The sequence below is a fragment of the Prionailurus viverrinus genome, chromosome X (assembly GCF_022837055.1).
Source record: "Prionailurus viverrinus isolate Anna chromosome X, UM_Priviv_1.0, whole genome shotgun sequence".
Taxonomy (NCBI): Eukaryota; Metazoa; Chordata; class Mammalia; order Carnivora; family Felidae; genus Prionailurus; species Prionailurus viverrinus.
In genome coordinates, this window is record NC_062579.1 from 27,946,311 (window position 1) to 29,099,743 (window position 1,153,433).

The following is a 1,153,433-nucleotide window of genomic DNA, read 5'->3' on the forward strand; positions in this document are numbered from 1 at the left end:
GAAAATTCCAATCAAGGAGCATATTTTAAGGCTGAATATATTCCATAATAGTCTTATTTTTTAAAGGAGAATCTTTCTTTGAAAATTTCTACTTGTTTAATATTCACTTCAACTAATTAAACTAAGAGGAATTTTTTTTAAAAAGACCTAATCATTTTTGCACTAAAAATATTATGTCTATTATTCTTATGAAATTAAATAAAGCTATATGAAATGCTGTTAATCATTGATAATTTAACAATGACTTTAGAGGTCACTAGAAAAGTCATTTCTAATTAAAAATTACACATTTAAAAATTATAACATTTTTTCAAATGTAACTTTCAAAATATTTTGATTTAAAAAATGGACATCCCAGTATTATATCACTTAGAATTCCATAAAGAGTTTCTTCCCTTTATAAACATTTATTTTTCTTAAAAATTCTAGTGTATGTTCAGATAAATATAGGTTATCCCTAAAATAGCCAAGAAGCTAGCCTATAAATATTGGATAAATAAATCAAATGTGTTTTTATACTTGTTTTTTTTTTCTCCTAATAAAATAACACCAACATAGAACTCAGTCAGACGGCCTGAGTAATGATAGTTGCACAGTCTGCGTGAACCAGTTTCCTGATTTGAAGAGAATACCTATCTTCTAAGGATATTACAATGTACAGATTCATACAAAATACTAAATGTTATTAGCCATCCAGGTGATTGAAAGGAATTATACTCACTTTACTGACATTAGTACTAAACAATCAAAGAACCATTATTCTCACTCTAAATTATTCTCAGCAACTTTCGTAGCCATCAAGAAAACTTGTCTAGGCACCTGGGTGGATCAGTTGGTTGAGCATCCGACTCTTGATTTCAGCTTAGAATCTCAGGGGTCCTGGGATTGAGCCCCATATTGGGCTTTGTGCTGACTATTCAGAGACTACTTAGGATTCTCTCTCTCCTCTCTCTGTGCTCCTCCCCCTGCTCACCCTCTCTCTCTCCCTCAAAATAAGTAAATAAACATTTAAAAAAAGTTGTTATAGGTTCAAGTTGGAGCAACAGCATGAAAATCCCTCTGATTTTTCCATGTGGGCATTGGTAGAGAAAGTAGTCAATAAGCTGTGACTCTAAAAAATCAACAGAAAACATGCCTTCAGAAATTTTGTCTTTTTTATTATTTACTTTTTTAAAGCTTATTTATTTAGGGGCACCTGGGTGGCCCAGTCGGTTAAGAGTCCGACTTTGGCTCAGGTCATGATCTAGCATCTATCGGTTGATGAGTTTGAGCTCCACATTGGGCTCTCTGTTGTCAGTGCAGAGCCCCCTCTGATCCTCTGTCTCCCTCTCTCTCTGTTCCTCCTCCACGTTCTCTCTCTCTCTCTCTTTCTCTCCCTCTCAAAAATAAATAAACATTAAAAAAAAATTAAGGGGCACCTGGGTGGCTCAGTAGGTTAAGTGTCTGACTTCAGCTTAGGTCATGATCTCACGGTTCATGAGTTCAAGCCCCAAGCTGTGCTCTGTGTCGACAGTTCAGAGCCTGCTTTGGCTTCTGTGTCATCCTCTCTCTCTCTGCCCTTATCCTGCTTGTATGCTCTCTCTCTCTCTCTCTCTCTCAAAAATAAATGAACATTAAAAAAATTTTTTGAAGCATATACAGTTTATTTATTTATTTTGAGAGAGAGAGCGCGCACATGAGGCAGTGGAGGGGCAGCAAGAGGGAAAGAGGATCCCAAGCAGGCTCTGTGCTGAATTACGTTAATACCTAGAGTATTTTTTCTATAAAAATGGCCTCTTAAAATTTATATGTTTTAATTCTGATAACAATCCTAACAGTTCACCATTTTATTTTTAAATATTTCCATGATTGGAGATGGGAAGGGATGTTAAGCCTACTTGCTATTTAAATGTCAAAGAAAGTTTTACCTATTAACAATTCAAGGTAACTGGAAAGCAGAGGACCAAGAAATTCTGGAATATGAAGAAAACAGGAGAAAATGCATATTTTAGTTAATAAGTTGTCTGCATATATATTCTAATTAGGAGTCTTTGTTATAACTTTTCCAATGCTGAAGATTTCATTGGCTTTTATTTCTGACTGTTGGGTAAATAAATACTTGAGCAAAATATATGATAGTAGAAACCTCTCTGATATCTTATTTGTATTTATTTTATAGCAAACATTCATATTTTGAAAAATACAAAAATCCATACTGGTTTTGTTAACTGAAATATCCACACAGGGACTAGCACAGTGCTTCCTGACTAATTACATGTATTTTCTTACAGCAAGCTGCCCACTAAAGGAGTGGGGTGTGTCACTGACGGATATTATTGAGGGGTAGAGTCTTCTGACCAGCATCCCCTCCATAAAAATCATTGCTCCAATTTCCCGTGACTTAATGTCTGTCAGAAATTCCTGCTGGTCATTTTAGCCATTTGGTCATGAGAATGCCCTCTTCTCTCTGTTACCACCCTAACAGCCCAGTCCAAACCACTATCAACTCTCATCCTGGTGACTGTAAGTCTCTACCAGGTCCCCAGTTTTCTACTCATGCCCCCTACAATTTATTCTTCACACAACAGCTAGAAGCATGTTTTAAAAACATAAATCAAATGAGGTCACTCCCCTTTTTCCACCCTCTAGTGACTTCTGGTTGCATGTGGAATAAAATCTCTTGCCCTCTGAGGTCCTGCAAAATGTGGCCCTGCCGGCACCTATGAATGAAAGTCACCCCTGCCATTTTTGTCCAACCTCTAGGCTCACAAGCATCTTTTCTGTTCCTGGGAAGCCTGGGCTCCTTCCTACTACCTCCCTTTCCAGCAAGATCATTTTGTTCTGAGGGCTTGTACATTTGTTCACTGCTCTACCTGGGTACATTTCCCCAGTCCTCATGCCTCCCTCAATGAAACTCTGGACTAGCTTTGTTTGTAGAATTACCAATTTATCTCAGTCATTTATTCTCATAGTGATGGGTACAGTGCATGGGCTAGACTTGGTGGGCAGCAATCTGAAAACAGTTTCTTTTGCCCACTACTGCTCTCCAAACCAGGCAGGACAGTTCCCAGTGATGTGGTTCTAGTGATGGAACAAAATGGAAAGAGCTTGGTTCCATGGATCAAAACATGGAGGACACTATCCATCAATCAGAAACAAATGCACTAGACTGCTAAAATTATCACAAATTTTTATTCTGTTAAGCTATTGAAAATCTGGTTTGTTATAGCGGCTATAAATACCCTAAATAATATATTAAGTGAGTCCTAAATAAATGGCATAGCAATGCCTTTCATAACAGACAGAATTATTTATAGGGCTTAGTTTTGTGACTTTATTGGCAAAACCAGGACAACAGAACAAGTTCTATGAAGTAGCTCATTTCAGTCGTTTGTTTTACAACTTTGCTAGAATGTTAGCTCCATGCAAATACAGGCCTAATTTATATTGTTTATTCTGTTCCTCAGCATCTAGAACACTGCCAGAGATATCAGAGATCCTCCATAAATATTTGTTAGACAATACCTAGGTGGCTCAGTCAGTTGAGTGTCCGACTCTTAATTTCAGCTCATGTCATGATCTCCCAGTTTGTGAGATCGAGCCCCACATTGGATTCTGAGCTGAGAGTGGAGCCTGCTTGGGATTCTCTCCTTCTCTCTCTGTTCCTCCCCTGGTCACACATGTACTCTCTCTCTCTCTCGCTCACTCTCGAAATAAATAAACACTTTAAATAAATAAATAAACAAACAAATAAATAATTCTTAGGATAAAATGTGCAATTTATAAGAGGCTTTAGTTTTTGTATATAAATCTAACTATGGGTAGGCCTGATATTCTGGATAATTACAACTTTTAACTAAATAATAAAACAACCGTGTAGCTAGTAAGCTGACTCAGGAGGAGTTTAAAAATCTCAAGTTAACCCAGGTTGCCTCCTGTTTGAAAGTTTTGGGATAAGGTCAGCTGCCTCAGGTGAAGCAAGACAGTGGATTAACTTTATTACTCGGTTGCAGGTTCACACCTTCTCCAAGCAAGAACAGTTTAATCCATTAAATATTATTTGAGCCGAAAACCTCATCACTTCCTCCTCTCACAGGATCAGAGTAAATAAAGATTATGTTTTTGTCTATACAGAGCTTAACTTAGTCAATGGCAATTCAATATACACTAGCGGAAAATATTTTTCACTGTATCATTTCTCAGAAGATAATCACGAGTTCACTCCAAAAGGATTATTTCTGAGATCCAAAACACACAATAATATTAATTTAAGTAAGACACATAATTGTGGAAATCTTCTATTTTGATCTTATTCAATTTGAAAACCTTACCAAGTCAATAAACAAACTGTACCAAAGGGTATTTTGTAAAGTATCATGTAATTTGGAAGAAATAACTATAATCTGTCTCAGTGTCAGTGCCAGCAGTTCAGAACTCAGAGGAATCAGGTTTATAATTGTAAATTAGAAACATCATTGTCATTTCCCTGCCACTGCCATCTGCATGTCACTGCCATCTGCACCTACAGAAGTCATGTCTCACACCCACATCTCCAGTCCTCTGCCATCCAACCTAAGACACGCAGAGGTACAATCAAGGTGGGTTGCTAACACCAGATTGGGGTGATGTGGGGGGGGGGGACAATGCATTGACAGGCACTGAGGAGTTGTGAAAGAGCCAGAAACTCCTGTAGAGTCTATAGGTTTGTTCGTGTTTATTCAGGCATTTCCCTGTAACCTTGGGGACAGGGAGGAGGGGAGGGGAGGAAGCAGGGAGGGAAGGTAATAAAAAGCAGTGACAAATAGAAACATACCTAATTACAGGGAGTGATCACTAGGAAGTACCTTCCAGCTTAGCTGTTTCACACAGAGAACTGCTGAGACAGAAATATCTTAAAATGGTCATTAACTCCCCCTTTACAAAATTCCCAAAGTGGAATGTGGGTTTTAAAAAGCCTACTTTATCACGGGACACCTGAGTGGCACAGTCAGTTAAGTGGCCAACACTTGATTTCAGCTCAGGTCGTGATCTCAAGGTTTGTAAGTTTGAGCCCCACATCAGGCTCTGTGCTGACAATGCAGAGCCTGCTTAGGATTCTCTCTCTCCCTCTCTGTCTCTGCCCCTCCACTGCTCGCTGTCTCTCTCTCTCTCTCGTATTAAATAAACTTTTTTAAAAAGCCTCTTATCACTGCATAAATAGTAATGTCTAGTTTCCCCTCATCAAGTGTGGTAGGATAATAATTTGTCATATTAACCCAGACTTCCTTTCTCCTATAGCCCAGTGCCCTCTGCTGCATCCCAAACTCTCCCTCTTTCTCACTGTCACACACACACACACACACACACACACACACACACACTAATTTCAAATTGCAGTCAAAGTTTTCTAAGCCCATTGTCCTGGGCAGCTTTGTTACAGCCTGAATTGAAGAAAACTCTTCCAACATAACTTTTGGTCATAGGTGTTGTTTTATTTTGCATTGATTCTAATGTTCTGAGATAAACTTTGGTTTTAGAAGGTCCTATCCAGTTTTTATACTCAGTACAGAAGAAATTAAGTTTTCCTCAGCTGGGGAGAGTGAAAAAGAGAAAATGTGCTTTTTCTGAGACTTAAACTGTCTCGTGAAGAAAAGACCTTCATGACCTTTTTCAGAGGCGTATGGGAAGCTTTGAGGATGCTCTCTGGAGCCTCTGTAGAACCATTTGAAATCAATGGGGAGACCCCAAGCCGTTCTCTAAGATGAAAGGTCTGGGGCCCCTGGGTGGCTCAGTCAGTTAAGCATCTGAATTCAGCTCAGGTCATGATCTCATGGCTCATGAGTTCGAGCCCTGCATTGGGCTCTGTGCTGACAGCTCAGAGCCTGGAGCCAGCTTCAGATGCTGTGTCTCCCTCTCTCTCTGCCCCTCTTCCACTCCCACTCTCTCTCTCTCTCAAAAATAAATAAAAACATTTTTAAATTTTTTTAAAGAAAAAAGATAAATTTAAAAATAAAAAAATAATAAGAAGAAAGAGTTGGATAGCTATGCTAAGGGAAGTACAGTGTGCCATTTTGAATCTGGAAACACTTGGGATGAGACAACCAAAGGCCAATAGGACACTGTCTCACACTTTTATTCCTTTATATCTGTTCTCTTCCTTCTCTATTCCTTCTCCCTCTCTAATCCTCCTTCAACTTTATTCTTTCTAAAATGAGCTCAGCTTCCATCCTAGGGTAGAGACCATGGTGGTCAACAGATCCAACATTTTACATCCATGGGCAAAGAGGAACCACTTTTTTTCTCAATATCCAGTGTTGCAAATTCCAGGAAAGGATGCTTATTGACTTAGCTTTGGTCCCATGTCCACCACTAAAAATAAATCAATAGGGAAGGATGAGGAAATGTAAAGGAAAAAATATGATAACAAAATAAGGAAGATACATTGTACTGACAAAACAAAATTATCTGCAATACAGAGAATAACACATATTTTAGACATTTAAGGACTGTATAATGATGGGAAGCAGAATGGCAGATAACCTACTACCCAAATACTGTTATGAATCGACAGCATTAAAGACTCGAGTTCTTTCCAATTTTCTGTCCTTCTGTCCTCAGCATGTTGACTACTTCCTGTGGTCTCAGAAGGGCTATAGCAGCGCCAGACACCAGGATCTCACTTGTCATCCACAGGCCAGAAGACAGGGTGATCTTTCAGTGTTATACCCCATGCCCATTATGAAAATAATCAGCTACAAGGGGAATAAAATTAACATTTGGAGTGACAATAATCTAAATTCACCCCAGAGTGCTTGAATATATGATACCAGGAGCAAATCAAGTTTCTGTTAGCAAGAAAGGATGAATGAGATTGGCTGTGGAGTAGGGAGATAGGTGGGAGTGTTAGGGTAGAATAATGGGGACTAGGAGATTGATCACCAGAGTATTTGCATGTTCCCAACAGTAGCCTGAAAAAGGTTTTCCAACTTGAGAACCAAATAGTTTTTGTAGTAACCTTATTACTAAGTAGTTCCACTATGGAAAGCAATAGAAAACCAAGGAAAGCTGTGGGGATAGGGATCCTATGGACAATCTTCAGACAATGGTGACCATAGACTGAGAAACTGCTCATCAGTAAACATATCTTGTTTTCTCCAAGTACATTTGTCAATTGAATGATATTAGCTGTGGATCATTTAAAGAATGTTTCCCCCACTGGGATTACTGGCCTTTAGATCAACTCAGTGAATTTCTGGATATTCTTCCAATAAATCCTTGTTGCCTTAATTTAATTTGATAGAGTTTGTTTACATTATTCTTAACCAAGAACTCTGATTGGAATGTTTGTAGTTTGTTTTTGTTTTTTGTTTTTTTTCAAGGCCAGTCTGCTCCATTAATTCAGAGTTGCAACTATACTCAAATTATCAGACCCACTGAAAAGAAATGGGAAAGGAGAGTCTCTTCAGTAAATAGTGTTGGAAAATCTGAACAGTCACATGCAAAAAATGAAGTTGGACTGTCTTACACTATAGACAAAAATTAACTCAAAATGGATTAAAGACTTGGAACATTAGATCTGAAACCATAAGCTTTCTTAAAAAAAAAAAACATAGGTGGTAAACTCCTTGACATAGGTCTTAACAATGATTTTTTTAAATCTGACACCAAAAACAAAAGCAACAAAAGCAAAAAGAAACAAGTGGTACTACATCAAAATAAAGCTTCTGCACAACAAAGAAACCCTTCAACAAAATGAATAGGCAGTCTACAGAATGGGAGAAAATATTTGCAAACCATATATAAGGAGTTAATATCCAAAATATAGAAGGAACTCATGCAAATCAATAGCAACAAAACAATCTGATTAAAAATGGGCAAAGGACTTTAACAGACAGACATCACTAATCATCATGAAAATGCAAATCAAAAGCACAAAGTATCACCTCATACCTGGTAGGATGGCAATTATCAAAAAGTCAAAATAAGCATTGACCAAGCTGTGTAGAAAAGGGAGCCCTTGTGAACTTTTGGTGGTACAATAAATTGGTATAATCATGGAAAACAGTGTGTAGTTTCCTCAAAAAATTAAAAATGGAAGTACAGTATCATACAGGAATCTTAGTTCTGAAGATATATTCAAAGGAAATGAAATCACTATGTTGAAGTGCTATCTGCACCCCATGTTCATTGTAGCATTATTCACAGTAGATAAGATGTGGAAACAACCTTAAGGCCTGTCAACAGATGAGTGAATTTAAAAATGTGATACACACACACACACACACACACACACACACACAGAGGAATATTATTCAGACTTAAAAAAGAGGAAGATCTTACCATTACCATTCATTACAACATAGATGAACCTAGAGGGCATTTTGCTAAGTGAAACAAGCCAGACACAGAGAGCAGCAAATACATAATCTCACTTATAGGCAAAATCTCAACAACAACAAAAAAGTGAATCTCAAAAAAGAGAGTCAAACTCATAGAAACAGAGAGTAGTTTGAATTTTTCAACAAAAATTTATGTTCTAGATCACATAGTGAGGAACACTTTACATAATAATCTCTGAGCACCTTTCTGACTATTTTCTCCCAACAAATTCCATAGAGTAAAATCACTCGTTCAAAGGGATTTAGGAATTTTAAGATCTTGAAACCCATTGGAAGACAATAACTAAAATTTTAAACAAAAGAGAAATGGCAAATAAATTGTTATTAATACTATATACATGTATACATGTAAATCATATGCATGATTATATGCATGTGAACATATCCCAGTTATAGATTTTTTTTTACATAAGTGTATCTTATATCTGTATCAATGTTGCTGTGGCGGTAGAGAAGAGAGTCTGATCCTGGAGTCACAACTTTAACAGAGCTATGTTTCTACCACATATTAATAATGTAATCTTGGTAAATTATTTGACCCATCTGACACATGTTTCTATTATTGAGCTGAGTTATCTTCTTTACCTTTGAGTGTATGTGGCCCACTCCCATGCAAAAATCAGGGAGTTTTTCATGGAGCTAATAATATTATCCAGGGATCTCAGTTTTCATAATGGAATGTCAACTCTACACCTGGCATAAAATTCTTATAAGACAGAAGTTCCTATCAGGAAGTATAATCTCAAATTGTCTGCTATTCAGCTCCCATCAAGAGCTTGATACAGGAAAGTAAAACTTTGAGAACTTTATCTAAATATGTGTTACTTTTCAACTGCGTATATTTTATGAAAAAATATAAAGTATTATCATTCATTGATAATAGCATGCTTTAATACTGTTGATAATATGTATTGCTAGAATTATTAAACATAAAATAATGTTGTTCCCAGGGAAGTTTTTAACAAAATCCACACCCTATAGCTCTGTTTTACTCCTACCTACTACCCAAGGTTATTGATAATATGCTAATATGTAAGAAAGATTAGTAGGAACCAGAATATTTTTTCTAACAATCAAAAACTTTCTTCTACTAATGAAGAATTTGATGACCCATTATTTCTAATAACTATATAATTGATTCGGTTTTCTTCTTTGACTGTTAGAAATATCAACACAAATTTGAAATTTATAACAACTGTTTTACCCTTAGGTTTGGTGTATATTCCAAGAACGTATTGCTGTAAAACAAAGCACCCAAAAACTTAGTGGCTTAAACATTATTTTTCAATATTTTATGGATTAATTTAGAATTGCTCATGCTCTTATAGTCAGAAGGCTGGGCTGGAACTTTCAGAAGGCTCAATTTAGCTAGATATCAAAGATGGCTTTGGGGCACCTGGGTGGCTCAGTTAGTTAAGCATCTGACTTTTTCAGCTCAGGTCATGATCTCACGGTTTGTGGGTTTGAGCCCCACATCAGGCTATGACAACTGACAGCTCAGAGCCTGGAGCCTGCTTCAGATTCTGTGTCTCCCTCCCTCTCTGTCCCTCCCCCACTCATGCTTTGCCTCTCAACAATAAATAAACATTAAAAAAAATTTTTTAATTAAAAAAGAAGATGGCTTCTTCACTGACATATCTGGCAACTTAGCTGGGATAGCTACCTAACTTTGGGCAAGGCAAGTGCACCTCTCTCCCTTTCCCTTCCTACATCTAGCCACCAAGCAGCTGTCCCTTGCAGCCTCTCCACATAGCTTCCTCACAATATGGCAGAACTTCTGACAGAACTGCTGGCTTCACCTGGAGCAAAGAGCCCAAGGAAACTGGGGGTAGCCCCAAGGTTTTTTCCAACTTAGCCTCACAACTCAGGCAACATCACTTCCCCTATACTTTATTGGTCCAAAGCAATTAGCTGATTCAGCCCCTATTCCAGGAAAGGGGAAGACAAAAGAACACGAATACCAGGAGGCAGGATTTATTGTGGACCACCTTTAGAGATTATTTATCAAGTACACTTAGATTTTCCTTTTTCTTATAGTAGGTTTTCTGCTTTATTACTTTTTCTATGTATTTTTATTAGAAGGTGCTTTTTAGTTTCATAGAGAAGCCAAATAACAATAGATAAGTTAATGTTTGTACAAATGAAATAATACTATATAATACAGGGTATGTTATGAGAATTGCTTGAGTTAATAAATATGTGAACAATTTGTTAGATTATACTAACTATATAATATATAACTAACTGTATAGTATATAACCATACTAACTTACTAGTAACTATGAGAATAATTTGTCATGGAATTTCTGTTTTTGTTGGAATGCTAAAGATTTTTGCTTCCAACCAATACTCCAAATGCTCCATGACTATGATAAGATAATAGAGAGACTTGAACTGAACACAGGCAAAGGGATTTATGTCACAGTAAAATTTCTGGAAACACTCTACATAGTTCTATTAAAACACAATCAGGGGCGCCTGGGTGGCTCAGTTGGTTAAGCATCCAACTTCAGCTCACGTCATGATCTCACAGTTTGTAAGTTCGAGCCCCGTGTCAGGCTATGTGCAGAAAGCTTAGAGCCTGGAGCATGCTTCAGATTCTGTGTCTCCTTCTCTCTCTGCCCCTCCCCCACTTGCACTCTCTTTCTCAAAAATAAATAAATAAACATTTAAAAATAAAATAAAATAACATAAAATCAGCTTGTGGTTCCTGGGTGGCTCAGCCGATTTAAGTGTTCGACTCTTGATCTCAGCTCAACGTCATGATCTTATGTTTTGTGGAACCATGATATCGAGCCCCAACTGCTTGGCATCCTCTCTTTCCCTCTCTCTCTGCCCCTCCTGCACTCTCTCTCTCTCAAAAATAAATAGATCAACTTTCAAAGAATACAATAAGCTAAACCCGTATATTTGTTTCTTAGAAATAACTCCTGGGACACCTGGGTGGCTCAATTGGGACTTCGGCTCAGGTCATGTTCTTGCAGTTCATGAGTTTGAGCTCCATGTCAGGCTCTGTGCTGACAGCTCAGAGCCTGGAGCCTGCTTCGGATTCTGTGTCTCCTTCTCTCTCTGTCCCTCCCCTGCTCACACTCGGTCTCTCAAAAATAAATAAACGTTAAAAAAAATTAATAAAAAAAAGAAATAACTCCTATTTTATACAACAGTGCCCATGTCTGTATTTCCGTTCCATAGTTACAATTCGATGAAGAGTGAGAGTGAACTGAATAATCTCCAAGGTTTCTTTTATGACTATGATTCTAAGATTCTCCTCTAAAGATTGGATTCTCCATTCCCACTGTGGCCCAATGCATAAAGTGTCACCAAAGAATTCTCACTGAGGTCTCTTCCACTGAATTTCTCTGTCCCCTCCTATCATCCAATTTTGCCACATGGTGTAGTAAGGACTTTACCTTGGTATCATTTTAATCATTTCCCTTAAAATGACTCCAGGTGTTCCTGTTGCCAGAAACCCTTCCTTTAACCAAAGGGCCTTTTATTCTGCTTGATTTTGGACCATCCAGATCTTGGCTGTATGCGGAAAGCCAGTGCAACCCTCACAAAAATTGTGCTCTCTCTGGCCTATATATCATTAAATATTCCATTTAATCTGCCCAGAATGTCATCCCCACTTTGCAGTGTCAAATCTTCGGCCTCACTCATTAAAAACCTTCCCAAGGCCAATGATCCTAATTACATGATGAAACCTCTTTATCTAGCCTTCTTACCAGTCTAAACACTTAGGCACTTAATGGGAACGTCTGTAATTGGCTTTGTAAATGTTTTCCACATATGCATAATTTTTTTTAGCTCTTTTTTTTCTCTCATTAAATCAAACAACTGACTTCAGGAAAGTTGTCTTTTAATTCCCTGGAAACTCTTCACCGCATCCCGCCAAGGGGTCAGCACTTAGTAGATAGCCAACAAATATGTTGACTAAGAAAATCAGCACTAGACCTTGGTAAACTATTGCTTCCTGTGCTTCAATTTTTTGCAGCTTACAGAAAAGGATATTAGGAAGGTAATTTACCATTAAAGAAGTGTTTTGAAATCCTTGAACAGAGAATACTCTTCAACAATTGCATGAAATACTGCCGCAATTACAATGATTTTTGGATGTCACTCTGCTACAAATCTGCTACCTAGGAACAAAAGAAATTGCCACTTGAAGAAAACAGGTTAACAAAGTGCAAGGCCAAGGCACCACCTATTCCACCTGACATCAAATGGTGCACTTTGCTTTAATCTCCTGATACTAGAAAAAATAATTTTAAGGTAACTTTGGCTAAAGAAAAGCTGAAAAAATGAAAAGACTCTCTACAAGGAACAGCCTGGTACAGCCTAACTTTTCTAGTTAACCTGATGGAATTAGGTTCTACAAGATGGACTCTCTACTGTAAATCAATTTAAATAAATGGTCACTTAACACTATAAAAGTATGTAAAATTTTTGAAGTACTAGCTAGGAAAACATTCTAATCTAATGACAAGGATATTTTTAGGAGATTTCAATATTAAATGCTCATAACTTAAAATCGAATAAATGATACAATGAATACATTTGAATAAGAAAGCCTTTGAGTCTTGAAAGAGTTTATGAAGAATACTTTAGCAAATTAGTGTGATGGTTTAGTAATCAAAATAAAGTTTGACATTTCTTGAAAAAGCTCTTGATTTGCATTATTAAAACAATTCTAACGAAATTTAATGCAAAATATGTCGGGATGGTACCAATGAATTGCTCTTATTATCAAATTGCTGGGTTTTTTTCTTTTTGTAATGTTCCACACCTTTCATTCTTCCCCTGATTAACCCCTTCTCATCTATCAGATCTGAGCCTAATTGTCCCTCTCTCAAAATGGCATTTTTGTTAGCCCCCAAATATGACTATTTTTTCCCTGATATTCTCACCCATGGAATCTTTGTATTTTCTTTCAAAAAACTTTTCATAATGTAACTCTGTTTTATTTTATAGATTTATCTTGTGTTTAGTTCCTTAATGAATTCCTTCTCTCCGACCAACTCAACCTTTAATATGTATGAAAGTAAAACATCTGTCTCTTTTAATTTTTTTTAATGGTCATTTATTTTTGCAAGAGAGAGAGAGACGGAGCACGAGCAGTGGAGAGGCAGAGAGAGAGGGAGACACAGACTCTGAAGCAGGCTCCAGGCTCTGAGCTGTCAGCACAGAGCCTGACACGGGGCTTGAACTCATGAACCATGAGATCATGACCTGAGCTGAAGTCGGACACTTAACCAACTAAACCCCCCAGACAGCCCTCCTTTTTAATTTTTTTATATCCAGCACCTGGCACAGAACCCAACACTTAGTATGTGATCAATAAATACTTGTTAAATAAGCAAAAGATTAAAAAGTGGTAATGCCTCATCATGTTATTTGATATTACCAGAACACGGATTCATTTTGATAGACAAAAATGTGTGATTTGAATGCATGTTTCTGACTCACGGAGGATTATTTGGACCTACGACACTCTCCAGTGACTGGTATCCATTAGATGGGCTGCCTGTTTTACTTTCCCTTCTCATTCTGTTGAAGCCCATCATAAACTGGATTATAGGATTGCACTTTTAACTATGGATTATTTATGTAAACATTTAGGAGTTTAGGTTTATCAAAAAAAAACTTTTCCTCTGGGACCAAGTAGTGCAATATTCTGACTATTTTCCACCCTTCCCCTTAAGTACCCCTGCAAAAATAGTAAAGATGAATATCAAGGTTGAATAAAACCCCTGCAGTACCATTTAGACATTATATCTAGTGGTTTGCACTTTTGCCAGTGGCCCACAGAGCAGCTGATGTGTCAATTCCAGAGTTAAGTAATCAAGGATATCCCGGAAAACTTCAACATCACACAACTCTGTTCTCTCAATCCAGTATATATCAGTACAGTCCAACCTTTCACATTCAGCCTCTGTTATTTTTTTTTATTCCCTCCTCTGATATCTCACCTTCCTAGTGGAGGACAAAACAAGCATGAGACATAAATACATATATTTTCTAGTTTCCTTTCTTGTCTCTTTATTTTTCCTATTTATTTTATAGCCTCTTTATTTAGAAGCCTGTGGAAACAAAACATTTGTAGAAAATGGCTAAGATTTACCATATGTAAATACACACATTGACGTGTAACCTGTAGAAGACAGTTCTTTATTTTTTTAAGTTTATTTATTTTGGGTGGGGGAGGAGCAGAGTGACAGAGAGAGAGAGAGAGAATCCTAAGCAGGCACTGCACTGCCAGACTTGGCCTGACGAGTAGCTCTAACTCACGAATCATGAGATCATGACCAGAGCTGAAATCAAGAGTGAGAGGCTTAAGGGACTGAGTCACCCAGGCGCCCCCTAAAGAAAGTTCTTTAAAATCATCAGAATTGGGCACCTGGGTGGCTCAGATGTTAAGCATCTGACTTCGGCTCAGGTCAAGATCTCACAGTTCATGAGTTCAAGTCCCACAATGAGTGACATGAGCTCTGCTTCAGATAAAAACATGAGCCCTGGGTGATCCCCTCTTCTCTCTCTCTCTCTCTCTCTCTCTCTCTCTGCCCCTCACTCACTTGCGCCCTCTCTGTCTCTCAAATAAAAAATAAAGTCCTCAGAATTACAGCACCTGGTTGGCTCAGTTGGTAGGGCGTATTATTTAATCTTGGGGTCATGAGTTCAAGCCCCATGTTGGGCATAGAGCTTACTTAAAAAAAAATAAGTAAAATCATCAGAATTGTACCAAAAATATAGTATAATAGAGGAAAGATTGTTCCTTATTAAGTGATGTGGGACAACTGGAATCCCTTTCATTTAATATAGCTGGTAATAATTGTAGGGGCCAAGGGCAGGCTGCCCCAAGAAGGGCCACTTTGGCATACTGATTATTTTAAATAAACGTTTGGGACACGTGGGTGGCTCAGTCAGTTGAGTGTCTTGATCTCACTCGGTTCATGAGTTCAAGCCTCTGGAGCCTGCTTCAGATTCTGTGTCTTCCTCTCTCTCTCTACCCCTCCCTGGCTCATGCTCTCTCTCTCAAAAATAAACAAACATAAAAAAAAAAGAAAACATAAAAGTTACTTAAAAGACAGCCTGTACAAGGACACTTAGACCCTCCTCTGTCTCCGAAAGCAGGAAATAAATCTCCTATGTGAAAGGGGGACTAAGAAGTAAAAATACTTATTTATTATTATTATTATTATTATTATTATCAGATATTCTGTTTAGAATTATTTACTAACTGAAGCTCCCAAAGTTAAGTATCTTTGTCCTGATGATTCCTAAACAGATTGCCTCTTTGTTTAAAAAGTATAAAAACTTCCTTCTTTGCTCATTTCTTTGGGTGTCGATTTCATAATTGGGCCTCTGTGCACATGTAACAAAACTATTTTTTTTCTCTTGTTAATCTGTCTCCTGTAAATTTAATTCTTGGTCCAGATTGAAGACCCTAAAAGGTAGAAAAAGAATTTTTCCTTCCTTTCAATACTATCTTCTCAAAATAAAAGAATACAAAAACTAAAACATTTACGTATTCGACTCTAAGATAGTTTCAATTAAATTAATAAAATATATGGTTTGGCATATGTAAGGATTTCACTCAGTCATTTACAAAATACATGTTAATTCTCATTTGCTCATATTTTTATCTTAAAACTAATCAGTGCATTTACAAGATAAAATTCTTTTTTTTTAATGTTTATTTATTTTTGAGAGAGAGACAGAGTGTGAGTTGGGGAGGAGCAGAGAGAGAGAGGGAGAGACAGAATCTGAAGCAGGCTCCAGGCTCTGAGCTGTCAGCACAGAGCCCGATGTGGGGTTTGAACTCACAAACTGTGAGATCATGACCTGAGCTGAAGTCAGATGCCCAACTGACTGAGCCACCCAGGCGCCCCAAGATAAAATTCTAATCTCTCTGTACTTACTATAGCCCTGTGCTAATACAGTAGCCCCCAGTCACATAGGTCTATTTAAATTGAATTCTAACACAAGGTACCAGGAGATAGCATCAGTTTCTATAGCTTAAGGGTTCAGTTCTACAACACCCAGCTCCCCCGCCTCACTTCAGATGCATCTCACAAGTTCAGATTGTTGCTTGTACTTCTGACAAACTGGGTAGAAGTCAGAGGTACCCAAAACCACCTCCTTGGATTTGATTAATTTGCTAGAGTGGCTTATGGAAGTCAAAGAAACATTTTACTTACTAGATCACCAGATTATTATAAAAGGGTGTAAGTCAGGAACAGCCAGATGGAAAAGATGTACAGAGCGAGGTAGGGGGAAAGGACAGGAGGCATCCATGTCAGCTTGACACAGACATTTAATGACATTAGACTCATAGATTAATATACACATCTTTAGCCAGACCAGTTGAGATTCTGTATCTACTCCCTGGTGAGGGCACCATTCTCCCTGTGCTTTAATAAACACTTAAATTAGGGCCATATGACTCTTGTCAGAGTTCTCTGCCTTTTGAATGACATAGTTTTTTTCTCTATTCATGTGAGCATTTTCTGTTACTTTGGTTTTCACCAGAAATACCTGGAGCACAAGCAGGGGAGGGATAGAGAGAGAGGGAGACAGAGAGAATCCCAAGCAGGCTCTGTGCTGACGGTGTGGAGCCTGATGTGGGGCTCCAACACACAAACCCTGAGATCATGACCTGAGCCCAAACCAAGAGTCGGTTGCTTAACCCATTGAGCCACAGAGGCACCCTAAAAAATTTCCTTGAGATCCGGTAGCTAAACTAAAATGAACAGCAAGTGTTTTCTTAATAAGTCAAATATAAAACGATAGTACTGATGTTTATCACCATCACGATTAATTAACATTTGTGAATATTTTATTTAAGCATATATTTTTAAAACATAGCATTTCCTTATTTATTTATTTCTTTTTTCTTTTTCTTTATTTTTTAATTTTATTTTTTCTTAATTTACATCCAAATTAGTTAGCATATAGTGCAACAATGATTTCAGGAGTAGATTCCTTAATACCCCTTACCCATTTAGCCCATCACCCCTCCCTCACCCCCTCCAGTAACCCTCTGTTTGTTTTCCATATTTATGAGTCTCTTCTGTTTTGTCCCCCTCCCTGTTTGTGTATTATTTTTGTTTCCCTTCCCTTATGTTCATCTGTTTTGTCTCTTAAAGTCCTCATATGAGTGAAGTCATATGATATTTGTCTTTCTCTGACTAACTTAGCTTAGCATAATAGAAAATAGTAGAAAATCTAATGCTTCCATAAGAATTTTGTGCAAATAAGGACACTGACATATGAGGGGAGCAGACTATGCTACCCCACCATGTGCCACTTTGGCATGTGGATTGTTTTGAGTGGAAGGCAATTAAGACCCAGCAGGCTCAGAAAAGGCTTTTTACCTCTCCCTAACTGCCTAAAGAATTTAAGTGGGGAGCCTGACGAGGAAGAGAGCTATTATCAGAGAAAGCTTTTTCTATCAGAAAGACTTAGCATGGCTTGGCAAACATTGGTCTACCAAACAGCTGCTCTTCTCATCTTCCTGTAAATTGTCTTCTTTCCCTGTGAAGCCCAGACCCCTACCCCCTTCTCCTTACCTCAGGATGGTATATAGGCCTCCACTGCCTGACTGTCTGGGAGTCTTGAGCCTTTGCAAGACACCTTATGTTTGGAACTATGTTTGTTTTTTCTTCTGTTAATCTGTCTTATGTCAATTTAATTATTAAGCCAGCCAAAGAACTTAGAAGCATAGAAGGGGACATTTTTTTCTCAACACATGTTATAAAATCCTCAAAATTATTTTGGGGCAAACAGGAGTTAGTCTGGAAAATAATTCCCTTTCACACTTTGACAATTAGGCTGGATCAGCACTAGAAACAATTGCAAAAATGTCTGTCTGACTGGCTGTCCCAAATCCTAACTCTGGTGGAGAATTTGACTAAACTATGAATTGGCCTAATGTCAACACATTATTTGGATGGGCAAATGACTATTAATAGTCATTATTGTGGTGTCTCTCCAATCAGATGGGGCCCACAAACATGGGACGACAATTGATTGGGTAGAAGCCTCTAGCAGAAGCCCGTGGTGCAGGAAGTGAAAGAATTCCCCTGAGGCAGAACAAAGGAGATGGAAGTTTATGCAAGGGAGCAGGCAGGACAGCACAGGAGAGACTGTCTGCCATGATGCAGTGGCTGGGGGCTGTATTTAAAGATGGAAGGTGAGGAGGTATGGTGACTTACGGAATTTTCCCTTTTTTGGGGAACTGTGGCTGGTTGCAAGTAGCCCATTGGTTAGTTAAGGCCTCTGGATATTTTGAGGGGTGTGGGTCACCTGATATGCCTGTGTGTATTCAGTCAGGGGGTCCCTGTGGGCCCTGTCTACATTCCATTACTCAAGCCTTCTGCTTAAAAGTGGCCTCTACAATTATTATCTGCTGACTTTCCTTTTTTTGTGTGATACAACTTTCCGATGAAGAGCACTTACTCCAAAACCTCTTAGTTCTCAACCGTTCTCTTTGTTGTTTACAAAAGCCCTTCTTGGTCACAAAGCTTCCTCAGTAAAGGAGTGTAGCATGGACTTACAAAGACTTAAAAGGTGCATGAAGGCATCTAGAGGTAACTGAGACCTAAACAGTTAAATATCGTGTGCAATTTGGAAGGAAAGATAACTCTGAAAGGCATATTTTAAAACCCTCATCTTCAGCCTTTATTACTAATGAATTTTCTGGTATGTGGGTTGTTATGGTGACTGAATGACATTGGACTGGAAGGTTTTCAAGGCACTGACGAGACCACTGACTCCTGACTTCAGAGCCAAGTTTCCGAAGTTTGAATCTCGGTGTAGCCATTTCCCTGCTGTATGACACTGATCAAATCATGCATCTCCCTGTGCCTCAGTTTTCTCATCTGCAAAATGAAGATAACAGTATTACCTCAGAGGATTATTGGGAGAATCAAATGAATGACTATTTGTAAAACATTTAAAATAGAGTTTGGCATACAGTTAGTGCCATATATGTGCCTATTAAATAAAAATTTAATAATGGAAACAAATATATGACTACTTCCTGCTCTGAATATAACTTGAAATGGGGCAGAGCTCGATTTCATGATGCCAAAAGGCACTATGAGAACAATAAAGTATCCTAAAATTGAGTGTGCCTAATGTTCTTTGTCTTTTATTGGGTACCATAGAACATTAAAGGCTGGTGGCTGCAGAAAACCCAAGGTGGGGATTGACGAAATGATTTGGTCTTATTAAAAATGTATATTTTAGATTAGATAATATTTTTACAGAGAAAACAAATTTCATTCCTACATTTACAAGTTATCACAAACCATAAATGCAGCCCAAATTAATGAGGTTTAGCTGAGCAGTTTAAGCTAGCAAGATCTGACACATTAAATTGAAATTATACATGGAATTAAAGCACACAGAACTCATTTGGGAAATGATTCATTCTTTTTGTGTGTGTTGCCAAGGTTCTATTTAGCACATCAAAGAAGACTTTGCCATTTATTAGCTGTGTGACTTTGGGAGAATCACTCAGATTATCTAAACTCTTTTCCTCATTAGTAAAATGGAGTTGACAACACTCCACAATCTGTCCCCCACCCCGTGGGAATATAAAACAGTTTTGTAGGGACGCCTGGGTGGCTCAGTCGGTTAAGGGTCTGACTCTTGATTTCGGCTCACGTCGTGATCTCACAGTTGATGAGATCAATCCCCGTGTTAGGCTCTGAGCTGACAGTGTAGAGCCTGCTTAGGGTTCTGTCTCCCTCTCTCTGCCCCTCCCCTGCTTGTGCTCTATCTCTCAAAAATAAATAAACATTTAAAAACACCTATAAAGAGTAAAAGTAATAATAAAAAAACGTGGTTTTGTATATAGTAGAGCTATATGGATAAAAATGAGTGTGTATCCTACTTTGGGTTTCCCTGACAGCAAAGCTTGTGGCAAGGGTTTGGGAATAGGATATTTATTTGACAGGTTATCCATGGAATGATAAAGGAGAGAGCAAGAGTGTCTGACTGGAAAATCAATAAGAAGCTGGTTTTCCCTCTGGACAAATAGGCTCAGTCTCCATGAACCATGTGAGGAATTGTATACAATTGCCCTGGGGGGCATTGGCTTCCCCCAAAGGACAGGAGGCTGAAGCATTTCACTACAGACTGCCATCCTCCCTTGTTGATGTTTCTCTTTGTGTATGTTAAAACTCTGGTCAGACCTATTCAGCAGGCAGGAGAAAGCCTTGAGACAGAAAAGCAGAGAGGTATAGTGCCCTTAAATTGGCACCCTTGGAGTGTCCACTATAGCCATAGGTGAGGTCAGAGGTGAACACAGGAAGTGAGGCATAGACAGTAACAGTAGCTGCTGCAGTGTGTTTTACTATGTCCTTGTGAGTAGAATTAAATCTGAGGTATTGGATAGTGAGTAATAATTCACTCTGGGCCGTCAATGCCTTTTTGTTTGCTGGGTTGTGCCACAACAAAGTGCTACTCTAGCCTTCAAAGCAAGGCCAGGCTTCTCTCATCAGCTCTCTGTAATCCTTTATTCCCACTGTTTTCCCAACTACAGATTCTTCCACCTTCACTTGTGCAAGGCTGAATTTAACAAGTTCGCGTCTGCTACCACCTGCCTTGCCCTGGCCACCATGATTAAAACTAGCATTCTGTATCATATATGTATCTAGCTTTCCTCTGTTTTCATATTTATCATATGCTGCTGTAGAGATATTTGAATTTCTACCTTTTTTCTCCCTACCATGATTTATATCACACTGTGAACTACAAGAAAGTAATATCAATTAATTTTAAATGCAAATGATTCAATTTTCTACAACCTTCAGAATATTTTAGAAGTCTATGTGGTGGTTAATTTTAACTGTCAACTAAGTGTCAAGTGCCCAGATATTGAGTTAAATATTATTTGTGTGTGTGTGTTGGGGAGGGGGGAGTGGGTTCTGGATGGGATTAACATTTAAATCAGTAGACTGAGCAATGTGGATGAGCCTTGTCCAATCCACTGAAGGCCTGAATAGAATAAAAAGCTGAATAAGACAGAATTCTCTCTCTGCCTGTTTTTGAGCTGAGACATGGATCTTCTCCTGCCTTGGGACACAGACTAGGACTCAGATTGGAATTTATGCCATCAGCTCTCCAGGGTCCGGACTTCTCAGCCTCCATAATCAAGTCTGCCAATTCCTTAAAAAAAGAAACATACACACACACACACACACACACACACACACAATTGGTTCTGTTTCTCTGAAGAACCCTGACAAATACATTCTACTTTCTAATGAGATTTAATAGATTCCTCATTGACCTATAATCTGCTATGGTTCTGATTTCATTTGGTGGGGAAATAAACCTAGAGAATTCTAAGTAAGTTTGCTTATATCAAAAGAAAAAAATAAACTGCTCTTTGATTTTTTATTCTTTTCTCCCCCTCAAAATAGCCCATTCAAAATAAATAAGAGTGTTAGGATTGCTCTTATACATTGCCTTAAACTCCCAGCTCACAACTTTGTTTCCTTAAATAAATAAATACCTGTGGGATCTTTAGCAGGAAGATGTAGAATGTGTTCCTTCTTTTAATATTTTCATAGCACACCAATTTATTTATTTATTTATTTATTTATTTATTTTAATTTTTTTTTCAACGTTTATTTATTTTTGGGACAGAGAGAGACAGAGCATGAACGGGGGAGGGGCAGAGAGAGGGAGACACAGAATCGGAAACAGGCTCCAGGCTCTGAGCCATCAGCCCAGAGCCTGACGCAGGGCTCAAACTCACGGACCGCGAGATCGTGACCTGGCTGAAGTCGGACGCTTAACCGACTGCGCCACCCAGGCGCCCTGCACACCAATTTATTTAAAAGGCACTATAAACAAATATTCTTAAGTTTTAAAACTCATAATGTAAGTATGGATAGAATTAAAATTTGGAAAATTATTAAATAAAATACAGTTATTAGTTGAAACAATGAATGGGAATCTAGGTAAAAGTGGGGGTACTATTTCATGTATTCATAAAAACCAGAGATGCCTGGATTGTGACTAAAGTGAACTGAAGGCAAATTATGGAAGACCAATATCTTCATCTAATTTCAATATTTGTAGTATACATTTCAAAGTATTGCAGGGAAGAGAAATACTCTAGGACCAAAATTGTAAGTACTTTCCTGGAAATGAAATACTAATTTCTCTTAAACAACAAATGTCATATTTTAAAAGTATCTTCAAGCCATGTGTTAATGATGAAGATCACAATGTTAGCTGCACCCAGTCAATAATTTTTCCTTTGAAAAATTATCAAATATTTTGTAAAGATTCATCATAAAAATATAAAAAAGTTTATCATCAAAATATAGCTAAAGGTAGAGCATCTATCTTTTTTTAAAGCTATATTACCCTCCAACATTTAAGTAATGTTTATAAACACAATAAAGTTTAGATTCATTACTGTTATCTTACCATAAACTCTGATAATTTTAATAGTTTTAAACATATAAACATGAGTGAAAAGATCAATTATAAAACCATTAAAATACTATTATCACAGATGGTGTGGCAAGTAGAAAAATGTCTCCCCAAAGATGTCTGTGGCTTAATCCCTAAAACTTGTGAAGATGCTCCTTTATGTGGCAAACAGACTTTTCAGATATGATTAAGCAAAGGATCTTGAGATGGGAAAATCATCCTGGATTATCTAACTGGATCCAACATAATCATAAGTGTCCTTGAAAGAGGGAAACAGAGGGTGCCTGGCTGGCTCAGTCAGAGTAGAGCATGCCACTCTTGATCTTAGGGCTGTGAGTTCAAGCCCCATATTGTACATGGAGCCTACTTAAAAAACAAAAAAGAAGAAGAAGGAAGCAGAAGAGTCAGAGTTGGAAAAGAGGATGTGATGATGTAAGTAGAGATTGAAAGGTTGTTGCCAAGGCCCAGGAATACAGGTAGTCTACCCAAAGCTGGGAGAGGCAAGGGAGGGATTCTCCCCAAGGGTCCTCACAACCAATGTAACCCTACTGCCCCCCTAATCCTAACCCCATGAGACCCATTTTGACTTCTGACCTCCTCAACTGTAAAATAATAAATTTCTGTTGTTTTAAGTAACAAAATATGTGATTGTTTGTTACAGCAGCAACAGGAAACGAATACAGATGGATAAATTAGGCCTCTCGTATTATAGTAACACTTTTGCATATTTCTATAGATGTCTTGCTTAGCTTAATTCATAACCTGAGCAGATATGAAATATATAATTTTTATAAATCTAATTAACAATCACATGGTTATAAGAAACAGAGACTCACTCAAACTGGTTCAAGGAAGTAGAGAATTTATTTTACTCTCTAATAGGAGGAGAATTAGACAGGGCCATTCCCTGGCTCTTGTTCTTACTCTCACGCCCTTCTCATGTTCCCTCTCTCATTCATCAGGTGGCCCCACCTATGTTTTATTCAGGTCAGCTATCAGCAAATACAGCCTAAAGTGTCCTTATTCCAAATTCCTGAGAGAGGTATTCTGGTCGTCAAGTGTCCACTCTTGGTTCAGTCAGCCTTAGCCACAGGGAATAAGATCACCTGCCCCAAATATGGCCACCTAGGCCCAAAGCAGAATCTCTTATAAAAAAGAATGATAGTTGAGCCAATGACAGAAATTTGCCCTATGGGCATTTTAGAAACATATTTACATGAGGACTATATTTTTATATGTCAGCGTGTACTGTGTTACTCAGCTACAGGTAATTCCCTGAATCATAATTATGTGAATTGATGCCAAGTTGTTGTTAAGAGCACCATGCACTGGCCTGCCAAAAATAAGACAGTAGTACTATACATCTTTTACCATGGAAGCTAAACATGGAAACAATGGAGCAATTTTAATTGCTTATCAGCGTACAAGCCATTCTAATTAGATGACCTTGTCAAAATGTCTTCTTCCAGGGTAGCATGACGTAAAACTATTTTCTAGGACAGAGTTAAAAGAATTATTTGATAGCTTACAGAAAGCAAACCTTTGCTTCCTACCTGGAAGTAGAGACACCCCTGCTCTGCAGATATAGAGTAATCATAAAATGACTCAACAATTCTCCTCCTCAGTGGAAAGGATCTTTGGTAATAATAACATCCACAATGCACCACTTCAGTTCCTGTCATGGCTCAGAGCCAAATATTGGAATCATCTATAAAATCTCTTTTAAAATTCTCAACCATTCTTCAAGATAGCTATTTATAATCTTCATTTTATGGAGAAGGAAACTAAGACTGGGGGAAAACAATTTGCTCAGAGTCCAATAAGGAAGAGGAAGAACCAGAGTTTGAACTAGATTTGCCTGATCCAATGCAATATTAAAGTACACTGTGTTTGTCCCTGTAGTGATGACAGCATAATAGATTCTCCTTGTCAGCTATAGACAATATATGCAGCTTAAAATGTATAAATTGTCATTCAAAGCTGCTATAAACATATTACAAAATGGATGAAAAGAAAAAGTAAGAGCAAGGTCAATATTTTTACCAGCTTTACTCTGGTATATTTACATTTTTCACAAGTCACTTACTTTTATTTGAGACTAAACTACACCATCTCCTGTCACTTTCTCTCATCATTTCTCGTTGCCTAGGCCCATCCTCACCCAGCAGTGTTGATGAAATAGCTACCCGATGAAAAAGCACAGTATGTATCTGGAAAATTGTTAGTTCTATCTAAGAGGCTTGAGTATGCATCGGATGTTATAACAAAGGCAAGACTGTTCTTACACTTGTCATCAGGGGCATTTGTCCAGTACGGGGGGGGGGGGGGGAAGCCATCTGGGTTTTGTGGGGCTTGATGCTTGTCTGATTTCCACAGCTTCTTTAAGAGGACAGCATATAAAATTGAAATTAAGGTTTCAAATTAGGTTTGAAATTCAAATTAGGTTTGAAAACGACTATTTATTGGGGATGCATGGCTGGCTTAGTGGGCTCTAGATCTCAGGGCATGGGTTCAAGTCCCATGTTGGGCATAGAGGCTACTTTAAAAAAAGATTTTAAAAAAAAGAAAAGGACTAGTTATTGAAAATGGGAAAAGAAATAACAAATTATAAATCTTGAAAGCTGATATATACTGCAAGCACCACAAAAATCCAGGAAAAAAATATGTAACTTAATGAACTGCTTGAGACATCTGTGAAACACTTTTATCTCTGATATTTCTTGTCTATGTACTATTTGATTCCCTCTACATGTTGCAAGAATTTCATAGTATCATTTTCTATATATAATCCACTTGTGATGGTTAATTTTATGTGTCAACTTGACTGGACTAAGGGATGCTCAGATAGCTAGTAAAACATTATTTCTGGATATGTCTGTAAAGGTGTTTCCAGAAGAGATTAGCATTTGCATTGCTGGACTGAATAAAGGAGATCGGTTTCACAAGTCTGTGTGGGTTTGATCCAATCCACGAAGGGCCTGAAGAGAACTAAAATGTGAAGGAAGAATGACTTTGCTCTGTGTTCGAGCTACGATGGTTATCTTTCCTGGTATCTGATATCAGTGTGCCTGGTTCTCTGGCCTTTCTCTAACTGGGACTTATACCTTTGGCTCTTCTGGTTCTCAGGCATTTGGGTTTTGACTGGAACTACATCACCAGCTTTCTTCAGTCACCATCTTGCAAATGGCTGACCATGGGACTTCTCCATAATTGCATGAGTCAATCCCTCATAATAAATTTCTTTCCATAAATCTTCATATATCCTATTGATTCTGTTTCTCTAGAGAACCTTGACTAATACGCCAATCATTTGACTAGCATGGCTAATTTGTCAAACATGTTTTAGTCAAGTATATTTCACAAGTGTCAAATACAATTGTGCTCGTCTGTTTGGATTCACTGCACTGTGGTAGTGGGGTTCTTTTTTTTGTTGTTGTTTATTTATTTTGAGAGGGAGACAGAGCGCACACTGGGGAGAGGCAGAGAGAGAGAGGGAGAGAGAGAATCCCATTCAGGCTCTAAGTCATCAGCAGAGAGCCCGAGGCAGGGCTAGATCTGAGATCATGGCCAGAGCTGAAATCGGGAGTCAGACTCAACCGACTGAGCCACCCAGGAGCCTCCTGTGGTAGTGGATTTTTAAGCTTCCATGCAAAGACTTCAGTTTTAAAGTTTCAGAATTGCTCAAGAATATTTTCACCCTACTAATTCCAACAGGCTATGTTTAATTACTCACATATTAGGAAAGTATTTTTGAAGGGTACTTTGAATTTGAAAGCGTTTCTGAAAGATGCATGAGGTATGAATAAAATAGCTTATAATAAACTCCTATATCTGAGATTACATGAGAAAAGCTTGTCAAATCACAGTTTTGGGTCCCCTGGGCGGCTTAGTTGGTTAAGTGTCCGATTTTGTCTCAGGTCATGATCTCATGCTTGGTGAGTTTGAGCCCTGCTTTGGGCTCTGTGCTGATAGTGCGGAGCCTCGTTGGGATTCTCTCTCTCTCCCTTTCTCTCTGCCCCTCCCCCACTGGCACTTTCTCTTTCTCTCTCTCAAAATAAATAAATAAACTTTAAAAAATAACCACTCACAACATACACAAATTCTTTTTTATTGGCCAAACAGGATGCACACACTCACACATGCATGCACGTACACAGAGAGTTTTATCTTCTCAATAGAAATGCAAACTATATCCTGGTTATTCAAAATTCAGATGTAAAGGCTTTTTTTTAAGTTTATTTATTTATTTATTTTTGAGAGAGAGAGAGAGCATGCTTGCGAGCAGGGTGCGGGCAGAGAGAAAAAGAAGAGAGGGAAAGAATCCCAAGCAGGGTCCCCACTATCAACGTGGAACCCAACTCAGGGCTGATCTCACGAACCTCAAGATCATAACCTGAGCCAAAATCAAGACTTGGACACTTAACTGACTGAGCCACCCAGGTGTACCCTGATGTAAACACTTTAAACAAAATATTGAGAGTGAATTCATCAGCCACTAGAGCCTTCTTCCTAAAGCAACCTAAATTTATATTCAATAGAGCATTTACAGCCTGCCTTGCACTCCCAGGAAGAGCTATGTCTCTAACACAATCAAGAATACAAATTAATGTTGTGCCAGTTAAATATGGGCTTCATGATCAACAGTGTAGTTGCAAGAGTGTCTTTCCTTCAGCCTGACAGAGTAGATACAGTTGTTAAATTTATGCTTTTCTTCAGTTTATAAATCTTCCTTGATAGTGTTCTTGTATTTAATTGCACTCCTATTATTGCACTACTGAATACATCTTTTAATATTTAGAAACAATTTTAGTTTTGAAATATATTTCTTCCTCCACTCACTGTTGATGATATTCCTGCTGTTATATGCCAGGTATTGGTCTGGGGGCTAATGCTGACCTGGCAGGTAAAGGGCAGATCATCTTATGTAAAAACAAAAAATGCAAATACGTCATCACCCATTGATTTATTAACATGAATGAATTTATCTCTAACCAATAATCTGGGGCTACAATTAGAACATATCTTGATTTGAAGGATGGGAGCAGGAAGAAAAGGTCAAGTGCTCACAAGCCCTGTAGGGTAATACCATGAAGGTGGCCAGAGCTACCAGGAAACATCAGAGCCACCTGGGAAAGCAGAGATGGAAAAAACAAAAGCAAAGATGAGAGTCCTAAGGACCATGACAGGATCCAAGCGAATCTATTCTCCTCTCTGTGAAGTATCTCAAATCCCTGCTTTTGCAAATCATTTCTGTCCTCTAAAAGAGCATGAAATCATTTTAGCAACCAATACCTGAAAGACCAGGGACACTCCGATTGGTTTTGATGCTTCTACATCCATGAGACAGACCACACTGCTGATGGGAACAAGAAAGCAAAATACAAATGCGATCTCAGGCAAACATTGACATTATGCTTCCTGGCCTTCTCATTGAGACAAACTAGGAGAGGGTGGAAGACAAATGGAGTCCAAAATCCACAATATACACATACCATGTTAGATAGTTTTCAAAAAAGGGATGTATAACCATCTGGCCATAGCTTTTAGGCATTTGCCTGCCAAACTAAGAAGAGAATAGCGAGAAGAAAAAGAACACAGAAAAAGCAAAAACTTACATTAGATAATACCTTATCATTTTCTGTGGTTCTATGATCACTAGGTTTTCTTTCTTTCTTTCTTTCTTTCTTTCTTTCTTTCTTTCTTTCTTTTTTAATGGTATCACTAAGGTTTATTAAGCTGTGTCTTAATACAGACACTGGGGCTTGTCTGTGGTCCTCCTGATGTATAAAGCCTGGCCATTCTGCCAGTTCTTCTTGAGCAATGACACCAGGAAATTGACAGCTAAGTGGATGTTGTACACAAGCTCATCATCTGTCATCTTTATGTAGCCAACAGCCAGTGCCAGACACACCACCTTCTTCATCTGGAGTTTGATCATGGATTTCATTTCATCCACTTTGGCCACCATGTTCTCATTGTGGGTCAGCAAGGAAGGAAGACTGGCAGCCTTATTCAGACCTGGACCCAGGATTCGTGGGATCTGCTTGACCAGAGACTCTGAAGCCAAAAAGGGATCATACTTCTTGCCCAGCTTCTTGACTAAGTTTTTATTCTTGAGTTTCTTCAGTGTCTCAATGTCCATGTGGGGAATATCCATGGCCCTGGCCTCAGCACAGTGCTGCTGGTCCCCCAAAACATACAGAGAACTTGGGGTGGGGAATGGACTTAAGCCTGATGGTCCCCAAGAAGCGTTTGTCCTGAGGGTCATAGTTCTTCAAGCTGACCTGCAGCTCCACTGTCTCCACAAACTTCCAGAATTTGCACTGGTTCCTGTGCAGGACGTCCCATATAGCCTTATACAAGATGTTGGGGGAGACTTTGCTGCTCAGGTTGCCTCGATGCAATAACCAGAAAAGAGTGTCACTAGGTTTCTTTTCACATTAAAGATAGACAGTATGGCATAGAGATACAAAGCAAAAACTCTAGAAACGAGCTGCTGTAATTCAAATTTCAGCTCTGCCACTGACAAGCTATGTGAATATCAACAACTCACTTAAGCTATTTTGTGCCTCAGTTTCTTCTTCTGTAAAACAATAGAAATAATGGTACCTATATCAAATGTTCTTGAGGATTAGGAAAGAATATATATGTATACATATGCATAAATATACATGCATATATACATATACATACATATATACATATATATGGTGGTAGTAGTTACACTTGAAAAGGAACCATAAGCAGAATTCCCACAAGCTTCAAATACTACACAAAGTTTTTTCAGAGATACAAGTAAGCGGTAGATTTTACATTTGTCCTGTGCATTTTCTAGGCCAGCTCTCAAATGGATTTTCTCTAGAGTATGTTTTATTTAAAGATATAAAGTAAATTTCAATGAACACAGTGCTAACATGCAAAGGATGTCCCCTACATGATTTTTTCAATGTTGAAAAGACTGTTTTCCAAAATGTGAGGGTCAGATTGTGTGGAGATGGGAGTTAGCATATTAAATAAGAGTGATAAACATTAATTGAGCCCCTGCTAGGTTCGCACGTTTCATTTATTCTCATTTACTGCCCATACGAATCCCAAAAGGTTAAATATTATCTATCTTTTACAAATAAGAAACCTGACATTCCGTGAGGTTAAGTAAATAACTCAAGGTCACACAACCAGAGAATAGCATAATTGGGAGTTGAAGTAATGTTTATCCAATTGCATAAAATAATGAGGAGACCTAACATTTAGGTCATTGTGCCTTCTGTATGTTCTGTGTTAGGGGCTTCATACACTATCACCCATTGATGGCCTAACATCCAATTATCTAGGGGGTATTTATATTATCATTCCATGGATGAGGAAATTGAGGATTGGAGGGGTTGAATAACCTGGACCAGGTCTCAGAGACAAGAGGTGGCAGGTAAGAGATTCAAAGTCTGTTTTTCATGTGACATATTTTGACGATGACCTTTGGTTTTTAAAAAACCATTTTGAGAAAATATTACATATTCTTATGAAAAATAAACTAAACTAAAACTAGATTTTATGTGAAGTGATTCTTAGTCATTACAATATTGTTGGAAGCCCTGAAATAGCTAGGCACCATTTAAATGACAGAAATTAAAGGATGGCTTGCTCAGGATATAAGATGTAGTTTGGCTTATATTCAAAAAGGAAGAGAAATCTCAAATCTTTCATTAAAACAAAAGGATTTCTTTATGCATTCATATTTTAGAAAATAATATTTGAAATGTATTTTATAAAAGTAAAAATAGAATAAACTTGTTATAAACGCTTTGTGTTTAAAAAATAGTTATTCTCAGGTCAACCATTATGATTACGGGATATTGTCTTAAAAAAGGATAATACTAAAAATCAATTGAAATATATAACCTTTACTTTACCTTGAAATGTTTTCAAAGGGATATTTTAAGAAAGCAATGAAAACCAAATTGTTTGGCTTATGAATATGTTCTTTTTGCAATAATAGTTAAATAGGAAATTGCAAAGTATGAGACATGCCATTTGCCATTACGATGTGGTGGATAGCATAAATATCCTTCCCAAAGTTAAATGAAAATACAAAATTAAATGGTAATACTTTTGTTTGGCATCACTTTTTAAAAGTGTACAGTGCAAGTAGTGTTTCTCACTACACATAATATTAGAAATCAAATTTTGAATTGAATTTGTCATTTTAAAGATGGCAACGGGTAATAAATATCTTTTTGGAAAGTGTATCATTTCAGAGAGTGGCAGAATGTTGACTATAAAAACTATTTCAATCTTGCTTTAATGTAGGCCTAACATAAGAACAACTTTATTGTGCTCACATTAAACATTTTATTTAGACATTAAGCAGAAGTTTTCTGATGTCAAGTCTTTACCAAAGCTGAATAAAAGCTTGTTTGCAATTGTTTGGATGAGGCTTTCTTGTGCCAATGTCATAATAGAACTCTTTCCAGTGTGCTAACTTCTGAATTGCAAATTTTTAGAAACGTGTTTTAGCTATAATTCATACTTGTGGCAACTAAGTGAATACAATCACTTTTCAGCAAGTAAAAAACCACTTACAGCTTCTATTGAATAAAAATATATGGTATTTGTTGATTATGTTAAAATTGATCATTGTTACTTATCTTCTGGAGCTACAAGCTTAACTGACTATTTATTACTATCAAAGGTCATGAATTAATAGGATTAAAATTCAGGCTACTATATTAAAAATGTTCAGTGGTGTCTGGGTGGCTCAGTAGGTTAAGCATCTGACTCTTGATATTGGCTCAGGTCATGATCTCATGGTTTGTGAGATTAAACCCCACATCAGGCTCTGTGCTGACACCATGGAGCCTGCTTGGGATTCTCTCTATCCCTCTCTCCACGTCCCTCCTCCTGTTTGTGCTCTCTCTCTCTCTCAAAATAAATAAATAAGCTTAAAAAAAAATCTAATTTGTAAAAAAAAGTATGTTCAGGATAGATATTAAATTTGTTAATGTAACTGGAGACCATCTTAATTGTGAGTTCTCAGAATTTAGTTTTCTAACGTGGAGTAAACAGAGTTAAAGCAGCTTGCTGACAGCATTGAACAGTGCCCGTGTAGTGTTCTAGAACTTTTAAAGACTTGCCACTGTAAATAAATACTATATGAAAAAATTCTTTTTGTTTTTATTTTAGGCTTGTTAATTTATTTTTGAGAGAGAGTGCATGGGAGGGGCAGAGCAAGGGGGAGAGAGAGAATCCCTGACAGAGCAGAGCCCAACGCAGGGCTTGAACTCACAAACCGTGAGATCAGGACCTGAGCTAAAATCAAGAGTCAGACACTTAACCGACTGAGCCACCTAGGTGCCTCTAAAAAATTAATGTTGTTTAATGTTTGGAAATAATTTTGGCTCATCAGCCAAGATCAACACATTAAATTTTTAACAGCATAATCTTTCCAAAATAATCTACTGATTCAATACAATCCCAATCAAACCCAATCAAGTTATTTTGTGAATATTGACGAACTGATTCTAAAGTTTATACAGAAAAGCAAAAGAGGGATGGATGGCTGGCTCAGTCAGTAGAACATGTGACTCTTGATCTTGGGGTCATGAGTTCAAGCTTCACGTTGGGCCTGGAACTTACTTTGAAAAAAAAAAAAGGAAAAGGAAAAGATATAGAATAGTCAACACACTATTGAAGGAGAAGAACAAACTTGAAAGATTGACACCACCCAACTTCAAGACTTACTATCAAGCTACAGTAATTAAGACAGTGTGGTATTGGGGAAAGAAAAGAGAAATAGGTGGATGGGACAGAATGCAGAATGTAATAGGCTCACATAAGTATCAACTGATCTCTGACAAAGGAGCAAAGACAATACAATGCAGAAGAGATAGTCTTTTCAAAAAATTGTGTGGGAATAACTGGATATCCATATGGGAAAAAAATGAATCTAGACACAGACCTTACACTCTTCACAAAGAATGAACTCACATGGATCACAGACCAAAATTTAAAACTCCAAACAATAAATCTCCTAAAAAAAATAACACAGAAGAAAACCTAGATGATCTTGGGTACAGCAGTGACTTTTTAGACATAACACCAAAGGTATGATCCATGAAGGAAATAATTGATAGGTTGGAGTTCATTAAAATCAAAACCTTCTGGTCTCTGAAAGGTAACATCAGGTGAATGAGAAGACAAGCCAAAGACTGGCAAAAAATATTTGCAAAAGTCACATTAAGTAAAGAACTATTTCATAAAAATAACTCTTAGAACTCAACAATAACAAACAACTACTTTAAAATGGACCAAAGACCATAATAGACACCCGACTAAAGAAGATATACAGGTGGTAAATAAGAATATGAAAAGATGGCCCACATCAGATGTCATCAGGGAGATGCATATTAAAACGACAGTGAGCTATCACTGCACACGTATTAGAATGGCCCCAATTCAGAACACTGACAACACCAGAATACTGGCAAAGATGTGGGGAGCAATGGGAGCTCTCATTCATAGCTGGTGGGACAGCAAAATGTTATAGCCACTTTGGAAGACATTTTGGTAAATTCTTTCTCTTTTTTCCCCAGCTTTACTGACATATAACACTGCATAAGCTTGAGGTGTACAACGTGATAATTTGATATATGTGTATATTGCACAGTGATCACCACAGCAAGGTTATTTAACACATCAGTCACCTCCTATAGTTATCCTTATTTATTTTTGTGGTAAGAATCTTTAAGATTTACTCTCTAGTAACTTTCACATATATAATACAGTGTTGTTAACTATAGTCACCATGCTGTGCATTAGGCCCAGAACTTGTACATCTTGTAACTGCTTACCTTATGTGACACTATACTGTTACTTTGTCTTCTGTGTTTGAAGGTCTTCTTTCACAAATTCTCTGTTCCTCCTCCATGTAGCATTCCCCAAAGTTTTGTTTTACCTCTCTGCTCTTCTTTCATTTTCTCTCAGATGTCTTACCATACTCACAAACCCAAATAACGTCTTGTTCCATATAAATCCCAACCTGGATCTCCAGCTCAGTCTCCCAGTTGTTCAGGATTAACAAGTGCCCGTTGGACATTTCCTCGACAATTAAATCAAAGATATAACATGTCCTCCCCAGACATATTTTAACATCTCATTTCTCTATTTTTGTTTGTAGTGCAACAACTTTCGTATTTACGAAATATTCCTGGTCAGGAAATATTATCAGTGAGAGCTCTGACACTTTATCCAAATTCCATATTCATCAAGTCCTGGTAATTCATCACACTGACTTTTAATTCATTCTTCATTCTTAAGACCAGGACAGAGACCGTGATATCTCAACTCAACTCGTATTTCCTCCTTGTGCTTTACTCAACCCTGGCCTCTCTTGCAAGCCATCTAATTCACCACTAACAGAGTTATAAGGCTAAATTCCTGCTTGGATCACACTGGCATGCTATCAGAAGAGTAGCAAAGGCTGAAAAATATCTGTGGATTAAAGTTTAAACTTTTTGTTCTGGAACTTACATTCCCTCACCATCTGGCCTCAGGTACATCAAAGGAATGCCATCAGAGGGAGGATTTCATTGAAGTAGACTGTGCTGAGGGACCACTGGCCCAACTCGCCAACACCAAATTCACTATAGACATGGCCCTGGTAGAGGGCAGTACATCAGGGCCTGCCATGGGTTTCTAACCTAGCATTCATGGTCCATCCCTTGGAGGTACCCATGTATAGGATTCAGGGGATTGGAAAGGGCTGAAGAATCAGAGGAAAAAATAACATGTATGTTTTCACTAACATCTCACTAAAATGTATCATTTCCTTCAAGTATAAATGTGGACAACCTAATGAGGAGGAAGTACCTATGACTAGGTCACCAGTAAACATCCTGGGTATTCTGAAATCATGTAACAGTTGCGTCACACATCTTGAAACTACAAAAATTATGTGATCACTTACTATATTGTGTTGTCCACTGTTAAGGAGCACATACACTACATCACAAATGCATTTCATTTTTATTTTGACGGCACTATTTCCAAAGTATTGCTTTCCTTTGCTATTTATATATTTTAATTTATATACAAATTTATTTTAATATCTGGGTGTATATTTTTTAGACTGCCAAAGGTGTCTGTGTCCAAAAATAGACTCAGAACAGCTACTCTGTACAGCAGATCCTGGAAGTAAGGAACTGATAACACACAAAAGTGATCCTGAAGGTGGCCCTGTAAGTTCAGGCACGTACCTGTTTGTTATTAAAGTTTTCTTTGTAAACGTATATTATTGCCTTGATATTCACAAGCTGGAGGGCATCAAGCTGTTTAGAATAACATCCTGATAAGAGATTCAGAACTGTCGGGGCGCCTGGGTGGGTGACTCAGATGAGCATCCAATCTCGGCTCAGGTCATGATCTCACAGTTCACCAGCTTAAGCCCCATGTCAGGCTCTGTGCTGACAGCTCAGAGCCTAGAGCCTGCTTCGCATTCTGTGTCTTCCTCTCTCTCTGCCCCTCCCCTGCTCACGCTCTATCTCTCTCTCAAAAAAATAAACATAAAAAAAATTCAGAACTGTCATGCCAGAGACACACACCTCAGACATATGAATTCAATGTAGATTATTAAAGAGCAGCTAGAGAAAATTATCAGAAAAATGATGTGCAGGTTGTACCACATTATACAGCCTCTAATTGGTACAAGTTCATTTTCATAATACCGCATTAGGAGTGAGTTGTCTCTGTCTTAGGAACATGCATCTTTTATAACCATCTTTAAATTACATTTATGAATCATATTATGTCATTGCAATCAAAATAAATTTAAGAGTTGCTGTTACTAAAGTACAAGTTAACCACTTAGGCCCAATCATCTTTGCTTCAATTTCTGTCTTGTGCAAAACAAACTTCTTCCTGACAAGAACGGAAATATTCTTGCATATTTCACTACTTCAAGTAAATAACAGGCCATAGAATGGCATTTCTGCAATTTATTCTGTATCAATTCTGTAATAATGGACAGCAAAATTAGCTTCTCAAATTATAATTTCTATTCACACCAGACAGGTCACTTTATGGTTATTTAAAAAAGAATCTTAACTTTCATCACGTCTTAAAGTGTGATATCATTAACATTATTTCTGCCATGGCCTTAAGAAAAATGAACTTCACACATAGTGCATTTGTTTGCTTGCTTTGTTTTGCTTTTTTTTTCTCATTGAGATAATGTGATATTTGTGAAATTAGCCTCTGTATTTTCATGTCTGGGACAAGTTATTTAACATATTTTCATTTCCTGAAACATGTTGGCAAAGGAAAGGTAATTGTGATCTCAAAATTTAACTGGGATTTTATACTCTGCTTTTTTTCCCTCTTTAAGTTAATGGTATCACCTTCCTTAGGGTTTCTAAGTGCCGTTATCATATATATTTCCCTCTTTTCTCACTCATCTCTCCCTATCCAATCATCATCAAATGTACCTGTGGTAGATACTGTCAAGCACCAACCAGGAATTATTCCCCCAGCTGTTGAGGTCCTGTGGGGTCCTTTTGGCTATCAGCCTTCTGTCCTGGTTTTCTCAGCTAAAGAAAATGGCTTCATCCAAGATCATGCCTCCATCCAAAGCAAAAGTCACAGTGGCTGAGGTTGCTCCCAGTGACTGAGGTCGCTCCTCCCAGTGACTGAAGTCTCTCCCTGCCAGTGACTGAAGTCCCTCCCTCCCTCCCACTGACTGCAGTCCCTCCCTCACTCCCACTGACTACAGTCCCTCCCTCCCTCCCACTGACTTCAGTCAGTCACCCCCTACCTCCCAGTGACTGCAGTCACTCACTCCCTCCCTACCAGAGACTACACTCAGTCACTCCCTCCCTCCTATGACTGAAGTCAAAGTCACTCTGAAGGCACTCATAGGGCCTGACAGTACTCTCAGGGAATGAAGGCATTCCCAGGGCCTGAAGGCACTCCCAGTGCCTGAAGGGCACAGGCACTCCTGAAGGCACTCCTGAAGGCCATCCCAGGGCCTGAAAACACTCCCAGGGCATGAAGGGCACAGGCACTCCCAGTGCCTGAGGGGCACAGGCACTCCTGAAGGCACTCCCAGTGACAAAAGGGCACAGACTCCGGAAGGTACTCCTGAAGGCCATCCCAGGGCCTGAAAGCACTCCCAGGGCCTGAAGGGCACAGGCACTCCCAGGGTCTGAAGGCACTCCCAGGCCCTGAAGGGCATGGGAACTCCCAGTGCCTGAAGGCACTCCCAGTGCCTGAAGGCACAGACACTCCTGAAGGCACTCCTGAAGCTGCTCTCAAGGCATAAAAGCACTCCCAGGGCCTGAAGGGCACAGGCACTCTGATGGCAGTCCTGATGGCACTCCCAAGCCTGAAGGCACTCCCAGGGCCTGAAGGGCACAGGTCCAGCTCATGAAGGCCCTCCTGGGGCCTGAGGGGCACAGGCACTCCTGAAGGCACTCCCAGGGCCTGAAGGGCACAAGCACTCCTGAAGGCACTCCTGAAGACACTCCCAGTGCCTGAAGGCAGTCGCAGGGCCTGAAGGGCACAGGTCCAGCTCATGAAGGCCCTCCTGGGGCCTGAGGGGCACAGGCACTCCTGAAGGCACTCCCAGGGCCTGAAGGGCACAAGCACTCCTGAAGGCACTCCTGAAGACACTCCCAGTGCCTGAAGGCAGTCGCAGGGCCTGAAGGGCACAGCCCCAGTGCCTGAAGGCACTCCAGGTGCCTGAAGGGCACAGGCACTCCTGAAGGATCTCCCAGGGACAGAAGGACACAGACACTCCTGAAGGTACTACTGAAGGCCATCCCAGGGTCTGAAAGCATTCCCAGTGCCTGAAGGGCACAGGCACTCCCAGTGTCCAAAGGCACTCCCAGTGCCTGAAGGGCACAGGTACTCCTAAAGGCACTCCCAGTGCCTGAAGGGCACAGGTACTCCTAAAGGCACCCCCAGTGCCTGAAAGGCACAGGCACTCCTGAAGGCACTCCCAGGGCATGAAGGCACCCCCAGGGCAAGAAGGGAACAGGCACTCCTGAAGGTACTACCAGTGCCTGAAGGGCACAGGCACTCCAGAGCACTCCCAGTGCCTGAAGGGCACAGGCACTCCTGAAGACACTCCCAGTGCCTAAAGGGCACAGGCACTCCTGAAGGCACTCCCTGGCCCAAAAGGCACTCCCAGGTCCTGAAGGAACTCCCTGAAGGCACTCCCATTGCCTGAAGGGCACAGGCACTCCCTGAAGGCACTCCCGGTGCCTGAAGGCATGTCCAGTGACTGAAGTCACAGGCACTCCCAGTGATGGAAGTCACTCCTGAAGTCACTCCCAGTGATGGAAGTCACTCCTGAAGTCACTCCCAGTGAGGGAAGTCACTTCGGAAGTACTCTCTGTGACTGAAGTCACTCCCAAAGTCTCTCCCAGAGACTGAAGTCACTCCTGATGTCACTCCCAGTGACTGAAGTCGAAGTCACTCCCAGTGACTGATGTCATAGTCACTCCCAGTGACTGAAGTCAAAGTCACTCCCATGACTGCAGTCACTCTTAAAGTCACTCCCAGTGACTGAAGTCACTCCTGATGTCACTCCCAGTGACTGAAGTCAAAGTCACTCCCAGTGACAGGGGTGTAAAGACCTGTCCCTCTTGCCCTGACTGGGGGTAATTCTGGAGGGTGAGCTCAGTTGTAATGTTCCCCATGAGGCTGACTGTGGCCTTTGTTGGGACTGTACCACAGCTGAACCTCTACCTTTCCCCAATTCTATTTCATACCCTTTTCCTCAACACACACACACTTGATGATACCAACAGTTCCTAATAAATATCTTGCATACTAAACTCCATCTTCAAAACTGCTTCCTCTGGAACCCAACCTGTGACAGACCATTTTATCTTTTATTTCACTTGAAACTGTCTTCCTTTTCCTCACTCACCTAGTTCCACCTACCATTAACTTCCATTTCGAATGGCCATTCTACTTTTGTTCCACACAAAATATGCTTTAAAATAAATGTTCCTGGGGCGCCTGGGTGGCGCAGTCGGTTAACCGTCCAACTTCAGCCAGGTCACGATCTCGCAGTCCGGAGTTCGAGCCCCGTGTCGGGCTCTGGGCTGATGGCTCAGAGCCTGGAGCCTGTTTCCGATTCTGTGTCTCCCTCTCTCTCTGCCCCTCCCCCGTTCATGCTCTGTCTCTCTCTGTCCCAAAATAAATAAAAAACGTTGAAAAAAAAAATTAAAATAAATGTTCCTGCCACAGACACATGGATCTTGATTGGAAGTCAGTGAAGGCACATATTTCAGCTTCACCTTCTCTTAAAAATTTTCTCTACTCACCAGTATGCCATGATACCTGTTGAAACACACAGTTTTCCTAGCCTACCTGCCCTCCACAATGGTGGAGATGGAAAATCAATGTTTTCCTGCATCTCTCTGCCTGAAGGCATTCATTGTCATGAGAGCATATGTAGCCTGTTTATGTCAGAAATATATGGGCTATAATATCTTAAGAGTGTCCCTCAAATGATGAGGCATGAGTTACAGTGAATACATATCCAGCTTCCTCACTCCAAAGTGTGACAATTCTGAGGGGTATTCTACATAGTCTATAATAACGTCCCCAGTGAAGTACTCCAGATTTCTGTAGTAATCTGTTTATAATTCTACCTTCTGTTGGCTTTCACCCTTCAGGGTCCTACTTTCCCTCTCCATAGTGTTTCCTAAGATCAGCTTCCAAGTAAACTATGTGCATTCAAATTCCTGTTATCCCTGTTTCAGAGTTTGCTGTATGGGAAACTCAAAATAAAATACTTATGTTAATAGCTGATGCTCTAGAACAGGAGTTAACAGTCCTGGGTGCCAAAACTGGCTTGCCATCTGTTTTTGTAAATAAAGTTTTATTGGAACACACTCACATTTTTTTAGGTATTGTCAATGGCTGCTCTCATGCCATTACAGTGGAGTTCAGTAACTACAACAGAGACCAAATGACCTCAAAGCATAAAATATTTACTCTCTGAACCTTTACGGGAAAGATTATTATCGTTACATGATCTAAATTATTACCAAAAGCCTCTAAATGATCTCCCAGATTTAGCTGCCCTATGTCTCCCTGACCATTTTACATATTTCCTCCAGATTTTTCTTTCTAAATTTATTGACTCATATCTCCTGAGTCCTCCTAAATCTTGAATGGCTCCCACTACAATAAGAAGTAAAACAAAAATTCTGCCCCACAAATTCTGTCTGTACGTCACTCTGCATTCCTACCACACTTACACTCCAAACATACTCCTCTATTCATTATTTACAGAAATTGTTTCATCTGTGTTTAAATTAAGGTTGTTTTATCTGCTGGAGTGTCCTCCTCCACCCATGTTGGTTGATACATCCCATCTCATCCTTCAAGGTTCGGATAAAACCCTGTATCTCCTAAGAAGACCTCTCAGACCCCACACTGTTGTGATTAATCTCTTTCCACCATGCTCCCCAACTATCGCCAGATATGAATTCCTGGGAGGCAGGAGCCGTATCATATCCATTTTTCTATCCAGTAATAATATTAAATATAATTAAGAAGCACAGATTAGAGTTCTTACCAACCTAAACGGCTGCCTGAGCAAGGTTCTGATGCCTCCTACTACATACACTATGTATTAGCTTCTTAGTTGTTACTGGATTGCTGGGAGATCCAGAGGGTTCTGAAGGAGGGCCTGTGGTTGTTAGGGTGGCAAGTTGCACTATAGTAAAAGCAACTATTACAATATTTTAACAAGCAGAGCACAACTCCTTGAAGGTCAGCTTTTTTCAGAACTACTATGCTTATCAAGGTTTTCCTAATTATAGACTCTCAGTAAATAAATTTATGTTTTAATGTTTATTTATTTTTGAGAGAGAGAGTACGAGCGAGGGAGGCACAGAGAAAGAGGGAGACACAGAATCCGAAGCAGGCTCCAGGCTTTGAGCTGTTAGCACAGAGCCCAATGCGGGGCTTGAACTCGGGAATTGTGAGATCATGACCTGAGCAAGTTGGACGCTTAACCGACTGAAACACCCAGGCACCCCAAAAATTGTTTTATACTTAAGAGCAGAATCGAAAATGAGCACAGCATTCTTTTTTTAATGACTGCTGGTACACACACACACACACACACACACACACACACATTGATACACACATTTTTGACCAAAACAAACAGGACAAACAAGGAGATTTTCACATATGTGTCAAAAATTTATAACTAATTTTCTTACATTATTTCATATTAGTTAACAGCTATTCAAGAAAAAATTATACTTAGTGTTTAAAAACATGTACAAGTCTTCCAATAGTAATATCATTAAAAATGGAATTAGCCTTTCCTGGACTAAGTCATTTTTTTTCCAGAGAGCATAATGGCAACATTAATTCAACTGTAAGGGAAAACTGAACAGAGCTATCATGATTATGTTTTGCAAATATTTTTCAAAATAACGAGACCTGTAAAACCTCCTATGTAACCAGCAGCATTTACCATAATCCACCCTCACTTTGCATACACCCTCATTTGCCTTTACTTCCCTAAATTCCTTGTGAAATTTTCTATACAAATATGATAAGACAGCATATATTTACTTATTATAAGTATGTCTTGAAATGTGCAGCCTTACAAATGCTGATTAGATCAACACAGAAAAAAGGTTATACAAAGGAAAAGTATATCAAGTGTTATTATTTAATTTTTCTGTTCATTTCAATAATAAGTGGCCCAGGAGCTTCTTCCAAGCTTTTCATAAATTTCCCAAATTCAACAATGCTCCGCCGTTCACAGTGCCTCTTATATTCCTTCTCATAAGTAGCACATTTCACTACCTTATATACAGCAGGACACTGGGGCTCATCATGTTTCATCTAAAAATAATCATGCCAGTTCTGAGGGACTTGTTGCTCTGCAGAAAAAGAATAGTTCAATTGTAGAGCTGTCATCTGATGATGAAAATTGACATTGAAATCGAATTTCATTTAATCATTTTACATCCCCAGATTACATGCAAAAATGGTGAAAGATACTACTCCACTGGAAGTTTTAGAATAGATTTACTATACTCTCTTGTGAATGCTTTTCCCATAATGTTAGAAAATAAAAGAAAAGAAAGCAGTAGATTGGAAGTAGAACAAGTAAGCCAGAATTCCAGATGAGGACACATTGAAGTGCAATTCAGGTAGTGTTCATAAAACACTCCTGCCAGACATTAATTTTTGAGATGAATATTTATATTCTCTTTTAGAATATGGAAATTGGAGACAAAAATTTTAAGCATTTTGTCCCCAGATGAGGAATGAAACCTTGACTCAGGTTATCCAAGACAAATATTCTATTATAACAGGATTTGGGGGGTGGTGGGGGTTGTGGGAAGCTTTTTTTTTCATGAACTCTTAGCTTTGTGAAAACAATTCTTTTTTTTTTTTACAGTTTATTAATTTTGAGAGAGAGTGAGAGAGCAAGTGGAGGAGGGGCAGAAGGCAGAGAGAGAGGGGGAGAAAGAGAATCCTAAGCAGGTTCCACACTGTCAGCACAGAGCCCAATGCGGGGCTCAAATTCACGAACCCTGAGATCGTGACCTGAGCCAAAACCAAGAGTCAGATGCTTAACTGACTGAACCACCCAGGTGCCCCTCTAAGACAAAATTCATAAAAGTTATGGGAAGATTGTTAATGGCTACAGTGGTGACATTTGATGTGAAGCACACTAGAAGCTGAGGAGTGAACCAGTAGACACGTCTATTACAGCATGTTCAGTTACAGTGGCAAAGGATGATGCACTCAAGCAGAACTCCGAATTTATGCCATGTTTATGCCTTTGTAAAATTTCTTCCTGCTTGCTAATAGTTATTTGGATTCAGTTTATCTTTGTACTTCCTTCTTTGCTCTAGTTCTCCATACCTTCCTTGTTAGGTATGGATCCTTCCATCAAACAATCTTTGTTTCTACCATTCTTACCCAGTTTGCTTCCTTAATTCTCTGATGTCTTCCTGCCCATCCTATCCACCATACCATGTTAACGGGGTTCAAATTCTCCCATATCTTCCTACCTATGCTTGAACTGCTATTTCCTTAAACATTTCCTCAGTCATCTCCAAAACAACTATCTGTTGTCTATTCCTCCAGAGGCAAAAGAAGGCAAACAGGACACAGATAGAACATTGTAGATACTTTCAGGTCACTATTCTTCTACTGTCATTCATCATAGACTTTTTAGAAGTTCATAACCAAAGTTTGTCTCTTTGTATAATTTATTTACTTCCATACCAGTTTTAAATTTTTTTAATTAAAAAATTTTAAGTTTATTTATCTATTATTTTGAGAGAGATAGCACAAGTTGAGGAGAGGAAGAGAAACTGGGAGAGAGAAAGAATCCCAATCAGGCTCTTGAACTCACAAACTGTGAGATCATGACTGCTTTCATCTGTGCGCTTCTAGAGTGGCTTCTAGGAAAGGCTACTCTTGGTCCTAGGGTATAATCCCACACTTCCCAGGACCTTCTGTTGCCTTTAAGTCACCTGTACTGGTTACTCCATTTGGGTTATAGGCCATGCTGGAAATCCAGACCCCAATTCTGTTCTCACCTCTTTGTTCCTCTCACCACGTGTGAGGAAAGGGAAGAAAGTAGAGCTCCAGGCTTGAAGTCCCTCTCACTCCCAGGTGAAGGGTATGTGTGGAGCAGATGAGCCCTCTGAACAAATTGGACTTAACTTCTGCCAAAACATGAAGCTTGTTTGCATATCATGTCCTAAATGCTGTTTAAATAAAGCAGCTGTTTCATTTAGTGATGAACATTTGGGATCAATAAAAATGTTTCAAGCATTAGCACACAAGATTAGAAGATGATACATTTGTTAATGAAAGTGTGGGTGACCCCAGTTCATCCTACATATTAAAAAAAAATGCATAGGGGCACCTGGGTGGCGCAGTCGGTTAAGCGTCCGACTTTAGCCAGGTCACGATCTCGCGGTCCGTGAGTTCGAGCCCCGCGTCAGGCTCTGGGCTGATGGCTCAGAGCCTGGAGCCTGTTTCCGATTTTGTGTCTCCCTCTCTCTCTGCCCCTCCCCCGTTCATGCTCTGTCTCTCTCTGTCCCAAAAATAAATAAACTTTGAAAAAAAAAATCTTTAAAAAAAATGCATAATTGCTACCCTCTATTAAAGAGTCTCACTACAAAGGGAACTTCACTACTATTAAAAATTAACCTGTATATACATAGCAAAGGAGTCACCCATGAATCTTCAATTTTTTTTTTTTATGGACTATGTAACAGTTCACAGTACAAGGTGTAATGGAAAATTGAACTGGGAAATAATAAACTCTTCTTTCTGGTGGTTTGAAAATATGGCCACAAATTGTTTGACACTGCCTTGAATGTGGTGATATGGTGGGATTGTGGGCCGTAGTGACTTCATCCTAACAAATAGTATGCTAGAATGCAGCAGAAAGAAAGTGATGTAATTTCTGACATCTGATCAGGAAATTTTACAAAACTTCTTGCCTAATTCTCCGTCTTTAAAAAAATTTTTTTTTCAATGTTTATTTATTTTTGAGAGAGAGAGAGACAGAGTGTGAGTGGGGGAAGGTCAGAGAGAGGGAGACACAGAATGTGAAGCAGGCCCCAGGCTCTGAGCTGTCAGCACAGAGTGCGACACGGAGCTCGAACTCACAAACTGTAAGATCATGACCTGAGCCAAAGTTCGCCGCTTAACTGACTGAGCCACCCCAGCACCCCAATTCTCTTTTTGACTCTTCTTTAGAACCAAACTGCCATCGTGGAAATAGCCTGGTCCCCATGCAGAACCCACCTGTAAGTGTCCAGGCCAACAATTCCTGCTAAAATCTCAGCCAAAAGGCAGTGTTGACTACCAGACATGGGAGTGAGAAAACCTTTGGGATGAATCAAGCCCCAGTCTCCATTTAACCGGAACTACAGGAGAGACTGAGCAAGCGGCACCTAGCTCAACCTAATCACCCCAGAAGAGAGATAATAATCATAATTGATTTTGTTTGTTGAAGCCACTACATTTGGGGTGGTTTGTTCTGTAGCTAGAGATGACCAGAACATTCCTATATCTATTGTCCTATCCATCATTCTACCCATCTTTTCTAAATCTTTAAGTTATTTCATAAAACAAAATAAACCTGTGTTCTCCTTATCATTTTAAACATGGTGATACTTGTCACCTAAATAGGTTTAAACAGTTCAGAATAAGCCAAAAGAAACAAAGAAGTTATTTATCTAAATACATTCGTTGTACAGGTAAGGAAACTAGGAAGGCAGTGAAAAGACAGATGTGGGCAGGTCCTGCAAAGGGTCATGAACAGGAGAGGCTGAGGACCATTCCCCTTCCACCAGTGATCCCCAGAACTTGCCATTCTGTCTATTGTCATAACCAGGCTTTGTTGAGTATTTCATTCACTAGTACGCTTTGCACATAAAAGTCAGATGTGAAGACAAATAAAAGCTCTTATTTGAGGTACTCACAGGTTCTTAAGGTTTTGGGGGAACGACAACAACCTTCAGCATTGTCACTTTCAGGGCTACTCCCAGAATCCCTGTCATAAAAGAATAATATGAACCACACAAACAAATTAAAAAACAATTCTCTATCTTCCTTAAATCTGATGGATCCTTAAAATTTTTGCTACCTACATGATCTGCAAAGACCACAGATGTATTGCATATATCATTTGATCTTTTATGTTGTTTGAAAGATTTAAAACATGAGAAAAATTCAAAAAGGAAATTAATAATCATTCATATTTCCACCACTCACTTTTTCAGTAAAATGATACATGTTCATTTTCAAACAATGAAGAGAAGAATAAATTTGCTAATATAACAATGATGCTGATAATAATGCTAAACCTAATCCAAAAACTCAAAAATAGGTGGTCAAAAGTTAGTACTAAATAGGTACTCTCTCCAAAAATGATGCTTTTTTTTTTTTTTAAGTAAGCTCTATGCCCAACATGGGGCTTGAACTTACAACCTCAAGATTAAGAGTCACATGCGCTACCGACTGAGTCAGCCAGGAGCCCCCCAAAATGATGATTTCTTGAAAAGTTCTCTTTTATCAGCTTTCGTTTTCCACATTTTTTTTTCTCTCATAAAGTTAGAAGGAGTATTCTGCAGCTGTCAACTCTGGTTGCATTCCTAAAGATTAATTAGCAGGTGACAGTCTTAATAGAAACAGCTATCTCCCTTAAAAGATTCCTTGGTTTTCAGAACCCATCAATTCTAGTCAAATTACTCTTAGTATTTCTGATCGCTTTGCTCAACAAGCTGTCAATTAATATTTGGCTACTCAGACACTGTTTACCTGATCTATTTTCAGAAAAAAGAAAAATAAAGAAAAAGATTTGCTTACCCAGATGTCTACTTTTGCCTGAATTTGGTGTTGTATAAACATATTGACTGTTTCCAAGAAAAGTTCTTCTTTCCACAACATCTTCTAATTTTCTGTTTGATTTTTATGAATAGTACTGTCTTTTTATACAAACTTTTTAGTGAGATTATATATCCCAACTCGATTTTTATTCTGCACTTTATATCTGTGAATACTTGCAGATATTTTGGTTAGCAGTTGAAAGAATACCTTTTTTTTTTGTAAAGAACAGTAAAGAACACGTGATATATATATGTATTTTTCCTCCCTTCGATATCTATATGTATTTTTAGGGTTTGATATACATCTTTTTTGAAAAAAATTTTTAGGGGCGCCTGGGTGGCGCAGTCGGTTAAGCGTCCGACTTCAGCCAGGTCACGATCTCGCGGTCCGTGAGTTCGAGCCCCGCGTCAGGCTCTGGGCTGATGGCTCAGAGCCTGGAGCCTGTTTCCGATTCTGTGTCTCCTTCTGTCTCTGCCCCTCCCCCGTTCATGCTCTGTCTCTCTCTGTCCCAAAAATAAATAAACGTTGAAAAAAAAAAAAAAAAAGAAAAAAATTTTTAGTGTTTATTTGGTTTTGAGACAGAGAGAGCACGAACAGGGGAAGGGCAGAGGGAGATGAGAGACAGGGACACAGAATTCAAAGCAGGTTCTGGGCTCTGAGCTGTCGGCACAGAGCACGAAGCGGGGCTCAAATCCACGAACGGTGAGATCATGACCTGAGCTAAAGTTGGATGCTTAACTGACTGAGCCACCCAAGCACTCCTGGTCTGATATACATCTTAATTTAAAGATATCATAGATAAAATGGTAGGATATTTTAGCATTTGTAAGAAAGGTCATACAAAATGGACAAAGCAGAAAAGAATAGAGATATTTTCATATACATCTCCAAATGGCCAACTAGAGGGCAATAAAAATGGAATGTATGCTGCACTTTGTACCATTTTGCCTCTGGGAAATTGAGTTGTCTTAAGCAAGGGGCTCAAACCTGGGTTCCAAGAACAGAGTGGATATACGAAATTCTGTCTTTATTTCCACTGACTTTTAACTGCAGTATAGCATTCTCAAACCACAGTAATATTTGTTGTACCTATAACTTGGTCACCAAAGAAATATGTATACATCACATTTCAGTTGTTAAAGATATCTTGAAATATTGTTCATATTTATCACTACTTTGAAAGTATGACAGTTATATTAGCCCCAACATTAGATCTTATTATGCATTGTGTCAATGAAGAAGTACACATTTTAATATATTATAGTATTTTTTACTTTTTGATAACCTAATGGAATATCAGTAATTTTTCTATAATCCTTGCATCTTATTTTATGTATTTATGTCTGAACACCCTATTTGGTGAAGAGGCATAGCTTTCACCAAATTGCCAAAGAGGCTGATAGTATAAAAAAAGTTAAGAAAAATCTGATCTAGAGGGGTGCCTGGGTGTCTGAGTCGGTTATGCGTCCGACTTGGGCTCAGGTCATGATCTCACGGTTCGTGGGTTTCAGCCCCACTTCGGGCTCTGTGCTGACAGCTCTGAGTCTGGAGCCTGCCTGGGATTCTGCCTCTCCCTCTCGCTCTCCGCCCCTCCCCCACTTGCTTGAGCGCGTACTCGCGCGCATGCGTGCACGCACACGCGTGCTTGCGTGCTGTCTCTGTCTCTCTCGCTCAAAAATAAATATACATTAAAAAATTAAAAACAAAAAAGAAAATCTGATCTAGAGCGAGAGGATCAAGGCAAATCCTACAATTCTTTCCTTTCTGCGGTTTCACTTTTCACAGTTTCCGTTCCGCGATTTCAATTACCGCAGTCAACAGAGAAGCAGATGACCCTCCTTCTGAGGAATCATCATCAGGTCAATAGTAGCCCACTATGTCACAACGCCTCCGTCATTCACCCCACGTCAGTTCATCATGTTGGCAGTTTATCATCGCCCATCCTCATAAGAATGGTGAGTACATACAGTAAGATATTTTGAGAGAGAAAGACACCACATTCACATTACTTTTATCACAGCATATTGTTAAAATTGTTTGATTTTATTATTTTGTTGTTAATCTCTTTCTGTGCCTAATATTTAAATTAAACTTTATCATGCGTATGTATGTATAGGAAAAAACGTAGTAAGGGTGGTGGAGGGATAGGTGAAATAGGTGAAGGGGATTTAAAGGTACAAACTTCCAGTTATAAAATAATTAAGTCACAGGAATGAAAAAGTACAGTGTAGGGAATATACTCAATAATATTATAATAACCTTGTATGGTGACTGATGTTTACTACACTTACTGTGGTGAGAATTTTGTGCTCTATATAATTGTCGAACCACTATGTTGGATAGCATTAACTAATATAATATTGTATATAAACTATCCTTCAATTAAAAAAAAAACAAGAGTATATATAGGGTCAGTACTATCGGTGGCTTAAGGCATCCACTGGTGGTCTTGAAACATATCCCCAGGGGATAAGGGAAGATTTCTATACTTAGTATGTACACTTGGCCTGTGATCTGCTCTAGTTTCCATAGAGACTTGCCTAATTCTAATTGCTAATACAGTGCAGTAAAATGAAATGTTTTAAAATCATGGCTCTCCAGAATCCAGCTTTTGGTGAGCTTTTAGTAAGAATCAGGACGCACATAAAATCTCCACTACAGCATTCTTTCACTTGGCTGGCTGTTCAGGGTCAAGCTACTTTGGGATACAGGGTGAATGATGAAGCCCCTAAGCAATAATTATAATGCAGAACAATAAACACTTCAACACCTCTTCAGCCTTCATTCACGCTCTCCTATGCCAACCCTGTGGTTCATACACACACGCAAATGACTTGTGCTTTGCTGTGCCCCCATTGCTTCTGTTATTCTTTCTGTGCTCTTTCCTTAGAGTGAACATCTTCTCCTTCTCTAGACTCTGGCCATCAAGAGCTTATTCATTTTTCTAAGCCTAATTTGTATATGATAAATAAAGCAACAGAGTATAGAAAATACATGAAAAAAGGGTTTAGAATCTCATCATTATCCTTAAATGTCTTTTCCTCTTCCATAAAGTTCTCTGTAATATCTAGTGATGTTCTTCTTTTATCAACTCATAGATGCTTTTTTTCCCATATAATATATAATACTGAATGCATCCTGTCTTGTACAACTGCAAACATTTGTGTATTTTTTTTTCTACTTGATGCTGGGCTTCTTGAGGGCCAGATATAACTTATCTATCACTGTATTCTTCAGTACCAAAATGAGTGCTTGGGATACTACCTAGTATGGATTTGTTGAATGAGTACATACGTCAATATTGCTGGAAAGAAGAGAAAGTCATATTAGTATAGAAAATTATTTTCAAAGGGGTCATTTCTGAGCACAGCTGATTCATTGATCAATTTTAAATTGTGTCTAAAACCATGCTTTTATACTGGTCCTTGCCAACAAATTCTTTTGGGATTAATTAGAATAAGAATTTGTTAACTGTTTTTGCTTATGCTAATGTTTCATATTCTCATAAAGTTAAATGTGTCATGAGTATAAAGCCTACCTCCCATGCCATTTAATTTTTTTTCCAGTTTATTTATTTTGAGAGACAGAGCAAGTGAGGGAGAGGCAGAGAAAGGGAGAGAGAGAATCCCAAGCAGGCTCCCCACTGCCAGTGTAGAGCCCAGTGTGGGGCTCTATCCCACAAACCATGAGATCATGACCTGAGCTGAAACCAAGCATCAGATGCTGAACTGACTGAGCCACCCAGGCTCAGTTTATTTATTTTTTAGTAATCTAAATTTTTTAAGTTTATTTATTTAAAAATTTTTAAAGTTTATTTTTTAGTAATCTAAATTTTTTTAAGTTTATTTATTTTTAATTTTGATTTTATTTTTGATTTTATTTTTTATAATCTAAATTTTAAAAGTTTATTTACTTTAAAATTTTTTTAAGTTTATTTATTTTTTTAGTAATTTCTACATCTGATTTAGGGCTCACACTCACCACCTCAAGACCAAGAGTTGCATGTTCTTGTGACTGAGCCAGCCAGGCACCTCTAAATTTTAAAAATATTTATCTATTGCTTATAAAGAACAGTTTATAGAGATGTTTTTATTTTTAATAACAGTTTGTATTATATTTTTAACAACACCTGGAAGATACTCAGTGCCATAAAGCTCATTTGAGAAAATATATCCTTTGGGACACATCGTGTTTCAGTAAGAAACAACATCCAAAATCAGTGGCTTCATATAATAGTTTAATTCTTGCTTGTAGTACATGTTCATCATAGCTGGAGAAGGTACACTCAGAGACCCATGCTGAGGAAGGATCAGTTTTTACATCTGGCACGGAAGGGGAATCTGAAAAATCTCCCAGTGGCCCTTGAATTTGGAATGACATACAGCACTTTTTCTCACATGTTTTTGGCTGAAGAAGTAATATGTTCATACTTCAACATTGGTGAGGAAGTGCAATAATATTACCATATGCCTCCAGAGAGAAGAATATGAATATTTTTTAAGAGTTCTAAAAGCAATCCAGTCAGTTTATGAGAATTTTTTTTAACCTTTTCTTACTTCCCAGTGTTACCTTGCTAATTAAACCTAGAGACCAGACCAGAGGTTTTTGTTGAGACACTGTAATGTTATTACATTTCAGATTACATAAGAAAGTTAACCGAAGAGGTACTATACAAGACTTCCATTCTGGCCATGATTTTAAATGTGCATTCTTAAATTTTATTTGTGCCTGGAATTTTCTTCAAAGACAAATAATTGTTGCAGGGAGTATGGCCAGAGTCGCAAAAGAAGAGTCCACAAACAGTGCATTTAAGTGAAGGTCCTCATACTTGAGTGGGAATGAGGCCCTGACTCCAGAATGAAGTTTCTTTTTATTAGGATAATTGCTAAAGACTACATGCATAAAGTCAGCTAAGCAAGTGTGTTAATCAATCTAATGGTTTAGCTTTTCAAGGTTGAATTTCAAGTTAATTGGTTTCTATAACACTAGGAAGGGTCAGGTGTGAAGGAGGATCCGACCCTGAAGAGCCATGTAAATAGCTCTAGGTGTTCCTTATGAGCTGCAGCCGCGTTCAGCTGTGTAAACATGTCCTAAGGCCTTGCACCTTCTCCAGCCCTTCCCTTTTGAAGTCTTTTCCTTTGATGCTTCTCTCCTGCATTTCCCACAAATAATAAGAGCTTTAAGAAAAGTGTAATCTTATAACATTACTAAGTATTATTTTATTAAGAAATATTTAAAGACCAGGGTGCCTGGGTGACTCAGTCAGTTAAGTGTCTGACTTTGGCTCAGGTCATGATCTCACGATTTGTGAGTTCAAGCCCCACACTGGGCTCTCTGCTGTCAGTACAGAACCACTTGGGATCCTCTCTCTCTCTCTCTCTCTCTCTCTCTCTCTCTGGCCCTCCCCCACTCTCTCTCTCTCAAAAATAAGTAAACATTTAAAAAAAGAATTTAAAAAAGCAATATTTAAAGATCAAAAGGCCTCGTTATGCAAATGAAAGCAGATTGGTGAAATAATGGATAACTTTGTGCCATTTGGGATAAAAATCCATATTGTATGCCCTTGTGGAGGAGACCATTGATTGTTTACCCAATAACCATTTGTCCTTTCCTCCTCACTGACAGAACTTTAATTTTACTTAGTTATGTGAGGAGAGAGGGTTCTCAGTCTACTTTCTAGCTAGGTTCGGTCATCCGATTAAGATTTGGCCAGTGGGCTATGAGCAGAGGTGCTGTGTTGAATTCCTGGGAAGCTTTTCAAAATGGAAAGGGCACACTCTTACTACTGTCCTCCCTCTTTTTTCTTCTGCTGTCTACAACGTGGATGTGATGGAGTTCTGAAAATTTTCATTAAGTGCATAGAGATTTTCCTGCTACATGACTGAGAGCCTGGAATTGTCATAAAGCAAATAGGATCCCAGAAACAGAAGAAACTCTTTAGCATTTCAGAAAAATCAACCTTTTTAGTGAACTTGTGACTGTTTTAATTCATCATAGGCTTTGGGACTCATCTGTCTATGCCAGTGATAAAATAACAAACCAAGGACTTCTATAAAAAGGTCAGTCCCTTTTCCTTGACAAATTTTGTGGCTTTGCCTTTGTAAGTCCCACTCTTGCCTTTGATTGGCAGACAGTCTTCACAGAGGTATATGGAGTAAATCCTTAATCCTTTAAACTAATGGCTCAGAGTGATTTTTAGAGGGTCAGCCTGCAGGAGGCTGACTTCTCTGTTGGATCATGTTCTCCCTGACTTATGTTGGATCATGACTCCTTCACTCAATGTTTCCTTAGCTTTCTGTTTCTTTTATCATTGGGAGGGTTGAGAGAACTGAGAAAGTTCAGTAATATAGATGTAAATGGAAGAGACTATATGAGAAAGAATAATCAATAAATCTTGAGACCATGATAGACACACTTCTTAAGCTTTACTTCATGCTGACTTGGTAGTTATTTTAGATGAGTACTTCTAAGGTTTTCTTTCCTGCCAAAATTAAATTATAAATATTTTTATACTTGTGAATTCTGTTTTATTTTTGGCTTGGCAAATATACCATAACAAGAAAAATACCTTTACTTGTAACTTTAGTGTCTATGGCTTCAGTAACTTTGGAACTTTGGATCTAGTCAAACACATTCCAGGACATTATGTAAAGAAATAAGCATGTTAAAATCTGTGAGACAAAATTCTTCTATTGCATCCCAAATTGTGAAAGTAGATTCACTTTTGCTGTTCATTAAACTGAGTCTGTTTTTTGTTACTTGTGCTCAGTGATACCTATAGCACTGTTTTTAAGTTTGACTCGTTTATTACATGATACTGTAAATTATTCAAAATTACAAGTAAAAAAATCTTTTGAGACGATTCAGGTGAGATCTACATCACAAAGTAACCACCTAATCAAGAAAATGCAAGGGACTGAAAAGTTAGGTTTCTAGATGAGCTGTTTGCTTACTAACATGTTTGGTAATAATAATATTTGATATCTACAAATAAGTTAGCATACAATATCTAAAATTGTGTGGTATTATATGGTATGATATGGTATTGTATGGTATGGTATGGTAATAAAGCTCAACTCATTAATTCATGTTGTGTTGTTAATTAAAGCCAAATGAGAAAGAAAGGCTTTGAATGCCCTAGTAAAGCATAACATGAACATTCAATAAAGCAAATGCACTGAGAGGAAATGGTATCTTCTTTAGCAACTTTTCTCCCAGAATATCCAATAGAGACATCAAACATCTTATATAATCTTTAGAATTTCTTTAAAATACTGGCTTCAGTACAATTCACTTTTGGAAATTAAAATACACTAATTTTAATCTTAGCAAGATTGGCCCAAGCATTGTAATGATTTCAGATGACTTTAACATTGGGAAGTTCCATGTAATCAAAATTACCCCAACAAAAGTTGTGCCATTTTTACATCTAAAAGGATCACACAGACAGAAACAAAGGTGTGAAGTATACTAATTGCACACCAGTAAAGGCCAATATATAAATCCATTTCACTAACAGAAATTTACATTATTTTCTTTTGCCTTTACATTCCGTAATTGTCATATCAATACTTCTTAATCTGTTTCAGCCTTGATAGTTTTCTGTAGTTTAAAAGATATTAGAATTATAAAGCAATCTAAGTTGTAAAAACCCTACTTCCATATTCAGAATTCAAAGACTCTTTATTTCTTTTTAAAATTTTATTTATTTAGTTAGTTTTGAGAGAGAGAGAGAGAGAGAGAGAGAGAGAGAGAGAGAGAGAAAGCGCCCACGCAGGGAGAGGGGCAGGGGGAGAATCTTAAAGCAGTCTCCATGCTCAGCATGAAGCCCAACATGGGGCTTGATCCCATAACCCTGGGATTTTGACCTGAGCCAAAATCAAGAGTCGGAATTTCAACCAAGTGAGCCATCTAGGTGCCCCCAAAGACTCTTTCTGAACGATAAGCACTGACTTCACAAATCGATGGACGAAGTTTAAATATTAATGCTACCAGGTGTATATTTATTCAGTTACATGTACATGGACCTAGTAACACGTAAACAGATATATTTAAATAAAAGTGTGAATCATATAAATTAATTACTTGAATAAGTTAAAATCAATATGTAAATTTAGACTAAATTTATTTGGTGCAAATTATACTGAATTCCTTCTGATAATTAACAGTTTATAAAATAAAAATATTTACCAGTGGTTCATGTGGTTAACTAATTGGCCAGATTCAGTTCATTGTTGAGGTAAAGTTAACAAATGTTGAGGATTCCATCAAAATGACACTGAAATAAACGAGGCAAGAATTATTTAGAATTCTACTGCACCAAAATCCACATGACTACAAAAAATTCTTCCCCTTTTTCCACCATTCATGAAAAATAATTACAATCCGAATTCTACAGTTTAAAAAGTCTAAGTTTTATCATACTTCCATTCAAAACATGTATGTTAGAAGAAAAAGCACAGATTCCCAGGCCTCCCTTCTGGAGACTGATTCAGTTGATGTGGAATGTGGCCCAGAAATTCATTATTTAAAATAAATATCCCCAAATAGCCTTATCGGAGAAGTTGAGAAGAAATGAGGTAGCCTAAGAAGATGTGGGCAAAGCCCATAATCTACCAAAGGTCACCTCTGTGCCTCTGGCAATCACTCTTCATATTGTCTTGCCCACTCCTACCAGCAGAAAGATCCTAGGTTAAGTCCATAAGGTTGCTTCCTCCAGCCAACTTTTTCATAATCGTTTTGGTGTTCCTCAAACCAGTATCAAAGAAAAAGAAAAAAAAAGGAAGAGGAGGGAGAGGCAATAACATGTATACATGTGATGCTGTGCTATATAGATCTTCTATTTTATCATCTCTAGGCCAAAGCATTCAACTACTTTATTCCTCATATCAACATTTTGACTGGGTATTCTTTAATAGCTGTACTAGCAAAGATTTAGAATAAGTAATACAGGACAACTTCTGAATGTAAAAAAATTAAATCAATAAAAACCAAGCCAGTAATAAGATTAATGAAAGATTCTATTTGTTGCACACATAGGTGCACACATATCCACACACACATACCCACATATACACAACTGTAATATTTTTGACACTTGAAAAATGGCATGAGATTCTCCCCCTCCCTTTTATAAGTTTTTATTTTTCTCACCTGGTGCTCATCAGGACAAGTGTATTCCTTAATCCCTATCACTGATTTCACCCATCCATCCACCATCTCCCCTCTGGTACACATCAGTTTGTTCTATATACTTAAGAGTCTCTTTCTTGGCTTGTCTCTCACTTTCTCTCCCTTTTTTCCCTTTGCTCTTGTTTTGTTTCTTAAATTCCACATGTGAGTGAAATGGTATTTGTTTTTCTCTGACTGACTTATTTTGCTTAGCATTATACTCTCTAGCTCTATCCATGTTGTTGCCTATGGCAAGATTTCATTCTTTTTTATGACTGAATAATATTCCATAAACACACATACACACACATACCACTTCTTTATCCATTCATCAGTTGCTGGACACTTGGGCTGTTTCCATATCTTGGCTATTATAAAAAAAGCTGCTATAAACATAGGGGTGCATGTATCCCTTTGAATTAGTATTTTTGTACATACTTTTTTCTGTAGTGGCTGTACCAATGTGCATTCCCACCAACAATGTAAGAGTGTTCCCCTTTCTCCACATCCTAACCAACACGTGTTGTTTCTTATGTTGATTTTAGCCATTCTGACAGGTGTGAGGTGATATCTCACTGTAATTTTGATTTGCATTTCCCTGATATGAGTGATGTTGAGCATCTTTTCATGTGTCTGTTGGCCATCTGGACGTCTTCTTTGGAGAAATGTCTCTTCATGTCTTTTGCCCATTTTGTATTTTTATTTTTTTTCTTCTGCTCATTTTTTAATTGGACGATTTGTTTTTTGGGTGTTGAGTTGTATAAGCTCTTTATATATTTTGGACATTAATTCTTTATCAGATATGTAATTTGCAAATATCTTCTCCCATTCCATAGGTTGCCTTTTAGTTTTGTTGATTGTCTACTTTGCTGTGCAGAGCTTTTTATTTTGATATAGTTCCAATAGTTTATTTTTATTGTTGTCCCTTGTCTCAGAGGACATATCTAGAAAAAAGTTGCTATGGCCGATACTAGAGAAATTATTGCTTGTGCTCTCTTCTGGGATTTTTATGGTTTCAGGTCTCATATTTTGGTCTTTAAACTATTTTGAATTTATTTTTGTGTCTGGTATAAGAAAGTGGTCCAGTTTCATTCTTTTGTGTGTTGCTTTCTAGTTTTCCCAACAGCATTTGTTGAAGAGATCTCCTTCTGTTTTAACCTGATATTTCTAATGCTCTTTTCTTTGAATTGTAAGATACCATTATTATTTACTAAAAAATTTTCACTCTATAAAATTAATTACAGTAAAAGGCAATGTATGAATTATGCAAGACATATGATGGGCTTTCAGATGTACCTATATCACCGTAAAGTTATAGTTAAGCAAATATGTAAGGAAGTGTTCTTCTCCAGAGAGTAATTTAAATTTAAAATCAGGCACTGAATTCTCATTTAAATTTCATAAAATTATGAGGCAAAAAAGAAAACCACTCTGATGCTTCTGTAAGTTTCTATGAATCTAGGGTGAATCATTGGGGCAATTTATTTTGGTAGTAATCTATTGCTATTACACAGGCATAAGGATAAGACATTTTGATACACAGATCAAAAGATTAAGCCAATATAATAAATATTTGATCTTGTATACACTGTACATGCGCTACTTGGAGATAAAATAGCATTCCTGTTGTTTCTGTTTGATGAGCTCCTGCTTAATTACAGTAAACACATTTTCCTTAAAATAAATGGAAACATTAATTGTAAAAGTAAGATACAAATTGCTTGAGAAAAAAATAACCTAGGGGTGCCTGGGTGGCCCAGTTGGTTAAGCATCTGACTTTGGCTCAGGTCATGATCTCACGGTTCATGAGTTCGAGCCCCATGTTGGGCTCTTTGCTGATATCTCAGAACCTGGACCCTGCTTCAGATTCTGTGTGTCTTTCTCCTTCTGCCCCTCCCCACTCACTCTCTCTCTCTCTCTCTCTCTCTCTCAAGAATAAACATTAAAAATTAAAAAAAAAAAACTACTTGATGATTGCAGTTTCTAAAGCAGTAGTTCTCACATTTCAGTGTTCATTATAATCACTTGAGGTGCTTGTTTAAAATTCAGATTCCCAAGGTTTTACCTGCCGAGATTGTGATTACGTGAATCGGACTTGGATCCCAGGACCCTGCATTTAAAACAAGCTCTTCGGGTGCTTTTGATGTAGGTTGTCCATGGATACACCTCTGATAATCCTGTCCTAGACTTGTCCTTCTCTGACTTTATTCTGCATAGGAATCCCCTGGGGGTGGTGTTAAAATGGAAGTTCTGATTCGGTAGTTTGTAGGGGAGGGGTCTGAAGATTCTAGCATGTTCCCTTGGTGAAATGAATGCTTATACCTCATACACCACACTTTTTGAGAAGCAAGGCTCTAAAGCCTAAACATTTGTCAAACATACACCAAGACCCTCAGAGATAAAATAACTTATGTCAAAGACATAATACTTACCAATAAGGAAGTTAAATGAGTAGTCCTGGGAAATGAGGCGTACCAAAAAGGAAGTTAACTGAGTAGTCATGGGAAATGAAGGGTGTGACTCAGGGATTTTTTTTAGCTAGAAAGGGGATTATTTAGTGGTTATGTTAATTAGGGATTGAAAATTATCACCTTAGAGAGGACTTAAATAGTCCACTCGTCTGTACCTATTGGGTAAAAAATATGTCCTACTATTCACTGGGCAGAAAAGAGCCTTCAGTCAGATCCAGTGAGAATCTTTCAAAGATAATAGTACTTTTTCAGCTTTAAGTGTTGCTTATAACAGTTGTGATGAAGCACAGCATTGAGTTTTATGCCATCTAGACAAATGCTGCTATGGATGGGAATTTTTCCCTTGAACAGTGGAGAATTTGCTCAGCAAAACAGAACAGATGATTATGAAGTTGCAAAAGCTTGGTTAGCAGATTTCTTTTCTAAGTTTTCTCAACTACCTTCTTTCCAATGTTATTATTTCTGTTTTCATTTTATGTTAAGAAATGGATTCAACAATTGGTAGAACTCCATGTTAGTCCTCTGATTTAAACAACAAACAGACTTAATATTTCCTGTATTATGTGTAGAGTGGAGAAGGAACTCCCAGCTTACTATTTCCTTCAGTTGCATCAGGCAGACTAAGGGCTCTCAAATATGTTCAGTTAGCTGAGTATATAAAATCCGTGGTTTCCTTTGGAAATGGATGAAATATAGATGCTTGGTTTAGCTAATTACATAATTTTATGCAATACTAAAGACGTTAGCAAATGTTAGTACACTAAATTTTGTGAGCTGTAATTATTTATAAGTGTTCCTGCTAACTCCCTTAGGCAAGATCAACCCTGGAAAAGCTATAAAGTGAGAGGAAGCATTCATTTCAGGAATTTACACAACAACCGCAATGAACCTGGAGAGAGGGATGGTGGTTTAGGATTGTTTGGGGACTGAGGGTCAGGCGAGTGGCTGCAGGTGGCAAGAAGTAGGCCATGAGAGGAGAGGCTGGACAATCTTATGAAGTTCTGTTCTTTGCCTCTCCCATGAGCTGTCTAGGCACAACCACCACCCTCCCTACATTACAGAAAAATGTGTAGACCCCAGGATAGACCTCCAGATGTTTGAGTCCACAAGTTGGGGTGAGGAGGTAATGCAAAAGCAGGGCAGATGGACTCCTTAGATAATCCCTCTTCACCCACTCCTTCCAGGTCCCCAGGGCTGGTGAATTGGTGGATTATATCTTTAGATATAATTAGCACTGCTACTGCTAATCTCTAAGGAGTTGAGGAAAAGTTCTGAATAAAAGAGTTGGCTGGTAAGTGGGCAGCAAACTGGAATGACCAACAGCAGTTCTTGTCATGCCTGGGGCTTTGCACTTAAACTCCCTCGGACTGACACAGACCAGGCCTAGGCTCAGGCCCTTCTCGAGTACAGCCAACCAGACAAGATGGCTAATGTCCCTTACTTATCCTTACACAAGTTCACAGGCCAAACTAACTAGCCCTCTGAGAGGTGCAACCACATTAGAGAACTCTCCCAAAAAACAACATGCAAGGAGGAAGAGATAGTAAACCTGAAAGAATACTACAAAAAAGTGGAAGGCAGAAGGAAGATGCTAACCTCTTGACTATAGGATTCCCAAATCGAGTCATGTTTTTAGAAAAACACTTATGAGAGAAAACCATAAAATGAGAAAAAATTCCAAACATTAAGACTTTCTCTCCTAAGCTCTGAAAGATAGCCATTGGCCCCTATCAGAAAGAGAGAATCCCAATATCTCAGAGAACACCAATGTTCTTCAAAAGACCACCGATATGGACAACTCTGGACAGAGCCTTGGGAGCCCACAAACTGGCTCTGCTAAATCTGGCCTGGGTTGCCTTATTTGTTAACTGTAATGTTTAAAATTTGATAAAGTGATCACAGATAGTCACTGTTGCATAGAATTATAGGGAATATATGTGGACATTTTTATGTTATTTTAATGTACTTTTAATATGAGATTATTAATAATAATTAAATTTCTGTCATTTTTAAAATGCAACATTAAAAAACTAGGTCACTTATTGTAATATTGCTTATAATTAAGTATAATCTATTAACTGACATTAAAATTCCTTTCTTATTTAATATATTTTATTTTTAATTGCAAAAGTAATACATGTGTATCATAAAATATTGATTTTACAAATTTTAACATTTAAAATTTTTGAATTTATATTTCTGCTGCCAAAGTTTGTGAATCACATCCATACAAGTGAGAAAAGAGTCAAAGTCTTCTAATTAATCTTGTCTTCTACCAAATCTTGCATCCCTCACAAGAAGTAATCGCTTAAACTCAGTCTGCTAAACTCTCAAGATACAATAAAAAAATTTTGGAGAAATATATAATTATAATAGTTTCCCACCTTCTGAGGGAAAAAATCTTCTTTGTTCTTAATGATTTTTCCAAAATTTCTACAATTTTACATGTTGAGGTATGAGGTGGTATCTCATTGTAGTTTTGATTTGCATTTCCCTGATGATGAGTGATGTTGAGCATCTTTTCATGTATCTATTGGCCATTTGGATGTCTTCTTTGGAGAAATGTCTCTTCATGTCTTCTGCTCATTTTTTAATTGGGTTATTTATTTTTTGAGTGTTGAGTTATATAAGTTCTTCATATATTTTGGATATTAACCCTTTATTGGATATGTCATTTGCAAATATCTTCTCCCATTCCATAGGCTGCCTTTTAGTTTTATTAATGGTGCCCTTTGCTGTGCAGAAACTTTATTTTGATGTAGTCTCAATAGTTTATTTTTGCTTTTGTTTCCCTTGCTTCAGGGGACCTATCTAGAAAAAAGTTGCAAGGGCCAATGTCAGAGATGATACTGCCTGTGCTTTCTCTCTCTTTTCAAGTTTATTTATTTATTCTGAGAAAGAGAAAGCAAGAGAGAGAGAGTGAGAGCAAGCATGTGCACTAGCAGGGGAGAGGCAGAGAGAGAGGGAGAGAGAGAATCCCAAGCACCCCCTGTGCTATCAACTTGGAGACCAATGTGGGGCTCGAACTCACAAATTGTGAGATCATGACCTGAGCCAAACCAAGAGTTGGACGCTTAACTGACTGAGCCACCCAGGCGCCCATGTGTGCTCTTTTCTAGGGTTTTTATGGTTTCAGGTCTCACATTTAGATGAGACAAGAATTTGTTTTTTTCCAATTTATAATTGAATCCTTATCAAGCATCACTCATACTCTTGTGCAGGCTACACAATTGTTTTCTCAAGGAGATTACAGTTATAAATTAAATATCACCAGGCATACTCTTGAAGATCAATATGGACAAGTTTTCAATATAAGAATAACATTTTTTATCCTCATGAAAGTAGGAATAAAAATACAAAGAACAGTTTGAAGAAAAGGAATGAACATGAATCAGATCAAAGTTATAAAATACTTGTGAAAAATAAGGTTATATCAGCCCATAGTGTGCTGAGAAAAAAAGCATGGGGAGACAGATAAATCTGGTTAATGTTTTTATGTAAACTAGTAGAAGGGATAATCTTAGATAAATGTAAATAATTAAAAATTGTATGCTGGAAAATATTTCCTAAGTGCTAATAAAGAAAAATAATTTGAGGAAAAATGAGTTCAACATAGCCTGACAAGATATAGACAAGAATAGAGACAAAGTATTTCCCCACCAAAGATGATAGTTGCAGACATTGATGTAACTATATATAAATGTTATCAGCACCAGACTCAAATTTCATTTTCAGTTTCTTCTGCAATTTGATAAATATACAGTTACACTTTTAGCAATTCCGGTGTATATAAAAACCTTACTGGGAATTAGGTGATCCTGGTCAGGAGATTTTTCATTTTTACTTCTCTTACTGTATCCTCATTTGAAAAATAATCTAATTGCGTAAATGTCTAAAGAAACCAGAACACATTCAGATCATTAGATTCCCCCTAAAGTGTCAGTCCTTTCATGCATGAAATGAGTCTGAAGTAGCCTGAATGGGTAGGACTTTCAAAAGTACTTAACTCTCATTTTCCACTTCCTCAAACTCAATTAATTTCATAAATAAGAAAGGACTATGATTCATTGTAAGTGGTTATTATTATTAAGTATAAAATGTTTCTTTTACTCATAAATCCTGGTTCTGAAAGGGGCATATTTGCTAAGTCATTCGATTTTAATAAAATTATATCGATAATTACTGTTATTTGGGGCTTATACAAGAAATATCTAAAACTCAAGTTAGGTGCTTAACTCACATGTATTTTGGTCCCAGAGGTATCCATGCCTCTCTCAGCACAGTGTCATGTAGAGTACAATAAAAAGACATCACCTTCTTGAGAGGTGCATTAGGAATAATTCATATATGTAGTCAGAAAACATGAGCATTGTGATTGGATTTGGGTCACAAATGTCAGTGATCCCCTTTCAAGGAAGAAAAATATAAATGGGAAGATACACAGATTATTAAAATATATAAAAAGAGTTAAAACAGTATAGCAATTGTTACATTATTTTTTAAGAAGTTACCAATTAATAGGACTGATATATAGAAACAGCAAACAGGAAAATTAAAGGAAATCAGAAGCACTTGCTGTATGTGTTAGAAGCTTTATTAGAATTACTAAAAGATAATGAGTTGTGTTTTAGGTAGAACATTGACCTCACAGCCTCAAAGACTCTGTAATAACCAGCCAGAACCCAGAATACTAGACTCTAGAAATAACTAAAGTGACTAAGACATTATTCCTCTCTTACAGAATCATATAATGCAGAAAAATACAAATAGCAAGTACACAAACTACTGTACAATGAAAAAAGGATGGCAAGAGCTTTTGAATGAAAACCACATTGGGGGAACTTGCATTTGAGATGGGCCTTGAAGAATGCTATGATATTGAATAGTTTGTGTTTGGGGCAAGAAAAAAGGCATATTGTATCAGAAAGGAAAAGCTGTATAAGACACTATATAGAGATGTATGAAACTGTACAAGCTACATAAAGCACTTTATGGAAGGAGGTAAGTGACATAATGTTGTTCAAGAAAGAAGAAGTGCAACTTGAATCACAAATAAGATAAGGGGGACAAGTAGTGTCAGGGCCACATTGTGGAGATACTGGATATCAGAGTAAAGGACTTAGTGTGTGAACAATAAGTGACATAACAGAAGCAGCAGTCAGGTAGATCAAACAGAGGTGATTGGGAAAAGTACTCTTCCCAGGAAACACATATTACAATAAAGCAAAAAATGATAATTATACTGATAAACAAGATAACTTTAAGATAGGGGTAGGAATAAATTTGATATAAAATCTAAAACTACAGAGGAATAACAAACAGCAGGGCCAATAAATATGGCCAAAATGTAAGTTGGAGGGAAAAATAGGCTCCAACCTATTGGAGGACCAGGATCAGAAAAAGGAAGGACTCTTTCTATCAGTTTATATAGTGCCCAAAATCTCCTAGAAAAGGTAGTGGGGGAGAATTATTCCTGGCAAAGGAGTATTGAGGTTGGTCTGAGGCAGAGTTTAAAAGACACACTGGCACCAAGTGAGCCATCATCTTTCTGTAATTCCATAAAATGGAAATTTGTTATGTCATAATGGCACATACTCAAGTTAGCAAATGAAAATGATCTGGGCCTGGCCTGGAAACACAAGTGGTAAAATGTTAGAAGAGACTTAAGTGTCATGTGGAAATAGGTGATGATAATTGGTAGCAGTTATTGGAGAAAAACACTATCCTCTCTGATAATCCAAAGTCCATACTTCCTTATAAACTCCTCTCCTTCTTGGGAAGAAGGAAGGGGTTTTTTGTTGTGGTGGCTGGTTTGTTTCATTTTGTCAATAAGCAGTAAGGTTTACAAAAAAAATAAATAAATAAAGTGCCTTAGAAGAGAATTGTTAGTAAAAAGTAAGATAGCTGGCTTGCCTCAGCAGGAAAGCTGGCTGTGATTATTATTTGAGGAAAACTAAAAAATATATCAGGACCCTAAATTCTCTCATCAGTGTTCTGTGATCTCACATTTCTTCAATAGAGAAAACATTAGAAAATAGATGTAGAGAAATTATTTCAGAGATAAATAAAATAAAAACAAAATTAGAGAAATTGATTCTCAGGTTCACTTTTGTAGCCCAAGAAGGTAATTTCCAAAATGAAAAATATGTCCCTACTTGGCCCTGTGTGTGATGGACCAGCTTATGGGTGTGATCCAAAAAGTGTTGTCTAGGGTCATGGGAAATGTGTTTTGTGGAAAGTGTTGAAAAACTAGTAACAGAACACTCTAGGCTCAAGTCTGGGGTTAATAAAATTTTTTGAACCCTTTCTTAGTATACATGACTTACAATAGGTAATGGTGTAAAACTTATTTCAAAAACTAATCTTTGAAAAAATATATAATAGTATGAGCATGTAATAATTTATTTGGTTAATGAAAATAAGCATATAATAATTTATTTGGTATATTTTTCTCAAAGGAAAAATATAGTTGATAATAAGGATAGTACAGTGGGAAACCAGATAAAACTCTAAATGAAAGAACTCTCATAACTTACCTTATAATACATTTCAATGAAAAAAGCGAAAGAAATTACACTTTGCCACTCTTACATTTAAAAAATGTTCAGGGGCACCTTTGTGGCCCAGTCACTTACCCATCAGACTCTTTTTAGCTCTGGTCATGATCTCATGGTTTGGGGATTTCAAGCCTCGTGTTTGGCTCTTTGCTGACGCTGCAGAGCCTGCTTGGGATTCTCTCTATCTCCCTCTCTCTGTGGCCCTCCGTGGCTTATGCTGTCTCTGTCTCTTGCAAAATAAATAAACTTTATGAAAAAAAAATTTAATGAAAAATGTTCCTCTACATATTCCTCTACATAAATTCCTCTAACCACAAAGAACTTCAATTGTTAAAAAAAAAAAAAAAAGAACAAGTAATACTTGGGGGGTTCAGTTGGTTACACCTCCAACTCTTGATTTCAGCTCAGGTCATGATCTCACAGTTTGTGGGATCAAGCCCTGTGTCCATGTGGACACAATCTCAAGCCTGCTTGAGATACTCCATTCTGTCTGCCCTACCCTCACTTGTGCTCTCTCTAAATAAATGAATAAACTTAAAAAAAAAAAAAAGGACCTCAGTTATTTAGATCTTTGATGTCTTTCTTCTGAGGATAGTGTTTCACTAGTGGGCTAGCAAAAGACAGAGAATTAAACCAACAAATGAGGGGAAAATCTCATAAAAGAAAGGATCCTGGAGTAGAAATCAAGTAAACTAGATGCAAGTCCTGCTCGTACATAGTACTGTGACCTCGGATTAGATGGTATTGAATTGGATTCCCTAGGTCTCATTTTCCTCATCAGTAACTAGAAGATGGGAGATAATCGTGAGCTTAATGGTGGATTTAATATGCTATGATTTGATGATTTCCCCAGCTTTCACACTAGACCCCAACTATAACTAGCAGTACCATTGATACACTGTAAGCCTAGAGAGCACTTTGTTGATTGCCTTCCTAACAGTCATTTTGACTTTTTTCTTCACTAATTATCCCACTTTTTGTGAGTGTACCATTCCCTTTACCAAAGACTGGTTTATCCTCAAGCATGGCATATAAATCTCAAAATGAGATGCAAGGGGATCTCTGCTGTGTGGGACTCGGAAAGTTTTGCCCCCTGGAGAAATAGAAGCACAAGGAGAGGTGACATTTATCTTTTACCAGGAATAGCTGAATGAAGGTGTTATGTAAGAACTTCAGTAGCTTTGGGGGGCTTATTGGTGTACATACCTAAAATGAAGTCAGCAGGCTGAGAATAGCTGAGCAAAATGAATCTCTTATCATTTTGATGAGGAAATTAACAATGACCCATATAATCTTCTATCACCTGATTTCATGTAATATAAAATATTGAATTTTCTTATCTTTAAACCACTCGTACTTTTGTGTTCTGTTTTTTAGTGGCTGAAAAGTCCTATGTGACAAAAACAAAAATAAAAAAATATTTAAGAGCAAAGTTAAAATATCTATTCACCTTTAAGTCCTCTCAGTGCTCAGTATATACTGCATAGTAAAAGCTACATGTCTATTAGTTTTATTTTTATGTTCTTCTTTCTGCATTCTTTTTGTACCTCCATACCTTTTATGGAGAGTCACAATATTTCCATGAATCTTTTGCTTTTAAAGAAAGCATGAATCAACCATGGGAAAGTGGAATTTGAAATTTAAAACATAATACCATTTACAATAGCATGCAATAAATTAAATACTTAAGTATAAATCTAACAAAATAAATACAAGATCTAAACAAGAAAAATTATAAAACTGTGATGAAAGAAAGAAGTGGAGGGACATTCCATGTTCATAGATAGGAAGTCTCAATATTGTCAAGATGTCACTTCTGCCCAACTTAGTCTGTAGATTCACTGCAATCCCAATCAAAATCCCAGCAAGTTATTTTGTGGATATCAACAAACTCATTCTGAAGTTTATATGGAGAGGCAAAAGATCCAGAATAGCTAACACAATATTGAAGGAGACAGACAAAGTCAGAGAGGACTGATACTACCCGACCTCAGGACTTGCTATGAGGCTACAGTAATCAAGACAGTGTGGTGCTGATGGAAGAATAGACAGGCCAATGGAAGAAAGTAGAAATCTGAAATAAATACACATAAATATAACCAACTGATCTTTAACAAAGGAGCAAAAGTATTACAATGGAGCAAAGATAGTCTTTTCAATAAATGGTTCTGAAGAAAACTGGCCATCCACATGCAAAAAAAAAAAAAAAGGTCAGACACAGACCTTACACCCTTCACAAAAATTAACTCATAATGGATAAATGTAAAACACAAAACTATAAAATTCTGAGAAGATAATATAAGAGAAAATTTAGATGATCTTGGGTATGGCAATAAAATATAAATAAAGCAGCAAAGGCATGATCCATGAAAGAGATAAATGATTAGCTGGACTTTATTAAAATATTAAAAAATATTTGCAAAAGACATATGTGATAAAGGACTGTTATCCAAAATATACGAAGATCTCTTAAAGCTCAACAAGTTAACAAAAAACTCCACTAAAAAATGAGCCAAAAGCCTGAACAGACACCTCACCAAAAATGATAGGCAGTCAGAAAATAAGGATATGAAAAGATGCTCCATATCCTATGTCATTAGAGAAATACAAATTAAAACAACAGTGGGATTCCACTACATACCTATCAGAATGGCCTAAATCCCAAACACTGACAACATCAACTGCTGGCGAGGATGTGGAATGACAGCAACTTTCATACATTGCTGATGGGAACGCAAAATGTTATAACTACTTTGCAAGACAGTTTGTCAGTTTCTTACAAAATTAACCATACTCTTATTATATGATATAGCAGTCATGCTTTTTGTTATTTACTCAAGTGAGTTGAAAGCTTATCTTTTTTTAAGGTGTTTTTTTTTTTTAAGTAAGCTCTACACCCACCATGGGATTGAACACATGACCCTGAAATCAAGAGTCACATGCTCTATTGACTGAGCCAGCCAGGCACCCCCAAAACTTACCTTGACATAAAAACCTGCACACAGATGTTTAGAGCAACTTTATTTATAATTTCCAAAACTTTAAAACAACCAAGATGTCCTTCAATAGATGAATAGGTAAATAAACTGTGGTACATCCAGACAGTGGAATATTATTCAGTGCTAAAAAGAACTTAACTATCAAGTCGTGAAAAGACATGCAGGAACCTTAAATGTACTTTACTAAGTGAAAGAAATCAATGTAAAGGCCACATACCATATAATTCCAACTATATGACATTCTGGAAAATGAAAAATCATGGAGACAGTAAAAAGATCAGTGATTGCTAGGGGTTAGATGGGAGAAGGAAGAAATAGGCAGAGCACAGAGGATTTTTAGGTCAGTGAAACTATCCTGTATGATATTATCATGGTGGATATATGGCATTCTACATTTGTCCAAACCCAGAGAATACGTGACACTAAGAGTGAACCCCAATATAAAATACCTACTTTGGGTGATAATGATATGTCAATATAAGTTCATCAGTTGTAATAAATCTACCAGTGTGGCATGGGGTACTGATAGTGGGGGAGGCTGTGTATGCTTTGGGGCAGAGGGTACATGGGAACTCTCTGTACTTTGTGCTCAGTTTTGCTATGAATCTAAAACTGTTCTAAGAAATAAAGTCTATTTTGTAGGGGGAAAATGACATGAAAAGGAGAATATATAATAACTATATATTTCTGCTGGCAGTATTCTACAACAGGACATATCATTGGCAGGGCAACTCATCCACCTGTCCTTCCATTTGCCAAAGAGGACATAAGAAAAAATTAAATATTAATAAACAAGCATAATACTAAATTGCACAGTATATTACTGTGGTACCATGCTAAATAATAATAACCAGTGGAGACACCAATTTAATACTGACATTTTAAAATTTAACTCTCTCTACCATGTAATGTGGTTAATAAATTTGGCTGATAAAATGTTAGAGTATGGGGACTAACTGGTGGAAGCTTGGTTATCATCCACTAAGTTAACTGACTGTTTTTCCATTCAGCAAATCTTAGACATCTGTGTGTTTTTATGAAAAATATGCTCAAAATTTTAAGTTTAAATTTTTACCTATGCAATAAAATAAACATATCTTGAGTCAACATATCTGTGGAAATTTTATAAAAAAGAAAAAGAGTGAATCACAATATATGATATTTGGAATGAGTTTTATATTCCTCCAAGGAACAGCTTATTATATCACTGCATTAAGCCAAACTTAAAAAAAAGGTTTAAAATATAGTAAATATACAAAATATTTTAGAAGATTGCAATCATGGACTGGATAGATAGTCCAAATAGAATTATAACTCAGATGTCCAAATAAAATGAAATATATATATAGTATTATTTTAGAGATCTTCACACATTTAACTTACTTAAAAATAAAAGTGAGAAAAATGATATTTTAGTTTTTGCTACTGAATTAGAAAATGATTTAAAAAAAACTGAATGCATACAATTCTGCTCCTTAAATTCATTCATAGAGGTCTGGTAACTTTTTTTTTAACAAAACAAAACAAAACAAAAACAAAGTTTTATTATGTGCACTTGGAGGACTAATGATGAAATTGAGATACAAAGAATGACCAAGGCAGGAAGCTTTTGTATGTTTCAGACAAAGAAACATAAATCTGTGAAGAATGTGCAAACCAATTATGTTCTTGTATTCAGGGGCAATAATTAGTGAGGGATTCTAAACAGGATTTGGACTGGGTAGTAAATAGTAAAAGTAACAAGATGTGTTTGTACAGAATTCTTGGCCCTGAATTCCCTATCACCAACACTGAGGTTGTCTCTCTATCTCCTGGTGTGTCAGGGGGTAGTGTTCTCATGCAGAATTTATTTCCTCCTTTCTGGAGACAAAGGAAAGGCTTAGCATTCTTCTTGCACTGGCCATTTCTTTTTTTTTTTTTCAATATATGAAATTTATTGTCAAATTGGTTTCCATACAACACCTAGTGCTCATCCTGAAAGATGCCCTCCTCAATACCCATCCCCCACCTTCCCCTCCCTCCCACCCCCCCATCAACCCTCAGTTCTCAGTTTGTAAGAGTCTCTTATGCTTTGGCTCTCTCCCACTCTAACCTCTTTTTTTTTTTTTCTCCTTCCCCTCCCCCATGGGTTTCTGTTAAGTTACTCAGAATCCACATAAGAGTGAAAACATATGGTATCTGTCTTTCTCTGTATGGCTTATTTCACTTAGCATAACACTCTCCAGTTCCATCCATGTTGCTACAAAGGGCCATATTTCATTCTTTCTCATTTGCACTGGCCATTTCTTAAGGAACTTTAATTCAAAATAATCAGGATGTAGGGGAGCCTGGGTGGTTCAGTAGGTTAAGCGTCTGACTTCTGCTCAGGTCATGATCTCGTAGTTCGTGAATTCGAGCCTCGTGTCAGGCTCTGTGCTGACAGCTCAGAGCCTGGAGCCTACTTTGGATTCTGTGTCTCCCTCTGTCTCTGTCCCTCCCCCCCCCCCCCCCCCCCCGCTAGCGCTTTATCTCTCTGTGTCTCTGAAAAATGAATAAACATTAAAACATTTTCAAAATAATCAGGATGCCACTGTGAACATGTTGTGGTGGACAGCCCTAAGTACCTAGCGTTTTTTCCTCTGAAACTTCCCTGGAAGCTTCACATTCCAAGAGCTGAGGTGGTAATTTGTTCTATCTCATGGAACCAATCTTAATCCTGATGGTGGTGATGCAGGTGTGTTTCCAAAGGTAGGCCTGTGGTTCAAGTTATCAGGTATTAAACAATAGACATTTCTATGGAAATAAAAGAAAAGCAATGGTTAATGAGTGGAGCAAATTATAAACCATTTTCTGAGATCTGAGGGTAGCCAGTCAAGAAGCTTTCGAAAGTCAAAGTCAAAGCATCTTTAGATAGAGTGAAGGCAAGCAATGGCAATTGGAGAGATTTTCTTTCAGGCTTACAATTTATGAGCAGTGTATTATTGCAAAGAAATAATGCAGCAGAGGATACTCATAAAAAGTTTATAGACTGCATGATATAAAGACATATACCTGTACATCTATATCAAAGTAAATTTCACAGTGGACATGCACAGTGATCAGGCAATTCCACAGATACTGTTTAGGACAATTCAAGCTTGTATATGTATCTATAAAATGAAAGTCTGGGAAACACAATATTGAATCCTTTCTGTAATAGATGGAAATTGTTGTTCCATTAGCTTTATTTGCAGTTTAACAAAAAAGTATTTAAATGTTAATAGTTAGGCCATTTAAGTGTATTGAGTGCAAAATACAACATAAATAAGAAAACATTACTGGCAATTCAAATTCTGAATTTGATTACAATTAATAAATTGAAAAGAATCAGTTTATAGAAATATTATTTCAAATTTCCATAATTAAGTGATTTGCAATAATTATTCTGTATAAAAATGGCTCTTATCAGATACATGAACTGTGCTACAAAATCCAGATCATTGAAAAGGACTTGGCCAAAATTTGTTCTTCATGTCTCATGGAGAATACACATTCCAAAAAGAAGTAAGATAAACAAGAATCCGTTTTCTTTTCTAACCATCAATCTTTCAGAAATTTAAAGAATAATTACAGAGAAAATTTGTATCTTATTAAGAAATTATATATAGCAATGCAGGTACATATATGAAAATAGTAAATTATGAATAGAACAAATGCAGTGTAATTTCTGCAACTGTAAAATCACAGAAGCTTAATACCATGAAAGATATCTGTATGATTTTATAAGCAGCTCTGAACAATAACCTTTGTTTTTATTTGAACTGCTTTAAGCAATACGCTATCATATGGCAGTGGAAGGGAAATCCAATACTTACAAATTACTATTTCTGTTGAGTACAGTACAGTACAAATGTTTCATCAATAATCATCAAAATGAGTAAGAGGTCTCAGAAGGACAGATTATTTGTAACTCTATAGTTTCAATGTTGATTTCCCTCTGTTGAGCAAATGTTCATGTATGTAGAGACTGTATATGAAAGGCTTGGAATAAATAAGAGAAATTTTGTGGCTTAAGGAAGACAGAATTACTTGACTTATAAATAAGACAAGGCAAGTTGAAGGAATAATAAAGAAATTCTCAATTACAGAAACTATCACTGCATACATTGGAACAAAAAGTGAAACCATCTGAATACTAAATATCTGAAAGATTGTTTTATTTTGGGGGAAGTAGAGGTGATTTCAGTAGTGGAAATTAGTGCTGAGTTGAATGGAGGCATCTCAGTAACTAGAGTTTCTAAATCAGTCTAGATTCTCAGTGGGATGAGATGATTTCTTGTATGAATGTGAAGGAGACAAACAGGTGATCTTCATAAATCCACACAAATCCCATGAAGCACATTCACTGTGAGGGAAAACAATGACAGAATTTATCCATTCTATGTTGTGATATTTTGATTTATAATAAAATACATATATACCTATATCTATCTATCTATCTATCTATATCTATATCTATATATATCTCCACAGTTAGGTTCTTGGCTCACAGCCCTTAGAATTTCCTGAGCAATAAGAGCAATGGGAGCATTTTTGTTATAATATTTGACCTCTTGTCTTTGCTTTCTGAAAATGCTTCAGAGCCATGAAGATGAAATGGGTGTCTTGTTATTCATAACAAGCCCCTTTCCCCCACAACTGGCTTTATGTTAATGAGACGATTTTTAAAAAGCACCTAAGTATGGGGGCTGGTGGCTGGGGGAACCAACCATAAATAGAGGGTTTGGAATGTTCAGTTCCACTTCCCTGACCTCAGGGGAGAGGAGATGGGCTGGAGGTAGAATCAGTCACCAGTGGCCAATGATTTAATCAAGCACGCCAATGTAATGAGGCCTCCATAAAAACCCAAAAGGACAGTGTTTGGAGAGTTTCCAGATTAGGGAACCAGAATGCTTCCCTGTGCCACCCTGCTGAGCCCAAACTCCACAAGAACAGAACTCCTTCATTCAGGACTTCACCCAGTTCTTTATCTGGCTGTTGATTTGTATCCTTTAATATCCTTTGTAATAAATTGGTAATCTGTTGAGTAAATGGGTTTCTCTAAGTTGTTTGAGTCTTTCTAGCAAATTAATCAAACCGGAGTAGAGGATTGTGAGAAACTCCAATCTGTAGGGTCAGAAGCAGTGGTAACAACCTGGGCTTGCCATGTCATCTGAAGTGGAGGGCAGTCTTGTGGGACTGAGCCCACAGGATCTGACATTGTCTTCAGGTATGTAATGTCAGAATTGACTTGAATTGTAGGACTCCCAGCTGATGTCTGAGAATTGTTGGTGTGAGGAAACATCCCACACACATTGGAAATTGGGTGATCAAAACCCTTACTTGTGTATTAACATGTAACACAAACCAGGATTGCTTTACACCTGAAATTTGAAGACTTAGATTTCTCTGGAACCACAAATGTCTCAGATCCTTCACAGAAACAATGCCTGATACTTTTTTTATCTGAGGTGCCACACCCTTGAATATTTTTGTAACCTGTCATTGCAAAATCAGTCTACTCAAAATATCACTAGAAGTTTTCAGCTAATATGAAATTAGTTGAAACTCTACAATTTCTGTATTTTTAAAATATTTTTCCTGCTAAAAATCTATTCATATTTTGATGTCTAAAATGCAATTCAACCAAGGGGATGATTTTAACCTCCTTATTTTTTCTTGGCCTAATATCTATAAACTAAGTATGTTTCTTTTAATATGCAGCCAACATTCATGGCTTTTTTTTTTTTTTAATTTTTTTTTTTTTTCAACGTTTATTTATTTTTGGGACAGAGAGAGACAGAGCATGAACGGGTGAGGGGCAGAGAGAGAGGGAGAGACAGAATCGGAAACAGGCTCCAGGCTCCGAGCCATCAGCCCAGAGCCTGATGCGGGGCTCGAACTCACAGACCGCGAGATCGTGACCTGGCTGAAGTCGGACGCTTAACCGACTGCGCCACCCAGGCGCCCCATATATCATGGCTTTTAATAACAATTAAGAATCTCACTGTGTAGCCAACATTCATTTTCTATGTACTGAAAACAAACATGCCTTTTTTTTAAAGATTTTTTTAATGTTTATTTATATCTGAAGGAGACAGAGACAGAGCGTGAGTGGGGAGGGGCAGAGAGAGGGAGACACAGAATCCAAAGCAGACTCCAGGCTCCAAGCTGTCAGCACAGAGCCAGATGCGAGGCTCAAACTCACAAACCGTGAGATTGTGACCTAAGCCGAAGTCAAACGCCCGACCAACTGAGCTACCCAGGTGCCCCGACAAAGATGCCTTTCAATTTGAAAACAATTTAGTAGCTTTCTAAGCCCTTTACACAGTACCCTCTTCTTTCAGTAAAGGAATAGCAAATCAGTTAGCAGTGAGTATATATAGTGTGTCCTTAAAATATACCATTCCTGCCTGCTCTCATCATTGTGTGAAGCTAAATAAAACTGGACCCAATTCTGTTAAGATGAGATGTAGGTCTGCAGGTATTAAGCAATTTATCCTCTCTCTCTTTTTCTCTCTCTCTCTGTTACCTCTACCTCTGTTTTCTGAAAAATTGTTTTGTAGTCCCATGCATTTGTTCTCACTTCATAGTTTATTGCAAAGATCTATATATTTATTCACCTCCACTATTCTCACCTCAGAGGAATACTGGAAATTTGATTATGAAGCTAATTTCCAGTTGTGATTATATGATTATTCTTATACAGGAAGTCACATGTGGCATACTAATGATGTTGGGGTTTTTTCAACTTGTGAAGCCCAAATTTCAAAGATAGCAACTGGTAATTTAGCCATTCTTTGAAGAACCAAATCTTATCCCTTTTGTAAAGAGTTTTTCCTAGCACCTTCCCTATCACTTCACTGTCATGATGGCCTCAATAATAACCCTAATTTACCACACCATAGCCATTATTATCTGACAACAAAGCTTTTTTGAGTGCCCACTATGTGTCACGCACTGTATGAGACTCTAGAATTATAGATAACAATCTCAGTCCTTGAGCTGCATATAGACTAGTGAGGAAGGCAGAAAAGCAAAGAGTTAACACTATTTGTGAGTAAATGACTACATAGAAAGTCTTATGGGAGCAGAGTGGAAGCATGCCTTATCTTACCTTGATCTTATCTGTGTTAGTTATCTATGGCTGTATAGGAAATTAACACAAATTTAGTGGCATAAAACAGTGCACATTTATTGTCTCATAGTTTCCTTGGGTCAGGAGTCCAGACAAGACTTGGATGGGTCATGTGCTTAGGGGCTCATACATTTTCAATCAAAGCATCAGCCAGACTTACCTAGTATACACAGAATCATGTATACATGAACAGTAATAGAGAATATTAAATATGTAAAATAAAGTTTAATTTTGGGGCGCCTGCATGGCCCAGTTGATTAAGCGTCTGACTCTGGATTTCGGCTCGGGTCATGATTGGGTGGTGAGATGGAAGCCCACATGTCAGGCTCTGCACTGGGCATGGAGCCTGCTTAACATTCTCCCTCCCTCTGCCCCTCCCCCACTTGCACTTGCTCTCTCTTAAAAAAAAAAAAAATAAAATAAATAGTAAATCTTGTTTCTCCTTTCCACTAAGGGAACATTTGATTTTAATGAATTCTCCGATATAAAAATTTGTGAAAAATATAAGTATTGTGATCAGTGGTTTAATCAAATGTTCTTAGTGGCCTAGTATTAATTCATAATATAATCTTAGAAAAATGCTAATGTTAATTTATAATAGCATAGTAACGAAGTCCATTTTAGTCTTTGACAATGGGAATATTAATATTTTACCCCATAATTTTATATTAGTCAACCAAAATACAGTTGCACTCAATTTAGCATCTCAGCTTACTAAAACGTCACTTTCAATTGTATGTACTTTGTCTTGCTAGAGAAAATATTAGGAAAAACAACAATCTTGAAATTATATTGCTGTCAAATAAATACTGCTCTCAATCTAATAGATTATATTGAATTACCAATACTTATGTGCAAATGGATCTATTAACTCATGCATTCAATTATATTGGTAAGTATATTGAAAAATGCAAGTACGCACTTAAATGTGTAATCAAATCAATCTCTAAGCCCAACTAGTTGGCTCTTGTTCTAATTAAATGTGCATTAACTTCTTTGCTATTAAGAACCACATGTTGAAACCTGTGAAGTAATTAGGCCTCTATTTGATGGGTTTACATGTGTACAACAAAAACATGTCTACTAGCACTGCTGTCAAGGAAAGGCCGGCCATTTGTTTCATTTTAGTTATTCAATTTGAACTTTCAAATAAAAATGAAATGGTTTATGTAAAAGCTCTATGAAAGTACAACAGTTCTACAAACCTCCCCCTGAGATTTGTAAAACTTCTAAGATTAGGATAAATCCTACAAAAGCCCTGAAAATTCATGCTGTCAGATACTAGAAATCCAAAGATATTTCTGCTTTTGCCTACATAAGGGCAGATTAAATCATAACCCAGTACATGAGGAAATGTATCTTCTGGGAAGAGGAGTTGACAGACCCCTACACACAAAGCACATAAACAATTCAAAGTACAAAGCAATGTCTTGACATACCCTGGGGAATCTATCTTCATTGTGGTGCCCAGCATGTGAATATCTACTCCACACAGTCCTGGGTTCGCAAGTAGGAAACCACCCCACACTGATAGGCTTATCTGTATGGGAGACAAAGGAGGATCAAGTCTGGGCCTCCGTTATTATCTGAAGAAGGCAGGGAATCGTTTAGCTTGGAGCTAGGTTAAGAGAAGCTTCCAATTTCAGCCAGTTGCTGTGTCTTAATTGTCCCTTTCCCACCAAATGTTATGCCATTTTTTTTAAAGTTTATTCATTTATTTTTTTGAGACAGAGAGAGAGAGAGCAAGTGAGCACATGTGGGGGAAGGGCAGAGAGAGAGAGAGAGAGAGAGAGAGAGAGAGAGAGAGAGAGAGAATCCCAAGTAGGCTCCTCACTGTCACCGTGAAGCCCAAAGTGGGGCTCAAACTCACAAACTACAAGGTCGTGACCTGAGCTGAAGTCGGATGCTTAACTCCCCAGAGAGTTAACACTTTGAGTTAATTTTTGTATATGATGTGAAGTAAGGGTTTAATTTCATACTTATGTATTTTGACACCCAGTTATCCTAGCACCATTTGTTGAAGAGAATATCCTTTCCACATTGAACCATTCTGGCACCATTGCCAAAAATCAGTTTACCATAGATATATACATTTATTTCTTGACTCATTTCTGTTTCTATCTCATTGGACTATATGGCTACCCTTATGCCAGTACCACACTGTTTTGATTATTATGGCTTTATAGTGAGTTTGAAGTTGAGAAGTGTGAGTCCAACAACTTTGTTCTTTTTCTGGATCATTTTGGCTACCCAACCTCCTTGAAATTTTATATGAATTTTAGGATCAGCTTTTCCTTTCTGTATAAGAGGCTATTGGGATTTTGATAGATATTATATTGAATGCATGGATTGTTTCGAGTAATATTGTTATCTTAAGCATATTAAGTTTTCCAGTTAATGAACACAGAATGTCTTTCTTTTATTTAGACCTTATGTAATTTCTTTAAGCAATGTTTGCAGTTTTCAGTGTACCATTTGGTTAAATTTATTCCTAGATATGTTATTCTTTTTGATGTTATTATAAATGGCATTGTTTTCTTAATTTCCTTCTCAATTGTTTGTTTTTAGTAGATAGAATACAACTGATATTTGAGTTGATCATGTATCCTGCAACTTTGGTGAATTAATCATTAGCTCTAATATTTCCTTATAAATTCTTCAGGATTTACTATATATTAGATAATGTCATCTAAACTTAGTATTAGTTTTACTTCTTCCTTTCAAATTTGGATGTCTTTTATTTATTTTTCTTGCCTACTTTCTCTAATGCTTTAAATCCAATGTTAAGTAGGAGTGGCAGAAGTCCCTGATCTTACAGGAAAAGCTTTCAATCTTTCATTATTAACTATAATGTTAGATACAGCTTTTTCTTAAATGCTCTATACCAAGTTCAGGAAATTTCACTCCATTTCTAGTAGTTTGAGTATTTTCATGAAAGGCTGTTGGATTTTCTCTTGTGCGTTTTTTTTTTTTTATTCATTGAGATGATCATATAGTTTTTCCTTTATCCTATTAATGTGGTATATTCCATTGGTTGATTTTCTTATGTTGAACAACCCTTGAGTTCCTGGGATAAATTCCAGTTAGTCATGATACATAATTCTTTTCATTTGCTACTGCATTTGGTTTGCTCATATTTTGTTTAGGAGTTATACATCCATTTGTAGTTTTATTTTCCTATGATGTCTTTGTCTGGCTTTGGTTTCAGAGTAATGCTGGTATTATGGAAAGAGTTAGGAAGTGTTCCCTCCTTTTCTGTTTTCATAAGAGTTGAGAATCATTGATGTAAATTTTTTAAAACCTACATTCTTTGTCGTGTGTGGCTACTGATTATTTGTTCCTCTAGCTTAGAGGTCAGCTATTTTTTTGAAACAGCAATACCCAAAATAGATCTACCTTCCTTTCTTTCTTTCTTTCTTTCTTTCTTTCTTTCTTTCTTTCTTTCTCTTTCTCTCTTTCTCGCTCTCTCTCTTTCTCTCTCTGTCTCTCTCCACCCTCTATTTATCTACCATTTATACCTTCCATTCTTTGCAGGTTGGGTCTCTGTTGGGATACTCCTTCAGAGCTTAGCCATGTTTTTTACAACTCTACCATAGTGTTCAATTCCTGCTTGCATGGAGCCAACATATTAGCCACTAGTGGAAGATCATGATCTTCTTAGGAGTGTTCTGAGTATTCCCCTGACCCTGCACGTGTACATAGCCTCCTAGATTTCCCAGCACTTGTGGGAACTTTTAAAAGTTTTAATTGCTCCAAATATCTTCTTCAGTAGCTTCTTCTTTACCAGGATTTCATTGTCTATTGTTTATACAGATTTTTGTCCTGTACCCCAAGTGGCTTCTGTTACTACATTTGCATTTAACATTGCCTTTCAACAAATGCTCAGAAAGCAAAATCAGCCTTGGGCATACTGTACACAGGTGAAACAAATGCACGTGCTTAAGTTGAACTTTCAGGTATCCACCACCATTCAAGACACACAGCCACTTCTCTTTGACAGCGAGGTTTATATTGTTCTCTCTGGCACCAGGAACTTTTACCAGAAATGTGGGCTTTTGTGTTCATGGCTGCTGTCAAGGTAGGGAGTAGGTTATGGTAAACAGTTAAAACATCAGAGCATTTTCCTAGGAAAACTCAGCAGCTTCTTTTTCCATTGAGTTTCCCTGTATTTTTTTAAGTTTTTAACTTAGATTGCAAAGTTTTAAAAGATTTGATTTTGAGGATTTAAATCAGCCCATTCATTACTTTTGTGAGGGGACAAAATTTTGAAGTTTCCAACTCCTCTTTTTGATTATATACAAAAGCTATCTTTATATCTAAAGGAACTAAGTATTATTTGAGGATGGTTTCTCCTTTCTCCATAATTTTAATGATAAGCCCCCATCTATATGCTCTTTAATATTGATTCAATTTATGATTACTGTTCCTTTATTTTGTAGCCACACTCCTCTCCACATGTCCAAACCAGTGAATTATCTGGGTAAAATGAAGATGAATTCTCATCTGGCTATCAAACACCTGAAAACAGTTATTGATTTCATGGTGACTGCTGGAATTTAGGAGGAGATTTCATGAAAGCTAAAGTCTTAAAGCAGTAAATATTCATAAAATTAGATATAATACAAATCCTATCCCCATGAAGTAGCCTCTCCCACTTCAGCTACCCTCCTTTCCCTTTATCATAATTTATCATCCCATAGTAAGCAACTGCATGCTTTTTGAAGAACAATGTGAGGAGAAAATCTGGAAATGAGAAACTTGTACCCAATTGGTATTTACTTATTATTGGAGACTGCATCTGAGTTCTTATCAATGGCACTAGTGTTTAGTCTGTAAGATGCCACATGCCTTGAGGGTACTAATATTATAGCACAAATGGACATCTCAAATGCCTTATACCAGATAAAGAAAGAGTAAGTGCTGTTTTCCAATGCTGATGTTGCTAAAAACAAAACAAAGCGAAACCACAGGCTCAAAATGGAGTCACTTATGCTAGGCTACGTCACCAAACCTGGGCTTAGTACCTAGCCTAATTGCAGTTTTGACCTCTCCCAGAAATGTAGCCTTATCCAATGTCCTGAATTTTCTGATCACCGCCAGTTAGGTCATCTGTCACATGGACCCTCTCCATCCTCTAAAGGAAGATGAGATAATCTATCTAATAAGATCCTTTTGTCCCCAAAGGAAGGTGACCTCACCCTAAATAATCTTTTTTTTCTTTTTATGACTTCCTTGTCCTGCCTTTAGAAACTTCTTCCTTTCTGTAACCCTTTGGAGCATCTCTCTACTTTCCAGATGCAATGATGCCCAATTCATGAGTTAATTGATATAGCCAATTAGATCTTTAAAATTAACTCAGCTGTATTCTTGTTCTTTAACAATGTTAATTATGTGGACCCACTTAGTATCATTTTTTCAACCCACTTACGTTTGAAGAAAACTGTAGGATATGGAGAAAGACGATTGCAAATTTTAAGGTTTGCCACTTTCAGGCTGAGGTCTCAATAAGTTAAATTTCTTATTGTGTTCACTCCTCCTAACACTAATTCCCCAACAATAGAGAGCAAATTTTCTAGTCATGGGGAGAGTAAATGCATGAGGAAGGGCATAATTCTTGCACTCAAGATAGTCACAATCAAGTGAAGGATGCAAACTTATATAGGGCTGCCCCATGGAGTAAGTTCCCCCTCCAGGTGGATGAGAAAAGCTTGCTGAGCATATGTCACATTTGTAAGGATTAGAGAAATGCAGCTCTTACATCAGTGCAGCCGTGTGCTAGAACAACCTTGCCCTCAACAAGATGCCCCTTGTAAAGCAGAATTTTTACTAGTATACATGGTGTTCCAGCAGATAGAACATAGAACTCATTTCTTTCTATAGTAGTGTTAGACACACACTAACAATTTCTAGAGTAAAGAATGCATTTCTAGGGACACCTGGGTGGCTCAGTCGGTTGAGCGTCCAACTTCGGCTCAGGTCATGATCTCACAGTTCGTGAGTTTGAGCCTCACGTTGGGCTCTGTGCTGACAGCTTGGGGCCTGGATCCTGCTTCGGATTCTGTGTCTCCCTCTCCCTCTGCCCCTCCCCAACTTGTGCTCTGTCTCTCTGTCTCTCAAAAATGAATAAATATTAAAAAAATTTTTTTTAAAGAATGCATTTCTATATGATGATAGCTACAGGGATAATTGGTTAACAAAAGAGCTTGATCAAGGAAGATGTGTAGAAATTTGCCAGTAAAATAATGAAATGGCAAGAGACAGATGTGGTTGAGAAAAGCCTGCAAAAAGAGCAGCTAAGCATGACATTTCGTGGATACTTCAGTGGCCAATTTTGAGAATGGTTTGTAAGAAATGACAATAAATTAGTTGCATGGATGAGGCAAGTGATACTGAGGAGGCCAGTAAATTTTAAGTTTAATAACTTAAGTTTTATTTTATTGAAGGCAGGAACTCACAGGTAAAATCTGATTTCATCTTTGTTTTTAAAGAGTCTCTGGAGAGTACATTAAGAGGTAGAGATAGAAACCAGAGTCAGGCATACTGGCTAATTAGATCTGGCAACTTATCTCTACTGTTTTCTGGTTTTCCTTATGTGATTCTGGCAAGGGCTACCCAAGGGCCAATATTTGATTACTAGCCTAGTAACAGAAAGAAGGATGTGAGAAGCAATAGTGAGAAAAGAGGTGACAATATTGCACTTGAGGGAGGGAATAGGTAGAAGGAAAGAGGATGGGGAGAACTGTTAAGAATCTGGATGTAAAGACCAATCTTGATGGTTTTGGTGATATTCACACTTAAAGGAAAGCAAATTTCAATTTACTTGCAGAGAAAGTTGGTGGCAAATTTTGGAACAGAAACTCCTTTCCAACAGATATAGAAATGGTGGGGAGGAAAACTATTAATTTCATTGCTGCAGTTCTAGATTCGAGGCACAGCTTCCTGGTATTTGCTGACATAATGTCATATAGTACACTATATTTATTAAGCAATCCATTTGTATGTTATCACATTTAAATATATATTACCTTTTCAAAATATCTGTGGAATAATCTCTCAGGCATATAGATAAGATTATGTTAAAATGACTGAAATTTTCAGTGCAGGCATATAAATCTTTGAGTCTTTAACCTTCACTGAGTCTTCTAGCATATCTCTCTGACTTAATTATTATTAGTTCTTCAACTAAATTTTTTTTCAAAATAACAGCAATTATTCTTCCCTGGTCAGGTTATTGTATAATTTTTAAAAGTCATTGGGGCGCCTGGGTGGCGCAGTCGGTTAAGCGTCCGACTTCAGCCAGGTCACGATCTCGCGGTCTGTGAGTTCGAGCCCCGCATCGGGCTCTGGGCTGATGGGTCAGAGCCTGGAGCCTGTTTCTGATTCTGTGTCTCCCTCTCTCTCTGCCCCCTCCCCCGTTCATGCTCTGTCTTTCTCTGTCCCAAAAATAAATAAACATTGAAAAAAAAAAAAAAAGTCAAATAATCATCTTGAATGATTAATGACTTCTTTCTAGGTTATACAGTTTAACAATTTTATAATTTCAGTTTACCTCTCATTTGCCTATCTAGCCTTCAAACTCATATAATTTGCCTATACAGTTCGAACAAATAATTTACAAAACCCAACAGGATCTAGGCTCAAGATAAGAGAATAAGTAGAATTTAGGATCTAAAAGACAATATTGATATTATCTATCTAGGTCAACATCTTTTTATAAGATTGAGGTTATTTGTATCTAGAGGGCATCCACGACATGTCCGAGGTTACTCAGCTAATTCGTTACAGAGCTGGGATTAGACCTTTCCTGCCAAATCAGTGTTGTGTCCTTTCTTTCTGGGTCATTAGTAGTTGGTCTTTTTGCAAAGTTGCATGCAATCGTGCTATTTGAGGAGTAAAATTACAGAATGAAGAAAATATTTTCTGTGAGTGTTTCTTAGTTTCTCCCAGGAAATATAATTAACCACGTGTACTATAAATAGGAAATTAAGAACAGGAAAGAACTGGTTCAGGTGACTATAAGAATATCTCACAATGGTAAGTGTCTGCTATCTCTCAGAGAATTTCATTTCTCTGGTTACAACGTCTCAACTTGAAAATTAAGGAGTTTCTCCTTTTTTCCAGCTTTACTGAGATATAATTGGGATAACATTGTGTAAATTTAAGGTGTACAATATGATGTTTTGATATACCTATATATTGCAAAATAATTACCACAATTGTCTGTATGTGTGTGTGTATAGAGAACTTTTATGATCTAACCTCTTAGCAACTTAAAACAAATTTTTTAATGTTTATTTATTTTCAAGAGAGAGACAGAGACAGAGTACAAGCCGGGGAGGGGCAGAGAGGGAGATAGAATCTGAAGCAGGCTCCAGGCTCTGAGCTGTCAGCACAGAGCCCAATGCAGGGCTCGAACCCAGGAACTGTGAGATCCAGACCTGAGCCGAAGTCGGACGCATAACCGACTGAGCCACCCAGGCGCCCCTAACTTCTTGGCAACTTTTAAATGTACAACACAGTATTAATTATAGTCACTATGCTGTATGTTACTTCCTCAGGACTTGTTCATCTTATAACCTACAACATTACTTATTGCATTTGCACTCTTTTACAGGTCTGATTTTGTTTCAAGAAAAGTAGAGAAAAATAATAACATTAGACTACAGATTACAGTGTCCTGAATAAATTCTATGGTATAAACAAAACAAGGATTATTTTTAGTGTTGTTATGTAATAAATAAGAGAACATATTCAAAACAAACAAGTTAGATAAAATAATTTTTAGGGAAATGGTAATACACAGTTGTGGAGGAATAATTTCCTCTGTCCTTCGAAGGCCTTCTAGCTGGATTAAGAGTCAAACTGAATTGAGACAGATTAACAGGAGAAAATCAAATTTAATAGCATGTATACTTATAGGGAATCCACACAGACATGGTAATATCAAAGACAATGAGGCAATGGAAGCTCCTATGAGCTAAAGAGAGGGGTAGAGGTCTTAGGATACAAGGGGAGGAAGACAATTAGCAGGAGGGTGAGAGGAGATGTTTGGAAAACAAAGTTTGCCCTATTGTGCAGGTAAATTTCTTAGATAAAGAGGAATCTTTGTTAATAGCTCTCTTCCTGGTAAATGAAGGCAGTTGAGGGGGAGGTAAGGACCTTTTTCAGAATCTGCTGGGTTTGGATTGCTTTCAACTCAAAATATTGTTCATGCCAAAGTGGCCCATCTTGGGCTGACCTGCCCTTGGCCTCTACAATGCCATCTGTGTAAGATATAGAAACAAATGGAATTGAACAGAGACGAATTTATTGATACCTTAATAAAAATTGGGATGCTGTTTGTAATTTATATTAGAGAAAGACATTTTGGCAAATAGTTTTCTCCTCTTTTTTAAGAAAAGTTTGTTTTTGAGAGAGAGAAAGCAAGCATGAGAAGGGGGTTGGGGGGCGGGGTGCAGAGAGAGGACAGAGGATCTGTACCGATAGCTGAGAGCCCGATGCGGGGCTCAAACCCATGAACCAACCCACACACTGTGATGTCATGACCTGAGCTGAAGTCGGACCCTCAACTGACTGAGCCACCCAGGCAGCGCAGTTCTCTCCTTTTAAATAGACTCTCATGGCTTGATAGTCATTTGCCTGGGGGAGACAACCTTCAGTTCAGGCTTCTTTCAGCCACACACAAAAACACTGAAAATTGTGATAATGTTATAATCGCTGAGTCTAATTGCTTATGAATACTATTTTTGGGACTGAAAATAACTGAATTTTAAATTAAAATAAGGATGGCAAGATAATTCAAATAAAAGTAAAATAATGATTTCTTGTTTTCTCAAGCCTTTGCTTTGTTGAGCTGATGCATTTTGTCCTCTAATTACTATTGAAAATTTTCCATCATTGGCGTTGATCACTCAGCTGTATTTGTACTAAAAAAATGGTTTTTGTTCCCTCAAAATGCATGCATGGCTGCTTAGGAAATATACTATATGCAAATTATATAAAAATATTATTTATTTCCTGGAGTAACTGAACTGAAGATAATTGTGTATCTTAATTAATGAAATTCTAAGAAACTTTATCCTGTGGAAGCAGACCACCAAATGAATTATATTATAAACAAATATCAATTTGAGAAGAAGGTAATGAAGCTAGGAACAACATGATCTTACAAACAAATTATTTATTTCTACATTGTTTTCCTATTTAATTTTCAGTTTCCACCATTTCACCTATCTAAAATATTTATATTCTTAGGAATATTTTATACATGATGCATTTAAAAATTGGTTGCCTACTTAAAGATATCTGTTTTAATAATCTCTCAGGCATGCAGTTAATAGTATTTTAAGGTTGTGGGGCACTTAAACATGTTACATTTCTTCTTCAAAGCTGAATTTGATACCCTTTGGTTTCCTAGTTATTTGTATCCCTGTCACAAGCCCATTCAGCTGCAAGATTCTGCACTGTGGAGCCAAATCCCAGATTTCTGCCCTTTTTTTCATTGATCTTTCTAGACATTTTGTGTCAGAAGTTGAGTCTCACAAGATCCCCAGCTGATGTGTATGCTCATGATAGTTTGAGAAGCCCTGCTCTCAAAGAATGGTCCCACTGCATTTAGATGGATCTTGTAAGTGCCTGGTGTCGAGGACCAAGAATTCCATCCTTCTCAAAGATCCTTCTAGCCAGACTAAGAATTAAATTGACATGAGACAGAATAGGAGAAAATCAGATTTAATATCATACCTACGGAGAATCTGTTACCAAACTTAAACTTGTCTGTGCACCTGATGTCCAGTAAGTCAATGTCTCAGACACTACCTCTGAAGCAAAGAAAGCTTTATTATCAGAAAGGCAGCCCAACAAGAAGTCAGGGGATCATTCCCAAAGCTGCCTTGCTCTGTTGAGCCTCAGGACAGCTTCTATACATGAGAGGAGGGTAGAGAGTTTGTTGAAACCTTGAGACAGGGGGCCTTAAAACAATTTGGAGGTAAGCATTCTTCCAGACAATGAGGCACTGTTTGGGACCTGGTATGATCACATACCTCAAGACAAATGTTACCATTCAGTCCCTGTTAGGTTTCTGTAATCAGTGGGTAAACAGGGAGTAGAGGTAAAAAGGCAAAGTTAATGATTGATTTTCCGTGAGGTTAAGAAGAGAATAAACATAATTAAGGAGGGAAGAAAGCAGAACATGGAGTTAAGTTAATAATGCAACGAATACAACTATAATTCTGCTTATGCTTTCAAAACAAGTCCAGGAACCAAGCGTCTGGTCTCAAATCCACATAGACATGGAAATTCCAAAGACAGGCAAAATGAGATAATATACGTTGTCCTGAACTAAGGAGAAAAGTGTAGGGGTCTGGAACTTCCAGAGGAAAAAAATGTACTTCACAGGGGCAGTAAGAAGAGCAGATGTTTACTAATTAGATGTTTGCCCTGTTACTCAGATAAACTTTAACTCTGCTAATAACACTTATTCTGGGAAAGACCCCCAGTTTAGATTCTGCTGTGTAGTTAAGGGAAGGGCAGAAGTTTCTCTTGAGCCCACAGGGTCTTCACTGCCTCTGGCTCAAAATAATTGCATGCCAAAGTGGCACATTCTGGGAAGGCCTATCCTGAACCCTTTCACTGGTGAGTGTCAGGCAGAGGGTTAGTTTTCTGATATGTGTTGCCTCATATAGTCTACACCACATCCTTACTCTCATTCCATTTTTTAAGATATAGGGATTAAAATTTTTTTTTTATTATGGAAAATATAAAATATATACAATTTTAGAAATAAAATCTAACAGTAGATCTCCCCTGTATCCTCCCCCCAGGTTCAATAGTGCAGGCCCAAACATTTTTCATGATTATTTCGAATCAAATCCCAATCATCACATCATTTTATCCTTAAACAGTTCAGTGTTTCTAAAATAAACAGACTCTCTTTTTTTTGACACAGCCATGATGCCATTATTACTAAAAATATTTTTTAAATTATTCTTTACTATCGTCAAACATCCAGGCAGTGTTCATATTTCCCTAGTTGTCTCCTAATTGTGTTTGTGTGTTTGTTGCTATTTCCAAGCACTTTTGTTTCAATTAGCATCTAAATAAGGTTCATCCATTATGATTATATGATATATCTTTTGACTATCTCTGTATGTAATATTATGATTTATAAATGTTAAAAGCCAAAATTCTGCTGAGTAAATTTAAAGATGTAATTGGGTTTATTCAATGATTCAGGAATCAGGCAGCATCCCATTAATAAATAGACAGGCACCCAGAGGAGCTGTACAAAATAGAAGGATTTTATAGGCAGATATACAATGGAACAAAGAAAAGAAAGGATTATTTCTTCTTTTTTAAAAAAGTCTTTAATGTTTATTTATTTTGGAGAGAGAGAGAGAGACAGAGCATGATCAGGTGAGGGGCAGAAAGAGAGGGAGGCACAGAAGCAGGGTCCAAGCTCTGAGCTGTCAGTACAGAGCCCAACTTGGGGCTCGAGCTCACTAACCCTGAGATCATAACCTGAGTCAAAGTCAGATGCTCAACCGACTGAGCTATCCAGGTGCCCCAAGAAACGATCATTTCAGTTAAGGTTACCTTCCCAAAGGGAAAGGGAGGGGGTTTCATCCAGCAGATTACTTCAGTAGTGCTGATCAGGGCTGATTGGTTTAAAATTCCACCTCTGGGAGAGATTGAAACTGCAATTAAGTTTTGTTTTGTTGTTCTGGATGGCAAGTGACTCCACCCCGGGCCTGTTACTTCTTTTTTTTTTTTTTTTTTTTTTTTTTCTTTTTAACGTAAGAAATATATATTGAGTCATTGGGATGATAAAAATGTATTTCTCATATATAGTTGGTCTTTGCCCACTGTTCCCAGATCATAGCTCCCAAAACCTTTGGAACTTTTGGAGTTCCATCAGTGGGAGTATCTCTTGCCCTAATATTTGGTCTCTTGTCTTCAGTTCCTAAAATCACTTCAGAATGGTGTCATTATTCATAACAAACCCTTTTCCACCACAGCTGGGTTTATGTTAATGAAGTGACTTTAAGAAAGTGCCTAAGGATGGGGGCTGGTTCAAGGACAACCAACCACATATTAGAGGTTTGGAAACTTCAGTCCTACCCCCCACCCCCACCCCAAGAGCGGGGAGAGGGGCTGAAGGTTGAAAAATCTCACCTATGTAATGTAGCCTCCATAAAAAAAACCCAAAAGAATGGGGTTTGGCGAAATTCTGGGTTAGTGAGCACGTGGAGATGTGGGGAGAGTGATGTGCCTGGAGAGGGCATGGAAGCTCCCTGCCCTTTCCCTATACCTTGCCCTGTGCATCTCTTCCATCTGGCTGTTCTTGAGTTCTATCCTTTTATAATAAACCCATGATATAGTAAGTAAACTGTTTCTCTGAGTTCTCTGAGGTGCTCTTGTGGTAGAGTCCCTCTCTACAGAATGTAGTGAAAACCTCAAGACAGCCTCTAGGCAACCTGGCTATGTGCATGTGCACAACATCCCTCACGACTCTGTAATGTAGACCACCCATTCAGACAGTATGTTTGTTACCGTGTGTGGAGACAAAGAAGTAGAAATTGTATAAAAGGCTCCACCCTGCTGTGCTCAGGGCTCACTTTTTCAGGTAAAAACCCACTGAGCCCATGTGGGCATGAATAAAATTGCTTCCTGGAAAGAAAAGCCTTGGTGTCATGACTCTCTGTGCAAACGTCAGTCCTGTTACACTCTAGCAAATTAATCAAACCTAAGGGGGGACGGGTTATTGGAACCTCAGATCTATAGCTGGTCAGTCAGAAGTACAGGTGATGACCTGGGCTTTTGACCAGCATCTGTAGTGTGTGTGGGGGGGGGGGGGGGCGGGGGGTTGGGGGGCGTGGGAAGGGGAGGCAGGATCTTGTACAACTAAGTCTTTAACCTGTGGGATCTGATGCTATGTCCAGGTAGATAGTGTCAAAATTGAGTTAAATTGTAGGACACCCAGCTGGTGTCCCAAGCATTGCCTGGTAGTGTGGGAGCCCCCACCACCACACACACACACACACACATTGAAATTGGGTGCAAAGACTCTAAATACTCTCCCTAACTCTCATTTAATCTCCAGGCTCTTATAAATGAACATATTGTTATTGCACTTTACAAAGGAGGGAACTGTAGCTCAGTAATTAAGTAAATTTTTCTGAGGCTAAGTAGCTAGTAAATGGCAGTACCAGAATTGAAACCAGGTCTGTCCACCTCCACTGATTCCCTGTGTCATGTTACTGTCCTTACATTGTCCTGTTTTATTTTTCATTCTCATTTAGCTCACTGACTTCTTGCATTCCTACTCATTCTAAAAGATTTTTCATATTCACACGCGTCCACTTGGAAAGCCCAAAATGTATACCCCAGACTCTTGAAGAGTCAGATACACCCCCAAACAATAAGTTACTGAATGAGGAAATACAATTAGTCTTTTTGCTTTCTTGATTGTACATTAATTTTAATATTGAATTCTTTCAAAGATTATATGTAGCTGCAAAGTTTCCTCCACATTATGGCAGGGCTATAGTTATGTCTTCCCATTCAGGGTCTATGTTGCACAACATATGGATGTTATTGTAGTATCCTTAGTCATCCTTAGCAACCATTTAGTTCTGCCTTCAATATGGAAACAGTTTTGTTTTATGACTTAATACAATTTTTATGAACTTTAAAAAATTTTTGTCATTACATTATATATTGTGGAATTAATATACATTGTGCAAAGAACAAGTATGATGCCCTTGCCTTCCACCTTCCTTCCAATAAATTCTTTAAGTCTGCTTACCTAGTCAGTATTCCAGAATAAGTTAGAGTATATATACATTATATTTCACTTATAATGCTAAGGGATGGGGCTATTCTGCATAGAGTCACCTAACCATCCTCATAGTAAGCTTTTCCAGTATACAATTGGATTTTGGAAAGCACACTTTTAACTTTATGATACTAGCATGTATGTAATAGAGCAACATATTATCAACTAAAAATGTTGATTATGGTGCCCTTAAAACTTTAATTTTCAATCTTGAGATTACTGTTGAAACTTGATGTGCAAAATATTTACTCAGCAAAACTTTCCACTTCTCAAATGATTCGGAAGCCACTATACTTTCATAATCTATGTATTACAATATGACCTGGAATTCTGTGTTCTATTTTCTTGATTAGTAGCCACTAAAAAATTAAGTATTAAGTGGTAAAGTTATGACCAAGTGTTTGCTATTGCCCCTCACTTCCCTTAGCTTAACCAACCTTTAGTCAGGATTTTCTCTGCCCTACAGGCTCCTTAATTTTGGCTTATCCTCAAGTTTGATTAAACGTTAAAATACAGAACATCCCACACCTTAGCATCTTATCCTGATGGTTAGCTGACTACAGTGAGAAATACCTCTAATCATGCAATCTGCTCACTCCCTTTCATTTGCCCAATTTCCCTTCAAAAGTTCCTGCTAGCAAGAAAAGAAAGAAAGAAAGAAAGAAAGAAAGAAAGAAAAGAAAACAAAAGTTGCTGCTAGCTCTGTTTATCTCATCCTTTAAAAGAAGTGTTTTTAAATTTGATTTTGAGATATACTCAGATACTAACATTCTCCCTATTTCAGTACTGTTTTTGAATAAAGTCTCTCCTTATCTAGGTCCAGATTTGTTTTTATTTGACACTTGTTAGTTTCTCTGACTTGGTGTGTTTCTTCACATTTGTTTATATTTCCTTTGCCTTCTAAGGCATAAGCATTAGTGGTCACTAACAAGTGTTTTGGTGTTTCTTTGAGAGAAGCATTCGACTAGAAAACATATTTGATATTATCAGTGAAATGCCTCTTCTCTAGGGGCGCCTGGGTGGCGCAGTCGGTTAAGTCTCCGACTTCAGCCAGGTCACGATCTCGCGGTCCGTGAGTTCGAGCCCCGCGTCGGGCTCTGGGCTGATGGCTCGGAGCCTGGAGCCTGTTTCCGATTCTGTGTCTCCCTCTGCCTCTGCCCCTCCCCCGTTCATGCTCTGTCTCTCTCTGTCCCAAAAATAAATAAACGTTGAAAAAAAAATTAAAAAAAAAAAAGAAATGCCTCTTCTCTAAATCTTCAGTCACTGAATTAGAGCAAACAGAAATGTGTTACCCATTTATTTTACCCTGTTTAATGAAATTTATAACTGCAGTTTTATGTTTCATATCTCCCAAGTCTGTGCTGGATAACAATGGCAAGGACATAAATGATCATTGAAGTCATGAATATTTTTGCTTCCCCTAGTGTTTAGTAAGGAAGACCTAATTCTGTATTTGCAATGCAAGTTCCTTTAAATCCTGAATGTGGGGCTCAAATTGCCACTGACTAATGGAGCCAAAGAAAAAGCTTTGGCTTTTGCAGCACAGCAACAGATGTCAGATATGAAGTATGAGCAAAGGTTGGTGACAGGCCTATGGAGTGCAGTAGTGTCAGAGTGGTCATTGCCCTTCTGAGGGTGACCAAGGTCCTGGTGGGAATAGAGGACAGATGATGCGTTTAAATTACTTTCTCTTGAAATGTGTACACAGCTGTCACTACTTAACCAGTACCAGTATTTTCCATAGAAAAAGTTGGGGTTTGCACTGAAGGCTTTTTCCACCCTGGAAAGATAGATCAAGTTGGTGTTTTGGTTTGGTTTGGTTTGGTTTGGTTTGGTTTGGTTGGTTTGGTTTGGTTTGGTGTTTTAGCCTCACTATAATATGTTTGAAACTAAGTGTTCTGCTGTGTAATATTACATGCTACAGTGTAGCCATTATTTCACAGGCTTCTCAATTCTGGCAGCACATTTGAGTGCCCTAGAGAACTTAAAACAAAAACACGTCCAGACCCTACCCCCAAACAATTAAATGTGAATCTCTGCAAGGGGATGGGTGGGAACATATTTTAAAAGCCACCCAGGATATTCTACTGTGCAACCAGAGAGGATTGTCCCTGGGTTGAGATTACCAGGCTGAAAAGCCAGACTCTAACGCTTCAGCTGTCTGACTGTGAGCTGGTTACTTAAAATGCCTGAAGCCTCAATTTTTACATCTGTATTAAGAGACATGGGGTATTAATGAAAACCAAATGAAATAATCATGTAAAATGCAAACATATCAGCTGGTATATAGTAAGTGCTCTCTATGTGTATGGCATTATTGTTTCCGTTGTTACTATTACTGTAGACTCTCTTATAGCTTGAACTCTTTTAAAATTTAAATAAGGCTCAGTCTAGTGTCCACAAAGCTGGCAAAGTGATTCTTCTAAAATGTAAACCTGCTCATATTACATCTCTACTGGCTTTCCAGCACATGACAGAATAAAAAGCAACATTCTTACGATGGTCTTCATGACTTTCCTGGTCAGTCCCATCCCCTTCCCTGCTTTCCAACATCACTGAAGCCCATTCACTCATGTCTTTCCCTGAGCATGGGCCTCTTTGCTCTTTTGCACATATGCCAGGCATACACACCCATGGCCCATGCACTTTCTCTCCTGCTTTTCTCTAGACATTGGAGGCTGCTTGCCTTAATTACTTCAGGTCTGCTAGAATGCCACCAAAGAGGTTCTTCTTTACCAACTGAATTTTTTTTTTCACATCTCATACTTCTATCAGCCACTCTCTAAACCCTAAATTTTCTTCAACTTGCTTTATAGACAGCATTTTTCTCCTGAAAGTAATATATTTACTCTGTCTCCAGCAAGGAGATTTGTGAGAAGATATTTGTTTAGTTAGCTGTTATACCTCCAGTGCCCAGAAAAGTGTGCCATGCCCATGGTAGTCACTAAATTTGTGTTCCGTAGGGGAATAAATAACAACTGGTTTCATCCTGCTTGTTCAGTGTTAACTTTAATTTACACATATTACAACAAAAGCCTTCGCATTATAGGGATAATTTCTTTTACATTTGTGAGAATGCTAGAATCAACACAAAAGAAAAAAAAAAGTCTTCCCAACAATTAGTGATGGCCTTTTAAGGGTGTCCTGGTCTGGCTCTGCACTAACAGCATGGAGCCTGCTTGGGATTCTCTCTCTCCCTCTCTGTCTGTCCCTACCCCACTCGCATGCTCTCTTTGTATCTCAAAATAAATAAATAAACATGAAAAAAAAAAGGATGTTCTGAATTTTTAAGTTTGTTTTGGCACCAAAACATCAAGGCCTGAGGTTCTGATGCCCTCTTGACCCATCCATACTGTACTTCTAAGAAGCTGGTGGCTCTTTGCAGCTCATCTCAAAAAGCCTACTTCTACTACACAACAGTGAATCTAGGAAGGTTTATGTTCAACTTTTGGTACCCTATTATAATAAAAATATTCATTGATGGGCCATTTCAAACTTCAAGCCTATCTTAGGGTGCCCCCTTTCATTTTAAATTCATTTTCTTCATTCTTATGCCTTTCAAGAGATTTTTATTGACATCAATAATGGTTGCAGTAGGTGGATTTTGTACAAGGGACCAACTTTCTATTAGGAATGCACTTAGTGCAAATTTATCTTCCTTTCCCTTTGGCTCTTCCCTTGGAACCTGGTACATGTATTGTGTTAGTTAATATTTATCGTATTTACAAAATTATGTTTTGTATTGATTTATATTTACCTGTATTTCCCACCAGATTGTGAATTCCTAGAAATCTAAAGAACATTTCTTAGGTATTTTTTTGTCAGTCTCTCAATGTCTTGCACATGATATAGGCTCTGTCGTTGCTTAATTGAACAAACAACTGAACAAAAAATAGCATTTTTAACCTGCTTGACTCATACTTGGAAGGCTGGATTTATCTCCAGTGTGCCATTTTTGATAGAACTGCTTTGTACTAGATTATGTCTAGAGAAGCATGTGCATGGTGGTATAATGAGTAATGACTGAAAGAAGTAAAAGTGTCTAACCTAGATAAGAAAGATTTTGGACAACTGTGGAGAGGTGGGAACTGATTGTTTTTATATATTCACAAACCTGTCATTAGTAAAAGAGAGAGGACTCACTCTGTACTGCTACTAAGAATATATCTGATGGGTAGATATTAAGGAGTGTAAGTTTCAACTCAAGGAAGGACATTTTCTCAATGCTATTCATCAGTATAATGGTTTCCTCCCAAGGCAATGAATTTTTCAATACTGAAAACATTACGGCAGGGGACATTAACCATCTCTCATCTCAATAAAGGGTGATTCCACTGGTTATGTAAACAGATGTGTTTGTGTTATCCTTGACTAAATAAAAATTTGGCTAAAGAAATGATCAAACTCGATCTCTTGGTGGATCTTTCCCCAAATATAATGTCTAAAATACATAATGTTCTCTTTTGTGTTTTGGAAGTAAAAGTTAAGATAATTACATTTTTACTTTACTCTGTTTATTTGCAGTATTTTACGCTCTTTAATACCTCAAAGTTGAAGAAGCCTAAGTTTATTTTCTACATAACAGAACTGAGCCTTCCAGGATATTTTGATATCCCCAAGAAAGTCGACATTCCTCAGATTCTGGAAATCCAACCTACATTGACTCAATCTCAAGAAGGTAAACTTCAAATAAAACAGATTATCATTACATGTGAACTGCATTATTTAGCACTGTCTCAAATACTGCACAGTACTAAAAAATAGATTATCCTTACTAACAAGATTTTCATAATATAATTGAGGAGAGGTTCAGCTACATGTATACCAAATACTAAATGATATTTTACATTATAAATAAGCAACATATTATATCACAGTAATCTAAATTATGTACTGAATTTGGGTGCTAAATACTGGTACTGAAATTTGCAGACTTGCCTTTGTTAGAGTAGTTACCTGACAAAGACAGTAAGTACACTTTGAGAAAGGCGAATTCTTGCTTTGACAGTGAACTTGGTTACAGAAGTTGTGTTGGAGTTGAGGCTCAGGCTAGCTCTAAAGGAAAGGAGGGATACTGATAGCAAAAGCATATCAGAAGACAACAATGTGTAATTTATGAGTAATTTATCTGTGATCTGGACTAGAGCCTCTATTTTCTGAGTACTTACTCAAGAGACCCCTGGTATTCCTTGTTCCGTTTTTGTGATCAAGAAGAAATAAGCCAGATTTTATATGAATGTGGATGCACTTATATTTTTAAATACAAGTGATAAGACATAAACAAAGTAGCTAAATGTTTTGAACTATTCAAAATTACCTTTCTTTTTTTTTTACAGTTTCTTCCAAACTGCTGCATCATAACAGGAATGTAATTTCTTCTCTAGGGCTAGTCCTAGAATGTATAGTATAGCCAGTATATATGGATTCTAAGTTATTTTTTTTTTGCTAATTTGTTTTTGTTAAATCTTCATTGATGAGTTATGTTAACCATAATATAATCTTAAAGTCTGAAAGTATGAAGGCTACAAATTGTAAGTTATAGGGTACTCATCATGTGACAAGTAGGATCACAGATTCAAATGCTTAGTGGCCAAGTAGATTTTTTAAAAATGTTAGAATCAAGTCTAGTATAAACAGTAGGGGTGATTCATGGGCAAATGGCCAATTAGAATCTATATGCCTAGGCTGAATATTCTAATTTAAAGAAAAATTCAAAACTTGAGCCAGCCAAACAACTATGAGCCAAATTTGGGACCCCCCATCTTCAGCTGGTTTTTGTTTGTTTTGTTTTTGTTTTGATCCTTATTACCTTCAGTTTTTAAATATGCCATTAAATTTGTTTTCTTTTTTTTTCTTCTCCTTTTTCTTTTTTTTTAAGTTTATATTTAAATTCTAGTTAGTTAACATACAGTGTTATATTAGTTTCAGGTGTACAATATAGTTATTCAACAAGTGCTGATCACAACAAGCGTATCCTTAATCCCCATCACCTGTTTCAGCCATCCCCCCCCCCCACCTCCCCTCTGGTAACCATCAGTTTCTTCTCTATAGTTAAGAGTCTGTTTCTTGGTTTGCCTCTCTCTCTCTCTCTCTCTCTCTCTTTTTTCCCTTTTGCTCATTTGTTTTGTTTATTAAATTCCACATATGAATGAAGTCATATGGTATTTGTCTTTCTCTGACTGACTTATTTTGCTTAGCATAATACTCTCTAGGTCCATCCATGTTGTTGCAAACGGCAAGACTTCCCTCTTTTTATGGCTGAGTAATAATCCATTGTATATATACCGCATCTTCTTTATCTTTTCAATCAACGTGATACATCACATTAATAAAAGAAAAGAACCTTGGGGTGCCTAGGTGGCTCAGTTGGTTAAGTATCCAACTTTGGCTCAGGTCATGATCTCACAGTCCTTGAGTTCGAGCCCCACATCAGGCTCTGTGCTGACAGCTCAGAGTCTGGAACCTGCCTCAGATTCTGTCTCCCTCTCTCTCTGCCCACCTCCCTCACTCACACTGTGTCTTTCTCTGTCTCTCAAAAGTAAATAAAAACATTAAAACATTTTTTAATAAAAGAAAACAACCATATGATTATTTCCGTAGATGCAGAAAAAACATTTGACAAAGTACAATATCCATTCATGATAAAATCCCTCAACAAAGTAGGTTTAAAAGGAACATACCTCAACGTAATAGAGTGTGGGGGATAAGATTAGGAATCCCTCAGGCTTACACCAATGGGTTAACAAGGCATAAAAAAACACAAAGTCATAAAATGCTCACACCCGAGTTTGGGTAACCAGATTGGCACTCCAAGAATAGGGAGGCACAAAGGTGCCAAGAAAAGGGAGGTGCAAAGGCACCCTAAAATAGGGAGGGGGTGCTGAGACCCCAAAAATAGAGAGAGAGAGGCAAACGCCTGAAATAGAATCAGCGCAAAGGTGCCCAATACATAGGAATAACAAGATTAGATATTCAGGGTGAAAGCACCCTAAGTTTAGTACTATAAGAGAAAGCTGCTTTCATAGGAGAATAGGGCTAGGTTAGGTAAATTAGTGTTTGGTGAATTGGACTTTGGCCAGCTGTGCTGCAGGCAAAGCAGCCCAGAGCAGAGATGGTTAACAAAAGGAAAGGAGTCTTGTTAACCCTGAGGTTATTCCCCCTATCTGTCTCATCCCCTAGGCTAGCAAAGATAAACAGGCATGGCGTCTCCTGTCTCTGTTAACAACCATCTACCCATCTGCCCAGTGCCAGAATTTTGTTTTATATTGACCCAAACCCCAAACACTGTATATCTTCAAAACCCCCTTTTCCCCCTCACGTTCTCAAGTTAATGTTCACAGTTTCTTTGTCTCTTTGTGCACGCCCATCACATTTGTAAGCCTTCTGATCTGAATAAATGCCAGGCAAGGACCCTTATTCGGGGCTCTTATCTTTTTTTCCCAGACATTAACCATCTCTCGTTTTAATCCTGCATCCACTCTTTTGCTAGACAAATGAGAACTTTAGACTTAGAGTCTATGACAATAGAGGCCATATATGAAAAAAAACACAGCTAATATCATCCTAAATGGGGGAAAACTGAGAGCTTTTCCTCTATGGTCAGGAACAAGACAAGGATGTCCACTCTTACCACTTTTATTCAACATAGTACTTGAAGTCCTAGCCACAGCAATCAGACAACAAAAAGAAATAAAAGGCATCCAAATCAGTAAGGAAGAAGTAAAACTTTCACTATTTGCAGATGACATGCTACTTTATATAGAAAACCTAAAAGACCATCAAAAAACTGCTAGAATTGATAAACAAATTCAAAAGTCCCAGGATATAAAATCAATGTACAAAAATCTGTTGCATTTCTATACACCAATAATGAAGCAACAGAAAGAGAAATTAAGAAATCAGTCCCATTTACAATTGCACCTGAAATAATAAGACACCTAGGAATAAATCTAACCAAAAAGGTAAAAGACCTGTACTCTGAAAACTAAAAAACACTGATGAAAAAATTGAAGATGACACAAACATATGGAAAAACATTCCATGCTCATGGATTGGAAGAGCAAATACTGTTAAAATGTCTATACTTCCCAAAGTAATATACACATTTAATGCAATCCCTAGCAAAATACCAACAGCATTGTTCACAGAGGTAGAACAAACAATCCTAAAATTTATAAAACCACAAAAGACCCCAAATAGCCAAAGCAATCTTGAAAAAGAAAATAAAAGCTGGAGGCATCACAATTCTGAACTTGAAGTTATATTACAAAGCTGTAGTAATCAAAACAGTATGGTACTGGCACAAAAATAGACACATAGATCAGTGGAACAGAACAGAAAACCCAGAAATGAACACACAATTATATGGTCAATTAATCTTTGACAAAAGAGGCAAGATTATGCAATGGTAAAAAGACAGTCTCTTCAATAAATGATGCTGGGAAAAACAGGACAATAACATGCAAAAGAATGAAACTGGACCACTCTCCTTTACCATACAAAAACATAAACACAAAATGGATTAAAGACCTAAATGTGACAGGAAACCATACATGTGCTATTAGAATTTTAAGTGAATTTTTTGGGACAACTTTGTAATCCCATTTGAAGTAAATGGAGAAAGATTTGTATATTTTATTTTATTTTGTTATTTTTTTTAATTTTTTTTAACATTTATTCATTTTTTGAGAGACAGAGACAGAGCGTGAGCGGGGGAGGGGCGGCGAGAGAGGGAGACACAGACTCTGAAACAGGCTCCAGGCTCTGAGCTGTCAGCACAGAGCCCATTGTGGGGCTCAAACTCACAAACCGCGAGATCATGACCTGAGCCGAAGTCGGACACTTGACCAACCTAGCCACCAAGGCGCTCCAAGATTTGTATATTTTAAAACTAGAGAATTGTCATAACAAACCATTCACTTATTCAGCCATTCATTGAACATTATTGAACATCAATTCTCTTGGGCAAACTGATGAAATTGCAGTAGTTTTCGCTTTGGAGGTCTCACAGATAAGTAGTTCTTATAATTCAATGGGCTAAGTCCTATTGAGAGAGAGTCAGTTATAAGGAATGTGTTTATAAATAAAACTAATAATTAATACAGCTGGTTATATAGAACAACTCAAATTTTAAAGAGTTTCATGTTGAGAATTTAAAATGTAACTACAGATAGATAGAACTGACTTAACATGAAACTTAAAATATAAGCTTGCTAAGCACTAATGAAACCTGTGGTGTATTAAGATAGTTTTGAATTTTAAATCAAGGTGAAATGATTTCTATTTAAAAATCTGTTAGTTGGATATTTTTAAGTCCAAGTTCCTTTGTATCTATTGTCAATTATGCATTTAACTAAAACAACTATTGTGAAAATTTAGAAAAATAGAGCAAAAAATATTTTAATCTTTAAAAAAATTTTAAATTTTAAAACTTGAAAAACTTGAAAATGCAATTGGTCTTCTAGACTCCAAGTCTGACCTGTGGTACATGTCTCAAATAGAATATACTCAAAAGTTGAGGAATGAGCCCAGAAATATCTACTTGACTAGGATAATGGGGATTCCTATATATAGAAGTAAAAGTTGTGGAAAATATCCTAGTAAATAATTTACTCTAATTGTGGATAAAAATTGGTGAACATGTTGAATGTTTCCAGATGACCTTTAGTATCATCAGGGGTGCCTGGGTGGCTTAGTCAATTGAGCGTCTGACTTCAGCTCAGGTCATGGTCTCATGGTTCATGGGTTTGAGCCCCATGTCAGGGTCTGTGCTGACAGCTCAGAGCCTGGAGCCTGCTTCAGATTCTGTGTCTCCCTCTCCTTCTGCCCCTCCCCTACTCACGCTCTGTCTCTCTCTCAAAAATAAATAAACATTAAAAAAAATTTTTTTAATGAAGTCATCAATATAAAATAACTAGGGAGAGGTATAGTTTTGGAAATTATGTCTTTAATGATTAGTGCTTTAGATATATGATAAACATTTAAATTGGAGCTGGATAATAAGAATGCCCAGGTGTTCAATTTAGCACAGCCCAAAGACAATGGTAGCCTTGAACATTCAAAGCAAATTTCCAGTTGGGTCACCCAAATCTCTCTGCTCTAATTCTCAGTTATTATCTGACACTGTAGGTAAGATCTGAGGCATTCATTCATTCATTCATTCACTTAACAAATAATTATTGGCTACTGTGTGCCAGATTGTACTCTAAGCACTCAGTTTACATCAGAGATCAAAACAAAGATCCCTGCTCTACAGATCTTAGAGTCTGGCGAGGGGATACAGACAATAAACAGTACACATAATAAAAAGTAAGTTTTCTTGTGTGTGATAAGTGATAGAGGCCACAGGGAAAAGAAAAGGAGCAGGGTAAGGGTCATAGCACCAGGGAGTGAGCATAGTTTACAGTATAATATAGAGTGGTAAGGAGAGATTACCTTAGGATGACAACTGAGCAAAGATTTGAAGAAATGGAGGGAGTTAGATAATCTGGTGGAATATTCTTCCAGGAAGCGGAAACAGATGCTGTGAGATCATCAGGGTAGATTTTCCAAGGAGGCCTATGTGGCTTAAGTGGAATGAGCAAAAGGAGAGGAAGGTAGGATAAAGGGTTAGAAGGATAACAGAACACTTGGACCTTGTAGGGACGTTGAGGTTGTTGTAAGGACTTATGCTTTTCCCCTGAATGAAATAAGGAGCTATTGCACAGTTCTGAGATCATAAAGAAATAGGGTGACCACTAATTAATATATGTAAGTGATTACTTTAAAAAAATTAACTGCTTTAACTTCAACTGCTGTCTTCTGCTTTATTGAGAGGTAAATTGTTTGAAAATTATCTCATGATCCAATAATTACAAAGATACAATTTACATTTAGAAAACAAAAACTAGAACCCTAAGCACATGCCAGTTCCACAGAAGTAGAACAGGATGGAGCAGGAAGTTGTCAGATGTGGAACACTCCCAGGCACAGTCAAGGTTTGTGCACATTGGTATTGCCAAGAATATGTCAACCAGTTGGAGAGTAGGGCTAGGAAAATACAAATTTAAGAAAGCGATACCCCACTGTCTTCTAAGACCCCTGGGATACTCATTGACTGAGAATAGGTATTTTTATGACAGAAATCAGAAGCTGGGTGTAAGTGAAAAACAGAGCATTCAGCCAGACTTACTTCCCAGTAGCAAGTAGTGGTGAAACTTCTTAATTTGTGATGAAGGATGGACAAACATATGCAAGGGAACCAGAATGGTGGATAAGGAGGCAGGGATAAGTATAAGACTCACTGGTAGGGGTCATCTACCCATGACTAAAAAGTTGTTAAAAGATTTCTGCCGCTTAATATGCATATAACTAAGTGCGTAAAAAGACGACAAACCAACCACTTTGTCTTCAAAATACTAGTGTTGATGAGAACAATCAGAAAATAGGCAAGAGTATACTATCTGAGGCATTATTCAGAGAGGCCACATGTAATATAAAACAGTTTCCTCCAAATGAGACATGGGATCATCTATAGGCACAGTTGAGCATATGCCCTCCTAGGTATCTTAGTGTGTTCTGAATAGAAGATGTGCACGGCAGCCTTTTAAGAGCAAACATAACTTTGTTGTCTCATAGCTGTACAGAATGGATTTCGCCTACCATTATGGAAGAGTGTGATCTAAAACTCATCATCACAATAATAAATAGTTCCTTCCTATTTATATTTAAAATTCATTTCTACTTTTCCTTAGACAACAATAAAAGTTCAACATTGGTCTTGGCACTGACATGGAAAGTGATCATGAGAGGACACAAAAAGGAACTTCAGGTGTCACAGGATAACTGCTCCATGCCTTCTAGTAGAAGCTGGCTTTTTTCAGAAAAAGTGGAGTTCAGTGGGCTGCTGGGGTTGGAGCTGTTTTCTGGAGTTGAATGTTTGATGGAATATGAATGAGACTTTTTGTCCAATTCCTGGTCAGAACCAGACATACTTCTCAGCTGCATGGCCTCTCCCATCTCTCATCCATCCATTGAGAGCGTTGAAATGTACATCTTTTTTCTAGACTGAGCCTACAAAGAAAGATTGGCTAACACAGCTGATCCTCCAGTGAGGGAAGCAAAACATTCAGACTGAGAGCTATGTGGACTTGCATTCCATCACCAGGCCCTGTGTGAGTCACATACATTGGAATTGCTTGGGTTAATATAATTTGGAAGCTCACTCTTGTTTAGACCTTGTTCACCCATGTTGTAATCCCTCATGTTCTGGAACCTTAAAGACAAATCACATTTGCAAGTGTCTGGCACCTTTAGAACTGTTCCAGGGAACTTGTTCTTAAAGTAGAGTAAGCATGGAAGCTCACAGTTGAGGAGATTTAGGCTGCATTCAGAGTTTAGTGGTCTTATTCTTCTCAACCCAGTGATTTGAACTCATTCCATAGTCTTATCATCATTATGGTGTATTGACACCACATTCACTGTATACTGTGATATGGGGAGAGCTGTAACTATGAGTAACTATAGGTTGCAGGACATGCTAGCTCCTTCATGTATGACTTTTGATGTAAGTCCATGTAAAATCCCATATAGCTGAAGTAAAGTAGGTATTCCTCATTACTGAGCTCCACAAAATGAAGGGCATCAAAAGATTAAGGTGACAAGAATATAACAGAGGGGCAATTGGAATTTACTAGGCTTAGAGATCTTCATGGACACTCAACAAAGAGAACCCAGAAGGGCAAGCAACACGGAGCTTTTTTTTTTTTTTTCTTTGAACATTGCCATCCACTGTACAGTTCCTGGAGATGCAGTTTCATTGAACTTTCTGTCAGAAATTTTAGTTCTGTGGATTTCATAGCAGAAGATCAGACATTTCACTGGTATGGACAGGTTGAAGAACTCTTCTTAAGTGTTGAAGTTGCAATGAGTAGGCAGCCTTTTATTTCTGGGAACTTGATGTAAAAGCCTCCTTCCACTCTCTCAAAGGAAGAGTATGGAAAAAATGCAGCATGGTTCTAGCAACACAGCTATTCCAGTAACTGAAGGGCTGTAATTTTCTCTCTGGGAACAAGCTTCAATATGGTACACTTTCTTACAAACAGTAGCTTGAATGATCACATCACAAGTAATCTCTATTAAATACAGTCTTTTAAACCAACTGCAATCTTAAGATGATTTTTTAATATGAAATTTATTGTCAAATTGGTTTCCATACAACACCCAGTGCTCATCCCAACAGGTATTAAGATGATTTTTTATATTGGCTATCAGAATTAGTTTAATAAAAGGTAATATATTGTCATAGGCTTTTTGCAGACTATGCACAACTTTATTTCTCAGTCTGTTTTTAGGTAGGATAGATTGAAGTTTTTCTAGGATCCTAGCCAATTTCCTCTTTGCTTTCTTATTTTCTGTTAGAATGGTTAGGGAACTGGTCTTCAAGTTGTACCTAAGAGAGAAACTGTCACCCTGAATATACAATGAATATCTCAGCTCAGATCATGTAAAACAATTAAAGCTAGGACAGAACTCATTGGAAAATCTTTTTATTTTTATTTTTTAAATTCTATTTGTATATTTTTAGAGAGAGTGAGAGAGAGCGTGGGAGGGCAGAGAGAGGGAGAGGGAGAGAATCCCAAGTAGGCTCTGCACTGTCACTGAGAGCCCTATGCAGGGCTCAAACTCAAGAACTGTGAGAGATCCTGACCTGAGCTGAAATCAAGAGTCAGATACTTGGGGTGCCTGGGTGACTCAGTTGGTTAGGAGTCTGACTTCCACCCAGGTCATAATCTTGCAGTTTGTGGGTTCAAGCCCCACATCAGGCTCTGTGCTGACAGCTCAGAGCCTGGAGCCTGCTTCAGATTCTGTGTTTCCCTCTCCCTCTCTGTCTCCCCCTCCCCCACTCATGCTCTGTCTGTCTCTCTCTCAAAAATAAATAAACATTAAAAATCTATTCTAAAAATAAAAAAAGAGCCGGACACTTCACTGACATAGCCACCCAGGCCTCCCAGAAAATCTTTATCTCTAAAGTAAAAAATTAATTCACAATAAAGTCAGGCTTGGTGGATTTGCCTTCAAGCAAATCATATGTAAACTGTGTACAGTTTTATACCAACACATGAACCTTTGCCATTCTTTCTCCACACTGGTATATTTTGGAGCTTGATGTAAACTTTGTAGGGTGTTCTTATGCCTTTCTGCATGCCCACTTTCAAGAGGCCTCTGGGACCACCTAGAAGTTGGACAGAGGTTGGGAGCCCTGTCTTTGCAGGATGACTGGCATGTGAATAAGCAAACTTCCAAGCCATAGCCTTGTCGAATTAGTCCAACTGTAAGTGAGGTGCAATGACTGCAGTGAATAGGACTGGAAAATAACAGGATGCTGAATCAGTGAGCTTTTGATTTTGGTCCAGCTGGCAAGAGACCCTATGTGGTGTCAATGTCACAGCAGCTGGTCTTTGCTGCAGCTGAAACGTGTGTTGCTCTTCTAGACTTACGGGCATGAAAATTCATGGGAACTCTTCTGGGTTTGCAGTTTATGTTTCTCCCTAGCTGAGCCAGTTCTGAATTTCAGGTCATCTGCATGAGGTGCAATGTTTAAATACTTAGAAAATCTTGAAAATCTAGAATTTGAACTCTGTGCATATTCTAAATTCTTCTCTTACCTTCTTGAAAATGTCCATGTCGTCTAATCTCTACTTGTTGCTTCAGAATCCTTTAGCTTGTTTCCATGAGAGAGATTTGTATCTTTGACTTTTCTCAGTTAATTTTGAACCAGTTGCCGGGCCTGGTTGCCTGCTACAAGAGCAGATGGCAAACCCTACATACATGTCCAGCTTCTAACTAGCCTGACTTTCCCAAAATGGATCCAGCATTCTTGATCTCACACTACAACTTTTCAGGCTTGCGCTCTTTGGTCATCTCAGAAACAAGAGCTTGAAAATACTCCTGGACATCTTCTCATTGCTGATCCAATGCATGGTTGTTGTGATCTAACCTTCCTCCAGGCAACCTTCTCTTAACAGATCTTTTCTTTTTTTTTTTTTTAATGTTTGTTTGCTTATTTATTTATTTATTTATTTTTAAATGTTTTATTTATATTTGAGAGAGAGAGAGAGAGAGACAGAGCATGAGCAGGGGAGGGGCAGAGAGAGAGAGAGGGAGAGGGAGGCACAGAATCTGAAACAGGCTCCAGGCTCTGAGCTGTCAGAACAGAGTGCAACACAGGCTCAAATTCGTGAACCGTGAGATCATGACCTGAGCCAAAGTTGGACACTCAACTGAGCCACCCAGGTGCCCCATAATGTTTGTTTATTTTTGAGAGAGAGAGAGAGACAGAGACAGAGAGAGAGAGAGCCTGAGCATGAGTGGGGGAGGGGCAGAGAGAGAGAGACAGAATCCCAAGCAGGCTCCAGGCTCTGAAATGTCAGTACAGAGCCGGACTCAGGGCTCTAACTCACGAACCGCGAGATCATGACCTGAGCCAGAGTTGGGGGCTTTACCAACTGAGCCACCCAGGTGCCCCATCTTAGCTGCCAAATTCTTAGACTCACGTTCATATTTTTAAATTTGAGCTGTTAGGTTATCCACAACAGATCAAAGTTTTTCAGTTTCCCCAGTTAATTTCTTGTTTTCTTCACACCTCATTGTGCTTTCTCTTTCAAATATATACCTTTTACCTCATTTTTTGCCTCGTCCATTTTATCATGACAGTCTTGTTTTGACTTTTATAATTTCTCTTTTAACTTTAATATTTCTTTCTTCAGGATAAGCTGATGGATTTGAATCACACATCTCATTTTTTGCATTTTACTTTTTTGCTTCTAAGACACTGGTGGCTTCACATCCAACACATTTCATAAAACAAGACTTTCTTCTCAAGTTCAAATATTATTTTAGAAGTCTCTTGCTAAAAAAAAAAAAAAAGAAGAAGTCTCTTGCTAATGTTCTAAAGTGGCACCTGGAATTTAACCTCCTTGCTTCATCATGGGGACCTCAAACTCACCTCTTATTTGTTTTGAAGTTCTGTCTGCACTCATGAGGCCTGTGTTCCTTTGAAGCCTTGGCAAAATTATTCTCTGACTGAGCCAGTTCTTTCCTGAACAGTTCTTTCTTGGATTCAAAGATTTCCTGTTTCATGGAGTCACTTTCTGCAAGGCCATTTCCTCATCTTTGTTGTTAAGCTTTCTGGAAATCAGCCTCTGTAAGCCAAACAAGGTCTCATGTCTGAGAATTCCTGCAGGGCCATCTTTTACTACTGATAGGTATCTTTGTGGGGGTTTTTTGCCTGGGATTTTGGGCTGTCTGAAGGTTCAACCAGTTGTTTCTGAAAATCTTACTGTTCCTGCCTCATGATGCAGTCCTGTTTTTTTTTTTCTTAAGAGTTTATCATTATTTTGTTGTTATTATTATTATTATTATTATTATCATTATTTTAAATCATCTCCACACCCAATGTGGGGCTTGAACTCATGGCCAGAGATCAAGAGCTGGATGCTCAGATCACCTGGGTGGCTCAGTCGGTTAAGCATCCGACTTCATTTCAGGTCATGATCTCCTGGTTTGTGAGTTCGAGCCCCACATTGGGCTCTGTGCTGACAGCTCAGAGCCTGGACCCTGCTTCGGATTCTGTGTCTCCCTCTCTCTGCCCTTCCTCCTGCTTGCACTCTGTCTCTCTCTCTCTCTCTCTCTCTCTCTCTCTCTCTCAAAAATAAACAAACATTAAAAAAAAAAAAAAAGAGCTGGATGCTGTATCAACTGAGTCAGCCAGGTGCCCCACAATCCTAGTTTTCTAGTCCTTTCAATCTAGGTGTGGATCTTCACATTCTTGGCAAATGTCACTGTATCCTCAAGTTTCTTGAGACTATTTGAATCAGTTATTTATTCTTCAAATATACACTTTCTTCATTTAAATTTTTTTATTTCTCTTTCTGGGTTTGAGTTTCTATGACATTAATTGAACAACAAAAGGAATGTAGAGTCTGTGCATTCTGGTAACTTCCTACTCAGTTCCAGTTTCTCTTGTTCCAGTCTTCATATTCTTTCATAAGCTTCACTTTGCAAGCGGTCTTTCTAAATTCTGCTGCACATCCTCATGTGTGGTTAATGTATTTATTGGACTGCTTCATGCTTTTCAGAGATCCTTCAGAGATCCATATATATATATATTTGATCTTCATTCAGTTTCTGGCCCAGAGCCCTAAAACCCTTGGAATTTCCTAAGTGATAAGAATGACAATGGTGTCTTTTTTTATGTTAATAGATGAATTTTGGACTGCGCCTATAGCTGGCTGCCAGTAGAACCAATCATGAACAGAGGGCTGGAATTTTCATTTCTATACCTTGACCTCAAAGAAGGGGAGAGTGGCTGGAGGTTTAATTCAGGCCAATGGCCAATGATTTAATCAATCATGCCTATGCCATGAAGCCTTCATAAAAAACCTAAAACGACAGGGTTCAGTTTGGATTGGCGAATATATAGATATTTGAGAAGAGTGGTGCACCTGGAGAGGACATGGAAGTTCCACATCCTTTCTAGAGCTATTGTTTTCAACTTTGGTGCATTAGAATCACCTGGAGAGTTTGTTTGTTTGTTTGTTTAATTTATTTTGAGAGAGAGATAGCAAAAGTGTGAGTGTGGGAAGGGCAGAGGGAGAGGAGCAGAGAGAATCTTAAGCAAGCTCCACACCCAGCACTGAGCCCAATGCGGGCCTCAATCTCACAACTGTGAAATCATGACCTCAGCTGAAATCAAGAGTCAGATGCTTAACCAACTGAACCACCCAAGCGCCTCACCTTGGGTGGTTCAGTTGGAGTTTTCAGAAATTACAAATGTGTTCTTGCCATCCCAAAACTGATATTCTTTATTTTGAGAGTGATGGGGCATTGAAAGTTTTAAATGCTCCCCAGGTGATTCTGATAAGATGCCAAAGTTAAGAACCTTGTTCTTCAATGCTGGTTCTCAAACTTTACCCTGCATGTGACTCACCTGGGGAACTTGTTAAAATGTATTCTGAGCCTCCCTTGGAGTTCCTGGTTGAGTAAGCCTGTGGTGGGACCTATACATTTGCAAGCTGAGGTTGCTAGTTTGAGGACAGACTTTGAGCTTGTTTTAAAGGCAGAATTTCAGGTCCTACTCCGGATGTAAGGAATTAGCAGCATCTGTATTTTTGAAACATTCCCAGCTGATCATTCTAACCTCTCCCCATTGCTTTTCTGTAACCTCCCAATCCAACAGTGAGGTACCTGTATCCATTATCCTCCATATATTTCATTGTTAAATTTGGTTTACATGTGTAGTGCTTCTTGTATTGGCAACCTGCAACACCATGGGAACCAACTCTATCAACCAAGTTTTTATTGCTAAATACATGATCAGTTTACTAAGAAACTTGTATAAAATTATATTTAAGTTGTACAGGTCCATTACTTATATAGTAAAACTTTGATGTTTTAGTGAATGTTAGTCTAAATATTATATTCTCAATGAGAGGCCAATTAGAGATGCACAATAAGAATAGTATAGGGGATGTTTGGTAGATGAGGTTGAATAAATTCAGGGCTGGTGTTCCATTGGCACACAGTTGGTATATATTTGCCAGTGGATAAATTCTTGAGGTACTTCTTTGCTAGTTGGTAACTGCCCACTGCCCACACCTGATGCCTGGGGTGTCTAGATATGCCCTCTGGACCCCATAACCTATTCAAGGCCTAGTAACCAATAGGTTAATGCCTGGCACAGTCAGGATTCTTCAGAATCCTGTGCTGTGTACCTGTGGTTCCCTTTTACTTGTAAGATTCACTAGCAATGGAAGCTAACCCTTCTGAATATCACCCTTTTCCCATATGAAACATGATAATATTTCCAAAAAGCATTGTTATTATATTTTTAACAACATCAGGAGCAGTGGTCCTGCACATTTGGGATTGGCTGGTGTTCAAAAGCTTCAGTGACATTAACAGCAAAGCTGTCACTAAAATGTCTCTTCTATGAGTTTCTTGGCACACAAATTCCTGTGCTATGCCTGATTTAGTAACCCCCTCTAAACTAATAACAATTAGTGGTTTTCTAATTATGGCCAAGATATGTTTTACAGAATTCTTGGGCTTTTCTTTAAAATAATTTGGCACAATCCTGTTTATTTTGGTGTTTGGTAGGTTTAAACTGCTGGATTATAGAAATTTCTTCAGACTTTAAAACACATATAAGTGGGGCCTTGCATGTGTATTTTAATGTGTTAATAGGGGGTTTAAATGATAATTAAATTATAATTTATACCTCATGTGTTAATACAGTAATGAAGCATTCTAGTCTAACTTTAAAGCTAAAGCAATGCTGATCCTTTATCTTAAAAGTACAGAATATTATGCTGATGAGAAATATATTTTAAAATGTGTAAATCCAATGTTTAAACTGAGCATGTAGGGGCACCTGGGTGGTTTAGTAGGTTAAGTGCCCGACTTTGGCTCAGGTCATGATCTCATGGTTTGTGAGGGCCTGCTTCAGATTCTGTGTCTCCCTCTCTGTCTGCCCCTCCCCCCTTCATGCTCTCTCTCTCTCTCTCTCTCTCTCTCTCTCAAAAATAAATAAAACGTTAAAAATAAAAAGGATTGAGGTAATTTCTTAAGGATTAAGAAGAGCATCACTCAATGACATTTTCATCTTTTGGAAACTTCATTCTTAGAACTAAGAATGTGTCGAATGTTTAGATTTGCTTTTATTTTATTTATTTATTTTTTAATATATCGGGTGTGGAGTTTGGTGAGCTCTTTATAGATTTTGGATACTAGCCCTTTGTCAGATATGTCATTTGCAAATATCTTTTCCCATTCCGTTGCTTGCCTTTTAGTTTTGTTGGTTGTTTCCTTTGCTGTGCAGAAGCTTTTTATCTTCATGAGGTCCCAGTAGTTCATTTTTGCTTTTAATTCCCTTGCCTTTGGGGATGTGTCAAGTAAGAGATTGCTATGGCTGAGGTCAGAGAGGTCTTTTCCTGCTTTCTCCCCTAGGGTTTTGATGGTTTCCTGTCTCACATTCAGGTCCTTTATCCATTTTGAGTTTATTTTTGTGAATGGTGTGAGAAAGTGGTCTAGTTTCAATCTTCTTCATGTTGCTGTCCAGTTCTCCCAGCACCATTTGTTAAAGAGACTGTCTTTTTTCCATTGATGTTCTTTCCTGTTTTGTCAAAGATGAGTTGGCCATACTTTTGTGGGTCTAGTTCTGGGGTTTCTATTCTATTCCATTGGTCTATATGTCTGTTTTGGTGCCATAGATTTGCTTTTAAACATCCTGGTTTCTAGGTTTGTCTGCTCTGAATTTCAAATTCCTCCAGACACATTACTTTGTATAGTTGACCCATTATTAAGAAAGGAGTTTTGTTCAGATATGTTAGGTAAGACATATTGGATTCATTGACTAGTGAAATTAGTTTTATGTTGTCTTTGGTTTTTGATTATAATATTGGTTTGGGGATAATGTAGGGATATAGTTATGCTAAAATTTCCAAATTCTGAACCCCCAACAATAATTTCACATCTGCAAAGAAATTTCCAAACACTTCTAAATTTACACTCAGTGGAAGCCATACCAATTTTAATTTTCTACAACAGAGGAGTATGAGTTAAGGGCATCTTGATTTATTGTTAGCTTATTGAATACTTTTTTTGCTTATTTTAAAAAGTTTTTGAGGTACCTGGGTGGCTCAGTTGGTTAAGCAACCAACTCTTGATCTCAGCTCAGGTCATGATTTCATGGTTCATGAGTTTGAGCACCACATTGGGCTCTGTGCTGGGAACATGGAATCTGCTTGGAATTCTCTCTCCCTCTCTCTCTGCCCCTACCCCACTCATGCTCGCTCTCTCTGTCTCAAAATAAATAAACTTAAAAAATTTTTTAAATTAAAATTAAAAATAAAAAGTTTTTTTTCCTTGAAACAATATAGAGAAAATGTAAAACTTATTTGTATATTTTAACAAATATTTAAGTAAATACTCCTGTATCTACAACTGTTGTTAGATAGTGGAACACCACTGGCACTCCAAAGGTCTACTGTATATCCTTTTTCAACCAAAGTATGTTATAAATTCTGTAGTTATTGGTTATTTTCAACTATTGTTTTCTATAATTTTGGGCATTTCGTGTAAGAGAGGTGTTGTATTAATCAGAATTTTCCAGAGATACAGAACCTGTAGGATGTGCATATATAAAATAGGTATGGTTATATATCTATATGTGTATCTGTGCATACAAACATACATTAAAAAATTGGCTTACACAATTATGGAGGGTCTGGAGTCCCAGGGTATAATAATGATGGATATATGTCATGTATTTGTCCAAACTCATAAAATGTGTAATACCAAGAGTGAACCCTAAGATAAACTATGGACTTTGGGTGATTGTGGTCAATATAGATTTATCACGTGCAACAAATATATCTTCTGATGTGGGATATCGATAATGGGGGAGATTATACATGTGTGGAGGTAGGGGGTATATAGGAAATCTCTGTACCTGCCTTTTAATTTTTTTAATTTCTATTTTTAAATTAAATTAAATTAAATTAAATTATTTTATTCTCTTTTTTTTAATTCCAGTATAGTTAACATACAGTGTTATATTAGTTTCAGGTGTACAATATAGTGATTCAACAATCCCATACATCAACCAAAGCACTCACCGTGATAAGTGCACCTCTTTTTTTTTTTAATGTGTATTTATTTTGAGAGAAAGAGGGAGACAGAGAATCCCAAGCAGGCTTCACACCGTCAGTCCTAAGCCTGACACAGAGCTCAAACTCACAAAACTTTGAGAAACCTGAGCCGAAATCAAGAGTTGGATGCTTAACTGACTGAGCCAACCTGGCGCCCCCAACAAGTGCCCTTCTTAATTCCTTTTCACCTGTTTCACCCATCTCCCCACCCACCTTCCCTCTGGTAACCATCGGTTTGTTCTCAGTAGTTTACAGTTTGTTTCTTGGCTTCTTTCTCTCTCTCTCTCTCTCTCTCTCTCTCTCTTGTTTTTCGTTGCTTGTTTGATTTGTTTCTTAAATTCTACATATGAGTAAAATCATATAATATTTGTCCTTCTCTGACTTATTTTGCTTAGCGTTGTACTCTCCAGCTCCTTACATGTCATTGCAAATGGCAGGATTTCATTCTTTTTTATGGCTGAAAATATTTTTAATTTTTGCTGTAAAGCTAAAAATGCTCTAAAAATTATCAATCAAAAAATTTCATTGGTGTTTTCAGCAGAAATAGAAAAAAATCCTTAAATGTGTGTGGAATCTGAAAGTAACCTGAATATCTAAAACAGTCTTGAGAAAGAAGAACTAAGCTGGAGGCCTCACACTTCCTGATTTCAAAACATATTAGAAAGCTATTAGTATGGTATTGGTATAAGATAGATAAATAAACCAATGGAATAAAGTAGAGAGCTTGTGCATTTGATCAACTGATCTTTGAATATAGTGCCATGACTATCCAATTAGGAGAAAATAGTCTCTTAAACAATGTTGAGAACACTGGGTATATATGTAAAAGAATCAAGAGAGACCTTTATTTTACATCATATACAAAAGCTAACTCTAAATGGATTAAAGACTAAGAATGGAAACTATAAAACTCCTACAAGAAAACAAGAGAAAAGCTTCATGACATTGGCGTGGGCAATGGTTTTTGAGATATGATGGTAAAAGTACATGCAGTAGATGCAAAAGTAGACAAATGTGACTACAAAAAACTTCTGCACAGCAAAGGAAGTAATCAACAAAGTGATTACTACAAATCACAAATTACTTTAAAATGGGAGAAAATACAAACCATATATCAAATAAGAGATTAATATCTAGAAATATATAAAGAACTCCTATAACCCAACAACAATGAAAAACAACTAACCCAATTAACAGTAAGCAAAAAAGTTGCATTGAGATTTCTCCAAAAAGGATATACAAATGCCACATGCATATGAAAAAGTGCTGAACATCACTCATCAGCAGGAAAATACAAATCAAAACTAAAATATCATCTTATATTCATTAGTATAGCTACTTGTTTTGAAAAGAAGAAGAAGAAGAAGAAGAAGAAGAAGAAGAAGAAGAAAAGTAGTAGAAGTAGTAGTAGTAGTAGTTTTGATGTGGATGTAGAGAAACTGGAATCCTGGTGCACTCTTGTTGGGATTTTAAAATGGTGTAGCCACTATGGAAAATAATATGGAGTTTCCCCCAAAAATAGAACTACCATATGATTCAGCAATCCCACTTCTGGCTATATACACAAAAGAATCAAAAGCAGGATGCTGAAGAGATATTTGCACACTAACATTCATGCAGCATTATTAACAGACAAGATGTGGAAACAACTTAAAAGCCGGTTGATAGGTGTGCTGGATGCAACTGCTCCCAGCCATTGTCCCACACCACACCCAGCCTTCTGCCCCCAGCAGCTGAGCACATAGTCTCCAGCTGCTGCAGCACTTCAGGAGATCTGAGATAGGACTAACGGCCCAGTGTAAATTTTGCTAACACCTCTGCCCCATGCCCAAGTTCCCCAGTGAGCACACACCCTCAGAGCTGGCCTGCCTGGGTCCTACTAACACCACAGAGAGCAAGCACAGCCCACAACAGGCTAAGAGTCAGTGTAGACGACTACACTGAAAGGAAAACTGACTCAAACACAACACCAGGGCATAAGCAACACACAGGATAATCTTCTGAAGTGCCAGGTCCTGGTCAACAGGGGATACTGCACTGCAGGGCACCCCAAGACCTCTTCTTTGTAAAGTCACTACTTTCAAGAGCAGAAGACACAGCAGACTTTCTTAACACACAGAAACAGACACAGAGAGGTGGACAAAATGAAGAGTCAGAGAAATTTATCCCACATGAGAGAACAGGACAAAGCCACAGCCAGAGATCTAAGAAAAGCAGATATAAGTAACATGCCTGATAGATAATTTAAAGCAGTGATCATAAGGATACTCACTGGACCTGAGAAAAGACAGGAAGACATGACTGAGACCCTTAACACAGAGATAGGGACTAACATAATGGAGATAAAGGGCTCAATAAATGAAATGGAAACATGCTTTATGAAATACACAGCAAGATGGAGGAAGAAGAGGAACAAATTAGTGACCTGGAAGACAGAGTAATGGAAGGTAATCAAGCTGAACAAAAGAGAGAGAAAAGATTATGCAAAATGAGAATAGACTTAGGGAATTCAGTGACTTCATCAAACATAATGACATTTGTATTATAGGAATTCCAGAAGAAGAAGACAGAGAAAAGGAGACAAAATTTATTTGAAGAAATAATAGCTGAAGATGTCCCTAATCTGGGGAAGAAAACAGACATCCTGATCCAGGAGGCACAGAGAAGTCCCATCAAAATCAACAAAAGCAGACCAACACCAAAACACATTGTAATGAAATTTGCAAAATATAGTGATAAACAAAAAAATCTTAAAAGCAGCAAGACAAAAGATCTCAGCGACTTAAAAGTGAAAACTTATAAGGCTAGCAGATTTTTCAACAGACACTTGGCAACCCAGGAGTGGCATTATGTATTCAAAGTGCTGAATGGCAAAAATCTGCTTCCAAGAATACCGTACCCAGCAAGGCTATCATTCAGGATAGAAGGAGAGATACAGAGTTTCCCAGACAAACACAAACTAAAGGAGTTCATGACCACTAAACCAGCTCTATAATAAATATGAGAAGGGATACTTTGAGTGGAAAGAAGACAACAAAAATGACAGTAGAAAACACAAAAGCAGTAAAAATTAATATGTCTGTAAAAAATTAGACACGGAAATCACAAAAAAAGGATATAAAATACAATAACATATACCTAAAATATGGGGAGGAGAGGAGAAAAGAATGGATTCAAACTTAAATGACAATCAACTTACTATAGATTGCTATATGTGGAAGAGTTTATATACAAAACTGATGGTAACCATATATCAAAAACCACTAATAAACATGCAAAAAATAAAGACAAATAAATCCAAATATATTGCTAAAGAAATCAGCAAAACATGAAAGAAAGACAAGGATCAGAGAAAATCTTCAGAAGCAACCACAAAACAAATAACAAGATGGCAATAAATACATATCTATTAAGAATTACATTGAATGTAAATGGATTAAATGCTCCAATCAAAAGACATAGGGTGACAGAATGGATAAAAAACAAGACCTATCTATATGCCGCCTACCAGAGACCCATTTGAGACCTAAAGACACTTGCAGATTGAAAGTGAGAGGATGGAGAAACATCTGTCATGCAAATAAATATCAAAAGAAAGAAATACCTATATCAAACAAACTAGACTTTAAAATACAGACTGTAACAAAAGATAAAGAAGGATACTATATGATCATAAAGGGGACAATTCAACAAGAAGATATAACAATTGTAAATGGTTATAGACCCAACATGGAGGAACCCAAATATATAAAACAATAACAAACATAAAGGAATGAATAATAATACAATAGTAGTAGGGGACTTTAACATACCACTTCATCAATGGATAGATCATATAAATGGAACATCAACAAGGAAACAATGGTTTTAAATGACACACTGGAACAGATGGATTTGACAGAGATATTCAGAACATTCCATCCTTAAACAGCAGAATACACATTCTTCAAGTGCACGTGGAGCATTCTCCAGAATAGATTACATATTATCCCACAAAACAAACCTCAAAAATTCAAGAAGATAAAAATCATACTATGCATATTTTCTGACTACAATGCTACGAAACTAGAAGTGAACCACAAGAAAAAATCTGGAAAGACCACAAATACATGGAGGTTAAATAACGTGCTACTAAACAATGAATGGGTCAACCAGGACATAAAATAAGAAATAAAAAAGTACATGGAAACACATGAAAATGAAAACAAAAGGGTCCAAAACCTCTGGGATGCAGCAAAAGTGGTCCTAAGAAGGAAGTATATAGCAGTACATGTCTAGCTCAGGAAGCAAGAAAAATCTAGAATAAACAACCTAATCTTGCCCCTAAAGAAGCTAGAAAAAGAACAATAAACAGTACCTAAAAGCAGCAGAAGGAAGTAATAAAGTTCAAACCACAAATAAGGAATATAGAAACTAAGAAAACAATAGAACAGATCAATAATACCAGAACTGGTTCTTTGAAAAAATCAACAAAATTGATAAACTTCTAGCCAGACTTATGAAGAAAAAAAAAAAGACTCAAATAAATAAAATCACAAAAGAGAGAGAAGAAATAACAACCAACATTACAGAATTACAAACAATATAATAGAGTATCATTGACATGGAGAACAAAGACAAAAGAAAAAAAGTTAAATTTATTTATAATTTATAGCCCATTGACACGTCTTTGAGACAGCAGAGTGACCTTCCTCTAAGAACTCAACTGCCTTGATGTTAATACTTTGCTAAGGGCAAAAGGCAATTTTAGCTTAGCATTAGCCTGACCTCCAGGATCCTGTAACTCTTCTATAACATATAAAAATTCCTATGGAAACTTCCTTTTACTCTATTCCCCCACCCCCAAGATATGTTAGCAATCATCCTCCAAGCATATAGCCCTTGGTATAAATCTGTAGGGTCTTATGACTAAATTTTTTTTACGTTTATTTATTTACTTTGAGAGAGACAGAGAGAGCATGCACACGAGCAGGGGAGAGGCAAAGAGAGAGGGAGAGAGAATCCCAAGCAGCCTCCACACTGTGAGCACAAGCCCAACATGGTACTTGATCCCATGAACTGTGAGATCATGACCTGAGCCAAAATCAAGAGTTGGATGTTTAACCGACTGAGCCACACAAGCACCCCTCATGACTAAGGTTTTATTAGACAGTAGTAAATGACCTTTTCCTAAAAACAGCTAGCTCTTCAAGGTCCTGGAAACCTTGCTTCCAAATTCCTTACAGGCTTATGCTATCCCTAAGTACCTCCCAACTTGAAAGTGTATAATCAGTCACCTGTCACAACCCCAGTGCAGCTCTTCCTGCTCACAGGTCCTGTTCCCATGCTTTAAAAAAAAAAACAAAAAAAAAAAAAACACCTACTTGCACCAAAGATGTCTCAAAAATTCTTTCTCAACCATTCACTCCAAACCCCAACATTTCCACATCAATTATGAAAAACTATATGCCAACAAATTAGACAACTTAGAAGAAATGGATAAATTCCTAGAAACATATAAACTACCAAAACATAGAAAATTTGAACAAACGAATAACCAGCAAAGAAATTGAGTCAGTAATAAAAAAATTCCAAACAAACAAAAGTCCAGGACCAGATGACTTTAGAGATGAATTCTACCAAACATTTAAAGAAAAACTAATACCTATTCTTCCTAAGCTATTTCGAAAAAACAGAAAATGAAGGAAAACTTCCAAATTCATTCTATGAGGTCAGAATTACCCTGATACCAAAACTAGATAAAGAGATATGCAACCACTCAAAAAGAGAACTACAGTCCAATATCCCTGATGAATATAGATGCAAAAATTCTCAACAAAATACTAGCAAATTGAATTCAACAATACATTAAAAAAATCATTCACCATGATCATGTGGGATTTATTCCTGGGTTTCAAGGGTGTATTAATATTCTCAAATCAATCAATGTGATACATCACATTAATAATAGAAAGGATAAGAACCATATGAACATTTCAATCAATGCAGAAAAAGCATTTGACAATATCCATTCATGATAAAAACATTCAGCAAAGTAGGTTTAGAGGGAACATACCTCAACATAATAAAGGCCATCTATGAAAAACCCATAGCTAATAACATCCTTAAGGGGGAAAAACTGAGAGCTTTCCCCCTAAGATCAGGAAAAAGACAAGGATATCCACTGTCACCACTTCTTTTCAACATAGTACTGGAAGTCCTAGCCACATCAGACAACAGAAACAAATAAAAAGCATCCAAATTGGCAAAGAAAAAGTAAAACTTTCACTATTTGCAGATTATATGATACTGTATATAGAAAACCTGTAAGTTTTCACCACAAAACTGCTGGATGAATAAATTAATTCAGTAAAGTCACAGGATACAAAATCAATGTACAGAAATTTGTTGCACATTTATACACCAATAATGAAGCAGCAGAAAGAGAAATTAAGAAAATAATCCCATTTACATTTGCACCCAAAATAATAAGATACCTAGGAATAAACCTAACCAAAGAGGTAAAAAACCTGTACACTGAAAACTATAAAACACTGATGGAAGAAATTGAAGATGACATAAAGAAATTGAAAGGCATTCCATGCTCATGAATTAGAAGAACAAACATTGTGTTTTTTTTTTAAGTTTATTTATTTAGATAGAGAGAAAGCACGAGTTGGGGAGGGGAGAGAGACAGGGAGAGAGAGAATACCAAGCAGACTCCACACTGTCAGCGCAAGGCCTGATGCAACATTTGATCCCACCAACCATGAGATCATGACCTGAGCCAAAGTCAGATGCTTAACCAACTGAGCCACCAAGGCACCCCAAGAACAAATATTGTTAAAATATCTATACTACCCAAAAAATCTACACATTTAATGCAATCAAAATACCAACAGCATTGTTCACAGAGCTAGAACAAACAGTCCTAAAATTTGTATGGAACCACAAAGAACCCAAATAGCCAAAGCAATCTTGAAAAAGAAAAGCTGGAGGCATCACAATTCCAGATTTCAAGTTCTATTACAAACCTGTAGTAATCAAAACAGTATGGTATTGGCACAAAAATTGACACATAGATCAATAGAACAGAATAGAAAACCCAGAAATGAACCCACAATTATATCATCAATTAATCTTTGACAAAACAAGAAAGACAATCCAATGGGAAAAAGACAATCTCTTCAACAAATGGTGTTGGGAGAAGTGGAAAGCTACATGCAAAAGAAAGAAACTGGACCACTCTCTTATACCATATCCCAAAATAAACTCAAAGTGGATTAAGGACCAGAATGAAATGTGAGACCTGAAACCATAAAAATCCTAGAAGAGAACACAGACAGTAATTTCTTTGACATTGGCCATAGCAACTTCTTTCTAGATATGTCTCCTGAGACAAGGGAAACAAAAGAAAAAATAAACAATTGGGACTACATCATAATAAAAAGCTTTTGCACAGCAAAGGAAACAATCAACAAAAGTAAAAGGCAACCTACAGAATGAGAAAGGTATTTGCAAAGGACATATCTGGTAAAGGATTAGTATGCAAAATATACAAAGAATTTGTAAAACTCAATACATAAAAAATGAATAATCCAATTATTCTTATTAAAATTATTCATTTTTATGAACAGAAGACATAAAGAGACATTTCTCCAAAGAAGACATCCAGATGGCCAACAGACACATGAAAAGATGCTCATCATCACTTACCATCAGGAAAATGCTAATCAAAACTACAATGAGATATCACCCCACACCTGTCAGAATGGCTAAAATCAACAACAGAAGAAGCAACAGGTGTTAGCAAGGATATGGAAAAAAAGGAACACTCATGCAACTGTTGGTGGGAATGCAACTGATGCAGCCACTGTGGAAACAGTATGGAGGTTCCTCAAAATTTAAAAATAGAACTGCCATATGATCCAGCAATTGCACTCCTGGGTATTTATCCCCAAATACAAAAATGGTAATTCAAACGAATACAGGCACCCCTATGTTTATAGCAGCATTATTTACAATAGCCAAGATATGGAAACAACCCAAATGTCCATCAACTGATGAATGGATACAGAAGATGTGGTATATATACATGATGGAATATTATTCAGTCATTTAAAGAATGAAATATTGCCATTTGCAAGGAAATGGTTGGAGCTAGAGAATATAATGCTAAGCAAAATAAGTCTGAGAAAGATAAATACCATGTGGTTTCACTCATATGTGGAATTTAAGAAATAAAACAAACAAGCAAAGGGAAAAAAAGAAGAGAGAGAGACAAATCAAGAAAAAGACTCTTAATTATAGAGAACAAATGGATGATTTCCCAAGGGACGGTAGGTGGGGAATGGGTTAAATAGATGAAGGGGTATTACGAATGCATTTGTCGTGATGGGCATTGGGTGATGTATGTAAGCGTTGAATAGTACTAAATTATAAACCTAAAACTAATATAACACTGTATGTTAACTAACTGGAATTAAAATGAACATTTTAGAAAAAGTCCATTGATAGATGAATGTATAAAGAAAATGTGGTATATAAATATAATAGAACATTATTTGGCCTTAAAGAAGAAGAAATTCTATATATCATTGATGAACCTTGAGGGCATTATGCTAAATGAAATAAACCTATTACAAAAAGTAAATACTGCATGATTCCACTTCTATGAGATATCAAAAATAATTACGCTCCTAGAAACAGGAAGTAGAATAGTGGTTTCCAGAGAATGGGGGAGGAGGAAACAGGGAGTTGTTCATTGGGAGTATAGCTTAAGTAATGCAAGATTAGAAAATTCAAGATCTATTATGCAATATTGTGCATCAAGTTAAAAACACTGTAGTGTATACGTAAAAATTGTTTTGGGTAAATTGAAATTATGTGTTTTTATCACAATATTTGAAAGTGGGCTGATTAGTGCATCTCTTAGTGCCTCTTCAAGGTGTGGGGCATGCTGCCCAGCCATGTGGAGCATGGTTAGCTGACTGCCTCTATTTGTCCGTCTTACAACATCCCAGCCACCTGGCCTGAGGTTAATCCTACTTATGCAAATTTCCATCACAATTAAGGATTGAATGTGGCACTTTTGGGGCCTATGCTGATGACTACAAAGCAGTCTTTTCTGGTAGTTCAAATGTATCTTAAATGGGAATGTCACTCCTTCTCCATGCATCCATCCATGCATCCATCCATCCATCTTATCCATCTAATTCCATATATGCAGTCAAAACTTCCAAGTATCTTTTTTGTGCTGTGTGCTGGTTTTTCCCTTTAAGGCACTTCCAACGAGATGAAAGCTGTAAGATATTTCTGTGAAAGTGGCTATGGAAGGAGAAAGGGCAGAAGTCCAGAGCAGTAAATAAACTACCAGATACATGCTGTTAGGAGGTGAGATCTACAGTGGTGGGAGTTCGAAAGAATAAAAAAAAGGATGGATGGAAAAGGAGTAATTTATGATGGAATAAACAACAGGATGTGTGGACTGATGGCAATGTGTATGGCATCTAAAATCTTTTGAAAGGAAATAGAACTAAACAGCACCATATGTACATGTGAATAGGGCCCTGTGCAATCATAGACCAATCTTTGTAGCTTGCTTTAAACACCTAGAAAACTTAGTCATTAAAACAAAGTTTAAGCCTTGATAACAGAAGTCATGATCTGGTTGTAATTAGTACATGGTTTCAAAATGGCTGAATTTTTTTTTTCCTGTTGGTTTGTTTGTTGCAATTAATAAAGTATTGCTTTTATTTTATTTTATTTTATTTTATTTTATTTTATTTTATTTTATTTTATTTTATTAACATAATCTCTATGTTACTAAACTCCCAAATAAAACCCTTGCAAGTAGCTGGTAAAAAACTCAAACCTAATTAATTATTCAATTTATTGAAATGGAAATACAAATGGATTTTGATATTGTTTTTGATGCCTCCCTTACTCCTGCACTCTGTTATTTTCTTGATACCTGTTAAATTCAATGTTTATTATATTTTAAGGGATTATTTTCCAGTTTCCCTGTCCAGCAGTAAATTTTAGCTCCACAACTTTAATAAGCTAGTCCCTGTAACAATGAAAGTCAGTCTCCAAATGGACTTTGTAGCCATCACATGGATGTTTGTAAACATTCAAATCTGACCTTTTCCATTAACTTGTTAGATATACTGATATGTATCAGTATATCTATGTATCAGTGGATATATATATAGATATAGATATGGATATACTGATAGATATAACTTGTTAGATATACTGCTTTCTGATTACTATGGGAAAAGTCTACAAAAAGAAGCATTGACATCAAGAAGTTAAGTTCATTTCTTTGCTGCTGAAATGCAAAAGGTAGTTCAGAATACTAGTTTTGGGCTTAAAGCTATCCCTGTCTTCCATGCACTTGAACTGAGCTTCATCTCAGTCTTGCTTAAACTAATGTGATCCTGGTGTGCTCCATTGTAGACGACATTCAAGGTGAAGGGCAGTGGATTCATACTTTTCAAGTACTGCAAATTGTTTTTACCTCAAGCCAATTACCAGACCCTCTACCTGAGTGTACTTCTATTTTACTTTTTTTTTTTGAGAAAATGTAACCAAGGTTACTCTAAATTCAGCAACTCCTTAAAGCAAAAACTTCATTTTATTAGCTATTTGTCATAGACTCTAAGCCTAAAGTTTTCTCTTGGCCAGCAAGGGAACAGGACACAGGATGAAAAGCAAAAGATGGCTAATGCCCAGGAAAAGACAAGAGCCCCGAATAAGGGTCCTTGCCCCATATTTATTAAGATCAGAAGACTTACAAACGTGATGGGTGTGCACAAAGAGACAATGAATCTGTGAACATTAACTTAGGGGTGTGAGGGAAAGGGGGTTTTGAAGATATACAGTGTTTGGGGTTTGGGTCAATATAAAACAAAATCCTGGCGCCGGGCAGATGGGCAGATGGTTGTTAATGGCAGACAGGAGGCACTGTGTTTGTTTATCTTAGCTAGCCTAAGGGATAAGACAGAGCAGATAACCTGAGGGTTAACAAGGCACCTTTTCTTTTGTTAATCAGCTCTGCTCTGGGCAGCATCTCCCCCTCTGGGCACCATCACCCACAGCACAGCGCAGTGCAGTGGTCTATAGCCCTATTTACCTGCTTACCTAACTTGGTTCTTCCCTCCCGTGAAATCAGCTTTCTGCTATAGTACTAAATTGGGGGGCATATTTCGCCTTGAGTGACTAATCTTGCTTACCTCATATACCTTTGTATTGGGGGGCCTTACCCCCCTCTCTCCTGGGTGCCTTTGCACCCCTCTGCTCTATCCTGGGGTTCCTAATCTTGTGTACCCAAACTCAGGTGTGAGCATCCTATGGTTTTGTACTTCTTTATGCCTTGTTAACCCATTGGTGTTAGCCCAAGGGATTCTTAAGTTTATTCCATACAGCTATGAGAGCATTCATTGACACCCATAAGATCATGTTTAAAGACATATGTTAGGCAAATTATTTGTCAGGCTGTTTAATGTACATAAAGCAATCCAGAACCTAAGCTGTTTCCTAGGTTTCTGCTGCCCCTTAGCTGTCTGCAGCCCAGGGATTAGGAACTATTTTCAAAGATAATGGAAATCTGCTGGTAATGTTATCATCGCAAATCTATAACTGATATTCAGCACAGATGTTTTGGATGCATTTCACTGTCCTTTTATTGGAAAGGAACAAAACAATGCAATACATAGTTTGTCTGTTTTCCTGTCATTGGACATGCATCCAATGGGAATATTCTGAAAAAGATCATCTATCTTTGAAAAACTAAATGAGATATGCCTGCCTTATGCTATACCCTGTACATTGTAGTTTCTGGTTAATTTTATTTTTTGCTTCCCTGCTGAGCCACTCCTAGATGGGCAGGAGTCGCCAGGTGATACCACCCTCTGCAACCATATTTCTCCTGAAAGTGACGTCAGACTATCTACTGGCTTCCCAAGTTGCTGTAGTCATTTCATTATAGCCTAGTTGATCTCTAATATCTGTGCTCTTACTTAGATATCAATATTTAACCTTGGAGCTACAAATTTATAATCAACAATTATTCTTCTTCAGTATTTCTCTAATCAGTGACAGCACACATTTCATGGTGAGATTTCAGACATTGGACTGGATGGTCGGGGAAATACATTTTAATAAGAGTTTCTTTTTTTAAATGTTTATTTAGTTTTGAGAGAGTGAGAGAGAGTAGAGGAGGGGCAGAGAGAGAAGGAGACAGGAGACAGAGAATCCCAAGCAGGGGAGCCCAACATGGGGGCTGGAACCCACGAACTGTGAGATCATGACCTGAACTGAAATCAAGCATCATAGCTTAATCGATGGAGCCACCCAGGCACCCCAATAAGAGTCTCTATCAGAGAAATTTCTACCATGATACAGAATTGATAACCTCATTTAATAACTTGTAAGGCCAGCTCTGACTTTAGCCTGTATCACTATCTGTTTATAAAAGCCTCTCCAATGGAATAGTTTAAGTCTAGGTATTTCAAGCATAACTATGCCTTCTTTTTGTTATGCTCATTTTTAAAAAGTCCTAAAATATTCTGAGAGATAAAATGAGAATAACCTATAAATATTACCTACTCTATGTTTTAGCTAGATCATGGCTGCCTTAAAATAAAATGCATTAACAAGTTTGAAGGAACAATTTAATGAAAATGATCTTACTGTGATGATATGAGTATACGTCATCACAGTGGGAGTTTTAGCTTTTGGTTACCAGCAGGATGCAGATGTTGATTCACATAATATATTTAATGGCTTTGCCTCTTCTCCAAATCATTGGGATTAACTATTAAAGATGTAAGGATGTAAACAGAAGAAAAGCTATTCTATCAGATAGTTTACAAATAATTTTTACGTTCAGATTTATTAGGGATTTTAAGGCTGATCACATTAACAGAGCAATCTACCATATATCATATTCCTCCTCTTTGGGCTTCAAGACAGTTTTATTTACTACCATGTTAAAGTACTGTGTATATCTTTCAGAATACTTAAAATTTAAATTTTACCTTTGTATCTCTTTGCATTGATACTTATTTATATATATATAATATATATATTATATATATAATATAAAAGATATTATATATATATATCTTTGTAAAGACAAAAATTTGTAAGTTTTAGGATATATATATTTATCTGATTTTACCACAACATAAATATATTTAAGGATTGATAATTTCTCTTTTTTTCTCACAATTCATTCCTAAAGAGCACATTTTGTACTTTGTTAACAATAAACTATAGTGTTTTGCCCTAGGAACACCCTTAAAAATTTTTATTGGTAGATACTAATCAGAGGTAATGCTTTAAAATAGTGAAGATAACCCCTAAGAGAGATATTCAAATTTCTCAAATGTTTTATAGAAATTGCAGTTTCTATTCCATGATCATGGATTGGAAGAACAAATATTGTTAAACTGTCAACACTACCCAAAGCAATCCACACATTCAATGCAATCCCAATCAAAATAGCACCAACATTTTTCCCTGAGCTAGAACAAACAATCCTAAGATTTGTATGGAACCCAAAAGACCCTAAATAGCCAAAGTAGTGTTGAAAGAAAACCAAAGTGGGAGGCATCACAATCCCAGAGTTTAACATGTATTACTAAGCTGTAATCATCAAGATGGTATGGTATTGGCATAAAAACAGACACATAGATCAATGGAATAGAATAGAGAACCTGGAATTGGACCCACAAATGTATGGTCAACTAATCTTCAACAAAGCAGGAAAGATATCCAATGGAAAAAAATCTCTTTAGCAAATGGTGCTGGGAGAACTGGACAGCAGCATGCAGAAGAATGAAACTGGACCACTTTCTTACACCATATACAAAAATAAATTCAAAATGGATGAAATACCTAAATGTGAGACTAGAAACCATCAAAATCCTAGAGGAGAAAACAGGCAACAACCTCTTTGACCTCAGTCACAGCAACTTCTTACTTAACTATGAACTATTGGCACCTCATCAAGATAAAAGCTTCTGCACTGAAAAGGAAACAATCAACAAAACTAAAAGGCAACCAGCAGAATGGGAGAAGATATTTGCAAATGATACATCAGATGAAGGGTTAGTATCCAAAATCTATAAAGAACTTACCAAACTCAACACCTGAAATACAAATAATCCAGTGAAGAAATGGACAGAAGACATGAATAGACACTTTTCCAATGAAGACATACAGATGGCTAATAGACACATGAAAAGATGCTCAACATCACTCATCATCAGGGAAATACAAATCAAAACCACATTGAGATACCACCTCACACTGGTCAGAGTGGCTAAAATTAATAACTCAGACAATGACAGATGTTGGCGAGGATACAGACAAAAAGGAATCCTTTTGCACTGCTGGTGGGAATGCAAACTGGTGCAGCCACTCTGGAAAACAGTATGGACGTCCCTCAAAAAATTAAAAATAGGGGTGCCTGGGCGGCTCAGTTGGTTTAGCGTCTGACTTTGGCTCAGGTCGTGACCTCATGGCTCGTGAGTTTGAGCCCTGCATCGGTCTCTGCACTGACAGCTCAGAGCCTGGAGACTGCTTCAGATTCTGTGTCTCCCTTGCTTTCTGCCCCTCCCCCACTCGTGCTCTGTCTCTCTCCCTCAAAAATAAATATTTAAGAAAATTCTTAAAAATTAAAAATAGAGCTACCATATGACCTAGCAATTGCACTACTAGGTATTTATCCAAAGGATACAGGTGTGCTGTTTCAAAGGGACACATGCACCCCAGTATTTATAGCAGCACTATCAACAATAGCCAAATATGGAAAGAGTCCAAATGTCTATGGACAGATGAATGGATAAAGAAGATGTGGTGTATATATATATACACACACACAATGGAGTATTACTCAGCAATCAAAAAGAATGAAATCCTTCCATTTGCAACAACATGGATGGAACTAGAGTGTTTTATGGTAAGTGAAATTAGAGAAAGACAAATATCATATGACTTCACTCATGTGGAATTTACGATACAAAACAGATGCACATAGGGAAGGGAAGCAAAAATAATACAAAAACAGGGATGGGGACAAAACATAAGAGACTCTTAAATATAGAGAACAAACTGAGGGTTGCTGGAGGGGTTGTGGGTGGGAGGAAGGGCTAAATGGGCAAGGGACATGAAGGAGGACACTTGATGGGATGAGCATAGGGTGTTATATGTAGGTGATAAATCACCAGATTCTACTCCTGAAATCATTATTGCACTATATGCTAACTTGGATATAAATTAAAACAATAATAATAATAATAATAATAATAGCTCTTAAATTTGATTCAGAAGCTGTTAATGAAGTTTAAAGAATCTGAAACAGATCTGAATTATCATTCTTTAATTACTTCCTTGATTATTTATATAAAAGAAACAATAGAACTCTCTGAGATACATGGAAATTATAAAGGCAGTGTCCATAATCCTAGTTTTTTTGTGTTTAATAGGAGATTGAAAGCATCCATGCTGTGAAACATAGTCATTATAAATGTTCATTTTTTAGAATCATGATATTAGAACTATCATCCCAACTGTGAATCAGTGATATTTTTTGTATACTGATTTATACCAGAGATCAACAGATTTTTGTCATAGAATCTTTAGTAAAAGTTAGCCAAATGATTTCATTGAATAAACTAACTTAAACCCTACAAAATGTGGACCAATAAAAGATTAATGTGCTGTATTTAGAAATTAAGTTATACAAAAAGTTTGCATATTAAAAGTATTAACATAAAAATAGTTTGTACTGAATAAGATCAATTATCTCCCTAATTCTTAAGTTTCTTGTGGCTCTGAAAGACTGCTATTATTAATTCCTTGGAGGAATGTGAAAGAGTTTATTTCCTGTAGTTCTCAACCAGAGTATTGCATGCATGACCTGAAGTTTGTACAGAGGGACAATAATTTCTGACTGTGTTACTAGAAAGGAGATGTACTGATTCTGTAAATTTGTACCTACAGGATATAAAACAAATTTACATGTTTATTTCCTCTTACTGCTGCAAAAGGCATCTGGTTTCTTTTTCATCTTCTGTTGCTGCTGTACTGCACTCCACTTTTCAGTTTGAGGATCTAGCTCAGTAGTTTTTAGTTTTGAGAAGTACTGGCGTAGCTGCTTGGAGGAGCTCTTCCAGAAGGCTTTACACAATCCAAATGCAGGACCATTAAGGGGAAGGTTGATAAGGAAATGGATGTTCACCTGGTCTTGAAGTCTCACCTACAGATGACTTATTAATTACCAAGAGAGAAGGAGACTTAACATGAGGACATTTGGTGGATACCATCACAACCAAATGACCAGACTCAGCATTACTAATGACTTGGCACTGTGACCTGTTGTGCTTCTGGATGGTTCTCTTCTTGAGAACTATACTGTAGTACATAAAAATTTTTCTTGCAGGAAAATTTTAAAGTCCCAGACGTGAAAGGGCAATGAGAGATTTCAAACAGTTGGCCTTGACCCTCAAAATATGCCAATGCCATGAAGGACCAAAGAAGGCTGCCCTAGATTAAAGGAGACTAAATTCAGTGGGAGATCCTAGTCTGGACTAAGACATCACTGGGACTCTTGAGTATGTTCTACAAATTATATAATTGTTAAATTTCTTGGCCATAGTGATGGAATTGCTGTTATATAGGAGAATTTATTTTGTTAGGAGATGCATGCTAACTATTTACAGGTGTGCATGTGTATGTGTTAAGTATATACCTTAAGAAAGTACATTGCAGGGGCGCCTGGGTGGCTCAGTCAGTTAAGCATCCGACTTCGGCTCAGGTCACGATCTCACAGTCCGTGAGTTCGAGCCCCGCGTCGGGCTCTGGGCTGATGGCTCAGAGCCTGGAGCCTGCTTCCGATTCTGTGTCTCCTTCTCTCTCTGCCCCTCCCCCGTTCATGCTCTGTCTCTCTCTGTCTCAAAAATAAATAAAAACGTTAAAAAAAAAAAAGAAAGTACATTGCAAATAAAAGGACACAAATGAGAGGAGGGTATTATAGGGGCCAGGGAAAGACTGCCACTTTGATGGGCCACTTTGGCATGAAGAATATTTTGAGCTGAAGGCAATCAAGATACTGGGGGCTCAAGAGAAACTTTTGCCCCTCCCTTTTATTCTTTTAAATACATAAAAGAATCTATGGGGGGGGATGGTAATTAATAGGCCTTTCCCAGAATAAGGGCTATTAGTAGAGGTAAATTTTATCCAAGTGACCCATCTGTATGTCAGGGCAAACATCTAATTACCAAACATCTGCTCTTCATCTTATTGACCTGTAAGGTGCATTCCTTTCCTCTGAAGTCCCTTACCCCTACCCATTTCCTTCTCCTTAGTTTAAGATGACATATATACTTCATTTTGCCTGTATTTGGAATTTCCATGTCAGTGTGGATTCCCCATATGTACCCTATTTGATCTTTTCCTGTTAATCTTGATCTTGAAGGGCCTTGAAGGGATAAGACATTCTTGCTCCCCAACAGCAGAAAGCAGCTATGGCAAAATGGTAATTGGTGAACTAATGAAAGACGTGTATGTGTTTATTGTTCTAGTATTCAATTCTTATGTAAGCTTAGAATATTTTAAAGTAGAGAGTTGGGGTAGGGAGAAGAAATCATTAGTAGTATTGAGTGTGTCTGAACATAAAGAGGATAAAAACTAAATAGTACGTTCCAGATATGTCTCTCTGAATTATGGTATTTATTATTTGATTTATTGCACTGATATATCAAGAATTTGTACATGAGAATCACATCTGAATCAACATTAGACAGAAATTGTCCAAAATTTCTTCTCTATTGTCACACTTTATAGTGTTCCTTAAGATTCAAGAGTACCTTTTTTTTCTGTGCAAAACTTCAAACTTTCTGCTGTTGTAAGAACTTATGTGCTCTATAGAAGTATTTGGTCAGGTCAATTTTGTAAGTATGGGTTATTCTTTCCTCTGGGGAGCATTTAAACCAAATGTGTTTCTTCCTGACAACCAGGGGAATATTTTTATAGCTTCCAAAAAAGCTACTATTTAAACTACTTTCTACTATGACTATATACAATTGTGCATTTTCAGAACAGCTAGAAATTACTGAAGTGTGTGTTAATAATATAAATGAGAAAATAAGTTAGTGAAAAAAGGTTGTAAGTACCTACATTTATTATTGTCTGTATGGCTTTACACAGACTTCCTAAATTTAAGCATTTGTGCAGCAAGATAGTTCTGGAAACTAACAATTTTCATGCAGTGACTAAGAACAAAGCTTTGTTTCAGTCAGATTAAAGTTGAACTTGGCCCCACTATCTTCTAATTGTGCGACTTTAAACAATTAATGACTATTTCAGGGCCTTGTTTTAAACAAAATCTGAGAAAGACAGTAACATCTACCCTATGAGAGTGTTGAGAGGACTTACAGGAATGAGATAATGCACATTAGGTATTCAACACAGTACCTGACACAAATAGTACAAGCCTATTACCATCACTTTCATCAGAATCCATGCCAGATCATCCTCCCTGTTGTCCCTAGTAATGTCCATCCTCATTTATGCCCAGCAGAAACATTCTAAATCATTAATGTCACAAGAGTGTTATTTAAGTCCCAAAATGGAGTTGAAATTCATGGTTTCCTGTGCCTTTTCATTTTACTGTCACTCTAACATGGAGCATTTTTAGAATAAATTCCTTACCACTAACTGTTCCTGTCTGTATAGATTGCCATAGGGAATCCATAAATATTACCGCTGCTTCTTGATAAGGTATCACAAATTGTCCTTTATTTCAGGAAACGTTTTTATTAAAATAAACTATTTTACTTAAATTTAACTTTTTAAAAACTTTAGTATTTATTATTATTTATAATATATTATGGCATTATATGTAAAATAACTACAAATACAATAATATAAAATAATAATTTATTTAAAATTAAATTAAAATGCTGTCAGGGAGGGGTGCCTGGATGGCTAAATTAGTTAAGTGTCTGACTCTTGATTTTGTCTCAGGTCATGATCTCACGGTTTATGAGATCAAGCCCTACGTCGTGCCCTGCACTGACAGCCTGGAGCCTACTTGGGACTCTTCCTCTCCCCTCTGTACCCCTCCCCTGCTCACGCTCACTCCCTCTCTCTCAAAATAAATAAATAAACATTTTTTTAAAAAAATACTGTCAGGGAGCAAGAATTTGCCGTACTCTACAAAAGTCCTTCTAACTGGTCTAAGAGTCAAATTGACATCAGACACAGATTAACAGGAGAAAATCACATTTAATTTCATATGTATGGAAAATCCACACAGACATAGAAATTCCAAAGACAGTCAGGCAAAATGAGATATATATGTCATCGTGAACTAAGGAGAAGGAAGAGGGTAAAGGCTGTAACTTCAGAGGAAAGAAATGCACCTTACAGGGCAATAAGAAGAAGAGCAGATGTTTGGTAAGTAGATGTTTGCCGTGCCATACAGTTGGGTCACTCAGATAAAATTTATCTCTGCTTATAACCATTATTCTGGAAAAGAGCCCTCCAAGTAGACCCCCCCACACCCATAGATTCTTCTGTGTAGTTAAGGGAGGGGCAGAAGGTTTCTCTTGAGTCCCCAGAGTCTCGAATGCCTTCAGCTCAAAGTAATCTTCATGCCAAAATGGCCGTGTTAGGGAGGCCTGCCCTCAGCTCCTACAGTTCCCTTCTCTGAAACTTTCCTAAAGTTTTACACATTAAAAGTTGAACTGGTGGGTTGTTTTACCTTGGTGAACCAGTCTCTTAGTCCTGACAATAGGTCAGTTTAGTCAAAATCATTTCAGGAGGCAATGATGTAGGTGTATTCTCAAAGTTAGGCCTGTTACCAAACCCCAAATTTGGCTACCTGTTGCTCGAAAGGCTGATAGTCAAGAGACAAGCATTGGTTGGAAGGGAATATGAGCTTTATTCAGAAGGCCAGCCACCTGGGAAGAAGGTAGAATCTTTTCCAAAAGCCTCTCCAAAGTTTTTTGCTGGCCAAGAGGGTTTTAAAGAGACAGGGAGTCGTTATTCAGTGAGCTGTGTGCAGTGGCCTGTAACATTTCCTGACTCCGTGTAGATTTAATGGTGCTTATTTACAGCTGTTAGATATTATGTCAGTGCTTGAGGGTTGCACCAGAGGTCTAATTTCTGTTCTGTAACTTGCATGGTCTTTCTGTTCTCCTTCTAAAAAGAGTGTAAGATTTATACATCCACAAAGAGTGTTAATAAATCAATCATACAAACTTAAGAACACCTAGTAAACATCACAATGCTAGTCATAAAGATCAAAGCAGACTCAGGACTGTGGTTTAAGTACTCAGATATTCAATAAGAGTAATTTCTATGAAAATGTGAGAAAAACAAGGGATCAAATGTTTGATCAATGGATCAAATCCAATCCAAATGGATTGGGTCAGATGTTAAGCCAGTTTCTGGGTTCTGAAGGTAGCCAGCTGAAATCAAGGTATCATCCAGATGACAGACTCAAAGTATCTTCAGATGGAGTGAGGGCAGGTACTGGCAATCTGACCGATCTTCTTGGTTTGCAGTTCAAATGTCTCTGGTGATCTATGAGTGGCTCACTAAAAAATAGGCATGAAGATTGTCTATATATGAGATATTGTGGCAATTTATCTGATGTTTACATTAAGTCATTTAAATTTAGTTTGCAGGACTTCAGGGGAAAAGGCAGTTTTAGTTCCCAAATGATTCCAAGTTAGAAAGATGAGAGAAAAATCCCAATGTTAGTTTGGAGAGTTATAGCCAGGCATTGGAGGACACTAGAAGAAATCAGGATCCAGTCTACTTTATAATGAACAGTATTAAAATCTAATATCTGCAAAGGTGTGTTACTGAAACATATTTTCTTTGTACAAATCACCCTCATTTTTGCCAAAGCTAGCCAAATTAATATTAATTTGTTTGCAAAGTAAGACTAGTTTCAAAAAAGTTGGCCCGATTATTTACATGAGTGCAGTAAGAATAGTGGTTCACCATAAAGACTCTTTAAAACCTGCATTGTTGGAACTTTTTATAAGTAATCTCTAGATTGAACTTATAACAGCCTTCCAAAAGCCAAGCCAAATATTTGCTATTAGACTTTGCCTGCAATATACCTATAGATTTGGGTGAATTCCTCTCTTTTGGAGGTCCCCAAAATATGATGAGTTTCCTGCACCTGCCAGGAAGTGACCTTCTTTATTCACCTGGTAAGGCTGCTGGGATTGCTGAGTTGTCCAAGGGGCTTCATTAGCTCCATAAAGTCAACTTTAGTTCCTTAAAGCTGTCTGGTCATTTCTGAGTTGATACATGTCTTTTCCAGATATGACATTCTAGTTAAAGCCTTGGTAATATAACCAATGTTTCCAATTGTGCCCTATCATAAGGAGAACAGATTCTTACTGAACTTATGCAAATAAATATGTTGCCATAAAAATATAAGAATACTTGGAGAGTTTCTGAATTCTGGAGGGTTCAGGTAGGAAGAGCAGGTAAATGCTTCAATTTGTTCATATCAAATTGCTGTAAGTCAGTTAGCTTAAGAGAAATAGTTTTATTGAATCTGGAAAAAATAAAACATTTTTTCAAAAGTCAGCAATGTTTCAAGCAAAAGGTCATAAAAAGTATAATTATCTTCTTCAATTCATTCAGTCCCATGTTATTAATTCTTGTTCTGCTTGAATCCAATTTTTCCATTAGTTCTGGAAATTTTTATCTAGTTCGGTTTTATGATCTTAAGGTTATCAGAAACCTGTACTCAGAGGTTTTTTTTCCATGAGTCTCACTGAAGATGAAGCACACTTGGAGAGAATTTTTATAAAGGCAACTGAGTAAAAGTACAACTGTCTGTAAATGATAAAAGACTTAAAAATGGGCATGGTTAAATATCTGATTAGAATGCAATTGACAAGGAAATTACAGTATTTCTGTGACACACAAAACTGCAAGATAATAACATACCAGGACATCAGATTTCTAGGAGTTTCATATAATTTTTAGAACACTTAGTTTAATAACATACTTACAAAAATATAATCTAAGTGGGTTTAATATCACTTATTTGACAATGCTTTTGTAGAGGCTTAGGGCAGGCTGCCCCACAATCAGCCACTTTGGCATAAATATTATTTTGAATTAAAAGCAATTCAAACCCAGCAGATTCAGAAGTTCTTTGCCTTCCCCTCAACTGCCTTCTTGTACCAGGAAGAGAGCTATTAGCATATTCTTCTTTACCTAAGAAACTTATCCACATAATAGGGAAACTTTTGTTTTCCAAACATCTTTCAGCTTCCTGCTGATGGTTTTTCTGCCCTTTAGATCCTCACACCCCTACCCCTCTCCTTAGCTCATATGAGCGTCATGTTGCCTCCTTGTCTTTGGAATTTCATGTCTGATGAATTCCCCTTAAGTACATATGCTATTAAATTTGACTTTCTCCTATTAATCTGTCTCACATCAATTTGATTGTTAGTTTAGCTTGAAGAACCTTGAAGGGCAGAGGAAGTTCTTCCCCAACACCAACTTAACATAAACTCAGTGGCTTAAAATAATACTACTTATTATCTCAGTTCTGTCCATCCAATTCCAACATGGCATGGCAGGGATCTCTGCTCAGATCCCACAGGCTGAAATGAAGGTATCATCCAGGTGGCAGTGCTCATCTAAGTCTCCATTAGCTCCTTTTGCAAACACAATGGTTGTTACAAGAATTTGTTTCCTTGTGGTTGTAAGACTAAGGCCCTATTTTCTTGCTGGTTGTGAGGCAGGGGCAGCTGCCAGCTCTAATAGGCTTCACACTCACAAGCCACCCCACAACATGGTGTAACCAAGCTAAAATGAGCTCATTCCTTGGTGAGTTACAGATAGACACTACATCAGGTGAAGTTGTCACACAAAGGAAACCTTATTTTCACAAAAAAGGAGATCATGGGGATTAATTTTCAAAGCTGTGACTCCCAAAGCAGGGGTGGGTGTTTTGTTTTGTTTTGTTTTAGGATTAGGATGAACGTTTAGAAAGAAATAAAGAAATTTTGTATTTTTTATTTTTTGAGAGAGAAAGAGAGAGGAGAGCATGCAGACATGCATGCACAAGTGGGGGGACAGAGAGGAGAGAGGGAGCGAATCCCAAGCAGGCTCCATGCCCAGCACGGAGTTGGATGTGGGGCTCAATCTCATGACTATGAGATCATGACCTGAGCCAAAATCAAGAGTCAGATGCTTAAGTGACTGAGCCACCCAGACACCCCCAGAAAGGGGAGTTTTATCATTGCATGTAGAGGTGGATATAAAGGTTGCACATGCATACTTACGAAACATCCCTATACATGCATTATATATTATGTTAGTGAGGTTTATGCTCCTCCTTGGGCAGGGATTTTAACTTTATAATGAGGTAGAGGTAGGTGTCTGGCATTCCATGGTCCATCTGTGCAGGTGTGAGCAGGTTGCCAAGCTCAAACTGGTCTAGGCTGGCCAGAGGTCTTCTTGTTGTTTGCCTCTAAAAGATAAGGTGAACATTCCTGTGAAGAGTAAAGGGGTCAATGAGGGTTTTGCTGGTGACATTTTTAACCTCATTAAGTATATAGGGCATGGTTTCAATGGTACCTTATTCCTTCTTCCTTTAGGCCAGCAGGAGCAGATCCCTCTGACTTCTGCACATCCAGAGAAACTCAGCTGTTTAGCTTCTCACCTGATTGAGTCAGGCCCACCCAGATAATCTCCGTAATTTAAGGTAAACTGATTTGGAACTTTTAATTACCTCTGTGAAATCTCTTCCTAGCAGGACATAGATCAGGGTTTGATTTAACAACTAGGGGGCTGGAATCTTGGGGAGCCATTCTTACAATTCTGCCTATGACAGCATACAAATGCAAATGAACAGTCAACAAGGAAATCCAATGTATGTGCTTAGGCTACAGTTAATGGAATGATTGGTTCAGATAAACGGTTTAAAAAGAAAACCTAGTATGTGTATTTTGCATAAAATTTTATTTTATTTTTTATTTTTATTTTTTTGCATAAAATTTTAAAGATTTTTAAATGTTAAATAAATGAATAAGGCACTCTGCAAGAAATAGCATATGTAGGGCCATGATAGAAATAACAGTTTAGTTACATGGAGCAAGTGTGTAGGCTTAGTATCATTGAGAACTTCTTATATTGGAGCTGTAGTATTTTTCTTGGCTCTGTGATAAGTGAGTTAGTATAGTGGTCAGAAATTAGTGAAGATAATTTAGTCCAAAAATTAATTGATAAAATAAGCTTACATCCTTTTCCTTGTGTATGATGTGTACTGGCCCCCTTCCTCTTCTCTGCTATGTACGTACACCAGTCATACGTACATGTGCACGCAGATGTGGACTCATGCATACATTTGCGTGCATACACATGTATGAACTGGAACACAAAAGAAGTTTCTTAATCCATCAATTACACAGCTATAGCATGGCATCCAGTTGTAAAATCATTCAGTGACATATTCCAATAAATACAGTTGCTTCTCTGCTCAGTTACAAAGTCCATCAACCAGTGCTTGGCATAGTCCATAACTGGAAAAATAGATTATGTTCATGTAAGGAAAAAGAGAAATGATTGAAATCAAAGAAAGATATGTTCTAGAGGAGCAATGTGAACAGAATTTGAAAGTTTTCATCATGGCAACAACAACATTGAAAACACTTGAAAGTCCAATGATGCTTTTGAAGGGGAGCAGAATATGCTGCTCCAAAATATGCCTCTTTGACGTAAGGATTAATCTGAGCTGATAGCTTTGAGAAACTGTAGACGTAGGAGAAGCTCTGAACAGAGAAGTTACTTCTTTGTAAGGAAAACCTACATTTATAAAGGATATTTATATCAGAAATGGGTCCTTACCAAAAAGACCGCTATTGGGGCACCTGGGTGCCTAAGACGATTAAGCTCAGGTCATGATCTTGTGGTTTGTGAGTTCGAATCCTGCGTCGGGCTCTGTGCTGACAGTTCAGAGCCTGGAGCCTGCTTCGGATACTGTGTATCTCCCTTTCTGTCCCTCCTACACCCGTGCTCTCTCTCTCTTTCTCTTGAAATAAATAAACATTAAAAAAAAAAAAGGAGAACCACTATTACCACAAATACCTTTTCCATGTGAGAGATTTATGTGCATGGCAAGGCAACCTTTGTGCATCAAATCTGTCCTCTTTGCACCTTTCCATGAATTGCCCTCAAACTCAGCATCTTTCTTTTGTCTTAAGCTGAAGATGGTATTTAAGGTGGTGATGGGTCACTTGGGGAGTTACTCAGTTTTCCTGGGTCTTTCCCTCATATATAGGAGGTATACATGTTAGTAAACTTTTGTTTATTTTATTCCTGTTACTTTGTTTTTTATTATGGGGGCGGGAGGTGGTAGGTCTCACCCAGGAAACTGGAAAGGTAGAGAGAAAATTATTTAGCAAATATTTCAATCACCAAAGAACTTATTAGCTTTGTAAGGGAGAGGTAAATTATCCCTCTTACCCCTCTTGAGTTCTTTTGGCTCTTCTAATAATTAAATGGACAAATGACAGATTAACAGGAGAAAAAATTAATTAGTAATTGATATGATATGATATGATCTCATTGATAGGAGACCTAAGAAGGGATGAAAGCAGGCAGCTTTTTATACTTTTTAGACAAATAAATAAATTTTCGAGGAATTAACAAAACAAAGAAATGTAGGTTTGGGTATTCACTAGTGAAGAATCCAAGCAGAGATGGTTTATACAGTCTTCTCAGCTCCGAATTCCCTATCTTAGGTGATAAGGATGTCTCTCTACCTCCTGGTGCAGAGAAGGTGCCTTTCACACTGGGAATTCACTTCAGGGGGACAAAGGAAGGTCAGAATGTTCTTTTTGCACTGGTGTTTGTCAGGTAACTTGAATTCAAAATAATCAATATGCCAAAGTGGCATATTCTTCGGTGACCTGCCCTAAACCCTATCAACTATCATCCAAAGAGTTATGAGGACTGGGATAGAATCTCACTCCAAATCAAGGACAAATAATGGCAGGGGAAGCAACCATCAGTTAATTGGAGGAGGGCAATGATAATCACTAAAATCTCAGTGAAATGTTGTGATCAAATAATTGCAGTGGTAAGAAATCTGGCTAATGTATCCTGTGTCATAATGTAAATTAGTTAATAGACTAATTGCTATAAAATTTGATGGGCTGATAGTAGTTGGAGGAGATTAGAGGACAATTGGTGAATCAAGGATCTAAGAAAAACTTTAAGAGTGCAGTAGAGCTATAAGAGACTTGGAGATAGGTTGTTAAAGAAAGAGGAGGCCCTAGAAAAGAAATGACTAATTTGATCTGCTGTGATGCGTCTCTGTTTCCATGATCCATCATATTAATTACATTTTTGTAACCAAATTATATTCTCTCCTAAAATATAATTAAAGTTCTCATACCCTAGAGCTTCCTTAAAAAATCTAAAGTAAAGGTAAAGCAACAGTGGGTAAATTTAGTTGACACTAAAATAAAAAATTAGATTTCCTACATAAATGGACACTTTGTGATGCAATAGTATCCAGGTGTTAATGATAGCAAAGGTCAGGAATAACAAGTTTTCAGTTTCTGCATTAATTCTGAAGTAATGTTGATAAGGACTCAATATCCTGCAGACAATTAGAACACTGAGATTGAGTTTAAATGAATGGGCTTTAATGATTAGAGTGTCTCCATATCCCTCCCAATGATCATTAAGAAAGAAAAATGTTTTTATGAAGTACATGAGGTTGACTGGTCATGTTTATTATGTGATGGATGACTTAGACTATTTAAATCATCAGGATCTTTGGAAACTAGAAATATGCAAAGAAGAATCTATTAGGTTAACCAAATGATGCAAATAATTTATTATTTATTTTGTAATTAGAAATACAAAATCTAATTCATTCTCTGTAATTTAAAAGCTCAGACATTTTCCATTTGTATGGCATTTATCATATACCTCCATGTAGTTAACATTTGTTATGTTTATGGATTCCCATTGTTATGAGTCCCCATTGCATGTCCCCAGTTCATGGCTTCATTCTCAGCTCTGGATACCTTTCCCTCTACATCCATGATACACTTGGTGGCAATTAGTCTGCTAGGTTCACATAAGTGATCTATTTTTGTAAACCAACTCTGCAAAAAACTTGATTAAGTTTTGTTTCCATAAATTACATGTCCAGGACCATGGACCTTTCAGGACTTTCTACAGGTAGTTAAGTCAACAGTTTTTTTAAAGTAATGCCAAGTTTTCTGGGATATATTCAGGTGTGTGCCTCTATACGTGTGCATTTATGTGACGGTCACATGTCTATTGTATAACAGGCAGGCTAATCAGAGTACCCTTCTGAACCTCTTCTCCAACACTTAGTAACTTAACAGCTGTTACTAGGAGATTTTCTTAAAGCTTCTCTGCTTCAATTTGTTTTAAACATGAGGAGGCATAAGTTTCTAATGAGGATTAAATATGAAAATGTACATAAAGTGCTTATTTTTAATACCTGGTCTGTAGTAAATGTTAAGTAATAGATATTAAGGTGTGTATATAGCATGTCATGTGTATATATACATATATACATGTGTTTTAAATGTGTATTTACATATATTACACATGTATATATGTATATATATATGTATATATACACAAATGTATAATAAACACTGACATGTACATATAAAAAGATCAGAGAGAAATTAACCAATGTGTTAATGTAGCTGTGTTTATCTGATGGGAGTTTATATTTTTCTTTATACTTGGCTGCACATTTCAAATTTCCAGTTTCAAATTTGCAGTTATTACATTTATAATGGAAAAAAAGATAAAGATAAATGTTTGTTCACTTTGAAAAAGGTGATCTTGAATTGAACCATCAGAGAGTGTGGTTATAAAGAATAATTTCTTCATAATGAGAGTTTTTAAATACTGGAATAGACTACTAGGTTTATGGAATTCTGCTTTTTGTTGTTCCTTAACACTTTTCACTTTTTAATCCTAATTGAAGTGGAGAGAGTAGACCTCAGGTTTTCAAAGTCCTGACAGCAAGCCTGGTGGTTCTGTGATGACATACAAGTTAACTCCTATTATAGAAGTTATGTTTTATAATCAATAAATAGGAAACATAACTACTAATGTACCTAGAAAATTGATGTGGGCTTTTTTTTAAAAGGTGTTTTCTTCTGGGATTTGATTGATGATAAGGAGGTAGGTGAGCATTTTTTCCCCTCAGATTTAACTCAGATTGGATATACTTCTGACCATAGATATTCAGATTTGACCAGACATATGCCCTTTAGCAAGGAGCATCCACTGAAGAAAACAACCACAGCCTAAAGACAAATGAAGAAAATTATTACAAATGGATACTTGGGTATTTTAAATATAATTTAAGCCTGACCCCAATCTTATAATTCCCACATTTGATCTGGTATAAGTAATACAGATTATAGTTAAAAAACAAATATAGCCTGGGGTGCCTGGCTGGCTCATTCAGTAGAACATGCCACCCTTAATCTCAGGGCTGTGAGTTTGAGTCCCACATTGGGTATATAGATTACTTAAATAAATAAACTTAAAAAATACAGCCTAATATATAAAGACCAAAGAGATAGTTAGATAAAGTACTTTTTACCAATCTGTTTTTCTGAGCAGGTAAAAAGAATTGAATTCATATGTGTTCTAAAATTCATCGCTGGTTAAAGACCATTAAATGGTTATGAAATTTGTCAACCCTTCTGCTACTGACACTGCTGTTCTTCTATCACCCTTATATTATTTAATAAGAGTATTTGTCATCTTTAGTGCTTATTTGGTAAATCATTTGAGGTTTACTGACCATGGAAGGGCCATATGTAATGCTCATATGTAAGTAAATATGTCTATTTCCTGGGATTCTTATGCATACTTCATTTTCAAATGTATTTAATTTTCATTAGTTTAATAGCATAAATTTTGCATTTTGGTGAATTTGCTCTTTTATTTTAATTTATTATTAAATATTTGACACAAATACATACACAGAATATTAAGCACCTATATAACCAACACTAAAATGAAGAAATAAAACATTGCCAATATTGTTTTTTTAAGTTTATTTATTTATTTTGAGAGAGAGAGTGTGTGAGTGCATGTGAGTGGGGGAGGGGCAGAGAGAGAGAGAGAGAGAGAGAGAGAGAGAGAGAGGGAGAGAGAGAGAGAATCCCAAGCAGGCTCCACACTCACCACGGAGCCCAAAACGGGGCTCCATCTCACAGCCGTGAGATCATGACCTGAGCTGAAATCAAGAGTCAGATACTTAAATAACTGAGCCACCCAGGCACCCCATCAATATTGTTTACGTACCCTCTGTACCTCTCCACAATTATACCCTCTCCCCTGGTCACCTTTTCAGAGAAAAGTATTTTCCTGAATTATGTGTTAAATATTCCCATTATATTTTTATGCTTTTATATATGGAGGTGTCCATAAATAATACACAGTATTTGAATGTTTCTGAACTCTATTTTTCTGGAGTTTGACTTCTATGTCAATATTAAGTTACAGCCATCATCCATATTGACACTAGGAATTTCAATTAATTCATTTACTTATATTTAATACTCCATTATATAATTTAGCACATTCTTAATCTGAAAGACACGGACTTTGCTTTCAAGTTTTCTAGTATCACAAAGAGTGTTGCTAAGAGCATTCTATTACATTTCTCTTTTTGCAAACATGTAATTAGGATACATACCCAAAAGTGGATTCAACATGTCAGAGGAAATTGCATATTCAAATGAACGTGTTACTGGCAAATGGATCTAAGAAATGTTTCTATCAATTTATTCACCACCAACAATATTCCTTATGAACACCTCTTATCAGGCTTTCTAACCATTCACTCATTTACTTCTCTGGTAAATGATTATTCATGTTGTTAGACTTTTTTTTTTGCTATGCGATTGTCTTTTTCTGAAATGATTTTTAGGTCCTTCTTTGTTGTGAATATCAACTGTTTGTTACTTATGTTAACAATAAATACATTCTTTTACCTTTATTGAGTTTTTTTATTTACTCAACATATGGTATAACTTGTTGAATATTCTATGTGTGCTTGAAAACAACATGTGTTCTGATGTGTTGAGTTGTGTTCTATAAACATTAATTATATCCTGTTGGATTATGGTACTGTTTAGTTCTATACCTTTATCTTATATTTTTATCCTCTAAGTCTTTGATGAGTTCCATTCTATCACTACTGTTGATCCCATAGAGGTGTTTAAATCCCCAGCTATAAATGTGGATTTATCTAAAAGCCCATTCAGTTCTCTCAGATTTTATCATGTTTTTGAAGCTCTTCTGTGTGGGTATACATATCAAGATTGTTATATTTTCTTGGTGGATCAATCCTTTTATTATATAATAGTCTCCTTTGTCACTAATCATTTTCTTTGTTCTGAAGACTTTGTCTGATATTAATATACTTAATCCAGTTGTCTTTTGATTAGCATAATAGGTTTTTTTTATTGCTGCAGTAACAAGTTACCACAAATTTAGTGGCTTAAAATAACACAAAATTATTATATTACCATTTATTTGGTCAGCTCTTGGAGACCCTGAGCCAGACTGTCAGTCTGAGGGTCCTATTCACTTCTTTATATCAGGTCTAAGGGCATGAGATCCTTGGTCTGAAGGTGTAGCCATTGGTCACCAAAGGGAGCAAGTAGTCCCAGATCCTATCTGGAGAAAAGGTGAGGACCCTTTCTGAGTTCTGACTCAAAGTGTTCCAGAATGAAGAGGGCCTCACAGAACAGTCAACACCAGGTACCCCATGGTAAGGATGGTAGCTGAGGCCCCAGGGAATTAAGTAGCTTGGTTTAAAGCGTCAAATTTTAGGAACACCTGGGTGCCTCAGTAAGTTGAGCATCTGACTTCAGCTCAGGTCATGATCTCGTGGTTGGTGAGTTTGAGCCCCAGGTCGGGCTCTTTGCTGACAGCTCAGAGCCTGGAGCCTGCTATGGATTCTGTGTCTCCCTTTTTCTCTGCCCCTCCCCTGCTCACACTCTGTCTCTCTCTCTCTCTCTCAAAAATAAATAAACTTTAAAAATATATAAATAAATAGTCAAATTTTGAGCAGTAGAGGGGAGGGGACCTGAGCCTAGTTAGTAGTTGATATGATAATCCTGAATGTGAATTAAGAGGACAACCCACTCCAGAACAGAGGGTGTCCCACTTCCAGCCCCTGCTGCCACCCCAGTACACCTCAGACAGTGATGGAAAACCTCACCCCTAAGGCTCACTTCCCTCATCGGTGTATTAGCTTCCAGAACTACCATAACAAATTACTACAGTTTGGTGGCTAAAATAACCAGCAATTTATTCCATCAGTTATTTGGGCTCGAGATCTGAAATCAAGTTGTTGGCAGTGTTGGTTCCTTTTGCAGGCTCTGAGAGAGAAACTGTTCCATGCTTCTCTTCTCACTGCTGGTGGTTTGTTAGCATTTCTTGGCATTCCTGGCTTGTGAATGCATCTCTCCAATGTCCACCTCTGCCATCACATGGCCTTCTTCCATTTGTGTGTCTTTTCTGTGTCTCTTATGTGTATCCAAATTTCACTCTCCTTTTTCTTATAAAGATACCAATCCATATACTTATGGCCCACCCTATTGCAGTATGACCTCATTACATTTGCAAAGATCCTATTTCCAGATATAGTCACATTTGTAGGTACTAGAGGATAGGGCTTAAACATCTTTTGGGGGCATACAAATAGTTCAATCCACTACATCAGAGTTCTCAGGGGACAGGCTGATCAAGAACACAGAAGACATCCCTGTGGGTTCCTAGAAAAGCAAGTTCAAAGGAACCTTCAGAAGAGGTCCTTATTACAGCCAGGGAAGTATTTCCCTTCTGAAGATGAACACACCCTCTCATCCTCACACCTCCTGTGGGCTGGCATTACCTGTTCACCTGCCTGCACTTCTGCCTGATGCCCTTGACCAGTGTCACCATGCCTTGAAGTCACAGGAATAAGCAATGTGCTTATGAGAAACACAAGACTCAAAGTGAAACCCCCCCCCCTTTCAATTTGGGGGATATTCCCCAGAGCTTCCCTGCTGCTGGTATTCCCCCAGGAACCTCAGAAAGCCACGTGTATTACCACTGCTCTTGCAAGTGTTTCATGTATAAAATGGGATGAAGGTGCCAAGAGCCAAGATGTGGAAAGACTAAGCACCTCTGAGGTCACACTCAATTAAGAGCTCACACTGAAGGCTTCTAACAAGAAAGAAGAGTGTAGTTGATGGTCCACTTCCTGCTGTACAAGTATAAGATGAAAGGCCCTTTACAAAAGCAGACATGCTAAAAATTGTCAACACAAAGTACAAGCACCAGTACCCTGAAGACTTCACGAGGATGTCTAAGAACATGCAGCTGATCTTTCGCATTAATGTGACAGAAGTCGGCCCTAGAAGCCACTCCTGTGCCCTTGACACCAAGTTGGGTATTACCAGCAAAGGGAGAGTGAATGTTGGAGGGGGTTGCATGAGATTGCACTCCTGATCCCATTCCTGGGTGTAATCTTCATGACTGGAAATTGTGCCACTGAGGAAGAGATCTCAGAAATCTTTTTTTTTTTTTTTTAATGTTTTACTTATTTTTGACAGAGAAAGCACATGTGCAAGCAGGGGAGGGTCAGAGAAAAAAGGGACAGAAGATCTGAAGCAGGCTCCATGCTGACAACAGAGAGCCCAACATGGGTCTTGAACTTGAACTCGGGAACTGCAAGATCATGACCTGAGCCAAAGTCGAATGCTTAACTGACTGAACCACCCAGGTGCCTCACTTAGAGTTCTTGAACATAGTAAGGATATATGCTGGGAGGAAGTAGTTAACTTGGAGGGAGCCCATGAAGCTCATCACCAGAGATTTGATGTAGGTAGAGTACCTGGGGCAGGTTCTCCAGGGGGGAAAAGAGAGAATCTCAAGCAGGCTCCATGCCCAGCACAGAGCCTGCCTTGGGGCTCAACTGTGAGATCATGACCTGGGCCAAAATCAAGATCAGACGCTTCACTGAATGAGCCACTCAGGCACCTCACAATGTAAAAATGTTTAAATTATAAGTTATATGTTCCACAGAACCAATTGCCTGAAGCAGATCAGGTGATATTCAGGGATATTATAGCCTTAAACAGATTTTTTTTTAAAGGACACATATTAAATATCAAAATATTTCAAAATGCTAGAGAAAGAATTCTCTAGAATTCTCTAGAATTCAAAATGCTAGAGAAAGAACTTCACGTTCAAAGAAAAGGTAAGAAATAATGGAGATAAATATAAAACCAATGAGTCAGAAGACACAGTACAGGTAACTGAAAAATGCCAATTATTTTTTTTTTTAATGCTTGTTTATTTCTTTTGAGAGAGAGAGACAGACAGTGAGCAGGGGAGGGGGAGAGAGAGAGGGAGACAGAGAATCCCAGACAGAAAGATAGAGTGAGCAGGGGAGGGGGAGAGAGAGAGAGAGAGGGAGACAGCACAGAGCCCAGCGTGGTGCTCAAACTCACAAACTGTGAGACTATGACCTGCGCTGAAATCAATAGTTGGATGCTTAATTGACTGAGCCATCCAGGTGCCCTGAAAAATGCTAGTTCTTAAAAAAGATATTTATGACAGATGATTTTATAAATATTATCAATTTCAAAATAAAGAAAGAGAAAGTGGTATTTGTTAAATAATATTCTGTAAAATATAGGTGCAGAGGTGATTTAAATATTATAAGTGAACACTAGAAATATGCTATAAAAATATATCAGGATAAACAAAGGGCAGACAAGGAAATACTTCTACCTAAAGGAGAATTTCAAGTAATTACTTTTTTTAAAATGGGAGAATGAGAGAATTATAATTCTACAGTCCATAACAGGGAATGGGTAACAGTCATAATTAGCAGAGTCCCAGGATTACCAAAAAGTAAGATACACAGACAGTACACTAATGGAAGTCTAAACCATCACCTGTGGTGTGGTCCTCCCTAAGAACAAACATTTTGATTAAAAAAACAGAAAACAACAACAACAACAAAAACCAACAAAACACTAATCTGATCAAGCTTCTGCTTAAAATTATTGGTGATTGTTATGCTGAGTGTCATATAAACAGGGTACATTGTACTGTTTTGTGCACTATACTGTATGCTTGAGAATTTCTGTGAAAAATGACTTATTGTAAATGTATTTAAAATGTACCTTAAAAATCAAATACTCAAGTGAAAATGCTATCTTTTAGCAAAGTGTAAATTACAAAGGAGTTCATTAGAAACTGAGTATTTTATCAACAAATACAAACTGAAACTAGTCTAAAGATATCCTGAAAACAAAAAGCATAGAAAAATGACAAGAAGTAGGAAAAATGCACAGAGAGATAATATTCAGTGAAAATATGATCACTTGCATATGTAACTTCATATGACCTCAAAAAATCAGCAGCTTTCGAAATCATTCATCACAGTCCTTTCCATGCATAAATTAAGTATTCAGAATACAATTTATGTAAAAAAATAAATCTGACTGGTGAAGAAAAGGAATAGATAGTGTGATGTTTCTGAGACAGCCCACCACCTGCCCTGGTCCCTGCCTGTATTACACTCCAATTATCCCATTTCCCATTAAGGGTAGGACATGACTCAATCCAAGCTCTGCAAGGGTTTCAGTAAGAAACCTTAAAAGAGTTTGCTGGGATATGACATTTTCTAAGAAGCATTAATAAAAGAGAAAGAAGCCATGAGGAGAACTCCATGAATGAAGACAGAAGAATGTGGAAACATGCAAATGTACTAAGGGATGAATGGATAAAAATATATGTGATGGAATATTATTCAGCCATGAGAAAGGAAGATATCTTGTCATTTGTAAAAACATAGATGGAACTGGAGCACATTATCCTAAGTGAGATAAGTGAGAAAGACAAAAACTATATGACACCACTTATATGTAGAATCTAAAAGGGTCAAACCAGTAAAAAACAGAGTAAAATGGTGGTTACCAAAGGATGGGGGAAGGAGAGGTAACACTAATATTGAATAAGGGTATAAAGTTGCAACCGGGAATAAATAAGACATAGAAATCTAATGCACAATATAATGCAGACACCAAAATACCCTTCTTATGCAATGTAACCAGTAACACGAGAACAGCATTTTCCGACATGTAAATATACCAAATTAATACACAGTACACATTTAGTTTCCACAATGTTATGTATTTCAAATTTATTCAATAAAAAATATTTTTAAAAAATTTTTGAGTGATGTCAGAGGAGACAAACAGCAAAGAATAAAGGGAGGTCACACACATGGGCCAGTGCCATATTTGAGCTCTAAATATCCACCATCTGTGGCATTTCCTCAGTTCCTCTCAAAGGCTCTAAGAAAGTAAGGACATCGTCATGAGAGGAATCAGCGGGGAACAAGAGAGGACTGATTCCAGGGCTGACACAAGTCAGCAGGAAGACAACGTGACCATAGGGACGTACAACAATCTCCACTGTGAAACAGCTCTGTGCACAGAGCCCTGCCCCTGCTGTTGGCCACGCCTCCCATGCCCCTCCACGCCCTCCCTATGCCCAGCCCCGCAGGCGTAACCGGATGTCCCACCCCCTGGCTTCCTCCCACAGATCTTTCGGCTGTGCGGGATTCCATTTTAGGCTGGTAGAACCAAGTCAGCCGCCGAAAGAGTCCCTGTTGCACCTCGGCAGCAAGTAAGATTCCAAATGAGGACTGAGGGGACCTCCTGCCACAGAAATGAGGGGACCCATTAGATGAGAGCCCCAGTCCAACCCAGGGAGGCGCCAGACCAGTCTGTCAGGCTGATCCACCATGCACTTCCATTTTGGATCTGTTTAAGGTGAAAGCTTTCTGTGGGGGGGCTAAGAGTCCCCTGACTTACTGCTAGTCCAGAAGAGGCTCCCGAGTGAGTGCTGAGGGGACCACTCACCCCAGACAGCGGCGGGCTCACCGAGCCTCAGCCCTTCTGTCAGCCCTGACAGACTTCGGGCAGGGGTGATGGGAAGTGTGGCTGACTTCTGCCTCCAGAGTCTGAGGGAGGTGAGAGCTTAGTCTGAGGTAGTTGGTGTCACGTCTGCAAAGGCAGGAGTCCCGGCGAGGACCCCGCGTGAGTTCTCATGCTTCCACTGATCCCGGGTAGCCGTTGTGGCACGGCGTCAAGCCTGTGTAGTCAGCTCTTGATGCCGGTGGATGGGGTGGCTCCTCACTTCCTCTCTGGGTGTCTCAGACTTGCGGGGCCTCGATTGGAAGGTGGAGCATCAGGTGCTAGATGGCAGTGGTAATAACACCAAGCAGTATTCAGGTTGCCTAGCGCATGTGAGGATTGTAGGCTCGACCAACGGATGGGGGAGGAGCTCCACGGAGCCCTTCCCCTGTTGTCAGCCCTGAGAGGCGCAGGGAAGGGATGGTGGGCGGAGGCGACTTTTCCTTTCCTCCTCTGGAGCTCAGGAGGTTAAAGGATTTGTTAAGTCAGCAGGAGTTCCAGGCCCTGGCAGAGGTCATTGAGCCAAATTTGAAGGGCAAACTCGCCACATACGAGAGTAGTTGCACAGATCACAGGGAACCCTTGGGAGATTCTGAGCAGTGATAGCCAGAGGAGACACCCAATCACTCCTCCATGGCGTTCACTGGAATGTGAGGGCTTTTATTGTCAATGGGTTAAAGTGAGTTTCCTGAAAGAGGTTTGAGGGGCCTGCCCACCACAGAACATACTGGTCCCAGAGTGTCTAGCCCCTACTGTGAATACTGGTAAGCCTGGCTATGGTGACTAGATGAGACTTTTCATGCCTTCTCACTTGTCTAAGGGAGAACAGGCCTTTGGGGAGCAAGAGTGGCATTAGGAATCAGACACGTTCTGAGGCCCAAGCATTAGCCACAGTAAAGACCTTGAGTGAGGGCTGAGAGAACTACCCGTCCCAGAAGACTGGAACCTATCATAACCCTACTTAGTTCCCGTGACAGCCCTGGGAAGTTCTGGGCAGAACGCTCATGCTGAGACATTCCCTGATTTCCTGGGTAGTGAACTGAGGGTGATGAAAGTTCATCCGGGGAAGTGATATCAGATCCCAGGCCCTACCAGTAGTCGAAGAAAGCACCCTAAGTGAGACTGATGGAGACACCCACGTCAGAACAGACTGATAGCTACAGAACTGTGTCCCTTTGTCACACCTGCAAAATTGGATGTGATGGGCCCCTAATTCCTCCCAGGGCAAGAGTCTTATACACTGTCAAGATTCAAGATATAGATCGTGATTGAGCAAACACTTGACCATCCACTTGAATGCAGAGGGGACCCCATGATATCTGCCCTACGCCTATACTTGTTTCCTAAAAAGCCCCAGACAAAAATGGTCAGAAATCTCTTTTTTTTGAGTTTATTTTATTTATTTTGAGAGAGCACAAGAGGGGCAGAGAGAGAGAGAGAGAGAGAGAATCCCAAGCAGGCTCCTCACTGCCAGCATGGAGCCTGATGTGGGGCTTGAACCCACAAACCATGAGATCATGACCTGAGCCGAAATCGAGAGTCAGATGCTTAACTGACTGAGCCACCCAGGCGCCCCTGTCAGAATCCTTAGCACTACAGGTTATACACTGTGGTCCTAGGGAGGTGGCAGTCTTGGTCTGCAGGGGGTGGGTTCAGATTAGCAGTGGATAGAGTGACCAGACAATGCAGGAATTTGTATAGAAACTCACAGTAAAGAGTGAAAACAATCCAGCCCAGAACATAGGATCACCGAGGAGCCCCCGTACCTTTATCAGATCAGGGTAACTGGGCAAGTATCCCATGCTAAATTGTGTGTTCTCTTCCTTCCTGGACATTTCAGGCGGTTGAGGTCCTTGGCCTATGTGCCCACATTACATGAGGTCCGCAAAGGAAGGATCCCAGGGCTTGCCAACAGTCACAGCAAGCGTCCTGAATGAGGTCCAAAGGGCTTACTCACCTGAGAACGGAGGGACCCCTAGAATGCCTAGCTCCTCCTATTACTCCAGGAAAAACCCAATAAAGGTGGATACATGGCATCCTCCCTAAACTTCTTGGGGTGACTCAGGAAAATAAAGCACTCTTGTATCATGAGTGATTAACATCACTTGGCAGACTGGTCCTGCCTGAGGCCCTACCAGTAGCTAAGGCAAGTACTTTGAGTGCATACTGAGGAACTGCTGACCACAAGAGAATGGGGAAGACAAGCCTAGCCTGGCCCTGTTCAGTGCTGAGAGGCTATGGGCAAGGCTCTATGGTAGTCCTGACCACTAATTACCTCTTCCCCATCTTGAGGCGAAGCCTTTGGTCTCAGGAGGCAGTGCTAGTTCAGGAAATGAAGAGATCCCAGGATTTGCCTGGATTCAAAGCAGGGCAACGGAGTGAAAACTGGGGGGGTGGCGGTGGGGAGGAAGTGGGCATTGACACCAGTACAAATAGCATCCACAGAATCTAGCTCCTGTTGTCAGTCCCAGGGAAACCCCAGGTAGGCTTTCTGGAGGAGGTACCTCCAGGGTTCCTGGTCTTAGGAGATGTGACTTTGGTCTTCGGGGCACCGCCTCATAGTAGCATGGGGAGATGAGCCAGGCCCTGTTGAATGCCAAGGTAATGAACTTGAGTGAGGATTGATGGGAGCACCCTCAGAACAGAAATGGCTCTGTAGAGCCAACCACACCTGCTTGGTGTGATCCCTGAGAATTCTCAGCTTGGGTTTGCTAGCTGCATCCTCCGGAGCATTAAGACTTCCTCCTTCATGCCCTTCTGGGACACAGCAACCAGGAGTCAGGAAACCTGTGAGGCCCTATAGCAGTGTTGTCATGAGAAGTCCATTGGAGACAGCTCTTAATCAGTGCCACCCCAGTTGAGTTTAGCAGCTGAGGCTACTCACATCTGCCTTCTTCCTCTTAGGTGGCGATTCCCCATTGCCCACCTTTTTGTCCACACTCTTGCCTACTGCCATCCACAAGAGATACCATGCCTCTGCCCCAGAAGAGGCCACAATACTCATGTGATCGATGCCTTCCGGCCCGCAGTGTGACCCAGGGCCTGGAGGATGCAGACGACTCCAAGGCTCTGGAGGAGACCTGTCTCTCCTCCCATCCTCTAATGCCTGGCACTTCGAAGGAGGCTCCTGGTGTTGGTATACCCAGCAACCCTGAGAATCCTCAGAGTTTCTGCTCCTCTTCCATTGCCATCGCAACCACCTCAACAAGTGAGCTGAATGAGGGCTCCGATAGCCAAGAAGAGGAGGATAGCACCTCAGGGGCTGGACCAGATGCCAAGAATGTGCCCGTAGATGCTCTAGATAAGATGGTGGCTTTGTTGGTGGATTTCATGCTGTTCAAGTATCTAAAGAAAGAGCTCATGACAAAGGCAGATATGAAGATCGTCATCAAAGGGTATGAAGAGCACTTCGCTGAGGTCTTCCTGAAAGCCTCTGAGCGCATGGAGATGGTCTTCGGCCTTGATGTGAAGGAAGTGGATCCCATCAACCACTGCTATGCCTTCTTCATCAAATTGGGCCTCAGCTATGATGGGGTGCTGCATGGTAAACAGGGCATACCCAAGACGGGTGTCCTGATACTTATCCTGGGTGTGATCTTCATGAAGGGCAACAGTGCCACTGGAAAGGAAGTCTGGGAAGTTCTGAAGTTGACAGGGATATATCCCGGGAGGAAGCACTCCCTCTTTGGGGACCCCAGGAAGCTCATCACCCAAGATTTCGTGAAGGGAAAGTACCTGGAATACCGCCAGGTGGCCAACAGTGATCCCGCACAATTTGAATTCCTCTGGGGCTCAAGAGCCCACGCTGAAACCACCAAGATGAAAGTCCTGGAGTTTCTGGCCAAGGTTCATGGGACTGACCCGAATTCTTTCCCGTCTCAGTATGAGGAGGCTTTGCAAGAAGAAGAGACAACCCGAGCCAGAATGTCAGCCATGGCTATCTCTACTTCTGTGGCCACTGCAAGTTTCTAGTGCCAAGTCCAGTCACTTTGCTTGCCCCTAGTGAAGCCTGAGGCAGGTTCTTCACTTTGTCTTTGAGAAGGTCAGTTACTGTTCATAGAATTTAGGTCTGTGATGAGGTGAAAGCAATAGTTTATATGTCTATGTGTTCCTATATTGTGTAACTTGAAAATTATTTTTTAAACTTATGCATTTGTTTAAATAGTGTTTCTTTTGATATAGATTCAATTAGTCAAAATCTCCAAGTTTATAGGGGCGCCTGGGTGGCGCAGTCGGTTAAGCGTCCGACTTCAGCCAGGTCACGATCTTGCGGTCTGTGAGTTCGAGCCCCGCGTCGGGCTCTGGGCTGATGGCTCAGAGCCTGGAGCCTGTTTCTGATTCTGTGTCTCCCTCTCTCTCTGCCCTTCCCCCGTTCATGCTCTGTCTCTCTCTGTCCCAAAAATAAATAAACGTTGAAAAAAAAAATTAAAAAAAAAAATCTCCAAGTTTATGAAAGTATAGGTCACAAATTTAATGCTATGATGAGGTTTAATATAGTGTGAGTTTTGTTATTTTATTAAACTAACTGTGAAACCATCTTAAATAATTACTTGGAAAAGATAACTTGGAACTGCAGTAGGTATTTACTGCAAATCTGAGAGTGATCAGTTTTAAGGTGGTTGAGTTCAATAAATGGAAAAAAAATTGTCAATCTGTGGCCCCCTTTTGCCTTTTATATTTTTTTTATAAAATTAGATTATATATTCTTTAATATGCTGAACTTGTTTATGGATATAAAAATAAATGTCAATATATTAGACCCCCTGTTTGTTTCTTTTATTCCCCAAACCTTAACTGAACATTTGCTTTTGGAAATCACTATGGTGGTCTTGGAGATTCTAGCATTAACAAGACCTACGACCTGCCCTTTTAATTTTTATCTATAGGATCAGCAATCCTATAATTATGGTGGGATATCTTCTCATATCTAAGGGGCAAGTAAAAGAAGGAGTTAGTATGTGAGTGGAGGTGTTCCATTTGGGACTGTAAAATGTTAGTGCCCTGGAGAAAGTAAATTTGGGGATTGGGGAACCTGGAATTCCTATAGTGAGTGTTAATTTTTAACTTAAATTTGGATGTAGGCAAGCTGAGCCTGCAGGGGGTGGTGATCAGATATTAGAGCTTCAGAGAGTTTGTCACTGAATTGAGACTCACAAATCCTGATTGCAAAACTGTTCTTTTATTTACTTTGGGTAATGGTTAAAAAAGACATAAATCTCCATTGGGGCAGGAATACAAGTTGTTCTGTGATATTGTCCCTGTGCCATTGAACATAATTCACAAATGAAGTTTTTAAACACTTTTTTAAATGTTTATTTATTTATTTGGGGGGGGGGGTGTGGGATGGGGAGTGGCAGAGAGAAAGGGAGAGAATGAAACCCAAGTAAGCTCCATGCTGTCAGTGCAGAGCCTGACACAGAGCCTTTATGATCTCATAAACCTCAAGATCATGACCTGAGCTAAACCAAGAGCTGGACTCTCAAATGAGTGAGCCACCCAAACACCCCCACAAACTAATTTTTATACACATAGTCTTCGAAAAGTTTTGAGAGATAACTGATACTTCATTGAGATAACATACCGGGAAACCATTGGGTTGGCTTTTGTTGCCCTGGCCTGGGAGAGTCTGAGACTACTCCATTTAAGGCATACTTTAAATAAGTTATTTTCAGTGTAATTTTGCATAGTCTAAGAAATGCTTATATTTTTATGACTGTGAAATTAATGAGAATAGGAGTGATTTGAATGGAACAGAAGCTAGGGAGGCAAGTACTTGGTCCTTGTCACAAATTCTAGGAATTTTGAGTTGCATCCAGATGGAGAAGAAATTCTCTATTATTAAAGAACACAACATCTGAGGGGATATATTTACTGAGGTTTACTTGCTAAGTAGCATTTTGGTTGATCTGATATTCCAAGCCCTGTAGTATTTCATGTTTTTTGAAACAAACTAGATTTTTCAAAAATCACTTAGGTGAGGTTGATGGGATCTGTGGTTAAAATAATTACAGTAATAACTGTCATTGATTAAAGACCTAAGTTATGTCAGACACTATAACAGGTGCCTTACATATATATTGAATTCTTTCAGACAGTTCCATATGACAAGGCTTATCAGACTCTTCAGATGAAGAACCTAAGATTTACAATGCTTGGGAATGTGCCCAAGTGCACAGGTCTGGTATGTGACAGAACTGAGGCTAGAGTTGTGGTCTGAGTTCTTCTGGAGCCCACTTGCTTCCACTCCTCCTGCCTGAGCCTCATACTCTATCTCTAGATTTATTTCTCTTCTCACTATTCCATATTGCCTGTTAGGATAAAAAGGACTTTGAATCTCAAGTACTAAACACACATGTCAAGAACAAAAGTGAAAAATGATAATCAAATGCAATTTGGGAATTGTCTGTAGCCTTCACTTACCTAGGGTCCTGCTGCCCTTAACCCCAGGGTTTCTTCAGATCTGGCTGCCCAGGGGCTAGAATTTTTGTCCAGTTCCACCTTGTTTGTGTGTAGGGGTTCAGAATATGTCATCCCAGAATATGCCACTGGGGCATATTGGTTATTTTCAATTAAAGGTACCTGAGAAACAGCCGGTGCAGGAGGGACATTACAACTCCCCTTTATCCCCCTGAAAGAAGGAGAGAAATCTCCCATGTGAAAGATGCCCTCCCTGTACCAGGAGGATAGAAGGCATCTTTATCACCAGAGATAGGGAATTGGGAGCCAAGAAGTCTATATAAATAAATCTTGTTAATTCTTCACCATTTACTTCCCCTAGCCCGAACCCCTCTGCCCTATCAATTCTTCACAGAATTAGTGTTTGTCTAAAAGCTTCCTGCTTTGGTTTCCTCTTTTAGTCTCACATCTTTGTAGGGCTCCCATACATACCTATGTATGTAATTAAATTTGGTTTTTCTTCTTTTAATCTCTTTTTATTACAGGAGGCTTCTTAGTCAAGTACCTGGAGGGTAAAAGATAAATTATTTTTCCTCTCCTGCATGTGCATGACAATGCCCTTCTCCTCAGTGTTCTCCAGTGTATTCTTTTATCCAAATTTGAACCTAAATCTGTTGACCAGATCTTCATTGCATCCTCCTCTGACATTGACATCCTGGTCCCAGTTGAATAGCCCAGAATCATTTGCCCTTTCCCTGACTTAGCAATATCCCGTTCCAGTAAAAGATCATTTTGACAATAATATTTAGACCTGGTCATCACTACTGGGTGTCTTTATCACATTCTCAAAATGATTTCCAGATGATCCAGTGAGTATACTCTGATTTGACAAAGAAGCTACTAGTTTGGGTACTATATCTCTAACAGATAGGATTTTGATGTTTGTGGTAGAATTTTAATGGGATTTTTAATTTAAAAACAAGAAAAAAATCCTCCCATTTCTTCAATGAGAGTACATTTTAAGTTAAATTTGAATATAGAACAAGATGAGGCTGAGGGGACTGAGGGAGCTACTGGACACAAACCAATGAGTGAGCTTCACTTGGTTAAAAACCAAAACCTTTCCTGTAAGTGTTAGATGAGGAAAGAACATTGAAATAACTAAGTAAGCAAACATCTGCAGTGTCTCAGTTTCTGTAAGTTCTGGAGTCCTTCTGAGAAGTACAATATGGTTCTTTGGAATTATCTTTGGATAATAGATGATAGATAGATAGTTAGAATCTTGGTTTTCAATGCACGTAATTGCATTTGTGCAGATATCCAGGCATTTTCAGTCAGGTGATAGATAGCAGAGAATGGAAAGGTAAAGTTTTGCCAATGCACCAAGAGTAAGGAGAAAATTCTCAGTGTACTGTGATCATAGTGGTTATTGAAAAGGACTGTGCATAATGGTGCTTTTGAGTCAAGTATGACCAACACTTCCTGCAAAGATATACAAGGTCCTTTTGAAAAATATATCTGACTCTGTATTGGAAAACACCTGTTACAAAGTAAGATCTCAAAAGTTGGAGAATCCCAAAAACATTTTGCCTCCTCGGGAACTCCACCAGAAAATGAAGAAGGTTATGGATGTAACAAATTCTAGTGGCCACTCTCTACTAGGCCCCTACTGTGTAAGAGTTTATGGGAGAGACTACAAGTGCTCATCAACAACGTGTCTTCCACTATTTCCTGGGTACATGGGAAGACTACCGTGCCAAGTTCACTTGCACAAAGTTCACAAAGCATCTTGTGACGAGCCCTTGCCAATGAAATATGAGCATAAATGATGTTTGTCACAGGCCAACGTATTTGAGAGCCAGTATGCCACCATAATGACTTCCATCCATTCAGCAACAAACATGGGGACTATATGCTGAGATGTGGAAGTACAAGATGGTAGCAGCCTAGATCTCTGTTACCTGGTAACCAAGATTCCCTGCCAAATCAAAATTAGATTTTATGTGCATAAGGTAGACACTTTTGTTATGCTAAGCCATTTAGTTTTCAGGTATTGTCACTTCCATCAGCTAGCATAAGCTTTATCTAACTCATACACAGCTACTATTTCTGTTGTTAGGCCTATTTAAATATTTTAATGACAAAGCTGATAGTGCACATATTCTTGGTGCAAAAATGTTAAAAATACAGACAAATCACAATCTTTACCCTTACAATAGTCTTTCATAATTCAGCCACATTCTCAGAGATAGCCACGATGAATCTAGTATATTATTTTACAGCTAATTGTAGGCTTTCTCATACATAGCTGTGTTATAAAATTATTTGTGATTTTAAAATATAATGGGTCATGATATACATATTATACTGCCATAAGTCTTTCACACTTAGTATGAATGCATGATCTTTCCATGACAATACATATGAATGTATTTCACTTTTATAACTGCTCCCATAGTATGCATGTGCCATAATTAATCATCTTCTGACAGGCACATAATTTTTTCTCATTTCTTGCTATGACTTATAAAACTGAAATATTTTGAACATGGCTTATTGGACTAAAGTATATTGTTCTGAGAGAAGATGAAAATTAGGTTAAAGGGGAGAGTGTATGGAGATTGTAGATTTTTATAAATATTGCCAAAATTTCATCCCCAAATACTGTACCAATTCATATTCTCACAAATTAATGCATGTTAATGGCATAAACACACATTTATTATTTTATAAGTTAAAGGTACTCAATTTGAGAAGGAAGGATTTAATCAAACGACCAGTTGACAGGGAATGGGACCAGACAAGACACGTTTAATGAGGGATGAAGATCCAGAGAAAGAGCAATGCCCAGGGTCCATGAGAGAGACTACATGTAAATCCAAGTCCAGACAGCCTAGAGCAGGCTGGTAGTCAAAATTCTGAAACCAGAGTTCAGTGTACGATGGAGAAAGGACCAGAAGGAGAGATAGTGGCGAATCTGTGTGGAGTCCAGGACAACTCTCATGAATAGGCTTGGGACATCCCTGAATCACCACTAACAGATGGAAATTATATGGTTATCTGAGTGGGGAGATTACTGGATGGAAGGACAAGAGATAACTGCCTTTCTGTTGAATTCCTGAAGATACTGTTAGACCAAATATAGCTGTAATGTTACTAGAGGATGTTACTAGTGGATTTTGGGAAAGCTACATGTCTTAACTCTTCTGGTGGTCCACTGAACCTTTGCCCATGTATCGGGCCTGGGATCTGTGTATGGTGGGTCCTCTCCACTGAGGTCTAGGCTACATGAATGTTAGTGTGTAGTGATAGACAGCTGAGACAGGAAAGAAGTACCAATGAGTAGTGGAAGGCAGCATGCAAGTACAATGAGAAAGAAATTTAAAGGGGGTACCCTAGTACTAATTTCCTCAGTTGCTCTTCAGGTAAAAGCCTAGCTGTGGACATGTGTCCTAAAATAATCCAGATGGTGTCCCCATCACAGACTGATTCTCATGTTTCCTGAGTTTGTGGCATCCACCAGAGAGTGGGTATCTTCAGACTTTGATCACTGGCCTATGTTACCAACAGATACTGGCTCAGGGAGAGGGTTAACCTGAGGTGCAGAGATTTGCAGGTTGGATTCAGAACCTGTGGTGATTGTACTCTTGCCTTCCGAATCGACTTGGTGATGGGGATGTAAAGAGTCCAATGCAGGGGGCGCCTGAGTGGCTCAGTCAGTTGAGTGCCTAACTTCGGCTCAGGTCATGATCTCACTGCTTGTGGGGTCAAGCCCCGCGTCAGGCTCTGTGCTGACAGCTCAGAGCCTGGAGCCTGCTTCAGATTCTGTGTCTCCCTCTCTCTCTCTGCCCCTACCCTGCTTACGCTCTGTCTCTCTCTCTCTCTCAAAATAATTAAAAACATTAAATAAATTTTAAAAACTTTAAAAAAAAAAAAGAGTCCAATGCAGGAAGCATCACATACCATCCTGTTGTGAGCATTCCCAATTCCAAGACAGTGTTTGAGCCTGCAACCACCACAGGTTGCTCAAATAACTATACATACCATTTATAATGGGGGCAGGATTTTTTCTTTTAGCTACTTAATTTCTAATGTTCATTATGATACCAGATTTTAATTTTAATTCTCATATTTATCTGTAACATTATTTAAGTTGCTGTTTTCCATTCTTAGGAAGGAAATTAAAAAAAGAAAAAAAACTCAGTTGTTTAAGCATCCAACTCTTCATTTTGTCTCAGGTCATTATCTTGGGGTTTGTGAGTTGGAGCTCTGCATCAGGTTCTGTGCTGACAGTGTGGAGCCTGCTTGGGATTCTCTCTCTCTCTCTCTCAGTCTCTCTATCTCTCTCTCTCTCAAAATAAATAAATAAACTTAAAAAAACCATAGTAGGCTCAACATGAATTATTATTAGTTGATAGCCCTGGAACTCCCATAACGAGCCCTGAGACCTTAAGGAAGTCATTTGGTCTAATTATGTCTACTAACACAAAGACAATGAACACATCTGTTCCACAAAACTTTAGTATTTCATGGAGTAGTGGTGAGAGGTAGATAGGGAGAAAGGAAACTGTTCAAAATAAGGAGGAAAAAAAAATGTGGTCTCCATTCCTCTTTTGCAATGAAAGACATTTTTATTTTAACTACTGGGCTTCTGTGTAAATTTTGTTTTAAAAAGGAAAAAATATGTAACAGTTCAGTTTTTAGAAAACCACTATGAAAACCACTGAACAATATGATAACGATTTTTTTTCTGGGGCCAACATTTTATATTTCCACTAGTAATACATATGTACAGAAATACTTTTTCAATTATACTAGCTACTTTTTGACATTTTTCCGTATCCTAGAGATTTGGTTGAAAGTGTTGGTAAATAATGACATTCTATGACTTAGGTACTGTCATTTTATGATGTTGGTTCACAGGGCAAACTGTACCCAACACTTCAGTTAGCAATTTCCAAAAAGGTTATTTTTTAAATGGAATTTAAAGTCAAAAGGTGTTGTAATTGATGCTCTATATGACATTTATTTTCAATTTTTAAATTTTCTTTCAAAGAAACTTCATCTGTATTTGTGAAAAATAAAAGCCATGTCTGTATACTCTCGTATATTATCTTTTTTTTTCTTTTTCTTTCTTTAACTTTTAAAAAGTATTTATATTCGTTCCAGTTAGTGAACATACAGTGTTATATCAGTTTCAGGTGTACTATATAGTGATTCAACATGTCCATACACCACCCGGAGCTTTCATCTGTAGCCTTAAAGCCCAAACATTATTTCTAGTAAAAAGATACATGGGGAAAGAAAGCATGTTTCCACCTAAATATGCTTTAATTTGATTTTTAACATCACAGCTAAAATTTAAGTTTAAATATTAGCTAACATTAGTATTAAATGTTTTAATGATAAAAAGAAATGCAAATATGTAGATAGCAATAGAGAACTTGTAATAAATTAACTGTAATAATACTTAATTTCTTAATCTTTTTGTTAATGTTTATTTATTTGTTGTGAGGGAGGTGCAGAGAGAAAGGGAGAGAGAGAATCCTGAGCAGGCTCTGTGCTGTCAGTGCTGAGCCCAGCATGGGGCTCGATCTCACAAATTGTGAGATCATGAACTGAACCTAAATCAAGAGGCCATTGCTTAACCAGCTGAGCCTCCATTTGCCTCCTTAATTTCCTAATATGATCAGTCTTCTCCAGTCCCTCACAAGTTTAAGAATACTTCTAATTCTTCTGAAGAATTGCTTCAAGTCAGAAGCCCTCTGCAATGTAACTGCAGCTCTAGGCCAGTTAGCCTGTGGACCCAAAGTCCTTAACTAGTATAGCATTTAACAAATTATCCTAGGAAATGCTGCTGAAAAAAAATTTCTAATAAATATTATACCTTTTCCTCCAACTAAAATGGGAAAAAATTCCATATAAGAAACTACATCTTAATGTTTGCTAGCAAAAAATCAGAAGGTGGTTGCTCTTTTCCTAAACTAAGCCTTTTTTAGATAGGAATGTGGTTTTTTTTTTCCAGTTTGTAACTTAAAACTTGTAAACCATCAACACCACCTCACAGAGGCTACACAATTATTTTTGAAGACAGTGACAATTACAAATAAAAGATCATCAGAAAAAATATTGACAGGTTTTGCAACAAAGGTGTAAAATTATTTTCCTCCCTATAAAATATGAGTAAATATACAATATAGTCTTAAGGAAAGGAATAAACATGAATTGTACTACCCAAAGCTATCTACACATTCATTGCAATCCCAATCAAAATTGCACCAGCATTCTTCTCGAAACGAGAACAAGCAATCCTAAAATTCATATGGAACCACAAAAGGCCCCGAATAGCCAAAGGAATTTTGAAGAAGAAGACCAAAGCAGGAGGCATCACAATCCCAGACTTTAGCCTCTACTACAAAGCTGTCATCATCAAGACAGCATGGTATTGGCACAAAAACAGACACATAGACCAATGGAATAGAATAGAAACCCCAGAACTAGACCCACAAACGTATGGCCAACTCATCTTTGACAAAGCAGGAAAGAACATCCAATGGAAAAAAGACAGCCTCTTTAACAAATGGTGCTGGGAGAACTGGACAGCAACATGCAGAAGGTTGAAACTAGACCACTTTCTCACACCATTCACAAAAATAAACTCAAAATGGATAAAGGACCTAAATGTGAGACAGGAAACCATCAAAACCTTAGAAGAGAAAGCAGGAAAAGACCTCTCTGACCTCAGCCGCAGCAATCTCTTACTCGACACATCCCCAAAGGCAAGGGAATTAAAAGCAAAAGTGAATTACTGGGACCTTAAGAAGATAAAAAGCTTCTGCACAGCAAAGGAAACAACCAACAAAACTAAAAGGCAACCAACGGAATGGGAAAAGATATTTGCAAATGACATATCGGACAAAGGGCTAGTATCCAAAATCTATAAAGAGCTCACCAAACTCCACACCCGAAAAACAAATAACCCAGTGAAGAAATGGGCAGAAAACATGAATAGACACTTCTCTAAAGAAGACATCCAGATGGCCAACAGGCACATGAAAAGATGTTCAGCGTCGCTCCTTATCAGGGAAATACAAATCAAAACCACACTCAAGTATCACCTCACGCCAGTCAGAGTGGCCAAAATGAACAAATCAGGAGACTATAGATGCTGGAGAGGATGTGGAGAAACGGGAACCCTCTTGCTCTGTTGGTGGGAATGCAAATTGGTGCAGCCGCTCTGGAAAACAGTGTGGAGGTTCCTCAGAAAATTAAAAATAGACCTACCCTATGACCCAGCAATAGCACTGCTAGGAATTTATCCAAGGGATACAGGAGTACTGATGCATAAGGCCACTTGTACCCCAATGTTCATAGCAGCACTCTCAACAATAGCCAAATTATGGAAAGAGCCTAAATGTCCATCAACTGATGAATGGATAAAGAAATTGTGGTTTATATACACAATGGAATATTACGTGGCAATGAGAAAAAATGAAATATGGCCTTTTGTAGCAACGTGGATGGAACTGGAGAGTGTGATGCTAAGTGAAATAAGCCATACAGAGAAAGACAGATACCATATGGTTTCACTCTTATGTGGATCCTGAGAAACTTAACAGAGACCCATGGGGGAGGGGAAGGAAAAAAAAAGAGGTTAGAGTGGGAGAGAGCCAAAGCATAAGAGACTGTTAAAAACTGAGAACAAACTGAAGGTTGATGGGGGGTGGGAGGGAGGGGAGGGTGGGTGATGGGTATTGAGGAGGGCACCTTTTGGGATGAGCACTGGGTGTTGTATGGAAACCAATTTGTCAATAAATTTCATATACATAAAAAAAAAGAAAAGTTTTAATAAAGCTATGTCATAAAAAAAAAAACATGAATTGGACTAGTATGGTAAATTAATTACTACACAGAATAAGGCTATATCAGCCCTTTCTGTCCTGAGAAAGCAGTATGAAGAGACCTATAAATCTGGTTGATGATTTTATGAAAACTAGTGAAGGAACAGTCTTAGATAAGCAATTTTAAAATTACGCTAGAAAATATTTCATAAGTGTTAGTAAGGTACACATGGTTGGAAGAAAATTGAGATCAATGTTCCTTGATAAGAGATTTTCCCACCAAAGAAGACACCTATAATTGTGAGTCACAAATTGTGCTTTCGATTTCTCCTGTGAATTGAAAAGTGTATTTCTACACAGCAGCTCTAGCACATACAAAAAACTTTAGTGGTAGGGCACCTGGGTGGCTCAGTTGGTAAAGCCTCTGACTTCTGCTCAGGTCATGATCTCGTGGTAGGTGAGTTTGAGCCCCGCATAGGGTTCTCTGCTGTCAGTGCAAAGTCCACTTTGGATCCTCTGTTTCCCTCTCTCTCTTCCCTTCCTCTGCTTGCACGCATGTTCTCTCTCGCGCGCTCAAAAATAAAATAAAATAAAATAAAATATTTTTAAAAATCTTCAGTGGTTAATTAACCCAGTTTAAGAGCACTTCCATTATTATTTCCCTTTTATATCCTCAGCTGAATCTATCTAATTGGATATATAAATTTCTCCCCAAAGGAGAATTCAGATCACATGTTTCCACTTAGGGTGCCAGTCCTCTAGTGCATAAAATGGATCTTGAGTGGTCTTGAAGGATGGAACTTTTAAAACTGCTGAACTTTGATCCTCCGTTTCTGCAAAACCATCCATTTCATGCATGAAAATGAAAGAATGGTTATTTCATTGCAGGTGGTGATTCTTATTAAGTGAAACATTTTCTTTTATTATGTCTTTTCTTTTATTGTGGGAAGAACATTTAACATGAGATTCTACCCTCTTAACAGACATTGCAAGCACAGTACCATATTGTTATTTATAGGCAACATGTTGTACGGCAGATCTTTAGAACTTATTCATCTAACATAAATGAAACTTTATACCAGTTGGATGTTGGATATGTGCATTTCCTTGAATGTAGTGGTGGTATCACAGGTGTTTGCATTTGTCAAAACTCATCAAATTATAAACACTAACTATGTACAACTCTTTGTATATCAATTATATCTTAGTAAAGCTTTTTTAAAATAATAAAAAAATATTTTTTTCATACTTCCAAACCTTTCACCTAGAGGGAACGACATATAGGTACTTACAGTGAATTTGGGCTTATAAAAAAAAAATCTAAATCTAAAATCTGAAAAAAAAATGTGTCTTGGGGCCTAGAAGTAGCTACACTTGTATCAGCATGGAGGTGGGAAAGTGAAATGAAAAGGTTTCCCCTTCTTGGGAAGTATATAGGGAAACTTCCATAAATGGAGACAAAAAGCATGAGCATCAGGATGAGATTTGGGTCACAGGTATGAGTGGCCTAATTTCAAAAAAATAAATAAATAAATAAACCAATAGCATATACAGATTAGTTAAAATATATTAAAAGAGTTGAAGCATTGCATTACTTTAAAAAGTCACTAATTGGCAATGTCATGAAATATAGACACAGCAAACAGTATATTTATATGAATCACAAGACCTTAGCCTCAGTGTTAAACGATAAATCAGAGTGGTTAAAATATAAATGAGGAGTATTCTAAAAATAACACTGACCTCAAAGTCTCAAAGACCCCATAAAAGCTTGTCAGATGTCAGAAAGAATATTGTACACTATAAATAATGATTAAAGTGACTAAGACATCATCTCTGCTTTAAAGAAATATGTAATTAAATAAAAGACAATGACAAGTAGACAAACTACTGTATCGTTAGGTAAAAGATGACAAGGGTATTGAAGCAAAAGCCGAAGGGAGGAAGTGGCCTTTCAGAGGGTCACTGAAGAAAGCTAGCATTTTGAGTAATCTCTATGCCCAATGTGGGGCTCGAACTCACAACCTCGAGGTCAAAAGTCACATGCTCCACCAACTGAGACAGGGACCCAGAATAATAATGCTAGCATTTTGAAATGGTTGTGTTTGGAGCAAAGGAAAAGGTCTCTTCTATCAAAAGGGGAACGCAGGATAAGGCAAAGAGATAGTGTTTGTTCATGGAAGAAGTACCATTTAGCTCATGAGAAAGAAACAATGAGACAAGTGGGTGGTTTGGATACCCGCACAGGGGACTTTGTGGACAAGAGATGACAGGAGAAGGACAACAATTCAGGTAGATTAGACAGGAGAGTCTGAGGGAAGTAATGTTGTCATCAAAGATATTATAATAATGCAGGAGAGATAATTAAACTGATAAGATAAATTATAAAGGGGATTGTATTTGAGATAAAATTCAAAAAATGCAGAGGAATAACATCAGAAACAATAAATAACCAGAATGTAAGTTGCAGTCAAAAAGAGTGCCAGCTTCAGAAAAAGGAGGTGTTCTTTCTATCAGTTTATAAGGAGCCTAGGATCTCCTAGGAAAGGGTGAAGCTAGTGGAGGATGATTATTTATAGCAAAGAAGCTTTGCAGTTGGTGTGAAACAGGGATTCAAAGACATAACACTTCATCAACTCTGTCATTGTCAATGTACAGGGAACTCTGCACTTCCATGAAATGAAGATCTGTTACATCTTAATGACATATAGTGAAGTTACCAGTTGAAAATAATCTAGGCCTGGCCTTGGAAACACAAATGGTGCAAGAGCTGAGGAGATCTAAAATGTCATGTCATATATAATTTTCTAATCCAAACTTCAACTACAACAACCTACACAATTTTCTAAATGTATATCACTTGTGCATGTTCTATATTCTAGCCATGCCATTTCCTCCTAGCAAACATCTTGTCTCTCCTCTTCTGATCCAAGTCTAATACATCCCTTAAGAACCCAAATAATTCCTGACTCATCAAAAAGTCTTTGGTTGATAAATTTAGATTATATTGATCTCTTCCCTTATCTTAATTCTACTCTCCTGCAAGTCTCCCAGTCAGTTTGTATATACTTCAAAGGCAAATTATTTTTATGTCACCAAATTCCCCCAAAAGAACAAAAGGTTCAAAAATAGTAAGCATAAATATGGAAAATTTTTGATAATTACTCTTGGCGACTTGATGTGAAAGGCCAAGTAGAATTCTAACAAAGAGGCCCAAAGACAAGAATATATGCTACTACTATAGAGATTGACACACATATACTTAATTAAACAAAAATGGAAAACTTTCATTTTACTACTAAAATAGAAAATGATAGGGGCGCCTGGGTGGCTGAGTCGGTTAAGCACCCGACTTCCGTTTACGGCATGATCTCGCGGTTAGTAGGTTTGAGCCCTGCGATGGGCTGACAGATGTGCTGACAACTCAGAGCCTAGAGGCTGCTTCGGATGCTGTGCCCCCCTTTCTCTGCCACTCACCTGCTCGCACTCTGTCTCTCTCTCCCTCTCAAAAATAAATACTAAAAAATTAAAAAAAAAGAAAATGATAATACATCTATACGAATGCCATTGTGCTTTTAAAATTTATTCTTAGAGTATGAGTAATGCTAATAAAGTACTCAACCTTCTTCTCTTGGCTTATGAAACCCTGACCCCTATTAGGACTACTTGCTAATTAAGCACACGTGGGTGTATATACACTTCTACATATTTTTAGAAATGCAGTAGATTTATATGAATCCATATTTTAGTTTCCACTCTGTAACAATATCCCATGAAAATTTTTTTCAATTCATACATTAAAAATGTATGAACAAAGCAATAATACAAAGGAGTAAAGTAACAAAGATTATTCATAAAATGGTTCTAGAATGCACGCTATAAAGGCACTCAATTGTATATGGCCATATGAAATACAGTTTCATGAAGAACTTCATTAATAACTTGGCAATTATGCAGCGTTGTTCAGGATTGTTCAGTCATGTACACACACAGAGAAAATGGGAATAAAACTCACCACTGTGCCTTTTAATGATCACTTTTATTAATTTCATCCTGAATGCTCACATAACATGTTCTGGATCAGACACAGACTTATTCATTTAAAACACAAATTTACCTGGGGCACTTGGGTGGCTCAGTCAATTGAGCGTCCAACTTTGGCTCAGGTCACAATCTCACAGTTCGTGAGTTCAAGCCCCACATGGGGCTCACTGTTGTCAGTGCAGAGCCCACTTCAGATCCTCTGTTCCTTTCTCTGTCCCTCCCCCATTCATGCTCTCTCTATATCAAAATAAATAAAAATTTTGAAAAAAATAAAACACAAATTCATTTAAATGCAAATAATAACCATGTTCTCTGTCACACCCTGATTCTTACTCCTGGGGTCACCTGCTGAAAGCCAGGTCAAATGTCCTGTACTTACAAACTTTGAAGTTATTATAATCAGTGATGAATGGAGAAAAAAATGTATTTTTTTCTGCTTATTTACAGGAGCAAGAGGCAGCTACGTTTTCTCCCCTTCTTGCAATGATAGAGAAAAACCTTTGCTGTATGGAGATGGAATGGGAAAAAAAAAAAACCCGAGTTCTCACTCTTACCTTTAGATACAAATACACCTTTCCCAGTGCCAGACAAGCCCTGATGTTCCAGGACTCTAGAACCTAGAGATGTCTCCAAAATCTCGTTTTCTGTTGACATGCAAATATACACCTCTTGATTTAGCTAAATCTCTCTGGACTTATAACTTCCCAAGGCTTGTTCTTATGCTAGGATCCCAAATGGAAGCAACATTTTTTTCATGAATCTCCAGCTCTGGCAGGAATACATTTTCTCTACCCCTTATACTTACAGTATATCACATTAAAAGCCATTAGTACTCATGGGATATGCAAACTTAACAATATAGTGTAAAAAATGTGGATGAAAAAGATGTGTCCTCAAAGGAGACATATAAATATTGAAATAAACTATGGCCAACACATCTGGGGGTCAAACTGGGACATGAAGAATCCTCTACACAAAGCAGCAGTCGGGGAGCAAAGTGAGGTGGGTTCTAATGGTCTGATCCTGGTGTATATATAAAATATTATTCTCACAATGGCCAGTACAGCCTTACCCTTACCTCCACCAACAATGTTACTGTCCTCTCTGGAGAGGGAGTGAGAAACACAAACACACAAACAAGTAAATAAAAACCTCAAAGGTAAGATTTTGAATTACCGAAATTCAGGTTTCATGGAGATATATTGAAACCCAGGAAACACCTTTTTTTTTTTTTTTAGCAATGATACTTAACTGAAATGTAGCTTTTTGCCAAAGATACCTTTTCCCCCACACCTCTCCTGAGTACAGACAAAGATAAATACTGTATGTATGATCTCACTTATAGGTGAAATCTAAAAATTAACTCTTAGAGAGCAGAAATGGTGGTGGCTAGGGGCTGGGAGGTGGGGGAAATAGGAAGATGTTGGTCAAAGGGAACAAACTTGCAGTTGTAAGATGAAGTTCTGCAGATCTAATATATAGCATGGTGACTACAGTTCACAATACTGTTACACACTTAAAAATTGCTAAGAGATTGGATCTTCAATGATCTCACGATACACACAATTGTACTTACATGGTAATATATGGGTTAACTAGCCTCATTATTGTATCATTTCACAATATATACATGTATCAAATCATTATGCTGTACACTTTAAACTTACACCATGTTATATGTCAATTATATCTCAGTAAAGCTGGAAAAAAGAAAATAAAAGAAAAAGAAATATAGGTTTCCATCCATCCACTCATCCATTTGTATATAAACAGAGGAACAGCCTATAATGCTGTTCACTCAGTATTAAAAGTTGATGAATCATGCATGGTGAGATTTTTCACATCCTTTTTTTTTTTTTTTTTTTTTTACTTTTCTGCCATCTTTGAATTGTAAATATTGAGTATGCATTATATTTTCAGTTATTCTTCCAATTTTTAAAATTGCCCCCCAAATTTTGTTCCAAATGAAACAGAAGAGTAGTTGCAAGACCTTACATAATTAGCTGCTATATAGTGAAGACAATAATTGCTAGAGGAGATCAAGGGAGGAAGAGATCATTTGGGCTGTCTTGATGGGCATATAATTTTACCAATATTAAAACAAATATTTAGGCCTAGGTACATATGGGGGATTAATGAAAAATAAATAATAAATATATCACATTACAAGTATTAAAGATATAAGCTATGTAATTTATTGTATACATAAATTATAAAGCAACCAGGAAATTACTATTTAATTTTATCTCTAATCATATATTTGTTTGAGTCAGTGTTTTGCAACCCTCACTGTGCATCATAATCATCTGGGCAGCTTTAAAAAACTATAAATGCTGAAGATGCACCTTACCAATCTCAGTTGGTTGGGAATAGGTCCCAAGGCATCTATAATTATTTAATCTCTCCAGATGATTTTTATATGCACCCAGGTTTGAAAAAACACTTCTGTGGCCGCAACGGGAAGAGACTTTGTGAGAACTCCAGAGGTCTAAGTTAAAGAAGTCTAACGTTAATATTACAAAGAAGCAGTAACCCACATAAAAATCATGGGCTCTGTAGTCAAACTGCCTGAATGTAAACCCAGGTATACTTTTTATCAATTGTACGTTTCCAGGAAAGTCGCTTAAACTCTTTGTGCTTCATTTTCTCCATATGTTTAATAATAGTAGTGATAATATTTAATCATGTTGTTTGTTGTATGGACTAAATGAAACAAATATATGTCACATGCTTAGTCCTTTCCTGGCATTCAACAAATGTGGGTTATTATTATATTATTAATCATGGGTTTGTCAAATATTCAATCAAAGTTAGGGCAAATTATATTGTTAAATTTTTTTTTCAACGTTTTTTTATTTATTTTTGGGACAGAGAGAGACAGAGCATGAACGGGGGAGGGGCAGAGAGAGAGGGAGACACAGAATCGGAAACAGGCTCCAGGCTCTGAGCCATCAGCCCAGAGCCCGACGCGGGGCTCGAACCCACGGACCGCGAGATCGTGACCTGGCTGAAGTCGGACGCTTAACCGACTGCGCCACCCAGGCGCCCCAATTATATTGTTAAACAACGAAAGTTTAACTGAGTAATTTAAAAGATTAAATTGGCATTATTGACCAATCTGTGAATCAGGCAGCATCTCAAGTAGCAGATAGAAATGAGCTCCATCAAGCTGTAGAAAAGGAAAGGTTTTTAAAGGTATCCAGGGAGATGGGGGTGAGGGGAGGGAGGAAATTATTAGCAAAGAATGCATTGTTTTAGGCAAGGTCGGTCTCCTAAGGGGAACGGAAAAGGTCTATCAATAAATTTCCTAGTGCTGATATGATCAGGAAATTCCATGTTGACTGGTAAGGAATACATTCCTGGGAGGGAGGGTTGAAACAGTCAAGTTCAGGTATTAAGTCATGGTTTACTTACCGGGCTCATAACATAAGTGACTCCATTTTGAGCCTGTGGTTTTTCTTTTTAACAATATCAAAGAACAGGATATAAGTGAAATCTCTGTGTCATTTTGTCTTATCCAGACATGTTTTCCTTACATAATACTGTAGAATAGCTCTTGTTCTTTTGTAAATAGCCCTGAGTCTACTCCCCATCAAAGAACTCAAGGACATTTGGGATTTGTTAAAGCATTTTGAGTAAAAGCTAAATATTGTGAGAATACCTATAGGGTGCCTAATGCCTAAGATTGATGGAAGAAACCCACAATTTTGCAGGCTAGAATACTATATATAATAAAACCAAAACAAATATATAAGAACTCACCAAAAGATACATTTTCTACACAAAAACTGATTATCCTGGAATGTGGTGGTTGGTTGTCTGCCTCATCCCCTGTTTTCTGTTTGCAATAGATACTACAAGCAATGAAACCTCTATCATGATTTAAAAAGTGTCACTGTTCTTAGAAGCTTAATTATTTCGGAGAGAAGCACTATGACATTTAAATTCTATTATATGTACTTGCATTGTTCTGAGTTGGATATTATGTTCTATTTTTATACCTATTTGTGCAAAAGTTTTAAGCCGTTTTCACTTCATAATATATTTTAAAATATTTTTAGTAATAAGTCGCTACCCATTCCACTATTTAGTCTCAATGTTGTCTTGTTTTCACAACCTGCTTTTCCAAGTCAAATTTAAAATTATTTTACCAGCTTCCATAAAACTCCTATTGGTATCAAATTTCATGAATTTTACAAATTAACTTGGAGCCAATTGACATTTACACATTTGAGTTTACCCACAATGAAATATTTTATGTATTTCCACTTATTTAGGCTTTCTTTTATATCAATATGAAAGTTATTTTGTTTGGTTTCGTCATGTAGTATTGGTCCATCTTATTAAGCTTATTCTAGTTATTTTTATATGTTTTTGCTATTGAAGTAGAAATTTTTACTAAATTGCCTGTTTATTGCTGGCATATAGGAGAGCCATTGATTTTTACCAGTTTATTTAACAAATGGCAATATCGCTAAGCTGTCTTCTGAGTTCTAATGGGTTTTCAGTGACTAATTCTGGGTTTCCTAGGTGAACAAGCAAATAATTCACAAGCCATTATCATTTTGATTTACATTTTCCCTTATTTAGGCACATTAGTTCTTAAATTTTAAGATATCTTAATATCTTAACATTATTAAAAGTGTTTTTAATATTTTACTATTTTAAAATATTAAAATATAGCCTCTGGATGAGCACTGGATATTGTATGGAAACCAATTTGACGTTAAAATATATTTAATATATGAAAAAATATATAGCCTTTTAAAGCCTTCTTTATATAACCACACTTGTAAATTTGATATAGAGGTCACTGTACTTCAAATTATGGGTGGAAGAAAAACATAAAATTGATACTTTTCCATATACGGTTTATATAATACAATATCAACTTCCAATAATATAGTAGGTATACTGCAGGTCCTAAATAAAAATTAATGAGATTGAATTATATTGCTGTTATTTCTGAGGTAAAAAGAGGGCTCTCTTTTCCCCTAGTAATGACTAAAAGACTTGCTTGCAGGACAATGACCAGTGCTGCTACTTACAGTGGTGTGTTGAATCATTTGTAAATAAGTTTTTAGAATTTAAAAACCAGAAAATGTAGAAAGGGTCGGAATTCACCCCAGACAAAAATGAGTTGGTAGCAGTGAGTCACACATAGAGAGTTGGGACACCAAGGCTTTTCTTTCTAGAAGCAGCTTTATTCGTGCCAGCACGGGCTCAACCCCAAAAGATCCAAAAGACTGAGCCCCGAGCGCAGCAGGGGATTGCCTTTTGTACAATTTTTGCTCCTTTGTCTCCCATATGTGGCAAGATACAGTCTGAATGGGTGGTCTATGTTACAGAGTCATGAGGGATGTTGTGCAAGGGCACATAGCCAGGTTGCCTTCCCTTGTCTTGAGGTTTTCACCACATTCCTTAGGGAGGGGCTCTACCAACAGCTAGGCAACACTAGCCAATGATGTCTCCTCTAATCTTTCTTTGTTGCCATGGTCACATACTTGAATGGGTTATACTCATCAGAGTAAAATCAGAAAACAATTTTTTCTTTCCACTGCCCTTTCAAACCCATTCTGTGTGCTGGTTCTTTCTGTGTCTTTTGGTAAAACTTCAGAAAGTCCTATAAAAGCTTTTGGTAGCTCCTAAATAATAGAATGTCCTTCAAGCACTTTCGGTTCCTGGAAAATCTAACTTCAGTAATTAAATATCCACTTTAGTGTAATAAACACATAAACCTGATCTTATCCAATGGAAATATTTCCCATTCAATGGAAATATTTCTCCTCCTCTGGCTCAGATCTGTCTCAATCCCTAAGGCCTGCAATCTAGCAGGAGGTCCCCTTTATCTTTCACTCCCTTTTGTTTCCCCCTTCATCCCACTCCACCTCAACCCCACTCCCTACTAGAGACACTGACTCTAGCTCTCCAGAGTCAGAAGAATAAAGAGAAAGAAGAGACAAACAACAACAACAACAACAACAACAACAAAAACCAAAAATCATTTCTTGAGTAGTCTACAGAGAATCCCAGGGTTATCCACAATGGCTGTTTTGTAGTGTTAAGTTTGCTTGCCTATGGGAGTTCTGTGGATTCCTCACATACACCCATTAGAAACTTCCAGTTATATTTTTCAAAGTATGGGCAATGCGTTTTCTCCTCCTGCTCTCTTAGTCCTTCAACCCATAACTCCTGCACATTTCGTGGTCTATGTTATACCGACTTTCCAATGGGGACCCCTTGCTTCTTCAGGCAGTTCTCTTGGGAGGGATCCAAACAGCATTACACCTGTTTTCTCTGACATTTTCCACATATGAGAACCCACTCAGGCATCCCGGCGCTACCGTCACTGGAATGCTGTTGCCTTTCAAAGCAACCTTCCTACTCTCCCTTTACTAAATCCTTTCAGACCTTCTAGTTATTTTTTCTAATACCAGTATTTATGATCCCCAGGTCCTGAGGACTGTCTCAGGTAAACTTCCCTATGTGGTCTCTTAGAGTCCCTTCTCCTATTTGGGTTAGGGTGAAATGGATGCATCCTCTCCCTCCCCCCGTGGGAGATGTACACAAACAACAACACATGGATAACTCTCAAAGCAAAGTCACCCCCACTCATCAGCTACAACCTTTGTTACCTTTAGGATATGTGGCACAATTGCTTGGTTCTTGACCTTTACGTCCTCAAACAAAACTTGGAAAGCATCCCATTCAGTATTTGGCTACATCCCCTATTCTGTCCATAGGGGAAGAGTTAAGATTGAAGCTATAATTACTGGCAAAATTTAATGTTGGTCATTTCATCTTAATGAATAATGCTGATAATGGTTTTTTAGTAATAATACAACCCCTCATCTATTTTATTTTAAAAACTTTTTTAGAGCACTTTTAGGTTACTGGAAAAATTAAGGGGAAAGCACAGAAATTTCCCATGTATCTCCTGCCCTGTAATTTATTTAATTTTTTTTAGTATTTATTAATGTAGTCATTTGTTATTGCTTATACATCCTAATGATTCAGGCAGATGGAGTCATACTTAGAATCCTTGACTCATTCTACTTGGTTATAACAGGTAGGTATGCATGTAAGAGTGAGAATAGCATCTGGTGATTGGTCTATTTTACAGCCTCCATTTTCTAGGAGCATGATTATTGCCTTGTTGATCAGTGCTTATTGAACCATGCCCCTAGTCCACTGGAGATGGTTTGCCTTTCTTTTCTGACATTCATTTTGTTTCCTTGGCACTTCTCTGAATTTATTGCTGAGCTTCACACTAATCACACCATCTACCTATTGACTGATGGTCACACTACTGAAATACAAGTGTAAACCTAATGCAACAATGTCAGATTACCTTATTGTCCACGTGCATTTCAATCTCGCAACATCAATGATAAATACTTAATGCCGACATTTAAGGAAATAATTTGTAGCCTCTGAAAGAAACACACACTTCTTTGTAAATAATGATTCCTTTCTGATTCCATGAAGTTGAAAATTAGACACACTGAAAGAACTCTGTGCATACAGATTTAAGACTTCAGCACCATGTTAATTTTAAGAATACATAAAATGACTAAAAGGCCACCACAATGTCCCAAACATTTATCGAATATTCTTTTTTAAAAATGTTTATTAATTTTTGAGAGAGAGAGAGAGAGCACGAGCAGGGGAGGGGTAGAGAGAGAGGAAACACAGAATCCGAAGCAGGCTCCAGGCTCTGAGCTGTCAGCACAGAGCCCGACATGGGACTCAAACTCATGAACTGTGAGACCATGACCCCAGCCGAAGTCGGATGTTTAACTGACTGAGCCACCCAGGTGCCCCCAAATATTCTTTACCTTCTCAAACTATTACAAAATGAGCACTTACATTTCATTCAGAAAGTGAAGGGAATCTTTAGATGGTACATAAAATTAAACATAAATGTTACCAAATATACTGAAAGCTCTGCTCCTCTAAAGGCATCTTTCATTCGTAAGAACTACATTTCTGATTTCATCAAAGATGTCTAAATAGGCATAAGGTAAATGGTAATGTTTTATTCTGTAGAACAGTAGCTCTTGGAACAGACAGTTCAAAATGCCCCAATTGCCAGATTTTGTGAAGAGTGTAGCCAAGTGGAAATATTTAGTTCTGTTAGAAATTCCACTTGATGTTACCAAATGATCTGTTGTTGCTCTCAGAACCACTAGGCGATTATATGATGACAAAATTTCCATTAGCAATCCAATGTAGCAATTGAAGCAAAGGGTCCAAAGGAATCACATGGAAAATACTATCACAGCCATAATCTATTGAAAAAGATACTGTCGCTCACGTGTGAGAAAATGTTAATCAGTGAAGAATGTTAACCATAGAGTTAATGCTACAAGGGTTTATGCATACACAATGCAATGAGCTACTGGGAACAGAAGGATGAGTAGGTCAAAGCATGCACTGGCAAAGTATCACAAAGGCCCCTTTTCCACACAAGCAGGTGTCTATTTATTAAACGGAAAATATATATGTATATTTTTTACTTTCACCACATTTAAAACAAATCACCACGTTATGAATTTTCAAACACAGACTAGGGTTTTTGTTTTGTTTTTGTTTTTTTTAACATGGCTCCCTGCAACCATCTGTGGTTAGGAAAAGAAATTTCTCCAAACTGTGATTGATTGCCTGTACCTTGTGCTCTTGGGCAAGTTCACAGAAGGCTCAGGCCAAGGACATTTCAGTGAGTCTCAGTTCTGCTGCCAGATCAAATGCTGGTGTTATACAGTCCCTGCCTCATTCATCACCCATGACTTTTTGAGGCTGACATTTTAACAATTGGTTTTCCTTGTATGCAAGTAAACAGTGTGCTTAAAATAACTGCAGGTCTATGAGTTATTGCTTAACATTCCAAACTATACTTTAGAGACATCCTCCAAGCTTTCCCGTCCACGCGGACCACCTCCATTCTCTGGATTTCTTTAGTGTTTTCCTTTTCTGCCCCTTGCTTTAGAGACTTAACAAATATATAACCTTAAATGATCATTCAGCTGTTTACTGTGTATAGTTAAGTCCCTGACTGAATTGCAGATAGTAGAGACTATATATTAAGACATTTTGTATCTATCTCTACAATTTGAAGTGATATTCAACACAAATCTGAGGGGCACCTGGGTGGCTCAGTCAGTTAAGTGGCCAACTCTTGATTTAGGCTCAGATCATGATCTCACAGTTCATGAGTTCAAGTTCCATATGGGGCTCTGCACTATTAGTGCTACTAGTGCTTGGGATTCTCTCTCCCTCTCCCTCTCTCTCTCTCAAAATAAGTAAATAAACTTAAAAAAAAATGAGTCTTCGAAATAAATCTGAGATCAGGATTTCTGATGCAGTTGTTTTTTATTATCACCTTCCTCAGCCTGTATTCTTTTTTTTTTTTTTTTTTTTTGGCATATTATCTCTTATCTTCTATGAGACTGCTCTACTATTTCCTCCCTACTTTTACCACTTCACCTTTTCTTTTGCACTCCTTTATGGAATTATCCTTTCCACCTTCTCACTCTGTCTATTCATCCAAGAGTCTTTACTTGGACTTTGTCAAATGACTCCCAAATCCATCTCAATAACTTCAACCTCATTCCCACTTCTCAAAATGTCATGGTTCTCTCTCTAATTTAACATGGCCAAAATGGAGCTCATGATCTTCACTCCCAAGTCAATTCCTTTCTTTCACTCTTTACAGGGACTCAGTTCAGATATCTTAAACATATATTTACTCTCCTTCATATTCTGTATCCAATCAGTGGTAATGATCCATAGATCTAGACTTAAAACCACATCCACAATTGTCCTCTCTTCTCTATCTCCAATGCCACCATGAGCCCCACATCAGTACATGTTCACTTATTCAATAGTTGTTGAACTGCATAATACAACCCCCATCTAATTTCTCCTTCTTATAGCCAGTGGACTAGTTACTTTAAAATGTGACTGATCCTGTGCCTTCCTAATAAGTAGTTGAAAAAAAAATACTCTTCAGTGATTTCCATAATCTCCATAATATTTGAAATCTTATATTTCACTACTTCCCATATTTATGAAATATCTTAATCTGTATTCTGAGCTGCCATTTCAATACACTGCCAATTTACTCACCTCTTGCTCTTTGCTTATATTGATTTTTCACCCTCAAATGATTTCTGTGTAATCTCCACATGTCAAAATCCCACCAAGGCTCCTTCCAGGCAGGTCTCCTTTGATTCTCTAGTTCTTTTTCTCTACCCTTTCAACATTCATTGTATTTTCTATATATTATATTTTTCAGGTAAATATTTTGTCTTGGGTTTTTCTTTTTCTGATAGAGATGCCTGGGAACTCATTTTTCTAGACCCTACAGGACCTTGCATAGTTCCTCATATTGGAAGATTTTATTATGTTGAAATAGAGGATACTAAAAATATACTAGAAAAATGGATGATAAATGTCCTGTACTTCAAGAGGAAAATGAAAGTCTTTTTCTCAGAAGGAAGAGTTGGAGAGAAAATCAGAAGGCATAGGGACATAAAGTTGGAGAGTGTCACTTGGTCTGCCAAACTGGAAATGCAACAAAAACAATCACACTATTGTGTATTTAAGGCAAGTGGGTGAATGTTGTAGCAACGCTAGGTTTGATAGATGTAGATAGTTCCTGACGTTCCTGAGAATCTACTTGTGACCGAGAGTTCCTGAGTTCTCAATCATTACAATTGGTCCTTCTAAGCAGTCCTATCTTGGCACTCGGCTCTAATCCTGGTTGTTTTGAAGCAAAAATGATTCCAACCCAATGAATTTCTGCTGAACAGGATGCCTCTGTAGTCTTTTGTTCCCTATGGCCTTTAGGGAATTAGAGTAGTGGCTTTGAGCATCCATTCTTCTCAAGTACTCTGTGGCCTAAGTTCATTTAATAAGAGTATCAATGAACACCTTATTTCAAAGGAATATTTAAACTCTTTCTCCTACAATTATTCTAATAGGGAAAAATAATAACAATTTACCTTCCTACCATGATTCCCCCCCACCCCCCATACTGCCATGAATTTCAAAATATGACCACAGGTTAAAGTAATCAGCAGCAAAACCACCGGTAACACTTTAGTGGCTGACTGAGAACCAGGAGGGGTTGCTGGGAGATGGAGGGGAGAGGAAGAGAGAAAATGAGCGAGAGAATGAATGCTGTTACATCTGGGGCAAAAGTGGTGCTCAAAGTTGAATGTGCACAGTAATGCAAAGGTAAGTTTGTTAAAGAGGAGATTACCCGGTAGTAAGCCCAGAAATCCTAATTTAGGTCATCCTGGGTAAAGCCTCAGAATTGCATTTTTAACAGGCATTCTCAGGTGATTCTGGGCCTCAGGTTTGGGCTCATATTTTGAGTTCAATTACTTACAGTTTCTGGCTTTGCACTAATTCTCACATCAGCACCTTCTAAGGCCAACACCAGGCATATGTAAGTAACAGAAACGATTCTATTTACGTGGAGATACATCTTAGGTTTAAGTTTTTAAGCTGATTTCCACTAATATACTGATGCCATATATCAAAAATTCACCACCTTCCAGGTTGGTAAATATACACACAACTGGGTACAGTGGAAACCTCAAGAACAGTGTGGAAACTGTGCCCTTTCCAAATATACCTTGCCCTATGCATCTCTTCCATCCACCTGTTCCTGAGTTATATCGTCTTATGATAAACTCGTGATCTAATTTAAAAAAAAAAACCTTCATGTGTGTATACTAAGGACTATCAGTGATTTTTCTAAAGGTTCTATGTAGCTATACTCTAAAATGGGCAATAGATATAGCTGGTGTTGGCCACAGACCTGATTTGGCATCTTTTACTTTGTTGTTGGAACTGTATTTGGTTTTGGGTTATGGAGAAATGTTCATAAAGAACCAATTTGAATGTCATTCTATAACATTTTTAAATGTCCCCTGGGCAAAAATTTTGAACTGTCTAATCATTGTATTTTGTAATGTGACCCATAGTGTCTCCAGCTGGCATCTTGCCAACACACCTGGGCTCTTTAATTAGTTCATAGTTAAATGTATTTTAATGACACATATATTGAAATTGATAATTATAAAATGTAACTGCAACAGTTTTGGCTGAAACAAGTTTTACTTAATATATACTACATGGCCTTTGTCAAAGCATTTGACAAGAGAGAAGTAAGAGAGACAGAAAGGGAGAGATTGACTAAGACTTGTTCAACCTCTAAAGAAAAGGTCAGAGAGATATTTTATTTCTATCTCTAGATGGCAAAGTATAGATTTATCTCTTATTACATGTACTTACCTTTCTGCAAAATCTGTAATGAATCCGTTTTTGTGAAGACATTCATATTGTAAATATACAGAGATGCTATCAATGGCTCCAGTAAAGATAACAGTCCTCCTAATTTTTATATGTTAGCTCTTTTTGTATATAAATCCACATTTTAAGTATCAGCCTTTCTTAGAGCTAAACTTGCTTGCAATATTATTCTGTATTTCCTGCCATTTGTAGATATTCTTAACAATAAGGAACCATAATTTCATCCTGGTGGTGCCACTTTCCAAATTTACCTGTCAGAATCCCTGACAGGTTGTATGGCTTAGTGCAGCACATGACAGATCAAATTCTACCCCAATTTCTCCTCATTAAAGACACTGTGCTGGTGCAGTACCTTACCGAATTATCTTGACTTGTTTGGTGCTTGTTACCTTCACTATAGTTTTTAAAATGAGAGACACTGGGGCGCCTGGGTGGCGCAGTCGGTTAAGCGTCCGACTTCAGCCAGGTCATGATCTCGCTGTCCGTGGGTTCGAGCCCCGCGTCGGGCTCTGGGCTGATGGCTCAGAGCCTGGAGCCTGTTTCTGATTCTGTGTCTCCCTCTCTCTCTGCCCCTCCCCCGTTCATGCTTTGTCTCTCTCTGTCCCAAAAATAAATAAACGTTGAAAAAAAAAATGAAAAAAATAAATAAATAAAATGAGAGACACCAAGATATGTGAACATGTTCTTTAACATTATCTATCTATCTATCTATCATCCATTTTTTACTGGGGTAAAATGCACCTGACTTAGAATTCACTATTTTAATAATTTTAAAGTGCAAGATTTAGTGTTTTAGTTGTGCAACCATCATTGCCATCCAATTCAAGAATATTTTCATTACTCAGAAAAGATAACCTATACTCATTAGACAGTCACCCCCCATTCCTCCCCTCTCCTCAGCTCCTTATAACTACTAATCTGTATTCACTATCTATGAATTTGCCTCTAATGGGCATCTCATATAAATGAAATCATAAGTGATGTGTCCTTTGATGTGCTAGATTCTTTCACTTAGCATAGTATTTCCAAGGTTGACCTATGCTGTAGCATGTATCACTACTTCATTCCTTTTTACAGTTAAAGAATATTCCACTCTATGAATATACCATGTTTTGTTTATCCATTTATCAGTTGGTTGTTTCTACTTTTGGCTATTATGAATAATGCAGCTATGACCATTTGTGTATAATTTTTTGCTTGAACTCCTGTTTTCAATTCTCTTGGGTGTATACTAAGAGTGGAATTTCTCAGTCATATGGTAATTCTATGGTTAACTTTTTGAGAAAATTCTAAAATTTACAGAGTACTTCACCATATTACATTCACACAGGCAATGTATGAGGGTTCCAACTCTCTACATCCTTACCCACAATTGTTACTTTTTGTTTTTAATTGTTGTAGCCATTTTAATGGGTGTAAAGTGGGAGATTATTGTGGTTTTGATTATTTGCTTTTCCCCAATGACAAATATTGCTGAGCATCTTTTTATGTGTTTTTTGGCCATTTGTATATTTTCTTTGGAGAAATGTCTATTCAAGTCCTTTGCTCATGTTTAATTGGTATTTTTGTGTTTAAAAACAGCTTTATTGATATACAAAAGCACACATATTTAATGTATACAATATGATGAGTTTTGGCATATGCATATACCCATGAAACTATCACCACAATCAAGGTAACAGACACATCCATCACCTCAAAAACTTTCCTTGTGTTCCTTTGGGTTTTTTGGTTGCTGTTTTTTTGTCATAAGAATATTTGACATGATATCCACCCCCTTAATAAATTTTTAAGTGCACAACACAGTATTGTTGACTGTAGGACTGTGCTGTACAGATCTCTGGAACTAATTTATCTTGCATAACTGAAACCTTTTACAGGTATACCTTGGAGATATTGCAGATTTGGTTCCAGGCCACTGCAGTAAAGTGAATATCAAAAAAAGTAAGTCGAATGAATTTTTTTGGTTTCTCAGTGCATATAAAAGTTGCATTTGTACTCTGCTATAGTCTATTAAGTGTGCAATAGCATTATGTCTAGAAGGACATTGTACATATATTAATTAAAAACTACTTTATTGCTAAAAAAATGCTATCATCTGAGCTTTCAGTGAGTTGTAATCACTGATCACAGATCACCACATCAAATATAATATAATGAAAAAGTTTGAAATATAATGAGAATTACCAAGTGTGATACAGAGACACAAAGTAAGCAAATGCTGTTGGAAAAATGGAAATGATAGACTTGCTCTATGCAAGGTTGTCACAAACCTACTGTTTATAAAAGCACAATATCTACAAAGTGCAATAAAATATGGTATTCCTGTACAAACTGAACAACAGTTATCCATTTCTCCCTCAATTCCTCTCCACCCCAGCCCCTGGTAATCACCATTTTAATTTCTGCTTGTATGGATTTGACTACTTTAGGAACTTCATATAAGTGGATTCATGCAGTGTTTGTCCTTCTGTGACTGGCCTTTATTGTTGAATTGGAAGTGTTCTTTATATATTCTGAATACTAGATCACTATCAAATGTAACATTTGCAAATATTTTCTCCAATTTTGTGAATTGTTTTTTCATTCTCTTGATAACATCCTTTAATACACAAAAATGTTTGATTTTGATGACATTCATTTTATCTATTTTTCTTTAGTTGACTGTGCTTTTAGTGTCATATGTAAGACTCCATTGTCATATCCATTGTCATGAATGTTAACTTCTATTCTTTAAGAGTTTAAGAGTGTTAGTTATTATATTTAGATCTTTAATTTATTTTTGTATATGGTATGAGGTAAGGGTCCAACTTCATTCTTTTCCATGTGAATATCAGTTGTCTGAGCAACATTTATTTAAAAAGACTATTCTTTCCCCATTGAATTTTCTTGTCACTCTTGTTGATAGTCAACCAACCATAGATGTATGGCTTTATTTGTGGACTCCCAATTTTACTCTACTGATCTATATGTTTACCTTATGCCATGACCACGTTTTGACCATGTTTTGATTATTGTAGCTTTGTGGTAAGTTTTAAAATTTAGGAGCATCTGTCCTCCAGCATTGTTCTTCTCTTTAAAGATTATTTTGGGTATTCAGAATCCCTGGTAATACCATTCAAATATTAGGGTCAGCTTGTCCATTTTTGATAAAAAAACAGTTGGAATGTTTTTTGGTACAGATTGCATTGAATCTGCAGGTAAGTTTTGGAGTGTATTACCATTTTAACAATATTAAGTCTTCTAATCCATGAATATGAGATGTCTTTCCATTTATTCTTTCATTTCTTTCAACAATGTTTTGTACTTCTCAGTATACTAATTTTGCATCTTCATCTTCAATTTATTCTTAAGTATTATAGTTTTTTATTTTAAGTGGCATTTTTAAAATTTCACCTTTAGATCATTAATTATTAATATATAGAAATAAACCTGATTTTTGTATGTTGATCTTATATACTCCCACTATGTGTGTTTATCTATTACCTCTAAAAACTTCTTATTATTTCTAATTTATTTTTAGTGGACCCTTTAGGACTTTCTTTTTTTAAGATAAATGTTTATTGGGGCGCCTGGGTGGTGCAGTCAGTTAAGCGTCCGACTTCAGCCAGGTCACCATCTCGCGGTCTGTGAGTTCGAGCCCCGCATTGGGCTCTGGGCTGATGGCTCAGAGCCTGGAGCCTGTTTCTGATTCTGTGTCTCCCTCTCTCTCTGCCCCTCCCCCGTTCATGCTCTGTCTCTCTCTGTCCCAAAAATAAATAAACATTGAAAAAAAAAATTTTTAAAAAGATAAATGTTTATTTATTTTGAGAGAGAGAGAGTACGAGTGAGGGAGGGGGAGAGAGAGAGAGAGAGAGAGAGAGAGAATTCCAAGCAGGCTCTGTGCTTTCAGTGCTGAGCCTAATGCAGAGCTCAATCTCACGAACTGAACCGTGAGATCATAACCCCAACCAAAATCAAGAGGCAGATGCTTAACTGACTGAGCCACGCAGGCACCCCCAGGATTTTCTTTATATAACATCATGTCATTTTCAAATAGAAATAGTTTCACTTTTTACTTTCCATTTTGGATGCCTTTTATTTCTTTTTCTTTCCTCATTTCCCTGCTGTGAACTTCTAGTACAATGCTGAATAGAAATGGCAAAAGTAGGTGTCATTGTCTTGATTCTGATACTACAGGGAAAAATTTTCATGTTTCACCATTTAATATGTTGTTAGCTGTGGGTTTTTTATAGATACCTTTTATCCAGTTGAGAATGTTCCCTTTGTTAAACAACAAAATTCAACCAAGTAAATTTGAAGATCTAATTGGCTTTATTAAATGATTCATGAATTGGGCAGCATCCCACCTAGCAAATAGAAAGGAGCTCCATTCAGCTGCAAAAAATGAAAGGTTTTTAAAAGTACAGAGGAGATAGAAGAAAAGGAAACTGCTAGTATAGAATCTATTGTTTTTGGGAAGGTCATTCCTAAGGGGAATGGAAGCAGTCTATCAGTAAATTTCCTAGTGCGGACCAGGAAATCCCAATTTGACTGGTTAAAGGTTACATTTAAGGGTGGGGGTTTGAAACTGCAGTCAGGTTAGATGTTAAATCTTGGTTTGCTGAGTTGGGGCTCTTATTATGAGTGACTCCATTTTGGACCTGTGGTTTTTCTTTTTAATGTCTTCTATTCCTATTTTTTGTTTTCTTATCAATAAAGTAGGTTGAATTTTAGCACATGTGCCCTCTACCTCAATTGAAATTATATTTTTCCTTTATTTTATTAATAGGGAGTATTAAATTGGTTGATTTTCATATGTTGATGTACCCTTGTATTATAGAGATAAATCCTCTATAAATGGTCATGGTATATAATCCTTTTCATATGCTGCTGTATTCAGTCCACTAGTATTATGTGGAAGATGTTTGCATGTATAGTCTTAGGGATATTTGGCTTGTAAGTTTTTTTAATGATGTCTTTGTTTGGATTTTGTATTACTAGCCTCTTAGATTAATGAAGAAAATATTCCACAATTTTTTGGAAGACTTTGAAAAGGATTTCTGTGAATTCTTCTTTAAATATTTGATAGAATTGACTAGTAAAGCTGTCTATCTGGTACTGGGCTTTTTTTTATTGGAAATTTTATTTGAATGTTGATTTGATCCCTTTGCTTGTTATAGGTTTATTTATATTCAGTCAATTCAGATTATGGGTTTCTTGAGTAGAGAGATGGATCCTTGGATCTCCCTACACCTCCATATTTTGTGACATTATACAATGACAAGTTTTTAAAGTTACTTTAAAAATCTGTTTTGTAAATAAGCAAAGAAAAAAGATGATTTTTATCTTTGTATGTCAATAAAACTCTCTACCTTTATTTAGACTATTTAGATATGTTAAAGAACAATTCAATGAAGTAAATTTGAAGATCTAATTAGCTTTACTTAATGATTCAGGAATCAGGCAGCGTCCCTTCTAGTAAAGAGACATTCTGAAGAGTTGTGCAAAATGAATTTTTTTTAATGTTTATTTATTTTTGAGAATGAACACACACTCATGAGAAGGGAAGGGGCAGTGAGGGGGGGACAGATGATCAAAGTGGGCTCTCTGTTGACAGTAGACAGCCCAATGTGGGGCTTGAACTCATGAACCTTGAGATCATGATCTGAGGTGAAGTAGGAGGCTTAACTGACTGAGCTACCCAGGTGCCCCAAAATGGAAGGTCTTTATAGGCAAAGGGAGAGTGGAACAAAGAAGTAATTAACAAAAGAAAAGAAAGGATTGTGAAACAGATCAGATCATCATCTTTTGTGGGGAAGCAAACAGCAGGGGTCTTATTATGCAGATTGCCTCACTTGTACTGATCAGCAAATTTCAAATTGACTGCTTGAAGGTCACATTTCTGAGAGTTATTGAAACTAAAACTGAGTCTTTGCTTCCAGTCGGGGGCAAATGACTCCATTTTGGACCCATTGTTTCTTTTCCAACACATAGCTGGCTTGAATCAGTGATACTGTCTTGAATAGTCTTACTTTGACCAGAAGAAAATGATTAATACTCAGTTTGTGACCTTTCTTTCAGACTTAGGGATGCCTGAGGGCTTGACATTTGGTTGGAGTCTCTTTACACCATTAACTCAAGGAATATATGGTAGTATGCCAAATCCAAGTTAATTGAAAATCCAGTAGAGGATTGTGTGCTAGACCAAAGTACCCACATCTCATTGTCAAGATTGTTTAGTGAGTAATGGATAATTTCTGATTACTGTCAGGGTGATGCTTGACTATAAGAATAAAAACTTAAAGGATCTCAGACCTGAAGGCTTACCTGAATTGAAATGATCTCTGCCCACTCAGTCCCATCTCTTATGATCATTTCTGACTTGAGTGTGGAATAAGTGAGACAACAAGAAACTATACCCTGAGTCATACACACTCCATTTGTACATTCTGTGTGATTTCCTATTCCAAAGTTTAGCCACATAGGTCACTTAATATGCATTCAATAGCCACAAAGACTGTCAATTTTGGTAATTAAAATAAGAGTCAATATAATTTTAAAATGTAGGAAAAAGAATTGTTCTATAAATAGTGGTGACAATAATAATAGCTTCATATCAATGGGAGGGATGATACTGTTACAGTGTTACAAAAGAATAATTTTATTTACCTATATGGTGAATACATTGAGCTTATAGAGCACGCTACATTTTCAATTGTTGATTTTCACATACTCTATTTCTATTTATCATGAGAAAATACAATTTCACAATTATGGGTCAACAAGAATGGTGATTCTGTAAGATAGTTCTGGATATTTAAATGAAATATGAAGTGAGACATTCTATCAAGGTTTATCATGGAAATTTACTGTCCAAACTCTCAGAAGCTAAGCTGTCCTGACAAGTTTATTACACTTAATAGCAGAAGGTACAATTGTTATGGAACCAGGCTGGTACGCTGGTGGAAAAACCAAGTGGCACTTGGAGATCTTGGTGGATTGGAGATTTATTTAACACCGGAGAGCTCAGAGGAGACCATTTTTCCAAAGATCTGAGCACCAAATGCAAGCAGGAAGGGTAATTTATAGTTGTCAACCTCCATATTTGTGTGTGTTGGGGGGGGGGGGATTTCATGCGCGTAGCAAACAGGGCAAGAAGAACACGGAAGAGGGGTTTCTAAGCCAGAGACCAGAACTTGTTTTAGTCCTGTCGGCCATCTTATGGTGTAAAACTATTCATTTTCCCAACACAATGACTTAACTTGAGAGAGAGTGGCAAAGATGAGAATAATTTGCAGTGTTATTCAAGGTTTCTTCAGATTCTGTTATGAGAACGTCACTAGCCTGTACTGAGCCTTTGTATACATTTAAAAAATATGCCCCCCTTCCTCCCATGAAAAAGGACATAGTTCTGGCTGTATATGGTTTTGGTTGATGGTATCCTCATGCAAAGAAAAAGTCATCTGTTCCTCTAGGCAGGTACAGCTTTGAATATGTTTATTGGCTTAGCAAGTAGCATACAGGTTACATACCAACATTTATAACGTCACTTGTGACTAAATGGCATACTGATAAATAACAGTTATATCCATTCAACATTTGGAGCTTATAGCTTCTATCTTTACAGCAAAAATAAAAACATGTAACTTAGTGGCCATCATTTAACAACATGTGTAATTTTCTTATTTCATTAACATTGAATGGAGAGGATAAAACTAACTGCCCACATTTCCTTGTGAATAAGGTTTCACTTGCAACCTCCCTTATTCACAAACACTCTCTTCCTTAGTCTCCCCATGCCTGTGCTCTATCACACTTATCCCAAAGTCTCTTGTTTGTATCTTGAGTTAATTTCTAACTTAATGACCAAAATTATTCCTTTTGTATCATGGGCTTTTAGTAATAAACAGAACAAAATGCCAACAGACAATTCTCTCACCTATATACACCACACACATGTAAAGTTATTGATATATTCACTTTTTGATGTTTTATCCTGTGAAATGACTACTTGTTCTTCCACATGTGGGTCATCCTATAGAGACATTTAAGAAAATGCTTTCACCAATTTTGTCTTTTTTTAACATTAAAAAAATTATTTATTTATTTGTTTTTATTTTTGAGGGAGAAAGGGTACAAGTGAGTGAGGGGCAGAGGGAGAGAGAGAAAGAGAGAATCCCATGAGGGGCAGAAAGAGAGAGAGAAAAAGAGGGAGAGAGAGAAAATCCCACACAGGCTCTGCACTGTCAGCATGGATCCCAAAGCAGGGCTTAAGCTCACCCCCGGCCAGGCTTGAACTCAGGAACCATGAGATCATGACCTGAACCAAAGTCAGATGCTTAACCCACTGAGCCACCCAGGTGCCCCACCAATTTTGTCTTATTTCTATAATTGTATTTTGGAATTGATATTGTAAGCTCTTCTCCAATATGAAATCCATGTATTAATATTATTTTATTTTGTTTCATTTTATTTTTTGCTGCATTTTCATACACCTCTCAATATGCCTCTGCAGTTTCCATCTTATTCCCCGATGTTTAACAACAAAAAGCATCGATTTAATTTTATAAAGCATAATTTTATACTGCTCTGAGGAAACTTTATTGGTTTACCAGAGGGATCCCTGTTCTTTGTTTGAAAATGTCAAATTTTGTGATGGAATTGTGACACTATTTGACAAAACTTTATGGCAGACAATACTTGAAAGAAATTTATTACCAATCCAATTAAACCTGCTTTTAAGACATTTATAGCTATATTCCCTATCTAGCTTCTTCTGTAAAATCATTATATACACAGACCCTCTTCTTTATCACATAGACTTATCCTTTCTATGTATTTGGTAGTGCTGTTTACATTTACATTCTGAGTTGGAGTGTTTCTATTATCCTTTTTTCATCTCTCGTGTTTCAAAATACAATTTTTCAGAGAGGATGTGGAGAAACGGGAACCCTCTTGCACTGTTGGTGGGAATGCAAATTGGTGCAGCCGCTCTGGAAAACAGTGTGGAGGTTCCTCAGAAAATTAAAAATAGACCTACCCTATGACCCAGCAATAGCACTGCTAGGAATTTATCCAAGGGATACAGGAGTACTGATGCATAAGGCCACTTGTACCCCAATGTTCATAGCAGCACTCTCAACAATAGCCAAATTATGGAAAGAGCCTAAATGTCCATCAACTGATGAATGGATAAAGAAATTGTGGTTTATATACACAATGGAATATTACGTGGCAATGAGAAAAAATGAAATATGGCCTTTTGTAGCAACGTGGATGGAACTGGAGAGTGTGATGCTAAGTGAAATAAGCCATACAGAGAAAGACAGATACCATATGGTTTCACTCTTATGTGGATCCTGAGAAACTTAACAGGAACCCATGGGGGAGGGGAAGGAAAAAAAAAAAAAAGAGGTTAGAATGGGAGAGAGCCAAAGCATAAGAGACTGTTAAAAACTGAGAACAAACTGAGGGTTGATGGGGGGTGGGAGGGAGGGGAGGGTGGGTGATGGGTATTGAGGAGGGCACCTTTTGGGATGAGCACTGGGTGTTGTATGGAAACCAATTTGTCAATAAATTTCATAAAAAAAAAAAAATACAATTTTTCAGCCATCAATGTATTTTTTTTTTGGTACATTTTGGAATATAATTCAAGACAATAGCTACAACTGAACAAACAAATTTAACAAGCAAAAATAACCAAATCACACAAAATCAAATTGGGGGAGATAAGCTATATCCTGTTATTTAAACTATTAGCCAAGAAGAACAGACAATAGCCATCCTGGTGTGCATGCATTATCTCTGGGAATGAGGCAATTAGAACCTAAAAGGATTTGTATGAAACAACATTTTATTTCTTTTTCTTAAAACCGCTTTAGGGGCGTTGGATGGCTCAGTCAGTTAAGCATCAAACTTCAAATCAGGTCATGATCTCACAGTAGGTGATTTTGAGCCCTACATCAGGCACTCTGCTGTCAGCACAGAGCTGGCTTGGGATCCTCGGTCTCCCTCTCTCTCTTCCCCTCCCCTACACACACACACTCTCTCTCTCTCTCTCTTTCTCAAAAATAAACATTAAGACAACACTTTATTGAAGTATGATTGATATGTAAAAACTGGACATATTTAATGTATAGAACTTGATGATTTTTTGAAGGTAAGTATACATCCACTAAATCATCACTGCAATATATGCCATAAACATATCCATCACCTCCAAAAGTTTCCTCCGGCCCTCATTATTATTGTTACATGATAAAAACACTTAACTTCTACCCTCTAGCAAATTTATAACCGTACAATACAATATTATTAACTACAGGCACTGTGTTGTACACAGAATAAGTTCTCTAGGACTTTTTCATCTACAAACTTTGTACACTTTGCTCTTCCTCATTTTTCCCACCCCACAGGCCCTGTCAACCACCATTCTACTCTCTGCTATTTTAGATTCCTCCTATAAGTTCCTCATTTAGTATCTGTTCTGCGATATATCTGGCTTATTTCATTCAGCATAATGTCCCCAAGATTCATTCATGTTGTCACAAATGGCAGGATTTCCTTTTTAATGGATGAGTAATATTCCACTGTGTATATATAAACCACATTTCTTTCTCCATTCATCTATCAATGGACACTTAGGTTGTTACCATGTTGGTTAGCTATTGTAAATTATGCTGCAGTAAACATGGGGATGCAGATATCTTTTTGAGGTAGTGATTTTGTTTCCCTCGGATACCCAGAAGTAGAATTACTGGATTGTACATTAGTTCTATTTTTAATTTTTTGAAGAAATGTTACATCATTTTCCATAGTGGCGGCATCAATTTACATTCCTACTAACAGTGTACAAGGGTTTTCTTTTCTCCACATCCTCACCAATGCTTGTTATCTCTTGTCTTTTTGATAATAGCATTCTAACAGGTGTGAGGTAGCCTCTTATGGTTTTATTTAAGCATTTTGTATTATTGCTTTTTCTCTCCTTTCTTAGCACATCAGTTATACCTATTTTTTTTAAAACTTCTTTTAGTGGTTTCCCTAGAATTTGCAATACACATGTATAGCCAACCCAGCTTAATTTTCAAATAACACTCTACCACTTCATAGGTAATGCAAGTACATTATGATAATAAAATATTTCTAATTTCTCCCTCTCATCCCTTGTATTAGGGAAAAAACACATAAATACACAAGCAATAATTTTTAAAATGAGACAATGCTCTGAATAGTAATAATTCATGATAGCCATACTTTCTGCTTCTGGAGGGAAGCTTTATGAATTATAAAGGAAAGGGAATATATGGAATCAAACAATTATAATAAACATAAAGAGGGAGAGAGGTATAGAGAAGAACAAAGAAGGATAAATAAATCAAATCAGGTACTCACAACATCCAACCTTCTGGCTGAGGATGCCCTCCAGTGAACAGCCTGGTTGGAGTCCCAAATGAGGGTCCTGGGCAGAGCGTTCCACCTCCCAGGTGAGACTTCCAACTAACTATTCCCGCCAAGGTGATATATACACTCTATTATATATAACAGAGTGATCTCTGTTAAGTCATGAAGTTTGCATAAGTGCAGTCCTGAACAAGCTGGGTTTTTTTCCCCCTCTATTTCTCTTACCATATCTCACAATCTTAGGAGTCTGGGCATCTGCATATTTCTCTTCCCTCCCTGATCCATTCCAGGGAGCCAGCCTTGTCTGGCTCAAGGAGGTGAGGCAAGTTAATCCCTCTTGGTGTCAAGAACTGAAGGGCCAATTCTGATCCTGAGGCCCCATAAGGAGCAGAAGCCAAGTAAACCCCCCATGACTGTGTATGTGTGGCTCTGGGCAGAAATGCATGACAAGTCACACAAACAAGTTCTATATAGAACAGATGGTAAGTCACAACTGTTAAATAATGAATTTTGAAGGCCCAACGAATGATTCCCCCCCAAATAAAACTAATTTATTAAAATTTACTTAAAATAGGCTACATTTTCAATAAATCAAGCAGAAAATTGAAGTTAGAATTAATTTCTGGAAAAAAATGATAAGATTAAGGTGATTTTCTAATGAAATCTGTAAAATTTTCAAAATAACTACTGTATTAAATTTTTCACTGTATAGAAATCTCGAATATTAACTAATGAATTCTATGGAATGAGGTTTATCTTGTTCAAAAAACTGAAAAGAATAATGGAAAACATAAACTTCGTTCAGTCTAGCTTGCTCCTCAATACAAATGCAGACCTTCTGAATACAGCTTTTCTATTTACAGTGATCAAGACCCACCTCTATTGTGCCAGGAAATTACCTTGTGGGTGAGGATGATGCTAGAGAATTTCTGACAAAATGCCACAACTGCTGTGTTGTAACTCCCAACAGACCTAAATTCATATTTGAATTAACAAACACATACCACTTGATTTGACCAATATAATTTAATTATTTTTGACATGCTGAGTAATAAAACAAAACACGAATGGAGTGAGGCAAATATATAGTCAAAGAGGAGATAGTGTCAAAGAAAAGCAAGCCTTCCCTGTTCATTAATACTAATATGTGTCTATTTGACTATATGCTAGATCTCAGGTTGATATTTTATTTATATAAAAATGTGTAGCTTCTAAATTTTGCCTATATAAAAATTTGCTATAGTTCAACTTCTTCATTTCACAGGTAAGGAAACTGAAGCTCAGAGTTTTTCTGGTGCTTGCCTAAATCATCAGATGTTTAGAAAAAATGAAAAGTACATAAACTGAACAATTTATATTTGCAGATTTTTGCTTTTATTAACAACCCCCTCATGACTTTAGAATGCATCTTAGAATAAAATGTTGAACATATTTATTTTAATTCTAAAGAATGCATTATATTTTATTATGACATAAGGCAAGGAATTTGGGAAAGATGTAAGTCACCTTCTTATTGTCTCTAGATTACAAAGGGAATCAAGGCCAAAGTGACTAAAGCAGAACTGAGCTGTGTTTTTAAAGGCTTCCGAAAGAAATTATATGCCTTTTTGGTTTTTTTTCTTTACCTCTTCCATTGATCCAAGACCTTCTTGCTTTGATGATATGTTTTCCTTCAAATTCAAATTTTCATTTAATATATCCACACTGAACACTCATAAATATTGGTCAAGTAAGATTTCTTGAATATTGGAAAATATTCTGTTATTACTACTTGTGTGCAGACAAATAGATCCCATCCTACTTATTCTGTGCTCTCAAAGAAGACATTCTGAGTCCATTAACTATATCTTAAAAGGACTCTATTTCTTTTCAAGGATATAATAGCAATGCCCAGAAAACAGATGAATTCCCACAAACAAAACAGCTTAATTTTTCTTATCTTCTGAATAGTATGTAGAAACATCCCCTTTGAAATACACTTTTTAAATTTTCAACTACATTTACAACATCGTGAAAATGCTTTGCATCCCTAAATAGCATAAATACAACTTTGGCTGCAGACCTGATGGCAAAAATGGCTTCAGATTCAAAATAATTTTATATCCAGATGAAACACTTTAGTTGAAGCAGAACATTTCTCAGTCAATAATATTTTCAAGACCAAAACATGATTTCCCCACAAAGTATACACACACAGACGCACAACCATCCTTTCACAAGACATGCAGTCTTCTATCCAGCTAAGTCATGGCAGCTGTAAGTATAACCTTCTTCACCACTCCAGGATACAGTTTCTTCATCTGTAAAGTGGGCTCATTAAGGTTATCTAATTCAGAGTTGTTGGGAGGATGAAGTGAAACAATGAATGTAATTCACATAGCACAGCATCATATACCAGGAAAACACTAAGTATATATTAGTGATTACTATCACACATATTTCTAAAGATATCTGAACACATTTAAGAATCATGATGCACATCTTTAGAAATATTTCCCAAATGGATGCATTATTTTTAACCCATAGACTTTTTGCCCAATAATCTAAGAAAAACACAGATTTTATTCATATTATAATAATATTTATTGCACTGCAATTCCTTTTTTTTGTGTGGAAAGATCTATATAAAAAAACAGTAAAAAATTATAACTACAATAATAATAAATGAGAGTAATAATAACACCTTCCAGATATTAGCAGTCTATGTGTCCTCACAAAAGTCTTCAAACAAATAAAACAAACATTGTTAATATCCTGCTGTCCTCCCTACCAATGCACACATATTCTTTTAATAACAGGTAAGAAATTTGAGGCTCTAAGAGATAAAGATAAAATTATATAGCAAATTATTGAGGTTAACACACGAAATAGAATTTTCATCCAGATTCTGTAATTTTTCATCTACCACTCTTACCACTATGTTATGCTATTTGAAATCTTCCTTCTTAGTATATTAGAATACATTAGGGTTATTTAGAAAATCCCTTTAATTTTGACAATGTTTGTAAAATTGCGATATATATAGATATAGGTATATATATGTATAAAGTTATAAATATATAGAAATATATAGATATATAGATATAGATATATAAATTCCCTTCCTGAAGAAGTAGAAAATTTGAGCATACTGATTACCAGCAATAAAATTGAATCAGTAATCAAAAATTCCCAAAAAACAAAATTCCAGGACTAGATGGCCTCACCAGTGAATTCTACCAAACATTTAAGAACAGTTAATACCTATTCTTCTCAAACTATTCCAAAAAATAGGAGAGGAAGGAAAACTTCCAAATTAATTCTATGAGGTCAGCATTATTCTAATAACAAAACCAGTTAAAGACACTAAAAAAAGAACTACCCACCAATATCTCTGATGAACATAAATGCAAAAGTCCTCAACAAAATATTAGCAAACCAAATCCAACGATACTTTAAAAAAGTCATTCACCGCAATCAAGCGGGATTTACTCCTGGGATGTAAGGGTGGTTCAGTATTCACAAATCAGTCATTGTGATACATGACATCAACAAGAAAAAGAATAGAACAATATGATCCTTTCAATAGATGCAGAAAAAACATTTGATAAAGTGCAACATCCATTCATGATAAAAACTCTCAACAAAGTAGGTTTGGAGGGAACATACCTCAACATAATAAAGGCCATTTATGAAAAACACACATCTCACATCATAGTCATGGTGGAACACAGAGAGCTTTTCCTCTCAGATTAGAAAAAGACAAGGATGTCCATTCTTAACACTTTTATTTGACATAGTACTGAAAGTTCTAGCCACAACAATCAGACAACAAAACGGAATAAAAGGCATCCAAATTGTCAAGGACAAAGTAAAACTTTCACTATTTGCAGATACATGATACTACATGTAGAAAACCCAAAAGACTCCAACAAATAACTACTAGAACTGATTAATAAAATCATTAAGATTGCAAGATACAAAATCAGTGTGCAGAAATCGGTTACATTTCTATACACTAAAAATGAAGAAGCAGAAAGAGAAATTAAGGGAACAGTCCCATTTACAATTGCACCAAAAATAAGATACCCATGAATAAACCTATCCAAAAAGGTAAAAGAGGTCTTTTACTCTGAAAACTATAAAACATTGATGAAAGGAATTAAGGCTGACATAAAGAAGTGGAAATACATTTCATCCTCATTGATTGGGAGAACAAATATTGTTAAAATGTCCATCCCATCCAAAGCAATCTACAGATTTAATGCAATCCCTATCAAGATACCAATAGCGTTTTTCACAGAACTAGAACAAATAATCCTAAAACTTGTATGGAACCACAAAAGACCTCGAATAGCCAAAGCAGTTTTGAAAAGGAAGAACAAAAATGGAGGTATCACAATCCAAGATTTCAAGATAGACTACAAAGCTGTAATAATAAAAACATTATGATACTGGCACAAAAATAGACACATAGATCAAGGAGCGAGTAAAGCCCAGAAACGAACCCACAATTATATGATCAATTTATCTTCAACAAAGGAGGCAAGAATATGCAATGGGAAAAAAACAGTCTCTTCAACAAATGGTGCTGGAAAAACTGGACAGCAACATGAAAAGGAATGAAACTGGACCACATTCTTATACCATACACAAAAATAAACTCAAAATGGATTAAAGGACCTAAACATGAGACCTGAAACCATAAAAATCCTAGAAGAGAGCACAGGCAGTAATTTCTCTGACATTGACTGTAGCACCATTTTTCTAGATTTGTCTCCTAAGGCAAGGGAAACAAAAGCAAAAATAAACTATTGGGACTACATCAGAATAAAAAGCTTCTACACAGCAAAGGAAACCCATCAACAAAACAAAAAAGACTACATATTGAATGTGAGAAAATATTTACCAATGATAAATCTGATAAGGCATTAGTATCCAAAATATACAAAGAATTTATACGACTCCACACCAAAAAACCCCAAATAATCCAATTTAAAATGGGCAGAAGACATGTACAGAAAATGTCTTTGAGGAAGACCTACAGATGGCCAATAGACACATGAAAAAATGCTCAACATCACTCCTCATCAGGGAAATGCAAATCAAAACTATAATGAGATATCACTTCACACCTGTCAGAATGACTAAACTCAAAAAAATAAGAAACAATTGTTGGTGAGGATATGGAGAAAAAGGAACCTTTGTGCACTGTTGGTGGGAATGCAAACTGGTGCAGCCACTGGGGAAAACAGTAGGGAGATTCCTCAAAAAATTAAAAATAGAATTACCATAGGATCCAGTAATTCCACTACTGGGAGTTTACCCAAAGAAGCAAAAACACTAATTTAAAAACCCCTATGTTTATTGCTACTTTATTTACAATAGCCAAATTATGGAAGTAGCCCAAGTGTCTATCAATAGACAAATGGATAAAGAAAAAGTGGTGTATATATATATATATATATATATATTCCGTTGTTTGTAGATTGGAAGGATATATTTATATATATATATATACACAAACAATAGAGTATTACTTAGCCATAAAAAAGAATGAGGTCTTGCCATTTGCAACAATATAGATGGGCCTAGAGAATATAATGCTAAGAGAAATGAAGAGTATAATGCTAAGTGAAATAAGTCAGTCAGAGAAAGACAAATACCATATGATTTCACTCATATTTGGAATTTAAGAAATCAAACAAAGAAAAAAAGAGACAATCAAAAAATCAGGCTCTTAACTATGAAGAACAAACTATTGGTTGCCAGAGAAGTGGGTAGAAGGATGGGTGAAATAGATGAAGGAGATTAAGAGCACACTTATTATGATGAGCACTGAGTAATGCATAGAATCATTCAATCACTATATTGTACACCTGAAATTAATATAACACTGTATGTTAATTATACTGGAATTTAAAAAAAAACAGGAATAGTAGAAATAAGTATAGAAATTATAGAAATTATATTGAAAACAATGTAATTAACATTTTCATAAAGCATAATTTAATTTTAAAGTATGATATCTCAAATACACATTGTTTGAATTTATGGGGAAAAAAGCATATACTTACTGTGATGAGCCCTGACTAATGTATGGAATTGTTGAATCACTATATTGTACATCTGAAACTAATATATCACTATGCATTAATTATACTGGAATTAAAAAAAAAGAAAAACAGAAATTAACCCCTTACCTTAAACAATAAATTTCCCATCTCATCAACAGGATTATTCAATAAATTAAAAACAATTTCTCAACATTCAAAATATACTATGCCACATAAAATCTACTCTCTTATAAAACCGTATTGCTCCAATATACCTTCCTGGTGGTTCATAATTCAGACTATCCATTCTATAGTATTAATTGAATACCTTTTGTATGCCAGACACCGTGCTAAGCACTGCAGATTCAAGGTCGTAAAGAATGATTCCTATTCTCACTGACCTTATAAATATCAATATTTAAAATTGATGGGGCACCTGGGTGGCGCAGTCGGTTGGGCGTCCGACTTCAGCCAGGTCACGATCTCGCAGTCCGGGAGTTCGAGCCCCGCGTCAGGCTCTGGGCTGATGGCTCGGAGCCTGGAGCCTGTTTCCGATTCTGTGTCTCCCTCTCTCTCTGCCCCTCCCCCGTTCATGCTCTGTCTCTCTCTGTCCCAAAAATAAATAAACGTTGAAAAAAAAAATTTTTTAATTGATATGGATAATAGGAAGGCTAAGTCTCAATGTGGTTAAGGACCATGACAGGAGAATTGCAGAACTATGAGAATACACTAGAGAAACATAAAACCCCTACGTGCAAAGGCATGGATCTCCTCTACGCGTGTAAGTTGTGGTCGGGGAAAATGCCCCTGTTATAAGAAAGACCATCAGCAAAAGTATAAATGCTGGAAGAATTCAAGAAAGTATAATGTGGCTTTGATATAAAGTAAAAGATATCTAAAAATGAGAATGAAGCCATTGGCTGGACTGTGACATTGGACAGTGGGGCCTTATAGACTTCATCCTAATAGCAGTGGGGTTCTGTGGACAGATTTTAGGCTTGGGAAGGACAAGATTAGATTTTCAATTTAGAAAGACCAATGTGGCCACAGTGTAAAGGATGGTTTGGGAAAGGGGAGAACATCATAGATGACTGTTATTTTTAACAGTTTAGAGATTTTTGTGATAATCCTGGGAAGTTGTTATGGCTACCTGAATGTGACTAGTTGTAGTAGAGAGGGAGAGAAGTGAATGGACTTGACAGATGTTTAGGAGACAAAAGGGATGGGAATTGGGAGACTAGAAGTGGAGTGTAGGAGAGATAACTTTGTTCAGGATGGCACTCCGATTTCTTGTTGGATACTGGGATAGATGGTAGGTACAAACACAGAGACAGGGCATTTGGAAGGAGAAGATGATTTCAGAAAGGAAAGTTCAGTTTGTGCCATGTTGTTCCTGAAGTACCTGTTGGAGTCCAATGAAAGATACACAGGAGGTAGCTGAATATAGTTCCTGAATCTCTGCATAGAATTTAGGTTGGAGATATAGCCCGCAGATTAGAGTTGAAACTAGCGAAGGGAGAGGAGAAAAGGAGCTAGAAGAGAATTCACTTTGACACAAAGAATTTTGGAGGACATACAGAGGAAGTGGATTCCATGAGGGATGCTCAAAAGCAACAGTCAGCGATGAGACCCAGGGCACTATAGTATGTGGAAGCCTGGAGGGAGTTTGAAGAGAGAATAGTCACAGTATCAAATGCTGCTCAGAAGTCAAGTTACAAAAGTAGAAGGAAGGAATGTTGCTTTCTCACTTCTGACATTTCCTTCCAGTTAGAGGGAGCTAAAGTATTCTAACTGCCTAGTATCCTTGCTACTTTTCCTTCTATTCCTGAGAAATGGGGTGATTTATCTGATTGATAAATTTAGAAAGAGTAAATTGGGCATGTATAGTCTGGATCAGCCCATTTTCCTGCGTGGGAATGAGCCTGTCCACTGAGAGAATAAAGTGACCTCCTTTCTACAGACATATCTGGACACTCTCCCAAAGAAGCCTAGAGGGAGGCAGAAGCTGGAGATCAAGAGTAAGAAAGAATATTTGAAATGAGACCCCTGGATAAAGGTATTCATTCCATTAGAGGAAGGAGTGGCCTAAAGTAACAGGCTCCTGCTTTGTGACAGGAGCCAAAGGACAGATGATGGGTTCCAATTCATATTTGGTACTTGGAAAGCAAGAATCTTCCTGCCTAGTGGTTTCTATTTGTTCTAAAATTTAGAGAATAGGACATCCCCCTGAGATTGAGGCAGAAGGATGGGATAGGTTTAATAAGAGTGGTAAAGATTTGAAGAAGCAAGCATAACACAGTCAAAGAAACCTGGATAAGAATACAGAGACCTTCCATCAACACAGAACATTCAGGCCTTCACAATCTATGCAAATGGAATTTTCTCTCATTCTCAGCAGTTGGGAGAAGGTCTAGATTTGCAAAGAACCTTGGGTGGGGCTTTTCCAGACAATTGGTGAATAAAGACTGTGAAACAAGTGGTCTCAGGACTGTCAGAGAGACAGTAAAGTGATAGATAATTGAGTCTAACTTGGCAGGAAATGGACTTAGAAGCAAGAGGCCCATAGGTCAGAGGGCAGATAAAATGGGAATTCCCCAGTGTGAGTGAGAAGACAAGTGTTGGGGTCATAGAAGAGAAGTATGAATATCTTATGTTAGAAGTAGAGAAGCTTGAGAAAGACAGGCTCTATGATACAGCCATGGAATTGGTGGTGAAGTAGAACATAGATAAGAGATATTTACAGTTAAGAATTTGAGAAACTGACTTTAGAGTCCTGAAAGTTGCAGCCATCTAGGGTATGATAGGAATCTGCATGAAGATAACAAAAGTGAATATGGAACTAGTCAGTCAATGAATGGAGTGAAGAGACGAGTTGGTTGAATCCAGGAATGTGATATGTAGATGGCAATAGAGCCGGATGGCTTGAGAGCAAATGCAATAGAATTTTTTTTAATGTTTATTTATTTGTTTTTGAGAGAGAGAGAACACAAGCAGGGGAGGGGCAGAAGGAGAGGGGGAGACACAGAATCCGAAGCAGCCTCCAGGCTCTGAGCTGTCAGCACAGAGCCTGACACTGGGATCGAACCCAAGAACCGTGAGATCATGACGTGAGCCGAAGTCAGATGCTTAACAGACTGAGTCACCCAAGTGCCCCAAAAAGAGAATTTAGATAAAGGTGGAGGAGGGGTTATCTAGAACTGTCAATGAAGTTTAAAGAAAAAACTGACCTTACCTCTTGACATAAGATACCTGGGGTGTAGGAGACAAAATACTCACCTTATGAGAAGGTGGCATGTATCCTTGTAGAGGAGCCTGGAGGGGAGTGGGATGAGTGGAAGGAACTTTCCATAAAAATTTGAAGAACAGTTGGCTTACATACACATGTGTATTTTTAAAATCAATATCTGCATGTGCCCATAAACATTGTATAAATAGATAAGCATGTCCAGATAGGCAAAGATAAATACTAAAATATTAACAGTAGATATCTTAGAAAGGTAGTATTATGATGAACTTGTCCTCTATAGTTTTCTGTAAACTTCCTAATTCTTTACAATGAGTATATACTACTTGTAAAACCAGAAAAGTAATGCCAAGGTTTTTTTTAAGTTTATATTTATGAGTGTCCATAACAATACCATGAATAAGACCGGTGACTTTAACTTTGTTTTAACTAAGTCAAAAGCACTTGATATGCATGTAAACCACATAAGGGTATATGATAAATGCTATCCAAATAGAACATATTTATATGTGCTTGTAAATCACTCAGGGAATGTATTACATTTAGTAGTTATAATCATAAAATAACTAAAATTATTTGCATTTTTTGGTTAACCTATTCTTTTTCTTTGTATACTTCTAGTTTCCAAATCCCTTAATTATTTGAATATGCTAAGCCATCCTTCAGATAATAAACTTGACAAGTCCATTTCAGGTGCTTTGTCAAAACATTCTTCATTTTTTATGGTCATCAGGATGGAGATGGGGGTGCTTCCTAATTAATGAAAACCATTCATTTAAATTCAATCTAGATTAAGTGTCTGCTGAGTATTGAGTGCTAATGAACATAGCTTATTACAGAATTAACCCAGAAATTGAAAACTTGTTGTTCCTGACCTTTGCTATCATGGCATCTGGATCCCAGCATTTTGCTATTGTATCACAAATTCCCCCCTCTCTTTTTCTTTTTTTTTTTAATTTTTTTTTAAATGACCTTTGCTATCATGGCATCTGGATCCCAGCATTTTGCTATTGTATCACAAATTCCCCCCCTCTTTTTCTTTTTTTTTTTAAATTTTTTTTTAACGTTTATTTATTTTTGAGACAGAGAGAGACACAGCATGAACGGGGGAGGGGCAGAGAGAGAGGGAAACACAGAATCGGAAGCAGGCTCCAGGCTCTGAGCCATCAGCCCAGAGCCTGACGCGGGGCTCGAACTCGCGGACCACGAGATCGTGACCTGAGCCGAAGTCGGACGCTTAACCGACTGAGCCACCCAGGCGCCCCTCCCCCTCTCTTTTTCATGTATGACATCTATTTTCTTTTTCTTTTTGGATGAACAGAATTATATCACTCTGGGTTTACCTTTCCATTATAGAGGTTTTTTTCTTTAAAGAAGCTGTAAAGCATAAAAATTTTAATTTATATTTTATAATATACATTCATTAGAAAAATATAATTAAATTAATGATTCACAGAAACAGGGACTTAACCACAGCAGATCAAAATAGTTAATTATTTTCTAGGGCTTCCTCTTCCTTTATCAACCAAATTCTGAATTCTTACCATTCCTCTTATATTCCTGATTCAGTATTTTCCTCAAATCCCCTCCAATTACTACCAGTACATTGAATTTTATAAGAATTATTCTATTAACTAATTGACATTAAAACATAGACCTATACTTTAGCCAGATTTCTCACATAATCATTTGAAGGATGCAATTTACTGAGACTTGAGTGATTTCATTGTCCTCCTCTTATTAATTGAAGATTACTTTCCCTACCATTTGCTTGTCCTTTATTTGGAGGCACATTCTATTCCGTTCCTCACATTTCGTTGGATGACAGCTAATAAAAGTGTTTTTCTTGTTGAATAAAGCATCATTAAAGTTTCAAATATTTTAGGAGGCACTGATGCTGTCATCGTGAAAAATTTTTAATTCTGTTAACATCTAGAACATACTTTTAAGAGCTCTATTTCCTCTTTCTCCTCATATAAGCATAATCTATTTTACCAGTTTGGGAATATATCAAGCACTGGTTGATGGATTTTGTAACTGAACAGAGAAATGATGAATTTATTAGAATGGTTCACTGCGTGATTTTGAAGCTAGATGAATGCTGTAGCTGTATAATTGATGGGCTAAGAAATTTTTTTGTGTTCCGGTTAGTGTATGGATATGTGTGCAGATGTATGCATGTGCCCGTGTATATGTGTACATAGGCACACAACTGGTGTATGTGAGAACACGGGGAAGAGGGAGATCAGTACACATAATACAGAAGGAAAGTTATTTAAACATGTTTTCTCAATTCATTTTAAAACCAAATTAATCTCACTTCCTGCCATTACATTAATTCACCTATCACAGAACAAAGAAAAATATTTTAGCTCAAATATAAATAGTTCTCTAGGATATTAAAAATGCATATATGCCATATAATTGAATTGTATTTTTCCCTTGGTCTTGCATTTTTTTCTTCCTTATAGAAGTCATTATCCAGTTATTTTCACTCTTTCAAATTCTGTAGACTTTTTGCAAAATCCACGTACTTAGCTTTTTTTTTTAAGTCATCCTTCCAAACCAATCATTCTATTCACTGTAGCCTAAGCATGTGCATCGGATTTCCTTGTTGAGTGTTCATTTGCATTTGTATGCTGTTAGGCAGAATTCTAAAGATGGTCCCCCAAGATTCCAGCCCCCTAGTTCTTCAATCAAACATTAGAAAGAGATTTTACAGATGTACAAAGTGCCAAGTCAGCTTAATTTAAAATAAGATTATCTGGGTGGGCCTGACTCACTCAGGTGAGAAGCTGATTGAGTTGAGTTTCTCTGGATGTGCAGAAGTCAAAGGCATCTGCATCTGCTGGCCCAAAGGAAGAAGGAATAAAGTACCATGTTGTGGGGTGCCTTGTGAGTATGAGGCCTGTAAGAGGTGACAGCCACCCCTGCCTGACAGTTAGCAAGACAATGGGGCCTCAGTCCTATACCCAGAAGGAAACAAATTCTGGCAGTAACCATTGTGTTTGGAAAAAGACCCAAGCCTCAGATGGGCACTGTACAGACTGGTCCCTTGATTTCAATGTGTTGGAACAGAGCAGAGAACACTGCCATGCTACAGTGGACTTCGGGTGTACAGAACTGTCAGACAACAGGTGGTATTGTTTTAAGCCATAGAGTCTGAGCTAATTGTTGTGGCAGCAAAAGAAAAATAACACATACGTACAATTATTTAATGTTCTCTCTTATTTATGAATGAAACTTAAAATATGTTAACTGCAGGAATTATTACTTAACTAAATTTGTGTACATATGAAACAAAGTGATCAAAAATTCTAGTAACTGACCAACTGTGTTTAAACAATAATTATCTTGATTATATACCACATTTTATTCACAGACACCATCATTGTTGCTATCATAGAATCGAAAGTGTCATTTTGGGGACGCCGGGGTGGCTCAGTCAGTTAAGAGTCCGACTGTTGATCTCAGGTCAGGTCTTAATCTCAGGGTTTTGAGTTCAAGCCCTGCATTGGGCTCTGAGCTGGACATGAAGCCTGCTTGAAAAAAAAAAAAAAAAAAAAAAAAAAAAAAGCATTTGCTTTTAACAATGCTCCCAGAAGGAGGGAGAAGAAAAGGAAAAAAAAAAAAAAGACCATTTTAACAAATTGTTTGATCCTCTGCTCTTAGGCCCTCATCTCCTGGTATCCAGTTTATTTGTGTTGTGCTCCCATTTTCTGGGTAGGCATGTGGGGCACCTATAACTTTCTTTAGAGAACTGTTGCGCTACTGGATAAAGCAGAAGTGCTGGGAACTGATGTCCCCTGCGGCAGGCCCAGAGCCAATGGCTGTGTTGGGTGGGAGTTTGAAAGCTCAGCTCCCTTGCCTAAAACAGAGAAAACAAAGAAAAGCACTGGTGTCATTCCAGTTCCAGAGAACAGCGTGGAATAAGGCTGAGGCTAATAACATTGACTAAAAATCCCGCACTTATTTAGGATGATTGATTCCCTGTTCTGCTTTCACTACCCCTTACTTGTATTTCCTGGAAGCATTTCCTTAATTAATCACATATCATTGAATCCTCACCTAAAAGTCAGTTTGTAGACTCTCCCAGTGAAGGAAAATACAAAATGAGCAAACAAAACAAGCATTATCCATTCAATTATTTATAAAAGGTAAGGGATTGATGATAATAAAGATGAAAGGGGCGCCTGGGTGGCGCAGTCGGTTGAGCGTCCGACTTCAGCCAGGTCACGATCTCGCGGTCCGTGAGTTCGAGCCCCGCGTCAGGCTCTGGGCTGATGGCTCAGAGCCTGGAGCCTGTTTCCGGTTCTGTGTCTCCCTCTCTCTCTGCCCCTCCCCCGTTCATGCTCTGTCTCTCTCTGTCCCAAAAATAAATAAATGTTGAAAAAAAAAATTAAAGATGAAAATAGAATTTTATCTCAGAGGATCAAATGGGAATAAATATACTGATAGGTTGTTTTGTTTTGTTTTGATATATGTATTTTTTTTACAAAAATCAATTCTTGACGATGATCACATTTGATTTCAGATTCTTCTCAGAGTAAAGAATAACGAACATAGGAAAAATTGGTCATATTCTTCTATGAAGCACATGATACAGGAATCATATAAGTTACATAGCATAGCTATATGGGCACTTCAAACATTGGTGTCATGAATATTAAAAATATATTAAAACAAGAGAAAGACAAATGCCATATGATTTCACTTATATGTGGAAAAAAAACCCACAATGAATAAACAAACAAAAAATAGAACCAAGCCTATAAATACAGAGAACATACTGATAATTGTCAGAGGGGAGAGGAGAGGGGGATGGGCAAAATGGCTAAAGGGGAGTGGGAGATACAAGCTTCCAGTTATGGAATGAATAAGTCACAGAAATAAAAAGTGCAGCATAGGGAATATAGTCAACAGTTTTGTAATAGTGTTGCATGGTGAGAGATGGTAGTTACACTTGTGGTGAGCATAGCATGACTATAAACTTATTGAACCACTATGTGATAAACCTGAAATGAATGTAACACCATGTGTCAACTCTACTAATATATATCTATATATATATATCTATATCTGTATCTATATCATCTATATCATCTATAGCTATATCTATACATATATATATATATATATTTAGATATATATATAAACAGAAAGGTACCCTGTAGTTGATAATACTAATACTCTATTTTAATAAAAAGATTTCCTAGAAAATATGATCCTCATTCAGAAAACAGTGGTAATGGATTCCCTATTTCCCTATGCTAATCCAAACAGAATGGAACATTAGCAGTAGGATCTTTACTATACAAATATTTAATGTAGAGTGACAGTGAAATAAGAACACATTCTGACATTAAGGATTTCAATACCATTCTGGAATTTAAATATCAATCTCAGGCATTAATGATTTAGAACAGTTTCACAGAGCATAAATCAAGGTGGACACTCCTGGTGACAAGAGGGTTAATAATTTGACACAGATGTTAATGAAATTGATGGAAATGAGCTTGTGTGATTCATGCCAGATACTGTGCTGGTTCTTAGGGTGGCTGGTTTGTAGGATCAAGAAATGGGTCAAGTTCCCAAACTGACAAGCACAGCTCAGAACAGCTGTATCACAAGATGAAAAAGAATCCAGATGTTTTCTGCAGCATTATGAAGAAGTGAATGTGTTAACTTGTAAAACAGTCAGAAATTATTATTGCTCTTTTTTACAAACTTCAGGCCATGCATGCAGACCTCTGCAACTTCTCTACATTCCTCCAAGGAATTGCCTAAGGATAGCACTATTTTAGAACCATATAAAAGTAAGAATCATAGTGATAATTGATCTATTTCTATGCAAATCAATTATTCTTATGTTAATACTTTTACTATGATGCATCGTTTTTTTGTATAACTTCACTTTGTAACATACTAACCTTTTGTTGGTTTGTACTTCATAGGATTCAAGTTAGTTCATCCAACCAAATCACTTAGCTAATGTCTGCTAAAATTCTAATGATAAGAATCTTTTGGTTTCTAGTATAAGTCAGTATACAATAAATGCCATTGATGCACAGCTGGGATGACAGTTCTAATATCATAATTCCAAAAATTTACTTCTATAATGCCTATGTTTTCACAGCATGGATGTTCTCAATCTCCTATGAAACTTGGAAAGCTATAGTTAATGGACGCTGCCTTTAGATCTCCCATGCCTGAGATTTTTTTTAACATAAATAATGTAAGAAGAGATTAAAGTATAAAAATTGAAATATATTTTAAGTCACATCAGTAACACATGGTTTCTGAATGAAATTCAAAGCTATATAAATCAGCAAGTCATTTTACACTGCTGTTATGAAATTCTGATTAGTTTGTTTTATTTTTATCTATAGAATTTATCATTTTTAACATATTATTCTAATGTCTATGTAAATCTTAACCAAAAATTGTGTATTGGTGAAAACAAGACAACAATATATACAAACCCCTGAAGACTCCATCAAAAAAACTACTGAAACTAATAAATGAATTCAGTGAAGTTGCAGGATACAAAATTAATATACAGAAATATAGTGCATTTCTATGCACTGATGAACTATCAGAAAGAGAACTTAAGAAAACAATTCTACTTACAATTACATCAAGAAGAATAAAATATCTAGGAATAAATTTAATTAAGGAGATGAAAGACCTATACTCTGAAAACTATAAGACATTGATGAAAGAAACTGAAGATGACACAAATAAATGGAAAGATATACTGTGCTCATGGATTAGAAGACTTAATATTGTTAAAATGTCCATACTACTCAAAACAATCTACACATTCAATGCAATCCCTTTCACCATATCAGTGGCATTTTTCACAGAACTGGAACAAATTATCTTAAAATTAGTATGGAATCACAAATAGCTCCAAATAGCCAAAGGAATCTTGAGAAAGAAGAACAAAGCTGAATGCATCCTGATCCCATCAATGGCCTGTCCCATTCCTCCCCTGCCCCTCACCTCAGTTCTTGAGTTCAGCCAAGAAAGAATTCAGAGCCAAACTCTCAAGTAAGCAAGAGTTTAATAGTTAAAGCAAAAGTACACCCTCAAGGAGGACAAGTGGGCAAATGCAGAGATGGCAACTACATGGGGAGGGTCAGGGTGGTCTCTCCTTTTTATGCCTGCAAGGGTTATGGGTCATAGCTAGGGCCGTCTCTGACTGGGGTTCCTCCAATCATCTAAGGGTCTCCTCCTACAGGTCAGACAGGGAAGTTTTTGGCCCTACTAGTCCTTACCAGAACTGTCATGGCAGCCATCCCCCACAAGGGGATCAAAACTGCAATGTAAATGTATTATTAGGAACCTATAGGTTACTGTAGGGCAGAAGTTACAGGGAAAAGTCCATGTGTGTTCCCTGGGGTTTTTCCCAGCTGTTTGAAACTTGGTTTCTGCCCTAACAGTTGGAAAAACATCTGTTCCCTGCTCATACCTGGCTAAGTGCCTATCAATTCCTGATTGTAAACTATAATACAAAAGTGTAGTAAATAAAACAGTATGGTACTGGCCCAAAAATAGACATATAGTTTAATAGAACAGAATAGAGAGTCCAGAAATAAACACACTCTTATACAGTGAATTAATCTTCAGCAAAGGAGGCAAGAACATACAATGGTGAAAAAAAACATCTCTTCAATAAATGGTATTGGGAAAACTCCACCACTTTCTTACACCATATGCAAAAATAAACTCTGAAATGGACTAAAGATTTGGATGTAAGACAGGAAGCCATAAAATTCCTAAAAGAAAACCTAGGTATTAAGCTCTTGGACATTGCTCTGAACAGTATTCTTTTTGGATCTGTCTTCTCAGGCAAGGACAACAAAAGCAAAAATAAACTTTTGAGAAGATATCAAAATAGAAAGCTTCTGCACAGTGAAGGAAAGTGTCAACAAAACAAAAAGGCAGCCTACTGAATGGGAGAAGATATTTGCAAATGATGTATCCCGTAAAGGGTTAAAATCTAATATATACAAAGAACTTATACAACTCAACATCAAAACCCACACATAAGGCAATTAGGAATGGGCAGAAGACCAGAATACACATTGCTCCAAGGAAGATATACAAATGGCCAACAGACATATGAAAAGATACTCAATAGCACTAATCATCAAGGAAATGAAAATCAAAATCACAATGAGGTATCACCTCGCACCTCTCAGAATGGCTATTATCAAAAAGGCAAGAGATAATAAGTGTTGGTGAAGATGTAGAGAAAAGGGAACCCTTGTACATTCCCTGGTGGTAAGAATGCAAAATTGTGCGGGCACTGTGGAAAATAGTATGGAGATTACTTGAAAAATTAAAAATAGAACTATCACATGGTCCAGCAATTCCTTATCTGAGTATTTATCCTAAGAAAATAAAAACACTAATTTGAAAGACATAAGCATGTTCATTGTAGCATTATCTGCAATAGCCAAGGTATGGAAGTAACCTAAGTGTGCATTTATAGATGAATGGATAAGGAAGAAGTGGTATGTGTACACACACAGCACACACACATATATAAAGGAACATTACTCATTCGTAAAAAAGAATGAAATCTTGGGGTGCCTGGGTGGCTCAGTCGGTTGAGTGTCCAACTTCAGCTCAGGTCTTGATCTCGCAGTTGATGAGTTCAAGCCCTGTGTCAGGCTGTGCCCTGACAGCTCACAGCCTGGAGCCTGCTTCAGATTGTGTGTCTCCCTCTCTCTCTGCTCCTCCCCCGCTCATGCTCTCTCTCTGTCTCAAAAATAAAGATAAACATTTTTAAAAAATTTAAAAAAAGAATGAAATCTTGCCATTCACAATAACATGGATGAACCTAGAGGGTATTATGCTAAGTGAAATAAATTAGAGAATGACATAGTGTATAATTTCACTTATATGCAGAATCTAAAAAAACAAGACCATCAAACAAACAAAAAAGAAACAAACTCATGGATACAGAGAACAGTTTGGTGGTTGCCAGAGGGGAGAAGTGTGAGAGGATGGGCAAAATAGGGGAAGGGGATTAGAAGGTACAAACAGCAACAACAAAAAAAACAAGACAACAAGCCCAAAATGGAATTGCTTAGGCTAACCACTACATCATCAGAGATTCAATTACAATTTTGGCTTTCCCAAAAATGGAATTTTGAACCTGTCAATCAGAATCCGTTTTGGGGGTGCCTGGGTGGCTCAGTCGGTTAAGCATCAACTCTTGATTTCAGCTCAGGTCATGATCTCACAGTTTTTGAGTTTGAGCTCTTCATCGGGCTCTGCACCGACAAAGCAGAGCCTGCTTGAGATTCTCTATCTGCCTCTCTCCCTTTCTCTCTCTCTCTCTCTCTCATTCTCTCTCTCTCTCTCTCTCTCTCTCTCTCTCTCTCCGAATAAATAAATGAACTTTAAAAAATTTTAAAAAAAGAAAAAAACAACTAGATCCACACTGGTAGGTAATCTGACGGTTAGACTCCTGCCATCCCCTAAAGTAATGTAACCTTGCAACAACCTACATACTTTTTTGCCTGGTATAAATCTCTTGTTCCCAATCCCCTCGGCCTACAAAAACCCTTCATTTTGTACAGCTCCTCAGAGCTCCTTTCCTTTTGCTAGATTAGAAGCTGCCTGATGTATCTAGAAGCTGCCTGATGTATCAATCATTAAACAAAACAAATAAGATCTTTAAAATTTACTCAGTTGAATTTTGTTTTTTAACAGTGTAGAGTTACTAATATTGTCTTTCAATGATTAGTAGGTAATCAATGCATAATCTGTGGATAAAACATTGACACTGTGTGAACATCCCTTTCTTTATCAATCTTTCACCAAATGGATAAACATTTTTGCCCTTTACATCTGTTACTGTCTCAATTCTATATTCCAGTTCTCCCTACTGCTGGATAGTGGAGAAGTCACTGTCTACCATAAAAGGGAAAGCAGGAAAAAATATTTAAGTGAAAAAAATAAGGTAATTCAATCAAGAACTTTAAGTACACCATAGACTATAACCAATAAAATACAAGTGATAGTTTTAAGAACCATAATTTTGAAACTGTGTAACATGATGATCATTGAAGGGTAGCAGAGTATGCTACTCCCCAAATATGCCTCTTTGGCTTAAGGGTTACTTTTAGCTGATTAATTTTGAAGAAAAGCAGACACTGTAGAACCTCTAAAAACAGAATAAAATTTACTCTTTTGTAAGAGACATTTATACTTGTAAAGGAAATCTCCATTTGTAAAGGTGTCTCTCTCTCTGTACCAGAAAGACAAGAATGACTCTAAATCTCCAGCAACTCTTATCATTTGAAAAGGCACAGCCTTAAATCTCCATTTTAAATCTTACCCTTATTTATTGTGCTTTGCCTAAAAACCTCCTGAAACTGCCCTCCCCAACATCTGTCTTTTGCCTTTAGCTGGAGATGGTATTTAAGGTGGGCCATTTGGGGAGTTAGTAATTTGACCTGGATACTCCTATAGTATACTGGTGGTATACATGTTATTAAACTTCTATTTCTGTTCATCTGTCTTTTATTCCAGGGAGTCTCACCCAAGAAAACTGAAAGGTAGAAGGAAAATAAGTTTTCCTCCTATATACCATATCTAAAACAATTAGAGTCTCCTTATTCATCACCTCATTCTTTAGCAGACGAATGTGAACACTCAAATCTCAAATGTCTGGGTCTGTCTCCATCGTTAGTGAAAATAAAAGACTTTTATCCTTGTCTTCACAAATTATTTTAGGGATGGAATTTTGAAGAGTTATATTAAATTTCTTTGATAAATGGCATTTCCATTGCCGGATGAAATACTGTGACGTCGTTGTAATGATATGCCTAGTGCCATAAAATTATTTTGTTATATATGTCTTTATGATTGTAACTAAGTTTATGTGCCTACATATATTATTGGTAAATGGACCTATGTTCAAAAAGCAGTTCTACTGAAAATGGATCTAATTCATAGAAACTGACATAGTGAAGGAGAGGGGCAAGGAGTCATAGTGTGGTTTCTAGGATCAAGTTCCTCTAATTTTGATGTGGTTGCCTGCCTAAACCTTTCTCTTCAAGTCTGCTAGACCAAAAGTTACGTGTTGGCAGAGCTGGTTGTGGCTATGAAGGGTTAAAGAAAGAATTTACTGCTAACACTCCTTGGGATTAATGACCTACAGCTCTATTTATAGAGCTGAATAAAGTGAAAAATAGGAGAAAAAGAAGAAAAGATGCTGGATCAGCCCTTAGAAATTGCTACTCATTGTGAAACCTACTACTGCCAACATAACCATCTAAAACAAGTGCTTTTTACTCTCCATCTAGTATTAAGTAAAGACTTACAATCAATGGAATAATTTCGAAAGACTGTACTTGCTTCAGAGAAAGCTATTCCAGAAAACAGACTTCCTTTAGCAAACTTTCTAAAGCAGCTTATACTATTTATACCTAGCCATATTTCTTAATTTAATAACTGGTAATAAGATTATTTGTATCTAACCTTATTGACATAAAAACATTTAATTATTTTGTTTATTTAAATATCTTATGTAGTGGTGTCTTGGTGGCTCAGTCGATTAAGCGACCAACTCTTGATTTCAGCTCAGGTCATGATGTCAGGATTGTGAGATAGAGCCCTGTGTCAAGCTCTGCACTGGACATGGACCCTGCTTAAGATTCTCTCTCTCCTCTCCTTTTGCCCCTCCCCCTGGTCCCATTCTTTCTCTCTCTAAAAAATAAATAAATAAAATTAATAAATATATATATATCTACTGTTTACTATAGCGAGCATATTTTGTTGATTAGGTCAATCTATGGGACAAGTGAATTTTAATGCCAGTACTCTACTTTATATATTTATGAAAGTGCAGCTTGTCAGGGAGCAAGAATTCATATCCCATTCAAGGGAGACTCTCTGGACTGAGAATCAAATTGACATGAGACAGAGTAACAGGAGAAAATCAAATTTAATAGCATATGTATGGAGAATCCTCATAAACACGGGAGTTCCAAAGACAGTAATGCAAAATGAAATATATATGTCATCCTGAACTAAGGAGAAGGGGTAGGGGTCTGGGACTTCAGAGGAAAGGAATACAATTCACAAGACAATAAGAAGAGCAAATGTTTGGTAATTAGATGTTTGCCCTGCCATACAAATGTGTCACTCAGATAAAATTTATCTCAGGTAAAATTTATCTCAGCCAGTAAAGCTTATTCTGGGAAAGATCCCCAACTTAGATTCTTCTATGTAGTTAAGGGAGGGACAAAAGTTTGTCTTGTACTGGTAGGGTCTTGACTTCCTTCAGCTCAGAATAATCTTTGGGCCATTGTGGCCCATCTTGGGTCTGCTTACTCTGGGCCCCTACAAGCTCATCCATGATGTTGCGACACACAACAATGTCTGTATCACATGCGAGGACATCAAAAGTTTGTTTTTTTTAGTCGGTGATAAACTTCTAGAGCTTGAATTTCTTTATTTATTTCTAATGAATCAAAGACCCAAGGTTTCCTATCATAACGTAACTGTTATTCATTGTGTTTCAATATCCTTCAAAGAGGGGAACAGGAGTAGAGTTATAGCTACTCTTCTGGGCATTGCAATAACCCAGAATATGTGTTGTCTCAAACCCAAAATGCCACTGTATTTATGAACATGAATATTTCTAGACTAAATGTTATTGAATTAATCTAGTGCCCTAAAATGGTTTTAAAGTTTGATCTAAGTATGCTTATTAAGTCCTTGCAAGTGAATATCTTCCAATGATTTTATGATAGCAGGATAAGATCTTAGGACATGTCTTTAGACCATGTAAAAGTTCCATAAATATTCAAATGTATAGAAATATATGTCCACTATCAAAACTATAAATTTGTATAAATTATTTTCACATAAATACTTTCACTTGTTGGATACCCAATAATCTGGTAAGAGAAGCAGAGAATTCAATTTCTATAGAGCATTTGAGAAACTGGAAAATGTCTATTAGGGCCTACTTTCACTGTTTTAAATTAGTACCTTTGATTAATATCTATCAATGCATATTTTCTTTTCAGGAGAATAGACCTATAGAAAAAAATCTGTAATCTATTGTTAAACACAGTTTAAAGTACTGTTTCTAGAAATGAATTGTGGCAAAATTAAAAAACAACCATTCCCTAGACCTACTTAAGTTTGGGCAGAAGTCAAATTTATAAACTTTTTGATTTAATGAATATATATATAAATAAATATGACTATAAAAATATACAAGTACAAAACATTCAGAAAAGTATAGAGATTACAAAATAGTAAAGTACAAAATAGTAAATAGCACCATTAACAACCAAAAAGTAGAACTTTTATATATGGCAAATTACTCTGGTAATGCAATTAGCCTTATAATGCCTAATAAGGCTGAGTCGAAAATTTATTTGTAAACCATAGGGGCCATTAGCTGTTCTGCTATTTACATCTTTAATGGTTAATTCCAAAGAATTCTGAGCAGAGGCAATAGTCATTAAATATATTATGTGAATCAACATCCGCAGCCTGCTGATAACCAAAAACTAAAACTCCCACGGTGATGGCATGAACCCATATAAACACAGAAAGTTCATTTTCATTAAACCATTCTTTAGAAATATGTAATGTACTTATTTCAGAAGATAGCTATGAACTAGCTAAAACATAGCCTAGGTGATTTTTTATAGGTCATTTCCATTTTATCTCTTAGAAGATTTCTGGATGTTTTTCATGGGCATAAAGAAAGAAGGGATAGCTATGTTTTGAAATATGTGAAATCAATCTATTGTAATTCAGGGATTTTTATAAACAGTAACAGGGACTAAGGTCATAGCTGGTCATACAAGTTATTAAAGGAAGCCATCGATACCATGTAAAGGTGGAATTACTTCTGATGGAATTCCTTGTTAAAATGTATTTCCTTAATCATCTGGTTAAATCACCATGAAATGTGTGTTCTCACTGGTTAGAGCAATGCTAAAGAAAAAATTTGGGTTGAGTATAAATTATTAACTTGAAGGTTAAATATTGATACCTAGACAAGGGAACAACTAAGCCATGATAAAATGACCACAGAGGTTTAGTAAACAACATGGTCTGGCATCACTTTCATACAGAATATGGTTGCCCTGGGTGGGGTCAGCTGGAGGCCCCTAAGAATAAAGGAATGGCTATGAAGGCAAGGGAAAAAGTAAATTAGCCAGGAACTATGATGTGCCAAGTACAGCATAAGGCAGTGTTAGCCTATTTAATACTTCAAAGTTACATGATCTCTTTCAGAATATTCCCATTGTTTTAAGTCCAGTTATAGCAAAATAGACATACTTTATTTGTATTACATTGTTTTGAACATTTTACATAAGATATCAATTAAAATGTCTGTAAAACATCTCTGGTCAATATCAATAACAAACTTGTAATGGTAAAATTACTGACAGGTTTCCATAATTTATAAATATGGATCTCTAACTCTAGGCTGAGGAAGGACAGAGGAGGGACTGAAGAAACATAAGAAGCAGTTGAGGGGCACCTGGGTGGCTCAGTCGGTTAAGCATCTGACATCCTCTCAGGTCATGATCTCACGGTTCCTGGCTTCAGGCCCCGTGTAGGGCTCTGTGCTGACACCTCAGAGCCTGGAGCCTGGTTCAGATTCTGTGTCTCCCTCTCTGTCTGTTCCTCCTCCGCCTGTGCTCTGTCTCTCAAAAATAAACAAACATTTTAAAAAATTAAAAAAACAAAAGAAGCAGTTGAGGCACTGTCTATCCTTATGCACAACCAGCAAAACAATAATTTTCCAAATACATGTTTTTAAATATGATCTTATAAATGTCAGTGCCTGCTCCAATAATTAATAAAATGAAAGTTTATTTTCAGGTGTTGATGAATTAAGAGTAACATTTGGTCATGTTTTCTTAAACAACAGAGAATAAAACGAAGTGACTCTAATGCAAAAGGTCTAGGAAATCGTTTGAGGTTAAAAACTCTTGCAGATCTTGAAAAACATGGAACCATCTCTCCTTAGCTTAAAAAAAATCTAAAATAGAGCACAGTGGGCTTCCACGAGTTTGTGGAAGACAGATAAAGACCATTTAGAATAGAATAATGACAAATATCATTGCAAGCATTAAAGTAGAATTCTGAACTATCTTTTGCATTTTAGTAGGGGAGAAATGAATTCAACTTCCTTTCATTGATACTTATTTCTATAGACATATCCAGTAGTGAGGAAGCAAGATGTCCAGCAAAGCACCTGAAAAGGTCAGATTCAGTATCTACAAACAACCATGTGCTGGCTCCAAGATGCAGTTGGAGACTGATTCTCACGGTTACAGGGGACATGTTTTTAAGATCATGGAGCTAACATTTGCTGCAAAACTTAAATATTAGAAGATAAATCCCTTAAAATATGATAAACCCTGAGGTTAACCACAACCACTGTAGTTCTAAATCTCTTTACAGTATCAATTTGGTTTTTCCATCATTCTGGTTTATTTATTTACAGATTGTCCTACTACTGCCATTTTCCCTTTTATAGTCAACTTGCACATAAGTTTCTATTTTTTTTAAGTTTATTTATTTTGAGAAAGAGAGAGAGAAAGAGAGAGTGCACGTGAATGAGTGGGGGAGGGCCAGGGAGAAAGAATCCCAAGCAGGGTCCAGAGTGGACCCAATGTGGGGCTCAGTTCCCCATGAACAGTGAGATCATGACCAGAGCAGAAACCAAGAGTTGAATGCTTAACTGACTGAGCTACCGAGGCGCCTTTTACATCAATATTTTATCTGTTCATCTGGCTGGAAGCTCCTTAAAGTAAAAGACCTACACAAAAGACCTACACATAAAAGATACTTAAAATTTTTGACTACATACATGGATCAAAGATAGATAGACAGAAAGAGTCTGATATCATCATTCAAGATAAATTTGAACAATTAGGAAATATAACTTTGTAACTATCAGTAGGGACCCCAAAAGTATAATATTCAATCCCTAATTGTCACAAATTGAGTTTGTTACAAGCAGATAGTCTGAAGTATAAGAGATTTACTAGGGATCAATTTCTGTGTAAGGGATGGAGAAGAAGCAGAGTTGGACAGAGTAAGAACAAAATAAAAGAGCTATACAGGCCCCATGAGGCCTTGGCCAGCATGACAAGGAGTTCTGAATTGCCCTTCAGAATTTTTGGCATCAATCTAGAATTTCTGAGCCTCTAACCCTGACTTAATTAGTCAGAGGATGCAGGTTTCCCTGGTGGGGTGCCATCTATGGTCAGGTTGCTGAGACAGACACTATAGGAGTTGACAAATGGAAGCAGTCACTTGACTACACTTCACATGGTCGGACAGTGTGTCCTAACCTGAAGGGGCACTAGGAGGTACAGCTCCATGTCTTCCATGCTAATTAATCCATTTTTATCTTGATTTGCAAATCAGAACAATCTAGCAGGTGAGATGACTGTCTACTGCAGTGTTGGAGAGGAAGAATTTCTTCTGACCTTTAAGATCCTTCTAGCTGGACTAAGAATCAAATTGGCATGAGACAGATTAACAGGAGAAAATAAGATTTAATAGCGTTTATATGGGGAATCTCCATAGACATGGAAATTCCAAAGACAGTGAGGAACCATGATGCTTATATGAGCTAAGGAGAGGGGTAGGGGTAGGGGTCTGGGACTTAGTCAAATATTCTCATGTTCAGCTCTTATTTGTAAGTCAACTCCACTGTATATGTCACATATTACTCAAGTATTACAATAAATATTATTTGGATACCTAATGATTGACATGATCCAGTGTTTAAAATTATGGTTTTATTACATGGGAAAACAACAATGCAAATAGATAATACATATTCAGGGCATGAATAAGTCCTCCAAGTTTCATTAAAATGACATCCATCTTTAAGTAGAATCCAAGCATTTAAACAATGGATTTTAAGTAGTCTGCTGAGATTCTGAAACACTTTTATTAAAGTATTTTATGTAGTGGTTTTGTTGGGGAGCAAGAATTCCTATCTTCTAAAGGTCCTTCTAGCTGGACTAAGAATCAAATTGACATAAGGGAGATTAACAGGAGAAAATCAAATTTAATAGCATACATATGTACAGGGAATCCCCGCAGATAGTCAGGGAAAATGGGGTATATGTTGTCCAGAAATAAGGAGGAGGGGTAGGGGTCTGGGACTTCAGAGGAAAGGAATGCACTCATGGGGCAATAAAAAGAGCAGATGTTTGGTAATGAGATGTTTGCCCTGCCATACAGATGGATCATTCAGATAAAATTTATCTCTGCCAATAAAAGTTATTCTGGGAAAGACCCCCAATGTCTTTTCTTTTCAAATTTTCATTTACATTCTAGTTAGTTAACATACAGTGCAATATTAGTTTCAGAAGTAGAATTCAGTGATTCATTACTTACATACAACACCCAGTGCTCATCATAACAAGTGCCCTCCTTAATATCCATCACCCATCCAGCCAACCCTCGACTCACCTCCTTCCATCAACCCTCAGTTTGTTCTCTATCTTTAAGAGTCTCTTAATGGTTTGTTTCCCTCTCTCTCTTTTTTCCTCCACCCATATGTTCATCTGTTTTGTTTCCTAAATTCCACATATGAGTGAAACAACATGGAATTTTTCTTTCTTTTATTTCTCTTAGCATAATGCACTCTAGCTCCATACACATTGTTTTTTTTTTATGGCTGAGTAATATTCCATTGTATATGTATACTACATTTTCTTTATCCTTTCATCAGTCGATGGACATTTGGGCTCTCTCCATAGTTTGGCTATTGTTGATAATGCTGCTATACACATTAGGGTGCATGTACCCTTTGAATCTGTACTTTTGTACTCTTTGGGTAAATGCCTGGTAGGACCATTGCTGGATCATAGGGTAGTTCTATTCTTAACTTTTTGAGGAACCTCCATACTGTTCTCCAGAGTGGCTGTACCAGTTTGCATTCCCATCAACAGTGCAAGAGGATTCCCCTTTCTCTGCATCTTCACCAACACCTGCTGTTTCATTTATTGTTAATTTTAGCCATTCTGAGATGTGTGAGGTGGTATCTCATCGTGGTTTTGATTTGTATTTCCCTGATTATGAGTGATGTTGAGCATTTTTTTCATGTATCTGTTAGCCATCTGGATGTCATCTTTGCAAAAGTGTCTATTCATGTCATCTGCCCATTTCTTACCTGGATTATTTGGTCTTTTGGGTGTTGAATTTGATAAGTCCTTTGGAGATTTGGGGTACTAACCCTTTATCTGATATGTCATTTGCAAATGCCTTCTCTCATTCCGTAGGCTGCCGTTTAGTTTTATTGATTGTTTCCTTTGCTGTGCAGAAGCTTTTTATTTTGATGAAGTCCCAATGGTTGATTTTTGCTCTTATGACATAAGACCCCCAGTTTAGATTCTTCTATGTGGTTAATGGAGGATCAAAAGTTTGTCCTGTGCTGGTAGAGTCTTCATTGCCTTCAGATCAGAATAATCTTTAGGCCAAAGTGGCCCATCTTGGGGCAGCCTGCCTTAGTCCCCTAGTTTCTATTCGATTGAAATACTCAAAATGTTCAGGTTATAGGTAAAGGTGAAACAAAATTAAATACTGTTTTTAAGTAAAATTAAAGATATTAAGATAGTTCAATATTTTTAATAAAATTAATTGAAAGAAGAATGGAAAAATGCATTTGGTTTTATATTGAATAAAATTTATAAATAGAAGAAAGTATTTCCTTTAGTTGTATCATATTCTACCTTTATTTTTAACTTGAGGGATATAAACGAATTTTTATTGCTGTTTACACCCTTAATAAGCATAAAACTGTAGGGACAGGAGGAAAAAAAAATTTCCTTCTACCCTTTTGTTCTTGGCTGATACCCCCTTGTAATAAAAGATAGCTTATGGGGCGCCTGGGTGACTCAGTAAGTTGAGTGTCCTACTTTGGCTCAGGTCATGATCTCATGGCTCATGAGTTCGAGGCCCGCATTGGGCTCTGTGCTGACAGCTCAGAGCCTGGAGCCTGCATCATATTCTGGGTCTCCCTCTCTCTCTCTCTCTCTCAATGCCCTCTCCCGCTCATGCTATCTCTCTCCGTCTCTCAAAAATAAACATTGAAAAAAATAAAAAAATAAGAGCTAAACAGGAGAAAAACAAGCAGAAGTTTAATAATATGTATACCTCCTGTATACATAGGGAAGACCAAGGAAAATTGAATAACTCCCCCAAAGGGCTCAAAGCACCACCTTAAATATTTCCAGCCAAAAACAAAAGAAGATGCTGGGTGAAGTGGGGTTTGGGGTCCAGTTATGGAGGATTAGCAAGAAAAGCAGAAAACCAGGGTAAGATTTGTTATCAGATCCAAGTTGGTGCCTTCTCCATTGATAAAATTCTCTTGTGATTTAGAGTCTTCTCTTCCTAGTACAGAGAAGAAAACACCCTTATAATCTGAGATTTCCTTTGTAAATGTAAATATCCCTTACCAAAGGTAACTTTTCCTTGGTTTTCAGAACTTCTCCTATGTCTGCTGTTTCTCAAAATAGTCAGCTCAAAATAATCCTTATGCCAAAGAAAGATATTTGGGGGTGGCATATTCTATTACCTTTCCAATGTAAAACACCAATAATGGAAATCTGATGGACTGAAGGTGCATGTGTAAGAGATGGCAATCCATGTATCTCTTCATAAGTAAGAGTAACTGTGAAGAATAACAAATAAGTTATTATACCAATTCTGCAAGTAGAAAAAATAATCTGAAAATAGCAATTAACATGCTTATTCTGGTATGGTCTATAAACTTTTAAAGCACTAAGCAATAGTTCAGAGTCAGAAGGAGTGGAGATTTGAATAGAACTCAATGTGCATCACATATACTATCCCAGTCCCAACATTCTAATCCTTGTAGGAATCCAATGAAGGAACAAGAAAGGGGGAGTGAAAAGTAAAGCTCACTTCACTTAAACTCCTGAAAGCCCCAACAGTATAAGCAGCTCTGCTCCGTGGCCAGTATAAAGGTCAAGCCAAACTGTAGATAAATTATATCTGCCCTCCCTTAGGGTAATATTAATGACAAGGGTTGAATCTACATGGCAAACAAAATGGAAGGGAATATCAAAGCCCTGATCTTTGTAACCAAACCAAACAAGTTTGTCTTCCTGATGTGCAGTAATCAATAAAAAACAGACACTGAACGTTTGCAGTGAAGAAAGATATCAGATCTTTCTGATTTATACTTGTGGTGCCACCCTGGAAAACAGGGAGCTAATGTTCAAAAGTCTCAAACTCCCCAATGGCTTGCAAGTGAGGGATTTTAAGGGCAAAATTTGGAGCATGGATCTCCTAAGAAGTTGGGCACCATTGATTGGAGGCCCATGAGGTCATGTTAGCAGATGTTACTTAATTTCTGGTGTCACTTTTCTTGTCTCCCAGAGGTCTATTCCATCTCAAGAGACTTGGAATCTGAAAAATACCTTTATTCTTTTTTATTTTAGCTTATTTATTTATTTTTGAGAGAGAGAAAGAGTGTGTGTGTGTGTGTGTGTGTGTGTGTGTGTGCATGAGTGGGGGAGGTGCAGAAAGATAAGGAGGGAGAGAGAGAAAGAGACAGAATACCAAGCAGGCTTCACTCTGTCAGTGCAGAGCCCAACTTGGGGCTCAGACTCATGAACTGTGAGATCATGACCAAAGCTGAAATCAAGAGTTGAGTGCTTAACTGACTGAGCCACCCAGCTGGCCCTATCTTTACTCTTTATGTTAGATATTTCATTAGGTATATTTGGTGATTATATCTTTAGGGCACTACTGATTAACTACTTGTAAGCTAGTGGGGTTGCATTCTTACATGTTCCTTTGAATGATAAGCAAGGATTCCTGTGTCTTGAGCATAAGCCTATGTGTTCCTGGCTTGTCCAGCCATGCCTGGGGGTGATATGAACTGACCAGATGGATGGTGGCTTCATCATGGGTGGGACAGGAGGATCACATCACAGCCAGATTACAGGAAGAAAAAATGACAGAACAGAAATGTAATTAGTCATCAGTACATGCCAGAAGAAAATGACAGATGCTACAGGAAACCTCAGAGAACAAGAGTAAGACCCCACCAAGTATAAATGGAAGGAATTTTAAGTCAAAGTAGAAACCCACAGTCTTGGATTATAAGAGAAAGGAAGAAAGTAAACAAGCTCTTTTCTGTGTTATGTATGATGCTATATTTACCAACCTTACATCTTGTGACTTAGAGGTGAAAAAGCAAAGTTATAATGTTAGTGGAATCATGATTTGAATATAAGTGGGTTATCATATAAAGGGGCTGGGGATAGATAGGATTTAAGGGAACTAGAAAACCAGATTTTAATTTTAAAAAGCAGAATGGTACTGTTGAAGGTTGTTAAGTAGAGAACTAGTCTAGTCTAAAAACTTTGATTCTGTTTCCCAAAATAAATAATTATAGCAATTTTGGTTCATCTGAAGTTACAGAGGCACAGAAATATTTCCAGTGTCTGTACTTTTATTTGTTTGTTTGTTTCTGTACTTTAAGAAGTAACTTTGAAGGAAATCGTTGCTTGGAAGGAAATTTATTGCTGCAGTTTTTAATGCGAAAGATGATGGATCCATTCTTCAAAATCCTAGCGAGTATAAGTATATGCTAAAAATAAAATGTCCAGTTTGTTAAGCTATGGCAATACTACTGAGATTAGTGAGAAAGGAAGTCACACAGGTCACTCCATCCTGACTCTAGGTTGTATTATTGCCTTGCCTTCACTATGGTAAACAGTATGGGAGTCAAAGTCAGGCTACCCCAAGATGGGCCACTTTGCCATGAAGATAATTTTGACTTAAAAGCAATCAAAACCCAGCAGATTCAGGAAAAAAAATTTTACCTCTTCCCTTCAACTGCCTAAATTTACATTGGAAAGTGTAGCCTGTCCCAAGAAGAGCTATTAACAGAGATTCCTCTTTACCTAAGAAACTTATCTGTATAACAGGGAAACCTTTGTTTTCCAAGTACCTCCTCTCACCTTCCTGCTAATGATCTTCTTCCCCTTTGTTCCCCAGACCTCTACCCCTTTCTTTAGCTCAGGATATCGTACAAGCCTCAGATTGCCTCACTATCTCTGGAATTTTTATGTCTGTGGATTGATTCCCCATACATATGAAACTAAATTTTATTTTCTCCTGTCAATCTGTCTCATGTCAACTTGATTATTAGCCCAGTTAGAGAGATCTTGAAGAGCAGAGAAGATTTCTTCCTCCTCAGCACCAACATAGTTTATTATAACAGCTTCCACCAGTGCCCGTGCTATCCTGTTCCCCTCTGTCCTATTTCTCCAGCATTTTAATCCTGAAAACATACCATAAACCTTTTAGTCTTTTGCTCAAGAATTTGAAATGACTCCTAGTGCTTACCAATCAAGTATGGCAATGAAATGGCTCAATAATTCCTAATTACATTTGTTTCCCATTTCTCAGACTCTAATATTTATTATCACCAAGCCCGTTGCCAAGTTGCTTCTACCTATTCCACTTTAAGACTGCTTAAAAACTTGCCCAAGTTATTTTTGCCACTTTCCACATCCTGTCCAAACTCCAAACTTTTTGGTAGGTCATCCCTGATAAACTGAACTCTTTCTTTCCTGTACTCCCTCCGTTGTTATGAGAAAATGCCGCACACAATAGCAACTAAGTATGCTGGGTATTTCAAGTTATTTAGTCATGCACCAATTTATTTAAAAACATCAGGAAGAAAAGGACAATGGCTGTATCTTATACATGTGTTGCAATCTCTATGAAACCTAATACAGTGCAAGCTCCACTAGATTGAAGAGGAACAGAATATGTCACTCCAAAATATGCCTCTTTGACATAAGGATTATCATGATCTGATTATTTTTAAGAAACAACTGACACAGGAGTAGGTCTGAAAACTGAAAAGTTGCCCTTTTGAAGGATACATTGACATTTATATGAGAAATCTCCATTTGTAAGGGTGTCTCCCTTGTGTAAGAGGAAGAAAAAGATGACTAAATCTTTAGAAACTCTTTATCAATGGAGAAAGTCTTGACTCATATCTGCAAATCAGCCACACCTTGGTTTATTGTGCTTTCCTGGTAACTTCCTATATAACTGGTCTTCCCCCCAGCCCTGAACCCCACTTTCCCCCAACATCTTACTTTGTCTTTAGCTGGAAATAGTTTTTAAGGTGCTAACTTTGGTAATTTGAGGAGTTACTCTGTTTTTCTGGGTCTCTCCCATGTATATAGGAGGTGTACATGTTATTAAACTTCTGTTTGTTTTCTCCTGTCAATCTGTATTTTATTACAGGGGAGTCTCATCCAAAAACCTAGAAGGATAGAGGGGAAATTATTTTTTCCTCCCTTACACACAGGAAATAGTTACTGATCTGGGCTGAAAGACCTGGCACTAAATCTTAGCTTCTTCCCTTTTAGTAGTGTTATGTCTCCAAGTTACAGTTTCCTCATGACTAAAATGTGCAGAAGAATTATTCTCATCAGGCTATAATGTGACACTGTAAGGCTGACAAATAGTGAGTGGTCAATAAATGTGCTATTAGCCTACAAAGACATACCCAAAAGCATTTGAAGAAAATCTTTGGTTCAATAGTAAAAAGAGACTTTTATCACATCCTGCCAACAACATGCAATATACAAACTGAGTTGCTGAAAGATGCTATAGGGACAGAATTTGACAGGAGGAGGAATGGAGGTGGTTTTATGGATATAATCTGCTGACAGTCAACCTGCTCCTTTGAAAATTTTGATTCTCACACTCAACCCCCAGCTTGCCCTCCAAAGTTAGATTCACTAATAGTAGTTGGGAAAAAGATTTAGAAGGAATTTGCCATTGTTCAGGCCAAAGCTGTCAAGAATTGAAACTGAATACAGGAGGTAACATTAGGAATAGATCCAGGAATGGAACCAAGAAAGTTAATGAAGGAAGAAAGGATTTTCTATTCCAGAAATATTGGTTAGCATAGCTCACAGACTAGTACTAAACCACTGGAAATATTTCTTCTCTAGATTAGAAAATTTGAAAAGTTTCCCAGAATATTGTGACTTTCAAGTCTTAGTCTGTATTCTGTAAATAAAGAACAGAGTTTACAGCAGTCACATAATGGTAATAAAAGTCGGTATTGTCGAGCCATTGCTCTGCTCCAGGTCTGTACAATGTCTCTGAATCCATGTAACAGCTCTAAGATGCAGTCATGGCTATTGCCCCCTATTACAAATGAAGAAACAAGGCTTGACTTAGAAAGGTTTATGACTTTTTTTTAAAGTCACATATCTGATAAATATCAGATCCAGGACTTGATTCTGGGTCACTCCTACTCCAAAGCCCTTGTAATTTTTATACTTCCCATGTTGCACCAGGTGATTGGCTCAAATGGAAATGGTGGTGTCTCTCATGGTTTTCAGTCCAGATGCTTGGATGCTGCATCTGTTTTGAAAGCATAAGCAGCACAAGTTGTATTAGTTGTATTATCAACTTAGTTCCATGTTCTGTTTTGTTCTCTACTCAATTATGTTTTATGAACCTCTTAACCTCATACATGATCAATCATTAACTTTGCCTTTTTCATTCCTACACCCTTTTTACCCACAGTAGAAACCTAATGGGGGCCAGATGGTAACACTTATCTTGAATTTATCTGATATACCTGATTGTACCAGGTTCCCAACAAGTGTCTTGTTGTCCACAAGAATGCATACCTTCAGATTGTTTCAAACTCCCCACCTCAAGGTTTCAAGAAACCCTTCAACCTCCTCTCATATATTCATCTCCTTCCCCAAATATATAGAAGCTGTCCCTAGGGTCAACAGGGTAAGACAGCTTTGGAAATGATCCCCTGTGTTCTCATTGGGCTGTCCTTCTGATAATAACCTTTCTTTGCTTCAAATCAAGTGTCTCAGACATAAACTTACTGTGTATTGGATGATGCACAGACAAGTCTGAGTTTGGTAACAGTTTCTTCATTTCTTTCAATTTTATCTGTATGTGACTTTAAAGGCTATACTTTTAAGCAAAAATGTTTCATGCAGTGAAAACAAAAACACAGAATGTTTATTGAGAGTTACTGTGTGCCAGAGTTAGTTATAAGTGTTTTTCCATTGTTATTTGGCTTAATCTTCACAATCATCCTTCAATGCAGACATCGTCATCAAACATCACCCTCATAATCATCATTCACACTTAATAAATGAGGAAACTGATGCACAGAGATGTTAAGTGTCATTGTCAGTTATTGGTGGCACTAGGACTCAAACCCTGGCAGGCTAGTCACCAAGACTGGAACACAGAAGGCAAAGATTATCTTCCCAGGATTTTGTCTGGTTTTCTGTAGGGTTTTGTTGTTGTTGTTGTTGTTATTTTGTTTTCGTTTTTCTGTTTTTTGCCTTGTTAGTTTCAGTCCATTATTCCAATCTGTCAGAAGATTTTAATCTTGATTCTTTTATCAATCCATTGTATTTGGTAGCCTGACCAGGTTTCCAGGATCTGAGGTTTGTAGAGGCAAACAGCAGGCTGTCCCAAGATGGGCTACTTTGGCATGAACATTACTTTGAGTTAAAAGCAATCCAAACCACTGAGATTCAGAAAAAACTCTTTATCTCCCTTTCAACTGCCTGCTTATATTAAGAAGAGAGCTAGTAATAGAGATTCCTCTTTACCTAAGAAAGTTATCCACATAAAGGGGCAACTTTTGTTTTTCAAACATCTCCCCTCAACTTCTTGCTAATGGTCTATCTACCCTTTGTATCCTCAGACCCCTACCCTTCTCTTTAGCTCATATCAGCATTATGTTGCCTGACTGTTTTTGAAATTTCCATGTCTGTGTGGGTTTCCTGTACATATGCTATTACATTTGATTTTCTCCTGTTAATCTGTATCATGCCAATTTGATTCTTAGTGTAGCTAGAAGGATCCTGAAGGGTATAGGAATTCTTCCTCCCCAACAACAAATTGTACTTTCTTTTGTTCTAGATTTATTGAGGTATAATTGGCAGTTTAAAACTGTATATATTTAAGGTGTACAATGTCATGATTTAAAATACATATGTAACCTGACTGGCTGGCTCAGTCAGTACAGCATGCAACTCTTGATCTCAGGGTTGTGAGTTTGAGCACTATCTTGGGGGTAGAGTTTACTTAAAAAAATAAAAAAATAAAAACCACCTCTTTCTAAATAAAATACTCTATAGATTTAAAAAAATGTATATGTGATTCATGCTTTTTACTAAATAAATAGATAGATAGATAGATAGATAGATAAAATACATATGTATTGTAAAGCAGCCACCACAATTAAGTTAGTTAATATATCCTGCAACTCACATAATTATCATTTTCTTGTGCGTGTGTGTGTGTGGTAAGAACACTTAAGATTTACCCTCTTAGAAAATTTCAAGTATATCACACGGTATTATTAACTATAGTCATCATACCCCCTTCCCTCCCCCCACCATTTCCCCTTTCCTGTAGTCCCTGGCAACCACATTCTACTCTTTACTTCTCTGTGTTTGATTTTTTTAGATTCTACATATAAATGAAATCAAACAACTTTTATCTTTCTGTGACTGGCTTATTTCACTTAGTGTGATGTCCTCCAGGTTTAGCCATGTTGTTACGAGTGGCAGGATTTCCTTCTTTTTATGGCTGTATAATATCCCACTATTTATATATAATATATACCAATGTTTTCTTTATTCATTCATCCATAGTCACTTAGGTTGAATGGTATTTTCTCTGCCTTGTAACAGCAATGAATTATGAACATTATTAAAGCCAAAATAAAATTCTTTCTTCCTTCTTTCTCTACAGACCACCCTCCCTACCCCACCAATACTCATAGAAATGTACACACAAATTAAACAAGTTACTGGCACACTATATGGTCAAAGTGACTGAGATCTTGAATGATTTATCATTCACAATAATTACAAGTTATTTTTATTCTATATTTACACCTAAAGAAATTATTGTATTAGAATCTAACAAAGTGGTTTGCTAATTGCATCCAAAATTATTTAGGTGTCAAGATATTATGATACCTTGTTTCCTAACACTATAAACATGTATCATATTTCACTTTTTTTTTCAACTTTTTTTTTTTTTAATTTATTTTTGGGACAGAGAGAGACAGAGCATGAACAGGGGAGGGGCAGAGAGAGAGGGAGACACAGAATCGGAAACAGGCTCCAGGCTCTGAGCCATCAGCCCAGAGCCTGACGCGGGGCTCAAACTCACAGACCGCGAGATTGTGACCTGGCTGAAGTCGGACGCTTAACCGACTGCGCCACCCAGGCGCCCCCATATTTCACTTTTCTTTTGAACATATAATGATGTTCAAGTGGGAATTGCTATGACCTGAATATGTGAACAAACAGTATGTTTTTTTTTTAATTTTTAATTTCATTTTGGGAGAGAGAGAGACAGAGAGAGAGAGAGAGAGAGAGAGAGATACAGAGCACAAGCAAGGGAGAGAGGCAGAGGGAAGAGGAGAGAGAGAACTTAAGCTGGCTCCATGCTCAGCACAGAACCCAATGTGGGGCTCAATCCCACAACCCTGGGATCATGACCTGAGCAGAAATCAAGAGTCAGATGTTCAACTGATTGAGCCACCCAGGCACTCCACAAGCAATATGTTTTTATTTTTAAAAATCTTTATTTTCAAATAGTTATTGACACACCGGAAGTTGCAAAAATAATACAAAGGTCTGTGTACCCTTCATCCAGCTGTTCACAGTGGTAATATATTACATAATTAAAATACAGTATCAAAACCAAGAAGTTAACATTGGTGCAATGCAATTAATGACACTACAGATTTATTTATGTTTCACCAGTTTTTATATGCATTGCTTTGTGGTGTGTGTGTGTTTGTGTATGTATGGTCCTATGCATTTTTCCAAATATATAGATTCATGTAATCACCTTAAAAATCAAGATAAACAGCTCCATCATCCCAAAGAAATTCCTTTGTGCTACCCCTTCATAGTCCCATTCCCATATATTGCCCCTAACCCCTGACAACCATTAATCAATTCTTCATCTGTATAACTTTGTCATTTCAAGAATGTTATGTAACTGTAATCACACACTGTTGAACATTTTCTGTGTGCTTGTTGGCATTTCTGGGCTGTGAACTTCCTTAGCATCTAATTTGGGATACATAGAAGGCAAAAAGAAAACCTAAAACCCAAGGAACTCACTGCCATATTTTTATTCAAGTCCTCGGGACCCTAAAAAATTTACCTCATTCTCCCCAAAATTTTGGAAGGTCTTTGTATATTTGTTTTATATATAGGGGTTTTAGCTATATTTAATAGGAATAACAGAGTGAAATCCATCCATTTTAACTTTTCCAGAATTGGAAGTCCAAATATGCTTTTTTTTTCAACGTTCAGTCAGTTTTGAGAGACATGGAGAGAGATTACAAGTGTGGGAGGGACAGAGAGAGAGAGACACAGAATCTGAAGCAGGCTCCAGGCTCTGAGCTGTCAGCACAGAGCCTGATGTGGGCTTGAAATCATGAACCAGAAGATCATGACCTGTGCCAAAGATGGATGCTTAACTGACTGAGCCACCCAGGAGCCCCCAAATATGCTTTTAAAAAACAAAATTAAGAGTGTCTGTGATGGGGGGTGGGAGGGACAGGAGGGTGGGTGATGGGTATAGAAGAGGGCACCTTTTGGGATGAGCACTGGGTGTTGTATGGAAACCAATTTGACAATAAATTTCATATATTGAAAAAAAAAAGTGTCTGGGTGGCTCACTCAGTTAAGTATCTGACTGTTGATCTTGTGATTCATGGGATCAAGCCCTGCATTCGTGTCCGTGCTGACAGCATGGACTGTGCTTGGGATTCTCTCTCTTTCTCTCTCTGTCTCTCTGCTCCTCCCCTGTGTGTTCTCTCTCTCTCTCTCAAAATAAATAAATAAACATTAAAAAAAACTACAAAATTATATTTGCCCTTTGGTGACAACTCACACATACCCACGGATGCACACAGGGAGAGCTGTTAACAGAGCTGTGACATTTATATTACTCTTTGAAGACAAAATTAAGTTGTTTTTTTAACCACTTTATCGAAGTATAACTGATGCACAACAAACTGCACATATTTTAGTGTATACAGTTTGATGAGTTTGGATATGTGCATAATGTGTTTTGAAAGTGTTTTATTGTTTTTACTTATCTAAATAATCTTTTTTATTTTTTTAATTTTTAAAAATGTTTTTATTTATTTTTGAGACAGGGAGAGACAGAGCATGAGCAGTGGAGGGGCAGAGAGAGAAGGAGACACAGAATCTGAAGCAGGCTCCAGGCTCTGAACTGTCAGCACAGAGCCCGACATGGGGCTCGAACTCACGGACTGTGAGATCATGACCTGAGCTGAAGTCAGACACTTAACCAACTGAACCACCCAGGTGCCCCTAAATACTCTTTCACTAGGCACAGACTGTTTACTTTCCTACCACTGTAAGTGCCAGTTCTCTATTTAGCAGATCACAGTTGACTTTTCTTTTGAGAAGGTAGATATTTTTAAAGAATTAAAACACTCTGTCTTTTTCTGGGTGTGTCAGTCAAGGTCTGATTAGAGAGAGGGAACCATTAGGAGTTAATGTTAAGAGAGTTATTGCAAGGAATTGGCTTACACAATTGTGGGGGCTACCTAGACAAGTTCAAAATCAATAGGGCTGGCCATCAAGAAGGGCAGACCAGAACTCTGGACCATGAGCTGAAGCTGCTGTGCACAGGCAGGATCTGTTCTTTTTTAAGGAAGTCTCAGCTATGCTTTTAAGGTCCTGAGCTGACTGTGTCAGGCCCATGCCAATTGTCTTTGATAATCTATTTTATTTAAAGTCACATCTACAAAATCACATCTACAAAATACCTTTATAAAGATACCCAGATTAGTTTTTAAATCACATCTACAAAATACCTTTATAAAGATACCCAGATTAGTGTTTAAATAACTGTGGACATTACCCTAGCCAAGCTGACGTATCCAAAAGACAACACACTAAGTAATCTAATACACAATTTTATGCTGTGGCTAATGATGTATTTCAAAGCAAAATATCCAAATTGTGTCAGAGAATTGCTTATGTTCAAATTGTTACTATATAATTATGTTATTTAATCATTATGAGTGTACAGGGTAGAACAGGAATCAAATTGGATTCTGGGGTAACATATTATCTTCTAGTTTTGAGATTCCTCTTAAAAACGGAAAGATGATATGAAAAATCACTACAAAATTATCTTTGTAATCGGACAAAGGGCTAGTATCCAAAATCTATAAAGAGCTCACCAAACTCCACACCCGAAAAACAAATAACCCAGTGAAGAAATGGGCAGAAAACATGAATAGACACTTCTCTAAAGAAGACATCGGATGGCCAACAGGCACATAAAAAGATGCTCAACGTCTCTCCTCATCAGGGAAATACAAATCAAAACCACACTCAGATATCACCTCACGCCAGTCAGAGTGGCCAAAATGAACAAATCAGGAGACTGTAGATGCTGGAGAGGATGTGGAGAAACGGGAACCCTCTTGCACTGTTGGTGGGAATGCAAATTGGTGCAGCCACTCTGGAAAACAGTGTGGAGGTTCCTCAGAAAATTAAAAATAGACCTACCCTATGACCCAGCAGTAGCACTGCTAGGAATTTACCCAAGGGATACAGGAGTACTGATGCATAGGGGCACTTGTACCCCAATGTTGATAGCAGCACTCTCAACAATAGCCAAATTATGGAAAGAGTCTAAATGTCCATCAACTGATGAATGGATAAAGAAATTGTGGTTTATATACACAATGGAGTACTACATGGCAATGAGAAAGAGTGAAATCTGGCCCTTTGTAGCAACGTGGATGGAACTGGAGAGTGTGATGCTAAGTGAAATAAGCCATACAGAGAAAGACAGATACCATATGTTTTCACTCTTATGTGGATCTTGAGAAACTTAACAGAAACCCATGGGGGAGGGGAAGGAAAAAAAAACAAAAAAGAGGTTAGAGTGGGAGAGAGCCAAAGCATAAGAGACTGTTAAAAACTGAGAACAAACTGAGGGTTGATGGGGGGTGGGAGGGAGGGGAGGGTGGGTGATGGGTATTGAGGAGGGCACCTTTTGGGATGAGCACTGGGTGTTGTATGGAAACCATTTTGACAATAAATTTCATATATTGAAAAAAAAACCGACTGGGTGGCGCAGTCGGTTAAGCGTCCGACTTCAGCCAGGTCACGATCTCGCGGTCCGTGAGTTCGAGCCCCGCGTCAGGCTCTGGGCTGATGGCTTGGAGCCTGGAGCCTGTTTCCGATTCTGTGTCTCCCTCTCTCTCTGCCCCTCCCCCGTTCATGCTCTGTCTCTCTCTGTCCCAAAAATAAATAAACGTTGAAAAAAAAAAACAGAATTATCTTTGTAATAAATAATAATATTGCCTTAGCTATCTTTTTATCAAAATTAGTGTAGATATATCAGATAATCTAGGAAGTTCAAAATGTTTTTAAAAAATTAATTTTAAAAACTAAATGAAACATAATTACATTTAGGAAGCATTTTTATTTTTTATTTAAAAATTTTTTTTTAATGTTTATTTTTGAAAGAGACAGAGTATGAGCCGGGGACAGGCAGAGAGAGAGGGAGACACAGAATCCAAAGCAGGCTCCAGGCTCTGAGCTGTCAGCACAGAGCCTGATGCGGGGCTAGAAGTTAGGAACTGCGAGATCATGACCTGAGCCAAAGTCAAACGCTTAACTGACTGAGCCACCCAGGTGCCCCTAGGAAGCATTTTTAAAATAACATGTAATTTTGAGTGAAAAATAGTACATGCAAAATTATATACATACATTATAAAGTCAGTGATGATAATAATAATGATGTTAAGTATTGCTATAAAACAATGATCAATAGTATATACTAGGCCTCTAATATGTGCCAGGTACTCTAAAAAGTGTTTTAGATAAAATATATCTAATCCTCATAACAACCCTATTAGGGAAGTATTATCATTCCACTATTGCAGATGAGGAAAATGAAACTCCTAAAGCTTAAGTAGCTTGCTGGGATTAAATCTAATATGCGTAATGTAACAAATATCACTATAATTAGGCTTAAAATGCAGAGAAAGGAGTTTGGAGAATAATTTTGTAATCTTTAGGTATGATAAACCCTTTTCAAACATTAAAGCTTTCCATAAGTCATAAAGAAAAAAAACCACATAATTCTGACAGTCTATAAACTTAACTTTTTCAAGGTGAAAAAATCCTCTAAACAAAGTTTTAAAACACGAAACACACTGGAGGAAAATCTTTGTGTTGTTAATCCTTTCTGTGTTATATATTCTGGTACCGGTTAGCAATTTTAATTTATTGCCTCTCAGCTCCAAATGCACCATTTTATCTGCTCTGTGAAAATGAATCTAGGTTCTTCAAAGAGAATTTCTTTGCCCACTGACACACAGAGTCTTTGTCAATAGAGTGTGCAGACATATATTGCAGGGGGAAAGCATTTTGCTTCCTGGTTCTAGTCCGCTTGCTGGACTGACTCCTACAACTCGCATGACTTTCTCCAACATCAGGCTCCAATGGTGCAGGCAGTTTTCTCCAAGGCCCAGCTCTTGCAGTATGTGGAGGCCAACAGCAGCCAGCAGTAAGTAGCTTCTGTTGGCACCCTTCCTCAAGCAGTTTTGTAGCAGAGTGTCTCTGATGAGACCCTTCCCCATGAACTGTTTTTCTCTTCACTCCAGAGGGAACTATTTCCGTCAAGTTCTTCTAGTGTGGTACCACAACAGATTCTCTGCCACTTGGTGAACCATGCCTTTGCCCTCTCCAAGAAGTCTGGATCACAGCTCTGTTGGTAGAGGCAGCTAACTGGCATGCTCCACCTTAGCTACTCCTCGTATCTGTCATTTCTATATTCTTTATCGTTCCCTCTTGCTAGCCAATCCATCACCATGCTGATCCCATTGTTGTTGGTGACTCCGTGTATTAATCTTTCCCTGTTCAAATTACCATGTTGCTTCTCTCTGTCGGTTGGATCCAGACCAATAAACAATTGGTACTAGTAGTGGTCCCAAGAGATAGACTCTCAAAAAGAAAATGTTGGTCAGGGCATGCCTTTGGGCTTGAGAACAGTGCTGAGTTCCTTGCCAATGGGACATGGGATCTTAGTAAAACAGCATGTAATAACATCATAATTAATCAATTTGATTGTGCTTTGGGAGCCCAGGTGGCTGTTGCACTTGATTATTATGGCAATGATGACAACTGAAAGAACTGTGATATGGAACAGATTCTTTTGAGTTCAGTTGAGTGCTCACAAAGAGAAAATGACAAGCTGAAGATTGTTAAATTCCAGCTCAAGTTATATTCCAAGAACCAAAGAGTTTCCCTGTCAGTCCTAAAAGAAATTCCTACTTCTTGTAGTTACAGGGCTGATGCTGCTGGAAATTAAACGCAAAATTTAAATGTGTGGGTTCCTGAATTACAATGACAGTTAAAGTTACAGCCTTGCCCAGTTCCTCATGTTAAAGTTTGGGCACTGATTAGAAAAGCATGAGATCTGGAAACTTGGACTGAAACCAATTGGTTGGATCCATATGAAACAGACCATTTCAAGCTCCAGTCTTGGGCTTTCTAAAGCACTCAACACAAAAGGTGTGGACAAGAACCAACAAGCCTGGCCTAGAGATGCCTGTGATGAAGGGGACCATGAGCTGCATACTTTATTTACCTGGAATGCTCTTGAACACATTCAGAGTTGTAAACGATCACTTCATAGGATCAGTTCTAGAAGACTGTCAGTGGATAAGAAAACTCAGAGAGAACATCTCTTGTGAGGAGAAAGGAGGCCTGTCCTCTGTGGGATGAATAAAGGAAGAACCTTTAGGAGAATGGAGAAATGGGAGAAAGGAGTATTGGGAAAGCCCAGGTAGGAGAGTATTTATAAACCACAGAAAGGTTCAATGATGTCAAATAATGCAGTAAATTCCATTAGCAGAAAAGACTGAAAAATGTCCACTGGATTTGTCCTTGGTACCTTGCAGGAGTGGTTTGAGTCGAGTGGAGTAGAGGATGGAATGGGTGATGAGGTAAGGATACAGACTGTAGTAAATAAACTCAGCTGTAATAAATTACTCCCCGTGTGTTTGCAAAGTATTTCCTCAACTGGCACGGTAAACACTATAAGCACTTATGGGCCAGAACGAGGTCAGAATGCCTTACAGCAACACATGGATGCAACATAATTCTGGTGTTCTAACCATAAGAAAGGAGATGGTGATGATGACGATGGTGATGATGATGATGATGATGATGATGATATAGATGTATAAATGCTTGACATGAAGATAAACATTTATTAGTTACCATTGTAGGAGATTGATAAACTGTTTACTTAGAAAATCTTGAAGAGCAACTGAAAATATGCTAGAACCAATCAGAGAAGTGGAGTAAGGGAACCAGATGCAAGATGAAATGGAAATTAATATTAGGCTATCTTTTACACTAGTGATAACAAATTTAGAAGAATAATGGAAAATTATTCTCACAGTACTACTTATGCATAAGGTAAACTTAAATAAGTAGAAAAACATTATATTTCTTGAATGGAAAAACTCAATATCATAAATATATCAGTTTTCTCAAAATTATATATATAAAGTCATCCCAGTTCAAAATCATAAAGTTCAAAATCTTGAAGCCAGGAAAATTATAAGTTTACCTCTTTAACTGTTGGTGGGAATGCAAACTGGTGCAGCCACTCTGGAGAACAGTATGGAGTTTCCTCAAAAAACTAAAAATAGAACTACCCTGCAATCCAGCAATTGCACCATTAGGTATTTACCCAAAGGATATAAAATACAGATTCAAAGGGGTAAATGCACCCTGATGTTTATAACAGCATTATCAACAATAGGCAAAGTATGGAGAGAGCCCAATAGCCAAAGTATGGAGAGAGTCCATATTGGAATATTAGTCAGCCATCAAAAACAATGAAATCTTGCCATTTGCAACAATGTGAATGGAACTAGAATGTATTGTGCTAAGCGAAATAAGTCAAAGAAAGACAAATATCGTATGATTTCACTCATATGTGGAATTTAAGAAACAAAACAGATGAACACATGAGAAAGGTGGGAGGAAGAAAAGAGAAGGAAACAAATCACAAGAGACTCTTAACGATGGAGAAAAAACTGAGGGTTGATATGGGGAGGTGGGTAGCAGATGTACTAGATGGGAGATGGGTATTGAGGAGGGCATTTGTGGTGAGCACTGGGTGTTGTATTTAAGTGATGAATCACTGAATTCTCCTAAAACCAATATTGCACTGTATATTAACTAACTAAAATTTAAATTAAAAAAAAATAAACAGGAGACCTTAAACCTTAAAAATCCTGCAAGAGAGCACAGGCAGTAATTTCTCTGACATCAGCCATAATGACATCTTTCTAGATATGTCCCCTGAGTCATGGGAAACAAAAGCAAAACTAAACTATTGGTACTACATCAAAATGGAAACCTTCTGCACAACCTTCTGACAAAGGAAACCATCAACAAAATTAAAAGGCAACCTACTGAATGGAAGAGGGTATTTGCAAATGACATATATGATAAAGGATTAGTATCCAAAATATATAAAGAATTTACACAATTCAACACCAGAAAAACCAAAACAATCCATTTAAAAATGGGTAGAAGACATGAACAGACATTTCTCCAAAGAAGACATGCAGATGGCCAACAGACACATGAAAAGATGCTCAATATGACTCATCATAAGGGAAATGCAAATCAGAACCACAATGAAATATCACCTCACATCTGTCAGAATGACTAAAATGAAAAACACAAGAAGCAACAAGTATTGGTGAGGATGTGGAGAAAAAGAAACCCTTGTGCACTGTTGGTGGGAATCAAAACTGGTGCAGCCAGCGTGGAAAACACTACAGAGGTTCCTCAAAAACTTGAAAATAGAACTACCATATGATCCAGTAATCCTACTACTGGATATTTACCTGAAGAATATGAAAACTCTAGTTTGAAAGGATATCTGCACTGCTATGTTTATTGCAGCATTATTTTCAATGGCCAAATTATGGAAGCAGCCCAAGTTTCCATCGATAGATGAATGGATAAAGAAGATGTGGTATATATATACAATGGAATGCTACTCAGCCATAAAAAAGAACGGAATCTTGCCATTTGCAACAATATGAACGGATCTAGAGCATAATGCTGAGCGAAACAAGTCATTTAGAGAAAGACAAATACCATGTGATTTCACTCATTTGTGGAATTTAAGAAGCAAAGCAAATGAACAAGGGGAAAAAAAGAGACAAACCAAAAATAGACTCTTAACTTTAGAGAACAAGCTGATGGTTATCAGAGGGGAGTTGGTGGGGGATGGATGAAATAGGTGAAGGTAATTAAGAGTACACTTAACCTTGATGAGCACTGAGTAATGTATGGAATTGTTGAATCACCATATTGTATACCTGAAACTAATACAACACTATATATTAACTACACTGGAATTAAAAAATAATTTAAAAAAGAAATTATATAGATGTTTTAAATTTTAATCATTTCATTTGTTAATTTATGGAAATACAGCTGTTAATTATATATTGATCTAGTGTACTCAACCTTCCCAAGCTTACTGATTAGTTCTAGTAGTTTTTTTTTAATACACTAGATTTTCTATATAGAAGATCATGTTATGTATAAATAAAGATTCTTGGGGCGCCTGGGTGGCGTAGTCGGTTAAGCGTCCGACTTCAGCCAGGTCACGATCTCGTGGTCCGTGAGTTCGAGCCCCGCATCGGGCTCTGGGCTGATGGCTCAGAGCCTGGAGCCTGTTTCCGATTCTGTGTCTCCCTCTCTCTCTGCCCCTCCCCCGTTCATGCTCTGTCTCTCTCTGTCCCAAAAATAAATAAACGTTGAAAAAAAAAATTAAAAAAAAAAAAATTTGGGGGGGGTGCCTGGGTGGCTCAGTCGGTTGGGTGTCCGACTTTGGCTCAGGTCATGATCTCGTGTTTCATGAGTTCAAGCCCCGCATCGGGGTCTTTGCTAACGGCTCAGAGCCTGGAGCCTGCTTTGGATTCTGTGTCTCCCCCTCTCTGCTCCTCCCGTGCTTGTGCTCTCTTTCTGTATATCAAAAAAATGAATAAATGTTAAAAAAAATTTTTTTAATTTTTTTAATGTTTATTTTTGAGAGAGAGAGACAGAACATGAGCAGGGAGGGGGAGAAAGAGAAGGAGACACAGATTCCTGCTTCGAATTCTGCTGAACTGTCAGCACAGAGCCCAACGCAGGGTTCAAACCCACAAGCCGTGAGATCATGACCTGAGCTGAAGTCAGACACTTCACGGACTGAACCACCTAGGTGCCCCTCATTTTGTTTTTATTTAGCATAAACTGGTCATACCACTGTCAGTTCCTTCCTTCTCTTGTCATACAATCTTTTGGAAATAATTTGTTCTCATAACAATTATAGAAACATAAAGTATCAGCATTTATTACTAGCTGTGTAGATATGGCTATTGTGATGGCAGAACTACATTTTTCATTTCACTTAATTGTAATTAATTTAAGCTTTAATTTAAATAGTCATATGTAAGCTAGTGGCTACCACATAGAAAAGCACAACTGTGTACACTGACCAAGAAGACATGCGACTGGCCCACAAGGAAAGGAGGGGCTTGAAGGACTTAGTGTAAACAAACTGGTCCAGCCATGATACCAAATATAACCGCAGTTGCCCACAAGCACTTTTGATTGTACCCAAACCTGATACTGCATAGGAAAGGAAGGGTTACAACTAGAAATAAATCAAGCGTTTTATTGCTGATTTCACATTTTCCTGCTGCACAGGTCAACCGAGAGAGCACCCACTGGCTATTTACATTTCCACAAGAAAACAACAGACAGCTTACAGCTAGCTATAAATATAGTGGAGGACATTTGAAATGACTAGAAGCCAGATAATCAATCTGCCTCGCTGGCACAAATTTAGTGAGCAAATTCTCACAGGGTGCACTGTCTCTGCAGGATTTTATATGTTCTTCTCAGTGTCTGGCTGAATTACACTCCTATACACGAAGTAAATCTCACTTTAAGTGCACAACAAAAATGAAATGATTTAGAATTTTGAGTAAAAGTGTGACACTCGCCATATAGGGTATTGTGAACAAACACCGTGTGGGTTTTATACATATATATATATATATATATATATATATATTTTTTTTTTTTTTTATTCTTGGATCTCATGTATACTTTGTCCAGGTATCCCAATGGTAACATTTTGGGAAGTAAGGAATTCCATAAAAATTTTATTTACATGAATTTTTAATAATTTCATTTTATTTAAAATTTAAATTTTGTATTAAGAGAATTGTAGATTTATATGCAATAGTAAGAAATAATACAGCACTATCTCATGTAATTTTTTTCCAGTTTTTCTCAATGGTAGCATTTCACAAAACTGTGGTGAGTATCATAATCAGCATATTGACAATGAAATAATGCACTGATAGTATCCAGATTGCCAGTTTTACTGATACGTATGTGTGTGTGTGTGTGTATTCAATTCTATAATATTGTATCACCTGTGTAGGTTCATGTATCTATCACTACAGTAAAGATCTTGAACAATTCTAACACTACAGTGTCTCTCCTGCTCTTTTAGAACCACACTCAGCTCTCTTCTGCCTCACCCTATAAACTACTAGATATGTCCCCATTTCTAAAATGTTATCACTTTAAACCTGTTATATGAAGGAATCATGCATTATGTAACCTTTTGGGATAAGCAAATATCCTCTGGGTATTTGCTCAAATTGTTTTGTGTATCAAGAGTTTGTTCCTTTCATTGCTGAGTGATATTCCATGGTGTGGATATATCACAGTTTAACTACCTGTTGAAGGGCATCTGGATTGTTTCCAGTTTTTAGCTATTATGAAAAAAGCTGCTATGAATATTGATTTTCTGTGTAAACATAAGTTTGTATTTCTCTAGGATGAATGCCCCTGAGTGCAATTGTTCAGTCATATGGTAATTATGGATTTAGTTTAATAAGAAAATGCCAAACTGTTTTCCAGAGTGGCTGTACTATTTTACATCCCCATTAGAAATTTATGAATTTCCAGTTGCTCTACATCCTTACCAGCATTTTGTGTTGTCATTTTTTATTTTAGAAGTTGATGCTTTAATGATCTCTCACCAACAGCTCACTGCCACATACACACACCATCTTCCTGATATACTTATATCATAATTTTGTTTGGATCAATATTCTGCTTTTACGTTATTGTGTATTAATAAATGATACTCACTTTTAAGCCAAGTAATAATTTATATTTCATGCAGAGCTTGTCATTTTTTCAAGTTAATATTTTTGTTTTGTTTTTAGTTTGCTTCTCTGTGTTTTTCACTAGTAGATTCTTCCCCAAACTCCCCTGATTGTCTAAATCATTTCTCAACACATTCAAACTCATCAAGTACTCCTTCCATTCAGTCTTCTTGGAGATGTCTCAACTGTAGCCCTATGACCCATTCCAGTCTTCACTGGTTACTTGCCAAGTCTGTTACATTCTTGTCATCTCTTCACCATCATCCTGGGGTTTTATTATTGCCACTCTCTTGACTTGGATGCCCTGTTTCCTGAATACTATTTTCCTTTTTCTTGGCCTCGTTTAACTCGAAAACATTATCTCAGGGAGTTTCCTGGGGAAAGGCCTGTGAGTTAAAGTTTTGAGGCCTTGATTATCAGAAAATGTCATTAATTAACCCACACAAAAAGAAAAAAACAACAATAGTTTAACTTGACATAAGTTAAACAATTTTCTCTTAAATCTTACAGCCATTGCTGTAATGTTTTCTACAATGCAATATTCTGCTGAAGGACACCGAAGCCATTATGACTTCTTGTGTTCTGCATGTGTACCTTTTTTTTTTTTTTTTTACCTCTTTGGAAGCTCTTGGCATATTCTCTTTACCCCTTTTCTTTGAAACTTCCATATTTTTACCTTACTATAAATGTATTCAGATCCATGGTGTTAAGAAGAAACAGGACCTTTAACTCAGGAAAATCTTGGGCACCTGGGTGGCTCAGTCAGTTGAGCATCCAACTTTTGATTTTGGCTCAACTCAGGATTCGGAGGTTGTGGAGTCTGAGCACTGTGTTGGGCTCCCTGCTTAGCATGGAGAATGCTTAACATTCTCTTTCTCTCCCTCTCTCTCTGTCTCTCCCTCTCTCTCCCCGCCCCTCCTTCTTCCTCTGCCCCTCTCCCCAGCTCCTATGCACTTTCTCTCTAAAAAAATATAAATAAATAAATAAATAAATAAATAAATAAATAGTAAAAATAAATAAATCAGTAAAATCATATCCTTACATTATATAAAATTGTCTTAAATATTTCCATGTTAACTTTGTTTTTCTCTTTCTGGAACACTTATTATTTGGCAATTGGACACAACTGGATGTCTTCCAATCTTTTTATGTTTTTCTGCCTGTTTTTCCATCCCCTAAACTTTTAAAGGTATCTTCTAGGTTGGGGATTAACAAACCACAGCCTGTGGAATAGCCACCCCTTATTCAAAATAAAATTTTGTGGGAACCCAGCTACATACATTCTCTTAAAACTGAAGAATTGAATAGTTGCAACAAAGACCATATGTCCTGTGGGTTTAAAATACTTAATGCCTGATCATTTAATAACAAATTTGTGGACATCTCTTCTAAGAGATTTTTTTCAATTTTGTTTTCTAAATTTTCTATTGAATTTCTTATATCGGTGCTCCTAGTTTCAACTTCCATTAGTTCCATTTAGAGTATTGTGTTCTTAATTTGTGGCCATAATATTACTATTATCTTTCTAAAGATATAAATAATATTTTCTCTGTTCTTAAGATTTTATCATCCAGTATGATCTCTCTTTTAAGTTGTTTTTGCCTTATTTCTTTGGTCTTTGTAATGTCAGCATTTTTTATAAGATGATAGGAGAGACTTGACCACCTGCTCATATTTAAGTGTTACAAAAATGCTCAAAATTCTATATACATAGGTGAATGTTGTAAATTGTGGGCTTTCCCGAATGAGGATCTAGTAGGAGTATTTTATTAGGGAAATACTAAGAGTCTTAAAACAATCTTGTTAAGCAGAAGAGTATCACACATTAATTGACTTTCCCTGGAATACCTGAATCAGTCACTTTGACAAGGAAGTAGGATAATACTGATTGGCTTAGGCCACTTGCTATCTATGCCTAGTGTTTGGGATGAGATCACTACCTCCTAAATCAAGTAATTTTTACACAATGGCATAATGGGGTAGAAAGAAATGTATATGTGGGAATAATGACAATATTCACTTCTCATCTTTCTCCAAATCAATAATTATAGGTGGACATTTTAATACTTCTTTACCAACAATTGAAAGAACAAGTAAACAGAAAATTAGTAAGGATATAGAAGATCTGGAGGATGCAATCAACCAACTTGTACTAATTGACATTTATAGAGCACTGCACCCAACAACAGCAGACTGCTCAGTTTTTTTCACACACAGATGGAATATTTACCAAGCTTGACCATATTATGGATCATAAAACATGTCTAATTCAATGGATGCCAGTCATATAAAATATGTCCTCTGACCACAATAAAATTCAACCAGAAATCAGTAACAAAAAAAGTCTTGAAAAATCTCCAAATATTTGAAAACTAAGTAATATACTCCTACATAATCCATGTATCAAAGAAGGACTCAAAAGAGAAATTAGAAAGCATATTGACTTATATGGGAATAAAATATTATTCTTATGCAATGCAGCAGAAGTAGTATTTAGTGAAAAATTCATTGTATTAAATTCCTGTATTAGAAAAGATAAAATGTCTCCAATCAATGTCTTCAGTTTCACTTTAAAAAACTAGAAAAATAAAAGCCAATGAATCACAAAATAAGCAGAAGAAAAGAAATAATGAATATCAGAACAGAAATAAATGAAATTTAAAAGAAAAAAGTAAAGAAAATCAGTGAAACTAAAATTGGATTATTTGAGCTGCTCAGTAAAATAGATAAATTTGTGTCCAGGCTGATCAGAAAAATAAAGACACAAATTTCCGATGTCAAGAATGGGAGAGGTGGCATCACTACCAACTCTACAGATATTAAAATAAGGGGTTATAATCAGCTTTATGCTAATAAACTCAATAACATATGATTGTGTATATTTCGGAAAGACAGAAACTACAAAAGCTCATGAAAGAAAAATGTAACCTGAATAACTCTATACCTATTTAAAAATGGAATTTGTAGTTTAAAAACCTCCCCCAAAGTAAACCCCAAGGTAATGTGCTTTCCCTGGTGAATTCAAACAAACATAATTGTTCAAGCATCAGGCTCCCCGCTGATGGCAGGCTCCCTGCTGATGGTGTGGAGCCTGCTTGGAATTATCTCTCTCTGTTCCTCCCTGCCCCCTCAAAAATAAATAAAATAAACTTTAAAAATAATGAAGCAAATAAATTAGCAATGAAGAAGTTTGTTATCAATTAATAACTACTGAGTAAGCAAATAATAATGTTGGCTACTTTTGCTTAGGTATTGAGTGGGGCTAAATTCCAAGGGCTTGCATAACTTTCACCTTGGTTGGGTCATGGTACCTGACAGATAAATATTTCACTTGCAAGCGGTTAAAGAAGGGAAGATATTTTCTTAGTCTGGATTTGTGTGTATAATATAAAAAAATGGCTTGGGTTATTCATGTCATTAAGTCATTTTTTAATTATATGGTATATGCCTGTTTTTATTACCATATGATCTTAAGCGTCAAGTAAGCTTATTGTATATCATAATTAGAGGTCAAAAATTGCATGCGTTACATTTAATGACCTCTGTCCCACACAAGAAGACATAACATACAAGATGTGTAATGCAAGACAGAGAAATGTAAAAAAAAAAAAAAAAAAGGTCAGTAATATTTGAACACTACTACTGAGAATGCTTTGGCAGTCTTGAGATTTAACATGTTACAACCTTAAAATACCCAAATAGAAGCAAAGGCTATTATAACCATGTTAAGTGATCAAAAGTAGTATATATGTTAATGCATAAAAATATATATTAATAATATATATTGATATATTATTAATAGGAATATTGCACTACATGCTATGTATATATAAGAGCACATATGTGAATGCATATTATAATATATGTGTACACACAAATACATACATACAGTAAAACTTGGTTTGCGAGCATAATTCTTTCCAGAAACATGCTTACAATCCAAAGCATGTGTATATCAAACTGAATTTCAAGAACCATTAGCACAGTTGTGATTATGTGACATTTGGCATCACTTACTACTCGTATTACAAGACATCACTCATTTATCAAGTTAAAATTTATTAGAAATATTTGCTACTTGCACATCACTTGCAGAACAAGTTACTTGCAATCCAAGATTTTACTTTATACATATACTTATAATGTATCAGACTATACTGACCTTTCCGACTGGTTTTCTTCACATGCTAAGTATCTAGCCACCCATATAGCATGATTTATGAGATTCTAATAGAATGCTCTTACTCTGCTCTAGCATAGCGGTTACACTATGGTAGGCAGCATGATGCAGTGATTATGGAGAACAAACTGTGGAGCCATACCATCCAGGTACAAATCCTGGCTTTGCTACCTACTAGCAGTATAACCTGAAGCAATGTATTTAACCTTTTTGTGCTTCAGTTTCCTCTTCTGTAATATAATAATAGTACCTCTCTAGGGGTTTATAGAAGATTAAAAGGATTATTTTTCATAAAGTACTTAAATAAATGCCTTCCTGCATAGTAAGCACCATATAAATATTTGTTAAAAGAAAATGAAATTTAAAAGATCGTTCACTGGTAACTCTTGTTAAGGTTTACAGTCAGTAATTGGGACCTCTCAGTTGAGTGCTTTTTCCATCACTCACCTGGGGTTTGGAGTCAAATTCAAATGAAAAAGCTGCCTTTATAGGATCCCAGCCTTAATAAGATATATTATATACTTCCCATTTATGTAGATTACTTTTGGAATATATTTGTAATTGAATTGCCAAAAGCACTGATTTCATCAACAGATTGTTTCCATCTGTAACATCTCATTGAAGAAGAATTAAAAGAATATAGTGAACTCTTCTAATACAGTGCATTTAAGTGGAATAATAACTATCTTACTTAGTCCACTGGAATCAACCTTAGTGAACTTTTGTGGATAATCACCTTACTTATTACTAAGATATGAACTTAGGGTCTGAGAAGACCCTTTTAAGTTTATTTTGAGGGCTGAAAAATTCCATAAGGGGACAGAGTGGGTGAAGGAAGAGAGAAGACCTGGGTATCTCAGCAAAATCATCAGGCAAAGACATATGGCATGACATATATATTCTTCTTAAAGAATGATGAAACCAATGAAATTTTATATTAAAATTATTATACCACACATGCTTGCATGTGTACATACACATGCGCACACACACACACACACACACACACACACACACCTCCCAAAAAGAACCCAAAGCTCAGAACATAGTCACTTGTTGGACATAGTGTGAGAATCTAACCTAAAACAATCTCCCATAAAAATACCACCTCTCCAGCTGTTTGGCAAAACTGTCAAGTATATTGCCTCCTATGCTCCAAAACAATCTTAGTTTCTTCTCCTCAGGTCTTGTTTGCATTCTTCTTGTCAAAGTTGAGGATAGTCTTTAAGAGAGAACAGCTGGTCTCTGCTGTCCTGCTCTGAAGCCCCTCAGGAAGTCGGAAGGAAAACTGCCATAGGTGATATTTGGAATATATAATTTTTGGTACAGCAAGAATCAGAATATATGACAGAATGAAACCCCCTTAGGCTGAAGTTCAACTTCAGATGAATTAATTCCCAGCACCACAAAGGAGATCTAGGCTGTAATTTTTAACTAGATTCTACTAAAGACTATTGTTAGGGGAGATTGCTTTCCTGTTTTCTGGAAAAAAATCAAACAAACAAACAAACAAAAAAAACCCTTTAAGGGCCCAAAGACCCTGTCAGGGAGCAAGAATTCTTATTCCCTTTAAGGGCCATTCTAGCTGGACTAAGAATCAAATTGACATGAGACAGATAAACAGGAGACAAACCAATTTAATAGCATACGTATGGGGAATTCCATACAGACATGTAAAGTCCGAAGACAGTCAGGCAAAGTGAGGAATATAAGTCATCCTGAACTAAGGAGAAGAGGGTAGGATTCTGGGATTTCTGAAGAAAAAAAATGCATTTCTCAGGGACGATAAGAAAAGCAAATGTTTGGTAATTAGATGTTTAACCTGCCATACAGATGGGTCACGCATAAAATTTATCTCTGCTAATAACATTTATTCTGGGAAAGATCCCAATTTAGATTCTTCTATGTAGTTAAGGGAAAGGCAGAAGTTTCTCTTCAGCCCCTAGAGTCTCAAATGCTTTCAGCTCAGAATAATCTTCATACCATAGTGGCCATCTTGGAGTGGCTTTCCCTTTGCCCCTATTTCTCTCCTATGACACTTACCTGAAGTTTCACATGTGAAAAGTTGAGCTTTTCACATGTTAAAAGTTTGACTAAATTGACCCATTGTTAGGACTAAGAGACTCACAGAGCTAGTCTCTTAGTCCTAACAATGGGTCAATTTAGTCAAACTCATTTCAGAAGGCAGTAATGCAGGTATATTCTCAGGACCTGAACCAAAATCAAGAGTCAGACACCCAACCCACTGAGCCACCCAGGCTCCCCAACGTCAATCATTATTCTAAGTTGTTTCATTTTTGACAAATTTTGCAACAGAGATACCATGAACTTATATGGCTCTTGTTAGACATGAGTAGTATAAGTCTTACATTTATATTGTGTGTCAACTAAAATAAAACAGAAAAGTGTTACATTTAATGCATAACTCTAGGGACAGTTTTATTTTAATTAATCCAACAATCTTAAATTAGCTTTAGTATCATATGTTGTCCCAGATCACATAAGCTTGAAAAAACCTATGTGTTAGGTTCTATCTTTCTGAGTTTTAAATACCCTTACAAGCACTTAACTTCAAACCAACTAAATAAAGTTCTTTTACAAATTAATTTTAGCAATATCATCCAGAGACAGAGAAGATACCTCATATTTACAACATACATGGATACACACAAGCCCACACAATTACACAGACAAGATGCAAACATAATCTTAATTTTGTTTCTACTAATATTTGTGGAGAGGACATTATAGGCCCAATTTTTAAATACTTCCCTTTATTTATTTATTTATTTATTTATTGTCAGTCTCAGGACATCATAGCTATGTTGACATCTCAAAGACATAAGATTTATAATTGCAAGGGACAGAGAATGAATGCAAAAAAAAATTTTTTTAGCATTTCAGGATTATTTCTATTTAACCTTTACCATTTTTTTTTAAAGTTACAGAACAACTTTGTCCTAATATCCTCATCTTTTATAATATCTACAAACATTTTGAGAGGAATAGGTGAGGTTTGGATATTGGTAAAGATAGGTGGGCTTTAACTTGTTTCTAGAGTTGTAGTTCTGGTTTTATAGAAATTAGTGGAATAAAGACAGTTGTTCCTAGTTGTCCAAAGACCTGGATTTCAGCCTGGATATCAAGGGACTGGCCCATCTGTTTAACTCTGCTTCTTTATATCAGGGAGAATTTTTTTTAATGTTTATTTATTTATTTTGAGAGAGATAGAGAGTATGTGTGTAAGCAAGCAGAGAAGGGGCAAAGAGAGAAAGAGAGAGAATCCCAAGCAGGTTCCATGCTATGAGCTCAGAGCCCCCGTGGGGCTTGAACACACAAACTGTGAGATCATAATCTGAACCGAAATCAAGAGTTGGATGCTTAACTGACTGAGCCACCCAGGTGCCCCTGTATCTGGGAGAATTTTAACTAAAATTAGAACCAAAAAATTTATGTCTTTGTAAAGTCTGTATAAAGCATTTTAACAAAATCCTTTTTCTGCATGCACAACTTTAGCTTCTATTTGCCCTTGAATATTGGTCTTTTACAAATCATGTGTAAGAGGGCTTAGGAGAAATTTTAGTCATTTATTTCTTCAGTGAAGGGAAGGCTGTGAATATAGTCAAATAATATTTCTAATTGCTCTGAAAAATTCAGTAGGATCTTTTGAAAGGAGAGATAATTTAAAAGATCTGCTGCTATCCAGGGGACATGATTGCTTTTGTGGTGTGTGAAGGGCTAGGAAACACTTGCAAGGGACATTGTATAAGAATGCATTAGGCTGGCAGAGCCTGATTATAGAAGCCTGGAAAATAGGAGCAAAGAGAGCCTTATGGCCAGTCTTGAGTGCTTTCGTTAAATTCATTTTCTGGCTTTCAGCATTTACAGGAGCAGTTTGTATACTTTGAACCTAGAGATTTGGCCAGAGTGATCTCTGTCAATTTTGTAGGGAAAGGTAAGTTAAAACAGGGAGATGAAGCCAGATTTTAGGAAGGAAAATTTGCATTGGATGTGGACATTTCTTTCTGTCTTATGTTTACTTTCAATTCTTTTATCTTGTCAAGAGAGTCCCTAAGGTTAACCGTTATACTGGTAAGACAATTGAGAGCTTTTTATAAAATATATATATGTATTTAAAATATAGCTAATTTAAAGAATCCGTCATCTGGCCATTGATTACTAAGATCTATACAGAACAACTTTAAATAGTAAGCTTTTTATTGGCTTAACCAAAGACACAAGAGGTGTCCAGAGAAGGCATAGATCTAAACGTTTACTTCAGAAATTAGTCGAAGAAAGCAAAGACCTTCATTATACAAGCAGTAAGGATGGTATAGAGAAAATAGTGTCTTGTCTCTCATGAAAACATGACATGCTTCCTACCATTGACCCACTAATCTGTGACATTGAGCAGATGCTTAGTTTTCCAGCACTAATCAAGCAACAAAGGTTGAGATGAAATAGGGTACTATGGGTTGGAAGTTCTCATGATAAACACCTGTGAGAATTGGCTCAGCTGGACAGAGAGAAGGAGATGTAGATCCCCAGTCTATTTGGCCACCAAGTTGCACCCCAGTAAATGCACCGTTCAGATGGTGAAGACCAAAGAGAATGTTCTCATTGGTCACAAAGCCAAATTCTTAAAACATAAAACAAGGCAAAAGGAAAAATCTAGTAGCTTTATCTAAACCTTGGTTCTCTTGGAGCCAAACTAATACCCAGGAGGGATATGTCATGGGGTTGGGGACTGTGTGTTTTTTTGTAGCACACCTCATTGTGCAGAAGTTTTCTTAAGGTTGGTGGGTGACCTAGTATCAATCTAACTCATTTGATGATCAACTTATCCTATCACGGAAATCTTCTTGAGGTGGTGAGTAATCTAACAGTTTTTAAGTGCTCAACCCATGCTCACCAACTTTGCAGCTTTGGCTATGTCCATTAGCAACTGATGACACACAACATAAAAGACACAGACAAAAGAAAACATACACCATCTCTGGAAGGAAATGGAACAGTAAACAAAGAGTACTCTACCAAATTTAAGCAAAGAGTTGCTAGGCCCAAGGAACTCGTTCCAAATATTTTTTCCAGCTAATCGAAATGTAGAAAGAGAGAAAAAAGATTCTCACCACTTTCACTCCAACAGAGTCTGCAGCGAGAAATTCTGGGAGGCTGACAAGGTAAGAAATCTCATCTTCTGCCTGCTATATGTCAGATGTCCCAAGGATCTCTCAGCTGCAGCAGTGGCTGGGGCAAGTGGTATCCACTGAATTAAAGTATCCCACTGTATAAGCTAACTGTCAGGGGGCAAGGATGCTTGTCACCTTCAAGGGTTCTTCTAGCCAGACTAAGAATCTAATTGACAAGAGATGAATTAACAGGAGAAAATAAATTGTAATTTCATACATACAGAGAATCCCCACAAACATGGAAATTCTAAATACAGTCAGGCCAAATGAGATATATATGCCATTCTAAACTAAGGAGAAGCAGGTAGGGGTCTGGGACTTCAGAGGAAAGAAATACACCTCATAAGGCAGTAAGAAGAGCAGATGTTTGGTAATTAGATGTTTGCCCTGCCAGACAGATGGGCCACTCAGATAAAATTTACCTCTGCTGATAACCCTTATTGTGGGAAAGATCCCCAACTTAGATTCTTCTACGTACTTAAGGGAGGAACAAAAGTTTCTTGTGAGCCTGTATTGTCTTGATTGCCTTCAACTCAGAATATTTTTCATGCCAAAGTGGCAATCTTGGGGTGGCCTACCTTTGGCCCCTACAACCCTGACCTATTCTTTTTTTTTTTTAAGTTTATGTTTTCAGTAATCTCTACACCTAACATGGGGCTCAAACTTATGATCATGAGATCAAGAGTTGCATTCTCTTCTGACTGAGACAACCAGGTGCCCCAACTCTGACCTTTTCTTAAGCTTCACCCTTCACAAAGGGTACAGCCTCAGTTCTCACCCTTAAAATTCTCTAGTCAGCCCCACTCTCTTGGAAGTCCAGGTCTATCTGCAATTTTGCCAAACTGAAACATGTAAAATTTTCCCTCTCTGCTGTCAGAACTCACCTTCTCCTTTGTACTAGCATTATAAAGGTTTAAGGACATCCCACTTTTCCATGGGATGCGGCTAAGCCCATTCATGGGTTGATTAGGACAATTACAAAAATCAACAATGCATTTCCAAAAATGTGGCTTTATTTGGATTTAAGTTAAACAATGCATGGAACATCAACAGTCCAAAAAATAATGTCCTGTAGCAAATCCAGTCCAATATCTTGTCAGAAGCTTTCCTTCATCATGCGGAAAGAAAACATAAGGCCCGACAATACCAAATTGGTGTTAATGTGTCCAAACTCTGTCTTTTAAATTCTACATTTATCAGGAACAAAGTATTCATAGACTGACACCCTTCCATAGACCACACTTTGAGATGTACTACTGAAATGTCCTTATCTCCTCCAATCAAATACATGGGCAAGAGCATGCACAAACACACACACACACACACACACACACACACACACACACACGCTCACATATTTCCCAAGAATGAACAACATTTTTTAGGTCAAGGGCAGATTATAGGGGAAAAATTCCAGTTTAGGAGGGACAGATTCACATAATTCCCATTACTAAATCAAGGAATTAACATCTCAGTTTGAAAAAGGACTGTCTCACTGGTTCAGTAATTCCCTACGAACAGTGTTCTCCAAATTGTTTTCATATCATGGCACACATAGAAAATGATATCTGCAGATCATTTTGAAGTGTGATACTATGAATAAACATATTCTTATCATTTGATAATTCAACTCATTCTCCTTCCCCAATCTCCCTTGTTGTATGTTTGTATGTATACTGTAGGGGCCAAGAAGAGATTGCCCCAAGATGGGCCACTTTGGCATGAACACTATTTTGAGTTAAAAGCAATTGAAACTCACCAGATTTAGGAAAAGCTCTTTACCTCCCCCTCAACTACCTGCATGTATTAGGAAGATAGCTATTGACAGAGGTTCCTTTTTACCTAAGAAACTTATCCACATAATAGGGCAACCTTTGTTTTCCAAACATCTTTCATCTTCTTGCTAATCATCTTCCTTCTATTTGTGTCATCAGGCCCCTACCCCTATCCTTAGCGCATATAAGCATCATGTTGCCTGTCTTTAGAATTTCCATGTCTGTGTGGATTCCCTGTATATATGTATCCTATTAAATTTGATTTTCTCCTGTTAATCTGTCTCATGTCAATTTGATTCTCAGTCTGCCTGCAAGGACAGATTTTGAAGGGCAGAGCAAATTCTTCCTCCCCAACAGTTGGTGTCATTGGTGATATTTTTAACTCCCTGGACACTGCTACATCTGAGAGATCCTTAAATCTGAAATACCAGCAGCAGAAAGTAAGATTTCTTAACATGTCAGCCTCCTGGAATCTCTGTCTCCAGAATCTGATAGAGCAAGAATGGTAAGAGTCCTTTTTTCTCTTTCTTAATTTAGATTAGCAGAAAATATTTGTGGAAGTAGTTCCTTGAGCTAAGCAACTCTGGTTAAATTTGGTAGAGTACTCTTTGATTACTGATCTATTTACTCCCACAGATAGACTTTGTTTTCCTTTGTTTGTGTCTTTTATGTTGTTTGTCATCGGTTGCTAAGGGACATCTTGGAAGCCAATGCTGCAAAATTGGTGGGCATGAGTTGAGCACTTAAAAGCTGTTACAGCACTCACCACCTCAAGAAGATGCCTGTGATAGGATAAGTTGGTCATCAAACGGATTGGATTGGCACTAGGTTACCCACCAGAATACTTCTGTGTAACAAGGTATACTATAAAACAGCACACAATCGCCAACCCATGGTACATTCCTCTTCAGTATTAGTTTGGATCCAAGAGAGCCAAAGTTTAACCAAGGCTGTTAATGTGCATATATTTTTCCTTTTGCCTTGTTCTGTGTTCTAAGAGCTTAGCTTTGAAACCAATGAGAACATTCTCTTTGTTCTCCATGGTGCACTTACTGAGATGCACCTTGGTGGCCAGTCCAACAGACTGGGGATCTAACTCTGATTCTCTCTGTCTTTCCCCCGTTTTCCCACCATGGCTGTGCCAGTTTTCTAGGGTGTTTACCATGACGTTCCAGTCCATGAGAACTTTGTCATCTCAGCCTTCATTGCTTGATTAGTGCTGGAAAGTCCCATTCCAGTATCACCTACCCAGTGTCACAGATTAGCACGTCTATGACTGGAGGTGTCTCACATTTTTATGGGAGACCAGAAACACCTTTTTCACTACAACATCCTTACCACCTTTGCAACAAACGCTTTTGCTTTCTTAGACTAATTCTGAAACTAAACTCTCAGATCCTCGGGTTGCATCATCTGTGCCCCCTTTGGATGCCTCTTCTGCCTGGTTATGCCATTAAGGTTTATGGGTTTGAGTCACGATTTATAGATCCTACTTGTCAATGACCAGTAGATGGATCCTTTAAATTGCCTGTATGTAAAAGAAAATATTCTTTAAAGAGAACTCTTAATTGTGTTATTAGTATAATGGCTAGCCTTAGGGACCCCTTGACAAGATAAAATCACAGAAATTAGACTTAAGACTTAAAAATAAATATCCAGATCCAACATAAATTCCCCTTAAAATCTGGCCTCATCTGACTGTTTTAACTTACCTTTTCCTACAAGATTTACAGGGAACACTCAGACTTATTCTCTAGGTTCTCAGTATACTGATTATTCATGTAAATGTTGATAGCCAGAAAATAAAAAGCACTTGAGACTGTCAATAAGGCTTGCTTTGCTCATATCTTGCAGGGATGAATAATCAGGCTCTGCCAGCTTTAGGAATTCTTATGCAATTCCCTTTGCAGAGGTATCCTAGACGCCCCCCTCTCACCTGAAAAAGAATTTGAGTCTCCTGGACATTAGCAAAATCTTTTAAATTACCTTCACTCTGAAAACATCCTAACAAACTTAGAAATTTGGAAGGTTAATGACTATTCACTACCCACTTTACAGAGGAAACAGGACCAAAATTTTTTCTAGGCACTCCTATAGAAGATCTGCAAAAGGCCAATATTCGGAGAGTAATACAAGCCAAGGTTGAATTGTGTATCCAGAAAGGAGGCTTTTGTTAAAATGCTTCATACAGACTTCACAAAGATAAAAATTTTTTGATTCCCATTTTAGTTAAAAATATCCCTAATATAAAAAAGCAAATTTAGTTAAAAGGGCAGGCCAGTCCCTTGATATTTAGGCTATAATCTAGTTCTTTGGGGGATCAGAAATAACTCTTTGTCTTACAAATCTCTACAAAACCAGAAACAAGTTGAGGCCACCTATCTTTACCAATTCCCCAACCATGCTTATTTATCTTACATAATGTTTGTGGATATTATGAAAAATCAAAATATTGGAACAAAATTGTTCATATTTAAGTAGGGAAAAAGGTAAATTTTAAATTGCAATTACCCTGAAACTCTAAGAAAAAAATTACATTCTTTCTCCATTCCTTAAAATTATAAATCTAATGTCTCTGAAATATAAACGCAGCCCACCATTGTCTAAGACTGAAAACAAAAAGAACTGCTAGAAGAGCTCTTATGTCCAGACATTAACATCTCTCATAAAAAATATGTACCAAATCTCCACCTTGGAGAAAATGTGGATACTTGTGCATTTGTGATGTAAAGTTCCTACCCCTATCTTCTCTGGGACCAACCTTTTTCTGAAAGGAAAAAAAAAGAGGGGAGGTGTTGGAAATTGGGCCTTTAATGTCCTTGAGAAGAAAAGCTAGTAAAAACAAGATAAAAGGTACCAGCCTGATGTCCAAGGCTGGATACTCCCCTTGCATACTTTTAGCTTCTGTAATCTTGCTTGCCTCCTTTGTCCACCAACTGCCTGCCTGGCACCACTGATAAGTGCCCCCTCCCCTTTTTCTTTTGTCTCTCAACCCCCTACAATCCCAGCCACAAAAGGGGGCCTGCCGATGCCAAGGTTCAGGGCTCAGGCTTTGGAGGTGATTCCCCTGGGCCGGCACCAGTGCGCAATAAACAGTCTTTCCTGATTCCCCGAGTGTGTGTGGCTTGTCTCTTCCTGGGCACCGAGTATTTGCTGTAACATCCTTTCAACAAATATCAGTAAGAACAAAAGCTGTAAGTTTAAATTTATTCTAATCCTATACATTATTGTCTGAGTCTTAATGATTGGAAACCAATAATCTTCAGAAACTCCTGAGGTGTTGTAAATGGGGTGGACCAAGGGATCTCCATGGTCCAACACCTAATGGCCTTCTGGACAACATGTCCAATATTTGACAGCATGGGTAGCTGTGGCCAAAATCTGAGTTAGCCAAACTAGGGCATTGTCTTTCCTACCTAGGGAGAAATAAGACATGATTAATGCATAGCACAGAATGAATGTAGGTGTTATGGGTTCTTTTTTCCTAAAGAAATATTTTAAGTCCTGCATAGGGTGGCTTTTCCAGTGTGGGGATGTTCAGTGGTCTCTTCTTCTGTCTGCTCCTTTTCTGCATGTGGGCACCATTTAACTCTTGTATGGCATATCCATGGTTTCAGTCTGTTTAATTTTGAGGAGGAATCGGTTGTTAATAGGACGGCATAATGTCCAGTCCATTTTTCAGTTAATTGTTGGTCAGGTCCATGCTCTACCAAGTGTTTAACAAGACCTTGACCCCAGGTTGAAATAGCTGCAATGTTTCTCCCAGCAAGGGGGCTGTCCTAGAGGAAGCAAACGTATGAATAAGGGTTAATATTTGGTTCAAATGTTGTACATATTGTTTAATTTTTATTTCTCCCCTATCTGGGTGGGAAGAGGCAGAACACAAGAGGTCAGGGATGGTCTCCCTTGTGCAATTTCATAGAGGCTCAATCTGAGCTTATGTCTAGGTGCCACCCTTAGATGCAGAAGGGTAAGCAGTAGCACTCTATTCTATGTTAAATGAGTTTCTTGATACAACTTTGCAATGGCCTTTTTAAAGTATGGTTCATTTTCTCTGTTTTTCCCATTGACTGTGGTCTCTATGAAGCATGGAGTTTCCATTTTATTTGTAGCATTTTACTCACTTGTGGAGTGACTTCAGAAATGCATGAAGGCCCATTATCACTCTGAATGGAGTTTGGTAGGCCATACCTGGATATCAAATCCTTCAGGAGAACTGGGGCTATTTCAGAAGCTCTTTCCATTTGTCTGCAGAGAGCCTCGACCCACCCAGGAAAAGTACCCACAAACACAAGTAAGTACTTAAAATTTCTTGGAGCCTTAGGCATTTGGGTAAAATCCACTTGCCATTCTTCAAAAGGGACGTGCCTGAATACTGGACTAGCGTGCTCTGAGTCTTAGCATTGTTCCAGACACACGAGAGGCAATAGAAAGTTATTCGCTGTTCAGTCTTTTGGAGACTTGGTCCACATGAATGAGGGTGTACTATATCCAGTTGGGCATCTTGTCCACCGTGGGTGCTCTCATGCAGATGTTTAAGGACCAAGTGAACAAGCCCTTCTGGTAAGAGAATCAGACCATGTATATTGACTCTCCAAGTAGAGATGTCATCTCATTTAGTAAAACCCCAGTTGTGGGTATGCTTTTCATTGACCTCAGTGTAGCAGGGTTTAAATCCACTTAAGTCAGGGCACCTGGGTGGCTCAGTTGGTTGAGCATCTGAATTGGGCTCAGGTCATGATCTCACGGTTTGTGAGTTCAAGCCCCACATCAGGCTCTGTACTGACAGCTCAGAACATGGAGCCTGTTTCAGATTCTGTGTCTCCCTCTCTCTCTGCCCCTACCCTTGTCACATTCTGTCTCTGTCTCTCTCAAAAATAAATAAACATTTTTAAAAATCCACTTAAGTCAAAACTAGGGATCAGTGCTCCAAGGAATGGTCGGGTTCTAATTGCTGTTGTCTGGCTGCTTTATTTGCAGCTTGGTTCCCTTTTGCTTCATAAGAATTGGTCTGCTGACAGCCTGGGCAATGCACAATAGCCACCTCAGATGGTAATGCCTCTGCTTCTAACCAAGCCAAGATTTCCAGAGAAAACTTAATGTCCTTGTTCCCTGAAGTGAGGAACCCCCTTTCTTTCCAGTTAGTGCCATGGGCATGAACTATCATAAAGGCATATCGACAAATTGTATAAATGTTCACCTTTTTTCTTGAAGTTAGCTGCAAGGCTGAGCTCAATGCAATCAGCTTGACCTTTGGGGCAGAAGCCCCTGGGAAAATAGCCTTAGCCTCTATTACCTGCTCCATAGTAGCTATGGCATATCTGGCTTTTCATTGGTCATTTTCCATGAAACTGTACTGTCACTGAACAGGTCCCAATCCATATCATGTAGAAGCTGATCTGTTAAATCCATCCTGCTTGAGAAAACAGTCTTGAGAATCTCCAAACAGTCATGATCTGCCTTTGAGTCCTCTGCTATTGGAAGCGAAGTGGTAGGATTTAATATTCCTGAAAATCTTAGGGTTATGTTACATTAGGATTATCCAAGAGAACTTCCAGATATTTGCCTTTGTGCCCTGCAATAATCCAATAACTTCCCTTTTGCTCCAGTAATGTTAAAACTTGATGTAATACAAATACAGTTATGGGCTGTCCCAAAGTAAACTTTTCAGCTTCTTTGAGTATGTCACAGGTAGCTGCCCCTGCTCAAAGATATGGGGGCCAACCTTTTATAGTTGCATCCAATGGCTTACTAAAATAGGCAGTGAGTTGGGAAGTAGTCCCCAATATCTGAAGCAACATGCCTAGTCCTAGACTCTTTCATGAACATATGGCATAAAAGATTTATTTGAATTCAGCAGGCCCAGGGCAAGAATTGTCATCAGCTTTTCTTTTAATGCATTGAAAGCTTTTTGGCACCCAGATATCCAAATCATAGGGTCTGAGTCTGTTTCTTTAAAACATTTATTAAGGGGCCTAAATATGAAGGCAAAATTAGGTATCCAAATATGACAAAAACTTTCCATTCCTGAAAATCTACAAAATTGCCTCCAATTTGTGGGTATTTTGATGTTCACAATGGCTTGTTTCTGATCCATCATTAAGCCATGAATCCTTTGACTTAATTGGAAGCCCAAGCAGGACACCTGTTGTTTGTATATCTGGGTCTTTTGAAGAGATACTTTATACCCACAGTTTGCCAGGTGGTTTAACATCAGGATTAGATTTGAGAGACAGAGTTCAAAATGAGGGCTGGTATTATCAAATCATCCATGTACTGGAGGAGTATCCCTTGATCTAACTGTAGTGTTCTTAAATCTTTGGACAGTACCTCACCAAGTAAAGTGGGCAAATTCTTAAACCCTTGAGGCAGTATGGTCCAATAGTATTGGGAAATTGTTTTAGTTTTTGGATCTTGTCATTCAAAGGCTAACAATAGCTGAGATTCAGAATCCAATGGGACCCCCCCCCCCAAAAGGCATCTTTTAGGTCTATAACAGAACACTATACATAATTTTCCAGTGTGATGGCCAAGAGGGCATAAAGATTAAGTACAGAAGGGTGAATATCCTGCACAATGTCATTAATTGTCCTAAGGTCCTGCACAAACTGATGCTTGGTAATATGAGTCTTTTAATCCAGAAGTATGGGCGTATTGTACGGCCAGCAGGGTTGGATGAGTCCATGTTTTAAAAACTTAAGTAAGGGGTGACTGGCTTGCTCAGTTGGTTAAGTGTTAGACTCTTGATTTTGGCTCAGGTCATGATCCCATGGTTTGTGAATTCGAGCCCCACATCAGGCTTTGCGCTGACAGCATGCTGAGCCTGCTTGGAATTCTTTCTCTCCTCTCTCCCTGCCCCTTCTCCCACTCGTGCTCATGTGTCCACTTTCTCTCTCTCTCTATCTCAAAATAAATAAACCTAAAGAAAAAACTTAGGTAAAACAGACTGGATACCCTTCAGCACTTCCTGTTTTAAAGGGAACTGTCTCAGGGCACCTGGATGGCGTTGGTTAAACATCTGACTTTGGCTCAGGTCATGATCTCACAGTTTGCATGTTTGAGGCCTGCATCAGGCTTTGTGCCAACAGCTCAGAGCCTGGAACCTGCTTCAGATTCTGTGTCTCCCTCTCTCTCTGCCTCTCTCCAGTTTGCGCTCTGTCTCTCCATCTCTCAAAAATAAATAAAAATTAAAAAAAATTAGAGGTACTCTCTCTTATGGACTGTTTTTCATGTTATTTTAATTGTACAGGGACATCCTTTGCTTATCCTGGGATTCCCTCGATCCACAAGGCATTACTTACACTTCATAGATTTTAGGTGGAAACAGGTCTTCGTTTATGTCCTGTTGAGTGAGGAGCAACTCAAAGTAAAGAGCTTGCTCGGGAGGCACCTGTCAGTGGAACTGCTGTTGTTTTGGCAAGAATGTTGTCTGGGCATTTAATTTGCATGGCATGTCTCTCCCCAACAGTGGGATGTGGCAATCAGGTACAGACAAGAAACTATGTTTTGATATCTTTCCCCCCATTAGATGTTCTAAGGATTGCAACAACAGATGTCATTGGAGCTGTCTGGTTATGCCTACAACAGCTATAGAACTGCCACTTTCCCTTGTCAACTTTGAATTTAAAACTGAATTCGTAGCACCTGTATTGACTAGGAAGTCAACCAATTGGTTCTCCTCTGTCAGTTGTACCCAGCAGTACTGTGGAGAGATGGAAATCAGTGCTATTCGAGCCATTAGAGCCCTTGGGAGATCTCAATCCTCATCCTAGTCCAGGACTCATGAGATAATCTGCTTTTGAGGTCACCTTTTACCTGTTTTTACCTCTTTAAGTTTGGGACACTCTTGTGTCCCAAGAGTGCCCTTTTGGGTACTCTTTTCCTTTTCCAGTGCCCTTGTTCCTCCTTGCAGTAGGCACACTGATCAACAGCAGGGTGGCGGGGGCTGGGTGGATCTTCAATTCTTTTGGGTTTGGCCCTTTTGGGAGGTGGTGGAGCTCTGAGAAACAGAGTAGCCTGTTTCATATGCTTTTTATCCCTATAATTGAATGCTTGAAAAGCAACTAAGAAGAGTTCATACCTACTTCTCCCTCGACCTTCTGCACCTTCTTTCCTACCTACACCAGGGACACTTTGTCCAAGAAAGGTCACATTAACCATTCTGAGATTTTTGGGAGCTTCAGGATCCTCATCAGTATATTTTCAATAGGCTTGATAAATCCTTTCCAGAAATTTGGAGGGATCTTCATTTAATTTTTGTTGAATTTCCTAGATTTTAAGACTATTTTGCTTTGGGATTCCTTCCCTCAATCCTGCTAACATACACCTTTGATAATGGTTTGGATAAACCAGCTCTTCATCAACATTTGTGTCCCAACCAGGTTTGACCACTGGGCTTGCCCTGTCAGTAACAGAGTATTACCTGGATTTTTACCATACAGATGCCAACCTCCTCATGTGATTTATCAATCACTAGGTGCCACTCATTGGCTGTAAGGAGAAAACAGTCTGCACCTCTGTCCAGATAGGCTTATGAGTGGCAAAAATAATAGTGAACGATTCAGACATTTTGTGAGGATCGTCTCTATAAGTAGGGTTTGAATTTTTCCAATTTAAAAGGTCTGAGGTAGGGGCGCCTGGGTGGCTCAGTCGGTTAGGCCTCTGGCTTTGGCTCAGGTCATGATCTCGCAGTTTGTGAGTTCGAGCCCTACATCAGGCTCTGTGCTGACAGCTCAGAGCCTGGAGCCTGCTTTGGATTCTGTGTCTCCCACTCTCTGCTCCTCCCCTGCTCATGCTCTGTCTCTCTCTTTCTCAAAAATAAATAAACATTAAAAAAATTAAAAAAAAAAAAGGTCTGAGGTAGAGAAAGGACTGTGTGTCCAATAATATCTGGCAAGCAGTCCCTGAGGATTCTTCCCTACAGGATATTGCTGTAAATGAAATTGCTCTGTTCCAAATCAGGGTGCCTCCTGATCAGATTGGGTGCTCTGGTGGGGCTTAATAGGGGAGACCATTCCTGACCCTAGAGCCTAACTAGGTGGGGGAGAAACTGGGGCAGATGGGGCTCTGTGATTATCTATGGTCGGGGCCAGTAGAATTCAGGGGGCAGGGGAGCTCAAAGATTGTAGCAAGATGAGTTCCTCATTTTATTTTTCCTCACGAGGCCTACTATCTTCACATACTTTAACCTCTGGCTTTCTTTGCATCATGAGCTAAGAGCCGTTATGTGCTGAATCTTTATTATATAACACCATAAAAGCTCAAATATATAGAATTTTATCCCATTTACCAGATGTTTGACAGAATAATTCTAATTGGAGGGTAGTATGGCAATTTGAAGACCCAAAGGCCATTTTTCTCCTGATTCTAGTGCATCCATGGGCCATGTGGTGTTGCAGTAAAAAGTCATCTTCTTCTTAGGGATAGGCTTATAGTAATATGTAGATCATGCTGCCAAAATGCACCCCAATGGACTGTCAGAGGGGAGGGAAGTAGCATTTCCCATCCTGGAAAGAGAAGAAAAGAATGAGTAGGAAATGAAAGAAACCAAACTAAAGAGACTACTCTTCCAAATTCCAGAAAAGAAAAGCCAAATTCCTCGGTGAGAGGAAGTGGAGACTACTAGTCTTATACCATAATTTCACATTACTTGGTACTAAGTATTAGACAGGTTAGTCCAAAAGTGGAAATCAGAGGGTTCTGGCAAGCACAGCAATACTACTTACCCAGGAGAATGAAGCTGGGTGCTTCCCAAATCTGTTTCTCTTTTCAAACTATATGTGAAGTGGCAGCTGCATCAGCAAGGGGAGGATGGGGAGCTTCCCTGAGGCAAATGGTCTCTTCAGCTTCTACCTTTTGGCCACCCCTCTGAGGCAATCCAACCGTTGGTGAAAAGAACAGCTTTAAATCCAAATGACAGCCCTGCCTTAGTTTAAAGCTAAAGTTCTCTTTTCTGCTTATTATGGATCTTTGATAAGAAATACAATTGCTGAGAAGTCTGTTTTGCTTGCTGTTTGCTACGAGCATTGTGAGGCCTTTCCTGAATGTAACCCGCTGTGTAGTAGAATGGGTTGTAAACCTTCCTAAACGTAGTCCGATATGTGATGGAATGAGTGATTGTACATAAACTAACCGGCATTTCTCGCTTCTGTAAACCTGCTTGCTTAGCACATTCCTCACCTACCCTACCCCCTTCCCCCTTCCCCCTTTTTTCCTCCCGCCACAAGTAACGGACAAAGCCTTCCCGCCAAAGGACAGACAAAGGACGCCCAATCAGAGAACAACAAATGTCCTTACTTTAAAATCAACCAATCAGGCACCTCATAATTTAAAACCTCCCCTGTGCTACTTGTCTCTGTCTATAAAAGTGCTGTACCAACCCTGATCGTGGCCTCTTGCGTCACCGGCGATGAGTGCGCGGGGGACCAGGTTCAAACCTGCAATAAATGACCCTTGCCGCTTGGCTTTGACTTACGACTCTGGTGGACTTTTGTGGGAGGTTTCGGAACTTCGGGCATTACATTGGGAGGGATCAAGGCATACTTGATCAAGAGTCTGTGAATATGGTCCCTAAACAAAGCACCATACCCTTCCTGGCTGGCTTGCCCAAAACTATTATCGATCAATCTATCATAGTCACTAACTTGGGGTATGTGAGCCCTGGAATGCTGCCATGGCCAACTGTTCCATCCTGGGAAATCCTGAGGGGGCTGGACAAATCAAAAGCATAGTTCCTGGCTGAGTTTGACAATTCTGTTGCCTAACAAACTCTGATAAAAGTCATTGCAAGAGGGGCACCTGGGTGGCTCAGCTGGTTAAGTGTTTGACTCTTGATCTCAGCTCAGGTCTTGATCTCAGGGTCATGAATTTAAGCCCCCTGTTGGGTTCCACACTGGGCATGGAGTCTACTTAAAAATAAAACAAAACAAACAAACAAACAAACAAACTCATTGTAAGAGAAGCCAATAACTCAAGAGATGAGGGTTTGGAAAAGAGAAAGGGAGAAATTTATTTTGGGTGTGGCAACCAGAGATGGTGACAGGCTCAGGCCTTAACAACCAAATTCTCTGTCAGCAAGATGGACACCTAGACTTTTTAAGGAGAGAATGGGAGGGGGGCACATGCAAGAGAGCAGGCAGAGAACACATGATATGTGGGCTTGTATATCTTCACTGGTGGTCATGGGCAGGGAAGGGGACCCGTGGAATGTGGTCTTCTAGGCATTCCATTGCTATCAGGGCTTTTCTGATAGTAGTTGGAATATTCTGGTCATTGCAAAATCTCTTCTTCAATGCCTCAAGAAAGTGCAATAAGAAATAAGAACAATGTATTTTAGTTAGCTCATGGGCTAAGTGGTCTTGTCTATTTCTGGTTTTAACTGTTGGGGTCTATAGTTGAGCAAGAAGACTTGCTGACAAACTGACATATAGCAAGCTGATAAATTATATTGTTGTAAGCAGAATTTATCTTTTCTATCCTACCTAAACCCTCCAGAATTCAAAAACTCTCAGTGAGTATACTTATATTTTTATGGCAATATATTTATTTGCACAAATTCAATAAGAATCAGTTCTTGTAACAGGATACAATTGGAAACATTGGTTATATCAACAAGGCTTTGACTGGCATGTCATATCTGGGAAAGACATGCATGGAATCAGATATGACCACACAGCTTTAAGAAACTAAGGTTGACTCTATGGAGCCAATAAAGCCCCTTGGAAATCTCAGCTTGATCCTCAGCAGCCTTACCAGATGAGTAAAGAAGGTCACTTTGAAAGGGCGGGCCTACGCCAGCCGACTCCATCTTGTTCTGTGTCCTCCACCTTGAGTGACTATGTCCCCGACATGACCCCTTTTCCCGGAAAATCGCAGAAACCTCAGACCGCGCCTCCTCCCCTTGAGTAACCTCCCGCTCACCAGTTCAAACTTCCTGATCAAAACACGCCCAGCGACCTGCATAACAGGACTCCGACCCTTCCCCAGCCAATCGGCTGAGGCCACAGCCATTACCTCACCAACTGCCCCTAGGCCCCAATAAAACCTTTGTCCTTTTGAAACTCGCTCTCTCTCCCTGGTATCTCACCGCTACGTCGGTGCAGGTAGGGGATTGAGCTCGAGCTAGCTCGAATAAAGGCTCTTTTGCTTTTGCATCGGACTTGGCTCCCTAGTGGTCTTTGGGGATCACGAATTCTGGGCATAACAAAACTGCCCTTTCTCCCAAAGCCTTGGAAATTAAATATGAACAATTTGATGTCAACTGCAGAGAAATCACTACAATAGCTCATGTATGAGACAATCTTCATGCCTGTTGTTCTGTGGGCCACTCAAACATCACCAGACACCTTTGAACTGCAAACCAGGAAGATCCATCAGATTGCCATTGCCTGCTCTCACTCTATCTAAATATGCTTCCAGCTTGACATCTAGAAATCTCCACTGGCTATACTCAGAATTCAGAAATTGATTTATACTTTGACTCAATCATCATCCACTGTTTTTATTTTGTTGCCATAGAAATGTCTTTTCAATACCTGATTTCTTGAACCCCAGGCCTCACTTTGAGAACATGTCTGCATCACTGCCTCCTGAAATGAGTTAAACCGAACTGACCTAGTGACAAGACTAACAGACTGGTTCAATAAAATGAAACATAAAACCAATCGACCAGCTCAAGATTTAATGTGTGAAACTTCAGAGAAGTTTCAGAGGAGGGAACTGTAGGTATCAAGGGCAGGAAGCCCCAAGATGGGCGACTTTGACCTGAACTTTATTTTGAGTTAAAAGTGATCAAAACCCAGGAGATTAGAAAAAAGCTCTTCATCTCCTCCTCAACTGCTTGGACCAGGAAGAAAGGTATTAACAGAGATTCCACTTTACCTAAGAAACTTATCTACATAATAAAGCAACTTTTGTTTTCTTAACATCTCCTTTCACCTTCTTGCTAATAGCCCTTTTCCCCTTTATATCCTCAGCCTCCTACCCCTCTCCTTAGCTCATATAAGCATCATGTTGCCTGTCTTTGGAATTTCCATGTCTGTGTAGATTCTTCTTCAGTGTGTATGCTATTGAACTTGCTTTTCTCCTGTTAATCTGTCTCATGTCAATTTGATTCTTAGTCTAGCTGGAAGGATCTTGAAGGGTATAGGAAATTCTTCTTCCCCAACAATGTACATGCAACACATACAAACACATATTTCTGTTGTACATATTGGCAAGTGAGTGAACTAAATTTTGAATCTTCTGATGTGGGGAACAAAGGCAGAAAGAAATGTAGATACAATTAAATTTCCTCACTGCCTACAGCCCATTGGCAAGTCCTTGAAACAAGCAGAATGACCTTCCTGTGGGAGCTCAGCTGCCTTGCTGTTGACATTTTGCTAAGGGCAAAAGGCAGTCTTAGCCCAACCCCCCAGGATCCTGTAAGTCTTCTTTAGCATATGAAAATCCCCTTGGAAACTTCGTTTAGCTCTACTTCCCCAAAATGTATTTTAGCAATCATTCTCCAAACACATGGCCCGCTGATATACATCTGAAGGGTCTCTTGAGGAAGGTTTTACTAGACAGCAGTAAGTGACCTTATCCTAACAAAAGCTAGCCTCTGAAGATCCTGGAAACCTTGTTTCCAAATTCCTTAGAGACTTACACTATCTCTAACCCCCTCCCAACCTAAAGGTATATAATCAGTCACCTGTCACAACCCCAATGCAGCTCTTTCTGCCCACAGGTCCCATCCCCGTGCTTTCATAAAACCACTTTTTTTGCACCGAAGACGTCTCAACAATACTTTCTTGACCCTCGGCTCTGAAGCCCAACGTTTTCCACATGACATCAAAAGCCAATGCCTTTTATTTATTTTTTTATCAGAAATTTAAATTGTTTTGAACATGTTTCTTAGCCTCCATTCACACAAGAACATCTTGGTATCAGATCTCTTTTTATTATTTCACTAATATAAAAGAAATACCTGTTATTTGTGGAAACTGTGTGTAAATCTGATTGCAAGGAGAGTTTATTGAGGGTTAAGCTAAAAAAAATAAGAGGAATAAGGAGGAGAAGGGCGAGTGGGGAGTGTTAGAGATGAGGAGGCAGAGACAAAATAAGAAATCTTTCAAAAGCTCCTCCAAGGAGGCAGGCATAGGGGAGAGTTTCTGGTATATACCTACAGGGTTGAAAAAGGCAGTTTATGCAATATTGACTTATATAATAGAATTGGAATATAATACCAAATACTTATATAATTAGAATATAATACCAACAAGTAGTATTTTCTCCAACTATTGAACAGGAACAAACTTTTGCTCTTCCCACCCCCCACCTCCCAGGCCCTGCCAGAAAACAGGAATTGCTGGAATTCCTGGCATACTTTAGTTTCAAAAAGTCAGTGTCTTTTTAAAGACTTGCTCTTTATGATGAAAAATCAGCTCTTTAGGAACTCATAGATAAGGAAAGCATGCTGAGAAGGAATATATCAAATTATATATACATAGATATATATTTCTTTTAGAATCTGTAATTGGAAAGATTTTTTCATTACCTGTTTTACAGGTTTTTCCTCCCTTTTGGTTACAGAATGGGCTTTTTAATTGTCTCATTTATTTTGCCGGTCTCAGAAGTCCTTTGGAAACAGATTTTTTATTCTATTTCAAATAAGTAATACAAAAGAGGTTCTGGGATTCACTGGGGTCAAACAGGAAATAAAGTACATATAGCAAGATAAATGAATTGAGGATTGAAAGAGTCTTGAATCATTTGATGAACAATAGCTTTCATAATCACCGCTTTGGGACCTTTTTCACACTGATTTCAGCCATCAACTAGTCACATTTATCAGGTCCTGATTCCATGGTAGTTGCATTTTATAACTCAATAGACATCAATATCTTACAGTTCAATAAAATTTGATACAGAGCCTTTACTATGAAACTAGCCCTGTCTAAAACACTGGTGTTACGTGGTTCACCAATCAAATACTGAACTCTTAAATAAAGGCTAGAAAGAAATGACATTTTTTACTTCAGCAAAAGCATAAACTTAGAGAGAGAAATGAGGAATGTAGAATTGAAAAGGTAGGACAAAGGGAAAGGGCAAAAATGCAGGGCATGTTGAAACAGAAAAAAATCAGTGAAAAATAATTAAAATAATAATATTAAAAATCTGGAGCAATTTCCTATATATAAAATCATAACAGAGAAATGCAATTATGGGTACAAGTGGAAGACTTGCTTTTAGCAATATAGCTTTTAGCTATATAGACTTTAAGATTCTGGTGGGCAGGTACAGAGATCTACTGGTCTTGTGGCAGTCCAAGACAAGCCTCAGAATTTCCCTTGCTTCTTAAACCTACCCCCTACCGATCCGGGGTGGTCTGCCTCTTTCTTCCCTCTCCCCTTGCCTTCTCTGTACTAGGGCCAATTTTGAAATTTCAGGTAGCAAAGCAACACTAATACCTGGCTGTTCACACAGGACCTCCCTCTTAGCCTGTTATGGCCATCCATTCCTCCTCGGGTGGATCCCTCCATCTTCAAAACAGCCATGGTGCATTAAATCCTTCTTTGTGCTTCAAATTCATTGTTTCGCTCAGGAACCTGTAATTCCTCAGGAACCAAAAATATTACTTGCCACCGGGTATTAATGCCCAGTGGGCATGAGGGGCAAAGGCAGAATCACCACAGGAGTTTAGAGTTGGGATGGGCTGGCAAGATTCAGAGGGCTAAAACAAGGTTTTGCAGGGGCAAAACATCCAATTTCTTCGACTCAGGTCATGATCTCATGGTTCATGTGTTTGAGCCCTGCGACGGGCTCTGTGCTGCCAGCTCAGAGCCTGGAGCCTGCTTTGGATTCTCTGTCTCCCCTCTCTCTCTGCCCCTTCCCCACTCACACTCTGTCTTTCTCTTTCTCAAAAATAAATAAACATTAAAAAGATTAAAAATGAAAAACAAAAAAACCCCACAAGGTTTTGCAAATGTTATGATGCTTAATCTAATAAAGTGGTGTTATTCCAAGTGGCCCCCTTCATGGGAATATGCTCTTCTCGGTTCCTGCCCTGGGTTGTTGTCTATATTGAGCAGGTTCAATTTTTCTAAAGGGACTCAAACCAATAATGGATTAAAGATTTAGTTTTAATTCTCTCTCAAAAATCCCAGCGAGGCTGGTGGCTTTGCTACGCAGTTTTATCACGGCTCAGTCTCCTTCTATATTCTTATTTAATCTTAAAGTAATGGGATGGCCCACTGCAATATTTACAGTGAGCCAGAAAAGCAGGATAAGAAGAAGGAGAAGGCATTTATCATCATTTTGAGACACCACTTTAAGGGTACGATTCAGAAGTGACACACATCAGTTCCATTCATACTCAGAATGTAATTGCATGGTCATGTCCAGCAGCAAAGGAGGCCATAAAATGTAACAAATGTAGTCTTAATCTGTATAGCCATATTCATATTGAAAATTGCTGCCGTGAAAGAAGGAGAAAATAGATTCTGGAGCACGATTAGCAGTCTCTGAATAGATGTCTGTAGGTAGTAAGACACACTTGCTACTAACAATTGAGAAGCCTTGTATCCTTTGGCCAGGGTCAGTTTGTGTCTTTCTGTCATTCTCAATCTACCATGTGAAAATAATGGATCATTTTTCTCTTACTTAATGTTACTGCTGTTGGGGAACAAGAATTCCTGTCCCCTTCCAGAGTCCTTCTTGCTGGACTAAGAATCAAATGGACATGAGACAGATTCACAGGGGAAAAACAAATTTCATAGCATACATATGGAGAATCCACACAAACATACGAATTTCCTGAACAAACACTATTGAATATGAATTTCTCCTTTTAATCTCTCTCATGTTAATTTAATTCTTAGTCCAGCTAGAAGGTACCTTAATGGGGATAAGAATTCTTGCTTCCCAATGGTCAACGCAGGAGAGAGGATACTTTAACTCACTGGACACTGCTCACCCCGGACATTGTTGTAGTTGAGAATTACTTGGGATATCAGACACACGGCAGCCAGAAAGTAAGATTTCTTACCGGGAGGATAGAGCCTCCCAGAATCTCTATCTGCAGAGTCAATATAGCAAGAGTTGGTAAAAGTACCTTTTCTCTCTTTCTAAATTTAGATTACCAGAGAAAATATTTGTGGAACTGGTTCCTTGAGCTAAGTGATTGGCTAAAATTTGTTAGAGTACTCTTTGTTTATTGATCCGTTTCCTACCAGAGAAAGAATTTGTTTTCCTTTGTTTGTGTCTTTTATGTTGTTTGTCATCTGTTGCTAAGGGACATCTTGGAAGCCAAAGCCACAAAATTGGTGGGCATGAGTTGAACACTTAAGAGACATTAGAGCACTGGCCACCTCAAGAAGATGCTGTGATAAGATAAATTGGTCACAGAACAGATTACATTGACACTAGGTCACCTGCCAACTGTTACTGAACTTCACCTTGTCCATGCACCTGATGTACAGTAAGCCAATGTCTAAAATACCCATTTTGAAGCAAACAGAGTTTTATTGTCAGGAAGACACCCCAAGAAAAAGGCAGGGGGTCATTCCCAAAGCTGCCTTGCCCTGTTGAGCCTAGAGACAGCTTCCATAAGTTTGGGGAAGAAGGTGAATACATGAGAGGAATGTGTGGCACATCTTGAAACCTGGAGAGAGGGGCCCCTTGAAATAGTCTGGAGCTATGCATTCTTATGATTAATGCGATGCCTTTTGGGACTTGGTACAATAAATATGTCAGATAATTTTATTTATTGTTTTTCAATATATGAAATTTATTGTCAAATTAGTTTCCATACAACACCCAGTGCTCATCCCAAAAGGTGCCCTCCTCAATACCCATCACCCACCTTCCCCTCCCTCCCACCCCCCATCAACCCTCAGTTTGTTCTCAGATTTTAAGAGTCTCTTATGCTTTGGCTCTCTCCCACTCTAACCTCTTTTTTGTTTTTTTTTCCTTCCCCTCCCCCATGGGTTTCTGTTAAGTTTCCCAGGATCCACATAAGAGTTAAAACATGGTATCTGTCTTTCCCTGTATGGCTTATTTCACTTAGCATCGCACTCTCCAGTTCCATCCACGTTGCTACAAAGGGCCAGATTTCATTCTTTCTCATTGCCATGTAGTACTCCATTGTGTATATAAACCACAATTTCTTTATCCATTCACCAGTTGATGGACATTCAGGCTCTTTCCATAATTTGGCTATTGTTGAGAGTGCTACTATAAACATTGGGGTACAAGTGCCCCTATGCATCAGTACTCCTGTATCCCTTGGGTAAATTCCTAGCAGTGCTACTGCTGGGTCATAGGGTAGGTCTATTTTTAACTTTCTGAGGACCTCCACACTGTTTTCCAGAGTGGCTGCACCAATTTGCATTCCCACCAACAGTGCCAGAGGGTTCCCATTTCTCCACATCCTCTCCAGCATCTATAGTCTCCTGACTTGTTCATTTTGGCCACTCTGACTGGCATGAGGTGATATCTGAGTGTGGTTTTGATTTGAATTTCCCTGATGAGGAGCGACATTGAGCATGTTATCATGTGCCTGTTGGCCATCCGGATGTCTTCTTTAGAGAAGTGTCTATTCATATTTTCTGCCCATTTCTTCACTGGGTTATTTGTTTTTCGGGTGTGGAGTTTGGTGAGCTCTTTATAGATTTTGGAGACGAGCCCTTTGTCCGATATGTCATTTGCAAATATCTTTTCCCATTCCGTTGGTTGCCTTTTAGTTTTGTTGGTTGTTTCCTTTGCTGTGCAGAAGCTTTTTATCTTCATGAGGTCCCAGTAATTCATTTTTGCTTTGAATTCCCTTTCATTTGGGGATGTGTCAAGTAAGACATTGCTGCGGCTGAGGTCAGAGAGGTCTTTTGCTGCTTTCTCCTCTAGGGTTTTGATGGTTTCCTGTCTCACATTCAGGTCCTTTATCCATTTTGAGTTTATTTTTGTGAATGGTGTGAGAAAGTGGTCTAGTTACAACCTTCTGCATGTTGCTGCCCAGTTCTCCCAGCACCATTTGTTAAAGAGACTGTCTTCTTTCCATTGGATATTCTTTCCTGCTTTGTCAAAGATGAGTTGGCCATACGTTTGTGGGTCTAGTTCTGGGGTTTCTATTCTATTCCATTGGTCTATGTGTCTGTTTTTGTGCCAATACCATGCTGTCTTGATTACAGCTTTGTAGTAGAGGCTAAAGTCTGGGATTCTGATGCCTCCTGCTTTGGTCTTCTTCAAAATTACTTTGGCTATTCGGGGCCTTTTGTGGTTCCATAGGAAATTTAGGATTGCTTGTTCTAGTTTCGAGAAGAATGCTGGTGCAATTTTGATTGGGATTGCATTGAATGTGTAGATAGCTTTGGGTAGTATTGACATTTTGACAATATTTGTTCTTCCATTCCATGAGCACGGAATGTTTTTCCATTTCTTTATATCTTCTTCAATTTCCTTCATAAGCTTTCTATAGTTTTCAGCATACAGATCTTTTACATCTTTGGTTAGATTTGTCCCTAGGTATTTTATGCTTCTTGGTGCATTTGTGAATGGGATCAGTTTCTTTATTTGTCTTTCTGTTGCTTCATTATTAGTGTATAAGAATGCAACTGATTTCTGTACATTGATTTTGTATCTTGCAACTTTGCTGAATTCATGTATCAGTTCTAGCAGACTTTTGGTGGAGTCTATCGGATTTTCCATGTATAATATCATATCATCTGCAAAAAGTGAAAGCTTGACTTCATCTTTGCCAATTTTGATGCCTTTGATTTCCTTTTGTTGTCTGATTGCTGATGCTAGAACTTCCAACACTATGTTAAACAACAGCGGTGAGAGTGGACATCCTTGTTGTCTTCCTGATCTCAGGGCGAAAGCTCTCAGTTTCTCCCCATTGAGGATGATGTTAGCTGTGGGCTTTTCATAAATGGCTTTGATGATGTTTAAGTATGTTCCTTCTATCCCGACTTTCTCGAGGGTTTTTATTAAGAAATGTTGCTGAATTTTGTCAAAGGCCTTTTCTGCATCGATTGACAGGATCCTATGGTTCTTATTTTTTCTTTTATTCATGTGATGTATCACGTTGATTGATTTGCGAATGTTGAACCAGCCCTGCATCCCAGGAATGAATCCCACTTGATCATGGTGAATAATTCTTTTTATATGCTGTTGAATTCGATTTGCTAGTATCTTATTGAGAATTTTTGCATCCATATTCATCAGGGATATTAGCCTGTAGTTCTCTTTTTTTACTGGGTCTCTGTCTGGTTTAGGAATCAAAGTAATACTGGCTTCATAGAATGAGTCTGGGAGTTTTCCTTCCCCTTCTATTTCTTGGAATAGGTTGAGAAGGATAGGTATTATCTCTGCTTTAAACGTCTGGTAGAACTCCCCTGGGAAGCCAACTGGTCCTGGACTCTTATTTGTTGGGAGATTTTTGATGACTGATTCAATTTCTTCGCTGGTTATGGGTCTGTTGAAGCTTTCTATTTCTTCCTGTTTGAGTTTTGGAAGTGTGTGGGTGTTTAGGAATTTGTCCATTTCTTCCAGGTTGTCCAGTTTGTTGGCATATAATTTTTCATAGTATTCCCTGATAATTGCTTGTATTGCTGAGGGATTGGTTGTAATAATTCCATTTTCATTCATGATTTTATCTGTTTGGGTTATCTCCCTTTTCTTTTTGAGAAGCCTGGCTAGAGGTTTATCAATTTTGTGTATTTTTTCAAAAAACAAACTCTTGGTTTCATTGATCTGTTCTACAGGTTTTTTTGATTCTATATTGTTTATTTCTGCTCTGATCTTTTTTATTTCTCTTCTGCTGGGTTTAGGCTGTCTTTGCTGTTCTGTTTCTATTTCCTTTAGGTGTGCAGTTAGATTTTGCATTTGGGATTTTTCTTGTTTCTTGAGATAGGCCTGGATTGCAATGTATTTTCCTCTCAGGACTGCCTTCGCTGCATCCCAAAGCATTTGGGTTGTTGTATTTTCATTTTCCTTTGTTTCCATATATTTTTTAATTTCTTCTCTAAATGCCTGGTTGACCCCTTCATTCTTTAGTAGGGTGTTCTTTAACCTCCATGCTTTTGGAGGTTTTCCAGGCTTTTTCCTGTGGTTCATTTTAAGCTTCATCGCCTTGTGGTCTGAAAGTATGCATGGTATGATCTCAATTCTTGTATACTTATGAAGGGCTGTTTTGTGACCCAGCATGTGATCTCTCTTGGAGAATGTTCCATGTGCACTCAAGAAGAAAGTATATTCTGTTGCTTTGGGATGCAGAGTTCTAAATATATCTGTCAAGTCCGTCTGATCCAATGTATCATTCAGGGCCCTTGTTTCTTTATCGACTGTGTGTCTAGATGATCTATCCATTTCTGTAAGTGTGGTGTTAAGTCCCCTGCAATTATCACATTCTTATCAATAAGGTTGCTTATGTTTGTGAGTAATTGTTTTATATGTTTGGGGTCTCCTGTATTCGGCGCATAGACATTTATAATTGTTAGCTCTTCCTGATGGATAGACCCTGTGATTATTATATAATGCCCTTCTTCATCTCTTGTTACAGCCTTTAATTGAAAGTCTAGTTTGTCTGATACAAGTATGGCTACTCTAGCTCTCTTTTGACTTCCAGTAGCATGATAAATAGTTCTCCATCCCCTCACTTTCAATCTGAAGGTGTCCTCTGGTCTAAAATGAGTCTCTTGTAGACAGCAAAATAGATGGGTCTTGTTGTTTTATCCATTCTGATACCCTATGTCTTTTGGTTGGAGCATTTAGTCCATTTACGTTCATTGTTATTATTATAATGATATGGGTTTAGATTCATTGTGATGTCTGTAGGTTTCATGCTTGTAGCGATGTCTCTGGTACTTTGTCTCAGAGGATCTCCCTTAGGATCTCTTGTAGGGCTGGCTTAGTGGTGACAAATTCCTTCAGTTTTTGTTTGTTTGGGAAGACCTTTATCTCTCCTTCTATTCTAAATGACAGACTTGCTGGATAAAGGATTCTTGGCTACATATTTTTTCTGTTCTTCACATTGAAGATTACTGCCATTCCTTTCTGGCATGCCGAGTTTCAGTAGAGAGATCAGTCACGAGTCTTATCGGTCTCCCTTTATATGTTAGAGGACATTTATCCCTAGCTGCTTTCAGAATTTTCTCTTTATCCTTGTATTTTGCCAGTTTCACTATGATATGTCATGCAGAAGATCGATTCAAGTTACGTCTGAAGGGAGTTCTCTGTGCCTCTTGGATTTCAATGCCTTTTTCCTTCCCCAGTTCAGGGAAGTTCTCAGCTATGATTTCTTCAAGTACACCTTACAGCACCTTTCCCTCTCTCTTCCTCCTCTGGAATACCAAGTATGCATAGATTATTTCTCTTTAGTGCATCACTTAGTTCTCTAATTTTCCCCTCATACTCCTGGATTTTTTATCTCTCTTTTTCTCAGCTTCTTCTTTTTCCATAATTTTATGTTCTAGTTCACCTATTCTCTCCTCTGCCTCTTCAATCTGAGCCGTAGTTGTCTCCATTTTACTTTGCAGCTCATTGATAGGATTTTTTAGCTCCTCCTGACTGTTCCTTAGTCCCTTGATCTCTGTAGCAAGAGATTCTCTGCTGTCCTTTATACTGTTTTCAAGCCTAGCAATTAATTTTATGACTATTATTCTAAATTCACTTTCTGTTTTATTGTTTAAATGCTTGATCAGTTCGTTAGCTGTTGTTATTTCCTGGGGATTCTTTTGAGGGGAATTCTTCCATTTTGTCATTTGGATAGTCCCTGTAGTGGTGTGGAACTGCTGGCACTTCCCCTGTGCTGTCTTGAATAACTTGCATTGGTGGGTGGGGCCGCAGTCAGACCTGATGTCTGCCCCCAGCCCACTGCGGGGGCCACAGTCAGACTGGTGTGTACCTTCTCTTCCCCTCTCCTAGGGGCGGGATTCACTGTGGGGTGGCGTGGTCCATCTGGGCTACTTGCACCCTGCCAGGCCTGTAGTGCTGGGGATCTGGCGTATGAGCTGGGGTGGATCGGCAAGGTGAACAGGGGCGGGAGGGGCAGGCTCAGCTCGCTTATCCTTCGGTGATACTCTTGGGGAGGGGCCCTGTGGCACCGAGAGGGGGTCAGACCCACCACCAGAGGGATGGATCCGCAGAAGCACAGCTTTGGGTGTTTGTGCGGTACAAGCAAGTTCCCTGGCAGGAACAGGTTACCTTTGGGATTTTGGCTGGGGGATGGGCGAGGCAGATGGCGATGGCGAGTGCCTTTGTTCCTCGCCAAGCTGAGCTCTGTCATCCGGGGCTCAACAACTCTCCCTCCCATTGTCCTCCAGCCTTCCCACTCTCCGAGCAGAGCTGTTAACTTATAACCTCCAGATGTTAAGTCCCGCTTGCTCTCCGAACACACTCTGTCCAGCCCCTCCGCTTTTGCAAACCAGACTCAGGGGCTCTGCTTGGCTGGCAGGCTGCCCCTCTGACCCGGCTCCCTCCTGCCAGTCCCAGTAGCGCTCACCACTTTCCTCCCTTCCTACCCTCTTCCATGGGCCTCTCTGCGCTTGGCTCCAGAGAATCCGTTCTGCTAGTCTTCTCGCAGTTTTCTGGGTTATTTAGGCAGGTGTGGGTGGAATCTAGGCAGGTGTGGGCAGTGAGCCCAGTGTCCTCTTACGCCACCATCTTCCTTCCATATAATCTTAAAGCAAATGTTACTGTGTAGTCCCCATTAGGCTTCTACAATTGGTGAGTAAATACGGAGTAGGGGCAGAAAATGGCAAAGTTAATGATTAATCGTGCATGAGGTTAAGAGGAATATAAAATTTAGTTAAGTAGGGAAAAAGACAGAACATGGAGCTAAATTAATAATACAACTATAGTTCTGCTTATGCTTTTTTTTTTAAGTTTATGTATTTTTATTTTGAAAGAGAGAGAGGCAGAGGGGGAGGGGCAGAGGAGAGGGTGGGAGAAAATCCCAAGCAGGCTCCGCACTGTCAGTTCAGAGCCTAATGTGGGGCTCAAACCCACCAACCATGAGATCATGACCTGAGTGAAACCTGAGCCAAAATCAAGAGTCGGACACTTAACCGACTGAGCCCCCAAGGTGCTCTGCTGCTTATGCTTTCAAAACAGGTCCAGGAATGAAGCGTCCACACTCATCAACCTCAAGAAAACATCTGTGTAATAAGGTACAGTGTAAAACAAGAGAGTCCCCAACCATGCAGCACATCCCTCCTAGGTATTAGTGCAGTTTCAAGAAACCCAAGACTTATGTGTACACGAGTGGCTCAGTCGGTTAAGCCTCCGACTCTTGGTTTTGGCTCATGTCATGATCTCACAATTCATGGGTTCAATCCCCATGTTAGCATCTATGTTGACAGCACAGGGCCTGCTTGGATTCTTTCTCCCTCTCTCTCTGCCCCTCCTATATATATTATATAATATACATATATAAAGAAAGAACTCTCAATTGTTTTGTTAATATAATGGCTAGCCTTAGGGATTCCCTTGAAAAGATGAAAGAATAGAATGTAGACATAAGACACAAGACACAAAGAAATGTCCCCATCCAATGTAAATTCCCCTTCTTAAAATCTGGCCACATGTGCTCCTTTTAATTTCCCTTTTCCTCAAGATTGACAGAGATTACTCTGGCCAAATCTCTAGGTTCAAAGAATACAGGTCGCTCCTGTAAATGCTGAGAGCCAGAAAATGAATTTAACAAAGGACCCAAGACTGGCCATAAAGCTTGCTTTGCTCCTACTTTCCAGGGCTCTGTAATCAGGCTCGGCCCCATGCAGGTATTCCTCTTAAACAATGTCCTTTCGAGGAATATCATAGGCACCTCCCACTGCCAAAAAATTCATGTTCCCTGGATAGCTACAGAGCTTTTTAGTTATTAAGCCCTTTTACCTCTCTTTCAAAAGATCCTACTGAATTTAGAGAGCAGTTAGATTTTTTGACCATATTTACAATTTTCCCTTCACAGAGGATATTAATGACCAAAACTTGCCCTAGGTCTTTCTACACATGATTTGCAAAAGGCCAATATTCAGACGCTAAGAGAAGCTAAGGTTAAATTGTGTACCCAGAAACAAGGCTTTTGTTAAAATGTTTTATGCAGATTTTACAAAGGCATAAGTCTTTCAGTTTCCATTTTAGCTAAAAATTCTCCCTGATATGAAGAAGCAAATTTAGTTAAGAAGATGGGCCAGTCCCTTGATTTTCAAGCTGTAATCTAGGTCTTTAGGGAATTGGGAGAAACAGCCTATTTCACAATTTCTACAAAACCAGAACTACAACTCTAGAAACAAGTTAAAGTCCACCTATCTTTACCAATCTCCAAACTTCGCCTATTTCTTTCCAAATATTTGTAGACATTATAAAAGATCATTGTATTGGAACAAAAGTGTTCTGTACTTTAAAAAACAGAGGGGAGAGACAGGAAGATGGTAGTGGACTAAGAGGATCCTAGGCTCCCTTCATCCTATGAACACAACTAGACAACTATCAAATCATCCTAAATACCCCAGAAATCGACCTGAAGAATGACAGAACAAACTCCACAACTAAAAGGAGAGAAGAGGCCACATTGAAGAAGGTAGGAAGTGCAGAGATGTGGTTTAATGGAGAAACAGATCCTAGCTCCTGCAGAAGGAGGGACTGGTGCTCATGGAGAAAGATATGAGAGAGAGAGAGAGAGAAGGAGAGGAGCACACAGGGGAACACACAAGGAGAATGTTTCCCTATAGCCACTGACTAGGAAAATGGGAAGGGCTGAATTTTGTGAGTTCTTGCAAGCAGTGGGCCCAAAGCCTATAGTTTATAGGTCAGCAAGCTTGGTTAGGATGGAGCCTGGGGGGCATGGACAAATTATGGAAACAGCCCAAGTGTCCACCGACTGATGAGTGGGTAAAGAAGAAGTGGTATATATATGTATATATATATATATATATATATATATATACACAATGGAATATTACTCAGTCATAAAAGAGAATGAAATCTTGCCATTTGGAACTACGTGGATGGAGTTAGTATCATGCTAAGTGAAATAAGTCAGCCAAAGACGAATACCATATGATTTCACTCATGTGGAATTTAAGAAACAAAACAAAAGAGCAGAAGGAAAAAGAAAGAGAGGCAAGGCAAGAAACAGACTCTTAATTATAGAGAACAAACTGATGGTTAATCAGAGGGGAGTTAATGGGGGATGGGTGAAATAGGTGAAGGGGATTACGGCGAGCACTTGTCGTGATGAGCACTGGGTGATGTACGGAAGTGTTGAATCACTATCTTGTATACCTGAAACTAAGATTACACTGTATGTTAACTAACTTGAATTTAAATAAAAACTTAAAAAATAAACTTTCCTAAAACATAGATACATATGCTTATATGGGCATAGAACAGTCTGGCATGATAATAAAAACACTGGAAATGACAGCTACTTCTAAGAAGGGGAACTAGTTGACCTGGAAATTTGCTTTTTACTCTATATTCTTTTTGAATTTTGTAGTATGTATCTGTATTGTCTGTTAAAAATTAATACAAGGGCACCTGGGTGGGTCAGTCAGTTAAGCATCCAACTCTTGATTTTGGCTCAGGTCATGATCTCATGGTTTGTGGGTTTGCGCCCCACATTGGGCTCTGTGCTAACAGTGTGGAGCCTGCTTGGGATTCTCTCTCTCCCCGCCTCTCTCTTTGCTTCTACCCCACTCTCTCTCTCTCTCTCTCTCAAAATAAATACACTTAAAAAAATAAAAATGAACACAAAAAGGTAAATTTTAAATAGCAATTACCCTGAAACTTTAATTTTTTAATTTTTTAAAAAATGTTTTAATTTATTTTTGAGACAGAGAGAGCGCATGAGCAGGGGAGGGGCACAGAGAAAGGGAGACACAGAATCCGAAGCAGGCTCCAGGCTCTGAGCTGTCAGCACAGAACCCAACGCGGGGCTCGAACCCACAGATTGCGAGATCATGACCTGAGCTGAAGTGTGACGCTCAACCGACTGAGCCACCCAGGCGCCCCACCCTGAAACTTAAAGCACATTTTTACAATCTTTTTCTGTCCCTTGAAATAATAAATTTTGTCATATATTTTATTTATTTCTTTATTTTTTTAAGTTTATTTATTTTTGAGAGAGAGAGAGAGAGTGAGGGCTCAGGTGCACTCGAAGTAGGGGTATAGAGAGAGGGAGAGAGAGAATCCCAAGTAGGCTCCACAATGTCAGTGCAGAGCCTAACAAAGGGCTTGAACTCACAAACCATGAGATAATGACCTGAGCCAAAACCAAGAGTCAGAAGCTCAACCAACTGAGCCACCCAGGCACCCCTGAAAAATATTTGACTTTAATGCCTCATGAAGTTTTGTGGGTAATTTAAGCATAATTGTTAAGAACAAATTAATTAAATAGGTTAAAAGATTTGTAGGTCAACTTTTTTTTTTTTTAATTTTTATTTATTTTTTAGACAGAGAGAGACAGAGCATGAACGGGGGAGGGTCAGAGAGAGAGGGAGACACAGAATCTGAAGCAGGCTTCAGGCTCTGAGCTGTCAGCACAGAGCCCGACGAAGGGCTCGAACTCACGGACCGTGAGATCATGACCTGAGCCGAAGTCCGAAGCTTAACCGACTGAGCCACCCAGGCGCCCCTGTAGGTCAACTTTTAAATAGCTTCCAGAATCTTTGGTAACTTAAACTATAAGGTTTTGCTAAGTTAAATGATGAGTAAATTCATTGATAATTTAGATCCTTTCCAGTAAGATAAAATAATGAAACATTAAGTACTGAACATATTTTATAAACTTTTGTCTTTTTATTTTGCTTTTAAGTGTTTATTTATTTATTCTTGAGAGAGAGAGAAAGAGAGAGAGAGATAGTGCGGGAGGGGCAGAGACAGAGGGAAACAGAATCTGAAGCAGGCTCCAAGCTGTCAGCACAGCTGACTTGGGCTTGAACCCATGAACTGTGATATCATGATCTGAGCTGAATTTGGATGCTTAACTGACTGAGCCACGCAGGCACCCCAACTTTTGTCTTTTTATAGAGAAACTAAAGATAAATTTGAGACTGTTAGTAAACACGTTTTATGCTTTGCTGAGGGATTGTACTATGAAAAACATTTCTAAAAATTTTAAAATATATTCATAAATTTGCCAATCTAAAGAATTTCTGTGTAACGGAGTTTACACTTGCTTACTACTTAGTTTTTACTAGAAATTAAGGTTTGTAAGCATTAAGAATTCAATATGTGTAATCAAGACTACCGGAAATAATAGGGGAAACAACTCTATATGTGAGGAAAATAAAATACGTGTTTTGGTAAGAAAAAATATGAGGAATAGAAATATATGTTAGTGGAGTGAAAAGAAAATAATTTTGTGCTAAAGTGACACTGGTGACTTAAAGCGTAACATTGGGGGTATCCGGGTGGTTCAATGGGTTAAGCATCCAGTTCTTGATTTCAGTTCAGGTCATGATTAGTTAGTGAGTTTGAGCACCGCGTTGGGCTGTGTGCTGACTATATGGAGCCTGCTTAGGATTCTCTTTCTGCCCCTCTCCCATGTGCATGTGTGTGCTCTCTGTCTCTCAGAATATAAAAATAAACATTAGAAAATAAAGAGGAAAAACTCAGGACAGAACCTGAATGTAAAAACGAAAGTTGTAGGAGGTTTATGGAGAAAGAATCTTAGAAAATGAATTTTTATGTGTGGTTAGGACTGGCTCTAAGATAAGTTTAAATACATAAATGTGTTTTAATGTCAAAAGTACAATAGTGCAGAGTTTTTGTTTTCTTTTTGTTAAAAGTACAAAGTTTTTTTGAACTATCGATTTGCTTTCTAGGGGCCAAGAGTAGATAGTGTCAAGATTAGCCGTTTTGGCATGAACATTATTTTAAATTAAAAGTAATGAAAACCCAGCAGATTCAGGAAAAGGTCTTTAGCTCTCTCTCAACTAGTTGCTTGTATCAGGAAGAAAAGTATTAACACAGATTCCTTTTTGCCTAAGAAACTTACCTGCAGAATGGGGAAACCTTTCTTTTCCATGCATCACCTTTCACCTTCTTGCTAATGGTCTTCTCCCCTTGGTATTCCTAGACCCCTACCCGTCTTCTTAGCTCATATAGGCATCTCATTGCCTGTCTTTGGAATTTCCATGTGTGTGTGGATTCCTCGTACATATGTACGCGATGGAATTGAATTTTCTCCTGTTAATCTGTCTTATGTCAATTTGATTCTTAGTCCAACTAGAGGGATGTTGAAAGGCAAAGTAAATTCTTCCTACCCAATATCTTCATAAGAAATTATAAATAAAAGTTTTTCTTTACCTTTTAAGTTATTTGTCTAAAAAACAATGACTCTATGTTTGCCAAAATAATTTTCTATATTTTTCAGGTCTTTGGTACTTAAGAAAACTGAATCTGAATGTTAAAAGAGCAAAATTTTGCTCACAACTATGTAACCTATATTTGCCTTTGATATCTTTTATTGTCTTTTTGGTTAAATGGATATTGAAATATTGGTTCATAATGATTTGTGATCCTATTCAATCAAATGTTCAAAATTTTTGATATTTTTTTCACATACTTCCCTAAATTAAATTATAAAATAAAGTCTTTTGACCACAATCTAACTGAAAGTTTCCAGTGGGCCACTGGAATATTAAAAAAAAAAAAAAATGTGGAGCACTTGGGTGGCTCAGTTGGTTAAGTGGACGACTTCGGCTCAGGTCATGATCTCACGGCTCAAAAGCCCCTGAGTTCAAGCCCCGCAGTGGGTTCTGTGCTGACAGCTCAGAGCCTGGAGCCTGCTTCTGATTCTGTGTCTCCCTGTCTCTTTGCCACTTCCCTGCTCGAGGTCTGTCTGTCTGTCTCTCTCTCAAAAATAAATAAACCTTTTAAAAAAATTAAAAATGTGAGAAATTAAACCAAGTAGGCTTATTGGGTATGTTAGATTACACAGGAAACATTGTCTAATAAGTGATTATATTTATGTAGATATGTTATTAAAGCCGGTTTTTTGGGGCTCCTGGGTGGCTCAGTTGGTTGAGCATCCGACTTCAGCTCAGGTCATGATCTCATGGTTCATTTTGTGAGTTTGAGTCTCGCGTCGGGCTTGTTGCTGTCAGGGAGGAACCCACTTCAGATCCTCTGTCCCTGTCTCTCTCTGCCCTTCCCCTTCTCGTGCTTTCTCTCTCAAAAGTAAATAAAACATTAAAAAACCCCACAAATCTTCTAAGAATTATATGAAACTTCTAGCAATCTGATGTCTTGGTATATTATTATCTTGAAGTACTATGTGTCACAAAAATAACCAAATTTCCTTTTCAATTGCATTGCAAAGAACTCTAATCAGATCTTTAACCATGGCCATTTTTAAGTCTTTTATCATTTATAGACAGTTGTACTTGTACTTACATGCCTCTATAAAAGTTTCTTGCACATGTGCTTCATCTTTTGTGAGACCTAAGGAAAAAATTGAGTAAAGGCTTCTGATAACCTTAAGATCATAAAACTGAACTAGATAAAAACTTTTGGAGGTAGTAGAAAAATTAGATTCAAGCAGAACCAGAAATAATAACATGGGACTGAATAAACTGAGGAAGATAATTATACTTTTTATGACTTTTTGTTTGAAACATTGCTGACTCTTTAAAAATGTTTTATTTTTTCCAGATTTAAGAAAATGTTTTCTCTTAAGCTGACTTAGAGCAATTTGACAAAATATACCTTTTTGAACAAATTGAAACATTTATATTTTTCCCTACCCGAACCCTCCAGAATTCAGAAACTCTCAGTGAGTATTCTTATATTTTTATGGCAATATGTTTATTTGCATAAATTCAACATGGAACTTATTTATTTTATTTGGTTAAAATATATTTTGATATATATTTTTATTTTATTTTATTAAAATATGTATTTTTAAAGTTTAATTATTTTGAGAGACACAGAGACAGGGTAAATGGGGGAGGGACAGAGACAGAGGGGGAGAGGGAGAGGAAAGGAGGGGGAGAGAGAGAGAGAGAGAGAAAGAGAATCCCAAGCAGGCTGTGCACTGTTAGCTGTAGAGCCGGATGCAGGGCTGAAACCAAACAACTGTGAGATCATGACCTGAGCCAAAACCAAGAGTCAGATGTTCAACCCATTGAGCCACCCAGGCGTTGCAAGAATCTGTTCTCCTTGTAACAGGGAACAATTGGAAACACAGGTTATTTCACCAAGGCTTTGACTGGAATGTCTTATCTAAGAAAGACATGTATAGACTTAGATATGACCAGACAGCTTCTTTACTTTATGATGTCAATGAAACCCCTTGGAAATCTTAGCCTGATACCTTGTTTACAAAATTCCCAGCAGCCTTACCCAGTGAGTAAAGAAAGACACTTCCTGGCAGGTGTGGGAACCTCAGGATACTTTGGGGACTTCCAAAAGAGAGGAATCTACCCAAATCCATAGGTATTGCAGGTGAAGTCTGATGGCAAATATTTAGCTTGGCTTTCAGCCTCAAGAATCCATTAAAAGTTCACTCTAGAGATTCCTTATGAAAAGTTCCAGCAACAAAGGTTTTAAAAAGCCTGTACGGTGAACCACTATTCTTACTGGACTTATGTAAATAATCAGGCCAATTTTTTGCAATTAGACTTATTTTGGAAACAATGTTAATTTGGCTGGCTTTGGTAAAAATGAGGGTGATTTGTAGAGAGAAAATATGTTTCAATAATATACCTTTGTAGATTTAAAACTATTTATTATAAAGTGGGCTAGATCCTGATTTCTTCTAGTGTCCTCCAATGCCTGGCCAGAACTCTCCAAACTAACATTTTGGCTTTGCTCCCATTTTTCTGACTTAGAATCATTTGAGAACTAAAACTGCCTTTTTTCCTGAAGCCCTGCAAACTAAACATAAATGACTTGATATAAACTTCAGAGAAATTGCCACAATAGCTCATATATAGACAGTCTTCGTGTTTATTGCTCAGAGGGCCATTCAGAAATCACCAGAGACATTTCAACTGCAAACTAGGAAGATCTGTGAGATTTCTACTACCTGTCCTCACTCTACTGAAGATGCTTTGAATCTGACATCTAGGCATCTTCTCAACTGGCTACCCTCAGAACCCAGAAAGTGGCTTAGCATTTGATCCAATCAGTAACCAGTATTTTTCTTTTGTTTCCACAGAAACACATCTTATTTAATACCTGATTACTTGAACCATGGGCCTACCTTTCAGAATATACCTGCATCACTGCCTCCTGAAATAAGTGTGACCAAATTGACTTATTTTCAGGAGTAAGAGATGGTTCAGCGAGATGAAACAACCTACCAGCTTAACTTCTAATGTGTGAAACTTCAGGTAAGTTTCAGAGTAAGAAACTGTAGGGTCTGAGGGCAGGCTGCCCATGACAGCCACTTTGGCCTGAACATTATTTTGAGCTGAAGGTAATTGAGACCTTAGGAGCTCAAGGGAAACTTTTGCCCCTCTCTTAGTGACATAGAGGAATCTAAATGGAAGGTTTTTCTCAGAATAATGGTTATGAGCAGAGATAAATTTTATCTGAGTGATCCATCTATATATATATATATATATATATATATATGTATGGCAGGAGAAACATGTATTTCTAAACATCTGCTCTACTTACCACCTGGTGAGGTGCATTCCTTCCCTTTGAAGTCCCAGACCCCTATCCCCATTCCTCAGTTCAGGATGATATTACACCTCATTTTGCCGGATTGTCTTTGGAATTTTCATGTCTGGGTGGGTTCCCCATATGTATGCTTTAAATTTGATTTTCTCGTGTTAATTTGTCTCTTGTCAATTTGATTTTTAGTCTAGCTGGGTGCACCTTGAAGGGGACAAGAATTCTTGGTCCTAGTCATGGCCATCCAAGTCATGCAGTTCTACTTTATTGGGCCTTAGTGCCATCACTTTATTCTCATTGGTGTGGCTTTTCATCATCTGGATGAAATTTTCATCATATGTAACTTTCGTGAATTTCATTATATACTACCCACTTTCAAATTATTCTTGAAACACATCAGTTGCTACACTTTTAACACTCCTGTGTTCAGAAAAGTTCTGTTTATTTTCTTTCAATAGCTTATTTCTTTGTTTCTTTTTTTTTTGTTTGTTTTAAGAATGTGTACTTATTTATTGAGAGAGGGAGAGAAAGACAGTGAGTGGGGGAGGGGCAGAGAGCGAGAGGGAGAGAGAATCCCAAGCAGGCTCCATGTTGTCAGCACAGAGCCCAACTCTGGGCTTGATCTCATGCATGGTGAGATCAATGAGTGAGCCGAGATCAAGAGTCAGAGGCTTAACCAACTGAGCCACCTCAATAGATCTTGTTTCTAAGTCGTTACTCTAAGCACTATAATAGGTTTTCATGGTCTGCATTCAGACTCTTTTTTCTTTACTTTTCAAAAAAAAAAATTTTTTAATGTTTACTTATTTTTGAGAGAGAGAGAGAGAGTGCAAGCAGGGGAGGGGCAGATTGTGAGGGAGACACAGAATCCGAAGCAGGCTCCAGGCTCTGAGCTGTCAGCACAGAGCCTGAGGCAGGGCTGGAACCCATGAATCAGGAGATCACTACCTGAGCCAAAGTTGGACGCTTAACTGACTGAGCCACCCAGGAGCCCCTCAACGTAAGTATTATATATATAATTACACAGTATATGGATATATCTGTAAGAGCTTGACTCCAAATTAATACAAGTCCGTAGAAAGCAGCTTGTTGTAAAGTGATAAGAAGCAGATTTAAGGCAGGGAAATGCCACTAATCTACTATGTTTTGAAACCCTAAGACCATCACAGCAGATCAAGGATGAAGTTAATGATTGGGCAATGTGAATCTAGGACTGTTGGGAGGGTGCTCATCTAGCTAGATAAGAGGTTTGATCTCAACCTTTTGAGCAGCCACTTGGTTTCACAAATGAAGAAACTTAACACCTGGAGTAATTTACAAAACTTCTAAAGCTTCTATACTCAGTGTGTGGTCCCAGGACCTGCAGCAGCATTGGAATCACCTGGGACCTTGCTACAAATACAGAATCTTAGGCCCCGCCCCAGATCTTCTGAAACAGAATCTGCATTTTATTATTTTTTTTTTTAATTTTTTTTTTCAACGTTTATTTATTTTTGGGACAGAGAGAGACAGAGCATGAACGGGGGAGGGGCAGAGTGAGAGGGAGACACAGAATCGGAAACAGGCTCCAGGCTCTGAGCGATCAGCCCAGAGCCCGATGCGGGGCTCGAACTCCCGGACCGCGAGATCGCGACCTGGCTGAAGTCGGACGCTCAACCGACTGCGCCACCCAGGCGCCCCAGAATCTGCATTTTAACAAAAGATCTAGAGGCTTGCTATTACCTTTTGAGAAACGATAGCCTAAAGGCCAGTGAGCAGGGCACATAGGGGGTCCTGACTCTGCTTCCATTGAATTCCTCTGTTAACTGTTAGTTTTGCTGCTTTAATTGACTTGGCGGGCACATCACTTCCTTTGCTCTTTAAGTTTAGTCTTAAGAGAGGTCCGGGAAAATTACCCCACCCCGCCAATGCCATCTTAAAATCCTGACAGGCCAGAACGAAGTGAGATTTGGGCTGTCACAGAACGTTTTCCAGCTTCTCTGGTGACACTTGCGATCCCTGGGTTCTTTCCTTCCCCACGTGCCTGCATTCTATAAGCCAACGCACAAAGTTTGGGCTGAGCCAATGAGGGTGGAGCTTGAGGCGAGCGTGCGGCGTCTGTCGGTTGCCTAGCGACGGCGTCCACGCTAGCCCTCTGTAAATCAAGTCAGCTACTGTTCGCAGGCTACCTACAAGGCCGCAATGGAGACTGAGAGGGGCTCCTTCATCTCCCGGGACGTGGAGACCCCAAAGAAGGAGGTGCAGCTGCGGGTGACCCCTTCGGAGGTGAAGTTCCTGGACGCGCTGGCCGGGAGGGTGTACCGCCTGCCGGTTACCGTACACAACCTCGGCCGTTGCAACCAGAAAATCCGGTTTCAGGAACCCCTCAAGCCACAGGTAACACCCTCGGGGGTGCAGGAGCAGGACCTCCCGAGCGTCAGGGCTCTGAGACCGCCTCCACACCTGGGCGCCTGCTTTGTCCCGGAGAGTAGACGCCGGCTTCTGCGGGAGTGCGGGGGGGGGGGGGGGGGGGGGGGCAGGATTGAGCTTCCCAGGGAGCGGCCATTTAGGTCTCAGTGCATACGCGTGCTAGCCGTTTTGTTTTGTTTTGGTTTTGTTTTTACTTTTTGTTTGGTTACGGAGACACAGTGGGGAAAAGTTGATCTAGAACCTCCCAACTTCTTCATCTTGAGTTTGGAAAGAAGGGAAAGGGGGTTCCATGTCTGTCTCCTAACCCCAGAATTTGTGCTTGTATACTGTAGAATTACATCAACAAAATTCTCTAAAGTACCCTTTAGTCATAAAGTGCCTGATTACTCTAGATGCAGTAGGATAGTGGAAAGGTTTATTATTTCATGTTCCAACAAACATTCGTTGAGCACCTACTGTATAATAGGATGTAGGTGTGAGGAATCTAAAATGAACACAACCCTACCCTTACAGGACTTAGAAACTGGGGGAGTCAGTAAAGATCATGAGTAAAATTAATGTTCCGAGAGGCCGTCTCCATCTTCTGACTTAGAAGTTGACAGAATTCTTTTTTTAAATTAAAACATGTTTTAATGTTTATTATTTTTGAGACAGGGAGAGAGAAACAGAGTGTGAGCGGGGAAGGGGCAGAGAGAGAGGGAGACGCAGAATCTGAAGCAGCCTCCAGGCTCCGAGCTGTCAGCACAGAGCCCTAGCTGGGGGCTCGAACTTGCTAACTGCGAAATCATGACCTGAGCCGAAGTCGGATGCTTAACCAGCTGAACCTTCCAGGCCCCCAAAGTTGACAGAATTCTATTTCAATCTCGCTGTCATTTTAGATCATGTGTGTGAGAGGATGAATATTAGTTTGCTGTCAGGGAGACTTTTGATATAGGAAAGGTGATAAGAATTTTTGATATGTAAGTGATAAATAACCTTATTAGTATTTTTTTTTGTGTGTGTGGGACATTCTTAACGATAAGTAGTATTGAATGCACCTGGATTTCTAGGTACAGAAATGGAAAGGTATCTACGATTTTTTTTTGTTGTTAAAATTACATCTATTTGTATATACATAGAAAAATGTACGGTAGCGAGTAGAAGGATAATGAGAAAAAGGACTTTCATGTTCTACTTTTTACACTTAAAAAAAATTGTACTTTTTACCTACACTAAAGTGCACAAATCTCGAAAGTAAAGCTTGATGAATTTTTATGTGTTTATACACCCATGTAGCCACCATTTGGGTCAAATCGTAGAATTTCCATTTCCAGCATTCTAGAAGGTTCCTTGCAGTACCTGGAGTAATCACCCCATGGAGGTGACCACTGTAGTGATTTCTAACACCACAGATTAGTTTTGCTTGTTTTTGAGTTTCATATAAATGGAATCCTGCTTTGTTCATTTTTATATTTGAATGTTTTAACAATAGTAACATGTATTTTGTAATAAAATGGAATATCGTGAGAGGCTATTAACTCTTTTTTAAATAAAAAATGACCTGATTACTCCAAATACTGTAAAATAAGGGAAAAATTTTATAATTTCACTACATCACTACATACTTATTGAGCAATTGAATATATACCTGAAAATACTTTTCTTCTAAAATTCAGGCTGGCAGTAAATCCCAGATGTGGGCAAACACTATTTTATGGATGTCCAGGAGACACTTATATGGGTGGTTTTTGTGCAGTCAGGAGGTAAATGATATAATTCATTTTAGTTTGTATCAAGAGTTAAGAAGGAAAACTATTTAGACCACAAATCTGGACACAAGAGAATGGCCAGGTAAGCTTACCAGTTAGAGGCCAAAGCCGTGAGCCCAGTATTAGTGTGAACTTCTCTTTGTTGCAAGACCATGGTGTGCTCTCCTGATCCTTCATAGATATAAAGGGAATTAGGAAGAAGATAGATTAGAAAAAAATGTATTAACTATCTTGGAGAAAAGAAAAAGTGCTGTATAAAGAAGATTGTCATCATCACCATTTATAATTACTTACAAAATGATGCTTCTAACATACAGTAGTACTGGTTTGCAACCTTGGCTCAAGAGGCTGCATTATCTTTGTGTTGATGACCTACTATGAACTATATGTAGTACTATATGCCATCTACTGTGGGTTGCTGGTAGAAAATGAAGAAGGCACAGTCCTTATCTTTAGTGTTTTGTTAACTTGTGTGGCTTCTGCATCAGTCAGGCCAGTCTTACTTGGAATTGTCCCCTTTTACCTCCATGGCTCAGACTCCCTTTTCTTTTGACCCGTGTTTTTCATTCCCACCTCCTGCAAGAATCATCTGTTTCCAAATCCCACCCATCTTTAAGGGTCAAATTGAGTTCTCTTTTTCTCTGTAAGTCTTATCATATTATCTCCAAATTATTTCTTCCCTGCTGGATACCAGTTATCAGGCATTGATTATAGTTTGGACTTGTGTCCTGATGACTCCTAGTAAATGTTAGTTTTACCGTCCGTCAGCTCCTGAGTAAGGGTGGTGCCTTATACACCTTTGTATACCATTCACAGGGCTTAGCAACTTGTAGTTTGACCAAAAGCACATGCTGCTGAAGCCATGGTTTCCTTTCTCCAAGATACAGCTTCTTTAAAGGAAGATAGTCACATCTGATACATGCACTTGTAACACCCAAAGGCTTATGCAGGGAAAAATCTATCCCTTGTTTTCTTACTGTTCTGTAATTGCAGGGGGATTCAGAGTTGAACTGTGATAGTTTTGAGGTATCAGAAGTTTGCTGGAAGTATGAAGCTTTCAGACCACTGGTATCAACAAATCACTCCACTGCTCTGTGCCCTTCATTGCTGGAAAGTACTGCTTAGATTTAGCCTGGCATGAAAAGCCCTGAATAATTAATTTCAACATGACCTCCATCGTTATGGATTGAGCTCTTTGCCCAGCAAGGCTAGCTTATTAGTTGCCTGCTGAAGGACTGTTCTGCTTATTCTTTTCTTGGCTTATGTCCGAGATATTCCTTCCCCATAGGGAGCACCTTACTTGCTTGTTCTCCACCTTTTACATCCATTCTTTAAGCTTAGGCCAAGTACACTCCTTTCTAGCCCAATGGTAATCATGCTTTCTCATGGACTTTTGTGATACCTATGTCTCCAGTACTCATAAGACACTTAATTAGTTCTTGACTTGTATTATTTAACTTTCTAGGGGTGTATAGTCTGCTTCCTTGAAGAGATTATGTACTCAGGAGAGGGACTTTTTCCACTTATGGGGAAGGAGCTTATATTTCAGAGTCACATAGATGTGTGATTTGAATCCTGTTAGAGTGACCTTAGTGACCTTAGACGTTAATTATGCTCTCCAAGTCCCAGTTTACTCATCTATATTCTGGGAGCCTTAACATCAGCCTTATAGGACTGTAGAACTGTCTTATGTGAGATAAGAGATGTAGAATGCTTGACTTATTGTGGGTCTCCAACACATAGTAATTCTCTCCTTCACTTTCTCCCTTCATATTTGTCCTGGAGTCTAGCAAATGTTTTACAAGAATGAAAGTGGTTTTTCTTCCCCTCGTATCCTATTCCTTTTTTATATTTGCTCCAAGTTCTGAATTCTAAGTCCCCATACAAAAAGTATATAAAATGATAAATGTATGTGTTTAAGATTATTAGATTATCTATTATTTAATAATAATTATTAAATTATTAGATTGCTCTCCCTTTGTTCTGTATTGAAGTACCTCATACTTCTAAATGAGCTCGTGAGCATTTACATGTTTACATGTTTCTCAACTGACTACATTGTCAGTTTTAGTCCATGTACTGTTAAAAGCATACCTGGAGGGGTGCCTGGGTTGCTCAATAGGCGTCTGACTTTGTCTCAGGTCATGATCTCACTGTTCAAGACCCGCATCAGGTTCTGTGCTGATAGCTCAGAGCCTGGAGCCTGCTTTGGATTCTTTGTCTTCCTCTCTCTCTGCCCTTCCCCTGTTAGCATCTGTTTCTCTCAAAAATAAACATTAAAAAAAAAAAGCGTATCTGGAGGGTCTAGAATCTGATATATATATATGTGTGTGTGTGTGTGTGTGTGTGTGTGTGTGTGTGTATATACACACACACACACACACAGTCATTAAGTGTTTGCTTTCAGGGAAGGAATATTGCCTATATCCTGATACAGCTCTTGAACTAATGGACACTTCTAGCTGCCGTAGCTCACATTATTTCCTTATTAGGAGTTAAGATGTATAATTTTGATTTTTTTTTTTTCTCCCCATGAAGTTCAAACTGATTTTGACCAATCTGGATAAAGCACTTGCTTCTGGGCTTCAGATGACAGCTATGGTGGAATACCATCCTGATAAGGATGAAGACACTTATGACCAACTACTTATTTCAATAGGAAATAAAATAATAGAGATCCCTCTACTTGGGTACGTATTCTCCATATTTCATGCTGACATTTTCAGCACTCTTCACATAAAAATAAGGGTCAAAGTAATATAATATTCTGTATTTTCTCTGGCTAAGATTTCTTTTTGTATCTATAGTGTCCTTATAGCTGAACTTAATGGTCAGATTTTTAGCAAATGGGTGTTCAAAAAATGGAAGGCTGGTTTTCTGGTATTTTTAATTAAAATAAAAACGTTCAACAATTGCATGTACTCCCTCTTTTTCCCTTGACTTACATCCGGTTTTATTTTGACTGTGTTTTTTTTATACCTTTTGAGAGTAAAATTTTTTTTATATTTTATTTATTATAATTTTTAAAAATTTACATCTAAGTAGATTAACATATGGTATACTAATGATTTCAGGAATAGAATTTAGTGATTCATCACTTGTGTATAATTTCCAGTGCTCCTCCCAACAAGTCTGCTTAACGCCCCGTGCCCATTTAGCCCATCCCCCCACCCAAAACCCCTCCAGCAGCCCTCAGTTTGTCCTCTGTATTTAAGAGTTAACTTATAATTTTTTTAATGTTTATTTATTTTTGAGAGAGAGAGCACAAGCAGGGGAGGGCAGAGAGAGAGGGAGACACAGAATCCAAAGCAGGCTCCAGGCTCTGGGCTGTCGGCACAGAGCCTGATGCTGGGCTTGATCGCACAAACTGTGAGATCATGAACTGAGCCCAAGTCGGATGCTTAATCTACTGAGCCACCCAGGCGCCCCTTAAAATATTTTTTTAATTGATAGACATGCATGTGTGGATCCTCCTTTTCCTTAGCAAAATGTGCTTCCATAGATGTCATTCTTTTGTCTCTATTTGTCTACCATCTGTAGAATTAATATTGGAATGTTAATACTGGCATTAGATATGTCTTTTTATAAGTTCCCTTGTGTGTTTTTTTATTTTCATAAACCAAATTTAGATCTGCAGTTATTTTAGTTCTCCATGTTGTTGAGAAGTTCTGATTTAGCCAAGCATCGCGTTCTGTATAGAAATCAGTTAACACATTGTCAGGAAAGGAATGTTATTAGCCTATTAAAAATACTTACTTTACATTTTATAATTTATTTTAGGTAAGGCCATTTTTGGCCCATTCTACACATTGATGTAACTATGAGTTTCAGTGAGATTTGCTTGCTTGTACTATATAGGGAGAAAAGAGTTGAAGATGCTTCTGCCTTTGAAAACAGGAATTTTGTCTTGTCCTCGTAATGTATGCTGTCTCTCATCTGAGTTTGGCTGCTCATCACAGCTACAGCATAAGGAAAACACTGTCCCCTTAAACTATGATGGAAAGGGCTGAAGGAGGATGGGCGTGTGTGTATCTGTGTGTGTGTATGTGTGTGTTAAGTTTTTAAGTTTTTAAGTTCTATACAATTCTATTACCTGTATAGGTTTTTATATCCACCACCATAGTCCAGATATTCAGCACTGGTAATACGACAAGGATTTCTCCTGTTACTTTTTTTTTAAAAAAAGGTTATTTATTTATTTTTTGAGAGTGATAGGGTGGGAAGAGGCAGAGAGAGAGGAAGAGAGAATCCCAAGCAGGCTCTGCACTGTCAGCACAGAGCCTGATGTGGGGCTCCATCCCACTAACTGTGAGATCATGACCTGAGCCAAAATCAAGAGTCGGTTGCTTAACCTACTGGGCCACTCAGGCGCCCATCTCCTGTTACTTTTTTATACCCATACCCACCTTCCTTCTGCTTCACACCTACAATCCCTGAACTGTTCAAACCAGTAATCTGTCTTCCATTTCTAAAATTTTGTCATGTCATGTCTTCCATGGTATGCGTATACCACAGTTTGTTTAACCTTTGGCCTGATGAAGGATATCAGGCAGATGCCATGATACATTACAAACACAGCTGCTATGAACATTCTTTGCTTGTCTCTTGCACCATTTCTAGAGTTTATAGTTGCATTTAGTGGGGACGAATATGGAAAAATAGATTTATGAAATCTTGTCTGGAAACCAGAAGTTTGGATTCTCTGCCCTTTCAGAAGTACTTTAGCAGAAATGATATAATCAGTGATTGTGAGCACTTGTTTTTTCATCCCTCTTGCACATTTAAAAATGGCTGAGAGTTTTAGTCATGAGCTTGAATAGTTGCAAAGATGTAATCACTTACACATAACAAATATTACTATAAGATAATTACATGCTTCTTTCAAATGTATCCAGTAGAGTGGAAATACCATAGTAATTTAACAGTTGAAAGATTTACCTCATCTTTTTTTCCCCTCAGATTTGTATTTTCATTCCATTTCTAACTATAGCATCATATTCTAATGTATTATTTGTTCAGTATGTTTACAAATATGTATATAAGTAGATTTACTCCAATCATAAATCCATACATGTTTTTAGAATTTCTTATGAATTATATTACTATAAATTTAACTCCATATATAAATTACCAAGTTTGGTACTTAATTTTTTTCCTTTTTAAAAATTGAGATATAATTGATAAAGAACTTTGTGTAAGTTTAAGCTGTACACGGTGTTGATTTGGTGCATTTATATATTGCAATGTGATTACTAGTGTGGTGTTAGCTAACACCTCCATCAGATCACATAATTATCATTTCATTTTGTTGTGAGAACATTTAAGGTATCGTCTCTTAGCAGCTTTCAAATACATAATGCAGTGTTGTTAACTCTAATCACAAGGGTGGGCATGAGATCTTCAGAACCAATTCATCTTCTAAGTGCATATTTTGACCAACCACTTAACAATTTTCCCACCCCCAGCTCCTGGTAACTACCATTCTCCTGTTTGTTAACATAAACTGTCTGTAACATAAAAAGAAAAATGTTATTGCAAATACTTTTCTTAGGTGGAAGAGAAACCAATAGGAAAGCCAGAAAAACTGTTATGTATTATATTACTCTATTACCAAGCCCTTACTACTAAGGTAACCCATATATATGTGTGCATACATACGTGTGTATAATTTATATATATATATATATATATATATATATGTGTGTATGTGTACATATGTGTGTGCGTGTGTGAGTAGACTCTTAAGAAATTTTATTTTTTTAAATGTTTGTTTATTGTTGAGAGAGAGCAAGTGTGCACGAGAGCAGGGGAGGGGCAGAGAGAGAGCAGGACAGAGGATCTGAGGCAGACTCTGTGCTGACAGCAGAGAGCCCAATGCAGGGCTCAAACTCAATGAGCCCTGAGATCTACCTAAGCCGAAGTTGGACACTTAACCGACTAAGCCACCCAGGTGCCCCAAGAAATTATTATTTAAAAAAAATTTTTAGGGGCGCCTGGGTGGCGCAGTCGGTTAAGCGTCCGACTTCAGCCAGGTCACGATCTCGCGGTCCGGGAGTTCGAGCCCCGCGTCAGGCTCTGGGCTGATGGCTCAGAGCCTGGAGCCTGTTTCTGATTCTGTGTCTCCCTCTCTCTCTGCCCCTCCCCCGTTCATGCTCTGTCTCTCTCTGTCCCAAAAATAAATAAACGTTGGAAAAAAAAAATTTTTTTTTAAACGTGTATTTATTTTTGAAAGACAGAGACAGCGCACAAGCAGGGGAGGGGCAGAGAGAGGGAGTCACAGAATCCAAAGCAGGCTCCAGGATCTGAGCTGTCAGCACAGCTGACACCACCCAGACTGAGCCACCCAGCCATCCCCTTCTAAGAAATTATTATTATTATTATTATTTTTTAACTTTAAAGAAATTTTTATTACACAAAGGTTGTCACATAATTGGATATTTCTCTACTTTGTACACAATTACTCTTACTCTCCACAGAAAGGCTGCTTCTTAACTTTTCATCTAGTGATGGCAAGCACCAAAATCCTTATTTTAACAGAATAGTAGTAAAAATACCTCAGTATTTAAGTTGAAAGCAGTACAATGGTACATGGCTCTTGCATTCAGTTATCAGGAATGTACAAATGTCTTTTTATTCACAAATACAAAATAAATTATCTGTAGGCATGGACAGTGACAGCAGTAAACCATTATATGTTGTCAACTGAACCCAGTAACTGATGGTTATAGTGATTTTCTTGAACATCAGCCAGGCTTTTCTTCATTCATTTCCTTCAACTGACTTCTCTGAAGTTATTCTTGAGGAGCACTGCCTTGAACTTCCTGTCACAGTTCATTAACAATGGTAAAGCGCTATTCTAGGAATTAGAACATTGCCACCTCCCATACCACCTCCCATTCCACCCATTCCAGGGTCTTTCTCTTCCTTAGGAATTTCGGTGACTACAACTTCTGCTGTAGTTAACAGAGAGGCCACGCCAGCAGCATCCAATAAAGCAGTTCTTATGACCTTAGTTGGATCAATGATTCCCTTTTCTACCATATTCACAAAATCTCCAAGCATAGCATCATAATCAACTTCTGAGGAACTCAACATAATTTTCTCAACTATCAGTGATCCTTCAACACCTGCATTCTTAGCAATGGTCATTACAGGAATTTTGAGTGTTCTCTTAATGATTTATATACCAATTTTTTCATCTTCATTAGTTGGAGTTATCGAATCCAAGGCTGGAATGCACCGAAGCAGAGCACAACCCCCTCCCAGAACAATGCCTTCTTCAACAGCAGCTCGGGTAGCATTGAGGACATCTGTAACTCTTTCTTTTCATTCACTTCAACATCACTTGTGCCACCAACCTTCAGCCCAGCTACTCCATCTGAGAGTTTTGCCAGATGTTCATTCAGTTTTTCCTTTTCATATTCACTAGTTTTGATATCTAACTGTTCAGTAATTTCTTGGATACTTTTTCAGTGGAAATCAGGAGAGGTGTGATGTTAGCTGTTGATGCTGTAATTGCTGAACTTAAGAAGCAGTCTAAACCTGTGACAACCCCTGGAGAAATTGCTCAGGTTGCTACCATTTCTACAAATGGAGACAAAGAAATTGGCAACATCATTTCTGATACAGTGAAAAAGGTTGGAAGAAAAGGTGTTATCACAGTAAAGGATGGAAAAACACTAAATGATGAATTAAAAATTATTGAAGGCATGAAGTTTGATCGAGGTTATATTTCTCCATACTTTATTAATACATCAAAAGGGCAGAAATGTGAATTCCAAGATGCCTATGTTCTGTTGAGTGAAACGAAAATTTCTAGTGTCTGGTCCATTGTACCTGTTCTTGAAATTGCCAATGCTCACCCTAAACCCTTGGTCATAATTGCTGAAGATGTCGGTGGAGAAGCTCTGAGTACACTTGTTTTGAATAGGCTAAAAGTTGGTCTTCAGGTTGTAGCCGTCAAAGGTCCAGGTTTTGGTGACAATAGAAAGAACCAGCTTAAAGATAGGGCTATTGCTACTGGTGGTGCAGTGTTCAGAGAAGAATGGTTGACTCTGAATCTTGAAGATGTTCAGCCTCAGGACTTAGGAAAAGTTGGAGAGGTCATTGTGACTAAAGATGATGCCATGCTCTTAAAAGGAAAAGGTGACAAGGCTCAAATTGAAAAACGTATCCAAGAAATTATTTTTAAGATACGTTTCTGAACCCAGCTAGAGAAATAGTTTGAACGAATGTTCGCCTTCATATCTTATATTGTTTGTGTAATGAGTGTCTCTTTTAGATCCTTTAAACTCTGTTAATGCAATTACGTACACTGAGGTCATTGATCTTCCCTTTTCCTGTTACAAAATTACAACGTCTTCATGAGAAGAACATGGGTATTCCTTAAAGAAGCAGCATATACAGGATAGTCCTGGCTGATCTCTGGAATGTCTCTATATATCCAATAATACACAAACACTCCCATATAAACATACATCTCAGAAAGAAGGCCCAGACCACCAGTGCATAAAGCAGTATTTGTGAATGTTTTATTCAGGTATTCTTACTTATGTCTTTGTGCATGTGTCTGTATGTATTTATATTTTGGAAGTTATATCCTATATGGAGTAAATTACTTAATTCATGTGTCTGGTACATAACCTAAGGACTCAGTAGAGATCAGTTATTACTATATTTATTATTGGCACTGTTATCATTGTTAGGTTCGTAAGGGTAATGCACTTAAAATCTAACAAAATCAAGGCTAAGTTCACCAATGTTATATACAAATAATTTCTCAGGTAAATCATTGAGGCTTTGGAAGTGTTTGGCTTTTCATCTATAACATAGGAGCCATAATAATATTTGTTTCCTTTTAATGAAGTTTTTAGTATCAAACAAGATAATATACTTGTTAATAAATTATAAATTTTCCATATATAAAATATATGTATCCTTGTGAGATGTGCATATAGAATTACAGTGGATTTTTAAAATGTGTAGGAAACATGTGTTATAGATATGCTACAGTGAGCCCTTTTAGTTAGAGACACAGGTGAAAAATCTATTGTATCTTTTTGTGCTTAGATCTTGTTTTAGTCCCCAAATGATATTTTATAGCATAACACCTTCTTTTATTTCATCAGATTTGGCATCATCTGAACTATTTTACTTTGTAAAGATCAATTCCCCCCCTTTCTGAGGAGGGGCCAAAGAATGTATTATAGGCTTAGGTGGAGATTCCAAAAATGTTTTGAGTGGCAAAAAAATATTGAGATATGTGGGTAGCCTTTCAAGGTGAGTACTTAAGAGGGTGTACTATGTCCTTAGATGCATAAAGTCTGATCTCTTTGTTAAAAATGTATCTCATTATCTTGTTTTCATGTCTTTATTTCAGTTCCTTTTACTGACAAATATGCCATCAACAGACATTTAAGGAAATGTAAATGTCTTACAAGGAATTACTATAAAAGTGTCTATATATGTCCCCCTGTAGATTTAAGTATGAAGTTATAATTGTTAATTATGTTGTCCTCTTTTCTCCTCTCCTAGGTTGATTCCAGCCTGTCAATTGGAAATTGAGTCAGAAGTTAATTTTGGCACATTGGTTGCCAATAGCAAAGTATATTGTAAAGAGATTAATATCATTAATCATGGCAGAGCTCCAGGTAAATACTTTCTGTCATATAAATTAATTTATATATATGTATATATATAATTTAATGTTATATAAGTTAATTTATAAGTTGGTATTATTTGAAATGTATACTTTGTATAATTAATGGATTCTCTTATTCGTTCCTTCTCCCCGTAAGGTGTCTATCATTTGAAATAGCTCAAAACTGAAGGCCCTTAAACAGGATTACTATAAATGATAGATAATAATTCAGGAAAGATGAATCCATCTCCCTATGATTCTGATTAACAGCCTGACTCCCAGGTGACTGGTGATCTCCCTGTGGACAGAAGGCAGGATGGTGTTAAGGGCGTGACATAGTCCTTAGAGTGAGCCATCCAGAGATAGAATCAGGGCACAATGCATTACTAGCTGTGTCATCTGGGGCAAGTATCTTTTAGGACATTGAACTTGATATTTCTCATTTATAAACTGTGGTTAATAAAATGAACTATGGTTAATTATGTATGTACTTAAGGTTTTAGTGTGGCACTTGACTTATCATATGCACTCAATACCTATTTGTTTTTTTTTTCTCTTTCGTATTCAACTTTGAATTCACATGATGGTCCCTAGAAGGCTCTTATTAACTCTTTGTTCAGAGAGTAGATGCTTTTCTCTTCTCTAGATGGGATTATTTCTCGAGATTTTTACTGTGACCTAAGAGTTTCCATAAAGGCTTGTGTGTCTGTATGTGTGTGTGTTCATGCACACTATTCATTGATGGTATAGAGTAGGTATAAAATCACTTACCCTTCATTGTCCTCATTAGATACTAAGGATCTGGGGTGGCAAGGCTTCCATTGCTGACATGAGGACCAGGTCCACATAGAGAGGGCATTTTTTTATGAGATTGCATCTTGAATACATAAAACTGGTCTCAAATCCAAACCTCTTTTACATTAAGTGAGGATATTTTCTGTGGCTGTTTTAGCAATGAGAATTATTAAAACAAAGGTAGGGGATGCCTGGGTGGCTCAGTTTGTTAAGCAACTGACTCTACGTCTCAGGTCATGATCTCACAGTTTATTAGCTCAAGCCCTGCTTTGGGCTCTGTGCAGACAGCTTGGGGCCTGCTTGGGATTCTCTGTCTCTGTCAACCCCTCCCCCCCCCCCCCACTTGCACTGTTTCTCTCTCTTAAAATAACTAAATAAACTAAAAAAAACAATAACAAAGTCAGTTTGTCACTTTACTGATTTCTTCCTGGGGTTAAACAAATAAAACTGATCATTGTTCCTCACCGGATATTACTTGTTTCAATTTTCCATGCTTTAATTTTTTAAATGTTTAAGTTTTTGGTGCCTGTGGGATTGTAGAATATTAGATTCGTTTGTGGTCTGACTCCAGTGTTACAGATAGAACCTCTCATGGCTAGTGATTGTGGGCTGTATGGTCCTTTAGACTCTCTGGTTATATTTTAGAGTAGTGGTATATAATTGAGAGAATTTTGTTTTTATTATTTATTTTCCAAAAATCTTTCTTGTCCATTCCAAATCCTGCAAAGTTTTGATCATACCTTTTCTTTATTATAAAATATCACCAAACTGTACATTTTTATTATGTATAAAAACTGTAAGTAACGAATATGTATGGTTTTAATCTTAATATTTAGGGCGCCTGAGTGGCTCATTTGTTTGAACGTCCGACTTCAGCTCACATCACGATCTTGTGATTTGTGAGTTAGAGCCCTGTGTCAGGCTTTGTGCTGACAGCCCAGAGCCTGGAGCCTCCTTTGGATTCACTGTCTCCCTCTCTCTCTGCTACTCCCTCACTCATTCTCTCTCTCTCTCTCAAAAAAAAAAAAAAATTACAAAAAAATCTTAAAAGAATATTTAATATTATTTTACTTAATAAAATAAATAAAAATAAGCCTCAGATCTAGACCCAGACATTTTAAGAAAAGTAATCCACATTGGCTTTTAGTATTGTATTAATATTTTGTGTGTGCATATTATTTGTAGTGAATACTACATTCTGTAAGTTATATTTAAAAATTTTTTATTTTTTTATTTTTTATTAAAAAAATTTTTTTTAAACGTTTATTTATTTTTGAGACAGAGAGAGACAGAGCATGAATGGGGGAGGGTCAGAGAGAGAGAGGGAGACACAGAATCTGAAACAGGCTCCAGGCTCTGCGCTGTCAGCACAGAGCCCGACGCGGGGCTCAAACTCACAGAGCACGAGATCACGACCTGAGGTGAAGTCGGACGCTCAACCAACTGAGCCACCCAGGCGCCCCTAAAAAAAATTTTTTTAATGTTTATTTATCTTTGAGACAGAAACAGAGTGTGAGTGGGGGAGGGGCAGAGAGAGAGGGAGATACAGAATCCAAAGCAGGCTCCAGGCTCTGAGCTGTTAGCACAGAGCCTGACGAGGGGCTCGAACTTGTGAACTTCGAGATTATAACCTGAGCCAAAGTCGGATGCTCAACCGATTGAGCCACCTAGGTGCCCCCATTCTATAAATTATAATTGAGTACTAACTATGAAATGTTAAATACTATTACCTTACAAATTGTTATCAATAAAACACATTTTCTTAGTGTTGACTTTATCATTCTCTGACTCGAATATTATTTTTCCACCATTAGCAAAATTGATTTTATGTTTTATATTCACAGTAGCAGGTTACTGTAAGGTGTCATAAAGTCCTTATTACCTACTGGCACAGTATATAAATATTCATGAGAATAAAAGTGTATTTTTATGAGGAAAAACACTTAGGCAGAAAATAGATTTCGCAACCAAGGATGATTTTAATACAGTTTTTAAAAAAGGATTTTTTGTGACAAATATTTTATAGTTTTAGAGTCAAAGATCAAATGTTTATACATTTATATGCATACTTAAGAGGACATTAAAAAGCCACACTCAGCAGATTCATGGTAGGTACAGCTTTGTTTTCTCTCTCTGGTAGCGACACTGGGGTTATTGATCCATGTAACAACTTCATGATTTTTTATTTTTATAGCCCATTATGGAATAATTATCCATGGATTTAGCCAAATATTGTTGAATACATTTTGTTTTCTGGCCCTCTATAAGAATATTTGCTAAGTTTACTCCCAACTGTGCAAATTAGTGCTTGTCTTTTCATTTTGAAGACGTGGTTCTGTCTTTAAGATAAGTCTCTATTATTAGTACTTTGTGAGCTGGTGAACTCCATGTTCTGTTCTTTGGTTTTGTTGTTTCTCAGTTTTTACCTTTTAAAGAACATCATGGAAAAAGCATTATTATTTTAGTATGTGTGGAATTGCAATCATTTCCCTTTTCCCCTCAGTAAGCTTGAATATTTGCAAAGACATTTTCTACTCCCGTGGTATCATGTAGAACAGTCTTTAAAGTCCCTAGTGTGATCTTCACATACCATTTCTGTGTTTGAACAGCTACCTTAGAACTCCTCAAACTTTAGGTTTACTTGGGTTATTTTGTCCTAGCTATATGACCTTTCTGTTGCTCTTAATGCCCACTCTTCCCCTTTCCCTGATCATTAGCATCATCTCTCTACTCTCTATTGTCTAGAAAAGCCTACCATCATCTGTAAACCAGGAAATTTGCTAAATTGGACAAAGTCCAGTACTCGTCCTTGAGATCCTCCTTAACTACTCAGAGAAACACACACTACTTATTCTCAACACATATTGTTTGTTTTCTTGGAAACTGATGTCATGGAATCGCAGTATAAGTTTCTTACATAATACAATGCTGGGTATATCACAGACATTCAATAAACCTTTGTGTAATTGATTTGGTTCAGTGATCTCTCAGTATGAGTAAAGAATCGTTAATTGTATGTCAACTGTACTTGAATAAAAAAATTCTTTAAAAATAATTTGACCAGGATATTATAAAAGAAAAAAATGATTTGCCATTTTAGTACATAAAAAAACAGGGGCGTCTGGGTGGCTCAGTTGTTTAAGCATCTGACTTCGGCTCAGGTCTCGATCTCATAGTTCGTGAGTTCGAGCCCCACTTCAGGTGAGCTCAAGTCCCACTCTGGGTTCCACACTGTCTCTCTCTCCCCATCTCTGCACCTCGTGGGATTCTCTATTCCTTTCTCTCTGCCCCTCGCTCACTTGTGCTCTCTATCTCGCTCTCAAAAATAAATGAATAAATAAGTAAAATAAAATAAAAATAAAAATAAACTGTTAAGCTTTCAATGAAAGGTTATTCAACTTAGAAGTAACCTGCTTAATCTCCTATGAGCATTCTGAAGAGTCTCCAAAACAGTCATCTGGAGACATGGAGACTGGTTTATCCTTGGTACGCTTAGACCCAAGGAAGCCTTAAAAAAAAAAAAAAAAAAGCATACATAAGAAATAACAATGACCTTGGGTATGTGACTCTTGATTTTTGGTTAGCATCCTATAAAACTAGACTGTGTGCCCTAGCTTGATCTTAAAAATACTTTTTTTTTTTTTAAATTTTTTTTTTCAACATTTATTTATTTTTGGGACAGAGAGAGACAGAGCATGAACGGGGGAGGGGCAGAGAGAGAGGGAGACACAGAATCGGAAACAGGCTCCAGGCTCTGAGCCATCAGCCCAGAGCCTGATGTGGGGCTCGAACTCCCGGACCGCGAGATCGTGACCTGGCTGAAGTCGGACGCTTAACCGACTGCGCCACCCAGGTGCCCCTTAAAAATACTTTTACATGAAAATCTACTTCATAGTTTCTAAAAGTATTTTGGAAGGATAAAGGCAAGGTAACCATGTATACTTAATCACCTTCTTTAGAGAAGGTAAAGCAAGTCTCATTCAAAAAACACAGATCTGTTCAAAGGACCGTCATCTCAGTCCCAGCTGTAGGTAGCCTCGCAGGCCATGTGCTTCCCTAAATCACATCAGTGGACAAGGCTAAGTGTTTATTTTACATGACTTAAATAGCAACATTTCAGACAGTTGGCCCCTGGTGTCTTGAAAAAACAAAACAAAACAAAACACAAAAGCCAAAACTTTGGCTTCTATGGCTCCTCACTGGCTTATATAAAATGGAGGTTCAGGTTCTGGAGTGAGGTCTTCCAGGGCCCAAATCTTGCTTATAACATTTACTGGCTAGGAGGCCCTAGGCAAGTATTTACACTTCCTGGACATCCATTGTAGAGATAAACATAGTGCCTGCCTCCTACAATTGGGATGGTAATTGATAAAATACTTAGCACACTCTCTGATATATATTAAGTGTTCAATAAATGTTCGATTTTGATGTTAGAATTATTTTTTTTCCTACTGCCTCCCTTCAGTTCTCTTTTGTGGATTGCTGTCCCTTTGTTTTGGGTTCCTTAAATGTGAGTGTTTCTTAGGGTTTGCCTTAGGCCCACCCACATGTTACTTCAGTCTATACGCTCTCCCTTAGGCAATCACTCTCATTCCTGTTACCTCACTGGGCTCTATCCCACACTTTACATTTCCTTCAGGTTTCTCACACTTAACACATCTAAAACCAAACTCCTCGCCTTTCCCCCAAAACTTCTCTCTCTCTCTCTCTCTCTATCTCTTTTTCTTAATTAAATGTCACCACCATGTACTTGGGCCTGTCAGAAAGTTAAAATCCTTGACCTCTTCCTTTTTTTCACCTCCTACCCCCTTAGTCAGTTACTCAATCCTGTTTCTTCACTTCCTAATTACCTCAGTAATCCTCTTTTTTCTGGTGCATCCTCACTTGTCTACAACAGGCCATCATCATCTTTTGGTTAGTAATCAAACCAACTGAAATGATTTCTCTGAAATCCCTTATCTCCTTCTAGTTCATTCTCCGAACATCAGCCAGGGTCCTATCTAAAAAGAAATGAGAATTTGATGACAGAAATTCCTTTTGTAACATCCTTTCTTCAATGACACCCTTCCTTTAAGCTGATGTCCTTTTATTGTTTTTTAAAAATAAAAGTCAAATATTTCATTATTACTAGTGGTGTTAAAGTTATATAAGACGCATTAGTGTTTGTGTAGCCACTCTTTTAATATATTTAGAAGACTGAACAATGTTCTTTCAGTTTCGGGTTGTTCCTAAAATAAACTTTTGAAATACTTAAAATTCTTTTGTCAAATTATATCAAAGTGGTTACAATATACGAACTATCTCACTGACTCAGCCTTACCTGGACTCACATAATTTGCCTTTTCTAGAGAATTGAGTCAATAATACTTATTTATTTGAAACATATAATTTTATAAATTTTTGTTTTACGACAGAAAAAAAACACCCTTAAAGATTGTTCTTAGCACTTGTCTGAAGTGACTGGATTAACAAATTTTGTTACTGTGAGTTTGTTTGCCTTTTCTATCAGATCATCTCTGTACTTAAAAAAGTTTTATTCCCTTTCTTATATTTTCAGTACTTTTATGATGCTAATATTTTATTTTCCTAAGCTAAATGAATCATTTTTGAAAATTTCATCAAATGTGATTTAAAATTGGTAAATTGGGAATTTGCCAAGTTGTTCATGTTAGCAGCATGCTCATTTGTGTTTATATTGTATAATATTTATATTGCACATTAAGGAAACATGACTGGCTACTTCATTTGTTGGGCATATTTTGAGCGCTCCACTTGGTGCTAGGCACTGTGTGCAGTGCTAGGACCACAGAGATGAGGAAGACATAATGTGTGATCTCAAGGACCACATGCTCTAATACACACACTAAACATTACTACAAATTATTCACTGTTTCTGTTTTCAGAATAAGAGAATAAGACGTATTTGTAACTTCCTTCTCATATGCTATTTGATTCTTAGAAACACATTCCTTTTACTCTTTCCCTGTGTGAACTGCATGAATTCATTTATCAAAAAGTGATGGGGTACCTGGGTGGCTGAGTCAGTGGAGCATGTGACTCTTGATCTGGGGATTGTGAGTTCGAGCCCTTCATTGGGTGCAGAGATTACTTAAATAAACAAATCTTAAAAACAACAACACCAACAACTGACAATGGCTATGAGTGTGAGCCCTTAGGTCAGAAGCATCCAAGTGAAAATCCAAGCTCTATTAGTTTCTAACTGTAGTAGTCAGCTATCGCTATGTAACAAACCACCCCATAATTCTGTATCTTGAAAAGGCAATTAGTTTTTAATTGTTTATTTATATGCAGAATGGCTAGAATTCAACTCATCTAAGCTGTGCTCTGCTGGGTAGCTCTGCTTCAAACCTAGGCAGTCAGGAATGTTCTGTTACTGCAAGTCTGTGAGTCAGCTGGGGGCTCTGCTCCACATGTGCTCATTGTGAAGCACAGGCCATAGGGACAGTAGCTACTTAAGTACTTTACACGGTAGAAGTGCAAGAGAACATATGGGATTGGAGATGGCATGTTGTCCCTTCTACCCACATGCTATTGGCCAAAGCGAATCGCATCATCAGGCCCAACATCAAGGGGTAGGAAAACATATTTTGTCCATGGTAGTGTAATGGTAAGATGCAGAGAAAGGTCAAGAATTGAGGTCAGCAGTTTAATCTACCATAATACTTGTGTCTTTGGATAAATCATTCAACCAGTCTAAGCTTCTGTTTCCTTATTTATAAAATGGAGTTAATGATTAAACCTATATCACAGAAGCACTCTGAGGATTATACAGACTAACATATACAAAATTCTTACCGTAAATGTCTGAACTTTGTAAGCAGACAGTATATTTTAACTACCAATGAGGCTTGAGTCCTAACAATCAGTTCACATCTGTTGGGTGACCCCAGAGACTAAACTTACAATTAAAGCTGTGATTCTTGGTCCACGATAGACTGTATACTCTGTAATGTATATCTGACCCTTATTAAGAATGTGAATGTAACACTGTATGGATCCAGATGTAAACCATCTGCTCTTGTTCTCCTTAGGTACATTTAAAACAGAATACCAGGGCCAATTGCCCATTGTCATTTTTCCAAGTAATGGTGTTGTGGAGTCCAAGTCATCAGTGATTGTTAAAGTGGATTTGTGTGCAGACCAGCCCAGAATTGTAAATGAAGTGGCAAAGTAAGTATACCATGGTTCTTAATTCTAATGTAGTACTTAATACTTTCCTTTTTTACTCTTCAGATATGCCTACTGTCTTGAATGTATGTTAGCTTCTTTGTTCTTTCAGTCAACATTTGTTCATTGAGTCTCGACTGTTTGCCAAGCACGGGAGACTCAAAAATGGGAAGAGCCAGAGGATGGCCTATGGGTACACATAACAGGGGCTCCTGGTTTGGATTTTATGGGGGTGAAGGAGTAGATCAGGAAAGGGCTCCAGTAAGGATGTGATAGCATACCCAAAGAAGTATTGGTGAGTAGGAAGTAGCCAGGCAGAGAGCAGTGGTGTGATCTGAGCTGAGTGTGTGTGTGTGTGCGTGCACACGTGTGCGTGCGTGCGTGCACGTATAGGGGCGGTGGGTATTGGTGATGGGGTTGGGTTAGAAGAGTAATTTCAGACAGAGCAAGTAGAAGACTTGAAATCTTGGAGGTGAATAGATGGTGTTAGACACTGAGAGAGCTGAGGCGATGTAAAGGCAGAGATGGAGGTGAGGAGTGATGTGAGATGAGACCAGAATGGTGCAGGGTCTGGTAAAGGACCTCATACGACAGCATTTTTTAATGCTGTATGTCTCAGTCCATTAGTGGCATGTACAATCACTATAATGGGTCACCACCAGTATCAAAACAGTGAAATTGAAAATAGCAGAATGCATGTCATATAGTAAGGGCAAATGTTTTGCAAAACTTGTTTTGGGTGTGTGTGTGTGTGTGTGCGCCTGTGTATGCATGTGTGTACATGTGTGTGTGCTTGTAGTGTAAGTACGTGTCTTGCTGGAGGTCACAGCCAAAAAAAAGTTCGAGAAACATCTGTGAGCCCTGATAGAAGCTTAGGTTTTATTGTGAAGGCTGTGGAATCTCAGGAAGATTTTAAGATGGGAGTGTAGTGATTAGTTTGCAATTTAGAAAGGTTGTGCTGATAACAGTGGACACAACAAATCAGGGAGTACATATGTGGAGGGGTAGCCTGACTAGAAACTATAATAGTACAGCAGAAGGGAAGTGATGAAGACCTCAGCTAAGGTACAAATCAGGCATATGGAGAGAAGTGTGCAGATTGGAGAAATATTATGGAGGCAGATTTAACTAGATGTAGTGACTGGTTATAGAAAGGGAAGGTAAGGGGAAGGACAGGTCTGTGGGAGGGGATCTTGAGTTCAGGTTTAAAATGTGTGAATTAATTTGCTTTGCAGAATCCTATGGCGCCTATTAGATTTACCTACCTTGAGTCCCAGAAGCAATTTGGTCTAGGTATATTGGCTTAAGTGGATAAATTGTAGATGAAGCATGAAGTCGAAAACAACTTTGACAAGGAGGATAGAGTATAAAAGAGTGGGAGAGAGACACCATTATTCATGGAATATATAAAATATCCAAGTCTTAGAAGGAAAAGATAAAGACTGAATAAGTTAGAAGGAAACTGGCAAAGTATGGCGTCAAGGAAGCTAAGGGAGGAGAGATGTGCATAGATGGTATCAGCCACCGCCAACGTGATGGAGATGTAGTGTAAGATAAGGACTTGAGTGATGGTTGTGCAGTGGTCAGTTATTTGAGGTATTTGATGGGATGAGAGTTAAGAAGATTGCATTTATGCCAGAGGGGGATAAATGTGCAAGTGTGGGTTGTTTCAAAAGGGAATTGAAATCAGTCTGGGAAATGAAGCTTTATGGCGGGATCTTCATTTCAGCAAACAAGTGGGATTTTGCTGACATACTTTGCTTCATAGAGAATTGGGTTATTAGGATGGGGATGAGGTTGGCTGTTGGACTTGGGAGAGTGGGATGAGTTAGAAAAGAATCTCAGAATTCTAGAACTATAGGTGGACATCTAAATCATCCCATCTAATTCTAGTGTTTATGAAATAATTGGTGATATTGACCTGGCAGTAAGTCCTTTTTTGGAGTCAATTCATATGATTATTTTCCAACTCTCTTGTTTCTTGGGGACAATGAATTAGGTTGTATGTATGCCGTTCTGTGCAGATTCAGACAGAAGGACATGACATTCTCTGGCATGTACGTGAAAGGAACTGCTCTTAAGCCTTTGAATTTTAATTATAATGTGATTTTATAAAATTTCTGTTGATCCAAATACTTAGGAGAAAAATTAAGTATATAAAATTCTACTTAAGATATACATGTATAATTTATTATCTTGTAGAGTAAGTTTGCAAGGTCGTCCAGATATGCTCCTGAGGGTCAAAGCTCATGTGGTTGAGCAGATTATTGAATTGCTAAACATGAGTGGTGACAAGAAGTTGGAATGCATACACTTTGGTTCTGTTTTCTTCGGAACTTCAAAAATTGAACATGCACTTCTGTACAATAATAATCCAGAACCCATAAATTGGGTGGCCATAATACAGGATGATTCAGTTGGAGAAGAACTGGTAAGTAAACAGTGTAACAGGGGAAGATTGGGCATTATGTTTTGAAACAGATTGTTTTGAACTTACTAATAACCAAAAAGCTGTTAAATTATTCTAAGTATGTTTTAATGTGCAGATAGATAGGATTCCCTTTCATGTGTCTTCAAGGATAACCTCAAACAATTCTGTAAATTAAACTAACATTGATAGTAATATATATCTGAAGTACACCAGACAAGTGCTTCTTATAGATTAGTAGCTGGTTGTGGGGATTTCTGTTCTCATGAATTTTTTAACAGGTTTTAAAATTTTATAATGTGCCTTGGTCAAATTTATATATGTTAAAGACCTACATATTCTTGATCTTCCATACTAAAATTTCAATAATTATTTGATGATCTCCTCTTGAAATATTTTATTTGTGTTCTGCCTTAATATTCTTTGTATTTCTGATTTTATATTACAGGGTACTAATATTCAAGAAAGAACAGATGTTGCTTTAAATAATCTCCCTTACTTAAGCCGAATAAAGAACATAGATGTTACCACTTTTATCTCCTGTATTCCTAATGAAGGGAGGTTGCTACCTTATCAAAAGACCATAATTACATTTTGTTTCAGCCCAAAGTAAGCAAAAATTCAATTCTGGTGTTTGTTATTAATTGAAAGTGTATCAATCAGACGTTCATCACATTGATTGTAAGAGTCCAACTTGTCAGAATGTGCAAATCAGTGTTTTCTTATTACGGCTCTAAACATTTCAAACATGGTTAATATAATTTCCAATATTTAAAAATTTTGTTCTAAATATTTCATGTTAGATTGTGAATTGTTCCAGACCTTGTAGGAGTGGAAGCTTTGTGTTGTTTTTGACTATGGTTCCAAATGAGTCTGTGCAACCAAGACCTGGTTGTCCCTGTAGGAATAGTCAGGTGATGCCAGCGGCACGCCGCATGTGCAGGGGCCTCCAAAGAGGATGCTCTTGCCACAGCAGAACATTTGCCAAGTAGCGTGAATATTAAGCCTATAGCAGCCGCTGGAATCAACCATACTTGTTTGCTGAAATTCATACAGACTTTTAGTACTTTTGCCAGTGTATCTACTTTTTTATAATTCTGTGTACTTGGTTTGGTTATTTAGTTTGAAAATATATTCGGAAATGCTGTTTTAAACATAGACTAGCAACTTCAGCTCTACTTGAGTGGTTGCCGTGTGTGGTAATAAGTGATCCAATTGTATGCTTCCCTTTGTGAGAAGGCAATGTTCAATGTACTTCTCTCTCTGGCCACAGAGTCACTTGATGTTGATATCAATTGTAGAGGACTGAATTGTGTTTTAATTTAAGGAGGGTAATCAAGTAATTGTTGGTTCTATTTGTACGATCTGTAATTGCCTTCTGAGTTGTATCTGCCTGCGGGAGATTTCTTTGGTCAGTGTGTAAGATTCTCTTGAATACACAATCTTTGAAATTCTGTTTTTTTTTCATGGCAGCATGTTAACTTTATTTGAGAGTCTAGCATAAACTCATAGGTATGAGTATGATTGGAAGTCTTCGTTAAATAAGTTTTTAGTGTGATATTTGCATCGCTGTGTAATATTTCACGTCAGCCTATTTTTGTGTGTATATTTGAGTACCCACTGCTAAAAAAGCTAACCTCTAGGTAAGGCAAGTAAAGACAGTTTACTTACGTCTATGAAGTAATCCATCTCTCACTTTGGTCTTTTTCCTTTCCTTTTCCTTTTCCTTTTCCTTTTCCTTTTCCTTTTCCTTTTCCTTTCCTTTTCCTTTCCTTTCCTTTCCTTTTCCCTTTCCCTTTCCCTTTCCCTTTCCCTTTCCCTTTCCCTTTCCTTTCCTTTCCTTTCCTTTTCTTTCCTCTCCTTTCCTCCTCTGATGAGATTTGACTGTTACAAATCTTGTTCTCCTCTAAGAATGTGGACAGTGTGGCTAGCAATATGTGCTTAGACCACAGGAGGAGACAGATAAGGAACAGAGGTTTGCGGTTACACCCAGGGGTAAGAAGGACTATTGTAGAGAATTGAACAGAGTTCTTAATTAGCAATGAACTCGGCCTGGAAAGAAAATCCTTTACATAGAAAGTGGCATTGCAGCTGGACCCTGACAACTTAGTGTATTTAAGTTACTTTTGACTTGCAAATGTTGTCATGAACTGATTTTCGGAATCTTTCCATTTTTGTGGCCTTCTTTTGGCGGGTCTCTATATCCTGGGTAGTAATTTTGGAAAATGGATCACAATTAGATTTTCTTTACTGATTTTTCATCTGTTTGCATAGATTTAAGGATTGTATTGATCCCTTATGAGAGGTAATAGAGTGTATCATCTTTGCTTTAAAAATAATTGATTGTAGGGGCGCCTGGGTGGCTCAGTCAGTTAAGTGTCCACCTTCAGCTCAGGTCATGATCTCACAGTTTGTGAGTTCAAGCCCCACATCAGGCTCTGTGCTGACAGCTCAGAGCCTGGAGCCTGCTTCAGATTCTGCATATCCCTCTCTCTCTGCCCCTCCCATGCTCGCACTCTGTTTCTTTTTCTCTCTCAAAAATAAATAAACATTAGAAAAATTAAAAAAAAATTGATTGTGGGGCGCCTGGGTGGCGCAGTCGGTTAAGCCTCCAACTTCAGCCAGGTCACGATCTCGCTGTCTGGGAGTTCGAGCCCCGCGTCGGGCTCTGGGCTGATGGCTCAGAGCCTGGAGCCTGTTTCCGATTCTGTGTCTCCCTCTCTCTCTGCCCCTCCCCCGTTCATGCTCTGTCTCTCTCTGTCCCAAAAATAAATAAACGTTGAAAAAAAAAATTTTAGAAAAAATAAAAAAAATTGATTGTAATTTTTTACAGGCTAATTATTGATGGTAAAAAGAATTACGATCCTTCACATAGGCAAGACTATGCTCTTTTTTTGAGATTTGAGTCTGTGGGAAGTAAAGATGGATTTCTGAGAGATGATAACAATAAAACCATCAAAAGTAAGTACAAAATGAACATAAGCATCAAATATGTACAGTTTAAATTGTTTAAAAGTTTTTACATAATATTTGTAGAGGCAATTTAATAAAAATATTACTGAATAGAACAAAATGCAAACATTCAAGGGATCTTAATGTCTTTTGTGACATGTTAAGAAAGAAGTCAACCTCAGAATCATTTCCATAAAAATTTTCCAAGTTAGAATTTAGATGACTTTATTATTTTTAAATGACATTTAGATAAACATGATATCTAGAGTGCATATGCCTTGCAGGCTATGTGTCAAGATGCATTGTCCTTTTTATATTCTTAGGCAATATTAGATGGGCTCTAGTGAGGAAAAATGGAACAAGACTTGGGAGTTCAGCTTAGCCAGACAGATCAAAGAGAAAATAAAGATAGAGACAGGTGAGGGATTGAATCTAGAAAGATGAGTCCAGAAGATTTGTGTGTCAGGATGAGTGATATCATTGAGCAAGGTTCAACTGTTTTCCTAGCACAGAAGTTGCGTGTCTGCTCCTACTTGTGTCATGGTTTGTGACTTGAACTCTGTCTGCCTGTCATAGACAGAAGACTTGTTTGAGTCTTGCAAGTTAATCTGGTTTTGAATGGCTGGAGATGGAGATGCTAGGTTTGCATTAACGGTAATTTAGAGTCTGGGATTGGCTAGTAAGAGCATCATTGAAGAAATACCCACTCTTCTTTTGGATTCTGGCTACAGTGCTCTCCCTACAAACCTGTTCTTTCATCCAGTTAGAGCCCACAATGTATAGTTCCTACCTTCTCTCTAGTGTCTTCAAAACTCCGTGTTTATGTTATTGCCCAGATTATATTCCCTTGTCCATTAATTTAATTGTCTTTTTCCCTGTACACTTAAGTTTCTTGGCCCATATCCCATAGTGACTGAGTGGCAAACCTCTAACCTGATTAAATTCAACTCTTAGCCTACCCTGGGTCAGTACCGGGGAAGCTAATTGTGCTGGCGCAAAACACAAAACCATGCCATGAGGTTTCACTTTTTACTCTGTAATCACTAGACTCTAGTGGGTCCCACAATATGAGATCAGTATCATACACCTTCCCTTCTCCCCTCACACCTCCAAGACTTCCTCCTTCATCTTTACTCTAAACTTGTAAATACATTAAGTGACCTAGCAGACGTTTCCACTTGGTTATCTACTTGGCATCTCAAACCTAACATGTCCAGAAAAACCCTCCTGGTTTCCCCATAACCTGTCCCTCCTACAGTCTTTCCTTGTCTCAAGAGATGACCATTTTATCACTTCAGTCGCTCAGGCCCAAAACCATTTATCGCGTGTTCACTTTCCTATTCTATATCCACTTCATCAGCAAATTTTGTTAACTCTTCCCTCAAAACCCTATGTTAAATCTGTCTATTTCTCACTCTTCTTCTACTACTCTTACCCATCCACACATGGTTTCTTAGGGTTTTTGCAAAGTGCCAAGCAAATTCCTACCTTAGAGTCTTTGTACGTGCTCTTCTGTTGTCTGCAATATGCTTTTCCTGATTTTTGCAATATGATTTTGCAATATGAATTTTGTCCTAAGTTCCTTTATATTTTTGCTCACGTGTCTCCCTATCAGAGAGGCCCTTTTGGACTTTACCATGTAAAAGAGCAGCACAAGACATTGTGCTCTGTTTTACCCTTGTAGGAGAGGATAAATAATTTTCCCTCTACCTCTGGGTTCTTGGTTGAGACCTTCCTTAATAAAAGACAGAGTAAGAGGGGAAAAAAACCAAAAAAGCAATAACAGAAATTTAATAACATGTATATATCTGGTATACATGGGAGAGACCCAGGAAAACTGAGTAACTCCCCCCAAATGCCCAAGCCATCACTTTAAATATCATCTACAGCTAAAGACATAGGATGTTGGGGTGTGGGAGCCAGTTATAAAAGTTTTCAGATAAATCACAGTAAGGATGGGTATGGTTGTTAGGCAGATTTAAGTGTCTGCCTTCTTTGATAAGAGTTTCTTCCCTGTAGTTTTCAGAGCTTTTCGTGTGTCTGCTATTAAAAATAGTCAGCTTAAAATAATCCTTATGCCAAAGAGGCATATTTTTGGGTGCCAAGTTGTGCTCCCCTTCACCCTACATTACCTTTCTCCATATCACTTTTCCTTTCTGAAATGTTATTGTCAGTGTTGCCTCACTAGAATATAAAGTCCATGAGAGCCAAGAACGGTGTCTATTGTATTCACTGCTGTAGCCCCACGGTTTAGAGCAGTACCTGGCATACAGAAGGCACTCAGTAAGTTTGTTGAATGCAAGATTGAATGAGCTACCCATGTCTCATCAGGTCTTTCAGATGACACTATTTGGACTGAGCAAATATATTCTGGATTCCCAACACTTTTTATGTTAAAAAGCTATTGTTTTTATAGGTGATCGATTTCGGAAAGTGGAATTAGCACTGACGGGCTCAGGACTTCCTGTCGTTCTACACTTTGATCCTGGAAATTTCCTTAATTTTGCACCTTGTTTTATGGGTGAACGTTCAGAGACGGTGTGTATTATGCAAAATCGATCCAAGTCACTTTCCGTGACGTACCGTTTTAAAAAAACTGCACATTTTAAAATTGATCCTGAAAGGGGCAAGATTGATGAAGGATGTATCCAGGTAAGATAATTATTCTATGCTTTCACATGCTTTGAATATTTTAATATTTGCTAAAAAGACATGTAGAGGATTAAAAACTTGATTTTGTTCCATCAAGATTATAAATTGTATCTCTTCTGTGGCCTAGTTATGAATACTTCTGTGTTGGCACTTATGCAGTATCCATAATTATTTGTTAAATGTCTTTCACTTGCCAGGAAAAGAATTTGACACTGTAGGGAATGTAAAGCAGTACAAAACATGGTTATTGCCTCTAAGGACTTTTTTATTTTATTTTATTTTTTGGCACTGAGGGCATATTTATTTATCTATACCCCAGGAGGCAGGCCCCAAAACTGAAATATCCAGCATGAAGCCTTGGCCTCCTGCCTTGGGTGGGTGTGGGCACAGGTCCTGAAGCCTTTGTCTAGGACAGTGGACACCAGACACCAGAGGTGGGATGCTCCTGGGCCAGTAACTGCTGAGAGCAGAAAAAAGCAAAAAGGAGGTAGGACCCAGCCACTTGTCCCAATCCCAGAGACGCTGAGAAGACTGCAAGATGCTTTGGGTGTCACCCCTACACTGAAGGTTGGCCAAGCTGGGATGCACACGTGGGGGACAAGTGGAAGTCCATTGCCACAAGAGCCCACGCTACAGTTAACCCAAGGCAGAAGAGAGGGGGCTGGCAGATTTGGCTATGTGGGATCCAGGCCTTGCTCTCCTGTGAGGTGAGGTGGTATGGGGGAAACCAGCCACTGTAGTCTGACTGCTTGCTGAGGGGTGGGTTTCTGAGCCTTTTGCATGAGTGCATGCCCCTCGTCCTCCCAACTTTTCCGAGGCTGATGCGAAAGGCTCCCTGTAGCCACCAGTCGTGGGCATTATGTGCCTGAGGCACGGTGAAGGGTGGCCGGTGTCAGGGCAGGCTCACCTCAGGTTTGTCATCGCCAGCATCAGGTGGGTAGGAGGTGTCTGAGCGCAGGTCCCAGCGCAGGGCTTCGGTCTCTGCACAGGTGCATATACTCCTGGAGTGACTCATGCAGGCCCACAGCCGGCATATCTAGCCACCACAGCCCCACCATCCCCTTGTGCGGCGTCACGAGGTGGGTTTTGCATGGGCACTGCTCTTAGTGTAGTGGGGCCAGACTAGGATGCAGGATGCACAGCTCAGCTCCTTGTGGCTGTGGCTGCATCTGCTGTAGACTTGCTTCCTCTCCTCCTGGATCCCTGCTGGCCGCGTGCCAACCTTAGAGGCCATGTGGTAGTGGTGGCAGCCCCGCTCTGACACAGGTGGTGGTGCCCCCTGCCTTGGTGGAGGGCAGCTGGTTCATGGTCCCGCATTAAAGGATGCTGTCTCCTTTCCTCCAATGCTCCTCCTACTGAGGATTTTTTTTAATGTTCTAAGGAAGTATAAGACATAAATAAAAACAGTTATGGTTTAAGAAGAATGCAAAATGTGTGGCGCCTGGGTAGCTCCGTCGGTTAAGTGTCCAACTCTTGATTTGGCTCAGGTCATGATCTCACAGTTTGTGGGATCCAGCCCCATGTTGGGCTATGCGTGGACACTGCGGAGCCTGTTTGGGATTCTCCCTCCCTCTTCCTCTCTCTCCACCCCTCTCTGCTTGTATTCTCCCTCTCAAAATAAATAAGTAAACATTAAGAAAAAAAAAAGAATGCAAAATGTGTTGCAAGAAGTCTGTAATAAGGTGATCTAGAAACTCAGAGGACAGTGTTTTTACTTCCAGCCAGGTAGCAAGGTCTTCCTATGATAGTAACATGAGCCTGACCTTGAAGGTTGAGTAGAATTTTCAAACTGGAAACTGATGATACTTAATTGACCTAGGCCTTTTCCTGCTGGTGTGGAGCCCACAAGTTGAACTCTGAGGAATACCAGTGAGTACCAGGTCAGGTTCTGTCTTTCTCACTACTGAGATAACTCTTGCCCTTATCCTCTAATCCACAGTTGACTGACTATGGTCCACAGGCCAAATCTGGCCTGCTGCCTGTATTTTTAATTAAACTATTAGGGGAACATAGCTGCTCTTATTGTCTGTTGTCTCTGTCTGCTGTCTCTGTCTGCTTTCACACTTCAAAGGCAAGGTTGAATAGGTATGAGAGAACTGTGTTGACTTTAAAAATGTCTGGGTTTATTTGGGAATAGCAGAGAATTGTAATTCTAGACAAACAAGCTACAGTCAAACCCATAGGCTAGCCCGACAACCAAAGAGAGGATTTTATGGAGAAGGAGGAAGTTGGGAGTGGTTATTTTGAAGGAGAGTCCATTGGAGAAAAGTAGGAGTTCAGAGTGATGACGGTTTGCTCTTGGCTGAGTTGCTGGGGTAGTTGATTTCTCATAGGAAACGCAATGTACATCTTTTCCTGTTGGGACCTGTAACTGATGATTCTTTCCTGTCCATGATTCTTCCTGTAATTGAAGTCTAGTGTCAGGGCGTGAGAGCTCCTCCTTCTGGCCTCCCAACTCCATTTTAGTGAGGTTTCCCTTTATTAATTTTTACAGTTGTATGGCCCATAAAACCTAAAATATTTACTGTCTGGCCATTTACAGAAAAAGTGGAGCCTTGCTCTAAACAGTAGCAAGCATGAATGCTTTCAGTTTCAGTTTGGGTTTTTCTGTCACCATCTTTTCTCCACTGCATTGTGATATGGCTCATAAAGTTATTGATGGAAGCTTTCTCTCAGTTGCAATCAGGAACTATTGTATACATGTTTAAATGCATGCAGCTCATATTTATAACTCTTCCTGCTTCATTAGAATGACTCACTTCCATCCCCCCAAATTTGGACAGATTTAATCAGTCTTTATAGAATAACAACCAATGTTAACCACATTATGCAGAACGTTTGCTTTTTAACTGCTTCCTAGACTTTCTTTAGTTCAAGTCTCTTAAATCTACCAACTCAGCTTATTTTCTCCAGCGACATGTACATCTTTTAAAATGTGTCTGATAGCTAAGTTCCTAATATAATTTTTAAACTTATATGTTTTTGGCTTTCTCAAGCACTCATGAGTTTCAAATTAATAAAAAGTGAATGTAAGAAATGTGGAGGGTGGGGGCGCTGCTGGACAATTGTGACTTCCATAGACCGGTCAAATAGCCTTTAATTATTTAGATGTGTGATAAGATTATTCTTATTTTATGTATTTATTTTAAAGTTTACTTATTTATTTTGAGAGAGAGAGAAAATGAGCTGAGGAGGGGCGGCAGGGGAGGAACAGAGGATCTCAAGTGGACTCCACGCTGACAGCAGAGAGCCCAATGTGGGGCTTGAACTCATGAACCTTGAGATCATGACCTGAGTCAAAGTCAGACGGTTAATCAAGTGAGCCACCCAGGTGCCCTTATTTTATTTTATTTATTAAAAAAATTTTTTTAACGTTTATTCAGTTTTGAGAGACTGAGAGAGACAGAGTGTGAGCAGGTGAGGGGCAGAGAAAGAGGGAGACACAGAATCTGAATCAGGCTTCAGGCTCTGAGCTGTCAGCACAGAGCCTGACGTGGGGCTCGAACTGATGAACTGGGAGATCATGACCTGAGATGAAGTTGGGTGCTTAGCCGACTGAGCCACCCAGGCGCCCCATATTTTATTTTTAAAAGTTTATTTATTTTGAGAGAGAGAGAGAGAGAGACAGAGAGAGAATGCGTGAGTGTGGAAGGGGCAGACAGAGAGGGAGAGAGAATCCCAAACAGGCTCCACACTGTCAGTTCAGTCTGACGTGGGGCTTGGTTTTATGAATCACGAGATCATGACCTGAGCTGAAACCGAGTTGGACACTTAACACACTGAGTCACCCGGGCGCCCCAAGATTATTCTTTTTAAAATAGTAGCTTATTAAAATATAATTCACATACCATAAAATTCACACATTTAAAATGTACAGTTCCGTGGTATTTAGTATAATTCCAGAGTTGTGCAACCATTAGCACTAATTGTACTACATTCTCGTCACCCCAAGAAGAAACCCTGTATCCAATAGCACTAACTTCTTCTCATTCCTCAGCCCGTGGCAACCGTGAATCTGTTTTCTAGGTCCATCAATTTCCCTGTTTTTGACATTGTATGTAAATATAATCATACAATATAAGGACTTTGTGCTTGGTTTCTTTGATTCAGCATTATATTTTCAAGTTGCATCACTGTTGAAGTATGTATCAGTACCTCATTCCTTTTATTGGCCAAATTATATTCCATTGTATGGATATACTACCTTTTCTTTACCTATTCATCAGTTTATGGGCATATGAATTGTTTCCACCTTATGGCTGTAGAAATAATGCTGCTATATACATTCATGTACACGTTTTTTTTTTGTGCATGTGTACAAGTTTTTGTATGGACAGATTTTCCTGTGTATGTGTATATTGTTTTTTTACTATAGAAACAAAGTATGTAATTAAACCAAAGGAAACATTTAAAAGTTTTAGTGTAGATTGAAGTGTTCTGAAGGGATGTGGCAGTAAATACGCATTTTATATTTGCCTACCCTTCCCCAATTTTATGCTCACCATTTTTGTCGGTAGTTTTATTGAGTTATAAGTGACAAATAGGAATTGTATATGTTTAAAGTATACAACTGGATGTTTGATATATGTATACAATGAGAAACAGTCACCACAATCAAGCTAATTAACATATTAGTCATCTCATATTGTTATGAATTCTTTTCTATGGTGAGGACACTTAGATCTACCCTTTTAGTGAATTTCAAGTATACAATATAGTATTGTTAACTATAGTCACCATCTCCAGAACTTGCTTATTTTGCAGAACTAAGACTTTGTACCCTTTGGCCAACATCTTCTTATTTCCTGTTCCCTCCCACCCCTGGTAACCACCTTGTACTCTGCTTCTATCAGTTTAACTATTTTAGATTCCGCAGATAAGTGAGATCAGGCAGTATTTGTCTTTCTGTGTCTGGGTTATTTCACTTAATATAATGTTCTCTAAGTTCATCCGTGTTTTCACAAATGTCAGGATTTCCTTCTTTTTATTTATTTATTAATTAATTAAAAATTTTTAACATTTATTTATTTTTGAGAGAGAGACAGAGAGTGCAAGTGGGGGAGAGACAGAGGGAGCCAGGGAGACACAGAACTTGTAGCAGGCTCCAGGCTCTGAGCTGTCAGCATGGAGCCTGATGAGGGGCTTGAACCCATGAACCATGAGATCATGACCTGAGCTGAAGTCAGATGCTTAACTGACTAAGCCACCTAGTGCCCCAGGGTTTCCGTCTTTTTAAAGGTTGAATAATAATCCATTATTCTTCTGCATGTGGATATCCAGTTTTTCCAGCACTGTGTATTAAGGAGACTGTCTTTTTTCTGCTGTGTGTTCTTGGCAGTTTTGTTGTAGTCTGGTTGACTCTAAATGCATGGATTTATTTGTGGGCTCTCTATTCTGTTCATATGTTTATATGTCTTTTTTCATGCCAATACCATACTGTTTTGATAACTGTGCCTTTGTAATGTAGTTTGAAATCAGGAAGTGTGATATGTCCAGCTTTGTTTGTTTTGTTCAAAATTGCATTAGCTATTCAGAACCTTTCATGTTTACATTAGGAGCAAAAAGAATAAAATGCTAGGAGTAAATTTAACCAGAGAGCTGAAAGAGATACACACTGAAAATTATGAAAATTTGTTGAAGGGAATTAAGACACAGATACAGAAAAGAACATCACAGGTGGAGAAGAACCATCTCCATGGTTTAGGAGAATTAATATTTTAAACATCTATACTACCCAAAGTGATCTACAAGTTTATTATAAACCTTGTCCAAATCCCAACTGCATTCTTTAAAGAAATAGGAAAAAAAATCTAGAAATTCATATGGACAGGTTTTCAGTGCTCTTCAGTATATACTAGTGAGTGAAATTGTTGAATCATGATAACTCTGTTTAACTTTTTGAGAAGCTATCATACTATTTTCCAAAGAAATTGCACCATTTCACAACTCTTACCAGTAAAGAATATGTATTCTAATGTTCTAATACCTCCACACCTTTGCCCATACTTGTTAATATCCTTCTTATTGGTTATATCCATCCTGATGGGCCCAAGTGGCTTATTTCAGTTTTCATTTACATTTCCCCAGTGACTAATGATGAATGTTTTTTCATATGCTTATTTTGCATTTGTATGTCTTCTTTACAGAAATGTTTATTCACGTCTCTGATAGTCAGAATAATGTCCACCTAAAAATGTCCCTATCCTAATCTGTAGGATTTGTGAATATGTGGTGTTCCATGGCAAAAGGAGGATTTAGGTTTTAATTGGAAGTAATGTTGATAATCAGTTGACTCTAAAATGGGGAGGTTATCTTGGATTGTTTGTGTGGACCCAGTATAGTCACAGGGGTACTTAAAAGTGGAAATAGGAGGCATTAAAAGTGTCAGTGATATGATGTGAAAAATATTTGCATGTCCATTGCTGGCTTTGACAATGGAAGGGAAAGGTGATGAGCCAGGGAATGTGATGGCCTCTATCTAGAAGGTAGGAAAAGATAAAGAAATAGATTTTCCACTAGAGCCTTCAGAAATGAACACTGTCCTGCTGAAATCTTAGTTTTGCCCCATGGAGATTTGTGTTAGACTTCTGACCTGTAGAAGTAGAAGATAAGTTGAGCAGTTTTAGCCCACAGAGTTGTTTGTAATTTGTTATTGTAACAATAGGAAACTAACACAATATTCTTTATCCATTTTAATTGGAATATTTATCCTTTTGTTGTTGAATTGCAAAAGTTCTTTATGTATTCTGGATACAAGTCCTTTGTCAGATATGTAAATTGCAAATATTTTCTCCCTTTCTATGGGTTGTTTTCTCACTTTCCTTTTTTGTCCTTTGAAGTACAAAAGTTTTGAAGCTTGATTAAGTCCAATTTATCTTTGTTTTTCTTTTTGCCATTTGTGCTTTGAGTATCCTATCTTGGTAGTTATACAGTATCCAAGGTCATTAAGATTTGTTCCTGTGTTTTCCTCTAAGAAATTTAGCTTATGCATTTAAATGTGTTATCCATTTTGAGTTGTATATAGGTTTATTTAGGGGTCCAGATTTGTTCTTTTACATATAGTTGTCCAGGTATCTCAGAATCAAGGTATTCTCTAACTTCCCCTGAGATTTCTTCGACCGATTGGTTACTTAGAGGTGTATTGTTTAACTTCTAGATATTTGTGAGTTTCCCATATTTCCTTCCCTTTATTTGTTCTTTTTAATAATTTATATACTTTATTGATAGTTTCTATTTTGTGAGATGTTTTCATGCCTTTTCTAAAATTTTTTTAATTGAGATATAATTGATATATAATCTTAGTTTCAGGTGTACAACGTAATGACATTTGTATATATTATAAAATGATCACCATAATAAGTCTATCATCCATTACCATATATTGTAACATAATTTTTTTTCTTGTGATAACAACTTTTCAGATTTTCTCTTGTAGCAACTTTCAAATATGTGATACGGTATTAACTATACTCACCATGCTGTACATTATATCCTCATGATTTATTAATTTTTTTTGGTTTTTTTTGTATTTTTTTCAATATATGAAGTTTATTGTCAAATTGATTTCCATACAACACCCAGTGCTCATCCCAAAAGGTGCCCTCCTCAATACCCATCACCCACCCTCCCCTCCCTCCCACCCCCCATCAACCCTCAGTTCTCACTTTTTAAGAGTCTCTTATGCTTTGGCTCTCTCCCACTCTAACCTCTTTTTTTTTTTCCTTCCCCTCCCCCATGGATTCCTGTTAAGTTTCTCAGGATCCACATAAGAGTTAAAACATATGGTATCTGTCTTTCCCTGTATGGCTTATTTCACTTAGCATCGCACTCTCCAGTTCCATCCACGTTGCTACAAAGGGCCAGATTTCATTTTTTCTCATTGCCATGTAGTACTCCATTGTGTATATAAACCACAATTTCTTTATCCATTCATCAATTGATGGACATTTAGGCTCTTTCCATAATTTGGCTATTGTTGAGAGTGCTGCTATAAACATTGGGGTACAAGTGCCTCTATGCATCAGTACTCCTGTATCCCTTGGGTAAATTCCTAGCAGTGCTACTGCTGGGTCATAGGGTAGGTCTATTTTTAATTTTCTGAGGAACCTCCACACTGTTTCCCAGAGTGGCTGCACCAGTTTGGATTTCCACCAACAGTGCAAGAGGGTTCCCATTTCTCCACATCCTCTCCAGCATCTATAGTCTCCTGATTTGTTCATTTTGGCCACTCTGACGGGCGTGAGGTGATATCTGAGTGTGGTTTTGATTTGTATTTCCCTGATGAGGAGCGACGTTGAGCATCTTTTCATGTGCCTGTTGGCCATCCGGATGTCTTCTTTAGAGAAGTGTCTATTCATGTTTTCTGCCCATTTCTTCATTGGATTATTGGTTTTTCGGGTGTGGAGTTTGGTGAGCTCTTTATAGATTTTGGAGACTAGCCCTTTGTCCGATATGTCATTTGCAAATATCTTTTCCCATTCCGTTGGTTGCCTTTTAGTTTTGTTGGTTGTTTCCTTTGCTGTGCAGAAGCTTTGTATCTGCATGAGGTCCCAGTAGTTCATTTTTGCTTTGAATTCCCTTTCCTTTGGGGATGTGTCAAGTAAGACATTGCTGCGGCTGAAGTCAGAGAGGTCTTTTCCTGCTTTCTCCTCTAGGGTTTTGATGGTTTCCTGTCTCACATTCAGGTCCTTTATCCATTTTGAGTTTGTTTTTGTGAATGGTGTGAGAAAGTGGTCTAGTTTCAATCTTCTGCATGTTGCTGTCCAGTTCTCCCAGCACCATTTGTTAAAGAGACTGTCTTTTTTCCATTGGATCTTCTTTCCTGCTTTGTCAAAGATGAGTTGGCCATACGTTTGTGGGTCTAGTTCTGGGGTTTCTATTCTATTCCATTGGTCTATGTGTCTGTTTTGGTGCCAATACCATGCTGTCTTGATTACAGCTTTGTAGCAGAGGCTAAAGTCTGGGATTCTGATGCCTCCTGCTTTGGTCTTCTTCAAAATTACTTTGGCTATTTGGGGCCTTTTGTGGTTCCATAGGAAATTTAGGATTGCTTGTTCTAGTTTCGAGAAGAATGCTGGTGCAATTTTGATTGGGATTGCATTGAATGTGTAGATAGCTTTGGGTAGTATTGACATTTTGACAATATTTATTCTTCCAACCCATGAGCATGGAATGTTTTTCCATTTCTTTATATCTTCTTCAATTTCCTTCATAAGCTTTCTATAGTTTTCAGCATACAGATCTTGTACATCTTTGGTTAGATTTATTCCTGGTATTTTATGCTTCTTGGTGCAATTGTGAATGGGATCAGTTTCTTTATTTGTCTTTCTGTTGCTTCATTGTTAGTGTATAAGAATGCAACTGATTTCTGTACATTGATTTTGTATCCTGCAACTTTGCTGAATTCATGTATCAGTTCTAACAGACTTCTGGTGGAGTTTATCGGATTTTCCATGTATAATATCATGTCATCTGCAAAAAGTGAAAGCTTAACTCTACTTTGCCAATTTTGATGCCTTTGATTTCCTTTTGTTGTCTGATTGCTGATGCTAGAACTTCCAACACTATGTTAAACAACAGCGGTGAGAGTGGACATCCCTGTCGTGTTCCTGATCTCAGGGCGAAAGCTCTCAGTTTTTCCCCATTGACGATGATATTAGCTGTGGGCTTTTCATAAATGGCTTTGATGATGTTTAAGTATGTTCCTTCTATCCCGACTTTCTCGAGGGTTTTTATTAAGAAATGTTGCTGAATTTTGTCAAAGGCCTTTTCTGCATCGATTGACAGGATCATATGGTTCTTATCTTTTCTTTTATTCATGTGATGTTTCACATTGATTGATTTGCGAATGTTGAACCAGCCCTGCATCCCAGAATGAATCCCACTTGATCATGGTGAATAATTCTTTTTATATGCTGTTGAATTCGATTTGCTAGTATCTTATTGAGAATTTTTGCATCCATATTCATCAGGGATATTGGCCTGTAGTTCTCTTTTTTTACTGGGTCTCTGTCTGGTTTAGGAATCAAAGTAATACTGGCTTCATAGAATGAGTCTGGAAGTTTTCCTTCCCTTTCTATTTCTTGGAATAGCTTGAGAAGGATAGGTATTATCTCTGCTTTAAACGTCTGGTAGAACTCCCCTGGGAAGCCAACTGGTCCTGGACTCTTATTTGTTGGGAGATTTTTGATGACTGATTCAGTTTCTTCTCTGGTTATGGGTCTGTTGACGCTTTCTATTTCCTCCTGATTGAGTTTTGGAAGTGTGTGGGTGTTTAGGAATTTGTCCATTTCTTCCAGGTTGTCCAGTTTGTTGGCATATAATTTTTCATAGTATTCCCTGATAATTGCTTGTATTGCTGAGGGATTGGATGTAATAATTCCCTTTTCATTCATGATTTTATCTATTTGGGTCATCTCCCTTTTCTTTTTGAGAAGCCTGGCTAGAGGTTTATCAATTTTGTGTATTTTTTCAAAAAACCAACTCTTGGTTTCGTTGATCTGCTCTACAGTTTTTTTAGATTCTGTATTGTTTATTTCTGCTCTGATCTTTTTTATTTCTCTTCTGCTGGATTTAGGCTGTCTTTGCTGTTCTGCTTCTATTCCCTGTAGGTGTGCTGTTAGATTTTGTATTTGGGATTTTTCTTGTTTCTTGAGATAGGCCTGGATTGCAAAGTATTTTCCTCTCAGGACTGCCTTCGCTGCATCCCAAAGCATTTGGATTGTTGTATTTTCATTGTTGTTTGTTTCCATGTATTTTTTAATTTCTAATTGCCTGGTTGACCCATTCATTCTTTAGTAGGGTGTTCTTTAACCTCCATGCTTTTGGAGGTTTTCCAGACGTTTTCCTTGGTTGATTTCAAGCTTCATAGCATTATGGTCTGAAAGTATGCATGGTATGATTTCAATTCTTGTATACTTATGAAGGGCTGTTTTGTGACCCAGTATGTGATCTATCTTGGAGGATGTTCCATGTGCACTCGAGAAAAAAGTATGTTCTATTGCTTTGGGATGCAGAGTTCTAAATATATCTGTCAAGTCCATCTGATCCAATGTCCCTTGTTTCTTTATTGACCGTGTGTCTAGATGATCTATCCATTGCTGTAAGTGGAGTGTTAAAGTCCCTTGCAATTACCACATTCTTATCAATAAGGTTGCTTATGTTTGTGAGTAATTGTTTTATATATTTGGGGGCTCCTTTATTTGGCGCATAGACATTTATAATTGTTAGCTCTTCCTGATGGATAGACCCTGTGATTATTATATAATGCCCTTCTTCATCTCTTGTTACAGCCTTTAATTTAAAGTCTAGTTTGTCTGATGTAAGTATGGCTACTCCAGCTTTCTTTTCACTTCCAGTAGCATGATAAATAGTTCTCCATCCCCTCACTCTCAATCTGAAGGTGTCCTCAGGTCTAAAATGAGTCTCTTGTAGACAGCAAATAGATGGGTCTTGTTGTTTTATCCATTCTGATACCCTATGTCTTTTGGTTCGTGCATTTAGTCCATTTACATTCAGTGTTATTATAGAGAGATATGGGTTTAGAGTCATTGTGCTGTCCGTAGGTTTCATGCTTGTAGCAATGTCTCTGGTACTTTGTCTCACAGGATCCCCCTTAGGATCTCTTGTAGGGCTGGTTTAGTGGTGACAAATTCCTTCATTTTTTGTTTGTTTGGGAAGACCTTTATCTCTCCTTCTATTCTAAATGACAGACTTGCTGGATAAAGGATTCTTGGCTGCATATTTTTTCTGTTCTTCACATTAAAGATCTCCTGCCATTCGTTTCTGGCCTGCCAAGTTTCAGTAGAGAGATCGGTCACGAGTCTTATTGGTCTCCCTTTATATGTTATAGCACCTTTATCCCTAGCTGCTTTCAGAATTTTCTCTTTATCCTTGTATTTTGCCAGTTTCATTATGATATGTCATGCAGAAGATCGATTCAAGTTACGTCTGAAGGGAGTTCTCTGTGCCTCTTGGATTTCAATGCCTTTTTCCTTCCCCAGATCAGGGAAGTTCTCAGCTATGATTTCTTCAAGTACACCTTCAGCACCTTTCCCTCTCTCTTCTTCCTCTGGAATACCAAGTATGCGTAGATTATTTCTCTTTAGTGCATCACTTAGTTCTCTATGTTTCCCCTCATACTCCTGGATTTTTTTTATCTTTTTCTCAGCTTCTTCTTTTTCCATAATTTTATCTTCTAGTTCACCTATTCTCTCCTCTGCCTCTTCAATCCAAGCCGTAGTTGTCTCCATTTTATTTTGCAACTCACTGATAGCATTTTTTAGCTCCTCCTGACTGTTCCTTAATCCCTTGATCTCTGTAACAAGAGCTTCTCTGCTGTCCTTTATACTGTTTTCAAGCCCAGCGATTAATTTTATGACTATTATTCTAAATTCACTTTCTGTTATATTGTTTAAATCCTTTTTGATCAGTTCGTTAGCTGTTGTTATTTCGTGGACGTTTTTCTGAGGCGAATTCTTCCATTTCATCATTTTGGATAGTCCCTGGAGTGGTGGGGCACTTCCCCTGTGCTGTCTTGAATAACTTGCGTTTGTGGGCGGGGCTGCAATCAGACCTGATGTCTCCCCCCAGCCCACTGCTGGGGCCACAGTCAGACTGGTGTGTGTCTTCTCTTCCCTTCTCCTAGGGTCAGGATTCACTGTGGGGTAGTGTGGCCCGTCTGGGCTACTTGCACACTGCCAGGCTTGTGGTGCTGGGGATCTGGCATATGGCTGGTGTGGATCTGCAAGGTGCACAAGGGTGGGAGGGCCAGGCTCAGCTCGCTTTTGTTTGGGAGATCCGCTGAGGGAGTCAGACCCGCCAGAGGGATGGATCAGCAAAAGTACAGTGTTGGGTGTTTGTGAGGTACAAGCAAGTTCCCTGGCAGGAACTGGTTCCCTTTTGGATTTTGGCTGGGGGATGGGCGAGGGAGATGGCGGTGGCAAGCACCTTTGTTCCCCGCCAAGCTGAGCTCTGTCGTCCAGGGCTCAACAGCTCTCCCTCCCTTTGTTCTCCAGCCTTCCCGCTTTCTGAGCAGAGCTGTTAAGTTATGACCTCCCGGATGTCAAGTCCCGCTTGCTGTTGGAACACACTCTGTCTGGCCCCTCTGCTTTTGCAAGCCACATTCGGGGGCTCTGCCCCAGGTCCCTCCTGCCAGTCCTTGGAGTGCGTACCGCCTCTCTGCCCTTCCTACCCTCTTCCGTGGGCCTCTCGTCTGTGCTTGGCTGTGGAGACTCCGTTCTGCTAGTCTTCTGGCGGTTTTCTGGGTTATTCAGGCAGGTGTAGGTGGAATCTAAGTGATCAGGACGCGCGGTGAGCCCAGCGGCCTCCTACACCGCCATCTTCCCAGGATCCCCTGCTTTATTAATTTTATGACTGGAAATTTGTACCCTTTAACCCCCTTCATCTATTTTGCCCATCCTCCTCCCCTTGCCCTTGCAACCACCAGTCTGTACTGTGTATGTGTGAGTTTGGTTTTTTGTTTGTTTTTTGTGTTTAGATTCCACATGTGAGTCAGTTCATATGGTATTTGTTTTTCTGTGTCTGACTTATTTCACTTAGCATAATGCCCTCAAAGTACATCCATGTTGTCAAAAATAGCAAGATTTTGTTCTTATTTTATTGGCAAATAATATTCTGTTGTATACGTGTACTGTATTTTCTTTATCTCTTCATCCTTTGGTGGACGGTCAGGTTGTTTCAATGTCTTGGCTCTTGTAACTAATGCTGCAATGAGTTAGTGTTTTGAGTGTTTTGAATTAATGTTTTTATTTTCTTTGGATGAATACCCAGAAGTGGAAATGCTGGGTTGTATGGTAGTTCTATTTTTGATCGATTGAAGAACTCCATCCTGTTTTCCATAGTAGTTGCATCATTTTACATTCCTACCAACAGTACAGGAGGGTTCCCTTTTCTCTACATCCTTGCCAACACTTGTTATTTCTATTTCTTGTTTTGTTGATAATACCCATTCTCGGGTGTGACATGGTACTTCATTGTGGTTTTGATTTGCAATTCCCTGATGATTAGTGATGTTGAGTGATGGTGATTAATGAGTGATATTTTCTCCCATCCCCTAGGTTGCCTTTTCATTTTGTGGATGGTTTCCTTTGCTGTGCAGAAGGCTTTGTTTGATGTATTCCCGCTTGTTCCTTATATCTTTAGACATATTTTCCATTAGTTGAGCATATTTATAATAGTCAACTTATCCTCTTTGGTAAGTTTAACATTTGAGTTTCGTCAAGGCAGTTTCTATTGATTGGAGTTTTTCTGTGTATTGGCTATACTTTCCTATTTCTTTTCATGCCCTGTAATTTTTTGTTGAAAACTGGGCATTTTAAACGATAGTATTTGGCAACTCTGGAAATCAGATACCCCCAAGATGTGTCATTGCTATTTGTTTCTGTTGTTCTTTGTCTTTAGTGCTTTTTTTTAGACTGAGTCCGTAAAGGTTGTTTTCTTTGTTATGTGTAGCCAATCAAGGATCTTCTCAGTTAATTTTGGGGTCAGTGAATGATTGGGCAGAGCTTCTCTTAAATTCCCTGAATCAGTAAGTCTCACAGCCTTTGCTAAGAGCTTTTGTGTAAGTGTATTGGGTGGGGCAAATCTTTACTGTTCTGTCAGGTAGTTTACAACTCTTTTTGGCCTTTAATTCCTTCTTGTACAACATCTCAAAGTGAGGCAAAAGTGAGAAATTGGAGCTTTCTCAAATCTTTCCTGGGCATGTAAACCGTCATCTAGATTCCCAGGAATGTGTCAGAGCTTTTCAAATGCCTTCTGAATGTTTTCGTTTTTTGTTTCTCTTTTCCTTTCTTTTTCCTTTTTTGTTTTGTTTTGCCTCTTATTTTCCTCTTATTAGCTGTGATTAACAATTGCTGCTGATTTTGTAAAAAAAAATTTTAATGTTTGCTTATTTTTGAGAGAGAGAGAGAGAGAGAGACAGAGTGCGTGCATGAGTGGGAGAGGGTCAGAGAGAGAGAGGGAGACACAGAATCCGAAGCAGGCTTCAGGCTCTGAGCTGTCAGCGCAGAGCCCATGTGGGGCTCAAACTCATGAACCATGAGATCAGGACCTGCGCCAAAGTCAGATGCTTAATTGCTTAACCGACTGAGCCACCCAAGTGCCCTGCTGAGGATTTTTTGATGGGCCGGGAGGAGAAGGGGGTTCAGTGGAGAGAATTGTTCACAAGGAATGAGCTCTGAACCAGGTCAATGAAAATTATACCCTTATAATAGGCTTTTTGGCTAGCTTCTAGACTGGACATAGAGGGACAATTCTCTGGTGGTGGGGCTTTTGGAGAGCTCCACATCTGTTCTTTTCCCTCCTGTCTACTCGGCTAATGGTTTTCACAGCTGCCATAGTTGCAAGGCTATTTTCAAAGACAGCACAAAACTGGGAATAGGAGCATCGGATCACAGTGTCTAAAAATGCCATGAAGCCTGTTATGCTTTCAGAAATTCAGCTATTTTTTTTCTTAAATAAATACTTCTGGGATTTTTTATAAGCTTTTAGGTAATTTTTAAATTTGGGTAAAGTTGATTTGACAATTATTCCAGTGGTCTCTTCCTGTTTGTGGAGGAGGGGGTATTTGGAGATCCTTAATTTGCTATCCTTCAAGCGCTTCAATACTATCATTCTGAATAATTTCTCAAAGAATTTTCCAATAATATATATCTTAAATGTTTGTCAATGCCGTATATTGAATTTCTAAGCCACTTTCATGTCACGGTGATGAACTAGCTCTCCGTAAAATTTTATAAAGTTTTTTTTATTTGCTTTTTACTTTTTCCAACAGTATAATATTATTTTTTAGAATCCATTTGGACTGATATAACAAAATGCCATAGATTGTATGGTTTATAAACAACAGAAATTTATTTCTCACCCTTCTGGAGGCTAGGAGTCCTAGATCAGGGCACCAGCACAGTTGGGTGAGGATCCTCTTCCTGGTTGTAGACTTCTTGTTGTATTCTTACGTGGTAGAAGGGTCTAGGGAGCTTTGTGGGGCCTCTTTTGTAAGAGCACTATGACCTAATCCCTTCTCAAAGGCCCTAATCTAATTCCATCACACTGAGTATTAGCCTTAAACATAGGAGTTTTGGGGGTTCACAGACATTTAGTCTATAGCAATTGACTACTTTTTCTTTTTTTAGAATGTGATATGTTCATTCATTCCACATCAAGTAGGAGTCTTTAAAGTGAAGCAATTGATAGAGATTATTGGCTCAGTGGCAGATGAAAATTTTCAGTCTACATCTCTGAAACCTTTTCATCAAATATATTTATATTTCAAGAGTGTCTGCAAACCTTCCACCAAGAAAGTTGTGATGAAAGTTAATCCTGGTAAGCTATTATTGACCCTTACCTTTTTTGTTAAATGAAGGTTATATGGATTATCTTAATACACTTACTGCTTAGCTATCTATATCACATGTAATCTAATCTTGTGGTTCTTACCTTTGAATGCATCAAAATCACCTGGAAGCAGTCTTCTTAAATGTGATTAAACCTTCTTAAAATAAACCTTCTTAAAATAGGAACCACTGTCCTACATCCCAGAAATGATTGTTAAATAGGTCTTTGTTAGAACCCCCAAATTTGCATTTCTAACATGTCCCCAACATTTGCTCATGTTGCCATTTTGAGGATTACAATTGTGATAGTACGGGTTTAGTGATCTATAAAATTTACATATTTTAATGTTTTTCATGTTCTATGTTTTCTTTTGAGTCTGTAATATAATATAAACTAATTTTGACCACTCCTTGGATTTTTGCGTTGCTGCTGTTTCATGTAATCCTCAATTATCTTTTATACTTTGAGCCATATGAAATTACTGATATTCAGCTCTCTGTAATCTATGAAAACTTGTGTCATATGGGCTAATGCATTCCTTCAAGTTACTATGTTTTATTTTTTATGCATGCATTATATTTCAGAATTGTTTTGTGTAGGTTCATTTGTTAAATGGTTATTTGTAGGGGCGCTTGGGTGGCCCACTAGGTTAAGTGTCTGGCTTCAGCTCAGGTCATGATCTCACAGTTCGTGAGTTGAAGCCCTGCATCGAGCTCTGTGCTGACGATACAGAGCCTGCAGCCTGCTTTGGATTCTCTGTCTCCCTCTCTCTGACCCTGCTCACGCACTCTCTCTCTCTCTCTCTCAAAAAAAAAAATAAACATTAAAAAACTTTTTAATGAATTATTTGAATTTCTTTGAATGTGTTTCTTTGTTTAGGGACTTCATTTTAAGGTAGAATCAATGGTATAGTCTATTAATACATGGAAATTATTCGGACAGCTGAAATTAAAAAAAAATATTTAACTTAATATCCAATTCTATAAAAGGTATATCCCCTTTGGTCAGTAATCCAACGGGACAGTTTGTGGTCAGAGACTTGCCAAAATACAAGGACTGTGCGCCTGTTGCAATGCTTCAATCAACCATGACACACCTTCACAATCATCACCTAAGTAAAGAGTCACCGAAGGATGCACTGATAGCTTTTCCCAATGATCGAGCTGCAAGTATCAGGTCTGGAGACCAGGATAAGCATTTCAGGTAACATGCTGTATTAAAAACCTGAAATTTTTAAAGGCACAATTACCAATGTGATATGTAGGTCTTAGCAGATCCTGCTGTAACAAACTAATGATGACAATAATAATAATAGTAATAAAATTTTATTTTCTTTGTCCTTTTTTTGTTTTACATTGGAGGAGATGGTTATTGAATGCTACTGTATTTGCTTCGTCTAACCTCTTGTCACCTCTACTGTGTGCTTGACAGGAAGTGAATGGTTTGCCAGATGATTATTAAAATATGCTGTTTCTATTGAAATAATCACTTTAAAAAATGTATCAAGTTCTTATAGTAGTCCTATTCATTAAGTATGGTTGACAGCTTCAATTTCTCTAAGATAAAAGTAAACATCATAATCGTCATCATCATCCTCTTTGTTCCCCTCAAAGTCACATTTCCCATAACCTTCCCCAAATTGAACTAAAACCTCAATAATGAGGATCAAAAGTGATGTTAAACCTTAATATAAATCCTTTCAAACTGTTGTAGACTCTAAGTCTAAAGTACTTTCTTGACCAGCAAGAGAGCAGACACAGGATTAAAAGCAAGAGATGGCTAATATCCGGGAAAAGACAAGAGCCCTGAATAAGGGTTCTTGCTCTGTATTTATTAAGATTAGAAGGCTTACAGACATCATGGGCGTGCAGAAAGAGACAATAAATTTGTGAACATTAACTCATGGGCATGAGGGAAAGGGGATTTTGAAGATACACGGTGTTAGGGGCTTGGGTCAATATAAACCAAAATCCTGGTGCTGGGCAGATGGGCAGATGGTTGTTAACAGCAGACAGGAGACTCTGTCTGTTTATCTTAGCTAGCCTAGGGGATAAGACAGAGCATATAACCTCAGGGTTAACAAGGCACCTTTTCTTCTGCTAATCAGCTCCTCTTTGGGTCACTCCAATGGCAGCAGTCTATAGCCCTATTTACCTGTTTACCTAATTTGGTCCTTCCTGTGAAAGCAGCTTTCTGCTATAGTACTAAATTGGGGGGCACTTTCACCCTGAATACCTAATCTTGCTTATCTCATATACGTTTGTATTGGGGCCCTTGCCTCCCCCCCCCCATTTTGGGGACCTTTGCCCCCTCCCCCCCCGCTTTATTCTGGGGGCCTTAGCCCCCCTTCTCTATTGTTATTTGCCTAATCTTGTTTACCCAAACTTGGGTGTGAGCATCCTATGGCTTTGTAATTGTTTATGCCTTGTTAACCCATTGGTGCAAGCCCAGGGAATTTCTAAGTTTACTCCCCACACCAAACCTCAAAGAAATTACTGCCTTCCAAGTGCTTAGAAGAAACCCAGGCATCCTGGTTTTTACACCTGTAAGATTGAAATGAGTTTCTTTTCTGCCTGCTTGTATGCTACTATAGACTATCTAAACTTGATAATATCCCTGGGTTTTCTCTGCTTGTCTCTTTACCTTTGGTAAGTCATTAAGCTCACTTAATTTTACAGCCATTTTCTTGCAATATCATTTGATTTTAGGCCATAATTGTTTTATTATCCACAATTGGAAGATTCTGGGTTTTTATATAGCCGGTCTTTATTATTTCATTTTACAGATTTTATCCATACCAGCCTTTCTCTCGCTCTTTTTTGTTTGACAGATACCCTGAAACAAAGGAGTGTAAAAATTGCTCAGACTCCATTTTAAGTAATTATGAGTATAATAAAGGAAAACTGATCCCTCCCTCTGACTCATTGCACTCCATCCCATACAGAAGTATTTGTTGGAAACACTTTTTTTTAATGTATTCTTTTCAGTCCTTTCCTATGCTTACACAAATATATTTGTATAGACATGTTAATGTAATATTAATATTTTGTTTCTAAATCAGTCTTAATCATTTGTTCTAAAAATGCCAGATATTTTTTGAAGAAGACTAAGCATTTCCTATTTATATCATGGCCAAAATTATTTTTCTCAGGTTACTCTTTTCCATACTAATAGAAATGCAAAATTTAGTTATTTTCTGGTTAGCAATTAGTAATTTTAAGTAATGAAATTTAATGATGTATTAAATTATTGGTAACAGGGGCACCTGGTGGCTCATTTTGTTAAGTGCCTGACTTTTGATTTTGGCTCTGGTTCTCACAGTTTGTGGGATCAAGCCCCTCCTCGAGCTCTCTGCTGGCAGTGTGGAAACTGCTTGGGATTCATTCTCTCTCTCTCTCTCTCTCTCTCTCTCTCTCTCTCTGTCTTTGTTCCTCCCCTGCTTGTGCTCATGCTGTCTCTCAAAATACATACACATTAAAAAAAAATTATTGGTAACTGTAATTGCTATTTTATTTCTTACTGCATTTCTTTAATGATTTTTGACAAGAAAAAAAAAAGTCAGGAACTTTTGTCTAACTTCTGTTTACTATAGTATGTCCTGTGTTTAGAAGAGTGTCAGGCATTATAGTAGGCACTAGTAAATATTTTTTAATAAATAAATGAAGAACAGTGTTTTATTTGCATAATAATTTTGTCCCCTCTATTTTGCACTTAAAAAATATCACCTACTAAAAGCTAAAGAGGTATTTCATGAAGTTTATCCTTTTTTTTAAAGTTTTTAATTTCAGTTAGTTAACATGTAGTGTTATGTTAGTTTTAGGTGTACAGGATAGTGATTAGCAATTCCATACCTCACCAGGTGCTATTCACAACCTGTGCACTCCTTAATCCCCATCACATATTTAACTCATCCCTCTACCCATCTCCCTTCTGATAACCATCAGATTGTTGTCTAAGAGTCTGTTTGGTTTTTTATTTTGTTTGTTTTTGAGAGAGAGTGTGTGAGTGTGAGTGGGGAGGGGGCAGAGGGAGAGGGAGAGAGAATCTTAAGCACCCAACATGGAACTTGATACAGGGCTCAGTCTCATGACCACAAGATCATGACCTGAGATGAAATCGAGAGTCAGATGCTTAACCAACTGAGCCACGCAGGTGCTGCAAGTGTTTCTTTCTTGATTTGTCTCAGTCTGTTTTTTCCCCTTTGCTTGTTTCATTTCTTAAATTCTATATATGAGTGAAATCATACTGTATTTGTCTTTCTCTGATTTATGTTGCTTAGCATTATACTCTCTAGCTCCATCCATGTTGTTGCAAATGTTAAGATTTCATTCTTTTTTTATCACTGAATAATATTCTGCAGTATATGTATACCATATCTACTTTATCCATTCATCATTTGATGGGCCCTTGGGCTGCTTCCATATCTTTACTATATAGTAAATAATGTTGCAATAAACATAGGGGTCCATGTACCTTTCTGAATTAGTGCTTTTGTTTTCTTTGGGTAAATACCCAGAAGTGGAATTACTGGGTTTTATGGTATTTCTATTTTTAATTTTTGAGAAACTTCCATGCTGTTTTCCACAGTGGCTGTACTAATTTACATTCAAACCAACAATGTAGGAGGGTTACCTTTTTTCTACAACCTCATCAACACGTGTTATCCCTTGTCTTTTTAATACTAGCCATCCTGACTTGTGTAAGGTGATATCTCATTGTGGTTTTGTTTTTTATTTCCATGATGATTAGTGGAGTTGAGCACATTTTCATGAGCCTGTTGGCCATCTATATGTCTTCTTTGGAAAAATGTGTATTCCTGTCCTCTGTTCATTTTTAAATTGGATTATTGGATTACTTGTTTTGTTTCCTTTTTTTGTTTTTGTTTTGGTGTTGACTTGTATGAGTTCTTTATATATTTTGGATATTAACCATTCATTGCATATATTGTTTGCAAATATCTTCTCTCTTTCAGTATGTTGCTTTTACATTTTGTTGATGGTTTCCTTCATTGTGCAAAAGCTTTTTAGTTTGGTGTAGTCAAATAGTTAATTTTGCTTTTGTTTCCCTTGCTTGAGGAGATATATCCTGAAAAATATTACTAAGGCTAATATCAAGGAGATTACCGCCTATGTTTTCTTTTAGGAGTTTTAGGCTTCAAGTCTCACATTTATGTCTTTAATCCATTTTGAGTTTATTTTTGTGTATGGTGTAAGAAAGTGGTCCGTTTTCATTCTTTTGCTGGTAGCTGTCCAGTTTTCCCAGCACCATTTATTGAAGAGGCTGTCTTTTCCTCATTGTATGTTCTTGCTTCCTTTGTAGAAGATTAAGTGACTATATTAAGTATGGATTTATCTTTGGCCTCTCTGTTTTTCCCATTGATCTATGTGTCTTTTTTTGTGCCAGGACCATACTGTCTTGGTGGCTACAGTTTTGTAGTGTATCTTTATATCTGGAATTGTGATGACTCCAGCTTTGTTCTTCTCAAGATTGCTTTGGTTCTGGGGAGTATTTTCAACAACTATCTTTGAATAGCAAAGCGTTTATTTCCCTCTCGTTGTCTAACTCTCTTAAAGACTCTCATTCAGTTAAAGTTATCTTACTGTAACCATAGAGGACATGTTGAAAACATGGAGAAATGTTAAATTTCATTGGGCTCTATGACTAATAAGTTCATACTTGAGTTAATTATTGAGGGTGAGAATCTTAATAATTAATACAATTTGATGAGAATTGAGGCAGCCCACGGACAGAAGATGTGAATAATTGTAATTTTTGTATTTATAGAAAATATATGGTGGGTGAAAGGAAGAACGTGAATTTAGATGAGTGAACATGAGACATAAAGTAGTTGTGATTAATTTATGAATTGGTTTCTCTCTATGGTTCACTGATGGTTATTACATAAGCTCTGAGATTTTATTTTTATGTTTTAAAAAAATGTTTTATGTTTATTCTTGAGAGAGAGAGAGAGAGAGAGAGAGAGAGAGAGAGAGTGTGAGCAAGGGAGGGACAGAGGGAGAGGGAGACACAGAATCTGAAGCAGGCTCCGGGCTCTGAGCCATCAGCACAGAGCTGAATGTGGGGCTCAAACTCACGAACCGTGAGATCATGACCTGAGCCGAAGTCAGATGCTTAACTGACTGAGCCACCCAGGCGTCCCCAAGCTCTGAGATTTTTTAAAAAATGTGTCTAATAAAAGGATTTATTATTACATATATTTTTTTCTAATTTTGATCATAATCATGTAAAAGTAATTAACTCTTAGGAAACACTAGTCAAATTCAGATCTAGTCCCATGTGTAAATCTAAAAGTCTTCAAATTGCCTGTTTGACTAATTCCTCAAGAGTGGTTTTAAGGTAGACACCATTGTATCCTAGTGACCTTTTGGAGTGCTTTTCTAATTGGGTTGGGAAGGAAGTTAGATATTATTCTATTTCTTTGTGTAATAATATCTTGCTATATAAGAGGATATGAGGGAAAGGAGTAGAATCTGCCCTATTCACCATTTTGTGCTTAGCCCCTGGCATAGGAGACACTCAATAAATGCTGATAGATTAAGTGCAAATATATAAATATTAACATAACTTGTTCATCTTGTAGGACGATTTTCACAAAGATTCCAAGATACAACTATGTGGATCCTGATTTTGCGTACACTAAATTGGAAAGAATTGGAAAGCAAGAACATGAAAACTATTATGAAAGATATATTAAACATTTAAGAAATGTGCGCATGCAGAAACAGGCAGAGAGGTAAAGTTTACTTCAAACAGTATGGAACAGATTGGGGTGCCTGAAGAGACAGAATTTTTTTTCTTTATTCCTTAGTTTCTTTTCAGTGATTTAAGTGACCTTTACATATATGAAAATAGCAAAACATTGAACTACTTTTTTCTGCAGTTATTTCCTTCCTTACTTTTGGTTTGGGAATGTTTTAGGTTGGGTTTCCCCAGAAACAAGGAGAAACAAGATAAGGAAAGCAAAATAGGACAGGCAAGAGAACTGAGAGATGATGTGTTTCAAATAAGGCTTACACTCAGCCTGATGCCTAAGGTCTCTTGAAGCAGAAATTATACCATATAGTTGTTCCTACATTGAACCAAAGGGCCTCGTCTTTTGTGCTCCATTTCAGCCGTTTCTTGTGAGCTGTCTTAGGGTGTGGTGGGGTGGGCGCTATTTCCTTGGTGAGGTGTTTAAGAATGGGGTCTTGTCAGCAAAGGACAATTTTATGCAGATTAGCGCATCATTCTGCTTAAGTGGTTCTGAGTGGGGCAGCAAAAGCATGCAATATGGGGAATGTTTGGATTTGCTATTGTATTTTCTAAAACACTTGGCTTCAATTAGTTACTATTATGATTTCAGTAGGGAATGTATGGATTCATATAACAATACAGACATAGGATTACAGCCAGCATCAGGTCTAAAGTCACCTTCGCTCTCAGAAACGGAAATAGAAGAGGAATTATCTGCAGCACGGCGTCGGATCAGACGTAACCAGTTGCTAAATACTAGGAATATAGCATCCAAGGAGACAAAGGCTCTGAAAACAAAGGCATGTGTGATATTTTAATTTCATGAAGCCATGAGAATTCCTAAAATATCTTTTGTTAATATTGAAAATTAATTTTGGAGTAATGGTTTTCCACAGGTTCTCAAAGGACTTAAATCAGACCCATCCACACCCCATGAAAAACATGACTGCAGCTTAATTTTGACACCAAAGCAAATTCATCAAGTAATTGTTGGTAAGAATCTGTAAAAACCTACTAATCCTTTGTTTTTTAACAGGCTTAATGACGTATAATTTATATTCCATAAAATTGACCTGTTTTAAGTATGCAAGTCAATGAATCTTAGTAAATTTATGGGATTATGCAACCATCACCATAATTCAATTTTAGAATGCTGCCATCACCCTCAGGACCATATGTACTTACTCCCAATTTGCAGCCATAGCTCCAGGCAACCATTAATCAATTTTCTCTCACTATAGATTTGCCTATTCTGAACATTTCATATAAAAGGAATCATAACAATATGTATTCTCTCTTATGTGGCTGCTTTTACTTAGCATACTACTTTTCAGGTTCATCCAATAGGTATAAATAGGTATAAATGTTCCTTTTTATATCTTTAAAAAATTTTTAACATTTATTTATTTATTTATTTATTTGCAAGAGACACAGAGTGTGAGCCGGGGAGGGGCAGAGACAGAGGGAGACACAGAATTCGAAGCAGGCTTCAGGCTCTGAGCTGTCAGCACAGAGCCTGATGCAGGCCTCAAACCCACCAACCATGGAATCATGACCTGAGCTGAAGTCTGATGCTTAACTGAGCCACCCAGGGGCGCCTCCTTTTTATATGTAAATAGCATTTCATTTTACCGGAGTACCACATTTTGTTTATCCATTTACCAGTTGATGGACACACGTTGTTTCTGGTCTGAGGCTGTTGTGAATAATGTTGCTATAAACGTTCACATATAATTCTTTGAGTGAATGTATGTTTTCATTTCTTGTGGTTAGATTCCTAGGAGTGGAATTGCTGAGTTGTATGGTAAATTTATGTCAATCATTTCAAGAAACTACCAAAAACTTTTCAAAGTGCACCAAGTTACAATCCCACCAACAATGTATGAGGGTTATATTTACTCCACATTCTCACCAGCAGTTGTTATTTTCTTTTTGGCTATAGTTATCCTTGTGATGTGAAATGTTCTCACTGTGGTTTTGATTTGCATTTTCCTCGTGACTAAGATGATGAGTACATTTTCATGCATTTAAATAGACATAAATGTATATTTCCTTTGGAGAAATGTCTTTCAAATTCTTAGCCCAGTTTTTAATTTGAATATTTGCCTTCTTATTATAGATTTGTAACAATTGTTTATATATTCTGGACATAAGTCCTTTATCAGATACATGATTTCCAAAGTCTGTGGCTTGGTTTTGTTGTTTATTTTTATTTATTTACTTATTTGTTTATTAAAAATTTTTTTTAATGTTTATTTTTGAGAGAGAGAGACACACAGACTGTGAGCGAGGGAGGGGGAGAGAGAGAGAGGGAGACACAGAATCTGAAGCAGGCTCCAGGCTCTGAGCTGTCAGCTCAGAGCCCGATGTGGGACTCGAACTCACAAACCACAAAATCATGACCTGAGCTGAAGTCGGATGCTTAACCGACTGAGCCACCCAGGTGCCCCCTTTTTTAATTTTTTAAATAGTGGTCCTTAACACACAGAAGTTTTTACTTAAATGATATTGAATTTATCGATTTTTTAAAAAAAAATTATTACAGTTTTTTTCTTTTCTAGATCATGCTTTTGATTTCATGCCCAAGAAATCTGTACCTAACTCAATGTCACAAATATTTTTTCTTGTTTTCTTCTAAAATGTTTGTACTTTTAGATCTTGTATTTATGGTCTACAATTCCTTTTGAGTTTTTAGGTAGTAAGTTAAGAGTCTAAATTCATATTGCTGTATGTGGATATGTAATTGCCCCAGCACCATTTGTTGAAAATACTATCATTCATCATTGAATTACCTTGGCACCTTTGTCTAAAATCAATTAACCATATATGTCAGGGTTTATTTCTGGACTCTCAGTTCTGTTCCATTGATCTGCATGTCTGTCCTTACGACAGTTCTACACTTTGATACTGTACCTTTAGAGTATGTACATAAAAATATATGTACTAGTCTGAAGAGGAAGTTTTCATTTCATTCTAGGCAGGGTTAGGGTGGCTCTGAGGGAGATGTGGGCAGAGAATGATTTAATTGACATGGATTTGCTGATTCTCCCTTTAAGGAGAACCCACTACACAAAACACCAAATACCAATTCTTAAATTATCCAGACTAAAGGTGATGTCCAAAGAGGTACAAGGCCAGAGGCAACACAATGGGAAGTGAGTAAATATCTGGGTGGTGATAGCTTATTATGTATGGCTGGTCAGTGGCCAAGTCCTCAGATCAGTGAGGACTATGGGAAATGCCCCAAGCGGGATCTGGCTCTGGGGAAAGCAGGTGACATGGACTGGTAAAAAGAGTTGGCATCTGTCACCATTCACTGAGATTCTGAATGGGAAATAGGATCAGTGCTGTAACTGGAGCTAAACCTCCCTGCCACACAGTGGCAGTGAGGCACTTTGGCATGACAGACTAGGAACTCTTTAGTTCATTGCCTGTCTGGGGTTGCATGTGGAGTTCAGTTCAGGTCATACAGCATTTACCGGGCCTCTCTTTTGTGCCGGGCATGTGATAGGTACTAGGCTCTATAGTCCCAGGAACTTGCCTTTCTTTATTGTGTGGTAAATACTCTGTGTCTTCCAAATTGGTGACTGACTAATCAGATAAGCAAATCTATAAAAATTCAAAAGGAGCAAAGTTAGAGGGCAGTGTTTAGTGTCTCCTCTACAACTCCTCCACCAGCTTCTCTCCCTTCTTTACCTGGTGTCCTAAGTTATTTTATTATTTTATTTTATTTTATTTTATTTTATTTTATTTTTATGTTTATTTTCATTTGTCTTGAGAGAGAGAGAGAGAGAGAGAGAGAGCGAGCACTCAAGCAGGGGAGGGACAAAGACAGAGGGAAACAGAATCCCAATCAGGCTGTACCCCATCAGTGCAGAACCTGATGTGGGGCTCGAATTCGAGAACCATGAGATCGTGACCTGAGCTGAAATCAAGAGTTAGACGCTTAATCAACTGAGCCACCCAGGTGCCCCTAAGTATTTTAATAATGACCCTCTCTCTGGGGACAGGGTCCCTGTGTGAGTTTACAAGGTCAGCAACTGTGATGGTGGGAATTTTGTATCACTCTCATTTTTATACCTTAAAGGGGTTTTTTGAGCCTGTGCACAGAACAGGGACTGGAACTATCAAAGGAGATTACAGTGTCAGAAAGTTTTGCTCAATATTTATATTTTTAAAAATTAAAGTGATTGTCAAGAGGCACAGTAGAGGATTTGGAGATTAATTGAGACAGTTAGTGAACACTGTTATAAAGTCCGGGTTAAGTTGGACATTATGCAAAGTATTGTTTGCTTCATCAGCAAATGACCAGTCACTTTGGTTTTTAGTTAATGATTTATTAATACATATTATAGGCCAGGCATTATGTTGAACAGTGTACAAACATGGTCTTATTTAATCCTTTAAATGATGTAAGCAACTTATAAGGTAATTGCTTTTATTTCCATTTTAGAGATGAGTAAAGTGAAGCCCAGAGAGCTGGTAAACCTTGATCAGATTGCTCAATATTTAGTGGAAAGGAGTGGATTTGAAATTAGGTTTCTCTAGCCACACTTTCTGTGTCAGTTTCTCTTTACATTCCTCTTTCACAACCTGTATTTTTCTGTACAGTATTTCTGTCTTAGATTCTTCCCCAACTTCTTTTATGTCTACCTCACGGTATTGTTAAATCAGAATCTAGAATTTTGTATCTGTTTTCATAAAACGTATTATTGGTCTGCAATTTTCCTTTTTTTAAAAGTTTTTTTTTTACTATCTTTGTTTTCTCAGAAAGTGTTCATTCCTTTCCTATATTCTGAATGAGATTATGTAGAATTATATTGTTCTTTAAAAGAGTTCTTCAGAGAAACCATCTGGGAATGGAGAGTTCATTTACAGAGGATGTTTAATTACAAATTCATTTTCTTTAATAGTTGTAGGACGATTCACATCATCTACACCATTTTAGGAGACTTTTGGTAGTTTGTGGCTTTCCAGGAATCGATCCCCTTTATGTGCATAGAATTGTTTAAAGCATTCCCAAATTATCTTTTTAATGTCTGCGTTGGAAACATCAGTAGTGATATAGCCTCTCTTCTTAATATTGAGAATTGATGTTTTTCTTGTTATTTTCCTTTTAAGTCTCAGTAGAGGTTTATCAATTTTATTGGTCATTAAGAACCTGCGTTTGGTTTCATTGATTTTTCTCTGTAGTTTTTTGTTTTTAATTTTAATGACTTCTTATATTTGGCATTTCCTTCTATTTGCTTTGTATCTTTTATTTGGATTGCTCTTTTTTTTTTCTAACTTCTTGAGGTAGAAACTTAAATTGTTCATTTATACCCTTTTTTCCTAATATAATTTAGTGATGTATATTTCTTTTTTTTTAATTTAAATTTTTTTTGATGTTTTATTTATTTTTTTGAGAGAGATGGAGACAGACCATGAGCAGGGAAGGGGCAGAGACAGAGGGAGACAGAGAATCCGAAGCAGGCTCCAGGCTCTGAGCTGTCAGCATAGAGCCAGACACTGGGCTTGGACTCATGAACCGTGCGATCAGGACCTGAGCCGAAGTCAGATGCTTAATCGACTGAGCCACCAAGACACCCAGATGCCCCAGTGTTACACATTTCTCACTAAATAATACTTTTGCTATATCTCACATATTCTTGTATGTTTTCACTTTCTTTCAGTTCAATACACAGTTGACCTTTGAACAACATGGAGGTTAGTGGTGCTGATAACCCCCCTACCACATGGTCGAAAAATTGGCCTGTAACTTTTGACTCCCCCACAAGTTAACTACTAATAACCTACTGTTGACCAGAAGCCTTACTGATAATATAAACAATTGATTAACACATAGTTTGTATGTTGTGTGTGTTATATATTATTTTCTTAAATAATAGTTTGCAGGCCATTTGCTTCCTTCCTTAAAAAAGGAAGCATAGGGAAAAAACAATATCTGTGATGATGAGGAAAGCAAAGTGTCTTAGATATGACATAAACCAAACTCCTCAATCCATAAAAGAACAAATGGATAAAAAAAGAACAAAAGAACAAATAAATAAATAGGAGTTGATCAAACTTCAGTGTTTGTGCTCCTCAAAAGCAACTAATGAGAGGATAAAAACAAGACATAGGCTGAGAGAAAATTATTTGTAAATTATGTATCTCATGAAGGAATTGCAACAAGAATGTGTATAAAACTTTGGAGATTCAATATTAAGAAAACAAATGACCGGATTAAAATATGGGCAAAGGGATTTGAACAAATAATTCATCAGTGAAGATATACAAATGAGAAATAAGCACATGGAAAGATGCACAGCATTGTTAGTTGTTGGGGAAACAGTATAAAACCACAGTGAGATATGACTGTAAATCTATTAGAATGGCTACATTAAAAAAAAAAAAAAAAAGCAAACCCAAAGCTCACCATTTCAGTTGTTGCCAGTGATATGAGTGAGCTGGGACTCTTATACATTGCTAGTGGAATGGAAAATTAACCACTTGAAAACAGGCAGTTTGTTACACATTTATACATACATTTACCATATCATCCATGCATTCCACTCCTAGATATTTGTCCAAAAGAAATGAAATCATGTGTCCAAACAAATACTTGTGGACAAATGTTTTAGCAGCTTTTTAAAAAAAAGGTAGAGAGAGAGAGAGAGAGAGAGCGCGCGCGCGCTGGGAAGGGGCAGAGACAGAGAATCCCAAGTAGGCTCTGCGCTGTCAGTGCAGAGCCCTACATGAGGCTCAATCTCATGAGCCATGAAATGACGACCTGTGCCTAAATCAAGAGTTGGACACTTAATCGACTAAGCCACCCAGGTGCCCAAATGTTTTAGCAGCTTTAATTATAATAGCCAGTACCTGGAAACAATCCAGGTGTTATTTAACAGGTGAAGAGACAAACGTTCACCTGTGATGGACTACCATTTAGTAATATAAAGGAATGGACTATTGACACTTAAAACAACTTGAATGAATCTCCAGGGAATTTGCAGAGTGAAAGAAATCAGAGAAAAGCTGCCAATGTTATATTATTCCTCTCATAAACTCTAGAACATGCAAACTGATACACAGTGGCATAAAGCAGATGAGTGGGTGTCTGGGAAGGGGGAAGTACTGAGGATGATGGAAGGGAGAGAATATAAAAGGGCACAAGCAAACTTTGGAGTGATGGATGTTCATTCTCTTCATTGTGGTGATGGTTTCACAGCTATATACATATGTCAACACTTAGGAAATTCCACACTTTAAATGCATACAGGTTATTGTGTATCAGTTATGATTAAATCGAGGTGTTAAAAGTAGACTCAGACTTATAATTATTAAAATTGTTATGATATAAAAACTTTTGTCATTTAAAAGTACTAATTAGTGGGAAAATTACCCATTTCTCTAAATTCTGGATAAATGAACATAAATGTATTGATGGAAGTGGAGAAGGTGTTACAGTGTAAATTCATGTACCAAGATGAGTTATAATGAATGTTAATAATTTTTCTATATAATTTGTCACATAATTAGGATATATTTAATTTTAACCAATAATCTCCAAACACCAAATTATGGACATTTAGATAAAAATCTTGGTTAGTAACTTCTGATATTGCAATAAATAATTTTCTAAGTATCATTTTTTATAAATTAATTGATGAAAATACAGTATGAAGACTTTAAAAAAAATAACTGAATACATTTGCCAACACTAAACCTAATAACTTTTCATTTTTTCAGGGCCCTCTGTCCTTAATTTTGGTGATATTTGCGTGAACTCCACAAATACTCGTCTACTGCATGTTGTTAATATGCTACCTATGCATATTTTGATCCAGCTAGATATTAATTTGAAAGAACTTCAGAAAACCAACCAGTTTTCATATGTGATTCCACCTACAGCTAGTACTTACATTTCAATGGTATTTGAATCTCCCACCATTGGAAAATTTTGGAAGTAGGATTTATTTTTTAATTTCTATATGCCAGAATTAAAGTGTCCTTGTGTAGAATATGTATTTAATTGCTTCAGTAATTGTAGCATATGTTACATTTGGTCCTCAAACATAGAAACTATACATGCACCAGTTTATAGGATTTGTAGATTGATATTTCAGTGACAGCCTACCGTAAATATTTTGATGTATTGTTTACTAAGGATTAATTGCAGATGTTAATAATATATGCATTTTTGCATGTAACTGAATTCTGTAATTGCAAATAGCTATTATCAGTTCAGTTTGGATGCTTTTGCTGTGTTACAGGTCATTCACCTTTACAGTGAACAATATACCTGGTGGGCATATCCTAGTGATGGCCGTTGTCATGCCAGTAGAACTGGAGCTATCTTCTAAAGAGCTAGTTTTGAGACCACACGGCTTCTCGGTGAAAACATGTTTTACGGGGACAGTTGGTTTGTATAACCATCAGAATTATTTTGCCAAATTTGAATGGCAACCAGTAAACACAGAAAGAGGAATGGCATTTTCCATTCGTCCAGCTAAAGGTAATAGTTTATTCTATTTGTTTGATTTAGACACTAAATCATGGGCTCAGGCAGTAATCATTTATTGACAACTGTATAATGGTCCTAAAAATAGAAGCAAATCAGATAGGGTCACTGGGGCATGTACTTTTTTTTTTTTTAAGTTTGTTTATTTTTTAGTAATCTCCACACCCAACATGGGGTATGAACTCACAGCCCTGAGATCGAGTCACATGCTCTTCCAAATGAGCCAGCCAGGCATCCCCTATTGTAACCATTAAAAAAAATATATTTGGTTTTAAATTTACATCCAAGTTAGTTAGCGTATAGTGCAATAATGATTTCAGGAGTAGAATCCATTGATTCATCCCATACATGTAACACCCAGTACTTATCCCAACAAGTATTCTCCTTAATGCCCCTTGCCCTTTTAGCCCTTGCCCTCACCCACAACCCCTCCAGCAAGCCTCAGTTTGTTCTCTGTATTTAAGAGTCTCTTAGGGGCACCTGGGTGGCTCGGTTGGTTAAGCACCTGACTTTGGCTCAGGCCGTGATCTTTCAGTCTGTGGTTTGAGCCCCGTGTTGGGCTCTGTGCTAACAGCTCAGAGCCTAGAGCCTGCTTCAAATTCTGTGTCTTCCCCTCTCTCTCTGCACCTCCTCTGCTTGTGTCCTCTCTCTCAAAAAATAAACATTAAAAAAATTTTAAAAAAGAATCTCTTATGTTTTGTCCCCCTCCCTGGTTTTATATTATTTTTGTTTCTCTTCCCTTATGTTCATCTGTTTTGTGTTCTAAATTCCACATATGACTGGTCATATGATATTTGTCTTTCTCTAATTTCACTTAGTATAATACACTCTAATTCCATCCACATTGTTGGAAATGGCAGGATTTCATTCTTCTTGATTTCCGAATAATACGCCATTGTGTCTATTTGTGTGTATATATGAATATATAAATATATAAATAAATAAATATATATATATATACACCACCCCATTGTGTATATGTATACACACACACACACACACATATACATACACACCATGTCTTCTTTATCCATTCATCTGGCGGTGGACATTTGGGCTCTTTCTGTACTTTGGCTATTGTCAGTAGCGCTGCTATAAACATTGGGGTGCATGTGCCCCTTCAAAACATCACACCTCTATCCTTTGGATAAATACCTAATAGTGCAATTGCTGGGTCGTAGAGTAGTTCTATTTTTAATTTTTTGAGGAACCTCCATACTGTTTTCTAGAGTGGCTGCACCAGTTTGCATTCCCCCCAGCAGTGCAAAAGAGATCCTCTTTCTCTGCATCCTTGCCAACATCTGTTGTTGCCTGAGTTGTTCCTGTTAGCCATTCTGACAGGTGTGAGGTGGTATCTCATTGTGCTTTTGATTTGTATTTCCCTGATGATGAGTGATGTTGAGCATTTTTTCATGTGTCTGTTGGCCATCTGGATGTCTTTTGTGGAGAAGTGTCTATTCATGTCTTTTGCCCATTTCTTTACTGGATTATTTGTTTTTTGGGTGTTGAGTTTGATAAGTTCCTTATAGATTTTGGATATTAACCCTTTATCTGATATGTCAGTTGCAAATATCTTCTCCCATTCTGTCAGTTGCCTTTTGGTTTTGCTGATTGTTTCCTTAACTGTGCAGATGGTTTTTATATTGATGAGGTCCCAGTAGTTCATTTTTGCTTTTATTTCCCTTGCCTCTGTAGACATGTTGAGTAAGAAGTTCCTGTGGCCAAGGTCAAAGAGGTTTTTGCCTGCTTTCTCTGCTAGGATTTTGATGGCTTCCTGTCTTACGTTTAGGTCTTTCATCCATTTCGAGTTTATTTTTGTGTATGGTGTAAGAAAGTGGTCCAGGTTCATTCTTCTGCACGTTGCTGTCCAGTTTTCCCAGGACCATTTTCTGAAGAGACTATCTTTATTCCATTGGTATACGCTGCGTACCTCCCTAGCTTTGTGGCTCAAGTTATGCAGATTGTTGTGCTAACCCTCACATCAATTTTCTAGGTGTGTAAAATGGTTTGGTGCTAATCTAGCTGCATTTCAGGGACGAGAGAAGCTGAGAACTTCCATGCTGCTTTGCCATCTTGGCTCCTCCTTGGCATTTACTTTTCCATATATGATATGTAAATTTGATTTGAAAATATGGATCCAGTGTTAGGGTTCTCCAGAGAAAAGAAGCAATAGGAAATATGTATAGAAAAAAAGGGAGGGAGAGGGAGAGAAGGAGAGAGGGAGGTGAGAGGTTGATTTTAAAGAACTGGCTCATATAATTGTGTGGAAACTCTAGCAGGCTGGCAGGCTGGAGACCCAGGAGCGAATTGATGTTGCAGTCTTGAATCCAAAGGGACTTCAATTTATTCTCTTCAGGCCTTCAGTTTACTGGATGAGACCCTTCCACATTGTGGAAGGTAATCTTTACTCAAAGTTTATTGATTTAAATGTTCATCACATCTTAAAAATACCTTATGGGAACATCTAGACTGACCAAACAACTGGGTACCATAGCCCGGTCAAGTTTGGACAAGTTGACAAAATTAATCATCATAGATACGGATGAACATAGTATTGTTTTATTAGTTTCTGTTTGATGATGGTGATAAGATATTCAGAATGACATTTTTTTTAGATCATGAAATATTTTAGAAGGAGCCACAAATTCCTTATAATCAATATTTAATACAGGTAATAATATCCAGTTAATAAAATTAAGAACTTAAGACTGTCATTTAAATAAGGAATTCATTAATAGAAAGTATTCTCAGAATTACTGTTCTTGATGGTTCCATATATTTGTTACCCTTGTTTCTGCCATTCTCTGAACTCTACAATTCCCCATAATGTGCCTGTTACAAAACTGAGCCCTGTTACTGCTGAAGTGTTATCTAGTAGCCTTTCAAATTCAGCAAACATCATTGTTAGGTGCTGTGAGGATCTCGTGAGTACACAAGGTATCATTTAAAGAAATAATATGGCAAGTTAAAAGTTGAATGATCATTTTAATGTACATGTTATGCCTTTTCAGTTAAATGGAAGGTTCTGGATTTTTGTATCTGCAGTGACTCACATGGTACCTTATAACCAGCTGAAGTCCATTTCTCCTTGAATGTGAAGTAAAAGAAACTTTGGGGTTAGATATACCTGATTTCTTCAAAACGGATCTTAGCTTCTAGCTAGCTTTGTGATCTTGAGAAAAATACTCTATAAGCACTAGGTTTCCTTATTTGTAGAATGAAGAGACTAATATATCTCATAAAGATTAAATGTATGGAAAACTCCTGTAAAGACTGGCAAAGAGTAGATGCCAAAAGAAGTAGGTAACAATTTGATTATGAAAATTTCTAATTCTGTTTGGACTTCTTTTTTCCCTGAAAATGTCCTCAGAGTAATAACAGCCTATCATGCATCCAGCCAGCCAGCCAGCCCCATTTTCAATCACTTGCTCCCTGCTTACTTCCCTGTCTTTTTCCTTCTCTCCTTTCTTCCCTGCACTCTTCCCTTCTCCCTTCCACTCCTTCCTTCCTTCCTTATTTCTCATTTATGAATAGTCATCATTTGGGATCTGCATAGAGTATATTTCAGATTAAAGAGAAGTACTGGTTTGTAGAAATCTTGCCATAGGTGTATATTCTTGTGAGTTTGGTCATTTCCAAATAATTATTTTTATATAACTCTACCACTGGTTGTAACAGGGAGTGTTATAAACAAGTTCAGTATTAATTTAAATTCACTTAATTTTGATATGAATATATATGTGTATATCTACAGTGGAAAATAGTACTGTACTTTCATTAGGGTTAGAGATCATTGATATCACCATATTTAATCTTGTTATTAGCCTGTATTGATTTAAAAATCTCAGATTATAATTTATTAAGCATTCAAGTTACACTTCCATGAATATTTAGCGGATTCATTTGACCAAGCTCTTTTTTTTTTAAGTGTATTTATTTATTTTGAGAGAAAGTATGAGTGGGGAAAGGGCAGAGAGAGAAGGAGAGACAGACTCCCATGCAGGCTGTATGCTCAGTGCAGAGCCCAATGCAGGGCTTCATCTCAAGACCGTGAGATTAGGACCTGAGCCGAAATCCGAAGTCAGATACTCAACTGACTAAGCCACCCAGCCACCCTACCAAGCTTTTTTTTTTTTTTTTTTTTTTTTTTTTTAATTAACACTGGTAAGACTGGGTCCTGCCTCAGTACTAGAGAGAAGCTGAGTAAATAATTAGAGAAGAGAGAGGAAATACTTCTGCACATTTCAGGATTCTAAATAAACCTTCTCTAGTTTTTTTGAACAGGCATCATACAATGGTAGTTATATTATCTGTATTCCAGTTATAGGTTTGATTAAGCACATGGTAAGGCACTGAGTGTGTCTGGAAAGCACAGTCCATGGCCCTTTTCCTTGTATTTCTCCATCTGAAGCAGGGCCGAATGGGTTGGGCTTCTCCTTTGAGGCTGCCATGGAAATGTGGTGATGATGCTTAATTTGTCAAAAAAAAAAGTGGGTTTATAATATTATGAACTGGAAAGCTGGTTATGCTGACACTTGTTGGAATTCTTATTTTTATAGGGAAGATTTTAATTTTTCATTTTCTTTGGGTTCCTCATAATACTTGTTAAATTTTTCAAAGTACAAAACACAAAGACATGTATTCTAAATATGTTTTTGAGTAAAACCATTAAACTTTAAGTACTTTTTTAAAAATGAGATTTCATTTTTTTAAAATATTTGTTTATTAGGGAGATGGCAGTTTCTAGGCTGAGGAAGGCCACATAGTAAGGAATGGTAGTATAGGAAACTAGAAGGATTATTGCTCCTTGAAAGCATTGTCACCCTGCAAAGGCAGCCCTGGAATACCTATCTATGGACTTCTGACTGCATAAGATAAATAAGCCCCTATTTACCTAACCCTCTATAGCAGGTCTTTTGTTACTTACAGACAAATATAATCCTTTTTTCTTGTTGTTAATAATTTGTTGTCAAGTTAGGTCACATACAGTGTAGTCATGGCTTCAGGAGTAGATTCCTGTGATTCATTACTGATATACAACATCCAGTGCTTATCCCAAAAGATGCCTCCTCAAAGCCCATTACCCATTTTTCCTACTCCCCCAACCCCCCACCCCCATCAACCTTCAGTTTATTTTCTGTATTTAAGAGTGTCTTATGGTTTGCCTCTGTGTTCATAACTAATTTTTCCTTCCCTTCCCCTAGGGTCTTCTGTTAAGTTTCTCAAATTCCACATATGAGTGAAAACATGGTATCTGTCTTTCTCTGACTGACTTCCCTTAGCATAATACATTTCAGTTCTATCTACGTAATTGCAAATGGCAAGATTTCATTCTTTTTCATTGCCAAGTAGTATTCCATTGTGTATATATACACCACATTTTCTTAATCCATTCATCAGTTGATAAACATTTGGGTTCTTTTCATAATTTGGCTATTGTTGATAGTGCTGCTATAAACATTGGGGTACTTGTACCCCTTCGAAAAAGCATCCCTGTATCCTTTGGATAGAATCCTAGTAGTGCTATTGCTGGGTCATAGGGTAATTCTATTTTTAATTTTTTGAGGAACCTGTACACTGTTTTCTAGAGTGGCTGCACCAGTGGCTGCACTATTCCCACCAATAGTGAAGAGGGTTCCCCTTTCTCCGCATCCTTGCCAACTTCTGTTGTTTCCTGAGTTGTTAATTTTAGCCACTGACAGGTGTGAGGTGGTATCTCATTGTGGTATTGATTTGTATTTCCCTTATGATGAATGACGTAAAGCATTGTTTCATATGTCTGTTGGCCATCTGGATGTCTTCCTTGGAGAAGACTCCATTCATGTCTTCTGCCCATTTCTTCACTGGATTATTTGTTTTTTGGGTGTTGAGTTTGGTAAGTTCCTTATAGATTTTGGATACTAGCCCTTTATCCAATATGCTATTTGCAAGTATCTTCTCCCATTCCATCAGTTGCCTTTTAGTTTTATTGATTGTTTCCTTTGCTGTACAGAAGGTTTTATCTTGATGAGGACCCAATACTTCATCTTTGCTTTTATTTCCCTTGCCGTCGGAGATGTGTCAAGTAGGAAGTTACTATGGCCGAGGTCAAAGAGGCTGTTGCCTGTTATCTCCTCTAGGATTTTGATGTTTCCTGTCTCACATTTTTAAAAATTTATTGTCCAATTGGCTTCCATACAACACACAGTGCTCATCCTAACAAATGCCCTCCTCCATGCCCATCACCCACTTTCCCCTCCCTCCCACCCCCCATCAACCCTCAGTTTGTTCTCTGTATTTAAGAGTCTCTTGTGGTTTGCCTCCCTCCCTCTCCGTAACTTTTTTTTAAATTTTTTTAATGTTTATTCACTTTTTGATAGAGACAGAGCTCAAGTTGAGGAGGGGCAGAGAGAGAGGGAGACACAGAATCCAAAGCTAGCTCCAGGCTCTGAACTGTCAGCACAGAGCCCGACGCGGGGCTCGAATTTATGGACCATGAGATCATGACCTGAGCCAAAGCCAGATGCTCAACCATCCGAGCCACCCAGGCACCCCTCTGTAACTTTTTTTCCCCCTTTCCCTCCCCTATGGTCTTCTTTTAAGTTTCTCAAGATCCATATATGAGTGAAAACATATATCTGTTTTTCTCTGACTGACTTCTTTCACTTAGCATAATACCCTCCAGTTCTATCCACATTGCTGCAAATGGCCAGATTTCATTCTTTCTCATTGCCAAGTAGTATCCCATTGTATATATAAACCACATCTTCTTTATCCATTCGTTAATTGATGGATATTTAGGCTCTTTCCATAATTTGGCTCTTATTGAAAGTGCTGCTATATACATTGGGTTACATGTACCCTTATGCATCAACACTCCTGTATCCCTTGGGTAAATTCCTAGCAGTGCTATTCCTGGGTTGTAGAGTAATTCTATTTTTAATTTTTTGAGGAATCCCCACACTATTTTCCAGAGTGGCTGCACCAGTTTGTATTCCCACCAATAGTGCAAGAGGGTTCCCATTTCTCTACATCCTTTCTAGCATCTATAGTCTCCTTATTTGTTCATTTTAGCCACTCAGATCTACATGAGGTGGTATCTCAGTGTGGCTTTGATTTGTATTTCCCTGATGAGGAGTGATGTTGAGCATCGTCTCATGTGTCTGTTGGTCATCTGGATGTCTTCTTTGGAAAAGTGTATTCATGTCTTCTGCCCATTTTTTCACTGGGTTATTTGTTTTTCGGGTGTGGAGTTTGGTGAGTTCTTTATAGATTTTGGATACTAGCCATTTTTCTGATATGTCATTTGCAAATATCTTGTCCCATTCCATTGGTTGCCTTTTATTTTTTTTTCAATATAAGAAATTTATTGTCAAATTGCTTTCCAACGTTGGTTGCCTTTTAGTTTTGTTGATTGTTTCCTTTGTAGTGCAGAAGCTTCTTATCTTGATGAGGTCCCAATAGTTCATTTTTGCTTATAATTCCCTTGCCTTTGGAGATGTGTTGAGTAAGAAATTGCTGTGGCTGAGGTCAAAGAGGTTTTTTCCTGCTTTCTCCTCTAGGGTTTTGATGGTTTCCTGTCTCACATTCAGGTCTTTCATACATTTTGAGTTTATTTTTGTCTTTGTTGTAAGAAAGTGGTGTAATTTCGTTCTTCTGCATGTTGCTGTCCAATTCTCCCAGCACCATTTGTTAGAGAGACTGTCTTTTTTCCATCGGATGCTCTTTCCTGCTTTGTCAAAGATTAGTTGGCCATACATTTGTGGGTCCAATTCTGGGTTCTCTATTCTACTCCATTGATCTGTGTGTCTTTTTTTATGCCAATACAATAAATACTTTCTTGATGCTTACAGCTTTGTAGTAGAGGCTAAAGTCTGGAACTGTGATGCCTCCTGCTTTGGTTTTCTTTTTCAATATTACTATGGCTATTTGGGGTCTTTTGTGGTTCCATTCATATTTTAGGACTGTTTGTTTTAGCTCTGTGAAGAATGCTGGGGCTAATTTGATTGGGATTGCATTGTATGAGTAGATTGCTTTGGGTAGTATCGATATTTTAACAATATTTCTTCTTCCAATCCATGGGATGTTTATCCATTTCTTTGTGTCTTCTTCAATTTCTTTCATAAGCTTTGTGTAGTTTTCAGCATATAGATCTTTTACCTCTATGGTTAGGTTTATTCCGAGATATTTTATGGTTCCTGATACAATTGTAAATAGAATTACAATTGTACATAGAATTGATTTCTTGATATCTTTTTCTATTGCTTTATTATTGGTGTATAGGAATGCAACCAATTTCTGTACATTGATTTTATATGCTGCAACTTTGCTGAATTCATGTATCAGTTCTTGCACTTTTTTGGTGGAATCTTTCAGGTTTTCCATGTACAGTATTACGTCATCTACAAAAAGTGAGAGTTTGACTTCTTTTTTGCCAATTTGGATGCTTTTATTTCATTCTGTTGTCTCATTGCTGAGACTAGGACTTCTAACACTGTGTTAGACAACAGTGGTGAGAGTGGACATCCCTCGCATGTTCCTGATCTCAGGGGGAAAGCTCTTAGTTTTTCCCCATGGAGGATGATATTAGCTGTGGGACTTTGATATATGGCTTTTATGATATTAAATTATGTACCTTCTATACCTACTTTCTTGAGGGTTTTTATCAAGGATGTTGTACTTTGTCAAATGCTTATTCTGCATCTATTGACAGGATCATTTGGTTTTTATCTGTTCTTCCATTAACATGATATATCACATTGATTGATTTGTGAATTATGAATCAGTCCTGCAGCCCAGGAATGAAGTCCCCTTGTTCATGGTGAATAATTCTTTTAATATACTGTTGAATTTGATTTGCTAGTATCTTGTTGAGAATTTTTGCATCCATGTTCATCGGGGTTATTGGCGTGTAATTCTTATTTTTCATGGGGTCTTTATCTGGTTTGGGAATCAGTGTAATGTTGGCTTCATAGAATGAGTCTGGAAGCTTTCCTTCTGTTTCTATTTTTTGTATCAGCTTGAGAAGAATAGCTATTAACTATGCTTTCAATATCTGGTAAAATTGCCCTGTGAAGCCATGTAGCCCAGGACTCTTATTTGTTGGGAGATTTTTGATAACCAGTTTAATTTCTTCACTGGTTATGGGTCTGTTCAAATTTTCTCCATTTTGTTGGCATATAATTTCTCATAGTATTCTCTAATAGTTTGTATTTCTGTGGTGTTGGTTGTGAGATCTCCTCTTTCATTTGTGATTTTATATATTTGGGTCCTCTTTCTTTTCTTTTTGAGACGTCTGGTTAGGGGTTTATCAATTTTGTTTGTTCTTTCCAAAAACCGACTCTTAGATTTATTGATCTGTTCTATTTCCTTGGACTGTATATTGTTTATTTCTGCTCTAATCTTTATTATTTCTCTAATATTTATTATTTTTATTCTTCAGCTGGCTTTGGGCTTTCTTTGCTGCAGTGTTTCTCGTTTCTTTTGCTGTTAGGATAGGTTCTGTGTTTGGGACCTTTCTTGCTTCTTGAGATAGGCCTGGATCGCAATGTATTTTCCTCTTACGACTGCCTTTGCTGCATCCCAAAGGGTTTTGGATGGTCATGTTTTCATTTTCATTTGCTTTCATGTATTTTTAAATTTCTTTTTTAATTTCCTGGTTGGCCCATTCATTCTTTAGTAGGATGTTCGTTAACCTCCATGTATTTGGAGGCTTTTAAAATTTTTTCTTGTGGTTGATTTCAAGTTTCATAGTGTTGTGATTTGAAAATATTCATAGTATGATCTCAGTCCTTTTATATTTGTTGAGGGCTGTTTTGTGACCCCAGTATGTGATCTTTTTGAGGAATGTGTACATTTGAGAAGAATGTGTATTCTGCTGGTTTTGGATGAAAAGTTCTAAATATATCTGTTAAGTTCATCTGGCCCAATGTGTCATTCACAGCCATTGTTTCCTTACTGATTTTCTGTTGCTTTTGAATGAAAATTTCTAAATATATCTGTTAAGTCCATCTGGTCCAATGTGTCATTCATAGCTATTGTATCCTTACTGATTATCTGCCTAGATGCTCTGTCCATTGTTGTAAGTGGAGCATTAAAGTCCACTACAATCACAGTATTGTTATCTGTATGTTCATTTATGTTTGTGATTAATTTATTTATATATTTGGGTGTGTTTCCATGTTGGGGGTGTAAACTTTTACAGTTGTTAGCTCTTCTTGATGGTTAGGCCCCCTAATTATGATATAATGTCCTTCTTCATCTCTTATTATTGTCTCTATTTTTAAATCTAGTTTGTGTGATATAAGTATGGCTACTCGGCTTTCTTTTGACATGCAGTAGCATGATAGATGGTTTTCCATCCCCTCACTTTCAATCTGCAGGTGTCCTTGCATCTAAAATTAGTCTCTTGCAGGCAGCATACAGGTGGATCTTTTTTTTTTTTTTTTTTTTTTTAAATCCGTTCTGATACCTTATGTCTTTTGATTGGGGGATTTAGTAGTCCATTTACCTTCAGAGTGATTATTGTAAGTTATGGATTTGGTGTCCTGGTGTTATCTGTAGGTTTCATGTTTGTGGTGATGTCTCTGGTCTTTTGTAGTCTTTGCTGCTTTCCACTCACAGAGTCCCCCTTAGGACCTCCTGCAGGGCTGGCTTAGTGGTCATGAACTCCTTTAGTTTTTGTCTAGGGAAGTCTTTATCTCTCCTTCTATTCCAAATGACAGCTTTGCTGGATACACGATTCTTGGCTGCATATATTTCTATTCAGCACATTGAGTATCTCCTGCCACTCCCTTCTGACTTCCTAACTTTCAGTGGACAGGTATCTTATGACCCTTATGTGTCTACCCTTATAGATTAAGGCCTGTTTTTCCATAGCTGCTTTCAGAATTCTCTTTATCTTTGTATTTTGTAAGTTTCACTCAGATATGTCATGGTGTTGGCGTGTTTTTGTTGATTTTGAAAGGAGTCCTCAGTGCCTCCTGGACTTGGATGTCTGTGTCCTTCCTTATATTAAGGAAGTTCTCTGCTATAATTTGTTCAAATAAACCTTCTTCCCCTTTCTTCCTTTGGAACGCCTATGATAAGGATATTATTTCATTTCATTTCATTGAACCACTTAGGTCTCTAATTCTTCCCTCATAGTCTAGTAATTTCCTTTCTCTCCTTTTCTCGGCTTCATCATTTTCCATTATTTTATTGTTTATTTCACCTATTCTATGTTCTGCTTCTCTCATCCTTGCTGTCACTGCATCTAGTTTATTTTGCATCTCATTTACAGCATTTTTAAATTCATCATGACTATTTCTTAGGTCCTTGATCTCTGCAGCAATAGATTCTCTGCTATCTTCTATGCTTTTTTCAAGCCCAGCTATTAGTCTTAGGACTGTTATTCTATTTTAATGTTCACATATATTGTTTATATCTCTTTTGAGCCATTCTCCAGCTGTCATTTCTTCCTTGAATTTCTTTTGAGGAAAATTACTCCATTTCATCATTTTGGCTAGTTTTATGTGTTTTAGTAGCTTGTTCTGACTCCTGTACCTGTGAATACTACTATATTAAAATGCAGTCATACTGTCTAGAGCCTGGCATGTCTAAAAGTGTTTTTGATGTGTGTTGCATGCTATCCATTGTTGCATCTTTGGTTGCTTTTACTCACTGCTTGTTGTGGTGGATTTGACTTTCCACCAGGTGTTCTTTGATTTTTTTCATTGAAGTAACCCTGGAAAAAAGGAATAAGTGGGCAGGGGAAGAAGTCTTATCCCATACAAAGAGAGAAATGACAGGGGTCGAAAAAAATACCAGGCAGAGAATCAAAGAAAGTATAAGCCTTAATCCAGAGAGAGAGGAAAATAAAGAAGAAAAAGATACAGAAAGGGTATAAAAAAATTGAGTAAAAATGCCTGATGAAGCAAACAAACAACCAGAAAAGAGAATGAAAAAAAAATATATGTATACACACACACACACACACACACACAGACACAAAATAAGAATTGATCAAAAATCAAATCAGGATCTCTGGGCCTGATTCCAATGGAAAGAGGTTTAAGAAATGGGGGGTGGTAGAGGGAAAAAGAAGAAAAAAGAGAAGTAAAAGAGAAAAAAATAATAAAAGAATTAAAAAAGAAACAGACTAATATACAAAACATCAGGATAGTTGTCTCTTGGTGCCTGGGGGCTGTTCTGGTCTGGAGCAGAGGCCATCTGGTTTGGTTGGGGTCAGTCCTGCTCTGGTAGATAAGTAGTTACCCAGCACAGAGTGGCAGGGTTTGGTATAAGTGGGCTCTGTCCCCACTGGGGGCCACTGTGATGTTCTCTGAATCCCAGCCATGTTGGTGATGGGGTGGAAAATGGTAACACCCCAACTCTCTTCCCCAGATAGGGTGTTTCAAACCATACTGTTCAGGCAGCCCTCACATAATAGTGCTGGCGGGCAGCTTGTCCTGCTCTACAGTCTCCTGTGCCTCCTAGGTGCTCTTCTCGGATTCAAACCTGATGTCTTAAAGGATCCTGCACCACAAAACCCAATTCTGGAATAGCGCCAGTCTGCCCAGTCGACAAAGAGCCTCTGGTTGGCGCCTGCAGGGTGTTTTGTCCTTGGAGGGGCAATAAGCCCTCTTCCTACAGCACTCGAGGGAGGGGACTGCTCTTGCCCAGTGTGTCCCTGAGATCACTACAGATCCCAGGGGCTGGCTCCCCTCCCCTCCCAGGCACATGCAAATAGCTGGCTCTGGTCCAGAGAAAGTTGCGTACCCCTGAAAACCCCTATCTTCACTTGTAAGGTTGTTTGCAAAGTAGAAACTGTCGCTCTCTATATTTTTGGTTCCCCAGACTATGGTCTGGAGATGTTTTTCTCTTGTCCAAATACAATCCCACATGTCTACAGCCTCTCTTACTTCCTTTTGTCTCTCCACAGAAGGGGTCCCCTCCCCTCCGTACCTATGCCATCCGTTCTCCGTTTTATCTCTTCCACTTTGCAAACACGCACTTCTGTCCCACTAAGCTGTCTCTTTCCACCTGTGGGGATCCTTCTGCCCCTCAGCAGATTGATTTCCTGGGTGTTCCAGATGATCTGACTTCAATTCAACTGTGTTGGAGGGATGAGGGGGAAATAATGATCCCCCTACTTTTCCACCAGCTTGATTCCTCCCAGACAAATATAATCCTGATGGACGCCACTAGACTGTTAGTTTTTCCCTGAGCAGTTTCTTTTCTCTTTATAAATTATGGTGCCTACCATAGTATTGGCACTCAGAAGTATTAACAATAACATCTGGCACTGGGTGTTTTCGTGGCATCACACACTATGGTAATTGCTTTACATGTCTTATTATCTCTCTACTTGACCACTGCAAAACTAAGAGGTACGTACTATGTTTTTAAATTTATGGAAACTGCCATTGCATGAAAATGTACCTAACCCTAAGGCAAAGTATATTTGTGACACTCACTCATCATTCTTTTTAATGTTCCATGCATTTGAATTTTCCTTTGGAGGAAGAACTTGTAAGTCATTCTTTCCATCAAATATTATTTTCTTACTCCAAAGGAAATGATGAATTTAAACAGATAAAGCAGCCCACACCAAATGTGCCTAATATCTCCTGGGTTCTCAATACATTTGAATTATAGAAATGTGTTAATTACTGGTAGCATTATCAGAAGTTCTATCTCTAGGACTGTGAACACAAAAAAGCCTCTGGTAATTGTAATTTTTTACTCTGAAAACTGAATGAGTGATGTTAATAAGTATTTCAGAGTGTTGGGAAACGTGAAGGAGAAAGTTTGCTAAATATTGGCATACTTTTTGTCAAATATTTTGATCTGCTTAATAAAATTGGAAAATAAGGTATGCATGTTAGCTTTTAATCAAACTCTCTAGGTCTGTACTCATTTGATAATCTCTCATATAGTATTTCCCTATATTTTGAATTTAATTTAAATAATTTGTTATATAATGTCATTACATTTTTATGCCAGCTCTTATTTTGGATATTAAAATAAATACAATTAAAATATGGTCCATGTCTGTTCTTTCTAAATCCTCTGTAGGCATTGTTGAACCATATTCCTCCTTGCAATGTGAAGTAACATGGCAGCCAGGTTTCAGTTCTCCGGAAAGGGGAGAATTTGTTCTTCACGTCAATGAAGGAAACACAATGACCCTAAAATGTGTTGCACAAGTAATGATTTCCATTGGATTTGATTTTTTATTTTGAAGACTCTAAATTGGTTGGGCATATATATGTGTGTATAGTTAGGTATATATGTATTAGTAAAACTGATTTTCCTTGCAGTATTTTTTTAACTGAATTACCCATCCTCTTGGTACCACTTCTCTACCATAAATGAAGACTTTGCTAAATAATGGTATTGTGTTACCTAGAATTAACTCAGAAATCCAAGACTTTGGTGCCAATGGTACTAGATTGTTATCAGAGCCTTTATAAACAAAAATTAGCATGAAAGCCACTTAACAATTACTTCATTAAAAGAAAAATAGAAAAAATTGTGTTTTTGTCCTACTATAATGCCTTTTTAGAATTCTAGTAGTAATTAATAACTCAGTGTGAAATGGATCATGTAATTTACATAGTAAGGAGATATGGAAATTCTTATTTTTATAGAACATACTGCTTATAATAAAAATGAGTAAAGTTAAAACTGCAGTATGTTGATTTTAACATTCTGTGGTGGAGCCCAGAAGGCCTTATGTTCATGCCTTGTCGTCACCAAGAATCCACTTTACTTGTGTACTAAATTTTCTTTCCAATATTGGTAGTAATTTAACAAGCCAATGCTGTTTTATTACATCTCGTCTCTATCTCCAGGCCATGATCATGCTCTTAAATATTTCAGCTATGAAGGAGCTCATAGCCTTAAGAGATAAGAGATTCATCCACTCTAATGATGGCATCAATCAGTACGGTCTTTCCTCTGCTCTAGGCTTGAAATCAGCAGGACCTTACTTTTTTCCCTATGTTTAAATTACTTACTGTTCTTTAAAAAACTTTCTATTGAAGTATATAGTATACATACAGTATATATTATACATACAGAAAAGTATATTATTATTTCCATCTTGTTCAGTCTTTACAGACTGATGGCACCTTTGTAACTCACACCCAGATCAACCAGATCAAGAAATAGCATATGACTAATATTCCACAAGAACCATCCTTCCCTCCCCAATTTACAGTTCCAGTCACTCCATCCCTCCCAGAGTCATCACTATCCTTACTTCTAAGGACATAGATTAATCTTTGTTGTGAGCTTTATTTAAATGTAATCAAAACATGTGTTCTCTTTTATGTCTGGCTTCTTTTGTTCATCATTAGGTTTGTGGGCTTTGTCTATTCTGAAACGTGTGGTGACAGTGTATTCATTCTCATTCCTGAATAGTATTCCATTGTGTGACTATACCATCATTTTTCTATCACACAGCTGATGGGGATTTGGATTGTTTCAGATTTATCACTACTATAATAGTGCTTCTGTTGACATTTTTATAGATGTATTTTGGTGAATATATGCACATAGTTCTTTAACTGTTGCTTTCATAACTGTGTATGACAAAGTTACTAATATAAATTTGCTCACATACCCCATGTGTATTTTTTCTAACAGATAAAAGATGAACAATTTAGTAGTTTAGGCTTTGCATTAGTAATGTCATTTATTAGTTACTTTGTGTCAGGCAGGATGCTAAATGCTATTCATGTATTTTCTAATTTAATCTTTACAACAACTCTGTAAGGCTGTATTTATGACTCAGTTGATGGATGAGGAAATGCGGGATTAGGGTGGGTAATTAACGACGGTGAGTTCACACATGTAGTAAATGCTCTAGATGGAATTTCTATCCAGATCTCTTTGCCTCCACAGTCTTTGCTGTTACCCTTTGTTAAAATGTGTCCACTTTCCTACCCTAGGATTGCTTAAAAATAAAGTCTGAGATCTCAGAATAATGGGTTAGGTTATTTTATGATAAATTCTTGACATCCTTAAAGTTAAATGAATTGTGAAGTGTTTCTCTTAAGAAAGTAAAGATGGAGGAACATGAAGTGATAAAATAAAATGTTCATTGTCATTAATTTATGAAGTATTTAGTTGACCACTTTGTTATGTTAGCTTTGTTTATTTTTTTAATTTTTTTTTAATTTTTTGAATGTTTTTATTTATTTTTGCGACAGAGAGAGACAGAGCATGAGCAGGGGAGGGGCAGAGAGAGAGGGAGACACAGAATCGGAAGCAGGCTCCAGGCTCTGAGCCATCAGCCCAGAGCCCGACGTGGGGCTTGAACCCACGGACGCGAGATCGTGACCTGAGCTGAAGTCGGACGCTTAACCGACTGAGCCACCCAGGCGCCCCTATTTTTTTAATTTTTAAAATGTTTTTTTAACATTTTATTTATTTTTGGGAGAGAGAGAGAGAGAGAGACAGAGACAGAGAGAAAGAAAGAAAGAGAGAAAGAGAAGTGAGCAGGAGAGAGGCAGAGAGGGAGACACAAAATATGGAGCAGGTTCCAGGTTCTGAGGTATCAGCACAGAGCCTGACATCGGGCTAGAACCCACGAACCGTGAAATCACATCCCTAACCTGAAGTCAGACACTTAACTGACTGAGCTACCCAGGCGCCCCTATTAGCTTTGTTTACAAATCTATTATTCCAATTTCCCAAGTCATATTCTTCAAATAATTATAAGAAAGTATTAAAACCTCCTAAGACAATAAATAATTCATCATAGATAGAGGTAATAGGATGTGGTATAAAGAGCACTGAATAAGGAATTGGACTACTTGAGTTCCAGTTCCCCTTTGTTATTGTTTCCTTTCCTGTGAAATAGGAGAGATAGATAATATCAGCATTTTCACAGAGTGTCCTATGATACTGTAGTTGGGGAAGTTATTTGTGCAGGGTTAAGGAGGAGTTCTGTGCCTAAGTAACTCTGAATCACAGTGAACTACCTCCTCATTCTCAGATAAGCAAAGTGTGCATTATCAACATAATAAGAGAAGACTTCTAGTAAAAACGTGACAATATAATTTCATTTGGCACATTATTTCCTATGCTAGGGGACTCTTGAACTCTTTACTTTTGCAGAGCACATGGTAACACCCTGTACATGGTTGGATAGATGATTTCTAAGATCTCCTTCAGTGATTAATCTACATGATTCTAAGTCTCATATTTACTTCTTCCATTGAGTTGTCTTAATCCCCCTGCCTTCCTCCGTTTAGCATTACGTTTTAGATCTTCCATTCTATTTTTCCTTTCTCTTAAGTACATCATAACATCTGATAACACTTCATATTCTAGAAATTTCCATGAAGCTGAAAAAATTTGAGTCATTTGGTAGGGGATAAAAATATTTATTATTATTTCTATCATAACTTCTCTTTTATTATTAGGTTGGCCACACCAAGGTCGTATTTTTGGAGCCAAGGATCCTCTTCGGTAATAGCCCTCAAGGTTTAACAACTTGGAGGAAAGCGATTCTACACAATGTAGGACAAAACCATGCTTATTTCAAGGTAATGTAGAATCTTGGAATCTTGTTTGGAGCAGATCACATTATAATTTGAATTAATCTTTTGCCATGAACACTGTAGTGTTGCTTTATAAATTGGCTGATGGTAATATTAGTCTCATAATATTTCGTATGAGACTTATCTGAGTACATTTCATCTACTTTGTCCTTGTAATTTCCCACACGAAGTTTTTTCTCCTTTTTTTCCCTCCCTTAGTCTTTTTCTTCTTACCCTTCTTTTTCTTCCTGTCATTTTGTCTTATTGAAAAGATAATTTGAAAAAATAACACTTCAGAAAGTATCCATTGTTGCTATTACAACTCTATATTTAATTACATGTTTTTCCTTCTTTCTTCATTTTCACCCTATCATCAGGACTATTATGGTAGAAACTGGGACCTAGAGCAAGATCCTTCTAAAGATACTCTTTTTATACTTGTTGTTCCTGATTTGAATTACAGGGTGAGGGGTGTTTAAAGTGGTGATAGAATTTTTTTTTGCTTAAAAATATATTAAGATCTCCCAGTAGAGGTTAGTGTTTGAAACTTTTCATTCAGGCTTTGTATCTACATGTCGTCTTCTGCCCAAACGAAAAGGAAAAAAAAAAAAAAAAACAAAACAAAAAAACAGAAAAACCCAGATACCTTTATCTATTCTGTTGCTTGAAAACTACTTCTGAGGTCTATTTGCTCCTTCATTCCAAAAATACCTTAACCAATTTTCCTTTAAATTATTCTGGCTTCAAGCATGGTAGATACTCGTAAATTAGCCTCTGAGAAACCACACCATAAATCCTTTGGTAAGGTGCTTAGAACTTTTTCGAAGATCAAAATGATATCTTAGGCATTATGTTATCAAGGAGATAACAGAGAAGAGGAGGGTTATCATCTTGCTCCCCCCCCCCCCCCCCCCCCCGCCCTGTAATGTTGCTTTCAGTATTTACTGTCAGGAAAAAGACAAACTATCAAAGTAGTATCTAGAATTTTGTCATCTTCTCTAACAGATATGTCTCATACTTGTAAGTTTTGCAGTGTCTTGAAAACGTTCCAGACAATAAACTTCATCATCTTTTTTTCAATTGGATGCCACCACTACCGAAATTTCTGTTTCCTGGGTTAGGGCTACAAACCCTTCTTGAAGTTTATTTGTGTGTCTAGTGTTTGAAAACTTATTACAAAATCATCTCATGCTCTGTGCCCAGGGTCCTCTCTCTAGGTAGTAGTTTGGAAGCTTTCTTATGAAAGCTTCAGAACAGTAACTTTAAAGGGATAATGTAGCATTTCTGCAAATTTTCACTTACAGGTTTGTGACCAGAGTCTTTTGTCTACCATTAATATTGTTCCATCACAAGGAATAATTCCATTTGGGGGACTAACTGTTCTCAATATCTCCTGTACACCAACTGTAGCAGAAAAATTTGATACAAGAGCAAAGGTATGTTTATGCATATATGTATTCATACCTTATGTATGTCTATGTGGATTTGTTTGGTTGTTTTTAGATATTTATAATAGTAGGTATAATACTGTAAAATGTTGTGTGTGTTTTATTCTTAGAAAACTTGTTTTAATGATTTCTTCTAATGGGAATGGGTTTTACTGGTTTAATGGTTTATGATACTAATCAATTGGTTTTAAAATTTGTGTTATTTTTTTAGCAGCTGAGTTACCTCTAAAAAATGCAGTTTTTAGAGGTCTGTGAAATAAGCAACTTTACCTGTATAATCTTATAGAAATGGTTAGCAGAACCTGGCAAGAGGATTTGTAGAAAATATTTTGGTGAAAGTTAGTAATGGAAATTTCTACTAAGTTGAAATGGATACCTTTCATCAGTATGAGGCATTTTTCACATGAAATTAGAATGATGTTTGGTGTCTCTAAGTTGTGCTAAGTCTTCATTAGTCATAGAGGAAAGGATGACTTTTTTACATGACATTAATTAGATATTTGATTTAACTAGATACCTTAAGAAAAATTAATCAATTTTGGAATGTTAATTCTAAGTAGCTTCAATGACTTTATGAATTGTAGGCAAATTCTATATGGTGTTAACATCTATATTTTGTAGCATGCATAAAATGTGTACTAGTTTATATTCTTAGAGCTATTTAAATAGGAAAAGATATTACCTTGATTTTAGAGGCTTCTCTAAGTGATCACTAAACAGAACAAATAAAACATAAGACCAGTCTCTGATAAATGTTATTATAAACTCAAGGAGTGGAATACTCTTTTTTAAAAAATTTTTTTAATGTTTATTTATTTTTGAGAGAGAGAGAGAGAGGGGGGGAGAACACGAGTGGGGGAGGGGCAGAGAGAGAGGGAGACACAGAATCCAAAGCAGGCTCCAGGCTCTGAGCTGTCAGCACAGAGCCAGATGCGGGGCTCAAACTCACAAACCGTGAGGTCATGACCTAAGCTGAAGTCATACGCTTAACTGACTGAGCCACCCAGGTGCCCCAAGGAATGGAATACTCTTGATATTCAGTCTAATGATCAACTGTGTATATTTACTTACATTAGAAATGATAGGTACACTTATCAAATCAAAATGAATAGTTTTGGATATATCCTCTATTTTATCCTTTATTTCCCCTAACAGTTAATTTTTAAATAATTTGACAATATTATTAATGTGATAAACACCAAAAATTGTCCCAAATAAACCATCAAATGATTGTATCTTACTTTTAAAAAGAAATATGTATTGAAGGGTGTTTATAAATTATATATTGTGGTATATGGTCTGAGATTTGAGCAGAATTTTTTTTTTTTTCAACGTTTATTTATTTTTTGGGGGACAGAGAGAGACAGAGCATGAACGGGGGAGGGTCAGAGAGAGAAGGAGACACAGAATCAGAAACAGGCTCCAGGCTCTGAGCCATCAGCCCAGAGCCCGACGCGGGGCTCGAACTCACGGACCGTGAGATCGTGACCTGGCTGAAGTCGGACGCTTAATCGACTGCGCCACCCAGGCGCCCCAAAATTTTTTTATATAATATTCTGGAAAACATAAAAAATAATGCCACTAAAATACAGATTTTACTAAAAGATTAATTTCCCCTATATTTTAGAAGGTTATGCTGTTTTTACAATGCTTACCTTTTTAACAAAATATAATAAGATTCATTTATTCATCCGTTCAACACATATTTCCTGGGCACAAATTTTATGTTAGTTTCTGTTGTAGATTCAGTGGATGACAAATGATGCGGAGGTGGGTAAAAAACAGCCCTGAAAAGTTGAGATTATGTATGGGGTTCATCAATGAAGAACATGTTGATTTGTAATTTCCTCTGAATCATTAAATGATGCTTTTTATGATTTTAGTCAAGTATTTTGTTTTTATAGTATATATTCTTTAAATAAAATTAGGCAGTTGTATAATATTATGAATATATTGATTTAGTTAATAAGATTAAATGGCACATAGCTTTCCCCAATAATTTTGAACAAATGATAATTTGGAATTTATTTGCCTATGTACAGTCACTGACTTTCTGTGGAAAGGGTACAATATATTCATATCATACAATATACAGAAAGTATAGTGTCACTGAGTTTCTGTGGAAAGGGTAAAATACATTCATATCTCTTTCTTAGATATATATTTAGATTTAAATCCAGACTTGTTATACTCTATTCTTATACAGGTAAGGCTTTCAGTGAATGCTGTTATTGTGCTTCTGAGATTTTGCTTAGACACTTTAATATTCAGTTAATCTACATTTCTAACTTTGTAGGAATTCATGAAACGAAATTCTTATTTCACTATCTTAATTTTCCCGGAGGCAGTTGAGTGTTCAGGTAGTCCTTTGTTCAAATTTAGCCACTGCTGTTCTGAGACATCAAGAAAAAAGCAAAATCCTCTGCCTCTCTGAGCCTCAATTTTCCTGAGTTGGAAATTAGGATATTCATATTAACGACCTCACAGGATACTGAGGAATAAAAAGGAGGCAATGTATTTAGCACGATTCCTGGCTCATTTACTCAGCAATGTTTTTTAGCTACTTTCATTATTATGGTCATTGTGGATGTTAGTGTCTCGCCATGGGAAGAAGTGTTTGTACTCAGTGCCCTGTCTGTTTTAATTTTGAATAATCTCTTGAAATTAGGTAAATACAAAAGGGATACAGGGAGTGGCAATAACATCTAGTCACATGGGTAGAACTCTGTCATCAAATTCATAAGCTGTGAACTGGTCCTGCTTGTGGTGTAGGTTTTTGAGAGTTGAACATTCATTCCTCTTAGGAATAAATTCTGCATAACAAGAAATGCGATGACAACTGTCAGAATAAATCTTGTGACATTTATAATATGGTATGAGTATTTGAATTTTAAAATATTACGAAATGCCAGGTAACACTTTAGCAAGATGCGAGGAGATTTTAATGCGGTTACTACAAAGTTTTATATTTCTCTTAAATAAGGTTGCTATTCGCCATGCAAATGTCATAGACCTTAGGATTGGTGGATCTGTTGAGATTGCTGATGTGGAAATTAACCCGGTGAGTACGTTACCTATTTGTGGAACTGGTTTATAAGTGTGGTGACTTGTGTTTTGTGTCCCTAGTCAACCCATTTATGTTTGAAAATATTTTATTATATAATACTTTGGCACATCGAAATTTATATATGTAATGTAAGTGATGAAGCAGAATATGAAATGAAGGTTTAATTATTTACCACTGAACGAGGTGGCTGGGTGGCTAGACACAGAATCTGAAGCAGACTCCAGGCTCTGAGCTGCCAGCACAGAGCCCGATGCGGGGCTTGAACTCTCAGACCGCGAGATCATGACCTGAGCTAAAGTTGGATGCTCAACCAGCTGAGCCACCCAGGCGCCCCTGGCTCATTCATTTTTGAGCTTTGTAACAAACATGTGCTGTGTGTAGTCTTTGGTGAGTTACTTTTAACTGACTATTATATTTGCAAAGTTTATCTAAATTGTGTGTAGCTGTATTTTTTTCCTTCTCACTTCTGCTTAGTAGTCCGTTATGTTGTAGTAGACCTGTTGTAATTTGTAGATCCATTCTGCTGTCCATTCAATGAAGTGTTTCTGTTTTCTGGTTACTACAAACATGACAGCTGGGAACATTTGTGTACATATCTTACAAGGTACAAATGCCAGTGTTTCTCTAGGAGTGGAGTTGCTGAATCGCAGAATATGTGCATTTTTGGCTTCACAAGATAGTTTCCATATTTTCTTCTCAAGTTTCCAATACCCCACATCCTTTTTTTCCATAAGTTGTATTGTAAGACTTCATGTTTATCTATTAAGTATAAAATGATATCTCACTGTGGTCTTGATTTGCATTTTCTGAACTTTAGTTGTATATATGTATGTATGTATTTTTAATGTTTATTTATTTTTGAGAGAGAGAGTGTGCAGGGATGGAGGAAGGGCAGAAAGAGGGAGACACAGAACTCTATGCAAGCGACAGGCTCCACACCGTCAGTACAGAGCCTAGTGTGGGGCTCGACCTCACGAACTGTGAGATCATGACCTGAGCTGAAGTCGGATGCTTAACAAACTGAGCCATCCAGGCACCCCTAGTTGTATTTATTTTTTAAATCATTGCTCTGTACCCTGCTAAAACTTTGTCCTACAATTGACAGAGTACATACACACACATACTTTTTTTTTTTTTTTCCTGGCAAGTCTCTCAGGAATTAAGTCTGGTCTCATCTACCCAAAAAATTTAACTCTGATCCTTCAAAGCAGGCTCATATGCCCCTCCATTGTGGAATTTATAATATGTTACAAACATCTTAAACTCTGGGAACATCTTCATCATAGCATTTGTCGTATTATTTTGAGGTCATCTGCACATCTGTTTTTGTCTCCCACTAGTACTGCAGCACCTGACATCATTCTGGTGCTGAATTAAATTGAGCAGATCTTGATGAGGCTGCCAGTGCCTCCAGTAGGGCCTCATTTCTATTCTGTACTTTAATGGCATCACCACAATTCTAGTGTCTTGCTTTAAGTTATAATTTTCTTTTATTTAACTAATTTTTTTTAATTTTTGTGTATTTTTGAGAGAGAGAGAGAGAGAGAGAGAGAGACACAGAATCTGAAGCAGGCTCCACGCTCTGAGCTGTTAGTGCAGAGCCTTAGGTGGGGGCTTGAACTCAAGGACCGCGAGATGATGACCTGAGCCGAAGTCAGACACTTAACTGACTGAGCCACCCAGGTGCCCCGTTGAGTTATAATCTTCTAACCTTTATTTTATTTGGTGTTGAAGACATGATAAGTCCACATCAATTGGCAAATACTAGGCTGGCTTGTCCAAGACTGTGGTGATTCTTCGAGACTAAACCCTTAGTATCTAGAGTGCTTTTTTCCATTGCTATAGTGTTTCTCCTTGAACAATATTAGAAGTGTATGGAGACTTTTACTATTTAATTTCCACACCCTAAAGGAATTTGTGGCATGCTTTGCATGTTATGGTACAATCGGGTAATTTTTTAAGACTTGATATTAATATATATCAATATTCTTTAATATGTTGAATTTTAAGCATAGCTGCCTAACTGCCTTTTAAAAATAATATTCTGGCATCACCAGATATTATCAGTAATACATGTATTTATTTTTATTTTTTAAAAGATTTTTAAAGTTTATTTATTTTTGAGAGTGAGTGAGCAGGGGAGGGGCAGAGAGAGAGGGAAAGAGTGAGTCCCAAGCAGGGTACACGCTCTCAGCACAAAGCCCAACGTGGGGCTCAGACTCACAAACCATGAGATCATGTCCTGAGCTGAAATCCAGAGATGGATGTTTAACTGACTAAGCCATCCAGGCACCTTTGTCAGTAATACATTTAATAACTGTATGGCATGGAATATGTATCTTAAAAACAGTTATGAAATTTTATCCAAATGAACATATGGACAAGACCAGCATGGCAAAAGAGGAGTGATTTTTGTGCATATACAAAGCATCAGACTTTTATGACCCATATTGGATTTTACAGATTTCACCTGTAGAACTAGGTTGACATTATAAGTGAGACAGATAGTGGCCATTTGACCATAATGCAATATTTTCCTCAACATTTCTCTTTAATGTTATGTATAATTCTTTTACTTAGAAACTGTAAGGCTAAAATGTAGTAGTTCTGCCAAAAGAGGAATCCTACAGAATTTTGTGATGTCAGCACATGCTTGGCACGTCTGCTGAAGTTAAGATACATTCAGTGGCACAAAAACAGACACTCAGATCAATGGAACAGAATAGAGAACCCAGAAATAGACCCACAAACGTATGGCCAACTAATCTTTGACAAAACAGGAAAGAATATACAATGGAATAAAGACAGTCTCTTCAGCAGGTGGTGCTGGGAAAACTGGACAGCAACATGCAGAAGAATGAAGCTGGACCACTTTCTTACACCATACACAAAAATAAACTCAAAATGGATGAAAGACCTAAACATAAGACAGGAAGCCATCAAAATCTTCGAGGAGGAAGCAGGCAAAAACCTCTTTGACCTTGGTTTCAGCAACTTCTTACTCAACACGTCTCTGGAGGCAAGGGAAACAAAAGCAAAAATGAACTATTGGCACCTCATCAAAATGAAAATCTTCTGCACAGCGATGGAAACAATCAGCAAAACTAAAAGGCAACCAACGGAATGGGAGAAGATATTTGCAAATGACATAACAGATAAAGGGTTAGTATCTAAAATCTATAAAGAACTTATCAAACTCAACACCTAAAAAACAAATAAACCAGTGAAGAAATGGGCAAAAGACATGAGTAGACACTTCTCCACAAAAGACATCCAGATGGCCAACTGACACATGAAAAAAATGCTCAACATCACTCATCATCAGGGAAATACAAATCAAAACCACAATGAGATACCACCTCCCACCTGTGAGAATGGCTAACATGAACAACTCAGGCAACAGTAGATGTGGTCGAGGATGTAGAGAAAGAGGATCTCTTTTGCACTGCTGGTGGGAATGCAAACTCATGCAGCAACTCTGGAAAACAGTATGGAGGTTCCTCCAAAAATTAAAAGTAGAACTACCCTACGACCCAGCAATTGCACTACTAGGTATTTATCCAAGGGATACACGTATGCTGTTTCGAAGGGACACATGCATCCCCATGTTTATAGCAGCACTATCAACAATAGGCAAAGTATGGAAAGAGCCCAAATGTCCATCGATGGATGAATAGATAAAGAAGAAATGGTATATATATACAATGGAGTATTACTCAGCAATCAAAAAGAATGAAATCTTGCCATTTACAACTACGTGGATGGAGCTAGAGGGTATTATGCTAAGCGAAATTAGAGAAAGACAAATATTATATGACTTCACTCATATCAAGACTTTAAGATACAAAACAGATTAACATAAGGGAAGCAGGGGCGCCTGGATGGCTCAGTCGGTTGGGCATCAACTTCGGCTCAGGTCATGATTCACAGTTCATGAGTTTGAGCCCCGCATCGGGCTCTGTGCTGACAGCTTGGAGCCTGGAGCCTGTTTCGGATTCTGTCTCTTTCTCTCTGCCCTTCCCCTGCTCGCATTCTGTCTCTCTCTCTCTAAAATAAATAAAAACATTAAAAAAATTAAAAAACAAAAAACAAAAAATAGCTGCATGTTAAACTCACCAAGTTGTGCACATTAAAAAAACAATACATTCAATAAACATGACTTACATATATTTAAGCTAGGTTTCAGGTACTAGAGATATAAAAATGAATCAGGCCTAAGGTCCACTAGGAGAGACAGATCTGTAAACAAATAACCAGTCTTTATGATGTAATGGTAAGTAAATATAAGGAAGAGAAATAGTTCTGAGCACAGCATAATAAATTTTGGTTTATCTAACTGGGATTTGAAGGATACATAATATTTTATCAGGCAATTTCAAGTTAGAGAAAAGCCTTCCTAACAGAAGGGACACATTGATAAAGACACAGAGGGTGAAGCATTAGGTATTGGTTGGAAATGACAGGTCATATAGCTTGCTGAAGTATGAAGTCATGGGGTAAGAGTGGAGCTAGGTGAGGCAGGGGAAGGTCAAGATGAGCTTTATGAGCCCTGCTAACAAATTTGGACTTTGTGTGGAAATTGAAGGAGAATCATCACATTTTAAGATAGGAAGTGATATGATCAGATTTACGGTTAGTTTAATTTGTGACTTAGTTGTGGAGGGGAGAATTGGAGAAAGTTCAGGTCAGAAATGAAATGAAAAGTGATGAGTTACTAACTTCATACAATTATGTTAGGGATAAGAAGTGAAGGAGGCAGAATGAACAGGATTTGGTAACTGATTACATATAGGAGATAGGGGGAAGGAAGGAAAATGTGACCAATTTTTATAGCATACTGTAGTTAATGTCCTTGATAAGAAATAACAGTGTAAAGTTTTTATCAAGGTGTAACTAACATATAACATTGTCTTAGTTTTAGGAGTACCACATAATGATCTGATATTTCTATGTGTTGCAAAATGATCACCATAATAAATCCAGTTAATGTATTTCACCAAGCATAGTTAAATTCTTTTTCTTGTGATGAGAACTTTAAGATTCTTAAAGTATAATTTTTGGTTTACATTATTTTCATAGAATATTACTCTGCTTTCTAATTCTTACTCTTTTTTAAATTTTAGGGCGTATTTAACTTCAGTGGTACCTATGTTGGCACTACTCAAATTATTCCATTTATAATAAAAAACAAAGGTATAACACGTGCCAGAGTGGAATTTAATCTACAAGACTTTGAATGTTTTTCTCTGGACTTCCAACGTAAATTAGGTATATTTTTTATACTATATTAATACTCTTTTAAACAGTTTTAAGTTGCTTTAAGGTACGATTTTGAAAAATACTGTAAGTCAAGGGCAATTGTTCTTAAATGTTTTTAATTACTCAGTGCATGCTTTTCTTATGGGTTATACTCTATAACTCATCATGGTTTTATTTCTGGAAACATACCAATATTAATATAAGAATATTTTGCTAATGCATAACATATAACTATGCTTATGAGTTGATTTAATATAGTTAAGACTGTTATGTCTAAGTATATATTATAAATGAAAATGAAATTATTAATTGCTAATTTTAATTGCCCAAGAATTTCAGGTAAATGTCTGTGGAGAGCTATCTGTTTACTCATATATTAAGTATCTTTATGTCACATTAAGTTTAAATGATAGGCACTTCTTTTTTTTTTCTTTTTTTTTTTTAAGTTTTTAATGTATTTATTTGGGAAGAGAGAGCACAAGCAGGGGAGGGGCAGAGAGAGAGGGAGAGAGAAAATACTAAGCAGGCTCCAAGCTGTCAGCGCAGAGCCCAATGCAGGGCTTGATCTCACAAACTGTGAGATCATGACCTGAACTGCAGTCAAGAGTTGGACACTAACTGACTGAGCCACCCATGTGCTCCAAAAGATAGGTGCTTCTATAAAGACATTTCATTTGTTTACTCCAGTGGTTGGCACAGTAAGGCCTGTGGCTAAATCTGGCCTGAAATGTGTTTTTATACATAAAGTTTTATTGGAGTACAGACCCACTCATTTGCTTGCATATTATTTATGGCTCCTTGCATATTATAATGGCAGAGTTGAACAGTTGTGATAGAAACCATATGGCTTGAAAAGCCTACAGTATTTAGTATCTGGACCCTTACAGAAAAATCTTGCCAACCATTGGTTTGGCCATTTCTTCTTCCATAAATATTTGTTGAATACCAATTATAGGCTAGATACTAGGCTTTGAGTCTTTAAAGAAAAGAAATTTTCTATGTTCTTAAGAAGTGAACAGTAAGTTTATCAGTCAGGGTCTCAGTAGTCAACAGATCACTCATTCAAAGGGTTTAACTGAAGAGAATTTAAGGAAGGAATTTATCTATGGAGGTCGGAGTTGGGTTAAAAGAAATCAATAAGGGGGGACACCCGTGTGGCTCAGGTCATGATCTCATGGTACATGGGTTTGAGCCCGTGTCAGGCTCTTTGCTGACATTTTGGATTCTGCACCCTGCTTTGGTTTCTTTCCCTCTCTCTCTCTGCTCCTCCCCCGCTTGTGCAATCTCTCACTCTCCCAAAAATAAATAAACTTAAAAAATCAACAAGGGATGGAAGCTACTACTACCTCCACACCTGAAGGAGTAAGAGGAGGCAAGATATTACTGGAGCCTCATGATCAGTGAAACTATGAAAGAGGGACCAACTGATAAGAGCTTTAGCTGTAATGGAGTGCAGTGATTGCCAGAACGGTGGCCAACGCAGTAAAGACATGAGAGCATAAATACCCCCTACCTTCTGACATCCCACTGCTATGTCTCCCTGTGGTTGAACCGAATCAGAGGCAGAAGAACAACGGGGTCTAGCTGAATCGACCTGTAGAATTCAGGACAGAGCAGTACAGAGCAAGATGGCTCTAAGTGATAAATGAAGACCACCTATAACAGGACAGCTGGACAGAAAATCAGGTTATTACCATATAGCATGGCAGATGCTATAAGACAAGGCAGTACATGATGCTAAGGGAGCATATGTCAGGAAAACTCGTTGAGAATCAGTAGTAAGGAAAGATTTCTTGGAGAAGCTGATGCCTAATCTGAGTCCTGAAGAATGAGGAGGAGATACACAAGAAAAGGAGATATGTGAACGAGTGTAAGCAAAGGCCTAGAAATGAGTTAATATGGCAAGTAGTTCAGGATGTATACAGCATGGAGGAACTGGACTGCACAGGCAAGTGAGACCCAGGTTACTAAGGATCTTTTCTGGACTTTTATCCTCGAGGTTAGGCAGCACCATTAAAGGATATATTATCCAGGCAGTGGTGTGATTTAGGCTCACATTTTGCTAATTTTTCTTTTGAAGCCAAGTTGAGAATGGGCTGGGGGAACATGTGGGAATGAGAAGGGCAAGACCAGAGGGAGATTAGCGAGGGATTGTGGCCCTACATGTGAGAACTGATGAAAGCCTGAACACAGGCAGTGGTGCTGGAGATGGGAAGGAAGGGAGTGCCACGGTCCTGAGATATTACAAATACTCTGACTTTGTTACCGTGTGGACACAGGTATTAGGGAAGAGGAGCAAGGCTCCAGTGTTTCCCGGCTTTTGGTTGTAAGAGGTAGGTGACTGGAAGTACACTTCATATCTGATGTAATATAGAAGGAGGATCAGGTTTAGGTGAGCATGCTGTGTGAGGACACTGTGCCCTAGCTCAGGAATGATTACAGTAGGCAGTTGGAAATACATATGAAGTCTATATATTTTTTTCAGTCTCAATATTGTGACTTCAGTTGCTTAACACTTTACTCTTGCCCTCTGCCTCATATACTCTCATGCACCTTGTTCAATGGATCACAGACCCTTCGCTCTTCTATAAAGCTAGCCTGCAGAGGGCATTTGTTTCTACACTTTGGCCTTAGCCCTGGGTCCAGCCTCCCTTCTAGGCCACTGCTTTATCTTTTCCAATTTTCCCTTGCCTCCAAGCTTTTCTCCTCATACCTTTTTCAGAGAGTGGTCTCCTTAAAGCAAGGATCTTATCACATCCGTCCTCTGCTCACAGAGTTTTGCTGGGGGGCACCTGGGTGGCTCAGTCGGCTAAGCATCTGACTCTTGATTTCTGCTCAGGTCATAGTCTCACAGTTTGTGAGATTGAGCCCCGCGTCAGGGTATCACAGCACGGAAACTTCTTGAGATTCATTCTCTCTCTCTCTCTCTCTCTCTCTCTCTCTCTGCCCCTCCTCTGCTGGCGTGCATGTTTTCTCTCTCAAAATAAGTAAATGAACATTAAAAAAAAAAAAGTTTTGCTGGCTTCCTGTTACCAATAGCAGTGATTCTTAGCAGCAGGCTGCTGACACAGTCTAGGAGTACTTCCCTTGATCTTAATAATTATTAACAATTTACAATAAAGTTTATACTTAAAGTGTTCTGAAAAATGTATGCTGTTATTATTAAGTATTTGACCACATAACTACCCTTCTGCAACAAATTAGACTTGGTTTTTCTCATGGTCATTTCACAATTAATGGATAGAGGACTTAAGGGAGAGGAAGTGTTGAGAGCCATTTAGGTAGGACTGCACCTTGTCTTTCCAGTCATCTTTCCCCTTGTAGGTTCCAGCCTCTCTCTCTCTCTCTCTGCTGTAGCCATACTGTGTTCCATATTTCCTTCCAGTGGCCCTGGGTTCCCTTCTCCTAGGATGCTTCTTCTTCTGTTCCTGGTGCCTGCGATCCCACCACTTTTATAAATTAGCTTCAGCCTTACAAGTCCCTAGGAGTCATTAACCCCATCCCCATTCCTGTCCAGTTGGTTGAAATTATTTTTTTAATCTTTACTCACTTAGGACATTGTGTAAGTCTCATTATAGTACTAACAATTTCTGTCTTGTATCAAAAAGAGCTGTGTACCTGTTTGACTCCCCTACCACACTGTGAGTTCTTTGAGGTCAAGGACTATGTTTGTAAGTTTTCTTTTCTACTAGACTTACCCAATATGGTGCTGTGTACATTATAGGCACTTAAGAGATACTTTTTGAAGCTGTCTTGCATTATTGCATTTCATAAACTATATGTTAATAAATATTACAATGATATTTATGAAAATTTATTTTTATTGTATATATTCCTAATATATTTATGAATATTTATTCCTCTGTTTTTATTATATTTTCTGTCTTCTAGATATATACTCATTCTAGGTGGGTACTCTTTCCTGTATAATATGTATATCTTTTCCCACATTACAAACAGTGCTGGTGTTAATACACACTCCATGGCCTTTTCAGTCATTTAATGGTTTTTACGTTATACATCAAAGTGAGTGAAATTGAATAAGTTGAAGGAGAGTGCAGTCAGTGAGTTATCGAAGTTCTTTTCCTGACAGGTGATTGAAATAATTACCATTCCTTGGGTTAATCAGAAAACTCTAGGGAGAAAAAAGGATTTTTAGAATTGTTTAGTGAGGACAGAGGTTCTACTGGAACAAACATTTGATCTTTCAGGAACTTCTTTTAGAAATTTATTTAAGTGGTTTTAATTATTGACCCTGAAGTTTGCATTATTATTTGACAGTTGTTTCTTTATCTTCACCTAATGCTTTCGTATCTAGAGTGATTCCATTTTGTCAAAGAGTGACCTTGTATAAAATTCTTCTTTTCTTCTTTGTGGACCCTTGGAGCCATCAGGAGGAGGTCTGGGTCTTCGCTGCTCTGTCTTTGCTGGAGAATGAGACCTTCACTTTCTTGGATCTACGATTCGGTCCATTATCTGACTTTGACCTTCATTCCTTTCTACATTCATCTGAATATGACTGTGATACACTGCTTCGACTTTGGAGGTTTTTAAAACTGGGTTTACCGTCCCTTTGCTGATTAAATATGTTTGTTCCATTTTTGAATGTCAGTTTGGCTGATTAGAACCACGGTATTAGGAGCAATTTTTTTTTTTTTTTCTGAAATTTATTGACAAATTGGTTTCCATACAACACCCAGTGCTCATCCCAAAAGGTGCCCTCCTCAATACCCATCACCCACCCTCTCCTCCCTCCCACCCCCCATCAACCCTCAGTTTGTTCTCAGTTTTTAACAGTCTCTTATGCTTTGGCTCTCTCCCATTCTAACCTCTTTTTTTTTTTTTTTTCCTTCCCCTCCCCCATGGGTTCCTGTTAAGTTTCTCAGGATCCACATAAGAGTGAAACCATATGGTATCTGTCTTTCTCTGTATGGCTTATTTCACTTAGCATCACACTCTCCAGTTCCATCCACGTTGCTACAAAAGGCCATATTTCATTTTTTCTCATTGCCACGTAATATTCCATTGTGTATATAAACCACAATTTCTTTATCCATTCATCAGTTGATGGACATTTAGGCTCTTTCCATAATTTGGCTATTGTTGAGAGTGCTGCTATGAACACTGGGGTACAAGTGGCCCTATGCATCAGTGCTCCTGTATCCCTTGGATAAATTCCTAGCAGTGCTATTGCTGGGTCATAGGGTAGGTCTATTTTTAATTTTCTGAGGAACCTCCACACTGCTTTCCATAGCGGCTGCACCAATTTGCATTCCCACCAACAGTGCAAGAGGGTTCCCGTTTCTCCACATCCTCTCCAGCATCTATAGTCTCCTGATTTGTTCATTTTGGCCACTCTGACTGGCGTGAGGTGATACCTGAGTGTGGTTTTGATTTGTATTTCCCTGATAAGGAGCGACGCTGAACATCTTTTCATGTGCCTGTTGGCCATCCGGATGTCTTCTTTAGAGAAGTGTCTATTCATGTTTTCTGCCCATTTCTTCACTGGGTTATTTGTTTTTTGGGTGTGGAGTTTGGTGAGCTCTTTATAGATTTTGGATACTAGCCCTTTGTCCGATATGTCATTTGCAAATATCTTTTCCCATTCCGTTGGTTGCCTTTTAGTTTTGTTGGTTGTTTCCTTTGCTGTGCAGAAGCTTTTTATCTTCATAAGGTCCCAGTAATTCACTTTTGCTTTTAATTCCCTTGCCTTTGGGGATGTGTCGAGTAAGAGATTGCTATGGCTGAGGTCAGAGAGGTCTTTTCCTGCTTTCTCCTCTAAGGTTTTGATGGTTTCCTGTCTCACATTTAGGTCCTTTATCCATTTTGAGTTTATTTTTGTGAATGGTGTGAGAAAGTGGTCTAGTTTCAACCTTCTGCATGTTGCTGTCCAGTTCTCCCAGCACCATTTGTTAAAGAGGCTGTCTTTTTTCCATTGGATGTTCTTTCCTGCTTTGTCAAAGATGAGTTGGCCATACGTTTGTGGGTCTAGTTCTGGGGTTTCTATTCTATTCCATTGGTCTATGTGTCTGTTTTGGTGCCAATACCATGCTGTCTTGATGATGACAGCTTTGTAGTAGAGGCTAAAGTCTGGGATTGTGATGCCTCCTGCTTTGGTCTTCTTCTTCAAAATTCCTTTGGCTATTCGGGGCCTTTTGTGGTTCCATATGAATTTTAGGATTGCTTGTTCTAGTTTCGAGAAGAATGCTGGTGCAATTTTGATTGGGATTGCATTGAATGTGTAGATAGCTTTGGGTAGTATTGACATTTTGACAATATTTATTTTTCCAATCCATGAGCAGGGAATGTCTTTCCATTTCTTTAAATCTTCTTCAATTTCCTTCACAAGCTTTCTATAGTTTTCAGCATACAGATCCTTTACATCTTTGGTTAGATTTATTCCTAGGTATTTTATGCTTCTTGGTGCAATTGTGAATGGGATCAGTTTCTTTATTTGTCTTTCTGTTGCTTCATTGTTAGTGTATAAGAATGCAACTGATTTCTGTACATTGATTTTGTATCCTGCAACTTTGCTGAGTTCCTGTATCAGTTCTAGCAGACTTTTGGTGGAGTCTATCGGATTTTCCATGTATAATATCATGTCATCTGCAAAAAGCGAAAGCTTGACTTCATCTTTGCCAATTTTGATGCCTTTGATTTCCTTTTGTTGTCTGATTGCTGATGCTAGAACTTCCAGCACTATGTTAAACAGCAGCGGTGAGAGTGGGCATCCTTGTCGTGTTCCTGATCTCAGGGAAAAAGCTTTCAGTTTTTCCCCGTTGAGGATGATGTTAGCTGTGGGCTTTTCATAAATGGCTTTTATGATCTTTAAGTATGTTCCTTCTATCCCGACTTTCTCAAGGGTTTTTATTAAGAAAGGGTGCTGGATTTTGTCAAAGGCCTTTTCTGCATCGATTGACAGGATCATATGGTTCTTCTCTCTTTTTTTGTTAATGTGATGTATCACGTTGATTGATTTGCGAATGTTGAACCAGCCCTGCATCCCAGGAATGAATCCCACTTGATCATGGTGAATAATTCTTTTTATATGCCGTTGAATTCGATTTGCTAGTATCTTATTGAGAATTTTTGCATCCATATTCATCAGGGATATTGGCCTGTAGTTCTCTTTTTTTACTGGGTCTCTGTCTGGTTTAGGAATCAAAGTAATACTGGCTTCATAGAATGAGTCTGGAAGTTTTCCTTCCCTTTCTATTTCTTGGAATAGCTTGAGAAGGATAGGTATTATCTCTGCTTTAAACGTCTGGTAGAACTCCCCTGGGAAGCCATCTGGTCCTGGACTCTTATTTGTTGGGAGATTTTTGATAACCGATTCAATTTCTTCGCTGGTTATGGGTCTGTTCAAGCTTTCTATTTCCTCCTGATTGAGTTTTGGAAGAGTGTGGGTGTTCAGGAATTTGTCCATTTCTTCCAGGTTGTCCAATTTGTTGGCATATAATTTTTCATAGTATTCCCTGATAATTGTTTGTATCTCTGAGGGATTGGTTGTAATAATTCCCTTTTCATTCATGATTTTATCTATTTGGGTCATCTCCCTTTTCTTTTTGAGAAGCCTGGCTAGAGGTTTGTCAATTTTGTTTATTTTTTCAAAAAACCAACTCTTGGTTTCGTTGATCTGCTCTACAGTTTTTTTAGTTTCTATATTGTTTATTTCTGCTCTGATCTTTATTATTTCTCTTCTTCTGCTGGGCTTAGGCTGCCTTTGCTGTTCTGCTTCTAGTTCCTTTAGGTGTGCTGTTAGATTTTGTATTTGGGATTTTTCTTGTTTCTTGAGATAGGCCTGGATTGCAATGTATTTTCCTCTCAGGACTGCCTTTGCTGCGTCCCAAAGCGTTTGGATTGTTGTATTTTCATTTTCGTTTGTTTCCATATATTTTTTAATTTCTTCTCTAATTGCCTGGTTGACCCACTCATTCGTTAGTAGTGTGTTCTTTAACCTCCATGCTTTTGGAGGTTTTCCAGACTTTTTTCTGTGGTTGATTTCAAGCTTCATAGCATTGTTGTCTGAAAGTAAGCATGGTATAATTTCAATTCTTGTAAACTTATGAAGGGCTGTTTTGTGACCCAGTATATGATCTATTTTGGAGAATGTTCCATGTGCACTCGAGAAGAAAGTATATTCTGTTGCTTTGGGATGCAGAGTTCTAAATATATCTGTCAAGTCCATCTGATCCGATGTCTCATTCAGGGCCCTTGTTTCTTTATTGACCGTGTGTCTAGATGATCTATCCATTTCTGTAAGTGGGGTGTTAAAGTCCCCTGCAATTACCACATTCTTATCAATAAGGTTGCTTATGTTTATGAGTAATTGTTTTATATATTTGGGGGCTCCGGTATTCGGTGCATAGACATTTATAATTGTTAGCTCTTCCTGATGGATAGACCCTGTAACTATTATATAATGTCCTTCTTCATCTCTTGTTACAGCCTTTAATTTAAAGTCTAGTTTGTCTGATAGAAGTATGGCTACTCCAGCTTTCTTTTGGCTTCCAGTCGCAGGATAAATAGTTCTCCATCCCCTCACTCTCAATCTAAAGGTGTCCTCAGGTCTAAAATGAGTCTCTTGTAGACAGCAAATAGATGGTCTTGTTTTTTTATCCATTCTGATACCCTATGTCTTTTGGTTGGCGCATTTAATCCATTTACATTCAGTGTTATTATAGAAAGATACGGGTTTATAGTCACTGTGATGTCTGTATGTTTTATGCTTGTAGTGATGTCTCTGGGATTTTGTCTCACAGGGTCCCCCTTAGGATCTCTTGTAGGGCTGGTTTAGTGGTGACAAATTCCTTCAGTTTTTGTTTGTTTGGGAAGACCTTTATCTCTCCTTCTATTCTAAATGACAGACTTGCTGGATAAAGGATTCTCGGCTGCATATTTTTTCTGTCTAGCACCCTGAAAATCTCGTGCCAATTCTTTCTGGCCTGCCAAGTTTCAAAAGAGAGATCAGTCACGAGTCTTATAGGTCTCCCTTTATATGTGAGGGCACGTTTACCCCTTGCTGCTTTCAGAATTTTCTCTTTATCCTTGTATTTTGCCAGTTTCACTATGATATGTCGTGCAGAAGATCGATTCAAGTTACGTCTGAAGGGAGTTCTCTGTGCCTCTTGGATTTCAATGCCTTTTTCCTTCCCCAGTTCAGGGAAGTTCTCAGCTATGATTTCTTCAAGTACCCCTTCAGCACCTTTCCCTCTCTCTTCCTCCTCTGGGATACCAATTATGCGTATATTATTTCTTTTTAGTGTATCACTTAGTTCTCTAATTTTCCCCTCATACTCCTGGATTTTTTTATCTCTCTTTTTCTCAGCTTCCTCTTTTTCCATAACTTTATCTTCTAGTTCACCTATTCTCTCCTCTGCCTCTTCAAGCCGAGCCGTGGTGGTTTCCATTTTGTTATGCATTTCGTTTAAAGCGTTTTTCAGCTCCTCGTGACTGTTCCTTAGTCCCTTGATCTCTGTAGCAAGAGATTCTCTGCTGTCCTGTATACTGTTTTCAAGCCCAGCGATTAATTTTATGACTATTATTCTAAATTCACTTTCTGTTATATTATTTAAATCCTTTTTGATCAGCTCATTAGCTGTTGTTATTTCCTGGAGATTCTTCTGAGGGGAGTTCTTCCGCTTGGTCATTTTGGATAGTCCCTGGCGTGGTGAGGACCTGCAGGGCACTTCCCCTGTGCTGTGGTGTATAACTGGAGTTGGTGGGCGGGGCTGCAGTCAGACCTGATGTCTGCCCCCAGCCCACCGCTGGGGCCACAGTCAGACTGATGTGTGCCTTCTCTTCCCCTCTCCTAGGGGTGGGATTCACTGTGGGGTGGTGTGGCTCCTCTGGGCTACTTGCACTCTGCCAGGCTTGTGATGCTGGGGATCTGGCTTATTAGCTGGGGTGGGTAGGCAAGGTGCTCGGGGGCAGGAGGGGCAGGCTTAGATCGCTTCTCCTTAGGTGATCCACTTCAGGAGGGGCCCTGTGGCAGCGGGAGGGAGTCAGATCCGCTGCCGGAGGTTTGGCTCCGCCAAAGCACAGATTTGGGTGTTTGCGCGGAGCGAGCAAGTTCCCTGGCAGGAACCGGTTCCCTTTGGGATTTCGGCTGGGGGATGGGTGGGGGAGATGGCGCTGGCGAGCGCCTTTGTTCCCCACCAAACTGAGCTCTGTCGTCAGGGGGCTCAGCAGCTCTCCCTCCCTTTGTCCTCCAGCCTTCCCGCTTTCCGAGCAGAGCTGTTAATTTATGACCTCCCAGACGCTAAGTCGCGCTTGCTGTCGGAACACAGTCCGCCCAGCCCCTCCGCTTTTGCAAGCCAGACTCGGGGGCTCTGCTTGGCCGGCGAGCCGCCCCTCCGCCCCGGCTCCCTCCCGCCAGTCCGTGGAGCGCGCCCCGCCTCGCCGCCCTTCCTACCCTCTTCCGTGGGCCTCTCGTCTGCGTTTGGCTCTGGCGACTCTGTTCTGCTAATCCTCTGGCGGTTTTCTGGGTTATTTAGGCAGGTGTAGATGGAATCTAAGTGATCAGCAGGACGTGCGGTGAGCCCAGCGTCCTCCTAAGCCGCCATCTTGCCGCCGGAAGTCTTAGGAGCAATTTTTTAACCAACAGCAAGTTTATGAAGCCCTGCACAGATACTTTAGCAACTGCTTTTTGATTGTTATAGACATGCTTATGAGGTTTCTCAAAGTTTCATTTTCCACATTTAACAGTGGTATTATAGATATGTATCTGACTTAAAAAAAATGTTCTTTTTTATGTCTTTTAGGGCATTTCACAGACCCTGCATTTCCTGACATATATTCTCTGGAGGTAGAGGAAGGGACATCTCTGGAATGTGGCATAGCATTTTCTCCCAAAGAAGTATGTTCAGCTTTCTATTACTCATTTTACTGGGGAGTAGTGGAATTAGATAATCCTAACTCAGAAGCTCTCAAAGGTCATCTAAGCTCTTTTTGTGGTGGGTCTTTTTCTTACTTGTAAACATGCCTTGGTATACCTTTTAATTCGGTAAAATGATTACTAGAGCTGTCTGGCTCATGCTTCCAGAGTCTCATGAGGTACAGAAAACACATACAAGGAACCTAGGGTCTCAGTTACGTTCTTTACAAAGTTCAGTATATGGCATGTTATGAAGGAAAGTTGAGGCTAACCCCCAAATCATTTATATTTGAGCTAGCATGTGCTTTGTACTTACATTTAAATGTACTTACATTTAAATGTTTAATGCTTTTAGAATCACTACTTGAAATTACCAAAGATGTGCTGTGAGGATTTAAGAGGGGTTCCTATGATTCTGGTTCTTTTTATAGTATCCCTTGATGTTTAGTAATTTCAAAACAACAAACAAAATCAAAGAAAACACCTTTCCTGGAATATGCCCAGGAACAAGGGGTACCACTGGCAAAATTTCAGGAGCCATTTCTCATATATTTTTACTTCAGAAGTTTTGCAACAAAAGTGCCAGGAGAGAGCTTCTTGCTACTCTCAATGTGAGAAGTCATGTTGATGGGGTTCTTGAGCACATGGCTAAGAATTGTTAAGACATCTTTGGTACAAAAAGGTGATTTTATTAAAGCACGGGGACAGGAACCGTGGGCAGAAAGAGCTGCACTGGGGTTGTGAGGAGTGACCGATGATAGACTTTTAAGTTAGTATGGGTTAGGGATAGTATAAGTTTCTAGGGAATTTGAAAGCAAGGCTTTCAGGACCTTGAGGGGCTAGCTACTGTTATGATAAGGTTACTTTTAGTCTTTAATAAAACAAAAACATTAAGGAAGTCAGGCAGCCATGAGTTGCTTGAGGAAGGTCACACTCTACATGTTTCAGGTGTCTGTCAGTGAGCTGCATGCTATAAGGAGATTTAATTTAAGCTAAGTTTCTCTTGCCTTTGTTTCCCTCACCAACATTGCTGTATCCTCCTAAACAAGAATCAGACTTCTCTATGGCAGTTAGAGTATAAGACTCTTATGTCAAAACACTTTTTATTCCAGCATGACTAGCATGATGCCTTGTACCCAACAGGTATAAAATAGAAAGAACTAAGCAAAAATAATAACACAGTTAGAAAGTGTGTTGAATGCAAAGTACTATCTTTAATGATCCATTTTTTAAAAAATGTTTATTTCTGAGAGAAAGAGAGCAAGTGGGGGAGGTGCAGAGAGGGGGGATGTGGATCTGAAGCAGGCTCTGTGCTGACAGCAGAGAGCCCTATGCAGGGCTCGAACTCACAGACTGTGAGGTCATGACCTGAGCCTAAGTCAGACGCTCAGTTGACTGAGCCACCCAGGTTAGGTGCGCCTAATGATCCATTCTTAGTAATGTCACTGAAGTACGGTTTCCTGAGATTGAAGTCATATTTTAAGAACAATGATGGCTGTCATGTAGCTTTCAGGAGGAAAAAGAAAAGAAAATGTGAAGACATGGTTAGATTTAAGAAAATGCTAGAGATTAATTTTGCTTTTTTTTTTTAATGTTTATTTATTTTTGAGAGGAAAACAGCACAAGTGGGGGAGGGGCAGAGAGAGAGAGAGGGAGACAGAGAATCTGAAGCAGGCTCCAGCCTCCCAGTTGTCAGCACAGAACCTGAAGCGGGGCTGGAACTCATGAATCCTGAGTTCATGATCTGAGCCGAAGTCGGACCCTTAACTGACTGAGCCACCCAGGAGCCCCTAATTTTGCTTTTTTAAGTAAAGTACATTAGTTGGGATATTTTTTGTAGGTTTTGTGCACATGTGATTCACATGGAATGATATTGTCTACAGAGTTCACTCTTGTGTCTTTTCTAGTTTTAGGCAAGCGTAGTGAATGAGGTAGCAAAAGCTACTTTTCTGACATTAGAGAAAATGAAATTTTTCATCTTAAACACAACACTAAGTATACTCAGATGCATACTATACTATATTTGATTTCCATAGGTTTGGTAAAGTAATTATTCATCTACATTAGTGAACAGTGATATTTAGATAGTTTTACTTTTTTGGAAGAAAATTTTTTTATTTTTTAAAATTGAAGTATAATTAACATACAGTTTTATATTAATTTCAGGTGTACGGTATAATGATTTGATAATTCTATACATTACTCAGTGCTCATCACGATAAGTGTACTCTTAATCCCCATCACCTATCCCCCCACCCACCTACACTCTGGCAACTGCCAGTTTGTTCTCTAGATAGCTACTTTAAAAAAAGGTTTTTGTTGTTGTTTATTTTTGAGAGAGATAGAGTACAAGCAGAGGAGGGGCAGAGAGAGATGGAGACACAGAATCCAAAGCAGGCTGTAGCTTCCGAGCTGTCAGCACAGAGCTTGACACAGGGCTTGAACCCATGAACCATGAGATCATGACCTGAGCCAAAGTTGGATGCTTAACTGACTGAGCCATCAAGGTGCCTTTCTAGATATGTACTTTTTAGTAAGGTTATCAAGAGGAGAGAGACCATCTTTTCTTTATTTGAAAATTATCTTGCAAATACTTTTCTTTGGCCTACTTTAGGCTATTAGAAAATAACAAAGTATAAATATTATTTAGATTTTTATCTTTTCAGCAGAGGACTTTGAAGTTCATGAAATATTGTCAAGGTATTTCTAATTTGTCTTTCTAATTCAGACAAAAAGCATAATTAACAAGTGATTTGAAGAGATTCAGAAGATGTTTATCTTTCTCATTTTTAGAGTATTCTAATATCTACTCAACTCTCATATACACTAACCATTTGCAAGTTTTGCCAGCATCAACTTATATTTTAATCTGGTGTGTCGATGATATTCTCTTCCTGCTTATTAAAGTTTACTGTCAAAGTTAAATGGGAAGTTTAGAAGAGTGGAGAGAAAAAAATAAACAATAAATAAATCCTACTACTTAACAATGACCTCTGATTATATTTAGAGCTCTGTTTTTCTTCCTTTTCCTCTATCTATATTTTTGTATTTCTACATCTATAATTAGAATGAAATAATACAGCTCAATACTTTTTGAGCTGTTTGTTATATTTTTAGAGTTTATTTTTTAAGAGAGAGAGGGCGAGCATGTACAAGTAGGGGAGGGGCAGAGAGAAGGAGAGAGAATCCCAAGCAGGCTCTGTGCCATCAGTGCAGAGGCTGATGTGGGCTTGAACTCACCAACTGTGAGATCATGACCTGAGCTGAGATCAGGAGTTGGGTGCTTAACTGACTTCACCACACAGCCACCCCTCTTTATGAACTATTTATAATCTGTATTTTTTACTCAGTGTATCAATTAAAATGTTATGGATAGCTTTTTGTGTCATTAAGTGTTCTAAATACAATTTCGGTTTTTAGGGATGATCTATCCTATTATTTAACGGCTATATCATGTTATAGTCACTTAACTAATCCTTCTTACTCTACCCTTAAGATTTTTTCCGTTGTTTGGCTTTATGAATGATACTGTAGAAAACATCCTTGTAGATAAATGTTTGCTTTCACATTATTTATTTTGATTATATCTTTCCAGAAGGAGAATAGGTGGGTCAAACCCTATGTACATATTTTAGGCTGTTGATATGAATTGCCAAGTTGATCTCCAAAAAAGGTTATACCAAGTTATATTAAACCATAGTAACAGTGTAAATGTTGCTCTTTGTCTTTATTTGCACAACTAGGTTGCATCAATTATATATGCATGTACATATAATATTTTACCAATCTGATAGGTGAAAGATCATTTTAAATGGCATTTCTTGGATTCTTCGCATATAACAAACCCCCCTAACACAGTAGTGATTTATTTGCTAACAGTTTGGCCTGGTTGATACTGTTAAAATTGTTTTAGCTCTCTGGTGGGATAAGTGGCCTCTATTCTTTTCTTTTTAAAATATTATTGGCTATTTTTCACTTTTATTTTTCCTGATAAACTTTGGAATCATTTTCTCAAGTTTATAGCTACAAGTTGTATAGGAATTTTGATATGTGTTGCATTAAATTAATAAAAAAATTACAGGGACGTCTGGGTGGCTCAGTCAGTTAAGCATCCAACTCTTGATTTCGGTTCAGGTCATGATCTCATGGTTCCTGAGATGGAGCCCTGCACTGGGCTCTGCGCTGACAGTGTGGAGTTTGCTGGGGATTCTCTCTCCCCCTCTCTCTCTGTCCCTTCCCCGCTTGTGTGTGCACACAGGCACGTGTGCACTCTCAAAATAAATAAACTTAAAAAAAATTACAAGGAAGTGATGTCTGTATAAAATTGAGCTTCCTATTCAGAAATAAGATAAGCCTTTTTATGAAAGTGTTTTATGCTACTCAGCAAAATTTTGAAATATTTTGAAGTAATTTTTCAATGCTGTTTCATGCACTGTAAATGGTTTTATGTATTTTGTGTTCTTAAATTTGAAAATAATGGTGAGTTATAAAACTGTCTATTTTTAAACTTCAAGTATTTTTAATTATTTTTTCAATTTATTTTACACTTCTTAGGAATACTGTAATAGACTGCAAAATTATTGTCTTTTCCAATTAAATAATTATAATTTTTACCTATTTTTCTTCCATTACATTGTTTAGAATTTCCAGAACAAGGTGACATTATTTTCTTGGCTTATCTTATTCCTAGTTTTCTGTGAAGCAACATACTGTTTTAAGCCCGTGTTGGGAAATATCTTTCTAGTACTAATTTAAAATAAATTTTAATCCAACATAGATGTAGATTTTTTTTTATCTAGTCAAATATCTTTATGCCATCAACCATATTATTATTCAAAGGAGGAAAATGGTTTGATATGTAATTCAACAATTACATTTGTAGCATTAGTATATTTTTTTGCACCCATCAGACAATCAGTAAGTACCTATTCAATAAATAAATTAAAATGCAGTGCATAAACCTGCACATTCATTTCTGAGAGCTTATTCTCTTTTTTCTTTTGGATAGTTAGAATTGACATTAATGAGGAAAGGGGATGTGCATTTTAATTATTGGCACATATATCCACATTGCCACAGTAAATGTGTATCAATTTATATTTCCATCAATAATCATCATTCAACAAATATTTATTGCACACCTACTAGCTACCTGGCCTTATTCTTGACCTTGGAGTTATAGTAGAAAACTTTCATCCTAATGTAGCACCATGCTGTCTTTTCTTCACATCTTCTTCTTTATACTGGGTATTATCATTTGCTAATGTAAAACACACATGTGACAGAAATCCAGTGTATCTTTTTTTTTTTTTTTTTGTCATTTGTGCTTTTTGATGTCATATCTAAGAAGCTGTTACCTAACCTAAGTCATAAAGGTTTTTATGTTTGCTTCTGGGAGTTTTATTATGTTAGCTCTTATGTTTAGGTCTATGATTCTTTTTTTTTTTTTTTTTTTTTGAGGGAGAGTGAGAGGGAGGCAGGGGCAGAAGGAGAGGGAGAGGGGGAATCTTAAGCAGACTCTACACCCAGTGCAGAGCCTGACATGGGCTTGATCTCCCAACTTACCATGAGATCATTACCTGATCTGAAATCAGGAATTGGGTGATTAACCGACTGAGTCACCCAGGCATCTGTATGATCCATTTTGAATTATTTTTGTGTATGATGTAAGATAAAAGTCTAGTTTCATTCTTTTGCATGCAATGTCCATTTGTTCCAGGAGAATTTATTTAAAATATTATTTTACCCCATTAAATTGCATTGGAACCCTTGTCTAAAATAAAAAATGGGGCACCTGGGTGGCTGAGTCAGGTAAGCGTCCAAATTCAGCTCAGGTCATGATCTCACAGTTCGTGGGTTTGAGCCCTGTGTCTGGTTCTGTGCTGAAGGCTCAGAGCCTGGAGTCTGCTTTGGATTTTGTGTTAACTCTCTCTCTGTCCCTCCTCTGCTCATGCTCTCTCTCTCTGTCTCAAAAATAAATAAACATTAAAAAAATCTTTTTAAAGTGAGACATCGGATTTCAGAAAAATAAAATCAGTTAAACATAAATATAAGTGTTTATCTGTGGAGTTTCAATTCTGTTCCACTGATCTAGATGTCTTATTCCAACAACACAATGTCTTGATTAGCATAGTAATTTTGTAGTAATTTTTGAAATTGGAAAATGAGAGCCCTTCAACATTTTTGGCAAATTTGTGTCCTATGAATTTCCATACGAATTTTAGAATTACCTTTCCAATTACTACAAAAAAGTCCAGCTTGGATTTTGATAAGGATTGTGAAAAATCTATAAATCACTTTGGGGAGTTTGCCATTTTAACAATATTAAGTCATCTAATTGATGAACATGGGATCTCTTTGCATTTATTTAGGTCTTTAATTTCTTTCAACATTGTTTTGTGGTTTTCAATATACACATTTCCCACTTCTTTATTTCATTTTTAATATTTTAATGCTATTGTAAATGAGATTTTTAAAAATTTTATTTGCAAATTTTTCATGTTAAGTGTATAAACAATTGATTTTAAATGTTGACCTAGTATTTTGTAAATGGTTTGTTAGTAGATTCCTTAGAATCTTAGAATTTTGTGTCCACCAGAATATGATTTTTGTAAATAAAGAAAATTTTACTTCTTCCTTTCCATTCTGGATTCCTTTTACTTTTTTCCTCCCTGATTTCTAGAACCTCCAGTATAATGTGGTTTAGAAGTGGTGAGAACAAACATCTGAACTTGTTCCTTGGTATTAGGAGGAAAACATCCATCTTTCACCTTTAAATATGATGTTAGCATCTTTTGGGGGTAGATTTTTTTTATCAGGTTGAGGAAGGTACCTTCTATTCCTAGTTGAGGATTTTGATCACGAAAGAAAGTTGGCTTTTGTCAAAAAATTTGGCATCTGTTTTGATGATCTCGATTTTACCCTCTATTAATATGGTGCATTATATTGATTGATTTCTGTATGTTAAACCAACCTTACATTCCAGGGATAAATCCCACTTGATCATTTTACTTGGAGTATAATCCTTTTTATATATTGCTGCATTCAGTTTCCTAAATATTTTCTTGAGGGGTTTTGCATCTGTGTTCACAAGGAATATTGGTCTGTAGTTTCCTTCCTTCAGCTGTTTTTGGTTTTAGTATCAGTAATATTGGCTTCGTAGAATGAGTTGAGAAGTGTTCTCTTCTAATTTTGAAAGAATTTGTGAAGGATTGGATTGTAAATCTTCATAATATAGTGGTACATTTCTCCATTGAAGTCCTCTGGTCCTGGGCTTTCCTTTGTCATATCTATTTTAAATTACTAATTCATGTATTTGCTTGTTATATACCTATTTAAATTTTTCATTTATTTTTGAAATTACGGTAATAATCCTTTAATTGATAATTATATAGTACTTAGAGTTTATAAAGTTCTCTCATATCTAATATCACTTTATTTCCACATGAATCCAATAATACAAGCATCGAGACCTTAGATTTTCCTCCCCCCCTTCTCCAGTCATACAAGCTGATGCACAGCCAGGCTAAGTGACTTGTTAAAGCTCCCTGCTGTTGAGCTATAGAGCTTGAATAATATAGTGTTATATCCTCAGCCTCCTGACCACTGTACCTTCATGATACCATGTTAGGAATCCAAACATGGTGAAGAATAATACATCTTCCTTTAGCCAATGGACACAAAATTTTTGTATTTAATCTTTAGGTTTTATTAACTTTTTTCCTAGTCATTAGCACTCAAAATCTTCAATTTTATAAAGTTACACTCATCAAAATGTCAATTACTATTTTTATGTGATCTCTTTTCTGTTCCATTTTCTATATTTGTAGGAAGAAATTTGCAGTCACAATTAGTTTCTTCTGGGATTAAATTTATTTGGGGGATAATTTCTAGATACTTAACTAATTATGTCTACAAGGGTATCTATAGAAGCAAATAAAATAAAAACCCACAATACAATGGAAAAAAAGAAAAGAAATTGATATTTGTCAGGATTTTGTAAAGTTTGGGGAAACATTATCGTGAAATAAATATGCATCTGTATAAGACACCTCAAAAAATTAAAGTCTTGTCACTGGTGGTGGCTTGATTTTATCATTTGATTTAATATATCCATCATCCCAGTTCTTAAGCATGAATAGCATTTCTGTATGAGATCAAATCATGGGCAGACTTTAAAAAAGTAATTTTGCATATATTCCTCTTAATGAAAATTTATAGCATGCAGAACAAAAGGAGAGTTTCTCTTGTTTCTAATTCTTCAATTCTTCATTAGTGTTGACTTTTAGATTTCGTTTCCAGATTTCAGATGAGTTTCCTCTGACTTAGGTCCCACTTTGGATGGAGCCTCTTGCATGCTCATCTAATTTCCTGTTGTTCATTCTGAAATGACCTGATATTCCTTTAGTATTTATGTTTTCTCACTTGGGAACTTTGTGATTTGCTCTAATCAGTTCTCTGACTTCCCTTCAGAAAACTAAGACCAGTAAGTTTCCCCTACTTCCCCTGCCCCCTGTTATCTATATCTTAATAGTTTTCTCTTATACTTCTTCCAGGCAAGTTTCCCTGTTTTTTTTTTTTAATTGAGATATAATTGGCATATAATATGTATTAATTTTAGGTGTACAACATAATGATTTGTTATGTGTATATATTGAGAAGTGATCACCACAGTAAGTTTGGTTAACACCTATCACCTCATATAGTTACAGGTTTTTTCCTTGTGATGAGAACTTGTAAGATCTATCTTAGCAACTTTGAAGTATAACAATACAGTATTGTTAATAATAGTCCGCATTCTATACATTATATTCGCAGGGCTTATATTGTATGTAACTGGAAGTTTGTATTTTTTGACCACCTTCAGCCACTTAATGGGTGAAAGTGGTCAAATTTTCTGTTTCTTCTTGAGAAGTTTTATCTAAGTTATCTAATTTGTTGGTATACAGTTATTTGTGATGTTCTCTTACTATTTTTATTTTTGTGGGATAGGTAATGTTCCTTCTTTTATTTCTGACTTTATTTTAGAATTGAGTCATCTCTCTTTTCATCTTGGTCAGGCTATCTAAAGGTTTTGTCAGTTTGGTTAATATTTTCAAGATTCAATATTTGGTGTAGTTGATTTTCTGTACTGTGTTTGATTCTTTCATATATTTCCACTTCATCCTTTATTATTTACTTCCTTCTGTTTACTTTGGTTTCAATTTGCTTTGTTTTTGCTTTTTCCTTTTTTTTTTTATGATGGAAGATTAGGGTATTGATTTGAGATCTTTCTTATTTTTTTATGAAGGTTTTATAGCTCTACATTTCCCTCTAAGCACTGTTTTACCTGTATTAAAGTTTTGATTTGTTGCATTTTCATTTCTGCTCATCAGAGTGTTTTGCAGTTTCTTTTGTAAGTTTTCTCCTTGACCCATTGGTTATTTAGGATGTGTTGTTTAATTTTCATGTATTTGTGAATGTACCAGATTTCCCTGTGTTATTGATTTCTAATATAATCCCATTGTGACTTGGGACTATATATTATTTAAATAAATATAAATTCATTGAGGCTTGTTTTATTACAATCTATATAGATTATTTCCCTATGTTGAGGTAAACCTAAAACCACTAAGAGAGTTGAAAATGATTGCATCTGGATTTTATATGTGTTTAGTGTGTGTATGTGTGCAAGTATATGATGGTGGAGAGAATGGAATGGCAATTTTCAATATAAGCTTTGTGGGATTATTTTTGTTTTATTTTTTTCAAATCTATACTCTTGTAATTGTGATAAAGATAGTAACTCACAATAAAAACTAAATAATCCTTTTTGTGACAAGTTAATATTTTAAAGCATCATGTCTTTCTCCTACCCAATGCCTGCATCTTGTATGTACACAGAAATATGCAAACACACAGACACACACACACACACACACACACACACCTACACACAGATATTCTTCAACAAGAAACTAAGGAAAAGAAGAGAAAGAAACTACTTTGTGCAGTAATCTGTACACTTTTAAGTATGTTAAGATAAATTTATATATTTTCTGAGTAAGTCTCTATCATGATTTTATATTTTTATTAGTGGAAGTATATACAGTGTTTTTAATATCATCATTCATCTACAAAAGCATTTTAAGTTAAGGGTCACTAAAAATTAGAGAAAGATAAAATCCAATTTAAGTTTGTTACATGACGTTTTGGGATGATGCATATGCAATTTGGTATTTTCATTTATTGAGTTCAGTTTGCTATTTAATACTGCCAACAATTAAAAACTTAATCTATTTAAAAAAAAATAACATTTGTTTTTGAGAGAGAGAGAGCAAGAGAGAGAGAGCGAGACAGTGTGAGCAGGGGAGGGGCAGAGAGAGAGGGAGACACAGAATCTGAAGCAGGCTCCAGGTTCTGAGCTGTCAGCACAAAGCCCGACGTGGGGCTCAAACCCACGAACCATGAGATGATGACCTGAGCCAAAGTCGGATGCTTAACCGACTGAGCCACCCAGGCACCCCCTTATTAATCTGTTTCTAATGTTTAGATTGTGGCTCTTCTAGGATTCCAAAAATTTATTGTAAAACTAAAATAAATTATATGTACTTAGTTCTTTAGTGTGCCACACATTCCTTAAGATTTTGAATTATTCTGCCTTTACTGGGTATTTTAAAGGGGGATTTACTTAGTGTATTGTAATGAAATTCAGTGTACCACTGAGAAGAACATAAAAAAACCCTGCAGAGTCGGTATACCCTATGAGATTTTGTTCCATAAATTTGTGCCAGTGAGGCACATTGATTATCTGGTTTCTAATCATTTCAGATATTCTCCACTATAGCTAGCTGTAAGTTATCTTTGAGTCTGCATGTGTGTGCGTGTGTGTGTGCGTGTGTGTGTGCGTGTGCAGATGTAAATAGTCAATGGATGCTCTGTTGGTTGACCTGTGTAGCAGCCAAATGTAAAACCAGCAATTAGGGGCTTGATTTCATTCTAGTTGTATCTGTTCTGTGCCTATACCGCACCAGATTTGGGTACAGTTAACGGTGCTGGGGGGCAATTATAGGTGCATTTGGCATCTTTGACTAGAATGGCTTATTTAGACTGTCATTTGAGACCCTTCTTTCGTTGCGGTCCAGTCATGTGTCTTCTGGGCCAATGTGTAGAGTTGTGTTCCCTTATGTGGTAGTCACTAGCCATTTAATTAAATGGATATTTAAATTAAATTTTAATTAAAGTTAGATCAAATTAAAAATTTATTAACTCAGCCAAAATAACCACATTTCAAGTTCTCAGGATCCGCACATGGCTATTGGACAGTGTAGAACTTTTCCATCTTCTCAGAATGTTGTATGTGATAGCACTGGTGTAGATCTTTCCTGGTTTTTACTCTTACGTTTCCTGACGTGAAAGCCCAGGTTCTCGTCTCTGGAACAGGCTAATCTATAGTGGCTTGGTTGCTCTGAAGCTCTCATTTGTCCTGCTCTATATTTGCCCTAAAACTCTTGAAAATGAGGGAGAATTGTTCAGTGTTTTCAGTTTTCTTCTTTCCACCAACCTTTGTCTTTTGAGGATATGCCACCTTTGGGTAAACTTTCGTAGTGGTTATTCTGGATTTACAATCATTACAGGAAGCTAGGATGATCTTTTCAGGATTAAAAGAGAGGACATTTGAGGAAGATGGTGGTGTAGGAGAATGCTGGGCTCACCACGTCTAGCTGATGATCGCTTAGATTCCACCCACATCTGCCTAAATAACCCAGAAAACTGCCAGAAGACTAGGAGAACGGACTCTCTGGAGCCAAGCGTAGACAAGAGGCCCATGGAAGAGGGTAGGAAGGGTGGAGAGGTGGTGTGCACTAACGGACTGACGGGAGGGAGCCAGGGCGGTGGAGGGGCAACCCGCCCTGCAAGGCAGAGCCCCCAAGTCTGGCTTGCAAAAGCGGAGGGGCTGGACTGCATGAGTTCTGACACCCAGCAGGACTTAACATCTGGAGTGTTAAAAGTCAACAACTCTGCTCTCGGGGAGCGGGGAGGGTGACAACACTGGGAGGGAGAGTTGTTGAGCCTGGGAAGACAGAGCTCAGCTTGGCAGAGTAACAAAGGTGCTGTAAAGCACCATCTCCCTCTCCCATCTTCCAGCCATAATCCCAAAGGGAATCAGTTCCCATCACCAAACTTGCTTGCACCATGCAAACACCAAACACTGCTTCTGTGGATCCATCCCTCTGATGGGTCTACCTCCTTCCTGGTGCTGCAGGGCCCCTCCCACAGGGGACCACCTATGGCAAAGCAAGCTATGCCTGCCCTTCCCGCCCCTGTGCACTTTGCAGATCCACCCCGGCTGATACGACAGATCCAATTGAAGCAGCACCACAAGCCTGGCAGTATGCAAGGAGCCCAGACAAGGGCCACACCACTCCACAGTGAGTCCTGCTCCTGAGAGAGGGAAGATAAGGTACATACCAGTCTGACTGTGGCCCTATCGGTGGGCTAGAGACAGACATGAGGTCTGACTGCAGCCCCACCCACCAACACAAGTTACTCCATACAGCACAGGGGAAGTGCCCTGCAGTTGGGAGCCACCCAAGGGACTACCCAAAATGACGAAATGGAAGAATTCTCCTCAAAAGAAACTCCAGGAAGTAGCGACAGCTAATGAATTGATCAAAAAACATTTAAGCAATATAACAGAACAAGAATTTAGAATAATAGTCATAAAATTAATCGATGGGCTTGAAAAAAGCATAGAGGACAGCAGAGAATCTATTGCTACAGAGATCAAGGGATTAAAAAATAGTCATAGGAAGTAAAAAATGCTATAAATGAGGTGCAAAATCAAATGGAGGCAGCCATAGCATGGAATGAAGAGGCAGAGGAGAGAATAGGTGAATTAGAAGAAAAATTATGGAAAAAGAGGAATTTGAGAAAAAGATAAAAAAATCCAGGAGATGAGGGGAGAATTAGAGAACTAAATAATGCAATCAAACGGAACAATATCTGTATCATAGGAATTTCAGAAGAAGAAGAGAGAGAGAAAGGGGCTGAAGGTGTACTTGAACAAGTCATAGCTGAGAACTTCCCTGATCTGGGGAAGGAAAAAGGTATTGGAATCTAAGAGGCACAGAGAACTCCCTTCAGACATAACTTGAATTGATCTTCTGCACGACATATCATAGTGAAACTGGAAAATACAAGGATGAAGAGAAAATTCTGAAAGCAGCTAGGGATTAACAGGCTCTAACTTACAATGGGAGACCAATAAGACTAGTGGCAGACCTCTCTACTAAAACATGGCAGACCAGAAAGGAATGGCAGGAAATCTTCAATGTGATGAACAGAAAAAAAATGCAGCCGAGAATCCTTTATCCAGCAAGTCTGTCATTCAGAATAGAAGGAGAGATAAAGGTCTTCCCAAACAAACAAAAACTGAAGGAATTCATCACCACTAAACCGGCCCTACAAGAGATCCTAAGGGGGATTCTGTGAGTGAAATGTTGCAAGGACCACAAAGTACCAGAGACATCACTACAAGCCTGAAACCTACAGATATCATAATGACTCTAAACCCATATCTTTCAATAATAACACTGAATGTAAATGGACTAAATGCTCCAACCAAAAGACATAGGGTATCAGAATGGATAAAACAACAAGACCCATCTATTTGCTGTCTACAAGAGACTCATTTTAGACCTGAGGACACCTTCAGATTTAAAGTGAGGGGATGGAGAACTCTCTCTCATGCTAATGGAAGTTAAAAGAAAGCTGGAGTAGCCATACTTCTATCAGACAAACTAGACTTCAATTAAAGGCTGTAACAAGAGATGAAGAAGGGCATTATATAACTGTTACAAGGTCTATTCATCAGGAAGAGCTAACAATCATAAATGTCTATGCGCCGAATATGGGAGTCCCCAAATATATAAAACAACCACAAACATAAGCAACCTTATTGATAAGAATGTGGTATTGCAGGGGACTTTAATACTCCACTTACAGCAGCGGATAGATCATCTAGACATAGGATCAATAAAGAAACAAGGGCCCTGAATGATACATTGGATCAGATGGACTTGACAGATACATTTAGAACTCTTCATCCCAAAGCAACAGAATATACTTTCTTCTTGAGTGCACATGGAACTCCTCCAATATAGATCACATACTGGGTCACAAAATAGCCCTTCATAAGTATAAAAGAATTGATATCATACCCTACAGCTTTTCAGACCACAATGCTATGAAACTTGAAATCAACCACAGGAAAAAGTCTGGAAAACCTCCAAAAGCATGGAGGTTAAAGAACACCCTACTAACGAATGAGTGGGTCAACCAGGCAATCAGAGAAGAAATTAAAAAATATATGGAAACAAACGAAAATGAAAATACAACAATCCAAACGCTTTGGGATGCAGCGAAGGCAGTCCTGAGAGGAAAATACATTGCAATCCAGGCCTATCTCAAGAAAAATCCCAAATGCAAAATCTAACAGCACACCTATAGGAAATAGAAGCAGAACAGCAAAGACACCCTAAACCCAGCAGAAGAAGAGAAATAATAAAGATCAGAGCAGAAATAAACAATATAGAATCTAAAAAAACTGTAGAGCAGATCAATGAAACCAAGAGTTGTTTTTTTGCAAATATAGTCAAAATTGATAAACCTGTAGCCAGGCTTCTCAAAAAGAAAAGGGGGATAACCCAAACAGATAAAATCATGAATGAAAATGGAATTATTACAACCAATCCCTCAGAGATACAAGCAATTATCAGGGAATACTATGAAAAATTATATGCCCACAAACTGGACAACCTGGAAGAAATGGACAAATTCCTAAACACCCACACGCTTCCAAAACTCAATCAGGAGGAAATAGAAAGCTTGAACAGACCCATAACCAGCGAAGAAATTGAATCAGTCATCAAAAATCTGCCAACAAATAAGAGTCCAGGACCAGATGGCTTCCCAGGGGAGTTCTACCAGACGTTTCAAGCAGAGATAATACCTATCCTTCTCAAGCTATTCCAAAACATAGAAAGGGAAGGAAAACTCCCAGACTCATTCTATGAAGCCAGTATTACTTTGATTCCTAAACCAGACAGAGACCCAGTAAAAAAAGAGAACTACAGGCCAATATCCCTGATGAATATGGATGCAAAAATTCTCAATAAGATACTAGCAAATCGAGGGGCGCCTGGGTGGCGCAGTCGGTTAAGCGTCCGACTGCAGCCAGGTCATGATCTCACGGTCCGTGAGTTCGAGCCCCGCGTCGGGCTCTGGGCTGATGGCTCAGAGCCTGGAGCCTGTTTCCGACTCTGTGCCTCCCTCTCTCTCTGCCCCTCCCCCGTTCATGCTCTGTCTCTCTCTGTCCCAAAAATAAAAAACGTTGAAAAAAAAATTTAAAGATACTAGCAAATCGAATTCAACAGCATATAAAAAGAATTATTCACCATGATCAAGTGGGATTCATTCCTGGGATGCAGGGCTGGTTCAACATTCGCAAATCAATCAACGTGATACATCACATGAATAAAAGAGAAGATAAGAACCATATGATCCTGTCAATCGATGCAGAAAAGGCCTTTGACAAAATTCAGCATCCTTTCTTAATAAAAACCTCAAGAAAGTCGGGATACAGGGAACATACTTAAACATCATCAAAGCCATTTATGAAAAGCCCACAGCTAACATTATCCTCGATGGGAAAAACTGAGAGCTTTCCCCCTGAGATCAGGAACATGACAGGGATGTCCACTCTCACCGCTGTTTTTTTGTTTTTTTTTTTTTTACGTTTATTTATTTTTGGGACAGAGAGAGACAGAGCATGAACGGGGGAGGGGCAGAGAGAGAGGGAGACACAGAATCGGAAACAGGCTCCAGGCTCTGAGCCATCAGCCCAGAGCCTGACGCGGGGCTCGAACTCACGGACCGTGAGATCGTGACCTGGCTGAAGTCGGACGCTTAACTGACTGCGCCACCCAGGTGCCCCGTCACCGCTGTTGTTTAACATAGTGTTGGAAGTTCTAGCATCAGCAATCAGACAACAAAAGGAAATCAAAGGCATCAAAATTGGCCAAGATGAAGTCAAGCTTTTACTTTTTGCAGCTGACAGGATATTATACATGGAAAACCCGATAGACTCCATCAAAAGTCTACTAGAACTGATACATGAATTCAGCAAAGTCACGGGATACAAAATCAATGTACAGAAATCAGTTGCATTTTTATACACTATTAATGAAGCAACAGAAACACAAATTAAGAAACTGATCGCCTTCACAATTGCACCAAGAAGCATAACATGCCTAGGAATAAACCTAACCAAAGATGTAAAAGGTCTTTGTGCTGAAAACTATAGAAAGCTTATGAAGGAAATTGAAGAAGATATAAAGAAATGGAAAAACATTCCGTGCTCATAGATTGGAAGAATAAATATTGTTAAAATGGCAATACTACCGAAAGCTATCTACACATTCAATGCAATCCCAATCAAAATTGCACCAGCATTCTTCTCGAAGGTAGAATAAGGAATCCTAAAATTTGTATGGAACAACAAAAGACTCCGAATAGCCAAAGTAATTTTGAAGAAGAAGACTAAAATAGGAGGCATCACAATCCCAGACATTAGCCTCTACTACAAAGCTGTAAACATCAAGACAGCATGGTATTGGCACAAAAACAGTCACATAGACCAATGGAATAAAATAGAGACTCCAGAATTGGACTCACAGAAGTATGGCCAACTCATCTTTGACAAAGCAGGAAAGAACATCCAATGGAAAAAAGACAGTCTCTTTAACAGATGGTGCTGGGAGAACTGGACAGCAACATGCAGAAGGATGAAACTAGACCACTTTCTTATACCATTCACAACAATAAAGTCAAAGTGGATAAAGGACCTGAATGTGAGACCGGAAACCATCAAAACCCTAGAGGAGAAAGCAGGAAAAGACCTCTCTGACCTCAGCCGCAGCAATTTCTTATTTGACACATCTCCAAAGGCAAGGGAATTAAAAGCAAAAATGAACTATTGGGACCTCATGAAGATAAAAAGCTTCTGCACTGCAACGGAAACAATCAGCAAAACTAAAAGACAAGCAACGGAATGGGAAAAGATATTTGCAAATAACATATCAGACAAGGGGCTAGTATCCAAAATGTATAAAGAACTCACGAAACATCACACCCGAAAAACAAATAATCCAGTGAAGAAATGGGCATAAAACGTGAATAGACACTTGTCTAAAGAAGACATTCATATGGCCAACAGGCACATGAAAAGATGCTCAACGTCGCTCCTCATCAGGGAAATACAAATCAAAACCACCCTCAGGTACCACCTCCCGCCAGTCAGAGTGGCTAAAATGAACAAATCAGGAGACTGTAGATGCTGGCGAGGATTTGGAGAAACCGGAATCCTCTTGCACTGTTGGTGGCAATGCAAACTGATGGAGCCACTCTGGAAAATAGTGTGGAGGTTCCTCAAAAAATTAAAAACACATCTACCCTATGACCCAGCAGTAGTACTGCTAGGAATTTACCCAAGGGATACAGGAGTGCTGATGCATAGGGGCACATATTTCCCAAAGTTTATAGCAGCACTTTCAACAATAGTCTAATTATGGAAAGAGCCTAAATGTCCATCAACTGACGAACGGATAAAGAAGATGTGGTTTATATATACAATGGAATATTATATGGCAGTTAGAAAGAATGAAATATGGCCTTTGGTAGCAACGTGGTTGGAACTGGAACTTGTTATGCTAAGTGAAATAAGTCATACAGAGAAAGACAGATACCATATGTTTTCACTCTTATGTGTATCCTGAGAATCTTATCAGAAAATCGTGGGGGAGGGGAAGGAAAAAAAAAAGGGAGGGAGCTAAACCATAAAAGACTCTTAATAACTGAGAACAATCTGAGGGTTGTTGGGGGGTGGGGGGGAGGTGAGGGTGGGTGATGGGCATTGAGGAGGGCACCTGTTGGGATGAGCACTGGGTGTTGTATGGCAACCAATGTGACAATAAATTTCATATTAAAAATAAAGGGACATTTGACTGACACCTGCCCATTTTCTATTCATAAGCATTGTTTTCTACCAACACTGGTTGGGGGACTGAAATCTTCTTCAGAATATCATTTTTTAATTTGAGTTACTCCTCTGTTTGAACAACGACATCCATGAAAGTGCTTCAGTGGCACACGTCACAATTCGTCTTCATTAGATACCTCAGTGGTTTCATAATGATAGCCCTCACTTTCTTTTCTGTCTCTGTGTCACTGAGTTTCTGTGTAAGGTAGATAAATCTTGAATTCTTAACAGTTTTGTTGAGAGATTAAGACAATGTGGATGGAGAAATCATCGAACCTCTGAATTTTGTATTCAGAATAATTACAGTGCTATCTTGGATATAAACTCATTTTATGTAAATTGTCCGTGAAGATGTGAGGTATGAGAGGGCAAGTCCAGCATAACTTCCCACGTACATGCAATTGGCAGTTACAGAAGGCAGGGAATGACTGTCAGCTTGTGCATTCAGCACACAACACACATACTGGTGGTGTTTTGTATGTTGAACTACCTTTGCACTCTTGGGGTAAACCCCACTTTGTCATGGTATGTAATGCTTGTAACATGCTGAATACAATCCTTAAGAGAATACTAGCAAACTAAACCTATCACCATGTTATACCCTTTGACTATTTTCCAGAGTTCTAACAAAGTTTGTCCTGTAAACCTTTGCTTGTTTTTCAATGTTTCTGTGGAGGGATGGGCATTTGGAGTTTGCTTTCCATTTTTTGGCAGATATGATCCTCTCCTTTCCTGATGTGAACCCTAAACATCAAGATGAACTCTTTTTTTTTTTCTCTTTGATGCAAAGTTATATTTCTGTCATGGCTGGACTACAGAGTCTTCATTTTAAAATGGGAGACTCGCTCTGTATAATTGCCAAGATGTTCTGAATCTCTAAGTGTTCATTCTTCTTCTATGACTCATAAGTTGTCTATATTATTAGTCCGTTTTAGATTTTGAAGGCAGATGTATTAAAACTCGAGCTAAGGAATTAGCCTTAGCTTCTTTTCATTTCATTTGTTTTAAAAATTATGATGCACTAAAAGTCTCTTTCTGTTATATGAACATTGACAAATTGTACAGTAGAATAGCAAATACAAAAATCAATATAGAGAACACTTGTATAACCTCCTGTAAATTTTTCTTTTACTTATTTGCAGTCAACCTTTCCCCCAACTCCACTTCATGACAAAAAATCGTCTCATTTTGTTTGTATAATTTTGCCTTTTTCACTTATATATCATATTAAATGAAGTCATAGGGTATATTGCCTTTTCAGTCTGGCTTCTCTTACTTAGAATAATACATATCATATTCATCCATATTATTATGTGTAACACTAATACGTTAAATTTTATTGTTGAAAAGTATTCTTTTGTGTGGATTTACCAAAGTTTTATTGTCTGTTCGTGATCTGGAGGGAATTTGGTTTGTTTTCAGGTTTTAGTAATAGTAAAGCCACTATAAAATTTACATTCCGGTGTTCATTTCTCTTTGGTAAACACTTAGGATGAGGAATTGTGGGCCTTATATTAAGCGCATATTAATTTTCTGAGAAAATGGAAAACTGTTTTACAAAATGACTATGAAATTGTGCATTCCTATCAACAATGTGTAATATTTTAGGTGGTCACATCTTCATCACCACTTGGTAATGTCATTTTGTTTAAGCCATTGTGATAGGTGTGATGGGTGTTCTGTCCTCTGAATCAATTTGCATTTCCCTAATGTGTGATGATGTTAAATGTCTTTTCTTGTGACAATATGTCATATGTGTATTTTATTTTCTCAGTTGTCTTTTCACATCATTTACTTAGTTTTATTAGGAAGTTTGATTTTTATTGATTTTTATGTGTTCTTTTATATATTTTGTATACAAATTGGATTTTTTTTCGTCCAAAATGTGTTTTTGGCTTCTAATTTTATTTTTTTAAGCATTATCTTTAACAGAACACTTGTTTTAGTTTTATTTTAGGACATTTAATTGTATTTTTTTGTAGATTATCTTTTTGGTATTACATTTTAGATATCTTTGCCTAACCAAGGATTACAAAGGTTTTTCTTCTACGTGATTTATAGTTTTAGGTTTTATATGTAAGTCTTTGGTCTATTTTGAATTAATAGGAATTATTTTTAAAATTTATTTCTTATTTTCAAGAATTATTTTTGGGCTTATGAAAAATAAACCAAGTCTTTCTTTGAAAAAAATGCAGTTTCAACATCACAGGATAAATTTCCCTATGAAACTTTTTTTTTATGTTCAACATCACTCATCATCAGGGAAATACAAATCAAAATCATGATGAAACACTACCTTACATCTGTCAGAAAGGCTGAAATTAATAACACAAGAAACAGCAGGTGTTTGCGAGGATGTGGAGAAAGAGAAACACTCGTGCAGTTAGTAGAAATGCAAACTGGTACAGCCACTCTGGAGAACAGTATGGAGGTTCTGCAAAAACTAAAAGTAGAACTACTCTACAATTCAGCAATTGCACTCTTAGTTGTTTACCCAAAGCATACAAAAATACAGATTCAGAAGGATGCTTGCACTCCATTGTTTATAGCAGCATTATCAACAATAATCAAACTAGAGAGAGAGCCCATGTTCATTAACTGATGAATGGATAAAGAAGAACTGATGAATGGATTGTGTGTGTATACACAATGGAATATTACTCAGTCATCAAAGAATGAAACCTTTCATTTGCAATGACATGGTTGGAGCTAAAACGTATTATGCTAAGTGAAATAAATCAGCCAGGAAAGACAAATGCCATATGATTTCACTTACATGTGGAATTTAAGAAACAAAACAGATGAACATAGGGGAAGGAAATAAAAACAAGAGAGGGAGGCAAACCATAAGAGACTCTTAACTGTAGAGAACAAACTGAGGGTTGCTGGAGGGGAGGTAGGTGGGGGGATGAGCTAAATGGGTGATGGGTATTAAGGAGGGACCTTGTTATGATGAACACTGGGTGTTATATTTAAGTGATGAATCACTAAATTCTACTCCTGAAACCAATGTTACACTATATGTTATCTAACTAAAATTTAAATAAAAACTTGAAACAACAAAAAATAAAAATGTTTGAAACCTAAAAAAAAGGAGTCTTTTTTTTAACTGCTGTTTTGCTAAATCCGTAGTATCTCATTATAGCTCCAGAACTTACTCATCTTGCAGAACTGAAACTTGGTTCCTCTTGACCAACATGTCCCCATATCTCTCTCCCTCTCAGTAGCCCCTATGTACAGCATTCTATTTTCTGTTTCTATGACTTTGACTGTTTTTGATTCCACATATAAGTGAAATCATATATTATTTGTCTTTCTGTGTCTAGTTTATATCACTTAGCATAATGTCCTTCAGGTTCATCCATATTGTTGCGAATGGCAGGATTTCCTTCTATTTTCAAAGCTGAAAAACATTCCATTGTATGTATACACCACATTTTCTTTATTCATTCATCCTTTGATGGTCATTTCGGTTATTTCCATGTCTTGACTGCTGTGAATAATGCTGCACTGAACCTAGGAGTGCAGGTATCTCTTTGAGATCCTGATTTCAGTTCTTTTGGATAAATACCCAGAAGTGGGATTGCTGAGTAATATGGTAGCTCTGGTAACAATATTGTACTTCATAATTAAATTTACTAAGAGCGTAGATCCTAAATGTTCTCACAATGAGGAGGGGAGGTGAGAAAGGTAAAGTATATGAGGTGATGGCTATGTTTTAATTAGCTTGATTGTGGTGTTATTTCATTATATGTCTATCAAATCATCGAGTTGTACACTTTAAATATATACAATAAAAATAGTACCACAGATTTCTTATAGCACAAATAATCACAGGTGTAATGTATTTTTTTTTGTCTGTCAGGTGGCAACGTATGACTTTTGCATTCAAGTTCAAATTAATTTCTTTGAGGCTTCAGAACTTTACACTAAATGTTGTTTGTCAAAATCTCCTATGATTCCGAAGACAACACCACTTATTCGACCATGCTATGTTCAAGCTACTGGTATGTACTGTGAAACAGTTGGTGTGCATATATCAAATATTGACACTTGGGCAGCTAAAAGTTTTTAAAAATCAGATTATGATATTTACTTTTTAAAAAAAGAAATATTAGAAAGTACAATTATATGATTCCTGTGTGTGTGACTTAAATTGTGAGTCTGTGAGATTGAATTTTGAGAAACAGTATAACAAAACCTATGTGAGTTCGCTTCTAGCTGAGTCACAGAAACTGTATCAGGTGAGTTTCCTGCAAAGAAAACTTGATTTGCATCAAATAAGGAGATCCAGGGGCATGGTTTCCAAAGCTGTGACTCCCTGAGAGAAGGTGAAGGGATATCTTTGGTTTAGGGTTACGATGAATATTTAGATAGGTAAGTCTTCTCATTTTATGTAGAGGCGGGCATAAGGCTATCCATGTGCTTTAAGGAAACATGCCTATGTATACATTGTATGTTGTGCAAATGAGCCCGAGGTTCTTTCTTGGGTGGAGATTTTAGTATGATGGATGAGATAAAGGTAATGGTAGGTCATTCCAGAGGTCACTTGATGTTTTGCCTAGGCATGAATTGTAGGTTTTGCTCAAAAGGTCTGTGTGGTCTTGGGCTGGTAGGAGGTCTGGTCAGGGCAACCTGCAGGGTGGTTTCCAGATTCATTTGCCTGAGTTAAGAGGTAAGGCAGAAAGATCTTAAGGAAAAAATGTAAGGCAAAAATTAGTGAGTTCAAGCAGGTGGGTAGTAAATGTCAGGTCTAGCTGGTGACAGTAGCATAATAATCTCAGATTAGTGACTGTTGCTTAAAAATATAGGTTATAATTAAAAACAAAAATGAGTTTAGTTACTTGTTGTGTGGGTACTTTTTAAATGATTAAATTAAAATATAAATTATTAAAATATACTAGATATATAATTCACTGATAGAATTTTTATTTAAGAAATCCCCACCCCCCAAAGGAATAGGTTACTAAAGGACTAAGCATATGCATAAAAGGAGAAGTAAAAAAGTAAGTAAGTAAATAAATAAGTAAATAAATAAATAAATGTAAGTATATGAAATTTTTTTTGTGTTATTTACTTATTTTCTCCAAATATTCAAATATTACAGCACTCTGTAAACCCTACTTTTGGCAAGCTTTGGTGGTTTTGCATTTTATTACATGTGTTTAAGTATTTTTCATGAAAAGTTTAGTCTAGTCTATGCTATATTATGCAATATTTTGTTTTTTAATTCTGACATTAAGTTGTCAATAATAATAAAATAGTGCTCAGTTGATAATTACACTTGGCATCTAGTGAGAGAAGCCTCAATAAAGTAGCATATACAATGCAGAGATTTATTTCATTCCTTTTTAAAATACAGAATTAGGGGGCGCCTGGGTGGCTCACTTGGTTAAGCATCTGACTTCGGCTCAGGTCATGATCTCGCGGTTCATGAGTTCAGGCCCTGCATCAGGCTCTGTGCTGACAGCTCAGAGCCTGGAGCCTGTTTCAGATTCTGTGTCTCCCTCTCTCTCTCTGACCGCCCCCCCCCCCCACTCCCGTTCATGCTCTGTCTCTCTCTGTCTCAAAAATAAATAAATGTTAAAAAAAAAATTAAATAAAATAAAATACAGAATTAGAAAGTCTGCAGCTGGTAGGGAGCCTCCGTGGAGTTTTGTCCCTTGTTTTAAGATATCTTTTTTGGGAAAAAATCATTGTCTAATTTTGTTATCCTAATTAGGTAAATTATTTTCATGAAAGATAAAATTTACCTACTTGACAAATAAAAATTAATGTACCATCATTATGGAAAATTGGAAAGTGTTAGAAACACAGAAATGTCATCTAGTATGTGAATATTTAGAGCATAGTATTATTAATATGTTGGTATTTTACTCTTCTTCTGTTATATGCCTTTATTATTTTATTTTTTAACATAGTTGTGATCTTCCTGCCTGTGTTCAGTTGAAATCTCTTCATTCTTAATAGAAATTTTTATTTAGGGGAGCCTGGGTGGCTCATTTGGTTGAGTGTCCTACTTCAGCTCAGGTCATGATCTTGTGGTGTGTGAGTTCGAGCCCCGCCTCGAGCTCTGTGCTGACAGCTTGGAGCCTGGAGCCTGCTTCAGATTCTGTGTCTCCCTCTCTCTCTGCCTCTTCCCTGCTCAGGCTATGTTTTTCTCTCTCTCTCAAAAATGAATAAATGTTAAAAAAAAAAAAATTTAAAGGGGCGCCTGAGTGGCTCAGTTAGTTGAGTGTCCGACTTCAGCTCAGGTCATAATCTCGCATTCCGTGAGTTCGAGCCCTGTGTCGGGCCCTCTGCTGACCACTCAGAGCCTGGAGCCTGCTTCAGATTCTGTGTCTCCCTCTGTCTCTGCCCTTCCCCTGCTTGTGCTCTATCTCTCTCACTCTCAAAATAAACATTAAAAAAATTTAAAAAAAGAAACTTTTACTTAGATGTTATACACTCTTATTAATTGTATAAATTAACACTGATAGGTATTATAGAATATTTCATCCTGTAAGTATCTCTTATAAGTTATATAAGCATAATTCTAAGCATTTAGGTTGTTTTTTTAAAAATTTTCTTATTCATATAAATATTGTAGTAGTGAACATTTTTATGTATAATACTTTTTCCCTGTTTAGATTTTTTTTCAGTGATATTCTCTTCATTGGCTGCATTCCTTCTAAAGTATATACATGTTAAAGCTCTAGATCATTTTGCAAAAGGGCTTTTGTAAAGAGTTTTGCTGGGGCGCCTGGGTGGCGCAGTCGGTTAGGCATCCGACTTCAGCCAGGTCAGGATCTCACGGTCCGTGAGTTCAAGCCCCGCGTCGGGCTCTGGGCTGATGGCTCAGAGCCTGGAGCCTGTTTCCAACTCTGTGTCTCCCTCTCTCTCTGCCCCTCCCCCATTCATGCTCTGTCTCTCTCTGTCCCAAAAATAAATAAACGTTGAAAAAAAAAAAAAAATTAAAAAAAAAAAAAAAGAGTTTTGCTGTTTCAACCCTCATTCGGTGTAAACTCTAACCAGCATTGAATTAAAGAAATTGGATATTTTTCTATGTTATTAAAAGTATATCATTTCAATTTTCATGTCAATTTCTTTGATTACTCATGAGGATTAAAATTTTCTGTCTTTGCTATTAATTCTATATTTCATATATAAGTTATCTGTTCATGAACTTTGCCTTTATCAGTATGGTTATGTATCTGATAGATGTCACTGATTTCCTTATTTATATTACTTTTTTTTCATTTTTACGGTGAATTTTTTCTAAGATTCATTGTTTGCCTTTAGTTTTGTTTGTTTTTCAATAAATCTCTTAAAATAATTTTATAGTGAAATTTAGCTATTGTTTCCTCTGTGATTTCTAACATTCTTTTAAAGATTAGACCATTTTCTCTAGCTACAGAATTGGTATATGTGTAATACTGGTTTTTTTCCTATTTAAAATTTGTTCAACATTTTCTAAAAAAACAAAAGCAAAAACAATTTCTATACTTAATTTGTTTATTTTTAACTTTAATTTTTTTTTTAACGTTTATTTATTTTTGAGACCGAGAGAGACAGAGCATGAATGGGGGAGGGGCAGAGAGAGAGGGAGACACAGAATCTGAAACAGGCTCCAGGCTCTGAGCTGTCAGCACAGAGCCCGACACGGGGCTCGAACTCACAGAGTTCAAGATCATGACCTGAGCCGAAGTCGGCTGCTCAACGGACTGAGCCACCCAGGCACCCCATTAACTTTATATATTTATTTTGAGAGAGAGAGCATGAAACAGGGAGGGGAAGAGAGAGAGGGAGAGAGAGAATCCCAAGCAAACTCTGCACTGTTACTGTGGAGCCCATTGCGGGCCTTGAAGTCACAAACCATGAGATCATGACCTCAGCTGAAATCAAGAGTCAAGTGCTTAACTGACTGAGCCACCCTGGCTCCCCAGTACTTATTTAATTTGTTTAAAAAAAAATGTTGCTGGGGCACCTGGGTGGCTCAGTCGGTTAAGCATCCGACTTCAACTCAGGTCACGATCTCACAGTCTGTGAGTTCGAGCCCCGCGTCCCGCTCTGGGCTGATGGCTCGGAGCCTGCTTCCGATTCTGTGTCTCCCTCTCTCTCTGCCCCTCCCCCGTTCATGCTCTGTCTCTCTCTGTCTCAAAAATAAATAAACGTTAAAAAAAAATTTAAAAAAATGTTGCTGTATGTCCAGAGAGGATTGGAATGTCAAAGCAAACTTGGTTGTATCATATAACTTATCAACACCAAAGTTTACTAACGATTCAAACGATTCAAACGATACAAATATAATCAGGCAGAGATGTAACATTTCTTTTGTAGAAGTTGGCATCTATTAGACACAGTTTCCAAATTGTCCTTTTCTCCCTCCTTAAGATGCCTTTTGCTTTTGAATTGACTTTTTAATGTCATTTGTAGAAACCTTTGTCTCAAAGGAAGCTGTTTTTTGTTTGGAGCTTCCCATTTTTATACTCTTTTTTTTTTTTTTTCAACATTTATTTATTTTTGGGACAGAGAGAGACAGAGCATGAACGGCGGAGGGGCAGAGAGAGAGGGAGACACAGAATTGGAAACAGGCTCCAGGCTCTGAGCCATCAGCCCAGAGCCCGACGCGGGGCTCGAACTCACGGACCGCGAGATCGTGACCTGGCTGAAGTCGGACGCTTAACCGACTGCGCCACCCAGGCGCCCCAGATACTCTTAATAGTTATACATATAGGAAATGTCTATATGAGGAATTGTCATTTGCCTCATAAATCCATAAATTCCAGATATTTTTGGTTGGCCATTTGAATAGGTAATGCGTGTCAAAAGTTTTCTTTGAAATAGTCCACTAGTCAATTCCAATTTTTAAAAATGTTTATTTATTTTGATAGAGCGCATGCATACATATGTGAGACCAGGAAAGGGACAAAGGGAGAGGGAGAATTCCGAGCAGGCTCCACATTCTCAGCATAGTGTCTGACTTGGGTCTCGATCTCATGAACTGTGAGATTACTACCTGAGCCGAAATCAAGAGTCAGGTGCTTAACCCACTGAGCCACCCAAAACACCCCTAGTCAATTCCATTTTTATGTTTGCAAGGAAACTTGGTCAAGTCCATTACTCTCTGAGATATCCCCTCAATAGAAGGATGATGCCTTAGTAGGGGACTCATAAGCTTGCTGTTATCTCTTTATTCCCAAATTACATGCATTCCTTTTAAAATTAAAATAGTGCTAACCCAGAATTGTAATCCATCATCTCCTTCTCAAGGTTTATCCTGCACCCAAGACGCAGTGACTTTTTTCATTAATTATCTAATGAAAACACTTATTTAATGACAAGCATTTTCACTCACTTGAAACTCTAATTCTTCTTAAAAATTTTGTAATATAATTATAGTTTAAATTTCAGGGGCGCCTGGGTGGCGCAGTCGGTTAAGCGTCCGACTTCAGCCAGGTCACGATCTTGCGGTCCGTGAGTTCGAGCCCCGCATCGGGCTCTGGGCTGATGGCTTAGAGCCTGGAGTCTGTTTCCGATTCTGTGTCTCCCTCTCTCTCTGCCCTTCCCCCGTTCATGCTCTGTCTCTCTCTGTCCCAAAAATAAATAAACGTTGAAAAAAAAACATTTTTAAATTTCAATTAAAATTTTTATCAGAGATTTAATTGTTTTGACAATATATTGTTCATTGTTAAGCCAAGTAGTGTATCTGCGTATTTTATTTACATTCTTTCAACTTTTTATTTTTCCCTGAAGTTATTAATTCCTCCTTTGTCCTTAAATATTTGACGAAATCCTTCCATGCCACAAAGCTCTGTATTATGCTTATATGGACACTGTTCCACATAGTAGTCTACCCTGTCAGATAATGTGTCATAACTTCTCATTCCCTGAAAGCAGCCCTTCTGGAGCACAACAACCTCCTGCTCCAACATGCACTGAGTGCTTTCTTTTCCTGTGACAGAACTCTTGTCTAAGACTTCCTTTCACTATAATGTGGGCATTTTCTTTTCTCTTTTCTGTCTTGACTCTCCCGTTTTTTCAGTCCCTTGCCTACCTATTTCTTGGGTTACTTCACTGTTTAGGTAGATTACATCTTCCAGGAGCTTCTAAAGAGTGTAAGGGAGATAATTGAGAATTTCCTTCTCTGAAAATGTCTTTTATTTGCCTCTCATATTTAAATGATAATTTGGTTTAGTATGAAATTCTAGATTGAAAATAATTTTCCCTCAAAATTTTGAAGATATTATCATTACCTTCTAATTTCCACTGTTGTGTTTAGAAGTCTGATGACATTCTTCTTCCCCATCCATTACATAGGACCTAGCGTTTCCCTGTTAGAAGCTATTAGAAGCTGCTTTTTATCCCTGGTACTCCATTATTTCACAATGGTGACTTTAGTGTGAACCTTTTGTCTTAAGTTCTTGTGGACATTTTCAATATGGAAATTCATGTCTTCCAGTTCTATAAAGTTTTCATAAATTATTTCCTTGAAAAGTTCCTTCCCACTGTTTTCTGTATTTCTTTCATTCAGACTTCTATTGTTGTATTTTGTACTTCTTGGATTATGTTATATATATTTTAATTAAATTATATATTCTCTCCTATTATCCTTTTCCTTATCTTTTTGTTGTACTTCCCAGGATATTTTTCTGACTTTATTATGTCTTAAGAAATTATTTTGGCAGTTTTAAACTAACAAGGGTTAACTTTTTTTCTGATTATTTCTTTACATACGGACTTTTGAAAAAATAAAAACACCTTTTATCTCTACTTGTATTATTTCTTTGAAATTTTCTTCTGTTGACTATACATTGTCTTAATTTTTGCTGAATTATTTCTCCTTCATATTGAGGAGTTTCTCAAATGTCTATTGATTTTTGCCTATTCTCTCATGATCATTGGCGAGTCTTGCAGTGCTGGCTTCATTACCAACTGTTATATCATTGCCTGACAGTCTGGATCCCAGTGAATATTTAAGGTGATCAAAATGTTAGTCTGTAAGACTTTAATCTTGAGCAGTTCATTTTTTCTAGAAAATGCTTCTTCAAAGTAAAAAGATAATAAGGATCATATATCAACAACAGTATGCATGTAAATTTGATAACCAGATGAAATGGAGTAATTCCTTAAGAGACACAATCTGCCCAAACTCATACAAGAAGAAATAGACAATCTGGATAAGTCTCAATCTATTAAAGAAATTGAATCAATAATTAATAAGCTTCAAAAACAGAAAGCACCAGCCCCAGATGGGTTCATTGGTGGACTCTATCAAACATTTAGAGAAGAAATCATACTGATTCTCTATAATTGATTCTGTACAATCTCCTTCAGAGGATAGAAACAGAAAGAATACTTCTTTAACTCATTTGGAGGTCATTTTTGCCCTAATACCAAACCAGGCAAAGACATTGCAACAGTAGAAAACAACAGACTAATACCTCTCATTAGCATAGATATAAAAATCCTTAATAAAATATTTGCAAATCAAATCCAGCAGTGTATAAAAAGAATTATGCACCATGACCAAGTGAGATTTATCTCATGTATGCAAGGTTGGTTCACATTCAAAAATCAAGTAATGCATTTCATCATATCAACAGACTAAAGAAGAAAATATCACATGATCATATCAATAGATGCAGGGGAAGAAAAAGCATTTCATAAAATCTAATACGCTTTCATGCAAACAACTTAGTAAATGAGGACTGTAGCATAACTTTCTCAACTTGATAAAAAATATCTACAAACACCCTAAAGCTATCATCATTTTTAATGTTGAGAAATGCAAAGCTTTCTCAGTAAGATTAGAAACCAAGCGAGGATGACCCTTTTCACTCTTTAAACTTTGTACTAGAAGTCCTAGCTAATGCAGTAGAGCATGAACAGGAATCAAAGGATACACAGGTTGAAAAGGAAGAACTAAATTCTTTGTTTATTGAAGATATCATTGTTTATGTAGAAAATCTAAAAGAATCGATTAAGAAAGACACTTCTGGAACTAATAACCTAATATAGCAAAGTTGCAGGATATAAGTTTAATATACAAAAGTCAATTGCTTTCCTCTGTAGAAGCAATGAGCAAATGGAATTTGAAATTAAATACAAAATACCATTTATATTAGCATCCAACAAAAATGAAGTACTTAGGTATGAATATAACAAGATATTTATAAGATCTATATAAGGAAAGTTAAGAAATTTATCTGATGAAAGATAGCAAAGAAGAATTAAATAAATTGAGTGATATTCCACATTCATTCATAGGAAGTCTCAATATTGTTAAGATGGCAGTTCTTCCCAATTTGATCCAGAGATTCAATGCAATCTTAATAAAAATCCCAGCAACTTACTTTGTGGGTATTGCCATATTGATTAAAAGTTTATATGGAGAAGGAAAGGACCTATAATAGCCAACACACTACTAAAGGTGATGAACAAAATTGGAGGACTGACACTGTCCAGCTTAGAGGTTTTCTACAAAGGTACAGTAACCACGAGACTTTGGTTTTGGCAACAATACATACAAATAGATGAGTGGAATAGAAAAGAGCCCATGGGGCGCCTGAGTGACTCAGTCGGTTGGGCAGCTGACTTTGGCTCAGGTCATGATCTCACGGTTTGTGAGTTCAAGCCCCTCATAGAGCTCTGTACTGACATCTCGGAGCCTGGAGCCTGTTTCAGTTTCTGTGTCTCCCTCTCTCTGCCCCTCCACCACTTGCACTCTGTCTCTCGTATTGTGTCACCAATAAATAAACATTAAAACAGTTTTTTTGAAAGGGAGCCCACAAATAGACCCACATATGTAGTCAAATGATGTTTGACATAGTAGAGGCAATATAGCTCAGAAAAGATATTCTTTTCAAAAAATGGTGCTGAACAACAGGACATCACAAAGAAAAATGAATCTAGATACAGACCTTACACCCTTCACAAAAGTTAACTCAAGTGGATCACAGGTCTAAATGTAAAATACAAAATGTAAAAACTTTTAGTAGAAAGCAAAAGAAAAAATCTGTATGACCTTGAGTTTGGCAGTGACATTTTAGATACAACAACAGCGGCAAGATCTGTGAAAGAAGAATTGATAAGCTGAACTTCATTAAAATTAAAAATTTCTGCTCTTAAAAGACACTGTCAAAAGACCAAAAACGTGTATTTGCAAGTCATGTTTCTTTTCACTTCTGTACTTTTGCATTGGTCAAACTCTATTATAGTGACTATTTTAACTATGTTTACATTATTCTCAGCTTAATATTTAGTATATTTTATACTCTTCTTGTCTCAAGAATAGTTTTTCTGTTATACTTGTAATTATCATTAAAATACAAAATTGGAATTTTATAGATGTGATTAAACATGATATTCTATAAATGTTTTAAAGTGTGATTTTGTTTTCTCTCTGGGTACATAAAAATACAAAAAATATTTTTTATTTCAGGTTGAGAAGTATAGTAATAATTAACTATGAGCTAATATCTCTTAATATTTTATCAGTACATTTATTTTCTTCTCATAGTATTGCAAGCACCATTGAGATTATCCAGCACTGATTTTACATTTGAAATCCCATTGTATACTATGGATCCTAATAACAAAGTCACAAAAACTCAGGTATGTATAGAGAAATGATGCAGTTTACAACTTTTCTTTTTACTGTGGTTTTTAGTTTATTGAGTTGATTATTCTGAAGCATTTGTTGTAAGAATACTTTCATTTTTAGAGAACTTGCATATCTATATATTGTATTTCTCAGAAGTAATTATGAAAATATATAGACACATATAAAGCCATTTTTATATATGCATATATTTAATAGGACTATTCAAAATATTTTATTTTTTAAAGAATCTTTTCCTTTTTTTAAGTTTTATTTATTTATTTTGAGAGACATAGAGATAGTGTGAGTAGGGTAGGGGTAAAGAGAGATGCAGAAAGAATCCCAGGCAGGCTCCATGCTTGGCACAGAGCCCAATGAGGGGCTTGAACTCACGAAACCATGAGATTATGAGCTGAGCTGAAACCGAGAGGAGGACACTTAGCCGACTGAACCACCCAAGCACCCCCCAAAATATTTTAAATAGAATTAAATCATCTGTCTCTCCTTATATAAAATGGGGCTATGATTAAATTAATGTGAAATATGTTCCATACAGGTAAGGAAATGTGGTGGAAGGTAATAATAAAAACGAGAAAAGTCCAGGTATATAATAAAGTGACTTCTATGACAATCTACTCTTTTTTTCTTACTAGATATCTCTGCATCTCTCTCTCCTAATTAATCCATCTAGAAAGAAAAAAGAGTGACATGAATAAGAAGGAAGCTCATGCATAGAAAATTGTATTTGTAGTGCCCCTTTATTATCTTATATATTGCTTTTCCTGCAATTAATTTTGAACCTCTGTAGCTTTGAGAGCAAACTATATGGTGAAAATATTTAACATTTTATGCGTCAAATAATAGCCAAGTGCTACATGAAATTATAGAGAACAATAAAGGATCTCTTCTGGCATTAAAATGTGACGGTTTTAAGCATAATATCAGTAAGACTTCTATCTATAATATAACTTCAAGGATGCAAAAGACTTTGTGTTGGGACTAGAAAGGAAGCGTTAGTGAACTGAATTGGATTGAATTCCAAAAGAAAAGCAATCCCTCTATAAATATGATTTTATTTTATATCATTGAATTTTTTTCAATTGGCATAATAAAAGATGATCTAGACAAGAGCCTTCTGTCTTGAGTGGCAAAGTGGTCATATTGGCCCCACAGAGAAGGAAATGTGATTCTAATATACTGCTTGCATTTGCCATGAATGATATTTACATAGTCATAATAAAATATATCATGCAGAGAAGTTGTAATATGTTTGTGGGGCAGAATTCAAATTGATCCTATGTAGTGTATTACATGTAAAATGACAAGTGTTTGATACGTACAATGTGTATGTGAAGGTTAAGTTGACAGAAGGGTTGGGAATGGTAGAAGAAAGGAGTGAAACTCATTTTATTCAGTGGCTAATTAAAGGAAATTGTGTAAAGTTGACAGAAGAACTAGAGATATAAATATATTATTTCAAGTTACCAGGTGACTAATGGAAGAATTAAAATAATTTAAATATCCACAATTGGGAGGTGGAAAGGGGAGCGGAGATAGTATCTATGAGCTAAATCCTCATCTTCACTAGTGGGCACTCAAGAGACAATATCTGGGTCTGATAAATCATGACATAGCCATGTGATAGAGTAATGGCCCCCAAAGTTATCCAATTCCAATCCCTAGAATTTTTGAGTACCCTATCTTCTATTGTAGAAGATACTTTGCTGATGTGTAATGTGATTGACATTAAAGACCCTAAGCAAGGGAGATTATCCTAGATGATCTAGATGGTCCCATTTGACTCATGTGAGTGGTTAAAACCAGAGAAGCTTTCCTGACTGTGCTTAGAAGAAAATATGATGACAGAAGAAAGGTAGAGAGATTTGATGTTGCTAGATGTGAAGATGGTGAAAAGGAGGCCACCAGGCAAAGAATGTGTTTGCCCTCTACAAACTGGGAATGGCAAGCAAATAGCCTTCCCTAGAGCCCTCCAGGAAGATCATGGTTCCTTCACCTTGATCTTAGTCCGGCGATAAACCTGTTGAACTTCTAACCTACAAGACTGTAGTTTAATAAATTTGTATGGCTTTAGACTACTAAGTCTGTGGTCATTTGTTATGGCAGCAATGAAAAAGCCTCAAGTAAGACATATCAACATTATATTGAGAATAAGGCTATAACTATCAGAGAAAATCCAAATCAGAATTAGCTAAAATTGGTTGTTTCAGGGAAGCAGAGCTGTTGATAAGAAGGAGTTGAGTGGGACAACTGGTTTTTATAAGTATTTTAAAATTATTTGTGTAAGCTACTAACATGTATCATTTTGGTAAGATTATTTAAAAAATGACAGTGGTACACATACTAAATGTTTCTTTATAGATGACTGTATCAGTTCTATTCTTGGGCTAGGATTGGAAAATGGATATTTTAGAAATCTGCCATTTCTTCATTTCAGAATGAGAAAAAGGAGGCATTCAAATGACTAGTACAATTTTATGCTCACCTTCTGTTTTAAAAGATGTTTCTTTCTTTATAAATGCAAATTTTAGAACTAAATAGATATTTAAGTACGGAGAGACATTGGGAATAAAATCGCCTATTTTTTAAATCCTAAATATTTTAAATCAATCATACTTTAGAAAGAAAGGAAGTATGTTATTTTGTTGTGGTGCCAATTGCATGGATCATTGTATACTCTTCAAATTTTGAAGAGTAAAGTTAGAAAAATACCTAGCTCAAGGTTTTATTGTAATAGTATGTTGCACAAGTCTGCACACATGTCATGCATATAGCTCCCAGATTTATCAGAACATTACAAAGACAGTGCAGAGATTTTATGTATACTCTTCACACAACTTGCTGTCATGCTAACACATTATACAACCATAGAACATTTTTCAAAACTAACAAGTTAACATTAGTACAAAATTATAAGTTAGACAACAGACTCTATTTGGGTTTTGTTGCAACCGGTGCAACAAACACCGAAATCAGGGTCCTGAGGGTAGGGGAATGTAAGAAAAAAAAAGAGAAGGGAAGCCAGTTTGGGAACAGGAGGGTCCCCTGGGCTGATGGCCCAAGTGACGGCTTTATTGTTGCTGTACACAATCTTTTATATCAAGACTCTTATGGATCAGGTCATTCTAAGAATAAACAGGTTTCACATGATCGCCGCCAACCAAAACATTTAGTTCTGTGTACCTTGTGAACTTTCTAAACGGGTCACAACAAGACCTTGTTGATAGATTGCTAGCAAAACACAGTTCCCATGTTTGTTTCTATTTGACCCGGGGTAGAAAAGGGGGGTAACATTACTGCCAACACCCACAGACCACAAGCTTCAGGAATTAGATTTCTCAGCCTTGACAAGGCTTTCGTATGCCTTTGCAAGTGGGGGAATGGGACGGGGAACCACCGGGTTGGCTGAGTCAACAGGGAGCCGTTGCTCGACCCGGTCTCAGCCTGGCACTGGGGTCCGGCCTCCCACAGGGTTTTACCCATTTTTCACTAATGTCCTTTTATGTCTCATGGTCCAATCCAGGGTACCATATTGTATTTAGTTTCCTCTGATCTGTGGCAGGCTCTCAGTCTTGCTTATTTTTTTATGACCTGGTCAATTTTAAAGAATACTGGTTTGGTATTTTTTCCGAATATTCTTTAATTTTGGTTTGTCTGATTCTTTACACCTTTCTCGACTGCATTCTTATTTTTTATGGGTTTCAGGGAAGAGTGTAACAGCTGAAATGTCTTCTTTTGTCACATCATGTGAAGGGTGTACATGATATTGTGTATGGCTTACTGGTAGTGATAAATGTCAGGAGACTTGGAAAAAAGTTGGACTAACTATTTTTCTTTTTTCACACCCTATATGTCGGAAGTGAGTCATCAATGTCAGCCCACACTCAATGGGTTGGTGGTCAAGCTCCACCTTTTGGGGGGGTTATTTACATATATTATTCAGAATTTTTCTGTAAGCATTATTATTCCTTCCCTCCTTTTATTTATTTATTTTATTAATATATCAATGTGACTTCACAAATATTTACTTCATACTTTCAGTTATAATCCAATATCACATTATCACATTATTTGTTATTAAAATTGTTCCAGCTCTGGCCATTAGGAATTCTTTTAGACTTGTCCTTTGACATACTTCCATCATTATGATTTTTAAGCATTCTCTTACTTTCTGGCACTATAAAATGGTCCAGGCTTGTCTTTTATTTTGCTTGTTCCAGTTCTAGAATCAACATTTTCTTCAAGAAACCCCAGTACCATTTATGGAAGAATGGTATTTAGAAATCAAGATCTGTACACTAGATGTGCTAGCTGCTACTGGGATGTCACATGTTGTAAGCCCCTTTGGCAAATAGAATCAGGAAATATTTGTGTGTATACTAGTGAATACACACATACATAATTTGGCTATCGTTCTTTTAAAAAATTTTTTTTAAATGTTTTTATTTATTTTTGAGACAGAGAGAGACAGAGCATGAGCAGGAGAGGGGCAGAGAGAGTGGGAGACATAGAATCCGAACTAGGCTCCAGGTTCCGAGCTGTCAGCACAGAGCCTGATGTGGGGCTCGAACTCACGGACCGTGAGATCATGACCTGAGCTGAAGTCGGACGCTTAACCAACTGAGCCACCCAGGCGCCCCTATCATTCTTTTTTTTAAAATTGTGTTTTAATGTTTATTATTTTGAGAGAGAGAAACAGAGCACGAGTGAGGGAGGGGCAGAGAGAGACACACACACAGAATCCAAAGCAGGCTCCAGGCTCTGAGCTGTCAACACAGAGCCCAACATGGGGCTGGAACCCATGGACTGCGAGATCGTGACCTGAGCCAAAGTGACACTCTCAACCTACTTAGCCACCCAGGTGCCCCTGTCTATCTATCATTCTATCTCTATCATCCATCCATGTATCTATCTATTTAAACATGGGTTCAAACTGATGTCTCTGACTTTAATCCAGCACCACAAGGTTTATTGCAATCTTTCTTCCTTGCTTATTTTTAACTCCTTTCTCTGACTATGAAAAATCTGGCTCTCTTATTTATACTTTATTTATGTATTTTTTACCTGTATAAAGTACAGGTAAAAGTGTATACTTTTACTAGTGTACTAGTAAAGAAGTTTCAGAATTTTTAACCTGTATCTAGAATTGCTAATATATTTGCCAACTAGAGTACAGTATTAATAAAGAGTAACTTTTTGTCTTTAGCGCTATAGTTCCCAGTCCAAACACAGTTTTGCAGTTGCTTCGGCCATTCCTCCTCAGTCTCCACTAACTTCAGTGAGATTATCTCATACATTTGTAATATACTTTGTTGTAATCTACAATGTATCCTGGGGTTCCCAGTATCTTGGTTGATTGTTTTTAAGTTACTTACATTTAAGTTAACTCTTAGTGGTATATAGTTCTATGGGTTTTGAAAAATATGTAGAATAATTGTCCTACCACTTCAATACATGACAGAATGGTTTTACTACACTAAAAATCCTCAATGTAACCCCTTTGCTGTCAACTACTCCTCTTTCCACCAACACTTGGCAACCACTGGTTCTTTTTTTCCATCCAAATGATTTTGCATTTCCAGAATGACAGGTAATTTAATTATATAAAATGTAGCCATTTGGGTCTGGCATCTTTCACTTAGCAAAATATATTTTACATTTATTTATATTTTTGTGTGAATTAATACTTCATTTATTTTATCACTAAATTTTATTCCATTGCATGGAGTGTTTATCCATTCATTATTTGAAGGAAATCTTGGTTGTTTTTTTTCCTCCATTGCTTGGCGATGAACAAAACTATTATAAACATTAACATGTACATTTTTATGTGAGCATGAATTTTCACTTAAGTAAATACTTAGGAAGGGGATTACTGGGTCATATGGTATTGTATACTTAACATTATAAGAAACTGCCAAACTGTCTTCCTAAAGGACTATACCATTTTACAGTCTCACAATCATGAATGAAAGTTGTTACTCAGCATCCTTGCTAACTAGCATAGCTTTTTGACATTTTTATTTTACCCTGGTCTCTATCCTTTGTGTATTTTTCATAGTTGTTAATATGCTATGAACATATTTGCATACCCCTTTGTTTGCCTAACATCACTTTTAAAACTATCTGTGAATTCCACTTTAAAAAACTTTTTTTTAATGTTTATTTATTTTTGAGATGGAGACAGAGTGCGAGTGGGGGAGGGGCGGAGAGAGAGGGAGACACAGAATCTGAAACAGGCTCCAGGCTCTGAGCTTGTCAGCACAGACCCCTATGCGGGTCTCGAAACCATGAACCATGAGATCATGATCTGAGCTGAAGTCGGATGCTTAACTGACTGAGCCACCCAGGCACCCCATGTGAATTCCACTTTTAATCACTTGACTTTGTACGCAGGCTCTTCACCTTGGCATGGTAAAACAAGCTAAATTTTATATTGCATATTATAATTTTTATAAATGTCTTTTTATTTATGTATTTTGTGTGTATAAACAGGATCTTGTCTTACATAATACTTCAAAACAAGATGTGAAATGGACTTTGGATATTAGTAATACTGGCAAACTTTTCAAAGATGGCACATTCAAGATTAGTGTGCTGAGTGGGATTCTGCAACCACATAATGAAATTAATGTTTCCATAAGTTTCTGTCCAAGTAAGTCCTTTTTTCTTATATTTGTTATTGATGTTTCAATCTACCTCTCACATATTATTTAATTTTATCTTGTACACAAAAGTTTAGGTTATTTTTTATGTGTTCTTTAAATAGTTTTAAAAAGATTCATACTAGAATTCTTTCATAACCAGCCTCAAATATGGCCCCAAATAATTCTCACCTCTTGGTATTCATGGCCTTATATAGTGCCCTCCCACATCACATAGGACTGATGTATCACCCAGAAGATATTATGAATGTGATGGCGTATGATTTCCAAGATTAGGTCAGAAAAGGCATGGCCACGTCTAGCTTGCATTCTTGGATTGCCTGCTTTGGGGAAGCTGGTCATTGTGTCTATTTATCTCTATGTTCACTTCTTTACTGATGTTTTTTTTTTACAACAGCTTTATTGTACCTTTTTCTAATTGGTGTGACAAATTTTCTGTTATCACAAATCTATTACAAAAATTCTTGGTGGTTCTTACACATTTACTTTTCCAAATGAACTATAGATTATTTTCTTCCTGTTTCTAGAAAAAGACATATAATTGAGTTTTTCCCTTCAAATAATGGCATGTTTTTCTAGTAATTAAAGTTTATTTTATAGGTATCACTATTATGAATGAGATTTTTAAATTAATCTTTTTAATTAGCTAGGACTATATAAAAAGAATATATTTATAGTTTATCTGTCACCTTGCTCCTATGCTGAACTTCTCTAGTTAGATCTGGAAGTTTTTCAGAGATTATTCTGTATTGTTTTCTAAGTAAATAGTTTTATAATATAAAATGATAGTAACTAATGAATTTTTCTCTTCATTTACAATATCTCCTCCTCTACCTTATTCTCCTCCTGAATCTGTTAATACAATGTTACTACATTACAATCACATTACATTTATATTACAACTGCACTTTAACTGTTACTATAGTCTGTCTGAATCTGTTACTATGGTGGCAGTTTGTTAAAACTGTTTTGATTCCAGTAGTTTTGCTTTGTATATTTGGATGTTATTAAAAGATTATGTCTTGTATATCTTTTAGAAATAGCATATGTATTTAAAGTAATGTTCTTTTTTCTACTAAATGCTATTTGCTTCAATGTTGTTTTATGTGCTACAGTGCCATTTTGTCTTTCTTTGGTTGATATATCATTTTATTTTCAGTCTGTGTCTTTTTAAATTTAAGACCAGTATTGTAAAACAAAGGATTTTGCTTCTTTTCTTGAGCAAGACTGAAATGTAATTTTTAGGAGGGGAATTTGACTTATTCATATTTTCTGTTATAATATATTTTTCATTTTCATGCAGTTTCATTTTATATTTCCTTTATGTTATATTTCTTATCATTTTTCATAAATTTTATGTATTGATCCAATTTTTGTCTTATATGCTATACATCTATTTCCCTTCTATATGTCATCTTTAGACCATTGGGAACACCTATGTGGACATATATTTTCCTGTCAGTTCTAAGATGGAATAGTATCAATGAACTTTCCCACAGACAAAATTATATATGAATTTATTTCTTACTCAAGACTTTGTTGAAATATTTTGGAATTTTATTTGCAGTTAGTTTTTTTTTGTAAACATCATTCCATTCCACCCACTGCTTGGATCAGTGGGCTGTAGTCTTCTCTGTCTCTAAGGTATTGAGGTAGCAGGATGCAAGACTGTAGCAGATCAAAGCCAACAGGTTGGATGAGAGTACAGGGTTCTTCAATATCAAACAGCTGGATGGAGAATGGGATCTTTGGGGAGTTGGAATTGAGTTATAGGGGCCTTTTGAGTTGGAACCAGGGTAGCTTATGCTTGATTTTTTGGTCACCCTCATTTATTTTCTTCTAGTACAGACAATTTTTATCTTTCCTGGCTCACACGGCATGGAATACAGCTTTCATGACTTTTCCTTAGTAGCTCTTTCCAAGTCAAGTGTGCATTTATTTTCTGGTTTTCTCAGTTGTTTTTACTATTCATTAAAATGGGGAAACTACTGGAATCTTGAAGAAAAAGATGCCTTTTATTTTGCCTTACATTCTTATATTTTAAATCAGATACCATAGAGGTAAAATTCACATTCAGATGTGATTATTTTTGAAAGTATGGTTTTCTTAATTACAACTTTGTTAAAGTGTGATTCTTACACCATAAAATATATTTTTAAAAAATGTACAGTGTAGTGGTTTTTAGGATCGTCATAGATGGGCAGCCATCAAAACAGCCTAGTTTTAGAACATACTCATTGCTTGCAAAGGAAACCCTGTACCCATTATTGGTCACTCCCCATCTCTCCCTCCACTCAGCCACTGCTGACCTTTATTGGTTGTCTCTAGGAATATGTTTACTGTGGATATTTCATATAAGTAGACTCCTATAATGTGTCCTCTTGTGATTGGCTTCTTTCACATTGCATAATAATTTCAAGGTTAGTCCAGATTATAGCATCAATTAGTACTTAATTCCCTTCTGTTACCAATAATTGTATGGATATATCACATGTTTGTTCATAGACATTCATCTGGTGGATATTTGGATCATTTGTACTTTTTTGACTCCTGTGAATAAAACAGCTAGGAACATTCCTGTAGTGTTCTGTGAGGACACATGTTTTCATTTATTTGGTTATATATCTTAGAGTGGAATTGTTGGGTCTTAGGATAATTTGATGTTTAACATTTTTAAGAAACTGCCAAACTGTTTTACAAAGCAACTGTAACAGTTTAAAATCTTACCAGCAATGAATGGGGGTTCTGTTTTCTCCACATCCTTGCTAACTCTTTTGTGATCTTTTTTTATTATAGTTATCCTAGTGACTGTGAAATAATATGTCATTGTAGTTATTATTTGCATTTTCCGGATGACTACTGATGTTGTGTATCTTTACATGTACTTATTGTCAGTTTGTATATCATCTTTGGAGAAATGTCTGTTCAAATCCTTTGTTGATTTTAAAATTTGGTTGTCTTTTTGAGTTTACATTGTTCTTTATGTATTCTGGATAAAATTATTTTATAAGTATAAAGCATTTTATTTCATTCTGAGATTTCTCTTTTCACTTTCTGATGATGACAGCTAACGCAAAATAGCTTTTAGTTTTGATGAAGCGTATTTTATCCAATTTCTCTTTTTTTAGTTTAGCTTTTCAGTGTCTTATCTATGAAAACATCACATAACCCGAGGTCATGGTGATTTATTCTTATGTTCTCTCTTAAAGTCATATAATTTTATCTCTTACATTTAGGTCAATGGCTTATCTTGAGTTACTTTTTAATATGCTGTAAGGTAGGGCTCCATCCTCATTCTTTTGCATGGGCCTGTCTGCTTGTCCCAGCACCATTTATTGAAAAGAATATTGTTTCCCCATTGAATTGTGTGTGTATATATATACACACACACACACATATATACACACATACACATACATACACACACATACACACATACATACATACATACACACACACATACATATAAATCTATGTAAAGATATTTTATATAGATATGTATTAATTCTTCATGAAATGTTTAGTAGATTTCACCAGTGAATCCCTTTGGATTTTGCCTGTTCTATGTGAGAAGTTTTTTGATTGCTACTTTAGTTCTGTAACTGAGTCCAAGTTCATTCTCCTCACTGCACAATAGGCCAGTAAGTGGAGAGGCAAGACATTAGGGAAAGGAAAGCACTTTGGAAAGCCAGCAAACCAAAGAGACGGCAGACTATTGTCCCGAAGAACCATCTCCCTCAGCATGAAATTGGAGTTTCTTTTATGTTAGCAAAAGGAGGAAGTGGGAAGGGTTGGAGTCAAAAGGTAACTGACTTCTGTAGACATCTGAGGAGATAATGTATGTCCTTGGACAGTTGATCTTTGCATACAGGAATCTATCTGGTCATGTCATTCCTATAAATCTTAGGCATAGCATAGTCATTTCTGTATGTACTTCCTCATCTCCTTAGGCAAGATAGATTTGGGTAAAAAGCAGTTTTTGCAAATCTTAGCTGTAACATGGCTACATGCAGGGCTCAGCAGAAGTTTCTAAGCTATAGGTCACAGCAGCAAGGAAAATAGAATCAGTGTGGAGTCAGACATGCTGTTTCTCCCTGTTATAATCCCTTTCAATAAGTCAATTCACATTTTATATTTCCTATTGTGTCAGTTTAAGTACTTTTTGTGTTTCTAGGAATTTGTCCATTTTATCTACATTATCTAATTTGTTTATATACAACTTTACATTGTGTTCCTTTATATATTTTTTTTATTGAGTTTCTGTAAAGTGAATAGTGATTTTCCCTGTCTTATTTGGGACTTTTGTAATTTGAATCTTCTTTTTTTCTTGGTCATTCTTGCCAAAGGTTTTTCAAATTTGATATGCTTTTCAAAGACCAACTTTTGATTTTATTGATTTTCTTAATATTTTCCTATACTCTATTCAACTAATTTCTGTTCTAATATTTATTATTTCCTTTCTTTTTGGTTTGGTTGTAATTTGCTCTTTTTTACCTTGTTTCTTATGTTGCAAAGTTAAGTACTTATATCTACTTTTTTAAGATAAGCAATTTATGGCTCTAAATTTTACTCTGAGCCCTGCTTCTGGTATATCCCATAAGTTTTGGTATGTTTTGTTTTTATTTTAATTCATCCCAAATTACTTTGTAAAATTTCCTTTGCTATTTCTTCTTTGACACTTAGTTATTTGGGAATGTGTTGTAGAATTTTCACATATTTGAGAATTTCCAAAATTTCACTTTGTTATTGATTTCTAATTTTATTCCATTGTTGTCACAAAACATACTGTTTATGGATGCAGTCATTTTATTTTGATTATTTTTTTAATTTTTTTTAATATTTATTTTTGAGACAGAGAGAGACAGAACATGAATGGGGGAGGGTCAAAGAGAGAGGGAGACACAGAATCTGAAGCAGGCTCCAGGCTCTGAGCTGTCAGCACAGAGCCCAACGTGGGGCTCAGACTCACAGACCGTGAGATAATGACCTGAGCTGAAGTCGGAAGCTCAACTGACTGAGCCACCCAGGCGCCCCTTTTTTGATTATTTTTTAATGCTATAAATTTATTTTTTTAAGTTTGTTTATTTATTTTGGGAGAGGCTAAGACCCAGAGAACACGAGTGGGGAAGGGGCAGAGAGAAAGGGAGAGAGAGAATCCGAAGCAGACTCTGCACTGTTAGTGCAGAGCCCAACACGGGGCTCAAACTCATGAACCGTGAGATCATGACCTCATCCAAAATCAAGAGTCATACACTAAACTGTCTGAGCCACACAAGTGCCCCTGGATTCAGTCAATGTAAAGGCTTACCTTATACCCTAAAATATGATTTACCTTCAAGAATGTTCAACATGCACTTGATTTTTTTTTTTAAGATTTTTTTAATTTTAAGTAATCTCTATACCCAACATGGGACTCAAACTTAAAACCCTGACATCAAGAGTCACATGCTCTACCAATTAAGCCAGCCATGCTCCCTCACGTGCACTTGAGAAGTGTATATATTCTGTTCTTGTTGGGTAGAATGTTCCATAGATGTCTTTTAGATCTATTTTGTTTATAGACCAAAATATTTTATTTCTTTAGTGATCTTCTACCTATTTGTCTTATCCCCAATTGAGGGTAGAATATTAAATTCTCAAAGGGTTATTACTGAAATATCTATTATTTCTTGTTTCAGTTTTACTGTTTTTTTTTTCCTTGTGTACTTTGTGGCTCTGTTAGGTGTATTTATGTTTATAATTGTTTTATCTTCTTCGTGGATTGTCCTGTTGTCATTATATAATGTCCTTCTTTGTCTCCAGTATTGATTTTTATCTTAATAGTTATTTTGTCTGATATTAGCATAGCCACTGCAGCTGTCTTTAAGTTACTATTTGCATATATAGAATTTCTCCATCCTGTTACTTTCAGTTGAATTGTGTTTCTGAATCCAAAGAGTGTCTCTTATAGATGGCATGGATTTGGATCATTTTTAAAAATTTATTTTGCATATCTCAGCCTTCTCATGGGTGTGTTGAGTCATTTTACACTTACTGATTAATTAGTGATGAAGTAAGACAAAGAAAGATTTACATTTGCCTTTTGCTCTTTGTTTTCTGTATTTTTGAGAGACAGAGAGAGGCAGCATGAGTGAGGGAGGGGCAGAGAGGAAGAGGGAGACACAGAATCCGAAGCAGGCTCCAGGCTCTGCACTGACAGCAGTGAGCCCGTGCTGGGGCTCAAACTCACAAACTGTGAGATAGTGACCTGAGCCAAAGTCAAACGCTCAACCAACTGAGCCACCCAGGTGCCCTATAGTGAATTTTTCATTTCAGTCATTATAGTTTTCAACTCCACAATTTACATATATGCTTATGTATACACATATGTATGTCTGTCCAATGCTTGAATTTTCTTAGGGACAGTTTCTGTTGACAGCCTTTTTGTGTGTGTATATGGATCATTCATTATTGACTTAGGATTTTTTCAGTTATACCCGGTGAGATCTTGGCCTTATTCTTTGAGCTATCCTTAGCAACTGCCATTTTCTTCTAGCAGGCATTGGTAATTGATTATGCTTTTCTTCTGTCATTTTCTTATCTTGTAATCTGACTGTGGTGTAAGCCTGTTATCCCAAGCCATGGTCAGGGCCTTTATGTCCCATTTGTTTTTTTGCCTTATAGTTGCATCCTTTGCCATCAATATCACCTGAAGTGGGGTAGATATACTTTATCTCCACTTTGGCTAGACTTGTTATGCTGGCCACCAAGCAGGGCTGCCTTATATTCTCAAGGCTTTCAAGAGTTTAAGTGGGTGTTTTTTACTTTTCGCTCCCTCTCATCTCTTTCTTGGACTGGCACAGGGATGGAGGCTGGGGCTATGGTAGAGTAGGTGACCCATACTGATCTCTAAGCAAATCTCCAGTCCCTTCTGAATCCAAACCATTGTTCTTGAATCTAATTTGTGTGGTTAGACCCTCACTTTCCTTAGATAAGATTGTTCTCAGTTCTCATTTAAATAGCCTCAATGTTGGGGCGCCTGGGTGGCGCAGTCGGTTAAGCGTCCGACTTCAGCCAGGTCATGATCTCGCGGTCCGTGAGTTCGAGCCCTGCATCGGGCTCTGGGCTGATGGCTCAGAGCCTGGAGCCTGTTTCCGATTCTGTGTCTCCCTCTCTTTCTGCCCCTCCCCCGTTCATGCTCTGTCTTTCTCTGTCCCAAAAATAAATAAACGTTGAAAAAAAAATTAAAATAAATAAATAAATAAATAGCCTCAATGTTTCGCAACCCATTGAGCACATAAGTTAGAAAATTCTCCACATGAGAATCCCTGCTGCATAAAAATATAGAATTTTTCTGGTAATGAGCTTTAGGAAGTGAAAGTATTGACTACTAGCTTCTTTATGCAAACTGAAGCAAAAGAACAGACGGAAGATGCTTGAAAAGGCAACTACGAAGATTTCCCTCCCCTCCCCCCTATTTTTTGAGGAAGTCTGTACTGGTATTTGTCTTTAATTTAAAGCATCTGCTTCAGTATCTTTATAGTTTATATGCCACAATGAAATAAGCACACCAAATGCCATTTCTGTTTAAAGGGTGTTATAGTAACTTACCTGTTATTCTTCTTAATTATTCTTTCTTCTGAAGCAACATTAAGATGCAGTCTCTGATAGATGCTGTTTGAGCCCTTCCAGATTCCCATTACTGGGTTTTCCCACCCATCTCTCAGTTGTGGATATTGGCCCATAATAGGTTGTGTCTGTCCCCTCCTCTAGAAGATTGCCATTGGCTGAAGGAAGATACTATGTGCAGAGATGCCTATGAGGTTAATTGTCACCACTACCACTACCTTAGGTGGCCCAGCTAACTTTCCAGCAGGTGGGACAACCTTTCCGGTGAATTCACATCCCATAGCTGCCTATGGGATCGATTTGAATCTGCATTATAAACCTACAACTTTTCATAGCTTCAGGCCCTCCTCTATTTCGCTTCCCCCTTTGCCTACAAGCTCCTCCTGAGAGCATGCACTCAGTAAATCACTTGCAGCAGAACCCTTGGGACATGACTGCTTTACACATCTAAACAAGTGTGGCAATCTAAATAAAATACCAGCAACTACCTCTGTTATCAACAGAAAAGGCAGGATAAGGATGTGTTCTAACTTTTAAACTTTTTAGAATTCATTCAGCTGTGTGTTCTCTCAGTAATATTCTATTAGCACTATGTTGCCTTAATTCAGTGTCCTGATGCATCTATTAGCATGGCATTTTATTTTTTTTAATTTTTTCAGCATGGCATTTTATAATTACTCTAGCTTTGTGTGCGAGAAACAGTACATAGGGTACTGTGATTAGTAGGTTTCAAAAATGTTTCATCTTTTATTATCTCTGTTTAGAACTCTGAAAATATGATAGAAAACATTACATATTCTCCCCATTCTGAAGTTTATTCTGTAAAAGTAATTGTATTTCATTATGTATTTCTGCATATTTCCTCTCAGTTTCTATATCTGGTTCTGAAGGAAGTAGCAGGAGAGCCAGTCCAGCTAAAGCCACCATCTGTATTTCTGTATAGAGCTTCTCTTTTATGTCTATCAACATTTTTATCCAGATAAAATGGAATAGACAATCTAGAAGGAAATAAGATACATTTCCATTTCACTTTTCCTTTGATATGGGGCTAAGCCTCAGCAGTCAAATCTATGCATTGCCTTCTAGGATTTCAACTTTACTCTTAAGAAAAAATTAAACATGCCTATAACACATTTATATAACTTAAATCTGAGGTGAACGAAAAGGCCCAGCTGAGCTTAGAAAAATGTTATTGAATCCCTAGTAGTCTTAGGTTATACAGGGAACCCCCATTCTCCATGACCCCAAAACATTTAACAGGTGTGAAACCCAGAAATAATCTCCAAACACCCCATTTGGCATTCACAGTTCCATAAGCCTTAAAACCTTGCCTAATTTTGGAAGTGATGGACTTGATTTTCTTTCTCCCCAAAATAATTTTAACAATATCAGATTCATGAAGTGAAACCATCATTTCTCTATAGATTTACAGTGTTTTAGATATATAAATTCTATTATAATTTATTTTCTCAACTGAAGGTATGTATATAGTCTGTCCTGTTTTCACAGTCTTTCCTGTGCTCATCTGTCAGTAAGAAGTCACTAATTCACTTCCCTTTCCAGTCACCTCTCATTTTCCAAGGATCCCAGACTATATGAACAAGAAAAGACTTATTTGACCAAGTAAAGGCACCCGGTACAGAGAGATCTAGTGAGTCTGATCAGTTCAGTGATTCTATTGCTTTTGTGTATAGTTCACAATGTCACTTGTGAACATGCATCGCCCAGAGCACTCATCGTCTGCTTTTGTGATACTCTTGATGGCCCTGATCCTGTTTTCTCATTCTAAGATATTACCTTGAGTTCATACTCACCAAATCACATCTTTCTCTCTACAAGACACTGTGTTGGGGCATCTGGGTCTAAAAGGGCACTGGCAGCTTGCTGGGATGAGACCGTTGTGTGGGACTAGCCTGCAGCCCCAGATGCTGAGCCCTTTTCTCCAACACAAACTGCCTTTCCTCATGATGAGTTGGTACATGGGAATTGCCTTTCTTTTCCTATGAGGTGAAATTGGCCAGTCAACCCTGGTACCTTTCCATAAACTTAAAAATCTGGGAGGAACAACATTCCTCTCTTCTCAGCACACCCATTTCTCAATACGAGTCCCCTGAGATCCTTATGGCAACCGTCTGACCTCATCTTCGTACTGCATATACTAAGGGGATAGGCAGCTCCTGTTAAGGAATAGAAACCAATCCAAAAAAATAAGTCTTACTGCACTGTTTGCTCTAGGTTTATGTATTTTCCAATAATAATATCTGCTTTAACAAGGCCTGCTCTATTTCTAGACATAGTGCACTTTAAAATATTTTTTAATGTTTTATTTCTTTATTGAGAGGAAGAGAGTGAGAGATGGAGAGAGAGACAGACTGTGAGTGGGGGAGGGGCAAAAGAGAGGGAGACACAGAATCCGAAGCAGGCTCCAGGCTTCGAGCTGCCAGTACAGAGCGTGACATGGGGCTCAAACTCACAAACCATGAGATCATGACCTGAGCCAGTGTCGGACGCTCAACCGACTGAGCCACCTAGGCGCCCCTCATTACATGTTTATTGTTCCTTGGCAGGATAATTCCAATTTTTGAGTAATCTATTCTCCATGGAGCTGTACCTTCATAGTACATTTATATATTTAGTAAGGTTTAAACTGTGTACAAGTTTTTTGTATATGTAAACAATTCTAATATCCTTTAAAAAATTATTTTTCATTAGGTGATCCTACAAAATACACAGCCGATATTCCCATTCATCTAAATGATAATCCAATTTGCTATCGAATGTTATGTTTGGTTGGAGAGGTAAAATCACCCAAGTTATCGTTTGACCCTCCATTCATATTTTTCACTCCTGTTCCTCTGGACGTAACAACTAAGATGAATGTCAACATTTTACCTCAAAACTATTTCAGGTAAATGCTTAATGTGAATTTACCACAGTTTGTTTATGTGCTTTTTTGTTTGTGTCTGTGTTGTATGAGTCATGAGCAATGTCTGACTTGTTTCTGTTGGAACGAACTGTTAAAATATTTAACAGTTCAGTTAAATTAAAAATTTTAAGAAGCCCACTTCATTACCTCACAATTAGTCATTTGATTTTTTTGTAAAAATTTTTCATATGTCTCTCTTCATGGTATGTGAAGCACGTTTTCTATGGCTATGTAACAAATTACCACAAACTTAGTGCCTTAAAACATGAATTTGTTATCTTTTAAGTTTCTTTGGGTCAAGAGTCCTCTGGGTTAGTTAAGGTGTATTTACTGCTGAAGGTCTCAGTAGGTGGAAATCCAGGTGTGGGATATGGCAGCAGTCTCATCTGAGGCTCATTCTTCAGAATTAATCCTTTCAGTTGTAAGACTAAGATAATTTCTTGCTGGCTGTTGGGACCTCTCAGCTCTTAGAGACCACCCTCACATCCTAGCCATGTGGTTCCTCCTCCCATCATGGTACTTTAGAGCATCTCTCTGACTTCTCAGTCTCTGACCTCCAAACCTTTTAAGATCTCACCTAATTAAATATGATCCACACATGATAATCTTTTAGCTTTATTTGCATTCATTTGGCTAGGGGTGTCAGATACATATGGAAAGTCCCTTTACCATTGCTGTATAACACAAATTAATCACCAGTGTGATATACTTACAGATTCTGTTACCCAAGGGGTGGGAATAATGCAGGGTTTGTGTATGTACACTAGGGAAGAGGACTCTTCGGGGCCATCTCAGAATTCTGCCTCTCACATGTACATAGTATAGCACAATGTAGTCTGTTCTCATTTTTTAAAAAAATTATCAATAGCCCAAACCCCAATACTATATTGCTCTAGATACATTACATGTCCTCACACTACAGAGCAAGTAGATTGTGTGTGTGTGTGTTCATTCATTCATTCATTCATTCATTACTGGCTTATGAGGAATATAAGAAGTCTCCAAAGGGCTCAAATCAAAACAGACCAAACCAATACATATAAGCTGAAACCAGAGTAAGAGTGGTGAGCTGTAGTAATCTGCCAAATGCAGGCTTTTTCTTAAAACTTGATACAACTTTGTTGAGCATCTGACTTTGGCTCAGGTCATGATCTCACAGTTTGAGTTTGAGCCCCGCATTGGGCTCTGTGCTGGCAGCTTGAAGCCTGGACCCTGCTTCAGATTCTGTGTTTCCCTCTCTCTCTGCCTCTTCCCCACGCCCACTCTGTTTCTGTCTCTCTCCCAAAAATAAATAAACATTAAAAAAAATTAAAAACAAAGCCAAACTTGAGACAACTTCCTCAAAGTGGGAAAACAATCTCAAATTCCTTGATTAATCCAGGGACACTGAAAGAGGCTAAAAGAGTATATGTGAGTAAATCCTTCTACCTGTCAGCAGAAGCAAGTAAATCTTCTCTAGATCAGTGGTTCTTAAACTGTGGTGTATATCAGCATCACCTGAAAGAATTTTAAAACAGAGATTATTGCCTTCCATCCCCAGAATTTATGATTTGGGAAGCCTGGAATGGCATGTAATAATTTTTATTTCTAATAAATTTCCAAATGATACTGATACTGCTGATCCATGGACCACACTTTGTGAACGTCTGCTCTAAATGAAGCCATCCTCAGTTTGGGCTCATATTTCAGTTGCCACAGTTGCTATCAACCGGACATCAGTGCTGGAGTAAGTATTACAGAACTCTCGAGAAGGGAAGATACCATAGAGTCAGCACAAACAACTATTTTGAAATTTAGACTCTTAAGTAATTCAGATATTGGAATTATCAGACACAGAATATAAATAATTTATTTTTAAAGGGTGGCATTACAAAAATTAGAAAGTAACATGGAATTATACCATATAGCCTTGAAAATGAACCAAATGTAACTTGTAGAAATTATAAAACAAAGTATGTCAGGTAAAATGTTAAGGACATTCACTAAACCTACGATTGTATATAACTACACAGCATAGAAACCAACAAAAGCAAGAGAAAACTAAAACAAAAATTATGTCAAAAACTTTATGTAGTTGACTAATGCAATTAAAGTAAGTTATTCTGACTAGTTAAAATACAGAGAATGTTAGAGTAAATAATAAAAAAAGTCCAACTGCCTATTAAAAGAAGTGTATGTAAAACATAAGGACAAGAAAGACTGAAGTAAAGCAGGGTTTCTCAACATCAGAACCTGTGACATTTTGGGGAGGATGTTTCTTTTTTTTTGTTGGAGGCTATTCTATGTGTAGTAGGATGTTAACAGCCTTCCTGGTATCTAACCAATAGCATCCTCTCCCTAGTTATGACAGAAAAGAATTGTCTCCAAACATTGCTACATGTCCCCAGGCATGCAAAACTACTCCTAGTTGAGAACTATCAAACGAAGATCATGGGAAAATGTATGGTAGCATAACCAAAAGAAAGCTGGATAGCAGTATTGATTTTACATATGATGACCTTATTTAAGAGGTAAAACAGAGGCACCTGGGTGGCTCAGTTGGTTAAGTTCTGACTCTTGATTTCTGGCTCAGGTCATGATCTCACAGTTTGTGAGATTGAGCCCCATGTTGGGCTCTGCACTGACAACACAGAGCCTGCTGGCAATTCTCTCTGTCCCTCTCTCTCTCTGCCCCTGGTTCACTTATGCATGATCACTCTCTCTCTCTCTCTCTCCCTCCCTTTCTCTCTCTCTATCTCTCTCTCTCTCTCTCTCCCCCTCTCTGCCAAACATTTAGAGAAAAAAGAGGTGAAACATTTGTAATATAAAAAAACCTTTTTAACATAAAAAAGAGTGGGTGGTTCAGTCAGTTTAGCGACTGACTCTTAATTTTGGCTCAGGTCATGAACCCAGGATCATGGGCCTGAGCTCTGTCTGCATCAGGCTCTGGGCTGAGCATGGAGCCTACTTGGGATTCTTTCTCTCTCTGTCCTTCTGCCCCTCTCCCATGCATGAGCACTCTGTCTCTCTCTAAAAATAAGCCATTAAATAATTATAAAATATGCAGCTCACCTGAAAACTGTCAGAAGTCTAAAATTGTATGTACAACCAAAGTACTCTTAAAATATGAAAACCCCAAATTAAAATAATAGGGGAAAATTGACCAGTCCTTCATCATTGTAGAATGTTTCAACACATATCTCAATTATTGATGAGTCCAGAAGACAAAAACCCTTGTATAGATAAAGAAAATTTGAAAAGGATATTTTATTAAAAGCCTCCTTCATTTAATACTAATATTATGAAAAATACTAAAAGTAGTATTAGGAATAGCATTATAAAATCCCGCACCCTGCAATTGTAGAATATACATTTTTCTCATTCATACAGGAGATATTTACAAAAACTGATAGTGTATTATTCTGTAGTTCAAATTTAACACATTTTGAAGAGTTGGCATCATATAGACTGTTTTCTGGTAATAATTATAATTTTAAAATCATTAAAAAAATATGAACAGGATCTGCCACATATTTGGAACTATTGAAAAAAACTTCTATAGAGACTCAAGAAGAAGATACCCTATTGAATTCTGCAAATAATAATTAAAATACTATGTATCAAAACATGAAAACAATGTTCACTGATATAAACAGTACTTGAGTATTAAAGATTAAACTTGAAACACCTCTTGTCACTTCTGTTGCTTTCTTTAGAAAAAGAGTTAGGCCTACATCTTTGTTGAGTTAACTGCATCTCTTACGTTAAATTCCAGAGGTTAAGCAATAAACAAACTTATGAAATGCACCAAAATTGGTACTTAGATGGAAGTGTGTAGTCTTTTTTTTAATATATGAAATTTATTGTCAGATTGGTTTCTATACAACACCCAGTGCTCATCCCAAAATGTGCCCTCCTCAATACCCATCACCCACCCTCCCCTCGCTCCCACCCCCCATCAACCCTCAGTTTGTTCTCAGTTTTTAAGAGTCTCTTATGCTTTGGCTCTCTCCCACTCTAACCTCTTTTTTTTTTTTTTTCCTTCCACTCCCCAATGGAGTTCTGTTAAGTTTCTCAGGATCCACATAACAGTGAACACATATGGTACTTTTTCTGTATGGCTTATTTCACTTAGCATCACACTCTCCAGTTCCATCCACGTTGCTACAAAGGGTCATATTTCATTCTCTCTCATTGCCACGTAATACTCCATTGTATATGTAAACCACAATTTCTTTATCCATTCATCAGTTGATGGATATTTAGGCTCTTTCCATAATTTGGCTATTGTTGAGAGTGCTGCTATAAACATTGGGGTACAAGTGCCCCTTTGCATCAGTACTCCTGTATCCCTTGGGTAAATTCCTAGCAGTGCTACTGCTGGGTCATAGGGTAGATCTATTTTTAATTTTTTGAGGAACCTCCACACTGTTTTCCAGAGTGGCTGCACCAGTTTGCATTCCCACCAACAGTGCAAGAGGGTTCCCGTTTCTCCACATCCTCTCCAGCATCTATAGTCTCCTGATTTGTTCATTTTGGCCACTCTGACTGGTGTGAGGTGGTATCTGAGTGTGGTTTTGATTTGTATTTCCCTGATGAGGAGCGACGTTGAGCATCTTCTCATGTGCCTGTGGGCCATCCGGATGTCTTCTTTAGAGAAGTGTCTATTCATGTTTTCTGCCCATTTCTTCACTGGATTATTTGTTTTTTGGGTGTGGAGGTTGGTGAGCTCTTTATAGCTTTTAGATACTAGCCCTTTGTCCGATATGTCATTTGCAAATATCTTTTCCCATTGCGTTGGTTGCCTTTTAGTTTTGCTGATTGTTTCCTTTGCTGTGCAGGAGCTTTTTATCTTTATGAGGTCCCAATAGTTCATGTTTGCTTTGAATTCCCTTGCCTTTGGGGATGTGTCAAGTAAGACATTGCTACGGCTGAGGTCAGAGAGGTCTTTTCCTGTTTTCCCCTCTAGGGTTTTGATGGTTTCCGGTCTCACATTCAGGTCCTTTATCCATTTTGAGTTTATTTTTTTGAATGGTGTGAGAAAGTGGTCTAGTTGCAATCTTCTGCATGTTGTTGTCCAGTTCTCCCAGCACCATTTGTTAAAGAGGCTGTCTTTTTTCCATTGGATGTTCTTTCCTGCTTTGTCAAAGATGAGTTGGCCATAGTTTTGTGGGTCTAGTTCTGGGGTTTCTATTCCATTCCATTGGTCTATGTGGCTGTTTTTGTGCCAGTACCATGCTGTCTTGATGATGACAGCTTTGTAGTAGAGGCTAAAGTCTGGGATTGTGATGCCTCCTGCTTTGGTCTTCGTCAAAATTACTTTGGCTATTCGGGGCCTTTTGTGGTTCCATATGAATTTTAGGATTGCTTGTTCTAGTTTTGAGAAGAATGCTGGTGCAATTTTGATTGGGATTGCATTGAATGTGTAGATAGCTTTGGGTAGTATTGACATTTTGACAATATTTATTCTTCCAATCCATGAGCATGGAATGTTTTTCCATTTCTTTATATCTTCTTCAGTTACCTTCATAAGCTTTCTATAGTTTTCAGCATACAGATCTTGTACATCTTTGGTTAGATTTATTCCTGGTATTTTATGCTTCTTGGTGCAATTGTGAATGGGAACAGTTTCGTTATTTGTCTTTCTGTTGCTTCATTGTTAGTGTATAAGAATGCAACTGATTTCTGTACATTGATTTTGTATCCTGCAACTTTGCTGAATTCATGTATGAGTTCTAGCAGACTTTTGGTGGAGTTTATCGGATTTTCCATGTATAATATCGTGTCAGCTGCAACAAGTGAAATCTTAACTTGATCTTTGCCAATTTTGATGCCTTTGATTTCCTTTTGTTGTCTGATTGCTGATGCTAGAACTTCCAACACTATGTTAAACAACAGTGGTGAGAGTGGACATCCCTGTCATGTTCCTGATCTCAGGGAAAAAGCTCTCAGTTTTTCCCCATTGACGATGATATTACCTGTGGGCTTTTCATAAACGGCTTTGATGATGTTTAAGTATGTTCCTTGTATCCCGACTTTCTCGAGATTTTGTTAAGAAAGGATGCTGAATTTTGTCAAATGCTTTTCTGCATCGTTTGACAGGATCATATGGTTCTTATATTTTCTTTTATTCATGTGATGTTTCACATTGATTGATTTGTGAAGGTTGAACCAGCCCTGCATCCCAGGAATGTATCTGGCTTGATCATGGTGAATAATTCTTTTTATATGCTGTTGAATTCGATTTGCTAGTATCTTATTGAGAATTTTTGCATCCATATTCATCAGGGATATTGGCCTGTAGTTCTCTTTGTTTGCTGGGTCTCTGTCTGGTTTAGGAATCAAGGTAATATTGGCTTCATAGAATGAATCTGGGAGTTTTCCTTCCCTTTCTATGTTTTGGAATAGCTTGAGAAGGATAGGTATTATCTCTGCTTGAAACGTCTGGTAGAACTCCCCTGGGAAGCCATCTGGTCCTGGACTCTTATTTGTTGGGAGATTTTTGATAACCGATTCAATTTCTTCGCTGGTTATTGGTCTGTTCAAGCTTTCTATTTCCTCCTGATTGAGTTTTGGAAGCGTGTGGGTGTTTAGGAATTTGTCCATTTCTTCCAGGTTGTCCAATTTGTTGGCATATAATTTTTCATAGTATTCCCTGATAATTGCTTGTATCTCTGAGGGATTGGTTGTAATAATTCCATTTTCATTCATGATTTTATCTATTTGGGTCATCTTCCTTTTCTTTTTGAGAAGCCTGGCTACAGGTTTATCAATTTTGTTTATGTTTTCAAAAAACCAACTCTTGGTTTCATTGATCTGCTCTACAGTTTTTTTAGATTCTATATTGTTTATTTCTGCTCTGATCTTTATTTCTCTTCTTCTGCTGGGTTTAGGGTGTCTTTGCTGTTCTGCTTCTATTTCCTGTAGGTGTGCTGTTAGATTTTGCATTTGGGATTTTTCTTGTTTCTTGAGATAGGCCTGGATTGCAATGTATTTTCCTCTCAGGACTGCCTTCACTGCATCCCAAAGCATTTGGATTGTTGTATTTTCATTTTCGTTTGTTTCCATATATTTTTTAATTTCTTCTCTAATTGCCTGGTGACCCATTCATTCTTTAGTAGGGTGTTCTTTAACCTCCATGCTTTTGGGGGTTTTCCTGACTTTTTCCTGTGGTTGATTTCAAGTTTCATAGCATTGTGGTCTGAAAGTATGCATGGTATGATCTCAATTCTTGTATACTTACGAAGGGCTGTTTTGTGACCCAGAATGTGATCTGTCTTGGAGAATGTTCCATGTGCACTCGAGAATAAAGTATATTCTGTTGCTTTGGGATGCAGAGTTCTAAATATATTGTCAAGTCCATCTGATCCAATGTATCATTCAGGGCCCTTGTTTCTTTATTGACCGTGTGTCTAGATGATCTATCCATGTCTGCAAGTGGGGTGTTAAAGTCCCCTGCAATTACCACATTCTTATCAATAAGGTTGCTTATGTTTGTGAGTAATTGTTTTATATATTTGGGGGCTCCCGTATTTGGCGCATAGACATTTATAATTGTCAGCTCTTCCTGATGGATAGACCCTGTAATTATTATATACTGCCCTTCTTAATCTCTTGTTCCAGCCTTTAATTTAAAGTCTAGTTTGTCTGATATAAGTATGGCTACTCCCGCTTTCTTTTGACTTCAAGTAGCATGATAAGTAGTTCTCCATCACCTCACTCTCAATCTGAAGGTGTCCATCACCTCACTCTCAATCTGAAGGTGTCCTCAGGTCTAAAATGAGTCTCTTGTAGACGGCAAATAGATGGGTCTTGTTTTATCCACTCTGATACCCTATGTCTTTTGGTTGGAGCATTTAGTCCATTTACATTCAGTGTTATTATAGGAAGATATGAGTTTAGAGTCATTGTGATGTCTGTAGGTTTCATGCTTGTAGCGATGTCTCTGGTACTTTGTCTCACAGGATCCCCCTTAGGGTCTCTTGTAGGGCTGGTTTAGTGGTGATGAATTCCTTCAAAGTTTGTTTGTTTGGGAAGACCTTTACCTCTCCTTCTGTTCTAAATGACAGATTTGCTGGATATAGGATTCTCAGCTGCATTTTTTTTTCTGTTCATCACGTTGAAGATTTCCTGCCATTCCTTTCTGGCCTGCCAAGTTTCAGTAGGGAGATCAGTCACGAGTCTTATAGGTCTCCCTTTATATGTTAGAGCACATTTATCCCTAGCTGCTTTCAGAATTTTCTCTTTATCCATGTATTTTGCCAGTTTCACTATGATATGTTGTGCAGAAGATCGATTCAAGTTACGTCTGAAGGGAGTTCTCTGTGCCTCTTGGATTTCAATGCCTATTTCCTTCCCCAGATCAGGGAAGTTCTCAGCTATGATTTCTTCAAGTACACCTTCAGCACCTTTCCCTCTCTCTTCCTCCTCTGGAATACCAAGTATGCGTAGATTATTGCTTTTAATTATGTCACTTAGTTCTCTAATTCTCCCCTCATACTTCTGGATTTTTTTATCTCTTTTTCTCAGCTTCCTCTTTTTCCATAATTTTATCTTCTAGTTCACCTATTCTCTGCCTCTTCATTCCAAGCTGTGGCTGTCTCCATTTTATTTTGCAGCTGACTGATAGCATTTTTTAGCTCCTCCTGGCTGTTCCTTAGTCCCTTGATCTCTGTAGCAATAGATTCTCTGCTGTCCTCTATACTGTTTTCAAGTCCAGCGATTAATTTTATGACTATTCCTCTTAATTCACTTTCTGTTATATTGTTTAAATCCTTTTTGATCAGTTCCTTAGCTGTTGTGTTTTCCTGGATGTTTTTCTGAGGGGAATTCTTCTGTTTCGTCATTTTGGATAGTCCCTGGAGTGGTGCGGGACTGCGGGGCACTTCCCTGTGCTGTCTTGAATAACTTGCGTTGGTGGGTGGGGTCGCAGTCAGACCTGATGTCTGCCCCCAGCCCACCACTGGGGCCACAGTCAGACTGGTGTGTGCCTTCTCTTCCCCTCTCCTAGGGGCAGGATTCACTGTGGGGTGGCGTGGCCTGTCTGGGCTACTTGCACACTGCCAGGCTTGTTGTGCTGGGGTTCTAGCATGTTAGCAGGGGTGGATCGGCAAGGTGCCCAGGGGCAGGGGGGGCTGGGGGGGCAGGCTCAGCTCACTTACCCTTCGGTGATCCGCTTTGGGAGGGGCCCTGTGGCACCGGGAGGGAGTCAAACCCGCCAGAGGGATTTATCCGCAGAAGCACAGCTTTGGGTGTTTGCGTGGTGCAAGCAAGTTCCCTGGCAGGAACTGGTTCCCTTTGGGATTTTGGCTGGGGGATGGGCAAGGGAGATGGCGCTGGCGAGCGCCTTTGTTCCCCGCCAAGCTGAGCTCTGTCCTCCCAGGCTCAACAACTCTCCCTCCCCTTGTCCTCCAGCCTTCCCGCCCTCCGAGCAGAGCTATTTGCGTATAACCTTCCAGATGTCAAGTCCCACTTGGTGTCAGAACACACTCTGTCCGGCCCCTCCGCTTTTGCAAGCCAGACTCTGCTTGGGGCTCTGCTTGGCCGGGCCGCCCCTCTGCCCCGGCTCCCTCCCGCCAGTCCGTGGAGCGCACACCGCCTGTCCCCCCTTCCTACCCTCTTCCGTGGGCTTCTCGTCTCTGCTTGGCTCGGGAGACTCTGTTCTGCTAGTCTTCTGGTGGTTTTCTGGGTTATTTAGGCAGTTGTGGGTGGAATCTAAGTGATCAGCAGGATGCGGTGAGCCCAGCATCCTCCTACACTGCCATCTTCCTCCCAGAATGGAAATGTGTAGTCTTAAATGCTGATAGTATATAAAAAATGATTAGAAGTTTCAACTATTCAGTAACTTAAGAATAAGAATAATAGATTAAATCCAAGGAATGTAGAATGTAGATAAAATGAAAAAGAGTAGAAATTAAAGGAATAGGAAACAAATATATAGAAGATTGGTTTACTGAAACCAAAAGTTGGTTCTTTGAAGAACTAATACAATGGATACTGGTGCAGTGACATTGATGAGGAACAAAAAGAGAAGGTACAACTACATAATATTAAGAATAATGATGCATATGGGGTGCCTGATGGCTCAGTAGTTTAAGCGTCTGACTCTTGATTTCAGCTCAGGTCATGATCTCACAGTTCATTAGTTCGAGCCCTGCCTTGGGCTCTGCACTGATAATGTGGAGCCTGCTTGGGATTCTCTCTCTCCCTCTTTCTCTCTGCCCCTTCCCCACTTGCATGCACAGGTATTTTCTCTCTCTCTGTCTCAAAATATATAAACTTTAAAAATAATGGGATATAATCATATAGGCATTGGAGAAAAATGAGAAAATTAAAATACTATGAAGAAATTCATTCCAATACATTTAAAAACTTAAATGGGAAATTTGTAGAAATAATATAATTTACTAAAACCATACTGAGAATAAACAGAAAGTCTTTGAGTTAATACTTAACATTTTAGAAGGAAAATGCCATCTTCTGATTTTTTTACAGGCTAGTTTTACTCAACTTGCAAGAAACTGGTATCTCAAACCTTATAGAAATTCTTTTATAGAATAGAAAAATAGTGTGGTCTAATTTGTTTTATGAAGTCAGAAATTTTTATTATAAAATCAAAGAATGACAGTTTGAGAAAGATAAATTATAGGCCAATCTCTCTTAATGACTAACAGATGCAATAATCCTTAATGAATTAAATTATATATATTATTTATTACTTATATAAATATATTAATAAATCATGACCAATGTGGGTATATCCCAGTATTGTAAGATTTGCCTAATGTTAAAAAATCTAAAATACCTTTTTATTTCATCTGCCACATTTACGAATTAAAGAGAATAATGATATGATTATTTCCATAGATGCAGAAGAAAAAAGCATTTGATAAAATTACAATACCATTCATGATAAAATTCTTAATCAGGAATAAAAGAGATATTCTTTAAATTGTTGAAATTTTCTATCATGAATCTAGAAGAGGTATTATCTTGGATACTGGAACGTAAGTCAATTCCCTTTGAGTAAAAAAGAAAAGACAAGGATGGCTGTAATCACTGCCTCCCTAACACATTTTTGTGAAAAACCTAGTTCATCCAGGGAGTTAAGTGCAATGAAATATGTAAGAGTAGGTACATAAGCACTGTCACTATCTGTAGATTAGATAATGCTGTGAAGGTCATTTATCAAAATAGACAAATGTAAGTCCAATAATAAAATACATGGCATTTCAGCATACAACATTTACGATGTGTAACTCTAAAATTACTGTTTATAAAAACATTAAAAATTAATAATAGGAATAAATCAAACAAAAGATGTGGAAGAACTATATGGAACTATATAGAGAAAATTATAAAACTTAAGTCAAAGAACTCATAAGTAAATGAAGATTTACACCATATTCATGACTTGGAGTATTCAGTATTGTAAAAAAGACATTTCTTCACAAATCAATTTACATATTTCATGCGACTGCAATAAAAATTTAAATAAAATTTTTCATGGAGATTAACAAGGAAAATTCTAAATTTTACATGGAAGAATCAAGGGTCTAGAATAGCCAAACCACTCCAGAAGAAGAATAAGGACTTGCCTTATAAAATATCAAGACTAAACCAATATGATAGTTGTGTAGTGATAGATAAAATGACCAAAGGCATAGAAAAAAGAGACTTGGAGAAAGCCCATACATGAATAGATACTGAATATTTGACATAAATAGTATTATAGATCTTGGAAGAAATTAAGTTACTATTCAGTAAATGGTACTGGAACAATTGATTGTTTGTGTGGAATATTTCAAATTGGATTCCTGTCTTACATAATACAAAAAGATCCATTACAAATGGAGTAAAGTCTTAAATTTCACATTTAAGGAAAAATTAAAGAAAATATTTTGGAAAACAATTTTAACATTTGTAGGTAGAGAAGGATTTCTTGCAAGACTTAAATTCATGCTAATAAAAAAGTAAATGATAAAAATTAGAACAATATCAAATCACCAGGGATGCCTGGGTGGCTCAGTTGGTTAAGCTTCTGACTTCGGCTCAGGTCATGATCTCACAGTTTGTGAGTTCGAGGCCCACATCGGGCTCTGTGCTGACAGCTCAGAGCCTGGAGCCTGCTTTGGATTCTGTGTCTCCCTCTCTCTCTGCACCTCCCCTGCTTGTGCTCTGTCTCTGTCTCTCTCTCACGAAAATAAATATTAAAAAAAAATTAAAAAAAAATCAAATCACTCAACAGAAATGTTGCCAAAAAACTTTGATAAGTACTTCACAGAAGAAGATTCCTAAGTAGATAATGAACATCTGAAAACATATAATTGACCTTTTTGTAAATTTGGAAATGAAAATTAGAGACTACAATAATATAAGCATTTTGCCTGTTAAAGGTAGGTAGACATTAAGAAGTCAGGTCCCAGTTACAATGTCAATGAGTTAGGACCACACTAGATAATAATCTGCAAAGTGTTTAATCTGCATATTCCACAGCCCAACAATTGCACTTGATAGTATATCCAAGAAAACCTCTTGCACTTGTGTACTATATGTTTGACTTTGTTCATAGTAATATTATTCAGAATAGCAAAATCTGGGAACTGCACTAATGTCCTGTGACAGGTAAAAGGATAATAATTTGTTATATATGTGTACATGAATATAGCTATAGCTGTGAAGTGGATGAACTTCAGCTAATGAGACAACTATGTTAGGAATCTTAGGAAGAAAATATTGAGATAATTTTTTTTTAAGTCAAGCAAGACTATGTATGTTGATATCCTTCAAATAAAACAACAAAAAAAGAAAGCCAAACAAACTTCTACTTATATTTCTGATACTTCTACTTATATTTCTACTTAGAAATATACACCTATCTATAAAGAAATAAAGATTAACTAGTTGACATGTTAAAATTATGTAAATTGTGAGGAATTGTGCACCATTGTGAATTGCCTATAAGCATTATTTTCATAAACGTCTAGGTCTTGTATGTACCTCAGCGCTTCTCTAGTTCAGTCTCTTTTTATTAAAATTATTTTTAATGTTTATTTATTTTTGAGAGAAAGAGTGTGTGTGTGAGCAGGGAAGGGGCAAAGACAGAGAGGGAGACACAGAATCCAAAGCCGGCTCAAGGCTCTGAGCTGTCAGCACACAGACCGATGATGTGGGGCTCGAACTCAAACTTTGCGCTGACAGCTCAGGGCCTTGAGCCAGCTTCAGATTCTGTGTCTCCCTCTTTCTCTATTCCTCCCTCAATTGCACTCTGTCTCTCTCTTTCTCTCTCAAAAATAAATGAATATTAAAAACAAATTTAAAAATGATCTCAAGTTAAAAGTTGAATCTTGAAAAATATGATATAATGAAATGAACATGTAACAGGGACTGTAGAGATGATATAACCCAGTCTCCTCATTGTATGAATGGTCAAATCAACAGCATTAATGACTTATCCAGTGACATGTAGCTAATTAACAACAGAATTGGATTTAAACCTGATTTGTAAATTACATTTTTAATTTTTTACCTAGTGAACCCGATCAGCTTGAGTAATTTAAGTTGGGATCTTTCTTTACTTTTTAAAGTTAATTAGCTGAATAATCTTCATTCTAATTAACATATTAGGGAAATATGATTCCCATTTACTAATACTTCTTATTTGCTATAGGAGCCTACATATACAATAAAATTTTGAGTAATATGGTTAAATATTTATTGAGCACTAAAAGTTATCCAGTATTTATTTATTGTTAAATTTTATTTATTTTGAGAGAGAGAGAGAGCAGGGGAGGGACAGAAAGAAAGGGAGAGAGAGAATCCCAAGCAGGTTCTGTGCTGTCAGTGCAGAGCCCAATGCGAGGCTCTTTCTCTAGAACTGCGAGATCATGACCTTAGCCAGAAACAAGAATCAGATGCTTAACTAACTGAGCCACCCAGGCGTTGCTCAAGTATTATATTTAAAAGTGTATACTACATACTGTGTTATTAGAAATCATAAACATTTTAGATTGTTTAAATGAATTATAGGTATATAATGAAATGTGTGAAGAACGTTAAGTGGAATTTTTAGTAATGATGAGAAAATATTCATAATATATGTATACAAGTGCTTAATAGTATCCACATTAAAAATCATATGTGTTTATGCATCTTTTAATATTATATTTAGTCCATATTCATTAAAGCATTAGCTGTCAAAGTGGTAATTTTTGGTAAATTTCTATAAGGATATATTTAAGGGCCATACTGTTTATATCATGGCTATCGATAAAAGCACATTGTATTTAATCAGGTGTCTTAATCCTCTATTTTAGTTCTTAGAGGACAAAAGGAACTTTGGATCATCTTATGTGGTCAATTTAATATATTATCCATCTTACTTATATTGGGACCAGAATGTAAGAGATGATGCAAAACATCTTTAATAATTGGGCATATTATTTTAAATACTTGTTTAATTGTTCGGATGGTTCAGTAAACAGAGGGAGACACATTTACATCCAGTGACTTGCTTGGATTTTGAGCTATTTTTTTTTTTTTTTAATTTTAAACAGAGATTCCACTTTAGATGTCCAGATTCCCACAGTGAGCCTTCTTGATGGTGATGAGGCTCAACCTCTTTCTGTAACGTTTCCAAAAGGCTGTGTCATCACAGGGTCTTCCAGTGGAATAAATGCTCAGCTCACCTGCCACCTCAGCTTTAAATCATCTAAACCTGTGTCATTTTTCACCGATATTCTTTTCTGTGATAACAGAGATAACTGGTAAGAGATTCTTTTGTATCTGACAGTGAAGAATAATGAGTTTATGTTTTACACCCTTGTAAAATGTTAAATGGAGAGACATCTAAAATAATGACTTTGGGCCTAAAGGTCTTTTTAAAAGTTCTAAATGCAGCATGGTTCCCATGAGAAACAGCTTGATGGTGGTAACTAGCATATACTGAAGCTAGGTTACGTGGGTTTGAATCCTTGCTCTGTTAACTGTGGTGAAATTATTTAATCTTTTGAGCCTCTCTGTTTTCTCATCTGTAAAATGGACACAATAGCAGAACCTATCTACAGAATCCCATCTGTAATAGTAAGAAATGCCCTGAGTTAATGACTATTGAGTTAATTGGACAGGAACTGGCACAAAGGAAATGTTAAATAAGTATTAAATGAAAATGAGAAACATCAGCATAATGAGTTTCCAAACAATATGATTTTGTTACATGTAGCTTTAACAGACTCAGGGAAATTCAAATACTCCTTGGTGGAAACATGATTCTAGATTTCTTACTGTGTGGGACCGGAAATTCTACTTTTAAATTACACCCTGAGCAGATTTGATTCTCCAAATTGTAAGACACCAATGGGTAGAGCAATCAAGTTTGTTAAAAATGTTTATAATGAGAAGTAGCATTGGAGGGAATTGTACGCTGAAGATTAGTGTTGGTGTATGTGCTCAGTGTGATAATTTATTAACTAGTAGTGGGATTATTACTCTTTGGTGTATTCATAGTCAAAGACTGACTTCCGTGTTAGGAATTAGAAGGGAAAGAAATGGTACTGGAAATGTTGCATCCAGTGCAAAGTGTGGCCGTAGCCAGGACACAGTTCATGGAGTTCTGCTGACCTCCAGCTTCTGTGTCTCTTGCATATGTTGATGGGTAAAATCATCTAAGTTACACTATGCAGACTCCCATTTTTCTCTTTTGATGCTAACAGCCTGTCTTGTGTTGACATTTAAAAACAAAATTTTAATGGTTTTGCTTTAGGCTCCTGTCAAGCGCTGAACTCTGTGCCTCTGTCCTGGGAGACATTCTGTCTTTTTGTACATTGCTGACCTTGTTCATAAAAGTTTAACTTTACTTCAGTCCACAAATTTACACTTTGCCCAGAGCGCTATGGAAGGTCTAGCTTTGAACTCACCAATAAAAATCATGAATAATTTATCCACGAATGTCTTAAAGCTAATGAAGACTCAGACCTCATTACCAGGGTGAGGAGAGAAATAGTTTCACTAAATACTGGGTGGACAAGATTGTTTCTGGGACAGGGGAATAATTGGTTCTAACAGGGGCTGGAACAGACTTCACTGTGTCAGTGTGTTGACATCTGGTCAACTAACAGGATGGTAAGGAGACCTGAAGACAGTCTCTACAAGGAGGAAGTGCTATAATTGATGATCTTTTTTTTTTTTCTTTCCTTGTCGTTATTGTGTGCTTCCTTTCAGCCTTGAGACTTGTTTGCTCTTACCTGGATTTCCCCACCCTTCTTACCTTCATTACCCCTAAGCTCCATCCCAACCCTCAGCAAGTGTGGGATAAAGTAGAGCTTTTAGAAGTAATTTAGAAACTTTGAAAATCATAATTGGGCTCCAAAAGGCTTTCCTGTGCACCCAGATGAACAAGAATCATGAGAACTCTGTGGAACCTTAATATTAGCAAACCTTTTACTGATGCATTCATTGTTAACTCCTCATCTAGTTTCCCATAGTGCATAACATTAGTTCTTCTGTCAACTCTCCAAAGCTGGCTTTGCCTTTCTGTAGACTTTCCATCTTGAATCTCATTGAGATAAAAGAGGTCTTCCACCAGGAAAGGTGAGAGCTTCCCTCTCACCTCAGAATTTCTCTTGGGAAAAAATATTACTCTTTGATTTGTTTTCATCTATTATATTTATTGTGGGTAATCTATGTGTGATCTGCCACATCTTTTGGGTAGGAAAAGATAAATTAGAAAGGGGTCCTTTGAGATGGAGGTCAGTGTAGTAAAGGTGAACTTTAAACAGTGTTTTTTATATACTCTTTGGTGCCAAGAGGTGAATACAAAAGGCGTTGCAATAGGAGCAACTGATAATGTCTTGGGGAAATTGGGGATGGCTATTTACTCAGGTTTCTGAGTAAAATCTCAAAGGACAAATTAGACTTGCCAGTGTTCGTCCTAAATTGATTCCTTTTTTTTTTTTTTTTTTTTTTGTGGCATCTAATTTGTCCATATTGGAATGCATGGGTTCAGTACAAAATAAAACACTCATCCCATCATGCTTTGCTTTCTTTTACTCATGCACGACCATTTCATACTGTGGTTCCCCTTGGGGGCTAACCTGCATGGCTTCCTATTTTGTTTCTTTAGACTTTGTCACATTCAGATTGGCTCAGCTGGCCTAAGAGCTATAAGTTATATCCACTATAGAGCTATAGAGCTCTATAGATATAGAGCTATATCCACTATTACTCATGCTAATGTGTCTGCTGCCACTAATAATGGTTCCTTCCACACTCATGAGCCTTCAGTTCAGAGGCTGCACACCCTAGTTGCCTTTTCCCCAAATTCCCCCAAAAATCTGGGGATGAAGGTTGTATATATCTATGGGAGGGATGGTGATGTGGTCAAAGAGTATTGCAAGTGTGTAATACTAGGTATGGAAGTTGAAACAGCCTTGTCTTTGGGGGTGATATTTTTGGTGTTTTTGGTTGGATCGATACTGGCAAGGCAGAACTGAGAAGCTGAAAGAGCAGCAGGAGCAGATTGTGAGTCTTGCATGCTTTTATATCCATAACTGAGACAGAAGAGAGCTAGGAGAGGTGATGTTATGCAAATCAAAGCTTGGACACATACAGGAAGCATGAGGTCAACAGCTATTAACACAGGTCAGGTCCTAGATCATAGGTTAGATATCATGAAATCCATACAATAGCCCTGGGAAGTGGATGCTTTTAAGATTTTCACCTCTGCTTTATAGAAGAGGTATCTAAGGGCCATAGTGTGTTATAACTTGTCCAAGCTCACTCAAATGTTAATTGGTGGTGCCTGGGTGGCTCAGTGGGTTAAGCATCCGACTTTGGCTCAGGCTAATGATCTCGTGGTCTGTGAGTTTGAGCCCTGCATCGGCTCTGTGCTGACAGCTCAGAGCCTGGAGCCTGCTTCGAATTCTGTGTCTCCCCCTCTCTCTACCCCTCCCGTGCTCATGCTCTTTCTCTGTCTCTTGATAATGGATAAACCAAATTTCTGTTTCCAATGATTATGTATTTAGTCACCTTGTTTTAACACTACTTAGGTTGTATAGAATCATACAGAAATCTTTATTATAGTTATACTTTTTTATATGCACTGTCATATGTAGACTTTACAAGGAATAAGAAATGGAATGGTGTAATTTCTTTCCTGTTGTTTTGCATCTCTCTCTCTCTCTCTCTCTCACAAAGACACATACCCATTAATGAAGATTTCATGTCTGACATGTAGCAATGATAGTAATTAAAGTGTACTCAATAAGAACTTGGATATTTAGTTATTTTTATTGATGTATTAATTTATTGATGAGTCAGAAACTCATAAATAGTGTCCATGGTTAATGTTTACAGTTTCGCTGAAAAAGCCTGTGTTATAATTACTATCAGTAAACAACAGAACATGATTTTTACTTAAAAATAAGCTTATGGGGCACCTGGCTGGTTCAGGCAGTAGAGCATGCAACCCTTGATCTCGGCGTTGTGAATTCAAGCCCCATGTTGGGTGTAGAGATTGCTTAAAAGTAAAGTCTTTAAAAAATAAGCTTATCGTATATGGGTAGTTAAGAGATATCCTGTAACCCTTTCAGATATTTTAAATTGATAGTGTTTGCAAAAGTCTTCAAATCAATGTATTAAATTGAAATCCAGTATTAAAACAACTGCTAAAGTGGTTTTTTGAAATTTTACATTTCACATCAATAAAATTTCAAAAAGGAAACCATATATTCTTTGTAAAAATTAAAATATTTTCTTTTCCTACAAAAGAAATGTGTTTATTGAAACAAAATTCATTATGTTTTAGAAGTGTATAGTTTTATGAGGAATTTTTGTATCTGTTTATAAAATTGCTTAAATGATATTAAGAATGGCTTTTGAGGGGGGCACCTGGGTGGTTCAGTTCGTTAAGCATCCAACTCTTAACTTTAGCTCAGGTCATGATCTCATGGTTGGTGGGATAGAGCCCTGCATCAGGCTCTGTGCTGACAGCTCAGGGCCTGCTTGGGTTTCTCTCTCTCCCTCTCCTCTCTGTCCCTCCCATGCTGGTGCTTTCCCTCTTTTTCAAAATAAATAAATGAACTTAAAAAGAATGGTTTTTGAGAGAGTCAGGGATGCTGCTTTACAGATCAAACTCTATTCTAGGTTAACTTATCTTCCTTATGTTCTAATTAATTCAACCTTATTCTCCTTGATTTTTCTTATTTTTACTTTTTGCTTATGAAACACCAATGTCGGGGTGTATGGTGGTGGGGGGAAGGGGAGAGAGAGAGAAGGAGGGATATACACAGACACACTAGTTTCTCTATTGCCTTTTTTGCACCAAGGAGTATAGTTTATAATTATATTAAGTGCATTTATAGATCTTAAATAAGTTATACTCTTTAGATTTTGGGAATGGATCAAGAAATATACCCCATATGGAATAACAGGAATTCCCTTACCTAGGTAAAGATTTTTGAAATGCATCCTGAGAAACAATCTACCTTGAAGAGAAAGTTTTAACTTATTATTGGTAAAATTAGTGAATGTCTAAAATGTCTGCACGTGGCCCCTAACCAATAAATCAATATAAAATAATGAAGGAGAAGATACAGTTTTGGAAATTGTAATAGGTCTATAATTACATCTTCTTTGGCTAAATGATACACATTTATTTTTTTTTTAAGTTTATTTATCTTGAGAGAAACAGCAAGTAGGGGAGAGGTAGAGAGAGAGAACAGGACAGAGGATCTGAAGTGGGCTCTGTGCTGACAGCAGAGAATCAGATGTGGTGCTCAAACTCACAAACCGTGAGATCATGACCTAGCCGAAGTCAGATGCTTAACAGACTGAGCTACCTAGGCACCCCTAAAGTTTATTTATTTTGAGAGAGAGAGTGCATGTGTGTGCACACATGTGAGCAGAGAAGAGGCAGAGAGAGAGGGAGAGAGAGAATCCCAAGCAGGTGCCGTGCCGTCAGCATGGAATCCGATGTGGGGCTCGAATTCACGAACCATGAGATCCTGACCTGAGCCAAAATCAAGAGTCAGACGCTTAACCGACTGAACTACCCAGGCGCCCCAACTGTAACATTATTATCTGTTAGCAATTTGACATTGTGAATAATGACTGAGGCATTCATTCTTTCATTCAACAAGTATTTATTGAATGCCCACCATGTACCAGACACCATTCTAAGCACTAGGGGTTACTTCAGAGATCACAACATGATACCTGCCCTGTGGAGCTTAGAGTCTAGCAGGGGAAAAGAGACAAGAAACAGTACACATAATAAAGGGTAAGTCCGGTATGTGGTTATTGTTGGAGGTTATAGCAAAAAGTACAAGAACAGGGTAAGGTCTTGGGGAGTACCAGAGAGGGAGTGACTAGGTCTCAGTAAAGTATAGTGTGATAAGGAGTGTTTCCCTTAAGAGGATGGGATCTGAGAGATGGGAAGGAGAGAGTGCAGTTCAAAAGATTCTGGTAATATCCTTTCGGATCAAGGGGATAGCTGATGCAGGGTCATCCAGATGGATGCTTACAAAGAGGCCTGTGCAACCTAAGTAGAAGGAGCCAAGGGAGGAATTTAGGAGAAAGGGTTGGAGAGGTAACAGCAGCCCCAGACCCAATGGGACCTTTGGGGTTATTTTAAGGATTTGAATTTTTACATTGAATGAAGTGAGGAGCCATTGCTTGGTTCTGAGCCAGTGAAAAAATGCAACATCCATGACTTTTGAACAGTAATGAGGTTAGCCAGTCATTCCCTACCACCAAAAACTTGTGCTTCCAAAATTATCCCTTTTGTTCATGAAAAGGCTTCTTATTTCTCGACTAGTTTTCTCATTCATTCATTCATTCATTCAGTATCTACAAAGTGGCAATAATAAACCTGGTTTTCTTCTAGAATTGAGGTCAAAACAAAGTTCCTGGCCTCATGGAGCTTCTATTGTAATGGAAGAAACAAATTGATAAATACTATTATATCATAGATTAATGAGGAAATTATATAAGTTTAATGAGATGGAAAGTAAGGGGTACCTCCATGTATCAGACAGATAAAGCATTTCTGAGGATATGATGATTGGAGCAGATGGTGATTGTGAGAATTTAATGTGAAAATAGTTGTAAGGTACTTGCCTAGAACAGTCCCTGTGCTGGCATGTTACAATAACTGAGTAAATGTTCTAGAATTGGCATTAGTTTTAAAATCAGTATTTTAGATCTCCAGAATGATTCCAGTGGCTACTATAGAGATGGGAATTTTCTTCTATTAAGAGAATGATTGGATCCACCCTGAAGTGAGGGGAAGAATGGACAGGGGCAGTTCATTTATCATAGGGTTAAGGATTGCTTTGGGGAATTTCCACATCGTTAATATTATGTTTCAGCATTGATGTTTATTTTTACGTTTGAAAATGTATCTGATCTGGGAATTCATGCAGAGAACAAATTGATTAAGAGATGCCAGAATGTTGTAATCCCTTTTTCTGCACAGCAAGTTGAGGAGAAGGGAACATTATATCCTGAAGGAGCTTATAATTGAGAATAAAGTCTTGATGCTTTGTGTTGCTTTGTAAGTTTGACTGGCACTTTACCCAGACCTTGCAAAGAATGAAGGTTATGGCTTTGGGAGATTAATTTCATGGAAATCCTAAGGATGCCAAAAACATCTTACTATTTTACTGTGATTAATCCCCAACATAGGGTGTTTACTTTTGTAAAATCAAGAGTTGATTTCACCTGTATGTTTCAGGTGACCAGAAGGTTAACCTGAGTTAGTAGTCCTCTTTGTTAAAATAGCAAACACAGGGCCACCTGGGTGGTTCGATCGTTTAAGCGTCTGACTCTTGGTTTGGCTCTGGTAATGGTCTCACGTTTCATGAGTTCAAGTCTTACACCAGACTCTGTGCTGACAATGTGGGGCCTGCTTGGGATTCTCTCTCTCTCTCTCTCTCTCTCTCTCTCTCTCTCTCTCTCTCTCTCTCTCTCTCTCTCTCTTTCTCTCTCTCTGTCCTTCCCCTGCTCATGCTCTCTCTCTTTCTCTCTCTCTAAAAATAAATAAATATTAAAAAAAAATTTTTTTAAAGAGAAAATACAAACTGAGGCTTCATGGTTGGGAATGTGGTACGTCAGAACTCTGAGGTACTCCATGCATTTTTTTAAATCCCATTTAACACATACCTCTTATGCTCAAAATGGTATCTTCCCTGGGTTTTTAATACCCAAATTTAATTTGAATAACTTTAGAACAAAGGAAAAACTTCACTTATTTTATAAGGGAGCTAACGTGAGCTATTAAAAATTAAAATTTAAGCCAAATGAAAGAAATCTAAATTACTTAGTTATCAAATAGATATTGTGGTGATTTTTTTCTTTTCCTTCTAGAGCAGTGCTTCTCATGACTGGACAGTAGAAACTGGACACTGGGAAGTTTTTTAAAACTATAGTAGCCTCAGTCCAACCCAGAGACTATGATATAGTTTGTCTGGAGGGCCGCCTGCACATTGCAAATTTTAGAAACCTCCCCATTTGATTCTAATGGGAAGTCAAAGTTGAGAACCCTTGCTCTAGAGCATTCTTGACCCTAGATATGACTCACCCAGGGGGCTTATTAGGACAGATGCTGAGCCCATCTGCTGACCGGGGCTGATTTAGTAAGTCTTGGGTGGGGCATGCACATTTGGATGTCTAACAGGTTCCCATTTGATGCTGAGGTTGCTGATCTGGACAGACACTGAGCTCCTGTAAAAGGCAGAATTTGTGATCTCATTCTGGATCTAGGAAACAACATCTGTGTTTTAAAAATATCCTCAGGTGATTAATGTGCACAGTAAAGTTCATGAAGCACTAGACCTAAAAGGATTGAATGAGGGAAAATGCCATCAAGAGAGATTAGGTTTAAGAGGGGAACACTTAAATATTTGGAAAGAAGTGATATTAACACTAGAAAATGGCATTGCTGTGAGAATCTTTACCCATCTTTCTTTTAGAGTAGGTTTGCTTTATTTGCTAATACATTATCTAACCCAATCTGCTTAAGTGATCTGCATTGTAAAGTATAAATTCCCAATTTATAGCAAAGGAAATTGAAGCACTATTTCTCTTTTCAACCCTTACCCAGCTATGGAGGGAAATAACCTAGATTTGAGATCAAATCCCATTATCACACAACTTTGCTTTCCTTTAACTTTTCTTTAAAAAAATTTTTTTTTAATGTTTCTTTATTTTGAGACAGAAGGAGAACAAGCAGGAGAGGGGCAGAGAGGGAGAGAGATGATTCCAGACAGGCTCTGCACTGTCAGTGCAGAGCCTGATGAGGGGATTGATCTCATGAACCCTGAGATCATGACCTGAGTCCATATCAAGAGTTAGACACTTAACCCACTGAGTCACCCAGGCGCCCCTCCCCCACCCTTTAACTTTTCAAATCCTAGGATTTTGTTGTTACAACATGGTTGGTTTACTAAGAAAATTGAATAAAATTATTTTTCAAGTTTTGGTATGTCATGTGGCATATAACCCATTACTTGAAGAGGAAGATTTTGGTATTTTGAGGCAAGTTGAACCACATATTATGTTCTGAATGAGATGTTGATTGGAAATATACAGGAAGAATAGTGCAGGATTGTTTGGTACATGAGGTTGAACTAAAATCAGGGCTGCTGATTACGTGGCACACAGTGGTGCGTATCTTTGCCAGTGGTTAAAATCTTTGAAATATTTCTCTGTTGGTTGGTAACCAGCCACTGTCCTAGGTCCTCACACTGGTGCCTGGCCTGCCTCCAATGCTCCTTTTGAACCCTGGGCCCCCTCAAGACTTAGTAATTAAAGGGTTAATGCCTGTCATAGCCAGAGATGGAAAGATTCTGTACTATTTTCTTTTGGGTCAATCTCACATTATCAATAGTGACTATTGGCTAGAAATGCTGGGAGCATTCACCTGCACCTCTGCTATTTGTGCTGCATCCCCACACACACTTCCCCTTTCAGAGTACATCTTGTGGCTGGACTGAGACCTTGGTGATTCTTATCATGACTGCAAGATGCACCTCAGTTACAAACAGCAGGGAAGTATGAAAAAACACAGTTTATTGCTCACATGGTTTTAAGGGTCTAAGGCACACTCGGGGCCACACAGTGAGGCCGCCAGTAGAAAGAGTGTGCAAGCCTGGTGTTCTGCCTTTATTGGGGTTGAGAGTGGGGTACCTAGGGTTTCAGGGGTTCACTCTTTATTAGTGATTTTAAAATATAAGAGCAGAAATTAAAGTGAGGGAAGGGAAAAGCAAGTATTCAGAGGGTCAGTTACCTAGGTTAACCAGAGATCTCTGGCCTGGGTACCCTGGCTCTTCTAGTTGTATAGCTGGCAATTTGTTTATTTCATATGCATGTCTTTGCAGTGGATGCCTCTGCAATCAAGCCTAATGTCAGGCACTTAACATTACAATCAGAAAATCTAATTGTCAGGTGCTTACATTACCTATTTATAGGCACCTCCCTTTTAGATTGTAGAATTCACTGATCTTCAGAGATAGATATTTTAATGTCACCCCTTTTGCTGTACGAAATGCAATTTTGTATCCAAAAAACATAGTTAATGTAGTCCTAATGACTTTGGGAGAAGTGGTCCCACACATTTGAGATTGGCTGGTGTTTAGAAGCTTCAGTATCTTTAGCAGTGAAGTTCCCACTAAAGCCTGCTCTGTGAATTTCCTGGCACACGGACTCCTGGGTCCTGCCTGATATAGTTGGTCACTTAACTCCATATGAGTTTGTGGTTTTTTGTAATCAGGAGTAAGATACTGTGTGGCAAACGTCTTGATCGTTTCTGGAAAAGAATGAGTCACAGTCTTGTTTTTGTTTTTGTGTTTTTGCAAGTTGCTGGTTTGAAGGTACTGGATTCTTTATGTCTTCTGACATTAAAACAAGGAAAATAAGGACTTTGCATATATAGATAAATTAATGCATTAATAAAGTTTAAATGACAAATTGTAATTTTCTACCTTCTTCATTGATATGTGATAGTTATTCCATTCTAAATTTAGAGGTAAAACCCATGGTCTTAATTACAAATATACTGAACATTTCACTAGCGGAGAAATATATTTTAAAATCTTTTGGTTAAAACTGAGAATGTAGAACTCTTAATTATATCTTTTTCTCTATACAGTAGCATCCTGTTATGGATTCAAAAACATTTTTGATACATAATAAACCTTGTTAGGCTCACTCTTATTAAAATAATAGCACATTGACATTGACAATCACTTAAATTGGAATTGTGTTGTTTTTTAAAGCATTCAATACAATAAAAAGAAAATGAGGAATAATGAAAGGTGATTCTAATTATTGTTTTAGTGCGTAATTCGGTATTTGTGTAGTACGCACCTGGAAACTTTGGTTCTGGCTAGTATTTTTAAAAGTACTATTAGTCTGCCTCTTCCAGACACCTTACTGTTTTTGAAGGGGCAGGAACTTGCATCACATAAAGGAGATTAGCAGGGAATGAATCAGACCCAGAGTCAAACACGTAGAGCATTAATGCATTCAGGTTGGCAATGTGACCTTAGTAACTGTAGTATATATTGATATCTGCTTTGTATGTGACTTTTTGGGATATTTCAATATTTACAATAAGCCTGTAGGGCCCCATAATAAGCCCCTACAGGCTTATTGTAAATAAGCTCAGTTAGTTAAGCTTCGAACTTTGGCTTAGGTCATGATCTCATGGTTTGTGAGTTCCAACCCCACCTGGGACTCTCTGCTGTTATCACAGAGCCTGCTTCAGATCCTGTCCCCTTCTTTCTCTTCCCCTCCCCTGTTTGGTGCACACCTGTGTTCTTTCTCTCAAAAATAAAACATTAAGAAAAAAAGCCTGTAAATATGTACTTAAACCGGCATTTAAATTAATACTTAAAATAAGTGTATAAAGTGAGCCAAGGACCTCTACAGAAGCTAGAAGCAGCTTCTGAGTTATTCAAAACTCCCCTTATGTATTAAGAAGAGCAGTTATTTAGGACGTTCTTAGCTCAAACCTGCTGTCCATTAACAATGAGCCATCCACTGGGCTGATGGCTCGGAGCCTGGAGCCTGCTTCTGGTTCTGTGTCTCCCTCTCTCTCTGCCCCTCCCCCATTCATGCTCTGTCTCTCTCTGTCTCAAAAATAAATAAAACGTTAAAAAAAAATTAAAAAAAAAAAAAACAATGAGCCATCCAGAATTTTAGCATTGTGGCTGCTGAAATGCAGACAATAGGAAATGTCAAGAATATGTCAATAACCAGCTAACAGATCGTAACTGAAGACAGTGTTGGAATACTCCCCTGAAACATTGTCTGTCATGTTTTGGGGGGCTGGGTTGTACATAACACTGTGTATTTGTCCACCTTTCTTGATGTTGTGTGTATAGATAGAATTGGCAGTACGGGGGGGAGTCGAATTCATAAGGGGCTGTGCTTTGTTCTGATATAATCATCTGTTCCTTATTCCTTGACCTAGGTCTGTGGAAGGCTGTTTGTAATGGCACCTTCATTCTATGAAGAACGTTATTTTCATGGTAGATCTGTTAAGACAACGCATAGGATTGTAACACATTCCCAATTATAAAGTAGCATATTTATATTTAACCAAAACATAGGATACCGGTGTATTATAATACACTATCAACAGAAAAATTTCGTAACTGTGATTTGTTCATCATTCACATATAGCAACATGTTAGTGCTTAAAATTTGCACAGAAACTTCAAAAGCCCAGGAACTTCCAATATGATATTTACCATGTCTTCTCAGATTATGAAAATCATAGTGCTTTTTTATTTTTAATGTTGTTTTTTTAATATTTGAGAGAGAGAGAGAGACTGGGGGAGAGGCAGAGAGCAAGAGGGAGACACACAATCTGAAATAGGCTCCAGGCTCTGAGCCATCAGCACAGAGCCCAATGCAGGGCTCAGACTCACAAACTGTGAGACCATGACCTGATCCGAAGTCAGAAGCTTAACCACCTGAGCCACCCAGGTGCCCCAGATCATAGTGCTTTTAACACAGGTTGCAGAAAGAAAAGTTAACCACAGATAATTTGGTTTCTGTCTTTTCCTCCTTTTTCCTTCTCTTTAACCCCATTTTCTTTGGAGCCAGTGATAGTTCTCTGCCCTGCTTAGAGACTTTTCATTTTAGAGGAAATTCCAATGTCTTGTACTTTGTCTCTCCCTTACTGTTTATGAGCACCTGCCTGATTGCTGGTCTTCGCAGAGCTGTGAGAAGTCGGATCCCCACGCAGTTAGTTGCTGCCTAGTGACCTATTAGTCGGGTTCTCTTCAACTTGCCATACTCAGACCCTGTCTGGCTACTCAGTCCCTTACCTATTTGTAAATGTGAATTGATTAATCAAGGAAATACCTTAACAGGATTATGTTTGATTGCAGTTATAATATTCAATTGCTTTATACATAGAAAATCAGGCATTTAAATAACAAAACAGAGCTTATTATAACAATTCAAACATTGCAAAAGTTGAAAATACCATTAATAGCTTTTCTGCCTTTTAATTCCACATACATGGTCACATGTTATATTAAAAATGTAGTATCTTTTCATATATTACCTTTGGTTACGCAAATATATGCAATTCTGGGTGTGTATGTATGGAGAAATATATGTGTACATAGATATAGACATAAATAAAGGTTGTTTTTAAGATAATATGCCTAATTAGTCTGTGGGTTTTTCCCCGCATATGTCACACAACGGAATGAAGTGGGAAGGTAGTCTGGGACTTGTGGGCTAGCTCTGTCACCTTTAATGTACAGCTTCCAAAGTCTGCTGCTGTTATCTCTACGCTAATAGAATAGAATGCGGGGACTGTAGGTCAAAAATTTTTAAGGAGATGATCTAGGACATTCACCCATCACCTTTACCAATGTGTCACTGACCCAAGCTTAGTCCCGTGGGCAGGCCTAGGTGCAAGTGTGTGTACCTGCATGGCTATGTGGCCTTTTGACTCTTGGGAGGGGGATTCTGTTTTTATCAAGAAGAGGATGGATTCTGGGCACAGCAGATTCCAGCTGAAGTAGGAACAGCCATTTCCCCTTTTCAGTACTTCCAGTATTTTATTAAGTTTGACATTCTGTTAATCCCTCTTGGTGTTCTAATTGTATTTCAGACATTTGAGGCTTTCAGGCAAAAGCAGATTTGGTCTTCTTCACCAGAAGTTCTGCAAGGCCCGAACGGCCCTGACACTGGTGCCTAGTTTCTGCCAGCGCACTTGTCCTTTCAGTAGGAACTGTGTGTGGAGGAAGGTGGCAGGACTGTGGACGCTAGCCCCGCCTTTTGTAATATTCCTTTTGGTGCTCAGTTATGTTTATCCTTTTGTGATTGTATTAAATCCTTAGATTTGTTTTTAAACCTATCCTGACTTTTGTGTTTGTCCATTCTGCATTTTAGATTCCTTCAAGTATATTGGTATTGTTGATCTATTATTAGTAAGAAGGGCTTTGTTCACATACTTTGGGGAATGGGATATTGGGTTTTTCTCTATTGACTACTAAAGGTTACTTCCTGCTGTCTTTGCTGATTATAATCTTAATTTGGAGATAATGTAGGGAGATGTTTGTGTTAACATTCCCAATTTGTTTAAAAAATTTTTTTTTTTTCAACGTTTATTTATTTTTGGGACAGAGAGAGACAGAGCATGAACGGGGGAGGGGCAGAGAGAGAGGGAGACACAGAATCGGAAACAGGCTCCAGGCTCCGAGCCATCAACCCAGAGCCCGACGCGGGGCTCGAACTCACGGACCGCGAGATCGTGACCTGGTTGAAGTCGGACGCTTAACCGACTGCGCCACCCAGGCGCCCCAACATTCCCAATTTGTAAATGCCAGCATCACTTCCACATTTGCAAAGAAACTCCCAAACACTTCTAAATTTGTACTTAGTGCACATGATACTTCCATGGTGATAATTTTCAACTACCACAGCAGTATCAGTTTGAGGTTGCTTTTTTGATTAATTGTTTGGAAAGGTTTTTGCTCTTCTTGAAACAACTTAGATAAAACTGTGTGAAATGAATTTACATATCTTAACAAACACTCTTGTATCTACCACTCAGGTCCAGAAATACAGCATCCCTGCTGCCCTAGAGATCTCTTATGTATTTCTTTCCCATTGCAACCTGGTTTAATTTATGTGGCCATTAGTTTTCTATAATTATTGCTCTATTTTTGAGCATTTCACATTAGATACGTCATATTGATACTTATGCTGTATGCTTACAGAGGGTGGTAGAAATCAAAATTCATTTACTTCCCTCAAGTTAAAAGAAAGGCAGAATATGAAACACTGGGGTGGCTCAATTGGTTAAGCATCCACCTCTTGGTTTCAGCTCAGGTCATGATCTCATGGGTTCTTGAGTTCAAGCCCCTCTTTGGGCTCCATGCTAACAGCACCAGACCCTGCTTGGGATTCTCTCTCTCCCTCTGTCTCTCTCTGCCCCTCCTCTGCTCTCTCTTTCTCTCTCAAAATAAACAAACAAAAAAAAAACTTCTAAAAAAGAAGGCAGAATGTGGTACAACTAGTTGGAATTTCTTGTTTTTGAATTTGCATCCAACTTTAACAATATTAGTAAGCGTTTCTTATTTTAACACTTTCATTAAATGTATTCAACTACCTTATTTTAATATTCTTCATTTTATGTAATTTTACTACTTAAATTTCTTTGACCTTTACCTTTAGCCTGAACACTTTCAGTATTCCAACCAAATAGAAACTGATATAGAAAAAATGCTTTTAATAATAGTTTTTCAGAATTTTAGCAGACTGCTTACATTAATCATTGAACTGCTTGAATTTTATTTAAAGATGAATATTGTCATAGTGAATCTTGGAGGACTCAGTCATGCCCTTACTTTCAAAGTAAAAGTATTGTCTACTTGCATTCACTTGGCTCCCACTTGAAACCATAACTTTAAATACTATACAGCATCATCACCTTGGCCATTAAGTATTCAGATGATAGTCATTGCAAAAGAAGAGTGATAGGTGACATACACCATGAATTCATACTGATGGATAAGAGCTATGTCAGAGGAAAATTGACTAAGAAGGGGCATTTCACATTTATAGTCAGTAGAATTCTAACAAGTGCCTCAAGATTCTCTGTTCTGCAAGGGGCTCCACAGATTTAGGAGAGATGGGAGGCCCTTGACTAGTCACTTAGTCTCTCCTCGCTTAGTCAGAGTTGCTTTAGTTGACCACTATGCCCCTCCTCATTTGTAAACCACCAAGCATTTGGGGTTAGCAGTCTGTACATCTTGCTGTGCAAATGGTCATCTCACCTGTTAGATTTTTCTGATTTAGAAATCAAGATAAAAGTGGGTTGATCAGTAAGAAATCCATGGGACTGAACCTCCTACTGTGCCTTCAAGGTAGGATTTGCTGCCCAACCATGTGGAATGAAGTCAGCCACCTACTTCCATTTGTCAGCTCCTACAGAATCTGTCACAACTCCACTTGGCCTAAGGTTACACTCCACCAGGCAAGCCTGCATTCCCTGACTGACTCAGGCAGGTTTAGAGTGCTAGACATTTTAGACCAATGGCAGAAATTCTGAAAGGCAATCCCAAGCTCCCTGCCCAGTTGGCCTTATTAGGCCGATAAGGCTGTTCTACATCATCCTGTTCTCCACAGTCTGCAGCCCACCTTCTTGCTCTTATTCTCCACTCTACCTCCACCCTCTTTCTTACACAGGTGTTGATTCTAATAAACCTTTTAAACCCAGGACTGGCTTCTTCCAGTAAACCCAAACTATGTTAATTTGAGGTTAAATAGTATACTTGTTGTGTCCCTGGTGATGGCTATGAAGTGGTCTTTTCTGTTAGCTCAAATGGATCCGGAATGAGGATGTCAGTCACTTCATCCATCCATCCATCCATCCATCCATCCATCCATCCGTGTATGTGCTCACAACTTCCAAGTGTCTTATATGTGCTGTTCACTGGCCTTTGCCTCTAAGGAGATAGATGAGAGAGAAAAGATATTTATGTGTCAGGGGACTATGAAAATACAAAGGCTAGAAGTGGAGAGCCCAATAAATAAACTATCCCAGACTGACGCTTGAAGAAGCACAGAACTACAGTGATAGTAGTTACAATGAAAAAGAAAGTGGTGAAAGAGAGTGATTTTGATTGAATCAATATAAGGACATGGTGACTGGTGGCAATGTTGGACATCAACAAACCTTTGAAATGAAAGAAAATTAAAAAGCAGTATGTATGGGGGTGCCTGGGTGGCTCAACTGGTCAAGCATCTGAGTCTTGATTTTGGCTCAGGTCATGATCTCCTGATTCGTGAGTTTGAGCCCTGTGTCAGACTCTGTGCTGATAGCACAGAGCCTACTTGGGATTCTCTCTCCCCATCGCTCTCTGCCCCTCCCCCTCTCTAAAATAAATAAATAAACATTTTAGAAAAGCAGTATACATGTGAATTAAATGCAAATCAAATCAATTTTTTAAATTTTATTTATTTTTGAGAGAGACAGAGAGACAGAGAGAGACACAGAGAGACAGAGAGAGAGCAGGGGAGGGGCAGAGAGAGAGGGAGACACAGAATCTTAAGCAGACTCCAGGCTCCCAGCTGCCAGCACAGAGCCTGACACGGGGCTCAAACTCAGGAATGGTGAAATCGTGATCTGAGCAGATGTCAGATATGTTAACAAAATATCCTTTGTTTTACTAATCTCCCAAATGGAGCCTTTGTAGTCCCTAGTAAAACTCCCAACCTTATCAATTTACTGAGTGGCCATTGCAAATTTATTAGGTTTCATACTTTGTTTGTTTTATACTTTCTTTGATGACTGTCTTTCCCCCTCTCATACTCTGTTGTTGTCTTGACAACTGTTAACCCAGGGTTATTGTATTTTAAGAGTTTTCTTTTCTGATTTCCAAATCCAGCAGCACATGTTTGCCCTTTGATCTTAACAACATACTCCCTGTAACTGTGAGAATCAGTCTCTAGCCGCATTTTGTAGCCCTCACATAGGTGTTTGCAGATAATGGGCTCTTCCAGGGTCTTGCTGGATGTAGTGTTTTCCTATTCCTTCTAGATAAGTCTCCATAAAGAAGTGTCAGTGACAGGAAGTTGAATTCATTTTTTCCATGCTAAAATGAAAAAGGTAGTTCAGGATTCTACTTTAGGTTTTGATGATACTTGTCTTACATATACTGTATAAGTGATCTTGATCTCAGCCTTGCATAAACTAATGGGATACTAGTGCAGCCTATATTCGAGTATATTCAAGGTGGGATTTCAGGTCTTTGGCCAAATAGTTAGGGAAATGATTTTTTGCAAGGCATTCTCTTAGAGGAGATTCCACCATGACACAGAGTTGATGGCCTGCAACTCTGACCAACTCTGATCTTAGTCTGTGTTATTGTTAATAAAAAGAAAAACAAAAAACAAACAAACAAAACCTCTTCCTGAGAATGGATTGATTCCAGATATTTCAAATCATAAATTCTTAATTTTTTTGCTACATTCATTAAAAATACATATATATCCAGAAACCTTCTAAGAGAGAAAATGAAACTAACATGTAAAAACTACCTACTCTGTGTTTTAGCTAGATCATGGTTATCTTTTAAAGTAAAGTGCACTATGGCATTCTAGAAATAATTTAGCAAAAATAACCTTGTTTGTTTGTTTTATATGAGCTCATGTTCTCACGGAGAGAGTTTGAGTGTTTGGTTTCATCAGGTTGCAAATGCTGACCCATATATTGTATCTAATAGCTAGAGCTTCGGCAGTAAGTTTTTTTGGAATTAAACATTAAGTATATAATGATGCAAGCAGCAGACTAGGTAATGATTCACTCAGCTTACAAATAATTCTTCAACTCAGCTTTAATAGGCATTATTGCATTAATCACATTGTAGAGCAAGCCGCCATATTTAGCAGTTCTACTTTTGGAGGCTAAAGATAGTGCCCTTTACTGTATTGAAGTAATTTGTATTTCTGATTAAAGTTAAAATTTTTCTGGGTATTTTTGAAATATAATAAATTTATATACCTACCTTCATGAAAACAAGCACATTATTTGTACATTAATGATATACATCTCTTGAGGCGCCTGGGTGGCTCAGTCAGTTAAGCGTCTGACTTCTGCTCAGGTCATGATCTCACGATTCGTGGGTTCGGGCCCCGTGTCAGATTCTGTGCTGACAGACAGCTCAGAACCTAGAACCTACTTCTGATTCCATCTCTCCCTCTCTCCGCCCCTTCCCTGCTTGCAGTCTGCCTCTCTCTCTCTCAAAAATAAATATTAAAAAAAAAGTGATATACATATCTCTGCATAGACACAAATGGTAAATTTTGGTGGTAAATTTTGCTTTATGTCACATTTCTTTCCTGGAAATCCCATAAAATGGTAACCACTATATTTTCCCCTAAGAACACTTAAATTAAGAATGAAACGTACTGATATACTATATTAATCAAAGTTAATGATTTCAAAATGTGAGACTAGACCTAAAGAGAGATTTTAAGATTTCAAAAATGGTTTACATCAATTACGGGATTATTTCCAGATTGTTGGGCAGACTAAAAATGAGGTGATACTAGTAAAAAAAAAATTGATATATGTTTAAAATATTGCTAAATGTACATATATTTCTAGGCTTGATGAATATCGATGCATCTCTCATGTACTAAAGAAGAATTCTCTGCCCTTACTTTGCTGTGATACAAATCATTGGAATACATTCACATGTGAAACATACTTCCATGGATTTATGCACACTTAGATAAGTGATAAGGTCACTAAATTGGTTAATAGCATATATTTCCTAGGATTGTGAATATTCGTAAATAACAGCACCTTGATGGGCTCCAGATAACATATATGGTGGATTATTACAGTGTTCAGATGAGTAGCTATAACTTTATTCCTTTTCTCTCCACTCAAGGAAAGATATTAAAAAACAAATAAGTAAGTGAGCATCACATTATCATCAAGAATCTTGTCATTCTGTTTTGATTTAATAAAAATGAATATCTAAAAACTCTGTAACTTTATTAATGACTAACAAAATGACATTTGATGTCCTCACTTGTGATAGAGAGATTGTTCTCTCTGTCAACACCATGGATGACCTCGATGGTTGTAAATATACATTACGGTACCAGATTTAGTCCCATTGATTGGCCTAACTAACATAAAAGTACTAGTTATGGTAAGCATTAAGTATTTAAATAAACATATCCACCCTTTTTGTGTGTAAGTAAAGTTACATGTGAATTATTTTGCCATGGGCAGTAGAAGTGAACTTGTACGGAGTAAGGAAATAACACTGTGTAATAAATTAAATCCACAGGAAGAAAACATGAGAACTAGCAATGGTAATGAAATCTAATATAAAAAACTAAATAGATTTTTTCTATCTTAACATCTTAAAAAGGCATAAGATTTTTTAAAATAATTTTTATTTTAGAGAGGGAAAGAGTGTGTGCGAGGGAGAAAGACAGAGAGAGAGAATCTTAGAGGCTTCACATTCCGTGCAGAGCCTGACCCAGGGCTCGATCCCACACCCTGGGATCACGACCTGAGCCAAAATCAAGAGTCAGACACTCAACCGACTGAGCCACCCACTTGCCCCTACAAAGCATAAAATTGTATAAAACAACTATAACACAGATTACTGGATCTGTAACACATACAGATGTAATTCTATGTGACAATAAAAGGAAGGAATGGAGATATATTGGAGCAATGTTTTATAGCATATTGGAATTGAGTAAGTATAAATCTGGAATAGATGCTAAATTGAAGTGCATATTGTAATCCTGAGCCACCAAAAAGTTTTAACTAAAAAAATAACAGCTAAAAATCATTGAACAATTAACATGGTATAATAGAAACAATCCACTTTAATACAGAAGAATGCAATAAAAAACAGACAAAAAAAAAGACATGAAATATATAGGAAACAAAATAGAAGATAAAAATCCAAAAAAATAAAAACTAACCTTACATGTAAATGGATTAAACAGTCCAAAGGCAGAAATTGTCAGGTAAAAAACAAACAAACAAGCAAACAAAAACAAACAACTGTGTATGGTTTACAAAACACTTTAGATTCAAAAATATGAATAAGTTGAAATTGAAAGGATGGAAAAAGTTATACCAGGCAGTTAGCACCTATAAGAGAAGTGGGATGGTTATAATAATATTAGGAAAAATAGACTTTAAAACAAAAAAATGTTGCTAAAGAAAAGATGGACATTTTGTAATGATGAAATTGTTAATCCATCAGGACTATATAACAATTAAAAACAGAACTGCACCTAACAAATAATCCCAAAATCTATGAAGGAAAAACTGACAGATTTGAAAGGTGAAACAGATACTTCAAAAATAATAGTTGAAGACTTCAACACCTCAGTGTTCATAATGGAAAGAATATCTAAACAAAATCTGTAAGGATATAAAATACTTGAAAAACACTGTCAACTAAGCAGTCTTAATAGGTAGGTATAGAACATACCACGTAATAAGAACAGAAAATACATTTTATTTCAAGTGCATAAGAAGCATTCTCTATGATAATTACATACTAGTCTATGAGACAAGTTTCTATGTCTTACATTTTTTTTTTATATTTATTTATTTCTGAGACAGAGACAGAGAATGAGCAGGGGAGGGACAGAGAGAGGGAGACACAGAATCCGAAACAGGCTCCAGGCTCTGAGCTGTCAGCACAGAGCCCGACACGGGGCTCGAACTCACAAACTGTGAGATCATGACCTGAGCCAAAGTCGGTCGCTCAACCAACTGAGCCACCCAGGCGCCCCAAGTTTCTATGTTTTAAATATGATTGAAATCATGCAAAATATGATCTCCAACACAATGAAATTAAATAAAAATTAACAGAAGGAAATTTGGGAATTTCATAAATATGTGAAAATTAAACAACACGCTACTAAATAACTAATGTATCAACGAGGAAGTCATAAGGTAAATTAGAAAATATTTTGAGATAAAGGAAAATGAAAGCACCCCATATCTAAATTTATGGGATGCAGCTAAAGTAATGTTTGGAAGGAAATTTATAGATTTAAATGCCTGTATTAAACAAGATGAAAGATTTCGTATCAGTGGTGTAAACTTCCACTTTAGGAAACTAGAAAATCCTAAAAAAAAGGAACACATGTTAAATGCAAATAAATCAGAAAGAAGGGAATAATCTGTATGCCAACAGATTAGATGATTTAGATGAAATTAACCATTTCCTAGAAAGACACAGAGTACCAAAACTAACTGAAGAAGAAATAGAAAATATAAATTGATTTTAATGTTTGTTTATTTTTGAGACAGAGACACACACAGAGAGGGAGAGAGACAGAGACAGAGACAGCGTGAACAGGGGAGAGGCACAGAGAGAGAGGGAGACATAGAATTTGAAACAGGCTCCAGGCTCTGAGCTGTCAGCCCAGAGCCTGATGTGGGGCTCAAATTTTGAACGGTGAGATCGTGACCTGAGCCAAAGTCAGACGCTTAACCAACTGAGCCACCCAGGCGCACCAGAAATAGAAAATACAAACATTTTTATGACAAGTAAAAAGATTGAATGATTATTTTAAAAATCTTCCCACAAAGAAAAGTCCAGTCCTGGAGGGTTTCATTGGTGAATTCCACTAAACATTTGAGCAATCAAGGCTAATCCTTCATAAAATCTCACACGAGGCTTTTCAGTTTTGGAACCTGGCTCTGTACTTGTCAACCTTTAGAGCCACTGACCTCGCTACTTGGAGGAGCCCTTCCAGAAGGCTTTACCCAACTGAAACACATAGTATATACTTCATATGCCCTGGATAAAAGGTTGATGAGGAAGGGATGTTTACATGGTCTCAACATTTTATCCATACATTACTTATTACCTGCTCTTACTTGCCATTGCTAATTACTAATCAATTATTAAATATCCAGAATAGGCAAATCCATAAAGACAGAAAGTAGGTGAGTGATTTGTAGGGTCTGAGGGGAGAGGCAAATGGTGACCGACTGTTAATATATATAGGGCTTCATTTGTAAGCAATGAAAATACTCAAAAATTAATGGTGATGGTTATACAACTTTGTAAAATATTAAGAACCACTGATTTGTACATCTTAAAAATAAGGATTTCATGATATATAAATTATATATATAATAAATATATATATTTTAATTTAATTTAATTTAAATATATAAAATATATATATATATATATAATTTTAAATGTTGGTATAAAAAATGAGGACATCTGATGGATGCCATCATAACCAAATGACCAGACTCTATATCACTAATAAGGAGGAACACTGACCTGCTGGGCTCCCTGGTGGGATGAACTAGAACTGTGCCACAGCACATATGAGTTTTTCTTGTTCGAAATAAAAAATTATCCAGTCATGAGAGGACAATCAGAATATTTCAGACAAAAACAAGTAGCTTTAACTCTTAAAAATAATGTCAATTAATGAAGGACCACCCAAGAATGACACAGAGATTGTCTTGGTTTAAAGGAAAGCCATTTCAATCAATTTCTCAGTTTGGACTTTGACATTACTGGGACTCTTGAATATGGACTACAAACTAGATAATATTCTTGTACTAATGTTAAATTTGATGGTAGTGATGATAGGATTATGATTATATAGAATAATGTTCTTGTTCTGAGGAGATACAGGCTGAATATTTAGGGGGTCGATTTGTGTACACACACATTTTAAGAAAAAAAAAATTTTTTGTTTATTTATTTTGAGAGAGTGAGCGAGAGAGAGGCAGAGGAAAGGGAGAGAGAAAACTCCAAGCAGGCTCTGTGCTGCTGACAGGGCTGACATCGAGCCTGATGTGGGGCTTGATCTCACAAACTGTGAGACTATGACCTGAGCCAAAATCAAGAGTCAGACACTTAACTGAGCCACCCATATGTCCCAAGAAAATAAATTTTTAATAGAAGAGAGAGAAACAAATGTGGTGAAATAGTAATTTAACTGTGTGAAGGGCACCTATGTGTTTATTTTACTAGTCTTTCAATTCTGTGAATTTAGAAAAATGTAAAGTACAATGTTGGTAGAGGGAAAACAATCACTAATGAGAAATTTCAGGCAAGCCTGAAATGACAAAGTATAAAAATAAATATTGCATTCCATATTTGACTTTCTGTACATTATGGTATTTACTGTTTGATTTATCATACTAAAATATTCATAGTTTGTACATGACAATCATATCTAACATGGTGACGGTATAGAGAGAAGCCAGAGTTTTCCCTATCATCCTATTTTGCATTGTCCCTTTGAGTACAGCAGTCCCTTTTGTTTCCATACACACCTGCAAAGTTTCTACCTCTGTAGGAATTTTCATGTGTCCAATGGGAGAATGTGTTTATGTTGCTTTTGTAAATGTTGGTTATTATTTACTTAGGACAGCATCTGAAATAAAATGTTTCTTCCTGAGAATACAGGAGAATATTTATTTCTTCCAAAAAAAAGGCTTTTATTTAAACTGGCTTCTCATAGGAACTTATATAACTTAACATTATTAGAACAGCTAGAAGTATTAAAATGATATTGTTTAATGAGATAATCAATGATAAAAGAAGGTAGTGAGCAATGTTGGTAAGTGCTTACATCCATGGTCGTATCTAAGACTCTTTCCTGACTTGGTCACTTTGAGTATATGTGCACTGAGACAGACCTAGAAGCTAACCATTCTCATGCAGTGGGCCAAGAGTATAGCTTTGTTTCAGACAGGTTGAACTTGAAGTTGGGCCCTCTGTTTCCTAATTGTATGACTTTAAACAACTGTTGACTTTTTCTGGACCTTGCTATTGTAACCAAAGTCGAGAAAGTTAATACTTTATATCCTCAAAGACTGTTGAGAAAATTTATGTAAGTGAAATAATGTATTTTAGATGCTCAGCACAGTAGCTGCCCCCAATAGTTCAAGCCCATTTCCATCACCACCAACATCTGCATCGTATCACCTCTGTTACCAGGAATCTCAATCCTGATTTTTGCCCGTTGGAACTCTTCTAAATCACATACGCCTGAAGATTGCTATATAAATTACCAAATAGAATTGAAACCCATAATGTCACAGTCACTTCGCTGTTACTATACAATGTTACAGTAATTTTACTGTTACTGTAATATTGAATATTTTTAGACTAAATCGTCTACCACTAATGGTTCCTGGCTATATGGATTGGCATAGAGCATCCATAAATAATACCATTATTCTCTGATAAGGTACCATAAAGTGCCCTATTTTCCCAGAAATATTTTTGTTAAATTGTAGAGTATTAGTATTGCTGACTGCAAGTCCCTTTTCTGTTTTAATGTATTTTTTTAAAGGAGGTCTTTTTTTTTTTTTTTAAGTTCATTTATTTTGAGAGAGAGTGCAAGCAGGGGAGGGGCAGAGAGAGAAAGAGAGAGGGAATTCCAAGTAGGCTCTGCATTGTCAGTGCAGAGCCATACATGGGGCTCTGTCCCACGAACTGTGAGTTCATGACCTGAGCTGAAATCAAGAGTCAGACATTCAACCAACTGAGCCACCCAGGTGCCCCTATTTTCATGTATGTTTGATAAAAATGATGTTAGTGTTTAAAGTGTCCATATTCCCATGCTGTGTAAGTTGTATAATTTCTATATCATGTGCTACTCTATAGAAGAATGTCATCAAATGAATTTTGTATTTGTTGGTTATTCTTTACTTTGAGGAGTATGTAAAATCAATGTTATCACCTTCAACGAGCTGGTTTTATACAAGAAAGAAGTAAGACTATTTATTCCCGGGGCACCTGTGTGTCTCAATCTGTTGAGCGTCCAACTTCAGCTGAGGTCATGATCTCGTGGTTCCTAAGTTCAAGCCCCACATCTGGCTCCTTGCTGACAGCCTGTCAGTACATAGCCGTCTCCCTCTCTCTGCCCCTCCCCTGCTTGCAATCTCTCAAAACTAAACATTAAAAAAATATATTTATTCCTGTTTCATTCTCAGAATGAATTTTATTTCAGTCTTATGTTCTTTAGTTCCACATCATTTTATAAAAGTTTTAAGTGATACTGGTTGTATTTGTTCATTTGGTTGTTGTCCTGGGTAAGGTTGTCCCCAAGCTGACTTTTAGATGAAGATTCATGGATATGTGGTTTATTAAGGAATGGCTGCCAGGAAAAAACAAGGAAGGGAAGAAGGAAAGCAGAACATGGAATCAGTCATCCCAAATAAAATGAAATTTAAGCTCCAACCTCACCTTGATCCCATGGGATCCTCTGGAGACAAAGTTACACCACAGAGTTTTTGTCCCATTTGAAGCCAAGAAGCTGGGCTTTCAAACTCCTGCACCACGGGGCGTTGGCTGCAGCATCACCCAGGGGACCATAAATTTCCAAGGCAATTGAGGCTTTCAGCAGCTCTAGTAATCTGACATTGGTTCTCTGAAAAAGGTGACAGTTACCCCACCATGCCCACCCAGAGGATGGGAGCCTCGCACAAAGAAATTACATCCTAGGGGAAAAGGACAGAAGGGCAGAGCACCACAGCATTTGCTGGAATCGTGTTTTTTTTGTTTGTTTTTTTCCTTGTTTTCCTGTAATCACTGTTAAAGCAGAAAACATTTTTGGTTCTAAGATAACAATGATGATGGTATCTGTGGGTAAACTGTGTTATCTAATCTGAGAAATGTTAATTAAACAGAGTTGGACAGTTAATGGAATTTTGATTGATCACTACATTTAGCACAAATACACCATATATAGAAGTAATGATTCATGCTATCGAGGAATTCTCAATTTCATTTTAAAAAGGACATCATACAGAAAAAACAATTGCATAGAGAAATACAATTTAATCTGGAATAGGGCTATCTGATACATGTGTTTAGGATGATGGAATAGAATGATTAGGGTTGGTCAAACAAGACAGTGCTCAATATGTATATTTTGCACAATATTTTAATGCACATCAGTTGTAAAGAGAAAAACATAATGCTTTATGGGAAAATATGCAGAACTAAGGTGAAAATCAATTCATTTACATATAACATATGTTTATTTGAATGTCTCTGACAGCTCATTATATTGCTACAAACTTCTTTATAGTCTCATCCTATCCTATATTTTACTTGTATCAACTTGGATTATAACACCAGATTTTGTTGTTTCACCTTGGCCAGTGACCGTAAACTGTGTAGAAGGGCCAATACAATACATGGCAGACTCAAGAGTAAAATCATCTTGATAAATGTTATAATGCACAAGTGAAACCAATAATCCATGTTTATAGTGGTATGGATAAAACATAGTACTTCTATTAAAAGATCAGTTGTACAAGGACAGAGTTGTCACATAAATTGGACAAGCCCAATATAACCTAGGAGTTTTGTAGTTCTTATTAATTTCACAATGCTTTTATAAAATAGGATAATAGTATGCAGTTTATGGAAGGGAGTAGTACTCTACTAGTTGAATAACTTTTGTAGTATTGCTTTCAGTTCTCAGATATATTTAAAGGACAAACACAAAAGACCATTTGAAGAAGTTAGATGGTATGTGCAATTTTTGGAGACCTTGTAGTTGAAAGAAACCTTGAATGTTATAAATGTTTTCAATGTGAAGAAGAGAAAGCCTAGAGAAGATACAGTGATCATTTTTAAGTATTTGAAGGAACATAATGGGGATCAGATTGTAGATTTTGTTCTCTGTTGCCCTGAAACGGAATGTCTGAAGTTACCGCTCTCTAGATACGAAATGGGTTGTCTCTGAGTCATGGGTCTTCCTATGGTAATGTCTCCCTAGTAGTGTCATCTGAAGCCAGATGCCATTTGTCAGGGATTCTTTACAAGAAGAAGGTGATTAAATTAAGTCTGAGGCTCCTTCAGTCCTAAAATTTTCTGAATCCATTTATGAACCTGCATAATTATAAGCTGTGTTCTAGAGCACACTTGACAGTGAAATTTACCATCTCTCTTAAAAGCTTTAAAAGTAAATATTCTTACACCATTAAAATACATATGGTAGGTGGTTAAGAAAAACAAAGTAGGTGAAAAGAAAAACGATAAATAATTCATGTCTTGATCATTTAAGGCATACAGCATACGTAAAAAATATTTCATTGTGTTCACTGCATCTCAAAAATTTATTTTATTGAAATGCAATGTTTTCACTTTTAGGTTTTTGCTTCCAGTTACTGGAACAGCAGAAAACTGTCTTCTTACTATTTACCCGTATATGGCAACTCATCTTGATAAACAAACAATTATTTTAAAGGAAGGTAAGTTAGATATGACTGTCGTCTCCTACTCTCACTGTATATGCTCTTGTCATCCAAGCCAACACCTGAAGATAAAGTGACCTTAAAATTAACTGATGTTTATTAATCGCCTACCATTTCCAAGAGCTGTGTTTAGCACTGAAAGTATAATATGGCAGTGTCTCTTAATTGCGAAAGTTGAAAATCTAGTCAAAGACTCATAAATAAATAAATACAAAGAAGATTGAATTAAGAGTATTGTACATGAGCTAGTTGGAGTGTTGGAGATGTGGGTGTGGTGCAGAGGGTAATGCTGACATATGGGGTCTGGGATGACTTTATAGGAAAGGTGACATCTGGGTAGAGCTTGACAAATGATCTTGAACAGGGTAATCTGGGCAAAGGGCAATATAACAAAAGCATGGGGGTCTTACTGGCGACACGAGGCAAGCAATAAAGGGGCCACTGCACCCTTTATTCTGTAATAGTGGGAACCTTCTGTGATTTCTGAGTATCAGTGATTTGGAAAGGGAACAGTGGGGATGTGAGCTGAATTAAAATTGGAGAGTGAGGGGCGCCTGGGTGGCGCAGTCGGTTAAGCGTCCGACTTCAGCCAGGTCACGATCTCGCGGCCCGTGAGTTCGAGCCCCGCGTCAGGCTCTGGGCTGATGGCTCAGAGCCTGGAGCCTGTTTCCGATTCTGTGTCTCCCTCTCTCTCTGCCCCTCCCCCGTTCATGCTCTGTCTCTCTCTGTCCCAAAAATAAATAAACGTTGAAAAAAAAATTAAAAAAATAAAAAATAAATAAATTAAATAAATAAATAAATAAATAAATAAATAAATAAAATTGGAGAGTGATCAGTAGGCCAGCTGGGAGTTGCGGCAGAGGAAATGGTGAGAGACTAAGAACAATATGTGCAATGTAAGACATGGAGGAGAATGATGGAGTCAGTCTCAGACGAGGAGAAAGGATGAAGTATGGGAAAAACGTGTCATCTGTGTATAGTGTCAAGGCCTTGTTTCAGTGCTCTATTGGATATCTTTTCTATGTTTGTAACCGGTTTTCCCCTGTTCTCCACTTCTCCAAATGTGCCCCACTCCTTTGGAAACTCTTTAGTACTGTTCTGTCTCAGTCTCAGGGCATGACCTTTTCTGGAACTTTTCAGAAACAATAGAGACCATCAGGCAGGAACACTCTGAACTTCCAAAGCATGCAACTGACCCATCATCTTTCCTGTCACAAACCTGAGAGAGGCCAGACTCTCTTGCCTTAGGCCATTCCTTTATCTGAATCCCTTCATCCTCAGACCTTACTTAATCAGCTAATCTTGCTTACTCTTACCCTTCAAATTATGCCTCCCTCTTAGCTGCTTTGGGGGCCAGTGCAGGATGACAGCTGGAGGAAACAGGAGCTATATCTTCTCAGTGGACAGGCTTGTTCCCAAAGAGGAAAAAGGGTGAATCTAGGCCATGCATTCCTGATTTATTCCTTGCAAATTTACCAGTCAGATAAACCACTCAATTTCTCACACAGAGGGAGAACAATAGCAAAGGAAACTGAATAATTAGAATACCATAGCTTCCTTTAACAGGAAGGACATGTCAGGGGTGAGGCAGAGCATTCTTCCACTTTACTGCTGTTACTTCCCTGCTGAGCAATAGTTTACACTGTTGACCCCCGGCCCCAACCCCTCTTCAAACTCTTTCTGGACTTCCACATACCATACTTCCCTGAGATTCTTCTCACCTTGCGGACTGTTCCTTCCAAGCACATATATATTACAAATTTTATACACAGTCTCAAAATTTAAAAGATTTCTGACCAATCATGGTGTTATATTTTTATATTCTTCTAATATACTTGAAGGGTAGGGGAGATTTCAGATAATATAACAGAAAGAGCAGTGGATGAAGTATCATAGAACGTGGGTGGAAATTCTATTTTGTGTTCTGATCTCACCATTTGCCTTATGCTTTTATTGTTAATTCTCGAATCCTCAAACATCTGTTATTTAGCAAAATACGCGTGGTAGGAGAGTAATAGGATACTAATAATATCTATTTCAAAAGGCTTTTGTGAGGACTCAATAGAGTAAATAGCTATAAATTATTGTTACTATTATCATTTCATTATTTTACGATTATAAATATTATTATAATTGCTTTAACACTCATAGTTTCATAATATCCTCCAAAAAAATAATGAGGAGTTACTGTATAAAATATTGCTATTTCTTTAAAAGAAAAAAGGGAATAGAATCTTAGTGTTTGATTAAGTATGAAATCTGTGGATTAAAAATAATGCATCCATTTCAGTAAATATTACTATAGAAAAATGTGATTTTTAAATGTTCTAAAATATCTTTAGAAATAAGTATAGTCATAATTTGTATTATATATTTAATGCTTCCTAGGCATAGGGTACTCTGCTAACTACCTTATATTTGTTGTTTCATTTAGTTCCCCCAACGACTGAGTTGATACTCTTATTAATTTCACTTAACGGATTAAGAAACTGAGTCATAAAGAGTTTGAACAGTTTGCCCCAGGGAATTTTAACCAAATTTGTAAGGCCTCGGAGCCTACACACTTAGCTACGGTGCCCTAGAGTATGATATGTTCAATAAAGGTGAAATCTTAAAACATATTAAGTAAATCAAAAATTAAAGCAGTATGATTTGTTTCTTATAGCTAATATGCTAAATAAAAACTGTTATATGAATCATTGACTTTAGTTGAAGGGTACAGATGTGGGTATGTACCCCACTATGAACTTTTTATCATTTGATAGTAAGTTGAAAAGACATTGCCTAATGCATCCACAATGAATCATTCTGTCATTGGATTTTCTTTTTTTTTTTTTTAATTTTTTTTTTCAACATTTATTTATTTTTGGGACAGAGAGAGACAGAGCATGAACGGGGGAGGGGCAGAGAGAGAGGGTGACACAGAATCGGAAACAGGCTCCAGGCTCTGAGCCATCAGCCCAGAGCCTGATGCGGGGCTCGAACTCACGGGCCGCGAGATCGTGACCTGGCTGAAGTCGGACACTTAACCGACTGCGCCACCCAGGCGCCCCTGTCATTGGATTTTCTAAGGCTCATTTTAATGAAGTCTTTAGTAGTGTAATGTTGCAGAGATATACACACCTACTCGATAACGATTCTCTGTCAAAATCTGATTGGATTTTTATTGAAGGAATGGAAGAAACTTCGTATATACCAGCTTACTTATCTATGTTATTGCCTATAAAGTAACCCTCACAACAAATTCATGAGCTCAGAACGTTTCATTTTGTGTATAAAAACATGTTTCAGAGATCTTGTAGAACATACCATGGTTTAATAGCTCAGGAGTTGTAGTGCCAAGATTTCAAATTAGAAATTTCTAACTGCAAAGGCCATGTTTTTCTGACAGGATTACATTATGCATATATGTATACAAATATACATAGGTATATACATATGTGAATAGATAGATAAGTAGATAGGGAATCTGGTCTTTTCACATCTATTGCCTTTTCTTAGCATTCCCTTTGGCTGGGTTCATATTACCATGTTGGCAAATTCTAGTGTATAGACAGCAACTGTAGCTGGAATAGAGATTGAAAGCTGTGCAAAATAGTGTCAGCTCATAACGAAGCAGTGATTTCATTTCAGAAAATTGAGAAGAAATTACTTCTGTTAGTGATGTTCTTCTTAATATTCACTTTTGAGCACCATATTTAATAATTCCAAAAATTTCACTGTAGAAACATTTTAAATGGTTTACACATCTTTGTTTATCCTAAAGGTGAGCATTGTTCATTTCCTAAAAACTTTGATATGCCATAATAATTGCCTTGTTAAATAAAATTAATTCAACTCAGAAAACCATATCAGCCTTTATTGTGTTTTTTCTTGACATCTTATTTTAAGTATAATGGACATTTAGACTTAAAAAAAAAAACTTTTTAGAGGCACCTGGGTGATTCAGTGGGTTAACCGTTCGACTTTGGCTCAGGTCATGATCAGGTTCATGAGTTTGAGCCCCACAATGGGCTCTGTGCTGTCAGCACAGAGCCTGCTTCAGATCCTCTGTCCCCCTCTCTTTCACTGCCCCTCCCCTGCTCATGTGTACTCTGTCAAAAATTAATAAAAACATTAAAAAAATTTATTCTATGTATATATTCATATTTATTATATAATATATATTTTATGTATAATTATGAAATTCAGGTTCAGTAATTTGATAGTCATTTCACAAATGCTTGTTGACCTACTATGTTCTAATGTGTCATTTGTAGATAAGAGTGACATTTCTGTGAAGAGTGGAGAAAATGTGTTGCTTCCCTACCAAGAAGATGGTTTACTCTCTTCTACTTTGACTAAACGTAATGATGCTGAGCCTGCAAAGAAAAAATTATTTGTTGGTATGTGGCAAATAAATAATGTACTCAGCCAACCAAGTTCATAACATGATCTATTTAATATTATTGAGTTGAAAACTTAGGCTTTATGAGGTAAGAAGAAATCCATGAAGAAAACCATGCATTTTTCATTAATTGCAAGTGGGTCATATGCTCTGGAAGCTGTCTGCAATGATCTGGAGCAGAAATTCTCTGATGTTTTTTGTTCACAGTGTACTTCCTATCTCAGTACTTTCCCCCTAGGTCAGAAGATGTGCCAAGCAGTTCCGTTTATTAAATAGTTCGGTTGAAAAACCAAAGAGTAGTAATTCACGTGATCACCAGCATATGTTGTAGTGATATTTAACTAAAATGTTAAATATCCTGTAGAGTCCCTGTGAATCTGCTGTGACATCCCCAGTACTCTCTGTATAGTTAGGGAACTTCCAAACTAGCGGTTTGTCTGTTATTTGTTGAGCTGGATCTAGTATTACCTGTCTTAGAAACAGATGAGCACAGAGAAATAGATAAATATGCAAATTTGGTATTATATTTGTAATGAACTATTCAAATATTATTTTCTCTAGAATGAGTAATATTGAAAATGTTCCTGTTTACTGAATGGACCAAACCCAATTAAATATTGTGAGGTTTTTAAATGAGTGTGTGCTTGTGCCATTACATAGATATTTTGGAAAAAAAAAAAGTAAAATCATTTTATATTGAAAATTTCTATAACTTGAGATGTTTTGTTTTATTGAAGTACTTCTCTTGGATATATAGTCATTTTGAATATGAAACCAATATTTTGTTTCTATGAGTTTTTCAGCTAAGGTTTAATTCTAGTAAGTAGAACTGAAGAATTGTCGAAATAGTTTACATATGTAATTCAAAATGAAATGTTTCATTTTGGGGAATGTTTTCACCATTATGACAAGAAGAAAGTTTAATGATTTTCTTTGTTGAAACTCATCTATTTTTAAAGTATTTCTTTTAGGTCTTTGCAAACAAAGCTATTTTTGTATTTTTAAGATATAATCAATTGACTCAGAATTTCTTTGAGAGCATTGAATAATTTGTAGAATGAGCTTTATTTGTCTACATGCAAATAGCAATAGCTGACAAGATATTTTACTCTCTGGTGATGTAACTCTTTTTTGTTTGTTTTTTTACAAACAAATGTGAATTTTAGGAATCGAAATAATACCTGAAAGATTGAACTCGGGCAAAAGTAAAACCTCAAAGGAAAACAAAGATAAATCTATGAAAAAGGAGGAGAAAAATGAGCACTTCTTTTCTCTTGAAGAAGGAACAAAGGCATATGACTTCTTTGAAAAGGTTGTACACGCTGCTCAGACCTGGTTCAGTCTCTTTGGCTGGCCTGAAGGACCCCATTCTCTTTCTATTCCAGAAACTATAAGAAGGTAACAGTTATGTGTTTCTCTAAATCCTTTGCTTTGTATCATATAATAAAATGTAATATATTCTTTGAGGTTGTTTTAAGTGAAACACAATGTTAAATTATTTTGCTCTACACTCATAAATTATGAGGACGCTATTCAGAAAAGCAAAAGAGTGCAAATATAGATTCTTTAGTATTCGTGTGATTTTTTAATTTCTTCTAAACATCTTATGATTTGAGGTCAGTACTGACAATCTCTTAACCTCAGTTTCCTCCAATGTCAAATGAGAAGGGGTAAACTATGGGTAGGAAAAGCCCTTGTAAATTTTAAAAAGTTTGGAAATTCCCCATGTATATATAGCTAAGGAAATACCAGCTCTCGATCTAGAGTATAGCCTGGTAGACGGTACATTTACATTAGTCTTTTATGTGCTTTTTAGGACTCAGCATGTCTAAAGTAGATAAACTGCCTTGGTTTATATCAAATCATTTAGTTCTGTTATTAATTTAAACTGGAATTTAGGCACCACCCTTGTTGCAACTTTGCTGCTGTGGTGGTTCTCTGTAACTAGAAGGGCCATAGTAGAATTTTTGCCTCTATAGTTAGGAGCGAGGTAGGTTATGCTAAATCTCTAGTTTTCCTATAAGTTATCTTTTTCAGTTTTTTAAATGAATGGGACAATATCAGCTTCATAGAATGAGTTAGTAATATTTCATCTTTACCTGTGCTGGGGGAAAATTAATACAGCAGATATACTGAAAATGTACAGGCTTGATCATACAATCATCTGACTCCAGGGAATTTTTTAGAAAAGTTATTCTGTTAATAACTTTTTCAGTTTTCTCCTTTGGTGTTTGTTCTGAAAATGGTACCTATTTTGAGTAAATTTTAATGATGTATTTTCATTTTAGGGGAAATCATTGATTAGACATTTCCAACTCATTATTTGACAATAGTGACTGTTAGTATTATTGTTTTTATGTTCATAGTCTCTTGCTCATTTATAATTTTTATTTAATTTTAAAAAACTTTATTTATTTTTTTTGAGAGAGACAAAGAGAGCACGAGCGGGGGAGGGGCAGAGAGCGAGAGGGAGACACAGAATCCAAAGCAGGCTCCAGGCTCTGAGCTGTCAGCACAGAGCCCTACACAGGACTCAAACTCATGAGCTGTGAGATCATGACCTCATGACCTGAGCTGAAGTCAAACGTTTAACTGGCTAAGCCCCATCATTTAATTTTTATTTATTTAACTTTTATGTCTCACGTGGTGAATACTTGAAATAATTTATCCATTTCTGTGTTTTCTAAATTATTTAATGCTGATTTTTTCTTTACAATTTACTTCTTTAAACTTGAATTGTATGTTTAATTATTTTCAGATCTATAAATTTATCTCATTATTCCTTGTTGGGTGCATCCCAGAATTTTTGCTATTAAACATTCTCATCTTTGTTGTTTTTTTTTAATTTTTTTTATCATTTATTTATTTTTTCAGAGACAGAGACAGAACGTGAGCAGGGGAGGGGCAGAGAGAGAGGAAGTCAGAGATTCTGAAGCAGGCTCCAGGCTCTGAGCTGTCAGCACAGAGCCTGACATTGAGCTTCAACTCACAAACTGCAAGATCATGACCTGAGCTGAAGTCAGATGCTTAACTGACTGAGCTACCCATGCGCCCTCATTTTCATTTTTTTTTAATAGAGTGTATTATTTTAATTTTAATTTTCTATTTTCTATATACTTTTATTGTAATGATTGCTAAATTGTTGTATAATGTGTTTTTGGATTTCTGTGGTCTTGAATACTTGCCCACTCACATTAACTTTGGGGCATTTACTTATGTTATTTTGTTCTATATTTTCGTAATGTAAATGGTGCTGAAATTCAATACATCTGGGGCACCTAGGTGGCTCAGTCAGTTAAGCTTCCAACTTTGGCTCAGGTCATGATCTCACCGCTTGTGAGTTCAAGCCCTGTGTCAGGCTCTGTGCTGACAGCTCAGAGACTGGTACCTGCTTCAGATTCTGTGTCTCAGTCTCTCTGACCCTCCCCAACTTGTGTGCGTGGGCGCATGCTCTCTTTCTCTCAAAAATAAATAAACATTAAAAAAAAAAGATCCAATGTATGTTTTAAGTGGTAGCAGATATTTCTGGATGTTACATAGGAAGGATTTCAGAGTTGTGATCACTGCATCAAATAATAAAAGCTTTTAAAAATCTATTTTAGTTTTGGATGATTTTCTAGTAAGTTTTCTATTTTATATCCCTAGTCATGAGTTACATTGCTGGTCTGGTTGTTCCCTGATGGATTTGAGTATCTTGCTATTTTGATAAGTGGGAAACAGCTCATGTCATTGGGTACTGCTTGGGGGAAGACAGTTCTAGAGAATATGGGGACCTTTCTAGCCCTGAAAAAAAAGCTGCTCCAAACCAAATGTTGCCCATCTTTGAACACCCCACCTCAATGTTTCCTACATCACCCCATCATCTGGAATCACTCAGTTTTTCTGATGAGAAGTCCGATGTCATATTTTGTGAGTACCATGTTCATTCTCTCACAATTATTTTATGGTTCCCATTTCTCTGCTAATGTATTCTGCAGTTTATGAAATAAAATCCGAGTGTGGGAATATTTTATATCATTCAATCTACTTGGTATTCTTTAGGCCCTTTCACTTAGAATACTCGTCTTTTGACTATTCTTCCATGCCTCCTATTTCCTGTCCTCTGTTTTGTCTATTTTTCTCTGTTGTCTCTCTCAATCTCATTTTAGAATGATGGAGGACCTGCGTGACTGATCCTTTATACCACTTTCAGTTATGTCCTGCGATATAACTGGACATATTTCTCTGTCTTTGCTTTCTTAAGTTTGTAGATCACTTTCACTTGCTCTTCCAGTCTTCTATAAAAATTTTTTAGTTGGTTTTTATAGTTTTGTTTTCCAGGAACTCTGTTCTTTATTCCTTCCTCCCTCCCTTTTTCCCTTCTTTCCTCTTTAACTTTAATAATAGCATCCTTTTTTGTGTTTTATGGATGCATGCCTTCTCAAATATCTTTTCCACATATAGCATTTGAATTAATCATCACGATTTCTGTACCAGAGGTCACTTCCTCCTTCTGTATCTGCCAGCTGTAATCTTGGTGTCTCTCTTAAGTTCCTTTAGGAAAAATGGCGTCCTTTCCCCATGTAGCCTACTGCTGTGCAGTCCATCATTTTAACTTATTCCTCAGTATAATTCTTTATTTTATAGATATTCTTCAGGTTGGTATACTAATGGTTCTTTCCCCAATTTGAGTGTTTTTAAAGGTCTCCAGTCTTTCTGACATTTCAGAAACATTTTGAGAGGGAGAGAAGATGAGCACATATGTTCATTTTATTATCCTGAACAGAAAGTTGCTCTTTCTCGTAGTTTGTTGAAGTTTTACTCTTCTGTTTATCCGAGCTTAATGACCTATCATTTCTGTTATTGCTTTCATTATTGTGGTCTAATAATCCATCTACTGAACTTGCTTTGAAATATGTTTCCTACCTTATTCCTGTAAAAATGATTTTGTGGGGCGCCTGGGTGGCTCAGTCGGTTAAGCGTCCCACTTCAGCTCAGGTCATGATTTCACAGTCCATGAGTTCGAGCCCCACGTCAGGCTCTGTGCTGACAACTCTGAGACTGGGGCCTGTTTCAGATTCTGTGTTTCCCTCTCTCTCTGCCCCCTCCCCGACTCATACTCTCTCTCTCTCTCTCTCTCTCAAAAATAAAGATTAAAAAAAAATTTTAAATAATTTTGTGATGGTATTTTGTTAATGATAATGGTTCATATGTATTAGACTCTTAACTATGAAAAAGGTATAATTATATGTGCTTTGTGAGTATTCTTTACAATGAATGACCTGTGAGGTAGGTACTATAGTTATCCCCATTTTACCGATGAGGAACTGGAGGCAGAGAGAGAATAAGCAACTTTCTCAGTCACTCACCTGATAAATAGCAGAGCCAGGATTTGAACCCCACCATTCTACCCCCCCCCACCAAGTGCCAGTACTTTTAAGCATCATTCCACTTTTCAGTTATTACAGGATCACATTAAGATTTAGAAAACTTTATGGGGTGCCTGGGTGGCTCAGTTGTTTAAGTGCCTGACTCAGCTTGATCTCAGCTCAGGTCTTGATCTCAGGGTTGTAGGTTCAAACCCTGTGTTGGACTCCACACTGGGTGTGAACCCAAATCAATCAATTAAATAAATAAATAAATAAATAGGATTTAGGAAACTTTAATACTTGAAAGACGTGAGCTCCACTTTTGTCTTTAGCTTTAGGCTGAAAACTATATGTACCTATGGTTAGGTATATTAGTTCAAGAAGATTAAGAATACAGTAGTCTAGAACTGAGGAGAGTTATGTAACCCTAATGTGTACAGGCCACATCTAGGATTTCAGACCAAATGAAGCTCAAATTCCTGGGCAAGCCATGAATTTTACTGAAGTCAGCCATGTTAGCAGGGAAACTGAATTGCCTGGCCTTATATGCACTAACCCCCGACTGGAGGGTCATCTACTACAGGATATAAAACCTGGAAGACTAGAATTCATTGTGAATTATAGTGTGGGTATCAAAAATTTTTTGTTTTCCTTTTAACATTATTGAACATATTTTGACATATTTATGCATCACCTTTCTTGAACCTGAAGATATGGGTTGTCAGAAATGCTGCTTTATTGATGTATTATCTCAGGTAATTTCACTCTTTACAAACACCAATTTGCAGCAGACAGGCAATATGGACCATTTCATTTGTTGATTTGGGAGATATTCAGGTGGAATAGCAGAAACCAATTATTTGAAGAGATTACCTTTATTGATTAGCAGTCTGTTTTCAGTTCTTCAAGGCCCTTAGATATTATTTATTTTCAGCCCTTTCCCAAATCACCAAAAGATGAATATGGCTATTGGAAACTATAAGAGAGCACAATTTATGTTCCAGAAGTCATCAGAGGAAATGTACTAAATATCATAGTCCCCTAACTTTAACTTGGATGACTTGTGGGAGTTCACATTTTTTCCAGACACTGCTTGGGAAGGTCTCTATGCAACTGACCACAGAAACATTTAAATCATATTGGAAATTCCAGTGCATCTGGGAGAAGTGATTGCAGTACATCTCAGTGCTAGTCTGCACTTCCATTCCAACATGTATCACCTTCCAGTTGCCACACACTAAGAGCACATCTGGGAATGCCTCTCAGGAAGCCTGGGGGAATGGGTTCAAAGGGGAAATTGTTTCAAAGCTACATTCCATTGCAGAAGTTCTCATTTAGTGTAAATGTATAGAATCTCACAGGAAATCAAATGAATCATTGAAATGTTCTACCATTCATAATAAGAGCATGCCAAATAAAATATTTTTCTTTTTTTTTTTTTAAATTTTTTTTTTTTAACGTTTATTTATTTTTGAGACAGAGAGAGACAGAGCATGAACGGGAGAGGGGCAGAGAGAGGGAGACACAGAATCGGAAGCAGGCTCCAGGCTCTGAGCCATCAGCCCAGAGCCCGACGCGGGGCTCGAACTCACGGACCGCAAGATCGTGACCTGGCTGAAGTCGGACGCTTAACCGACTGTGCCACCCAGGCGCCCCTAAAATATTTTTCATTGCCTCTGAGTCCTTATTTGTAAAAAGGAGGTAATGATAATACCTACCTTATTGGGTTGTTGTGACATTTAAAAGAGGAAATACCTTTATTAAAACAGAGGTTGGGACCTAGTAAGTATTCAGTAAATGTTAGCTGTTAATATTAAATTAAATTAGGATTATGATAGTAGTGTTAAATATTTCTGACTTCGTGTATTGTATTCACCAACTCTTCTATTTGGTGGTGGAAAGTAAATTCAAATCCCATCTTTTCCAAGCACTTATACAAATGATATTTCATTAATAATATTTCTCCTTCCCTTGCACAGGATTTTTTGACAGCTTGATGCAGGAACTTCTGATGTTTACTAAAAAGCGTGAGTGTGTGTGTGTGTGTGTGTGTGTGTGTGTGTGTATGGTATGCTTTTGTCTTTGCCACTTTGAGCTGCTGGCAAGATCACTGATAAATTTAATAATATAAACATAAAGTTTCACCTCTATTTCTGGGCAGCCTGCCTATTCTTTCTGCCAATCATGTCCAAAAAAGTCACAAAAACGTGTCTTTAGACTGAGAGTGTTAGAATGAAACCAGTTAAATAACTGATTAGACTTGGCTTCCCTGAGTCCTTTTCACTTCTTCACATTACTCTAAGAATGAGGGATCATTTTACAATTTTTTTCCAGTTAGTTTCCTTCTTTAACCATTTTACTACTTGTTTGTTGGCAATAGTGGTAATTGGCAGGTGGTTTCTTTACATGAAAAGATAGATCACGACACAGGTACACCGAGCCTTTGGCTTGTGCATATTTTCTTTAAAAAAAATTTTTTTTAATGATTATTTATTTTTGACAGAGAGAAAGAGCATAAGCAGGGGAGGGGCAGAGAGAGAGGGAACACAGAATCCAAAGCAGGCACCAGGCTCTGAGTTGTCCACACAGAGCCTGACGTGGGGCTGGAACCCACAAACAATGAGATCATGACCTGAGCTGAAGTCGGACGCTCAACTGACTGATCCACCCAGGCGCCCCTGCTTGTGCATATTTTCAATTTCCAAAGTAGGGGCACTCTCAGAATTGAAACAGAAACTTAAAATCATTTACCATCTTATTATGTAAACGAGAAGACAAGGAATATGGTTAACAATTAATTATCGAGGTTTTAATTGATACAAAGTTTACATATGTGGGATATGCATACATATAGATATTAAAGAAAATACTCTCGTTTATGCATCATAATTTGTGCTCCCAATGGACAATTCAGTTATTGATGAGCAACATCACCTTTTCCTCTAACAAACCTGAGGGCAGCATTTTTGTAGCTAATTTTGGTCAATCTTCATGTGCTAGAGGAAATTTGAAGACCCAAGCTGTTTCCTCGTGATGCTTTAAATCATGAAATAAAACACACATAGAGAAAGGTGCACAAACCAAGTACAACCCCTCAATTTACTCCTAGAGCAAGCCCCTGTGCACCTATCAATTTGACAGCACCCCAGAAGCCTCTTATGAACCTCACAATCTACCAAATCTCTATAACTGTAAGAAAATTACTAGCTTGACTTTTATGGTCAATCATTTCCTTGCCTTTTTATTTATTTTTTTTTTCAGTTTTATCATCCAAGCATAAATTGGTAAACTCCAGAGTTTAAGTTCTCTGTTTGAATTTTCATAATTTTTGTCACTATTTAACATGGACAGAATTACAACTATGTGACCATGTGTATAGCTGCCACTTAGACAAGGAACTAGTCCATTGCTCACATCCCTGAGTCCCTGCCACCTCCACTTCCCTTCCACCTCCCAGAGTAGTAACAATTATCCTGAATTCTAAGACCAAATATTAGTTTTGTGTGTTGTTGAATTTTACATAGAAAGAATCATACAGTTTGCATTTTTTTGTAGCATTTGGATTTTTTTTTCTCTTAGTATTATGTTCATGTGATTCATTTTGGCATTTAGTAGTAGATTAGTAGTAATGTCGTACACTAGGCCATTGTCTGAATATTCTATAATTTCTCCATTCTGTTCATAGATATTTCACTGGCTTTTGGAGTTTTCTATTATGAATAATGCCACTATGGAAATTTTGATATATGTCTTTTGTTACATATTTCTGAAAGGCATATATATATAAGTGAAATTGCCAGATTGCAACATAGAAATATCACCTTTAAAAAATTTCCTTTGAAAAGCGGGGGATGGGGGGCAGTTCTCTGGGTGGCTCAGTCTGTTAAGTGTCTGACTCTTGGTTTTGGCTAGGGTCATGATCTCATGGTTCGTGAGTTCAAGCTCCGCATCAGGCTTTGTGCTGATGGCACAGAGCCTACTTATGTTTCTCTCTCTCTCTCTCTCTCTCTCTCCCTCCCTCCCTCCCTCCCTCCCTCCGTCCCTCTCTCTCTCCCTCTCTCTCTCTCTCTCTCTCTGCCCCTCCCCCTGCTCATGCTCTCTCTCTCTCTCTCTCTCTGTCTCTCTCTCTCTCTCAAAAAAAAAAATAAATAAATAAAAAAGGAATTTAGAAATATGATCACCTTTAGAAGATACTTCTAAGCAATTTTCCAGGATGGGTGTACCAATTTAAACTCCCACAGGTCAAATATGCAAGTTCCACTTGCTCTTTATCCTAAGAAATAGTTAATGTTGTGCGTCTTTTCAGTATCACCTCCTTCTAATGTATGTGGTTTGAATTAACATCTTACTGCTCTTGATATTAAGAAAATTTTCACATGTTCTTGGTTGTTTGAAAATGTTGTATCGTAAAGAGCCTGTTCTTTGTAGTTATCAGGGTTCATAGTGATTCTTTCGTCTGTGGTTTCATTTTTTGTCAATTTTGGAAAGTTGTCAATATCCTTTCAATTATGGGACTACCTCATTCTTTTGGGCCCCTCTGCTTTGCTCACTCTTCTGTATTTTTCATCCTTTTGTCCCTCTGTGTTGCAATATGGATGCTTTCCTATGGCCTATATTTCATTGCATCAATTTTCTCTTCACTTGATTTAGTCGGCTGTTAACTTCAGTCATTGCTTTCATAATTTTACTTACTGGATTTGTGTATAAATTTTCCATTTATTTATATATATATTTTTTATTTTTTTAATGTTTGTGTATTTTTGAAAGCGAGAGAGAGAGAGACAAAGCACAAGCAGGGGAAGGGCAGAGAGAGGGGGAGACACAGAATCTGAAGCTTTTGATGACAAAATTCTTTTTTTTTAAGTTTATTCAATTATTTTGAGAGAGAGAGAGAAGTGGGGAAGGAACAGATAGGGGGAGAGAGAGAATCCCAAGCAGGCTGCTCAGAGACTGATGTGGAGCTTGAACTCACAAATCACAAGATCGTGACCTGAGCCAAAATCAAGAGTCAGATGCTTAACCCATGGAGCCACCCACATACCCTGATGACAAAATTCTTAATCTTAATCATAGTACATATAATTGCTTTAAAATCTGTGTCTTGGGCACCTGGGTGACTCGGTTGAATGTACGGCTCAAGAAATGATCCCAGGGTCATAGGATAGAGTTCACGTTGGACTCCACACCGCATGTGGAGCCTGCTTAAGATTCTTTCTCTTACCCCTTTGCCCCTCTCCCCCACTCTCCCTCTCTCTCTCTTTCTAAAATTAAATAAATAAAAATAAGTAATATCTGTGTCTTAAAACTATAATCTGGGGGCACCTAGGTGGCTCATTTGGTTAAGCTTCTGACTCTTGGTTTCAGCTCAGGTCTGATCTCATGGTTCATGGGTTTGAGCTCCGTGTCTGGCTCTGCTCTGACAGTGTAGAACCTGCTTGGGATTCTCTCTCTCCCTCTCTCTCTACCCTTCCCTCACTTGCACTTGTGTGTGTGCATGCGTGAGTGTATGCTCTCTCTGTCTCAAATAAATAAATTTTTTAAAAAAAGCAAAGCTATAATCTGTGGGGCCCCTGTGTGTCTGTTTATATTATGTATTGTTTCTCTTTTTATTCAACTTGTTGCTTTTTCTCCTTCTTTAGTTATAGTCTGGTTATGTTTTATTTCTGTTTAGATCATTTATCTTTTTCATAATTTTTATAGCAATATTTTAGGTTGTTCATTTTTTTCCATGACATATTTGTTTGTTGGTAACTTCAGGATATACTAGCTCTATTAGATATATTACTTATGAGAGAGATGTCAAGTAACTTCCATAAAGCCACAGAGTAAGAGCCAGAGTGTGAGTAATGGCAGTTGTACCCTTACGTAAATCAATATACTTTCTCCTGTAATATACAATACAGACCTACTAGCTACCAAACTGGACAACTGCCATTCAAAATGGCCCCTTGAGCACTTTTTATTTCTCAGTCTAAGTTAGTAATACATTTTGATGGCTAGCCAACAGATAGTGTAGTATTAGATAATTAATAAACTATAGACAGCAAGAGTTGGTTGGATTTTTTTTACTCCATTTAAAAATTACCATGCATTATAATTCACTGAAGGAGGTATCAGGTAATAGAGATTGCACTGTCTTATATAAAGAACAGAGACATGTATAGGAACAATAGCTCTCTGGGATTATCTTTAAAATGTGAATCTCTACTTGTGAGGCCAATTTGCAGGATGTGTCCTTTTAATGATTAAAATTTAAATTGAAATATATGTGTAAATTTGTTTTTGTGTATACATGTGTGCTGATTGACATCTGTTTTGAAAACTATTATAGGGGGCGCCTGGGTGGCTCAGTCGGTTAAGCGTCCGACTTCGGCTCAGGTCATGATCTTGCGGTTCGTGAGTTCAAGCCCCGCGTCGGGCTCTGTGCTGATGGCTCAGAGCCTGGAGCCTGTTTCGGATTCTGTGTCTCCCTCTCTCTCTGCCCCTCCCCCGTTCATGCTCTGTCTCTCTCTGTCTCAAAAATAAATAAACGTTTAAAAAAAAAAAGTTTAAAAAAAAAAAAAAAAAAAAAGAAAACTATTATAGGCATTATTATCTTTAAAAAAATTTTTCTAATGTTTATTTTTGAAGGAGAGAGAGAGAAAGTGAGCGGGGAAGGGGCAGAGAGAGGGGGAGACACAGAATCTGAAGCAGGCTCCAGGCTCTGAGCTGTCAGCACACAGCCCATTGTGGGGCTCAACCTCATGAGCCATGAGATCATGACCTGAGCCAAAGTCAGGTGCTTAACCGACTGAGCTACCCAGGTGCCCTATTATCTTTAATTTAAATGGTATCAAATTTGAGTTCAGTGAGTTTGCATAACTTTGCAACCAGCTACTAGTTGCTGGGTCCAGGACTTAATCCCTATACTGTTTCTCCAAAGTACTTACATTTTCTAATCACAATCCAATCTTACAGACTTGACAATTGTAATGTTAGATAATAATGTGTGTTTAAAAGAAGATATGGAGGGGTGCCTGGGTGGCTCAGTTGGTTAAGTGTCCAACTTCAGCCCAGGTCATGATCTCGAGGTCTGTGAGTTCGAGCCCCGCGTCAGGCTCTTTGCTGACAGCTCAGAGCCTGGATCCTGCTTCTGATTTTGTGTCTCCCTCTCTTTCTACCCCTCCCCTACTCATGCTCTGTCTCTCTCTGTCTCAGAAATAAATAAACATTAAAAAAAAATTTAACAACAACAAAAAATAAAAGAAGATATGGAAACTTCTGGGGTTATCAAAACATCTAATTTTTACTAACAAATGGTAGCTGAATAAGATGAGCTTTATAATGCCTTATTGGATTGTAAATAGAATTTTATTTAGTTATTGAACATTTTTTTCATAATATAACATTATGAGATTTTTTAAATTTCAAAATTTTTTTCTCATAGGGAGGTGTATAAAATGCAATTTTACTCATCAGCCTCGCCATCCCAAAAATTTTCCAGACTGAATGACTTTTCCAAATATAATAAGACCATTTATGATGTGATACTACACTTGAGTGGAAAACTGCCACCTGGAATTCATTCAAGTCAGTCTTTACCTATGGATTATACTGAAAGGGTGATTCAACTTCATTTTCAACATTCTTCACTTCTTGACTTTCTCAAGTAAGAGCATGGATATGCTAATTTAAACATGTAATATTGGCTTGGATAGATACATAAGTAGATGGGTAGATTTTGGTATCATTTATCTTTTTATAAAATATTTACTAAGTTTCCTATATATATTATATATATAATATATACACACACACATATATATACACACATATATATATCTGTAAAAGTAATAAAAAATAAAATAATAGAAAAATAATAGAAAATAAATATTTCATGAGCTATGGGATTGATAGTCTAAGGCAATTATTCTCAAGCTTTATCATCCATCCAAATCATTATGATAGCATGTTAAGTGAGTTGCTGGCCCTTAACCCACAGAGTTTATGATGTGAATTTGCATTTATAATAGTTTTAAGTAATACTGATTCTTCTTGTCCATGACCTCACTTTGAGAATTCTCACATAGATAAATATATAAATCCATAGAACTAAAGAGGAATGAAACCAGTAAGTTTATTTCTCAGAATACTGTTCATATAAGCTCAAGTTACACTGTGAATTTTTAGTCTGCATTGGTAAGGTTTTTAGTACTAAAATAATCAGCAAGTGAAAATTTCCGTAAATGGTTGATAGAAAATATAGGAAAAATACTTGTCATTCCTCTACAGAGATTAAATGGTGAGTGAGCAAGAAATGGAAAAGCAATGTTTATTAAAAGTCTGAGGAGAGTGTTGGTGATTTATATTATTTTGTCTGCCTATATTTGCAGTATCCTTAACCACTGGAACATCCATAAGCAGTGTTACTGTTCCATCTAATCATGTTCCTGTACCACTAAAATAGCATTTATTACTTGTAATTATTTATGCAATAGGATTCATATATTTTGAAATATATTAGTTTTTAAATTGGTTCTTCTTTGTGTATGGAATCTGCTCCATAGTTAGCCAGAGATGTTCAGCTACCTTAGCGGGGGTGGGGATGGAGGGTAACAAGAGGCATCTCAAAGGAAAGATTTGGTGTTCAGGGTTTTTTTTTAAATTTCCAAATTAGAATTTTTGAGTCCCTGGCAACATTATGGTCTTCAAAGTTAGACATAGTACAGAGAGACAGGAAGGTGATGGCAGAGTAGGAGGACCCTAGGCTCTCCTCGTCCCACCAACACTAGATAACTATCAAATGATCCCCAATCCCCCAGAAACTGACCTGAAGACTGACAGAACTACACAGCTAAGGGGAGAAAAGAGGCCATATTGAAGAAGGTGGGAAGGGTGAAGAGGTGGTTTAGGGGAGAAATAGATCCTGGCTGCTACAGAGGGGAGGCAGCCGTGGTCACCGAGAAGGGTGAGAGCCAGAGGAGCACACAGGGAAACACACAAGGAGAATGTTTCCCCCTAACCATTGGTTTGGAAAACGAGAGGAACCAGAGGAGCTGAATTTCGGAGCTGAATTTCGGAGCTGAATTTCATGAGTTCTTGCCACCAATGGGCTTAAACCCTGGAATTTTAAAGATTAGCAGTCTTGGCTGTGATAGAGCTTGGAGGGCACTGTGCTGCTCTAGGAGAGAAGCTGGGCGAACAATCCAAGGGCATACAGTGTGGAAACAGCTGAAGAGTGGCTGGGACACACAGTGGGGCGATTATTTGCTCCACCTCCATCAGAATTGAAACCCTGCAAAACTCTGGTCAGGAGATGTGGTATGGGCTGGGGTTTGTGATGGTCTTCCGGGGGAGGGGTCTCCCAGGCTGGGACTGAGGCCAGCTTGACTGAGAATGGCAGTTCCACTAGAAGAATGTGGGGTGGGGCTAGTGTAAGCAAGTTAGACAGCCAGTGTCCTTGCTGTGCTGCTTCCCCAGGTGGCTGGCTCTGTGTTTATGCCGAGGGGCAGGAGGGAAATGGCAATGGCCAGGTCCTTTCTTCCTGGAGAGGTTGTCTTTGTGAATGTGGCCTGACAGGGACACACTCTGAGAAGAGCAAAGAAGTCACCTAAGGAAACTGAGCTAAGACCCAGCCTCCTGTTCTAGAGGCTGACTAATGACAGGGACGCCCCTGAAGACGCAGAAGGGGAGGAGATGGCTGGCTCTGAAGCCACGGTATGAATGACAAATATATGAGGACTGGGATGGGGCTAAGTCAGTTATGAGGGACTTCTTGGTCCTCAATGGGGCTAAGAGGCGCGAGATTTTTATCTCAGGCCTCAGTGGCAAATGCCCACCCACATGGCAGCTAAGCTCCAGACAGAGATAGGGAACATTGCCAAAGAGACTGAGGATCCAGAGAAGTAATCACAAACCTGCTTGTACAGATACAAAAGTCCCTCTCACCTACTTCATGTGAACCCAAATATAGGACTGATGCATGTTCTGAGAGGCCTTACACAATTTGGAGATCCTTCCTTAACAAAATATCAAATTAAAAATATAAAATTTAGATCTACAGATATATACATGGCTTTAGAAGAGACTCATGAAAGTGAGGAAACCTGAAATTGAAGCTTTATTTATTAGACAATATATCTGCCTCTTCCCAGGTGCCATCTTGTGCGGGAATCAAGAGGTCTGAAATTGATTGCTTATCCCAAAGCACAGGATTACTTGTAAAGAGACTGTTAAGTTTAGGAAAAACTAAGATATGTGAACATTCAAGTCTATGTTTTCTTCCTGTTTCTCTGTGCCCCATCTGGTTGAACGAATGAGAAAGATTATATCAGTTAAGGAAAACAGCATGGCTATGTATAACTTTGTAAATTATTTTCATACCACTGACTTATTTATGAGTCAGTGTACCCCCACTAATTTGCGTGCATGTTAAGGGTAGGAAGCACTTCTCATTTATCTGGCATCTCTGACACCCAGCATCCTTCATAACACAGAATGGAACCAATGTTCATTAAATATTTATTTATTAACATTGTCTTTCACAGACATTTGCTTTTTGAGCTTGTGTGGTAACAGGAAGAAAACTTTGAAATTGAGTCTCAGGGTAGTCATAGAAGAATGGAAAAAAAATTTGTGAGATATGAAAAATTAGGGATAAGAGAAGAAAACATAAAGTATTTGCATTCCAGAAGAGGAGGTGTAGCCAGTCAGAGAGGATCAAGTTGGGAAAATGTGGAGTCTGTACTATGAAAGTTATACATTGAACTTTATTTATAATACTAACCTATGAATTCTTTAACTAATTATTAAAGCACTTATTTCCTCATATCCGTATTTGCTCTGGCTACCATAACAGACTAGAAGGTTTATACAACAGAAATATATTTTCTTACAGTTCCAGAGACTAGAAGTGCAAGATCAAGGTGTTGGCAGATTGGGTTTCTTCTGAGGCCTCTTTGCTTGGTTGGAGACAGCTACCTCCTCTCACATGGTCTTCCCTTTGTGTACACACACCCCTGGTGTCTGTGTGTCCAAATTTCATCTTCATATAAGGACATCAGTCAGATTGGATTCGGACCCACCTAATGGCCTCATTTTATCTTAATCTAAAAGGCCTTAACTCCAAGTATAGTCCAATTTTGCAGTACCATGTTAGGGTTTCAACATATGACTTTTGGAGGGGACACAATTCAGCCCATAACAATGCCATATGTCTTGTAAAAACTATTTTGAAAACAGTTATTATAGTTTGTAATAAATTTATCACTCTATTTGAAACAATATGCTTAATTTTTTTTGTCATTTGTGCCTGTTATGGAGTTAATTGGGTCTCCCTCCAATTTATTTGTTAAAGCCATAACCCCCAGTGCAACTGTATTTGGAAACAGGACCTTTAAGAATGTAATTATGGTTGGGGCACCTGGATTGTTCAGTAGGTTGAGTGTCCGGCTCTTGAGTTCAGCCCAGGTCATGATCTCATGGTTCATGAGTTTGAGCCCCACATTGGACTCTGGGCTGACAGTGCAGAGTCTGCTTTGGATTCTCACTCTCTGTCCCTCCCCTACGTGTGAGGGAACCCTCTGTCTTTCTCTCTCAAAAATAAAATAAATATTAAAAAGAAAACAATGTAATTATGTTTAATGATATCATAAAGATGGGATGCTAAGCTGTCTGCAAGCCAGGAAGAAAGGGCTCACAACCAACCAAATTTTCTAACATTTTGTTCTTGGGCTTCTTGTCTCCAGAAATGTGGGAAAATAAATTTCTGCTGTTTAAACTACCCAGCCTGTGGTATTCTGTTATGACAGACTGAGCAGACTAACACAGTGCCTAGTGTTCTTTGATATGATTTCATTTATTTATAACCATTAATCGTTTTTATGATGTCATTAACTTTCACTGAAAAAATAAACTTTTTTTTATTATTTCCATAATATAAAACTAAAACAAGCAGAACAAAAACACTATGTACCTAGCATTGAAACTGCAATGTAGGTTATCATATAATCTAAAACTATTGTAACTGTTACTTTCCAATACCATTGATTTTTAAATAAATTTTTCATTCACCAAAGTAAATACGCTGAGAAAACCAACTCACTCTGCTTTATACATAAATGTAATTCCATTTGTTATTTCATTTCTTTTATCTTGAAAAACTTTATACCCTTCTTACTTATGCATGACCACTATGGTATCTTATTTAATGGAATGGCATCTAAGAATAAAAATATTTCAAAGCAGCAGTCTAAGAGTGGTTCTGGAAGAATGCACTGATATTGGGTACAAGAGCATGGCTTTTGAATTAGGTAGAGATAGGCTCAAATTCTAGCTCTTTCGTACTTCTGTGAATTTACACAAGTTAACCCATTTAAGCTTCAATTTCCATATCTGTAAAGTTGAAGATGATAATTCCCAAACTTAACTGGTTGATAAAACAATTAAAATATTAAATATGTATTACATGACACATAGTAGATTATGATGATGATTAATTTAAATGAAATAAGTTGTGATCTATGGGTTCCATATGCTAAAATATTTTCTTATGTTTCTTCAATATGGTAGCCATTAGTGACATGTGGAAAACTGACTCTTGTGATATCATTATCACTGAAATACAATATTTTAGTTTAGTTTATTTATTTTGAGAGAGAGGGAGAGTGGGGGAGAGAGAGCAGAAGAGGGGCAGAGAGAGAGGGAAAGGGAGAATCCCAAGCAGGCTCCGCACTGTCAGCATTGAGCATGATACAAGGCTCGATCCCACGAACCCTGAGATCATGACCTCAGCTGAAATCAAGAGTCAGACACTTAACCGACTGGGCCACCCAGGCGCCCCCAAATAGAATATTTTAAAAGTCTGTATCTCTATAAGAAAGAAAAGTTTTATTGACATAAAACGGCCAGAAAACCAATATTTATCAAGTGTGTCTTTATTAGATAAAATAGAAACTTTTAAAAAGTTTTTATAATTTTAAAATAGAAAGCACATGACTTTTGTTTTAATTTTGCTCTGTCCCACTCTTGGTCTTTGATGATTGATTTAAATAAAGTAAATGTTTTAATTCAATAAGGCAAACATTCTAATGACATTTTTATTTTAGAAAGTTAGTTGTGTTTATCTCTTTTCTTTTAGAAGGGGTTAATTATAATTATTTACAAAAAAAAAGTTGTACTTTAAAATCTATTGAAGTGTTACCTATGAACAGAAGAAAAAGGGTCAGACGCTTAAATAAATCTTTATTGTTTGTGCATTATAGAAATTAAACAGTTTTCTGATAACTTTAGTAAATTATATGGTACTCAAAATTGTCATCTTACTATTGTAGCGCTGATGTTGGTACAGCTCCCAGTAGTGTTGACACTAACATGGATGGTTTCTGTTTTGACATTTTATGATGTGAGGACACAAGTATGGAAGAATGATTTTGGAGTTAATGCCAAGCCATTCAAATTTATTGCTTTTTTATTAGCAAATACATGCTTATCAGGATATGTTGGCTATGATAAAATCCCTCAACATTTCAATGGTTAATAAAATTGGGTCATTAATCCAAGATACATGTATATGTTTCATCATGGAAATCAATATATTAAATTCAAAAAATCATCAATGTTACAGTGAACAATTACAGTATACAAGTGAAATTATATTGATTTTATGCAATAAATGAGAAATTCAAAAATCTTTGGAGATCAAGTTGAGGATTTAATAACTCATTACATCTAATTTATTTTGTTCTACTTAGTGTAAACTTGGAAGAAATATGTAAATAGAAAACCTAGCATGTAAAAGTGTAATCAAATCAATTATGAGAGTCAACTCTCTATAATACTGATCAGACATAAAATCTATTGACAAAGCACAATCATTAATACTGTCTTAGGGACTGATGAAGTTAGGATTTAAGATAGATTCCAAATGAAAAGAAGAAAATGAGTCTCTTACATGGGAGGAAAAATAATTTTCCCTTGACCCTTCTAGATTCTTGGCTGAGATCCCCCCCCCCCAACCTGCCCTGTAATATAAAGACCGGAGGAAAAAATATTGATTGTGTATGTTAAGTATAGTAGCCCCCCAAAGATTTGAGACTCAAAAGAAAGCCTAAAGATGAGACTTCTATACCATTCTGAGCTAAGGAAAAGAATAGGAGTCTAAGGCTTTCAAGAGGGAAGGGGGCCAAGATGGGGAAGAGGTAATTCTTTGCAAAGGTGAGAGGAGGAAATACTTGTTACACAAAGGTTGCCCTGTCATGCAGATAAATCTTTCAATTGAAAAAGTTATCTATTTCCCTGCAATAGCTCTCTTCCTGGTACAGGCCCCTTTTCTAATGTAAATTTCCTTTCTAAAGGTATGTTTTCCTTTACAAAAGGGTGACTTCTCTGTTTTTAGAGCTTCTCCTCTCCTGCAGTTTCTCAAAATAATTGGTGTGCCAAAGAAGTATATTTTCCAGTGGCATATTCTGCTAACCTTCACTTCATAACAGTGTCAGTAAAATTCTGTGAAAAAATAAAATTCACCTGAGTAAATTTTAAAGCTCTTATCAGTTTTATTCAGCAATTCATGAATCGGGCAGTATCCAATCTAGCAGATAGAAAAAAGCTCCGAAGAGCTGTACGAGTCAAGAGATTTTATAGGCAGAAGGAAGCAAGAACAATGGAGTTGTGCTTAGGCAATGGGGGCGGGGGACAGAATGTTCCATCCCAAACTGTGCCACTTTGGCATGGGGATTGTTTTGAGCTGAAAGCAAGTGAGACCCAGCAGACAGGAAAAGCTTTTTACCTCACCCTTAACTGTCTACACGAATTTACATAAAAGTTTGTACCAGGAAGGGAGCTATTACCAGAGATAACTTTTCCTATCAGAAAGAATTAACTACATGGCATGACAAATGACTCTTTACCAAATATTTGCTCTTTTCATAATCCTGTGAATTTTCTCCCTCCCCTTGGAAGACCCAGACCCCTAGCCCCTCTCCTTAGCCTCAACTGCCTGACTGCCTCTCAGTCTTCCTGTCTTTGTGGGGCTCCCATAGGTATGTAATTAAATCTGTTTTTTCCCCCTCTTCATCTGTCTGTCAATTTGATTATTGGATTAGCAAAAATACCTAGAAGGTTAGGAGGGAAAAGTTTTCAGTTCCTACAGCACAAAAGCAGATTGGTTATTGCAAAGTTACTTTGTCTAGGAGCGATGGTAGGGATCTTTCAGGCAGATTACCTAGCTAATGCTGCTCAGGCATTTCTGAGGGACTGCTTTCAGATCCCCTTTCTGGGAGAGCTGAAATCATAATGAAGTTAAATCTCACTTTTGGGGACATGGAGTTTAGCATAACTGACTCCATTTGGGGCTTGTTGTCTTTAATATTGCAAAATATTCATTTCATTCTTCATCCTCAACATTTTACTGAGGGCTGATTCTCTGCTGGACACTATGGAATACTGAAATGAATACCACACGGTCTCCTTCCTTACGAAGTTCTCAGTTTAATGTTTCCCTGATAATTTTTCTTAGACTTTCGGTAGCATTTAATAGAAGTGATGATTTCCTTCTGGAATCCCGTATTTGTTTTGGATGCAAGAAAGTATTCCAGCTTCTGCATGTCTCTGTCTTTGTTTAGACAGGCAGCTCAGAGACAGACACCACTGGGATTTCAACTTCATGGATCGTCATCTCATTTGAGTTCTTACATATGCTTTAGGTGGGCTACTCCTGCTAAGGAGTAGTGTTCCATTAAAATTAGATATTATTTAACTCTATAATAATTGCAGCCTAGTGAGGAATCATAGGAGTAATGTAGATGCAGATGGGAAATGTGTGACAATGAAACAGAATGGATGGTGTTTGACTTCTGAACAAAGGAGCTTTATGCATGCAGTATAATTTCTTCCACCAGCTTCCTCTGGCCCAAAGCCAAGGCCAACTTAATCTCTCTAAAACTCTGCTCTTTGCTTCCATCCCCACTAGGGTTCCCTTTCTCACTTCTTTTTTCTCATTCATCTGTGCTACCTTCAAGCTTTGAGCTTATAGAATTATCTTGAGATTCCTTTCCACCTTTTCTTTTTCCCACTTTTCAGTGGTTACAGGACTGCAAAACATCTACAGAGTTGAGTACTAGAGGTGGCATTCTCTGACAAATACTTATCGTGGATGGCATTCTATGGTCACTAAATGAGTTAGACTTGAACATTTAAATCCCCACTAGGAAGCACTCCTGCCCAAACCGTATTAGATTAAACTTCGTTAAAGTGGTTCTGCTGGTGGTAGGCATGAATATGAAGACCTTGAATTAAAATATTTCAAGAAATATGACAGTTAAAAATATAATCTTGAATGTGATAAATTCTATACATATGAATATATATATGCCTTTAAATGTATAAAATAATATTAAATAGATATTTGCTGCAACAGATATACTACTACAAGTTTATATAATCAGAGAAGCCAGAATTTTTGGATATTCTCTGGAAAAATAGGTGATTAATTATGTTATATTTGGGGTTTTCTATATTCAGGTATATGTTGTGATAGGCATTCACTAAGCATTGGGTAACTAATGATCTGTTAGATGCTTTATTGTATTCAAACATTTCCTGGATATTTTTCAGTTTTATAATGTTTTTTTTTAAGTTTATTTATTTTGAGAGAAAGAGAGAGAGAAAACACAAGTGGGGGAGGGGCAGAGAAAGAGAGGAAGAAAGAAACAATCCCAAGGAGGCTCCTTGCTGTTAGCATGGGGGGCTCAAACTCATGAACTGTGATATCATGGCCTGAGCCGAAACCAAGAGCCAGACGCTTAACCAACTGAGCCAGCCAGGCACCCCTCAATTTTATAATGTCATACAGCAATAAAATGGTTAGTGTCTTGGCAACAGGAGTCAAGTCATATAACTCTGCGTTCTGTTACTTTTTAAGGATAGATGTGGCTGATTATAGGCAAGTGAAATGCTTAAGATTATAGAGTTTAGTAAGTTCTTTGTCATTATTAATTCTCTAAAGAAAGCATCATATGCACGTTTCATTTTTAAGGGAACTGTTAAGACGATACAAATTTTAAATTCGAAAATTAAAATTCAATACACATTAAACTATATGACATTGAAATAACTGATGTTCAAATGCAAATGAAATACAAACCGTTGAGTATTCTATCATAATAATTTGGACTCTTATTTTACTTTAGCGCTCAAGGAGCATGTATTTCTCATGTGCTGCCAGAATTTCTGCTTGAACCAGAAGATTATAAAAAGTGGCTTGAAATTACAGTAAGGGAATATAATTTCTAGAACAATCTACACAGTTATTGAATTGACTGATTTCTGGTCTTTGTTAGAAGATTTCATTTTAAAATCTTGGTATTTTTATTTACGAAATGTCTTATGGACTCTGCTTCTCTGCAAAGCCTATGTGTGTGTGTATAAATATTAATATAAATATTAAGAACAAACATTTAAATATATGTGTATACATATACACACAGACATGTTTTTCTGTCTGTCTAAAAGTTTTTATGGAGTTCCTGTTGTCAGAGAACAAGAATATCCTGTCCCCTTCAAGGTCCTTCTAGCTAGACTGAGAATTAAATTGTCATGAGACAGATTAATAGGAGAAAATAAAATTTACTAGCAGACATAAGGGGAATCCACATAGATATGGAAATTCCAAAGAGAGGCAAAATGAGGTATAAAAGTCATCCTGAACTAAGGAGAAAGGGGGTAGGGGTCTGAGACTTTAGAGAAAAGGAATGTACTTCACGATGTGATAAGAAGAGTAGATGTTTGGTAATTAGGTGTTTGCCCTGCCAGACAGATGGGCCACTCATATAAAAATTTATCTCTGCTAACAACCTTATTTTGATAGAGATACCCCCCCCCCCCACCACCACCACATACAGACTCTTCTGTGAGTTAAGGGAGGGGAAAAATTTCTCTTGAACCCACAGGACCTGGGTTTTGGGGGGACCTGTCCCAAACCCCTTCAAACTCGATCTTTGTGCCAAAGTGACCCATCTTGGGGCAGCCTGCCCTCGGACCCTACACTGTGCAGAAATGATTACATGGCTTTCTTAAATATATAATTGCTTCTTTTAGTGGATCTAATAATGGAGAATAGTTTATTCTTTTGTAAATGATTTTTTAAAGGAAATTTTTAGAATATATATCTTCTAAGGAAATACTGGTTGAATTTCCCTACCACTTGCCATTTCCCTTCATTTCCCTTCTTCATTTAAAGGGGAGAATAGGCAGAAATTAAGCAAAATATGCCTAGTTGTTTTCAAAGTACACAGTTCATTTTATGGAAACCTGCTGAGAAGGGGAATTGCTTGGAGAAGCCTACAGGCTTTGAGGCGACTCTCCTCTCACCACATGACGTGATCAGGAGAACCAGGGGCCCGTCCTTTGACACTGGTGAGTCCCGGTGGCTTAGCCAAAGACCATGTTCCTTTTTGGGGCTCAGAGCTCAGAGTAACTTCGCATTTCATTCTGCCACTTCTGCCACAGAATGAGCTAATAGATACGGTGAATGGATAAATCTCTGACCTCAGTAAGGGGCTGTGTGTTCCAGAAAGTTACCTCTGTTGATAGTTTCTTTTATTTGTACATGGAGAATTAGAGATCTTGATGAATGTATAAATAGAACATGCAAAAGTTTGTAAAAAGAAAAAAAAAAACCCTTATATGCTACGTGGTTAAAACTTTGGACTTATATTTGCCTTACATTTTTACTAATATTGTAATTTTTTTTTTTTTTTTTAACTCTTCCACTAAATACCTTGCCTGTGTGTTCCTGTGCGCCTAAGGAAAAACCTTCTATTGTTATAGAGATGACTCGGTTTGAAGCCTGGAGTAAAGGGGCATGGACAGATGTATTCCTTCAGATATACAAGGTAACATTTCCAGCCTTGTTCACTGCTAGGGTATTTTGGTTGATTTATATGAATAATGTATTAGTTAAGGTATAGGAAATGATCCTGATTAAAGAATTCAAAAGCACAGTGGCTCAAATAAGGTAGACATTTTCTTTTTCTTTCTCATGGAACAATTGAGAAGTAAGTGCTCTAGGGATAGTACGGTGTCTCTTCCACGCCCAGTACTGGGCTTTCATTGTGGTACAATTTCTCAGAACAAGGAAGAAAGAACACCTACAAGAGTAGTGGAGGAAAAGTAAATACTGTTTAAGGCTGTCACCCAAAAAGTGTATCATTTCTGTTGGGCAGGATTTACTCACATGATGGTACCTAGCTGCAGGGCATGTTGAGAAATGTAGTCCCTAAAATAGGTAGCTATTGTCATATTCTGGTACTAAAAGGAAGCATTAGGGGCATCTGGGTGGCTCAGTCAGTTAAGCATCTGACTTTGGCTCAAGTCATGATCTCATGGTTCATGGGTTCGAGCCCCACGTCGGGCTGTGTGCTGACAGCTCAGAGCCTGGAGCCTGCTTTGGATTCTGTGTCTTCCTCATGCTCTGTATCTCTCTCTCTCTCTCTCTCTCTCTCTCTCTCTTAAAAATAAACATTAAAAATAAACAAATAAAAGGAAGCATTCATTAAAGAATGGATGATAGTGACAATTATGGTTTCTACTTCTAGTACATACTAGACTCTTGCTATAAACGTTATTCTGGGGAGATATCCACTAGGAATCCACATCAGTAGGTAAGGCCAGGTTTTGAGGAGACTCTCCAATTTACCTCATGCCAAGTTGCATTTGTAGGTAGATTAACATAGCATAAATTATGCCTTCACATCCTGCATCTTTTTTGGATAAACAAAAAAGTCCTGAGAATCATTCCCTAGGCTTCTAAATGTGGCATGACAGATCTTGCCCACTAAGACTCATGGGGGTTTTTGCTTTGTCTTCACAGATCGAAACCATAAGTAGGGTGAGCTGTGGAACAAGGGAGTTAAAATGAGGGAGAAGTTAAAAAGAAGCAGCAGTCACTGAAAGGAAAGGACAAAATTAATAACTAGATAGTGTGTAGTTTATGTAAGACTCTTGTCATGAGATGCTTTTGAAAAGTTTATTTTATTTTATATTTTCTTAAGAGACAGGCTGCAAGTGGGGTTGGGGCAGAGAGAGGGGAACAGAGGATCTGAAGTAGGCTCTGTGCTGACAGTAGCGAGCCCATTGCAGGGCTCGAACTCACCATCAGTGAGATCATGACCTGAGCCAAAGTCAGACGCTTCAACAACTGAGCCTCACAAGATGCTTTTTAAATGTGATATTGTTTAATCTTCACAAGCAGTAATCTCCAGTTGAGAGACAAGGAAACAAAAGTCTACAGGTATACGTACTATCTTCCAAGGTCACCTGATTTTAGCCATATAAAACCCTCTGATGTAGATGAAGCTTATTTCTTTCTTGTTCTCTGCAGGTACTGAAGCCCCAGGTCCCCTTGCTCCTCCTCTCTGGTAGCCTAAATCTGCCACGGCACCCAGCTACCCAGCCTACCCTCTAGAGAGTTCCTTCTGCTGCATGATTCCATGATTCCTACTTACTCCTCTCCTCTTGTTCTTGTGTCAGCCAGCCCTGCCTTTTTTTTTTTTTTTTTTTTTTTTTTTTTTTTTTTTTGCCAGATGTCAAAGACAGAAATCCTGTTTTTTCTGGAGTAATTCCCTGAAGAATGTACAAGGGCATTCATGACTCTCAGCCAAACTTAGATTTGGAACATTTTCTTCTTTTTTTTCTTAACTCCAGGCTGTATCATCTATAATTTTGCTCACTAATAAAGAGGAGGACCTCTAAAACAGAAGGGAAGAAAATGCCCTACTTTATGGACAAACTAGTCCTGACATTGGGTCGTGGGCTTTCTTCACTCATTCATTTATTCACTCATGCATTGATGGATATGTTTAGTTCATCTTACCTGTCTTTCCCAACCTATAAGTCTATGAATTTAGAAGACAAGTATTGAGGTGCCTGGGTTGCTCAGTCGGTTAAGAATTTGACTGTTGATTCCCACTCGGGTCATGATCTCACGGTTCGTGGCTTTGAGCCCTGCATTGGGCTCCATGCTTACAGTGCAGAGCTGTCTTGAGATTGTCTCTCTCTTTACTCTCCCTGCTCCCTCTCTCTCTCTCTCTCTCTCAGGATACATAAAAATTAAGAGAAATAAAATAAAATAAAATAAAATAAAATAAAATAAAATAAAATAAAAACTAAATATTATTTGTAAATTCAGAATTTGGTAGAGTGTCAGCTACATAGCAGATGCTCAACAAATACTTGCTACTTAACTATTAGGATGCAGGCACTGTACTAGGCTCTGAGAGTGTAAACCGGATACAGTCTTTCTGTTCCAGGATTTTGTGTCCTGGAGTATATAAGTAACTAAAAATCTATAATTACATGGAAGCATGACAAATGCTATGATAAGGTAAGCCCAGAGCACTAAGGGTGAGTGCACCTAGAGAAGAACCTACCTTTCCTGTGCCTTGGGGAAGGTTTCTGGGAAGAAAATCAATTTAATCTGACTTTGATCCCAGTCACAAGTTAGATTGTAGTTGACTTTGTAAGCCAAACCAAGGAATCTGGACTTTTTGGATTTTAGCCCAGGGTCAGTACAGAGCTAGCAAAGGATGAGGTTAGCATCCTCATGTTTAAACATGAGGTTGACATAATCAACTTTGCATTCTAGACAAATCACACTCTGGTACAGTGTGGAAACTGTTTGGAGCTGTATTTAAGAGCCTGGTGCTGGGAATACTGGTAGTAGTGGGAAAGATAAGTAAGGGGCAGCTTTTGTAAATATTAGGAGTAGAAAACAGTAGGACTTGGTTAGTGAATAGATCTTGGGGCGGGGGGTGAAAGAGAGAGGTAAAAGATGACATTGGGTCTTGCTGGGGTGACTGAATGGAATTTGATGCCAGTTACTGAAATAACAAGGCAGTGGGGGTACTAACAGGATTTTGTTGGGTGTGGAGGATGAGATAGGGTAAGAGGGCATAATGAATTAATTTTGGTTGTGCTGTATTATGGTGCCCTGTGTCATTATGAAGTGGGTATATCCTTCAGTCAGGAAAGAGTTCTGGGTGGCAACGTATGTTTGGGATTCTTTGCTGATAAAGTCATAGGAATAGATAAGATTGCCCAATCACACAGAGCTGTGATTCTCCATGCATTGTGTCTAAAGCATGGATAGCTCTAGAAGCTCCAGTAAATCAGAAGTGGATTGGCAATTTCTCTTGTAAAAGCAAGCAGTGTTGTTGATGGGAGTTTCACAGGTTGGAAATAGATTGTGATTTTCACAATCCCTTTAGGTTCTTATTTTCTCCTTCCTAAAGGTCATGTATGCATTCCATAGCTGCCTTTGTCAGTTCTCCTTGGCTAGTAGTTTGGATAACGGAATATAGCTTGTCTCAACCATTTTGATTTTGTGGCAGTTGCTTATTTTTGCTTGTTAAATTTCCATGTTTAATTATTGCTATTTTCTTCCATTATATTCCTAATTCACAAAAATGTATTGATGGCTAAAAATGGGTCATTGAAGCACAAGAGAGATGAAAAACAATAACACAAACACTCAAATTCAGAATGCTGTTTTAAATGTAAATATATAAATAGGGCTCTCATGTAGACATAAAGGATACATCTGTATATGCTGAAAGAAGTGCATGTGCTATTTTTACCAAAGAATCTGGAAAACAAAAAGGTGATTAATAATATCTGAATAATAAGTTTAGGTAAACAGTTTATTCATTTGTTCCCAGTGTCCTGTCTATCATAAGGGTTTTTTTTTTAATAGTGGCACAATTCTGTAAAATATTTTGATATTTTTAAACAGACAGCAGTAATCTTTCCCATTAATCAAACACATTTTTCCCAATTCAAAACTTCTGTTATAAAGTTGGAGTATTGCTAGTATTGCTAAAGGTAGGCAAGACCCCAGTTCTACTGAGGCATTATTTAGAATTGCATGCCTCTGTAGAAGACAAGCAAAGATAGCACAAGGGATCATATTTGTGAGGAAAACTGAAAATGAGCTTCAGTTAAATGTGATTGGGAAGAGTAAAATTGGTGAAGTTCTTTTCTTAAATGGCTTTACGGGATGTCCCTTAATGTCAGTGGCATATAGTGTGGAAACTGTTATTCTCATATGTGGTAGCAAATATTGCATGCTCTATTTGGATATAAGGGAGCATACGAACACATTTGGAGGTGTGTGATAAATACATGTGAAAGAAGTAAATGATAACGTTTTGTTCTCTTTACCAACGAAAGCCCATGCTCTTGGAAGAGTGATTCTTTGTCATTAATGTAAGATTAATTTGTAATGCAACCTGGAGGAAATCTGTTGGTGGTAGATATTGATAGACATTTAGCCATTGGTCACAAGAAAGGGTGTTGCAAATGAACCCTTATTCATAGGGAAATGTAGGTGATTAAAAATATGCTTCAGTTACAAAGTCATTTGTTAAAGGAAATAGAAAAAAATATAAATACTGTTAGGCTACTGAGTTACCTAATTGCTTCACGATCTCTGTCAATTCAAGGTGTTTCTCTCCAATTTTGAGATGTGCTAGTTATGAAGGGGAGGTCACTCTCACATGCATTTTTCTTTTTTTTCTAATTTTTTTAATTTTTAAAAAAATTCTTAATGTTTATTTATTTTTGAGAGAGAGAGCGTGAGTAGGGGAGGGGCAGAGAGAGAGAGAGACAGAATCTGAAACAGGCTTCAGGCTCTGAGCTGTTAGCACAGAGCCCGATGTGGGGCTCAAACTCAGGAATGGTGAGATCATGACCTAGGCCAAAGTTGGATGCTTAACCAGCTGAACCACCCAGGTGCCCCCCACGTGCATTTTTCCAACAGGAATGAGATTAAAAATAATATCTTCATAGCACTGATGTTTTTCTGTATTGTCATTTTCATTATTTTAAGTGGCTAGCTCAAATGATCCACCAGGTAATCCTATCCATGTTTTGGACATATACCTATAGGATTTGAATATCATGATTTTTAATATGGGAGAAATCACTAAAGCATCTAAAGTTTGGCTTTTTTCGAAGATTTATTGGAGAAAAAAATGTATTGAACTGTTGAATAGACAGATAGACTGAATATGACTGTGTAGTTTCTACGCAGCTTGGGTTGATGATTGGGAGCTAAAACCAGCCTATGTGCTGCTCATGAAGGCTATGGACACTATTCTACTCTGTGTCTCAACAAATGAAGGGGGTATTTTTACTTTAAATAAGGGTACCATCAGGACGACAGTTTCTTAGAGCATGTGTCATTTTCTAATTTGCACAAAGACACTGTATAGGTTATGGAGCTCCTGGTAGTGGAAGCTGAAGAAACTTTTCCCAAAGATGAATGCCATTGAAGAGTAGAATACTATTTAATGCTATTGCCTGAGTTTCTTTACCTTTGGCTTTTGAGTGTGGTATGTTCATCAACCAGCTTGGCATTTGCTTGTTATTTGAAAGTAGATGAAGTAGATTTCAATAAAAAAATAATCTCTATAATTTCAGGCTTCATGTTGGGCCTGACTGTCCAAAACAATCAAAATGAACACCTATTCTATGAACCTGTAATTATGAGGTAGGATTTTCTCATTTAGTGGAAATAGAGAGTAAGAAAAGAAATTACTGAATATATAAAGTGATATAGAGCTCAATACATCCATCATCTAGGTAGATGTAAATACCTTGATAGAGTATAACAATATCATTCATCTCATTGATATTAAGTTACACTTATTCTCATTACTACTACTAACATAATGTTCTAAATATTATGTTGAATCCTTATTTTTTAATTACAACAATTAGTGATCTTTCTTAATGCATATTTAGTGGTTTCTGGGAGATAAAATTGGGAGAAACACACCTATAAAATATGAAGAAAAGATGGCATGAGAAACCTGATATCAAAGAAACCCAGTATTTAAATAGGTAAGGGAAGAGAATCCTGCAAATGAGCTTGAAATATTGCAAAAAGATAGCATTAATACTTTATGACATGATGAACAAGGAGGGAAGAAAGCCTTTGAGGGAGGGCGTGGTATCAGATGAAATTGATACCAGATGAAATTGAGAGGTTGCTTAAGAGAATGATTAAAAATTCCCTGTTGTAGGGGTACCTAGGTGGCTCAGTCGATTAAGCGTCCGGCTTCAGCTCAGGTCATGATCTCATGGGCTGTGAGTTGAAGCCCCGCGTTGGTCTCTGTGCTGACAGGTCAGAGCCTGGAGCCTGTTTCAGATTCTGTGTCTCCCTCTCTGCCCCTCCCTCACTCATGCTCTGTCTCTCTGTCTCACAAAAATGAATGAACGTTAAAAAAAAATTCCCTGTTGTATTGGACAACAAAGATGCCAAAGGCACTTTCAGGGTGTGGGAGTAGTAATGTGTTGGGGGAAGGTTATTAGGTGGACTTTGGTTTGATGAACAAAAGGAATGAAAGTGGAGAGCATAAGGGTAGAAAACGCCTTCATGATTTATAACTGGTAGAGGGAACAGACAGAAGAATCAGGGGAATCCAAGTTTGGGAGAGCTCTCTAAAAGCTGAGTGTAAGTGAGCATGTTTTGATATTGCTGAAAAGGAACTGCTGAGGAGAGATAAATTAAAGATCCAAAAGCTAAAAAAGGCAACTGATGCACGAATCTCCAGAAGAAGATAAGTAGGTTTGGTATCTAGTGCAAGATAAGGGATAGCTCATCCATTGTTGCTGTAGAGAAGGAAGAAAAGTGAGTGCAGATGCAAGAACTTTGGGACACGTGGTAGGATACTGCCCTGTTCTCATTTAATATGTCAGCCCTTTCCTCTTTGAAGTAGTGATGAGGGATCTTCTGAGAAAAACTAGCATATAGGCTGATAGGGAAGGAGATCTGGTGAGAGATGATTAAGGAGCCAGGAGCCACTATGGGTAATAGGGGTGAGAAGACAAGGGAAACAGATCTCTGGGCCTGCAGGGCTTTATGTTTAATTTTTTTTTTTTTTTACATTTATTTACTTTTGAGAGACAGAGAGAGACAGAGGATAAGTGGAGGAGGGGCAGAGAGAGAAAGAGACATAGAATCCGAAGCAGGCTCCAGGCTCTGAGCTGTCAGCACAGAGCCTGATGCAGGGCTCGAACTCACGGACTGTGAGATCATGACCTGAGCCGAAGTCGGGTGCTTAACCAACTGAGCCACCCAGCCGCCCCAGGGCCTTATCTTTAAATCAGAAACAGGTGCATCTCAGTTTTCCTGGAATCCCTGGCATCGATCTCTGTGGATGATATATGCAGTGCCTAGGAGCCGAGGTCAGATTGCTGCTGTGCCTTCCACCACCAGCAAACTGCCTTGTAGCTTGTCTCCTCTTTGAGCTTTCTCTCTACCTCCTGTCTTAACTGAAGCTTGTGTCTTCACCCCCAGATCACTTCCAGGTGGGCCTCCTTAGTAGGGGCTGTGGATGAACAAGCTTGAATGCTTCTTTTAAAATTTTCTTTTCTGGAGCACCTGGGTGGCTCGGTTGGTCAAGCATCTGACCTCACCTCAAGTCAGGGTCTCATGGTTCATGAGTTCAAGCCCTGCAGCTGGTTCTCTGCTGTCAGCACAGAGCTTGCTTTGAATGCTCTGCCCCCTTCTCTCTCTGCCCCTCTTGTGCTCACATGCGCTCTCTCTCTCTCTCTCCCCCTCTCTCTCTCTCTCAAGAAAAACAATTAAAATTTTTTTCTTTCTCTATTCCTTTTTAAAAATTTATTATTGTTTTTCTAGTTCTTAGTCTATGGAATTAAATTATATTCTCTTTACAACAAATTTGTGATCTTGATAGTATTTAGACCTAAGTGACTGCAAGAAATTTTGTTAGGGTGAAAAACATTTGTGGTATGTTTGAGCAATGTGTATTCTTCCATTTAAACAGTATGACCAAGGGAAAGGTAAGCTTCTAAAAATTAAACTTTATCTGACTTTTGCAAATTCCTAAATTAATTGTGCCTTTTTGGGATACATTTTTAGTTAAGGTTTACTAGAATAATTTATACACAGTTTAGAACATTCTGTGAAATTGTAGCAGACTAATGAAATTAAAATTTCACCTCATGTCATCTACATGCTGTTCAGTTTTTTCATGGGGAAGTACATCACATTTTTTCATTGCTATTCCATTTATTCATTATGAAACCAATCATTACTTTAAAAAAATGTTTATTTATTTTATTTAATTGTTTGGAGATGGAGAGTGAATTGGAGAGGGGCAGAGAAAGAGGGAGAGAGAGAATCCAGAGCAGGCTCTGTGCTGTCAGTGCAGAACCCAACACAGGGCTCGATCTCACGAGTTGTGAGATCATGACCTGAGCAGAAACCAAGAGTCAGTCGCTTAACCAACTGAGCCACCCAGGTGCCCTTAATCATTACTTTTAAAATATTATTGTCTTTAAACATGGTTGAATAATATAAGAGCATTTCCTGGTAGAATAACAGCTTGAATTTTAGGCCACACAGAAACACTGACAAATGCAGGTGTAATATTACCTTGTTCTTGGAAACTTTGGAAAAGGAATTAACTTTGGTAACATTTTTTTTAAGTTTATTTATTTATTTTCAGAGAGAGGAAGAGAGCTTGAGCAGATGGGGGGCAGAGAGAGAGAGAGAGTCCCATGCAGGTTCCATGCTATAAGTGCAGAGCCTGATGCAGGGCTCAAACTCACAAACCATGAGATCATGAACTGATCTGAAATCTAGAGTTGGACACCTAATGGACTGATCCACCCAGATGCCTCATGTAGCATGTTTTAAATTGTTTTTCTACCTTTTACACTTTACCTTCTTAAATATTTTGAAATTCAGTCATTTTGGATTAAATATCTTTCTTTTTTTTTTTAATTTTTTTTCAACGTTTTTATTTATTTTTGGGACAGAGAGAGACAGAGCATGAACAAGGGAGGGGCAGAGAGAGAGGGAGACACAGAATCAGAAACAGGCTCCAGGCTCCGAGCCATCAGCCCAGAGCCTGATGCGGGGCTCGAACTCACGGACCATGAGATCGTGACCTGGCTGAAGTCGGACGCTTAACCGACTGCGCCACTCAGGCGCCCCCTAAATATCTTTCTAAATGCACTTTAACTAGAGATTGCATTGCTTCGTTGTCATGTCCCTATTTCCAAGCACGGTAAGTGGCTTTGTGTCGTGCACTCAGTACATAAGAATTGAATGAAGGAATGGATATACACCTTCTTACCTTTAAACTAGAATGCAGTTTGTGTTTGAAACATTTGTATTGTCTCAGTATCTAGTACAGAGGTTACCACAGGATTCTATATGGGCAATTTCTCCTCTACCTGGTGCTCAGACACTTAGATTATTTTTTGCCTTTTAATAGTTTGTCTTTAATCTCTTGTCATCTGACTATTCTCTCTTGCTTTTCATTACTGTTATCAATGTGCCTGCTTACAGTAGTTCTTTTCCTATTACTTGTTATTTCTTGTGGCCTGGGAAATTAGATATCCCACTTACAACATTTTTCTATAAAATAATAGGCTTGGACTTAAAATGCACAAACAGGTTTTTATAAATTAAGGGAGAGACAGTTACCTTGCAGACTTTGAGACTTCACAGATTGTAGCTCAGGATATTTACATATGCATTGTGCTTGCTGGCCCGCCTCCATGAGGATTTCAAACAAAGGTGAAATTTGGACAGGCGAGTTGTTATCCCATTGCTGTGACTTGCATCTTTATTGTAGGGCTTTTCTGATGCCTTCTTTTACTCTTGAATGGATGTAATCAACCAGAAAATACTGATGCCTTCCTTTATTTACTCTTCAAATATTAATTTTTAATTTTGCCATTCAGGTCTAGTAAAAGTTCTGTCTTTTTCCCAATTTCAGGTTCTGGTACTATCCCGGGTTGTACCACACTGCAGCAGTAATCTGCCCCCCATTCATGTGCAAAATTCACCAAAGGTCAATCCTTGTTTTGTATCCAGCAACATATATTCGAGTTCTGAAAGGATTCTGCTTAATTGGATGAACACAAATTATGAGAATGCCCGACATATTATATGGAAGAACTGTCCCAATGGTGAGCAATTTTTTTCTTTAAATAAATTATTACTAATTGTAGTATAACAACATAGAACTGGACTCAGAATCCATGGATTCGAGACCTGACTCTTTTCTGTAAAAAGGATTTCTTCATACCTTCAAGTTCAGTTTCCTTACATGTGAAATGGAAATAATAAAAGATGCTTCTTTAATTTATTTTGAAGAAGAAATAATAAAAATTTCATAGAGATGTTCTACAACTGAAGGATAGCCTTAACATCATTGCTGGCATTTTCAGCTCTATAAATTTAGGTGACACTGATCAAATCTTTTATGTACTTAGTTAATATCAAGTGGAATTTGATTAGAAAATGTCTTCCATGTCACTGTGGCAGTCATGTTGGAAATCACTAAGTGCAATAATGCTTCATGAATCTAGGGGGAGGTTGGTCATATTAGGTCCAAGTACTAAGACTAGTTAATAGGTGTTCATACAGAGACCTGCTCCACTGTTTGGGTGGCCACTCCCTGGTTCTGTCCTTATGGAGTGAGGCTCTATAAGCTTGCATCATAAGAGACTTCATGTTTTTTTTTTTTTTCCTTTCAAAGTTCCAATTTGCTAGTATAGTGTATTTTTTTCCTTTATCATAAGCCTCAGTTGTAGTGACATGGAAGACAGAGTGCATGTTGGTTGTTTCTATGGCTAAAATTCAGCTCCCCCCTTCCAAGTACAAACAAACCTATTGTGTTCAGGATGGGTTGTGTTTTAATCATTAAATTTATTTTTTATGCTGAACTCTCAGAGTTTAAGCTTTAGAAGCAAGAAGATTTAAGAGTGTGATTTAAAATGAGGCTTTGCATTACAGTTGCTCTTGAAGGCATTACTTTAGCAAACATAGTGACATCAAGATTAAAATAGATATAGTGATACACTGGTATTAGGCAACAGTAAACATAGAATATTTTAGTACCTTCTAATTGACATGCTGATAATATCAAAACATTACTGGATCATAGGGTAGTCCGGTTTTTAACTTTTTGAGGGACCTCCATGTTGTTTTCCACAGTGGCCGCCCCAGTTTGCGTTCCCACCAATAGTGCACGAGGGTTCTTTTTTTTCCACACGATCGCCAACACCTACTGTTTCTTGTGTTGTGTGATTTTAGCCATTCTAACAGGTGTAAGGTGATACCTCATTGTAATTTTGATTGTATTTCCCTCATGGTAAGTGATGATGAACATCTTTTCATGTGTCTTTTGGCCATCTGTATGTCTTCTTTTGAGAAATATCTATTATGTCTTCTGCCCATTTTTAATTGAATTAGTTTTTGGGTGTTGAGTTGTATATGTTCTTTATATATTTTAGATACTAATCCTTTCCAATTATCATTTGCACATATTTTCTCCCATTCTGTAGGCTGCCTTTTAGTTTTGTTTATTCTTTCCTTTGCTGCGCAGAAAGTTTTTTATTTTGATGCAGTCCCAAGTTTGTTTTTGCTTTTGTTTCCCTTGCCTCAGGAGACATACCTAGGAAAAAGTTGCTACGGCCAATGTCAAAGAGGTTACTGCCTGTGTTCTCTTTGAGGGTTTTTATGGTTTCAGGTCTCACATTAAAGTCTTTCATCCATTTTGAATTTATTTTTGTGTATGGTATAAGAAAGTAGTCCAGTTTCTTTCTTTTCCATGTTGCTGTCCAGTTTTCCCAGCACCATTTGTTGAAGAAACTATCCTTTTCTCATTAGATGTTCTTTGCTGCTTGGTCAAAGATTACTTGACCAAACAGTTGTAGGTTTATTTCTGGATTTCCTATTTTGTTCTTTTGATATATGTATCTTTTGTGTGTGTGTGTGCTCGTACCATACTGTTTTGATCACTACTGCTTTGTAATATAACTTGAAGTCCGGAATTGTGATGCCTCTAGATGTGCTATTCTTTTTCAAGGTTGCTTTGGCTATTTGGGGTCTTTTGTGGTTCCATACAAATTTTAGGATTGTTTTTTCTAGTGCTGTGATCAATGCTGTTGGTATGTTCATTAGGATTGATTTGAATGTGTAGATTACTTTGGATAGTATAGACATCTTAATAATATTTTTACTTCCAATCCTTGAGCATGGAATGTCTTTCAATTTCCTAATGTCATCTTCAATATCTTTCATCACTATTTTATAGTATAGGCCTTTCACCTCTTTGGATAGACTTCTTCATAGGTATCTTACTGGTTTTTGTGTACTTGTAAATAAGGCTGATTCCTTAATTTCTCTTTCTGCTGCTTCATTATTGGTGTATAGAAATGCAACATATTTATGTAGATTGATTTTATGTCCTGCAACTTAACTGAATTCATTTATCAATTCTAGCTGTTTTTTTTCATGGAGTCTTTTGGGTTTTCTATATATAGTATCATGTCATCTGCAAATAGTGAAAGTTTAACATCTTCCTTACTGATTTGGATGCTTTTTATTTGTTTTTGTTGTCTGATTGCTGTGGCTAGGACTTACAGTACTATGGGATAGAAGTAGTTAGAGTGGGGCTCCTGGGTGGCTCATTCGGTTAAGCATCCAACTCTTCATTTCATCTCAGGTCCTGAGCTCATGGTTCTTGAAATTAGCCCTGTGTCAGGCTCTGTGCTGACAGTGTGGAGCCTGCTTGGGATTCTCTCTCCTTCTCTCTCTGCCCCTCCCCTACATGTGTGCTCCCCTCAAAAATAAATAAATAAACATTTTTTTTAAAAAGAGAAGTAGTGAGAGTGGATATAGCTGTCTTGTTCTCATCCATAGAGGAAAAGTTCTCAGTGTTTCCCTTTTAAGGATCATGTTAGCAGTGCATTTTTCAAAGATGGCCTCTATTAGGTTGAGGTATGTTTCCTCTAAACCTGTTTTGTTAAGGGTTTTATCATGAATGGATATTGTTCTTTGTCAAATGCTTTTTCTGCATTTATTGAAATGATCATACGGTTCTTATCCTTTATCTTATTGATGTGATGTATCATATTGATTTGCAAATATTGAGCTACTCTTGTAACCTATGTAACACAATGATGTGTTCATTGATATAAGTAGGGTACTAAAGTCCCTTACTATTATTGTATTATTTTTTTAAATTTTTTTTTTAACGTTTATTTATTTTTGAGACAGAGAGAGACAGAGCATGAATGGGGGAGGGGCAGAGAGAGAGGGAGACACAGAATCGGAAGCAGGCTCCAGGCTCTGAGCCATCAGCCCAGAGCCCGACGCGGGGCTCGAACTCACGGACCGCGAGATCGTGACCCGGGTGAAGTCGGACGCTTAACCGACTGAGCCACCCAGGCGCCCCACTATTATTGTATTATTGATCCATTCCTTTATGTTTATTATTAAACTGTTTTATGTATTTGGGTGCTTTTGTGTTGGGTGTATAAATATTTACAATTGTTTTATTTTTTTATTGCTTCCCTTATTCTTATATAGTATCCTTATTTGTCTCTTGTTACATTCTTTGTTTTAATGTCTAGTTTGTCCAGTAACTTTTGGAAACTTTTTAGAAAAAAGGCAATGTCTCATTCAACATAGCAAAACTTTCTGATGTTTATGTCACCCTTTTTTCCTCCCTAATATAGGACAATCTTTAAGATATTTACCACATATCTAGATATTTTCACTTTGGTTTTAGTTTCAGTGTAGCAGTCATCTCTATAACTGACCCATTCCTTTTATTACCCCTCCATCTTCTATTAACTTTTATAGATAAATTCTGGTTTCTTTAAGCCATAAATCTCCAACCCTTTCCACATACTACCAAATCTGGATTAATTTCTTCAACAGTTAGGGAAACTGGCACCTAAACTTTAGAGTTATAGGAAACCTCATGCCTTCTGAGTCGCCTTCCCCATGTTGATGATCATTGATCAAACATTTGAATGCTAGGGTACTCAAGAGAATGACTAATGTTAAAATACTGGAATGTTCTTCCATTGCTGCATGGTAATATATTCTTCAGAGTTCTTCAATTAGAAATAAAGGGACCAGGGGCGCCTGGGTGGCGCAGTCGGTTAAGTGTCCGACTTCAGCCAGGTCACGATCTCGCGGTCCGTGAGTTCGAGCCCCGCGTCGGGCTCTGGGCTGATGGCTCAGAGCCTGGAGCCTGTTTCCGATTCTGTGTCTCCCTCTCTCTCTGCCCCTCCCCCGTTCATGCTCTGTCTCTCTCTGTCCCAAAAATAAATAAACGTTGAAAAAAAATTTAAAAAAAAAAAAAAAAAAAAAAAAAAAAGAAATAAAGGGACCAGGGGTGCCTGAGTGGCACAGTCAGTTGAGCATCTAACTCTTGATTTCAGCTCAAGTTATGATCCCAGCGTCATGGGATTGAGCCCCACGTTGGCCTCCATGCTGAGTGTGGAGCCTGCTTAAGATTCTATCTCTCTGTCTCTCTTCCTCTGCCCCTCTCCCCTGCTAGCTCTCTCTCCATATCTAAAAAATAAAAAACAACAAAATAAAAATGAAGAAACCAGTTTTCAGTTGCTTATAAAACCCTACAGATATATTTCATGTATTAAGCTTCTGAGTTTTATATTTTGCCTTTATTTGCAAAATAGTATTTTTTTCTTTTTTAAGCAAAGGCAATTTTTCTTACTGTTGCTCAAATTTTAATAAGATAGCACTTATGCTTTTTTCCCCCACTTTTCCCATTTTTCTTTTTTTCATCAGTCCATTTTCCTTTTGAAGGAATAGAAAATTCCAGATTATTTCCCTCTTCTTTTGTGTGTCACTTTGGAAGAAAATCTCTCAAGGACTGTGATTCCTTGAAAACCAGAGAAATAAAGCCAGGCACATGTTCTCTTTTCCTTTATGTTTGAACTGTCCACTAAATATCTCCATAGTGTGAATGATTTTGAAAGCATTTTTTTTCTGTAATGTCTGTCAATTTTATTTTTTTTTTATTTTTTTATTTTTTTTTTTAATTTTTTTTTTCAACGTTTATTTATTTTTGGGACAGAGAGAGACAGAGCATGAACGGGAGAGGGGCAGAGAGAGAGGGAGACACAGAATCGGAAACAGGCTCCAGGCTCTGAGCCATCAGCCCAGAGCCAGTCAATTTTAAATATATTCTGCATTATACAGTGATAAGATCAGAATACATTTAGACAGTACCATAAGTTATCTTTCTAGAAAAGCAAAACTAATGTTATATTTACTCTCTGTCTTTTTTGTGACAGGAGTTATTCCCTCTGAGAGATGGATAGTAAATTTTGACCAGGACCTTTTAGATGGCCTTGTTTTTGCAACACAATTGGGAGCCTATTGTCCATTTTTGGTAAGAGTCATTTTTATGCAGAATGGTATTTATTATTTGAAAGAACTTAGTAATTAAAATTCAAACTTTGTCTGTAAGCTGATTCTTTTAAATGTTTTTTAAACATTTAAAAAGTCACACCTGAATATGAATGGCTAGCATTCTATTTTTGTTTATTCTGTTATTTTGATTGTGATAATCTAATTTCAGATGTTAATATTTAAATGATTCTTTGCTAGGGGCCTAGGTGGCTAAGTCATTTAAGCATCCGACTTCAGCTCAAGTCATGATAACACAGTCCATGGGTTAAAGCCCTAGCATCAGGCTCTGGGCTGATAGCTCAGAGCCTGGAGTCTGTTTCAGATTCTGTCTCTGTCTCTGTCTCTGTCTCTCTGTCTCTCTCCCTCTCCCTCTCCCTCTCCCTCTCCCTCTCCCTCTCCTCCTCCCCCACTTGTACTCTGTCTCTCTCTCTCAAAAATCTTAAAAATCTTTTAAAAAATAAAAAAAAATAAGTGATTCTTTGCTAAACTAAAGAGAACAGTTAAAAAGCAGTAATTTTTATTCTATTACTAAAGATTTGATTGTTGTCTTTTCAAGATTGAGTCACATCTTATAAATATGTATACACAACCAAAAAGTTCTGAACAGTATCTGCACAACTGCCTGATCATTGTGAATGTACTTCGTGAAATTGGCTTTGACATTGACATACAGGTGGGTGCCTTTATATCACACATTCCGTAAGTCTAGTTTCTTCTTTTCATATTATTTTCTAGTCTTATTACGTATGATTAGAAAATAAAAATTGTATATTTTTAGTTTATAAAATGTGATTTTTGTAGGTGTACAATGTGATGATTTAATATACAATGTGAAATGATTACCACAATTGAGTTAATTAACACATCTATCCCCTCACATACTTACCATTTTGTGTGTATGTGTGTGTGGTGAGAACACTTAAGATCCAACATCTCCCCATTTCCCCCATCTCCCTCTGGTGGCAACCACCATTCTACTCTCAGGTTCCATGGATTTGACTTTTTTGGATTCCACATACAATTGAAATAAAAAAAAAAATACTTGCCTTACAGTGTCTGGCTTATTTTACTGAGCATAATGTCCTCCCATTTCATCCATGTTGTCACAAATGACAGGATTTCTTTTTTATGACTATTCCATTGTGTGTATATATCACATTTTCTTTATGTATTCATCCATCGACAGACAGGTTGTTCCAGATCTTTGATATTATGATTAATGCTGCAATTGAACATGGGTGTGCAAATATCTCTGAGATGCTGATTTCATTTCCTTTAGATATATACCCAGAAATAAGGTTGCTGGACCATATGGTAGGTCTGTTTTTAATTTTTTAGAGGACCCCCATACGGTTTTCCATAATGGCTATATAACAAGGCACATTTCCATCAACAGTGTGCAAAGATTCCCCTTTTTCCACATCCTTGCCACTGCTTCACCTCTCTTTATATATATATATATATTTTTTTTTAATATATGAAATTTATTGTCAAATTGGTTTCCATACAACACCCAGTGCTCATCCCAAAAGATGCCCTCTTCAATGCCCATCACCTACCCTACCCTCCCTCCCACCCCCCATCAACCCTCAGTTTGTTCTCAGTTTTGAAGAGTCTCTTATGCTTTGGCTCTCTCCCACTCTAACCTCTTTTTTTTTTTTTTCCTTCCCCTCCCCATGGGTTTCTGTTAAGTTTCTCAAGATCCACATAAGAGTGAAAATATATGGTATCTGTCTTTCTCTGTATGGCTTATTTCACTTAGCATCACACTCTCCAGTTCCATCCACGTTGCTACAAAGGGCCAGATTTCATTCTTTCTCATTGCCACGTAGTACTCCATTGTGTATATAAACCACAATTTCTTTATCCATTCATCAGTTGATGGACATTTAGGCTCTTTCCATCATTTGGCTATTGTTGAGAGTGCTGCTATAAACATTGGGGTACAAGTGCCCCTATGCATCAGTACTCCTGTATCCCTTGGGTAAATTCCTAGCAGTGCTACTGCTGGGCCATAGGGTAGATCTATTTTTAATTTTTTGAGGAACCTCCACACTGTTTTCCAGAGTGGCTGCACCAGTTTGCATTCCCACCAACAGTGCAAGAGGGTTCCCGTTTCTCCACATCCTCTCCAGCATCTATAGTCTCCTGATTTGTTCATTTTGGCCACTCTGACTGGCCAAAGGTGGTGATATCTGAGTGTGGTTTTGATTTGTATTTCCCTGATGACACCTCTCCTCTTTTTTGATAATAGTTATTTTAACAGGTGTGATGTAATATCTCCTTGTGGTTTTGATTTATATTTCCCTCATGGTTAGTGATGTTGAACACCTTTTCATGTACCTATTGGCCATTTATATGTTTTCTTTGGGAAAGTGTTAGTTGACTCCCTGTTCTCATATTTTGTAAGATCTTGCTGAAATGTGGAATTTGAAATATGACTTCACAAAAATCTACTGGATATTTTGAAATCTATATAATTAATGTATATCCAGCTGTGTGTGATAAGAAGGTAGCTCTAAAGATAGCTCCAGTTTTCTTAAACCCTAAGACTGAACTTGAGTGATTTAGTAATACTACTTAAGCTCTAAGAATTAAAGGAGAAAAGTTGTTTGAATATAGATGCATTATCATTTATTAATTTAGCTAAAAAAACTTTCACTTTGGTTTTAAAATAAATATTCATGTAGAGATCGCAGTGGCAATATATATTACTACTTTTGGATCTCCAAGTTCTAATTCCATCTGGCTTTTTACATCAAGTTCTCATTATCAGTAATCAAAACCATTATATGCTTACTATTTTTAAGCTCTTTGTTAGAGTGATAAAATAGTATAATAAATGATTTTTTACTTTGAATATACAAAGTCATTGGATAATCTAGATATATACATATTAAATGATAAATAACATTCTACTCATGTAATTGTCATAAAATGAAAAAAATAAAGTGTAGAATTCAGATAAGGAAGAGATCAGTATGATCTAGATTGATCCATCAAAGACTATGTGGAGAAGGCAGTGCTTATTTGGGTTCTTGAAGGGTCGATTGGATCTGGATTGGTAGTGGTAAGAGAGGAAGGAGTTTACTCAGAGGAAACAACATAAACAGAATGTCGAATGGAATATTTGACATACATTAAGGAAATTCTGTGAATAGATTCCTTAGTTGAATTTTGGGATTAGAAAAAATCAATATAGGTATATATTGGGATACTCGATGTCAGCATAAAAAGTCAGAAGTTTACGATGGGGTATTATGGGCATAAAGATATTTGCTTTCATAAGTATGGTCGGAATGGACTTGATGGGAGAGGGACTGGAGATAGGGAACACAGACCAATCAAAATATAATTTCATTTAGTCAAGGTGGAAAGTGTTTTCTTTACTCATGACATTTAAATGGAAACTTAAAATAATAAGCTGATATAGGAGACATTTGAGATTTGCTAGTTCTTGTTAACAGTCACAAAAGATGGGCACAGAAGAAAGACCATTACAAGTAACTCTTGAGTTTTCCGTTCCATGATGCAAGAGAGATTGATGATGCCAGTGCCCACATATGGCTTGGTATAAAGTTGTTCCTTATACCTGCTGGAGAAATAACATTTCATAATGGCTTGCTTTTCCTTGTACTAAAGTCACTTGCATGTTAAACTCACTTTGTTTCAGGTCTGACATTTACATTCTTTTATATTGGTGTAGCTGTAAAGAGAAACTGTATTGTAGCATTTGACCAGAGATTTCTTTTATAAGAGAGCTTTAAAGATAAATCGCAATGAAAGACTTTGGTTTCAGAGAACAAAAATACTACAATTTCTGTCAATTAAACAAATTGAATATTCTCCACAAAAGACACTGGATAGACCCTGCAAAGGGTACAGATATGATTAAACCACAGTTATGCCTTCAAAGCTGTATTAATAGTGACAAGTATATGAGAAAGAGCTGATGCAAAACAGATAGTGAATGCACAATACACATGGAAGAGATGTGATATGGGAATCAAAAGGGACAGGAATCATTCTGGTACAGGAACCAAGAAGAGTTGCATGGGGCATTTGATGTTTAAGGTGGCCCTTGAAAATTTGGTATGGGTGCACAAGAAACTGAAAATATTTTTGTTTTTGAAAATATAGTTCATCATACACTGTAGTTCTCTCCTTTGTTTTTTTATTTCCTCAGGTATGTTGTCTCAAAAATTTTATTTTATTGTATAGCCAAAACATATTTTAAAATGTGAGTATCTAATACATAAAAACGTAGAGAAGGTGTCTAAAATTTGATGAATGGCGAAATTGACAGCTAACTGATAAATTACCAAGTTTTTACCAACCAGTTCCTATTCCTTAACTTTTTATCAGCCTGAATTTGCCAACCACATTAAATAGCAATATTTAAAAATATGAAATTAACTTAACCATAGTGAATGAATGCTGATGCTTAGCACTGGTTCACATTTAAGACAAATGAAATTCAACACTGGACATATTTATTACTGTTTAAGTTTCTTATTTATTGTGTTCTTTGCAAGTGTGGAATCAGCTGGCTATGTTTCTGTGGCTGTGTTGTGTCCTGTTATGGAATCCTGCTAGCTAGAATGTAACAATTATTTACATATTCTCCCTTTTATGACATGCTTTATATTTAAAGCAAAAATATGGTGTGAATTGTTTGGACTCAGTACAGAATGTAATTTTAGTCCCTTATGTAGAGAAATGGATCTAAAAAATAAATACGATAGTTAACAGAAGTTGTAGTATACCTAATTCACTGAGTAGTGATGGGAGCTAATGTTGAATAGATATTCTAACCTTTCTCTTAAAAATTTTGTTTGATTTTATCAACTTGGATGCTTATAGCATTAAATAACAGAATTAATGAGTGAAAGTGCTTTAAAAATAAAAAAACTGAACATTTTACATTAGATAAAGTCAGGCATTAGGAGATTATAAGGATAGTTTCTCAGTAAAGCTATTAGAGATTCATTTTTGCTCAGCCCTTCTCAGCCTGCTGGCTTTGTTTTAGGCATGTGCACTAATAACCACAAATTTCTACTGAAATTCTCCTGTTAATCAAGATCATGGCACTGTATCGTAGCGGGACTTGAATTAGGTTTACCAGATTTCTCCTCCAGCATTTTTCTCTATTATAACCTTTTTTGTTTAATTCTTCATCTTTTATGAAGCTAGTTGGAAAATACTATCATTGGGGGGAGGGGGGAAATGAACCAATACAGTTAAAATTATTCTAGGTTAGCCCTGTATAGAGAAAGTAATGATTATATCTTTGAAAGATACTTCACCTAAAAATCTTGTTTTAAACAAACCTAACTTATTTAACATTTGGATTTTCAAGCCTGTGATTGGCTAAGGTGTAATTGCTTTAGATTATGTTCATTGGAATTTATTATAAGGAAAGTAAGGATGTTCTTTTCTCTGTTTTTTTTTTCAGTCTAATATCTTAATGATGAAACATATTTTTTCCATTAAGATAAATGTATTTTTTTAATTACCAAATTATTACATTTTCAGCCCATTATATATTTTTCAAAGATAATTTTGGGGAATAATTCTGTATTGCTACCTATATATTTGATTCTGTAATCACTAAAAAAAAAGTGTTCAAAAGGCTTTTATTGACCTGAGACTTGAGCCTGGAGTGTTCTGCCACTAATCTTCCCCTTTCCCCAACAAACACATTTCCCATCACTCTAGACAGCCCTCTTTGAATCACACTCATAGGCTGGCCCATTCCAAAGGGCCCAGCAGCACCATATTTTTCACTTTGTGGGAATTAAATTCTGTATTTAGTTTTTTAGTTTGTTTCTATCTCAAATAATTTTCCTTCATCTGTTGACCAATGTTGTCTTTCATGAAGAAATGTGAGACCATAGAATACGGATGAGAAACTTTGGAGTCTTGGTGTATTTTTCAGTTTTCCTCAAATCAGGGTCACCAACAGCTTTCTACCCTGCAGAAGTAGGTCACCTCCCTTAGTTTTTACTAATATCCCCTCCCCAGGAACTTTTATTGGTTAGTCTTACTGATTATTGACAAAGCAAGAAAGAACACTCTTCTCTTCTTCCAAAGAGGGAAAAGAACGTATTTGGGGATATGGACTAGGAGGTGATCATAGGAGCTGTCTTTATTCACTGGTAACCGCTGCTGAACTTCAGAGTCAAGTGCATTAGTCCCCCATAACAGCATTAGGTCTCCTTGATTCCCACACTAGTTGCATTTCCAAGCCAGGACTGGATCATTTTCATTTACTAACTTGAACGCATGCGATTAAATCATAGTGTGTCTTCATTTTATGAAAGTGTAGAGGGCTCCCTGTACATTGCCAATTGATTCTTTATCTGTGGTGTTTTATGTGTTTGAATTTTTGCCTTAGACCATTCTCAATACTTTTTTGTTATGAATAATTCTTTCCTACCACCTTCACATTGTCCAAGGACATTGTAGGTACTACATGATCTGATACGAAGAATCCTTCCTCCTACTTCTGACTCTCCTTTTTTGTATTCAGTGTACATTCAGGCTGTGTTGATTGCCCCTGCTATTATTCCTTTGCAATTCTGGGTTTTATCTCAAATCTGTTCTAACAACCATCACTAATTTATCTTGGTTATCAATATAATTACATTTTCTGACTTATTACAATTTGTATGTTCTGGGAAAAGTATTTTCCAACCCGCTGCCGCGCCGCATCTGCCTGAATTGTTGCTCCTGTGTTATTCCTTGTTGAGAAATCCAGGCCCTTACCCGGGCTTCCACACCCTGCACAGTGTGGCCATGCTACTTGTCCCTCCTTAGACCTTACACATGATTTAAATTACACTTCTTTAACAAACAAACCCCCTACTTCCCTAGACACCTGCACTGTAGTTCTTTGCCTTACTGATGGAATATATCATTTTCTGCACCCCAAACATAACCTTTATAAACTCCAAGCATTCTTCAGGGCCATCTCATGGGCTACCTACTCCCTTAAACTTTTTGCTTGAAACTCTTGCCTTCTTTTACCTCAGTAGTTGGTCTACTTCCCAGTTTTCTTTTACTGCTATATATGGTACTTTAAATCAGGGATGGTGTCTTAGTCACATTAGTAGTTCTAGTGCATGATATTTTTATGACCTCTGACTAGCTTTTGTGGACGCTTTGAGGCTGTGAGGTCATTGTTATACTTAGAACACATCTAATTCATCTCTTAACACCTAGGTCAAGCTCTTCTGATTCACAGCAATAATCTGTTTACTGTGTTTACAATTCAGTGTCATTGTCAACTAGTAACATTTTAAAATGTTTTAAAGTAATATAATAATTGATATAGTGCTTTAGCTCTTTTTCTATATTTTATCTGTATATCCTCTAATTTATATTTCACTTCTTTGAAACTAGGCCACTGACATCTGTGATCCTAACCCAATCCTGATGCTCATGCTTTGTGTCTACATGTATGAAAGGCTCCCTACATATCTCCCCAAGAAGGTGGTGCCCTTTTATTGTACTCTACATGACACTGTGCTAAGACAGGTAAGGATATATTTGGGGCCAAAATATGTGGAGTTAAACACTTCCCAGGGGTTTTAGTAATTTCTTTTGCAACCCAAAATTAACACAAGTATCGATATAATGTGATAAGCCTTAGCTAATGTTGCTCCTCTTAAGCCAAAGGTATAGCAGAGTGAAAGGGACAATTTTTGCTTAATAGTAATCACCACCTGCAATGAAATGATAACTCTAATTCATTTGGTGAATGGGGTTTGCGGAGATGGAAAATGAAAGGTACTTTGAAGGGCAAATTTTCTCAGGATACGTGGGACACATTTCATGTACAAGGGGACTGACACCATAAGTGAAAATTTGTGTTCTGAATGTACTTAGCGTTCCTTAAGGGAGTTTATAGACCCAGATGGATTTTGTTCAAATGAGGATATAGAGAGGAAAATACTAAAGTGCTCCTGACAAGGGCCACCTAATTCCCACTGAAGGATGTTATGTGTGTGGGAGCTGCTAAATGTTTAACAGTGAATTTTTTACTTTGCATAAAAAAGTCAAAAATGAAATCTGAAGTCCTGTGATAATAACAAACCTATGTAAATATGTACATATTTATCAAGTGTTCTCTTTGAGAAATACCTTGTCAAGTATCATTGACCTTTGTTTTTCAAGCTGTTTGTTTCATATTTACACTTGTGAAATATCCTCTAGGATACAATTTTTTTTAAGTTTTATTTATTTATTTTGAGGGTGGAGGGGCAGAGAGAGAGAGAAAGAGAGAGAATTCCAAGTGGGCTCCACACTGTCAGCTCAGAACCCAACGCAGGTCTCGAACTCACAAACCATGACATCTTGACCTGAGCCGAAATCAAGACTTGGACACTCAAATGACCAAGCCACGTGGGCACCCCTAGGATACAATTTTAAATAGCTTATATTTATATAAGATTGTCCCTTCTACTGGTGTTCATAAAATCTTCAACCAGATTTATAGGTCTCTTCTTATTCCTTTCTGAGGACACTATGCACTGATAAAGTCTTATTCTGTACAAAAATTACTTTACCTCTTTGGTCAGATCATGTTTATTCCTTTTTTTTCAGGCTGTTTTATGTCTTTCTCTTCATATTTAGTTGGGAGGGTGTAATTTTATATTTTTGATACAAAACTTGTCTGTATTTGGTCGTCAGAAGATATGTCTTGGTGATTTTGGGTTTGTAAGTGCAACCTCTGAAAAAACTAGGTAGCCTCTGTGATGGTACGAGTGATAGTTGGCAAGGACTCATAAAAATCTGGAAACACTCAGGTTCTTGTCTCAAAGTGTAAAGGGCTCAGTTTGGGTTAAGGAAAGCCCCTTCTGATTTTTTGTTACTAAACAATGAGATAAAATTCCTTTTCACAATTTTTTTTTTTCTTTTTTGGTCAGGAGAAGACATACAACTCTTTAGAGCATTTTTTCAACACTATTTACTCTGATAATTCCTTCACTGCAATGACTTTCAAAACCTAGAGCTGTAATTATATTGGAGAGGTCTTTTGACTTCAAAATAAAATTTCTAAAGAGTTAGAAATGTTTTGATTAAGCCTGAAGAAGCTAGGAGGAGTCTGAATTAGATTAAGCAGTGATTTATTACTGTTAGGTATTATTACCAGTTCTCTAATTCTGTCCATGTGTTTTTCAATTCTTTATGCCTTCTATGTGCCACTATTTTTAAAAACTAGTTTACGTAACTAGGTAACGTTTAAACATAAATTTGAATTATGTTAAAAATCAAATTAATGCATATTAAGATAGAAACATTTCTTTCCACCTTTAGCTCTTTACTAGAAATAATGTTCATATCTTAAGATTATAGATTAAACTGGGGTCCCTGGGTAGCTCAGTCATTTAAGCATTGGACCTCAGCTGAGTCATGATCTCACCATTTGTGGGTTCGAGCACCACATCAGGCTCTGTGCTGACAGCTCAGAGCCTGGAGCCCCTCCCCTGCTCATACTCTGTCTCCCCCTCTCAAAAATAAACATTAAAAAAAGACTACAAATGAAATTATGCAAATATAACTTATTTTTCACATATGTAGAGTATGTCTTGAAGATAACAAAAATTAAATATAAATGCAAAAAAACTGTCAGTTACAGCAAGCTTTAATTTTAAATTTCATTTAAGAAAATCACTGATTTGAGCGGTGCCTGGGTGGCTCAGTCGGTTAAGCATCTGACTTCAGCTCACGTCATGATCTCACAGTTCACAAGTTTGAGCCTGGCGTTGGGCTCTGTGCTGACAGCTCAGATCCTGGAGCCTATTTCAGATTCTGTGTCTCCTTCTCTCTCCTCCTCCGCTCATTCTCTCTCTCTCTCTCTCTCTCTCTCTCTCTCTCTCTCAAAAATGAATAAACATTAAAAAAAATTAAAAAAGGAAGAAAATCACTGATTTGGAAATTGCTGAGAATGTTTGACATAGTTTACCCCATTGCATCAACTCCAAAGTAAAGAATAATCTCAAGAAATTACTACTATAATTGAAAATCTATTTCTCTAACTTTATGTCACTAATAGAAACATAGAATCCTGGAACCAGTAAAAAATACAGGGATCAGTGAAAAGAAAATGTAGAGTGCAGTGATTTTCTGAGACATTTTTTAATCCATTTGAACTTTTTTCCAACCTTTTTGAAACAAAATTTACACAGAAGCACAGCAGTTGAAGGTAAGTATTAATTAGTGAAACATAAGCTTTTCTTTCAACATTTATTTATTTTTGGGACAGAGAGAGACAGAGCATGAACGGGGGAGGGGCAGAGAGAGAGGGAGACACAGAATCGGAAACAGGCTCCAGGCTCTGAGCCATCAGCCCAGAGCCTGACGCGGGGCTCGAACTCCCGGACCACGAGATCGTGACCTGGCTGAAGTCGGACGCTTAACCGACTGCGCCACCCAGGCGCCCCAAAACATAAGCTTTTCTTACAAAAAGTGAAAAACAGGAATTGAGGCTCCCAAGCTTTCTTTCCTTCCCTTGAACAACTTTCCCTTATCCCCATTTACCATTTAACCACCCCTGCATGGAATCCTAGGTGGGGTGATATCACCTGACTGACAAGAGGTGATATCTGAGTGTGGTTTTGATTTGTATTTCCCTGATGAGGAGCGATGTTGAGCATCTTTTCATGTGCCTGTTGGCTATCCGGATGTCTTCTTTAGAGAAGTGTCTATTCATGTTTTCTGCCCATTTCTTCACTGGGTTTTTTGTTTTTCGGGTGTGGAGTTTGGTGAGCTCTTTATAGATCTTGGATACTAGCCCTTTGTCCGATATGTGATTTGCAAATATCTTTTCCCATTCCTGCGGTTGCCTTTTAGTTTTGTTGGTTGTTTCCTTTGCTGTACAGAAGCTTTTTATCTTCATAAGGTCCAAGTAGTTCATTTTTTCTTTTAATTCCCTTGCCTTTGGGGATGTGTCAAGTAAGACATTGCTACGGCTGAGGTCAGAGAGGTCTTTTCCTGCTTTCTCCTCTAGGGTTTTGATGGTTTCCTGTCTCACATTCAGGTCCTTTATCCATTTTGAGTTTGTTTTTGTGAATGGTGTGAGAAAGTGGTCTAGTTTCAATCTTCTGCATGTTGCTGCCCAGTTCTCCCAGCACCATTTGTTAAAGAGACTGTCTTTTTTCCATTGGATATTCTTTCCTGCTTTGTCAAAGATAAGTTGGCCATACGTTTGTGGGTCTACTTCTGGGGTTTCTATTCTATTCCATTGGTCTGTGTGTCTATTTTTTTGCTAATACCATGCTGTCTTGATGATGCCAGCTTTGTAGTAGAGGCTAAAGTCTGGGACTGTGATGCCTCCTGCTTTGGTCTTCTTCTTCAAAATTACTTTGGCTATTCGGGGCCTTTTGTGGTTCCATATGAATTTTAGGGTTGCTTGTTCTAGTTTCGAGAAGAATGCTGGTGCAATTTTGATTGGGATTGCATTGAATGTGTAGATAGCTTTGGGTAGTATTGGCATTTTGACAATATTTATTCTTCCAATCCATGAGCACGGAATGTTTTTCCATTTCTTTATATCTTCTTCAATTTCCTTCATAAGGTTTCTATACTTTTCAGCATACAGATCTTTTACATCTTTGGTTAGGTTTATTCCTAGGGATTTTATGCTTCTTGGTGCAATTGTGAATGGGATCAGTTTCTTTATTGGTCTTTCTGTTGCTTCATTAGTGTATAAGAATGCAACTGATTTCTGTACATTGATTTTGTATCCTGCAACTTTGCTGAATTCATGTATCAGTTCTAGCAGACTTCTGGTGGAGTCTATCGGATTTTCCAGTATAATATCATGTCATCAGCAAAAAGTGAAAGCTTAACTTCATCTTTGCCAATTTTGATGCCTTTGATTTCCTTTTGTTGTCTGATTGCGGATGCTAGCACTTCCAACACTATGTTAAACAACAGCGGTGAGGGGGCGCCTGGGTGGTGCAGTCGGTTAAAAGTGTCCGGCTTCAGCCAGGTCACGATCTCACGGTTGGCGAGTTCGAGCCCCGCGTCGGGCTCTGGGCTGATGGCTCAGAGCCTGGAGCCTGTTTCCGATTCTGTGTCTCCCTCTCTCACTGCCCCTCCCCCATTCATGCTCTGTCTCTCTCTGTCCCAAAAATGAATAAACGTTGAAAAAAAAAATTTAAACAACAGCAGTGAGAGTGGGCATCCCTGTCGTGTTCCTGATCTCAGGGAAAAAGCTCTCAGTTTTTCCCCGTTGAGGATGATGTTAACTGTGGGCTTTTCATAAATGGCTTTTATGATCTTTAAGTATGTTCCTTCTATCCCGACTTTCTCGAGCGTTTTTATTAAGAAAGTTGCTGAATTTTGTCAAAGGCCTTTTCTGCATCGATTGACAGGATCATATGGTTCTTATCTTTTCTTTTATTAATGTGATGTATCACATTGATTGATTTGGGAATGTTGAACCAGCCCTGCATCCCAGGAATGAATCTGGCTTGATCATGGTGAATAATTCTTTTTATATGCTGTTGAATTCGATTTGCTAGTATCTTATTAAGAATTTGTGCATTGATATTCATCAGGGATATTGGCCTGTAGTTTTTTTTTACTGGGTCTCTGTCTGGTTTAGGAATCAAAGTAATACTGGCTTCATAGAATGAGTCTGGAAGTTTTCCTTCCCTTTCTATGTTTTGGAATAGCTTGAGAAGGATAGGTATTATCTCTGCTTGAAACGTCTGGTAGAACTCCCCTGGGAAGCCATCTGGTCCTGGACTCTTGTTTGTTGGGAGATTTTTGATGACTGATTCAATTTCTTCGCTGGTTATGGGTCTGTTCAAGCTTTCTATTTCCTCCTGATTGAGTTTTTGAAGCGTGTGGGTGTTTAGGAATTTGTCCATTTCTTCCAGGTTGCCCAGTTTGTTGGCATATAATTTTTCATAGTATTCCCTGATAATTGCTTGTATCTCTGAGGGATTGGTTGTAATAATTCCATTTTCATTCATGATTTTATCTATTTGGGTCATCTTCCTTTTCTTTTTGAGAAGCCTGGCTACAGGTTTATCAATTTTGTTTATGTTTTCAAAAAACCAACTCTTGGTTTCGTTGATCTGCTCTACAGTTTTTTTTAGGTTCTATATTGTTTATTTCTGCTCTGATCTTTATTACTTATCTTCTTCTGCTGGGTTTAGGGTGTCTTTCCTGTTCTGCTTCTATTTGCTTTAGGTGTGCTGTGAGATTTTACATTTGGGATTTTTCTTGTTTCTTGAGATAGGCCTGGATTGCAATGTATTTTCCTCTCAGGACTGCCTTCACTGCATCCCAAAGCATTTGGATTGTTGTATTTTCATTTTCGTTTGTTTCCATATATTTTTAAATTTCTTTCTAATTCCCTGGTTGACCCCTTCATTCTTTAGTAGGGTGTTCTTTAACCTCCATGCTTTTGGATGTTTTCCAGATGTTTTCCTGTGGTTGATTTCAAGCTTCATAGCATTGTGGTCTGAAAGTATGCATGGTATGGTCTCAGTTCTTGTATACTTATGAAGTGTTGTTTTGTGACTCAGTATGTGATCTGTCTTGGAGAATGTTCCATGTGCAGTCAAGAAGAAAGTATATTCTGTTGCTTTGGGATGCAGAGTTCTAAATATATCTGTCAAGTCTGTCTGATCCAATGTATCGTTCAGGGCCCTTGTTTCTTTATTGACCGTGTGTCTAGATGATCTATCCATTGTTGTAAGGGGAGTGTTAAAGTCCCCTGCAATTACCACATTCTTATCAATGTTTGTTATGAATTGTTTTATATATTTGGGAGCTCCTGTATTCGGCACATAGACATTTATAATTGTTAGCTCTTCCTGATGGATAGACCTATAATTATTATATAATGCCCTTCTTCATCTCTTGTTACAGCCTTTAATTGAAAGTCTAGTTTGTCTGATAGAAGTATGGCTACTCCAGCTTTCTTTTGTCTTCCAGTGGCATGATAAATAGTTCTCCATCCCCTCACTTTCAATCTGAAGGTGTCCTCTGGTCTAAAATGAGTCTCTTGTAGATAGCAAATTGATGGGTCTTGTTTTTTTATCCATTCTGATACCGTATTGTTTTTGGTTGGTGCATTTAGTGCATTTACATTCAGTGTTATTATAGAACGATATGGGTTTAGAGTCATTGTGATGTTGGTAGGTTTCATGCTTGTAGCGATGTCTCTGGTACTTTGTCTCACAGGATCCCCCTTAGGGTCTCTTGTAGGGCTGGTTTAGTGGTGATGAATTCCTTCAGAGTTTGTTTGGGAAGACCTTTATCTCTCCTTCTATTCTAAATGACAGACTTGCTGGATAAAGGATTCTCGGCTGCATATTTTTTTCTGTTCATCACATTGAAGATCTCTTGCCATTCCCTTCTGGCCTGCCAAGTTACAGTAGAGATCGGTCACGAGTCTTATCGGTCTCCCTTTATATGTTAGAGCACATGTATCCCTAGCTGCTTTCAGAATTTTCTCTTTATCCTTGTATTTTGCCAGTTTCACTATGATATGTCATGCAGAAGTTTGATTCAAATTACATCTGAAGGGAGGTCTCCGTGCCTCTTGGATTTCAGTGCCTTTTTCCTTCCCCAGTTCAGGGAAGTTCTCAGCTATTATTTCTTCAAGTGCACCTTCAGCACCTTTCCCTTTCTCTTCCTCCTCTGGAATACCAGTTATGCGTATATTATTTCTCTTTAGTGCATCACTCATTTCTCTAATTTTCCCCTCGTACTCCTGGATTTTTTTATCTCTCTTTTTCTCAGCTTCTTCTTTTTCCAAATTTTATCATCTAGTTCACCTATTCTGTCCTCTGCCACTTCAATCCTAGCCGTAGTTGTCTCCATTTTATTTTGCAGCTCGTTGATAGCATTTTTTAGCGCCTCCTGGCTGTTCCTTAGTCCCTTGATCTCTGTAGCAAGAGATTCTCTGCTGTCCTTTATACTGTTTTCAAGCCCAGCGATTAATTTTATGACTATTATTCTAAATTCACTTTCTGTTATATTGTTTAAATCATTTTTGATCAGTTCATTCGCTGTTATTTCCTGGACGTTTTTCTGAGGGGAATTCTTCCGTTTCGTCATTTTGGTTAGTCCCTGGAGTGGTGCAGAACTGCAGGGCACTTCCCTTGTGCTGTCTTAAACAACTTGCATTGGTGGGCGGGGCCGCAGTCAGACCTGTTGTCTGCCCCCAGCCCACCGCTGGGGCCACAGTCAGACTGGTGTGTGCCTTCTCTTCCCCTCTCCTAGGGGCGTGATTCACTGTGGGGTGGCGTGGCCCGTCTGGGCTACTTGCACACTGCCAGGCTTGTGGTGCTGGGGATCTGGCGTATTAGCTGGGGTGGATCGGCAAGGTGTACAGTGGCGGGAGAGGCAGGCTCAGCTTGCTTTTGTTTGGGAGATCTGCTTCGGGAGGGGCCCTGCGGCACCGGGAGGGAGTCAAACCCGCCAGAGGGATGGACCCGCAGAAGCACAGTGTTGGGTGTTTGTGCGGTGCAAGCAAGTTCCCTGGCAGGAACCAGTTCCCTTTGAGATTTTGGCTGGAGGATTGGCGAGGGAGATGGCGCTGGCGAGTGCCTTCGTTCCCCGCCAAGCTGAGCTCTGTCATCCGGGGCTCAACAACTCTCCCTCCCATAGTCCCCCAGGCCTCCTGCTCTCTGAGCAGAGTTGTTAGCTTATAACCTTCCAGATGTTAAGTCCTGCTTGCTGTCAGAACACACTCCGTCGGGCCCCTCCGCTTTTGCAAGCCAGACTCGGGGGCTCTGCTTGGCCAGCGGGCCACCCCTCCGCCCCGGCTCCCTCCCGCCAGTCCGTGGAGCGCGCACCACCTCGCCGCCCTTCCTACCCTCTTCCGTGGGCCTCTCGTCTGCGCTTGGCTCCGGAGACTCCGTTCTGCTAGTCTTCTGGCGGTTTTCTGGGTTATTTAGCAGGTGTAGGTGGAATCTAAGTGATCAGCAGGACGCTCGCTGAGCGCAGCGTCCTCCCATGCTGCCATCTTCCCCTAACCCCACGTTAGGAAAATTTTCATGATTAAAATGTATAACTTGCTTTGATGAAAATAAGTGTTAAATTATATATTTCTAAAGTTCATGATATTATTTATACTCTCTTCTTCAATATAGATTCTACTGAAAAATTCAAGCTTGAAAAACTTGGTGTATAATGCTACAATTGTTGGGAAAGATGCTGCTGACTTCTCCCTTTCCCAAACTGGGAACATTGTGACAATATCTTCAAAGTAAGTGGGTTTTTTTTTGCTTTTTAAATTTTACTTCACTGAAAATATCAACCCTAGAGATTTAATGTGTATTATAATTTTAAAAGAGTGACCTGGTTTTGTTTTTAACTGGTTTATATATAATGAAAGATCATCACTCAAACATAGATAAATTATGTATATGTTGCTGATATTCCTCACCAATTTTGTTAAAATAATTCTAACAACATAAAACAGTTGCTTTTAATATATGCTTTTAGTTTCAGTTTATTTTGCACGCATATAGGCCATAGAGTTTAGACTATAAGTTGTTTATGTACTGCAGTTCTGTTCCCCGTAAGAAACTCTAACCAGTGTGTGCTAAATTTATATATATATTTATATTTATATTGTTTACTTAAGTATATTTTATATAGATTATATTATGGATAACATTTTATATGGTTCTTTTTATGTTATCTATAGTTGTTTCTGAGTAATGTGCTCATTGCAGAAAATTTAGAAGCTATGAATGTATGAAGAACAAAAAAAGTCAAAGACTGATAATCTTACCTGAAAAACACCTTCAGTGTTGCCATTACTCTCTTTCCCTTCACTGTCATTGTGTTTATATGTATGAATGTGTGTATATGTATGTGTGTGTGTGTGCATACACACACACACACACACACACACACACACTTCCAAATCGTAGTGATTTTCTTTAAAGTCTCATTTCTATCTGATTCTGTTCTCATAATGCATTTTTTGAATGTTTCTACTACTCTCCTACTTTCCGAAATAAAGTACAAATGAAGCCACTAGAATATAGTCTTGAAAAGTTAAATATGAGTATAATATATTACTCTTCCAAGATCAACAAATCCTATTAGATATGTCAACAGTATTAATGATAGCAAATATTCTTATTACAAAATGCAAGGATGATAAGAGACCAGCCATGTTAGTATCACAGGGGTTCACAAATTTAATAACCACTAATTGGCTTTAACCACCTTGAATTTTAGTCATTGCCTTTGCTTTATTATTTTTTCCCAATGCAAAGTGACAGAGTGTAACTACTAAAGTTAGTTCATCTGGTTATCTTTTTGGTTTTTAACTATACATTAACCCTGAGTTGCTTTTCACATTTTAATCATTATTATTTCTAATATATCAAACACAGAAATAATTAGAAATAAGGGCCATTTTAATTGCTTTTAAAATACCCAGAAACCCAGTTGCAGAAGTGCCCCTGGCTTGTGTCATTAGCCCCTGTTTGTTTTCTTCAGTTACTGCTGCATGCTAAGGAGTATACAATTTATAAATTCTGCATATTCATGATTGGTACTATATCCAGATTGAACTGAGTGTGAGGAAACAATTCTTCACTTACTTGTTTCTATATTATAAACTAAATGACTAGAATAAAACTTGTAAAAACAGCCCACCCATTTTCTAAGTCCTACTTCTTACATGTCTGTTATAAAACACAACTGTAGTAATACAAGTTTATTTGAACATTGTCACAGTACCATTTTTCTTCCCTTAGGACTTTGGTAATTGAGATCTATTCTCTGCCCTTCAAATAGGTTTACATAAGTGACAAGGTTTCAGGTTCCCCCACTTTTTTTTCACTCATAAACCCAGTAGACTCTTCCAGTATTTCAAAGCTCTCAGGAAATTCTTCCTAACAGCCACACTAAACTTCTCATATTGTACCTTAAGATTACATTTCAATTAATTAAATTAACACTTATAGTCTTTATTATAAGTTTAAAGCCTGTACATGTTGAAAATTTGTTACAGAAAAGTGTAAAGAGGAAACAACCATTACTGAGAACTCCATCAGATAAGCAGAGTTAATTTATCAGTTCATTTCTTTGTGGTCTTTTTATATGCACAAATATGTGTTTATTATAACATATGCCTGGTTAAATATTTACACAATAAACTCATTACATATGTAAATATTAAAATGCTTAATGCTTATTAAACATTTGTATGTACAAAATCTTTATAACATGTACTTTGTGTACCTTTTCATATTTAATCATCCTAATAGCCTAAGTGTCCCCATTTTCCAAAAGAAGACATTGGGCAGAGACATTAAATCATTTGCCCAATTTTCGCTGCTGTTAGATGTTCAAGTGGAGATTCAAAACCAGCCAGTCTAAATGCAGAGTTTGCATTTACTCTCTTGACAACAGCACATGTTGTGTATGTGTGTGTGTGTACATGTGTTTGTGTGTGTGTGTGTGTATGTATCACATTCATATAGAGCATTCAATAAAATGTGGCTTTGACTGTTTGTAAGTAATCATGAAGATCCATGGCAGGTAATTGTATCATGTTTTTGTTTCTCCAGGAGCGCGTTTGTGCAAATACTTCACTTGGGTGAAGGCAACAGGCTACTTCCTATTAACTTCTCATCACTGTGACTTTTTTTCTCTTTATTCACCATTGCACCATTTATGGTCTATATAAATATAGACATATTTATAAATAATAGCTTTGTAAAGTTTTAATACACTCCAAGTGCACATTAACTGGCCATATATTCATGTATACCTGCTCACATATGTAATTACAAATACATCATATTTCCACCATGTTACACCTGTACTTTTGTTTTTGACTTATGTATCTTTTTTTAAGTAAAAATCTAACTTATACATGTTTGACAAGTCAAATATGCAGAGGAGTTAAAAATAAAAAACAAGTCCCACCCCACCTCAAATCTGTTTCCACTTCTTGAGCCTCCTACTTTTCACTCCTTGATTTATGTCTCATTTTAGTTCTTCCCGTGGTTACTTCCATAAATTGAAATAATCTGTATTATTTTAGCCAATATATTTGTTATATCAACTTTAGAAATAATGTCTTGATGTATAACTATAATATTTAATGATCTGGTTTGCTTACTTCTCCAGATTTATTGCTCTCCCTACAAACATCACTAGTTTTATCTTCTATTTATTACTTTTCCAAGGAGTAAAAATCTATTATATAAGTGTTTCTTATACCATCAGAATAAAAAGTATCTTTTGACTCCTTTTTTAAGCTGAGAATATTAATAAATTCTAAAGATATGCATATAATCCTTGAAGTCTCTTTCCTTCAACTACATCTTTCAGAGTACTTTGGTGTTCCTTTTATTTGGACTGATTGCTTTCCAGACCTACTGAAGAGATGTCAATATTGGACATTTTTATTTTTCTTTGGATAGAAACTAGTACCTTTCTTATGTGCTAACTTATTTACTAAAACCATCCTTATGAAACCTAATAAAATATGGGCGAGGTAAATTTTCCAAGATTTTCCATTTTTAGGCATTTTTTTTTACTACTCTCACACTTGATTTATATTTTGCTTGGCTTATTATTCTAAGTTGAAAAGATTTTTTTTCCTTATAAGTGTTAAGATAATTGTTCTGCTGCCTCATAGTATTCAATATTTGTGATGAGAAAGTCTACTATAATTCTCTTTCTCAACACCTCTAGAAGTTTCTAGGATCTTCTTTTCTGATTGTGTTCTGATAGTGATCTGGGGTGCATCAAGGAGGGTCTTTTTTAATTCACTGTCTGGGTATACAACGAGTCCTTTAACTATGGAGTTATCTTTAATAAGCACTGGAAAATTCTCTTTGTTTTTTTTCATAATTATTTCCCCTCCTTTTTCGCAGTTCTCATTTTCTAACCGTTAACAGTTGAGTATTGAACCTGTTGATTGCATCCTTTGTGTATCTTATCACTAGTATTTTTTATCTCATTGTTTTTTCCTCTCTTTATCAACAAGCCTTCTTTTCCAACTGTTTCCTTTGGGGAAGAGAATGGGAGAGAGTGAGAGAAAATGAGAATCTCCTAAATATGTATATTCATGAGTGCTTTCATTTTTATTAAGTGTCTCTATTTCATAGCATCCTGTCCTTAAATGGGGGTTCTAGTATCTTCATAAATGTCTCTGACTTTTATATACTCATCTCTGACCTATATTATTTATCTTCTTTTAGGTCAGTTGTTAATGTTTATTTTGATTTCAGTGTTTCCTATTTAAGGATTTACTCTAATGACTTGTGATACTTGTTCATCCATTTATATGTAATAATATGGCAATATAAAAATATATTGTGGTTCTATATATACACCCAAACCTTTACTGTATTATGAAGAACATTCTGCTTTTATGCCAGATTGCCCAGCATTCTGCAGTGGCCTTGAGGAGAGTGAGGTTATCTGAATCCGATCTTACCCTCCATGTAAGTGGGCATTTCTGGAAATGGCCTCTCCAGGAGTCCACAGGCCAGCTTTGTTTCCTTATCCACCTCTGTTCAGATGCTCATTGATAGCTTCCTCTAACTAGCAGCTTTTAAAAAGATCTCTTTCTTATAATTTTAATGATATTTCTCTTAGATGATAAATCTAGACTTCAGATGCCATTGTGGTCTAGAACCCTGCTGTCATGTCATTTAACAAGTGCTGGACTTTGATACTGGCATGTACAGGTTGTATGATCCAGCCTCATTATTCTTATTTGTAAAAAGGGGATCAGAATATTTAGCCACAGTTTTGTCAGTAATTAATGTAAATATATAGGCAAAACACCTAATACTGTAACTGGAACATATAGGAAGCAATGAGCATTTGCCGCCCCGCCACCTAAATTTGAAGTGCTAGTGATTCACAGATGAAAATGTATCAACACTGCTCACAAGTGATTCAAATCTAGCAGAGTACCCTACAGCAAATACACAATAAGGATAAGGGAGGAAGAGAGAGAGAGAGAGAGAGAGAGAGAGAGAGAGAGAGAGAGAGAAGAGAGTACATGAGAGGGGAGGGGCAGAGAGAGAATCTTAAGCAAGCTCCACACCCAGCTTAGAGCCCAATGTGGGGCTCGATCTCACAACCGTGAGATCATGACCTGAGGTGAAATCATGAGTACGACACTCAACCGGCTGAGCCACCCAGATATCCTGATAATTGTTTTATTCGTGTTGTGTGTATAGAATTAGAGGAAGATGAAAAAAAGTACCTAAGTGGTTTTGGGTTAACCATGGAAGGGTTTCCAGAAGAGATGGTGCTTAATTGTCAATATATATGGAAAATAATTAGTCCCTTTTCTAGATGCTTTTTATTTTGTAGGCATAAATACTGTTATTAGGTGGTTCTTTACGCATCTTTTTATCTAGACTATGTAAGTTCATAGTCTTTTGTTTTTACAAATAGGGCTCAGAAAAAAACTTGTTTTCTTAAAAAAAACTGTAGCATTATCATTATCAGATATTATATAATTATATGTACCACATCCTTAGAGTCGGTCTAAATCACGATTAATAATGGCTTTTTCTGCCAGCTGTGGATTTAAATTCCCAGTGAAATCATTTATATAGAAACAATTAAACAGCTACACCAACATATAAACAAACATGTTTACTTTTGCATCTAATTTGATGATTAAATTTAGCTATAACCATAGAGTAACTGCATAAAAGTGAAATATACTTTTGGAAAACCATTCAGTTTCTTTTTTTCTTCATTGTGCTCATTGAGCCAAATGAGCATTGACATTGATTGATATGTTATATTTTTCATCTATTCCAAAAGCCAAGTTAAAGTAGCTTACAAAATATATTTAATATCAAGGATATATTTTTTAACTTTTTTTTTTATGTTTATTTTTAAAAGAGAGAGAGAAGAAGACACACAATCCGAATCAGGCTCCAGGCTCTGAGCTGTTAACACAGAGTCCAGTGCGGGGCTCAAACCCACCAACCGCAAGATCATGACCTGAGCCAAAGTTGGACACTTAACTGACTGAGCCACCCAAGCACCCCATTAAGGGTATTTTTTTATGAGAGGGAAGCAATTGGAACAAAAAGAAAATAAGAAGTAAAAAAATTAAGATGAAGGCTATACACATTTTTAAAGTCCTAAGACACTTAGCTAACTGGACCAGACATTTGATTCTGAACTTTCTAACACATTCAGGAAGAAATCCTTGTCATTTACATGCCTCAATATGACTACAAAATTTCAAAAGGAACGTCTATACTCAAGACAGGCTCAAATCTTCACTGTCCTAAAACCAGCCATTGACCTCATAAAAAGGATACTATATTTTAAAATGTGTTTCATAAGATTTGAGTATAAGTTCATTTATTGAATGCATGTTAGAATATGGTCATTCTAAAACACCTTTTTTTTCTTTTTTGAACAGAAGTCCAATCTGGTAGCAAGTCCTGTTGATTTTACCAAATTTATCTTTTTTTCTTTAATGTTTATTTTAGAAAGAGAGACAGAGACAGAGAAAGACAGTGTGAGCAGGGGAGGGGCAGAAAGAGAGAGGGAGACACAGAATCCGAAGCAGGCTTCAGGCTCTGAGCTGTCAGCACAAAGCCCGATGCGGAGCTTAAACCCATGAACTGTGAGAACATGACCTGAGCCAAAGTCAGATGCTTGACAGACTGAGCTGCCCACGTGCCCCCACCAAATTTATCTTAAGTGTGACATCTTTTCTTCTTATTCACCTGTTCCATACTAAATTTAATGTGCCATCATCTTTTAATTTTTAATTTAATTTTAATCTTTTTAAATTTTTAAAAAATCATTTATTGTCAAGTTAGCTAACATAATGTGTATACAGTATAGTCTTGGCTTCTGGAGTAGATTCCCATGATTCATCACTTACATACAACACCCAGTGCTCATCACTTTTCCAAAGAAAAGTGTGTTCATCACAAATGCCCTCCCCAACTCCCATCACCCATTTTCACTGCATCCCCCCAAACCCCACCCCCATCAACCCTCAGTTTGTTCTCTGTATTTAAGAGTCTCTTGTCATTTGCCTTCTCTCTTTGTAATTTATTTTTTCTTCCCTTCCCCCTAAGGTTTTTTGTTAAGTTTCTCAAACTCCACATATGAGTGAAAACCTGATATCTGTCTTTGTCTGACTTACTTCACTTAGTGTAATACCCTTCAGTTCTGTCCACATTGTTGCAAATGGCAAGATTTCATTCTTTTGCATCACTGAATAGTATTCCATTGTGTATATATACCACACCTTCTTTCTCCATTCAACAGTGAGTGGACATTTGAGCTGTTTCCATAATTTATCTATTGTCAAAAGCGCTGTTATAAACATTGGGGTACCTGTGGCTCTACGGATCAGCACTCCTGTATCCTTTGGATAAATTCCTAGTAGTGGTATTGCTGGGTTGAGGGTAATTCTATTTGTAATTTTTTGAGGAACCTCCATACTGTTTTCCAGAGTAGCTGCATCAGTTTGCATTCCCACCAACAGTATAAGAGGGTTCCCCTTTCTCCATATCCTCACCAACATCTGTTTTTCCTGAGTTGTTAATTTTAGCTTCTCTGACCGGTGTGAGGTGCTGTCTCATTGTGGTTTTGATTTGTACTTCCCGGATAATAAGTGATGTTCAGCATCTTTTCATGTGTCTGTTGGATGTCTTCTTTGGAAAAGTATCTATTCATGTCTTCTGCCCATTTCTTCACTGGATTATTTGTTTTTCAGGTGTTGAGTTTGATAAGTTCTTTATAGATTTTGGATACTAACCCTTTATCCAATATGTTATTTGCAAATATCTTCTCCTATTCTCTTGGTTGCCTTTTAGCTTTGTTGATTGTTTCCTTTGCTGTGCAGAAGCTTTGTATCTTAATGAGGTCCCAATAGTTCATTTTTGCTCTTATTTCCCTTGCCTTTGGAGACATGTCAAGCAAGAAGTTGCTGTGACTGAGGTCAAAGACGTTGTTGCCTGTTTTCTACTCTATAGTTATGATCGTTTCCTGCCTCACATTTAGGTCTTTCATCCATTTTGAATTTATTTTTGGGTATGTTGTAAGAAAGTGGCTGTCCAGTTCTCCTGTCCATGTGGCTGTCCAGTTCTCCTGGCACCATTTTCTAAAGAGACTGTATTTTTTCCACTGGATACTCTTTCCTGCTTTCTTGAAGATTAGTTGGCCATACATTTGTGGGTATAATTCTGGGTTCTCTGTTCTATTCCATTGGTATTTGTGTCAGTTTTTGTGCCAATACCATACCGCCTTGATGATTACAACTTTGTAGTACAGGCTAAAATTAGGGATTGTGATGCCTCCAGATTTGGTTTTCTTTTTCAACATTACTTTGGCTCTTCATGGTTTTTATGGTTCCATATACATTTTAGGACTGTTCTAGCTCTGTGAAGAGTACAGGTGCTATTTTGATTGGGATTACATTGAATGTGTAGATTGTTTTGAGTAGTATTGACATTTTAACATTTGTTCTTCTAATCCGTGAGTGTGGAATGTTTTTCCATTTCTTTGTGTCTTCTTCAAGTTTTTCATAAGCATTCTATAGTTTTCAGTGTACAGATCTTTTACCTTTTTGGTTAGGTTTATTCCTAGGTATTTTATGGTTCTTGGTGCAATTATAGATGGGATTAATTCCTTGATATCTTTTTCTCTTGACTCATTATTGATGTATTGAGGTACAACCAATTTCTGTACATTGATTTTATATCCTGTGACTTTGCTGAATTCATATATCAGTTCTAGCAGTTTTTGGTGGTCTTTCAGGATTTCCATGTAGAGTATCATGTCACCTGCAGAGTGAAAGTTTGAGTTATTCCTTGTCTATATGGATGCTTTTTATTTCATTTTGTTGTCTGATTGCTGAGGCTAGGGCTTCCAATATTATGTTAAACATCAGTGGTAAGAATGGATAATCTTCTCGTATTCCTGATCTCAGGGGAGAAGCTTTCAGTTTTTCCCCATGGAGGATGATACTAGCTGTGGGACTTTCATATATGGCTTTTATGATGTTAAGGTGTGTTCCTTCTATCCCAACTTTCTTGAGGATTTTTATCAAGAAAGGGTACTATATTTTGTCAAATGCTTTTTCTGCACCTATTGACAGGATCATGTGGTTCTTATCCTTTCTTCTATTAATGTGATGTATCACATTGATCCATTTACGAATATTGAACCAGCCCTCCAATCCAGGAATGACTCCCACTTAATCATGGTGAATATATTTTTTTTTAGTTTTGCAACATTTTCCATGTTCTTTATTTATGTTTTTGCATATCTGACAGTCCAGTTTTCTAAGAGTTGAAACTATATAAATCTACAGGTTCTTGCTGTTGGGGATAGGCACAAGAAAAATCTCCTTTAATTTTTATTTATTTAAGCAAGCATATGAGCATTCTATGGTTTTTCCAAGTCTCAGTTTTAATATTTCATCTAAAATAATTCTTAAGATGTACAAATCTGCCAAAAACCATGAGATTTTCTCCCTAAATTGTTTTCAAATGTGAATATTATTTTGATTTTTTTTACTTGTATTTTTTTAACATGAAATTTATTGTCAAATTGGTTTCCATACAATACCCAGTGCTCATCCCAAATTGTGCCCTCCTCAGTACCCATCACCCACCCTGTCCTCCCTCCCACCCCCATCAACCCTCAGTTTGTTCTCAGTTTTGAAGAGTCTCTTATGCTTTGGTTCTCTCCCACTATAACTTCTTTTTTTTTCCTTCCCCTCCCCCATGGGTTTCTGTTAAGTTTCTCAGGATCCACATAAGAGTGAAAACATATGGTATCTGTCTCACTCTGTATGACTTATTTCACTTAGCATCACACTCTTCAGTTCCATTCACGTTGCTACAAAAGGCCATATTTCATTCTTTCTCATTGCCATGTAGTACTCCATTGTGTATATAAACCACAATTTCTTTATCCATTAGTTGGTTGATGGACATTTAGGCTCTTTCCATAATTTGGCTATTATTGAGAGTGCTGCTATAAACAGTGGGGTACAAGTGCCCCTGTGCATCAGTACTCCTGTATCCCTTGGGTAAATTCCTAGCAGTGCTATTGCTGGGTCATAGGGGAGGTCTATTTTTTATTTTTTCAGGAACCTCCACACTGTTTTCCAGAGCAGCTACACCAGTTTGCATTCCCACCAACAGTGCAAGAGGGTTCCCGTTTCTCCACATCCTCTCCAGCATCTATAGTCTCCTGATTTGTTCATTTTAGCCACTCAGACTGGCGTGAGGTGATATCTGAGTGTGGTTTTGATTTGTATTTCCCTGATGAGGAGCACTGTTGAGCATCTTTTCATGTGCCTGTTGGCCATCTGGATGTCTTCTTTAAAGAAGTGTCTATTCATGTTTTCTGCCCATTTCTTCACTGGGTTATTTGTTTTTCGGGTGTGGAGTTTGGTGAGCTCTTTATAGATTTTGGATACTAGCCCTTTGTCCGATATGTCATTTGCAAATATCTTTTCCCATTCCGTTGGTTGCCTTTTAGTTTTGTTGATTGTTTCCTTTGCTGTGCAGAAGCTTTTTATTTCATGAGGTCCCAGTAGTTCATGTTTACTTTTAATTCCCTTGCCTTTGGGGATGTGTCAAGTAAGACATTGCTGCGGCTAAGGTCAAAGAGGTCTTTTCCTGCTTTCTCCTCTAGAGTTTTGATGGTTTGCTGTCTCACATTCAGGTCTTTTATCCATTTTGACTTTGTTTTTGTGAATGGTGTAAGAAAGTGGTCTAGTTTCAATCTTCTCCATGTTGCTGTCCAGTTCTCCCAGCACCATTTCTTAAAGAGACTGTCTTTTTTCCATTGGATATTTTTTCCTGCTTTGTCAAAGATTAGTTGGCCATACGTTTGTCGGTCTAGTTCTGGGGTTTCAATTCTATTCCATTGGTCTATGTGTCTGTTTTTGTGCCAATACCATGCTGTCTTGATGATTCCAGCTTTGTAGTAGAGGCTAAAGTCTGGGATTGTGATGCTACCTGCTTTGGTCTTCTTCTTCAAAATTACTTTGGCTATTCGGGGCCTTTTGTGGTTCCATACAAATTTGAGGATTACTTGTTCTAGCTTCGAGAAGAATGCTGGTGCAAGTTTGATTGGGATTGCATTGAATGTGAGATAGCTATGGGTAGTATTGACATTATAACAACATTTATTCTTCCAATCCATGAGCACGGAATGTTTTTCCATTTCTTTATGTCTTCTTCAATTTCCTTCATAAGCTTTCTATACTTTTCAGCATACAGATCTTTTACATCTTTGGTTAGGTTTATTCCTAGGCATTTTATGCTTCTTGGTGCAATTGTGACTGGGATCAGTTTCTTTATTTATCTTTCTGTTGCTTCATTATTAGTTTATAAGAATGCAAGTGATTTCTGTACATTGATGTTATATCCTGCAACTTTGCTGAATTCATGTATCAGTTCTAGCAGACTTTTGGTGGAGTCTATCAGATTTTCCATGTATGATATCATGTCAGCTGCAAAAAGTGAAAGCTTAACTTCATCTTTGCCAATTTTGATGCCTTTGATTTCCTTTTGTTGTCTGATTGCTGATGCTAGCACTTCCAACACTATGTTAAACAACAGTGGTGAGAGTGGACATCCCTGTCGTGTTCCTGATCTCAGGGAGAAAGCTCTCAGTTTTTCCCCATTGAGGATGATGTTAGCTGTGGGCTTTTCATAAATGGCTTTTATGATCTTTAAGTATGTTCCTTCTATCCCGACTTTCTCAAGGGTTTTTATTAAGAAAGGATGCTGAATTTTGTCAAATGCTTTTTCTGCATCGATTGACAGGATCATATGGTTCTTATCTTTTCTTTTATTAATGTGATGTATCACATAGATTGATATGCAAATGTTGAACCAGCCCTGCATCCCAGGAATGGATCCCACTTGATCATGGTGAATAATTCTTTTTATATGCTGTTGAATTCGATTTGCTAGTATCTTACTGAGAATTTTTGTATCCATATTCATCAGGGATATTGGCCTGTAGTTCTCTTTGTTTGCTGGGTCTCTGTCTGGTTTAGGAATCAAGGTAATACTGGCTTCATAGAATGAATCTGGGAGTTTTCCTTCCCTTTCTACGTTTTGGAATAGCTTGAGAAGGATAGGTATTATCTCTGCTTGAAACGTCTGGTAGAACTCCCCTGGGAAGCCATCTGGTCCTGGACTCTTGTTTGTTGGGAGATTTTTGATGACTGATTCAATTTCTTCGCTGGTTATGGGTCTGTTCAAGCTTTCTATTTCCTCCTGATTGAGTTTTTGAAGCATGTGGGTGTTTAGGAATTTGTCCATTTCTTCCAGGTTGTCCAGTTTGTTGGCATATAATTTTTCATAGTATTCCCTGATAATTGCTTGTATCTCTGAGGGATTGGTTGTAGTAATTCCATTTTCATTCATGATTTTATCTATTTGGGTCATCTCCTTTTACTTTTTGAGAAGCCTGGCTAGAGGTGTATCAGTTTTGTTTATGTTTTCAAAAAAACCAACTCTTGGTTTCCATTGATTTGCTGCACAGGTTTTTTTTTTTTTTTGATTCTATATTGTTTATTTCTGCTCTGATCCTTCTTGTTTCTCTTCTTCTGCTGGGTCTGCAGTGTCTTTGCTGTTCTGCTTCTATTTCCTTTAGGTGTGCTGTGAGATTTTGCATTTGGGATTTTTCTTGTTTTTTGAGATAGGCCTGGATCACAATATATTTTCCTCTCAGGAATGCCTTCGCTGCATCCCAAAGCGTTTGGATTTTTGTATTTTCATTTTCATTTGTTTCCATGTATTTTTTAATTTCTTCTCTAATTGCCTGGTTGACCCATTCATTCTTTAGTAGGCTGTTCTTTAACCTCCATGCCTTTGGATGTTTTCCAGATGTTTTCCTGTGGTTGATTTCAAGTTTCATAGCATTGTAGCCTGGAAGTGTGCATGGTATGATATTAATTCGTGTATACTTATGAAGGGCTGTTTTGTGACCCAGTATGTGATCTATCTTGGAGAAGGTTCCATGTGCACTCAAGAAGAAAGTATATTCTGTTGCTTTGGGATGCAGAGTTCTAAATATATCTGTCAAGTCCATCTGATCCAATGTATCATTTAGGGCCCTTGTTTCTTTATTGACCGTGTGTCTAGATGATCTATCCATTGTTTTAAGTGGAGTATTAAAGTCCCCTGCAATTACCACATTCTTATCAACAAGGTTGCTTATGTTTGTGATGAATTGTTTTATATATCTGGGGGCTCCCATATTTGGCGCATAGACATTTATAATTGTTGCTCTTCCTGATGGATAGACCTATAATTATTATATAATGCCCTTCTTCATCTCTTGTTACAGCCTTTAATTGAAAGTCTAGTTTGTCTGATAGAAGTATAGCTACTCCAGCTTTCTTTTGATTTCCAGTAGCATGATAGATAGTTCTCCATCCCCTCACTTTCAATCTGAAGGTTTCCTCAGGTCTAAAATGTGTCTCTTGTAGACAGCAAATAGATGGGTCTTGGTTTTTTTATCCATTCTGATACTCTTTGTCTTTTGGTTGGAGCATTTAGTCCATTTACATTCAGTGTTATTATAGGAAGATATGGGTTTAGAGTCATTGTGATGTCTGTAGGTTTCATGCTTGCAGTGATATCTCTGGTACTTTGTCTCACAGGATCCCCCTTAGGGTCTCTTGTAGGGCTGGTTTAGTGGTGATGAATTCCTTCAGTTTTTGTTTGTTTGGGAACACCTTTATCTCTCCTATTCTAAATGACAAACTTGCTGGATGAAAGATTCTCGGCTGCATTTTTTTTCTGTTCACCACTTTGAGGATTTCCTGCCATTCCTTTCTGGCCTGCCAAGTTTCAGTAGATAGATCTGTTATGAGTCTTATCAGTCTCCCTTTTTATGTTAGAGATGTTTATCCCTAGCTGCTTTCAGAATTTTCTCTTTATCCTTGTATTTTGCCAGTTTCACTATGATATGTTGTGCAGAAGATCGATTGAAGTTACGTCTGAATGGAGTTCTCTGTGCCTCTTGGATTTTATTGCCTTTATCCTTCCCCAGATCAGGGAAGTTCTCAGCTATGATTTCTTCTAGTACACCTTCAGCACCTTTCCCTCTCTCTTCCTCCTCTGGAATCCCAATTATGCGTAGATTATTGCGTTTAATTGTGTCTCCCCTCATATTTCTGGATTTTTTTATCTCTTTTTCTCAGCTTCCTCTTTTTCCATAATTTTATCTTCTAATTCACCTATTCTTTCCTCTGACTCTTCACTCCGAGCTGTCATTGCCTCCAATTTATTTTGCAGCTCATTTATAGTATTTATAGTATTTTTCTGACTGTTTCTTAGTCCCTTGATCTCTGTAGTAATAGATTCTCTGCTGTCCTCTATATTTTTTTCAATCCCAGCAATTAATTTTATGACTTATTTTAAATTCCTTTTCTGTTATATTGCTTAAATCGTTTTTGATCAGTTCGTTAGTTGTCACTATTTCCTAGAGTTTCTTTTGTGGAGAAGTCTTCTGTTTCGTCATTTTGGATAGTACCTGGAGTGGCGCGGAACTGCAGGGCTCTTCCTCTGTGCTGTCTGGAGTAACTTGAGTTGGTGGGCGGTGCCGCAGTCAGACCTGTTGTCTGCCCCCAGCCCACCACTGAAGCCATAGTCAGGCTGGTGTTACCTTATCTTCCCCTCTCCCAGGGGCAGGACTCACTGTGGAATGGTGTGGCCCCTGTCTGGGCTGCTTGCACACTGCCAGGCTTGTGGTGCTGCTTCAATGGGATCTGGCGTATTAGCTGGGGTGGATCCGCAAGGCGCACAGGGGTGGGAGGGGCAGACTCACCTCGCTTTGCCTTTGGTGGTCCGCTTCAGGAGGGACCCTGTGGCACTGGGCGAGAGGTAGACCTGTGGGAGGGATGGATTCGCAGAAGCACAGCGTTGGGTGTTTGCAGGGTGCAAGCAAGTTCCCTGATGGGAACCGTTTCCCTTTGGGATTTTGGCTGGGGGATGGGTGAGGGAGATGGTGCTTCCCAGTGCCTTTATTCCCTGCCAAGCTGAGCTCTGTCCTCTGGGGCTCAACAACCCTCCTTCCTGTTGTCCTCTAGCCCTCCCACTCTCGGAGTAGAGCTGTCGACTTATAACATTCCAAATGTTAAGTCCCGCTGGCTGTCAGAACTCAGGCAGTCCGGCCCCTCCACTTTTGCACGCCAAACTTGGGGATTCCACCTTGCCACGCGGGCTGCCTCTCCACCACCCCGGCTCCCTCCCGCCAGTCCGTGTAGTGCACACCTCCTCTCCACCCTTCCTGTCCTCTTCTGTCAGCCTCTCATCTATGCTTGGCTCCGGAGTGTCCATTCTGGCAGTTTTCTGGGTTATTTAGGCAGATGTGGGTGGAATCTAAGTGGTCAGCAGGACACCGTGGGCCCAGTGTCCTCCTACACTGCCATCTTCTGAAAGAGCCATGGTGAATAATTCTAATATACAATTCAATTTGATTTGCTAGTTTCTTGTTGAGAATTTTTTAGGCCATGTTCATCAGAAATATTGTCCTGTAATTCTCCTTTTTAGTGGGATCTTTTTCTGCTTTGGGAATGAAGGTAATGCTGACTTCATAGAATGAGTCTGGAAGCTTTCCTCCCATTTCTATTTTTTGGAACAACTTGAGAAGAATAATTATTAACTCTGCTCTAAATGTCTGGTAGAATTCCCCTGGGAACCCTCTGGCCCAGGACTATTTTTTGTTGGGAGATTTTTGATAACTGATTCAATTTCTTTGCTGGTTATGGGTCTGTTCAAATTTTCTATTTTTTCCTGATTGACTTTTGGTAGGTTGGTGGGTGTATAAGAATTTGTCCATTTCTTCCATATTGTTAAGTTTGTTGGCATATAGTTTTTCATAGTATTCTCTAAGAATTCTTTGTGTTTCTATGCTATTTGTTTTGATCTCTCTCCTCTTTCATTTGTGGTTGTATCTACTTGGGTCCTCTTTCTTTTCTTTTTGAGAAGTGTGGCTAGGGGTTTATAAATTTTATTTTTCTCCCAACAAACCAGGTCTTAGATTCATTGATATGTTTTACTATTTGGGGAATGGGTTCTACAGTGTTTATTTCTGCTCCAATCTTTATTATTTCTCTTCTGCTGACTTGGAGTATTTTGATGCTGTGTTTCTAGTTCCTTTAGGTGTAAGGTTAGGTTCTGTATTTGGAACCTTTTTTGCTTCTTGAGATAGGTCTGGATTGCATTGTATTTTCCTCTTAGGACTGCCTTTGCTGCATCCCAAAGCGTTTTGACTGTTAAGTTTTCATTTTCATTTGTTTCCATATACTTTTTAATTTCTTCTTCAATTTCCTGGTTGATCCGTTCATTCTTTAGTAGGATATTCTGTAACCTCCATTTTTTTGGAGGCTTTCCAAATTTTTTCTTGTGGTTGATTTCAAGTTTCAAAGCATTATGATCTGAAAATATGCATGGTATGATCTCATTCCTTTTATATTTGTGGAGGGCTGTTTTGTGACCCAGTATGTGATCTATTTTGGAGAATATTCCATGTACACTTGAGAAGAATATGTATTCTGCTTTTGGATGAAAAGTTCTGAATATATCTGTCAAGTCCTTTTGGTCCAGTGTGTCATTCAGAGTTGTGGTTTCTTTGTTGATTTTCTGTATAGATGATCTGTCCATTGCTATAAGTGGAGTATTAAAGTCCCCTACAATCACAGTATTGTTCTCTATACATTTAGTTATGTGTGTAATGAATTGATGTATATATGTGGGTTTCCACATTGGGGGCATAAACATTTACAATTTTTAGCTCTTCTTGATGGATAGACCCCTTAATCATGATATAATACCCTTCTTCATCTTTTGTTATTGTCTTTGTTTTTAAATCTACTTCAGCTACTTCGGCTTTCATTTGACATCCAGTAGCATGATAGATGGTCCCTATCCCCTCTCTTCCAATCTGCAGTTGTCCTCAGATCTAAAATGAGATTGTTATAGGCAGCGTATGGATGGATCTTGCTTTTTTTTTTTTTTAATCCATTCTGATACCCTATGTCTTTTGATTGGGGCATTTAGTTCATTTACGTTCAGAGTGATTATTGAAAGTTACGGGTTTAGTGTCATTGTGTTATCTGTAGGTTTCATTCGTGTGGTGATATCTCGGGTCCTTTGTAGTCTTTGCCACTTTCCACTCACAGAGTCCACCTTAGGATATCCTGCAAGTCTAGTTTAGTGGTCTTGAACTCCTTTAGTTTCTTTTTTTTTTTTTTTGGTCTGGGAAAGCCTGTAACTCTTCTGAATGACAGTCTTGGTGGATACAGGATTCTTCGCTATATATTTTTCCTATTCAGCACATTGAATATCTCCTGCCATTCTTTTCTAGCCTGCCAAGTTTCAGTGGACAGGTCTGCTACTACCATTATGTGTCTACCCTTCTTTGTTAAGGCCCTTTTGTCTCTAGCTGCTTTCAGAATTCTCTCTTTATCTTTGCATTTTGCCAATTTCACTATTATATGTTCTGGTTTTGACCCGTTTTTTTTTGGTTTTTTGTTTATTTTGACGGGAGTTCTCTGTGCTCTCTTGATTTGGATGTCTGTGTCCTTCCCAGAAGGAAGTTCTCAGCTATAATTTGTTCAAATACACCTTCTGTCTCTTTCTCTCTCCTTCTTCTTCTGTAATTTCTATGACACTGATATTATTTCGTTTCATTGAATCACTTAGGTCTCTAATTCTTCCCTCATGGTCTAGTAATTTCCTTTCCCTCTTTTTCTCAGCTTTATCATTTTCCATCATTTTAGCTTCTATTTCACCTGTTCTCTCCTCTGCTTCTCCTATCCTTGCTGTCAGTGCATCTAGTTTATTTTGCATCTCATTTACAGCACTTCTTAACTCATCATTACCATTTCTTAGGTCCTTGATCTCTGCAGCAGTTGATTCTCCACTATCTTCTTTTCACGCCCAGCTCTTAGCCTTATGATCATTATTCTAAGTTCTTGTTCAGATACATTGTTTATATCTGTTTTGAGCAATTCTCTGGCTATCTTTTCTTCCTGGAATTTGTTTTGAGGGGAATTCTTCTCTTTTGTTATTTTGGCTAGTTTTCTGTCTTTTATGTGTTTTAATAGCTTGTTATGAGTCCTGTACGTATGAATAATGCTATATTAAAAAGAGGTTACACATGATCCAGGACCTGGTACTTCTGGAAGTGTTCTTGGTGTGTGTTGTGTGACTCTGTTGTTGCATCTTTGGTTGCTTTATCCCACTGCTCGTATTGGTGGATTGGACCTTCCCCCAGGTATGCTGTGATTTGTTCTTTGAAGTAACTCTGGAAAGAAGGAAAAAGTGGCCAGGGAAGAAGCCTTATCCTATACAAGAGAGAAATTACAGGGTGGAATAAAAAAGACCAGTTAGAGAAGGAAAGAAACGGTTAGACTTAATACTGAGACAGAGAGAGGAAAATAAAGAAGACAGAGGTACAGAACAGGTATTAAAAAAAATAAAGTAAATTGCCTGATTAAACAGACAAAAAAAAAAAGGAAAGAAAGAAAAAATATTTATATAATAAGAATTGACCAAAAATTGAATCAGGAAGTATGAGGCTAATTACAATGGGGAAAGAAAAAAAGAGGAGAATAGAAAGAAAAGAAAGGGAAAAGAGAAGGAAAGAAAAGTGAAAAATATATAATTAAAACAAAAACAGAATAACATACAAAACCACACGACAGTTGTTTGTTGGTGCCTTGGGACTGGGGCCTGTGCTGGTCTGGAGGAGAGGTCTTCTGGTTCAGTCAGTGTTAATCTCACTCTGGTGGATAAAGCAGTTACCAGGCATGGAGGTGCAGGGTTTGGCGTAAATGGCTTCCACCTCCAGTGGTTGCCACTGACCTGTTCCCTGAAGCACCACTGTGTTGGTGATGGGGAGAAAAATGGCGACACCCCAATCTCTCCTCCCCAAATGGGTATCTCAAACCACGCCATTCAGGCAGCCCTCGTAGTAGCATGGGTGGAGTTCTGTGGGTGGTGATCCTTGTCAGTTGTTTGTAATATCTGGAACACCAGTGGGGAATCTGACATGGGTGTTGCAAGGGTAAGCTCTTTGCTCCAAGTTTGCTCCAAAGCTCAGAGTCCAGATGAAAAGGCTCATCTGCAATTCATCCTCTTAGAATGGCAACAATTTTTTAAAATGCAAATTTGCTTATATCACTCCTCGGTTTAAAATATTCCCATAGCTTCCCATTACCATTAAAATATAGATTGAATATGTCAACATGTGGCCTTTCAGAGCTGGCTCCTGGATATGTCTTGTATCGCTAACCCTCTTGCTCTCTAAACTTTAGCACCACTGGCCTTTGGTGAGTTCTTCAAACACATCATAATTCCTCATACCAGAGGCCTTGAGGCTTTCTTTCCTCCCATGCTCATTCTAGCTAACTTGTTCTCATCCTTTATATCCCACCTAACATATCCCTCCCTCTCACCCTTCAGACTATACCACACTCCCTATTATATGTTCTCATAGCACTTCCTAGCACATACATACATTTGTAATTTTCACATTTATTTTGTGACAACATAATTAATATTCTGCTTGTCCTATAGAATGTAAGATCCAGGATATCAGGAATAGTATGTTTTTTTTTTTCTAATTACTGTATCCCAAAACCTAAAACAGTGCTTGGAACATTATAAATTCTTTATAAGTATCAACTGAATGAATGAATGAATGAATGAATGAATGGCTTGATCTAATGATGAATTTTAGAATATCTAAAAAAAATCGTAAGTCACTCACAGGTATCCTAACACAGAATTTGAGCCTATACACCCTGAAAGAGATCTCAAGTTCACATATTCTTTCTACTTAATTAAATTCAAGTCCATGAGCTTTTCATAATGGCCAACAAAATGTCCTTTGTATAAGTTGAGGACATTAGTGATGACATACCTGAGTAAAAACCATCCCCACTCGTGCTACATGTGAGTTGTAATTTTCCATAAAAAGCAGTTTTAAGAGTATTTCTATTGATTTTGAAAATCTTTAATTCATTTTACTTTTTGATACTCCCTAGACTTACCCATTGAACAGTAATTCCACAAGGATTTGGGGGAAGTTAAGTCAAAGGTGAACACTGAGAGAATCCATTCCCATCTCCACTTCCAAATAAGGGTATTCTAAGAGAAGGCATTAGGTGATAGTTTGTAAAAGGAATAATTGTGATAACTATGCTCACAGCCAGAGCAAAAGCCAAGGTAAAATTTCCCCACAATTTTTCACCCACATTTGTGGCAAGGCAAGGCTAGGCTAGGCTGCAAGATTTAGCCAGTTATGAAACACTTAGCCCATTTGTTTTATATGAGGATTTCGTTAGTTATATAAACAGTGAAAACAAATTAAAAGGGCTAGATACCCATGTCCCTTGTGCAGGGTCATACCATATCAAAAGGGCTTTTGTTGATGAATGCATCATATGTAGTAGGACACCATGTTGCTGACAGCCAATTTCATGCTGCACCTAAGCAGTTTTATAGCCTGTAACTCTACCCTGAAGGGAGCTAGGTAGCAACCTTTATATCGCATCAGAATCTAGGGGGCAGTGAGAAACTGATGACACCCTCTCCGGGGCAGTAGGGAGGCAAGTGTAAAAGGTTTTTGTAGCAGCTCTTCACCTGCCTCCATGTTCTTCTACTACCAGAGGATCACAGGCTTTCTGCCAAGACTTTTATTCACTGAAGCTAAGCCTTGTATATGTGGCTCATGTGTTGGCATGCTAGGTTGCCAGGATGCCATAGTGTATTCATTCCCCGACACACTAGTAAGTGGAATCTCCCCCAAGTCCACAGACTCCTTACCATTTTACTGTGTTCTAGACTAGAAAGTTGAAGTTTAAGGGAGACAGACATGGCTTTCTATATTCCTTCTTTTATTTATGTGTTTCTCTCAAAAATCCTGCTACTTACATACCATTATTTTGATTCCAGATTTAAATTTTATTTTCAACCATGGCTTTAAGTATTTTTTGAATTCTTAGTCTTTCTCAGTTTTTTCCTCCGTGTGACAAAAAAATCAGTGATATGACTAAGAGTTTGCCTAAACAGTAGCACAGAAATGTCCTAAGAATTTCACATAAAAGTATATACACAATTTCCTGTGGCTAACTGGAAATCCAATATTTGGTAGATTATACATACATTTGAAGGTAACTGTAGATTTTACAGATTGGATCAAGGTGTTTTAACTGATGACAATAACTGTACTGTAGGCTTGCTGAGATCTGCAGCAGTCTTTAATTTTATTGTAGAAGTGAGTATATTGCAGGATGTAGACACTGGGCACATCATCTATGCTGAAGAGATACTTGCTGCGTTTTTTTTCAGTAAAATATTTCCCCTTTATCTTTTCTCAATAGAAATGAAATCAGTATCACTGTGAAATTCACCAGTCGCTTCCTTCATCCTGCTGAAGCTTCACTGTTATTGATTTCAAAACCTAAGCATGGGATAGGAGGTACTACAATGACTTTTGCTCTTAAGGGTGAAGTCCTCAACTTTAAGGCCATTGTAAGTAAATTTTCCCTATTTTATATGTCTGCTTCTCTTCACAGGCCATGGAGTGTCCCAAGCACAGCTATTCCTCCAAGTTTTATCTCTATATAGCACCTGTTCTTTGAGATGGTGTGTGTATAGACACATATGTGCACATACTTACGTATGCACAATTCTTGGCTTCTGTGTCTCTGATATTCTTGCTTTGATACTCTTTCTCTGGAAATAATTCTTCAATTTTATAAGGGAATTTGAATGCATTTGTATTGAGTCTTACTTTAAGGTCAGATTTTTAGGATTATATTCGTTCTTTTCATGATGGAGTCATTCACTGTACACATAGCAACTTTACATCCCCTTCTGCCCTGAAGACTTGTGATTTTAAGGTAAGAAGTCCCTGGGCTTTTGTCTATGTTTTTGTTTGAATTAAGTGTTGGTGGTTTATGCAGTAAAAAATGTTTCTCTTCTCTGATAGGAACATTTATCAATTTATCTTGAATGTCCCATGGATCAAATCTATACTATGAAGCTCATGCGGGCTCTCTGTTTCCTTCTCCATCTGGCTACTCATGGTTTTAGTAAACCAGGGTGTGGATTGGATAATAATGGAGAAATAAAATAAGATAATAACATGACCGATCTAAAAATGTAGAATTCCTAGAATCTTATTTTCTGTGGAAGTCCTTCGGGTAGTTTGAGGTTTTAGTTTTATATTTGTGCTTTTTTTTTTTTTTTTACTGTTTACTTATTTTTGAGAGAGAAAGACAGAACATGAGTGGGGGAGGGGAAGAGAGAGAGGGAGACACAGAATCTGAAGCAGGCTCCAGGCTCTGAGCTGTCAGCACAGAGCCCGACATGGGGGCTCGAACTCACAAACTGTGAGATCATGACCTGAGCTGAAGTTGGATACCCAACTCACTGAGCCACCCAGGTGCCCCTGTACTTTTATTATAGTACAAATACGTCATCTTAGCCACCACATTATAAACACAAGCATGTGTTTATACTCACAGAGCTCTATGTGTGCACTCTGCCTCTTCTTTATGTCACATATAGTAGGCATGTATGTGATTGATTAACTTGCAGATGTGAAACCATGCTCGGTCATTAAGGAAATCAATTTTAAAGAAATCAATTCAGGACACACTATTGTGACAAATAATTCACTTGTTAGCAAAGTATTATGGATCATTAATGTCGTGAAATCAATCTATTTTTGTTCTTTCCCACCCAGATTTTAGTAGTACAATATTTGTGGGACAAGAGGAATTATATAAATTAATATCACTGTAATATTTAAACAGGCTGTTTTTTAAATAGTTTAAGTTTATATATGGCAATTCATAGTACTCTTTTGTTATTTTCATATAGAATTTTTTTTTTATTTTAGGAAATTATAAATTGTAAATCCCCATGTTACACATGGAAAGAAATCACTGTAAAGGTTAAAAATCCCTTCCATACTGCTGGGGACTTCAGGTAAGTTATTCTTTTCATATAATTTCTTTGCCATTAGTCATGTTCAAGCTTAAGGGGAAATAAGTAATTCTTTTCACTATGAACCATTTGAGGAGAAACTTTGTGTTGATATTACACCTATTACACAATAAATATTATGTTACATAGTAAATTTATGAGCACCATCATATAAAACAGAATAAATAATGAAGATAAATCAATTTTTCTTGACATGCTGTTTGATCTATATAAAGCTAAAAGATTGATCATATCAAATTTATGAATTTTGTTTATGAGCTTTCTGTGTACTGAGATGTACTATTTTAATTTTTTTTAAATTTATAATTATGGTGCGCCTGACTTGCTCAGTCAGTAGAGCATGTGACCCTTGATCCCAGGGTTGTAAGTTCGAACCCCACATTGGGTATAGAGATTACTTTAAAAAGTTATAATTAATAGGCTTTTTTATTCCTAATCTTATTACATCTGTTGCTTTCAAAAAGTGAAATATTGATTCAAACAGAAAATGAATTTTTACTTAAGGCATCATGATTAATTACAATTGCACGTTAACCATGCATTTACGCATTTGGAGATTTAATAACAACAATTACAACAACACAAATTTGAGATGAAAAGACAATAAAATGCTGACGTATTATTTAAGGTCACAATAGACAAATATCTTTATGAACTTACATATTGAGGGACAAGATGGTCAATGATACCTCTGTACTGCTTCAATTGTACACTGTTTCCATCACCTTTAGAAATCAAATCGTCAACAACAGTACTTGTGTTGACACTAGAAGTTGTATGTATGCTTATTATTTTAGTATTTGATAATTTCCAGTTTTTAAAATCACTATATATGAAGACTTTTGGTAATTTCTTATTAATAATCATTTGTTGTTTACAAAACAATTTTTGTTGTTGTTAAAACAGTTATTGGTGAGGGGCACCTGGGTGGTGGCACAGTCGAGTAAGCATCCCACTCTTGATTTTGGCTCAGGTTATGATCTCAGGGTTGTAAGATCGAACCCTGTGTGAGACTCTGCACTGGCATTGTGGAGCCTGCTTGGGATTCTTTCCCTCTCCCCTGCTCATGTCCTCTCTCTCAAAAGAAATAAATAAACTTAAATAAAAAAACAGTTATTGGTGAATTTATGGTTCCTGTGTTCATGTGAGGGAGAGTTTTATTTACTGTACTTTTTTTAAAGTGTTATATCAGAATACAAGGAACAGAAAAATGTCAGAATATATAGCATTAATCCAGTATTAAAATATGCCCTTAAATGAACCAAATGACTGTTCTGCATAAGACATCAAGATTAAACATAATTAGTCTTACATTCTAGTGGTAGCACTGAAAGGAAATCTCAAAGTTCTAGGAGTTGCTAGATGATTATAGTTGTAGTTTTTCAAAAAATCATAATATTTTATTACTCTATGGTTTATCTCAGATTGAGTTAAAATAGTTGCTTCTTATGAGAAGTGCGTGGTTTGTCTGGTAAAAGACAAGATTGTTAATTGGGGAATTTTGACTCCTTTCTCCTTTATGTGAATGTGGCCCTCAGACTTAGGCAACGGACATATAAACTCAAACTTTTTCTTTTAAATATTTGTTTATTTTAGAGAAAGCCTACCCGTGTCCACGAGTGGGGATAGGGGCAGAGAGAGAGAAAGGGACAGAGTATCCAAAGCAGGCTCTGTGCTGATAGCAGAGAGCTGCATTCAGGGCTGAAACTCACAAACCATGAGATCATGACCTGAGCCAAAGTCAGATGCTTAACCAGTTGAGCCACCCATGCACCCCATTAACTCAAACTTTTAAAACCAGTTACAAAATTTCTAAGATCAATATTTTACAGTAGGCATGTATTTTAAAATTTAAAAATAATGCAATAGAAAAGAAAGGAAATTTAACTGCCAATTAATTCTTATGTAGTCTTTATTATTATTATAAACATCACAGTAAGTGACCTAGTTTTTAATGTTACACTTTTTTTTTTTAATTTTTAAATTTTTTTTTTCAACGTTTCTTTATTTTTGGGACAGAGAGAGAGACAGAGCATGAACGGGGGAGGGGCAGAGAGAGAGGGAGGGAGTCACAGAATTGGAAACAGGCTCCAGGCTCTGAGCCATCAGCCCAGAGCCCGACGCGGGGCTCGAACTCACGGACCGCGAGATCGTGACCTGGCTGAAGTCGGACGCTTAACCGACTGCGCCACCCAGGCACCCCTTTAATGTTACACTTTTTAAAAATTTTTATTTAAATCTAGGTTAGTTAACATATAGTATACTAATGATTTCAGGAGTAGAATTTAGTGATTCATCACTTGCCTATAACACCCAGTGCTCATCCCAACAAGTGCCCTCCTTAATGCCCATCACCCATTTAGCCCATGCTCCCACCCAACACCCCTCCAGCAACCCCCAATTTGTTCTCTGTATTTAAGAGTCTCTTATGTGGCACAAAAACAGACACATAGACCAATGGAATAGAATAGAAACCCCAGAACTAAACCCACAAACGTATGGCCAACTCATCTTTGACAAAGCAGGAAAGAACATCCAATGGAAAAAAGACAGCCTCTTTAACAAATGGTGCTGGGAGAACTGGACAGCAACATGCAGAAGGTTGAAACTAGACCACTTTCTCACACCATTCACAAAAATAAACTCAAAATGGATAAAGGACCTAAATGTGAGACAGGAAACCATCAAAACCTTAGAGGAGAAAGCAGGAAAAGACCTCTCTGACCTCAGCCGTAGCAATCTCTTACTCGACACATCCCCAAAGGCAAGGGAATTAAAAGCAAAAGTGAATTACTGGGACCTTATGAAGATAAAAAGCTTCTGCACAGCAAAGGAAACAACCAACAAAACTAAAAGGCAACCAACGGAATGGGAAAAGATATTTGCAAATGACATATCGGACAAAGGGCTAGTATCCAAAATCTATAAAGAGCTCACCAAACTCCACACCCGAAAAACAAATAACCCAGTGAAGAAATGGGCAGAAAACATGAATAGACACTTCTCTAAAGAAGACATCCAGATGGCCAACAGGCACATGAAAAGATGTTCAGCGTCGCTCCTTATCAGGGAAATACAAATCAAAACCACACTCAGGTATCACCTCACGCCAGTCAGAGTGGCCAAAATGAACAAATCAGGAGACTATAGATGCTGGCGAGGATGTGGAGAAACGGGAACCCTCTTGCACTGTTGGTGGGAATGCAAACTGGTGCAGCCGCTCTGGAAAGCAGTGTGGAGGTTCCTCAGAAAATTAAAAATAGACCTACCCTATGACCCAGCAATAGCACTGCTAGGAATTTACCCAAGGGATACAGGAGTACTGATGCATAGGGCCACTTGTACCCCAATGTTCATAGCAGCACTCTCAACAATAGCCAAATTATGGAAAGAGCCTAAATGTCCATCAACTGATGAATGGATAAAGAAATTGTGGTTTATATACACAATGGAATACTACGTGGCAATGAGAAAAAATGAAATATGGCCTTTTGTAGCAACGTGGATGGAACTGGAGAGTGTGATGCTAAGTGAAATAAGCCATACAGAGAAAGACAGATACCATATGGTTTCACTCTTATGTGGATCCTGAGAAACTTAACAGGAACCCATGGGGGAGGGGAAGGGAAAAAAAAAAAAAAGAGGTTAGAATGGGAGAGAGCCAAAGCATAAGAGACTGTTAAAAACTGAGAACAAACTGAGGGTTGATGGGGGGTGGGAGGGAGGAGAGGGTGGATGATAGGTATTGAGGAGGGCACCTTTTGGGATGAGCACTGGGTGTTGTATGGAAACCAATTTGTCAATAAATTTCATTTAAAAAAAAAAGAGTCTCTTATGGTTTCTCTCTCTCTGTTTTTGTTTTATTTTGTCTTCCCTTCCCCTTATGTTCATCTGTTTTGTTTGTTAAATTCCACATATGAGTGAAATCATATGATATTTGTCTTTCTCTGACTTATTTCGCTTAGCATAGAACACTCTAGTTTCCATCCACATTGTTGCAGATGGTAAGATTTCATTCTTTTTGATCGCTGAGTAATATATGTTACAGTTAAAAAACCAGAATTTAATTATTAACAGTCAAATATGAAACGTACTTTACAATAAAATAAAAATGTCCATGTTTTCCCCCCAAATTACATGCATTCTAGTGACCAGATTTGATCATTTTTACTCAAAATTTAACATTACTTTTAACCAAAATGGCAACCCGGCCTAGATTTAACAGAGACAGGATTTACCCACGTCTCTGTCTACCACATTAGTAGTTCTCAAATTCCTCCTTTGCAGAATGCAACTATTTCTTGCTATATAATGATTTTATATGTTGTAAGATTTGATTTGCTAGTATTTTGTTGAAGATATTACATTTATAATCGTAGGATATAATGGTGTAATTCCCTTTTCTAGTGATGACTTTGTTTTTTGTGGCATTAGTACTAGCTTCTGAAAATGATTTGGAAAATGATCCTTTCTATTCTATTTTTTGGAAGAGTTTTTGAAGGATTGGTATTAATTTTTTTAGTCTTCGGTAGAACTCACAACTAATGCCATCTAGGTCCGAGCTTTGCTTTGTGGGAAGTTTATTTCATTGCTAGTTCCACTGCTTTATTTGTTATGGGCCTAATTAGGTATTCTATTTCTCCTTAAATCAGGTTTGATAGTTTGTGCCATTCTAGGAATTTGTGCATTTCCTCCAAGTAATCAGTTTGTTGGCATAGAAGTTTATATAATATTTTCTTATAATCCTTTTTTTCCTAGAAAGTCAATGGTGATGGCCCTTCTTCCATTCCTTATTTTAATAATTTTATCTTCTTTCCTTTATTCTTGATCAGTCTAGATCAGTCTTATCAGTGTTATTGATCTTTTCAAAGAACCTTTTTTCTGGCTTCCTTGATATTCTCTATTGTTTATCTTTGTTAAGGTAGGGTTGATAAACAACAGAAAAAAAACCCTGCATATGTTTACTGTATGCAATTTGATGAGTTTGGACACATGCATACAGCCATAATACTATCACCACAATTAAGGTAACAAACATATCCATCATCGTTTTCAAAAGTTTCCTTGTGTTAATTTCTTTTTTTTTTTTTTTTTTGGTGGTAAGCATACTTGACATGACATGAGACTTACCCTCTTAGCACACAGTGCAGTGTTATTAAGTCTATTGTATATCACATCTCTAGTACTTATTCATCTTGCATCACTGAAACTTTATATAACAATTCTCCTTTTCATCCTAGTCCCAAATCCTAGCAACTGCCATTCTATTCTTTACTTTTTGAGTTTGACCACTTTAGACACCTCATATAAATGGAATCATACAGGATTTGTCCTTCTGAGACTGGCTTATTTCACTTAACATAATGTCTCCGAGTTTCATCCATGTTGTCACATGTTGCAGGATTTTCTTCCTTTTTGAGGTTGAATAGTGTTCCACCGTAATATACATACACTCAACACATTTTCTTTATTCATTCATTCATCTGTGGATGGACATTTGGGTTGTTTGGATTGTTTCTGTATTTTGGCTGTTGTGAACAATGTTGCAATGAACATGAAAGTAAAGATATATTTTTGAAATCCTGATTTCAATTTCTTTGGATAAATACCCAGAAGTGGAATTGCTAGATGACATGGTAGTGCTATTTTTAATTTTTTGAGAAAGCTGTATACTGTTTTCCTTAGTGGCTGCACCATTTTATATTCCCACCAGCAGTATGCCAGTGGTCCCTTTCTGCAGATACTTACCAACATTGTTATCTTTTTGTTTGTTTGTTTGTTTGTTTGTTTTTTATAATAGCCATTATGGCAGGTGTGAGGGGATATCTAATTGTGGTTTGAATTTGCATTTCCCCGATGAGTAAGGATGTTCAACATGTTTTAATATGCATGAAAAGTGTCTGTTCTTATCCTCTGCCCAATTCTTTATTGGATTGTGTGTTTTTTTGTTTGTTTTTTGCTTTTGAGTTGTATGAGGGGTTTTTTTAATTGATTTTGGATATTAATTTGTAAACATTTTTTCCCATTTAGTAGGCTGTCTTTTCATTTATTTTTTTCAAATGTATTCATTTTTGAGAGAGAGCGAGCATGTATGTGAGTGGAGGAGGGGCAGAGAAGAAGATTGAGAGATTGAGAATCTCAAGCAGGCTCTGCACTGTTGCCGTGGAGCCTGATTCAGGCCTCAAACCCACCAACCTGATCATGACCTGAGCCAAAATCAAGAGTCAAACCCTAAACCAACTAAGCCACTCAGGGGCCCCACCTTTTCATTTTTGTTACTCTTATATAGCTCTATTCCATTTCCCCCTATTTTGTGGTGTTTTTGTCAGACATATCAGTGGTGTTGCAATAATCAGTAATGTTACATAACATTTTTTGGTATTTCTTTTTTTAATTTTGGCTTAATTTTTATGATCTGAAGAAAGCTGAGAGACGGGTAGTGTATTAGTTTGCTAGTGCTCCCATAACAAAATACCACAGACTGGGTGGTTTAAACAATAGAAACTTCTTTCCTCACAGCTCTGGAGGCTAAAAGTCCAAGATCACGGTATTGGCAGATTGGGTTTCTCTGAGGCCTCTCCCCTTGGTTTGAGGATAGCCAGCTTCTTGCTGTGCCCTCACGTCATCTCTTCTCTGCATGTGCACATCCCTGGAGTCTCTGTGTGTCCACATTTCCTCTTAGAAGAACACTAGCCAGAATGAATTAGGGCTCACTCTAATGGCCCCATTTTAACTTAATCACATTTTAAAGGTCCTGTTTTCAAATACAGTCACATTGTGAGAGTACTAGGCGTTAGGGCTTTAACATATGAAATGTGAGGGAGGACAAAATTCAGCCCATAACCGAATGGATACATTTATAATTTTCATTATATTAGCCTTTTTTTTTTTTTTTTTTTTTTTTTTACCATTTTTGTTTCTATTTGTTCCTTTGGGTTCACATTACCTTTTGGAATAACTCCCCTGCCCCAGTCCAGCTTCACTCTCACCCACCTCATTTCTCAGTCTTTCTTTTCCTTTCTCTTTGTCCTCTCCTTCTGGTAATTGCATTACATGTGTGTTGGTGCTTTTTTAACGGTGAGCCAGATATGTATTAGACTCTGTTTATTTTTTCCTTATTCTATTTTCTGTGTGTTCTTCAGATTGCCTAATCTCTATCGGTCTTCAGTTTGTTAATTCTTTTTTATTTTTCTGCCAGTTTAGATCTACCATCGAGCTGCTCTAGTGATTTTTTTTTTTTATATTTGTTGTTGCAGTTTCCATCTCCAGAATTATTTTGTTCTTTTATTTCAGTCTCTTTTTTTAATATTCTCTATTTGCTGTTGCGTTGTCATCATATGTTCCTTTACTTCTTCGGCCATACTTAAGTTTTTGAAGACATTTATAATGGCACTCTTGAATTAATGTTCTGTTAAATCTGACAGCTGGTTACGTTAACATGTGGTTTCTCTTGCCCACTTCTTTTCACGTCTCATCATTTTTATGTTGAAAACTAAACATTTTAAAAGATATATTCTAGCAGCTGAATACCGGTCCCATCTCCCATGAGATTGTTAATGGTGTTGGTTAACTTCTTAACTGACTGACCATCCTATTTTAGTAATATTTGCATCCTCCCCAGAAAATCTCCACACACAAAGTATGAAGCCTCTGATGTTAATTCGCGGGGGACATAGCTTTGGGAATGCCCACAGTCAATCTGGGATGACAGTGGCTTTGGCAGGATTCCTTTTGACTATCTCTTTTTGCCTCCACACCCATATATTAGATTTTGCTAATTCCAGTTCTATAGGAGGCATAAATTGCTCCTCAGATAAATTCAATCAAATCTAGGCTCCTTTGAAGTAATAGTTTCTTAAGTAAGTGTTTAATTAAGATTTATTCTGTCCCCACAAGGGGTCCTCGAGCTGTCCCTTTCCCCTGTTGTTTACTAGCAAAGTAGCAGGCATGCAGTTTAGCCAGTGTTTCCATTGAATCTACCAGTCTACTCCCAATTGCCCTTTACCTCAACCTGTACTATTTTTTTTTAATTTTTTTTAACGTTTATTTATTTTTGAGACAGAGAGAGACAGAGCATGAACGGGGGAGGGGCAGAGAGAGAGGGAGACACAGAATCGGAAGCAGGTTCCAGGCTCTGAGCCATCAGCCCAGAGCCCGACGTGGGGCTCGAACTCACGGACTGCGAGATCGTGACCTGAGCTGATGTTGGACGCTCAACCGACTGAGCCACCCAGGCGCCCCAACCTGTACTATTTTTAAGAGCATCCCTGGTCTTAACCTTCTTCATACTTTATTGAAAATGAAGCTAGTTATCAGTTCCTTTCGGAAGAGATTAAGAACTGTCTGTTTTAAGGCCATCTTCTCCTTCCAGGCAAAATCTCTAAACCATGGCCCTGTAGCTGGCGGTGGGGATGGTGTTGCACTTTCCCCGAATACCACCCGTGCATGAGGTGCTAAGTGCTAGGTGAGATAGGGACAACAGCTTTAGGTCTTCTTATTTTGCTTCTGCCAGCACCAGACAAGCACTTTGTTAGCTAGGGTGAGGACAGTTTCACACCTATGTAGAGTCTCTGTCCTGTGACTGGGCAGAAGAGGGATACCCCCAACTCCTCTCAGCTGCACTTGCCCAGAACTTAGCAGTGTGTACTGGGGGCAGGATGAGAAATGTTGATATCCTACACCTCCCAGAAAACTATAGTTCTCCAACTGGGAGCTGGGTAAGTTGAGAGCCTTGTATTCTTAGCTGTGCCAGTGAGGAGTAGGGTTTCCGTGTTACTGAGTGGGGGAGGAAGAGGGAGCGAGGGGTTTTGGTTCACAAATTATAGCCTTTCTTACTGAATGCAGTAAATATTGTTGAATAGATTTTTCTTAATTTACTATATTCCCTTAAGGATAATTTCTAGAGAATTATTACAGTTGATTTTTACAACTTTTACTCATTTTCCTGGGGAGTGGGTCTGGGGAGCTGTCATGGTGTCATGCTCAAACAATGTTTGCTTTTAGTTCTATTTGGCCCATTATTACTATGGACACTCCCGGTCTCTGTTGCTGTTTGCATGCTATGTCTTCTTAAATGTTTTGCTCCCAATCTGTTTGTATCTTTGAACTAATGTTTATCAGTTTTCTAATCTGTTTTTATCCATTTTGTCAACCTCTGCATTTTGATTGGAGTGTTGAATCTATTTAAAGTTAATGTAATCTCGGGGCATCTGGGTGGCTCAGTTGGTTAAGCGTCCTGACTTTGGCTCAGGTCATAATCTTAGTGAGTTCAAGCCCTGTATCAGGCTTTGTGCTGACAGCTGAGAGCCTGGATCTTGCTTTGGATTCTGTGTCTCCTCTGTCTTTACCTCTCCTCCGCTTGTGTTTTCTGTTTCTCTCTCTCTCTCTCTCAAAAATAAATAAATATTAAAACATAAATAAATAGGGGCGCCTGGGTGGCGCAGTCGGTTAAGCGTCCGACTTCAGCCAGGTCACGATCTCGCAGCCCGTGAGTTCGAGCCCCGCGTCGGGCTCTGGGCTGATGGCTCAGAGCCTGGAGCCTGTTTCCCATTCTGTGTCTCCCTCTCTCTCTGCCCCTCCCCCGTTCATGCTCTGTCTCTCTCTGTCCCAAAAATAAATAAATGTTGAAAAAAAAAATTAAAAAAAAAACATAAATAAACAAAGTTAATGTAATCTCTGATACAGTAGGATTTATATCTGCCATTTTGGTACCTATTTTCTATGTCTTATGTCTTTGTTCCTTCATTTCTCCATTACTTCTTGGTTTTGTAGTATATATTTATTTTTGTGTAAAGTTTTTATTCCTCCTTCTGTCTTCTACTGTATCTTATTTTCTTAGTTTACCTTGAAGATTATAATTAGCATCCTAATTCAAAATAATGTAGCGTGGTGTAGCTAAGTCAGTTGAGCATCCAACTCTTGATCTTGGCTCAGGCCGTGATCTTGCGGTTTGTGAGATTGAGCCCCACATCTGGTTTGTGCTGACAGCATGAAGCCTGCTTGGGATTCTCTCTCACCCCCCCTCTGTCCCTTCTCCTACTCGCACCTGAATGCACTCTCTCTCTCTCAAAATAAATTAATAAACTTAAAAAAAAAAATCTTTGCAGGGCACCTGGGAGGCTTAGTTGGTTAAGCATCTGACTCTTGATTTCAGCTCAGGTTGTGATCTCATGGTTCATGAGTTTGAGTCCTGCTTTGACAGTGCCTTGTCTGCTTGTGTTCTCTCTCTCTCAAAATGAATAAATAAACTTAAAAAAAAATGTAGTTCAAATCAATACCAACTTAATTTCAATATAATTCAGAAACTTTGCTGCAGTATATCGCCTTTTCGTACCCCCTTTTAGTGCTATTAGTGTTAGACCTATTACATCTTTACACATTACAAGCCTGTAAAACTGTTTTATTTATTGTTTCACACCCTTTTCATTTAAATCAGAAAGCAAAATGTAAAAGTTTGCAAAGAAAATACAGTTTTAGTTAGTTTTATACATATAGCTATGTAGTTACCTATGCTGGTGTTTTTTATTTCATGTGTTTTTGAGTTAATTTCTAGTGTCCTTTTATTTCAGCCTGAAGGACTCCCGTTAATATTTCTTATAGGGCACATATGCTAGCAATTAATTTTTTCAGTTTTTGTTTATTTGTTATTTATTCCTTCATTTTAGGACAGTTTTCCTATATATTCTATTCTTTTTTTCTTAATGTTTTATTTTATTTTTGAGAGAGAGAGAGAGAGAGACAGAGTACAAGCAGGGGAGGGGCAGAGAGAGAAGGAGACACAGAATCTGAAGCAGACTCTAGGCCCCGAGCTCTCAACACAGAGCCCAATGCGGAGCTCGAACTCACGAACTGTGAGATCATGACCTGAGCCAAAGTTGGACGCTTAACTGACAGAGCCCCCCAGGCACCCTTGTATATACTATTCTTTATTGGCAGTCTTCTTTCAACTCACTGACTCCATCACCCCATTACCTTCTGTCCTAAAGGGTTTCAGATGGGAATTCACTGTTAATTTTACTGAGGAACAACGTAGGTGTTGAGTTAGTTTTGTCTTGCTGCTTACCAAGTCTTGGCTCATGAACCATTTGACTATTATTTTCTAGTTTTGGATTGCTTTGGATTTATCCTGAAAAAAAATTTTATGCTTCTTGGATGTGTAAAGTAATGTTTCTCATCAAATTTGGGAATGGAATTTTTCATCATTTATCTCTTCACGTTTTCTTTCTGCCTCTTTCCTATCTTTTCAGCATTCTGATTAGGCTTATGTTTATCCTTGATGGTGTTTACAGTTTTCTGTGACCGTTTAATTTTTCTTCATTGTTTTCTCTTTTTATTCTTTAGAAATAATCATTTTATCTGGCCCGTTTTCAGGTATACTGGTTCTTTCTTGTGCCACTGCAAACCTGCTCTTGAGTTCCTCTAATGATTTTCTATTTCAGGTATCGTACTCTCAAAGTACAAAATTTATAATTGGCTCTTTTAAAAAAATGTCTTTCTTTATTAGTACTCTTTATTTGGTGGGACATCATTATCTCCCATAGACATAGAAGATCTTTCACATACTCTGGGGATCTAGCAAGCTGCTTCAACCAGATCTTGTTCCTCAGATCTTCCTCTGTTGTTTGGGCAAACACTTGTTTGATCCAACTGCTGTAGGAACCTCAGGTACAATTGCTACTGATTGTTTTCAACAAACATCCTGAGTATTGCCGTCTTCCTTTGAGTCAGGTCAGTAAAGACATCACCTTGCCAACTGATTTTTTCCAGCGAGTTGTGAGACAGATAAAAAAGTAGCAATGCTCACGGGTGGAACTTTTTTCGAAGAGCTCAAATCTCAGTCTGTCCCCTTATGTTACTGCCTGCCAGTTTTTACAACTACGTTGGTGTCAAGGCGGATGATTTTCAAGCCTACTGCTAAGCAGTGGTGAGGAACATGGGAGTTACAATGTGAAAGTTATAAGGCCACAAACTGTGCTGTTCTTACTACGGTGTGGCGTTTTTTCTTGAATAAACACTATTCAGATTGTTGCAAGCCTTTCATTAATTTACCAGAGTTCTGAAAAAGTTAATTTTTACCATCTTTTCCAGTGTTTTTGTTGCTTTTATAGAGGAGTAAATATATGGTGGTTCTAACTCTGCCATTCCTTGCCTTTTTTTTTCTGGTAGCCTGGTTTTATTAGTTGAGAAATGGTTTTTGTTTTAGATCAGACTCTTGCTTCTCAAATTATGATCCTTGAATCATCAATATCAACATCACCTGGGAGTTTGGACAAATAGAATCACAGGCCCACTCCAACCCATGGGAGTCAGAATCTGCATTTAACCACATTGCCAGAGGATTTGTTTTTACATTAATGTTAGAGCACTGCAGGTCTAAATCAAGACTGCTCAAAGTTTAATCCATAGATAAGCTGTTTAAAAAGCATCTGGAGGGGAGCCTGGGTGGCTCAGTTGGTTAAGCGTCCGACTTCGGCTCAGGTCATGATCTCGCAGTCGGTGAGTTCAAGCCCCACGTCGGGCTCTGTGCTGACAGCTCAGAGCTTGGAACCTGTTTCAGATTCTGTGTCTCCCTCTCTTTCTGACCCTCCCCGGTTCATGCTCTGTCTCTCTCTGTCTCAAAAATAAATAAACGTTAAAAAAAAATTTTTTAATAAATAAATAAATAAATAAATAAATAAATAAAAATAAAAAATAAAAAGCATCTGGAGAGCTTGTTTTAAATGGAAGTTTCTCGAACCCATGCCAGACTTGATGAAGTCATAATTGATGCACGTAGAAGCTTGGGAATCTGTATTTTGAACAAACACTACAGATGATCGTAATACACATTGAAGTGTGGGAACTGCCATTCTGAAGCTGCACTAATCAAATAGGGTTTTTTTTCCATTTTAATGACAGTTTGTATTTCATTTTACAGTTAATATTTCTATTTTAAGGAGGGCATCTTCACTGTAATTAAGAGGGACTTTTCAAATGCTATTTTATCCCAAAATGACACATGCACACTGTATGAAAAATCTAATATTTATTTTACTGCTTTAGTCTTTTTATTTGTGTGTAAAATTGTGTTATCCTTGTGACTGTTTTTTAGCCAGAACAAATTATGACCAAAATAAATTGCCCTTATGATTCACCTTGGATTTATAGAAATATAAAGAAACATTGTACATCTTTTTCTGTCTCATAATTTAATGAGGTTTAAATGAGAATTTAGTGCCTTAATTTAAATTAAAATTACTCTCTTGAGAGGAATTCTTCCTACTTTTGCTTAACTATAACTTTAAAATGATATAAGCTAGTCTGGTAGTCTGATACATGTCTTATACAGTTCATAGTTAACATTTTACTACAGTTAATTTTGTATCTTTAAAAAATGTCTAGTATTTAATATGGATGTAATTCCTTATAACCCTTAAATGAAACTCTCAGAACTACCAACCTAAAATAAAAGGACAGAAAGTGATGCTAACATTGTCATTGAGCAAGAATTCTGGTTCCCTGTGAGAGTCCTTCTAGCTGGACTAACTATCACATTGACATGAAACAGATTAACAGGAGAAAATCAAATTTAATAGTGTAAGGTTGGGGAATCCACCCAGACTTGGAAATTCCAAGGACAGTCAAAATGAGGTATATATGTCATCCCGAGCTAAGGAGAAGTGGACAGGGGTCTGGGATTTTAAAGGAAAGGAATGCACCTCATGGGACAATAAAAAGAGCAGATGTTTGGTGATTAGATGTTTGCCCTGCCATACATTTGGGTCACTCGGGTAGAATTTATTTCTGCTAATAAAGCTTATTCCGGGGAAAGACCCCCAATTTAGAGTCTTCTGTATAGTTAAGGGAGGGGCAAAAGTTTTCTTTTGCGTCCAGAAGGTTTTGATTGTATTAAGCTTAAAATAATCTGCATGCCAAAGAGGCACATTCTGGGAATGGGGGCTGTCCTGAACCCTTTAACATTGAAACATTAGAATGTATGAATGTTTTAATTGTTTTTGTATGCAGTTGCTTGTGTGTTTGTGTTTCAATACTAAAACATTTGATTAATTTTATTATTGATCTATTTTTATTGTAAAGCTCATATTATGAGATAACTGTGACATAGTAAAGATTTATTTAATGAATTGTTGGGAAGGAGGAATTTTTTTCTGCTTTTCAAGACCCTGAACTAAGAATCAAATTGGTATGAGACAGAGTAACAGGAAAAAATCATACTTAGTTTCTTACATAAGGGGAATTCACACACACATGAAATTGCAAAGACAGTGAGGCAACAAGAGGCTAAAATGAACTAAGGAGAAGGATAGAGGTGTGAGGATACAAAGGGGAAGAAGACCTTTAGCCAGAAGGTGAGAGGAAATGTCTGGAAAACAAAGATTGTCCTATTCAGATAAATTTCTTAGGTAAAGAGGAATCTCTGTTAATAGCTCTTTTCCTGGCATAGGATCTCTTTTCCTATGTAAATTTAGTAAGTTGAGAGGAAGGTGAACAGCTTAGCATAAATCTGCTGGGTTTTGATTGCTTTTGACTCATAATAATCTTCGCACCAAAGTGGTTCATCTTCGTGTAGCCTATAGTTGGCCCCTACAGAATCCAGTTTGAATAAATCTGCTCTTAATATTATGCACATTCTCTTCAACTCTGCAGATAGAACTCTGCTGTTGGTATCTTTCACCCACAGCAAGAGAATCATTTCCACCCTATCCTCCACTATAATATGGGCAACCTAAGGCAGAGAGGATAACTGATTCATGCTTGTATAACCAGCATCTGGTCCCACATCTAACATATAATAGAGTCTCCATAATTGTTTCTTGAATGAATGAGCATTATCTTATAAGGAGGACTGAATTGCTATGTAATTCCCAAAGATAGCATAATTACTAATGCACTGATTAACTAGGTATCCTCATCTCATGTCCAGTCCTGAAAGAAACATTTCTCTTTTTTGGAAATAAGATTAGAAATTATGAAATGTGTACAGCTCTGACAATACATTGAGACCAGTATGTGATTCCATTTTGTTTCTGGAATATCATTTGGGCAGTCACTTGTGTTACAAATTTCCTTGCTTTGAGAATTAAGTATTGCCTTTCCATATAAAAGGCTATTCTTTTTACATATTTCAATTCCAGATCTTTCCCTTTTTTTAAAAGTGATCTCTACACCCAGTGTGGGGCTCAAACTCACAGCCCTGAGATCAAGAGTTTGTGCTCTACCAACCGAGACAGTCATGTGCCCTGATCTTTCCCATTTTTTAATATATATGCTTTGAGATGCAAAATGAGAACATGTGGATTTTTTGAACTATAATTTATTCTGATTCGAATTATATTTTATGAATGAGGGAAAATTTTTAAAGAATGTTTTGTGGTCATTTGAATTTTGTTACAATAGAATTCAAAATAAGCCTTTTTTTTTCCCATTTAGTGTCACATTGGTGGAATCCTCAACATTTATCTCTTTGCCATCTCAATTAACTGAATCTGGACAACTCATTAACCACAAGAACAGTGGGTAAGTATGAATATATTTTATACTCATAATTATCTGAGAATTCTGAGAAATGAGTTTTCAACTAAAATTGTTATATAACATACAACAGTTTTCATTTCTTTAAAATATTGATATTATATATAACTTATGTTATTCACAGTTACACTATTCTCTTATGTGTTACTAGGCTATGTGCAGGAAAACTGAATAAATATGTACTTGATTAAATACAGTGGATTCTCATTATTTGTGGTCATTATGTTCTACAAAATTGTGATACTGACTGAAGGAATATTATTCTAGAAGAAGTCTATGTAATCACATAGATTGTAACTGTAAATCCTAAAAATAAGCTATCCTGGTAGATTCTATTTTCTTCACACAGAGAAAATGAGGTTTAGAAGTGTTTAAATAACTTGCATGAGGCTGACCCACTAACAGCTGCCAGCAAATTGTTTCAAACCCTGTTCACCTGGTCCCAGAGCTGAAGTTTCTTGAATATTTGTACTTCTGTCATGCCTCCTACTATCTCCATCCTCTGGTCACCTGTGTATGAAAACTAAAGCAGAAAGGTCCAGTGTCACCTTGTTTGACCTTAACTAGAAATTTGTATGACCATTGACTGGAACTGTTTGCCACATATCCACAAACAGCAGGAGAAGCTCCATGAGTATGGATTTGGGGGTTACAAATCACTTTTTAGCGAGGAGACAGATTTGCAAATAACCTTAATTTGTGGATAATGAGAATTGACTGTTTTTAAGCTTATTCCACCTACATTCTGAAGTCTGAATTTAGTTTAGAAAGAAACTTTGACTTTGGAATAGAGAAGCAGAACTTTTAAAAGTTAGATTGTTTTGTTTCTTATCTATTTTTAACTATAGAATAACTATTTAATGTGAAATAGAATAAAAACAATGTTGCCAAGGTTAAAGAAAGTTCAACCAAAAGAGAAGAATGCAAGTATGTGTTAGTGAAATGTATGCATCTGTTGACTACTATGTTGTTAGTTTATTTTATACCTTTGTCTGTGTATTGCTTGACAACACTGTCATCCTTTTAGATGCAAAAACATGTCAGGAGTCAAGGATTTGGCAATTTTGAAACCATAGGAATAACCACTGTTAAAGTGATTTGTGCAAATCTTGCTAAGATTAAAATGAATATAGTTTATTTTCCGAAAACGAGTTGTATTTAAGCCAATATTTCCATGAGATTATAAGGATTACATTTACTATGTTTGATTTCTTCATTTGCTATTCTGTGAGAAAAATTGTTAAAAGAAAAACCATTTCTGTCTCACTGCCTTTGTTTTATTAAATGCTAATTACATGCTTAACTAAGGCATTCAAAGTCTTCCTTTTATATTTTACTTTAATGAATAATAAAATATGAATTAATACCTTGAGCGATAAAACATCATTATAGATACCATATGAATTGTAGTACAATTTCATAGTATTGTAGGTATTTTATGTTAATTTCTTTGGAGTCTGAAATGCTGGTTTTCCCATACACTCTTCAGTAAATAGTTTTCCTAAGTTTTTATCTTTTCAGTCCCTTGCTTCTTGATTAAACAGCTATTCGGCATCATAGATTTTACCTGAATGGGCTTGAAATAATTTTCCCACATCAACCACAAATAATTTATAGTATCACATATTAAACCGGAGTTAGATTGCAAGGCAATGCTATAGGTATCTGTGAGCATAAGTAACTCAAATTTGGATCAGTTTAATGAACAGTAACACTGAGTTCCCCTTTCTTAATTTGGAACGCAGTATAGAAATTCTGTATTCCAAATTTTAACATAATTTTTCTTCATATAATATTCTGGAATGGTTTTGATTAGATCCAAAGTTCCATAATTACTGAAGCTATAGGTAAAGACATCATTTTTATGTTATTCTTCTCAAATCTAAACTAAAATGGAATGAACAAGTATTAAGACTTTTATAATTTAACTTGAGCTGGAAAGGACACTTTACAAATACTCCCCCAAAGTAATTGCCAACTCAGCATGAAGTACACCTTAAGAAGTGTGTCTATCATGTCTCAAAATTATTAATCATTCTTTCTCATATAGTTTCTTCCATTCATATTTATAAAACTTTACTTTCTTAGTTCCTTGCTCAAGGTTTCTTGTCATAAAATTAACATACAGATGTGGTGACATTGAGTATTGGTCAGAGAGAACATGATCCAATGTAGAGTAGTCACATGTCTGTAGATTAACTCTGAAAGAATGTTTCAGGGCCTTTTGTTTAAGGTATTAAGCATTTACTCCTGTGCACTTCAGGTCAAAGGTAAGAGTGAGATTTTAAAAAAGGCAAAGGCTATAGTTTTTCAAGAAGAAATGGACCTTGGTTTGTCATTTCAGCCCTGGCCTCAGCTAAATGCTGAGCCCCAAATCCACATGTTGGGTTGAAATAGAATAGTCTCAGGTTTATCCCAAAGGCTATTTTTCTGACATTTCTGAAGTGATTTATTAGAAGCACTTATGACTCCTTCTTTTGGGGTCCTGTTTACTGTATAACACCTGTAGGATCCAGTTCATGTAGCAGGCAAATCTTTATTCACTTTCTCAAGAATCAGCTAAAGTATCCAGAGCTCTAACAATCAAATCCACTTTATAGATAGCAGAAAGGAGGAAGCACAATAAAAGTGTGCCTCTTCTTTCTGAGTTAGGGAAGCTTCCCAGAAATAGCACACAGCATTTCTGATTGTAGCCAGTTGGCCAGATCTAGCTGGCAAGAAGACTGAAAAACCATCGTTCTCCACATACACATCAAAAATAAAATGAGGGTTTGGGGGCACCTGGGTGGCTCAGTTGATTAAGCATCCAGCTCTTGGTTTTGCCTCAGGTCATGACCTCAGGGTTCGTGAGTTCACACTCCACATCAGGTTCTGTTGGCAGTGCGGAGCCTGCTTGGGATTCTCTCTCCCTCTCTCTCTGCCCATCCCCCACTCATGCTGTCTCTGTCCCTGTCTCAAAATAAATAAACTTTAAAATAAAATATAAAATAAAATAAAATAAAATAAGGTTTGGTCAGTGAGGAGGAAAGGGCCCATGGATATTGGGATAGGCAACCAACAAGTTCCACCATGAGGGGACACAAAAGAGAGTTTTATTTCAAACACCACAAAGGTATCTAGTATTTCATCAGTCTGGCTTCACTGGCATACTGAGGCCTTTTGGTCTTTAAATACATCTTAATAAAATAATACTAAGTGATGTTACACACTCTGTTTTTCTTAAAGCTCTCCTTAATGTTTGTCTTGAATAGATTTCCATATGCAAATAAAATTTAAGGACATACATTTTGAATCATGACCGGAATGGAAGTCATTAATAACTTTTGTATGTAATATACCATCCATTAAGCATTATCTCAATAAAACCCAGTCTGATTGCTAGGTCTAATCAGCAAGAGAACAAGAAAAGGTTAAAAAAAATATTCCATAAACTGTCAGTAATCTTTTTTTTTTTAAAGCATTTAACAAATATCCCTGTTTTATTCCTTTTAGGCATGTGGTAATATTGCACTTTCCCAGTTGGAGTTAGGTGTGAACATATAACTTAATTGACCAATGGCATCTGAGGATAAGTGCTGAACTTTTTCTCCAAAGGATAGCTTTAAGAGCCAGTGAACAATTTTTCGTGTTCCCTTTCCCTGATACAATTACTAAAGAAGCAAGTATAAAAATGGAGTCCCCTTGACAGAAATGCACCTTATTCTTTTCATTAGTCTCCATGTGTGATGAGGTAGTTTACATTTGCTTGATTTACTCAGATAATAAACATTTGGCAACAGTCAAAAAAAAAAAGAAAGAAAGAATAGAAGAAAAAGAAAAAGAAAAAAGAAACGGAGTCCCCCTTCACCAAGGATCTCTGAGTGCTTCCTATCTATCTAGGTTGGACATGTAATGTGAGCATGAAGTAACCTTGTGCTAATCCACTGAGATATGGGATGCTCCTGCAGTGTGACCTAGCACATGCGGATACTCCTCCATAGATCACTTCAGTCACTATTTCCCCAGATAATAAATATTCTCTTCTCAAATGAGCAGTGAAGTGCTGAAATTATCTTTGAGGTGGCATAAAAAAAGGTAAAGTCTCTTATTAAAATTTTTAAAAATGCCTCTTTTTATAAACTGCTCTTCTTAAGGCAACAGATACATATAAAACAGCACATTTGGAACCACATGGATGATAAAACTTTATATTCATCACACATTTTACTTTATGGGAAAATGATCCATAAGCATAAGCAAGAGCAGTTAAGAAGTTTTTATTCTAATTAAATCCACAGGATTATGAAAAGGGATCAGAACAAGAGACTGATTTTAGCGACACTTAAAATTAAATGATGGGTCAACAGTGCTCAGAAATGAGCACTTTATAAATAATCTCCTCAGTGATATGACTTGATATTTTTTTCCAGTGACATTGAATCATTTATCATTTAATAAATTCTTACTAAGTGGCCCCTCAAGCAGTGTTCATAGTACCAGAGAAATACTGGGATAAATAAGTCAGAGATCTGGTTCTCAAGGAGCCAACCATCAAATAGAGAAGGAAAAACAAATCTACATAAATGGAGGTGATTGTACAGGGCAGAATGCATTCAGTAATATATGTTGACCAAAAAAAAAAAAAAAAAAAGTTCTGTGAGCTCTTTGGCAAGGAATAGCACTATCTAGGTATTATAGAGATCTTTCTGGAGAACAAGGCATTTAAGAATAATGAGGTAGTAAGCACTTTTTTCTCATGCATATACGATACTCTGCTGTTCTTTATCGTCTACAAATTGGGATCTGAAACATGAGTAGGATTTTGATGGCATGAATCTAGAGCAAGGGAGAGTTTTCCTACAAGTATAAAAGGAGCTTGGGAGGAAGGAATTGCTGAGGCAGTGGAGGAGGGGACGGGCAAGGGGAAATACAAGACATATGCTTCTGCATATGGATTGTAGGAGAGTGTGAATGAAAGTCGAAAAGGTGTTGAAGTGTTTATCCTTCTGCTTTGTAATTATTTGTTGCAGACCTACTTTGTATGACAGACTGTATACCCCATGAGCTTAGGGGCTTCTTCATTCATTCTGGTCTCCAGGGTAGCTTGGCCCAGAATAGCCTCCCACCTGAAAGAAGGCCCGAGAGATATTTTTTCTGAGTCCTGATTCTTGCTCAAAACCCAGAAAGCTGTATTGTGCATGGCCATGATATTAAAATATTTCATTGTACTACAGTGAATAATTGGTGACAATTAGAATTAGGCATATCTCCAAGGAAAGCTGAGTGAATCAAAGGCCAGATGTGTGTGCTAAGAGTAACCATCTGCCCTGGTCCTCTTGCTCTATATACCTGCTTTACATACCTGCTTTTCATACCTGCTTTTAATGTCATCACACTCTTTGGCAGCCTGATGAAGCCTATTCTACTTTACAGAAAAATATTTTGTGAGTACTTAAAATAAGATGCAAGGGTTACAGAGTATCTTAATCTACCCAGGTTGCCATAACAAAATAACATAGGAAGGGTAGCTTCAACCACAGAAATTTATTTCCCACAGCTATGGAGGCTGGAAGTCTAAGATCATGGTGTGGCCAAGGTCGGCTTCATTCGAAGGCCTCTTCTCTTGATTTGTAGGTGGCAGCCTTCTTGCTGTGGCTTTACGTGACCTCTGTGTGTACATAGAGACTGAGCTCACTGCTATTTTTTCTTATAAGGAAACTAATTCTGTTGTATCAGAGCCCCACCCTTATGACCTCATTTAACTTTAATAATGTTCTTTTAGTCCCTTTCTCCAAATATAGTCGTCTGGGTCATTAGCGCTACAACATATGAATTTAAGGGCAATACAGTTCAATCTATGGCACAGAGGAAACTAATATACCAGCAGATAGAAAAATATTAAAAATTGTAATATATTAAAATATATATAGTTCTTCATTAACACAATATGCAGTAAGATCTACTGGCATACATAATAACTATCATACTTTAAAAGTAGTTATGAATGTAAATAATAGCTTAAGATATGTACATAAGTTGAAATGTGATATAAACATATTTGTGATTATTTGGTGGCCAAGTCATATTACAGCAAATACTACTGTGGTTTGGTTTAAATTGCTATTAAGAGCTAATGGAAGTCAAGATGGAGTTTTTCCCCATTTGAATTCACAGATCCACTCTGTCCTTGCGCCCAAGGTTCGTGCACCTTGCTTTACAGACTTCTCAATTGCTCAGGGGCCAAAGTGGTACAAATGGCAGCAAACATCCCATTTTTACCACCCTCCTTTTTTGAAGAACCTTGGGACACATGGAGGACAGAATCAATCTCAAAATTGACCCTCTTACATTTCTTCCCATAATTCGTGAAAACTAGTCTTTGACCAGAAAATTTTTTCTTTGATTTGGAGACCGCCCTGAATGCTGGCCCAGGAGTATCTTCATGAAGGCTTATAATAAAGATCTTCTTTCCCTATTAGAAAAGGCTTGAGTAGGAAGTCATTCTTCAGGCGGGTTTATTCACGCTCTGAGTAGAGCCGGTTCAACGTCATTTTGATCATCTTAGCTTGAAAAGAGCTGCGTACCATCACTGCAGAGGAAAAAGGAATGTCATCCCTTCATACCTCATAGATAGGTTTCACTCCCTGACCTTAACCTCCTACTAAATTACTAGAAAGCATTCCATTGCTTGATCTATAGCATTTTATATAATTTTAGCCTCTTTTCATGCTATTTCTCCCTTAAGACCCATGGTTTAAAAATGCCCCTTCTGCCATGGCTTCAACAATAATTGATGACCATTTAGGAAAATGATAACATAGACTGAGGTGCAAGGAGTAACCAAAGGTAGAGTTGATTTTCTGTTGTGTCTCTGAACCTGCAAGGTACTAGTTTTGTAAGCAAGTTGGGTTTATCACTGAATTTCTAGACTCGGGAACATTGATCAGGTAAAATAGAATTTTCCTGAACCAAATTATTTTATTAAATTATTTTCTGATTTCTCTTAATTAATCATGATCATCATTAATGCAATTAAGGCATTAACTAATTAATGCAAAAATTGCAGCAATTTTTTTCTGTCTTTACCATAAAAAGTACAGGTAACTCAATTTTTCTGGGTTTGAGAGTCTGCTTTGAGGATGAGGCAACTCTTATTTAATCAAAAGGCACTTTCATTGGCTATTCTTCAAGAAAATATGTAAAGAAAAGAAAAAGGAGATGAAGTCAAATTGCTCTGCTTTTCTATTCATTATGAAAAAAATGACTGAAGGACTAGCAATTACAAGTATTGAACAAAATGAAGTTCTGAAATTATCTGAGGATTTTAATCAGGCATTCTACCCAGAGCTCCATTATCGAGATGGTGGTGGAACCATGCACTGAGAAATAAGCATTCTTTGTTGTTCTTTCCAATCTCTGTGTAGTCTCCCTTATAAATGCTAAATTATCTATCTAATATGTCTCTGATAGCCTTAAAGTATCTATCAAATGTTCAAATTACATAAAATATTGAACGGCCAATCAGAATGTCTGTGAGTTGAAGTAAAGCTGATAATAATTACAAGATGTGGTAAACCTTATTAAGAATGTTGTGGAAAGAAAAGGAGTGGAGAAAAGGTATCAATATGGTTAGAACTTGGAGATAGTCCATATATTTTACAGCATCATATTCAGGCGAAAGCAGATGACAAGGTTTTCATGTTCTCAGAAAAAAATCAGGCAAACCATATCTGAGAGCCTAGATGCTAATTGCCAGCTTGCTGAGCAAAGTAATCATGAATATTAAGAGGAGAGCAGTTTGGGGAAAATTGATGGGTTCTGGAAGATATGGAACCTTTCATGGGAGGCAGTTGCCACAGGCTATGATCTGCTAATTAATTTTCAGAAATGCAACCGGAGATTAAACAGCTGCCCATATCTCCTTCTGTCCTTATGGGAAAGAAGCAAATTGGAAACATCAGCTGAGAGAAGAGAATGTTTCAAGAAATCAAGTTCTAGAAGCCCTTTTGGAGAGAATACCTATGTAGTCCTAGGTTGAGACCACTACTTTGGGGTCCCAGGATTTGTTTATTGTTATTACTATTATTATTATTATCAAATGTTTCTCTGTCCAAAGTATTCAAAAGTGTTTTTTTACTAAATTTTACAAAACATTGGTGTGCATATGAATGATTGTTAGTTTCCTTTTTGCCTTTTCTTTTAAAATTTCTGAAACCATATACACATAAAGGTGACATGTGAAATGTGTCTGTGGTCTTTGCAGATCATGTAGGTAGCCATAATTTTTAAGGACCTATCGGATTTAAGGAAGATTGAGAATTGTTTTTGAGTTTCCTTTGTGTGGTTCATGTTGTTCTCCTGTTTACTTATGACAGGGATGCTGGGAGTAGCCCTGAAAGTGGTGATGTTGAGAGTTGTTGGCATTTCTCAAACGCCTTAAAAACCTGTGAGTACCTCAAGGAAAAGCTTTTATTCGTCTTCACGTCTGACTTTTATGTGCAAAGTGTACTAGTGAATGAAATACTCAACAAAGCCTGGTTATGACAATAGACAGAATGGAAAGTTCAAGGTATCACTGTTGGAAGGAGAGGCCCAGGTGTTGGTCCTCAGCCTCTCATGTTCATGACCCTTTGCAGGACTCTGCCCACATCTTTCTTTTCACCGCCAATCCTAGTTTCCTTACCCGTACAATGAATGTATTTAGATAAATGACTTCGATGTTTCTTTTGGCTAATTCTGAACTGCTTAAACCCATTTGGATGGCAAGTATCACCATGTTTAAAATGATAAGGAGAACACACATTTACTTTGTTTCGCAAAATAACTATAGATTTAGAACATATGAATGGAATATGGTTAGGACAGTGGATATAGGAATGTTCTGGTTATCTCTAGCTACAGAACAAGCCATCCCAAGTGTAGTAGCATTAAACAATTAATGTGTTAGCATTATTATCTCTCACACTTCTACAGTGACTGGTCTCAGCTAGACTCTTCTTTCTCAGGGTCTCTGGTGAAGTTAAGTCAGATGGAGGCTGGGCCTTGAGTCATCCCAAAGGCTTCCTTACTCACATGTCTGATGGTTAATACCTTTTGGCTAGGACCTCAAGTGGGACTGTTGGCCTAGACACTTACATGTGCCTTTTCATGTGGCATAGGGTTCTTCACAGGATGACAACTGCAAGTTAGCCAAGAAAGAGATGATTAGGAAGAAACTGTATTACATTTTTGCTCTAGTGTCAGAAATCACACTGCTGCATTCTAGCGTAATGTTCATTAAGATCAAATCACTAAGACTGCCCCACCATATCACCACATCCAAGGCAGTGTTGAAGAACATATAGACATGTTTTAAAACCAACAATATATACATATATATATATCCAACTATATATATGTGTGTGTGTATGTGTATGTATATTTGTATGTATACATATTTGTGTGTATGTGTATATATATACATATACACATATATATGTATATATATATACATATATATATGTGTGTATGTATATATATATATATATATATATATATATATATATATATATATATAAAACATTCTTCTATTACCAGTTCAAGCTATTACACCCTGTTATGTGAACTATTACATAGTCCACAGAAAAAGTCGAAGATGGTAGGATGACCCGTTTGCCATTTATATACGTATATCGGACTAATTGTAAATACTAGTGAAGTTCCCTTTGTAAAGAAATTATTTGTTAAGGAATCTTTAATTGAGGGTCATAATTACACATTATTTACGATCTCAAGCTTGTGCCAGTGTCGCCCACACTTTCATTACAAATGCGTGTGTCATCTAATTTGGCGTGCTAATGCTTTGAATATTTTTTTAATTCATTTGAAAACTTTAAGCACTAATTGAAACAGCTGCTTTATTTGAACAGCACTTATGAAATGATATGTAAACAAATTCTCCTTCATGTTTTGGTAGCAATTAAGTCCACTTTCATCAGAGAATTCTTCTGCTCCACTCATACTCTTCACCTGGGAGTGAAGAGGACTTCAAGCCTGGAGCTCCTGTTTCTTCCCTTTGACATGCACACGCGCTACTGTGTCATCATCCTCAGAAACAAAGCGGTGAGAACACGACTGTGGCAAGGGCTTTCATCATGGGCTGGCACTTTAATTGAGTAATCAATGCAGGTGACATGAAGGCAGAGCTTATCCTCACAAATAAGCAAAAAGTTACACTATTTGTGGGTAAAATTTATAATGTGGGGGGTGCCTGGGTGGCTCTGTCGGTTAAGCGTCCACCTTCAGCTCAGGTCATGATCTCACGGTTCATGAGTTCATGTGCCACATTGGGCTCTGTGCTGACAGCTCAGAGCCTGGAGCCTGCTTGGGATTCTTTCTCTCTGTCTCTCTCTCTCAAAAATAAGTAAATGTTAAAAAAAAAATAAAGAAAAAATATAATGGCTGCCTTAGAAAGTCCCATAGGAGCAGACTGGCTGCATGCCTAACCTCGCTGTGGCTCTGTCTGTATTAGCTTTATGTATTTGCATAACACATTGCCAAACACTGAGGGGCTTAAAACAGTACACATTTATTGTGTCATGTTTTTCATAGATCAGAGGTCTGGGCATGACCTAGATGAGCCCTCTGTTTAAGGTCTGTTACGTCTTCAATCAAGGGATCTACCAGCACTGGATTCTCTTCAGAGGCTCCATTGAGGAAGGAGCTGCTTCTAAGCTCTCTCAGGTTATTGGCAGAATTAATTTTCTAGTGGCTCTGGCATTCATGGAGCTTGTTTCTTTTTTTTTAATGTTTACTTATTTTTGAGAGAGAGAAAGAGACAGAGCACAAGCAGAGAAAGGGCAGAGAGAGAGGGAGACACAGAATCTGAAACTGGCTCCAGTCTCTGAGCTGTTAGCTCAGAGTCCGATGTGGGGCTCGAAATCACAAACAGTAAGATTGTGACCTGAGCCAAAGTCAGATGCTTAATCAACGGAACCACCTAGGCACCCCAAGGAGCTTGCTTCTTTAAAGCCAGCAAAGGAGAGAAATTTGAGAGAAGGAAAAGAAGGATGGAAGAACAGAGGAAGGAAGAGAGTCAGAGAGAGAGAGAGAGAGAGAGAGAGAGACAAGACAGCCTTTAGAGGAAAAGTTTTATAGTATTATACCCTTCCAGAAAGAAACTGCCATATGTTGACCTGAGGAGGGAATTTATAACCCCTAGAAGATAGCCCCACATATATCAGTTATGTACCAATTATGTGCTATATTGAATGCAGATACAATGAAATAATGGTAATTGGAAAGAGGTATTATATTGACCTGGTGTCTACAGAATCATTTACACATGAAAAATAATATAGCCTACTAAATATGTAAAGAATAGTTTAACTGTACTTAAAATTACCATTTAGGAGGAAAAATGCTATTTTATATTAATGTTAAATCTTGTTTTATATTTTCCTTAAAAGAATCCAGGATTTAACTGAATAGCTGCTCTACATGATAATTTGTGAAAAATAGTGACTATAGTGTGACTAGTAGTTTAATCAAATGCCTCTTAATCCCTTTTTTATATTCATTTATAATACAGTCCCAGAAAATGCTAGGGTTAATTGTCAATAGCAGAGTAAGAAGGCTGATTTTATTATTTAAATTAAACTATTAGAATATGAATGTTTACTTCCATAAATTTTGTCTAAATTAATCAAAATATAATTACACTTATCTTGGCATCTCAACTTATTAAAACATGTCTTTTAATCACATATATTTTGTTGTCAGAAAAAATATTAAGGAAAACAGTAATCATGAAATTATATTGCTATCAACTGAGAAATAATGCCTTTAAACTAAAGTATTGCATTGAATTATAATGACTTATGTGGGGAAACACATCTATTAACTTACACATTCAATTTATTGCTAATTATATTGAAAAATGCAATTACACGCTTAAATAGATAATCAAACATCCAAGTCCACCTAGTTAGCTCCTGTTCTTATTAAGTGTGTGATAACTGCTTTGCCATTAAGAACCACCTGTTGAAAACCGTAAAGTAATTAGGCCTCAATTTGATAGCTTGCCATGTGTAAAACAGAAACATTTCTACCACCACGGCTATCAAGGAAATGCCATTAGTTTCATTTTGGCTGTTCCATTTGAACTTCCAAATAAAAAAATGAGATGACTTATGTAATAGCTGTTTGAAACTACAAACAGTTCACAAAATTTCCATCAATGTTCATAGAAATTCTTAGCCTAGGGGAAAAGCTACAAAATCCCTACAAATTCAAGCTATCCAATGCCAGAAATCTAAAGGCATTTCTGCTCATGCGTGGATGGGGGCAGATTGAATAGACGAAGGTGGAGTAGAAACAAGACCTAGTCCCTGAGGAATTACACCTGCTGGGACGAGGGCTTGACAGACCCACACACAAACCCTGCAAAGTACAAAGCAGTGTATTGACACAACCCTGGGGTTCTGTCTTTACTGTCATGCCTGTATGATCATCTCTTCTATGTAGTCCTGGGTTCCTAAATAGGAAACCACCCATTTTTGCTGGGATCATCTGTGTGAGAAAGGCAGAGACATCAAGCAGGGATCCTTGATCTGGGGCCTGTGTTAAGACTGGATTCTATCCAGTTGCAACCATTTGCTGTGGCCTAAGCAGCCGTCTTTCACCAACCCATGAGCTTTTATATGGAACCAATCTAGACTTCTTCTCCCCCCTGGTAGCTTTATCTTGTAGTCCTTCATTGTCCTTTTCTGTCTACAGAACTTGGTCAAAACAAGTAGAAACCAAAGTCCAGGTATTGTTGACTTGAGGAAGCCAGGATGGGAATCAGCATATCTGAGCAACTTATGGAGATTGTCCCATTCCCACACGGGGGCCCCACACACCAAGGAGAGTTTCAGCCTTGCCAAACCAAATAACAAGTTGACAGAAGAAGGGTGCCTATGCCTAGGTAGACGAATGGGCAAAGCCTTCTTACTGTTTTATGGTCTACAGCAATTTAGTCTAAGGCTAAATCTTACCAGTTGTTAAATATATCGTATGTCAGTTTGTCCATCTCCCTTATGTTTGCATAAAAAAAGGGACCACTGATCTTTTTGCCCTGTCCCTCATTTCATTCTCCCTCAGTCTTCTGTGTCTTTCTGTCTCTGCTGCTGCAGAGATTAAGCTGGAAGTCTTTATCATATATATTTTTAGATATTCTATAATCAAAGTGCAACTATTTTCAATTGTCATTACTGTATAGATTTTAGTAATACTGATTTTTGTTTAATTTTATCGAATGTGAAAGTAAAAACATTATGGTAAACTCTTTACATAATTTAAATTTAGGCAAACTAATGTCAGTTTTATGAACGTTGTTTTTATAACTGCTGGGGCTGAGTATCATTTGAGGGCGGTTTCTTTTCAAAAAATTTTTTTAATGTTTATTTTTGAGAGAGAGAGAGAGAGAGGGAGGGAGGGAGAGAGAGACAGAGCATGAGAAGGGGAGGGTCAGAGAGAGAGGGAGACACAAAATCTAAAGCAGGCTCCAGCTCTGAGCTGTCAGCACAGATCCCAACGTGGGGCTTAAACTCCTGAACTGTGAGATCATGACCTGAGCCAAAGTTGTATGCTTAACCAACCGAGACACCCAGGCACCCCACTTTTCTATGATTTTTAAAGGCAAGCCACGTTTCATTCACCTTTTGATTTTTTATTCAGTTTGTTACAACTGCATTTTTTAAAGTTTATAAATTTTTTTAATGTTGATTTATTTTTGAGAGAAAGAGTCAGAGGGGAGAGGCAGAGAGGGGCAGAAAGACACATAATCTGAAGCAGGCTCCAGGTTCTGAGCTGTCTGCACAGAGCCAGACACAGGTCTTGAACCCACAAACCATGAGATCATAACCTGAATTAACATCAAGAGTCTACTGCTTAACTGATTGAGCCACCCAGGTGCCCCTTTTTTGGAGTTTATTTATTCATTTTGAGAGGGAGAGAGAGAGAGCAAGTGGGGAGGGGCAGAGAGAGAGGGACGGAGAAAATCCCAAGCAGGCTCTATGCTGTCAGCACAGAGCCCAATGTGGGGCTCGAACCCACAAACCAGGAATTCATGACCTGAGCCAAAATCAAGAGTCGGCCACTTAACCAGCTGAGCCACCCAGATGCCCCTACAACTGCATTTTTTGTTGTTGCTGTTGTTTTGCTAACTACACTCCTCCCCATACCCCTGAGTTTTTTACCAGGGAAGCAGAGAGAAATTGAAATCCCATCTGGGCCATAAACACTATGAAACATTTACTTATCTTATGATGCCTGCTGACAATTTGGAGGCAGGTTAAGTGAACTTTAAACTCTAGATCATTGTGGTAAATGTTCACAAAACTACACTAGTTTGAGCCCCCTCCATGCAGCAAAGCCTTCTCCCACTTGACCCATCCTCCTTTCTGTGAGACCATCATCCTGCAATTAACCCTGCAGCCTTTGTCTTTTTTTTTTTAATTTTTTAATGTTTATTTATTTTTGAGAGAGAGAGAAAGAGCACAAGCATGAGCTGGAGAGGAGCGAAGAGAGGGAGACTCAGAATCCGAAGCAGGCTCCAGGCTCTACACTGTCAGCACGTGGGACTCAAACCCACAAACCATGAAATCATGACCCAAGCCAAAGTCAGACACTTAACGGACTGAGCCACCCAGGCACCCCAGCCCTGCAGCCTTTTTGAAGAAAAACATGAGAAGAAAATGAGGAAGATAGTGAAATTTTAGTTGAATAACTCAATTATATTGTTACATTCACTGTTATTGAAAGCAGGAAGGTAATGAGCAGAGGCATGACCTGATTTCATCTTTGTTTTAGAAAGCATCTCTGGAGCGAAAACAAAGAGTAGATTAAGAGTTGGAGAAAGAGACTGGAGATCAAGGGACTGGTTCAGAGACTCTTGTAATCTATGACACCACTCCACATATCTCTGTTCTCTCTTGCCTTCTGCTTTTTGCATACTAGCAATAAAGACAGAAGGATGTGAAAAAGCAATGGTGAAAGAAGAGGTGATGATGTTGGATTTGGGGGAAGGAGCAAGGGGACAAGAAAGAACTGCAAAGGTGATGATATCAAGATCAATATTGGGGTACCTGGGTTGAGTGTCCAAATCTTGGTTTTGTCTCAGGTCATGTTCCCAGGGTCATGAGATTGAGCCCCATGTCAGGCTCTGGGCTGGACCTGGAGCCTGCTTAGGATTCTCTCTCACTTTCTTTCTCTCTCTCTCGCCCCCCCCCCCGCCTCTCTTGAGACCCCACTCTCTCTCTCTCTCTCACACACACACACACACACTCTCTCTCTCTAAAATAAAATTAAAAATTTTTTTTAATATTAAAAAAGATTAATCTTAATGACAGTTTGCATGATGTTCGCAGTTGAAGGGAAGCAAATTTTCATTTACTTACAGAACAATTGATAGCAAATAAATGAACAGCAATAGAAACTATTCTGAGAAAGACAGTGATAAAGACAGAGTGATTGTCAATCCCATTGCTTCCATAATTTCTAGAGTCTAGGCCCAGCTTCCTATTATTTGACAAGATGTTTTTGTACAATATACCATATATTTTTATTAAACAATTCATATTTTGTGCCATGTAAATATATGTTGCTTTCTCAAAATGTCGGAAATAATCACTCAAGCATACAATTAAGACTGTGTTGAAATTGTTTTAAGAAAGTTGTGCTTTTTAGTGCAAGCATACAGATCTCTTTATACATTTTCTTTTTACCCTTACTGAGTCTCCTAGAACAATCATTCTATGAAGAATAGAATTTAAAAGAACAGTGATTATTCTTACTGGTCAGTTTCACATTATAATTATGGTAATGTCAAAGAGCCACCTACAATGATAAATGTTCTCTAGTGTATGAATCTAACATTTTAGAGTTTTAACTTAGCTCTCATGTGCCTGTTTAGTCATCAAAATAATATAACATTGTTCAGCCAGTTCAAACAAATTATAAAACCTAGCAAAATCTAGGCCCAAGATTAGAGAATAAGTAGAATTTTAAGACCTGTGAAACAACATGGGGGTTTTCTGTATAAAATGCTTTTTATTTTTTCTCTAAAGATTAAGGTTGTTTGGGTCTGGAGGGCACCCATGACATGTCCAAGGTTACCCAGCTAATTAGTAGCAGAGCTGGGATTAAAACTTTTCTGCCAATTCATTGTTTGTGTTCCTCATTTCTAGGTCATTAACAGCTGGTCTTGTAAATTTGCATGCAACTGTGTTATTTGAGGACTACATTTAACTAGATACACAAGAAGAACAAAATGTCTTTTGTGAGGGTTTCTCACAGTGGACAATGAGCTTTGGCATCCTTCTTGAAAATATAATAAAAATCTAAGTAAACATCCTGACTGTAAATTATGAAATTAAGGGCAGAAAGGAAATTTAATAGACTCCTAGAATAACTCACATTGATACGTGTCTGTTATGTGTCAGATCATTTCATTTCCCTTGTCACAGCCTCCAGACTTGGAATGTAAAGGGCTTCTCCACTTTAAAGGAGTTGTTTATTGCATTTGTATTCCTTTCCTGGTCTGATTTTATTGCCAGAAGAGTAGAGTGAAATAATTAGACGATACCGCAGTTGATTTTCCTGAACAATTTTCTGACACAGGCATTATTTTCAATTATATTAAGTTACTTTTTAATAAAAAAGAACACTGAAAGTGAACAAGTTAGACAAAATAGTTTTTGAGAAATGATAATGTATCGTCTGAATAAGATGTGGCATTAAATGGAATTGAACGGAGTTTTAGTTACTGATATTTCATGGCTAGGAGGCTTTTTATCATTTTTTTCTTTAATGTTTATTTATGAGAGAGAGAGAGAGAGAGAGAGAGAGACAGAACGCGAATTGGGGAAGGGTAGAGACAGAGGAGACACAGAATCTGAAGCAGGCTTCAGGCTCTGAGCTGTCAGCACAGAGCCTGAAGCCGGACTTGAACCCTTGAACCATGAGATCATGACCTGAGCTGACGTCAGATGCTCAACCTACTGAGCCGCCCAGGTGCCCCTGTCATTTCTATTTAAGGGAAATATTCTAGCAAATAGCACTTTGCTCCTTTTGGATCAACACCCATGAGTTGGTAGTTATTTTCTGCAGCTAGAGACCAGGTTTCATTCAGGCACACATTTAAGAAAACATGTAATTCTGATAACTTTATACTCACCGAGTCTAATTTCTTATGAATACTATATTTTGGGTAAAACAACTGATTTTTTTAGATAAAAATAAAAATGAGAAAAAAGTAAAATAAAAGTGAAAACTGAATACATTGTTTTTTCTGGTCGCTATTGAACCTTTGTACTTGAATTATCATTGAAAATTTCATCAGTAGTATTGACCACTCACTTGTGTTTGGAATAAAACATGCATACACAGAAAACCCATTTCAGATGGCTAGGTTAGATTTATATTTGCAAAGTACAAGGTTGCTTAGGAAATATTACTCTATGAAAATTTCATATAATGTACTGTTTATTACCAGGAGTGCATGGATTTAAATGCTAAACAATTTAAAACATTCAAAGTTTTCCATATTTCTTTTTTCAGCATGAAGTGAAGATAATTATGGGTCATAATTAATAAAATTCTATGGAACGTTATCACATGAAAGTAAATTATAGTTAATTTATTATAAACAAATCCCAATTGGGGAAGGATAATGAAGCTGTAAATAAATTGACCTCACAACCAGAAATGGTTTATTCTTATATTGTTTCCAGATTCACTTTCAGTGTTTGCCATTTCTCTTGTTATCTAGGATATTTACAATATTTTGGAATATGTATTTTTATTATGTGATCAGTTTTCTTTTATATCATTTATGTACGCTCTCTCTGGAGTAGTCTCTCAGACATACAGTTAATATTGTTTTAAGATTGTAGGGCAGTTCGGACCAGTGACAAGTTCCAGCTTGGAAGCTAAGTTTGTTTTCTTTTGCTTTGTTCATAGTTAGTTGCATGCCTGTTGTAAAGCCATTCTGGTAGAAGGTTCTTCTGCATTGTATGGCTTAGCCCTAAATTTGCCAGTGCTCATTTTCATTGATCCTGTCAGGTCTGGACCCCACTCCAGATCTCTAGAGTCAGACCTGCATTTTCACAGGTGATTTATATGTCATGAAAGTTTGGGAAGCTATGCCCTCAAAGAATGGTTCCTTTCCATTTAGAGTGATCGCAAAGGGTTAGATTCCTGATATGTGTTACCTCATTGAGTCCTTACCACATCTTTACTATCATTCTATTTCTTAAGATGTAAGCATTTTTTTAAAGCCTTTATTATGGAAAATATAAAATACAATTGTAGAAATAAAACTGCAATAAATCCCCCTGTACCTTTCATCTTCAACAGTGCAGGACCTAACACGTTACATTGTTATAATGACCCAAATCCCAATTATCACATAATTTTATTCACAAATAATTCAGAAAGTGTCTCTATAACAAAAAGATTTTGGTTTTTTGACATAACCATGATACCATTATTACTAAATATATTGTAAATTTTTTTCTTAACATCCAACCACAAGGCATTGTTCATATTTCCCTGATTGTCTCATGATTGTACATTTTTTCTGTCACTTTCTTTGTCTTTGTTTGAACTGTAGGGGAAGAAAAATAATTTTTCTTCCGCCCTTCTGAATTATTGCCTGAGACTCTTATAATAAAAGATAGATTAACAAGAAAAAAATAGACATTAACATGTATACCTCCTGTATTCATGAGAGATACCCAAGGAAAAATGAATGACCCCTCAAGGTGGCTTAGAATTCAGGCTTAAATACCATCTAAATAGGGAAAGGGGAGAAGGGATGTTGGCCACTTAGAGGGGAGTAAATGATTTTTAGGAAAGATGAATGGGCCCTTAGAAGAATAGATGGGAGACATGATACTTTGTGACAGGTTGTCACTGTACAGTGTCAACTTCTAGTCTCTTCTTCTGATAAGAGTTAATCCTTGGTTGATGAAACTCTTAGGAAGGGAATTTATGATACTTGAATTTCTTTTGGAGGATCTGTCTTTATGCAGATAAGGCGAGTTCAAAGAAAGCCTCTCTTTGCATTTGATATCTTTCAAGTGCCTACAACTCAAAATTATCAATATACCAAAGCAACACATTCTGGCGTGACATTTTCTGCTTCCCTTCAGAATCAAGATCTAAATAATATTCATCCACTAGGATTGTATGATGTCTCTTGAGACTCCCTTTCTCCTCTTCCTTTTCTTTTAATCTCTAGATTTCTAAAATATACTGTTTTTTTTCTTTTTAATCATCCCATTTCACAGAGGCCGAGACTGAAAGTCAGAGATGTGGCAAACTTGCCTGAGGCTTAGTAGCTAGTAAGTGACAGTACCAGAGTTGAAACCAAGCCTGTCCGTCTTTATAGATCTTTGCTTATATTATGTTGCTGCCCCTGCACTGACCCCACTTTTATTTTCACTCTCTCTGTTTAGTCTTCTGCATTTCTTGCCTAATTACTCTAAAAGGTCTGCAGACCCTCATACGCTCCTTTTGAAAGCTTGCACTTTAAAATATAGACACTTGGGGACTCAGACATCCTGCAGAAGTGATATCACTCCCCTCCAACAATAAATTACAGAATGAAGGAAAAAATATTTCTTTCTTCCTTGATTGTTTATGTGATTTAAGCTAGCAGTCTGCCAAGGATATTCACAGCTACAAAGATCAACTGCTGTCAGTGCTATCCTGGTGCCTTCTTCATCCTCCTCACTGCTCTGGGTGCATACAAAGTTTCCCCCACACTGTGGGAGGACTAATATTTAAGCCTTACCTCTCGCCCCTCATTTAGGGCTTACGTTGCTTAGCAATGCACAATGCATGGATGTTTTTATAGTATACAGATTTTTCTCACAGCAGAAAGATTTTTCCTAATTTTTTCTGAGCTTTTGGAATTTAATATCACTGTGTGGTTGTATTTTAGATTGGAGAATTAATTTATGTTGTGGAAGGAAAAGGTACGATCCCATTGCCTTCCAGCTTCCACCCAACGGATTCCTCAACTCCACTTGACTACAGCAGTTCTCCAGAGGAAGGTAGAGTATACGTGTGTTTTATTTCATTTAAAATGTCAAGGGATGGGACTGTTCCTCATATAGTCATCCAAGCATACTCCTAGCAAGTTTTTCCAGAAATAATTAGGTTTTAAAAGGATTCCTTTTAACTTTATTATGTCAACATCCATGGAATAGAGCACCAGTTTAACAATGAATGTCAGTGGTGATTTTTTTTAAATCCTTATTTTTTCATTCTTTGGATAAAAATTGAAATTTGGCATTTGAAGTATTTACTCACCAAATTTTCAGTTTCCTGAATAGTTTGGAAATCACTGTACTCCCAAATTGTATATATTGTAATATATTACCTGAACTTGCACCCTGAATTTGTACCCTCCATTCTAAAGTGTAAGGTTGTTAGCGGAAGAAAAAGACAGTTTTTGCCAGTCTCTGACAGATGTCTTTACATTTATTTCTACTTCCCTTAGCTTCCAATCACTGATAGCACAATGATCGCTTCATGTTTGAACATGCTGGTATTTCTATGAAAGAACCCTTTGAGTTCTTTTGAGCATTCTTTTTAGAGATACCAGCAAAATATCTTTGATTCCTGAAGACTTACTCTTGAATTACTGAATTAGGACTACTCAAAATGAGTTACCTGTGTTACTCTAGTTAATGAAGGTCACACCTGCAGTTTTATATTTCCAACCTTCCAAGTCCATCCTGAATAGCATGGTCAAGAGCATAAGTGATCATTGAAGCATTACATGTTTTTGCTTCCCCTAGTGTTAAGTAAGGACAGTCCTGTTCTGTATTTGAAATGTGAGCTCCGTCAGGTCTTGGATGTGGACCTTAAGTTGCCACTGACTAATGAAGCCAAGGAGAAGGCCTTGGCTTTTGCAGCACAGCAGCAGATGTCGGATATAGAGTATGAGCGACGGTTGATCACAGGCACTCTGGAGAGCAGTAGTGTTCGCGTGGCCATCGCCCTCCTGGGGCTGACAAAGATTGAGGTGAGAATGGAGGACAGATGATGCACTTTTTTCTCCTTTTAAAAATATACAGAGTTGTTAATCATAACATTTTGACATAGAGAAATGATGAATGCTGGTTTTCCCCAGAAGGATGGCTCGGTAGCTTTTTTTTTTTTTTAACCACATTAAATAAATCTGAAACAAAGTGTTCTATTAATGTTAGCATGAGTGCTGATTTAAAAAAATTTTTTTTCAACGTTTATTTATTTTTGGGACAGAGAGAGACAGAGCATGAACGGGGGAGGGGCAGAGAGAGAGGGAGACAACAGAATCAGAAACAGGCTCCAGGCTCTGAGCCATCAGCCCAGAGCCCGACGCGGGGCTCTAACTCACAGACCGCAAGATCGTGACCTGGCTGAAGTCGGACGCTTAACCGACTGCGCCACCCAGGCGCCCCAAGTGCTGATTTTAGTAGTAATAACTAGATTACTGGTGACTTCGCATACTAGTAATTTTAGGCATTACGGTGTAATTGCTTCATTCCCAGTTGTCCTCTGTTCTGACTACACATTAGAATGCCCTGAAGAACTTAAAGTAAGGGAAGGCAGGGTGGGGAGGAACATGTTCTGCAAGTTGTCCAGGATATTCTGTGCATCCAGAGAGGGTCATCCCTGCGGTCAGACTACCAGGCTGAGAATCCAGACTCTGACACTGTCTACCTGTGTAACTGTGGGCTGATTCCTTAAAAATCAATCTTCAATTTTTGTACTTTTAATCTGAAGATAGTGGTAATTGACGGAAGCTAAGTGAGACAATCACATAAAATGCTTACCACATTACCTATTATATAAAGTGCTCTATGTATGGCATTGTTGTTCTTGTTATTATTACTGTTACTGTGGACTCTGTTATTCTATCTTGAACTCTATTTATAAATGGAGTTCGGTACAGTCGAACCTCCACAGAGGCAACAAAGCGATTCTTTAAAAATGTAAACCAGATCACATTGTTCTGCTGCACCCATTCCTCTGTTGGCTCTCCAACTCATTCAGAATAATACCCAACATCCTTAGCATGGTCCTCAAGACCCTCCCGGACAGTCCCGCCTCTTCCCTGATCTCACCTCTACTGGAGCCCATTCATTCATGTCACTCCCTCAGCACAGGCCTCCTTGCTGATGTTCAAATGCCCAAGGCATGCTCCCCATGCCCCCTGCACTTCTGAGGTTTAATTTCCCTAGACATTACAGGCTACTTCCCTCAATTACTTCAGGCCTGCTAGAATTATGCTTGTATTATGAGATTATGCTTGTATTTTTTAAAAAATTATTTTGTATTTTTTTAAAAGTATTGCTTACATCGACCAGGCACTTTCCAAATACCACATTTCCTTCAGTTTTCTCTATAGATAGCATTTATCACCTGACAGTAATATATTTATTTGTTTACTCATTGTCTATCTCCAGCAAGGGAATTTGTGCAAAGACATTTGTTTAGTTAACTCTCATATCACCAGTGCCTCAAAAAGTGTGCTGTGCCAAAGGTAGTCACTAAATCTTCCATCAGTGAAGGAATAAATGGTAAATGTTTTCATCCTTGCTTGAGAATTACCTTCATTTGCATATATTACAACAAAATACTTGGCATTGTAGGATTTCTTTTTTTATTTGTCAGAATGCTAGAATCAGTACGGCATAAGCACAGATCTCCAACATTTACTGATGGTATTTTAGGGTTGACCTGAACTTTTTTAAGTTCTGATTAGCTCAAAAATATCAAGGCCTGAGGTTCTCACACCCTCTGGACTGACCCATTTACAGACTCCATTCACGAAGCTGTTGGCTCTATTTTAGCTCATACCAACATGCTTACTTCTGTGAAAGAGCAGTGAATTTGGGAAGGTTTTGTTCAACTTGCAGTACAGTATTACAATAGAAATGCTTGATATGTGGCCATTTCAAATTTTAACCCTATCACAGTGTGTTCTCTCACTCTCTCTTTCCTTTTAAATTTATTTTCAGCATTCTTACCTCTTAAGAACACATTTTATTTAAATGAGAAATGCTGGAGGGAGATGGATTTTGTCGGTGGATCCCCTTTCTACTATTTATGCATGTATATAGTTTCTATTTTTCTCCCTCTTCTTTTAGTCATCTCTGTAATCCAGCAGACATTTTGTGTTTATTATTGTATTTGTCAAATTATGTTTTGTATAGTATATATTTTTATATTTACCTGTTTCTCTAGGATTGTGGATTCCTAGAAATCTAAAAATCGTTATGATGTGTTTTTATTTACCCCTAATTGTCGTGTGCATGAGACATGCTCTGCCATTGTTTAATTGAATTGAATATGTGCTTGAACAAACAAATAACGTTTTAAACCTGAGGTTTTCATATCTATCCAGGTTGCCTCATAGACTGATTTTTCACAGTCCGAGCCATCTTGTGTACTTACCCTTGTCTACTTAACCACATTTGCAGGATAGGCATCTGTGTGTGTGTACGTCTCCCAATTGGTTGCTGGAAATAACAACAACATAATGATAATTTATGAAAAACCCTTGCCTTTTTTAAAATTAAAATTGAAATGTTTTAAATAGCCTCTAAATTTAAAAATTAAAAGTTTTTTTTTTTACCTGAAGATTACTATTTTCTTTGAATTCTGTGAATATCACACATCTTTGATTTCAGCCAAAACTTACCAGATGCACAAAATAAGTAGAGAAGGGTTGAATGTGCCAGTTTAAGAAAACCAGCTGCGGCAAATCAGAACTCACAGATGCATCTTATTCTGTTCATCCACATCTAATCATAAAGGGTTCTTTTCAAGTGCAATTATCAGTGCACTCTTGAACCATAATAATGCTAATAATTTTTACAGCGGAACAGTAAACAAGATTAATTTTAAAAAGACTCTCTCCTTATATAGTGTTTCACACCTTTTTTCCAACATGCTTTTATGTGCACTTTGCAAATTATTTCAGTGACCCCATGGAGAAACATAAAGGAGGTAGAGTTCCTCTTTAATACAAAAAAAGAAATGACTGAGGCATAAACAAAAAAAAACAAAAAAAAGAAAAGAAAAGACTTATGTTGCCCTCACTGACAGGGTAGCAATTACAGCCCAGATCATGGTAGAGACATTGTTGTATTTTAAAGCTGAGAAAAGAAATCAAGACACTCAGAGACACGTAGTCCAACCTCTCACAGACCTGCAAACCAAGCATCTGAAGTAGTAAGATGGTAACCTAAGGTCACACCACTGATTTGTGACGGAATAGAAATGAACCCAGGTTTTTACCCCCTAGTCCATTACTCTTTTCCTTCCCCTGTATAGTGTCCAAATGATATATTCACTTCATTAGTCAATGAAATTGACTAATGAAATAAAAGTCTAGAATGCACTGTTATAGCATAAAATAATCGCATAACAAAATCTAAAATCAATCTTGGTATAAATCTGTTTAGAACTAAATCTAATTGAATAAATGTAATTCCTTTTCTACCAAAGAAAAGTGGCATATCTAATTTTTTTTTTTTTGGTATACAACCATGTGGAATTTGAATTTTTGAAATATTTATAGAGTAATAGCAAATTGATATATCTACTTTATATACTGTGAGAGACAGGATCTTTTGTCAGGACCATGAATTTCTGCCACTTCACCACTTAGCATTCGTTTATTGAATTCATATTCTATTGGTCATTACTAAATCAACTCTAATGATATATTCAGAGACACTGGAAAGAAAACTTACAGGGTAGTTTCCTTGTATTTTCTCAAGTTCATGTTTTAAAAGCCATGCCATATACCCTGGGATAAATGGTAGAAAAAAATCATTGAAATTTAGAATTTAATAATATGTTTAAAAAAGGAAATCTGGGTGCCTGGGTGGCTCAGTCAGTTGAGTGTCTGACTCTTGATTTCAGTTCAGGTCATGATCTCATGCTTCATGGGATTGAGCCCCATGTCAGGCTCTGTGGAGCCTGCTTGGAATTCTCTCTCTCTCTCTGCCCCTTCCCCGCTTGTGTGCTCTCTCTCTTTCTCTTTCTCTCCCTCTCTCTCAAAATAAATAATCATTTAAAAAAAAAAGGAAATCTAAAAGATCTGCTTGGTGAGAATTCAGAAAGGTAAAGGCAATGGTTTTTGTATTTGTATAATTTAAGTGCACTATAATCATGAAGTAATCCTATTGATACTGTCAAAGATAAACAAAGCTAGATACTAGTTACAGCAGTAAGGAGAGACTTTATTCACTAACTGTTGAAACAGGGAGAAGGATCCAGCATGAACTGAACTTAAATTTGTACAGAAGAAACTGAGAGTTTTAAAGGGAGGGTGAGAAACTAACGAAGGAAGCTGGGAACTTAATAATAATGAGCAGAGTCAGGGAAGTGGACATTTATAAGTGGGAGGGGGTTGGTCACTGTGATCTGGATTTGTTCATTGATGCTTATCTGCAGGAGAAATGAACTTCTAGGATCTTTATAACTGGAGACAGTGGTACAAATTAGAATGAGGTACCTACCTGGCTGCGATTACTGTTTCCTTGATTGCATTCTGAGGACCTTGAAAAGACAGTTCTAGGTGGTAGAAAACTTATCTCAAAAAGGAGAGAGAAAAATGGAGACAGTGCAATGGGTGGAGGAGGAAGAAAGGATTTATAATAGCCAGCTTTTTAAAGTAACTGTTCTAAGGGGGGTTCAGGGTATATCTACCTATCACCAGGTTTTGGCTGGAACAAACAGTATATTCTGGTGGCAGCATTGAGCTCCTTCAGGTAGGCAGGTTTTTTTTTAATTTTATTTTTTTAATGTTTATTTATTTTTGAGACAGAGAGAGACAGAGAATGAACAGGGGAGGGTCAGAGAGAGAGGGAGACACAGAATCTGAAGCAGGCTCCAGGCTCTGAGCTGTCAGCACAGAGCCCGATGCGGGGCTCGAACTCACGGACCGTGAGATCATGACCTGAGCCGAAGTCGGACGCTTAACCGACTGAGCCACCCAGGCGCCCGAGGTAGGCAGTTTAAGGGGAAGTGGGATCATCCAAGGGTTATGGCCTTGAATTGTTAGAAACTATGTCAGTGCTTGTTCAAGTCTACGTGTGTGTGTGTGTGTGTGTGTGTGTGTGTGTGCGCGTGCACGCATGCGCATGTGGGAGGGAAGGGGATAGGCAGAAAAAAATCATTTGTACTGAAAGTCTGCAGTTATTGTAGGCCAAGGTTGAGGCCTACTGAGTAAAGGGCTTGGAGGACTCTGACTAGAGTTTGGCCAAGAAGAGAGTCTATGTCAATATACCATGACTCAGTGACTTAAAGATATAGAAGGCAGATGATATACATTTAGATTAAAGAGCTAATTTCTGATGTGAATAATTTGTTTGCAGTGACTCGAAAAATGAACCAAACACCAACAATGATAAATGTAAATGAATTAATTTGTTTTTTAATTGACGTGATTTTAGTTTCCAAAATAAAGTAGTTGAAAAATGTCACTTTGTAGAAAAAAAAAATTCCTGTGGAGTTTATAGATAACAAACCCGGTGAATGAAGAAGATTGCTGATGGCACTAACATTTATTTTTGTTGAGTAATGATACTCTGACCAGGATCATGATAATGATGATGACAGTGATGCTACTAATAGCAAACATTTACTGAGTACCCAAAATATGTTCCAAGGACCTGGATTTTGTTTTCATTTTAAATATTCACACCAGGGATAGGCAGTGTGTACTTTTATTGCCCATATTTTACAAATGAGGGCTTTGTGGCTTTGGTTATAGCCTGACCAAACTTATTTAGAGTTGGGTTATAAATACAGGTTACTCTGCCTTTAAGCGTGCGTGGTCTAACCATTGGGTTGTGCTATGTTAGCAGTAGAGCATCCAAATAAAAATAAATGATCACCTACCTCTGTGCTTTGCATTGCTTGGTTCACACCTAGAGAGCCAGCTTTCTCTTCAGTGTTCCATTTTAGGAAGGACAGTATTGAACTAGATTGTGTTTTGAGGATCATATGCATGATGGTGAGTTGTTGTCACCCCCATTATATAAGAAGTCGTTGAAGGGACTAAAAATATCAAACCTGTGTAAAATGTATGTTTGGAATGGGAGAGGGAGAAAGAAAAAAAGGTAGGTTTGGGTGTCTGTGGAGGGGCAGGACCTAATATACATATATGTATATGTACATGCACATATACTTACAAAATTGTCATTAGCAAAAGAGAGGGGATCATGTTTTTTTTCTTTCTTTTTTTTTCTTGAGAGAGAGAGAGAGAGAGAGAATGAGCAGGGGAGGGGCAGAAGAAGTGGGAGAGGGAGAACCCCAAGCAGGCCCCACACCCAGCAGGGAGCCCAACAGGGGTCAGGATCTCACAACCATGAGCCAGAATCAAGAGTCAGACCCTCAACCAACTGAGTCACCCAGGCACCCCTAACTGTAGTTCTCATAAGAACTAGAACTGATGGGTTAGATTTTAAGCAGCACAGGGATCAACTCAAGGAAGAAAGTACTTTTTCAATGCCATTCACCAGTGGAATTGGTTTTTCCCCGTAGCAACGAATTCAATACGGAAAGGATTACAGCAAGGGGCATTGAGCATGTCTTAATAAAGGATGATTCCATTGATTGTATAAAACATGTTAGTGTTCTCTTCCACCATTTAAATAATACTATGTCTAAAGAAAAGAACTAATTAATCCGTTGGTGGATTTTTTTTTCACAAATAAGGGGTCTAAGTATAAAATGCTTTTTTGTGTGTGTTTTGGAGGTAAAGGCTAAGAGAATTACATTCCAATGATTGTTTATTTGCAGACTTGTGTTCTCTTTACTACCTCAAAGTTGAAGAAGCCTAAGTCTATTTCATACACAGCAGAACTGAGCCTTCCAGAACATTTTGATATCCCCAAGAAAATCTACATTCCTCAGATTCCAGAAACTCAAACTAAATTGACTCAGCCTCAAGGAATTCAGCCTGCAAATAAAACAGGTAATCAGTACCATGGGGACTACAATATTTTGTTCTGTCCCAGGAGCTGTGAAAGACTAAAATTTAGAGATTATCTCTACTAATAGGATGTTCATAATATAATTGAAGAGATGGTTCATTGTATATATATGGTATTGAATATTTTGCATTATAAATAACCAACATACTCTAATACAGTAATCTAAGTTATGTACTGAATTTAAGTGCTAAATTGCTGATACTGAAATCTGTAGACCTGTTGTTACTCTTTGTTAAGGGGTGGTTGTCCGATACAGATAGCTAAGTACACTTTGAGAAAGGCGAGCTCTTGCTTTGACAGTGTACTAGGTTGTAGCAGTTGTGCTGGAGTCAAGGTTCAGGTTAGCTTTTAAGGATAGGAGAGATATTGGTGGCAAAGGCATATCAGGAGAACAGGTGTTATTTATGAGTAATTTATCTTTGATCTGGACTAGGACGTTTAGTAGTTGAATACTTACTCTTGGTCTCCTGATCCCCTTTTATTCTGTTATTCTAATTATGAAGGACCAACCCAGATTTAATAGACTATTAATAAATTTACATTATTAAATGCAAGCAATAAGATGTAAACAGTGTGACTAAGCAACTTAAACTATCCAAAATTAGGTTTCTTTTCACTTCTTTCCAAGCTGGTAGATAATAATAGGATTATAATTTCTTTACTAGGGCTATTCCTACAATGTATCATAACTCCAGTGTCATGGATTCTACTTTATATTGTTGCTAACTTAGGTTTTGTTAAATTTTCCTTTTTTCCTTTCCTGTGGCTTTTTTTTTTTTAAGTTTATTTATTTATTTAGAGAGAGAGAGAGTACACACAGATGGGGCAGGGGCAGAGAGAGAGAGAGAGAGAGAGAGAGAGAGAGAGAGAATCCCAAGTAGGCTCCTCACTGTCAGTGCAGAGCCCAATGTGGGGCTCGAACCCACGAACCATGAGATCATGACCTGAGCCAAAGTCAGACACTTAAACAACTGAGCCACCCAGGCACCCCTCCTGTGGCTTTGTGTTAACTATAAAATGTTTCTAAATCCAAAAGGTGGTTACACATCATAATGTCACAAGATCATCTGTTCATTTTGCCTTCCTAGGAGATCTAAGATCCCAGATTCAAATGCTAAGTGGCCAAGCAGATAACAAGGATTTATTAATTAGGTCTTGTCTCAGACAAGAGGGATGATGGAGCCTACCATAGACTGGAGAGTATGTGCCCCATCTAAACATTCAAAATAATAAAAAATAAACAGAAAAGCTTGAGTTTATGCAATAACTGTGAGGGCATGTTTGACTTATTAGCTGTCAAGCTGGTGACAGCTCTTAAGTGAAATTTTTGTCTTTTTAATCTTTTCAATGTACTATTAAATATTTTTAAGTGCTCATTTATTTTTAGAGAGAGAGAGACAGAGGTAGAGAGCAAGAATCCCAAGCACGCTCTGTGTTGTCAGTGCAGAGCCTGATGTGGATCTCGAACTCACTAACCTTGAGATCATGACCTGAACTGAAATCAAGAATCAGACGCTTAACCAAATGAGCCACCCAGGTGCCCCTGTGCTATTAAATTTTTAAGTGGAGAATTTATTAGGATAATTTTTTACCCCCTTTGAGATAACTGGATAAAACTGTGTATTATAAGCCCAGCTAGGATTCCCAGCCCAAACAATTCACTTATTCAGCCATTGACTCAACACTGTTGAGCATCAATTCCTTTGGGAAAAATGATGAAAATTGGCATATTAAAATGCTGTTTAATTATAAATAAGTATGAAGTTATCTATATTTAAAAATCTTTCACTTAGATAATTTTCAAAGGCTAATATATTTCTCTCATGTAATTGTTAACTGTGTATTTGAGTAAGAAGATATTGTGAGAATTAAGAAAAATAGAACTGTAAATTTTTTAAAAGATCATGCAGAAAAGTTTTAAAATGTAATTTGCATATTGTGGTTCCTGTCTAACTTGATTTTCTAGGCAGTTTGCTTTGTAGAGCTTGTAGCCCAGGTTTCTGTTTCAGCAACCTTCAGCATACATTTAAATAAATTAAGTTTACAAAAACAGAATATTCTAACTCAGGATAGTAGCAGATTGAATAAAATACATAGCCTGAACAGTGTACATTCTATTGTTAAGCGGTGGACTTGATTAATGAAAAGGAAAAAACAGATGTTTTTTAAGTTTAATAAATAATATTCTATTAGAATTTGGGACAAAGAATAGTAGAGTTAAGCATATAAAAATCTAATCTTTGGGATATAAGCCACTTTGAAGAAAACAAACCATAAAATTCCTAGTAATAAATACAGTAATATAGAAACAAATCTTGTTTTTAAAAATATTTTTTTTAAGTAGTCTCTGCACCCAACATGGGGCTTGAACTCACAACCCTGAGATCAAGAGTCACATGCTCTACAGACTGAGCCAGCCAGGCACCCCTAAATCTTGTTTTTTATGGGTGGCATGGAGAAAGAAGGAAATGACAAGCATTTATCTGGACAAGTAGCAATAGCCCAGTGTCCCTGCTAATTGCAGGAAAGAGGTACAAGTAGGGTCATTTTTATAATCTCTTAAAGTTCTAAAGTCATCAAAAGGAATGAGTTTTTTTTTTTAATGTTTTATGTTTTTTTTTTTGAGAAAGAGAGAGAGACAGAGTATGTGCGGGGGGAGTGTCAGAGAGAGAGGGAGACACAGAATCCAAAGCAGGCTGCAGGCTCCGTGCTGTCAGCACAGAGCCCCATGCAGGGCTTGAACTCATGAACTGCGAGATTGCGACATGAGCTGAAGTTGGCCGCTTAACTGACTGAGCCCACCCAACACCCCCTGGAACTAGTTTTGAGGTATTAAAAGTGGCTGTCTTCAACCCATTCATATCAATGTTTCCTATCAGTTTTTACTTTTTTGAAATTCCTAATGAAAAGTCCATATTTCCGATTAATAATAGCTATTACTGAAATTATTTAAAATAATCTACTTAAATCCATATTTATTTTAGCCCCATCATTTAGAAAGGTATTATTTTTCCCATCCTACCATTTAACATTATAATGCTTTCAACGGAATGAAAGAAAGCTGTAGAGAGAGTGCATATGCATATAAGTGGGTGAATCCGTCTCTACAGATGTACATATATGACAACATTTTCCCATGGAAGGAACATCATGTGTTGTCCCACTTCATAGGTGTCAGAGATCCTGTGACACTTTTGTGTTGGTAGACTGGAGTAGGTCTAGGTCTAGTATTTGTTGAGCACCAACAATATGCAAAGCACTGTGACAGTTCGTTTCATAGTTTTTCTCATTTAATCCTCCCAATAGATATTTCTGTCTAGGCATTGATCCTTCTACTTGCATACCCAAGGACTCTAGCATGGCTCACAACAGTCTTTCCACACAGTTTTTAGTCTTCTCAAGCATCCTCTTTTCTCCAGTCCTTATCCATCTCCAACCTTCACTGGGCAAATGACTTTGTCACCTCTGTCATAGAGCAGAAAGGGCTACATGACCACATACTCTTCCTTAACCCCCTTAGCCCATCCCCCTTAGTCTCTAAATAGTAGGATTCTACTCTATCAACCTTGCTGTGTGTAGCAAGACCTTTGTCTTATCCCAGATAACCTGCTCTTGGGCTCTTCTCCATCCTTTATCACAGCTCCTTCTTCTTTGAGAGCAGTTCCTTCACTTTTGACCCTCAAACCTTCTCAGGCTTCAGAAACTAAAGAAATTCATACTTTTCCCATGACAAACATACTTTTCAGTAGAGTGATCTGTATTTGCAGTTTGTATTCTTGCATGAGTAGTTCTCAACCTCTCAAATCTGGCTTTTGCTCTACCACTGTAGTAAAATGGGCAGTTGCTTTCTAATTACCAAAGCCAATGGACCATTCTCAGTCTACATCTTACTGGATCTCTATTACATTTAACCTGGATGATTAGGCATGTACTCAGAAGTCTAGACATTTGACATAAGTCTTTAACCTTGTTCCCAGCATTTCTTCTCCATCCCCTTGACAAGATTTCTGCTTAGTCTTTTTGTGGGTTCTTCTGTTTACTCCATCAGTATGGGAGTCTTCAAGGTCCTACTTGTTCTATTGGGGCTATTATTACTTTTAATGTATCCTGTAAGGGATTTTGTACACTCCCATAGTTAAAACTACCATTAACATCACTAACATTTATCTCTATTCCTATCATTTTCCTTCTGTTTTCAACTCAGATATTCAGAAGCATATGACATGCCTACCTAGATATATGTATGCAAGTATATATACAAATAGATTTGTCCCTCAGATTCAAAATGAATGTATTATTATTCTCCATTGAGTTTGTTCCTTATCATATAATCTTTATCTTTTCATATGATGGGACATATATCCACCCTGTGTCTTATATTAGATATCTGGCTATCTGCTTGACACTTCTCTTTTTTGAGGTCATACTGCAATTTATCTTTTAGTTCTCAGTTTTTGCAATTTATTTCCTTCTCTTCTTTCCTTCTTTACTCCCACTGTTCATGACTCAGGTATTCATCAGTACTTCACAAATGGAAAAAGTAATCACATCTATCTCTTCTCGATGAGATGCAGATTTAATGAGATGACATATGTGAAGAATTCAAGTGCTATATGATATACCTAATAAATGCGGCCATTCATTATATTCTAGTCTTGTCACCCTTAAAGTACTTCACCTCTAGGCACCAGAACTATTAAATCTGACCACAAAATATTACTGAAACATTTAGTGATTTCAGAGGCAGATTTACTATGATTCCAAAGACACATAAATTTTACTATTCTTCCTTTTTTGACCCCACTTGTTAGTCCCTGTACCTAGTTTTATATTTACAATTTTGCATTCTTTCTCTTCAAGAAGGTCCCTAAATTTTCAAAGCCTCAGGCCTCATAAAACCTAGACTTTTGCCTGGGTGTAGATCTTGATTTAAAATCTCATCTACCTGTGATTCTGGGTATATTGAAATATATGGGCGGGAGGACCCTAAATGGGTAGAGGTAAACAGGAAATCTCCAGTGGATCCAGGAGCACTTACCTCCCTAGTATAGAGGGTCCTATGTATATCGTGCCACCCATGAAAAATAGGCTCTAGGCTGGTTTTGCTGATCAATTACACAGAGCTCAAAACTCTCATTTCCACGGTTACCTCTTCAGCTTCTAGTATTTTATTTTGACTCAATTTCTTGTTGTCTCTCAAGGGATATATGGCAGGCATATTAGTGCATATTTTAGGAACACTGTTCTCTGTCTATACCTTCTCCCATTTGATTCCAATTTTCTTAATTCTTTAATACTTACTAATAACTAGTGATCTAATAGGTGACAGGTACTCACTAAATCCTTTCGTGACAGCTGTTTAATATGTAATGTGATTATAAACTGTACTAGAAATTTATTATTAATAACTTACATTATATGTAGTTCTATCCATTTTATAAGGATTAAATACATTATTGTAATAGCCAAATTATCCTTCAGTATGAAAATAAGACTGAAAAATTGTTGCACTAAAAATGAACACAAATTCCTGCTTAAAATTTATTAAATGTTCTTGGACAAATAAACCTAATATCTCTGGGTTATATCTAATAACCACACATGCATTTCAAATAGAATAAAAGTAAATTTCATTTAACAGAGTACCAGTTAAAATGTTAGTTTTAATGCTTAAGCTGAGTTAAATTGAAGCAATTGACTATACTTTACTGTTCACATCACTAAATCACCCAATCTTAAAAGTGTACTTTAGTTCATTTTTCTCAAAATAGCTATAGTTAAATTTGTGGTGATATATTTATTACATTGTTTTTGGTAAAAACTTTTTAAATTTGCACAGGACTTTTGAAATAGAATTTCTTTAATTCAGTTAGAAATATAATTCAAATGCATATTTCATATAGGATTGCCACATTTGTAAGCCATCAAGTCCAATTACAGTCTATAAAAGAATGTTATTAAATTCTAAAAGGCAATCAGTGATCCACATACTACATTTAAATCTCCTAAGATCAAAATCTCCTAAGAACAAAAACCATATATTCTATCTACAATCTTTAGGTTTAATATCTAATTACAAATGTAGGGGTGCCTGAGTGGCTCAGTCGGTTGGGCGTGAGCCGACTCAGGTCATGATCTCGCGGTTTGTGAGTTCGAGCCCCACATCGGGCTCAGGGCTGATAGCTCAGAGACTAGAGCCTGCTTCGGGTTCTGTGTCTCCCTCTGTCTGCCCCTCTGCTGCTTGCACTCTGTCTCTCGCATTGTCTCAAAAATAAATAAACATTAAAAAACTTATAAATGTAATAGTTTATGTTATAGCCTACCTTCCGAGAAGACTTGTAATCATAATCATAAAAGGCAATACCTGTTATATAAATACTTTATATACATTTGAATTTACATCAAGTGAAAAATAAAAGGATATTTACCTATACTCATCTTAAACTTTATTCTTCTATTAATGTATTTCATTTGTAATAACTTTATTGAGATATTCATATATCATGCAGTTCACCAATTTAAAGTGTATAAATCAGTAGTTTCCAATATATGCCTAAATACATGTAACCATTACCCCAGTTAATTTTAAAACATTTATATCACCTCAAAAAGAAACTCATTACCCTTTAGCTATCAACTCCTTATCATCCACCCTACCCCTCAGTCGTAATTAATCATTAATCTTTGTCTCTACATGGATTTGCCTCTTCTGGAGATTTCATATAAAGGAAATCATGTAATATATGGCATTTTATGACTAGCTTCTTCTACCTAGCATAATGTTTTCCTAGTTCACCCATGTTGTATCACGTATCCATCCTTCATTCCTTTCATTGGCCAAATAATACTCCATTGTATGACTATAACACATTTGGGTTATCCATTCATCAGTTGATGAATGTTCGGGTTGCTTCTACCTTTTGCTTAGTATGAATAATGCTGCTATAAACATTTTTTGGGCTGAACATATGTTTCTGTTTTTCCTGGGTGTGTTTATATATATATCTGTAAGTAGAACTGTTGGGTCACATGGTAACCATGTTTAAACATTTGAGGAACTGCCAGACTGTTTTCCAAAGTGGCCATACCATTTTATATTTCCCTAGCAGTGTGTGAGGTTTCCATTGTCTCCACATTATCAACAACACTTGTTATCTGACTTTTTAATTTCAGTGATCCTAGTGGGTAGAAATGGTGTCTATTGTGGTTTTGATTTGCATTTCCCTGCAAATCAGGTGCCTCAGGATGTTGAGCTTCTTTCCATGTCCTTATTGGCTATTTACATATCATTTGCATAAATGTCTATTCAGAACTTTTACCCATTTTTAAGCTGTCTTTTTCTTATTGATTTGCAAGTGTTCCATCTATATTCTAGATACAATACTTTATCAGATATAGGTTTTGCAAATAGTTTCTTCCATTCTGTGGGTTGTCTTTCCACTCTTGATAATATTCTCTGAAGCATAGTTGTTAATTGTAATGGAGTGTAATTTATTTTTGTTGTTGATCTTGTTGCTCTTGTTTTTGATGTCATATTTCAGAATCCATTGCCAAATTTGAAGTCATGAAGATTTAGCTCTATTTTCTTCTAAGAATCTTACAGCTTTAGTCCTTACATTTAGGTCTTTCATCCATTTTGGGTTAATATTTGTATATTGTTTGAGGTAAGGGTCTAACTTCATTCTTTTGAATGTGGCTGTCCCAGTGGTCTTGGAACCATTTGTTGAAACAACCATTCTTTCTGCATTGAATTATCTTGATACCCTTGTTGAAAACCAGTTGACCATAAATATATGGTTTATTTCTGGATTCTCTATTATATCCATAGATCTATATGCCTTTCCTTATGCCAGTACCATACTTTTCTGATTACTTTTGCTTTGTAGTAAGTTTTGAAATCAGAAAGTGTGTGTCCTACTACATTGTCCTTGTTTAGCCAAATTGTTTGGCTGTTCTGGTATTCTCACAATTTCATATGGATTTTAGAATCAGTTTGTCAGTTTCTGCAAGCAAGCCAACTGGCCACCTGATAGGTATTGCATTGAATATATAAATCAATTTGGAGAAGATTGTCATTTTAATAATATTAAGTCTTGTGATTCATGACCATGCAGTATTTTTCCATTTCTTTAGATATCCCTTAATATCTTTCAACAACAGTGTTTTGTAGTTTTAAAAGTATAAGTTTTGTACTTTTTTGTTAAATATATTCCTAAGTATTTTATCCTTTTTCATGATATTACAAATGGAATTGTTTTCTTAATTTCATTTTTAGATTATTCATTGCAAATGTGTAGAAATATAATTGATGTTGTATATTAAAATTCTATCATGTGGCCTTGATGAATTGATTTTTTAATTCTAATATGTTTTACTGGTTTCCTTAGGATTTTCTGTCTACAGTATCATGTTATATGCATATAGAGATCATCTTATATCTTCCCTTCTGAAATGGATTGTTTTTATCTCTTTTTCTTACCTAATTTATCTAGTCAATACTTCAACTACAGTGTTAAATAGAAGTGATAAGAGGGCACATTCTTGTCTTCTTCCTGAATTTATGGACAAAGAATCCAGTGTTTAATCATTAAGTATCATGATAGTTGTAGGTAGCTCATAGATACCCTCTATGAGGTTGAGGAACTACCCATCTCTTCCTAGTTTGTTGAGTGTTTTTCTCATGAAAGTGTATTGTATTTTTCTAAATTACTTTTTGCATAATTGGGATGAGCATGTAGTTTCTTTTTATTTTTTTATATTCTTTTGTTCTATTGATAAAGCATATCATTGATTTTTGGATGTTAAACAAATCTTGCATCCCTGTGATAAATCCCATTTGGTAATTGCCATGATCTGAATGTTTTTGGTCCTTCAGAATTCATATGTTGAAAACCTAATGGCCAAGGTGATACTATTAGGAAGTATGGCCTTTAGAAGGTGATTAGGTCATGAGGACACAGCCCTCATAAATGGGATTAATATCCTCATAAAAGATGACCCAGGGTGTTAGTTCACCCTATCTCTTATGGGAGGATACAAAGAGAAATCTGAAACCCAGAAGAACATCCTCACCCGACTGCTGATACCTCATTCTTGGACTTTGAGTCTGCAGAATTGTGATAAATGTGTTGTTTATGAGCCACGTAGTCTATGCTATTTTGTTATACCATCCCAAACACATTAAGACAGTAATGCTGATAATTCTTCTATATGTTGCTGAATTCTATTTAATTTTGTTTTTATATTCATAAGAAATTTTGGTCTACAGTTTTTATTATGATGTCTGTGTGATAATACTGGCCTTATGGAAAGAGTTAGGAAGTGTTCCTTCCTTTTATTTCTTTTGGAAGCATTTCAGAGGGATTGGTGTTGATTCTTTAAGTGTTTGGTATATTTCTCCAGTAAAGTCATCTGGTCATGGGCTTTTCTTTGTTGGGGGATTTTTAGTTACTGATTCAATATCTTTACTTGTTATATAGATGTATTTTTTTTTAAAAATTAATGTTTATTTTTTGAGAGAGAGAGAGAGAAAGAGAGAGATAGAGTGTGTGAGCAGGGGCAGAGAGAGAAGGGAGACACAGAATCTGAAGCAGGCTCCAGGCTCTGAGCTGTCAGCATAGAGCCTGATACAGGGCTGGAACTCACAAACCAGGAGAATCATGATCTGCGCTGAAGTCAGACGCTTAACCACTTAGCCAACTGAGCCACCCAGGTGCCTTATATAGATCTATTTAGAATGTCTTTCTTTTTTGAATCAGTTTCCATGGTTTGTGTCATTTAAATTATGTAAATTTTGCCATACAATTGTTTATACCATTCTCTTACATTCCATTTTGTTTCTGTAAGGCAGAAGTAATGCTCCTAGTTTATTCCAGTAATTTGAATATTTTCTTTTTCTCTTGGTCCATTGAGCTAAATGTTTGTCAATTTTGTGGATCTTTTCAAAGAACTGGCTTTTGGTTTCCGAGATTTCTTTCTGTTGTTTTTTCTATTTCATTGATTTCTCTTTCAATCTTTATTTTTTTCATTCTACTTTCAGTTTAGGTACCTCTTCTTTTTTCTCTGTCTTAAAGTGAAAGTTTAGGTTTTTGATTTCAGATCTCTTTTCTTCTTTATTATAGGCATTTATAGTTTAAAATTCCTTATAGGGATTTACAGCTATAAATTACTAGGTTAGTTGAATCCTATAAGTTTTTGTGTTTTTATCTTCATTTTCATTAATCTGAAAGTACTTCCTAATTTCCCCAGATGTTTTTCTTGATGCACTGATTGTTTAAGAGTATATTCACAGTAACAATAGTTGTTTTGGGAGGGAGGTTGAAATATTATAAAACACCCAGTATAGGTCCCATGGTGTAATGGTCAGCACTCTGGACTCTGAAACACCCAATATATAAATTAGGTAAATGGAAAGCTTCTCTGTTCAAAACCAGAGAAGATGCTTCAGAACTAAGTCTGTTTGCCCTCTTCCCACCTATTATTGTATCCCCAGCAGTGGTTCATGAAGCACATTCTCAGAAGGCTGGGGTTCTGATGAATACAATTTGAAAGCTCCTGATTTAGCCCAACTTCCACATTTTATAGGTGAGAAAATTGAAACACACAGAGGGTAAGCACTTCAGCTAGAATCAAGTCGATAGTGGCATAATTCACTCTTTGAACAAAGAAGCTAGATTATAGGATACTTTAGTCAACAAATACTTATTATTGAGAACCTACTGTGTATAAGCAGTGTTAAGGTACCCAAGATATAGCAGTGAACACAATAGAAAAGATCCTAGTCTTTTAGAAATTTGATGTAGATAATCGTTCCTAGTGTTTGCCATCATTGGGGTATGCTTTGAGTGACATTTTCATTGTAGGTTGTCACTCTTCTATGGCTCATTCTTTCAGTCTATCTTGTGACTCAGGGTATTACTTCTTTGGATAACTAACTAGTTAGATGTACTGACACTGGTCGCGGCATCAAGAAATATGACTAGCCGTATGAGAACTTAACCCAACCTTTGACTTTTATTGTTTGAATAAAAAAGGCCCAACCTCTGGTTTTCAGTTTCAAATGATGTACAAATTGTTAGTGACTAGATTGACATATTAAATGCGTATTATTGTCTGCTCTATAACTGCTATAATTGTCTGCTTATAACTTTCAGCCATTTCTATTTTAAATCAATTGTTTCTATACACATGTTATCTGATTGAAAATAATTACATGGCCTTATCTCCTTGGTTGATCAATTTTTATTCTAATATTTGAAGGTTCTGGTATAATAGTCACTTTTTCTTATTTTTCAGAAAAACAAAATGAAGGTGCAGCTTTATTTTATGAATTTATTTTCTATTTTCATGCATGGGGGTCCAGAAGGGATTTTAATGAAGGTCTATTAAATTTAATACACTGAACTTTAGAACAGTCAAATTCAGAAATCGTGAAAGTAGTTAAGTGTATGTACATAATTTAGAAAATCTTATGATTTTGCTTGCCGCTGCTATATCTGTGTGTGTGTTTGTGTGTGTGTGAATAGAGTATAAAACTTCATTTAAAAAAAATTTTTTTTTTTTAACGTTTATTTATTTTTGGGACAGAGAGAGACAGAGCATGAATGGGGGAGGGGCAGAGAGAGAGGGAGACACAGAATTGGAAACAGGCTCCAGGCTCTGAGCCATCAGCCCAGAGCCTGACGCGGGGCTCGAACTCACGGACCGCAAGATCGTGACCTGGCTGAAGCCGGACGCTTAACCGACTGCGCCACCCAGGCGCCCCTAAAACTTCATTTTTTAAAAATAAAAGTCAGTGGAAAAATAGTGTCTGAAATAGAATTTTGTTCTTAAGTTTGTGGGCAACTGTAGTACTCATTTGAACGCAACAAATGCTAACTAGTGGCACATTCCATTGTAATATCACACATATACATAATAAAACATAATGAAGGTATTTGAAGTCAGTCTCTTTTTGGCATTACGTCTATGATTATTTACCATTCCTACATTTACTAAGTTTCTTTATTTTACCTTTAAGCATAGAATCTGAGAGAATTTTCATTTTGTCCTTTATACTTAAAACATTTTGATCTTTCTCTTTGGTGTTTTAATAAGTATTGTGGTATGATCACCTTCTTGTGGAGGGAAATAATCATCTTGTCTTTTCTCCGAGAGGTGCCTCCTCACCAACTCTGGGATGTGGAGGACTGCCCAGTGCACCTAACTGTCTGACTTCCTATAGAAACATAGCTGGGATCTAACATTAGGAAAAGTGGGGTGGGGGGAGTGGGGGGTGGAGAAGGGGAATCCGATGATGGAGTGAGAGAAGAAATGATGGAAGTTTTAGTGGTCAGCAGGTGACCGGGTACTTAAAAGGTAAACATGTTAATACCTTATGTACACATTTCAAGGTCTAACCATTGATATTTATATTTTATTGATTATCCTGCTTTCTGTAATACTTTTTATCATAATCTGAGTCATTGAAAGGCGTCACCTTTGGAGAATGTGTTCATGAACAGTAACTGAACCTTTTGCTCCTCTTCCCTAATCACACTAGTGGGTGCAGGGATCAGTCCTGTTGATCAAAGTATTGTCCTCAGTTCATAACCCTGCTCACAGACAGATTCCTTGGCTGAGTCAGAAAACTGGGTCATGTGCTCTTATAATCTGGCCTTGGCCCAAGCTGCCTCTGGAATGGACAAATGACCGAGCTGCTGAGACTGTTCACTCCTATCTCTTTCCATTTCAGGGTATGTTTTCATTTATTTTCTTTGTCCCACTTGTGGGTGGTTATAACCTGATTGGAACATTGAGTGTCTCCCTTTTGTATAAACTCCCCTTTAGAAATGTCATTTTTTAAAGTTTTATTTCTAGCCAACAACCTTGGTTTTTCTCAGAAAAAGAGATTTTACACTGATTGATTGAAGTACACCTGATGCACGATGTTAACATTATTTTTAGGTGTATAACAGTGATTGGACAAGTCTCTGTGTTATGCTATAGGTCTGTGCTTACCACAAGTGGAGCTTCCGTCACCATACAACACAATTACAATATCATTAATGGTTCCCTGTGCTGTACCTTCCATACCCATGACTTATTCATTCCACGACTGGAAGCCTAGATCTTCCCACTCCTCTCCACCCATTTTGCCCATCCCCCCACTCTCTTCCCTCAGGCAACCATCAGTTGGTTCTGGGTATTTGTGGGTCTCTTTCTGGTTTTTTTGTTTGTTCGATTACTTGTTTTGTTTTTTATATTCCACATATAAGTGAGATCATCTCATATTTATCTTTCTCTGAAGAAAGAGAGATTTTATGTATTTATTTCTTAAAGTTGTATTTATTTATTTTGAGAGAGAGAGCAAGCGAGTGGGAGAGAGGAAGAAAGAGAATCCCAAGCAGGCTCCACACTGTCAGCGCAGAGCCCATCACGGGCTCAATACCACAAACCCATGAGATTGTGACCTGAGCCAAAATCAAGAGTCGAATGCTTAACCAACTTGAGCCATCCAGATGCCCCAAGAAAGAGAGATTTTAGAGTTGCAGTTAACATTGTGATTTTTGAGATGGAAATTATGTAGTAATATGTAAATCTTTATCAGAATATTTGAGCTCTAATTGTGTGATTCCAATAAGTCTTAAGATAATAAGAAGAGAAAAAAACTAGAAATGCTTACTGGAAATGTTAGGAAAGAATTTCTGTGGAGGAAAAAAAAAGAATTTCTGTGGAGGATTGATAGCTTGGATTTTTTTTTTTTCTGGGCATAGTACATGTTTTCTCACATATAAAAATGATTTAATAAAGTAAATAAAAATGATTTAATTATATATGCATATCCATATCTAAACTATGCTGCATTTCATTTAATTATTTGTCCTAAAAATGTATAGTTTAATTGTAACATTTATGCCTCTTCCATTCTTCATTTGTTTTGTTACTTTTTAAAATCTATTTTTGTTAGAAACTTCATTATATTTTATCAGAAATTTAGGAGACTTTCATTCATTCATCTGGATTCATTTTAAAGGGGTCTGAATGATGAAGAAATCATACTAAATTCTTGTCCTCAGGAAGCTTATAAACTAGTGGAAATGACAGTAATTGGGCACATGGTAACCCTGATACACAGTTCAAGCTGATCACTGCTTGTCTACTTAGTTTTCTAGTCATTGGAGTGTTTATTCACCTGGTTACAGAAATTATTTCAGGATTTGAGTTGGTTTAGAGAGACTTGGGATCTTTGCTGGAATTTTGGAAAAGGAATATATATATTTTTAATTTTCTTTAACTTTTTTTTTTTTTGAGAGGGAGAGATTGAGAGAGACAAAGCACAAGTAGGGGAGGGGCAGAGAGAAAGGGAGACACAGAATCCAAAGCAGGCTCTAGGCTCTGAGGTGTCAGCACAGAGCCCGATATGGGGCTCGAACCCACGAATGCGAGATGATGACTGGAGCCAAAGTTGGACATTCAAATGACTGAGCCACTCAGGTGCCCTGGAAAAGGGATATTTTTCCCCAGGTCTGCCAAGCTGGGAGGATAGAAGTCTGGTGTAAGTGGGTAGAGTCTCCAAGAATGAGGTCCACGTAGAGAAAGATGGATGACATCTTATGATTTCAGGTGCATCTCTGGATGCTGTCACTGTAAAGGTGGTCATTCCCTTTGTGCATGCCACTTACTGGTTCAACACATTACCTCTGTGGTTCCTGCTAGTTTTAGCTGAGCTTCTGACAAATGAAAGTGATTTGAGAGGTGCGGTGTCCAAGCCTGCGTTCTTTCCACGTTGCTGGTAGTTGCCAACTCTGGCTGTACAGTGGCACCTGGGGACCTTTTACAAAATACACCTTCCAGGGCCAACTCCAGACCTACTGAATCACTCCCAGGTCGGAAGAGGTCTAGGAACCTGTATTTTAAAAGTCTCTTTCAAGGGGCACCTGGGTGGCTGAGTCGGTTAAACATCGGACTCATCTGATTCTCGACGCTGCTCAGGTCATGATCTCACGATTTGTGAGGTCGAGCCCCGCATTGGGTTCTGCGCTGACAATGCAAAACCTGCTTGGGATTCTCTGTCTCCCTGTCTCTCTGCCCATCCTCTGTGCTCTTGCTTTCTCTCATAATAAATAAACGTTTAAAAATAAAATAAAAGCCTCCTTCTGGATCACCATCATAGTTAATCCACATATTAGAGTTGGGGAACCATTGCTGTACAGAATAATGCCGCCACTTTACGTCTCCATTTTGCAAATGGAGAAAGTCGATCCCAGAAAATTAAAATCCCTTTCAGAGGCCATGTAAGAGGTCACATCAAGTCTTTTGAGTAAGCACTCAAATCTAAAGTCTTTGTTGATTTTTCCTTTTTGCAATGCTGCATTAAAAAGTCACACTGCTCTTTATTCTTAGGTTGGTGATTGTCTTAGTTTGAGTCCCCTAGAAAACGAAGCCCAAAGCAAGAATCATATACTGATGCTTTACTTGGGAGTTGCAAACTCAGGGCAATGAGAGTGAGAAAAAAGAGAAACAAGAAAGGGAAGGATGGAAAGTGAAACAGTGAATGACGCTTGAGCTGCTATCTCAGTGTCTGCTAGGTATCTCCATGAATAGATGCAACAGGTCACTCAGCAAGTGTCACTTTTGCAAAACAGTGTGAAAAGTGCCTCTGAGCCATCCTCGTGGGAGAGGGAGGAAAGGAATTCTGTGTATATGTTAACCTCCTGTCTCCTGTACCTATTTGCCAGATTTTACTCCATGGGAGTTAATGGTGCTAGGCTTTGAGATGGCCTTCCCTGGCCCCACAGAATGCCAGGTTCCATGTGCTACCATGGCAAGAGGAGCCAGAAATTCTGAGCATGGGACTGATCTACCTGTCCATGACACAGAAGCTGAGGGGTTGGCTCCATTAGTTCTGGAGGAAGTTGAAGGTAGAGGAACCAAGGGAATCTCAGGAAGCACATGAAATGTATCCCACACAGCAATGGTGTCTTACTGTTAATATTTTAGTCTTTTTAAGCCTATTTATTTATTTTGAGAGAGAGAGAGACAGAGAATGTGTGTGTGTGCTCAGGGGAGGAGCAGAGAGATGGGGAGAGAGCAAACCCGATGAGGGGCTCAATCTCATGAACCTTGAGATCATGACCTGAGCCAAAATCAAGAGTCGGGTGCTTAACCTACTGAGCCACGCAGGCAACCCCAACTGTTAATATTAAAAAAAAAAATTTTTTTAATGTTTATTTTTGACAGAGAGAGAGACAGAGCATGAGCGAGGGAAGGGCAGAGTGAGAGAGGGACACAGAATTGGAAGCAGGCTCCTGGCTCTGAGCTGTCAGCACAGAGCCCGACGCGGGGCTCGAACTCACAGACCACGAGGTCATGCATGACCTGTGCTGAAGTCTGACACTCAACTGACTGAGCCACCCAGGCGCCCCCTTTTAAAATTTTTTTAAATGTTTATTTATCAACTGTTAATATTTTAAAGAATTCTTCTCGTTACACCGTCAGCAGCTTCCATAGACAATATCCAATTTCTTTCCCTTTTCCCTACTGTCTCTGCTCAAATACTTCATCCCAGGTCCTGAGCCAATTCTCTTCTGAGACCTGGGATGTAAGCACCCATTGGTGCTGTCCCCCAGGCTCCCCTGTCATGCCTGCAGTCTCATGAGTAGTACAGTAATATTAATCTGGCAGCCTGGGCCCCTTCTTTGTATGATCCCATCCTTGTGATTGCATCTTCCTCTATCCCTTGTGTTCTAGTACTCAGCTATAGACTTCAACTTTATTTCTTACAATACTAGTGAGTTGTTTTCAGACTCTTAGGTACCGGTAAACTCTTCCTACCATCCACTCTTGTTCTGGACAGCCCAAGCTCCCTCAAACAAGAACCTTGCCTTTGAACTTGGGATCCTAGGTCTTTCTTGACTTGTAGAACTGGTCTCCGACGTCAACCTGACCTAGTTTTTCTTATGTCTGGTCTACATACTTGATTATAATTTTGCTTCTGTTTTTGAAAATCCCAGGCACAAATGTTTGATTAATCCGCCTTTCTCCTCTGGTTGCCCTCCTACGTGTCCTCCCAGAGCCCGAGTTTCCAGCTTGTTCATTTGTTAATCTGTGTCTTGTCATAGCATTTGGGGGTTCTGCCAGCCCCAGGTTCTTTCTTTCTACTTTGCACCATACAATAACTTAACAAGATTGTGTCTTATATTATCAAAAAAATTACATTTTTTGTCAAATAATTTGCCATATCCAAGTCAACATAATTGTAATATCCAAGACTGTGTATATATTACTTCTCCTTATAGTTCTATTGTAAGATACTTTCGGTTCTATCAATGTCTCACTTTGCCTTTTATTGTTTCATATCTATGGACGTAGAGCCTGCAAGCAAAAACAAATGTGAACTTCAAACAGCGTCTTAATCTTTCTATTAGATCTTCAATAGTGAACATATGTTATGCAATAATACATTTAGGATGACATTTAATCAAAAATTGCATAAGCCTCTCCCCCTAGTTTAAGTCCTAGAGAACGTGTTGTTTATTGGCTTGCTAACAGCTTAATTTGCACTCTTAGTATATCAATCTAGAGAACTTGAAAATCAACTCTGTTTAAAACAGATTTTATTTTTAACACATAACAATTAGACAAAGTTTATGGTATTCAGAATTGGAAATGCAAAACAGTTAATTTGTCGTCAGTAATCCCTTGCTTCCTTCCCCATGGAGGGGTTAATTAGAAATTTTATTTCAGTTCTCTTGGAAATTTTGTCTTCTTAAAAAATTATATAGAAAAGACAACTTCCTAGTTAAAATATTGGCAAGCTGCTACTCCATAATAAGCTCTCTTCTAATTTTCCATTAAATGATCCATGAATACATACGGAAATTCAAAAATTCAGTAACAATGGAAAGGAAAGATAACAGCCACCCATTTACATAAATCCTATGAGGAATTCCCAGTAATTACTGAGCTGATGTGGCCTGATTGAAAAACACATTTAATAGCCTCCACAGCTCATACCTAATTAAAAGAAAATTTAAGTATACAGAGCAAACAGTCTAGTCCTGTGATGTGTCTTTTCCTCAGAAATGTATTATCTGCACGTCCCAGAAAACTAGGAAGCTGCCTCTTCATTGCGTCCCTCCTGGCACATAGTAGGTGTTCTAAAACTTTTTTTCTAATGAATGAATCTGTGTGAAGTACTTTCTAAAGTGGTCCTCTATTAACATTTCTTTCTCTGCATCCCTCTTGACAATCCAAACCCTCTGGACTTAAAATAACTGGAGCCATAGGGGAAAATGTGGAGGAGCATCATTCTATCAAGGATTTATAGAATCGAGCAGGTAGATCTGGTGGTGGTGGCAGAGGTGATAAGAAGCCAAGTGATTTGTGGTGCATGTTACTGGTGACATGAGAGTTTATCCATCAGTAGGAAGATAACGCCATTTTCTAAAATGTCAGCTTTTCCCTAGATTATTTGAAAACTGACAAGGGATGTAAGAAAATATCCTGTCTACAGCTCATAGATGGATGCTTGTTGGATACAGGAAATTGACCCATGGGGATGCGTTGAGCTACCTCCATGTTTAGATCTAAGAAGTCCCTGCAAAGTGAAAGGAGAATGAGACCCTGTACAAGTGGCCACCTGGGAAAGATGCCTGTCTTATTGTAGGAGCAAGCGAGAAAAGAAACGGCAGAAATGGTTTTTTTTAATTGTAGAAGATAAAAGAGTGACACCTAAATTCACTTAATCCGGTTATAGTGAAGCAATAGAAGGGTAAATTCTGAAAAGCAAGGAGAGAAAAAGACACATTATTTTCAAGGGAACAAAAATTATACTGAAGGCACAATTCCCAACAGTGTCAAGAGAAGCCAGAAGACAATGGAATTACAGTGCTGAAGCAAATTAACTGTCAGCCTAGAATTTTAAATCCCAGTAAACTATCACTCAAGAGTAAGGATGAAATAAAAATATTTTCAATCCCACAATGAGACGGAGACAATTTAAAACTCACAGATATTTGCTAAAAGAACAAATGGAGGACCTATTTAGGAATGAAGGAAATTGAATACAGAAAAAAGAATTAGGATCCAGTAAGAATGGTTATTAAAATCATCAATAAATGTGTGTAAATCTCAATGAGCTTTGGCTATGGAAACATTTATGAATAATTCAGGTGTTTTAAAAGCAAAGTGAACTCAATTACTAGGAAATAACTTTACCAGGGGGATGGGTATTGCCATTAGATGTGTAAGGTTCTTGTATTTGAGGGGAAGAGGTTTGAATTATTTTCAGACGTTTTTAATAAAGTATAAATATTGAAAACTTGGGACAACCAAGAAAATATAAAGATAGAATATATAATTTCTGAACCAATAGAGGCATAAAAGTAAATAAAGAAAACATTGATGAGTCCAATAGAATACAATAACAGAGAAGAATTGAAAGAAGGATGTAGTACAGAGAAGCAGCATATGAGATGTTCAACACAAATAGGTCATTAATCATGGTAAATATAAACAGACCAAATGGTGAAAGGTGATATTTTCAGCATAGAAAGTGAAATGCAGCTGTATGCTGTTGACAAAATTACCTGGTAAAATATCTTGGTATATATACCAGGTATATACCAATCAAAAATTAGCTGGCTTAAATATATTAGGATAAATAGACTTTAAGGCTAATGAATATATTAATTTTAGAAAGAATCCTGCAATGTGCAGAAAATCTCCAAACTTATTTCCACCTAACCACATAATCTCAAACTGTGTGAAGCAAAATTTGACAAATATGGAAGGAGAAATGAACAAATCCACAGAGTAGGAGAATTTATTATACTTCTTTGAATAAGTGAAAGATCAAGCTGACAGGACATTAGTAAAGCTCTACTAGACTTGACCAACACAATTAATGAGATTAGGTTTTCCTTTACCTGGTAAGCCTACCGTGGCTCTGCTGAAAATAATTGTCAAATTTTGCCATTTACTTATTACAGCACTTTGATCTCTCTCTGGGCTTCTTTCTATGCTTTAGGGCATCTGTGAGCATGTACAGCTATTGGCTTTCAGCAAAATCTGACAGGGAACTGCATACCGGTCTTTCTTGGTCATAGATACTTACAAACTTCATGGGGAGAAAAGTCCAGTGCTCTCAGCCATTTAGAATTGGTTAGGAGAAAAAGGCCACATGCCGTTCATTCTCTTAGCATCCCTGAAAACCTTTTTCCTTCCTCGATTCCTTCTTCCGTCTCTCCTTTTTTTTTAATCCTCCTTCCTTCTTCCTTTCTTCCTTTTTTTCTTTTTTCTATCTCTTTTGATCCCTCTCTTTCTTTTCACCCTTAAACATTATATGATTTTAGATCTTGTGTGTAATAGCAAAGCAAAAGTGGTTGAACCTTTTTTGAAGTGACAAAATCCATTTTAACCAGTATTTCAAAAATTGAATTTGTCCATAAATAGTGTGGGTCTTTATCATTTTAAAAATTGCTTTTACTTTATGGAATAGTATAATAACTTTGACAATCTAAGCAGCAAGCCATTTCAGAAAACAGTTTTTCCTGAATGGATGATACTAAACTACTACTGAAGAAAACAGTTTACAAAATAAATGAAGCACACTCTAAAATGTGTAATTGCTGAATCCTTTTCTTTTTTTTCATATGAAGTCTATGGCATACTTCATGTTTCTGGTATTAATAATAATAATAATGAGCAGTCATTAGCATACAATGAATCTGTCATTTACCGGAGTATTTGTGAGGTCCATGCTCGGGCACCAATAAGAACATGATAAAGTAACTAAAATGGGTAAAATCCCCAATAGTGTGTGATTTGGTCTTTTTGTTTGTAGAATAGAAAAAGAATCTGCACTGAAACTTTCTAGTAGTAGATGGAAGTGAGATTAGCAAATGGGCCACAAAATTCTCTGAAAATATAATTACTCGTGCATTCATTCACAACAAATAAGTATTTATTATAAATTCATTTATATAAATAAATTCACATTATAAATATAGTAATTCTCTTGATATCTCATTTTCTGAATTAAGATATACTTGCTAATATTATACTAAAGATAGTATACTAAGATAATGACGATTTGGCTATATCACTTAGTCTCTTCCATATTTCTGATGTGCTTTCATCTAATCATGAAACATTAAGGCAGAAAGAAACCTAATAGAAGTCAGTTAATCAAATTAGATTCCATAGAGCCCTAGCGTTCTTTTAAAATGCTTTTGTCTGTCAATAGGGGAGCTGTGCAAAAGAATGGAAGCTTCTAGCTACTCATTCTACTTCCACTAGATCAACTCTAGCTTACTTTGCTTTATATTTATGTATTGAAATTCTGTCTTTGGTATTTTTCAGACACAGTGCCCCCCAAGCCAAAAAATAAGACATTTAAAAGCTACTCATCAAATCTTACTCTTTAATTTAAACAGATTAAGAACTTAAATTCTAAAAAAAAAAAAAAAAAAAAAAACCTCTTTAAATTGTTTGCCTAAGGTCACACAATATAGGAAAGGAACTAAAACTAGAAAACAGGATTTTTAACTCTCGCCTTACCAATTTTATACATGTATCTTCCTTTGCAGTTAAGACTTGGTAGATTGTTTCAGTAAAGCTCACGTGGATCACATCTGGCTGTACGTATGTTTTGTGTAGTCTCCTCTCTTGTTGACCCTGGTCTTGGCCATGTGACTTGCTTTGGCCAATGGATTGTTAAGGAATGTGAAAGAAACTGATGTACGATGACCATTCATACATGAGGGCTCTCTTTTGCTGTTAGTAATTTTCATGTACTATTTGAAACATTGGGCTCATCTCATGGGTTAGAGAGCTCATGGACAGAATTCCCAGTTGAGGTCCCAAATTATGAGTGAGCCCAGCTAATACCACATAAAATACATAAGCTTTCCCAAATGAGGTCAGACCACTGAAGCATGAGCAAATAGATGGTTGTGTCCTTAAACCACTAAGTTTTAAGGTAGTTTGTTTTTGCACTGATAGTTAATGAAAAGAACAGTATTGACTTACTGTCCCAACCATGACCTTTCCTAGGATCCAAGCGTAGCATATTTTTATGGATTATTTAAAAAACTGTGCATCACACTGACTTCTTCTAGTAGCTAATGTTATATAAAATTATATATTCTTTCATTGGAGAGATTCTGTATTTCCTTCATTTCCTTCAGTAACTGTAATCTGTTAAATTTAGATATATTTTGTTATCTTTAATTACAGAACCTTGGGAACTGCCACAGTTACTAGGATCATATGTGTAGGAAAGGCCCCAGGTGAGCTACATCTGAGTAGAGTAGGGATGGAAAGGACAGGTCCAGATTGTCCCTAACATATGTGATGCCAGTTCAAAAGTACAGGTGGAAGCCCATGTACCATATGTCTAAAGTTTTTAAGTGGTAAGTCAAACTAACAAATTTTTAAATAGATTATATTCTATTATTCCACCCTGACAAATATAACTTTACACCAACCTGTAAGACCAAGTTTGAATTTAGAATTCTTGGCCACCTCAGAGTTTTGCCCTAGAATATGATAGCACAGAATAGCTGGGCCCTGGGCAGGTGCTCACTCCGTTCTCTTCCTTCCTTCAACTTTGACAGCATGTACCTTAAGAGGTCTCATGTACAAATTTGTGGATGCATCAGCCCACATAATTAATCTTGGTCTCTATCCTCCCTTCGATAGCCACACATTAGGTTTCAATTCTAGCAGTGTTCCACTGAGAAAACTGTCAAAGAAAAGAGTCCTGTGAAGGTCCTGGAAATAGGATCCAAACACTCTGGATTGTGAATTATGGCATCCCATGAACTAGGAACACGGATGGGGCTGGGTTACATGTAGGCCTGTACCATTGGGCCCACGTATTCCTTGCATGTCCAAAGAGATGGTGCCAGAGGAGACTCAGAGGCCCTAGAAAGCATGAGGCCCTGGATGGGAAGCTCTCTTTCCTGGGTCTAAGGGTGTGAGTTTCGTTGGGGATCCCCAGCATCAGACCCTGAAACAAGGTCTTGAGAGCAAGTAGTTTGAGAGGTGATCTCAGAAACCATAGGTAAGAGTATGAGAGAGTGAGAGACATCAAGGAGAAGCCAATTCAGGGACTGTTAATGAGTAGTCACCACTATTAACATTTTGGGCTCAGTTGCCCTGGGGATCTCTAGGAGTTCGTGTAGAATTCACTTTAGAGTTATTCCTACCAAAAGTCAAAGACGCTGAGTTATTTTTCCACCGATTTGTTACATATTTGTTGAGGACTACAAACACATTTGTGGTCTGATCCATGTGAAGGCTGAGTACCCTCATATGTTCAGAGAAAGCCCTCGGAGAGAATGTCACAGTTTTCCATAAAGCCATTTGCGTACAGGGAGGATTTAAATGCCCAGGGGACCTGGCAGGGCATAGACAGTATCTGCTGCAGTGCAGAACTGGAAAACACTTTGGGAAAACATATCCCAAAAAGAGAATGATAGTTTGATGATATAATGTAGCCATAAAATTTCCAAATTTTTAAAAATCCAAATCCTCTCCACCTCTGCTATTTTATATCTTAAGGAAATGTAGATACTGGCTTAATTCAGAAGTGACTTCCTGTTGATAGTTATGATATTTCTACTTACGTTTGTGGCATGAATCAATTAAATTACAATTGTTCTATCACTGTACCTTCAGAAATAAAGTGATCATGGGTGGCTGGGTGGCTCAGTCAGTTAAGCATCTGACTTCGGCTCAGGTCATGATCTTGGGGTTCGTGAATTCGAGCCCCACATTGTGCTTGCTGCTGTCACCACAGAGCCCGCTTAGGATCCTCCATCCCCACCTCTCTACCCCCCCCCCAAAATAAATAAACATTTTAAAAAAGTGATCATTTCCATGAATTCCACTGTTAGGATGGATTCCTTTTCCAACTGGTAAAGGAGAGAGGCTGGCACTGTGCATTCCTTAAGGTCTTTACTCATGAACATTTCATGAGTTGAAAAATGCTCACTTAAGAACGTCCTTGGCTTTCACTTTCACACTCAGTATCATTAAGAAGTCGATATTTTTAGGGAAAAGGGAGTAGCATATAACATAAAGCTTTTGGTAGGATCTTTACACTGGGACTTGTGCATTCAATCATGTTTACTATTAAATAGCCAGTTATTCTCTGTCTTCAATGAGAATAATAATTACTCTTGAGTTGCTTAAGTTTCCTATTCTAAGCAGTGTAATTTTATTTAAATTACCTAATCTAAATATTTTCCTTTCAGTCTGTTCTTGAAAGAGAACGATGAGGTTTCTTTATTTCTGTTAATAAAGCAACACGTTTTGATCACATGATTATCTCACCTGGTTTGTTCTAATGATGTTGTCACAACTCAAATAATTCTCTCAGAATGAAAACAGTCCATGAATCACTGATGATAAAATGTGACTGGAGTCCTTTTTGAGAAGAAAATTTTTATTCTAAAATTAAATTTGATAGAATAAAAATAACAACATTCTGACAGCCTTTGTTTTCTCTTTAGACCAGCTGATAATCTTGAACTTTGCTTAGATGTAATATAGATTTCAAATGTGATCCATCGTCAGTGTATTTTAGTATACAATGTATAACACTAACATTATATGTATTATGTATGACACAGAAATATACAGCATGCAGCATGCTACAGTGCATGTAATTAATATGTTTTTATAGTATATAACACCTAATGTATACCACACATATACAAATCCCCAATTCGATTTTAAAATGATTTAAAGCAATTAATGTTCTTGCAGGAGTGACTGATTTTCTTTGCATAAATTTCAGTGTATTTGAAAACAGGTTTGCCATTTTTAACATTTGAGGTGCTAAACGTGAATGAATTAAAATTATAGCTAATTGATGTCATAATACTTATCTGGTCACTGGTTGATAAGCTTGATTTGTTGGTTTCAGAAAACTTTTTAATACAGAACTAGGCTTTAATCATTTTTTTATCATTTCTTTTTTATCTACTACTTAAATACTTTGCCATTAGTGGGGAAATTTATGTTATATTCTTATACTACATCCTATTTTAGTGTCATGAGATTTCTATTTATTTTATAAATAAATTTTTGTATATTTTATTTATTCATCTTCATTTCATGGAGGATGGTGAGCTGCAGAGAAAAAAACTAGTGTTGATTAGAAGGAAAAGACAAGCATAGAAGCCTACCCACCATTAAACTGCTGTTAACTGCTGACTTAAGGTTAATGGTATAACAAGGTGATGTGAGAAGTATTATTTGGGCATGCCTCCTTCTGCTTCCCTTGGTTTTTTAACTATGGAAAAATTATCTCAACCTGCTGGTCAAGCTGCAAATTATTTTGATTAGTATGGAACAGAGTATCCCTAAGTCATAGAAATGTGGCAGACAGGGACACCTGGGAGGCTCAGTTGGTTGGGCATCCAACTCTTTATTTCAGCTCAGGTCATCATCCCAGGGTCCTGGGATCAAGCGCCGCATTGGGCTCCATGCTGAGCATGGATCCTGCTTAGGATTATTTCTCTCTCCCTCCCTCCTTCTCTCTCTCCCTCTCTCCCTCCCTCTCTCACTCTCTCTCTCCCTCCCCTCTCTCCTGCTTGCACACACTCTCTCTCAAAATAAACTTAACATAATAAATAAATAAATAAATAAATAAATAAATAAATAAATAATGTGGCAGACAGTAATGCTCACCAAATATTCCACATATCTGTCTTATTTCTCAGTCTCCATTCAGTTAGATAGAGCCATGGGTTTGATTCTGACCAATTAATTGGCCCTTGGAACAATACAGGTGCTAGGAACAACTCCCCCTTGCACAGTCGAAAATCCCTACTTTTGAGTCCCCCAAAACTTCACTACTAATAGCCCCCTGTTGGCCAGAAGCCTTACCAATAGCATAACAGTTGATTAACACACATCTTGCATGTTATATGTATTGTATACTGTATTCTTACAATAAAGTAAGCTAGACGAAAGAAAATCCTAAGGAAGAGAAAATACATTTACAGTACTTTCTTGTATTTATTGAAAAAATTCTGTGTGTAAGTGGACCTGCACAGTTCAAGCCTGTATTATTCAAGGGTCATCTGTAATGTGTATTATTTTTTTAATGTATGTTTGTTTGTGTATTTATTTATTTATTTATTTATTTATTTATTTATTTATTTATTATGAGAGAGAGAGAGAAAAAGAGAGAGACAGAGAGAATCCCAAGCAGGCTTCACATTGTCAGTCCACAGCCCGACACAGGGCTTAAACCCACAAACTGTGAGATCATGATCTGAGCCGAAATCAAGGGTTGGGCGCTTAACTGAGCTACCTAGGCACCCCAATGTTATGTGTATTACTTTTGAGTTGAGCACTGAAAAGCCCGTGAACAAACATCCAGCCACTTTTCTTCCCCTGACCTGTACTTGCAAGTACAGTTGCAAGCTCATGGAATCTTTCACAGCATGGGTCCCTGAGTAGATCTTCCTGTGACCTAGCAAGATATATTCTGTCACTGATAAATAAACTTGCTTATTATGCCCTTGAGATTTAGGAGTAGAGTGTTACCTCAGGATAAGCTAGTTTCTTCTAGATGATACAATATCATTAAATACAATAGTATTACATATTGCTTTACCCCAAAATGAATTTTGGGATTTATGTGATTAAAGATGATTAAGCTATTTTTTAAATGTTTTTGATAGTTGCAGATGGATCCGTTCTAGTTCCTTTACGATTTGTTCCTCTCAGTGCTGGACGCTACCCTTGTAAAATTTTGTTGACATCACGGTATGATGTGCGTGTCTATTGCATTGAGGGTATAGTAAATGCAGAAGAACCAGAGGCCAGGTTTGAATTTGAAACGCCAGCATTTGAAGCCCTTACCCAGAATATTCCAGTGGTAAGTGCAAACATTTTTTGTACTTTTTTTCATCCCCACTGCTACTGTCTCAATTAAAGTCCTCCAAACCTTCCTCTTGAACTAGTAGATTTTCTAATTGCGTTATCTGCTGCCATTTGTTTTTCCACGTTGATGATAGGAATTTATATTCCTGAATATAAATGTTACCATGTTACTTCCCTCACTAATCACTTCCATTGGATCTCATTCCTTAAAAAATTAACTCTAACTTCCTTAACTTATCATCACATTCCTACTCAAAAGGAATTCCTGGTTCCACCAGGCAGAGTAATGATCTGCCTCTAATCTCTCTACTTCAAATTTGGTTGTGATCCTCACAATTGAGATGGGTTCATGGGCACTAAGAACAATGACTGTAGCTTGGCTATCAAAGTGATACTACAGCATAGAAGAAGGTTATATATTTGTAAGGAATGTTGAATTTTCTAGACTAGAAATTGGTTTTTGTTTGTTTAATTATTAAAGATATAACAAAAGTCAACTCAAAGCACAGAAATTTGTTCTGATGGGATATATAAGCTTGGCGATCTGAGCAGTCTGCCAGAGAGATTGCCCATAATTAGGAGAAGAATGTGTGATTCTAAGACCATTTTATAATTTTAACAATAATTAGTAAGTTAAACAAATATTTCCTTAAATATTAAATAACCCATGGATCAGCCTATTTGACATTGAAAGCATAGTCATGCTCATGCTTTATGTTCACATTGTTGATAGTTGTTCATAACAACTATGACTTTCAAGCGGTAATTTTTCTGAAATGTAATTTAAAATATAATATATAATTTTATTAAAAATACCAAGAACTAATATGTAACTCAACTTCATCATCATCATCCCTCTGACATTTTTCTACTTTTTTTTTTTCACGCTTTAGAATAACAAAACAAAGAATGAATGGAAATGTCAAGTTACTATAGAAGGAGAATGGTTTTATGGACCTTCTGTTTTATATGTTGGAGCAGGTGAAACTGTGCAGTATCCTCTCACATTCAGACCTATTTTGGAATGTGAGATTATGGTATGAACTCATTGATTTTTTTCCCTAGTATTAATAATGTCTATAAATTGATGTATGATATTAACATGTCTAATTTATGATAAATCTTCTTGCAGAAAAGTTGTATCTTCTATGATTTTGATCATCAGTATTCACTCTCCTTGAAACGTTAATAAATGTTTTAACTTGAGGGCTAAAATTTCTGAAATTCACAACTCCCCTGGCTGCCAATACTTAATGTCTAGATTATTTTTACACAAAATGCTTAACAAAGTAAAATCATTGTTCTTCTGTTTTTATTCATTAATGTAGGGGGTACTTCAGAGAATACTTTCTTAAGACATATTCCTTTGACAAGTACGTAAAAACGTATGGAATTGCTATGTACAAGAAGGCCTATATAAACTCTGTCATTTAGAGAAAGTCCAGAGAAATACAGAGCTTTCACAGGAAATTCATCTTTATTCATTCAGTAGAAGTATTTAGACATAAACCGGAAAAGTCAATGACTGACACCTCCTTGACAGCTCATTTCATTAATCAGATTCAAAGTTAATCAGATAGCAGAGATTGTTGGGCATCCGACTGTGACTTCTATAGTGCTGAAATTTGGCTGATTTGTCACAGGGCAGACTTATTGTGAGAAATGAAGCAGATGGTATGGAGTATGTCTTTGACATAAAAGGGATTGGAAAAAGACCGCTGGCCTTGGAGCACATCATTATAAACTGTCAAGTAGGAGAAATGACAAATAAACCCATAATGGTGCCCAATCATACAAAGACCATCCAAACATTTAAGGTAAGATTTTTTTCTTTAAGTCTGAAAGTGTTTTCAAAAGGACTATATTGAATTATATGAAATTTTAAAACCACTTAATTTTACTTAACTAGGTGAAGCAGTGTCACATAGGAACATGCTTAGAATTCTACTTCTCATTAGGCCAACAACTATTAACTTTCTTTTCAATTGTAAAGTTGAAATAACATCAAACAAGTTTTATATTTAGGTATTAGTATATAATCATAAAGCATATTAAAATCTACCTATTTGAATCGTATACTTTGATCTGAAGAAATTGTATATGATAACAAAAGGCATTTTCAAAATATTTTGGATAGCTCATCCCATTTTAATGTGAAATCTGTAAACACAAATTTTCAAAAGTGTATCCTATCATTTATCAGCGTAAATAATATTGGGAATGTGAAGAAATGCATAATTGTTTACATTATTTTATATGAAGCCTTTCACCTGGCTGTCCTCACTTGATTTAAGTCAATCCTAAAATAAATTTTTTCACTCCCCGCTCCCACATTTATCTTCAAATTATTGTGTGCCCAAGAGAATCTTTGAAAGAAGATTCACGTATCTATCCATCATGAGTGCCTGAGTTTCAGAGGGTATTAGAGAAGTCTGGAAATTCTCTGGGTTTGCCTCCTGATTTTTTTTGTAATCCTGAAAATAATATGTGCTTTGATTTTCTTCTTTCCTTACTCGATGGCAAATGGAGTGAATATTAAGAACGAAAATGTCATCTTGACACTCCCCTGCTGAGACTTGTCCTGTCATCTCTTACCTTCAGGATAGAATCCATACTCCCTGAAGTGGCTTTTGCTGTCCTTTAAAAGCTCATCTGCTCATTTTCATCTCCTGCCACTCTTGGCCCCAGAAGCACTCAGCTCTTTGTAAACAGAATCTCCTTTTGCTCCTGTCTGGAGCTCTCTATACAACTCCCTATCTTCCATTTCTCTGTCTTTCTCCTCTTAATTCTTTAGGGCAAGTCTTAAATGCCACTTTTCCAAGAATGATAATAAAAGGCATTTTCAAAAAAAATTGGGGAGTGTCTAGGTAGCTTAGTTGGTTAAGCGTCTGACTCTTGGTCTTGGCTCAGGTCATGATTTCGCGGTTTGTGAGTTCAAGCCCCACATCAGCCTCTGCGCTGAGGGTGCAGAGCCTGCTTGGGATTCTGTCTCTCCTTCTCTCTACCCATCCCCCATTTGTCCTCCCTCCCTCCCTCCCTCCCTCCCTCTCTCTCTCTCAAAATCAATAAATAAACATAAAAAAATTTTAATAAAAATAAAATAAAAATAAAACTTTTTTGAACAGCTTTTAAATTTTATGGATTATAAAACTGGGGAATAGATGCCTTTCATGTGCTTTGACAACATTTTTTTACCTGTTCCACCATCATACATACTATATAATATTGCTATTACCTTTTCATTATTTTCCACCAGATTATAAACTGAGAAAAGGGGCATGTCTCTCTTATCTACATATTTATACCTTTCATAAATTATACTATCGAGCACCTAATAGCTTTTCAAGGAAGATTTTCCATATTTTTATATTTAAAGTCTTTTTTAGGTTTTTATTTATTTATTTATTTTGAGAGTGAGAGAACACAAGTGGGGGAGGGGCAGAGAGAGAGGGAGAGAGAGAATCCCAAACAGGCTCTTCACTGTCAGTGCAGAACCCGATGCAAGGCTCAAACTCACGAACTGTGGAATCATGACCTGAGCCAAAATCCAGAGTTGGATGCTTAACTGACTGAGCCACTCAGGCTCCCCCCATATTTTCATAATTAAAGAGCTCCAAAAATTATTAAAGAACAGAAATGTATTTAAGATTTAAGAAAGATTTGTTCCTAGAGATATTATCAATAGATACAATATCACCTTTCTTTATTTGAAATTTACCATTGTCTTTAATCAACACAGGATAATGAGCACTATGAATTTGCCCTTTCATTTCATTCATAATATTTGGTTTATTGCTTGCCTTTCAATAGAAATTCTGTTGGGGAACAACTGAGGTAGTACTAAGGAGAAAGGCTGGGGAGAGAAGCTTTGCTTTATACTTTGAGCTTTAATCATACACTTGCTTTAGGACCACTGACATGCTTCTGATTCTCCATCTTCATTCCTTCATCTATGAAATGAATTTGACCTCTTATGTACTCAAGATTGATTCACATTCCTTTCCCCTGCTCTTTCTCTCTTTCAATATCTTTCTCTTTGTGTGATTATTTTCCTTAATCTATAAATAGTCTCATATTTTTCCATTATAAAAGAAAACTAGGGGAGCCTGGGTGGCTCAGTTGGTTAAGCATCTGACTTCAGCTCAGATCATGATCTCGCGGTTTGTGAGTTCAAGCCCCGCATAGGGCTCTGTGCTGACAGCTCAGAGTCTGGAGCCTGCTTTGGATTCTGTGTCTTCTTCTCTTTCTGTCCCTCCCCTGCTCTCTCTCTCTCTCTCTCTCTCTCTCTCCCTCTCTCTCTCTCTCTCTCAAAAATACATAATAAACATTACATTTTTTTAAAAAATAAAACTTGTTGGGGCGCCTGGGTGGCGCAGTCGGTTAAGCGTCCGACTTCAGCCAGGTCACGATCTCGCGGTCCGTGAGTTCGAGCCCCGCGTCGGGCTCTGGGCTGATGGCTCAGAGCCTGGAGCCTGTTTCCGATTCTGTGTCTCCCTCTCTCTCTGCCCCTCCCCTGTTCATGCTCTGTCTCTCTCTGTCCCAAAAATAAAAATAAACGTTGAAAAAAAAATTTTTTTTTAAAAAAATAAAACTTGTCTCTACACTATTTCTTCTTTAATTATTATCACCTTTTTAAAATTAATTTGGTTTTTTTTTTAGTTTTTAGTTTTAGTTTTAGTTTTTAGTTTTTAGGTTTTTTTTAGTTTTTAGTTTTTTTAGTTTTAGTTTTAGTTTTTTAGGTTTTTTTTTTTTTAGTTTTTAGTTTCTCTTAAATTCCTGTTAGTTAACATATAATGTAATGTTGGTTTCAGGAGTAGAATTCAGTGATTCATCACTTACATGCAACACCCAGTGCCCATCCCAACAGTTGCCCTCCTTAATGCCCATCACCCATCCAAGCCCATCCCCCTGCTCACCTCCCCTCCAGCAACCCTCAGTGTGTTCTGTGTATCAACTATTATCACCTTTATTGTCCATGATTGCTAAACTTCTTAATTTATGGCAATCCATTTATAGCTCTTCTTTTGGGCTAAAACCTCTGCCACAGAGATCACACTTGACTTCTGGTCAAGGAAAATCAGTTATTTTACTGAGGTATCTGCCTCACAATTCCTGTAGTGTTTTGCAATGTCAGTCTGCCTTCTTAACACTCTTCACTGTTTATTTTATACCATTCTGTATTCCTCATTTCCCTGCCATTTCTTGATTTTGATTATTACTTATCTGGTTCTTTTATTCCTCTAACCTTCTGATGTCTCTTCAGGTTTACATCTTCCAAAGTATCCTTATGTCTTTACGATGTCTCATTTGGCAGTTTCTTGGCTTCAAACTGCCATCTAGGTACAAATGCCAGCTTCACACTTTTCCTCAAGACATGTGTTGTCTCAGCCCCTCATTCTCGACTGCTATACACCTGCACTTTGACAATCTGCTAACAACTCAAGCTCAATATATTCTTTTCATATATTTTCTTTGTTCTGCTTTTCATTACTGCTAGTAGTCACTTTTATGCCTTTTTAAAAAATCCTTTTAACTTATATTTCATCTTACTGCCCTAAGAGTAGTTTTCAGTAGGAGGTTGTGACTTCCTTAATATGAAAGAGAAAATTAAAAATCAGAGAACATAATTGAGATACAGGTACAATGCTGTGGAAAATAGTTCTGCAGTAAGGAAAACAACAGGTAGAGCAAGGAGTTTCATAAATGAGTTTCTCCTTAAAAACAATAAAACACTGGCACAAGTTGTTAGAATGAAAATTTTCAGGCCTTGAAATTGAACAAAAGCTTAAAATAATCTGAGGAATATTTGCTCAAGAAAAACTTGTAATCTTGGTAAGAGCAGAGTGATTTGTGGTATTTTTATTTGGCCTCTTTCTATCCCCCTCTCCTCAGCTCCTCAATCTTGCAACCATAGTAGCTATGAAAACTTGCAGCCTTGCAAACAGAGGAAGAGGCAGACTGAGTATGGATCTCCTTCTAATTCCCATCCTCAGGACATTGTCACAATTTGCCATTCCTTGCAGCTCCCTCTTTAGCAATTCCCCACTAGGGGAGTGTTGCCATTACCTGACTTGTCTCAAATCTTGCTCTGTTGGAAAGGCCCTGTCTTCAGGATATTTGCCAAAAAAATATTCAGCAGTTATTATTTGACACTATAGTTGCCTGAGGCTGCAAAAACAGCTGTGCCCAGCAAGAATTTGGCCAAAAACTTGAAAGGAAGATCTGAAGAGTGAGAGGTCCTTAGGGGATTTTAAAAGCTCTGAAGTATCGCTGGGGAACAAGCAGGCCACATGCATGGGTAGCATTGTGCAGTTGACCAGAGAAGTCCTGAGAGGGTGCCAGGTCTTTTGTCTCCACAGACATAGAGGCACTATGGGAGCTGGAAGTGAAGGCTGAGGCAGAGTTGTCAGATCCCTGAGTGCTGAAAATGTGCCATAACACATATGCAATGCTCCTCAACAAAGGGTAGACAATTTACATTATCAGGAGTGTAAGGAAACCTGGGACAAACTATTGCTGGCCACTAAGCTAACTCAGCAGGGACTTAAGTGAACACACGCTCTAGTGAATGCAGAATATACAGGATTGGTCCAGAAAAGTCACTAAACCAGCAAAGAACAAACAAGAAAAAACAGCAACAAAAACAAACCATTGGGAGTTAATGATCTGATTCCAAAAATGGCTCTATTGGCTTATCTAAAAGGCACATTTTTCCACAGCAAAAATTATGAGACAAAGAAACAGGGAAGTATGGCCCCTACACAGGAAAATAAGCAGTCACTAAAAGCTGTCTCAGTAGGGGCCCACATGTAGGACTACTAAACAAAGACTTTAAACAAGCCTTTGTAAATATGTTCAATAAGCTAAAAGAAATATTTTCTGAGGGGTTAATGAAAAGTTCCAAAAAACAGATAATAGCAATAATATAGAGATTATTTTAAAACTCTGGACTTGAAAGTACAATAGAAAAGAGGAATCATTCACTCTAGGGACTCAGCATATTTTCTAATTTCATTGGGATTTCTTTTTTGGCACAGTGGTTATTTAGGACTCTTTTTTAAAAATTATTTTTATTTTATTTTATTATTATTATTTTTGAGAGAAGAAGAGAGCATGAGCAGAGGGAGAGAGAGAGAATCCTAAGCAGGCTCCACACTCAGCACAGAGCCTGACAGGGGCTCGACCCCACAATCCTGGGATCATGACCAGGATGGTCATGAGTCAAGAGTCAGCTGCTCACCCAACTGAGCCACCCAAGCACCCCTATTTAAGGGTTTCCCAAATTTCTTTCCATTTTTTATTTCAAATTTAATTCAATTGTTCTCAAAAGAAAACGTACTAGATATAATTCCAGCCCTTCTAAATTTATTGAGGCTCCTTTTATATCCCAAGGCATGCTCTATCCTGGAGAATATTCCGTGGGTACTTGAGACATACTAAAGGGCATCCATGAAAATCCCACAACTAGCATCATACTTAATAGTAAAACAATGAATGATTTTCCCCTGTGGTCAAGAACAAGTCAAGAATTTCTACTCTTGCCATTTCTGTTTAACATTATACTGAAGATATTAGCCAGTGTAGTTAGTTTAGGAACAAGAGACAAAAGGCATTTACATTGTAAAGGAAGAAATCAGACAATCTCTATAGATTTCATGATCTTATAAATAGAAAATTCTAAGGAATCCATGAAATATATTATCAAAACTAATAAATGAATTCAGAATATTTGTAGGATACAAGGTCAGTATGCAAAAATCAATCATTTGTAGCAATGAACAATTCAAAATGAAATTAATAATCAAATGATTGATTTTTGTCAAACTTGTTCCTAAGCATTTTATTTTTTTTGATGCAATTGCAAATGATTATTTGCATCAAAATAAATAAATAAATAAATAAATAAATAAATAAATAAATAAATGCTTAGGAACAAGTTTAACAAAAGAAGAGCAAGACTTGTCCATTGAAAACTGCAAAATATCATTGAAGGAAATTAAATTCAAAATACATAGACATTCCATGCTCATGGATCAGGAGGCTTAATATTGTTATGATGGCTTTGATATCCAAATTGATACATAGATTCAACACAATATCTATCAGAATCGCAACTGACTTTTTTTTTTGCAGAATTTGACAAGATAATCGTAAAGCTTATATAGAAATGCAAGGGACACAGAACAGCCAAGTCAATCTTGTGAAATAAAAAGAAAAGTGGACAATTCATACTTCCTGATTTTAAAACTTATTGCAAACTCCTAACTACAAAACTATGATATTAAAGAAAATTTGCTACTGGCATAAGGTAGACATATAGATGAATGGAATGCAATAGAAGGTCTAGAAATAAACCCTTATAATAATGGTCAATCAGTCTTTAACAAAGATGCCAAGAGAATCATTGAGACAGAATAGCCTTTTTAAAAAAATGGTACTGAGACAACTATATTGTCAAACACAAAAGGGTGAACTTGGACCCCTAACTCATATCATATGCAGAAGTAAACTCCAAATGGATTGTAGACCCAAATTTAATAACTAAAACTAGAAAAACAGAATAAAACATAAGAGTAAGTTATCAGGAATTTGGGTTAGGCAATTATTTTTTAGATATGACACTAAAAGCAGATGTGACAAAGCAATAAATATAAATAAACAAACTGAACTTCCAAGTTAAAATGTGCGTCAAAGGATACCTTGAAAGAAGTGAAAAAACAACCCACAGAATGAGAGAAAATGTCCATATGCCGTATATTGGACTCTACAACAAAATGAGAAGTAACATTTCTTTTAAAATGTGCAAGGAGTTTAAATAGAGAGTTCCCAGTGAGCAATGAAGCACGTGAAAAGATGCTCAGTATAGTAGCCATTAGAGACATGCAAATCAAAATCACAATCAGATACCACTTCACACTTACGAGGACGGCTATAATCAGGATGGCAGATAGTAAAAACTTTGCGAGATGTAGAACAGTAGGAGCCATGATGCCTTGTTGGTGAAAAAGAAAAGGGTGCAGTCATTTTAGAAAAGTTTTGGAAAAAATGAACAAATCAGGAGACTATAGATGCTGGAGAGGATGTGGAGAAACGGGAACCCTCTTGCACTGTTGGTGGGAATGCAAACTGGTGCAGCCACTCTGGAAAACAGTGTGGAGGTCCTCAGAAAATTAAAAATAGACCTACCCTATGACCCAGCAATAGCACTGCTAGGAATTTACCCAAGGGATACAGGAGTACTGATGCAAAGGGGCACTTGTACCCCAATGTTTATAGCAACACTCTCAACAATAGCCAAATTGTGGAAAGAGCCTTAATGTCCATCAACTGATGAATGGATAAAGAAATTGTGGTTTATATACACGATGGAGTACTACGTGGCAATGAGAAAGAACGAAATATGGCCCTTTGTAGCAACGTGGATGGAACTGGAGAGTGTGATGCTAAGTGAAATAAGCCATACAGAGAAAGACAGATACCATATGTTTTCACTTTTATGTGGATCCTGAGAAACTTAACAGAAACCCATGGGGGAGGGGAAGGAAAAAAAAACAAAAAAGAGGTTAGAGTGGGAGAGAGCCAAAGCATAAGAGACTGTTAAAAACTGCGAACAAACTGAGGGTTGATGGGGGGTGGGAGGGAAGGGGGGTAGGTGATGGGTATTGAGGAGGGCACCTTTTGGGATGAGCACTAGGTGTTGTATGGAAACCAATTTGGCAATAAATTTCATATATTGAAAAAATATATAAATAAATAAATAAATAAATAAATAAATAAATAAATAAATAAATAAAAAATAAAAAATAAAAAAAAAGAAAAAAGCAAAGTTTTGGAAAGCCGTAATTCCAAAGATTAAACACTGAGTTACCATACGCTCCAGCAGTTCCACTCCTAGTTAGATGTATGTCCATTACAAATGAAAACATCAGCGTCCAGTTAACAGCTTGTACATGTTTTCATCACAGCATTGTTCATAATAGACAAAAGTGGAGGCAGCCTAAATTTCCATCAACTTATGCATAGGTACACAAAATGTGGCATATCACACAATTTAGTATCATTTGTCAGTGAATGGAAATGATATACTGATACCTACCACAGTATAGATGAACCTTGAAAACATGCTAAGTGAAAAAAGCTTATCACAAAAGACGACATATTATTTCCTTTCTATGAATTGTTCAGAACAGGCAAATCTATAGACACAAAGTAGATTAGTGTTTGCCTAGGCAATGGGGGGTAGTGAGATGTACCACTCAGTGATCTGAAAGTTAGATTAAACAGAGTTATGGTCAGAATGCTGTTTAAATAGTCTTTGTTTGCTGTATTAATATTGATGTAAAATTCATTGAAATGGTTCATCTTTTGTCCATCAAAATGCATAAGAAAATTATGCATGTCCTATAAAAGATATTCAGGTTGTCTAAACATCAGTGGTAACATCAGTTGCAACAGAAAATAAGCATTGTCTTTTTTTTTTCTAAGAATCATTTTCTTTGTTCTCCTTTTTCATAGGCCTCTCCTTAGATTTTTTCTTTTACTTTATGTAGTATTTTTCTGGTTTGCTTTTTATTTAAAGGTGAACAGTTTTCGAGCACCTGGGTGTCTCAGTCTATTAAGTGTCTGACTCTTGATTTTGGCTCAGAGCTCCTCATTGGGCTCCCCACTAACAGTGTGGAGCCTGCTTCAGATTCTCTGCCTCCCTCTCTCTCTGCCCTAGCTCACTCCTTCTCTCTCTCTCTGTCTCAAAATAAATAAATAAACTTAAAAATAAAATACTTAATAAAGGTGAACAGTTTTAATGGAAGTATTTACATTTTCAGTTTTTTCTATGCTTTAGTTCTACGAATTTCATGTAAATATTGACTTTATGTAATTCTTTGAACTCTCTTTTCTAGGTTTCTTCAGATCTTCCAATGGTGTGGGGAAATGCAGTCATCACCATAGACTCTGATAGCACAATTCCATATATTCTACACGTTTTGCCTTGGAAACGTGGTATATTCAAAGGTAACAAAACCATTAGTAAAACATTATTAACCACTAGATTAGGACAGATATATGATGAGAACAATGAAAAAATATACTTTACATTTCCCGTTTCTAATAAGTGACCCAGATGGAAGTTTAGTTTTCCATTTCAGTCGTTAGCTTTCTGAATAATCAGAGCTTTGGGACATGCATTTTACATCTAGTGCTATACTCTCTTGGCCATTTATTTGAATTTATTTATTGGACAAATTTCTAGAAGTAGATATATTTAGTTAAGGGTATTTAATTTTAAAATTGTGATAAAGGGCACCTGGGTGGCTTAGTTGGTTGAGCATCCAACTCTTGATTTCAGCTCAGGTCATGATCTCACAGTCATGAGATCCAGCCCCACATCCAACTCCATGCTGAGCATGGAGCCTGCTTGGGATTTTCTCCCTCCCTCCCTCTCTCTTCCCCTTCCCCACTCGCATGTACTCTCACCCTGTCTCCCTCAAAATAAATAAATAAACATTTAAAAATAAATAAATATGGGGCGCCTAGGTGGTTCAGTCGGTTGAGCGTTGGACTTCGGCTCAGGTCTCAGTCTGTGGGTTCAGTCTGGGAGTTCGCAATGTCCCAGTCTGTGAGTTCAAGCCCCGCATCTGGCTCTATGCTGACAGCTCAGAGCCTGGAGCCTGCTTTGGATTCTGTGTCTCCCTCTCTCTCTGCCCCTCCCCCGCACAAGCTGTATCTCTCTCTGTCAAAAAGAAATAAACATTAAGAATTAATTAATTAATTAATTAATTAAATGTGATAAATACTTTTAAATATGTCTACTACTTTATGAACCAGTCAACATCTTACGAGAATGTCTGTTTATAGGAATAGGTCTTATAAAAACAAGCATAGGCACTTAATTGATATATGAAAAAATAGGTTAAAGTCTTTGGTGTGTGAAGTTTTCTCCCTTTGTCTCTAATAAAGCATTCATTTATGCACATTATCCCAATGATCCCTGAACAGAATTGGTTGCATGGGAATGGTGGTGAAGGGTATTCCTATAAGCTTTTGAAGGGAGGAGGGTGCGTGAGAAGCATAGAGTAAAAAAAAAAAAAAAGAAGGGTAGAAGAGTAATAGGGAAGACCTGAAAGACTGTAATTCATTTTTTTATGTTTATTTATTTTTGAGAGAGAGAGAGAAAGAGAGGGAAGGGAAGGGGCTGAGAGAAAGAGGGAAACACAGAATATGAAGCAGGCTCCAGGCTCCACACTATCAGCACAGAGTCCTGATGCAGGGTTCAAACTCATGAACCGCAAAATCATGATCTCAGCCGAAGTCACATGCTTAACTGACTGAGCCACCCAGGTGCCCCAGGACTGCAATTCATTAAGGGAATAAGTTGTTCTATTTGGGAGGGATTTAAATGTCCCACAGCTGTTGAATCCTGCCAAGGAAATCATTATAGCGTAGGTAAATGGATATACTTTAGAAGTATAGTAAGTATACACCTAGTAGCAAACCTGTGCTCCTTGGAAGAACTAGTGTCTCATCCCTGCTCCCCTCAGCAAAGAATGTTTTAGGAAAGGGTCTACACCTAGTATGCTGATGCTATTAATAAGGAGAAGGGAAACTTCAGAATGGCAAACATACTGATCCAGTCAATACCACTGTCATAGGATGTGCTGTAAAGCAAGAGTCAGCATGCACACACCTGCCCCCCACCCCCTGTCTGCTTCTAGTTGTCTTTACCTCCCATGTTACCACAGTCATAGTTATTATCATCTTCTGAAATCTTCCCATCACTTTTCACACATTTGGCTTTACAAAGCCAATTAATAATTCTCTGTATGATAGATTTTAGGCTATTGTGAATCTCTTCCTAGCTTTACAATAAAGTATCATATTTTGTCATTTTTTTATGTAATTCACAAGATTTGATTCGATTTTAAGAAATCTAAATTTCCGTTCTTATTTTGGTCATCAAATGACAGCTCTCTTACTGGTGGATTTCACTTAGTTTTAGAAAGTTAACTAGTCTTTGTAAAGGGCAGTGAATCATTCAGATTTGCCATTATTAGTTTTGATAAACATATTAAATCTCATTTCCTGTTCTACAAAAGGCAGAGTTCTGCAGTGTATGAGAAAGTACATATGAGGAACCTCACACTCAGCATTGTTGTATTAGAAATGTTTATCACTCCCTTAAACAGAACAAAGCCCCTCTTCTATGAATCAGACTCTTAAAGTTATGGAAATGGAGCTCCAAATCACTAAGTAATCATATTTAATATGTCTTTTCTTTGGATAGTCATTTTTTGTTCATCTTGGCAGCCTTTCTGAGACCATAAAATTTCCATACATATTTTAACTGAACAGATCAGGACTCATTTAACATGCTGGTTTGAAGGAATTTGGGGAAGTTAAAGGCAACTCAGGGTACATCGTTCAGTGAGGATGAATTAGTAAATGTTGCTGGCTACACAAGATATTTTGCCAGCTTCATAATTTTGAAAAATATTTGCAAGACACTATCATGATTGCTCTTTGCAGGGCAGTCCCTTAGGGTTGAATCAATGTTGACATTATGATTGGAAGAAGCAAAGCCTGTAAAGAAGGGCTAGCCCATTTTTGTTGATATTATTGTTAGAAAAGTTCTCCGGCATTTGAAACAGTGGAAATTGCTTCTGAACAACTGTTAATCTGATGCAATATAAAAAAAAAAAAAACAAAAAAACAAAAAACTAGACTATAAAATTTTCATACATATATGAAAATATTCCTATTTGTGCTGATTAAAGAAATGTATCCATGTGCATGTATGTATCAGTGGTTTTAAAAAAAAAAAAAAAACAGGGGCACCTGGGTGGCTCAGTCGGTTAGGCGTCCAACTTTGGCTCAGGTCATGATCTCGCGGTTTGTGAGTTCAAGCCCCGTGTCAGGCTCTGTGCTGACAGCTCAGAACCTGGAGCCTGTTTCAGATTCTGTGTCTCCCTCTCTCTCTGACCCTCCCCCATTCATGCTCTGTTTCTCTCTGTCTCAAAAATAAATAAATGTTAAAAAAAAATTTAAAAAAAACAAAACCCTGTGCTCATTTTCAGTTCTGGTCTTAATTATATAACAATTATTTACAAAAGGCCTATAATTTGGGAAGCCTTGATAACTCTGGTAGTTATGAACAAAGCAGACATTCAACCAATTATGCACTGTTTGTTAAAATATTATAACAGATGCTTTTCCTCATATGTTGACAAATACTCAATTGTTTGAGCTCCACTGTAGTAAAACCCTTGCTACTAGAGCCGCCAGAACTCCTCCCTCAGGCTCCCCAGGACTTCCCAACAAGCCAATGGCAATTAAAGGGTTAACACATGACTCATCAGGGTGCCCCAGGACTTTGATCCCATGTCTTTTCTGATTGGTCAGATTAGAATATAGGTTTGTTAATTATTTCGAGTATTAGACATGGATACATAGATTAGTATCGTGGCTCCTGCCTCCTAGGAATTCGTATCTGGTGGTGGAAATATGTATCTATAAATCATCTCAGTACAAGGTACACTCTGATATACCAAAAGTTTAAACATGGCATTGGGGAGCATGGTAGCAGGAAATATCAACCCTAACAGTGGGGGTGTGAGAGATCTTTTTAGGGGATAATGGGTTTGATTTGGATCTCAAAGGATAAACTGGGACTTATTAGCCAATACGGTGGGTAGGGCATTACAGCAGAGGAAACAACCTTATTGAAAACATAGAGAAGGTACTTCATGTCAATAATGAGTAGAAGGGTGTGTCTGCAGTGTGTGTTTATGGTAGGAAATGCAGGCTGACTACAGTTAGAAATACAGGCAGACTTTGATGGGCAGAGTTTTGTTTTATTTCTTATTGCAGTGGGAGCCGTTGAGGATTTCTGAAGGGCATGAGTCAACAGAGTGTTAAAAAGAAAAATCTAGAGGTAAAATATAAAACAGATGGGAGGGGCAAGAGAGGGCAGTTAGGTCTGAGAGATCCTTTAGGAGCCTTTAGTGATATTCTAGTTGATTAGTTCTCAGTATTTGTGCTTCTTGAGAAAAGAGTTTAATGGCAAGTAGTTTAGATGAGAGTTGATTACAGGCAGCACTCTGAAAGAATGGGAAGGTAAGATGCTGAAGGGACAAAGTCAATAAAAGTAAGCTAGATAAGAGACTACTGCTGAGACCTGGGGAAGCTCCCTGGGAAACTTGGGAGAGAATTGTCACACCAAAGGGCAAGCAAATTGTGGTAATCATCCCTTTACTCTAATCCATCATTGGCTAAAGTTTGCTCTTAGGGCAAATTCCCATGGCAGTGACTCAATCCCCACTGGAAAAGTCATAGGAAACCAGTGCTGTATATGAGAACTGTCTGCAGAGGAGATTTTTGTTGGGCACTGAGAGTATACCACTAAAGTGGGGATCATGTCTTATTGATTGGTAGGTAGAAATTTTGAAAAACGGATGGATTTGGAATTTTCACAGTAGCCTACAGTGAGCTACAGTCATGTTTTCAAGTGTGTGATGTGGAGAATTGAATTTGAATGCCTCTCTGGCAATGGAACAAAAAGTGCAGATTTATCATTTTAAGTGAAAGTTAAGGGCTGACTGCCTAGACCAATGATAGTGGATTAAAAAAACAGAGGGGCACTTTTCAGAGAAATAAAAATGGGAAATGATGCTATAACATCTTTGGCTTCCAGAGATTCAAACTCTGAGATGAGAGATTGGCAGGACATTTCTTAGGGTATATATTATGATCAACCCTTGGGAAAGGAAAGGTAAGAAGGTATATTGACCAGGGGAAGAAAGAGGTTGGGCTTCTTGACAGGCCCAGTGAAGGCTTTTAGTCAACTCACTTGGGGCCTTTTAAGCTAGGATGGCCCTTTGGAGTCGTCCCAAGTTAGGGGAAGGAGACTGGGGCCTTTATGCTGCTGTGTTGATTGGTCATTAAAAGTAGACTACATGTGGAAGGAGATTTGACCTTGGATGAGGCATTTTTTTTTTTCAAGTCAAGGCAATGCCCAAAGAGGACTGGCCTGATTTTCATACTCCAGTTTCATTCCCTGTAGCTACAGAAGTTCGTCCTTCATTCCTGTCAAGGAATGTGGTTGATGCAATACAGTGTCCACCACAGCTGCATGTGATGAACATTGGATATGGAGAGATGAGGGAGAAAGGAGAGTCGAATGTGCTTCTGAGAGTAAGCAACACTAAGGAAGGTGATATAATTAACTGTGAGATATGTCAACTATACTTCCTTTTAAAAATAGTTTCTTAGGGGCACCTGTGTGGCTCAATCAGTTAAGCGTCCGACCCTTGGTTTCAGCTCAGGTCATGATCTCATGGTTTCTTGAGTTCGAGCCCCACATTGGGCTGAGAGCTAACAGTGCAGAGCCTGCTTAGGATTCTCTCTCTCTCCCTGCCCCTCCCTGGCCTTCTCGCTCACTCTCTCTCTCTCTCAAAATAAATGAATAAACTTAAGAGAAAAAAAAACAGAAATGTTATAGAATGTTTATTGTTATTACTGAGATATTAAATTAATTTGATAAAATCTCAGTTATTTTCAATTATAAGGTTTTATTTTTTGGAAGTTATGAATATAGAACCACAATTTAACAGGTCACTAAGAACATTGATTCTTACTATTCAGAAGTATAATTAAAACTAATGAAATCTTCTGGTAAATTTTGGGGGAAAACTGGTTTTCCCTGCATCCAGCACTGCATTGGGCTCTATGCTAACTTTGTGGAGCCAGTTTGGGATTCTCTGTCTCTGTCACTGTCTCTCTCTCACTCTGTCTCTGCCCTTCCCTCACTCATGTGCGCATACTCTCTCTCTCAAAAATAAATAAACATTAAAAATATTTTTAAAAAGGATGAATATCCAAAATATATAAAGAACTTATAATAGCCAACACCCAAAAAGTAAATAATCCAATTAAAACTAGGCAGAAGACATGAACAGCCATTTCTCCAAAGAAGACACCCAGATGGCCAACAGACACATGAAAAGATGCTCACCCTCATTCATTATCAGGGAAATGCAAAGCAAAACTACAGTGAGATATCACCTCACACCTGTCAGAATGGCTAAAATCAAAAACACAAGGAACAACAAGTTTGGAGAGGATGTGGAGAAAAGGAATACTTGTGTGCTGTCGGTGGGAATGCAAACTGGTGCAGCCACTGTGGAAAACAGAAAGGAGGTTCCTCAAAAAGTTAAAAATAGATCTACCCTATGATCCAGTACTGGCACTACTGGGTTTTTACCCACAAAATAGAAAAACATTAATTCAAAGGGACACATGCGCTCTTATGTTTATAGCAGCATTGTTGACAATAGGCAATTATGGAAAGCAGCTTAAGTGTCCATCAACAGTTGAATGGATAAAGAAGTGGTATAAAGAAAGAATGAAATCTAACCATTTACAATGATATAGATGGAGGTAGAAAGTATAATGCTAAGTGAAATAAGTCAGAGAAAGATACCATATGATTTAAGTATGTGGAATTTAAGAAACAAAACAAATGAAGTGTACCTGGGTGGCTCAGTCGGTTGAGTGTCTGAATCTTGGATTCAGTTCACGTCATGATCTCATGGTTCATGAGTTGGAGCCCTGCATCAGACTCCAAGCTGACAGTGCAGAGCCTGCTGGAGATTCTCTCTCTTTCCCTCTTCTCTGCCTCTTCCCTGTTCATTCTCTCTCTCTCTCTTTCTCTCTCTCTCTCAAAAATAAATAAACTTTAAAAAAGGAACCACGCAAAGGGGGAAAGAAAGCAAACCGAGAAACGGTTTCTTTTTAAAAATTTTTTTTATTTATTTTTCAGAGAGAGAGCATGAGCAGGGGAGGGACAGAGAGAGAAGGGTACAGAGAATTCAAATCAGGCTCTGTGCTGTCAGCAGGGCTTGAACTCACAAACCGCAAGATCATGACCTAAACCAAAGTCAGATGCTTAACTGACTGAGCTACCTGGGTGCCCCAAGAAACAGACTCTTAACTACAGAGAATAAACCGATAGTTATCAGAAAGGAGGTGGGTGGGGAAATAGGTGAAATACGTGAAGGGAATTAAGAGTACATTTATCTTGGGGCGCCTCGGTGGCGCAGTCGGTTAAGCGTCCGACTTCAGCCAGGTCACGATCTCGCGGTCCGCGAGTTCGAGCCCCGCGTCAGGCTCTGGGCTGATGGCTCAGAGCCTGGAGCCTGTTTCTGATTCTGTGTCTCCCTCTCTCTCTGCCCCTCCCCCGTTCATGCTCTGTCTCTCTATGTCCCAAAAATAAATAAACATTGAAAAAAAAAAAAGAGTACATTTATCTTGATGAGCACTGAGTAATCTATAGAATTGTTGAATCACTATATTGTACACCTGAAACTAATATAACAGTGTATGTTAACTGTACTGAAATTAAAATTAAAACTTAATATGAAAAACTGACAAAAAATTTTAAAAAATCATTAAAAATTAAATTTAAAAATTAAAAAGAAGTGATCAGTAGGATCGATTTATTAGAGAAGGAAACCCCAGTTTTGTTTATTTGAAAATTATCTTTTTATGTCAACAAATTTCAGAAAAATGGAAAAATATTCAGTCAGTCAACCTAGATATGAAAACACATGACCTTAGGAGTGCCTGGGTGGCTCAGTCAGTAAACTGTCTGACTCTTGATTTTGGCTCAGGTCATGATCTCACAGTTTATGGGTTTGAGCCCCATGTTGGGCTCCAAGCTCACAGGATGGAGCCTGCTTGGGATTCTCTCTCTCTCCCTCTGTCTGCCCCTTTCCTTCTCTTGCACTCTCTTTCTCTGTCTCAAAATAAAGAAATAAACTTAAAGAGGAAAAAAAAAAAGAAAACACGTGATCTTAAAGGAAAATAGAGACAGACGAAACCAAGCAAACAAAAAATACTATGTATGAAGGCATGGTAGAAATCCTGTGTTAATGACTGAATGCATTAAAACATGATGGCTTAATTCTCTTCTTCATAACTAGATAGTGACCTAGAATGCAAAAAGCATATATTACTGTCCATTATTACAGGATTAGTATGTAACAAAATATAGAGATGTAGTAATAACCTGTTGCATGTTCATAGTATGGAAATACACAGCTAAATTTCCATTTGTCTCAGATAGAAGTTTGAGCTTTTATACAAGACTAATATTTAGATGAAAATGATTAAGCTTAAAAGCAAATGACTGGGCTTTAGTGGTTAGCATATACTTTAGTAACAATAATCCTTAAATTTATTTTGATTGCAATAACAGTGTGTTTCATGAATATGATTTAGAGATAGCTATAATCATACATGTTGGCAATATAGAGCAAGTCCTAACATTGCACTAAGAAAATGAACTTGAACGTGTAAAAATTAAGTTTGTATAAGTTTATATAACCTACATATCACTTTTTCTAATAATTTTCTCCAGTTCTTTAATAATCTACATAGAGCACATGTGTCTCTGGAATAACTGTTCTTAGGTTCTTATGAGGCTGCCACATGGATCAGCTCACTGCCCTCCAGCTTGTGAATATCAGCATTATAATATAACTTTAAAAAGCAAATTTTAATAACAAGCAAGAGACGTTTTCAACTTGTAGGGATACCTCTTGATTCCCTTTCTCTGATGAGAGATGAAGGGCTAAGAAGCTAAATAATTAATTTGGGACCTGGAAGTCTTCAACTTGTTGGGATTTTCAACTTGTAGGGATACCTCTTGATTCCCTTTCTCTGATGAGAGATGAAGGGCTAAGAAGCTAAATAATTAATTTGGGACCTGGAAGTCCAAAAATATAATGTGAAACCTGGACCCCAGCCATGTAAATGTGGCCTTTTTAGCTCAGGGTTTTGTTCCCTGATTCTCAATTATGACCCCAAGATCCAAGACTCCAGGCCACCACAGACTAGCCCATATTCCACAACAAATGTCATTTCCAGTGATGACCCAAAACATGGGATCCCTGTTCCTAGCTTGTGTGTGCATTTAACTTAAAATTTTCAGTTGAGAGAGGATTCTCTGAACATCTCTTCCAACGTACTGTAGAAAAGACAATCTCTAAATTTTTTAAAACAACTTTTATCTAATTGTTAATTAGTATAATTATTTTATTAATCTGGGTCTAAGACTTGATAATTAACCCTTATGAACTCTTACTTTTTCATCTCCAAGGAAAAAGTCTTTATAAATTCTTAACAATCGTTAATGACATTTACTTGTGACTAAAAGAAGGGGTGGGATGAACTTGAGTAGTTGAGTATCTTACCTTTGTCCACAGAATTGACAGACCTACAAAAGAGAAAGGCAATAACAAGGATCATTTAATGAATTATAAGTCATTTAATTGTATGAGCAAAAATTAAGCTGAAATAATTTAATGTATTAATCATGGCATGTTGGCCTAAAATAACCTCTAAACAGCAAGAATATTTTTGAAAGTTTATTTATTTTGAGAGAGAGAGAAAGCACAAGTGGGGGAGGAGCACAGAGAGAGGGAGAGAGAGAGAGTCCCAAGTAGGCTCCACCCTGTCAGGGCAGAGCCTGATGCGAGGCTTGAAACCATGAACCGTGAGATCATGGCCTGAGCTGAAGTCAGATGCTTAACCAAGCGAGCCACCCAGGTGCCCCAACAAGAATATTTTTATACCTAAAGCTAATGCAATGTTATATATCTATTATATCTTCAGTAAAAATATTTTAAATATTAAAGAATATTTTCATATAGCATTTACTCACACTGCCAAATGTTTAGATGGTATAGAACACTCTATGAGCACATTTCAGTGCACTCACCAAGGTGTGTTGTTTAGTCCACATTACAAAACTAAATATTGAGAATCCACGTTTAAAGTGGTTTCCACTCATATTAGTAAATTTAGTCTCTACCCTGAACATGCATGATAGTATAGTCTGAAATTCTTTTTTATTATCCATGACCCTTGATAATATGGTAGCTCCAGAAAGTAGGTAGCAATGATCCATTTTGATGTAGCGGACAATTCCCTTGTATTTTTTCAATAGGAGCTTCAAGTGCTCTTTTACTTTCTGAAAAGTGATTGTATTCATTCAGTTCAACACAATTGCAAATTACAGCTAAGATTCATTTCTGAAAATTTGCAGTTCGGAATTTCTTACACTAGAATGAAATCTGTTATGACACTGGCACAAGAAAGCCTCGTCCAAACAATTGGAAACAAGCTTTTAGTCAGCTTTGCTAAAGACTTTACAAAATTTTTGCCATAAACTTCTGTTTAGTGTCAAAACAAAACGTTTAATGTGTGCACAATAAAGTTCCTATGTTAGGCCTATGTTTGAACAAGATAGAAGTCATCTTTATATTTAGCATTCTGCTACTCTCTGAAATTATACTCTGTCCAGAAAGATGTATATTACCAGTTACCATCTTTAACATACAAATTAAGTTCAAAATCTGATTTCTAATACTGTATGTGATAAGAAACACTGCTTGTCACATGTGTCTTCAGAGTGTGATGCTGAGCAAAAGTAGTGTTACTCAAATTGTCATTTTTCATTTAAAGCTTAGGCAGTATATTCATGTAACCACCACATTGCGGTGGCAAAATTGCATATCTTTTGCTATTTTACTGTTTCCTATTTCGTTCCTACTTACTACTGTATTCCTATTTTTCTATTTCTTATTTTACTGTGTTGCAAAGGAATACATTCAGAAGTCAAACATGACTTCAGCCTCCGATTATATCATTCTCTGGTTGTGTGACCTTGACCTCACTGAATGTCACTTCTCATACATGTAAAATATTGATGGTGTTTAATCTTTCAGGGTGGTTATGGGCATTAAGTGAGAATATATGAAAAGTGCTCATTGAGTAGGTGCTCAGTTAATGTTTAGCACATTTAATATACTAACTCCCATTTTTAAAATTTCCTAATATGATAGGGATTTACAGGAGGATTTATAGCTCCTATTATCCCCAGTCTTCTTAGTCTGTCTCAATGAAAGTGACAGAAACTTGACTGAAACTGAATTTGGATTTTACTGGCTTGTTGCCATCAGCAATATGGCCTGCCACATAGTCGTATAGGTTTGAAGAACAATCAGATTCCACTGGTCTTCAAAACAAATGTCGGTTGTATAAAGCATTTTCTTGCTTTCTCAGGTGAAGGAAATGTTTTGCAAAAGCAGATCCTTGAGGCTTTGTGGAGAGAATGAGTTGGGTTTGCTTGGATCCTCTCCTGCTCTCTTGGCCTCTCCTCTTTGCTTTGACCATCTCCACTTCCCCATGCAGCCTGTGGTCTGATGTTTCATGACAGCTTTAGCCATCCGTGTGGTATTACCCTTCAGGGCTTGGGAGCACTCAACTGTGTCTTCCTGCTCCCGTCCCCCAGATCAAATTCTAGTCTCAAGCCCCACTCGGGTTATTGGTTACAGATAAATTCATTCATAGTGCTAGATCAGTGAGTGATGTATGCTCTGTTTTCTGTCTTTATGCTAGATAATTTGTCCTTTGACCTCTAGACCAACATCTGGCATCTAGTAGCAGGTATCTGGTCACTATTGAATGTAAGAAGCAATACATTTCAAACATAAAATTGTTTCTAATATACTTTAGAAATTACTTGGTAGTGCAACAGAAGTGCAGTTAAAATATGAGAACAACAATTTATAAACTTGGAGAAAAACATAAATTCGATAACTGCATCTACTCTATTAAGCAAAAGGAAGACACTCTTGCATCTCCAGTGTTTGTCACGAGGCCTCCATTTATTTGGCCCAACACTCACTTGTAATTCTTGATTATTTATTAGAAATAGTTTTTCCTGGGAGTTCAAAGTAGGCTGTTGATGCTCTATTGCATATAAATTCAGGTTGTTCTTTATATTTGAATTTTGAACTGCTAAGATACATGTAGCATTGTTACCAAAAAGAAATCTTTCTCTTATTCTATGTGTGAGTATGTGTGTGTGTGTGTGTGTGTGTGTGTGTGTGTGTCTGTGTGTGTGTGTCTGTGTGTGTGTCTGTGTGTCTGTGTGTGTCTGTGTGTGTCTGTGTCCTACTTTACCAGTCAAAAGAATTTGTGTATTTTATGAGGACTTGTTTACAATAGACGGAAAATATGATTTCCTAAGTCATTGGTGTTTCTCATGTAAGATTTTTGCATGAGAATCTCAGTTATATGGGGTGCCTGGGTGGCTCAGTCGGTTAAGCCTCCGACTTCGGCTCAGGCCATAATCTCACAGCTTGTGAGTTCAAACCCTGCGACAGGCTCTGTGGTGACAGCTCAGAGCCTGGAACGTACTTCAGATTCTGAGTCTCCCCCTCTTTCTGCCCCTTCCCTACTCATACTCTGTCTCTCTCTCGCAAAAATAAATAGGGGCATCTGGGTGGCTCAGTCAGTTGAGCGTCTGACAGCGGCACAGGTCATGATCTATCTCAGAGTTTGTGAGTTCGAGCCCCACATCAGGCTCTGTGCTGACAGCTCAGGGCCTAGAGCCTGTTTTGGATTCTTTGTCTCCCTCTCTCTGCCCCTCCCCCACTTATATTCTCTCTCTCTCTCAAAAATAAACATAAAAAATAAAAATAAATAAATTATAAAACATTTTAAATACTAGAAAAAAAGAATCTCAGTTATAGGGCATTATATAAATAATTTATTCATACATTTTCATGAAAATTTTTAAATTCTAATCACCCTTCAAAGATGCTTTTCTAATATGTAAGGAATCAAGGAAAACCAGTGGAGGTTAGTAGGGTTTGAAGATCATTCAGAAATTCTGAAACTAAAACTCTTTTGGGGGGGGGCATTTCATTCTTTTTTTCTTAACTTGGAACATCAAAAAATTTTAAAAATACTTGTGAACATTTGCCTTTTACCCTCTGCATTTTTGTGAAAAGCAATCTCCCCCATTTTATTGCTCGGATGAGGCCTAAGGATGCTTTTTAATATGAAAATTCATTATTTTATGTAGAAATTACTTCTAGAAATAAATTTAAAGTATAATTAACAAAATAAATAAAGGCTTTACATGGAAGTTTAAGAAGCCACCCCCACGAAGCAGTGAATTCAAACAAATGAGGAAATAGTTGCATTTGATATCAGTGAAATAGACATGAATACATGGAACAGAGAGATGTAGATGGATAAAGGTGACAAGATAGATAGATAGATAGATAGATAGATAGATAGATAGATTCAAGTGTTCTGGATACCTGAATATGATGGCTTCATTAATTTTCCTGCATTAATTATGTCATTCATGATATTGCCTACTGCGAAAAGATACCCATAGTTGGCTGTGAACTTCCCTTACACATCCCACTTACACAGTACATTCACTTAGGGGTGACCCTTCTCAAATCCTATTGTTATCTTGCTGAGCAGTGTTAAGTATAATATCTGAAATACAAAGTGTGCTATGTATTTACTTATATTACAGAGAGAGAGAGAGAGAGCATGAGCAGGTGAGAGAGGCAGACAGAGAGACAGAATCTTAAACAGGCTCCATGCTCAGCACAGAGCCCGATGCAGGAATCAATCCCACAATCTGGGGTCATGGCCTGAGCGGAATAAAGACTTGGACACTCAACCAACTGACCTACCTAGGCATCCCCAAAGCGTGCTTTTTAAACAGTTTTATTGTGGTTTAATTGATATACAATAAGCTATCCATATTTAAAGTATATAGTTTGATTCTTAACACATGCATAGAGCCATGAATCCGTTGTTACAAATCAGATAATGAATATAGGTCACCCCACAAAGTTTCCTCTTGTCTCTTTTTAATGCTTTTACCCTCCTCTCCCCTCACGCCACAAGCTACCCTTGCCCTAGGCAATCATTTCTCTGTTTTCTGTCACTATATATACATTTCATAGCGTTGTATATAAACTAAACCACACAGTTTAACCCTTTTAAGGGATTGTTTTCTTTTATGCAACATAATTATTTTAAGATCCATCCACAGAGTGCATGTATCAATACTTTATTCCTTTTATTACTGAGTCGTAGTCCATGGAATGGATAAGCCACAATATGCTGCTGTACTTACCTTTGATGGACATTTGGGTTTTTCCACTTTTTTTGGTAGTTATCAGTAAAGCTGATATGAACATTTATACATAAATCTGTGTGTGGGCATATACTTTCATTCATCTTGAGTAAATCACTTATATGTGGAATGCCTGGATAATATGGTAGTTGAATTTACAATGTTTAAAGGAGTAACTGCCAACAGTATCTCAACGAGATTGTCTCTCTTTCCATTCTCACTTGCACTGCATAAAAGTTCCAGTTCCTCTATACCCTTGACCATAGTTTATAGGATTGGCCATTGCAATTTGATCGATTTTCATCTGTGTGTAGTTCAGTTGCAGTGTGGATTTACTCTACATTTCTGTAATGAATAATAATGTTGAGCATGTTTTCTTGTGCTTTTTTGACATCTATAGGTCTTCTAACGATATGCTTTTTCAAATCTTTTGCCCATCAGTTCCTGTATGTTGGGTGGTTTCTTTTCTTATTGCTCAATTTTTAGGCTTTTTCAAATTTATTCTGGATGCATGGGTTTTTTTTTTCAGATATGTGGTTTAAAATTTTTTCTTCCAATTTGTGATTTTGTTTTAATTTTCTTAATGGTGTCTATCGAATTACAGAAGTTTTTTTCCTACCTATATTGACGGATAATTGAAAATAAAAATTGTATACATTTAAGATGTTCACTGTGACGATATGATATATGTATACATCCTGAACTGGTAACAGAAGTTTTCAGTTATAATGAAATGAAATTTATCACCTTTTTCTTGCATGAATCAGGAAGAAACATGTGTCCTTAATGGCAGTCTGGATTGTTGCTGCTTTAAAGTTTTGCCCCAGTAATGAAAGCATAGGTTCTTCCTAAGCAAAAAAGTAATCAGCCATCCTTTACAACAGAAATCTGAATCCTGTAGATTTTATTAATCCTTTTTGTCGTATATGTTACACATTTCAAAAATTTGTTATATAAACAGCAAACAGCATAAAACCACAGAAAAAGAAAATGGAGCCTAGAGGGCTACAGTTGGGCACTAGGCTACTATGCATTTTATCATAAAAATAAGGCGCTTAAATGGAGTAGAAAACAAGAGCTGTATTGTACATAGAATAAAAGCAGATATGGCCACAACACTGGACTCTTTATCTCTGTTCTTCATTAGCCACCAAATTTTGTTTTTCCACCTTGCCTTTTGGTCCCCCAGAGAGAAAATACAACAAAAGAAAATGAGTTAGGAAGGTGGTTAAAATGAAGTAAGAAAAAGATAGAAGAAGGAAGGATTAGCAGAGATTTCCTCAGGCTTTCCTCTTTAGTCTTGCCACTCAGATTTCATAGGATGGTATAGTAGAGAAACAAAACAATGAAAATTCATTCAATCATGTGTGGTATAATGTGCGTAGAGCAGATATGTATGAAAACACTTCTTGACAGAATTCATGTCCCTCCAAGAAATTCACAAGTTGATACAAGCCCAGCCATACAGAAAATTTCCTTAAACACAGTATTCCTCATTAGCAATAGGGAGTGGTGAAGCATGAAGCCAATGGAAGGAAGAGGGTGGGTGTAGGGAGACCAAGTGCAAAGAGGCCAAAGACCTTGCCAGGTTTAACTGTTGTCATGGAAACTTGTTTTTGGAAGTTTTCTAAGGGGTGAAATAGTTTACATAATCAGTGGGCAGTATCTGAAACCTATTACTCTAGGCCAAAAATAAATGTTTTGTAAGTATGTGAGTTACTTTGCTATTTTTCCATGCAAAAGCCCACTTACTCTGTGGTGTATTTGGTGATATTTAGGCATGACTTAATATGCCATTTTCTGTATTCTACGTTTGGTAAATACATTTATGTATTATTTATGCCTTTGTCACTTACTATGTGACCTGGAATGAGTTACCCAACCTTCTCTACAGCCCAGCTTGCTGAACTTGAAAATGAGTCCAGTGAGGAATTAATTTATACGTTTATTAAAGGAGTTCAATAGGTAATGAATGGGAGGCATTTAGCATATACCTAACACAGAGTAAGCATTCAATAAATGATTTCACATTGTTTTCAAAAGGCTAACCACTGGTACTAAATTGCATTGCTCAGGCTTTAAACTTGAGTCTGATATTGATGTTTTACAAGATAGTATGAAATTAGGGAAAAACAATTCCTAATGAAAACCAAACTATATACTAGGAAATGTTGGTTTGACTGTTTAAAATACATTTTGAAAAAATCAAACCCGTAGAGTGTTTAGCAGAGGGGAGAAAATCCATTTGTCAGAATAAAAGCTTGATCTATTGAAAATATAATAGCTATAATTATGATCCCTATTAGATTTTTTTTGGTAACACTCATTTCAGATAAACTGAAAACCTCCATTAAGTCAATAATGCTGTATCTTAGAGAGTTGCTTTGTACACTATTATGTCTTGTATACCTATAGTTTTTCCAAAGCAGTCCTTTAGTTTTCCTGTCATGCTTTTAAACTGAACCACCAACAATCAACCTTTTATTTACCTTTCTTCCCTTTGGGTTGGTTGGCCTTGGCCCAAACGGAGGAATATAGGGAGCAAAGGAATCACACATGCCTAGTGTGGAAAAATATTATCATCTTTTGAAACACATATTTTCATAATCATTATTGATGGTATTTGGTTTGAAGGTTCATTGCTGATACTTACTGAGTCTAATGTTACTCTTTGCAATAAGTTTATAAGAATTTGACTGCTTGTCTCTTCTACCTTAGCTAATTCATAACCAAAAGTAAAAATGCAATTTAAAAATGTAACTGTTTAGGAAAAAAATTAAAATTATATTCCCAAGAACAAAGATTTTTAATTGGGAAAATAACTGTGCATAAATTAGTGGCATAATTCTAAGAAACATTGTTTCAAAGTGTTCTTTCAATTAAAAGATAAGCTACTAAATAGACCTATAATTCCATAGTTCTCTTCACTTATTTCTAAGTTTTAAGATAAATACTTAATTTCTCTTGTTGGTATCTAACATATGGTCTTGTTACACTCCTGTAGGGCTTTTGAATTGTTTTACAAATGATTGTTCCATTTCTCTTTGTTAAGGGACAATAAAAGTGTAATAACGTTTGGATGGGTGTATTGGAGAAAGAAGAAATGTGCTGAGTATACAAGTAGGCTGAAATGAGAAAGAATGGAGAATGTGTGCTTTTAAATCTTGAGACTAGTTCATCGTACTTGAAATATTGATTAGGTTTCCTTATTATTCCTTGCGCACGTTGTTTAACATTATGTAAGTTTATCCAAATCATGGTTTTATCTGACTGAATTGTTTTACTTAGGTCCATTTAAAATTTTTCAATACAAGTGTATAGAAATTTAACTGCTTTTGTTTGTTGACTTTGTATCCTGCATATTTAGTGAACGCATTTATTATTAGGTCTATCCTTTTTGTGTCCATGATCATTAAGGTTTTCTCCATATGAGATTGTGTCATCTGCAAACAGATAATTTTACTTCTTCCTTTCCAATATGGACACCTTTGCTACGTTTCCTTGCACACTTGCTCTGACTAGAAATTCCAGTATTATGTTGAGTAGAAGCCTAAACCAGAGACATCCTTATCTTGTTTCTAATCTTAAAGGAAAAAATTTCAGTCTTTTACCACTGGGAGTATAATATTAGCTGTTTGTTTTCACATATGGCTATTATCATTTTGAGAAAGTTCTATTCCTAATTTATTTTTGCCATGAACGTTTTGATGTGGAATTTTGTCAAACACTTTTATCCATCAATCAAGATTATCATGTGGTTTTTTTTTTCATTCTGTCAATGTGCTACAGTACACTCACTGATTTTTGTATGTTGAACCACCATTCATTCATTCCTTCATTCTTTGTTGAAATAAAAACCATTTAACTATGGTATAGAATCTTTTTGGTATGCTGCTGAATTCGATTTGCTACTATTTAGTTGAAAAGTTTTGTATCAGTGTTCATCAGGGATATTGGATTTTAATTTTCTTTTCTTGCCCTATCTTTGTCTGCTTTTGTATCACGGCAGTGCTAGCCTCCTAGAATGAGGCTATGTTTTCCCTCCTCTATCAATTTTTAAGTTTTTGAGAAAAAGAAGATAGTGATTCTTCTTTAAGTATTTGGTAGAATTCAACAATGAAGCCATCTCGTCCTGGGCTTGTCTTTGTGGGAAGAGTTTTTGTTAGGAATTCAGTGTCCTTGTTAGATTTATGTCTATTCTGTTTTTCTTTTATTCATGAGCATTTTTAGTAGATTGTGTGTTTCTCGGATATTGTCCATATCATCTAAGTTACCCAATTTGGGGGGCATATGATGGTTCATTGTAGTCTCTTATAAAGCTTTTCATTTTGGAGAAAACAATGCAATGTCCCCACTTTTTTCCTGAATTTATTAATTGGGAGTCTTCATTTCTTTTTTCTTAATCACTTGAAAATTCTGCCAGTGATGTTGACCTTTTCAAAGAGAGAAACTTTCTGGTTTTTGCTTTTCTCTTCTCTGTTTTATTTACCTCTACTCTGATCTTTATCATTTCCTTTCTTCTGCTAGTTTTGGGTTGAATTTGCTTTTTCTTTTTCTAGTTCTGTATTGTGTGCAGTTAGGTTGTTGATTTTAGGTTGTTCTTTTTAACATATGCTTTTGCTGCTATGAGTTGCCCTCTTAGTGTTGCTTTCACTGCATCACACCAGTTTCGTATGCTGTGTTCTCATTGTCAATCATCTATATAGTTTCAGACTTCTATTTTTTTCCAAGTTTTTTTTGAAATATTGGTTAAAAGTATGTTGTTTAGTGTCCAAATTTGTGACATTCCTTTTTTCCTTATGTTACTGATTATAATTTCATGCCATTGTGATGAGGCAACATGCTTTCTATGATTTAAATCTTTTTCAGTTATTAAGATATGCCTTGTGGCCTCACATGTGATCCATTCTGGACAGTGTCCAAAGTTGATTTAAGAAGTTGGATACTCCATTGTTGATGGGTGGATGTTCTATATGAGCCAGTTAGGTCTAGTGGTTCTAAGTGATGGTCACATCCTATGTGTCTTTATTGGTATTCTGTCTAGTTGTTCTGTCCATTAAGAGGTATTGGGGCACCTGTGTGGCTCAGTTGGATTGGTATCCGACTCTTGACTTCAGCTCAGGTCGTGATCCCAGGGTTGTGGGATTGAGCCCCACATCAGATTCCATGCTGAGTGTGGAGCCTGCTTTGGATCCTTTCTCTCTCTCTCTCCTCTTCCCCTCTCCCCTACTCAGGTATTCTCTTTGTCACTCTCCTAAAATATATAAGTAAGTCAATAAACACACAAATACAAAAAAAGAAAAAATGAGAAAAGTAAACATACTCATAACATGATATGGCAATCATACATCTTTGTATTTCCCCAAATGAATTGAAAGTTTATGCCCATCCAAATATCTGCTGGTAAATGTTAATAACAGCTTTATTCATAGTTGCCAAATTATGGGGAAAACTACAATGTCATATAATAGATAAATGGTTAAAGAGTGGTATATCTATACATTGGGTTATTTATCAGTGATAAAAACAGTAACCTATCAGACCACAAAGAATATGGGGGAAACGTAAATGTATATTGCTAAGTAAAAGAGGTAAATCTAAGAAGGCTACATATTGTATGATTCTAACTATATGACATTCTAGAAGAGGTAAAAGATCAGTGGTTGACAGTTCTTTATACGTTGGGTGGAAGGGATGAATGAGTATTGTACACGGGATTTTTAGGGCAGTGAAACTATTCTACACGATACTGTAATGGTAGGTACGTGAAATTACATATTTGCCAAAGCCATAGAATGTATAACACAAAAAATTAGCCAGAATGCACTCTATGGACTTTACTTAATAATAGTATATCATTACTGGCTCAACATTTAAGTAATATATCACAATAATTCAAGATGTTTATAGTAGGCAATGTAAGGGGGGATATATGGGAACTCTGTACTTTCCACTCATTTTACTGTAAACATAAAAGTGTTCAAAAAATTAAATGTTTTAAAATTTTTTTTTTTCAACGTTTATTTATTTTTGGGACAGAGAGAGGCAGAGCATGAACGGGGGAGGGGCAGAGGGAGAGGGAGTCACAGAATCGGAAACAGGCTCCAGGCTCTGAGCCATCAGCCCAGAGCCCGACGCGGGGCTCGAACTCACGGACCGCGAGATCGTGACCTGGCTGAAGTCGGACGCTTAACCGACTGCGCCACCCAGGCGCCCCAAAATTAAATGTTTTAATTGAGTTTTTAAAAAGTATGGACTTAGAACCAGAATGCACATCTACACATTCTGCCTATATTATACTGAGCCGACTGACTTTGGGGAAGCTACTGAACTATCTTGTATCAGTTTACCTTCTCTAAAATGGAAATAATATATCACACTCAATGGTGAAAAACAGCTTTCCCCCTAAGATCAGAAGTGAGACAGGGATATCTACCCTCACCACTTTTCTTCAACATAGTACTAGACCCCTAGCCACAGCAGTTAGACAACATAAAGATATAAATGGCATCCAGGGATACCTTGGTGGGTCATTGGGTTAGGGTCCAACTTCAGCTCAGCTCATGATCTCACAGTTCGTGAGTTTGAGCCCTGCATCGGGCTCTGTGCTGATAGCTTAGACCCTAGAGCCTGCTTTGGATTCTGTGTTTCCCTTTCTCTCTACCCCTTCTCCATTCATATTCTTTCCATCTCGCTCTCAAAAATAAATAAACATTAATAAATAATTTCAAAAAATAAAAAAAGAAAGAAATGGCATCCAATTTGGTAAAGAAGAAATAAAACTCTCACAATTTGCAGATGACATGATACTCTATGTAGCAAACCCTAACGAACGGCTCTACCAGAAAAGTAATAGAACTGATGAATGAATTCTGTAAATGTTAATTTTGCAGGATTCAGATCTATGTATGGTATCTATTGCATTCCTATATGCTAATAATGAAGCAGCAGAAAGAGAAATTAACAAAACAGTCCTATTTACAATGGTATCAAAAACAATAATGACATATCCAATAAAGGGTTAGTATCCAAGATATATAAAGAACTTCTACAACTCAATAGGTAGAAACTAATCCAATTTAAAAATGCGCAGTAGATGTGAACAGACATTTCTCCAAAGAAGACATCCAGATGGCAAACAGACACATGAAAAGTTGTTCCACATCATTCAGCAACAGGGAATTACAAACCAAAACTACAAGGAGATTCCACTTCACATCTGTCTCACAGCCCCTCTCAGCCGTGATGTCTGCCCCTGCTAGGGACCTGCCAGAAGACACACCTGTGTCAGTGAGGCAGGCCCTTCAACCTTGGTCTAACTGCAGATCTTCAAATGGCCCTGTAACTCTCAGCCATGGTCTGGGAACCCTCGTCTGGGGAGATGTGCTTGTGCATGCCCCAGAATTAGGCTCATAGACCAGGGTCTGTCTGCACATCTGGGAGCAGCCCTATAATCCAGGTTCAGCCCCTCATCGCTGCTGTCTGGAAGCAGTCCTGCCTGCCCAGGGACCCAGAGGGTGACACGCCCATACATCTTCTGTGGCCAGGCCTGCCAACCTCAAGCCCACTGCAGATTCTGAAGCAGTCTGTGACCTGGCTCTAGCCCATCTCAGCCACAGTCTGGGGACAATCCTGCCCACTCAGAGATGCGTAAACTGTTGGAAGCACTCCCGGAGCCCCAGATGGAGTCAGTGTAATACCAGGGACATTTTGTACTATCCAGTGTCACCAGCTGCCACCAGTGTCACGTCCAATTCACATTTGGGCAAACTGAGGGACACAGCTGGTAACAGACAGCCCCAGTTGTGAACCTACATATGCCACTACTTTGTAAATAAAAACTGACCATCACTTATACTTAAAATAAATATTAATGGATTTTCCATTAAATTGTTCTGTACCACCATCAGGTTTAAATCTGGTACTAACACCTACAATTTGTGTTTGGTTCCTTATTAGTTTCACACTAAAGCATGTTTAATACCTAAAATTGACCTTTCCTTTTAGAAAACAAATCCCTAGTTAATATAGCATCTTGTACTTGTAGGTGCAATCTCATTTTCTGTTAAAAGAAGACAAGAGGATGAATCTCAGGACGAACCAGATCAAGATGATAATCAAGTATCCTCCTTTCAGAAATCCTTATCACAACCATCCCCCCAAAATAATGATGAGGACTCAGGTAAATTTATGATTAAGGAGAGTTTCATGATCACTCTTCAGTCATTCCCTCTCTAAATGAATAGATACTTACTTTACATTCACAATATATATACAAAGGTGTGTTGCATATACCTGTAAGAATTTTCTTGTAATAGCTCTGAATTGACTTTACATAATTTACTTTCTAGATTTGTACAGCAATTAACATTCATAAGAGTATAATATTTCATTGAAGATTGCTTATTCTTTCATAAGTAAACCACTTTATATGTATTTCTTACTAAACAAAAACTTAGACTACATTTCTGATAAAATGTTAATGAGTAAATTATTTTAACAGTGTAACATGCTTTTCTTCAGCCTACCAGATGATAGCAACCTTCCTCATATGTGGGAGAAAATCAGTGCCATTATTTTTCCTTCTAGTAATCTAAAGCTTTATTGGAATGTTGTTAAACATCATATCTTTTTAGTAGAAATTCAAAGGAAATTGAGAATAATGGAGAATTGGAAAGACAGGGCAGATTTCCTGGAGAATGGGTGACTGAATTCTCTGAAGGATGAGTAACAAGGACTTAAGAGGGCATTAGAAAAGCTGTGGAGACAGTGAGGTATATCAAAGAAATCTTTATGGAATGACTTTGTGTTTAGTCGGGATTCCTCAGTAAAACAGACACTACCATAATATAATGTAATGTAATGTAATGTAATGTAATGTAATGTAATGTAAATAGGCACATGCATATACACATACAAATATATAGGTATGTATACATATGGAGAGACAGAGAGAGAGAAATTGAGATTTTAAAGAATTGGCTGACATGATTGTGAGGATTGGCAAGTGAAAAATCTGTAGGTCAAGCAAGCAGGGCAGAGAATTAGGTAAGAGTTGGTATTGCAGTCTTGGGTCCAAATTCCCCAGCTGTGCCAGACAGGCTGCAAGGTCAGGCAGGTTTTCTGTGTCAGTCTTGACCAAGAATTGCTTCTTCTTCAGGTAACCTCAGGTATTCTTCCTTAGCTTGGAACTTCAAAAAAATTTTACAAATACTTGTGAACATTTGCCTCTTACCACTCTGCATTTTTGTGAAAAGCAATCTTCCCCATTTCATTTCTCGGATGAAGCCTAAGGATGCTTTTTTATATGAAAATTCATTATTTTACATAGAAATTATTTCTAAAAATAAGTTTAAGGTAAAATTAACAAAATAAATGAAGGCTTTACATGGAGACTTAATAAGTCACCTCCACGGTAAAATGAATCCAAACAAATGAGGAGATGGTTGCATTTGATATCAGTGAAATAGACATGAATTTATGGAACAGAGAGGTGTAAATGGATAGAGGTGACAGATAAGTAGGTAGATAGATAGATAGATAGATAGATAGATAGATGGATGGATTGATTCAAGTGTTCTGAATACCTAAATATGATGGCTTCATTACGTTTCCTGCATTTATTATCTCATTTATGATATTGCCTACTGCAGGAAAGATACCCATTGTTGGCTGTGAACTGCCCTTACACATCCTGCTTATACAGTACATTCAGTTGGGGGTGACACTTCTCCTATCCTATTGTTACCCTGTTTAGCAGTAGTTAGTATACTTTCTAGTATAGAGTATGCTGTTTGTTTGTTTGTTTATTTTAAGAGAGAGAGGGAGAGCATGACCAGGAGAGAGGGTCAGAGTGGGAGTTGGGGAGAGAATCTTAGGCAGACTCCACACTCATCACAGAGCCGGATGCAGAGCGCAATTCCATGACCCTGGGATCATGACCTCAGCCGAAATAGAGTGCGATGCTCCACCAACTGAGCCACCCAGGAATCCCTAAGGGTGCTTTTTAAACAGTTTTTTTGTGGTTTACCTGACATACAGTAAGCTATGCATATTTAAAGTATATATTTTGAGTTTTAACACATGCATACAGCCATGAATCCATGGTTACAAATCAGATAATGAATATAGGTCACCACAAAAAGTCTCCTTGTGTCCATTTTTAATCCTTTTACCCTCCTCTTCCCTCATGGCATAAGATACCTTTGCCCTCGGCAACATTTCTGTTTTCTGTCACTATATATGCATTTAATAGCATTGTATATGAATGAAATCATAAGGTTTAACCCTTTTGGGGAATTGTTTTCTTTTCTGCAATATAATTATTTTAAGATCCATCCACACAGTACATGTATCAATACTTTATTCTGTTTATTACTGAGTCGTAGTCCATGAAATAGATACGCCACAATATTTGGATCTTTTTACTTTTTGATGGACATTTGGGTTTTTCCATCTTTTTGGTAGTTATCAATAAAGCTGATATGAACATTTATACATAAATCTGTGTGTGGGCATATACTTTCATTCATCTTGAGTAAATCACTTATATGTGGAATGCCTGGATAATATGGTAGTTGAATTTACAATGTTTAAAGAAGTAACTGCCAACAGTATCTCAACGAGATTGTCTCTCTTTCCATTCTCACTTGCAATGCATAAAAGTTCCAGTTTCTCTATACCCTTGACCATAGTTTGTAGGATTCGCCATTGCACTTTGATCGATTTTCATCTGTGTGTAGTTCAGTTGCAGTGTGGATTTACTCTACATTTCTGTAATGAATAATAATGTTGAGCATGTTTTCTTGTGCTTCTTTGTCATCTATACGTATTCTTGTGAAATGCTTTTTCAACTCTTTTGCCCATCCCTTGTCCTACATTGGGTTGTTTGTTTTCTTATTGCTGAATATTTAGGCTTTTTAAAATTTTTTCTCGTACATGGTTTTTGTTTTTGTTTTCCAGATATGTGCTTTAAAATTTTTTTCTCCCAGTCTGTGGTTTTCGTTTTAATTTTCTTAATGGTGTCCATCGAATAACGGAGGTTTTTTCTCTAGCTCTATTGAGGTATAATTGACAAATAAAAGTTCTATACATTTAAGATGTACACTGTGATGATTTCATATATGTTTACATCGTGAAGTGGTTACAAAAATTTCAATTATAATGGAACGCTGTTTATGACTTTTCTCTTACATGATTTCCCTTCTTTAAAATGGAAATAATACATAATACTCAATGGTGAAAAACTGAGAGCTTTTCCCCTAAGGTCAGGAGTAAGACAGGGGGTTCCACTCTCACCACTTTTCTTCAACTTTGTACTAGAAGTCCTACCCACAGCAGGTAGACAACATAAAGAAATATGTGACAACCGGGGCACCTGGGTGGATCAGTTGTTTAATGTCCAACTTTGGCTCAGGTCATGATCTCACAGTTGGTGAGTTTGACCCCTCTATCGGGCTCTGTGCTGGCAGCTTAGAGCCTAGAGCCTGCTCTGGATTCTGTGTTCCCTCTCTCTCTCTACCCCTTCCCTGCTCACATTCTGTCCCTCTTGCTCTCAAAAATTAGTAAACATTAATAAATAATTTTTAAAAATACAAGAGAAACAAATGGCATCGAAGTTGGTAAAGAAGAAATAGAACTCTTGTAATTTACAGAAGCCATGGTAACTCTATGTAAAAAAACACTAAAGGTTCTACCAAGACACTACTAGAACTGATGAATGAATTCAGTAAATGTTAATTTTGCAGGATCCAAATCAATGACGGAATCTATTTTATTCCTATACACCAAAAATGAAGCAGCAGAAAGAGAATTTAAGAAAACAATACCATTTACCATTGTACCAAAAACAATAATGATATAGCCAATAAAGGGTTAGTATCCAAGATATATAAGGAACTTCTACAACTCAATAACCAGAATCTAAATAATCCAATTTAAAAATGGGCAGGAGATGTAAACAAACATTCCTCCAAAGAAGACATGCAGTTGGCAAGCAGACACATGAAAAGTTGTTCCACATCATTCAGCAACAGGGAATTACAAACCAAAACTACAAGGAGATACCACTTCACATCTGTCTCACAGCCCCTCTCAGCCATGATGTCTGCCCCTGCTAGGGACCTGCCAGAAGACATACCTGTCTGTGTCCCTGAGGCAGGTCCTTTAGCCTTGGTCCAACTGCAGATCTTGAAATGGCCTTGTAACTTGGCCAGCCACTCTCAGCCATGGTCCGGGAACCCTCGTCTGGGGAGATGTGCTTGTGCATGCCCCAGAATTAGGCTCATAGACCAGGGTCTGTCTGCACATCTGGGAGCAGCCCTATAATCCAGGTTCAGCCCCTCATCGCTGCTGTCTGGAAGCAGTCCTGCCTGCCCAGGGACCCAGAGGGTGACACGCCCATACATCTTCTGTGGCCAGGCCTGCCAACCTCAAGCCCACTGCAGATTCTGAAGCAGTCTGTGACCTGGCTCTAGCCCATCTCAGCCACAGTCTGGGGACAATCCTGCCCACTCAGAGATGCGTAAACTGTTGGAAGCACTCCCGGAGCCCCAGATGGAGTCAGTGTAATACCAGGGACATTTTGTACTATCCAGTGTCACCAGCTGCCACCAGTGTCACGTCCAATTCACATTTGGGCAAACTGAGGGACACAGCTGGTAACAGACAGCCCCAGTTGTGAACCTACATATGCCACTACTTTGTAAATAAAAACTGACCATCACTTATACTTAAAATAAATATTAATGGATTTTCCATTAAATTGTTCTGTACCACCATCAGGTTTAAATCTGGTACTAACACCTACAATTTGTGTTTGGTTCCTTATTAGTTTCACACTAAAGCATGTTTAATACCTAAAATTGACCTTTCCTTTTAGAAAACAAATCCCTAGTTAATATAGCATCTTGTACTGATGTGTTGTAGGCGCAATCTCATTTTCTGTTAAAAGAAGACAAGAGGATGAATCTCAGGAAGAACCAGATCAACATGACATTCGAGTACCCTCCTTTCAGAAATCAGTATCAGAACTATCCCCCCAAATTGATGAGGAAGACCCAGGTAAGTTTATGATTAAGGAGAGTTTCATGATCACTCTTCAGTCATTCCCTTTTAAATTAATTAATACTTTACATTCACAATATATATACAAAGGTGTGTTTCATATACCTGTAAGAATCTTCTTGTATTAGTTCCGGATAACTTTACATAATTTACTTTCTAGATTTCTATAGCTATTACCATTCATAAGGTTATAATACTTCACGTGAAGGCTGCTTGCTCTTTCGTAAGTGAACAACATTATGTATATTTCTTATCAAACAAAAAATTACAGTACATTTCTGATAAAATGTTAATGAGTACATTATTTTAACAATGTAACATGCTTTTCTTCAGCCTAGCAGATGATAGCAACCTTCCTCATATGTAGAAGCAAATCAGTCCTATTATTCTTCCTTCCAGTGATCTAAAGCTTTATTGGAACGTTGTTAAACATCATATCTTTTTAGTAGAAATTCAAAGGAAATTGAGATAATGGAGAATTAGAAGGGTAGGGCAGATTTCCTGGAGAATGGGTGACTGAATTCTCTGAAGGGTGAGTAGCAGGGACTTAAGAGGGCGTTAGAGAATGAGTCAACAATAGCAAAGCTGTAGAGACAATGAGGTATAACAAAGAAGAAATCTTTATGGAATCACTTTGTGTTTGGTCGGGATTCTTCAGTAAAACAGACACTACCATAATGTAATGTAATGTGAATAGGCACGCACATACATATATAGATATACACACATACGGAGAGACAGACAAAGACAGAAAGAGAGATTGAGATTTTAAAGAATCGGCTGACACGATTGTGGGGATTGGCAAGTAAAAAATGTATAGGTCAAGCAAGCAGGGCAGAGAATCAGGTAAGAGTTGGTATTGGAATCTTGGGTCCATCTTCCCCAGCTGTGCCAGGCAGGCTGCAAGGTCAGGCAGGTTTTCTGTTTCAGGCTTGACTAAGAATTGCTTCTTCTTCAGGTGACCTCAGGTATTTTTCCTTAGCTTGGAACTGAAAAAAATTTAAAATACTTGTCCATATTTGCTTCTTTCAAGTCTGCATTTTGTGAAAAGCAGTCTCCCCCATTTTATTTTTCGTTTTTGTTTTTTTTTAATTTTTTTTTCAACGTTTATTTATTTTGGGGACAGAGAGAGACAGAGCATGAACGGGCAAGGGCAGAGAGAGAAGGAGACACAGAATCGGAAACAGGCTCCAGGCTCTGAGCCATCAGTCCAGAGCCCGACGTGGGGCTCGAACTCACGGACCGCGAGATCATGACCTGGCTTGATCGGACGCAAGTCGGACGCTTAACCGACTGCGCCACCCAGGCGCCCCTTATTTTTCGGATGAGGCCTATGGATGCTTTTTAATTTGAAAATTCATTTTTTATGTAGAAATTATTTCTAGAAATGTTTAAAGTAAAATTAACAAAATAAGTGAAGGCTTTACATGGAGGCTTAAGAAGCCACCTGGACAGTGCAGTGAATAGAAACAAATGAGGAAATAGTAGCATTTGATATCATTGAAATAGACATGAATTTATGGAACAGAGAGATGTACATCGATAGAGGTGACATATAAGATAGATACATACATACATACATACATACATAGGTAGATATATTGATAGTTTCAATATATGGATATGTTCTGGATATGTAAATATGATGACTTCATTAATTTTCCTGCATTCATTATCTCATTCATGATATTGCCTGCTGCTGCAAAGATACCCATAGTTGGCTGTGAACTTCCCTTACACATGCTGCTTATATAGTACATTCAGGTAGGGGTGAAACTTCTCAAATCCTATTGTTATCCTGTTCAGCGTTGTTCAGAATAATATCTAATATAAAGTGTGCCATTTATGTATTTAACAGAAAGGGAGTGCGTAAGCAGGAAAGAGGGTCAGGGTGAGAGAGAGAGGGAGAGATTCTTAAGCAGGCCCCACACTTAGCACAAAGACTATGCAGAGCTAAATTCCATGACCCTGGGATCATGACCTCAGCTGAAATAGAGTGGGATGCTCAACCAACTGAGCCAGCCAGGCATTCCAAAGTGTGCTTTTTAAGCACTTTCATTGAGATTATTTGACATAAAATAAGCTATGCATATTTAAAGTATATACTTGAGTTTTAACACGTGCATATAGCCATGAATCCATTGTTACAAATCAGATAATGAATATAGGTCACCCCACAAAGTTTCCTCTTGTCTCTTTTTAATGCTTTTACCCTCCTCTCCCCTCACGCCACAAGCTACCCTTGCCCTAGGCAATCATTTCTCTGTTTTCTGTCACTATATATACATTTCATAGCGTTGTATATAAACTAAACCACACAGTTTAACCCTTTTAAGGGATTGTTTTCTTTTATGCAACATAATTATTTTAAGATCCATCCACAGAGTGCATGTATCAATACTTTATTCCTTTTATTACTGAGTCGTAGTCCATGGAATGGATAAGCCACAATATGCTGCTGTACTTACCTTTGATGGACATTTGGGTTTTTCCACTTTTTTTGGTAGTTATCAGTAAAGCTGATATGAACATTTATACATAAATCTGTGTGTGGGCATATACTTTCATTCATCTTGAGTAAATCACTTATATGTGGAATGCCTGGATAATATGGTAGTTGAATTTACAATGTTTAAAGGAGTAACTGCCAACAGTATCTCAACGAGATTGTCTCTCTTTCCATTCTCACTTGCACTGCATAAAAGTTCCAGTTCCTCTATACCCTTGACCATAGGTTATAGGATTGGCCATTGCAATTTGATCGATTTTCATCTGTGTGTAGTTCAGTTGCAGTGGATTTACTCTACATTTCTGTAATGAATAATAATGTTGAGCATGTTTTCTTGTGCTTTTTTGACATCTATAGGTCTTCTAACGATATGCTTTTTCAAATCTTTTGCCCATCAGTTCCTGTATGTTGGGTGGTTTCTTTTCTTATTGCTCAATTTTTAGGCTTTTTCAAATTTATTCTGGATGCATGGGGTTTTTTTTTCAGATATGTGGTTTAAAATTTTTTCTTCCAATTTGTGATTTTGTTTTAATTTTCTTAATGGTGTCTATCGAATTACAGAAGTTTTTTTCCTACCTATATTGACGGATAATTGAAAATAAAAATTGTATACATTTAAGATGTTCACTGTGACGATATGATATATGTATACATCCTGAACTGGTAACAGAAGTTTTCAGTTATAATGAAATGAAATTTATCACCTTTTTCTTGCATGAATCAGGAAGAAACATGTGTCCTTAATGGCAGTCTGGATTGTTGCTGCTTTAAAGTTTTGCCCCAGTAATGAAAGCATAGGTTCTTCCTAAGCAAAAAAGTAATCAGCCATCCTTTACAACAGAAATCTGAATCCTGTAGATTTTATTAATCCTTTTTGTCGTATATGTTACACATTTCAAAAATTTGTTATATAAACAGCAAACAGCATAAAACCACAGAAAAAGAAAATGGAGCCTAGAGGGCTACAGTTGGGCACTAGGCTACTATGCATTTTATCATAAAAATAAGGCACTTAAATGGAGTAGAAAACAAGAGCTGTATTGTACATAGAATAAAAGCAGATATGGCCACAACACTGGACTCTTTATCTCTGTTCTTCATTAGCCACCAAATTTTGTTTTTCCACCTTGCCTTTTGGTCCCCCAGAGAGAAAATACAACAAAAGAAAATGAGTTAGGAAGGTGGTTAAAATGAAGTAAGAAAAAGATAGAAGAAGGAAGGATTAGCAGAGATTTCCTCAGGCTTTCCTCTTTAGTCTTGCCACTCAGATTTCATAGGATGGTATAGTAGAGAAACAAAACAATGAAAATTCATTCAATCATGTGTGGTATAATGTGCGTAGAGCAGATATGTATGAAAACACTTCTTGACAGAATTCATGTCCCTCCAAGAAATTCACAAGTTGATACAAGCCCAGCCATACAGAAAATTTCCTTAAACACAGTATTCCTCATTAGCAATAGGGAGTGGTGAAGCATGAAGCCAATGGAAGGAAGAGGGTGGGTGTAGGGAGACCAAGTGCAAAGAGGCCAAAGACCTTGCCAGGTTTAACTGTTGTCATGGAAACTTGTTTTTGGAAGTTTTCTAAGGGGTGAAATAGTTTACATAATCAGTGGGCAGTATCTGAAACCTATTACTCTAGGCCAAAAATAAATGTTTTGTAAGTATGTGAGTTACTTTGCTATTTTTCCATGCAAAAGCCCACTTACTCTGTGGTGTATTTGGTGATATTTAGGCATGACTTAATATGCCATTTTCTGTATTCTACGTTTGGTAAATACATTTATGTATTATTTATGCCTTTGTCACTTACTATGTGACCTGGAATGAGTTACCCAACCTTCTCTACAGCCCAGCTTGCTGAACTTGAAAATGAGTCCAGTGAGGAATTAATTTATACGTTTATTAAAGGAGTTCAATAGGTAATGAATGGGAGGCATTTAGCATATACCTAACACAGAGTAAGCATTCAATAAATGATTTCACATTGTTTTCAAAAGGCTAACCACTGGTACTAAATTGCATTGCTCAGGCTTTAAACTTGAGTCTGATATTGATGTTTTACAAGATAGTATGAAATTAGGGAAAAACAATTCCTAATGAAAACCAAACTATATACTAGGAAATGTTGGTTTGACTGTTTAAAATACATTTTGAAAAAATCAAACCCGTAGAGTGTTTAGCAGAGGGGAGAAAATCCATTTGTCAGAATAAAAGCTTGATCTATTGAAAATATAATAGCTATAATTATGATCCCTATTAGATTTTTTTTGGTAACACTCATTTCAGATAAACTGAAAACCTCCATTAAGTCAATAATGCTGTATCTTAGAGAGTTGCTTTGTACACTATTATGTCTTGTATACCTATAGTTTTTCCAAAGCAGTCCTTTAGTTTTCCTGTCATGCTTTTAAACTGAACCACCAACAATCAACCTTTTATTTACCTTTCTTCCCTTTGGGTTGGTTGGCCTTGGCCCAAACGGAGGAATATAGGGAGCAAAGGAATCACACATGCCTAGTGTGGAAAAATATTATCATCTTTTGAAACACATATTTTCATAATCATTATTGATGGTATTTGGTTTGAAGGTTCATTGCTGATACTTACTGAGTCTAATGTTACTCTTTGCAATAAGTTTATAAGAATTTGACTGCTTGTCTCTTCTACCTTAGCTAATTCATAACCAAAAGTAAAAATGCAATTTAAAAATGTAACTGTTTAGGAAAAAAATTAAAATTATATTCCCAAGAACAAAGATTTTTAATTGGGAAAATAACTGTGCATAAATTAGTGGCATAATTCTAAGAAACATTGTTTCAAAGTGTTCTTTCAATTAAAAGATAAGCTACTAAATAGACCTATAATTCCATAGTTCTCTTCACTTATTTCTAAGTTTTAAGATAAATACTTAATTTCTCTTGTTGGTATCTAACATATGGTCTTGTTACACTCCTGTAGGGCTTTTGAATTGTTTTACAAATGATTGTTCCATTTCTCTTTGTTAAGGGACAATAAAAGTGTAATAACGTTTGGATGGGTGTATTGGAGAAAGAAGAAATGTGCTGAGTATACAAGTAGGCTGAAATGAGAAAGAATGGAGAATGTGTGCTTTTAAATCTTGAGACTAGTTCATCGTACTTGAAATATTGATTAGGTTTCCTTATTATTCCTTGCGCACGTTGTTTAACATTATGTAAGTTTATCCAAATCATGGTTTTATCTGACTGAATTGTTTTACTTAGGTCCATTTAAAATTTTTCAATACAAGTGTATAGAAATTTAACTGCTTTTGTTTGTTGACTTTGTATCCTGCATATTTAGTGAACGCATTTATTATTAGGTCTATCCTTTTTGTGTCCATGATCATTAAGGTTTTCTCCATATGAGATTGTGTCATCTGCAAACAGATAATTTTACTTCTTCCTTTCCAATATGGACACCTTTGCTACGTTTCCTTGCACACTTGCTCTGACTAGAAATTCCAGTATTATGTTGAGTAGAAGCCTAAACCAGAGACATCCTTATCTTGTTTCTAATCTTAAAGGAAAAAATTTCAGTCTTTTACCACTGGGAGTATACTATTAGCTGTTTGTTTTCACATATGGCTATTATCATTTTGAGAAAGTTCTATTCCTAATTTATTTTTGCCATGAACGTTTTGATGTGGAATTTTGTCAAACACTTTTATCCATCAATCAAGATTATCATGTGGTTTTTTTTTCATTCTGTCAATGTGCTACAGTACACTCACTGATTTTTGTATGTTGAACCACCATTCATTCATTCCTTCATTCTTTGTTGAAATAAAAACCATTTAACTATGGTATAGAATCTTTTTGGTATGCTGCTGAATTCGATTTGCTACTATTTAGTTGAAAAGTTTTGTATCAGTGTTCATCAGGGATATTGGATTTTAATTTTCTTTTCTTGCCCTATCTTTGTCTGCTTTTGTATCACGGCAGTGCTAGCCTCCTAGAATGAGGCTATGTTTTCCCTCCTCTATCAATTTTTAAGTTTTTGAGAAAAAGAAGATAGTGATTCTTCTTTAAGTATTTGGTAGAATTCAACAATGAAGCCATCTCGTCCTGGGCTTGTCTTTGTGGGAAGAGTTTTTGTTAGGAATTCAGTGTCCTTGTTAGATTTATGTCTATTCTGTTTTTCTTTTATTCATGAGCATTTTTAGTAGATTGTGTGTTTCTCGGATATTGTCCATATCATCTAAGTTACCCAATTTGGGGGGCATATGATGGTTCATTGTAGTCTCTTGTAAAGCTTTTCATTTTGGAGAAAACAATGCAATGTCCCCACTTTTTTCCTGAATTTATTAATTGGGAGTCTTCATTTCTTTTTTCTTAATCACTTGAAAATTCTGCCAGTGATGTTGACCTTTTCAAAGAGAGAAACTTTCTGGTTTTTGCTTTTCTCTTCTCTGTTTTATTTACCTCTACTCTGATCTTTATCATTTCCTTTCTTCTGCTAGTTTTGGGTTGAATTTGCTTTTTCTTTTTCTAGTTCTGTATTGTGTGCATTTAGGTTGTTGATTTTAGGTTGTTCTTTTTAACATATGCTTTTGCTGCTATGAGTTGCCCTCTTAGTGTTGCTTTCACTGCATCACACCAGTTTCGTATGCTGTGTTCTCATTGTCAATCATCTATATAGTTTCAGACTTCTATTTTTTTCCAAGTTTTTTTTGAAATATTGGTTAAAAGTATGTTGTTTAGTGTCCAAATTTGTGACATTCCTTTTTTCCTTATGTTACTGATTATAATTTCATGCCATTGTGATGAGGCAACATGCTTTCTATGATTTAAATCTTTTTCAGTTATTAAGATATGCCTTGTGGCCTCACATGTGATCCATTCTGGACAGTGTCCAAAGTTGATTTAAGAAGTTGGATACTCCATTGTTGATGGGTGGATGTTCTATATGAGCCAGTTAGGTCTAGTGGTTCTAAGTGATGGTCACATCCTATGTGTCTTTATTGGTATTCTGTCTAGTTGTTCTGTCCATTAAGAGGTATTGGGGCACCTGTGTGGCTCAGTTGGATTGGTATCCGACTCTTGACTTCAGCTCAGGTCGTGATCCCAGGGTTGTGGGATTGAGCCCCACATCAGATTCCATGCTGAGTGTGGAGCCTGCTTTGGATCCTTTCTCTCTCTCTCTCCTCTTCCCCTCTCCCCTACTCAGGTATTCTCTTTGTCACTCTCCTAAAATATATAAGTAAGTCAATAAACACACAAATACAAAAAAAGAAAAAATGAGAAAAGTAAACATACTCATAACATGATATGGCAATCATACATCTTTGTATTTCCCCAAATGAATTGAAAGTTTATGCCCATCCAAATATCTGCTGGTAAATGTTAATAACAGCTTTATTCATAGTTGCCAAATTATGGGGAAAACTACAATGTCATATAATAGATAAATGGTTAAAGAGTGGTATATCTATACATTGGGTTATTTATCAGTGATAAAAACAGTAACCTATCAGACCACAAAGAATATGGGGGAAACGTAAATGTATATTGCTAAGTAAAAGAGGTAAATCTAAGAAGGCTACATATTGTATGATTCTAACTATATGACATTCTAGAAGAGGTAAAAGATCAGTGGTTGACAGTTCTTTATACGTTGGGTGGAAGGGATGAATGAGTATTGTACACGGGATTTTTAGGGCAGTGAAACTATTCTACACGATACTGTAATGGTAGGTACGTGAAATTACATATTTGCCAAAGCCATAGAATGTATAACACAAAAAATTAGCCAGAATGCACTCTATGGACTTTACTTAATAATAGTATATCATTACTGGCTCAACATTTAAGTAATATATCACAATAATTCAAGATGTTTATAGTAGGCAATGTAAGGGGGGATATATGGGAACTCTGTACTTTCCACTCATTTTACTGTAAACATAAAAGTGTTCAAAAAATTAAATGTTTTAAAATTTTTTTTTTCAACGTTTATTTATTTTTGGGACAGAGAGAGACAGAGCATGAACGGGGGAGGGGCAGAGAGAGAGGGAGTCACAGAATCGGAAACAGGCTCCAGGCTCTGAGCCATCAGCCCAGAGCCCGACGCGGGGCTCGAACTCACGGACCGCGAGATCGTGACCTGGCTGAAGTCGGACGCTTAACCGACTGCGCCACCCAGGCGCCCCAAAATTAAATGTTTTAATTAAGTTTTTAAAAAGTATGGACTTAGAACCAGAATGCACATCTACACATTCTGCCTATATTATACTGAGCCGACTGACTTTGGGGAAGCTACTGAACTATCTTGTATCAGTTTACCTTCCCTAAAATGGAAATAATATATCACACTCAATGGTGAAAAACAGCTTTCCCCCTAAGATCAGAAGTGAGACAGGGATATCTACCCTCACCACTTTTCTTCAACATAGTACTAGACCCCTAGCCACAGCAGTTAGACAACATAAAGATATAAATGGCATCCAGGGATACCTTGGTGGGTCATTGGGTTAAGGTCCAACTTCAGCTCAGCTCATGATCTCACAGTTCGTGAGTTTGAGCCCTGCATCGGGCTCTGTGCTGATAGCTTAGACCCTAGAGCCTGCTTTGGATTCTGTGTTTCCCTTTCTCTCTACCCCTTCTCCATTCATATTCTTTCCATCTCGCTCTCAAAAATAAATAAACATTAATAAATAATTTCAAAAAATAAAAAAAGAAAGAAATGGCATCCAATTTGGTAAAGAAGAAATAAAACTCTCACAATTTGCAGATGACATGATACTCTATGTAGCAAACCCTAACGAACGGCTCTACCAGAAAAGTAATAGAACTGATGAATGAATTCTGTAAATGTTAATTTTGCAGGATTCAGATCTATGTATGGTATCTATTGCATTCCTATATGCTAATAATGAAGCAGCAGAAAGAGAAATTAACAAAACAGTCCTATTTACAATGGTATCAAAAACAATAATGACATATCCAATAAAGGGTTAGTATCCAAGATATATAAAGAACTTCTACAACTCAATAGGTAGAAACTAATCCAATTTAAAAATGCGCAGTAGATGTGAACAGACATTTCTCCAAAGAAGACATCCAGATGGCAAACAGACACATGAAAAGTTGTTCCACATCATTCAGCAACAGGGAATTACAAACCAAAACTACAAGGAGATTCCACTTCACATCTGTCTCACAGCCCCTCTCAGCCGTGATGTCTGCCCCTGCTAGGGACCTGCCAGAAGACACACCTGTCTGCGTCCCTGAGGCAGGTCCTTTAGCCTTGGTCTAACTGCAGATCTTCAAATGGCCCTGTAACTCTCAGCCATGGTCCGGGAACCCTCGTCTGGGGAGATGTGCTTGTGCATGCCCCAGAATTAGGCTCATAGACCAGGGTCTGTCTGCACATCTGGGAGCAGCCCTATAATCCAGGTTCAGCCCCTCATCGCTGCTGTCTGGAAGCAGTCCTGCCTGCCCAGGGACCCAGAGGGTGACATGCCCATACATATTCTGTGGCCAGGCCTGCCAACCTCAAGCCCACTGCAGATTCTGAAGCAGTCTGTGACCTGGCTCTAGCCCATCTCAGCCACAGTCTGGGGACAATCCTGCCCACTCAGAGATGCGTAAACTGTTGGAAGCACTCCCGGAGCCCCAGATGGAGTCAGTGTAATACCAGGGACATTTTGTACTATCCAGTGTCACCAGCTGCCACCAGTGTCACGTCCAATTCACATTTAGGCAAACCGAGGGACAAAGCTGGCAACAGAGAACCTCAATTCTGAACCCAGGTATCGTAATCTTGGTTGTAAATAAAAACTGACCATCTCTTATACTTAAAATGTTAATGGATTTTCCGTTAAATTGTTCTGTACCACCATCAAGTTTAAATCTGGTACTAACACCCACAATTTGTGTTTGGCTTTGTATGTATTACTTTCACACTAAACATCTTTAATACCTAAAAATGACCTTTCAGTTTGGAAAATGAATCCCTAGTTAATATAGCATCTTGTACTTATGTGTTGTAGGTGCAATCTCATTTTCTGTTAAAAGAAGACATGAGGATGAATCTCAGGAAGAACCAGGTCAAGATGACAATCAAGAACTCTCCTTTTTGAAATGGTTAGCAGAACCATCCCCCCAAAATGATGAGGAAGAGCCAGGTATATTTATGATGAAGTAGAGTTTCATGATCACTTTTCGATCATTCGCTTTTAATTGAATAAATCCTTTACATTCATAATATATATCCAAATGTGTGTTGCATATACCTGTAAGAATTTTATTGTATTAGTTCAGGATTAACTTTACATAATTTACTTTCCAGCTTTCTATGGCTATTAACATTCATAAGAGTAGAATACTTCACTTGAAGCCTGCTTACTCTTTCATAAGTGAGCCACTTTATATGTATTTCTTACTAAACGAAAACTTAGAGTACATTTCTGATAAAATGTTAATGAGTAAATTATTTTAACAGTGTAACATGCTTTTCTTCAGCCTACCAGATGATAGCAACCTTCCTCATATGTGGGAGAAAATCAGTGCCATTATTTTTCCTTCCAGTAATCTAAAGCTTTATTGGAATGTTGTTAAACATCATATCTTTTTAGTAGAAATTCGAAGGAAATTGAGAATAATGGAGAATTGGAAAGGACAGGGCAGATTTCCTGGAGAATGGGTGACTGAATTCTCTGAAGGATGGGTAACAAGGACTTAAGAGGGCGTTAGAAAAGCTGTGGAGACAGTGAGGTATATCAAAGAAATCTTTATGGAATGATTTTGTGTTTAGTCGGGATTCTTCAGTAAAACAGACACTACCATAATATAATGTAATGTAATGTAATGTAAATAGGCACATGCATATACACATACAAATATATATGTATGTATACATATGGAGAGACAGAGAGAGAGAAATTGAGATTTTAAAGAATTGGCTGACATGATTGTGGGGATTGGCAAGTGAAAAATCTGTAGGTCAAGCAAGCAGGGCAGCGAATTAGGTAAGAGTTGGTATTGCAGTCTTGGGTCCAAATTCCCCAGCTGTGCCAGACAGGCTGCAAGGTCAGGCAGGTTTTCTGTGTCAGTCTTGACCAAGAATTGCTTCTTCTTCAGGTAACCTCAGGTATTTTTCCTTAGCTTGGAACTTCAAAAAATTTTACAAATACTTGTGAACATTTGCCTCTTACCACTCTGCATTTTTGTGAAAAGCAATCTTCCCCATTTCATTTCTCGGATGAAGCCTAAGGATGCTTTTTTATATGAAAATTCATTATTTTACATAGAAATTATTTCTAAAAATAAGTTTAAGGTAAAATTAACAAAATAAATGAAGGCTTTACATGGAGACTTAATAAGTCACCTCCACGGTAAAATGAATCCAAACAAATGAGGAGATGGTTGCATTTGATAGCAGTGAAATAGACATGAATTTATGGAACAGAGAGATTTAGATGGATAGAAGTGACAGATAAGATAGGTAGATTAGATAGATAGATAGATAGATAGATAGATAGATAGATAGATAGAAAGATTGATTTACTTGTTCTGGGTACCTAAATATGATTACTTGTTTAATTTAATTTTCCTGCATTAATTTTCTCATTCATGATATTGCCTACTGCTGGAAAGATACCCATAGTTACCTTGAACTTCGCTTACACATCCTGCTTATTTAGTATATTCAGCTTTGAGTGACACTTCTCAAATCCTGTTTTTATCCTGCTCAGCAGTGGTCAGTGTAATGTCTAATACAAAGGGTGCTTTCTTTCATTCATTTATTTATTTATTTATTTATTTATTTACCTACTTACTTACGTACTTACTGTCTGACTTCAGAGAGATGGGGAGAGCATGAGCAGGAGAGAGGGAGAGAATCTTAAGCAGGCTCCATGCTCATCACAGAGCCCGATGCAGACTTCAATTCTATGACCCTGGGATCATGATCTCAGCTGAAATAGAGCTGGACGCTCAACCAACTGAGCCACCCAGGAACCCCTAAGGGTGCTTTTTAAACAGTTTTACTGTGGTTTAATTGACATACAATAAGCTATCTGTATTTAAAGTATATATTTTGAGTTTTAACACATGCATAGAGCCATGAATTCATGGTTACAAATCAGATAATGAATATAGGTCACCCCACAAAGTTTCCTTGTGTCCATTTTTAATTGTTTTACCCTCCTCTCCCCTCATGGCATAAGACACCTTTGCCCTAGGCAATCATTTCTCTGTTTTCTGTCAATATATATGCATTTGATAGCATTGTATATAAACGAAATCACAGTTTAGCACTTTTAGGGGATTGTTTTCTTTTATGCAACATATTTATTTTAAGATCCATCCACACAGTGCATGTATCAACTTTCCTCCTTTTATTACTGAGTAATACTGCATGGAATGGATATACCACAATTTGTTCATCTATTTACCTTTTGATGAACATTTGGGTTTTTCCATCTTTTTGGTAGTTATCAATAAAGCTGATATGAACATTTATACATAAATCTGTGTGTGGGCATATACTTTCATTCATCTTGAGTAAATCACTTATATGTGGAATGCCTGGATAATATGGTAGTTGAATTTACAATGTTTAAAGAAGTAACTGCCAACAGTATCTCAACGAGATTGTCTCTCTTTCCATTCTCACTTGCAATGCATAAAAGTTCCAGTTTCTCTATACCCTTGACCATAGTTTGTAGGATTCGCCATTGCACTTTGATCGATTTTCATCTGTGTGTAGTTCAGTTGCAGTGTGGATTTACTCTACATTTCTGTAATGAATAATAATGTTGAGCATGTTTTCTTGTGCTTCTTTGTCATCTATACGTATTCTTGTGAAATGCTTTTTCAACTCTTTTGCCCATCCCTTGTCCTACATTGGGTTGTTTGTTTTCTTATTGCTGAATATTTAGGCTTTTTAAAATTTTTTCTCGTACATGGTTTTTGTTTTTGTTTTCCAGATATGTGCTTTAAAATTTTTTCTCCCAGTCTGTGGTTTTCGTTTTAATTTTCTTCATGGTGTGTATCAAATAACCGTTTTTTTTCTAGCTCTATTGAGGTATAATTGAAAAATAAAAATTATATACATTTAAGATATACAGTGTGACAATTTGATATATGTATACATCGTGAAGTAGTTACAAAAGTTTTCAATTATAATCAAACACAATTTATCACATTTTTCTTACATGAATCAGTAAGAAACATGTGCCCTTAATGGCGATATGAATTATTGCTGCTTTTACGTTTTGCCCCAGTAATGAAAGCATAGGTTCTTCCTAAAGCAAAACATAATCAGCCATCCCTTACAACAGAAATCTGAATCCTGTAGATTTTATTAATCCTTTCCTGTTTTCTGTAGTGTCTTCTGTTCTATACATTTCAAAATTGTGTTATAGAAAGAACAAACAGCATAAGACCACAAAAAAAGAAAATGGAGCCTAGAGGGCTACAGTTGGGCACTAGACTACTATGCATTTCATTATAAAAACAAGGAGCTTAAATGGAATAGAAGACAAGAGCTGTATTGTACATAGAATAAAGGCAGATATGGCCACAACACTGGTCTCTTTATCTCTGTTCTTCATTAGCCACCAAATTTTGTTTTTCCACCTTGCCTTTTGATCCCCCAGAGAGAAAATACAACAAAAGAAAATGAGTTAGGAAGGTGTTTAAAATGAAGTAAGAAAAAGATAGAAGAAGGAAGGATTAGCAGAGATTTCCTCAGGCTTTCATCTTTAGTCTTGCTACTCAGATTTCATAGGATAGTATAGTAGAGAAACAAAACAATGAAAATATCAAGGCAGTGCTAAACTCCTGGAATGAGGCTATGCTTTCCCTCCTATTCAGGTTTTAAGTGTTTGAGAAAAAATATATATTAATTCTTCTTTAAGTATTTGATAGAATTCAACAGTGAAGCCATCTGGTCCTGGGCTTGTCTTTGTGGGGAGAGCTTTGATTATATATTCAATCTTCTTACTAGTTTTATGTGTTTTCAATTTTTCTGAATTCATGAGCAGTTTTACTACATTGTGTGTTTCTCGGATATTGTCCATTTCATCTATGTTACCCAATTTTGGGGTCATGTGTTAGTTCATCATATTCTCTTATAATGCTTTTTACTTTGGTGAAAACAATGTAATGTCCCCACTTTTTTCTGAGTTCACTAATTGGAGTCCTAATTTCTTTTTTCCTAATTACTTGAAAGGTCTGCCAATGATGTTGACCTTTTCAAAGAGTAAAACTTTCTGTTCTTTGCTTTTCTCTTCTCTGTTTTATTTACCTCCACTCTGATCCTTGTCATTTCCTTTCTTCTGCTAGTTTTGATTAAAATTGCTTTTCTTTTTATAGTTCCATGCTGTGTGCAGTTAGGTTGTTGATTTTAGATTGTTCTAACAGACGTTTTTACTGCTATGAATTGCCTTCTTAGTGCTGCTTTCACTGCATCACACCAGTTTCATATGCTCTGTTCTCATAGTCAATCATCTTTACAGTTTCAGACTTCTATTTTTTTCTAAGGTTTTTGAAATATTAAGAGTATGTTGTTTAGTTTCCAAGTTTGTGAAATTCCTTTTTTCCTTATGTTATTGCTTTGTAACTTCATGCCACTGTGATGAGAACACATGCTTTGTATGATTTAAATCTTTTCAATTTCTTAAGATATTCCTTGTGGCCTCACATGTGATCCATTCTGGACAGTGTCCAAAGTTGATTTAAGATGAATGGATATTCTCTTGTCGTTGGGTGGAATGTTCTATATAAGCCAGTTAGGTCCAGTGGTTCTATAGTGCTGGTCACATCCTATGTGTCTTTATTGGTATTCTGTCTAGTTGTTCTATCCATTAGTGAAAGTGAGGTATTGGGGCACCTGTGTGGCTCAGTTGGTTGAGCATATGACTCTTGATTTCAGGTCAGGTCATGATCCCAGGGTTGTGGGATTGAGCCCCACATCAGATTCCATGTTGAGTGTGGAGCCTGCTTGGGATTCTTTCTCTCTTTCTCTCTCCCTCTGCCCCTCTCCCCCACTCATGTGTTGTCTCTCTCTCTCTCTCTCTCTCTCTCTCTCTCTCTCTCTCTCTCCCCTAGAATATATAAATAAGTCATATACACACAAATACCAAAAAAAGCACCTAAACATACTCATAACTTGATATAGCAATCATACATCTTTGTATTTCCACAAATGAACTGAAAATTTATGCCCCTCCAAACATCTGATAAATGTTAATAACAGCTTTATTCATAGTTGCCAAAATGCGGAGGTAATGACGGTGTCTGATAATAGTTAAATGGTTAAACAGTGGTATATCCATAAGACTGGGATATTTTTGAGTAATAAAAATAATCTATCAAGCCACAAAGAACATGGAGGAAACTTAAATGTATATTCCTATGTAAAAGAGGAAAATCTAAAAAGGCTACATATTGTATGATTCCTATGAATCATGAACTATATGACATTCTAGAAGAGGTAAAAGATCAAGGGTTGACAGTTCTTTATTGGTTGGGTGGAAGGGATGAATGAGCATAGTAAATGGAATTTTTAGAGCAGTGAAACTATGCTACATGATACTCCAATGTTAGATACATAAACTTACATATTTCCAAAGCCATAGAATGTATACACAAAAAAATTAGCCCGAATGTACCCTATGAACTTTACTTAATAATGGTATATCATTATTGGCTCATCAATTGTAAGTAATGTATCGTACTAATTCAAGATACTTAAGGTAGCCAATGAGGGGGGGTATATAGGAACTCTGTACTTTCCATTCAATTTTTTATAAACATAAAAGTATTCAAACCATTAATGTATTAATTAAAGTATGGACTTTGAACCAGAACCCATGACTTCAAATTCCAACTGTATTATACTGAGGTCACTGACCTTGGACAAGATACTGAAATTTCTTGTATCAGTTTCCTTCTTTAAAATGGAAATAATACCTCATACTCAATGGTGAAAAACTGAGAGCTTTTCCCCTAAAGTCAGGAGTGAGATAGGGATGTCTCCTCTCACCACTTTTCTTCAACATAGTTCTAGACTTCTAGCCACAACAATTAGGCAACATAAACATATAATTGGCATCCAGGAGTGCCTGGGTGGCTCAGTGGATTAAGGTCCAACTTTGGCTCAGGTCATGATCTCACAGTTTGTGACTTTGAGCTCTGTGTCTGGCTGCGTGCTGACAGTTTAGAGCCTAGAGCCTGCTTTGGATTCTGTGTTTCCCTCTCTCTCAACCCCTTCCAAATTACATTCTGTCCCTCTCTCTCTCAAAAATAAAAAAAAAAACATTAATAAATAATTTCAAAAAATAAAAAAAAAGTATCATCCAAGTTGTTAAAGAAATAAAACTCTCACAATTTGCAGATGACATGATACTCTATGTAGCAAACCCTAACGAACAGCTCTACCAAAAGAGTAATAGAACTGATGAATGAATTCTGTAAATGTTAATTTTGCAGGATTCAGATCTATGTATGGTATCTATTGCATTCCTATATGCTAATAATGAAGCAGCAGAAAGAGAAATTAACAAAACAGTCCTATTTACAATGGTACCAAAAACAATAATGACATATCTAATAAAGGGTTAGTATCCAAGATATATAAAGAACTTCTACAATTCAATAACCAGAAACTAATCCAATTTAAAAATGGGCAGTAGATGTGAACAGACATTTCTCCAAAGAAGACATCCAGATGGCAAACAGACACATGAAAAGTTGTTCCACATCATTCAGCAACAGGGAATTACAAACCAAAACTACAAGGAGATTCCACTTCACATCTGTCTCAAGCCCCTCTCAGCCACGATGTCTGCCCCTGCTAGGGACCTGCCAGAAGACACACCTGTCTGCGTCCCTGAGGCAGGTCCTTTAGCCTTGGTCTAACTGCAGATCTTCAAATGGCCCTGTAACTCTCAGCCATGGTCCGGGAACCCTCGTCTGGGGAGATGTGCTTGTGCATGCCCCAGAATTAGGCTCATAGACCAGGGTCTGTCTGCACATCTGGGAGCAGCCCTATAATCCAGGTTCAGCCCCTCATCGCTGCTGTCTGGAAGCAGTCCTGCCTGCCCAGGGACCCAGAGGGTGACACGCCCATACATATTCTGTGGCCAGGCCTGCCAACCTCAAGCCCACTGCAGATTCTGAAGCAGTCTGTGACCTGGCTCTAGCCCATCTCAGCCACAGTCTGGGGACAATCCTGCCCACTCAGAGATGCGTAAACTGTTGGAAGCACTCCCGGAGCCCCAGATGGAGTCAGTGTAATACCAGGGACATTTTGTACTATCCAGTGTCACCAGCTGCCACCAGTGTCACGTCCAATTCACATTTAGGCAAACCGAGGGACAAAGCTGGCAACAGAGAACCTCAATTCTGAACCCAGGTATCGTAATCTTGGTTGTAAATAAAAACTGACCATCTCTTATACTTAAAATGTTAATGGATTTTCCGTTAAATTGTTCTGTACCACCATCAAGTTTAAATCTGGTACTAACACCCACAATTTGTGTTTGGCTTTGTATGTATTACTTTCACACTAAACATCTTTAATACCTAAAAATGACCTTTCAGTTTGGAAAATGAATCCCTAGTTAATATAGCATCTTGTACTTATGTGTTGTAGGTGCAATCTCATTTTCTGTTAAAAGAAGACATGAGGATGAATCTCAGGAAGAACCAGGTCAAGATGACAATCAAGAACTCTCCTTTTTGAAATGGTTAGCAGAACCATCCCCCCAAAATGATGAGGAAGAGCCAGGTATATTTATGATGAAGTAGAGTTTCATGATCACTTTTCGATCATTCGCTTTTAATTGAATAAATCCTTTACATTCATAATATATATCCAAATGTGTGTTGCATATACCTGTAAGAATTTTATTGTATTAGTTCAGGATTAACTTTACATAATTTACTTTCCAGCTTTCTATGGCTATTAACATTCATAAGAGTAGAATACTTCACTTGAAGCCTGCTTACTCTTTCATAAGTGAACCACTTTATATGTATTTCTTACTAAACGAAAACTTAGAGTACATTTCTGATAAAATGTTAATGAGTAAATTATTTTAACAGTGTAACATGCTTTTCTTCAGCCTACCAGATGATAGCAACCTTCCTCATATGTGGGAGAAAATCAGTGCCATTATTTTTCCTTCCAGTAATCTAAAGCTTTATTGGAATGTTGTTAAACATCATATCTTTTTAGTAGAAATTCGAAGGAAATTGAGAATAATGGAGAATTGGAAAGGACAGGGCAGATTTCCTGGAGAATGGGTGACTGAATTCTCTGAAGGATGGGTAACAAGGACTTAAGAGGGCGTTAGAAAAGCTGTGGAGACAGTGAGGTATATCAAAGAAATCTTTATGGAATGATTTTGTGTTTAGTCGGGATTCTTCAGTAAAACAGACACTACCATAATATAATGTAATGTAATGTAATGTAAATAGGCACATGCATATACACATACAAATATATATGTATGTATACATATGGAGAGACAGAGAGAGAGAAATTGAGATTTTAAAGAATTGGCTGACATGATTGTGGGGATTGGCAAGTGAAAAATCTGTAGGTCAAGCAAGCAGGGCAGCGAATTAGGTAAGAGTTGGTATTGCAGTCTTGGGTCCAAATTCCCCAGCTGTGCCAGACAGGCTGCAAGGTCAGGCAGGTTTTCTGTGTCAGTCTTGACCAAGAATTGCTTCTTCTTCAGGTAACCTCAGGTATTTTTCCTTAGCTTGGAACTTCAAAAAATTTTACAAATACTTGTGAACATTTGCCTCTTACCACTCTGCATTTTTGTGAAAAGCAATCTTCCCCATTTCATTTCTCGGATGAAGCCTAAGGATGCTTTTTTATATGAAAATTCATTATTTTACATAGAAATTATTTCTAAAAATAAGTTTAAGGTAAAATTAACAAAATAAATGAAGGCTTTACATGGAGACTTAATAAGTCACCTCCACGGTAAAATGAATCCAAACAAATGAGGAGATGGTTGCATTTGATAGCAGTGAAATAGACATGAATTTATGGAACAGAGAGATTTAGATGGATAGAAGTGACAGATAAGATAGGTAGATTAGATAGATAGATAGATAGATAGATAGATAGATAGAAAGATTGATTTACTTGTTCTGGGTACCTAAATATGATTACTTGTTTAATTTTCCTGCATTAATTTTCTCATTCATGATATTGCCTACTGCTGGAAAGATACCCATAGTTACCTTGAACTTCGCTTACACATCCTGCTTATTTAGTATATTCAGCTTTGAGTGACACTTCTCAAATCCTGTTTTTATCCTGCTCAGCAGTGGTCAGTGTAATGTCTAATACAAAGGGTGCTTTCTTTCATTCATTTATTTATTTATTTATTTACCTACTTACTTACGTACTTACTGTCTGACTTCAGTAAAACAGACACTACCATAATATAATGTAATGTAATGTAATGTAATGTAATGTAATGCAAATAGGCACATGCATATACACATACAAATATATATGTATGTATACATATGGAGAGACAGAGAGAGAGAAATTGAGATTTTAAAGAATTGGCTGACATGATTGTGGGGATTGGCAAGTGAAAAATCTGTAGGTCAAGCAAGCGGGGCAGAGAATTAGGTAAGAGTTGGTATTGCAGTCTTGGGTCCAAATTCCCCAGCTGTGCCAGACAGGCTGCAAGGTCAGGCAGGTTTTCTGTGTCAGTCTTGACCAAGAATTGCTTCTTCTTCAGGTAACCTCAGGTATTCTTCCTTAACTTGGAACTTCAAAAAATTTTACAAATACTTGTGAACATTTGCCTCTTACCACTCTGCATTTTTGTGAAAAGCAATCTTCCCCATTTCATTTCTCGGATGAAGCCTAAGGATGCTTTTCTATATGAAAATTCATTATTTTACATAGAAATTATTTCTAAAAATAAGTTTAAGGTAAAATTAACAAAATAAATGAAGGCTTTACATGGAGACTTAATAAGTCACCTCCACGGTAAAATGAATCCAAACAAATGAGGAGATGGTTACATATGATATCAGTGAAATAGACATGAATTTATGGAACAGAGAGGTGTAAATGGATAGAGGTGACAGATAAGTAGGTAGATAGATAGATAGATAGATAGATAGATGGATGGATTGATTCAAGTGTTCTGAATACCTAAATATGATGGCTTCATTACGTTTCCTGCATTTATTATCTCATTTATGATATTGCCTACTGCAGGAAAGATACCCATTGTTGGCTGTGAACTGCCCTTACACATCCTGCTTATACAGTACATTCAGTTGGGGGTGACACTTCTCCTATCCTATTGTTACCCTGTTTAGCAGTAGTTAGTATACTTTCTAGTATAGAGTATGCTGTTTGTTTGTTTGTTTATTTTAAGAGAGAGAGGGAGAGCATGACCAGGAGAGAGGGTCAGAGTGGGAGTTGGGGAGAGAATCTTAGGCAGACTCCACACTCATCACAGAGCCGGATGCAGAGCGCAATTCCATGACCCTGGGATCATGACCTCAGCCGAAATAGAGTGCGATGCTCCACCAACTGAGCCACCCAGGAATCCCTAAGGGTGCTTTTTAAACAGTTTTTTTGTGGTTTACCTGACATACAGTAAGCTATGCATATTTAAAGTATATATTTTGAGTTTTAACACATGCATACAGCCATGAATCCATGGTTACAAATCAGATAATGAATATAGGTCACCACAAAAAGTCTCCTTGTGTCCATTTTTAATCCTTTTACCCTCCTCTTCCCTCATGGCATAAGATACCTTTGCCCTCGGCAACATTTCTGTTTTCTGTCACTATATATGCATTTAATAGCATTGTATATGAATGAAATCATAAGGTTTAACCCTTTTGGGGAATTGTTTTCTTTTCTGCAATATAATTATTTTAAGATCCATCCACACAGTACATGTATCAATACTTTATTCTGTTTATTACTGAGTCGTAGTCCATGAAATAGATACGCCACAATATTTGGATCTTTTTACTTTTTGATGGACATTTGGGTTTTTCCATCTTTTTGGTAGTTATCAATAAAGCTGATATGAACATTTATACATAAATCTGTGTGTGGGCATATACTTTCATTCATCTTGAGTAAATCACTTATATGTGGAATGCCTGGATAATATGGTAGTTGAATTTACAATGTTTAAAGAAGTAACTGCCAACAGTATCTCAACGAGATTGTCTCTCTTTCCATTCTCACTTGCAATGCATAAAAGTTCCAGTTTCTCTATACCCTTGACCATAGTTTGTAGGATTCGCCATTGCACTTTGATCGATTTTCATCTGTGTGTAGTTCAGTTGCAGTGTGGATTTACTCTACATTTCTGTAATGAATAATAATGTTGAGCATGTTTTCTTGTGCTTCTTTGTCATCTATACGTATTCTTGTGAAATGCTTTTTCAACTCTTTTGCCCATCCCTTGTCCTACATTGGGTTGTTTGTTTTCTTATTGCTGAATATTTAGGCTTTTTAAAATTTTTTCTCGTACATGGTTTTTGTTTTTGTTTTCCAGATATGTGCTTTAAAATTTTTTTCTCCCAGTCTGTGGTTTTCGTTTTAATTTTCTTAATGGTGTCCATCGAATAACGGAGGTTTTTTCTCTAGCTCTATTGAGGTATAATTGACAAATAAAAGTTCTATACATTTAAGATGTACACTGTGATGATTTCATATATGTTTACATCGTGAAGTGGTTACAAAAATTTCAATTATAATGGAACGCTGTTTATGACTTTTCTCTTACATGATTTCCCTTCTTTAAAATGGAAATAATACATAATACTCAATGGTGAAAAACTGAGAGCTTTTCCCCTAAGGTCAGGAGTAAGACAGGGGGTTCCACTCTCACCACTTTTCTTCAACTTTGTACTAGAAGTCCTACCCACAGCAGGTAGACAACATAAAGAAATATGTGACAACCGGGGCACCTGGGTGGATCAGTTGTTTAATGTCCAACTTTGGCTCAGGTCATGATCTCACAGTTGGTGAGTTTGACCCCTCTATCGGGCTCTGTGCTGGCAGCTTAGAGCCTAGAGCCTGCTCTGGATTCTGTGTTCCCTCTCTCTCTCTACCCCTTCCCTGCTCACATTCTGTCCCTCTTGCTCTCAAAAATTAGTAAACATTAATAAATAATTTTTAAAAATACAAGAGAAACAAATGGCATCGAAGTTGGTAAAGAAGAAATAGAACTCTTGTAATTTACAGAAGCCATGGTAACTCTATGTAAAAAAACACTAAAGGTTCTACCAAGACACTACTAGAACTGATGAATGAATTCAGTAAATGTTAATTTTGCAGGATCCAAATCAATGACGGAATCTATTTTATTCCTATACACCAAAAATGAAGCAGCAGAAAGAGAATTTAAGAAAACAATACCATTTACCATTGTACCAAAAACAATAATGATATAGCCAATAAAGGGTTAGTATCCAAGATATATAAGGAACTTCTACAACTCAATAACCAGAATCTAAATAATCCAATTTAAAAATGGGCAGGAGATGTAAACAAACATTCCTCCAAAGAAGACATGCAGTTGGCAAGCAGACACATGAAAAGTTGTTCCACATCATTCAGCAACAGGGAATTACAAACCAAAACTACAAGGAGATACCACTTCACATCTGTCTCACAGCCCCTCTCAGCCATGATGTCTGCCCCTGCTAGGGACCTGCCAGAAGACATACCTGTCTGTGTCCCTGAGGCAGGTCCTTTAGCCTTGGTCCAACTGCAGATCTTGAAATGGCCTTGTAACTTGGCCAGCCACTCTCAGCCATGGTCCGGGAACCCTCGTCTGGGGAGATGTGCTTGTGCATGCCCCAGAATTAGGCTCATAGACCAGGGTCTGTCTGCACATCTGGGAGCAGCCCTATAATCCAGGTTCAGCCCCTCATCGCTGCTGTCTGGAAGCAGTCCTGCCTGCCCAGGGACCCAGAGGGTGACACGCCCATACATCTTCTGTGGCCAGGCCTGCCAACCTCAGGCCCACTGCAGATTCTGAAGCAGTCTGTGACCTGGCTCTAGCCCATCTCAGCCACAGTCTGGGGACAATCCTGCCCACTCAGAGATGCGTAAACTGTTGGAAGCACTCCCGGAGCCCCAGATGGAGTCAGTGTAATACCAGGGACATTTTGTACTATCCAGTGTCACCAGCTGCCACCAGTGTCACGTCCAATTCACATTTGGGCAAACTGAGGGACACAGCTGGTAACAGACAGCCCCAGTTGTGAACCTACATATGCCACTACTTTGTAAATAAAAACTGACCATCACTTATACTTAAAATAAATATTAATGGATTTTCCATTAAATTGTTCTGTACCACCATCAGGTTTAAATCTGGTACTAACACCTACAATTTGTGTTTGGTTCCTTATTAGTTTCACACTAAAGCATGTTTAATACCTAAAATTGACCTTTCCTTTTAGAAAACAAATCCCTAGTTAATATAGCATCTTGTACCGATGTGTTGTAGGCGCAATCTCATTTTCTGTTAAAAGAAGACAAGAGGATGAATCTCAGGAAGAACCAGATCAACATGACATTCGAGTACCCTCCTTTCAGAAATCAGTATCAGAACTATCCCCCCAAATTGATGAGGAAGACCCAGGTAAGTTTATGATTAAGGAGAGTTTCATGATCGCTCTTCAGTCATTCCCTTTTAAATTAATTAATACTTTATATTCACAATATATATACAAAGGTGTGTTGCATATACCTGTAAGAATCTTCTTGTATTAGTTCCGGATAACTTTACATAATTTACTTTCTAGATTTCTATAGCTATTACCATTCATAAGGTTATAATACTTCACGTGAAGGCTGCTTGCTCTTTCATAAGTGAACAACATTATGTATATTTCTTATCAAACAAAAAATTACAGTACATTTCTGATAAAATGTTAATGAGTACATTATTTTAACAATGTAACATGCTTTTCTTCAGCCTAGCAGATGATAGCAACCTTCCTCATATATAGAAGCAAATCAGTCCTATTATTCTTCCTTCCAGTGATCTAAAGCTTTATTGGAACGTTGTTAAACATCATATCTTTTTAGTAGAAATTCAAAGGAAATTGAGATAATGGAGAATTAGAAGGGTAGGGCAGATTTCCTGGAGAATGGGTGACTGAATTCTCTGAAGGGTGAGTAGCAGGGACTTAAGAGGGCGTTAGAGAATGAGTCAACAACAGCAAAGCTGTAGAGACAATGAGGTATATCAAAGAAGAAATCTTTATGGAATCACTTTGTGTTTGGTCGGGATTCTGCAGTAAAACAGACACTACCATAATGTAATGTAATGTGAATAGGCACGCACATACATATATAGATATACGGAGAGACAGACAAAGACAGAAAGATAGAGAGATTGAGATTTTAAAGAATCGGCTGACACGATTGTGGGGATTGGCAAGTAAAAAATGTATAGGTCAAGCAAGCAGGGCAGAGAATCAGGTAAGAGTTGGTATTGCAATCTTGGGTCCATCTTCCCCAGCCGTGCCAGGCAGGCTGCAACGTCAGGCAGGTTTTCTGTTTCAGGCTTGACTAAGAATTGCTTCTTCTTCAGGCGATCTCAGTTTGCTCTTAGGTCCTCCAACTCATTGAAGGAGGTACACCCACATTATGTAAGGTAATTTCCTTTTCTCAAACTCCACTGATTTAAGTGTTCATCACATTAAAAATGGGGGAAAAAATACAGCAAGTTCGAAGCCCGGTGTTTAATCAAATAACTGGACATCACAGGCCAGCGAAGGTGAAGCATAAAATTAACCATCACAGAATACATGGATTAAGAGTGATATTTACGCAGTATTGAAAAATGGTTTGCATAGCAATCCAGGCCTTCCTAAAGAAGGAAGAAAGAGCTCAGATACCTAACCTAACCTTATGCCTTAAGGACCTGGAAAAAGAACAGCAATTAAAACCCAAAACCAGCAGAAGACAGGAAATAATAAAGATTAGAACAGAAGTTAATACTATCGAAACCAAAAAAACAAAAAGAACAAAAACAAACAAACAAACAAACAAAAAAACAGTAGAACAGATCAATGAAACCAGAAGCTGGTTCTTTGAAAGAATTAACAAAATTGATAAACCACTAGCCAGTTTGATCAAAAAGAAAAAGGAAAGGCCCCAAATAAATAAAATCAAGGATGAAAGAGGAGAGATCACAACCAACACAACAGAAATAAAAATAATAATAAGAGAATATTATGAGCAATTCTATGCCAATAAAATGGGTAATCTGGAAGAAATGGACAAATTCCTAGAAACATATACACTACCAAAACTGAAACAGGAAGAAATAGAAAATTTGAACAGACCCATAACCAGTAAGGAAATCAAATTAGTAATCAAAAATCTGCCCCAAAACAAGAGTCCAGGGCCAGATGGCTTTCAGGGGAATTCTACCAAACATTTAAGAAAGAGTTAACACCTATTGTCTTGAAACTATTCCAAAAAATAGAAATGGAAGGAAAACTTCCAAACTCTTTCTATGAAGCCAGCATTACCTTGATTTGAAAACCAGGCAGAGACCCCACTAAAAAGGAGAACTGTAGACCAGTTTCCCTGATGAACATGGATGCAAAAATCCTCAACATTAGCCAACCTGATCCAACAATACATTAAAAAAATTATTCACCATGACCAAGCAGGATTTATACCTGGGATGCAGGGCTGGTTCAGTATCCGCAAAACAATTAACATGATTCATCACATCAATAAAAGAAAGGACAAGAACCATATGATCCTCTCAATAGCCAGAGATAAAGCATTTGTCAAAATACAGCATCCTTTCTTGATAAAAACCCTGAAGAAAGTAGGGATAGAAGGAACATACCTCGAGATGATAAAAGCCATGTATGAATGACCCAACGCTAATATCATCCTCAACGGGGAGAAACAGAGCTTTCCCCCTAAGTTCAGGAACAAGACAGGGATGTCCACTCTCACCACTGTTATTCAACATAGTATTTGAAGTCTTATCCTCTGTAGTCAGACAACACAAAGAAATAAAAGGCATCCAATTGGCCAGGAGGAGGTCAAACTTTCAGTCTTCACAGATGACATGATACTCTATATGGAAAACCCAAAAGATTCCACCAAAAAACTGCTAGTATTGAATCATGAATTCAGCAAAGTTGCAGGATATAAAATCAATGCACAGAAATCGGTTGCATTCCTATACACCAACAATGAAGCGACAGAAAGAGAAATCAAGGAATCGATCCCATTTACAGTTGCACAAAAAACCATAAAATACCTAGAAATAAATCTAACCAAAGAGGTGAAAAATCTATACACTGAAAACTATAGAAAGCTTAGGGAAGAAATTTAAGAAGACACAAAAAAATGGAAAAAGATTCCATGTTCCTGGATAGGAATAACAAATATTGTTAAAATGTGGATACTACCCAAAGCAATCTACATTTTCAATGCAATCCCTATCAAAGTAACACCAGCATTCTTCACAGAGCTAGAACAAATAATCCTAAAATTTGTATAGATCCAGAAAAGACCCCAGATAGCCAAAGGGATCTTGAAATAGAAAACCAAAGCAGGAGGCATCAGAATCCCAGATTTCAAGCTATATTACAAAGCTGTAATCATCCAGACAGTATGGTATTGGCACAAGAACAGACACTCAGATCAATGAAACAGAATAGAGAACCCAGAAATGGACCCACAAACATATGGCCAACTAATCTTTGACATAGTAGGAAAGACTAGCCAATGGAATAAAGACAGTCTCTTTAGCAAGTGGTGCTGGGAAAACTGGACAGCGACATGCAGAAGAATGAACCTGGATCACTTTCTTATACCATATACAAAAATAAATTAAAAATGGATGAAAGACCTCAATTGAAGACAGGAAGCCATCAAAATCCTCGAGGAGAAAGCAGGCAAAAACCACTTTCATCTTGCCTGCAGCAACTTCTTACTCAACACGTCTCCAGAGGCAAGGGAAACAAAAGCAAAAATGAACTACTGGGACCTCATCAAAATAAAAAGCTTCTGCACAGCGTAGGAAACAGTCAGCAAAACTAAAAGGCAACCGACAGAATGGGAGAAGATATTTGCAAATGACATATCAGATAAAAGGTTAGTATCGAAAATCTATAAAGAACTTCTCAAACTCAACACCCAAAAAGCAACTAATCCAGTGAAGAAATGGGTAAAAGATATGAATAGACACTTCTCCACAGAAGACATCCAGATGGCCAACCGACACATGAAAAAATGCTCACCATCACTCATCATCAGGAAAATACAAATCAGAACCACCATGAGATACCACCTTACACCTGTCAGAATGGCTAACGTGAACAACTCAGGCAACAACAGATGTTGGCGAGGATGCGGAGAAAGAGGATGTCTTTTGCATTGTTGGTGTCAATGCAAGCTGGTGCAGCCACTCTGGAAAATAGTATGGAGGTTCTTCCAAAAACTAAAAATAGAACTACCCTACGACCCAGCAATTGCACTACTAGGCATTTATCCACAGGATACAGGTGTGCTGTTTCGAAGGGACACATGCACTCCCATGTTTATAGCAGCACTATCAACAATAGGCAAAGTATGAAAAGAGCCCAAATGTCCATGGATGGATGAATGGATAAAGAAGATGTGGTGTGTGTGTGTGTGTGTGTGTGTGTGTGTGTGTGTGTACATACACACAGTGGAGTATTACCTGGAAATCAAAAAGAATGAAATCTTGCCATTTTCAACTACATGAATGGAACCAGAGTGTATTATGCTAAGTGAAATTAGAGAAAAACAAAAACCATATGACTTCACTCGTCTGAGGGCTTTAAGAGACAAAACAGATGAACATAAGGGAAGGGAAACAAAAATAATATAAAAACAGGGAGGGGGACAAAACAGAAGAGACTCATAAATATAGAGAGCAAACTGAGGGTTGCTGGAGGGTTTGTGGGAGGGAGGTGGGCTAAATGGGTAAGGGGCATTAAGGAATCTACTCTTGAAATCATTGTTTCACTGTATGCTAATTTGGATGTAAATTTTAAAAAATAAAAAATAAAATTTAAAAAAAGAAAGAAAAAATGGTTTGGAAAGGGAAGAACACTTCGGGCCAGCTAGGCCACTGGGACAGCAAACTGGCTTTGAAGTAAAGAGAATAATGTTATTTTATGGTGGTGTTAGTGAAGGAGATATACTATTAGAGATGGAAAACATTTCAGAGGCTAGCGTTATATGACTCTCTTAAGAGAGGAGATAGGATCGATTCCAAAAACGTACAAGGTTTGTCCATATCTTAGTGAAGAGAAAAATATTAAGATACTAATTTAGAAGTGATGGGGCGCCTGGGTGGCGCAGTCGGTTAAGCGTCCGACTTCAGCCAGGTCACGATCTCGCGCTCCGTGAGTTCGAGCCCCGCGTCAGGCTCTGGGCTGATGGCTCAGAGCCTGGAGTCTGTTTCCGATTCTGTGTCTCCCTCTCTCTCTGCCCCTCCCCCGTTCATGCTCTGTCTCTCTCTGTCCCAAAAATAAATAAACGTTGAAAAAAAAAAATTAAAAAAAAAAAAAAGATACTAATTTAGAAGTGTTGGTGCTTTGTTGAAATAACATTTGTTAAGTAGATCCCAGAGGTGTCTGATGGCGTGTCCTAATTCAACAAATGGCCACAAGAGAAAGTGAAATAGTTGATTACTCACAGGTCCTGAAGGATATGTACTTCACTCCTTGAGGGACCACTTGGGGAGGTGAAATAGGGTGCAGACAAAGAGAAAAGCACCTGGGGCATATATCTTTATTAGGATTTTCAGGCAGAATGCTTTGAGGTTCCTGGGCTGAGGCCAGATTCGTCAGTTCAAACCAAAAAGGGTAGGTTTTGGCTCACATCATGGGGATCTCATCGTGCATAAGGGGAAGGCCCTGGGAAGCAGAGGAGAGTCCTTATCACAAGAATGGTTAGGGAGTCACATCAGGAATTTACATTTACTTGTGACTCTGTGGGCTGTTATCTAGTACATGCACTCTCCAGAAGGGCTAGTGTCAGTTCAAGGCCCCTGCAGCCACTTGGCAACACAAAATGGAAGTGGAAACAACAATATTATGGAGTAATTTAGTTGGACTGTCAACAAGAAGATATAAAAAGTCTGGGAGATTTTAATGCTTGGCACAGTTTTGTGCTTTCTGATTTTGATGTGACAGCAAGACATTTATGTGGCTATACCTAGTCATCAATTAAATATTTGAAGCTGGGTCACAGTGAAAAAAAATAGTTGTTAAGGTTTAAGATTTCTTTAGTTGAAATCATGCAGGTGAGGTTCAAGACTAGATCACTGTTGTAGATGCATTATGCCAGGAGCGAAACCCTCATCAAAATCTAAGGCAGAAGAACCATGAAGGAAAGCCAGGTAAAAGTGTTTGAAAGAAAATGAGAATATTATGGTATCATGTTAATGGGCTAAAATGGAGTGATAACTAATAAAAAAAATCTGCATGGTGACCAGCTGCAAGATAGATTAAGAGCTATGAAAAATGCATCGAATTATATTACAAGTATCCCTAGTTTTTCAAAGAGGCCTTCCTATATCAGACAGGATCAACCTTTCCGTTTCCTATAATAACATGGGACTTTTTCTTACTGATTGCTCAGCAGTGTATCTCTCTTCAATTAAGGAAGTTTCCATTACATAAAATAAATAAGTTCTAGAGAACTAATTAATGTACAATAGCATGATTATAGTTAACAGTACAGTAGGGTGTACTTGAGATTTACTTAGAAGGTAGATCTTAAGTGTCTTCACCACCCCCACCAAAAATCAGTAATTACGTGAGATAATGAATATGTTAATTAGCTTGGTTGTAGTGATTATTTCATAATGCATAGTATATCAAATCAAGTGATACCTTAAATATATATAACTTTTAATAGTTATACCTCAATAAAGCTGGAACAAAAAAGAAATGAAAACACCTAAGTAAGATTTTTTTTAAAACTTCCAAATAGGAAAATATGAAAAATATTGTTAATACCCAGTTTTGATGAGGGTCAGCTTCAATGACACAGTCTTACTCATTGTAATGGCAATTTGAGAATATTTGCAATATGTTTAAAACTTTTTTTTCTTAAGATTTTAAGTCCTCTCTGTGCCCATTGTGTGGCTCGAACTTAGAACCTTGAGATCAAGAGTCACATGCTCTACCAACTGAGCCAGTCAGGCACCCCTAACACTTTTAATATTGTTTATCTCCTTTGATCCAATGATTTCATTTTAAGAAATTAGTTGGAATAAAAAAAATTATCAGAGATATGCACACATATTTTTCAGTAAGAATATTCCTTATGTGATTTATTATGTTGAATAACTGAAACTAAGTTTTTTTATTTTAAAATTTTATTTAAAACAATTTTGGATATGTATTACTTGCACATAATTTTTTTTCCACTTTTACTGAAAAATAGTTGACATACATCACTGTAAGTTTAAGGTATATAGTATGATGGTTTGCTTTACATATATTGTGAAAAGCTTACAACAATAGGTCCAGCCTATATCTATCTTCTCATATAGTTACAATAAAAAGAAAAGAAAAAAGGAAAAAAAATCTTGTGGTAAGAACTCTTAGGATTTACTCTGTTAACAATTGTCCTATATGTCATGTGGCAATGTTAACGATACTCATTATGTTATAATTACATTGTAGTGCTTATTTCTCTTGTAACTGAAAGTTTTTATCTTTTGACCACCTTTGTCCCTTTCCTCCTTGCCCCAAACTCTGCCTCTGGTAACCACAAGTCTAATCTATTTTTCTGAGTTGTTTTTGCTTTTTTTTAAAATTTTTTAAATTTCTTAGAGAGAGAGCAGGGGAGAGGATACACAAGAAGAAAGAGAGAGAAAATCTTAAGCAGGTTCCATGCTTAGCACAGAGCCAGACACGGGGCTTGATCCCATGACCCTGGGATCATGACCTGAGCTGAAATCAAGAGTCATTGGTTCAACCGACTGATCCACCCAGGCACCCCCTGAGCTGTTGTTGTTCTTTTTCTTCTTAAATATTTATGTATTTATTTTGAGAGAGAGAGAGAGAGAGAAAGTGTGTGTGTGTGTGTGCATGGGAGTGCATGTGAGAGCAGGGGAGAGGCAGAGAGAGAGGGAGAGAGAGAATCCCAAGCAGGCTCCATGCTGTCAGCACAGAGCCTAACATAGTATTCAATCCCATGAACTGTGTGCATAATGCCTTCAAGGTCTATCCATGTTGTAAATGGTAGGATTTCCTTGTGTTTTTTATAATAGCTGAATAATATTCCTTTATAGATATAGATATAGATATAGATAGATATAGATATAGATATAGATATCTCAGAACATCTTTATCCATTCATTCCTCGATGGACACTTAGGTTGTTTCCATATCTTGGCTATTGTAAATAATGCTGTAATAAACATGAGATCACGTACATCTTTTCCAAGTAAGAGTTTTGGTTTTCTTCAAATAAATACCCCAAAGTGTTTTATTTTTAATTTTTCGAGGATTGTCCATACTGTTTTCATTAGTAGTATAACTGAACCTAATGAGTTTATCCATCCAACGCACAGCAAGCCAATAAAAAACCTGACACTGAGCTTTTTTAGTGAAGAAAGATAGTGTATTTCTTGGTATGGCACTACCCTGGCGAACAGGGAACTAATGCTCAAAATCCTGAATTCCCTGATGGCTTACAAGTAATGGTTTTAAGGCCAGAAATCAAGGGTAAGGGGTTTGGAATCATGGGTTCTTCTCATAGGTCAGGGATTTGGTAAATGTCAAAACTGATGAACTGGTGCCAGGTCACCTGTTTCTTCAAGATCCTGGTTGGGTGGTCATTTCCTTCATTGGTCCAGGTCTGCAAAACATCTCAGCATTGTGTGTGAGTGATACTATCTTTGTTACCAAAAGTAGAGTATATATATGATGGTTATGATGACTGTGCAGGCTGTTTCATTTCTTGTTCCCTTGGGCTACATTTTCATTATCTTTTTTTTAAAGTTTATTTATATATTTAAGTAATTGCTACACCCATCATGAGGCTCGAAACACAACCCCAAAATCATGTGCTCCTATGACTGAGCCAGCCAGGTGCCCCTACATTTTCATTATCTTTTTTTTTTTTTTGAGAGAGAGAATGGGTATAAGGGAGCATGAGGCAGAGAGAGAAAGAAGGGACAGAGGGAGAGAGTGTGTTAGAGGGAGAGAGAAAGAAGCAGGTCTCACCCAAAGTGGGGCTCGTGCTCACCCGATGTGGGAATGGAACTCTTGAACCGCGAAATCATGACCTGAGCCAAAAGTCAGATGTTAACAACTGAGCCACCCAGGCACCCCTACATTTTTATTAGCTTAACCAAAGCATATTCTAAGTTGCTTCCTGGCATTTTTCCCAGTAATCTTTACCCGTGGCTATATGCCTTTCAGCAGACTTCATTCTGGTGGCAGTTTCAGTGACTGCACCAATTTATATTGCCACCAACAGAACACAAGGGTGCCCTTTTCTCCATATCCTCCCCAACACTTGCTATTTTCTGTTATTTTCATAGTAGCCATCCTAATGGGTGTGAGGTGATTTCTCGTCATGGTTTTGATTTGCTTTTCCCTAATGACTAGCAATAAAACTAAAGTTGTAATAGGGAGTACTCTCTGAATGATAAAAATATGTTTACACACACATACATATATATATGGATATATCAATCATATACAATTTGTATACCCCAGTGTATTTGTATGTGTGTGTGTCTAAATATCTATGTCTTTATTGATACTTTAAACCTGGAGATTTATACAAAAAAAAAATAGTTTACTCTTAGTTGTGATATAATGAATAATTTTTATCTTTAAGCCTTACAGGAATTTCTAAAATCAGTATGGTGAATGTTGTTGATTTTATAATTAGAAAAAAAAATTTTAATATGTTCAAAGCCTATAGCTAAACAGTATTTAATAATTATTATTTTTGTTCTCTTCAGTAAATCTTTGCCAATCTTACTCTAACCAATAAATTCATATTCAGTGTACATTTTTAGCACTGTAGGAATTAAATCAGCTACGTCGCAACATTGCCTTATGTGATAGTCACAGTAGTCACAAATACTAAGTATTATTACTTGTGTGAAAGCTAATTTTTGTGTTAACCTAATTGGGTTCTGGCGTCTAGATAATAGGTGAAACGTTATTCTGGATGTTTCTGTGAAGGTGATTTTAGGTGAAATTTACATTTAGAGCTGAACTTTGAATGAAGAAGATGGCCCTCCATAATGTGGAGTTCTCGGCTAATCAGTTGAAGGTCTTAATAGAGCCAAGACTGATCCCCCCAGAGCAAAAAAGGAACTCTACCAGTAGACTGCCTTTGGATTCGGACTGTACTTCTTTCCTCGGTCTACAGCCTACTGTCTTAACCTGCGGATTTTGGACCTACCAGGTCAATTTCGTGAGCCATTTCCTTAAAATCAATCTCTTTTAAAGAGATTTTTAAACACCATAAAGGCATTTAAATCACTGTCATAGAACTGAAGGAGCAGCCAATACAAATGTGAGCAGAGAATTCCTCAGTAACCAAACATCAGTATAAAGTTGGTAACTTATTCTCTGTGCATTAATGGTTTCAAGGTAGTTAGCTGGTGTTTGTAAAATAAATAAGCTCTGAAGGCAATTGAAAATGGGAAGGTAAGTTTCGCCCTCAGGAACTTCTCACAAGTATTTGGGATGAAAACTCACAAGGACTTTCTCTTGTTTCCCTCTCATTAGCTGATTGTTCTGAAAGTCTGAATTGTTCTAAGATCCACTAATTCTATAAGTACTTTTTGTGAGCTAAAGTATTAGAATAGAATGGAATACAATACAGTATAATATGGTATGAAGCAATGCCATAAGATACAATGCTCTTGGAGGCGAGGAATAATTTTTCCTCTACCCTTCTAAATTCTTGGCCAACACCCCCCTGTAATAATGATGATGGTAATAGTAATAGTAATAATAATAATAATAATAATAATAATAATAATAAAAAGATTAGCAGGAGAAAAACAAAAGTTTAGTAACTTGTATTCCTCCCCTATACATGGGAGAGACCCAAGAAAAATGAGTAACTCCCTGAAATAGCCAAGCCCTTACCTTAAAATACCATCCCCACCTAAAAACACAAAAAGATGTTGGGGGATGAGGAGCCAAGAAGGATAAGTTACCCCGAAAAGCAAGATTAACAAGAATAAGGTTGTTATGCAGATAGAGGTCACTGTCTTCTCCACTGATAGGCATTCCTAAGATTTAGCCCTCCCAACATCCTAATACAGAAAGGGAGATACTCTTACAAATCCAGATTTCCTTTATAAATGTAAATATCTCTTACAAAAGGGTAACTTCTCAGTTTTCAGAGTGTTCCTGTGTCTGCAGTTTTTTTTAAGTAATCAGCTGAAAATAATCCTTATACCAAAGACATAGTTTGGAGTGGCAAATTCTACTCCCCTCCACCATGAAATGCAATTCACTACAGTGTCATTCGATGCCGTACAATACAATACAATGCAATGCCATGCTATGCTCTGCAAAACACAAAACACTCTCTTTCAGAAGAGAGTGACTGCGAATTCCACTAGTCTGGGCTCCTTATTTCAGATGAGGAAACTGAGCCCCAAAGAGGCTAGTGATTTATATGACTAAGGTCAGCAAACATAGTAGTCTCTGGAATCTTTAAAACATGGCAATACTGATACGAATATGCATACAATTAACTGAAGTTGGAGGACATCTAAATCATAAACTAGCTCAACCCTGGAGAATAAAGAATACCAAAGTAGAAACTGAACAGATGAGGCTAAACAAGTAGAAAACCTGAGTTTGATGCCAGTACAAGCCCTGTTACACAGGACTGTTTTAGTGGACCAGGGTTCCAGTGTCAGGATTTGGGAGTGTGACTTTAGACATCACCAGTGACAGAAATGCCTGCTTTTTAAAAAATATTGGGAACCCAGATGTAAACATTACTTTCTCATCACTTAATCCATTCCCTAGTCCAACTTCCTTTAGGGTGAATTGCTAGGATCCTTTTTCATACTTCCAACAACAAAAGAAAAATCTTGTAAACTATTCCTGATTCTGACCTTACACTAGATTCTTATGGTATAGGAAGTGTTTCACTGAACTGTAATACAATACTTAGATATTTCTATGTATAATATGTGAATGCTTGGGCAATTAGGGGGAAAATGATTGGTTATTTCTTTTGAAATATTCTTAGAAGTAAAACATTGTTGGGATGCCTGAGTGGCTCAGTCAATTGAGCGTCTGATTTCAGCTCAGGTCATGAGCTGGTTGAGCCTTGTGTCCGGCTGTGTGCTGACAGCTCAGAGCCTGGAGCCTGCTTTGGATTCTGTCTCCCTCTCTCTGCCCCTCCCCCACTCACAGTCTGTCTCTCAGAAATGAATAATTTTTTTTTTAATTAAAAGAAAAGAAGTAAAGCATTCTTATTTTAGTGGGGTGGGGGGGGGGGTGACATGATGAGTTTCTGGGCAGGCACAGGACAGGGAGCTTTTATAGGGCCTGCTCATGGCCATGCAAAATGGCATTTCTCTTAGCACTCACAAACTAATACAATCAGCTTTTCACCCTCCCCTTGGCTCTCTTGACATATTAGTTCATCAAAAAGAGTTTGAAAATGATATCTATTGATGTTTCTCAAATTTTTAGGTTAAATATGGTATTCTGAAGCCTACATTAAGAAGCCTACATTTCTTGTTTTTTTGTTTTTTTCTTCAGATGATGGTGCTAGCAATATCCGAGTCTGGTACAGTCTTGAGATCCATAGCTCTCCGGGACCACCAGTAGACATTATTGAAATGAAGTGCTCTGCTCTGGTAAGAACCCATGAAATCTTCATAGGCTCTGTCTTTTTGCAAACCAAACTTTTGTTGTATGCTTAAATTGCTATCCCTAAAAAGCATCCATATTAAATGAGTATATTAGGGTAAATTATTCAAATTATAGCAGTTGTGTTTTAAATCCAATAATATGGACCTTAAATGCTTATGGAAAACATCTTTTAGCTCTATAGTATCTTATAGTGGCTTTACTGATGAGTATTCTACATGCATGTTTTAAGAGTTACCAGAACAAACTTAACCTTAGCCTACATGCTTGCCCTCACACATATAATAAAAGCAGGATTATGCTCTTGTAAGGGATCAAGAATATCCTGTCCCCTCAGGCTCATACTAGCTGAACTAAGAATCAAATTGACATGAGACAGATTAACAGGAGAAAATCAAATTTAATAGTGTACATATGGGGAATGCACATTCATGGAAATTCCAAAATGGGCAAAAGGAGATATATATGTCATTGTGAGTTAAGGAGAAGAGGGTAGGGGTCTGAGACTTCAAAGGGAAGGAATGCAATTTACAGAAAGATGAAAAAGTGTAAATATTTGGTTAGCAAATGTTTGCTGGGCCTCTCAGAAACAACAGAGAACTGTGACCAAACAGGACTTGCTAGGTTCCTCCCTGTCTACCACCCCCAGTTCATAGTGTAATGTAGTTGTCTGTGGTGATAGCTCTCTTCCTGGAGCAGATCTTCTGTCTAAATTCTTCTTAGGCAGTTGTGGGGAAGGTAAAAAAGACTTTCCTCAATCTACTGGGTTTTGATTGCTTTGTAACTCAAAATAATCTTCATGCCAAAGTGGGCCATCTTGAGGTCCCTACAGTCTCTTGGCTCTTGTGAGAAGGGAGATGATTCCTTTTCAGGAATACCAAATGAAAGCTGTGCTGTCTTAATTAACAGTAGGTTTACAACCTATTGGAAATATGTACATACTCCAAGGATAAATTGTCTGCTGTGACTGCCCCAAGTGTGCATGTCCCTGAGACATCTACTCTTGCAAGAATGTTGAGCGAGGCTTTAATCAACATTTTCCTTTGATTGGATCGATGGGCTTATTCCTAACACTCTTTCAGTACTGATTCTTCCTGGCTTCTATAGCAGGCTTTTCACTCTGAAACATATTTGGAGTAACTGGCATGGATTTGGGGCTTTAAATAATAGTTAATAAGAATAGGATTGTCTTATGTGAATTATTAAAGTGTTATTAAATCTGGGGCACTTGGGTGGCTCAGTAGGATAAGCATCTGAGTCTTGGTTTGGACTCAGATCATGATCTCAAAGTTCATGAGTTCAAGCCCTACTTCAGGTTCTTCACTGACAGCACGGAGCCTGCTTGGGATTCTTTCTCTCCCTCTCTCTCTCTCTCTGCCCCTCCCCTGCTCGTGCTTGCCCTTTCTCTCTCTCTCTCTCTCTCTCTCTCTCAAAATAAATTTTCAAAAAAGTGTTACTAAATCTGTTATTATTATTATTAATTAATAAAGTTAAATATTGAGGCTTGTTTTATTTTTTATTTTTTTTCTCTACATTTTGTTTATTGAGACAAACTAATTAAAAGGCACAAACATAGGGCATGTTTACATGGACATTATAACAAACATATACATTAAAAGTGTAGGAATGTGTTGCCTTACTGCTAAACAGAAAGTTCCTAAGCTTTTATGTATACAAAAGTTGTACAATTTAATGTCCTAAAGTGCAAAAGATCATTTATAAAATTATTTTACACTAAGTACTATTTTGTTTTTTACTACGTAGTTCAACCTCCTCGAACTGTTTTGTATAATGACACACAGATACCTGTCCCTGATGTAGGAAGTCTGCCTCAGATGTAAGGTGTTTGATGCTTGAGCTGACACAGTGAGGTATAAACGGAAGTCATCCAGTTTGATAGTCAGTCCTGCAAACATTCTGCAAGATTAATACAACTAAATTCCACTTCTCTTAACTGCAAGATTAAAATAGAAAAAAAAAACCCAAAACATATTGCAACTTAAAAAAAATCACAGCGTCTTGGTTTTAGTAACTTTTTTTTTTTAAACACAATGTTTTAAAAACATGTGTGGCATGATGGTGTAAAGAGTATCTGTTTCCCTAACTTTTGGTTTCTACTTTATGTACAGAGATAAAACATCCTGCTAAGAAATAAAAAGCACATGTCTTAACGTGCACAATCATTGCTGGGTTTCTACAGGGAGTACAGATAGCTGTCTCCCTGAAAATACCACAAAGCTGATACAAGTGTTTTTTCAAAGAAAAAAAAAAGTGATGTCCATATTTACAAAGTTGAACAAATCTGCACAATACTTGATTAAGAAACGGAAGGAGAAATTAAAAAAAAAGATACACTCTGCTGTTCTGAAGGGGCATACTACCTAGTTAGTGGTTAGAATAAAAACTGTATACAATTTAATATAAGACATAAACTCTAGTGAGCAACTAACACATCTTTCCCTGTTGTAACATCAACAGGCTCTGATTGGGAGAGAGAGGGGCATATCACATCCCAGTGCCTCCAGCATCTTCCAATTTAAAGCAATATATTTTAACTGTTCCAAAGTACTCCTTGGCTCCTGAAAGGAGTCCCACTGGCCTCTGTTTGTTAGGAGTCTGCTGAGGCTTGTTTTAAATGAAACATGAGGGGTGATAGGCATTAAGGAGGGCTCTTTGTGTGATGAGCACTAGATGTTATATGTAAGTGATGAATCACTAAATTCTACTCCTAAAACCAATACTATACTATATGTTAACTAACTTGAATCTAAATTAAAAAAAAACAAATGAAACATGAAGACAATATTCATGGCTATTAGTCATGTTTTAATTTGATTTAATTTTCTGATTGTTAATACTCAAATATTTAAATTGATGATAACGGTTATTTTCATTTTTATTTTTTATTTTTTTTATATGAAATTTATTGTCAAAATGGCTTCCATACAACACCCAGTGCTCATCCCAAAAGATGACCTCTTCAATGCGCATCACCTACCCTCTCCTCCCTCCCACCCCCATCAACCCTCAGTTTGTTCTCAGTTTTCAACAGTCTTATGCTTTGGCTGTCTCCCACTCTAACCTCTTTTTTTTTTTTTCCCTTCCCCTCCCCCATGGGTTCCTGTTAAGTTTCTCAGGATCCACATAAGAGTGAAACCATATGGTATCTGTCTTTCTCTGTATGGCTTATTTCACCTAGCATCACACTCTCCAGTTCCATCCACGCTGCTACAAAAGGCCATATTTCATTTTTTCTCATTGCCACGTAGTACTCCATTGTGTATATAAACCACAATTTCTTTATCCATTCATCAGTTGATGGACATTTAGGCTCTTTCCATAATTTGGCTATTGTTGAGAGTGCTGCTATGAACATTGGGGTACAAGTGCCCCTATGCATCAGTGCTCCTGTATCCCTTGGGTAAATTCCTAGCAGTGCTATTGCTGGGTCATAGGGTAGGTCTATTTTTAATTTTCTGAGGAACCTCCACACTGCTTTCCAGAGCGGCTGCACCAGTTTGCATTCCCACCAACAGTGCAAGAGGGTTCCCGTTTCTCCACATCCTCGCCAGCATCTATAGTCTCCTGATTTGTTCATTTTGGCCACTCTGACTGGCGTGAGGTGATACCTGAGTGTGGTTTTGATTTGTATTTCCCTGATAAGGAGCGACGCTGAACATCTTTTCATGTGCCTGTTGGCCATCTGGATGTCTTCTTTAGAGAAGTGTCTATTCATGTTTTCTGCCCATTTCTTCACTGGGTTATTTGTTTTTCGGGTGTGGAGTTTGGTGAGCTCTTTATAGATTTTGGATACTAGCCCTTTGTCTGATATGTCATTTGCAAATATCTTTTCCCATTCCGTTGGTTGCCTTTTAGTTTTGTTGGTTGTTTCCTTTGCTGTGCAGAAGCTTTTTATCTTCATAAGGTCCCAGTAATTCACTTTTGCTTTTAATTCCCTTGCCTTTGGGGATGTGTCGAGTAAGAGATTGCTACGGCTGAGGTCAGAGAGGTCTTTTCCTGCTTTCTCCTCTAAGGTTTTGATGGTTTCCTGTCTCACATTCAGGTCCTTTATCCATTTTGAGTTTATTTTTGTGAATGGTGTGAGAAAGTGGTCTAGTTTCAACCTTCTGCATGTTGCTGTCCAGTTCTCCCAGCACCATTTGTTAAAGAGGCTGTCTTTTTTCCATTGGATGTTCTTTCCTGCTTTGTCAAAGATGAGTTGGCCATATGTTTGTGGGTCTAGTTCTGGGGTTTCTATTCTATTCCATTGGTCTATGTGTCTGTTTTTGTGCCAGGTTATTTTCATGTTTAAACATGCAGATGGATTTTTCATAAAAATCATTATTTAGAATCTTGGGGGCACCTGGGTGGCGCAGTCGGTTAAGCGTCCGACTTCAGCCAGGTCACAATCTCGCGGTCCGTGAGTTCGAGCCCCGTGTCAGGCTCTGGGCTGATGGCTCAGAGCCTGGAGCCTGTTTCCGATTCTGTGTCTCCCTCTCTCTCTGCCCCTCCCCCGTTCATGCTCTGTCTCTCTCTGTCCCAAAAATAAATAAAAATGTTGAAAAAAAATTAAAAAAAAAAAAGAATCTTGAAGTTTTGCTCCAACAAATAAAAAGTTTTTAAAAGACTGAAATAGTCTGTAAATCAATTACTTACCCACTTCAGTTCTGGGTAAATCGCCACTGAGTCAGAAAACGGGTGGTCAGACTATTGAGATGCACTCAAATGTAGTTTGCAAAAGTGTTCTCTTCTAAGTGGCAAATGATTTAATATGATGATGATAGAGTCATTTCACCCAATGAAAACGCCCCATTTCCATGGCTCTACTATCACTGCAGAATAAAATCTTTCTTAAGGGTTATTTTTAATTTGGCATAATTTTATGAAACTACTTGCTGTGGAAAATGGTTACTGTATTAACAGCAATCTCTTTACCAGGACACAGGAGGAAAAAAAAAAAATTAAATCGGTCCAGGAGAAATTGAGACCATGAGGTGGCACCTCAAAAAATGGACATTGGCTTCCTTATTAACTGTATGTTTAAAATAGATACAGAGATGATCAGAGATCTGCAACCCATACTAACCAAAAAAAGGACGTGATTCTAAAATACTTACAGATAAATAACTATTCACATCTTCTCATGAAATGGTATATAATGTGCCCCCCTTTTGGGAAGAGTTGTCAACCCTTTGAGCAAAATTGATAGAAATTGAGATTTTTTTTTAACTCTCAACTTTGAATGGTAAAGATTGTCACACCAACTGAGAAACACACATCATCAGGATACTTGATGTAGATAAGTAGGAAGACTGAACAAAAAGACACCATCTGTTTCGTTTAATGTACTTCAAATTCCTGACCAGTTAAGACTACTTTTCTGGGGGAGTTGATACTGCAATTAGATTATGTATTAAGCGCTTAAGCTTCCCCCCTTCCCCCACTTTGAGGACTTGGCTGAAGTGACGCCATTTTGGGTCTGTGGTTATTTTTTATTTTGTTTTGTTTTTCTAACACATGTAATTCGAATTCAGTTTGTGTTGATTTCCTGTCAGTGCTTAATTTAAACCTTTCCTGGTTTTGGTACCACAGTGTGATACCTATAACTCATCTCGTTTGTGTATGTACTTCTGATTATTATTGCTTTTATTTTTCATTGTGAATAGCTAACATAGTTATTTTATAAAGATATTCAATAATTTACTTTCAAAGTCTACATAGATGAAAATGCAATTCCTGAGCCCCCATTCCATTTACCAGTTTTACATTGTAATGCAAGAATAGAACTTAGCATCGTGAATTGCCAGATTGCTCTGTTTGTCGCTACAGGCAGGTATGCTATAGTAAGTAATCAGTTTCAGCTGAGATAGGTGGGGAAGGGGAGTCTTTTTTGACTAACTCAGTCCATTTGGGCTATGAATGACAGTGATGTTGTTCCCCAGTTATTAGGTTTCCCCACCTTTCTACTGGTAATTGCCTAAGGTAAAAATGTATGCACTTATTAACTCTCAGACATGATGATCTAGTTGCTGGAGATGGTATGGATTCTTTTAAATAATCCCATCAAATAAATCTTTGTGCATTTCTTGAAGTTTTCTGAATACTATCAAAAGTATGCTAAAACTGTTGTCCTTACCTACTATTTTTTTACTGCATTTGCTGTTTTGCCAAACTTTTGAGAAATATTTTATTTAAAAAAAATTTTTTTTTCAACGTTTATTTATTTTTGGGACAGAGAGAGACAGAGCATGAACGGGGGAGGGGCAGAGAGAGAGGGAGACACAGAATCGGAAACAGGCTCCAGGTTCCGAGCCATCAGCCCAGAGCCTGACGCGGGGCTCGAACTCACGGACCGCGAGATCGTGACCTGGCTGAAGTCGGACGCCTAACCGACTGCGCCACCCAGGCGCCCCAAGAAATATTTTATTTAAACCTTAAATCGTCAGATGTGGCAATGGAGCTTTCAAGATACTAACCCATCTCTGATTTTCCATCTGTATCTCAGCTTTTGTTACATTCAACCCAATTTTCACATCTTCCTTAGAGATGAATGTTTAGAATCTCCATTAAAATAGGTTTCGTGTAAGAAATGTTTACATCCTCGAGGCACATAAATTTGTTTACTTCTTAGAGTAGGTTCCAAAAATCAGATTATATTGACAATGAACAATAATTGGTTGTGAGTCGTCCACTCTCTAATTGGTATAAATTATTTAGTATTCTTCTGGAAATTTTAACATGTGATATCTGCTATTCCATTTTGTTTGACCTTAAAAATGTCTTGTATGTCATATAGTTGGGCTGTGAGAGAATGATAAGAGCAATCCACCATCTTCCTACTGATAATACCTTCAACATACAGCCATGAGTTAAAAATGCATTCTGAAAACAAAACTTAAGTGTGTGAACAAAATCTATGCTTTAAGCTTTAGATCATAGACTGCATAATATTTGTTCTGTTGTCAGTGACAATTGAATGACTCCTTTTTTCATTTTATAATCAACCTTTAATTAAATTCACTATATTGTTAATGGTGCAACCCAGAAGTCTGTACACATATTAGAAAGAAGAGTGTTGGGGGGGGGGGAATGTTTATTATATCTTTAAAGGTTTTTTGGCTGATGTAAGAATTATGTTGACATGAGACAAATTACCAGCAGAAAGTCAAACAGAAGTTTAATAACATGTATACCTCCTTCTGGTTTACATGGGAGAGACCCAGGAAACTGCATAACTCCCCAAAATGGCTGAAGCCTTGGGCTTAAATACCTTGTTCATCTAAAGATAAAGCAAAACGTTGGGAGGTGACCAGGAAAAGCACAGTAAACAAGAATAATGCTTTTTTTGCAGATTTAAGTTTTGCCTTTTCTATTGATAAGAATCTCTAGAGATTTAGTCATCCCCCTCTTCCTGGTACAGTAAGGGAGACACCCTTACAAATTCAGATTTCCCTTATAAATGTCAGTAACTCTACTTGGTTTCTCATTTGTCTGTTTTTTTCTTAACCAGCTTAAAATAATCAATATTCTAAAGAGGCATATCTTGGGATGGTGAAATTTTCTCCCCTACAGGAGCATAGTTAAAAACACTATTAATCCACTTAGTGTCAAACATAAAAGCATTAATACAAAACATATGTGAATTGCCAATCATTTTAAGTAAGTTTTTAATTTAAAATTTTAGCCTCCATAATAAAATATATATTTTATGATCTCATTTTGTTATGTTTTTCTTTTCTTTATGTTTTTATATTCTTTATTTTTTCTGGGTGAAAGATCACATGTCATGGGTGTTGTACATGATACTGAAATTTTTCTTCCTCATGAAATGTTAGTGTAAAATGTTAACATTCTGCTTTGAATTTATCTTGACAAAATAAAATATAGACTGTATATTTATGTGTACATGTACATATATATGCATATATATATATATATATATATATATATATATAGTCATGAGCATGCTGTGAAGGCACACACACAAGTTGTGTCTTTCCACAATGTCAGTTTTATTCAATCATAATTATAAAGGAGGTTCAAGATTCCAAATTCAGTGACATTTCCCCATGTGATTAAACTTGGCTTCTTACACAGCACACAGAGCGGAACATAAGACAAGCCACACAAACAAGATAACAGAAGGGTATAAGAAGTTAACAAACCAAACACGAAGTCAGTTTGTGGGCGTGCAGTTGAGATAAGGCCGCTCTGTCTGTCTAGGTCTGCTCTCGGTACTTACTGCTTATTATGTTCAAGCAGTGAAGGATATCAGTTCTGTTTGGAGATCAATCGGGCAGAGCCTTCAACAGCAGCTGCCTTTTTTAAGTGGTCAGACACAGAGAGGTCATGTCTGAAGAGTCTGACAGCTTGTTACAAAAATCCTCCCCTTTTGAAAGAGATTTAATTGGTCTTAGGCCTCTGCAGACTTGCTCTGATTCTGCTTGGTATCATTTCTGGTGTGTCAGCTGATGTTGATCCTGGCATCAGCATCCCATAGCTGCGGTACTTTTAACTGCCTGCGTCATTGCTTGACACAGGCTCCTGCTTGACATGAGAGACTCCATTTTGCTCTCTACATATACACATATGTATGTGTATGTATATAGAGAGCAAAAGGAAAGGGAGAGAGATCCTATCTTAAACAGTTAAGCAAGAGGGTACTTCCTAGGGATCATTCCCTGCAATTAGACATATTTCTATTTGTCACTGCTTTTTTGTTTTTTTTTGGTTGGTTGGTTGGTTTTTTTTTAGAGAGAGAGCACAAGCAGGAAAGGGACAGAGAGAAAGAAATAGAGAATCTTAAGCAGGTTCTGCATTCAGTGAGGAACATAACATGGGCCTCATTCCCATGATCCTGGGATCATGACCTGAGCTGAAATCAAGAGTCAGATGTTCAACTGACTGAGCCACCCAGGTGCCCTTATTTGTCACTGCTTTTAATAACTACTGCACCCCCACCCCCGCCTCCAAGGTTATGGGAAATGTCTGAATACACATGAATGGAGTTTCTCACTTTTTCACAGCTCCTCAGTGTCTGTCAAATACATCCTCACCTTCACATCATGCCCCACTCTGGCATTAGCAGCATGCCTTGATTGTACCTCTGCATTCCGTATGTCTCAGGTTGGATATAGGGTACTTCCTTAGGTATAGGGTTATGCGGGTGGCAGTTGCAGAAGAATGACAATGGTGTTTCTAGTTTACAGTTAGCTGCCTGTTTCCTCTGAGTTCTGAAGTGTTGGCACCTACTTTTCAATTTAGGAAAATTACTGAGACATACTATAAGTTATCATTTCCTCTGAATTACATGGTACCTTTATAAATACCCTTTGGTACAGTTTGTTTATTGCTTGGTGATGTTTTTCAATTGAATAAAATTAAAATTGAAAATTTCCTCAATAACATGGTTAACTTAATATTGCATGTTTTGGACATCAGAAATAATCCCTTTAATTTTTTTTAATTAAGTAGGCTCCACACCAAAATGGGGCTTGAACTCATGACCCTGAGATCAAGAGTCACATGCTGTACCGAATGAGCCAGCCAGGCACCCCAGAAGTAATTCCTTTAAAATTGACTCATGATTATCTTCTGGGAGATGACATTGATGGGGTTTTAGAATGGTGGGGGCGGGGGGAGGTGCAGTTGGGAGTGACAGCCAAGAAGAATTCTTAAAGACATCTTTGGTGCAAAAAGGTGATTTTATTAAAGCATGGGGACAGGACCCATGGACAGAAAGAGCTGCACTAGGGTTGTGAAGAGTGATTGATGATATACCTTCAGGTGGGAGGGAGTTAAGGATGACGTAAGTCTCTAAGGAATTTTGGAAGCGATGTTTCCAGGACCTTGAGGGGCTAGCTGTTGTTAGGAAAACATCATTTATTACTGTTTACTAAAACCTCAGTCATGAGACTTTTCAGATGTGTATCAGCAGTCCGTAAGCTCAGAGTATGATTGCCAGCCTATATCTTGGGGATTTGAGACAAAGGAAGTTTCCAGAGGAATTTTTATATGTTAAAGTAGACTTACAGGATCTTGGAGGTTGGGATAATGTTAAGCTAAGATTCTCTTTTGCCCCTAGCTAAGTGTCATCATCGAGGCAGCTGAGCTCCTAGAGGAAGGTCACACTGCCCGTTTCAAGGACTACTCAATGGTCTGTAGGCAGTAAGGGAATTTAGTTTTTCATTTGCTTTAGTTTCCCACATCACCATAGCAAGCATTTAAACCCCCTTACATCCTAGTAAGGGTGATATTAGGGCTCCAGGAAACAGAGTCTATAGGTTTCTGGAGATTAGTCTATGGATAAGATTACTTTTTTTCTTGAAGTTTACTAAGTTATCTGTAAACTGAAGGAGATTCCTGTCCTGCATGACTGTGATCTCTATCAGTTAACCATTTGTTTTCCCTTTCCTTTGTTCTTGGGCAGCCAGGAGTGTCCAAGGAATATCACACATATCCCACAGGGGGTGGCGGGAGGATGCTGTTAGCCTGTCCTTTGCCCTCAGCTTGCCTTATGCTCCCTCATCAATATGGTGGAAAATACTTCCTGCTAGTGCATATTGAATTGTCATTGACTCCATTAGGCTTTTATGGGCAAAACATATAATATTGATTTACTCTGACCTAGTTAGAATAGGAAGTGATGAGGTTTTCAGTGCAAATACTCAGTGAATTAAATTTTTTCTGTTCGAAGAAGCTGTGAACTGCCAACCAAATGATAAAGTTAACCCACTGTCTTTCTCACAGTTGTCCTTACCAATAACTTGCATGAAAGGAGGTAGCCTAGGTTAACTCAAGATTTTTAAATTCCTTTGAGTAGGATTTTGTCAAAGGTTGCTGTATTATTTAGTTCAAAGTTCTGATTATCCAGAATACCAGACATATTAACTATTAGATTTATATACAAACACTAAAGTCTCTAATCAATTGCACATTTATTTTTTAAAGAGTATTTATTATCTCTGGTATCCCTCACACTATTCTACACACTGAGGAACAGTGATGAATAGTACAAACAAGACCCCTATTTATATGGAGCTAACAGTCTAGTAGAGTCAGAAAACAGAAATAACATTGAAATAGGATATTTCATGGGAGAGTTTTCTGTTGTCTTACATTTTCTTTTTAGAGTTTATTTGTTTTGAGAGAATGCACATGAGCACGTGGTGTAGAGAGGGAGAATCCCAAGCAGGCTCTGCATTGTCAGTGTAGAGCCCCATGTGGGTCTTGATTTCAGCAACTTGTGAGATCATGACCTGAGCTGAAACCAAGAGTCAGACACTTAAGCAACTGAGCCACCCTGGCACCCCTATTGTTTTACATTTTTAATTAAAGACATAAACCTGAAAACCATAGATAATTCTGTGTCCATGTTATGAAAGGTGCTGCTATGCCGTTTATTAAGGACTCACTGAATGTTTTAGTTATGGTATTTTTAGGGGCGCCTGGGTGACTCGGTTGGTTAAGTATCCAACTTCAGCTCAGGTCATGATCTCATGTTTCATGGGTTTAAGCCCATACCTGACTCTACACTGACAGCTCAGAGTCCAGAGCCTGCTTCAGATTCTGTGCCTCCCTCTTTCTCTCTCCCCCTCCCCTGCTTATGTGTGTTCTCTCTCTCTCTCTCTCTCTCTCTCTCTCTCTCTCTCTCTCTCTCTCAAAAATTAAACAATTTAAAAAAAAATAAAATAGTTCTGGTGTTTTTAGCTGACATAACAAACTGAAATTTCAGTGGCCTAACACGATAAAAGTTCTTAATAATTGTAACACTCTGGTGCATTTGTTCCCAGTTGGTGGCTCCTCCAGTTGTGGTTCCATCAACCTTTAGGAAGTCAGCAGTTCCTGCATATAGATGGAGAAAGAAAAAGAAACAGAAAAGAATTTCCACTGGTTTCTTAATCATCTCATCACAGAGGCAACATACATCAATCTCTCTCATGTACTATTAGAACTAACCACCTGGTTATGCCTGGGTGCAAGAGAGTTTGGGAAATGTAACCTCTGGTTGGGCAGCTGCTGCCCCATGTTATCTTCATGTTATGAAGGGGAGCACAGTTTTGCTGGAAAGATGATATTTCTGCTATCATGAAAGATTAAATATATTTAGGCTATCACGCATGTCCAGCCAGCCAAGACATTGGCTAGAACACCAAGACAGGGGGAGGGGTTTCTTTAAAAAGTAGAAACTGACAGCTTAATGCCCACTGGAATTTGGTGAGTTCCTGCTAAAAGACTAGACCATGGATGGAGGGAAAATGGCTACAGGGACAGCAGCTGCACTTCCACTGGCATATGACAAGACCTTGTAAATCAAAGTCTATTCTACTCAGTGACAGGAGCCAGGAGACTGGGCTTGGACTGTTTTAAAAGGATCTACTCAAGATACATTCTGCTAGGGTGAGAAGAACCCAGGAGAAAAAGTCTACATGGGGTAATGCTAGAAAGGGGAAAAGAGAAGGACCCAGAATGTCAACTGGAAAAGATCAATCCATATCAATTAGGTAAATAGCCTTTGTTCTTTTACCTCACCTCCCATCTGCATCCTGTAACCTGAAGGAGCCGTATTAGTGCGGTGATTGCAGGAAAAGTTAGAGCAAGGAAGTTGAAAACAGCAGGTAATGTCTACCTTCCTCCTCACAAGCAGTCTCAAAAATTACTACATGTCCCCGGGATAGGGAGGGGGTGCCAGGAGGAAATATCGGTAAAAGCATTCATTCAGTAGGAAATGAAAGTATTGATTGATTTTGTACCTTTTTAAACATCTGACAATGAGACTGATCCAGCATTGGGAACTATCCTGAGTTAGCAACAGGTTGGAAGAGGGAGATCCTGCCAGCTTTGGAGGTCAGTAGTGGAAGAGTCCATCCAGTTTATCTGTTACCATGATAATAAATGCCTTAGCTAAATTTAGTGACAATTTTACCCACAAAAATTGTCCAGAGTTTCACTGAGGGACGCATGAGGACTGGGGAAATGTACCCAGGTAGAGCAATTAACAAATGTGCAAACCCTTGGAACAAAATGAGCTTGCTGGGAAGGGAGGTAGTAAGAAGGAGCCCAGGCATCCCAGGAGCAGAAAAGATTGTTGTGAGGCTGGAGCTTGGACAGAAATGGCAAGGGTGACTTTCATTCAGAGGTGCCGGCAGGGCCACATCTTGCAGGACCTCAGAGGGCAAGATAAGAGATTTTATTCCATGTGCAATTAGAAGCCACTAGAGGGTGGAAAGAAGGGGAATGACCTGATCTAATTTCTGTTTTTAAATCTCTCAAAATGTTTCTGCTATTTTAAGAAAATAATAAACATCAATTATATTTAGATGCTGAAAACATTTTATATCTGTTTTAAGATGAATAGAGCTATTCAAACTTCCTCTGCTAAAGTTTATAATTTGCAAAATTCAATATATCTGTTTGTACATATTTTGAATTGTATTCCAATCTTATCTGAGTATTTGAATTTTTTCAGTGTTGTAAATTTCAGCATCTTATGACTGCCTTCATGCTTTAAAATCTTTACTTATATTCCACAGGATTAAATATTCATAATTTATTACTTTTGCAAAAGAATTATGAGAAATGGAAGCAGTTTCTTAAATCAGTCATTATGTTAGCTAAAGCATTCCTTAAGTACAATCCAGAGAAAAATACTGGACACCTTACAAAGGAATGCTGTCTATTGTTGCACCTAAAAGAGGCCACGTGAAGACAAAAGACAGTTTTGAAGTCATTGCATATAGTCACTATTTCACTTGAATTTGTAAAAAAAAAAATAAATCCAAACTGATATATATTTAATTATAAAAAGACTTATAAAACCACTCATTAAAGGACACCTGAGTGGCTCAGTTGGTTAAGCATCCGACTCTTGATCTCATTTCAGGTCATGATCTCACAGTTGGGTTCGTGAGTTTGAGCCCCACATCAGGCTCTGCCCTGATGGCAAGGAGCCTGCTTGGGACTCTGTCTCTCCTTGTCTCTGCCTCTCTCCCACTTTTGTGTGCTCTCTCTCTCTCCCTCAAAATAAATAAATAAACTTTAAAAAAAAAAGCTAATCAAATTAGAAGAATATGACATTGGGAAGACATGTACCAGCCAAATATTTCACAGTTTTTATATAGAGAAAGCATGCACAGAAATTCAGCTGACTTTATACTTCCTATTGAATGAGAGTTATTTGTCATAAAATGGAATGGGGGTGGCAGGATGGCTTAGATAATAACACTATTAACCATTTTTGCAGATGAATTCTTTATACCTTCTCTTTTGCATGCTGAAAATAGTTATGCATTTTTGGATTATATAGATAACACAAAGAAGGTATTTCGAGAATAAACTTACAAATTTTCATCATCTCATCAAATGATGAATGACAAAAATCTCTTTAACTTATTGAATGCATGAAATATTTAATAAAATATCTAACTTTTATGGCCTTAAGAAATATAGTTAGAAAATTAATCTTTTCCAAATTAATTTTGACAGTATCTTGGCAGGTGTATATTTAAAAGGGATTATTCATACAAAACTGATTTTAAAGGTGTAATTTGGGGATTTTTATCTATTTAAACTTAAAATATTCAAACTATAATGAAAGCTAGAAATTATTTTTTTATAATGTTGTAGTTAAATTTGACATATATTTTACCAGACTAGAAATACAGCACTCTTTTTTTTTGAGGTTTATTTATTGGGGTACCTGGATGGCTCAGTCCGTTAAGCTTCCGACTTCAGCTCAGGTCATGATCTCATGGTTCGTGAGTTCGAGCCCCACATGGAGCTTTTCACTCTCAGCAAGAGCCCACTTCAGATCTTCTGTCTCCCTCTCTCTCTGCCCCTCCCTCCCCTCTCAAAAATAAAAACATTAAAAGATTTTTTAAAAATAAAATGTTAAAAAAAATGTTATTTTTTTGAGAGAGAGAGCACAAGTAGAGGAAAGGCAGAGAGAGGGAGGAGAGAGAGAGAATCCCAAGCAGGCTCTGCACTGTCAACTGTCAGTTGCAGGGCTCAAATCTACAAACCATGACATCATGACCTGAGCCAAAGTTGGATGTTTAACCGTCTGAGCCACCCGGGCGCCCTAGAAATACAGCACTGTTAATTGGAAACTTAAAGCTTTTTACCATAATTAAACATTTATTTCTATTGAGTCTATTGCTGGTTTTGAGACGACCCCAGAGAATTCAATTATAGGCTTTCTCTAGAGATTGTAGTGCTTCTTAGTGCCAGTAGCTCAAAGCAATTAATGATTCCTTTCTGTAAGGCTGCTCAATTGTGAGGGGGTGTCCAGACCTACTGTGTAAGAGGGAAGTGATCAAGTAGTGATATTTGCCATGTTACAGCAAATACTTGGTGCCCAGGAAGAGACAAGCCACATGCACTTGGGGAATCAGGAAAGACTGTTTATTGCGCACTGGTGCTCACCCAGCAGAATCACCTCCAAAGCCTGAACCCCAAACCTTGGTATCAGCCAGCCTCCTTTTATGGCTGGGATGGTAGGGGGTTAAGAGACAAAAGAAAAAGGGGGGGGGAACTTATCAGTGGTGCTACTCGGGTAGTTGGTGGAGGCAGGAGGCAAGCAAGATTACAGAAGCCAAAAGCATGCAAGGGGAATATCCGGCCTTGGACGTCTGGCTGGTACCTCTTATCTTGCTTTTACCAGCTTTTCTTCTCATTCTTCCCTCTTAATTCTCAAGCTACTGTGGCAGACTTAGAGAAAAATCAGTTTGTGGGCGTCAGGGAACCATTTGCTGCCATGGGAAGAGGGGCGAAGACCCTTCTGGCTTCTTCCTGCTGCACAGGGATGTTGAAGGGACCGGTGAGGCAGCTAGGGTTCTTTGTAATTCAAAGGAGAGTAGCAACAGCTAGAATGGTCCAACTGGAGCATCATTTGGAGTTTTATAGCTTCTAGGCAAGAGGAAACAAGCCTGGTTAGCATATTAAGAATACAAGGACCAAACAGGAGGGCTATGAAAAGCATTAGGAGAGGACCAGTTAAGGGGAAGAGCCAGGATGCCCGATTCCATATGTTGCTCCAAGAGTTCCATGAATCTGCAAGTTCCTGTCTTCATTTGTTGACTTGCTCCCTTAACTGCTGGGCCATATCTCAGACTATCCCTGATTGGTTGACATAGAAACAACATTCTTCATTTAGGAAGAGACATATTCCTCTTCTTTCAGCAGTAAGCAGGTCCAGCCTTCTTCTGTTTTGTAAGACTACCACTGCTAGGGAGTCTACTTGGTGTTGTAAAACCATCAGAGATTTGGTAACCTGTTCTATGTCATCTGTTAGGTCCTTGGATAATTCATGATAATAAGTGGTTGAGGAGATTATTCCTCCTATTCCAGTGCCCACCTCTGCCGTTATTCCTAAGGCAATTAGCAGCCGTATGACTTGAATCGTTCTTCTGGACTGAGTATATGCTGCGAAGAGTACTATAAGAGACTGGTTTTTGGGTACAATATTTATCTGAGGAGTGATGAAGGCTGGGGTGCAGATGCCCATCCAATTGGCTGGTAGACACAGGTAGGCATCCGACCCACATACAAAGAGAAGCCCTGGGAGGGGTCAACACCAGGGTTGGGTTATAGGAAGATGACTGAATTTCTGACAGTCAAGAGTCTGGTTGCATTTGCCAATGGTCAGATTGCCAACTGGCTCTTTTCCAATTTTGTTTGTCAGGCACCTGGGAGCTGTTTGGGACAGTTCGACTCCTGTTAGTACAGGCCTCACCATGTGGGGGTGTGGGTCTTTAGTTAACAGGGTAACATTTACAGTTGTCTGTGTTGTCGGAGTAGCTGTGTAATGGGGGGTTCCTGTGGACAAGCAGAGCCAACAGGCTTGGCCAGGCTGGGATTGGTATCATTGAGGAGGCGATGTGTAGTGTTTAACATTTGATCAAATGGGGATCTAAGACAAGTTGGTCTGATTTATGTTCAGTCAGAGGTTGAAGGGTTAGGTCAGAAGTGACCCAGCAGTCATGGGGAACATCAGGGCAGGTTGGATCAGGCAGTCCCCAATAGTGTGTGTGTGTGTGTGTGTGTGTGTGTGTGTGTGTGTGTTTTTAAATTTTTCCCATCCAATAAGTTTTCCATTTCTGGTACGGGGGGGTGACCCTCTTGGTATCATAATATCTATTCGGCATGCGGGAGTACACAGTGGCACAGGGGCATGGTGGTAGTGTCATTTTATCTCTGCAGACCAGAGGAGCAGGAATTGACACAGGGGGGAGGGGTTGGAGCAAGAGTCAGGAAGGGCACATGGGAAGAAATGGCCTCTTTAGGAGGCCGAGTGGGGTAGCAGGCAGTGCAACCCCGAAGTTTGTCCCTCATGAAGACAGTAGATGGGGTTCAACGGTTAGAAGCATAGAGTGACTCTTTGTGCCTTTAGGGGACAAAGGCAAATGATAACTCATGCATTTGCATGGTGGGAGTGAGAAGACTCCTCTTGAACAAGTTAGGAACAGGAGTAAGTGTAGCAGGGACAGGAGATAGGGCGATCCCATCTTGGGGTAGGAGACGGTTATAAAGGCAGAGAACAACATGCAGAGGAAGACATCAATCATAACTCAGATAATATACATCTAAAGAGAATAAGGCATCCTGACACTAGTAAGTAGAGGAAGGCTAACAAGAGTTTGTGACTGAGGCGCCAGTCTGCGGGGGTAACTTGGGTCAACCCTACAGCAAAGAGTATGGCAACAAGTTTGCAAAGAGAAATAGGTAGGGGATGACGATGAAATCTGAGAGAAAATGATTTGTTATAATTTATTTAAGTTGCTTGGTGATTTCCTCAAGCTTCTGGTTACAGAGAGTTCTCAGGTGTTGGCTGCAGGCTGCTTTTCGGTTGCTTTCTTCTTAAGGGTGATCTGTAGAGCATTGTTCTGGTTAGCAGTTACTTTACATTTCAAGTGGCTGTCAGGTGACAGGTGGTGAAGCCTTTACTTGAGAATGGTGGATCCAGGCAATAAGTCCTGCAACCTGGAGAGCTGTGGGCATAGTTAGCACAACTAAATAAGGTCCCTTCCAGGTAGGTTTAAGTGGTTCCTTTTTCTAGTCTTTTATCCAAACCTGATCCCCAGGTTTGTGGGGGTATACACTTATTCCTAGGGAAGTAAGTATCCTGTCTCTCACCCATCTAATGTATCTCAAGTACAGTTTTCCCTAGTCCTTGGAGTTGTTTTTGTGTTTCTAAATTCCCTAGCTCTGTCAGGTCCCCCTTGAATTTTACTAGTGGAGGGAGTCTTCCATATAGGATCTCAAATGGGGAGAATCCTATTTTTGCCTGGGGTGTACAGCATATTCAGAGAAGAGCTAGGGGTAGTATATCTGTCCAGGGCAAGTTAGTTTCCTGACATAGTTTTGCCATGGCTGATTTAAGGGTCCGGTTCATACATTCCACTTTCCCTGAACTCTGGGTCCGGTAGGCTGTGTGTACGTTCCATTGGATACCTAGGGTTTTGGCTACTTGTTATACCACCTTGACCACAAAAGCTGGGCCTATGGTTAATTGCATTCCATGTCTGGGAATGAGATCCCTTAGCAAGGCCCTGGTTATTTCTCTTGCCTTTTCAGTGCGTGTGGGATAGGCTTCAACTCAGCCCAAAAATGTGCAGATGATTACTAAAAGATATTTGTATCCTTACTGAGTCTCATTTCGGTAAAATCTACCTCTAAACCTTTGAAGCATGCCGAAGCATGCGTGACCACAGTGTTGGATTCCCATGGGCCCAGTGGGGCCTTGTTTGGCATTATTTTGAGCACAGAGGAGGCAGTGTTGAGAGAGGCACAGAGGGATGGGAGTTGAGCAATTACAGAGTAACGGCTAAAAAGGTTTCAAGGGCAGTTTTTCCTAGGTGGGTGAGTTCATGCTGTTGGAGAACCCCCTGGTGGGCTAGCTGCTCCCGTACATAGACTCTTTGGTCTGGAAGTACCCACCATCCGTCTTCTGTCTGGCCTCCTTTTTCTGCTGTGCTGTGCCTGTTTTGTTTCTTGGATTGTGTACTTTGGGGAAGTTGGCAGTTCCAGGGCCAGCATGATTTTTGAGGGTGTTGTCTGTTTTCCCGCTGCTTATTTAGCTGTGATGTCAGCTCATCGGTTACCTTCTGACACTGAGTCCTTTCCTCTTTGGTGTCCCTTGCAGTGGATGACTGCTACCTTCCTCGGATCCCAGACTGCCCTTAATAGTTTTAGGATTTCTTCCCGATTTTTTATTTCTCTTCCTCATGCGCTCACAAGTCCTCTCCCCTTGTATAGAGCCCCTTGTACATGTAGAGTGGCAAAGACATAGCTCAAGTCAGTGTATATGTTGGCCTGTTTGTCTTTACTGAGTTCCAGTGCTCTTATTAGGGCCCACAGTTCTGCTCTTTGGGCTGACCATTGTGGTCCTATGGAAGGGCCTTTGCTTCTATGACCTTAAAATCAGAGACTGTTGCAAAACCACTATATCTTTTGCCTTCATTCATGAAGCTGTTACTGTTGGTATACAGGATGAAGTCAGAATTTCGTAAGGGCCTGTCTGATAGGTCTGGTCAGCTAGAAGAGACTTCATCAAGTACTTCTAGACAATCATGCTCTGAGGGCCCTGCCACTGCAGGCAAGAAAGCGGCAGGGCTTAGAGTTTTTATGGCTTCCAATCTTATTCATGGGTTGTCACGTAGCAGTCCCTCATATTGTATCATCCGAGCATGCGTTACCCAGTGTTGCCCTCTGGCATCCATCAAGGCAGTGACAGAATGGGGAACCTTAAGGTTTAGGTTTTGCCCCAACATGTTTGTCTGCTTTCTTGGTTAAAAGTGTGGTGGCTGCCAGGGTCCTCAGACAGGGTGGCCATCCTGCCACAGCTGAGTTAATCTGCTTTGAAAGGTATGCCACTGGTCTTTGCCAAGGCCCACATTCCTCGGTGAGAACCCCCAGAGCCACCCCATTCTTCTCATGTATGAACAGATTGAAATCTCATGATATATCTGGGAGTCCCAAGAGCAGTGCCTCTGTGAGTTTTGTTTTTATACTTTTGAATGCCTTTTCTTGATTAGGGCCCCAGAAAAGGGGTGCTCTCTCTTCCCCCTTTAGTGCTTTGTATAGAGGTCTGGCCAACTCTGAGAACCCTGGGATCCATATTGGACAGAATCCTGCTGCTCCCAGTAACTCTTGGATCTGCCAGCAGATAGTGGGAACCGGAATGGCACAGACTGCCTGTTTCCTTTTGGCTCCCAGCATCTGTTTGCCTTGGGTAATTTTGAAGCCCAAATATTGAACTTCCTCTTGGCAGATCTGTGCCTTTTTCTTTGACACCTGGTATCCCGCCTCTGCTAATAGCCTGAGTAGGGCTCTGGTTCCCTCCCAGCACTGGGTCTGCTTGGGACTGGCTAGCAAGAGATTGTCCATATACTGGAAGAGGGCACATGCTAGGTTCCATCTTGGAAACCTGGCTAAATCAGATGCTAGTGCCCCACTGAATAAGGTAGGTGAATTTTTGAATCCTTGTGGCAGTCTAGTCCAAGTGAATTGTTCCTTTGCCCATGTGGTAGGGTTTTCCCACTCAAAAGCAAATACGGGTTGGCTGTTAGGCTCTAGCTGGAGACAGAAGAAGGTGTCCTTTAAATCTAGGCATGTGAACCATTCTGCTTCAGAGGGTATGAGTTTTAGTAGAGTGTATGGGTTAGGCAATGCTGAATGCAACATGAAGGCTGCTTCATTAATGGCTCTCAGGTCTTGCACGGCAGTAATCATTTGTCCCAGGCTTTTTCACGGGCAGCAGGGGAATATTCCATGGGGACTGGCATCGTTTTAGAAGTCCCCATTTGAGTAGCCTGTCCAAGTGTGTCTAGATCCCCAGGCGTGCCTCCTGTGGGATGATATATTGGTGTATTTTGACAGGTTCAGCCCCAGGCTTTAGGTCAATTAATATTGGGGGGGATGGTTTTTTGCCAGACCAGGGGGGTTTCCTTCTGCCCAAACTGAAGGGAATTCAGCTTCTAGCTCGGGGGCCACAGTTGGCTCCCCGGGAGGGTAAGTATATAATTTCCATTTTTCTTCCCATTAAATCGTCAGGGACAAAATCATGGGTTGGGCCTTTTCTTTTGGGCACAATTGTGTCTGTCTGTTTGATGAGAAGGTTATCTGAACCCAACTTGGCTAAGAGGTCTCTACCTAACAGTGAGACCAGGCAGTCAGGTAGGTACAGGAATTCATGCACTACTTGGTGACGCCCCAGCTGGCATTGTCAGAGACCACAACATGGCCTTTGGGTTTATACCTCTGTGCTCCTACGATGGTGACTTCTCGACCCAACAGAGGTGCCACCTTGCATGTCACCACAGAGTGTTCAGCCCCAGTGTCCACCATGAAGTCTATTGTTTGGCCCTCACCTTCATTTTAACCATGGGCTCATAGGGGCCTAGTTGGATAGAACCTGGTCTTTCCTTATCAGAGTCCACTCCTGCCAGTCCATTCAGGTCAGCCTCAGGTGGTCCTGGCTGGTAGTGGCTGGGTGGAGCAGAAGTGTTTGGTCTCCCTTTTTGGCATTTGGGGCGTTCATTTTTCCAGTGTCCAAATTCTTTGCAGTTGGCACATTGATCCCATCCCAGGGGCGCCCTTCTGCTTTGTTCTTGCATCCCTCGTGGTTTCCGTGGGGGCCCTTCTGGAGGGGGTGGTCACCTCAAGGCGGTGGCCAGGAGAGCTGCCTTTTGTTTCATTCTTCGGTCTGCTTCCTTTCTGGCAGCTTGATCCTAGTTTACAAAAATGTTGTTGGCGATTTCCAATAATTTTTGGCATTTTTTCCATCAAATCCTTCCAATTTTTGGAGCTTCTTTCTAATGTCACTTTGGGCTTGTCCCACAAAGGCAGCATTGACCATGCACTGATTTTCAGGGGCTTCTGGGTCAAATGGAGTGTAAACTCTGAAGACTTCACATAATCTTTCATAGAAATCAGCCAGATTCTCTTCTGGCTTTTGTAAGACCTCAGATACCTTTGCCATGCTGGTGGGCTTTTTGGCCCCTGGTTTTATTCCCTGGAGGAAGGTGAGTCAGTATTTTTCTAGTCTGGCCCTTCCCATTTCTGTGTTGGGGTCCCAGTGGGGCTCTTCTTCGGGCATAGCCTCCCATACCCAAGCCTCAATATCTAGATTCCCATCTGGTACCTGAATCTGGAGCCATTTTCTGGCTTTGGGGACAATTTGTCAGTGCTTTTCTGTGTTGAAAAGGGTAAGAAGAAGCTGTTTGCAGCTGACCCAAGCAGGGTGGTGAGTCTGGATTATGGATTCTAGGAGATCTGTCATCACCTGTGGCTTCTCAGAGTAGGGCGGCGTGTGGTGTTTCCAACTGAGGAAGTCAGTAGTAGAGAACGGTTGGTAGTAGAAAAACAATCCCCCCTATTGTAAGGTCCCATTGGGGCCTATTCTCTGGCTGCCCCTAGTCTCCCACAATGCCATCTGCATTGCCATTGGGGGCTTTGGACCTTGAGCCACGGACCTGAGGCATCTTCCTACCAGTTGAGGTGTCCCCGGTTGGGGTGGTCTGACTGCTGGCAGAGCCGAGACCAATGGGGGTGGATTATCAGGCAGGGGAGGTTCCCCTCCCTTGATTGATGGGGCGCTGGGGGCATATGGTGGTGGAAATGGAGGGACTTCTGAATTTTCCTGGAGGATGGAGGGCAGAATTTTCTGCTATGAGGTCTTCTTCTTGGCCTGTGCCACTAAGACCCTACATTGTCCCTTACTATTAACATCAACCCAGACCCAAGTAGGCTTGACTTGGGCTATTTCCAGCCACTGATCCATATATAGGAATTGATCTGGGTGGCCAAGGTCTCCACTAACTACTTTATAAACAGCTCAGATTGTGGGGACATCTCAGGTGCCTGCAGGGGACCAACCTACACCAGACATGGGCCATTCTAATTCACAGAGAGTGTGTAACTTCCTGGGGGTCAATTTGACCCCATAGTCACCTGAAAATCCCTTTTTAAAATTCTTAATCATACATTCCAAAACAGTTGGTTTTGAGGAATTTTCCCCCATCCTGGTATTCTAGATAAATCCTTCCCAATGTACGGTGTTGCAGGACAAACACAAGGGAAGATGTCACTTCGTCTGCCTGGCTGCTCTCCTCACGGGGATTTAGATGCCTCTTAGCATTGGCAGGTCAGTGTAAACCCCTGACTCGGATGAGGCCTCTGTGAACCTGATTCTGCCTTGAACTGTATGATGTCATCGCGGAATTGCAGGGTAGGACCCACTCAGGCTCCGTAGCTGAGACCGTGGAGCACGGGCACTCACGCACACATTCACACAGATTGCAGACTTCCACCCAGGACTTCCCTGTGCTATGCAGAGACTGTGTCACCTGGGAGGTGATCAAGCTCCCCTTTTGCCTCTAAGGCGGGCCTGAACTCGGTTCTGGGTCCCCGGGGACACTTACTAGGTCCAGTGTCCCATCCAGGCAGAATTTTCTGATTCCCCCTGGAGTCCATCCGAGTGCAGTGGGGGCGGACTATGGCCAGCCCAGCAAGGGTCAGAGTCCAGTGAAGTCACCAGCGGTGCGCCTTCTTTTCTGTCACAGGGGCCCTCGAAGAGTGGCCTGTCTGCTGGCCACCGACAATGGTGGCTCAAGGGGCTAGTGCAGCTGTTGGCTTCCCAGCCAGTGCTCCAAAATGTTACAGCAAGTACACCACGCCCAGGAAGAGACAAGACACACGCACTCGGGGAATCAGGAAAGACTGTTCATTGTGCACCGGTGCCGGCCCAGTGGAGTCACCTCCAAAGACTGAGTCCCAAACCTTGGCATTGGCTGGCCTCCTTTTATGGCTGGGATGGGAGGGGGTCCAAGAGAAAAAAGAAAAAGGGGAGGGGGCATTTATCAGTGGTGCTACTTGAGTAGTTGGTGGAGGCAGGAGGCAAACAAGGTTACAGAAGCCAAGAGCATGCAAGGGGACTATCCGGCCTTGGACATCTGGCTGGTACCTCTTATCTTGCTTTTACCAGCTTTTCTTCTCAGCCATGGACGTATCAAAGAGGAACTGTTACACAAATGCCCCAGAGCTGCATCCTCATTTTCATCTCTTGAGATTTGGCCAAGTGCAGAAGGTCCTAACACATTTGTAACACTAGGGCATGCTTCTGTTACATGGCTTGTAGTTCACAGAGATCACACTAGATTGAAAGTGGTTTTGTTTTACTTTGAGCCAGAAGTTTATATGTGATAAGACATGAAACAATTTGGTATTCCAGTACTTCATTCCTCTGTAGACCAGAGTTTTCATTGTATAGATCTCAAAACATGAGTGGGTCAAAATGAGCATTATTATTATTATTATTATTATTTATTTTTTTAATAGAATAGAGTAGGGGGCACCTGGGTAGCTCAGTCATTAAGTGCCTGACTTCAGCTCAGGTCATGATCTCGCGGTCTGTGGGTTTGAGCCCCGCATTAGGCTCTGTGCTGACAGCTCAGAGCCTGAAGCCTGTTTGAGATTCTTTGTCTCCTTCTCTTTCTGCCCCTCCCCTGCTCATGCTCTCTTTTTCCCTCAAAATTAAACATTAATTTTTTTTAATTAAAAAATTTTAAAAATTACAAAATAAAGAAATAGAATAAAAGAAAATAGAAAGTATCAGAAAATGTCATGTGTGGGAAGAGTAAGGAATGTTTTGTGAATCTTTTTTTTCAGTGGCATGTGTATGTGGGCCGGGTTGTGATGTAAAATTAATTCCTTGAGGTTGTGGTGAAAACATTTTGAAAATCACTTTTTACTTTTATGAAGAAGAAGCTATAGCATTACTATAGACTGATACCGATCATCTCTAAGAAATATCTGAGTAATAGACCAGGACAAATGTCTAGTCCAACGTTGTCTCATTTTAGTTTTCTGTCTAAAGACCTGGGCAAAGTTTCTAGGCCAATATATGGTTGTTGGTATTTGTCATCCTGGTCATATGGTTTAGTTGTTGATCTGTTTGACCCTTAGAAACTTCCTAGAAGGCTAAATTCTATAACAGTCTCATGAAATTATAAACTTTGTGACATAATGTCATTATTGGGTTTTTTGCATTTTATATTTTTACTTTTCCTTCTTTATGATTATGAACATTGATTATTTTAATATAGCAATTTAAATGCCCATATATTTTAGAATCCATGATTCTAATATCTTCTGAAACTATTGGCAGTGGCCATTTGCCATTGCATGTATGATTAAATCTGATTTGTAATAAATGATATCCCATGGGGCGCCTGTGTGGCTCAGTCAGTTAAATGTCTGACTTGGGCTCAGGTCATGATCTCGCAGTTCGTGGGTTCGAGCCCCACATCGGGCTCTGTGCTGACAGCTTGGAGCCTGCAGCCTGCTTTGGATTCTGTGTCTCCCTCTCTCTCTGCTCCTCCCCTGCTCATGCTCTGTCTCTCTCTATCTCTCAAAAATGAATAAATGTTAAAAAAAATTTTTTTTTAAATGATATCCCAATTCAGTTGTAAATTTGTATATATTCTTGTTTTTCATCTTTCCTTACCAGATGTTCACCATACTAAATGCTATTTCTATTCCCCCCAAATGTTACATTTATCCACTCATTTATTTATATATCGGTAATCAAGCAAATGTTCGTTCCTTGGATGAAGCTGTAATATCTATCTTAAAGATATGTTTTGTGAATAACTCTCTCCCCATCACCACCTGTACCTACCAGCTTAACCTCAAGGTTGTTTTTGTCACTCCTTTAATTTGATAAGTTTCAAAATACCTCCAAGTCCTAAAGTACATCCATTACCACGCTTTGAATTATGAATGAAATGTCCAACATTCTCTATTTCATTAGGGTAAGGCATTTTAGACAACTGGTCTTTGCTTAAGATTGAGATATGTCCTGCCTGCTAATCACCTTTAACACTTTTGTTTCAATTAATGGTCTTTAATGTCATGGAGATCACGGCTGTAATGGGATGAAATAAAAGTCATTAGCCAGAAAAGTCCAGCATGGGGATCAAGAACTTGGAACGTAAAGAGTGCCTTCCAGGGCTGTGTAGATGTAGCTAGGGGGCAGGACAGGAAAAACCAAAATAGAAGGAAGGAATCTAAACAAGAAGATAGTTTATATTATCAGCATAATTTGTCTTCTTAGTTCAGATCTTCCCTAGTACTCAATGCTGATGTTATAGATTGTATCCTCTGAATCAATAGGACTTTTTGGAAATACATATTTTCTGGGCACCTGGGTGGCTAAGTCGCTTGAGCATCTGACTTTGGCTCCGGTCACAATCTCTCAGTTCATGAGTTCAAGCCCCATGTTGGGCTCTGTGCTGACAGTTCACAGCCTGGAGCCTGCTTTGGATTCTGTGTCTCCCTCTCTCTCTGCCCCTCCCCCGCCCTCTCAAAAATAAACTTTAAAAATTTTTCAAAAAAACAAATACATTTTTTCTCTCTTTCTAAAAAGAGGTGGGGGAGCACCTGGGTGGCTCAGTTAGTTAAGTGTCCAACTTTTGATTTCGGCTCAGGCCATGATCTCAGTCGTGAGATCCAGCTCTGTGTGGGGCTCCATGCTGAGCCTGGAGGCTGCTTATGATTCGGTCTCTCTCTGAAAGAAAGAAAGAAAGGAAAGAAAGGAAAGAAAGAAAGAAAGAAAGAAAGAAAGAAAGAAAGAAAGAGAAAAAGAAAAAGAGAAAAAGAAAAAGAAAAAAAGAAAAGATGTATTTTCAGGCCCCATGCCAGAGCTACTGAATCAGAATCTTTGGGGTAGGGGACCAGTTATCTATGTTTTAGCAACCTCTGCAGAGGATTCTTATGCATGCTAAAGTTTGAGTACCACAGCTAGGGGAAACATTGACAAATGGACCTCGTGGTAATAATGGTATTGAAGAAAACTATATTTTAGAAGTAATTTTACACTTTCCTGAGCATTTAGCTAGATGGATGTCTTGGAGTATTTGTTGTTGAAAAAAAATAATGTTACCATTTGCCAAAACTAGTCAAGGAAAACATATAAGAGATTAAAGGTGAGTGAGATATATTCAATAGTAGATCAAGCAGAAAAATGAAACAAATGGCCTTTTGTTGTGTGAAAGTTTTCTTTACATTTGCTTTTGTAGAATACTAATTCAGTGCTGACACTAAGAGCTGATTATACATTTGTTCTGTAATTCTAGGAGAGCATTTGCATTGAAATACCTCTCTCTAATCCAAAAAAGAGAATTATTCACTTAGATGTGCAGTTATCAAATGCTGCTCTTAATGGACTCAAGAAACTTCAGCTGTATCCACTAGAATGTACTAAGTATGTGGCACGGTATTCTCCAGCAACTCCGGGCTGTAGAGATGAAAGGTATGGTGGGAGTGTAGCATTATATTTTATTGTCGATCCTCTGAAATTAAGCCTTCAAAATTATTTTAAGTGACTTATTCAAGTCTCCTCATATAAAAGATGACAGAGCTGAGATGCCAGCCCGGTTTTATTGATTTTTTATTTAGTTAGTTTTTTTTCTGGTTCTACTTGTAGACAGTCACAGGTTCTGTCTCTGTTTCCCCCAAAGGTGAGCACACGCAGACTATAAGGGAAGCTCTCCAGAGTTGCATGTCACTTGGTAGCCTTCGCATGAAAATATACATGCGTTCTATTCAACAAACTAAGTTGGCTTTAATCACAGAAAGCAGGACTTCGCTTGTTATAGCTCTTGCAAGATATTTGAATTCATTAAACATTTTTCATTCATTCAACAGGCATTTATTAAACAGATATTAATGATGACACTGTTTTTCTGAATAATAAAGTGATTTTCTCACCAAAAATGAAAAATTTTTAATATATCTACAACAAGAGTAGAATTTGTCACAGAACAGTTGTCAAATATTGTACTTGAAACCACCTATTTAGGATTTTTGTCTGCTAGGTTTGACACAAACTAAAGTCACTGACAAGATTTTGTGTGTTTTTCTCCACCAGCATTGTTTTTCAACCTAATGTGGCTCTGGAGTTTTGGTATTTACTGAGATTAACTACTGAATTACCAAAACCAACCACAATGCCAGAAGTACAATGTGACCTTGGCAAGTAAGTTCCATTTAATAGATAAAATTATTTCATGTAAAGAAAAAAGTTTTTCTAAAAGAATATTGTTATAATCCACTTGATCTTTTTTGATAAGACATAAATATATTTTCAGTCATTGATTTTCTTTTCCAGGGAAGGTTTGATATTGAAACTACCCCAGGGAAAACTTTTGTGAAAGAAAAACAAATCAGGGCTTAGTATAGAGAGGCCTTTATTCAAAATGATTATTGTAAGGGAAAGAAAGGAACTATTGAAATAGTTGGAGAATACTGATCTCAGAAATCTGCAAGCATCTCACAATCAAACAGTGAAAGGTAAAGGTGGGACAAGAAGAGTTAAGCAGAGTCTTTGGAGGGAAAACTGGACATAGAAAGGAAAATGACTGGTGGGGACAGATAGGAAAAGGAGCAATGCTGTGGTAAGCCAATTCCCAGGAGAAGCAGAGAAAGGAGGCATGTTGCACTTTTTTTGTGCTTGCTCAGGCTTGGGAACAAGCAGAGCTCAGGGGCCTTTGGGAAAGATAGAAGGCCGACTGAAGTTTGGTCAAAGCAAAGCAGAGGGTAAGTAGTGGGCAGTGGAGAATACTTGGTTACTTGGCTAATAGTGCGTGCCCTTGAGATATGACCATTTATATTTACATAGTTGAGTTCCTATTACGTGTCTGGCACCAGTTTCGATGCTGGTACATAGGGGTAACCAAGTCACTATTCCTACCTTTAAAGAGCATGCACACTAGTGGACAAATCAGTACCTGTTTGTTAATTTCTCTCCCTTAGTACACCAGAAGAATGTTGATTTCTCCCAGTGCCAGATCTGTTAGCCAAATAAATCTGTAGCAAGTGATTTGTTGAGGAAGTGATCTCAGTGAGAAAAATCAGTAAGAGAATATGGGAAGCAGGATAAGAAAAGGGAGGAAATGGGGCGCCTGGGTGGCGCAGTCGGTTAAGCGTCTGACTTCAGCCAGGTCACGATCTCGCAGTCAGTGGGTTCGAGCCCCGCGTCAGGCTCTGGGCTGATGGCTCAGAGCCTGGAGCCTGTTTCCGAGTCTGTGTCTCCCTCTCTCTCTGCCCCTCCCCCGTTCATGCTCTGTCTCTCTCTGTCCCAAAAATAAATAAATGTTGAAAAAAAAAAAAAAAAGAAAAGGGAGGAAGTAAGCAAGCTCATGATTGCAGGTACAGTCCCAGACTTTATCTGATCCTGCAGACAGCTCTGGAGCATAAATGACATCTCAGAGTTTGTCCTGATGCCAAGATGCTGAGCTTTTGAACTCCCCAAACTAGTCACTATAGGCTTCCTTGGGAAGAGGTATAAACTCCCAGGCACTTCTACTATCTGTACACTTGAGGAGACAGCAGGGCCCAAGGGAATCATCTGAAGGTCTCAGATGGAAGATGAACCGCGACATGTAGAGGTTGGAGTCTGGGGCTAGAGAACTGGTGAAGATCTTCTAGGGGAACTGGGTAGGGCAGCAGCAGTGTCTACTTCAAGTTATTAACAAATGTCTTTCTAGTTGTATATTTTTTCTCGTTTTAAAAATATATTAATGTATGAAAACTATGTGTGTATATAACAAATCGAATACACTTATGTGAAAATGTTTAGCTCAGCCAGTTTTACAATCATGTGTTTTTTTTTCATTCCACTAAAAGGTGCTCCCCTTTTCTATTTCTTTTTAAGTTCTTGTTACTTTTGTACATGGTTTTCTAAAGCATATTTCTTTTGATCCAAGTTGTACTGTGTATAATTGAAAATTACATATTATTAAAACATGTTTGATAATAACTATTTTGTGAGCCAGCCTTATTATGGATCCTTATCCTCTTTGGAAGTTTGGCCATTAATTGTACTCAGTGTCTTTAAAATGTTTTAATGCTATAAATTGGTGTGGCTCTATTTTCATACATTTTTCTAGGTGGTTGGGGTTCCTTTCAATATGGAAACACATGATTTTCAGTTTCTGGAAGTCTCAAATTATGCTCTCTATTTTGTCTCTTCCTAAAACAGCCATGTTTTAGTTTTAGAACTTGGGGGCTATTTTAATTTTCTTATATTTTGGCCTTTTTTACCAACATTTGTGCTTTTGTATTAAGTTAGATTTATTTGAATTTATCTTTCAATCTTTCTGTTGAATTTTCAGGTCAGCTGTCAACATCCAAGACCATTTTTGTTGTTGTCGTTTGGATGTTTGATTTATGTGGTTTTTTTTATTATAATGTTCTGTTCCTATTTCGTGTTGGTAATATTTTTTGTGATATACTTGAGATATGAATGGTCATTTTAAGAGGTCATGGTCTTTTTCTTTAATTATAAATTTTGTACTCCTTTTTTCCTATTCAAAACTTTCTCTGATGCTTGTTTCACTCATATTTGAATGATATTCAGGACTTATTGACCCATTCATGTTGTTCTATCTACGATTCTTCATTTATTTTCGTTCCTGCAAAAAAAAAATCCTTATTGTTAATAGACTTTTGTGTTTTTTCCTCCGGTTTGGTATATTATGAAACGTGTTGTATGTAACATTGTATATGCTTTTGTTGCATATTTATGCCCATTTTTCTTGGGTACAAACATAGGAATGCAATATCACTTTAATGTACTGGATAATGACAGAGTTCAGAATTGGTTGTATTTATTTACACTCCCACCGGCCGTACGTGAATTTTAATTGCTTCACATTCTCAAGTACGTGGGTATGGTAAGACTAATTTTGACCATTCTGATGTGTATAAAGTGGTTCATCAATATACCTTTCATTTACATTTCCTTCATGACTAATGAGGTTGAGTATCTGCCATGTATTTATTGACCATTTTGATATAGGCTTTTTTGAAGTGCCCGTTCATGTCCCTTCACCATTTTTCTGTTAGTTTGTATTTTCCTTTATATCTTTATAAGTCTTTATATATATTAGATACAAACCTTTGTGGGTTATATATGTTGCAAATATTCCTTCTTATCTTGTGAGTTTCCCTTTCAGTCCCTTAATAGAGTCTTTTAACAAAATTAAATTCTTTTTTTTTTTTAATTTTTTTTTTTTAACGTTTATTTATTTTTGAGACAGAGAGAAACACAGCATGAACGGGGGAGGGGCAGAGAGAGAGGGAGACACAGAATCGGAAACAGGCTCCAGGCTCCGAGCCATCAGCCCAGAGCCCGACGCGGGGCTCGAACTCCCGGACCCCGAGATCGTGACCTGGCTGAAGTCGGACGCTTAACCGACTGCGCCACCCAGGCGCCCCAAAATTAAATTCTTAATTTTAATGTCGTTTCTCTACCTTTTTGTTTTCTCCTGTTCTTCCATACTCCAACGTCATTAAGAACTTCACTGTTCTTTCTAGAAAAATATATTGTCTCGACCTCTTATATTTATATGTACAATCTACCTGGAATTGATATCTGTATGTGATGTGAGAGGAATATCAGTTAGGAGGTCATTACACTAATTCGGGACCAAGGTGATAGCGGCTTGGGCCAGAGTATTACCAGTGAATGTGGAGAGAAGTGTTCAGTTATGGGTTATTTTTTAAATTGGAGCTAATGACTACTACTATTTGAGGCATAAGGAAAACAGCAGGGCATGGATGACACTAAAGGTTTTGACCTGACCAACTGGAACTAAGGATGTGACATTAACTGAGATAGAGGAGACTATAAGAAGAGCTGGTGTGAGGGTAGGTATCAAGAGCTCAGTTTGGGACCTGTAAATTTGAGATTTCTGTTAAACATCTGAATAATGAGCATGAAGTTTGCTAAAAAGCCTCCAGTGCAGTGGAAATATTCATATTGGAGGTACATTATGTAGTTCCTAGGTTTGTATCAAGTGTAAGCAAAGATGAGTGGAGTTAGTATGACTCTGCACTTCTATTTTGAAAATTTTTTTAATCTTTATTTATTTTGAGGGGGGGAGGGGCAGAGAGAGAGGGAGACAGAAAATCTGAAACAGGCTCCACGTTGTCAGCACAGAGCCCAACGTGGGTGAACCATGAAATCATGACCTGAAATTGGGACCTGAGCTGAAGGCTATCCAAAACCAAGAGTCTGAGGCTTAACCCACTGGTCCACCCAGGCACCCCAGGACTCTGCACTTATAAGTCAGAGAAAGCTTTAATTTATTGTTTGCCTTACAGATGATTATTAATGAATTTCAGAATGACAGGTAGTGATCACTTACTAATTAATTTGCAGAATTAAATTAATGAAATTAATTGAATTTAGTCACCTCAGGAACCTTTACATATTGGAGGAATTTTTTGTTTTATTATTTTATAGAAAGTTCATTCTTCTCCGTGGTTCACAATAGTTTCTCATCCCCAGCATTTGACACTGTCTTTTTTTTTAAGTGTCTTTTTATTTTAAAAGAGGTTAAGACTCATAAGAAGTCAAAAAAATAATGCAGAGTTCACATGTACACTTCATACTGGAAATGGTTTTTAAGGTGCTACCACTTGGTTCACATTAAAATTACCTTCTCGTTGGGGCACCTGGTGGCTCAGTCACTTAAGCATCTGACTTGGTTTTGGCTCCTGTCATGATCTCAAAGTTCATGAGCTTGAGTCCTGCATCAAGCTCTCTGCCGACAGCATGGAGCCTGCTTGAGATTCTCTGTCTTCCTCTGTCTCTGCCCCTTCCCCACTCACACTCTCACTCAAAAATAAATAAATCAACATTTAAGAAAATTACCTTCTTGTTTTTCATTGATTTGACAGGTAATATTATTTTAGTTTTCCCTTGTTATTCTGTATTAACAAGTTTGAGACCATCTTGATAACAAAATATTTTATTATGAGGAATATGGAACCCAAGGAAAAAGTATAACAATGTTTTAACTCAAGAAATTTAATTCTGTCCCTAAATAATATGTGCATCAACAATCCTCAGTATATTGGGGTGCCTGGGTGACTCAGTCGGTTAAGTGTCCGACTTCAGTTCAAGTCATGATCTCACAGTTCCTGAGTTCGAGCCTCGCGTTGGGTTCTGTGCTGACAGCTCAGAGCCTGGAACCTGCTTCGGGGATTCTGTGTCTCCCCCTCTCTGCCCCTCTCCTGCTCTCACTCTGTCTCTCTCTCAAAAATAAATAAGCACTAAAAAAAAAAAAAACCAATCCTCAGTATACACATTTATAATTATAAACTTCATTTCTCATTATTGGGGAAACTAGCAATTAAAAAAAGGTTTATTAGATTCAGTTCCTTTGAAAACATTTTTCTGGATGAACAATGAATCCAGTACCTCTTTAGTTTACATATTTGCCCCTTGGTCCACTGGCAATCACAGGCTACATACACCTCTCTTACTTTTTGCACCTTTGCCCATTTCAGATGTCATCAAGTTATATTAATCTTTGCAGTGAAATTGATTTTAATTCCCACAAGACTATTTTTCACTGTTTTAGATTCCATGTATAAATGAGATCACACTGCATTCGTCTTTCTCTGTCTGACTTATTTCACTTTGCATAATGTCCTCTAGGATCATCCATGTTGTCACAAATGTCAGGATTTCCTTCTTTTTTACGTTTGGATAATATTCCATTGTATATATCACATTTTATTTATCTGTTCCTCTGTGGAAGAACATTTAGGTTATTTCCATATCTTGGCTATTGTGAATAATGCTGCAATTAACATGGAAATGCAGATATCTTTTTAAGATACTGATTTAATTTATTTTGGAAATATAGTCCAAAGTGGTATTTTTGGATCACATAGTAGTTTTATTTTTTAATTTTTTGAGAACCCCCCCCCATTGTTTGCCATAGTGGCTGTACCAGTTTACATTCCCATCATCAGTAGACCACTATTCCATTTTCTCTACATCCTTGCTTACACATACTATTTTTTTTTAATAACAGCCATCCTAACAGGTTTGAGGTGGTATCCCAGTGTGGTTTGATTTGCATTTTTGCAAGATGACAATTTTCATGCTATACATCAAAAGGTATTAAAAATGATAGTGGGGTGAGAATTATGAACGCTCCTGATTATTCTTTGCTTTTAGCATAAATATCAGCTACATTTCTGGGGGGAGGGCATTTACTCATCATTAGTCTGGATCTTTTCAATGTAATGGACAGAACTTTGTGAATTTATTACTCTTTGTTATTATGTCTAGACTATGTTAACTTTTTTGGCTGAATTTAACAGTTATAAAATAATGAGTAAATATTGCTCCTAAAACTGGAATATATTCCAGTACCCAGAGTGGAATAACATTTGGTCTCAAAAATAGAAAATCAGGGACTAATTTAGCAAAATGTCATTAGTTCATATATGATTATTCTTATTTTGAAACTCACACAAGTTATTATGTTAGTTTTCTAGGCCTGTCATAACAAGTACCATCCGCTGGGTAGATTAAAACAACATAAATGTATTGTCTCACAGTTCTGGAGGCTAGAAATTTGAATTCAGGGTTTTCAGCAGGACCATGTTCCCCCTGAAACCAATAAGAGAGAATCCTTCTTTCATCTGTGGCTTCTGGCGCTTGCCAGAAATCTTTGGTATTCCTTGATGTAGGGGCACATCACTGTAATCTCCACCTCCATTGCTATATGGCCATTTTCTCATGTGTCTTCACATTATCTTCTTATATGGACACCAGTCATAGTGGATTAAGGGCCACCCTACTCCAGTATGATCACATCTTACCTAATTATACCTGCAGTGACCCTATTTCCAGATCCGGTCACATTCTGAGTTATTGGGAGTGAGAACTTAAATATATCTTTTTTGGGTATGCAGTTCAACCCATTAATAGTCATCAAGTTTATAAAATTATCATTGAACAAGTTTACTGGCTTTGTGTTTCCTCCCAGGTGCATGGCTCAGATGATTTCTTTAGTTAATCCCACACACGAAACCTTAGAATTGCAAGCAACAAACAGTAATCCTGAAAATTTTGTCTTGGATGTTCACAGATCGGTGGTAAGTATATTTGGAAAGCCAAGTTACCTACCACTACTAGAGCATTTTCCAATACTGAGTTTGGGACACCATGGAATATTAGCATTTGATTTATTCATCAGGTTTTAAATGCTTAAAATTTAAAAATAGAATTTATATACATATATATCCCCCTTAATTTTAATTTATCAAAAAAAACCAATATTGTATCCATCTAAAATTTTAAAATTCTCTATGCTAGAGTCATACTCATGATCACTGAACTCTAAATAAACTGATTGTGCTTTATTTTTGACCATTTTAGGAATCAGATTTGGAAATAATTTCCTAGTAGTATGATTTTGACTCAGCAGTCCTGTGTTTCCAGGGTCCCAGGAGGCAGCCTTCCAGCCCTTCTTGAGTTCCTGCCCACGTCCCCTCCCCCACTGGTAAACAGTGTGAACAGCTCTTACCCTCTCTCCTTTCTCTATCCTATTTTCTCATTCCTTGATCCCTAGCAGCGACTAGAACCAGTCAATGGGCCCCAGTCACTTTTCTCCTCCCACAAGTAACAAAACAAAATCTAAAGGTTTAGCAGCAATATCTTTGTTTACAAACATATGATACCAAATATGTACAGTGAATACCAAAACCGTGTTTTCAGGTAAACTTCAAAATGATAATTGTGATAGATTATTTTCTTCAGAGGATCTCACACTAAATCATGAAGCCCTACTAAGTAGATATGGTATTTAAGTAAAGGCTTTTACTCTTTGCTGTTTAATGATTGTTTAAGAAATCTATGTGATTTCATTTATATCTTAATACCTGTCTCTTGTAAATCACTGGTTACCAGCTAATAATACCACGATATGAAATTAGTTCTTAACTGTCATAGTGTGTCAAATGAGATATCACTAAGTATGGTATTGCTAAAATTGTATGTAGTTTAATCTTAGAATAACTATACACACATGCTTATATTACTTAACACTATATTCTCCATAAATTAGCCAGAATATGGTGGTCAGGATATAGTGTACAAATAACTGAAATTTCTCATTAGAAAGTGGTGCTTCTTATATCTTTTATATCATTATTTTTGAAGAAGAATATAAACTTTAGTCCGGGGGAAAACAAATGCAGTATATTGCATAATGAAGCATATAGCTTCTGCTTTAACATTTTAAAATGTTTATTAGTTTATTTTGAGAGAGAGAGAGAGAGAGAGAGAGAGAGAGAGAGAGAATCCCAAGCAGGCTCCATGCTGTCAGCACATAGCCTGACACGGGGCTCTAACTCATGAATTTTGAGATCATGTCCTGAGCCAAAATCAAGAGTCAGATGCTTAACTGAGTAAGCCATCCAGGCATCTCCTTCTTTAACATTTTAACCATGGTTTCTAGTATGTTCATTCTTTTATACACTTATAAAATATTCTTGAGCCCTGAATATGTACTTAACTTGAATACTGGGAAACAACTCAAAAATAAATTTATAGATGAGAAAAATACTACTATATATCATAGAACAAATAGGAGCACATATTAGTGGTAACTATAATATATATATACTATATAATACATATCGTACATATAACTATATACTAGAAAGGGAGACACACACCCACACACATATCTAACTTTATTCTTGGCTTGGTTGCATAGAATTCGTGTTTACATAAGTAAAGATTTTAAAATATTGATGATTACTCATAAATGCTTCAATAAGTAAGCATAGACTTATTATCAAGGTAAATAATGATATAAAAACTTGTTTCCCTTCAACTATATATCATAAAAATTTTCAAACATATAGAGAAGTTGAAAGACTAATACAATGCACAAACTTACACCTTCTACCTTGGTTCTTATATTAATAACTTGCTATATTTTTCTCTCTCTCTTTCTCTTACATTTCTTAATGTTCAGTCTGAAGGTAAGTTGTAGGCATTGTGCTATTTCAACACTAAATACTTCAGATTATATTTCTTTTTTTTTTTTTAATTTTTTTTTTCAACGTTTATTTATTTTTGGGACAGAGAGAGACAGAGCATGAACGGGGGAGGGGCAGAGAGAGAGGGAGACACAGAATCGGAAACAGGCTCCAGGCTCTGAGCCATCAGCCCAGAGCCTGATGAGGGGCTCGAACTCACGGACCACGAGATCGTGACCTGGCTGAAGTCGGACGCTTAGCCGACTGCGCCACCCAGGCGCCCCTATATTTCTTAATAGTGTAATTAATCTCCCACATCATCTAGTATTCTGTCCAAATTTGAGTTTATTCACCTGCGTCAATTATCTTTCTCTCTTGAATTAAGATCCAGTTTAAGCTCACGTATTGGCATCAGTTATCGTGATGACACTTGTTTGTAATTAAATGTTTTTAAGTTTCACAAAGGTCCTATATTTAATATATTGTCTATATCCCAGTATACTAAGCCAGTATATTTGCTGCAGATAAATTCCAACCAGTGGTGTTTATCTTTCCTTCTTGTAACATGGGATTTTTCAGTGAATTTCAGGTGGAAATAAGGGAATTTTATTGAGTTACTGCTTGGTTGTATACACTACCTCTATCTTCACCGCATGTTTCTGACATATATTTAGTGAAGAGGAATCTGAGGCCAGAGAGGCTAAAAAAAACCCATGTGGTCAGTAAGTGGTAGAACTAGAATTAAAATCCAAGTTAATGTAGTACTATATAATTTTTCCAATGAAATAGATGATTTTATATATATATTATACATATATATGTATATATATATAGAGAGAGAACTTTTTCATATTTGTTAAATTGAAAGAAAATATGAAATACAACTTTTATTTTTTTTACTAAGGTTGATATTGAAATTAATTTATATTCCTTATGTGTGCATGAACTTAAGTGATTAACTGTCAGAGGGAGAGCCAACCTAAGATATAAATATTTGCTGTAGATAAACCATACATATATCTAGTAAGGAGCTGCCTCTGTTCTAAATATAAAATTAAGTTTGTGTTTGTATTTGTATTTCATGGTCATGATCAGAACATTATTATTAAGCACTAAGTACTACCTTCTACAAGGATTTGAATGTCACTGCTATTTTACAGTTTTACATTTTCAAAAGTTATCTGGCAAAATACAGTAGTGAAAAAAATAAACTTACTTTTCAGACATGTGCCCTCTCATTTTATCATTCTGTAAGTGTTGATGTTAGATATTATATTATTCACGGTATAGCATTCTGATTACCCAGGTACTCAAATCCTTATTATATTGTGATGGACTTGCTGGCTTTCACAATCTCTAAAGAGGTGACTCATTCTAATACTGTTCAGACTCAAGTTATTCTAACAGGTCACACCTGGAATGTGAATGTGATCGGACAAAAAGGAACACTTCATTGTACACTAAAGAAGCCTTCCTTACATCTATGCTTAGAATCAGTTCATTTCGTTTGACATCGCCAAAGCTACAAGTTAGGTTTCCAGAGGTTTAACATGTATCGGGATGATCAATAAGCTATGGGTTCTTAAATATTTCTACTATTCAGGGTTCTTACTCAGCTTTAAAACCTAATCCTGCTTTCCTCGTATAGAGCAAGTGACTCCATGTGGTCATTGTCTGGGAGAAGAACATGGTGCAAACACCACTAAACACTGTTTACCATGGCTGTTATACCAGTATGCCCCAAGCAGGCATACTGGGAACGGATAATGTGTACAAGGTAACACACTAATCACGTGAATATCAGTCCGGCATATACCTAGCATGCAAAGGTGCTGACTCAAATAAAAGTATCGATTTTTCTTTCTCTTTCTTTTTCTCTCTGACTTTACACAGCTGACCATACCTCCTCACTCCACCAAAGAGGTATCTGTTCATTTCTGTCCTTCTGCTCTTGGAAGAACTGGTCATCAAGCTTCTATCATCTTCCACTGTGCTCAGGTATGACAAAGTATTCTTGGACCAAGTAAAGTCAATTAAATTTCAAAATCAATAAATAAGTAAATGTAATTCATTCATTTCACATTTTTTGCAAGTGAAACAAGTGGATTGCAAATTATTAATTAAATGAACTTTTGGAAATGCAGTATACATTGTGCATGTGGAGGTGTCTAAAGAAGCTACTTTCAGGGGCGCCTGGATGGCTCAGTTATTTAAGCGTCCAACTTCGGCTCAGGTCATGATATCACAGTTCGTGGCTTGGAGCCCCACGTCAGGCTCTGTGCTGACAGCTTGGATCCTGGAGTCTGCTTCAGATTCTGTGTCTCCCTTTCTGTCTGTCCCTCCCCCGCTCATGCTGTGCTTTTCTCTCTCTCTCTCAGCAAAGAGTCCAATGCAGGGCTTGAACACACAAACCATGAGATCATGACCCGAGCCAAAACCAAGAGCTGGACATTTAACCAACTGAGCCATCCAGGCACCCCACAAGGCAGATCTTTTAAATCATTGCTTCATAGTGGGCCTGGCCCCTTCATCTTAATCGTTAGGGACAATTTAGTTGCTTGCATTTCTGGTGGAAATTGTATCAATTCAAAGAGTCTGCCACATCAGCAGTGCAACTCTACTTTCAGTTCTACATCTCAGCTTTAGAAAATCCTAGCCTAGAAATTCAATGTCAAATTCTTTTGTTTTTAATTTTTTTTAATGTTCATTTATTTTTGAGAGACAGAGAGAACAAGTGGGGGAGGGGCAGAGAGAGAGGGAGACACAGACTCTGAAGGAGGGTTCAGGCTTTGAGCCGTCAGCACAGAGCCTGACGCGGGGCTCGAACTCGTGAACCATGAGATCATGACCTGAACCCAACTCGGACTCTTAACCCACTGAGCCAACCAGGCACCCCGTGAAATTCTGTATCAAGCACAAAAGAACTTAAATAAGTATGTAATCAACACAACTTTTGTAACTCAGATTAACACTGGTGCTTGATTTCAGTCACCCTGAGCATCTCCTTCGAAGTTGTAGCACATCTCCAAAGATTTACCTGTGGTTAGATTTAAATCAATAATTCATTTATCCTTTCAGCTCCTGGATGCAGACCCCTTCAACTTTTTCAATGTGCTGCCTTGTTAAGATTTTTCTTGCCTTTCCTTTTTATTTTCTTTGCCATTCTTTTTCATTTTATCCCTGAATCATTCGGGACTTCCTCTTTTATCTAATTCATCCACACAGCAAAAACTGTGTTTAGCTGTTTAGCCAGCAAAAACAGTTTCTTGGAAAGTATTAATTGAATGAACTTCTGGAAATATGGTATATGGTATTACTTATATGTAGCCATCTAAAGAAGATATTTTTAAAAATAAAGTTAAAGGTTTTACTTTTCTAAGAGTACAAAGTAACTTTTAACCATTAGGGAAACACTAATGTAGGTTTCTATCCCTCTCTTATGTAGTTGACCTGACACACACAAATGAGTAGCTGCTTAATCTAAAGTCTACAAATGTCAGTCCTTATATGATAAATTTGAACTATTTCTGATCATTTGTCCTTGTTGAACTAAAGGAAGTGGCTATAGTTTATCATTCATTTCATTCATTTCCGGTTTGGAGCCAGGTAAAGAGCCCCTGCTTTGTAAAACTCTAACTTCACTCTAAAGTTGTTTGTGCGCATTTTGAATCCTGAGGTTACTTTGCCTAGGGCTTCACTACTGTAAATATCAGGAACTACTGTAAATATGCTACCAGAGTCTCTAAATGAGATTGTGTTACAGTGTAACAGAATAAGAGCAACAATAGTAGGCTGCAAACCTGGCAATCAGGCCTTCTCTTAGAGACCAGACTGATGTTCTTAGATTTTCTTCTTTGGTTTTCAGTTGTTTTAATTTTATTTTCACATAGTTGCCATTATTTCATTCATATTTGATCGTGTGGCTTGCTGTATCTAGAGGTCAGAATAGCAAAAATGAAAGAAGACATAAAGTCAGACTGGTTTGATTACCCAGCATGAATCTGTGATTCTTGCAGCCTGTGTCTATGAAAACTTTGTTAATTCTTAGGAGGCTGTATTGTCCTTGAGCTCTGCGTAGTGTGTAAGCGAGATTTGCTATCTTTTACCTCCACTAATTATCTTTCAGAAACATGGGAATTGGATCTTTAAAGGGTTTGCTGTGTCTTCATTCAAAAAAGTTAGAGATAAAGATGGGCTAAATATGTCACTATTTTTTAATGCACATGTTCATTTGGATACTCTTTAGTTTCCCCTCCCTGAACCCAAGGGGATAATTTAAGCAATGCCAGAGCAGTTGTCGGATACTAGCGTTCAGTAATATGGGATATGGTTTAATTTTGAAGCTCCAGTATTCCAGGCCATATGGCAAAACATGAACACACTGACATTGGCCTCCTTGTTTTTGTAGTGTGGTTCACTCCCAGTGGTTTAAAGTAACTTTATTTCTGTCCTTCAGGATTGAATTTTATCAAGTAGCCAAAAGAAGTAAGTAATTTATGTAAAACAGTTGTTAATGTAATTGAACCCTGATGCTTAATCCCAGTCATTCAGTTGTGTGTAATCAAGGTAGGACATCATAAGTGAAAACATAGTGTACTTGTATGTTGTTAGTAAAATGTCTAACTAAAAGTAATGCAGTCATCTGAAGATATATGCAGGTAAAACTTCCCTGTAATCCTTCCTATGCAGACACAGCATTTTATGGATTTACTTCATCACCTGTCCTCGTTTGAAACAGTCTTAAAAGTTTCCCTCTTTTGTTGGAATTTAGGCTTGGACACATCTATGTAGTTTAATACATTATAAACTAGGTTATTTTGTGTTGGTTTTCATTTAGTGACCTCCTTATTCATCTGTAACATTAGCAAAGTATTCAGTGCAGAGAACTGAGTCAGAGTCTGCTGTACTTTCGGGACTTTCATTCTAAATGAACACAAAGGGAACATTTTCAAACAGTGCTTTACAGGCTTATGAAACCCAGATAAGAACAATGGCTACGTGTGATCTCCTTCACATAATTTTTGAGCTCTTCTCCCCATCTTGTCCTACCAGAACGTACACTGTACTAGACGGTGGGGATAAATAATATGCCATGCAGTTGTGCACACTTCCTTTTAATGGGGCTTCAATCTGTGCCTCACCATCTTTGCCTTCATGTGATAACTATCTGAATTTCATTTGAAATTCACCCTAAGATTTTGGAAACTTCATGCAGTATTTAGTATCCAGTTTGCTAGACAAATTGATTTCTTAAAAAACCTTGAAAAGAAATGCAAGGTTTTCATTAAGATTTCTCTTTTATGTTGCTATAAATAAACCTTTATGCATAGAAATATGTTTAATATTTTGAGTATGGGTCTTGCCCCTTTTTTTAAGTGTAGAAATACACTGAAGTTTCAGTGAAATCAAAAAGAATTTGGAAAAGAAAGGAAAAATATAACTGCATATTAATATTAACAACAAAATGTCTCTTACCTGCCAAGATTTTTATGCATATTACATTTACTAAGTGTTGCAAATAAAATGTACATGATTAGGATATATGTATCATGAATGTTTATCTTTAAACAGTTTACAGAATGGAGATTCTTCCTCTCTGGAATAGGACTATTCCCCCAGCCTATAGACATAAAAAGAATAACCGCATACCTCAGTCTTCAATCATCTGTTGTTATAACTTTCCAAAATCCCACCAAGGAAGATGTTCTAATCGATATCATACTAACAAGTAAGTTTTTTTAAATATATATTACGTATGTTATTTTGTAATTATTAATGAAACCTGTTTTATCACAGAATCCAAGCATTTTAGAGATAATGGACACTTTAGGAATCCATTAGCTGTTTCAACACCATAATTTTGTAAAAGAGAAAACAAGATGTGAGAGATGAAGTATCTTGGCTGAAATCACAGTTTACAAATGGTGGAGCCAGAATCAGAAATTAGAAGTCTAGGGGCGCCTGGGTGGCTCAATCAGTTAAGCGTAGATTTCAGCTCAGGTCATGATCTCACAGCTTATGAGTTCAAGCCCCACATTAGGCTCTGTGCTAACAGCTCAGAGCCTGGAGCCTGCTTCAGATTCTGTGTCTCCCTTTCTCTCTCTGCCCCTCCCCCACTCACGCTCTGTCTCTTTATCCTTCAAAAATAGATAAACATTTAAAAAAATTAAAAAAAAAACAAATTAGAAATCTCTGTACCAAGTCAATTTCTTCCAATTTTATCTGTAAAACCAAATATGTAAATTAGTAGATATGTAAGATTTTTATGACCTGACTCAACTATGCCAATGCTTATTCCTTAAAAGTTTTTAGAAATTCTAGTATTCTGATTTTGTTTCATTTCCCACTTTTCTTCCTTTTTAAAAATTTTAATTCCCATATAGTTAACATACAGTGTTCTCTTAGTTTCAGATGCACAAGATAGTGATTCAGTAATTTCATATATCACTCAGTATCATCATCATATAAACATAGGGGTGCAAGTATCCCTTTGAATTAGTGGTTTTGTATATTTTTGGTAAATACCCAGTAGTGCGATTATAGCGGATCATAGGGTAGTTCTATTTTTAACTTTTTGAGGAAACTTCACACTGTGTTCCACAATGGATGCACCCTCTTTTCTTTTTAAATAGCATATTTGGATTAAATTCTGGGTCTAACAAAACTTGGGTTTTTTTTCCATGTCATGTTACAAATACATGTTTTTAAGTTAGATCTTGTAGAGTTTCTGATCACTTTTTATTAAAAGACCAAATAATGAGGTTCTGAAATCGAAACCAACTCTTTATGAGTTTTCTGAAGCACATTTTAAATCTAATATTGGACATTACTAATTTTATCTTTTCAAATATTATTACTACATCGACTAACACTACTACTGCTGGCATAATTCATTTTATGTAGCTCAATTGTTAGGCCAAAAGGAATGTATACATGTTAAGGTTTTTGATATAAATAACCAAGTTACTCTCCAGGATGGTTATACTGTTGCAATTCATGCTCCTATGAGGAGTCAATTACAGACATTCCCTCTTTTCCTGAACCTTGTAAACCCTGACTAGTAGCATTCTCCTTAATCTCCATCAATCTGATAGAGGCAGATTGTATTTTATCATGAATGCAAATTACTATTTTTTGATTAATACTGAAGCTGAACAGCATCGTTTACTTGTTGAAGTTTTTGTCTTTCCTGATCACCTCCTCCTGCTCTTGGTATAAAATAATTAAGTAAAAATTAAGAACATACTGTCATCTAACGTACAATTGTCTTGTGAAGACCTTGGCCGTGATGAGAAGGAGAGACACGTCAGTAATTAGCAAAAGGTGGTTGGTTGTAGGGGCGCCTGGGCGGCTCAGTCAGTTAAGCGTCCGACTTCTGCTCAGGTCATGATCTTGCAGTTTGAGTTCACCCCTGCATCGGGTGCTCTGCTATCAGTGTGGAGCCCACTTTGAATCCTCTCTCTCCCTCTCTGCCCCTCCTGCACATGCTCTCTCTCTCTCTCTCAAAAATAAATACTTTTTTAAAAAGTTTTCTTTAAAAAAAAAAAGTTGATTATAGACTCAAGGAAGTCAGCATTTTAATATGGAAGATATGAGCATTTGTATAGGCAGAAAGAAGAAGACAGGATTGAGCAGAAGTTAAAGCTGTAAAAGAGGTAGGGCTTAACTGATGGGTATGGCTCTGGGAGGACCGGGATCAGACTTGAAGGAGAAGGAATATACTTGAACAAGAGGGGCGTTTCTACCTTTGGACAGGTGGAGATAGGGTAAAACAAACGTGGCTGTAGATAAATTGTTAGGGTGCTAGAGGGGCTTTGGAATTAAGTGCGGTTACATTTATATTTTTATCTGACGACCAGTGACAGAGTAGATTTGAAGAGTAGCACAGTGATTTAAAGTAATTGCTGCAGGGAATGGAGGGTGGAGCTGACAAAATTAAAATACAAAAGGCATTTGGCTGGGATTAGAAACTACAAATTTAGCTAGGCACCAAGAAAATACCGTTCTGAAGTTCATACCACTTCTGGGGTTCGGAATTCCTGGTGTGGGAACAACATACAAGGCTGATAAATGGATCTGTCCAAGAAATGGAATTTTCAAGACAATTGCAGGCAAATCACTTCAGAAGGATGTGATTGTTATAAAAACATATTGGATCAAGATGGTTAACATAAAAAAATAAATCATGTAGGGTGCCTGGGTGGTTCAGTAGGTTAAGTGTCTGACTTCCGGTCATGATCTCACGGTCCGTGAGTTCGAGCCCGGCATCGGGATCTGTTGCTGCCAGCTCAGAGCCTGGAGCCTGCTTCAGATTCTGTGTCTCCCTCACTCTCTCTGCCCCTCCCCCGCTCAAGTTCTGTCTGTCTGTCTGTCTGTCTGTGTCTCTCTCTCTCAAAAATAAATAAACATAAAAATTTTTTTAATAAATTATGAAGTAATTTGTGGCTTGTTTTTTTTCTTTAATTGGTCTGAAACACTTTTGATATATAATAGGAAAAAACAGTAAGCTTGACAATGAAAGACTTATTAGTCTTTTGTATTTTTTTAAATATGTATTTATTAATTCTGGGAGAGAGAGCAAGATCACTAACTGGAGAGGGAGAGAAAGAGAGGGACAGAAATCCAAGCAGGCTGTGCACTGTCAGTGCAAATCCCGATGCAGGGCTTGAACCTACAAACCATGAGATCACAGCCTGAGCCAAAACCAAAGGTCAGACGGTCAACCAACTGAGCCACCCGGTTTGTATTTTAAAACAGTATTTTTAATAAACTTGCTCTCTCTTGAGTAAATGTTTAGACCCTCAGATACTCCCCCTTCCTTCAACCTGAGGAGACCAGGGACCAAGAATGACACCAACCTCTGGTATCTTTCCTTTTTCACTTTCACCCTTTCCTTTATGAAAATATTTCTCCTTTCCTTTTCTCAGTACTGAAGTCCCTCTCTCTCTCTCTCTGTCTCTGTCTCTGTCTCTCCCTGTCTCTGTCTCTGTCTCTCTCTGTCATAACCTCTTCCTTCTTTCTGTTGTGGGTTCTGTTTTTTTTCTAGCTACCATGTTCGTGTCTTATATTCATATTCTTGGCGACTGGGCCTCATAATTTGGCTTGAATTATTGAAGGGACCACAAGAAAACATGACTGACAATAAGGATAAAAATATTTAACATGTATGCCAAATATACTAATTTAAAAGGTACTAAATTAAGACCTTCTAATTTAAATATTTGCAAATATCTTAAAATTATTTCATGAAAGGACTGTGCATTCCCTTGCTATCTTTCAAAAGAAGAGATCATCGTTTCTACAGATGCTACAGAATTCACAGAATCCCCTTACAGAAGTTGGTAGCAAGATTCATAACACCAAGTTGGTGGTTGCTGAGTGAGAGAAGTCTCACAGTATTTCAGATCCAGCGTTCCTGATTTCTCTTTCAATAGAAAGAAAGAAAGAAAGAAAGATAGATAGATAGATAGATAGATAGATAGATAGATATAATAGATATACAAGATATATAGGAAGAGATATCTTTCAGAATGCACTGTTTTTCCAAGAAGGCAATGTTTTTAGAATTGCAAACTCATTCTCAAACTTTTATATTGCCACTTGTCTAATGTCTTTTCTTCTGCTGAGATTTTAGCTATTTCCATTTTAATAACTTATTTCAGAAATGCTGCCCTTTGACATTTAAAAATCTTTTATTCTATTTCATTAAATTCTATTTAATTCTTTAATTCTATTGTGTGTTGTGTCTAAGCTTTTTTTTAAAAAAAAATTAATGTTTATTTATTTTTGAGGGAGAGAGTGCGAGTGGGGAAGGAGCAGACAGAGAGGGAGACACAGAGTCTGAAGCAGGCTCCAGGCTCTGAGCTGCCAGCACAGAGCCTGATGCAGGGCTTGAACCCACAAACTGTGATCATGACTTGATCATGATCATGATCATGACTTGAGCCAAAGTTGGACATTTAACCGACTGAGCCACCCAGGTGCCCTGTCTCTAAGTTTTTTTCAGTTGAACATTACACAAGGCAAGGTGTTGAAAAGATTATATTTCAGGGGTCTATTTATATCTTACTTCATGCAACCTTTAAATGGTGGATGGGATAGGGAGGCTAGAGAGGAAATGGCCTAAACGCTAAGAGAATAGTAGAGACATCTCCAAAACAGACCGTTAATGAGTCCCATGAGGAGCAGGATACTACTTCACAAAAGCTTCAAATAACCTAGGGCCCTCGCATTTGTTATACACTCACTTTTGTATCAGGCTTGAGCTCTGTAAATGTGACTATACCCAATCTTTAAAAAAAGACTCTTGGAGACTTCTCAGATATGGAACCTGAGGCTTAGAAATTTCCCAAAACCATGCAGTGAGTAAGTGATTGAACAGTGTCTTGAACTCATCACGTCTAGCTGTCTTCTCCAGGGCCACATAACTGGCATTCTAAGTTGTCTGCTTACAGATGGTGCTTATAAAGCCCCATACTGATAAGGCTGTAAAGAATTGCACTTGCCTCTCTTTTTGCTTCTTCCCCTTAAGATCTCAGTAAAGAGGCCTCCCTTCATCCAATCAAAGGACCTCAGGAAATACCTCTCACTGCCACTCCTTTCACATTTTCTCAGCTCCTCAGATCTCTCCTTTCTCTTTTTAACTCTGCCATCAGACCCTGCTTCTGCCTCATCAACACATGCTTGGACTTCCTGTGTTGGCCTCCTTGATCAGCCTCGACATGTACCCTTGCTCAGTGACTGGTATCAGTGGACTCAGTTCCCACAATCCACTCTGATCAATAATAATGCCCTCCACTCCAGCCCCTGCTGTCAAGGTTCCACCCTATTTAGCCAGGAATAAAGGTGGAAAAAGGAAAGGTAGCCATGGGTGGGTTTGAGTCAACACATTACAAATTAGGGCCTGATGTACCTATTAGGAATTTAAGGACACATCTCCATTATTTGTATGTGTGTGCCCTTGCTCATATAACCACATTCCAGACCTGCTAATTTGTGCTTGTTAATGGCAGGGGTTATATTCATTCATAGCTTTATTCCTACCTAAATGAGTATTTCAGTGCTGGCATATGTTGGTAGAGCAGGAATTGAATATTCAGTCACTGATTATATACTGATCATCTGTTTTGTGCTGAAAACTGTCATATGCACATTTCAAAACTACTAGATCTGTAATATACATATGCAAAAACATATATACATTGTGATATTCTATTTGTGAAATATCACTTACAGATTATATACCTAAAAGTTACATAAATGAATGACGTAGTAGTCGATGCATATAATATAGCTGTTTTGATTTCTTTTCAACTAAAATAGCTATAGTCTTGAGATTATTTACTCTTTTTGCTAAATTCAAATTTAAATGCAGTGTTAGTGATTTTATTCAAATGTTTAGATATAAGTGGATTCTTTTCCAGACACCAATAGTTTTATTGAAGAGCAAAACAAAATGACAGTAGGGATAAAGGAGTATCTAATAATTTGCTATATAAAAATATACATGATATACATATATATACATATATACACATATATATACATATATATACTCATATATATATAAGTAATGCCCCAGTACATATTGCTATACAAATAATGCCCCTACGTATATATTGTTTCATGTTTGAGATGTGTATTTAAGGTGTATTTCTGTAAGTAGTATTGATGGGCAAAATGGTGAATAAATGTACAATTTTACCAAGTGTTACAAAAATCCTCTTCATGGGGGTTATATCATGCACTCGCATTTCTTTCCAAGGACAGTGTATTTAAAATTATATATAAATGCTTGTGCCGACAGAAATTTTTATCTTTTATATATGGTAGCACTAAAAGCAAGTACTTGTTATGTAGCTAGTATGTTTTGGGTAATTGGTTTTGTATTTATTGGTTTAAATTACTGTCAATGCATATTCATTTATGCATATGTAAATATTAACTATGGCCAGCCATTTTTAGATAGAGGGCTCAAACAGGCTCTCATTCATATCTATTGTTTGAGTAGTTTAAATTAAAATTCTAAGAATGTATGAGTTGATTTTATTATAGAGAAAACCATTTATAATGTTGGCTATGTTCTTCAAAAATGGCATTTAAATGTCATCTTAAAATATACTTGGAAAAATAATTATCTGAGAAATTTCCCACTAGAGGGGAGTTTTGATTCTCTTTCAATCTCTCCTGCTATTTTTCCTCTTGAATGTGACATTGAAGAATATCTCTTTATATTTTTATTAGGTCGGGAAAAGCCCAGGCATCTCATCCTTGACCATCACTGGGATAAGTTCTTCAGGCAGACTTCTGCTTTCAGTTTTAGTGGCCTGAGTCACACAAAAGGTATGGATTTCTGCATTATATTCTGTCCTTCTATATGGTTTCGTATTTCAGAGATGATGAAATTATATGTCTGTTGTCTTAATACATATTTAATAATAATTATACAATTAAAAACTTGGATACAAATTTTAGCAAGTTGATAGAAACACATGGATAGTATAACCTTTATATATATTCATTACGTCTTCACCGGCTTTCATTCCATAACATAGAAGTACAATTTGTAAAATATTTTATCTTTGAGATTGTGAATGGTCAAAAGTCATACCACTTAATTAATACGTAAGTGTGTGAGTCAAAGAAGGTTTTGGAAAATTAAAAATAAATAGTATGCTAAAGCTATTCATAACCATGAAAAATAATTGCATCTTTACAAAGCTAATAATTCCCTGAAAATTTATTATAGGATGTTTATCTCTTTGTACACTATATTAATCATCCCACTTGCACCTTGAATAGGAAAATATCTAAGGCATAAGAAATAATGAAGTCGCCTAAAAATCTACAGCTTAAAAAATATTAATTTGCTTAAATAATATTTTTAAATTCCATTAAATTAATCATAACAGTTATGATAAAGATGATAAAATATGAATTATCTTAATACCAAAAAACTAACTGAAATCAGCAACTACTACTAGCATCCCAATACAAATAGGTTCCTGACTTTTTTCTGTGTACTGTAGTATTTATGTCAGCATCCTAAATCTCATTATTTTATTTCATTTGATACAGCTCCATCATGTAGGTGTTATTCTTATTGAATTGAGGTGATTACAATTCAGAAAAATTAACTTACACAAAATCAAGACAGTTGCTTAAGGGTGAAGCTGAACCTCCTTCTATCTGACTTCAAAGTCTTTGTTTTCAATTTCTTTGTAACATTAAAAAAATGTGAACAGGGGCGCCTGGGTGGCTCAGTCGGTTAAGCGTCCGACTTCAGCTCAGGTCACGATCTCGCGGTCTGTGAGTTCGAGCCCCGGCGTGGGGCTCTGGGCTGATGGCTCAGAGCCTGGAGCCTGCTTCCGGTTCTGTGTCTCCCTCTCTCTCTGCCCCTCCCCCGTTCATGCTCTGTCTCTCTCTGTCTCAAAAATAAATAAACATTAAAAAAAAATTAAAAAAAAAATGTGAACAGTTCACAAAGAGTAGGTAAAGGTGGCCAAAGAATGATTGCAAATATGTTCATAGTCACTAATATTCAAATAAATGTTGATTTAAATGACAGCCGCCTCGCCTGGGTGGCTCAGTCGGTTGAGCGTCCGACTTCAGCTCAGGTCATGATCTCACAGCTCGTGAGTTCGAGCCCCGCGTCGGGCTCTGTGCTGACAGCCCAGAGCCTGGAGCCTGCTTCTGCTTCTGTGTCTCCCTCTCTCTCTGCCCCTAACCCACTCACATTCTGTCTCTGTTTCTCTCAAAAATAAATAAATATTTAAAAAAATTTAAAAATAAATAAATAAATAAATAAATAAATAAATAAATAAATGACAGCCACCTAAGTTTTTGTTTTCCTTTTTGTCTTTATTTTTCATTGAAACCATGGTGAAATTTGAACACATACTGCTTCAAGGAATACAAATCACAACATAGTTTCTGAAAAGCAGTTTGTGTAATACATAAAGAAACTTAGAAATTAGCCCCCTTTTGACCCAGTAGTTCCAATTCTGCTGAGATCATTTAAAGAAAGAATCAAAATATTGTATTGTTTATAATACTGAAAAGTTGAAAATCACCTGAATGCCAAATAACAACTTTATTATATTTGTATTATTTATATGTCTGCGTATATTTTAATTTTACTTACCCATTAATTATATGAGACATTTTTTTTTTAATTTCTCCCATTGGTTCTACATTTTCAGTCTTCCCACATAATGAAATCAATCAAAAAATTCACCTACATATTCTTCTTTGTAATGGGGAAAGAGCTACATGTAAATAGACATCTTTTTCTTTTACTCCTTTAATTCATCCAGATTTTGCTTTTTTGCTATATAATTATAATCTAATTTGATTCCCCTCATCTAATTAGCAAGTTTCCCATCTTCTCATTCAATAATAATAATCATTCTGTAGCTATTTACTTTTGCAGGCTGTATTCAGACAAAATCTATTCTGTTACATAGATCTGTATTTTAGGTCTTATTCCAGTGCTATACATTTTAAATCCTATAGTTTTACATTTTATTATTCTATTTCTTTCTTTTCCTGATCTTTTAAATGATTTATTTCCTTTTATCACCTGTTTATCCTTATGGAAAAAACTTAGAATAATTTTTTTTGTCAAGTTTCAAAGAAATCTCAGTAAACATTTGATTGCCATTACATTAAACCTGTAGACAAATTTGGGGAGAACTACATCTTTTCAATAATCTCCTTATCCAAGACCATTTATTTCCTCATTTTCTAGCATAATGCTTATAAGTGTTAATAAAGTTCACTTTTGTGTATAACAAAAAACATAAAGCTTCCAGTGGCAGTACTTTTGTTTAAATAATCCAAATAATGGGTAAAAGGGGCCAAAAGGTAAAGTAAATAAATGCATAAATAAAAATAAAGTCCCAGGGAATTGCCTACTCTAAATGTAGAGTTGGGTATGGAAATTATTGTTTCTTTTACCAAAGTCAAGAATCTTATTTCATTAGTTTACAAACTTTATATCTCTCTGTATTAATTTTGCACTGCTCATATATTTAAATGACTTTCCTTGCTAGTTTTTTTTTTTGAGTTTCTGTTGTTTATTCTTCAGCAAGTGATTTTTAACATATTTTCAAATTTATTTTTTTATTTTTTTGTATATGAAACTTATTGTCAAATTGGTTTCCATACAACATCCAGTGCTCATCCCAAAAGGTGCCCTCCTCAATACCCATCACCCACCTTCCCCTCCCTCCCACCCCCCATCAACCCTCAGTTCTCAGTTTTTAAGTCTCTTATGTTTTGGCTCCCTCCCTCTCTAACCTCTTCTTTTTTCTTCCCCTCCCCCATGGTCTTCTGTTAAGTTTCTCAGGATCCACATAAGAGTGAAAACATATGGTATCTGTCTTTCTCTGTATGACTTATTTCACCTAGCATAACACTCCAGTTCCATCCACGTTGCATATTTTCAAATTTAAATAATAAGTAATCCAGTTAGTAATTATATATAATGTAATTTATGTCAACACAGAGCCTAACATTGTGTATTCCAATTTTAAATTTTCTACTTTGCAAAAAAGAGATTCTGAAAGTACTTTGTTAATTATAATTTATATTGTTTTTATTGTCTTCACATGGTTTTCGAATTTAATCCGGTTTTCTCCTGGATTCCTTATTGATTTCCCTAGTGTCTTCTGTGGCTTGTTTTTTTTTTTTTTTTTTTTTTTTTTTTTTTTTTTTTTTCAATAAACTATGCACATCCTGCCGGTGCAGTGGGTTGACAGTTCAAGTTGCACTCCCTGCTGCTCTATATAATAAGATCTCCAAAGGGGTTTATTTTCTCTAGAAACTTTCTCTAGAAACTTTTTGTTTGCTCTGGTGTTCTTATGTGGCATTAGTGTTAGGAGTGTTTCTCATGATTTGGGGAACTTAAACATTAAGGGTACCACAGAAACGGGAGCTCTGTTTCTTACCCTGCTATTGGCATTTTTAGGGATTTAGGGATTCATCGGCCATTCTGTAAAAATTACCGTAGGGATAATCTCATATACCATGTAAAGCATTTATAACCTTAAAACTAAGTCTTTCCACCTCTACATGGAACATTTCCTTGGTGAATATTTGAGAACTATAAAGATCTTTTTTTTTTAAGTTTATTTATTTTTGAGGGAGACAGAGACCACATGAGCAGGGGAGGGGCAGAGAGAGAGAGGGAGAGAGAGAATCCCAAGCAGGCTCTGTGCTGTCAGTACAGAGCCCTGTGTGGGGCTCAAACTCACCAAACCATGAGATCATGACCTGAGCTGAAATCAAGAGTTGGATGCTTCACGAACTGAGCCACCCAGATGCCCCAAAGATTATCTTATTCTTGACCAATGTTCACCTAAATGTATAGAGTGAAATACTAATTTCAAGACATAAAATAGGTGTGATATGAAAAAAAAAAGCCTAAAGAAAAACTAAGTTCTATGCTTAAATTTGGGAAATACCAGCTTAAAAAAGTTCCCTTTATGGCAGTGTTTCCTAGGGCTTTTTTTTTTCTAATGCTGTTTATATTTCCATATAGAGGAAACAACACACTTTTGGAATCTCTATCTGGCTGAGAAACATGTTTGTAAATATTGCTCTCAGATGAACTGATTCTGCAGAGAGGTTCTAAATGTGAACGCTCCAGTTTGCCATATACTGTGTCAGTACATTCAATTCAATTCAGTGAAGTGTTCAACATTAAAGGGAGACCACTGACAGCTGCTAAGACTAGTGTATGTGTCTCATTGTGAGTGCTGCTGTTTCATTTTGTGGTTAGTTCTTCTATGCATCATCCCAGTCTCAACCTGACTTCAGGAACATTTTGACAAATGTTTGACAATCAGCAAAAGGACATAGATAAAAATAATTTCTGCAAACATTCTCATATTAACTTCTTTCTAGAATTTTAGTTCCCTTGTATTCATAAAATCCTTTAATACGGGCATGTGGGTAACTCAGTCTGTTAAGTATCTGACTCTGTATTTCAGATCTGGTCCTGATCTCATGGTTCATGAGATGAAGCCCCACATAGGGCTCCATGCTGAGTGTGGAGTCTGCTTGGGATTCTCTCTCCCTTTCTCTGTGCCCTTCCCCTGCTCATGAATGCATGCACACACACTCTCTCTCTCAAAATAAATAAACATTAAAAAAATAAAATCTTTTAATAAAATTGAATCTCTGTATATTAAGATATTGACCAAGACTATAATTGTAGCCAGTGGCACTGTTTTTTTTACATTGGAAAAAGACATTCACATCCATTTTATTCCTCTAAGGAAACTTTTTTTTTTTTCTGGAATTTTTCTTCCTTAGAATGAGTTCCATGCTATGGCATAGATAGCTCAGTACTTCATTTTGTTTTTAATAATTTCAGTGTCCTTTCTGTTATCATCCTCTAAAAATTAGTGACAGGAATTAGACCAGAGTGGGGAGGGGGCCATGGGGGGTTGGGGGAGGGGAGAAGGAGTCTTGTGTCAGTGAAGAATGTTAACCTGCCAGGTTTTCACTTTGAAGTTCATTCTTGTCTACACATCTAATTAGGTTGAATAACCAAGAGTGAGATAAGAGTATAGGTGAATTGTGATCTCAGAAGATATGCTGCTGCAAAGCTGATACATTTATAAGACTTGAAGTGTTCTTTTTCTCTTTCACTTAGGAAGTAATCAAATGTCACTGAAGCAAAGTCAAGATTAAGCCCTTGAGAAAGAAATATCTTAGCTGTAACATTTTCCTGGGCCCTCTGACTGTGACATTTAAAAAAACAGGGCTGGGTTGTGTGTGTTGGGGGATTACTCTTATTCTATATCACGCTATAGCTCTAGAGAATAAGGTACTACTTTACAAATATATGTGTATATAAAATTAGACCTAGGACTCTAGGAAGAGATCCAAGATACACGGACTGGCATTAGACTTGTAGTCCGAGAATCTGTTGTATTCTGGTTTTGACTGTAACCTGAAAAAGTTGTATTAGCTTAAGCTAGTTTCTGTATTCTCTAGAACCTATTCTGGACATCATAAAAAATGAAAATCAGTTTTACCAAATAGGATATTTTTTGAAGAACACATACAATGGTGTACATGAAGATATTTGTAACCACTAAAATTAGGTACAAGTACTGGTTATTAGTATTATTTGTATAGGAGAAAATAGGTAAACACAAAGATGGATTCCTGGTTTTCTTCAGCTTTATAAGAAATAAGAAAAATAAACAAATAAATAAGACTAGCATAATGCTGGTACATGCCAGGAAATATATTTCTGAAAATGAATAAAGAAATAGTTTTTTTTCTTCTGAAATCCATTTGTTTTCTAGGTGAAATAGTTGTTAACAAATGATTTTAATTTTCATCAATTACTCATTAATGAAAGAGTTTTGTTACCCTAGGTGAATACTAGTTTTCTAGAAAAGAATTTCTTATGTAACAGTAGTTATCTATTTCCCTATTTATATCTATATTTTTTAAATTATTGAACTTTGTTCTTTTTGATACCCCTAATCCTTTATGTATTCCACTCTTATTCAACATTTTCATTAAATAATATCACCAAGGGCACCTGGATGGCTCAGTCAGTTAAGTGTCCAACTTCAGCTCAAGTCATGATCTCGGGTTCTTGAGTTCGAGCCTCGCGTTGAGCTCTGTGCTGACAGCTCAGAGGCTGGAGCCTGCTTCGGATTCTGTGTCTCCCTCTCTCTCTGCCCCTCCCTGGCTCATGCTCTGCTCCCCCCCCCAAAGATCAATAAACATTTAAAAAAACTCACCAAATTTCAGTTATTTATATACCACTTTCACAAATTCTGACATACCATTGTATCACCTACATAATAATTTACTTAATAATATTTTAATGGAAAACAGAGTCACTTGCCATGACCAATAGCAATGTACTCTTTGCAAGGAACTATTTCAAACACTCTACAGGGAAGTCTGGGTGACTCAGTCAGTTAAGCGTCTGACTTCAGCTTAGGTAATGATTCTCACAGTTTGAGCCCTGCATCAGGCTCTCTTCCGTCAGTGTGGAGCCCGCTTCAGATCCTCTGCCCCCTCTCTCTCTCCCCTCCGCCGCTTGCACTCATGCCCTTTCTCTCTTAACCTCAAGAATAAATAAACATTAAAAAAAAAAACCCTTTGCAAATATTAATGGATTTAGTCCTCACAATAACCCTTTGAGATAGATTGTATTGATACCACTATGTTAGATATGTATACTGAGACATGTAGAAGTTATGTCCAAGATCACACCCACAATATATACTGGAGCCCAGGTTTGAATATAGGGCTGGGGCTCTACCCAACTGCACAATACTGTTATAAATAGAAGACAGCTTTAAAATGTCTATTGGTAAATAATGTAATAAAAATTTTAAATATCTGCCCAAGTTTCACTCAGAATTATCTGAAGGATAATTGTTGCAAAACACTTTTCCTGGGAAGGAGAATCTGAGAAGGAGGTTAGGATTCAGGAAGTTTATTAGGGAATGCTCTCAGGATCAATGCCACTAGGGAAGAAGAGAATGAAGCAAGACTGAACAGAGGGAGAAGGTAGGGACAAAGGTGTCAGCTCACACATGGCAAGCACCGAAAGGCTGGCTCTTCAGAGTTGCCCCAGGTGGAGATGATAAGGCTGAGATTTTATACCTCCATCTCCTTGACCACCCCACCTGTCCCCTGCCCCAGCCCACTGCCTCCATTAATCTATCATTAAATGCAATCGACCCCAGGAAAGCAGTTCCACCTGGGTCAGTATGTATGTGAGTCTATTGTTAGACTTTCTATTTGGTTCCAGTTGTCTACTCATCTATCTTTGTGCCAGTACCGTACTACCTTAACTACCGTAACTAAATGGCAAGTCTTGATATGTGGTAACATAAGCTCTTCCAATTTTTCCTGTTTTTCAAGAGTTTTGTTTTTACTCTAAATCCTTTGTGCTTTTATCAGACTTTTAGAATCAGCTAGGTAATTTCCAAACACACACAGATACACAGATACATACACACATACATACCCCTGCTAGATTTTGTATTTGAATTGTATTGAAATTGTGCACTGATTTGGGGGTAACTGACATCTTAGAAATATTGATAGAAATATTGAGTGATTGAGTCTTTTAAATCTAGTCATTTGGCTTTTTCCTCCATCTATTTATCCAAAGGGCTGTCTATTTCTTCAAGATTTATTTATTTATTTATGAAATTTATTGTCAAATTGGTTTCCATACAACACCCAGTGCTCATCCCAACAGGTGCCTTCCTCAATACCCATCACCCACCCTCCCCTCCCTCCCACCCCCATAAACCTTCAGTTTGTTCTCAGTTTTTAGGAGTCTCTTATGGTTTGGCTCTCTCCCTCTCTTTTTTTTTTTCCTTCTCCTCCCCCATGGGTTTCTGTTAAGTTTCTCAGGATCCACATAAGAGTGAAAACATATGGTATCTGTCTTTCTCTGTATGGCTTATTTCACTTAGCATCACACTCTCCAGTTCCATCCACGTTGCTACAAAAGGCCATATTTCATTCTTTCTCATTGCCACGTAGTATTCCATTGTGTATATAAACCACAATTTCTTTTTTTTTTTCAATTTATGAAACTTATTGTCAAGTTGGTTTCCATACAACACCCAGTGCTCATCCCAAAAGGTGCCCTCCTCAATACCCATCACCCACCCTCCCCTCCCTCCCACCCCCCATCAACCCTCAGTTTGTTCTCAGTTTTTAACAGTCTCTTATGCTTTGGTTCTCTCCCACTCTAACCTCTTTTTTTTTTCCTTCCCCTCCCCCATGGGTTTCTGTTAAGTTTCTCAGGATCCACATAAGAGTGAAAACATATGGTATCTGTCTTTCTCTGTATGGCTTATTTCACTTAGCATCACACTCTCCGGTTCCATCCACGTTGCTACAAAAGGCCATATTTCATTCTTTCTCATTGCCACGTAGTACTCCATTGTGTATATAAACCACAATTTCTTTATCCATTCGTCAGTTGATGGACATTTAGGCTCTTTCCATAATTTAGCTATTGTTGAGAGTGCTGCTATAAACATTGAGGTACAAGTGCCCCTATGCATCAGTACTCCTGTATCCCTTGGGTAAATTCCTAGCAGTGCTATTGCTGGGTCATAGAGTAGGTCTATTTTTAATTTTTGGAGGAACCTCCACACTGTTTTCCAGAGCGGCTGCCCCAGTTTGCATTCCCACCTCTTCAAGATTTATTTAGGGCCATTTTGTCTGTGCTGATTTGATATGTCAGCATTATCATAGACTACACTGCCATGTGTATTTGGTTTCTTTCTGAGTTATCACTACAGTTGCACTGATCTGTCTTTGAGAGCTGAAACTACACTATTTTAATTAGAGAGGCTTATAATGTCTTTTAATATGTGTTGAAGATAGCTCTCTGACATTACTTTTCCTTTTCAGAGTTTTACTGGCTATTCTTTCTTGTTTATGTATCCATATGACCTTTATAATAAACTCAATTACCTCCAGAGAAAACCTGAAAGAATATTTATTGGAATTATTTAAAATTTATCATTTAAATTTTAACTTTATACCTGTAAGAAAAATGACATTTCTGTGATACTGAATCTTTGGTTCAATGTCCATTTTATGTATTTCCACTAGTTCGTCAACTTTTTGTTTTCAGAAATGTTTAACCTGTATTTTTTTATGTATTTTCAAATATATTTTTTATATATTTTGCATGTTTCTAATGGACAAATCGTGCTCAAAATAATTATATATTAATTATATTATATATTATATTAGTATATAAATTATATTAATTATAATATAACCATTATAGTAATAATTATATTACTGATAGATAATATATCTCATTTTTTGTGATATTAGAGGAACAGTAAATACAGTTTTTTGTCAAATGATGTAAGCTACTTTTGTGATTATTTATACTTAGTATTTTATTACCAATTTTAAATGCAACAACTATTTTCTCTTATTGCTTCCTAGAATACATAAAGGCTTTACTGAAAACAATAAGAGTATTCTTTGCTCAAGAATAGAAAATCTTTAATCATTTTCATGAGAAAGATTAATATAATTAAAGATATTATATCATGACTATTATATCAGTTTAGTACTCTTGGTATTCTCTGATGCAGTAGTAAAAAGATTAGCATACTCTTCAAAACATTCTACACAATGTTAATAATCTGTGTAAGGGCTAATTAAATTTTATCTTTACTTTAAAGAAAAGATTTAGAGCCCCACTTTAGTTTGTTGTCATCAGAGTAATCACAACATTAGGAAAGCCTCTTTCTGGTTACACAAATATTCCTGGCCAATAAATGCATATGGACGATCCCTTTAACCATATTGCTCTATTCTACTTAAATTTCTTTTTTTTTCTTTAAAACATCAGCAGGCCTTTTTTTATCACATAATTTTCTACATATAAATAAAACAAACCAGATATAATTTTAGTGTCATTTTCATGTAATTTAAAATTTTTTCAGTATTCTATTTTAGCTTTATTTAAATATGGATATATGGGGAGACAGATAAATATTAGCTAACATCCCTTTGTTCTTTGACAATTAATGCCTCTGTTGTCAACATGAAGCCATTCAGGCTTTTTGTAAGTTATATTTGCATAACTTTTGCTCATTTCAAATGATACTAGGTGAGTTTTTCTTATTAATTTTTTTTTAATTTGAGAGAGAGAGAGAGAGACAGGGAGAGAGAGCGTGAGCAGGGGAGAAGGGCAGAGAGAGAGAAAAAGAGAATTCAAAGCAGCTTCCCCCCTCAGAACCAAGCCTGAGGCAGGGCTCGATCTCATGACCCTGGGATCATGACCTGAGCCGATATTAAGAGTGGGATGCTCAACTGACTGAGCCTCCAAGGTGCCCCAATATTAGGTTGTTTTTACCTCTGTCATTAATTTGTAAAACTTTTTAATATTATCCATTAAAATTCATTTTTGGTGTCTCCATGAGAGATATTTCTTTTTTTTCTTTTAAAGTTTATCTATTTATTTATTTAATACTCTCTATACCCAAGTGGGATTCAAACTCACAACCCTGAGATCAAGAGTCATGTGCTCTTGAGGTGCCTCAGTGGCTCAGTCAATTGAGCGTCTGCCTTCACCTCAGGTCATGATCTCACGGTTTGTGGGTTCAAGCCCTGCGTTGGGCTCTATGCTGATAGCTTGGAGCCTGGAGCCTGCTTTGGAGTCTGTGTCTCCCTCTCTCTCTGCCCTTCCCCCACTTGTGCTGTCTGTCAAAGATGAATAAATGTTAAAAAAATAAAAAATAAAAAATAAAAAAAGAGTCACGTGCTCTTCAGTCTGAGCCAACCAGGCACCCCTCCCTGAAAGATATTTTTTCTAATCTATTATTTGTTTATTGTGTTTAATTATAGTTTTTCCCATATTTTTTTCTGCTATTTTATGGTTAAATTATCCTGTCTTTATATCCTCTGGGTCACCTGTCTTGGTTAGAAAGATTTTATTCTCAGGGTGCCTGGGTGGCTCAGTGGATTAAGCATCTGACTTCAGCTCAGATCATGATCTCACAGTTCGTGGGTTCGAGTCCTGTGTCAGGCCCTGTGCTGACAACTCAGAGCCTGGAGCCTGTTTTGGATTCTGTGTCTCCCTCTCTCTCTGCCCATCCCCCAATTGCGCTCTGTCTTTCTCTCTCAAAAATAAATAAAATTTAAAAAATTAAAAAAACATTTATGATAACAACAAATCCCTGCAATTCCTAGGCAAAAATCTAACAAAATATGTACAGTACCTATATACCAAATAGTAGAAAGCACTGATGAAATAAATCCAATAAACCTTGGTAAATAGAGTTGCATCATGCTCATTGACTAAAAACCTAATTTTGTTAAAATGTCAGTGCTCTCCAATTTGATATATAGATCCAGTGCCTTTCCAATCTATTTTTCATGAGACTATTTTTGTAGATATTGATAAGCTGATTCTAAAATATATATGAAAAGACAAAAGAATTAGAATTTCCAAAAAGATGAGGAAGAATGAAATTGGAAGATTTACATTGAAGATTTTAAGATGTACAGGCATACCTTGGAGACATTGCAGATTTGGATCCAGATCCCTGCAATAAAGCAAATATGGCAGTAAATGAGTCAAATGAATTTTTTGGTTTCCTAGTGCATATAGAAGTTACGGTTACGCTATAGTGTAGTCTCCTAAGTTACAATAACATTATGTCTGAAAAGCAGTGTGCATAGCTTAATTAAAAATTAATTTATTACTATAGACTCTTTTTTTAAATGTTTACTTTTGAGAGAGAGGCACGCACTAGGTGTTGTATGTAAGTGATGAATCACTAGATTCTACTCCTGAAACTAATATTACACTATATGTTAACTAACTGGAATTTAAATAAAATCTTGAAAAGACAAAAAAAGATTTATTACTAAAAAATGTTAGCCATCATTGGAACCTTCAGTGAGTCATAATCACTGATCAAAGATCACTTTAACAGATGTAAAAATACTGAAAAGGTTTAAAATGTGTGATTACCAAAATGTGACACAAAATAAGCAAATGTTGTTGGAAAAATGGCACTGATAGACTTGCCTGATGCAGGGTTGCCCAAACCTTCAACTTGTTAAAAAAAAAAGAAAGAAAGAAAGAAAGAAAGAAAGAAAGAAAGAAAGAAAGAAAGAAAGAAAAAAGAAAACAGGGCATTATCTGAGAAGCACAATAAAGTGAAGCACAATAAAACGAGGTATGCCTATACCTAAAAATCTACATTATTTTATATTGACTAAACAGACATCTAGACAATTTGTACTGACTAAAGATGGACATAAAGATCAAATGAACAGGAAAGAAAACCCAGGTTTAGACCCATACACATATAGTTAACTGAATGTTTGGGGTCTGAAGAAATACTAAACACCTGATTGATACAAGCATGGTCCACTGATAGGTGATCAGATTAGATGGTGAAAGTTCAAAGAGAAGGAATATTTGCATCATCTCAAAGTATTTCCACTAGATGTGTATCAAATACTAAAATACTAACTTACATTGGAGAACTTGGCAGATACCATCTTAACGAAATAAAGATTAACATGACCAATAATGAAATATATCAGTATCATATACCCCCTGATAATCGGACACAGAGAAGAAGAAATAATCTCTCTGGTATTATTCCCCCCAAAATATACCCTCAATCTTATGAGAAAACATCAGAAATTCAAACTGAGGGGCATTCTATAAAATAAATTAACAGTGCACTTTTTTTTAATGTTTATTCTGAAAAAGAGAAAGAGAAAGAAAGAGAGAGGGCATAAGCAGGGGGAAGGGGAGAGAGGAGAGAGAGAATCCCACACTGACAGCGTGGAGCTCAATCCCATGAACAGAACCGTGAGATCATGACCTGATCCGAAATCAAGAGTCGTACGCTTAACTGACCAAGCCACCGAAGTGCCCCACCAGTACACTTTAAAAGTATTAAGATCATAAAAGACAAGGAATGGCTGAGTCACAGATTGGAGGATACTCAAGGGACATGCCATCTAAATGCAATGCAGAATCTTGGCTTGGGTCCTGTGATATAAAATAACATTAGTGGAATACCCAATGATATCTGGATAAAGTATATAGTTAGTTAATCGTGTTGTACCAATGTTACTTTCTTAGTTTTGATAATTCTATATTTTCACATAAAAGATTATTTTTAAAGTCAGTTAGAAAATATTATCTCCGGGGGCGCCTGGGTGGCGCAGTTGGTTAAGCGTCCGACTTCAGCCAGGTCACGATCTCGCGGTCCGGGAGTTCGAGCCCCGCGTCAGGCTCTGGGCTGATGGCTCAGAGCCTGGAGCCTGTTTCCGATTCTGTGTCTCCCTCTCTCTCTGCCCATCCCCCGTTCATGCTCTGTCTCTCTCTGTCCCAAAAATAAATAAACGTTGAAAAAAAAATTAAAAAAAAAAAAGAAAATATTATCTCTGGAATTATTCCAAACACTAACTATCTTTTTATTTTATTACTCAAAATCTATAGCATGTTTTATAATTTCTGTAAGACTATGTGAGTCTAAAAAAAAATAAAATAAAAAAACGATGTGAGTCTTTCTTTGTGTCAGGTAAATTTGGGATGGTAATGTGATGATAAATTGAGTTTTGGTTGCTAATTTACAAAAAATAGAACAAGGGGTGCCTGGTTGGCTCAATCAGTTAAGCACCCAACTTCGGCTCAGGTTATGACCTCACGGTTCATGGGTTTTGAGCCCCACGTTGGGCTCTGTGCTGACAGTTCAGAGCCTGGAACCTGCTTTGGATTCTGTGTCTCCCTCTCTGTCTGTCCCTCCCCCGCTCATGCTCTGCCTCTCAAAAATAAATAAACATTAAAAAAAAAAAAAGTAGAACAAGGAGGATTCCAATGCTAGCTGGTTAGTTTATGTTAATTCCTAAAAAATTATTGCTATGTCATCAAAACCAGGTAGAATGCTTATAATGAAAACAAACACGAATAGTAATAATAGCATGGATTGATTATGAGCAAACTCTAACACTTTAACCTAGTTTTACAGATCTTCCTTGACTTAGGATGGGGTTATATCCCAATAGAGCCATTGTAAGTTGAAAATAACATTAAGTTGAAACTGCACTTAACACCTCTAGCCTACCAAACATCAAAGCATAGCCTAGTCGACATTAAACCTTTAAACCAGAACATTTCCCTTAGCATGCAGTTGGGCAAAATCATGTAAGACAAAAGGTATGGAATATCTCAAGTAATTTGTTGAATACCAATGTGAAAGTGACAAACATAAAGCGTACCACTTGTTCACCCTCGTGATTAGGTGGGTGACTGGGAGCTGTGGCTCACTGCCACTCAATACCCAGCATCATGAGAGTGTCGTACACTAGTCCAGGAAAATATAAAAATTCAAAATTCAAAGTACAATTTCTACTGAATGTGTACTGCTTTTGCACTTACAAGGGACGGTCTCTATTTTGCTAAACTCTCAAATCTTAGGAAATATGTAATACTTAGGTTCTTCATTTTCTACAAGGCATTAGATTCCATTATGAGATCCTTGTGATACAAGTAAATGCATTCCAGTATATTGAACATTTGTATCCAAAACTCCTGATAAATGGACATTTACTCTGTCATGATAGTCACTCCCTTTCCTTATGCTTTCAGCTCCCGTGTTTGTCTTCCTTCTTCTGTTCACTAGGCAAACCCACAACCATGGTGAATTTAGTCAATGATTGCTGCATTAATACTGTATAACAAACAACCTCATAATCTCAATGTTTTCTAACCATAAACACTCATTTTTCTTGCTCGTGAATCTGCTGATTAGCTGAGTAGCTCTTCTTTAGATTTTCTATCAGTTTCAGGGCTGCTCTATATGTTTACTCATTGTGGGATGTACCTAGAACATTGTCTCATTGTGGCTGGAAGAAGCACATGAGGAGAAGTTCTAGGGTCCCAACTTGTATGCTGTCACCTACCCTGAAATTCCATTGGTCAAATCAAGTCACACTTAGTATCATTGGAGATAGGAAATATATTCTGTCTGCCTTAACATTGGAAATATTGAAGTCTAATCACAATCAAACCCTGGCCATGAGCACACAATGATAATAAAGGGGAAGAGTGAAGTATCAGGAAAAGTGGTCCAGTCTCCTACAGTAGCCACCGACCAACTCTGTCTTTTCTTTACTCGCACGCACACAGGTAACTGAATATGGGTGGGAGACAAAGAAAAAGAAACAAAACAAAACAAACCTCTGAGTTTATTTTCATTATTAGGGCCGAATGATTTGTGTTCCTGTCACAAGCCAGCATAATATTGACACCTTGATCTGATGGCCCCTGCAGCCACCAACCCACTTCTCTCTTTTTCTTTAAAGAAAAATTCCTAGGAAAAGTTTTCTGTCCTTACTGTCTCTGCTTCCTTTTTTTTTTTTTAAAGTTTATTTATTATTTGGAGAGACAGCATACATGCACATGGGGGACAGGCAGAGAGGCAGAAAGACAGAATCCCAAGCAGGCTCTGCACTGTCAGCGCAGAGCCCAGTGCAGGGCTAGAACTCACAAACCATGAGATCATGACCTGAGCCGAAATCAAGAGTCATATGTTTAACTGACTTCGCTACCTAGGCTCCCATCTCTGCTTCTTTATCTCTATTATCAATTCTCTTATTCACTTCAGTGAGAACCTAATCTTAACAACTCAACTAAAATTTCTTTTGTCAAGGAAATCATGACCTTCATGTCCCAGAATCTACAGGTCAATGTTATGTTCTTATCTTACCTTATCTGTCAGTAGCATTTGATATAGTTGACTCTTCTCTCCTTGAAATGTTGTATTAACTTGACGTTTGGTTTTCCTCCTCCATCATTGTTTAGCCCTTGTGAGTCATCTTTTCTGTCTTTTATCTGCTATGAGAACTCTAGGTGTTAGCTTGATTTAAGGCTCAGTCTTATCTCTTTCCCAGTTATACTATCTTCCTGGCCATTTTTATAGGCTTGTGGATCCTATCTATTCATTGTAAACTCCTAACTTATATCTCCAACTCCAGAATTTCTCTTGAGTTTCAACTACTTATTTTTTTCTTCACATGGATATCTAGTAGGTATCTCTTACTAAATAGTACTGTTGATATACCTGTCCCCTCACAAGCTAATTTCTTACTCAAAGATTTCTCCATCTGAGTTAATGGCATCATTATTTATCTAGTTCATCTTGCCAAACACCTAAGAGTCATACTTGATTCCTTTTTTTTTCCTCGCTGCAAAATCCCAGACTATCAATGAATGGTGATTACAAAGCCATAAATGTGTATCTCATTTCTGACTCCTTTTTTCTACTTCCACCACTTTTACCTTCATCTATATCACCCGAACTACTACAATTGCCTCTTTTATTTGTCTTGCACCCTATACTCTGATCTCCTCACAGAAGAGAGTGGTCTGTTGTAAAACATAAATTGTGTCCTGTCATTATGTTGTTTTAATCCTCCCTGTGTCATCCAGGGCATTTAGGTTTAGGTTTTGGGGCACCTGGGTGGCTTAGTCAGTTAAGTGTCTGAATTCAGCTGAGGTCATGATCTCGCAGTTAGGGTTCGAGCCCCACATTGGGCTGTGTGCTGACAGCTCAGAACATGGAGCCGGTTTCAAATTCTGTGTCTTCCTCTCTCTCTGCCCCTCCCCCACTCATGCTCTGTCTCTCTCTCTCTCAAAACTAAACATTGAAAAAAAATTTTAATAAAAAGATTTAAGAAAATAAAAACCTTTAGGTTTTAAACCTCCCAAACTTTGGGAGGCGAGGTCAGAGAGGCCCCCCCATTATCTGGCCCATGCTTTTTTCTTTCCCTGACCTCCTCTAATCCCTCCCACACTTCACTTAGCTGCTACAACATTCTGAACTGATTTCTATTTAAGAGTTTAAATTGCTCACCCTTCTGCTTGGAACACTCTTACCACACCTTCTTGATTACCCACCTCTAAATCCCTTAAATGCCTCCATTCAGTGTCTCTCTTTAGAGAAGTTTCCCTGAAACCAGCCTTCACTAATTCTCTTCCTAAACACTTAATTTAAAACCTATTGTGTAGTTATCTACTTATTTATTCCTCTTCTTTCCCCCACTTTATATTAAGTTCCACACCACAAATGATATTTTCTCTCACTCCCTACAGTATTCCCAGCAACTAAAACAGTGCCTTGTTCAACTCATTCATATACTAATATTTATTGAGAGCTACTATCTCCTAAGATCCTGTTCTAAATTCTGTTGATACAGCAGGGAGCTAAAAAGACAAAAATCTCTGCCCTACTGGGATTTACATGCTAGTAGGAAATGCCTGGTGTGGGGTTCGAACTCACAAACCATGAGATCATGACCTGAGCCGAAGTCAGATACTCAACCAACTGAGCCACCCAGGTGCCCCTGGAGGTGCAGTTTTGAAAAGGGTCATGAATGAATTGGCCTGCAGAGATGACTATAATAAATGGCTGATAGAGTCTCATCTGAGTCTATACCGTCTATGTCTTGTGTAAAACCATAGAATACTTAGCAAATTTATGTATCACAAAAAGCAGGAAGAGAAAGCCAATATGCTAGAATGCTAAATGGATATTTAATCCCACTATTCCATAATGTTTGGCTGAAGTTTTCAAGACAAAGTATTAAGGAAATAATAGAATGTCTGCCATGTGAGTGCAAAGCATCAGTAGCATAAATTGAATAGGGTTGTGTGCAGCTTGGGAGCACATTTTTGGTTTTGTCTTAATTCTTTTTTTTTAATGTTTATTAATTTATTTTGACGGGGGGAAGGGCAGAGAGAGAGGGAGACAGAATTCAAAGCAGGCTCTGTGCTGCCACTGCAGAGCCCGATGCAGGGCTTGAACTCACGAATGGTGAGATCACAACCTGAGCCGAAGTCAGACACTTAACCAACTGAGCCAGCCAGGCACCCCTTGTCTTACTCAATTCTTGATAACATACTTTGTAGTAAGATTATCTCAAATTTAAAGTAAGTTTGAGCAAAATCGCTTTTCACAGGTGTTAGAAATAGGTAATTGTTCCAAATTGCTTTGCACAGATTAGATCATACCTGGATAATTTGGGTCGGTTAAACAGGCCAAATATTAAGATACTGGAAAATAAAATGCTCCTTTGCATGGATATTGAGTGATGAAGGGTCTTTTGTCATATCTTAGGAAATGGCTAATAAATACCTGGTAAATGGCTAGACAACTCTACTTATAACCAAAACCTCCAACAAGACATATTGTTTGGATTTACATTGATGCTGCAGAAACCACACATAGTTACAGTTGTGAAGAAAGAGTGAAATTAGAAATTTAGAAAATCTTCCATTACGGAAAAGGCAACAACAGTCCACATGTCACAATTTAGGTAGAAATGGTGATGTCCCAATGGGCAGGTAGTCCATGGAAATGGGAATTCAAGGACAGTATTTGGATATCCAGAAATCATTCATTATAGGTGGAAATATAACATACAGTTGACCTTACTGGTTTGGGGCTGCCTCTTAAAGGACTTCAAAAAACAGTCAAGACAGTCAAAATCTTGAATCTTTGATTTAAATAACTAGCAAGACATGACAAATATATAGAACCAGGTCTAGTGTTTGAGGGAATAAATGATAGCATGGAAAAGTGACTTTTCCAAATGTGGTAGATGGAGTTTCCAAATGTGGAAGATGTATTGCTGCTGCTGATGGCAGAACTTCGACCAGAGACTGGTAGCTCTAAGCAGTGGAACTAGGGCCTAAAACAATGAAAAACTTTCCAATTTTGTTTCATGAACGAACTGAGTACCTTAAGAAATAGGAACCCCTCATCAGAGGATGAGTTTAAGTGGTTGCCGAGGGGCCATCTTCCAAGTACTATTTAGAATATGTTCCTATATTCACTGGCAGGTTGTATGTGAGGACCATTAAATTAGAACTCAAAGATTCTGTCATTCTGTGTTAATGACATTAATAAAAACAGATCTATGTAGGTTTGTTTGCTTTTGGGATAGCTATTCTCATTTTGATGCTAGGTTTACAATATTTTGTCTTTCTTAAAAAACTGGCCAGGTTTTGGGGCGCTTGGGTGCCTCAGTTGTTTGAACATTCGACTTGGGTTCAGGCCATGATCTCACAGTTCATGAGTTTAATTCCCACATTGCGCTCACTGCGGTCAGCTTAGAGAGAGCTTCAGATCCTCTGTCCCTCTCTCTCTCTCTCTCTGCCCCTCCACCGCTCATGCACTCTCTCTCTCTCAAAAATAATCATTTTTAAAAATGGAAAGCATTTTTTCTTAGTTGCTAAAAAAGCCATAAGAAAGAAAAATTTGGAATAAAAGTGCTCAGATAGCAAAGTAAAAGACAGATTATATACTTTTTGACTACTTTTGGAATCAAACAAGGTGTGAGAGAGTAAAATTATGTTTTGTAATGTGGAATATACTCTTTCAAGTTTTATCAGTCTAATAATGTTTTTATTATGTTGGGATCAAGGATCAAGTGCCTGTCTTAGGAGAAACATAATAAAACATGCTTAAAATTGAGTATTTATCTACCTCCATAACACAGAGAAGAAATCAGGGCAAAAACACTGAAGGTCACTGGCGTAGAATCCAGTATGAAAGAACATAGAATGCACCAGCTTCTATGCAAGAGCCTCAAGAGATGGAAGCTGTAAAGAAAGTGTTTTGAGATAGTAAAGGTGGTGACAGTTTTAGCACATTGGGTCACTTTTGGAACACTTAATGCAATTGCGTAGACTTTGAATTTTTGTTTTAATTCTTAGAGTCTGTTAAGTGAAATATGTTCTATGACATATTTGGTACATCTCATGACATGTTTGGTACATTCTAAAAAAAAAAAACAAAATTTCTGCTTTATGCTATACAAATATTATATTTTTCATTGTTTTTGTATGAAAAAATATAATATCAGACTCCAATTCCAGAATACATATTACATTCAGTGAGATTGATTAAAATTTTCTATCACTCCGAACTTTAATTTCAAGCAAAAAAAAATTCCAGAAATAACAAAGTATGTTGGCTCAGAAGAGTTTAAAATGAAAATCAATATGCATCTGTCAAATGTAATCAGAGCTTTATCTGATATGTCAAAAATCCAATTACACCTGAACTGAAATTGTTAGTTTTTTTCTTCTTCTTCTTTTAGCTGGCAATGCTATGTATATTTAAGTCTAAAAGTAAGATCAAATGCATATAAGTTGTCATGATCTCCATGAGTAGGAAATAAGTACACAATTGAAACTCTCTACTGTCACCAGCTCTGTGGACAAGTCAAAATTTAATCTTACAGAGGGATTAGATTTACTTTTTTTTCAGCTCTATCCTAAAAGGGACACAATGAATGCATTTTATGAAAACATTCATTCCAGGATTTCTCTATTTTGACTAGGCATAACCACTCGTTACCTTTTGCTACTTGTATTCTACCTGAATTCTGGTAGCTATAATGGGTTTCCTTTCCTGTGCAACTTGGCATATATTGGAGTCCCTGACCCCTTGATAGGAACAGAAGAAACCATCATTAAATGTTATTCATTTTATTATCATATGTAAATGGGACTGTGATATTTATTACAGCTTCTATCAGGAAGAAAACTGATAGAAGGGAAAAGGTAAGTGGGAAGACACCTTGCAGACAAGTACTCACTTCCTGAGTACATTAGCAAAGTCTCCACATTTGACATTACGGTTGATCCTCAAACAACATGGGTTTGAACTGCTCAGGTCCACTTACATGCAGGTTTTTTGTTTGTTTGTTTGTTTGTTTGTTTGTTTGTTTGTTTTTACAGTGCAATATTATAAATGTATTTTCTCTTCCTTATGGTTTTCTTTCTTCTTTAATGTTTATTTATTTTTGAGAGTGAGAGCTCCAACAGGGGAGGGGCAGAGAGAGATGGAGACAGAGGATCGGAAGCAGGCTCCACACTATCAGTGCAGAGCCTGATGTGGGGCTCAAACACACAAACCATGAGATCACAACCTGAGCTGAAGTGGGATGCTCAACTGACTGAGCCACCCAGGTGCCCCATCTCTTCTTTATGATTTTCTTAATAACATTTTCTTTTCCCTAGCTTATTTTATTGTAAGAATACAGTATGTAATACATATAACACACAAAATATGTGTTAATCGACTGTTTATGTTATCAGTAAGGCTTCTAGGCAACAGTAGGCTCTTAGTAGTTAACTCTTTAGGAGTCAAAATTTATATGCAGATTTTTGACTTTGCAAGGGAGTTGACACCTCTAGCCCCTACATTGTACAAGGTTCAGTTGTAGTTGGTTACTTGTGAGGGTTCAGTTTTAAGAAAGCTAAGTTCATGTATAGCTAAATATATGCATATAGTTTAGGTAGTTAGAGAGTGTTGAATAATCGGTGGACTATTGTCAAGCCATTAGCAAGTCCTTATATGTAATATATATTTGCTAAATTATCTGATCTTTCCCATTTCCAAAGTCTCATCCCCAAAGATAGGTGGAGTGTGAGATCTTACCACCACCATTTATTTGTCTCCCATGTGGAAGTATGTAATTATCCAGTTGGCCCTCTATATTTCTGTTACCATATGAACACCAGTTCTTCTGAGTCACCCTCATTCTCAGCATTTCATATCCCCAAGAGCAGTGCATCCACTTTTTATTTTGGTTTTTATTTAAATTCCGATTAGTTCACGTACGGTGCAGTATTAGTTTCAGGTGTACAATATAGTGATTCAACACTTCCATACAATATCCGGTGCTCAACAGTACATCCACTTTTTTTACCACAGCATCCTCTCCTTTCCAAACTCTAAGACTTTACCACACTGTCCTCTAGAATTCATGATTTGTCTTAGGGAAAATACTCTCTATCCCCAAATCACCTTATCTGAATGTTTCCTGTATCTTGAAACCTGACCCTCCTCTGACAAGATACTGTTTCCCTGTAATTAGAAAAATCCTCATCAGCTCTGTGAAATACACTGTTGTTGTTATTGATAGTCGCATTGAATATTCTTTTTAAATTTTTTTAAAATATTTGGAGAGAGAGCATGCGTGAACAAGTCGGGGAGGGGTAGAGAGAGGGAAAGAGAAAATCTCAAGTAGGCTGCACACTGACAGCATGCAGCTGGACACGGGGTCCATCTCAGGAACTGTGAGATCATGACCTGAGCCAAAAAGAGACACTTAACTGAGTGAGACACCTAGGCACCGGATAGTCGCATTGAATATTCTAATTAGTTTATTTATATCCCTTGATTTTTACATGTTAATGTTTAGCAATATTTTTGTCATTCCAAAAGAAATTATAGAATGAAGAGAATTGTAATATAAAAATGAAAGCTCTGTCTTGAGTTGTCTATAAATATTGAAACAATTCATACATAATAAAATACTCATATCTATTGGAAGTCTGGTTTTGCCAAGACAGCATAGTCCTTTTCTTCCCACCCCACTCTAGCCAAACATAAATGGAAAAACTCCCATGTGCCCCACCCTGATAACCTCAGGAAGGCCTAGTAGATAAATGATTTTCACCCTCCCACCTTCCTGCCTCACAAACATCACACTCTGATTGCCTTCCCCTCCCCCTTGCCTGTCTGTTGTGTTGATAAGGCTAAGCAGCAAAACTAATCTATCATTCCCCCCAGCTAAAGTGGGCGATGCTCCAGTTCCCTCGCCACAGTGGTGTTGGTGGAGCCAAGAGAGGAGCTTATCTTCTCTTTCTTCCCTGGCAGAAGCAGGTGGAGTTCAAACTATCCCACCAGGGAGGTGTCAGCATTGTTGTAAGCTGAGAGTGTGTCCCCACCCAAGAACAGTGAGACTTAAAGAGCTGGTGCCTGGAGGATCTAGTAACCTCTACCTATACCTGTTGTCAGTGAGACTGAGCAAATTGGTGCATTTTGGGCTAGTAAGCAGTCCGATTTCTTCCCATTGGTGTCAGCAAAATCCAGTAAGGTGTACAGCAGGGCCAGCAGCCACTCCTTTTCCATCCTATTCCCTGGAGTCAGTGAGATCCAGTGGGGACCACAGTCTACTCCCCTTGTAAGCATCAATAAGGTAAAATGAAGTGATGTGAGGCAGGGTAGTTGGCATGTTGCTTCTCTTCTTTCCACATGTGAGCCAGGACCAGTGGAGAACTGAGCCTCCAGCCCCACCTAGCATCAGTGAGGCAGAATGAAGTGGTGAGAGGTGGAGCTAGCTGGCACTCTGCTTCTACCCTTCTCTTTTCTTCTCTTGGTCGTTTCTCTCGAGCCCATCAGGGAACAGAACCTCCACTCCACCCTTCTGCAATGAAGGTGATGTAAATCAGTGCCTCACATTCTGCTTCAACAAATAATTTTGAATTCTCATCACACAAATGAAAGAACAGAAAATCTGAGAAAAAAATCTAAGTTAAAGAACCAAATTGAAGTACTGGTAATGATGAAATACATTAGGTTAAATAAATATCTCGCTGGATGTGATCAAGAGGAGAATGGAGATGATGGAGAATAGAATCAGTGACTGTGAGGACAGATCAATAGAATCTACACAGACTGAACGACAGACAGAACATAAACTGAAAAAAAAAATACACAGAGGTTCAGGGACATGTAGGAAAATAATAAAAGAGATAACTGTCATATCAGAGCCCAGAGGGAGAGGAGAGCCTGTGACTGAAACACTATTCAGAGATATAATATCTGAAAACTAGTGATGGAATACATAAACCTAAAGATTCAGAAGGCTAGTAAACTCCAAACTGTTTAAAGCAAAAAGAAGTGGCGCCTGGTTGGCTCAGTCGGTTAAGCATCCGACTTCGGCTCAGGTCATGATCTCGCGGTCCATGAGTTTGAGCCCCGTGTCAGGCTCTGTGCTGACAGCTCAGAGCCTGGAGCCTGTTTCAGATTCTGTGTCTCCCTCTCTCTGACCCTCCCCCATTCATGCTCTGTCTCTCTCTGTCTCAAAAATAAATAAACGTTAAAAAAAAATTTAAAAAAAAATAAAGCAAAAAGAAGTCCATAGCAAGACACATCATAATTAAACTTCAGTAAACAGAAGGCAAAGAAACAAACCTTGAAAGCAGCCAAAGAGAAATAGTGCATTACTTACAGGGAAACAGCAATTCAGATGAGAAGAGATTTCTCATCTGAAACCGTGGAGACCAGAAGGAAGTGATACGTAATTTCCAAGTACTGAAAAGGAAGAACTGTAAACTGTAAATTTTATATCCTGAGACTATATCCTTCATGAATAAAGAGAAAATAGACATTTTTAGATGAGGGGAAAGAAAGACAATTTGTTATAAGCAAATCAGTCCTTAAAGAATGGCTAAAGAATATCCTCCAAACAGATAGGAAATGATAACATAAAAAGAATTAGAACTTCAGGAAGTGAAGAATATCAGAATGGGTAAAATAAATATTAATAGACCCTCTTACTTCTTTTGAGTTCCTTAAATCATGTTTGCTGTTTGAAGCAAAAATTACAAAATTTTGTGATATGGAATCTATTTATCTATTTATCTCTATCTCTATATCTATAATCTATCTAGAGAGAGAGAAAAAAGTCTTAAGATAATTATATTTGAAATGTGGAGCAGATAAAGTGATCTAAATGGAAATAAGGTATATTAACTATATTTTCTTATTTTCTGTATTTTTGATATTCTGGTGTCTGGGACCTTGTTGGGACCTGCCTCTCCCAGGGTTAGCTAATTCCTAAAGATAGTAAATGAGCCTTTTGGGAGAGCACCTTTTGTATGCAAACCAGCAAATCTAGAGCCTGTGCCTCCCACATCTCTTCTATTAGGCTTTTACATTCTAGGCCAATATTCTCCTATCCTTATCACTCCAGGGTTGGGAACCCCTACACGCCAAAGCCTACTGAAATTACTCAAACTAGTCATCCCTAAACCTACTTGGCCTACTTACCCTACCTTGCCCATTACTTCCCATGAAAACCACAATAAAGACTCTCACCTGTTCCCTGCACCTCATGACTGACTGTGGTGCTTCTTCATGTGGCACTGCGTGGCATGGCACGTCTCCTGTTTCTAGGGGTAGGTGAGTATAAAAATTTCTTCATGACAGTCATTTCTGTGTCTGCATGGGTTACCACATGTGATTAAAACAAATCCTGGGTTTGTTTTAAAATGTATGTTACATACACTTCATTCAAAGTAGCTAAACATTGTTACCTGTGGAAAGCAATGGGTTGCATATGTATATTAAATTATCACTTAAAAGAACTAAGATGGGGCGCCTGGGTGGCTCAGTCATTTAAATGTCCAACTCTTGAGTTCAGCTCAGGTCATGATCTCACAGCTTGTGAGTTCAAGCCCCATGTGAGGCTCTGCACTGACAGCGTGGAGCCTGCATGGTATTCTCTCTCTCTCTCTCTCTCTCTCTCTCTCTCTCTCTCTCTCTCTCTCTCCCTGCCCCTCCCTTACTCTTTGTCTCTCAAAATAAATAAATAAACTTAAAAAAAATAAAGAACTAAGAATATAATATGAATATACTCAAAAGTACCATAAATCAGAATCCTAAAATATGTTCAAGTAACTCATGACAATGTCACCACACATAACATAAGACATGAAAGAAATAAAGTAGTGTTACAGGCATCTGTAAACACATAAACCCAACAACTTAGGGGGAAAAAAATGATCCATTTCTAGTGAATACCAAACTACTAGAATTCACCAAAGATGAAATAGATAATATGAATAGTCATATAGCTATTAAAGAAATTGAATTCATAATCGAGAAACTTCCAAAAAGAAATTTTCAGGCCTAGATGGCCTCAATGGCAAATTCTTTGAAACATTTTAAGAATTAACATTAATCGTTCTCAAACTGTTATAAAAAAGAAGGAGGAGGAGAAGAAGAAACACTTTAACATATTCTATGGCCAGCATTACCCTGACACAAACCCCAGAAAACCATAATCAAAGAAAACAACAGACTAATACTGTTCATGAAATTAGGCACAAAGATCTTTAACAAAATATCAGTAAATTGAATCCATCACCATATAACAAAAAATATGCCCACAACCAGATGGGGTTTATTCCACATAGAAAGGCTGGTTCAGTATTTGAAATTTCATTAATGTAATCCACCCTGTTAAAAAGATTAAGGGGAGGGGTGCCTGGGTGGCTCAGTCGGTTGAATGTCCGACTTCAGCTCAGGTCATGATCTCGCGATTTGTGAGTTTGAGCCCTGCGTAGGGCTGCTGACAGCTCAGAGCCTGGAGCCTGCTTCGAATTCTGTGTCTCCCTCTCCCTCTGCCCCTCCCCTGCTCATGCTCTGTCTCTCTCTGTCTCTCAATAATAAATAAACGTTAAAAAAAATTTTTTTTAATTAAAAAAAAAGATTAAGGGGAGAAGAAACTGCATGCCGATCAATATAAAAAGCATTTGAATAAACCCAATATCAATTTCTTAGAAAACTCTTTACAACCTAAGAATAAAAGGGAATTTTCTCAACCTGATAAAGAGCTGACTTGATAAAATGATAGCAAATGTTGAATTTAATTATAAAACATTGAGTACTTTCTCTCTAAAATAGGCAGCAACACAAGGATGCCATTCTCATCACTTATTTAGCATACTACTGGGTGTCCTAGCCAGTACAAAAAGGCAAGCAAAGGGAGCAGAATGCAAATGGAATGCAAAGGAAGAAATAAACTGTCCTTATTTTCATATCACATGATTGTCTGCCAGGAAATCCTAAGGGATCTTTAAAAAAAAGAAAAAGAAAGATTTGTAGAAGTATTAGGTCAGTTCCGCAGGGCTACAGTAAACAAGAACAACATAGCACACATGCACAGATCATATTTATATATACTGGTAGTGAAAACATGGAAGCTGAGAGTAAAAACATAACACCATTTACAGTCTCTCCAAGTAAATAAAATACTTGGAAATAAATCTAACAAAACATATATATATGACCTATAAACTGAAAATGACAAAATCAAACAAAATATAAAGAAATTGAGAGATATGCTGTATTCATGAGTTGCAAAACTCAATATAGTAAAGATGTCAGTTCTATCCAAACTCATCCACAGGTTTATAATGCAATTCCTGACAAGATGCTCACACCTTCTGCAAATTTAACGCACACAGTGCTAAGCAAATAGTTCTTATATTTCATTAATAGCAAATTCCAAAGGAGGAAAAATTAATAAATTGGACATCATCGCACTAAAATATTTTCCTCTGTAAAAGCCCATGAGAAGGTGATGAAATGGAAAACTACAAACTGGGAGACAGTGTTTGCAAAACTTGTGATAAAGGGTTAGTATCTAGAATATATAAAATGTACTGAAAACACACTAATAAAAATACAATTAAATTAAAAAATGATCAAAGAACATGAACACGTATTTAACCAAAGAGAATATACTGATGGTTGATAAGCACATGAAAAGGTGTTCAATACAATTAGTCTTTAGAGAAATGCAGAATAAAACCACAATGAGATTTTACTACAAACACATTAGAATGGTTAAAATAAAAAACACTAACAACATAAAATGTTGGGAAAGATGTGAAGAAACTGGATCGCTCATACACTGCTGGTGGGAATGGTAAGGGTGTGCAGAATATTCATGGCAGATTTATTATAATAGCCTAAATCCGCAAACAACTTAGATGCCCTTCAATGGGTGAATGGTTAAACAAACTGGTCAGTCCATAACATGAAGTACAGCAATAGAAAGTATGGCAACACAAAAGAATGAAGCATTGATAAGCACAACTTGATTGAATGCCCAGGGAATTTTGCTGAGTGAAAAAGCCAACCTCAAAAATTTACTTGTGGTAAGATTCCATTTATTTAACATTCTTGATGTGAAAAATTTATGGAAATGGAGAATAAATTAGTGGTTGTAATGATTCAGGGATGGAGTAGGGGTTCATGTAGGGTGTCTATAAAAGGTCAACCAGAGGGATCCTTGTGGTGATGAAACTTTTCTATATCTTGTCTATATCAATATAAGTATTCTGGTTTTTATATTGTTTTATAGTTTTACAAGATGTTACCATGAGAGATAACTGGGTAAAGGGTACATGGGATCTCTCTTTCGTTTTCTACAACTGCATGTTTATAATTATTTCAAATATTTTTGTACTATATATGGATGATATCATGTTATAAGGGAATAGTCTAAAGGATAAAGGCATACACTGTGTTTGATATCTGTAGTAACTAAAGATGTTATTTTCAGTAATAATATGTTTTTGAAACTATTGCTACTTATGAATTGGAGACTGTCTTTAAGAGCTCAGTGCTTAGTGACATTTACTGTATGTGCTGCTGCCTAACGTAAAGCATGCCCAGTTCTCCAGATAATTATCATGAATGTTTATTAAATTATGTCAGCAGCTGAGCATGATTTCACATTTTTAATAAAATTTCTCTTCCTATTATGTCAAATGACTAATTTTTCACACAAATAAGCACAGGTTCCAATCACACAGATTTGTAATTATGATTTATAGCATAAAGCAGGTGGATTTCTTAGCTAGGCAGTGAAGCTACTAATTTTGTTGTAAAACACAAAGCTACAGCTTTTCTTATGCACAAATATCTGGATGCCTGCCCCTTAGAAAAGTCTCTATAACCTGAAATTTAGACCCACTTATGCCACTAGAATATTTCCATGCAGACAACAGAAATTGAACTTATTAAAATAGTTTATAAGGACTGGGCTTGTAAAGTGGAACCCAAGGTACGGTGCCCCCTTTTTTGGCCATTTTATGCAATTTTGTTAGTTGCAGAAATACAGGTAAATATTATAAAAGAGATTCCTGTTCCTGTCCCCCTGACTTCCTGGAGGCCCAAGGCTCAGTCTTCTCTTCATTTCTATCCATGCTCATTCTTGATGAGATCTCCTCATTCAATCACACATGAGATTCTAAGAACTTCTAAGTTGATAGACCCAGCTTCATACTCTCCTTAAATCCAATTCATATAGCCATGCGCTGTCTCCACAGTGCCCGCTACCGATGTCCACAAGGCTTGTCAAACTTCCTTAGGTGCTCTGTGCAAATGACACTTTATCAGAGAGGCCTTACTGACTCTCTCACCCTTTATTGTTTTATTTGCACCATACATATAAATACGTTTTATTTATTGTTTGACTCCTAATGCATTCTGGAGTGCATGACTCAGGAAAGCAGGGGATATATTTTTTTTCACTATTTTATCCCTAGTGCTTATTATAATGCATGACCCATAGTATTTTTTGAATGAACAAGTGAAAGTATAAACTAATGTAGAATCAATGTATACTGTACAAAATGGGATTATGTGGATGGAACTGGAGTAGTACCTTCACCATAGCAAAACCTTGATATGTATATTATATTAGCTTCCTTTTTCATGAGAGGAAAATCTCAGAAATTGAAGTAACTTTCCCAGTGCTAGTGAGTAACAGAGCAAAGATTTAAACTTCTAAAGCTCATGCTCTACACTGTATCATAGAATATTCCTGCAGGTAAGGAGAGAGATCTTACACACACATACATACACATATGCACGTTTGCACACACCCATACACACACACACTACTTAGCATGGTGCAGGGGCAAGGAGGACATGGTAATTGATTGATAAGGTATATTTGCTGTAGTAGTAGACATTATTTTATTTTAAAATTTTCTGTGGGTAATTTTAATTGAAATTAAAAATAGGTACTTTCCAAGAAAATATTCAATTCCCTAAAATTAATTTTTTTAATCTTATCTTTTCTATTTTATATGTTTTCTATTTTCTATGTTTATAAGGAAATGTGTTATCATAGGGTATTACAGCTGGAAAGAACATTAAGGTATTCTGTTCCACACACTCCCGTAAAGCTCAAAACCCTGCTGTCATCACCATCAGTGTTTGTGTGGCGTGTATTTGATGGCCTTCAATCATAGAAAATTCTCTCCTTCACTGTGTGTCTGGTCGGGAGACTCTGATAGTGAATTTTTCATTCATTTTGAGCCGACAATGAAGTGTTTACATGAAAATCAATATTTTCTTTAAGTATTACTTTGTTTTTATTTTTGATAATGTATTCTTGGATTTAAAAAGCAAACACAAAACGTGAACTTACAGGTGCTTAGTTCATGGTGTAAAATTTACCTTAGCAATCATATTTGTGTTGAATAACTCCAAAATCTTTTAAAACATTTTATGTGTCAAACTTAACATTGTTTTTCTAGTAAGCATGGATTTGTATCTTTTCCCCAGTTACCCATTTTATCAAATATAACCTTCCACTTAGTGCTTGCTTTTTCTATACTAGCCCCGTTGATAGTGTCTTCTTTGCACAACTTCATTGAAGCTCAAGCATTAGCTTGTTCGTCAAAAGATGGAGTAAAGCAGCAACAGGCTTTAATCCTTCACAAAGGAAACACAATCTCTGAAATGCTTTTCTTGCCGTTCATTAGATGCCCCATTCATTTGATGAGGTACACGTAGGAAGGGAAGAATGCTTCATCTATAGCTTTTCCGTGATTATAGCAGCCAAATAACAGCGTCAAGTTTCTTTATCTGCCCTATGTTTTGAGAGCCTGGAATTCGAATTTCTGTAAGCAAATTCAGTGGCATCCCATGCCTCAGCCTCTAGCATAACAAAAGAAAAGACAATTTCATGCATTAGTTTGCTAGGACTGCAATAACTAAATACTAGACTGGGTGGCTTAAACAAGATAAATTTATTTTCTCACAGTTCTACAGATTAGGGTACAAGATCAAGCAATCGGTGGCAGGGGTGGGGGGGCTGGTTTCTTCTGAGGTATGATTGCCTTCCCACTGTGTCCTCACATGGTCTTTCCTTTGGGGTGTGCACATACCTGGTGTGTGTCTTTGTATCTGACCTTCCCCTTTTTATAAGGACACCAGCCATATTGGATTAGGGCCCACTCTAACAGTCTTATTTTAACTTAACCACCTCTTTAAAGGCCTTAAGTCCAAGGCCTTAAGTTCTGAGATACAGGAAATCAGGACTTCACCATATCAGTGCCATTATTCATCATAATTTAAAGATATTTGAAATCAGTTATTGAAAGTATAAAGTATCCAAGTAGAAAGTAGATAGATTTCATGTTTGAAAATAGTTGATGAGGGGCGACTGGTTGGTTCAGTTGGTTAAACATCCAACTCTTCATCTCAGCTCAGGTCATTATCTCACAGTTCGGGCCCCTTGTCAGGCTCTGCGCTGAGCTTGGAGCTTGCTTGGGATTCTCTCTCTCCCCTCCCCTTCTCTCTCTCTCTCTCTCTGTCTCTCTCAAAATAAACTTAAAAGAAGAAAAAGAAAGAAAATGGTTGATGAAAAGTCATGTTCGTCTTGTCCTCTTATTTAAAATTAAAATTTTAAACTTGGACTCTTATTTATAAATTTTTTTTTTCAACGTTTATTTATTTTTGGGACAGAGAGAGACAGAGCATGAACGGGGGAGGGGCAGAGAGAGAGGGAGACACAGAATGGGAAGCAGGCTCCAGGCTCTGAGCCATCAGCCCAGAGCCTGACGCGGGGCTCGAACTCACGGACCGCGAGATGGTGACCTGGCTGAAGTCGGACGCTTAACTGACTGCGCCACCCAGGCACCCCTTGGACTCTTATTTAAAATAAACCACTATAACAAAAATAATAGCATGGCTCAGGGTGCTAATATGTTTCATAGTATCTCTTTGATTACCTGACATGGGCCATTTCTAATGCCATGCTAAATATTAGAAATTATGCTGTGGGAAGCAGTAATGTCATACCACTAAAATGATTAAACATGACTCTCCCAGGATGAAATACTTTCATTACTAAAATGAGGATTATGCTCACTTTACTCTCTTGAGAAGATTTTCTTCTAAGAAGGCAGGAAATCTCATAGCCATTAAAGCATTGTACAACTTCTATATTTCAAATGGGAGATCAGTGCATAAATATTTCTAACACCTTTAATCAAAAGAGCAATCAAAATAGCAGTTTTAAAATATACTGAATAAAATTTGAATGCTAAGTGCAATGAGGCCATAGGAGATTTCAAAGGTAAAACAGTAATATCACGCTTTGTAACGTTTCCCAGACACTAAGCGTGAAGTATTATCAGGGTTTTGAAAAATTCTATAAATAATGTAAACCTCTCATAAAATATATCAGTCCATAAAATTAATTATGTAAAATAAAATGTGCATTCTTAAAACCCTTATTAGGGTTTCAAACCTCAAGAATGATAACTGTAATGGAAAAAAATAAATATGGGTGCAGTTAGTTTGTGTGCTTCCTCTATGGAAATGGAATAAAACAGACAGAGATAGGTTCAGAAAATATTTTGAGTTTAGAATATGTTTATCAACCTAATGAGTATAGTGATCATCATACTGGCTGGATTTCCTAGTCAGAAGATAGAAAAAACTAATGTGGTTTCTCTCACCCTCCTGCTAAATACATATGAAAATGCCAAAATAAGACTCTAGCAAGTCTGAAAAGTAAAACTATCTGAAAAGTTCTTCCAAGAATTTAGAAGCACGTCATGCAATGCCCAGATGAGAAATATAAAATAAAGGCCATATTCTTGCCCTTGGATGGATCATGAATAGACAAAAATGTCAGTGATCCCAAAAGTATAAATGTAGGATGATTCCATTTAAAGTACTATTTGCTACCCCATCCATTTCCTGGAACTAACTGTGTATTTCAAATGTAGAAAAATTCTTTTACAAATTGAGTTGGAGGAGGAGTCAGTTAGTCCCACTAGAAAATAAAGCATCTATAATTACGACAATGTGTCACTTACAAATGAAGAGAAAGACCAAAGAAATCTAAGGAGTCCAGGAAAAGAGTCAAATATGTATGCACATGCCATGAAGGCAGCATTGCAAATCAGTGAACTTTTAAATAAGTGAGTTTGTATAACTAGTCCCCCATAGGAAATCGGTAACCTTGGAAACGTTCTTCTTCATTTCATATGTATGAATAAGTTACCGGCGGATCAAAGAACCATAAAAATGAAAGCATATAGGTATTAAGAAACCACAGGTAGATTTTTTAGCAAATAGAAGTGAGAACAGCTTTCCCGTCTCTACTCAAAGTGTTGCACAGGATAGTGGGAAAACCACGAAAATAAAACTCATTTGTGAGACACAAGATGAACTTGATAAATTCTCAAAGTTCTTGTTGATGTTAAATTTCAGTGATTTAATGTAATAACAACACAGTGCTTCTTACTATTCAAGCATATAATAACAATTAAAGAAACTTACGATCACTTCAGCAGAGAACTGTGTCTACTTGTAGACTGCTAAAACATTATGGCTGCAAATAGGCTATTGGATTTTTAATTAAATGGGCTTATTTATCATAGCACTGTCTTTCCACACTTTCAATTCAAACATTATAAGAAAGCATGGTGTTGGCAATGAATTACTCTTTTGTATATTTGTCTTGACTCCTTATATCATCTAAATGTCTAGGTTTTATTTTCAGTCATTCTAAAATTTATTTTTACTGATAACATAAAATTTTGTAAGGGTAAATGATCACTTCTTAATTTGATTTCCTTAGGGATACAGGGATGGTTTATTTAATGCCGCTCTTACTCTTTTTATCCTATTCCAGCTCTTGCTACTTTTATCCACTTGACTGCAATGATTCATTAAACATCTAGAGTTCATAAGGATGATGTTGAAAGTGACAGACATTGTTTAGATGTCTTAGTAAGCCACACAGTCTTTCATTGGGACTTTGGCAAATTGTCTCAATTCCTCCACCTCTAAAATAAGAAACATAGTAGCACAGAATTTACAGTGATTTTCTGAGAATGCAGTGAGGTATTGTGTGAAAAATACTTAGCACAGAGCCTGGCATATAGTGAGTACTCAATAAATACTAAGTGGTAATCATATTAGTTATTGTTATTAACTATGATAGGAGACATAAGAACATTTTCATTTCCTGAAGAACTAAAATTTGAAAATTTTGGGACGCCTGGGTGGCTCAGTCGGCTAAGCATCCAACTTTGGCTCAGGTCATGATCTCACAGTCGTGGGTTCAAGCCGAGCGTCAGGCTCTGTGCTGACAGCTCAGAGCCTGGAGCCTGTTTCGGATTCTGTGTCTCCCTCTCTCTCTCTCTCTGCCGCTCCCCTGCTCACGCTCTGTCTCTGTCTCAAAAGTAAATAAACATTAAAAATAAATAAAAGAAAAGAAGAGAAGAGAAAAGAAAAGAAAAATTTGTAAGAATTTGGAGGCGGGATGTTTTGCGGAGGGGCCATTTTCTGTTTCCTTTCTTGATGTCTTTAGTAGTTTAGTGCAGTGTTTTCATCTGAGACAAAATGGCTGAAAATCATTGATTTTATAACAAAGAATTTTTAAAAAACAGGATGTAGTCAGTAATCTTTTATTTTCTTATAAAGAAATAGTGTTATTCTTCAAAATAAAGGAGGACATCCCAGTACTTGTCCAATAGGTAGGATGTGCATGTTTTTTTCCAAGTGTGGTCACATGACCATCTGCTTCTGGATCCCGTGAGGAGCTACTTACACATGGAGCTTTTGGGCCCCAGCCCAGTCTGAATAAATCAGAATATATAGCTGGGGCTTAGTAAGCTCATATCTTACAAGTTTTGCAGGTGGTTCTTATGCAGAGTAAAGGTTGAAAAAGTCGAATCCATTAGAACACAAGAAAATGCTGTCGGTGTTTCTGTCTTCTGGTTTTTACAACCTGGCCTTTCTTTCACAAATAAGCTTCAGCTTCCCTCATGGATCAAGTAAATAAATGAACAGGTTGCTGGTAACAATTTTGGTGCTCCAAGCAGAAACCTGGCACTGTTATGGTCTAGAAAAAAAAAAAAAAAAAGACAAGAAATTAAAGTGTCAAAAATTGCAGTACTTTGGCTTTTGGAAAATGTAGTAAGACTTGAAAAGACTCATGGGTTTTATGGTTCTTTTATCACTCTGGGAAACACAAGCCAGAATTCTCAACATTTCCTCATCCCTTCCAGCCTCTTCAGGAGAGGCTTCTTGCCTCAGGTTAAAATGTGTTTTTTTAATAGCATTGATGGCATTTGAGGAAAATTAGTGAAGCCAGTGAAGTGCCCTTATAATTTAGCATAATGCATTTTCTTGTTCCGAAGTGATTATGAAAAACTGATAACCAGTAAAAGAATTAGGAGATTATTTTCTGCTGTTAAAATTATACTCTGAAAATGTTTACCACATTAAAAATTAATTGTGTTTTTTACAGGAATCACATTGCCTCCTAAAGAGAATATAGATATCCCAGTGTTATTTATGCCCAACACTATGAAATTACACAGAACAATGGTCATTGTTCAAATGATGAGGGCAAATAGAGAAAGTTGGCCTATTGACAATTTTGAAGAATTAGACACAGAAATGAAAAGGTAACTTATATATATTTATTTTTAATTGTTTTATTTATTTTTGAGAGAGAGTGCACAAGTGGGAGAGGGGCAGAAAGAGGGAAACAGAGGATCCCAGTGGGCTCTGCACTAACAGCAGCGAGCCTGATGTGGGGCTTGAGCTCACGAGCTGGGAGATCATGATCTGAGCTGAAGTCGGATGCTTAACCAACTGAGCCATCCAGGTGCCCCCAAAAGGTAACTTTTAAATAAGAACATTTAAGGAAAATGATTTTATTTTGATTGGCATTGACATGATCACTTTCTTTTCTGTGTTATGTAACGTAAAGTCCATGATTTTAAATTCTCTGAAGTGTTGAAATTTGTATGTTCGGAAGAGGAAAATACATTTGTTATATGGGCATAGTATATATCACTTGACGTTCAGAGTGATTTGAAGTTCAGGGTGATGAAAAAGTCAACCTTAAGTATCACGTCAGTGAATCACAGAGACATGCAAAGGACTCCTTTTTGACTGGGAAAACAGTTACTGCTGAGATGCCAAATAATAAATCTCTAGAGAACAACCTGAAATAGCTTGTCTTGGCCAACTATAGGACTTGTGATACTGGCATTTACCAAGTGATGGCACTGTGCCAGGAGGTATGACACCCTGAGCAAACACTGGCCTGACTACTGCCATACTGTGTCCTTGCAGGATGCGGGCCGCCTGTCCCTTCTTTGCTTCACTGAATTTTAAGCAAACTCCAATAATGATCAAACTATGTTTTCTCTGCTTTTATAGTTTAATTAAATAACAATCTAGAAATCTTAATTAAAACAAAATTCTTCCTATGGGTGCCTATTTCTTTTCCACATTTTTTTAAAGTTTTATTTATTTATTTTGAGAGAGAGGGAGAGCACGAATGGGGGAGGTGCAGAGAGAGAGAGAGAGGGAGAGAGAGAGAGAGAGAGAGGGAGAGAGAGAGAGTAAGAGAGAGAAGACACAGAGAGAATCCCAAGCTGGCTCCATGCTGTCAGCACAGAGCCTAGTGCGGGGCTCTAACTCACAAACTGTGAGATCATGACATGAGTCAAACTTAAGAATTGGACACTTAACCGACTGAGCCACCCAGGTGCCCCTCTTTTCCACATTAAAAAAAAATTCTTGGGGTGCTGGGTGGCTCAGTTGGTTAAGTGTCTGACTTCATTCAGCTCAAGTCATGATCTCACAGTTCATGAGTTCGAACCCCTTGTCGGGTTCTCTCCTGTCAGCACAGAGCCCACTTCCCATCCTCTATCCTCCTCTTTCTCTGCCCCTCCCCTGCTTGCATGTGTGTGTACTCTCTCTCTCTCTCTCAAAAATAAACATTAAAAGAAAATTCTTTCCTGTGAACCCATTAGTGTCCATTCTGCCACAATTTTTACCATTCCTACAGTCAAGACTGCCTGTCTATTTGTGGATCCCAATGTAAAATGAAAATGTGGGGGCCTTTGTTCAAAATGGTTAAGAATTTCAAAGCACTTATCGCTATGTGTTAAACACGCATGGACCAATTCTAAACATGGGGTCCTCGTGCTATTTGTTGCACAGGTCACATGCTCATGCAGCTGGTCCTGCCTGCTGTGTCTTATGTTTCATTTCTAACAAGAAAAGCCCATTTCAGCAATGACCAGAACCATGTCCTAGTACTGTTGTCATCTTGATGGTTTTGGCAAATGCCCTCTTTCGTTTAGCTGATATCCCCCCAAAAGTAAATTCCTTGTCACCTTCTGAAGTCCTGTACTCAATGGCATTTTTGTGTTTTATGCCTCACCTGTGCAATTTAGAATACAACCCACAGGACCTGTGTTACCTCTGATAAATCATGTTTTAGTCACATCAGTAAATGCCAATACTGACTTTTAAAAGTAGGGGGAAAGTTCTTCAATTTTAACTTCCATCTCATGATGGTTGTGTTACATTTTTCTTTGTGATAATTTCCCAGGGTTTGCTTTGACATGTTTATAACATTTGCATAAAATGATTTGTATTTCATAGTTTTTCTCTACCGAAGTTTAAATTCATGAGCTCTGCTAAAATACCATTAGGTTAAAAATGAATATTCTCTTTTATGCTAGTATTCAAAGTGTTCATAGTTTTTGTTCACTCTTCCTCATTTAATTTCTCATTAGAACAATGGGAACAGCAAGTAGAGAAATCCCAGAAATACACTGGATATACCCCATTATTGGACTCCCACAGGCACTATATCCTAAATGCCCTCCAGGTAGGTATATTTTAGAATCCGGGAATACCAGGATTCAAAGGGATCCATCATAGAGGTTCCCTTATTCCCACCCCCTTCTTATACAAGTGAGAGAATGAAGGTGCAAAGAAAGTCATGAACTGAACAGCCCTACTGATGGGAGCGCTGGGACCGATTCTGGTCTCCTCACAGTAAGTCCAACGATCCTTCCACCAAACCATACCATGTCCTGTTGTTCTTCCAGTTGGTGAAACCTAGAAATCAGCTAAGATTGCAATAACATTAGCTTCAGGCCCCTGTAGCCCACAGTTGTGAGGCCCCCAGAGCCCTGCTCTAGATCTATCCGATCCTCAGGTACTTTGGTTCTTGGGTCACATTTTTTTGCCAGATTCCAGCTTCTGTGCAACTTGAAGTCTCATCCAAGAACCATCCAATGGGGACACTGATCCCTCTATTCTCAGTTGTCCCAGACACTAAACTTGTACGATGTCCTCCAAAAACCGGTCAGAATGTACTCAGGGTTTCTAGGAGGTTCACCTCACTACCATATACACAACATAAAATCCCTCCCCTTAAAAGGCCTTTCTCTTTCTCAGTGAGCCCTCTTTTTCTCCACATACTCCAAACTTCTCTCAAGCTTCCTTGTGTTCTCTTTCCTCAATACTCTTCTCACTTCTGCATTCCTAGGTTTTCTCATTTTCTTCCCACAGTCAGCCTAAGAAATGCAATTCCTCTTGGATATCCATAAAGCAACCTCTTACTAGGCCTTAGGCATAGTTCTTCATAACTAACGATTGCTGAATTGCTCAGCAGCGCAAAGGGATATCTGTTTTGGAACCCCCCCACTCAACCAACACAGATGAGCTGAAAGCAGTCTTGAAATTTTGAATTTTTCTGCTCCTTCTGATACCAACCTTTGGTAGTGAAATAGAGTTAGTCTTCTGCTGGCATATATTATGTCACCACACTGAGAAAGAAGAGAAAATACTAACTTTTGCTTGTGGATAATAGCGTTTCCCTGGATACATTGAAGGCCAAGGTTACATATTTCCTTGTGTCGTTTAATTTCAACGGGAGTAAAAATCCACATATCTAGCAGTACCTTTGACAGTAAATGTCATTTGTTTTACTTGAAGTATTTTTGCTCTTGAGTTAAAAAATTATCAACACATAAATGTTTCAAATATACTAAATTATCTTCTGACTGCTTCACAAACATGCCAAAACATTTCTTTTATTTCCTTCTAGAAGAAAATTGTTTGTATACTTTCCATAGAGCTGAACCGTTCAAAATTTATGATGCAGTCATCTGATCAAAGTGATATAATAAAGCCTAGACATTACTCTGTTGAAATACTAAGAGCAGCGTTGCTGATGTTGATGGCAGACACAGTTTTGTTTTTCCCAGATTAAAGCTTTAAAGCAGGCTTTTTTCTTTCAGTCTGAAACAAAGCCTATGCAAACATAAAGGCATAAATTTCTTGCACAGTTTTCTTCAAAGAAAGTTAACCATGCTGCAAAAACAGAAAGGCATTTTCCATCAAATCACTTCTCTTGGTAATTACTTGATTTTTAAATTAAGTATGAGTTCTATAAATAGTCTGTGTCGCGTTAGCACAACCCCGTAGTAACATTAGTGTTCTGAAACAGATTGTATACCAGTTATTAAATCATTTTAGCAGAATTCTAAAGCCTATTCTAGTAATTATTTTTATCTACAAATGCCCTTGAGAAGAAAAAATGAGTACAATTATATAAATACATATTGCTTCCTTTCTGTACAGTCCATCCTTCATTCTTATGAACACATCAGAGATAACACATTGCTTTCTCTGCTCAGCTGTATCACCATCGATGTTTATTGTTTCTCCTCTGTTTTTATGTGTCTGTCATTCAGGTTATTCTTAAACCCAGGGTACTTTTGTCATTCTCTGAGCCACCTTTTTTGTGTGTGTATTCCTATCTGCTCCTATCCTTTGGGAAAGATAATTGGAAAAGGACTCCACTACTGTCACAGTGTGAAGACAATGGAATGTGAATCCACTGTGATTGAGAAATCCGTGCATTGCCAGGGCACTAATTTCCAAAGGATTTAGAGGGACAAGACCAGTGACATGATACTAATTGTAACTTTGATCACACTAATTTCCAATTTAATGCTTTAAGACTGAAGCTAATTAAAACCAAAGAAGCTTGTACATTTCCCTCAGTCATGTCAACCCTCTTAATCCACATCTTGTATTTCACTACTTATTCTAAGTCCAAAATGTTCAATACCAACCTGCAAATTTTAGAATTAAAAATAAATTGATGTTATATATTTTTGTACTATAAATGTGATATGTATGGTGAAAACACATAAATTGGAGGACATTATCTAGTTGTACAGTTTAGATGATTGTAGTATTATTGGTGCCACACAGTATAGCGCAATACATTTTAAAAGCTTTTTTGGGGGTACCTGGGTGGCTCAGTTGGTTAAGCGTCTGACTCTTGATTTCGGTCTGGTCATGATCTCACAATTTGTGAGTTTGAACCCCGCATCAGGCTCTGCAATGTCAGTGCTGAGCCTGCTTGGGATTCCCTCTTTACTCGTCCCCTGCTCACTCTCTCTCTCAAAATAAATAGATAAACTTTTTTTAATAAATAGGCTTTTTTATATTATCATTCCCTTTTATCCCTTATATTAAATTTATGTTTTATGTGCATCTGAAGTGATAAAAATATAACAGTTAATATATTTTTGAGAAACAATATTTTTATTTATGTGGATGTGGGTTCAGCTTTTGGCTTTGTTCAGCCAAGCCCAGGATGGCAGAAAGGATTACTCAAGACTCCGTACAAGTCAAGAGAGGTGAGAGGGAGGCAGAGGGAAGTCTCCCCAAGCTGCTCTCAAGCTCCCTATTTATTTATTTATTTATTTATTTATTTATTTATTTAATGTTTATTTACTTTTGAGAGAAAGAGAGTGCTCAAGCAGAGGAAGGACAGAGAAGGAGACACAGAATGCAAAGCAGGCTCTAGACTCTGAGTTGACAGCCCAGAGCCCAATGTGTAGACGTGGGGCTCAAACTCATGAACTGACTGAACCACCCAAGTGTGCCAAGCTCCCGTATTTATTGAGCATACATTTAGGGAAACAATCAGCAATATGTCGGTGGGCTACGTGCCAGTAAGAACATATAGAAAATGTCAGAAAAACAAGTTAAGACGGGGTAAAATATTCCATGCAATAACATGGCCTAAGGAATTTATGAGCATAGGCAGGACCTAACCCCTAGATACACATTAACCAGGTAAGCAAGGCATGGCTGCTGTTTTCAGCAAGGCCAGAAAGCAGTGTTCTGCTTTGCAATGTATTCCCTATAATCTCCTAACCCAGGGCATAGCTATTTGATTTCCCACATGTGGACTCTAGTATACTTGGCCCCATGATATTATAGAGCTAATGCCAAAGGAATACATTAATACTCCGATGTGTAATGAGTAGTTGTACATAGAAACAACATTTTGGTTTCTCACAAGATCACTGACAACTTCTTCTATACTTGATATAAGAAAACATTGAAATTTAATTTATTTAAAAATATATAAAGTTTTAATGCTATATGTTAAATTAATATGTAATTAAATTTTAACATTAATTTTAAGTACTTCATTAAAATTTTATTTTTAACTGTTAGTGTATTTTTTGTAAAGATTTTATTTTTAAGCAATCTCTACACCCAACATGGGGCTTGAACTCACAAACCTGAGACCAAGAGTTGCATGCTCTACTTACTGAACCAGCCAAGTGCCCCTATTAGTGTATTTTGTAAATGTAAAGCAATTCACAAATGAGAATCAAAATATTTTACTGAAATGATTTAAACATGAATTTTAAGGTACAAGTGAATAAATAGTAGGAAATCTTTTAAAAGTGTTATTACAAAATAAATGTTACAGAACTTATTTTTAAAAATGATTTGAAGGTGTTTGCTGTAATATAATTTTATAAGTAGTTTGGTAATTACCACAATGAACATACAGATAACTGAAAAATTCGTGTGTTCATGACCACCAGTTGAATTACTGACATAACTAGGTCACTAGGTCAGTTCCTGAATCAAATTTTACATCCTAATATACTCTTCTGAAATGCAGTGTGTACCTTCCAGATTAACCTCTTGTCATACTATTTTTATATATTATTTAATATTCTTATTTGCTTCTAAAATGTCAATGTATATACATATTGCATGACTGTGTGTGGTGTGTGTGTATGTGTGTGTGTGTATTAATGCCAGACACAGTAAGTCAAAGTATGCTAAAGGATATTTTTCATGACATAATTCATTTTCTTCCATCTCAACTGGAAATATTTCTCTCCTGTAGTTGTTATAAAATGTCAGTCCAGGAAACGGGTAGAAGAGGAAGTGGAAGTCACGCTGACTGGTGATTTTTTTGGAGAAAATCCTATCTTAGATTCAACAGATTTTGTAGTGATTCCAAAAAGAAATTCATGTAAATTTGACGAAGATGTGGATGGTAAGAAAACGACAGTCATGGATATCAAAAATGGTAATAAGTAAGATTCAGTTTCCTTAAATTGCAGGATTATTCAGGTACATGAAAATCCATGCCCAGTATTTTTCACTTACAATATATCATTAAACAGTGCCCAGCAAGTGTTCAGTGATGTTTGTTTTCTTCACATAGTGGCTATTTCCAAAAGGAAAATAATTATAGTTGTTAATGGATTTATAAGAATCAGTTATGATTCTGTCATCAGTGAAAAGAGAAAAAACTGTAGAAACTGTAATTTCCATGTCCCTTCTATTTTTTATTAAAGTTTATTTATTTATTTTGAGAGAGAGAGAGAGCAGGCAAGGGGCAGAGAGGGAGAGAGAGAAACCCAAGCAGGCTCCACACTGTCAGCGTGGAGCCCAACTCGGGGCTTGAGCTCAACTCTGGGCATGAACTGGAGATCACGACCTGAGCTGAATCAAGAGTTGGACACTTAACCGACTGAGCCATCTAGGAGCCCCAGTGCCCTTTCAGTTTTAATCTCTTCCTTTACTCTTTCTAATTTAAAGAACATGATTCAAGTCATGTGTTGCAGCTTTAAATTCAGAAATACAACCTGCAATAAAATGTTCCTTATTTAGGGGCACCTGGGTGGCTCAGTCAGTTAAGTATCTGAGTTCGGCTCGGATCATGATCTCATGGTAGGTGAGTTCAAGCCCCGTGTGGGACTCTGTGCTGACATCTCAGAGCCTGGAGCCTGCTTCTGATGCTGTGTCTCCTCTCTCTCTGCCCCTCCCCTGCTCACACTCTCTCTCCCTCTCTAAAAAATAAGTAAACATTAAAAAAATTTTTTTGCAAGTTCCTTATTTAAATATATTGAAAATGTGACATAAATTAGATGTAATCCTCAAATAAATTTTGTATAATAATCCCTCTGAAATTTAAAGTCTTAAAGAAAACTTTCACAAAGTTAACATGAAGATCTGGCAAAATCAAATCTCAGTGATGCAAGATCTGTTTTTCAACTGTCTTCCAGATGACCTAAAGTAGAATTCTCCTATTTCACATTGAAAGGGAAATTTCCTATGACAGTATTTTATTAAAATCAAGGGGAAAATCAATGTTTATGTATAATTTGAAAAACCAAACCAACCATGTAATTAAGTGTGAAATTTCTGCAGAAACAAAATATCCTCCATAGTTTTCTCATTCATATCTATAGTTTTTTACTTTACTCTCAATATTATTATCTTTGTGTCTGATTTAATTATTTCTGTGATAAAAGAATATAAATGAGATATAACTGAAGAGAGTGCTAGAATACATGAGTATAGAAGGAGTGTACAAGAGAGTAAAATAGTTTTTAATTTTTTGTAATAGTGGCTATTTTTTAAATGTTTATTTTTGAGAGAGAGAGAGAGAGAGTGTGCGCATGCACACACAAGCCAGGGAGGGTCAGAGAGGGGAGGACAGAAGATCCAAAGCAGGCTTCATGCTGTCAGCACACAGCCCAGTGTGGGGCTCAAACTCACGAACTGTGAGACCATGACCTGAGCCAAAGTCTGATGCTTGACCGACAGAGCAACCAAGGAGCCCCTAGTGGCTATTTCTATTAAATAATAAATGCTCATTTTAAACAATTCAAGAAATTTCTGGTGATATGATAGCCGCCCGCAACTCAAGTCAGTCCTACTCCAGTGGTTGTTACAACATAATAAATTTGATATTTACCCCTTGTGCTTCCAGCCACACCTGAGGGATGGAAACATGCCAGGAATTTAACCAGCTATTTTAACCAAGACCAAATAACAACAAGAAACAAGACAGGCTTATTTCTCTTTCACATGAGAGCCTAGACTTGTAGCAGGTCCAGGGAGTGTGGTGCCTATGTCCCCTGAGATCATCCAGGGACCCAGGTTCCTTTTCTCCCTTTGCTGCACCATCCACTGTGTTGTCCTCATCTGCATATCAGTTGTGCAGGGACATCTGCAGTGGAGAACAAGCTGGTTCCCTTTAGAGCTGTGACCTGAAGATGCCCACGTCATTTCTACTTGCATCTCATTGGTCAGAACTCAGTCATACGGCTACATCTCACTGCAACTGAGGCCGGGAGAGGTAATCTCTTTGTCCAGGCCCAGATGAAATTACCAAAAAAGAAGAAGGGAAAAACATAACTATTGGGAAGACAAGGAGCAACCTCTGCCGTAGTGTATTTACTATGGACTGGTAAGATCTATCTATTGTCAATCCATCCCAAAGTCCTTACTGGAAACTTTTAATACGTTAAATATTTTTCTGGGCCTGGAAATTCATACCTCCCATCTCTCTCCTACCATGAGACTTCTGTCCCCACTCTTTAGGATAGAGTTTCAGTCACTTTCTTGGCAACATGTCAGGTGTCCTACTGTTTAGCTTCGTTTGTTGAAGTTGTAAAATGTAAAGCTGAGGAGTTTTGTTTTTTGGTTGTTTTTTTTTTTTTTTTTTTTTGTCTGCTTTTCTCTGCATGCCTACCTTTCTCGTCTCTTCTCTGGCCCACTTTCTCTTCCTACTCATCAACTTATACACATGGCTCAGTCATGATCAGTCAATCCTCTTTCTCTTCCAAACACCCTTGGTGTCTTCCAAAATAGATCATTCAAACTAGGGTTTTGTTCTTTGCAGACAAGCATTCTGAGAGTAAATATAGAAGCAGATCTGGAAATCATAAATACTTCTTAAATGAATCACAAGAATGTCAGGATAACCTGTCCCCCCAGCACCCCCCCACACACACATACAATCTCATTATAAGATTTGGAAGGTAATGTTTTAAAATCTGGAAATGGAATTATGAAATGAGGACCTATGTTACATGTACCCAATGCATTTCATAAAATCTTTGGAATTACAAAAAAAAAAATAGTTCACACTAATTATTATCTTTTTATTTACTAGCTAGTTATTGATAATATGAACTATATGATTGCACAGTGAAACATTTAATTTTAATTATGTTAATTTATTAGATATTTCTTTTTTCTGTTTCGATTTTAGTTTTTGTAATTGCAGGAAGGTCAACTTACTCATAGACTGTTTAAATTTATAAAAAATGAAATAAATTTATATGAGGAGAGGGGAATTTTCTATTGCAAGCCTGTTCAATTGCTCTTTATTTTTAAAATTTATGTATTTATTTGAGAGAGAGAGAGAGAGAGAGAGCACGAGAGGAACAGCAGAGAGAGAGGGAGAAAGAGAATCCCAAGCAGGCTCCATGCTCTGTGCTGAGCCTAAAGCAGGGCTTGATCTCACGACCATGAGATCATGACCATGAGATCATGACCTGAGCCGAGATCAAGAGTCATGTTTAACTGACTGAGCCACCCAGGTGCCCTAATTACTCTTAATTTTAAAGAATATCTGTTCATAATGAAATCAGACTGATGCAATCCATTTCCATTTATCTCAAAAATGTTATTATAAGTTTAATACAGATTTTGCCTTACTGAATCACGTAGTAGCATTAGAGAAATGTTGGAATTATAAGTGAATGAAACCCTGCTGACTTTCTTGTCTTCAATGAAAAATTCTGATTGAGCAAGCAGTCAGCACAGAGCCTGATGCGGGGCTTGAACCCATGAACTGTGAGATCATGACCTGAGCCTAAATCGGACGCTCAACCAACTGAGCCACTCAGGCGCCCCTAACCTCAGAATTCAAATGTGTAACACAACTGTCAATTTCCAATGATAAATCTAAGCACTTTTTATTGAAATGGAACATAATTTTAATAAACAGCCAACTTATAGTAAATGTCCAGTACCTTTCTGAAGTGAAGTAATTGTTTTGTGTGTCATCCTGCTGTGCTTAAATACGTTTTAATAATTGTGTGTTCAAACCTTGATTTCTATTTGCAGTCTATCTTGTTGAAGGCAAAACGTTGATGCTTCTGTGACACTGTGAAGCAAAGTACAGAAATACTCATATATGAGAACCATTTTAATATGTACTTGCTACATTAAATTACCTGCATTATACCTTTGTCAGGTTGCAAGCTAAAAAAAAATTATAATTCTGATCATAGAAATTGATTAAATGTTATTACTGAAAAAAATCCACTTCCTTCTATATAAGCAAGGTCTCTAAGGAAGCTGCCAATATCATGTTGGGAGGTTTGAAAGGCATATTAAAACAACTTCTCAGGGTGCCTGGCTCAGTTGGTTAAGCATCTGATTTCGGCTCAGGTCATGATCTTGCAGTTCATGGCTTCAAGCCCCACATCAGGCTTTGTCCTGACAGCTCAGAGCCTGGAGCCTGCTTTGAATTCTGTGTCTCCTTTTCTCTCTCTCTGCCCCTCTCCCACTCATGCTCACTGGCACTCTCTCTCTCTCAAAAATAAACATTAAAAAAAAGACAACCTCTCACAAATAGCTCTTGAAAATATGCCTTTTGATATGGCTTATATTTCACTGCTTCATTACTTTTCATGATGAGAAATAATAATATTAAAAAAAAACAATTTGAAAGGTTTTCAGGCTTATCTCTTCCCGTGATTCCCCCTAAAATAATTTTTTTCTGTGTTCAATACCACCAAACTCAAAGAGCTCATCTACTTTTTTGTCTGAAGACATTTTAATTTGTGAATGTTTCTGTTCTGAACCGTGTCCTCTATAGAAGTAGATTTGTTCGGTCCCCTCCCAAACTTAATGTTTTTCTCTATCTTTATGGTACCTGAATATTTGGTAAATCCATTAACCTTTCCTTTGGTAAGATCTTGGTTCTTTTCCCTGCCCATGTTTGAAAGATGCGAACAACTTGCCTGCACTCTCTGTAAGTCTGCCTGCTTGGCTTTCCCTTCTCACCTATTTCTTTAAGAACAAGTCTGACCACACTGTCTGCATACTATCTTAGTCTTCAGTGTATATACAGGCAAACCAGCTCTTTTTCTCTGTGTAATTTCATTAGAGTTTACCCAGCACATTAGTGTTCACAAGAGTCATGTTGTTCAGCCAGTTTGCCCTTCCACTGGTCTCCTAAATCCATGATGGTGGAAATTTAAAAACTCTCTGGCTTGGACTGTGATGAGGGTTTAGGTGTGATCACTAATTAAACCCTTATATTCCCTCATCCAAGTTTATGACCAACTGAGAAGTAGATTAGAAATAGGCAGATGGAGGGGCACCTGGGTGGCTCAGTTGGTTAGGCATCTGACTTTGCTCAGGTCATGATCTCATGAGCCACGAGTTCGAGCCCCACGTCTGGCTCTGTGCTGACAGCTCGGAGCCTGGAGCCTGCTTTGGATTCTGTGTCTCCCTCTCTCTCTGCCCCTCCCCTGCTCGTGCTCTGTCTCTTTCTCTCTCAAAAATAAATAAACATTAAAAAAAAATAAGGCAGATGAAGATCAAAAGGTTACCTCCATGAATTATAAAGGTGAACTGAAACGTGACCTTGGCACTGTGGCCTCATTGGGGCTTATTAATTAAACCTGCCACCAAAATGAAGTGCATTCACCCCCAAACTAGTCACTTGTGTAGGCTCCTGGCAAGAGCAAACAACCTACCCATGAAGAAAGCAGAGAAAGTATACATTAGGGATTCAAGGCACTGGGAAAGAAAGAAAAAGTTCTGCTCATCTGCTCATATTCCATTCCTTCACCAATATTCACTGATCAAATACATTGCTTTTCCTCCTATGGCAGGTCATAATGGAGGAGGCAGATTGATGCAGAGATTTTCTTTTCTTCCTCTACTTTTCCCTTCTTGTGAGTGAATAGACCCCTCCAGGTAAACATGATAAGTAGGGGATAAGAATCCTCACTGCTCCCTTCCCATCAGTCTCCTTTTATCTTCATCATCCTTACCTAAGAGTTCAAAAAAATCCTACCAGGCCTCATTAAATAAAAATGCCAGGACTTCCCTGCTCTCTTTCCACCCTGTCTTCTCACACACACCATTGAGTTAACCAGGATTGATCACTTTCATATCTTTTTCATTCAGCAACAGTCTTGCGAGCATCTTTGCTGGCAGATACTTTCCTGAGCCCCAGAGATGCCAAAATTAACAAGTCACACAGACTGTTGTCAAAGAATTCAAAGAACATCTGTCCAATTTGTGCACCTGTAGTATTTAAATCAACTGGTATTGCCCTACTGGAATATTATTATACATGGATATTTAGACTGTATTTTGCAATGTCACTTCCATAAGATTACAAGTTACTCTACGTGGGCATAATTTCCCCCTAATTGTATTTGTTCTTCCTAAGTAATTCTTGATCTATGCAGTCTTTGTGCCTCCCTGGGGGATTAGTTCATTCAATGACTATCTCTATGAGACTTATTCCGTGGGAGTGGTTTTATTGTTTAGGGTTAGAACTGCACATCAGATTCATGCCTCTTTTATTTTCCAAATGTTCTATAACTTGAGGCCATTTTTCTTTGATTATTCTCTTATCTTTTGTGTGTGTCTGATTTGCTAGTTTATGTGTCACACTGGTCTCCTTCCAGCCGTCTTGCTGTATGTTGTTTGTATGTCATATGTAAATTTGGTCTGTGGTTTGGTCTGTAACCACAAACAGCTCCTGAGAAACCTGTCATTGGTCCTCCCCTTGGCCTCCAGATTTGCTACTTTCCTCTGTTTCTGTTCATCTTACTTTCTCTGCTGAACTCACTCTGTTAAAGGCCTCAGTCCCAACTGTTCTAATGAGACCACCCTTGACAAGATGATCACCCTTATCCAGTGTGCCTAAGCCTGTGGTCAGATTTGTGTCCTGAGCTTACTCAGCCTGTCATCAACATTTACCATTTGACCCAGTTGAAGGACTTCCTGCTTTTAGTTTTCATAACTAGTCTTAATATTTTTATCACATTGGTTGTCTCTTCTCCATTTCTCTTGTTGGATCATCTTCTTCTGACCAGGATCTAAATGTTGGAATGACCAAGAGCTCTGCCCTGAGGGCTGCCACACACCAGTACATAGGTTATGTCCTGAACATTTCCAGAAGCTGCTAATGGTATCTTCTCAGCAATTGTGCCACATGACAGGCCTGATATCCTAGGTGAAGTATAGAGCCAGATACCTTGGGTTCTTCCATTTAATCTCTTTAGAGCCTTGAGAAAATTACTTTACCTCTCTATAAACTCAGTTTCTTCACCTCTAACATGGAGATAGTAACGGTATCTACTTCATAAGATATTTCTGGGGATTAAATATGTAAATGCATGGAATTCTTAGAAAGCATATTGTTCTCAGTGTGTGTTCTGTAAGTGTTAGATCTTACGATTATTATCACTCAAAGCTCTCATTGGGTATTTTGTGACAGTGATGTACTAGAGTGTCCATCTTCAGTCACTGACAAATGATGTTTTAAAATGGAAACATGGTCCTCTAAATGTCATTCAGTAGGTTTTCTCATTAATACACACAAGAGTATTCTATGAAAAAAAAGGTACAAAAATATGGGCCCTAAGTATTGGATAGAGACTAATGCTGGATGCTGATTGCCAAGAGTTCAGATCAATATTTATGTTACAAGAAGTCCCTTTACTTTTTCTTTTTGGTGCCTTGTTTGGAATGAAATGTGTAAGAAGAGCATCAGATGCGTGACCCCTTTCTTCCTTTAATTTTTCACGTTGTGGGGGCGCCCGGGTGGCTCAGTCGGTTAAGCGTCTGACTTCGGCTCGGGTCATGATCTCGCACTCTGTGAGTTCGAGCCTCGCGTCGGGCTCTGTGCTGACAGCTCAGAGCCTGAAACCTGCTTCAGATTCTGTGTCTCCCTCTCTCTCTGCCCCTCCCCCGCTCATGCTCTGTCTCTCTCTCTATCAAAAATAAACAAACATTAAAAAATTTTTAATTTTGCATGTTGTGGTTTACTGTACTTGTAGTCAGAGTGGAGGAACATGCAGTTATTTTAAATTAATCAAAATGTCTGGTCTATTAGATGACCTTATGAAAGTGAAGTAAAAACATGTTAATGAAATACCCTTGCCAAAAGATTTGCAACTTTGTAAAAAAATAAGAAGAGTCACTCATTCTTCATTACCTGTTCAAAGAGAATAGCTGTAGGTAGTTTATCCAATAATCTCCATTTTCTTTGAATACTGTCTTCATCTGTTTCAAATTTGTCTTTAGCACTCCATTCATTCCTTCTGTGATTAGGATGTTCTCACAAATGTGTATGCCTGTTATTAATGAAGAGAGAACTGCAGAAATTTAGGGAAAGAACATGAATAACCACGTTCATTATTCCTCGATAGTCTTTTCTCCATAACTAAGACATTTTTGTTGGGTTTGCTTTGACGTGTATTTCTTACAGATTAAAATGCGTATGGTATTAATAATACATCATTTGAAAGTGTATTTTGTAAATTAATTTGTTATAATTCAATACTTTGGGATTATTTATCACATTTAGTCGCAGTCTTTAAGAAAAAAATTGACTGATGTTCTTCCACATTGAATAAAATTCAGTCCTTGTCCTGAGAAAATTGACCGTAGTAAAAGGAACTGTTGACCAACATAGCTCCCGCTGCATGATTTATTGGCACTATGATACAGGCATTAGGCTGAATGATAATTATGCGGGGACACTATCCGGGTGGGAGATACACCCCTTTTGTTTTACATAATGACTCTGCTGCCATACCCAAATGATTATCACCATTATTATTTTGTGACACAATAGATAGACATGGATATGGATATGGACATAGATACAGGCATCTGTTATACATAGATACAATTCTCTGAAACCTATTTGATGAAATAATTTGTATATATGTAAAAGGTATGAATACAGGACAGAAGTGATAAGCTTGTGATTCTATTGATAGTCATAATTGCTTATGTATCTCCTGCTTTGTATATGGCAGGGCATTATTTGATCTTAATCTTCCTTTTACCCTTGTGCAAGCCACCACCTGGCTTGAACGATTGCGGAAAATTCATTACATTCTCTCCTAACCCCTTTTTGCTCAGTTTACTATTAAAAGAGCACATTACTTACATACTTAAAACACTCAGCGACCTCCTGTTATTCTTAGAAGTCCCAAATCCTCACCATACTCTCCATAGTCCTGCCTACTTTGCCCACTTCATCTTTTGACAAATTCTTGCCACTTCCTCTCCTTTACCCACACAAGCTCTTTCTCAGAGGGGCTAAGCTGGCTTCTACCATGGAAAATTCCCCCATGCTGCTCTGATGCCTAAGAGGCACTTTCTTAATTTCTATTTCCAGGTAACCTTTTATCACCTTTAAGTTTTGGTGTATTTGTTTCCTCCTCAGGACCTTAGCAGCCAGGTTCCCAGGACTAATGCTCTCATAGCATTAGTGGTATCACTAAACTAGTGGTATCACTGGTAGTTTATTGCCATTTCTTTCCTCTCAGACATAAGCTCCATGATGACAAAAACCATGCTTGCCATTTCAAGGAAAGCTTTTTACATGCTGAGCACAATTGAAGTTAAATATATATTTATCCTATTTGTATCATGAATGCAAGTGCCTTTTTGTTTTAAAGTTTTACTTATTTATTTAAAGAGAGAGCACACATGCACATGCATGCATGTATGAACAGGGGAGGGGCAGAGAGAGAGAGAGAGGGAGAAAGAGAATCCCAAGCAGACTCCATGCTGTCAACACAGAGCTCAACATGGGGCTCAATCTCAGGACCATGAGATCATGACTGAGCTGAAATCAAGAGTCAGATACTTAACCAACTGAGCCACCCAGGCGCCCCTCAAGTGCCTTTTAAAGGATTTGCTAAAAACAACAGAATGTTCCCTCCATATTGAAAAATGTGTTAAAGTAGTCTGAAGGACTGTTGACTTGTAAATTTGAAATTGTAATGTGTATTATGGGAAACTACATTTATTTAAGTGCCTTTGTGTGTGTGTGTGTGTGTGTGTGTGTGTGTTTAGAAATGTGCAGTTATTCTCTTAAAGCTATGAGCTATGTTTGTCATAAGAGATTAATTTTATCCAACAATCAGATAATTAATTTATCCTGGCATCAGGGGCTCCTATCAACCCAGTCCACAGAAGAATACTATATAGACTCTCTCCAAATTATGAGCACAACAAAAGGCATGTTTCTCACTTAGTAATAAGACTTTCCAAATAAAATGCAGAGACTCTAACAGATTACTTCTATGGTACGATACAGAATGTTAGTTTATTGTGATTTTATCCAGCCTAATTCTTTCCCTCTCCCTTAGGTGCTCGTATGAGTATGTTGCAGTTACAGACAAGGGGGATTTGTGTAGTTTGAAAAATATATTCATATTGTTTCTACTTGTCCCACCTCCTATCCCCTAGCTGATAATCATGTCTCTATTTTGTACCAATGGATCTTCTTATGATTACAATTATAACATCCATAGTGACAGATTCCCCACGGGAGGTTCAATGCTTCTGAAACTAAATTTAGCTTCTCATTTCTTGTCTTCAACCTGACATAAGCATTCCCATAAAGGCTTCAGTAATTAAGTAGAAACAGATGCAGAGCTCAACTACATACAGTATTTGCTTTAAAAATATTATGTGATTTGAATGCAATGCAAATTTCATCTCCCATTAAACACTCAAAATTCTTAAATGCTCTTTCTCTGTATGGATTATGGCTTCCTATGGAACATTTCCATATCTCATTCCCAGAACAAAATAGACACATTATATGTAGACACATTGATTTTGCTACAGCAAATACAGGTTATTGATAGGAACTGTACTTGCTGATTTTGTCAACAGGATGAAAACCAGCTAGCTATCCAGGATGTCAGAAATATACTTTTACATGTGAAAAGAAGAAAAAGGTCTTGTAAGGCTGTGGGTCAGCCAGTTATTTTACATTAATAAGGTTTGCCAGATAATCATTAAATGTGACTGGGGCTTGTTATTGCCATGCTATTTTTCAGAGTTCTATAGCAGATATTATAATCAACTACTTCTTTTTTATGTTCATGTTCATTTATTTTTGAGAGAGACAGAGAGACAGAATGTGAGCAGAGGAGGGGCAGAGAGAGGGAGACACAGAATTCAAAGCAGGTTCCAGGCTCTGAGCTGTCAGCACAGAGTCCAACATGGGGCTCGAACTCATGAACCACAAGATGATGACCTGAGCCCAAGTCGGATGCTTAACCCACTGAGCCACCCAGGCACCCCTATAATCAACTACTTCTTAAAGATGGTCTGGTTTCTATACGATTGCTTAAAGAAGGGTGGCCATCATTTCTATGAATCCAAGGATCACGTTTACCTGTATACACTAGAGACCAACCTTAGAAATTAGCTCAGCTGTGGACCAGGTCAAGTTATGGTTCCCTGACCTCTCTTCCATGATCTGTATGCAACAAACTTTTCAAGTTGGCATTTGAGATCCTTACATGTATGTGGAGAGTTAATATAATAGATGTTTGTGCTTCTCTTACATGAGCCAGTATTGGATTTAAGGTATTTTTCACATGTACCCAACAAACCTGCTATAACTTTCCTGGTTAAGAAAATATGGTTAACCAGATTGTCTCTAATACCCCAAGACTAAAACATGAAGAACTCTCTCTTTTATTAAAATATACCAGAACTTGAAAATTCTATCTTAATAGTTTGGGATGCTGTTTTTAATATTGTTTAAACTTTAATATTGTTTAAACTCAAAGCTTTCTTTATAAATTATAAGTCTATAGGCTTGTAATACATTTGTTATATTATTTATATTTTATGGTAAATATTGATAATTAGTTTCTATCTGGCTGTTTCTTGTTTCATAAATCTGAATTTTAAAGAATTAAGGATGGTGAGAATGGTCTTCTGCATTTATTTTTTTATTCATTCATTCATTTATTTATTTACCTTTTAACAAAATCATAACTGAGCACCATTATATACCTGGTAATGCACTGGGTATTACAAACACAAAGGTGAATCACTTCTCCCTCCCTCTAAATACCTGTGTGTTTTTATGGGGCGCCTGGGTGGCGCAGTCGGTTAAGTGTCCGACTTCAGCCAGGTCACCATCTCGCGGTCCGTGAGTTCGAGCCCCGCGTCAGGCTCTGGGCTGATGGCTCAGAGCCTGGAGCCTGTTTCCGATTCTGTGTCTCCCTCTCTCTCTGCCCCCCCCCCCGTTCATGCTCTGTCTCTCTCTGTCCCAAAAATAAATAAACGTTGAAAAAAAAATTAAAAAAAAAATACCTGTGTGTTTTAGTGTTGACAGGTAATTGATTTTCAACCTCTGTATATTGAATTAAATTGAAATGCATTTTAATCTTGATTTTCTTAGATATGTCTATAAAACGTGAATTTGAATATGAAATTCAATTTGAATCTGACGTTGTGAAGTCTAACTTGGAATCCTGCATGGCTTTGTATTTGATCAAAAAATCTTTTAATGTTATGGCTAAAGTGATAACATTGGTCTTCAATTTGATATTTGCACCAAAGAAACCATTGAGGTAAGCATTTTTTCTTTAAATAACATTTTTATTCTTTGAAACTATATATTACTACTCTTTTAAACAAAATAGTGTTGATTTTTCTCTCCATCTTTATATTTGGATTGTATTACTTCTTTGATGCTGTTGAGGTAAATATTTTGGACTAGATTATCCCTATCATCTATCAAACTATGAACAGTATTCTGATGAGAAAAAGCAGTCCAAAATGATTAGGAATCTAAGAAATCCTTCCCAAATTGTGACCTCCCAAAGATCATTAGGGTATAATATTAACAAAAGAGAACAGTGCACTTTGTAAAAAAAAAATTTTTAATTTTTTTTAACTTTTTATTCAGTTTTTGAGAGATGGAGAGAGACAGAGCATGAATGAGGGAGGGGCAGAGGGAGAGGGAGACACAGACTCTGAAACAGGTTCCAGGTTCCAAGGTGTCAGCTCAGAACCTGATGCAGGGCTCGAAATCACAAACCGTGAGATCATGACCTGAGCTGAAGTCAGACGCTTAACCGACTGAGCCATCCAGGCGCCCCTGTAAAAAATTTTTAAAAATTACTGACTTGGTACTGTGCATTGGAAGCATGATGTTTCTTGATACTACTTCTCAGAACCAGTTTGAATGAGAAAACGTGCCTCAGTTGTGTTCTACTTGGCAGTTGCTGCCATTATGCTTTTGCCACCAAACCGTAACATTGCCCTGCCCTTAGTAAGGTTTAAGAGGATCATAGTGGAATCTGTGAGAATAGTGACCTTTGAATGTCTGTCTTCTGGGAAGCCTCATCCAGTGTCTTTATACTCCCTTCTTAGGTAACTGGTACTTAGCACATGCAAATGCTATATGATAGGTCACATGTGAAATAGAGCCTTCTTTGTGTCTTAATACAGAGATACTGATCAGAACCACAGTATATACAAAGCACAAAGTGCAGCCTGGTAATGAAAAGACAGTCAAAGTATTACCTGTGCTTTTACTAATTTTTGTAGTTTGACTATGTATTTGAAGTAGCCAGGCATGTATTTAAAGTGGCTTTGAATATGTAGTTCAATAACAAAAAGATACCAGTGTCGTCTTCAGGAAATGGTAATAAAACCAATCTGCAAGAAGATAGTATACTGTAATCATTTATTTTCTCTTTTATGTTGATAGTTTTCTATGATTATTTGTTATTTTTTTTTCATACTTAGCTTTGTATTATATTGACTTAGTGATATGGAAATTACCAGCAACAACCAGAAGGGGAGAATGTTGCCGTTAATGAATAAGAGCACAACCAGTGTGGGGTGGGGACACTTGGGTGACTCACTTGGTTAGGTGGCCAACTCTTGATCTTGGCTCAGCTCATGATCTCACGGTTTGTGGGATCGAGCCCTTCTTGGGATTCTATCTCTCCCTTTTTGTCTGACCCTCCCCCTGTCTCCCTGTCTGTCTGTCTGTCTCTCTCTCTCTCTCAAATAAACTTAAAAAAAAAAAAAGAGTGGGGCACCTGGGTGGTTCAGCCAGTTAAATGTCCAACTTCAGCTCAGGACATGATCTTGTGGTTTATGAGTTTGATCCCCGCATCAGGCTCTGAGTTGTCAGGCTCTGGTATTTGTCTTTCTCTCGCTAACTTATTTCACTTAGCATGATAGTCTCTCCCTCCATCCTTGCTGCTGCAAATGGCAAAATTTTATTCTTTTTGCATTATATATATATACGTATATATACGTATATATGTATATGTGTATACATATATATGTATATATATATATATATATATATAGCCTCTTTTTTTTTTTTTTCAACGTTTATTTATTTTTGGGACAGAGAGAGACAGAGCATGAACGGGGGAGGGGCAGAGAGAGAGGGAGACACAGAATCGGAAACAGGCTCCAGGCTCTGAGCCATCAGCCCAGAGCCCCACGCGGGGCTCGAACTCACGGACCGCGAGATCGTGACCTGGCTGAAGTCGGACGCTTAACCGGCTGCACCACCCAGGCGCCCCAACCTCTTTTTTATCCATTCATCTGTCGATGGACACTTGGACTGCTTCCAATTAGGAGCGCCTGGGTGGTGCTCAGTCGGTTGAGTGTCATTCGGCTCAGGTCATGATCTCACGGCTTGTGGGTTCGAGCCCCATGTGAGGCTCTGTGCTGACAACTCAGAGAGCCTGGAGCCTGCTTCGGATTCTGTGTCTCCCTCTCTCTCTGCCCCTCCCCTGCTCACACTCGGTTTTTCTCTCTGTCTCAAAAATAAACATTAAAAAAATTATTTTTAAGAGCACAACCAGTGTGAATTTATACTCATTCAACATTTTGTGGATTTAGAGCTTCTTGGTGAATATTTGAAAAACTGATTTGGGACGACTTGTATGCATGATTCATAAATTTTTGTGAGCATTGTATAACATTCTGATGTAGTTTAATCTCTTTTGTGCATATATGTGTATATTAATTTACTTTTATAATTCCTTCTTCATTATTTATTTGGGATGATTCACTGGAAGACACACAGTTAAATGAGAAAAACCAAAATAAAATTATGAAAAAAATTAAATTATGAAAAAGAACAAGAAAATAACTACACCTAAACCATGCTAGATAAGTAAAATAAGTATTGACTTCAATTCTTCCTGTTTGGCAAGGTAAAAAAAGAAAACAAAATTTTCATGTTTTGGTAAAGAGAAAATATAACATTATTTCACAGCAGTTAATACAATGTAATGTTTCACATTCATCCTTTCACAAGATAGTGTTATATATAATAGAAATAATTGTCGGGGCGCCTGGGTGGCTCAGTCGGTTGGGCGGCCGACTTCAGCTCAGGTCACGATCTCGCGGTCCGTGAGTTCGAGCCCCGCGTCCGGCTCTGGGCTGATGGCTCAGAGCCTGGAGCCTGCTTCCAATTCTGTGTCTCCCTCTCTCTCTGCCCCTCCCCCGTTCATGCTCTGTCTCTCTCTGTCTCAAAAATAAATAAAACGTTAAAAAAAATTTTTTTAAAAGAAATAATTGTCATTGGGTCACCTGGGTTGCTCAGTCGGTTAAGCGTCCAACTTCGGCTCAGGTCATGATCTCACAGTTTGCGGGTTCGAGCCCCACGTCGGGCTCTGTGCTGGCAGCTGGAGCCTGGAGCATGCTTCGGATTCTGTGTCTCCCTCTCTCTCTGCCCCTCTCGTGCTTGCTCTCTGTCTCTGTCTCTCAATAATAAATAAACGTTAAAAAAAAGAAATAATTGTCAGGGCCCTAAAAGGTGGTTTTACAAAAACAAACAAATAAAAGATTATTTCTACAGGTCTTGACCTTTTCTTTCAATAAAAATCAAGGGTCTAATACAAAAACGTGAGAGATCTTTAGTTACTGTGGTCATAAGTCAGATGATTCTCACTTAACACAGTGCTAAACATATTTTTAATAAATAGAGAAATAGTTGATATCATTTGTCTTAGGATATCTTAAGAAATAATAAGCTTAGCTCAACTTTCTCCTGAAACTCTTTACCTGCTGTTCTTTCTGAGAGTTTTATATAAAAGGTTTGTGATTTCTTTGTCCAACCTGACATAGGCTATTGCAGCCACACCATTACATGTTTGCATTATTTCCACCCTAAGCCAGCAAACAAACAAGTAACCATTCCTCGGTTTTACCCATTGCTCCATGTGTCCACTCTCCTTCATAGCCAAATGATTAGAAAGGCTATCTCTATTCATTTCATTAACTCAGCTGACATTCAATTATATCTCATTATGCAAAGTGTTTGTGGTATTTTAATTTAAATTAAAATTGCAATTTAATTTTTAAAAGCCTTTAAGTCAATTTTATGAGCTTTTGTGAGTGTCCACAGAAAATATAATTTTTCTATGTGAAACAAGAATTGGAAAAACTTTTTCACAATGTTTCATTTTGAACAGAAAATTTCTTTATGGTGAAAGACTTATTTGGGTTTTGGTTTTTTTTTTTTAATGTTTATTCACTTTTTGAGAGAGACAGAGAGAGAGAGAGAGAGAGAGAGCAGAGGAGGGGCAGAGAGAGAAAGAATTCGAAGCAAGCTCTGCACTGAGAGCAGCAAGCCCAATGCGGGGCTCAAACTCACAAACCACAAGATCATGACCTGAGCCGAAGTCGTGCACTTACCTGACTGAGCCACCCAGGTGCCCCTAGAAGACCTGTTTGTATAACACCTGTGGCCTTTTGCTAGCCTCGTCTTGGATTCTTAAATATTATCATACTCTGTGCTCGTTACAAAAAATTTGCAGTCAATTATACATATTTTACTGGTTCTTAGTAAATACCCACAGAGTAGATAAGCTGTGCTAGAAAATAATTATCTTACAGGGAGATTGATAATATAACCAAAGACCTAAAAGTTATTCCTAGAATGTAATTAACAGTCATCTACATTTTTTAAAGAATTACAAGTCCCAGTGTTTTACTAAAACCACCAGGTTTGCTTACATTTTCAACCTAGATATTGATCTACTATATCGTATTCTCTTTTTGCTTGTTTTCCTATAGTATCCTTTATAATCTTTTTTTTTTCTATTCAAGGACTCAAATTACTCTGAAAATAGAGTGCATAACAGATGGGATCTGGAAGTTTCCCATAACATTGGTTGGTACTGAGCCTGATGTGGATGATGTCATTGATATTGAAGGGGTTGGTTTATTTAAGGAATCTATTGTCAACTTCAGGCTGACAAGTCAGACGAGGTAATATATCAAGCAAAAGTATGTAACTGGTTTTGTGAATGTAATTTATGCTAACTGGGAAACAAAATTTAAGATGGAAAATTCTATTATGTCATCTTTTGCTTTTTAAGCCAGAGAAGTATGCTACTAGCAACCAAAGCTGTATGTATTTCATAATTTTTAATTAAACAGTGGAAAACAGAGCCTACAAAATGAAAACCAAAAACAAGAGACAAAAGTCAATAGATATTGAAATTTAGGATCATATTTCTATTTGCTTTTCAAAGGATGTTATTAATGTATATTTATAGCCCACTCTTATTTCTTTATTTTAATTCCAGTATAGTTAACATACAGTTTTATGTTAGTTTCAGGTGTAAAATATAGTGATTCAACAATTCTATACATTACTCAGTGCTAATCATAATCTTAACCCCCTTCACCTATTTCACCCATCCCCCCACCCTCTCCCTTCTGATAACCATCAGTTTATTCTCTGTAGTTAAGAGTCTCTTTCTTCTTTTGTCTCATTCTTTATTTTTTTTCCTTTGTTCATTTGTTTCTTAAATGCCATATATGAGTGAAATCATATGGTATTTGTCTTTCTCTCGCTAACTTATTTCACTTAGCATGATACTCTCTCCCTCCATCCTTGCTGTTGCAAATAGCAAAATTTTATTCTTTTTTATGGCTGAATAATATTACATGATATATATAAAACCTCTTTTTTATCCATTCATCTATTGATGGACACTTGGACTGCTTCCATAATTTGGCTATGCATTGGTTAATGCAGCAATAAACAAAAATAGGGCCACGTTTATCCTTTTGAATTAGTGTTTTTGTATGCTTTGGGTAAATACCCAGTAGTGCTATTACTGGATCATAGTGTAGTTCTTTTTTTAATTTTTTGAGGAATTTCCATACTATCTTCCACAGTGGCTGCACCAGTTTACATTCCCACCAACAGTGCACAAGGGTTCCTTTTCCTCCACATTCTCACCGACACTTGTTTCTAGTGTTTTGATTTTAGCCATTTTGATAGGTGTGAGGTGATATCTCATTGTAGGGTTTTTTTCAATTTTTTATTAAATTCCAGTTAACATACAGTGTAATATTAGTCAGGTATAGAGTTTAGTGAGTCATCACTTACATACAACACCCAGTGCTCATCATAAAAAGTACCCTCCTTGATACCCATCACCCATCTAGCCCATCCCCCCCCCACCTCCCCTTCAGTAACCCTCAGTTTGTTCTGTATAGTTAAGATCTGTTTCCTGGTGTGCCTTTCTTTTTTTTCACCTATGTTCCTCTGTTTTGTTTCTTAAATTCCACATATGAGTGAAATCATATGGTATTTGTCTTTCTCTAACTTATTTCACTTAGCATAATATACTCTAGCTCCATCCATATTGCAAATGGCAAGATTTCATTCTTTTTGATGGCTGAGTAATATATCATTGTGTGTGTGTGTGTGTGTGTGTGTGTGTGTGTGTGTGTGTGTATACACCAAATTTTCTTTATCCATTCATCAATGGATGAACATGAACATTTGGGCTCTTTCCATAATTTGGCTATTGTTGATTATGCTGCCGTATACACTGGGATGCATGTGCCTCTTCAAATCAGTGTTTTTGTATACTTTGGTAAATACCTAGAAGTGTGATTGCTGAATCATAAGGTAGTTTTATTTTTAACTTTTTGATGGACCTCCGTACTGTTTTCCAAAGTGGCTGCACCAGTTTGCATTCCCACCAACAGTGCAAGAGGGTTCCCCTTTCTCTGCATCCTCCCCAACACCTGTTGTTTCCTATGTCATTAATTTTAGCCATTCTGACAGTTATGAGATGATATCTCATTGTAGTTTTGATTTGCATTTCTCTGATGATAAGTGATTTTGAGCATCCTTTCATGTGTCTGTAGGCTATCTGTATGTCTTCTTTGGAAAAATGTCTGTTCATGTCTTCCACCCATCTTTAAATAGGATTATTTGTTTTTGGGGTCCTGAATTATATAAGTTTTTTATATATATTGGATACTAACCCTTTATCTGATATGCCGTTTGCAAATATCTTCTCCCATTCTGTCAGTTGCCTTTTAGTTTCATTGATTGTTTCCTTTGCTGTGCAGAAGCTTTTTATTTTGATGTAGTCCCAAATAGTTTAGTTTTGCTTTTACTTCCCTTGCCTCAGGAGACATGTCTAGGAAAAATTTTAAAGATAGATGAAATGTTTTTTTCCATACAGTTTAATGGCTTGGGTTATGAAATGGTTTAAGTAGAGACAATCAGGTAACCTATATTGATTCTTTTTTATGTATTATTATTCTGCTCCACCATAGCTATCCTTGTTATAACAGAGGCAGCATGACCATGATACTTTTACTTATCTCACATGTAAAACATATTTTTTTTACCTGTTTTTGAGATATAATGTACATGCCATAAAATGTCATTGTAAGTATACATTTCAATAATTTCTTTGAAAAATTATAGAATTTGTAATCATAATCACATTCAAGGTTTAGAACTCTCCCATTTCCCCCCAAATTTCCCTCAAGCCCCTGTTCCCACCCCCAGTCTCAGGCAACCAATGATTTGCTTTCTATCTCTATAACCTTGCCTTTTCTGGATATTTCATATAAACAAAATCACCCACTATGTAGTCTTTCTTTAACAAAAGAAACAAAAACAAAAACAAAACATTATTTTTAAACAGTGCTAGGTTTACATCAGATTGGAGAGGAAGGTATAGAGATTTCTCATATACCTCCTGCCCCCACTCATGTGTAGCCTTCCTGATTATAAACTTTACCCACTGGAATGGTTTTTTTTTTTTTTTGTTTGTTTGTTTGTTTGTTTGTTTTTTTACCAGGGATGGACCTACATTGACATATTATAATCACCCAAAGTGCATAGTTTACCTTAGGGCTCACTCTTGGTGTTGTATATTCTATGAATTTGGAAAGAATAACAATGGCATATATGCATCATTACAATACAGAGTATTTGCACTCAAATTTCCTCCATGCTCTCCCTATTCATTTCTCTCATACCCCTGGAACCTTTCTCTTGTCTCCTAGTTTTGCCTGTTTTCAGAACGTCATGAAATTGGAATCATATAGTGTGTAGGCTTTTCAATCTGGCTTCTTTTACTTAGTAATATGCATTTGAGGTTTATCCATGTCTTTTCATGACTTGATAGCGCATTTGTTTTTTAGCATTGAGTACTATTTCACTGGATGTACCACTGTTTATTTATCCATTCACCTACTGAAGGACATCTTGGTTGCTTCAAGGTTTTAGCAATCATGGGCAAAGCTTATATAAGCATCTGGGTACAAGTTTTATTGTGGATGTGTTTTCATCTGTTTGGAGTAAACACCCAGGAATATGATTGCTGGATCTTATGGTAAAAATATGCTTAGTTTTGTAAGAAATTGCCAAACTATCATCCAAAGTGGCTTTATCATTTTGTACTGTCACCAGTTATGAATGACAGTTCCTGTTGCCCTACACCCTCATCAGCAAATGAAGCTATCAGTGTTCTGGATTTTGACTTACTTAAAATCAAAGGGGCAGAGAGAGAGAGAGAATCCCAAGCAGGCTCTACACTGTCAGCACAGAGCCCAGTGTGGGGCTTGAACTCACAAACCATGAGATCATGATCTGAGCTGAAATCAAGAATCAAATGCTTAACTGACTGAGTTACCCAGGTGCCCCTGGATTTTGGCCATTTTAAAAGAAGTGTAGTGGTATCTCGTAGTTTTAGTTTGTATTTCCCTGATGACATATGATGCAATACATCTTTTCAAAGGCTTAACTTGACACCTATAGATCTTCTTTGGTGGAGTGTGTGATAAGGTCTTTGGCCCATTTTTTAAACTGGGTTGTTTGGGGTTTTTTATTCTTGAGTTTTAGAGTTCTCTGCCTATATTACATAGCAGTCCATTATCAGATGTGTCTTTCACAAGTACTTTCTCCCAGTCTGTAGCTTGTGTTCTAATTCTTCATTTGGCCCTTCATAGAGTAGAAGTTTTTAATTTTGCTGGGGTCCAATTTACCAATTTTTCTTTCTTGGATTGTGTCTTTGCTGTTTTGTCTAACAAGGCATCAGCATACCCAAGGTCGTCTACTTTTTCTTTTATTTTATCTTCTAGGAGCTTTATAGTATTATGTTTTACATTTAGGTTTGTGATCCATTTTGAGTTAACTTTTGTAATGGGTATAAGGTACTTGTCTAGATCATTTTTTTTTAATTTTGTATATGGATGTCCATTTGTTCCAGAACCATTTGTTGAAGAGACCATCTTTGTTCCATTGTATTACCTTTGCTCCTTTGTCAAAGATCAGTTGGCTATATCTTTCTGTCTATTTCTATTTCTGGGCTTTCTGTTCTGTTCACTAATCTGTTCATTTGCCAATACCACACTGTCTTGATTACTGTAGCTTTATACTAAGTCTTGAAGTTGGGTAGTCTTATTCTACAACTTCCAAAGATATTTCAAATTATTAGATATTTTTGTTTACATGTGAATTGATTTAATGCATTCAAACAGTTTTCCAGGACTAGTGAAACAGTTTCAATGATTTCATCATAACTAAAAAGTTCTCAAATGCAATACTGGCAAAAAAAAAAAAAAAAAGAAAGAAACAGTTGGAAATAGGCTCCCCAAATTATACTTTTCGATTATACCCAATGTTGTTACCCTTTGCTACTTATATATATTTTATTCCACTAATAGTTCAGACGGTTTTTACTTTACGTTTGAACAATTGAAATTACCTCATTAGATTCTCTGCCTCTCGTCCCTTTCATTTCAATGCACTTTCTACATTTCTGTAAAACCAATCTCCTTAAAACAATGTTATTAACATGTGACTTCGCTTGTCAAAAGCATTTGATGGTTTCCTATTGCTTTCCCAAGATGACATCTAAATCATGCATGCTGTTCATGGTCCTAGCTCACTCTGACCTTTCCAATTTCTTCTTTCTACTGTCTAAAACAGATTACCTGCTTCATTCTTAAGGAAAAAAGAGTCACTATTCTTATCCATTACTCCTCACCTGTCTTCAGTTTCTGTCTGCTTCTAAAATGTCCATCGTATCTCCTCTCCACATTTCTAAAATCTTCTCATTCCTCTTGTCATCACAATATAATCTTACTTGACCATTTATGTATGTACATATATATGCATACATATATACACATATATGTACACACATATATACATATACATATATATACACACACATTACATATATATCTATTCCTTAGGCATCGTATATAGGATTTTTTTTGCAACTTCTATGTCTTTTGTATTTGCCGTCCTAGACTTTGTTCAGAATCAGTTCCCATTAAGTATCTAGTAATGAATCAAACTTAGAAAATAACTTAGAATTATTCATTTTATTCATTCACCAAAATTTCCAAAGATTAATATTTCAGTTAGGCCAATAACAAGTATTCTCTTAGAAAACTTACTGTTGTTGTGTGCAAGAGAACAAAATGACATTCTATCTTAATATGGAAATATAAACCCAATATGAAGCTCATAGTATGGTCACATTTTGGAGGGTTATAAGATTCTTAATGTGTTTTTATCCTCTAAATGCTTGAATCAGAGTGAGTATTCAATAATATTCATTTAATTGTGAAATCAACTAAAGGTACTGAGCTGATTCCTGCAGGCAAATTCAATTATATTGCATACCATTAGGGAATAAGCATATGGAAAGGTGGTGTTTTATTCCAATTATATTTTACTCTAAAGAAAGGGAGATCCCCATGGGACCATGTTTTATTCATCTTTGTAAACTCACTACCTAGGTGCACAATAAACTATTTCAATCAACACGTATTTTAAACTGAGTCTTGAAGGTTAAGTTGTCATTTGCAACACAGATTAGGGAAGAGGGAGTGGAGAAGTTCCAGCAGGAGGGTATTATATATATAAAGTTCTAGAGGGATGAGACAGTGAGTTCTATTGAAAGAACTGAAAGTAGTTAGAACCGCTGGAATTAGGAGTACCATGGGGAGACTGGGAGCAGATGACATAGATTGGCATCCATTCAGAAGTACTTAACTAGAGAACCATTGGGCTCCTGGGCTCTATGATTCTATTCATTCATCATGCATTAGGGACAGAGAAGAATGATGTAGTGACCATTTCTGATTTATTAATTCAATAGTTATTGCACATCTCCCTTGTTCCAGTCCTCTTTGCTTATAAATCTGTTGTGTGGTCAAAAATTAGAGTATATATTTGATCTTTTTTTTATCTCTCATTCTTTAAGAACATGAGATTCTAGAGCACAAAATCACCATTTAGTATTTTATACATTCTAGGACTTCAGTAAATAGTGATTAGTGAGTAAATGAATAAATTCATGAAATCAGAATAAAGGGAAACATCTCAAGGATCCACCTTATCCTTATTATCCACCTTATTATTGTTATCTATGTATTTATAATATTTATAATACTTATAAATATAAATATTTACAATGTTTGTAATACTTAAATATATTTATAATACTTATAATATTTATAAATATAAATATTTACAATACTTATAGGTGGATAATAATAGTTATTTAGAAATCACAAAAGTTAGAAAATAAAATATTAAATAGATATTTATTGTGTCAGTATTTTAACTTTTTGTTCCATATAGAATTTTGATGTCTATTTTAGTGTTTACTGATAAATAAATATATATATTATATCTCTCTATGTAATACCTTATTTTCCTTAATTGAAATTTAACATGGCCATTTAAAACACTTTGTCAGTGCATGTGATATCTCTAGACGATACAGAATTTTGATAGCAAAATTTACAAGTGATCAACTTTCAAAACAAATGCATTTGGGTGAATAACAAAGAAAAAGAGACAATTTATCTGGAAGAAATGTAATTTGCTGATGTAAGTTTGATAGGTATACAAGGCCCTAATGTTCCCTCCTAAGATGTAGTCATTGGGATTAGCTAAAAAAAAAAAAAAAAAAAAAAAAAAAAAAGGAAGGAGGAGGGTCCATGATATAAAATCCTCACATCTTGAGTCAAAAAATATCCTTTACCTTTTTCTTTTTTTTTTTTAAATTTTTTTTTTCAACGTTTATTTATTTTTGGGACAGAGAGAGACAGAGCATGAACGGGAGGGGCAGAGAGAGAGGGAGACACAGAATCGGAAACAGGCTCCAGGCTCTGAGCCATCAGCCCAGAGCCTGACACGGGGCTCGAACTCACGGACCGCGAGATCGTGACCTGGCTGAAGTCGGAGGCTTAACTGACTGCGCCACCCAGGCGCCCCTCCTTTACCTTTTTCATAACAATCCAAAGATATTACTTTTTCTCTTCATAAAGAAGGAGATATAAATATTTCTTGATGTTAAAGCAGTAGCCTTGTAAATAGTTTAAAGCGTACTTTGAGTAGGTTTATAGTGCATGTGGTGAACAAGACCTTAAATCGCAAGATTGTTCCTTAAAAAAATGGATAATATTTAGAGAAGATTTAATCAATAAATGACACTATTAATAATTTTCTGTGGTCATAGGACTAAACTCATTTGGATCAGGAAATGGGTAAAGCAATTATATTTTTTCAATTCTTCTATAAAATTATCACACTAATTTATTCTTTGGGAGTAAAGATCTATTTCTTCACACCAAAAAGTGAGAGATTGCTGAGGGTCTTATATGTACAGTACTGCAAAATGACCAATTATTCTTTTTTTATTTTAAATATAATTTATTGTCAGATTGGTTTCCATACAACACCCAGTGCTCATCCCAACAGGTGCCCTCCTCAATGCCCATCACCCTCTTTCCCCTGTCCCCAAACCCCCATCAACCCTCAGTTTGTTCTCAGTATTTAAGAGTCTCTTATGGTTTGCCTCCCTCCCTTCTCTGTAACTTTTTCCCCCCTTCCACTCCCCCATGGTTCTCTGTTAAGTTTATCAGGATCCACATAAGAGTGAAAAACCTGTCTTTCTCTCTATGACTTATTTCACTTAGCAGAATACCCTCCACTTCCATCCACATTGCTGCAAAAGGCCATAGTTCATTCTTTCTCATTGCCACGTAGTATTCCATTGTGTATATAAACCACAATTTCTTTATCCATTCATCAGTTGATGGACATTTAGGCTCTTTCCATAATTTGGCTATTGTTGAGAGTGCTGCTATGAACATTGGGGTACAAGTGGCCCTATGCATCAGCACTCCTGTATCCCTTGGGTAAATTCCTAGCAGTGCTACTAGCAGTGCTAGGAATTTTTTTTTTAAGACACAAAACTTAATTTAATAGAAATTTTGTTTGTAGTTCTTACATTCTCAGTGTGACCTGAGCTGGAACCCACTGCCCCACCCAGAAGTGGCCCAGTCCTGGGAGCAGGGGAGGAAGGGAGGTGGTGAGTAGGGGTCAGAGCTCAGGCCCTAGGAACCCTGTTCTTCCTCAGTGCTGGGGGGCTGGGGATGCCACCCTCTTCTCCTGCCCCCCTCTGGGATGCAGGAAGGAGAGCAGATGGAGTCTCGGGCCTGGGGCTTCTCCTCTACATTCCCCTGCCCCCTCAGGTTGGAGGGGAACTAAGGGATCTGGGGAGAGAAGGGGACAGAAGAAGGCAAAGATGTCAATCAAGAAAGAAGAGGATCAGGAATAAGGACTAAGGAGAATCAAAGACAAAACACCAGTTTAAAAAAAAAAGGGGGGGGACCAAAACCAAAATCCACCCCAAATCACAACCCGCCTGGAAAAAATGAAAGTTCTCCAGTCTCATAGGGTATGTCTATTTTTAATTTTTGGAGGAACCTCCACACTGTTTTCCAGAGCAGCTGCACCAGTTTGCATTCCCACCAACAGTGCAAGAGGGTTCCCATTTCTCCACATCCTCGCCAGCATCTATAGTCTCCTGATTTGTTCATTTTGGCCACTCTGATTGCAATTTTTCTTTTTTTAAGTTTATGTATTTATTTTGAGAGAGAGAGCAAAGAGCAGGGGAGAGGCAGAGAGAGAGGGAGGAGAGACTCCCAAGCAAGCTCTGCACTGTCAGTGCAGAGCCGGACGCAGGGCTCAAACTCATAAACCATGAGATCATGACCTGAGCTAAAACCAAGAGTTGGATGCTTAACCAACTGAGCCACCCAGGTGCCCCCAAATGGCCAATTATTAAGAGCAGCCCCTGTAATACAAGAAAGGATGAATGCCAGGAAATTCATGGCCAGTAGTATAGTAGCTGGCTTATGAACAGGCACCCCATAAATATTAATTGAAGGAATAAGACAAATTAAGAAGGAAAATTATTAGAAATTCATGTCTTCAGCTGCTCAGTATAGCCATATAGAGCATCTGGAGAAGGAGCAAAGTATTATCTTTGCCATGAGGAAGCAGAAATGTATTGTATAATACCATTGAGATTTTTTTAAATGTTTATTTATTTTGAGATTTATAGACATTTTTTTAAATGCTTATTTATTTTGAAAGAGAGAGAGCACACACACGTGCGAATTGCCCAAATGGGCAGAGAGAGAGGGAAGGAGAGAATTCCAAGCAGGATTTGTGCTGTCAGCACAGAGCCTGATGCAGGGCTCGATCTCACAAACTGCAAGATCACAACCTGAGCTGAAATTGAGAGTCAGTCACTTAACCACCTGAGCCACCCAGGCGCCCCAAAACATACATTTTTGATAAGACTTTATTTTTAAAGCCAGTTTTTTAGGTATGCACAAAAATTGCACATGAAGTACAGAGAGTTCCCATATACCCCAATCCCTAAACCCCAGCACAGTTTCCCCTATCAATAACACCTTGAATCAATGTGTTACATTTGTTACAATGGACACACCCATATTGATATATTATTATTAACTAAAGACCATAGTTTACATGAGGGTTTATTTGTTGTGTTATACAGTTATATGGATTTTGACAAATGTGTGTCAGACATTGCAGTATCATACAGAATAGTTGTCACTGCCCTAAAATCTCCCCATCTTTCACCTATTTATCCCTCCCCACTTTCTGAGCCCCTGGCAACCACTGATCTTTTTACTGACTCTGTAGTTTCATCTTTTCCAGAATGTCATGTGGCTGGGGTCATATAGTATGTAGCTTTTTCAGACTGCCTTTTTCACTAGCAATATGCATTAAAGGTTGGTCCGTGTTTTTTTGTAGCTTCATAGCTCATTTCTTTTTAGAGCTGAATAATGGACATCTTGGTAGATTCTAGTTTGGGGCAAGTATGAAAAAATGTTGCTGTAAACATTTATGCAGGTTTTTGCATGGATGTACATCTTCAAATCATTTTGACAAATGCTTAGTATTACAAATGTTGAATTGTAGAGTAAGCATATGATTAGGTAGGTAAGAAATGGCCAAATTATCCAACAAAGTGGATAATTTTGCATCCCCAGCAGCAATGAATGAGATTTCCTATTGTTCTATATCTTTATCAGCATTTGGTGGTGTCAGTTTTTTTGCATTGTAGCCCTTCTAAAAATAGTGGTACCTCATTGTTTTAATTTACAGTTGCCTAGTGTTAATGACATTGAGCATGTTGTTATATGCTTATTTGCCACTTCTATATCTTCATTGATGAGGAGTTTAAGATTCTTTACCTATATTTTAATTGGATTTTTTATTTTGTTCTTGGTGAGTTTTAAGAATCATTTGTAAATTTTGGATATAAATCCTTTACAGGTACTTGTTCTGAAAAGATATTCTCTCAGTCTGTAGCTTCTCTTTTCATGCACTTAACAGTGCCTTTGACAGAGAAAAACATTTTAATTTTAATAAAGTTCACCTAATCAATTTTTTCTTTCATGGGTTGTACTTTTTTTTTTAAGTAGACTTCATGCCCACTGCAGAGCCCAATGCAGGGTTTAAACTCATGATCAAGACCTGAGCAGAGATCAAGAGTTGGACACTTAACCAACTGAGCCACCCAGGTGCCCCTCATGGGTTATGTTTTCAGTGTTATATATAAAACCTCATCACCAAACCCGAAGTTGCTTTTTTTTTTGTATGTTCTCTTCTAGATATCTTACAGTTCTGCCATTTATATGTTGGCCTAACATCCACATTGAGTTAGTTTTTCTGAAAGGTATGAGATTTGAGTGTAGGTTCTTTATTGATTGATTGATTGATTGATTGCATATTGGTTTCTGATTTGTACAGTGCCATTTGTTGAAAGACTATCCTTTCTTCATTAAATTGCCTTTACTCCTTTGTCAGGAACAGTTGCCTGTGTTTATGCAAGCCTGTATCTGGGCTCTCTACTCTGTTCCATTGATGTATATACCAAGTTTTTCACCTATACTGTACTACTTTTTTTTTAATTTTATGTTTATTTATTTTTGAGAGAGAGAGAGAAAGAGACAAAGCATGAGCAGGGGAGGGGCAGAGAGAGAGGGAGACAGAGAATCGGAAGCAGGCTCCAGGCTCCGAGCTGTCAGCACAGAGCCCAACGCGTGGCTCAAACCCACAAACTGCAAGATCGTGATCTGAGCCGAAGTCAGATGCTTAATCAACTAAGCCACCAAGGCGCCCCTATACTGTACTACTTTTATAGTAAGATCTGAAATTGGGTAATGTGAGTCCTGCAACTTCCTTTTTCATTATTATATTAACTATTTTAGGGTTTTTCCTTTTTCATATAAACTGTAGAATCAGTTTTTATGTGTCTCAAAATAATTTTCTTATATTTTTATTGACATTTAATTAAATCTACAGATAACATTTGGAAGAATTGACATCTTAATAATATTGAGTTTTCCTAGGCATGAACATGGAAACTCTCTCCATTTATTTAGTTCTTCTTTTGTTTCTTTATCAGAGTTTTATACTTTTCCTCATCTAGACTTTGTACATGTTAGATTTATACCTATTTACCTCATTTTTCAGTGCTAATGTAAATAGTGTTGTGTGTTGAATTTCAAATTCCCGTTCTCCATTGCTGGTACATAGGAAAATGGTTGGTTTTTTTTAATGTTTATTTATTTTGAGAGAGGGAGAGAAAGAGAGAGAGCACGAGCAGGGGAGGGACAGGAAGAGGGAGAGGCAGAGTATCCAAAGCGCTGACAGCCCAGAGCCCCATGCTGGGGCTTAAACTCACAAACTGTGAGATCACATCCTGAGCCAAAGTCAGACGTTTAACCAACTGAACTTCCCAGGAGCCCCGGAAAGTGCTTGATTTTTGTAATTAATTTTGTATTCTGCAACTCTGCTGTAATTGCTTATTATTTCTAGGTAATTTTTTTTTGTAAATTCTCTGGGATTTGTTACATCATCTGATCAAGGTCAGTTTTATTTCTTCCTTTCTGATCTGCATACCATTTGTGTCCTTTTCATGTTTTATTATACTATCAAGGACTTCCAGTATGAAGTTGTATAGGAGTGGTGACAAGGAACTTCCTCCTCTTGTTTTCAGTCTTAGGGAGTTTCTCATCATTAAGTTTGATGTTACCTGTAGGTTTTTTATAGACTTTTTTTTTTTATCAAATTGAAAAAGTTCACTTTTATTCCGAGTTTGCTAAGAGATTTTTTTTTATCATGAATGGGTGTTAGATTTTGTCTAATACTTTATCTGTATCTTTTGAAATGGTCATTTGATTTCTCAGATTGTTGATGTGATGAAATCAATTAATTGATTTTCAAGTGTTGAGGCAATGTTGCATACCAGGAATAAATCCCACTTGGTCATGTTGTATAATTCTTTTTATACACTGTTGGATATGAATTGCTAATACTTTGTTGAGGAATTTTGCATCTCTGTTGATGACAGATATTGGTCTTTAATTTTACTTTCTTGTAAGGTATATATCCTGCTTTCATATTAGGATAATGCTAGCCTCATAAATGAATTAGGAAATGTTTCCTCTGCTTCTATTTCTTAGAAGAGATTGTAGAGAATTGATATTACTTCTTATTTAAATATTTGGCAGAATTTGCAAGTAAGGGAAGCATGTTTTTTTCAGAACAAGTATCTAAGACAAAGTACAAACAAAGGCTTCTGCTATATCAAGGAATATATACTTCTGTGAAAATCTAGGAATATAAACGTGGAAACATCATGTTGAACTTTGGATTGAGGTTTAAAGAAGAGAGAATGGAAAGAAGATTATAGGTCATATAGAAGGATACTGGCCATGGGGGATAACCTTCTTATGCTAATGATAAAAATGGCAAAAAAAAAAAAAAAAGCACTGGGTGCTGTATGGAAACCAATTTGACAATAAATTTCATATTAAAAATTAAATTAAATTAAAATCTGCTTTAAAAAATGGCAAAGAAGCAAGATAGAGCAGAGTCAACCACTATCCATATATCTTCTTTTGATATCTTTGATAAGAATATTTAAATAACTTGTCTTACTGATAGGTTTACTATCAGAAGGGATACTATACTCTGCTATTAGTTTTAGCTTCATGATATAACTTCTTAATTATGTAGCAGTCATGAGTGTGAGAAATTATCACAATAATAAGGAAGGGAAATCTGGACATTTTGAGGTTTATAATGCTATGGTGCAGCTTATGAATAATTTATTCATTCTGAATTTTGAATTTTAGGAGGGTCACTAAAAGTCTCAAGGGTATCTAGAAGTATGAGAAAAACAGAATGAGGTGACCTCCTAAAATCTCTCACCACAGTTCTGGAAAACAAAAGATAACGAATAAATTTACCCTATGGGAGCAAAATACAAATGATGTTCATATCCAAAAAATAATCTCACTACCCAAACCAGTAATAGGACATATTGCTTTCAGTCATTCATTCTTTTAATTTTTTATTCATTTATTCAGTGGATTTGTTTATCACACAAACATTTAAACAAATATGAAAGTTTATCTCTTGTGACAAGAATTAAGGGTGTTGTGAATGCATATAATGAGGAGATTTGGCTAAGGCATGGAGGCCAGGGAAACTTCTCTGGGGAAAGGTTTGAAGATTTACAGGAAGAAGGTGAGGAGGAAGGGAAGAGCATCACAGGCATAAAAAACATATGGGTGAAGATTCTTTAGTGGGAGAGAGCTAGATATGAACAGGTGGCCAAGGAACACCAGAGTGGATACGAAAATGTGTCTTCAGGGGTATGGAGGGTAGGAAGATGCTGGAGAGGTCATTTGGAGCCAGACTATGCAAGGCTTTTTAGGTAGAATGACCAGAAAATTCACTGTCCAAAGGGGAACTTACTGGAGAATGAAAGACTCAATTAATAATTAGGCTTGGCAACAAAGTAAGCTGGGGCAGGTCTGAGCAAACCAAACTTAGAGTTCTTACTGGCCATGGTAAGAACTTTGCTCTTTATCCAAAGAATAATGGAAAGTCATTAAAGTATTATAATCACAGGAACGATCTATCTGGAAAAAGAACACTTCAGCTGAAATGTATATAAAGAATAAGTATGAAAAGAGGTGTGCTATTTAGTTGTTGCTGTTGTCTAGACAATAAGGGATTGGTTGGATACTTGATGGGTGAAGTAGAGAGGGAAAATCTATAGAATAGAGAGGCTTCATAGAGATTAGATCTGTGAATTTAATAATGGATTTAGAGACCAAGACGTTACACCTTGTTAGAGATTATTCAGTAATGAGCCCTGGGATTACCTATCTGGTAGAAGACATCATGATATCACATGGATGTTGGATTATATGACCTGTGATTTTAGAGTGATTGTAAAAGGTACATTATGTTTAATTTGTCTCCAAATGTTTATTGCTAATATATAGAAGTATAGATATGTGTTTATCTTGTGTCCTCCGAGTTTGCTGAAATTTATTTGTTCTACAAGCTTTGTTGTTTGGTTTTTTGTTTTTTGTTTTTTGTTTTTTTGATTCCTTGGCATTTTCTACATAGACAGTCATGTCTTTTATAAATAGGGACAGTTATATTTCTTCATTTCCAATCAGTATGACTTTATTTCATTTTATGCCTTATTTCACTGGCTAGGACTTTCAGTGCTGTACTGAAGGAGAATGGGGATAGTAGACATCATTGCCTTTTTTCTCCAAACTTACCTGGAAAGCATTCAGTCATTTATCATTACCTATGATGTAAGCTGTGGGATTTTTACAGCGAATTCTCATCAAGTTGAAGTTGTTTCCCTCTGCAATAGATTCCTAGAACTGCTGTTACAAATTACCACAATCTGGGTGGCTTTAAACAGTAGACATTTATTCTGTCACAGTTCTAGAAGAGAGATGTCAGACATCAAGGTCTTGGCAGGATGATGCTTTCTCTCTAAGTTCTAGGGGAGAATTGGGTCCATCCCTTTTTCTTTGCTTCTGGGGTTGACCGCAAACCTTGAGCTTCCTTGCTTTGTGGACACATCTGATGCCATGTCATATGCCATGCTCTTCGTGTGTGCTTCTCTGCATCTCTTCTTATAATAACATCTGTCATCTTAGATTAGAGCCCACCTTAATTCAGAATGTCTTCATCTTGACTTGATTACATACACAATGACCCCATTTTCAAATACAGTCATATTCACAGGCACTGGGGGTTAAGACGTCAGCATACATCTTGTGGAAGACAGTTCCTAATTTCCCTACTCTGATTTTCTAAGAGCCCTTATCAAGAATGGGTGTTGAATTTTGTCAGATGATTTTTCTGCACCAATTGATAGTATCATGCTGTCTTTCTTCTTTGGCTTGTGGACATGGTGGATTACACTGATCAGATTTCAAATATTGAACTAAATTTGCATTTCTGGAATAAAGTCAACTTGGCCTGGATATATATTGTGTTTTATGCATTGCCAGATTAGTTTGCTAAAATTTGGTCAGGATTTTTGTACCTAAGTTTATGAGAAATATTGGCTTATAGCTTACTTAGAAATTGTTATTATTGTCATTACTATTATTAGTGTACTGTCTCTGTCTCATTTTGCTAAATGGATAATGCTTGGTACAAAAAAATGAGTTTCAGAATGCCCCTTTCTCTTCTATTTTTTGGAAGATACTTTTTACAGTTGGCTATAATTCTCCTTTAAATGATTGGCAAAATTGGAGCGCCTGGGTGGCTCAGTCAGTTAAGCTTTGGCTTCAGCTCAGGTCGTGATCTTACAGTGAGTTCGAGTCCCACATCGGGCTCTGTGCTGACGGTTCAGAGCCTGGAGCCTGCTTTGGATTCTGTGTTTCCTTCTCTCTCTGCTCCTCCCCCACTCATGCTCTATCTCTCTCTGTGTCTCAAAAATGAATAAACGTTAAAAAAAATTTTTTTTAATGATTGGCAAAATTATCCAGCGAAATCATGTGGGCCTGGAAGTTTCCCTTCACTAGCTTTTTAAAATTACTGATTTAATTACTTTAATAGTTGTATACTTATTCAGCTTATTTATTTCACATTGTGTGAGTTGTAATGGCTCTTGCTCAGTAATTGTTCCTTTTCTTGTAAGTTTCAAATATAGGGGTGCCTGAGTGGCTCAGTCGGTTAAGAGGCTGACTCTTGATTTCAGCTTAGGTCATGATCTCACAGATGGTGAGTTTGAGCCCTGTATCCAGCTCTGTGCTCACAGTATGGAGCCTGCTTTGGATCCTCTGTATCCCTCTCTCTGCCCCTCCCCCACTTATGCTCGCCGTCTTTCTCAAAAATAAATAAATGTTAAAATTTTTTAGGTTAGCAAATATATGTGTGTAGTTATTTATAATATCCCCTTACTTTCTATATCTGCAGTGCTTATGTGGTATCCCCTCTTTCATTTCTCAAATTGGTTATTTGCAGCTTTTCTTTGGTCACTATGAATTGTGCTAGCAGGTTGTCACTTTTATTCACCCTTTTGAAAGTATCAACTTTTTGTTTCATTGATTTTCTCTGTTGATTTCCTGTTTTGATTTTAATTGACTTCTCTTACTTTTGTTTTCTTTTACTTGCTGTGGGTTTACTTTGGTTTTTTAAAACTAGTTACCATTATTTTTATTGTGGTTAGAATATTTAAGATCTATTCTTTTTCTAATGTTTATTTATTTTGAGAGAGAGAGAGAGAGAGACGAGAGAGAGAGAGTAAGCTGGCGAGGGGCAGAGAGAGTGGGAGAGAGAGAGTCCCAAGCAGGCTCTGCACTGATACATGCAGGCCTCAATCCCACACACTGTGAGATCATGACCTCAACCCAAATCAGGAGTCGGACACTTAACCACCTGAGCCACCCAGACGCCCCTAAGATCTATTCTATTAGTAACTTTTGAGTATATGATACAGTATTCTTAACTATAGTCACCATATCACATTGGATCCTCAGAACTTGGTCATCTTATAAATGGAAGTTTGTACCCTTTGACCAACATCTCTCCATTTCCTCTACCTCCCAATTCCTCTCAACTAACATTCTACTCTCTGTTTCTACGAGTTCAGCTTTTTTAGATTTCACATACAAGTGAGCTCATAGAGTATTTGTCTTTCTCTGACTTACTTAGCATAATGTCCTCAAGGTACATCCATGTTGTTGAAAATGACAAGATTTCCTCTTTCTTCTGGCTAAATAATATTCCATTGTAAGTATATATCACATTATCTTTATCCATTCAGCTGTCAGTAGATACTTAGATTATATCCATGTCTTAGCTTTTTGTGAATAATGCTGCAATGAACATGGGAGTGCAAATATCTCTTCTGGTAGTGATTTCACTTATTTTGGTCATATACCCAGAAGTGGAATTGCTGGATCATATAATAGGTCTATTTTTTAATTTTTTGAGGCACCTCTATACCATTTTCCATAGTGGTTGTAAAAATTTACATTCCTACCAACAGTGTGCAAAGGGTCCCTTTTTCCACGTCCTCACCAACACTTGTTGTCTCTTGTCTTTTTGATAAGACTAACAGGTGTGAGGTAATATCTTATTGTGGTTTTGATTTGCATTTCCCTGATGTTAGTAATCATCATGTACATGTTGGCCGTCCATATGTCTTCTTTGGAAACATGTCTATTCAGGTTCTCTGCCCGTATTTTAACTGAATTATTTGTTTGTTTGCTATTGAGTTATATGAGTTCCTGATATATTTTGGTTATTACCCTCTTAAACATAGATGGTTTGCAAATATTCCCTCCAGTTCCTCAAAATTCTACAAAACTGAACAGAAGCTTTGTAGTTTGAAGTAATCCCACTTGTTTGTTTCTGCTTTTGTTGCTCATGCTTTTGATGTCATACTGGAAAATCATTTCCAAGACCAATGCCAAGGAGCATTTTCCCTGTGTTTTCTTGGAGTTTTATAGTTTCAGGTCTTTTTTTTTAATATTTTATTTTTTTACATTTATTTATTTTTGGTAGAGAGAGACAGAGCACAAGTGGGGGAGGGGCAGAGAGAGAGGGAGACACAAAATCTGAAGCAGGCTCCAGGCTCCGAGCTCCGAGCTGTCAGCACAGACCCCAACACAGGGTTCAAGCCCATAAACCACGAGATCATGACCTGAGCCGAAGTCGGACACTTAACTGAGTGAACCACCCAGTCGCCTGAGTTTCAAGTCCTAAATTAAGTCTCTAATCCATTTTTTTTTAATTTTCATGAATGGCTTAAGTGTCCAATTTCATTCTTTTGCATATAATTATCCAGTTTTCCCAGAGCTATTTAATTAAGAAACTGTCCTTTCCCCATTGGGTATTCTTGGCTCTTTTATCAAGTATAAGTTGACAGCATATGTGACAGTTTATTTCTGGCTTTGGCCTCTCAATTCTGTTCTGTTGTACATGTCTGTTTTTATGCCAGAACCATACTGTTTTAATTACGATAGCTTTGTAATATAGTTTGAAATTTAAAAAATGTTATTCCTTCAGCTTTGTTCTACTCAAGATTGCTTTGTCTATTCAGGTTCTCCTATGGTTTCATATAAATTTTAGGATTCTTTTTTTTTTCTATTTCTATGAAAAATGCCATTGGGATTTTGATGGAAATTGCATGGACTTTATAGATGGCTTTGGTTGTATGGATATTTTGACAGTATTAATCTTTCCAATCCCTAAACACAGTATACCTTCCTATTTGTCTATTTCTTTCATCAAAATCTTAGAGTTTTCAGTGTAAAGATCCTTAACCTCCTTGGTTAAATTTATTATAAAGTATTTTATTCTTTTAGATGCTCTTGTAAAATGGGACTGTTTTCTCTATTTTTCAGATTGTTTGTTGTTAGTGTAAGGAAATGCAACTGATTTTTGTATGTTGATTTTGTATCCTGTAACCTAAAATTTTTGCTTATTGATTCTAACAGATTTTTTGGTATAGTCTTCAGGATTTTCTATATGTAAGATCACATCATCTGTAAGAAAAAAGGTGATTTTACTTCTTTTCTGACTTGGATGCCTTTTGTTTCTTTTTCTTACCTAATTGCTCTCACATGGGCTTTCAGTACTGCGTTGAGTAGAAGCAGTAAGAGTGGCACCTTTGTCTTATTCCCGATCTTAGGGGAAAAGCTATCAACCTTTCACTACTGAGTGTGATGTTAACTAGGGCTCGTCATATATGGCCTTAATTATGTTAAGGTTTGTTCCTTCTAAATCCAATTTGTTGAGAGTTTTTATCATGAAAAGATGTTGAATTTTGTCATATGCCTTTTTTGTATCTATTTAAATGATCATGTAATTTTTATCTTTTATACTGTTAATGTGGTGTGTCATATTTATTAATTTGTTTATTTGAACCACCTTTGCATCCTAGAGATAAATCCCACTTGATTGTGGCATATGAAACTTTTAATGTACTGTTGAATTCAGTTTGCCAGTCTTTTGTTGAGAATATTTGAACGTATATTTATCAGGAATATTGGCTTTTAGTTTTCTTTCCTTGTAGTTTCCTTACCTGGCTTTGCCGTCAGGGTAATGCTGATCTTGTAAAATAAGTTGGAGAATGTTTCTTTTTCTTCATTATTTTAGAAGAATTTAAGAAAGATTGGTATTAATTCTTTTTTAAATATTTGGTAGAATTTACCAGTGAAACCATCTGGTCCTGGGATTTTCTTTTTTGGCAGGTTTTTAGTTACTGATTCAATCTCCTGACTCATACTGCTCTCTTGGCATTTAAGGTAGCAGTCACCTCCTCCATCTTTACTGACTGGTTTCAATAAAGAAATACCTCTTTCAGTCCTACTTGGGATTCTGAGTCTTTCTCAGTGCTTTTCTATGTGTATGTCTGCTCCATACCTCTTACTCTATTGTTATGGCAAAATTCTGTCCACCATGTCAAGCCACTCTGAGGGCTGACAGCCTCCCTTTCACCTTCCCTTGGGTGGTGCTGAATGTTCAATTTTGTGGTTTCTTACAGACCTTCAGAGTTGGGCAGATTTCTGCACATTACTCACTAGCCACCTATAAAGGTTCTCTCTTGCTACTGTAGGGGGCAAACACAGGGAAGTCACCATGGGGTGAGAATGTGTGGGGGCAAAGCACCCAGAGTGCTAGGGATGCTTGTGGGCTAGCTGGGGGATCTGCAGGTGAAGTATCCCCATTGGTTCTTTTTCTTTTCTTTTCTTTTCTTTCTTTTTTTTTTTTTTTCGATGTCTATTTTTTAGAGAGAGAGAGAGAGAGAGAGAGAGAGCACAAGCTGGGGAGGGGCAGAGAGACAGAGGGAGAGAATCCCAAGCAGGCCCCTTGCTATGAGCACAGAGCCCCATATGGGGCTCAGTCTCACAAATCTCGAGGTCATGACCTGAACTGAGATCCAGAGTCAAAGGCTTAACTGACTGAGCCACCCAGGCATCCCTGTGTGGGTTTCTTAGAGTCTGTGACATAGTAGTATCCATGTCCCTTTAATGTCTTCTAAGAGTCCTATGCTTACTCTTCCAGCAGCTCCTCTGCCAGGGGTAGTCCTGGTAGGTAGGGACCTTTTTCCTTCCCTGTAGCCATGACCACAGTCAGCAAGTCAGTCGCCTGGATATGGAGCTGCATTCTCAAAATGGCTCCCCTCAGTCTTAGACTGCACCAAAGTTTCATGCACAATCTCCTACATGGATCCCAAAGCTCCCACAAAAGTACTTTTGTCTATGGATGGATACCATATTATTGTTCTTATGGAAGATATGAGCGAAGGACATCTTATTCAGTCATCTTCTGATGTTGTTCCTGTTTTTATCATTTGTTAGTTTTTTGAAGTCAAAGCTTAGAGTATTGATTTGAGATCTTTACTTTGTTCTATTTTAAGTATTTATTGTGATAGATTTCCCTCTAGGCACTGCTTTAGCTGCATTTCACAAATTTTGATATGCTATATTTTCATATTTATTCATTTCTAAATGTATTTTGATTTCCTTTGGGCTTCCCTTTTATCAAGAAAAGTATGGTTTATTTTACACATATTTTAGAAGACTTCTGTTATCTTTCTGTTATTGATTTCCAGTTTGATTCTATTATGGTCAGAGAACATACTCTATGATTTAAGTCATTTTTATGTTTATTGAAAAGAATGAATATTTTTCTTTTGTTGGATGGAGTGTTCCGTGAATATGTATTAAAGCTTAGAGGTCAATCATATTGTTCAATTCCTTTGGTTTTTTTTTTTTTTTGATGATTTTCTGCCCCATGCTTCTAAAAATTGATGAGGGGGAAGTATTGAAATCTCTAGGCATAATCGTATTTCTGTTTCACAATTGTATTTCTAATTCATAATCTATTTCTTTTTTTCTGGTGTTACTCTATGTCTTTTTAAAGTTCTGATATTTGGTACATGCAGATATGCAAACATAGGATTTCTGCATCATTTTTGGTGTATTTACTCTTTATCATATATCTTTCTTTGATAAATGTATTGCTTTGAAATCTATTTTATCTGATACTAATACAGATATTACTATTTTACCTGATATTAATATAGATATTACTACTGCTTTACTTCTGCTTTTTAAGAAATAAATGTTTCCATGGTATAATGTTTCTCATCCTTTTACTTTTAATCTACCTATGTCATTAATTTGAAGTAAATTTCTTATAGGCAGCATCTAGTTTGATCATCTGTTTTTCTTAAATCAGTTTTTTTTAAGTTTATTTATTTTGAGAGAGAGGGAGGGAGGGAGGAGCAGAGAGAGAGGGAGAGAAAGAATCCCAAGCAGGCTCCACACTGTGAGTGCAGAGCTCCACGTGAGGCTCAAACTCACGAAACTGTGAGATCATGACCTGAGCCGAAACCAAGAGTCAGATACTTAACCGACTGAGCCACCCAGGTGCCCCTGATCATCTATTTTTGATTCGCTTTGCTAATCTCTTATCTTCCATTGGTGTGAATTTGCATTACTAATATCTAAAGTAATTATTAATATCTTAAATTTATTTCTGCCATTTTATTATTCATTCTGTTTGTTCACTTCCTTTCCTCTACTTCCCTTTTCTTGCCTTTCTATTGGTAATCTGAACTGTTTTTAGAATCCGTTGTTATTTACCTATAGTTTTTTAAATATATGTGTCATTGCATAGTTTGTTTTTAGTAGTTGATGTCAATATTACCATATTCATATGCAACAATTCAGTCTACTGCTATAGACATTTTTCTACCTTGAGGTAAGTATGTAAACTTCATTTTCATTTGCTTCCTTTACCCTCCTCACTTTTTAAATGTAAATGTCTTAAATATTGTCATTATATATATTGAGCATCATGCCTGATGATGCTATAATTTTTGCTTCACTTGTAAAATATAATTGTAAAAACTCATGAGGATAGTCCATTGTACTTACCCCTATTTTTCCTCACTCCATTGTTTTTCTTTCCTCCTGAAGAACCAGCCTCCTTCTATTTTCATTTATTTTTGTTAAAAGAACTTCCTTTAACTATTCTATAAGGTTAGCTCTGCTAGTGACACATTCACTTAGCTTTCCTCAATCTGATCCTGTCTTTACTCTCCCTTCATTATTGAAGAATATTTTTGTTTGATATAGAATTCATGGTTCAGAGTTCTTTTCTCTCATTAGTTGAAAAATATTGTGCCACTTCCTTCTGGCTTGCATGGTTTCTGAGGAGAAATGTGCTGTCATTAACTTGTTGTTCCCCTGTAGGTAACATTGCATTTTCTCTAGTCTCTTTCAAGATGTTTTCTTTGATTTTAGTTTTCAGAAGTTTGCTTATGAGTCTTGTCATTTAATGTCTACTGTCTCCATTAGCTTGAGTTCAATGAAGAGAGGGACTAGGACTGTCTTGGTCAGTGCCAGACAATTATTAGATGATTAATAAGAGATGCTTAACAAGTATGCTTTGAAAGAATGAAAACCCCAAGTATTTTGGTTTCCATGACAATAAGTAACAGTGATTATTTAATATAAATTTGCCTCAAAATGTACTTAGGAACAAAACAAATGCTTGATGCATTTCTTAGGTTTCTGGTAAATACTAGCATACATAATTATTTGTGGTTTCTATTGAAAAATCTTGTAAAACTTTTAAAAACATTTTTTAAAGTTCAGTCATAGTTTGTTAAGAAGTGTCTATTTGTATCCCTATTTACTGCATAAAACCATGACATCCATATATTTGGTGTCTTTGCAAAGTAAATTGTTTACTGTAATCAAGAAAATTTTTAATGGCTCAATCAGCTACAAATAAACACAGTTATGGGCATGATTAGAGCTCTGCTCTTCTAATAACTTAATAAATATTCTTTACTGATTGGCCTGTATAACTTTCTCATTTTGGTCAGTTTTAAACTATCACCTTTGCAATCAGGAGTGCAAAAATGACTTTATGTTTATTGGCAGGCAAGAAATTTTAATATCATAGTTGTTTACTCTGAGAAAATTGCCTCTTGAGCAGGAAATCCATTTTCCTTCATCCTGTTTTATATGTACATCTGGCCTGCACAACACTTGGGCTTTGCCCACAGTCTTCATTATTACAGGTCTGTTTTAGATGATCTACAACATGTTTCCCTTACAGGTGAAAATTAACTAAAGAGAAGCAAGAATTGCTCCCTAAAATATGAGAAAGTGAACTGATTTCATAACCTGTATGGGCCTTTAATGAGTAAAATGATCTTTATTCTTTCCCAGTTGTGGGAAATAAATAATTCATAGAGTTAAGACTATCTGAGCCATTGTATTCTATCCTTGTTAATATTAATTAATCACTGTGTAATATTATCCTGTATTTAACTTAATGAAAACGTAGAAACGAAAGCATGTGAATTCAAAATAACACAAATTCCATCCTTCATTGCCTTATTTGGAATTGCTTTTGACAGCTACAATTATATAATTCAATAATCAGTTATAAGAGATTACAGTTTTAAAAGTCTGAAAATTTGGGGTATACTTATAAAGGAAAACACTCAATAAAGATATAAAATGAAATGTATGAGTTTTCTGGAAGAATAGCATCATGATTATTTCGCCTAAATTGAAAAATTACTCTCATTGGTCTATTTTCTCTCCAGATCTAATTGGAAACCCCTTGCATTTGCATAGTTAGTGGAAGAGGTCTCTCTTCCAAGGCCCATGTTTACTGTCAGAAGGAGGAAAGACTATGCATGTTACATCCTACTGAATATCCATTTTAATTCAGATACCAATATGATTCATTTCCCCCAATGTCTTGGAAAATATCCTAATTTGTATATAGGCTCTGACCATATCTGTAAAAATATTTTACAGATATGCTGAACCTGATATTTTTTATGATACAAGGTCAACATTGCATCTATGTTTTACTCAGCCTTCTCAAAGTAATAAATTAGGAGCTCAGTTCTCACTTTCTTGATTTCTTTACATTAACTTTTTTCTCAATTCAATCCCAACTGATTTGGAACATACTTTCATACTTTCAGTTGGTGTTTGGAAAAAAGTAAGACAGTTACAAAATCAATTTCTTCGAACTGCCATTGAATTTACTTTTGTGTTTTCACTGGGCATCTTGATTTTTTTAATATCTTGAGGGTTTTTTTTAATGCTACAACAGAAACTGTGTGGCATATGATTAAGTTTCTAAAACAATACAGTTTTTTTATGCCCTTGTATATTTTTTAAGTCAGAGAATAAGGCAATTACGGCAATGTATTTGTGTAGAAGAAGCAAAAGTGAAACAATCATTCTTCTTTACAATTCTTTTCTGCGTTCAGTTTTAATTAATATTACAGATATTCTTTCAAGTGTTTTATGTAAGATTAGAAGCAGCTAAAAATTTTTTGAAAATAAAAATAAAATTAGAAGCAGCTAATATCTTTTATTATAATGTATTTCCAGAAGCATTAAGTGCCAAGAGAGTCTCAACAGAAATCTTAAATATACCTGTATTTTTATAGATTTCAATAAACATTTTCCTAGTGGATGATAGCATTTCTCAGAAATTTTAGGACATATCATCATATATGTCAAATGCACTCAAAATATGAAATAAAATTTGATTCTTATGTGCTGAACTCTGACAGCCCTCTTATATTGAGTAAATGAATTAAAGTTACTGAAATATCCAAAAATGCCAACAGAATATTTTCTAAAGTATAGATTTTAACTTTATTTAGTTGCCACTCTGAAGATGTAATAATGCAACCCTTATATTATTGACACAGGAGGATTTTTTTAAAGATTCAACAGAAAATAAAATTGTCCTCATTAAACACATTTAGTGTGCAGATTTGGGATACATTTTTGGTACATTTTAATGATTGAAGCTCTCTCATGAAGGTGCAATCACATATTGATCATGTCTACAGTCATCTGAAGGCATGATTGAGCTAGCCGATCAAAATGGTTAACACTGACAGTTGGCTGTGAATGCTAGTTGTTGGCTAACAGTGCAGCTCTCGTTGGCAAATAGTGCCTACATAGTTAGGCCTATGTAGTGTCTATATAACGTGTGTCTCAAGTAGGTGGATTTTGTACATGGTGACTTCTTCCTCACAGTATGCATTCCAAAAGAACCACATGGCATTTTCTGACATTGACCTAGAAGTTATGCAACATCACTTCAGCTACATCCTGTTGGTTACAAGAGAGTCACTATGCTGGCTTGGATTTATGAAAGGGAACAGAACGTAGGCCTCACATTTCAATGGCAGAAGTGTTAAAAGAATGTGTCAATATGCTATAGTGGAATCTACTTCCTTGAGTATTTTAAGCGTCTTCTAAGTCAATAAACTCTCCCCAGGTTCCTTCTAGATATCATCACCAGCTGGAATTCTTCTTGAGTGACAAGGCTCAGATCATGGTGGGCAACATACCAAGCAGCAGAAGGGGGTGAATTTATTTTCTCTTCATGGATCAATTTTCTAGGGCATTTGAAAACTATGCTGTACCAAGTCTGTCTTTACATTTATATTAGGTGACTCATTGATGTAGACAAGCTACTGACTATATCCAGTTTACTTCCCATCTCTGAGGAGGCTATACCTGGTTAGGTGTTAGAAATCTCAAGTCATTCAGAAGATCTATGAAATTAGTGGGGGAACGTGTGAAAAAGAAACAAGATGGGTCAGGAAGACAGATTGACCTAACCATATTCAGCATTTGACAAGCTTCCCCACAAACCAACTCAGCATCTCCTGTTTTTTGTTCTTTTTGGGTGTTTTTTTTTTTTTGTTTTTTGTTTTTGTTTTTTTTTTTTTCAGTTATCAAGTGAAGTAAGTTCTGAAGGTAAATGACTCTGTGCCCTAATGACTACCCATTTTTCTTGTTTGCTGAGCATACAGGGAAGGGAAAAGAGCAGAAAATACTGTATGGCAAGCCATGAAGTGGTAGTTATTCTGTCTCTTAAATTAATCCCTACAACATAGAATCTCCAGGCAAAGAGGAAAGAGAAGGAGCCAAGAAAGGCTATTTTAAGAAATACAGTTCATTTTATATTTTCACTATTTAAAAGGACCATAGTTTGGGGCACCTGGGTGGCTCATTCGGTTGAGTGTCTGACTTCAGCTCAGGTCATGATCTCACAGTTCCTGGGTTCGAGCCCTGCATCTAGTTCTGTGCTAACAGGTCAGAGCCTGGAGCCTGCTTCGGATTCTGCATCTCCCCCTCTCTCTGCCCCTCCCCCGTACTCTCTCTCTCTCTCTCTCTCTGTCTCAAAAATAAATAAACATTAAAAAAATTAAAAAGACCATAGTTTGTTGAGGGATAATTGTGGGTATGATGATTTAGAGATGCAAAATGTTCTGAAGAGTTCAGAGAAACACATAGGAGAATTCAGAGCTTCAAAACAGCTGATCTATTGTTCTTAGTGATATTGTTATTTAAAAAAAACCCCTGAAAATAATGGGTTTTCAGTAAAGATCACAGCTGTGTTAAATACAGGACAATATGAGTCCACTTAAGTTAATATTCGTTATCACCCCATTTTTCTTATTCCTCTGCTGCTCTACATAAGAACAACACAGTAAACAAAATAGTAAATATGTGTTTCATTCCAACTAAATGTTTAGCATGTATAGAAGTATTTAATTTTTAAGATACTACTAAATAGGTATCACTGTATCCACTTTACCTAAACACACACACACGCACAAACACACATCTTTACACAATCACTGCAAAGAACAAAGCGAATTACCAGCTTTGGTAATGTGTAGTAGGCAGAGTGTCCATTTAGATAAGATGCCTCAGCTCCTGTCTCCTCTCCTCCAATTGACACCTCAACAGAGAAACCCTTCTTCACATCCTATCTCAGCTTGGTATCCTACCAACCTCACATTCAGACTGTTCTGAGTTGTGGTAGGCTAGAGAACATGTCAAACCTCCGAGCTAAATGTTCAGTATCAGTAGCCCTGGGGACACTGATCAATATTTCTGTTCCTTTAGAGGTTTATAGCCAGCGTTAACTTTGGCAGATGTAAGCAAAATAGGCACCCTCCTGAACAGTATAATTTAAGAAATGCCGCATACTTGAAGGGTTAGTTTCTATAAGTATCTGTCATAACTGGGATTTGCAATTCTTCTATCAGAAGTTTATTCTTTACTGTTAAGGTTGTTATTTTTAATTTTTTTTCAATTTTTTCCAACTTTACTTAGGTATGATTCACAAATAAACATCGTATATATTTAAGGTGTACAACTCAACAATTTGATATACATATGTATTGTGAAATGATTCTCCAAATCACAGTAATTAACCTATCCACCTCACATAGGTACCTTTTTTGTGTGTGGCAAGAACACTAATGATTCACCGTCTTAGTAAATTTTGAGTATACAATACATTATTAACTATAGTCTCCATGCTGTACATTAGATCTCCAGAATTTATTTATCCTTGTCTGAAAGTTTGTACCCTTTAACCAAAATCCTCCCATTTCTTCCAATCCCCAGCCCCTGGGCAATCACTGTTGTACTCTGCTTATATGAGTTCTACTTTTTTTAGCTTCTACTTATATGTGAGATCATGTAGAATTTGTTTTTCTGCATCTGGTGTATTTTACGTAGCATAACGTCCTTCAAGTTCATCTATGTTGTTGCAATGACAATGTTTAACTGTTTTCTTTATGGTTTAATAATATTCCACTTTATATATAAACCACATTTTCTTTATCCACTCATCTGTTGCTGGACACTTAGGTTATTTCTATATCTTGGCTATTATGACTAATGCTGCAATAAACATGGGAATGCAGAAATCTCTTTAAGATACTGATTTCATTTCCTTTAGATGTATAACCAGAAGTGGGATTGCTGGATCATATGGTAATTCAATTTCACTTTTTTGAGGAAACTTCTTATTATTTTCCATAATGGCTGTACCATTTTTAAATCCCACCAACAGCACAGTTCCCTTTATATGCATGCCACTTATTTTTTTACTTCTTGATAATATCCATTTCAACAGGGGTGAGGTGACATCTCATTGTGGTTTTGATTTGCATTTCCCTGATGATTAGTGATGCTGAGCATTCTTTTCATATATTTGTTGGCCATATGTATGTCTTCTTTGCAAAAAATATCTATTTAGGTCCTGTGCCCATTTTTATTTGAGGGTTTGTTTGTTTGTTTGTTTGTTTGTTTGTTTTTTGCTCTTGACTTGCATTAGTTCCTTATATATTTTGTGGTTTTTTACTGTTTATTTTTATTTTTGAGAGGCAGAGAGAGAGAGAGAGAGCATAAGTGGGAAAGGGACAGTGAGAGAGGGAGACACAGAATCTGAAGCAGTCTCCAGCATGTGGGCTGTCGACATACAGCCCAACATGGGGCTCAAACTCATGAACCATGAGATCATGACCTGAGCTGAAGTCGGACATTTAATGACTGAGCTAACCAGGCGCCCCCATTTCTTATATATTTTGGATATTAGCCCCCAATCAGATACATGATTTACAAATATTTTCTCCAATTCCATAGGTTGCCTTTTCATTTTGTTGATTTTTCCCTTTGCTGTGCAGAATTTTTTTCTTTTGATATAGTCCCACTTCTTTATTTTTGCTTTTGTTGCCAGTGCTTTTGATGTCGTATCTAAACAATCATTTCCAAGACAAGACGCTTTTTCCCAGTGTTTTCTTCTTTTTTTTTCACAGTTTGTTTTTATGGGATTTAGATCTTATATTTATGTCTTTCATCCATTTTGAGTTGATTTTTGTGTGCAGTGTAAGATAGGGATCCAATTTCATTCTTCTGCATGTGGTTATCCAGTTTTTCCAGCCACATTTATTGAAAAGACTATTTTTTTTTTATTGCCATTCAGGATCCTTTGACACTAAATGTGGATTTTACAATTTTTTTCCTATTTCTTTAAAAGATGACATTGGAGGGGTGCCTGGGTGGCACAGTCGGTTAAGCATCCGACTTCAGCCAGGTCACGATCTTGCGGTCCGTGAGTTCAAGCCCCGCATCAGGCTCTGGGCTGATGGCTCAGAGCCTGGAGCCTGTTTCCGATTCTGTGTCTCCCTCTCTCTCTGCCCCTCCCCCATTCATGCTCTGTCTCTCTCTGTCCCAAAAATAAATAAAAAACGTTGAAAAAAAATTTTTTTTAATTAAATAAATAAAAGATGACATTGGGATTTTGGTGGGAATTGCATTGATTCTGTAGATTACTTAGATTGCTTTGGGTAGTATGGACATTTTAGCAACATTAAATTGTTCCTGTCAATGAACATAGGGACATCTTTCCATTTATTTGTTTCTTCTTCAAGTTCTTTCAACATTATCTTATAGCAGTGTACAGATCTCTAACCTCCTTGGTTAAATCTATTTCTAATATTTTATTCTTTTTCATGCTCTTTTAAATGGGATGGTTTTTCAATTTTTTTCAAGTAGTTTCTTGCTATTGTATAAAAATGCAACTGATTTTTACATGTTGATTTTATATCTTGAAACTTTGCTGAATTCTAACAGAATCCTAACAGAGTCCTAACGGATGTTTTGTGTAATCATTCTCCATATACGATTATGTCATCTGCTAACAGAGATAGTGGTCTTAGAGGAACAGCTTTGGCTTTTCAGTGTTGAGTATGATGTTAGCTGTGGGCTTTTCATATGTGACCTTTATTATGTTGAAGTAATTTCCTTCTATTCCTAGATTGTTGAGTGTTTTTATCATAGAAAGGTGTTGAATTTTGTCAAATGCTTTTTCTGCATAGATTGAGATTATTATGTATTTTTTATCCTTCATTCTGTGAAAGTGGTTTATCATACTGACTTTCTTATGTTGGACCTTCCTTATATCCTATGGATAAATCCTATTTGGACATGGTATATGATCCTATTAATGTGCAGTTGAATTCCATTTGGTGGTATTTGTTGAGGATTTTTGCATCTATATTCATCAGGGATGTTGGCCTGTAGTTTTCTTTTCTTGTGTCTTTTTCTGGTGTTGATATCAGGATAATATTGCTATAAATAAATTAAGTTTGGAAGTATTCACTGCTCTGCACTAGCTTGGAGGAGTTTGAGATAGATTGGTGTTAATTCTTCTTCAAATATTTGGTAGAAGTCACCATCTGGTCCTGGGCTTTTCTTTGTTAGGAGGATTTTGATTACTGATTCAGTCTCCTTAGTATTGATAGATCTGTTCAGATTTTTTATTTCTTCATGATTCAGTCTTGGTAGATTGCATTTTTTTAGGAATTTATTCCCTTCTTCTCAGTTATACAATTTTTTGGGCATATAATTGTTCATACAGTCTCTTATGATTCTTTTTATTTCTGGAGCATCAGTTGTAACATCTCCTTTTTCATTTATGATTTTACTTATTTGAGTCTTCACTCTTAGTCTAGCTCAATGTCAATTTTGTTGATCTTTTCAAAAAACCTACTCTTAGTTTGACTCTTGGTTGATTTTCTTAATTCTTTCTTTGTTTTATTTCTGCTCTCATCTTTATTATTTCCTACTTTCTGCTAACTTTGGGTTGAGTTCTTTTTTTTCTACCACCTTGAGGTGTAGAATTAAGTTGATTACTTGAGATCTTTGTTCTTTTTTAATGTAGGCTTTTTTTCACCACAAACTTCCCTCTAAGTACTACTTTTGCTGCATTATATAGGCTTTGGTATGTTGTATTTTCATTTTCATTTGTCTCAAGATATTTTCTAATATGTCTTTGATTTCTTCTTTGACTCCTTGGTTGTTCAAGAGTTCGTTGTTTAATTTCCATACATTTGTTTATTCCCCAGTTTTCCTTCTGCTCTTGATAGCTAGTTTTATTCCATTGTGGTGGGAAAAGATAGCTGGTATAATTTCAGTCTTCTTAAGTTTATTCAGGCTTGATTTGTGACTTAACCTGTGATCTGCCCTGGAGATTATTCTATGTGCACCTGAGTAGAATGTAAATGCTGTGGCTGTTGGATGGAATGTTCTGTATATATCTGTCAGACCATTTGGTCTATAGTGTTGTTCCAGTCTTCTTTTTTCTTATTGATCTTCTGAGTTTCCCATCCATTATTGTAAATGGAGTATTGAAGTCTCCATCTTTTTTCAAATAGTTCATTGCTATTGTATCAAAATGCAACTGATTTTTACATATTGATTTTATATCCTACAACTTTACTGACTTCATTTATTAGTCCTAAGAGATTTTTTGTGTAATCATTCTACATATATGATTATGTCATCTGCTAACAGAGATAGTGGTCTTAGAGGAAAAGCTTTGGCTTTTCAGTGTTGAATATGATGTTATTTCTATTATTCTATTTGTCTATTTCTCCCTTAATTCTGTCAATCTTTTGTACATACATTTAAGTGCTCTGCTGTTGGGCATATATATATAGACATGTATAATTATTATATCATTCTTATGAATTGATCTTGTCATTATATAATGTCCTTGTCTCTGGTTACAAAGTTTTATTAAGTCTATTTTGCCTAATATAAGTAAGGCTATCCACACTCTCTTTTGTTTACCATTTGCATGGAATATCTCTTTCCTTCCTTTAACTTTCAGCTTATGTGTATCTTTAAATCTAAAGTTAGTCTTTTGTAGACAGCATATACTTGGATCTTGTTTTTTATTCAATTAGCTCTGTGTCTTGTGACTGGGGTGTCTGTTTTATATTTAAAATAATTATTGGTAGGGAAGGACTTACTGTTGTCATTTTGTTGTTTTCTCTATGTTCTTTTGTCCATCTTTTCCTTTGTTGCTGTCTTCCCTTGTGTAGTTTTGATGTTTTTTTTAGTGACACACTTTGATACCCTTCTCATTTTTCTTTTTGGTATCTTCCATAGGTGTTTGTGATTACAGTGAAGATTACATAAAACAACTTACAGGTTAAAAAAAATCTCTCTTAAGCTAATAACCACTTTAACTGAATACAAAATCTCTATACTTTGTTAGTGATGTACAGATTACACATTTTATATTGTGTATGATTAATATGTTTTATAATTTTTATTTTTTGTACTTTTGTCTTTTAACTTCTATGCCACAATTAAAAAATGGTTCGTAGGGGCGCCTGGGTGGTTCAGTCGGTTAAGCGTCTGACTTCGGCTCAGATCACGATCTCACAGTCGGTGAGTTCAAGCCCCGTGTCAGGCTCTGTGCTGACAGCTCAGAGCCTGGAGCCTTCTTCGGATTCTGTGTCTCCCCCTCTCTCTGAACCTGCCCCGTTCATGCTCTGTCTCTCTCTGTCTCAAAAATACATAAACATTAAAAAAAAATTTTTTTAATAAAAAAAAATTTAAAAAAAAAGGTTCGTATACCCCCATTACACTATTCAGTGTTGTGTATTTTTCTTTGTATTTACCCCTACCAGTGAGCTTTGACTTTCAAATACTTTTGTGTTGCTGTTTAACATCTTTCCATTTTAATTTGAAGGACTCCCTTTAGTATGTTTTGTAAGACATGTCTAATGGTGATTAACTCCCTCAGCTTTTGTTTATCAAGAAATTCTTTATCTTCTTCATTTTTGAAGGACAGTTTTGCTAGATATAGTATTTTGGGTTGACAGTTTGTTTGCAGCAGTTTGAATATATCATCCCACTCACTTCAGGCTTACAAGGTTTCTACTGAGGAATCTGCTAATGGTCTTACAAGGGTGGCCTTGTATATGAGGAATCCTTTTTTCCTTTGCTCCTCTCAAAATTATCTTTTTGTCTTTAACTGTTGACATTTTGATTGTGTGTTTCATTGTGGAGTTCTTTAGTTTCATCCCATTTGGAATATGTTGGACTTCATGAGTCTATGTTTCTTTCCTTCCTCAGATTTGGGAGTTTTTTGACATTATTTCTTTTAGTAAGTTTTCTTGCCCTCATTTCCCTCTTCTTTTGAGACTCATTACATGTATAGTGGTCCACTTGATGTTGTTATATAAGTCATTTAGATTTTATTTACTCTGTTTCATTTATTTTTCTTTTTGTTCCTCTAACTGAATAATTTCAAATGACATGTCTTTGAACTCCCTAATTCCTTCTGCTTGATCATATATATCCATGGTTGAACCCCTCTAGTGAATTTTTCAGGTCAGTTATTGCCGTCTTCAGCTCAAAAATTGTTTGCCCTTTTTTATATTTTCTGCCTCTTTGTTTTGTTCATGTATGGTTTTCCTGAAAGTGTCGAACATCTTCATGACAGTTATTTTGAATAATTGGTCACTAATTCCCATACTTTCATTTCTTTATGGTGTGTTTCTAGAGGTCTCTTTTGTTTCTTTAACTGGGTAATTTTTTCCTGTTTCTTCATGTTCTTTCTAACTTCGTGTTGGTATCCACACATTTGGAAAAATAGCTATCTCTCTCGGTCTTTATGGACTAGCTTCTTTCAGGGAAAGATCTTCACCACTTAGACCAAGTGGGGATCCTGGGGACCTCTCAGATTTTTTTTTGTGAGTATATCTCTCTGAACTTGTGTGTGAAGATTACTAATTCAAGGAGTTTGCTAGTTTCCTTTTTTTTTTTTTTTTTTTTTTTTTTTTCAGTTCTTAGCTTCTTGCTCTTTTGCTCTCTGTCTTCTATACTCCGGGCACTCTGAAGCAGCAGCACACCACCCAGATCTTTATTTTCCCCCTCAGCAGCCTCCAGGCATCTAGATTTTGCCACGTTCTGTCAGTTTTCTGAGACAAGATAGAAACCAGAACCTTGAGCAGCACACTGAAAATCCAGAAAATTGGACACATGTTCCACTCTTCTTTTTCCACACTTAGGGAGAAGATTTTGAGCTGTACAATTTCTGTCTGCTCTACCCTGGCACCTCTGGAGCACTACCACCCTGCCCACTTTGTTCTTAGAAGCCCCCATGCATCTCCAGTGTGTCAGGTCCCATCAGGACTTCAAGATAAGCAAGACAGAAGCCAGTCTCTTGGGCAGCTGTCCTCACATTCCAACCAGAAGTCCAATTGTTGGATATCTGGTCCACCCTTCTGTTTCCTTCCCCGGGGAGAAATGGAAACTGAGAATTTCTTCCTAATCATGTGGTGTTGCACTGGTGAGGAGGGAAGACTGTGCTGAGAGCATGCCACAGATTTTTCTACTGACTTCCAAACAGCTGATTTTGTGCTCCCCTGGAAGACAGAAGCCTCTCAACTGGTTTCTGAATGTCTCACAATTGGAATTGATCTTTGTATTGTTGTTGCTTGGGAGGAAAGAGGTTCTGGGTCTTCTGTTCCACCAGAACCCCTGAGTATTCTGTTGTATACATTCATCTTATTTATTGCATCATGCGTCATTGCCTAGCACTGGTAGTAAGATGTTTTAAAACAACAATAGGGGCGCCTGGGTGGCTCAGTCGGTTGAGTGTCTGACTTCGGCTCAGGTCATGATCTTGCGGTTTGTGAGTTCAAGCCCCATGTCGGGCTCTGTGCTGACAGCTCAGAGCCTGGAGCCTGCTTCAGATTCTGTGTCTCCCTCTCTCTCTCTGCTCCTCCCCCACTTGTGCTCTGTCTCTCCCTCTATCAAAAATAAATAAAAAATGTAAAAACAAATTTTTAAAAACAACAATCATAATGACTGATTGTATTAATATTGATTAATCCATATAGAGCATTTGCCACATGTCAGGTACTGAGCTAATTGCTTTATAGGGGTTATTACCTTCATTGAACAGGTATGAAAACTGAGGTCCAAAAAGGTAAGTTGTTTCAAGTTATGCACTTAGATGGAGCTGGGATTCCAGTCCAGGCCATCCATATCCATAGTCCACTTTCTCAAACCCTCTGATGATACTCAATACATTTGCTGGATGGATCACTGAGTCCCGACCAGAATCTCACACCTCCTTTTCTGTGATTCACTGTTGGATCTGTTCTAGGAAACCGTTCTTTGCCTTCTACTTGCATCTCCCCTGTCATTTTGGTTACAAAATTCCTCATGTACAGCCTGCCATGCAGCGTGCTCCTCCCCTGCTTTATTCTACCAGAGGAGTTTCTCAACTTCTCTCTCAGTCCTCATCTCAGATATAATCAACCTTAATGTGAAAATGGTCACTTGAATCCTAAATGCCTCTCCGTTCACTTCAGATCATAGCAACTCCTCTTCAGGCTCAAGAATCTTTTAATAAACCTGCAAAGTACTTTCATCTCACTTCACAAGTGGAAAGCTAAAGGAAAGTGAGCAATCACATTGGAATAGTCATAAAAACAAAGGCTTCCTGATGGCTGTTCTAGCCATGCATTTTAGATATGAATTTATTTACAAATGATTGCATTTTAATTTGGGACATTGACTTCTCCACATTTTTATAGAGACAGCATTTTATTCTTTGTACAATAAAAACATAAGACATAATTTAAAAAAATCTTTAGAATTCCATCTTGTCACCCTGGGAAGAATGACATTGTTCAGTAATTTTAAAAATGCCTCCTCACCATGATAAAGTAGCAAGCATCAGGCTCACAGATGCATGGCAGCATTAATGTTTAACTGTAGTCCTGTGCAACAGGATATAAACTCTATCCATCAAGTTCTCACAAAGAGTAATGATAAAACTTAAAGGTTACTATTTGTATTTTTGTTCTAGAAATCCTGAGCCATTCACTGCATACTTCCTACCTGGCAGTGATCCTGCGTTTTTTGTAAAACCTAAGGTTGGAAAACTTCTTCCTTTTGACACTGAAGGAACTCTCATCATTGTGGGTTTTAAACCCCAAATGTACAGTAGGAAGTACAAAGCAACATTAGCAATACAGGTAAAGTGATTTGTATATTCACATATTGTTTTCTGTAATAACCTATTCAAGAACTTCAGGTGATTTGAGATAGAGATTTTGGAATCTTTGATGAAGCCATAAGGTATTGCCAAAATGTTAAAGTCTAAAATGAAGGAAATTAGGGGTGCCTGGATGGCTCAGTCAGTTAAGCATCTGCCTCTCGATTGCAACTCAGGTCATGATCTTGTGGTTCGTGGATTCGAGCCCTGTGTCGGGCTCCATGCTGACAGTGTGGAGCCTGCTTGGGATTCTCTCTGTCTCCCTCTCTTTCTCTGCCCCTCCCCTGCTCTCTTGTGCTCTCTCAAAATAAATAAATAAACTTAAATAAATAAAATGAAGAAAATTAAATAGAAGATAAAATTTATTTTTAATTGAGAAAAACAATGTAAAGTGGGCCATTAATATAAAAGTCTGCTCAAGTGATCATCTTAATAAAGTTAAGGTAAACACAATTTTGAAAATTTATGCAGCAAGCAAAATTTCTCCATAAGATTTCACACATGTATTTTGCTAATAGCTTCTAGGCTAAAGACAGCTTTCAAACTGTTTATGAAAAGATGTCTATTGCCAGTGTCTATTTTCAGTAGCACAGACACAAAGGACGTGTAGTTATGTTTCAAGACACAACCACTGGTGCCAAAGTGATTACTAGACTTCTAAATCAGACACTAATTAGGCAGTGCAATGGGCAGAAAGATGTGTTGTTGCTCTTTTAATGAATAGAGAAAAGAATAATGTTGAATATTTCTTGAGAAAATTGTTTATATTTTTCATCTTTCTGGGAGTTTTTACAACCCAGGTAATAACAATACAAAGCCTCTGGGGCCTTGCCGCACATTGCCCTTTGCTGTATTGATGCTTGGTTTAAAATGATCATATTGTACCTATTTCTTAAGAAATAATGACATACTCTTACTCTAAGGGATTAAATGATATATTTAAAAACAGGTTTACAAACGAAAATGATGTTTATTTTACCTAGTGCACAGTTGACATTTTTGAAATGAATTACTTTGGAGGCCTTCCCAAAATAAGCTGTGCCTGTTTTCCCTATGTTGATTTGACAATTAAATCACTGGCAGCAGAATTGAAGGGTTTCTGTGAGAGAGTAAGTTGACATATGGGATCAAATGAAAATATGAAATTTTCATTTAGTCTGAAGTGGTACAGTTTGATAAAGCTTATGTGGAAAATTGATATTGGAATGTGTTGAATAAATCACTTTTGTTGACTCTATTTTTATTTTGGAAAATTCCAAATGTGAATATGAAGAGAGTGAATAATTACTCCACATACACTCATCATCCAGGGTGAACACTTATCAAATCAGGGTCACTTCAAGTGTATTCCCACCCCCTTCCCCATATTCCATATTATTTTGAAGAAAATCCCAGACATCATATTATCTTCAACTATTTCCTATTAATCTCTGAAAGACCAAAATCATAACCATGATACCTTTATCACATCTGAAAATTAACAATAATCCCTTAGTGTCACAACATATCAAATCGCCATTTAGTGTTCAAATTTCCAATTGACTCATGCGTCTCATATTTTTTAACTTAAAAAAAGTATTAACTTATAAGAGGTTGCAAAAATAGTACATAAAGTCCTATGAATACTTCTCCCAGCTTTTCCCAATGGTGAGATTTTATAGAGCTACAGTAATATATCAAAAGAAGGAAATTGACATTGACAAAACATTATTAACTAAGCTAGAGGTCTTCTTCCTCCACGTATATGTGGTGTGTGTGTGTGTGTGTGTGTGTGTGTGTGTGTATTTCTAGACAATTTGAACTCGTGTAGATCTGTATAACTACAATCACAACTGACATACAGAACTCTTCCAACACAACTGACAGAATTGGTAACATTGTAGAAACTGTGTCATGCTCTTTATGGTCACGTCCAATACCATAACTCCTCCTTTACTGCAGCAACTGCTAATCTTTTCTCCATCTCTTTGATTTTCTAATTTCTAGAACATTACATGAATGGAATCATACTCTGTGTGACCTTCTGAGATTGGCTTTTTATGCTGAGCATAATGCCCTCGAGATTCATAAAAGTTATTGCAGATATCAAATCAATGATTTTGAAATCATGATTCAAACATTGTCTTTCTGACTCAAAACCCTACTCTTAATGATGTCTCACACGGTGTCTCACATGACGTCTCACATGATGTCTCACATGATAAATGTGAAGAAGTCTTAAAGTTTCTTTATCTAAATAAAAATTACCCTGCATATAGTATTATCATCTTTTAAGCTATTGATGTTAAGCATTAAATCAATTAATACTTATATATGAAACATATGATCTTCATTGTGCTTTACTTAGAAACAAAAATTAAGATCTTTAAGAACACTTCAGTGTGAACACAAACTTCAACAACTAAATTAGCAAGCTTCATAAGTTCTCTTTCAATTAAACCATATTTAGAATGATTAAAAACTGCCTTTTCCCCACTATTAAAGAAGGCATATAGCACTAGTTTTGAGAGACTTAAGTAACTTGGTCAGACTGTTTACAAAAAGCAATGTCACTCAAAGAGAATAGGTAGTCCACTAAACTTTCCATGGTTGACATAATAAATCTTAAGTAGTTTATACAAAAATGTGAAAGCTACCAAAATTATCCAAGATAAAACATGTTTGTGCAAAAGTAACATAGATGGACCTGTTATAGCTAGAGACATAACCAGACATAAGTAATATGTATATAAATACATTGCTTTTATGGGAATAAATCATTGTTATAAAACTGTAAGAAATGGAATATATATATATATTATATGTATATAATATATATATATAATATGTATATAATATATATCTTGGTTTGTATTTCCTCTTAAGCAAAAATCCAAAATAAGGATTCAAATCCAAGTAGCACATTTGCTATGTGATCTAAAGAAACAGATGCAGGGAAGCCAAGATGTGAGACAGAAAAGGAATAAAAACAAATAAAGAGTGCTTTATCAAGTCAATTACCATAGTGGGCAACTGGAATTTCATCTTACAGAATTTCTATGGAAAATAGTATGGAAGACACACTGTAGACTATTTACATCAATGGGGCTAGAGAGTTGGGGGTGTTTTTACACCAATCGAACATCCTTATGTGAAGTTATAGTATCGGGCTCTGTTTGAGCCCGATAACTGTTTAACCCAGTTATAGTATAGTTTTTGGTTCCGCTTTTACCTCTTTGATTCTGAATACACAATTACTATGAGCACTGGATGGAAGAGCCAGTTAACGACTAAAATAGGGGCTTTCCAGGTGTGCAAGAAAATCCTGCACTTAACATTCTTCGATGGATATCACATTACCCCTTACACCCTGACTCATGTTATTGCAATATTCACTTATCCTGGATTTATCCTGAATGAGTTTTCGGAACACACGTGATCCTAATCTTATCGTGGGGAAGAAGGCCTAGATAAACACAGCATCAGGAAATTCTGCAAGAGCAGTGGGATTTAAGTATGAACATAAACATGCAGAAAATGCTAGGCTTTGTAATTCACTTCTGCCGTCCTGTGCATATATACAGAAAAAAAAACAAAAACGATGGATCTTTAAAGAAATCCCTAAGTGGTACTAACGGATTTAGATTATGACTGTCATTAATGATTTTATACAATGCTCAGTAATTTCAAATGGTTGTATTATTTATAGACTTTCATAATCTAAAAAAACAGAAGCTCGACATATTTTACCAGTCCGTTCTATAGCCACAGTTAAATTCTCATGGATAAGTTCATCTTGGAAGGCATGGTTTCCATTAGTTATGTAGTTCATGCTGGGCAACAGTTTCATGCAAATAGATTGCTTCCCCTTAGATCATATGGATGCTGAGTTCACCCTTGGTGCAGACCTCTATCTCTGAGGGACCTTTTAGTGAGTGGTTCTTTTTTTTTTTTTTTAATGTTTATTTATTTTGAGAGGGAGGAGGAGAAGGGCATAGAGAGGGGGAGAGAGAATCCGAAGCAGGCTTTGCACTGACAGCACAGAGCCCGATGCAGGGCTCTATCCTACAAACCATGAAATTGTGACCTGAGCCGGAATCAAGAGTTGGATGCTTAACCAGCTGGTCACCCAGGTGCCCCGTGGTTCTTAATTCATAAAACCAAATGCTTTCCTGAATTTATTTTCCATGTTAATTATCTATTACCGGCACACTTTCAGTTTTGTACCTTTCCCATACCTTGCATGGAGAAGAGAGAAGGTATTCTCTCAATCCTTGAATGTTTCATGTGAAATTTCTCCTCTCTTTGTTTCCAGACACCGGACATGTACTGGTTGTATGATATCAATGGGTTACCTCAAGTTACCAAGCCACCGATGAATGTCAAAGCCAAAGTTGACACTACAAACAAGATGTTTGATAGACGGCCAGTTGGTCAGCACAATTTTATCCGTGAAAATGCTAAACTCATAAGGACAGGGGTGTCCTCTACCATCAAGGGTGCGCCTTTGATGTTGAAGAATAAATAAATACTTTTTCCCAAAATATTTCTTGAGCTTCAGTAGAATTGAACATATTTTCATGATTGTTCTTTCGTCTTCTGGAGTATTTCTAAGGAGTAACGTTTCAATTATAATAGGCCTTCTCTACTTTTTAAACTGACTAAATCTATTCTCTGAATATGTTATACCTGATTTCTGTTATGTGTATCTTTGAAAATAGACTGGTTGCAAATTATTGGAATTGGTTCCCTTTTAAGTTACAGAGTACATTTGTAGCAAAAGAAAAATGATTTCAGCTTAGAAATCCATGCACATAAGTATATGTAGTCCATATGCTTCTACAGTGAGTCTTTAAACAATATAGATATATTTCAAAATGATCCTGGAGAAAATTCATTTTCTCAAAGTAAAAGAGAGCATTTTGCTCGGTAGTTGTCAGTCAGAAAAATAGAATAGTAAACAGCAAATACGGACCATCTTTAAGACACTTTGGCACAAAATGACTGGCTCTGCCACGAATTAGTCATTCATATGATTTTAAGCAAATCACTTCCCCTTTTTGTGCTCTATTTTCTTACGTGCAAAACAAAAGAACTATACTAGGACAAGAATTTGCAAACCATAGATCTAGTCTGCCACTTCTTTTTATACCCCTACTAACAAATAAGAGACTTTTGCATTTTTAAATGGTTGAAAAAATTAATAGAAGAATATTAAGTAACACAAGAAAACTGCATAAAATTCAAATTTTATTGTCTATAAATAAAGTTTTACGGAAACATAGCCACAGTCATTTCTTTGTGTATTGTCTGTGCCTGCTTTTGTGCTCTAACAGCAAGGTTCAATGGACAGAAACCATAAAGCTACAAAGTTTAAAATATTTACTCTCTGGTACTTTATAGAAAAATTCGGCAACCCTGTACTAGGTCAGAAATGGCCTTTAGGAATCACTGTAAATGGACTGATTATAATTTCTTCACATGGTGTTAAGTGGAATTCTAGGGAAACGTCTATGCAGTCCATTAGTCTTGTCTGCAGATACTCAAGTAGAGGAGAGTAGAGGCCCATGTGTCCCAGATTTTTCTTCCCCAAAAAAGGACAAAAGCTAAAACTCTGTGAGTCTTCAAAAGCCTCTATTGTTCTCTGGCTCTCTAAACATGTTTCTTTGAGTATAGAGTCATAGATTATTTGTCTGTCCTTTCTTCTGCCATACCGTATGTGGGAGGAGGGGTTTGGTCAGTCTCTGAGTGTATTTCTCACAAAGCCTTTATAAAACTTCTCCAAATCCTTAGGAAAGTAAAATCATATTTGCCATGAATGTATGTAGAGATCTAAGTGCTGTTATATTTTGGTGTTTATGGCAATGCATTATATTTACATAATCTGAAACCTTCTCATATTGATCCTTCCAAGAATCACAACTTCTCTCCTATCTGAAGTGCTCCAATAATTTGAAACTGTCACACTGTACACTTTCCACTATTTCTTAGTCCAGCACTTGTGACTATCAATGGTTCCTAAGACCAAAAGGCATCACATTAATTCAGAGACTAGAGCAGTTACATGGGGAATAGAGTGAATAACCAGAAAGAAGTCTAACAATATCCACAAACTTCTTCCTTATCTCTAGAGGACAAGTAACATACTATAGTGTGCCGACATTTGTGGCTTTATATTGAAAAAGGAGTCTAAAAAGGCAGTAGGAGGTTTTACCTGGAGTTTCCTATTTGGGGACTTTGATTTGCTCTTTAGCAAGTGAATTTCCTATAGAATGAAAGATAAGATTTTTCTGGAATCTAAAGGTTCCATGTGTGCTGACACTGCACATTTAAATTTTTTTTAATGTTTTTTAATTTATTTTTGAAGGAGAGAGAGAGAGACACACACACACGGCATGAGCGGGGGAGGAGCAGAGAGAGAGGGAGACACAAAATTTGAAGCAGGCTCCAAGCTCTGAGCTGTCAGCACAGAGCCCCACATGGGGTCCGAAGTCACCAGCCGTGAGATCATGACCTGAACCGAAGTCGGAAGCTCAACTGACTGAGCCACCCAGGCGCCCCATGTTTTAAAAAGTACATAATGCTGGGGCACCTGGGTGATCTCGTGGTTTGTGAGTTTGAGCCCCACTCAGGGCTCTGTGCTCACAGTGTGGACCCTGCTTGGGATTCTCTCTCTCTCCCTCTGTCCCTGCCCCTCCCCCACTTGTGCGCGTGCTCTCTCTCTCTCTCTCTCTCAAAATAAATTTAAAAAAATAAAAATAAGAAATACATACGCTGATTTATCATTGTAGAATCTTTGAACCTTGGTCAAAGGTCTGTTAATTTACTCATGTGTTTATGCCTTTACTTAATAAAGCAGGTGCTAAGTATTTCTCCAAGCTAGGGTCTGTGCTCAACCTTGATTTAAAAACAAACGGGCCCTAATCAGACCTTTAGTGGAAGTGCCCCCTCACTAATGGAGAAGACAGGTGTGAGCAGGTAGTTTCCAGACCATATGGAAGGTGCTGTGACTGAGATCTTGTAAAAACACAGAGGTAAGGCCCTGCCGATGGAGTGAGAAAAGGCCTCAAGGAAGATGTTCCATATGGAGTTGGAGTCTCCCAGGTATGAAAGGGGAGTATGACCCCAGACTGGGAGAAGGAACATGTGCCGAAGCAGACAGATGTGACAGAACATAGCATACCCAGGGACAAGCAGTGGTTGGTGGTGAGGATAAATGATTTGGGGAGTGGTAGAAAATGTGGGAACAAGTATAGGTGGGAACACAGGAGCTTGAAGTAACTCACATTCTTAGCTCAGGGACTATATGGAATGAAGGGGTAAGAAAATGGATTCAAATTTGGATGCATTACTTTAGGTAAATATAGGATATGTATACTGAAATGGCCAGTTAGCAGATGGATATATTCATATGGAACTTAGAACATGGGTTTGATGCTGATACAAGTTTTGTGACTTATTGGTGAATCGTTAGGAGTCAAAAACAAAGCTGTACAGGATAATGCTTAGGGAAAGCTTATAAAAGCACTGGTTCTCAAACTCTAGTATGCAGTAGAATGATCCGAGCTGCCTGCTAAAACTGCAGAGTGTGAACAGAAACATTTGAAATGAAGTAGGAATGTCAGGGGGCCCTAAAACGGAGCTGGGAGGCCACTGGGGAGGCTGGTCTTATGCACATCCACACCTGGGGGGGAACATGAACTTTTAGACTGTGCCAGTCACAAACTGCCACAGGCTGTTGGAATTCTCAGAATGAGGTTTAGTTTTCTTTACTACAAGCTAGCAACTAGCACAGTAATCAACCTATCATATATAGACCAACGCTAATTATTTTTGCCTATGCCAATCATAATTCTTTCAATACAATTTACATAAGCCTGCAGTTTTTGCCTCTATAAACTTTGTCTTTCTCTTCCTTCCTCGGAGCACATTTCAGGCTCCTACCGAATCCGTGCCTCTGGTATTCGAATTCCTAAGGACCCCAAATAAACTTTTGGTTTGCTTTGCAGCCTCAGTTCTTTCTTGTTTGGCAGGAGTTTTTACAGGGGTTACTCTTCTTCATTCTGATTCAGTATATTTGGGGCTAGAAGCAAGACTCTGCATTTTAATATGTGCTTAGGTGTTTCTAAGGTTTGCACATTAAGATACAATATTGAGGAAGAGAAGAGGGGCATGGATAAAACTCTGAAAAACATTTAAAGAGTAGCAAGCATAGCAAAGAGGCCATGGTGTAAACCAAGAAGATATTGGCTAAAGAGAGGAGAAACACCTGGATCCTGCTCCTGACTTTGGGGTACACTAGTCAGGGCTCTTGTCCCCGCTGAGCCAACCAACGACAGAGCGTAGTTCCTAGAGAACAGACAGGACAAGGTGGGGTAATTACCACTGGGAAAGAAAGGGTTAAAGGGGGATTGTAAGAAACCTGGGGAAAGTTTTGAGCCCCATCCAACCTCCCTGTTGACACATTGTTGAAAGATACTTGCAGGAAGAAAAAAAAATGTTTTTCATTTAGGGTTTTTCTTCTAACCAAAACGAATATTGTAAGGTTTTGTTTGTAGCAATTGTTGACTGAGAACACAAGCAGAGCTAAAGTAAAAGCATTTATTTGGCGTCTTAGAATTGCAATTTGGGGAGCACAGATTTGGGCAGCAACCGAAATTGTGTCCCCTCAGGGAACAAAAGTGAAAGATTTTTAAAGGCAAGGGGGAATGCTTTTATCTTTACAAAGGTTTGTGATTGGTGTTGGTGGCATGAAACTAATCTTGGGCTGACTGTAATTGGTTGCTAAGGTTATCACTAGGCAAAGGAGCATTCCTATAACAAGTTGCAGGTGTTCAGGCTGAGTCCTTAGAGTATTTGGGTCTGGCCCATTTCTAAAGTTCATGCTTCTGCCAGTGAGGACGTGCAGAAGGCCCACCTCCTTAATGGCCTCCCGGCTCCATTTTAAAACCCCTGGATATAAATGAACCCATTTCATTTCACCTTTCACACAACTTCTTTCAGTCTTTTTATTTCTAAAAATGTCTTCATTTTGTCCTTTCGGGTTTTTTCCTTGTTTTTTAAATGCTTATTTATTTATTTTGAGAGAGACCGTGAGCGAGCGAGTGAGCATGCGAGGGGCAGAAAGAGAGAGGGAGAGAGAAAGAATCCCAAGCAGGCTCTGCACTGTCAGTGCACGGAGCCTGGTGTGGGGCTGGATCTCGTGAACAGTGAGATCATGGCCTGAAACTGAAATCAAGAGTCGGATACTTAACTAACTGAGCCACCCAGGTACCTTGTCCTTACTTTTGAATTACACTTTTTCTTAGTATACAATTCTGAGTTCATTATTATTTTTCTCCTAAGCACTTTGAAGCTATTTTCCTTTTTCTTTTTTCTTTTTTTCAAGTTTCTTTTAGTAATCTCCACACCCAGCATAGGGCTTGAACTCACGACCCCAAGGTCAAGAGTCGCTTGCTCCAGCTGAGCCACCCCTGAAGCTATTTTCTATGACCTTTCAGAGAAGTCTCCTGTATGTGAAGTTTTTAGCTTTTAAGTGAACTTACATTTCTTTTTAGCTTTAAGAATTTTTTCTTTCATTGCTGATTTCCTAAAAAAAAGTCTCGATTATGTATCTAGCAATGGATTTATCATTTTGTTATATTATTATTATTATTATTATTATTATTCTACTTGGTACTCAAAGTGCACTATCAAGTTGAATACTTTTATCTTTCTTCAGTGTCAGAAAATTCTCAGTTGATATCTTATCACATATTCCTTGTCTGCCATTGCCTGTATTCTGTATACTGGGAAAGGCATCCCAAGAGATCCAGGCCTAAAGTTTAAGTGTAAAGGATTTCAGTAGATCTTGGAGTCGTAATGGCTTGTGCGTATATTTTATCACTTTTATCTCTTTGTTGTGTGGTAGGTGAAGTATTCAGTGCCATCTTCCAAATCAGTAATAATTTCTGCAGTAATGGTCTTTTTAGAGTTTATCCTATTGATTTTATTGTCTATATTGATACTTATTATTTCTCATACTTAATATTTTATATTTACCTCTTTAATAAATGTAACTTCTTGTTTAATATTTTCTTGTTCACTCTTGAATGTTAAGTTTTTATCTGAGTAGCCCAGCCGTGCTTACTACAAAATATTTCACAGGCGTGAAAGAAAACCGAGAGGCAGAAACTTGCAATGAGTCAGGATTGTCTGGTACTGGACAATGAGTGTTAAGAGTATGGTGGATGTACTAACAGGAACTAATAAATCACCCCCATCCTCTAATACTGATGTAGGAACTTTTGACATCTGTATAACGGAGAGAGAAGGTCATCCTTATTACATGCACAGGTGAGCGGTATTTGTGTGACACCAAGAAAATGTTCATCCAAAGTTACCTGCTTCATTCATGCCTATAATTCTGTTACCAGTAGTTCCATGTTGCACATCATCTCTTTCAAAAGGCAAATATCACTGGATCCTAGATACAAGTCCGCAATATCCATGTTAATCCTCACATGAGCCCACAGTCAGTTGGCTAAAGAGCAAGGGACTGATCTGGGAAAAGCCATCAGATTCCCTCTCTAGAAATTTGGCATTGGAACTGGAGAGACTCTTTTGGTCTCAGTTATTTGATTAGGTAAACTTTGGTGCTGAGAGGTAGCAATGTACACAGCAGGCAAAATGTCAGTAAGTCCCGACTTCAGAGGGGGAAAGAAGTTACATGTTCGTGGAGAGACAAACTGGAGATGCTATGATATATCTTCCTTACCATTCCAGTGGCTTGTTCACATCACTGGGGAGGTCGGTCTATATTCCTCTCCTTGAATTACACCTGAATCCTGACAGATAGCTCCTTTACGCTTCAAATTCAGGTGTTAATTCTTTACTCTGAATCTGTTTAAACAGGAAGCACAAGAATACTAATATATGGCATAAGGGATATAGGAGGTTGATGGCCTCCACATTTCACTGGAGTCAGATCGAGTTGGGGATGAGGGAGGTAAGGTATAACCAGACACAGAAATAAATACCAGGAGGTACCTTATTTGTATATCTGAGTCAAGTACTTGTTTTTTTCATTCTCACACGTTTGTGTTTATGTGTGATAAAATACACATAAAATTTCCCTTTTTAACCACTACATACATTCACATTGTTGTTTAACCATTACCAACATCTGTCCCAGAACCCTTCTCATCTTTCCAAACTGAAACTGCGTTCCCATTAAACAGTAACTCCCGTTCTCCACTCCTTAGAGCCCTGGCAACCACCAGTTCTACTGCAGTGTCTCTGAATTTGACTACTCTAGGTTCTTCATATAAGTAGAATCATATAGCATTTATCCTTTTATTACTGGCTTATTTCACTTAGTATATTGTCCTCCAGGTTCATTCATGTTGTAGCATATGACAGAATTTCCTTATTTTTATTTATTTTTTAAAACTTATTTATTTTGAGAGAGACGAGAGAGAGAGAGAGAGAACGAGAGCATAAGCAGGGGAGGCGGAGAGAGAGAGAGAGAGAGAGAGAGAGAGAGAGAGAATCCTGAGCAGGCTTTGCACTGTCAGTGCTGAGCCCAACATGGGGTTTGATCCTACAAACCGGGCAATCATGACCTGAGTAGAAACCAAGACTCAGGCACTCGACCTACTGAGCCACCTGGGTGACCCAGCATTTCCTTATTTTTAAAGCTGAATAATACTCCACGGTATGCATACACCACATTTTGTTTATCCATTCATACATCAATGGACACTTGGGTCACTTCCATATTTTGGCTGTTGTGAATAGTGCTGCTATGAACATGGGTGTACAAATATCTGGGACCTTGCTTTCAGTTATTGAGTATATACCCAGAAGTGGAATTGTTGGATCATACGGTGATTCTGTTTCTAGTTCTCTGAGAAACCACCATGCTCTTCTCCATAGTGCAGCACCATTTTACACTTGCAACAGCAATGCACAAGGGTTTTCAATTCATGCACATCCTTGTCAACTGAGTTGGTAAATGTGTGTATGTGTAGACCTTCTTTTGCATTATTTTTTCCCTTGTTAACCTTCTGATGCCTGCAGGGTCTATAATGATACAACCTATTTATTTCCAATTGTTAGAAAAATACTAGTTTCTCCCTATTTTTCTTCTTGTTTTTAATTTTTTCTCTGTTTACTCCATTGTTTCTCTGCTTTCCTGACCTACTATGGGTTACTTGTACATTTTCTAAATCCCATTTTGATCTAAAGGGTTTTTAAGAGTACCTCTTTGTATAAGTTTGTTATGGTAGCTTTCTTATTATATATTTGTAACATCACAGTCTGCTGGTATCATCATTTTATTGGTTTGAGTGAAGTATAGCACCCTTACCTCTTTTTTTCATGTTTATTTTTGAGACAGGGAGACAGAGAGGGAGAGAGACATAGAGAGAGAGATGGAATGCGAGCAGGGGTGGGGCAGAGAGAGAGGGAGAATCAGAATCTGAAGCAGGCTCCAGGCTCTGAGCTGTCAGCACAGAGCCCAACACAGGGTTCAAACCCACGAAATGCAAGATCATGACCTGAGCCAAAGTTGGATGCTTAACTGAGTCACCCAGGCACCCCTCACCCTTACCTCTTTTTATCCTCCTGTATTATATACTGAAAAGAATTTTTTCTCTACATGTGTTTGGAGCCATATCAGATAGTGTTATAATTTTTTCATCCAACATCACCATAATTTAGAAAACTCAATAGAAGGCAAGTCTATAGTATTTACCCATATGTTTCTGCACTATATTCTTTCTTCCCTTCTAATGTTCCAGTATTCCTTTTTTTATAACATCCTTTCTGCTTAGAGAAATTGCTTTCACCTTTATTTTAGGGTAGGTCTCTTGGTGACAAATTCCACTAATATTCCCTTGTCTAAGATTATCTGGGCTTCTTCTTCATTTCTGAACAATATTTTCAAGTGGATATAGGATTCTAGGTTGACAGTTCTTTACTTTCAGGGCTTAAAAATGTTGTGCCACTGCCTTTGTGCCTCCATGGTTTCTAATGAGAGATTCATTGCCATTATCATTGTTTTTCCCCTCTAAGTAGGGTGTCGTTTTTCTTTAGATGCTTGCAAGGTTTTTCCTTTGTTTTCATTTTTCAGAAGTTTGACTCTGATGTGGGCTGGTATGGATTGCTTTGGATTTATCCTGTTTACAATTTTGTCAGCTTCTTCAATCTGCTGTTGTAGGCCAAATTCTGAGAGTTTTCCTCCATTATTTCTTCAAATGCATTTTCAGCCCTATCCGTTTTCTCCTTTCGTTCTAAGACTCTGATGACATGAATATCAGATTTCTGTCCCCGAGGCTCTGTTCTTTTTTTTTTTTTTAATTCTCCTTTTCTCTGGTATTCACATTAGAGTTAGAATTGTTCTATCTTTCAGTTCAGTAGTCCTTTTTTCTGTCCCCTCCCTTGTACTTTTGGACTCATCCTATGGCGTTTTAAATTTTCACTTATTGTGTTTTTCACTTCTAAAATTTGATTCTTCCTTATATCATCCATTTCTTTGCTGAGACTTTCTATTTCTTTAATGAGATACCCTCTGTTTCAAACATGTTCATATTACTTTTATTTTTTGTTGTTGAAGATGGCTTCTTTAAAATCTTTGCCAAATCATTCTAACATCCCTGCCACTTTGTTGTTTGCATTTATTGATGGTCTTTTTTCATTCAAATAAGGATCTTTCCAGTTATTTATATGAAGAAGGATTTTAATGTGAATCTTGTACATTTTGAGTATTATGTTATGAGATCCTGAATCGTATTTAAGCCTTCTGTTTCAGTTGGTTTCATATGACAGCATTCCAGCAGGAGAAGGTAGGACACCAGCTTGTCACTGCCAGATGAGGGTAAAAGTACAGGTGAATCACTCAACCTCCATTGATGCTCAAGGATGTGGGGGGCTTCTCATTACTGCTGGGTGGGGTAGGAGTTCCTCCTTTCCACTTGGCTTCCCCTGATATCTCTATGGCAGGAAGGGCTAGGCATGCCTCGCGCCTGCTCTTCACATGGCGACACTACAAACAGGGTTGTTTTGTTTTTTGTTTTTTGTTTTTTTCATCCTGAGTGAGAGGTGGTGAAAGTCCTGTCTCTCTATCACCCCAGTTGGGAGGGGCAGGTGCATCTCGTTGCTGCCCAGGCCTTCCATGTGGTCTCCCCTGACGGTATTGGGAGCAGAGTCTTACTACCTCCTGGCAGGGATAAATGTGAAAGCCCTGCCCCGCACCCAACCTTCTCTGGCACCACTCTAGTGGGAGTTGTGGCACTTCATTACAGTCTGGCAAGTATGATTGTGAAATTCTGTGCCCATGTGGCCTTTATTGGTGAGGGCGAGTGTGAAGTTTTTCCTACGGTTTTGGGCTGGAGTAAAGATGTTATTTTCTGATTTTTCTGTCTGCGAGGCTGACCTTGTCCTAGTCCTTTCTTGAGTTCCAAGGTTGTCCTTAGCCAGTCTGCCTTCTTCTCTTCATCTTTCAGAATTATATACGTAACTTATTATACATACTTAAGTTGTATGTATTGGGAGGACAGGAGATAAATATTTACTCCATTTTCCCAGAAGAGGAGGTCTAGCTCCATATTCATTTAATTCAGAGGGGAAAAAAAGTGGATGCTTTCAGCATGATTGTCATCCATTTATTTCAAAAGTCAAAAGGAGCTTGGTGCTATTAACCTCTCTACTCTATGGGAAGCTGACTTTCAGCATGACTCATAGATGTCTTTGGTATTTTTCTACTATCTGCTTCCGTTTTGTCAATACCAATAGAACTTCTAAAGTGTAGGGGCTCCAGGTTACACCCAGTGCAGTCAAGGTAAAGGGCCCTCTGCATTAGTGAGCCTCTGAACACTAGCCTCTGCAAGCTTACTCAGCATTTGAGTCCAGGCCTTTCTACATGTCTGGCAGTGCCCTGTCCCACAACACAGGCTTGGGAAACCCCAAAGAACATCTCCTGCCCCCTTTGACAATAGCTCCAAGCACTTGTTACTAAGGTCATTGCTGTGAGCTTGGTGAAAATATGTTAGCTTTACTGTTCTTTTAAAACCATTTCCTCTTTGCTGATCATAAACTTAAAAAAATAAAACATCTAGATGCTTTGGTTAAATGAAGCAAGGAATCAAGCATAATGTCCATAATTCTATGAGAAAAATGACCTAATTTTGCCTCAATACTTATTTGCCCCTTAGATATTCAATATTTGCATTTTTTCTGAAGTGACTTCTTGCACTAAAATAAATGACTGAGGAATGTCTTATTGCTGACACAGATCACAGTTTGTGGCTAATGGAATGTTAACTGCTTTTTAAGTAACTCTGAATAAACCTGCTGATCCATAAAAGATTCATCTAAAAGGAATCCACTGATGTGAAAAATCTTCTTCCGTATTCTAACTTGTTTCAGCCATTGCAATGCTGCGAGTGGCACCTGGCTTATAGAAGGATATTTTAATTGGGAGAGGTGACACATTTAATAATATGCCAAGGTTACCATTTAAGAAACAGACACTTCCCAAGAGAAAAATGATTATGCAAGCTTATTCTCTGGTGTAAAAAATCATCTCCACAGTAGGAAGATTTGTTCCATTTCAGAGATCAGAAATGCAGTGCTGAAAAAGCATTCTGAAATTTCCAGAGACAAACAAAACCTGTGACTTCAGCTTCATCCTTGTGTGGTTTTGTATCTGGGACAACCACTCACAGAGGACCGTGTAAAACTTGAACAAAAGCAAAAGTCAACCCCTCCATAGAAGTCTTAGTGGCCTGAAAATCCTCAGTGTCTAGAGCACCTTCCTGCCTCGTGTGCCTTTGTAGGATAGTCCAGCTCAGGTAGAAAATGGTCCCATCCAGATTATGGTTTGGAAATGTGGGCTGGTGCTTCCTGTGGCAGCACAAATACTAACATTGGAAATGTGGGTTGTGTACCTTTCTTCCAGGTCTGCATATTATTTATCATTCTTTGAAATAGTGATTCATCTGAAAATAAGATGTATATGAAAAAGTTCAGAAATAAGTTATTTATAAGGCATTTTTAGGGCGCCTGGGTGGCTCAGTCCGTTAGCCTTCTGACTTTTTTTTTAATTTATTCATTTTTGAGAGACAGAGACAGAGCACAAGTGGGGAGGGGCAGAGAGAGAGGGAGACACAGAATCCAAAGCAGGCTCCAGGCTCTGAGCTGTCAGCACAGAGCCCGATGTGGGGCTCGAACTCACAAACCATGAGATCATGCCCTGAGCCGAATTCAGACACCCAACCAACAGAGCCACCCAGGCGCCCCAGGCCTCTGACTCTTGATTCCAGCTCAATTCATGCTCTCATGTTTCGTGGGATCAAGCCCCACATTGGGCTCTACACTGACAGCATGGAGCCTGCTTGGGATGCTCTCTCTCCCTCTCTCTCTGCCCCTCCCCTGCTCTTGTTCTCACCCTCAAAATAAACACACTTTTTAAAAAGACATTTATTTTCATAAACCTCAAAAAAAGATAAATATTTTATTAAGCAAAGCTCCTAGACTTATACCACAGTCCTCCAGGAATAGATATACCTAGTCATTACTTAAATAGTAGCTTACAATGAGTTGTGTAAGTTGTGTGGCTACATACACGTATGCAGGCTGTAAATTGTTTTATGTTGTTAACTTCTGTGTTTAAGAATAGAAAATGATGAGTCCTATGACTGAGTGGGATTTATAATAAAAAGAGATGATACTAAGTCTATAATTCAGCATCACTGGCTCCTAATCACATTTAAATTACATTGCCCAAGGAGAATCTCCAGAAATAAGGTCACTCTGGGACCAAGCATTGGGTACTTGGAAATCAGCCAGTCCAGAAGTGTCACTGCAACAGGACCCTTCTATAGTTCTGAATATATAATGTTATTTTCTATTAAAAATATTTTAGTAAACAGATCTCAAGTGTAAAGCTCAATGAGTTTTTACTTCTGTATACACCTATGATACCAGTACCCAGATCAAGATATAGAACATAACCAGTTCCCAGGAAAGCTCCACTGTGCTGTCTTCCAGTTAACCCTCTCTCTATTGGGTTGCTCCCATTTCAAATGCTATCGATACGGAATAGTTGTGGCTATTTTGAACTTCATATAAATGGAATCCTATAGTGTGTCCTCTTTGCTGTCTGGCTTTCTTTCACATAATATTTGTCTATGAGATTCATCCACATGTTTACTTTTATGAGTAGTGTTTTCTTTTTATTGCTGAGTTAGTTATATCTCATTGGATGACCATGTCACATTAGATGAAGATATCATGTGTATTTATCATTTCACCTATGGATGGACATTTGTGTTGATCCCAGGTCTTGGTCATTATATACAAAGCTGCTGAGAACATTCTTGTTGATGCTATTTGGTGCACATGGGTACACATTTCTATTGAGTATATAGTCAAGAGTGGAATTGCTGGATCCTAAAGTGTTTGTTTTATAGCTTTACTAGTTGCTGTCAAAGAGTTTCCCAGTGTGGTTTTACCAATTTCCCCTCCAACCACCAATGTGTGAGAGTTTCACTTACTTTATATCCTTGCCAACATGTGGTATTGCCAGTCTTTTAAATTTTAACTATTCTAGTGGTAGTCTACTGATACCTCATTGAGGTGTGAACTTGCATTTCCTGATGGCTAATGGTGTTGAGCACCTTTTCATGTACCAATTAGCAATCTGAATTGGAAGCAAGCTCTTTTAATATAAAAAGTATCGTAATGCCCTGAAGGTCCATCCATGTCCTCTTTTGAAGGCTTTGTGCTAAGTGAGGTAAATCAGACAAAAACAAATACTGTATATCACTCATCTGTGGAATCTATAAACACTGAACTTGTGAAAACAGAGAGTTGGAATGATGGTTACCAGGGACTCAGGGTGGGGGAACTGGGGACATGTTTAAGGGAACAACCTTGAGCTAGTAGATGAATAAGTTCTGAGGTTCTAATGCACAACATAGTGATTATAATCAGTGATACTGTATTATAAACTTCAAAGTTGCCCAGAGACTACATCATAACTGTTCTCAACACAAAAAAGAAATGATAATTATGTGATGTAATAAAGGTGTCAGCTGACGCTACTGTAGTAATCACATTGCAATATATAAATGTACTGAACCAACACACCTCAAACTTACAATGTTATATGTCAATTATATCTCAATAATAATAAAACATAAATTAGATCTTTTCATTTTTCTTTATAGATCTAGATAAAAACAGCTGTCATTTAACAAATTCCCTGAAACCATTCATTATTATTTCAATTTAATATATTTAAAGAACTCGGAATCACATGACCACAGGCCAGTGGTATGAAAGGACTGTCAGTGTCAAGCTTTATCCCAGAGCTTTTCCAACCTTTCACTTTTTGTTCTCTGCTAATCGTAAAATGTCCACAGCACAGTGTCCATCATAAATAATCAGAGAGGCATATGACAGACAACACTGACTAAATCAGTTATGTCTCAAAGGTGATAACTAATAGAATATTGCAAAGGTTAGGAGTTTAGGATAAGATTTCATAATTCAAGATTACTGGCATTTTGACAAACATAGGTGTTTTATCATTTTCTCTGAGTACCGATTCATAAATGCACATGTATTGCTCATAATGTATACGCATGTGAATATGTGTGTACAACACAACTACTTAGACACACATGCTACTATAAATGAGCATTTGTCTAAAAAGCTCTTAATTGTTCATTAAGCCTCACAAGCTGGTGGCAAAGGGGTTAAAGATCACCTGGAAGTTACACACGGCATACTGACCCCAGAGCCCTGGGGAGGTGGAATGAACGAACCAACCCTGAAGCTGCAATTAAGTAAACTATGTCAGGAAACCCACCTACACCTACACTGGAATTGGGTGTTGCCAATCAATCGTCTTGTTAAGAATCAGGTGTAGCCCCACTAAGCAGACGGGGTTCTCCCCTTATGAAATCCTTTATGGGTGCCCTCCTCCCATGATCAGGGGCATAAGTGGGGTTCTAAATGAGATAGACAGTCTAACTCTAAGGCAACAGATGTGGGCCCTTGGTTCTACCCTAACCACCTCACACCCCTGGGTTAGGGAGTGATTGATTACCTGTGAGTCTCACCACAGATGCTCACCCCTTTAAACTGGGAAATGCTGTATGGGTGAAGGAGTGAAATGTCCAACCTCTAAAACCCCTCTGGAAGGGCCCGTTCACTGTCATTTTGTCCACCCCTACTGCAGTAAAGGTGGCTGAGGTGGGTCCCTGGATTCACTACAGCAGAGTGAAGCTGGCATCTCGAAGCTGGGAGTGCATTCCTGATCCATCAATGCCGTGCAAACTGACCTTACCGAAGAAGCCATCTGCAACTCCAGAGGCTCCGGGAAACTGCAGCCTTGTTTCAGTCACTCCAGAAGCTGACTAATCTACCCACAGCAGAAGCTTGAGGAATCGATGGTCTGGCCGAACAAATAGACTGTTGGTATTTTCTATATCTGTTTCCTTACTTTAATGCACTGTCACCCCTTGTTCCTCACTGTTGTGGTTCTTGCTCTCCTTTTCGCCATAGGTTTGGCAGAGGCTGCCCCAGCCATCTGGGAGTGTGGTGAGAGGTTTCTGTTAGCACTCGCCTTCCTTTGGTGGATAGGATGCCTCGTTGGTATTGTTTGCTTCTAATCTGGACCCCTTCTGTAGACCTCGGTTCCTCATCATGTGACCTATGTTTTCATTCACACAACCGGGTCAGGCCAGGGAGTCACTTGGACCTTACTATACCATACCCACTTCTCATGCCAAGAAAAAGTCCTGAGGACCTGCAGACACAGTAAGATCACCTCTTCTATCTGCCCAAGGCAGAGTCAATTCCCTTGTTTTGACCTGCAGTACTCCCCAACTGTGGAATGTTTGGAGGTCTGACACTCCCAGGATGGGGGGAAATTAAAAAGCCAAACCCAGGTTACTAGTCCCCACATGCCAGTATCAGTACTTTTTGACCTGTGTGCAGCTATTAACAAAAACTCTCTGTTCACTCAAAATTGCAGAGTTCTACCATGGGAACAAGGATACAGGCTCAATGACAAGTATATGTGTGAACAGGCCTTGTCCCAATCCATGTGTTACCGTGACTGTTGGGTTTACTGCCACTATTGGAGCTGTGTCTCATGGGCAATTGGAAAGGTAAAGATAAAGCGGCACTCCTCCAAAAGGAGGCTGCAACCTCCAACTATAAATTGGGAGCCTGTAAGCTCATTAATTTTACTATCTTTAATCCAGAAGATCCAAAATAGGAAAATGGCCTCAGGATTGGTGTATATGTATATGGGCAAGGCACTGACCCAGGAACCATGTTGTACTTCAAGAGGGTTGCTGTCTCACTCCAAGCCTCAACTCATGAAGTCTTTCATTCCTTTTATGAGGAAATAGAAAGTAGCCCTCACCCCATCTCTACCACAACAAGAAACCTGTTTCTTGCCTTAGCAGAAGCTATAGCCTAGACCCTAAAGATCTCTTCTTGCTGTATGTGTGGGGGAACCAACATGGGGGATCAATGGCCATGGGATGCTAAAGAATTAGATCCCCGTGAACCTTATAATGGAACAGAATACCCCAATCGTATTCCTGGGGTTTGGCTCCTCAAAACGTCAATTATGGGGAAAAACTGCCTTGCCTGATGTGGAAGAAAGTTCACTATCTCTGTTGGAAGCATAACGTGCCTAGGCCAACGATTTTATAACTTAACCTCATGGAAAACCCAATGGTGGGCATTCCCAGATCACCTTGAGCCAGATACCCATGCTTTGTCTAACTTTTCTCATCTCTGAGAGGCCTGGGACAATGTCGACACAACAATTGAATGGTGGGCCTCAGGTGGACTATACTGGCTATTTGGAAGGACAGCCTATACTTCTCTCAGGCTGGTCAGGGTCATGTGTGCTGGGAATTAGTTGTCCATCCTTCTTCCTGCTCCCACTTGCCAGAGGGGAACATTTGGGAGTCCAAGTGTATGGGGACAGGGAGACTCAAAGAAAACAACATGCCCTACAAATTGGCAATTGGAAAGATAACAAATGGACTCCAGAGCCCATATTATGGCCCTGCCAGCTGTGCACAGGATGGGTCCTGGAGCTACCGCACTCCCACTTACATGCTAAACTGCATAATCAAACTGCACACAGTTGTAGAGAGTATAACCAATGAGACTTCCAGGGCTCTCAACTTACTAGCCAAGCAGCAGACCAAAACGTGCAATGCCATCTATCAAAATCGCTTGGCCTTAGATTACTTGCTTGCTTCTGAGGGAGGAGTTTGTGGAAAGATTAACCTGAGCAACTGCTGCCTCCAGAGAGATGATGAAGGAAAAGTCATAGAGGAGATCACAGATCGAATGAGAAAGGATGCTCATGTCCTGGTCCAGACCTGGAAAGGTTGGAACGCTGGGGAGTTATTTGGAGGATGGTTTTCAATTCCCAGTGGAGTCAAAACCCTCATAGGTATTATCCTCTTGATTTGGGGAGTTTGCTTAATCCTACCTTGCCTAGCTCCCCTGGTCTGTCTTCAGCCTCATTGAGGCAATGGTTGAAAGGAAAACGGCCCCGTAAGTGATGATGTTATGGAAATAGAAACCTCTAAACCAAGATGATGCTCATTGACCCAAAAATAGGAAGGTCTAAGCAACCAAGGGTGGATGTGGTAGAGCCCCTCCCAAAGAAATGTGGTGAAAACCTGAAGACAAGGGAAGGCAACCTGGCTATGTGCACACACATGACATCCCTCACGACTCTGTACCATGAGACCACCCAATCAGGTTGTATGTCTCTATGTTACCATGTATGGGAGACAAAGAAGTAGAAATTGTATAAAAGGCTACATCCTTCTGTGCTCAGGACTCAGTTTTTCGGGTATGAACCCACTGAGCCCGCGCTGGTATGAAGAAAGTTGCTTCCTGGAAAGAAAAGCCTTGGTGTCACGACTCTCTGTGCAAACCTCGGTCCTGTTACAGAGACACTTAACTTAAAAAAATCATTTACTACCTGTAGATAGCGACAGCAATAGGCTAGTAATAAGCAGTACAAGGAGCAAATGTAAGACTGCACCTATGGAGATTTGGAACAAAGGCACAGATAGGTGTTTATGTGTGCCTTAAAGCAAGGTAAATTCCCATGAATGCACAAACGAGCAAAGAGAAAACAAGTCTAGGTGTTTAAGCTGGTCAGGGTCTCTAGGCAGGTATTGTTATTTAGAGACTAAATTAAAAGAGAAAAGAATAGTCAAGTGGGAACTGAATCTGATGCTTATTTCATTCCCATTCGTGTTGAGAGTATAGTGCTATAAAGAGGAGGGTCACAGAAAAGGTATCTAATCCTGACACCTATCTGAGATAAGCCTATTTCATTTGATCCTTAAAAATTAGAAAGGTTTTAGGTATTGCAGTTTTCCCATACTTCTGCCTGGTGGCTCTTAATTGCATTCAAAGAACAGAGCAGCAGACTTCCAGTTAGAGCCAAGATGGCAAAGCCCCCCTTTTCCTCTAGGTCTTCAGTCTTAAGACAAAAAGTGCTGAGCCTAATACACCAAGCATAGGAAGACCCAGAAAGTCAGAAAGGCAATGAGATGACTAGTGACTTTTGGACTGGAGGCATAACATGGCAGTGAGTTCACTGGTGTCTTGGGCTACTCAGGCTGTCATTTCAAAATACCACAGACTAGGTGGCTTAAACAACAGAAATGTATTTTCTCACGGTTGGGGAAGCTGGAAGTCTAGGATCAAGGTGCCACCAGGCTTTGGTTTCTTTTTATTAATTTTATTGCGGTTAGAACACTTAATGTGTAACATAAGAACTTCACACTTAAGAAATTTTAATGTGCGATACAATATTATAATCTTTAGGCACAATATTGTATAGCAGATTTCTATAAATTATTCATCTTGCGTAACTGAAATTGTATATCTGTTTTCTTCCATGAGTTCGGGTATTTTTGATATCTCCTATAAGTGGGATCATGCAATATTTGTCCTGCTGTAACTAGCTTATTTCACTTAGCATAGCCTCGTCCATGTTGTCCTATATTATAGAATTTCCTTTTTTATGGTTGAAATTCTCTTATATGTGTATACCACATTTTCTTCATCCAGTAATTTGTGGATGCACACTTAGGTGATTTCCACATTTGGGTTACTGTGAATAGTGCTACAGTGGGAGTGCAAATACCTCTTTGAGACCCTGTTTGCAATTTTTCATGGATAAATACTCAGAAGTGGGATGGCTAGATACTATGATTATTCTATTTTTAATTTTTTGAGGCACTTCTCTTTTCAGTAGTCACTGCACTATTTTTCATTCTCACTAACAGTATAAAGGGGTTTCAACTTACCCCCCACCTCACCAACATCTGCTGTCTTGTGTTTTTGTTTGATAATAGCTATCCTAACAGGTGTGAAGGGATAGGTCCATGTGGCTTTGATTTGCATCTCCATGGTGATTAGTGAGGTCAGCATCTTTTCATATACATGTTGGCCATTTGCATATTGTCTTTGGAAAAATGTCTGTTTAGATCTTCAGCCCATTTTTAAATTAAGGTTATTTGCTTTGCTAATAAGTTGTAGGAGTTTCTTATATATGTTGGAAATTAATCTTTAATCAGAAATGTTTTGCAAATATTTAATCCAATTCCCTAAGTTGCCTTTTTATTCTGTTGACCATTTCATTTGCTATGCAGAAGCTTTTTAGTTTGATGTAGTCCAATTTGTCTGTTTTTGCTGCCTGTGCTTAGTGTCATATCCATGAAATCACTATGAAGACCAATGTCATTGAATATTTTCCCTTATGTTTTCTTATAAGAATTTTACAGTTTCACATCATATGTTTAAATCATTTTGAGCTGTTTTTTGTGTATGGTGTAAGATAAGGATCCAGTGTTATTCATTTGCATTCAATTTTCCCATCATCATTTGTTGAAGACTTTAGTCTTTCCCCATTGTGTACTTTTGGTACACTTGTCAAAGATCAGTTGACTATATATATATATATATATATATATATATGGTTTTATTTCTTTTTTTAATATATTTTTTATTTTTTTAATGTTTATTTTTGAGAGAGACAGAGTGTGAGTGGGGGATGGGCAGAGAGAGGGAGACACAGAATCTGAAGCAGGCTCCAGGCTCTGAGCTGTCAGCACAGAGCCCAGTGCGGGGCTTGAACCCATGAACCATGAGATCATGACCTGAGCTGAAGTTTGATGCTTAACCAACTGAGCCACACAGGCGCCCCTCTTTTTTTTCTTAATGTTTATTTTTGACAAAGAGAGAGCTCACGAGCCCAAGTTGGCACTTCTAGACTCCACTCAAACTTCACATCCTCAATGAAAAGTTTATTGATTGTCCTTCCCCAGAAGAGTTAGCTTTCTCCCTCTGTGTTCTTATTTACATCTTATGTTCCCATCTCCCTCAATGCATTGTAAGATTGTTGAGCTGAGACCTAACATCTCATTCACTCTTATATCCTGTGCCTATGATCATTCTCCATGCTCAATAGATATATATTTCTTAAAGAATTTCCTTGGACTACATTAATCCCTTTCATTGAAAATCAAATATATGTGATTGGGTGATTGGGGAAAATCATGATATGGATACTTAGGATAGAGAAAAATTACACAATTTATGAAGAATTCGAGGATTTCACCAGTTCCTCTGGCTACAGTCCAAAAAAAGGTAAAATAATCTGAGTAATTCTGTATGCATTGCAGTTCAAAGAAAGACAAGAAGGTGAGTATATCAGTTAGAGTTAAAATAATACTAGTTTATAGCCACCTTTTAATCCTCAGAGGCATATGAGGGAGGTACCCTTTTTATCTCCATCTTGTAGATAAAGGAACTGAGACCCAAAGTCACACAGCTAGAAAAGGACAGAACCAAGATTTTAACCAAGATTTCTCTGACTTCAGAATATGTTAAAGTAACACACTGTTTTAGCCCATTTGGATTTCTACAACAAAAATACCATAGACTGGGTGGCTTAACCAAGTCATTTCTCACAGTTTTGGAGGAAATCCAAAAGATGAGGGGTCCAAGATAAAATAACCAGCAAATTTAGTGTCTAGTAAGGGCCTCTTTGTGGTTCATAGATGGCCATCTTTTTGCCGTGAACTTAAATAGTGGATTTGAGGAGTACACAAACATTCGGTCCACAGCCTATGCTATTTCAAAAAGTATGAACCATTTCAAAAAGTACTAAAGCAGCATTACATGAAATGTAAGGAAAGCTAAGTTCAGTCAAAAACAATCTTTCACAAGCTGAAAGTTCTTCTGCTGGGTCAGCTCACTTAGCTAAACATACGATTTTTCTTAAGGATACAAATCTAGTGATAAAGGTTATGAATCACTCATAATTCCCTCACTTCTGTCATTGAAAATTCTGATGAAACAAATACAAGCAATGGTCTGTCCATGAAAAATGTTTTGTTCTAAATGTACTTCCAGGCATGAGTTTCTGTGTTAGAACCTGGATTGAACCATGAACTCCATGGGGTCTGCCCTCTCTCTGGGCAGTGCACCTCTCCTCCCTACAAACACTATGTCATGGCGTGAATGAAGTCAGGAACAGTGAGTGGCCAGGAACAAAGGGTATCTCATTCTTGTCAATAGTGATAAACCTAGCTATTGTCTAAACTTGCACACTTAAAATTGGCTTGAAATCCCATTTGCTAGTTAACTGTGTTGGCAGGAACTTGCTGAAGTAATTTTGTTTCTGTAGTCCCTATACAGCTTTAAGCCACTCACCTAATGTGTTTAATGTTATAATTAAAACCAGGAAACATTATAACCAACATATAGATACCAGCACTACTCTCATTTGCTTGAAGTCCCACTCTCCAAGGTGTCATATTTATGGAAAGTTCTCCACAGGGTTCTTGTTAACCTCAGCAGCTAATGCATTGATGCAGAACATTGAGTAAATCCCACTCACTGCATGGGAACTCCCAACAAGCTCCAAATGCCCATTAACCATATGGCTTTGATGTCACTCTGATCTTTTGTGCTCTTAGCCAGAGACCCCACACTGGCCAGGAAACATTCCTTCCATTCAAAAAAAAAAAAAAAAAAAAAAAATCATAGCCTAGAAATATACTGCCTTTTTTTTTTTTAATTTTTTTTTTCAACGTTTATTTATTTTTGGGACAGAGAGAGACAGAGCTTGAACGGGGGAGGGGCAGAGAGAGAGGGAGACACAGAATTGGAAACAGGCTCCAGGCTCCGAGCCATCAGCCCAGAGCCTGACGCGGGGCTCGAACTCCCGGACCGCGAGATCGTGACCTGGCTGAAGTTGGACGCTTAACCGACTGCGCCACCCAGGCGCCCCTATACTGCCTTTCTTTACAGATAAAGCTGGGTATTAATGGAGGAAGTCAATTCAGAGCATACCAATAGCACGATCCCATGTTTTGTAGCCCTTTCCTTGCCATTTGACGACAATGGCGGGTCACTTTTGTTTGAACATATTAAGTGGTTTTCCTTAATCTTTTCTCTAAACCAACATTAAAGAGAATGAAGTAGAGTCTTGCAAATTCTTGAAGCAATAATATAACCAACTAAGAGAACAAGATCATGCTACAACTTCTGGGAAAACACGATCAGGATAGAGGGCTAACTTACTTGACTCATTATATTTACCCCAAATCTTAGGGAAATTCCTTGGTTGCCCCTTTATAGCTTCTCTATCAGAAAAATACTATTCTGACAATTTATTATTACTTATAAGAAATGGCACAAAGATAATATTTTTAATGCATCTTGGAAACAATTCCTCTCAAATATGTTGTAACACATCAAAGTTTCTGATGCTAGGTCCTTACATGATGCCGTTTGAAATCTAAGAAAATGATTTAAACTTTATTGATTCAAGCCATCATTTTAAATCATTTAGTCTTAAGTATGCAGATCATTTCTTTAATTTCATATTTCACTCTACATGTGTACGTGAGCACAGAACATTTATAGAGTAATTTTAAATGCACTGTGTTGTTTGATGCATGTGTATCTTCTCTCCCTCTCTCTACACTAGCTCCTTGTCAGCTATGGTCACCTGAAAGTGAACCCTCCATGTTCTCTGTAACCAAGATCTCTCCTCTGAGTTTGAAATTTGCATACCTAGTTCTGTAGTTTCACCTCCATTTGGATGTCTGCACAGAAAACTCAATTTCCTCATGTCCAAAATTGAACTCAAAAGTATGCATGAGTACACATATGCACACATACACAGATACTCCAAAAAAGGTACACTAAATTTTTTATGAGATTAAACACATGTAATATGCCTTATGTATTAGAGGAAGCAAGTACAAGAGAGAATATAATGGGAGCACAAATGGGGAAAAGGTAAAAATTAAAATTAAATGCACAAGAGAGATGCCACTCATAGATGGGGAATGTCCGTGTATTTTAACATGAGTCTGAACTACTCAGCTTTACATACCTGAGATTTGGCCTGGTGAAGAGTCAGTAAATAATCTCAGTAAAATAGTTAGATGGCTGACATCACCTAGGACAACATGTATATCAATAGGGCTTTGTCATGGGTCCATAGCTGACATTGAAATTAAATTTGTGACCTCATGAGTTATGCAAGATAGTCTTGTCTTTGACAAAGTAACTGGTAAAAGTTCCCAGGTATTCTCTTGGTCTGTGTCCAGTGAAACCCAGAAATATATATGTGCTATTCTTCCAGAGAAAGTGTAGGTGAATTTTCAAGTAAGTTGAAATAATATCAGCAATTACCAAGTATGTGCTATTCACGGTAAACTTCATGGTGTGGATGCAGGGACTGTGTGCTCACCAGTGAACATGTGTCCATGCTGTCTGCCTTCTATGAGCTCAGAAGGTGCCTAAATAAATCTTGAACTTTGAGGAATCCTTGTCTCTCTTAACCTGGCCTGCTCTCACTTTTGTTGAGAAAACTGAGGCAGGTTACATGCCAATCCTCCATTAAAAATATACCTAGAGCTCTCTGAAAGTTTAAAGAGATTTTCTTTCCATTGCATATAATTACACCATAAAGTTTTATTTTTCTTAGTTTCTTTTTTTTTCTTCTTCTTAGTTTCTTAATTCATATTAATGTGACCTATCTAAAGTACATTTAGGAGGCGCCTAGGTGGCTCAGTCAGTTAAAGTGTCAGACTCTTGATTTCAGCTCAGGTCATGATCTCACAGTTCATTGAGACCGAGCCCTGCAATGGGCTCTGCACTGACAGTGCAGAGCCTGCTCGGGATTCTCTCTTTCTCCTTCTCTCTCTGCCCCTCCTGCATGCACATGTTCTCTCTCTCTATCCCCCACCCCAAAATAAATAATCTTTAAAAAAATAAAAAATAGAATACATTTATAGGATTAAGTCATTGCTGTTATTATGCTCAGAGTGTCCTTTTAATGTTTTCTGTCTCAGTTGCTGCTTTGCTGTCAAACTTGGCTACTCTTTGGTCTGTGTGGAAGTAATATTATGAATAAGACAGCTAGTTTAAATTGACTTTTTTAAGGGGATTGGACAACTTGTTTATAGAATCCAAAGTTTTAGAATCAGTGAACCAGTTGTCCATCACTTGCTACACTGTCTGAAATCAAATGTTTCTGTTATGTTCCTAACATCTGGAGACATTTGGAGAAACTTCTTTCAAACAATGATACACTGAGCCTATTGATACAGACTATATCTGCATGATAGAATAGCTTCCAACTGTCACCTAAAGTAATTAGCTGTTATTATTTCACGTGAAGTTGTGGTGAATGAGGAGGACTCACAAGATAAATAGCTTCCCATTCAAGAAACTTATAATGGTACTGCCACAAAAATAACAGAATATTAATGTTGTAGTGCCTACCTTATGCACCAAATTGTACTTAGAAAAATCAGACATACATGCTATAGATACATAAATAGATATGTATCTATATTTCTATAATGTATGTGTATATTAATCTGATTTTACTCATTTGACAACATAAATTAATATTTTACAATATCGCTAATTATGGGAAATAGGACTTGTAAAAACTGAATGCTAATTTGATTTATAGATGCAGCATCATTTTAAACACATGGGTTGAATTGTGTCCACCCCCTCACCCACTAAAAAAAAAAGGGGGGTCCATATTTTGAAGTCCTAACCCCCAGTACCTCAGACTGTGACCTTTTTTGGAAGCAGGGTTGTTGCATATGTAATAAGATGATGTCATATTGGAGTAAGGTGGGCTTCTAATCCAATAGGACAGTGTCCGTATAAAAAGAAAGCCATGTTCAGACAGATAGGCATGTACATAGGGAGAACACCATGGGAAGATGGGAGTTCTGTGGGCACATGCCAAGGAAATACCAAAAGGTAGGAGAGAGCTAGAACTATAAGACAATAAGTTTCTTTTGTTTAAGCAACGGAGTTTGTGGTACTTTGTTACAGCAGCTCTAGAAAACTAATAGAACACACGTTTGTTTTCTAACTCTATTGATTTTGATAGTGATGGTGAGATGAATATTTACCTAAATGGTTATTCTCTCCAATTATTTTTTTTAATAAACTGTATTAAAGTTCACATATAACTTATGCACCCATTTAAGGATATAGTTTGAGTTTCAAAAAAAATGTATATACCATTTTGGCCAGTGTTTTAATCAAAATACAGAACTTTTTCATTAACCAACCAAGTCTACCCATGTTCCGTGCTGTCATCCCTTCCCACCTCCTGATGCACATAACCTCTGATTCCTTGGTTTTTTTTTTCATTTTTATTTTTAAATTTTAAGTCCAGTTAACAGTGTTATATTAGTTACAGGTGTACAATATAGCAATTCAATAATTCCATGCATCACCTGGTTCTCATAACCTATTGAACCCATCTGCCCACCCTGCTCTGGTTTCTTTATAAATTAAATTTGCACTTTCTAAAGACATGCACATGAAATTAGATAGTCTGTGTTTTTGTTTGTTGGGGGGGGGGTGTCTGTGGCTTCTTTTAATAAACCTGTTCTTAAAATCCATCCATGTTGTGTATATCAGTAGTTGCTTTTTATGGCTGAGTAATTTTTCATTTTATGTGTATAATATAGTACGTTTATTTATCAGTTGATACAGATTGTTTCCAGATTTTGGACCTTAATAATAAGGTGCTAAGAATACTGATGTTCAAGATTTTATGTGGACATGTGCTTTCATTTTTCTTTTCTAAATAACTAGGAGTGGAATGGGTAGGTCATAGTATATTTTAAATGTTCAAAGAAACTGCCAAATTGTTACCCAAAGTGATTGGCTCTAGTAAAGTATGAGAATTCCAGTTGCTCCACATCCACACCAGTGGTTGCTCTTCTGGAAGACGTGTATCGCATAGTGGTATCACATAGTGGTTTTAATTTGCATTTCCCTGATGACTAATGATGTTGGTCATCACATGTGCTTATTGGCCATTCCTTTATGTTCTTTTTTGAAGTATCTCTTCAAATTTTTCCCAATTTTCACTTGTGTCATTTGTCTTGTCATTATTGAATTGTAAAACACACACTGTATATATTTGATAATATATTAAATATTTATATTTATAATATTTATACTAGTCCTTTGTCAAATGAGTGCTTTGGGAATAATTTTCCCTAGGTTATGATTTTATTTAATTAGTTTCCTTAATACTTTTCATTAATGAGCCAAGGTTTTCAATTTTGATGCAGTTAATTTTAAAAAATTTTTTAAGTAATCTCTATACCCACCACGGGCCTCAAAATCATGACCTAAGATCAACAGCCAGTTGCATGCTCTACTGGATGTGTCAGGTGCCCTAAAGCAGTTTATTTTTTATTTTATGATTTGTACTTTTTGTTTTCTATCTAAAGGTCACAAAAATATCTCAGGATCACTTTTTCCCTTTTTTTTTTTTTGGACAAATGTTAATTTTAGTTTTTATGTTGAGATCCAACCTATTAGGCATTTTTTTCTTGGTATGGTATAATGAGTTGATTTAGTTTACCCTTTTTAGGTATCTAACTCTTCAAGCACCTTACCCCATTTGTTAAAGAGATTATCCTTTTCCAATTGAAATAGATGGGCACATTTGTTGAAAATGAATTGATTACATATGTGTGGGTGTGTCTCTGGACTGTGTATTCTCTTGTACTGATCTATGTGTCTATTTTATGCCAATACTGCACTGTCATATTACTCGAGATTTATACTAGCTCTTGAATCAGGAGAGATATTTGATATTTTCCCCCTTGTTTTGCATAATTGTCTTGACTATTCTAGTCTTTTATGATTCCATATAATTTTACAACAAGCTTGTGCATTTCTACAATTAGACTGCTGGTGTTTTTATTACAGCTGTGTTGAATCTGTAGATGAATTTATGGAGCCTGGACATCTTAGCAGTATTGAATCTTCGTGTCCTATTTCTTGCCCATATTTTGTCAAAGTTATTTTGTATTTTTTAATGATCTTTATATTCCGATTGTTTGCTAGTTCATAGTAATACATTGGCTTTTTAATTTACTACAATCTTGGGTCACCTGGGTGGCTCATTCAGTTAAATGTCTGGCTCATTCAGTTAAATTTCTGTCAAGGTTGTGATCTCACAGTTCATGAGATGGAGCCCCACCTTGGGCTCCATGCTGACAGTGCAGAGCCTGCTTGGGCTTCTCTCTCTGCCCCTCCCCCACTCATGTGCACCCACTCTCTCAAAATAAATAAACTTAAAAAAACCCTTACTACATATCTTGTGACTGCTGAATTCATCAATTCTAATTATTTTTCTCTAGGCAGTTGTGTCATATGCAGATAGATTATACTATTTCTTGCCTTACTGGACCTGGTAACACCTCCGGTATAATAATGAAAAGAAATGGCAAGAATGGTCAATATTTGTTTCTTTCTGTGCTTAGTGAGAGTGCATATATTCCTTCACCAATAAGAACATTGTAGGTATAGACTGTTTCATAGATGTCTTTTATCACTTTGAGAAATTTGTTACATTCCTGGTTTGCAAGAGCATCTTAATGATTTTAATCATTGATGGATACTGAATTCTGTCAACTTTTTTTCTATGTCTCCTGAAATGATTTTATATTTCTTTATTCTGCTTTCATAGTGAATTACTTTGGTTTTAAACTTTGCATTATTTATATAAAATCTTCCTGATTGTGATTTTTTTTAAATATACTAGCTATTCAATTCTTGGTATTTTATTGAGAATATTTTGTCTGTATTTATGAGGGATGTTGGTCTGTGATCATCTTTCTTTTTAAGCTTATTTTGAGAGAGAGCATGAACACAAGTGAAGAAGGGGCAGAGAGAGTAGGAGAGAGAGAATCCCAAGCAGTTACTATGTGACCCAGGATTCTGCTCCTACACTTACACCCAAGAGAAATGAAGACCTATTCCTACATACATGCTTATATACTCCACTGTTCATAACATTAATCCTAATAGCCCCAAAGCGAAAGCCATCTCCACGTCCATCAACAAATGAATGGATAAGCAAAATGTGGTATATCCAAACAATGGCATATTACTTGGCAAAAATAAAAAAGAGGTAATGATCACGTTACAATATCGGTGAGTTTGGAAAACCTTAAACTAAGTGAAGGAAGTCAGTCACAGGAACCACGTTTTGCATAATTCTATTTATATGCAAGGTCCAAAACAAGCCTACCCATAGAAGTAGGAGAATACCATGGCATGGACAGAGTGTGTAATTGTCAATGATTGCTACAGGTTTTTCTTCTGGAATGAAGAAAATATTCTAAAATTGATTATCCTGATAAGTGTGCAACTTTGAAAGTACTAAAAACCACTGAATTTTATAAATTTAAACAGATGAATTTTATGTTCTATGACTTTTATCTGTTTAGTTGTTAAACAAAAGATAGAATAACCAAAAAAATAATACCATTCTCACTGAAAAGAAAGGAGAAACCTTTGGGAAAGAGGAAGGATAATTTTCCCTCTGCAATGGGAAAAAAATAAAAGACTACATGCAGGTCCAGAGAAAATTTATGGCAATAAAAAATGTTTGGTGATAAATGAGGGAGACCAAGGGAGAAAATGCAATATTAAAGACATGAGGTTTAAAAAAAATTTTTTTTAAAAACATGAGGTTTAACCTCAAGTGATTAGCAGAATTTCATAGAGGTAGAATTGAATGCTTGAGAACTGAAGGTAGGAATTTGGTATAAGTGATAAAAGGAACACAATGTTGATAATTACAGAACAATGCATATTTAAAAACAACAAACAACGAGTCATAAAGAGGACCTGGCTGAGGTTGGAGGCATTGCTTTGATTCGAAGCCAATTTACTTTTGTAACTTTCTTTGTCAACAAATAGTGATATCTGCAATAGCAGATAAAATACATTATGAAAGTAAGATACAATTAGAGACTTGTCAGCAGAAATTCTACTGAGTGAGAAATTTGTAGATTATGGCCACATTGAAATGGATGAACTCCATGTTGGAGTCTGTTTTTATAGTCATCCACTAGAAGATTTGGAGAACAAGGGGAGGAAAGAGAACCATTGAATAGATGCTATATTAGTTGGTTAGAGCTGCCATAACAAAATATCACACACTGGATGGCTTAAAAAAAAAACAGAAAGTTTTGGGGTCTAGAAGTCCAAAACTAAGATGCTGGCAGGGCCAAGCTCCCTCGGAACACTCCAAGGGAGAATCCTTTCTGGACTCCTCCTAGCTTCTAGTGGTGGCCAGCAGTCAGTCTTTGGTGCTCCTTGGCTTGTAAATGTATGATGGTAACCTCTGTCTCCATCATCACAGGGTCGTCTTTTCTTGTGCCTCTGACTCTTCTTATAAGGACACCAAGATAAGGATTTAAGGCCCATCCTAATCCAGTGTAACCTCATCTTCCCTGGATTACAATTGGAAAGATCCTATTTCCAAATAAGATCACATTCTCAGGTAGTAAGGATTAGGATTTGAATATATTTGCGGGGGAGACACAATTCAACCTGAAATAGATGCAAGAAAAGTGGGAAATCTAAGTTAGATTTATGGAGCAGAAAGGAAAGAAATAGGTAAATGAGAGAAGAGAGAATTGTGTTTCATTTTATGTAATCAAAGGAGAAACCTAAGTCAAATATCTAGGGTAAACATTTTACATTAGGTGTTTAGGGAAGCTTATATTGACTCTCCAGCTTATGCCATCTGACCTTGGGAAGGTTCTTTCTGTGGTGATATTTTTTTTCCTTTTACACATCAGTCACATTTTCTTTTCTCTTTTTTTTTTTATTTTTAAAATGTCATTGTTCAGTGTGACTGTCTCCACGATTAAATGCCAGTACTCTTTCTCTGAATATTAAGTGTTTGTAGGTGGCTTCTTGGCTGTGACCATTTTGTTCTGTTACAGTTCTTTATGCTAATTGCATAGATAATTAAAGAGCTAGTGCAGCTGTTATGTTCACCAAAGAAGTACGACTCTTTGCCTGCTTCAGAGAAGAGGAGGACTTGATCTGTGATTATAGATGCACAAAAACAACCCAGGATAATTTAATTCCATACCTTTATTAAAGTATTGTTTAGATTTTGCTCTGAAACTATGGATCTATCTACATTCCCAATATTGTTTCCTTCAGACCATCCGCAGATGTGATAAATAATGTTAGACTAGTGTTCTCAATTAATATTCCTGGCATGGTCTTTATGTTGTAAATATCTGTAGGCAGAGATGGAATGTACTGATAAAAGTGGGGATGTATTTCTCAGGTCTTTCCTCTCTGTCTTAACCTGCCATATATTCAACTGAAAGGCTAAATGACTCCAGAGTAGCAGTGAGGAAGCCAATAGCTATCCTATGTATTTGGCAAACATTCATTTGGTTTCTATTCTATCAATTCTCCCTCTAATTTAACATACCAAGTTCAACCAACACTCAGTACCAACACACTTATTAGCCAGGCTTACTTTTGTGATCAGTAATGTTTCAGGGCTTTTATTCCATCTTCACCAATTTAATTTTCTCAAACCTGTTTAGATATCTGGGCTCAGAGATTAGTTTTAAAAAAGAGTAAGGGGCTCCTGGGTGTTGCATTCCCTTAGGAGACCAACTCTTGATCTCGGCTCACGTTGTGATTTCACAGTTCATGGGTTCAAGCGCTTCATTGGGCTCTGAACTGATGGGTGTGAAGCCTGCTTGGGATTGTGTCTCTCCTCTCTGCTCCTCCTCTGCTTGTGCTCTCTCTTCCAAAATAAATAAGCTTAATTTTTTTTAAATAAATTTAAAAACAGTAAAAGTTTTAAGATACCATAAAATTGCATGATTTTTTTAAGGGAGGGAATAAATTGACACAGGAAAATACCTAGACAAATCAAAGCCTTAGGATATATACTGTTTAAGATTATACCTGATTAATTGATTAATAAGGAACTTGGACGTTGCCAAGAGGAGATCCTAAGGGTTTTTTTTTGGGGGGGGGAGGGAATGGGGGGGAAATGCTAATGATCAAAACAATAGGCTATCCACATCTAAATTCAAAAATTTTTGTTAATGTTTAATTTAGAATAAAGTTATAAAAGAAGCCTGAATTCAACATCTTTTAAACATGATGGTTTTTAGACTATGTACTGATTTTTCTCCTAGAGAAATTTATCAGCAAACTAGGAGGCAGATTACTGATGAAAATTCAAAATGATTACCAAAAAGTGCCATTGTGGGCTGATTGTGAGGCATATAGTATAAGAGGACAGTAGCACGCACTTTGAAGCCAAAGTGCTTGAATTTGAATGCCCACTGCACCACACTGTAACTGTGTAACCTTTGACAAGCAACTTAATCATCTCTTAGTTCTTACATCTGTTAAATGGGTATGACTTAGTACCTATCTCCTTCAGGGTATTACGAAGATTAAATGAGTCATTACATGTAAAGAATTCACAGTGGTTTAAGTGCCTTGAAATCGTTACTCTTTATTAGATTATTTTGGCATTATCAATATTGTACCCAGTAAAACTTAAGTATTTTAAGACCAGTTTCCAGCTTTCAATATGAAGAAAGCATGTGATCTAGCCATTTGAGATGGTGTAGAATAATCTGGCTGCACAATCTTAAAAAGAATTTTGTCTCCAGATTCCTTGGCGCCAATGCATGCAAATGGGGAAGAAAATACATTAATTCATCATATGACTTCACTCATGTGAGGAATTTAGGATACAAAACAGATGAACATATGGGAAGGGAAGCAAAAATAATATAAAAACAGAGAGGAGGACAAAACATAAGAGATTCTTAAATACAGAGAACAAACTGAGGGTTGCTGGAGCGGTTGTGGGAGAGGGGATGGGCTAAATGGGTAAGGGGCATTCAGGAAGACACTTGTTGGGATGAGCATTGGGTGTTATACGTAGGGGACAAATCAGTGGATTCTACTCCTGAAATCATTGTCGCACTATACACTAACTTGGATGTAAATTTTAAAATAAATAATTATTTTAAAAAACTATTTAAGGGGCGCCTGGGTGGCTCAGTCAGTTAAGCATCCAACTTCGGCTCAGATCACGATCTCACGGTCTGTGAGTTCGAGCCCTGCGTTGGGCTCTGTGCTGACAGCTCAGAGCTTGGAGCCTGCTTCGGATTCTGTGTCTCCCTTTCTTTCTCTCTGCTCCTCCCCCGTTCATGCTCTGTCTCTCTCTGTCTCAAAAATAAATAAACATTTTTAAAAAATAATAAAATAAAAAATAAAAAATAAAAAAATAAAAAACTATTTAAAAAAAGAAAATACATTAATTCACAGGGTTTTTTTTTTAATCCAATTGGTACAAAACCTTATATAAATGATGTGAAAAATAATTTAGGTTTAAGAATACCTAAGTATGAGACAAAAGGGCTTGCCCTAATTTTTCCCTTTACCTTAGGCAAGTCACAGTTTCTTAGGTTTTCTACTGATTCCTTCCACTATTGAGTGATGAATCTGCCAATAATGAAGACAAATGCTGAGAATTCAAAATGGCGCCTTTGTGAGGGAGAGGGAAATAATTTTACCAGATGGAAGGTTGATTACAATTAATACCTTATATCTTGAGAGCTCTGCTGTTTTAAAGGATTAGTTGAACCAGAGCCAGGATTCTCCCAGTAAAGTGAAAACTGAAATTGCCAAATAATCCATTTAAGACTCAGCATGCCAGTTAATTAACAGGCAAAATATTACTCTATTTTCTATTCTTGTTGACCCTAATTATGAAGAGAAAGTAGGGTGGTTGCCTCACAGTGGGGTCAAAGTGAATATGAGTTGGGTATGGAATTCAAGAGATTCCCTGAGGGACTTCTTTGTACTTCTGTGTCTAATAATAAACATTGATGGAATATATAGCAACCTAAGGCAGACAGGATCTTTAAGGACTCACATCTTTTAGGAATAAAGATGAAATACCATGATCAGCTGTAAGCAAAGGAAAAATTGGGTAATGGAAGAAGGGAGTTAAAAATACCTATGTTGTGACCAACAATAAAACATCAAGATGTTAGATTTAAGCTTTTTTTTTTTTCTTGCTGGCTTTGTCATATATTCATTTGTATTACCCAATTTATGGCCTCTATCTTCTCTTGAAGTACTATTTTCTATAGTGTGTGTTCATGGTCCTTAACCTTAAAATTTAATATTAAGATTACAGAACATCAAAAAAAAAAAAAAGAATTCTGACTAAAAGAGAAGAATAACACGGAGTAATAAAGGAATATTGGGAGTTTAAGGTTTCATATTGGGAGTAGAAAGTGAGGGTGTCTTATTTATATCAGAGATAACCACATGAGGTTAGGTGAAAGCAGGATTTTGTTGCCATTTTCACTGTTTGAAAGTTAACTATGATATGTATAGATGTTGACTTGTCAAAGGGGCAGAATGTGCCACATTGTGTCAAATCAACATGCTCCAGACCCTGATTTACACTTGCTTCTGTATCACAGAGGGGAAGCCTCAAAATTAGATTTTTTAAGACTCCACTGCCAGCAGAGTTCTGAGTTAAGTTTTGCCAATATGAAGCATCTATATCAGATTTGAAAGGCAGAAGAGGAATAGAAGCTGTGCTTACCCAGCAGCATTAAAAAGAAACCCTTGGGAAATTGCAGGTGAGTTTGCAGAAGACTTAGAGTGAGCTCCTGTGAATCACTTGCTTTTGTCCTACAGACAGCTGAGGCCATCATCAGTGCCTTGCACAGATTCCTACACTTCCAGATTTCCTGAAAGTGCAGTGTTATTTCTCTTTTACTTTTCTAGTGCATTCAATGATTAATACTCTAATTTCTTATATTAAATCCCTTTCTGCTTGAGATGTTCGGGGTAGCCTCTGCCGTGCAGACTGATTTCTGATGGATAATCATGGATCCAGATCTCATGCCGAGCAAGAAACATTTGGAGAGTTAGGAACGAAAGTCATTAAGTCAAAATCATGCTTGAAAATTCCTTGGGGAGGTGACACATTAGGGGCTTAAAAAATTAAAGGGTCCAACACATGATTTGTTTTCTAAGCATGGGAGTAGGTTGCTGTTCTCTAACACCAAACGAAGTGATTGGCTGGCTTTTAGAAGCCATGTTGTATGAAAAGCACATAAATTTAAACACTAGAATCACACTCAAACAGCTACATACTTTGAGAGGCATGCCTGCCCTGGGACCAGTCAAAGTAACAGTATATTCATGCTTCTCACCTTATTTTTCCTTTAGGATAAGAATTTGTCACTTTATCCTCCTAAAAACATAAAATTGAATGTCCCTAAATTAAATGTGTATATAATTTGTATACCTGAATTTCCATCTGTTAATTGCCCTTTTGTTTCCTTGAATTCTAGTTATCAATATGAACATATTAGAGATCTTAAATAATTCAAGTTTTCTCGGGAAATTTTTGTGTGTGACCTAAACTTGTCTGTTATCCTCACCTTCATGATGTAATTCAGGTAACAGAAAATTCAACACTGCCACAAGTAAGTCTCTAGTAGAAATACATCTAATATATAGATCTTGAGTTCTTGGTGAGTAATCAATTTTTGTAAACCACAGCAAAATACCCTAATGTGAAAACCCTAGATCACTAATGTGCTTCTGTTTGAGTTTGGGAGTTGAGTTTCTACCTAGCCTATGTCAACAACTATGAAAGGTCTCACAATTTACACTCCTTGCAAACTAGTAAGTTAGTCTGCTTCAAAGATATTGTGAGAAAACACAAGACTCCTGTGTCAGAGATTTGCATGCTATTTGCTGTGAGTTATAATGTATCAGAATATTTGCATTAGTTTCCTTTGCCCCAAGTTCTGTAGGGCCAACAAATGGGACTTTATAGATGTCTGCACAGTGAGTTGCATTTCAGAAGAACATCCCTGAGATCAGAGAATCTCCACCATTTTATAATGGGCAATCAGCATGCCTTCCCTTTGATCTGGAGGGAAATATTGTGTTAATTATAGGACAGGAAGTGAACCTGCCCTTTGTTCCAGAGACATTAACTCTATCTTCCAACATTGTTCATTATACAAACATCCTTGAAAAGAGTCTAGAGCAAAGGTACTTAGAGGCTCTGTTAATAATATGTGCAGAACTACATGAGACCCTTGGAGAATTGAGTCTTAACAGATTGCCTATGCAGTCTGAGGTTGATCTCTTCTTTGTGACTTATTTTCTACCCTTGGGCTATGTGCTATCAATATATTGCCTCCTGGAATAGTGTAATTATGTTTAACCAAGGACCTATAAGAGAAGGTACCTCATTGTTTTCAATAACGTGAACTCTCATAAATAAATACAGTAAGGGAGCAGTAGCTCTGACATTCATGTCCCTGATGCAAAGCCAAAGTGGAGGAGAAGAAAGAGCTCCGTCAAATTCACTTTCTTTTTGTATGACATCTGGTTAGATACTCTTCATCAATTTATAACAGATGTGCCTGAGAGAACCTACCCTTCTGTTCTCTTCCTGCCCTTACCTTTGAAGAATTCAGTCTAGGTCCCCTTTCACTTGACTTCTCTTGGGGCTGATTCCTTGAGTGCACACATCCAGAATACCTCCTATGCTTACTTCTTAGGAATCAGGATTAAGACTCCATTCAATTGGTCTTTCTTGGATTTTTGTCTTCATAGAGCACACATGCATGCCCCTTCCTGCCCTTTCCACTTAGAAATTCTGTGTAAGACTCCCTTCCGTTGGCTTTCTCTCAGGGCTAATTCCTGAGTGCACATATGGAAGGCTCTTCCCACCGTTTTCCCTTAGGAATTTTTCTTAGGAATCCTTAGGACTCAGTTTCACTTGGCCTTCTCTTGAGACTGAATCACTCAGTGCACAAATAGGACACTTCTCATCCTTACTTCTTAGTCACCTAAGTTAGGACCAAGTGAAAGCACTTGGCCTTTTCTTGGGCCTTTTTCCTGAGGGCACACATGCTGGAATTGTCCTTCCCCTTTGTGAAGGAAAGGTCTATGTAATCCAGCATAGACTTTCACTTGGCCTTCTTTCAAGTCTGATTCCTGAATGCAAACATGCAGGTGCCTTTCCCTCCTTCCATCTTAGGGATCCTGCAGTGGATGCCCCATTGCCATGCCTTCTCTGGTCTATGGTTCCTTGAATGCACGTAAGTGGGCCACTTCCTGTATGTTCCTCTTAGGAAACCAGCAAAGGACTCCCTCTCACTTAGCCCTCACTTGAGACTTATTCCCTGAAAGCATCTATGTAGAATCCATCCTAACTTTCTTCTTAGGAACCCTGTGTAGGACTCTTTCACTTGGCCTTCTCTAGAGCCTGATTCAAGGAGTGCACATATGTTGCTGACTCTCCTCTCCATGGCATACGTGTTAAGACAGAACCTGGAGTGCAATCAGTGCCTTCTTGTTTTGCCATACATGAGAATTATTTAGATGGTATATCTTGGTGGCTCTTTGCATAGGGTGGAGCCCCAGTGCCCCCTCTTTTTTTCTTGTATTCCTGATATTTGTTTGCATTTGTGATAAAACTTTTTTCATTCCAAAAATCAGCTTATTTTATCCTTGAGGGCTTGGAGCTCGGACTGTGGGGAGCCTATTATTTAAATGTAGCACCCATTGGGATCTCATCCTGAAATCTGAGATCTAGATCTCCCTTGCTTGGTTAATACTTGCCTAGTTCCTCTCTCTGCCTTAGGAATATTTCCAAAATACAATGCAAAACTCAAATTCTAGATCCCAAATCTTGATTCTACATGATTTACAACATCTACTAATGCCATGTCTCAGAGGTCAGAAACAAGGAATAGTTTATTATAATAAATCACTGCAGTCTCTTGAGAATCTATGGGCTAGTGAGTAAGATGGTTTGGTGTTATGGGGACAAAGAACCTCCTGCTCAAAGTCAAGGATTAACAACCTAGTCTAGAAGGCAGAGCGTGCAACCTAGGGCATAAGCATCAGAGTTAAAGGAACCCCTGTGAGTCAGACTTTTCTTCAGATACACTGAGCACAAATAGAACACCTTGTAATCACTGTGAAAAACATAAGAAGTTTGAGGAAAATGGAAAGCACGATATGAAGGAAATGAAATGAAAACTGACCTTGGCCAGATTTATTCCAAGAGACCATTGGCTCACCACTCTTCTATCACGTGGCCCTGGCAGCCTTGAGAGATAATCAAAAGAAAAAGGATTGGCATGAAACCATGCCTTCAGCTTTCAGGGTATAAACCATGCTCTTTGTGAACTCGAATTTTCTTGTTTCAGGGCATTTTTAACCTTTTTTTTTCTCTTCTACAACGGACATTTTTGGAGCAAATGGATAGCTTATTTTGACAGGAAATGGGATCATTACCTTGCCAGCTTATGGCAGTGTTCAAGGTCAGTTTTTTTCTGAGTAGAGAAAAGTCCTCCCCTACAGATATGTGAGTCACCTGCTTCAGAGGACTCAGAAGTTATGGAGGAATGAAAGCCAGGCCGAATAGACACACAATTGTGCACGTGCACAGCTATGATAAAATGTGATAAAATGTGGGTATATTGTAGGATGATCAATTTCATTCTCCCCATAACAGGCGGCCATAAAATTTTTCCAATTCTAACTGTAACTGACAAAGCCCTCTTCACATGCTTAGGGTGCAAGTAAGTTCACAATGGTTTTAATAAAGTCAGTATTTCTTTGAGGTCCCATATCTGCATTGCAAGACTACTCACCTCTCCTCCCATAGGCACATCACCAACATCATCCCACTCCTGGTAGATGAGTCAGAGATCACTTTCTGGAATATTGTATTCTGTGGGAACATGTCTGGAGTTGAAACCCAACTAGAAGTTGAGCATTTCCATATCCACCACTGGAAGCAGGTGACCAGTAGCTCACTGTGAAGCCAGAGATTAACTGCCATGCAAAGAAATCCAGGAAGGCTGTTCCCAAACCTCTATTGCTCGCCAAGGTGACTCACTGTAGCATCACCCAGAGAGTCAAATTTGACTCCACCCTGCCCCTACCTCACAGTGTCACCTTCCATGTGATTTCAACAGTCCCACATCATTCCTGATTACTGATACATTAATACCTTTGCAGGCACAGGTTTTCTCTTGGTTTCTGTTCCTGTTGTCATCTGGGGGCTGAGAGGTGAGAAGGGTAGGAGAGAGTAGAGATAAAATGCCCTCTCTGCTCTCATTGTCACAGTCAGCTGTGGCTGCCACAGAGCACCATGGGTCATTGTAAACTATGGTACAGACTACATTATAACCTGTTCTTTTACCATTAATATGCAGCCATTAATCTCCAAGCCATCCCATGGTATTGGAGTTATTTAGTCATGGGAAGTTTTCAGGTTCAGCCAATGATGCTTATAACCCCACGCATCAGAGACAGTGGGTGGTTGTTTACCAAACCCATTTCCTTTTATTCATGTGTACCTTTTCCAACCTTCCTTGCAACAGATGGGGCCATGTGGATGGAAATGATGGACACCATTTCCAGGTCCAACACAATAAAATGTCTCTTGAACTATCCTCCACTCTGTTCTGACAGACAGAAAAAGGAATACCAGCAGGAGATCTTGAGGTCCTATGAAGTACTAGTGCTACGGAGGGAGGAGCCTGATTTCTGCATCCTTCCATTGAAGGCCATCCATCAAACACCCACGTTAAACTGTTGCAGGAGGCAGCACTACATTTGAGTTCTGTTAAGCCGCTAAGATTTGGGGGTTGATAGTTACAGTGGTTACCTTTCCTAGTCTAATACCTCCTAATAGTTTAAGTTCTCATTTACACCTTAGTTATCATTCCAAATTCCTTCCTACTGCTCTCTTATCTGGTTTATTTATGAAATGTTTTCAAAGAATGTGGGATCACAAAATAGACAGTAGTCATATCCCATATAGATCTTTTTTTCTGAAGAATATTTGGCCCCTTTGCTAATTTGTTTTTTTCTGACTGACTGCCTCTTCCTTCAAAAATTATGGAAACTGGGGGGCACCTGGGTGGCTCAGTCAGTTAAGCATCCAATTCTTAATCTCAGCTGAGGTCTTGATTTCAGGGTCATGAGTTCAAGCTCCGCATTGGGCTCCACACTGGGTGTGAAGCCTACTAAAAAAAAAGGTGTATGGGAGCTGGAATTCTCACAGCCTCTGTGGCTGAATAGATCATCAATTACTTAGCAAAAGTAAAGGAAATTATCTCTGGAAGATTTTACTTTAAACTCCAAAACTTACTTTATTGAAAGTTCTGTGATAAATAATGCCACAATAAAACACATAAAGTACCATGAAAGAATGTTGATAAAAAGATTCACAGAGTCGGTAGATAGTGACATTATCAGACATATTGGCATTTTTTTTTTAAGTTTTGTTTTGAGAAAGAGAATGCCAGTAGGGAAGGGAGAGAGAGAGAGAGAGAGAGAGAGAGGGAGGGAGAGAGGCTCTGTCAGTGCAGAGCCCAACAGTGGGGCTCAAACCTACAAACCTGAAGATCATGACCAGAGCCAAAGTTGAACGTTTAACCTACTGAGCCACCCAGGCATCCCTGGAATTATTTTTAAAGAAAGAAAAGGGGTTTCTTTTTTTTTATTATGACTATAATAAATTATACTATTTTTCAGTAAATAATTATCTACCTCCCATATCTCCTAGAGAGGAATATGCCAGCTTCTCCCCAGCCCACTGATGTTTAACTTCCCCACATGACTTGCTTTGGCCAATAGAAAATGGTTTGAAGTGACAGTTTGCCAGTTCCAAACCTAGGCATTGTGTGTCTCCTCCCACCCTTCTGGAAAATTTAGATTTCTGCCATGGGAAGAATAATGCCCCAGGTAGCCAGCCACTGCCCTTTGAGCCTGTGTTTCAGAATGAGACACATGGGAATACCTGAACTTTTTTTTTTTCTAGCTTTAAGCTGTAATCAACGTATAACATTGTATGTGTGCAATGTGTTGATTTGATATATTTATATATTGGAAAATGATTACCACCATAGCATTAGCTGGCACACTCTTTCATCACATAAGTACCAGTTCATTTTTTTGTGGTGAGAACATTTAAGATCTACTGTCTTAGCAACCTTCAAATATGTAATACAGTATTAGCTCTAACCACCATGCTGTGCATTAGATCCCCAGAACTTTTAATCTTTTAACTGAAAATTTTTACCCTTTCACCAACATCTCCCCATTACTCCTCAGCCCTCAAATCCCTGGTAAACACCAATCTATTCTGTTTTTCTGAGTTTGGATTTTTTAGTTTCCACATACAGGTGAGATCATACAGTATTTGTCTTTCTCTGACTCATTTCATGTAGCATAATGCCTTCAAGTTTCAACCAACTTGTTGGAAATGACAGGATTTCCTTCTTTTTTGTGACTGAATAATATTCCATTGCATATATACTACATCTTCTTTATCTGTTCATCCATTGATGGATGGGTTGTTTCCATATCGTGGCTATTGTGACTAATACTGCAATGGATATAAGAGTGCAGATATCTTTATAAGGTTCTGATTTCCATTCCTTTGGATAATTACCTAGAAGTGGGATTGCTAGATCATATGGTAGTTCTTTTTTTTTAAGTTTTTTTTTTGGTTTGTTTGTTTTTTTGGGGTTTTTTTTTTTGTTTTTGTTTTTGTTTTAGAGAAAGAGAGAATGATCAGGGTAGGGGCAGAGAGAGAAGGGAGAGAGACAGAATCCCAAGTAGGCTCCTCACTGTCAGCACAGAGCCCAGTGCAAGGCTTGAACTCATGGACTGTGAGATCATGAGAACTTTCTTGTTTGTTTCAAATTTTTATTTAAATTCTAGTTAGTTAACATACAGTGCACTATTGGTTTCAGGAGTAGAATTCAGTGATTCATCACTTACATACAATACCCAGTGTGCATTACAAGTGCCCTCTTTAATACCCATCACCCATCTAACCCATCCTCCATCCACCTTTCTCCATCAACCCTCAGTTTGTTCTCTATCTTTAAGAGTCTCTTATGGTTTGTTTCTCTCTCTCTCTTTTTTTTTTTTTCCTTCGCATAAGTTCATCTGTTTTGTTAAATTCCACATAGGAGTGAAAGCTCATGTATTTATCTTTCTCTGACTTATTTCACTTATCATAATACAGTCTAGCTCCATCCACGTCATCGCAAATGGCAAGAGTTCATTCCTTTTTATGGCTGGATAATATTACATTGTGTATATATACCACATCTTATTTATTTATTCATCTCAATAGACATTCTTTCCATGGTTTGGCTATTGTTGATTGTTTTTTTTTTTAATTTGAGATGTAATTGACATGTATTTATTATTTCTTTTTTTTAACATTTTTTAAGTTTATTTAGTTAGAGGGAGCAAGAGCTCGAGTGGGTTAGGGGCAGAGAGAGAGGGAGAGGGAATTCTTAGCAGGCTCTGCGCTGTCAGTGCAGACCCCAATGTGGGGCTCAAACTTATGAACTGTGAGATCATGACCTGAGCCAAGATCAAGAGTCAGACACCCAACTGACTGAGCCACCCAGATGCCCCATATATTTCTTATTTCTTAATCTAGACATTTATCTCTTATAAACTTCCCTCTAGAACCGCTTTTGTAACATCCCATAAATTTTGATATGTAGTGGTTTCATTTTCATTTGTCTCAACATATTTTTTAATTTCCTTTTTTATTTCTTCTTTGACCTGTTGGTTGTTCAAGGGCATGTTGTTTAATCTCCCCATGTTTGTGCTTTATCCAGCTTTCCTCCTCTTAGTGATTTATATTTTTATAACACTGTTGTCAGAAAAGATACTCTGTACAATTAAAATCTTCTTAAATTTGCTAAGACTTGGGGCACCTGGGTGGCTCAGTCAGTTGAATGTCTGATTGTTGATTTTGGCTTAGATCATGATCCCAGAGCCATCGGATTGAGCCCCACTTCAGGCTCCACACTGACTGTGAAGCCTGCTTAAGATTCTCTCTCTCTCCCCCTGCCCCCTCCCCTTGCGTGCTCTATCTTAAAAAAGAAAAAAAAAAATTGCTAAGACTTGTTTTGTGACATATCATATGATCTATCCTAGAGATAATCTGTGTGTGCTTGAGAAGAATGTGTATTCTGCTGATGTTGGATGGAATGTTCCATATATGTCTGTTAATTCCATTTGATCTAAAGTATGATTCAAGTTTCCTTGTTGATTTTCTGTCTGGATGATTTACCCATTGCTAAAAGTGGGCCATTAAAGTCCCCTACTATTATTGGATTATTGTCTATTTCTCCCTTCAAATTTGTTAGTATTTGTGTAATATATTTAAGTGCTCCAAAGTTGGGTGCATATATGCTTATGATTATACCTTTTTGAGGAATTGACCCCCTTATATAATGACTACTTTTGTTTGCTAACTATTTTTGGCTTAAAGTCTATTTTGTATGATAGAATTATGGTTACCTTGCTTTCTTTTAGTTGCTACTTGCACAGAATGTATTTTAATATCCCTATACTTTGAGCCTATGTGTGTCCTTAATGCTGACGTGAGTCTCTTGTCAGTAGTGTGTAGCTGGGTCTTGTTTTATTGTTTTGGGGAGTTTGAGTTTTTTCGTTTTGATTTTTTTTGTTTGCTTGTTTTTGTTTGTTTGTTTGTTTGTTTGTTTTTGTCCATCTTACCCACTCTATGCCTTTTGATTGGAGAATTTAATCCGTTAATATTTAGAGTAGTTGTTGACAGACTAGGGCTTATTAATGCCATCTTATTGTTTTCTGGGTGTTTTATAGTGCCATATTTTTTCTTCTTTTCTTGTTGCCTTCCTTTATAAACTGATCATTTTCTTTTTTTTAAATGTTTTTATTTATTTTTGAGAGAGAGAGACAGAGACAGAGCATGAGCAGGGGAGGGGCAAAGAGAGAGGGAGACACAAAATCTGAAGCAGGCCCCAGGGTCTGAGCTATCAGCATAGAGCCTGACATGGGGCTTGAACTCGTGAACCGTGAGATCATGACCTGAGCCAAAGTCGGACACCTAACCAACTGAGCCACCCAGGCACCCTATAAACTGATCATTTTCTGTTGTGGTATGCTTTGATCCTCTTTTCTTTTGGCTATCTATTGCAGAATTTTGCTTTGTGGTTCCCATGAGGCTTACATAAAACATCTATCTATATCTCTATACCTACCTATAGAGACAGAGATACATAGATGTCTCTCAGTCTATTGTATGCTAATTACAATTTAATTTCAACTACATACAAAAATTCTGCTTTTGCTCCCCTATTTTATGTTTATGATGTCACCATTTACATCTTTTTATGTTTTGTATCCATTAATAAATTGTCCTTATTTTTAATATGTTTGTTGTTTAAAGTTTATGCTAGAGCTAATTAGTTAACATACCACTAGGTTGCAGTTATTACGGCTTTCTGAATCTGACTATATGTTTACCTTTACCAGTGTATTGTACATTTTATTACGTTTTTATTTTACTATTTTTTTATCTTTTGCTTCAGCTTGGAGAACTATTTTTGGCATTTCTTGTAAGGCAGATTTAGTAGTGATGAATTCCTTCAGCTTTGTTTATTAGGGCATGTCTTTATTTGATCTTGAGTTCTGAAGGGTAACTCTGGGTAAAGTAATCTTGGCTGGCAGTGTCTTTCAGTACTTAGAATATAGCATCCCATTCTTTTCTGGCCTATAAGTTCTCTGCCGAAATATTTTCTGATTGCTTTTTTGGGCTTCCCTTATATGAGAGATTTTTTTTTTCCTTGCCACTTTTAAAATTCTCTTTGGCTTTAGACAGTCTTATTATTGTATCTTGGAGGAGATCACTTTGGATAGAATTTTGAGATAACTTACTAGCTTCATGAACTTGGATGTCCAAATCTCTCCCCAGATTTGGGAGTTTCTAAGCCATTATTTCTTAAAAGAAACTTTCTAACCCTTTATCTCTCTCTTCTGGGACTGCAACCAGTGCATTCATTATTTCTTTTGCTGGTGTCCCACAAATTCCTTAGGCTTTCATCATTTCTTTTCATTGTTTTTCCTATTTTCATCTCTGATTGGGTAATTCAATTGATCTGTCTTTGTAACTTGCTGATTCTCTCTTCTGCTTGTTTAACTCTGCTGTTGAAGCTCTACATTGAATTCTTCAATCATTATATTCTTCAGCTCCAAAATTTGTTTGGTTGTTTTTTGTTTTGTATTTTTTTGTGTAACTTCTCATTCTATTCTTGTATTGTTTTCTGATATCAATAAACTGTCCATTTTCTCTTGTAGCTCTCTGAGCATCCATAGAACAATTATTTTGAGTTCTTTTATTGGATAATTCCTGAATCTCCATTTCTTTGGAGCTAATTGCTGGAGGTTTGCTGTATTCCTTTGGAGACCTATTTCCCATTGTGATTCTTCATAATCTCTGTAGCCTTGGAGTGATGCCTGCACACTTGAAGAAACAGTCACCTCTTCCAGGCTTGAGGGACTAATTTCAGTAAGGGAAGCCTTTCACCTGTGCATAAGAACATAATGGCTTGTGGTATGACCTTGAGGTTAGTGGTATAGGGTGCCAAGTGTGGAGACGCCTGGTGACACCAGGTCACTGAGGGCGTGAGGCCTCTTCAGCTCAGGTCACTGCAGTTCATACCTTTGACAACTCTGTGGTCCTTGGTGAGCACTGTTAGAGGATTACAATGGCTACTAGGGCTGTTGGGGTCCTAATATGTGTCTCAGGTCTGGTATCTAGGGACCAGGGCAGGCGGTGATGGTGGCCAGAGCCAATGGTTTGCACACATTCAGCTGTGGTGGTCATCTGCAGGTACCTATGTAGTGGCAGAAGCCAGTTGTAGATACATTCATAGTGATAGGGGCCAGGGCAGGTAGCAAGGGCCATCGCCTACTATGGGCTCACTGACAGTTGTGAAGGCCCTAGCTGTTGGCGTGCTGTCCTGTGGATGCACAGTGTCCCCCTGTGTATACATACTGCCATGGAGTCAGTTAGAAAGGTTTGGCTGGGGGTGTGCAAGTGCACAGCTGGAGGGCCTAGCTCTACATGAGCACACTGATGTCAGCCAGTGATAAAGGAACACCTGATTTTGGCCTACAAGCAACTGCCAGGGCCCTGGTTGTCCATGTGCTCTCTTGTGGATGTAGACTCTCCCCCAGGCATGCACACTAGATGCCAGTGACTGGCATCAGGCAGGTGATGTGCAGGTACACAGCTGGATGTGCTAGCCTTGAGCATGGGACCAATGCTGGGGTTCAGCCAGGGGGTTCTAGGCTGGTGTTTGCAGCCTCATAGCTGCAGAAGTCAGATCTGGCTGTAAGTGTGGCTCCCAAGCTTGTAGGGATGAGGCAGAGGGACTCAGGCAGTTGGCATCTTATACTTGCAGAGGTAGAGAGACAATGGATTTCTGCCAGTGCAGGTCCTGGAGTCTGGTGGGTGGGTGGGGGCAAGCAGGGAGGGACTCTGGAACCTGGCATCGGCAAATGTGAAAATCTACTGGGTGAGAGCTAGAGAGATTTTCAGGGATCTGCGATGGAAGACGGACCTTTGGCTTCATAAGTGGTGAATTCTGCAGAGTTTGATGAGCAGGTTTGTGGAAATCATGATTGCTCCTATTATATGCTAATGACAGCCTCTGCTTGCCATCCCTGTTCCTAGCTGGATTCATAGTATCTCAGCTTCGCTGGCTTGGCTGCAGTGAAAACAAAGCAGGACCTTCACACAGTGTCCCAAGAAGCTGGCCAGTCACCCTGTTCTTTTCCTGCCCAGAGAAACTTTTTATAGCTGAGAAGTTCTTTCTTGGTGTTGAAAATGCCAGCTTGGGGGGTGGGATAATGTAGGCAAAATGAAGTCATCATCCTTCTTTTTTTGTGCAATTATTCTGGCCTTTTGGTTCCACTGTGTTGTTAAAACTGCCTAAGTTGACTCTAGAGATATTCCAGAGCCATAGTTGTCTGTGGATAGTGTCCAGTCATTAGTTTTTGTGGTGGGTTCTGAAAACTGGGTTCTCCTATGTTGCCATGTTTTCCCCCACGATCCTGGGAAGGCACAGCCTGAAGTATAGCTTTCTCTTAATCATACAAAGGCATTGTATTGGCTAGTGATGGGATTGATCATTTCATTATTCTTTAAATGCGTTATATGTGTTATACATACTATTTTATATGTGTAACATTTGATTAAAAACATTCTTCTTTTTTCAGCAGCTAGATTATCCATACTCCTTCTTCAGTGCATAGGATGTGAGGCACATTAGGCTCAGGCCCTTGAGGAATAAAACAGGGTCAGCTACTATATGATCAAAAATAGTAGAGAGAAATACTGTATTTTTGTGTGCTAGGTCCCACTAAAGAAAGGATGAAGTCAGTATAAAAGGCTGTAATTGATTCATACATTGTATGGCCTTGGAGAACTAGATTACCTGTGAAATCAGTGTGTGTTTGTTTTTCACTTCAGTACCAATTTGAGTATAATGCAGCTGTAAATGTAGAACAACAGCTCTTACTTTCATTGACATTCCAAATTAAATCTATAGTCCGACTTTCTATCAATTTCGCTGATTCATGAAAAGAAGTAATTTGGGAATATTTACCTTTCTTCTACTAATTAGAATTGTGCAGACCAACAGAAATTAAATGGGATAGGCAGGATGGAGAAAGGATCTGAGAGCAAATAATACAAGTAAGTGCAAAGTTAAGAGGTCAGTTCCAAGTTTGGGTCCAGGTGTTATTGGATAAGAAGTTTATACAATTTTGAGATCCTTATGTAAGGATAATGATGCCAGATTATAAATACAAAATTAGGCAAAAAACTGAGTACATATTTGCAATGAGAGAAGGAAGGACTACAAATTTTGGTTGTCTTCAGAATTCAGATTCCTTTCTCTGAGAAACCTTAGGAAATTTTCCAGCAATGCCTTTATAAATTAGTTTCCTGTTTGCAACCTAGCTCCTTCTCTCTACCTAGAATACTCTGTAACTCCTCAGAAAGTTCCAGCATTCCCACAGGCCCATGCAACTGAGAGGTTCTGATGATGCTGAAGCATCATTTTGCTTCTTAGGGAGTCCACCTCTGATGAGTAATACACCAGATTACCTATTTATACCTCAAATGTTGTCCCTTGGCTATTTGTACCCTAGTAGCTGGCTTCCAATTCACCTCTCTGGGAGCTGAGAGGGCTGGCATTTGCTACTCCCTCAGGGGCTACAGAGAACAAAGTGACTATTTTAAACAGACTTGTAGGCACTTCCCACAGCTCCTCCCCCTGTCTCAGCACAGAGCAAGCAGGTAATAAAGCCCAGCTCCCAAGTACTCCTTGGAAGAAGTTAACCTGCACATTTTGCACCCCAGATTTTCTGCTGCTGAAGAATGTGGCTTCTTACTTGCCTGTCTCTGAGAGGAACAGGATGGGACCTGTGTCAGGTGCTGGAGGCTATGGAGAATACAAAGCAGAAGCCTGAATGAGCATGGGGGCAAGTGTTCCTCCTCACACCCTCACACCCTCAGTGTGGAGCAAATGGGTGATAAACTCAACCTCCAAGCTTTTCCATCAGGAGCAAAGAAGTTGGACCACACACGGAGCACCCCAACATTTCTTGCTACTACTCAAGGAACTGATTTCAGTCTTGCCTATCTCAGAGCATCAACGGGACGTGATGGCAGCCTGAGGGCTGCTATGAACAAGACCGTGGCTTGGAATCACACAAAGGTTTGAAAAGCACCTACAGTTTCTGGTTGGGCTGATGTGTTAGTGTCTTCGCCTGTCCATGGCCAGTCTGTGAAGACTGGGAGAGGTGGCTATTAGGATGCACAAACCCTAACACAGAGTAAAGGAAAATAATGAAACAGGAAAGTATGTTCCAAATAAGATAAATCAGCTCTAATGAAGTAGAGATATGTGAATTACCTGATAAAATTCAAAAGAACATAAAGATGCTCACTGAAGTCAGAGAAATGCATAAACAATGTGTGTGTATGCGTGCACAGCTTTTATCAAGGACTCTGATTTTTAGTTAAGATTAACAAACATTTTGCATTAGTATCTTCACAATCTCAGCAGTATAATATGTTCAGTAATAAGGAAGGTCAGACATTGATACTGTGGTAATTAAGAGCCAAGCCATGGTTTCTACTTGTAATTACTTATGTGATGATCACAACAACCCGAAGAGATGAATTCTATTGTCCCCATTTTACATATGAGGAAGCTAAGACCCAACGTTATTAATTTTTTCATTATAACAAAACTAATAAGGTATGTATGGGCTTAATTACAACATTCTATTCTATCGCCCAGCTGCACCAACAACAGATGGGTATGACATTTGTGATGTGGTGATCCTCGGCTAAAAATGCATCTTCGTCCACTGTGGAAAACCACTTACTTCACGTCTTATCACAGCAGTTTAAGAGCATGTGGCTGGAAGTATATTTGCTTTTGGATTTTTTGTTCATATGCTTTCTAGGAAAACTCCGCTAATGTACCAGAACACAGCTCTGTGTGCTTTGGTAGCTTTTTTTCTTTTGCAGTTGGAGTTTGTTTTTCATGAGTTCAGGAACCATGTCTTTTATTTCCCCTCAGTCTTCCAGAATCATGGCATGGTGCTAGGCTCATAAGAAGAGAATAACAAACATTTCTTTATTCACTGATAGTTTTTTTTTTATCCACAAACCACAACTGACAGTTATCTTTAACTTGCATTTCTTCAAAGACATTCAACAAACATTCATTCAAACACGATTTATTGAGAGTCCCTTTTGTGATAGGGACACAACAAGAATAAAACATAGTTCTGTCATTGAGGAACTTCTGTAAAAATAGGAAGAAATAGGAAAAATAGGAAGAAATATGTAAACAAATTATGTAGTGATGTGATATAGAGCAAATGTTAGGATTCGATAAATGTGTGATAAGTAAGTGAGCTTCAGTGGGGGTGGAGAAATCTAGTCCTGATTTTGGTAAGAAATATTGGACTCATACACTATTAGAACTGAAAGAAATTTTGGGGGATTATTTTGTCTAATCCCTAATTGAATAGGCGAGAACCTGGACTACTAGGATATTGAGTGGGATTTTCCCTGTTAGTCCAAACTTGATGGTGAAGAAAAACAGTTGGTTTAAAAAACAAAAAAGAAGATCTTATGAATCCAATTAATCTTAAAATAGCCTTTCTATGAGGACCATCTACTCAAAGGCATTTAGAGAGAACAGAATCAGATCTGCTACTAATCATGCACCCTCTCATCTCAGAATTAGCCAAGACCTAGAGATGGGAGTCTGGGAAAATAGGTTCTACTTACATAAATGGATTAGAAAATAGCTTAGGGCCAAAAGCCATCACCCTGGGGCAAAGGCGCCCAAGGTTAGATAGCCAGATATTGTAATGGGATCACAAGTAACTTGTTATATCACCTGCAGGAAATTACTTTCCATCTGGTACCAATATCACAAACTCCACTTGCTCTCCAGACCCTTTGCTTCTTACACACACAAGTTAATGATTACTGTCTGATTGTTTTCTCCACGTTCACGTGTGTAAGATCTTGTTTTCTTCATGTTCACCACATGGATAATATAGCTCATGAGCTCAATAAATACGGAGACGAAAGGCCTGTGTGGGGTCTTGTCTCCTCTCGAACATTATTCTTTCTTGTTCGTTCTCCTGCTGGACGAGAGAGAACTCCAGGCTCATAGTCTGTGACATGGGAGGAAGGAGAGTCCTCATGCTTGATAGTTTTGAGAGAATGCAGAGTGCCTAAAGAAAGGCTCCTTCTTTTCCTCTCCAAAATACTCCTCCTGGGGCGCCTGGGTGGCGCAGTCGGTTAAGCGTCAGACTTCAGCCAGGTCACGATCTTGCGGTCTGTGAGTTCGAGCCCCGCGTCGGGCTCTGGGCTGATGGCTCAGAGCCTGGAGCCTGTTTCTGATTCTGTGTCTCCCTCTCTCTCTGCCCCTCCCCCGTTCATGCTCTGTCTCTCTGTCCCAAAAATAAATAAACGTTGAAAAAAAAAAAAATCAAAATACTCCTCCTAAATCCAAGTGGTTATAATGATGGGTTTTTTCTAAGGGAATTTATTCTAAATTGTGGCTGAGTCTTCAAGAAGGGGAGACTGGGTTCTTTTTTCTTACTTTCTCAACTGGTTAAAGAGCTGACCTAGGCCGGCTGACTAGTGACTATGTCCCCGACATGGCCGCAGAAAGAAGTTCCTGCTCAAACCTCAGAACACGCCTCCTCCCCTTGAGTAACTTATGTTTTCTAAGAAAGCAGGCTATGGATTGATGCATTCTTCCGAAGTCTGAGGTAGGAGGAAGGGGAGTGTGAGAGGCGTGGAAAGTGTGAGTAGAAGAGGGAGGGCTTCTCTCAGGTAGGGGCCAGAGGCAGGAGCCCTCAACCCTGTCCAGGCTTAGAATGACCTGGGAGCGTTTTACCCCTCCCCAAACCAATTAATCAGAGTCTCTGGGGATGGTGTTTGGTGCTAGGTATTTATATAGCACAGCAAGGCTGACAGCCAGTGGTTAATAGGTGACCAGTGAGAAACGTTCTGTATACACTGAGGCCAAACACGTTAGAGATCCTCAAACACAGTGGCTCTTAACACAGATTGCTGAGCCCCACCCCCAGAGTTTCTGATTCAGTAGGTCTGTGACCACCAGGCCCAACATTTGCATTTTTAAAAGTTCCAGGTGATGCTGCTAATTGCTGATCTGGGACCACACTTTGGCAGCCAATCGGCTGAGTCCACGACCCTTCCCCAGCCAATCGGTTAAGGCCATGATCCCTATAAAACCTTTGTACTTTTAAAACTCGCTCTTCTTCTCAGGTATCTCACCGCTGCGTCTGTGCAGGTAGGAGATTGAGCTCGAGCTAGTTCGAATAAGGACTCTTTGCTTTTGCATCGGACTCGGCTCCCTGGTGGTCTTTGGGGATCATGAATTCTGGGTATAACACTGGATGTAAGGGGGAGTGGTCAGAGTTTTGGGAATAGTTTGACAGGAATTCTCTGCAAGGTCATGGCATCGTGAATAGAAAGATTGATGCTACTTTCTGATCTAGACATTTCTGAAGATACGAGTCCCACTGAAGTGGTTTAGACCAGTAAGACTTCAGTGATTATGGGGACACCTGGGTGGTTCAGGTGGTTGAGTGTCCCACTCTTGATTCCAGCTTAGGTCATGATCCCAGAGGTGTGGGACCAAGCTCTGTGTCAGTCTCTGCACTAAGCATGGATCCTGCTTAACATATTCTTTCTCTCTCTCTTCTCTTTCCCCCTCCTCCCTCCTTCCCTCTGCACCTCTCCCTCACTCATGCACTCCCTCTCTCTCTCTTTCCCTCTCTTTCTAAAAATAAGACTTCAGAAACTGGTGTAGGAAGGCTTGGAAAAAAATATGGAGCCTCTTCTTCCCATCCTAGTTTTTCATACTTCTTGCAGAAGGGGGCAATGGTGGTTCCTGTAGCTCTGGGAGGAGCTCCAGTGTTTCTCAAGCCACTGACGGGCTGAACATTGGGATGCTCAAGTCAGAGCAGGTATTGGAAGTATGAAGTATTGGCGGGAGACCAGAGGGAGATAATCCATTACTGCTGCTAGAGTGTTGCAGAGTCAAGCTGATGCCCACCACACACTTACATAGCAGTAGCCGGAGGCAGAAATAAAACAAATTAAACTGAGACACCGGCCTCCAACAGGCAACGTCATGTATGAGTATTTCTATGCCCCTGATTTTCCTCCCTGTTCCCAAACCTACAGTAGCTACATGTGTAAGAACAATGTGGAAGAAATATCCAAGACTCCAACGCATACATACAAAAAGTACTATGTTGTAGGAAGTAGGAGTGAGAAGGGCAACAAACCACAACCTGTATCACTCCACTTCCCCGGACACACAAACCCGATGCTAACTGTAAGATCTTTAAAATAATGCAGTATTAGAAACTGAAATAGGACAAAAACTGGGGTGCCTGGGTGGCTTGGTCGGTTAAGCGGTCGACTTCAGCTCAGGTCATGATCTCACGGTTCGTGAGTTCGAGCCCCTCATCGGGCTCTGTGCTGACAGCTGGGAGCCTGCTTCAGCTTCTGTCTCTCTCTACCCCTCTCCTGCTTGTTCTCTATCTTTCTCTCAAAAATAAACATTAAAAAAATTTATAGCACAAAAACTTAATATCCCAAAATAAAAGATTTACCAAATTTTATAATGGACTGGAAAGGGGAAAACTTGATATTTCATAGTAAAAAGTAAAGACTTTCACATTTATAATTGAGCCAGATCACAGTGTACCCAGGTGGGAGGTGGGAGGCGTGGGAGCTTTCCACCCTGACAGAGAAATCTATTTATTACTGTTATTTAAAAATATTATGTGCTGATAATAAGTACATACAAACTTTTAGTAGAGTTTATTCTCTAGTATTTCTCTAGAGATATTGCACTCTCTGTACTTAGGGCAGTGTCTACCAAACCTCCTTCTTGTTAGACAATGGCCACTTGAGACTCCTCCCAAAAACGAAACTTCTTTTCCTAGGGAAAAGTTAAGTACAGCTGGTAAGCTGGGATGAAACATGAGTGTCAGGAACCCTTAGTAGCTGCCAAAGGACCTGTCCTTTGTAAGCTTTGGAAAAGGGAGCAAGTGATGACTGTCAATGTGTAGCATCCCCTGGTGGCCATCCACAGGGTCGGTATGGCAAGTCAGAAGGCTGCCATTAAACCTAAATAACTAAGAACCAAGGTGGTGGCTTCAGTTGCCAAGTCATCTACCGATGGATACTTTTTGGTGCTAGGGGAAAGCCATTGACTCCTGACTTCCAGAAAATACTTGGGGAGCGCTGCAAACGGGTAGTCTGAAACAAAGCCACGTGGGGGCTTCCTAAAGGCTCTTGGATGCAACTGATTATGATGATCTTGCTGGATAATTTGCTTGTTTCAAGTGCATGATTAATGGAATTATTATTCATAATTAGGAAATGCCCAGAGAGCAACGAAAACAAACAAGGTTCTGACTAGCTATCAGTAATTGTCAGGCTCATGCTAATAATGCCCTGGAAATGAAAAGGCACTGGCATTTTTTTTCTTTAACTTTATTAAGAATGCCCTTACCTAATAACAAGCTGGTGCTGCGGGCAGTGTATATCCTGCAGATTATGTTGCCTCAAAGCACCATTCCTCCTGGCATTCCCTGCAAAGTATACAGCTGAGGCCTGTCAGATAGGATTGCTTAATTAATTAGGGCCTTTCTAGTAGTAGCCTTTGTAGACAATACCCCCCTCTTCCTCCTCCTCTCTTCAAATCACATGTGCTGCTGGTCCCTTAAGGAGACAGTATATTGGAGGAACAAAATCTGTTAGCTACCAGTTTAGCCTCTAATGAAAAAGCTTTATAAGGCCAATCAACTCGGTTTTATTAAAATGGCTTCTCTTCTTGGGGGGGGGGGGTGGAGAGAAAATCTTAGCAGCTTTCTTGCTGTAGAAACAGCTTCATTTTTTGATCATCTTTGCTACAACTAATCAAAATACTGTCCTTACCTGCAGAGTATTGGAAACCACAATGAGCTATAGAAAGGCCCTGTTCAGAGTGAAGGACCATTTGTAGAGACAGTTGCCAATTTCTCCAGTGGAGTATCTTTTGGACTACAGTGATCAGGAAAGCCTGGCTCCCCTGGTCAACCATTCAAAGAAATGAAACAGGGATGAGAAGAAGGCAGACAACAGGCCGCAAATGTATCTTGCAGTTTGCTGCTTCTTTTGTGTGTGCTCTTATAGAGTTTTCAAAAGAATGTGTGGCTACCATGCTGGATGCAGATGTTGGGGTTCTTTACAGGTCTGGGAGCAGATCTAAGCCTGGGTGGTTCAGTCAGTTAAGTGTCCGACTTAGGCTCAGGTCATGATCTAGTGGTTTGTGAGTTCGAGCCCCATGTCGGACTCTGTGCTGACAGCTCAGAGCCTGGAGTCTGGATTCTGTGTCTCTCTCTCTGTTCCTCCCCTGCTTGTGTTTGCTCTCTCTCTCAAAAATAAATAAACATTAAAAAAAAGAATAAATCAACTTAATGTCTTATTTACCCTTCTTTCTATAATTTGTTTTAAAAACAACTTAATTCTCAAACTTTTGTCCTCTGGGAATGTCACATTTTTCCGTAGCTGGGTAATATTTTTAGTGAGCAGTGTACTATTTTCAGAACAAATGTTATATTAGCCCAAAAGCTACATAAAGTATTATAAATAGGATTCTTTTTTCCATTGAGGGGTGCAAACAAATTCATAGGTGCTGCCCACTTTATCTCACAGGCCTCTGCACACTATTTTGAACAAATTAAGAAGAAAGTGTCATTAACACCAACCAGGTTCTCAATAAAATGAAGTGTATGCTGTGCAGTATAAACAGTCTCCAGGAGCCAAATATTAAAGTGAAAATATTAAACCACACTTCTTCCAGCAGCACCTGACTACCCAGTCTTCTCAAAGACACATGGAATATTCTTCAGGGTATAGCCTATGTTAGGTCACAAAACAAGTCTTAACAAATGTAAGCAGGTTGAAATCTCACCAACTTCCTTTTCTGACTACAGTGGTGTGAAACTAAATTTAACAAGAGGAAAAAATACCAAATATGTGGAAATAAACTCCTAAACAACCAATGGGTCAAGGAAGAAATCAAAAGAGGAATAAATATTTTGAGAAAAACAAAAATGAAATCACAACAGAACTTAAAGCAATTCTAGAGGCAAGTTTATAATAAATGCCCAATAATAAAGATCTCAGACAATCTAAATGTATACCTGAAAAAACTAAAAAAAGAAAAAAACTAAGCTCAAAGTTAGCAGAGAGAAGGAAATAAAGATCAAAACAGGAAAAAAAATGAAATAGAGACCATAAAACACAATAGAAAGCGTCAATATAATCAAGAGCTGGTTTTTTGAAAAGGTAAACAAAATTGATGAAACTTTAGGGAGATAGACTAAAAAGGCAAGACTCAAAATCAGAAATGAGAGTAGTCATATCTGATACTGCAGAAATACCAAGAATAAGAGAGTCTACTACAAATCATTATACACCAACAAATTCTATGACCTAGAAGAAATGGATAAATTCCTAGAAACATACAACCTAATAAGACTGAATCATAAAAAATAGAAAATATGAATAATTTTATAACTAATAAAGAGATTGAATCAGTAATCAAAAAAATTTCCAAAACATAATAGTCCAGGAGTAGATGACCTTACTGGTGAATTCTACCAAACATTTAAAGAAGAATTAATAGTCACTGTCAAACTCTTCCAAAAATGTGAAGAAGAGGGAACACTTCCAACCTCATTTTACAAGACGAGCATTACCCTGATACCAAAGCCAAGTAAGGACAATCTGAGAGAAGAAAATTAAAGGATTATACCTGATGAATGCAAAAATCTTCAACAATATAATACTAGGAAACCTGATGCAGCAGCATGTTAAAAGGATCATATACCATGTCAAGTAGGATTTATCCTTAAGATACAAGGATGGTTCAACAAATGCAAGTTAAATGAAAAACACCACAATATCAGAAGGCAGAATAAAAATCATCACAATAGATGGAGGATGATGATTTGACAAAACACAACATCTTTTCATGGTTAAAAATATTCTCAACAAATCTGGTATAACAAGCCCACAGATAACATTATACTCCAGGATGAAAAGATAAAAGCTTTCTTGGGGCATCTGGGTGGCTCGGTTGGTTAAGTGTCTGACTCTTGATTTCAGCTCAGGTCATGATCTCAGGGTTGGTGGTTTTGAGCTCTGCATCACACTCAATGCTGACAGTGCGGAGCCTACTTGGGATTCTCTCTCTCCCTCTCGCTCTTTCTGCCCCTCGCTCACACTCACTTGCTCTCTATTTTATTTTATTTATACATAAAGTTAAAAAATTTTAATTTTTGAACTTTTTCTCTAAAATAAACAAGAAAGGGATGCCCATTCTACTTCCATTCAATATAGTAACTGGGAGTCCTAACCCAAAGAAGTTAGACAAGAAAAAGAAAAGGCATCCAAACTGGAAATGAAGAAGTAAAACTGTCAGTTTGCAGATAATGGCATCTTATACATAAAAACTCTAGGGGTGCTTGGGTGTCTCAGTTGGTTAAACGTCTAACTCTTGATTTTGGCTCAGGTCATGATCTCCCAGTTTGTAAAACCTAACCCTGTGTGGGGCTCTGTGCTGATAGTGTGGAGCCTGATTGGATTCTCTCTGTTCCTCTCTCTCTCCCTCTCCCTCTCTCTCCCCACCCCTCCCCTGCTAGCACACACACTTTCTCAAAATAAATAAAAATTTTTAAAGAGCTCTAAAGACTCAACCAAAACATTGTTAGAACTGATGAGGAAATTTAGTAAATTTGCAGGATACAAAATCAACATGTAAAAATCCCCTGTAATTCAATACACTAACAACAAACTATCTGCATGAGAAATTAAGAAAGCAATCCCAGGGTGCCTGGGTGGCTCAGTTGGTTGAGTGACTCTGGCTCAGGTCATGATCTCATGGTTTATGAGTTCAAGCCCCACATCAGGCTCCACACTGACAGTTCAGAGCCTGCTTAGAGTTCTCTGTCTCTCTCCCCCTCCCCTTCTTGCACTCTTTCTCAAAATAAACATTTTTTTTTAAAGCTATCTCAATTAGAATAGCATCAAATACAATAAAATGCTTAGGGATGAATTTAACCAAGTTGATCAAAGACCTGTACACTGAAAGTTAAGACCCTGATAAAAGAAATTGAAGGAGACACAAATCAATGGGAAACACATCCTGTGTTCTTAGATTGGAAGAATAGTGTTAAAAAATGACCATACTACTAAAGCGATCTACAGATTCAATGCAATCCCTATTAAAATTCCAATGCCATTTTCACAGAAATATAAAAATTCTAAATTATTAAATATTAAAAATCCCCCAATATGATTTTTTTTCAATAGGAATGGATCCTGGACAAACTTCTGATACCATTATTCATTTTTAAATGTTTATCTTTACATTAACTACTAAGAAAGCACTTTACAGTAATACAACTGTAACTAGCATTATTTGAAAAGAATAATGTGCTCTCATACTCGAATATGTAAAAGAATATCAAGTAGTAACCATCCATGCTACAGAATTGCAAGAAAGACGACAAATCTTTCTTACTAATACCTTTTACCTCTGTCTCCAAATTTTTACCTTACAATGAATAGAGATTAAGTTAGCATCAGGCCTCATAGGGTAGAAATGGGGCCAATACAGTTCTCTGTTTTCAATAAAATGGTGTGGGAAGGGCATGTGTTCCTAGATCTTCCTGCATGCTTTCCCTGAGGACCTGCTGACTCCATTTTGTTCTCTCCTTTAAAGGGCCAGGATCACTTCACACTAAGCCTTTTATTGTTCAGGAAAGCAATATTTGAACCCTCAAATAAAATTAGTTTTAAAAGACCGTGAAGAATCATGTTGCAAATGTTAAAGAAATGATTATCCTCACCACACTTTTTATTTCCATGGTTCAGTCTGCATCAATGTAGTTTGCCATATATCTAAATAACAGCGATTCTTTGAACCAAAATTACAGATAGAATGTTTTCACTTAAGGTCCATAAAAAATAAATTCTATGGAGAAATGGCTGTGGGAAATTCTAGAGATGATTGATAAACAGGCAATTGTGAATTAATCTTAAGTAGAAGATTCCCCACTTCTACAGCCATTACCTACTTGCTTGTGTTTAAACATCATTAATGAGATACAAAACTTTCCATTACACAATTAAGGAGAATTCAAACACTCTTAGGAGAGCTAATGCAACTAATTTATAAATAATTGAAGTCAAGATACCTCCTGACACTGGGTCTAAATAAGGATAAAGTAGGAAAGAAAGATGGTACTTGAATGAGAGGATCGTGAATTGTCAAAGAAAGAGGTCATACTCTTTCTGTTTTACAATTTTGTCTGCAACTTCCTGGCCACCAAGAAGTGCTAGAGACATATTTATCAGAGTGATAAAGGCATAACTTTAAAAAAGCACACATGGAATTTTCTCCTCAAAGCACCAACACGAATTTAAAAGGCTTGAAATTCATCAATGGCAATAATGTTGGGTGGAGAGGAAGAGGTATCTCAACAAAGCTGAGAAATGTAAACATTGGGAATATTGCCCTTCCTAATTCTCTGATGGAAATCTGTATCTATTCCTTTGCTCCTGGCCCACCCATCTTCCCTGACTATGTTACTCCCAACTCCTCAAGGGAAGCTGTGGGGAAGTAAGTTCTACTTACATAAATGGGTTAGAAAAATCTTAGGGCGGAAAGCCACCACCACAGGGCAAAAGCTCCCGAGGTTAGCTAGCTAGATACTGTAATGGGATCACAAGTAACTTGTTATATCACCTGCAGTAAATTACTTTCCAACTGATGCCAATATACTATTGTACTTTGGTCACAAACTCCCCCTGCCCCCCAGACCCTTTGCTTCTTACACACACAAGTTAACGATTACTGATTGTTTTCTTCACCTTCACCACGTGTGTAAGATCTTGTTTTCTTCACCTTCACCACATGGATACTATCTTGTGAGCTCAATAAATACGGAGACGAAAGGCCTGGTCGGGTCTCTTGTCTTCTCCCGAAAGTTAGCTTCTTTCCTCTTCAGTCCTGTGTCTGCTTTTCTTGCTGGACAAGAGAAAACTTCCAACTCGGTGTCTGCGGTAGGAAGCCATTCAACGGTTTTCCCAAGGCTTAAGAAACGTTGACAGGTAAAGATCTGGTTTTATCTGAATACATTGTAATGAATCCAATGAAGAAGCGATTTGAGGAGTGCAAAAGCAAAGGTCAAGAAAATGGAAAAAAAAAATTGCTCTTATAAGTGGTGCTTCAAATACCTGGGTTCACCTATATAAATATATCTTGTATCTAACAAGTGATGAGCTCCTTACTGGTAACACGCCAAGGCAGGCCAAACTTCTGCCTTTCAAAAATCTTTTAAGCTGTGTACCCATTTGGTGAGGTTTTTAAAGGACATAGCTCATGTTTACTAAAAATAAAAAACTAACTTCATTCATAATGTCTATATGATTTATTCTGGGCCTGATGGCCTAGAAGGACGTTTCTCGCCATTCAAAGGACTTTAAAAATGCTTTGCTGGAGGCCTGTGTGGGGTTCCCTAAAAGGCAGAACCTGAGATAAGTGTTTTATTTAGAAGTTTTTCATTCCTTAGAAACTCTTTGGGGAATACAAAATGAGTCAAGAAAGAGAAGAAGGTATAATTGGTGTGTTAGTAAGATAACTACTACCGCAAACAATTGGAGCTTAGACCCACTGGGAACCTCTGGCCTGCCCATCTTTGGTTGAGAGCTGTTTTTTGGTGTACTAACTCTGCTGGGCACCTTAGTCTGCCCAGTACACAGACTGATCTGGTTCCCAAAAAAGCCCTGAGGCAGAGAGTATCAAGTGTTTGCAGGAGGTAGCCTTTAATATGTTGAGGTAAATGGCAAAAGTAGAGAGATAGGGTGCTAATAGCTTCAGGTAAGGGTCCCCGGTCAGTTGAAAAAAACGCTAACTTCCATTTCCTGTCCAAAACAGTCTAGGTTGTCGTGACAGAAATCTTTGAAAGTCTCTTCTCTTCTACAAGGTCATTCAGATGCCACTTGTTTCTACATGATCGGGCATATATCTGTAGGCTGAAGATAGAGGCCAGATACAATGTTGTACAGAATGTGTTGTCATTTTTACACCCCATGACAGTCGCACACCCATTTAGGAAATTTGTTGTTCAGTAAGTATACTAGTGACTTCTCATGGGCTTGCTGGAGATTTGCAATGCATGGCAATTCCTGAGTGGCATGCTTACTGCACAGTAGGTCATTGTTCTATATCATGGTCCACTGCTTAATGCAATGTCCCAAAAGCCAGAAGGATGGTTTTCTCCCTTTCTGAATATCTCAGATGAGAAACTTTCCCAACATTATTGTTATTGTCTCTGTAAGTTGATTTTCTATCAGAGTTCGAACTTTAGGGATAAAAGGTTCTAGCTTTTTCCCCAGAAATGAATCTCCGTGGTGATATTAACACATTCAACTTAAATAAAAATACTCTATTATTATTACTACGAATATGGGCTATTTGCAATATCTGTAAACATTTTTCCCTGCAATTTGAAGGTTCTTTTTGGAATCTGCAGACGTTTTTGTAACTGGTTTACTAACCTTTCAGTTGCTACAAATCTGAGTTCTATTTCAGTATTGCTTTATGAGAGGAGAATAGTTAATTATGTTATGACTGGTCTTCCTTTAGTATTTGTGAATCTTATGAAAACCTAAAGTCTGGTGATACTTCTTGCTGACTTAGAATAATTTTGAAACTTTTGAATTATGACATTCAGTACAAATTATAAAACTGAAATCTCTCCTTGTTCACTTTGTACCTGAACTTAAAATAGGACGTTTGATTCCATGACTGTAAAGCAGTTATCAACCTCGGATAAGAAAAGCGAAACCCAGAAAATGGAGTTGTTCTAGGTCACAAAGCTTTCTTACTTGTAAAAAGAGGATGATAATAGAGATTCATAAGTTTATTATAAACTTAAATGTGTAATATATATGAAGCATTGATAAAGTTTTACATAGTTTTTTTAATCTCTAAACTTCCTCTTATTTTTGCTTTCCATTCATCTTAGATGCAAAAAGGAGCTATAAATTTTTCTACAAAGATGTTGTATATACTAGAGGACATTCATTCTCAGTTGTATACTTCATGACATTATTAGAGCCTTATTTGATAACAGTCTTAATGTACTGGATGATGTGTTAAATTGAATCTGAATAATGTACTATTTCAACAGCTGGTTCTGTGAAATGGAGTTTTCTAGATTCTCATTCACATTGTCTGTATTTAAATGCTGCCAAGTGCTTTAATGGAAACAATACTAGATGATGACCTTGCGTTAGTCCTATTCAATCATTAGTTGACCTTGGAACATCAGGAATACCATCTTTCTCTGTTTGTGTAGTCTGAGGAACTCTGCAAGTTACCTGTAAAGTGAACCGATAAATTCACAAAGCTTCTATCTCCTAATATTTAATGTTTTGTACCTCTAAACTTTTGTGATTTGTCTTTGTTTCCATATTTGTCAACTCAGGCTGTGCTAACAAAATACCATAGACTGCTTAATCAAGAGAAATTTATTTCTCCTAGTTATGGAGTATGGGGAAGTCCAAGGTCAGGATGCTGACAAGGTAGAGTTGATTTGAGACCTCTTCTCTGGCTTGCAGGCAGCCACCATCTCTCCCCAAGCTCACATGACCTATTTTTTGTACACCTAGTTAGCAAGCTTTCTGGTGTCCCTTCCTCTAAGGGCACTAATCAGGTCATGAGGGGCCCATCATGTAACCTTAATTACCTCCCAAAGGCCCCTCTCCAAGTACCATTACATTTTGCATTAGGACTTCAACATAGGAAGTTTAGTGTGACAAATTTACAGTCAGTAACAGTCTTATAATAGGATTTATTCTGGACGCAGTTTATGAACCCCCCCCCCCCCCGCTTATTTTTAAAATCAGTTTCAATTTAAAACTCAATGGATTCAATAACAACCAGTTTATGATCAGCAGCTCAAATCACTTGGCAACCGAGTATCTAGGTGCTCTGTCTTTACAAGGGTCCAGTAGCACACCAGGAGCTCATTTGGGGAGTTTATTTTAGAGGAATAATTCTTTGTTATATGGGATATAGTATATCTCCAGAACTCTCCAACTCTGCTCTGCAACTTTCCTATTGGGACTTGCCAGTGACTTCACACAGTAGCTTTATCCAACCTGGATACCTCTAGCATAATCAGATGTAAGTCCTGTGACCCAAGGGTTAATGCAACTTGTTCCTCACACTGGACTTGCTGAAGATCCCTCTTTGAAAATGGGCCCCACTCAAAACAGGAGTCATCCCATATATGGATGACAGCATTGTCCCCAAGTGTAGCATATATGGTAAAGCAACCAACATCTAGTGCTTTGTCCTCAGTAGCTACAGTACCCAGAAGTAGCATTGGCCCATTTCACCATCACTTTGACTGGTCTCATTGGGGAATCTAACTCTGCCAGATTAGAAGTCATAGTTTCCAGAAGGGGAATAAACGAACAGTGACACCTGAAGAATTCCACTGAATTGAAAGCACAACGACCACCTGTCAATTTGGGACTGTTTCTGTCCATGGGAAAGCAGTCCAAGTGACTGACCTGTGTGAAGGAATATACTTTGTTGAAGAGCAAGGATGCTACTGTGCAAGAGGAGCAGAAGGGGCTGTAGCTTGCACCTAGGTTTTTCACTGAGGCACTTCTCATTGCTTCCATCCCAAGAATTGCTGTTAATGGGCAATAGTAGCAACATACCAACTGAACAAGAGAAAGATTAACAAGGGCATAGACCCCTTGGAAATGAAGTTTGGTTTATACTACCAGGAAAGCAACCCAGAGAAGACTAAGTACTGGCGGATGATGATGGAAATATCTAGTTCCAGTCAATGGGAAGATGATGTATGTCTATTACAGCCTCAAGACCAGGTACAAGAGTAATTGTAAAAGTATATCTTGAGATTAGAGCTGACAAGGATTGGATTTTCACCTTCATGGTGCAAGTAGATAGGATGGATACAATTGATTACCCTCACTTTTTCATTTCCCCAGGTTCTCTTGGACCTACATCACTCCATAACCACCACTTAAAGACTTACCTCCTTAGTGGATGGCCTCATCCGTCATTTTCCTGGCTACATGTCTTAACACTCCCAGCTGTCTCAGACTCTCAGGATGATCCTAGGTTTCTCCATGGTCCCAGAGCAGGAGGCACCACAGCTCAGAACCCCCAGGGCTATACCCCAGAGAAGCTATTGTTCCTCTCACCTGCTTTGTGGTTTATAGGGTATCCTGCCCCATGAAATGGGGTTTGATTTTTTTTTTTTTTTTTTTCCTGGTGGCTCCGTGGAAGAGCTCAGTAACACAACCTGGAGGCTTTGGAAATTGACGTTGCATGTGGCAACCTTGTGTAGTGTGAAACAGTAAGCAAGGCTTTGTTAATTTCTAATCATTCTTCTCACATACTCTTCTGTGGTAAAATGACCTTCTATAGCCTCTCAGGGGCTGGCTTATGAGATCAAGCAATCAGCTACGTTTTCTTAAGAAATTGTGACCCGCTTGATAGTACAGTCCATTAGATTTATTTTCCTTTATTTTTCTGTGTGTATTTTCTTTTTGGCCTCAGTTCCTCCCCTGTCACATCACTTGCTTCCCTGGGATTTCACACTCCTCCTACTCCATCCTCAATGAAACATTAGAGTTTAAGCTTTGTTAGAAACTGTTTTCTAAGGAACTTAGACTCAGATGAGGAGGTTTTAAAAATACTTATTTTTGGTAAAGCGCAAGTGGGGGAGGGGCAGAGAGAGGGGAACAGAGGATCCAAAGCAGGCTCTGCACTGACAGTCTGACAGTAGCAAGCCCAATGTGGGGCTCCATTTCACAAAACTGCAGTATCATGACCTGAGCGAAGTCAGGTGCTCAACCAACTGAGCCATGCAGTTGCTCCTGAGCTGAGGATGTTGAATGGCTCAGGGCATGCATGCAGTGGGTGGTATATAAGAGGGAATCCTAGGAAGATGAGGGAGACTTCTTGTCATAAACAGGAAGAGGAAGCCCATTATAAGGGAAATCATAGAGAGAAATGAGGCGATAGTGAGATGCATGAAACAGAAAAGAACAGAAACATGAACATCATGGAGGAGGGAAATTACCAGATTTAAGCATTGTTTCCCTTGAGGTTTTTCTTAGGGACATCTGAAGGGTAATGAGTTTGAAATAGGAAAGGAAGAGTCTTGTTGCCAGAACAAACATGAATTCTCTGAAGAGTGCAGCCTGTCAGGAATCTGTCCTCCTTCTTGCCCTTGAAGATTTTTTGTAAAAGAATTCCATGCAGATATTAGGATCAACACTGTTACATATTGAGATAAAGCAGATATGGGCATGGCTTGGCTATTGACTTGTAAAGTCACCAAGAAGCAAAAACTATCAAGGAAGTCAAAGAATAGTAAAAGCATTGTGCAAATGGTCTTGTGACCTTGGCTCCTTTAGGGGTTTTCTCTACATGTCTGGATCCTGGTGTAGGACAACATATATACTAATGTCCAAAGTTTTCTTTAGGGCCAAATAAAGTTAAAGTTCTCTGGTGCTAGAATATAAATATAAATACAAATATTCTGTGCCAGTGATTTTGTTTATTAATATTTTATATCTTTATTTTTGAGAGACCAAGAGACAGAGTGTGAGTGGGGGAGGGGCAGAGAGGGAGAAGGAGACCCAGAATCTGAAGCAGGCTCCAGGCTCTGAGCTGTCAGCACAGAGCCCCACATGGGGCTTGAATCCTCAAACTGCAAGATCCTGACCTGAGCCAAAGTCAGATGCCCAACCAAGTGAGCCACCCAGGCACCCCTGTGCCAGTGATTCTTAAACGTTAGTATGTACCTAAATCATATATATTCTATTCTTTTAGCACAAGGAGCGGAGAGAGGCAGAGAGAATCTCAGACTTCACACTTGGCGCACAGCTGGATGGAGGCTCGGTCCCACAACCCTTAAATTATGACCTGAGCTAAAATCAAGAGTCAGATGCTTAACCAACTGAGCCACCCAGGCCCCTCTGAATCATACATTTATTTAAACATAGGTTGCTGGGTCCCATATCCAGAGTGTCTAATTCAGTAGTTCTCAGTGATGCTGAGATGTGAAATTTTATAATGTTTCTAGGAGATATTTCTTTTGCCCAACTGGGGACCAGACATAGGAGTAATATGTAGTCTGAATCTAAGACCTTCTAAGATTTCGGGTTACAAGGAAAAAAGTAAGGAATTGTGTTACTGAATATCCATGGGAGACTGTCAGAAGAACAAATGTGAAGTTTAGAACCAAGACCATTCTAGAGAGATCTACAATGGCATGCTAAAAATCATTTCCCCCTTAGTTTCTTTGAACATTTGAAAATTAAATCTTTAAATGGATGTTTCATAAATAGCTAGCAGTTGCATTAAGATTGTCTGTAAAAGGTCCATCCTACAGCAATTTTTTCTGCTACCTAGGCATAAAGTAAATCTTTCTGGAAAACTATCTGGGTGGATGAGCTGAGATAACTTTTTTTAAAGCAGCTTCATTGAGTATAATTGGTGTATAAAACTAATACATATGGGGCGCCTGGGTGGCTCAGTCAGTTAAGCAGCCGACTTCGGCTCAGGTCATGATCTCACTGTCCATGAGTTCGAGCCCCGCATCAGGCTCTGTGCTGACAGCTCAGAGCCTGTAGCCTGTTTCAGATTCTGTGTCTCCCTCTCTCTGACCCTCCCCCATTCATGCTCTGTCTCTCTCTGTCTCAAAAATAAATAAACGTTAAAAAAAATATTTAAAAAAAAGGAAAAAAAACTAATACATACAAGTTGATAAGTTTGGAGATGTGAATATACCTTGAAATTACCACCACAAAGTAATAGACAAATTTATCTATTGACTTCCTTCAGTTCCATGGAGAGGAAAGAGATGCTGAAGTGTGTATGTACCTCTTTTTTTTTTTTCCATAAGACAAATCTGATGCCCTCAAGCATTTCTCTGAATATCTTTTGTGAGAAATCAAAGAGTCATTGAAAAATTGCTGTTTAGAATTTATCAAAGTAATAACAGCTGTATTGTAGGATAGAATTTGTCTTAAAATATAGATTACATAGGTTCTGAGATAGTTCTTCGGTGTTTCAAGGGTGTTAGGTAAAAATGGACTAGACCGCTGGTGTGTACCTTGACTGCACATTAGAGCTTTTAGAAACTCCAAAAGCTTGGGGGTGTCTGGATGGATCAGTTGGTAGAGCATCTGACTCTTGATCTCAGGGTTGTAAGTTCAAGCCCCACGTTGGGCATGAAGTGGACTTAAAAAACAAACTCAGGGTGCCTGGGTAGCTCAGTTGGCTTAGGGTCTGACTCTTGATTTCAGCTTAGGTCATGATCTTACCGTTCTTGAGATCAAGCCCCATGTCAAGCTCCATGCTTGGGATTCTCCCTCTCCCTATCTCTACCCCTCTCCAGCTTGTTCTCTCTTCCTCTACCTCCTACCCCCACCCCAAGATAAATAAACTTTGGGGGGGGAACCCTCCAAACTCCTGACCTCATTCCAAATCAGTTAAATCAGTCTGGGGATGAAACTCCAACATCAGGGTTTTTTAAGGTCCTGGGTGATTCCTATGAGCAGACAGATTGAGAATCACTTACCTAAAAAGAAAACAGGTCAGTCATCTCCCTGAAAATGTTAGTCTATTTCTAGCAGGACCAGAGTGGCATTTTCCACAAAGTAAGATAATCTTTGACTCTTTTTGAAGACAAAATTGGTGTTTTCTTAAAACAGCTTCACTAAATTTGTTGAGACACTTGAAAAACGCTGAGAATATATTTTCATAATGTCTCATATGGAGTGGAAAGATGTTTAAGAAATAGAGACTGGGAAGTGCTGAGGCTCTGTGTTGAGGCTTGTAGGCCTTCCTCTGGATTGAGGAATAAAATAAATACTAGAAGGAAAGTCATGACAAAGAGGTCAGTGGAGCTCTGGAGGAACAGGTAGGCCCTTGAACAAACTGTCTAGTTAGGAGTGAATGGTTGTACAGCAAATGGCCACAATATTGGGGCATTGTTAAGTTGCACAGCAACCCCTTTGAAATGGAGTCCTCAGTACCCACTGCCAAACCCCTAATTCAAGGCACCTTCCATTGCTTGGGCCTTGGGACTGAACAAGCACTTGAGGGTGACTCCTTTTCACAGTAGCCTAAAGACCTCCAGTACAAGTGATGCCTGTTGATGCTCTTACCTTCTTGTGCTCCACATCCAAATTCCTTGCTATGGATAAGTCCCATTGAAACCTCTTGGATGTCTATTTTCTAGAGCAAGAGAATGCATCTTTTATTTAACCGAGAGTTTGTAATGATGGATAAACCTATGATGTATGGAGGTACTGTGACAATTCTCTAAAGCCAGGCAAAATCAAAATACAACCATTCTCATTTTGTCTTTGCAACCCCTCTGCTTTCCAAAGAAAATAGATCTGAAGTCAATTATTGGCTGGGTGGTATATGAGAAAGTTCTTGAGTAAAAGGACAAATTCAAACATCTCAAGCCAAAAGTTGGATTTAAATATAAAAGCCAGCAGTGCCTGGGTGGGTCAGTCAATTGAGCATCCAGATTCAACTAGGGTCACGATCTCCTGGTTTGTGGCTTTGAGCCCTGTGTCAGGCTCACTATTGTCAGCTCAGAGCCTGCTTCAGATCCTCTGTCCCCCACCCCCGCCGCCACCCCTCTTTCTTGCATTCTCTCTCTCTCAAAAATTAAGATTTACAAAAAATAAAAACCAAAAAATGAAGGATGGGAAAGGAGGGCTGGTGTTGAGAGGTCCAAGATGGCACATGGCTGAGGCCAGGGTGTCTGGTAAGGCTGCATAGAGGGAACCATGGGGCCATGGGGTTGGTAATATGGCTGGCTTCCAGACAGGAATGTTGTGTCAGAAAAAAAGTTGTTTACAAGTATAAAGGAAAGGACATGATTGCTATTCTAAGTAGTGCTGTCCTCTTCCTTCTTCATAGCAGACCTGATTTCCTAAAGGACTTGATCAGTCATTAATATTTGGGGGGGGGTTAATCTTCAAATGTTGGCTCTGTAAAGATTACACGCATGGCCATGCCTATCTTAAATTAGAGGAAAAGCTTTATCTGTTTGAAAGCAATTGTGGTTGCCAACATCCAGTATAAATGAATTTTGAAAGGAAAGTGAGATTTTTCCCAAATATCCACTAAATTTCTCATCCCTTTAGGAAGTTAGATGTGTTAATTTTTAAAACTACATTTAAAGAAGACTGCTCTTCTCAAGATCATATGTGGAAAATAGAGCCAAAAGAAGAGTGTAACCATAAGAAAAGCATCAGGTCAATTAAAATCTATACTATGTGAAGGACAAGAATAAATCACTTCTAAGTTATATTTGCAGTAAGTAGAATAAGGGAAAAGATGGGCTGATGTCATGGTAATAGATAACAGAAAGGAAAGACCTCATTCATGATACTTCGGGGTCCCCCCCCCATCAGGTAGAGTGATTATTAAAAAGAACAAACATATGAATTAGAAAGAAATTCCAGGTTGCAAGTTGGTGAAGTTTTTCAGGGAGAACAGTTCCCGGTTGAGAAGGAATATGTTTTTGGAGTACTTGATGGATGTTTCCATATATGGTTTCTTTGATGCAAAGTGAAATCTGGGTGTACAGCCTGCCTGTTCCTCTCTCAGTGTTCTGCCAAGTTGTCAGATTAAAACTGCACCTAAAGACTTGAAAGTATGAGAACTGTCCAGAAAATCAAATTTATAAAAGATTTTGCACTATAGAGTAATATATAATGAGGTTATCAAAGTTTGAATATTCTCCAAAGAATCCAGAAGACATGGAAATTTGCCATCAGGTTAGATATGTACACCTACATTTCCAGTTTTCAGGTTGGAAAGGAGAAAAAATGACATGATCTATAGCCTTGGGAGAGTAGTATCATTAGAAAGTCAGCCATTATTATAGATAAATAAAAGAATTTTTAAATACTATATTTTAACTTTTCTAATAGTCTATTTTAGCTTTTCTAATATTCTACTTTTTAAAAAAGTCTTTGTTTTTGAAAGAGCTCATATGAGGGAGGGGCAGAGAGAGAATCTCAAGCAGGCTCCACACAGTCCCCACAGACCTGACGTGGGGCTGGAACTTCAGAACCGTGAGATCGTGACCTGAGCAGAAATCAAAAGATGGGCACTTAACCAACAGAGCCACGTAGGTACCCCTTTAATATTCTACTTTTTTTTTTAATTTTTAATGTTTATTTTTGAGAGAGACAGGCAGACAGGGACAGAGGGTCCGAAGTAGGCTCTGCACTGTCAATGCAGAGCCCCAAATGGGGCTTGAACCCACCAATCATGCGATCATGACCTGAGCCAAACTCAGATCCCCAACTGGCTGAGTCACCCAGGTGCTCCAATATTATACTTTTTAAAGAGAGCCCTAATCACATGGATCTTGAATAGATGCACTAAGAATAAATGACAAAAAGCCAAATTTTTTTTTGGAAGATCAACTAGACCCATGAAATACAGAATATAGATCTGGATTTCAAGAAAGTATTAGAATATACTATTCTCCTAGGGGAAAAAAAGAAAAGTAAAACTAAAAGTAAATAATCCCATGTTCCAGGGATTTTTTTATATGGTTGGTTTATCATGGCTTAAATGCTGCTTATAAATGATGTGGCATAGCTGCAGTAGAAATCCACTCTGGGGGCATTTGTACAGGCCACTGTCTTCAACACTACCCTCTTCCTGTCAGTAGTTGGGGTGAAATCTTGAAAGGTTTCTTACTTCCCTGTACCTGTCAAAATAACTGGTATGAAGTAGACTATGTTCAGTGGCAGAATGGAAGTTCAGAAACATTCTTAGTAGTTGGAAAGGTGAAATGGATCTACATATGCTCCTATTTTTGCTTTTGTTTTAAAGTACTCTCTCTGCCCAGTGTGGGGCTTGAACTTAGGATCCCAAGATCAAGGGTCTCATGCCTCACCAACTGAGCCAGGCAGGCAGGCACGCCTCATATTTTTGTTTTTATAGTGCTACAGGGAAATAGTTTGCCCTTGAGGTCAGAACTGATTAAGGATAGAATGAATGATAGATTAATGATAGTGAGTTCTTTGGCATTTGTTGGGGGTATAATTTGGTTAAAGCCAGAAAGTGGTTATAAGAAAAATCTAGAACTAACAACATGTCTTAACTAGAAGGCTTGAAGGTATCTTCCGATTCTGAGAATGTTAAATATTTCTGAAGTGCCTACCATGAGTAAGTCATTATTTCCAGCCTAGAAGTGGATTCAAAGGAGCATAGAGCCTTGGCCTTTAAACATCTCACAATGAGGCTGTTCCATCAGCATACACTTCCGAAGACATCCAGCATCTGAGCACAGCTCAACATGTCCGCCTTCACCAGCCTGGTCCCAGTTCCTCTCTGGTCTGAATACCTGTTCCTGAACAGAGCTCTCCACTTCTTCTCTGTCCCCTTCAGTCTGATCTCAATAAGGCGGTTTCTGTGCTATTTTTCAAACATGCTGGGCAAGCCCCCGATTCAGGACCCTTTCTTCTGCTGTTTACCTGAAGTGTTCTGTGAGATTCCTGCATGGCTGCTTGATCGCTTCCTTCAGGTTTTGACCAAAAGTCCCATCTCAGTGAGGCCTTTCTTGGCCACCCGAACTCTCCATACTGACACTTAATACCTGTCTTGAATGTTTTCTCTTTAGCACTTAACACTACTTAATCTACTACATACACTATTTTAAATTCTTGTTTGTGTGCACCCCCACCAGCATGTAAGTGGTTTTTATCTGTATTGTTTCCTACTGTCTTCCCAGTGTTTAGAACAGTGCCTGGCACAGAGTTAATGTTCTAAACACTGATAAAATGATAAAAGTCCATCATGGGACCAGCCATGTTTATTAAGCATTCACTTGTGGCCTGGCACAGAGCTAAGCACTTGGCATGCTAACGTGGCCCTGGGTCCTCACGACAACTGAGTTGCAGGTAACAGGTGAGGAAACCAAGGTTCAAAGAAGCCAGGTAACTTGTTGAGGGTCTCAGAACTGGTCAGTGCTGGGCCAAGATAATGTTTAAGGATCTATAGCCCTACCATTGTCCAGCTCATTCAGTCAAAAGTGTGTCCCACCTTACACTTCTCATTGTCCTCAGCTTAATCAGAGGATTGGGGCACATATCTTCCAGGAAGAAGAGGCTGTTGACTGTGATTCTTTTTACTTGGAAAGACTGAAGGCATTTCCCAGTATAGATTAAGTAGATCTTACCTGATGCTGCATCTTCGGGAGGTGAGGACCTTTGGGTTGCCATGGTAATGGAGAGCAGGTGCTTGTAAACTCATTTCCTGTGTAGTGATGATCTCTTCTTAGTTTTAGCTGGGAACAAATCTGGTAAATTGTTATGATGTGTCTGTCACCAGTGCTGCTGTTTCTATTTAGACCTATATCTGTTTGGGTTTTTTTCTTCACTTTTTTACTTTGAAACTTAACCACATTACAGACATTGGGGGGGGGGCGGAATTTGTAATCCTTCAACCCAAGACCACCTCATACTATACTTGTTTTTATTATTGACCTATAATTCATGTGCCCTAAAACTTACATTTTAAAGTATACAAATGAGCAATTGTTCCACATTCAAAGAATTTCTACAAGGTTCTGCAAGCATGACCAGTATCTAATTCCAGAATGTTTTCCCTATCCCAATGAGAGAGACTGTGCTCATCAGCACCAACTTCCCAGTCCCCACTCCTCACAGCCCCTGGCAGCCGTGAATCTACTTTCTGTGTCTATACATTTGTCTATTCTGGATATTTCACGTAGATGGAATCCTACAATATGTGGTATTTTGTGACCAGCTTCCTTCGTTTAGCATAATGTTGTAAAGGTTCATTTATGTTTTAGCATGTGTCAGTACTTCCTTGCTTTTAAATGTCAAATAATATTCCCTTATATAGGTGGGCCACACTTATTTATTCCTCAGTTGATGGCATTTGGGTTCATTCTGTTGTTCATTCTGTTGCTTATTTTTTATCTTTATATTTTTTTAATTTCTTAAAATTTGTTTTTGAGAGACAAAAACAGTGTGCACAGGGGAGGGGCTGGGAAAGAGAATCCCAAGAAGGCTCTGCACTGTCAGCACAGAGCCCAATACGGGTCTCAGACTCTCAAAACTGAGATCATGACCTGAGCCATATCAAGAGTCAGATGCTTAACCGACTTGAGCCACCCAGGTGCCCCTATTTATTTTTTTAGAAAGTAATTCTGACTCCACCATCTATTAGCACTTTGGCATTGAGACAAAATCTCTTCAACTCTTGATACTAAAATCCTTTTTCAGGAGTTTTACTTTTTAACTTTTTCAAAATTTTTTTTAAGGATTAAGTGAAATAAATCATGCAAGCAGTTTGGTGGGTTGTAGATTTCTAGTAATAGTTGTGTCCCCCTATAGATGGTCTTCACTGTCATTATGTGCCCTGCCACCCAACAAATACCAGCTCTCTTCTGGATACATTTAACTTCTTTAATTTTCAGAAAGTAATACATAACGAATAGAAGGACAGCACTGGTATATGAAAGCTGAAACTCTCCCCATGACTTTGGCTTACCTGAATGCCGGTGTCTTCTAAAACCTCTCTGCATTGTTAGTGTTGAGGACACACGCCATCTCTGTCTCAAAGCCAAAGCACTGCCTAAAGTTCGTGGTCTAGTCTCAACCTACCTACTCTAAATTCAGAATCCCCATTCCCTAGAATTTATTTACATATACAGGTCCTCATGTTCTCTACTCTCTGTTCAATCTCTTCAAAAGCTCTGAAAAATAGCATCTCAGTTCTGTCCCTTATTAGCTGTATGAAATTCAAGGTCTTTGTTTACTCTTCTTTAAAATACAGATGATAACAGGTGTAAGTTCATAGTTGTTAGGGTTGAATGAGATAATGCACAAAGTGTTGTACAGCATAGCTGACAAACGGACTGTTGAAGGAACGAACACCTCACGTGAGGCCTCAAGAGACTGCAAGAAAGATCCTAATTGCCTTCTCTCACTATTCACCCTTGTTTTCCTTTGCTTACAGACTATTTTGCCCATTTTTTTTTTATAGAAAGGGAATAATTTCTTGTGAAGTCCTTAAACCATTCTCCAATTTTTAGTCTCTAGTTATTTCTTGTACTCACACCCTATTTGGCATCTTACTTGATACTATTTGATATTTTTCTGTAAGCTTGGTCTTATATTAAAATCTAATCCTGGGATACCTGGGTGGCTCAGTCAGTTGAGTGTCCAACTTGGGCTCAGGTCATGATCTCACAGTTCATGGGTTCGAGCCGTGCACTGGGTTCCGTGCTGATGGTGGGGACCCTGCTTGGCATTCTCTTTCTCTTCTCTCTGCCCCTTCCCTACTCACACATGCACTCTCTCTAAACTTTTTTAAAAAGAGAAAAGCTATTCCTGTCATTCTTATTTAGCCAGTCACTTACTGAATATTTAGCTTCTGATTGTCTTACTTTGGTAAATGTTTTTGTGACGAACAACCTTGTAGCTAAAATCTGTGCACATTCATTATTATCTACTGAGATGAAATTGTCAGTCTAAATTTCTTAATCAAATGGCAAATATATTTTTAAGTCTTTTGACAATGCGTTGAATTGCCTTGCAGAGAATTTGTAGCAATGATCAACAAATAAGACATTGTAACATCTCTCTCGTTCATCACCCACCGAAAGGGAGCAATGAAATACTTGCTATTTTTATAGGCAAATGTAATCAAATTGTAATACTATTCTGTGCTTAAGATTGAACATACCTTCGTATACTGATTGAGTATTTGCATTTATTCTGTCACAAGTTGTCTATACATTTTTAATACCATGTTTTGACTGGGATATTTTCTCTATCCCTTTTTTTTTTCTGGATGTTAAAGATCATGAATACTGAACTCTTTGCTGAATATCCTGCTGGCTTCTCTAGAAGCATCAGAGAATCAATATGCTGGGGGTTGATTGGCTGCCTTCATTCTAGGGTTTATAAATAAGTTGTTGACAGGACAGGGTAGGGTATGTGTGAAGCACTTGCTGGTCAATAACTTTTCATCTGGAAAGAAAAGGCTTATTAACAGAAAGATAACATCTAATTTCAAGTAGAATTTTGATAGTGAATTTTGAATTCATTCTCTTCTACTAAAACTCCTGAACACCTTATAGGTTGCCATCCATTGTCCTTGGCATTAGTTACCCATAAGGAAAAGGTCACTTTTTTGAAGCTTCCTTTTGAACCTTCCATTTTTGAAGCTCACATACTTCCTGCTCTGTGTCCTGCCCCACTTTACTCATACTCCTCTGCTTTCGGTTGCATCCTCACAGGATTTTTATGATCTTGAACTCAACGCTACATCCAGACTATAACTTTGTAAGAGTATTGCCATTTAAACCATTCAGCAAATATTTATTGGTCCCCTGCTGTATTCCAGTATCTATATTATTCCCTATATGTACCATCTATTTCTTTCCACAGAGCCATCCACAAGATAGTACTTTAACCCAAAGGATATTGGTTTCAACAATTAAGGCAGGCTGGTAAAAGAGATACTCAGAAGAGGGACACAGAAGAGGGTAAACTTTTTACAATTATTTTGTAAACCTCCCTAATTGGCATTACTCTATTTCACAATGGATTTCACAGCCCCTGATGCTCTGTCTTTTTGAGCTGGAAGCCATGATGTCTATGATCAGTGACAGAGGAGGCAAATGAAATGATCATTTCTAATGTCGAAGAGGATCATGTCACTCCAAAACAAACAGATTCAAAACATTCAAATGGCATTTGTTTAAACTATAATGTTTGCCTCATGTACAAAAAAGGCAGTTGTTGCCAGTAGGGTTATTAATCCCACTTGCTTGGAATATTAACTTGAGGAATCATACTGTTACCAATCAAGTATCCATCTTGAAAATGTCTCCCCTGCACTGAAATGGTGGCATATAACACTGCAGGCTAAACTGCTTGCATTGGCACTTGGGGTTCTAAAATCCACCATACAGGAAAGATTTGATCCCAGCTTCTGTCCTCAGAGAAGACTTGATGATCCAGGAGCTTTTATAGTAGGCAACAACACACAAATGGAGTATTCACCACATAAGTTCTATTGTTGACAGGAAGAAATCACTCTAGATAAGCAAAAGCAATTGTGCTCTCTTATAATTGATGATCAAGAACTATCTACTTCTTGAATGCAGTGGAGGCATTCATAAATTTGCAACTTGTGTGGGATGCTTTGCTTAGAGCCAAAATGTTATTCAGCATCCAGAGTTTTTCCAATCATGTGAGTTTTGGCAGATTGTGACCTTGTACAGAATTTGTCTGACTGACTTATTTTACTTAGCATTATATTCTCTAACTCCATCCATGTGATTGCAAATGGCAAGATTTCATTCTCTTTCACGGATGAATAGTATTCCATCATATATATACACACAACTTTTTTATCCATTCATCTATTGATGGACACTTGGGCAGCTTTCATAGTTTGCCTATTGTAAATAATGCAATAAATATGAGTGCATGTATGCTTTTGACCTAGTGATTCCACATTTTTGGGTAAATACCCATTAGTGGAACACTAGATCTTATGGTATTTCTATTTTTAATTTTTTGAGAAATCTCCATACTGTTATCCACAGTGGCCATGCCAGTTTGCATTTCCACCGATAGGGCAAGAGGGTTCCTTTTTCTCCACATCCTCGGATACACTTGTTTTCTTCCTTATACTAGCTAACCATTCTGACAGGTTTGAGGTGATCTCTCATTGTGGTTTTGATTCATATTTCACTATTTGGTTAGTGATACTGAGTATATTTTCGTGTGTTGGCCATCCATATGTGGTCTTTGGAGAAAAGTCTGTTAAAGTCCTCTGGCCATTTTTAATCAGTTTGTTTTTTCCATCCCTTTACTTTTAAACTGTATGTATCTTTACATTTAAAGTGGGTTTTGTATAGGCAACATACACTAGGTCTTAATTCTTGTCCCACTCTGACAATCTGTCTTAATTGGTGTGTAATTGGATTAATCTCTATCATGTTTGTTTTTTTTTTAAAAAAAAAAAACATTTATTTATTTTTGAGACAGAGACACAGCATGAACAAGGGTCAGAGAGAGAGGGAGACACAGAATCCGAAGCAGGCTCCAGGCTCTGAGCTGTCAGCACAGAGCCCGATAGAGGGCTTGACCTTGTGAGCTGTGAAATCATGACCTGAGCTGAAGTTGGATGCTCAACCGACTGAGCCACCCAGGCAGGCACCCCAATATTTATTTATTTTTGAGGGGGGGGGCACAGAATCCAAAGCAGGCTCCAGGCTCTGAGCTGTCAGCACAGAGGCTGATGCAGGGCTCGAACCCACAGACCATGAGATCATGACCACCCAGGCGCCCCACACATAGAGTTTATTTTATGTCAATTACAATTCATTAAAACTGGATAAAACAAATAGAATACTACATAACCTGTCCAACAAAGCACAAACAGAAAACAGTACTATCTTCTCCCCTCTGAAGCATGTTCTTACTCAGCAAGCCATGCAGCAGAGTCCTCTGAGAAGAAGTAGCTACTTATCTGGAATGGAAGGAGATAGAATGAAGGAAGATAATAGGAATTTGGGTTGTTCTTAGAATATTAGCATCTCTTCCTGATATGCAAATTAACCTAAAGAGAAAATGAAGCCCAAAGTGTGGTATTTTAATTCCAAGTTGCCGGCGTTGATCTGCTGTGTCACTGCGTCTGTGGGGCAGAGATGCTGACAGCATTGACGGGTTCATGCCCCTACCCCGTGAGATCTCTGACTCTCCAAGAGAAAATTCTCTGCCCCAGCCACAGGTGACACGTCTAGCATGGAGGCAGCTGTTAGGCAAAGGACAATGGGGTGACTGTCAGACTTGGAAAAATAGTGCCTACTCAAAACCACTGAGCTGTAACCTGTGTTAGGGCTCCGGTTGTGAATGTCTTCCAGTTCTGTCCCCTCAGCACGTGTGGCATATAGTAGGTGCTCCCTGAGGATCTTCAGAATAAATGATTGAATGGCTTGTCAATTCTAAAAATCACATCCAGGTCACTATCTTATCACTATATTTAGATTCCAGAGTTACAACACTATAGATATGGCACAATATTTAATTTAGAAAAAGGTAGAGATGAGTATCTAAAACAAATTATGGAAATGATCTAAAGATTTCAATTATCTGTGCTTCCTCTACGAGCTAAAATTATATCGTTTACATCATAATCAAGTGTTCTCTGCAACTGCCTTTTGCAATAAACCTCTGGCTTTTACTAGGGGCAGATCTATTTGTGTTAGCAGATATAATGACATCACATTAGCTTTTAGGTTTTTCTGCTTGTTTTTCCACAAAACTGAGATCATAACTTACCTGAAGAAACATTACTTCCATTTTTGTAAATATTCATGATTAGCTAGATTTCTATATTGATTAAAGCATAATGGAAGTTTTATACAGGCTAGCTACGTTATACATTACAGGGCATGAATCAAGAAAATGATGAGGTGTGCCAAATACAAATTGAAAAATGGTAAAAACATTTATTTTCTACCATCCCACTTTAAACTGTTAGTTTAAAAAACAACTGTTTAAATTAAAAGAGTCATTTTCTTCTTAAACGATGGAGACTTACAGAAATTGAAATGCTATTTATTTTCAGCAAAAGGCCCACCTCTTTTTCCTTGTCACTTCTCCAGGTCACACCATGTTTGTTTGATAGATAATATCAATTCCCTGGGTTTGGAGATTTGAAGCTGTTAACTTTCAAACCCCCTCTCTTAGCAGACAAGTTCAACCAGTATAAAGAGCACAATGAGGCATGGAATTGTATGTTGCATTATGCAGTGATACGATTTATTCCTTGAAACACCTAAAAAGGAAGAAATCCATTTCTGAGGCACAAGAACATGTATTCTGCTTTGTAGGCTAAGATTAATTTAGCATGACCAACAAGGTTTCAAAGTCCCCCTGGGAAAGTATTCCTGTTTAGATGGCTCGGGTGTAAAGCATATGATGTTACATGGGAGTAGCAGATACTATGGAAGCACAGCGGGGACAGGGATCCAGAATTTCATGGTAAGGAACCCATTGTTATGAAATTATGGAGCCCCTTTTCTTTTCTGTCTGTGTCAGGGAGATGCTGCCATTCGGTGGCTTCTTTTGCTTCAGAAATGTACTTACAGTGGACTTTGAACTTGTGATTGTTAAAAAAGAAAAAAAAGACCAGCTAATTGGACTGTAAAAATCTATCAAATTGCTTCTACAGTTCTCTGGAAGAAAGGTTTAAACTGTTTTCTTTATTTGTTGTCTCTGTTGAATAATAACGATATTAGGCTTCTTTGTTTTTTTTTTTTTCTTTTGCCATTTCCCTGCAGTGAGATTCTTTCCAACTTAATCCACTAATCTGTAATTAGCAGTGGATAACAACATCTTGATTCTTTCTCTTGGTTTGTTTTCCATACACAAAATGATGTGATTAGCAATATGCATTTAGTAATCCATTTAGAAAAAAGGGGAATGTGGAGGAATTTGGTTTACTGTCTGGCCTGACTTCCATATACTAATCCTCCTACCTCTTACCCAAAAGGGGGAAATTAAGGCAAAGATAATTCACTTTTGCTGTTGAAGGGGCCAGAATGTGTACTGTGCAATGCAGTTTTAGATCTTAGGTGGGCCATATTTGCATCAATGAAGCCTCAAAATGAGAAGGAAGGAGGGAAGGGATAGGCACGAGGAGAACCCACTTCAAAAGCACTGACAATTAAGTCCGGGGCTCTGAGTGTGTATACCTTTGGTATATATCACAGACAAAAATTAAAACATGATAAAAGCTTCCTCTTAGAGGAGTGTAAAATGTATCTCAATGTACTCAAATACTTGAGAATTATGTGACAGGGCAGTGTGAATGATAACAGTAATTATTAGTACAATAGTACATACTTTTATAAGTGGCCTTTGCTTATTCATATGCCCATGGAAATCTTCCTAACAAACTACCTTCTTCTTAAAGGAGTGCAGGGACCATGAATACTTTGTGAGTTATTTCTGGTTTTATTTAACAAAAAAGCAAATAAAAATCAAGACCTCTTGTGTCCCATGCAAATTGGTGTAAAACCTTTTAGTGAGCCCATCATTTTAGTAAACACAGGCTATCTCCTATCCTATAGTGGTCCTAACTAAGCCAACTTTGAATCTTTATTTTTAAACATCAGAACATACAAAGGACCATAAAGACAAGGTCTTCTATCCTCGTGGGATTAATACACTGTGTAGATTACTGTAGACTACTGTAAGAAGGCAGCAAGAATGGAGGGAAAGAAAGCATTCCTCACGGTGGATGTTAAATTCTAGGAAAAGCCAAGAAGTAAAATGATGACGGGGTGGGGGGGGGGGCAGGCTTAGAAGGAGCTATCGGTGAGGGACCAGGTCCTCAAGAGTGTTCTTACTACTTGGGCTGCTCTGAGATCCTGAAGCCAGCTTGATAGGCAGTTAAGGGGAGACTTCTTCGTGAAGAAGAATCTTGAGGTGTGGTGCACCTATGCAAGGAAGTATAAACAGTGCAAGAAATACTCTTGGAAGCGTTGTGTGCCTCCTTTGTACTAGGTTTCCAAAGGAAAACATGGTATTAGAGAAGGGATAAAAAGCAAAATTAAAGAGAATGATACTCTTGGGGCCAGTGGCTGGTTCAGTTGGAGGAGTGGGTGAATCTTGGTCTTGAGGTTGTGAGTTCGAGCCCCATGTTGGGTGTAGAGATTAAATAAAACTTTTTAAAAAATGATACTCCTAAATATATCATGTAGAACATGTAGCTGGTTTAGGAAACTGTTTTGTTGTTGTTCTCTATCACAAGTTATTGTAAGAGCCATTAAACTTCTAAGACCAAAGTCTCCAGGATATTTTCCAGAAGAAAACCTACTTTTCACTGAAGGGGACAAAAATCACCAATAAGCAGGGAAAGGGGTAGTGGTTGTGCATAACCTGGAAGGGCATAGACTGGAAGACAGAAGTGACACTGTCCTGAGTAAGCTTGCTCTAAGGAAAAGGCCAAGGACCAGAAGGTGGGATCCAAGAGTGGCTGTGGTCCTGTGTCCTGGAGTAACTTGATTTGCCTTAAAGGGTAAATGAGTAGTCATAAGTAACCATTGGAAGGAGTTTACATTACAAAAAGAGATGAGTCCTATTTCTGTATTTCAGGTGGTCCATTTATTTTTTTGATATTGAACATTAGTAAAGAATATTGATCATTTGACTCTCAAAAAGCATAATACAGATTTTAGTCAAAACATGTTTTTCCAGCTAGTAAAATACATGAAGTCTTGAATTCTTATGTAGTACTGTGTAGGTATTTATAATAGTACATGATAATTTAGAAAGTCATACATCTAGTATTCTATTTAGAATAGACTTGGTTAAAGAAAACTTAGTGATGTAAATTTCACAAACCACCAACACAGGCATTAGGTGACAGATTTTAACTTTGGTTTCTTTCCACAAATTAACCTAATATCTATCAGTGTTGTCTACCCCAGACCCTTGCTCTCTCTGATGTAATGATGACATTAAGATTTTATCACCTCCAGATCAGCCTACTTTGGCGATTTTTCCATCTTTTAAATTTATTTATTATTGAGAGAGATACCGTATGTGTGAGTAGGGAGGAGCCAAGAGAGAAGGAGATACAGAATCCGAAGCAGGCTTCAGGCTCTGAGCTGTGAGCACAGAGCCTGACATGGGGCTCGAACTCACGAACTGTGAGATCACGACCTGAGCCAAAGTCAGATGCTTAACCGACTGAGCCAGCTAGGTGCCCCTCTCAGTCATTGAAGGTTTAACTCTAATTCAGGATTTGAACTGTAACTCTTCAGGATTGATGTTAGACTCTTCTGACTTACACACATGCTACTATATCATTGGTGGGGAGGCAGCATTTAATTTCCATCTTGTTCCATGTTGGTCCTCTGCTGGCATTTAAGTGCTGTAACTGGGGCACCTGGGTGGCCCGGTAGGTTAAGCATCCAGCTTTTGGTTTTGGCACAGGTCATGATCTCAGGGTTTGTGAGTTTGAGCCCCGTGTCAGGCTCTGTGCTGACAGTGTGCAGCCTGCTTGTGATTCTCTTTCTTGTTCCTCCCCTGCTCCCACTTTTTCTCAAAGAAAATAAAGTGCTGTAAGTTATGCAGTCTTGTCTTTGTTTCCTCCCACCTTGCCATCAGGAGAAATTCACAAACTCTGTTGAATCCCAAAGCAAGTCCAAAATGTACTCTTTGTCACATCATACCCTCAAACTAGCTTTGACATCTACAGGTCTGCCAGTGGTTTTTCTCTCACCTAGCACACGTGTTCTTTTGTGGCAGTGCTTGAGCTTTTAAATGTTATCTGTTTGGAACCATGGACCACTAATACCTGGAATGTACCACACCTAATCCTGTGTTGCATCTCATGATTCTTCAGGGGAATTGTCTACAAAGACGTGGAGCATCTTTTTATGTACCTGTTGACCATTTGAATGTCTTCTTTGGAAAAATATGTATGCGCGTTCCCCACCCATTTTTAGTCCTATTTTTTTGCTTTTGAGTTGTAGGAGTTTCTTGTATAGTAACCCTCTATCTGATACATGGTTTGTAAGTATTTTCTTCCATTCCATGGGTTCCATTTTCATTTTATTGTTTGCTTTGCAGAAGCTTTTTGGTTTGACATAATTCCACGTTTGTTTTTGCTTTTGTTGCTTGTGCTTTTGGTATCAGATGCAGTAAGTCATTGTCAGGGCACCAGTATTGCTCAGTCAACAGTGCTTGCAACTCTTGATCTCAGATGTGTGGGTTTAAAGCCCCACACTGGATGTAGAGATTATTTTTTTAAAAAATCTCTTAAAAAGAATATTGTCAAGACCCATGTCAAGTTTTTTTTTTTTTTTTTTTTTTTGTCTGTGTTGACTTCTTTTTATGGCTTGATGGTTTCAGGTCTTACTTTTAAGACTTTATTCCATTTCAGGTTAATTTTTGTGATTGATGTAAGATATGGGTCTAATTTCATTTTGTTACATGTGACTATCCAGTTTTCCCAGCACCATCAATTGAAAAAACCATCTTTTTCCCATTGAGTGTTGTTGGTTTCTTTGTCAAATAATAGGTTGACCACATACACAAGGGCTTATTTCTGGGCTCTCACTTTTGTTCATTGGTCCCTGTTTTTAATGCCAGTACCACACTGTTTCGATTACTGTAGCTTTGTAATATATTTAGAAATGAGGAAGTGCTGTGTCTCTAGCTGTGTTTTTCTCTCTCAAGAATGTTCTATTCAGGGTCTTTCATAGTTTCGTAGGAATTAGGATTGTTTTGCTGTTGGTGTGAAAAATTTCTTTGGAATTTTGATAGTGATTATGTTGAATCTGTAGATGACTCTGGGTAATGTGGACGTTTTAACAATATTAGTCTTCTAAACAATGAACATGGGATACTTTCCATTTACTTGTGTCTTTTTTTAATGTTGATTTTTGAGAGAGAGTACAAGTGGGGGAGGGGCAGAGAGCAGGTGGGGGTTGGACAGAAGATGGGAAGGAAGCTCTGCACTGACAGCAGAGAGCCCTTTTGCAGGGCTTGAACTTAGGAACTGCGAGATCATGACCTGAGCCGAAGTTGGATGCTTAACCAAGTGAGCCACCCAGAAGCCCCTATTTGTGTCTTTTTAAATCTCTTTCATCAGTGTTTTATTTTCAGCAAATGGATTTTTTAAACATCATTGGTTAGATTTATTCCTGCATATTTTATTGTTTTTGATGCTATTAGAATTAGGATTGTTTTATTTTTCAGATGTTTCATTGTTACTGTGTAGAAATGCGACAGACTTGATCTGCTTTTACTGACTGCTTTTTGAGAGAGGTACTTTCCTTTAACTCTGTTAGGGATTCTAAGGCTTTCTCAGATCTTATTATGGACATGCCTGCTCCACCTTATTTTCGAAAAACTCTTAAGATTAAATACCTTTCTTCATTCCTGCAAAGGCAGCCTGGAGGCTGATAGCCTCCCCTTTGCTCCATTTTCAAGCATGTGATTGTTGTATCACTGATAAATTTGGATGGGAGATCTGGTTCCCCCACTGGACATGAGCTTCTTTAAGTTAGGCTTTTGTATTCCTCATCTTCTTTCATTCTGAACAATTCCTGGCACACTATACCAGCTGGTATATAATCATTGGTAATATAAATAAAATGAAGATTCAGAGTTATAAACAGCCTCAAACCCACAGATGCATTATCATAGGGGATTTTTCAGAAACCTGTCTGTGGCATACAGTCATCACTAATGGAGTGCAAATCGATGTTAACTTTCTGGATTTCAGTTATGTAGCACATATCAAGAACTTTGAAATACTGTTATTCTTTTAGCCCTAAATTCTGCTTCAGAAAAGCAGTGTTCAAAAGGAAATCATGAGGGGCGCTTGGGTGGCTCAGCTAAGTGTCCGACTTTGGCTCAGGTCATGATCTTGTGGTTCACAAGTTCAACCCCTGTGTCGGGCTCTCTGCTGACAGCTCAACAGCCTGGAGCCTGCTTCAGATTCTGTGTCTCCCTGTCTCTCTGCCCCTTTCCTGCTGGTGCGTTCTCGCTTGCTTGCTCGCTTTCTCTCTCAAAACTCAACCTTTAAAAAAAAAAAGAGATACCCAAATAAGGTTTGTCTTGTTTTCTTTCAGTTTTAAGTGATGGTTACTCAACTCAAAATAATTCATGCGGAAAGTGGAAATGTGGCTTCTCCTAAAATTAGAATACTAAGGCAGTTAACAAAATTGAAGGAAGAGTTGCACCACCCAGGGTCCAAGGTCTGACAGTAATAACCAGAATATTCCAGAACTGTCTTGGACTCCATCTGTCATTGCACTTAACTTCATTCTTTAGAGAGTTTTCCTCTCAAGAAAAAAACATGGCCCCAACAGCTACGGATTCCCATCCTGCTTGCGCACCTCCAGATGGAGAAGATTTCTTCACCTATTCTCCTAGCATCTCTCTCTCAGACCAAAAAAGGTCTCAGATTAACCTACTTAGGTCATGAAAACACTCCTTGATTAGTCACTGTTCCTAAGAGTGTGATGGAGAGTGTTGGTGAGCCAAAACCAGGATAGTTGACGACTAAAATAAAAAATAGGTTAATAAAGCATACATCTGCTGAAAATCAGAATTCTTTTGCAATATATGGACCATATTTCAGTATTAACAAATGTTAAAAATAGACTCGCAACTATAGTGAGGTGGTTAACTAAATGACGTATTACTAGAATATAATAAAACATAACCATTAAAACTGATTTTACAGAATGCTTAAGGATAAGAAAAGATGTGATAACAAAGCAAAAAGAAATAGAATATAGTATACACAGAAAATAAAGTTCTCTTAAGTATAAAATTATAAGTTATCTTACTTTCCTCATAATTTTCCAGATTTTCGAAATTTTTTCTACAAACCATCAATTTTAGAATAAAATTATTTTAAAACATGTAATAAGTATCAGGAAAGTGTCCTGGCTGATCTTAGGCCTACAGAATAAGAGTTTGTAGGCCTGGTAGAGGAGCCATATGGAAATACAGTAGTGTTTGTTTTACTACCATTTTTTCCATATGTCCAAAGTAGTGCCTGAAGCTTGGGGTTATAGGAGTTATATGTTGTGTTTATTATTAGAATCTGTTACAAGAGTACATGGGTGTTGCCAGAAGCTCTTCTGGAATTGAACTTTGACCTAAGTCATCCAGGAATTAATATTCTGCTGGTAATGTGTTCAAAATCAAGGCAAAATTGTTTTGATAGTGCATGTTGGAAGGAATTTTAAAATTCAGACACACCACATAGCTAGTGACCTTGCAATCCTGGATCTCCTTACCAAATAGGAACACTAAGAGACACTGAACATTTATTTTATGTTATTCTAGTTTTAGTGAGCTATAATTGACCAATAAAAATTATATGTTTAAGATGTACAGTGTCATGGTTGGATATCCAGATACATTGTGAAAGAATCACCACAGTCAAGCTAATTAACATATCCATCACCTCACGTACTTACCATTTTTTTTTTAATTTTTTTTTTCAACGTTTATTTATTTTTGGGACAGAGAGAGACAGAGCATGAACGGGGGAGGGACAGAGAGAGAGGGAGACACAGAATCGGAAACAGGCTCCAGGCTCTGAGCCATCAGCCCAGAGCCTGACGCGGGGCTCAAACTCACGGACCGCGAGATCGTGACCTGGCTGAAGTCGGACGCTCAACCGACTGCGCCACCCAGGCGCCCCACTTACCATTTTTTTATGTGTGGTGTGAACGCTTAAGATCTACTCTTAGCAAATTTAGAATATGTGACAGAGCATTAACTATAGGCACCATGCTATACACTAGGTCCCCAGAACTTATCGTATAATTGGAAGTTTGTATTCTTTGACCAGTATCTCTCCCTGTTCCTCACCACTCCCCCAGCCCCTAGCAACCCACTGTTCTACTGATTCTATGAGTGTGACTTTTTAATGATTTCACATATGAGAGAGTTTATATCGTATTTGCTTTGCCAAGTGTGCCACGAAGACACAATGGGGAAAGGATAGTCTGTTCAATAAATGGTGCTGGGAAAATGGGATCTCCGCATGCAAAAGAATGAAATTAGATCCTTATCTTACACCATCCACAAAAATCCATTAAAGAATTAAATTTTAAGACTTGAAACCATGAAACTCCTAGAAAAAACGTAAGGGAGGATCTCGTTGACATTGATCTTAGCAATGAAGTTTTGAATATGACCCTAAAACACAGGTAACAAAAGCAGAAAGAAAGAAGTGGGACTATGTCAAACTAAAAGCTTCTGCACAGCAAAGGAAACAATGAACAAAATGAAAAGACAACCTAAAGAATGGGAGAAAGTAAGTGCAAACCAAGCATGTGATGAGCAATCAACATTTTAAATATCAGGCTCTTGTGTATGAAAGTCTTTTCTGTTCTCCACTGGGAGAAATGATATAAAACCCCATGGCATAACACCATAAGTTGGAAGGTATGAAAAGAGGTCAAAGAAATCAAGTTACTCTTCAGGCAAACTCCAGAGAGAACTAAAGGTGTTCTTAATAGGTCCACTAACTATAAAATACTGATTGTAACTCTTGGCCAGTACAAGAAATTCAAATTGCCTGACGTTGATATCTGCATGAATTATAGCGACTTTAGGGAAGGAAGATTTTGTTAAGTGCCTCAAGTATCTAGTTGAAAGGTTTTTCAAAGCTATGAAAGTAAGTCTTAGTCATAAACTTGCCTTATTTCACTAGAAGCTTGGCAGAAATCCCAGCTATAAACGAGCAAACAAATGTCATAAAGATGGGAGAGCATTCAGTGGGATGGAGCGCCTATGTGTTTGTGCTGAAACTAAAAGACTGTGTGTGTGTGTGTGTGTGTGTGTGTGTATGTGTGTGAATATTTAAATAATGTTACTAGCTCGTGAAGTTACTTTATGCTGAAGTCAGTGGTAATAGTAAGAAAACCCTCCAAACACAGACAAATGAGAACTACCTCTTAGCGGCTTTTCAACTCTGCTGTGAAAAACTGAAGACTTACAGGGATTCAGGCTGAGTTATTTACTGCCTCAAGTCAGGGGACAATTTCTACTCCTCCACAACAGTTTGGGTCATAAAGATAAAAGATAAGATAAAATGAAATACATCTCTGACACTTTCTAGGGAACATGCATCAGTTTTAACATTCAACTGTTGTGAATTGAACTCCCTTGCAGAACTTCTATCCCCTTTAAAGTATAGCTGCCCCCAGTCAGTGTGTGGTTTTTTTTAAAAATTCCTCTTTCCTGGTCCTGATTTTCTGATCTTTTGGCTATAAATCTCACTGAGTTTAGGGCCTCTCTATCTCTCTTCTAAACTTGGAGCATGTGTCTAGGAGAAAACAGACACAAAAAAAGCAAAAATAAAGGTAAAACCCAAACTAAAGCATCACCCTTCATCTGTCGTTACAATCTTGTCTTGTCTAAGTGCTTCCTTACTTTTATAGCACATGACCTGTGTCATCTCCCAGCATTTGAAATCTGTTGCCACTTTTTAATATATTTACCCCATCCATCTCATCAATAGCTACGTTGACCTTTCTCTTTGCCCATTCTCATTGCATGATGCCTTGAAAACTTGGTTTTTCATATATTTTGGCCAGTTTGCCCCGGGGTGGGGGGGGGGGAGGGTTATGTTTGAGAGTTGTTTGGTTTTTTTGGTTGCTGTTTTAGTTTTTTGTTGTTTTTTTTTTTTTTTACATTGAAAATCTTTTTTTGTTTTGTTTTGTTTTGTTTTTTTGTTTTTTTTGCTGTTTTAGTTTCTTATGCAAGGGTCCTTATTAATGTATCTTGACTGGTAGCATAAGTATGATGCCATTTTTTAAAATACTCTGGGGCACCTGGGTGGCTCAGTTGGTTAAGCATCTGACTCTTGATTTTAGCTCAGATCATTATCTCCTAGTTCATGGGATTGAGTCCCACATTGGGCTGTGTGCTGCTTGGGATTCTTTTTCTCCCTCTCTTTCTGCTCCTCCCCCCACACACATATGCACTTACTCTCAAAAATAAACAATATTTTTTTAATGTTTATTTTTGAGAGACAGAGACAGAGACAGAATCTGAAGCAGGCTCTAGGCTCTGAGCCATCAGCATAGAGCCCAATGTGGGGCTCAAACTCACTAACCACTAGATCATGACCTGAAAGGAAGTCAGATGCTTAAGTGACTGAGCCACCGAGGCACCCCTAAATAAACAAACTTAAAAAAAATCCTCCTTTACCCCTCTCATCTCATCAGAAGCCAGGCTGGTAAGTTATATTTAACATTCTCTGAGGATCACCCCACCTTTCTGGAGCCCTCAATTAAGTCTAAGTCCAATCCATGCACAGCAGTACCACATTCTATTCACGGACTCTCACACAATTTCTAGCTCATTTTGCTAACCTGCCTTCAACAATATGCCTCCAATCAACAATTCTAGCCCTTATGAGTTCTAATAGTCACAGTGGAGAAGTGGTGACCATGGAGGATATGCTTTGGGACAAAGAGGTTTCTTCCAGATTTGGGGTTGGGTTTGTCTATGCAAAGCCAGATGGAAAGTGGAAGAAATCATGTGAATAATTCAAGACAAGAAAATGTCATAGCCTCCATTTGTTGGATATTTCAGATAAACTGTATTTTAGTTTGGTACATGTGGAACTGCCTAACTGTTCCATTTGTAGCTCACTTGTGCGAAGAGATCAGGCCTCTAGTTTTTCTGATGCCTATGTTCCTTACAGGATGCTTACTGTACATAATGTCTTTACTGATCTTGATGTTTTTCTTCAGATTTAAATAACATAGGCTGAATGACGGGCAATGAGGTGGGGAATGGCCAAGTATGTAATTTTGTATGAGTGAAAGCACTTGAAATCAAATAATGCCAGGGACTTATCTTGCACATTAAACAAGCATCTATAATCGGCTATGATAAACATGCTAGTTTCCAGTTAACTGTCTTTCTTAAACATGTCATATAGAAATTATTTTTAGTATTTGTATTTCTGATCAAGCATTGGACATTGTGCTTTAGATGATCAATGAATGCTAAATGAATGAAAGAAGCAGATCATTTGTTGCTTTTTTGTGGTCTCCAAAAGATTAGAGGTTTTTTTGGTTTTTTTTTTTACCAATCTGTAAGTTAATTAATTTATTCTCACAAGGAAATATTAGAACAACTCAGTGAACATTTGATATATTTAACTTCTGCTTTTTTTCATGCACTCTCTCTTCCAATAACATTTTTAATAACAAAGTCACTCAGATGGAGACAGTATATTCTAAGGTTTTAGGCTAATGTTTCCTAAGCATCCTGCAAATCGACCTCAAATAAGTCATGTCGGATCTAGGGGGAATAGGTAGACCTAGATATTGGTTGGTAGTGCTGATCCCCACAGAAGAGGAGTGAGTCAGCAGCAGAGCTTGGACCATTCCTAACTCCACTGGGCACGTTGGGCCCTGGGCTCCTGCCATTCTGCTCTGACTTCAGGAGACCTGCCCTCACTTCTCAGTGGAAGAGCACATCGTATGATTCACTCATCTTCTACGTGAGATACTTGATAAGGCATAAAGAACTAGAATTACAGGGTTTCATTTTCATAATTACTAAGCAAGTCCTTTTAAATGAAGAGCAAATTATGCCTCTTTGTAACTTGACAAGTAAAGATTTTCTAATCCTTTACCTTGTCCAGTGTACTCACCAATGGAGAGACTGAGAGACCGAGCTCAAGTGTGACAGCCTTGAACTTTGAATATCACAAAGGCCCCGCTGTAACTATGCTCCCTAGCTGGCCAGTGATTGCAAGGCAAGGCTAAGGGTTTGCCTTGGAAGCTGTTCAAGTTTCATGTTGTAGCATTTAGAAAGGCAAAGTTAAAGATACAGAGACATTTTAAAGGCCGTTTAAGAGAGCACACATATGGAGAGAGGACTACAGTGTGCCAAGAATTATAAGAACCTTTGGTCCTTCTAAATTCTGCACTTTTTTTTATGAGAGAGCAGTAAGAGAGGGCAGGAAGGAACCCTGCTGATTTGGCAGCAGGCTTTGGCATGAATACTGAGTCTGAAACACCACTGCTTATTCCCTGAGGGGGACTCTGAAAAGTCATCCGTTTGGGCACATATCTCTGTCCTATTTTTTTTTGGTCTGGCAAAAAAGAATAAATGGTAGTCCCCTAAAGGATAAAAATAAGATGTTTTTCCTCCGTTTTATGGTAGTGCAAGGTACCTGGCTGGCTCAGTTGGAAGAGCCTGCAATTCTTGATCTCTAGGTCATGAGTTCAAGCCCCACATTGGAGGTAGAGATTAAATACATATGTACATATGTACATACGTAAATATTCCTTTAAATTATGGTAGTACTTCAGTATTTTCTTTTAGGCTCTGGTCTTCCATAGTAAGTGAGGTACATATTGTCTGTGAGGTGAGAGTGTGAGAAAAGGAAAATGAAAAGGCTTCAGAAGGATGAGTTTTAGTAAGTGGCCCAAGAGACAGCTCAGAGTTGTAGCATTTTTTTTGTAAGCATGTGGTCTCTGTGTGTTTTCAAAACTGCAAAGGAGGTTCACATATCAATCCCTGCCCAGGTCAGGAGGACAATATAAAAGCAAAGGGAAATAACTGAATGCAAACTTCAGAAGTACAAACTTCAGAAGCCAAAAATTATTGTTTTGAAGAATCGTACAGAGATCTCCTTATGCCTTGGTACCATGGAGCCTGCTGACTTAATCAATGCAAATCACAGAAGGTTGCTAGGCAACGCGTGTCCTGGTGCGAGTCAGGTGACTCTGTTATTCTTCATAGAGTGCCTATCTCTGCTTTCTGAGACAAAGGACTGCATATCGTTTTTCAAGGATGCAACAATAGTTTTGTTTTTACCATTTTAAGGCTATGATATCTTAATCTATATACTTGAGAACTACATATGTGTATTGCTGTCAAAAATTAGATCATAAGAAAAGGAAATAGAGAAATGTTAATATTAGAGATGTTTTTCAGTAAGTTGATTAGGGATCAACATTAGGGATTAACCCTGATGTTAATGTAATTTATGTACAGAACTCCTCCTAACATATGTCCCTGGCATTTTCCAAAGTCACGTGGTTTCCAGAGGAAAAATGCCATTACTGAGAGCATTTCAAAGTGCTTACAACAGAAACCTAAATGAATATACAGAAAATAGGAAATTGCATTTTCTTTTTTTAAGTTTGCTTATTTATTTTGAGAGACAGAGATAGCATGAGTGAGGGAGGGGCAAAGGGAGAGGGAGAGAAAGAGAATCCCAAGCAATCTCGGCCCTGCCAGTGCAGAGCCTGCTGTGGGGCTTGCACTCATGAACCGTGAGATCATGACCTGAGCCAAAGTCAGACCCTTAGCCGACTGAGCCATCCAGGCCGCCCAAATTGCATTTTCATATTAAGCATCATCTGATTCTTCCTGTAACATTATGTTGATATTTCTTTATAACCTGTGTTCTTTATTCACTTGTCTCCCTGCACCTGAATGTCAGCTCCCCAAGTTTGGTGGTTTTACTCTTCATCTCTACATTAGTGGAGCACAGTGTCAGTTTTCACACAATAGTCAAAGGCATATAAATGTTTGCTGAGAACCAAATTCACAGAGACACAATTATAGTGGCATAAACTTAGTGCAAGTATAGTTATATTTCAGTTTTGCCTTGTATATTCTGACATACAACTTACTTGCTAAAAATATTTTAACTTTGAATATTAATTTTGTAAATAGACTAGGAAAAAACATTTTTATATTTGACTTTCGTAGATAGAAGTCACCTAATTTATACATAAACATGTTTACACTTCATTGCCCCTATTCTTACACGAATAAACTGGACGAACTGAAAATTAGTGACTTTTCTTGGACCCATCGGAGGACTGAGGTCACAGAGCAAACTGCTACCTCAAAATGTGAAGAGACAAGTGCGTCCAGAGAGACACAGCCAAGATCTGTTTACCTGAAGGAAAAGTTACTGGAACCCTGAACTGCTGGACTCATGTAAAAAGTAACTTTAATGGAAAGCTGGAGGCTGGATGTGGATTAGCACGAGAGTAAGAAATTCTTGGAGGGCCACAGTCTTGGGAGACCCTCCAGACTTTTGTGGGCTTTGTGTCCAGGAACCTTATCAGACTGTCATGATGAGATTCAAGAAAGATCCCCTCGTGGCTCTGGCAAGAGCAACCATTTTGAAATCTGTTCTGAGCCCTCTCTGTAACAAAATTCTACAGGGAAAGGAAACATTCCAAAGCCATATCACAGTAAAGGGAGGGAATTACTCCCATCCCAGCCTCCCCCAGTCTTCCTGTCTCAAAGAAGGGGAGGAATGCACAGTCAACAAGATTCAGGGCTTCAAGGAAGTAGATTGTGCTGGTACAACCAGGGAAGGCATTATGTTACTGAGGGGGTGAGTGGAAGGCTCTATCACTGGAGAAAGTCTTGCAAAGGCCACAGTACACAGGGCCCCTCAAAGACTTAGATTTTAGTCAAAAACTGTAGAATATGCTCCCATTCCTGTATCTCCCACTTCCCCAACAGGACTCCAGTATAATAAGAGTGCATGACCCTTGAGAGTGCTGCAAGACAGACTCCCCACTGAGGAACTATGCTTAGGGAAACAAAGTCAAGAGGAGGGAAAAAAAAAAAGGCTAGGAGAGTTAGAGATCTCTGGCACGTACAGCTACACCAACTAGTAAGCACAGGCAAACTCCTAGCAAGATTAACATAAAAACACACTAAATGCTTGTTTACCTCAGTTTTCATTACCTGATACAACATGTACAACTTCAACACAAGATGAAAAGGGATGCTGGAAGGAGAAACAGTCTGAAGAAACAAAACAAGTGTCAGAACCAGATTTAGATATGGCACAGATGTTGGAATTAGCAGAAAGGAAATTTAAAATAACTATGATTAGGGCACCTGGATGGCTCAGTCGGTTGAGCATCCAACTTCGGCTCAGGTCATGATCTCACGGTTCATGAGTTCAAGCCCCACATCTGGCTCACTGGTGATAGTGCAGAGCCTACTTCGGATCCTCTGTCCCCCTCTCTCCACCCCTCCCCCACTTGTGCTCTCTCAAAAATAAAACATTTTTTTTAAGTTTAAAATAGTTATGAGTAATGTGTTAACAGTTCCAGTTGGGGGTGGGGGGAATGACAATATGAAGGAAAGGATGTAGATGGGTAGAGTAAGCAAAGTGATGAAAATACTAAGAAAAAATCAAAAGTAAATGCTAAGAACAAACAAGTATCAGAAATTTAAAAAACCTTCAGGGGTACATGGAAGGCTGTTGTAAGACTTGATCTCAGAATCATAAGTTTGAGCCCCATTTGGGTATAGAGATTACTTAAATAAAACTTTAAAAAAAAAACTGAAGAGGGTCACCTGGGTGACTCATTCAGCTAAGCATCCAACTTGGGCTCAGGTCATGATCTTACAGGTCATGAGTTCAAGCCCTGCATCGGGCTCTCTGCTGTAAATGCAGGGCCCAGTTTGGATCCTCTGGCTCCCTCTCTCTCTCTCTCTCTCTGCCCCTCTCCCTTTCATGAGCGCATCGTTTTTTTTCCTCTCTCTCTCTCTCTCATCAAAAATAATAAACATTTTTTAACGTTAAAAAAAAAAAATGAATGGGGCGCCTGGGTGGCGCAGTCGGTTAAGCGTCCGACTTCAGCCAGGTCACGATCTCGCGGTCCGTGAGTTCGAGCCCCGTGTCGGGCTCTGGGCTGATGGCTCAGAGCCTGGAGCCTGTTTCCGATTCTGTGTCTCCCTCTCTCTCTGCCCCTCCCCCGTTCATGCTCTGTCTCTCTCTGTCCCAAAAATAAATAAACGTTGAAAAAAAAAAAAAATTAAAAAAAAAAATGAAGAGGGATGTCTGGGTGGCCAGTCACTTAATGTCCAATTCTTGGTTTCAGCTCAGGTCATGGGTTCAAGCCCCACAATGGGCTCTCCACGGGCAGTGAGGATCCTCCTTGGGATTCTCTCTCTTCTCTTCTCTCTCTGTTCCTCCCCTACTTGTGCTGTCTCTCTCAAATGTTAAAATAAACTTTCAATGGCTTATCTGTAGTTAATGGACACCTCTCAAATGCAAAGGGAAAAAAGAACAAACTGAACATCCAAGAACAGAGAATATCAAAAGGTGTAAATTATGTAATTGGAATATCAAAAGCAGAAAAAAGAATAAAAGAAAAATCTGAAGTATCAATGGCCTAGAACTTGCCAAAAGTTATTGACAGACACCAAACCACAAATCCAGGGAGCTCAGAAAATGGCGGTCAGGATAAATATCAGAAAGAAAACAACAACCCAAAAGCTATACCTAAGCACATCTTATCTAAACTGCACAAAAGCAAAGGCAAAGGGAAGAAAAATCTTGAAAGAAGAGGGTAGTGTGTTAACACCTTTTCACAGCAACAAGAATAGGAGAACCATGGACTTCTTGTGAGAAACCATGCAAGGAAGAAGCATATAAATGAAATATTTAAAGTGTCAAAATAATAGCCACCATCCAGAATTCTGTAGCCAGAAAACTTTTCTTTCAAAAGTGGAGAAGAAACAATTTTTTAGATAAATAAAAGCTGAGGGAAATTATCTCAAATGGAGCTGCTTTGTAAGGAATGTTAAGAGAATGTTTTTTCAGACCATGGAAAATTACAAATTTTCATGGAATTTTGGAAGATTCCAAATCTTCCATGGAAGATTCAAATTTACACAGAGAAAGGAAGATTCTGTAGATTTGATAAGTGATAAAGAAGGTGAAAATATTTTTTTCTTGTTATAAAAAATAACTCTTTAAAGAAATAGTAATAGTGAATTAGGTGCTTAGAGCATATGTATAAATAAAATGAATGATAGCAATGTCACAGGAATGAGAGGAAGAGCTGGTAATATTCTAAGGCCACTGGCATTACACATGAATCAATATAGTGTCAGTTGAAAGTGGACTTAGGATCATTAAAAATGTATATTATAAACTCATGAACAACCACTAATTTTTGTTAAGCATAATTTTTTTAATGTTCATTTTTGAGCATGTACATGTGCGGAAGTGGGGGAGGGGCAGAGAGCGAGGGAGACACAGAATCCCAAGCAGGCTCCAGGCTCTGAGCTGTCTTCATGGAGCCTGATGCTGGGCTCGAACTCACAAGCCATGAGATCATGACCTGAGCCGAAGTTGGACACTTAACTGACTGAGTCACCCAGGTGCCCCAAGAAGCATAACTGATATGCTAAGAGAGGAGATCTAAAGGAATCATATTAAATAATCATTTAAAAACAGGAAGGTAGAAAATGAAGAGGAAAAAAGCAAAATGGAAGAAATAAAAACTACACACATGGTAGATATTAATCTAACTATATTGATAATCACGTTAAGTGTGAATAGTCTAAATATACCAAATAAAAGTCACAGATTACCAGAGTGGATTTTAAAAAAGAAAGAAAAACAAGAAACCCACGTTAAATATAAAGACTAAGGTTTCAAATAGATTAAAAATAAAGTATATTCCAGAACAAGTTAAATTCTTAAGGATATAGAGGAACATTACATAATATTAAAGTTGACAATTCTCCAAGAAGATCTAAAAATGCTAGGGGTGCCTGCGTGGCTCAAACATCTGGCTCTTGACTTTGGCTCAGGTCATGATCTCACGGTTCATGGGTTCAAGCCCTGTGTCATATATGACATATACATGCATAATAAAGCACATATGTACATAACTATCAAAAGTCATGAGGCCAGAAACGATAGAATTAAAAGGAGAAATAAAACAAATTGACAATTATCTTTAGAGATTTTAGTAACTCTTTCAGTAATTGATACTTCAAGAATATAAAAAGAATATAGGAGTGCCAGGCTCATTCAGTCGGTGGAGTGTGAGACTCTTGATCTTGGGGTTATGAGTTTGAGCCCCATGTTGGGTGTAGAGATTACTTAAGTATTTAAAAAGTAAAAAATATTAATATAGATAACCTAGGGGGTGCCTGGATGGCTCAGTCAGTTAAGCTTCTGACTCTTGATTTCAGCTCAGGTCATGATCTAATGGCATCTGAGATTGAGTCCCACATCAGGCTCTGCACTGACAGCAGGAAGACTGCTTCGGATTCTCTTCTCCCTCTCTCTCTGCACCCCCCCCCTCTCTCTCTCGAAATAAACTTAAAAAAAAAAGTATAGATGACTTAAACAGCACTATTAATCATCATGGTCTAATTGAGATTTATAGAATATTCCATCCAACAAAGGCAGATGGCGCATTGTTCTCAAATTCACATGAAAAATTTACCTAGTTCACATTCTAAGCCATAAACCTGCCTTAACAAATTTAAAGAATGGTAATAACACAAAATGTTTACAGATCAAAATGGAATTAAGCTAGAAATCAGTAACATAATAGGAAAATACCTAAATATTTGGAAATTAAGCAACTGTTCTAAAGGAATGGAGCAAAAAAGACTAAAGAGAAATTTGAACAAATTGTGAGCTAACTGAAAAAACACAACAAAAATTGTAGAATATGAAAAAATCAGTGCTCAGAGGGAAATTTGTAGCATTAAATTCATATACTGAAATAGAAGAAATATATAAATCCTATAACTAAATCTTTGATCTTAATAAAACTAGAGCAAGAAGACCAATTTAAGTCTAAAATAAACAAAAATCATTTTTAAAAATCCAAGCAGAAGTCAATGAAATTGAAATTGGGAAAACAATAGAGAAAGCCAACAAAGGCAAAAGCTGTTTCTTTGAAAATATTAGTAAAATTGATAAGACTCTGGTTATTCTAACTAAGAAAAAAGATAAGTTAGTGGTATCATAAAAGAGAGTCCTTAATTGGTGATAACAAGAATATCAAAAGTATAATAAAAGAATGCTACAGAGGTGCCTGGGTGGCTCAGTCGGTTGACCATCTGACTCTTGATTTCTGGCTCAAGTCATGATCCCAGGGTTGTGGGATCAAGCAGTGCACTGGGCTCCATAGTGAGCATGGAGCCCGCTTAGGAGTCTTTGTCTCTCAGTCTGTCGCTCTCATTCTCTCTCTCTCCTCCCTCCTCTCTCCTCTCTCTCTCTCTCTCTCTCTCTAAAAAATTTTGAAAAGTTAAACCATTTTTTTTAAAACCTAAAAATACTACAAACAACACAATGCTAATACATTTGATAGCTTGAATGAAATAAACCATTTCCTTGAAATACACAAACTATCAAATCTTGTGCAAGGAGAAATATATAACCTGAAAAACTCTAGTAAATATGAAACACATTGAAACAATGTTAATAACAAGAAAGCACCAAGTGTACAAGATTTCACTGGTGAATTCTATCATTTAAGAAAAACATAATACCAATTCTCCACAATCTCTTTCAGAAAAGTATAAATAGCAAGAACACTTCATAACTTGTTTCTTGAGGGAAGAATTACTCTAACACTAAAACCAAAAGACATGGGGCACCTGCGTGGCTCAGTTGGTTAAGTGTCCAACTTGGGCTCAGGTCATGATCTCATGGTTCGTGAGTTTGAGCCCTACATCAGGCTCTGTGCTGACAGCTCGGAGCCTGGAGCCTGCTTCAGATTCTGTGTCTCCTCCTCTCTCTGCCCCTCCCCTGCTCGTGTTTTTTTCTGTCTCTCTCTCAAAAATATTAAATTTTTTTTAAATCCTGGAACTGATGGGCAAGTAAAGCAAGGTTTCAGGGTACTAAGCCAATATAAAAAGTCAAGCAATGAACAATTGAAATCTGAAAAATTTTTAAACAGTGTCACTTATAATAGCACCAAATAAGTACTTAGGTAGAAGTCTAACAAAATATGTACAGGAATCCTATGCAGAAAACCACTTAGAATTGGTGGGAAAAAAAGATCTAAATGAGAGCTAACCCATGTTCATGATTTAAAAGATTCAGTATTGTTACATCTATTATTCTGAACTTAATCCATAAATTCAGTTAAATCCCACCCAAAATCCCAGCAAGCAGTTTTGTAGATATTGGCAAACTGATTCTGAAGCTCATGTGGAGAGGTGAAATACCTAGGATCACTAACATAATAAGGACAAAGTTGGAGAACTCACACTGCTTAATTTTGAGATCTGACCTAAAGTTATAATAATCATGACACTATATGGTATTGAAAGAGAATAGCTATGCAGATCAATGGAATGGAGTAGAGAGCCCAGAAATAGAAGCCCACAAATACAGTCAACTGGTCTTTGACAAAGGGGTAAAAGCCATAAAATGGAGAAAGATAATCTCTTGAACAAATGGTTCTGGAACATTTGGACACCCACATGCAGGAAACAGTCTAGATACGAATTTTACACCTTTCACAAAAATTCATTCAAAATGAACTGTCACCTAAATATAAACTGCAAAATTATAAAATTCCTACAAAATAACATAGAAAATCTAGGTGACCTTGGGTTTGACCATGACTTTCTAGATCTAATGCCAAAAGCATGACTCATGAAAAAAACTAAATTGAACCTCATTAAAATTTAAAACTGCTCGGGGCGCCTGGGTGGCTCAGTCGGTTAAGCGTCCCACTTTGGCTCAGGTCACGATCTCGCGGTCCGTGAGTTCGAGCCCCGCGTGGGGCTCTGGGCTGATGGCTCAGAGCCTGGAGCCTGCTTCCGATTCTGTGTCTCCCTCTCTCTCTGCCCCTCCCCCGTTCATGCTCTGTCTCTCTCTGTCCCAAAAATAAATAAATGTTAAAAGTTTAAATTAAAAAAAAAATTTAAAACTGCTTTGTGAAAGGCACTATTAGATGAAAAGTCACACGCTTAGAGAGATTCTTTGCAAAATATATGCATGATAAAATAAAATATACAAAGAGGGGTGCCTGGGTGGCTCAGTTGGTTAAGCATCTGACTCATGATTTCAGCTCAGGTCATGATCTCATGGTCCATGAGTTCAAGCCCCATGTCAGACTCTGCTGACGGCACAGAGCCTGCTTGGGATTCTCTGTCTCCCTCTTTTTCTGCCCCTCCCACGCGTGCACTCTCTCCCTCTCTCAAATATTTAAAATAAAATATACAAAGAACTGTTAAAACTCAACGATAAGAAAACCAAGTTAAAAAATAGGCAAAAGATCTGAACAGACACCTCACCGAAAGAAGATATACGGGTTGCAAATATTCTTATAAAAATATGCTCTAACCTTATGTGTCAACTATACTTCAATAAATGTTTTTTTTAAATACACTCAGCATCATGTCCTTAGGAAATTGTTAATTAAAACACTGGACACTTATTACCAGTGACTAAAATCCAAAACACTGTCAACACCAAGTACTGGTGAAGAGAGAGAGCAATAGGAATTTCCATTCACTGCTGACAGGAGTGCAAAATGGTGCAGATACCTTAGAAGTTCTTTACAAAAATAAACATAGTTTAAGCATAAGATCTAGCAATCAGGGGCACCTGGGTGGCTCAGTATGTTAAACGTCCAACTTTTGGTTTCTTCTCAGACCATGATCTTACAGTTCGTGAGATCAAGCCCGACATCGGGCTCTGCACTGAACAGTGCAGGGCCTGCTCGGGATATATATTTCTCTCTCGCTCGCTCTCTCAAAATAGATAAATAAGATCTGGTAATCATACTTTGTGGTGTTTTCCCAATGGAGTTGAAATCTTATGTCCACACCAAAACCGGTGTGTGGATATTTATAGCAACTTTATCCAAAATTGCAAAAACTTGGAAGCAACCAAGATGTCCTTCAACAAGTGCATAAACTTTGGCACATCCGCATGATGGAACATTACTCAGTGCTAAAAAGAAATGAGCCACCAAGCTACCACAAGAATGGAGGAAGTTTAAATGTGTATTGCTAAGTGAAAGTATCCAATCTGAAAAGGCTACATAATGCATGATCCCAACTGATGACATTCTGAAAACAGCAAAACTATGGACACAGTAGAAAGATCACTGGGTACCAAGGGTTTATGGGGGGGGGGGGGATGATAGGTAGAGCACAGGAGATTTTTACAGTAGTGAAATTATTATCCTGATGGTACTGTAATACCATCATCATGCATTTTTCAAAACCCATACAATATAAAGCAGAACAAATGAACCCTGACATAAACTATGGACTTTAGTTTTTAAAAATGTATCGATAACAAAACAGAGATATATATGTATATGTGTGCATATATATGTATATGTGTGTGCATATATATCTCAATACCGGCTCATCTTTTAGAAAAAATGTACTATGGGGCACCTGGGTGGCTCAGTCGGTTCAGCGTCTGACTCGGCTCAGGTCATGATCTTGTGGTCTGTGAGTTCGAGGCCCACATCAGGCTCTGTGCTGACAGCTCAGAGCCTGGAGCCTGCTTCAGATTCTGTGTCTCCCTCTCTCTCTGCCCCTCCCCCACTCACGCTCTGTCTCTGTCTCTCAAAAAATAAGCATTAAAAAAATTAAAAAGAAATGTTGGAAAAAATGGACTATACTAATGCAAGACATTAATAGGGAAACTGTTGGGGGAGGGGGTTGAGGAGACATATGGGAACTTCTGTATTTTCTACTCCATCTTTCTGTAAACTAAAACTCTTAATCTATTAATTTTTTTAAATAAAAGGAATTAGCTATCAAGTCATACAAAGACTTGAAAGACTCTTAAATGCATATGGCTAGGTGAAAGAAGCCCGTTGAAAGGCTGCATACTGAATGTTTCTATCTATGTGACTTTCTGGAAAAAGGAGAACTGTAGAAGTGGTAAATAGATCAGGATTACTGGTAGTTTAGGGTGCGGCGAGGATTAAACATGAGAACCAAAGGGGATTTGAGGCATCAATGAAACTATTTTGTATGATAATGTAATTGTGGGTACATCACACTATTGATTTGTCAGAACCCATGGAACTTTACAGTACAAAGAAAGGCTGCTTCTATGGGCGAACACGCTGTGAATAAAACAGCTAACTTAGAAATGGAATTTGGGGACATAACGTGCTTTTAAGTTGGAGTCAGTCTTTGTTTGAATTTTTCATTGAGTATTGGAGTTAACATAGCAGCACAAACGTGCAGCCCTTCAAAGAAATCTCAGTAATAATAATAAAGAAGCCACACTGTAAAGATTCAGAACGACGGGGGCTTAAGAACTGGCCCTCTCCTTCAATCCTCAACTTTGTTCCATCTGTTTCTGGATTTATGCCTGTATAAAGGCAATCACATGCTTGGTTCAGTTTTTTTTCTTCTCCCGTTTGATGTTCATAATCATGAAAGAAAGAAGGGTTTTTATGTGCCTTGTTAGCAGTGGGATTATCCTCTGTGGCCTAAAAACACGTGAACACTGTATTGATCCAGATGACCTAGAAGGTCACAGACTTCTCTTCCACTGTGTCCTCACGGCTATCACCGCCGCATGCGTGTGAACATGTGCAACACACACGCGTGTGCATGCGCACACTGCTTCATGTCCATTGTCTATATTCAGTTCTTTCAGCGTGGTAAGAGCCCTCAGACCTCTGAGTATTCGGCCATGCTATTCCACATGTTAGGATTTCTTTTCCTCCTCTGCCTATAGGCTGATCTTTCTGGCTAAGCCTTACCTGCTGCTCAAGAACCAGCTCAGTCGATGCTAACCCTTCCTCAGGGGCATCCTCAACATCCTCAGGCTGACCCAGAGATGCTTTCGTCTCACGGTCCAGCGCTGCAATGACTGGTTTTCTTCCACATGTCCTCTTCCCACTGCGGGGCATCTTCAAAGTCAGGGCGCTCAGTGCCTGGTCTTTCCTACGTACTAAATGAGCGCGTGACCCGGCGATGCAGAAGCATGAGGGGCTGTGGGTGAAGGGGAAGGAAAAACCTTCAAAGTGTTCTTGGAATGAAGGCACAGGAAGTACAAGAAGAAAAAAGCCAACTAATAAATCGGCTTGGGATAGTCTGCTACATTTCTACACCCTTTTCAAAAAAAAATAAAAGGCTTGATTACACAAAAGCATAAATTGCTAGAATTGATGGGCCCAGATCCCATTTTATCCCCCAGGAATAGAGTGTTAAATTTCTTTGTAAGAAAAGCAATGGGGAGCCTCATCTGCTGGTCATATTTATGGGTAAGTTTTTGCAGGGATTTATGACTTATCATTTATCAGTTGCTTCTTTTTCTTAACAGTTTTTAATGTTTATTTTTGAGAGAGTACAAGTGGAGTCGGGGGGGGGGGGAACAGAGAATCCTAAGCTGGCTCCCCACACTGACAGCTTCACTGCTGACAGCAGTGAGCCCTATGCGGAGCTTGAACTCAGGAACCGCAAGATCATGACCTGAGCCTGTCACATGTTCAACTGACTGAGCCACTCAGGCACCCCTATCACTTGCTTCTTATAAGCAAGCAATCCCCACCTTAACCAGGCATCAACAGCCTGGTGGTTAGCAGCTAAAGATGGGGTCACCTCTACAAGACTGAGAAGAAACTGGACTTTCTCTATTTACCCATAAGGCCGCCTGGACATTTGCTACCACTAGGGGCGGCCGTACCTGGAGTGTAGTGATCAGTAAACCAGGCACCAGAGTCTTGAGGTTTCTATCCTCATGGCGCTCACAAATGACTCCTCTTTTGCAACCACCTGTAGCAAATCATGGGTAAAGTAACAGAACCTCATGGCAAAGCCAGTTGGATTACCAGGGAGAAAAAGGGGGTCCCTTGGCTGCAGGAGATTATGCTTCAAGAGGGCAGAGTGGACAATCGTAAGAGATGTGCAGATTCGGCCTTTTGACATTGTTTTCTCAGCACAAGCTCCTTGGTTGTTTCCACAACACAAAAATCAATCTCTCATGTTAAAATGCCACTTTATGACCTGGGTCAAACACGTGCAATGAGGAGATTTACTTTTTAGTGCACGGTATTGTCATGCAAATCCCTCAGCACACTGCTGCTCACCCTTTCAGATTGTTCACCTTTGGTCAAACAAGCCAAAATACTATGTCTGGGATATTTTTCCTCACCATCAAGATTTCTCCCACACTCTGCTACATTCTCCAGTGACTTTATCAAAAATGTTTATTTTATTTTTGAGAGATAGTGTGTGAGCAGGGGAGGGGCAAAGAGAACGTGAGAGAGAATCCCAAGCAGGTACTGCACTGTCAGCTAGAGCCCGATGGGGGGCTCGAACTCACGAATGGTTAGATCATGACCTGAGCTGAAATCAAAAGTTGGATGATTAACCGACTGAGCCACCCAGGCACCCCTCCAGTGATTTTTTTCAATTACTTTAGAGTGAGTGGAAAAATTTTTTTAAGTTTTTATTTTTAAGTAATCTCTATACCCAATGTGGGGCTCGAACTTACAACCCTGAGATCGAGAGTCACATGCTCTACTGACTGAGCCAGCTAGGTGCCCCTGGAAAATATTTCTCTTGAAAAGATACCTTTTTTTAAAAAGGTACCTGTAGATGTTGACATTTTGCTTTAGCACCAAAGTGACTTTATATAAGAAAAGAGATAACAGCAATCCATCATAAGAAGGAAGATTAAAATGAATGCTGTATAAAACATTCTATAAAATGAGATAAAATCCTCCCATGTGCCAGGAGGGGATGTGGTTTTCTCCCTCCTGTGGAGGAATAAGTTAAGAAAATTTACCTGAATAGATGCCTAGACATAAAATATCACAGGCAAAATTCAACCATGTATTGGAAGGAGGATTAGGAGGAGGAGAAAATGGCAGGATACAAGCAGTAATTTTAAACCAAGGACTTACAGATAAATAGTCTTTTGAAGAAAAATGATCATTTCCAGATAGAAAACTAGGTATTTACTCTGAACAAGGCTGTTTTAAACTTTTTCTTTGAAAGGAAATAATATATGGTGAAAAATGATGGAGAGAAATGCCACATGGAATAAAATTAGAATCCATCTACCCCTTTTTGTTGTACTCAACTAGCAAGGCATCGGGGGTGAGGATGTTCTTCCAAATTTATTTTGATCTAACAAAATACTTAAAGTATATGCCCACGGTTCAGTCATTTACACTTTCTCTGGAACAACAGGATTCTAGTGGAGGCTGAGAGTCACAGTCATGCACCTCCCTGGACAGAATGACAGGTGTAGACTCTGTGCCAGACAGTCAGAGTGCTTCTCTGGGACCTCAGGTCTGCTCAGTCCCTCTCAGATGGTGAAGCGATGAGGACAAGAGCCATCGGAGCCAGACTGAAGAACTCATGGAAGAAGCCAGCTTGCAGGAGGAAAAGAGACCACCACAGAGAAACAGGGGATGGCAAAGAGGGCGCCACTGTTCCCAGTGTCTCCAAGGCCTGGCTGCACCACTGCCCACCTTCCCTTTGGTTACTGGAACTGGTAAAGTCGTCTTTGTGCCTAAATTTGGTCAAGTTGTGTTTCTAGCATAGTCCCTAACAGGATCTTTAAGGGGAAAAACTATGGATTTTATTTATTTTTGTTTGTTTTGTCTTGTTTTGATCTTCTTCTAATACAGTGTTTGGTGTGGAATAGAAACTCAAAAGAAAAAAGAAAAAGAAAAGCAGACTAGAATACTGTCCCTGGCTGCCTCTACCTTGAATGCATATTCATGGTAAAGTGGTAGGCTAAATACCACTAATAGTCTGGGGTGCTTGGGAGGCTCAGTGGGTTAAGTGTAGGACTTCAGCTTGGGTCATGATCTCACAGATGGTAAATTCAATCCCTACATCAGGCTCTCTGCTCTCAGCTCAGAGCCTGCTTGGGATCCTCTGTTTCCCTCTCTCTCTCTGCCCCTCCTCTGTTCTCTCTCTCTCTCTCTCTCTCTCGCTCTCAAAAATAAACATTTTTAAAAATTCTTTTAAAAAATACCACTAATAATCTGAGCAAAACAATAATTTCTAAATGGAAATGGGAAATTCAACCTTACAAAGGAAGGTCAGATTTACAATCTCTACTCTTTTAGCAAGTTTTCACACAAGGTAAGGGAAATCTACAAGGTAGGTTTCAAAGAGACAGGGAAGGCAATTGATAGAAAGATGAAGCATCCAGATAAGAAACTAACATTAGGTTGAGAATATTCAATAGGTGGTTTGCTCTGGTTTAGTTTTTGTTTACTGTAATGTATTTTTGCCCTTACTAACTTTGGAGATACATTTTACTCTACCTGCCCTAGTTTTAGAATTTCCTTATACTGAGGCACACCTGGCTGGCTCAGTTAGTGCAGCATGTAACCCTTGAGCTTGGGGTTATGGGTTTGAGCCTCACGTTAGGTATAGAGATTACTAAAAAATAAAATCTTAAAAGAATTGTTTAAAAAAATTGGGGAGCACCTGGCTGACTCAATCAGTGGAGAATGTGACTCTTGATCTCAAGGTTCTGGGTCCAAGCCCCATGTTGGGTGTATAGATTACTCAAATAAAATTAAAATTTTTTGTTTATACTGAATGGGAGCAAATATGCCACCCTAAATTGTACCTCTTTGTCATAGAGATTATTTTGACATGGTTATTCAAGAAAGAGCAGACACTCAGTGGCTATTCATGGATTTTCCATCCTAGAACGCTGGCCCAATTTGTTGACAACCTCTGAGAGAAGGCCCTGGCACTGGCAAATGCTGCTATGACTTATTCAAAGCCTCAATTGGCCACATTTTGGCACTACACCAAGCTTGAGCTGGTTCCTCTAACCCCTGGTCACATCCCTATAGCTATCTAGAATTTGAAACAAAAAAAAATACTGAAGAGTGCTCAAACTGGTAGCTTGAAACAGCTCATAGTTAAGCAAGTTCTGCTGAATAGTTTGGTGGCCACCAATGTTTGGATATAGTTTATGCTGGTAAGATCATAGGCAAGTATGGCATCATTGACTATAATGTTTGAAGACCAATTTTTAACATCTACTTGTATTTTGTTTATTATTTGAGTGTTCTTAGACCATGTGTGCTCAGGCTGGTATTTGAATAAAATGAGATAATGTATCCAAAAAATTAGCAGACACAGAAGCTCTACAAATGGATTAGGAGTTACCTTTTACAAGACAAATTTGCATTTATAAAGAGAAATCTCTGTTTGTAAGAGTATCTCCCTGGCTATACCAGGAAGAAGAGAATGACTATAACTCCAGAAACTCTTACCAATGGAGAAGACAGGGCCTTGGATTGTTATGTAGATAACAACCCTACCCTTGTTTACTGTGATTTGCCTGATAACTTCCCTTAACTGGCTTCTCACCCCAACATCTTTTGTCTTTAGCTGAAGATGGTATTTAAGGTGATGACATTGGCCATTTGGGGGAGTTACTCAGTTTTCCTGGCTCTCTCCTGTGTACATAGGAGGTAAATTTGGGGTGTTTTTTCCTCTTAATCTTTTATTTTAGGGGTGTTATAGCCAAGAACCTAGAGGTGTAAAGAAATTAATTTTCCTCCCCAACAATAGATTACTCAAGAGCTATTCATAGCTACATGTTGGTCCAGCACGGAGAAATAATTGTGGTTTAGACCAACAACAGTTGATTGAAGCTCCAGAGGTTTGTACTTTTCTTATAAGGACTTATTAAAGGAATTTGAAAACTATTCTTCTTAGAAAGTTGGGACTGAATGAGACATCCAAAAGACAAAGGAAATATATGTAGTAGGTACATTCAAGTAGAAGAGACAATAAGAGAAATTATGATAAAATGCTGCTGTAGGAATAGAGAATACGTGAAGTATAAATAATTTTTAGAGCTTATCCTAGCATGAAATCCTTTTTTTTTATTGTGTTAAAAAGCACATGAAAAGGGTGCATGGGTGGCTCAGTCTTTTTAAGTAGTGGACTCTTGGTATCAGCTCAGGTCGCGATCTTGCAATCATGAGATCAAGCCCTATGTGGGGCTCCACGCTGAGCTTGGAGCCTGCCTGGGATTCTTTCTCTCCCTCTCCCTCGACCTCTTCCCTGCTTGCATTCTCTCTCAAAATAAACATTTAAATAAAAAATAAAAACACATAAAAAATGTAAAAGCTCAACCATTTTAAGTACAGTAGTGTTAACTGTAAGTACATTGCTGTGTAACAGATCTCTAGAAAACTTTCATCTTGCAAAACTGAAACTCTATACTCTTTGAAAGGCAGCCCCCCTTTTCTCTATCCCTGTAGCTCCTGGCACCTACCATTCTACTTTGTATTTCTAAGAGATTGACTAATGTAGATACCACCTGTAAGTGGAATCATGCGCTAATTGTCCTTTTGTGGCTAGCTTACTTCACTTAACATAATGTCTTTTCAGGTTTATCCTCATTGTAGCACATAACAAGATTTCCACCTTTTTTGCAGGGTGAACACACTTCAGTGTGTATCTATGCCACATTTTCTTTATCCATTCATTTGCGATGGATATTTAGCTGCTTGCACCTCATGGCAATTGAGAATAATGCTACAGTGAACATGAGTATGCAAATGTCTCTTGGAGATCCTATTTTCATTTCTTTTAAATATGTACCTAGAAGTGGGATTTCTAGATCATATAATAATTCTGTTTTTAATTGTTAGAGGGGCCTCCACACTGTTCTCTATTGCAGCTGCCCCCATTTTGCATTCCTACCAAAAAAGCCACAACTAATAAAGCATTAAATAATACAATATGACCCTGCATACACTTGCAGAAGTTCTTACTTTATGGGAGGAAGAATGTGTAGCTTCAAGTTGACTGAAACCTTGGGGCACCTAGGTGGTTCAGTCAGTTGAGTGTCCAACTCTTGGTTTCGGCTCATGTTATGATCTCATGGTTCATAAGTTCCAGCCTCACGTCGGGCTCTGAGCTGATAGCATGGAGCCTGCTTGGGATTCTCTCCCTCTCTCTCTGCCCCTCCCTGCTCATGCTCACTCACTCTCCCTCTCTCAAAATAAATAAATAAACTTAAAAAAAAACCTGATAAGTGTACAATTCAAAGAGAAATGGATTCCCACTAGCTTCTGCATGGGATTATACTTCTGCCTCTGAAGTAATCCTGGATGCACATTAGGAAAGCCTGGATTAAAGTGCATTGACAAACCCTAGATCTATTTAGTCAAAGGAAACCTCCATGTGTGCTCCAGGTGTCATTTTACATACCCAGTCAGATGTAGAGATTTATGACAAATTAGCTCCCCCCAGGGAGGTCATGTTAGGGTCCCACAATACCAGCAAAACCTTACAGACTGATTCCATCCACCCCTCACTAATACGTCATTCAACTTTCCCATGGTGCACAATTTGTGGAATATCTTCCAACACCTTCCAATGTGTGGAGTATCTCTTCTGATATTCAAGATCCAACTTTGCTATATTCTCTTTATTGCAAATAGTATGAACAATTTGTAAGACAGATTATGTCAAATTGTCTTCAGCCACCTACTTTTTGTATATTACTCATTTTGCATTCTCTTTCTGTGTTGTTTTTGCAGTCAACACTTCCTCTCAGAAGACTGAGGGGCATTGTCCAAATATTTTCATTAGATATAACTAGTATTGTAAAATTCCAGGAGTAAAGGGGCGCCTGGGTAGATCAGTCATTGAAGCATCTGATTCTTGATTTCGACTTTTGTCATGATCTCATGGTTGTGGCACAGACAGTGCTGACAGTGCACAACCTGCTTGGAATTCTCTCTCTCCCTCTTTCTGTGCCTCTCCCCTACTTGTGCTTGCCCTCACACTTTCTCTCTCTCTCTCTCTCCCTCTCTCAAATAAATAAATAAACATTAAAAAAAAATTGCAGGAGAGGGGAACCTGCGTGGCTCAGTCAGTAAGCGACCGACTTCAGCTCAGGTCATGATCTCACAGTTTGTATGTCTGAGCCCCACATCGGGCTCTGTGCTGACAGCTCAGAGCCTGGAGTCTGCTTCGGATTCTGTGTCTTCCTCTCTCTCTGCCCCTCCCCACTCATGCTCTGTGTCTCTCTGTCTCAGAAATAAACATTAAAAAAATAAAAAATAAAAATAAAAAAAATTCCAGGAGAAAGAAAATACTAACCTCAGTAATGTTTCAGAAAAGCAAATAAAAACTAATTCTGGGTCAGAACGTTAATAAACAATATTATGTTTCTTGTTTATAATTTGTGACTTTCTTGATTATCACTCATCAAGGACTTAACTGAGTCACAAGCTGGTGGCCTCCAAATTAACCCTCCCTGCCTACAACTTGTTCCCTTCCAATCCTTTAAATTAAATTACATCAAGTAGTAATTGTTGCTAAAGATAAAATAATAAAAAATTAAAGCAGGTTCCCTAAAGCACAATTTCTAATAAACGCAGCATATATGAGAAAGCAAATTTAAATGAAAGGTACAAATGTATGAGAAAAAAAAATCACCAGTAGAGCAAAATTTGAGTAGAACTTCAGATGTATTATTCACTGTTGCCACTGTCAGGGCTCATTAGTTCCAGAGAAAAGTAAGAATATGCATGAGGGAAACTAAAGTTGGTCAGTTCCTCATAATGCTTCCTATTTCTTCAGCAAATATTGCCATTTCACTCCACTTAAGTGAATAATGCTTTCTATTGGTCCTTGAACAACTTCCTGTATACATTGGATGTCACTTAATTTGCTCCCATTATCCTCTGTGAAATACTATACTGGTATTTGTTATTAGTTTTAATATTACTGGGTAGGACTATCACTAAGTAACTTGTTTCCGGGTTACTGAGAGGCTGTCAAAGACTTAAGAGTATTCCAGTCTTTGCCTTCTGAAATAATCACTTGGCCATACAAAAAACAAAATTATAATTGTGGCTATGTCTACATGATAGCAAAATAACAGATCGATTTAGCTAGAAAAACTGTATGCATATTTCTGGAACCATATACTCAAACAAGTACGAACTGACAGATTTTGCAGATTTTCATTTTAATTTGGGTGTTGTGAAGATATAGCTGACGTGTGACAAAGCCCAAGATCATAAGTGAAATTCAGAGCAGTCCATTTTAGAAATAATCCATACCTTTTGTATTTTTTGACACCTACTTATTAACAAAATTTATTTCGTATCAATCATGTCTGTCCTTTTAATGGCCATCACGGTCAGGCATTTCCTCTGAGGTACAGCAGAGTGGGACCTGCCACTAATTTCTTTAGATGTAATACTTTCAGAGTGATGTATAGAGCATAATGAGGCTCTTTGTTTGGTGTCGTGGTGACAGGTTGGCTCTGTTCAGTTGTACCTAAATCTAAACTAGGGAGAGTATGTGTGATGTACTGAAAAGAGACCCTGGCTTCGGTGACAAAAGAAGTTGTCTTTGTCCCAGCCCTGCTACCACCTTAGTGGAGGATCTTGGAACCATCATCTCTAGCCCCTTTCAGCCTCTGCTCTCTCAATGTCAGAAGGAGAGAGAGGGGGACAAAGAGGGGCAAGATTGGGTGGGAGAGAATGGGGAGAAAAGAAAGAAGTGGGGCAAGCCCAGAGAAGGGAAGAAAATAAAGAAGTAAAGGCAAGAGGAAGGAAACAACAAGGAACAAAGGGATCCAATTTTAGAAACATAAGTGTTATCACATCTGCCCCCGAGAATTCATATCTCATCTCCTGGCCTCATTCTGCTCTTCCACTTAAACCTACACAGGTTCATTGTGTTCATTCTTTTAACAAGCATGTATTAAATATCTACTATTCGTAAACGTTACGCTTTGTGCTGGGAATCCCACAGTAAATAGCCCATCATGCCTCCATTCAAAGTTTTCAGAGTGCTGTTAGGGTAATATGTAAAAAAAAAAAAAAAAAAAAAAAAAAAATCGCTGTGTCACTTCAGTGAATAAAATCAGTCACAATGAGGATGATATTTTTTCCATAAGAAAGTGGTTTTTGTTCTGTTTTCTGTTCTGTTTTGTTTCCTTTCAGTGCTCTTCAGGTGTCACTTCTCTTGCGTTTTCTGACAACCCCACTATTTTTAGGCTTTCCTGGATCTGGAGCAGACAGCAAAACAAACCAGGAGGTAGGCCGTTTTCTGCTGCAATAGGATTTCCTTAGTGTCTTGCCAGGATCAAGTTTAATTTTGCAGTTTCATCTTCCAGTTCTTCTTCGACTTTATTTCTCTTATCCACTGCCCCCCACCCCCCATCAGGATCTCCTCCCATTTTATGCCAATCTACTGGTAAGGAGGCTGCCTTAATAATTACCCTGACAGGTCCATTTCTCCTAAAGGTTCTCATCTGTTTGTCTGGTAGAGCAGGACATGGAGCTCCCTACAGAGATTCGTGCGTTCTTGTCTTCCTACTGCCAGGGATTCACGCAAGGAGCCAAGAACTAATGGTTTGGGCCAATACCTAGGTTCACCCTACTGCTAGATCTAGTGTGATATATCTATCCCCTGTTTTGTCTGCAAAGTAACTAAACTGGAAATGAACTTTCTAGGTCATCAGAGCTTTTAAGGTCCAAATATGCGTGCCATCTGTGTTTCCTGAAAGTTATTGAGCACCATATTGTGCTTGGGAGGCACTCTCTGTTCTCCAAACAGGTATTTATCAATCAACAAATCTGGTGCTTTCAAACTCAACACTTAGTAAGCCTCACAGCTCATTTTGTAGGTTTGGAAGAAAGTTGGTATTTCTATGGACAGGCTCGGAAATACTTTCGGAAATGTTTCTACGTGCCTTCCTGCCAAATCCCCCAGCAGATGTATATGCTCACTTCCTACCCATCACCAGGCTGTTTCAAAGGAGGACCAGGACACAGTTTGCAGCCTCCAAGGGAAGGAGGGTTCAACTACTAGAAGACAAACGCTTGGGTAAATAAGTCCTATGACCTAATTCAACTTGATCATGCACATTTATTAAGTTGGTTTTGGTAGGTAAACAACAAGAGCAGTCAACGAATTTGAGATGACTAGGGCCCCAAAGCCTCACTTCCAGGTTATAAAAAACACCAGCTTCAGGCCAAATTCTAACATATATCCACTTATTAATTATCCATTATTAAGTATCCATGCAGCAATTCATGCAACTTGGGAGTGGCATCTGATAATTGCATTTTTTAATGCTTATTTATTATTTATTTCGAGAGTAACAGAAAGCAGGGGAAAGGCAGAGAGAATTCTAAGCAGGCTCAGTGCTGTCAGCACAAAACCCATCACGGGGCTCGATCTCATGAACCGTGAGATCATAACCTGATCAAGAAATCAAGAGTTAGCCGCTTAACCAACTAAGCCACCCAGGCACCCCAATAATTACATTTTTGACAAGAATCCTACGTGATCCTGAAGCACACAGAGATGTTAAAACCATTGCCTCAAGCTGTGCATACATTAGAGCTGATGCCTGCATTAGCTGCCTCCCATTTGGTGTTTGGGGGCTAGAAGAGATGGGGGGGGGCAGAAAAAGCTGCTCAAAGGATGCCCAGGGAAAACAACACTTGAAGCTGATTGGATGTACATTGCACATGCCCTTCTGCTTTGTTTATTTTGTAAAGCATAGAAATTATCCGTGTACAATTAAAAACAGAGGCGTGGAACCTAATAAAGGCCCAGTGAATCTGCATGCTTGCTATGGGAGAGTCATATGTATTTTGCAAAAGCTCTATGGTTGATTCTAATGGACTGCCATGTTTGTGAATCAATGATACTGAGTTAGCTGGAAGCCACTTTCTATTTCCCCAACCCAAGTTTAGAGTTTCCAGCGACAGGAAAACACTACACTTTTCTGTGTTCAGAGTTGCTATTAATTAGCACTGTGATTTCAGACATGTCACTTAACATACGAGAACTTTGCTTTTCTCACAAGAAGGCACTTTAAGCTAATACAGATAACCTAATAAAATGTTATCCCAAGCCCAGCCATTCAGTTTGCCATAAGTCCTTGTTACAAGTATTGCAGGAGGCAATATTTTGATAGTAACCAATGCTTTTCTTTTTCCCATTATTTGGGATGATCTTGGGTACTCCATCCATTGAGTTGGTGATCCTAGAGTCAAGAGAGGGTTCCTAGAGTCAAGAGAGGATTAACTCAACTGAGAGTAAATAAATCAAATGAGTTCCTGAGTGGATTTTTTTAAACTCGTAGACACACAAAAGTTGTAAAAACCTGGCTTCCAGTAAACTCAACCTTGAAGAAAGCAAACCTAGAGTTGATGTCATATGCATTTAACTCAAAAGATGCCATGAGGATGTGAGAACAGTTTCCTGCCTCTGGATGTATAAAGAAAACATGTATTTGCTTTAGGGAAAACAGATTATTTGGCAGAGGTGATCAAGGGAGTTAAGTTGTAGATGAAATATCCCAGGATCATGTTCTAGGGTTTGGTGTGTGACAGAAATCTAGACAGGGTTAGTGGGACCCAAACATAAAGGATTACTGAAAGTCCCCCAGAGAAGTCCCAAAGCCATTTCAACATCTGAAATCTAGAGTAGCAAGTTGTCAGTACCTGTCCCTCAATGTGATTGGTGGCAGAGCATCTAAATGTAGCCTATTCCCTTCAGAGGGATCTAGAAAAGGGCAAGAGTGGGCTGGGGACTCAAAGAACCCTCAAAATGACAGGCAAATGAAGACACACGTTGGTTTGCAATAAACTAGGCATCACACAGCAGAGAGGACATGGGCATTTGAGCCACAGAAGCAGTGTGTAGATGTCAATCAATAAAATCAATTAAGATTATACACGTTAGGAGCACCTGACTGGCTCATTCAGTGGAAAATGCAACTCTTGATCTCAGGGTCGTGTGTTTGAGCCCCATGTTGGGCATAGAGGTTACTTAAAAAATTTTTTTTTATTAAAAATAAGATTATTCATGTCAGTCAAAGCCAGCATAGGTTCTTAATTTCACTGTTAAATTCTACATTATCAATCTATCTAATCTAGCCAGCCAGCCAGCCATTCCCAAATGTCAGTTATTTGTAAATCCTCCTGGAACAGGGCAAATAGAAGTGTTGTAGAGGGAGAAATTCCCTCATTCCCCTCCCAGGGTTCCTCTAGCTGGTTAGGAATTAAATTAATATGAGACAGATTAATAGAAAAAGCCAAAACTTTATTACATGTGCATGGAGGCCCCAATATGAAATTGAGACCCGAAGAAATGACCCAGGCAGGTTTTATACATTCTAGACAAAGAGACCATAAATTTGTGAGGAATTGACAGGATAAAGAAAACAACTGTTTGGGAAATTTATTTAGTAAAGGAATTATAAGTGGAATTTGGGCTGAAGTAGTACCTTAGTAAAAAGGTAACAAGGTTTATTTTTGTATCTTTCTCAAGTTTAAAGTCCCTATTTCTGGTGATAAAGTTGTCTTTTCTACTTCTTAGGAAAGAGAGAGTGCCATTCAAATGGGAGATTTGTTCCCTGCTTTCAGGGGGACAGAGCAGCGGCTGAGTGTCCCTGCACTAGTTATTTCCTGGGTAGCTTCAATTCAAAAGAAACAGCCTGCCATTGTGTTACATTTTGGAGTGGCCTGCCCTGGACCCCTATAGAAGGAAAGGAATGACAGGAAATTCCTGAGTTAAGAGAGTGCTACTTTAAAAGACTGGGTTTCAAATCAGAATTTACTGAATGTACCTTCAATTTGGAGATTAAATTTTCCACCACTGCGCTGAAATGAAAATTCAAGATCAAAATTTAGTTACAGAGGCAAAACATAGGAACTTGTTTGCCCTCCTGTGGTCGGTGCCTGTACCAAATAAATATTTCTCCACCCAGAACAATTTTGCTTTCCTGATTAGAGACAAGCTATTTACTTATTATCCAATATCTCTACCCTTTGATGGATGTGGTAATTAAGTCTCCCTCCAGAATTTAGTACCCTAAAATAGTGACTATCTAATGCAAAACTGCTCATGGTTGGTAGATAACAAATTACATCCATAGCACCCACTATAATCTGACTTAGGCCAATGTGGTCTTGCAGAATCCTTTTTTTTTAATGTTTTATTTACTTTTGAGGGTGCAAGTGGGGGAGGGGCAGAGACAGGGGGACAGAGGATCTGAAGTGGGCTCTGCACTGACAGCACAGAGCCCAATGCGGGGCTTGAACTCACCAACCAAGAGGTCATGACCTGAGCCGAAGTCAGATGCTCAACTGACTGAGACACCCAGGTGCCCTGTGTAATTCTTATTTTTGGTATATAATGCTGCCCCCAAACTGGAAGTTGGTTCAAGTAGTCACTTCTCTCTGAACTTTTCTGTGAGAATAAACTAAATCTTAGAACAAATGCTGGCACATATACAGACATAGATTAATCAAACACTGATTACAAAGACATTAAACAGTTCATATAACCTGTTCTGTGGGCTTTGTGAAGTCCAGATTTCTGTCTCTTTAGGGGGAGCTACCTCCTTGCATGAGAGGGTCACTCTAGACCCAAAACTATTCCAGAGTCCGGAATCTGCAAACATAGTAATTGCCACCATATATCCTCTCAAACTAGTGGTTTTCAGCCTTGGCTACATGTTGGAATTACCTAAAAAGCTTTTAAAATCTTTTTTTTTAAGCTTATTCATTTTGAGAGAGAGAGAGAGAGCACAAAAGTGGGGGGCGGCGGGGGGAAGCAGAGAAAGAGGAAGAGAGAATCCCAAGCAGGCTCCACACTGTCAGCCCAGAGACGGAGTTGGGGCTCTAACTCATGAACCATGAGATATGACCTGAGTCAAAATCAAGAGTTGGATGCTCAACTGACTTAGCCACCCAGATGCCCCCCCAAAAGCTTTTAAAACCACTAATGCCTTGACAGCTCCCCCAAGGATTCTCATTTTATTGTCCTGCGGTGTGGCTTGAGCATTTGCAGCTTCCCAAGGCATTCCAAGTACGTCTAATGTGCAGCCACGTTTAAGAACCACATTCCTAAAAACAGTTTCAGGATGCATGAATTGGTAAGGATTCAAGGCTTGGGCTCCATTGCAAAGGATAAAGCCTACCAACCTCATTAGTTCTTAAAACCTCTTTGTGCAGAGTTGGGCAGTAACTCTTATGTTAGATTCACCCAGTCCATAAATCTTAACTACTTTTTCTTTCTCTACAAGAGTCCATTTACAAAAATCATTGTAGTCAACACACTTATTTCACCAATAATACTGTTTCTGGCATTTAATATGTTAATTTGCAAAGCCTAGTTTGCTGATTGAAACACAAGGAACAGAAGTGCTTTCAGTAGCTGCCTCTGGACTTCCTATTTGAGTGCCAGCTGTCCACACTTAAGCTGTGCATTGTTCTTTAGTGTGATATCTGGACCCAAGTTAGTGTTTGAAGTAACTAAATAATACACATATTACATATGTACATATACATCTGTGTTTGCTGTGTGTGTGTAGAATTTTAAATATAGACAGTGTAACACCCCTGCCCACTGCCAGCATATATAGGTAATTTGGATCCTGGGTGCCATTTTCAACTCTTTGTATTGGAGTCTGTGTTCTCCACTTCTTCCACTGGGAGTTGATATTTATTTCTCCCAGGAGACTGCATCCTCTCAGCGCCTGCTTTGTCTTCCTCTTACCTCAACAAAGACCTTTTTTTTTTTTTTTAAGTAGGCTTCATGCCCAGCGCAGAGCCCAATGCAGGGCTTGAACTCATGACCCTGAGATCAAGACCTGAGCTGAGATTAAGAGTTAGACACTTAACCCACTGAGCTACCCAGGTGCCCCTCAACAAAGAAAGTTTAATCCTGGTAATAGTAGTGCTCAGCCTTAAATAACATTGAGAAAACAGCACAGAGTGTTGTCTTTGTTTGAAAAGTGCACATAAAATGATCTGATTCCAAAATGCAGATCTCTGACCACGCTTTCTTGTTCATCTCTTGGCATTAATTGGCTCCAAAGAAACATAAGGAAGGACAACCTTCCCGCTCTCTCAGTAATAGGGTCACCCTACTCCTGAAATCTCTTGGCCCTCAGAAACCTCCTAATCCTGCCTCACCTTCCATATTACTGGTCATGTTTTCTTTTCTTTTTTTTAAAGGTAACATTTTATTTTTATTTTTTGAGTTTTTATTTTAGAGAGAGAGCTCATGAGTGGAGGAGAGGAGCAGAGGGAGGGAGAAAGGGAATCTTATGCAGCCTTCACGTTCAGTGCAGAGCCTGAAGTGGGGCTTGATTCCACAACCCTAGGATTATGACCTGAGCTAAAATCAAGAGTTGGGCACTCAACCAACTGAGCCACTCAGGCGCCCCAGGCCATGTTTTCTTAATGGTTATGTCTTACTACAATTTTTTTTTTGTTTCGCTTTTATTTTTTAAAGAAAACAGGGAACAGGTTGCTTGTGATATAATGAGGGCTTCAGCTGTCATGGAAATGCTCTACCATTTCTGTGATATTGTAATTTATAATATATGTATTTGGTCTTCCCATTTTTTTGAAGGATCTTTTTTTTTTAAGTTTATTTGTTTATTTTGATATTAAGAGCATGCACACAGGGGAGGAGCACAGAGAGAGAGAGAGAATCCCAAGCAGGATACACGGTGTCAGCACAGAGCCTGATACTGGGCTCGGTCTCAGGAACTGTGAAATCTTAACCTGAGCCCAAGTCAGGAGTTGGACCTTAACCAATTGACCCACCCAGGTGCCCCTCTCCCATTTCTAGCACAGAGCTCCTGAAACCCTTGGAATTTACTAAGTGGTGAGAGCCAAAAATGTGTCTTTTGTTATGTTAATAAGGCATCTTTTGGAAAGCACCTAAGGATGGGCCAAGGGAGCCAACCACATATTAGAGGGTTGGAACCTTCTCTCCCACTGACCTTTCTCCCCTCACTGACCTCCAGAGAGGGAAGAGGGCCTGGACGTTGAATCCATCTCCAATGGCCAATGATTGAATCAAATGCCTATACAATGAAGCCTCCACAAAAACCCAAAAGGACAGGGGGCACCTGGGTGGCTCAGTCGGTTAAGCATCTGACTTTGGCTCAGGTCACGATCTCACAGTTCGTGAGTTCGAGCCCCACGTCGGGCTCTGTGCTGATAGCCCAGAGCCTGGAGCCTGCTTCACATTGTGTCTCCCTCTCTCTCTGCCCCTTCCCTGCTCATGCTGTGTCTCTCTCTGTCTCAAAAATAAATAAACATTAAAAAAATTTTTTTTTCAAAAACCCAAAAGGACAGGATTCTGAGGGCTTCCAGGTTTGTAAATGTAAGGAGATTCAGGGAGAGTGGCGCCCCTGGAAAGGGCATGGAAGCTCTGCACCCTTCCCACGTACCTCACCCTGTGCATCTCTTCCATCCACCTGTTCCTGGGTTCTCTTTTTATAATAAACTGGCGACCTAGTAGGTACAATGTTTCTCTGAGTTCTGTGAGCCTCAATGGCAAATTAAATGAACCTGGTGGAGGTTGTAGGAACCTCCAGTCTATAACTAGTCTGTCAGAATTCTAGGTGACAACTTTTACTTACAGCTGGCATCCGAAGAGGATGGAGAGGGGGCCAGATCTTACAGAACTTGAACCTTTTAATCCTTGGGATCTGCCGCTGTCTCCAGGTAGATAGTGTCAGAGTTGAGTTAAATTGTAGGACAGGTTGCTGGTGTCTGACTATTGCTTGTTGGTGGGGGGGAACCCCCCACCAGACACACACCCACACATTGGATTGGTGACCAGAACCTTTAATTCCCCACTGAGGAACTAATTTGGCTTTTTAGCTCAGGTGTGGACTCCTACTTCCTAGAAAGCCCAAATTGTCAGGCACACTTATACCCTGAGCTGGAATTGCTTTTCCTTTCTCAGAAGAAGTTTATTACTTGCAGGAGCTGCTCCGAGTTCATACAGAGGCATTCATGTTTTTCCATAGCCATCCATAACTGTTTCCCCTTATGCTGACATTCCTGTGTCAGACCAGGGCATGTGATGGATTATGCAATACTCTTATACTCAATCTCCCCATCTCATTACAATCCATTGTTTGCAAGTCAGCAATGACTTCTAAGAGTCCATCTCCTTTCTCTCACAAGGTCAGAGGCTTGGCTGCAAGCTGACTTGCCCTCCTTTCCATCCAGGGTTCGTGTTAGTCCTTGAGACAGATTACACTGCACAAAAATTCTTTGGAAACGCAGGCTAGACCCCCTTAGCATGCTACGATTACTGAAGCTATATAATCTCATGTACAAAGATGTAACTTGTGTTACATTTTAGCAAACTTTACCCTGCATTTTGCAATTTGCTGAGGAAAGGAAACAAACACTTGTGGTAAACTCAGCCACTTCTCGATTTCTCTCAGTAGTATTTAGTAAGGAAATGCTGAATTTTCACCTTTATCATCTTTTTCCATCTGAATTACTTTTACTGTGAATGGTGGGAAGGGGAGAAGGATTTGCCATCTTAAAATATATGTCTTTGGCGTAAGGATTATTTTAGGCTGATTAGTTTTTAGAAACAAAGGAAAAGCTCTAAAACCTGAGAAGTTACCCTTTTGTAAAATAAATGTACATATATAAGGGAAATCTCCATTTTTAATAGTGTCTCCTTCTCTGTATCAGAAAGAGGAGAACGACTAAGTCCCTACAAACTCTTATCAGTGGAGAAGGCATGGACTTAAATCTGTATAACAACCTTACCCTTGGTTAATATGCTTTCCCAATCACCTCCCATAACTGGCCCCACAACCCCCCCCCCCCCAACCAACATTTGTCTTTAACTGGAAATGGTGTTTAAGATGATGGCTTGGGTTATTTGGAGGAGTTACTCAGTTTTCCTGGGTCTCTCCCATGTGTCCAGGAGGTATACATGTGGTTAAACTTCTGTTTGTGTTTAGGTGTCTCAGCCAAGAACCTAGAAGGGTAGAGGGAAAATTATTTTCCTCCCATATAGTAGAATACTTTATACTGCCATATTAGGTTTTGTATTTTGTCCACAGCCACCTGCACACGATGGCCCTGAGGAGATACCTCTGATTTGGTCATCAATCCCATGATGACACGATAATGTCTGCCCCCTGATGCCAGATCTACAAAGGGCATCCATTACCTTCCTCATCTAAAACACTGAGTCCCTTCAAATCTATTGAGTCTTCCTCAGACTATCTCCACACACCTTTCAGATTCACCAGAAATCTGTGGTTCAAAACCTGCAGCATTCTCAGAAAGCCACCCTGGGCCTCAAGAAACTTGAGAATGCAAGCAACTTGGGAGTCTCGGGATTTCTCCATGATTACACTTGGCCTAGGACCATTCTTAGTGTGAGACTCTAGACATTGGCATGGTGGTCTCTTGAAATGCCAGATAGTAAGTGGAGAAGAAGTCATGTCTGTGATGTTAGCTCATCATATATTAAGAATTCTTTGGCTCCACCCAACAGCATCCCTTTCTGGGCCTACATCAATGACTTCCTTTCTCTCTCCCAGTTCTCTTCTCTTCCAAGAGGCTGTATTCCTAGGTGTAGGAAAGACCAGCTCTTTCATCATTATGGATTCCTTCATATCTGTTCAGGACTTCAAGGTTTACCTCTCACTGTTCAGTAGAAGAGATTTTGGAACATAAGGAAGAAACTTTCTTCCTTCAAATCTTAGGGCAAATAAAAATCAAAACCAAGGAAAAAATTAATTCTCCATGGAATAAAAAAGGAAAGAAAGTTTCCCATTGCTTTTCTTAAGAGTATTTGCTTTAGAAAACTTGCAATTGTTTATGTTTTCTGTTCTTTGAGATGTACATAAGGTTTTGTAAAGGCTAAGTAAGCTTCTTGCCAGTTTTACAACCCAGGCCTGGAGACATCTCTTTGAAATAAAATAATCAGAAAAGATAGCTGCCCCTTCCACTCCACCCCCCCCCCCCCACCATCTACTAGTCTGTCTGAAAGTTTGACTTAAGCATCTGACACCAAGTTGTAACTATTTACCTATTATATAGATATAAGTTGTATTATCCCTTTGGATAAAAGCGATTAGCTAACAGAGATAGCCACCTTAATTACCAGGTAAATTTAGAATAAAGTATGTGTAACAGATGCCACTGCTGTTTCCTTTTATGTGAAGATTAGTTATCATTTATCTTAATATGTACGTAGTGGATTATATCTGCTTGGCTGTATAAAACGGTAAGGCTTTTGTCATAGTCACCTTAGCTGATGCTTGTAATACACATTGCAGTTTGGTTTCTTGCTTATTTATAATAAAACTATTGTTTTTCCTCTTCTTTTGTGGAGAGGTTTTCTGTGTTGGCAGAAAATACTATTTCTAATCATTTCCTTAATGTACAAAGAGCCCATCTCTTATGGTCAGAAGCCTTGGATATTGAGAATATGTCTGAGTTTTTTACATCACATGGAAAAGCAGCTAAATTTTTTTTTTTTTGTTTCTTGCAAAAAATGTATCTGTTGAATTGTAGTTTCTGGTAATTATTTAGATGAATCTTCCTGCTAAAAACAACTCAAACCTTTAGATAACAATTTACAAACATCATTTTAAAAACCTCAAAGAGCAGATAAGACTCTGGAAAAATTCCAGGCCAAAGTGGTACTCTTAAATGAGAACTAAAATGGAGCTTAGCAGGGGCACCTTGCTGGCTCTATCGGAAGAGTGTATGACTCTGGACCTCCGGGTTTTAAGTTCAAGCCCCATGTTGAGTGTAAAGATTATTTTTAAAATAAACAAATAAAATGGAGTTTAGCAGAACACAGAACAATCAGTCTCACCTTCCCCTCCCTCACACTCAAAGACTGAGCTTCTTTGATTTTGGAGGGTTAGATTCTCTGGCTTGAGTAGGGAGAGGGGTGTGTTTGGGCAGAAATATTGTCCCTTCTAGGTTCTTTGGTCCAATAATGAAACTGATGTAGCATAGACTCAAGGAGAAAAATAAATTTAACTACATACGTACAGGAGCCCCACAAAGACATGAAACTCCCAGGCAGGCAGGCAGTAGAGGCCTATAACCATCCTGAGGTAAGGAGAAGGGGGTAGGGGTCTGGGCTTTAAAGGGAAGGAAGACATTTGACGAAAATGAGAGGAGCAGCTGTTTGGTAATCAGATGTTTGCCAAACCATGTAGATAAATCTTTTTGATAGAAAAAGTTACCTCTTTCTGGTACAGAACCACAATCTAAATTATTTTAAATGGTTAAGGGGGAGGTAAGCTTTCCTGAGTCTACTTACTCAGTCTTAATTGTCTTCAGCTCAAAACAATCTACATGCCAAAGTGGCACATTTGAGGATGGCATATTCTCCTCCTCAAGGAAAAGAAGGAAAGAGGAATAAAGAAGTCAAGACCTAGGCCCTGCCTCGGGGCACCTAGGTGGCTCAGTTGGTTAAGCTTCCGACTCTTGATCTAGGCTCAGGTAATGATCTCACAGTTCGTGAGTTCAAGCCCCATGTCAGGCTCTGCACTGACAGTGTGGAGCCTGCTTGGGATTCTCTCTCTCTCTGCTCCTTTCCCTCTTGCTCTCTCTCTCTCTCTCTCTCTCTCTCTCAAAATAAATAAATGAATTTAAGAAGAAGAGAAAAAGAAGAGCCTAGGGCCTGCCTCAAGCAGAAAAGTCCTGGATCCAAAAGGGTTACAACCTGAGTGTTTAAGTAAATCAGAACTAATCTCATCCCTAGGGTCGCAGGAAAGTCATCTTGGTGTTGAGCAGAGTGGGAGAAATAAGAAAGGAAAAAAAAATTATGACCAGGAGTGTCTGGCTACCTAAGTTGGTAGAGTTTATGACTCTTAATCTCGGGGCCGTGAGTTGGAGCCCCATATTGGGCACAGAGATTACTTTAAAAACAAACAAACAAACATGGCCATGAATCAGCTCTACTATAAATTAGGACCAAAAAATAAAATTACTAGAGATAAAGAAAATCAGTTTGTAAAGATGAAAAGCTCATTTCATTAATGAGATAAAAGAGATTAGATAGATGGATTGGTTGATCAATTGATAGATTGAGCAATAGATCCACAAAATGAAAAATTATAAGGATAAACACAACAAGCATTGTGGGAGATTTTAACATATGCCTCTTATAATCACCATGCAAAAAAATCAATTAAATATATAAGATTTGAATACTATTAACAGACATGGCTTAATGGTTAATGCATGTGTGCATGTAAGTTATTTCATCTGTCAACACAGTACATGATTTTTGATCATACATAGATTACTTACAAATATTGACTAAACAGTAGACATAATTATTATAATAACAGAAAAAGGAAGTGATTACCATAAAAGAGAAGGCTTTATTCTGATAGGAGAAGTTGGGTTGTGGGAAGAGGTTGTGATCAATAGGTAAATGGAATGTTTATACAAGTATTCACTCCCATTATTTCTTTAAATTACACTTTGATGTTTTATGGATTTTCTGTATGTTTGTTGCATTTAACAATATGCTTAATTTAAAAATAAGGACAACACTTTTACCATTTTCCTAGATAATAACTAATGTGCTTTAATCAATCTCATCCTAACATGTGATGCTGCCCTGCATTTAATTCTATTTATAAACCTATTAGACCTTATTAGCACTTTAACACAGTCAACATAAATGTAAATCTACATATATTTACTATTTTTTGTTTTTGCTCTCATCTTGAATTCTGGACTTTCCACTTGAACACTTTTTCATTCTCGTAGAATATACCCATAACCTAAACGTTCTGGCAATGTTCCAGTTTTGACTAGATGTTTACATTTTAATTATTTGTTAAAAGTTACATTTATGTGCTTTTCTATCTGTAAAAATTAACAAAATTAAATATTTTTAAAAGAATAATTCCAGTTTTTATGTCAAATATTTTTGGATATACTGTTTTTACTCTGGTTCCATGGTTGGCTGAGTATACCGTACACATTTTCCTGTAGACTTCCTCTCTAGTATATATTTTGTCTCACAACGAGAAGTATTTGTTACCAAATTATGATGCTTTCCTTAGACACCACAATATCCAAAGACACACACATAGAATTGATCATGAATATGTGATGTCTTTTTGAGGATCATGGGTTTGGAATTGAAGTTTTAGGTTCAGATTTGGATGCTACCGTGTTAGTAGCTGTCTCACTTTACCCGAAGTTCCTTATTCATTCTGAATTTCAAATAATTTATCTGTAAATGGAGAAAATAAGACCATTTGGCCCTTTTCACAGGACTACTGAGAACTACTAATGGAGCAAAATACATGAATAGGCTTTATAAAATGGTTAGTGACCTATGACTTTAGTATTATTTGTGTAGCTATGGAGAGGAAAGAATAAAAGTTAAAACGTTTTACGTAAAATGAAGGTGAGGATGTATTTAGGTGTGTGGCGAAGCATTACACTAGAACAGAAATAGTGGGGTATTTTGAGTCAGATATAATTAATTGGAATGATTTAAGTTTCTGCTCCACTACCTGCTAGCTCTAGAATCCCCTGCAAGTTAACTTTCCTGAGTCTCAGTTTCCTCATCTGTTAATTGGAAATAATGATGCCTCATTTACTGTGAGGATCAAATAGAACACTATGTCTGTAGCACCTGGAGCACAGTAAGTGCACCATCAATGTTAGTCTCTACACTACAAATTCAGTACCAGGAATGATGAGAATAGAATGTGATTATAGTGTTGATAGAAAGAGATCTATTCAGATGAGGTTCTCCCCCAAAAGTAAGAGGGAACTGATAAGATTGAATTTCAAAATGATACCACTGTAAACTACAAGAGTTATTGGGAGTTTTAAAAAAAAAAAATCTCTCCCTAAGCCCATCTCTGGCCTTTGCTGAAATTTGATTAATCAGCTTGGTCTTAAGATTAATTGCCTTTTCTCTCCTCTGGCTCCTGCTGGCTTGACAGGAAACATTACTACCCATAGATTCAGCCTAGAGATTTATACTTGAGCTCACAGGGGGAGAAGTGACACAGAGGGGCAGTGTTTGCAGAGAGCTCCTACCTCCGCGGCAGAGATTGCCCCACAGTCACCGATCTGAGTGTGGAACCCAATTTGGGACTAAGAGATCCAGAGCCTGCTTCTACTCCCCAGCCTTCTGGGAATGCCTTTCTTTGACTCTGTTCCTACCCCACCTCTCATTTCTACAAGGCAAAAATTGTCCCTGAAAGCAAATACACAAAGCCCACAAATTTCCTTCATCACTTCTGTTTTCCATTAGTTTTTCAACCATACCCTGCCTACCCTTAATGCCCAGCTCCTCTTCCAAAAGGCAAACCAGTAAACAAGCAACAACAACAGAAAACATGATCATGAGATCTGCAAGCCTCTCAAGTGTTAGGCCAACAGTTTTCTTTTGTGGGGAGGCATAAACAATGCTAGCAATAATTAGGTTCAGGGAAGTGGGTTGAAAGGAACGATTGGAAATTAGATGTGAGAAATTTTTACCCTGAGGCCATTCTTTTTTTTTTTTTAATGTTTATTTTTGACACAGAGAACATGAGCAGGGAAGGGGCAGAGAGAGTGGGAGACACAGAATCTGAAGCAGGCTCCAGGCTCCGAGCTGTCAGAACAGAGCCTGACGCAGAACCAGAACTCGTGAACTGTGAGATCATGGCCTGAGCCACCCAGGCACCCCTACCCTGAGCCCGTTGTATTCACAGATATGTTGACTCAGTCAGAGATAGCTCAAAGTTCAGGGACCAGTGTGGGTGGGGGGGAAGGTAAAGAAACTTAACTGAAGTTTGGTTAAAAAGCATTTTGTTCAAGGAGCCTGGGTGGCTCAGTGTGTTAAACACTCAACTCTTGGTGGTTTTAGCTCAGGTCATGTCTCATGGTTCATGGGTTCCAGCCCCACATTGGGCTCTGTGCTGATGCTGTGGAGCCGGCTCGGGATTCTCTCTCCCTCTCTCTCTCTCTCTCTCTCTGCTCCTCCCCTGCTCTCTCTCTTTCTCTGTAAAAATAAATAAACCTCAAAAAAAAATTTTTTTTTTGTAAGCATTTTGTTCCCATTGATCTGTAGAAACAAGCAGAACAGATAATCTTTTATGAGACTAAGAATGAGAATTGGGAGGGTGTGTGTCTGGCCTCATCTTAGGTAAACAAAGCGAGCATTTGAGTCTTTTCTAAGTCCTATGGAGAAGAATGTTTCTTTTTGGTAAGCCATTTCCTTTGTCAACCTAAAATTGTCAGGAGGGAATAATTGAGCAAAAGAGTTTATTTGGGATGGAAGGATTGCAATTCAGGGTGCACAGGTTTGAGCAGCAGCCCAAATTGTGTCCCACTAGGGAGCAAAAGTCAGAGGTTTCTAAAGACAAAAAACAAAAAAAAAAAACAAAAAACACAAATGCCGATGTAAGTTGTTTACAAAGAATTTTGATTGTTAACTGGCAGCAGAAAACTAATCTTGGCTAAACATAACTGGTTGCTAAGGCTATCACTAAGCAAATGGCATTACTGTACCAATTTGCTTGGAGTATTTGGATCTGGTCCAGATCACAAGTTCATGCTTCTGCCAGTGAGGACGTGCAGAAGGCCCACCTCCCCTTAATGGCCTCCCGGCTCCATTTTAAAACCCCTGGATATAAGTGAACCCGTTTCATTTCACCTTTCACAACTTGAACACAAATGGGTAAGAGAAGTTCCTTTAATCATTGCAGTTTTCCCAGAGCATAGGATTGGGGTAAAATTCAACATTGTTAAAGCCAAAACAAAAAAGCGAAACCAACAGAAAGAGTGCAGGAATTTCTTTGTTTCTTCTCCCGCCCTGAGCTACTCAAAGGCTGACTGTCAGGGAAGTGGACTGGCCTAAGAGTGAGACCCAGAGGAGCTGGGAGCCTCAGCAGCTCGAAGGGGCATCGCTTCTGCTTGCTGAGTCCGCAGCTTCCTCTGCCCTGGGGGTAAGAACCCGTGTGCAAACCCAGGTGCGCAGACATAGTGTCCAGTAAGAACCAGGGACGAGACGGGTGATGCGATCTGGGGCCGCCGACCGCAGAAGGTGGAAGAGCGCGTTTGGAGCCTCGGAACTTAAGACGTGGAGAGTGTGACACGTGGGTGTGACGCACGGAGGGCAGGTGTGTGACAGCCCTGTGGTCTGTGACTTCACGCACGGTTTACTCGGCACCTGAAGGGCCCTTCACGCGTGTTTCCGCTTTTTAGTCCCTTAAGAAAACTAGTTTTAAAGTGCCATTTTACAGATGGGTTGACTGAGGCCCGAAGAGGTTATGTGACTTGTGGGAACTGAGGCCAAGAGCGCTCAGGCCGCCAGGAGCCAGTGGGGCTACAGCGGTGACGCCAAGAGTCAATTCATAGATTCGTTTCCAGTTTGTCCTTCAATAGCTAAGGTGATTCTTTTCCGTGTCCTGATTATGATATTGTGCTCAAAAATGAGTAAGTTATGTTCATTTTCCATAAATATATTAGAACTATAAAGTTTCTTCGCAAAGTAAGATTTAGGGGAAAACAGACATTCACCTCTAACACTAGTGATGAAAACTTAGTGTGTCAGTAATTTAGCCTTCATTTGCTGAAGTAGGACACTGAAGTCAGGATCTCTGTATTTATTAGGCTGTGTTTGCTCTTTAACTAAGGTTTATTCATGTCACAGTTGAACCCTGGTTCTTCCCAAGAGTGAGGATAAAAGGAAACAGCAAGTTCACCAACTGAGTTTCTCTTTACCTTTCTGCTCCCGAGGCTGGTCAGTTACTGGACTGACACCTTCTGTCTTGATGAGCTAGGATGATCCTTACGCTTCAAGGGAAAGGCAACACCAGGTCCCTGATTTAAACTGCAGGATCGTGCATTTACTTTTATTCACTGTGGGATGTAATCAAGGCACAATATAACAAAAGCCAGTGTCTGGTTGTCATTTCTTTGGCAGGAGCGCCCAGGGAATCTTGTGCAAGGCTTTGTTCAGACATGTAGACAGACCAGCAGACAATGGGACTTGGGGGAGAACTCGCAGCAGGTGGCCATAAGCTTGGGTTTCTTTCCAGGACACCAGTATTTAGTGAAGGAAATAGCAAGGGCCGACATGGCCCTAAATTCCAAGAGGGGCCTCAGTACTTGTAGGCAATTGTTGTAGGAAGGTAGAGGCAAGGATGAAGACAAAAGCCCAGGTGGCAGCAGAACAGTTAACTTGATCCTGAACCCTGGTGTGTTCAACTCTGTTTTCCCCTAAGAGAAGACATATGGCTCTACTTCCATAATTCTGTTGGCCTTAGAGTAGTTGTCAAATGGTGGGAGAGAGCATAAGTAATGAAAGTATAACTAATCATAGTCAACACTGTTTTCATACTTACCATTGTAAAGAAAGAATCTCTGTGTTTTGTTTAAAAACGAACTTGTTAGAGTCATGAATTTATTTGTTGCGGACAGGCATAAAAGGAGAAATTTAAAATTCAAAAGCTTTTTTTGTGGACAAGTAAATCTATATCACATATATAGTAGATGTGTTATGACATTTAGCAAGGACAAATGGATATTGAGCCAAACATCACAAGGCTAGTGTGTGTTTTACAATTTTGGTAAGTAAATCCAATTTCCTATAGTAAATACTCCAGCAGACAGCATTTTTCTATAGAAAACAGAGACAGCAAGCCCCTTATAGTAATTATAGTCTTGAGGTTAAGGATTATATTGCTCTAGAGATAAAAATAAAACCTTGCAAATGAAAATAGGATGTTATAAGAGAGGTTCTTTCAGTTACAACAGATTCGCCCCCAAATCAACCTGATGACAGGGTAAATAATATATAGAGATTAAGTTAAATCAGTACAGGAGCGCCTGGGTGGCGCAGTCGGTTAAGTGTCTGACTTCAGCCAGGTCACGATCTCACGGTCCGTGAGTTCGAGCCCCACGTCAGGCTCTGGGCTGATGGCTCAGAGCCTGGAGCCTGTTTCCCATTCTGTGTCTCCCTCTCTCTCTGCCCCTCCCCCGTTCATGCTCTGTCTCTCTCTGTCCCAAAAATAAATAAAAACGTTGAAAAAAAAATTTTAAGTTAAATCAGTACAAAACTCAGGCTTTAATGCCTTGAGCCTTAATGATAATTAATTTGTAAATATATTCCAACTTTCTCTATTAACTTCTAAACAAAGATTAACAGACAAGCTGGCATCCTGCATTCCCAAAAGCACTTGTATCAAGTTTTCTTGTTAAATACTACTGAAATATTTGGTTTATGGTTTTATTTTAACCAAAGTGAATCACATTATTTGGTAGCTGAAAATTTCCAGTTGCACATTATATTTTGGATAGTTGGCTTAGGTATTTTTCAGGTAATATTTTATGTGACCTTCCTTAAAATTTTCTGAATGGGGTATTCTTGTTTGCATTTTCCAGATAAAGAAGCTGAGAATTAGAGCGGAGTTGCCCAGCTAGCATGTGCCAGAGCAGGGATTGGAATCCAGACATTCTGCTTCCAAAGTCCTCTCTCAGAGATGTAGGGGAGGGTGGCCCACGACAGCATGATGGTAGAGTCTGAGGCCCAATGTGTGAAAGTAAAGTACATCCGTTGCACAGGGCTCTGCTCAGAATATGGTCTCAGGGGATACTTGTCGAATAATGTGGCAGTGGCACCTATGGGCAATTGAGCAAATCTAGTTCAAGTGGACTCTGGGATTACCTAGTGAATGACTGATTTCATAGGTGAAATTTTTCCTGGTGCTTTTGTGAGTTGACTTGCAAACTGGGAGGGAACTGATGCCACCAGATCTCTGAGTAGTCTGCTTCTTTTTTTGCAGAAATCTATCCAGGATGATCTTTCACAGCAAAAATCCATTCATTTGGACGAAATGAATCTTTGACAGTTGAGACAATTCAACTTTTTTGTTTGTTTGTTTATTTGTTTTTTATTTTTTTTTATGTTTATTTGTTTTTGAGAGAGAGGGCATAAGCAGGAGAGGGTCAGAGAGAGAAGGGCACAGAGAATCTGAAGTGGGCTCTGCACTGACAGCAGAGAATCCCACATGGGGCTCGAACTCAGAAACTGAGATCATGACCTGAACAGACTGACCTTTGACAGACCCAGGTGCCCCCATAAGCATCTTTTTGTGATCCTGCTCTTTCAAAGATAAAATGAGATTTCTTTTTTTTTTTTAATTTATTTTTTTAAAATAATCTCTACACTCAACCTGTGGCTCAAACTCACAACCCCGGGATCAACACACAGATGCTCTACCGACTAAGCCATCCAGGTGCCCCACTTTCTCTATTTTAGAATGCATTTTTGCTGACAAATTTTATCCCATTTTCCATTGAATTTTTCTATAATATAAAAGAATGTTGTGTCAAGATATAATAATATCCCATTTAAGAATGAAGCTCACTTTCATCTATTTAAAGAGAAAGATGATAATTTGGGGATGACATTTGAGTAATACTCTCATTTACTATATGTCAGTTTTTCCAGAAATTAATAGTTTCAAATCTGTGCAGAACACAATAGTCTTCTCCACTCAAAGAACAGGGACACTAAATGATCTTTGAGGGTCCCTCAAAGCTTCTTACATTTAAAATTTTTTTTAATGTTTGTTTATTTTTGAGAGAGAGACAGACAGAGTGTGAGTGGAGGAGGGGCAGAGAGAGAGGGAGACACAGAATCTGAAGCAGGCTCTAGGCTCTGAGCTGTCAGCACAGAGCCTGATGCGGGGCTCAAACTCACGAACTGCAAGATCATGACTTGAGCTGAAGTTGGATGCTTAACTGACTGAGCCACCCAGGTACCCCTAAAGACTCTTATATTTAAAGAAAAGGCAGTCAAATAGGGGCATCCACAATAGAGCAGGGGTAGGAGCACAGTGCTGGGAATCTAGAAACTAATATTCTAATTCCAAGATTTTTACAAAAATTGAGGAATCAGACACAAGTCATGATCTCATTTGACCCAAGTCTCCTATTTTCAATGTGAGGTGACTGAAATCATTTCTAAGGTGACTTGAGACTATAAAATTCCACAACTTAATGCATTTGAATTCCATTCCACGAAGATAATTTCAGGTTACTTCTGCGTGTATAGTTTTCAAGTTTCGGACCAATAATGTAAAGAAAATATAGAAATAAGTCCTTTTTTAAAACAATTTGCATACTTACACACCTGTTCTGTGAATAGAATTCCAGTCTGTATTTATAGAAAAATATAATTCAGGCAACCAATGCTATATAAAAATGCGTTTAGACAACAAATAAACTCATAGTACATGCAACCTGGGAACTGTATTTATATGAAGATGCCAGTAGTCTGGGGAAAAGAAAACATCAAATATGAATGTGAAGAATATGTCTTCCTTGCTCCTAAAAGAAAACAGCCTAAATGGCTAACAGTTTCTTTTTTTAATTTTTCTTAAGTTTATTTATTTATTTTGAGAGAGTGAGAGAGCATGAGCAGGGGAGGGGCAGAAAGGGAGAGAGAGAGAATCCCAAGCAGGCCCCATACTGTCAGCTCAGAGCCCCATGTGGGGCTCGAACACACGAACTGTGAGATCATGACCTGAGCCAAAATCAAGAGTTGGACGCTAAACCGACAGAGTCACCCAGGTGCTCCAATGGCTAACAATTTTCATCAATATCATTGGATGTGCAAGGAAATATTTGAATGCTTCAAATAATATCCTACACAAATTATTCGGTATTTTAACTGAGAGCGTAGTTTCAGATTCCTGAGAAATCTCACAAATTAGAGCACATACACCTTACAGATGCTAATTTTCAGGATATTTCCCCAACATCTTGTTATTATGATCTGCTAACATTGCCAGGGTCTTGCTTGATCACCTTGAGGAGAATCTAGGCCACCCTCACATTGAGACCACCATGAGAACAATATTATGAGATGGTCACCAGCATTGTTGTCATTTCGAGCTACGTATGGCATTATTTGAATGTGATCTCACATGAGCTTGTATATAGCTCACTTAATTCAAGCAAGGACCAAGTAAGTAGGATTAGACCCTGACTATAGGGTCTTCATATGTTAAAGTAAGGTTTCACAAAATATTTCCTAAACCAACTAATCTCTTGTTGTTGTTGACCGGATTAACCACATTTTTCTCTACTTCCCTTCATATAGAATATCTTGCCTACCCATCTTCTCTATGGCAAATTCCTATTTACCATTTCATGCATATATTACTTCCTATAGGAAGTTACCCACATTACCCCAGGTTCAAACAGTTACCTCCTTTCTTTCATCCCATAGCATCTTGCATCTAGCTGCATTAGAGCATTCACATGCTGCATATGTTTGTGCTTCTCTGTGCTCAGAATTTGATCAAGCACTGGTCCTGTCAAAGCACATTCCCGGAGGGTGTCATGGCATGAGGAAGTGACAAAACACTACTAAAATAATTTGGATTTGGATTGGTAGTTCATTCAGGCTTGCCAAAAACTACTTGTACAAATTATGGTATGCACGGTAGTCTAGACTCTACTTTTACATAGAGATTTAAAACAAAAAGGGATGCCTGGGTTGCTCAGTAGATTAAGCATCTGACTTCAGCTCAGAATCTCACAGTCCACAAGTTCAAGCCCCGTGTGGGGCTCTGTGCTGCCAGCTCAGAGCCTGGAGCCTGCTTCAGACTCTGTGTCTCCCTCTCTCTCTGCACCTTCCCCACTCGGACTCTGTCTCTGTGTCTCTTTCTCTCAAAAATAAACATTAAAAAAAATTTTTTTTAATAAATAAATTGGATTTGGATTGCTAGTTCATTCAGGTTTGCCAAAAGCTGCTTGCACAAATCATGGTATGCACAGTAGTCTAGAGTGTACTTTTAAGTAGAGATTTAAAAAGGAAAGGAGCACCTGGGTGGCTCAGTAGGTTAAGTGTCCCACTCTTGATTTTGGCTCAGGTCATGATCTCATGGTTCATGGTTTCAAGCCCCACATCAGGCTGTGTACTAACAGTGTGGAGCCTGCTTGGGATTCTGTCTCCCTTTTTCTGCACCTCACCACCCCCACCCCGAGGCACGCATGCATGCTCTCTCTCTCTAATAAATAAACTTTAATAAAGGAAAGGGGGGTACCTGGGTGGCTCAGTCAGTTGAGCATTTGACTTTGGCTCAGGTTATGATCACACAGTTGGTGGGTTCAAGCCCTAAGTCAGGCTCTGTGCTGACAGCTCAGAGCCTGGAGCCTGCTTCAGATTCTTCTCTGTCCCTCCCCTGCTCATGCCCACTCGCTTGCTCTCTCTCTCTCAAAAATAAATATTAAAAAAAAAAAAAAAAGGAGGAGAGCACCTGAGTGGCTCAGTCACTAAGCGTCTGACTTTGTCTCAGGTTATGATCCCATGGTTTGTGAGTTTGAGCCCCACTTCAGGTGACCACAAGCCTCACTTGGGGTGACCCTGCTTCTCTCTCTCTCCCTCCCCCCTCTCTCTCTCCCCTTCTCTCTCCCTCTCCCTGTCTGTCCCTCTCCCTCTCTCTCTCCCTGTCTCTCTCTCTCTCTCTCTCTCTCTCTCTCTCTCTCTCTCCCTTTGTCTCTGTCTCTGCCCCTCCTGGGATTCTCTCTCTCTCTGCCCCTGACTCATTTGCTCTCTCTCTCTCAAAAAAAGAAAAAAGAAAGAAAGAAAAAATAAAGGAAGAGATGAGGAAGGGAAAAAGGAAGGAAGACAGGAACTCATGGTCAGTTCTTAATTATTCTATTGGGTACCATTTATATGTCATTTCACTAACCCTGATATAGTAAGCTAGATTCCGTAGTAAACATATTATTTTCACTTAGGATAAAATTATCTTACATGAATATAGTTGCAAGATCCTTTTTTTTTAAAAGTGTATTTATTTATGTTGAGAAAGAGAATGAATGAATGAATCCATCCCAAGCAGCTTCCACACTGACAGTGCAGAGCCCAAAGCAGGGCTCAAACTCACTAACTGTGAAATCATGACCTGAACTGAAATCAAAAGGTGCTTAAATGACTGAGCCACTCAGGAGCCCCAGATATAAGACCTTTATCCAAGGTGCTTTAAACCTCTTTTGTCCTGCTTTTCTATTTGGAAATATATTCTAAATTTACCATAGATTTTCTGATCTCCAGTTCTCTATTTTCTTTCTATTCTTCACTTTTTTTCCTTGGTTTTTTGAACTGAACACCTTAAAAACATATTACAAATTTTGGATAAGGTAATAAACCATGTCACTCTTTCACAGGAAGAAAAGGGACTTGATTTTGCATTACTTAATTCAGAATTTCGTATTTCAAATTTCTTTTTCATGAGTGCTCCTTTGCAGAGAAGTTCAATATTTCATAGATTCAGCAGAGCATGGAATTGGTGTGGGATAAATGGTATGGTGGTAACAGGTCAGAAAAGCAAGAAACAAAATATAATTTTGTAACATATGCATGTAAGACAAATAAAACACTTTATGAAGCTCTATGTATTAATTTGTATAAAAGAGACATATTTCCAAGGAATCCTGTCATCAGTCTTCCCCTGTGAGGTTAGTCCTTTCTGTTTCGTTGTCACATAGATCATTTTGTCATTCCACTTAGTAGTCTGAGTAGAGTTTTTCCCCTGTAATAACTTTTGGGTTAACTTTTACATTTTCTGGCTTCATGATATATTATAGACATATTGAGACAAGGGTATTGGATCATTTTTATCAGTGTTTCCTGTATGATATGTGTATTTTCTGGCAACACTGACAATGAGGGTTTAGGGAGGCAATCTGTTAACTCTTTGGATTAATGATGCCCCCACCCTTAGGTTTCCTTCATTTCTTATTGTATGCCATCAGTCTTGATGTGAATTTTGACAGGCACATCACAGTACTCTGCCTGATTTTCCTGAGTGGGCTGCTCCCTTTCTGCAAACTCCCAGATGTTGGCTTTGTTGCCAACCATGGCTGACATTAATGCTGGCACTCATGATGATCCTCGGTGATTTCTGCAAGATTTCATAACACTGGGGGGGCAATACCAATATCCAGTGGGAAGAAAGTGGTACCTATTAAAGAGCAAAGGGGATTGTTCTTCCTCAGAGGGCAGACCTTAATGTTAATACCTCCCAATAGAATAATCAGTTTATGGGGCGCCTGGGTGACTCAGTCGGTTGAGCATCTGACTTTAGCTCAGGTCATGATCTCGCAGTCTGTGGGTTCAGGCCCCGCATCAGGCTCTGTGCTGACAGCTCAGAGCCTGGAGCCTGCTTCAGATTCTGTGCCTCCCTCTCCCTCTGCACCTCCCCTGCTCGTGCTCTGTCTCTCTCAGAAATAAAGAAACATTAAAAAGAATCAGTTTATGACAGGGTTTCATCCAATCAGGGAATGATCCTATCATTCCTATCAGTATTGGAATTGGGTTTAAGATTATAGCTTGTTGGCTTCATACCAATATTTCAGAACTCAGATGTGGCTGCAAGGATTCTCTCAAAGCTGGAGAGAATGTTTTGGCCTCTCAGGTAGCTGAGTGTGATGTCAGGAATGTTAACAACAAAGAGCGTTCCAAGCAAAGCATTTGCTGTTTTATATATCTAACCTAAGAGCTAAAGTGGAAGCCAAAGCACTCATATTCAGAGATGGAGGAGTCAAGGGGCTGCTGCCGCCTTTTGCTGCTTCTGATGGATGCCATTACTGATGCTCTACGATCATTGAAGTGGCAATGGCATGTTATGGGGCTTTGGTAGTATTTTAGTTGTGTCACTCCTGTCACATTGAATAAGTCATTTACACCTCTTAGGGCCTCAAGTTCATCATGTGTAAAACATGACCTAAAAGTCTTGCCTTTTTTTTTAAGTTTATGTATGTATGTATGTATGTATTTAAGTAATCTCTATACCCAACTTGGGGTTCAAACTCACAACCCCGAGATCAAGAGGCACATGCTCTTCTGACTGAGCTTGCCAGGCACCACATCCCTGCCTTTTTACATAAGTATCATGAAGAGTAAATGGAGTAATTATGCAAACACATTTTAGGAACAGTGAATTATTATAAAAATATAGTGTGTTATTATCCGTTTGCTCATTCCTCATCCATTCAGTATTTACTGAACATTCACCATGTGCCTCTGGAGTTGTTGACACACTGGGTTTTGTGAATAGAAGGGATGGGCAATTGAGGGCAGCTGACTAAAGAATACTTGAGGATTTCATCCTTGATGAGCATAACTAGGTTCTATAAATGGAGCCAAGGATACGTGTATTTTTAAAGAGTGAAGCTTGTTAATGAAGTCCTTGAGAGGCGCCTGGGTGGCTCACTTGGTTAAGTGACTGACTTCAGCTCAGGTCATGATCTCAAGGTTCGTAGGTTCAAGCCCTGTATCAGGCTTTGTGCTGATGGTGCGGAGCCTGCTTGGGATTCTTTCTCTCCCTCCCTCTCTTTCTGCACCTCCCCACTTGCCTTCTCTTTCCCTCTCCCTCCCTCCCTCCCTCTCTCTCTCTCTCTCTCAATAAATAAATAAGCTTTAAAAAAATAATAAAGTCCTTGAAGGTCTCAAACCAGAAAGCTCACTCTGGAGGATATTCGAACAGTATGGTGTCTCTGGTTCACGTGGGAGTGTGCATTTCTCTTAGGTTGTTCTTTCTTTACATGAGAAAAGGATTTACATGATAAGTTTGGACAAGGGTACATTTTATAAGTTCTGTGAGGAAACTGTGAGGGAACACACCTCAAATCATTTAAGAAGAAACTCTCATGTGGAAGGAAACATAGTAGGACTTTTTCTGTTATGGAAATTTTGCACATTTTTATATTTTAATCCTGCCATTTGTATCTTTTATAGATTACATGCCCATGAGAGCTTTTATTAAATTGCTGGCAAAGTTAAACATAAATTTTGGTGGTGGGGCCCCTGGGTGCCTCGGTCAGTTAAGCATCTGACTCTTGGTTTCAGCTCATGTCATGAACTCACTTTCAGGAGTTCAAGCCCTGCGTCAGGCTCTGTGCTGACAGTGTGGAGCCTGCTTGCGATTCTCTGTCTCCCTCTCTTTTTCTGCCCCTCCCCTGCTTGCACTCTCTCTCTCCTTCTCAAAATAAAAAAATAAACTTTAAAAAAAAAATAAATTTTGTTGGGTACTTGCACTTTGCTGGTCATCAAAATGTATTGAAGAAGTCACTTGATGGCTCAATTAATTGGATCAACATTCTGTATTCATGACTGAAAAGTGGACCTGTTATATAAGCTCTTTCTTGACACAGAATTGTCCATTTTGTAAAAGATTCAAAAAGTAAAAAGTGTCATTAAGTAAAAACATTTTCACACTGCTTGTAACACTGAATTAGCATAGATCCACCAGGAAGCAATTTGGAATTAAGCTGGCTTTCCTGTTGTATTAATAAAGCTTAAGGACTTTATATATTTGTTTAAGCATTTAAAATTTTTCCTTTGACAGTATGATGTGATTCATTGCATACAGGAGAGAGCAGAATGAGCTTATACATGCTCACTTATTTTGAAAAGAATATTTGAGATTTTCACTAACATATTTTGTAAGATAAGTAATAGCTTACACATTTACTTATAATTCAAAAAAATAGGTTCACATTTTTTCTCCTACCCTGTCTCTAGTCACATTACCCACACATCACTCAAAGTCACCAAGAGCAGCAAATGTCACTTTCTTCCACAGTTCTATCTATATCAGGGGGAAATATATATATGCATATTTTACACACCCATTTATGGTATATCCATATAGTGCCCATCCTTTCTTTTTCCTGCTTTTTTCCTTTTTTTACCTAAAACAAGTTGGAGATTGCTTCATATAAGTACATGATGACTTATTCTTTTCAATGATATTTTCTTCTATGAATGCACAGTAATTTACAGATCCAATCCCCTATTAATGAACATTTGTCTCCAGGTTTTTATTATAAACTATGCTACAGCAATAATCTTGTGGAGGGGCACCTGCATGGCTCAGTTGGTTAAGCATCCAACTCTTGATCTCAACTCAGATCTTGCTCTCAGGGTCGTGAGTTCAAACCCCACAAAAGGCTCTGCAATGGGCATGAAGCCTACTTAAAAAAAAAAAAAAAGAGGGGTGTCTTGGTGGCTCATTTGGTTAAGCATCCAACTTCACCTCGGGTCAAGATCTTATGGTTCGTGAACTCAAGCTCCATGTCAGGCCTTCTCTCTCTGCCCCTCCCCTGCTTGCTCTCTCTCTCTCTCCCTCTCTCTCTCAAAAATAAACATTAAAAAAAGAATAGTCCTGTACATGTATGATTTTCCAAGAATGCATACAAGTATAACTTCAGAATAAATTCCTAAATGTAAAATTGTTGATTCCAAGGATATGCATTTTTGCGATTTTGATAGTTTTTGTCAGATTTGTATTCCCTTCCCTCTCTCATAATCACAGGAACATTCATCAATTTATTCTTAACCAATATATTCCATTTTACCTCCGTTTCAAAAGTGTGCATAGCTAATTGACAATGATGTGAAACTTTCATTTTTTAATGTTTGAGTAATTATATGTATTGTCAGTGGTTCATTTATATATGGTTCATTTGTAATGCCAACACCACTCATTGAAAAGTGAAAACAAAATTCAGTAAAAAATTCTTTAAAAAATAAAGAAGGACATCTGAGAACCTATTCTGGTAGCTACTGTGCCTCACCAAATTGATTGGCTAAATCAGAGATCATTTTAGTTTACCTATTAAAAAGTAACTCAAATATTCTTGTAGAATGCAAAACATTTACCTGATCAAATGTTGCTACCTTTTACTTTTATGTTTATGAGTAATTGTTTTATATATTTGGGGGCTCCGGTATTCGGCGCATAGACATTTATAATTGTTAGCTCTTCCTGATGGATAGACCCTGTAATTATTATATAATGCCCTTCTTCATCTCTTGTTACAGCCTTTAATTTAAAGTCTAGTTTGTCTGATATAAGTATGGCTACTCCAGCTTTCTTTTGGCTTCCAGTGGCATGATAAATAGTTCTCCATCCCCTCACTCTCAATCTAAAGGTGTCCTCAGATCTAAAATGAGTCTCTTGTAGCCAGCAAATAGATGGGTCTTGTTTTTTTATCCATTCTGATACCCTATGTCTTTTGGTTGGCGCATTTAGTCCATTTACATTCAGTGTTATTATAGAAAGATACGGGTTTAGAGTCATTGTGATGTCTGTAGGTTTCATGCTTATAGCGATGTCTCTGGTACTTTGTCTCACAGGATCCCCCTTAGGATCTCTTGTAGGGCTGGTTTAGTGGTGACAAATTCCTTCAGTTTTTGTTTGTTTGGGAAGACCTTTATCTCTCCTTCTATTCTAAATGACTGACTTGCTGGATAAAGGATTCTCGGCTGCATATTTTTTCTGTTTAGCACACTGAAGATATCGTGCCAATTCTTACTGGCCTGCCAAGTTTCAAAAGAGAGATCAGTCACGAGTCTTATAGGTCTCTCTTTATATGTTAGGGCACGTTTATCCCTTGCTGCTTTCAGAATTTTCTCTTTATCCTTATATTTTGCCAGTTTCACTATGATATGTCATGCAGAAGATCAATTCAAGTTACGTCTGAAGGGAGTTCTCTGTGCCTCTTGGATTTCAATGCCTTTTTCCTTCCCCAGTTCAGGGAAGTTCTCAGCTATTATTTCTTCAAATACCCCTTCAGCACCTTTCCCTCTCTCTTCCTCCTCTGGGATACCAATTATGCGTATATTATTTCTTTTTAGTGTATCACTTAGTTCTCTAATTTTCCCCTCATACTCCTGGATTTTTTTATCTCTCTTTTTCTCAGCTTCCTCTTTTTCCATAACTTTATCTTCTCGTTCACCTATTCTCTCCTCTGCCTCTTCAATCTGAGCCGTCGTCGTTTCCATTTTATTTTGTATTTCATTTAAAGCGTTTTTCAGCTCCTCCTGACTGTTCCTTAGTCCCTTGATCTCTGTAGCAAGAGATTCTCTGCTGTCCTGTATACTGTTTTCAAGCCCAGCGATTAATTTTATGACTATTATTCTAAATTCACTTTCTGTTATATTATTTAAATCCTTTTTGATCAGCTCATTAGCTGTTGTTATTTCCTGGAGATTCTTCTGAGGGGAATTCTTCCGCTTGGTCATTTTGGATAGTCCCTGGCGTGGTGAGGACCTGCAGGGCACTTCCCCTGTGCTGTGGTGTATAACTGGAGTTGGTGGGCGGGGCCGCAGTCAGACCTGATGTCTGCCCCCAGCCCACCACTGGGGCCACAGTCAGACTGGTGTGTGCCTTCTCTTCCCCTCTCCTAGGGGCGGGATTCACTGTGGGGTGGCGTGGCCCATCTGGGCTACTTGCACACTGCCAGGCTTGTGATGCTGAGGATCTGGCGTATTAGCTGGGGTGGGTAGGCAAGGTGCACGGGGGCAGGAGGGGCAGGCTTAGCTCGCTTCTCCTTAGGTGATCCACTTCAGGAGGGGCCCTGTGGCAATGGGAGGGAGTCAGATCTGCTGCCGGAGGTTTGGCTCCGCAGAAGCACAGAATTGGGTGTTTGCTCGGAGCGAGCAAGTTCCCTGGCAGGAACTGGTTCCCTTTGGGATTTTGGCCGGGGGATGGGCGTGGGAGATGGCGCTGGCGAGCGCCTTTGTTCCCCACCAAATTGAGCTCTGTCCTCCGGGGGCTCAGCAGCTCTCCCTCCCTTTGTCCTCCAGCCTTCCCGCTTTCTGAGCAGAGCTGTTAACTTATGACCTCCCAGACGCTAAGTCGCGCTTGCTGTCGGAACACACTCCTTCCGGCCCCTCCGCTTTTGCCAGCCAGACTCGGGGCTCTGCTTGGCCGGCGAGCCGCCCCTCCGCCCCGGCTCCCTCCCGCCAGTCTGTGGAGCACGCACCGCCTCGCCACCCTTCCTACCCTCTTCCGTGGGCCTCTCGTCTGAGCTTGGCTCCAGAGACTCCGTTCTGCTAATCCTCTGGCGGTTTTCTGGGTTATTTAGGCAGGTGTAGGTGGAATCTAAGTGATCAGCAGGACGCGCGGTGAGCCCAGCGTCCTCCTATGCCGCCATCTTCCAGTTCTCCTGCTACCTTTTACTTTTATTAAATCAGTTCTTTTCTTGTTTTTTTTTTTTTTTAATTTTTTTTTCCAACGTTTATTTATTTTTGGGACAGAGAGAGACAGAGTGTGAACGGGGGAGGGGCAGAGAGAGAGGGAGACACAGAATCGGAAACAGGCTCCAGGCTCTGAGCCATCAGCCCAGAGCCCGACGCGGGGCTCGAACTCCCGGACCGCGAGATCGTGACCTGGCTGAAGTCGGACGCTTAACCGACTGCGCCACCCAGGCTCCCCACTTTTCTTGTTTTTTAACTGTATTTATTTACTTTGGGGTGGGGGGGGTAGGTAGCAAGGGGAGGAGAGAGAGAGAATCCCAAGCAGGCTCCATGCTGTCAGCACAGAGCCTAGTGCAGGGCTTGAACCCAACAACTGTGAGGTCACGACCTGAGCAGAAATCAAGAGTCAGAGGCTTAACCAACTGGGTTAGCCCCAGTCAGTCCTTTATTTTCTGTGACTGCTTTTATTCCTTGTATATGGAATAGATATTTGTTTGTGAAGTAATATATACAAAAATATTTGCCCAAAGCAATCTGAGTTTGAATCCTCTATGCTGATGAAATTTGAACATTAGTTGTATCAGTAATTAAGTTGTTCAAGTTTTTTTTTTTTAATTTAGCCTCCCCAAAACACCTTTCTTTGAAAGAGCACAAGCAGGGGAGGTGCAGAGAGAGAGAGAGAGAGTGAGAGAGAGAGAGAGAGAGGCACAGGGACAGAGGATCTGAAGTGGACTCTGCACTGACAGCAGAGAGCCTGATGTGGGGCTTGAACTCACAAACTGTGAGATCATGACCTGAGCCGAAGTCGGATGCTCAACTAACTGAGCCACCCAGGTGCCTCGCCCCCCCCAAAACACCTTTCTTATGTGAGGAGATATCTTAAAAGAAATCCCAGCAACAGTGCTTGAAATGCACTGGGGCATATTTTTATCAGCTAACCTGTCAGGAGGTAGCTTGTGTAATAGGGTGTCTTCAAGGAATCATGTCTCATTCTGTGTTCCTACTCCATGATCCTTTGCTCATATTTCAGCCATGAAGCAGGAAGAAGAACCAAAATCTTTTTACTCCCAAACCTTTCCCCTTGCTCTCTTCTTTTGAAGACTTTATATACATCTCACTGATCTCCAGAATTGCCTCTCCTCTGGCCACTGGCTGAAAGAGAAGCAAACCAGTGGCTAATTTAGCTTTCCAGTTTCTTTAGTAAAGGAAAGCAAGGGAGAAGGGGTTGTAAATGGCTTCTGAGTAGCCAATCCACAATTTCTGCTGCTGTGTGTTCACCTGTTAGAGAAAGTTCAAAGCGCTTCGAATAAATATTTTAAGAAGGACTAGTGCCTTTGGGAAAATTGCAGGGTAGCAAAATCTTTTAATGTACTGTGTGATCTTGGCCAGGGAAAGGTTTTCATGTGATTTTGTTACCCTTTTGCGGCAGAAATGTGAGAAAGTTCTCTGGCTCAGATCCCATATTCTCTCAGGCTTTACACTAAGGCAATTTGTACCATAAGTGTGTATTTTTGTTTCTTAACTATCAAAGGTGTAGACCAGGTCCCATGATGCCACTCTTTTCAATGAAGCAAAGATAGTTCATCTGAAATATGGAGGTCATTTAAGACTCTGTCCTAGACAATTAGAGTGTGATTCTGTGAAAAGAATTCACACTTTCAGAATAGGGGTACCTTGAGAAGAAAAACTTAAATTAACTGTCATTCATTACTTTAGAGATGAAATAAAAAATGAATTCAACTAACAGTTTTCTGAGGCCCCACAATTTATTTTTTTCTAAAGTGCTGTTGTTGGGTTTTTTTTCTCTCAATTTTGCCTGCTGACTGTGTTGGGATATACCATGCTGGACTTGTGTCTCCCATTATGTTATATGATGTGACCCAACAGAAGGCCTGCATTGTTGGCTTGTACTTCCCCTTGGATCTGCCAAACCTGTGACAATTAATTCTTTGTCAGTCATGACTTCAAACGGACCTATATGTGCAAGGTCCACATATATACCACCCCCTGCCACACACACTGCCATATGTATGGAAATCAGAGTGAATTATGAGAAAGCATTTGATACAGTATTTTCATAAATTGTCCTAACATATTTGATGAATTCTGAGGTTTCATCTTCTTTGAAACCAAACCATAAGCTGAAGAGTGAGGAGGGGACAGCTCTTTTTCAGAGTAGAATTCTAATTAATAATTGGCTCAGGAATGATGAAAGTAGAAAATATCCACTTCTTGGTCAACCCCAGATAATCCTTATTGGATGTTAAAATTAATAGGACAAAGTATGACAGTAAATACGATACTTGCTTAGTCTCAAAGTATCTCCACACAAGATACATATTAGTAAAAAGGGGAAAATGGTAACTTCACAGTAAAGAGACCCGACAGACACCACCTTATAATGGAGGGATCAAGATTAGCATTGCCAGTAACGAGACATACTCTCATCCTACCCCTCCTTGTGACAGGATGCACTGAGAAGGTCCAGCATCCCATCTGACATCCTGATGGCTCTCTGCAGCCTTCCCTCTGGAACCCTGGATTCCTTCACTTCTTTTGCCAAGGTGACCTCCAATCTCTGATACCTTCTTGGTCTATCTAGTCTCAAGGCCATTTCTCCAGGAAATTTCTAGGTGCATTCTTTGTTCAGAAGGCTGAGCTAGTGTAAGGAAGGATATAAAAAGAATAAGACACTGTAGCTGGTCTCCCTGCCAGGCTCTCCCTCTTCCTCAGAATTACCTACCTACCATCCGGTGGGGAGCCAACCACCCGTCCTTGCCCTGGCACAGCCTTGGACACCATGCCCTCCTTTCTCCCCTTGAGCTAAAAAGCATTCACCTTGAAACTCCCCACTCAGCACTAGAGAAGTTCCGAGGCCAACTCTCATACCTGTAACAGTAAATTAGCTTATCCATTATGATGCTGTTCTTTTGGCCTCTGAAAGCAGAATTTTGCCAAACCCATTGTAAATTTTCAGGGCTCTGTTGGGAGTGAACAAAAATATAATTTCTCTAATACAGGAATGAGGCAGTGTTGCCAGACGCCATTTTAAGAATCCTGCATAAATAGCTTAGCTACTGATAACTCTGCCTGCTTTGTCCCAGCCAAAGAGGAAATAAAAGCAGAACAGGAGGTGGTAGAGGGCATGGATATCTCTACTTGCTCCAAAAATCCTGGCTCCACCAAGAGAAGAGCCCAGAAAAGAAAGTTCCCCAGCCTTCCACATTCTTCCAGTGGCCACTAGCCAGAAGACACATCAACAAGTCCCAAAGAAAAGAAAAAGAGTAGGGGCACCTGAGTAGCTCAGTTGGCTGAACCTCTGACTTAGGCTCAAGTCATGATCTCATGGTTTGTGAGTTCTAACCCCACATCAGGCTCTGTGCTGACAGTGTGGAGCCTGCTTTGGATTCTCTCTCCCTCTCTCTCCCTGCCCCTCCCACTCTCTCTCTCTCTTAAATAAACTATAAAAAAGACAGGAATGCCTGGGTGGCTCAGTCAGTTAAGCGTCCAACTCTTTTTTTTTTTTTTATGAAATTTATTGACAAATTGGTTTCCATACAACACCCAGTGCTCATCCCAAAAGGTGCCCTTCTCAATACCCATCACCCACCCTCTCCTCCCTCCCACCCCCCATCAACCCTCAGTTTGTTCTCAGTTTTAACAGTCTCTTATGCTTTGGCTCTCTCCCATTCTAACCTCTTTTTTTTTTTTCCTTCCCCTCCCCCATGGGTTCCTGTTAAGTTTCTCAGGATCCACATAAGAGTGAAACCATATGGTATCTGTCTTTCTCTGTATGGCTTATTTCACTTAGCATCACACTCTCCAGTTCCATCCACGTTGCTACAAAAGACCATATTTCATTTTTTCTCATTGCCACGTAATATTCCATTGTGTATATAAACCACAATTTCTTTATCCATTCATCAGTTGATGGACATTTAGGCTCTTTCCATCATTTGGCTATTGTTGAGAGTGCTGCTATGAACATTGGGGTACAAGTGCCCCTATGCATCAGGACTCCTGTATCCCTTGGATAAATTCCTAGCAGTGCTATTGCTGGGTCATAGGGTAGGTCTATTTTTAATTTTCTGAGGAACCTCCACACTGCTTTCCAGAGCGGCTGCACCAATTTGCATTCCCACCAACAGTGCAAGAGGGTTCCCGTTTCTCCACATCCTCTCCAGCATCTATAGTCTCCTGATTTGTTCATTTTGGCCACTCTGACTGGCGTGAGGTGATACCTGAGTGTGGTTTTGATTTGTATTTCCCTGATAAGGAGCGATGGCATCCAACTCTTGATTTCGTCTCAGGTCATGATCTCACAGTTAGTGGGATAGAGCCCTACATCAGGCTCTACACTGACAACATGGAACCTGCTTGGGATTCTCTCTCCCTTTCTCTCTCCTTCTTTCCCCCCACCAAAATAAACATTAAAAAAAAAAAAAACCTGGCTAACTGAACAATAACAGTAAGGAACAGTCAGAACTAAGAGATGGTCCATTTTAGTATATGAAGCAGCCACTCACCACAGACCCTGTTGATGTTGTACCACAGGATGGACACAATGATTTCTGCTGCTGGGTTTGTCAGCTGGAAGGCCAAGTCCTTTGCTGTGAGCTCTGTCCCCAGGCTTATCATGCCAAGTGTCTGAGACTGACATCAGAACAAGGGGGACAGACTTTGTGCAGAATTTCTGAGTGTGAGAGAAGATTACAGTAGTAGAATACATTGAGACTCAGGGTGAAGCCATGACAATGCTCTCCATCCAACATTCACCCTACCTGCTCATGTTTGCCATTCAGAAAATGAGACAGCCAAGGACAGATGCATTCCAGAAGCCTGTTCCCTTGGAACAGCATCTTGACTACGTGAAAAGCATTTTCCATCCTATGGACCTTTGTACATTGGCAAAGAATGCTAAAAATAAAATGTATGGCCACACAGCAGCTTTCCTGGCCAAGGCAAAGTGGATTTTGCACAATTGCACCATTTATAATGGAGGAAGTCACAAACTGATGCAGATAGCAAAAGTACTCATCAAAATCTGTGAGTATGACATGAATGAAATCAAAGTATGTCCCGTAGGTATCTAGCTGCTTGCAAAAGATGAGATAACTGGTTTTATGAGCCTCGTAGCAACCCATATCTTTTGGTCTGGGCAAAACTGAAGGGGTTCCATTCTCGCCTGCAAAAGCTCTGAGGGAGAGAGATGGATAGGTTGATGCTCATTTCTTTGGACAACATGACAGGGCCTGGGTTCCAACAAATAATTGCCACCTCATGTCTAAGTAAATTCCTTTTTCTGTGAAAAAGACAAAATGCATCTTCAGAGGTACCTGGCTGGCTCAGTCGATACAGCAAACAACTCTTGATCTTGGGGTTATAAATTTGAGCCCCTCATTCGGTGTACAGATTACTTAAAAATAAAATCTTTTTATTTTTTGTATAAAGTTTATTTATTTTGAGAGAGAGCGAGAGAGAGGACACGCACAAGTGGACAGGGGCAGAAAGACAGAATCCCAAGCAGGCTCTGTGCTATCAGAACAGAGTCCAACAGGGCTTGATCTCATGAACAGGGAGACCATTGCTTGAGCCAAGATCAAGAGTCTCACGCTTAACCATCTGAGCCACACAGACACCCCAAAATCTTTTTTTAATAAAGATCTTCAACAGTGAAATGCAAGAGATGGAAGTGTACACAGAGAACATCTGCAGGAATTTTAGGGATTTTAATTACTCTTCCTTATGTAAACCCTACAGGCCCAACAGCCAACCAAATGCTGCTTGACACCAACAACCCTGGCACCAGTACCACCAAGATAGACAAGCAGGAGAAGGTCAAGCTCAACTTTGACATGACAGTGTCCTCCAAGATCCTGATGAGCAAACCCATGCTCAGCAGGGGCACAGGCCGCAGGATCTCCTTGTCAGAAATGCCACACTCCCCAATGAGTACAAACTCTTCTGTGCACACAGGCTCTGACATGGAGCAAGATGCTGAGAAGAAGGCCACATCAAGCCACTTCATCGCCAGTGAGGAGTCCATGAACTTCCTCGACAAGAGCACAGCTTCACCAGCCTGGGCAAACATGACACAAGCCAGAGAGTTTACCTGGCAGTCCAAAACTGTCTCTCCTAAAGCATCAATGCCAATCACAACAAAAACAGATAAAAAGTCCACCACAGAAAGCATCCTGAATCTTAACTTGGTTTGAAGCAATGCTGAGATGGACCTAGAGGAGCTGAGTGAGTCGGTCCAACAGCAGGTGGCACCTGTTCCTGTCATCTCACACAACTGGACATAAATGAAATCTCAGATGTTTACATGGCTATATAGCACAGCGATTCAGAAGATTCTGAGAGGTCAGATAGTAGCAATAGTGTAATAGTGACAATGAACAGAAGTCCACGAATGAGCCAGAAGATGCAGAAGACGAAGAGGGTAGTCAGATGGGCAAAGAGCCATCTGCTGTCAAATAAAGCTCCAGCCGGCAAACCCAGTGGAGACTTAGGAAGAGCTAAAAAGCACCTGGCCAACCAGTGAGGAAGCAGATCCAGGCTCAAAGAAAGGGGAAGTCCCCAGCCTGAGAAGGACTTTTCAGAAAAAAATGAAAGCCTCTGGAGTCCCCCGGTGGCTCATTTGGTAGAGTAACCAACTCTTGATTTCAGCTCAGGTCATGATCCCAGGGTTGTGGGATCGAGCCCCGTGTTGGGCTCCACGCTGAGTGTGGAGCCTGCTTAAGATGCTTGCTCTCGCTCGCTCTCTCTGCCCCTCTCCCCTGCTCACTTGCTCTGTCTCTAAAATAAAAAATAACAAAAAAACACTGAAACCCTTGCCTCATCCCATAAAGGATAAACTGGAGGGAAAAGATGAGATGGATCCCCAACAGTACATTTGGGCCTGGACTCTGATTCAGAGAGTGAACTCATCATAGATTTAGGAGACCATTCTAAGAGAGGGACAAAAAAATAAGATAGAACCCAAAGAACCATCTCCCAAGCAAGGTGAAAGAATCTGTAACAGATTGACAAGAATATATAACCATAAAACAAAATGAAAGTAAAGAAGTCTGTACAAGATGAAGGTAGAATAGTAAGGTGTGGGAAAGTGTATGCACGGAAATACATACTGTTTCAGCCTTTAGAGTAAGCAAAGTTGGGCTTTCATTTTGCCTGTGAGCTTCCCAATAACCAAGGCAAACAGGAAAATACAGTCCCTTGAAAGATCTCATATTTTTTCAAAAAAATAAAAAATATTCCAGCTGGGAAAAAAAAAAGGAGTAAGACCATTGAGCCTCCACAAGTTCAGAGGTTGGCCAAGGATGTATAAATATGAGCACGTAAACATAGGACAAATGTAACTAAGTTCTGTGATGTAAGTAGAAGCAATATCAGCACAGGGCTGGGCCTAGAAAAGTAAGCACTTATCATCATGACTAATAGACTTTCTCAAGATCCTGTGTATCAGTTACATTGTACTGATAGTATTAGAAAATCAAGGATCAAAGAAAGTCACTCAGATGTCAGATGACAGTGAGTGACAGAAGTTAGGGTACCATTTCCCCAACGGTGAAGGAAAAACATAGAAGAATGTGAATTAAAGATCAGCAAAGAGAATGAATATAGTACACAAAGAAATTCATCAATTTGTCATTAAGTAGAGGAGAGACTGTGATATAAAAATGATAAAAGAAGCACTAGTAATATCTAAATTAAATTCTTTGATTTCTTCTGGGGACATTTTGTCTGTATACTGGTCAGATCTTTGTTCTGCTTTATAGCAAATTTTATTTTTTATTTTTTATTTTTTATTTTTTATTTTTTTAAAACAAACTTTTAAATGTTTATTATTTTTTAATGTTTTTTTACTTTTGAGACAGAGAGAGACAGAGCATGAACGGGGGAGGGTCAGAGAGAGAGAGGGAGACACAGAATCTGAAACAGGCTCCAGGCTGTGAGCTGCCAGCACAGAGCCCGACGCGGGGCTCGAACTCACGGACCGTGAGATCATGACCTGAGCCGAAGTCGGACGCTCAACCGACTGAGCCACTCAGGCGCCCCAATGTTTATTTCTTTAGAGAGAGAGAGTGTGTGTGTGCACATGCGTGTGGGAGAGAGGCAGAGGAAGAGAGAGAAGCCTTAGCAGGCTCCATACTGTCCTTGCAGAACCCCAACATGGGACTTGATCCGCAAACATGAGATTATGACCTGAGCGGAAATCAAGAGTCAGATGCTTAACCGACTGAGCCACCCAGGCACCCCTATAGCAAAATAAATTCTGATGAGTGTTTGTTGCTTTACCCTGAACAAGTGGCTCTCTCACACTTTCTCATGTGTATCTCACAATAATTCTGGGAAGTAGGTATGGGAAATACTGTCACTTCATAAACAAGAAAGCTGAGTCTCAGCAAGGGCTGGGAGTTAGTCCACATTAACCAGGTCCAGTGCACAGTGAACCACATCCTCATATCACACTTCCTGCTCCACCGGCTGTGCTCTTCCTACACCACCACTCAACTCTTCATAAATTAGTTGGGGAAACAAGCTGTCAGTAGTTGTGGTCTGACAGGGTTTTGATCTAGCCTCTCTGTTTAAACTTCTGGACTCTCAAGCAACCCAAAAATGAATGATAGGGGATTTCTAGTATAACCCCAGAAAATATAGTCTTGAAGGTGGTCCCCTGGAATGGTGTTAAGGATCAGTTAGGGAGGGGCGCCTGGGTGGCTCAGTCACTTAAGGACCTGACACTTGATTTCCACTCAGGTCATGATCTCACCCTTGTGGGATTGGACCCCACATCTGGCTCTGCTCTGAAAGTGAGGAGCCTGCTTGGGATTCTCTCTCCCTCTCCCTCCCTCCCTCCCTCTCTCTCTCTCTCTCTCTCTCTTTACTCTCAAAATAAATGAATAAACTAAAAACAAAAACAATTAGGGAGAAGTCTTGCCAAGCCAAAGGTCTCTTCTCTCTCATGAGGGTTTCAGGAGAGTAGCCGTCTCTTTCTTCCTCCCCACCTTCCCCTCATCTTCCTGCTCAGCGCGAATTCTGGATGCCATTGGCATTCTGGGGAATCAAGAAAGCTGACAAATGTGTTATTCTTCCCCCAAGCTGCTCATTACTTTATCAAACTTAATTTATGTAGTGAGCATGTCTTGTAGAATGGTTCTTAGATACATTCCTTTTCTGATATTCTCCAGGAAAGACAAAATGTAATTCACACGGTGCAATAGATTGTTTTCATGAGGCTGCCACATCTTCGAAGGATGACTAAAACGTGCTGCATCCTGAGAGATAGGAGAGAACAATACAGACCGGTGACAAAGGGACCCATACAAATGTCCTTTCAGAGGCTTTCACTCATCAGTCAATACCCACCTCCAGATACAATTCCATTCATCACATTAAAATGTGTAATTCCCCCCGTACAGCATATTGTTGGTGAAAACATTTCTCACAGCTGTTTGACATCGTTTACTTTTTAGTATGATATCTCCACACCTTCTTCCTTTGAGGAAAGTGTTGACATCAGGTTATTTCTTCTCAATGAGTGCACTGTCATCAAGTGGAGGCTCAATCATACAGAGACTTTCTGTAACCACTCATAATCCCGCCTTCCGACTGACTCATCCTGAAGCCTCTTGCAGTTTTCCTGAACCTCTCACTATACCCATGGAACTTTCCACAAACTATTTAGACTGTGGTCACGAGGAGGCACCAAATCAGGCAGAATGATTATGTGTGGAAAGTATCTGAAGGTTGTGTGACCACAACAGGCAACCTGATGAGCACAAGGGGAAAAGGAAGGGACGGCCTTCTGTCATTCCATGTTTCAGTTCCTCAGTCACACAACCTCTCTGGCTCGTGTTTTCTTACATGTAGGCCCCCATTTTCCTTTATTTTATGCATATAGAAAAGTATTTCATTTTGGAACTAGAGGCCCTCATTTCTCCCCTTCCAATCCCATCGTTCTCTCTGCCATCCCCGGGGACCCCCTGTAAACTAAGTGGGACTAAGTTATTTTAACTCCTATTTCCAGATTCATCACAGATTCCTGTGGAATTTCCCTCCTTTAAGCTTTGCTTAGTAAATTAGACATCCTGCCTGCATCTGTTGAATCTCACTGAAGAGTGAAGACAACTCATTGCTGTTGGGTGGAAAATTGTTTATAGAAGCTGGAAAAACAGATTACAAGTACAAGAATGGGATATTTTAGCTCTTCTTTATGACCCATGTACTTGAACAGAATGAATAGCCTGAAAGCCTGATGACCTACGTAAGCAGATTGGCATTGGCTTTGCTACGACCAGGTTTTCTCTAACTGTAGGCTCTGTACAGCTCGAGTTTGCTCCCTTTATAAGATGAATATTCTATTAGCTGCAATCTCCAGAGGAGCCATAGCAGCTTTGTGTGGTTTTTTTTGTTTGTTTGTTTGTTTTGTTTGTTTTTTTGAGGAGTGGAGAGGGACGGGGAAGCTATCTCCCATAACACTAAAGGCACAATTCTAGGAAACAGGTATTTGATCACTGTTTTTTTGTTTTTGTTTTTTTTTGGGGGGGGGGGTTGATCATTGTTTATTAGTTATCTTAATTTTAATGAGGGTTTCAGGAGACCCTCTTTCTCTCCATCTGCTCCCCTCATCTTCCTTTTCAAAATTGTCTAGTAATGTTTTTAATTAATTTTGCTTTCATTTTTAAAACACAAAAACACTGTTTGATATCATTTTCATGTCATCATCTTTACAATCATACAACATTTTGAAATTGTAAAGCATATACCTGTTATTTTCTCACGAGATGAATCCATATAATTGCTTGAGTGCAATCTCATCGGCCACAATTAAACTGTACTTAGTGAATGCCCATGTACATGTTTTACCCCAAAGGTTGCCACTAGTTCTTGACCCTCACCTCAAGGTCATATGTCAACCCTGCACAAACTTTATTCTAGGAAACCTTTCCACTGAATTCTCTTTTCCTTTTAACTGAAAAAAATGTTTTAATGTTTATTTTATTTTTGAGAGAGAGACAGAGTGCAAGCGGGGGAAGGGCAGAGAGAGACACAGAATCGAAGCAGGCTCCAGGCTCTGAGCTGTCAGCACAAAGCCTGACGCGGGGCTCGAACTTACAGACCATGAAATCATGACCTGAACCGAAGTCAAAGACTTAACTGACTGAGCCACCAAGGCACCCATGAAATTTTCTTTTTTTTAATGTTTATTTATTTTAGAGCACACAAGTGAGGGAGGTGCAGAGAGAGAGGGGGTACAGAGGGTCCTAAGCAGCGGGCCTCAAACTCAATAACCGTGAGATCACGACTTGAGCCAAAGTGGGACACCCAACCAACTGAGCCACCCAGGTGCCCCTCCGCTGAATTCTAACATAGGCCCACAACTCTGAAACCCAAAAAGTTCTGAAACTGAAATTGTTTTCTTAGAAATTTTGGCACACAATTCTTTAGGTGGGGTAGGGGCAGAGAGAGAGAGAAGATTCAAAGGGGGCTCTGTGCATTCAGCAGAAGGCCTGATGCAGGGCTCTAATTCATGAACCATTAAATCATAACCTGAGCAGAAGTCAGACACTTAACTGACTGAGCCACCCAGGCACCCCTGGGGTGAAACTTTTTATTGAAAAATCATAAAAAGGTTCATGTGTTTTATTTCCTGCTGGTAGAATTACATAAAGTATGCACTATCCACTTCATTATCTTTCTGAAATCTGAAATATTTTGGTTTTCAAATTACATCTGACCCAAAGGGCTTCGAGTAAGAGATTGTGGGCCCTTACACACACACACACACACACACACACACACACACACACACACGTATGTGTGGATATGTTATAGAACATAAGTTTAAGAATTTCTAGGTGAGGGGTGCTGACAGTGAGGAGCCTGTGTGGGATTCTGTCTCTCTCCCTCCCTCTCTGCCCCTTGCTCACTCACGCTCTCTCTCAAAAATAAAATAATTTTTTAAAAGATCAAAAAAGAATTTCTATTTGAAATAAACAGATGTCTTTTTTTCTTATGTCTTTTCTTTTTGACTTCCAATGTGAGGTGTAGAATGCAGTGTTTTCTAGGCATATTTGAGTGAATAACCTCCTTATCAAGGAGCTTCTCCATGCCAAGTCAATAAAACTTTGCTGGAAAAATCACGTAAGAATAGAAAGACTCTCCCAGATCTGGAGGATTGCACAATGCTCTCATTTCCAACACTTGCAAAACCTGCATTTACGAGGTTATCTATTATACCCACATTGCCAAATGAATAGCCTTTATTCAATCCCTATCTTCCCTCTTAGTATTTGACATGGTTGATCACATTCTTCTTGAGACCTTATTTGGCATCCAGGACACCACACAATCCTCTTATTCTACTGTGTGTGTTTTTTTTAATGTTTGTTTATTTTTGAGGGAGAGAGTGAGCGAGCAGCGGAGAGACAGAGAAGGAGACAGTGGATCTGAAGCAGGCTCTGCTGACTGTAGAGCTCAAACTCATGAACTGTTGACATCATGATCTGAGCCAAAGTCCAGCACTTAACCGACTGAGCTGCCCAGGTGCCCTCCACTGCTTATTTGCTGCTGTTTCTATCTCCTTTGTTGGAATAACATCCTCTTAATCTGTAAATGTTGGAATGACTCAAAGTTCACATCTGTAGATGTGTTCTTTTCTCTGTGTTTACTCTTTATTTAATCTAATTCCCAGGTCCCTAACCTTAAATCCTCCTATCTAAAAACCCCCAAATGTACATGTCTACCCTAAACCTCTCTGCTGATATCCAGTTTTCTCAACTTTGAGGTTTAGTCTGCATTTCAATTTTACCGTGTTGAGAAACTGAACTCCTGATTGCTCTTCTGTCCGAGTCTAATCCATTCCCCAGTGTTCTCCCTCTCAGGATGTTTAATTTACTAGCGATGCCCAACCAGCTCTTTGAGGCAGTGCCAGATTCATCACAAAATGCACATAAGCAAACAATGGTTCTTTTAACTTTGTAAATGTTTGGCCTTCATTTTGAGTCCCAATTCAACATGAAGGCAAAAAATTGAATTCAGCCATCACCATTATAGAATTGTCTTAGCCAAATCAATTTTAAACTCAGATGGTTAAGGATTTTTGCATATCCCTCTTTCTCTTAGGGTGGCACATACGTTCAAGGGCTCATGTAAAATAATGGCATTTTAGAAAACTCTGGAAACTGTATTGTCAGCCAAGCTTCATGCAGATGTCCTCTGGAAGGCACTTGACTCACCTTTGGTCACTGGCAGCTGTCTATACTGGCACCTGACTCCCAGTTCTGCCATCATGTCCAGGCTCTGTAAGTCCATCTACCTGCTGAGTGTCCTGTTTCTCTCAGGCACGAGGCCCTTTACAGACCTTCACCATCTCTCAGCCCTTATGCACCGCCTTATTGGGAGATAAGACAAAGCTAGGGAAACTTGCAGATGCTATTTTGTTGACACCAGGCTGGAACACTGGCGGAAAAACCAGCAGCACTCGGAGATCTTGGTGGATCGGAGATTTATTTAACACCGGTGGGCTCAGAGGAGACTGTTTCTCCGAAGATCTGAGCACCGAATTCAAGTGGAAAGGGTAATTTATAGTTGTCAGCTTCCACATCTGTGGGGGTTTTCGCACGCATGGCAAACAGGGCAAGAAGAACCCCCTCCAAGCTAGAGACCAGAACTTTAGTCCCGTCGGCCATCTTATGGTATAAAACTGTATTCATTTTTGCAGCAATTTCACGAGAAGCATTCTGGGTGTGATTGTCTCAGTCCCGATCTTCTGTGCTGCCATTTCTTCTTTTTGAGAATAGCTTTTTTAAGTTTTTTAAACCATTCTTTAACACAGGCGCGTGCACGCTCACACACACACACACACACACACACACACACACTCTTCCCTCAGAAGTAATGGGAAATTTCAGACCCCAACTGAGAGAGTCACACCATCTAACAATTCTGTACCCTCCTCTGACTCTTTCTTACTCTGGCTGATTTAACTTTGTCTAATCTCCAGATTGGGGAAATGTATATTTTCATGCACTCTATTTATTTATCAATACATATTATAAACTATTTCCAGCATTTAAAATACCGGCTATCCAGGTGCGCCTGGGTGGCTCAGTCAGTTAAGCGTCCAACTTCGGCTCAGGTCATGATCTCGCAGTTTGTGAGTCTGAGCCCCGTGTTGGGCTCTGTGCTGACAGCTCGGAGCCTGGAGCCTGCTTCGGATTCTGTGTCTCCTTCTCTCTGCCCCTCCCCCACTTGTGCTCTGTCTCTCTCTATCAAAAATATACAAACGTATAAAAAAAATTTTAAATACAGGCTATCCAGCTTAGATGTGAAGTTATCCAGCTAGATATAAAGCACTATAGATTGAACTGAAGTCATCTGTATCAGGTTGAATAACTTAGCAACAAACAATGCCCAAATCTCAGTAGCTCGTTACAATAAAAGTTTATTTCTCTTTCACACCAAATGTTCAATATGGATTGGTAGGGATGGTGTTTCACTGAGGTTACTCAGGACGCTGCGCTGATGCAGGCTTCATCTCATTATATGGACTATTGTATCTTATGCAGAAAAATCAGTTTGCTTTCTTCCTTTCCATCCTTATGATGAGGAAGCATGAGGCAGGCTGAGGGGCAAAGCACAAGCTACTAAGTTTATGGTAATTTCTTACAGAATCAATAGGAAACAAATTATACACACACACACACCCAAGCGGGATATGTGTGATATTCCTTAGACCCTTGGCTACCCCAAAAACAGGAAAGGACAAAACAACAAATGATTAAACTGTTAAGAGTCTCCACCAGTTTATCAGAAAAAGGCAATCCCATCAACAGCCTAAAGTCCAGGAACTGGCTACTGTCTTAGTGTTAATGCTTTGCTAGAGGGGAAAACAACCTTAGCTTGACAATAGCTAGGCTTCCAATCTGTGAGTCATTAGCATATGAAAATACTTTTAGGAACTGGCTTTCCCTGACTCCATCAAACTGTTACCCACCCACCCCCACCCACCCCCACTTACAGTGCAGCTCTTCCTGCCCACAGATCCTGTTAAACGTTGGTTGTGGTTGGTGATGTTTTGGATAGCTTTCTCCTTCTTTTTCTAAACTGTTGTTTCAGCCTAAAATGTATTTCCAGATTATTTTAGAGATTTGCTTTTAATACCAACACCAAATTGATGGTACCTGAAGGGGAGCAGAATATATAACCCCCAAAATATGCCACTTTGGTGTGTAGATTATTTTGAGCTGAAGGCAGTCAAGAACCAGCCGACCTAAGAAAAAAACTTACCTTTCCCTTAATGACCTAAAAAAGTTTTAGATAGGGGGTTAGAGCTATTGAAAGAGAGAACTTTTATCTAAAGGACCTATCTGTATGGCAGGTGTAGGGGCCAAGGGCAGGCTGGCCCAAGGTGAGCCACTTTGGCATAAAGATTATTTTGAGTTAAAGGTAATCAAAACTGTTGATTAAGGAAGGAAATGCTCTCTGCCTCCCCTTCAGCTACCTAAATTTACATTGGAAAGGAAAAAAGCCTATACCAGGAAGAGACCTATCAAAAGAGACTGCTTTGCACTTAAGAACCTCATCTGCCTAACAGGGCAAACTTTGTTATTTAAAACATCTCTTTTTACCTTCTTGCTGAATAGTCTTAATCAGCTTGTATCCTCAGACCCTACCCCTCTCTTTAGCTCTTTTGATCTTCCTGTTGCCTCACTGTCTTTGGAATTTCCCTGTGTGGATTCCCCATATACATGCCTATTAAATTTCATTTAAGTTTCATTTTCATTTTCTCCCATGAATCTGTCTCTTGTCAATATGATTCTAAGCCCAGCTAGAAGGACCATAGGGCAGAGGAAGGTCTTCTTCCCCGACACAGGGCAAACCTCTCATTTACCAAACATCTGTTCCTCTTACTGTCCTATGAATTATTCCCTTCTTTGAAGCCCCTATTCCCTTCCTTAGCTCAGAATGGCAGATACACCTCAACTGCCTGACTTGCCCGTGGATCTCATATTTTCACAGGGCTCCCTTATGTACGAAATTAAATTTGTCTTCTGTTCATTTGTCTTATGTCAATTTCATTATTAGACCAGCCATGGCACCTAGATGGGTAACAAAAATTTTTCCTCCCCTATGGACTGAAACAATTTTAACCTTTGCCGCAGCATTCTGCTGTAGGTTGCTATTCCTCTGGGACACAAAGCAGGGAATAGCGTCAACCTCCTAGTCTTGTTTTAATGGGGAAGGATTGTGTGGTTTGAATAAAAACAATTGTCAGAAATGACAGAAAAAATCAGTGATTATGCCAAGATTTTCTTTCACAACATGACACGGGATTCATTTTATTTTATTGAAAATTGCACTGCTTACATTCACCCTTATTGCATACAGCTTCTGTTCAGTCTTTTATATGTTCTACTTATCCATTCTCCTGGTGGTAGTCGTTTTCAGGTTTTTATGACTAAGAGCTTCTATGAACATTATCGTACATATTTTGTGATGGTGGTGGAGGCAGTGTGGCGGGGGAAGAGAAGGAGGAAGAGGATGTGTGCAAAAGTTTCTTTTGGGTATATGACTAGGCTGAGCTATATGGTATATGAATGTTCATCTTTGCAAGATACTGTTGCAGGATTTTTCACCTCAGTACTCGGGGTCCACCGTCTCACTGCTTCGAAGAATGAAGAGGTGGACACAGAATAAAATGAGCAGCAGGCAAAAGTTTATTAGAGTATAAGATCAGAAAGTAAGAATAGTATGAAAGCTCTCTTTACAGAGAGGGGGCATTTGAAAGAGAATGCCCACAGCTATACACGAGGGACTCTGTTTTGTGGGATTTGGGTGGACCCCTATCCTTTCCCCTTGTTTCTTCTCAGGTTCTACCCGTATTGTCTGGATCACTCTTGGTGTTAGGTTATCCATTCCTGATTGACTTGATTCTATTGTGTGAGGAGTCAGACTATGGTCATATGGTCCCTTGTATAACATAAGTTTTATAGTTTACTTATTTTACTTTTTTAATTTTTTTTTAAATTTTTGTGAGAAAGCAAGTGAGGGAGAGGCAGAGAGAGACAGAGAGGGAGAGACAGAGAACCCGAAGCAGTCTCCACAAGGTCAGCACAGAGTCCCTCCAATATGGGGCTCGAAGTCACAAAGTATGAGATCAAGATCTGAGCTGAAATCAAGAGTCAGACATTTAACCAACTAAACCACCCAGGCACCCCGTGTTTACTTATTGAAGTTAGGTGTTTTGTTTGTCAAATTTCTGAGGGGAAACTGAGGGGGAGTAGGTGGTGTCACATTCTTAAGAGGAACCTTATGCTTGAGGGAGATTGCTCGTGGTCAGATGTTCCCAGTATTGTTTTAAAACGTTTTTTTCCCTACCCAGGGAACTCAGCTCCTAACCTTTCCCTCTCTGCCTTATTTTATCCTATCTTTCCCTATCATAATATTGCCAGCTGTTTTCCAAAGTGATTGTCGTAATCAATACTCCATCTAGCGATGTCTAAAAGATCACAGTAATCTGGATCTTCTCCAACCCTTAGTATTATCAGATTTCTTACTTTTACCAACAAAATGGGTGCAAAATTGCCTGTCATTCTATTATTGATTTGCATTGCCTTGCTCACTAATGCAGCTAACCACTTTTTCACAATTTTTCCTCTGTGTATGCCTTTTGCTTTGTGAAATACCTGTTCATGTCTTTATAGCTTCTATGAGATTATTTGCCCTTTTTTTTCAAAGAAGAAAAACTTAAATTGAAAAAGTCAGGGGCGCCTGGGTGACTAGTCAGTTAAACGTCCGACTTCGGCTCAGGTCATGATCTCGCAGTTCATGGGTTCACTCCACACTGACCTTGCAGAGCCTGTTTGGGATTCTATCTCTCTCCCTCTTTCTCTGCCCCTCCCCCACTCACACTTTCTCTCTCAAAATAGATAAATAAATTAAAAAAAAAAAGAAACAGTCAAAGGTGCTTCAAGAAAGGAAGATAGCTGTTACAGTCAAATAAAAAGATCTCAGTTTCAAAGAATAAGGTCTCTTATCTTCAGTAGCTGTTGGTCAAGGGATGCTAAGCTAGACTGTGGTTTAAAGATTAATTCCAAATTAATTTAGACTGGGTTTTTTCCCAAAGAATTTGTTCTCTCTCTTTTTTTTTTTTTTTTTTTTGAGAGAGCGTGAGAAGAAGAGGAGGAGGGGAAGGAGGGAGGAGGAGGAGGAGGAGCAGGGGAGAGAGAGAGAGACAGAGAGAGAGAGAATGAATCTTAAGCAGAGCCCATTGTGGGGCTTCATCCAACCACCCTGGGATCATGACTGGAGCCAGACACTCAACCAATTGAACCACCAAGACACCCCTCATATTCTTAACTTTTAGTTCCTATTTGGGTTCACATCTGAAACCCTTGCTTGATGTTAAGAGGACAGAAGTGGCTGGAAAGTTATTTTGCCAGTGAGGTGGAGAGAAAGGCCAGGGCTGAGCAAAACTGGGAGACAGGCTCCATACCAGATGTTACCAATCAGTCTACATTTCTGGATTTTTCATTCCTTCTGTTAGCACCTTCAGGAAACTTAATAAAAGGACTATTGACATAGATGTGGACAAAGTTAAGAGAAATATGAAGGTGAGTTGTATGTTAAATATCTTAATAGGGGTCTGCTTTGACTCCAGAATTATCCCTAGGGTCTAGCATAGAAAAATTATGATCTTTGGTTTGTTTCTTATTTGGTTTATTTTGCTAGATTTATATACATGCCACCTTAGAATTTTACTGGGTAATTTTCCGTTTCCGTTATTACAAGTCAGAGGAAGAATGTGGGTGAAAATAAGGGCTCAATGGATAAGTAAATCTGATTTCTAAAATTTTACTCTGAACAAAGTATCATGCTGCTCTTATAAAAAATTAAAGATAACACACAAGTTTATGGAGAAGTTTGACTGAGTCTCAATAAAAGTGTGAAATGGTGCGTTGTGTATATTTGAAGAAAGCAAATAAGCAAACATCCAGCAGAAGGGAAAGGATGGATGTAGAACACAGAAGGAGATTATATGTTACTATTTCATCTATTTGAATTCTACAAATTTAATAATGTTCAGTGGATAAAAGGAGGATAGAAAAGAAATTGGAATCTCAGAAAGAAATAAAATCCCTTCCAGCCAAAGATGATAAAATCAATATTTATCAAGCAAACAAGATCATAAAAAACTTACATGGTTTCCTTTCCTACTTAATCAGAAAAGGGTGTATTGATATTTGCTTTAGATAGTAGAAGAAAAATAAAGTTGAAATTGTGAGAGGGAAGAAGGGGTGCCTGAGTGGCTCAGTCAGTTGGTTGAGTGTCTGACTTCGGCTCAGGTCATGATCTCGTGCTTCATGAGTTTGAGCCCTGCATAGGGCTCACTCCTGTCAGCACAGAGCCCACTTAAGGTCCTCTATTTCCTCTCTGTGTACACCTCTCCCACTCACACTTTCTTTCTCAAAAATAAGTAAAATATTTTTAGAAAAAAGAAATTGTGGAAGGGAAAATACTTGATTTTTCATCAGCTAATGGATTATTTCTAAGAACAAGAAAAAGCAAGTCAAAGCAAGAGAGTATATATAGGTATAGATATATAGTCTTTTAGATAGATAAACCTATAAATAGGTATTGACGTGTGTGATATTTTGATTTGTAATAAGAAATATATATTTGGTCTTTGTCCATTTCCTGACACAGAGCTCCTAAAACCTTTGGAATTTTCTAAGTGATAGGAGCAATAAAAATGTCTTTTGTTATTCATAACAAATGCCTTTCAACCACACCTGAGTTTATGTTAATGAGGTGACTTTGGAAGCAACTAAGAATGGGGGCTAGTTGCCAAAGAACCAACCACATGATTAGAGATCAGACCAGTTCATCCTACCCCTGATTTCCTGGAAGGAAGAGGGACTGGAGATTAAATCAATCATCAGTGGCCAATGATTTAATCACTCTTGCTTATGCAATGAGTGCATAAAAACCCAAAAGGACAGGGTTCAGGGAACTTCTAGGTTGGTGAACACATGGAGATTTAGGGACAGTAGTGCTCCTGAAGAGTACTGGTCCTTTCTGCATACCTTGCCCTATGCATCCCTTCCATCTGGATGTTCCTGAGGTATATCTTTTTATAATAAACTGGTCATCTAGTAAGTACAGTTGACCCTTGAACAACATGGATTTGAACTGTGTGGGTCCATTTACAAATGCAGATTTTCTTTGATCATACAGTACTGTAGATCTATTTTCTCTTCCTTGTGATTTTCCTAATATTTTATTTTCTCTAGCTTATTTTATTATAGAAAGACAATATATGATACATATATAAAATATGTGTTATCAACTGTTTATGTTATTGGTAAGGGTTCCAGTCAACAGTAGGCTATTAATGATTAAGTTTTTGGAAAGTCAAAAGTTATAAAGGGATTTTCAGCTATGTGGAGGGTTGGTGCCCCTAAGGGTCAACTGTAAAATGTTTCTAAGCTGTTTTGTGAGCTGCTCTAGCAGCTCCAACCCAAGGTGGGGTTCATTGGAACCTCCAATCGATATCCAGTTGGTCAGAAGCACAGGTGATAACCTGGGTTTGTGATTGGCATCTGAAGTTAAAGTGAGGGCAGCCTTGTAGGACAGCCCTCAACGTGTGGGATCTGATGCTATCTCATGGTAGAGAGTGTCAGAATTGAGTTGAATTGTAGGGCACCCAGCTGGTGTTTGAAAATTAATTACTTGTTGGTGTTGGGGAATCCACCCCTACACAGTAGTTGGGTAAGCAGAACCTAAATAATTTGTTGGAAAAATGTGGAAGAATGGCAAATTATACTTTATAGTAGAAAGCCAACTACTAAATGTAGAAAAAATAAATTTGGTAATCATCATGATAAAAACTAATTCAGGCAAGAATCATCACCAGATTCTAATTTTTTTAAGTTTATTTATTTATTTTGAGAGAGACAGAGACAGCCTGAGCAGGGGGAGGGGCAGAGAGAGAGGGAAAGAGACAGAATCCCAAGCAGGTTCCATGCTGCCATATGTGGAACCTGACATAGGGCTCAAACTCACAAATCATGAGATCATGACCTGAGCTGAAACCAAGAGTTAGTCGCTTAACTGATTGAGCCACCCAGGCACCTCAAGAATCATGAACAGATTCTAAAACTAGTGAACGAAAGTCCACAGTTCAATAAGGTAGTGACATCATTTGAAAGAATCTTCCTCGGGGCGCCTGGGTGGCTCGGTCGGTTAAGCGTCCGAGTTCGGCTCAGGTCATGATCTCACGGTCCATGAGTTCGAGCCTGGCGTCGGGCTCTGTGCTGACAGCTCAGAGCCTGGAGCCTGTTTCAGATTCTGTGTCTCCATCTCTCTCTGCTCCTCCCCTGTTCATGCTCTGTCTCTCTCTGTCTCAAAAATAAATAAACGTTAAAAAAATTAAAAAGAAAAATAGAGAAAGAATCTTCCTCAAAAAAGGAAGAAAAAGATACTATGATAGAGAGCCCTGGAAGGTGTCACTTTAACCAAGGGGTCAAAAAACAACATTACCAGTCATATGCTTCCTGATATATTGCACCAAAAAGGATACATATCACTACTATAATATTGCTAACAAAAAAAAAATGCATATCTGATCTGATGAGGAAAGAAGTGATAGAAGTTCTACATAACAAATGGACTGTATTCACCAAAAATACTGATGTTATAAAGCAGGTCAGAAACTGCTTTTTGAATTGTGTACAGTTCTCCACTGCAGATTGTGCAGTCTTACTCCAGAGTCCTAGGAATCTGTATTAATAGTCTTTTATTGGGGCTAGCCATAAACTCTAAATGGTGTCTTTTAGAGAATGACCAACCAACAAACAGACCCTTAATTATAGAGAACAAACTGATGGTTACCAGAGGGGAGGTGGGTGGGGGAGAGTGGGTTAAATACGTGATAGGGGTTCAGGAGTGCACTTGTCGTGATGAGCACTGAGTGGTGTATGGAAATGTTGAATCACTATTATTGTACACCTGAAACTAATGCAACACTATATGTTAACTAACTGGAACTAAGGTAAAAACTGGAAAAAAAAGTTGTGTCTTTTGTCAACTTTCATACCCATAATAACATAGAGTCTCCCAGATTATATGTGACAAGCAGTAGAAACACTTGGATTACAGCCTTTTCCTGAGACAGAGCCCTTTTCTGCTCTGCACCCCACTCACAGCTGAGACCATTTTGTGTCACTCAATATATGGGCTGGAACAGTATTGCCACTTATGGATTGTGCTTTGTGCAGAACCCCAAAGGGCATTCTAGGAATTGAGCTTTCTTCTTTGTGGAGGAATGTTTGAGATGCAATCACGTTCCCTTCACTACAGAGGAGATGTGTTGCCATATCTCAGACCACTGATCCTTAACATTTTTACCAATGGTGTGAACTCCTCTCTTTGGAATGCATTCACCTGACCAAGACTTTCAACATATTTGCTACTTCTTACTGGTCTAGTTAGCAAGCTCTAGTCAATATGTTGGAAATTTTTGATGTTCTGTAGAATGTCCAGACAGTTAGATGTCTTCAGAGTATATGACATCAAAGGGTAGGAAATTTACTATAGACCTAGGACAGGACTGTAAACATATATTGTTATCTCTTCCCAGTAAATGCAAACTATTTATAGTCCTCCCTTTTGATATAAACAGAAAAATATGCATTTGCCACTTCAGGGACTGCTTACCATGTACTTTGGTTGTGTTCATCTGCTCTAGCAGAGACATCACTTCTGGCACAGTAGCAACAATTGGGGATAGTAAATGTTTGAGTTTGCAGTAGTCCACTAATACAATATGGAATGTGTTTGGATTTTGAAAGTATGAGACTGACATATTAAATGGAGATATGATAGAGACCACCAATCCTGCATTCTATAGGTGCTGCTACCCTTAGAATGTAGGATTGATTTTTACTTACTGTCTTGGTTGAGAATGGGAGTAATTTCTAAAGCTTTTACTTGGCCTTTCACACTATCATAGCTCTTACCCTACAGGCCAAGAAACCAATGTGAGGTTTGGCCAACTACCAACATTACCTATTCTAATTGCAAATTTTGCACTGTGTACCCAAAGGATTAACTGTAAGATGGGGCTGGACCAGAACTCCATTCACTCATTCATTCACTCAAAGTAAGCTGTACATCCAACATGGGGCTTGAACTCAAGACCCTGAGATCAAGAGTCACATGCTCTACTGACTGAGCCAGCCAGGTGCCCCAGGACTCCATTTATTATCTGGCCATTATATGTCCTCACTCTGACTGGGGTCCATGTGATGCATTGAATTTTTGGATTCCAGCATCAGTTTGGACCCTATGTCCAACAGTCCTTGCAATGTTTGTATATTTATGTACCCCAGGGAAGAGCTACTTAAGTAAATGAACATAGCTCTAACTGGGAAAGCACTGAAAGAATTATTGCATTCACTTGTCAACATTTTGAAGGGTCCTGCTTTCTGGGGACCAGGCCTCTCTTTCAATCCAAGAGTTATGGGTGTTAAGCTGGCTCAATTCTGGAAACTGAGCAAGAGATGGTGATTTACATTAGGTAATAAATTTCCTAATAATCTATTCTTGATTTCTTCTGATTGTACTGATCAAAAAGAACCCTTGTCAGAGGCCCATCTATTTGGCTCTGAGAGATACTGTATTCTGCTAATCACTTTCATAACCTTCTACAGGTCAGACCATCCTGGCTGCCGTTTTGATTTTTCTGCTCGAAATAATAATTTAATCCATCTGACTCCGATCATTCCATACTACCAGTTGTTTCTTGTTTTAAGTTACTACCACTTCCTTTGCTATCATTAATCCAATTTTTTAAAAGATTTTATACTTAAGTAATCTCTACATCCAACATGGGGCCCAAACCTACAACCCCAAGATCAAGAGTTGCATTCTTTACTGACTGAGTCAGCCAGGCACCCTGAGCCCAATTCTGTAATAGCATATCTTACTTCCTCATCCCTTACCTACAGAGGAGAACAGCCACTAAAATTTTTAGTGGTATGATTGTTTGTATTACCACCATATTTTTTACCATTTGGTATAAGGTGTATCCTCTGGGCCCTACTTTGAAGCATATACATCATGGTGGCTTTTCTGATATTACATAGTGTAACAAAATGGTCTAGTATGCTATGAGCATTTTATGAGGTTTTTTTTAATTTTTAAATTTTTAATTGATTTATTTTTATTTTATTTTTTTAGAGGTGTTTTTGTTTATTTTTGAGAGAGAGAGAGAGAATATGAGTGTGGGAAGGGCAGAGAGAAAGAGAGACACAGAATTGGAAGCAGACTCCAGGCTCTGACCTATCAGCACAGAGCCTGATTTGGAGCTTGAACTCACAAACCACAAGATCATGACCTGAGCTGAAATCGTACGCTTAACCGACTCAGCCATCCAGGTGTCCCTTTTTGTAATTATTTAAATGAGCATTTATTTTTATTTTATTTTATCTTTAATGTTTATTTTTGGGAAAGAGAGAGTGCACAAGTGGGGAGGGGCAGAGAATCCCAAGTGGGCTCTGTGCTGTCAGCACAGAGCCCGATGTGGGGCTCCAACTCCAAAACTGTGAGATCCTGACCTGAGCCGAAATCAAGAGTCAGGCACTTAACCGACTGAACCACCCAGGCACCCCTTTAATAAGCATTTTATTACCTTCCCCTACTGTCTGCAGTGTTATGTCTGGGTTTTCTCACTCAGTTATAAAGACTATTGCTTTTCCCATGCTTCAGCATATTCATACAATAGCAGTGGGTCCTTGTCAAGGTGTTAAATCCTGTATCCCAGAAGAGCTCTCACAAATCAATAAACTTTCCATTTTCTAATGTCAGGGAGCAAGAATTTCTGTTCCCTTCAGAGGGCCTTCTAGCTAGACTAAGAATCAAACTGACATGAGCTAGATTAATAGGAGAAAGTAAAATTTAATAGCATATGTACAGGGAATCCACACGAACCCGGAAATTCCAAAGACAGGCAAAATGAGTACATATGTCATCCTGAACTAATGAGATGGGGGTAGGGGTCTGGGACTTCAGAGGAAAGGAATACAATTCACAGGAAATAAGAAGCAGATATTTGGTAATTAGATGTTTGCCCTGCCATACAGATGGGTCACTCAGATAAAATTTATCTCTGCTAATAACCCTTATTCTGGGAAAGATCCCCAATAGAGTTTCCTACCTAGTTAAGGGAGAGGCAAAATTCTCTCTTGAGGCTGTCGGGTCTCAGTTGCCTTCAGCTCAGAATCATCTTCATGTCAAAGCGGCCCATCATAGGGGTGCCTGTCCTCAGCTCCTACACTAACATTATGTTCTGCCCATACTTGGTCCAGTGCCCTCTGATCACAGTCCTACATTAACTGTTATAGCTCTTGGTGGTGTATGTTGACTAGAAACTTCAGATTTCTTTACAACATAGTCTCTTTTCTTCTTTCTTTTTTTTTACGTTTATTTTTGATAGCGAGAGAGAGAGATAGCATACATTTGGGATGGGGAGAGGCAGAGAGAGTGGGGGACAGAGCATCCAAGTGGGCTCTGCACTGACAGCAGTGATCCCAATATGGGGCTTGAACTCACAAACTGCGAGATCATGACCTGAGCTGAAGTCTGATACTTAACCCACTGAGCCATCCAGACACCCCTAATGTTTTTTTAAATTTATTTATTTTGAGAGAGAGAGGGAGAGAGAGAATCTCAAGCAGGCTCCACGGTGTCAGCACAGAGCCTGATACAGTGCTTGATCTCATGAACCTTGACATCATGACCTGAGCTGAGATCAAGAGTCAGAGTCTTAACCAACTGAGCCACCCGGGTGCCCCTTCTATGTCGTCTTTTATCACTTTTAGTAATTGATATTTGTGATTTTTAAAATTTAATCTCAATTCTCAAATATATTACTGAAAAGTTATTTGTAATATCTTTTTATGTGTTTTTAATGTCTTAAAGGTTTGTATTGATGTCCCTTTTTTTTTCTCTGATATTGGTAATTTTATCCCCTAACCTGACAAAACATGTTTAGTATTCATTAATTAATGTCAGATATTCCAAAAGATGAATATTTCCTTTTATTCTCCATTATATGCTTGTGTTCTATTTAATTAAATTCTACCTCTTTAGTACTTGTGAAATAATATATGTTTTCCTTATCTTCGAGTGTCTATTAAACAGTAATCTTTTTTTAATAATTTTTTTAATGCTTGTTTATTTTTGAGAGAGAGAGCGTGGCTAGGGGAGGGACAGAGAGAGAGAGAGAGAGACGGACAGACAGACAGAATCCCAAGCAAGCTCCAAGCTGTCAGCACAGAGCCTGATGCAGGGCTCAAACTCACAAGTGATGAGATCATGACCTGAGCTGAAGTCAGACACCTAACCAATATAGCCACCCAGGTGCCCCAACAGTGATCTTTTTTTAAAGAGTTCAGCTTTTTATTGAACAGGTTACAGAAAGGATTTAGTCAAAAAGACCAAAGCCCATGTCATCATCAGACTCTTCTGATTCTTCTTTCTTTGCTTCCACTTTCTTCTCCTCACCTGGGGCAGCAGTAGTGGAAGGAGGGCCTCCTGCTGGTACAGCACTGGCTGCTGGGGCAGGTCCACCGGCCTCTACCTTGCAGATGAGACTCCAGATGTTGATGTTGGCCAGAGCCTTTGCAAACAAGCCCTGCCAGAAAGGTTCAGCATTTACACCTGCTGCTTTAATGAGGGCATTGATATTATCCTCCGTGACAATCACCTCCTTATCCACTCAGCAGAGTAGGTGCAGGCGAGCTCTAACATGGAGACCATGGTGCAGGCGAGTGCTGAGCAGGTGCTGCCCGGCACGGTGCTAATGGCCAGACGAAGTGAGGGGCTCATCTCAACACGGCCTTAGCTTCCTTGCTCAGAAATACTGAGTACCTTAGTGGCAGCAGAGGAAAGCTAATATAATTTTGGAGGTAGAATCCTTCCCAGTTTGTAATATATTTAAAGCAATGATAATAATATTTGCCTTAATCCACAGTTCATGTGTCTTTCAAGTTTTCTAACTAGCTGTATATATACATGTGCAGTAAAGGAGTGGTAAACGTCTATCACAGAGCTAGAAAATTCTCAGTTTGGACCCTAACTGGATTTTTTAATTAAGTTTATTTATTTATTTTGAGAGAGAGAGAGAGAGAGAATGGGCAGGGGAGAGGCAGAAAGAGAGGGAGAGAGAGAATCCCAAGTAGGGTCCCTGCAGTCAGCACAGAGCCCGACGCAGGGCTTGAACTCACGAATCATGAGATCATGACCTGAGCTGAAACCAAGAGTTGGATGTTTAACTGGTTGAACCACCCAGGCACCCCTAACTGGATTCTTTTTTAAGTGTATTTATTTTCAGAGAGAGAACATAAGGAGGGGAGGGGCAGAGAGAGAGGGAGAGAGAGGATCGAAACCACAAACCATGAGATCGTGACCTAAGTTGAAATCACAAGTCAGTTGCTCAACTGATGAAGCCACCCAGGTACCCCTAACTGGATTTCTTAATAGCTATATTAATGGACAAATTTACATATTTCAAACTCACTTTTCTTGTCTGCAAAATGGAGATAAAAACATATTCCTATTGGTATTATTGAAAGAATTAAGAGAGGGAACCTAAAACTCAGCCCTTTCTAGATTCATTGTATATGTTGGCCTCATTCCATTTTTCTTTGTTTTGTTTTGTAAATATAGTGTAGGGGAGGAAAAATAATTTTTCCCCTACCTCTGTAGGTTCTTGGCTGAGACACGCTGTAATAAAACACAGATTAACAAGAGAAAAAACTAAGTTTAATAATATGTATACCTCCCATATATATGGGAGAGACCCAGCAAAACTGAGTAACTCCCAGAGATGGCCCAAGCCACTGCCTTAAATAACATCTCCAGCTAAAGACAAAAGATGTTGGAGGGGGAGAAGTAATGGGAGGTTATCAGGCAAAGCATAGTAAACAGGGTATGGTTGTTATGCATATTTAAGTCCACTCTTCTCCACTTACAAGTTTCTAGAGATTTAGTTATCCTGGTACAGAGAGAGAGAGAGAGAGAGAGAGAATAATTATAACTGTAGATGTCTCTTACTGAAGGGTAATTTTTACTTTTTTTTTTTCTTTTTTAATTAAGTAAGCTCTAAGTCCAACATGAACTTGAACTTGTGACCCTGAGATCAAGAGCTACATGCTCTACTGACTGAGCCAGCCAGGTGTCCCTCTACTCAGTTTTTAGAGCTCATTCTATGTCTGCTGTTTCTTAAAAATAATCAGCCTAAAATAATCCTTATGCCAAAGAGACCTATTTTGTGGACAAATTTGGCTTCCCTTCAAAGAAATTGAAATGCAAAAGTGAATAGCCCCTACAAGGTAATATGTAAATTAGCAATTAAACAAGACTATAATTCAGACTTCCTAACTCATTGTTGAGGTAGAATATTCCCTCAGGAAAATTATTTACAAAAGAAGAAAAAAACAATTAGCCATTTTTAGTGTTTGTTCAGAAGTTATCATATAGACCCTAGCTTTCACTTTTAAATATTTCCTATAAAACTAATATTTTTCCCTGTTTACACATCATTTTGCCAAAAGACTTGATTTTTTACATTGATCTTTAATCCATTTATGCCTTGATTTCAGCTATAAAATTATCTAGGTTTTGATGATCCATACCATTAAGCGAAACACAAAAAATAAACAAGAACAAATTGCATTCCTTTTTGGCAGAATTACATTTGCAATTGTCCACATTAGTATGCCCCTTTTGTTAGCTGCTAGGCATTGTTTTAGGAAGGAAATGTTTTCATTCTGAAATGCAATTAGGAGAATAAGAAAAGAGTAATATCAGTGCTTTGCTGCCTGGATTTTGCATTTTGTGTTAAGGATTCTATAAGTGTTTGAGTTATAAATTTTCACACAGTATTAAAATATTTTAAAGTGGTAATAAAAACAAGGGGCGCCTGGGTGGCTCAGTTGGTTGAGCGACTGACTCTTGATACTGGCTGAGGTCATGATCCCAGGATCGAGCCCCATGTCAGGCTCAGTGCTGAGAATGGAGCCTGCTTGGGATTCTCTTTTTCTCCCTTTGCCCCCTCCCCAGCGCACACATGCTCACTCCTTCTCTTTCTCTCTCTCTCTCTCAAAATAAAAGAAAAAAAGGTAATAAAAACAAAATACATTAATTCAAATGTATTAAAATGGTAATTGGATCCTATCAGATCTTATGCTGTCATAATAACTGATTTTTGGTTCATACCTTAGACACTTCTTTTTTGTAATTGTGTATTATGAAATTTGTAGATTTTCAGTTCTTTTTTTTTAAATTTTTTTAACGTTTGTTTATTTTTGAGACAGAGAGAGACAGACCATGAATGGGGGAGGGTCAGAGAGAGAGGGAGACGCAGAATATGAAACAGGCTCCAGGCTCTGAGCTGTCAGCACAGAGCCCAACACAGAGCTCAAACTCACAGACTGCGAGATCATGACCTGAGCCGAAGTCGGACACTTAACTGATTGAGCCACCCAGGCGCCTCTGCAGTTCTTTTTAATAGGAAGGAAAGAAGGGAGGGAAGCCAGAGAAAGCAAAGATAGCATGATTACATATAGTCGAGTGAAGAATAGTTACTTAATGGAAAATAGAAAAGCTCTGACTAGACGAAGTAGAAATGAATGCTGACTGATGTGAGGAACAAAGACAAAAGGAAAAAAACGAAATTTCCTTACAATGTGCAGCCCATGGACAAGTCCTTGAGGAGGGCAGAGCGACCTTCCTCTAGAAACTCAACTGCCTCAAGGTTAATACTTTGCTAAGGGCAAAAGGCAATCTTAGCTAACATTAGCTCCATCTCCAGGTCCTGTAAGTCTCCTCTAAATTTCTTAAATGTTTATTTACTTATTTTTGAGAGATTGAGAGAGAGTGCGAGTGGGGGAGAGGAGCAAAGAGAGAGGGAGAGAGAGAATCACAAGCAGGCTCCATGCTGACAGTGCAGAGCCCAATGCGGGCTCGATTTCATGAACCATGAAATCGTGACCTGAACCAAAATCAAGAGTTAGACACTTAACCAACTGAGCCACCCAGGCACCCCTGTAAGTTTCCTTTAATATATAAAAATTCCTTTGGAAACTTCCTTTATCTCTATCCCCCAAGGTATATGTTAGCAATCATCCTCTGAGCACATGGCCCACTGATATATATCAGAAGGGTCTCATGACTAAGGTTTTACTAGACAGTAGTAAGTGACCTTATCCTAACAGCAGCTAACCCCTCAAGGCCCTAGAAACCTGGCTTCCAGATTCCTTAGAGACTTACACTACCCCTACCCCTTCCCAGCTTGAAAGTATATAACCAGTCACCCCTCACAACCCAAGTGCAACTCTTCCTGCCCATGGGTCCTGTCCCTGTGCTTTAATAAAACCACATTTTTGCACTGAAGACATCTCAAGAATTCTTTCTTGACTGTTTCCTCCCGGACCCCAACATTTTTCACATCACTGACCATGGAAATATCTCTGATAACTACTACAAATGAATAACAGGAAAAAAAAATGACTTGAGGCCATCAGTACAACCTCACAGAAAATAGTTTTGGTAGTCAGTGAACCAGAACATTGAGAACTTTTGAGAGGGGGGTGCCTGGCTGGCTCAGTCAGTAGAATATGTGACACTTGATCTCAGGGTTGTGAGTTTGAGCCCCACGTTGAGTGTAGAGATTACTTAAAAACAAAATCTTTAAAAAAAGAAACTACTTTCTAGGGGTTGGATTGTTAGAATCAAGTGAATTTATTTGTGTGTGTGTGTGTGTGTTTACACATACATATATGTATCAATTCATATGGGCATATATTTGAGTCCAATGTATGAGCTCTTGTTAGATGACACAACACTGGTTTGCAGTATAGACCAGATGGGAGGGGAAATTTGGAACATCACAGAAAGGCATTGAAATAAAACCTGCACAGATCAGCATTCACTCCCTCTGTGTGGAATAATTTTTCATTTATTATTAAACAAGCTGTGGGGCCCCTGGTTGGCTCAGTCAGTAGAGCATGTAACTCTTGATCTCTCAGTTGTAAGTTCAAGCCCCATGTTGGGTGCAGAGATTACTGAAAAATAAAATCTTAAATTACATTTGGCTTTTTTTTTAACCTGTAAAAATAATTAGTTTTTGATGCAAATTTTAAGTTACCTATTTTAATCAGTGATAGAGAAGGTTATAGTGTCCCAGTCTTAAAGGAAATATCTCATCACCAAAGAAATACCTTGTATCAGCTATTAGAAGTAATAGGGCAATGCAAGAAAGTACCTAAAGATTAGCATCTAATATCTGTGATGAAGCTGGTGAAATCCTTTGTCATAGACGAGTTTATTGCCACTTTTCAAAGTCTCCCTTTGGGATAGTTTCTTCACTATATATCCTTTGCCTATGGGAAGGTTTTAAATATCAGAACTTGATACCCTGTTTTTGAAAAATTCTCAATATATCAGTGATAGCATTTAGCAACAAAAAAGGAGATAGTTTCACGAAATTTCAAGTTGCCCTTAAAATAATCTAACCCATTCAAATGAGCAGATAGAAGACCTAAGAGATTAAATGTCTTGACTAAGATCATTGAAACAGCCTATGTCAGAGTTGGAAGGAGAATCCACTTTTGATCTCACACTTTAATGTCTCTGGTACATTAGTTTCCTACCTGAACTGTCAAAGTTTCAAGTCCCTTTTCTCACACACACACACACACATCAGGAACAGGAAAGTAAGGAAAGAAACACATGTGTATGTAACTGAAAGTATCTATTTAAAATACAATTATAATTATTCCTGTGTGTATATGACCATGAGCAAATTAAATTCAGGTACATCAATAGTTCTAAAAGGAGACATGAGGAAATGGTGTTAGATTATAAGATATAATCATTCCAAAAACTTTATGCTTAGTATTAAGGACTGACAAATCAAGAAGAATGTATAGATATATTTTAAGTTACTTTCATCAAAAATTCTAATTGAATTTCATGTTTATATCATGGATAATATGGAAAAGATGCTGGCAGGAAGAACAACACATCTAGGTAAATTAAAGACTGTCTGAACAGCCGGATCCCTAAATCATTGAACCTGTTTCAATGTGGAGGGTTGTGAAAAGTTCACTCTGGTGTATTCACCAGTGCCATGTATTCCTGAAATCTTTTTTATTAAGATTCTATTTTTTAAATAATCTCTCCACTCAATGTGGAGCTCGAATTCACAACCCTGAGATCACAAATCACAAGCTCTATCAACTGAGGTAGCTAGGCTCCCCTCCCTGAAGTATTTTTCATTCATTCATTCATTCATTCATTTATATTGACTTATTTATTTTGTAAAGTTTATTTTCAGAGAGAGAGAGATAGAGTGTGGGTGGGGGAGGGACAGAGAAAGAGAGAGAGAGAGAATCTCAAGCAGGCTCCATACTGGCAGCGCAGAACCTGATGCAGGGCTCAAACTCAACCATGAGAACCTGACCTGAGCCAAAACCAAGATTTGGTTGCTTAACTGACTGAGCCACCCAGGCACCCCTTATTTATTATTTTTTTAATGTTTATTTATTTTTTTTTTTTAAATTTTTTTTTTTTTCAACATTTATTTATTTTTGGGACAGAGAGAGACAGAGCATGAACGGGGGAGGGGCAGAGAGAGAGGGAGACACAGAATCGGAAACAGGCTCCAGGCTCTGAGCCGTCAGCCCAGAGCCTGACGCGGGGCTCGAACTCACGGACCGCGAGATCGTGACCTGGCTGAAGTCGGACGCTTAACCGACTGCGCCACCCAGGTGCCCCAATGTTTATTTATTTTTGAGAGAGGCAGAGAAAGAGGGAGACATAGGATCCCTAGCAGGCTCTGCACTGACAGCAGAGAGCCCAATGTGGGGCTCGAACTCATGAATCGTGAGATCATGAACTGAGCTGAAGTCAGGTACTTAACCTGTTATGAAACCAGGCTGGAACGCTGGTAGAAAAACCAAGCAGCGCTCGGAGATCTTGGTGGATTAGAGATTTATTTTACACTGGCAGGCTCAAAGAAGACTGTTTCTCCAAAGGTGTGAGCCCGGAATGCAAGTGGGGAGGGTAATTTATAGCCGACAGCCTCCATATCTGTGGGGGTTTTCCTGCGCACAGCAAACATAGGAAGAAGAAACCGGAGGAGGGGTCTCTAAGCTAGAGACCAGAGTTTGGTTTTAGTCCAATCAGCCATCTTTGGTGTACTTTATCCACTTCTCCAACGAACCAACTGAGCTACCCAGGTGCCTCTGAAATAGTTTTTAAAAGACAGTTTGCACTATAGTTTGAAGAGCAACCACAGGGGAGATATTTGGCAATAACTATCACTGGTCTGAGATTCTATCCTACTGCCAAGCTAACAAGTTAGTCTGTCACATTTTAATGGATTCTGGCAGAAGGTACAATACTCCAAGGTCAGAGACAAAGGTCTTTATTGCTCACAAGACAGCAGGCAGCATGAGCTTCCTATTTGCATATGTTCCCCTTGTCCTTCAAGTTCCTTAGAATTGGTATGGAACAGTCCCGATGGATACTGTGCAGAGTGGGTTTATGTCTCAAATAAGGAATCCTGAGCTTAAGAAGCAAATTCTTTACAGGAAACTTCCAACAAACCTGCCTAGCCTTTGCCCCAAGGGAGATATTATCTTTATTGCCCTGAAGGGCTAACAAATCTGTCTTCTGACCAAGGACTGAGACACTGCTTTTATCATCCAAGGCTGTTTGGTTATACAAACATCCTTAAAATAGAGTCTAGAGCAAAAGCTCTCAGTGTCTTTATTTAAAGGCGTGTAGAAATGTGAGAGATCCGTGGAAAATTGTTTCCCAACAGGTGGCTGCTCCATCAGTCATTCATGAATGTACGCAGACTATTCCAATGAACTTGCCCTGATTGGACACCTTCTCAACTTTGCTGGGCCAGAAGATGGGATGTGACAGCTGGCACCTGCTTTCAGGAGCACGCATCGAAAAATGATGAACCTTAAATCATACATGTGCCCTCCCGAGCCTTCACAACACCCCTTACAAAACTTCCAATGTCCATGCCCCTTGTTTCTACGAATTTTTCATTCTACACTTAAGAACAAGAAAAGGAGGAAAGTAGGAAGCATTTTACGATTGAATCATTTTAGTATGCAATGGTTTTATGGACTTCCTTCCAGGGCTTTTTCTGGCTTCAGATATGTAACTGGGATGTGCACATCAGGCAACTTCTGGGAGGAAGGAGAGAAATTACCCACTTCTCTGCCTGAGGAGTCTGGGGTGACAGGGTGTGAGACCATGATGTCAAATAACCATCACATCAGTCATTGTCACTTTTTACTGGACTGAACGTTGGATTTACCCAGTTAGAGCTTTTTCCTGGTTGATTATCTGTGCAATGAGGTAGTAGAGGCAGTGCAATAATGAGCACAATCTCCTCAAAATAGCTAGGAAATCAGCCCCCACTACCGTCAACAGCAGCCAGATCTGCCTTGGTAAGATGTACAGCAAATTATAATCGGAGGAAATTCAGAACCCAAAATAAATATACCATCTTTAACATAGTACTTTATAAAGAAGTAGCTGAGGGGCACCTGGGTGACTCAGTCGGTTAAATGTTTGACTCCTGGTTTCGGCTAGGCAAGATCTCATGGTTCCTGAGTTTGAGCCCTGAGTCAGGCTCTGGGCTGACAGCGGGGAGCCTGTTTGGGATTGTCTCTCTCCCTCTCTCTGCCCTTCCCTGCTCGCGCACGTTCTCTCTCTCTCTCTCTCTCTCTCTCTCTCTCTTTCTCTCTCTCAAAATTAACAAATTTAAAAAAAAGAAGTATCTGATATGGGGAACAAAGAAAGAAATGCAGATAAGATTAAATTTCCTTATAACCTGTACCCCATTGACAAATAGTTGAGGCAGGAGAGTACAACATTTCTCCAGGAACTCCCAACTGTTTTTCATGTTAATGATTTGCTAGAGGGAAAAACAACCTCAGCTTGACAATAGCTAGGCCACCAGGATCCTGAGAGTTTCTCTAGCATATGAAAGACCTTTTGGAAACTTCTCCTTGTCCTTACCTCCCCATCTCCCAAGTATTTGTTTTTCACAACCCCAGGATAGCTCTTTCTGCCTACCGGTCCTGTCCCTCTGCTTTAATAAAACCACCTTTTTGCACCAAAAACATCTCAAGAATTCTTTCTTGGCTGTCGGCTCCAAACCCCAACATTTTTCACATCAGGACCCAACCTACTTTCTGATTCATTTCAGTGAGTTAGAATTCTTAACTATTTGCCTCCTGACTATGGGGCAATTAGTGTGTTTAAGATCCTGTCATTTTCCTACTTAATTATTGAGAATTCACGTGCAAAAAGGGCCACTTGGTCCCTGTTGACATTTTTAGTTCCTAAGAACTCTGTGCTTGTCAGTATAAAATATTAACAAAGAAATATTTAATTTTTTCTTTTAACAGAGCATTAACATCAGGAATTCAGCTGAAAGTTCTCTGTCTTCTCTACTTTGTCACTATCCTCCACAGGGGCATGCTTAAAATTTTCTTTGCAGCATAAAGAGCAGACAGGGATATTGAAACTCTGAAAGAAATATTTCTGTACCGAATGGTGTCAGTCTTTCATTTAAATTAACTGTGACATTTTTAGGCACAAGCTAGGTAATTTCTGATGTGACCAATTTCGTGAAGATTTTTTATTTATTTATTTATTTATTTATTTATTTATTTATTTATTTAAAGTTTGTTTGTTTGTTTTGAGATAGAATGCAAGTGGAGGATGAGCAGAGAGAGAATCCCAAGCAGGCTTCTCATTGTTAGTGTGGAGCCTGACACAGGGCTCAAACTCAGGGCTCGAACTCTTGAACCATGAGATCATGACCTGAACTGAAGTCAAGAGTGGGATGCTTAACTGACTGAGCCACCCAGACATCCCTGGAAGATTTTATTTTAAATAGCACGCAGGATCTTTGAAGATGTGGAGGAGGAAAAAATAATTTTTTGTCTATCCTTCGGGATTCTTGGCTTAGACACCCCTGTAACAGGTTAATAGAAAAAAACAAATAGAAGTTTAATAACATGTATACCTCTTGTATACATGGGAGATATCCAGGAAAACTGAGTAACTCCCAGAAATGGCCCAAGGCACCACCTTAAGTAATATCTGCAACTAAAGATAAAAGAAGATGTTGTGGGGAGGGGAGGCCATTTGTGGGAGGTCATCAGGAAAGCACAGTAAACAAGGGTAAGGTTGTTATATACATTTAAATTCTTGCCTTCTTCATTGATTAGTTTTCAGATATTTAGTCATCCTAGTAGGGAGAGGGAGACACCCCTACAAATGGAGATTTCTCTCATAAATGTAAATATCTCTTACAAACGACCAACCTCTCATTTTTCAGAGCTTTTTCTATGTCTGCTGTTTCTTAGAAATAATCAGCCTGAAAGAACCCTTATAATAGCAGAGAGACATATTTTGGGGGCAAATTCGGCTCTCCTTCAAAGAATTTTTTCCTGTTGTGATATTGTGATTTATAAGAAATATTTCTTATATTTAGCCAGTCCAAGGTTTCTGGCTCATGGCTCCTTCCAACCCTTGGAATTTCCTGAGCAAAAAGAGCAGCACATCTGTTATTCACAACCCCTTTCCACCACAAGTGGGTTTATGTTAATGGAGTGACTTTTGGACAGCACCCAAGAATGGGGGCTGGTTGGCAGGGAGACCAGTCAAGCATAGAGGTTTGGAATTCTTAGTCCCAATCCCCTGACCTCAGGGGAGGGAAGGGGGATTGGAGGTTGGGTCAGTCACCGATGTGGAATCATTTAATCAATCACGGCTATGTAATGAAGCCTCCATAAAAACCCAAAAGGACAGAGTTTGGAGAGCTTCCAGGTTGGTGGACACATGGAAATTTGGGGCAGGTGGCTGGCACACCTGGAGAGGGCATGGATGCTCCATGTCTTTCTCTCCTACTTTGCCCTATGCATCACTTCCGTCTGGCTATTCTTGAGTTATATCCTTTTTTTTAAAATAATTTTTTTAATGTTTATTTCTGAGACAGAGAGAGAGAGACTGAGTGTGAGCGGGGAGGGGACAGAGAGAGGGAGACACAGAATCTGAAGTAGGCTCCAGGCTCTGAGCTCTGAGCTGTCAGCACAGAGCCCGATGTGGGACTCTAAGTCACGAACCATGAGATCATGACCTGAGTGCTTTAGTTAAGCGCCTCAGTCGGGGCTTAGCTGACTGAGCCACCCAGGCACCCCGATCTATATCCTTTTATAATAAACTGATGATCTAGGAAGTAAAATGTTTCTCTGAGTTCTGTGAACTGCTCTAGCCAATTAAGCAAACCCAAAGACAGGATTGTTGGAACCTTGGATCTATAGCCAGTCGGAAACACAGGTAAAGACCTGGACTCGTGACCTACATCAGCAGTGGGGGGAGCGGTCTTGTAGGACTAAGCCCTTAACCTGTGGGTAGATAGTATCAGAATTCAGTTGAACTTGAGTATATCCAGCTGGTGTCCAGATAATTGCTTATTGGTGTTAGGTAATCCCCCTCATCTCCCCACATTGGACTTGATGACCAGAACACCTTTACCTTTATAGATGCATGCTTTGACTCATATTTGTACATATAGTCTTCAGAATGACAGTGACCTATTTGCAAAAGATGAGTGTTCTTCATAATAAACCAATTAATCTTGCTTATAATCTTTTTTACATGTGAAGACGGAATATGTATCAGAGTTACCAAAGGGAGATTAGAAGTAAGCATTTATTCCACTTCAAGTTATGAACTTTGAATATATATGAATTCTTTGAAGGTTGTGTCCCAACTCATTGCTAATGATTCATCTTTGCAAATAATCATTCACCCTTGTTCATGCTGTATATTACCAATGCGTTGGATACAACAGTAATTGAGAAAATTGGGTACAGCTATGTTCTTTCTCTCTCTTTTTTTTTTTTTTGGTCAAATGATAACATTCAAAAGTACATTGTTGGACTGAAGCACATTTCCTGTGGTTCTGAGCAACTCTTTTGTCTTTTTAATTGCCCCCGCCTACCAGCAGAAACCAAACTACCACTAAATTTGGGGCATGAGGCTGGGATTTCCCAACGTTTTGTTGCCATCCCTACATCTAAGTATATAGTGCCTTTGGTTGTATTGATGACTTTTGTGTGTGTGAAAATGGTAGGGAAGTCTCTACACAAGGGCACATAGTCCTATAGGGTAGTGATTAATGAACTTCTCAGAGTTTATGTAAGAAATTGTGTTTCAAGGCTATTCCAAAGGTTACTGAGGGGTGCCTGGCTGGCTCAGTTGGTGAGCATATGGCTCTTCATCTCAGGGTTGTAAGTTCAAGTCCCATGCTGGGTGTAAAGATTACTTAAAAATAAAATCTTTAAAAAGTTGCTGAAATGTCAGCCTATTTTTCAAGAGACATAGCCATGAGATAAATGCAAATTAAGTTGAAATTCCAAACAGAGTAACAAAGAATCTATTTATAAATCTCTTGTGTGATAAATAGGTGTTTTGGTTGTTTTGTTATTTGGTTTTTGTTTTGGGGTTTTTTTTTTTGGTGGTTTTTATTTGCTGTTTTGTTTTTGTTTTAACGTGCAACAATGTGAATAGCTGAATGAGTCTCAACTGGATTAGGGATTTGTTTACTTTGTTCGCTTTGCTTAGCTGAAATCATTGCTAATGACAGACATTAGCTGTGTTTTCTGTGCCAATAGACTAGTTTGCAACTCATATCTATTTTGTATTATTCCTTTTCTAAAAATTCATGTGACACCAATTCATTTAAAAGGGAGGGAACATAGATGGCTATTTATTTGTCTTCACAAATGTTTACTTAACAAATTTAGGGGTGTTTTGTTAATGTTTGAGGGGTTAGTGAGGTGCCCAACATTATGTGGTCATTCTGAGTAAAAATCTGGACTCTCTCAAGGGTCTCACTACCCCTAAAGCCTCTTCTCTTTCTGCTGTCCTCGTCTGCCAAATGTTCCTATCTTATGTGAGCTGCCTTTTTCCTCTCCAAGCTCAATCATGGATCCTGCTCAGAAAAGCCATGAGAGAGATTGTCATAAAGGATACCTTCAAGGCACATTGCTTTTGTGTTTCCTTGTTTATTTTTTTAAGTTTATTTATTTATTTTTGAGAGAGAGAGAGAGAGAGAGAGAGAGTGAGAGAGATGGAGGTGGAGGTGCAGAGAGAGAATCCCAAGCAGGCTGTGAGCTGTTAGTACAGAGCCCAATGTGGGGTTTGAACTCACAAACCGTGAGATCATGACCTGAGCTGAAGTTGGATGCTTGACCAACTGAGCCACCCAGATGCCCTGTATTTTCTAAAACTTGCTTGACATACTTCAATATTTTATCCTATATCTTTTTCCCAAATTTATTTCATATGTATAATTTCAAACCTCAGTTTGCCCTACAAATAAAAAGGAAAGGAGATGCTTATTGACTTTTTAAAAATGTAACAAAAGATTGAGTATAAATGAATTTGCTTTAAACAATGCATTTTTATTTACTACTAAAATACCATAGCAATGGTATAGTAACCAGCTTGAAGTCAACAGCCAGAAAAACCAAAAGGTTTAATCTCTTTCAGGTGCAACTCTGATCGTGTTCGTCAGCCCATATTGCTCTCTTCTGCTATTGTCCTTGGGGTGGGGGGAACAGAGGGGACGTGAGGGAGAATCAATAGGTGTTACAGGGTGTTCTGCAAAGGAACTGATACTTGGTGCCTCATTTATTGAGAGTGGAAAATTGACTGCAGGACCAGAGGATTCCAAGATGCAGTCTAAATTAGATCCGAACACCATGTAACTCCTCAGAGTATTATTAACCAGCTTAGTACTGAGTAAATATTTTTTGGGCACCTACTGGGGAGAGGCTGCAGGTGGGTACTAGGTTGACAAGTTTAGCCCCCACCCTTGAAGATCTTATAAGGAATCTTTTGATGAAATCTTATTCCTTCAAGCCCAGGGCTCACACAGCTGAGCTTTGAAGACATATCCAGCAGAGAAAGAAAATGTAGAGGCAAAAGGGTCAAATCTATGTTAGAAGAAAAACTCAATAAGTGGGGAAAAAAGTAAGAATAACTAACATATCACTCCTGGATAGTTTTCATTAAGTGTGGGGTATTTCTTTCTTTTTTTTTTTAGGTTAACTTATTTATTTTGAGAGAGAGAGAGAGCACGCATGAGCATGTGCGTGCATGCAAGTGGGGGAGGGGCACAGAGAGAGAAAGAGCAAGAACCCCAAGCAGGCTCCCCACCAGCAGTGTAGAGCCTGGTGCAGAGCCAGAACGCATGAACTGTGAGATCATGACCTGAGCCGAAATCAAGAGTTGGAAACTTAACCAACTGAGCCACCCAGGAGCCCCTATTTCTGATGTCCCTATTTTGTATTTTTATTCTAAAGCTCTGTGTTTCTGAAACATGGCTGCCAACCCATGAATCACCTGTGGTCCCACCCCAGACCCTCTGGCTCTGAATGTGTGAAAGGGGTCAGGGAAGATCCAGTATTAACAGCTCTCCTGGGGGCTTTTATGGGAAGCTGAGAAAACAGTGCTATAGCTGGTGTCTGAAACTCCACCAGTTGAGTTTCTCTGGTTGCTTGAACAGCAGATCTCATACTTCAGTTTGCCCAAAAGAACCTGAATCTCCACTACTTGAGCTTAACCCTCTTAGTTGAACAGATGGTCCCTCCCAAAGGTTAGGGAACATTCCTGCTTGAATGTTAAGGTTCCCTCAAAGAGTTGAACTGCGTGGGCCTGTCTCGAAGCCCATTGATCTTCATTTTGACTAGCGTGTTAAGAGATTCTGATAAAGTTCATCCTCAGAAAGTACTTTGAGAAATGCTGATTTAATCAGTAGTTACTCATCTTGGGAACAAACACATTTGACTCTTAGGCTTTGATGTAAACGTAGGATTTCAGAATTGGATTTAATTCCAGGCTATAAATCCACTACAATATAAGCTCTTAGAGGACAGGAATATTTTTTCCCCATGTTTTTTCCTTGATGTATTCCCAGCACTTGGAAGAGTGGCTTCCACGTAGCAGGTGCACCCAAACTATTTGTTGACTGACTGGATGAACTCGAGATGTAAAGATGTCATGCATCTCATTCTTCCATTCCTCTCAAATATTCTGACACTGTGTTAGGACCACAAAGCATTTGCAAGTGAATTCAGAGAGAGCAGGAGGCTGGTGTCTGGAATGCAGGGGAGTACTGAAGCACATTGGAACTTGAGAAGGGAGTAGAAAGGGACCATAAAAGGAGTACAGAACGGGTAGAGTTCCCCACTACTCTGCGCACCTCACAGACTATCAGGGTGATCCTCGTCTTTATCACTGTGTTAGTGTCATAGGGCTGCTATAACAAAGTGTGACAAACTGGGTGGCTTAAACAAAAGAAATGTGTTGTCTCATTGTTCTGGAATCTATACATATCCAAGATCAAGGTGTTGGCAGGGTTGGCTCTTTGTGAAGGCTGTGAGGAAAAATCTGTCTTATGTCCCTCCCAGCTTCTCTGGTTTGCTGGCAGTCTTTGGCATTCCTTAGCTGGTAGATTCATCACCCTGATCACTGCCTTTATGTTGACATGGTGTTTCCTTCTATGTCTGTAAAGGCCCTATTTCCCAATAAGGTTACATTCATAGGCATCCATTACTGGAGGCTTTGGGTTGCCCCCTCTGATGAGAGATAATGTTGTGGAGCTGGAGAATGGCAATCCCAGAGGGTAAGATGAGGGTCTGCCGAGCTAATATACATAGAGCAAGAGAGTAGCTTTCTCCTCTCTTATTTTCTGAGCTTTCCCTGTGCACCTTGGGAACTATAATTCATTTGGGGATGTAACTCAAGATGTTCAAGTTAAGATGAGATCATTAAAGTGATCATTAAAGTTCTAATTAGATATGATTATTCCCTTATAAAAAAAGATACAGGGGCACCTGGGTGGCTCAGTTGGTTAAGTATACAACTCTTGATTTCAGCTCAGGTCATGAATCCACAATTCATAGGTTTGAGCCCCAGGTTGGGCTTTGCGCTCACAGTGAGGAAGCTGTTTGGGATTCTCTCTCTCCCCATCTCTCTCTGCCCCTCCTCTGCTCTCAAAATAAATAAGTGCACCCTCTCTCTCAAAATAAATAAATAAACTTTAAAAAAAATAATTAAAAAAAGGATACAGATACAAGCTATAGGAAGTTCAGCCTTTTTCAAGGGTATATTCTATAATGAAATCAATTATAAACAACTCTTAATCATTTTTGTGAAGAAATGACGAGGTAGACTCTAGCTGAAAAAGGCCCTAACTGGTGGGGATGTGATGTCCACTCTGGTAAAAGTAATCTGTTGCCTTGTGCTAACTATTTATTAATTGAACACTTACAGGTGACAGGCATAAATTATTTTTAGCCCTGAATCTTTGAAGTAGGTATTCTTGTTTTGTTTATTTGTCAATGGTTAAAACTAAGGCAGAAAGGATAAATGGCTTGCTTGAAGTGGTAGGGCTGAGACTCAAATCTAGGATTGCTTGAGCCCCAAACTGATGGTTTTAACCACCCTACTCTATTTCAGTATTTGATGCTACTCCCACCCCAAACTTCCAGCCTCAATCTCCAAACCCCCAAGATCATTGAGAAAGAATCTATATCTGATCCATTTTTTTATTTCTCACATGTGTTTCACTTCATTTCTATACAGTAGGTACTCAATATCTGATTGTCAAATGAATGAATAAATATACTTTTATAAAACAGAACCTTGGGGTGAGTGGGTGGCTCAGTCAGTTGGGCATTTGACTCTTGGTTTTGGCTCAGGTCATGGTCTCACAGTTTCGTGGCTTTGAGACCCGCATCAGGTTCTGTGCTGGTGAGGAGCCTGCCTGGGATTCTCTTTCCCTCTCTCTCTGCCCCTCCCCCACTCTCTCTCTCTCTCTCTCTCTCTCTGTCTCTCTCTCTGAAAATAAACTTTAAAACAAACAAACAAACAAACAATCTGAATTAGGTCTTGATATTTGCCAGAGGCTTAGGCATAAAATGGGGAAAAAATAGCAAAAATAAAAGCAAAGTCTGTCCTTTTTTGTGTGTGAATAATGTTGTAGTAATTATAAATGAAAAGGGAGATCATTAATTCAGTGATGGTTTAGAGGAGAATGTGGTAGCTGAGTGACAGGCTCAAATGCTCCAGCCCTTCCTTTCCCTGCTTACAGTGGCCTCATCATGGAAAAAGTGCACCTCTCTGACACTTGACTTTTGGCTTGGCCTGCCTGCTTGCTTTGGCCAATGGCATGTGGGTGGAAGTGACCTAGATTCAGCTGTGAATCTAGACCCTATAAGGCCTCACATGTTTTCTCGTAGCCCTCTTGTACCAGGAATCACCGTGAAGAAGAAATGAGTCATGTGAGGGAAACCTGGGTGGCTCAGTCGGTTAAGCATCCTATTTCAGCTCAGGTCATGATCACTCAGTTCATGGGTTCAAGACCTACATCAGGCTCTGTGCTGACAGCTCAGAGTCTGGAGCCTGCTTTGGATTCTGTGTCTCCCTCTCTCTCTGCCCCTCCCCTGCTCACTTTCTGTCTCTCAAAAATGAATGAATGTTAAATGAACATATGAGTCTTCTAATCAAGAGTATTCACTACTGGGCTTTGTTACCTAGCATTTCAGAATCTGTATTCAGAAATTCAGGCTCCATGGGTGCCTTTCAACTATCTTTATCTTTGATCAGCACCAGATGGTTTGTTAATCAGTAAAATTTAAAGAATGATCTTAATTGCTGACTTGAGTGGTTTTAACATATGTGGATTGACTAGAAGTATTGTGTATATTTCTGCCTTTCATGAAGTGAGATAAGAGATCTAGAGAAGCCAAGATCCTATACCTTTAGACTGGTTCTCCAGGTCTATGATTATATCTGATTTCTGTATGTAGCCACTTCTAAAGGATTTCTGAGTAGTGCCATGTATGTCTTATATAGAAATTTGAAGCAAAATGTTTTCTGAAATGCCTGAAAGGACAAAGTTATGTCTACTTTTTCTTATAAATGTTGCATATGTAGCAGAATAATATCTATGACTTTCAATGTATAATTTAGTGGTGAGATCCCAGGGGAGGAGACATAGAGATCTTTTTCTGTCTTTAACTATTAGAGGGGCGCCTGGGTGGCGCAGTCGGTTAAGCGTCCGACTTCAGCCAGGTCACGATCTCGCAGTCCGTGAGTTCGAGCCCCGCGTCAGGCTCTGGGCTGATGGCTCAGAGCCCGGAGCCTGTTTCTGATTCTGTGTCTCCCTCTCTCTCTGTCCCTCCCCCGTTCATGCTCTGTCTCTCTCTGTCCCAAAAATAAATAAACGTTGAAAAAAAAATTTAAAAAAAAAAAAAACTATTAGAGATTACCAGTATTCACCAAAACAATCTAATAATCAAGTATAACCAAATTGTCTTTGCTTAGTTTACAATTGCTTCTTAAAGAGATGGAGTTAAAAACTAATTATAAGGAATGGATACATTAATGGGTGGCATATTCCTTAATGAAATTCAATTCAGCAACATAAAAAAATCTTGCTATATGTAATATAACAGATAAAGCCAGACACTAAAGTCATAATGAAAGATTTTCTGGGGTGCCTGGGTGGCTCAATCGGTTAAGCTTCTGACTTTGGCTCAGGTCATGATCTCACAGTTCATGAGTTTATATTCCCCATTGGGCTCTGTGCTGACAGCTCAGAGCCTGGAACCTGCTTCAGATTCTGTGTCTCCCTCTGTCTTTGCCCCTCACCTGCTCACGTTCTCTCTCTCTCTAATAAATAAATAAACATTAAAAAAAATGTAAAAACAATTTTTTCTTCGGTAATATTTATTTATTTACAAGAGAGAGAGCGTGTGCGAGCATGTGAGCAGGGGAAGGGCAGGGTGAGAGGGAGAAAGAGAATTCCAAGCAGGCTCTGCACTTACAGTGGGGCTCAATCTCATGAATCATGAGATCATGACCTGAGCTGAAGTTAAGAGTCTGACGCTTAACCAAGTGAGCCACCCAGGCACCCCAGTAATAACTATTGCAATAGGGGACTGAGTGTCACCTGAATTCAACCCTACTGAAACCAAGGGCAGACTTTTTACAGGCTGAGGTGCACTGAAGGATAGGCACTGAGGGCACTAAGGGCAAGGGGTGAGGGTGTTGGTCTCTGTGACTAGGCCATCTTGACTTGGTAATTGGTGCTTATCTGGAGAAACAAACTTCTCAAACCTTGGTGAATGGAGGCAGTGGTACACACACTCAAGTTAGGACTTTATTCTCCCATATGGACTGATATCAAGACCAAGAGTCATCTCCTTGATTGTGTGCATTTCAAAGAGATGGCTCTCAGGTCTTTGAGGAGATAGTCCTGAGTGCAAGAAGATTTATATCTCAAAGGAACAGAGAAAGGATTTATAATTACAAGCTTTCAAAGTAACTGTGCTTAAAGGGGGGTTAGAGGACTATCTGCCTATCACCAAGTTTTAGCTGAAACAAACAGTGAATTATCCTGGCAGTCTTGAACTTTCTCAGGTAGTCATTTTCCAGACTTGCATTGGGTTTATGTATAGACCAAATTGGGGGGTGAGGGAGCGGAGTTTGGAGCATCACAGAAAATTGGTGTCCAAGAAAGACATTGAAGTAAAACCTACACAGATTGGTATTCATTCTCTCTGCCTGGAGTCACTTTTCATTTATTATGAAACAAGTTGAGGGGCCTGTGGCTGGCTCAGTTGGTAGAGCATGCAGGTGTTGATCTCAGAGTTATGAGTTTGAGCCCCATGTTGGGTGCAGATTACTAAAAAAAAATAAACTTTAAAAAAATGTTTATTTATTTTGAGAGAGAAAGAGCATTATCAGGGGAAGGGCAGAGAGAGGGAGAGAGAGAATCCCAAGCAGGCTCTGCACTGTCAGTACAGAGCTCAACGTTGGACTCGATCTCACAAATCCTAGATCATGACCTAAGCCGAAATCACCAGTCGGACACTTAACTGACCAAGCCACCCAGGTGTCCCCAAAATAAATAAACTTAAAAAAAAATGACTCGTCACGAGAAAGCTTTCAAGGTAATGAGCAGATCTATTGCACACTGGGAATTGTTCCACCTCTGTAGAATGGTGATCCTTGTCCAGAAATTTTTTTGAAACAAATTGTTGATTCCAGACTGCTGTTTTCTCATTTTCCTTCTAATTTCTGTTCTGAAGCCCACAGGAACTTGATTTCTTCATCTATATGGGAATATATTTGCACCACAGGCAGCATCATTCAGATAGATTAGGAAGCGAAACCCTTCTGCTGGAGATTTGCAGTGACAGCTGGCACATTCTCACATAACCACCCTGCAGCGGGTTCCCGTTGGCAAAATCATTTGGGTAGAGCCACTTCTGTAGCTAACCACAGCACATGACTGTAGCTAGAATTCTTTTTGCTTATAATATAATGTAGCATAAAATTTCCATACATGTTTGGATATTGGGTTAAGATAAACAGATTTCTGTAGTATCTCATAATATAAATTCAATTACTTTATAAAGAGGAAAATTTATTCTTTTTTTCTTTCCAAGTAAATGGAAATTCAGACAAGTAAACTGTTAGGCATTTGACATAGTCTTATTTCAACTTTCAGTTCTGAAATACTCAACAAGTGAACAATTGGTTTAACTTTCACCTGTTTCACCTGTTCCATCCTTTTACCCGTGTAGCCAGCTCTTTCCATGCTTAACCTTTGTGTTTACTACAACTTTTCCATTATAATCTACTTTTCATTGGAGCTTTAGAACTCTGAGGTTTCTTCTTTCAGCATCCCTCTCATTGGTATTTAAGACAGTTTCTTGCAGCCTCGGCCTGGGTCAAAGTGAACTGAATATTGATGTTAATCATGTGAGTTTTCTGAGGCCTAAATCTGAAGGTCAGGTTGAGTCGCATGCCACCTGAATCAATATAGAATACCCAGGAGGGGGATATTTGGTGAGAGAAATCAGACACTTAGTGAGATTATGCCTGAGAGAAGCTGGATCTTTTCCTGCTTTGAATTTCAAGTCCCACACAGCAGCAAGTGACTCAGATGCAATTTGCAATTCTGCTTTGAAAAGTGAAGTGTATAAAATATTATCCTCTGTAGCATGCACTACATTCAGAGCTTTTCTTGTATTTGTCCCTGTTCACATTGCTGTTTCTTGGGAAGCCAAACATATTTGGATGCAAATAATCACTTCTAGTTTCTTGCCATTTTCTTCTGAATTGCATACTGGGAGGTGAAATCTCTGAATAAATCTGAAAGAGGGAATAGATGAAAAAGGGAAGAAGAGAGGACTATGATTGGTACATAGTTTGGTTCTCTTGTCATGGAGAAAAGAGACCCATTACTCTGGCCATTATAGCCTGGAAGCCTAGAATTAGGCTTCCACCATCTCTGGGGACATCTGCCTTGTTCTAGTTTAGAGAATGTGCTTCTCCATTCATCCTCCCTGATAATGCAGTTAGTGAAAATTGAACCTTGACCTTATTTCAGTGTCTTCTCTCATCTTTGCTTTACAGTGCTATTGTCTTATAGGGTATTGGTCTGGATATCAGAGGAGAGGGCGGGCATCAACTCCAAAGACCACCCCCTCTGCCTCAGTGAAGACACTTAACCAGGAATTCATTTTAAGGAGTAGAGCAAGGGGCAGAGGAAGCTGAGACACTGAAATAAATCTAAATGTTTGTTTATTTTTGAGAGAGAGAGAAGAAGGGAGAGAGAACAAGTGGGGGAGGGGCAGAGAGAGAGGGGGACAGAGGATCCAAGTGGGCTCCATGCTGACAGCAGCGGCTTGAACTCAACAACCACAAGATCGTGACCTAAGCCAGAGTCAGATGCTCAACCAACTGAGCCACCCAGGTGCCCCTGATATAGTTTAATCTAAATGACGCATGGAGCAGTACCTTAAAATGCATTATTTAAATCAGAAATCAGGTAAGTTTAAATTGAGTTATATATACACACACATATGCATATGTACAATAAATGTGTATGTGTGTATATGTATAGTATATATGTATACTATATATAGTATATGTATATGTATACATTATATATATATATTTTTTATAATATATATGTGTGTGCATATGTATATACATATATGTGTATGTATTCTACCACCTAAGAAGTAGATATGGCTTGGATAAAGACTAGATTAGTTACAAAATAAAAAATAAAGAAGCTCCACTTCTCTACCTGTTAAGTTTATTGTGTAAAATTTGCAACCCACCTGTGTTTCTATCTTGGCTTACTCTTTTTTTTTTTTCAACTTTTATTTATTTTTGGGACAGAGAGAGACAGAGCATGAACGGGGGAGGGGCAGAGAGAGAGGGAGACACAGAATCGGAAACAGGTTCCAGGCTCTGAGCCTGACGCTCTGAGATTCAGGCTCTGAGCCTGACGCGGGGCTCTAACTCACGGACCGCGAGATTGTGACCTGGCTGAAGTCGGACGCTTAACCGACTGCACCACCCAGGTGCCCCATATCTTGGCTTACTCTTTAATTGCCTTTAATTGTGTCCCCTCCTAGATTGAAAGCTCACTGAAAGTTTTAGTTTCTAGAAAAATCAAATGTACAGTGTGTGTTCACTAATTAATTTCTGGATGAATTACTAATTAAGATTAATTATCTCAATTTCTTGAACATGGGAGAACTGAGTTTAAATGCAATTTTACTGTCACATGGAAGCAACATGGTGAAAATACCTCTGTGCTTTTCCTTTTATATAGTGAATAATGGAAGCCTTTGGAGGGAAGGAAACATTTCTACTCTTATATATGATTTCACTATTTATTATTATTATTATTATTACATGTTTATTTATTTTATTTATTTTTAAAATATAATTTATTGTCAAACTGATTTCCATACAACACCCAGTGTTCATCCCAACAGGTGCCCTCCTCTATGCCCATCACCTACTTTCCCCTCTCCCCCACCTCCAATCAACCCTCAGTTCTCAGTATTTAAGAGTCTCTTATGGTCTTATGGTTTGCCTCCCTCCCTCTCTGTAACATTCTTTTTTGCCCCTTCCCCTCCCCCATGGTCTTGTGTTAAGTTTCTCTGGATCCATATGTGAGTGAAAACATATGGTGTCTGTCTTTCTCTGCCTGATTTATTTCACTTAGCATAATACTCTCCAGTTCCATCCATGTTGCTACAAATGGCCAGATTTCATTCTTTCTCATTGCCAAGTAGTATTCCATTGTTTATATAAACCACACCTTCTTTATATTTATTTATTTTTATTTTAGAGAGAGAGAGAGAGAGAGAGAGAGCATGAGTGGGAGAGAAGGACAGAGGGAGAGAGAGGGAGAATCCCAAGCAGGCTCCACATTCATTGCAGAGCCCATCAGGGGGCTCAGTCCCACAAGAATGAGATCATGTCCTGAGCCAAAATGAAGAGTCGGATGCTCAACCAACTAGCCATGCTTGCGCCCATGATTTCAGTATTAAGAAGCATTGTCTCAAAGTGAAAGATATTTCCTCAGGGCACTGGAAAAAATGGGAACAACTCAAAGAAGATAAAACACACAAGCCCAGCAATTGGAGCTATGATTTCACACTCTGAGAGCCTCCTGTAGTCCTCATGTGAGCAACCATTGTGAAGTTTTCATCTTCTTTTTTCATTTTTTTATTAATATATAATTGACCTATAATATTATATTAGTTTCAGGGGTGTAACATAATGATTCAATATTTGTATATGTTACAAAATGATCACCACAATAAGTCTAGTTAACATCCATCACTATATGTAGTTAATAAAATCTTTTTTCCTTGTGATGAGGACTTTTAAGATTTACTCTCTGAGAAACTTTCAAACGTGCAATACAGTGTTATCAACTATAATCACCATGCTGTACAGTATGTCTCTAAGACTTATTTAATTTATAACTGGAAGTTTGTACCTTTTAATCACCTTTACCCAATCTCCCACCTCTCATCCCCCACCTCTGGCAAGCACCAATCATTTTTCTGTATCTATGAGCTTGGTTCTTGTTTGTTTTTTTGTTTTGGATTCCATATATAAGTGAGATCATGTGTTGTTTTTTTTTCTGACTTTATTTCACTTAGCATAATGTCCTCAAGGTCCATCCATGTTGTTACAAATGGTGGAATTCCATTCTTTTTTATGGCTGAATAATAATGTGGAATTTTCATCTTCAGTGAGGGAAGCATTCATTGGTATCTAGCAGTATACCAGGCACTTATATTGGCTGCAGGCCTATGAGTGAATTAGGCTCAAGAGCTTGGCTATCCTTACATAAAACACCTTTCAAGGAAATGCTTGACAAGAAATGTAATCACACTCCTCTCCCTTCACTCAATTACCAGAGGGGAAATAGAGTTTTAGCAAGAACATGACAGCTGTAGGTTTTATTGTTTATTAAACATGCACTCAATCATCAGTAATTTTCATAGAGAGGAATCCAAGAATATGTCAGGAAATTTCATTCATTGAAATTAATCTTGATGTATCTTTGCAAGAGATTTCAAAGTAGGGATTGTATTTTATTGCAGGAAAATGTGTGATTTATATGTATGAACTTAACTTGGCTGAGCTCTTGAATCAGGCTCCTTTCTTCGTGTAGGAAGCTAAAGATCCTTTGACGTTTTTCAGCGAGAATGGACCTTCCACCTAGATTCTATAAACTAGCTGATTGCTGTAACTCTTGAGTGTTCAGCCATCTCACTATTAGATTCTAATTGTTCTCCTGTAAATCACTTTAAGGGAGGCATACTGAATAGGAAAAACTAATAATCCTTTCAAATATCTGTCAAGACTTTACTGCTTGATGCATATGGCCTCCAGCTAGTTGATTGTCACTACATTATCAAGGACAACATCATAAAGTGAGAGGAGACACTAGGTATCTAGGGCAAAAGTGCTAATCAGACACAAGCTGCTGGGCTTAAAGTCTTCAGGAGCCTACATGGCAAGGAACTCGTGGACCTATTGAGTTGTACTGCATTAAATCAGGAGGCTTTATCAATCTTTTTTTTTTTAATCTTTTATGTATATTTATTTTTGAATGAGAAAGAGAGAGAGAACCAGCAGGAGAGGAGCAGAGAGAGAGGGAGACACAGAATCCGAAGGAGTAGCCAGGCTCTGAGCTGTCAGCACACAGCCTGATGGGCTTGAACCCATGAACCGTGAGATCATGACCTGAGTCGAAGTCAGACATTCAACCAACTGAGCCACCCAGGTGCCGCGGCATTTATCAATCTTGAAAAACAATTTTATGTGATTTACCAGAAATGAAAGCAAAAGCTGTCCCAGAAAGAGTATGCTACTGGCAAAACTGTCCAAACAAATTTTGATGAAAATAATATTTTAAGTCTCTCTGTGGGGCAAAGCATGGTTTATTTGAGGTGAAAGGGTGCATATCATCCTAAGAGTTTTGCCAAATATTAATTTCTCCATTTGACAAACAAATATTTTCAGGATGCCATTACTTTTAGAAACTTTCCCTTAATCAATTTTGCAAAGTATGTCTTCTAAAAGAGTGTAAAAAAGCTGTTCCATGTCTTTATAGACTTTAAGGTATAGATTTTAAGGAAACCTGGAAAGACCATAGGGATCCATGTAATCCTGCATTTCTAAAGTTGAAGAAAATGAAATAAAATTTAAATGACCTGATTTGTCATTTAAATTGAAATGTCATTAGTTTGGTGGCAAAATCCAAAGCAACAACTGAGAACAGAGCATTCACTGAGCATTTACTATGTGCTAGTTGTTCCTCTATGTGCTTTTACATGTATTAACTTTTATAGATTACAAAACCCAATCAGGCAGGTATTATCATCCTCGTGGTACAAATAAGGAAACTAAAGCAGGAAGAGTAATTTGCCCAAGGTCATGTAACCAATGAGTGGCAAAACCAAGATTCAAACTGAAACAGTTTGGTTCCTGATTTTATGCTCTGAAAAATTAGGCTATCCTGCCAACTCATGTGTTTAATATTTTTATTTGATGGGTTGGGACATTAACTTTTTTTTTTTTTTTTTGAGGAGAGAGAGAGAGAGAGAGCAGGAGCAGGGGAGAGGGACAGAGGCGGGTAGAGAGAGAGAGAATCTTCAGCAGGCTCCATGCTAAGCATGGAGCCTGACATGGAGCTTGATCCCACATCCCTAGGATCATGACCTGAGCCAAAATCAAGAGTTGGCTGTTCAACCGATTGAGCTACCCAGGCACCCTGGGACATTAACTTTTTAGTCAGTTTTATTGAGTTATATAATTTCTATATGATAAAATGCACCCTTTAAAATGTGTGATTCAGTGAATTTTGACATGTGTATAACGATCACCACAGTGAAACTATTAAAATTTTTCATTACTCCTCTAAGATCCCCTTATGCTTTATCTCCATCAGTTCCTTCACCCCATCCCTGGCCGCTGGCAACCAATGAACTGTTGTCAGTGTGTGTGCTTTGCCTAGAATTACATATAAATAAAATCACAAAATGGATCTTTGTGTCTGTCTTTCAATTAGTGTAATGCTTTTAAGATTCATCCATGTTGTTGTATCAATAGTTTCTTCTTTTTTATTGCTAAGTAGTACACCATAGTATGAATAAATCACAATTTGGCTCTTTACTAGTTGTTGGACATTTGGGTTATTACCAGTTTTTAACTGTTATGAATAAATCTTCTTTGAATACTTCTATAAAATTTTTGCATGGACATGTGTTTCAATTTCTTTTGGGCAAATCCTTAGGAGTGGAATTTCTGAGTCCTTTAATAAGTATATGTTTAACTTTGTAAGACAATGCCAAAGCGTTTCTCAAATTGGCTATACCATTTTGAATTCACAACAAATGTGTGCAAGTTCCACTGTTCCACATTTTCACCAATATTTATATTTTATTTTATTTATTTTTCTGAAGATTTATTTTTAAGTAATCTCTATACCCAACCTCGGGCTAGAGCCTATAACCCCAAGATCAAGAGTCACATGCTCCACCAACAGAGCCAGCCAGGCACCTCAGTTGTATTTTAATTTTAGCTGTTCTCATGGATATATAATGGTATTTGCTTTGGTTTAAACTTGTACTTCTCTGATGATTAATGACGTTGTTTATCTTTTCATGTATTTAATGGTGTTTTGTATGTTTTCCTTTTCAAAATGCCTGTACAAACATTTTAGTTATTTTTGAATCAGGATATTTGTCTCTTACTGTGTTGTTCTGGAAACAAATCAATTCAACTGTCAACAAGTCAAAAAGAATTTTCAGGAAAATTCTTTGCAAATATATTTGTCTCAGTAGGTTTTCAATAGGTGCTCATTATCAGTCCCTCTACTTTTAGTTTGCTGAGAATTTTTTTTAATGTTTTATTTATTTTTGAGAGAGAGACACCGGGGGGGGGGGGGGGGGGGGGCGGGCGGGCAGGGAGAGTGGGAGACACAGAATCTGAAGCAGGCTCCAGGCTCTGAGCTGTCAGCACAGAGCACGATGCAGCGCTCAAACCCAAAACCATGAAATCATGAGCTGAGCCAAAGTTAGTCACTTAACCAAGTGAGCCACCCCAGCACCCCATATTTTTTCCTTGATCTCAGGGTTGTGGGTTCGAGCCCCGTATTGGGTGTAGAGATTATTTAAAAATTAGGGGCGCCTGGGTGGCGCAGTCGGTTAAGCATCCGACTTCAGCCAGGTCACGATCTCGCGGTCCGTGAGTTCGAGCCGCGCGTCGGGCTCTGGACTGATGGCTCAGAGCCTGGAGCCTGTTTCCGATTCTGTGTCTCCCTCTCTCTCTGCCCCTCCCCCGTTCATGCTCTGTCTCTCTCTGTCCCAAAAATAAATAAACGTTGAAAAAAAAAATTAAAAAAAAAATTAAAAAATATCTTTAAAATAATAAAATATTTTGGGGCGTCTGTGTGGCTCAGTTGTTGAAGCCTCTGACTTCGACTCAGGTCATGATCTCACAGTTCATGGGTTTGACCCCTATGTAGGACTGTGTGCTGACAGCTCAGAGCCTGGAGCCTGCTTCAGATTCTATGTCTCTCTCTCTCTGCCCCTCCCTGGCTCACTGTCTCCCTCTCTCCCTCTCTCTCAAAAATAAATAAACATTAAAACAATTTTTTTAAATAAAAAATAAAATAAAAAATAAAATATTTCAAATTTTTATGATGGTTTATTTTCACCTGAAGTGTCTCCTTCCCCTATTCTATTATCTGTGGATTATTTTTTTCATGACTATTGTAGCCTCTGGGAAAGAGAGATGTATCCTTTCTGCCCTAGGCATCTTTGTCCTGACCAAAGCTGCCTCTGGCCTTACAGCACTACATTTGGTCCACCTCCAGCACAACGCCAAATATATATATATATATATATATATATATATATATATATATATATATAATATTTTAAACTATCTTTGTTCTTTTAATTCCAACCCCTGAACCAAACTTATCATTAATTTTTCCTAAATTTCATCAAAGTAAAATATGTCAAAATCTCTGTTGTAGTCCAAATAGCATATGGTGAAGAGACCACACTTCTGGTAACAACCCACCCTTCCAAGTTGGTACCTAAAACTTATGATTAGGGCCTAAGAGCTGAACAGGCATCATATTTCTATAAATTGGAAGAGAAAGTCACTCAGTACTAAAGCTGACACAAAAACAAACTACTTTAAAAACAAGCCCTCTGCTTCTAGCTAATCTAAAACTAATTCCTCAGAAAAACTTCTGAAAATTTGAGCATACTTTGTCCATGGGCTGATTTTCTGGGTCATGCTTGTAAGTCTCATCCACATCCACTCACAGTTCTCTGAGATTTGCAAATTGTTACAAGCGGGGCTCACCCGAAGCAGGGCTTGTGTTTTGTTTTTGTTTTTGTTTTTGTTTTACCTGAAGCAGGGCTTGAGCTCACCCAATTTGTGACTCAAACTGACAAACCTTGAGATCATGACCTGGCCTGGGCCGAAGTCTGATGCTTAAGGATTGAGTCACCCAGGTAGTCCCCTTTACTTATTTTGATATGCAGCATATCTTTGACCTAAAAGTTCTGTGATTTGTCCTACCTAGCTTAGCATAAAGAAGGCATTTCTAGGAGAATGGAACAATTAACATAGTAACCCTTAAGGATTTTATGATTCACTTGGTATTTTGTGGCGAATTTCTTGTAACCATTCAGATCATGCTTAAGTGCCATGTTCTCTGTAAAGCTATTCCTTCCTATTAGAGGAGTGTTATATATCACACTCATTTCATTGCGTAACAAAAGGGTTCTTGTAGTACTTGCCATTCTTGATAATGCACTCCTTGAGGACAAGACATTTCTCATTCCATTGTAACTCCAGTTGTAACTCCAGTGTTAGTATCAACAATGATTTAAACATATGAACTAATGGGGCACCTGGCTGGCTCAGTCAGTAGAACATGAGCTTCTTTATCTCAGAGTCATGAGTTCAAGCCCTACATGTGTAGAGCTTAGTTAAAAAAAAATACATAAACATATAAACTACTTAACGCTATGACTTTGGAGGTTCAAAATCCTGACTATGACACCTAATTGTGTTATCAGGGTACCTACTATTTCTGAGCTACCCAAATTGCATCATACAGTGCAACATTAGAAGAAGTAAATGAAATCGTGTGAGTAGCTCATTATCTAGCATATATATCCCAACAAAAGTCAGTTCCTTCCTTTCTTTGTTTCTTAGTAAATATTTACTGAAAAATTATGTGAAGTTATTGTTCAAAAATTAAGTTAGTATTTCAATCGGGGCATTGAACTAATTTCCTATTCCTTTGATGAAAAGGAAAAAATATACTATTCCCTTATCTTTGTCTTGTTAAAAGAGACAATATTTACATAAGGGCATGGTGACATTTCATACTTAAGAAAAAGTCCTCTAAGATTTTTTTCCTCTGAGTTTTAATAGGCTAATGTCTATATTAAAAAAGAAGAAAGATCTCAAATTAATAACCTAACTCTATACCTTAAGAATCTAGAAAAAGAGCAAGCTAATTTATAGAATTATGAAAACATGGCTTGTATGAAGAGAAGCTCATGTCTTTCACTCTGGTATGTTAGAGCTGCGTACCAGCTTCTAAGAACTCACAAGAGTTCAGGGAAGCTTGGAACGTTCTCCCCTTACTTTCTTTGTGCCAAGCTATTACTCATTCTTCAGTTCTTCGATAAGAAGCCACCTCTTTCCTGGAAGCCTACTGTGCTGGTTATACCTTTTTCCACTTCCTGATTTCTACCATCACCCCACCTCTATCCATTATCACGGTTCAGTCCTGCTCTGAGTGTTAGTAAGCTCACCTACAGAGACTGAAACACATGGGCTGCCCTGCCTCAGTTGGGTTAGGTCAATGGAACACAGTCAGAGGAAAGTGTACGAAATGTTTCTTCTCTGCCTCTTCCCTGCTCTGCGTGACATTTTCAGTAAGTGCCTGGGTCATTTCATTGACTAGAGCTTCTATTGCATGTCCCTTCCTGACTCCAGATTTTACTAGGATTAGTAACACTGTTTTCTCTCTTTTCTCCTTCAGGAATAGCATTTGTCTCCTGCTGCCAATAGTTTCTGGGTTTGTTGATTCCCTCAACTCTATTCACATAGATTCCTTCCTTCAAGTTTTTTTTTTGTACCACCTGATGTGTATTTTATTTCTTGCCACAATCCTGACTATATATCTTCTCTAACCATCTAGACTAGGTCAGTTGCTCCTACTGTGAGCTTATATCTCTCTCTGTACCTCCCTATTACATAACATCACATATTATTGCAGATAGTTGTTTAAACTCTTGGTCTCCTCTTCCAGACTTTGTGCAGGTTGGTATATGGTCTGTATTATCCACTATTTTCAGTACCTACCATAAAGTGTGACATCAATAAGTAATAATTGAATGAGTTGATTAATGAGAGCGTAATTAGTAGGTATGAGACTTATTCCCAGAATAGATGAGGCTGAAGATAAAGATAGACTCTGGATTCACAGAATCAGAAAAAAAATCCTAAAATTTGTATGAAACCATAAAGACCTTGAATAGCCAAAGCAATTTTGAAAAAGAATAAAGCTGGAGGTATCACATTCCCAGATGTGAAACTTATACTACAAAGATAGTAATCAAAACAGTATGATACTGGCACAAAAATAGACACATAGATCAGTGCAATAGAATAGCTCAGAAATTAACCCATGCTCATATGGCAAAGGTAGTCTCTTCAATAAATGGTACTGGGAAAATTGGACAGCCACATGCAAAAGAATGAAACTGGACCACTTTCTTACACCATATATAAAAATAAACTCAAAATGGATTAAAAACCTAAATGTGAAACCTGAAACCATAAAACTCCTAAAAGCAAACATAGGCAGTAGACTCATGGACATTGACTGGCCATAGCAGTATTTTTCTGGATATGTCTCCTTGGCAAGGGAAACAAAAGCAAAAATAAACCATTGAGACTAGATCAAACTAAAAAGCTTTTATATAGCAAAGGAAACCATCAGCCATACAAAAGGCAACCTACTAAACGACAGAAGATATTTTCAAATAATACATCCAGTAAAGGATAATACCCAAAATATATAAAGGACTTATACAACCCAAGACCAAAATACAAAAAGTTCTGGTTTAAAAATGTAAAGAGCGGGATGCCTGGGTGGCTCAGTCAGTTAAATGTCTGGCTCTTGATTTCAGCTCAGGTCACGATCTCGAAGTTCATGGGTTTGACCCCTGCATCTGGTTCTGTGCTGGTAGTGCGGAGCCTGCTTGGGATTCTCTCTCTTTCCCTCTCTCTCTGCCCCTCCCCCACTCACGCTGTCTCCATCTCTCTCAAAATAAATAGATACACTTGAAAAAAAAATGAAAAGAGGACCTGAGTAGATCTTTTTCCAAAGAAGACACACAGAAGGACAACAGACACATGGAAAGATGTTCATCACCACTAACCATCAGGGAAATGCAAATCAAAATCACAATGAGATATCACCTTACACCAGTGAGAATGGTTATTATCAAAGAGACAAGAAATGACAAGTATTGGTGAGACTGTGGATAAAAGGAACACTTACACACTGTTGGTGGGAATGTAAATTGATATAGCTGCTATGGGAAACAGGATGGTGTTTCTTCAAAAAACTGAAAATAGAGGACCATATAATTTAGTAATTCCACGTCTGAGTATTTATCCAAAGAAAACAAAAACACTAATTTGAAAAAAAATATATGTAACCCTATGTTCATTGCAGCATTATTTACAGTAGCAAAATATGGAAGCCACCTAAGTGTCCATTGATAGATGAGTGGATAAGGAAGATGCAGTAGGTATACACAATGGCATATTACCCAGCCATAAAAAAGAATAAAACCTTGTCATTTGCGACAACATGGATGGACCTAGAGAGTATCATGTTAAGTGAGAGAAGTCAAAGAAAGACAAATACCATATGATTTTACTTACATGTGGAATCTAAAAAACAATAAAAAATGGAAACAGACTCATAAATATGGAGAACAAACTGGTGGTTGCCCTAGGGGAGGGATGTTGAGAGAAAGGGTGATATTAGGTGTAGGGGATTAAGAGTTACAAAATTCCAGGTATAAAATACAGAAGTCATGGGGATGAAAGTACAGCATAGGGAATATAGTCAATAATATAATAATTCTGTATGGTGACAGAGGGTGACTGTACTTGTGATGAGCATTTCGTACTGTATATAATTGTTGAATCATGTTGTACACCTTAAAATCAATATATTATGTGTCAACTATACTTCAGTTAAAAATAAACTGGGTGGCTCAGTCAGTTAAGTGTTGACTCCTGATTTCAACTCAGGTCACGATCTAGCTGTGATTGTGCCCTGCATGTAGCTCCCTGCTGACAGGGTGGAGCCTGCTTGGGATTCTCTCTCTCCTCTATCTCTGCCCTGCTCGCAACTTGCATATGCACTTCCTTGTGTGTGTGCACGCGCATGCGTGTGCATGTGTGTGTGCGCTCTTTCCCAAAATAAATAAACTTAAAAAAAATAAAAAGACATATGGAAGGGTAGTGACATTTTACAAAGGATAGCTCTATGACAAATCATCAAGGAAAGACCCATGGCTTGATTCTTTATACACGATGCCAGAGGATCGGTTCCCTTCTGTGCAAGTTCAAATGCTGGACTACAAGATCTTTAAGGTCCCTTAGAATTCTGAAAATATATATCAGCCAGAAAGACATTCCCTTTTATTGAATCTGACTTTCCAGGCCTATCAGAGTTGGAGAGCTGACATTCATGGAACATCAGTAAATTTAATGAACTGAGTATTATAATAGCATGTCTTTCGATGTACAGCCCTTTGTGAGGCACTGTGGTCTGATACAGTATGGACTACTAATGTTGTCAGCTGTCTTTGTCTTAAGTGCTACTGTAAGCCTTATATAATAGGCATGAATAGGCTTTCCCCCAAAAACCTTAAAAGCTCTCTCCTTCATTTCCACTGCCTCTTAATTTGTAGAGGAGGAAACTTAGGACCTTTCTGGAACCACCTCTATAGGTCTGAAATAGTCTGCCTTCTGTAATGGAATATTCTATTCACCTTCTGTAATAAAACTGTGTTTTATTTGTCCCCCATAGCATGTGATGGTGTTTGGCACCATAGTAAAAATAAGATAAATGAGTAAGATGAGTGAAATAAAATAGCAGTTAAGCAGTAAAGACCTGAATTGGTTAACTCAGTCCCAGAGGCATGCACTTATTTGCAGAGGGGCTCTTTGTATAGAGAAAGTAAATGCACATAAAGAAAGGAGCATTTGAATTATGGAGCATATTCCCCAGGAGGTAATACATGTCTTTCTAAAATACAGAAGCATGTAAAGGCTTCAGACTGCAAATGCCCTAGTCTTTGAAGTTATGCATTGCATACATTGGAACAACATTACTTAAAAATGAACGTAGAAATAGCTAGAACAGTAAAACATAGTTGCTAAACTGTAGGAAGCAGAATTCTGGACAATAAAGACTAAAAAGTCTGTGATTATTGTTTCAATTATGAAAGCTAGGAGGGCCTAGTCTCGCACAAAGGAGTGCGTGATGTACAATCTGAGAAATCCTGATGAAAGAAGATGATCCAGAGGAAATGTGGGATGAAGGGGCTACTTTAATCACTCCCAATAATCAAGGCTGGTACCCCAGCTATGATTAATTTATTTTGCATGTACTTGTAATTTTCTGTAAGTCATTAAGTGCATTAATTGACTGTTGGTTAATAGAATATAGCTCAAGTCATTCCTTTGCTTTCATACCTTTACTCTCAACCCTTTTTGTTGTCTATAAAATCCTACGTAAGAACTCATTTGGGAATTATTAAGGAGAGACATTTAATTGGTGTGTCAACCCAAAATCATAGTCATAGTATTGATTTTTAAATTTCAGAAACCAGGCAATGTTGAGTTATGCAATTAGTGCCCTAAGGTAGAGAAGCTCCATCTGGGTGATTATTCTCTTTCAGAATGGTCTCTGAATTGGGATAAGCCTGGGATAAAGGGCGAGTCTAAGTCAAGTCCCTCTTTTCACATATTGTATTTTGTGAAACTGCAAAACCTTTCCTCCAAAGCTTTATTCAGTGTTTTTTCCCTTGACCCAAAGATCTGAATACTCACAGGGGCACACAGATACAAAGATTCCTTACTACTTCACTGATGTAATGAAAGTGAAGTAATGATTTCCTCTCTAAATAGTGCTTTACTCACACCTCTATAAACGGTAATAATAAACAGTACATCCCTTTGGTGAAATTTGCTTGTTGATGAATGTAGGCCTGGCTATTGACTTTTCACTTATTTAGCTCTCCATTTCATCATAAGCCACTTCCATATGCATTTTATTAAACAACCATCTATATCTATATTCGACTGGCTAATAGAGCGTGCACATCTTGTATAAATCTAGCTAGTTTGGGGCGCCTGGGTGGCGCAGTCGGTTAAGCGTCCGACTTCAGCCAGGTCACGATCTCGCGGTCCGTGAGTTCGAGCCCCGCGTCACGCTCTGGGCTGATGGCTCAGAGCCTGGAGCCTGTTTCCGATTCTGTGTTTCCCTCTCTCTCTGCCCCTCCCCCGTTCATGCTCTGTCTCTCTCTGTCCCAAAAATAAATAAACGTTGAAAAAAAAAATTAAAAAAAAATCTAGCTAGTTTGGGAGAAAGACTATCTTATAGGAGTGGTGACTTGAGTTGAAACAGTATTTCATCCTGAAATGGTAGGAAGCCACTCTACTGTCCAAGTAAGACAGTGGTAAAATGAACAAAAAGACAGGATTGGAAGAGTTTGTCTGAGGCTCAGTGGGATCTTAAAGGCACCCCAGCCAAAAATATTGCTGGAGAAAGAGGAAGGCTAAAGTACCAGGAAAAGGAGTACTGGGGGTAAGGCTGGAAAACCACTAGAAGATCTTAAGCAGTCCCTGAGTTTAGGTTTGGCGCCTTAATTGGTGGGGGAAAGAGCTGAAATCTCTGAGAAGTAGGACATGATTTGAGTTAAGGTTTCCAAAAGTGATTCTGGAAGTGCTGTTTCATAGAGGATCCACTAGAAGCAAGGAGACTAGGTTGGAAGCTCATACCAGTCTTAAGGAAAGATTTGTTATGAGCTAAAGAGCCATTATGGTCAAGATCCAGAGGATCTATCCAAGAAGGGGGAGGGCAGTTATTTCCAGAGATCCTGAGTTCAGCCCTGGAGGAGAGAAATTCACCGAGCAGGTGATCAGCAGCAAATATTTAAAGACAGGAGTTTCAGGCAGGCAGTGGAGGACCTGAAAGACCTAGGATGAAAACAAATGCTAAGTTACTTTAGAACAAGTCAGGAATCCTTGTCCAGAATCTTAACTCATTGGCTACTGAGCCTCAGGTTAACCCCTTATACAAAGATGGTGACCAATCAATGTTTGTCATGAGAAAGACTGAATTGAACTTAGAAGGTTGCTGTTTTTGGTTTGAAGATGTCAAAGATCAGGATAGTATGAGAAATGAAAACAATAAGGGCTCTTACAATTTATATGGTAAAAAGGAAAAAATGTTATTTGGGAAAAATTAACTGTTATGTTTCAGTATTTTTATAGTGGCAGAATGCAGTATTGCCATTTGTGACAACATGTGATGGAAATAAGACAGAGAAAGACAAATACTGTATGATCTCACTTTTATGTGGAATTTAAAGAACAAAAACCACCAGGCTTATGGATAGAGAGAACAGATTTGTGGTTGCTAAAGGCAGGGATTAGGGTTGGGCAAAATGGGTGAAGGGGGTCAAAAGATACGTACATTTATAAAATAAGTCCTGGGGATATAATGTATAGCATGGTGACTACTGTTAATAATGCTGTATTGCATATTTGAAAGTTGCTAAGAGAGTAGATCTTTTTTTTTCAGTTTATTTACTCATTTTCTTATTTTTAAAGTTTATTTTTACTTATTTTGAGAGAGAGAGAGAGAGAGAGAACAAGTGGGAAAAGGGCAGAGAGAAAGGGAGACAGAACCCCAAGCAGGCTCTGCCCTGTCAGCACAGAGCCCATTGTGGGGCTTGAACTCATGAACCGTGAGATCATGACCTGAACTGAATCTAAGAGTTGGATCCTTAACCCACTGAGCCACCCAGGTGCCCCTATTTACATATTTTTGAAGAGAGAGAGGGAGCACATGCACATGCACTGCAGGGGCAAAGAAAGCGGGAGAGAGAGAATCCCAACCACGCTCCGAGTTCTCAGCACAGAGCCCGATGTGGGGCTCCATCTCACCAACTGTGAGATCATGACCTGAGCCAGGAATCAAGAGTCAGACACTTAATCGACTGAGCTACCCAAGCATCCTAGAATTTTGTTTTTTTGTGGTAACTTTTAAGATCTACTCTCTTAGCAGGGCGCCTGGGTGGCTCAGTCGGTCAAGTATATGACTCTTGACTTTGGCTCAGGTCATGATCTCACAGTTAGTGTGATTGAGCCCGGTGTCAGGTTCTGTGCTGACAGTGTGGAGTCTGCTTGGCTTCTCTCTCCCTCTTTCTCCGCCCCTCTCCCCACTCATGCTCTCTATGTCTCTGTCTCTCTTTCTCTCAAAATAAAAACATAAACATTAAAAAAAATAAGAAAACAAAATTCTGTAAATATGTGTGGTGGTAGATGTGACCTGGGTTTATTGTGGTGATCATTTCTCAATATATACAAATATTGAACTATGTGTACACATGAAACTAATATGTTGCATGTCAATTATACCTCAATTTTAAAAATGGGAAATCCTCTACCACCACCACCCCTCTCCCACAAAAAACAACAACAACAACAAACAAAAACAAAGAGTGGCAGGATCTGTATTATAGAGATGGGTCTTTTATTCTTAAATCCTGAATAGACAGGTATGGACTTCTGGTTGAGAAAAGTCTACTAGGGAGTAGGTGCGTTCCAAGATGAGCCAAAAGCAGGTGATTATTATTACTTTTAGGCATACAATGAAAGAAACAGAGCAAAGCAGTAAAGGAGAGAGGAGGTGGGATATGAGGGCAATATAAGGGGGTTTAAGAGAGTAAAAACACAAACAGCAACATTCTGGGGTTTTGCTCGTGATTTTTAGAAGAGACATTTCCAGTATTAACTGCACCTCTTAGTATTCCGTAGTCTTCTGTCACTACCCCAGACTTTTAGTAAAGGTCTACTATAAACAGCAGCTTTTAAAAAAACAGTACTCTGGGAGAATGAAGGGAAATTGGTGAGGTCCAGCACAGGATAATGTAGGGCAAGAAGAGAACAGCAGTTGGAAAGAGCAATTGAAAATGCTTCAGGAACAAGAATAGGAGCAAAAGAGACAAAGGAAAGTGGAAGTCTCCCTCCCCCATTCCTATAAAGGAAGGCTTGGAAATAGAGACTCCCAGGACTTCCCTCAGTATCTGGGATGAGGACTTTAACCCCTGTATTTGGCTGCTAAAGAAACTATGAGGGTGACCTCAGCAAGCTTGACACCTTGGGAGACACGGTAGTCACTTGGGGTACCTTTAGGACTGTATTGGACAATAGCAGAGTAACTAATGAGCTTTCTTTTAACTGAAGTGAAAATTGACACATAATAGTCAAAAGACTTTTACAAATTCACAAAGCCAGTACTCGAATTGGATCTCCAAATACCTAGCCTATGGCCTTTTTTTTTTTTTTCCTACTACAAATTGTCATTCCAGGCCTTAAGGAAAATTTAGAAAATATGCACCAATTTTAAGATAGTTTATAAAACAAGAAAACCCTGATTATTGTTATCATTGAATCTCTTTTTTTAAGTTTATTTATTTTGAGAAAGAGAGACACTGTGTACGAGTGGGGGAGGGGCAGAGAGAGAGGGAGAGAGAGGGTCCCAAGCAGGTTCCAAGCTCTCAGCATGGAGCCAGACATGGGACTTGATCCCACAAACCACGAGATCATAGCCTGAGCCAAAACCAAGAGTCAGATGCTTAACCCACTGAGCCACCCAGGTGCCCCATCATTGTAACAGCTTATCTAAATGTCTATTATATTGGTCATTCTTTTTTTAATTTTAATTTTTTAATTTAAATTTTAGTTCATATACAGTACAATATTGGTTTCTGGAGTAGAATTCAATGATTCATCACTACATACAACACCCGGTGCTCATCACAACAAGTGTCCTCCTTAGTACCCATCACCCACCTAGCCTATCTCCCACACACCTCCCTCCATCAACCGTCTGTTTGTTTTCAACTGAGTCTCTTGTGGTTTGTTCCCCTCTCTTCTTCTCCCCACCCTTCCCATATGTTCCTCTGTTTTGCTTCTTAAATTCCACATATGAGTGAAATCGTATGGTGTTTGTCTTTTTCTGATTGATTTATTTCACTCATAATACCTTCTAGCTCCATCCATGTCATTACAAATGGCAAGATTCTTTTTGATGGCTGAGTAATATTCCAGTGTTGGGGTGTGTGTATGTGTGGTGTGTGTGTGTGTGTGTGTGTGTGTGTGTGTATTACCACATCTTCTTTATCCATGAATCAGTCAATGGACATTTGGGCTCTCTCCATAGTTTGGTTATTGTTGATAATCCTGCTGTAAACATTGGGGTACATGTACCCCTTTGAATCTGTATTTTTGTATCCTTTGGGTAAATACCTAATAGTGCAATTGCTGGATCGTAGGGTATATTGGTTGCTCTGACTCTGTGTATTTCATGTGATAAGGTTTAAAAAACCAAACAAGCAAAGAAAATATATTATGATCTAACTATAGAAATTGAGAGAAGCTATACATCACTTAATTAAAAATATGGTCTTAGCACTTACAAATTTTCACCTAAACTATAAAACCAAGTATATACTCAAAGGAAACAGAAAAAATATATCTTGTCAACTATGTGACAGTTTCTGAATGGAACAACTACTTAATCTGCTGCCAACATTGTGTTTCAATTATAGTTCAATTAAGAAGAAAAAAAAAAAAGAAACTGCTGCCCTAACAAATGATGCAATTTCAATGCAGAGCTAGATAATATATAAAAATAAATATTCATCATTAAATATCTTTGACTTATAGGTAAAATAATTCATCTAATTATATAAACTCATCTAATATACTTCAGTCCATCGTAGAGGGATTTAATTTACTTGCAAGATATAAAATTTTGCATGTCATGTAATGGTACTGATTCCTTTGATTTTATTTAAAAATAAATTATTTTGGGGAAACACAGTGGCTCAGTCAGTTGAATATCTGACTCTTGATTTTAGCTCAGATCACAATCTCATGGTTTGTGAGATGAAGCCCCGTGTCTGGCTCTGTGCTGACAGCACAGAACCTGCTTGGGATTCTCTCTCTCTCTCTCTCTCTCTCTCTGCCCCTCCCCATGCCCCACTCATGCTCTCTGTCTCTCAAAATAAATAAACTTTTTTTTAAAAGTAAGAATAAATTAATTTCAATTTAGTAAATATTCTGTGTCCACTACCTACAGGTCACCATGCTAAGTACTTTGGGAGATAGAATGTTGAGTAATATAGGATTCTTGGCCTAAAGAAAAAAGGACCAAAATTTTAGAAAATGAAGCAGAACACAGCAAACTCCGATAAGAGGAGTAGTAGGTTCTGTGGCAAATCAAGAAGCAGAAACATTATCTGTGTCGACCCTCAGAAATGGCTCCAAGAAAGAAGGATTTAATCTGTTCTTTGATAATCCAAGATGGATAGAGAGAGCCTGGATATGGAGGGAAAAGCATAAACAAAGACTCATAGGCAGGATTTACAATCACTTTGGCTGTGGCTTGGGCAAGTGCATGGCAACAAAGCAGCAGAAAAAGATGACATAAAATATATAGCCTTTAAATATCAAGATAAAAAACTGGGTATCAATTTTGGAAATGAGTGGGCAAACTTTTTAAAGCTTTTGATCACGGGGATGAAATTGAACTGTAATTTCAGCACATTATTTTTCTTTTCATTCTTTTTTTTTTTTTTACATTACATCCCCAGGAATTATTTACTTTATAACTGAAAGTTTGTAACTTTTGACATTATCTTGCATTATCAGCACATTATCTTGACAGTGTTGTCGAGCATTACCACTTGAGGAACAGATGTGATAGTGTAGTGAGTGATTCAGAGTTTCTGAACCCAGGCTGTAATGAGAGAAATGGAAAAGAGAGGATGATATCAGCTATGAAAGACTTTCTAATATTTGGTGGGTGATTAGATGGCAATGATGGTAATAAGGGGTGTGTGTATCAGATTACTCTTGAAATTTAGGGATGTAAAAGAAGAATAAATATTATCTCTTACATTTCCCGAGGGTCAGGAATTTGGCAATGATTTGGCTTGGTGATTCTGGCTTGGGATACCTCATGAGGTTGTGGACAGTTATCTGAAGACTTGAATTAGGTCAGATAATCCACCCCTAAGTCTTACTTAACATAAGCAAATTGGTGCTGGCTGTTAGCTTCAGTTTCTCTTCATATAGACCTCTCCACAGGGCTGTTTGAGAATCCTCACAACATGGTAACTTGTTTCTTCCAAATGGAATGATCAAGGAGTCCCAGGTGAAAACTACTATGTTTTTTACAACCTAGCTTCAGAAGTCTTTTTTTTTTTTTTAAGAGAGCAGAAGTGACCAAGGGGCAGAGAGAATGCCACGAAGGGCAGAGAGGGAGAAGTGGGGCTCATGAGTAGCAGGGCTCATGAGTAGCAAGGCTCATGCTCACCCGATGATGTGGGGCTCCAACTCACAAACCGTGAGATCATGAGCTGAGCCACCCAGGTGCCCCCTAGCTTCAGAAGTCTTATCATCACTTCTGCAGAACCCTATTAAAGTCACTTAGGTCAGCCCTAAGTTGAAGCTGGAGGAGAGTATCCAAGGGAAGGTATAGGTACAAGGAGAAGAGAATCAATGGGGAACATCTTGGTGGTGGTCTACCTAAGTGTTATTTTCTTCGGGGGAAGGAATCCACTAATTTTATTCCCCAAATCTTAGCCCAGTTCATTACTGATCTGAAAAATGAAAGTTGGCTTTGAGCTTTTGAGCTTGTATAGTTGGGGGAATTTTAGCTCTACATTTTATACATCTAGAGATAAAGAAGCTTAAGAGGAAATATATCTAACTTTGATTCATTTTTACATATTCTCTTTGAGGAGTAAAATACAGAGACTGTATTTATTTAATTTTAATCTCTCAAATTTCAAAGGCTAATTGAAAGAGACAAAATTCAACACACTTTGCTATATTCATTTCCTTCAAAGTAGATGAACTACATTGTGCATAAGAAGTGTCAAAGGGGCACCTGGCGGGCTCAGTTGGCAGAATGTGTGAGTCTTGATCTTGCGGTTGTGAGTTCAAGCTCCACATTGGGCATAGAGCTTATACTAAAAAATAAATGTCATGAATTATTGCTTCATTTTAGGTGGAACCTTACACATTTCAGTAGATGCTGAAATACTGAAGGTAATTTGAAATTGTTCAGAAGAGCTTCTTAAGGCTTTTTTTTTTTAATGTTTTACTTATTTTTGACAGAGAGAGAGCATGAGCTGGGAGGGGCAGAGAGAGAGGGCGGCAGTATCCAAAGCAGGCTCTGCACTGACACCAGTGAGCCCAATGTGTGGCTCGAACTCTTGAACCACGAGATCACAACCTCAGCCAAAGTTGGATGCCCAACTGACTGAGCCACCCAGGGGCCCCATTAAAAGAGCTTCTTAAAAAGTGTATTCCTCACAGAGATAAAAAAGGGTAAAGGAGATTATTTCACTTGCTGTACTATATGAAAGCTGGCAAATTCTAGAAGAAATCGTAATAGTCTTGCAGTTTATACAGATGCATTTTTCTTTGTCGTAAACCCAAATTCCTAATCTCTGACATCATTTTATAATTATAACAGGTAATGTGACTGCATGTGTCTAATCACACACAGCCAGATCCATTTAATAAGACAGCCTCAAGGCAATTTTTGGTCCCACTAAATCCCTGGGGGTGCTATTCTTATAGTGTGGATTTAAAGCTTCATTATTCCTTTCATTACTTAAGCACCCAAATGGAGATTTTTAAAGGCAAGTATCAGTGTGCACGTGAGGGAGGATATACTAGTTTTCTTGTACCCTGTCTCATTCCATTAGAAAGCATCATGCCGTTGTGGTATTGTAGCTGATATGTACCACAGTCATTAATACATTATTTTTGAGAGTTGCGAGACAGTTTGTCCTGACTATCCCACCATCAGCAGTAAAATAAAACTGCCTTAGGGCCTAATTTCCTACCACTCTCCATCCTGGATTAAATGACATAAATGATTGATAATACTGTAATACCTATTTTTGAAGGAAGGTTTTTTTATTCATGTAAAAATGAACTACATCTTTTAGAATACAACTGAAGCATTGTCCGATTTCCTCTTTTTATTCAATTTGAGTAGAAAAATATTTCCTGGAAGGTATATTTTATTTAGCACAGGATTGATTTTATTTATTTTGCCCAGTGATTAGAACAGCACTATTATTACCTGCCCAATTTGTCCCTGGCTACCATGGCGAAAAAAGACACCAGTGAATCTTCCAAGTACTGGGTAGCTGAATTGGGATACAGTCAAGTGGTGGAGCATCCAGGAAATGGTTAACACAGGGGACTTTCTGTCTGAGAGGAAAAGACAAAAACATTGCTACTAGCATTAAACATAGGAATTTTTGGTTTTTTGAAGTCCTTCCTTTTCACTGCATTTAAATATCTAATTTCACATGTCCTTTTTAAGAAGAACAACACCGTTTTAAACAAAACTCACTTTGGAGCCATGCAACTGAGAAAGCAGTTATTAGTGACAAATAATCCAAGGTGTATAAAGACTTGCTAGGAGAAATGTGGAGATCTTCCAGTAAATAGTAACTGCATAAATTTTTCTGTAGACAGAGAAGGAAGTGTTTTGAATAGCATTCAATGGCAATGTGTTTCTCAAGCAGTTAAGTTGTGGTAAGGATTCCATCTGTGGCTCTTGTCCACCTTTTGCATCTAAGATCTGTGGCTCAGAGAGGGAACTGTGGGCCACAAGTTGGGAAAAGTGATCCAGCTTTTATCCTTGTGATGATTGTGGTTACTGTTAATGATATTTATGATATCAAAGCAGTTAAGGGGTGCCTGGCTGCCTCAATCAGAAGAACATACAATTCTTCTTCTTCTTCTTCTTCTTTAGCTTATTTATTTATTTTGAGAGAGAGAGAGTCAGGGAGGGGCAGAGACAGAAGGAGAGAGAGAATCCCAAGCAGGCTCCACACTGTCAGCGTGGAGCCCCATGCGGGGTCCATGAGATCATGACCTGAGCAGAAACCAAGAGTCAGATGCTTAACTGACTGAGCCACCCAGGCACCCTGAGCACGCAACTCTTGATCTCAGGGTCATGAGTTTGAGCCCTACCTTGGGTGTAGAGATTATTTAAATAAATAAAACTTAAAAAAAAATCAAGGCAGTCAAATTTTAAATTAATTTTATTGATAGATTATGCTTATTTTAAGAAATCCTTCCTTAAAGTCTCAAATATATATCTGGTATGTCTTTAGATTTAAAAAAATATTGATGTTTAAATCCACTTGGAACTGCTTTGTGGGTTAGGTATAATAATTCCAACTTAATTTTATTACTTCATTTGGATAATTAATTTCATATAAATAACCCATGTTCCACTGATTAATCATTATATCTCTACATGTACAGATACTATTTATTTCTGTCCTATCTTTCTGCACTATTGTATTCTTCGTGTCTGTTTTTCTATCCCTTTGCTAAAAACTCACTTTCTTTTTTTTTAATTTTTTAAATTTATTTTTGAGAGACAGAGACAGAGAGAGCATGAGTGGGGGAGGGGCAGAGAGAGAGAGGGAGAAAGAGACACACACAGAATTTGAAACAGGCTCTAGGCTCTAAGCTGTCAGCACAGAGCCTGATGCGGGGTTTGAACTCATGAGCTGTGAGATCGTGACCTAGGCTGAAGTCAGATGCTTAACCAACTGAGCCACCCGGGCACCCCAAACCTTACTTTCTTACCCACAATGAATTTTTGTAATACGTTGTAATAACTGTCATTGTTCTTTTATTCCTCCAAATTGTCTTTATTATTATTAGTCACTTGCATTTTCAAATAAGTTTAGAAGGATACCCTAAAGTTTGATGGAAAAAAGGGAGAACTAGTTTGATTTTTATTAAAACTGTCTTAAAATTATAGACTAGTTGAGGGATAATGATATCTTCCCATTATGGTGTCTTCTCATTTTAGAATATGACACATATTCCAGTTATTAAACTCTTACTAGAATCTTAAAAATGGTAATTTTATCCATTTAATTCTTAGGTACCATTTGTTGGAGTTATTTATACCTTTTATATTTTTCTGATGTTGGGAGTTGAATCCTTCCTTCAGCCTCATCAATAATAAAACTGTTACTTGACTTTTTTTTTCTTCTGTTAGATTTCTTTGCTTGTCACTAGATTAGTTTCTAACTTGATTGAAAGGAACAGGAATATGCTATTCATCCACCACCTAATACCCCAACATCTTGGGTCATTGACTGGAAACTTTGAATTGATATTTGAGGAAGAAAAGATTCATGTTTCTGATGGCTTGGGCAGGAGGCATCAGGTTTCAGTGCTTTCCTACATCCTGTGGATTTTTTGACCTTGGTGGTTTTCACCGGGCTCAGGCAGGACAAGCCTCAGTAAACATAGACAACAGAGCTTCCGGCTGACCTCACCCTGACCCACATCAGCTTAGCCTTTTTCACCAAGCAGGGTCTGCTGACACAAGGATTAACCGTCCAAAGGAGAAAGCTGTTAAGTCCTTGTTAAGGCCTGTATCGAAACAAGCTGAGCCTTCCAAGTATTTGAGCTTTCCAAGCATTTGTGCATTAGGAAAAGGGGAAAAAGAAAACTTATTGTGAATTTCCTGGCTGAATATACATGCTGAAATTCTTTTTTTTTGTTTTTACATGCTGAAGTTATTTAATTTCCAGTAGCAAAGAGAGTCATGAGAGATACAAACCAAAAGTATGTGTGTTTTGTGCCAGGCATAAATAGGTAATGCTGATTCAGAAGCCCCAAGTTCAGTCCCTCTTAATGCTTTTGCATTATATTCAGGCCTAATTATTTATTGTAGTAGAGAGAAATGAATTTTAGAAAATGTTAGAGAGCAAGATCATAATCTAGGTTTGTTTAATTGGATCCTCTCTCTCAAGATAATTGAATCTTTTAGTGAATGACCAATGATGTGGAGGTAATATTATTAGAACTATTCATGTAATGTGCTGTTCTTGTTTTCATTCCATTTTTATATTTTTAAAGAATTTTTTTAAGATTTTTGAATTTTTAAAAATAATCTCTACATCCAACATGGGGCTTGAACTCACAACCCTAAGATCAAGAGTCTCATGCTCCACTGACTGAGCCAACCACGTGCCCCTCCATTCCATTTTAAAGTGCTGGTCAGGACTCACAAATTGATTCTTAAACCTCACTGTAAGTCCTGACCTGAAGTGTGAAAAACACTGGACTAGACTATTTGTGATATAGGATTTCCTTCTTTCTTCTTCTTCTTTTTTTTTAGACTTTATTTTTAAGTAATCTCCACACCCAACATGGGACTTGAACTTACAACCCCAAGATCAAGAGTTGCATGCTCCACTGACTGAGCCAGCCAGGCACCCCTCTTTTTTTTTTTATTTGAAATCATTTTTTAAAAGTAATCTCTACACCCAACATGGGGCTTGAACTCATGACCCTAAGATCAAGAGTTGCATGCTCCACCGACTGAGCTAGCCAGGTGCCCCTGTGATGTAGGATTTCTGATGTGGCTTTCCAGTTTATTCCTCAGAAGTTACCTACTTACCCCTTTCTTTTCAAATATTGTAGCTGTCAATTCTGTGAGCTCTGCATGAAATTCCATTAAATTACCTTCCGATCTCAGGTAGTCCAACTCAGTTTCTGCTTGTAACTCCAAATTCAAAATGTTCATAACTTTAAACAGAATAGTGGTATGAGAATGGAAACACAATTGGCACTTTGCTAAATTTTCCCCCTAAAACAAATGTTGAAGAGAACATAAGTTTAAGTTATTTTTGCTACCATGCAACTTTGAGAGAGGGGAAGGTGATGGTGTGTGGCAATTTGGTTCAAGCTGTGCAATTCAAGAAGTGAAAGACACATTTGTTAATCTATGAAGTTATTACTACAATTATATAATAGCATAATCCTTATGAAAAAAGATCTTCAGAGAATAGATTACAGTGTAAATCATTTAAATAACATGCTTATTTTTTGCCTTAAATATAAATATTTATAAACTTTTAATTTCTAATTCTTTTTAATGCCATTGTATTCTGTGTGTAACATACCTATCATTTATATATATACATGTATATATATATGTGTGTGTGTAGATAGATATATATATATATATCTATCTATACACACACACATTGGTTGCTTAGTAACAGTAATTTAATGATGGCTATGATTTATTTAGTTACATTTATGTAACACATGAATATTATGACAAATTCTAACAACATGCTGGATATTCTCCTCTCCATTTATACTTGGTGCAGTAGTACATTAGAGATGTTAGACTCTCACAGCTAGTAAGGGTCAGAGCCAGGGTTTGCTTTGAATTCTATTTAATTTTAAATCCTGAAGTCTTTCTATCAATTCACACTGTCCCTGAAGCAATAAGAATAGGGGGTTGAAGGTCAACAAAAAATTTGTTGATATATCTGTTAACTCACTATTGCCGACCACTTCCAAAAGTCCCTTTGCATGTATATACTCTTTTTCACAATAAGAAATACAAAGCTGGATTCCTGTATGTCACCTCTCTCCATCCGTGCCTCTCTTAACTACCGCACCCTCTCCTTCAAAGTAAAAGTTGCATTGCCCACCTGGTTCAGAATCCCATGTAGCTCCAATTTTACTTGTAGCCAAGATTTACATCAAGAACTAAATCTCTGAGGATTTCTGACAAGTCCGCTGCTGTTTCTTTGTACAAATAGAAAGTGAAAGTGGGATGTTGAATGAATGTAGTAGAAACTCTGTTATACAGCCTGTAGTGAGTATATGATGAGATCAATACGAAGAACAATGGATCAGGGATGCACTGTGAGAGGCAGATTTACCACTAAACTAATGAAGCCCAATCCTTAGAGCCTTAACTTGAGCAGGTCACTTCCAGACTCTGACTGGTTATGATAATGTTATATCCTTTTTCTTCAAGAGTCCTCCACACTAAAAATATGTAAGCTTTATGTTTCACAATATCTAGGTTCTCTGCTAAGAAATTTGGACAAGATATAGGTATCTCTGGCTCATGTATAGGATCAAGAAAAAGAAAAGGAATAGCAAGGGAATTAATACAGAAAAATAAGGGGAGAAATAATGGGCAAAATGACAGTGTTGGTAAGGAAGGGAAAGTTTGCCAGTAATTGAGAAATCTCTCTTTTTTTTTTTTAATGTTTATTTATTTTGCAAGAGAGAGAGGGAGAGCATGAATGGGGGAGGGGCAGAGAGAGAGAGAGAGAGAGAGAGAGAATCCCATGCGGGCTCCATGCTGTCAGCACAGAGCCTTATGGGGGGGGGGCACTCAATGTCATGAACCGTGAGATCGCGACCTTGCCAAAATCAAGAGTCCGTCACTTAAACGACTGAGCCACCCAAGTGCCCCTCTTGGTAGTGTTAAATTAAGCCTAAGGAACATGGGATTAGAGACTAATGAAGTATTTGTCTTCTCTTTTCACTTGGAAGCATTCTTTGCCAATATAACTCCTGTTTAATTCCCTAATACAACAGGCTCCAGATGTATTTCATTTCCATTTGTCATTAGAAAGATTGTGTAAAACCCTGAAGCAGAAATTGGTCACCTTCCCATAATTCTTGGAAACATACCCAGAAACTAAAAGTCAGTGTGTGAATCCAGGACACAACATAGGTAAATAACAAAATAAAACACATCAGATAATGCTACCAAAGTAGTATTCATTAAAGAGATCCAGAACCTTCTGATCTCCATTAAACAAAATGTTGACTCATCTCAGTTCTGAAATGAATTGTTTGTTTCATTTTCTTCCTTTTCCTCTTTACTGAAATTGGGAATAACTGAAAATAAAGAAGCAACAGAATCACTGCCTTTTGCCAAAAACGTAATCTTTTGTTTATGTTTGTTATGTTTGTTCTGATTTGTGGTACTATTTTGGCTGTTATTTTTCTATGATCCTTGTTTATTTCTGTGTACATGTTATGTCTCTGCTGTAGCAGTAGTTTTCTCTAGTTTTCACAATTCCTATGAGCCTTTGAAAAAGCAAAAACTAGAATTACAACGAATTAATAATTAGTAGTTAATTACCAACAAAAGACCGACAAAAAGGGCCCTTTCTGAACTGAAAACTTTCATAGGGTGTCAGAGTCTTGGATATTTAAAGAATCACTTTTCAAAGCAGGAAAGTAAAATTAGATTAGAAAGGAGTTCATAAATCAGGAGTAGATTTATCAGAATAGAAAAGAAAACAAATCAGAGAGAACCTATATATCTTTATGAGATACAAAGGGTTTGGAAGAGAAGAATTTATGAGCATATCAAGGGGAAGATTAATTTTCTCAGAATTACAGAATGTGCTTAGAACAAATGCATATGAATGGAAAAGCTAGAGGGAACTTGAGGGATCTCCCTGAATGGGGGAGTGTTTTCTATGTGGGGAGAAGTAGAGAAAGAGATACATGATGACCAGAAGTATAATTGGTAGAGGGGCATCTGGGTGGCTCAGTTGGTTAAGTGTCAGACTCTTGATTTCAGCTCAGGTCATGATTTCACGGTTCATGAGTTCAAGCCCTGCATAGGGCTCTCTGCTGACAGTGTGGAGTCTGGCTGGGATTCTCTCTCTCTCTCTCTCTCTCTCTCTCTCTCTCTCTCTCTCCCTCTCTCTGCCCCTCCCCTGCTCATGCTCTCTGTCTCTCTCAAAATACATAAACATTTAAAAAAATTTAAAAAAGAAAGAAGTGTAATTGGTAGAAATTATATAGATACTCTCCAAACCTATTCCCTCTTCTTAGGCACATTGCTAAAACTGTATTCTTCAGCCTCCTTGAATGTATTTGGAGCCTTATGGTAAATTCTTGCCAATGGGAAGCAAATAATACACTATTTCTGGATTGAGGCATTTAAAAATGGATGTAGTTTATGTTCACTGTCTACACCTTCTACTGACTGGGTAGTGTAATGGAAATCTTGAAACTATTTGTTGAGAATGCAGTTACACATCATAGAAGGAGATTGAAGACCCCCATAGCCTTTGCAGCAGAGCCACATAACCAGGCTTTGTATGAATGAGAATTAAACCATTATTGTTTAAAACCCCTCCAGATTTGTTTGTGACAAAAAGTAATGTTAACCACCCAGAATGCACCACCACAAATATAATATTGCATCCCCAGTACATGAAGCGTTCTTCCCTGACTGGTTCTCTCTCCCTACAAATGAAACTTGAGGGCTTATTTAGAGACTTTAGCAGAGGCACACATGGGCAATCATATATCCCGGACCTTCCTGCCAAAATAGAAAAGTTTTTTTCTTGCTGGGAAGAGGGTGGTGCTCTTTCAATAAGTTAGTCACTTCAGTAAAAGAAAGAGGTGGAGTATAGAAGGTGCTTGATTGGTCCACCCTTTTTGTTGATTTATCCTAGGAAAGGAGTGACTGATGTTAAAGAGGAGGAGAGATTGAGAGAAAGGTTCCTTTTTTTTTTTTTTTGAGAGAGAGAGAGCGTGCATGTTTGAGTGGGAGAGTGGCAGAGGGAGAGGAAGAGAGAATCTTAAGCAGTCCACACCCAGCTTGGAGACCAACACAGGATTCAATCTCATGCCCTTCAGGTCATGACCTGAGCTGAAATCAAGAGTTGGACACTCAACCAACTGAGCCACCAAGGTGCCCCAAGAAAAAGATTTCAAAGTGTCACTCTAGTGAATGTTCCCTTAAGGAAGCATAAGTCCAGGAGTTGTTTGACCTGATGGCTCAGTTCAGCTTTATCACCTTTCATTAAATTTTCAACCCATGGAAACCTTGCTATCTTCAGAGCATTTGCATAACTCTACTCTCACTACTATAATCAATGATTTCTAATGGGCAGGTCCTAATGGCACTTTTCAAGCTTTACTCAATGCATCTTCCCTACCATGTTTGATTGTCAACTGCTGACAATCCCTTTCATCTTTATGTTCTCCCATTGTCTACTCTTTCATTTGTTCCTGAGTTTTGCTCAGATTTCAGATATCTCCTTCTCAAGGTCATTCCAAACTATTTTCTCTTCAAGCCGACTCAAATGATCAATTTAGTCAGAGTGACTTCTTAATCCCCTACTGGGTAAAAGTCCATATTTTATTTATATTTCCACCTATAAGCCAATAACCCTCAAGTATTTCCCTCCAGCCAATACCACTCTCTGTATCCCCATGCCTTAATACTGACTGCTTCATATAAATCTATACATTTCACTTTTATTAGTTGGAGAGATCATAAACTACCGCTTTCTAAACTTCACACATTATTTTGTTCCCCCAAATCTATCCTGACTTTACAACCCAGACCAAAAAGACAGAAATCTAAACCGGAACCAATTGGTTACCAGTATATCCATTTTGCCATCATAATATATCTCATTTTTGTCCCCTTCTGTCTGGATTCACTCCCTCGACTCATTCAACACCAGCACTAAGTCCTTTCATTCATGGCTGGAGCTATTGCAAAAGTATCTTTGTTTATATTCTTTTAAAAAAAATTTTTTTTAATTTTTTTTTTCAACGTTTATTTATTTTTGGGACAGAGAGAGACAGAGCATGAATGGGGGAGGGGCAGAGAGAGAGGGAGACACAGAATCGGAAACAGGCTCCAGGCTCTGAGCCATCAGCCCAGAGCCTGACGCGGGGCTCGAACTCACGGACCGTGAGATCGTGACCTGGCTGAAGTCGGATGCTCAACCGACTGTGCCACCCAGGCGCCCCCAAAAAAAATTTTTAATGTTTGTTTATTTTTGAGAGAGAGACAGAGAGACACAGTGTGAGTGGGAAGGCGAAGAAAGAGAAGGAGACACAGAATCTGAAGCAGGCTCCAGGCTCTGAGCTGTCAGCACAGAGCCTGATGTGGGGCTCAAACTCACGGACCATGAGATCATGACCTGAGCTGAAGTTAGACACTTAACTGACTGAACCATCCAGGCTCCCCTCTTTATTTATATTCTTTGTGCTGTTTTCAGCCAACACAAACTCAAATTCCACACAACCACAAGAGAGTCTGATCCAACATGCAAATATAATCATATAAGTAACTTGCTTAAAATGTTTGCATCCCATTTTGATAAACCCAGACTCCTCAGTTTGCCAGTTTGACCCTTCTTTCTATAGCATTCTTGAATCTTATAAATCAATGGGTCTCAGATTTTTCCAGCATGAGGCACTGTCAAGAGTGACATGTTCTCTTTTCCATGCCCAGAATTTAATGAAAACCTCCCCCAAAATATTTTGCAGAAGATTAAAGAAGATATAATCACAGATTGTTTTTTAGTAACACTGGAATTTGTCCCTTTTAAAATTTTATTATAAAATTTATTATTATAAAATTAAAAAAGGAGAAGTAAGTAAAATAGCAACTTTGGAGTTACTATTAAAGTACTTCTTTCTGGGGCACCTGGGTAGCTCAGCTGGTTAAGCATCTGACTCTTGGTTTTGGCTCAGGTCATGATCTCACGGTTTTGTGGGTTCGAGCCCCATGTGGGCCTCTGCACTGATAGTGTGGAGCCTGCTTGAGATCCTCTCTCTCTCCCTCTCTCTGCCCCTCCCCTGCTCTCTCTGTCTCTGTCTCTCTCAAAAATAAATAAATAAACATAAATTTTAAAAAAGCACTTCTTTCTGGGGGCACCTGGTGGCTCAGTCAGTTAAGCATCTGGACTCTTGATCTCATGGTGGTGAGATCAAGCCCCACTTCTGTAGAGCCTGCTTGAGATTCTCTCTCCCTCTTCCTCAGCCCCTCTGCTGCTCTCTCTCTCTCTCAAAAAAAGTGCTTCTTTCTGACAATGACATAGATAAAGGAGGATGAATAAAAGTTCTGTGCATTCCCTCTAGCTCTAACACCTTCTCCTTTGCTCCATTCAAGAAAAACATCAGGGGCGCCTGGGTGGCGCAGTCGGTTAAGCGTCCGACTTCAGCCAGGTCACGATCTCGCGGTCCGGGAGTTCGAGCCCCGCGTCGGGCTCTGGGCTGATGGCTCAGAGCCTGGAGCCTGTTTCCGATTCTGTGTCTCCCTCTCTCTCTGCCCCTCCCCCGTTCATGCTCTGTCTCTCTCTGTCCCAAAAATAAATAAATGTTGAAAAAAAAATTTAAAAAAAAAAGAAAGACATCAAAGGCAAACAAGTCCAAGTAAAGATGCAAAAATAAACTTGAATACATCCTAAAATATAGCAAACAGAAATCACTCACAAATAATGTTTACAGTGATTTTTCTTTTCTTTGTCTTGTAAATTACTAAGTGACACTTCAGGAAACAAAATGTGATCATGGAAAATGTCAATGACCTGCTAACCCAGCCCTCCTTCTTCCTTTTTCAATCCCTTTACAGCACCAGTGAGTATTACCTAACTTTAGCATATGGTTGGGGCACCTGGCTGGCTCTGTGTGTAAAGCATCCTATATATATATATAGGAACTATGGTGATTCATGGGTGGCTTAGTCGTTCTTGCATCTGACATTGGCTCAGGTCATGATCTCGTGATTTGTGAGGTAGAGCCCTGCATTGGGCTCTGTTGTGACAGCTTGGAGCCTGGAGCCTGCTTCAGATTCTGTGTATCTCTCTCTCTGCCCCTCTCTTGCTTGTGCTATGTCTGTCTGTCTGTCTGTCTGTCTCTCTCTCTCAAAAACATTTAAAAAAAAGAAATTTTCTCTAATTTCTAGGAAATTGTATAGAACAAGGAAATATCTAAGTGTTTACTTAATGAACGAACAAGTACTTTTCAGTATTTTTCATTATTTTTTGCTAATAATTTCATTTTATTTTAATTTTTAATTTTTAATTTAGTTTAATTTTTTTAAGTGTATTCATTTATTTTGAGAGAGAGAGAGAGAGCAAACATGAACCAGGGGGTTGAGGGACAGGGAGAGAGGGAAAGAGAGAATCCCAAGCAGACTCTGTGCTATCAGTGCAGAGCCCAATGAGGGACTTGATCCCATGAACCATGAGATCATGACCTGAGCCAAAGTCCGATGCTTAATCGACTGAGCCATCCAGGTACCCGAAAACATCAGATTTATTGGTAGCAGCAGAGTCTGGGAGTTACCTCTAGCTTTTGTCACAGACAGCCCCTAAAATGGTGAAACACTGCAAGGCATCACAATGCAGCAATTTGAAAAGGTTGAACTAATAGAAGACCATGATATTAAGCGACTTTTTTCCTGATTCTTTCTTTCTTCACATGTAAGTTACATTTTATTGGAGGCCCTTTAAGATGACAGTGAGCCCTGGATTCCTCATGAGTGATAGAGTGTTGATGGTTAAGATAGTTAGGACATTATGGACCTAGTACCACAGCAACACTGAGCATGTCTTCTATGGAATAAACCGGTACATTAACTTATCAATACAAACCAGTTTAGGTTGCTCTCACCACTTCAGAAACTATCATTTTGTAAATATCATTATAGCTTAACAATATCCTACACACTTCCAGGTTTTTAGGCTACCAATCCTGAATGGTATTAATAGCAGTTCATAACATTCCCTCCGATTTTTGTTCTGAATAGTAGTAACAATCTACTGATACATAAATTAATGTGTTTTTTAATGCTTATTTATTTTGAGAGAGAGAGAGAGCACACCCACAAGCAGGGGAGAGGCAGAGAGAGAAACAGAGAGAATCCCAGGCAGGCTCCATGCTGTCAGCTTATAGCCCAACTTGGGGCTTGATCTCATGAACCTCGAGATCGTGACCTGAGATGAAATCAGTAGTATGATTGCTCAACCAACTGAGCCACCCAGGTGCCCCAAATTAATGTTTTGTTTTGTTTTAAATCTACCTCCATTCTCTTGTGTGACTTGTTTGCAGCTCTTCAAAAATTTAAATTCCTTTTTATTAAACAAAAGGCTAGATTTTTCTCTTCATCTCTCTGTAGTCAGCACCGAATATCTGGTGCACCGAATATCTGACCTGTAGCTCCTAAAAAGGACCACAGTTGAGTGACCACTCATTCAATGACAACAGAGCATATTGAGTTTTTTTTTTTTCATTAATAGAAGAGCAAAAATATTTACACTAAATTTAGAATAATTTACGTTTATTTCTATCCAGTATAAATGATTCCTATATTTATGTACCACTAAATATCATAATCAATTATTTAAGTTTTTAACACTAGCAGGAAATGTTTAACTTCTCCTTAAAGCTGACAGGAATACATATATATGTTTGTGGGGACACATGCACACACGTATTTTACTACATAGGCAGCACAGAGGTTGGAAATGACTGCACCCTGTGTAGCTAGCTATCGGATCAGTTTGTTAGGAATAAATTAGCGCCCGCCCTCCTACCTAGGAGGTGAGGTGGGAAAAGCAGGACGTCATTATGATTAGCCACTTCTATATAATTTGAACCAAATATCCTTGCAACTCTCAGATGAGAAAAATAGAGTCAAGAGAGAAAAGAGTATAGAGAAAGGAATGTAATCCAGTGCAATACTCATTTTTACCTCGGTGATGTTTCTTGCGCATTCATTTCAATCCAGTGACTTGCTTTCATTCTTGCTTGCTCAGCCCTTCTCTTCTTGACGAAGACTGGTTGTCTGGTACTGATGATGATGAGGTGGAATTTTGACAAATAGTCTCTAGAGTTGTCTCCTTTGTGTCAGAGATGACAGGAAACAGTAGGGAGACTTATCAAGGATTGGAATAGAGGGAATAAATAAGATGGATTTGAGCACAAAACAGGAAAAGGGAGAGAACAGAATAAAAAAAGTAGGACTCTCAGAATGTGGAAGATTGACAGGTTTTACAGATCATTGAGTGCTAACCCTTTGTCTGGATGTGGGGAACTGAGACCCAAAGGTGCGAAAGGGATTGCTGAAGGCCACAAGAATTTCTGGATTCAATATATTTTCATTACTTTAAGTTGCCCATAAAACTGGTAAAGGGGTGCCTGGGTGGCTCAGTCCGTTAAGCATCAGACTTTTGATTTTGGCTCAGGTCATGATATCATGGTTCATGAGATTGAGCCCTGCCTTGGGTTCTATGCTGACAGCGCAGAGCCTGCTTGGGATTGTCTCTCTCTCCCTCTGTCTCTGCCCTTCCCCTTCTCTCTCTCTCTCTCTCTCTCTCTCTCTCTCTCAAAATAGATAAATAAGCTTAAAAAAAAACTGGTAGAGAATTGTAGTGATGATCCCAGCATAGTTTCCATATAGCTAGCAATTTTATCATTGGGGAAAAGTTTCACTCTCAATAATATTTTTCATGTATTTGCTCAAATGTTATTTTCTCCAACTCTCAGTGATCAATTCTGAGTAATTCTGCATAATAGAGCTACCATTCTAATGGATTACTTTTGCTTAAGACACCAGAATGTTACCAAAATACCTTATTTCTTACCTTTATTTTACTTTTCTACACTTGAGAGAAAGAAAGCCATTTGAAACATAATATAGTTGTGATTTTTGGGGGGTGGTTTTTGGCTCTCAGAATAAAACTGAAATTGTTCTGCTTCATATATAAGAGCACTACTGGGGAAAAACCAGATCTATGTGAATTTGTGTCAGGGTTTGACTTCAGGCATCCGCATTATCACAATCATTTCTTAAGCTGACAGACACAAAACTGGACAGGGGTAAAAACTAGGACTGCCCGGGGAAACCCCACTGTGCATGGCTTCCCAGTGTAGTTTGATGGGAGCAATCATACTTGTTGCTTTGTTTCCCTTATATCATGGTCCAGTACCTATCTGAACACTTGGATCCTTTCTAATGATGACACACTAATAATTTTCCTACTCCCACTGGCTATGGAATTCTAGTAAAACTCCTGGATGCTGTTCTGTCTCTGGGTCTAACAGAGATTTTCAAAATATCTTGCTTTATTTTGATTCTACACTAGCATTCTTCTCCTTGATATTGGCACTTACTGTCTTTTACCTTTTACTTTTCTTGAGTGATAGAATTCTGTGAAAAGGTTAATAGGCTGTTTGTTTGTGTTTTGTTTTTTGGTTTTTTTTTGTTTTTTTTTTTTTACTAAGATCCTTTAGAACTAACACATAAAAACTTCTTAAACTATGTTTACGATAGTGATAGAATTTTTCACTTCAAATTTGTCCCCACTATTCTCTAATTTGGAAAATAGCAAGCTCCCATATTGACTATAATTATAGATATTCAGTTCTTGACAGATTTGTTAAATCACTGGATTTAATTAAAATTGGTTCCTGGTCTTTTAATCAGGCATTATGGAAAGTGTCCTGAGACCATACATTCGCTAGCTGTAAAGGAATAACAGACAGGCATACTTTCATTTTAATAGACTCAACTATTGAAAATTACTAGAAAACAAAGCATCTTAGATTTTTTTTCTTCAGACAAATGGATTATCTAAAGGGTAAATAATGTTATTGTGTATATAGAATAACAGCCTACATTATATAATTACAATAATTATAATTAAAATAAGGCTAAGATTTATTCTTACTATGTTTAGTTTCTTTGAGGATAAGAAGAGATATTTGCAAACTTCGCATTCAGAAACTTTTTGCATTTTGATGAAAAATTAATTGCTTGAGATTTTTGGGAAGGTGTATACTTTAGATAATGAAGTCAAACTTTTAATATTCTAATACAACCTTCAGTATCTCAATCTCCTAGCACCCAAGAGAAAATTGTAGTGCCCATGATCCAATTTTATAAGATAATTCATGAAATTTTGATACTTTGGAGAATGACACTTTTGTTCTCTAAAACTGAATCATGATCCCTCCTAAAGCTAGCTAAATTTTATAAAATAAAGGGTCATTATGGATGTCTGATTTTTTATATCATCAAAAAAATACAGTTGACTGTACAAAGTATTGGGCCTAGGAGTGGCAGACCCACAAGGAAAACATTCTAATATCTGTACAGTAGAAAGAAAAAGCTTTTTTTTCCCCTAGCCCAGTGCTTTTCAAAATCATGACTTTGATAATTATATTTATTCTATTATCCACTAATTTTAAAATCATTGAAACCTACAATAGGTCAGGTCCCATGATAGACAATATAAATATAAACATGGATATGTCCTGGTCCATTCATGTTTATGAGGAGTTCATAGTTTAAGGGAAGAGGAAGCTACATGAACAGACAAATTTACAATACATGATAAGTACAATGGGAAGCCTTCTGTGGCAAGCACTATGTTCACCTATCCAACAGGTAATCCCTCTTTATCTCCTCTTTATGAGTAAATGCTGACTCTGATGGAGTTTGGGGTAGGGATGCCTTGATCTCAGGTAAGGTTCAAATCTAGAATCTAGGGATGGCATGTGTATTCGTTTCCTATTGAGGCTGTAACAAATTACTACCGATTTAGTGGCTTAAATACAAAGTTATTATCTTACAGTTCTCAAAGTCAGAGGTCTGACACAGATGTCATCAAAACACTTACTTCAGTTCCTTTCTATGTATATCCTTAAGTGAGATTGCTAGATCATAAGGTAGTTCTGGTTGTGATTATTTGAAGAACCACCATATTCTTTTCCATAATGGCTTTACCAATTTACATTCTCACCAACCAACAAGGGATACATTTACTTCACATCTTCATCAGTATTTATCTTTTCTCTTTTTGATAATAGCCATTCTAAGACATGTGAGGGGATATACCATTGTGGTTTTGTTGCATTTCCCTGATGATTAGTTGAGTTGAGCACCATTTTATAAACCTGTTGGCCATCAGTATGTCTTCTATAGAGAAATGTCTATTCAGTTCCTTTGCTGTGGTCCTAAAGCATCCTCATACACATGGCCACTGCAGTCCCAGCTGAGTGTACAGTTGACCATTGAGCAATACAGGTCTGAATTGTGCAGGTCCACTCGTATGTAGATTCTTTTAGATAAATACCATGCAGAACTGCAAATGTACTTTCTCTTCCTTATCATGTTTTTTTAAATAATGTTTTCTTGGAACTCCTGGGTGGCTAAGTAAGTTAAGCGTCTGACTCTCTGTTTCAGCTTGTGTCATGATCTCGCGATTCATGGGATGGAGCCCTGCTTCAGGCTCCACACAGACAGCATGAAGCCTGTTTGGCATTTTCTCTCTCCCTTTCTCTCTGCCCCTCCCCTGCTCGCTCGCTCACTCGCTCGCTCTCGCTCTCTCTCTCTCTCTCTCTCTCTCAAATAACTAAACTTACAAGAAATAAAATAATGTTCTTTCGTCTGGAGTACTTTACTATAAGAATACGGTATATATTACATAAAACATGAGAAATATGTGTTAACTGTTTATGTTATCGGTAAGGCATCCAGTCAGCAGTTAGGCTATTAGCAGTTAAGTTTTTGGAGATTCAGAAGTTATATGTGGATTTTTGACTGTGCAGGGGGTTGGTGCCCCTAAGCCCCATGTTGTTCACGGATCAACTGTACACTATTTCATCTCCCTGTCTTCGCTCTTTAGACTTCTAACACTGACTTAAATAAGTGAAAAATAAAGGATAAATAGCAGAATAGTGGGAAACTACCTTAGCAAAATAAGCACCTGGGATGATTCAGTACTTCATCTCAAGTTATGCAGATTTCAGAAGCATATAAATTGGGAAAATAAAGATTATACTGGCGAAGTACTCAGGTTCCTGAAGAGTACAACCAAACTCTTATTTAATAAGTAATTAGCAACATATGTCACCGTATCAGAATTTGGGAATATAAAACTGAGACCAGTAACAACACTAAATATGATAATAGCATGAAAACCACATTGATGGGTTTGGAGAGCTCTTAAAAGACAGCTGTGCCTTCCTACCACCTTACCACAGAATGCAAATCAATAGGAAATGGCATTTCAGCATTGCACTCTCACAAATATTAAATATCACATGCTTTGCAATGCTGGCAGTAAGTGGGCTGCATTGATTTTTTTCCCCTGACTCCATTGGCATCCTGCTAATGAAGCCTGTCTCTGTGGGCTTTACTGTATATGCTAATATGCACCATGGGAAGAATGCATCATATCAGAACCCCTAGCCCTATGAGAGCAGTTTGTGGATAAAGAACATTTGCTCTTAGAACCACAGCCCATATTAAAACATCTTAGGAAAATATCACATCTGCCACAAATGTATATCTTATCAAAGTGAGTGTGTATTTTTGGAGATCTGCATTATGTCAGATCTGTGTCCGTTATAGAAACACAAACTTCCTGCAATGGTTTTCCTAGTTGCAAACTATTTTGTAAAGCACTGAGTCTCAAACTTGGCTGCACATTAGAATGACCTGGGGAGTTTATAAAACTATGGCATACTGGACTCAGTCCTCAAAGATTTCGATTTAACCATGTGGGCTATGGCCCTAGCATCCAGATTTTTTTTTTAAGATTTTATTTTTAACTAATCTGTACACCCAATGTGGGGCTTAAACTTACAACCCTGAGATCAAGAGTCACATGCTTTACTGACTGAGCCAACCAGGTGTCCCAGCATCAGTTTTTAACTGCTTTCTAAGTGATTGTATATGTGTGGTCAAGGTTAAACACTACTGATGTAAAGAATATGTTCTGTATTTCAAGAGAACTTCAAGAGAAGGCACTTTTCCATTGAGTTAGTCACTGATTATGATTATAGTTGTTTATGTCCTGGCTCAGTCACACATTCATATGCTTGATATACTCACCCAGCTTTCGGTAGTAACAATGCGTGTGTGTGCATCTTTGGTGGGAGGGGTGCACATTACCAGAAGTTGGTTGGAAAAGAGCTGGTTATTTGTTTCTCTTTGGACATACTTAACTTGCTAATATTTTTCTGGAAACATAAAGCATCGAATTTTTCAGAAAATGTTGGCAACACATGGTCATCACCTTTGTCTCTTTATTGTTATAAAACTGCAAGTGATTGTCAGGTTGAAGAGGGAGTATGCTCATTATTTAAAACAAATGGTTTGAGATGGCACAGAGTGCTTGATCTAATTCCTGGAATTCACAATCTGGGTCCTCAGCAGACCACAGAGGAAGATAGTTTTGAAGGGTGGAGAGACCCTTCCTAACTGTTTCTGATATTGTCTGGCCTGCTTTTCCCAGTCAAAATATATGCTGACTCAAATGAAGTCATAAGAGGGTCACAATCAAATCAAACAAATGTTTCAACGCCAAATAGGTTGAGGGGGGCATGGGTGGGGAAGGAATGAAGTAATACAGCAACACGCCTTGTACTACACACACACATACCTGGGTCATTGTGAGCCATGGGTGGAGGATGGGAGTGGAAGAATAGGGTCCTCCAGGGACACTGCTTAGGCCAGCTTGAGGATATACCAGATCATTCTAGAGGCTCCTAACTTGGTCATTCTATCTCCTTTCCCCAGTCTCATTCAACAATTAGCTTTTTGTGCTTTCAGTTGCTCTCACACCAAAAATACTATATCCAGTAAGCAGAGTCAGCCATGGAGCACATCAACACCTGAGGACATTCCTGACCTGACCCATTTTCATTTAAATAAATCACTAATAAATGACTTGCAATCATATATGTGTATGGAAGGTAAAAATGAAGAGAACACTGTATGAAATCAAGTCACTCAAAATAGTCTTTCCATAAATGGAGCCCTTTTGGTGGAAATCTGCTGATTTTGGAAGAAAGCAGTGGTCATTTTCTTAAGCTATATTACATGCAGTAATAATCCTCTTTATGGAAAAAGAGATGGATGTGAGAATGTTCCTAAGTTTCTGATTAGTTAATATTGGAAAAGCTAAAAATGATTGAAACATAAACCAGGTTACCTGTACATACATGGTACTAACCACAAAGCCTGAATTTATGATTCAATCTTAATTGATAGATTTGATCAAAATGCCCCCTCTCAAAATAGAGAATGGATGAAATATCTGTTGCTACAATCCCTGCATTACATCACTTATTTGCAACACATAGCCAAATATATAACCATTTCTGAAAAGGTGTCTGAAATTACCTCCATTGAGATGAAGGGAATTGCCAATAGGAAACATCTGACATGTGATTGTTGTGACTCATATCAACATCAACCATACCCTGTGACACTCACACATACACAAAACTTAGGTGGAAGTATAACAACAAATTATTTTTTTAAATATAATTTATTGTCAAGTTAGCTAACATACAGCGTATACAGTGTGCTCTTGGTTTCTGGTGTAGATTCCCGTGGTTCATCGCTTACATACAACACCCAGTGCTCATCCCAACAAGTGCCCTCCTCAATGCCCATCATCCATTTTCCCCTCTCCCCCATCCCCACATCAACCCCAGTTTGTTCCCTGTATTTAAGCATCTCTTATGGTTTGCCTCCCTCCCTCTGTTTGTAACCATTTTTTTTAAACAACAAATTATTAAGAATGCTCTGAGACAGATTGTTGGCCACTAACACTTGCTGATATCTCATTTCATATTTTACCCTATGTGTCAGTTCTAATAAATGGCATTGGATCTCAAAGTTAGCCTCAATCATATCTTCCTAGGTTCCGTTGAGGAGTTAGGTACTTACAAAAAGGGAATTTTATGAAAATAAGCCTTAATTTACCTTCTTCACTAACTTGAATTATAAGAAGTAAATCTTCTTGGGGCACCTGGCTGGCTCAGTCAGAGGAGCATGCAACTCTTGATCTCAGGGTCATGAGTTCAAGCCCCATGTTGGGTGTAGAGATTACATACATACATACATACATATATACATATATAATAAATAAAAGGATTAAATCTTCTTTAGGAACAATGAAGCTAGATAAGCTAATTTTTGAATGTTGGACATAGGCAACCTGTAAAGAACATATGTAGAAAGGAGTATACTTGGGACTTGGCCAGGGTGATATTACCTAGAAGTGTTATGAATGCATCACACATTAATGGAAAAGTAAAAGTAACTATGGAAAACAGTTGATGTCACACTCTGGAAATTTGAGAGGAGATTTAAGAGGAGAAACAGTGATGAAAAGAACTGATGGTATAATTTATTTATTAAAAATTTTTTAAATTGGGGCGCCTGGGTGGCTCAGTCGGTTAAGCATCCAACTTCAGCTCAGGTCATGATCTCACAGTTCACGAGTTCGAGCCCCGCGTCAGGCTCCGTGCTGACAGCTCAGAGCCTGGAGCCTGCTTCAGATTCTGTGTTTCCATCTCTCTCTGCCCCTCCCCTGCTCATGCTCTGTCTCTCTCTGTCTCAAAAATAAACATTAAAAAAAATTTTAAAAAAATTTTTTAATGTTTATTTTTTTATTTTGAGGTGGCAGAGGGGCAGAGAGAGAGAGAAGGGGGGGAAAGCCAAGCAGGCTCCATGCTGTCAGCACAGAGCCTGTTGCAGGGCTCAAACTCACAAACCACAAGATCATGACCTGAGCCAAAACCAAGAGTCAGAAACTTAACCAACTGAGCTACCCAGATACCTGAATGATATAATTTGAAAAGTGAGTTGTTTAGGTGAAAGAAGTAAAAAATATGCAGTTAGGAGTGAGGTAGGAACAGATAAGAAAATAGTTTGTTCATTTATTCTTTGATACTACTCTGTATCCTCTGAATTAGGTATTTAGAATAGCCAGTGAAGAAGGAAGTCATGTTCTCTGTCCATCAATCCTTGGGTGAGTCTTTTATTTGGGCTCCTACTTAGAGCCTCTCTTAAAGTCCAAGCTAGGCAATGCATCAGAGTCACAAAACACATTTCTTTCAAGAGACAAAGTACCTGTGGGTCACTGTTCAAGAACTTCTTTAAAAATGAGTTGGCGGGGCGCCTGGGTGGCTCAGTCAGTTGAGCGTCGGACTTTGGCTCAGGTTATGATCTCGTGATCTCTGAGTTCGAGCCCCGCATCTAGCTCTGTGCTGACAGCTCAGAGCCTGCAGCCTGTTTCAGATTCTGCGTCTCCCTCTCTCTCTCTGACCCTCCCCTGTTTATGCTCTGTCTCTCTCTGTCTCAAAAAATAAATAAACGTTAAAAAAAATTTTTTTAAATGAGTTGGCAATAATAATCCCATTGTTGACATCTGTTCTAGAATCACTAGACTTCTTTTTTGTTGTGGTTGTTGCTGTTGATTTTATATATCCCTAGAGAACTCACCAGGTAAAAAAAAGTCGAGGAAGCAATTTTCTTTTCCACACTATAGTACAGTATCCAAAGGGGATTCTCCTGATATAATCCTGAGATAATCTTGCAAAAGCAATCTCCATATTTGGAAAAAATAATATATTAAATAATGAAAAGGGATACTACATAACTTCCAAATTATAGTGTTCAGATCTCTCTAGAAGGTTGGGTCTTCATGAGGACCTACTGTTGCTCATTTTAATAATTTTAGAAAGCTGAAAGGCTAATATGAAATATACACTAAGAATAAAATACTGCATTTTTAAATCTTATTCCTTCATCGATCCCTTTTTTTTCTTCATCCAAGCAAAGCAAACCAGTGCTCTGCTTAAAAATAAATTCCCATGATGAAGTGCAGCTCTTGGAAAAATTCAGTAAATCTAGAAAATTGTTGGTGTTACCTGGGTGGGGTAGTTGGCTAGTCACTCTTATGGTATTTAGACTTATGCAGAGATAACACCAGATGGTCCAATTTCCCATCTGGCTAAAATCACCCAAATTCTTTCCAAAGACAAACACTTGGTACCCTCAAGCTTGACATGCCAAAAGACAAAATGTGAGATGAGAGTGAAAAAAAAATGAATGAAAAGTTCAGTTAAGTGTGTATTTCTTTTTTCTATTTAAAAAAATTTTTTTTAAGTTTGTTTAGAGAGAGACTGAGACAGCGTGAGCGGGGGAGGAGCAGAGAGAGAGTGGGAGAAGAGAGAGAACCCCAAGCAGGCTCTGCACCATCAGCACAGAGCTTGATGCAGGGCTCAAACTCATGAAACTGTGAGATTATGACCTGAGCTGAAACTGAGAGATGCTTAATGGACTGAGCCATCCAGGGACCCCAAGGGTGTATTTCTTAAGTCACCCCAAAATTTAGAGTTTGCATTATGATTAAATTGCTAGTATTCATTTGGGTTGTCAATGAATATTGACCAATAATCATTTATTGGGCTCCTCAATTTAATAGTGGGTATTCATCCCAGACTTATCAGAACTTTGCTCAGCTGCACACTGATATTGCTCCAGCGGTGGGCTCAGTCACTTCTAGTTTCTGATCTTGACTGGATTGTGACTAAGGCTGGTAACATTAGCCTCATACCCAGACCTGGCAAATATTGTACTTCTCTAAGCCTTGCATCTGATATGCCAATGATTCGCCAAGCTTCATGCTCCCTACCTTTGAGTTTCATAGACAAGAGGTGGCTTCTGTTCTGGTTTCATGTTTTGCATGCTAGTTAGTCTTTCTTCAGTTAAGCCCTGAAGGACCTTAATTCTAACTCTTCACTAATAGCTGTTCAGCCATGCTCCTCTTCACAACCTGCTGACCTCGTTCATTAGTAAAGAGATGTTGAGGCATACAAACGAATGCTTAGACCATTCGGGACTCCTGAGGTTTTATTGTAATATGCCCATGAGGCAATAGCCTAAAGACCCCCTCCGGCAGCCTTTTGTTGAGCAGATCTGAAGAAGCACTGATACACAGGCACCTCACAAAAGAGCCAGACAAAAGGACAGCCCCTTTACAGCCCACCCTTGGTCTGTGAAGCACACAGGGCAGTCTACAGGATTGAAGATTTTCTGCGTTTGCTTTATTTCCTCATTGCTGTCTTTCCCTTCTCCTTTCCCCTGCCTCTGCTTAACTCCTCCAAGATATATTCTTGATTTTTTTTTTTGTACTTCTAAACTTCTATTCCCCTCCTTCCTCAATTTTGGCTCATTTCTTGTATTACAGCACTTTAGGAATTAGAATTACTAGGAGTGACACCCCATTTGGCAAGCCCTACTTCCTCCTCTTATTCCTACCATCAGAGAGTTTCCTTCACAGGAAGCTTGTTAGCAAACTGTTGGCAGAGACACATTTCTACTGGTTGGAAAAATGGAAGCTACATTGAGGCAAGCTTGATGGAAAAAGTATAAAATGTTAATGGTTGGACTAAACTATTATTAATTCCTCCAAAGGATCCTAGATTCTCTAATTCTCAGTTCAGGATTCTGAAAAGAAATTGATGAAGTTCTCCAGGAATAAATTGAGAATTGTATCCATAAATTTGGGGAGATTATTCAGAGTTGAGGACAAATATGTTATTAACACTGAATCTTAGGTGGATGTGTTGAAGGTCAGTCAGAAATTTATATCAGACCCTGGGGTGCTCCTGAATTGCTGTGAGTGGCAGCACACAGTATCTGAAGTGGGAAACAGAAAATCACTTAAAATTCAGGGCCCACCATGCTTTGGTTTAGAGAAAAATCAGAGTCCAGACTTAGACAAGGGGTTTGGCTTAAAATCTAGCATCGCCACAAAGAAAGATGACTAGTTAGAGCAATTGGCTGTTCATGTGGATGGAAAGAAATTAAATGTAAAGGTGGTCTCAGGCCTTCAGAATTCAACGTATCTGATTGTGGGTGATCCCATGAAGATAGAGTAGGGAGTGTGTACATTGAAGATTCTGAATCTGCTCCTTTTATTTAAAAAAATTTCCCTTGAAATACATTTAATGTGTTCTCTCTGTGTCGCAGTTATTCGTGAATATCTTAAAAATCTGCATTCTACTAATGATCACTCAATTTATATAGCTTATGTTGTCTATTTGCTTATAAACACTTTGGGATTAGTAACACTGTCAGGCTCCCAGAAGGAGAGAAAGCCTCTCTCAAAAGGTTAAACTGACCACAATAAGAAATCACCTCACACCCATTAGGATGACTACTATCAAAATAAATAACAAATAGTAAGTGTTGGAAAGGATGTGGATAAATAGGAACCCTTGTGTACTGTAATGGTACACAGTACACAGGGGAATATAATGGTACAGCAGCTATGGAAAACAGTATGGCAGGTCTTCAAAATAAGAGGGAAATTGCCATATAATCCAGCAATTCTATTTTGAATATACGTCCCAAAAAATAAAAGCAAGGTTTCGAAGAGCTATTTGCACACTCATGTTTATAGCAGCAGATTTACAATGGCAAGAGGTAGAGCAACCAAAATGTCCATCCATCGATGTATGGATAAACATCCATAGATGGATGCATAACCAAAATGTCCTCTCCGTGGCAAGGAAGGGTTATCCCCACTTACCCACTTAGCCCACTTGACTAGGTTTTAAAACAGCTGTATGTTACAACCCTTTAGTTACATTGATCACATGCTGTAGTCACACCCTCACACATGCACATTTAAGGCAGCTTGGGGTAGTTAAACTCTGGCTGTATTTCTAACTATGGGACCATGTTAGCCATATTACCTAATTGTTCAAGGCCTCAGTTTCCCCCATGTAAAATGGAGATAATGATATATCTACACATGGGTTTCTGTGAAGAGCAGCTAATACATTTAGCACTTAAAACTGATCTGGCACAAAGAGAGCACTTAGCCATTATAATTATTACTATCATCATCATCATCATCATTAGTAGTTGTAGCATTTGTATAATTAAAAGCATTAAAATACATGGGCACCTGGGTAGCTCAGTCAGTTAAGCATCTGACCTCAGCTCAGATCATGATCTCTCGGTTTGTGAGTTCCAGCCCTGCATCAGGTGAGCTCTATCCCCACATCAGGTGAGCTCAAGCCCTGCTTCAGGTGAACACAAGCCTTGCTTTGGTAAACACGAGTCCCACTTTGGGTGAGCCCCGCTTCTCTCTCTCTCTCTCTCTGCCTCTCTGCCTCTTGCTCACTTGTGCCCTCTCTTTCTCTCTCTCTCTCAAAAAATTAAAATACATAAAATATTAATTGATTAACTGAATAATGAAGTGATGAGGTTATAGATACATCTTTTAATTCTGTTTTTATGCCTGTAGCTTATCCAACTTCCCTGATATTGTCTATATAATCATAAAAAATCAATGTGCTATTTTTTAAGGTACTAACAATTCTGAGGAGTAACTCATTAAATGGTGAGCCCCTCTTGGACCCAAACAGAGTTGGATTTATGATAGTACCTAAAGGATTCTGAATGGTCATTTTTAAAGTGTTTAATATTTGAATAATTTCCACATTATGAAATATGTTGAACAGCACAAAGAAATGATAAAAATCACAAAATCCAAAGACAGACACCACTACATTCTTTTAAAGTCAGCCCTATGCCCAGCATGGGGCTTGAACTCATGAATTCGAGATCAAGACTTACATGCTCTTCTGACTGAGCCAGTCAGGCACCTTCATACCACTACATTTTGTTGTCATGTCATTGGAGGAGGCTCCTGAGGGCCATGTGCACCTGGATTAAGTCTGGTGGTGACCACAAGGAGGCAGTGTTGCTACCTCAGGACTTTTCCAGCCACATATTCCAGAAATCTCTCATGCAAGACTTTACCAGCAACACTGTGACAGATTCTCCAGGCCAAAAGGGGAGATTCTTTCATGCTGCCCCTCTCTCATACTTATTTTTTTCCATTCACCTTTTCTTAATTCCACCTTCTCTCCTTTCCTCCCTCCCTGACCTTGATCTCTCCATCTTAAAAAATAATTACTAATTAATTTTGAATTGAAATATAATTAACATACAGTGTTACATTAGTTTCAGGTGTACAATATAATGATTCAATAATTCTATACATTGCTCATCACAATAAGTGTACTGATCTCTCCATCTCTTGATCCTTCTGTTTCTTCATTTCTTGCCTTTTTCTCCCTTCAAGCTAAAGGAGTAAAAACATACTATTAAGTCAGAGAACAGAATCTTCTCTTCCAGGCATTATTTGAATTATATTTGAAAAGTGCTGATACAACACAGCATGTCCAGGTGTGGGTATTAGCATGTGTGTGTGTGTGTGTGTGTGTGTGTGTATGAGAAAGAGAGAAAGAGAAAGATTCAGAGAATTTTAGGGAAACTACTGTTTATTGGTTGGAAAACCTAGAAAGAATCAAGGAGATTACTGCTCAAGTATAGATTTCATAATTCAGACCCTTTTTGGCAAATGCATCCTCTATCGTAGTGAAATAAAATCCTACCCTAGTACCTGAAAATATTGGATTCTCAGGCCAGAGAAGAGACAGGATGCTGTTGTACTTCGATTGAACCTCTGCAGAGTGTCCTGCTCACTCTGAAGCCAGAGTCATTTCTTCTCTCTACCAACAATAAAATGTGTGTTATAGGAATTCACATTTATAAAGAGGAAGAAGGAAAAATGCATTAGCACTGCACTGTTTCAAAAGGCAGAAAAGGCATTTGATCAGATGATTGATTCTCATCTGCCATGAAAAGCTTTCTTATAGAGCAAAAAAGAATCTCACTATATTTCTAATAGTAAAATGGTTGATTCTCATTTCCTGCCTAATGAATTATTTACATACTCCACCCAAAGCCATTTATACTCAATCCACAGTTAGGCAATGTTCCAGAAGATGGTGCCCTCATTTATAAGAGAATCTCCTCTGAATTCAATATATTCTCTTCATTTAGTCTGTGAAAATGTGGGTGTACTCCGCCTCAGACCTGAAGATTCATGTTGTGATACATCTGTTCTACTAAGATCACAGAGCAATGGGTGTAGTGAATTTTTGCAAGGACGCCATTATTTGATCAATGGAAATAGACAAAATAGATAGTGCAGGACCAAGTAAGAAAGAGCCATTGTTACTGTAAGGCATGGCCCAGCCCCTTATCCAGTATATCTGTGAGTCGTGTTGCCATTTCCTGATTCTCCCCCCACGTTCCTGCGCTGACCGGTTCCTCCAGCTGCAAGCACTTCCTTACCTAGCAGATATTTAAGGGAAACTGTGGGAGATGGCTGCTTCCAAACTGAGGATGATGTTTTTAATATCTTAAGAAATTTTTTGAGTTTATTTTTTTATTTGGAGAGAAAGAGAGAGAGAGAGAGAGAGAGAGAGCATTAGCATGAGCAGGGGAGGTGCAGAGAGGGAGAGAGAGAGAGAATCTCAAGCAGGCCCCACACTGTCAGCACAGAGCCCGATGTGGGGCTTGATCTCAGTGAGCTGTGAGATCATGACCTGAGCCGAAAACAAGTCTGATGCTTATCCAATTGAGCCACCCAAGTGCCCCTATCTTAGGAAGCTTTCTAAGTGACAAATTAGTTTGTTGTTTTTAGGCTTCCTTCTTTCCTCAGGCATGTATTGACAATACCTAGCTCGTTCATAGATAGAGTGCAGCTTTTCTCTTCACAGAAAAGCCATATTCTTGCTTCACATGGTATATAGGAAGAAAGACTTATCTTGAAAGCCCTGCAGACCCCTCAAGTGCTCTGCTCTTCATTAAAGAAATAGACAGGGAGCCGCACAATAAAGAGTAGTGGTGACTCACTGGTCTCTGGCCAGCGGTCCCCATGCAACATGGATAAATACAAGTGAAATAGAGACCAGCTGTCTCTCAAAATGCTCAGGATGCGTTTCTTATTTAACGTTACTGGCAGTGTTAATTTCCCTGTTAACACATCAGCTGAAAAAATATATTTTTAGGTACTCAAGCAATTGCTTTTGGACAACTTTCCTAATTTTAGAGTGACATATCACTTCCAGTTATCAATTTCATATAGGCATTGAAATAGAATGCATCTCTTTGGGGTGTAAAGATGTGGTAGTGAAACTAACAGAGAAATGTGGCAGTGACATGGATACTAAGCTGAATTAACACATTGCAGTAATGAGTTATGGTTCATTATAATTTCCTAAAACTAGGACCTCCTTAGAGGTAAAGTTGGACATGTTTAAATGTGTCTAGGAATCCTAGCTATCTCTTGAGGATTTTGCTTTAAAATTCGTGATTTCATTTTCAAAACTGACCTTTAAATTATTAATTCTGTGGATTTATAGCACTAAATGTTTTCTAAATGATAATCAAGTTTTGAAATTGTGGCTATAAAGTTTTGTGTTTTATTATCAATAGTAAGTTGGGTAATTTTTAAAAATCTCACTTTTAATTCTCTTGAAATTTATGAGATAGCTTTAAAATTACATATTTTAATAAGTATTGAAATACATAATATACATATAGGAAATGCACATATGTATAGTTTTAAGAATAATTATAAAGTAGAAAGTAGTGTACATCTGTTCTATGTAAGAAAACAGAACACCAACACATCAGAAGCCCCTTGTGGGTTCATTGCTTGGCATATGTCCTTCTCTTTCGACTAGAGTTAACTTCTGACTCTTGAATTCTTTCCTTGCTTTTCCTTTTGGTTTTACTACATATGTATGAAACTATAAAGAATATACTGTTTCATGTAGCCTGAAATTTACACAAACAGAATAGCATTGAACATATCCTTTTCTGTCTTGCTTTCTTTGAGAGTTGAATCACTTTTTTTTTTTTAGAAAAATTTTTAAAGTTTATTTATTTTGGTGGGGGGAGGGGCAGAGAGACAGGGAGAGAGGGAATCCCAAGCAGGATCCGCATCTTCAGCAGGGCTTGATCTCACGAACTGTGAAATCATGACCTGAGCCAAAACCAAGAGTCAGACACTTAACTAAGCTCCCCAGGCACCCCTGAATTGAATCATTTCTAATTGCCTATGTATATGATGTACATTGACATAAAATAAAAATATTGCATGGAACATACTTATACAAAAACTATTGTTTATCAAAAATATGTCTAAGTTATATATCTCTTTCATGAATTATATTACCCTGAATGTTTGCTTCTTTAACAATTCCCTGTTTTACAAAAATTGCTTATAAAATTCCTTATAGTTACAGTGTACTGAACATTGTAGCATAGCTTCTACACCGGTCACTGTCAACTTACTCCGTTCTTTTGTCCATTGAATCATTCATGTGAACATACATTCTCTGTTAAGCAGTGTCAGCCAGTATATAACACATGTACTGGCATGAAGTTAACAACTCTGAGAATTTCTTCTAATTAATTTAAGTATGATGTAATTTGCTTTTCATCCTTCAAGATTGTGTTGTACCTATCGATGAACAAATTTTTTCATTGTTGTCTACTGACAGAACAGAACATTGTCATAGTTTTTAAAATTCCTTTCTTTAATGTTTTTTTAAGAGAGAGAGTGCTCGTTTGCCCACGCACATGTGAGCAGAAGAGGGAGAGGGAGAATTTTAAGGGAAATTTAGGGCTCCTGAGTGTGGAGCCTGCCATAGGGCTTGATCCCAGGACTCTGAGATCATGACCTGAGCCGAAATCAAGAGTCAGACAATTAACAGCCCGTTAAGCCATCCAGGTGCCCCTAAATTCATTTTTTTTAAGTTTATTTATTTGTTTTTGAGAGAGACCATGAGTGATGAAGGAGCAGTGAGAGAGAGAGGGAGAGGGAAAGAGAGAATCCCAAGCAGGCTCCACACTGTCAGCACAGAGCCCAATGCAGGGCTTGAACCCACGAACCGCAAGATTATGACCTGAGCTGAAATCAAGCGTCAGATGCTTAGCCGACTGAGCCAACCAGGAACCCCCATAAATTCCTTTTTTAACATTATACATGATGATTTCAGTTTTTCCCATGCTGGAAGAAGAGTATGTAGTCATATCTGTGTGAAAGAATCAAATTCTTTGAACAATTTATTCCACTTCAAAATATAGTCATGGCAAGTACCATAATAATTATCCACTTCAAGTCAGGATAATTTCTTTCCCAATCATACATAATGTTGTCCCTTTTAAGGAAAGCCTTGACACTTAAAGGAATGAATTTTTTCATCAATTATTTCTTTTACATGTTCAGCAAGTTCCTTTAAGCAATGGAGTACTTCAGCAATGCTGCTGTTCTTTCACTTTGCAAAATCTTGTTACAAAAGAGATATTGAAAACTATGAAAGAGAAATAAGTAGGCTTCACTCAATGGATAATTTTAAAAGTCAAGAAGAATTTTCAGGGTTTTTTCTTCATAGAGTATGAATTCAGTGTTTCAAGAAAACTGAAGAGCTGTTCAAGCGTAATTGTTGAGGAGAGCCAATGGGTTTCCAAATGAGAGAGGATTGAAGATTATTGGATGCCAATAAAATCACAAAAATGATCTGTTAAATGCAAACCATACATATCCTGAAGTAAGAGGACAATTTTATGCCAATTACCTTAATGTCAATAGAAAGGACATCAGATGCTATTTGAGTAGAATTATGTAGAATATGAGACATATAGCAATGTTTTCCATAGAATCATTCATATTCTGCTTCAATTTTTAATAAATTTTACACTTATATACAAATATCCAACAAAACCTGGACTTGTTTTATCTCTATAAAAAGCAGTGCATTTTCCTCAGCCACTGCTAACTTAAAGAGTCTACAAAGATCTTGTTTCTGAAGTTTTGTGTGGAAGGGATTTTATTCCCAGTAGCAAGCTTTTTTCATGAGAAAACTCACTCAAGCAAAGGAAAATGTTTTCCTGCATTGTTATTTATCACTTAGATCTGTGGTCATGGCATAGAAAGGTTTAGATATTTTAGTGTGGATGATTTAGAATTACGATTCTGATTTTTTATAATCTCTGTGATAGTAAATGGAACTATTAAATTCTTTATGATTTCTCCTTGGCACTTCGAAATTTGCTTGCAATTTTGGAATTGGAAAATACTTCTGGTAGTAGTACAAAAAATCATTTGAGGTGAGAAATTGATGTGTTTTATATATAGTTGTAGAAGGCCATTAAACTTCTGCTGTGACTATTTTATCTTCTTCATATGAGTTTCTCAATCAAAAAAAGTTATCATTTTTTCACTGTCTTTAGTACCAGTTGAGGAAATCCTGTATCGCTCATGCTCAGCTGTTAGCATATGCTGGTTTTGATCTGACTTTCCACCATTTTCTATATTGAGTGAACAGTTGCATACTGTAGGAAAAGCTTTGAAAGGACTTGTTCCTCATTTAGTAAATGTCTACCGTCCATAAAATGTGTCACAACATTTACACTTGTGTTGGGCATTTTGAGGTTCCAGTATACACAAAGAAAACAACTTTTGCAAGAACTAAAAAGATTGAATTTGCACCTCTCTCCACCACCTCAGCCAGTGTGCCTGATACTCACAAGTCTGAACAACTCCATAAACAGGGGTGAATGGTCGAAAGGGTTGTGAACTTGTGAACTAAGAACAACTTGAACTTACTGTTTGATGCAAAAAAGGCAAACTCCCCGTTTGCCTGAAGGGAGAACTGTACTTGTAAGGCTCAGTCTTTCTGAACAAAGCCACAGCTGACCCTCCACGAGGTTTGGCTATTGGGCATTCAGGGTTTGGTGGACATTCAGAAGTGGAGTGTTTAGGGGCCAAGAGATGTTCATGGGTGTTCCTGTGGTCCCTAGAGTCAGGCTGCTAGGGACCGGCCAACTTGGGGATGCAGGGTGCCTGGACAGAGCACTTGTGGCTTGGATGCTGTCAGAAATGTGAGGCTGTCGCTGTTTGGCTGATCTTCAGGGTGGGAGTATCACTGATTGGCTGAGTTTCAGGAGCCTGGAACTGACATTGGCTTGCTGTCTTGCAGAAGCTTGGTTACTGGGGAGAGGCAGTCCTCAAGAGTCTTGTTATATAGGTTGGAAGTTACATGTAGTTAATGGTGGTTACTTGTTCACGACTTGGGACTATGGCCAAAAGTATTCTTTCTTAATTATTTTCTTTCTTTAATTCTAAATCTCCCCTTTTGATCTTCCATCGGCCAAACCTCTGGAGAGACCAGGTCTTTATTTGTGGAGGTATGATTTCAGCTGGTGTTGCCTTAAGTGATTTAATTGCCAATTACTATGGTTGAAAAATAGTTCTAACTGCAAAAATTTTAAAACTTACTGAAAAAAGCAAAACACAGGACATTTAGGGTGCCCTGACAAAGTCAATATAGAATGCAGGACAAAATCACATAGAAGACATGTCCTGTGTGTTCAAAATGGCTGTCAACCCTGGATAAAGTCCATGTCTGAAGCAGGGTCTTGTAACACCGAGCTTTTCTGACAGTGCTCAAGGGCACCCCAGAGCTCTGTGAGTGTCTTCCCCCAGAGGGAAGAAGGAGCTGAGTGGACAGGACTCTGGGCTTATAGTCACCATTTTACCCAGATGGCTCAGTCCTCCTTATGTTCATGGATCAGATTTCTGAGGAAAGCTGCAAGTGGAATAATTAGTCACATGGCTAAAATATGGACAATTACTGTCTCCCAATTAGATGAAGAATGCGTCATGAAGTTCTGACCTTCAGGGCTCTGGGCCCCAGATTTCCTTCACTCCCTTGCTCTGTATGTGGTGAGACGCATCCTGGAGAGCTACCAGCCACCTAAAACAAACACACAAATTACAGCAGATAAAGTGCTGGGTATTGGTATGGGGTTGTCAACTTGGCCTTGGATAAAGGTTATCACGGGTAGAGTCCTAAAAGGAACCCAACACAAAAGATGTGAAATTGAATAATCAGGACATTTAAGTTTATATGTAAGCCACAAATATACAGGCATATGCAAAGGCACAGATCTATGCTTAGAAAAGAGGTTAAGGAAACATGAGAAAACTTGCTCTGATTGGTGGATATCTGGGTGAGAAATTTCCCTTTTTAAGCTCTTCCCTGGATTTATTAAGCCCTGTGTAATTTTGCTTTCTAGCTGTGTTTTGAGGAGAGACGATGACAAAGAAGAGCTTATAGATTTTACTTAAATTTATGGCCTTAAATGACCTCTATTGATGCAGCCAAAACTAATATGCAGCCCGGGACCCTCTCCTGATAGCCAGATCCATGTTTTCTTCTTCTTCTTTTATTAATGTTTATTTATTTATTTTGGAAGGGTGGGGGGAAGAGGGAGAGTACACGCTCACATGGGAGGGCAGAAAGAGAGGGGGGAAAGAGAAACCCAAGCAGGCTCCATGCTGTCAGTGCAGAGCCACATGCAGGGCTCAACCTCACAAACTGTGAGATCATGACCTGAGCCGAAATCAAGACTTGGATGCTCAACCGACTGAGCCACGAAGGTGCCCCAAGATACATGCTTTTGTTGCAGCTGGACACCTCCACCCGGACAGCTGGCAGACCCTTAAGTGGCCCACATTGACTCCAACACTTCCTCATCTCTACCTATAACTCAAATCGCTACCAACTCTCCTCCCAAGTTCTCAAGCTCAGCTAAGAGGAATGGCTTCAACCTAATCAGCGGACTCTCATTATAGACTCTCCCCGCACACCGCACACACTATTTCAGCACCTACTGACTACTAAAACTCTCAAATCTGTCTCCTCCTCACCATCCTCACACACAGCTTGAATTAAGTGTCTTGTTATTTGCTTTTTAAATTACTATTATTTAGTTGAGAAAGAGAGAGAGAGAGAGAGAAAATCCCAAGCAGGCCTGTGCTGACACTGCACTGTAAGCACAGAGTCTGCTTGGGATTCTCTCTCTCTCTGCCCCTCCCCTGCTCTCTCTCTCTCTCTCTCTCTCTCTCTCAGAACAAATAAAAACTTTAAAAAAAGATAAATACTTTCATGCAGAAACACCCCCATTAGTGTTTAAATAAATAGGGACTGTAGCTTAACCAAGTCAATTTTCTGTTCAGTCTAATTAGAAAGCAGGGATATATAAATCAAAATGATTCTAACGATATTTTGCCCTTAAATTTGACCCCCCCAATTTTTTTTTACTGTTTATTTATTTTTGAGAGGCAGAGAGATACAGCATGAGCAGGGGAGGGGCAGAGAGAGGGAGACACAGAATCCGAAGCAGGCTCCAGGCTCCGAGCTGCCAGCACAGAGCCCGACGTGGGACTCGAACTCACAAACTGCAAGATCATGACCTGAGCTGAAGTCAGATGCTCAACTGACTGAGCCACCCAGGCGCCCCAAATTTGACCAAAATTTTTTAAAATGACAAAATAAAATGTCTGTGAGAACATAGGAAATTCACATATAATAACTAGTGAGAATATCAATTAATATGGCATTCTTGTAATGAAATTTTAGCAATACTTATAAAAATTGAAAATAATTACATATTCTACTGTAACACGATTTTCACCCAGCTATGTCTCTAAGCAAACATGCACACATTCCAAAGAATTCATGTTCACAGACACTTATTTCTGTTCTATTGATCATAGCATCAAGTGGGAAACAGGTACATGTCTTTTCAGTGGAAGCATGGTAAAGTTATGGCACATACATCACTACCCGTGTATGTTTAAAAAAAATCACAATATATGTTTATTAAGCACATTTATATATTAAAAAAAGCCTAGAGTCAGCTTTAACATGCTACATTGTTAACTGTAGTTGACTCTGAAAAAGGGCTGGATTTTGGAGGAACGTTATAAAGGGTGGAATTGTGATTTATCTGTATTGGGCATTTTTTGCAACAGTGCACTATTACCTTTGTAATTAAAATATTTAAATAAGTCTAACAGCAGACAGATCAGCTGTGCATCAGTAAAGTAAAATTTCTCCTACATGGGAAAACAGGTAAAATCTGAAATCTGAAAGGCTTAATAAAACAAAAGTTTATTCATTCTGCACTGAAAAGTGGATGGGGGTTGGCAGGGACTCTCTGCTCTCAGTTGAACTAGAGATCCAGGCTTCCTTCTTGTAGTTCCACTATCTCAACATGGACTCTCCATGTTTGGTGCTGAATATAAGAAAAAGCATTGATGTGTCACATGGATTCTAAAATGTCTTAGCCAGCTACTGAAAAATATTACTTCCCTTATATTTCAGTGGCAAGGACTAGTCATATGATCCTTTCCAGCACTTGGTAATGTAGGATTTCCATGAACCTAGGGGACGGAGGAAGGCAAGATGTACAGTCCCTTGCACAAAGTGTCATATAAATAGTATGTGCTCAATAAAGAGCACCTATTATATAACTTGTTATGACAACAACCCTCTTTATTTCTTGGAGAAGTTTCTGAGAAGTGTACACTTGTCTTGTAATTTACCAACTTCTTCCAGAGCCTAAGATGTGACACCTGCTTTCAAATACAGGATTACATCTAATTTTCAAAAGGACGCTGAAACTATTTGTAGGAAAGGTTCATCTTCCTTCATTCAAGGGCACCCTTGTGCACTACCTTTTGCAATAGCCTCTATAATCTCAGTAGACTGAGAATTTTCTCCTTCCTTTTGGTGATGGTCAATATCTTCCCTTGGAAGTCTCTACTGCACACCACCTGATTGGACATGCCTGAGCCACCTGCCTGTACAGTGGCTATTAGACATTGAAAACCAGAGTTTTCTACTGGGGAAAGTGTATAGATAAGAGACAGTAGAAGGATGGTGAATTATTTTTTTTCTTTTTAAGTCAAGGCTAGCATGTCTGCCAAGGAAACATTTTCTACCTCCTAGTAGGACTCCAGGTTTTTTAGGAATTTAGCTTCTCTAGACATTTGCTTAGCCAGTGATGTCCGTGGTCTTTCCTTTCTACTACTTAAGGAAGAGGCTTTGATTTTGACCACTTAGGTATTCTCATTTATAGGTGTAATATGTTCAATTGCAAATCAGACACTATTAAAATCTTAATTCATATATTAAAGTGATGTCAGAAAACTCCTTTCTGACTTCAGAATTATATCCCAAAAAGAAGCAGCAGGTTGTGTACTAAATCATATTCTACCAACCAGTTCATTTGGAAAACACCTTGAGTGTGGGGAGGATGCTAACGGGAAATGGCCACATTTTGACAATTTGTTGTCCAAAGTGAACTTTATATAGAAGGGGCGGCTGCTCTCAGAGGGGTTCCATGGTGAAGATCAGCCAGGAGATACCTGCAGGGAGTTGGAATCCTCTGTCAGTGGGGAGGGCAGGTGATTCTGGACTTTCTGTTCCACTGGGAGCAGGGCTTAGCCTCCAGAGGATGATGCAGTGAAGAGCGGGTCACTGGGTGCCTGGGTGGCTCAGTCGGTTGAGCATCGAACTCTTGATTTTGGCTCAGACCATGATCCCAGAGTCGTGGGATTAAGCCCCACATCAGGCTCCTTGCTGAGTGTGGAGCCTGCTTTGGATTCTCTGTCTCTCTCTGTCTCTTTCTCTCTCTCTCCCACTGCTCCTCTTCCCTGCTCATAAACTCTCTCTCTCTCAAAACAAAAACAAAAACAAAAAACTGTCAGTAGGCTAGGTTCCAAGATTAGACAGGAGGGCACACTGGGGAAGACCCAGGGGAGGGGTGCCATAATGTGGGAGAGAGCTGGAGTTCAACAAAAAGTGCACCTGGGAAGAGGTAGCTCTCAAGTGCCTGCTGGAAGCAAAACCCTATGTAAAGAAAGCCCGTAGAGAACCCCTAAATGGTGCTTCTCATTTTTACCTCCCTTCTTTATGCCTGTTGTTAGTGCTTTGGACACAGGGTCTTTTGTTTGTTTGGTCATTTGATTGACATTTAGGAGTAGTGAGAAGAGAAATGAATTAAGAGACAGAAGGTTGATCTCACACTGGGAGGAATGGAAACAATATGGGGTTCAGACAATTTCTGATCAGGGGTCTGGTCCCAACTCCTCCACATACTATCCATGTGAACTTGGGTGTATTGCTAAGTGCTCTGAACCTTAGTTTATTCCTCTGTGAGGTGGGATTGATATGTCCTATCTTAAAGGACTATTGGAATATATGTGCTGAATGTCAAGCAACTAACACATTGCCTGGAATGCACTGGGTCTTTAGTGACTGGCAGTTTTTACTATTGTTATTTTGACCTCAGACCCTACCACCCTCTTCTCCAGAATGTGTCAGAGAATATAAAGCACTCTAGGACACAGTACATCAAATCAATTGAAAATGCTAATTAGCAAGAAAACCTAAGTAAATTCTCCCCCTTAGAGGATATACTGTATTATATAATTTGGGTGTGGAGAGTTTTCTTCAGGTTGATGCAACTCAAAGCATCCACAATTGTGTAAATGCCAATTCCATCCATCCCTTCTGGCTCTACTTCTACCCAAATCACCCCTGTTTTTATTCATTTTACCCCCACCAAAAATCTAGATCTCACTTAGAGTTTGGGAAATTACACTCAAGGTAACCTCACAAAAATGTCCTTTGAATGGAGTGGGTTCTGGCTCTCTAAGATCAAGGAAAATAGTGCCAGATCAGTAGTTGCTGGCACCTTAAAGGAATATTTCCTTTATTTCTCAGAAACCCTTTGGAGTCACTGTACATGAAACAAGTAGTTTGTCCACTATGATCAATCGCAATGGGACGAGCACAGGACAAGTTCCATTCCTGCTCCAGGTGTGGATTTCTCTGGCTTACCCCTGATCCCAAAGTAATGCTACTGCAGTTTTGCATTCCAGGCTATCGACTTTCAACTCTGAGATACACTGGAGGCTCTGGCCCCTGCTCACCACTCCCACAGCTCCATCTCCCCAACAACTCAGCTTAATTTAAAATTATCTCCCACTGAAGGCCTTGTAATTTCACAAGGCCCCAGTATGCCCTGTCTCGGGGCATTTACACTTGACTGCTGCCATATGGATTTCCCATCCTCTCCTGTTTTTGCTTGTCAGTTAGGTCTTAGAGGATACCCACCATGATTGTCATATAATTACTGCCTCTCAATGCTAAAATACTATGGATAGGGGCTGGGTCATGTTTATCCTAATGTCCCCAGTACTAGTGTGGTATCTTTCCAAAGACTAGTTACCTAGTTAATGTTTGGAGAATATGTGTCCAATTAATGTTCCTTCTATGCTCTTTAATGAGCTAAGCAAATACATATATATGTTGTTTTTACTTTTATAAACTGGACTAGCAGGGACAAAAGAAGCTAAGAATTGACTGTCTTTTACTTTTTTGTCTATTTATACACCCCAGCCATTTTACTGCTGAGTTTTTACAAATTTCCAAGGAAATCCCTCCTCCAGTTCCATGTTCCCTTATTCTAGATCACTAACAATGATGGCTTCCAATTTGCATGACAAAAGAACAAATCTCTTACTCTTTTTTTTTTAATTTTCAAAGTTTATTTATTTTGAGAGAGAGAGAGAGAGGGGAGAGTGTGAGCAGAAGAGGGGCAGAGAGAAAGGAAGAGAGAGAATCTTAAGCAGGCTTCACACTCAGCCCTGAGCCCTATGTGGGGCTCAGTCCCACAAACTATGAGATCATGACCTGAGCCGAAATCAAGAATCGGACGCGTAATGAACTGAGCCACCCAGGCACCCCACAAATCTCTTACTCTTAAATCTGATAAACAGTAATAAATGTGTGAACAACATCATTTATAAACTTAAGATTCTTAAGCTAATCAAACTTCCTATAAAAGAAGTAACATTTGAAAAATACCAAAGAAGGGTATAAATCTCCCAGTCACCCATGTACAATAGGAACACACAGATGTTATATAATGTTTTCCTCCAATCCCACTCCTGCCTTTCACTATTTCAAACGTTGACTTCCCTCTTCAACAACCAAGTGAAGAATCTGCCTCCAACCTCACTAGGGGTGGGAGGAGCTGCAGGATCTGGCACTGGAACATGCAGTAAACATGCAGGGTTCCATGGCAATGGAACATGGCAATACGGCCAGCCCTGGCTCCAACTGTGGTCCAGCCTCTCTCTCTTCCTCATCTCTCAAAGCCTCCACATACTGGAATTGGAAGCACCTAGGGTTGTCTGTTCCAATGGATCTTGGCCAAAAACTCTAGCACTTTCATCATTCTGGTTTCAATAGGGGCCCTTGGGCTCCACAGGAATTTATAGTGCGGAGGATCACTATTGGGCACCTGCTGGTATTCCAGGTACTTTTCTTTCCCCAAGCTTCTGATGAATCTATTGGGTTCTTAAAGACAAAGTGCTTTTTCCCAGAATAAATACTCGTCATATTCAGCAATTCCCAGTTTTCCTCCTCAGTTACATCCTTGCCTTTGAAGGAGATAGCTCCCAGGATAATTATCAGGAGGCCAGTCTTGGACATGCCCTCTTCACCACTCAGCCTTCCATCCTAGGTGAGGTCCAGTTTGTTAACAAGAGCATAGCAGTGGCTGGTGGGGTTCACTTCCTTCACATCAATGCCAGAGACCAGTTCTGTGCACTCGGAGGCTCTCCTGAGGATCTCAGGGAAGTGGCCATTGTACTTTTTGATGACATTCTTCTGCTTGTCTGCCTTTCTGATGGGCTCATTCATTTGATACTAGAGCAGCAGGAAATTGACTAACAATTCCACATGTTCACCTATAGGATTTACAGGTAAATTCTCAGTGTCTGGCAGGGATTGCAAAGTGCTTGGGTTTTCCATCTCTTGGCTGCTGGAGCTCTCATCTGGTTTTGCTCAGTGAGATGGCTGTGATGACAGTGGAAGAGGAGTAGGAACTCTGAGGACCCTGGGAAGTACTTACTGTGTGTCCCAGGAGTAGAAACCTCCTCCATGGTGCAGGGGATCAGTAAAGAGGAGGAGGAAGCAGCCTCATTCTCAGCCACTGGAACCTGTGCACCCTCCAGGCCCTGGGTCTCATCATAAACCTGAAATCTTGCTCATGTGGGAAGTATGGACTCTTATCCCATGAGGCGTGATGACTGGTGTTGGTGGTAGCACACCGGAACATCACCAGGAGGGTGGGCAAAGAAGGCCCACAGCCTAGGAGACAAATGGAGGATATGGCAAACTTAACCATAACAGCTCTTATGGACGCCGTCTCCACAGGTCTTCTCCTGAGGGCAGTGCTCTAGAGCCTCACAGGTCGCCTTTCCTGAACCACCCGTTTCATAATAACCTGATAGAAGAAGTGATAAGCCTCCTCAGGGTGAAGCCAGCCATCTCAGACTGAACATTCTTAGGGCTTATGGTAGGGCAGGCGAGGGTGAAGGTCTATGGGGTCCCTTCTTTTCTGAGGTGTGTCATCTTAGCCCTCACTACGGGTCTTCACCTTGACTCCTGGCATGGATAGGAACATTTCTCTCCTGTACTAGGGATGCTCCCCTTAGACTAAAGCAATCTCTAATCTGAGACCCCTGAGTAAGAAGTCAGGGAGTGCCTAATCATAACAGATTTACCCAGAGATTCCTCGGTCTAACAGCAGGGGTGGGACCTGGGGTGAGTGGTCCCCTCAGTCCTCAGAGCATTCACCTTGACCCCTGCAAGGTGCTAGGTCACTTCCCCTCTGTTAACCTGAGGCCAAGCCCCCTCAGGCCAGGCCTCACTTCTCCTTAATTAATCATAATTAAGATCCTCACGTGAACTCTGACAGTACCTGGGAATCTTCTATTTGCAGACCTGAGGCTACTCCCTTGGACCAGGCCTCCACAACCCTGAGGCCTGCGACTCCTGAGGAGAAACTCAGGGGCACCACTTGTGTCCATCTCTGTAAAGCTTTCCAAGGCTGACAGGAGAGGTGTGGCTCTTTCTCTTTTCTGGAGGTGGACAATCCCCTCAATCCTTGGTCCAAGTCCTCAGCTGTACTTGTAGGCCTAGGACTTTTCTCTCTGCCTAACTGGGACCCATCCCTGGAGCGAGATCCTCATTTCCCTGAGATCCTCACCCTGCCCCCACAAGAAATGAGGGGGTGCCTCAGTCTGACAGTAATTCCAGACCTCAGGGCTGATAGCTGGGGCGTGGCTCTGCAGGGCTCTCTCTCTTCTAGAGTGCGTGGCCACCTTCAGCTCTCATTCAGTGTCCTTCTCTCAGCCACAGTTCTGTTGATTAATTTCTTCCTCAATTAAGATGCCTTGACTGATTAAGGAAGTAATCAATCTGTGTACATTTGTCAGACTACAACTCTCCTAGAGATTGAGTCTGAGTCCCAGGCTAGATTTTTGTTGAGGAAGCTGCAACAGAATGCATTTGTCCAGAATCACTGCTGGGCTGTCAGAGAAGACACACACACACACACACACACACCCTTTTCATTGGAGGTCTCTTCTCCAGCCAGACTTAAACTCTTGGGAATCTTTCTTCTAAAAGATTTACTTTCTACAGGATAGAGACTCATGTAGACATATTTTTTTAAGGTAGTTTTGTCCATATCCCTTGGAAATCTTGTGATGTAATGTACTGGAAACATTATAATGTAATATGATGTAATCTAATCACATAATCTACAGTTACCAGCTATAACAATCAGCATAGGCCCACTGGGTGGATCATGCTCTTATCTGACTTCTGACTTGCAATCACTTGATAAATAATTGAATAGGAAAGTAAGAAAAAACCTTAGAAATTGTCATTTTATGGATGGGGAGCGTGGAGCACAGGGAGGTGGTGATATGTCCAAGATCACACAGTTTGTGCTAGAAGAAGGACTCACACTGACATCAGCTGTTTCCATCCTTGTACTCAGAATGACTGAGGCATTAGAGTGAGGGGTGGAGTGTTTTGCAAGTGATTTGTTACTGATAAGTTAAAATATTGAAGTGATGCTCAATGACTATCTCCTCACTATAATAATTCCAAATATAACAATCATAACAAAATTGTCTCTTATGTTCAGTCTCCTCCCTCATTCCCACCACTATATAACCTTTTTACAAATGTATTCTGAATGGATAGAAATGTGCTTATGACTGTTACATAAGTATAATAATAAACAGGGGGCACCTGGGTGGCTCAGTCCATTGGGCGTCCGACTTCAGCTCAGGTCATGTTCTCACAGCTTGTGAGTTCGAGCCCTGCATCTGGCTTTGTGCCGAAAGCTCAGAGCCTGGAGTCTGCTTCGGATTCTGTGTCTTCCTTTCTCTCTGCCCCACCCCTGCTCACACTCTGTCTCTCTCTCCTTCAAAAATAAATAAACATTAAAAAAATTAAAGAAATATATGGTAATAAAGTACATATTGATTTTCAATTTTCTCCCCCCCATTAGTAATGTATCTTAAAGCATGTACTATATCAATCTTCAGAGTGGCCCTAAAGTCTGCAAACTCAGATAACATTATTTCACTAATATTTTCCATATGGAATGTGTCCTCAATGGCATTTTATATATTTGCCAATATTTCCAGACTTTACAGGCACTCACTATATAGCATTTTTCTTTATTTGAAAAATCAAATAAATGACTAAGCTTATAATTAAAATGAATGCATAACTGTCTGAAAATTTTGTTTTGGAGTGGTGAGAGTGTTGAGATATATAATTGGCGGTCTAAGTATTGTTCATGAGAATTATATATGAAGCCCAAAAGTTGAAATACAGAAACATTTTTCTGTAAATGTAACAAGTGGATTTCCAGTAACAGCTAATTTTTAGTCTTTCATTTAATAAATCTTTATTTTGTGAAAGTTTTAGACCTACAGAGAAGATGTGATGATAGTACAGAGATTTCTCATATACATATGCTATAGCCGGTTTTCTCTATTATTCATATCTTCCATTAGTACGCTTGTCACAATTAATGAACCAATATTCATACATTATTATATGAAGTCCACACTTCTTCCAGATTTCCTTAGTTTTTACTGAATGTTCTTTATGTACTCCAGGATTCCATCTAGGATACCAGTTAGTCATGTCTCCTTAGACTCTTCATTAGCTGTGATAGTTCCTCAGGCTTTTCTTGTTTTGAACAACCATGACAGTGGAGAGGAGAACTTGTCAAGTATTTTGTATAATGTTCCTCAGTTGAGATTTGTCTGATATTTTCTTATCAATTTAATGATGTTTTTTTTTAAATGTTTATTCATTTTTGAGAATGACAGAGCGTGAGCAGGAGAGGGCAGAGAGAGAGAGAGGGAGACACAGAATCTGAAGCAGGCTCCAGGCTCTGACCTGACAGCACAGAGCCCATTGTGGGGCTCGGAACTCACAAACCACGAGATCATGACCTGAGTGGAAGTCAGTCACTTAACTGAGCCACCCAGGCTCCCCTAATGGTCTTTTAAAAAGAATCAGCTTTTGGTTTCATTGATTTTTCTCTATTTTCCTATTTTCAATGTTGTTGATTTCTGCTTTCATTTTTATTACCTCAGTTCTTCTTCTCCTTGCTTTAATTTGCTCTGCTTTCTCATTTCCTAAGGTGTAAACTTAGCTTGTTGATTTTAGATCTTTCTTGTGTTCTTATATATACATTTTACTATAAATTTCCATATGCATTGTTGCATAGCTATAGCCAGCAGATTTTGAGAAGTTCTATTTTCATTTTTACTTATTTTTAAATTATTTTAATTTCTGTTCTATTTTTCTCCCCCTTTTAAAGTTTTCTTTGCATTTCACTTGGGGAAGTTTCTGTTGATGAACCTTAAAATTTTCCCTCAGATATGGTGAGTGTACTAATGAGCCATTCAAGGGCATTTTTCCTTTTTGTTTCTGTGTTTTTGATTTCTAGAATTCGTTTTTGATTCTTTTCTTAGAGTTTCTATCTCTCTGAGTACATCATACATTTGTTCTTGTGTGTTATCTACTTTGCCCATTAAAGACCTTAATATATTACTCATATTAAATTGTTTCATAATTTCAACACCTATATCATGTGTGAACATGGTTGTGATAATTTGCTCTTTTGTGGAGTAAGAATTCTTGTGCCTTCAAAGGTCCTTCTAGCTAGACTACGAATCAAATTGACAGGGTGTACCTGGGTGGCTCCATTGGTGGAGCTTCTAACTCTTGATTTTGACTCAGGTCATGATTCCAGGGTTGTGGGATAGACCTCCCTGTGGGCTCCATGCTGAGTATGGAGCCTGCTTAAGATTCTCTCTTCCTCTGCCTCCCTCTCCCACTCCCTCTCTCCCTCTCTCTCTCTCTCTCTAAAATAAAAAATAAAAAAAGAATCAAATTGACATTAGATTAACAGGAGAAAAACAAATTTAATAGCGTATGTACCAGGAATACACACAGACCTAGAAATTTCAAAGTCATTCAGGCAAAATGAGATATATATGTCATCCTGAACCAAGGAGAAGGGGTAGGGGTCTGGGACTTCAGAAGAAAGGAATACAATTCACAAGGCAATAAGAAGAGCAAATGTTTGGTAATTAGATGTTTGCCTTGCCATACATTTGGGTCACTCAGATAAAATTTATCTCCATTAATAACCCTGATTCTGGGAAAGACCCCTAATTTATATTCTTCTGTGTGGTTAAGGTAGGGGAAAAGTTTCTCCTGAACTCCCAGGGTCTCACATGCCTTCAGCTCAAAATAATCCACATGCCAAAGTGGCATATTTTTGGGGTGGCTGTCCTGAACCCCTTCAGTTTTGTCTCTTCAGACTGTTTTTCTTTCTCACCTTTTGGTATGCTTTGTAATTTTTTGTGTATTGAAATGTAAATGTATTGGGTAATAAAACTTGGGTAAATAGGCTTTTAGTGTGAGGATTTATATTAGTCTGGCTAAGAGGAGAGCTGTGTTAAATTTAATGTTCCTTGTAGCTATGGGTACTAGAAGCTTCAAATTCCTCTAATGTCCTTATTTTGGTTTCCCATCTTGGCTTTAGGGCTTCTCTATGTACTGTTCCTCAGGGAGAGTCTCTTTCTTGCAGCTTTTTCAACTGTTACCCAATATTATTACTATATTGGAGCCTTGTTGGTGTGGTGGTAGGTGAGGGAGACAGGAAGCGTTCCATAGTGGTTTTTTTGGGGTTTTTTTTTTTTTTTGGCTTTCTTGAATATTTATTTATTATTTATTTAAAATGTACATCCACGTGAGTTAGCATACAGTGCAATAATGATTTCAGGAGTAGATTCCAGTGATTCATTCCCTATGTATAACACCCAGTGCTCATCCCAGCAAGTATCTTCCTTCATGCCCCTTACCCATTTAGCCCATCCCGCCACCCACAGCCCCTCCAGTAACCCTCAGTTCTCTGTATTTAAGAGTCTCTTATGGTTTGCCCCCCTCCCTGTTTTTATATTATTTTTGTTTCCCTTCCCTCATGTTCATCTGTTCATAACCTTCTGATTAAATCTCAGTCTTTTAGAGGACCATTGTCTTAGTGCTGTGGTATTCACGATAGTCTCTATCCCTCCTCCAGTGGCATATCATGTTTGCCTCATTCCTGCTACTCCTTTCCAAGGTTGCAACATTTCTGAAAATTAAAAAAAATTTTTTTAACTATATTTATTTATTTAAAAAAATTTTTTTTTCAACGTTTATTTATTTTTGGGACAGAGAGAGACAGAGCATGAACGGGGGAGGGGCAGAGAGAGAGGGAGACACAGAATCGGAAACAGGCTCCAGGCTCTGAGCCATCAGCCCAGAGCCTGAAGCGGGGCTCGAACTCCTGGACCGCGAGATCGTGACCTGGCTGAAGTCGGACACTTAACAGACTGCGCCACCCAGGCGCCCCCAAAAATGTTGTATTTATTTTTGAGACAGAGAGAGACAGAGCATGAGCAGGGGAGGGGCAGAGAGAGAGAGGGAGACACAGAATCTGAAGCAGACTCCAGGCTCCAAGGTCTCAGCACAGAGCCTGACGACGCAGGGCCCGATGCGGGGCTCAAACTCACAAACCAGGAGATCATGACCTGAGCTGAAGTTGGACGCTTGACCAACTGAGCCACCCAGGCGCCCCTGTATTATTTTTTTTAAGTGAATTAAAGGGGCACCTAGGTAGCTCAGTTGGTTGAGCATCCGACTTCAGCTCAGGTCATGATTTCATGGTTCAAGAGTTCAAGCCCCACATTGTGCTCTGTGCTGCCTGCTTTGGATTCTGTGTCTCCCTCTCTTTGCCACTGCCCTGCTTGTACTCTCTCTCTCTGTCAAAAAAAAAAAACATTGAAAAAATTTTTTAAAAAGTGAATTAAAACTTCCCTGCTTTTGGTCTGTCTCTCTCTGTCAAAAAAAAATTAAACATCAAAAAAAATTTTTTAAGTGAAATAAAACTTCCAGTCTGGATCAGATAGTATAAATCTGTTTCTCATTGTCTTTCTTGCCAAAAACACTATAAATCCTGGAAATCAGGGAGCCTGGGTGGCTCAGTTGGTTAAACATCCGACTTTTGGTTTTGGCTCAGGTCACGATCTCATGGTTCGTGGGTTCAAGCCCCATGTCGGGTTTCATGCTGACACTGCAGAGCCTGCTTGGGATTCTCTCTCTCCCTCTATCTCTGCCCCTCTCCTGCTCTCACTCTATCTCTTTCTCTCTCTCAAAATAAATTTAAAAAATTTAAAAATCTTGGAAATGGTACAAGAGGAAACCAAAGGAAAATTTGAAAGGTAGTAAGATTACTATTCTTACCTCATGACCTCACATCCATTCAAATTTTATCAGCTGAGGGCCCAGATAGGAAGAGACAAGCCCTGTCTGAATTCCAGAAGTATAGAATCTATGAGCATAATAAAATATTGTTTCACAACACCCTGTTATAGAGCAGAAACTGATTGAAATGCATCCTATTAATTTATTTTTCATTTTAGTCCATACTGTTTCATCAGTATTTTGTTTTCCATGTGACATTCCATTCTTAGTCAATTTCTATTTCATCCTTCAAAAAATTGTATTCTATATTTCATTCCAAATTCCATTTCTTTTTTTTTCTATTCTGTCTGCTATCTTCAAATCTGTAGTGCATATTTCATAGTTCATTTATTTCATGCCATTGCATTTCAGTTCCATTCTATATTCCTTCCTATTTTAATTCCACTTTCCTTCCTTTTCTTTAAAAATTTATTTCACTCCATATTCCATTCTATTCCTTTTCTCATATGACATTATATCTTTTATTCTGTGTGCCATTAGATATTTACTTCCATCCTCCTTTCCATTCCATTTTCCCATTATATTCCATTCAATTTCCATCCTCTTCAATTTTCCATTTCATAGCCTGTTCAAGTCCATATTCTATGCCTCATTTTATTTGAGTTTCCTCTGCAACCAGTTTTCATTTCACCCCACTCTGCATTACATTTAAAACCCATTGTTGGGGCGCCTGGGTGGCGCAGTCGGTTAAGCGTCCGACTTCAGCCAGGTCACGATCTCGCGGTCCGGGAGTTCGAGCCCCGCGTCAGGCTCTGGGCTGATGGCTCAGAGCCTGGAGCCTGTTTCCGATTCTGTGTCTCCCTCTCTCTCTGCCCCTCCCCCGTTCATGCTCTGTCTCTCTCTGTCCCAAAAATAAATAAACATTGAAAAAAAAAATTAAAAAAAAAAACCCATTGTTTATTCCTTATTATTTAATAATTCCAAGTACCATTCCATTCTGATTTGTGTCGTATTTCCAGTTGCTCATCCATTCCACTAAACCTCTCATTCCATTTTGTCAAAATTGTTATAACAGTGACTTTCAGGAGATCTGCTTGCCAATATTTTTATCAAAAAATTAGAAATGTGCCTGGCCTTATACCAAGAATTTCCACTTCTGGGAATTTATCCACAATAAGAATAAACTTAGGATATGAACAAATTTTAGCAAGATGGATGTGACTCACAGTGATAGAGTGCAAAATTGAAAACAAAATAAATGTTGGCAATATAACAATGCTTGAAAATGTAGGCTTCCTCTATAAATAAATATTTTCTAGTTACAAAATGCCCTTGTGTAAATTTATTTATTGACATGGAAAGGGTGTTTTCTGGATCCAAAACAGAGGTTACAAAACAATATTTGTGGATAAATAATTCCATTTTTATAAAACAGAGCAAAACAACTATGAAATATATGTAAATGACCATTCTGCCAACATATAATTAAACATTTGCAAAAAAAAAAAAAAACACCACCACCACCAACAAAAATAAACAACAACAACAACAACAAATCCATTTCTAGTAGTTACCTATGGGTGTGTGAAAATTTAAGTGCAAGTTTTCTTATATTTGCTTTTTTCTGTTTTGGAAACTGAACATGCAACCCTTTTATAGTAATGACTAAAATATCCAAATACTCAGCTTCAAGTCTGTGCATCATAACATATTTATATTAACAGAAATTAGACATGCGTGGCCAAGAATGAAGACTAGGCCAAATAAATTAGCATGCATTTGATTACTATGTACTTGCACAAATGTTAATAAATATTTAAGGACAGAATCACTCTTAATCTCAGTCAATTCATGCCTGTGCCTCTGAGGCACAGGCAGGAAGAAACAGTCTTCCCAGAAAATGTCTAACTTCCTTCTGGTGCCTAGGAACTACAGGAGGCAGCAGTGCCGAACGTTTTGAGCACAGTGTGGGCCCCATCCTGTTTCTCCTCTTTCAGGTGCCCTCCAACTTTTAAACCGAGCCTGGGGTGATTCAGATGTCTGGAGGAGTCTCAGGACAGTCCCCTCCGGGGTCATCCATGCACCCAGGGTCCTGACTAGATTCCATATGGGTGACCTATCTAGGAGATTATCTCTTTCTGACCAGTGTGCGGTTTCTTTCAAGTGTTTTTTTCTTTTTAAATTTATTTATTTATTTTTGAGAGAGACAGAGAGAGCAGGCGAGGAGCAGAAAGAGAAGGAGAGAGAGAGAGAGAGAGAGAGAGAGAGAGAGAGAGAGAGAACCCCAAACAGGCTCTGCACCAGAAGCCCTGAGCCATACCTGGGGCTGGAACTCAGGAACAGGGAGATCATGACCTGAACTGAAACCAAGAACTCAGGCTTAACCCAACTGAGCCACCCAAGGGCCCCTAAAGTTTATTTATTTTGAGAGAGAGAGAGAGTGAGAGAGAGACAGAGACAGAGAGAGAGAGAGAGAGAGAGAGACAGAGAGAGAGAGAGACAGAGACAGAGACAGAGACAGAGCCTGAGTGTGAGCAGGGGATGGGCAGAGGGAGAGGGAGAGTGAATCCCAAGCAGGTTCAGTGCTGTTGGCACAGAGCCCAACAGGGGCTCAGTCCCACCACAGTGAGATCATGACCTGAGCAGAATTGGTGACTGATCTGACTGAGCCACCCAAAGCACCCCTCCTTCAAGTGATTTATTGAGTTTGAGCCACGAGAATGGTTCTGAGACACTGATTTGGGGTCACTCAGATTGTTTATACAGAGCCCCGCCCTCCTACACCCACTCACACACTTTTAAGGGCTATGTTTAAAGTTGAGGAAACTCACGGCGACCACTCCCGGGCGCTGCCCGGCTCCTGTTTGTTGCCAGATGGGTCTGGGTTCCCGGGCTCAGGAAATGAGAAGTCATGTGATATCCAGGTCACCAATCAGAAGCGAAGATTCCACCAGGGCCCGCCCACTTTCCTTGCTCCTCTAGTCCCGGCTCTACTTGAGGTAGTGTTTGCCGCCGTGTTCCCGTTTCAGAGAGGCTTGCATTTGGGCCTCCGGGTCATACTAGGAGGAGGAGGAGGAGAAGAGAAGCAGCAGCAGTTTGAATCCTTGCAGGGTGACGTAGCCAGAGGGAGCGCTTAAGAAGGAGGTCGCCTTTAGCACCTCGGGTGCCGGCAAGACTGGCAACCCAGATCTTGCTGCAGAGATTTTCCGTGTCTCCAGCGACCCAGCACCACTGAGCTCCCCAGCGTTACGAAAGCTTCCACTGAAGCCTCCATTTCCATGACTTGCTCGGCATAAACTGTGCCTGCAATGAGGCGTTCTGACCTCGCAGGCTGCCAGAGTTGCCGTTCAGACCTAATACCTGTGGTGGCCGAGAAGGGCGAGAGTGAAGACCATGCACCCGGGCAGCTAGCTGTCACAGGAAAATCCACAAGGGGCATTGGCCTGGTCAGTGGATGAGCTCAGATCGAGGCTTGGAAAAAACATGCCAAAAAGCCGCTCCAATAGGAAGAGCCTGCCTAGACACCCACCTCTCTGGGGGACTGTCTGTTTTCTGGAGGTTTCGGGACTCAGATTTCTGTTCCTTTGCTGCCATCTTCTCCAAAACCTTAGCCCAGCAGCAGACGACATTCTCAGGCTTCTGTCTGGAGTCCAACATCATGCCCAGGCCCTGCGCTTCAGGGCCACGGATCCCTGCCAGGCCCTGCCCGTGGAAGCCGCACCCCTTAGTCAGGCTCTGCATTTGGCAGCCTCCCAGCAAAACCAAACCCCGCCTGTGGAAGCCAGGCATCCCCGCCAGACCCAGCTCTTCTCAGCCACGAACACACTCCAGGCCTGATTCTCCCGAGCCATGCCACACAGGTAAGAACGGCAGTGCGGTCCTTCTCCTCGGCCAGCTGGCCTTAGTCCTGCTTCTCTCCCTATGTTCACCTCGGAAAAGCTGGTCCCCCAGAGTCCTTCAAACTCTCTTGATGCTGAGATGCGATACCTTGCCTCCCAGCCTGGCAGTAATGCCGCCTGCATTAAGTGCCTCTTCATCCTGGTCTCCAGGCATATATTCTGCTTTCAGTTTGCTGGGCCATGTCGTGGGAGCTTCCTTCCCTAGGGTTACTGGTGTGAGCCCCACCATCCCCATTGGGTTTTCTGTCCTGAGCTTCTCTTTCTCCTACCATGATGATGATGATAGGATGATGATGAGGATGATGATTTTGCCTGAGCTCCAACTCCAAGCCTAGCTCTCCTAGAGGTAGGCCAGCCTCACTGCCTCACCTTGTTGCCCTGAGGCCTGCCAGTCCAGGAGAACAGGTGGAAAGAGAGCACATACCCCTCTACCTCCTGTGCTGTGATCCTCTCTCTGCAGTCTCCAAAGCAAAGTTGGAATGGACCTCCATTCACTGCAATGAATGGGCTTGCCTGCTGGTGGTTATCTGTGAGGTTTCCAAAGGTTCTGCGAGTCACTGACCATCATTAGGAGCAATTTTAAAGCCTCTCCTATGATTCCACCACACAGTGCTTAATCTGCTGTTGAACCTTGATTCCAGGACTCCTGCTCCCTCAAATGGACTGCCCTTACTCCTAAGCTGAAATTTTTCTTTTCCAAGTTGCCTTTTACACAATGAATTTTTAAAATGGTATCTCATTCTGGCTTTTCCATGAGTACATGGAAGAGTAAACACTTCTTTTGTTGTTTGGGGGCATTTATGTTTCTCTAAAATGCCTATTTATACATTTTGTTCATTTTCCTCATTGCCCTAAAAATATACATTATGAATAGTAACCTTTTTTTTTTTTCTGGTTAATGTGGGACAAATACCTCTCCAAGTTTTTGGTCTACTTCTTGAATCTTTTAAGTACTCTTATTTAATTACTGAAAGTTTTAAAATTATTATGCAGCTGATTTTGACTATCCTTTACAATTTGTGCTTCTTATATTTTAATTAAGAAATCCTTTACTAATCCTAATAAGTTAGTCTTATTTTTTTCTATATACTTTCTATATACTCTTGCTTTTCACAGAGTACAGTCCACCTGAAATTTGTTTCCATGTAGTGAAGAGATTCCAACTTTATTGCCTTTTTCCATATGGATAATCTATTGCCCATTAGAATTTTAAAATTTCTTCCTTTCTCCATGATCTACATGATAGCACTGAAATGATAAAGGGTTTCTTTAAGCTTATTTATTTATTTTGAGAGAGAGAGAGAGAGAGAGAGAGAGCACAGGTGGGGGAGGAACAGAGAGAGAGGGAAAGAGAGAGAATCCCAAGCAGACTCGGGACTGTCAGCGCAGAGCCTCGTGTGGAGCTCGAACTCAGGAACCATGAGATCATGACCTGAGCCAAGATCAAGAGCTAGACGTTCAACCAACTGAGCTACCCAGGCGTCCCTGAAATAGGTTTTACTTTGTGCATGGATATAACTTAAAACTCTTTCATTCTCTTTCAGGAATATTTTCATATTTTTCACATTTCATGACCCTATAGTTTTTCATAGTACATCTTAGGAGCAGCTTGTCAGATTGCACAAAATATCCTATTGGGGTATGGTTGAAATTGCTTTGAATTTATAGATTATTTGGGGAAGTCTGTATTATTGTAATAGTGAATCTTCTTGCCCACAAAAATAGTGTATTGTATTAATTTAGAGATTTTTTTGTGTGTGTGTTTCATTGGCATTTTTATAATTTTCTCAGTAGTTTTACTCTGTTTCTAGGTGTGGTTTTCTTTGTGTCTATCTTGCTTGAGGTCTATAGGGGTTCTTAATCCTATAGCTTGATATCTTCAGTCAGTTTTGAAAAATTCTGGGCAATTATATCTTCATAGAATGAATTTTTAACAAATACAATGTTTTAATTTTTTTTAATGTAAATTTAAAAAATTGTCATCTTCAGAACTGTTCATTTTATATTATATTTGGAGGATTGAAAGAAAGTAGAATGCTAGTTGAATCTTTAGGAGGGACAGAAAGTAATCATTTATTGCTTTTATTTGAAATGGAGTTAGGACCATAAAATTCCCATTTAGACACTTCATACCTTCCTAGCTTAGGTCATTTACAACTTGGACAAGAGAAGTAGATAGAGCTCAACCCAGGTGACTGGAGAAACAGAGGGGTGATGGAGGTATCCAGGGTCAGGAAGCAGGAATGCATGATCAAGTGTGGTGCAGAGAATAACCAAATAGGAATAGGAAGAGCAGGGAGGAAGACTCTGAATCAAGAAGGAAACAGCAGAGGTCAAAAGCCTGAGGGAGGAAAGTCTGGGTTTTTTATTTTTATTTTTTTATTTTTAATTTTTTAAATATTTGTTTTTGAAGGAGAGACAGAGTGTGAGTGGGGGAGAGGCAGAGAGAGAGAGAGAGAGAGAGAGAGAGAGAGAGAGAATCCAAAGTAGGCTCCAGGCTCTGAGCTGTTAGCACAGAGCCCCATGTGGGGCTCAAACCCACGGACTGTGAAATCATGACCTGAGCTGAAGTTGGCTGCCTAACTGACTGAGCCACTCAGACGCCAGTCTTGGTTTTTTAGAGAAGGAAGATATCTTTGTGTTGGGGCCAGGGGTTTCTGAAATCTGCAAGAGTGGGAAGTAGAGGGCTGGGGGAACTATTTCAGGTTAATGATTGACATGAGAAAATGGTCAAATGTTAAGTGGGAAAATATGTTAATGGATAATCCTATTTAAAAAATACTTGTGGGGCACCTGGGTGGCTCAGTTAGTTAAGTGTCTGACTTTGGCTCAGGTAATGATGTCATAGTTCGTGGGTTCGAGCCCTGCATTGGACTCTGCTGTCAGCACAGAGCCTGCTTTGGATCCTCTGTACCCCTCTCTCTTTACCTGCCCCCCCCCCCCCCCGCTGGTTCTCTCTCTCTCAAAATAAATACACTTTAAATAAATAAATAAATAAATAAATAAATAAATAAATAATATTTGTGACTGAGTTTGTGAGCTGTTAGGGTCAGTATGTATGTGTGTGTAGACATATTTGTATAGAATCGGATAAGCTTACAGCATTCTGTGAACATGATATATATCCATTTGTTTTTCTGTCTTGACCATATCACTTCTGTGATAATACTCAGCCATTTTTTTAATAATTTAAGTTGTGGAAACATGGTAGCAGACCACATTAAAATAAATGGAGTGGAAATAATAAAAGCACTAAAATGAACTCCCTTTCTCTCCTTTCCCATATTTCTCCTCTCTTCTCTTTTGCTTTTCTGGTATGTGGCCAGTACTGGCATTAGACCTGGTCAAAAAGGGCCCTAGTGTTGAGCCCCACATTTTGAATGGCCCTGCTCAGGCCCTCCTCATCTGCATTTCATGCAGACCTAAGAGTTCACAGGGACAAGGAAATGAGGGCCCCAGGTCCAGATACCCTACTACTTTTATAGAAAATGTATCAGGTACCCTAGTTCCCTGGGGATACTTTCAGGGCCAGCAAGGCCCTATTCTCAAAGTCATTGTTAAGGAAGGAAGAGCTGGGCCTATGATGTGCTCAATCTTGGTCAAAAAAGGTGGCCAAGTGGTCACTGTTTGTTGATAGCACAGGGTAGACAGAGGTTGAAAGTGTGGGTTGAAGTGCTCCCAGAGTTAGGTGTGAAGGACTACATATTGTAGGGCATACCTGGCCATGGAGAAAGGGATCCAGGATATAGACCAGGGACCTCCATTTGTAATTTTGCCATAGGCACTGCAGAGGTTAGTGGTGGGCCTGCATGTGTCCTTAGATCTGTAACCCAGTCCCAGAGAGGTAGGGACACCCAGGGATATATATTTAGGAAGTTACACTTTATCCCTGAAGTATCCCTGACCACAAAACACCTCCTCATATCCCAGAGGCTGAGAAAAGCAGTATTTCAGGCCTTAAGTCTGGTTCCTTCCTTTAGTGAGCCAACATTGCAGGCAGAATCAGAGATCCCACCACCTTACTCCATCCTAGTTTTTTAATGAGTCTCCTGGGCATTTGATCTGAGTGTGGACCCTAATTCAGTGTCCTTAACTCAGGTCTGTCACTTCAAAATCTACATAGCCCCAGGTGGCCACAAGCTCTTCTTCCTCCCTTTGACCTTGAATTCTTCCCATATTCCCTTCTTAAGAAGGTGCCAATATCTTCCATCTCCTAGGAGACCTCCACACTGCAGAATCCTATGGAAATGTGTTAGACATCATCTTCCTTGAGCTTTGGAAGCATTTGATACAGTTGATCACTCCTTTTCCTTGATACACATTTTTCCTTGGTCTTGAGAGATTTCCCTCTTTATGTTTACCTAGTATTTTCCTGGATCTTCCTTATCTTCTATACCTCTGTGTGTTGGGATTACTAAGGCTTTAGTGTTTGGTCATTTTTCTCTACACGCATTCACTTTCTAGGGAATCCTATCTAGTCTCGAGTTTTTAAATGCCATTTTAAGTCCATGAATTCTAAATATTTATGTTTGTTCTTACTCATTCTCTTGTACTCCATTCGTGTATATCCAGCTACCTAATTGATTTTTCCGCTTGACATGTCTAATAGGCATATCAAACTTGAGTGGTATAGAGTGCTGTCCATTGGAAATATAATAATAGTCACACATGTAATTATTTTCTAGTAATCAAATTTTTAAAAAGAAGAAATGTGAAATTAACTTTAATAAAATATTTTTGATTTCATCTATCCAAAATATTATATTTTCTATATGGAATCAATACATAAATAATGAGGTGTTTTCCATCCTTTCCTACTAAATCACTGAAATTTGACAAGTATTTTACTGTTATATCAAATTTTGATTAGCCGTATTTCAAGTGCTCAATAGCCACACATGTGCATATGTGTGGACAACAAAATTTTGGACCTTCTCCCCTCCTTTATTTCTCTTGTCAATTTCCTATTGAATTGTTTTCATCCCAGGTATTTCTGCTAATCACGCTAATCATGGAGTCCTGTTGTAGAAGGGAACTATGAGGTGTCAGTTTTGAAAGTTCATGCATGCTATTCTCCAGTACCTCTGGTCCTTCTTGAGGTATGTTCCTTGTACTTGCCTGCTATTGGAAAGGCCAGATACCTATTGGCTAGTTTGCTGTTCTCTGTAATGAAGTTAGTCAGGTGCTATGCCATTGCTTCTTTCTTACGTTCCTGAAGACAGTGATACCATACAGAGAATGTCTCTTGATGATTTGTTCTCATCCGCTTGAATCTTGGGGTTTTGGGGAAATGTTAGTACATTCACAGTGTTGTAAAATTATCAGCTCTATCTAATTCCAGAAAATTTTCATCACTGAAAAATGAAACCGAAATCCCTTAAGCATTCAGTTCTCATTCCTCACTCCTCCAAGCCCTGACAACCACTAATCTGCTGTCTGTCTCTGTAGATTTGCTAATTCTGGATATATTATATAAATGGAATCATAAAATATATGGCTTTTTGTGTTCTTTCACTTAGCCTTGTTTTCAGGTTCATCTAAATTGTTGCATGAATCATTACCTCATTCCTTTTTTTATGGCTGAATCATATTTCATTGAGTGTCTATACCACATTTTGTTTATCCATTCATCAGTGGACATTTTGGTTGGTTGGTTGGACATTTGGACCTTTTGACTATTGTGATTAGTGCTACTCTGAACAGACATGTACAACTTTTTGTGTGAACATCTGTTTTCAGCTTTTTGGGTATATATCCATGAGCATAAGTGCTGGGTCTTAGGGTAATTCTATGTTTAACTACTTGAGGAACCACTGAACTATTTCCACAGTGGCTCTACCAATTTACATTCTCCCAAGAATATATGAGATTTCTATATTCTTTACTTCCACACCAAACTTTATTATTGTCTTTTTAAAATTTTATAGCCATCCCAGTGTGTGTGAAGTGGTATCTTAATTAGCTTTGATTTACATTTCCCTAATGACTAAGGTCTTTGAGTAGTTTTCATGTGCTTATTTGCCATTTGTGTATCTTGCTTGGGGAAATGCCTATTCAACTCCTTTGCCAATTTTTAAATTGAGTTTTTGTTATTTTGTTGAGTTATAAGCATTCATTTTACAGTCTGGATACAAGAACCTTATTAGACATATTATCTGCAACTAATTTCTCCCATTCGGCGGGTTGTCTTTTCAATCTGTTAATAGGGCCTTTGATGTGCAGACGTTTTAAATTTTGATGTAATCCACTTTAATTACTTTTTCTTTTGTTGCTTGTGCTTTGAATGTCATAACTAACAAGTCACTGCCAAATCCAAGGTCATGAAGATTTACTGCTATATTTTCTCCCAAGGTTGTTTTTTTTTTAATAATTGTGTTGAGAACATGTAAGATAAGATCTACCTTCTTAACAGATTTTTAAGTGTACAACACAGTATTGTTATCTATAAATACGATGTTGTACAACATATCTCTGGAACTTATTTACTTTGCATAACTGTAATTTTGTGCCTGTTGACAAGAAACTCCCCATTTCTCCATCCCCCCAGCTCCTGGAAACCACCATTCTCTTCTTTGCTTCTTTGACTATTCTATATACCACATATAAGTGGAAGCATGCAGCATTTGTCCTTCCGTGTATGAGTTATTTCATTTTGTATAATGTCCTCAGCATTCATCCATGTTGTCACATATTGCAGGATTTCCTTCTTTTTTAGTGCTGAATAATACTCCATTTTATGTAAATAACCCATTTTTTCATCCATCCATCCACCGATGGACATTTAGGATATTTCTACATGTTAGCTATTGTGAATAGCACTCTAATGAATGTGGGAGTTCTAATATCCTTTGGGATACTGATTTCAATTCTTTTGGATAAATATCCCAATGTGGGATTGGTGGTCCATGTGGTAGTTCTGTTTTTATGTTGTAGTGGAATTGCCATACAGTTCCCACAGAGGCTGTATCACTTTGCATTCCCACCAGCGGTGTACAAGGATTTCAATTGCTCCACATCTTCAACACTTGTCTTTAAAATAAAATAGCCACGCTAACAGCTGTAAGATAATATAGTGATTTTGATTTGCATTTTTCTGATGATTAGTGACTTTTAATACCTTTCATGTACCAGTTGGCCATTTGTATGTCTTATTTGGAGAAATGTCTACTCAACTCCTTAGCCTATTATAAGATCAGATTATTTGTTGTTTTGCTATTGAATGGTGATAGTTTCTTACATAGTTTGGATATTAATCCCTTGTCAGATATATGGTTTGCAAATATTTTCTCTCACTCTGTAGGCTGCTTTTTCACTCTACTGATTATTTCCTTTGTTGTACAGAAGCTTTTAAGTTTGATGTGGCCTCACTTATTTTTACTTTTGGTATCATATCCATGAAATCATTGTCAAGACCAATGTCATGAAGTTTTTCCCCTATGTTTTTTTTAGGAGTTTTACAGTTTCTTTACTTATTTTAAGTTGAGTTTTGTATATGGTATAGGGTAAGAATACAATTTCAGTCTGAAGGTGTCTAGTTTTAGTTCTTATATTTGATTTTGTGATCTGTGTAGAGTTTTTTTTATGTGGTGTGAGTTAAGAATGCAACTTCTTTCTTTTACATGTGTGTTTACAGTTGCCCCATTAAAATTTTGTTCAAGAGACTCTTCTTTCTCCATTGAACAGTCTTGGTACCCTAGTCGAAAATCATTTGACCAAAGATGTATGGGTTTATTTATGGACTCTAAATTCTATTCTACTCTACTGATCTATATATCTGCTCTTATGACAGTATCACACAGTTTCATACTATAGCTTTGTAGTAGGTTTTGAAAGCAAGAAGTGTGAGTACTCTAGCTGTAGTCTTTTTCAAGATTGTTTTGGTTATATGGCATGCCTCACCATTCCATATAGATTTTAGGGCCAGCTTTTCCATTTCTTAAAAATGACTATTGGGATTTTGATAGGGATTACATCAAATATGCAGATTGTTTTGGGAGTATTGCCATTTTAATAATATTAAATCTTCTAACCCATGAACATGGCTTATCATTCTATTTGTTTGGGGCTTCACTTATTTCAGCAATGTTTTCATAGTTTCTCAGTATACAAATCTTGCACATGTTTGGCTGAATTTAGTCCTAAGTATTTTATTCTTTTAGATACTATTGTAAATGAAATTATGTTCTTAATTTCCTTTGGTATTGTTCAGTGATGGTATATAGACATACAAGTGATTTTTGCGTGTTGACATTGTGTCCTGCACCTTTTTTGAGTCTGTTTATTAACTTTTTTGAGGTGTGTGTAGGGGGGTGTCGTTGTTGGATCCTTTAGGATTTTTTTTTTAAATGTTTTTATTTATTTTTGCGACAGAGAAAGACAGAGCATGAGCAGGGGAGGGGCAGAGAGAGAGGGAGACACAGAATTGGAAGCAGGCTCCAGGCTCTGAGCTGTCAGCCCAGAGCCCGATGCGGGGCTCGAACCCACAGACTGTGAGATCATGACCCGAGCCGAAGTCAGACACTCAACCGACCGAGCCACCCAGGCGCCCCTTAGGATTTTCTATATGTAAGATCATATTCATGTGAAAATAGGAATTGTTTTATTTTTTCCTTCCAATTTGGCTTTTATTCTTTTTGGTTGCCTCATTACTCTGGCAAAAATTTACAGTACAGTATTGGCTAGAAGTAGTGAAAAAGGACATGGTAGTCTTGATCCTGATCTAACGGGGAAAGCTTCAGTCTTTTGACATTGAGTATGATGCTAGCTGTGGGTTTTTCACAAATGCTTTTTATCATGTTGAGGAAGTTTTCTATTCCTGGTTTGTTGAGAGTTTTTAAATGATGAAAAAGTGTTAGATTTTTTTATTTAAAAAAATTTTTTTTTCAACATTTATTTATTTTTGGGACAGAGAGAGACAGAGCATGAACGGGGGAGGGGCAGAGAGAGAGGGAGACACAGAATCGGAAACAGGCTCCAGGCTCCGAGCCATCAGCCCAGAGCCTGACGCGGGGCTCAAACTCACAGACCGCGAGATCGTGACCTGGCTGAAGTCGGACGCTTAACCGACTGCGCCACCCAGGCGCCCCATATTTTGATAATTTTTTGCATCAGTTGAGAGGACCATGTTCGTTTGGTTTGTTTTCCAATTGCTTTCCAACCTGTGATTTCTTCTAAGGTAACCCGTCGGTTACTTAGGAGTGTGTTGATTAATTCCACATATTTGTAAATTTTCCAGTTTTCCATATGTTACTGATTTCCAGTTTCATTATACTGTTATTAAAGAAGATATTTTGTATGATTTCAATCTTTTTTAAATTTACGGAGACTTGTTTTGGAGTGTAACATATGTTCTTTTCTGAAGTATTTCCCATGTGCACTTGAGAAGAATGCATATTCTTTCATTGGGTTGAGTTTTCTATATATTTCTGTTACTTCTAGTTACTTCATAGTGTTGTTCAAGTTCTCCACTTCCTTGTTGACCTTCTGTCTAATTATTCTGTCCAGTATTAAAAGTGGGGTATTGAAGTCTCCAAATATTATTGTGAAACTGTATGTTTCTCCTTTTAATTCTGTTCAATTTTGCTTCATATAGTTTTGGACTCTTGTTGGGTACATATATGTTTTTTTAAATTTTTTTAATGTTTATTTATTTTAGAGAGAGAGAGAGAGAGACAAAGTGTCAGCAGGGGAGGGGCAGAGAGAGAGGGAGACACAGAATCTGAAGCAGGCTCCAGGCTCTGAGCTGTTAGCACAGAGCCCAACGTGGGGCTGAAACCCAGGAACAGTGAGATCATGACCTGAGCCGAAGTCGGACACTTAACCGACTGAGCCACCCAGGCGCCCTGGGTGCATATGTTTTTAATTGTTACATCTTCCTGATGAATTTACCCTTTTTTCAATATGTAATATCCTTTATTTTTTATAACAACTTTTGTGTTAAAGTTTACTTTTTTCTGATACTGATATAACCATCTCAGTTATAATTTGCATGGAATTCCCATCCTTTCCCATTCATTCTATTTCATCTTTGGATCTAAAGTGAATTTCTTATAGACAACATATAGTTTGGTCATGAGTTTTTTTAAAAAAGGATTTTATTTTTAAGTAACCTCTACACCCTACGTGGGGCTCAAACTCACAACTCTGAAGTCAAGATCCACTGACTGAGGGAGCCAGGCACCCCTGATCATGCTTTTTAAAATTTTTCTTAGTTTTATTTAGAAACACTTCTAAGTTATAAGTTCTTTATATATTTTGGGTATTTACCCCCTATTGGATATATCACTTGCAAATATCTTCTCCCCTTTAATAGGTTGCCCTTTTGGTTTGTTGATGGTTTTCTTTGCTGTGCAGAAGATTTTTATTTTGGTGTCCCAATCATTTATTTTTGCTTGTGTTTACCTTGCCTCAGGAAATACATCTAAAAAAATGTTTCTATAGTTGATGTCAAAGAAATTACTATGTTTTCTTCTATGAATTTTATTATTTCAGGTATCACATTTAGGTCTTCAATGCATTTTGAGTTTATTTTTGTGAATGATACAAGAAAGTGGTCCAGTTTCATCCCTTTGCATATAACTGTCCATTTCCCCCACACTATTTGTTGAAAAGACTGTCTTTTTCCCATTGTATTTTCTTGCTTCCTTTGTCATAGATTAATTGACCATAAAAGTATAGGATTATTTCTGGACACTCTATTCTGTTCCATTGATCTATGTATCTTATTTTTGTGCCAGTACCATACTGTTTTGATTATTATAGCTTTGTAGTATGCCTTGACATCTGGAATTGTGATACCTCCAGCTTTGTTCTTCTTTCTGAAGATTGTTTTGACTATTCGGGGTCTGTGTGGTTCCATACAAATTTTAGGATTGTTTGTTCCATCTCTGTGAAAAATGTTGGTGTTTTAATAGGAATTGCATTAAATCTGTAGATTGCTTTTGGTAGTAAGGACATTTTAACAATACTAGTTTTCCTAGTCCATAAGCATGGAATATATTTACATTTGTTTGAGTCTTCTTCAGTTTCTTTCATCAGTGTTTTATAGTTTATGGGATACAGATCTTTCACCTTCTTGATTAATTTATTCCTAAATTTTTTAATTATTTTTTGTGCAATTACAAATGTTATTGTTTTCTTAATTTCTCTTGTACTTTATTATTAGTGTATAGGAATGGAACAGATTTCTGTATATTGATTTTTTATCCTGTGAAATTACTGAATTCATTTATCATTTGTAGTAGTTTTTTTAGTAGAGTCTTGGGTTCTCTATATATAGTATCATGTCATCTGCAAATAGTGAAAGTTCTACTTTTTCCTTACTGATTTGGATGCCTTTTGTTTTTAATTAATTTATTTATTTTGAGAGACAGAGAGAAACATGAGTCAGGGAGGGGCAGAGAAAGAAGGAGAGAGAGAGAGAATCCCAAGCAGGCTCCACACTGTTAGGGCGGAGCCCGATGTGGGGTTTGAACCCACCAACTATGAGATCATGACCGGAGACAAAGTCAAATGCTTAGCCAACTGAGCCACTTAGGCACCCCAGCCTTTTAGTTCTTTTTGTTGTCTTATTTCTGTGGCTAGGATTTACATTACTATGTTAATTACAAGTGGTGGTGAAAGTGCACATCCTTGTCTTGTTCCTTACCTTAGGAGAAAAGCTCTCAGTTTTTCCCCATTGAGGATGATTTTAGCTGTGAGTTTTTCATATACAGCCTTTATTATATTGCGGTGTATTACCTCTAAGCCTATTTTGTTGATGGTTTTTATCATGAATGAATGTCATACTTTGTCAAATGTTTTTTTTTGCATCTATTGAAATGATCATACGGTTTTTATCCTATCTCTTGTTAATGTGGTGTGTCACATTGATTGATTTGCAATATTGAACAACCCTTGCATCCCTGGAATAAGTCCCACTTGATCATGGTGAATATTTTTTTTTTGATGTATTGTTAGATTCAGTTAATATTCTATTGAAGATTTTTGCGTCTCTGCTCATTAGAGATATTGACATGTTGATTTCTTTTTTTAGTGTCATTTTCTGGTTTTGGTACCAGTGTAATGTTGGCTTTGTAAAATGAATTTTGAAGCTTTCCTTCCTCTTCTATTTTTAGGATACCTTGGGAAGAGTAGGTGTTATATCTGTTGTATTAGATTTTATTTCATCTCTATTTTGTTTATTTCTTCTCTATTCCCTTCCTTCAACTGGATTTAGGCTTTGTTTGTTTTTGTTTTTCTAGCTCCTTTGGGTGTAAGGTTAGATGTATTTGAGATTAGGTTTATTTGAGTTGTTTATTTGAGATTTCCTTTGTTCTTGAAGGCCTGTATTGCTATAATCTTCCCTCTGAAAATAGGTTTTGCTGTATACCAAAGAGTTTTATTTGAGAGAGAAAGAGAGTGGGGTGGGGGGGGGGATGTGACAGAGAGAGAGAAAATCTTATGCAGGCTCCACACTCAGTGCAGAGCCTGGTATGGGGCTCGATCCCATGACCCTGGGATCATGACCTGAGCTGAAATCAAGAGGGATGGTCAACTGACTGAGCCACCCGGGCGCCCCAAATTTTGGATCATTGTGTTTTCATTTTCTTTAATTTCCAGGTATATTTTTATTTCATCTTTGATATCTTGGTTGACCCATTCATTGTTTAGTGACATGTTATTTAGCCTCCATGTATTTGTGTTCTTTCCAGAATTTTTCTTGTGATTGATTCCTGGTTTCATACCATTATAGTTGGAAAAGATGCATGATATGATTTTACTCGTTTTGAGTTTATTGAGACTCATTACCTGGCCTAACATGTGATCTGTTCTGGAGAATATTCCTCGTTCAATTGAAAAGAATGTGTATTTTGCTGGTTTTGGATGGAATATTCTGAATATATAGAACAGTGACTATAACAAGAGACAAAGAAAGACACTACATGATGATAAAGGGAACACTCCAGCAAGAGGATATAACCATTGTAAATATTTACACACCCAACATAGAAGCACCTAAGTACATAAAACAACTATTAACAGACATAAAGGAAGAAATTGACAGTAATACAATAATAATGGGGGACTTTAACACTGCACTTATATCAACAGATAAATCACCCAGACAGAAAATCAGCAAGGATACAATGGCTTTGAGTAACACTTTGGACCAGATGCTCCTAACAGATTATGCTTTTTTATTATACATTTTACTAAAATTTGCCTTTTAATTGGAGAATTTAATCTGTTTACAATTAAAGTCATTACCAATAAGGAAACACTTAATTCTGCCATTTTCCTATTTGTTTTCTCTGTGTCCTCATTTTTGTTTCTGAGTTCCTCCATTACTTCCCTTCTTTTGTTTCTGTGTTTATATGTTTTTTTTGTTTTGTTTTGTTTTATACTGTATTCCATCCTTATTTTCTTTTCTGTATATTTTGTTATTTTCTTAAAGGTTGTCCTGGGGATTATAATTGAAAAATTTATGAGAAAATTAGTTTGAATGAATATCAGCTGTTTTGCTAGTGTATAAAAACTGCTCAGGGCACCTGGGTGGCTTAGTCAGTTAAGCATCCAACTTTGGCTTAGGTCATCATCTCATGGTTCGTGAGTTCGAGCCTTGCGTTGGGCTCTGTACTGACAGCTCAGAGCCTGCAACCTGCTTTGGATTCTGTGTCTCCCTCTCTCTCTGCCCCTTCCCTGCTTGTGTTCTCTCTCTCTTTCCCAAAATATAAAATAAACATAAAAAAATTAAAAAAAAATTCTGTTCCTACACAGCTCTTTTCTTTCTCCTGTGAATAATCCTGTAAAACATGTGGTTCTGCAAATATCTTTTTGAGATCCTCCTGTGAAGTCTTTGTATGTATACCCAGAAGTGGGATTGCCAAATCATATGGTAATTCTGTTTTTACTTATTTGAGGAATCTCCATATTGTTTTCTGTAGTGGCTATCCTGTTATACATTCCAACCAATAGTGCAGGGGTTCCAGTTTCTCTACATCCTCACCAACACTTATTTTCTTTTCTTTTGATAGTGGCTACCCTAATGGGTGTGAGGTAATATCTCACTGTGGCCTTGATTTGCATTTCTCTGGTGACTAGTTGTTGAGCATCTTTTCATATGCTTCTTGGGCATTTATTTATAAGTTTTCCTTGGAAAGTTGTCTGTTTCAGTCCTTTGCCCACTATTAAATTTGATCGTCTTTTCATATTGAATCATAAAAGTTTCTTATAGATTCTGGATATTAACCCCTTGTCAGATACATGGTTTACAAATATTTTTTCCTATTCAATAGGTTACCTTTTTACTTTGCTTATTGTTTCCTTGATGCACAGAATTTTTCAATTTTGATGCAGTCCCATTTGTCTGTTTTCACTTTTGTTGCCTTTGCTTTTTTTTTTTTAACATTTCATTATTTATTTTTGAGAGAGAGAGGTAGAGAGAGAGACAGGGAGACAGAATCCGAAGCAGGCTCAGAGTTGTCAATGCAGAGCCTGATGTGGGGCTCGAACCCACAAACCATGAGATCATGACCTGAGCCAAACTTGGACTGAGATCATGACCTCAGCTGAAGTTGGATGCTTAACTGACTGAGCCACCCAGGCATCCTGCCTTTGCTTTTGGTACCCTATCCATGAAATCATTGCCAAATTAAGTGTTGTGCAGCTTTTCTGCTGTTTTCTTCTAGGTTTCTTCTAGTTCTTATGTTTAGCTCTTTATACATTTTCAGTAATTTTTGTATTTGTATAGCGTATGGGTCCAACTTTATCCTTTTGCACATGGATATCCAGTTTTCCCAACACCAGTTTGCTGAAGGAATCGTCCTTTCATTATGTAGTTTTTGAACCCTTGTTGAAATAATATGGCTGTATATGCAGGCATTTATTTTTGAGCTCTCTAGTCTGTTCTATTAGTCTATATATCTGTTTTTATGCTAATATCATACTGTTTTGATTATGGTAGCTTTGTAATAAGCTTTTATGTCAGTAAGTTTGAAGTGTCTAGGTTTGTTTTTAATTTCTCAAAATTATTTTTGTTATTTAGGGAGCTTGGAGGTTATGTATTAATTTTAGAATGATGTTTTCTATTTCTACAAAATATATCATTGGATTTTGATAGAGATTGCATTGAATTGTTGGATTGGTTTGGGTAGTATGAGCATTGTAATGGTATGTCTTAATCCATGAGCATGGGATGTCTTTCCATTTATTTGTATCTTCATTTCCTTTTAGCAATACAGTTTTCAGTATACATGTGTTTCACCTTATTAGTTAGGTTTATTCCTAACTATTTTATTCTTTTGGATGCTATAGTAAATATGATTGTTTTCTAAATTTCTACTTTGGATTGGTCATTGTTAGCATATAGAAATGGAACTGAATTTTTGTGTTGATTTTGTATCCTGAAACTGTTAAAATTGTTTATTACTTGTAATAGCCTTTTGTGGATTCTTTAGAGTTTTCTACATATAAGATGTCATCTGCAAACAGAAATAATTGTATTTCTCCTTTTCCAGTTTGGATGCCTTTTATTTCTTTTTCTTTTCTAATTGCTTTGGCTAAGTTTTCCAAAACTATGTTGGATAGTGAGAGTGGGCATACTTGACTCCTTGATCTTTGATGGAAAGCTCTCAGTCTTTCTCATAGAGTATATGTTAGTTGTAGGTTTTTCATATACTGCTTTTGTTATGTTGATGTAGTTTTCTTCTATTCCTTGCTTTTTTTTATCATAAAAGTGTGTACAATTTTGTCAGTTGCTTTCTCTGCATCAATTGAGATGATCGTGTGTTTGTCCCCTTCACTTTGTTAACATGGTATATTACGTGGACTGATTTTCATATGTTGAAGTATTTTTGCATTTCAGGTATATATCCCCTTGGTCATGGTGTATAATATTTTTAATCTGCCATTTAATTTGGTTTGCTAATATTTTGTTGAGAATTTTTACATTACTATTAATATTATTATTCTGTAAGTTCTTTTTTCTTGTTGAATCTTCATCTAGTTTTGGTATTAGAGAAATGCTGACTTCATAGAAGTGCATTTGGAAGTGTTCCCTTCTCTTCAGTTCTTTGGAATAATTTGAGGAAGATTGGTATTAATTCTTCTATAATTGTTTGATAAAATTATTCAATGAATTTGGGGTGCCTGGTGGCTCAGTCAGTTAAGTGTCAGACTTCAGCTTAGGTCATGATCTCATGGTTCTTGGGTTCAAGCCCTGTGTCCGGCTCTCTGCTGTCAGCATAGAGCCTGCCTCAGATCTTCTGTCTGTCTCTTTCTGCCCCTTCCCTGCTTGCATTGTCTCTCTCTCTCAAAAATAAATAACCATTTAAAAAATTACTCAATGAAAGTCAACAACTGGTCCTGGGTGGTTTTTGAGTGGGAGATATTTGATTACTGATTGAATCTCCTAACATGTTATAGGTCTGTTCAGAGTTTTTATTTCTTCATGATTCAGTCTTGGTTGGTTATACATTCCTAAGAATTTATTCATTTCTTTTAGGTTATCCCATTTGTTGGCATATAATTGCTCATAGTAATCTCTTATAATCCTTTTTATTTCTGTCCCATTAGTTTTTAATATTACTTCTTTCATTTCTAATTTTATTATTTCAGTCATTTCTTTTGTTAGTTTAGCTAGAAGTTTATCGATTTTGTTGCTCTTTTCAAAAATGCAATTCGTGGTTTCATTGATGTTTTTCTATTTTTATTTCATTTATACCTGCTACAACCTATTACTTCCTTCCTTCTGCTAATTTTGGGTTTAGTTTGTTTTTCTTTTTCTAGTTCCTGGAGGTATAAAATTAAGTTATTGATTTGAGATCTTTTTTTTTCTTATGTAAGCATCTACCTCTATGAACTTTTCTCTCAGTCATGTTTTCACTGCACCCCATAAGTTTTGGTATGTTGTGTTTTCATTTTCATTTGTCTCTGAATATTTTCTTTTAAAATTTTTAAAAAAATTTATTTTTTATTTGTCTGTGAATATTTTATAAATTCCCTTTTTATTTCTTCTTTAATGCATTGGTTGTTTAAGAGTACATTGTTTAAATTCCACATATTTGTGTATTTTCCTGTTTTCTTTCTGCTATTGACATCTAGTTTCATTGCATTGTAGTCAGAGAAAATACTTCATACCATTCCAGTTTTCTTAAATGTTAAGAGAATGTCAAGACTTGTTTAGTGGCCTAATATATGGTCTATCTTAGAGAATGTTTCATGTGCACTTGAGAAGAATATACATTCTGCTGTTATTGGATGGATACTTCTGTGTATGTCTGTCAGATGCATTGATCTTTAGTGTTTTTCAAGTTCTCTGCTTACTTATTGATCTTCTGTCTGGTTGTTCTATCCATAACTGAAAGCAAGATATTGAAATCGTGCATTATAATTGTGTTGTTGTCTTTTTCTCCTTTCACTTATGTCAATCCCCTTCATTTTTAAAGGGTAGTTTTGTAAGATTTAGTGTTTTGGGTTAAAGGTTGTTTTTCTTTCAGTTCTTGAAATATAGCATCCCACTGCCTTCTTACCTCTATGATTTGTCATGAGAAATTGGCTTTTGCTAATCTGATTGAGGATTCCTTATAAGTGATTAGTCTTGTTGCTTTCAAGATTGTCTCTTTTTCTTTGACTTTTGACAGTTTCATTATGATGTGCCTCAATATCAATCTCCTTTGCTTTTATTCTGTTTGAATTTGTTGACCTTTGGAAGTGTAGATTCATATCTTTTATCAAATTTGGAAAGCTATTGGTTGTTATTTTCTCACACATACTTTATACCCCTTTCTCTTGCTCCTATTCTCCTGGAACTCCATACATGTGATGATATATAAGTTGATGCTCCACAGGTCTCTTAGGCTTTGTTCATTGGTCTTCAGTCTTTTGTCTTTTTTCTTCTCTCTTCTCAGACTTGTTAATTTCAATTGGTTTATCTCTAATTTCACTGATTTTTTTTTCTTCTGCTTAATAAAACCCACTATTGAACTATTCTGGTGAATTTGTCATTTTAGTTATTGTTCTTTTCAGCTTTAGAATTGATATTTGGTTCCTTTTACTAATTTCTATTTCATTATCACTGTTATTTGTTTGGTGAAACATTATTCTTCTGGTTTTCTTTAGGTCTTTGTCCATGGTTTCTTTAGCAATTTGAGCATATTGAAGAGATTTGATGGGTGGTGAGAGAATACAGCATACAGGAATACACTTCATGGAATACATGGTTGAAGTGAGCATCCAGACTAGAGGAGGGCACACCAGATGGTGCATGGATGGAAGGCCCAGTGAGTGTATAGGAGTATCCAGCAGGAAGTGCATTGGTAGAGGAAATACGCAGCCTAGAGTAGGCTCAGCAAGAGGCATATGTGGAGCATTCGGCCAGAATAGAGGAGAATATGGTAGGGTGATTAGGGGTACAGTGTGTAGGTAGTCAGTGGCTAGGAACTGGCAGGAGGTTGTTGAGTGGAGGATGCAGCCAGCATAATGGCAGACGTAATAGAAGATGAATTGCTACAGAGTATGGCCAGCCTAAGGTAGAACCTGTATGATATTCTGGTTTAGAGGGAGAAACGAGCTTAGGATAGGATTTACCAGGATGTGCATGTGTGAAGGAAGCATCTATCATAGTTTGGGAATTGGCAGGAGGTGAATGACTTGGTTCCTGAGAGAGATATTACTGGGAAAAAGCTCTAGTCTCTCGTTTCCCCTTTAGCTTGAAGGCTGGACAATTCCTAGTCTAGTAGTTATTTTTAAATATATAAATTTTCATATATCTTTGTCAGTAGAGGGTTTCCAAAAGGAATTAGGGCCATAAATATTAGATCCCTTTCTTTATAGTTGCCTAAGTTGATGAACCAAGAGCTTATGTTGTATTGATTCAGATTTTTCAAGCATGGCATCCTTATGATGTTGAGTTAGAGCATGAATCCAGAGAGGGGATCTGTATGACAGTTTATGTTATGCTTTTGTATGATTTTTTCTATTAGGGGCTTTAGTCCATTAGTAAAACTGGTGACTAAAGCTAGAACTATATGGTCATTTGGAGAGAGACCTGAGAAATCTTTCCAAATATTGTTAACCTGTGTTTAAAGTTGGAGACGGATTTGTCTCATTGTTGTCTAATTCTTATATTTGTGACCAGTCAAATTTGGAAATGAAAGCCAAAGGGATATAAACAAGAAGATTGTCACCAATGTACTTGGCTTTATGAAAAGAAATTATGCCATCAGAATGATCTTGCTTGTTGTGTCTCACCTAGACCCTTAAAACTAAAGGGTGACATCCTGGATCCACAAGGAGATTGACCAGTTGGTAAAGGTCAGGAGACCTTGGTGAACAGGTTCTAAGGAATAGCCTGAACTGAGTGGAAAATTCCTCTTGGTTTGTTCAGTGATCCAGAACATATTCAATGATGGCATGAATATCAGAGCGAGACAAGGGTTTGAAAATCACTGTCTCAGTTGTTTCATCTTGGGTTCCTTGAACTCATTGAGAGTCCACAATGGGAGGAGGGAAGCCTGAAACTCAAGTGACTCTATGTATCTGTGGGGAAGACTGGGAAGGGAAAGGTCTTGCTGGGGTACAGAGTTGAAGGATGACAGAATGAAGGATTCAAGGGGGCTAAAGGTTAGGTCAAAAGTGGCTTAAAAGGAGAAAGTAGAAAGGAGGTATGATGGAAAGAGAGAGGTGGTAGAGGACTTTGGGTAAGGAAGATGGTCTTTAAAGGAAATAATGGTTCCTGAAAAGATGTTGTTGGAGATGGGCTTTTCTGCCTCTTCATACTAGACAAAATAAACAGAACATTGTTTCAATGAGGACTTAGGTAGGGATCCCCTAGCAAGTGAACCAGTTTGGAGATCATCCAATATCCCCAAAGAGAATGTTCAAGTTTTGTGTTGTCTTTATCAAAATTTTGCTCTTTTTGGAAAATTTAGGTGGACGTAAAACTGGAATGATGGATCATGTATCCTCTGTCAGAGCGGTCTAGAGAATATCAGTAAGTTTGAAGGTTTTCCAAGATAATGAAATGAACACCTCTCAGTGCTAAAGGACTTGGTCTTAAATCCAAGAAGTGATTTCCCATTAAAGAGTCAGGGTCATTAACCCCACTCACAGGTAAGACATAGAAACAGGACAGTAAGAAAGTAAGGGGGAAATAAAGTTAAATCTTTTCTATGCTAAAACAGACAAATGTCAGAGCAAAGGATATGGAATTGTGACTTACCATGGATCTCAATTTCCCCAGCCATGAAAGGACTTGAGGGGCCCTGGAGACTAGCATATTAACTGGGTGAAGATGATGGGCTTTAATGAGACAGTCACCACTCCATCTGAGTCATGTCACCATAGTATCAAGATTAAAAAAAAAGGAAGCCCAGTTATTAGCAAAGAAAGGTTTTATTAGGAACTATTGCAATAAAGAGATGCTCAAAACTTAAGGCAGAAACATCTCAGAGTGAGGGCAAATAAGAAAGCTATTGTATGCAAAGATTGTCGGATAGGTGGCTGTCACAGGATGGGCATGCTAAAAACTACTTGAGTATTTCTTGAACATTGTAAAAACAGAAAAATCTAGGAAGAAAGTGTTTGTTTTTTTGCATATGAGACAGACATCTGGTCTTTGAGATGGAGGAAACAAATTACAGTTTGAGAATATCGCCTAAAGTTGAGGGCTTAGCTGTCCTAGTAAACCAGGCTGAACTTCTGTCAAGTACAACATTTGATCAGCCTTGTCCAGAAGGACCTTAAGGGAGGTGCTTACTTGCAAGGTGAAGCCGATTTGGGGGATAAGTTGACGGGAAGTGCATGTTTGGGGAGCTTCCAACTTAGGGGAAGATTAGAAGGATATGCGTGAATGAAGTTTATGGGAATTCTAGGACAATTCAGCAAGAAGTAAATAGTGCAGGGAGTGTTCAGCTTAGGAGATAACTCTGCCATAGGTGCTTGAATAGCAGGTGTAGGCACCTAGGGAAAGAAATGGCAGGAATTGCCTGGGTGGAGGTGCATCCCAGTCTATGGAAGACATGGCAGAGGGTATGTGGATGCAGAATATACCCAGCTTATAGGAGGGAATCTGATGAGCTGCATGGAAATAGGATTCAGACAGCCTGTAGAAGGCTTGACAAGATATGATGGGTTGGTAGAAGTATATGGCCTAGAGGGTCACTCTAGGAGTTGCACATGTGGAAGATACAGCTAGCCTTATGTAGCCTCTAACAGGAAGTGCATGTGTGGAGGAAGCACCCAGCTTAGGACAGCAGAAATTAGGAGAAGCATGGGTGGGGAAATCATTCTGCCTAAATTAGGATTCAGCAAGAGGTGCATAACTAGAGGGTAGAGCCAGTCTGAGCACAGTGTGACAGGAAGTTCCTGTGTGGAAGAGTTTGCAGTCTCTGTGAAGACTCTAAAATAGTACATGGATAGAGATTGCAGCCAGACTAATGAAGGTTAGAGTAGGAGTTACATGAGTAGATAGAGCATCAAGTCTAGGAGAGGATATTTCTAGTCTAGGAAGTATATTGTTGGAATGCACAGCCAGCCTAGGTGAGGATTTGGCAGGATATGCCTAGAAGGAGGGAACATCCAGTGTGAGAGAGTTCATGGCAGGTGGTGCATGAATGGAAGGTATAGCAATCATAGGAAAGCATATGGTGGGGGTGTAGTGGTGTGGGGTGCAGCCCATCTAGGGTACACCTAGAAGTAAGTGCATGGGTATAGAGATCATCCAGCCTTGGGAAGGACTTGGCAGGAGGTGGAGTATGCAGCCAGATTAGGGTAGGATCCAGCAGGAAGTACTTGAGAGGAGAGCACAAACAACCCATTCATAGGTTATTGAAGAAAGTGCATGATTAGTATAGCTAGCCTAAGATATATCTGGAAAGGAGGACTTAGGTGGAGAGGGCACTCAGGATTGTAGAAGACACGGTGATAGAGACATTCAAAGAGGGAGTTTTCTGCTCAGAGAAGACCCAGCTGGAGGTTCCTGGGGTAGAATGTATCCAGATTAGGGGAGGATACTATGGTCTGAATGTTTGTGTCCTCCAAAATTTGTATCTTGAAATCCTAATGCCCAATGTGATGATATTAGTAGGTGGGACCTTTCAGAGGTATTTAAGTCATGAGAGTGGAGCCCTCATGAATGGAATTAGTACCCTATAAATGGGACTCCAGAGGGACCTCTTGCCCTTCTGCCTTGTGAGCACACAGTGAGAAGTCTGTGACCCAGAAAAGGGCCCTGATATGACCATGTCTGTGCCATGATATTGGACTTCCAGCCTCCATGACCATGAGCAGTGAGTTTCTGTTATTTATAAACTACCTTGTTATATTTTAATATAGCATCCTGAATAGATGAGGACAGAGGACTTGGTGTGAAATGTATGGGTGGAGGATTTAACCACTTATGGTGGGATGTGGGCAGGGATATGACAGGAGGTGCATAGACATATGTTGCAGCCAACTTAATGTATTTTCTGACAGGAAGTAAATGGATGAGGGAAGAATTCAGTCTAAAGGAGGATTCAGCTGGAATGCATAAATTGGTACAATCAGCCCAAGAGAGTTCCAGCAAGAAGTACATAGGTGAAGGGTGCATCCATCCTAGGTGAGGCCTCACAGTAGGTATAGGTATAGAGAGTGCAGGAAGCTTACAGGATATGGTGGGAGCTGCATGTATCCAGGTTGGAAGAGTATTCTGCAGGAGGTTCAGGTCAGGGTGTATAAACTAGAAAGAGGGACATAGTAGGTGGTGCATTGGTGCAGGATGCAGCCAGCCTTGTGAAGGACTTGGCAAGATGTTCTTGGCTACAGGATTAAGTTAGCCTAGTCCAGGGGTGCAGCCAGAATAGGTTGGACATGGCCACTGGTGACTGAATTCTGGATGAAGGTGATGTATGAGGGATCTGGAAGGAGGTGATGTGTGAAGGCAGACTAGGGGATGACTAGGTATAAAGTGCATAGAGGAAAGGAAGTAGGAGTTGCACGAGTGTTTGATTCTCAGTCTAGAGAAGAATCTACCAGGAACATCAAGAGTGAAGGAAGTATCCCAATCCCACCTAAGGCAGAATTCATCAGGAAGTGCATGAATGGAGGGGGATGCCTTCCTTGAGGAGTCACCCTACTGGTGAATTGGTACTGGTACTTGGGTGAATATGAATGATTGTATGAAGGCAAGCTATTAATAAAAGTGATAATGTAATATTTAATAAACACAATATTTAAATAAACCCTTAACACATGTAGAAATGTAGGGTATTTGTTTAAGGAGAATAATTGAAGACATGTAAATTAGAAATAAAATATACAATGCTATTTTGGTGAGATAAGAAATCTCTGCTATTTGGGACACCTGGTGGCTCAGTTAGGCATCTGACTTGGGCTCAGGTCTCACTGGTGTGTGAGTTTGAGCCCTCCACGGGGCTCTTTGCTGTCAGCGAGGAGCCTGCCTTGGATCCTGTCTCCCTCTCTCTGCCCCTCCCCTACTCGTTCTCCCTCTCTCTCTGTCTCTCTCTCTCAAAAATAAATAAAACATTAAAAAAATTATTAAAAGAAATCTCTGCTATTTGAACAAATTAACATATAGGGTGAAGAGTGAACTTTCATGACATTTTAAGAGTAGAGAAGCCCTTCAAGGAAACTAATTTTTACAGAGAGAAAACCAAATTCTAGCCTTGTATTACTCTAATACTTGATTCTAAATGAACCACAAGGTTAGTTTTACAATCTTATGAATGAGCTCATAAGATTTGGCAAAATTTTAACAGATTTATGCTTCTCTTTATTTATCTTGTCTTGACCTATCTTCAAGCTGCAAAACCTTACTACTGTGGTAATGAAAGATGAGTGGAATAATAGTTCAATTTTGTTAAAAATAAATTTGTATTTTTATAATGTTAATAACTAGAAGTAATGCTTTCTTTAATCAGTAAGCCTATACAAGTTGAGGAAAAACATGCCCAAGTAGAAAAAAAATGTGTTTATATTGTACTTGACACTGATGAATCAGAGAAGATATAGCTATTTTTATTAAACACTAAAGATTAAAGTAATCCTTTTCACTGAATATTGAAATTATATGAATTGAAATTCTTTAGAAACTTTTTGTTTTACTTCCAATATAGTTAATACACAGTGTTATATTAGTTTTAGGTTTACAGTATTGTGATTCAACAGTTCTGTGCACCATCCGGTGCTCATCAAGTGCACCCTTTAATCCCCATCACCTATTTTGCCCATCCCCCCGCCCACCTCCTCTCTGGTAACCATTAGTTCTCTATAGTTAAGAGTCTGTTTCTTGGCTTCTCTCTCTCTCTCTTTTCCCCTTGCTCATTTGATTTGTTTCTTAAATTCCACATATGAATGAAAGCATATGGTATTTGTCTTTCTCTGACTTATTTCACATTGAATTCATATTCTTGAAATACATTCGTGTTTGTTTCTTCAAGAATTTTTTTTTAAATCAAGTACCTTTAAAGGGTCAGAAATTTAATTTCATTATTTTCAGGGTATTTTAGAAATACTCAATTTATATAAGCAATTATTAATCTAGATATATCAATCAGAACAGAGCCTCTTTAATTTCCGAGATGTAGAGGTAGGAACTTTAAATACTCACACAATCAGAGATGAAGTCATTTCTGAATTATAGACACATACATGTACAGGCACAGTGAAATAAAGCTTATAGCCTCAATTCTACAATTTTAATCATGGGTCAAGTATAAACACAGAAATAGTAAACCTCCCTGGTACAGATATCAAGTACTTGTTCTGCTCCCAGAGGGCATGAAATTCTGCATTTATTTGCACTAAAAATAGACAAACAAAAAGACTGACAAACTGGATTCTCTGTTGTCTCTCACCCAGTGGGGACCAGATCTCTACAAGCCATCAATCTATTTAGGAAGATCTCCAGATGGTGGGACCATAAATATGAATTGTCACCACATGACCAAACAATTGCACTTTTAGGTATATACACAAGAAAATCGAAGCCATATGTTAACACAAAATCTTGTACACAAATTCTTATAGCAGCATTATTTATAATAGCCACAATGTTGGAAACAGCCTAAATGTCTATCAGCTGATAAACAGATAAACAATATGTGATCTATGCATACAATGGATTATTTTCCAGCCACAAAAAAAATGAAGTAGTGATAGACATTATAATGTGGACAAACCTTGAAAACATGCTAAGCAAAAGAAGCCAGATACAAAATGTCTCACATGAGCCTGTTTATATAAATGTCTAGACTAGGGAAACCAATATAGACAGAAAGTAGATTGTTTGCCAGGGGCTGGTAAAGAGTGAGGAATAAGGAGTTACTGCTTTAATGGGTAAAGGGTTTCTTTTGGGGGTTATGAAACTGTTCTGGAATCAGAAGTGATAGCGTCACAGATTTGTGAATGTATTAAAATACACTGAATTGCAGAGCACCTGGGTGGCTCAGTCAGTTAAGCATCCGAATCTTGATCTCAGCTCAGACCGTGATCTCAGGGTTGTCAGTTCAAACCTTGTGTTGGGCCCCACGCTGAGTGTAGAGCCTACTTAAAAACAAAACAAAACACTGAATTGTACACTTAAAAATGGATGGCCAGAATGGTGAATTTTATGTTATGTGGGCTTTACCTTACCAGTAAAATGAAAAGAAAACAAAAACTCAAATTCCCAACCAGGGCTGTCAATAGCCGAGAATAACTTACTGGCTAAAAATGAACCCAAAACAAAACAGAAACACTAAACAGGAAGAGAGAAAAACAAATTATAAAAAGATTTAACAATGTAATAATTGGTATACTGGAGTCACACTGAAGAGCCAAAAAAGACATGCCCGGGCTTTCAGTGTTCATGTGGTCCACATCTCCGTCACTGAAGATTACCTGGCTCTGCTAGGTGGAACAATTGGACATATGGGTGTTTCAGAGCTAAAGATAATTACGGAAGAAGTATAAAATCATGGCACTTAGACATGAACACATGTTGAAAAAATTTGTTGGGATCGGAGGGAAGATGGCGGCATAGGAGGACGCTGGGCTCACCGCGCGTCCTGCTGATCACTTAGATTCCACCTACACCTGCCTAAATAACCCAGAAAACCGTCAGAGGATTAGCAGAACGGAGTCGCCGGAGCCAAGCGCAGACGAGAGGCACACGGAAGAGGGTAGGAAGGGCGGCGAGGCGGTGCGCGCTCCACAGACTGGCGGGAGGGAGCCGGGGCGGAGGGGCAGCTCGCCGGCCAAGCCGAGCCCCCGAGTCTGGCTTGCAAAAGCGGAGGGGCAGGGCGGACTGTGTTCCAACAGCAAGCGCAACTTAGCGTCTGGGAGGTCATAAGTTAACAGCTCTGCTCAGAAAGCGGGAAGGCTGGAGGACCAAGGGAGGGAGAGCTGCTGAGCCCCCGGAACAGAGCTCACTTTGGTGGGGAACAAAGGCGCTCGCCAGCGCCATCTCCCCCGCCCATCCCCCAGCCAAAATCCCAAAGAGAACCAGTTCCTGCCAGGGAACTTGCTCGCTCCGCGCAAACACCCAACTCTGCGCTCTGCAGAGCCAAACCTCCGGCAGCGGATCTGACTCCCTCCCGCTGCCACAAGGGCCCCTCCTGAAGTGGATCACCTAAGGAGAAGCAAGCTAAGCCTGCCCCTCGTGCCCCTGTGCACCTTGCCTACCCACCCCAGTTAATACGCCAGATCCCCAGCACCACAAGCCTGGCAGTGTGCAAGTAGCCCAGACGGGCCACGCCACCCCATAGTGAATCCCGCCCCTAGGAGAGGGGAAAAGAAGGCACACACCAGTTTGACTGTGGCCCCAGTGGTGGGCTGGGGGCAGACATCAGGTCTGACTGCGGCTCTGCCCACCAACTCCAGTTATACACCACAGCACAGGGGAAGTGCCCTGCAGGTCCTCACCACACCAGGGACTATCCAAAATGACCAAGCAGAAGAATTCCCCTCAGAAGAATCTCCAGGAAATAACATTAGCTAATGAGGTGATCAAAAAGGATTTAAATAATATAACAGAAAGTGAATTTAGAATAATAGTCATAAAATTAATCGCTGGGCTTGAAAACAGTATACAGGACAGCAGAGAATCTCTTGCTACAGAGATCAAGGGGCTAAGGAACAGTCAGGAGGAGCTGAAAAACACTTTAAACGAAATGCAAAATAAAATGGAAACGACGACGGCTCAGATTGAAGAGGCAGAGGAGAGAATAGGTGAACTAGAAGATAAAGTTATGGAAAAAGAGGAAGCTGAGAAAAAGAGAGATAAAAAAAATCCAGGAGTATGAGGGGAAAATTAGAGAACTAAGTGATACACTAAAAAGAAATAATATACGCATAATTGGTATCCCAGAGGAGGAAGAGAGAGGGAAAGGTGCTGAAGGGGTACTTGAAGAAATCATAGCTGAGAACTTCCCTGAACTGGGGAAGGAAAAAGGCATTGAAATCCAAGAGGCACAGAGAACTCCCTTCAGACGTAACTTGAATCGATCTTCTGCACGACATATCATAGTGAAACTGGCAAAATACAAGGATAAAGAGAAAATTCTGAAAGCAGCAAGGGGTAAACGTGCCCTCACATATAAAGGGAGACCTATAAGACTCGTGACTGATCTCTCTTTTGAAACTTGGCAGGCCAGAAAGAATTGGCACGAGATTTTCAGGGTGCTAGACAGAAAAAATATGCAGCCAAGAATCCTTTATCCAGCAAGTCTGTCATTTAGAATAGAAGGAGAGATAAAGGTCTTCCCAAACAAACAAAAACTGAAGGAATTTGTCACCACTAAACCAGCCCTACAAGAGATCCTAAGGGGGACCCTGTGAGACAAAGTACCAGAGACATCACTACAAGCATAAAACATACAGACATCACAATGACTCTAAACCTGTATCTTTCTATAGTAACACTGAATGTAAATGGATTAAATGCGCCAACAAAAAGACATAGGGTATTAGAATGGATAAAAAAACAAGACCCATCTATTTGCTGTCTACAAGAGACTCATTTTAGACCTGAGGACACCTTTAGATTGAGAGTGAGGGGATGGAGAACTATTTATCATGCGACTGGAAGCCAAAAGAAAGCTGGAGTAGCCATACTTATATCAGACAAACTAGACTTTAAATTAAAGGCTGTAACAAGAGATGAAGAAGGACATTATATAATAGTTACAGGGTCTATCCATCAGGAAGAGCTAACAATTATAAATGTCTATGCGCCGAATACCGGAGCCCCCAAATATATAAAACAATTACTCATAAACATAAGCAACCTTATTGATAAGAATGTGGTAATTGCAGGGGACTTTAACACCCCACTTACAGAAATGGATAGATCATCTAGACACATGGTCAATAAAGAAACAAGGGCCCTGAATGAGACATTGGATCAGATGGACTTGACAGATATATTTAGAACTCTGCATCCCAAAGCAACAGAATATACTTTCTTCTCGAGTGCACATGGAACATTCTCCAAGATAGATCATATACTGGGTCACAAAACAGCCCTTCATAAGTTTACAAGAATTGAAATTATACCATGCATACTTTCAGACCACAATGCTATGAAGCTTGAAATCAACCACAGGAAAAAGTCTGGAAAACTTCCAAAAGCATGGAGGTTAAAGAACACCCTACTAACGAATGAGTGGGTCAACCAGGCAATTAGAGAAGAAATTAAAAAATATATGGAAACAAACGAAAATGAAAATACAACAATCCAAACGCTTTGGGACGCAGCGAAGGCAGTCCTGAGAGGAAAATACATTGCAATCCAGGCCTATCTCAAGAAACAAGAAAAATCCCAAGTACAAAATCTAACAGCACACCTAAAGGAAATAGAAGCAGAACAGCAAAGGCAGCCTAAACCCAGCAGAAGAAGAGAAATAATAAAGATCAGAGCAGAAATAAACAATATAGAATCTAACAAAACTGTAGAGCAGATCAATGAAACCAAGAGTTGGTTTTTTGAAAAAATAAACAAAATTGACAAACCTCTAGCCAGGCTTCTCAAAAAGAAAATGGAGATGACCCAAATAGATAAAATCATGAATGAAAATGGAATTATTACAACCAATCCTTCAGAGATACAAACAATTATCAGGGAATACTATGAAAAATTATATGCCAACAAATTGGACAACCTGGAAGAAATGGACAAATTCCTGAACACCCACACGCTTCCAAAACTCAATCAGGAAGAAATAGAAAGCTTAAACAGACCCATAACCAGCAAAGAAATTGAATCGGTTATCAAAAATCTCCCAACAAATAAGAGTCCAGGACCAGATGGCTTCCCAGGGGAGTTCTACCAGACGTTTAAAGCAGAGATAATACCTATCCTTCTCAAGCTATTCCAAGAAATAGAAAGGGAAGGAAAAGTTCCAGACTCATTCTATGAAGCCAGTATTACTTTGATGCCTAAACCAGACAGAGACCCAGTAAAAAAAGAAAACTACAGGCCAATATCCCTGATGAATATGGATGCAAAAATTCTCAATAAGATACTAGCAAATCGAATTCAATGGCATATAAAAAGAATTATTCACCATGATCAAGTGGGATTCATTCCTGTGATGCAGGGCTGGTTCAACATTTGCAAAACAATCAACGTGATACATCACATTAACAAAAAAAAAGAGAAGAACCATATGATCCTGTCAATCGATGCAGAAAAGGCCTTTGAGAAAATCCAGCACCCTTTCTTAATAAAAACCCTTGAGAAAGTCGGGATAGAAGGAACATACTTAAAGATCATAAAAGCCATTTATGAAAAGCCCACAGCTAACATCATCCTCAACGGGGAAAAACTGAGAGCTTTTTCCCTGAGATCAGGAACATGACAGGGATGCCCACTCTCACCGCTGTTGTTTAACATAGTGCTGGAAGTGCTAGCATCAGCAATCAGACAACAAAAGGAAATCAAAGGCATCAAAATTGGCAAAGATGAAGTCAAGCTTTCGCTATTTGCAGATGACATGATATTATACATGGAAAATCCGATAGACTCCACCAAATGTCTGCTAGAACTGATACAGGAATTCAGCAAAGTTGCAGGATACAAAATCAATGTACAGAAATCAGTTGCATTCTTATACACTAACAATGAAGCAACAGAAAGACAAATAAAGAAACTGATCCCATTCACAATTGCACCAAGAAGCATAAAATACCTAGGAATAAATCTAACCAAAGATGTAAAGGATCTGTATGCTGAAAACTATAGAAAGCTTATGAAGGTAATTGAAGAAGATTTAAAGATATGGAAAGACATTCCCTGCTCATGGATTGGAAGAATAAATATTGTCAAAATGTCAATACTACCCAAAGCTATCTACACATTCAATGCAATCCCAATCAAAATTGCACCAGCATTCTTCTCGAAACTAGAACAAGCAATCCTAAAATTCATATGGAACCACAAAAGGCCCCGAATAGCCAAAGTAATTTTGAAGAAGAAGACCAAAGCAGGAGGCATCACAATCCCAGACTTTAGCCTCTACTACAAAGCTGTCATCATCAAGACAGCATGGTATTGGCACAAAAACAGACACATAGACCAATGGAAAAAAATAGAAACCCCAGAACTAGACCCACAAACGTATGGCCAACTCATCTTTGACAAAGCAGGAAAGAACATCCAATGGAAAAAAGACAGTCTCTTTAACAAATGGTGCTGGGAGAACTGGACAGCAACATGCAGAAGGTTGAAACTAGACCACTTTCTCACACCATTCACAAAAATAAACTCAAAATGGATAAAGGACCTGAATGTGAGACAGGAAACCATCAAAACCTTAGAGGAGAAAGCAGGAAAAGACCTCTCTGACCTCAGCCGTAGCAATCTCTTACTCGACACATCCCCAAAGGCAAGGGAATTAAAAGCAAAAGTGAATTACTGGGACCTTATGAAGATAAAAAGCTTCTGCACAGCAAAGGAAACAACCAACAAAACTAAAAGGCAACCAACGGAATGGGAAAAGATATTCGCAAATGACATATCAGACAAAGGGCTAGTATCCAAAATCTATAAAGAGCTCACCAAACTCCACACCCGAAAAACAAATAACCCAGTGAAGAAATGGGCAGAAAACATGAATAGACACTTCTCTAAAGAAGACATCCGGATGGCCAACAGGCACATGAAAAGATGTTCAGCGTCGCTCCTTATCAGGGAAATACAAATCAAAACCACACTCAGGTATCACCTCACGCCAGTCAGAGTGGCCAAAATGAAGAAATCAGGAGACTATAGATGCTGGTGAGGATGTGGAGAAACGGGAACCCTCTTGCACTGTTGGTGGGAATGCAAATTGGTGCAGCCACTCTGGAAAGCAGTGTGGAGGTTCCTCAGAAAATTAAAAATAGACCTACCCTATGACCCAGCAATAGCACTGCTAGGAATTTATCCAAGGGATACAGGAGTACTGATGCATAGGGGCACTTGTACCCCAATGTTCATAGCAGCACTCTCAACAATAGCCAAATTATGGAAAGAGCCTAAATGTCCATCAACTGATGAATGGATAAAGAAATTGTGGTTTATATACACAATGGAGTACTACGTGGCAGTGAGAAAAAATGAAATATGGCCTTTTGTAGCAACGTGGATGGAACTGGAGAGTGTGATGCTAAGTGAAATAAGCCATACAGAGAAAGACAGATACCATATAGTTTCACTCTTATGTGGATCCTGAGAAACTTAACAGGAACCCATGGGGGAGGGGAAGGAAAAAAAAAAAGAGGTTAGAGTGGGAGACAGCCAAAGCATAAGAGACTCAAAAACTGAGAACAAACTGAGGGTTGATGGGGGGGTGGGAGGGAGGAGAGGGTGGGTGATTGGTATTGAGGAGGGCACCTTTTGGGATGAGCACTGGGTGTTGTATGGAAACCAATTTGACAATAAATTTCATACATAAAAAAATAAATAAATAAATAAAGGTTAAAAAAAAATTTTCATTTATCATATGAGCAAATTGGCAGATATTGTAACTAGTTCACAAGAGAATCCAAAGAAGAGACGCAGGAATATTGATCAAAAATAGTGAGAGGAATGTATAAATGGAGGCAAAATTGGTTTGATTTCTGTGAGAGGGGGATGAACTGAGCCTGCCCTGGAGGTCGTGCATGTCTGTCACTGACCTAGAATTTAAAAAGGGACAAAAGAGATTTTGAAGACAACGTAAGGCTGGAATACCTGGAGTGGTGTCCTATAGCCAAGGAAAAAAATTCACTGAAACAAATCTTTTGCTAGAATACTGCATTCAAGTAGAATGTTCAAGTTCCCTCGTAAAGAGGGTCCAGTGCAGTCAACAGGGAGACCAGGTTTCTGTCACGGATGTTTCCAGGCCAGTCCTGAGCAGGGCACAGTGACACCAGTGACACCAGTGACATCATAATGTCGGAGGTGTCATATAAGCAGCTCCCTGACCAGTGAGGGGCACACTTGGTAGGAGTCGGCGCCGACATCCTGCCACCCTCGGACCAGCGGGACGGTCAGGCCGGGCCGATCGGGTTCCAACCCAGCACGCGGCATGTCTGGGAGGCGCCGCCGCCGGCACCGTCGCAGACGGAGGAGGCACGCGGTGTCCCGCTCCAGGAGAGCCGAGCTGCAATTCCCGGTCAGCCGCGTGGAGCGCCTGCTGCGAGAGGGTCGCTACGCCCCGCGCCTGAGTGCGTCCACCCCGGTCTTCCTGACCGCCGTTCTCGAGTACCTGACGGCCAACATCCTGGAGCTGGCGGGCAAGGAGGCTCTGGACAGCCACAAGATGCGCATCACCCCGGAGCACGTGCAGCGAGCCCTGGGCAGCAACCAGCACCTCAGGGGTCTCCTCGAGAACACCACCTCCCCTCGGGTGGATGGGATGCCCCGAGTTCGGAAGTGGTGATGCCCGCGCCCCCTCGTCCGGACCCCGAAGCCGCCCACAGATGAGGGAGGCCTTGTGTCTGCACGTGACATTAAAGGAGTTAACTCCAGGGCCGTGCCTCTGACCGGTGTCTGTTTCTGTCATTCGGAGGTAGCCGGAGGTGTCTGTCCGACATCCGGGAGGAGACCTCCCACGGGAGGTGGAGGGTGGGCGGGGCGGTCAGTGTGGGATGCTGGACTCGGGCATTTCGGGGAGTGGTTTCGCTGGGGACAGTGCGGGAAGTGGCCCTGAGGGAGTAGCGGGTCAGGGGGAAGAGACTTCCTCCCTGGCGCTGAGCCAGTCCAGGCTTGTGAGGCCAGGAGGCTGGCGGGGTGGGGGTGGCTCTCCCAGGCATGTTGAATGCCCAGAAGGAGGGTGGGGGCTGAAGACCACGACTGAGGTGCCACAGGCCTTATTCCTGACCGGAGACCATGTGGAAGTCAGGAGGTGATGGCAGTGGGGGTGGGTGGAGAGGGTGGCATAGCAGCCGACACGCACTTAACGGGCCAGGGCTTCGCGTGAAGATTGAGGAGCGACGGGGAAACCATGAAGAGGTACACGTAGAAGGAACTATGCTCGGGTTGATTTGATGGCCTTATACCCCACCTCATTCCAAAAAAGGGCTCGAGGTAGGGATTATTAGCTAGTGCTGCGGTACTCTGTGGAGTATATCCTTCTGCCCTCTCTCGCGGACCCTGGTCACCCGTATAGTACTATGAAAGGTAGCATCTGGCCTAAGACATGCGATCCTAGACGTTCTTTTTAAAAACCATTTGTTGATGTTTCTCTATTTTGAGAGAGAGCATACAGGGAAGGGGCTGAACGAGAGGGAGAGGGAGAATCCCAAGGGAACTCCCTACCACCGGCGCAGAGCCCGATGCGGGGCTCGATCCCAGGAACTGTGAGATCATGACCTGAGCCAAAACCAACAGGCAGACCCTTGACTGAGCCTCCCAGGTGTCCCAATCCTATGAAGTTCTTAATGGTTATTGTTAATAGATTTATTTAGAAATATACTCCATTATAAACTCCTGTAGTAATCTCATTCTCCATGAAACACCTAACCCGTCTACGATCATATACTTGATGGAGCAACATAGAGTTATCAGTGGCTGAATACGTGTTTGGAGAGGTACAAGTGTGTTCCGTGTAAGTTCTGTCCCAAGTGCTGGACTCGGGAGGACATACAGTTCTTACAAAGACTCTTGTGGTGTTTTGGGTTAAAAAGAGTTGTCACGTCAAGTGTTCTGGCAGTCTTTCCCCTTCCTGTGACTGTCAACACTTAACATTTTCTCCGGTTCATCATGTGCTCAAGGCCCCCCCCCCCCCCACAGCCCCCTGGACTGTCACAGAGGGCTGGTCAGAGGTTGCCTAGGCAGCGTCGACAAAGGGATCAGAGGAGCTGGGTTGGCCATCCCAGTTCACCACTTTGTGGCCATGTGATGTGGGACACTCCTCTGTTGCCTCTGAAAAGCACTTTCCCGTGTGAAATGGGGATAATAAGGGTTCCCCCATCTTTGGATTTTTGCAAAGATTAAGTCATTGCGTGCCTGTCAACTGGCGCATAGCGCAGCGCCCGGCACAGGCTGCGCCCTGAGTGCGTAGCTGCACGTCTCTCCCTTTCTGTAGACCACATGCTTAGGCGTGCTTCCCCAGGTGCCCCTGGCCTGGATCTCACGCGATGGCCGGGGGCCTGGGCCACTGGCTGTGAGACCGCAGCCTGCTGAACCTTGGGGAGAGACAGAGTGCCACGCAGAGGAAGCAGCCAGAGGTACACCCAGGAACCAGACAGGCCTCAGCCTGGTTTCCTCTCTGCTCCCCTCTGCCTGGGGACTCACCCTCTCTCTGCTTCCTGCCACCATCTTTTAAAGTATGGTGTTGGTTTAGCCTTTACCTACTTCATAGGAGTGTCCTGACAATAATAGTATCAGGGTTGTGTTTAGAGCTGATTTGAATATGTGCTCGTACAAATCCAAGAAACTTTTCTTGCTCCACAATGCCATTCAACCAAATAGTTACAGAAACCTCACTGTCAAGATGTCTGCCTTTCCAAGTTGTGATTTATTGTAGAGAGCCAGGAAGCCCTCTTTGCCTTAGCCAAGCTCAACTGTTACTCCTGTGTTCATTTGAGTAGCAAGCAGGTATTTCTCTCTCTCTCTCTCTGTCTGTCTGTCTCGCAGTTGCAGGTGGAGATTCGCCTTCACCTGGTTACAGGATAGCAGCCACATTGCCACCTCATCCCTGAAGTTGAGTTTCTTTGTGACCAGGGCATGGTTTCTCATATTTCAGTGTCCTTCAGCCAACAGGGACTGCCTCCAGGGTGGATCATGCCAGGGAATCAGTCAGTGTGCTAAGATCTTGATATGTTGGTTAAAAAGCTGTCTGATTTTTAGAAGCAGTTGGTTTGGCTCATGGCTTTGGCTTGTTTTAGCACAAAATAGTCCCCTGGGTACTTCACCAGAAGGCCCAGCAAAGGAATTTATAAAGGCCAGAGAGGAGCACCTCAGGGGCTCAGTCTGTTAAGCGTCCAGCTTTGGCTCAGGTCATGGTCTCATGGTTCGTGGTTTTGAGTCACACATCCAGCTCTGTGCCCACAGCTGAGAACCTGGACCCTGCTTCGGATTCTGTGTCTCCCTCTCTCTCTGCCCCTCCCTTGCTTGCTTGCTTGCTCTCTCTCTCTCTCTCTCTCTCTCTCTCTCTTGAAAATAAACATTAAGGCCAGAGAGGTGAGTGTAGGTGGATAAACCACGTTGGGTTAGCAGACCTGTGTGGTCAGGTGGTCACTTTACAGTCCATGCAGTAGTCCACACTAATGGTCTCTGTGACACCTGTAGGGAGCCAGACTTCCTGGGCTCCTTCACACTGTCTGGTGTCCAAAGTGGAATTTGAAGGTTTAATGACCCTGTGTTGGCAAGCCCTCTGTGGTCACAGGGGCATGGGACAATCAGGCAGAGCAATACTGCCATCCCTTTAAGAATTGTACTTCAGGGGAGCCTGGGTGACTGAACCAGTTAAGCGGCTGACTCTTGGTTTTAGCTCAGGTCATAATCTCATGGTTCTTGGGACGGAGCCCCATGTTGGGCTTTGTGCTAACAGCATGGAGCCTGCTTGGGATTCATTCATATATTCATTCATTCATTCATTCATTCATTCTCTCTCTCTCGATAAATAATAAATTAAAAAAAAAAAGAACTGTGCTTCAGCTATGCTTGTGGATTTCACAGGAAACATGGGGGCCAGGGCCAGTACAGGATGGGTGTAAATGCAGCCCCTGCCAAATCCCCCTCCTACACGTGCACAGGAATCCTCCACTCAGGGGAGGCAGGTGGAGAGGGGGAATCACTGCTCCTGGGAAAGAATGAGCCACCAAGTTTAGGCCCTTTGTGCATTTCAAAAAAGTAGGAGGTGGAGGATGGTGAGGAAGGATCAGCTCTAGCTTGGGCCCTGGAGGGAGGACACCGTTGATGACCAGTGCCCTGTTGGGAATGGGAAACTAAAACCAGAGTGAGTGGGGTCCGGGGCTGGAGGGTGTGTAGCTGCCAAACTAGGTGTGGGATCCAAAGGTGTATGAGGACAGGCTGAGGTCAGAGACGGGTCAGCACAGCAGAAAACATAATGTGTGAGAAGAGATGAGCCCAAGAGTTGAGTCTGGGGGAATCTGGAAGGTTGTGTGGGCTCGGGGTTGGCATGAGCACAAGGCATGGGGATTAGGCTGGGCTCCCACTGAGAACAGCCTTTGGGAACAGAGACGTTTGAAGGCCCAGGCTCCCTTAGTTCCTCAATCTGACATCCTACAGGATGTGGCCAGAATGCAGGTAGCAGATGGGATCATTAGGCCTACAGTGATGTATTTACAGGAAAATTAATCAGCTGCCAGCATTTAAAATAAAGAATTTTTAACATAAAAACCTCAGTCACTGGCTTCTCGGGTGAAGTCAACATGTCTGCACACACGTGTTTATTGTCACATGAAGATGTCTGGCTGCTGTCCCGTGACTACTGGGCCTCTCTGGTTTGCCACAGTGCTCACCCTTCGCCGTTGTATCTCATGTATGACCCACGTCACTCCTTTACAGTACCGTCCCGTCTCTTAAAGTTGCTTGAGTTCGTTATCCTCACCATCCTAACACCAGTTTTCTGAAGGGTAAAGTTCTCTCCTTCAATAGATTAGAACAGCACAGTGCTCCTCACAGCTGTCTTTGGTATGGGGCCAGTATTTTCTGTTGTTCAGATAGATTGTGAACTGATATGTGGTCCTATTTTCGTAGGACTAGAATGGAGTTTACATTTGACTCTTCACTCGAATTCAGCACCATCTGAACTAGTATATACTCTGTTCAACAAGAAGACTCCACTCACTTAAATGTTGTGGCAAAACCCATGATTGCTGTAAAGGTCGCTAAAGGCCGACCATTTCCGAACCGGTCGTCGCTAATCAGTAACATAATTTAATGATCTACATCAGTCCCTAAATCACATTTGGATAGCACTGTAAGAGTGAATTTATTTTATCTTACTCTTTAAGGAGTATGGTTTCAAATCTAGGAAAGGCCTCGAATAGGACCTGTATTTGATGTTTCATTTAGTGTTTCTGCTTCAGAGTCCTTCATGAAAACAGAAGACTGGTACGTCATGTATTTAGGGTTTTGAAATCGCTGCGGGGAAAATCTCTCTCCACTGCATCTTTTTAAACAAAATCGAAAGGAAACCGGTTGGCGGCAAGGAGGCAGGTCAGGTAGTGTCCTTGTGGGACGCTTGGGTTCTGGCACATAGGATGAAAGGAATTCACCAACTCGACTGTGGAGGAGAGAGCTTTCATGACATCCTGGGACAGAAGAGTGCCAGAAGAGGGAGGAAAGTCAGGTTCTGGTCTCCCACGGGTGTGGTTTCCTTGGGGGCGCATCAGCTTCCACAGCTATAAAATGAGGAGGTTGGACAAAATTGTTCCAGAGGTCTGCTCAAGGTGTACAATTACCAGTCTGAGCTTTTCCCAACAGAAGTCTGTACTGACAGTGGGTAAGTGGGGCACAGAGGACAGGAATTATTTTTTAGGGTGTCCATTTTATAGCTGAGGCCACTTTGGCCCAGAGCTGACCCTCAACTCTCCAAACGTCCCATGGCCAATGGGCAGAACAGTGAGTATGCCAGTCCTGTTCTCGTACCTGTTGTTGGGGCTCCTCTGCTACTATAGCCTGAGAGATGAGCCTCAAGAGAGAAAGTGTGTAATACTCTCCTCTGGGATAAAGAAGCTACTCTCTTGGATACAGAGATGTCGGGGTTTATTGGATCTCTGGGTAAGCACGAGCAACAACTCTCAAGAACTTTTACTTGTGTTTTATTTCAGAAAGGGTTAGGATCAAGGACTGATTTTATGGTTCAGGCCTTTCAATTTGCAAATCCAGGTCTTCTTCCACTGGGCATTGTAATAGTTGTGTCATGAACCCACCCCCTCAAATAAGGTGTTTTTGAGATTCTCTGTCCACTGACATGATCTTAAAGGTGATTATGTGATGACATCAGAAGCCTGTGCTTAAGAGTTTATTCTTGAGGTGTCTAAGTTACTGTCCTTTTTTATGGTTCTGAGACCATCCTTAGTTGCTGAAGGCAAAATCTCTGGGCTGTAGATGGCTTATAAGGCCTTCAGGGAAGCATCAGTGTAAATCAAAATAACAAACTGGAGGAGACAGATACTTATGGCTGAGATCAACTTGGTGATAATTCTCATAAGTAAAACTCTTGTGGGAGGGCATAACAATAAAAGTGCAACTACAGGTGAAATTACCTTTTTCTGTCATATGTAAAAGAAAAGGCAGAAAAAGAGTTTTTGACTCAGTGTCTGTAAGCATAATGATGTTACCCTTTTTCAAAAAAGTATGGAATCGGTTCTAGACTTATGGATTTTAATAAAATCCCCTTGGTGCATTAGAGTTCTCCAGAAAAAAAAAACTGAACCAATAGGATATATCTATATCTATATCTATATCTATATCTATATCTATATCTATATCTATCTATATCTTATCTCTGCATGTGTGTACATATACATGTGATTGGTTCATGTGGTTATCTGATCTAACAAGTCCTAATTCTGTAAGGCAGTCCAGCAGGCTGGGAACTCTGGCCAGATTTCTACGTTACAGTGTGGCCAAATTCTTTGCCAAGAAATCTCAGTTTTTGTTCTTTAGACTTTCAACTGATTGTGTGATGGTAATTTCCTTTCCTTATAGTCAACTGATTGTAGATGTTAAACTCTTTCATCCATTTTGAATTTATTTTTGTGTCTGGTGTAAGAAAGTGGTCCGTTTTCATTCTTCTGCATGTTTCTGTCCAGTTCTCCCAGTACCATTTGCTAAAGAGACTGTCTTTTTTCCATTGGATATTCTTTCCTGCTTTGTCGAAGATTAGTTGGCCATATATTTGTAGGTCCATTTCTGGGTTCTCCATTCTATTCCATTGATCTATGTCTGTTTCTCTGCCAGTACTGTACTGTCTTGATGATTGCAGCTTTGTAATATAAAGTCTGGGATTGTGATGCCTCCAGCTTTGGTTTTCTTTTCTTTTCTTTTTTTTAAATGTTTTTTAACGTTTACTTATTATTGAGAGACAGAGCGAGACAGCATGAGCAGGGGAGGGGCAGACAGAGGAGGAGACACAGAATCCAAAACAGGCTCCAGACTCTGAGCTGTCAGCACAGAGCCCGACGCGGGGCTCAAACCCACAAACTGTGAGATCATGACCTGAGCCAAATTCAGACACTTAATTGACTGAGCCACCCAGGCACCCCAGAATGCTGGTGTTATTTTGATAATGTTGCATTGAATGTGTAGATTGCTTTCAGTAGTGTCAACGTTTTAGCAATATTTGTTCTTCCATTCCTTGAGCATGGAATGTTTTTCCATTTCTTTGTGTCTTCTTCAATTTCTTTCATAAGCTTTCTATAGTTTTCAGTGTACAGATCTTTTACCTCTTTGGTTAGGTTTGTTCCTAAGTATATTAAGGTTTTTGGAGCAGTGTATAAATGGGATCAATTCCTCGTTTCTCTTTCTGCCGCCTCATTACTGGTGTATAGAAATGCATCCGATTTCTGTACATTGATTTTATATCCTGCGACTTTCCTGAATTCCTCTAGCATCTCTAGCAGTTTTTTGGTGGAAACTTTTGGGTTTTCCGTGTAGAGTATCACATCCTCTGCGAAGAGTGAAGGTTTGACTTCTTTTGTGCCAATTTGGATGCCTTTTATTTCGTTGTCTGAAAGCTGAGGCTAGGTCTTCCAACACTAATATTTGATTCTGAAGGGTCCAGGAGCTCTTTGAAATTCTTGTGAACAAACTTATTAGAACTGAACCAGATTTGGAAAAAAAATTTTTTTTAATTTTGTTCCTTTTCAGATTCTCTTTTTGCAAACCTCCCGTAACGTTCTGTGTGCATTCGGGTTTTGTCCTTCAAATTTGTCTGTTACATTCTGAACCAACATGCCGTTTTACTCCATAACAGAAACATTCTGTTTTAAACAAAGAAACAGAAAACCCACGTCATCTTGAAACTCCTAGTGGACTCTCACTCATGTATGTTAGTTATAACTTTTAAGCAAAATCACTTGTATTTTATTGTGAAAACTACAGGGTGAATAATTGTGAATTTCTTTCATGTTAGTGGATTTAGCAGATTTCATGAACACACCTATCCCAGAATTACTCAGCCACATACTTATATAACTTCTCACTGTGGCAGAAATGACCATGGTCATGGGCAGGCTCAGAAATAGAGCCTCTTTGTAGCATATGCAAATAAGAAGCAAAAATATATGAACTAGAATTATACCTAGTTATCAGTGTTTCAACATTGTGTCTTAAAAATTAGGCATCTATGGGATGCCTGGGTGGCTCATTCAGTGAAGCATCCAACTCTTGGTTTCGGCTCAGGTCATGATCTCACAATTCATTAGAGTCTTTCACAGGGCTCGGTGAGCCTGCTTGGGGCTCTCTGTCCCTCTCTGTCTTCTCCTTCCCTACTTGTTCTCTCTGCCTCTCAAATAAATAAACATTAAAAAAATTAGCTATGTATTGAATGCCCATTAACTATCAGTCCAAAGTTATGCATTATCTAGAAATCTTAAAAATTATCTTCTCGTTGGCATACTATGAAACGTGATTGCTTTGTAGAATGAAGTTTGTCCAACCAGTGATTCAATTTGGTTAATTATAAATTTATATATATATATCATAATCTTAAACATAAAATACATTAACACCAGTTTATGTGGTCAGTAAAAGCTTATAAGTTTAGGAAGAACATACCTGAGTAGTAGATAAATGCATATTTGTGTTATAGTTAACACTGATAAAAGAGAAAGGACTTAGTTGTTTTCATTAAATCTAAACGATTGAACTAGTCCTGTTTGCTAAAGATTTACTTAAATTGAATTTGATATCTTAAAATAGTTGTGATTTAGTTTCTGGGAGAATATATATTGTTTAAATCTACCTCATTTAAAGTATCATAGTTCAGTTTCCTTATTTTCAAGAAAATTTGGAAATACTCAATGTGTGTAAGCAATTATTTATCTAGAAATGCTATTTAAGAACAGAGCTCCCTTAATTTAAGAGATTTTACAATCTGTTAATATCATTCAGAGGTAGGAAAACATCGTACACTCACACAATCAAAGGTGAAGACCTTTGTGTATTAAAGACAGAGACATATGGGCCCAGACAAGTAGAGCTTATAGCTTCAATCCTATAATTTCAGGCATATGTCAAGTATAACACAGAAACAGCAAATCTCATCAGTCCAGATATCAAAAAGCTCTTCTCCCCTCAGAGAGTATGCAGTTCTTGATGGATTTGAACAAAGACTGGAAAATGAGGTTGTGTTTTGTCTTTCACCCAAAAGAAACTAGATCTCTTTGGACTCATTTTGAGAGATTTCCACATGGTCAGATCCTAAAACCAAACTCTGAACCATTTTTTTAAAAAATGTTTATTGTGAGAGGGAGAGAATGAGTGAGCAAGCAGGGGAAGGGCAGAGAGAGAGGGAGACAGAATCCCAAGCAGGCTCCATATTGCCAGAGTGGAGCCCAACGTGGGGCTTGAACCCGTGAACCCTGAGCTCATGACCCGAAACAAAATCAAGAGTTGGATGCTTAACTGACTGAGCCACCCAGGCACCCCCCCCCCCCAGTCATTTTGGTTAACGATAAAAATAAATCATTGGCTGTAAATGAACAAAAATGAAACAGAAACACAAAGTTAGCAGAGAAGGAAATTAAAAGTATTAAAAATTTAAATTAGAAAAAATCAACAAAGTGCTCTTGGTGCTTTGGATTCACCTAGAAGAAATGAGACACCCCTGGGTATTAACTGAGAATGAGGTACACTTTTTTGTCTTTGAATTTTATCTGGCTCTGACTGGTGAATCTAGTGGGCATATCACTGTGACCTCCAAAACAGTTAGAAGATATTTTCAAAGAGAGTGAACTCATGACCTTTATATCGATGTAACATGAAAATGTGTTAAGAGTCTTCACTGATGAGGAATTGGCGGATATTGTAACCAATCCAGAAGAGAATCCAAAGAACGTAGAAATATTGATAATCTTTAAATGTGTCAACGGGGGCAAAATTGGGTTTAGTTTGGACCTCTACTGGACAAAGCGTTCAGTATGTGTGCCCGTGACTGGCAATTTACAAAGGGCTGTCAAAGAGCTCAAAGACCGTGGAAGGCCGGGACCAGGTAACCTGGAGGGGAGTGTCCTCAAGACAGAGCACTGTGTCAGTGGAAAGGTTCCCGTTCTTGTTTGTACTAGACTGTTGAGGGCCAGGAGAAAGAGTTCCCTCGTAAAGAGGGTCCAGTGCAGTCAACAGGGAGACCAGGTTTCTGTCACGGATGTTTCCAGGCCAGTCCTGAGCAGGGCACAGTGACACCAGTGACACCAGTGACATCATAATGTCGGAGGTGTCATATAAGCAGCTCCCTGACCAGTGAGGGGCACACTTGGTAGGAGTCGGCGCCGACATCCTGCCACCCTCGGGCCAGCGGGACGGTCAGGCCGGGCCGATCGGGTTCCAACCCAGCACGCGGCATGTCTGGGAGGCGCCGCCGCCGGCACCGTCGCAGACGGAGGAGGCACGCGGTGTCCCGCTCCAGGAGAGCCGAGCTGCAATTCCCGGTCAGCCGCGTGGAGCGCCTGCTGCGAGAGGGTCGCTACGCCCCGCGCCTGAGCGCGTCCACCCCGGTCTTCCTGACCGCCGTTCTCGAGTACCTGACGGCCAACATCCTGGAGCTGGCGGGCAAGGAGGCTCTGGACAGCCACAAGATGCGCATCACCCCGGAGCACGTGCAGCGAGCCCTGGGCAGCAGCCAGCACCTCAGGGGTCTCCTCGAGAACACCACCTCCCCTCGGGTGGATGGGATGCCCCGAGTTCGGAAGTGGTGATGCCCGCGCCCCCTCGTCCGGACCCCGAAGCCGCCCACAGATGAGGGAGGCCTTGTGTCTGCACGTGACATTAAAGGAGTTAACTCCAGGGCCGTGCCTCTGACCGGTGTCTGTTTCTGTCATTCGGAGGTAGCCGGAGGTGTCTGTCCGACATCCGGGAGGAGACCTCCCACGGGAGGTGGAGGGTGGGCGGGGCGGTCAGTGTGGGATGCTGGACTCGGGCATTTCGGGGAGTGGTTTCGCTGGGGACAGTGCGGGAAGTGGCCCTGAGGGAGTAGCGGGTCAGGGGGAAGAGACTTCCTCCCTGGCGCTGAGCCAGTCCAGGCTTGTGAGGCCAGGAGGCTGGCGGGGTGGGGGTGGCTCTCCCAGGCATGTTGAATGCCCAGAAGGAGGGTGGGGGCTGAAGACCACGACTGAGGTGCCACAGGCCTTATTCCTGACCGGAGACCATGTGGAAGTCAGGAGGTGATGGCAGTGGGGGTGGGTGGAGAGGGTGGCATAGCAGCCGACACGCACTTAACGGGCCAGGGCTTCGCGTGAAGATTGAGGAGCGACGGGGAAACCATGAAGAGGTACACGTAGAAGGAACTATGCTCGGGTTGATTTGATGGCCTTATACCCCACCTCATTCCAAAAAAGGGCTCGAGGTAGGGATTATTAGCTAGTGCTGCGGTACTCTGTGGAGTATATCCTTCTGCCCTCTCTCGCGGACCCTGGTCACCCGTATAGTACTATGAAAGGTAGCATCTGGCCTAAGACATGCGATCCTAGACGTTCTTTTTAAAAACCATTTGTTGATGTTTCTCTATTTTGAGAGAGAGCATACAGGGAAGGGGCTGAACGAGAGGGAGAGGGAGAATCCCAAGGGAACTCCCTACCACCGGCGCAGAGCCCGATGCGGGGCTCGATCCCAGGAACTGTGAGATCATGACCTGAGCCAAAACCAACAGGCAGACCCTTGACTGAGCCTCCCAGGTGTCCCAATCCTATGAAGTTCTTAATGGTTATTGTTAATAGATTTATTTAGAAATATACTCCATTATAAACTCCTGTAGTAATCTCATTCTCCATGAAACACCTAACCCGTCTACGATCATATACTTGATGGAGCAACATAGAGTTATCAGTGGCTGAATACGTGTTTGGAGAGGTACAAGTGTGTTCCGTGTAAGTTCTGTCCCAAGTGCTGGACTCGGGAGGACATACAGTTCTTACAAAGACTCTTGTGGTGTTTTGGGTTAAAAAGAGTTGTCACGTCAAGTGTTCTGGCAGTCTTTCCCCTTCCTGTGACTGTCAACACTTAACATTTTCTCCGGTTCATCATGTGCTCAAGGCCCCCCCCCCCCCCACAGCCCCCTGGACTGTCACAGAGGGCTGGTCAGAGGTTGCCTAGGCAGCGTCGACAAAGGGATCAGAGGAGCTGGGTTGGCCATCCCAGTTCACCACTTTGTGGCCATGTGATGTGGGACACTCCTCTGTTGCCTCTGAAAAGCACTTTCCCGTGTGAAATGGGGATAATAAGGGTTCCCCCATCTTTGGATTTTTGCAAAGATTAAGTCATTGCGTGCCTGTCAACTGGCGCATAGCGCAGCGCCCGGCACAGGCTGCGCCCTGAGTGTGTAGCTGCACGTCTCTCCCTTTCTGTAGACCACATGCTTAGGCGTGCTTCCCCAGGTGCCCCTGGCCTGGATCTCACGCGATGGCCGGGGGCCTGGGCCACTGGCTGTGAGACCGCAGCCTGCTGAACCTTGGGGAGAGACAGAGTGCCACGCAGAGGAAGCAGCCAGAGGTACACCCAGGAACCAGACAGGCCTCAGCCTGGTTTCCTCTCTGCTCCCCTCTGCCTGGGGACTCACCCTCTCTCTGCTTCCTGCCACCATCTTTTAAAGTATGGTGTTGGTTTAGCCTTTACCTACTTCATAGGAGTGTCCTGACAATAATAGTATCAGGGTTGTGTTTAGAGCTGATTTGAATATGTGCTCGTACAAATCCAAGAAACTTTTCTTGCTCCACAATGCCATTCAACCAAATAGTTACAGAAACCTCACTGTCAAGATGTCTGCCTTTCCAAGTTGTGA

The 1,153,433-nt window shown here is 38.1% G+C and overlaps 5 protein-coding genes and 3 pseudogenes across 5 annotated transcripts; 6 read left to right on the plus strand and 2 right to left on the minus strand.

Moving 5' to 3' along the window:
* Positions 1-28,557: 28,557 nt before the first annotated feature.
* LOC125156939 (60S ribosomal protein L10a-like) lies at positions 28,558-33,903 on the minus strand. The gene is given in 3 exon segments (XM_047843241.1): positions 28,558-29,008; positions 29,010-29,208; positions 33,801-33,903. Coding segments are annotated over 3 exon segments (753 nt in total).
* A 112,839-nt stretch (positions 33,904-146,742) lies between these two features.
* On the plus strand, positions 146,743-151,312 carry LOC125157554 (melanoma-associated antigen B16-like). The gene is made up of 2 exons (XM_047844395.1): positions 146,743-146,829; positions 150,024-151,312. The coding sequence occupies exon 2, from the start codon at positions 150,090-150,092 to the stop codon at positions 151,089-151,091; it is 1,002 nt and encodes a 333-aa protein (XP_047700351.1). The 5' UTR covers positions 146,743-146,829; positions 150,024-150,089; the 3' UTR covers positions 151,092-151,312.
* A 132,387-nt stretch (positions 151,313-283,699) lies between these two features.
* Positions 283,700-850,355, plus strand: CFAP47 (cilia and flagella associated protein 47). The gene is made up of 69 exons (XM_047844880.1): positions 283,700-283,894; positions 288,214-288,365; positions 295,210-295,325; positions 303,163-303,301; positions 305,501-305,729; positions 306,175-306,335; positions 308,560-308,687; positions 311,095-311,330; positions 327,482-327,671; positions 328,673-328,886; positions 334,285-334,437; positions 335,047-335,236; positions 335,333-335,429; positions 342,168-342,384; positions 342,692-342,933; positions 356,977-357,107; positions 360,336-360,458; positions 361,757-361,888; positions 364,884-364,961; positions 370,091-370,235; positions 380,990-381,084; positions 403,047-403,188; positions 412,683-412,777; positions 419,277-419,436; positions 429,767-429,962; positions 444,515-444,724; positions 472,133-472,233; positions 476,496-476,621; positions 477,790-478,021; positions 489,398-489,619; positions 499,137-499,218; positions 500,754-500,840; positions 510,762-510,954; positions 511,357-511,362; positions 516,109-516,203; positions 516,780-516,896; positions 523,628-523,762; positions 532,348-532,463; positions 553,608-553,758; positions 555,134-555,222; positions 570,670-570,756; positions 579,126-579,196; positions 580,706-580,851; positions 590,720-590,831; positions 591,582-591,808; positions 598,588-598,762; positions 625,469-625,665; positions 626,564-626,707; positions 627,314-627,487; positions 636,569-636,680; positions 658,727-658,861; positions 663,607-663,741; positions 674,268-674,402; positions 681,881-682,015; positions 687,762-687,896; positions 700,045-700,142; positions 727,290-727,465; positions 728,084-728,191; positions 735,009-735,117; positions 738,904-739,008; positions 742,582-742,738; positions 749,254-749,352; positions 784,741-784,900; positions 787,034-787,128; positions 791,482-791,634; positions 803,863-804,034; positions 808,554-808,715; positions 844,957-845,125; positions 849,440-850,355. The coding sequence occupies exons 1-69, from the start codon at positions 283,700-283,702 to the stop codon at positions 849,650-849,652; spliced, it is 10,014 nt and encodes a 3,337-aa protein (XP_047700836.1). The 3' UTR covers positions 849,653-850,355.
* Positions 850,356-952,850: 102,495 nt separating this feature from the next.
* Positions 952,851-954,523, plus strand: LOC125156940 (ATP synthase subunit g, mitochondrial-like; annotated as a pseudogene).
* Positions 954,524-976,414: 21,891 nt separating this feature from the next.
* LOC125156941 (protein kinase C-binding protein 1-like) lies at positions 976,415-1,006,277 on the plus strand (annotated as a pseudogene).
* A 9,522-nt stretch (positions 1,006,278-1,015,799) lies between these two features.
* On the minus strand, positions 1,015,800-1,016,173 carry LOC125157697 (60S acidic ribosomal protein P1-like; annotated as a pseudogene).
* Positions 1,016,174-1,140,496: 124,323 nt separating this feature from the next.
* LOC125157771 (histone H2A-Bbd type 1-like) lies at positions 1,140,497-1,141,005 on the plus strand. Its single transcript, XM_047844759.1, has one exon. It carries the CDS (start codon positions 1,140,549-1,140,551, stop codon positions 1,140,900-1,140,902), a length of 354 nt encoding a protein of 117 aa, XP_047700715.1. The 5' UTR covers positions 1,140,497-1,140,548; the 3' UTR covers positions 1,140,903-1,141,005.
* A 9,901-nt stretch (positions 1,141,006-1,150,906) lies between these two features.
* LOC125157770 (histone H2A-Bbd type 1-like) lies at positions 1,150,907-1,151,458 on the plus strand. Its single transcript, XM_047844758.1, has one exon. It carries the CDS (start codon positions 1,151,002-1,151,004, stop codon positions 1,151,353-1,151,355), a length of 354 nt encoding a protein of 117 aa, XP_047700714.1. The 5' UTR covers positions 1,150,907-1,151,001; the 3' UTR covers positions 1,151,356-1,151,458.
* The last annotated feature ends 1,975 nt before the right edge of the window (positions 1,151,459-1,153,433 follow it).

Excerpts from the sequence above, each read along its gene's own strand:
- LOC125157771 (XM_047844759.1), top strand. The coding sequence starts at position 1,140,549 with ATGTCTGGGAGGCGCCGCCGCCGGCACCGTCGCAGACGGAGGAGGCAC.
- CFAP47 (XM_047844880.1), top strand. The coding sequence starts at position 283,700 with ATGGAGACTGAGAGGGGCTCCTTCATCTCCCGGGACGTGGAGACCCCA. Across the intron at positions 361,889-364,883 it reads AATTTGATACAAGAGCAAAG|GTTGCTATTCGCCATGCAAA; the intron begins GTATGTTTATGC and ends CTCTTAAATAAG. Across the intron at positions 489,620-499,136 it reads TCACTTCTTGACTTTCTCAA|CGCTCAAGGAGCATGTATTT; the intron begins GTAAGAGCATGG and ends ATTTTACTTTAG.
- LOC125157770 (XM_047844758.1), top strand. The coding sequence starts at position 1,151,002 with ATGTCTGGGAGGCGCCGCCGCCGGCACCGTCGCAGACGGAGGAGGCAC.
- LOC125157554 (XM_047844395.1), top strand. The coding sequence starts at position 150,090 with ATGCCTCTGCCCCAGAAGAGGCCACAATACTCATGTGATCGATGCCTT.